General features: G+C 44.9%; 1 protein-coding gene and 1 long non-coding RNA gene across 16 annotated transcripts; one reads left to right on the top strand and one right to left on the bottom strand.

Moving 5' to 3' along the window:
* Positions 1 to 417,707: 417,707 nt before the first annotated feature.
* mef2cb (myocyte enhancer factor 2cb) lies at positions 417,708 to 769,934 on the bottom strand. Of its 9 annotated transcripts, XM_070885203.1 has the most exons (12): positions 765,897 to 766,059; positions 765,442 to 765,536; positions 651,102 to 651,288; positions 551,566 to 551,769; positions 500,865 to 501,008; positions 500,671 to 500,808; positions 489,264 to 489,450; positions 476,658 to 476,708; positions 446,463 to 446,632; positions 444,135 to 444,264; positions 430,389 to 430,524; positions 417,708 to 421,627 (listed from the first exon to the last, which is right to left on the bottom strand). In XM_070885203.1, the coding sequence occupies exons 3-12, from the start codon at positions 651,153 to 651,155 to the stop codon at positions 421,306 to 421,308; spliced, it is 1,536 nt and encodes a 511-aa protein (XP_070741304.1). In that variant the 5' UTR covers positions 651,156 to 651,288; positions 765,442 to 765,536; positions 765,897 to 766,059; the 3' UTR covers positions 417,708 to 421,305. The 9 variants fall into 9 exon arrangements, with proteins under 9 accessions (XP_070741304.1, XP_070741241.1, XP_070741250.1 ...); XM_070885140.1 differs by lacking the exons at positions 500,671 to 500,808; positions 765,897 to 766,059 and adding an exon at positions 769,780 to 769,934; XM_070885149.1 differs by lacking the exons at positions 500,671 to 500,808; positions 765,897 to 766,059 and adding an exon at positions 766,492 to 766,726.
* Positions 766,196 to 933,734, top strand: LOC139267229 (uncharacterized). 7 transcript variants are annotated; one of them, XR_011593864.1, is made up of 7 exons: positions 766,196 to 766,392; positions 768,490 to 768,600; positions 768,723 to 768,792; positions 769,849 to 770,531; positions 788,594 to 788,711; positions 791,028 to 791,115; positions 933,339 to 933,734. It is a non-coding gene; the product is annotated as an uncharacterized lncRNA (long non-coding RNA). The 7 variants fall into 7 exon arrangements; XR_011593861.1 differs by having other exon boundaries at positions 769,814 to 770,531; XR_011593862.1 differs by lacking the exon at positions 933,339 to 933,734 and adding an exon at positions 860,868 to 861,187 and having other exon boundaries at positions 769,814 to 770,531.
* The last annotated feature ends 219,699 nt before the right edge of the window (positions 933,735 to 1,153,433 follow it).

Below are 1,153,433 nucleotides of genomic sequence, written 5' to 3'. Positions count from 1 at the left end.
AGTGCCTACCTTTGTGTGCTGTTAGTTGGCATGATTGCATTAGGATGAGGTTGAGTATGAGAGGGGTGGCTAGTGAGATGGGGATGTGATAATGTAGAGAGAGGGATGGGTGGAGGTCAACGTAAGTTGGTGTGAGTAAGGATATGCAGGAGTAGGGTAGGGAAGGCAGAGTGATGGGGATGTGATGAAAGGCACAGCAGGATGAGGTTGAGTGTGGCTTTGTACTAACATTTCATGATCTACTGAGATCATTGAAATGTTTGCGGCACTGCAGCCGGGTCCTCCTGACCATATAACCTCCTTGTGCCCTCCTCTGCAACATGCAACCAGGTTGTGTTGATCTCCAAGGGAGTCCTCTTCTACCCATGTGGAGGGAAGAGGACCTCCCTATGTGCTATGACTCCCTCCATAAGCATATGGAGGGAGTCATGGGAGAGCCAGGGTGCAGCCGTACACCTTTGTGCAGTATGTGTCAGTGTTTGCAGCACCTCAAATGCTGCAGAACACTGATGGCACAAACGTCAAATTAAAGTTGGCTATGGTCCCTTTAAGGAAACCGGCTGATCACGTCTCATCAAATCATGTCACCAGATCCACTCCCTCTAATTGGCCAGCAAACGCGCTGGCAGGCTTAATAAGTCCAATCAGGGGAAATTCATTCTGCACAGCGGGCTGGAGCCAGCAGCACGGCCGGGATCTGCCACCAACCCGCTGAGAGTCGTAAAATCTAGCCCAATATTTTTACCTCACAAAAGCTGGATAGACTTCTACCACATCTGCGTATTCTGAGTAATTAGCGTATGCAGAAATTTCCAGCATGCAATCCATGCATTCCCTGTAAGGATCTGAAAATTTATTTGCTTTTTCAAGAGACTTTGGCGGCAATTTTAATGTTAGATGGTCAGTGGGCAGAACAATCCTAACGCCAACAATGTAGCTCGCCAGAGATCATTATCATGGTCAGATCTCTTTTACCTGAAAGCAGCAGGCTGCCAGTGCTAAACTGCTATCAGATTGGCAGCTTGCTGATTGACCGAGTGGTGGAAAATCCAGTGGCCTGTCTGTGGAGCTATGGTAGGAGCAGAATGTTAACATAGAAACATAAAAATTTACATCGCACAAGGAGGCCATTTCGGCCCATCATGTCCGCGCCGGCCGACAAAGAGCCACACACCCTCGGTCAGCAGCCCTGACGGTTACATACAAACCTATGAAGAATGAACAATGGCGGACAGGTAAAGAACATCCTGCCCAACCAGTTCGCCACACACAACTGCAACACCCCTTGCATCGAAACATTCTACACTCCATCCCAACCAAAGCCATGTGATCTCCCGGGAGAGGCAAAAACCAGATAAAAACCCAGCACAATTGTGGAAAATAATCTGGGAAAATGTCCTCTCCGACCCATCCAGGCGATTGAAACTAGTCCAGGAGATCACCCTGGCCATATTCGATTCCCTGCAATACTTTCCATCGTATCTGCGCCAGCCAACAGAAGGTCATCCAGTCTAATCCCACTTACCAGCTCTTGGTCCGTAACCCTGCAGGTTCCTGCACTTCAAGTGCCTATCCAAGCACCTTTTAAATGTGGTGAGGGTTTCTGCATCCATCACCCTTCCAGGCAGTGAATTCCAGATCCCCACAACCCTCTGTGTGAAATAGCCTCCCCTCAAATCCCCTCTGAACCATCCAACAATCACCTTAAAAATATGCCTCCTCGTAATTGACCCCTCCACCAAGGGAAATAGGCCACTGTTATCCACTATACCCAGGCCCCTCAAAGTTTTGTACACCTCAATGATGTCTCCTCTTAGCCTCCTCTGTTCCAATGAGAACAAGCCCAGCCTAGCCAATCTGTCCTCATGGCTAAGATTCTCCATTCCAGGCAGCATCCTAGTAAATCTCCTCTGCACCCTCTCTAGTGCAATCATGTCCTTCCTATAATACGGCGATCAGAACTGCACGCAATATTCCAGTTGTGGCCTAACCAGAGTATTATACAACTTAAGCATGATCTCCCTGCTCTTGTATTCTATGCCTCAGGCAATAAAGGCAAGCATTCTGTATGCCTTCTTAACCACCTTATCCACCTGGTCTGCTACTTTCAGGGATCTGCGGACAAGCACTCCAAGGTCTCTTTGTTCATCTACGCTTTTAAGTGGCCTACCACTTAATGTGTATACCCTTTCCTTAGTAGTCCTCCCAAAGTGCATCAACTCACACTTCTCCGAATAAAATTCCATTTGCCACTGCTCTGCCCATCTGACCGGTAGATTGATATCCTTCTACAGTCCATGACTTTCCTCTTCATTATTAACCACACAGCCTGTTATGTATCTAACCACTTGCAACCTGTATTATACCACCACCAACATCCCTTGGGAGCACGGTATATAAGCAGGCCACCCATGACGTACCCGCACTCTGGAGTCTCATTAAAGGAACTAAGGTCACACTTGCTCATTGTACACAGTACTCAGTTTCATCCCTTATTATGAACGCATCAATTGGCAACGAGGTAACGAACAACCACTCGAAGATGCAAAGAACAGTTGGTACCCTGGAGAAGTTCTCAGAAGGGGACGATTGGGAGGTCTTCGTGGAGAGACTCGGCCAATACTTTGTGGCCAACGAGCTGGAAGGGGATGAGAATGCTGCCAAGCGAAGGGCGATCTGCCTTACCGTCTGTGAGGCAACAACCTATGGCTTCAGGAAGAATCTCCTAGCTCTGGTAAATCCGATGAAGAATTGTGTACACTGGTCCAGGAGCACCTAAATCCTAAGGAAAGCGTTTTAATGGTGAGATATCAGTTCTACACGTGTCAACGGTCGGAGGGTGATAGAGTATTCAAACAGGCTCATTTAGACAGACTGTGAAAATTCACAGACCCCCAAGTCAAGGCTGCTACATGCAGTTAGGCATGTTGCATTAACTCATCAATCAACTTGACATTTTCGGACCTTGGGTAGCGAGCCAATTAAAATGTTAAAAGAATATTGATTGAGCCAATAAGGTCAAAGAAGGCGAGTTCTTTTCTGTATAAAATACAGCCATTTTGACCATGTGTCTCAGTAAGACAAAGAAACTGGCAATCAGCCAGCAGCTTGTTACTCTCTGCCAAGATTAAAAAGTTAAAACTACCATCGGAGTTCGTATTTCCTTGGAAATTAAGAGATCTAACAGAGGGCCAGGAAGTAGCGAGCTATGACGCCGAACTAAGGCACCTCACAGGAGATTGCAAATTTGAGGGATTGCTAGAACAAATGCTAAGAGACTTTTTTGTACTGAGCATTGGACATGAGGTAATCCTTCGCAAGCTGTTGACTGTTGAAACTCCGAATCTAAGTAAAGCCATAACGATAGCCCAGGCATTTATGTCCACCAGCGACAACACCAAACAGATCTTGCAGAGTAAAGAAGTTTCGGCCAGTACTGTGCACAAAGTAACGTCGTTTTCGAGCAGTAATATACATGGCAGAACGTACACGCCGGCTGCTGCTGCTCGACCTCAGATGACCCAGAGTCCGCCATCAATCGTTAATGCAAGGCAGTTAACACCTTGTTGGCGCTGTGGAGGTGATCATCGGCCCCATCAATGCCGCTTCAAGCACTATGCGTGCAACGGTTGCAGAATAATGGGACACCTCCAGCGAATGTGCAGGTGAGCTGCAAACCCTACAAACCACCATGTTGCAGGGGAAGATTGATCCACTGTGGATCAGGCTGAATTGGAGACTCATACCGAAGAGGCAGAAGTGTACATGGTACACACATTCACCATGAAATGTCCACCAATAATGTTGAAAGTTGAACTGAATGGAATTCCAGTATCTATGGAACTGGACATGGGTACAAGTCAGTCCATAATGAGTAAAAAGGCCTTCGACAGGCTGAGGGGGAACAAGGCACACAGGCCCAAGCTCAGCCCCATTCACACCAAACTAAGGACTTACACCAAGGAATTAGTCCCTGTAATTGGCAGTGCAGAAGTCAAAGTCTCCTATGATGGAACAGTACACGAACTCCCGCTGTGGATTGTGCCAGGGGATGACCCCACATTGTTTGGCAGAAGCTGGCTAGGAAAAATCCACTGGAACTGGGACGACATCTGAGCGCTTTTGTCCGTCGATGACGCCTCATGTGCCCAGGTTCTGAACAGGTTTCCATCGTTGTTCGAGCCAGGCATTGGAAGCTTTTCGGGGGCGAAAATGCAGATCCATTTGGTTCCCAGTACGCAACCCATCCACCACAAGGCACGGACGGTACCGTACGTGATGCGTGAAAAAGTGGAAATTGAGCTGGACAGGCTGCAGCGAGAAGGCATCATCACGCCGGTGGAGTTCAACGACTGGGCCAGTCCGATTGTCCCGGTACTTAAAGAGGACGGCACGGTCAGAATTTGTGGGGACTATAAAGTAACGATTAACCGTTTTTCGCTACAGGACCAGTACCCGCTACCCAAGGCAGACGACCTATTTGCGACCCTGGCTGGAGGGAAGACATTCACCAAGCTGGACCTGACCTCAGCCTACATGAGGCAGGAGCTGGAGGAGTCTTTGAAAGGCCTCACCTGCATCAACACATACAAAGGTCTGTTCATCTATAACTGGTGCCCGTTTGGGATTCGGTCGGCCGCGGCAATCTTCCAACGGAACATGGAGAGCCTGCTAATGTCGGTTCCTCGCACCGTGGTTTTCCAGGACGACATACTGGTTACAGGTCGGGACACCATTGAGCACTTGAAGAATCTGGAAGAGGTTCTAAGTCGGTTGGATCACGTGGGACTCAGGTTGAAATGCTCGAAGTGTGTTTTCCTGACGCAGGAGGTCGAGTTCTTGACAAGAAGAATCGCAGCAGACGGCATCAGACCCACCAACGCCAAGATGGAGGCCATCAAGAACATGCCGAGACTATAGAACGTGACGGAGCTGCGGTCGTTCCTGGGACTCCTTAACTATTTCGGTAATTTCCTACCTGGGTTAAACACCCTGCTAGAACCCCGACATGCGCCACTAAGCAAGGGGGATGACTGGGTATGGGGGAATTCACAAGAGGCTGCCTTTAAGAAAGCCAGGAATCTGCTGTGTTCTAACAAACTGCTTGTCCTGTATAACCCGTGTAAACGATTAGTGCAAGCTTGCGATGCGTCGTCATACGGGGTCGGGTGTGTGTTACACAGGCTAACGAATTGGGGATTTTGCAACCGGTCGCTTATGCGTTCAGGAGTTTGTCCAAGGCCGAAAGGGCCTACAGCATGATTGAAAAAGAGGCTCTGATGTGCGTTTATGGGGTAAAGAAAATGCACCAGTACTTATTTGGCCTCAAGTTTGAGCCTGAAACTGACCATAAGCTGCTCATATCGTTGTTCTCTGAGAGCAAAGGGATTCACACCAGTGCCTCTGCCCGCATCCAAAGATGGGCGCTCACGCTGTCAGCATACAACTATGTAATCCGCCACAGACCAGGCACAGAGAACTGCGCTGATGCTCTCAGTCGGCTACTATTGCCCACCACCGGGGTGGAAATGGCACAGCCTGCGGACTTGCTCATGGTAATGGATGCATTCGAAAACGAAAAGTCCCCTGTTACGGCCTGCCAAATAAGGACCTGGACCAACCAGGATCCTTTACTGTCCTTGGTAAAAAACTGTGTCCTCCATGGGAGCTGGTCCAGCATCCCAGCGGAGATGCAGGAGGCAATTAAGCCATTCCACAGGCGCAAAGACAAAATGACCCTGCAGGTGGACTGCCTGATGTGGGGCAATTGTGTGGTCTTGCCCAAGAAATGCAGAGATACGTTCATTTGTGAACTGCACTGCACCCACCCAGGCATTGTAATGATGAAAGCCATAGCCAGATCCCATGTGTGGTGGCCCGGCACCGACTCAGATTTAGAGTCATACGTGCGCCAGTGCAACACTTGCTCTCAACTGAGCAATGCACTGAGAGAGGCACCGCTAAGTTTGTGATTGTGACCCTCCAAACCATAGTCAAGGATCCACGTGGACTATGCGGGCCCATTTCTAGGCAAAATGTTCTTGGTTATCATGGATGCTTACTCAAAATGGATTGAATGTGCAATAATGTCTGTAAGCATGTCCACGGCCACTAGTGAAAGCCTACGAGCCATGTTTGCCATGCACGGCTTGCCTGATGTCCTAGTCAGCGACAATGGGCCGTGTTTCACCAGTACTGAATTCAAGGAATTCATAACCCGCAATGGGATCAAGCACGTCACATCTGCACAGTTCAAGCCCGCATCCAACGGCCAGGCAGAATGGGCAGTTCAGACCCTCAAGCAAAGCTTGAAACGCGTGTCGGAAGGCTCCCTGCAGACCCGGCTATCCCGAGTGCTGCTCAGCTACCGCACCAGACCCCACTCACTCACCGGTGTTCCCCCAGCCAAGCTGCTCATGAAAAGGGTGCTCAAAATAAGGCTCTCTCTTGTCCACCCTGATCTCCATGATCACATGGAGGGCAGCGGCATCAACAAAGTGTGTACCATGACAGCGCAAATTTGTCACGCGATATTGAGGTCAAGGACCCTGTGTTTGTACTCAATTATGGACATGGTCCCAAATGGCTCACTGGCACGGCCATAGCCGAAGAGGGGAGTAGGATGTTTCAGGTCAAATTGGCCAATGGACTAATGCACAGAAAACATTTGGACCAAATCAAATTGCGGTTCACCAACAGCTACGAACAACCTGAAGAAGACACCACCAACTTTGACACCCCAACACACACACAAGTGGCAAGTGACGTCATGAAGCCGAACTCACCATCCCCAGCAGCCTGGCAAGGCCGGCTGCCCAGCAACCCAGTGAAGAACTAACCAATTCAGCCACATCCACGTTTGTACCGAGACGATCGACAAGGGAGCGAAAAGCCCCAGATCGTCTCACCTTGTAAATAAGTGTACTATTGACTTTATGGGGGAGTGATGTTATGTATTTAACCCTTTGCAACCCGTATTAAACTACCACCAGAGGACCTACCTGTTGGAGTCCCAAGGGATCCCAGCATCCCTTGGGAGCACGGTATATAAGCAGGCCACCCACGAGGTACCTGCACTCTGGAGTCTCATTAAAGGAGCTAAGGTCACACTTGCTCATTGTACACAGTACTCAGTTTCATCCTTTATTATGAACGCATCACAGCCAATTTTAGTGTTGTCTGCAAACTTCTTAATCATACTCCCTATATTCAAATCTAGATCATTGATGTATACCACAAAAAGCAACGGACCCAGAAGTGGGCCCTGTGGAAACCCACTGGAAACATCCTTCCAGCCACAAAAACATTCATCAACCTTATCCTTTGCTTCCTATCGCTAAGCTAATTTTGGATCCAACTTGCCACTTTGCCCTGTATTCCATGGGCTTTAACCTTCATGACCAGTCTACCATGTGGGACCTTATCAAAAGCTTTGCTAAAGTCCATATACACTACATCGTAAGCACTGCCCTCATCGACCCTCCTGGTTACCTCCTCAAAAAATTCAATCAGTTTAGTCAAACACGATCTTCCCTTAACAAATCCGTGCTGACTGTCGCTAATTAATCCTGCCTTTCCAAATGTAGATTTATCCTGTCTTTCAGGATTTTTTTTCAATAATTTTCCCACCACTGAGGTTAGGCTGACAGGTCTATAATTACTCGGTCTATCCCTTTCTCCCTTCTTAAACAAGGGTACCACATTAGCTGTCCTCCAGTCCTCCGGCACCATGCCCAAATCCAAAGAGGACTGGAAAATGATGATCAAGGCCTCTTTTACTTCACTCAACAGCCTGGGATGCATTTCATCCGGGCCGAGGGACTTATCTACTTTCAAAACTGCTAAACACCTTAATACCTCCTCTCTCACTATGTCTATTTCATCCAGAATTTCACATTCCTCCTCGACAGCAGTATCTGCATTGCACCTTTCCTTTGTGAAAACAGACACAAAGTATTCATTAAGAACCATACCAACATCTTCCACCTCCACACAAAGATTACCCTCATGGTCTCGAATAGGCCCTACCCTTTCTTTAGTTATCCTCTTGCTCTTAATATATTTATAGAGCATCTTTGTGTTTTCCTTAATTTTATTAGCCAATAATTTTTCATGCTCTCTCTTAGCATTCCTAATATCCTTTTTAATTTTACCTCTTAACTTTCTATATTCCTCCAAAGATTCTACAGTATTTAGCCATTGGTGTAAGACATAAGCTTCCCTTTTTTTCTTTATCCTCCCCTGTAAGTCCCAAGACATCCAGGAGACTCTAGAATTGTTATTCCCAACCTTTTACTTTAAGGGCATATGTTTGGCCTGAGCCTTCTGGAACTCCTCCTTGAATGCCTCCCACTGTTCCTATACTGACTTACCCACAAGTAGCTGTTTCCAGTCCACTATAGTTAAATCACTCCTCAACTTACTAAAGTTAGCTTTTCCCCAATTTAGAAACATAGAAACATAGAAAATAGGTGCAGGAGTAGGCCATTCGGCCCTTCGAACCTGCACCACCATTCAATAAGAAAATGGCTGATCATTCACCTCAGTACCCCTTTCCTGCTTTCTATCCATACACCTTAATCCGTTTAGCCATAAGGGCCATATCTAACTCCCTCTTGAATATATCTAACGAACTGGCATCAACAACTCTCTCCAGTAGAGAATTTCACAGGTTAACAACTCTCTGAGTGAAGAAGTTTCTCCTTCTCTCGGTCCCAAATGGCTTACCCCTTATCCTTAGACTGTGATCCCTGGTTCTGGACTCCCCCAACATCGGGAACATTCTTCCTGCATTGAACTTGTCCAATCCCGTCAGAATTTTATATGTTTCTATGAGATCATAAGAACATAAGAACATAAGAATTAGGAACAGGAGTAGGCCATCTAGCCCCTCGAGCCTGCTCCGCCATTCAATAAGATCATGGCTGATCTGGCCGTGGACTCAGCTCCACTTACCCGCCCGCTCCTCGTAACCCTTAATTCCCTTATTGGTTAAAAATCTATCTATCTGTGATTTGAATATATTCAATGAGCTAGCCTCAACTGCTTCCTTGGGCAGAGAATTCCACAGATTCACAACCCTCTGGGAGAAGAAATTCCTTCTCAACTCGGTTTTAAATTGGCTCCCCCGTATTTTGAGGCTGTGCCCCCTAGTTCTAGTCTCCCCTACCAGTGGAAACAACCTCTCTGCCTCTATCTTGTCTATCCCTTTCATGATTTTAAATGTTTCTATAAGATCACCCCTCATCCTTCTGAATTCCAATGAGTAAAGACCCAGTCTACTCAATCTATCATCATAAGGTAACCCCCTCATCTCCGGAATCAGCCGATGAATCGTCTCTGTACCCCCTCCAAAGCCAGTATATCCTTCCTTAAGTAAGGTGACCAAAACTGCACGCAGTAATCCAGGTGCGGCTTTACCAATACCCTATACAGTTGCAGCAGGACCTCCCTGCTTTTGTACTCCATCCCTCTCGCAATGAAGGCCAACATTCCATTCGCCTTCCTGATTACCTGCTGCACCTCCCCTCTCATTCTTCTAAATTCCAATGAATACAGGCCCAGTCGATCCAATCTCTCCTCATATGTCAGTCCTGCCATCCCGGGAATCGGTCTGGTGAACCTTCGCTGCACTCCCTCAATAGCAAGAACATCCTTCCACAGATTAGGAGACCAAAACTGAACACAATATTCCAGGTGAGGCCTAACAAAGGCCCTATACAACTGCAGTAAGACCTCCCTGCTCCTATACTCAAATCCCCTAGCTGTGAAGGCCAACATGCCATTTGCCTTCTTCATCGCCTGCTGCACCTGCATGCCAACCTTCAATGACTGATGTACCATGACACCCAGGTCTCGTTGCACCTCCCTTTTTCCTAATCTGCCGCCATTCAGGTAATATTCTGCCTTCATGTTTTTGCCATGAAAGTGGATAACCTCACATTTATCCACATTTTACTGCATCTGCCATGCATTTGCCCACTCACCTAACCTGTCCAAGCCACCCTGTAGCCTCTTAGCATCTTCCTCACAGCTCACACCACCACCCAGCTTAGTGTCATCTGCAAACTTGGAGATATTACTCTCAATTCCTTCATCTAAATCATTGATGTATATTGTAAATAGCTGGGGTCCCAGTACTGAGCCCTGCGGCACCCCACTAGTCATTGCCTGCCATTCTGAAAAGGACCCATTTATCCCGACTCTCTGCTTCCTGTCTGCCAACCAGTTCTCTATCCACGTCAACACATTACCCTCAATACCATGTGCTTTAATTTTGCACACCAATCTCTTGTGTGGGACCTTGTCAAAAGCCTTTTGAAAGTCCAAATACACCACATCCTCTGGTTCTCCCTTGTCCACTCTACTAGTTGCATCTTGAAAAAATTCCAGAAGATTTGTCAAGGATGGTTTCCCTTTCATAAATCCATGCTGACTTGGACCGATCCTGTCACTGCTTTCCAAATGCGCTGCTATTTCATCTTTAATAATTGATTCCAACATTTTCCCCACTACTGATGTCAGGCTAACCGGTCTACAAATAGCCGTTTTCTCGCTCCCTCCTTTTTTAAAAAGTGGTGTTACATTAGCTACCCTCCAGTCCATAGAAACTGATCCAGATTCGATAGACTGTTGGAAAATGATCACCAATGCATCCACTATTTCTAGAGCCACTTCCTTAAGTACTCTGGGATGCAGACTATCAGGCCCTGGGGATTTATCAGCCTTCAATCCCATCAATTTCCCTAACACAATTTCCTGACTAATAAGGATTTCCTTCAGTTCTGCCTTCTCACTAGACCCTTGGTCCCCTCGTATTTCCGGAAGGTTATTTGTGTCTTCCTTCATGAAGACAAAACCAAAGTATTTGTTCAATTGGTCTGCCATTTCTTTGTTCCCCATTATAAATTCACCTGATTCTGACTGTAAGGGACCTACATTTGTCTTCACTAATATTTTTCTCCCTGTATCTGTAGAAGCTTTTTCAGTCACTTTTTATGTTCCCTGCAAGCTTACTCTCCATTCTATTTTCCCCCTCCTAATTAAACCCTTTGTCCTCCTCTGCTGAATTCTAAATTTCTCCCAGTCCTCAGGTTTGCTGCTTTTTCTGGCCAATTTAATGCCTCACCCTTGGATTTAACACTATCCTTAATTTCCCTTGTTAACCACGGTTGAGCCACCATCCCTGTTTTATTTTTACTCTAGGCAGGAATGTACAATTGTTGAAGTTCATCCATGTGATCTTTAAATGTTTGCCATTGCCTATCCACTGTCAACCCTTTAAGTATCATTCGCCAGTCTATTCTAGCCAATTTACGTCTCATACCATCGAAGTTACCTTTCCTTAAGTTCAGGTCCCTAGTCTCTGAATTAACTCTGTCACTCTCTATCTTAATAAAGAACTTGGGACTTTTATTTCTGGTCTATCCTTGTCCTTATCTATCCAGGCTCCATTCCTGGTCTATCCTTGTACTTATCTATTAAACTGTGTGGCACAGGCTGATTGTGGGGGAGCGGGGCGGGAGGGTTGATAGTAAGACAATGATCCAGAAGAATTTTGAGGAGGCCCAGGAAGAGCAATCAAGCAACTCCTGCTCCTGGTTTGGCTGCTTAACACTCGGGGTTAGTGGACAGGGCTTGTGAAACACTGGCGCTGCACATTTGGATTCGTAAATGGCATCAAGGTCCTATCTACATTATAGGACCCCTAATAGCATAAATAATGAGGCTCAGGCCTGTCACCAGTGGAAGTGCTGGCTGCCTATTTTAACACCCACTCAAAAATGGAACCAGGCAGGCTTTGGGTGGGAAGATGGTAATGAATCATTTCTAGTGCTGAATAATGGGGCGGCAGACAGACCAAAATCATCACCTTTGAACACAAACTGAAGATTGAATTCTGTAAACTTGATTTCAGGCAAGTGATGACATTTGAATTTATTACCAAAAGCTAAATTTCTATTCTGAACTGCTCACAGATGGACAACACCTCTGATTAGAGCAGGTCTGGTTTCTTTGTTTAGCATTAGAAAAGAAAAGAAAGTGATTGTTAATCGAGACTGGATTTCTGTTGTTGTCACTGCTCACTATTGTGGTTTAAAATTGAATTAAAGATTCTTTCACTTCTGAACTTTTTTTGAGGCTTAAATATTTTTTTTTACACAAAAACTTGAAACCTTTGTAAACAGTCAGCATTTGAACATTGTATGAGATCATTTTTGTTTGTGTGTAGAAAGTTATCTTTATTTAAAGACTGTATAAGTCAGAACACACACTAATAGTACAGTAAAGGGTGATGTTGGCCACAAAATTTGAAGGTCTATTGCCGGCCGTTAAGGCCGGTTTTGCTGAAAAAATGGTGGCCACCTGGCTTCCACCTACTTCCAGCATGGAATGAAGTGGTCACCATTTTGGGGAAGTCGGTAGCGTTGCTATTGCCTGCGCTCGTCGTCCATATGATGCCAATCGACGTGCAATGGCTGATCGCCAGTTGTTATGTCTAAAATAAAGCAATGTGACTGAGTACTATTGACTGTTGAAACACCGAACCTGAGCAAAGACATAACGATAGCCCAGGCATTTATGTCCACCAGTGATAATACCAAACAAATTTCGCAGCATAAAGATGCATCGGCTAGTACTGTACACAAAGTAACGTCGTTTTCAGGCAAGAATGCATATGGCAGAATGTACACGCCTGCAGCTGCACGACCTCAGATGACTCAGAATCCGCCATCAAGTGTGAATGCGAGGCAATTAACACCTTGTTGGCACTGCAGAGGTGATTATCGAGTGCATTAATGCCGTTTCAAACACAATGCGTGCAAAGGCTGTGGAACAATGGGACACCTCCAGCAAATGTGCTGATGAGCTGCAAACCCTGCAAACCACTACAATGCAGAAGAAGATTGGTCCATGGCAGATCAAACTGAACTAGATACTCAAAGTGAGGAGGCAGATGTGTACGGGGTACACACCTTCACCACGAAATGTCCACCGATCATGTTAAAAGTTGAAATGAATGGAATTCCAGTATCCATGGAATTGGACATGGGTGCGAGTCAGTCTATCATGAGCAAGAAGGCCTTCGAGAGGCTGTGGTGCAACAAGGCACAAAGGCCCAAGCTGAGCCCTATTCATACCAAGCTGAGAACTTACACTAAAGAGCTGATCTCTGTAATTGGCAGTGCAGCAGTAAAAGTCTCCTATGATGGAGCGGTGCATGAACTACCAATATGGATTGTACCAAGAGATGGCCCCACACTGTTCAGCAGAAGCTGGCTGGGAAAAATCTGCTGGAACTGGGATGACATCCGAGCGCTTTCGTCCGTCGACGACGCCTCATGTGCCCAGGTTTTGAGCAAGTTCCCATCGTTGTTTGAGCCAGGCATCGGAAATTTCTCTGGGATGAATGTGCAGATCCACTTGGTTCCCAGTACACAACCCATCCACCACAAAGAACGTGCGGTGCCATACATGATGCGAGAGAAAGTGGAGATCGAGCGCAATGAGAGGGCATCATCGCGCCAGTTGAGTTCAACGAGTGGGCCAGTCCGATTGTTCCGGTTCTCAATGGCGTTGGCACTGTTAGAATTTGTGGGACTATAAAGTAACGATTAACCATTTTTCACTCCAAGACCAGATGACCTATTTGCGACCCTGGCTGGAGGGAAGACGTTCACCAAGTTGGACCTGACCTCGGCCTACATGACGCAGGAGCTGGCGGAATCTTCCAAAGGCCTCACCTGCATCAACACGCACAAAAGTCTGTTCATCTACAATAGATGCCCATTTAGAATTCGATCGGCTGCGGCTATTTTTCAAAGGAACATGGAGAGTCTGCTAAAGTCGGTTCTGCGCACCGTGGTTTTCCAGGACAACATATTGATCACAGGTCGGGACACCATTGAACACTTGCAGAACCTGGAAGAGGTTCTAAGTTGGCTAGATCGTGTGGGACTCAGGTTGAAACGCTTAAAGTGTGTTTTCCTCGCTCCAGAGGTCAAGTTCTTAGGGAAAAGAATCGCGGCAGACGGCATCAGACCCACCGATGCCAAGATGGAGGCCATCAAGAACGCGCCAAGACCACAGAACGTGACAGAGTGCAGTCGTTCCTGGGACTCCTCAATTATTTAGATAATTTCCTACCCGGGTTAAACACCTTGCTAGAGCCTCTACATGTGTTGCTATGCAAGGGAGATGACTGGGTATGGGGGAAATCACAAGAGACTGCTTTTGAGAAAGCCAGAAATATGTTATGTTCCAACAAACTGCTTGTTCTGTATGACCCATGTAAACGTTTAGTGCTAGCTTGCGATGTGTCTTCTTATGGGTGTGTGTTACAACAAGCAAATGAATCAGAAACATTACAACCGGTCGCTTATGCGCCCAGGAGTTTGTCCAAGGCCGAAAGGGCCTACAGCATGATTGAAAAAGAAGCTCTGGCATGCGTTTACAAGGTGAAAAAAATGCACCAGTATCTGTTTGGGCTTAAGTTCGAGTTAGAAACTGACCATAAGCTGCTCATATCGCTATTTTCAGAGAGCAAAGGTATTAATACCAATGCCTCTGCTCGCATCCAAAGATGGACACTCACGCTGTCTGCATACAACTATGTAATTCGCCACAGGCCAGGCACAGGGAACTGTGCTGATGCTCTCAGTCTGCTACCATTGTCCACCACCGGGGTGGAAATGGCACAGCCTACAGACTTGCTCTTGGTGATGGATGCATTTGAAAACGAAAAGTCACCCGTTACGGCCCGCCAGATCAGGACCTGGACCAGCCAGGATCCTTTACTGTCCCTTGTAAAAAAACTGTTTCCTCCATGGGAGCTGGTCCAGCATCCCAGCAGAGATGCATGAAGAGATTAAGCCATTCCAGGGCGCAAAAATGAAATGTCCATACATGCGGACTGTCTTTTGTGGGGTAATCGCGTGGTTTTGCCTAAGAAAGACATGGGAATGTTCATACGCGACCTACACACTACCCACCCAGGCATAGTAATGATGAAAGTTATAGCCAGATCCCATGTGTGGTGGCCTGGCATCGACTCAGATTTGGAGTCTTGCATGCGCCAATGCAACACTTACTCTCAACTGAGCAATGCACCCAGGGAGGCACCGCTAAGTTTGTGATCATGGCCCTCCAAACCGTGGTCTAGGATGCATGTTGACTTCGCTGGCTCATTTCTAGGCAAAATGTTTTTGGTTGTTGTGGATGCTTATTCAAAATGGATTGAGTGTGCAATAATTTCTGTAAACACGTCCACTGCCATCATCGAAAGCCTACGAGCCATGTTTGCCACGCACGGCCTGCCTGATGTCCTTGTCAGCGACAATGGGCCATGCTTCACCAGCACTGAATTCAAGGAATTCATGATCCGCAATGGGATCAAGCACGTCACATCTGCCCCGTTCAAGCCCACATCTAATGGCCAGGCAGAACAGGCAGTCCAAACCATCAAGCAAAGCTTGAAACGCGTGTCGGAAGGCTCCCTGCAGACCCGCCTGTCCCGAGTCCTGCTCAGCTACCGCACAAGACCCCACTCGCTCACCGGGGTTCCCCCTGCTGAACTGCTCATGAAAAGGGCACTCAAAACAAGGCTCTCTCTAGTCCAACCTGATCTCCATGATCATGTCGAGGACAGGCGGCATCAACAAAGCATGTACCATGATCGCGTAAATTTGTCACGCGATATTGAAGTCAATGACACTGTATTTTTATTCAATTATGGACATGGTCCCAAATGGCTTGCTAGCACTGTTGTAGCTAAAGAAGGGAGTAGGGTGTTTGAGGTGAAACTTGCAAATGGACTAACTTGCAGAAAGCATTTGGACCAAACCAAACTGCGATTCACAGACAGCCACGAGCAACATGAAGAGGACACCACCAACTTCGACCCTCCGATACACACACAAGTGGCAACCGACATCACGGTTAATCACAAAGCCGAACTTATCATCCCCAGCAGCCCAGCAAGGCCAGCTGCGCAGCAGCCCAGCGAAGGCCCAACCAACTCACCTGCACCTGTGTTTGTACCGAGACAATCAACTAGGGAGCGGAAAGCCCCAGATCGTCTCACCCTGTAAATAAGTGTACTATTGACTTTAGGGGGGAGTGATGTTATGTATGGAACACCTTGTAACCAGCATTCTATCGCCACCAGAGGGCGCATCTGATGGAGTCCCAAGGGATCCCAACATCCCTTGGGAGCACAGCATATAAGCAGGTCTCCCATACTGTGCCTGCACTCTGGAGTCAGAATAAAGAGACTAAGGTCACACTTACTCAAGTCTACAGTACTCAGTCACATTGCTTTATTTGAGACATAACACAGACAGCCTTAAATGAACAGCCTAGCTTTAAGGAAGGGCAGCGTCGTTCCAACGACGCTAAATTGGGCCCCCTGCTGAGTGCCCAGCTTGTCAGGAAGCATGATAGCTGGCAGCACCAAATTGATATGCTGCCTGCGCTTTTCGAACGGGCGCAGGCACACCTCGCATTGCAGTGCCCGCACCATTTTCTTGTGTTATCGAATTTCTCAGCATTTATCTCTTCTGCACTCTTGGGTACGTGCTGGGAATGCACATCAGGAAATTGCACACCCACAGCCTCCAATTTTCTGTCCATGAGCAGATTTTTTTTCTTTAAATGTTTTAAGGCAGGAAGATATAGACATAAACTGACTGATGACAGGGAAAAGGTGAAAGGAACAACTGAGAGTGCAAAAGGAGCTGCAAACAGATGAAATACATGGGGACATAGAGGAATGAGGCTCCAAAAGGGCACAATGAAAATTTGCACCATATTTTCTAAGCCCCAGCCTACAAAGCACTATATCCACCTCCGCCCCTGCCCCTCCACCGCCCCCAAGTGCTGCCAGATATCAGCAAACCCCCAGTCTGCCAGTCTCTGATGTTGCATCCTCTGAAATATTCACCCCAGTCCTGCCAGGCCAGCGTACACTCTCTACAGATGCTTGGTTCTCACTCTCAAGTTGTGGAACCAACTCCCATTGCTCACAAACCTTTAGACTGCATTTCTAGTCCTCTCTGATCCTCGGACCGGCCCAATGCTAATACTAAGACCTGCGATCCCACTTCCCAGAACTGCCCTCTAAAATGCTTCCGAAACTCTAAGATCGCCACTTCCAGTGATGTCAGGTCCTGGGAACCCACCCACCATCTCAAAATGTGGCATGTCTCTGAGACCAAATCCTTCAGTTTTTGGGCCCTATTCCCAACAAGTCTTGTTCCCAGAGCTACCTACAATGTAGATATATCAGTGGGGGCAAAATTGCTCTGCGCCCCGATTGGGGGCTGTAACCCGCTCGGGGCGGGACTTCCTGTGCCCAGTGCGGAAGTCCCGCCCTGGCTGTTGAATTAGGCTTACCTTTCCTCAGAGGAAGTGGAATGCAATCTCGCGCACTCCACTTTTTATGGGGGTGGGACCAGCGGTGCTAAAGGGGTGCGATCAGGAGCGCTATGCTCCACGTAGCGCCAACACACATCAGTGCCCCTTCCCTCTGCTTAAAGGGGAGGGCTGCTGCACACTCTGCAAGGTCTCTGATAGCCTCCGCTGGACCACCAAGGTAGCGTGGCACCAGGCCTGCAGACCAGCCCCCAAAATGGAGTGCTGGGCTGCACGATGGCAGCCCGGACCACACGAAGAAAAAGGTAAGTGAGCCGGTCCAAGAGTTGGCAAAAGACTTAAGATGGCGGGTGCGGTGCTGGTGACCTCCACTTTAACATCCTCCCCCTGAGGGGGTGTCGGCCAGTTTTGTGACCCGCAAAGCTGCCATTAACACCTGCTCACACTAGCCTCGTAGGTCGCGGGGCAATTTCCCCCACGGGGCAGTAGGGGTCACCATGCAGTGCTGAGGAGTCGTCGCGCACAGCGATGACGTTACCACCAGTTGTGCAGCGGCCCAGGGCGCTACCTGTGGGGCGCGGCAAGCAGCGCCTCCGCAAACTCCCGGGCAATTTCCCGAAAGCGGGTAGTGCCCCCCCTCCCCTCCTCCCCAGCATAAAAGTGTTCTGTGCCAACAGGCCTCTCAAAAAGGGGTAATTTTGCCCCTACCTAGTATCTCTGAAAATACTTGGAATAACTTCCCTATACTTACAAGACTCTGACTCACTGTGAGTATGTCCATTGGACATCTGCTACTTCATAAAATGCTCAAAGATTGACTGTTTACACAGCTTTCAAGTTTTTGTGTAAAGAATTTCCTTAAGCTTCAAAAATAATTTGGCACAGAGGGAATTGTTAACTCAAGTTTCAATGAAAATACAGGGGAGAGATGAAGTTAGAAATCCAGACACAATGAACAATCTCTTAGCTTTATTTTCGAACCATTGACAAAGAAACCAAACATGTTCGAATCAGAGGTATTCACAATAGAAATATATTGGCCTGGAAATTGCAGTCAGAGGTTTGCCGTTCGCGTACGCCTGTGAACCGCAATAAAAATCCATATTTACCTGATGTCTCTGGAGCTTTGGACTCTTGCGGTCCTGGGCCGGCAGGCGTTGCACATGTAAAGGCTCACGCATCCCAGGGGTGCATGGATCACGTGGGCCAGGCCAACAAATGACAAAGGGGGATTCCTATTATGCTTACGGGGATTCCATTTACGTACGGAATCCCCATAAACATCATAGAAATCACCTTATAAATACTATTTCTCAACACTGAAATAAAAATAAATAATCACAGGTTCAAAATTAATTAAAATACCCTTTAATTAAATATTTAGGGCCAGAACCTCCACTTTTTTTGCATGCTTAACACCCACGTAACGCCCATCTTACCGCTGAAATTACGTATAATGCTCATATATCGCCCATTTTAGCACAAAATGGAAACTGACGGGCATTTTTCGGAAACTTATCACCGAGTGTTACTTTCCCCATGTGCTCAACACCGAGAAAAAATATTACCGCCTGCCCACTTTTTTGGGGCGGAATCAGCAGAATGGGCGAATTCAAGGCCTATAATATTGCCCAGCGTTATTTTCCGCACGGAATTAACACCGAGATTCAATATTAATGCCCGCCCACTGTTTTTTGTCGTGAAGAGCATATTTACCCAAACTAGCGGCCACGAAGATTGTCCATCGTCAATTTCATCGCCTCGCACACATATCGGCCACAATATCGCTCGCCCAAAAAAACACCACAAAAAGTGGAACTAACCGGAAATAATCACAGCGTTATAGATGCTATATTCTATATCACATGTCCCGTCCTTTAAAAGGCTGCTGTGCTTCAACCTCGGCGGAGTTCGGATATACTCAGCAGGTCATTGGAGTTGATGTGAACATCTGTAAAAACATCTTGACCATACTGTGACCGACTGGAATTGAAGAGGTGTCTTCATCGGGACATTCCTTGTTTGTGACCAATCGGTGGAAAACAGAAAGCTATTGCAATGGGGCCTGTCCTTTCTCACCCTTTCTTGGTGACCAAATACATGCAGTAGACTCGACATTGCCGAAGGAACGCTGCACTGCATTATGTGCCCAATGTAAGAAATAACAGATAGATGAGGAGGACCAGATGTTACACCCCCCGCAAGTACAAGGAGAAGCATTCTTACCTCGACTTGCCCGACACCACCTGCCTTCGGAGACTGCGCTTCCACAAAGAGGTTATCACTGAGGTATGCCAGCTGATAAGGGCAGATCTGCAGCCTGCCAGCACCAGCAGAACTGCACTGTCCGTCGAGGTCAAAGTCACTGCGGAACTATCATTCTACGCCTCGGGTTCTTTTCAGGCCACAGCTGCCGACATTTGCTGACTTTCTCAGCATGCCAGACATCGCTGCATTAGACAGGTCATTGAAGCCCTGTACATACGCAGAAGGGACTTGATCAGCTTCCCTATGACCAGGGAGGCACAGAGTGAGAGGGCTCTAGGATTCTCCAGAATTGCAAATTTCTCCAAGATGCAAGTAGCTATAGACTGTACGCACATCGCGATGCGGGCACCTTTTCAGGATGCTGAGGTTTTCAGGAACCGCAGGGGATTCCACTCCCTGAATGTCCAACTGGTTGTCGACCACGAGCAAACTATACTGGCAGTGAATGCTCAATTTCTGGGCAGTATCCATGATGCCCACATCCTGCATGAGAGCACTGTATCTGACTTGTTTAACACCCACACCGAGGCCGGGAGGCAATACAACAAGAGCCACAGAGCAACTCGCAATATCGTGAAGAAAACCAGTGGAGTGCTGAAACAGCACTTTAGATGCCTGGACCACTCAGGAGGTGAGCTCCAATACCACCCTAAGCAGGTAGCTCAATTCATGGTGGTGTGCTCCATGCTGCACAACTTGGCTATCAGGAGGGAACAAGAATTGCCTGATGAGTCTGACAGTCCACCTCACCAGAGAGAGGAAGAGGAGGATGAGGAGGCGGATGCTGACATCGACCCACACAATCAGACTGACGTTGAAGCCATGCCCCCGCCCCCCCTGTAGACCGCATGAAAGGGCCCATGATGGCATGATAGCTGCAAGAGCCTTACATCAGGAGCTCATCAATGATCGCTTTGCCTGAAAGAACGTTGGTGTTATTTACAAGGCTGACACACTGCTGGGTGTGCAGGTCATACATCAATGGTGGGCATCACCTTGGTGAGAGTTAAAGTTTAAGTTGATTGAAGTTAAGTGTGATTATACCCGTTGATGTTAAGGAATCACCAGGTGCAGCTATCTGAGCCAATGCGCTACAAGGTTTTGTTAAATAAAAACATTTAAACCGAACACTAGTTTGAAATCAGCAGTATTTCTGTACAAACCAACCTTCCGTCCGCCCCCTCCCCGCCCCCCCGCTTCGCCTCCCCACCTCTACCCCTTCCCCTTCCCCTCCTGAGTCCAAGCCGCCTGGCCGAGAAGGTCCCTCTGGCGATGCTTCATTGGGGGGGGGGGGGGGGCGGGTGGTAACGGCCGAAGCGCTGCTTGGACGGATATGGGAGAGGACAGTCCCGAGGTGGGAAGGTTCTCTGAGCCATAAGCAAGATGTTGCTGCTGGCTCTCATGTGTGGCTGGCAATGGGGATGGCATCACCTTGGGGTGCTCTGGGACCACTGGGAGCCCTCTGCCACCAGTGTTCCTGGCTCCCAGCTCCAAGGCCTCCTCCACCCCTTCCAAGTTACGTCTTATTTGTTGGACAAAAACTCGGTGCCAACTATGCTCTTGGTGCTTATTGGGCTTTTTGCTGCTGGTGAATCTCCATCGTTCCTCCCACAACAGCCAAACAAACACACACCACAGCCACACATGCTTTCAGTGCCTCTGAGCTCCCTCTCTCTCTCTGTCTCCTCTTCTGCGCATGTCATAATGACCCTTGACCTCCAGAATCATGGGAATCGAGCGTTGCCATGCTGTTGCTAAGGACGGCCACACTTTACGGCAGAAGGTCAAAATAATTTAACGCTACTGCCCATTTGATATCGCTCATTTTCAAAAACGTAAACTAGGTGTTTTGAGAATGGGCGCGAAGCCGGCGATCTGAAAATCTTTTTTTAACGCCCACGTCGGAAATAACCCCCATTTTGGGGTGATTAGCATAATAGTGGAGGTTCTAGCCCATTAAATAAAAATATTATTTTTTGAAAAATAAATGTAAACATTTTTAAATGGGCCAAAAATAACCTAAACTAATTGAAAATGTAAGTGAATGTTTACATTATTTTAAAAAATTTATTTTAACATTTATTTCAACCCTTACGCTGGTAAAAGGCCTTACATCTGCGTTACCAGGCATAAGGATTTGGTGGGTATTCGCTGGGCTGTAGTAACCTAACCCTGCGGCAGCAAAAGTGAATTTGTAGTGGATGGGTACAATGTGTCAAGGAGAAACTTGACAGATTGCAATTTCCAGGTTTTCACGTGTGCGGATCGCATGTGGAAAACCAGAACTTGCAGGGCACTTACGATGGCGTACTCTGTCATCATAAGCCCTATAAAAACTGGGCCATTATGTTTGGAGCTACGGTTAAAAGTGTTACAGCAAAGGGAATATAATAGATATGTTTCTCTTTCTCTATTTTATCACTGCATACTACTATTTTGTTACACCTAAGTGGCGCCGAAATTGCCCCTTTCTATAAGGCCTCTGGCCTGAAAGCGGCGGCTAAGGGTTAGTGCGGAAGGAAGGGGAGAGAATTACGCGAGGACATTTTAGAAGTGTCATTTTAAAGATGTGGAGGGGCTGCCATTTTTTAAATTGCCCTTCCTCAGGTTTGGAGCAGTGTACGGGACCGCTCCGCCAGTTTTCCCGCCGTGGCATGCACGCGCTGACCCTTACCGACCGGCAGGGATCCCTTCCCAAAATTGGCCCTTGGGAAATTGCCCCTTTCCCGGAATTGCCCCGTGGGAGCAGTGCCACTGCCGATCGGTGCCATTGACAGCTTTTGCTGTCAGTACAGTCTCTGTGGCTTGACAGTGCGGCCGCCCTTAAAGGTGAAGTGGCGCTGCCGGCGATGCCATGTTATTTTTTTTGTCAGCTGACTGCCAGATCGGGCTGACAATTATGGCCGCAGGTTCAGTCGGGCCGGCAACAGGCAGGTTAGCACCTCCTCTTGGGTGCCAGGCCGTTGGTCCGGCCAAAACCCTCCCTGGCGGCCCAGTGTTTGCCATTGAAGTGGCTGCAGAGTTCACAGAAGCCCTCCCCTTTAACTGAAGGGGAGAGATATTGTGACGTGTCATCAGGAACGCGCTGACATCATCAGCAATGCGCTGACGTCAGGACGGCGGACCGGCTGCAAGGGCACTTCTGCCCCTCAGCCAACCGGATCACCGCCCCGACCGAAAAAAAATACAAAGATGTGAATTTCTCTGGTATCTCCGCCCCATGGACTGGGGCAGCGAAAAACTTTCAAAAATGTTAGGTGCGAGGCTCAATTTGGGGCGAGGCTCAATTTCGACCCTGTTTTGTAGCTAAATTTTAGATACACTTCTTCCTACTCTGAGTTGAAATCAAGCTTGTAGCAGTATAGCTTCAGTCAAGTTTTGATTTGACTCTGGAGAGGAGTGGGTAAGATTCTCTTGAGTCAGTAACAAATATAATTTAAAAAGTACTTGGGAGGCACCTTGGAGCTACTGGGACTTAGTAAATGTATGCAGAGTTGTTTTAAGTGTTTTGAGAATACAGCACTTCCACTCTGACTCTCCAAACATTCAAAATTTACCAACTAGGAATGTAACTCTGTGTATAGTATAGAGGTAGTCTAAGTCATTCTTTATCAAGACCTCAAAACTAGAAAGTTTATCTCCCTCAGTTTTCCCTTCCTTCTACAATCTACAAGTTTTTCAAATCCAATCTATTGTTCCCTAACCGTATTTTCAAACCTCCTATTTTCAACCTTGGTACTGTCCTGCTCTATGCCCTTGACCTTAATTCTGTTTTTTCAATTAAAAAAAGAGGACACTGTGGGTTGAGTTCCCATTGTTGTGTATCTGTAAAGCCTGCACTCCCATGTTCCGCCACCAGGGAGCTTATCCCCTGAAGTCCCAAGGGATCCCAGCATCCCTTGGGAGCACTGTATATAAGCTGGCCCCTAAAGCCTGTTCCTCACTCTGGAGTGCCTTAATAAAGACTGAGGTCATTGTTACTTTAACCTCCTTGTGTGCAGTCTCATCTGTGTTAGGAACACAATAACTGGCGACGAGTATACGAAGCCAGCGCAAAGATGCAGCAAATTGTGGGCATCCAGGAGAAGTTCTCGGAGGGTGAGGACTGAGAAGACTATGTCGAATGGCTAGACCAGTACTTTGTAGCCAACGAGCTGGACGGAGAAGGAAGCGCTGCAAAAAGGAGAGCGGTCCTCCTCACAGTCTGCGGGACACCGACCTACAGCCTCAAGAATCTTCTGGCTCCGGTGAAACCCACAGATAAGTCGTATGAGGAGCTGTGTACGCTGGTTCTGGAGCATCTTAGCCCGAGGGAGAGCGTGCTGATGGCGAGGTATCGGTTCTACACGTGCCAACGATCTGAAGGTCAGGAAGTGGCAAGCTACGTTGCCGAGCTAAGGCGACTTGCAGGATAATGTGAGTTTGATGGCTACCTGGAGCAAATGCTCAGAGACTTTTTTGTACTGGGCATTGGCCACGAGACCATCCTACGAAAACTTTTGACTGTAGAGACACCGACCCTCAGTAAGGCCATTGCGATAGCACAGGCGTTTATGTCCACCAGTGATGACACCAAACAAATCTCTCAACACACGTGCTCGCAATGTTTATAAATTAACTGGAACTATGTTTGTGAGCAGAAATGTACAGGGCAGAACCCGCGAGTCTGCAACTGCCAGCAGGCCTCAGATGACCCAGATGACTCAGAGTCCCCAACAAAGGATGAGTGCAAGGCAATTCACATCTTGTTGGCGTTGTGGAGGCTTCCATTCAGCCTATTCATGCCGCTTCAAAGGGTATGTTTGCAAGAGCTGTGGAACAATGGGGCACCTCCAACGAACTTGAAAACAAGCTGCAAGCTCTGCAAAACCTGATAACCACCACGTGGCAGAGGAAGATCGGTCCATGGTGGATCAAAGCAATTTCGAGCCTCAGAGAGAGGAGACAGATGCTGAAGTACACGGGGTGCACACATTTTCGACGAAATGTCCACCTATAATGCTAAACATAAAAACGAATGGCTTACCCATAGCCATAGAACTGGACACTGGCGCTAGCCAATCCATCATGAGTAAAAAGATGTTTGAGTGACTGTGATGCATCAAGACATTCAGACCAGCCCTGAGCCCCATCCAGACGAAACTGAGAACGTACACCAAAGAGCTTATCACTGTCCTGGGCAGCGCCATGGTCAAGGTCACCTACGAGGGCATGATGCACAAACTGCTACTCTGGATTGTCCCGGGCGATGGCCCCACACTGCTTGGAAGGAGCTGGCTGGGCAAAATCCGCTGGAACTGGGATGACATCCGAGCGCGATCACATGTCGATGAGGCCTCATGTACCCAGGTTCTTAACAAATTTCCTTCCCTTTTTGAGCCAGGCATTGGAAACTTTTCCGGGGCGAAGATGCGGATCCACTTGGTCCCAGAGGCACGACCCATTCACCACAAGGCGCGAGTGGTACCTCATATGATGAGAGAGAGAGTGGAAATCGAGCTGGACAGGCTGCAATGCGAGGGCATCATCTCTCCAGTGGAATTCAGTGAGTGGGCCAGCCCAATTGTTCCAGTACTCAAAAGTGATGGCACGGTCAGGATTGCGGCGATTATAAAGTAACTATTAATCGCTTGTCGCTACAGGACCAATACCCGCTATCTAAGGCAGACGACCTATTTGCGACGCTGGCAGGAGGCAAGACCTTCACCAAGCTCGACCTGACTTCGGCCTACATGACGCAGGAGCTGGAGGAGTCTTTGAAGAGCCTCACCTGCATCAACACACTCAAGGGACTGTTCATCGACAACAGATGCCCGTTTGGAATTCGGTCGGCTGCAGCGATCTTCCAGAGAAACATGGAGAGCCTACTCAAGTCGGTACCACACATGGTGGTCTTTCAGGACGACATATTGATCACGGGTCGGGACACCGCCGAGCATCTACAAAACCTGGAGGAGGTCCTCCAGCGACTGGATCGTGTAGGGCTGCGGCTGAAGAGGTCGAAATGCGTCTCCATGGCAGCAGAAGTGGAGTTTTTGGGGAGAAAGATCGCGGTGGACGGCATTCGGCCCACAGACACCAAGACAGAGGCTATCAGGAACACGCTCAGGCCATAGAACGTCACGGACCTGCGGCCGTTCCTGGGACTCCTCAACTATTTTGGTAACTTCCTACTGGGGTTAAGCACCATTTTAGAGCACCTACATGTGTTATTGCGCAAAGGTGAGAACTGGCTATGGGGAAAAAAACAAGTAATTGTTTTTGAGAAAGCCAGAAACATGTTATGCTCCAACAAGCTGCTTGTATTGTATAACCCGTGTTAAAGACTTGTGCTAGCATGTGACGTGTCGTCGTACGGAGTCGGGTGTGTATTACAACAAGCTAACATTGCGGGGAAGTTGCAACCTGTCGCCTATGCTTCCAGGAGCTTGTCTAAGGCTGAGAGGGCCTACAGCATGATTGAGAAAGAGGCATTAGCTTGTGTGTTCTGGGTAAAGAAAATGCATCCGTACCTGTTTGGCCTCAAATTTGAACTGGAAACCAATCACAAGCCCCTCACATCCCTGTTCGCTGAAAACAAGGGGATAAATACCAATGCCTCAGCCCGCATACAAAGGTGGGCACTCGCGCTATCAGTGTATAACTATACCATCCGTCACAGGCCAGGCACCGAGAACTGTTCGGATGCTCTCAGTCGGCTATCATTGCCCACCACAGGGGTGGAAATGGCACAGTCTGCAAACTTGTTGATGGTGGTGCAGCCCGCAGACTTGTTGATGGTCATGAAAACGTTTGAAAATGATAAATCACCTGTCACGGCCCGCCAGGTTAGGACTTGGATCAGCCAAGATCCTCTGCTATCCCTAGTAAAAAAACTGTGTACTGCATGGGAGCTGGGCCAGCATCCCCGTTGAAATGCAAGAGCCAATCAAGCTGTTCCAGCAGCGAAAGGACAAGCTGTCCATTCAGGCGGACTGCCTGTTGTGGGTTAACCGCATAGTGCTACCCAAAAAGGGCAGGGAGACGTTCATCTCGGATCTCCACAGCACGCACCCGGGTATAGTAATGATGAAAGCGATAGCCAGATCCACGTGTGGTGGCCCGGTACCGACTCTGACTTAGAGTCCTGTGTACGGCAACGCAGCGTGTGTGCTCAGTTGAGCAACGCGCCCAGAGAAGCACCACGAAGTTTGTGGTCCTGGCCTTCCAGACCATGGTCAAGGATCCATGTCGACTATGCGGCCCGCTTCTCGGCAAAATGTTCCTGGTGGTGGTGGATGCCTTTTCAAAATGGATTGAATGTGAAATAATGTTGGGAAGCACCGCCACCGCCACCATTGAAAGCCTGAGGGCCATGTTTGCCACCCACGGCCTGCCTGACATACTGCTTAGTGACAACGGGCCGAAGTTAAAGAATTCATGACCCACAATGGGATCAAACATGTCACCTCGGCCCTATTTAAACCAGCCTCCAATGGGCAGGCAGAGCGGGTAGTACAAACAATCAAACAGAGCCTTAAACGAGTCACAGAAGGCTCACTCCAAACCCGCCTGTCCCGAGTACTGCTCAGCTACCACACGAGACCCCACTCGCTCACAGGGGTGCCCCCGGCTGAGCTACTCATGAAAAGGACACTTAAAACCAGACTCTCGCTGGTTCACCCCAATCTGCATGATCAGGTAGAGAGCAGGCGGCAGCAACAAAATGTAAACGATGGTCGCGCCACTGGATCACGGGAAATTGATCTGAATGACCCTGTGTATGTGCTAAATTATGGACATGGTCCCAAGTGGATCGCAGGCACAGTGATAGCTAAAGAAGGGAATAGGGTGTTTGTAGTCAAGCTAGACAATGGACAAATTTGCAGAAAGCACCTGGACCAAACGAGGCTGCGGTTCACAGACTGCCCTGAACAACCCACAGCAGACACCACTTTGTCGAGCCCACAACACACACCCAAAGGATCAACGACACCACCCCGGACCAGGAAATCGAACCCATCATGCCCAACAGCTCAGCAAGGCCAGGCTCACCCAGCAGCCCAGCGAGGGCACAGCCACCACACCAGAACAGACATTTGTACCGAGGCGGTCCACCAGTGAAAGAAAGGCTCCTGACCGCCTCGCCTTGTAAATAGTTTTCACTTTGACTTTGTGGGGGGAGTGATGTTGTGTATCTGTAAAGCATGCACTCCCATGTTCTGCCACCAGAGAGCTCATCCCCTGAAGTCCCAAAGGATCCCAGCATCCCTTGGGTGCACTGTATATAAGCCAGCCCCCAAGGCCTGTTCCTCACTCTGGAGTGTCTTATTAAAGACTGAGGTCACTGTTACTTTAACTTTCCTGTGTGCAGCCTCATCTGTGTTAGGAACACAATACCCATGTACAGGGAAATGATCATATTTCAAGCATGACAAAGTTGTAAGTCTTTGCTACATGTGGGATTAAACCCAGATTCAACATTGTGACATTCTATTTATACTAAAACATGCCTTTGTTATTAAAATGTGTATTCAATTTTCATGGTGACTACTATAAATATAAAAGGTGCTTTAATAATACCCAGGTCATATCAAATGATTTTCACCACTCAAGTGATGTTTGACCACTACATTGAGAAATCTTAGCTTATTGAATGAGACACAGTGTAAATTTTTCTACTTATTACTTTAAAAGTGAACATCTTTTTGACTTGGGAATTTGGATTTACCTCAAAGTCTTATCATGAGAGATTACTGTACTTTCTATTTCTAACATGCTGTGAATTTACTTTAAATAATGTTTGTCATCTCATCATTAGTTAATTTCATTGTCAATAATAATTTGCTGTTTGATTTTTTTTATCAGTAAATTAAATATTTCTCTTTTCTTTTCGCTAAAACTTTTCTGATATCTGACTCCACTGAAAATCAACAAAAACATGAAAGAAAATTTCAGCCACTAGTGAGAGATTTGGTCAGTATTTACATTCAGGGTAATTAAAAAAAACTGTAGTACCTTACCAAGTAATAACCATCAAGGAGTTCAGATTGTGTCATAAAACACAGGAGTAAAACTTCAATGTTTTATTATTTCCTGTTAAATATACAACAAGGTCCCCAATGTTTCAGTCAGTAAAAACACTGCCTGATGTAATACTGAACCAATAATAAGAAGGCCTCAATTTCAAACCCTTGTCTGTGTTGGGTTAGCTGATCTTAGGCAGGGGAAAAACTAGGGTGCTACAATTGGTTTAAGTGTCCCGTAGCTGGGGAAAGGAACCAAAAATAAATCTTATGAGCTACATCTTTAATATGTACTGAAAGCTGTGTTGTTGCTTATAATGCATACAACATTACCAAATTTACTGCTGAAATTATATAGTCACTGGGTTAAAAAGGACATTAGGCTCCCATAATTGAATCCTGTCATTCATACTGAAGTGCCATTGTGTTGTGTGATTTGAACTGAGTTTTATTTCACACCATGTTTCAGAGAAAGGGCATACCCTACACATGGTATAATACTGTATCTCATTCAGCTAAAACCTCACAGTAAAACTGAAATGCAGATAAACTTCTCTTTTATCAATTTATACTATAATATAGGACATTAGTGATAAGTTTCACTGAAGTGCCCTTGGCTCCTGACTGACCTTAACCTGAAGTCTCAGCACTCAGTTAGCTTGGGAGCTATTTCATGATAAACTCCAGACAATTGGAGGCTATTATTTTATTGAAAAATATAATCATAATTATCTACTATATGCTAGTAATTTTTTTCTTAAAGTCTATTGCAAACCAACATGACAAACATAATTGATGAATTCTTAAAACCTGAACTCATAATAAACAGTTTTCACTCATACTGTACATCACCACAGCAACCAGAAGGGCTAATTATTTGAGACTATAGTTTCTATAAATTATCCACAATATGCTGACATCCAACAATGTGGCATAATACAGGTACCAGAAACAGGGGCATTTTAAAACTGCAGCAAATAAATCAGAAATTCTGCTGTAGAACCATAACCAATCTTACAAAGCTCAGGAAAAGATTTATCATTTAGAGTTTTTTACAAAAGGAGTTTTAAAACTTATTTTTCTGAAAATGATCAATAGCTTGTTTTTTTTAATTCTTACATTTTTTAAGCAGGGACTTTTAAAACAATGTTATGACTGCAGTCATCTACTTTTCATTTAATTCCACAAAATTGTTGCAAGAATATGATTGTGGATTCTTAAGGAAGTTCCTTTGTGCTGGCCTCTATCTTGCTGCACCCGCAATCCACACACACATAGCTTATGTCACGCTCAGTGTTGCGCTATTTGTACTGTTCTGTTTTGTGCGATGGCAAAATCACACTTTGTATTATAAGCAGCAGGATTCAGCATGTTGTGACTTGCTGTGCCACACAAAGATGAGAATTCTACCCAGCCGGTATGCATGGGAGAGCAGTAGTACAATGAGGTAGTCATTTGTCACACGAGCAAAATTACCTATTAGTTTCTTTACTTTAATTTTATTCTAGTAATGAAATAAAATTTTGATAAACTTACATTAAATGCAGTATTTTAAAATCAATGAAAGTTTTCACAGTTACATAAACCTAAATGATACAACTTTTTCAACCAACAAATACTGTGAGCCATAAACTAGAGTTTTCTGCATTGCATATATTATTTATTAAACACATATTTTTGGTTATTTCATTGCTCATACAATTGACATTTCTTGAGTAAGAAATTGCAAAATGATAATTTTCTCATGGAAGATAAGTCAAAGTTGTTATCAGCAATTGTGGGGCTCAGTTCAGAGTAAATTGAAATGCACATTTAAGATTGTACTTGATGCTAGATACCAATGGAATAAATCTCACCACTGATGTTCTATGATTATTGTGAGATACTTTTTTGACTTGCTTGTGCCAAATGTGAGAGAAACATAGGTCTTTAACACTTGTCGTGAGCTATCTGCTTTGGATTAATAGACTAGTATGGTCCACATTTGTTGCCCTATATGCAGGTGCCTTTTGGTGAGTGTCATAACTGGCTGCCCATTGTGGCTCAGTTTGATTAAAGGGACTGATCAGGGCTGAGTTAGTTGATTTCAGCTGGGCTGGCAGTGGGAATCTTACAATTTCTCTGGTGCTCCTGAGCTGGGAAGGAAAGAAAAAATGCAGCTATTGTTCCTGCTTCGATCATCCCTCCTGGAAACTATATAGTGTATATATATGTGTGTTTGTGTGCACGCGCGTGTGTTTGTGTAAGTATGTGTAAGTATGTGTGTGTATGTCTGTATGTATGTATGTGTGCATGTATGTGTGTTATGTATGTTTAGGTATATGTAGTTTGTATGTGTGTGTGTGTTTGTGTGTATGCCTGTGTTTGTGTGTGTGTATACGTTTGTATGTGTGAGTTTGTGTGTGATTGCGTGTGTTTGTATGTATGCGTTTGTGCATATATTTGTATGTGTATGTGTCCATGTGTGTATGTGTGTGTCCATGTGTGTATGTGTGTGTTTGTGTGTGTGTGTGTGTATGTGTTTGCACATTTGTGTGTGCATGTTTGTATGTGTGTGTATGTGTGTTTGTGTGTGTGTGTGTGGGTGTATGTGTGTACGTGTATTTGTATGTGTGTGTTTTTATGTGTGTGTGTATGTATGTGTGTGTATGTGTTTGTGTGTGTGTATGTGCTTGTGTGTTTGTGTCCGTGTGTGTTTGTATGTGTGTATGGACATTATCAGGATTCAGCTTCGATCGCCCTCAGTCAAATAGTATGCTATCACCGGGTAGATTTTAACTTTCACTGGCATATGGTAAACTGGCGGTAGCGGATTGGCTGCCTATTGTACACCTTGCTGGATGTTCCTTTCAATTGACTGCAATAGAAAGGAAAATGGGACAATCGGAGGAAGTTAAAATCTACACCACTGTCTAGAGTCATACATGAAGAAAAGCCATTTGGGCAAGGTACTGCAGGCTAATTAGTTGTGGTGTTCACGAGGAAAAAGCAGATTTTCCTTTTCAAAATTAAATGTTTAATTTGTTACAATGGTCATTTTGCAGTGATCTGCAGTAATGGGAAGGTTCCTTCACCAGAATCAACCAGACACAATTTGTATATACGAATGCACTTGGTACAGCGTTTTAAATAAACCTTGGTTAACACAAACAAATCATATTCACAATGTAGTCAAGATAAGAGCATGCATTTTCCCACCATGAACAAGCGGACCACTCTGAGAATCTGTGCTTCGCTATTGATGACTGATGGTTGATTATAGCAATCATAACTTCAGATTTAGTGCACATCATGTTCCCTACCAGATGTGATCAAATTACTAATGGATATCACACCCAACAATGTTTAGTGACAGATTGCAGGACCAATCACATTTCTCAGTTCTGTTACATGTTTTCACTGAGAAAGATTGGGAGTTGGACAGTGTATCTGTAAATGCAACAATAATTGAGATGGGAGGGGGAGGGGCAGGTGAGGAGAGCGAGACAGAGAGAAAAATAATTTTAAAAAGATATAGGTAAAGAAATAATCTGAAATGTTGCAAACATAAGAAACAAGAAATAAAGACTTGCATTTACAACCCGACCTCCCAAAGTGCTTTACAGCCGATGAAGTACTTTTTGAAGTGTAGTCACTGTTGTAATGTGGGAAAAGCAGCAGCCAATTTTCGTACAGCAAGCTCCCACAAACAGCAATGTGATAATGATCAGATAATCTGTTTCTTTAGTGATGTTGATTGAGGGATAAATATTGGCCAGGACGCCAGAGATAATCCCCTGCTCTTCTCCGAAATAGTGCCTTGGGCTCTTTTTCATCAACCTGAGAGAGCAGACGGTGCCTCGGTCTAATGACAGTGCAGCACACCATCAGTACTGCACTGGAGTGTCAGCCTAGATTTTTGTACTCAGATCTCTGGAGTGGGACTTGAACCCACAACCTTCTGACTCAAGAAATTTCAGCCGTGAGATTTAAGAAAGAAAATGCAAAAGGAATTGGCAGAGTGACAGATTAAGAGGGAGATATATGATAGCACAAAACTTTCTACATGCACTTAAGCGTAACACTTAACTATACTAACTCACCTGAAGTGGAGCTCAGCTGTGCAAGGATTGTACCCACATTAAACAGCCACCTGTTTCAAACATTCATAGTCTATCCGTCCCTCGAGTGACTGCTTAATATTGTATAGGATTTCCTCTGTAATTACATTAAAAAGCTTTATCTTTAAATTATGTAAACTTCATCTGTGCTCAACATTAGTAGACAGGCTAATAAACTGACAAGAGAATATGTAAGTCACAGATGTATGCTCTGTACCAGAAAATTATTGGTGGACGACAGTATAAAATTACATATACAAAGATGTTAGGTACAGATATTTTGTTACCCTCCTGTTACAAGGGTTAAAATGAAGGATCTTTGAAGTATGTGCGCTGTCTGAACTCTTACATTTAACTTTGTACTGTAGTTGGGATCCATTATGAATATATGTCATACACATCAAACCTAATGTGAATCCTTTTCATTTGGAAGTGACTACCATCATAAAATGAATAAACATCCCCGTCAGGAAAACTGATCTACTCTATTCTCAGTTGTTAGTCTCTCATGGGAACCAGCTGTGATACAATGAATAGAGCTAACCTATTGTTGTGCTTCTGCATACTCTGGACAAACCCAGATTTATGTCTGTCAGGCTTGCTGCTCCTTTACACTTCTTACAACTTGGTGTTGGTCAAAGAATTTGAAAACAGAAGAGAGAAAATTAGTTTTTTTTACAAACAACCTTTTCTTCTGCAGCAGATTACAGTTTACCACTTTAAGGTTTTTTAAAGAAATATTTAGTAATCCTGGGAACAAATGTTAAAAAAGAAAGAAATGCCACTGTGCCTCTGAAGCACAAAAGTGAAAAGAAGTGAAAGGGAAAAAAGAGCACATGAATCAATCAGAAGAGAAGGTCTACTCTGAATTAAGGAAATCTGATTGGAATTAAGATAGGCTTTGTTCATAACTGCAAGGTACAAGGAGAAGACTTTTGATTGGAACAGAAAAGGGGGTTTGGGAATGTTTGGTATGCTTAGTGCCACAGTCCCTCCGAGCCCATGTGAAAATTTGCTGCTAGCTATTAATCATTATTGTGCCCCTGCAAAGAAGCTGTTACAATGATGACTATATGTCATTATATTCCCACTGTAAGCAACGAATCAGGGAGCTGGGAAAGTTAAGCAAGAGTGACTGGCAAACTTTGGAGCAGCAGAATCTATTTAAATAAATTTACATCACATTTTCTATTTTCTCTTGTATGGGAATCATACTTTAAAATGAAACAATATGTTGTGTTCATGGGGCCTGGTCTTTTATTCTCCTGTCTCAGAATCTTCTTTCCAGGTCAGCCTTTGCCAACGCTGACAGCACGCTTTTCTCATAGCCTCTCCTTCTCATAGCCTTTGGTTGCTTTCAAGTTCAATTTAGCACAATAAAGTTGTTATGCATGACAGTTTGGAGAGCAGAATAGGTGGTGTTTGAGCCCGCTGTGTCGGTACAAAGTGGGTTCATTCTCTGCAGGCCGGCTCAGTTACTGAAGCTGTGCTGGTGGGACACTGCATTGGACTTCCAGACGTTCCCATCCTGACGAAAACAATTAGCTTCAAACTGCAAGAAGCCGCGGGGTCACCCTTTCTTACAATGAGCCTGCGCCACTTAATATGCTGCAGTGGATTTCAAATTCAAGTTGATTTATCTTGTTGTACTCCTCTCTTTTTGTGGCTTTATTTGCAAATGTTTAGTGGAATATTAAAAAGTTTTGGTTTAGACATGAGTGAAGAGTTAGACACAAAATCACATCGGCTGGTTTACTATTTTATGAGGGGGGAAGAGGAGGAGGGGAAAAAAGTTGTGACATGTCAGACTTGATTGCATGAGACTCTGCTCCCTACAACACTGCCCAAAGGTTTTTCTTACAGATTTCAGAGAAAATGTCTCTTTTGCTAAATGTCAGAGACAAACTAAACAGCAGACATTCACAGAATCCACACTGAGGTTGTTGGCACACATTCCAAGTTTTATTCGAAGAGTATTAGCTTAGATAAATGTAAAATTTGGTGTTTTTAAATACAACTGTTGAACTTCAACACATCTTCCACTATTAGAATATATATATCTATAAACACACATACATATATCTTTAACTTAATATTTCAAGGTATTTTATTAAATTATTGTGTTGATAATAAATTAAATAAATACCATATTCACAATTTTGCTGTGAATTTTTCTACAGCTTTTAGCAAAATGAAAGCTGTATCACAGTAAAGGCGCCCTTTTGGCTTTGAACAAAGCTAAACATTACTAAGTGTACAATGCTGAGATATGATTGTAGATATAGAAACTGTTTCTATAAATAAAGCTGACAATAGTGATGCCTATGCTTCTAATAATTTTGAAATTCAGCCACATAATTATTAACAACATTGAACGCATATTTCACTCCATGGTTGTTTCAAAATAGTTTAGGAATTTAAGGGTCCTGCTGAAAAGATAACTGTGCGTCCTCTGATTTGTAACTTAAGATATTAAGTATGAACATTATTAGTTAGGAACCCCAGACATGTACTAACTGTAATAGTCTGCCCAACAAAAATATTGCTAATAAAGTATAACTAAGAAAGTAGTAAGGAAGAGGTAAAAAGAAAAATCTCTGAGACTGGAAGCGTGAAATGAAAACAGAACAATTTTGGAAATGTACAGCAGATCTGTGAGCGTCTTAAAGGAAAAAACAGATTAACATTTCAAATGGAAACTCTTCATTAGAACTGCTGGTGAATGGTCCCAGCTGAAATGGTAATCATTCTCTGTCAGATGCTGATTTACCTACATTGTATTTTGATTCTTTTTTTTGTTTTTATTGAAGTCAGTACTTTGCTATGTTGTTTATATTGTAATCTGTTTATCAATAACTATTTTTATTTTTTTTTCTTCTGTTACAGTATCAACAGTATCAATATAGTTCATTTAAATGACCGTTATTTAAAAATGGCAAAAGGAATTCTTGGGAAAAATTAGTAAAAGAAAGTTTGGAGGCCCTTGTACAGTGGAAATTGAATGGGGCTGTACAGAATTTTTCTGTATACTTACGGTATGCCACAGCACCATGAAGAACCACTATAACTTGCCTTCAATATAAAGTTCTGCCAAGCTCAGATAGATTCATTAGTGGTGTTTTCTTTGGGACCAATGAAGCTCAAAGGGCCTCCAACAATGGAGCTAATCACAGTTGGTACCCTGACCTAGGCTTACATTTTACCTCTTTTCATTGCAGTCTTATATCATTTCTGAGCAATTTGACTTCCCTAGGGCACTTAGAAACCTGTGAGTAGATGCATTTTATTTTACTTCTATTTTTCTCAGAATAATTTTCTTTTTTGTGTGTGTTCAAACTGTAGGGTTTCCTCAGGTTAAAATTGTGATAGGTTAATGCTGGTACTTTTCAGACGCATTCCCAAATGTCACAAATATTCTAGTTTTCCCATATACACATGTTATCTCAGTTAAATTACACTTTGTGCTTCTCCAAAATTCCTAAATGGATTAAGTAAAACAAGGAAGGTATAATTTCAGTACAACGTGCATGAATAAATGTTAGACAGTTCCAAGAGTACGATGTTCCATATGGAACCGTTTCCATGCACATGAAATGCAATGGTATCAATCGACTGCTGCTTTGTGGTTGGCATAAAGTACCCTTAAATGTGTCAGTGAAGTGAAGACTCACAGACAATACAGCCCCCGACAGCTGAATGTCAGCGATGACCTTGAACCTTAACTGTTTTTGCCATTCCCATGACTCTGGTAACAGTAAAGGCATGCACTGCCGCTGGACTCTCAGCATTATTTGCAACTTCCTTCCTGTGTCTCAGCACCCTCCTCCCTCCCCCGAAGTGCCCAACTGGAAATCTTCTTATGCTACCCGGGACCATAAATTAATGTTTTGCTTTTTTTTTGGCAAGGTTTTTATTTATTTTTTAAATTACCTTTGAAAACTGCCCAAGCAGTGACTAAAATAAAGATAGAAAAAGAAAAACAAAGACAGCATTAAAGAACACAGTCAGCCATTGTGTTTTGTATTAAGCTTCACACAAGCGTTTTCGGTGAAAGGTAACCATGGCATTGTGCAGTATGATGGCATGTTCTACTCAAGAATTTTTTTTTGCTTGCTTTCAAATGATGTATGTTTATATAGCTGCCAGCATTACAATTAATGTGAAATCTTTCAAGCCAAGAATTATTAAGCATACAGACAGCATTTATCACCTTTATAATACCATGCTACATTCCTTAATTTACATAAATGACATTCTTTTTAATAGGCACATTAAAGGGGCGGACTGCTTCTTTGAAAACAAAAAATAATGCAGTCTATATGTGTTGCATTCAGCCTTCACTAGTAGATCTTGTAGAGCTAAATAACACTTTAACAGTAACATATGTAGCTCATATATGTTATTACATTTGCCATATTTGGGAGGTAAAATAGCTCATTCGAAATGTTGCAGCAGAATGTAGACTAAACATCTGTACATCCTGCAGTGGAGAGTCGATTGAAGCAGCATCGATGGTCGGCTTGCTCTTAACCCACAGCAGAGGGCAGAGCTACATTCTCAACTTTACTTCATTCCATACATTTTCTTGTGGTGAGACATACAATATATATTTTTTAGCTTAGCTTAGATTTTAGGTAAATTCTTTAAAATGAGCAGATGAAAGGAAATTATAGAGACTTCTTGTTAAGTAAAACTGGTATCAAGTTTATCTTTTTTAATTAACTTTTGGTAAGCAGCTGCATTTGTACTTATTGAAATGATACAGCTCAATGTACTGAGCTTTATGTTTTAAAATCACATTTTCATCCCATAATCATATTCATTAGTACCAACTTGTATTCATAGTTTAAGAAACTAGCTTTATGATGGCACAACATTATTATTCTAGTGAACAGTGCAATTGGTGGAAATTAACTTTCCCATGCCATTGCATTAATGCATGTTGATGGAAGCAGGTAATATTTATTCAAACTTTTTAAAAGGTTAACAATAAAATTTGAAGCAAGTAACAAAATAACAGAGTACAAATTTACGACCAATGTAACATAGGGTGTTGTTGTGCTATAGGCACTGGTTTGACTTTCTTAGGTCTCTTAGAAAACTATGAGTGGATGAACTTTTTATCACTTTTTCTTGCAATAGTTTTCTTTTTGTGTGTGTGTTCATTCTTCACTGGCACAGTAGAACAATAACTGATCAGAAAGCTGTGCAGTCATCGAACCTGATTTCTACATCATTCTCTGGCCAGGGGAAATGAGTCTCTGTGCATGTGTACCTACACACAGCCTGTTCACCAGCACCTGAATACCAGTTGCATTTTAATGTTACCTAAGAGTGAACAGGACTTTGATTCTATTAAAATGGTGAAAAGTCAAGTTGAAAAGTTGCTAGATGGTCAGTTTTCTAAATTTGCCTTGCACTGTTTGCAATTATACCAGAGAGTGCAAAGATAAGTGGGGCATGACTATTCTTCAAGCTGCTCACAATGCTTACCTAAATTTAAAGTGGATGACTTCATGTCAGAGTTAAACTATATATATGGCATTTATGCACAGCTGAAACTGCTTTGCATTATACAAAAACATAGTTAAGAACATAAGAAATAGGAGCAGGTGTAGGCCATATGGCCCCTCGAGCCTGCTCCGCCATTTAATACGATCATGGCTGACTGATCATGGACTCAGGTCCACTCCCCTGCCCATTCTCCATAACCTCTTATTCCCTTGTCGTTTAAGAAACTGTCCAATGCTGTCTTTAATTTATTCAGTGTCCCAGCTTCCATAGCTCTCTGAGGCAGCGAATTCCACAGATCCACAACCCTCTGAGAGAAGAAATTTCTCCTCATCTCAGTTTTAAATGGGCGGCCCCTTATTGTAAGATTATGCCCCCTAGTTCTAGTCTCCCCCATCAGTGGAAACATACTCTCTGCATCCACCTTGTCAAGCCCTCTCATAATCTTATACGTTTCGATAAGATCATCTCTCATTCTTCTGAATTCCAATGAATCCCAACCTACTCAACCTTTCCTCATAAGTCAACCTCCTCATCTCTGGAATCAATCTAGTGAACCTTCTCTGAACTGCCTCCCAATCAAGTATATCCTTTCATAACTATGGAAACCAAAACTGCAAGCAGTATTCCAGGTGTGGCCTCACCAATACCCTGTATAACTGTAGCAAGACTTCCCTGCTTTTATTCTCCACCCCCTTTGCAATAAAGGCCAAGATTCCATTGGCCTTCCTGATCACTTGCTGTACCTGCATACTAACCTTTTGTGTTTCATGATCAAGTACCCCCAGATCCCGCTGTACTGCAGCACTTTGCAATTTTTCTCCATTTAAATAATAACTTGCTCTTTAATTTTTTTCTGCCAAAGTGCATAACCTCACACTTTCCAACATTATATTCCATCTGCCAAATTCTTGCCCACTCACTTAGCCTGGTTATGTCATTTTGCAGATTTTTTTGTATTCTCCTCACACATTGCTCTTCCTCCCATCTTTGTATCATCGGCAAACTTAGCTGCGTTACACACGGTCCCTTCCTCCAAGTCGTTAATATAGATTGTAAATAGTTGGGGTCCTAGCACTGATCCCTGCGGCACCCCACTAGTTACTGATTACCAACCCGAGAATGAACCATTTATCCCGACTCTCTGTTTTCTGTTCGTTAGCCAATCCTCTATCCATGCTAATATATTACCCCCAACCCTGAGAACTTTTATCTTGTGCAGTAACCTTTTATGTGGCACCTTGTCAAATGCCTTCTGGAAGTCCAAATACATCACATCCACTGGTTCCCCTTTATCCACCTTGTTCATTACATCCTTAAAGAATTCTAGAAAATTTGTCAAACATGACTTCGCCTTCATAAATCCATGCTGACTCTGTCTGACCGAATTTTGCTTTTCCTTATCGTATAATTCAACTGTTGGTGCTATAACAAAAGCATTGGCATTAACTGAACAAAGTTGTGAAGATGATGATGAATAGTCTCGCTTTGCCAACAATAAGTGCTTTCAGTTGCCTAGGTCCTACACTCTGAAAATCCCCATCTACCTCTCCACCTCCATCACCTTCCTTAAGATCCTCCTGAAAACCTACCTCTTCGACCGAGCATTTAGGCACCCCATCTAATCTTTACTTGGGGTCCATTTTTCTTTACACCTCTGCGAAGTTCATTAAAGACACTGGGGTAGGGTTTCCACTTTGGCTGCAATCGGGAAATTTCACCCAAAATGTGCTTAAAATTGCACTGATTAAGTTACAGTTCAGGTTTCCACTAAAATGAATTTGCATAATCACAAACGTAAAATCCATGAACCAACACATTTGGGCAGCTTAATAGAATGTAATCGTTTTATTCCCATTAAAAAGTATTCCTTGATGTATTTAAGATTAGTAACCTGGTGCAGCATTATTAATACAGCTGAAAATGAGTGTATCAGCAAAATATGCATTTTAATAAGGGTGTCCAGTCCTCCACCTGTGAGTAATCTGATTTAAAATCATGGAAAATGATTTAAATAAACTATACTGAACCATTTAATAGTTTCATTGGTGTACACTAGTCAGTTTATTAGTAAATTAAATGGTCCTGAGTACGCCATCATAATCCATTTGAAAGGCCCCGCAACATCCGGATTTCTGCATGCGCTTATGCATGCATGAAATCCAGACCTTACGACCTGTAAAGGTATGCCTTGACAGATCATCTGAACTGCCTGAAAAATGAGTATTGCTGGTGCAGAATTGGGCTATTTGCCCAACAACTGCCCAACAATTGCCCATGCAATTCTTACGGCTGGTAAAAGGACCTGCTTAAATGAGCATAAGGGTATATATAAGGCTTAAATAAAACATTAAGAAATCCAAAATGATGCACATACACTTTAAATGAGTTTGTGTAAATATTGGCCTGGATAAAGGTGATTAAAATTATTTATCAAAAAATTCAATTTTTATTGAGGTTGGTGCGATGAAAGAACTTACGAATAAATTTGCAATTCAGTACATTGTTTAATTATGAAAATTCTGTATATTGTATGATTTTTAGGGATTCCATTGCATATCATTTGGGGATTCCCTTCCTAAATGATTGCAATGGAATTCTCCTTTGTCATTGGAGGACCGGGCCCACATGATCTCAGGGATCCTTCTGAACCACCTGCGTCCCTGGGATTCATGGGCCTTGACACTGTCATCCACCTGAAAGCATGAGACCGTGACTCTTTGCACCCTGGGTGCCAGGAGGTACTCTCGGAATTGTTTCATGGGTCAGAGGCATACCCTGGAGGTACGCCTCCGACTCCAATTTCTAGGCCAATAATTTTTGATACAGAAAACTTTTAATACAGGCTTACTAGTGCCTGTCCATCGAAGAAAATGAGAGCAATTTAAAGAGCCTGACAAAGCCATGCAATCGGCGGAATCTTGCAGTTTCGACATGGGGTGTAACCATTTTTTTGGGCGGGGCCTGATCTGGGCGAATTGAATCTTGAACCAGTATGAAATATCGCAAAAAACACGAATGTAAGTGGTTTTGGGTGCAACTCACTGACATTTAAAATTCCTCGATCTTTTGCACTGATTCGGCCGATTGTGCAGGAACCTGGGCGCAAAACGAACGGAAACTTTACCTCGAAGTGCAAGTTGTTGTTGAATGAGAATGCATAAATTTCTTTTGGGGAATTTTTTTCACAAGGCAAAACCAGGCGCTAAAATGGTGTTTTAAAACCTAGATAATCATGCACCTTTTGTTTATTATTGCCAAACAGATAACTCTTACATGTGCCAATTGTTTACAAATATTTCAAATGCCTAAACATGCTCCTGTAGTTTTTGTAGCGATGGCACGAACAGATAACATTTCTAAGATAGCACAGACCTATGAGGGGAGAAGTTCCAACTGATAAAATTGATGTCGAAATGCTTTACCTGCTTTATGCTTACTATTTGGTAGGGAGAACGAGGAGAGGCAATATAGACTAAAAGGTACAATTCTAAAGGGGGGACATGAACAGAGAGACCTGGGGGTATATGTCACAAATCATTGAAGGTGGCAGGGCAGGTCGAGAAAGTGGTTAAAAAAGCATACAGGATCCTGGGCTTCATAAATAGAGGCATAGAGTACAAAAGCAAGGAAGTTATGATGAACCTTTATAAAACACTGGTTCAGCCTCAACTGGAGTATTGTGTCCAATTCTGGGCACCACACTTTAGGAAGAATGTGAAGGCCTTGGAGAAAAGATTTACAAGAATGGTTCCAGGGATGAGGGATTTCAGTTACGTGGATAGACCAGAGAAGCTGGGGTTATTCTCTTTCGAGCAGAGAAGGTTGAGAGGAGATTTGATAGAGGTGTTCAAAATCATGAGAGGTCCAGACAGAGCAGATAGAGAGCAACTGTTCCCACTGGTGGAAGGATCGAGAACCAGAGGGCACAGATTTAAGGTGACTGGCAGAAGAACCAAAGACGACATGAGGAAACATGTTTTTACGCAGCGAGTGGTTAGGATCTAGAATGCACTGCCTGAAAGGGTGGTGGAGTCAGATTCAATCATGGCTTTCAAAAGGGAATTGTATAAGTGCCTGAAGGAAAAAAAATTACAGGGCTACAGGGAAAAGGCGGGCGGCGGGGGGGCGGTGGGTGTGACTAGCCAAAATGCCCTTGCAGAGAGCCGGCACGGACTCGACGGGCCGAATGGCCTCCTTCTGTGCTGCAACCATTCTATGATTCTATTTTCACACAGGTCTTAGCCTGTTTATTTTTAGTGACATTATTAAAATAATAAAAAATAGTGTACAGAGAAATATAGTATGATTGCCTTAAGTGTTCAATTGTAAACTTTGCAAATCAGATTTTCTACCCTATGGTGAATATTACAATGATCTTCAACCAAACAGTTTGGAGTCCGAACCATGGCCTACTCAAACAAGACATCACACACATATCGATAATAGTTTAACATTCTATAGACATGAATAAAATAATGCACTTATTAAATTATTGTATCAGGATTTCCAGTACTTCTAATTAGATATCTGAAATTTTGGTGTTATAAGCTTAATTTCACATATTTCTGAAACAAAAATATATAAATCTATTCAAATACTAAAATTCTGAAATCTTGGAGATGAGAACATGAGATATTGTACAGCAACTGCTATTTGTATTGGATTACCTAAATTCCAAACTGGAACCTTTCACCATTATGTTGAGTTAGCTGATCAGAGCAGGGCAGAAGTTGAGATGCCAAAACTGAACTCAACATCCTTGGCTGAGGAGCAGTAAATCTATTTATTGATAACCAGAATTAATGTGTAGACATTAGGTGAAGTTGGAGTTGGTTACATAAGAACATAAGAACATAAGAAATAGGAGTAGGAGTATGCCATTTGGCCCCTTGAGCCTGCACTGCCATTTAATAAGATCATGGCTGATCTGATCATGGATTCAGCTCCACTTCCCTGCCCACTCCCCATAACCCTTTATTCCCTTATGGCTCAAAAATCTGTCTACCTCCGCCTTAAATATATTCAATGACCCAGCCTCCACAACTCTCTGGGGCAGAGAATTCCATAGATTTACAACCGTCTGAGAGAAGAAATTCCTCCTCATCTCAGTTTTAAATGGGCAGCCCTTTATTCTGAGACTAGGTCCCCTAGTATTAGTTTCCCCTATAAGTAGAAATATCCTCCCTACATCCACTATGTCGAGCCCCCTCATTATTTTATATGTTTCGATAAGATCACCCCTCATTCTTCTGAACTCCAATGTGTATAGGCCCAACCTACTCAACCTATCTTCATAAGTCAACCCCATCATTTTAGGAATCAACCTAGTGAACATTCTCTGTACGTCCTCCAAAGCAAGTATATCCTTCCTTAAATACGGAGAGCAAAACTGTACGCAGTACTCTAGGTGAGGCCTCACCAATATCCTGTACAGTTGTAGCAGGACTTCTCTGCTTTTATACTCCATCCCCCTTGCAATAAAGGCCAACATTCCATTTGCCTTGCTGTACCTGCACACGAACTTTTTTTGTGTTTCATGCACAATGTCCTTTGTGGTTGGATAGTCCATCAACACTCACTGTCTGGGCTATCACACACAAAGAATTGTGACTTAAGTGAGCTACAATATCCCAGCTAGAATCAATCGAGAAGGAAATAGGTGGGGAGAAGATTAGAAATAAAATTCCTTACAGTATCTTCAGGAACTTCCTTTGCTTATTACAATAACCTCTCACTCTAGTATTTTCTGACATTGTGGACAATATTTATAGCTCCCTTTCTACTATCTGCTTTACGCATTATTTGTAAAAGCTGCATTATAGAGAGTGTCTAGCATGTTTAGAAATTGGCCTGTAAGTCTTTTGAGACCTATTCCCTCCCATTAAAAGTGGTACAAGTTCATTGTTGCAAAATACCCTCCTTCCTCTAAATGCCAATCTTACTCTTCTTATGCCTGCCATCGCTCTCTTACCCAAGCTATTGCTGCTTTGCTCTCTGACACTCAGCCATTCTTAGAAACATAGAAACATAGAAACATAGAAAATAGGTGCAGGAGTAGGCCATTCGGCCCTTCGAGCCTGCACCGCCATTCAATGAGTTCATGGCTGAACATGCAACTTTAGTACTCCATTCCTGCTTTCTCACCATACCCCTTGATCCCCCTAGAAGTAAGAACTACATCCAACTCCTTTTTGAATATATTTAGTGAATTGGCCTCAACAACTTTTTGTGGTAGAGAATTCCACAGGTTCACCACTCTCTGGGTGAAGAGGTTTCTCCTCATCTCGGTCCTAAATGGCTTACCCCTTATCCTCAGACTTTGACCCCTGGTTCCGGCTTCCCCAACATTGGGAACATTCTTCCTGCATCTAACCTGTCTAAACCCGTCAGAATTTTAAACATTTCTATGAGATCCCCTCTCATTCTTCTGAACTCCAGTGAATACAAGCCCAGTTGATCCAGTCTTTCTTGATAGGTCAGTCCCGCCATCCCGGGAATCAGTCTGGTGAACCTTCGCTGCACTCCCTCAATAGCAAGAATGTCCTTCCTCAAGTTAGGAGACCAAAACTGTACACAATACTCCAGGTGTGGCCTCACTAAGGCCCTGTACAACTGTAGTAACACCTCCCTGCCCCTGTACTCAAATCCCCTCGCTATGAAGGCCAACATGCCATTTGCTTTCTTAACCGCCTGCTGTACCTGCATGCCAACCTTCAATGACTGATGTACCATGACACCCAGGTCTCGTTGCACCTCCCCTTTTCCTAATCTGTCACCATTCAGATAATAGTCTGTCTCTCTGTTTTTACCACCAAAGTGGATAACCTCACATTTATCCACATTATACTTCATCTGCCATGCATTTTCCCACTCACCTAACCTATCCAAGTCATTCTGCAGCCTCATAGCATCCTCCTCGCAGTTCACACTGCCATCCAACTTAGTGTCATCCGCAAATTTGGAGATACTACATTTAATCCCCTCGTCTAAATCATTAATGTGCAATGTAAACAGCTGGGGCCCCAGCACAGAACCTTGCGGTACCCCACTAGTCACCGCCTGCCATTCAGAAAAGTACCCATTTACTCCTACTCTTTGCTTCCTGTCTGACAACCAGTTCTCAATCCACGTCAACCCACTACCCCCAATCCCATGTGCTTTAACTTTGTACATTAATCTCTTGTGTGGGACCTTGTCGAAAGTCCAAATACACCACATCAACTGGTTCTCCCTTGTCCACTCTACTGGAAACATCCTCAAAAAAATTCCAGAAGATTTGTCAAGCATGATTTCCCTTTCACAAATCCATGCTGACTTGGACCTATCATGTCACCTCTTTCCAAATGCGCTGCTATGACATCCTTAATAATTGATTCCATCATTTTACCCACTACCGATGTCAGGCTGACTGGTCTATAATTCCCTGTTTTCTCTCTCCCTCCTTTTTTAAAAAGTGAGGCTACATTGGCTACCCTCCAGTCCATAGGAACTGATCCAGAGTCTGTGCAATGTTGGAAAATGACTGTCAATGCATCCGCTATTTCCAAGGCCACCTCCTTAAGTACTCTGGGATGCAGACCATCAGGCCCTGGGGATTTATTGGCCTTCAATCCCATCAATTTCCCCAACACAATTTCCCGACTAATAAGGATTTCCCTCAGTTCCTCCTTCTTACTAGACCCTCTGACCCCTTTTATATCCGGAAGGTTGTTTGTGTCCTCCTTAGTGAATACCGAACCAAAGTACTTGTTAATTGGTTTGCCATTTCTTTGTTCCCCGTTATGACTTCCCCTGATTCTGACTGCAGGGCACCTACGTTTGTCTTTACTAACCTTTCTCTCTTTACATATCTATCAAAGCTTTTGCAGTCCGTTTTAATGTTCCCTGCAAGCTTCCTCTAGTACTCTATTTTCCCTGCCCTAATCAAACCCTTTGTCCTCCTCTGCTGAGTTCTAAATTTCTCCCAGTCTCCGGGTTCACTGCTATTTCTGGCCAGTTTGTATGCCACTTCCTTGGCTTTAATACTATCCCTGATTTCCCTTGTTAGCCATGGTTGAGCCACCTTCCCTTTTTTATTTTTACATCAGACAGGGATGTACAATTGTTGTAGTTCATCCATGCGGTCTCTAAATGTCTGCCATTGCCCATCCACTATCAACCCCTTAAGTATCATTCACCAATCTATCCTAGCCAATTCACGTCTCATACCTTCAAAGTTACCCTTCTTTAAGTTCTGGACCATGGTCTCTGAATTAACTGTTTCTTTCTCCATCCTAATGTAGAATTCCACCATATTATGGTCACTCTTCCCCAAGGAGCTTCGCACAACGAGATTGCTAATTAATCCTCTCTCATTACACAACACCTAGTCTAAGATGGCCTCCCCCCTAGTTGGTTCCTCGACATATTGGTCTAGAAAACCATCCCTTATGCACTCGAGGAAATCCTCCTCCTCCATATTGCTTCCAGTTTGGTTAGCCCAATCTATATGCATATTAAAGTCACCCATGATAACTGCTGCACCTTCATTGCATGCACCGCTAATTTCCTGTTTGATGCCCTCCCCAACATCACGACTACTGTTTGGAGGTCTATACACAACTCCCACTAACATTTTTTGCCCTTTGGTGTTCTGCAGCTCTACCCATATAGATTCCACATCATCCAAGCTAATGTCCTTCCTAACTATTGCATTAATCTCCTCTTTAACCAGCAATGCTACCCCACCTCCTTTTCCTTTTATTCTATCGCTCCTGAATGTTGAATACCCTTGGATGTTGAATTCCCAGCCCTGATCATCCTGGAGCCACGTCTCTGTAATTCCAATCACATCATATCTGTTAACATCTATTTGCACAGTTAATTCATCCACCTTATTACGGATACTCCTTGCATTAAGACACAAAACCTTCAGGCTTGTTTTTTTAACACCCTTTGTCCTTTTAGAATTATGATGTAGTGTGGCCCTTTTTGTTTCTTGCCTTTGTTTACTCGGCCTTCCACTATTGCTTTTTACCTTTCTACCATCTGTTTCTGACTCCATATTACTTCGCCCTGTCTCGCTGCATCGGTTCCCATCCCCCTGCCATATTAGTTTAAACATCCCGAACTGCAATGGACATCAGTTCCAGTCCTGCCCAAGTGCAGGCTGTCCCTTTTGTACAGGTCCCACTTCCCCCAGAACTGGTTCCAATGTCCCAGGAATTTGAATCCCTCCCTCTTGCACCACTGTTCAAGCTACGTATTTATTCTAACTATCCTGCTCCCTCTACTCTGATTAGCACGTGGCACTGGTAGCAATCCAGAGATTACTACCTTCGAGGTCCTACTTTTTAATTTAACTTCTAGCTCCCTAAATTCAGCTTGTAGGACCTCTTCCCGCTTCTTACCTATATCGTTGGTACCTTAACCTGGGATACCAGCTTAGCAAACTACAAACTGTGATTACTCTTCACAAGAGGATCCCTGCTCTTGCATTTAACAAAGCAAAGTAGAAAAGCAAATTTCGAAACTGCGTCCTGAGGCTGCTCCATGAATGTTGGTGAATTTTGAGATGCCTACTAAACATCAACTATAATACACAATTGATTTCTGTCCCTACCCAAAACATGTTTAAAAATCTGTCACAGAAAATTTACTTTCCCTTCTAAATCCTAAACTTGCTTATTTACACATATACTAGGTATTATTTAATGGAACAGATTAAGATATTTGCTCAAAAATTCACTACAAGATTTTGGAATTTTTTTTTGCTTTGAAATTATAAAACAACTACATTAATACAAAAGGAAAATATTGCAGATGCTGAAAATCTGAACTATAAGCAGAAAATGCTCGAAATACTCAGCAGGTCAGGCAGCATTTGTGGGGAGAGAAACAGAGTTTCATCAGAACTGGTTCTGAATGACTGAATGAACAAAGCTGTTCTGATGAAAGGTTATCGGCCTGAAACGTTGGCCGGAATTTTCTTCAGAAAGACAGGATGAGGCAGGGAAGTCCGAGGCATGCGGGAACCCCAGATTTCTTGCAGGCCCTGCCGGCTTTACCAGCAGGTCCTAATTTGAATGGGAGGCCTCGGTTTCCCGCTCACAGGCAGCCAGCTTGAAAGACTGACTTGCTGTGGGCGGGTAAGCCTCAGTTGCAAGGGGTCAGTCCAGGGAAGGAATCGCGGGAGGTGGGTCGGAATCAGCGCGATGGGGGGGGTCAAGAATTGGGAATCGGGAATCGGGAATTGGGAATCGGGAGGGGTTCGGCAATCGGCCGGGCGGGGTGGGGGTGGGGGGCGGTGTCGGCAATTGGGAGGGGGAGAGATCGGCAGGGTTTGTAGAATCGGCAGATCAGGGAGGTCGGGGATCGGCAGACGATGGGGGTGGTCGGGGACAGAGGAGCTCAGGGATCAACAGGCAAGCGGCGATCACAGGGGGAGGATCGGGGATCGCTAGGTGGGGATCGGCCAGGAATCGAGGACTGAGGGATCGTGGCCGGCCTGATCATCGTTTGGGGGAGGGGGTGAAGGCCTGGGGGGGTGGTGGGGGAGAGGAAGGATTGGGGAGGCCTGGGAATGAGATCGGAGGCCTTGTGGTGGGATCTCGGATCATGGGAGGTGGGTATCGTTGGATCGCTAGATCCGAGTTGTGTGAAACCCCGTCCCCAGGAAGTTAAACACAAAATTGACGGGGGAAAAGTGGCTTACTGCCTCATTACAACATTTAAATTGAGGTAACATCCTCTGGTAGCGAGTTGGTCGCCCTCCCCCCATCCCGCCTTCAGCAAAACAGGACATGGGCGGGTTGGAGGCGGGATCAGGTCAGGAATCCAATTTTTAACAATTTAACTGCTTCCAAACTCCAAACCCAACCGTTTTTTTAGTGGGGAAATTCCAGCCAACATTAACTCTATTTCTCTTTCCACAGATGTAGCCTGACCTGCTGTGTTTCCATCATTTTCTATTTTTAAAACAACTACATTCTCTGTTTTAAAATTTACAGTTGAAATATGTTAGACAAAGAAGAAAAGTGAAATGTAATCTGTTTCAGAGACTTAGGGCTGAACTTGGTGAACTCACCGCCTGCTGCCGCCATGTTTGCTGGGCAGTCTCCCCTCCGAACGCGTTTGATGAAGGCCTCCCGCCGGCAGGGAGGGAAGACCGCTGAGGATCGGCCGCTGACGGCCGCTGGCGCGCAACTCATGTAAGTGTCCTCCCGCCCGCCGAGCTGCCAGTTTGGTCCGGGCGGGAATCCGCTGCAGCGGGGGAAGGACCGCCGCAGTAAGTATGAAGACCTGCAAAAAAAGGTTAGTAAACTTCTTTTCTATATTTTTTGTCGAGTGATTCAGGTGGATGGGGTCCCCTGAAGGCTTTCCAGTGCTTTTAAAAAAAATGTTTGGAACTTTTGAATTTTATATGCTCCCCCCGCCCTGGGCCTGACTCAGCAGTACTTTGCCGAGGATTGCATTTGGCGCCGAGATTGGGAGTTCCCGCCCGCTGCCACCCAGATTCATGGTGTAAGTCGGTTTTTTGCCACCGGGCGGTCTTTCCAGGACTTTTCCACAAAGCTCCCACCCAAAGTACCGTCAGGTATCTCAGTGGTCCTTTGGGCGGCACTTGGGTAGAACTTAGCTTTCACCAAGTTCAGGGCCTTAGGCCGGAATTTTACCTACCTCGATGGATCCAGTGCGGGCGGGCGTCGTGGCAGGCTGTGACCCCGCTGCTGACTCCATCCCACTGCTGAAAATGACTTTCCCTTAATAGGGCCTATTAAACCCGTGCAGCACGTTACCTGGCCCGATTAAATGGAGCGGGACTGGTGACATCATCCATGACACGTTTCAAACGAGATATTTAAAGGGACCATGGCCACATTAGATTTGAAGTTTAATCTAACAGAGTGCTAACAGTGTACTAGAGCATTGGGGTGCTGCAAACATTGACAATGGCTGCACAGAGGCAGACAGCTGCACCCAGGTTCTCCAATGACTCGCTCCATATGGAGCTAGTCAGAGCACACAGGGTGGGTCCTCTTTCCTTCCGATGGACAGGAGACCAAAACAGCCTGGTTGCAGATGGCAGAAGATATAACAAGCAGGGATGTGTTCTGGAGTACCTAGGGTGCAGTGCCACAAATGTTTCCATGATCTCATTACAATAACAACCATGACTTGTATTTATATATCACCTTTAACGTAGTAAAACATCTCAAAGCGCTTCACAGGAGTAATAAAGGACAAAATATTTGACACCGAGCCACATAAAGAGAGATTAAGGCAAGTGACCAAAGCTTGGTCAAAGAGGTAGGTTTTAAGGAGCTTCATAAAGGAGGAAAGGGAGGTAGAGAGGCAGAGAGATTTAGGCAGGGAATTCCAGAGCTTAGGGCCTAGGCAAAAGAAGGCACGGCCACCAATGGTTGAGTGATTATAATCAGGGATGCTCAAGAGGTCAGAATTAGAGGAGTGCAAATATCTTGGGGGATTGTGGGGCTGGAGGAGATTACAGAGGTAGGGCGGGACGAGGCCATGGAGGGATTTAAAAACAAGGATGAGAATTTTGAAATCGAGGCATTGCTTAACCGCGAGCCAATGTAGGTCAGCAAGCAAGGGGCGATGGGTGAATGGGACTTGGTGCGAGTTAGGACACGGGCAGCTGAGTTTTGGATGACCTCAAGTTTACGTAGGGCATTAGATCAGGAAATATTAGTTCAAAAAAGGGTCTACAGATAAACCCAGCAACTATAGGCCAGTCAGTTTAACCTCGGTAGTGGGGAAGCTTTTAGAAACAATAATCAGGAACAAATTTAATAGTCACTTGGACGAGTGTGGATCATAAGCAAAGCCAGCACAGATTTGTTAAAGGCAAATCATGATTAACCAACTTAATCGAATTTTTTGATGCGGTAACAGAGACAGTTGATGGGGACAATGCGGTTGACGTGATGTACATGGATTTCCAAAAGGTGTTTGACAAAGTGCCACATAATAGGCTTGCCAGCAAAGTTGAAGCCCATGGAATAAAAAAGACAGTGGCAGCATGGACACAAAATTGACTAAGTGACACAAAACAGAGAGTCGTGGTGAACTGTTGTTTTTCGGACTTGAGTAAGGCATAGAAAGAAAGAAAGAAAGACTTACATTTATATAGCGCCTTTCACGACCACCAGATGTCTCAAAGCGCTTTACAGCCAATAAAGTACATTTTAGCATGTAGTCACTGTTTAATGTACAGTGATGTTCCCCAGGGGTTGATTCTAGGACCACTGCTTTTCTTGATATATATTAATGATTTGGATGTGGGTGTACAGGGCACAATTTCAAAATTTGCAGCTGACACAAAACTTGGAAGTATAGTGAACAGTGAGGAGGATAATGATAGACTTCAAGAGGACAAGACAGGCTGGTGGAATGGGCGGACACGTGGCAGATGAAATTTAACACAGGAAAGTGTGAAATTATACATTTGGTAGAAAGAATGAGGAGAGGAAATATGAACTAAGGGGTACAATCCTAAAGGGGGTGCATAAACAGAGAGATCTAGGGGTATATGTGCACAAATTGTTGAAGGTGGTAGGGCAGGTTGAGAAAGCTGTTAAAAAAAGCATACAGGATCCTGGGCTTCTTGAATAGAGGTATAGAGTACAAAAGCGTGGAAATTATTCTGATCCTGTATAAAACACTGGTTCGGCCTCAACTGGAGTATTGTGTCCAATTCTGGGCACCGCACTTTAGGAAGGATGTGAAGGTCTTAGAGAGGGTGCAGAAAAGATTTATGAGAAAGATTCCAGGGATGAGGGACTACAGTTATATCGATAGACTGGAAAATCTGGGGTTGTTCTCCTTAGAGCAGAGATGGTTGAGAGGAGATTTGATAAGGGTGTTCAAAATCATGAGGGGTCTGGACAGTGTAGAGAGAGAGAAACAGTTCCCATTAGCAAAAGGGTTGAGAACCAGAGGACACAGATTTAAGGTGATTGGCAAAAGAACCAAAGGTGACATAAGAAAATACTTTTTTAAGCAGCGAGTGGTTAGGATCTGGAATGCACTGCCTGAAAGGGTGGTGGAGACAGACTCAATCATGGCTTTCAAAAGGGAATTGGATAAGTACCTGAAAGAAAAAAAATTACAGGGGCTACGGGGAAAGGGCGGGGAGTGGGATTAGCTGAGGTGTTCTTGCAGAGAGTCAACACAGGCTCGACAGGCCAAATGGCCTCCTTCTGTGCTGTTCTATTCTATGGGCCTGAACTTGGTGGCCTTACCGCCCGCTGCTGTTGGTTGCCGCCGAGTTTTTTGTGTAGTCTCCCCTCGGTGCCATTTTCTACTAGGCCTCCCATCGGCAGGAGAGGAGGACTGCTGAGAACTGCCTGCTGACAGCCGCTAGCATGCAAGGCGCGTAAGTGTCCTCCCTCCCTCCGAGCTGGCAGATTCCTCTTGGCGGGAGTTGGTGGCAGCAGAGGGAAGGACTGCTGTGTGGAGGCAGGTCTAACCCCAACGGTAAGTATGAAGATCTGCAAAAAAAAGTTAGTAAATTTCTTTTTTTTTTACAGCAATTCATCTCGATGAGGTCCCCTGAATGTTAACCACTGTTTTTTTTTCCTGTGCAAATTTTTATTTTTATGTGTTCCTCCCTCTCTGGACCCGACTCAATTTTCGGCGGCACTTTGGTGAGGATTGCATTTGTCGCCGAGATTGGGAACTCCCACCCGCTGCCAACCAAATTCATGACATAATCATTTTTTTGCCGTCAGGCGGTCTTTGCAGATCTTTTGGAGGAATCTTCCTGCCAAAGTACCGCCAAGTCTTTTGACGGTCCTTCGAGCGGCACTTGGGTGGGCCTTAGCATTGACCAAGTTCTGGCCCAATGATTCTATGATTCTAAAGCCACACTCCACTTCATCCTACTGTGCCTCTCATCACATCCCCATCACTCTGCCTTCCTTACCCTACTCCTGCACATCCTTACTCACACCAACTTACCTTGCACCCCCACTGATCCCTCTACCTTTACCTAGATTATCACATCCCCACTCACATCTGTAGCCAGAGGACTGGAGAACTGCTAATGTTGTACCTTTGTTTAAAAAAGGAGAAAGGGATAGGCCGAGTAATTTCAGGCCAGTCAGCCTAATCTCAGTGATGGGAAAATTATTGGAAAAAATCCTGAGTGTCAGGATAAATTTTCTTTTAAAAAGATGGATTAATCAAGGACAGTCAGCACGGATTTGTTAAGGGAAGGTCGTGTTTGACTAACTTGATTGAATTTTTCGAGGAGATAACCAGGAGGGTCGATGAGGGCAGTGCGTATGATGTAGTGTATATGAATTTTAGCAAAGCTTTTCATAAGGTCCCATGGCAGACTGGCCACGAACGTAAAAGCCCATGGGATCCAGGACAAGTTAGATCCAAAATTGGCTCAGAGACAGGAAGCAAAGGTTAATGGTTGATGGGTGTTTTTGTGACTGGAAGGCTGTATCCAGTGGAGTTCCGCAGGACTCAGTGTTGGGTCCCTTGCTTTTTGTGGTGTATATCAATGACTTGGACTTGAATGTTGGAGGTATGTTTAAGAAGTTTGCAGATGAAACTAAAATAGGCTATGTGGTTGATAATGAAGTATAAAGCTGCAGACTACAGGAAGATATCAATGTACTGGTCAGGTGGGTAGAACAGTGGCAAATGGAATTCAATCCAGATAAGTCTTAGGTAATGCATTTTGGGAGATCTAACAAGGCAAGTGAATATACATTAAATGGTAGGATACTGAAAACGGCACAGGAAAAAAGAGACCTTGGAGTGCAGATCCACAGATCTCTGAAGGTAGCAGGGCAAGTAGATGAGGTGATTAAGAAGTCACATAATACTTGCCTTTATTAGTTGAGGCATGGAATACAAGAGTAAGAAAGTAATGCTTGAAATGTATGAAACATTGGTTAGGCTGCAGCTGGAGTACTGTGTGCAGTTCTGGTTGCCACATTACAGGAAAGATGTGGGGGCCAAAATGCACCGTCCCCGAAGGCCGCCGCGGTCGGGTACTTTTCCTTCCCCGAGCCATATTCAGCTCGGGGGGGGGGGCGCAATTTGTGCGGTGCGCACTTCCGCTGGTAACGGTGGGGTGAAGCTACCGTAAAAGAGGGTTTCCCGCGGTGAGGTAAACAGTGGGCGGGTCACTGGAAAACGGCCACCACAGCAATTTTCATCTATAAAAACGGAGGACTTCTTCAGGCAGTGCCCCTGTGAGGTATTCGAGATGGTGCTCGAACGTGACACCGCTGTTGTTTTGCCGCGATTGGGGCCCTTTGGTAGGGAAATAGTTTAATTAATTTTAGAGTTTTTATGTCATATTCCATCATGCGCAGTATTCTGCTTTTGAAATAGTTTTATTAATTGTTTTGGCTCCATTAGATCTGCTGAGTGCTGCTCAGAGGTTTTCACATACTTTTGTACAACTTTCAGGTCTGACTCTTTAGTGGAGGCCTGTGGGCTGCAGAGACCTGCTGAGGATGGGAGGAGTGTTGGGAGGGCGTCACATAAGAACTAGGAGCAGGAGTAGGCCATTTGACCCTCGAGTCTGCTCCGCCATTTAATAAGATCATTGCTGATCTGATCATGGACTCAGCTCCACCTTGTGCCCACTCCCATAACCCTTTATTCCCTTATCTCTCAATAATCTGTCTATCTCTGCCTTAAATATACTCAATGACCCAGCCTCCACAACTCTCTGGAGCAGAGAATTCCATACAGCCCTCTGAGAAAAGAAATTCCTCCTCATCTCAGTTTTAAATAGGCGGCCCCTTATTCTGAGACAATGCCCCATAGTTTTAGTTTCCCATATGAATGGAAATATGCTCTCTGCATCTACCTTGTTGAGCCCCCTCATTATCTTATATGTTTCAATAAGATTACCTCTCATTCTTCTGAACCCCAACCTACTCAACCTATCTTCATAATCTAACTCTCTCATCTTTGGAATCAACCTAGTGAACCTTCTCTGAACAGCCTCCAATGCAAGTATCATCATCATAGGCAGTCCCTCAGAATCGAGGAAGACTTGCTTCCACTCCTAAAGTGAGTCCTTTGGTGGCTGAACAGTCCAATGCTAGAGCCACAGACCTTGTCACAGGTGGGACAGACATTCGTCGGGGGAAGGGGGAAGGTGGGACTGATTTGTTGCATGTTCCTTCCGCTGCCTGTGCCTGACCTCTTCACGCTTGCGGTGTTGAGATTCGAACAGCTCATCGCCCTTCCAGATGCACTTTCTCCACTTAGGGCGGTCTTCGGCCAGGGACTCCCAGATGTCAGTGGGGATGTCGCACTTTACCAGGGAGGCTTTGAGGGTGTCCTTGTAACATTTCTGCTGCCCATCTTTGGCTCGTTTGCCGTGATGGAGCTCTGCATAGAGCAATTGCTTACGGAGTCTCGTATCTGGCATGCAAATTATGTGGCCTGTCCAGCGAAGCTGATCGAGTGTAGTCAATGCTTCAATGCTGGGGATGTTAGCCTGGTCAAGGATACTGATGTTGGTGCACCTGTCCTCTCAGGGGATTTGCAGGATCTTGCGGAGACATCATTGGTGATATATCTCCCGAAACTTGAGATGTCTTCTGTACATCGTCCATACCTCTGATCCATACAGGAGGGTGACTATTACTACAGCCCTGTAGACTATGAGCTTAGTGGTAGATTTAAGAGCCTAGTCTTCGAACACTCTTTTCCTCAGGCGACCAAAGGCTGCACTGGCGCATTGGAGGCGATGTTGAATCTCCGCAATAATGTCTGCCTTTGTTGATAAGAGGCTCCCGAGGTATGGGAACTGGTCCACGTTGTCGAGGGCCACGCCGTGAATCTTGATGACTGGGGGGCAGTGCTGTGCGGCGAGGCAGGCTGGTGGAGGACCTTTGTCTTACGGATGTTAAGCGTAAGGCCAATGCTTTCATATGCCTCGGTGAATACATCGACTATATCCTGGAGTTCAGCCTCAGAATGTGCACAGGTGCAGGCATCTTCTGTGTACTGCAGCTCAACGACAGAGGTTGGGATGATCTTGGACCTGGCCTGGAGGTGGCGTAGGTTAAACAGCTTCCCACTGGTTCTGTAGTTTAGTTCCACTCCAGCGGGGAGCTTGTTGACTGTGAGGTGGAGCATGGCAGCAAGGAAGATTGAGAAGAGAATTGGAACGATGACGCAGTACTGTTTGACCCCGGTCCAGACGTGGATTGGGTCTGTAATGGAACCGCTGGTAAGGATCGCAGCCTGCATGTCGCTGTGTAAGGATGTTAACAAACTTTTGGGGGCATCCAAAATGGAGAAGGATGCTCCATAAGCCCTCACGGTTGACAGTGTCAAAGGCCTTTGTAAGATCGAAGAACTCCATGTATAAGGGCTAACGCTGCTCCCTGCATTTTCCCTGCAGCTGTCGCGCTGCAAAGATCATATCCGTTGTACCCCGTAGGGGAAGAAATCCACACTGTGATTCTGGGAGGAGCTCCTTGGCCACAGGGAGAAGACGGTTGAGGAGAACTCTAGCGACAACCTTCCCAGTGGCTGATAGCAGGGAGATTCCCCTGTAGTTGCCGCAGTCGGACTTGTTCCACCATACTTTAGCAGCTCTCCGCCATACTTTAGCACCTCAGCAGGAAATCCATCTGCACCTGTAGCCTTGTTATTCTTGAGCTGTTTTAGCCTATCTCGTGCAGCGTTGGGGTTTCACTGAGGTGGTGTGGGTCGCATGCTGCGGGATGGAGTTGAGAACACTCGAGTCAAAGGCAGAGTCTCGATTGAGGAGGTCTTCAAAGTGCTCCTTCCTGCGGGCCCTGACAGCCTCGGTGTCCTTGATGAGTGCTGTCGGCCAGTCGTTGTATCTCCTGTGCTTTCTCCATCCACCATCTGTTCTTTAGGTCCCGGGTTTTTTGTTGGACCTCAGCCTTGAGCCATCTGTAACGTTGCTTTGCAGCTCCCGAGTTGGGTTTTTGCTTGAGGCTCAGAAATGCTCTGTGCTTACGATCTATTAGTTCTTGGATCTCCTGATCATTCTCATCAAACCAGTTCTGGTGTTTTCTGGTTGAGTAACCAAGTGTCTCTTCACAGGCACTGGTTATGGAGACCTGGAGGGCAGACCAAGCACTGTGGGCATTCAGCATCTCAGGGTCATCAAGGCACACCAGATTAGCTGTGAGTCGCTGATTGTATAGGGTTCTCTTAGCTGGATCTTTAAGTGCCGCAGCATTAACTTTTTTGCAGCACAGCTTCTGCTGTCCCCTCTGCTTTGGGGCTATGTTTATATCGATGATGGATCGGATTAGACGATGGTCCGTCCAGCAGTCATCAGCTCCTGTCATGGCGCGGGTGATGCGCACATCCTTGTGATCCCTGGCTCGGAAGATGACATAGTCGAGCGGGTGCCAGTGTTTGGAGCGAGGGTGTTGCCACAATGCCTTGTATTTGTCCCACTGGCGGAACAGGGTGTTAGTGATAACAAGTTCCTGTTCTGGACATTTTGTCAGGAGTAGGGTACTGCTGGAGTTGGCTTTTCCTACCCACTCTCTGCCAATCACGCCTCCCCAGAGGGCTGTGTCTTTGCCGACCCTGGAATTAAAGTTACCTAGGAGGATCAATTTGTCGCCCAAGAGGATGCGGGACAGGGATGTCTCGAGGTTGGAATAAAAACCCTCTTTAGCCTCATCCATTGCCTCGAGTGTTGGGGCGTATGCACTGATGACTGTGGTGCATTGGTTCCGGGATAGGATAAGGCAAAGAGTCATGAGGTGTTCGTTAACCCCGCAGGGGGAGTCTTTGAGGCAGTCAACCAGTTCATTTTTGACGGTGAAGCCGACTCCATGAAGGTGACGTTATTCCTCTGGTTTTCCTTTCCAAAAAAAGATGTAACCTCCACCATGTTCCTTGATCTGGCCTTCCCCTGCCCGCCGGGTCTTGCTTAGGGTGGCGATGTCAATGTCAAAACGTCTAAGTTTCCGGGCAACTATGGTGGTGTGGCATTCCAGCCTGTTGCTATTGGAATTGTCCATGAGGGTCCTGACGTTCCATGTCCCGAACATCATATTAACGAAGTGGAAGATGCCTGTGCGTGAGTTCTTTTAATGTAGGGGGCCGTTGCACACCGGCCACCACACGGGCTCAGCTGAGCAAGGTCTTGATCCAATGACAAGGGGGTCCAAGATGACTGGAGACCAGGCACTGCTGTATAAGACTAATTGCCTACGGCAAGGTATTAACCATAAGCTCGGCGTTGAGTAGCGCCATTGATGGTAGATGGCCCGAGCTTGGTTGGGGTCAGGCATTCGGAAGGTCAGCTGTCCACTGGGGTTCCGAGGGATGTTTTGAAAAGTTTCTTCCAAGGTTAAAATTTTCCCCAAAGGTTTCCAGATTGTTTTTAAAGTTTAAGAGTTTAAAAGTATTTCCGAATTATTTTAAAAAACATTACACAGGTTGATTGAAGGTTTAATACATAGATAAAGTTGATAAAGTTGATTTTAAAAAGTCTAAATTGTAAATCAAGTTGTTTAAAAGTTAGAAAAAAAAAGTTCTCCATGTTGATTACAAATGTAAAAGTTTTCCCAAATTGTTTAAGAAGTTTAAAAGTTGATTAAAAGTTTAAAAAATTGAGTCCCTTCAGCCGGTTCGATGCTAGCCCCAGAGTCCCTTCGGACAGTCCAGCGCCGGCCCTGGAGTCCTTGCGACCGGTTGAACGCCGGCCCCAGAGTCCCTTCGGCTGGTTCAATGCCAGCCCCGGGCAGAATGTTTCACAGTCGCTGCAGGAGGTTCAGCCGGGAGGCCAAAGTCACGAGACTGCAGTACAGGCAAAATTATGACAGGTTTAGACAGGTTAGATGCAGGAAGAATGTTCCCAATGTTGGGGAAGTCCAGAACCAGGGGTCACAGTCTAAGGATAAGGGATAAGCCATTTAGGACTGAGATGAGGAGAAACTTCTTCACCCAGAGAGTGGTGAACCTGTGGAATTCTCTACCACAGAAAGTTGTTGAGGCCAATTCACTAAATATATTCAAAAAGGAGTTAGATGTAGTCCTTATTACTAGGGGGATCAAGGGGTATGGCGAGAAAGCAGGAATGGGGTACTGAAGTTGCATGTTCAGCCATGAACTCATTGAATGGCGGTGCAGGCTCAAAGGGCCGAATGGCCTACTCCTGCACCTATTTTCTATGTTTCTATGTTTCTAGGACACAGGGGCTGGAATCACCACCACATCTGCTCTCTCCCCTGCTCCCGGGCTGGGTCTGTCCGCTCCTGGGTGCGGTCTGTCCTCCGCTGTCCCCCAATGCAAGTATATCCTTCCTTAAATGCGGAGATCAAAACTGTACACAGTATTCTAGGTGTGACCTCACCAAGGACTTCTCTGCTTTTATACTCTAACCCCCTTGCAATAAAGGCCAACATTCCATTTGCCTTCTTGACTACTTGCTGTACCTGCGTACTCAGTTTTTGTGTTTCATCCACAAAGACCTCCAGGTCCCTCTGCACTTCAGCACTTTGCAACTTTTCTCCATTTAAATTATAATTTGCTTTTTTATTTTTTCTGCTAAAATGGATAACCTCACTTTTCCCACATTGTACTCCATCTGCCAAAATGTTTCCCACTCACTTAACCTGTCTATCTCCCTTTGCAGATTTATTGTGCCCTCCTCACAATTTGCTTTCCCACCCATCTTTGTTCATTTTCAGCAAACTTGGCTACATTACACTCGGTCCCTTCATCCAAGTCATTAATATAAGAACATAAGAACATAAGAAATAGGAACAGGAGTAGGCCAACCGCCACTCAAGCCTGCTCCGCCATTTAATACGATCATGGCTGATCCGATCATGGACTCAGGTCCACTTCCCTGCCCGCTCCCATAACCCCTTAATCCCTTATCGGTTAAGAAGCTGTCTATCTCTGTCTTAAATTTATTCAATGTCCCGGCTTCCACAGCTCTCACAGGCAGCGAATCCCATAGATTTACAACCCTCTGAAAGAAGAAATTCCTCATCTCAGTTTTCAATGGGCGGTCCCTTATTCCAATATTATGCCCCCTAGTTCTAGTCTCCCCTATCAGTGAAAACATCCTCTCTGCATCCACCTTGTCAAGCCCCCTCATAATCTTATACGTTTTGATAAGATCACCTCTCATTCTTATGAATTCCAATGAGAAGAGGCCCAACCTCCTCAACCTTTCCTCATAGGTCAACCCTCCTCATCTCCGGAATCAACCTAGTGAACCTTCTCTGAACTGTCTCTAAAGCAAGTATATCCTTTCGTAAATATGGAAATCAAAACTGCATGCAGTGTTCCAGGTGTGGCCTCACCAATACCCTGTATGACTGTAGCAAGACTTCCCTGCTTTTATACTCCATCCCCTTTTCTCCAATTAAATAATAATTTGCTCTTTGATATTTTTTCTGCCAGAGTGCATAACCTCACACTTTTGAACATTATACTCCATCTGCCAAATTTTTGCTCACTCACTTAGCCTGTCTATGTCCTTTTGCAGGCTTTTTGTGTCCTCCTCACACATTGCTTTTCCTCCCATCTTTGTATCATCAGCAAACCTGGCTACATTACACTCAGTCCCTTCTTCCAAATCGTTAATATAGATTGTTAATAGTTGGGGTCCCAGCACTGATCCCTGCGGCACCCCACTAGTTATTGATTGCCAACCCGAGAATGAACCATTTATCCCGATTCTCTGTTTTCTGTTTGTTAGCCAATCCTCTATCCATGCTAATATATTATTCCCAACCCAGTGAACTTTTATCTTGTGCAGTAATCCTTTATGTGGCACCTTGTCAAATGCCTTCTGGAAGTCCAAATACACCACATCCATTGGTTCCCCTTTATCCATCCTGTTCATTACATCCTCAACAAATTCCAGCAAATTTGTCAAACATGACTTCCCCTTCATAAATCCATGCTGCCTGGCCGAATTATGCTTTTTGAAATGTCCTGCTACTGCTTCTTTAATAATGGACTCCAACATTTTCCCAACCACATATGTTAGGCTAACTGGTCTTTGTCTGCCTCCTTTTATAAATAGGACGTTACATTTGCAGTATTCCAATCTGCTGGGACCCTCCCCAGAATCCAGGGATTGTTAGTAAATTACAACCAATGCATTCACTATCCCTGCTGCTACTTCTCTTAAGACCCTAGGATGCAAGCCATCAAGTCCAGGGGATTTTTCCGTCTTTCGTCCCATTACCTTACTGATTACCACCTCCTTAGTGATTGTGATTGTGTTAAGTTCCTCCCCCACTATAGCCGCTTGACTATCCACTGTTGGGATATAAAGACTGATACAAAATATTTGGTCAGAGTTTCTGCCAATTCCATGTTCCCCATTACTAATTCCCTGGTCTCGTTCTCTAAGAGACCAACATTTACTTTCGCCATTCTTTTCCTTTTTATATACCTGCAGAAACTCTTACTATCTGTTTTTATATTTCGTGCTAGTTTACTTTCATTGTTTATCTTCCCTTTCATAATCATTTTTTAGTCATTCTTTGCTAGCTTTTAAAAACTTCCCAATCTTCTGTCCTCCCACTAGTTTTGGCCACTTTGTATGCCCTTGTTTTTAATTGGATACCATCCTTTATTTCTTTAGTTAGTCACGGTTGGCTATCTTTTCATTTACACCCTTTCCTCCTCACTGGAATATATTTTTCGTGAGAGTTGTGAAATATCTCCTTAAATGTACACCACTGTACATCAATCGTCCTGCACTTTAATCTATTTTCACAATCCACTTTAGCCAACTCTGCCCTCATACCTTCATAGTCTCCTTTATTTAAGCTTAGTACGCTGGTTTGAGATCTAACTTTCTCACCTTCCATCTGAATTTGAAATTCAACCATCCTATGAATCACTCATTCCAAGGGGATCCTTTACTAGAAGATTGTTTATTGAGCCTGTCTCATTACACAGGAGCAGATCCAAGATAGCCTGCCCCTTGGTTGGTTCCGTTACATACTGTTCAAGGAACCCATATAGATTATGAATAGTTGAGGCCCCAGCACTGATCCCTGGGGCACCCCACTAGTTACTGTTTGTTAACCGGAAAATTACCCATTTTATCCAACTCTCTGTTTTCTGTTCATTAGCCAATCCTCTATCCATGCTAATATATTACCGCCAACCCCATGAATTTTTATCTTGTGCAATAACCTTTTATGTGGCACCTTATCGAATGCCTTCTGGAAATCCAAGTACACCACATCCACTGGTTCCCCCTTATCCACCCCAACATCTGGTACACCTGGTCAAAAGCGGGGCGGCATGCAGGAGAAGGCATCGCCATCAGCTCCGTGCAGAGAGGCAGCGGGCAAGGGAGGCAGCAGCCATGATTCGTTCATTCTGTGCCAGACCAGACTGTCCGCCATCTTCCCCAGCCCAAATCAGGATTGTGGTTGTCTGCTTGGGGACAAGAGATAGCCCCTGTCTTGTGAGGAGGAGGATCCCCGTAACCCCAGAGCTAGGAGGCGTCGACCCATCATCACCCTGGAAGGGCGGGTGCAGACTGGCCAGCACCCTCCTGCGAGGGTGTGTCCTCACATATATGGAGGTGCCCGACACCTCCCTTGCAATCTCGTTCCATGCATTATGTACTGGCAGTCTGCCAGGTCTCCCCACTTCAGGAAACAATATCCTTCCTCTGTCCTCCACACCATCCATCAGTTTCGCCAGCTCCTTATCAGTGAACCTGTTGGCTCTCCTTACACCAGCCTTCCAAATGCCTTCTAAACCTCTTCCCCCTCAGGGCCTTGCTGCAAACCCTGCCATTTAAAAAGGCTAGGGAGCAGCTGGCTCATTAGAAACCCTTACCTATATGCTGAATTTCTCTGTGGTGATAACGCTTAAATTAAGATAGCCACACTGCTGAAAAATCCACTTTAGAATGGTTCATTAGCGCTGGAACCCATTTTTTCACTTTTGGAGCTTATGGGGTGGCTCAGCCACAAAATATGTTGTTGCTAATGGCCCCAAAAAGGTGGGGGAAGCACCAGCTTTCCAGTAGTACTGAATTTCGGGCCCGTGATTGCACTGGAAAGGGTGCAGAGGAGATTTACAAGAATGTTTCCTGGACAAGAATGTTGGCTATGAAGAATGATTGGAGATGCTGTGTCTGTTTTCTTTGGAACAGAGGAGGCTGAGGGGAGACCTGATTGAGGTGTATAAAATTATGAGGAGCCTGGATAGAGTGGATAGGAAGGACCTGTTTCCCTTGGCAGAGAGGTCACCAACCAGGGAGCATAGATTTAAAGTAATTGGGGGGAGGTATAGAGGTGATATGAGGGGAAATTTCTTTACCCAGAGGGTGATAAGGGTCTGGAACTCACTGCCTGAAAGGGCGGTAGAGGCAGAAAGCCTCACCACATTTTAAAAATATTTGGATGTGTACTTAAAGTGCTGTAACCTACAGGGTTATGGACCAAGAGCTGGAAAATGGGATTAAGCTGGATAGCTCTTGGTCGGCCGGCGCGACATGATAGGCTGAAATGGGCCTTCTTCCGTGTTGTAAATTTCTATGATTCTATGACTCACCCTCATCCTAGTGCAACCATACCAATTAACAACACACAAGATTAGCCACTTGGGTGTTTTAGGCAATGTTTATGTAAAGTTTTCATTAATGTGGTGTCAAGCAAAAATATCTTTATTTTCAACACTTTCCAGTTGTGGACAGAGTTGTGTGCACCTTTGGAAGTGGCTTCATGAGTTGCAGTGAATGGTGAGGCATAACGGTACCCCCCCACAATGGTGATGAGTGTGAAAGGAATGGCTTGCAGGGCTGCTTTATGGTGTTGGTGTGGGGTGGTGCCAACCTGGTGCATCATGTGGCAGCCATATGGGTGTAGAGTGTAAAGTTAACAAAATCTGGCCTTGATGAGGCCATCCCTGACCTCCCGGGCAGCAATATCCTCATGTGTTGATGCCCTCTGTCCTGTGCAGCATCTGGTGATTGTGGAGAAGATTCGTGTTGTTGTTGGTCCTGCTGGTGTGCCTGGTGCTGGTGTTGGGGCTGATTGTGGTCTGATTCTGAGGCTCAAGGTGAGACATTATAAATGGCACCCATGTTGATGGAATAGATGGCAGATGAAGTACAGATGACAAAAGCACTCTGTCAATGGTGAGAGTGTTCTTCCAATGAGGTGACACTGGATGGAGAGTGTGCTGAAAAACACTTGCAAAATCTGTGCTGGAAATGGACTGAGGAAAGTGATCATCTGTCAGGTGAGTGCTTTTAATGTTTCTTTGATGCTGTCAAATAATCAGCTGGAGCAATGGCCATGGAACTCCTACCTCAGGCTGACAGACATGCTTCCCGAGCATCATGGTTGCAGTGACCATGCAGTTAAATTTTAAAAGCTCAAAAAGACTGTTGAAGGTCCGACAACTAGCTGTTAATCATTTCAATTGGGTCTCCCACAACTGCTGGCTGGGCCGGCTCCGCAATGACAGATGCACCTGGGGGAAAGGTGAGTGGGGGCGGGATGACAGCGGAGTCCCGACCCGCTGTCATAAATAACAACTTTCCCACCCAACCCGCCGCCAATCATGCCCGCTACCACCCCAGAGAATTCCGGCCTCGGGGAAGATCAAACCTGGCTCTATGAATGGCAGACAACAAGGCAGCACCATTCATAAGTAATATATAGATACTTGCGATCTAAATAGATGGAGGAAGAGATTCTGAATGAATAACATGTAAAGACGTAATTTGTTGCAAATATCAAATTTTAAAAATAAACATTACAAATAGAAAATATAGCTGTGTGCTGCTGCAGCTTTAATTTTATCGAATGATCGACATCTTTGAACTTTACCCTACATTGGTTTATCAAGTTGTTTGATAACCATAATAGTTAAACAAAAAAAGTAATATTATTGTCATAGGTTTTATATATCATGATGGCATAACTAGGCAGGAATTTAAAGAGATAGCTCAATGATGTAAGTTTGCCCAATTTTACAGGTGGTAGTGCAATATATAATTTTCCCTGTGTCTCAGTGCAAACATTTTACAGCAGGAAATGGAATGAGGATTTTAGAGTACTTTTGTTTTTTTTCTTAATTTGGGAAATGAAAGTACATTTGTGAATAAAAATAACATTGAATATTTTTTATGATGGTGAAAAACGCTATTTACTATAAACAAATGTAGACGAAGCCTTTAGAGATGTTTCTCGAAGCAACGCCTCCAACTTTAAGTTTATAGGGTGAAAGACAGTATTTAATAAGCCTTTTGTCCAAAATATGACAGAAGCCTAGATATATTCTTATTTTACATTTGGGTGATGCTGGCAAGGCCACATTTAATGTCCATCACTAGATGCTCTGAAAAGGTGGTGATGGGCCTTCTCCTTGAACTGCTGCAGATCTTGTGCTGGTAGTGTTCCCACAATGGTGTTAGTTAGGGAATTTCAGGATATTACTCAGTGATGAAAAAGAGAAGGCAATATATGTCAAAGTTATGATGATGGTCCTTTTGTTTGTGATAAAGTGAAAAAAATGGTAGCTCCATAAACAGGAGACATTAAAAACATATTGGAGCAGAATTTGTGGCCTCAATGGGTGTGTATGAGACGCGCCCGTAGGGAAAAGGGCATTCGCGGGTGGAGAGTTGGTCTATTTGCCAAGTTCTGCCCAGTGAATTCCTGTGAAATTCTTATGTCTGGTAAAACCAGGCATAAGGCCTGCTTTTACCAGTGTAAGACTTTTAAAGACAAGAAAAATACATTTTTCTCAATAATTTATACATTTAAAAACCTGTGAAATAAGGTTAAGTTTATTTTTAGCCCCTTTAAAATATGTACATTTATTAAAAAATATATATAATTTTGTTTTAAATATTTAATTAAATGCCATTTTGATTAATTTTAAATAAGTGATGTTTTTTTTAATTTGAAGTATACATGTGTTTTTGGATGTATTCCCATGCATACTTATGGTGATTCTGTACATACAGAATCCTCATAAGTATGAATGGGGATCCCCTTTCTTTTATTGGTTGGGCTAGCCCACATGATCCCGGGGCGCTTGCAAACCACATGTGCCCCTTGGATACGTGGGCCTCTGCACAGACCTATGTATAAAGGCCCAGGAGTACAGTGTCCGAACCTCGGGGATCATCAGGTAAGTTTGTAGATATTTTGCTGGTCGGATGCATCTGCCCGTGGGAAGCTTCCAACTGCAAATTCAGGGCAATTACAATATTACTTCTATGTCAAAACAGAAAAACATATATTAACTTCCATTTCCATGACAGGTGAAATCTCCAGGTGTCATCCCTATGCTGAGGTCACACAAGTGACCCTAAAACTATTATATCTGATCCAAAGTGTCACAACATTATCAAGGTGAATGTCAACTTATTATTCAGATTCAGAAAATATTGAGAAGAAAAAAGTAATTAAAAAAATGCACAGATTTTATTTATTTATTTAACAAAATGCAAGCAGTAACATCTTGTATTATCCATGCTGGGTTAATTTGCTATCTTAAATACAACCAAAATCCCAAATACATTTAGTATAATGATTAAGTGCACAAAAAAATTACATTGATGTACACATAAAACTGCCTATTTTTTATAAATTATAACATTACTTTTGTAAAACATTATTTAATAGTTCAGCTAATTATATTTACTGTTAACTACCCATTACCCACTTCAGCAGCTCTTATTTTAAAGTATGGGGCTGCTTTATAATAATTGTTTATAGAGTTATACTTCCAAAATAAACTTAATAAAATAATTCTACCCATAATTACATTGCTGCATTATCTGCTCTTGTTTTGCATACTTTTGTCAGACAAATGTTTTTTCTAATAAATATTTTACATGAAATATAACAAAGCATCATTATGGTATCATAGACATTAAAACAACTTTGCAATGTATTATCTTCTCAAATCACACTAAGTCTAACTAAGCTACATACTTGTTATTTTTTTTAAATTTGCTATTTGAGTATTGTTTCTGAATACTGTATAACTTTGAAATACAAGGTAAACAGATTGTGTTTTTAAATGTAGTAACCACACACATAACTAATAAGGTGACGAAAGGTAAAAAATAACATTATTTCGCCTGCCTGCAGCATATTGATGATTTTCTAAAGCTATGAATTCTAGGAGTGACAGAGCAGTAGTAGACATCATCTTATGCAGATCACATAAAGGAAATGAACGCTTCTTTGCTTAAACTCCTGCTGGTAGGGAAACTGTTCTGTGATAAACCTGATGCACTTAGATAAGCTAAACCTAATTTAAATCCCATTTTAAAAAAATAGCAACTGTCTCCAGATTTTTAACTGCAAAGCCATTTTCAATTAATCTGGCATTTTGTTGGAACGTTTGAGAACATCTGAACATATCAGCTTCATTCTTTAACACAAATACTTTGGCTTATTTTTAGTCTATGCTTAACACATTAATTGTTGAATATTCCTTTGTGTGGTCCTGACTAAAGTCAGTTATTCAAAATGAAATCATGAAGTAATCAAATAAATCAATTAAATCACCGTGCGGGTTGCCTTTTCATCCTATATCTTAAGCAAAGTAAATATACTGCAGCAATAAATATGCAGCTAGTTCAACATAATCCTATGAACTAGTGTGTGTATTGTATGTATGTTGTAATTTTCGAAAGTTTCTCATTTGTGTAAGTGCCTCACTGTAATGCTGTCTGATTGTCAGGAGTTCTGTAGCTAAATTGGGCGATAGAGGCTACTTGAGTCATGCAGCTGCATTGTAGCATAAACAAAAAATGGGCTACGTTGTTTGCGATCCACTGCTTAAACAATTTCAACAATTTAATTGTACGCTACTGTCATATTTCATTGGTTGTTTGTTTTCATCACTGAATCTGTGTCTTCTTTTGTAGTCAGAAGGAATTTTATGAGAAGTGGGAAGGGACAAATTTGCATTAACCTTAACAGACCCATTTTCTTTTGAGTTTTATAGACTGAAGTGCTTAACAGGGCCTTGTTAATTTACCAATAAATCACACACAAACAACTGAGAAAATTGATGCATAGCATAGTCAGATGAAGCCTATAGCTGATATTGAGCAATAGGTAGAACATTTGTACAATCAAATAGCATTTTTGCATACATAATTAAATACTCTTGTTAAAGAAATCATTGCTGATGCCTGTTTTACACAATGGATTCAATAACAGAAACAGAAACCGAAGATATCACAAAATCTGCAGTAGAAATGGCAAAACTCATGAAAACTTTGAAAAGATATTTCATTTTTACATTAACTAGCATTAATTTTTCTGTAAAAGAAGATTTATTTTTATGATACCTAATATACTAATAAACAGCCCTGTCCACAAACAAATCCTAGTGGATGCTATTGTATTTGTTTCCTTCGTTAAGCTCCAACCATGCCTTTGCCACTGTGATACAAGATTTGATGTGAAGATGCTATGACAGGCTTGGCTTCTCCCAACGCAGCTGGCACTGCTGATGCCAAAAGCCAGAGCTTGTTGTAATGGGATCATGGGAGACGCGTTCAGCACACAGTTTGCCTGTTAGGTTCCCACCCGCTTCTGAGCACTCAGCTCTTGTGCCTGAGTCCTCTTAATGAGAGGCACAGGACAATGCCAGCATTGTTGCTTCTGTTTGGAATCTTGTGCTAAGAACAATTGCTGTTTACCCAAGCATTTGCTCTACCCAAACTCCATCGTTAATTACTTCTAGAGCTCCTGATTAACTCTGCTCTACGCTCCAATACAAAGAGCTATTGAGCCAGCCATTGGACATCCTGTACGTCTACTGTATTGCTCAGTCTTTATCTTCATCATGCATGCAAAACTGTTACCAACACAATTTGCACACGACTCATCTACAGTATGCAGAATGTTTATGCGTCACAAATCCCGACATTGCCGTAGTGTGAGAAACCAATATCAAATACTAGCATCATTATTGCAATGACAGAGGTCTGTGGGAAAAAAAATGTATACTAAAGAAATGTAACATTCTAATTGACCTTGATAATTCTAGACAATGACAATTCATCTGCTTCAGCTAAAAGAATTGACGCACCCAAAGCCTATTTACAAAATTGTCAAATGACTAATACATCTGCGTCAATGTTAACCAAAGAAAAATAAAACATTCACTGTGTCTGTTTGCATTTTTCTGTTTAGTAATTTTGCAATGTCAAATATATGTGTTTTTCATTCTAATCAAATGTGCTACTAGCACTGTAAAACAGCTTCATGAATATGCATAATTATAGAGGTGTGCAGTAATTTTTCTGGGTTATCTGATGTGACATTTGTAGGACAGTAACATACATCAATTTAAGCAACAGCGACAAACACTAATTCTTTGTATTTTCGCATTAAGTATTTATAAAACTTACAAAAATATACTTAAATATGTTTTCAATATTTTGTGAACAAGTATTAAAAAACCCTTCATTTAAAGAGTATTTGAGATTTCTTATTTAAAGAATCCTCCACTCCCACACACACATATATTAATATATATATAATACAGGCTTTGAATCCAGGTAGGTTTGCCATTTTCATTACATAAAGTAATGGGCTTTCAGGTTTGTTCTAAAACAAGAATTGGTGTATTATTATCAATCTATTGGCAATCCAATAGAAAATGGCTAATATTTTTGTATAAGAGACTACTAAGTAAATAGGAGTTTCAAAATGAAAATGTAATGTCGATATCACATTTTAAATAGTTTGAGACCAGATTGTATTTATTTTTTCCAAGCAACACCATTGTTAGCTAGCTTGAATAATAATTGTTCAAAATTAGAAATATTTAACAATCTAACAGAATACATTACAACTTTTTTTGTAGTTTTATAATAAAGACATGTTTACAAATGGAGTGAATATCCTGCAGCACATACTTCGATTGCTGCTACATGCTTCAAATTTTATGCAATTTCATGGCACATTTGCTTTCTACCAGCAGACCACTTTATTTGGGTTCTTGTTTTTACATCCTCATATAATACAGCATAAATATGCACCAAATTTTGCCATGTTACTATTTATAAAATATAGCTAATTGGCAAAATGGAATAAAATACAAGTACAGCTACTTATATTTTAACATTTTTAATGTACTTTATCAAAAACCTAATTAACAATCACATATGCTTTGTACTGCACCTTTTCGTAGCGGTGCTTGATTATTACTTTTAGTAAAAGCATAATATATGCTGTCTCCTTGCATTTTAATGCATACAGTTGTTCTGCAAGAAGCTTGCACTTGAATGAACAAAATTTATATTAACCACAGAGAATGCTTAAATCTTCACTGGCTTTTATTTCAGTACGTTATTTAATACAGCAGTACGGATTAAATAAAATGTATATTTCCCACAAAATATGATACCACCTTTGAAAACAGATGCTGAATTTCAACTTTCAAGTCCTGGGTCACACCTACATAATTGGCCAAACTTCAATATCACAGAACTGCTATGCTGGCATGAATATTTCGATTATAATTAGTGGGGCCTGCTGAGAAGACATGATGATAATGGAATAATAATAAATGAGGATATGCATCAGTATGATGGAGACCAAAGATGCTCAACTTCACATGCAACACAAAGGGCATGGCTGTAAATTGGTTATTGGAACAGTAATATTCTACTATGTAGGCCTGGCCGTTTCCAATGAATGATTGTATATGATTAACGCTGTGCTACATTAATACTGTAATGTGTAAAATGTCTATAAGGTATACAATGTATTAATATATTGCAGTAACTGACTGAAATAAAGCCTATTTAGAAAGACACAATACGTAATTTTGACATCATAGTTCAGTAATAGCTCCAATAACAACATGTACTTAGTACCAATACATATATAATGTAACGACAGCCATCTTGTATCAAGCTAAAAAATACATTTATTTTCTCTTAAAATATTTACACTTAACAACTGTGACAGCTATAGTTATACATCATGAAGAAAGCACGAAACAGAATTTATTTTATAACTGGTACATAGATTAGATGTTATTTTATTATTTGTCTGAATACATATTTTAAACAATAAATATTTGTTTAAAAAACTGGTAGACAAAGTTCAGTACTCAAAGGGTTAACCTCCCATTAAGTTTAGGTCTTGAATGAAATATAATAGATACATTTATTTCAATTTATTCTGAGGAACATGGTGGACCTTATATGTAAAAAGTAAATTCCCTCTAAAGAAATGCATTTTATTCTTGACTAGGCTGTTTCAATATTTACAAGGTAAGCTCCAGTTTTATAACCTGTATATTTTCTCTTTAGTCTTTCTTATAAAGAGAGACTATAGGTTATAAAACTTGATCTATGAATGATTAAATAGCTCATGTGTGCAATATAGCATTAAAACTAAGTACACGTGCTGTATAATTTTGGGATCAAGTTTTATTAATAAAACAAAGCAGAAGGGTGTACAGTATTCCACTACAAATTCCACTTAAATTGAGCTTCTACTAATTTAGAAAATTGTATTTAATAGAGAATGAGCACTTCTTTATTCCTATCAATTCCTGACTACTATATGAATTTTCCACATCTTTCTTTGGTATGTACAGTATGAAAAATCCATGGAACCACAAAAAGGAATCAGCAAAGTTGTGCTTCTTGTGTATATATATATGTCTGTGAAGTTTTTATATATAAAACCTGACTGAGCCAGAAGAGGACTAAACACCTGATTGAACCCATTAGGGTTTAGTTCAAAGAATACATCATCATTTTTATGCAAATATTTCACCTATGGTTTAGAATTGATATAAAATTAGAACGCTTTGGCTGATGATTTAAAATGTCACATTCCTCGGAAATAAATAATATTTTTCGTAAATTCAACTGAAGATATATTGGAGCAATTAAATTTATGTTGACTAAACATGTTGTAGAAACAACACTAAAATAAAATATAGATAGCAACCACTTGGCTTTAAATTGGATGATGAACAGGAAAAGTTCAGACTTAAATTGCTATGTCCCATAATCTTTAAATTTAAATAGAAATCCAATAACAACCAGTTTTAGCACTTCTGCACATCTTCTAATACACTTGCATGTACTGATTATAAAAACTTCTCCCGGTTTTACCATACAGATCAGCACAAGATATTGGTCTTAATATCCAGGTCAGTACCAAACCCTGATCACTACATTTGCATTAATAGTTTCAATTTAAAAAATAATTTTTGTTCCATTCCATTATATTGAACAAAATGTCACAAACTCACTCTTTATAAATTTGAAATAAAATAAAATTTACGTCTTTGCAACCTCATGTTTTCTCACATAGTAGATGTGTGCAACATTAATGGAAACATTAGTTCAAATAAATTTTAAATTAAGTTCTGTTCCAGGGAATGCAAATATTCATCATTAAGATCCTTTTGAATTGAGCCATAATCTACATTTACATTGCTGGTTCAAACAATGGATCAATCTGTTTTAACTAGCAATTATTAAAAAATGATGTTTGGTTCTTTAACAATTGACTTCACATTCCCAATCTATAGCAGTACAATCCAAAGGCACTGGTTGAAATACAGCTGTACAGTACACATTTAAGACCTTTTTCCACCGTTGATCCAAAATCACTTTCTTAATAAAAAAAAATAAAAAATAAGAAAAATATGAAATTGTGCAGAAACACAGTTGATAAGAAGTCTTTTGAAAATAATTTTAAATTGGTAGCTAAGCAATGACCAATAAAGTCAGTTTTATAGTCTGTTGATTAAATGGCAGGTTGAAAGTAAATGCGTACGAAGATGAAAACAGTTAGGAATTTTGAAATTCAACCATCTTCTTCAGCATTATTATAAAAATATCTAACGAACATGTTACAGATATTTATTTACTGAAACCCCTAAATCAGGCGTACTCTATCCTAGCATATTTTATCTACAACAAAAAAAAACTTTCCTTTGGGAGGTCTGTGAACCGAATAACAAACGTCAGGCCTAAATCCCCTATGAAAATCGTTTCAGCTTAATCCTCTATATTCTGCAGCATGCAAATAAGCACCAAGGCCCTCAGCCCACCGTCATAGATGCAGCCAATTTACAGACACTGAATTATGTGCTATGGGCTCTCTTTCTGCCCCTCCCCCATCTCTGAACTTGATCCCAGCTGCATGTGTTACAGACAAAACCACAAACCAAGGTAACATAATCATAGATTGCATGCTGTAAATTAACTTGACATTTGATGCAGAAAAACTATGACTATACGAAGGGAGCAATTAACAAAACCATTCATTTCCTGTACTGCATATACTGTGGATTAAACATATCAAGCGAACGTACATGAAACCAACATATATTTGTCTTTGCACAACTCTAAAAAAAAATTCCAGCAGCTGAATAGCATTGGATACATTTCCTTCTGAATGGACATCATGCAGTAGTGCATAATATTTAGCTGTTAATAAGATGCACAATTCATAAATTATTGAGCTCATTTTGAAGGATCTTTTCTGATGTGTTCTTGCACAGTCCTAACAATGTGTGGATATTGTGAATTGTAATAGCTTCAAACCAACAAGAACCACTGTAAAGACACTATTTTCTTTTTGTCTAAAAATGCTTCTAGTGCTCATAGTACCATATCTTACAACTTGCTCTGGTTTTCTGGTTTTCTAAAATAAATGCATTACATTGGTAAAATATATATTCTTAGTATCTGTGCTGCTTAATATTCATGGATTTATTTACAGTTCCCCATATTGCAAATCTCACGTGCAAGCGCATTTCTGTGTTTTGCATTACTGTCATGTCTATATTCCTGTAGGAATCTTCAATAAGATTTTTGATAAATCAAGATTTAACAGGCAAATATTGCTATAATGTATTCCATATTTCCATATTTCAGTTTTCTTTTTGAAATGAAACACAACCATGGCAGTCTATTGTTTAGATTGTTCACTACACACAAATAATAAAGGCCTACATGTTAAATTTTGGTTTTAACCTGAACTTATTTTTAATTGCTTTGGAGGGTGCCATTTTGGGTGAATATTTTAGAGATGATTAATGGCTAAGTTTTGACAGGCTGAAGGCTGTGTTTTTTTATGTTAACAGTATTCCATTGTACCCCCATACCCTTTCCCTTGTTTATGAGCAAACATTTCTTATTATTAGAAAACAGGAACACTTTGGAGCCAATATTTTATTAATCATTCGAAATTAGGTATTCTGTAGATTTCAGAATTACTGTTTGAAATTATTTTTTAAAAGGACACTAGGGGTGGGTGAAATTGCCCCGCACTGGGTTTGGGGAACATAATTTGAATTATCAGAGTTTTTATCGTCCGGCGGCAGCAGCACGCAGGAGCCCCGGAATTGGGCAGATGCATCACAACGTCCCTCCCCCCCTCGATGCGAAACCTAGGGCTGGCTCCATGATGCTCACTGGGCCACCAGGGAGGATTTCAGCCAGGTCAGTGGCCCGGGGGTTGCTGGGCTGCCTGTTGGCGGCCCGGCCGAACTAGCATCCGTCATTGTTGGGCCGACTCCAGAGTCGGCTGACAATTAAATTAAGATGGGAGGCGTGGCCCTAGGACTTCCCCTTTAAGGGAGGCCACAGCACCCCAGCCACCGACAGCTTCGTGCTCCGTGAAGCTGTCAGTGACATCGCCCGGCATCGACCGTGCTCCCACAGGCCAATTTCCCCCACGGGACGTAAAGGGATCGGCGCGCACGACGATGACATCTTACTGTGTGCACTGCCGCCCGGGACGGCAACTATAGAGCGTGGCGCAAAGCCATTTTTGCCTGCAGCATCCCGGGAAAATTCCGGCCGGGTCACTTCTGCCACCTGCCCCCGAACGCAAACCACTTGTCGCCCCATTAGCAAGGGCTGGAGGCGCTAACGGGACTTGCGCAAAGAGGACATTTTGGCCCCTATATGTTAAATTTGATCTTACAAGTTGACTAAATTCTTTAAAAAATTCAGCAACCCTAGATACTAACTTCAGCTCAACCCAACAAAGGTTTTGAAACTGCCATGTCAACAAATTGAATGCAAGCATTCATCACTTTATATTTTTAATTGAAGTGACATTTTTTGTTTGACAAATATATTGTTAATGCAATGGGGGTGGGAGTATAGGAAGGCCACACCTTCTATAATCCTGTCATGTGCTAACGCACCATTATTGGGTATTAAAATCCCAATGTGAATGTATTAACAGCAGGGCTGCTATCATTAGTAAATATAACACAGTCAAAACTCTTCTTGCAGATTTTGATTTTTATGTGAAGTTAATAAAGAAAGGTTTTGCAGTCAAACACATTTGCAATTCATATCAATGCCATGCAGTGTATTGAATTGATAGGTTCCACCATAGCCAGACTGAGATTTCTTTAAAATAACAATAAAAAATGGTCAACACAAAAGATAACTCTAGAGAAAATTATATTTTTAGCATCAGTTTCTGTGCTGTTTTCAGGATACCTTTCTGGTCATTTGATTAGAGATTTAAAAAAAGTAAAATTACAATGTTGCGTTTACAACTTGCATGTCTAGGGATATGTAGTAGCATGCATTCGTTATGGTGATAACCTTTGTTCTCGGGGGTGTGGCTTAAATTTGTGCTACTGTAACATTATTGGTAGAATCTATATGCAGTTGGGAATTGAACTGTACACTGTGATAATCACATTCTGTCCACTTTCCGCTATCACATATTCTTCTTTACTGTATTAGAAGCTTTGAGACTATCACTTTCATTGAGTCTGAAATTATTGTCACTCCAATGAGCAAATAAGTACAGGAATACCAAATACTTAAAATTAAATATGTGTATGACTAGGGGAAACAGGTACGTCCACAATTAATTAAATTATGAAGACAATAAGAATGTATGATGTTGTATAATGTTTCATCCTGTTAGTGTTCACTGGAAACAAAAAAAACAAGCTCTAGACTTCATTTTAGCTCTTAATAAAATATGATTGTATAACATACCTTTACAATCTGAAAATGTAATAAATTAATTACTGCAATAAATTACAAAATGAATATTGTAATACATTATTTTACTGATACAGCTTTGGTAGTGAAAAACAAGATTTTTTATTGTGACAAACAAATTAACCATAACATTGTTAGACATAGGTACAACATGTTGCTAGATTGCAAATACTGTACTATATTGATACAGAATAAATTATGACAAAAGGAAACAAGGCATTACTTGTTATGAATAGGGTTGGCAAGTCATTTGGGACTGGCATTTTTGCTGCCCAGTTTTATTCTTAAATTCTGTGTTATGGCTTGAGTATTTTTTAATTCTAATTCTAAATTAATTATTATGCAGTATTTTGGCACTGATAAAAGACTATTATATTGACTTTAAGTTTGCTACATAGCACAAGATTATGGTTACCTTGGTGTCTGTCACAAGCCACATTTATATGTTTTGTAAGTTATTGCAGTCAGAAACAGACTCATTGTTTAAACCCAAATCAGATTCACTGGTGGGCCTGATCTAGCCAAGCTACAGTAATGTCTAAGCAGTGACAATCATACTATATATTCTTTATTACTATGTCAATTGAAATTGATTCATAATCAATAAACTGGTTTAATACAAAGTGTCCCAATGCAAACATTACCTAGGGACACAGAAGAGGTCAGGGGACATTTTGAATTTGTGTTGGCCTACTTTGGTTCAAAACCCCATAAAAATACAATTTTTGTTTACCATGCCTCATACTGTGTTTGCACACCCAGATTTACCCATTCTGCAGATTCCTTTGGCTGCAGGCATGTGGAACTTTGCTAGGACTGACACTGTCAACATACACTCGGTTGGACATACATCACTTCATATTTCTTGCTTTCAGCACTGTTACCTTAGATTGGCAGAGCAGGCCTCATGCTGTTCTAATTCCAGGAATAATTCTGAACAGCCAGTTCTGTCACTCTTGCAGTAAAGAAATCTTACTAGTCATCTTCCATGCTGAAATGAATAATTAAAAATGTGTTTTAGAAAGATGGTACGCTCATTAGACTTCTTTCAATGCACATATTTTAATCTCGTAAACCTTCAATAATCTGCAATTTAGACAAATTAATCTTATTCCTTAAAATACTTTTACCCTAACTTAATAGTGCTAATATGATGATAAATATATACTATGCATCTTGACCCCGAATTAACAAATCATATTGCAGAAAGAGTTGCCAAAATACAAAAAATCTTAGTCAACTTTAAATCTTCAAAACAATTTAGTAAAAGAAAATAAAGGTTAATGGTTTATTCTGTAGCCCATAACAACAACAACTTGCATTTATATAGTGCCTTTAACATAGTAAAATGTCCCAAGATGCTTCACAGGAGCATTATCAGACAAATTTGTAAACCAAGCCAGATAAAGAGATATTAGTTCAGGTGAACAAAAGCTCGATCAAAGTGATTCGGTTTTAAGGAGTGACTTAAAGGAGGAGTGAGAGGTAGAGAGGCAAAGAGGTTTATGGAGGGAATTCCAGAGCTTAGGGCCTTGGCAGTTGAAGTCACAGTTGCCAATAGTGGAGCGAATGAAATTGGGGATACACAAGAAGCCAGAATTGGAGGAGTGCAGAGATTTTGGAGCGTTATAGGGCTGAATGAGGTCAGAGAGATAGGGCCCAAATTTGGCCCACCCGTTTTTTCGCCGCACTCACGTGAGATGTGCCGACTTCCTAGGCTCAAAACGGTGCCAAAAAGATGTCCCCGGATTCTGGCCATTCTGTTGACTCTCCCGGGCTTGGTGCGGTGTGGCGATTCCATTGGGGGGAGGCGGAGCTAGGGCCCTGCGCATGAAAGAGTGCCGGCAGCGGTCCGCATGTACATTAGAGCGTTCGAGTATGCACAGTAGCTCCTGCTGATGATGCGTGCTGCAGCGTGGGACCTGATACGTCACGCCCCTATCCCGGACCAAGTGGCCTGCTGCACAGGCCAGTCCGCTGCCCTCCCGGGCTAAATCTACAAACAGTTTGGTGCGAGTTTTGATGGGGGCGGGGGGGGAGGAAGTGGGGAGAGTTTTGATCTCGGGGGCGTGCAGGAGGGGGGAGAGTTTTGATCGGGGGAGAAGGGAGGGGGAGAGTTTTGATGGGGGGGCGGGAAGGAGGGAGTTTTGATTGGGGGGGTGGGAAGAGGAGAGTTTTAATCCGGTGGGGGAGGAGGAGGAGAGTTTTGATGGGGAGGGGGAAGGGGGGGGAAGAGTTTTGATTTGGGGGGGGACGGGTGGGTGTGATAACTATGTAGCCAGTAATTTTAATGAGCTTACTCAAGACTTTCCTTAACCCTGTTGATGAAAATACTTTCCTACACAAGAACATAAGAATTATGAGCAGAAGGTACTTCTATTTTTTATTTGGAAAAAATTATGTAAATATGTTTTGTCTCTACTTCTTTTATTTTTGTAGTTTAAGCTTCCATGAATGCTTCTGTTGTATAATAAATTAACTTTGCGAAGTTTGTCAGTCCTGCATAGCTGTTTGATCCTATTCACATTCTTTAGTCAAGTCATTAGTACCTACCTGTGCTGATTTTATAACTCCCTTGCAAGGGTTTTCTATGCGGCCACAAGTGGCCACATATGCTGGCCTAAGTGAGTTTGGAGTAACTTAGCTGGCCAAAGTTGCCTAAATAGCAAAATGGGTGTAGGTGGCTGGTAACGCCCCCTTTTGAAAGAAACTAAACTAAAAAAAACCCGAACTAACTCACTTACACTGGCACAAATTGGATGTGCAAAATGGGGATTTTTAAGATACTCCAGAAAAATCAACTTGCTCCAAAAAAAAACGGAGCAACTCCTAGGCAATTTTGAGCCCATGGGGGGGGGGGGGGGAAAGGCCGTAAAGGGTTTTGAACACAAGGATGAGAATTCCAAAATCAATGAATTAATTGGATTGTTGACCAAAGATTAAAGGTTGCAATAATAGATTTTTCTACAAAAAAAGCATGTTGCTGTTCTATGGTAGCTTTGATCACATATAGATATGTTCAAAAAATGTAAATCAATGCCCTTTATTCCTTTAAAACTGTACTTTCAAAGGTACATATACTCAGTTTTCAGTAATTCCAGAATTATTTTGGCTTTATATGACACAACTATTTAAAAAGTTTTAAAATAGTTTGTACACATTTTTTTCCAACTAATGTTGTTATTGAATTTCTTTCTGCCCATTTCGTCAACCTCTAAAATATTATTGAGAACTTCTTATTAACTAGTGGGTAAAATTATATAACAATCGTCTAAATGCAATAAAATTTAACATCAAACTTTAGGTGAGCCCAAAATCAGTTTGAGAATTTTTGTCCAAATATCCCCCCAAATATTTTGAAAAATAATATATTGTTTGGATTTGATGTTCTTCCTGTTCTGAAAAAATTCTTATGCATGTTTACAGAAATAATACAAAACTGTAAAGAAAAAAACATCAGAACACAAGAAGGTATTGTGATGATGATATCAAGACAACAATAGACAGAAACACATTATTCTTCTAAATTTGTTTGGGTTGTAAAAGATAAGAGTTTTGTAAATCTAGTAAACCTATCCTCCTCAGGAGCTAGGCAATGCCTTATGTCCCATTAATAGCATTCAATGGAGCATGATAAAGTTATGAAGCCAGACAACGTTATATTTGAATGCTATATATTTAAAAATATGTGGATGTGAAGCACTGCATTCAGATCTAGAAAAATGGGAAGAATATCTGCTGGCTACATGAACCCCATGAGAAATGTTTGCATTTCTTATGATGTGAATAATGCTGGTTGCCTATCCATAGTTGCCCCAAGAAGATGGTGGGCCTTCTTCTTCAACATAGAAATTGTTTTTTACAGTTGAGTGACTTGCTAGGCTACTGCAGATGGCATTTCAACCACATAGTAGAATCACATGTAGGTTCCCTTCCCTGAAGGGCATTAGGGAACCAGTTGGGTCTTTCCAACAATCCATCAGCTTGGTACAATGATAGATTAAATGGGTGGGTAAAACTGCGGCAATTATCATGGGCGACTTTAATCTACATATTGATTGGGCTAACCAAACTGGTAGCAATACAGTGGAGGAGGATTTCCTGGCGTGCATTAGGGATGGTTTTCGAGACCAATATGTCGAGGAACCAACTAGAGGGCTGGCCATCCTAGACTGGGTGATGTGTAATGACAAAGGACTAATTAGCAATCTTGTTGTGCGAGGCCGCTTGGGGAAGAGTGACCATAATATGGTAGAATTCTTTATTAAGATGGAGAGTGACACAGTTAATTCAGAGACTGGGGTCCTGAACTTAGGAAAGGTAACTTCGATGGTATGAGACGTGAATTGGCTAGAATAGACTGGCGAATGATACTCAAAGGGTTGATGGTGGATAGGCAATGGCAAACATTTAAAGATCACATGGATGAACTGCTACAATTGTAAATCCCAGTCTGGAATAAAAATAAAATGGGGAAGGTGGCTCAACTGTGGCTAACAAGGGAAATTAAGGATAGTGTTAAATCCAAGGAAGAGGTAAATAAATTGTACAGAAAAAACAGCAAACCTGAGGACTGGGAGAATTTTAGAATTCAGCAGAGGAGGACAAACGGTTTAAATAGGAGGGGGAAAATAGAGTATGGGAGGAAGCTTGCTGGGAACATAAAAAACAACTGCAAAAGCTTCTATAGATGTGTGAAGAGAAAAAGATTAGCGAAGACAAACGTAGGTCCCTTGCAGTCAGAATCAGGTGAATTTATAATGGGGAACAAAGAAATGGCAGACCAATTGAACAAATACTTTGGTTCTGTCTTCATGAAGGAAGACACAAATAACCTTCTGGAAATACTAGGGGACCAAGGGTCAAGTGAGAAGGAGGAACTGAAGGAAATCCTTATTAGTCAGGAAATTGTGTTAGGGAAATTGATGGGATTGAAGGCTGATAAATCCCCAGGGCTTGAGAGTCTGCATCCCAGAGTACTTAAGGAAGTGGCCCGAGAAACACTGGATCATTTTCCAGCACTCTATCAACTCTGGATCACTTCCTATCGACTGGAGGGTAGCTAATCTAATACCACTATTTACGAAAGGAGGGAGAGAGAAAACGGGGAATTATAGACTGGTTAGCCTGACATCAGTAGTGTAAAATCCTTACTCTATAGCATGAAACCACACGGGGCACATTCCAGGGACAAGGCCACTCTGTGACCTTGACTCTTTATTACAGGACTCCAGAAGTGATGACCCTGCGTGGAACCTCCCTTTATATACCTGTGTGATCATAAGAACATAAGAACATAAGAATTAGGAACAGGAGTAGGCCATCTAGCCCCTCGAGCCTGCTCCGCCATTCAACAAGATCATGGCTGATCTGGCCGTAGACTCAGCTTAACTTACACACCCGCTCCCCGTAACCCTTAATTCCCTTATTGGTTAAAAATCTATCTATCTGTGATTTGAATACATTCAATGAGCTAGCCTCAACTGCTTCCTTGGGCAGAGAATTCCACAGATTCACAACCCTCTGGGAGAAGAAATTCCTTCTCAACTCGGTTTTAAATTGGCTCCCCCGTATTTTGAGGCTGTGCCCCCTAGTTCTAGTCTTCCCAACCAGTGGAAACAATCTCTCTGCCTCTATCTTGTCTATCCCTTTCATTATTTTAAATGTTTCTATAAGATCACCCCTCATCCTTCTGAACTCCAACGAGTAAAGACCCAGTCTACTCAATCTATCATCATAAGGTAACCCCCTCATCTCCAGAATCAGTCTTGTGAATCGTCTCTGTTCCCCCTCCAAAGCTAGTATATCCTTCCTTAAGAAAGGTGACCAAAACTGCATGCAGTACTCCAGGTGCGGCCTCACCAATACCCTATACAGTTGGAGCAGGACCTCCCTGCTTTTGTACTCCATCCCTCTCGCAATGAAGGCCAACATTCCATTCGCCTTCCTGATTACCTGCTGCACCTGCAAACTAACTTTTTGGGATTCATTCACAAGGGCCCCCAGGTCCCTCTGTACCGCAGCATGTTGTAATTTCGCCCCATTCAAATAATATTCCCTTTTACTGTTTTTTTTCCAAGGTGGATGACCTCACATTTTCCAACATTGAATTCCATCTGCCAAACCTTAGCCCATTCGCTAACCTATCTAAATCTCTTTGCAGCCTCTCTGTGTCCTCTACACAACCCGCTTTCCCACTAATCTTTGTGTCATCTGCAAATTTTGTTACACTACACTCTGTCCCCTCTTCCAGGTCATCTATGTATATTGTAAACAGTTGTGGTCCCAGCACCGATCCCTGTGGCACACCACTAACCACTGATTTCCAACTCGAAAAGGACCCATTTATCCCGACTCTCTGCTTTCTGTTAGCTAGCCAATTCTCTATCCATGCTAATACATTTCCTTTGACTCCGCGTACCTCTATCTTCTGCAGTAACCTTTTGTGTGGCACCTTATCGAATGCCTTTTGGAAATCTAAATACACCACATCCATCGGTACACCTCTATCCACCATGCTCGTTATATCCTCAAAGAATTCCAGTAAATTAGTTAAACATGATTTCCCCTTCATGAATCCATGTTGCGTCTGCTTGATTGCACTATTCCTATCCAGATGTCCCGCTACTTCTTCCTTAATGATAGCTTCAAGCATTTTCCCCACTACAGATGTTAAACTAACCGGCCTATAGTTACCTGCCTTTTGTCTGCCCCCTTTTTTAAACAGAGGCGTTACATTAGCTGCTCTCCAATCCGCTGGTACCTCCCCAGAGTCCAGAGAATTTTGGTAGATTATAACGAATGCATCTGCTATAACTTCCACCATCTCTTTTAATACCCTGGGATGCATTTCATCAGGACCAGGGGACTTGTCTACCTTGAGTCCCATTAGCCTGTCCAACACTACCCCCCTAGTGATAGTGATTATCTCAAGGTCCTCCCTTCCCACATTCCCATGACCAGCAATTTTTGGCATGGTTTTTGTGTCTTCCACTGTGAAGACCGAAGCAAAATAATTGTTTAAGGTCTCAGCCATTTACACATTTCCCATTATTAAATCCCCCTTCTCATCTTCTAAGGGACCAACATTTACTTTAGTCACTCTTTTCCATTTTATATATCTGTAAAAGCTTTTACTATCTGTTTTTTTGTTTTGCGCAAGTTTACTTTCGTAATCTATCTTTCCTTTCTTTATTGCTTTCTTTGTCATTCTTTGCTGTTGTTTAAAATTTTCCCAATCTGCTAGTTTCCCACTAACCTTGGCCACCTTATACGCATTGGTTTTTAATTTGATACTCTCCTTTATTTCCTTGGTTATCTACGGCTGGTTATCACTTCTCTTAACGCCCTTCTTTTTCACTGGAAAAGGTAAGGAGTGTTTCCCACAAGTTCACCTCTTGTGGTCAAGGTGTGCATCTGTGTTGAGTGTATACAGTAATACAGTGGTGTTACATTGTGGTTACAAACATGACATCACCTTCCCCCCAAAAAGTCTGGCTGGGATCATAGGTTTAGTCTTTCAGGTGGTCTACGCTCCCTCGTGGAGCGCCACAGTTGGGGCTCTGGTTGTTGGACACTGAGGTGTCTGTCACCTGTGGTGATTCCGGCCTGTCCGGGCTGACCTCAGGGACTGTGCATTCTTCTGATTGCTCTTGTTGCACGATCGCTGGCAGTAGTGTGAGCTCCATCTCATGGTCTTCTTCAGGTTCCTCCGTGTCCATGCTGAACCTTTTTTTCACTTGGTCCAGATGATTACGGCATATCTGGCCATTGTTGAGTTTTACCATGATAACCCTATTCCCCTTTTTATCAATTACAGTGCCCTCAAGCCATTTGGGCCCCATGGCATAATTGAGGACGAATATAGGATCATTTATTTCTATACATCTCCCCCTTGAATTACGGTCATGGTACTTGTTTTGTGACTTGCACTTGCCCTCAACTATGTCGGTCAGGACTGGGTGGATGAGGGACAACCGAGTTTTGAGTGTCCGTTTCATTAGTAGCTCTGCGGGCGGGACCCCCGTGAGTGAGTGCGGGCGGGATCTATAGGCCAGCAGGAGGCGCAATAGGCGGCATTGTAGGGTGGGTCCTTGAATCCTGAGCATACCTTGCTTAATGATTTGGACTGCCCATTCCGTCTGGCCATTGGAGGCCGGCTTGAACGGTGCAGTCCTGACGTGGTTGATGTCATTGCCCGACATAAACTCCCGGAATTCATAGCTCGTGAAACACGGTCCATTATTACTAACCAGGATGTCCAGCAAGCCCTGGTAGGCTTTCCATGGTGGTGGGTGACGTGCATGAATTCAGGATGATGCACTCAATCCATTTCGAGTACGCATCTACTACAACGATAAACATCTTCCCCATGAACGGGCCCACGTAGTCAACGTGAATGTGTGACCATGGCTTGTTGGCCAGGGCTACGGGCTGAGCGGGGCATCCTTGGGGGCATTACCCAGCTGTGCACCTGCGAACACAGTGTTCCAGGTCTGAATCAATTCCAGGTCAGCAAACATGTGACAGGGCAATGGCCTTCATCAGCACAATGCCTGGGTGCTCGCTGTGGAGTTCCCTGATGAATGTCTCCCTGCCCTTCTGGGGCATGACTACTCGGCTACCCCATAGTAGGCAGTCGGCTTGGATGGAGAGCTCATCCATCCACCTGTGGAACGGTCTGACCTCCTCAGGGCATGCTCCGTGTGCGGGCGCCCAATCCCCAGTCAGGACACATTTCTCAATCAAGGATAGGAGAGGATCTTTGTTTGTCCAGATTTTGATTTGGCAGGCTGTGATGGGGGAGCCTGCACTGTCAAAGGCATTGACAGCCATGACCATCTCAGTACTTTGCTCAGCTGACCCCTCGGTGGTGGCCAGTGGGAGCCTGCTGAGCGCGTCAGCGCAGTTTTCAGTGCCGGGCCGGTGCCGGATGGAGTAGTCATAAGCAGCTAGCGTGAGTGCCCACCGCTGTATGCGAGCTGATGCGTTGGCATTGACAGCCTTGCTGTCTGACAACAGGGATGTGAGTGGCTTGTGGTCTGTCTCTAATTCAAACTTCCTACCGAAGAGGTACTGATGCATTTTTTTTACCCATAGACACATGCAAGCGCTTCCTTCTCGACCATCCCATAGCTCTGTTCTGCTTGAGAGAACGACCTGGAGGCATAAGCCACAGGTTGTAGCTGATCCTCAGCACTACCCTGCTGCAACATACACCCAACCCCATAGGATGATGCTGTCAGAACTAAACGTTTACAGGGGTCGTACAGGGTCAACAACTTGTTTGAACAAAGTAGGTTTCGCGCCCGATCAAAAGCCCGCTCCTGACAGTCCCCCTAAAATCAATCGCAACCCTTACGCAGGAGCACATGTAGCGGCTCCAACAACGTGCTCAAGTTTGGCAGAAAGTTCCCGAAATAGTGCAACAGTCCCAGGAATGAACGCAGCTCCGATGTGTTGCAGGGCCTGGGTGTTCATCGAATCGCCTCTATTTTGGATTCGGTGGGCCGAATCCCATCTGCAGCAACCCTCCTGCCCAGAAACTCAACCTCAGGAGCTAAGAACATGCATTTAGACTTCTTGAGTCGCAGGCCTACCCGGTCCAGTCGGCGTAGCACCTCCTCCAGGTTGTGGAGGTGTTCCTCGGTGTCTCGACCCGTGATGAGAATGTTGTCCTGGAATACGATCGTTCCCGGAATGGATTTAAGCAGGCTTTCCATGTTACATTGAAAAATCGCTGCTGCTGATCGAATGCTAAATGGGCACCTGTTATACGCAAACAGTCCCTTGTGCGTGGTGATGGTGGTCAGTAGTTTGGATTCGTCGGCCAGTTCCTGGGTCATATTCCTGAAGTGAGGTTCAACTTGGTGAACAGCTTGCCGCCTGCCAGCGTGACGAAGAAGTCCTCCACTCTTGGGAGTGGGTATTGGTCTTGTCAGGACACCCGATTGATGGTGGCCTTGTAGTCGCCACAGATCCTGACAGAGCCATCTGCTTTTAGAACGGGAACGATGGGGCTCACCCAGTCGCTGAATTCAACAAGCGAGATGATGCCCTCTCGCAACAGCCGGTCCAATTCGCTCTCGATTTTTTTCCCGCATCACATACGGCACCGCTCTGGCTTTGTGGTGCACTGGCCTGGCGTCCGGGGTGATGTGTATCACTACTTTAGTGCCGTTGAAAGTCCCAATGCCCGGTTGGAATAGTGACTTGAATTGTTGTAGGACATGTGAGCATGAACTTCGCTCCACCGAGGACATTGCGTGAACATCCCCCCATTTCCAGTTCATCTCGGCTCACCAGCTCCTCCCCAAAATTGCGGGACCATTGCCCGGGACAATCCAGAGTGGCAGTTGGTTCACTAACCCATTGTGTGTGACAGCCATCATTGCACTGCCTAGCACTGGAATGATTTCTTTGGTGTAAGTCCGTAATTGTGTCTCAATACGTTCTAATTTGGGTCTACTGGCTTTGAGTGGCCATAGCTTCTCAAATTGCTGAACGCCCATGAGTGACTGGCTGGCCCCAGTTTCCAGCTCCATGCATACTGGGATACCGTTCAACAAAACCCTCATCATCATTGGTGGCGTTTTGGTGTATGAACTGTGAATTTTCGCCGCATGGACCCGCTGAACCTCGGCGTCCATCGATTTGCCCCAAAAGTCATCCTGCCTCACAGAGCCCTCTTCTGGTCCATCCGCCTCATATAATAGTCTGGTTGCAGGTTTTCTGCACATTCGAGCTAAATGGCCACTGCAGTTTCTGCAGACAAACTTTTGGAATCTGCGAGATCTAGCTGAGTGTTTTCCCCCACACCTCCAGCATGAGTTAAAGTTTCCATTGTTGGGGACAAAAGGACTATGGCCAGGAATTCCGCACTGACTGTCCCTTCGACTGCTCTTAAGTACCCTATTAGTTTGTCAATGGCCACATCCCGGGCCGCATTGTCCACTGTGATGGCGTGAACATCCGTTCAGCCTGCCATTGTCTCTGTTGAGGTCCTGCTCTGGGGTCTATTGCTGCCTGGTAAATGTTGGACTGCTCCTGCCTGCCTGTGGGGCTCTGAGTAGCATTGATGATGTTGACTCCCTGATCCATTGCCGCGTTAGAGGCAGAATTGTGCGTGTAAATCATTTTCGTCTCTTCCTCCCCCGCCATGAAAGTTTGAGCTAACAACGCTGCCACTTCCAAGATCAGGTCCTTGGTCTCAATTAACTTGCGAAAAATTCCCGCATGACCGATACCCTCGATAAAGAAGTCCCTTAGCATCTCCCTGCTGCAGGCGTCTGTGAACTTACAGAGGCTGGCCAAACGCCGGAGGTCCGCTACAAAGTCCGGTATGCTCTGTCCTTCACGACGTCGGTGGGTGTAGAATCTGTGTCGAGCCATATGTATGCTGCTCGCCGGTTTGAGGTGCTCCCCGATTAATTTGCTAAGCTCTTCAAAGGTTTTGTCCGACGGCTTTTTGGGTGCCAGTAAGTCCTTCATGAGCGCATAAGTCTTTGGCCCGCAGCTGGTCAGGAGATGAACCCGTCGCTTGTCGGCCGCTGCATCCCCTAGCCAGTCTTTAGTAATGAAGCTTTGCTGAAGCCTCTTGACAAAATCGTCCCAGTCTTCCCCAACACAGTACCGTTCCTCTGTGCTACCAGTGGCCATTCTCGTGCGTCGTGAATTCCCGTTTCTCGTCGCCAATGTAAAGTCCTTACTCTACAGCATGAAGCCACCTGGAATGTGGCACATTCCAGGGACAAGGCCACTCTGTGACCTTGACTCTTTATGATGACCCTGCGTGGGACCTCCCTTTATATACCTGTGTGATCAGGTAAGGAGTGTCTCCCACAAGTTCACCCCCTGTGGTCAAGGTGTGCATCTAAGTTGAGTGTATACAGTGATACAGTGGTGTTACATTGTAGTTACATACATGACAAGTAGTGGGGAAATGTTGGAATCAATTAATAAAGATGAAATAGCAGCACATTTGGAAAGCAGCGACAGGATCGGTCCAAGTCAGCATGGATTTATGAAAGGAAAATCATGCTTGACAAATCTTCTAAAATTTTTTGAGGATGTAATTAGTAGAGTGGACAGGGGAGAACCAGTGGATGTGGTGTATTTGGACTTTCAAAAGGCTTTTGACAAGGTTCCACACAAGAGATTGGTGTGCAAAATTAAAGCACATGGTAGTCGGGGTAATGTACTGACGTGGATAGAGAACTGGTTGGCAGACAGGAAGCAGAGAGTCAGGATAAACGTGTCCTTTTCAGAATGGCAGGCAGTGACTAGTGGGGTGCCGCAGGGCTCAGTGCTAGGACCTCAGCTTTTTACAATATACATCAATGATTTAGATGAAGGAATTGAGTGTAATATCTCCAAGTTTTCAGATGACACTAAGCTGGGTGGCGTGAGCTGTGACGGGGATGCTAAGAGGCTGCAGGGTGACTTGGACAGGTTAGGTGAGCGGGTAAATGCATGGCAGATGCAGTATAATGTGGATAAATATGAGGTTATCCACTTTCGTGGCAAAAACACAAAGGCAGAATATTATCTCAATGGCAGCAGATTAGGAAAAGGGGAGGTGCAACGAGACCTGGGTGTCATGGTGCATCAGTCATTGAAAGGTGGCATGCAGGGGCAGCAGGCGGTGAAGAAGGCAAATGCATGTTGGCCTTCATAGCTAGGGGATTTGAGTATAGGAGCAGGGAGGTCTCACTGCAGTTGCACAGGGCCTTGGTGAGGCCTCACCTGGAATATTGTGTTCAGTTTTGGTCTCCTAATCTGAGGAAGGACGTTCTTGCTATTGAGGGAGTGCAGCGAAGGTTCACCAGACTGATTCCCGGACTGACATATGAGGAGAGACTGGATCAACTTGGCCTGTATTCACTGGAGTTTAGAAATATGAGAGGGGATCTCATAGAGACATATAAAATTCTGACGGGACTGGACAGGATAGATGAGGGAAGAATGTTTCCGATGTTGGGGAAATCCAGAACCAGGGGACACAGTCTAAGGATAAGGGGTAAGCCATTTAGGACCGAGATGAGGAGAAACTTCTTCACTCAGAGAGTTTTTAACCTGTAGAATTCTCTCCCGCAGAGAGTTGTTGATGCCAGTTCATTGGATATATTCAAGAGGGAATTAGATATCGCCCTTACGGCCAAAGGGATCAAGAGGTATGGAGAGAAAGCAGGAAAGGGGTACTGAGGTGATGATCAGCCATGATCTTATTGAATGGTGGCGCAGGCTCGAAGGGCCGAATGGCCTACTCCTGCACCTAGTTTCTATGTTTCTATGGAGTTCAATGTGGGAAAATATGAGGCCATCTACTTTAGACCTAAGAAAGACCATTTTCTAAATGGTGAGCACCGAGGAACTGTCGAGGAACAGAGAGGTTTAGGGGTCCATGTACAGAAATCACTAAAAGCTAATGTTGAAGCACAACAAAAATTTAAAAAATGAATGGAATTGTAGCTTTTATCTCAAGATGGCTGAAGTACAAAGGCTCGAAGTTATGTTCCATTTATATAAAGCTCATGTTGGACCGCATCTGGAGTACTGCATTCAGTTCTGAGCACCGCACCTCAGGAAGGATATATTGGCCATGGAGGGGTGTAGCGCAGATTCATCAGAATGATACTGGGGCTAAAGGGATTACATTATGAGGACAGGTTGCATAGACTAGGCTTGTATTTCCATGAGTAGAGAAGATTATGGGGTGATCTAATTGAGGTGTTTGAAGGATTTGAGAGGATAGCTCGAGGGAAACTATTTCCTCTGTTGAGAGAGTCCAGAATAATGGGACACAACATTAAAATTCGAACCAAGTCAATCAGAGGTGATGTCAGGAAACACATCTTTACACAAAAGGTAGTGGCAATCTGGAACTCTCGACACCAAAAAGCTGTTCAAGGTAGGTCAATTGAAAACTGAGATTTATAGGTTTTTGTTGGGTAAGAAAGGAATCTGGAACCAAGGCGGGTAAATGGCATTGAGATACAGATCAGCCACGATCTAATTGAATGACAGAACAGGCTCGAGGGGCTGAATGACCATTCCTGTTCCTATGTTCAAGCTAACTTTTTGCTGTATTACAAATTTACTGAATTCAATTTCACAATTTGCTGTGATGAGATTTGAATTTACAATCAAATCCAGTATCATAAGCTTTACACTACCATAACCATAATCTCAACTCAGTTGCTGGTGGGATAGTATAAAACTGCCATTACCTTGACAACAAATTAGCAATTTCAATCAGAAAGCTCACAGGATGACTGGTGTGGGAAATGAAATTGAGTAAATTTACATTGGTGCAATAAGGACTACTCTTCTGAGTTTGAGGCTTAGGCACATAGTTGGGCCAGAGAGGCAAGAGTTTTACTCTATGTCTAACATGCTGACACTGTATACGAAATAGAAGTGTTCCATTCCCCAACATTAAAAATCCCATATCTTGATAAACACAAAATTAATTTAAAAGTTTTAGAAAGAGATTAGCAGATTTCCCATAGCATTGCTTACAGTGAGTCGGAGGGTATTTTATAACATGGTTTTATATCAATCGGGGTGTTTATGATATGTAGGGGATAACATCAAAGCCATTGATTTACAGTGACTGAATAAGTCAAATCCCATTTGTACTAAATTATATTCTGTGAATTTTTCTGGTGATTTGGGGATCAAATTCCACAACTCTATTCATTATTCAGTGAAAATCGTAAATGACTGCCCTATGTATTCCTTTAATTATATATTTAATTGTACCCATGCCAGTGTTAATTCTGAGAATACATAGCAAGATGTGAGGAGAGATCAAGTAGATTGGGCCGATACTTTCTGGAGTTTAGAAGAATGAGAGATGATCTCATCGAAACATATAGGGCTATCAATTGCGTAGCGCTCCATTTGAGGCAATAACTTTTGAAGGAGCGCAGAAGTAACACCAGGTGAAAATGATTTGCATCTCTCGGGAACTTCAGCATTAGTGTTCCAAGAGGAAAGCAGGGTGGTAAATCAAGCGCTATCATTTCCTTTAGAGCGCTAAAATGAGTGAGAGGGGCAGTAGCGACAGAGCGCCGAACAATGTTCAGTGCAGCGCTGCCATCTTTACAGGTTCCTTCCCTCGCTTAAAGGGAAGGGCCAATGATGGGTTCAATCACTCTTCATGCTCTGTCTGTTGGGCCACAGGACCTGTGCTATGTGCATAGCAGCCCCAAGCACTCCAAGAGAGTGCAGGGCTGAGGAATCGTGGGGTGAAAAGAAATTAGGAGGCACCAGACTGGGACGAGAAATAAATTTTGCCCTACCTGACCACCACTGCCTTTAAATATCACTCCCCAAGCATCCAGCCGAGGTGACAATGCCTCCTGCAGCTGCTGTGGTTGACGCCCGGCGATGCTGTAGTGGGCGGGAGCGAATATCACAGTAACGGTGTGTTGCACACCGGATAACGTCATGATCTACGAGACGTAAAAGAATGAGGCGTTAAGTGTTAGCGCCAGCACAAAATCGCCAGGGATGTTTGTAGGCATCGGTGAATTCACCGCAGCCGGTCGGTAACCCTTTAGCACCCCATTACCACCCCCTGCAAGCACTAACAGAAGGTGAAAACTAGGTGAAATTTTCCCCATTAGATTCTGAGGGGGATTGACAGGGTAGATGCTGAGAGGTTGTATCCCCTGGCTGGAGAGTCTAGACCTAGAGGGCATAGTCTCAGGATAAGGGGTCAGCCTTTTAAGACTAGGTGAAAAGGAATTTCTTCACTCGGAGGGTTGTGAATCTTTGGCATTCTCTACTCTAAAGGGCTGTGGATGCTGAATCATTGCATATATTCAAGGCTGAGATAGATAGATTTTTGGGGCTGAAATTCAGCACTGTTGGAAAACTTTTTGGGGTCATTACCACCCAAATTTTTCAGCAGTGGCCTGATCTACATTCAGCACCAAAAGTGAAAAAATGGGAAAAATGGGTTTCGATACAAAGCAACCCTTCCAAAGTGTATTTTTCAGCGGTGTGGCTGTCTTAATTGGAGCGTTATTACCATGGAGAAATTCAGCATGCAGGTAAGTGTTTCTAACGAGCCAGCTGATTTGCAGCTAGGCCCCGAGGGGGGAAGGAGTAGGAGTGAAGGATGGATGGTGTGAGACGAGGAAGGAGGTTTACCAATGTGGAGCTCGAGACCCTGATGGAAGGTGTGGAGGGTAGAAGGTGAGTCATCTTTCCAGATGTGCGGAGACCAACCAGACAGATGTTAAACAATGTGTGGAATGAGATTGCACAGGAGGAGGCCAGTGCAGTGCAGGAAGGGATTCCAAGACATCATCCGGATTATGAAAGTGAGTACCTCTTCCACCAACTGCTGACCTTGCATCTGTGAGACTCTCCTTCAACATGCTCTTATTTCCCATACTCACTGTTAAGCAGCATTTCATTGTTCACGCCTCCATACTTATATGTGTGTGTTCTCGCAATGGAGGCTCCCTTTCTTTTCACACTTACAGCTGCATGTCACGGACAAACACTTACGCACTCATTTCTCACGCATCATCACAGTGGTATTCACCAACCATGCTTTCTTTTGCAGGCGAAACTGGCCCACAAGAGAGCCCAGCTAATGATGACCGGGGGTGGAGATGCAGACACACAGGTGCTGACACCTGAACAGCAGAGGGCTCAAGCGTTGGTCGGCGGCCATGCTGCATTCCCTGTGACTGATGGTAGTGCTGACTCTGATGTGGGTAAGTGAAGGCCCTCCTTGAATGGACTCTCTCCTTCAATGCGCCAGCGCCTACTGTTCCTTTCCTTCATGGAAGTCTGCTAGTTGCATCCTCCATGCCTTCACCCTCACTTCCCCCTCACAGCAGCCCTTCTCCCATTTATGCTTACAGATAACACCCCCCCGTGGGCAACGGAACTGGCGATGCCGATGTGGGCAGCATTGGTAAGTGAGGCTGTCGTTGAATGTGCTCGCTACTTGAATGCGGTAGTGCTTACTGTGCTCTTCTGTCCAAAAGTGTGCTAGTTGCAGGCTCCATGCGTCAATCCCCCACCTCCCCTCATGGCAGCCCTTCTCCCATTTATGCTTGCAGATGAAACACCAAGAGGCAGCAGACCACAAACAGAGACACCACCTGTGACACCAGCTGCAGGACTGAAGCACAGGCTTGTGGACATATCTACAAGTAGTGATGATGACATTGAGCTGTCGAGCAATGAAGGCACCATTGTCAGCACACCCCGGCTCATCCACACAACTGATGAGGAAGAGGAGGAGGAAGACACAGATCACACAAGTGCGTCACTGCTTCCACCCACACGATCCAGCTCAGATACTGGTGGGTGTGTGCGGTCTGATATAGTTAACGTGGTAGTGGGGCAGCACTGGATATTGCACTGGGGCCTAGCAGGCTGCAGCATGGTCACAGGGCTAGGGAACCTCAGGTGCCACCTCTCCGGAGGGCGAGTCTGCACCGGAGTTCTGCCGACGAGGGCTCAGATCATGCCATGCAAGTAGCGGTTTACAAGAAAAGGGTGGAGGCTATGCATTCGCAGATGTTGGAGTCACTGACAAGGGTGCCAGAGAGCATGTCGGAAGTGGTCAGGAGTGTGGAGGAGTCCACCTTCTGAATAGTCGACAGCTCTGCACACACCATGGAGCCCATCATTGCCAGTGTGCAGGCGATGGTGGACTCCCAGAGTGTCCGGGTGGATCCACCTGTGATGCAACCTGCAGGTGATGTGGCAGCTGCCATTTCGGCACAGGCGCGATCGAACGATCGCATCGGTTCTGGATTGGAGAGAATGGCCGCGGCACTGGAAATGCAGAATGCTCTTATGCTCTCTGGGCAACAAGACAGGGAGCATCTTAGTGCTGCCATGGAGCGTCAAACTGCTGCTATCACTGGTGAAATTGAGACTCTAACGGCTCTCATGCAATCTCAGCTCGATCCCACCAGACACCTCAGTGTTGTGTTCGCAGCTGGGTCCAACACGGGCCATGGGGGGTCTTCCAGTCTTGCGCCACAGCACTGACCTGACCTCCCTCAGCTTGGTGGTGGTGGTAAGGTGCCGCCCCCGGGGAGTGACACAGGCTCCTTGGACCAGGATCCTGATGATGTGCTCTCTCAGGATCACAACATTCCTGGCCTCAGACGTCCCACTTCGCCAGTGCCTCCATGCATGTTTCCACCCGAGCAAAGCCAGACTGCACCCTCCCAGGAGGATGCTGGCCAGTCTGCACCCAGCCCTTCCAGGCCCAGGGGTGTTCGAGGGTGTCCTAGAAGGACAGCTGTAGCTCTGACACAACAACCACAGCAGCCTTCCTAGACCCATGATGCAGCCACAGTTTGACAGTCGTAGTGTGAGGGTAGTCATGCATAACAGGTGTTATAGTGAGATGCACAGGGGTAAGAGATGATTATTTGTGTTAGTTGATGATAGTATTGTTGTTTATGTTGTGTTTTTGCACTCAATTGAATATTTGAATAAATCTTTATTTTTGGCACTTATATCTGGCCAGGTGTTTCATTTGGGAGTGGGCAATTCTGCGTGAAGGCACTTATTGCAATGGGCATTGAAAGTGGGAGCTGAAGTGTCTTGTGTGGATGGGATTATCTGAAGTGAGCAGCTCTGAGACGCAGCTACATTTCCCTTGCAGGGTTGCGATGGGGATGACGCCTCCTAGCTCTGGGGTGACGGGGATCCTCCTTCTCCTCCTCCTGTGCCTCCTCCCTTTCCTCATTAGGTGGTTCTGTTGGTTCGACCTCCAGCGGCTGTCCCCTCATGATGGCCAGGTTGTGCAGCTTGCAGCAGACCACGACGAACATGGAGACCCGTTGAGGAGAGTACTGCAAGGTGCCACCAGAGCGGTCCAGGCACCGGAACCTCTGCTTAAGGATGCCTCTGCACTGCTCGATGATGCACCTGGTGCCAGAATGTGCATCATTGTACACATGCTCTGGCGCTGTCCTGGGGTTCCGCAGTGGAGTGAGCAGACAAGTGGACAGGGGATATCCATTGTCCCCAAGCAGTCAACCACAATCCTGATTCAGGCCGGTGAAGACGGCGGGCACATTGGCCTGGCGCAGAATGAAGGAATCATGGCTGCTTCCTGGGTACCTCACATCAACTGCTCGGATCTGACACTGGTGGTCACACATGAGCTGCACATTCAGAGAGTGGAAGCCCTTGCGGTTCACAATGATCTCGGTAAGATGTTGTGGCGCCCTCAGCTCAACGTGGGTGCAGTCAATGGCATCCTGCACCTTCGGGAAGCCTGCAATTCAGGCAAATCTGGCCTGCTGCTCCATCTGTTTCTCCCTTGTGATCGGGAAGGAGATGTACTGGACCCTTCTCCTGTACAGTGCATCTGTGACCTGCCGGATGCACCGATGTGTGGAGAATTAGGAGATGTTGCCAATGTCTGTAGTGGCAGACCGGAAAGACCCCGTAAAAATTCAAGGCGATGGTTACCTTGGTCTCTACGGTGAGGGTAGTCCTGAGCCATGTTTGAGGCTGCAGATTTTATCGCAGGACAGTGCAGAGCTCCCTGAGTACTTCTTTCCGAAATCTTAGCCTTCGCAGGCATTGCTCATCACTGAGCTGGAGGAAGGAGAACTGAGGTCTGTAGACCCGTTGAGGGTAGGGCCTCCTTCCCCCACCTCTGCGTTGGTCACCTCCCAATGCAGCTGGATGTTGGCTATCTCCCTGGTCCTCCTCATTCATTGGGTGCCTCTGGAGGCTGTTGCTGGAAAAGCTCCTCTCACAGTATTTGGGGGGGGGGGGAGGCGGGGGGTCAGCATATCTCTCCCTCCTCCTGAAGCAATCTCCCTCCTGGCCACCCTCTCTAACTGCAGGTCTGCACACATCTTCACGCCCTTCTCTCCGTTGGGCTGCCTCTCTAGACGTTCCTGACGGCAAAGCTTTCTTCTGCATGCCACCCTGCATCTGCCCAGGTGTACCAGGTGTTCCCCTGCCAACACTATCCCATTCTTTTTAAGGCTACACCCTGCCAAGCATACCTCTGGCACTCAGAATGAGGCCTACAGACCTCTACGAAAGAATGAGAGCTGAAAGTCCTCCAAACTCTCTCAAAACTTTGAAACAGCACTCAATAGGTTTAATTGAGGCAAAATAAAATCCAAGTTTTTCTGAATAAATGGACCGAATCGCAGGAATAGTCGAGCGGTGTCGCGTTCCACGGCAAAGTGGACCGCCACAAAAACCTTGCAGGGCCACTGCCGAAATAAACCTTCCAATTTAACTGCTGAAAATGGGTGGCATGGCCGCGTAGCAGCAGCGCGCACCCTGATGACGTCACCGCGGCCCGAATCCCTTTACCACGGCTTCACCCGCCGATTCCAGCGGAAGTGCGCACCGCTGGAACACCCCCGAGCTGAATACGCATCGGGGAGACAATACACCCGAACGCGGTGGCCGATGATTTTTCCGATCGGCCGCCGAAACCCCGCATTAACGGTCCCTTCAGGGACACCAAATTTCCGCCCCTTGTTCTCTTGGGTAATCAGGGATATGGAGGTAAGGCGGGAAAATGGAGTTGAGGTCGATGATCATCTATGATCTTATTGAATGGCGGAGCAGGCTCAATGGGCCGCATGACCTACTCCTCCTCCTAATTCTTATGTTGTTATGTAGTTAAGATACTTTGCAAAATGTACCAGTTGGGAGTTAGATATGTCGGACTGAATTTGCTGAGCCTTCCCATTGCAATTGTGGTGGAAGTGCAAAAATACTCTGGGAATTTCCACTCAACATTGTAAGTGGTGGAGCTTCCAGCCACCTCTCACAAGGCCAGTGGTGCAAAGAGGGCAGAGTGGGGATAGGGCCAGGGGAAGGAACTCCCAGATAGCCCCACCCAGATGGGGGAGGATCCCAAACAGCAAAGCAGCATGGACCTCTGAAGAAAAGCTTTATTTTTTAAGTATGGGGTTTAGCTTCTCTGGGCTGCAGTTCTGGGGTTTGGTATCACTGGCAATAATCCTGGGTTTTAGTAGCACTGGGAAATTGTCCTGGTCTTTGGCAAAACCAGGTTAAAGGCCCTAGAGTTTAGCAGCACCACAGTGGGCTATTCGGGGTTGGCAGCATGGGGAAGAAATCTATGGTCTGGCATCTTTGTGGAGAGAAAACTTGGGATTTGGCAGAACTGTGGAGAAGGATGCTCAAGTTTGGGAAAACTGGGGGATGGAATATGTGGGTTGGTTCACTGGTGAATTCCTGGTGTTTGTCAACAGTGAGAAGAAGGGAAGGGATGGGTTGACCATGGTCAGGCAGCATTGATTTTTAACTTTCTAATAGCTCTCTGATTATAAGCATAACATTTGTTGCATTGTGATTGGTTCCTGGAAGTCTATCTCTGTGTATGTCTGTCTGTCTGTCTCTCTCCTTCCCTCTCTCTCTCTGAGTATATGTCTCTGTCCCTTTCTGTCACGAGTGTCAGCAATTAGATTGTTTACATTATTTACTAGCAAAACACAGCTCCCTATTGGAAGGCGTGGAAAATTGATTGGCTCTTATGCCAAGCTGGCTGACAGTCCAGACCATTGTGGCGGTAGGCATGCAGTAACTGGCAGTGACCTGGGGTATTGTGGGCCAAGTAGAAGCAAAAGTGAACAAAATGAAAGAAAATAAAGTCCGCCATTTTTGGAGTGGCCTGCAGTTTTTGGTTTGGATGCTCCACAGCAAGGACCATTGTCCCACAAAAATCACATTGGAGTCCTACCAGAGCATAAGACCTTGATTTAAATATTTAAATAGGGCTCTAAGGTCTGTCCAAATATTGCATTGGGTGCACCTCTTGCAAGATATTGGCAGGATTGGAGTCTTGCCAATTTTCATTCTGCTGCCATCCAGTACTCACCAGGAAATGGGGCGGCCAACAATGAATATTGGCCCATCTGTCTGTTTGTATGTGTCTCTCTCTGACTCTCCATCTCACAATTGTTAGTGACAAGAATTTTTACATTTTCTGAATATGAACAAAAACAATGGTGATATTCAGAGGCTTTGCGGGGAAATGTAACTTTTGATCCTGCCTGGTAGCGCGTGGGAAACCTGGAAGTTCGGGTCTCCGCGCACGTTAATGCCAGGGCATGAGTGTGGTGTTACTGACAGGTTCCCCACCCAGAAGTCAGCCTGATGGATAGATTTGGCTTCCAGTCGGGTGGGGAACTCTGGAGAAGTGGTCGCAGAACCAGGTTGGCCCTAGCCCCGACCCCTGGGGATATGAGATTTCCGGTCCTCAACCCTGGGAAGGAGAGGTGGGGGGGCGTTGTATAGGAGAGCTGATGGTGGTGGAGCTTCGGGGGGTGGGGGGGGCAGGAGGAAGCACCCCTGCTCCTCCCAGTGCGCAAGAAGTGCTCCTCAAAACTGTCCTCAGCAGCCAGGATGGATGGATGGATGGAAGAAAGGAAGGAAGGCAGGAAGGGAATTCCTAGGATTCTGGGGATGTCCCAGCAGATTGGAAAACTGCAAATGTAACACCCCTATTTAAAAAAGGAGGCAGACAAAAAGCAGGACACAATAGACCAGTTAGCCTGACATCTGTGGTTGGGAAAATGTTGGACTCCATTATTAAAGAAGCAGTAGCGGGACATTTGGAAACGCATAATTCAGTCAGGCAGGGTCAGCATGGATTTATGAAGGGGAAGTCATGTTTGGCACATTTGCTGGAATTCTTTGAAGATGTAACAAACAGGTGGATAAAGGGGAACCAGTGGATGTGGTGTATTTTGACTTCCAGAAGGTATTTGACAAGGTAAAAGGTTACTGCACAAGATAAAAGTTCACGAGGTTGGGGGTAATATATTAGCATGGATAGAGGATTGGCGAACAGCAGAAAACAGAGAGTCGGGATAAATGATTCATTCTCGGGTTGGCAATCAGTAACCGGAGCCTCTGCTTAAGGATGCCTATGCACTGCTCAATGGTGCATCTGGTGGCACAATGAGCATCATTGTATGCATGATCTGGCAATGTCCTGAGGTTCCGCAGTGGAGTGAGCAGCCAAGTGGACAGGGGATATCTCTTGTCCCCAAGCAGCCAACCACAATCCTGATTCGGGCCGGTGAAGAAGGTGGAATGATTGGTCTGGCGCAGAATGAACGAATCATGGCTGCTGCCTCCCTTGCCCGTTGCCTGTTTGCATGGTGCTGACGGCGATGCCTTCTCCTGCGTGCCGTCCTACTTCTGACCAGATGTACCAGATGTTGGGATGGATAAGGGGGAACCAGTGGATGTGGTGTACTTGGATTTCCAGAAGGTATTCGATAAGATGCCACATAAAAGGTTACTGCACAAGATAAAAGTTCATGGGGTTGGGGGTAATATATTAGCATGGATAGAGGATTGGCTAACTAATAGAAAACAGAGAGTTGGGATAAATGGTTAATTCTCGGGTTGGCAATCAGTAACTAGTGGGGTGCCGCAGGGATCAGTGCTGGGACCCCAACTATTTACAATCTATATTAATGACTTGGATGAAAGGATCGAGTGTAATGTAGCTAATGTAGCTGATAATACAAAGATGGGAGGAAAAGCAATGTGTGAGGGGGACATGAAAAATCTGCAAAAGGACAAAGACAGGCTAAGTGAGTGGGCAAAAAGTTGGCAGATGGAGTATAATGTTGCAAAGTGTGAGGTGGTGCACTTCGGCAGAAAAAAATTGAAGAGCAAATTATTACTTAAATGGAGAATAATTGCAAAGTGCTGCAGTTCGACGGGACCTGGGGGTTCTAGTGCATGAAGCACAAAAGGTTAGTATCCAGGTACAGCAAGTGATCAGGAAGGCCAATGGAATCTTGGCCTTTATTGCAAAGGGGATGGATATAAAAGCAGGGAAGTCTTGCTACAGTTATACAGGGTATTGTTCAGACCACACCTGGAAAACTGCGTACAGTTTTGGTTTCCATATTTAAGAAAGGACATAATTGCTTTGGAGGTAGTTCAGAGAAACATAGAAACATAGAAACATAGAAAATAGGTGCAGGAGTAGGCCATTTGGCCCTTCGAGCCTGCACCACCATTCAATAAGATCCTGGCTGATCATTCCCTCAGTAACCCTTTCCTGCTTTCTCTCCATACCCCTTTTTCCCCTTAGCCATAAGGGCCATATCTAACTCCCTCTTGAATATGTCCAATGAACTGACATCAATAATTCTGCGGCAGGGAATTCCACAGGTTAACAACTCTCTGAGTGAAGAAGTTTCTCCTCATCTCAGTCCTAAATGCCTACCCCTTATCCTAAGACTGTGTCCCCTGGTTCTGGACTTCCGCAACTTCGGGAACATTCTACCCGCATCTAACCTGTCCCGTCCCATCAGAATCTTATATGTTTCTATGAGATCCCCTCTCATCCTTCTAAATGCCAATGTATACAGGCCCAGTTGATCCAGTCTCTCCTCATATGTCAGTCCAGCCATCCCAGGAATCAGTCTGGTGAACCTTCACTGCTCTCCCTCAACAGCAAGAATGTCCTTCCTCAAATTAGGAGACCGAAACTGAACACAATATTCTAGGTGAGGCCTCACCAAGGCCCTGTACAACTGCAGTAAGACCTCCCTGCTTCTATACTCAAATCCCCTAGCTATGAAGGACAACATACCATTTGCCTTCTTTACCGCCTGCTGTACCTGTATGCCAACTTTCAATGATTGATGAACCATGATACCCAGGTCTCGTTGCACCTCCCCTTTTGCTAATCTGCCGCCATTCAGATAATATTCTGTCTTCGCATTTTTGCCCCCAAAGTGGATAACCTCATATTTATCCACATTATACTGCATCTGCCATGCATTTGCCCACTCACCTAACCTGTCCAAGTCTGCAGCCTCTTAGCGTCCCCCTCACAGCTCACACCACCACCCAGTTTAGTGTCATCTGCAAACTTGGAGATATTACACTCAATTCCTTCATCCAAATCATTGATATATATTGTAAAGAGCTGGGGTCCCAGCACTGAGCCCTGCGGTACTCCACTAGTCACTGCCTGCCATTCTGAAAAGGACCCGTTTATCCCGACTCTCTACTTCCTGACTGCCAACCAGTTCTCTATCCACGTCAGTATATTACCCCCAATACCATGTGCTTTGATTTGCACACCAATCTCTTGTGAAGGTTCACTCGGTTGATTCTGGAGATGAGGTGGTTGACTTATGAGGAAAGGTTGAGTAGGTTGCGCCTCTACTCATTGGAATTCAGAAGAATGAGAGGTGATCTTATCAAAACGTATAATATTATGAGGGGGCTTGACAAGGTGGCTGCAGAGAGGATGTTTCCACTGATAGGGGAAACTAAAACTAGGGGGCATAGTCTCAGAATAAGGGGCTGCCCATTTAAAACTGAGATGAGGAGAAATTTCTTCTCTCAGAGGGTTGTAAATCTGTGGAATTTGCTGCCTCAGAGAGCTGTGGAAGCTGGGTCATTGAATAGATTTAAGACAAAGATAGACAATTTCTTAATCGATAAGAAAATAAGGGCTTATGGAGAGCGAGCGGGGAAGTAGAGCTGACTCCATGATCGGATTAGCCATGATCGTGTTGAATGACGGAGCAGGCTCGAGGGGCTGTATGGCCTACTCCTGCTCCTAGTTCTTGTGTTCTTATGGGAAGGAAGGAAGGAAGGAAGGAAAGAAGGAAGGGAGGAAGGAAGGCTTGGATTTATACAGTGCCTTTCATGACCACCGAATGTCGCAAAGTGCTTTACAGCCAAACCCATCTGTTTTTTGGGGTCAAAATTCCCTCCTTTATGTTTCCTTTTAAGATTCGGCTTCTTTAAATAAACTCAAATTGGGTTGAGGAAAGTTAACCTGCCCTAAAAATCCATGGGGCTGTAATCCCTGCAATTATGGAACTTTGCTGTTGACCCCACTGAAACTTTTGGGATAAGGAGGAGTGGCTGCCACAAGTAGCCTTTTGGTAGAGTGGTGACGTATTTGTGACAACCGCCTCTGACTGAAGACCTGGGCTGGATTTGCCCAGGTCTCACTAGCACAGTGCGGGGGACCAGGGAGATAGCGGGAAACCCGGAAGTTTGAGTTTCCTGTTACGCTGAGGAGTTTTAACTCCACAGCATGCGTGTCACAGAGAGAGTGGGTTTGCCGCCCAGATGACAACCTGGCTTCCTGTTGTGCAGCGAATGCAGACCAGGATGATGCAGGAACAGGTAGGTGCTGGATCCAAGATGGTTGGGGGCGGGGGTGTTCTAAGGTTGGGCAGGGGCTCCCATTCCTGGGAGGGGGGGAGGGGGGGAGGGGGGGAGGGGCGTATGATCCCCGACCCCGGGGCTGAGTCACGATCCCTGAGTAAGGGCAGGCTGATAGTGGGGGAGCTTGGGGGGTCGGGAGGAAGCACTCCTGCTCCTCCAGCCCACAAGGATTGCTCCCCCAGGCTGTGGCTACCTCGTCGCAGCTATCAAGAATCCCGGGATCTTTGGCTGCCTGCAAAGCAGATTAAAGTAGTGGTTTTAGGCCTCATTATAATATTTAAATTGCCAACCCACCACCTGGCTGCGGGTTGGCTATCTGCAGCCCCATCCTGCCTGAGTGAAAGGTGAAAGTGGGTGGGTTAGAGGCAGGTTGGGGTTGGGTTTTAGATTTTTACAAGTTTCACTTCCCCCCCCCCCCTCCCCCGCCCATGCCACCAATCCACCTATTCTTACCTGTGAAAATTCCAGCCTAGTAAACATGGGAGGAAACTGGCCAGTTTAGAGGGAGGTTCTATCCCCAACAAAGCCCCAGGAAATTATTCACATAGATTAAGATCAGGTCCTGCCCTATTTTCCAAGCTTTCCACTGAACTCCTGCCACAGCTATGGTGAAAGTATATCAAAATGCTTGTGCATTTTCAAGGCCTCTGTGTTTCTCTTTCTCTCTCTCTCTTTCTCTCAACCTAATATATTCGCTGATCTTTATAGATTATAATTCAAACTCCAACTAAACTACAATACAGAAACAGAAAATGCTGGAAATACTCAGCAGGTCAGGCCCTTCAAAGGGACATCGACCTGAAACATTAACTCTGTTTCTCTCTCCACAGATGCTGCCTGACCTGCTGAGTATTTCCAGCATTTTCTGTTTCTATTTCAGATTTCCAGCATCCGCAGTATTTTGCTTTAGTAAACTACAATATATGTGTACATAGTAATGTCTGTCACTTCTTCCGTTTTCTCCCTCTTTCTCTTCATACACACACACAGACAACCTCTCTTTTTAAGAGAACAAACACACTCATCGAAATTTTACCTGAATTAAGCTCTTTGAAATTTGGCCTTTAGTTTTTGTTCAAGTAGTTATTGTTAGACACCAAGAGAGAATTTTATTATTTTTCTTGCTTAAATGCTACTGATGCATCCTGGAACCGCACACATTACATACACTCAGACTGCACAACCTGCCTTCAGGTTACTGTGCTGAAGAAAAGCATCACTTCCAACCCCAACTTTTTGTGAAAGATTGAGGCCTTCAAGTAAAACACTGAAAGACACAAAGGGCAATTCAAAAGGTGAAAAATGTAAATATTTATGTTGGATAAAATCTTATTTTGAACATTAAAGATTTCAGTTACTGGGGGAAATTGCAATGATTTTTTTTAAAGCATTTTAAGTGAACTGATTTTTCATCAACAAACCGAGACCCAGGCAGTTGTTTGTATTGGAAATTCCTATCATAATTGTTTTCATAGGCAGTTTCAATTTAAATACTCACAGAAAAGAATGACTAATAATCGTGACAACAGGATATAAGTATGTGGTCAAGAAGTGCATGCAAACTCAAGGTTTTGAATAAGAATACCAGTCCATTTCCTGTGGCATTACACTTGGGGAGCCAAAATCAGGTATAGTCCTCGGGTGAAGTACAGTTACAGAGCAGATAATTCAACTCCCATCTTATGGTCATACACATTTTTTTCATTATTTATATAATTCTTTGATTTTATATGATATTATGTATAGTCAAATAGCAAAGTTTACAGCAATTAGGGAAGCCAAAATATAGTTGGTTGGAAGGTAGGTATTTTTCTGCAGTGCAGGCTGAGGAACTGGGAGTAACAAAACTGAGTCATTACAGTGTCACCGTTGGCAGGAGGGTGTAAGTACAGCATAACAAGTTTACGTCAGCAGTTTCCATTAGGAATCTGGTCATAGAAACATAGAAACATAGAAAATAGGTGCAGGAGCAGGCCATTCAGCCCTTCTAGCCTGCACCGCCATTCAATGAGTTCATGGCTGAACATGAAACTTCAGTACCCCCTTCCTGCTTTCTCGCCATAACCCTTGATCCCCCGAGTAGTAAGGACTTCATCTAACTCCCTTTTGAATATATTTAGTGAATTGGCCTCAACTACTTTCTGTGGTAGAGAATTCCACAGGTTCACCACTCTCTGGGTGAAGAAGTTTCTCCTCATCTCGGTCCTAAATGGCTTACCCCTTATCCTCAGACTGTGACCCCTGGTTCTGGACTTCCCCAACATTGGGAACATTCTTCCTGTATCTAACCTGTCTAAACCCGTCAGAATTTTAAACGTTTCCATGAGGTCCCCTCTCATTCTTCTGAACTCCAGTGAATACAAGCCCAGTTGATCCAGTCTTTCTTGATAGGTCAGTCCCGCCATCCCGGGAATCAGTCTAGTCATAGAAAATTATAATGAGGAAGGTTGACACAAAAGTGTGCCAAAAACGTGACAACGGGAAATAAGGTTTTATAGAAAGGAAGCGTGCACAAATGTAAGATTCTTTATTTATCATAAATAGATAGATGTTTATGTAAAAATTAACATTGTGTTGGAAGAATAAGTCGTGGACTGGGGATTCATCAAAGTTATTATTTAATTTAGTAACTTAATTTAAGTGAGTTCAACCATTTATAAGCATCAATGACAACTCAAGCAGACTTATGGGTCACTTGTTGGACGGTTCAATGATAAGACACAAGTGAAATAAAACATTATTATAACCTAAAACAATTTAACTGGTCATTATCACATTACTATTTGTGGGAGCTGTGTGCAAATTACCTGCCCTGTTTCCCACATTACAATAGTGACCACACTCCAGAAGTATTATTTGGCTGCAAGCCGCTTTGACACTTCTGGTGGTCATGAAAGGCGCTATATAAATGTAAGTCTTTCTTTTTTCTTAAAAAAAAATGAGTGGGTTTGGAGCGTGGGGGAAGTTAAATTGTTAAAAATCAAATTCCTGACCTAAACCTGCCTCCAACCCGGCCATTTCCGGTTTTAACGGAGGCAGGGCTGGGTTGTGGGCAGCCAATCCACTCCCAGGAGGGGGACATCAATTTAAATATTATAATGAGGCTGGAAGCCTCTTCTTCAACCTCCATTTTGTTTTTAACTGCAGCTGGATGGGTTTTACGCACTTCGTAAAACCCAGCAGTTACAGCAAGGCGGGGACTGCTGCATCCAGGAGGTAAGTGCCTTTAGTCCTACCTCCTCGATCCAAGGTGAATACCTAGCGCACTGTCACCGCCACCCCCCCCCCCCCCGCCCCTCGACCTCCCCACCGCCACCCCCCCCATGATCGGAGACACCCTCACAAGGCCTCTGATCACCTTTCCGGATCTCCTCCCCCCTGCTGACCCCAATTCTACGGTGGCTGGCCCCGATTTTCTCTTGCCGCCCATCCCCGCCAATGATCCTGAGGGCCATCCGATCCTCCAGTCCCCAATCTCCTCTAGGATATCCGCCTCCCCACCATCCCCGCCCGATGATTCTGAGGCATTCCCGAGCCCCCGGTGGCCGGCACTGATCTCCTCTCCTCTTGCCTCCCCCACCCTTAACAGCCCCGATCTCCACTTGATTCCCCCCTCCCGCCCCCTGGATCCTCCAGATGCCGGCACCGACCCCCACCGGATGCCTCCCTCTCTCCTCTGTGGGGCCTAGTGCCGTAGGCCTACCCGCCTGGAGCTAGCCAGCTTCTCTCTCTGGCTGGCTGCAGGTGGGAAACAGAGGCTTCAGATGAAAATCAGGCCCTGCTGTTAAAGTCGGCAGGGCCTGCAGTAAACGCATTCTCCCGGGTTTCCCGCCAGCATCAACGTTCCTCCGCCCCCAACCCGCCTTCCCCATGAAAATCCAGCCCGAAGGCCCAAAATTCTGCTGAGATTCTCCCAGTGTCCCACCCTAACTTCGGGGGAACAGTGGCTAAATCTCTAGACAAACAGCGTAAACAGCTGAACATAATATAGTTGCGGTGAGAAACTAGGAGAACCTCTGTGTAACCTCAGGGCCTAGATCTTACATATCTTTACATATTTACAATAGTTTTACTTATTATATTTACTATATTTCCATGTCATGAGAAATGTTATTCAATTTAAGAACAGTAAATGGTGTTTTACTATTGTGCTTTGACTACCTAAAAAAGTTTTTATTATTTGATGAGACCACTTCCCATATCACGGGAGCCTCCTATCAACAAGAGCAGGCATCGACGACGAGATCGAACACTGCCTCCAGTGCGCCAGTGTAGCCTTCGGCCGCCTGAGGAAAACTGCCACCAAGCTCATGGTCTACAGGGCTGTAGTAATACCTGCCCTCCTGTATGGTTCAGAGACATGGACCATGTACAGTGGACACCTCAAGTTGCTGGAGAAATATCACCAACAATGTCTCCGCAAGATCCTACAAATCCCCTGGGAGGACAGGCGCACCAACATCAGCATCCTCATTCAGGCTAACATCCCCAGAATTGAAGCATTGACCACACTTGAGCAACTCCGCTGGGCAGGCCACATAGTCTGCATGCCAGACACAAGACACCCAAAGCAAGTGCTCTACTCGGAGCTCCTTCACAGCAAATGAGCCAAAGGTGGGCAGTGGAAACGCTACAAGGACACCCTCAAAGCCTCCCTGATAAAGTGCGACATCCCCACTGACACCTGGGAGTCCCTGGCTCAAGACCGCCCTAAGTGGAGGAAGTGCATCCGGGAGGGCTCTGAGCAACTTGAGTCTCAACACCGAGAGCATGCAGAAATCAAGTGCAGATAGCGGAAAGAGTATGCGGCAAACCAGTCCCAACCACTCCTTCCCTCAACGACTATCTGTCCCACCTGTGACAGAGTCTGTGGCTCTCATATTTAACTGTTCAGCCACCAAAGAACTCACTTCAGGAGTGGAAACAAGTCTTCCTCGATTCCAAGGGACTGTCTATGATGATGACCTATATTTGAAGCAAATTATTCACTGTATATATGGATTTTAACTTACATTTTGCTACGATGGTCATTAACATTTTTATGCTTAAAGCTGCACAATAACACCACGTACAATTACATGTAAATTAGCAAATTTGCGCTTTCATGTTTAGATTATACACAACAGTTCATTTTACTCAATAATTAAACAATGTCCTGTTCCATTACGATTTAATTACTATTTAGCACAGTTACCTAAATTTTCCATTCCATCAACTTGAATTTGTGACTACATGCAATTGTATCACCATAATATTAATAACACTTGCAACAGTGAGATTGAATTACAGAAACAATGTGGGGAAAAAACTCTGTGTATCTTTGAAGTTATACAGCACAATATGAAGATATTGATACCAAAGGCATATAATGTAAGTTGAGGGCCAAACTTCATACTGGATGAGGAGTTCCAAGGGATTACTTTGTCTACACACCATGTAGATAAGGTATTCAAGATTTTTCTTATGACCTGAAATACATTGGGCGGGCAGATTCTTCAGCTCTCGCAGCCCCTGCGTCCACTGGGTATGAAGTTGATCATAAGAAGACAAATAAATGCTGCAACAAAGTCGAAGATTAAAGTGTAGGACTTTGTCAGCATATTGAAAAAAGTATACTGGCTCTTCGCTATGCTGCCTGTGATATACCATGGTTTTAGTAAGAACCACAGTTGAAAAAAACACATAGTAAGAGCTCTGCTACTTTTGAAAATTATTTCATAAATAAATGACTATTCCTACACGCAGCACTAAATTTAATTAGTGCAGTACATATAATTATTAATATCTCGGAGTTTACATCAATATCAATAATTTTAACTATAATTTTTAACCAAGGACAGTGGTTGGGTGGATTGAAATATCAATTAATGTGATTGAGGCAATATTTTATTATAAGTATGCCTTTTTGTCTACGTCTGTGTGCTTTATGTCCTATGCTATTTGAAAATGTAGGCAAAGATATCTGACATAACACAGGGGAGGGGGTCCTTCAACTGCCAGCAGGTTTCCTTTGGAAAGTCATTGGTTTCAGTTAGATTCCTGTCCACACACGGCAGAATCATACCACACCAATTTTAACCATCGCAAAGTATTGCAACGTACTTACAGCATAGAAACAAACCATTTGGCCCAACAGGTCCACGCTGGTGTTTATGCTCCTCGCGAGCCTCCTCCCACTCTTCATCAACATATCCTTCTATTCCTTTCTCCCTTATGTGCTTATCTACCTTCCCCTTAAATGCATCTATGCTGGTCGCCTCAAATACTTGTTGTAGCAAGTTCCACATTTTAACCACTCTCTGGGTAACAATGTTTCTCCTGAATTTCTTGTTGGATTTATTAGTAACTATGGTATATTTATGGCCCCTAGTTTTGGTCTCCCCGCACCTTCTCATAATCTTAAAGAGCTCTATCAGGTCACCCCTTCGTCTACTCTTTTTTAGAGAAAATAGCCCCAGCCTGTTCAATCTTTCCTGATAGGTATAACCTCTCAGTTCTGGTATCATTCTAGTAAATATAGTTTGCACCTTCTCCACTGTTTATATCTTTTTTATAATATAGAGACCAAAACTGTCCTATACAAGTTTAACATAACTTCTCTGCTTTTAATTCTCTTCCTCTAGAAATGAACTCCAATGCTTTGTGTACTGTTTTATGGCCTTATTAACCTGCATCTCTACTTTTCCTGATTTGTGTACTGCTCCATTTAGACATCTAGACAGGAACTTCCACGTAAAAAAACAGGTGGGTTGGAGGCAGGGAGAGAACTTAAAGTAGGCGGCAAACGGGCGGCAAAGGCCTACCACTGTCATTAAGCGGCGTCCATGCCCCGGCTGAAATTCAGTTGGCTCTTTGGTAGAGGCGCCAAGAGGCAACGTTGCGCCGGTTAACGCCACCCGGATGGTGACATCATCCAGCGTACAATGCCTCTTTAGAAATATAGAAAAATAGGTGCAGGAGTAGGCCATTCGGCCCTTCTAGCCTGCACCGCCATTCAATGAGTTCATGGCTGAACATGCAACTTCAGTACCCCATTCCTGCTTTCTCACCATACCCCTTGATCCCCCGAGTAGTAAGGACCTCATCTAACTCCTTTTTGAATATATTTAGTGAATTGGCCTCAACAACTTTCTGTGGTAGAGAATTCCACAGGTTCACCACTCTCTGGGTGAAGAAGTTCCTCCGCATCTCGGTCCTAAATGGCTTACCCCTTATCCTTAGACTGTGACCTCTGGTTCTGGACTTCCCCAACATTGGGAACATTCTTCCTGCATCTAACCTGTCTAACCCCGTCAGAATTTTAAATGTTTCTATGAGGTCCCCTCTCATTCTTCTGAACTCCAGTGAATACAAGCCCAGTTGATCCAGTCTTTCTTGATAGGTCAGTCCCGCCATCCCGGGAATCAGTCTGGTGAACCTTCGCTGCACTCCCTCAATAGCAAGAATGTCCTTCCTCAGGTTAGGAGACCAAAACTGTACACAATACTCCAGGTGTGGCCTCACCAATGCCCTGTACAACTGTAGCAACACCTCCCTGCCCCTGTACTCAAATCCCCTTGCTATGAAGGCCAACATGCCATTTGCTTTCTTAACCGCCTGCTGCACCTGCATGCCAACCTTCAATGACTGATGTACCATGACACCCAGGTCTCTTTGCACCTCCCCTTTTCCTAATCTGTCACCATTCAGAAAATAGTCTGTCTCTCTGTTTTTACCACCAAAGTGGATAACCTCACATTTATCCACATTATACTTCATCTGCCATGCATTTGCCCACTCACCTAACCTATCCAAGTCACTCTGCAGCCTCACAGCATCCTCCTCGCAGCTTTGACACCTCTGTCGTGACATTTGCTTTATATGGATGCCATACCGGCAGGCGGCTGCACAGCCTGAAAAAAGTGATGGTTAAAGAGCGGTTCTCTGGCAGAATCGCACAGAAAAAGTAAGTTTTTCTCTTTATTTATTGACTTTAGTTTTAAGAGTGGGGAAGTGTGTGTGTGTGGATCAGAGCAATTTTAGTCTTTTTTTCTTCCCTTTTCTTCACGTTTTTTCTGAGCATGGCGGCAGCCTCCCGTTGCGAAATTGAATAGGTCTCCTAAGCTCCTGCGCGAGAATGAGTGAGAAATGGCACTTTTTAGCGCTGCTCTCTCATCTTTGGGCATAAAAACTGAATTTGGCAGTTTGAGTTTGCAACCAACACCTCAAAAACGGCGGTACCGAATTTCAACCCCTAAATCCTGTCCCCAACATAGAAACATAGAAACATAGAAAATAGATGCATGAGTAGGCCATTCGGCCCTTCGAGCCTGCACCACCATTCAATATGATCATGGCTGATCATGCAACTTCAATACCCCATTCCTGTTTTCTCTCCATACCCCTTGATCCCTTTAGCCGTAAGGGCCACATCTAACTCCCTTTTGAATATATTTAACGAACTGGCCTCAACAACTTTCTGTGGTAGAGAATTCCACAGGTTCACAATTCTCTTGAGTGAAGAAGTTTCTCCTCATCTCGGTCCTAAATGGCTTACCCCTTATCCTTAGACTGTGACCACTGGTTCTGGACTTCCCCAACATCGGGAACATTCTTCCCTCATCTAACCTGTCCAATCCCGTCAGAATTTTATATGTTTCTATGAGATCCCCTCTCATTCTTCTAAATTCCAGTGAATATAAGCCTAGTCAATCCAGATTTTCTTCATATGTCAGTCCTGCCATCCCGGGAATCAGTCTGGTGAACCTTCGCTGCACTCCCTCAATAGCAAGAATGTCCTTCCTCAGATTAGGAGACCAATACTGAACACAATATTCCAGGTGAGGTCTCACCAAGGCCCTGGACAACTGCAGTAAGACCTCACTGCTCCTATACTCAAATCCCCTAGCTATGAAGGCCAGCATGCCATTTGCCTTCTTTACTGCCTGCTGTACCTGCATGCCTACCTTCAATGGCTGATGTACCATGACACCCAGGTCTCATTGCACCTCCCCTTTTACTAATCTGTCACCATTCAGATAATATTCTGCCTTCCTGTTTTGCAACCAAAGTGTATAACCAAACACTTATCCACATTATACTGCATCTGCCATGCATTTGCCCATTCACCTAACCTGTCCAAGTCCCCCTGCAGCCTCCTAGCATCCTCCTCACAGCTCGCACTGCCACCCAGCTTAGTGTTATCTGCAACCCACCTCCAACCCGTCCACTTTCAAGTTTTACTCAGGTGGAACGGTGGGTGGGCAGCCAACCCACTGCCAGGAGGCAGATTGGAAATGTAATTATAATAATAAGACCTGAAGCCTCTGCTTTAACCTGCTGTGCAGGTTTAACTGCAGCTGGCCGTAAATCCCGGGCATCGGGATTCCTGGTAGTTGCAACAAAGCGGGCGCTGTCTCGGGGAGCAATCATTGTGGACTGGAAGGAGCAGGGGTGCTTCCTCCTGGTCCCACAAGCTCACACACCAGCAACCCACACCTCACATAGGATCGAACTCAGCCCCGGAGTCAGCGATCAGACAGCCCCAGGGATCACAGCTTCCCTCCCCGGGGTCAGGTATCAGACTCCCAACCACCCCGCCCCTGCCCCACCCCCCCTCCAACACCCCTAGGATCGTGGCATCCCCAGTGCTTGGAACCACCCTCCGAACCTGAACCCAGTACCCACCTGTTGCTGCAGCGTCCTGTCCACCCAGCGTTCCCCGCCGACTGGAAACCAGCCTGTCACGTTACACGCTATGGAGTTAAAACTCCACAGTGTGCTGTAAAACCTTGTCTACTGGCTCACCCCATTCCGGGCAGGTCAGAAATGGGAAAATGTGCAGCCTATTTTCCAAGCAGTATGTGGCCTCCATACTCTTTCCACCAAAATGTACCACCTCACGCGTATGTATATTGATGTTCATTTGTCAATAAGGGATCGGCCATTTAAGACTGAGATGAGGAAACATTTCTTTAATCAGAGGGTTGTGAATTTTCAGAATTCTCTACCCCAAGGGGCTGTGGAAGCTGAATCATTGAATATATTTAAGGTTGAGATAGATAGATTGTACTCTTGAGGAATTAAGGGATCTGGGGATTGGACAGGAAAGTGGCGTTGATATCGAAGATCAGCCATGATCTTATTTAATGGCGAAGCAGGCTCAAATGGCCGTATGGCCTACTCCTGCTTCTAATTCCTATGTTCTCATGTTCCCTTCTCAGATCAGAGTTAAAATAGCTAGTGAGGCATTGATTTGAATATTTAACAAAGGACCCCGGCAGCTGCCTGCTCAGAATAGCAGCAACAGCAACAACTTGTATTTATATAGTGCCTTTAATGCCAAAAAAACATCCCAAGGTGCTTCACAGGAACTTATCAAACAAAATTTAACACCGCATCACATAAGCAGACATTAGGGCAGATGACCAAAAGCTTGGTCAAAGAGGTAGGTTTTAAGGAGCATCTTAATGGAGCAAAGAAAGCTAGAGAGGTGGAGAAGTTTAGGGAAGGAATTCCAAAGATTAGGGCCTTGACAGCTGAGGCACAGCCAGCAATGATGGAGCGATTAAAATCAAGAATGCAATCGGGAATCGAAAAAGAGGGCAGAATTAGATGAACACAGATATCTCGGAGGGTTGTGGAGCTGGAGGAGATTACAGAGATAGGGAGGGGCAAGGCCATGGAGGAATTTAAAAACAAGGATGAGAATTTTAAAATCGAGGCATTGCTTAACAGGAAGTCGGTGAGCACAGGGGTGATGAGTGAGCGGGACTTGGTGCAAGTTAGGACAGAGGCAGCAGAATTTTGGATGTCTTTAAGTTTACATAAGGTGGAACACAGGAGGCCGGCCAGGAGTGCATTGGAATAGTCAACTCTAGAGTTAACAAAGGCATTGATACAGACTATGCCAATCAGGTGCCCTCACTAAGTTGGGCATCAATATGGTTCCCAGAGGAATCCAGGGTCACCAGGTTATGTAAAGAGGGGTGAATCGGCCCAGGTCGGAAATGGAGCAGGTCAAAGCCCCCGTGTCCATCAGTATTGGGATTGTGCCTGTGAATAGATGTTGCAGTGCAGCCTGGTTGACACAGTGAAAAATGGTCTCCCTTTTTATCTCCCCCCCCCCCCCCCCCACAAATTACATTTTTCAGTCACCTAAGAACTCACTTTTAGAGTGGAAGCAAGTCAGTTTCGAGGGACTGCCTATGATGATGATGATGCGCTGAGGCAGTGGTGAAGTCGGGAGATGTTCTGGAGGTGGAAATAGGCTGTCTTAGTGATGCCGTGGATATGTGGTCGGAAGCTCATTTCAAGGTCAAATATGACACCAAGGTTGTGAACGGCAGGTTAAAATTGAAGATGGCAGGTTCCAGGCAGGACTCGGCAGGTAAGCCATCTGATTGTTTTCAACTGCTCAGTTTCCATCGGGTGGGGAGGGTTAAAATAGACACCACATTTCTTCTGATTCTTAAGTCACCCACTTTCAGAAGACAAAGGGAGAACAATGAGAGGCGAATCAGAAAATTTGGACAAAAGGGAGAGCATGGCCTATATTTTTCTGTAATAATAACAGCAAAGCTATCAGCACTCGCCATTATTACAGGGCAAAGGTGAAAGCAACTTCTGGCATCCGTACATGCGCAGTTAATCGTGGAAATCCAGAAGTTGCTGTCAGAGATACCCTGTTGCTCTACAGATTGTGCTGTTGCAGTTCTCACCGATAGGCTCTGCATTGATATCACTGTAATGGTGTGAACCTGTGGTACTTATAAATGCTATATAAATGCAAGTCTTTCTTTCTTTTTCTTTCTTACCCACTAGTTCCACACTAAAGACAGAAGATAAAGTTAGGGCTAGTGCATTCAGGGGTAAGGAGCTTTTAATGGCATAATAAATGATAATTACTGCTGAATCACATCCGTGGCCTGAAACAAATAATTTTATCTATGGATTCTTATTCCCTGAGACGGAAATTCATGTTGCAGATTTTTTTTTTAATACATATTTTTTCATTTTTCTCTTTTTCTCTTTTATTTCTCTCCCTTAATCCCATCTGTGTGCCCCAATTTTTATTTCACTTCCTGTATAATGATCTAAATGTAATTTAGATGTCCTGTTTTTGATTTCCTGGTTTGCAGTCTGGGTGTCTCCCTGAAGATACTTCAATCTGATTGGTTGAAGAGCATGGCTGTTGCTTTTGTTGCTCACAAATGCCACAGATTCCCAGTAGAGGGCTGTGCACTGAAACAGATGCCAGCTTAATGGAAATCCCCGCAGACAAGCCCGCAAAAGATCTCTGGGCAACAGTAAGCATTCCTTCACCGCTGAGAACAAAATCCAAGCCATTATTTTAATTTGTTGTTTCTTACTTTTCAGCCATTATCTACAATATCATGAATCTACCTTTAACCAATGCCCAAATAAACATCACTTCATGCAAACCAAACTCTACTGCTTGACGACTCTGCAAATGACTCAAATGACCAAATAAATGATCCAAAAGGATTATGTGTTATTGTTTAGAACACAGCTAACGTTCCCAAATTCTACCTTATGAGATCAATATATAGCTGCAATTGAATTCAGAAGCTAGTCGAGTGTCAGGTGATGGCGAGGCTACCTATGCTGGACTTTCTTTCTGTAGTTCCACTACTTATGATTTGTACTCCCATATTACTTCAATTAAAGCCTCTTACTGTTGTTTTTGTTAGTCTCAGATCCAAATCATCTCCCTAATAGATGTCCAGATCCCCAATAGACACACTGGCCCTAGCCACCTATTTCTTGGTTGTGGTTCTCGAAAGCCAAACAGCATAGCCCCAGGACATCACTGCAGGAGTTCCTCACAGAACCATTCTCAGTCCAATCATTTTCAGTTGCTTCACTAATAACCCATCCTCTGTCATAAAGTTTGGAGTGGGGTTATTTGCTTATGGTTCTACAGTGTTCTGTTCCATTCCCAATTGCTCTGAAAATGAAGCAGTCCATGCCAGCCTACAGTATGACCTAGATAACATTCCTATTTGGGCTGACAAGTGGCAGGTAATGAACATCCTGAACAAAAGACAGCTCAACTATCTCCTCATGACCTTCAATAGCACCACCATTGCCAAGTTCCCCACCACTAACATCCTGGGGACTCACAATTAACCACAAGCTGAACTGGATCAGTCATGTTACTCTGTGGCTACAAGGGCAGGACAGTGGCTGTGCACTTGGCTATTAGGAGCTTATCTTCTGATTCTACAAAGCCTCTTCACTAACTATAAGGTTCAAGTTAGCAGTATTATTGTATACTCACTACTCACGTGATTGGGAAAAGCCACAACAATGCTGAGCAGTTTGCTTGATTATTGCCCCTACTATTGAACTCAATATCCATTCCCTTCACCCACTGATACACTGTGACTGCAGTATGTATGATCTACAAGATGCACTGCATCAATTCAGTAACTTGTCAGCTGTGTCTTAGTGGGTAGCACACTCGCATCTGAGTCAGAAGGTTGTGGATTCAAGTCCCACTCCAGGGACTTAAGCATAAAAATCTAGGCTGACACTCCAGTGCAGTGCTGGGGGAGCACTGCACTGTGGGAGGTGCTGTCTTTCGGATGACACGTTAAACTGAAGCACTGTCTGCTCTGTCAGGTGGACATAAAAGATCCCATGGCACTATTTCGAAGAAGAGCAGGGGAGTTATCCCCGGTGTCCTGGCCAATATTTATCCTTCAATCATCAATACTAAAAACAGATTCTCTGGTCATTAACACATTGCTGTTTGTGGGAGTTTACTGTGTGCAAGCTGGCTGCCGCATTTCCCACATTATAACAGTGGCTACACTCCAAAAGTACTTCATTGGCTGTTAAAGCACTTTGAGACGCCAGAGGTCGTGAAAGGCAAGTCCTCCTTTTCTTTCTTTAAGTGCGAAGAGCTCATTGACTTCTTTTATGTCTCTAAGATTGAGACCATCCATTCAGCTGCCTCTGCCACTTCCCTCCCTTCCCCTAACCCACCGGGCCAAACTTCTCTGAGATTCCCCCCTGCCCTAGCCCTGAACGCGCATCTTTCTCGAGTTTTTCTCCTAACTCCCCTTCGAGCTAATCTTGTCCATGAGACCCACCTCCTACTCCCTCGACCCCATTCCCACTAAACTGCTGACCACCCAACTTCCTTTCCTGGCTCCCATGTTAGCTGATATTGTTAACCGGTCTCTCTCCTCAGATACTGTTCCCCTCTCCCTCAAATCTGCCGTCATCACCCCTCTGCTCAGAAAAACAACACTTAACCCTCCGTCCTTGCAAACTACTGCTCCATTTCCAACGTTCCATTCCTCTCCAAAGTCCTTGGCCGAGAAATTGGCCTACTTTGCGCCTCCTGTTCTCACCTCTGGGGAGGGGACAAAAATTGGGTTCTGATCGGGCACGACGATAAAATCGACTCTCGCCATATTCGGTGGGAGTTTTTCGGTGGCGTTGCAGCATTGCACCACGATCTCCTTTGCCCGGAGATCGTGACATCACCACCGTGTGCATCGCCTCAGTAGAACCCCAGACCTGAACTTGGGTTCCACCCCCGCAGCATTGCCAGGTGAAAACACTGCAGGAGGCATCCATCGGGAGCAATACTTAAAGGCAAGGTGGCCGAGGCAAACATAGAAACATAGAAAATAGGTGCATTCAGCCCTTCGAGCCTGCACCACCATTCAATAAGATCATGGCTGATCATCACCTCCGTAACCCTTCCCTGCTTTCTCTCCATACCCCTTGATCCCTTTAGCTGTAAGGGCCATATCTAACTCCCCCTTAAATATATCCAATGAACTGGCATCAACAATTCTCTGTGACAGAGAATTCCACAGGTTAACAACTCTCTGAGTGAAGAAGTTTCTCCTCATCTCTGTCCTAAATGGCTTACCCCTTATGCTTAGACTGTGTCCCTTGGTTCTGGACTTCCCTAACATCGGGAATATTCTTCCTGCATCTAACCTGTCCAGGCCCGTCAGAATTTTAAATGTTTCTATGAGATCCCCTCTCATTCTTCTAAACTCCAGTTAATACAGGCCCAGTCGATCCAGTCTCTCCTCATATGTCAGTCCTGTCATCCCGGGAATCAGTCTGGAGAACCTTCGCTGCACTTCCTCAATAGCAAGAACATCCTTCCTCAGATTAGGAGACCAAATCTGAACACAATATTCCAGGCGAGGCCGCACCAAGGCCCTGTACAACTGCAGTAAGACCTCCCTGCTCCTATACGCAAATTCCCTCGCTATGAAGGCGAGCATGCCATTTGCCTTCTTTACTGCCTGCTGTACCTGCATGCCTACTTTCAATGACTGATGTACCATGACACCCAGGTCTCGATGCATCTCCCCTTTTCCTAATCTGCCGCCATTCAGATAATATTCTGCCTTCCTGTTTTTGCCACCAAAGTGAATAACCTCACATTTATCCATATTATACTGCCTCTGCCATGCATTTGCCCACTCACCTAACCTGTCCAAGTCACCCTGCAGCCTCTTAGCATCCTCCTCGCAGCTCACACCGCCACCCAGCTTAGTGTCATCTGCAAACTTGGAGATATTACACTCAATTCCTTCATCTAAATCATTGATGTATATTGTAAATAGCTGGGGTCCCAGTACTGAGCCCTGCAGCACCCCACGAGTCACTGCCTGCCATTCTGAAAAGGACCCATTTATCCCGACTCTCTGCTTCCTGTCTGCCAACCAGTTCTCTATCCACGTCAAATATCCCCAATACCACGTGCTTTAATTTTGCACACCAATCTGATGTGTGGGACCTTGTCAAAAGCCTTTTGAAAGTCCAAATACACCACATCCAATGTTTCTCCCCTGTCCATTCTACTAGTTACATCCTCAAAAAATTCTAGAAGATTTGTCAAACATGATTTCCCTTTCATAAATCCATGCTGACTTGGACCGATCCTGTCACTGCTTTCCAATGGCGCTGCTATTTCATCTTTAATAATTGATTCCAACATTTTCCCCACTATTGATGTCAGGCTAACCGGTCTATAATTCCCCATTTTCTCTCTCCCTCCCTTCTTAAAAAATGGGGTTACATTAGCTACCCTCTAGTCCATTAGAACTGATCCAGAGTCAATAGACTGCTGGAAAATGATCACCAATGCATCCAATATTTCGAGGGCCACTTCCTTAAGTACTCTGGGATGCAGACTTTCAGGCCCTGGGGATTTATCGGCCTTCAATCCCATCAATGTCCCTAACACAATTTCCTGACTAATAAGGATTTCCTTCTGTTCCTCCTTCTCCCTAGACCCTCTGTCCCCTAATATTTCCGGAAGGTTATTTGTGCCTTCCTTCGTGAAGACAGAAGAAAAGTATTTGTTCAAATGGTCTGCCATTTCTTTGTTCCCCATTATAAATTCACCTGAATCTGACTGCAAGGGACCTATGTTTGTCTTCACTATAGAAGCTTTTGCAGTCAGTTTTTATGTTCCCAGCAAGATTCCTCACATACTCTATTTTCCTCCTCCTAATTATACCCTTTGTCCTCTTCTGCTGAATTCTAAATTTCTCTCAGTCCTCAAGTTTGCTGCTTTTTCTGGCCAATTTATATGCCACTTCCTTGGATTTAATGCTATCCTTGATTTCCCTTGTTAGCAACGGTTGAGCCACCTTCCCAGTTTTATTTTTACTCAAGACCAGGATGTAAGAAAAAAATCAACTTCTCTTTTTCAGGTTTCTTGCTGGTCTTATTTGCCCGCAATCGAACAGCCCGGCACTCTGCAGCGATGGCTCTTCCCTTTAAAGGAGGGAAGGAGATTTTCAAAGCGGTAGCGCTGCACAGTGCAGTGTGCAGCGCTGAACAGCTACCATCCCGCTTGCTGCCGATTGCGCTCCAGGAAAGAAATGGAGTGCTTGATTTAGCACTCCTCTTCCTTCCTGGAGCCAAATGCCAAATATTTTAAAAGTTTGCAAACATAAGCACCTGCTGCTAATTTTTAAAACTTTTAATAGTTAGCACCCTAAACGGCGCGCTCCCCAATTTCTCCCCCCTTGAAAGTACTGTTGTCTTCCAAATCCGTGCTCATTTTTCCCAGAACTCCATATTTGAATCCCTCTAATCAGGTTTCCGCCCCACCGTAGTACTGAAACGGCTCTTATCAAAATCACAAATGACATCCTATGTGACTGTGACAATGGTAGCCTATCCTTCCTCATCCTTCTCAACCTGTTTGTAGCCTTTGACACAATTGACTGCACCATCCTCCTCCAACACCTCTCCACTGTCGTCCAGCTGGGTGGGGCTGCACTCGTCTGATTCCTTCTTATCCATCCAGCAGTAGCCAGAGATTCACCTGCAATATCTTTTTTACCCATTCCCAAGCCGTTATCTCTGGTGTACCCTAAGGATACATTCATGGCCCCCTCCTATTTCTCATCTACATGTTGCCCCTCAGCGACATCATCCGAAAACACAGCATCAGTTTGCACATGTCTGCTGACAACACCCATGTCTACCTCACCACCATCTCTCTTAAACCGCTTACTTTCTCTAAATTGTCACACTGCTTGTCTGACATCCAGTACTGGATGAGCAGAAATTTCCTCCAACTAAATATTGGGAAGACCGAAGCTATTATCTTCAGTCTCTGCTACAAACTCTGTTCCCTAGCCACCAACTCCATCCCTCTCCCTGGCATTTGTCTGAGCTTGAACCAGACTGTTCGCAATCTTGGTGTCATATTTGATCCCAAGATGACCACATATCCGCTCCATCACTAAGACCGTCTATTTCCAACATCATCTGACTCCGGCGCTGCCTCAGCTCATCTGCTGCTGAAACCCTCATCCATACCTTTGTTACATCTAGACTTGACTATTCCAAAACACTCCTGGCCAACCTCCCATTTTCTACTCTCTATAAGCTTGAGAATTCAAAATCCTGCTGCCTGTGTCCTAACTCATACCAAGTCCCATTCACCCATCACCACTGTGCTTGCTGACCTACATTGGCTCCCACTTAAGCAACGCCTCGATTTTAAAATTCTCATCCTTGTTTTCTATTCCCTCCATGACCTCACACCTCCCTATCTCTGCAATCTCCTCGAGCCCTACAACCAACCAACCACTAAACTTCGGTCTGGAGGTCCCTCACAGGCTGATCATTGGCTTTTCAATGGAAGAACTTGCACATGTGCAAAAATTTGAATGGGTCGCACAACCAGTTAAAGGGACCGCACACAAAAACAAATTGAGGGGATATTGCCTACAACACTCTGAGATATCTGCGTCCTCTAATTCTGGCCTTTCGAGCATTCCTGATTTCAGTCGTTCGACCATTGGCAGCCATGCTAGGCCCTAATCTCTGGAATTCCCTCCCTAAACTTCTCCGCCTCTCTATCTATCTTTCCTTCATTAAGATGCTCCTTAAAACCTACCTCTTTGACCAAGCTTTTGGTCATCTGTCCTAATATCTTCTTATGTGGCTCGGTGCCAAATTTTGTTTGATAACGCTCTTGTGAAGCACTTTGGGACGTTTTACTCAGTTAAAGGCACTATATAAATACAAGTTGTTGTTATTTTTCTTCTAAGTTTACAGCGCCTCCCTTCCCTGCAAGCTCTACCACCAAGAAAAACAAAAAGTTGTTCAAACCATCACCTCTAAGCTCCCATCCAAGTCAGACATAATTGCCGTTCCCTCATTATCATTGCGTCTGAATCATAGAATTCCCTCCTTAACACCATTGTGGGAGCACCATCACCATAAGTTCAAGGAGAAGTCCCACCATCACCTTCTCATGGCAACTAAGGATGACCAATAAATGCAGCTTTGACCCACATCCAATGAACAAACATTTAAAAATTCCAAGTTTCAATATTATGTCCCAAAAACTACATCAGGAATTTCCCATTCTCCATTGATAATGGTAATATTTGGGCAGGCAATTTGAATGACTTTTTAAAATTTTATTTAGATTTTGTCCATCCTAAAATAGATATTTGATTGATAATGTCAACCTTGTCATGTTTTTGACTCAGTGAATGATATGCTAAAAATAAAAAACATGAAATACTTGCACTACTAGGAAGTTAGAACCTTGAACAATCAATTAATAAAGGAATTATAACTAGGACTTTCAAAATAACTACTTTCTGTAAAAACATTGAATACAGTGCATGTTAAACATTCAAATTAACAACAAAAGTCAATGTCATGTTGTAAGGAATGTATTTTGTAGTACTGGAACTTCCTAAATTATTTTATAGTATGTTCAGTATCAATTTGCTATCTTAATAGTTTTGCAATCATTGCTCTGCAACATGATTACAAACTTATAAACAATTGCTGCACCAGAAGATGGTAAAAAGTGATTGAACATTGAACATTGAAATAATAAGAATTAATCATCTTCAAAATCGAAACAAATGCCACGTATTTAAATACAAATTAAGTAATTTAAAGTGCGCTTTACTAAGCCAATGGTGTTTTTCAACTCCTAATTAAGTAAAAACATTGGCTGTCACCAACTGATACAACAAGGAAAAATGAACAAAGTACTGGTATTTCTCCAGGCAGGACATTGGCAGGTAAGTCACCTGATTGTGTTTAACTGGCTACCTGTCCAGTTTCTGCTGAGTAGGTAGGGTTAAAATTGAGCATATGCCCTATTTTTCTGCCAATGAAACTGTAGTATAGTCAGTATCCCTTTGTTACATAACTAGTATCTACACACTCCTATTACAATATATTCAAACTAATTCATATTCATTATCCTTGAAAGCATCCTTTATAATCTCTAGTATACTTACAAAATGTTATTTCCCTAAACTTGTGTATAATGTATTAATAATGTTTTCCTAGATGTTTACATAAATCTAAATCTAAAATTTCTATATAGATTCTAACTGAATTTATACTGAAATTGACATACTTTTTTTATGGCATACATTGTAGTTCATTGTCAGAATTGGCAACAGTCTTGCTATTAAGCTTAATATATATAGATATAGACATATATTTAAATTTAGATAGATATAGCTAAGCTTTTGTATATGTGTGTATTCTTGGTAATTATCCAATTATCTAAAAAATAAATTACATTATAAACTGATATAAATTATGCTAAAAATGTCAGATGAACATAGAATGACAGCCAAAATAAATAGAAGGTTCAGTTACGACAAAGGATTTCAAACAATTATAATGTATATGAACCAATTTATGCTCAGTGGATTTACAAATGTGTATAGACAGTAATGTTAAATAATTTGATAAACTCCTCTTGGATAATATAAAATAGATCCATTTACTGTGAAACAACTACTATAAGATAGATTTATGTCTGCATAATATTTTAATTCCACTTAAGTAACATTTTGAAGTAGAAAGCTTTTTATGAGGATGTATATACCGACAACTAAACAAAGATATATAAAATTAAAAGAAATAAAATTTTGAGTGTACAGTACAAGTGATCTGCTTTATTTTTGTGATTTAAAAAACTGCTTTATTCTTGCAATGAGATAACAGAACAAAATGTGCATGAGAATTATCACTGAACATTTATGCATTGTAAATGCGCCACTTGCAATGCATGCCTGACAAAGGTGTTAATTAAATAATTGATATTCAAGGCTATGCTTACTTATTGTTTATTGACACACGCAAATTCAAGAATGTGAACAAGCGGACATTTTAAGTCGAACGTTTTGCTCACCATAGCCATTGTCATAAAATGGTGGCACCACAAGAAGCCCTGCACTCGGCAAAAGATTAAAACACTCTTTCCTAACGTTATTAGCATACATGAGTATAGCTTTCTAATTAATCTTTAATTTCAGCTGAAGGATGTTATGAATTTCCACTGATTCAGGAAACATGCACGTTTTAACCATAAGCTTTATCATTTGCATAAAATGATAAATCATTAGCATGTTCCTCTTGCGTGTTAAATATATGCTACTGCAGATTTATAGCAGTATTTCCTACTTCATAATATCTTTGTTCAGGAATGCGTGATTTACAGGCAGAAAACAATCCTGCATTTTATCTTTTTTATGTAAATGTATGTGTGTTATGAAGACATATAATATTTGCATGATTCTCTGGGTCAAAAGGTAATAGCTATCAGTGCGTGTATACTTCATTTTACAAAAGAATTGGCATTATTCAAAAATACTTGTAAGGTAAGTCATTTTATTCAACAATGAACTATTTCGTTTTTCAATTTCTGTTCCAGCTCCTTTAACTGGTATTTCAATTATTTTTATAACAAGCATTGTCTGATTATGTTTAACAATTATCCACTGTCACATTTTTCAAATTCAAGTAAAGCTCTTGATGCAAGTGTGGCAATGATGAATGTTTGAAAAAAATAGACCTAAATACAATAATTTTGTGACACATCTCTGATTTTAAATCCCACTGTTAACTCTAATTATCTCATTTAGTTTGTTACCATTTTTCTTTCAAGTATAATCAGTTATATACAAATATAATTAAGGAAAAGACAGATGCAAGGCAATAAAGAACATTTTAAAGTAATCCTATATGCTCCAGGATAGAAAAATGAAATAACACAAATATTAATTTCAAGAATCTATATATAGTTTTATATGTAGTATATACATATAAACCTGGATATTTGCTTTGATTGGTAAATACATTTTTTACGCCAATTTAGAAATTAGCATATGGTCTACCCTACAGATACTTTGAATTAGCCTTGATAAATAATTTAAGATTGTGTAATATATTATTCAAATCCTTTAGTCTTAAAAATTTGAGCGGTATTTCAAATACAATTACTGTAATTTATTTATCAGGCAAAATTTGCATAATTGCACTTTGAAACCCATTTCTAAACTAGTGGCCAATGGGTTGCCATGTTAAGGATAATGAGTTTGGGTTTCTGTCGACTGTCAACAGTGTCACCTTAAACAAGCAAGTATTCTTATTTACCATTAGCAGATTTACTTTGCATCTTGGCTACAAGCTTAAAATAAAACATATGAAGCAAAGTATGTTTTTTCCTGTAGGAATGTAGATTTTCCTACACAAAAAGGCCTTAAATACATTTAACAGCATTTAAAGGCAAATGTGTGAAGGTGCTTCTCTAATCACATAAATATGCAAAACAATTACAGTCAATTTTATACTGATTACGCTAAAATATATCATTTTCCAAAATGATTTTGAGGAAACAGTCATTACTCCAGAGACTTGAACACATAATCTAGCCTGACACTTCAGTGCGGGACTGAGGGAGTGCAGCACTGTTGGAGTTACCGTCTTTTGGATGAAACTTTAGACCGAGGCCCCAACTACCCTCTCAAGTGGACGTAAAAAATTCCATGGCACTATTTGAAGAAGAGCAGGGGAGTACTCCTGATGTTCTGGCCAATATTCATCCCTCAACTAACATCACTAAAAAAAAATTAACTGGTCAGGTTTCTCATTCCTTTGTGGGACTTTGCTCCATGCAGATATTCTTTACATTTCAACAGTGATTATAATTCAAAAGTACTTCATCGGCAGTAAAGCACATTTGGATGTCTTGAGGTCATGAAAGGTACTTTATGAATGCAAATACTTTCTATTATTAATTTTCTTGTTATTATCTTAAGTATTTTCCTATGGGCTAGAATTTCCATAAAGTCTGCCACCGCCAGATTGCCGCCCAAAAGATCGCGAAGGTTCTTAAATTAACGGCGGTGAAATATTGCACAAAAAAAAGAAAAAATACCGCCCACCGAGAAAAATAGGTCTTACACGCAGATTCCCGGCGGCAAACGTAATCCTGGGCAAATTGGGCGGTTCTTAATCAAAATGGGTGGTAATTACTCAGATTTAGACCAAGGCTTTGGGTTGGGCCTAGGAGGGGGGAAAACACAAAAAATATTTCTTCCAAGAAACATTAAATAAAAAATCAGAAAACATTCTCAGGATCCTTTTCAACTTAATCGCTGTAAAATAATTTTAAAATAATTATAAAAAGCATTTTAACTTACCTTTTTTTGCAGGGCTACTTACAGGCCACCCAGCTCCAGCTGCTTTTCATAGGCGTTTTTTCAATCTTATCTACGGGTCACCGCTGAGCCCAAACTTGGGCGGTAGTGGTTTTTTCGGCGGTGCACGCTGGCAGTCCGCTTCTCAGCGGTATTTCGAAATTGCCAGCAGAACTCTTTGTGAAATGGAGTGGAAATTTTCAACGGGTGATTTTCTGCTGAAAACGAGCAGTACCGCCAAGAAAACCAATAGAAATGGAGTGGAAATTCTCTTTTTCAAGTTGATTGATCACATATTTTCTACTTATTCCCATTTTTCATTTATGTTACTCTATTTATTTACCCCAAAATTTATTTTTGGCTTCAACATTTTTTTAATGAACTGGATAAATATTATTTTCCATATTAAAAATTAAAAAGCAGAACCTCAAAGGTAATAATCTCTGGATTGTTACCTGAGCCACGTGCCAATTGGTATAGGGATTAAGCAGATTAGAAGGTTAAATGTGTGGTTCAAAGAGTGGTGTGGGAGGCAGGGGTTTTGCTTCATGGGGCACTGGCACCAGTACTGGGGAAAGAGGGAGCTGTTCTGTTGGGATGGGCACCACTTAAACCAGGCTAGAACCAGTGTCCTAGTGAATCGAATAATTAGGGCAGCAAACAGAGCTTTAAACTAATGAAGGGGGCTGTGGGAAGATTTAGGAAAGAGTAAATTTAAAAGCAGCAAGATAAATGTCAAGGCTCTAGAGCAGAGCAGAATTTGGGGTAAAAATAAACAGAGTGGGTCAGGAAGGGACAGAGAGAGTAAAACAGGTAATAGGGCATCAGTGACTGAGGTGACATCAAGGAAAAATAGAAAAAAGTCAAAGCTAAAGGCACTATATCTGAATATGTGAAGCATTTGCAGCAAAATAGATGAATTAATAGCGCAGATAGAAATTAATACGTTTAATCTAATAGCCATTACGGAGACATTGTTGCAAAGTAACCAAGGTTGGGAACTAAATATTCCAGGATACTAAACTTTTAGAAGAGATAGGCAAATTGGAAAAGAAGGAGGGGTAGCTCTGATAATAAAGGATGGGATAAAGACAGTAAAGAGGAAGGATCTTAGCTCCAAAAATCAAGAAGTAAAATCAGTTTGGGTGGAGCTAAGAAACAACAAGGGGCAGAAAACATTGGTGTGAGTTGTTTATAACCCCCAAACAGTAGTTATAACATAGGGCATAAATTAGGAAATTAGAGGCGCATGTAACAAGGGTAATACAGTAATCATGGGGGACTGTAATCTACATGTAGACTATGCAAACCAAATTTGCAGTAATAATGTGGAGGACGAATTCATGAAATGTAAGATGGTTTTCTAGATCAGTATGTTGAGGAACCAACTATGGAGCAGCCTATTTTAGATCTAGCATTGTGCAATGAGAAAGGGTTAATTAATAACCTTATAGTAAAGGGGCCTTTAAGGAAGAGTGACCATAATATGATAGAATTTTATATTAAGTTTGAAAGTGATTTAGTTAAATCCGAAACTTGGGTATTAAATCTAAACAAAGTAAACTATGTAGGTATGATGGGTGAGTTGGCTAAGATAGATTGGGAAACTACATTAAAAGGTATGATGGTAGACGAGCAATGGTTAGCATTTAAAGAATTAATACATAATTTACAGCAAATTCCTTTGAGACACAAAAACTGCACAGGAAAAGTGATCCAACCGTGGCAAACAAGAGAAGTTAAAGATAGTATTAGATCAAAAAGCCTTACAATGTTGTCAAAAAGAGCAGTAAGCCTGAGGATTGGGAGGATTTTAGAATTCAGCAAAGGAGGACCAAGAAATTGATAAAGGGAAAATAGAATATGAGTGTAAACTAGCGAGACACATAAAAACAGACTGTAAAAACTTCGATAGCTATGTTAAAAGGAAACGATTAGCAAAAGAAATGTGGGTCCCTTACAGGCTGAGATAGCAGAAATTATAATGGGGAATAAGGAAGTGGCAGAGGAATTAAACAAATACTTTGTGTCTGTCTTCACGGAAGAAGATGCAAAAAACCAAGGGTCGAACGAGAATGAGGAAATGAAAGAAATTAGTATTAGTAAAAAAATTATTACTGGAGAAATGAATGGGAATGAAAGCCAATAAATTCCTTGGACCTGATGGCCTACATCTTAGGGTTTTGAAAGAAGTGGCTATAGAGAAAGTGGATGCATTGGTTGTCATCTTCCAAAATTCCATAGATTCTAGAAAGGTTCCCGTCGAAAGGAAGGTAGCAAATCTAATTCCGCTATTCAAGAAAGGAGGAAGAGAGAAAACGGGGAACTACAGACCAGTTAGCCTGACATCAGCAGTAGGGAAAATGCTAGAATCTATTATTAAGGACATGGTAACAGAGCACTTAGAAAATAATAATAGGATTGGGGAGAGTCAACATGCCTTTATGAAAGGGAAATCATGTTTGACAAATCTGTTAGGGTTTTTTGAGCTGGTAACTAGCAGAATAGATAAAAGGGAACCAGTGGATGTGGTGTATTTGAATTTTCAGAAGCCTTTCGATAAGGTGCCACACAAGAGGTTATTAACCAAATTAGAGCTCATGGGATTGGGCATAATTTACGAGCATGGATTGAGGATTGGTTAATGAACAGAAAACTAAGAGTAGGAAAAAATGGGTCATTTTCAGGTTGGCAGATTATAACTAGTGGAGTAAGAATATAAGAAATAGGAGCAGGAGTAGGCCATCTGGCTCCTCGAGTCTGCTCCGCCATTTAATAAGATCATGGCTGATCTGATCATGGACTCAGCTCCACTTCCCTGCCCGCTCCCCATAACCCTTTATTCCCTTATTGCTCAAAAATCTGTCTATCTCCACCTTAAATATATTCAATGACCCGGCCTCCACAGCTCTCTGGGGCAGAGAATTCCATAGATTTACAACCCTCTGAGAGAAGAAATTCCTGCTCATCTCAGTTTTAAATGGGCGGCCCTTTATTCTGACAGTATATCCCCTAGTTGTAGTTTCCCCTATGAGTGGAAACATCCTCTCTGCATCCACCTTGTCGAGCCCCCTCATTATCTTATATTTTTCGATAAGATCACCTCTCATACTTCTGAACCCCAATGTTTATAGGCCCAACCTACTCAACCTATCTTCATAAGTCAATCCCCTCATCTCCGGAATCAACCTAGTGAACCTTCTCTGAACAGCCTCCAATATATCCTTCCTTAAATACAGAGAGCAAAACTGGAGGCAGTACTCTAGGAGTGGCCTCACCAATACCCTGTACAGTTGTAGCAGGACTTCTCTCCTTTTATACTCTATCCCCCTTACAATAAAGGCCAACATTCCATTTGCCTTCCTGATTACTTGCTGTACCTGCATACTAACATTTTGTCTTTCATGCACAAGGACCCCCAGGTCCCTCTGTACTGCAATACTTTGTCATTTTTATCCATTTAAATTAAAATGTATTTTTCTATTTTTTCTGCCAAAGAGGATAAACTCACATTTTTCCACATTATACTCCATCTGCCAAATGTTTGCCCACTCACTTAGCCTGTCTATATCACTTTGCAGATTGTTTGTGTCCTCCTCGCAATTTGCTTTCCCACCCATCTTTGTGTCATCAGCAAACTTGACTACATTACACTCGGTCCCTTCATCCAAGTTATTAATATAGATTGTAAATAGTTGATGATCCAGCAACGATCCCTGTGACAGTAACCTTTTATGTGGCACCTTCTGGAAATCCAAATACACCAGGTTCTCCCTAATCCACCTTGCTCGTTACATCCTCAAAGAACTCCAGCAAATTTGTCAAACATGATTTCGTTTTCACAAAACGATGCTGACTCTCCTTGATTGAATTATATTTTTTCCAAATCTACCGCTACTGATTCCTTAATAATGGACTGAAGCATTTTCTTAACAACAGATGTTAGACTAACTGGTCTATAGCTTCCTGCATTTTGTCTGCCTCCTTTTTTAAGTAGGGGTGTTACATTTATGGTTTTCCAATCCAGTGGGATGCCCCACAATCCAGGGAATTTCGGTAGATTACAACCAATGCATCCACTATCTCTGCAGCCACTTCTCTTAAGACCCTAGGATGTAAGCCATCAGGTCCAGGGGAATTGTCCGCCTTTATTCCCATTATTTTACCGAGTACTACTTCATTAGTGATAGTGATTGTATTAATTTCCTCCCTCCCTATATCCCCTGTTGTGATGTTTTTAGTGTCTTCTACTGTGAAGACCGATACAAAATATTTGTTCTACGTCTCTGCCATTTCCCTGTTCTCCATTATTAATTCCTCAGTCTCATCCTCAAAGGGACCAACATTTATTTAGCCAGTTTTTTCCTTCTTATGTACCTGTAGAAAAACTTACTATCTGTTTTTATATTTTGTGTTCGTTTACTTTCATAATCTATCTTCCCTCTCTTTTCATTTTTTTAGTTGTTCTTTGCTGGCTTTTAAAAGTTTCCCAATCCTCTGGCCTCCCACTAGTCTTGGCCATATTGTATGCCCTTGTTTTCAATTTGATACTATCCCTTATTTCCTTAGTTAGCCACGGATGGTTATCCCTTCTATTACAGTCTTTTCTTCTCATTGGGAAAGAGAAACATAGAAACATAGCAAATAGATGCAGGAATAGGCCATTCTGCCCTTTGAGCCTGCACCACCATTCAATAAGATCATGGCTGATCATTCACCTCAGTACCCCTTTCCTGCTTTCTCTCCATACCCCATGATCTCTTTAGCCGTAAGGGCCATATACAACTCCATCTTGAATATCTCTAACAAACTGGCATATGTTATATATGGAGACTTGTATTTACTCTGTACAGCCACCAGAGGGCACATCCCCTGGAGTCTCAAGGGATCCCATAATCCCTTGGGAGCACAGGTATTTAAGGAGGATTCACAGGTTGGAGCAGCAGTCTGATGACCTGCATAAAAAACTAAGGTCACGCTTTACTTTGAGCTCACAGTGTTCAGTCTGACTCTTTCTCCATACATAACAACTGGCGATGAGATACAGATAGCAAACCCAAAGATGCAGAGAACAGTGGGCATCCGGGAGAAATTCTCTGAGGGAGATGATTGGGAAACTTTTGTGGAGCGACTCGACCAATACTGCGTGGCCAATGAGCTAGATGGGGAAGAGAGCGCTGCCAAATGAAGGGCTATTCTCCTCATCATCTGTGGGGCATCAACGTATGGCCTCATGAAGAATCTGCTCACTCCAGCGAAACCCATGGAGAAATCATGCGACGATTTGTGCACACTGGTCTGAGAGCATTTGAACCAAAGGAAAGCGTTCTGATGGCGAGGTACCGGTTCTACATCTACAAAAGGTCTGAAGGCCAGGAAGTAGCGAGTTATGTCACCGAGCTAAGAAGCCTTACAGGACATTGCGAATTTGAAGGACATTTGGAGCACATGCTCAGAGACTTTTTCGTACTTGGCAATGGCCACGAAACCATACTTCGCAAAATTTAGACTGTAGAGACCCCAACCTTGATTAAAGCCATAGAGATAGCCCAGGCGTTCATTGCCACCAGTGACAATACGAAGCAAATCTCTCAGCATACAAGTGCTGCTACAAGTACTGTGAACAAAGTGATGTTTTCGAATCATAACATACAGGGCAAGTCACACATACCTGCAGCTGCGCGTCCGCAGATGACTCAGAGTCCACCATCAAGGATGATGAATGCAAGACCATTAAAACCTTGATGGCACTGCGGGGGTGATCATCGTTTCATAAGAACATAAGAACATAAGAATTAGAAACAGGAGTAGGCCATCTAGCCCCTCGAGCCTGCTCCGCCATTCAACAAGATCATGGCTGATCTGGCCGTGGACTCAGCTCCACTTACCCGCCCGCTCCCCATAACCCTTAATTCCCTTATTGTTTAAAATACATTCAATGAGCTAGCCTCAACTGCTTCCTTGGGCAGAGAATTCCACAGATTCACAACCCTCTGGGAGAAGAAATTCCTTCTCAACTCGGTTTTAAATTGGCTCACCTGTATTTTGAGGCTGTGCCCCCTAGTTCTAGTCTCCCCGACCAGTGGAAACAACCTCTCTGCCTCTATCTTGTCTATCCCTTTCATTATTTTAAATGTTTCTATAAGATCACCCCTCATCCTTCTGAACTCCAACGAGTAAAGACCCAGTCTACTCAATCTATCATCATAAGGTAACCCCCTCATCTCCGGAATCAGCCGAGTGAATCGTCTCTGTACCCCCTCCAAAGCTAGTATATCCTTCCTTAAGTAAGGTGACCAAAACTGCACGCAGTACTCCAGGTGCGGCCTCACCAATACCCTATACAGTTGCAGAAGGACCTCCCTGCTTTTGTACTCCATCCCTCTCGCAATGAAGGCCAACATTCCATTCGCCTTCCTGATTACCTGTTGCACCTGCAAACTATCTTTTTGGGATTCATGCACAAGGACCCCCAGGTCCCTCTGCACCGCAGCATGTTGTAATTTCTCCCCATTCAAATAATATTCCCTTTTACTGTTTTTTTTCCCAAGGTGGATGACCTCACACTTTCCGACATTGTATTCCATCTGCCAAACCTTAGCCCATTTGCTTAACCTATCTAAATCTCTTTGCAGCCTCTCTGTGTCCTCTACACAACCCGCTTTCCCACTAATCTTTGTGTCAAAGAATACGTTTGCAAGGGCTGTGGAACAATGGGACATCTCCAACGAGTGTGCAAGCGAGCTGCAAAGCCTGTTAAACCTGCAAGCCACTATATTGCAGAGGAGGACAGATCCATGGAGGATCACGACAAACCAGAGCCTCAGATAGAGGAGGCAGAAGTACATGGGGTGCACACATTCACCACAAATTGTCCCCGATAATGCTGAATGTTGAACAAAATGGACTCCCGGTATCAATGGAGCTGGACACGGGCACGAGCCAGTCCATCATGGGCAAAAAGTCTTTTGAAAGGTTGTGGTGCAACAAGGCTTCAAGGCCAGTCTTAACTCCAGTTCGCACGGAACTAAGAACTTACACGAAAAAGTAATCGGCAGTGCTATTGTAAAGGTCTCCTACGATGGAGCGGTGCACAAGCTACCACTCTGGATGGTACCGGTCGATGGTCCCATGCTGCTCAGCAGGAGCTGGCTGGGAAAGATACGCTGGAACTGTGATGAAGTCCGAGGGCTATCGCCCGCTGACGACACTTCGTGTGCCCAGATCTTAAACAAATTTCCTTCGCTGTTCGAACCAGGCATCGGGAAATTCCAAGGAGCAAAAGTGCAGATCCACCTAATTCCGGGGGCGCGACCCATCCATCACAAGACGAGAGCAGTATCGTACATGATGAGAGAAAGGGTAGAGATCGAGCTAGATCGGCTGCAAAGAGAGGGCATCATTTCACCGATCGAGTTCAGCGAGTGGGCCAGTCCTATTGTCCCAGTCCTCAAGGGAGATGGCACCCTCAGAATCTGTGCCGATTACAAAGTAACTATCAATCGTTTCTCCCTGCAGGACCAATACCCACTACCAAAGGCCGACAACCTCTTTGCAATAGTGACGGGAGGAAAGACATTCACGAAGCTGGATCTGACTTCAGCCGACATGACGCAGGAACTGGAGGAATCATCGAAGGCCCTCACCTGCATCAACACGCACACAGGTCTTTTTGTTTATAACAGATACCCGTTTGGAATCCGATCAGCGGCAGCGATATTCCAGAGAGACATGGAAAGTTTACTCAAGTCGGTCCCGCACACCGTGGTCTTCCAGGACGATACCTTGGTCACAGGTCGGAACACAGTTGGGCACTTGCAGAACCTGGAGGAGGTTCTTAGTCGACTCAATCGCATGGGGCTCAGGTTAAAATGCTCGAAGTGCATTTTCCTGGCACCTGAAGTGGAGTTCTTGGGAAAGAGGATTGTGGCGGATGACATCAGGCCCACTAACGCGAATACAGAGGCAATCGAGAACGCACCGAGGCCACAGAACATGACGGAGCCGCGCTCCTTTCTGGGACTCTTGAACTACTTTGGTAACTTCTTACAAGCTCTCAGCATACTGCTGGAACCACTACATGTCTTACTACGAAAAGGGGGCGAATGGGTTTGGGGCAAAAGCCAAGAAAATGCCTTTGTAAAAGCGAGAAAATTGTTATGCTCAAACAAATTGCTTGTGTTGTATGATCCATGTAAACATTTGGTACTAGCATGTGATGCATCGTCATATGGCGTCGGGTGTGTATTGTAACAAGTTAATGATTTTGGGAAACTACAAGCAGTTGCTTTTGAATCCAGGAGTCTATCTAAGGCTGAGAGAGCTTACAGCATGATTGAAAAAGAAGCGTTAGCGTGTGTCTATGGGGTAAAGAAAATGCATCACTACCTGTTTGGGCTAAAATTCGAATTGGAAACTGACCATAAGCCACTTATATCCCTCTTTTCCGAGAGTAAAAGGATAAATATCAACGCATTGGCCCGCATCCAGAGATGGGCGCTCATGTTGTCCGCATACATCCGCCATCCGCCAGGCATAGAAAACTGCGCCGATGCTCTCAGTAGGCTGCCATTGCCCACCACGAGGGTGGAAATAGCACAGCCAACAGATCTAGCCATGGTTATGGAAGCATTTGAGAGTGAGCAGTCACCCGTCACTGCCTGGCAGATCAAAACCGGGACAAGCCAGGACCCCTTATTATCTCGTCAAAGTCTGTGTGCTTCACGGAAGCTGGTCCAGTGTCCCAGTTAAAATGCAGGAAGAGATAAAGCCATTCAAGCAGCACAAAGATGAAATGTCTATACAGGCAGACTGCCTTCTGTGGGGCAATCGAGTCGTGGTCCCCAAGAAGGGCAGAGACATCTTCATCAATGACCTCAACAGTATCCACCCAGGCATCGTAATGATGAAAGCAATAGCCAGATCCCACGTGTGGTGGCCCGGTATCGATGCGGACTTAGAGTCCTGCGTTCACAGGTGTAATACATGCTCGCAGTTAAGCACCACGGTTGACCACGAAGCAGAACCCATCATCCACAGCAGCCCTGCAGGGCCCAACACACCAGGCAGACCAGCAAGGCCAGCTGCACAGCAGCCCAGCGAGGGCCCAACAAATGATTCAACAACACCAGCTTTCACACCGAGACGATCAACCAGAGCAAGAAGGGCCCCAGATCGACTCACATTGTAAATAGTTACATTGACTTTGGGGGGGTAGTGTTGTTATATTTGTGGATTTGTATTTACTCTGTACGGCCACCAGAGGGCTCATCCCCTGGAGTCCCAAGGGATCTCATTATCCCTTGGGAGCAAAGGTATTTAAGGAGGCTTCACAGGTCGGAGAGGCACTCTGAAGACCTGCATAAAAGACTAAGGTCACACTTTACTTTGAGCTCACAGTGTTCAGTCTGACTCTTTCTCCATACATAGCATCAACAACTCTCTGCAGAAGAGAATTCCACAGGTTAACAACTCTCTGAGTGCAGAAGTTTCTCCTCATATCGGTCCTAAATAGCTTACCCCTCATCCTTAGACTGTGACCCCTGGTTCTGGACTCCCCAACATCGGAATTATTCTTCCTGCATCTAACCTGTCCAGTCCCATCAGAATTTTATATGCTTCTATTAGATCTCCTCTCATTCATCTAAACTCCAGTGAATACAGGCCCAGTCGTTCCAGTCTTTCCTCATATATCAGTCCTGCCATCCCGGGAATCAGTCTGGTGAACATTCGCTGCACTCCCTCAATAGCAAGAACGTCCTTCCTCAGATTAGGAGACTGAAACTGAACACAATATTCCATCCGAGGCCTCACCAAGGCCCTGTACAGCTGCAGCAAGATCTCCCTGCTCCTATACTCCAATTCCCTAGCTATGAAGGCCAACATGCCATTTGCCTTCTTCACCGCCTGCTGCACCTGCATGCCAACCTTCAATGACTGATGTACCATGCCACTCAGGTCTCGTTGCACCTCCCCTTTTCCTAATCTGCCACCATTCAGATAATATTTTGCCTCAGTGTTTTTGCCACCAAAGTGGATAATCTCACATTTATCCACATTATACTGCATCTGCCATGCATTTGCCCACTCACCTAACCTGTCCAAGTCACCCTGCAGCCTCTTAGCATCCTCCTCACAGCTCACACAGCCACCCAGCTTAATGTCATCTGAAAACTTGGAGATATTACACTCAATTCCCTCATCTAAATCATTGATGCATATTGCAAATAGCTGGGGTCCCAGCACTGAGCCCTGCAGCACCCCACTAGTCACTGCCTGCCATTCTGAAAAGGACCGGTTTATCCCGACTCTCTGCTTCCTGTCTGCCAACCTGTTCACTATCCACGTCAATACATTACCCCTAATGCCATGTGCTTTAATTTTGCACGCCAATCTCTTGTGTGGGACCTTGTCAAAAGCTATTTGAAAGTCCAAATACACCACATCCATTGGTTCTCCCTTGACCACTCTATGTTACATCCTCAAGAACTTCTAGAAGATTTGTCAAGCATGATTTCCCTTTCATAAATCCATGCTGACTTGGACCGATCCTGTCATTGCTTTTCAAATGCGCTGCTATTTCACCTTTAATAATTGATTCCAACATTTTCCCCACTACTGATGTCAGGCATCTGGTCTATAATTACCCATTTTCTCTCTCGCTCCTTTCTTAAAAAGTGGTGTTACATTAGCTATCCTCCAGTCCATACGAACTGATCCAGAGTCAATAGACTGCTGGAAAATGATCACCAATGCATCCACTATTTCTAGGGTCACTTCCTTAAGTACTCTGGGATGCAGACTATCAGGCCCTGGGGATTTATCGGCCTTCAATCCCATCAATTTCCTGAACACAATTTCCTGACTAATAAGCATTTCCTTCAGTTCTTCCTTCTCGCTAGACCCTCGGTCCCCTAGTATTTCTGGAACGTTATTTGTGTCTTCCTTTGTGAAGACAATTTCTTTGTTCCCCATTATAAATTCACCTGATTCTGACTGCAAGGGACCTATGTTTGTCTTCACTAATCTTTTTCTCTTCACATATCTATAGAAGCTTTTGCAGTCAGTTTTTATGTTCACAGTAAGCTTCCTCTCATACTCTATTTTCCCCCTCCTAATTGAACCCTTGGTCCTCCTCTGCTGAATTCTAAATTTCTCCCAGTCCAGAGGTTTGCTGCTTTTTCCGGCCAATTTATATGCCTCGTCCTTGGATTTAACACTATCCCTAATTTCCCTTGTTAGCGATGGTTGATTTATACTCCATCCAACAGTGTAGCTAATGGTCGGAGGCCCAGAGACTATTTTTTTGCGAGTTATGAAATATCTCCTTAAATGTCTGCCACTGCTCATCAACCATCCCATTAATTTAATCTATTTTCGCAGTCCATTTTAGCCAACTCTGCCCTCAAACCTTTATAGTCTCCTTTATTTAAGCTTAGGACACTGGTTTGAAAACCATCTTTCTCACCCTCCAACTGAATTTGAAATTCAACCATATTATGGTCATTCATTTCTGGAGGATCCTTTACTACGAGATCATTTATTAATCCTGTCTCATTATACAGTATCAGATCTAATATAGCCTGCTCCCTGGTTGGTTCCGCAAAGTACTTTTCAAGGAAACTATCCCGGATACACTCTATGAACTCTTTCTCAAGTCTACCCTGGCCAATTTGCTTTGTCCAATCAATATGAAGGTTAATTTCGCCCATGATTATTGCCATTCCTTTATTACAAACCTCCATTATTTCTTGATTTATACTCCGTCCAACAGTGTAGCTAATGTTAGAGGGCCTATAGACTATGCCCACCAACAACTTTTTCCCATTATTATTTCTTATCTCCACCCAAACTGATTCAACATCTTGACCTTCTGAGCCAATATCATTTCTCACAAATGCACTGATCTCATCCTTTATTAACAGTACTACCCCACCTCCTTTTCCTTTCTGTCTGTCCTTCCGAATTGTCAAATACCCCTGAATATTCAGTTCCTAGTCCTGGTCACCTTGCAACCATGTTTCTGTAATGGCTATCAAATCATACTAATTTGTATCTATTTGCGCCGTCAACTCATCTATTTTGTTACGAATGCTACGTGCATTCAGATAAGGAGCTTTTAAATTTAGTTTTTTACCATTTTTTCCTGCTTGATCCCACTTTCTGATTCACCTATATGTTTATACATTTTGTCCCTTCCTGGCACGCTCTGGTTTTCATTTCCCCCAATGCTACCCAGCTCTATTGCTTTCTCCTTATTCTTTGACTTTTTCAATTTTCGCTCAACTGAATCCTCCCCCCCCACTCCCCACTAATTAGTTTAAAGCCCTCTCTACAGCCCTAGTTATTTAATACCACAAGGATCGGTGGGCCTCAGCTATTCACAATCTACATCAATGATTTGGATGACGGGTAATATATCCAAGTTTGCTGATGATACAAAGCTAGATGGGAATATAAGTTGTGAGGAGGCTGCAAAGAGACTTCAAGGGGATATAGACAGGCTAAGTGAGTGGGCAAGAACATGGCAAATGGAATATAATGTAGAGAAATATGAAGTTATTCGCTTTGGTAGGAAAAATCGAAAAACAGAGTACTTTTTACCCAGTGAGAAATTGGGAAACGTTGATGTTCAGAGGGACCTGAGTGTCCTTGTACACGAATCACTGAAAGTTAACATGCAGGTACAGCAAGCAATTAAGAAAGCAAATGGTATATTGGCCTTTGTTACAAGAGGGATTGAGTATAAGAGTACAGATGTCTTACTGCAATTATGTAAGGCCCTGGTGAGACCATACCTGGAGTATTGTGTACCATTTTGGTCTCCTTACCTAAGGATGGATATACTTGCCATAGAGGGAGTGCAACAAAGGTTCTCCAGACTGATTCCTAGGATGGGGGGATTGTCCTATGAGGAAAGATTGAGTAGACAAGGCCTATATTCTCGAGAGTTTAGAAGAATGAGAGGTGATCTCATTGAAACATTCAAAATTCTTACAGGGCTTGATAGGGTAGATGCAGGGTGGATGTATCCACTGGCTAGGGAGTTTAGAACCAGGAGTCACAGTCTCAAAATGAGGGGTCAGCCATTTAGGACTGAGATGAAGAGAAATTTCTTCACTCGGAGGGTGGTGAATCTTTGAAATTTTCTACCCCAGAGGGCTGTGGAGGCTCAGACATTTAATATATTCAAGACAGAGATTGATTAGATTTTTGAATATTAAGGGAATCAAGGGACATGGGGACTGACAATGCAGGAACGTGGAGTTGAGGTGGCAGATCAGCCATGATCTTATTGAATGGTGGAGCAGGCTCGAAGGGCCGAATGGCCTACTCCTATTCCTAATTCTTCTGTTCTTATATGTTCTTATATGAATCCATGGTGCACTGGATGTCTGCAAAATATTCGCTGCAATTTGAATGTTAGTTCCCAATCTCTAAACCAATGGAATATTTTAACCCATGAATTATTCGTTTCAGTTTATCATTTATAATTATATATTTAATCACTCATTAAATTATAAAATATAACAAGGTTCTTTTGACAAAAATTTATAGATTTACTGAATTTGCAATTTAATTGTTTTCCTTTATGAATTTTCCAATAAGTTTCAAAAGTTTTATTTTTGTTGTGCATGGGCCTAAAAATCAATCTTCTTTGGAGTAATCCAAACATGTACTGCTAGATGTATTTGTATTTAGTAATTTTGGCACCAGGTTCTGGTTATTTGTAAGGTAAGTTTGATTGTAAGTTTCTTAAATACTAAATATAATAATTTTAATTAAAACAACTTTTAATAAGCTACAAGCTTTTCATGCATACCTATGGGATTAGATAGTTCCAGTTTGAAGAGCGAGCACAAGCACGTGTGTACTGTACCAAGTGGCTTTCTTCTGTATGGCAATTTCTATGATTTTATATATAATTCACAAACAGATCATAATACTTCACAGCAGTGATGTTACATCACAATAATTTGAGGTAGATTTGAATGCTATTAACTCATAAAAAGTATAACTTTTGACAGATTAAATGCATAAATATTGTGTTTGTTTTCAAACACGTAAATAGGAGCAAGTTAAAAGTATTAAACATGGCCCTGGTTTTCAGATAAACTGTTTGAATTTCACTCAAGAATTATGATACCATTTGAAATCCTTGATAATGTTGTTATTTTGCAAATCTCGCTTAACTATCTAACATCTGGTATAGAATAAACTAGTTTAATTTACCAATTCCATAGATTCAAGTTTATGTTTCTATTCAGGGCTCACTGTGACTTTGACTGGTGATCCAATGGAAAATGTACAGAATCCACAAGAAAGACAGGTTGTTTTCTGTAATCATTTACAAATCTATGCATTATTTGAAAGGTATATAACTCAAAGAATATATTAAAGCTACTAAAGAAACATTTCCTTCAAATGTTAACATAGTTTAGTATTACAAATGAGTTAATATCCACCATCTCAATAATAAGTCTATTTCTTTGATGCACACATTGGTATGGCTTAAATAATTGCACTTATTCTGTAGTTTGATAAAATAATCCCTTAAAATAGTCCATATTTACTAACAAAACGGTGGTAGTTGAATATTTAGCAATATATAGCAAAGTTTAAAACAAACAGAGTAAAAGCTGGAAACACATAGCATCTATGGAGAGAACAAATAGTCTTGTTATGGGTGCATGCCCTTCTTTAGAACTGTAAATAGCGTATACACCCAAAACGTAAACTATCTGTTCTCTCCACGAACACTGGTTGACCTGCTGTGTGTTTATAGTTTTTTTTCTTTTGTTTCAGATTTCCGGCATCATAGTATTTTTCTTTTAGCAATATTTTGGTTTTTTTCAACAGCAAACGTACACAAATGCTCTGCACGTATAACTAACTATGTGTCACTGTACAAGTTCAATTTTGTAATCACTGCAGTACTTCAATACAATTGTCCAATACTGCCAATTAAACCCAATTTGAAAAGAAACGAAACAATTTATTAGCACGTAACATATTTAACAATAGAGTATAATATCTGCTTAATTCAGATGTTCAACACACACAATCAAACCTATGTTTAAAATAGTAGCTAACAGAATCATATTTACATTGCATGAAAAAATGTCATCACTGAAGCACATTCCTGATGTTTCCTACCCTACACATCTTAATTCTCGTTTTGTAAAATCTTTGGTTGATAGACATTGGTTAGGTACTTATTTTCTGCATCTAAATTAATTGTTGTATCGTGTTAAAACCTATTGTAGGAGGATGCAAGCAATATGATGCGCCTATATTCCAAGAAAATAAATACAAATTTATTATCGCCAGTTCCGTACAAATGACAATTCCATAATGCTCACCCTTAAAACCAATTGAACGGATTTAATGAAAACAATCGTGAAGGATATTTTTCTTGTCATTCTCAAACCTGCTGAACTCAACTATAGTATAATACTGCAGTAAAATATGTAGCAATGATTAGTATTCAAATAGTTGAAACATATTGTAGGTTTGCACTACGATGTGCGTTAAAAAATACGATATTATAATTTGGATATTCGACTTAGTACAGTACCTACCCAACGTCACGTGCTGTATCACGTTAAAACCCAAGATGCTACCTTTATTTTAATCAGGAATACTCAGATGCGCTGCTGGAGTGTTTAACTCTTAACTATTTTTCTAAGCGTCATTGGATCTATTCATTGTTTTTAAATCACTGCAGAGTGACAGTACTATTTTAATTGTGGAAATACCATACTTAACATATAATACATGGGTTATTGGATTTAATTGGTATTTAATATATGCTATGGATCCTTTGATCGAATAATTTAAGAAATACACTTTCTATGTAATGTTTATCTTTTACGTTATTTTGGGGCTTTTACGCACATATATTTACTCACACACATACAAACACACATATATATATATGAGAAAGTACCAACACAGCATATACATAAGCCCCACCAGGTTAGTATTTCCGCAGTGTGAAGCATATTTATTTTGAATCCCTTTGCCTTTCAATATCCAATGTCTGATGATATACATAATCCCGAATATCCACTCACACTTTCAGTCACCGAACATTTGCAGCAAGTTTGTTTGTTGTGACGTAATTGTACGAGTCACAAATCATTAGGATCACACAAGATATATTTTTTAAGAATTGCGCAAGAATTCAGTGACTAAGGAGTTAAGTATCACTGGTCTAGCGCAGCATGCCATCCATTTAATTCGCAATGGAATTTCCAAGAAGTTCAAATGTCCACGCAAGATATTTAAATAGTTTATCACGTGCTATTGTGAAAGTACAAATTGTCATCTCGCTCGGAGATACTGGAAGCAACTGGATTTCACAGACGCGAGGCACCCAGAACCATTCATGCATTTTACACATATATGAATGAACGTGTTTCTTTTTCATTAGTAATTTTTGTCTACTTAGCTAAGCCCGCAAACACGTTTAGGCATTTTCGAGGCACATTCTACAAATTGACCTAAAAGATAGCTCTGACTTAAGTTCTTGGAAGTTTGGGGATTTGTACAAGATCAACACATTACAATGCATGATTGATAACACACTAGATATGTATCTTTCAAAGTACTGTGAAGAAACAGTTAAATAATGAAATTCAAAAAATTATGGGTGTCACTTGAAGAAATAAATTTGTCATTCGATTTTAAGTATCGATGCTAATTATAATAACTTTAACAACAAAGAATGAAAACAATAAATAAGTAAATGTAACGAGTTCTCAATTGGTTTGCAAAAGCCACCTCCCTCCCCCTGAGGGAGTAAGGTGCACTGGGTCGGGCTCGCGCTGCTTCAGGGGCACGCGCGCGCCTTCGCCCGCCTCACGTTCTGTCGCCAGGGAAACAGCCAATGAGTGGCCGCAACCGCGGCCGGCGGTTCCCGCGCCAGTGACACGAGCGCGGCGGCGCAAGGCTGAGTGCAGCGCTAATTAACCGGAGCAATGCAGCTGTGCTCACATCAGGCGCAGGCCACAGCAATTAAAGAGAGAGCAGCACCAGGCTGTCATTTCCCGCTCATGCAACCTCTGCTGAGCCACCGGTGTGTTAGTAACAGTCAAACAAGTTCAAATTCACGACTAGAGAATTCATGGCAAGAATTTTACCACATTTACGGAAAAATAACTCTAACCCCAATTAAAACATAAACTGAAGAACCCGTTGCTGAAAGCAATATATTTCTCCTTCCAGTATTATATTTATTTATTTGTTGACTTATTTATTTATGTGCAATATTTGCTTGTAGATGATGATTGAAAAAAGTACTAAGAGCTGCGTGCTTTTGTGAACAATAAAACATATGCTTGGCAATACTATCATTTAAGATATTCATAAGACAACTGAAGAGAAGCATCTATCTACTGAAACCGGAATAAAGCATTTTCCTGACTGGGAATACATGTTTGAAGATACATCGTTCGTTTTAAATTATAAACTGCAGGAATCCCAATAAGGCAAATTTCTTATGAAGCGTATATCCCCACTCTTCACTTCCACCCCAAAGGACACAATCCTTACAATCTATGTGCATTTGTGGGACTCCGTCTTTCTAGTAGAGAAAACTTCCTCAAAAATTGATGCAGCAGGAACCCCTACTTTGCTAATGCCACTATTTATGCCAAATTAATTTACAAATACAGAACATGGCGTCCTTAGGTATGGATGCACCTACTTGAAACCATTTTTATCCAATTCGCCAGCAAGTTTCATTTAATTGCGGACTTGTTCAAATTTCCAGTGTAGGGAACACACCCCAAGCGAAATTACCTGTCTTAAGCCATGAAAGGTCTAATGTGTCCCCGAAAGTCAAAATCAACTCCCCCTCTATGGGATTGGTATCTCACTTTAGAATGGTTGATGTCGCTGTGTTTTAATGGGCAACACATATTTGCCAACATATGCATCCTATCACTATATTCGCCTACTCCAATGTGATAAAACTCTAATCAAACTTCAAATCAAACAAGATTTTCTGGGCCCTTAAATAAATATTTTAACTTACTTCGTCCACTGCATTCTTGCCATTCTGCAACTTTTGAGAACGGGGTTAAGGGAAGGGTGCTCAATCTTTATCAGAAGGTTCATATAATTAAAAGGAACCCCAAATGTTGGATATACGAACGTGTTTAAATTCTGTTCTACAAACAAATAAACATAAAACTTAACTAGGTTAACAACTGATTTTTTAACATCAAATATGATATAAAGTCGTCTTCGCCACGGTAGCTAAAATTGTCTTTCAAGGCAAAGTATCCCACTTATAAATTCAGCAAACAAATCTCCAGCAAACAATGAAGAGTGAAAACACTAACATTACATTCGTGTTTTCATGTAGTATTAAACATACGTTAAAACGACCCCCCTCCCCATTTACTGGAAGCCCTAAACTTCTTTATTTTTTCTGGTGGGAATTTTGGGAAATATCAAAACTAAATTTTGGGCAGATATTTGCAGATTGCAAATTTTTCTTTGCACTGCGCTGACATTTAGTACTGACCCAGTAGGGAAACAATGCCACCATTCATAGCACTAGACGTAGATTTCAATCGACTTAAGCGGGCACAATGAGATGTGGTCATTCAATGGTTACCCATATTGTGTTCTCAAATTTTCTCTCAGCAAAAGTATAATGACTCGGTATTGTATGGGTGCTTAGACAAGGGCTCAGAACAAGAGACGCTAGTTTTGTCTGACGGTGTGAGAAAGTCGTGAAGGGATCTTTTCTTCCAGATGGTGTTAAATTCATCTGCCTTTTTAACATTGGCCTTGCACAGCAATCTGCTGCTCCCTTGCCACAAAGGAGAATCTCTGGTTCCCACTAGTTAACATGCACACTCACGCAGTTTCCAAACTTCCTCCAACTTGTTTTCACTGGGTATTGGCATACGTATTTGTAGATTGTGTTTTAAAATTCATATGTAATACCACATCGCATTCGGTCAAATTCACCCTGAAGATGCGCTTTTTTGGAAAATTTGTATTGCTTTGAGTTTGTTCCAGAAATGATATCACAAGCCATTAGATTGTAACAAAATAAGCACTTTTATGCATAAATTACCCTAAATACCCCTTCCCTAATCATTTGGCTATTTCCATAGCTGAAGGCCATTGTTTCCCATTCCAGTATGCTTAATTATGAAACAGCCTGTTCATTATAATAAACTCTTCCAAAAGCCTATATGTAAAGAAAAGCAGTATTTGAACACTGTCATTGAACATTTTTTAAGAGAGTTTATGCATGCAGAAATCCCTGTCCTAACAACAGAATTCAATATTTATGTTAGGTAGTATATCCTTTGAAATACAATGCCTGTTTGGAACAACATTTATACTGCAATTTCGCATGCCATCTTATTGCTTAGATTGCATTTCCCCTACTCTCAAAGAAAAGAAATGTGCACTTTGTAATGCAAATGTTTTTTTAAACAAAGGCTTTAAGTAAACAGCAGTTAGCGATTACAGCACCATTGAATCATACAGTAAACAGCACACTCATTTACACTTTTACAATGCAAGCGTTGTTTGTCCTAAACAATGCATTTAAGTAAACAAGCAAGTGTCATGGATGGCTATTACAGTAATAAAAGTTAAGCAGGCGTGTGCCAGACAGCTCGCCACTAAACAACATCTATCGGGATTTGAGTAAATAAAAGACGGAAGCAAGGTTCATAGCTTCCACGTCCTCCAACCCGGTTAGCCCGTTGGGATATAATAGCCCGCTATTAAGTGAAACTATTGTCCACTGGAGAAGATTTCACTCCTTAAGTTCTAGGGGCCAGAACATGTGGTGATCCCAGGAGGGAGGACACAGTCTGGCGTGCTGAGGGATGTGGGTGGGAAATGCCATCACATTTGTTTTAGAGATAGAGGGCTGCACTTGACAGTTTCTCGCTCCCCACCCCCCACCCCGCCCCACATCCCAGCTGCCTGTCATCGGCTGCGCCCGGGCACGACATTGCCACTTGCCCCCCGAGCGTGGGAAACGGAGCGGCCAGCCGTTCACATCTCCTGAACTCCGTTTAACGGAAGCAATTAGGCGCAAGCTTCAGACTCTTCTCTCCCCTACCCCCACCCTTTCACGTCTGCACACGTCCTAATTATTTCAGTTTGGGATGCCAACGCTGTTTCCTGGATATATCCGATCACCCTTAAAAAAGAAAAAAAAGTGCCCACGTGGGTAGCGATCAGCACGACGTGCTTTCGTCTCCTTCATCAAATGTCAGTTTCATTTCCAATGCTAGGCGCAGAGTAAGACACTTTTTTTTTACAGTTTGACAAGGGGGGAGGCGATATCGTCTCCATCATGTCTTTCTGCTTCATTGCCTTCCTCAAGGAAACCGTGCTGGAAGAGCAAAGCATCTGTCTTCGCTTTCTGAATGTAAAAAAAATAACGATCAGTTCTGCATCTTGCTATTGAATCTCGGTTCTCCTCTATTCACTCGCCTATAGGCAGATTGGTTTATTTACGCATACACTTCTGGCGTGCACATTAACACGTATTTTCCTTTCTTTCTTGGGAAGACATATGACTACAAACGCCACTCATGAATGTATTTTTTAAGTTCTGTCACATATTCCACGTATCATTATCTCGTGCTGATATTTTCAGAACCGTGATACAAAAACCTCTCCCGAGGCCTTTTTCTTCTGATTTAAAACTTTGTATCCCATTTGTTTTCCCAATTCTATTAACCCCAACCGACACTCACGTAGTGAAGTAGCCAAATAATTACTTTGGGAAGCAATTGTTCAATCGAACATCAGTATCCATTTTCTCAAGAACCGTTTAATATTTCAGCTACAAAGTTGCGACACCAGTTTCAGTCATATTCTTTTTTTTAATAACTAAGTAGATCTAATCTGTGCAAAATGTTCAGAGCAGGCGTGCCACAAGGCACTTATTTAACTCTTGCGTTCTAGTTAACTTGCAACCACCGAGACTATACTTCTGTCACAATCAGCACTAATACCTTTATTAAGCACATTTTCATATTGAATTCTGCAGCCATCCCATCTGTTCAACTTTGTAAGAGTTTAGCATCGACGGTATTTTTTTTGGCGTGCGCTTCCATTATTTGTCTTTCTCTCTCCGAAGCTCCACGAAGACCCTGGAAGCAGTTTTTACTTTCGGTTATCTAGCTTTATGACGGGCAAATACACTCATACAGCTAGATAACCAAAGATAACAACTAACTTCCTCAATCCTTGCGTTTGCTGTTGCCTTCCACTCGCTTTGCACTCGCAGACATGTATTCTGGAATAGATTTCGCCATATTCACAATCTCATCATTTTCCTCAGATGACTGCTTGGCCCAGAGATACTCATCTGTACACTGGCACTGAGAGGGTGCATCGTCCCTCGAAGTTTTTGCCCAACTTCCACGGAACTTAATATTCAACATTAGCACTCCAGGCTCCCGGTATTAATATCATGAGGGAAAAAAGCTGCCCCATCAGCGTATTAGTCTCGATATGATCTGGACAGAGTTAGAGTGAGGTGCATCCATCCCTCCACAGGCCTCTATTTGCATTGTAAATCGCTTCATTCTCACAAAGGCTGTATGAAGACGTTGAGCCAACAGCACTATCCAACGCAGCTACATAGCGTAAATATTTTCTTTTTGCTTACTCCGTGGCGGAAACTGACATAACGATTAAGAAAGCAGAATGCGATCGCCTCAGTTGCTGTCGATCGTATCTTTTTTTTAATGGCAGCGGTGGCAGGTTGATTATATATATATATTTTGGAAATCCGTCCCCATCAACGCTGGGAGAGCTGGAAAAGCAGATGCCGCCGCACCATTGCTGCTGCTACTAGGGGTCTGAAGACGGATCAGGGCCATCATTGGGATTGCGGTGCCGAAATCTGGACCAACCCGGCGAGGTCAAAGGTCCCGGACCGCGGGAGACCAAGGTAATGATGATGTCATGAGAAATTTCAAGTACACGTTTATTGATATGCATGGCTGATCAGCCGTCAGCTCCCGCCGGAAACAAAGGGACTCCAACCCCCCCCCCCCCCCCCCCACCAACACCTTTATTTTGTCGCCACATCAAAAATAGCTGCGGCCCTTTTGCTTTCCTTCCTGCAAATAATGTGACCAATCCTAGCTCTGGAGGACTCTTTCTCTCTTTGGACAGATTAAAGCTTCTCTGACCGGAGTAACGTGCATTTTCCTTGACTTTCTCTTCCCTCGCATTGTCGCTACAAGGCATTTTACGATTGCTTAAAAACAGGGCCTTGCTGTTCGGGGAACTGGAGATCAGAGCTCTCTACGCAGTGAGTCCATGTATAAATACGCAAACAATTTGCTCCGCTGTTTGTTTTTAATCGCTTCCCATCGTAGTCAGATGCTGTCTGGTAACGGGATTCTTCAATTAAAATGTACTTGGTAATCGCCAGCGTGCAATGAGATCAGAGATGGAAAGTTCACAGAATGTCTGAATGCTACGTGTCAAGCTACTCTTCGAAGGCGTTGTTGTGTTTTCCTGTTCCATTAGTATGTGTAGTAACATATTACATAAAATCTTTACTGCCAGTCTTTTGTGTCATTTTATTTCTCAGATCAGAGGAATGTGTTATGAACCGTATGGTACCTATCACTATAAGTAGCCACTTAAAATGCTGCTTCACTTGGGACACCCAAGGATTTATTTTTCAAAGGGAGACAACCCGGCATTCAGAAATCTGCACCCAGAGTTATACAACACAGTTTGGCTCCACATTTATTTTTCTATTTTAAGAAAAAACTCAATTGCGTCATATTCTACTCACACCGAGAAAATGGGACTAATAGAACGATAATGTAGAATTCCCGTTCCTATTTATGTTTGGCGTTGGCCTGGTTATTTTGTTAAGTCAAAAGATATTAACATGATAGTATTCAAACTCGTCTGCATACTAAGAGATACGATCTGAAAGGTTACCCTGAGTAGCTGATTGGATGCAATGTTCCCTTTCACTTTCTAGATTTTCAGATTAATTAGATAAGTGTTCATCAAGTGGGCTTATTCAGAGACAGGGAAGATTGAACACATCTCATGTAGAATCAAATAGCGCCAGTTTATTTTATGTACCTTAATCAAAAGGACGCTACATCAGTTTTAATGTTTTTATTAATACGACAACGTATTCACATATTAAAACTTAATTAAATGTTACGAGCAATATGACGAGTTTCTAAAACTATGCTATCTATTTTGCACGTAGGCATTTATTTCTCATAATTTGATGAGACTTACAAATTAATATGTGACCATTTTCTCCCATTATCATTGTTCATTCGCACATCTGTTGTATACGTAAACACGTTTTGCAATGTTGGTGGACATTATGCTTTAATTATTTGCCCATTCTATACAAACTCTATATTTCAATTCGCAGTTCTAGCTTTTGAAACAATATTCCTTTGGTTATCACTAATGATCTATTACTAGGTCAATAAGTAACTTAGGACAAGAAGTATCTGCAATGTAGGACCATATGCTCCATTAGTCTTAATTTTCCAATAACAGGACTATGCCAAAGTTTTATTTTATTAGATCGCTTTTGAGGATGCCCACTACGATTATGATATCAGAAAAATGTAACAACGTCGGGAACAAATACACAACAGTAACAGACAGTCAATAAATGGAGTACATTAAACCGAGTTATAGTAGTTGGAAATGGTACAACAGACTAGTACTGGTTGTACAATTTCAATCCTGGTCCTATATAAAATGTAACTGTATCCACAGAATGAGACAATTATACGTTTTACCAAAACAAACGAAAGGCTTTAAATGACACAGGCTGTGACGTTAACGTTACTGCGCAGGAGATAGGTCCATTTTGAATTAAATGGTGGCTCAGTAACCAGAATACATAGCGGAAAAGATTTTTACATCATAAGGGTCATTTTCATGAACTGACACCAGTGTCGTCGTAAAATGCAACAGTGAAAATTTAAAACAATTAGTAAATTAAATAGCGAGTCACAAATGAAGTGTCCCAAAATACTAACGTATTTTAAAATGTGATGACGCGAATTGTGTGCAATGATTTCAATCCATTTTGACATGTACTTGGATTTGCTTAACTATGCTCTTAATCGAATGACAATGTGTCCAATTATTGCAATATATGTAAGGCATAGTACATTTGTGTGCAAACAGACAGACATACCGGGACCTTTCTGTATTCTTTTCTATCTTTGCAGTCGCTTATTACATAATATAAATGTACCAGTTACAACTTATGATCTCTTTACTACCCAGAAAAGTGAATACTGTATACCAAAAACTGAGATTGTATATCTTGGCTATCACAGAAAACAGTGTTATAAACTATAGCCAATGCCGCCATACCTTAATACACCTTGTGCAGCATCCTTCCAAAATAAATAATTCACAAAGAACACTTGTAATATGATTTTAAATGTATAGGTGCACATTACTATTCAAAGTAATAGACTACCGCAGGTAATACTAATGCGATGCATTCAGTAAAAGACTGTGGAATTATGTCTGGATGCTATTATCAATATGGGAGTTCAGTCGTGGGCTGCATTTGGTGTAAATATCAACCTCAGTATCTCGGTATCCCAAAGTCTGCAGCAAATTGTGTATTGAAAATACTTAATCTTTCTAATGAATTAGTTTGAACAGATGACAACGCTCAATTTGAAATGAATCTTTACATTATTTAAATTAGTCCAGTTATATGCTGTTCGCTTTATATGTACAAGAAGAAGTAATTTGAGGAAATGTAATCTTAACCAGTTAGCTGTTCCATTTTCTGGGGGAAAGTCCTTTAGCGCCAACGTCACTAAAATATACTAGTTGCCAAAATGATTGCAACAATAATGACTACCTGTCACACAGGTTGCCTTTCACTTGCAGCAGTGTGTTTTAATAGGAATAATAATTAAAGGCAATGGAAGTGGCAATAGTCAACGTGACGATTATATACTCGTGTTTCATTAGTGATGTTACCAATTTCAAACCTGCCAATCTTTTAGTGGCCTGATTACTATACGCCTTTGACACAATAAAGGAGGCGTTCGATTATTTTATTGAAGGCTTATTTTAGCCACTTTTCCTATTGCCTTTATAATTGAATTAAGGAGTTCAAATGCAAGGAGCAGTCTAAAACATCGAATTGTTAGCTAGGTTTAACTTATTAAGGTTGGCAAGTGCACGCCTATTAAGCCACTACCTATACAATGCTTCCATACAATTTGTTCACTAAAGCAGATGATGAACATGGATTATTTTGCCACACATTTGATAAATCATATGACACCTTAATATCGTATATGACCAAACGAGTACAGGTATTATAAAGCAAATAAATCACCACCATTGGATATACAGTATGGATATCGATTGCCTAAAACATAAAGGTAACTACATTTATACAGCAAAACTCCGTTTAAAACACATTTGAAAGGTGTATCTATAACACAACGGTTTGTTGAGTCAAGATGTATATGAAAATATCATTAATGGTCTGCAGATTGGGACGTGATTGTCATGCTACTGTTGTAATCTTTTTATAGGTCTCCAGATTGATTCGGCGACATTGTATGGCATGGATCTGAAGTACCTTCGTGATCTTAAAATAATGTAGCGATTGTACATGTTAATATTCAGATTTCAGAATTGCTTACGAATGTACATGTGCACGTGAGCTTTATGTGATGCATTGCTATAAATACATGGACTTATATTCGACATTTTGCCGCCCTAATTCTGGATTAGATAAATGGATGTTAATTAAAGCGAACATACTGAGTCATTCTCGGAATCACCTCTCATTGGAGCTGTGTGTAATACTTATGAATAAACCGCAGACCACTAAAACGAGATCTTGCTAGTCAAAACAGCCATCTTGTATGATAAAAGGCCATTTAATTATAGCCATCTGTAGTGCTTTTGCAAACCACTTGACTTGCATTCTTTGCTAATTTGTACTTTTCTCTATATTCAAAATTTGCCTTTTTAACTGGAATTATTGTGGCTAATCAGTGTCATAATTGCAATTTGACATAGGGTCGTCGTACCCTTTACCATAACTGTGTGTGCATTTTAAAGTCAATTGTTTTAGGTAGCCCGATCTGTCAATACTATGCTATATGGCACAATAACAAGATCACTACATTAACTAGATGTTTCTATACTGTTAACATGGTACACAATTCGCATGCATTTGGATACACGAAATACAGAATATGCTTTCTTTTTACCGTTTTCCTCGGTATTATGTTTCAGAACATGAATGTATCCGGTTTACTCTCAACCTGTAAAATATCCACGAATTAAAGAGATTAGTTTATGCTCCCCTATTAGAACGTCAATAATTTTGACATACAGCTAAAAACGTAATAAAGTGCTAAAATTACATCATGACAACGTTTAGTCTTTTGATAATGTATTTGTGACAGGGAAGGTGTTTGAAATATAAATAGTTGCACTATACTCAAGCCCTCCTCGACCACTTAACACTGTTGTGTAATAAAATCATGAATATTCATTTGTACATTACATGACGCGAATTTGCAACCAACAGTTTTAAGATGGTTGTTTTTACTGCTGAGCAGTGATTATTTAAAACAACTAAGGTGTGAGAGTGTACCTTATGAAAATGGACTAAAAACTAAACTGCTCATATTTGCTGCCTGTAAGTAGCTTCTTTATTCACATTCAAGCAAGATTAAGACAGGTCGTTTGAACTGAAGAAAAGGCGAGCCAAGAACAAGATATGACTGCAAGCAAACGTTTTGTGAATATCGCTGAGGTGTGTTTGCATCTTCTGCACTTACTAAAGTCTCCACTTCAATTCCAATAATTCAAAGTATTATAACTCCACATCTGCGCCTATATTTAAATATTATTCCAATGTTTTCGTGATAGTTTTGTTTTCAAAGTGGTGTTTTCAAAGTGGTGAAAACACAAGTAAAATACACTATAAGCGATATATGTGACGACTCCCTTCAGTACCAAGATTTGCAGACTAAAGAAATATAATCCACGCTCAGTTCACCGCATTTTTTTCTAATATAGATGCATGTCCTAGTTCTGGATTGCGGCTGAAAGACTGGATTGTTCGCTACAAAACGCTCCCTGATCTCTGCCCTATTGTCGAGCTCTGAAGCCTCTCTGAGTGCCACTGACCGTGGCCATGAGACTCAATTCAACACGACCAACGTAGATTGTGTATCTCTGAAACAGAACGTGGATAATCTAATAATAAAATAAACATTTCAACAGCAATGTCAATCATGCAAACAAACTACTGATAGCAGCATTAAATTACTTTCAGACTGGTACCTGGAATCATTATCCTGATAACTACTCTTTGCACAAACATATTGGGATTCCTTACTGCAAACACAGTACTATATAGGGCAAGCTGCTCTGGTTTTCTAGTGTAAAAAATAGGCAATGAAATGCAATTGTTGCACTTTGAATGGAGAATTACAAGCAGAGCCTTGCCTCTGTGCTTGCCCGTCAGTAGTCTAGACTAGTATAAACTCCAGCAACTTCATCAATTAGCAGAGTACCAGCCACAGATTATGAAGTATTCTGGAGTCATAATTATAACACCCGGGCCATCGGCTAACTACTGTGGCCCTATCCAAACCGATAAATAGGAGTCAGAATCACAGATAACATAGCGTGAGACATAATAGATCGAGATAGAAACATAGATACAGCAGGAGATTGTGGAGCCGAGTGAATGGAGGGCATATATCTGACCAAAATACACATCTGATGAAGTTGTGTACGGTCAAATGTCAGAATGCTGTACATCTGTAGACTGCAATGTCGATCTTTTTTGTTCAGAAGCATTTGGAAATTATTAAACGGAAACCTGTTTTTTCTCTTGCAGTCGACTAATGTAAACAGGCAACATCAAGTTCAACACCATACAAATAATTACCATAACAATTTCAATGGGCAGCCTTTCATATCCAAGCAACACATCAGTTCTTAATGCTTAACTTTAAATAGGTATATTCTATATTTTACGGAAAATAACAATTATTTTACACTGCCGATGCGGATTTTCTATTTGGCAAAACGAAACTCACCTTTAACTTCCAACCAACAAAAACGCAAACATTATTGCAGCATATTCACGATTTATTACACAAAAGTAAATAATATAATCAGCCAAATCATTAAGATATACAGAACACAGACATTGATTTAAGATTAAAATATAATTTAACTAAACGTCAGAATTGCCACTGGCACGGAATGATATATTGTACAACCAGAGGGTAAGAAGATGTATATACTTACAGGCTGGTAGAACGTAAACTTCAAGGTGGTTTCATTTCTGAAATCTTGATGCACAAAACCCCGCAGCTGAAAGCTCCTTGGCAAGTTTTGACTTCTTCATCGGCCCACAAGCAACCAATGCCAATTTCATTCAAAATAGCCGTTTATTTCCACATTATTCTGGTTGAAATGGCACTGAAACAGAGGAGGAAAACTTCCACTCTTTAAGGAAAAATAACTTTTTTTCCCGTAACATTTTGCTCTCTCAAGCCCAAGAAGTAAAAAGTGACGGCACTGTCTGCAAGTTTTTTTTTTGGGGGGGGGGGGGGCGGGGGCCGGGATGTAGATTGTCCAGCCCCTCTGGCGGGGACGTGGTCTGAAAATCAAACAACTTCCTCCAATTCTTTTGTTGCTGATGAACTGAAGCCCTATTGTTCATTCCTTGCATGATCTGGGTTTTTTTTGTGGAAGGGCCATTCCCAGAATACGCTGTGCCTTCTCCTCTCATTTGGCAGAATAATGTATTTCTTCAACCTCCTCCTCCCCCCCCCCCCCCCCCCCCAAACACACAGAGAGCCTGACAGACACAACAAATGAGAATTTACTTGAATAGAGCCAAGCTCTGACAAGAAACTCCCTTGTTTTTATTTTTTAAAAGCATATTTCAGTGTGTGTATGAGTGTGTGGGGAGTTAACAGGCCCGTTGGGAAGTTGGCGTGTTTACGCCCCATTATTAGGCTTTTAATTGCTGAACTTTTTTTCCCCTTTCAAAGAGCGCTCATTTTTTACACACACACAGAACTCCAGACATTGACCGCTGTCCATCGGATGTTGTGACGAGCCGAGAAGCTGCGAGTTCGCACTTGGCGCTCCCCAGCCGCTTTGTTTTTGGTTGTTGGTTCTTTATATTTATGTATTTGTTTGTTTACTGTCAGCTCGTCCGACTCTCTCCCCCTCCCCGGTTCCCTTTTCTCCTGGTGACCGACAGCAAACATCAAAACTGGAAACAAAACCAAACACCTATTTTTTTTTAAACCATCAAATTCTTGACTTGATAGTTTTTTTCTCCCCCCGCCGCCCTCCTCGGGAATATACATCAGTTGTGGAGTAAAGAGCAAGATTGCTGCGACGGGATGCGTTGCTCTGCCGCTGTTGTCTTGCCATCCCGAGCCGGTGAATAAAAGGCAGCCCAGATTTTCCCGCCACCGCCAGCCATTCGTTGGCCGGGTTTGACTTTGCTTTTCCTGTGGCGGTAACAATTTCTCACTCTCCGCCTTCGCCAAGCGGACATTCGCCCCCGCCCCCCCCCCCCTCAAAAAATCAGGCCAGGATTTTCTTCAGATTCCCCCCCCCCCCCTCCCAAATTACACACACACACACACATATATATATATATATATATAGAAATAAATGGAACCGAAGCCATTGAAAGAACTTGGAGATGTTTCACTGAAGGATTTTCAAGGCGTCTGGATTTTTTTTTAGTGCACGCTCAGTGTATCGGCGGGGTCACGTTTGCTTACGTCACGCTAAGTGCACGTCTGGCAACATTTAAAATGAAATTATTAGCAACAAGAAAAATATGCAAATAGCCAGCTTATTGTCTGTCTGCTACAGAATTGAATGCGCCTTCCTCATTCTTTAAACCTTTAATTTTTTGTGTTTTCCAATAAGAAGACTGAGAATAGAGCGTGCAAGATTTATTTTAAAAAAAGGACACTGGAGAAATATCCATGCGTAATAACGCCGGTGGTGCGCCATCGCCTCTGCTGTTGGCTGTAACGTGTGCGTTATTTTTAATATGTATATCTCTGTAAGTGTTTACTCACTTTTTTTATTTTACTGAAGCTATTGATCGAAAACGTCTGTATCTACATAAATATTCCAATATATCCCTGTTCCTTTTTAAAGCCTATATGAGCTACTTTTGTATTTAAATAGGTTATTTGTTATGATTTTACGTTATAATTAACGCGTTGAAATGCTGTATAAATATGTATGATTTCAACATGTACCGCATTCAAAGCGATTTAGATGTGTATGTACACACCTTCATACAAGTTTTACTGATTTATTTACATAGAATTGAGTAGATCATTTATCTGAACCTTGATAATAAACCAAATAGAATCTAGTTCTTGTTATATAACAATCATTTCTTGTTTCGTACTTCAAAATACCATGCCTTAATTTCAATGCCCATATTTGCAACTGCCTTTAAGGTTTCTTTGGATGCGCCAAGGATATTTTGTTTTCGCTTCAGCACATCTATTTAAATAAAACGAATAGCACCTTGTACAATCAATGAGCCTCAACTCATAATCAACAATATGCCTGGCAGTCTTGCCCTTCTGATTATACATAGAGGATACAGATTAAGATTTGATATATCAAGGGTAACTATTTAATATTTTTCATCGTGCATTTAATTAAGTGGAATTTCCTCGCGTTTATAAAATCCACAAGACATGATAGCTGTATTTATTTTTCTATAAAGTGTAATTCGTGCGCCGTAGCAATTATGCATTGTAAGTATTAACTCATTACTCACCAGTATTTATAGCAGTTGTCACACAATTCTTATATATTCTTCATGTTTTCTTCTTTATGAATCTGTGACAATATGTATTTAAATAAACAAATATGCTTATACACTAAATGCATTTCATACTTAAGAAATATTAATCAGATATGTACCGTTTCTAGTTTTATAGTTGTTTACGGTGTATGATTTTAAACTTTACATTAGTAGAATTACCAGGCTCTTGTAGATGCAGTACCTGTGCTGGCAATTAGTTGCAGTGTTTCTTACACTCATGATCTTACAGACTGCAGCTGTGTTTAGCCCTCACACATAAACCAACAATTTTCAATCGAGCACGGAAAATGGTCTTTAGAATTTTTCTTAGTATGATATGTTAAAGCAATTTGGATACTTGACCAATTCTTCATACCCACTGCCCGCTTTAGTTTACATTAATGTATATTTACTATGATCTCTTTGTCTTATTTTGATGAATCATTTGGTGTAATATTCGTAGGTGGCGCGATGAAATAAAACTGCTCGAATATGCATCTTAATTAGTATATGCTTTATTATTAAAAACATCAAACCAACTCCCTTATTTTTCGCCTTGGACTTATTCAGATAGTAAGCGTCGCCGGGTATTAATATTTCATTTCTGCACAGTAATGTATTGTATAATTAACACGGTTTGAGTGCATTTAAACACATCCTTATATTTAATATCTGATTCTAAACATTTTCATTGTATACAACCCGCCTGATCTGTCGATTTCAGAGACAACATGCAATTCTACATACAACAGTTTGGAAACTACTAAAGCATTTTGACCCATGTTATATTTAAATTTTGAGGTGTAATGCTGATCAGATGAGTAAATTTGTCCCAAGTATATGCCCTACTAGATTACGACCATTTACTCAGCTGTTCTATACATTCGGTTGATATGAGAGGAGATAGTTGAGCTGAGTCAAAAGTAGACTCAGTTCATACAGAAACCAACGCACATCAACAGCTGTATTTATTGACAAATTATCCTATGAAAGTAGAATATATTATATATATATATGTAAAAACTGCTGTTTTATATAGATTGTCGAAACAATCAGAACTAATTTCCTGTTTAATAACTAGCTGATTTAGTATGTATTTTGAAATACTGTATTATTATCAATGAACATTCTAATTTGTTAGTATTCACGTTGACAACATTGTTATTTTTGTTTGAAGATACTTTATATTACTTTTTCTCTGGTGAGATTTGTTTTCGCTTTCACTATTTTCGGTACTCTCGTCCACATTCGCCACGAGTACATTGCACGCTGAGACGCTGGGAGCACCGTTGGTTTTAGTGTTCACAAAATGCCATTAGCACAATATTCGCCTGCATTGCAAACCACGTTTGGAATTTAAATCAAAGGTTACACTTTTGTAAATTGGCAAGGTTTTAAGTAATGCCTACCATAGTAGACAACAGATTGCACAAATCCGACTTAGTAGATGTTGATGTTATTTTAGAAAACTGATTCGCTCGAGTCTTGATAATAATTCTGCAGCTTGGAAGTTAAACTGACGTTAATATGTAAATAGTCTGTTTATTTGCTCTTTCAACATAATTAAATATGTCGAAAACAAGCAATGTGAACAAGTAACATTTATATTAGTGTTTTTAAATGTACGTGATTAACCGAGATCTTATGTACAAATGGACTATATATTTACAAATGGACTATACATTTACAAATGGACGATATATTTATAAAATAACGCCAAAAAGGTTGTCGAACCTTTTTTTAAAGTTTCACGCGCTATACTTTAGGTACCAAGTGTGTGATTTCATAGAATGTTGCCATTATATTATAATAAATCTATTCGGATAAAATACTTGAAACAGTTGAATGTTACTCGGTTTTTACTCTCTGAAAGCTTCCTGAATTAACAGAAGGTTATGGAATTTGTAGGTATAAGCCGCTCCCAAACATTGCTTCACTACAGTGGATCAGATTGAACCAAAATCTAAATTCTACGATGAAAGTAATACATTTTGTTTATTTTATTACCATTGTTACTTCATAGAATGACGATAATATACAAAATATAGATCTTACAAAATGTAATCTGGAAATACATAAAATATTTTTGAATCACTTTTATATTTTGGAGATTTAATGGTAAAAGGCAGTTTCATAAAATATCAAATATATATTTTGCATTCGATTTTATAAAGTAGATTTGTATAAAGTATGAAATAAAAGAGTCAAATGAAGCAATTATTTAAAAATTATTATTAACTTTGATCGAGATATCGTTGTTGAAACAGACACGCAGCAAATCTCATTTTCCATTCAAAGTAATATCGATAATATATATTTGTAATAGTGCAAGAATGATTACATACATAAACGGAAACGTCAGTTGTGTTTCCATAACTTCTATTTGACATAAACATGGCGGACATTTTTTAATATATTCAATAAAAAGAGTAAATGCTGCAGTGGAGTCTAATTTAAGTGAGTAATTTAAAAAAAACACCTTGCACAGAAAAAAATACTGGTATCACCTTGATATGATTTGTAGAGCGAATGTGCGGCGCCAGTAGTGGAAGGGCGACATCTGCTGGCAGCATCTCCATTCTACTTTTGCAACAGACAGATGCAGTGGTTTTGCTCTTCATCCCGAAAAGGTGTTTTGCAAATAGTTTGTAAAATCAAAAAAACAGAACACCACAAAAAACCTGTTCATAGTAAACAATCAATAACTCTTTATGTATAACTATGCGTTTCCTTTTGGAAAAGATTGAACGCTCATTAAACGAGGTATACAAGCTGTAGTCATCCACAATCAGAATCTTCCAAATATGTAATATTTCTGAATCTCGCCATCTGATACTTTCGTTTAAAATCTACATGCAATGCGCATATATTTGGAACGTGTCAAATTAAATGTCTTGGACATTATTAATTCAGAATGTGAGCAATGAAGCGCATTACTCATTAAGATGTAGCATACAGTACAAGAAAACCACGTTAGAATCATACTTGATGTTACAATCCGTTGTTAGTGCAATAAAATCTGTGTTTATTTGTAGATTACATTTGTGTAATAATGCATTAATATACATAACATGGGCTCTTTATCCCTGTTAGGAACTACATTTTACTGACCTACGCGAGTATTCAACAGCTATAATTTCCAAACAGTATCAAAAGCTTATATTATCGAAATATCACCTTTTGCCTTTAATGTCGTGTGTTTGTGTAGGAGGTAATGGAATTATTGCTAGGCAATGAAAAACGACACTAGGAAAAACAGAAAAAGTATACATTAAACTGCAGCAAATATTCACCGTTCTTGTCAAACCACAAAATAGATAGAATGTTTCTGTTTAATATCTCTAAACGCAATAGACATGGTCGAATTTAATTGCACAGTACAGTAAAATATTAAAATTGCAGTCTTTAACCTTGACTTCTACAAGTGTCTTTTTATGTATTTAACATATATAAACATTATCTACATAGTAAACAAGTTAATTTTCCCATTGCAAATTGATTGTAAAGACTAAATTTCAGCATGAAATTGCAGTACTATATATTGAAAACAAAACAAAAAAAGTCGTCAAAGAAGGAAATCGGTTCTGCCAGCAGCAGGTTTAATAAATCCTATCAGCTATTTCTATCTTCTCACATTATAAAGTACAAGACTAAGTAGGATCTTTAAAACAGAGATACCAAATAAGCCAAACAATCTTAAAAGATTATTTCATTGCAGAAATACCCCCTTCTTAAAATTATCAATATATGTAATTGGAATTCAAGTAAATGATCCCACATATCAGAAACGCAACTTATAAATACGCTTTAACTTTCATTTATATAAAAACACAAGTTTTACAATAAACATACTTCAGTATAGAAAATCCAGGCAACATGGCAGGCCTTGTTCTACTAGGTATCGTAGCCTGAAAAGTTATTGCGTTTAAAACGCCCACTCATAGGTAAAGAATACACCTTTTTCCAGATTTGTTCAGAACATTTCCCAATTGGTTTGCTTGGCGCCAAAAGTCTCAAGCTTCATATTGGGCGTACACTCGGTTCAATATAAAATGCAATTGTAAGTCATACACAGAGAAATTCAAAAAGCAAAGCGACAATAAAAATTTAAGAAACGAAAGTGCATATTTGAACAAATATAGATAGCTACCCAATTAAACCTCTAGGATTTGCAGTAAATTGCACTTCAAGCTAAGGTTTAACTTAATTTGCATTGTAATTTTTCTTTATACAAAACTATTAAATATTGTTAGGAATTATACTCTAATTGCTAAACATGTCTTCATTGTGTTATGAGTATAAAATAAAAATGCAACATCAAGGTTTACAAAACAGTAATTCAGGCCATATACTGTAATGCTGGAATCAGTTAGCCACTGTTACTGCATACTAAATATGTTGGAGTGAGAAAAAAAGCGTCGAGCTCCAACCCCTTACTTACTGTGCAATGCAAAGCGGCCCATGGGCTCTAACCTCAGTCTCAGAACACTGAAAGTAACTGAAATTCTGCCTGATCCCCTGTCTGGGATCAAATATTCGTGATCTGCAGAGCCAACGACAAATAATTTGAACGTTAGCCAAAAGACATTTTCACCGGCAACTCGCTAAAACGTGACGTTCGCTACTTTTGCCTATTTAATTCTGCACAGATCTGAAAGTTGACCAACGGACCCAAAGTACAAAAGACTATCTGTTTGAAATCGTCCCCTTACTGTTCGACTTATTAGCGATGCAGACTTTCTAAACGGTGGGAAAATTGATGGAATTGTTGGTACAATTTACTTTTCTGTTTAACATTCGGAAACCACAACACATGGACTATGTGTTCCTTCCCTTCTGCGCTATGGGCCTTTCTTAATATAACTCAGCTATAATTTACAATAGATTTATGGCACTTCTACAATGACACACATGAAAACATGCCCTATTAAACATCATTTTATTGTTCAGGGCTCTATACATTTTGGACATTTCGACTATTTTGTACGTTTTTTTTTAAGTACACTGATAGATACACAACACTGAACTTTACATTTACAAGACAGTGAATGTTACAGATCTGCACAAGAAGGGTCAAGCAGAGTTTTGATAGGGAGTTTTTGTCGCTCCCCACATGTTTTTCTTCGTGTTAATACTTCAACACTAAAACTGAAAACTAGGTAACTTGTTTTACATTTTAGGTCACTTAAGAATGCACTGCATTGCTTTTCCCAAGTCCTGCTGTTACCTGAACCAGACTTCCAGGTGCCTCCTGGGACAAAATGTATAAAGCTCCACGTGCGCTGTAAATAAATGCAGGAGGATACACCTTTTAAAATGATTACAATCAGCCTGTTCTTAAAAGACAAGTCACGTGTCACGCTCTTGTATATCTATAGTTATGGTTAGTTATTACTCCGCATGTTTCACATATATTACTTTATTGCTTGACTGCATAATAAATAGGTTTGGGCAATTTACGGTCAAACAGACCCTTGTTAAATTACGCTGGCCAAAGTGATTGGTTTTCTGTATCCCGAGTAATCATAAAAATGTCACGATTTGTAACAATAAAAAGGGCATCGGGGTCAAGAAACATGGCAAGCAATACAATTATTAAACGTTTTACAAAGTTTTTACCCAGGTTAATTCAATCCATTGCGATAAGATTTTATTGCAATAATTAGATTCCGGCGTCAAATAAATCTTTTATTTGCGAATAAAATACAATGTTTAGTGCTTCTGGAAGAGATATATGACCGATTTCGAATACATCATAAAATACTATTTACTAAATGTATGTATCAATATTTTGTAAGAAATGCGTTGAATCAGTACAACAACAATATTTCAGGTTTTCTATCTTTGAAATAGCGGACATTTGTTTGACCGCAAATGCTGCACGGAAAACTTTGTAACCGAGACCGAAATCAAAATAAATTCAAATAAATTCGCCTTCATATCAAAAAACGTAAATCTCCACCGATTACTGAATATAACATCAATTAATGCACACATAGATTGCATAAAACCATACATATATGAACTTCTGGTGTTTTATTTAACAAGGATATTCAAAACATGTGTAGATCAGAGGGGTGGGAGGGAAGACAAATAAAATAATTTCCACCTAATAACATTCCGACTTGTCAGAACTCGTTATTAATGCTTTTGTTCTGCAGTAAAAGTTTATTTGATGACAATATATTGCGCATTATTGATAATTTTATTAGCTTTTTTTTACAAAGAGGATAATTAAACAACCGAGTAGCTTTTTAAGCTGTGACAAGAAAGCATGTTTAGATTAGTTAACAAACACATGTTTTGATAGACGCCATTTCACAAATATGCATGTCATTGATGTTGACTTTAATAGAAATTGGGATGTATAAAATACTGTGCTCACTTTTGATAACGTATATCTTTTGTTTTGTTTTGAAATAATCGGACAGAGTGGAGAACAATTTAATATTTTCCTTTCAAAATAAACACATTTTCGAATAATGCATATTAGTGTTGATTAGGTTGCAGAGACATATTAGTGTTACTGATTCTTAGAATGCTAATTTTGGAACCTTCAAATATTTAATAACCAAAGTATATTATCTCCACACTCGCAAAAGGGCACCAATTCTCTTGGATTATTTCCTAACCTTGTTTGCTTTAACCAGTAAATTCAAAATATTCGTTGTGTCTGAGACTAAACCCAAAAAGTCATCTTTATTGGTTTGCAAGTGTGACTAATTTTAGATTAACTGATTTAGTTTTTAGGGTAAGACAGGTAATTTCAAATTCATTTAAAATGCTTTATGTTCCTAGTTATTTCCTTAAAATTCCAACATTTTACCAGATTTATGCTTTAAGTATACATTTACAAATTAATATAACAGTTATTGTACTAATATTGCGTAAATGCTTGGCTATTTTGATGTCCCATTTTCTAACTTTCCACTTTCAAGTAATTTTCAATAGGCGGGTTATTCCAAAAATTGGACAACCTTAAGAGTACATTATTTTTGCACACAAAAGAGAAATGGAATAATGATAAAACAAGTTACAGCTCCCGCTCAACATTCGTACGTCTATCACAAGAAAAGAACAACAACATCGACTACATCTGGAATCCGAGAAGGTGCGGGTTATTTTGTTTAAAGGAACTGTCTGTGTGGGTTAAACCGAATGAATATGACACCGTGGGTGCGTTTCACATATTTTAAAATATCACATGCAAACTTTATAACATTGCCCAGAGACAGTGAGTCTAGATACAGCTTTATTCTCTGGAGTTTTGAATATGTGGAGCATTGAATAACAATGTAAGTATGTGAAGAAACTGCATACAAAATACAAAGCAACATGAACTACGTGGACAATTTCCTTCAAAACTATTTAGACAATTAAAAATGTAATAAACGAGGGCAGTGCCACTGCAGGGCGACTTATTGAAATACAAAAGCGCATTGAGATGGTTTGTTATAATATTTGAAGAAGCGCTATCGTTTTCATATCTTAAACTATGATATGGCGTATACAATTTTCAATGGCTAGCAAAACGTCTTTAGATTAACAGAGAAGTTCATTAGGATGCGAATGTTTACAAATATTGCATGATATCCATATTCATAGAGAGAACGTTGCAATCTTTTGTGTATAGAGGATTTTTTCTACACTAAAGATATAATAGAACCAATAACAATAACACTATCAGATTATATGGGATTTAAAACCAACCATGAGCTGGAAGATAATTTTTTTTTAAAGAAGAAAGTTAGTGGAAGACATTACCAAAGTTTAATAACACAAGAGGAACGACTGGATAAATTAAATAGTGGTTTAATGATACCAAATGTGGGTTTTAAGAGACTCTTAAATTGACGCAGAAAGTGAAGACCGAGCCAAGTAAAGTGCTCTACAGTCTTGAAGTTTTGGGAAAAAATGCGTTAGAAGAGGATAAGCTGATATACATTTAGGTAACAATATAATTATACAAGTATACACTTAGCACAATAATTCGAGTTTAACTATCAGTGTACGTGACAGGAACAACAATTACCTGGCATGATAAAAAGACATCTGTAAACAAAGTGATTTATATCTTAACATATTACAGAGACGAGAATTTAAAATAAACTATACAGGCGATAGCATTATAGGACATAGTCCAATTTGAACTGTGAATGTGTCACGTGAGCAGTAAGTAGACATTTACTACTTAAGAATTCAGTTAATAGACATTTCCAAAGCAGTCATATATGTATTCGTTTAACATGCATATTCGTGCAATCAGCGATATATAAAATTGAAATATAATAACCGTATTTGAAAGCATATAGTCACCCGTCGTACAAACATTTTATGTCGCTAATAATAATTTATAGTACATAATCTTGGGAAATTAAATAAACAACATATCTGGAGACGCACAAACAGCAATGTCTTAGAAAATAGTTGCTTTAGTTCCTGTTTGGTGCTTTCTATTCCACTTAACAAAATACAGTTGAGGACGCTCTAAAAGAAAGGCCGTATTTCCAATGGTAAGAATCAGCTATTATGTCATGGATGGTAAACTAATGTTAATATTTGGATTCACACCTCGCTTTTCTGAGAAATCATAAAAGGGGGACAGAAAGTAATTTGAGTGAAATAAAGGGACGGACTCCATGGGACGGAGTCAACAATGAATACTCCTCCCCAAATCGCTCAACATTTTTGAACTTCCCTTTCAAAAGTAAAATGGACAATGCTTAAATTTTTTTATTACATTAAACAGATATTTATTACTTCATAGAACATTATTTATGATTTTGGCTACAAATGTAAAGATAAAGATGGCACACCAAGAGGCTGTGCATTAGGATAGTCAATGTGTCTTATTGAGTGGATTGTCACATTCAGTATTACTCCAGTATTTTTAGAGTAAAAACAAAAATCAATGCACTAAACTGTGAAATGTCCCATATCGATAGTTGGTTAGCCTTTGTATAAGTGCAGTTGATACGTTTTTAAAAAGCCATATTTGTACCAAAAAGTATCTCATTTACCTTTTATACGTCGGTTTGGGCGGGACAAAAAAGTTTCCAATTTAAACAAAAACGCTGCGAAAGAAAGACAAACCTTTCGCCACTGGATTAAAGTTTTTATCAAGTACTTGAATGGATTCTTTATTTTCTTCAGTGTCATTACAAACTTTTATTATTGAAAGAGGTAATGCAATAATTTTAATGTAACTGCATTACAGGAGTTTTCAGATTTTTTTGTACATTGGCAGAAAGGAATAGAAATTGTAACGTGATACAGCCTGATTATTCAGCGATCTCTAGCGGTAGAAGAGAGAAAGGACTGGACGGTAAGATGGATATTACGTAAACTACGGACAGATGTAGCAGTTTGATTGACTTAGCAATCTATGACATCGTGGAAAACACATTAAATACGCAAACGCATCTACATTTCAACATAGATTTTATATAGTTTTAGTTTATTTAAAATAAGATTTCTCCGTTTACTTTTATTTTTAAATTTGAGTACGGAGGGCAGAAAGAGGTATTGCTGCATTATGTAAATAGGTTGCGAAAACGGTTAAAGTATGAATATATATAATTGAACACCAAGTTATAGGTTATCTACAGAAGGGTGCTCATCAACTCTAGTTACACAATTGCAAATACATAATAAAGAGTATGTCAAAACATTGGAATAATTATGGAATATGCCTGAAGTATTTTACTAAGAAATGGCACTATAACTGCATTTGTCTCAATATGCTTCAATGCAGAGGATAGTGATCCACAGCAACTTTGACAGTGGATTATTGCCGTTAATCACAAAGGAGAGGAAGGGAAATTGCAAATCATCCATAAGGAGAGTCAAGTGTCATAAATAAATGAATAGTATGAAACCTCGGTCTTGAGTTTGCTATTGTTGGTTACGGACTTAATCTCGATAATGATATAATCCGCGATTCCGGAAAGTTTTCTTTAAACAGTGAGAAATTCTCGCCAGGTGTTGGGAATTTATAACTTAATGCGTATTTATATATAATACATCATAGGTTCCAAGAATTACAATTGGACAGAGGTTATTCCTCTGCTTAGCAACAATCACATAGAACGAAGGAAAAGTTAGAGTTTCAACAGTGTCTTTTTTGAAAGTGGGATAATGAAAGCCAAGGGGTAATGATGAGTTTATGTAAAACCCAAGTAATGCCTCCGTTAGAGTACAGTACTATGTGCAATATTGGTCTCCACACTACAATATTGACCTCCTATCATGCCTCCACGTGGGGGAACATCTGGCTAACAGTGACCACAATATTATACGGTTTCAATTGGCTAGTAAAACTAAAGGTGCTGAGAATCTGCAACTCTTACCAGATTTCAGAAAAGCAAACTTCACTAAAACGGCAGATGATTTGGAACGGGTAAGTTGGCAAACTTTACTGAGTGGTGATGAGATCGATGTAAAATATAAATGGAAAGTATAAGAAGATTTAAAAAATGTGGAAAACAAATGTGTACCAAAGTCAAAAGAAGGGAGTGTGGTAAGAAAAAGCCAAAGTGGCTGACTGGTTATGTTAAAGACAAATAAGATGGAAACAACTTTGCAAAGTCTCTGATTACGGAAGCAGGGCTGTTCTAATTACATATTCCAGAGAAACTGCTGGGTGTGTGTCTTATCCTCCAAGGGGACCAATCAGCAATCAGGTCATGTGTTCAAGGGGACCCTATCAGAACATTTTACTGTTGCAAATAATCACATCCACACATTAATTAAAGGCATTTAATACTCAACTAAACTAAACAACTAAAGAAAACAAAGGCTGCTATTAGATCAGCTAAAAGACTAATGGAAAAGAGGATGGTAGACATTTGTGGAAGTAATGGGGAAAGCTTTTTGAGTTACGTGAAGAGTCCAAACTGCCAAAGACTGTATTGGGCCATTGAAGGATGTTCAAAGACAAGTTACAAAGGAATCACTGGGTATGGCGGAAATATTAAATGAGTACTTTGCATCAGTCTTCACTCTTGAAGATGATGCTCAACTATTAGAATTTAATAACGTTACTAATAAAACTAGTAATATTAACATAGATGAACATATTGTTTTAGAAAGAATCAAGAACTTGAAAATAGATAGAACTGCCAGGCCGGATAATATCCATTATAGAGTCCTCAGGGTAATGGTGTGCGAGCCCCTAGCCTGTATTTTTAATACCTCGCTGACTGTACTCAGGAATGGTTCCCATAAACTGGAAGAAGGCTAATGTCCCGAACTTTAAAAAAGGTGACTATAGGCCCATTGGTTTGACATCAGTTATAGGCAAGATGCTTGAGGGAATCATTAAGGATGCATTTATGAATGCTTTGATAGAGAGGGACATATTGTGGACACCCAACATAGCTTGATAAAAAGGAAGTCATGTCTTACAAATCTAATTCTACTTTTTGGAAAGTTACTAAGCTGGTGGATGAGGGAAGCCCAGTAGACATTGTCTAATTAGACTTTCTAAAAGCTTTTGGTAAGGTACTGCACAATAGTTTCTTTACAAGATTGAAGCCTTTGGTATTAGTGGTAATATAGCGAGCTGGATTGAGAACTGGTTGGCAAATGAAGGAAAAAAGTAGTTATAGATGGATTTGGATCTGTTTGAAGACCAGTGGTGTCCACAGGGATCAGTGTTGGGATTGTTGCTCTTTACTATTTTTATTAATGATCTGGATGTGGGTGTTGGAGGCATGATCTGCAAATTTGCAGATGATACCAAGATCTGTGTGAGTGTTAGGACTATAGACAATGCTTGTTTGTTTCAGGCGGATTTTAATATGTTGGGAGATTGGGCTAATGTCTGGCAAATGATGTACAACTTGGATAAATGCAGTTTAATTCATATGGACAAGAAAAATGCTCAACATTCATACACCCTTCAGGATAAAGCATTAAAGAAGATGGAAATAGAGATTTGGGCATAGAAACATAGAAACCATAGGAAATAGGAGCATTAGTAGGCCATTCGGCTCTTCAATTCAGTATGATCATGGCTGATCTTCTATCTCAACACCATATTCCCACTTTTTCCCCATACCCCTTGATGTCTTTAGTTTCAAGACATTTATCTATCTCCCTCTTAAATATATTCAGTGACTTGGCCTCCACAGCCTTCTGTGGTAGAGAATCAGTTATAGGCAAGATGCTTGAGGGAATCATTAAGGATGCATATATGAATGCTTTGATAGAGAGGGACATATTGTGGACACCCAACATGGCTTGATAAAAAGGAAGTCATGTCTTACAAATCTAATTCTACTTTTTGAAAAGTTACTAAGCTGGTGGATGAGGGAAGCCCAGTAGACATCCTCTGAGTGAAAACATTTCTCCTCGTCTCGGTCCTAAATTTTCTACCCCATATCCTGTGACTGTGACCAGACTTCAAGACTTCCCAGCCAGGGGAAACATCCTTCCTGCATCCAGCCTATCCAACCCAGTCAGAATTTTATATGTTTCAATGGGATCCCCTCTACTTCTTCTAAACTCTAGTGAATACAGGCCTAGTTGACCCAATCTCTCCTCATAACGACAGTTCTACCATCCCAGGAATCAGTCTGGTGAACCTTCGCTGCACTCCCTCTATGGCAAGTATATCCTTTCTTAGGTAAGGAGACCAAAATTGCACACAATACTCTAGTTGCGGTCTCACCAAGACCCTGTATAACTGTAGTAAGACATCCTTGCTCATGTACTCAAATCCTCTTGCAATGAAGGCCAACATATCTTCTTAACTGCTTGCTGTACCTGCATGTTTGCTTTCAATGACTGGTGTACAAGGACACCCAGGTCCCTCTGTACATCGATATTTCCCAAGCCATCAGCATTTAAATAATACTTTGTTCTTATGTTTGTCCTACCAAAGTGGATAACTTCACATTTATCCACGTTATACTGCATCTGCCATGTGTTTGCCCACTCATTCAACCTATCTAAATTGTCTTTCCGTTCACCTCACAATTCACAATCCCACCTAGTTTTGTATCGTCAGCAAACTTGGAAATATTACATTTGGTTCCCTCATCCAAATCATTTATATACATTGTGAATAGCTGGGGCACAAGCACTGATCCCTGTGGTACCCCACTAGTCACTGCCCGACACCCCGAAAAAGACCCTTTTATTCCTACTCTCTGTTTCCTGTCAGTTAACCAATTTTCAATCCATGCCAATACATTACCCCCAATCCTATGTGCTTTAATTTTGCACACTAACCTCTTATGTGGGACTTTATCAAAGGCCTTCTGCAAATCCAAATACACTACATCCACTGCTTCTCCTTTATCTATTCTATCAGTTACATCCTCAAAAAACTCCAGTTGGTTTGTCAAACATGATTTTCCTTTCATAAATCCATGTTGACTTTGTTTAATCCTGTTGATATTATCTAAGTGTGCCGTTATCACATCCTTTATAATAGACTCCAGCATTTTCCCTACAACTGATGTTAGGCTAACCGGTCGATAGTTCCCCATTTTCTCTCTCCCTCCTTTTTTAAATAGTGGGGTTACATTTGTCACCTTCCAATCTGCAGGAACTGTTCCATAATCTATAGAATTTTGGAAGATGACAACTAATGCATCTACTAGTTCCATGGCTACCTCTTTTAGTACTCTGAGATGCAGATCATCAGGCCCTGGGGATTTATCTGCCTTCAGTTCCATTAGTTTCTCCTGCACTATTTTCTTACTAATTATCATTTCTTATAATTCCTCTTGCTCACTAGACCCTTGGTTCCCTAGCATTGCTGGGAAGTTATTTGTGTCTCTTCCGTGAAGACAGCACTGAAGTATTTACATAGAAACATAGAAAATAGGTGCAGGAGTAGGCCATTTGGCCTTTCGAGCCTGCACCACCATTCAATAAGATCATGGCTGATCATTCACCTCAGTACCCCTTTCCTGCTTTCTCTCCATACCCTTTTAATTCTTTAGCCGTAAGGGCCATATCTAACTCCCTCTTGAATATATCCAATGAATTGGCATCAACAATTCCCTGCGGTAGGGAATTCCACAGGTTAACAACTCTGTGAGTGAAGAAGTTTCTCCTCATCTCAGTCCTAAATGGCTTACCCCTTATCCTTAGACTATGTCCCCTGGTCCTGCACTTCCCCAACATCGGGAACATTCTTCCTGCATCTAACCTGTCCAGTCCTGTCAGAATTTTATATGTTTCTATGAGATCCCCTCTCATCCTTCTAAACTCCAGTGAATACAGGCCCGGTCGATCCAGTCTCTCCACATGTGTCAGTCCAGCTATCCCGGGAATCAGTCTGGTGAACCTTCGCTGCACTTCCTCAATAGCAAGAATGTCCTTCCTCAGATTAGGAGACCAAAACTGAACACAATAGTCCAGGTGAGGCCTCACTAAGGCCCTGTACAACTGCAGTAAGACCTCCTTGCTCCTATACTCAAATCCCCTAGCTATGAAGACCAACATATCATTTGCCTTCTTCACCACTTGCTGCACCTGCATGCCAACTTTCAATGACTGATGTACCATGACACCCAGGTCTCGTTGCACCTCCCCTTTTCCTAATCTGCTGCCATTCAGATAATATTCTGCCTTCCTGTTTTTGCCACCAAAGTGGATAACCTCACATTTATCCACATTATACTGCATCTGCCACCCGTTTGCCCACTCACCTAACCTGTCCAAGTCATCCTGCAGCCTTTTAGCATCCTCCTCACAGCTCACACCACCACCCAGCTTCATCTGCAAACTTGGAGATATTACACTCAATTTCCTCATCCAAATCATTAATGTATATTGTAAATAGCTGGGGTCCCAGCACTGAGCCCTGCGGCACCACACTAGTCACTGTCTGCCATTCTGAAAAGGACCCGTTTATCCCAACTCTCTGCTTTCTGTCTGCCAACCAGTTCTCTACCCACGTCAGTACATTACCCCCAATACCATGTGCTTTAATTTTGCACACTAATCTCTTGTGTGGGACCTTGTCAAAAACCTTTTGAAAGTCCAAATACACCACGTCCACTGGTTCTCCCTTGTACGCTCTACCAGTTACAACCTCAAAAAATTCTAGAAGATTTGTCAAGCAGGATTTCCCTTTCATAAATCCATGCTGACTTGGACTGATCCTGTCATTGTTTTCCAAATGTGCTGCTATTTCATCTTTAATAATTGATTCCAACATTTTCCCCACTACTGATGTCAGGCTAAACGGTCTATAATTACCCATTTACTCTCTCCCTCCTTTTTTAAAAAGTGGTGTTACATTAGCTACCCTCTAGTCCATAGGAACCGATCCAGAGTCGATAGACTGTTGGAAAATGATCACCATGCATCCACTATTTTTAGGGCTACTTCCTTAAGTACTCTGGGATGCAGACTATCAGGCCCCAGGGATTTATAGGCCTTCAATCCCATCAATTTCCCTTACACAATTTCCAGCCTAATAAGGATTTCCTTCAGTTCCTCCTTCCCACTAGACCCTCGGTCCCCTAGTATTTTCAGAAGGTTATTCGTGTCCTCTTTCGTGAAGACAGAACCAAAGTATTTGTTTAACTGGTCCGCCCTTTCTTTGTTCCCCATTGTAAATTCACCTGATTCTGACTGTAAATACTTACATTTGTATTCAGTAATCGTTTTCTTTTTACGTACTTGTAGAAACTTTTGCAATCGGTTTTTATGTTCCCGGCAAGTTTACTCTCATACTCTATTTTTCTGCTTTTAAATCAATCTCTTGGTCCTTTTTTGCTAAATTCTAAATTGCTCCCAATCCTCAGGCTTGTTACTTTTTCTGGCAACTTTATATAACTCCTTTGTGGATCTAATACTATCCTTAATTTCTTTTGTTAGCCATGTTTGGGCCACTTTTCCTTTTGTGTTTGTATGCCAGAAAGGAATGTATAACTGTTGCACTTCATGCATTCGTTCCTTACATATTAGCCATTGCCTATCCATTGTCATGCCTTTTGATGAATCTTCCCAATCTATCATAGCCAATTCATTCCTCATACCTTCGTAGTTTCCTTTGTTTAGACTTAGGACCCTAGTTTCAGATTGGACTACTTCATTTTCCATCTTAATAAGAAATTCAATCATGTTATGGTAACTCTTCCCTAAAGGACCTCGCACAACAAGATTGTTAATTAACCCCTTCTCATTGCACAATACCCAATCTAGGATAGCCTGTTTCCCTAGTAAGCTCTTCAACATACTGGTCTAAAAAACCATCTCCTACACACTCCCAGAATTCATCTGCCACAGTATTATTACTAATTTGGTTTGGCCAGTCTATATGTAGATTAAAGTCACCTATGATTACTACAGTACATTTGCTACATGCATCTCTAATTTCCTGTTTGATGCCATCCCCTATATTACCACTACTGTTTGGAGGCCTATAGACAACTCTCACCAATATTTTCTGCCCCTTGGTGCTCCTTAGCTCCACCCAGACTAATTCGACATTTTGATTTTCTGAGCCAATATTCTTTCTCACTATTGCTCTGATTTCATCCTTTACTAACAACGCCACACCACCCCCTCTTCCTTTTTGCCTGTCCTTCCTAAATATCGAATATCCTTGGATATTCAGTACCCAACCCTGGTCACCCTGCAACCATGTCTCCATAATTGCAACTATATCATATCGGTTTACATCTATTTGTGCTGTTAATTTGTCTACCTTATTACAGATGCTTCGTGCATTCAGATACAATGCTTTTAAGTTTGTCTTTTTAACATTATTAGACAGCTTAACATTATTTTGTACTATAGCCCTATTTGTCTTCTCACTATTTTTTCTTACATGGACCCTATTTGCTAGTGCACTCTTTTGTTTGTATGCTTTGTCCCTTCCTGACATAATCTGGTTATCCTTACCACAATCACTTTCCTACATTGCTTCCTTTTCATTTCTCTTTAGCATTCTCGATTGCTCTCCACAGTGACTGTCCTCCCCCCTCCCCCTTTTTAGTTTAAAGCCCTATCTATCTCCCTAGTTAGTCGGTTCGCTAGAACTCTGGTCCCAGCATAGTTCAGGTGTAGTCTGTCCCCATGGAACAGCTCTCTCTTTCCCAAGAATTGGTGCCAGTGCCCCACGAATCAAAACCCATTTTTCCCACACTAACCTCTGAGCCACGCATTCATCTCCCTGATTCTATTGACCCTATGTCAATTTGCTCATGGCTCAGGTAAAAATGCAGAGATTATTACCTTTGTGGTTCTGCTTTTCAATTTAGTCCCTAACTGTTTAAACACTCTCAGCAGAACCTCTTTCTTAGCCCTACCTATGTCATTGGTCCCTACGTGTACCATGACAACTGGATCCTCCCCCTCCCACTCCAAGTTCTTCTCCAGCCTGGAGGAGATGTCCTTTACCCTGGCACCGGGTCGGCAACACAGCCTTTGGGACGCATGTTCTCGGCTGCAGAGAACCTTATCTATGCCCCTAACTATACTCTCCCCTACAACAATCACCTGCCTCTTTACTCCCTCCACTTGAATGGCTTTCTGCACCATGGTGCCTTGGTCAGTCTGCTCATCCACCCCGCAGTCTGAACACTTGCCCTCAAGGGTTGCAAGAACCTCAAATCTATTAGACAAATGCAGGTTCTGAGGCTCCTGCAATACTACCTCCTGGTCGTCGCCCCTGACCACGTATCAATTCTAAAGTATTTAATCTAGAGGGTGTGGCTGCCTCCTGGAGCAAAAGGTCCAGATAACTTTCTCCCTCCCTGATGTCTCGCAATGTCTGTAGTTCGGACTCCAGCTCCTCAACTCGGAGCCGAAGTTCATCGAGCCGCAGACACTTACCGCAGATGTAATGCATACATTTTTACAGGTTTGACAAATTTGCTGGAATTCTTTGAGGATGTAGCGAACAGGGTGGATAAAGCAGAACCAGTGGATGTGGTGTATTTGGACTTCCAGAAGGCATTTGACAAGGTGCCACATAAAATGTTACTGCACAAGATAAAAGTTCATGCGGTTGGGGGTAATATATTAGCATGGATAGAGGATTGGCTAACTAACAGAAAACAGAGAGTCGGGATAAATGGTTCATTCTCTGATTGGCAACCAGTAACTAGTGGGGTGCCACAGGGTTCAGTGCTGGGACCCCAACTATTTACAATCTATATTTACGACTTGGAGGAAGGGACTGAGTGTAACCTAGCCAAGTTTGCTGATGATACAAAGATGGGAGGAAAAGCAATGTGTGAGGAGGACACAAAAAATCTGCAAAAGGACATAGACAGGCGAAGTGAATGGGCAAAAATTTGGCAGATGGAGTATAATGTTGGAAAATGTGAGGTCATGCACTTTGGCAGAATAAAATCAAAGAGCAAGTTTTTATTTAAATGAAGAAATATTGCAAAGTGCTGCATTACAGCAGGACCTGGGGGTACTTGTGCATGAAACACAAAAGGATAGTACGTAGGTACAGCAAGTGATCAGGAAGGCCAATGAAATCTTGGCCTTTATTGCAAAGGGGATGGAGTATAAAAGCAGAGAAGTCTTGCTACAGCTATAAAGGGTATTGGTGAGGCCACATCTTGAATACTGCATGCAGTTTTGGTTTCCATATTTACGAAAGGATATACTTGCTTTGGAGACAATTCAGAGAAGGTTCACTAGGTTGATTCTGGAGATGAGGGGGTTGACTTATGAGGAAAGGTTGAGTAGGTTAGGCCTCTACTCATTGGAGTTCAGAAGAATGAGTGGTGATCTTATCGAAACAAGGTGGATGCAGAGACGATGTTTCCACTGATGGGGCAGACTAGAACTAGAGGTCATGATCTTAGAATAAGGGGCTGCCCATTCAAAACTGAGATGAGGAGAAATTTATTTTCTGAGAGGGTTGTAAATCAGTGGAATTCGCTGCCTTAGAGAGCTGTGGAAGCTGGGACATTGAATAAATTTAAGACAGAAATAGACAGTTTCTTAAACGATAAGGAGATAAGGGGTTATGGGGAGCGGGCAGGGAAGTGGAGCTGAGTCCGAGATCAGATCAGCCATGATCTTATTGAATGGCGGAGCAGGCTCGAGGGGTCGTATGACCTACTCCTGTTTCTATTTCTTTTGTTCTTATGTTCGCATGTATATGAGCAATGTGGTGAAGCGATAGCTAGAGCAAATTGGGTGTTGGAATGTATCCATAGGACAATTGAGTACAAGACGAGGTATGCTTTTTTATCGTTGTACAAGACCTTAGTTAGGCCTCACTTAGAACAGTGTCCAGTTTTGATCTCCTCACATGGTGGATGATATTGAGGCTTTGGAAGGGGTGCAGAGGAGGGCCATTTCATGAATTCCCAGTTTAAAGCATCTTAGTTGTCAAGTTGGGACTCTACAGTTTAGAGAAGTGTAGACTTAGGGGGGATCTGAGCTTCATAAGATAATTAAAGGAATAGATTGTGTATCAGTTGACAGTTTGTTCTAATTGAATAAGTTAGGGAGGACCAGGGGTCACACTATAAGTTGTTTAAGACCAGATCTAGGTTACATTTCAGGAGGTGGTTCTTTTCCCAGAGAATAGTGGACCTCTGGAAGAGGCCGCTGTCTCCTGCGGTGGACTCTGATTCACTGAATTTCTTCAATTGAGAACTGGACCTGTTTCTGGCCAGGATGAAAATCACCACTTACAGAAGGTAGATAATGTAGGGAATTCAGGGCCAGTGTGATTTCCTGGACTAGTTTTGATCACCTAGATGGATCGGAGAGGAATTTCCTATGTTTTTCCCTCCTAAATTAGTTGGGCTTGTTAATCTGTTTTTTCAAATCTCCCAGGAGATCACACAGTTTCATGTGGGGTGGAGTGTATATATTGGGATACACAAGGTATCACAATTGTACGGGACAGGCTCGATGGATCAAAGGGTCTTTACCGGTCCGTTCATATTTTGTATGTTCATAAGGTTATTGAGGCATTAGAGGATACAATACAGATTCACTAGGCTGCTGCCCAGAATTGAGAAAATAAAATACAAAGAAAAACTTGAAAAATTGAGTCAGAACAACACAGATTAAGGTGTGACGATAGAAGTGTTTAAATTCTGAAAGGATGGGCCAGGGTATATAGAAGCAGACCGTTTCCAATAGTGTCACCCATGGCTAAGTGATAGACACTTCCACCTCCGAGTCAGAAGGTGGGATCAAGTCCTACTCCAGAGACTTGAGCACATCATCTAGACTGAAACTCCAGTGCAGTACTGATCAATGTTCCTCCTAAGGTGCGCGGCCGTGTACTGTAAGTGGTTTTGCCCTTGCAGGTTTCGAATCAACCCCTCTTACAACAGTTCGAGACACCAGAATTATAGTCGTCAACAGTAATATACAGTCATGGGCAGGTCTTTCGCTCTCAACCGTCACAATGCTTTTATTCGTCAAAGCATACAACTGCACCCAGTAAAAACACACCCAGGTAGTGTAAAACAAACACAGTACAACAGGCCCCTAACGCAAAGTACCCATGTCTAAAACACCCCTGCTCGGATTCAAAAGTACCACCGGATCTGTCCAACAGAATTGTGCATACGCTTATGATCCTTGCAAAAACCTCCCCACTAAAACCCCTAAGGCTTGGTTGGGACACATAACACCCTTTCACACTATGCGATGATCTTAACGATGTGTGCGCTTGGATAAATGCTTACCAATTACCCTTCTGACTTACTCACTGCTTCTCCCGATGAGGCGTATCATCTGGGTCTTCAAGTCCAGTCTCAAGGTCAGCTTCCCAGTCGAAATAGCGAGGCTCCCTTTGCTCGTAGATAGTGGTTTCTTCTCCCTGTCCCAGATGGAGTGCTCAGTCCTTGTGCGTTGAATGACGCAACCAGGCGTAGAAGAGGGGAGAAAGAGAGAGAGATGGCTGCCAACTGCCGTCTCTTATACCTGCAAGGTGCTTCTTCTCACACCAAAAGTTCAACTGTTCTTCCCCTGAAGCTGTGCAACTGAAAAACAAAATCAAGTCTTTGGCCTGTTCCTATGTCAACTGGGTCTCTTCCTGTGGATCTGGCTCTGATGAGTCTGTGGTAGAATAGCTTTTGTCTTTCAATGGCCGGAACACCGGCCACATTACTTAATGTCTCACTGATGGGTTCCCATTCCATGACAAAAGGTGCCCATCAACCATGATGTTCCTGCTTTCAGCTATTTACCCATCCCTGCCCAGCTGATGTGTATTCCTGTGGGGGTATGTATGGACCTGCCCCAAGTCAGTGCTGTCTGCTTCTCTGCAGTAACAGAAAATGTGTCCAAGCAATGTACAAAAAAGTCTGTTTTCGCCGAATTCTTATAGCCGCCTCTATGATATTTCAAGAATCCTTCTGGAATATCAAACGTCCGCTAGTGAAAACATGTCGTGGTTCAACCAACCCTATAAACTTTACTTTTAACACCCTGAATACATCCCTTAAAATATAACATGAAACACATATGTACAACATATTTACAGAGAAAAACATTAAGCTTCAATCTTTAACCAAGGCCTCCCACCGACTTTGGAGTGCCTTGCTTCGGCTTTTGCAAGACAGCCGCAACAAATATATTACAATGAGAAACTGTATAATTACAAGAGTGTGCGAACAAATCAGGAACCACGGAGGAACTTCTACATTCAAACCTAGGTCCCACCAAGTCGGGGAATTTATCCCTTTAATTTCCTCCCCTGTGTTCCGGTTTGCCTGTTCCAATGTAAAATAATGTTTCTGTGAGAGCTCAACGCTTTTATTAATGTAGTGAGGTGTTCGAGCAGAAAAGGAATCTGATACCCAAACTGTGTGATGTACTGCTGCAGATGATGGATTGTGTTGTTCACCGTGATGTGTACCGTGGATGGCTCTGGGATTGGAAGGATGCGCTCTTGGGCCAATTGAACTTCCGTATGGGGTTTGAAGCAGAAAGTCGTGTCAGTGACCAGACACCAAGTGTCCTGGTACACCTGGTACTGGTCCATGCTCGTTGTGCCACAGTATGTCCCGTTGCCCGCATATGCTACCTGAGGTGGAACGTGGCTCTGGGCCATCACCTCCATGGTGCAATTAATAGGCTCTGCACTCTCTAATTCAAACCCCACACCGACCGAACGCATTCAAGTGCTGGTGACACAATATGACGTGTGTGCCCCTGCTCTGTCACCCCTTGAGGTCAGTGCCGGCCATGGCGTGCTCCAACTTTATTGCAAATGGTGGGGCCCCATGGTATCGCACGTGCACTCCTCCCATAAGACGCCAATATTTTCCACTCGATATACCGGCACTGGCTGTGGTGTCCCGCCCATTACCAGCAGATGCAACACAATCCCCATAATCAAGTGGTTAGACTGACCGCAATCCACTGGGACTGGGTAGGCTTCGGAAGCTAAATGAAGCTGACACGGATTCATCGAATTATGATACGGGCTGAGCACTACAAGGTGCCGGTTGCTGACCCACGATGGGACACAACTTTGCCGGAGGTCCTCCAAATTACTGCGTCCCTCACCTAGCAACCAGGCACTGTACCACACGCACACGTCATTCATGGCTGCCTGTGCCGAGGCATTCTTATCCTCCCGTATCAATTCATTAAAAGTTTTAGCATGTGTCTCCTGCTCTGCGATGACCTCTGTGTGAATAGTCTTCACCTGGTTCTCCTTTAGCTCAAACCCTACCACTTCATTCCCTTCCCCGAGGATCTTCCGTAGCTGGTCCTTTAAACCGCTAACCGGCATCTGCACGTCGTCCATACCATTGACGAGGGATGTACCTGCGCTAAACGCCATAGCAACATCATTGAGCACCCCTCGCCTCTGCCTCCCCGGACCAATGTTATCGTACACTCCCATGTCATACAACTTTTCCCGACTCACATCCCCGGAACATTTCTTCAATGAGCGCCTCATACAGCTGCTCAGTTTATTTTGGACTCTACTCGGGCAGACGTACCCCGGTTAAGTTTAAAATGATCGACGCGATCACGTAATGCATCCCCTGGAATAAAACCTTCCCGGTTGGGATTAAAACTAAACCCTTCCCTAAGCCTGGTGTGGTGGCAGGACACCTAACTTCTGTCGCCTGTACCGGTGGGACTGTGGGCAGGGGCCTCCTCTTGTGTGTGACAAGCTCCGTGGAATTAATTGTTTTGAGAGGGTCTGGGATCACGCAGGAGTCCATCCTCCGATCCCATCTGATCCCAGCCCCGGCGTCCTGCCATTGCTGCGAAAAGGCAATTGACACACCCGCTGGGTAGATCCGCTCCGACCCCCACATACACACATAAATTCCCTGTTCCTCCTTCCACCACTTGTCCCAGCACACTTCCACTCCCCCGTGTCCCCGTAATCTGTCGGTACATATCATTCCCAAATCTCTCGCAGTCCGCTGTCTGGTTCCCTGTGTCCTGACTCAATTTCCTGAGCCACCACCACCATCCCAGGGGGATGTGTTCCTTGCACTTCAAGCATACGCGCTTGCCCTCGGTCACCCGAACCCGTGCGGCTGTGACCTTCAGTCTGGGACACGGTATGGAAGCCTCCCCGTATGTGAACCCGGCGTGGCTAGAGTATTGCGTCGAATTCGACCCCAGCCACCCTGGCCACCTTCCCTTATGGAAGTAAGCTGCCATCCCATCAATGTCCCCTGTCCTACCCCCCTGTGTCATGGTGGGTCCGTTCCCCCCAGTACAGCTGTAGTGGAGGGACAATTCGGTGTCTCTGGGCTGTCTCCATTCCATCCTTGGCTTCCTGCAAAACAAAACTAACAAGCACCTTGCTGTGAGAGGGTCTACCTGCACAGGTCTGTCTTCATTACAACTAACCAAAACACTTTAAAAGAAAACTATGTACAATACCACCCATGCCGCCGGGTGGCCCCGCTATGGCGCCTCTTGCCTGGGCCTTTTACAGCTCCTGGTCGGCGTGTAAGGAGGCGTCCATGGCGCCCTTGGCCATGGGATCCTGCTCCTCCTTCTTACAGCTTCCACCTCGGGGTCCTCGCTGTGCCAAACTATAGGAGAAAGACTCGCGTCCACCACGTTGTTTACATCGCCTTGGTGTTTCTTTCCTTTCCTTACCGTTTCCCCCAGGTTAAACAACGCACACTGGTTCACGTGGAACCACTTTGTTCGTCTTGGAAGTTTAACTGCGTAAACCATGGGGCTTGCCTTATCCACTACACTGTAAGGTCCCATATACAGTGGCTCAAATGTCCCTACACGAGCATAGTTTTGGACCATCTTCCACTCGTGCGTTCTCTGGAACTCGAGCAGTAACCAATTACGCCGGTGCTGCTTCCCCATGTTACTGGCTGCCTGCCAATGAATCTGCTTCAACCTCTCATACAGATTCTTGACAAACTTACCGGTTTACTTCTCTCACTTGACCGTCGGTGAGAACCAGTGCCAGAATATGGGTGGGCGTGCGTATAACCCTCCCGGTCATGAGCTCATGTGGGGAATACTCTGTGCTTCTGGAGATGCTGGCTCGGACCCCCATCAAAACTAACGGCAGGACCTCAACCCACTTTTTCGGGGACTGTCCTGTTTCCTTCCACAGCCTTTTGTTGATGGTCCGATTAAGTCACTCCATAACCCCCGATGACTGTGGGTTGTGTGCCATTTACCCTCTATCCCCAGAACCTTCAAGGTGGTCTGCATGACTTACCCCATGAAGTGGCTCCCTTGGTCGGACTCCACGATCTGTGGCAGTCCCCATCTGGAGAACACTTCCTTTACCAAAATCTTTGCTGTCGCCAATGCTGTGGCTGATTAGCAAGGGAAGGCTTCCACCCACTTGGAGAACATGTCTACTAGAACCAAACAATTCTTGTAACCCCCGCTTTGTGGTGGGCAATGGCCCGATGCAATCGACTTGTACCGACTGCCATGGTCCCTCTACCCTTCTCATGTGCCCCAAGGGAACCTTCCTACATTGCGGATAGGGGTTGTTCGCCGCGAACATCAGATAGTCTGCGCAAAAATCGCAGACATCCTCCCTCAGTTGCGGCTACCACCCTGCCTGTTCTACCCTTTGCCAGATAGTCTCCAGCCTGGGTGTCACATTCCTGGGCTCTCGTGGGCCAACTGGAGAAATTCCCTCTGGTGCACCTCGGGAACTATCCACTGATCCCCCTTAAAGAGCATCCCCTCCTTTACGATGATGTCCGCTACTCCGAACGAACCTTCTACCATCTCGCCCTTAGCCAGCTACTCCAGGACGACTTTGAGGACGGAATCCTGTGCCTGGACTTGCCTCAAGTCTGGGGCCAATGTTACCCCTCCACTCCCTGCTGTCCCCGCTTTGTCCCGAATCGCTGCTACTGGGCCGGACCCGTATGGATCCCAAAACACTCCTTCCCTGGCTCCCTCCTTTGATAACTCATCTGCTCTTTCATAGCCTTCCTCTCTGGGCTCTGTCTTAGAGTGAGCCTTTAGTTTGTGGATATAATGACATCGCGGGGTCCCTGTGGCCTCTAAAACCTTTCTCAGCAATAGTGCTGTTGCTAAGGGCTTCCCGTCAACGGATGTGAAAGCGCAACGAGCCCAGATGGCCAAATATTCGGTGCACAAATTGCACGTAAACATGGAATCCGAGCAGATGGTGTATGGGGACGGGAACTCATCGGCGTGGGTAGCGACGTACACCACTGCCGACAGTTCGGCGTGCTGGGCGCTCAGGGTGCTCGGGAGTTTAATGGCCCTTGCTATCCCAGCCGTAGGGTCATAAATCCCGCAACCGGAGAGAGAAAACAGGGAATTATAGACCGGTTAGCCTGACATCGGCAGTGGGGAAAATGTTCGAATCAATTATTGAAGATGTCATAGCTGTGCATTTGGAAAGCAGTGACAGGATCGGTCCAAGTCAGCATGGATTTATGAAAGGGAAATCATGCTTGATGAATCTTCTGGAATTTTTTGAGGATGTAACTAGTAGAGTGGACATGGGAGAACCAGTGGATGTGGTGTAGTTGGACTTTCAAAAGGCTTTTGACAAAGTCCCAGACAAGAGATTAGTGTGCAAAATTAAAGCACATGGTATTGGGGCTAATGTATTGACGTGGATAGAGAACTGGTTGGCAGGCAGGAAGCAAAGAGTAGGAATAAACGGGTCCTTTTCAGAATGGCAGGCAGTGACTAGTGGGTACCGCAAAGTTCAGTGCTGGGACCCCAGCTATTTACAATATACATTAATGATTTAGATGAAGGAATTGAATGTAATATCTTCAAGTTTGCAGATGACACTCAGCTGGGTGGCAGTGTGAGCTGTGAGGAGGATGCTAAGAGGCTGCAGGGTGACTTCGACAGGTTAGGTGAGTGGGCAAATGCATGGAAGATGCAGTATAATGTGGATAAATGTGAGGTTATCCACTTTGATAGCAAAAACAGGAAGGCAGAATATTATCTGAATGGTGACAAATTAGTAAAAGGGGAGGTGCAACGAGACCTGGGTGTCATGGTACATCAGTCATTGAAAGTTGGCATGCAGGTACAGCAGGCGGTGAAGAAGACAAATGGCATGTTGGCCTTCATAGTGCGAGGATTTGATTATGGGAGCAGGTTGGTCTTACTGCAATTGTACAGGGCCTTGGTGAGGCCACATCTTGAATATTGCGTACAGTTTTGGTCTCCTAATCTGAGGAAGGACATTCTTGCTATTGAGGGAGTACAGCGAAGGTTCACCAAACTGATTCCCGGGATGCCAGGACTGATATATGAAGAAAGACTGGATCGACTAGGCTTATATTCACTCGAATTTAGAAGAATGAGAGGGGATCTCATAGAAACATATAAAATTCTGACTGGATTGGACAGGTTAGATGCAGGAAGAATGTTCCCGATGTTGGAGAAGCCCAGAACCAGGGATCACAGTCTAAGGATAAGGGGTAAGCCACTTACCCCTAGATGAGGAGAAACTTCTTTACTCAGAGAATTGTGAACCTGTGGAATTCTCTATCACAGAAAGTTGTTGAGGCCAGTTCATTAGATATATTCAAAAGGGAGTTGGATGTGGCCCTTATGGCTAAAGGGATCAAGGGGTATGCAGAGAAAGCAGGAATGGGATACTGAAGTTGCATGATCAGCCATGATCATATTGAATGGTGGTGCAGGCTCGAAGGGCCGAATGGCCTACTCCTGCACCTATTTTCTATGTTTCTATATTTCTATGAACTAGACCCGTCGACGTAGATCTGCAGCCCGTTGGGTGTAACTCAGACCGGAATCCTACATCCACGTCCCATACCTCTTCCACCATACACTTGTGGGCCAGCCCTGGGTAGATTATGTTGGCGGCCAACTTGGGCTCACTCAGGCCTTTCACTCTGAGATGCATTTGTGAGAGCAATAAAGTCCAGCAGGCAACTGCTCACCATGCCGTCCTTCATCCTCCCATCTAATAACATCTGAATGGGGGTATGGTGGGTTAGTAGAATGATCTGGGATGATCCCGTAAAGAGCTGTGAGCGCTTTACGGCCCAATGCGTGGCTAGAAGATGTCTCTCGCAATTGGAATATTCCCGTTCTACATCCGTGAGGACTCTTGATGAGTACACCACGGGCCTCAGCTTGCCGTGCTGTTCCTGGAGCAGCACCGCACTCAAACTGTCCCCACCATTAATCACCCCTAATGCGGGTGCTGTCTGCAGGTCTCCCTTGAGGCAATTAAATGCTGCCGTGCAGTCCTCATCCCACACCCATCCGACTCCCTTGCAGAGGAGCCGAAGCAGAGGGGCTGCCGTGGCGGCGTGATCCCCAATAAAATCCCTGCAGTACCCTGTGAGCCCCAGAAAGGATCTCACCCCTGTCACGGTCATGGGGGTTGGTAACTCCTGTACCGCCTTCCGTTTGGCCTTGTCTATAGCCCTTTCCCCAGCCCTCACGGTCAGCCTGAGGAATTTTACTTCCTCTGACCGATCTGAGCTTTCTTAGGATTGACCTTGAACACTGTCTCTCTCAGCAGCTCCAGCAGCTCAGCCAGCAGCGGACCATGCTCCTCCCCCTCATCGGAGAACAAAAGCAAATCGTCCACATACTGCACCAACTGCTGGGGTCTGCTGAATCCCTTTAAGCTGTCTGCCATACACTGGTGGAATATGGAGGGGCTGTTATGAAATCCCTAGAGAACGCATGTCCATGTGTACTGCTGTCCTTTAAAAGTGAAGGCAAACTTGTACAGGTCTTCCCTTTTCAGGGGAATCGATCAAAACCCGTTTGAAGTGTCCAGCACCGTAAATGTGGTTGCGGTTGCTGGAATACTCCCTATCAGATCAGATATGACCGCGACTGTGGGCGCGCAGGCTGGGATGTTTTTGCTGAGTGCCCGATAGTCCACGGTGGCTTTCCACGAATGGTCTGGTTTCCTAGCCAGCCAAAGTGGCGAGTTCACGTGTGTGGCTGTTGGGGTAAAAAGACTTCTCTTCCTCAAGGTGGACTCCCTGATATAAGGAATCGACACCTGCCTGTATTATATAGCGACCACGAATCACTCAGACGAAACCTCGGTTAACCGTTTTTTATTCGAACATGCTCGGGAAGGTTCCGATGAACACTTCCCCGATCAGAGGTTTTACAATTTTTATTATACAATTTTTTGAGGTTTGAGACCCTCCGACAAAATCATCGATTGGCCTACTGCTCAGACTAGCTCTGAGTGGTTCTCTCCCACCTGTCCATCTCCCATGGTGTCAACTTTGCCTCAGTTTCTCATGACGTGTTGATTAACTTTGTTTTCCAGGGTGGTGCCTCTCCCAAGAACTCTAGTCAAAATTACCAGTCACTATGTTCCCAAACATTTGTGTCCTTGTTCTGTACTGAATGAGTGTTCTAAGGTTAATCCAACGGATGTTTCATTACCCATCAGGCTTCGCTATTCCCCTCTTACTAGCCCAATGTAAGCGAGTGTATGAGCGTGCTTTACATACATAAGCGGGTTATACATAATCAGTCAGTATTACAGTCCATAGCATAAGACAGAAGAACTCCTGATTCCTCAGAATCTCCTAATACTGATAAGCCCTCTTAATCTGGACCATTTTAAATGTCAGATCAATTCACTACCTTCAGTATCTCCATTCTTGGCCATCGGTCTGTCTCCACTCTAGTGACCATTTTTTATCCCCTTACAATCCTCACTAATGGCCCTTGGCTATATGCCCAAGATAGGCCATTTCCCAATTACTTCCTCATGGATGAGCCTCCAGGGTTGTCCTTTCGCTTGGGTAGCGTTATTTCCCGAACTGCATGACCCACCTGTTGGCTTTCCCATCAAGGTTATACTAAATAAGTCCTTTCTGCCAGACTCTCTATATTCCCTTTATTCAATGTTTTAACTATAGTTCGAGCTAGGGCCTGCTTCTTATGTAAGTTACACTTTTTACCGGCTAACAATAGCAAGATGACCAAGATGCTCCCTTGCACTACAACCAGTACATGTGACACTATCCGTATCCACGGATGCACTTGCACATTGAGTCCAGCATTCCCTTTTCTCAGTGTTCGAATTCTGCCATGCCTGGGGTATCCTCTGTTTCTTCTAACTTTCCTCCACTTGGGGTTTTCTCTATGTTGCTTCAAATATTCTCTTTCATTGTGTTCAATTCAGTCGAGTTTTTTCCTCAGTCAATTCGAGTATTGTTTTTTCCTTGCGGCCCGACGGCCTTCTCATACCCTTCTCAGATTGTGTCTATCATTGTCCCGTTGATGATTTCTTTTTTCAGTTCAAAGTTTATAACGTATCCATTTATGTGTGTCTCGTCATGCGGGGTAACGCAGAATTCAGTATTCATGATGGCGCATGAGATATTTCCTCCCTTATTTGTGACCGTCATCTCAGTTGCCGTGGTGCTCACACACCATTCCCCATTTCCTCGTGGAACAGCGGTAGTTTCGTAGTCCTGTGCTAGGGGGTGATACTCAAGGTGCACCTGTCCACTTGGTCATATCCACAGTCATCTTTCAGCCTTCGTAGTGGATCTCAATATAGAACAACTTGGTTATTTTTATACAGTCTCATCTCTGCTGAGACTCTTAGGGCCCAAGTTTCCACACGATAAAAAACAGGCGCCCCTCCGAGCTGGGCGTCCGTTTTTCGTGCCACAAAATGAGCCTAAAAAAACCCTCCGTATTCTCCACCTCCCTGCAGGTCCTCTGGTCCTCGGCGCGGCGCAGCAGGAGCTGTAGGGGGCGGAGTTAGGATCCTGCGCCGAAAACAGTGCCGGGAGCTCTGCACATGCGCGCTACAGTGGGCACGCAAGTGCAGTACCTCCAGGCGCCCGAAACTGTGTGGGAGGGGCCCAAAGCACGCAGCCGAATGGCCTCACTGGGGCTGCGTGAATAAGGCTCGTCCCACGGCCAGCTCCTGCTTCCTGCCGACTCCCGCTCCTGCTTTCCCCCCCCCCCCCGACCGGACCAGACCCGACTCGACCCGTCTGTCGCTGCCGCTCCTGCTTCCCCGTCGCTCCTGCTTCCGCACCGCCCCCCCCCCGATCAGACCGGACCGGACCCGACTCGACCCGTCTGCGTCTGCCGCTGCCACTCCCGCTCCCACCCGACTCGACCCAACTCTACTCTCGCCCCCGGACTGGATCCGACCTGACCTCCCCCTCCCCGACCTGACCTCCCTCTCCCCGACCTGACCTCCCTCTCCCCGACCTGACCTCCCTCCCTCCCTCTCTCCCTCCCTCCCTCCTTTCCCCTCCCTCCCTCTCCACCTCCCCCTCCCTCTCCCTCCCTCTCTCCCTCCCTCCCCCTCCCTCTCTCCCTCCTTCCCCCTCTCTCCCTCCCTCCCCCGCCGACCCGAACCGAACCTCTCTCCCCGACCCGACCCAATGCCACCTACCTCTGGTGCTGGGGACGGGCCCTGCCCGAAATCTCGGGCCCGGCCCGTTCAGCCTTCGGTCCCGACGGCAAACCGCTTCCTAAAGGCCTGCCTGAAGAACTTTCACACAGGTAGGAACATGGTTTATTTAATCTTTTCTTTGCTTATAAATTTTTATTCAGGTTGGATTCATTTGTATAATATTTGTATAAGTATAACTAAGGATTTATTGTAGAATTTAATGACTTCCCTTCCCCCCCTCATTCTGGATGCCTAATTTGTAACCTGCGCCTGATTTTTTAATGTGTAGAACAGGTTTTTTCAGTTCTACAAAAATCTTCACTTGCTCCATTCTAAGTTAGTTTGGAGTACGTTTTCACTGTGGAAACTTTGAAATCAGGCGTCAGTGGCCGGACACGCCCCGTTTTGAAGAAAAAATTCTGTTCCAAAGTAGAACTGTTCTACCTGACTAGAACTGCAGAAAAAAAAATGTGGAGAATTGCGATTTCTAAGATAGTCCGTTCTCCACCAGTTGCTCCTAAAAATCAGGCGCAAATCATGTGGAAACTTGGGCCCTTAGTACTGTTGTTTTCTTCAATTATATATCTGGATTGCCATGGTACCACGCGCGAGTTTGATTTCTTATACCTAAGGCTAAGTGAGTGGGCAAAAATTTAGCAGACATAGTATAATGTTGAAAAGTGTGAAGTCATGCACTTTGACAGAAAAAAATCAAAAAGCAAATTATTATTTAAATGGAGAAAGATTGCAAAGTGCTGCAGTACAGCAGGACTTAGGGGTATTTGTGCATGAAACACAAAAGGCTAGTATGCAGGTACTGCAAGTGATCAGGAAGGCCAATGAAATCTTTGTCTTTATTGCAAAGGGGATGGAGTATAAAAGCAGGGAAGTCTTGCTACAGTTATACAGGGTATTGTTGAGGCCACACCTGGAATACTGCATGCAGTTTTGGTTTCCATATTTACAAAAGGATATACTTGCTTTGGAGGCAGTTCAGGGAAGGTTCACTAGGTTGATTCTGGAGATGAGGGGGGTTGACCTATGAGGAAAGGTTGAGTAGGTTGGGCCTCTATTCATTGGAATTCAGAAGATTGATAGGTGATCTTATAGAAACATATAAGATTATGAGGGAGCTTGACAAGGTGGATACAGAGAGAATGTTTCCACTGATGGGGGAGACTAGAACTAGGGGACATAATCTTAGAATAAGGGGCCACCCAGAGATGAGGAGAAATTTCTTTTCTCAGAGGGTTGTAAATCTGTGGAATTCGCTGCCTCAGAGATCTGTGGAAGCTGGGACATTGAATAAATTTAAGACAGAGATAGACAAGAGATTAATGTGCAAAGTTAAAGCACATGGGATTGGGGGTAGTGTGTTGACGTGGATTGAGAACTGGTTGGCAGACACTGAAGCAAAGAGTAGGAGTAAATGGATACTTTTCAGAATGGTAGGCAGTGACTAGTGGGATACCGCAAGGTTCTGTGCTGGGGCCCCAGCTGTTTACATTGTACATTAATGATTTAGACGAGGGGATTAAATGTAGTATCTCCAAATTTGCGGATGACACTAAGTTGGGTGGCAGTGTGAGCTGTGAGGAGGATGCTGTGAGGCTGCAGAGTGACTTGGATAGGTTAGGTGAGTGGGCAAATGCATGGCAGATGAAGTATAATGTGGATAAATGTGAGGTTATCCACGTTGGTGGTAAAAACAGAGAGACAGACTATTATCTGAATGGTGACAGATTAGAAAAAGGGGAGGTGCAATGAGACCTGGGTATCATGGTACATCAGTCATTGAAGGTTGGCATGCAGGTACAGCAGGCGGTTTAGAAAGCAAATGGCATGTTGGCCTTCATAGCGAGGGGATTTGAGTACAGGAGCAGGGAGGTGTTACTACAGTTGTACAGGGCCTTGGTGAGGCCACACCTGGAGTATTGTGTACAGTTTTGGTCTCCTAACTTGAGGAAGGACATTCTTGCTATTGAGGGAGTGCAGCGAAGGTTCACCAGACTGATTCCCGGGATGGCGGGACTGACATATCAAGAAAGACTGGATCAACTGGGCTTGTATTCATTGGAGTTCAGAAGAATGAGAGGGGATCTCATAGAAACGTTTAAAATTCTGATGGGTTTAGACAGGTTAGATGCAGGAAGAATGTTCCCAATGTTGGGGAAGTCCAGAACCAGGGGTCACAGTCTAAGGATAAGGGGTAAGCTGTCTTGTATCTCACATTACTGTACATAACTGTATCTTACCATGCTATACATGACTGTAACTAATCATGACCTGTAAGCACAAGCATACCTTACCACCAGGGGTGCACTTGCAGGAGACATTGCATACCTGTTCCACATAGGTATATAAAGACAGGTCTCAGGCAAGTGAGTCATTCGAGAGCTGTGAAATAAAGGTGCAGGTCCTGAGTGACCTTGACTTCAGCATGTGCCTCATGTGAGTCTGTACTGCAGGGACAGGACTTTACAGTGGCGACGAGTTACGGGATCACAGAATCCACAGAATGGCGACCAACGGCTCAGATAAAAAATACAATGCTGGAGATAATTGGGAGGACTTTATAGAGAGGCTCAAGCAAAGCTTCGTAACCAAAGACTGGTTAGGCGACGATAAGGCAGACAAGAGAAGAGCCCATCTCTTGACCAACTGTGGCTCGAAAACCTACGCCTTAATGAAGGACATGCTGGCACCCGAGAAACCAGCAAGCAAGTCATTTGAAGAGTTGAGCACACTGGTAAGAGACCACCTGAAGCCAGCGAGCAGCCTACACATGGCCAGACACAGGTTCTACAACTACAGACGCTGTGTGGGTCAGAGCATACCCGATTTTGTGGCGGAACTTCGGAGGCTGGCTAATTTATGTGAGTTCTCTGATGAACCAAGGAGAGAAGTGCTAAGAGACTTTTTATTGAAGGAATAGGCCATGCAGGCATATTCCGAAAGCTCATAGAGACCAAGAACTTGACCCTAGAGGCAGCAGCACTGGTTGCACAGACATTCTTGGCAGGAGAAGAAGAAACGAGGTTGATCTATACTGTGGGTACGACAACTAACGAAACATCGGAACAAGGGGTTCACAGCGTGAAACAGGCTGCTACCCCCACACACAGACAAAGGCAGGCGAGCAGGCCCTCAACAGCAGACAGTGGCGCCAGAAGCCATCAAGGGCCACATGAACGGCAGTTCACACCTCATCAACCCACAATGCGAGCAATCAACTACAAACTGAGAGAAGCTCAAGAGAGATCAGCCAGACGCAGCTCATCCTTTGGAAACAATGAAAGTGGTCTGTGCTGGAGATGTGGGGAAAGGCACCCATCAAGTGGGTGTCGATTTCAGCATGCCGTTTGCAGGAACTGCAACTATACAGGACATCTGGCCCACATGTGTAGAAAAACAGCAGCTCGGCTGATATACGAATCGGAAGGCAGACCAGAAGACGGTGGGGACAGTGCCCGGGACACCGAGGTACACTGGGTCAACACGATCAATGGACACTGTTCTTAGAACAAGACGCCTCCAATAATGATGAGGGTCCTACTCAACGGGACACCCGTCAACATGGAACTGGATACGGGAGCGAGTCAATCTCTTATGAGTGCTCAACAATTTGAACAGCTGTGGCCGCACAAAAGCAACAGACCAAAACTCACAAGGGTCGACACCAAACTAAGGACCTATACCAAAGAAATCGTCCCAGTCCTTGGCAGCGCCATGCTCTCAGTCACACACAAAGGGACAGTGAACCGACTTCCCCTGTGGATTGTCCCCTGAGATCTCCCAGCACTGCTGGGGAGAAGCTGACTGGCAAAACTAAATTGGAAATGGAGTGATGTTCACGCCATATCGTCAGAGGAACGGACCTCCTGCTCAACAGTTCTAAGTCGATTTGAACATCTCTTTCAGCCAGGTGTGGCCACTTTCAAAGGGGCTAAAGTTAAAATCTACATCACACAGGATGTTAGACCGGTCCATCACAAGGCTAGAGCTGTACCCTATGTGATGAGAGAAAAGATTGAAAATGAACTGGACAGGCACCTGCGGGAAGGCATTATCTCACCTGGGGAATTTAGCGACTGGGCCAGTCCCATCGTCCCAGTCATGAAGCCTGATGGATCCGTACGAATCTGTGGGGACTACAAATCTACCATAAACAGAGTCTCCCGACAGGACCAGTACCCGCTGCCCAGAGTGGAGGACCTATTTGCTACATTGGCTGGAGGAAAACTTTTCTCGAAACTAGACCTCACATCTGCGTACATGATGCAAGAACTGACCGAAGAGTCTAAGCTACTCACCACCATCAACACACATCGAGGCCTTTTCATGTACAATCGATGCCCATTCGGCATCAGGTCGGCAGCTGCTATATTCCAGCGCAACATGGAGAGTCTGCTCAAATCCATCCCGGAGACGGTTGTGTTTCAAGACGACATACTTATCACAGGCAGGGACACCGACTCCCATCTCCGCAATTTGGAGGAAGTACTAAAGCGGTCGGATCGGATAGGCCTAAGAGTTAAGAAATCCAAATGTCTGTTTCTCGCGCCCGAAGTTGAATTTTTGGGCAGAAGGATTGCCACTGATGGAATCCGCCCAACAGAATCCAAAACCGAAGCAATTCGTCTGGCACTCAGGCCCCGGAATGTCTCGGAACTGCGCGCCTTTCTCGGGCTACTCAATTACTTTGGGAACTTTATGCAGAACTTAAGCACACTGCTCGAGCCTCTCCACGTGCTACTCAGAAAGGGGTGCGATTGGTTTTGGGGGAATGCCCAGGAACGCGCCTTCAATGTTCCAACAGTGTTTTGACTTTCTTTGATCCAGGTAAAAAGCTAGTTCTTACTTGTGATGCGTCAGTGTACGGGGTCGGGTGCGTTTTACAGTATGTCAGTGGTGTGGGTAAATTACAACCCATAGCTTATGCCTCCAGGTCCCTTTCGCGGACGGAGCGCGGGTACGGTATGGTGGAGAAAGAGGCGCTCGCGTGCGTGTACGGTGTCAAAAAGATGCACCAATACCTTTTCGGGGCCAAGTTTGTGTTAGAAACCAACCACAAGCCCTTCACGTCCCTGCTATCTGAGAGCAAGGCAATAAACACCAACGCCTCGGCGCGCATTCAACGGTGGGTACTCATGCTGGCGTCTTACGACTACACAATAAGGCACAGACCAGGCACAGACAACTGTGCCGACGCACTTAGCAGGCTACCCCTGGCGACCACGGAAGGGTCCGACGAACAGGACTGTGAGATGGTCATGGCAATCAATGCCTTTGAGTCCACAGGTTCACCCATGACGGCTCGCCAAATCAGAGCCTGGACGACCAGCGACCCCACATTATCCTTAGTCAAACGATGTGTCTTTTAACTGGTGACTGGGCAGAGGTTCGCGATGCCTGCCCCGAGGAGATCAAACCTTTCCATAGGTGCATGCATGAACTGTCACTACAGGCAGACTGCCTGATGTGGGGCAGCCGAGTAGTTATGCCTCTGCGAGGCAGAGAGGCATTCGTCTGGGAGCTCCACCCCGAGCACCCGGGGATCGTTCTCATGAAGGCCATAGCCAGATCCCACGTCTGGTGGCCTGGCATTGACGCGGACTTGGAGCTCTGCATCCGACGGTGCACCATTTGTGCCCAACTCAGTAATGCCCCCAGGGAAGCCCCCCTGAGCCCCTGGCCCTGGCCCACCAAACCGTGGTCGCAGGTGCACGTAGACTATGCGGGCCCATTCATGGGCAAAATGTTCCTCGTAGTCGTCGATGCATTTTCAAAGTGGATCGAATGCACCATTTTAAACTCGAGACCACCTCCATCACTGAGGGGAGCCTTGGAACCATGTTTGCAATGCACGGAATTCCTGACATATTGGTCAGTGATAATGGTCCGTGCTTCACCAGCGCAGAATTCCAAGATTTTATAGTTGACCACGGCATAAATCACGTTAAGACGGCACCGTTCAAGCCGGCCTCCAATGGCCAGGCGGAGCAAGCAGTGCAAATCATTAAGCAAGGCATGCTTAAAATCCAAGGTCCCATGCTGCAGGGCCGCCTGTCGTGACTGCTGCTGGCATACAGATCTCGTCCGCATTCCTTGACTTGGGTTCCTCCCGCGCAACTATTGATGAAACGGATCTTAAAGACAAGGCTCTCGTTAATCCTCCCAGACATGCATGAAATCATTGAGGCAAAGCGCCGAAAGCTAACCGAGTACCATGACCGAAATTCAAGGGCGAGGTGGAATGAGATAGGGGATAAAGTGTTTGTGCTAAACTATGGCAGGGATTCCAAATGGCTTGCAGGGACAGTAACAGGCAAGGAAGGAAACAGGCTACTGGTAGTACAAATGGACAATGGCCAAACCTGTCGGAGGCATGTAGACCAAGTAAAAAGTAGATTCACCAACAACACTGCAGAACCAGAGGCAGACTACAATGTGGAACTCACATCACACCTGGTGGACAGACAAAGGGAACAACCTGAGGAAAGGACTATCTCAACAGACAGCCCAGGCGAGATACCAACAATCACACCGAAAGAAAAACAGGCACCAAAGCAAACAACTGAACCACAACTAAGACGCTCCACGTGAGAGCGTAGGCCACCTGAGAGACTAAACCTATAAAGACAATAAGACCTTGGGGGAGGGTGATGTCATGTATCTCACATTACTGTACATAACTGTATCTTGCCATGCTATACATGACTGTAACTAATCATGACCTGTAACCACTAGCATACCTTACCACCAGGGGTGCACTTGCAGGAGACATTGCATACCTGTTCCATACAGGTATATAAAGGCAGGTCTCAGGCAAGTGAGTCATTCGAGAGCTGTGAAATAAAGGTGCAGGTCCTGAGTGACCTTGACTTCAGCATGTGCCTCGTGTGAGTCTGTACTGCAGGGACAGGACTTTACATAAGCCATTTAGGACCGAGATGAGGAGAAACTTCTTCACCCAGAGAGTGGTGAACCTGTGAAATTCTCTACCACAGAAAGTTGTTGAGGCTAATTCACTAAATATATTCAAAAAGGAGTTAGATGTAGTCCTTACTACTAGGGGGAATCAAGGGGCATGGTGAGAAAGCAGGAATTGGGTACTGAAGTTTCATGTTCAGCCATGAACTCATTGAATGGTGGTGCAGGCTCGAAGGGCCAAATGGCCTACTCGTGTACCTATTTTCTATGTTTCTATGTTTCAATGTTTCTATGACAGTTTCTTAACTAATACGGGGATAAGGGGATATGGGGAATGGGCAGGGAAGTGGACCTGAGTCCATGATCGGATGAGCCATGATCATATTAAATGACGGAGCGGGCTCGAGGGGCTGTATGGCCTACTCCTGCTCCTATTTCTTATGTTATGTTCTTATGTTATTCTCTATATTATTTGTTTGGTATAGGGGATCTCCCTTTGTCACATCATACTGTGGTATAGATAGTACAAAACCTATTATATTTAAATGTCCGGTTACACATCTGACCTTTGGGACACAAGCATGACTGTTTCTCTGCACCTCACAGGCATGAGTCATGTTTTTATCCAAGGTCCAGTTGGTAAATACATCAAATGCTACCCAATCCGTCAGCTTTCCATTTTGAAGTTGCTCTAGGTTATGTTCTATACCACTGAGTAACCATGCTCCGTACTCTGCGCGTCTATAGTTTTTACCGTCGCAACTCCCGTCGCGTATCCCGCCGCAATCCCGCCGCGTATCCCGCCGCGTATCCCGCGCCTACCATTTCTAGCATCCCTCTTTTTCCCTGGTCCTGCTTTTTACCTGACCCTCTTTCCACATTAACCTTCATGGTTTTTGATTCAGGGCCTTCAAGTGCTCGCAGGGTCAGGTTTCTATACAGGCTTATGGTGTTTGACCCGCAGAAACTGGGGATGGTTAAATCTGTTAAATTTAGGAATACAGTAATTATTCGCTGACGTACCCTGAAGTGTATCTTATCTTTGGTCTGCCTTATTACCAATCCCTCTTTTGCCCCAGTGTTCATAGTTGGACATGTTGTTGGCGCTGGGGGTATGGTGGTCGGGGCCCTGGCAGTGCTCACTGTTGCTAAAGTAGTGGGTGGGGCCATGTTGGTGGGTCTATCTCGGGAGATATCCCTCCACCACCATTCATAGACAGTGAGTGAAATCTGCACCCCCTTCCCCCGAGTCTTTGTCTCCCCTTCCTGGTTATAAAACACACTGTGGTCTTATTCCCACTTATTCTTGGTCCCATATTATTGGCCCATCTCCAATGTTGTTTTGTTTCCTAGTCACGTTGTTTTATGCCCGTCATTCCGACGCTGCAATTTAAGTCCACTATTGCTCCATCTGTCACAGTCAGTGTTTTTGATTCTTTATCACAACTAATGTCGCCCAAGTCGTATAATACAGACCTTGCTGTCCCTCAGCCTGTTGTCCTTGATATGAGGCTGCGTTACCCCATGTTGTTCCCACGAGCACCAGAGTCCTGCAAAAAAACAATATTTCCCGGTCATCACCGGTTAGTTAGTGACTATGTTTTTCAACTGGGCCGAGTGTTTCCACTTGCCAATACCCCTTATAACTATGCAGGCGCACGTATCCCTTACCATTATTACCTGATAGGGTCCGGTCCACTTTGATGCGAGCTCAGATCTCTCTGGGGTAATCCTCACCATCACCTGACTGCCTATCTGGGGTATTTGGACCGTCTGTTCTTTGGTGTCGTTCTCTAAGTCCTTGCTTACTTGCTGGTCTCTAGCCTGTGCCTTTAAATCATGTAACTGCTTACAGATTTCCATCACAAACCTCCGTATCCTGTCTGTATAAGGTCCTACATCCTCGCTTCCTGTAACCAAGACTTCTGACAGTCTCATAGCCCTCCAGTCATTAGTTCAAAGGGTGTCAGTCCTGTCGTCCGACTAGGGGTTGCCCTGAGCTTCATCAGTACTCGGGTAACATGTCTACCCATCCCTTTCCAGTCTCTTTGATTGCCTTGGCTAGGGCCGCTTTTAAGGTCCTATTCATTCATTTCACCAATCCGGAAGATTCCAGATGGCATGGGATATTTTTGCCTGATCCCTAATAACGCGCAGGCCTGTTTTATTTCTAGTGGCGAAAGTTTCTACCCACTTCGTAAACTGGTCTATTATAACTAGGCAGTATGTCTTCCTCTTGTTGCTGGGTAACGGTCCAGTAAAATCTATCTGTAAGTTTTCCCAGGGTCCTTCCTGTCGGGGCTGATGTCCCTTTACTTTCCCCCCTGGGTTGTACTGTGCGCCAGTCAGGCACCTTCTACAGTGGATCTCTATATCTCTACCCATTCCCTTCAACCATCAGCATCTGGACATCGAGCTTATCATGTTGGTTCTACCTGCATGGACATACCCGTGGCATAAATTCCCATCTTTCCTCCATACCCCGTCGGTCCCTTGTTGGGCTCCTCTCTGCTTCCACCCCTCCTTTTCTTGTGGAGTGGCTTCTCCCTGTACCTTAAGCATGTTTCCTTCCTCAGGCTCGATGTACATGTTCCTACCTGGGCTTCCCCGGCCAGTGTACCTGTCTCTGCCACCCCCTTGGCTGCCTCGTCTGCCCATCGCACACTCTTGGGCTAGGAGGGAGGCTTCCACTAATTTCTTAACAAGCCTCATGTTTTATTGTCCCTCCTCCTGAAGTCATGTATCCCCCGTCTGCTCCAGGCTATCAGATAATCATGCACTACTCCAAAAGCATATCGACTATCTGTATAGATGTTTACTCTTTTTCCCTTAGCCATCCTCAGAGCCTTGGTGAGAGCCATCAATTCAGCCACTTGAGCCGATAGGCCCCTGGCTTCTAGCCGTCCTTCCCTTCTAACCTGTCCGTTGTTATCTACCACTGCCCATCCAGTCCATGGTGTCCCGTTGATATAGCGCCGGGATCCATCTATGTATAGATCCATGTCTGCCTCCTCAAGTGGGGTTTCACAAGCCTGACTACATCTCTTGTCTTTTCCTGTTAGGCTACACGGATGCTCCTCTCCCTGTGTAATGATCCACCCTGCAGGGTTGCTAAAGTTGTCTTTTATTGTTACCGTCCTGTTGGAGGGGTAAGAGCATTGTTTCCCACCTTGCCCTTCATACGTCGGATACCGGTTTTAACCTTCCTGTGTTAAGCACTTCTACTAAGGTATGTTGGATGTGTAGGATAAAGTGTCCTGACATTACTTTGCCACTGGCCTATGGCTGTCCCCATGTAATTAGTCACCACCGCGTTACGATCTTTACTGTGGTAGGTATAGATTCTGGTTGGGTAATCCCAGGGCTGGAGCACTTGTGAGAGTTTGTTTTAACTTTACAAATGCAATTTCCTGATCAGGGCCCCAGTTTACAGGCTCTTGTAGGTTCTGTATAGGTTGGGCTATCTCGGCATATTCGGGAATAAAATTTCGGCAGTAGTAGAATAGCCCTTGTACCTGCCTGACCCCTTTCACGGTCCCTGGCTTTGGAATCGATCTACTAGCCTCCTTTCTGTCCTTGGGCATTTGTTTTTTCCCTTGTGTTATGATGCATTCTAGGTATGTTACTTCACTCTTTCCATATTAAAGATTACACATTTTTTTTTAAATTCCATGCAGCGATGCTAAAGTTGTTTGGTGAACTAAATAAAACAGCTGTCAGTGGAAAGGGTTAACTCCTTTGCAGGTTTGTAAGAAGGCCTGATGTCATTACGTGACTTCACGTAATTCTTTTTAAAAAATCTTTCCCGATATCAGAATACAGCACCAATTTTAAAAAGGTTTTCAAACCAGAAATTTAAATCTCCTTTACTGAAGTGAAACTTCCTCATAATTTAAAATAGCATTTTCCAAACAACCAAACGGCAATTTTCATCAACATAGAGTGTCTTTTATCTCTTTTCCAATATTCACACTTTGAAACAAAATCGGAATTTCACCGTGGCCACAATGAAAGTCCGGTTTTCATTGGTTAATTACCCTCCAATTAAACCAATATCTTTTTCGCAGCCAATGTCAAATAACATCCAGTAAGTTACGTCTTTTTCCATTGTTAATTTAAACTACATAAGACAATCGCAAAAACTTTTTTTTTTCAATTACACGTTCAATGGTTTCTTCTTCAGCAATCTGGCTTCAAGGTTGCAAGTTTTATCTAACATAAACACACAGACTCATCGTCCCCCCCCTTTTGAATCCTAACTTAATAAGATTTTGGTGGCTTTCCTCCAATCCATCATTAAACATCTTTGTTTCTCTTTCTCGGCAAAAAAGCTGCAGCTTCTGTGTTGGTTTTAACTCGTAAGTTTTTACTATTTTCACATTCTTTCCTGCTAGCATTTATACCCAGGACCCTTTTAGCCCATATCTCAGAGACCACCACCCCCCCAACTTGGTCTTCATTTCATCCCACTGGCCAGTTTCTCCTAAACGTCCTGAGATCCCCCCCCCCTCCTTCTTGTTTGCACCACGCACAGTTAATACAGACTTCTCCCTGTTATTACCGTGCCACCCATCACGCTTCAGGACATACACCTATCCCCCACCTTGGTTTTCATCCTTCCGTGGTTCGCTATAACTTAGTTATACAGATTACTCCTTTCTAGTTCTTATACAGATTACCTCCTTCCTCGACAATGCTACATCTCTGCAGGTGGTACAAAAAACATATACACTGCCATTGCTAGCTGCCACATCATCTGGGTCAGAGGATCTGCACCCTGCTCGCAGTGCCAATTGTTGGGGTAAAAAGAAGACTTCTCTTCTTCAACGTGGACTCCCTGATATAAGGAATCGACACCTGCCCGTATTGTATAGCAATCATGGAATCACTCAGACGAAACCTCGGTTAACCGTTTTTTATTCGAACATGCTCAGGAAGGTTCTGATGAACACTTCCCCGATCAGAGATTTTACAATTACAATTATACAGTTTTTCGAGGTGTGCGACTCACCTACAAAACCACCGATTGGTCTACTGCTCAGACTGGCTCTGAGTGGTTCTCCCCCACCTGTCCATCTCCCATGGTGTCAACTTTGCCTCACTTTCTCATGACGTGTTGATTAACTTTGTTTTCCAGGGTGGTGCCTCCTTATCCCTCTCCCAAGAACTCTAGTCAAAACTACCAGTCACTATGTTCCCAAAAATTTGTGTCCTTGTTCTGTACTGAATGAGCGTTCTAAGGTTAATCCAACGGATGGTTCATTACCCACAGGCTTCACTATTCCCCTCTTACTAGCCCAATGTAAGCGAGTGTATGAGCGTGCTTTACATACATAAGCGGGTTATACATAATCGGTCAATATTACAATCCATATCGTAAGACAGAAGAACTCCTGATTCCTCAGAATCTTCTAATACTGATAAGACCTTTTAATCTGGACCTTTTAATCTGGACCATTTTACGTGTCAGGTCATAGAAACATAGAAACATAGAAAATAGGTGCAGGAGTAGGCCATTCGGCCCTTCGAGCCTGCACCGCCATTCAATGAGTTCATGGCTGAACACGCAACTTCAGTACCCCATTCCTGCTTTCTCGCCATCCCCCTTGATCCCCCTAGTAGTAAGGACTACATCCAACTCCTTTTTGAATATATTTAGTGAATTGACCTCAACAACTTTCTGTGGTAGAGAATTCCACAGGTTCACCACTCTCTGGGTGAAGAAGTTTCTCCTCATCTCGGTCCTAAATGGCTTACCCCTTATCCTCAGACTGTGACCCCTGGTTCTGGACTTCCCCAACATTGGGAACATTCTTCCTGCATTTGACCTGTCTAAACCCGTCAGAATTTTAAACGTTTCTATGAGATCCCCTCTCATTCTTCTGAACTCCAGTGAATACAAGCTCAGTTAATCCAGTCTTTCTTGATATGTCAGTCCCGCCATCCCGGGAATCAGTCTGGTGAACCTTCGCTGCACTCCCTCAATAGCAAGAATGTCCTTCCTCAAGTTAGGAGACCAAAACTGTACACAATACTCCAGGTGTAGCCTCACCAAGGCCCTGTACAACTGTAGCAACACCTCCCTGCCCCTGTACTCAAATCCCCTCGCTATGAAGGCCAACATGCCATTTGCTTTCTTAACCGTCTGCTGTACCTGCATGCCAACCTTCAATGACTGATGTACCATGACACCCAGGTCTCGCTGCACCTCCCTTTTTCCTAACCAATCACCATTCAGATAATAGTCTGTCTCTCTGTTTTTACCACCAAAGTGGATAACCTCACATTTATCCACGTTATACTTCATCTGCCATGCATTTGGACGGGATATATGGAATTAAAAGACAGTAAAGTGAACTGGATATATGAAAATGTATAAGCCATGGAAAAATAACTAAGAGAATGTCAGATTGCAAATAATACAACATCAGCACAATTAACAGGCTTTCTCAAGGTTTTAAGTTACTAATCCTGCCAATAATATAAATTGTAACATGAAATGAATATATGGATAAATCTGCAGAATTGCAAGGTCTCAGTTAGTAGTCACGCCACTAAAGTTGTAACATTCAGAGGCAATGCTTGAGCTTTCGTAAAAACATCCCATATAGATTGACTAATGAGTGGCTGAGTTAGAATATCAATCTAATTGTATCTTGTTATCTATTTTCAAAAATGTATAACTGTTGTTGCTTTACGACGTAACTTCACTTATCCGTAGGAAGTGTGTACGCTCTATCGAGAGAGTATATCTTCTGTCTGATAAGTCTTGCCGGCCGGTAAAATAAAGACTGCTTTGTTGAAAGCACAATAGGTATTCGACTCAGTAATTTTACTGAACCAGATTGAGAGAAAAGAATCTACATTTACACCATGACACCCAGGTCTCGCTGCACCTCCCCTTTTCCTAACCAATCACCATTCAGATAATAGTCTGTCTCTCTGTTTTTACCACCAAAGTGGATAACCTCACATTTATCCACATTATACTTCATCTGCCATGCATTTGCCCACTCACCTAACCTATCCAAGTCATTCTGCAGCCTTATAGCATCCTCCTCGCAGCTCACACTGCCACCCAACTTAGTGTCATCCGCAAATTTGGAGATACTACACTTAATCCCCTCGTCTAAATCATTAATGTACAAAGTAAACAGTTGGGGCCCCAGCACAGAACCTTGCGGTACCCCACTAGTCACTGCCTGCCATTCTGAAAAGTATCCATTTACTTCTACTCTTTGCTTCCTGTCTGCCAACCAGTTCTCAATCCACGTCAGCACACTACCCCCAATCCCATGTGCTTTAACTTTGCACATTAATCTCTTGTGTGGGACCTTGTCGAAAGCCTTCTGAAAGTCCAAATACACCACATCAACTGGTTCTCCCTTGTCCACTCTACTGGAAACATCCTCAAAAAATTCCAGAAGATTTGTCAAGCATGATTTCCCTTTCACAAATCCATGCTGACTTGTATCTATCATGTCACCTCTTTCCAAATGCGCTGTTATGACATCCTTAATAATTGATTCCATCATTTTGCCCACTACCGATGTCAGGCTGTTTTCTCTCTCCTTCCTTTTTAAAAAGTGGGGTTACATTGTGATGTGTGACAAAGTGCGCGGTGTGTGATGTATGACAATGTGCCCGGTGTGTGATGTGTGACAATGTGCGCACCGTGTGATGTGTGACAATGTGCGCAGTGTGATGTGTGACAATGTGCGTGATGTAATGTGTGACAGTGTACGCATCGTGCGATGTGTGACAATGTGCACGATGTGATGTGCGACAATGTGCGCGGTGTGTGATGTGTAACAATGTGCACAATGTGATGTGTGACAGTGTGCGCATTGAGTGATGTGTGACATTATGCGCACTGTGTGATGTGTGACATTGTGTGCACTATGTGATGTGTGACAGTGCGCGCGGTCTGATATGTGACAATGTTTGCGCTTTGTGCTGTGTTACAATATACACACATGTGATGTGTTACAATATACACAGATGTGTGATGTGCTACAATATACATGTATGTGATGTTTTGCAATATACACACACGTGATGTTACAATATACACGCTGTCTAATGTGTTACAGTATACACACGTGTGCTGTGTTACAATATACACACCGTGTGATGTTACGATATTCATGTGTAATGTGTTACAATATACACGTGTGTGATGTGTTACAGTATACACACGCGTGCTGTGTTACAATATACATGCTGTGTGATGTGTTACAATATACACACGTGTGGTGTTATAATATACATGCTGTGTGATGTGTTACAGTATATACACCCGTGCTGTGTTACAATATGCACGTCGTGTGATGTATTATGATATTCATGTGTGATGTGTTACAATATACACGCATGTGATGTGTTACAATATACATAATTGTGGTGTGTTATAATGTACCTATGCATGTGATGTGTTACAATATACACAGGTCATGTGATGCATTACAATATACACACGCCGTGTGATGTGTTACAATATACACATGCCGTGTGATGTGTTACAGTATATACACATGTGCTGTGTTACAATATACACGCCATGTGATTTGTTACGATATACACGTGTGATGTGTGACAATATACACTCACGTGTGATGTGTTACAATATACACGCTGTGTGATATGTTACATTATACACACGTGTGCTGCGTTACAATATACACGTGTGCTGTGTGACAATATACATGTGTGATGTGTGACAATATACATGCTTGTGATGTGTTACAATATACATGCATGTGATGTGTTACAATATACACGCGTGATGTGTGACAATATACATGCGTATGATGTGTGATAATGGGCACACCATGTGATGTGAGAAAATGCGCGCGCCGTGTGATGTGTGACAATGTTTGCGCTATGTGCTGTGTTACAATATACACACGTGTGCTGTATTACAACATACACGTGTGTGATGTGTTACAATATACACACATGTGCTGTGTGATGATATACATGTGTGTGATGTGTGACAAATACATGTTGTATGAGGTGAGCCAATGTGTGCTGTGTGTGATGTTACAATATACACACATGATGTGTGACAATATACACATCATGTGATGTGTGACAATATACACGCGTATGGTGTGTGACAATGTGCGCGATGTGTGATATTTGATAATGTACATGCGTGTGATGTGTTACAATATACACGCATGTGATGTGTGACAATGAGCGCGCCGTGTGATGTGTGAAAATATGCACGGTGTGTGATGTGTGACAATGTGTGCGCTGTGTGCTGTGTTAATTCACTACCTTCAGTATCTCCATTCTTGACCATCGGTCTCTCCACTCTAGTGATCATTTTTTATCCTCTTACAGTGTCTATGGGCTTCAACACTTCCTGTGCTACCAAGGATCCCAGTGCCATCTCTGAGTCGGCCTCTGCCTCTCTGGGGAAACTGTACTGCTTCTGTGGCCATGACATGGGGTCCCCTTTACTCGGACTTCCACCCCGTCACCCTACCACAGTCGTGCTTGTGTGTGGCAAATGATGCGCGGTTGTCCCGCCCGTACCCCTGGTACTCAGCTGCGGTGGTATTGACCAATTGCTCTAGGTCGTAACTCCCCTTCAGCTTCATGGTACACATGTTACCTTTTCCTTCCCCTTTCCTTGGAATCACTACAACTTCTTTCTCCTTATTGGACCCACTGCTCCCCAAAGGCAGTGATTCCTCCAATCCACTATAATCCAGCGGGCTAACATAAAGTCAGCCACTAGGACTCCTGACCCTGGCTGTTCCCACTTTATTAGGACGCATTCCCACCTGGTGTGGATCCTAAATTATGCCTGCTCGCTCCCAGTGAACTCCACGAGACTGAATGGAACCTTGCTGGACCAGGGTGAATCGGTCGGGTTCTTCGCATGGACCACCGTGCTCAAAGCCCCGGTGTCCACCAAGTACTTCCCCTCTACCTTCTCCACCCCCATCCTCACGCATGGTCTATTCCACTCATCGTACGTGAGCGAACACAGGTACTCAGACTAGATGCGTGCTAGTCAGGGTGCTGGGATTACAGGAGCGGTCGGGATTTCCCTGCTCACGGCAGCGCGTACGCTTCCCTGCTCTGGCACAAAAACTGTCCCAAGGGCAGCCACCAGAACATCAAATTGTTCCGCGGTCGGTCCCTTCGCCTCGACAGATTTTGTCTTAGGCATTGGAGGATCCCCTTTGCCTTGCCCCCTCCTCAGGGTCGGGCAGTCTCTTCTCCAGTGTCCCATCTTCCCACACCCGAAACACGTCATAGCCTTCCCTGCACCAACCCCTTCCTGATGCCATTCCTTTTTACTAGCCTTCATTTCATGTACTTTGCCCTTACTTGGTTTGACCTCCTCCTCTGAGCTGGTTTTAAAGGCCAGGCTCATGTGACGGAGCACTCTTTGCCACAAGGGTCCTGAGCCAATGGTTTCTCGGCCCCCCCGCAACTGTGCTCTGTCGAGCACCCGAACCGTGGCCATTTCATAGATGGGCCAGAGCCTGTCCGCGAATGCCTGAGGTGCTTCCCCTACCAGTTGCAGTGTCCTCTCTACCCTAGAGAACGGACTACCCTGGGTGTGACCCATGGCTCTCAGGATTTCCTCCTTTAAGTCGGCTGTGGATCATTGTCCCCGTTTGGTCTCGGCGGACAGAGCCTGATAAAGTTTCCCATCCAGGGAAAACAGCAACAGTTTGTGAAGCTCGGCCTCACTATGCTCGTTAATCCCCCCAACATGGTCCACCTTGGTGAAGTGAACTGAGGGGGTTCCTTTCTTTTTTTTAACTTGGGCACCCCCGAGATCATATTCTGCAGCTATGGGGTGGTGAACAGAACCATAAAATCGCTTTGCATCGCGCCCTGACCCATGCTGTCTTCGGGTGGGCCGAACTTCTGCTGCTGTATGGGCCACATCGGTCCCTTTAGTGCTTCAAGCAGTGGTCGGACATCCCTCCCCTGCCCCGAATTCTCGCTCTCTTCTCCTTCCCCTTCCCAGTCCACCCGAGCTTTCCCCGGGGCCATTAAACAAACCATGCCTTTGACTTTGGCTAGAACTTGAGTCAAGCTTTGGATTTTTTCTTGGCAGGGCCTGTGATTCCCACTCTCAAACCCCCTACTGCTAGCTACCCTGTAAGCTGTTTAATATCTCTCAGTTGCCCCCCCACCTCACCATCTTTATCTGTTAAGCGGGCGTTCTCCTCCCGTACAGCCTGCTCGTTGAGCTTGGCCTTGGTGACCTGGCATTGCAGGTACTCTCTGGTGTTACAGGAGGTTTCTTCCTGAGTGCGCCTTTCCTGCCTCTCCTCACGTAACTCATCCACTAATCTGTTCCCCAATGTGGCCCTTGCGGCTGACTGCTCCTCTGACTCTTGGTGCTCTGCCTTAAGCTTACCAACCAGCTCACTGAGCAGCTGGACTTGCTTCTGCAAACACAGGAGTCAAATGGCCTTTTCTTTTGCCTTTTTGTGCTCCTTACTCCCCGTCCACTCAGCAGCTTTGTCCTCAGGACTCTCAGCCCGCAACAGGTCTAACACCCACTGCTGTGTTATATTAACTTTACCGAATACATATGAGGAAATCCTATCCCCCATTGCTGATCTCTTGACCTTGAGGTCTTCCATAACTATCTGTTCAATCATACCGGAGTCGTGCCACAGTCACCAGATTCTGTAAGTGGTTTTGCCCTTGGTGGTTTCGAATCACACCTCTTACAACAGTTTTAGACACCGGAACGATAGTCGTGAACAGTAATATACAGTCATAGACAGGTCTTTCGGTCTCAACCGTCACAATGCTTTTATTCAAGTCAAAGCACACACCTGCACCCAGTAAAAACATACCCTGGTAGTGTAAAACAAATAAACACAGTATAACACACAACTCTGGCCCATCTGAACAGGACCCTAACCTGAAGTACCCATGTCTGAAACACCCCTGCTTGGATTTGAAAGTGCCCCACTGAATCTGTCCAACAGAATGTGCATACGCTTATGATCCTTGCAAAAATCTCCCCACTAAAACCCCTAAGGTTTGGTTGGGACACACGACACTCTTTCACACTATGTGGTGGTCTTAAAGATGTGTGGGCTGGGATAAATGCTCACCAATTACCCTTCTGACTTACTCACTGCTTCTCCTGATGAGGCGTATCTTCTGGGTCCGTACTAATCTGTGGTATTCAAGTCAAGTCTCAAGGTCAGCTTCCTAGTCAAAATAGCGAGGCTCCCTTTGCTCGTAGATGGTGGTTTCTTCACCCTGTCCCAGACGGAGTGCTCAGTCCTTGTGCGTTGAATGACGCAACCAGGCGTAGAAGAGGGGAGAAAGAGAGAGAGATGGCTGCCAGCTGCTGTCTCTTATACCTGCAAGATGCTCCTTCTCGCACCAAAAGTTCAACTGTTCCTCCCCTGAGGCTGTGCAACTGAAAAACAAAATCATCTTTGGTCTGTTCCTTTGTCAACTGGGCCTCTTCCTGTGGATCTGGCTCTGACGATTCTGTGGTCAAATAGCTTTTGTCTTTCAATGGCCGGAACACCGGCCACATTACTTAATGTCTCACTGATGGGTTCCCATTCTATGACAAAAGGTGCCCATCAACCATGATGTTCCTGCTTTCAGCCATTTACCCATCCCCGCCCAGCTGATGTGTATTCCTGTGGGGTATGTTTGGACCTGCCCCAACGCAGTACTGTCTGCTTCTCTGCAGTAACAGAAAATGTGTCCAAGCAATGTACAAAAAAGTCTGTTTTCGCCTAATTCTTACAGTACCAATAGCGAAGTCCTGCACAGGCCACTCACCAGCTGCTGCCATTGGAAGAGATACTGCTGCATGTGCAGCTGTGCAGCAAATTTAAAGGGCCCATGCAGGGAAAAAAAGTTCGAGGGAATATTAGTATGGAGAGTGTGCTGCACTCTGGAAGTGCTATCTTTAAGATGAGCTGTTAATCCAAGACTCCACCTGCCCAGTCAGGTGGACGTAAAAGATCACATGGCACTATTTCAAAGAAAAGCAGGGGATTTATCCCCAGTGTCCTGACCAACATTTATCCCTCAACCAATATCACTGAACTGATTATTTGGTTTCTACACCGCCTGCTGTACCTGCATGCCAACTTTCAATGATTGATGTACCATGACACCCGGGTCTCGGTGCACCTCTCCTTTTACTAATCTGTCACCATTCAGGTAATATTCTGCCTTCCTGTTTTTGACACCAAAGTGGATAACCTCACATTTATCCACAATATATTGCATCTGCCATGCATTTGCCCACTCACCTAATCTGTCCAAGTCACCCAGCAACCTCTTAGCATCCTCCTCACAGCTCACACTGCCAACTAGCTTAGTGTCATCTGCAAATTTGGAGATATTACCTTCAATTCCTTTGCCTAAATCATTAATGTATATTGTAAATATCTGGGGTCCCAGCACTGAACCCTGCAGCACCCCACTAGTCACTGCCTGCCATTCTGAAAAGGACCCGTTTATTCCTACTCTTTGCTTCCTGTCTGCCAACCAGTTCTCTATCCAAGTCAATACATTACCCCCAATACCATGTGCCTTAATTTTGCACACTAATCTCTTGTGTGGACCTTGTCAAAAGCCTTTTGAAAGTCCAAATACACCACATCCACTGGTTCTCCCTTATCCATTCTGCCAGTTACCTCCTCAAAAAACTCTAGAAGATTTGTCAAACATGATTTCCCTTTCACAAATCCATGCTGACTTGGACTGATCCTGTCACTGCTTTCCAGATGTGCTGCTATTACATTTTTAATAATTGATTCCAGCATTTTCCCCACCACCAATGTCAGGCTAACTGGTCTATAATTCCCTGTTTTCTCTCCCTCCTTTTTTATAAAGTGGGGTTACATTAGCTACCTTCCAATCCATAGGAACTGATCCAGAGTCCATGGAATGTTGGAAAATGACCACCAATGCAACAACTGTTTCTCGGGCCACTTCCTTAAGTACTCTGGGATGCAGACTATCAGGCCCTTGGGATTTATTGGCCTTCAGTCCCTTCAATTTCCCTAACACCATTTCCTGACTGATAAGGATTTCCCTCAGTTCCCCCTTCTTGCTCGGCCCTCGGTCCCCTAGTATTTTCGGGAGGTTATTCGTGTATTCCTTTGTGAAGACAAACCAAGGTATTTGTTCAATTTGTCTGCCATTTCCTTGTTCCCCATTATAAATTCACCTGATTCTGACTGCAAGTCTTCATTAATTGTTTTCTCTTCATACATCTATAGAAGCTTTTGCAGTCAGTTTTTATGTTCCCTGCAAGCTTACTCTCATACTCTATTTTCTCCCTCCTAATTAAACCCTTAGTCCTCCTCTGCTGAATTCTAAATTTCTCCCAGTCCTCAGGTTTGCTGCTTTTTCTGGCCAATTTATATGCCTCTTCCTTTGATTTAACACTTCCCTAATTTCCCTTGTTAGCCACGGTTGAGCCACCTTCCCTTTTTATTCTTATGCCACACAGGGATGTACAATTGTTGTAGTTCATCCATGTGATCTTTAAATGTCTGCCATTGCCTATCCACCATCAACCCTTTAAGTATCATTCTCCAGTCTATCCTAGCCAATTCAAATCTCATACCGTCGAAGTTTCATTTCTTTAACTTCAGGATCCTAGTCTCTGAATTAATTGTGTCACTTTCCATCTTAATGAAGAATTCTACCATATTATGGTCACTTTTTCCCAAGAGGTCCTGCACGACCAGATTGCTAATTAATCCTCTCTTGTTACACAAGACCCAGTCTAGGATGGCCTGCTCTCTCGTTGGTTCCTCGACATATTGGTCTAGAAAACCATCCCTTATACACTCCAGGAAATCCTCCTCCACAGTATTTCTACCAGTTTGGTTAGCCCAATCAATATGTAGATTAAAGTCACCCATGATAACTGCTGTACCCTTATTGCAAACATCCTTAATTTCCTGTTTGGTGCCATCCCCAACCTCCCTACTACTGTTTGGTGGTCTGTACACAACTTCCACTCGCGTTTTCTGCCCTTTGGTATTTCGCAGCTCTATCCATATAGATTCCCCATCATCCACGCTAATGTCCTTCCTTGCTATTGCGTTAATCTCCTCTTTAACCTGTAACGCTACTCCACCTCCTTTTCCTTCCTGTCTGTCCTTCCTGAATATTGAATACCCCTGGATGTTGAGTTCCCAGCCTTGGTTACTCTGGAGCCATGTCTCCATAATCCCAATTACATCATACCTATTAACAGCTACCTGCACAGTCAATTCATCCACCTTATTACGAATACTCCTCACATTGAGACTCAGAGCCTTCAGGCCTGTTTTTTTAACACTCTTTGTCCTTTTAGAATTATGTTGTAATGTGGCCCTTTTTGATTTTTATCCTTGATTTCTCTGCCCTCCACTCTTGCTTTTCTCCTTCCTACCTTTTGCTTCTACCCCCTTTTTACTTCCATCTCTCTCTCTGCATAGATTCCCATCCCCCTGCCCTTTTAGTTTAAGTGAGTATCAACATTTCCACTGGAGGTCCTGCACAGGCCGCTTACCAGCGCTGATAGCCGTGGGAACACAGTCCCACATTTCTGAACTCTTTGCTTCAGCACGTGTTCTGAAGTTTGGATTAAGAAAACAGGAAGATTGAAGTTTGGATTAAAAAACAAGAAGATTGGAAGTTTGGATCGAAACGAGACTGTTAGACAATGTGGTGCCTTCCAGCCATTGAGATGAGTGACTGGTCATGTCTGGATGTTAAATATTTGAGTACCTTGTTATGGTAGGAATAATGGAAATTCATGACTAAATGATGTGATGATGTCTGTATATTAAGTATTTGAGTGTAACTTTGTTTCTATGCGAGGAAACAATTCTGTATCTTAAGTATTTGATTGTACCTTTGTTACTATTTAATGACATCTGTAGGTTAAACAAGTAATGTTAAGTATTTGAGTATCTGTTATGTTGGGAATAATAGTCTGTATGTTAAATGATTCAGAAAGCAGTTAGTCATGACTGTCTAAATGCAAAGAATAAGAGTTCAAAGGCTTTTTAGATATAAAAGATGGAACTGGCTTTTGTCACACAGACTCTTATGGACAGTAGAGACACTTGGGCTGTAGAGACACTGAAATCTTGAAAGGTGTGTAATTTCTTGAAGAGCTGCCTTTGCAAGCAGAGTTGTTGGCTTGTGAATGTCTGAATGTCTAAATAAAGATCCGGCCTTTACTACAACTGAGTGTCTGCGGGTAATTCGATGTTAAAAGCAACAAAGCGAAAAAGAGCGAGACAGCCATTACAACAATAGCCTCACCATTATTTTGACATCAAAATCTAGCCCATTGTCTTCCAAGATAAAAAGAAAAGCAAAACTGCAAACTTTGGAAATCTAAAAAAAAGGGAAAATGATGCAAAAATGTACATCTTCTCTAGGCATATAAATAGTAAATGGGTAGTAAGAAGGATGGGGCTGGTTTTTAAAAAATTTGTTCAGGGGATGTGGACGTCACTGGCAAAGCCAGTATTTATTGCCCATAACCCTAATTGCCCTTGAGAAGATGGTGGCGAGCCTCCTTCTTGAACCAGTACATTCTGTGTGGTGAATGTACTTCCGCAGTGCCATTAGGGAGGGAGTTCCAGGATTTTGATCCAGCGATGATGAAGGAACGATGATATAATTCCAAGTCAGGATGGTGTGTGACTTGGAGGGGAACGTGGATGGGATGGTGTTCCCATGCGCCTTCTGTCCTTGTCCTTTTAGGTGCTGGAGGCTTTGGGTTTGGGAGGTGCTGCCAAAGAAGCCTTGGCAAGTTGCTGCAGTGCAACTTGTAGATGGTACAGACTGTAGCCACAGTACATCGGTGATGGAGGGAGTGAATGTTTAAGCTGGTGGATAGGGTGTCAATCAAGCGGGTTGCTTTGTTCTGGATGGTGTCGAGCTTCTTGAGTGTTGTTGGAGCTGCACTCATCAAGTGCAACATCCCCACTGACACCTGGGAATCCCTGGCCAAAGACCGCCCTAAGTGGAGGAAGAGCATCCGGGAGTGCGCTGAGCAACTCGAGTCTCGTCACCGAGAGCATGCAGAAACCAAGCGCATACAGTGGATGGAGTGTACGGCAAACCAGACTCCCCACCCACCCTTTCCTTCGATGACTATCTGTCCCATCTGTGACAGACTGTAATTCCCGCATTGGACTGTACAGTCACCTGAGAACTCACTTTTAGAGTGGAAGCAAGTCTTCCTCGATTGCGAGGGACTGCCTATGATGATGATGTTGATGATGGCTCATCCAGGAAGTGGAGCGTATTCCATCACACTCCTGATTTGTGCCATGTAGATGGTGGAAAGGCTTTGGGGAGTCAGGAGGTGAGACACTGACAACAGAATACCCAGCCTCTGATCTGCTCTTGTTGTCACAGTATTTATGCGGCCGGTCCAGTTAAGTTTCTGGTCAATTGTGACGCCCAGGATATTGATGGTGGGGGATTCACTGATAGCAATGCTGTTGAATGTCAAGGGTCAGTGGTTAGACATTTGCTTGTTGGTGTTGGTCATTGCCTGGCACTTGTGTGGCATGAATGTTACTTGCCACTTATCAGCCCAAGCCTGAATGTCGTCCAAGTCTTGTTGCATGTGGGCATAGACTGCTTAATTTTCTGAGGAGTTGTGAATGGCAATGAACACTGTGCAATCATCAGCGAACATCCCCACTTCTGACCTTATGATGGAGGGAAGTTCATTGATGAAGCAGCTGAAGATGGTTGGGCCTAGGACACGGCCCTGAGGCACTCCTGCAACGATGTCCTGGGGCTGTGATGATTGACCTCCAACAACCACAATCATCGTCCTTTGTGCTTGGTATGATTCCAGCTAGTGGAGAGTTTCCCCCCTGATTCCCATTGACTTCAGTTTTACTAGCGCTCCATGATGCCATACTCGGTCAAGTGCAGTCACTCTCACCTCACCTCTGGAATTCAGTTCTTTTGTCCATGTTTGGACCAAGGCTGCAATGTGGTCTGGAGCCAAGTGGTCCTGGCAGAACCCAAACTGGGCATCGGTGGGCAGGTTATTGGTGAGTAAGTGCCGCTTGAGAGCAGTGTTGATGACATCTTCTATCACTTTGCTGATGATTGAGAGTAGACTGTTGTGGCATGTGATATATTCTTTACGACAGCACAAACACACCCAAGATGGCTCTGCAGAAAACTTGTCATTGTCACATCATCCTTTTATTGGATTTACATGAGCAGTTGCATTACGATGTAGTCCACTAGGCGGAGCAGTAGTCCATTAGGAGGAGCTCTATATTACACTTCTTCCTTCTTAATAAAAAGTAATCATAACAAAATAATCATCATACATATCGTGCATGGCATACGCAAAAGATATGGACTTATTTTGCCATATTTACAAATCAAACTTAACCACTGGTATTCTGTTTCGAAGAAGTAACCTTCGCTCTCGAACTGAACTTTCCAAACTTGGTGTTGAACTTAGACTCATTCCAGGCTGATCCTGAGGAGTGTTTTTCTCCAAGATCTCCAAGAGTTCTTGCTCAACTTTCCACTTGAGTGCGTATGGTACGGGATGTGGCTTGCAGTAAACTGGTCTAGCTTCCTGACATGCGCCTTGAAACCGTGGCTCGGACTGCCTGTTTTGCGGAACACCTTCAGATACTGCTTGATCCCAACCAATTTCTACCTATTAAGGCAGGCTTGTCTCCTGCCATTACTATGAGAGGCAAGCTCTGAAACTGATCCTTGTATATAACCGGTATGGTGATACGCTCTACCACAGGAATTTTCTCTCCTGAGTAACCTCGCAGCTCTATCTCCGATTTCTCCATTGAAAAATCACACAACTTGTCAAGATATAGTGATTCCGGTACTATGCTCATGGATGCACCAGTGTCAATTTCCATAGTATCCTGGTTCCTGCAATGTCTACTTAAGAACATAAGAACATAAGAAATAGGAGCAGGAGTCGGCCACTTGGCTCATCGAGCCTGCTCCGCCATTCAATAAGATCATGACTGATCTGATCATGGACTCAGCTCCACTTCCCTGCCCGCTCCCCATAACCTTTTACTCCCTTATCGCTCAAAAATCTGTCTATCTCGACCTTAAATATATTCAATGACCCAGCCTTCATAGCTCTCTGGAGCAGAGAATTCCATAGATTTACAACCCTCTGAGAGAAGAAATGTCTCATCTCAGTTTTAAATGCGCAGCCCCTTATTGTGAGACCATGTCCCTTAGCTTTTGTTTTTCCTATGAGTGGAAATACCTTCTCTGCATCCACCTTATCGAGCCCCCTCATTATCTCATTATGTTAAAATAAGATCATCTCTCATTCTTCTGAACTCCAATGTGTATAGGCCCAACCTACCTTCAAAAGTCAACCCCCTCATCTCCGGAATCAACCTAGTGAACCTTCGCTGAACAGCCTCCAAATGCAAATATATCCTTCCTTAAATATGGAGGCCGAAACTGAATGCAGTACTCCAGGTGTGGTCTTACCAATAGCCTGTGCAGTTGTAGCAGGACTTCTCTGCTTTTATACTCTAACCCCCTTGCAATAAAGGCCAACATTCCATTTGCCTTCCTGATTACTTGTTATACCTGCATACTAACTTTTTGTGTTTCATGCACCAGGACCCCCAGGTCTCCCTGTACTGCAGCACTTTGCAATTTTTCTCCATTTAAATTATAATTTGCTTTTCTATTATTTCTGGCAAAGTGCATAACCTCCCATTTTCCCATATTATACTCCATCTGCCAAATTTTTGCCCACTCACTTAGCCTGCCTATATCCCTTTGCAGATTATTTGTGTCCTCTTCACAATTTGCTTTCCCACCCATCTTTGTATCATCAGCAAACTTGGCTACAGTACACTCGGTCCCTTCATCCAAGTCATTAATATAGATTGTAAATAGTTGAGGCCCCAGCACTGATCTCTCCGGCATCCCATTAGTCATTGCTTGCGAACTGGAAAATTACCCATTTATCCCTACTCTCTGTTTTTTGTTAGTTAGCCAATCCTCTATCCATGCTAATATATTACCCACAACCACATGAGCTGTTAGATACCCTTGTGCCTCTGATGATGTGTATCTCCAGAACCTCCTCGCCCTGTTGAGTCTCTTCAATGCTATGTAGTGTCTGGCGAGTTCTACTTATAGCATTGAAAGTCAGTTTACTCTTCACAACATGTTTCTTGCAGAAGAAACACTCTGCCTTCAAATATGGACAGCTTTGAGCGATGTTTTATCCCAGGCACCGATAGCACGACTTCAATGCACTGTTACCTTGGCCAGTTGCTGAGGCCTTGGGACCTAACTGTCTTTTACTTTTAACCTGCAGACGATTCACCTCGGTTGTCTGATGACTGGAAATGACTCGAAATTCTCGCGAGTGTTGGTCGGCCATAATCCATTGACACAGTAGTCTGACAAGCTAAATCAAAAGTCAAGTTAGGAGTTTTTAACAACTGATTGCTTCATCTTTCATCCCACAAACAAAGCGATCATGCAATGATCGATCCTGAAAGTTTCCAAAATGACAGTGAAGGAGTAGCTTTAATGAACTCACTAATACCATCGTCAGTTGATCTTGTATTCCAAAATGATAATTTTCAACAATTTCCAGGGGCTCAGGACTATAGTGCTGTTCCCCGTCAGTGGCGTGTCCTTTGGCTTGACAGGAACAAGCACATTTTGCAGGGTTTCATACACTTTCAGGCCCTACTTCAGTCAGGAAAATAGCCTGTTTTCCTTCTAACACTACCCGGTTACAGTTTTTATCATCGGGGAATTCAACGATACTATTTGCAGTGAAAAGCATTTCTAGCCACTCCAAAAATCTCTCAGTCACGATGGAACTCACCCAAGTGCCCTATTATTCCCATAGGTGCAGCCATCTGGAGTCTTCAGTTCAGCCAAGTGTGCTTGTAATGTACCTTGGACTTTTAGCTGTTCTGCAAAAAAAGAACCACTCTTTTGTTTGACAGGAATCATCCACTAACACAAATTTCAGCTAGGGATTCCGATTATCCTATCCTTATCCCCAATGCAATATAGAAACATAGAAACATAGAAAATAGGTGCAGGAGTAGGCCATTCGGCCCTTTGAGCCTGCACCGCCATTCAATAAGATCATGGCTGATCATTCCCTCAGTACCCCTTTCCTGCTTTCTCTCCATATCCTTTGATCCCTTTAGCCGTAAGAGCCATATCTAACTCCCTCTTGAATATATCCAATGAACTGGCATCAACAACTCTCTGTGGTCGGGAATTCCACAGGTTAACAACTCTCTGAGTGAAGAAGTTTCTCCTTATCTCAGTCATAAATGGTCTACCCCTTATCCTAAGACTGTGCCCCCTGGTTCTGGACTTCCCCAACATCGGGAACATTCTTCCTGCATCTAACCTGTCCTGTCCCGTCAGAATCTTGTATGTTTCTATGAGATCCCCTCTCATCCTTCTAAACTCCAATGTATAAAGGCCCAGTTGATCCAGTCTCTCCTCATATATTCTTTACGGCATCACAAACACATACATACACAAGATGGCTCTGCAAAAACTTGTCATGTGACCTTGCCACGTGGTCCTTTTATTGGATTTACATGAGTAGTTGCATTACCATAGTAGTCCACTAGGCGGAGCAGTAATCCACTAGGAGGACCTCCATAATACAAGGCGGTAATTGGGTGGCTGGGATTGGTCCTGCTTTTTGTGTATAGGACATTCCTGGGCAGTTTTCCACATTGTCGGATAGATGCCAGTGTTGTAGCTGTACTGGAACAGCTTGACCAGTAGAGATGCTAATTCTGGAGCACAAGTCTTCAGCACAACAGCCGGGATGTTGTCAGGGCCCATAGCCTTTGTTGTATCCAGTGGGGACCAAAAAGGAGACGTACGCATGGAGGCAGAGGGCATGGCTGAGGTACTAAATGAGTACTTTGCATCAGTCTTTCGCAAGGAAGAAGATGCTGCCAAAGTTATAGTGAAAGAGGAGGCAGTGGAGATACTGGATGGAATAAAAATTGATACAGAGGTATTAGAAAAGCTGGCTATAATTCAAGTAGCTAAGTCACCAGGAATAGAACAGATGCAATCTAGGATGCTGAGGGAAGTTAAGGAGGAAATTGCAGAGGTATTGACCGTAATCTTCCAATCTCCATTGATACAAGGGTGGCATCAGAGGACTGGAGAATTGCAAATGTTCAAAAAAGGATGTAAAGATAAACCCAGCAACTACAGGTCAGTCAGTTTAATCTTGGTAATGGGGAAACTTTTAGAAACGATAATCAGGAACAAAATTACCAGGTCACTTGGACAAGTGTAGATTAATTAAGGACAACCAGCATGAATTTGTTAAAGGCAAATAGTGTTTAACTAACTTGATTGAGTTTTTGATGAGGTAACAGAGAGGGTTGATGAGGGCAATGGTGTTCCCCAGGGGTCGGTACTAGGTTCACTGCTTTTCTTGATATAGGTTAATGACTTGGGTGTACAGGGCACAATTTCAAAATTTGCAGATGACAAAACTTGGTAGTATGGTGAACAGTAAGGAGGATAGTGATAGACCACACGATGACATAGACAGGCTGGTGGAATTAGCGGACACGTGGCAGATGAAATTTAATGCAGAAAAGTGTGAAGTGATACATGAATAGTAGAAAGAACAAGGAGAGGTGATATAAACTAAAGGATACCATCCTAAAGTGGGTGCATGAACAGAGACCTGGAGGTATATGTGCACAAATCATTGAAGGTGGCAGAGCAGATTGAGAAAGCGGCTAAAAAAGCATACAGGATCCTGAGCTTCATAAATAGAGGTATAGAGTACAAAAACAAGGAAGTTATGATGAATCTGTATAAAACACTGGTTTGGCCTCAACTGGAGTATTGTGTCCAATTCTGGGCACTGCACTTTAGAAAGGATGTGAAGGCAAGAGGGTACAGAAAAGATTTACGAGAATGGTTCCAGGGATAGGGGAAATTCAGTTACGTGGATAGACTAGAGAAGCTGGGCTTGTTCTCCTTAGAGCAGAGATGGTTGAGAGGTGATTTGATAGAGGTGTTTAAAATCATGAGGGGTCTGGACAGAGTAGATACAGAAAAACTGTTCTCATTGGCAGAAAGGTCGAGAACCAGAGGACACAGATTTAAGGGTGAATGGCAAAAAGACCCAAAGGCGACATGAGGAAAGACTTTTTTTTACGCAGCAAGTTATTAAGATCTGAAATACACTGCCTGAAAGGGTGGTGGAGGCAGAATCAATTGTGGCTTTCAAAAGGGAATTGGATAAGTACCTGAAGGAAAATAATTGCAGGGTTAAGGGGAAAGGGCAAGGGTGTGGGACTAGCTGAAGTGCTTATACAGAGAGCTGTCATGGGCTCGATGGGCCGAATGGCCTCCTTCTGTACTGTAACCATTCTATGATTATATGATTCTAAATATGCAGCATATCCATTATAGGAACAGAGAAACAGAAATAAGCCATTTAGCTCCTCAAGTCTGTCCTGTCATTCAAAAGATCAGAAAATAAAAATCTGATAACTGTAAGAGTGAGAGTGAAGCTGTCAGATTGTTGTAAAAACTGAAGAGGCTCACTAAAAGCCCCGTCAAAGATTGGAAGAGGGGCTGCAACCTCTCACACTCTGTATACATGGAACAAGAACACCTTCAGGCTGCAGAATTGCAGGCAGCCTGGGAGTCCATGACCTACTTAAAAATTTGTTGCATGGGTGTGCTCCATGCAAGACCCCCCACTCCAAGTCCCCAATAGAAAAGGGAAGGATTCCACACCTAGAACCCTCCACTTGGGACCTCCGCCTCCTCCAGATGGCAAGATGGGTCAGATGAGGAAGACAAAGTGGAGAGTGTGCAAGAGTAGTCCATACAGGAAACCCTTCCGTGCAGAGTTGTAAGGGGGTTGGTCCCGGGGGTCAGATTCACCTCTGACTAACTTGAGTGGTTCAAATCGCTCCCACTCCCTTGGGTTCTAGACTCTGGGTTTATTTGGGGGATGTGATAAAGTGCAAAGGACAACTGGTTTGGTGCAAAAGAACTTTGACCATTAAAGACAAGAAAATACAATGTCAAAACTTATAATCACTCTAATAAAGAACAATACATTACACATTCAAAGGGGGGGTACAGTAAAATTACACCTCCCACCTCCCAGTACCTAATTCTAGCTAGGTTAGACTCCAGGGCTGGCAGAGACTACACTTACCAATCCTTTCTGGTCAGTTAGAGGTAGTTCACGATTTCAGGGTTTGTTGAAATCTGTAGGTTCTGCTTGCTGTACCTCGAACGTCGGAGAAGACTTCTAGCTGCGCAATCTTCAGTTGGGTTGAGACCGCTGATGCGTTTTGGATCTATGAGGTAAGTACCTGGTTTTCTTCATTAGAAAATGGTTCAAAGTCTCTTTAGGTAATGTTTTCACCTGTTGGTAGTCAGGCCTTAGATTGTAGAGTGCAAACTTTTTGATTCTTCGTTTTTTTTTTTCCGTTGGAGTTTTGTTTCGAGTTTGGCCGATTGTGGTGGTTTTTCGTTGGGATCATGGTGGCTGTGGTCAGTTGCTGCCACATTGGTGATGGTCTTCCTTCCTTCAGGACTTCAGGACTTTGAGGCTGGAGAAGTTAGTTTACAACTGTCGCGTTGGTTTCTCTCCTTGTCTTGATGGCATACTCCTAGTATAGCAGCTGCTGTAGTATGGCATACCCTCTGTTGAAACAGGGGGCCAGTTATATGGTTTGAGTTGTTCTAATCTTGTCGCAAAATCAGTTCAGAATTCTTTCTCTTGTGGAGAAGGATTCTCGAATACCCATTTCTCCAGATAATCCTAATAATCAAGTGGGCTTCTGTTAGTTCATTAGGCCCGCCCACAGCCTTGAATTTGTCTTTTAAAAGTCTAAAATTCGATTAAAGTTCGTAGTTTCTTCCATAAGCACTTTATGATTTCAAACTTTCCGGTAGATAGTCCCAAATTAAATTTTCTTTCGAATGAGCCCAAACACTTGGCGGGGGGGGGTTCTTGCGAATTGTGCATCCTTTCAGAGTGGAAAGGCACGGAAGGGATCTCAGAGAGATGGCTCAAACTGTGAGATGCCGGCTCCCAAGGAAGGTTTCAGGGCCTGGCGCTGATGGGAAATTCTGTCCGAACGGAGATTGGCTCGGATGGAATCGTTCCACACACTTGAGCCTCCTTGACACACCTAGTGGAGTCAGGGCCAAGTGTCTCTTTCAGCGTTTCAATGGCTTTGACTGTGAACCGGATGCCATGCCAGGGCATGCACTGTGCCAGCTCCTCTGGTGACATCCAGCCTGCTCCTCCGCCATCCAGTACACACCTGGCTCTGGTCACCTTGCCAGTCAGGGCCCTTCCCTCTACCACCCACCTGAAACAGCGGTCGCGGATTCCTGAGCAGTGGCTCCCGGAGGATAGCTGCCACTCCTGACGGGGGAGAACTCTGGCTGGAGGCTATCATATACCAGATCCTGATCAATTCCTGGTAAAAGACAGGCAGCTCCTGCAAGGAGGCATGGTTGCATTCCTGTTTTCTAAATAGGAGCTGCGTGCCGAAATTGATGCCATGCAGCTGGCGGAAGAAATACGTCACCAGCGCACATCAGCTGGGAGTACCCTCAATGTACAGATATCTCTGCAGGGTCTGAAGACGGAAAGTCACAGCCTGGGTATGCACACACACCACTGCCTGATCGTCCTCCCTAAGTGTGAGATTCAAAACCGCAGCAAAGACCCAATGCTTTCTTTTGTTCCAGAAGAAGTCAACAAGCTTCTTCTGAATCTTGGCAACAACTCAGGGGGAGGGCATCAAAGTGAACACAGCATAGTGGCCACCAGTTGATTTATGACCACCCCTGTAGGACTGCACACAGAGCAACCCTGTTCAGCACCGTGGGTGAGCGGTGACTCTGGCCTCTAGCTATTCTCAGTTTGCTGGCTAAGCTTCCTCGGCAGGGCTAAGGTAGATTCGCAGGTAGGAGGAGATGAGTGGCCATCCAGGAAAAAGGTCTGAGCTCCTCCGACAGGGAGTCCACCACCACTGACCCACCAGGAACCCAGAACATTTCTCCCACTTGATCCTTGCAGAGGAGGCAGCAGAGTAGATCTGCTCTCACTTGCGCATCCTCTGCAAGTCAACGGGATCCATGACCATGAGCAGCACGTCATTGCAGTAAGCCGAGAGGACAACCTCCATGCCCAGCCCTTGCAGAGTCAATTCCATCAAACTCTTCTGCAAGAGGCGCAGGAAAGGATCCTCGCAGAAGGCATACAACTGGCTAGACATGGGGCATCCCTGACGCACCCGTCTCCAGAGTTAAGGGGCACCATCAAAGACCCATTAACCTTAATCAGAAATAGCGGCGTACAGAAATCGGATCCAGGCGGCAAAATGCATCCCATTTCTGAATGTGTGCAGAGTCTCGAAGGGTCTCGAAGATGTTTTTGGGATCCACCCTGTCAAATGCCTTCTCCTGATCAAGGGAAAGGAAGGTGACCAACAGAGCAGCCCTCTGGGAATGGTGGACCAGGTCTCGGACCAGATGGATGTCATCTTGGATGGTCCGGCCCGGGACTGTGTAGGACTGGTCAGGGTGGATCATATGGGCCAACATGGTACCAAGGCGAGCAGACATTGCCCTGGCAAAGATCTTGTAATCTGTGCCAAGGAGGGAGACTGGGCACCAGTTCTTAAGTAGGCAGAGATGGCCCCTCTTGGGCAGCAGGATCATAGCCGCCCTGTGGCAAGAGAGGGACATTTCCACCGTGGCCAGATGTTACTCCAGCACCCACACGTAGTCGTCCCCCAGGATATCCAAGAATGCCCAGTGGAACTCCACGGTTGGCCCATCCCATCCCTGGGAACTTGCCCTTTGAGAGTTGGCCGAGGGCACTGGTCAGTTCTTCCAGGCTTAATGGAGCATCAAGCTGTTCTGTGTCCTCCGGGCCGACCTTCGGCAGGTCCTCCTACAAAACTCTGCGAGCATCTTCACTGGATGATTCCGGAGAGAACAGAGCTCCATAATAGACCCTGGCCTCGGCACTGATGCCCTCCGGATCAGAGACCAGGGATCCTGCAACCAGCAACCCCAAGAGCCACTTACAGACCCTCTGCATTTCTTCCAGTAAGTAGAAAGGGGGGTTGCTTTCCAGGTCCTGGAGGAACTGGATCCGTGACCTTACGTACGCGCCTTGGGAATTGACGAGCTGCAGGTCCTTCAGTGCGCCCTTCTCTTCATACAGGGCCGGGTCTTTGATGACTGGACCGAGATGGAACTCCAGGTCAGACACCTCCTTTTCCAACTGATTGACACAGGCCTTCTGTCGCTTGGTCGATCCCCTCTCATACTCCTGACAGAAGTGGTCAGAGGGTCTAGTAAGAAGGAGGAACTAAGGGAAATTCTTATTAGTCGGGAAATTGTGTTGGGGAAATTGATGGGATTGAAGGCCGATAAATCAGCAGGGCCGGATGGTCTGCATCCCAGAGTACTTAAGGAGGTGGCCTTGGAAATAGCGGATGCATTGACAGTCATTTTCCAACATTCCATAGACTCTGGATCAGTTCCTATAGAGTGGAGGGTAACCAATTTAACCCCACTTTTTAAAAAAGGAGGAAGAGAGAAAACGGAATTATAGACCGGTCAGCCGGACGTCGGTAGTGGGTAAAATGATGGAATCAATTATTAAGGATGTCATAGCAGCGCATTTGGAAAGAGGTGACATGATAGGTCCAAGTCAGCATGGATTTGTGAAAGGGAAATCATGTTTGACAAATCTTCTGGAATCTTTTGAGGATGTTTCCAGTAGAGTGGACAAGGGAGAACCAGTTGATGTGGTGTATTTGGACTTTCAGAAGGCTTTCAACAAGGTCCCACACAAGAGATTAATGTGCAAAATTAAAGCACATGGGATTGGGAGTAATGTGCTGACTTGGATAGAGAACTGGTTGGCAGACAGGAAGCAAAGAGTAGGAATAAACGGGTCCTTTTCAGAATGGCAGGCAGTGACTAGTGGGGTGCTGCAGGGTTCAGTGCTGGGACCCCAGATATTTACAATATACATTAATGATTTAGGCAAAGGAATTGAAGGTAATATCTCCAGGTTTGCAGATGACACTATGCTAGTTGGCAGTGTGAGCTGTGAGGAGGATGCTAAGAGGTTGCTGGGTGACTTGGACAGATTAGGTGAGTGGGCAAATGCATGGCAGATGCAATATATTGTGGATAAATGTGAGGTTATCCACTTTGGTGTCAAAAACAGGAAGGCAGAATATTACCTGAATGGTGACAGATTAGTAAAAGGGGAGGTGCACCGAGACCCGGGTGTCATGGTACATCAATCATTGAAAGTTGGCATGCAGGTACAGCAGGCGGTGTAGAAACCAAATAATCAGTTCAGTGATATTGGTTGAGGGATAAATGTTGGTCAGGACACTGGGGATAAATCCCCTGATTTTCTTTGAAATAGTGCCATGTGATCTTTTACGTCCACCTGACTGGGCAGGTGGAGTCTTGGATTAACAGCTCATCTTAAAGATAGCACTTCCAGAGTGCAGCACACTCTCCATACTAATATTCCCTCGAACTTTTTTTCCCTGCATGGGCCCTTTAAATTTGCTGCACAGCTGCACATGCAGCAGTATCTCTTCCAATGGCAGCAGCTGGTGAGTGGCCTGCGCAGGACTTCGCTATTGGTACTGTAAGAATTAGGCGAAAACAGACTTTTTTGTACATTGCTTGGACACATTTTCTGTTACTGCAGAGAAGCAGACAGTACTGCGTTGGGGCAGGTCCAAACATACCCCACAGGAATACACATCAGCTGGGCGGGGATGGGTAAATGGCTGAAAGCAGGAACATCATGGTTGATGGGCACCTTTTGTCATAGAATGGGAACCCATCAGTGAGACATTAAGTAATGTGGCCGGTGTTCCGGCCATTGAAAGACAAAAGCTATTTGACCACAGAATCGTCAGAGCCAGATCCACAGGAAGAGGCCCAGTTGACAAAGGAACAGACCAAAGATGATTTTGTTTTTCAGTTGCACAGCCTCAGGGGAGGAACAGTTGAACTTTTGGTGCGAGAAGGAGCATCTTGCAGGTATAAGAGACGGCAGCTGGCAGCCATCTCTCTCTCTTTCTCCCCTCTTCTACGCCTGGTTGCGTCATTCAACGCACAAGGACTGAGCACTCCGTCTGGGACAGGGTGAAGAAACCACCATCTACGAGCAAAGGGAGCTGGTTGGCAGACAGGAAGCAAAGAGTAGGAGTCAATGGGTACTTATCAGAATGGCAGGCTTTGACTAGTGGAGTACCGCAAGGTTCTGTGCTGGGGCCCCAGCTGTTTACACTGTACATTAATGATTTAGACGAGGGGATTAAATGTAGTATCTCCAAATTTGCGGATGACACTAAGTTGGGTGGCAGTGTGAGCTGCGAGGAGGATGCTATGAGGCTGCAGAGTGACTTGGATAGGTTAGGTGAGTGGGCAAATGCATGGCAGATGAAGTATAATGTGGATAAATGTGAGGTTATCCACTTTGGTGGTAAAAACAGAGACAGACTATTATCTGAATGGTGACAGATTAGGTAAAGGGGAGGTGCAACGAGACCTGGGTGTCATGGTACATCAGTCATTGAAGGTTGGCATGCAGGTACAGCAGGCGGTTAAGAAAGCAAATGGCATGTTGGCCTTCATAGCGAGGGGATTTGAGTACAGGGGCAGGGAGGTGTTACTACAATTGTACAGGGCCTTGGTGAGGCCACACCTGGAGTATTGTGTACAGTTTTGGTCTCCTAACGTGAGGAAGGACATTCTTGCTATTGAGGAAGTGCAGCGAAGGTTCACCAGACTGATTGCCGGGATGGCGGGACTGACACATCAACTGGGCTTGTATTCACTGGAGTTCAAAAGAATGAGAGGGGATCTCATAGAAACTTTTAAAATTTTGACGGGTTTAGACAGGTTAGATGCAGGAAGAATGTTCCCAATGTTGGGGAAATCCAGAACTAGGGGTCACAGTCTAAGGATAAGGGGTAAGCCATTTAGGACCGAGATGAGAAGAAACTTCTTCACCCAGAGAGTAGTGAACCTGTGGAATTCTCTACCACAGAAAGTTGTTGAGGCCAATTCACTAAATATATTCAAAAAGGAGTTAGATGTAGTCCTTACTACTAGGGGGATCAAGGGGTAAGACAAGAAAGCAGGAATGGGGTACTGAAGTTGCATGTTCAGCCATGAACTCATTGAATGGCGGTGCAGGCTCGAAGGGCCGAATGGTCTATTCCGGCACCTATTTTCTATGTTTCTATGTTTCTAAGAGACAGACGTGAGCCTTGCTCATGTCCTACCATTGCCTCAAGGAGGGGAAGCCCCCCTGCTTCCTTCTCCAGTCGGCCCAGAATCGACAGAATGAATCCCAGAATTACTTACCCTCCAGGTTGTCAAAATGCCAGTATGCGGACCCCATCCATGCATGGAACGGAGCGGAGCAAGCTCCGCCCACACCAGGTGGTAGTCTGAGAACAGCACCGGCTGCATGGAAGCTGGCAGAATGCAGGGAACGTATGCCCGGGAAATGTAAAGGCGGTTGCTTGTCGATCTTCCTGCTCCAGAACTCACGTAAGTTAAGGCACTGGAGTCGGGATGGAGACTTCGGCAGACCTCCAACAAGTCAAAGGAACCGAGCAAGTCTCTCAACTTTTCCATTGCCACCATGCTGTGCGGGGCACCAGAGCAATCCCTCGCCTCGAGGGTGCAGTTGAAATCCGCCCCCCCCCCCCCGCCCCCGCCACCGAGGATAATGATCTCGCTGGCATCAATGGAATCTAAAAGAGCGGACACTTCAAAGAAGCTCACTTGCTGTGTACTGGTCTGGGGGGCATACACGTTCACTAGGTGGAGCGGCACATCCCCCAGGCAAACAGTGAGATGAAGCAAGTGATCTGGCACAGGCTCTTTGATCCCCAAGATCTATGGCTGAAAATGTGGAGCCAGCAAAATAGCTGTGATACATTCTTTACATCACTAACACACACATTACACAAGATGACGCTACAAGAACTGGTCATGTGACCGTGTCACATGATCCTATTATATACATCGGCAGCTGCATTACCACAGTAGTGCACTAGGTGGAGCAGTAGTCCACTAGAGGGACTTCTATATTACAAGAGCCACCCCACAAGAGCGGTAGCGAGGTGGCTCATGCAGACCCCTCCTTGCCATGATGCCATGGAACCTGATCTCCCAGATGATGTTGATTTCCTGCAGGAAGCACACTGCATATTTTCCTTCATTAAGGAGCAAGAAATTAAAATAAATCTGCAGCATGCCTCCCTGCTGCCGTTCATTATGAGGCCGGCTATGGTTATTGTCATGACAAGAGCATAGTGCTAACTGTACTTAATCCTACTGTGGGGAGGGAGCGGAGTTTCTCATCACCCTCCACTCCCTCAGCAGCCCACTGAGGAACGTCTTGAGCCGATGCAGATCATGGTGGCTCAGGGTCTTTGCAGCGGAGAGGACAGGTTGATGAGCAGCACCAGCTACAACCATCTGTCGATGGTCAGCCGGACTTTTTTTGTGATGACCCAGGCAGCCAACCAGAAATTGCTGGAGTTCCTCAAAGGGGATAAAAGATGACTTGGTTGGGGGCACAAGGGCATCCACAGCCTCACTGGTGATCCCCAGTCATCCCCAGTGCTCTCCATCAAATCGCTGTCCTCTTCCAGGAAGCTGTTGCCAGTGGCCGACCCAGGGTGCAGCGAACGGCTCGGCCATACCAGCCTGTCCCACCTCTATCACGATCCCAGCTCCAGGATCGACGGCAGAGGAGTCCTCCCTGGGCTCCTCCAGGAGGCGTTCGTCAGAGGGTGGCAGCAGCTTGAGCTCTTTTCTGCCTCGGGCAAAATGGGGAAAACAAACTGTAGTGTCTCTGCACCTTGTTACAAACTCACACGAGGCATGGATATATCAGACACAGTCACTCTGTGACCTTCACTTTATTCCCAGGACCAATGAGTGCTGACCCTGGGTGGGACCTCCCCTTTTATACCTGGAAACCCAGGTGAGGAGTGTCTCCCGCAAGCTCACCCCCTGTTGTCCAGGTGTGCATTTCAGGGGTACAGGTACAGTGTGCATGAGTTACAGTTACATAACTATTGTCATTGCAAGATGGTGAAATACATGACATCATGTTCTCCCTTAAGTCTTTTAGTTTCAGAGGTTAAGTCTATCGGGTGGTCGCCGTTCTCTCGTGGAGCGCCGCAGTTGTGGCTTTGGTGGCTGAGCCTCAGCACACGTCACTTGAGGTGATTCCGGCCTGTCCGGCCTGGCAGCCGGGACTGTGCATGCTGAGGGCTGTCTTTGTTGCTCGTACGCTGGCAGTGGTGTGGGTGCTATCTCATCATGCTCTTCTTCCGGTTCCTCCGTGTCTATGCTGAACCTTGTCTTTACTTGGTCAAGTGTTTGCATCATATCTACCCATTGTTTAGTCTGACCACCATGACCCTGTTTCCTTCTTTGCCGATTACAGTGCCCTCAAGCCATTTGGGTCCCAAAGCATGGTTAAGAACAAATACCGACCTCCCCCTTGAGCCTCAATCATGGAGCTCGGTTTGGGACTGGCGCTTGCCCTCAACAATGTCTGCCAGATCTGGGTGAATGAGGGACAGCCGCTTCTTGAGCGTGCGTTTCATGAGGAGTTCCGCTGGCGGGACTCCCGTGAGCGAGTGCGGCCGGGACCTGTAGGCCAGCAGGAGGCATGATAGGCGCTACTGAAGGGAGCGTCCTTGGATGCATACCATGCCCTGCTTTATGACTTGGACCACCCGTTCCGCCTGGCCATTGGAAGCTGGCTGGAACGGCGCTGTCCGGACGTGCTTGATCCCATTGCCCGACATAAACTCCTGGAATTCATGGCTGGTAAAACACGGGCCATTGTCGCTGACCAGGATGTCCGACAAGCCGTGGGTCGCGAAAACCGTACGCAGACTCTCCACAGTGATGGATGTCGTGCACGAGTTTAATATGATGCACTCAATCCACTTTGAGTATGCATCGACAACGATCAGGAACATTTTCCCCATGAACGGGCCCGCATAGTCTACGTGAATGCGTGACCATGGCCTGGTGGGCCAGGGCCACGGGCTGAGTGGAGCCTCCCTGGGGGCATTGCCCAGCTGGGCACATGTCGTGCACCTGCGAACCCAGTGTTCCAGGTCTGAGTCAATCCCCGGCCACCATACATGTGAAGGCGATGGCCTTCATTAACACGATGTCAGGGTGCTCGCTGTGGAGTTCCCTGATGAATGCTTCCCTTTCTTTCTGGGGCATGATGACCCGGCTGCCCCATAACAGGCAGTCGGCTTGGATGGAGAGTTCATCCATCCGTCTCTGAAATGGCCTGACTTCCTCGGGGCACGCCCTGTGTGCGGGCGCCCAATTCCCAATCAGGACACATTTCTTTATCATGGATAGGAGGGGGTCCCTGTTGGTCCAGAGTTTGATCTGTCGGGCTGTGATGGGGGAGCCCGCAGTTTCAAAAGCCACAAAGGCCATGACCATCTCAGCGCTCTGCTCCGACGCCTCCTCGGTGGTGGCCAGTGGGAGCCTGCTGAGCGTGTTAGCGCAATTTTCGGTGCCTGGCCGGTGCCAAATGGTGTAGTCAAATGCAGCTAGCGTGAGGGCCCATCGCTGAATGCGAGCTGACGTGTTGTCGGCTTGTGGTCCGTCTCTAGCTCGAACTGTCTACCGAAAAGGTACTGGTGCATCTTTTTCACACCGTACACACACGCGAGTGCCTCCTTCTCGACCATGAAGTATCTACGCTCTGCCTGGGAGAGCGACCTGGAGGCGTAAGCCACCAGTTGGAGTCGGCCGTCATCATTGCCCTGCTGCACAACACACAATGACCTCGTAGGATGACACATCGCATGTTAAAACCAGTTTTTTACAGGGGTCATACAAAGTCAACAGTTTGTTGGAACACAGCAGGTTCCTCGCCTTATTGCAAGCCTGTTCTTGACAATCCCCCCAAAACCATTCACACCCTTTACGGAGGAGCATGTGTAACGGCTTCAACAATGTGCTTAAGTTCGGCAGAAAGTTCCCAAAATAGTTCAAAAGTCCCAGGAATGATCGCAACTCCGACGTGTTGCTGGGCCTGGGCGCCCGGCAAATCGCCTCAGTTTTTGATTCAGTGGGCCGGATCCCGTCTGCGGCAACCTTCCTGAACAGGAACTCGACCTCTGGGGCCAAAAACACGCACTTGGCCTTTTTCAGCCGCAAGCCTACCTGGTCCAATCGGCGTAGCACCTCCTCCAGGTTGCGGAGGTGTTCTTCGGTGTCTCGACCCGTTATAAGGATGTCGTCTTGGAATATGACTGTTCCAGGGATGGACTTGAGCAAGCTTTTCATGTTTTGCTGAAAGATAGTCGCTGCCGAACGAATGCCAAACGGGCACCTGTTGTAGACAAATAATCCTTTGTGCGTCGTGATGGTGGTCAGGAGCTTGGAATCTTCCGCCAGTTCCTGAGTCATGTAGGCCGAGGTGAGGTCCAGCTTCGTTAACAGCTTTCCCCCTGCCAGCGTGGCAAAGAGGTCCTCCGCTCTCGGAAGCGGGTATTGGTCTTGCAGCGACACTCGGTTGATGGTAGCTTTGTAGTTGCCACAAATCTGCCTTGAGGATGGGAATGATGGGACTTGCCCAGTCGCTGAATTCAACGGCCAAAATTATGCCCTCTCTGAGCAGCCTGTCCAGTTCACTTTCAATTTTCTCACGCATCATGTACGGCACCACTCTGGCTTTGTGGTGCACTGGTCTGGCGTTCAGAGTGATGCGTATCACTACTTTGGTGCCCTTGAACGTTCCGACACCGGGTTGAAAGAGTGACTCAAATTTTTGCAATACCTGCGAGCATGAACTTCGCTCCACGGATGAAATGGCGTGCACATCCCCCGATTTCCAATTCATCTCAGCTAGCCAACTCCTCCCCAAAAGCGCGGGGCCAATTCCCAGTACAATCCAGAGTGGCACCCGGTTCTGTAATCCATTATGCATTACCACCAAGTTTTCACTGCCCAGCACTGGGATGATCTCTTTGGTGTATGTATGTAGCTGCATCTCAATGCGTTCCAGTTTTGACCTGCTAGCTCTGTGTAGCCATAGTCTCTCAAATTGTTGGGCGCTCATGAGTGACTGGCCAGCTCCCGTATCCCGCTCCATGTGCACCGGGATGCCATTCAGTAAGACTTTCATCATCATGAGTGGCGTTTTAGTGTATGAGCTGTGGACATCAGCCACATGAACCCGCTGAACTTCAGCATCCATGGTTGTTCCCCAAGCCTCATCCTGCATTGCAGACCCCTCGTCTGATTCCTCTGTCTCGCAGACTAGCCTCGCTACTGCCTTTTTGCACATCCTGGCCAAGTGTCCACTGACATTACAAATCCTACAGGTATAAAGCTGGAACCTGCAGCTTTTGGCAGTGTGTCTACCCCCATACCTCCAGCATGAGCTGAGATTGCTGTTAACAAAAGGACTATTCCCAGGCATTCCTCTCTGATGGCCCGTTTGGCTGTTTCTAAGCACTCTGATGGAGGGTGTTAATGGTCCCATTACGGGATGCATTGATCCTCGTGATGGCATGAATTGCCGATCCCCATTCCATTGTTTCTGTTGCGGGCCCACCCTGGAGCTTGTTGCTGCCTGGGCGGTGTCGAATTCCCCTTGCCTGCCTGCCTGGGTGGTGTCGAATTACCCTTGCCTGCCTGCGGGATTCTGTATCACTTTTACAACATTAACTCCCTGGTTCATCGCAACGTTAAAACCAGGATTGCGTGCGTAAATTAGCTTGGTCTCCTCTTCCCCTGCCATAAAGGTCTGAGCTATCATCGCCGCCTCTTCTAAAGTCAAGTCCTTAGTCTTTATGAGCTTCCTGAAAATGCCGGCATGATTAATGCCCTCGATGAAAAAGTCCCTTAACATCTCCCCGCTGCAGGCATCGGAGAACGTACAGAGACTGGCCAAACGCCACAGTTCCCGCCACGAAGTCCGAGACGTTTTGACCTTCCCGAGGCCGGTGAGAGTAGAACCGGTGCCGGGCCATGTGTACGCTACTTGCCGGCTTGAGATGCTCACTGATCAGCTGGCTGAGCTCTTCGAAGGACTTGTCCGCTGGCTTTTGGGGTGCGAGCAGGTCTTTCATCAACGCATACGTCTGTGGACCACAGCTGGTCAGTAGATGCGCCCTCCGCTTGTCAGCCGCTGTCTCTTCCAGCCAGTCCTTTGTGGCAAAGCTCTGCTGGAGTCTTTCCACAAAGTCGTCCCAGTCCTCACCCACTCTGTAGCATTCCTCTGTGCCACCGGTGGCCATCCTCGTGGTTCGGTGATTCCTGTTTCTCGTCGTCAAATGTAGTGTCTCTGCACCTTGTTACAAACTCACACGAGGCATGGATATATCAGACACGGTCACTCTGTGACCTTCACTTTATTCCCAGGACTAAGGAGGGCTGACCCTGGGTGGGACCTCCTCTTTTATACCTGGAAACCCAGGTGAGGAGTATCTCCCGCAAGCTCACCCTCTGTGGTCAGGGTGTGCATTTCAGGGGTACAGGTACAGTGTGCATGAGTTACAGTTACATAACTATTGTCATTGCAAGATGGTGAAATACATGACACGAACACCCCCAATACACCGAGCACAAAAGTAAGAGATGGTGAAGGGGTGGCGGGGGACGCGGGGGGTGGGGGTGCGGTGGGGGAGCCTCCCCTTCCCCAGCGCCGCCCACCGACCCAGCCCGCATGAGATTTCTGTTAAAATCGCCGACCAGGTCGAGCAATTCCTGGGAGATGTCAGGGTGTGGCTGGGTGATCTCAGCCTCATCGGCCTCGCCCGCCCCAGACTCCAGGATGCCCGGCCCAGGAACGAGTGATGGAGTTATTTTGGGTGGATCTATGGCCTCCCCATGGGTAGGGCTTTCTTCCCACCCCCAGGAGGCACAGGCTGGACAGAGCGATCTGTCTCACCTGCCCAAGAGATGGGTAACTCCTGCCGACTGAGAGTGGTGGTGGTGGGGGGCGGTGGGGACGCAGGATCCGCAACGGGCACAGTCTCCTCTTCCACGGAGAGACATGGGTCCTTCTCTTTTTCCAAAGAACGTCACCTTCTTCTCTTCTTCCCAGATGGGTGTAGAGGGAGAGAGTCCATCATGTCAGCAGAGGCCTCCAGATCCTCCGTCTGTTTCTAGTTGCTGATCTCGAGGCCGACCACAGGATGCAAGTTTTCTGCAGAAACGGGCATGATCGTGGGCACGGGATCGCTTGCGGGCACAGGCTCAGGATCCTGAATGAACGCATATGAGACTGTTTGTGCTCACCAGGGTACTCCGACGGAGGTGTTTAGCCTTCTTCCACCAGAGATCACGCTGACATTGGCCTCCGAAGTCGATCGCGCATTTGGTGTTACTGGTGCGGGGATGGGGGCGGGTCAGTAGCGGTGCCTACCTTGGCCAGTTTAGTTATTTTGTTGGCTTTGGAGGCGGGGTAGTTTTTCCGTACTTGCCCCACCTCCTTGCAGGCGTGGCACTGTGCATCATCTGACGTCCAGGAGATGCAGTAGGGAATGACCTGGTGGTTAACTATTGATTAACCCTCCTATGTCCTCCTCCTTCGCCATTTGAACTTAGAGCTGGTGTCGGAAGTAGAAGACATGACTGAGGCTGGCCCGCCCCGAAGCCAAGGGTGATCGACACTATCCCCGACCGTCCCCAGTTGCTATAGGTAGGGGAGGAGGAGCTCACTGGGGATAAAGGGCAGGACATTTGATAAAATAATTTGCTGCATGTTGGCCTCGAGAGGACCAACCTGCAGGAAGGTCCCGCCTACCGTGAGCCTCTTATCAAGCACCAGGAACACTGCCCGCTTAGACCTCAGGAAGAACACAGTATTCCCGTACATTTGAGGAAGCAAAGATGGTTGAAGGGCCAACAACTCCAGCCATGGCTTTGATGCAGGCCTCAATGGTTATGGGTGAGTGTCACTCTTCAACCCATGTTTTTTGGCGATAAGGATGAAAGGTGACAGGGCAGTAGGAGTGGCTGTAACTGACATGACCACATATGTCCATGCTGGCAAAGATGGAGTTGCCATTGCTGTTTAGTTAAGGGCTACACGTACCTCCAAGTTTTAGGCCTGAAATTAATATGGCCTTTGTTTCAAACACAAGGGTTTTAGAAGAAAGGAAAAACCCACCTCCCTTCTGCTCAAAAAAGGTAAAGGAACCAACAACAAAGGGAGAGGTTGGCTCTCAAGCAAGAGAGAGAGGGGGAGAGTGAGAGGGAAGGAGGGAGGCTGCAGAAGTGGGACCACCACTCAAAATGGGGATCAATGGGCAGATGGGTGTGTTGCACAGGTGCACTGTGTAGACGTTAGATGCAAGTCTTTGGATCTTCCTGGTAGGGGGAGGAAATGTTTTCATCTGGGACAGCTGGAACAGCCCAGGCACAGACCTCCACTGTGACTTGTTAATGGGGATAGGAAGAAAAACTTCATCCAGACAGCTCCAGATGTCCCAGCTAGGTGTTTATAGGTGTGTGCGGCCTAGTAGATTTTGAAAGAATGCACACACCCCTCACGATCTTTCCGCTTTTATCTTTTTTCGCCCTTCACCTACAGGTAGGTATACGTACATACATACATACCCCTTCCCCAGCCTACTCCCACACATGAGAGCAAGAGAGTTTTGTTGTTTTTTTGGGCAGTAAAACCATAATTTACAAGTGCCCCCTATAAAAAGGGGGGGGACACTAAAACCGGCAATTAAAACAAATTAAACTTTAAAACATATAAAATCAAATTAAAATTTGGTTGCCGGGGGTAATGATGCACTCCAGGCCCTCTGGCGCCCACCTCTGGCGGAAGGCCGCGAGCGTACTGGTGGACACCACGTGCTCCATCTCCAAGGACACCTTGGCGCGGATGTACGCGCGGAAGAGAGGCAGGCAGTCGGGCTGAACGACCCCCTCAACCGCCCGCTGCCTGGACTGGCTGATGGCACCCTTGGCCGTGCCCAGGATCAGTCCTACGAGGAGGCCCTCGGAACTACCCGCTCCCCTCCGCACAGGGTGCCCAAAGATCAGGAGTGTGGGACTGAAGTACAGCCAGAAATTGAGGAGCAGCCCCTTTAAATAATGGAACAGGGGCTGCAACCTCGTACATTCAATAAAAACATGGAACACGGGCTCTTCCAGACCGCAGAAATTGCAAGCGGCCTGGGAGCCCGTGAACCGAATTAAAAATTTATTGCACGGGACTGCTCCGTGCACCACCCTCCAGGCCAAGGCCCCGATAAATAGTGGGAGGATTCCCGCATAGAGTGCACTCCATCGGGGACCCCCGCCTCCTCTGGACGGCAAGATGGTATGCCATGGCATGTCCAGACAGCAGACGAGGATGGCAAGGTGGAGAGTGTGCAGGAGCATCCCGTACAGGAAACCCCTCTGCGCAGAACTGAAAGGCACGGAAGGGATTTCCCCGAGGCGGCTCAAGTTGTGAGGCACCGGCTCCCGAGGGAGGTTTCGGGGTTTGGCGCTGATGAGGAATTCCGTCCGGACGGGGGTCAGTTTGGACGGGATCTCCCCACGTGCTTGAGCCTCCTCGATGCACCTAACGGAGTCAGGGCCCAGAGCTGTTTTTAGTGACTCGATGGCATCAGCCGCGCGGCGGACGTCGGCCGAATTTAGGCGCCGTGCCAGCATGTCTGCAGCCCGCTCCTCCGCCATAGAGCAGGTCCATAACCCTGGTCACCTCGCCAGCCACAGCCCTCTCGTCCGACTGCCACATAAAACCTCGGTCGTGGAGGTACGGATTCCTGAGCAGCGGCTCCTGCAGGACAGCCGCCACTCCAGCCGGTGGAGAGCTGCGCTTGGTGGAGACTTTGTTCCAGACCCTGATGAGTTCCTGGTAAAAGACAGGCAGCTCCTGGAAGGCGGTCCTGACGCCCCCCCAAGCTCACAAACAGGAGCTGCGAGTCGTAGTTGAGGCTGTACTACTGGCGGAAGAAATACGTCGCCAGCACACGCCACCTAGGAGGGGGTTCAACGTAAAGGTATCTCTGCAAGGTCTGAAGAAGGAAGGTCGCTAGCTGGGTGCTGACGTACACCAACGACTGACTGCCCTCCCTAAGCGGGAGACTCAAGACCGCGGCAGAGACCCAGTGCTTCCTGTTGTTCCAGAAGAAGTCTACCAGCTTCTTCTGTACCTTGACGACAAACGCAGGGGGAGGGGTCAAAGTGACCAGCCGGTACCACAGCATAGCGGCCACCAGCTGGTTTATGACTAGCACTCGACCCCTGTAGGACAGCACTCAGAGCAGTCCTGTCCAGCGCCTAGGCGAGCGGCGACCTTGGCCTCCAGCTTTTGCCAGTTCGCCGGCCAGGCTTCCTCGTCGGGGCTAAGGTAGACTCCCAGATAGAGGAGATGGGTCGTGCTCCAGGCAAAAGCCCTGAGCTCCTCCAGCAGGGAGTCCACCCGCCACTGGCCCACCAGGAGTCCGGAACATTTCTCCCAGTTGATCTTGGCGGAGGATGCGGCCGAGTAAATCTCCTGGCACTCACGCATCCTCCGCAGGTTAACGGGATCCTCTACCGTGAGGAGCACGTCATCGGCGTAAGCCGAGAGGACGACCTCCACCCTCGGCCCTTGCAGAGCCAGTCCCATCAACCTCGTCCGCAGGACGCGCAGGAAAGGCTCCACGCAGATGGCATATAACTGGCCAGACATGGGGCATCCCTGGCGCACCCCTCTCCTAAAGCGAAGGGGCGCCGTCAAGGACCCGTTAACCTTAATCAGACACTCCGCGGCGGCGTACAAAAGTCGGATCCGGGCGACGAAATGCGTCCCGAACCCGAAAGCGCACAGAGTTCCGGACAGATAATCGTGATCCGCCCTGTTGAACGCCTTCTCTTGGTCGAGGGATAGGAAGGCGACTGACAGACCAGTCTTCTGGGAGTGATGGATGAGGTCCCGGACCAGATGGATGAGAGCAAGAGAGTTCCCAATTAATAACCACCACCTGAATACAATTAACACCCAATTTCTGTACACTACTTAAATCCAATTAACACAGGAGAGTGTGGAGTTTAAATTCATTTCTTTTGCATAGGCTGGTTTGAGCCAGTAATAAAACTCTTTTTGGGAGTAAACAAAAAACATTAAACCGTGCCCCCCCGATCTGGGGGAAACACCAAACATTTACAGGCCCTTTTATTTTTTTGTGGTATTTTTTGGTTTTTTTTTGGGCACAAAAACATATTTTTCTCCAAGTGTCCCCTATAAAAGGGGAGGGGGACACTAAAAGCACCGGCAATTAAAACAAATGAACTTTAAAACATAAAATCAAATTAAAATTTGGTTGCCGGGCATGATGATGCACTCCAGTCCCTCCGGTGCCCACCTCTCGCGGAAGGCCGCGAGCGTACCGGTGGACACCGCGTGCTCCATCTCCAAGGACACCCTGGACCGGATGTAAGAGCGGAAGAGAGGCAGGCAGTCTGGTTGAACGACCCCCTCGACCGCCCGCTGCCTGGACCGGATGATGGCACCCTTGGCCGTGCCCAGGAGCAGTCCTACGAGGAGGCCTTCGGACCTACCCGCTCCCCTCCGCACAGGGTGCCCAAAGATCAGGAGTGTGGGACTGAAGTGCAGCCAGAATTTCAGGAGCAGCCCCTTTAAATCATGAAACAGGGGCTGCAACCTCGTGCACTCAATAAAAACATGGAACACAGACTCCTCCAGACCGCAGAAATTGCAGGCGGCCTGGGAGTCCGTGAACCAGCTTAAAAATATGTTGCACGGCACTGCTCCGTGCACCAACCTCCAGGCCAAGTCCCCGATGAATAGTGGGAGGACTCCCGCATAGAGTGCCCTCCTCCGGATGGCAAGATGGTACGCCATGGCGTGTCCGGACGGCCGGCGAGGATGGCAAAGTTGAGAGTGTGCAGGAGCAGCCCGTACAGGAAACCCCTCCGCGCGGAACTGAAAGGCACGGAGGGGATTTCCCCGAGGCGGCTCAAGTTGTGAGGCGCCGGCCCCCGAGGGAGGTTCCGGGGTTTGGCACCAATGAGGAATTCCGTCCGGACGGGGGTCAGTTCGGACGGGATCTCCCCACGTGCTTGAGATTCCTCGATGCACCTAACAGAGTCAGGGCCCAAAGCTGTTTTTAGCGACTCGATGGCTTCGGCCGCGTGGCGGACGTTGGCTGAATTTAGGCGCCGCGCCAGCGTGCCTGGCGCCATCCAGCCCGCTCCTCCGGCATCGAGCAGGTCCCTGACCCTGGTCACCTCACCAGCCACAGCCCTCTCTTCCGACCGCCACATAAAACCTCGGTCGTGGAGGTACGGATTCCCGAGCAGCGACTCCTGCAGGACGGCCGCCACTCTAGCCGGCGGAGAGCTGCGCTTGGTGGAGACTTTGTTCCAGACCCTGATGAGTTCCTTGTAAAAGACAGGCAGCTCCTGGAGGGTGGTCCTGACACCTCCCCAAGTTCACAAACAGGAGCTGCGTGTCGTAATTGAGGTCGCGCTGCTGGCGGAAGAAATACGTTGCCAGAGCACACCACCTAGGAGGGGGCTCGACGTAAAGGTATCTCTGCAGGGTCTGAAGATGGAAAGTCGCGAGCTGGGCGCTGACGCACACCAACGACTGACCGCCCTCCTCAAGCGGGAGACTCAAGACCGCGGCAGAGACCCAGTGCTTCCTGTTGTTCCAGAAGAAGTCCACCAGCTTCTTCTGTATCTTGGCGACAAACGCAGGGGGAGGGGTCAAAGTGACCAGCCGGTACCACAACATTGCGGCCACCAGCTGGTTTATGACTAGCGCTCGACCCCTGTAGGACAGCACTCGGAGCAGTTCTGTCCAGCGCCCTAGGCGAGCGGCGACCTTGGCCTCCAGCTCCTGCCAGTTCGCTGGCCAGGCTTCCCCGTCGGGGCTAAGGTAGACTCCCAGATAGAGGAGATGGGTCATGCACCAGGCAAAAGGCCTGAGCTCCCCCGGCAGGGAGTCCACCCGCCACTGACCCACCAGGAGTCCGGAACATTTCTCCCAGTTGATCCTGGCGGAGGACGCACCCGAGTAAATCTCCTGGCACTCACGCATCCTCCGCAGGTCAGCGGGATCCTCTACCGTGAGGAGCACGTCATCGGCGTAAGCCGAGAGGACGACCCCCCACGCCCGGCCCTTGCAGAGCCAGTCCCGTCAACCACGTCCGCAGGACGCGCAGGAAAAGCTCCACGCAGATGGCATATAACTGGCCGGACATGGGGCATCCCTGGTGCACCCCTCTCCTAAAGCGAAGGGGCGCCGTCAAGGACCCGTTAACCTTAATCAGACACTCCGCGGCGGCGTACAAAAGTCGGATCCGGGCGACGAAATGCGTCCCGAACCCGAAAGCGCACAGAGTTCCGGACAGATAATCGTGATCCGCCCTGTTGAACGCCTTCTCTTGGTCGAGGGATAGGAAGGCGACTGACAGACCAGTCTCCTGGGAGTGATGGACGAGGTCCCGGACCAGATGGATGAGAGCAAGAGAGTTCCCAATTAATAACCACCACCTGAATACAATTAACACCCAATTTCTGTACACTACTTAAATCCAATTAACACAGGAGAGTGTGGAGTTTAAATTCATTTCTTTTGCATAGGCTGGTTTGAGCCAGTAATATGATAACTAATTGGTTAAGCAGGTGGCGTGATTAGTTGCTCTCTGATTAGAAATGTTTCTGTCCTGTGGCAACTGGACTATTGTGTAAGTTTAAAGTATAAATCTGAGTTTACTAGCAAGATTAGTCTTGAACAGTGAGAGACTGGAGTGTGAAATACCAGTATAGCATGGAGAATGGCCCCAATGAGCGTTCAGCCATGAGGAACATTTGACAATTGAACGCTGCCCATGGCCACCACTCACCACTCCTTTTATGGCCCCGACCTGCCGCTGATGGTCTCTCGCAGGTCGGGGCCGCCACGCTGTCCAGGGGCCGCCGCTCACCAAGAGCGGTGAGGTCGGGGTGAAGGAGCGACGAGAGAATGTAGAGGCGTGAGTTCAAGGCCAGAAGTGGTGGGGCCCAGGGGCAGCACGGGCCAACCCACACTGCAATATGTGTGCGCACTTGGCCCGTGCAGCAGAGCTGGTCTCCAGTCGTCTTAATCCTTGCCACTGGACCAAGACCTAGCTTTGTCAAGCCCGTATGGTGGCTGGTATGCAATGGCCACCACACGTTAAAAAAATCCACGCACAGGTGTCTTCCACCTTTCAAGATGTAGTTCGGGACCTGGAATATTAGGCCCTTCATTGAAACACCTGTGAACTCATCCCTTTTTAGTGTGGAAGCAAGTCATCCTCGTTTCGAGGGACTGCCTATGATGATTATTGACAATTGAAGCAACTTGGAGGATGGCAACCAAGAGAAATGTCACAACACCATGGAGCAAGTGGTTGCCCAAGGAGGATGGGAGGAATAGGGGCGGTGGGGAATGAAGTGCACATATGCAAATTTCATAGTTAGGGAATAGACATATACTTCTGACGTCACAGCAGTGTAAGATTCGGCGAACACAGCGACAGCAAAAACGTAAAGTTTTTGGACATTGCTTAAACACATTTCCTGTTACTGCAGAGAGCAGACAGCACTGATGTGGGGTAGATCCAAACATGCCCCACAGGAGGACACATCAGGTGGACAAGGAATCAGTGGCAGGAATGGTTGATGGGCAGGCCTTTTGTCTTGCAATCAGTGAGACATTAAGTAAAGTGGCCGTGGTTTCAGGCCATCGAAAGACAAAGGAAAGCTATTCGACCACAACTCATCAGAGCCACACATCGAGATACAGCCCAGTTGGCAAAGGAACAGGCCAAAGAATTGATTTTGCTTTTGAGTTGCACAGTCTCAGGGGAAGGACAGTTGGACTTTTGGCATGAGAAGAAGCATCTTACAGGTAAAAGAGAGACAGTTTTGGCTGCCATCTCTCTCTCTCTCTGCTCTTCTACATCTGCTTGCTTTGTTCAATGCGCAAGGACTGAGTGCTCCGTCTGGGATGGAGAGAAGAAACAGCAGAGAGCCTTGCTACTTCGACTGGGAAGCTGACCTTGAGACTGGACTTGAAGACCCAGAAGATACGGCTCATCAGGAGAAGCAGCGAGTAAGCCAGAGGGGTAATTGGTGAGCATTTATCCCAGCCCACACATCGTTAAGACCACCGCATAGTGCAAAAGGGTGTCGTGTGTTCCAACCAAGCCTTAGGGGTATTAGTGGGGAGGTTTTTGCAAGGATTATAAGCGTATGCACATTCTGTTGGACAGATTTCCGCAGTGAAATTTTGAATCTGAGCAGGGGTGTTTTAGATGTGGGTACTTCGCGTTAGGGGCAAGGTTAGACTGTGTGTTATACTGTTTGTTTGTATTACACTACCAGGGTACTGTGTTTTTACAGGGTGCATGTGTGCTTTAACTTGAATAAAAGCATTGTGACGGTTGAGACCGAAAAGATCTGTCCATGACTGTATATTACTGTTCACGGCTATAATTCCGGTGTCTACAACTGTTGTAAGAGGCGTGATTCGAAACCACCAAGGGCAAAACCACTTACAGCAGAAGGCTCAAATAAAGTTGCTTCCTAAGTGTCAATTAAGGGATATAATGGAGTGAGTGAAAAGGTTTTTGGAAAGATAATGGGCATAGCCAGAAGTTGTAGATAATATTCAAAGATCTACATGGAAAGTTTTAGGAATAAGAGGATAGACTAAAGAGCAATACTTCAAGGATAGTGTCATGTATTCAACTATCATTGTAACCCATGTATAAGCTGACCTAAGTTGTACATCTTGAGAACATTGACCACAAGGGGGTGAACTTGTGGGAGACACTCCTAACCTGGACTTTCCAAGTATAAAAGGGGAAGCTCCACCCACCTTCATTAATTGAGGTCTTGGTATTAACGGTAACTGGTCACAGAGTGATCTTCTCTCAAGTATGGGCCTCGTGTGCATTTATACTGAATAGTAAGGACATATCATTGGCGATGAGAAACTGGGATTTAAACCACGCGAGCACGGCCACTAGCAGCACAGAAGAGAGGTATTGTGTTGGTGATGATTGGGACGACTTTATTGAGACTAGAGCAAAGCCTTGTCACTAAGGAATGGTTGGGACAGGATTCGGCCGACAAACGCAGAGCTCATCTCCTGACGATTTGTGGATCCAGAACGTACTCCCTGATGAAGGACCTTCTAGCGCCAGAGAAGCCGGCGGACAAGACGTTCGAAGAGCTCAGTAAGCTGGTCGGGGAACATCTTAAACCGGCGCGCAGCATGCACATGGCGAGACACGGTTTTACATTCACTGGCAGCGAGAAAGGCAAAGCGTTCCAGACTTCTTGGCAGATCTCTGGCGACTGGCGAGCCTATGTAAGTTCCCAGATGCATGCAGAACGGAGATGCTGCGAGACTTTTTTATTGAGGGCATCGGACACGCTGGGGTTTTCATGAAACTGATTGAGACCAACGACTTGACCTTGGAAGCGGCGGCTCTGATAGCCCAGACATTTATCTCAGGGGAGGAAGGGACCAGAATGATGTATGACAAAAATCTTGGCTCAAATGCGGCAAACGACCAGGGAGTCAACATTGTTAACGCGGCACACAGTTCTCTCGGCAGACAAGGGCAATCGGACATGCCCCAGCATGCAGTCGAACCCAAAGGGGGAATTCAACAGAGACAATGGTTAGCTGAACGGCAACTCATGCCATCGCAATGGACAATGCGGCCAGTAATGGGGCCATCAACACTTGTTAATGGTGCGCTTAAGGACAGTTACAGAGACAGTCAGAGACGATCGACTGGTAATGGACCTTTTGTTTCCAACAACGGAGCCTCCAGCTCATGCAGGAGGTGTGGAGGCAAACACCCCGCCAAAGCTTGCAGGTATCAGCAATATACCTGCAGGAACTGCAATGTCAGCGGTTACTTGGCGCGTATGTGCAGGAAGCCTGCAGCCAGGTTGATGTACGAGGAGGACGGGCCCGATGTAAGCCCTACGACGCCAAATGAATACTGGGGGAAATCGCTGGAAGCTGAAGTTCAGCGAGTTCATGTGGAGCACATATACAGTTTATATACCAGGACGCCACCGATAATGATGAAAGTGCTCCTCAATGGCATCCCAGTATCAATGGAGCTAGATACGGGAGCCAGCCAGTCCCTGATGAGTATCAAACGGTTCGAAAGGTTGTGGGTGTCCAAGGCCAGGAGACCAAAATTCTTGCCGATTGACGCACAGCTACAGACATATACAAAGGAGATCATTCCGGTGCTAGGCAGCGCCACGGTAGTCATGACCCACAAAGATTCGGAGAACAGGTTGCCACTCTGGATTGTCCCAGGGGATGGTCCCGCACTACTGGGGAGGAGTTGGCTTGCTGTCATGAACTGAAAATGGGGCGATGTCAGTGCAATTTCTTCTGTGGAGCGAGTATCATGCTCACAGGTCCTGGACAAATTTGACTCATTATTTCAACCCGGCATCGGCACTTTCATGGGGGCCAAGGTAGTGATTCACATAAACCCGGATGCCAGGCCAGTACACCACACCACAAGGCCAGAACGGTTCCGTACGTGATGCGGGAAAAGATAGAATGCGAATTGGACCGCCTGCTGAGGGAAGGCATCATCTCGCCAGTCGAATTCAGTGACTGAGTGAGCCTGATTGTGCCGGTGCTCAAGGTGGATGGGTCGGTCAGGATATGTGGCGATTACAAGGCCACCATCAATCGGGTGTCACTCCAAGACCAGTACCCGCTACCGAGAACGGAGGACCTCTTTGCGACGCTATCCGGTGGCAAACTTTTTTCAAAATTGGACCTGACCTCAGCTTACATGACCCAGGAGCTGGCGAGTGAGTTGAAGAAGCTAACCACCATCACGACATACAAGAGGTTGTTTGAGTATAACAGATGTTCATTCGGGATTCATTCGGCCGCCGCGATCTTTCAGCGAAATATGGAAAGCCTCCTCAAGTCGATTCAAGAACATTGGTTTTTCAAGACGACATCTTCATCACGGGTCGCGATACTAAAGAACACCTCCACAACCTGGAGGAGGTGCTACGCAGACTGGACCAGGTGGGGCTGCGACTGAAAAAGTGAAGCATCATGAATGTCCATTTGGCTTCATCAGGATAGCGGGCTTCCCTATGGTGCAGGGTGCCATCCACGTTGCTTTGTGGGCACCGCATCAAATTCCTGAGGTCTTCTGTAAACATGAAGGCTCCCACTCACCGAATGTGCAGCTGGTATGCAGCCACACACGCAGAATCCTCACCATGAATGTCCGCTACCTTGGCAGCAGCCGCAATGTTTTCATCCTGCGCCACACCGGTGTGCCAGCTTTGTTCCAGCCACCAAATCAAGCTTCTGGCTGGCTACTCCGAGACAAGGGCTATCTGCTCTCCACCTGGCTTGTGACTCCTCTCCGCAACCACAACACTCCTGCCCAGCACTCATACAATGAGAGCCATGCCGCCACCAGCAACATCATCAAGCAGACCATCGGAGTGCTTAAGCAACGGTTCCGCTGCCTTGACCCCTTGGGAGGAGTCCTCCAGTACTCGTCTGAGCGGATGTCCCTATTTGTCGTCGTCTGCTGCATGCTGCACAACCTGGCCATCATGAGGGCACAGAGATTGCTACCAGACATAACTGTACCACCTGAGGAGGAGGAAGACAAGGAGCAGGAGTAACAACAGTGACAGAGGAGGCAGCGAGCCCATTGCAATTTTGTAAGAGAGGTGCGCGACCGTCTCATCAGAGTTCAGTTCCAATGAATTTCATCCCACCTCCTCTGGACGTCCCCATGACCACATCTATTTTCCTTTCCATTCCAAAGCCCCAAAACTGAAAAGAGCGACAAAAGCAAAGATTTCAATCCAAATTTCTATCACTCCAATAAACACTTTCATAATGTATTTAATAATCACCCTTGTGTATTTCCTTATATCCCATCTTTGCTTCAACTATTCCAGTGCTCCTCCGCAGTGTGTCCCCTGTGGTTGCAGCACGGCTGGTGGAAGGCTGCCGTGTGTCAGGGCCAGAGACTACAGATGGTCTTGCAGGACGCCCTCGACCAGCTCTGGGCCTGTAAATGGCAGCACCTCAGGTTGGGTGACGGTAATCTGGGCTGGTTGGGTGATAGGCAGCAACAAGTGCAATTGTGGAATGGCAGTGATGAGCTCAGGAATGCTGTAATCCTGAGAGAGGACAGCAGGTTCCTGCTCCACTGACCCAGTGCCACTCCCCGGGGCAGGGCCTCAGCATCCCCACCAATTTGCAGGAGCATAGTTTGGTAGGCTGCTGCAATACCGTGAGATCCCCGGTGGACTGTGGTGGACCCAGCGGCGATGGCAGCAGCCAGAGCACGCATGGCATCCAGCTGAGACTGCATGAGTGCAGTCTAAGACTGGATGCATTCAGTCATTAACTGCATGATACCAGTCAGACCATGCATGGCATCAAACTGAGACTGCTTGGGAGAAGTCTGAGACTCGATGCCAGCACTCATTGTCTGCATGACAACATCAAGATGTGTGACATCAAGCTGATACTGCATGAGAGCAATCTGAGCTTTCATCCACCAACCATTGTCTGCATTACAGCACTAAGACATTGAGTTGCTTTCACCTATGCTGCAACGGAAGCTGCCACATCACCCATGACACGTGTCATGATGTCTGGATCTGCATAATCTCTTTGGGAGTCCATCATCGTCTGCAGACTGCCAATTATGGGCTCCATGGTGTGTGCAGGGCTCTGTGCAATGCTGGAGGTGGACTCCTCCATGCTCCTTACTGTGATATCTTGAGACACTATTAAACACACTCAATTGCACTAAGGAGGTGGCACTCAGTAATATAATGGGACTAAAGGCGGGTAAATCCCCTGGACCTGATGGCTTGCATCCTTGGGTCTTAAGAGAAGTAGCAGCAGGGATAGTGGATGCATTGGTTGTAATTTACCAAAGTTCCCTGGATTCTGGGGAGGTCCCAACAGATTGGAAAACTGCAAATGTAACAGCCTTCTTTAAAAAAGGACGACAAAAAGCAGGAATCTATAGACCAGTTACCCTAACATCTGCAGTTGGAAAAATGTTGGAGTCCATTATTAAAGAAGCAGTAGCAGGACATTTGGAAAAGCAAAATTCGATCAGGCAGAGTCAGCATGGATTTATGAAGGGGAAGTCATGTTTGACAAATTTGCTGGAATTCTTTGAGGATGTAACAAACAGGGTGGATAAAGGGGAACCAGTGGATGTGGTGTATTTGGACTTCCAGAAGGCATTTGACAAGGAGCCACATAAAAGGTTATTGCACAAGATAAAAGTTCATGGGATTGGGGGTAATATATTAGCATGGATAGAGGGTTGACTAACGAACTGAAAACAGAGAGTTGGGATAAATGGTTTATTCTTGGGTTGGCAATCTGTAACTAGTGGGGTGCCGCAGGGATCAGTGCTGGGACTCCAACTATTTACAATCTATATTAACAACTTGGATGAAGGGACTGAGTGTAATGTAGCCAAGTTTGCTGATGATACAAAGATGGGAGGAAAAGCAATGTGTGAGGAGGACACAAAAAACCTGCAAAAGGACATAGACAGGCTAAGTGAGTGGGCAAAAATTTGGCAGATGGAAAGTGTGAGGTTATGCACTTTGACAGAAAAAAAATCAAAGAGCAAGTTATTATTTAAATGGAGAAAAATTGCAAAGTGCTGCAGTACAGCGGGACCTGGGGGTCCTGGTGCATTAAACACAAAAAGTTGGTATGCAGGTACAGCAAGTGATCAGGAAGGCCAATGGAATCTTGGTCTTTATTGTAAAGGGGGTGGAGAATAAAAGCAGGGAAGTCTTGCTACAGTTGTACAGGGTATTGGTGAGGGCACACCTGGAATACTGCGTGCAGTTTTGGTTTCCATATTTAAGAAAGGATATACTTGCTTTGGAGGCAGTCCAGATAAGGTTCACTAGGTTGATTCCGGAGATGAGGGGGTTGACTTATGAGGAAAGTTTGAATAGATTGGGCCTGTACTCATTGGAATTCAGAAGAATGAGACGTGATCTTATTGAAATGTATACGATTATGAGGGGGCTTGTCAAGGTGGATTGAGAGAGGATGTTTCCACTGATAGGGGAGACTAGAAGTAGAGGGTATGATCTTAGAATAAGAGGCTGCCCATTTAAAACTGAGAGGAGGAGGAATTTATTTTCTCAGAGAGTTGTAAATCTGTGGAATTTGCTGCCTCGGAAAGCTGTGGAAACTGGGTAATTGAATAAATTTAAGACAGAGATAGACAGTTTCTTAACTGATAAGGGAATAAGGGGCTATGCGGAGTGGACAGGGAAGTGGACCTGAGTCCATGATCGGATCAGCCATGATCGTATTAAATGGTGTAGCAGGCTAGAGGTGCATTATCGCCTACTACTGCTCCTATTTCTTATGTGCTTATATTCTTATAGCTCCAGAATAAGAACTGTGCATAGAACATGGTTTTATTGTTATTATATCAGTAGTCCATTAGAGGGTTCTACAACACTTCTCCCTCCTTATTGAAGAAGTTAATCATAACACCATTATATTTGTGCATAACTTGCATGGTATAAATAACTCTTGGTATCCATTTCTCAAATGGAACCTATTTTATGTTTCCAAATTCTACTATAGAATTGTGTCACCCAGAGAGTGGGGAACCTGTGGAATTCTCTCCCACAGAAAGTTGTTGAGGCCAATTCACTAAATATATTCAAACCGGAGTTAGATGTAGTCCTTACTACTAGGGGGATCAAGGGCTATGGTGAGAAAGCAGGAATGTGGTACTGAAGTTGCATGTTCAGCCATGAACTCATTGAATGGCCGAATGTCCTACTCCTGCACCTATTTTCTATGTTTCTATGTGTAACACAAACAAAATATATGAACTTATTTTTCCATATTTACAGATTAAACTTAACCACTGGTTTTCTGTTTCGAAGAGGATACCTTCTTTCTTGAACAGATCTTTCCAATTTTGTTGTAGAACTTTGACTCATTCTCGGCTGAGCCCGAGGAGCGTTTTTCTCCATGGGTTGACCTTGATCTACGTTTGGACTCTCTACACCTTCAGACTGTTTGTCTGCCTGACTTGGACTCAGACTTAAAATTCTGATTCTCTCTTGAATTTGCTTCTAGTTCATCCGATGTAGGATTTGTTACTGGTACTCTACTTATAAGAAGACTGGTGGGATGACCTATGGAACTGGGGACTGAGTATTCAAATTCATCCTTGGATAAGGATAATATCTCATAGACTTATCATGATTCAATTACTGATTGTGCTATATTTGTTGTGTTGGCAATGTGCTGCAGCAAGAAAATGGAAGGCCCGACTACTGAGCAAGGACAATTAAGGGTAGGTCAACCTGGGGGCAGGAAAACCTTTATGAGCAGAGGATGGACAAGGGGTGCACTATTTGAGGTTTGGAAAGACACGTGATGGTACTCCAGGCTAGATGGCCACTGGTCATGGAAAACCGGAGCATGTTCTTTAACAAATCTCAATGCTTGTGTATAGCCAAGGGCCATTAGGGAGGATTTTAAGGGAGTAAAAAATACAGACAGATTGTATTCGCTTATAAATTATAGAAAATGACTGTATAACATAAAAGGAAAACTTTAGATATTCAAGATTTTGAGGGAACACATAGAATCAGGCTTGTGTGCTTATCTTTTAAAGAATGCAGAACAGGCTGAAAAGGCCAGAGCAAGGTCAAAACTGTAGAAACAACACATTCCAAAAGGCTGGGATCGTTCCATATGCTATAAAAGATGGAGAGGTTGCAGACCACTCAGCAGCCAGTCTGATAAGGGTTAATGAATCAATGTCGCTCCAATGATTAGTTGTAGACCAATCAGTGGTCGTGGTCTACTATTCACGAGGCCACCATGCCTCGAAAACTGTATAACTATGTGTGGAACCTTTGTTCATTGAAGATCCTTGGTTGCTAGGACTGAGAGCTTCCTCTGCATATGCTGGAATAAAGATAATTTCAAACCTATCTCTGGAGTCTCATCAATCGGGCATCGATCCTCTATTTCAGTGGGTCCACTCGGGGGAAAGGAAGATTTCGCCACAACACCCTACTATACTGCCTCATAGTTTTTGCACTTCTTAGAAATTTGCCTACATATTTGCTTTTCTATCTCCCTCTGACTGTTTGGAGGTCTATAGTATACTCCCAGCAGTGTGATTGCCCCCTTTTTGTTCTTCAATTTAATGCATATGGCCTCATTTTGATGATCTTTTTAACATATCATCCCTCCTCACAACTGTCATTGTTTCTTTAATCAATACTGCGACTCCTGCTCCTTTTTTATACCCATCTCGATCCCATCCAAAACCCTGTAACCAGGAATGTTGAGCTGCCATACCTGCCCTTCTTTCAGTCATGTCTCAGTAATGACTGTAATATCATACTCCCAAGTGTCTATCTGTGCTCTCAGCTCATCTGCCTTATTCCATAGACTCCTTGCATTGAAGTATATACCATTTAGTACTGCCAAACTCCCTTGTTGTCTATTTTCTAGCTTTTGTTTCCTCTGCCTCCCAAATTCACTTTCTAATTTTCTGCTTTCCAATTAAAGCTTTGCTTCTCTCCCTACTGAATCTACTCTCAGGTTCCAATCCCCTTGCCAACCTTGCCCAACAGCACTAGCAAACCGCCCCTCCTCGCCCCCCACCCCCCTGCCATGAGGATATTGGTCCCGGTTCTGTTGAGCTGCAACACATCTGGCTTGCACAGGTCCCACCTCCCCCAGAAATGGTCCCAAAGCCTCAGGAATCTAAAACCCTCCCTCCTGCACCATCTCTGCAGCCATGCATTCATCTGCTCTATCCTCCTATTTCTGTACTCACTAGCACGTGGCACCGGGAGTAATCTGGAGATTAATACCTTTTGAGGTCCTGCTTTTTAATCTCTCTCCTACCTCCCTAAAATCTGCCTGCAGGATCTCATCCCTCTTTCTACCTATGTCATTGGTACTGAGATAGACCACGGCCTCTGGCTGTTCACCCTCCCCCTATAGAATGTCCTGCAGCCGCTCAGTGACATCCTTGACCCTGGCATCAGGGAGGCATCATACCATCCTGGAGTCACATCTGCTGCCGCAGAAACACCTATCTGCTACCCTAACTTTTGTATCCCCTCCCACTATTGCTTTTCCACTCTTCTTCCTCACCCACGTGTAGCTGAGCCACCCGTGGTGCCGTAGACTTGGATCTGACTGCACTCCCCAGAGGAAGCACCGCCCCCAGTACTCAGAATAGAATAGTGGTTGGAGAGCAAGATGTACTCAGGGGACTCCTGCAGTACCTGCCTGGTCCTCCTCTTCTGTCTGGTTGTCACCCATTCCCTCTCTGCCTGCGCACTCTTAAGCTGCAGGGTGACCACCTCGAGAAACATGCTATCCACGAAGTTCTCAGCCTCGCGGCTGCGAATATTTATTGGAATATTTTGTTGTTCCTTGGTTAACCTCAATTACACCAGAGGCAAGAGATCATTTTGATCAATCTTGGCAACTTTCACAAGATCTTTTTTATCCTGAAAGCGATGATGGCTTTGCATTCTCAGGCCTGCTAATCTCAGTTCTTGCTAATTTTAGTTGAAACATGAATTTCGTACCTGTATTCATTCTCTCAAAATATACACAATTCCATGTATTTCTATCAACTTGATATCTCTCTTATTCAATGTGGCCGGAACATTTCATTCACAGGAATGTAGTGAGTTAGCCAGCTCATTTTCTCTTTGTTGTAATAGTACGTAAATACTTTTTCAAACACTGCAGCAAATGTAGAGGCCAAAATTGCCCCTTTTTTGAAGAGCAGTTACCGCCTTTGACGATCGGGACATTGCCCTCCTGATTTTTTGAGGCAGTAAATGTATCCGCCCTGCTGCTGTGTGAACGGCGGTAGTGACATCATTAGAACATGCACTGCCTGATCTCCGTCCGGAAGCAACATTGCCCTCAAATAATTGAATGACCGCTTGGCATGAAGCTGCCAATGGCTGAGCGGCGCATCCGCTTTAAAATGGGAGGCACCCTCTTGGGTGTCAGCCTGCTGGCCCGGCCGAAGCCCTCCCTGGTGGCCCAGTGGGTAGCAAGTAGGCCTCGCAGCCTCCCTCCCCTTTAAGTGAAGGGGAGGGACATTGCTAAGCATGCTCAATGCGGTGCTGATGACATCGCCTGCCTTCCGCCCCGCTCTCGAGTCGCTTCCGCCCCTCTGTCGCCCCAAACACCGCCCCAATGATTTTTCAAAAGAAAAGAGGGCAATTATCCTCTATTCCCCGCCCCATCAATTGAGGCAGCAATTCACCAAATAATTCTAATTATCCGCCCCAAACGGGGCAGAGGAACATTTCTGCCCCGTAGTGTTACAAACATGTGTTTTTGTGCAATTTTGCTGTCATCCAATGATTGCATAAAACATTGGGCCATGAGGAGGATTGTGCCTTCCTGCTTAATTCTCCTGCTCCCATTAGCACCAAAGTAGAAATGGTGCTTTGCAGGTAAGATTAGCAAGTCTTGTTGCAATGTAAAATGTGTTAACTTGCTCAATGCTTCCCCATCATGATGACTTAGCATCTATGACAGATGCTAGGAAGCATTAAGATTCTAGTTTTTAATAAACGATTCAGCAGACAGTTCATCATGAGTGTTAGCTGTCCATTATCAGTTCATATAGAGAATTCTGCCAGCATAATTCAGACTTCACTGATGTTGCAAATGTCTATTTCAGTGGTCTAAAAATGCACAATAGTCACTTTTTGCCACTTACCTGTGTCAACCCATTTTGGAGAGCTTTACCATCCTATTAAGTGACATCGCTGGGAAATGAAGCTGTAATCCATCATATCCCCAGTACATCTCACATCCATTTTAAAATTTGTTGTCTGGTTTTTTTTCAAGCCCATTGAATCATTTTTACTTGCACAGAGTTCATGGGCTAGATTTTCCATTATTTTTGCATGAACACCACCCACTTAACATCCATTTTAACGCTGAAATGAGGTGTAACGTCAATATATCACTCATTTAGGCACAAAATGGAAACTGATGCCCATTTCTCGGTCACTTATTGCCGAGCGTTATTTTCGGCATGTATGTAATGCTGAGAAAAAAATAAAACCGCTGTGTGTGTGCAGCTCAGACATCAATGGTGGGCATCACCTTGGTGCCAGTTAAAGTTTAATTTGATTGAAGTTAAGTTTAATTATACTCTTTCATGTTAAGGAATCACCAGTGTGTAATGGTCCAGCTATCTGAGACAATTCGCAACAAGGTTATGTTAAATAAAAAACATTTAATACGACCATTGGTCTGAAATCATAAGTATCACGGGCAAAAACACCCCACCCCCACCCCACCCAACAATACTTTTTAGAACATTGACATCAATCAAATGGTCAACATGTCCAGCTGCACGTAACACAAATGCAAACCAGGAGGGTGGCCTCACCCCCCCATACAATGCAACAAATTGCATACACAGAGAAGGAGATATAACAAAGCCATCACCTGCGGACATGCACTTCGCTTTCCTTCCCCCCTCCCCTTCTTCTCCCCACCTCCACTCCTTCCTCTTCCCGCTCCACGCCGTTTGGCCGAGGTGTTCGTCAGGCGGTGCCTCATTGGGGGGATACGGGATTGGGGGGTACCGAGGTGTGAACATTCTCAGATCCAGAAGCAGGATCTTGCTCCTGCCTCTCATATGTCATTGGCACTGTGGGTGTGGAGCCTAGGGGTGGAGTGCCATGCTCCGGGACCACTGGGAGGCCTATGCCACCAGTGTTCCTGGCTATCGCCTCCAGGGCCTCTGCCATTCGCTGAAAGTACTCCGTCATGGTGTTGGAGATGGTGGCCAGCTGTCGGGATCTGCCTGTAGGATCTGGTCACCTATGTCAACCGTCCTCCTGGACAACTCTACTATGTCGCCCCTCTCATCTGGCGCTCGTGGAGCAGACCTGCCTCATCTACGAAACCTCCGCGAGGTCGGTGCCGGCCTGTGGACACCTGGGTTGCCCTGTGGCGAGGTGCTTGGGCCCGGTATGTCCAGAGTGGAGGTGGAAATGGCTGGAGGAGCACGAGATGGCCTTGCAGTGGGATGCCTTCTCGAACCTGGCGATGCAAGCTCCTCAAAGTCTGCGCTCTCATCTGTTGAGAACGAACCCAGCAGATTGACGGGCAGGAATCGGTGCTCCTCAGCACCGGATGGACGATCGTCCGGAGAGTCCGGCCCCGCGTCCCCACCTTCTGGGCTCGGTGGTCTTGCCTGGGGTCGCACTGCTGGCTGAGGTGCAAAACACAAATGAGGTTATTAGAGGAGAAGGGGATGCTCGGGTCACAAGGTGAGTCCAGCGCTACACACAACATATGCACGACAAAAGCACCACTGTTATCAAAATCATCACAGACATCACATTTCATGCCCATCAACACATTCTGCATTGCAATGATTCTCATGAGGCCAGCATTATTTAGAGGACACTTTTAGCAATCATCTATCAAATATTATTGGTCGGATATGAGTGGGTGTGGCATCTATTGGCTTTACAGCACACAATGGTGTATACTTTACTCACGTGGCATCACTTCAGGGTCTGCAGGCTGCTGATGACTGGTGGCCCCCGGACCCGTTCGCTACCGCTCGGCCCAATTTCTCGATTGCTTCTTCTGTAAAAGATAACAGGACGATATGGCAAATCATTGCGTGATATCATTGCTAGGGACTGTCACAGAGACTGATACAACACATAAGCGACAGATGTAATCATGATTATTATGATAATTATCATTCTTTACCGAAAGACGTACACCGTGACCGCAGGCTTTGAGTACAACATTCCCGGTAAAAGTGCAAGACATCACATCTGCTGATAATCACTCATGATTGTTACAAATCAAATTATATAAATACATAAGTACATGTAAATAAATGTAATATTTACTCTTGCGGATCCAACAAGGTCGTTCCATCGCTTTCGGCATTGGTTGCCCTCACGCACCTCTTCGGTCGCCAATGAGACCACCTCGGCTATCTTGGCCCATATCGTCCGGTAGGCTTTTGGGGTGGGTTTCCCATGCCCTCCCTGTGTCAATTGACCCCAGCGTGACTCGACCTCCTGCATGAGGGAGGCATTTGCATCATCCGAGAATCTCCTCGCTCTCTTTTGTCCTCCCAGTTGTTCCTCTCCCAGCTCACCGCTCTCGCCAGCGTCAGTCTCTACAGCATGCTGTGTCACCTCCTGCACTCCCTCCATTATAGGCACCAAATTCGTGGAAATATCTGACTGCGAACAGCAAGTTTTTGTTGCACAATTTGCTATAAAGCTCGAAACTCTCCCTCCAACCTTCCAAAGCAGCCAAACAAGCACCCACACCACACCCATACACGCTATCACGCCCTCGCTGCTCCCACTCTCTGTCTCCTCTTATGCGCATGTAATGAAAAATAGAATCATAGAAAATAGCTGCAGGAGTAGGCCATTCAGCCCTTTGATCCTCCACCACCATTCAATATGATCATAGAAACATAGAAACATAGAAAATAGGTGCAGGAGTAGGCCATTCGACCCTTCGAGCTTGCACCGCCATTCAATGAGTTCATGGCTGAACATGCAACTTCAGTACCCCATTCCTGCTTTCTCGCCATACCCCTTGATCACCCTAGTAGGAAGGACTTCATCGAACTCCTTTTTGAATATATTTAGTGAATTGGCCTCAACAACTTTCTGTGGTAGAGAATTCCACAGGTTCACCACTCTCTGGGTGAAGAAGTTTCTCCTCATCTCGGTCCTAAATGGCTTACCCCTTAACCTTAGACTGTGACCCCTGGTTCTGGACTTCCCCAACATTGGGAACATTCTTCCTGCATCTAACCTGTTCAAACCCGTCAGAATTTTAAATGTTTCTATGAGATCCCCTCTCATTCTTCTGAACTCCAGTGAATACAAGCCCAGTTGATCCAGTCTTTCTTCATATGTCAGTCCCGCCATCCCGGGAATCAGTCTGGTGAACCTTCGCTGCACTCGCTCAATAGCAAGAATGTCCTTCCTCAAGTTAGGAGACCAAAACTGTACACAATACTCCAGGTGTGGCCTCACCAAGGCCCTGTACAACTGTAGTAACACCTCCCTGCCCCTGTACTCAAATCCCCTTGCTATGAAGGCCAACATGCAATTTGCTTTCTTAACCGCCTGCTGTACCTGCATGCCAACCTTCAATGACTGATGTACCATGACAACCAGGTCTTGTTGCACCTCCCTTTTTCCTAATCTGTCACCATTCAGATAATAATCTGTCTCTCTGTTTTTACCACCAAAGTGGATAACCTCACATTTATCCACATTATACTTCATCTGCCATGCATTTGCCCACTCACCTAACCTATCCAAGTCACTCTGCACCCTCATAGCATCCTCCTCGCAGCTCACACTGCCACCCAACATAGTGTCATCCGCAAATTTGGAGATACTACATTTAATCCCCAATGTGCAATGTAAACAGCTGGGGCCCCAGCACAGAACCTTGTGGTACCCCACTAGTCACTGCCTGCCATTCTGAAAAGTACCCATTTACTCCTACTCTTTGCTTCCTGTCTGCCAACCAGTTCTCAATCCACGTCAGCACACTACCCCCAATCCCATGTGCTTTAACTTTGCACATTAATCTCTTTTGTGGGACCATGTCGAAAGCCTTCTGAAAGTCCAAATACACCATATCAACTGATTCTCCCTTGTCCACTCTACTGGAAACATCCTCCAAAAATTCCAGAAGATTTGTCAAGCATGATTTCCCTTTCACAAATCCATGTTGACTTGGACCTATCATGTCACCTCTTTCCAAATGCGCTGCTATGAAATCCTTAATAATTGATTCCATCATTTTACCCACTACCGATGATAGGCTGACCGGTCTATAATTCCCTGTTTTCTCTCTCCCTCCTTTTTTAAAAAGTGGGGTTACATTGGCCACCCTCCACTCCATAGGAACTGATCCAGAGTCGATGGAACGTTGGAAAATGAATGTCAATGCATCCGCTATTTCCAAGGCCACCTCCTTAAGTACTCTGGGATGCAGACCATCAGGCCCTGGGGATTTATCGGCCCTCAATCCCATCAATTTCCCCAACACAACTTCCTGACTAATAAGGATTTCCCTCAGTTCCTCCTTCTTACTAGACCCTCTGACCCCTTTTATATCCGGAAGGTTGTTTGTGTCCTCATGAGTGAATACCGAACCAAAGTATTTGTTCAATTGGTCTGCCATTTCTTTGTTCCCCGTTATGACTTCCCCTGATTCTGACTGCAGAGGATCTACGTTTGTCTTTACTAACCTTTTTCTCTTTACATATCTATAGAAACTTTTGCAGTCCGTCTTAATGTTCTGTGCAAGCTTCCTCTCATACTCTATTTTCCCTGCCCTAATCAAACCCTTTGTCCTCCTCTGCTGAGTTCTAAATTTCTCCCAGTCCCCGGGTTCACTGCTATTTCTGGCCAATTTGTATGCCATTTCCTTGGCTTTAATACTATCCCTGATTTCCCTTGATAGCCACGGTTGAGCCACCTTCCCTTTTTGATTTTTACGCCAGACAGGGATGTACAATTGTTGTAGTTCATCCATGCGGTCTCTAAATGTCTGCCATTGCCCATCCACAGTCAACCCCTTTAGTATCATTCGTCAATCTATCCTAGCCAATTCACGCCTCATACCTTCAAAGTTACCCTTCTTTAAGTTCTGGACCATGGTCTCTGAATTAACTGTTTCATTCTCCATCCTAATGTAGAATTCCACCATATTATGGTCACTCTTTCCCAAGGGGCCTCGCACAACGAGATTGCTAATTAATCCTCTCTCATTACACAACACCCAGTCTAAGATGCCCTCCCCCCTAGTTGGTTCCTCGATATATTGGTCTAGAAAACCATCCCTTATGCACTCCAGGAAATCCTCCTCCACCGTATTGCTTCCAGTTTGGTTAGCCCAATCTATATACATATTAAAGTCACCCATGATAACTGCTACACCTTTATTGCATGCACCCCTAATTTCCTGTTTGATGCCCTCCCCAACATCACTACTACTGCTTGGAGGTCTGTACACAACTCCCACTAACGTTTTTTGCCCTTTGGTGTTCTGCAGCTCTACCCATTTAGATTCCACATCATCCAAGCAAATATCCTTGCTAACTATTGCATTAATCTCCTCTTTAACCAGCAATGCTACCCCACCTCCTTTTCCTTTTATTCTATCGTTCCTGAATGTTGAATACCCTTGGATGTTGAGTTCCCAGCCCTGATCATCCTGGAGCCACGTCTCTGTAATCCCAATCACATCATAGCTGTTAACATCTATTTGCACAGTTAATTCATCCACCTTATTACGGATACTCCTTGCATTAAGACACAAAGCCTTCAGGCTTGTTTTTTTAACATCCTTTGTCCTTTTAGAATTATGATGCAGTGTGGCCCTTTTTATTTCTTGCCTCCTTTTTATTTCTTGCCTTTGTTTACTCGGCCTTCCACTATTGCTTTTTACCTTTCTACCATCTGTTTCTGACTCCATATTACTTCGCCCTATCTCGCTGCATAGGTTCCCATCCCCCTGCTATATTAGTTTAAACACTCCCGAACTGCATTCGCAAATGTTACCCCCAGACATCAGTTCCAGTCCTGCCCAAGTGCAGACCATCCCTTTTGTACATGGCTGATCATGCAACCTCAGTACCCCATTCCTGCTTTCTCTCCATACCCTTTGATCCCTTTAGCCGTAAGGGCCACATCTAACTCCCTTTTGAATATATTTAACGAACTGGCCTCAACAACTTTCTGTGGTAGAGAATTCCACAGGTTCACAATTCTCTGAGTTAAGAAGTTTCTCTTCATCTCGGTCCTAAATGGCTTACTACTTATCCTTCAACTGTGACCCCTGGTTCTGGACTTCCCCAAAATCGGGAACATTCTTCCTGCATCTAACCTGTCCAATCCCGTCAGAATTTTACATGTTTCTATGAGATCCCTCTCATTCATCTAAATTCCAGTGAATATAAGCCTAGTAGATCCAGTCTTTCTTCATATGTCAGTCTGCCATCCCGGGAATCAGTCTGGTGAACCTTCGCTGCACTCCCTCAATAGCAAGAACATCCTTCCTCAGATTAGGAGACCAGAACTGTACACAATATTCAAGGTGTGGCCTCACCAAAGCCCTGCACAACTGCAGTAAGATCTCCATGCTCCTATACTCAAATCTTCTCGCTATGAAGGTCTACATGCCATTGGCCTTCTTCACCGCCTGCTGTACCTGCATGCCAACTTTCAATGACTGATGTACCATGAAACCCAGGTCTTGTTGCAACTCTACATTTCCTGATCTGTCAACATTCAGATAATATTCTGCCTTCCTGTTTTTGCCACCAAAGTGGATAACCTCACATTTATCTACATTATAATGCATCTGCCATGCATTTGCCCATTCACCTAACCCGTCCAAGTCACCCTGCAGCCTCTTAGCATCCTCATGACAGCTCACACTGCCACCCAGTTTAGTGTCATCTGCAAACTTGGAGATAGTACATTCAATTCCTTCGTCCAAATCATTAATGTATATTGTAAATAGCTGAGGACCCAGCACTGAACCTTGCGGTACTCCACTAGTCACTGCCTGCCATTCTGAAAAGGACCCGTTTATTCCTACTCTCTGCGTCCTGTTTGCCAACCAGTTCTTTATCCACGTCAATACATTAGCCCGAATACCATGTGCTTTAATTTTCCACACTAGTCTCTTGTGTGGGACCTTGTCAAAAGCCTTTTGAAAGTCTAAATACACCACATCCACTGGTTCTCCCTTGTCCATTCTACCAGTTACATCCTCAAAGAATTCTAGAAGATTTGTCAAGCATGATTTCCCTTTCATAAATCCATGCTGACTTGAACCAGTCCTGTCACTGCTTTCCAGATGTGCTGCTATTACATCTTTAATAATAGATTCCAACATTTTCCCCACTACTGATGTCAGGCTAACTGGTCTATAATTCCCTGTTTTCTTTCTCCCTCCTTTTTTAAAAAGTGAGTTTACATTAGCTACCCTTCAATCCATAGAAACTGATCCAGAGTCCATAAAATGTTGGAAAATGACCACTAATGCATCCACTTTCTTAAGTACGCTGGGACGCAGACAATCAGGCCCTGGGGATTTATCGGCCTTCAATCCCATCAATTTCCCTAACACAATTTCCTGACTAATAAGGATTTCCTTCAGTTCCTCCTTCTCGCTAGACCCTCGGTCCCCTAGTATTTGTGTCTTCCTTAGTGAAGACAGAACCAAAGTATTTGTTCAATTGGTCTGCCATTTCTTTGTTCCCCATTATAAATTCATCTGATTCTGAATGCAAGGGACTTACATTTGTCTTCACTAATCCTTTTCTCTTCACATATCTACAGTAGCTTTTGCAGTCAGTTTTTATGTTCCCTGCAAGCTTCCTCTCGTACTCTATTTCCCCTCTCCGAATTAAACCCTTTGTCGTCCTCTGCTGAATTCTAAATTTCTCCCAGTCCTCGAGTTGCTGCTTTTTCTGGCCAATTTATATGCATCTTCTTTGGATTTAACACTATCCCTAATTTCCCTTGTTAGCCACAGTTGAGCCACCATCCCCGTTTTATTTTAACGCCAGACATCCATGTGATCTTTAAATGTCGGCCATTGCCTAGCCATCGTCAACCCTTTAAATATCATTCGCCAGTCTATCCTAGTCAATTCACGTCTCATACCATCGAAGTTACCTTTCTCTGAATTAACTGTGTCACTCTCCATCTTAATGAAGAATTCTACCATATTATGGTCACTCTTCCCCAAGGAAGCACGACCAGATTGCTAATTAATCCTCTCTCATTACACAACACCGAGTCTAGGATGGCCAGCTCTCTAGTTGGTACCTCGACATATTGGTCGAGAACACCATCCCTTATACACTCCAGGAAATCCTCCTCCACCGTATTGCCACCAGTTTGGTTAGCCCAATCTATATGTAGATTAAAGTCACCCATGATAACTGCTGTACCTTTATTGCACGTGTTGTGTATCTATAAAGCATGCACTCCCATGTTCTGCCATCAGGGAGCTCATCCCCTGAAGTCCCAAGGGATCCCAGCATCCGTTGGGAGCACTGTATATAAGCCGGCCCCTAAGACCTGTTCCTCACTCTGGAGTGTCTTATTAAAGACTGAGGTCACTGTTACTTCAACCTCCCTGTGTGCAGCCTCATCTGTATTTGGAACACAGTAACTGGTGACGAGAATACGAATCCAACGCAAAGATGCAGCAAACTGTGGGCATCCTGGAAAAGTTCTTGGAGGGTGAGGACTGGGAAGCCTATGTTGAACGGCTAGACCAGTACTTTGTAGCCAACGAGCTGGACGGGGAAGGAAGTGCTGCAAAAAGGAGAGCGGTCCTCCTCACAGTCTGCGGAGCACTGACCTACAGCCTCATGAAGAATCTTCTGGCTCCGGTGAAACCCACAGTTAAGTCGTATGAGGAGCTGTGTACACTGGTTCGGGAGCATCTTAACCGGAGGGAGAGCGTGCTGATGGCAAGGTGTCGGTTCTACACGTGCCAGCGATCTGAAGGTTAGGAAGTGGCGATCTACGTCACTGAGCTAAGGTGACTTGCAAGACAATGTGAGTTTGATGGCTACCTGGAACAAATGCTCAGAGACTTTTTTGTACTGGGCATTGGCCACGAGACCATCCTACGAAAACTTTTGACTGTAGAGACACCGACCCTCAGTAAGGCCATTGCGATAGCACAGGCGTTTATGTCCACCAGTGATAACACCAAACAAATCTCTCAGCACACAAGTGCTAGCAATGTTCATAAATTAACTGGAACTGTGTTTGCGAGCAGAAATGTACAGGGCAGAAACCACGAGTCTGCAACTGCCAGCAGGCCTCAGGTGACCCAGGTGACTCAGAGACCCCAACAAAGGATCAATGCAAGGCAATTCATACCTTGTTGGTGTTGTGGAGACTTCCATTCAGCCTATTCATGCCGCTTCAAAGGGTATGTTTGCAAGAGTTGTGGAACAACGGGGCATCTCCAACGAGCTTGCAGATGAGCTGCAAGCTCTGCAAAACCTGATAACCACCACGTGGCAGAGGAAGATCGGTCCATGGTGGATCAAAGCAATTTCGAGCCTCAGAGAGAGGAGGCAGATGCTGAAGTACACGGGATGCACACATTTTCGATACAATGTCCACCTATAATGCTAAACATAAAATTGAATGGCTTACCTGAAGCCATGGAAGTGGACACTGGTGCTAGCCAATCCATCATGAGTAAAAAGATGTTTGAGAGACTATGGTGCAACAAGACATTCAGACCAACCCTGAGCCCCATCCACACGAAACTGAGAACGTACACCAAAGAGCTTATCACTGTCCTGGCCAATGAGGCCTCATGTACCCAGGTTCTTAACAAATTTCCTTCCCTTTTTGAGCCAGGCATTGGAAACTTTTCCGGGGTGAAGGTGCGGATCCATTTGGTCCCAGAGGCACGACCCATTCAGCACAAGGCACGAGTGGTAACTCACATGATGAGGGAAATCGAGCTGGACAGTCTGCAACGCGAGGGCATCATCTCCCCAGTGGAATTCAGCGAGTGAGCCAGCCCGATTGTTGCAGTGATGGCACAGTCGGGATTTGCGGCGATTATAAAGTAACTATTAATTGTTTCTCGCTACAGGACCAATACCCGCTACCTAACGCAGACAACCTATTTGCGATGCTGGCAGGAGGCAAGACGTTCACCAAGCTCGACCTGACTTCGGCCTACATGATGCAGGAGCTGGAGGACTCTTCGAAGGGCCTCACCTGCATCAACAGATGCCCGTTTGGAATTCGGTCGCCTGCAGCGATCTTCCAGAGAAACATGGGGAGCCTACCCAAGTCGGTACCACACACGGTGGTCTTTGAGGACGACATATTGGCCATGGGTTACGACACCGCCGAGCACCTACAAAACCTGGAGGAGGTCCTCCAGCGACTGGATCACATAGGGCTATGGCTGAAGAGGTCGCAATGACTCTTCATGGCAACAGAAGTACAATTTTTGGGGAAAAAGATTGCGGTGGACGGCATTCGGCCCACAGATGCCAAGACAGAGGCTATCAGGAACACGCCCAGGCCACAGAATGTCACGGAGCTGTGGTCGTTCCTGGGACTCCTCAACTATTTTGGTAACTTCCTACCGGGGTTAAGCACCCTTTTAGAGCCCCTACTTGTGTTATTGCGCAAAGGTGAGAACTGGCTATGGGGAAAAAAACCAAATAATTGCTTTTGAGAAAGCCACAAACATTTTATGCTCCAGCAAGCTCCTTGTATTGTATAACCCATGTAAAAGACTTGTGCTAGCATGTGACGCGTCGTCGTACGGAGTCGGGTGTGTATTACAACAAGCTAACGTTGCGGGGAAGTTGCAACCTGTCGCCTATGCTTCCAGGAGCTTGTCTAATGCCGAGCGGGCCTACAGCATGATGGAAAAAGAGGCATTTGCGTGTGTGTTCGTGGTCAAGAAAATGCATCAGTACCTGTTTGGCCTCAAACTTGAGCTGGAAACTGATTACAAGCACCTCACATCCCTGTTCACTGAAACCAAGGGGATAAATATTAATGCCTCAGCCTGCATACAAAGGTGAACACTCATGCTATCAGTGTATAACTGCACCATCCGCCACAGGCCAGGCAGCGAGAACTGTGCAGATGCTCTCAGTCGGCTACCATTGCCCACCACGGGGGTGGAAATGGCGCAGCCTGCCAACTTGTTGATGGTGGCGCAGCCCGCAGACTTGTTGATGGTCATGGAAGCCTTTGAAAATGATAAATCACCTGTCACGGCCCGCCACATTAGGACTTGGACCAGCCAAGATCCTCTGCTGTCCGTAGTAAAAGACTGTGTACTGCATGGGAGCTGGGCCAGCATCCCCATTGAAATGCAAGAGCCAATCAAGCCGTTCTAGCGGCGAAAGGACGAGCTGTCCATTTAGGCAGACTGCCTGTTGTGGGGTAACCGTGTAACGCAACCAAAAAAGGGCAGGGAGACGTTCATCTCAGATCTCCACAGCATACACCTGGGTATAGTAATGATGAAAGCGATAGCCAGATCCCATGTGTGGTGGCCCGGTATCGACTCTGACTTAGAGTCCTATGTACGGCAATGCAGGATATGTGCTCAGTTGAGCAACGTGCCCAGAGTGGCACCACTAAGTTTGTGGTCCTGGCCCTCCAGACCATGGTCGAGGATCCATGTCGACTATGTGGGCCCGTTTCTCGGTAAAATGTTCCTGGTGATGGTGGATGCTTTTTCAAAATGGATTGAATATGAAATAATGTCGGGAAGCACTGCCACCATTGAAAGCCTGAGGGCCATGTTTGCCACCCACAGCCTGCCTGACATGCTGGTCCGTGACAACGGGCCATGTTTCGCCAAATTTAAAGAATTCATGACCCGCAATGGGATCAAACATGTCACCTCGGCCCCGTTTAAACCATCCTCCAATGGGCAGGCAGAGCGGGCAGTAAAAACCATCAAACAGAGCCTTAAATGAGTCACAGAATGCTCACTCCAAACCCGCCTGTCCCGAGTACTGCTCAGCTACCGCACAAGACCCCACTCGTTCACAGGGGTGCCCCCGGCTGAGCTACTCATGAAAAGGACACTTAAAACCAGACTCTCGCTGGTTCACCCCAACCTGCATGATCAGTTAGAGAGCAGGCAGCAGCAACAAAATGTAAACGATGGTCGCGCCACTGTGTCACGGGAAATTGATCTGAATGACCCTGTGTATTTGCTAAACTATGGACATGGTCCCAAGTGGATCGTGGGCACGGTGATAGCTCAAGAAGGGAGTAGGGTGTTTGTAGTCAAACTAGACAATGGACAAATTTGCAGAAAGCACCTGAACCAAACGAGGCTGCGGTTCACAGACTGCTCTGAACAACCCACAGCAGACACCATCTTTTTTGAGCCCACAACACACACCCAAAGGATCAACGACACCATGCTGGACCAGGAAATCGAACCCATCACACCCAACAGCCCAGCAAGGCCAGGCTCACCCAGCAGCCCTGCAGGGCCAACAACACGCCAGCCCAGCGAGGGCACAGCCAACACACGAGAACAGACATTTGTTCCGAGGTGGTCCACCAGGGAAAGAAAGGCTCCCAACCGCCTCACCTTGTAAATAGTTTTCACTTTGACTTTGGTGAGGAGTGATGTTGTGTATCTGTAAAGCATGCACTCCCATGTTCCGCCACCAGGGAGCTCATCCCCTGAAGTCCCAAGGGATCCCAGCATCCCTTGGGAGCACTGTATATAAGCCGGCCCCTAAGGCCTGTTCCTCAGTCTGGAGTTTCTTAATAAAGGCTGAGGTCACTGTTACTTTAACCTCCATGTGTGTGGCCTCATCTGTGTTTGGAACACAATAGCACGCATCCCTAATTTCCTATTTGATGCCATCCCCAACCTCACCACTACTGTTTGCTGGTCTGTACACATCTCCCAAGCGTTTTCTGCCCTTTGGTGTTCCGCAGCTCTACCCATATCGATTCCACATCATCCACGCTAATGTCTTTCCTTGCTATTGCGTTAATCTCCTCTTTAACCAGTAACGCTACCCCATCTTCTTTTCTTTTCTGTCTATCCTTCCTGAATATTGAATGCATCTGGATTGAGTTCCCAGCCTTGGTTACCCTGGAGCCATGTCTCTGTAATCCCAATTACATCATATCCGTTAACAGCTGTCTGCGCAGTTAATTCATTCACCTTATTACGAATGCTCCTTGCATTGAGATACAGAGCCTTCAGGCTGATTTTTTTAATACTCTTTGTCCTTTTAGAATTATGTTGTAATGTGGCCCTTTTTGATTTTTGCCTTTGATTTCTCTGCCCTCCATTTTTACTTTTCTCCTTTCTACCTTTTGCTGATGACCCCTCACCTCCTGAATCGCGGGAACGAGCATTGCCATGCCGTTGCTAAGGATGACGACACTTTATGGCAGGACGTCAGAGAGATTTAACGCTAATGCCCATTTCAGATCGTTCACGGTAACGCTCAATTTTTGAAATGGAGACTAGGGACTTTGAAAATGGGCGACAAGCCGGCGATCTGAAAACCCATAGTTACTGCCCACGCCGGAAATAACGCCCATTTTTGGACGATCTGCACAAAATTGCAAAATCTAGCCCCATATCTCAAACTGCATTCCTATCAATACAAGTTTCTATGCCAAAGAACAACGGCTACTTGATGGTAAATCAGTGTCAGAACAGTGGGAGTCATTCAAGGAGGAGATCCTGAGGGTACAGAGCAAGTATGTTCCCTTAAAAAAAAAGATGGGGTAACAAATCTTGAGCCCCCAGATGTCAAGGGACATACAGGGTAGGATAAAGAATAGAAAGGGAAGCTTATGACAGGTACCGAAACTCTAGAGGAGTATAAGAATGCAGGAGTGCAATTAAAAAAGATATCAGGAAAGCAAAGAGAGAGCATGAAAGAATGTTGGCAAGTAAAATCAGGGAAAACCCAAAGATGTTTTATAAATACATTAAGAGCAAGAGGATAACTAGAGAAAGAGTGGGGCCTATTAGAGACCAAAAAGGAAATCTGTGTGTGGAGGCAGAAGATGTGGGTAGGATTCTTAATGTATACTTTACATTTGTTTTCACAAAAGAGAGGGGCAATGCAGACTTTGCAATGAGGGAGGAGGAGTGTGAAATATTGGACGAGATAACCATAGTGAGAGAGGAAGTATTAAGGGGCTGAGCAGCTTTGAAAGTGGAAAAATCCCGAGGCCCGGAAGAAATGTATCCCAGGCTGTTAAGAGAAGCAAAAGAGGAAATAGCAGAGGCTCTGACGATCATTTTCCAGTCCTCTCTGGCTATAGGTATGGTGTCAGAGGACTGAAGGACGGCTAATGTTGTATCTTTGTTTAAAAAGAGAGAAAGGGATAAACCGAGTAATTACAGGACAGTCTGTCTAACTTCGGTGGTGGAAAATTATTGGAAAAAACCCTGAGGGACAGGATAATTCTTCATTTGGAAAGACATTGATTAGTCAAGGACAATCAACATGGATTTGTTATGGGAAGGTCGTGTCTGACTAACTTGATTGAATTTTTTGAGGAGATAGCCAGGAGGGTCGATGAGGGTTGTGCGTATGATGTAGTGTATATGATTTTTAGCAAAGATTTTGATAAGGTCCCACATGGCAAACTGGTCACAAAAGTAACAGCCCATTGGATCCAGGGCAAAGTGGCAAGTTGGATCCAAAATTGGCTCAGAGGCAAGAAGCAAAGGGTAATGGTTGATCGGTGTTTTTGTGACTGGAAGGCTGTATCCAATGGGGTTTCACAGGGTTCAGTGCTGGGTCCCTTGCGTTTTGTGCTATATATCAATGACTTGGACTTAAATGTTAGGGGTATGATTAAGAAGTTTGCAGATAACACTAAAATAGGCTGTGTGGTTAATAATAACGAAGAAAGCTGCGGACTGCAAGAAGATATCAATGTACTGGTCAGGTGGGCAGAATAGTGGCAAATGGAATTCAATTCAGATAAGTGTGAGGTAATGCATTTGGGGAGGTCTAACAAGGCAAGGGAATACACATTAAATGGTATGACACTGAAAAATGTAGAGGAACAAAGGGACCTTGGACTGCAGGTCCACAGATCCCTGGAGGTAGCAGGCCAGGTAGATAATGTGTTTAACAAGGTATATGGAATACTTGTCTTGATAAGTCAAGCATGGAATACAAGAGCAAGGAGGTTATGCTTGAACTGTATAAAACAGTGGTTAGGTCGCAGCTGGAGTACTGTGTGCAGTTCTAGTCACCACATTACAGGAAAGCTGTGATTGCATTGGAAAGAGTGCAAAGGAAATTTACAAGAATGTTGCCTGGACTGGAGAATTTTGGCTATGAGGAAAGATTGGAGATCATTGGTCTGTTTTCTTTGAAACAGAGGAGGCTAAGGGGAGACCTAATTGAAGTGTATAAAATTATACACCTCAATTAGATAGAGTGGATAGGAAGGACCTGATTCCCTTAGCAAGGGGGTCAACAACCAGGGGGCATAGATTTAAAGTCATTGCGGGGAGGTATAGAGGGGATACGAGGGGAAATTTCTTCACGCAGAGGGTGGTGGGAGTCTGGAATTCACTGCCTGAAAGGGTGGTAGAGACAGAAACCCTCACCACATTTAAAAGATATTTGGATGTGCATTTGAAGTGCCATAACCTACAGGGCTATGGTCCAAGAGCTGGAAAGTGGGAATAGGCTGGACAGCACTTGGTCGGCCGGCACAGACACGATGGGCCGAAATGGCCTCCTTCCGTGTTGTAAACTTCTATGATTCTATGATTACTTTTTGTGAGGCCCACCAGTGACACAAGGCCTCGCAAAATTTACCCCAGCGTAAACACCAAAACTGCATGGTCCACTCACAATGACAATAAATCTTTCTTCAAAAAGTGCTACAAAAATGTAAAATGTTCCAAGTAATAAATAAATGAGTTACATGGAGCTAGATTTTACACTTTTGTGCAGATCGCCCAAAAACAGGCAGAATTTACGGCGTGGGCGGTAAAAATGGGTTTTCAAATCGTCGGCTTGTCGCCCATTCTCAAAGCCCCTAGTCTCCATTTTAAAAATACCACGCGCGATCTGAAATGTGCGTTAGCGTTAAATCTCTCTGACCTTCTGCCGTAAAGTGTCACCGTCCTTAGCAACGGCATGGCAACACACGTTTCCCGCGATTCAGGAGGTCAGGGGTCATCATACATGCGCATAAGAGGACTCAGTGAGAGAGGGAGCAGAGAAGGACTGAAAGCGTGTATGGGTGTGGTGTGTGCTTGTTTGGCTGATCTGGGAGGCATGAGGGAGATTCACCAGTCGAAAAAACCTACTACGCACCCAGAACATAGTTGACACCGAGCTTTTGTCCAACAAATTATATATAACATGGAAGGGATGGAGTAGGCCCTGGAGCTTTTAGCCAGGAACACTGGTGGCAGAGGGCTCCCAGTGGTCCCGGAGCACGGCACTGCACCCCAAGGTGCCGCACCCCCATTGTCAACCACACATGAGAGCCAGGAGCAACATCTTGCTTCTGGCTCGGGGCACGTTCCCACCTCGGGACTGTCCTCTCCCGTATCCGTCCAAGCAGCGGTTCAGCCGTTATCGCCACCCCGCACCCCCCCCAATAAAGCAGCGTTTGAGGAACTCCTCAGCCAGGTGGCTTGGAGTCAGGAGGGGAAGGGGAAGGGATAGAGGTGGGGATGAGAAGTGGGGTGAAGGGTTGGTTTTTACAGATATACTTATGATTTCAGACAAATGTTCGGTTTAAATGTTTTTTATTTAACATAACCTTGTTGCGCATTGTCTCAGGTAGCTACACCGTTACACACTGGTGATTCCTTAACATCAAAGGGTATAATTACACTTAACTTTAATCAACTTAAACTTTAACTGTCACCAAGGTGATGCCCACCGTTGATGTATGATCTGCACACCCAGCAGTGTGTCAGCCTTGTAAATACCACCAATGTTATTTCAGACAAAGGGCTCATTTATGAGCTCCTGACATAAGGCTCTTGCAGCTATCATGCCACCACGGGCGGTCTACAGGGGGGCGGGGGCATGGCATCAGTGTCAGCCTGATTGTCTGGCCCGAGGTCAGCGTCCACCTCTTCGTCCTCCTCTTCCTCTCTCTCCTGAGGTGGACCGTCACACCCTTCTGGCAATTATTGTCCCCTCCTGATAGCCAAGTTGTGCAGCATGGAGCACACCACAGGGTGATATTGGAGCTCGCCTCCTTAGTGGTCCAGGCATCTAAAGCACTGCTTAAGCACTCCAATAGTTTTCTTCACGATATTGCGAGTGGCAATGTGGCTCTCATTGTATCGCTTCTTGGCTTTTGTGTGGGTGTCATGCAAGAGGGTCATCAGCCAGGTGGCGAGGCCATATCCTTTGTCACCAAGCATCCAGCATTGACCTTGTGGCTGATTGTTAAACAAGTCAGATACAGTGCTCTCACGCAGGATGTGGGCATCATGGATGCTGCCCGGAAATTTAGCATTCATTGGCATAATAATTTGCTGGTGGTCGACAACGAGTTGCACATTCCGGGAGTGAAATCCCTTGCGGTTCCTGAAAATCTCTGCATCCTGAAAAGGTGCCTGCATCATGATATGCGTACAGTCTATTGCTCCCTGCACCTTGGGGAAGTTAGCAATTCGGTAGAATCCTAAAGCCCTCTCAGTCTGAGCCTCCCTGGTTATAGGGAAGCTGATAAAGTCTATCCTGCATGCGTACAGGGCTTCAGTGAGCTGTCTAATGCAGCAATATGTGGCATGCTGAGATATACTGCAAATGTCACCAGCTGAGGCCTGAAAAGAACCCGACGCGTAGAACGACAGTGCCGCGGTGACTTTGACCTCGACGGATAGTGCAGTACTAATGATGCTGGCAGGCTGCAGATCTCGCCTTATGAGCTGGCATACCTCAGTGAAAATCTCTTTGTGGAAGCGCAGTCTCCAAAGGCAGGTGGTGTTAGGCAAGTTGAGGTAAGACCGCTTCTCTGTGTACTTGCAGTGGGTGTAACGTCTGGTCCTCCTCATCAGTTTGTCACATCTTACATTGGGCACATGATGCTGTCGAGCATAGCTTCAGCCATCTCGAGTCTGCAGCATGTAATTGGTCATCAAGAGAGGGTGAGAAAGGATAGGCCCCATTCCAATGGTTCTCTGTTTTCCACCGATTGGTCACAAAGAATGAATGTCCCAACGAAGACACTTATTAAGTTCCAATCGTTCACAGTATGATAAAGATGTTTGTTCAGATGTTCACATCACCTCCAAAGACCTCCAGAGTACATCCGAACTCCCGCGAGGTTGAAGCAGAGCAGCCTACTAAATGATGCGACATGTGATTTAGAACATGGCGTCCATACCGCTGTGAGTAGTTCCGGTTAGTTCAATATTTTCCCAGCGTATTTTTGGGCGAGCAATATTGTGGGCGAGATGTGTGTGAGGTGGTGAAAGTGACACTGGGTGATCTCCTGGGCATTAGTTTCAGCAAATGTGATCTACATGACAAAAAAAATTGGGCGGTCGGTATTATTGAATCTCGGCATTAATTACGTGCAGAAAGTAACACTGTTCGATATCATGGGCATTGGTTTCGCCCATTCTGATGATTCTGTCCAAAAAAAAGTGGGCGGGTGGTATTATTTTTTCTCGCCGTTATGTACATGGGGAAAGTAACGCTCGGCGATAAGTGTCTGAAAAATGGGCAACAGTTTCCATTTTGTGGCTAAATGGGCGATATCTGGGCGTTATACCTTATTTCAGCGGTAAAATAGACATTAAGTGAGCGTTATGCATGCAAAAAAGTGCAAAATCTAGCCCATGAACTGGTGTTATCTGTAAACGGATCATTTTAGAATATCACAACAAATCCTTCTAATAATACTATAAATCAATTTGGAAATGTATACGTATATTCCTGAAATTTGATTTGTAAGCTCACAGTTCTAATATTTATTGGATAAATCATATGCAGGTAAAACCTTTCGACTCACCATGGATTAAAAGAAAATGTTACAAACAAAAGAGACAGAAGTATTCAGTTAACAATCTTGGGCTGACTTAAGAGTCCTTGCAGCCTCCCTCCCCTGGACGTTGCTAAGCATCAGCGCGACACGTTAACATAGCGACAACAGGAGAGTCCTGGGAAGACCTTGTTCACAGGCTCTTGTTCAGTTTAGAGAAAAATAAATAGATTGGCCCAATGTGAATTACTGATATCCTCCACAGTATGAGGAAGGATAGTACAATGCTCTTATTAATAACATGTCAATGCTGGTATTATTTTAAATTCTTGATAAAAAAATTACTCTGCATGTGATTTGTTACAAATATTACATGGTATAACACAACAAAGCTGAACCACCTTGCTTTCGGCAACAACACAACCTTTAACAGATAGAAATGCACATGACCAGAAATAACCACTCCCGTCTATTAGATCAGTCCCAAAATTCAGAAATACATTGGGGCTGAAATTTGATAAAGCTCAAAAACGGGCACGGCGAGCACGAAACGCGAGCTGCAGACACCCGTTCAAAGTGAAGCTGGCAGCATGCAATATTTGTGCTGCTAACTCATTTAATACATAAGAACATAAGAAATAGGAGCAGGAGTAGGCCATATGGCCCCTCGAGCCTGCTCTGCCATTTAATACGTTCATGACTGATCCGATCATGGACTCAGGTCCACTTCCCTGCCCGTTCCCCATAACCTCTTATTCCCTTATCGGTTAAGAAACTGTCTATCTCTGTCTTAAACTTATTCAATGTCCCAGCTTCCACAGCTCTCTGAGGCAGCGAATTCCACAGATTTACAACCCTCTGAGAGAAGAAATTCCGCCTTATCTCAGTTTTAAATGGGCGGCCCATTATTCTAAGATTATGCCCCCTAGTTCTAGTCTCCCCTATCAGTGGAAATATCCTCTCTGCATCTACCTTGTCAAGCCCCCTCATAACCTTATACGTTTTGATAAGATCACCTCTCATTCTTCTGAATTCCAATGAGTAGAGGCCCAACCTACTCAACCTTTCCTCATAAGTCAACCCTTTAGTCTCCGGAATCAACCTCGTGAACCTTCTCTGAACTGCCTCCAAAGCAAGTAGATCCTTTTGTAAATATGGAAACCAAAACTGCACGCAGTATTCCAAGTGTGGCCTCACCAGTACCCTGTATAACTAGCAAGACTTTCCTGCTTTTATACTCCATCCCCTTTTGCAATAAAGGCCAAGATTCCATTGGCCTTCCTGATCACTTCCTGTACCTGCATACTAACCTTTTGTGTTTCATGCACAAGTAACCACAGGTCCCGCTGTACAGCAACACTTTGCAATTTTTCTCCATTTAAATATTAATTTGCTCTTTGATTTTTTCTGGCAAAGTGCATGACCTCACACTTTCCAACATTATACTCCATCTGCCAAATTTTTGCCCAGTCACTTAGCCTGTCTATGTCCTTTTGCAGATTTTTTGTGTCCTCCTCACACATTGCTTTTCCTCCCATCTTTGTATCATCAGCAAACTTGGCTAAGTTACATTCAGTCCTTTACATGATTAGAGCACTGATTTCAGTGCTAAACACACTGCTAGTTGGCTTAGTGCTCAAGAGGGGAGCCAATATCAGGTGCAGTTTACTGGACAATAAAAATTTTGCCTCGGTTCTCTGCACTACTTAAAGGGTAGGTGCTTTGTTGCAGAACCACCTCATTGTCACTCTGCATTCAGCCGTGGCTCAACAGGGAAGAGAAAGGCAAGGAGGTTCTCAGATGCAGCCTTGAGGCCTTGGTCCTGGGGGTGCACAGAAATCATCGGGTCCTCTACTCGCAGGGGGTAGGAAGCCTTCCAGGCAACCTGTCAGAAGGCTGTGGGAGGAGATAGCAGAAGATGTCAGTACTATTTGTGTTGCTCCCAGGACCTGGTTCCTGTGCCGCAAGAAGGTTAATGACCCCACACAAGTGGTCAAGTTGAGTGGATGCATCTTCAAATTCCATATCCCACTAATTGCACCATTAACGTAACACACTGCCCATTGCACCATACCCACATCATTCGCCTACTGTTCAGAGAGAAGACAATGAAGTCCCTTCTCCTGGAGTACAGAGGTTCTGTGACCTCCCAGATGCAACAATGGACGGCGAACTAGGAGATGTTAGCTATGTCTCATGCTCAAGACTGGAAGGATCCGGTGACAAAAAAAATTGAGGGCCACAGTGTCATTGAGGGCCGCTGGCATCATCATCATCACCCTGCTCTGAGGCTGCCGGTCTGGTTCCAGACGGGTGGCAGAATTCTGTGACCACCTCCTTGGTGAAGCAAAGCCTCCTAATACACTGGTATTCATTTAACTGCAGGTAGGAACAGTGCTCACAAAAGATCCTAGGTAGGTAAGGCCTCCTGCAGAGAGCCCTCTTGCCCCTCTTCCTCCCCCCTTTGCGAGCAGCTTTTCCTCTTCTTCATTACCTCTGCTCCATCTCCCTGTCATACTCGAGTGCGAGGGGGACTGCAAGTAGAGCCCTCATGACTGGGAGCAAGTGGTCTGAACAGAACCCTTGAAATCAGAAGCAAGGCCTTCACCACTTGCAGCAACACTCCCTGTCACCTCACCAACTTTAAATAACTGTACGGGGTCAAAATTTGGGTTGCGATCGCCAGCTGATACCACCTGAGGGAAACGGCAACGGGGCATGAAAGGCTGGCCGGCGGCGTTATGCATGGGTGCCGCCTGATCGGAAATTCGGTTGTAATTTTTCAAGGGTGTAAAGATTTGCCGCCCGCCGAGTACTGCCATGGAAATCATGACGTCAGTACGCGTGCAACGCCTCCTTGGTGCCGCTCTCACCAAATTCACTTTTGCCTCCTCACTTACCGGCTGGTCGGGAACATACCACAAAAAGTTGGTGTGGACAAGGTGGGGAAACTAATCCGGGCCGTTATTTAAAGGGAGTTACAGCCGACCCAGAGAGCTCGCGGTCAGTGCTGCGTTGGATGCTCGCACAGTTCGAAGATGCTGGCGTGCTGCGGCCACTGACTCCTAAGCTTCAGGAGTAGCATATCAGAGACATTGGTGGGTTCAATACCAATAAATTTGGAACCAGCATATCACTGTTACCTCTGTAAAGTTATGGGGACAGTGATCGCACACCACGTCGTTCTGCGGTGAAGACTTGAAAGGCGCCGGCTGCAGAGACGGCTTATGGAAAATGTGGATGCACGCCAGAGGAGAGACCCCAGATGGCGGGGAAGGAGGCCGTAGAGTCGCAGGGTTTACTATCCGCATTATTCTTACCTTGAGGTGTCTGAGGAGCAGTGCCTAAGAAGGCTGAGATTCTGCAGGGTGGTGGTGAGAGGGCTCTGTCACCTCCTGCAGACATACCTGGCAGCTGACATCGGCACCAGGACCTCGCTGTCAGTGGCAGTGAAAGTGACAGTAGCACTCAACTTCTATGCTACCGGCTCCTTCCGGTCTCCTGGATATATGCAAACATCTCGCAGTTTGCAGTTCATTGCTGCATTCGCCAGGTGACCAACGCTCTCTAACCAAACGAATGGACTACATCAAGTTCAGCATGTCTTGGGAAGACCAGGATGAGCGCACCCGTGGCTTTGCCAGGATAGCGGGCTTCCCCAGGATTCAGGGAGCCATTGATTGTACGCATGTGGCATTGAGGAACCCATCCCAAGATGGACAGGTGTTTCGGAATCACAAGGGATACCACTCCCCAACGTACAGCTGGTCTGCGATCACACACAGATGATCCTCGCTGTCAATGCCCGCTATCCTGGCAGCTGCCACGATGCCTTCATCCTGCGGGAGACCACAGTGCCACGACTCTTCCAGCCACTGCATGAAGCCTTGGTGGCTCCTCGGTGACGAAGGATATGGTGTGCCTCCTGGCTGATGACACCTCTCTGCAATCCCACCACCTGTGCCAAGCGGCGCTATAACAGCAGCCATATTGTGACCAGGGCCATTATCGAGCAAACTATCGAGGTCCTGAAGCAGTGTTTCTGTTGCCTTGACCGCTCTGGAGGGGCATTCCCGTACTAACCTGATAGAGTTTCCATGTTCACCGTTGTGTGCTGCATGTGCACAACCTGACCATTATGAGGGGCCAGTCATTACCACCAGGGATGGATGACCCACCTCATGAGGATGACGATGATGAGGAGGAAGACAAGGAGCTTAGGTCAAGGAGGAGGCAGCCTGAAGCTGCTGTGGCTGTCAAGGCTGCCATTAGAGACTCATTGCCCATTGATTCCAGTGAATGACTCTTGACCTGCCGATTTGCCAGCCTGTACACCTCGGCAAGTACTAAACACATAGCTCCCCACCCTGCAACCCTCCGTGTATATAAACTGCAGCACAATAATGTGAAGAATGTAAACTTTGTTTATTTAACACATAAACCATGGTGTGCTGAAAACAAGAACAAAACAATGCCTTCATCCCCCAACAAATAATCATACACACTACACCCTTTCAAACATTCTCGATGACATCCAAATGCAACTATTGACATCAGTTCATTTGCCAACAAGTTAGCCATCTCTGGTGACTAGCAAACAATTGTTTCATCGCTCATCCAAGTGCAACAATTTACATCAGCTCACATTCCAACAAGGTAGCCATCTCTGTTGACTATCAAGCAATTGTTTGCTGGGTCATACAAGTGCAACTAGTTAAAAAGTTCATATCCGAACAATGTGAGGATATGTGGCCACAATCAACAGGTCTTTATTTGCTCTTGTAAAATGCTTTACTACCCCTTCCCTTCTTCCCCCTCCCATGCCTACTGCTCCTCCTCAATGGGGTCTCAGGGCCTGCAGCAAGGCTGATAGTCGGTTGCTGACTTGGAGCCACAGCCACACATGGTGAACTAGCAGGAAGTTCCCGACCAGCTTGAGCTCTAGAAGGCCTGGCAACAGACTTCCTCACCTCAGCATGGGTGGCAGCACTTTGTTGTGGATGGGTTGTAGAGAACGGCAGGTGCAAAGGCGGAATGATGTAATCCTGAGAGATGACATCACATTCCAACAGGTCCGACACGATGCTACTCCCCTGGGGTAGATCTCATCATTTGCAGCAATCTGGGTGAGCACAGATTGCTGCTCTGGTTGGGCAAGGTTGGGTCCCCATTGAACTGATGGGGTCCCAGACAGGATGGCAGCGGTCAGTGCATCCATGGAATCAAGTTGTCTCTGCATTAAGACTGACTGCACCTCAGCACAGTAGAGAGCTGATTGATTCCACCATGCACTGATGACATTACAGTCTACAGACCTACATCGGCTCAATGGACACTGCAATGTCAGCCATAGCCCGTGCCATCATGACTGGGACCCCATGTCACTGTTTGCATCCAACATCCATTGGTATCTACCAAGGATGGGCTCAGTGGGCTGCTGAGAGGGATGAGCAACAGTTGAGGCGGACTCCTCCATCCTCACAGCTAGTGCATCAAGACTCTGGGACACCCTTGCGAGTGCACCCAGCAGATCGCTGTGCAATTGCAAGGATTGTCTTGCAACAACCTCTAGTTCCGGCTCATCATCAGAGTGCTGCTGAACATCACTCCGGGCAGCTGGCCCCCAGGCTTCCCCTTCCCCATGGCGTTTCTGCAGGCCATTTAGTTCCAGAACATCCTCCGCCTCCCCAACCACCCCTTCGTCAACAAAGCTGCTGGCTCTGCTTTCAGTTACCGCTGGCTCCTGCGTGACATCAAAGAAGGTGTCATTCTCCTCCTCCTCAGCAACATCTCCATCAGTAGACGGCTGATGTAAAGACCCCATGCATCTGGTTGACCATCTGGAAGCACAAACACATAGAAGACAGGTTACCTGCAGGGGAGTGGGTCAGGAGCGGTGAAGGTATTCGAGAATGCCGGTCTCATGGAAAGAGCTGAAGGATTGTGGAATCAGACCTAAGTGGCCTGCCAGATGCTGCAAAGGAACTCAATATACCGTCATTGGCCCGAGGGGGTTCGGCCTCACCCACCGCCAATGCACCAACTTGTGTGTGGCGCAGCTCCAAATGCTGCCTAATGCCCGGATGTTGAGGCCACGCTTAACAGCCCGCTCAACGCCGCTTACCGCCTCCAGGTAAGTATGCAACGCCATGATTTTACGCTGCAATCCACTTTTCAGGCGGCAAAATTGAAATTCGTGTTTCGGGGCCGCGCCTAACGCCTGGCGGTAAAAAATCTTCTCAGCCGGTGACACCGCCTCAAAATCGGGGGTACCGAATTTTGACCCCATAGTAAACTCCAAACAATTGCACAAACCCACGCAGAGCCAATAGAGATCAAAAAGCAAGTTGTTGCTAATCCCTTTTAATAGAGATGCTTGGGGGTCCTTCATGCAGCTGAGCATGTGTTCAACTGTTCATATTATAGAGAGGGCGTTGAATGGAAGGGCGACGTCCAAAATGTCAGACCAATGCATCAAATCAGCGTTGCACACTGATTGATGTCACAATCTGCCTCATTACCATTTTAGTGAGCACAGGCAATGGCCGCGCTTGAGACTTGCCCAAAACGTTGGTAGCCACGGGATGCACCGGAAATAGGCAGAAGTGAGGCAGCCAGCATTAAGGTGCTGAATTTCACGTCCTTTATCCCTTATACCATAAATCACTACTTTCACCTGAAACTATCCAACTCTTTCTTGACTTCCATTGTCAACAGGCAATCTGTTCCATATATTCATCACCCTTTAAGGGGCACGGCACTGTAGCAGTTATGTTACTGAACTAGTAATCCAGAGAATGTGAATTCAAATACCACCATGGCAGTTTGAGCATTTGAATTCAGTTAAAAAATAACAACTTGTGTTCGTAAAAGTGACCATGAAGCTGTCAGATTGTTGCAAAAATTCAGTTGATTCACTACCGTCCTTTAGGGAAGGAAACCTGCCAGACTTATCTGGTCTGGCCTATATGAGACTCCAGTCCCATCCAAACGTGGTTGATTCTTAACTGCCCTCTGAAATTGCCGAGCAAGCCACTCAGTTATATCAAACTGCAAGAAAGGAACAAAAGAAACTTCCAAAAGGCATTTAATAAAGTCCCACATAATGGGCTTGTCAGCAAAGTTGAAGCCCATGGAATAAAAGGGACAGTGGCAGCATGGATACAAAATTGGTCAAGTGACAGGAAATAGAGAGTAGTGGTGACGGTTGTTTTTCGGACTGGAAGGAGGTATACAGTGGTGTTCCCCAGGGATCGGTACTAGGATCACTGCTTTTCTTGATATATATTAATGACTTGGACGTGGGTGTACAGGGCACAATTTCAAAATTTGCAGATGGCACAAAACTTGGAAGTGTGGTGAACAATGAGGAGAATAGTGATAGACTTCAAAAAAAGACATAGACAGGCTGGTGAAATGGGTGGACACATGGCAGATGAAATTTAACGCAGAAAAGTGAGAAGTGATACATTTTGGTAGGAAGAACAAGGAGAGGCAATATAAACTAAATGATACAATTTTAAAGGGGGTGCATGAACACAGAGACCTGGGGGTATATGTACACAAATCATTGAAGGAGGCAGAGCAGGTTGAGAAAGCAGTTAAAACAGCATACTGGATCCTGGGCTTCATAAATAGAGGCATAGAGTACAAAAGCAAGAAAGTTATGATGAACCTTTATGAAACACTGGTTTGACCTCAACTGGAGTATTGTGTCCAATTCTGGGCATCACACTTTAGGAAGGATGTGAAGGCCTTAGAGAAGGTACAAAAAGGAATTACAAGAATGGTTCCAGGGATGAGGGACTTCAGTTACATGAATAGACTGGAGAAGCTAGTGTTGTTCTCCTTAGAGCAGAGAAGGTTGAGAGGAGATTTGATAGAGGTGTTCAAAACTCATGAGGGGTCTAGACAGAGTAGATAGAGATAAACTGTTCCTATTGGCAGAACGATCAAAAACCAGAGGACACAGATTTAAGATGATTGGCAGAAGAACCAAAGGCGACACGAGAAGAAACTTTTTTACGCAACGAATGTTTAGGATCTAGAATGCACTGCGTGAAATGGTGGTGGAGACAGATTCAATCATGGCTTTCAAAAGGGAATTGAATAAGTACCTGAAGGAAAAGATTTGCAGGGCTATGGGGAAAGGGCGGGACGTAGGACTAGCTGAAGTGCTCTTTCAGAGAGCCGGCACAGGCTCGACGGGCCTTCTTTTGTGCTGTAACCATTCTATGATTCTAAAATTGCAGATGTCATGATCATGGCGGTTTGCGGACAGATAAGAGCAGGGTGATATTAACTGCCCACCCGGCATGTTTCTGCTGAGCGAGTAGGGTTAAAATTGCCCCCAACATGCCTGGCATTCCAGGACACCTGATCCAGAGGACAGCAGTGCACCATGTATGTTGGAGACAGTGGGCAGGCACGACAATCTGTACAATTGTCTGTTCCTGCAGGACTAGCAACAGATGCAGGAAAGACAGCACACTTTCTGGAATATGGCAAGGTAAGACTACTGAACAGTATTATTTTCCAGATGAAAGGCACAACATTGCCTCACAAAATGTTAATTGATTCTACATTTACTGCACAACCATGCCAAAGCCTTACAGGTTTTTCATTGCATCTCATGTATACCCACATCAGCTGGAAGATGAGGAGGAGGAGCAGGAGGAACCAGTGGTCCAGATCCCACCAGCACCCAAGCACATTACTGCCAAGGAGGCCAGGGATGGGATCACCATGGCCAGATTTGCGTACCTTTACGCAATACACCCATATGGCTGCCAGGTTGGCACCACCCCACAGCAACACCATAAAGGATCCCTATAATGACCAAGCCATTCATTTCATATTGACCACTATTGCTGGAGGTAATGTTATGTCTCACCATTTACTGCAATTCACCAACCACTTCCAAACGTGCACACAAATCTGTCCAAGACCGGAAAGTGTTGAAAATAAAGATTTTTATGTTTGACACCACATTAACAGAAACTTTACATAAGCATTGGATAAAACAGCCAAGTGGCTACCCTAATGTGTTGTTAGTTGGTATGGTTGCACTAGGATGCGGGTGAGTCTGAGGGGTGGCTAGTAAGATGGGGATGTGATAATGTAGATAGTGAGAGAGGGATGGGTGGAGGTCAACGTAAGTTGGTGTGAGTAAGGATATGCAGGAGTAGGGTAGGGAAGGCAGAGTGATGGGGATGTGATGAGAGGCATAGCAGGATTAAGGTGAGTATGGCATTGTACCAACATTTCCTGATCTAATGAGATCATTGAAATGTGTGTGGTATTGCAGCCAGGTCCTCCTGAACAAATCCCTGCTTGTAACCTCCTCTGCATCCGTAACGAGGCTATTTCGGTCTCCTGGGGAAGTCTCTTCTGCCCATTGGAAGAGGATCTCCCTGTGTGCTCTGACTTCCTCTATAAGCATATGGAGGGAATCATTGGAGAATGTGGGTGCAGCCCTCTGCCTTTGCGCAGTCATAGTCAGTGTTTGCAGCAATCCAATGCTGTAGTGCACTGTCAGCACTCTGTTAGATTAAACTTCAAATCTAATGTGGTCATGGTCCCTTTAAACATTCCAGGGAAATTGCGTCATGAATGACGTCACCAGACCCGCTCCATCTAATTGGGCCGGGTAACCTGCTGTGTAGGCTTAATAGGCCCCATTAAGGTAAATTCATTTATAACAGCGGGATTGAGTCAACAGCCGGGTCACGACTCACCACAGACACCGGACCAACAGAGGTAGGCAAAATTCCAGCCTTGCTCTTTTTTGTCAGTGTGTACTGCTTTCGGCTGCTCCGAACAGCTACAGACACCCTGGAAGAATCTCCAAAGAAATTCGCATCATCAGCAATTTGTTCGTTGCAAGTCAAATTGCAGCTGTCGGCAAGACTATTGTGTGAAAAGGAGTAGTAGGGAAAAGTACTACAACAGAAAACATTTGGGTAATGTGCAAAGTAGGTAGAAAATGTGATCAGATTATACATCTGTATTTAGCACTGCTCAGACCATTCCAACACTGCTACGAATGGATTACCAAACATTGATGAAAAATTAGTAAGAATTACTATTTTTATTTGTTAAGGCCATTAATGAGGATATTATGCAACAGTCAGCAGCAGCAAAAATTGAAAAGTAAATATTTTACTCAGGTCAGACCTGGCATGAGTTAATGCAATAAGAGGGAATATTTTGAAATAACACCACAGCCATAGGCAGAGGCAGAGGCGGAGGCGCAGGTCATTGAGGAACTTCACTGAATTCAGTACGGGGTCGAGTTCAAATGGAGCATGATTGGAAAATGGGCACAAAAATATTGTGCTGCCTTTGGGCTCAGTTCCTTATTGGGAGCACGGGATCACTGAATGTATTCTTTATGCCCATTCTTATAGTAAGAAGCAGGACATGGAACATATTCTTGGCGAAATGGAGAAAAGCAAAACAGAAAAAAAACATGCTTTGAAGCTAATTAACAAACTGATAGCCTATTCTACTTTAAAAGCCATTTGGTAAATTTAGACATATCTGAAGGGGTGTGATGATAGTCACAATTTATTTTCTAGGGGCTCCTAGGACATGCTTTGAAGAATATTTGACTTCCGACACTGAGCTCAATTTTCCCGAATGCCGTTTTTTGACATATTTCAAGAGTTATGCCGTTTTATTTGGGGCACGACAACAGAAAAAGAAAATTGAAAGTTTCCCCACTCTAATTTTTGAAATTGTCGCTGCGCAGCCTGTTCTTTAGTTTCGGGGTGTAACGTCTAATGTCTGCGCTGAAAAAAGGATGCCCCCTCCCGCTTCTGCGCATGCGTGAAAAACAAAATGTTTTTTACGTGACTGCTATGGGCTATGCCCAGTACACCTCCCAGTCTGCATTCAGCCATTTTTAAAGAGCCAGTTGTGTGTGAGAACTTTAATTCTGAGTGGTGTGTGAGAACTTAAAATCAGAGCTGCAATATGCATCGCGGCTCAAGAACCAAAAATTTCTCACAGGACGAAGTGGAGGCCTTGGTGACTGTAATTGAGGCCAGATGGTACGAGCTGGACACCAGAAGAGGTCAAATAAAAGTTTCACCAAAAGAAATGAAGAAATGCTGAAACCAACTTGCAGAAGATTACTGTGCAATGGTGACCACCCCGAGGTCCGGAGGCCAGTGCAAAAAAAAGGGGCAAGACCTTGGTCAAGCAGTTAGTGTAAGTAATATTTTCATGTATTCTCTGGAATTGCAATTGTAAATGTGACCATCTGTATATGTCCCACCCAGCAGAAAGACACCCTCTCTAAAAAGTTATAATTTCATCTTTGCAGAAGAAGGTGGCACACAACAAAAGAGAGAGAATTCGAACAGGAGGCGGCCCGGCAAATCTGCACCCACTGAAACCCGTAGAAAAGAGGGTCGCTGCTTTGATGGGTCCTGCCTGGAGAAGAGCAACCACCACTGCACAAGTTGGGCCCACACTCGAGGGTGAGGGTAAGTCCTGCAAATTCCACAGTCTGACTTTGCTAAATGTTAAGTACTGCGCAGGCTAGTCATGTTTCAGTTTATGTGGCTGTCTCCATCAGCTACGCTTCAATTGATGCAATGTGCTATCATTCATCATGGTCCTTCTAATGAACCTGCTGCCTGCGCTGTGTGAGCCTACTCATGCCACCCTGCCCCCTCCTCTGCTGCTAACTATTTGTCTGTTCTGTTATAGTTTGCAGAACTTGAGGCTAACCCCGACAAGGCTGAAGCCGTGCAGAAGATTCAGACACAGACGAACCTGAAGAGGAGAACTTCTTTCAATCCGACGTTCAAGACCAAGAGCATGTGGGTGAGGGGGAGGGGGAGGTGGGGTGGAGGATGAAGCCCCCACTGTTGTACTCACTCTGGAGGAGGTGATGGTGCCACCCATTGAGGTGCCAGTCCCTTTCCTGAGTGGTGCGAGTGTTGGGACATTTCATGGTTTCACAGTCCGAGGCTGAAGGTGTCAGTGGGGTGCAGCAAGCCACACCCAGGGCCTCACCGTCCAAGACTGCGGGTCCCAGTCAGATGCAGTGAGCCACACTCAGGGTGAGGAGGGGAAGGAGAGATCGACAGCGCTCTCCTGAGGTGCAGGATGTAACAGATGTGGTTGAGATTATGGCAATGAGTGCGGAGAGCATTGACCTTATGCGATCACTCCTAGACATCATCAGTGGGGTGGGTGATGAAGTGTCGGGAGAAGTAACAACACTCTTGCGAGAAATGGGAACACTGTCTGGACACATGAGGGAGGGAATGTCGCAGGTAGCTGATATACTGTTGGTGAACATTCGGGAGGGTATGTCGCAGTTAACTGATACACTGTTGGTGAACATTAGGGAGGGTATATCGCAGGCAGCTGATACACTGTTGGTGAACATGAGGGAGGGAATGTCGCAAGTAGCTGCTGCAATGAAGGAACATGCCCAGACCCCGAAGCCATTGACAGAATCAACTGCCAATCCCACTCAATCCCCAGATGAACCTCTGGAGTGGCCCAAGCCGGGTCTTCCACATTACCACCTGCCCACGCTCCCCCCATCAAGAAATGTGCATTACCCGAGATGCTCGAAAGAATAAGCTTGGTACCAACCCGAGAAATGCTGATATTTTTATTAAAGTTAAATTAAGTACAAACAAGTGTTAAACTTTTGAATAAAATATGTTTTAAATTATAACTGAATCATTTATATTATTTGTTCCATTAACACAACACAACATTACGGAACATGTCCAAACAGTAAACATCATCCATTTGGAGTAGTTGCCGCTGAGCCTTCAGGCAGCAAAGCATTCATGGATGAGGTGCTGGCACAAGATTCGAGCAATTGTTAAAGGGGCATGGCAGCCCGCCCTCCTCCGCCATCATGCTTCGGGTTCAGATAGTTGCATGGCTTCCTTGTCCTCCTCCTCCTTGTCATTTGCATGTTCCTCCTCATCATTAGCCACTCTCACCTCAGGTGGGTCTTCTACTACCAGTTGCTGCTGCCTCATAATGGCTAATTTGTGCATCAGACAACAGTGAACTTACCAACAATCTCAGGGGAGTATTGCAAGTAGCCTCTGGAATGGCCCAGGCATCGGAAACGCTGCTTCAAGATGACAATGATCCTCCCTGGTATGCTGCGCGTCGCAATGTGCGACATGCTGTATTCCCGCTCAGCTTCCATCTGGGTTACGCGTAGGGGCGTCATGAGCCAGGTGGCGACGCCGTATCCTTTGTTCCACAGCAGCCAACTCTGCCTTTCTGGTTGCTGCTGAAACATGGCAGATATAGCTCTCTCATTTAGGATGAATGCATCATGGGTGCTCCCAGGGTATCTCACATTAACTGACATGATATGATGCATGTCGTCACAATCGAGCTGCACATTCACGGAGTGAAAGCCTTTTCTGTTCCTGTACATCTCGGAATCCTCCAAAGGTGCTCGCAAGGCGATGTGGGTACAATCAATGCAACCCTGTACCTTTGGGAAGCCAGCAATCCTGGAGAAGCCCACAGCCCTGTCACACATTGCCTGGACGGTCATGGGAACTTTATGCAGTCATTCCTCCAGGCATATAGTGCAGCAGTCACCTGCCGAATGCAGATATGTGTTGCATGTTGAGAAGTGGCACACACATCCCCAGTTGTGGCCTGGAATGATCCAGATGCATAAAACTAAAGTGCAGCTGTAACCTTTACTTCAACTGACAAAGCAGTCCTTGTGATGCTTCTAGGGTGCAGGTTGCTTTTATTAACTCACAGATCTAGGTTACTACTTCTTTGCAGAAACGCAGCCTTTTCACACAGTCTGCATCACTCAGGTGCAGGTATGAACGAACGCCTGTCTCGATATTCCCGATGTGGGTAAGGCCCATCAACCTACATGCTCTGAGGTTCCTCAGGTGATGCTGTCTAATCAATCTTCTCCTCTGCAGCACCATCATGCAGAAGGTTTGCACGAGGTGTGGCACTATCAATATTGCCCCCATAATTTACTTGTAGCTTTACAACAAGCTCAAAACAACAGGTCAAAGCAGTCACACCTTCTTTCCTCTCTCTCTCCAAGGTGCACGCCCTAGTATGGACCACACCCTGTATACGCATGTGCAATAAGCTTGCTTAGAACGGGAAGCTAGCATTCAATGAAGACATTTGGGGCAACAAAGTCTAATGCAATTCTTTAATTTTTGATTTTTTTTCAAAGTACCACCTCATTACCGAATGTCTCCTCATCGGGCTCGAGTGTCGGAGCGTCAGCCGGCAGGATCGCTCCCTCGCCCAGACACTGGGGCTCGGTTTCCACCTCCCCTAGGGCTTCTTTTGAAGCTGCTGTATAGCATAAGGTTTCTCATCCCTTATATAAGTGGCTGGCAGTTCAGTTCAGCTTCCACCCAGCAGCCCCGCCTCCAGGCTTCCTTTGAGCCGATCCCCGAGCCCCTGTGTCCGGGTGAGGGAGCTATTCTGCCGGCCGATGCTCCAACCCTCGAGTCTGGTGAGGAGACGGTTGGTGGTGGGGCGGGACTTCGAAAAAAATCAAAAATTAAAGAATTGCATTTGACTTCCATTTTGTTCTTTTTGACTTTGAAACAATTAAGATTTATGATGCATATTCTTTGACTTCTTGACTCCCTCCAAAACTTCACCTGAAAACAATGGCGTCTTTCTACATCGATTTTGTAATGTATACTGCTTTTTCTTAAGTGCCCAGAAATGTTTTTGGGAGTGATCACATATGCAGTCCAAGGGAAATGTAAGTTGGCCAAACTTGCTTAAATGTGAAAAACAGGTTATGCCCCCAATGATGCAACAAAATCGTAACCTAAAAAAATCGTACCTAACTGAATTATACTGGCGCAGACACTTTGGGGAAACTTGGAGATTTTTATTTACTCCAAAAAAAACAATGCACGTCAAATATACGGCACAGACAATTGGGGAAAATTGAACCCTTTATTTCATGCAGTTTCCAGCATCTGGCTTATTCTGTTTGCTGGCTCGTCCAAATGACTTACCTGCTGAAGACTTTGATCATGCCAAGGTCTTTAGTGGGATACATGTTCCAGATTTCAGGGCTCTGTGACCCCTTAATCTTTCTTTGCAACACTTTTGGTGCTGCAGTAGTGGTCCCACTGTAGCACTGCCTCGATCTTCCTGTGGGCCAATGGCCCTAAAGCTTGAAGGCAGTGGTCACATTCATAGCCAATGAGAGAGCAGTATATTCAGATGCGCGTGGCTTGTGATCTGCACAAAGTAGATCACAGAGATACCCTATTACAACTTTTGAGAATTGGACTCTTCTGATGCCGTGGCATCCTCATAGGATCTGTGTGACCTGCAAATTCCTTGGAGGAGGGGGTGCATTCTTCTAGCATGGTGCCTGATTCTGCTTCCTTCCACCTTGTGCTGCTCTACATGCTCCTCCATAATAATAATGGTGTACAGTGGTATTCCCAGGGGAAAAACCATACCTGCTCCTGAGCTACTTACCTGCAGGGTGGTGGGATCGGCAGTCTGTAAATCTGTGGATAGTCTGAGTAATAGTCAAAAACAGGTTTCAGTTGCCACATTTCAATGAAATCAAATAGGAAAATAACGTTTTCAAACTGCTGAAATCACGAATCAAACTTTCTAGACTCTTCACTGCTCACAAACTGCTCATTTTCACCTTGATCAGGTGCTCCAGACGGTTGCTGTGTTTCTTATATGTCAGTCTAACTAACCCCAAGTACAATAGGGGGACAAAACCAGGAAAATCACATCCACAGCACCACTGGCTAACAGGCACCTGTATTCAAATGAGGCCAGCGGAAACTTGGCTGATAGATCAGGGAAAGGTTTATAAACATTTGGAATCTCGGGGGAGCACAAGTGGCGGACACGGCTTCCACCCGAATTTCCTCATTTAAAATAAATTGCGCTGGGCCAGTGCCACTAATGTATTGAAAACATTGGAGAAGTTTACAATCTAGGCTAAGCATGTAAATGTACAAAATCATCAGGTACAACTTTTGTAAAAGTAATGCTAGTAGGATTGTAGGCGCAAACTCCAGTGGTGCTCCAATATGGTCACAGATTGTGCTAGTATTACTTTATACCCACAATTTGCAGAAAAGGAGCAAATTTGATATGAATAATATTTAAATGATTTTGCTTAAAATTATTATTTTGGCTGATATAGCCTCTGTCTCTGTCAAAACGGCTTCAGTCATTTCTTGTCAAAGCATTTATCTCTCCTTTGGAAGTTTTAACCAGAATCCTGTGACATGTAGTAATGTTGTGGAACACACAAAGTACTGATAAAATGGGAAACCTCCTGGACTGCATTCATGATCGAGGCACATCTGCTGCATCCTCAACATGTCAAAAGTATTCAACTCAAGTTAGGGGTCAAATATACCTCATATTTTTCCTTGACGAAAGGTCTGAGATTTTAAACAAATGCCATCATCCATTTTGGATCTTAATCCTTGTCAACTGAAAATTACACATATCAGAAATTGAAATAACAATCACAAAACACCGAAAAAAGAATAATTTTGAAACAAATACCTGTCTTTCTTGTGCTGCCTCCTAAATGCCAAACGTACTGTAGTGAGACAGTGAACGTCTATCCTCCATGATCAGACACCTGCTTTATAATGGTGGGCAGATACCTCATGTTGGGCACACATGATTTCAGAGGAGCTTCTTGCAGCCATCAAATTCCCCATGGAGATGTGTGTGATATGTAAAATGATTGCAAAGTGGCTGCTACTGATTAGAAAACAAGACAGAGATGCATTGCACAAAATGTTCTCCCATTTTACTTATCATGCTCACTTCAGATGGAAATTTGATGGCTATAGGAAGCTCTCAGCTATTTACAATCTATATCAATGACTTAGATGAGGGGGCTGAGTGTAATGTATCCAAGTTTTCTGACAATACAAAGCTAGGTGTGAAAGTAAGGTGTGAGGAGCACACAAATAATCTGCAAAGGGATATGGACTGGTTAAGTAAATGGGCAAAAACATGGCAGATGGAATATAATATGGAATAATGTGAGGTTATTCACTTTGGTTGGAAAACTGGAAAAGCATAAAATTTTTTTAAATGTGAGAGACTGGGAAATGTTGATATTCAGAGGCACCTGGGTCAGAGAATCACAGAAAGTTAACATACAGGTACAGCAAGCAATTCAGAAAGCAAATGTTATGTTAGCCTTTATTACAAAGGGATTGGAGTATAAGAGTAAAGGGGGGAAAAATTCGGCTACTGACTGCCACCAGTTACCGGCAGATTCGTGAAATAAAATGGCGGCTGCCTCACTTGCGCCCGCCTCTGGCGAGGGACTCGGCAGCCGCCGTTGTGGTGAGGGCCATAGCACTGCCATTAGCAGCGCTGGCCCTGGACATGCAAATCTGGAGAGTGTGACATCAGTCGTCGTGCAATGCTGACTTGACACCACATTCTGTGAACTTGGACCTTTGTGCTGAGTTTAGCGCTGGGTCCTAAGCTTGCTCTGAAACCCCAGCGTGCAGCAGACCTACAGAGATGCTGTCAGTGTAACGTAAAGGGACACACACATCTTTCTGGTAAGTTTGCATTTAAGCTTTTGGACTGGATTTTTTATATTTTATTGAAATAGTGGCAGTGTTAGCCTGGTTGAGTTGGTAGCACCCTCGCCTCTGAATCAGAAGGTTGTGGGTTCAAGACCCACTCGAGAGAGTTGAGCATGAAAACCTAAGTTGACACTCCAGTGCAGTACTGAGGGAGTGCTGCACTGTCAGAGGTGCCATCTTTCAGATGAGATGTTAAACCGAGGCCTCATCCAATCTTTCAGGTGGACATAAAAGATCCGATGGCACTATTTCGAAGAAGAGCAGGGGAGTTGTCCCTGGTGTCCGGGCCAATATTTATCCCTCAATCAACATCACAAAAAAAAACAGATTATCTGGTCATTATCACATTGCTGTTTGTGGGAGTGTGCTCTGTGCAAATTGGCTGCCATGTTTCCTACATTACACAGTGACTACACTTCAAAAGTACTTCATTGGCTGTAAAGTGCTTTGAGACATCCTTTGGTCATGAAAGGTGCTATATAAATGCAAGTTTTTCTTTTTCTTTTCTTGGTGCAATAGATGTTAAACGTCTTTAAAGTGTGCAGGGAATGTTGCTGGATGCTTGCCAGGCCTCAGATAGTGAAGAAAGGCCTCTGAGAAGACAAAAATGCTGGAAATACTCAGCAGGTCAGGCAGCATCCGTCGAGCGAGAAACAGAGTTCACGTCTCAGGCCGAGATGCTGCCTGACTGCTGAGTATTTCCAGCATTTTACGCTTTTATTTAAGATTTACAGCTTTCGCTTGCAGAGGGAAGAGGTCGATGCAAAATAGGAGGAAGCAGAAGTGGAGGAAGCAGAGGGAAGGATACAACCCAGACAGTCCCTTTCTGGCAGGGATATCCGTGATGGAATCATCTTGTTGCGGTATCAGTGATCACAAGACGAATGCCCTATTCAACATTTGTCCCACACCTTATCCTCCCTGTTACTAACCATCACAGTGTCCTTTTGGCCACAATGCTGAAATAAAATCCACCACAAATCAAACTTTCCAATCCAAATTTATACATCTATCTATCCAATATGACATCAAGAAATCAACTCATCCCCCTTTGCTATCCAAATGATGTCACACAGTGCTACCCCAGTGCCTGCAGCATGGCTGGTGGAAGGCTACTGATTTTCAGTGGGGACACTGCAGATTGCGTTGCAGGTCGATCTTGAGGAGCTGGTAGCTGGGAATGTGAAATTGAGTGACAGTGTTTTTTCTTCTTCTTCGTCTTCACTCACCTCTCCCTCTTCTTGGTCAACCACTGGCTGAGCAGGCTGTATTTCTTGGTGTGTGAAATGAAGAAGGCACAAGGGTAGGGTTGTGGTGACGCGAGGGCGGGAAAGCAAGAGGCGCATGTGAGAATGAGGATAATATATGAGGATACCAGCACCTTGTATCCTTTCACCCCGCCACTGGCCAAGGGCTCAGCCAAGCACCTGCCAAGAATGGCCAACACCATCTCCTCCATGGGAGTGAGGTAAAGCTAGGAATGGGAGATGTGCCTCATGTTTGGTACAGATTGTTGGTAGGTGAGTGCGAAGGTGGAGTCATGGATTGAGGCTGGTGGTACAGTTGGTAGGAGACGGCTTTTGAAGATGCCTTCACTGCCCTTGACCACTGGTCTGAGGTCATGAAGCTTCTTTGGGCACTGGAGCCAGGTCATGGGGGCAACACTGTTGGCAGTGACAGCCTTGGTGATCTGGTCCCACATCCTTCTTTGTGGAAGGCCTCATGGCCCCTGTGGATAAATGACCTCTCTTGCAGTGTTGACCCCCTGCACAAAGCTGGAGGGCTGCGTGTGAGATCCTGGGTGCCCCTTCCCTGGCTTGCTGAAGCACCTTTCCCATTTTTTTAGGAGCTAAAGGCTTTAAGAGCTGAAGACTGCCATTTGGGAATTATTTGTAACGTCTTTTTTTTTACAGAAGGCAGTTGAGCTCTAGGGGCTAAAAACTGCCTATTTATAAATGATTTTAATTGTTTTCATTTTAGAAGGCAGTTCCCCTTTAAGGGACCAAGTTTCGGCTGGGGTTGCTCCTATTTTTTTTGGAGCAACTAGTTTAGTTTGGAGTATCTTAGAAATCATAATTCTCAGCATTTAGTTTGCTCCAGTTCTAGTGAGTTAGTTTAGTTTTGTTTTAGTTCTATTTTTTTTTCAAAAGGCTGCATTACCAGCCACTTACGTCTGTTTTGCAAGTTTAGGCAGCGAATAGTTACTCCAAACTAACTTAGAACGGAGTAAGTGTCGACTTTTGTATGCTCAGAAAAACCTTGCGTACACTTTAGAAATTAGGCGCAGGTAGTCAGAGATGGAGTGGAAAGGAAGTTAGATGGAAGTTAAGGGATTTTCCAAAGCATTAAACACTTCACTTTTAGCAATAAAGAGCCATCATCAATAATAAATGATAAATAAATCAATAAATCAACCAATAAATCAATAAATCAATCAATCAAAAAAGAAAAAATAAAAAAATAAAAAATCAATCAATAAATCAATAAATTTAAAGTTTCTACTCACCGACTGCAGCACCTATCCGTACAGGAGCACCGGGAGCCCTCCAACAGCACACGGAGCTCTGCCTGCCGAAGAGCTGGTCAGGCGGGCCCCGCTGCTGAGGAGGAGTTCGGGCAGGGCCCGCCACCGGGGAGGAGTTTGGGCGGGCCCCGCCGCCGAGGAGATGGTTGGGTGGGGCCTGCCGCCGAAGAGCTGGCCGGGAGGGCCCTCCCTGCCGCCGAAGAGCTGGTCAGGTGGGCCCCGCCGCCGAGGAGGCCTTGAGGTAAGGGCAGTGGCAACGAGGCGAGGCAAGGTATGATGAGGCAGGCAGGCCACTCGGCCCGGGATAGGGGCGGCGAACATCATGACGTCCCTTCGGCCAGGCATAGGGTTGCCCGGAGACAGGACGTGCTGGGAGGGCCAGGAGCTACTGCACACGCATGCAGACTCCACTGCGCATGTGCACAGCTGCTGGCACTCTTTTCGGTGCACGGCTGTAGCTCTGCTTCCAGCTGCTTGTGCTAATCCGCGCCAACTGCTAAACAGGCCTGCTGAACATCGAGAATTGCGAGGTAAGTTTTAGGCGCACTTTTAATTCTACAAAATAGGTGTACCTCTCGGAAGTGCGCCGTTCTGCGGGATAGCAGAAACTTGGGCCCTAAGAGACTGCACTACTTCTGAAATGACAGGCTTATTTTAGCAGAAGGCAGTTCTTGCTCCAATGATGTTGCGGCTATGCTACATTGGGCCTTCTGCTGGGACTACCGCCCTGAAACCAGCCTTACACAGTGGGTTTAGTGCTGTGCTAACGTTAATTAGCAAGCAGCACCAATATACTGCTACCAGCACTATTAATTTCGACAACCATTAACTCCGGCCTATGGTGGCACTGGCAGGTTTCCAGTGCTCTAGAATTTTTTTATCCAAGAATTCTTACTGTAATTATATATGCGGCCTTGGTGAGACTACACATGGAGTACGGTGTATAGTTTTGGTGAGGGTCGCGTAATAATTACAGATAAGTCAGGTTGCACCAGAGTGACACTGCGCCTATCCCCAAATCAGGAACTCCAGAGAGAGTTGCACATATTCCATTTGTCTGAAGAGAAGTGCCTGCAATATACAAGGCATTTTGTGACAGAGTTGTGCCATATGTTCAGTGCTGACCTGCAGCCAAACTTCTCTGCAGTCAAGACATTTTATAGAAGGAAAATCCTGTAGGCGCATTGAGCTCTTTGCCTGAATTCTTGATTAGCACACCCAACATTCAAAGCTTTACATTGGAAATGAAAATTTGTAAAATCTATCCTGATCTGTTTGGCACAGCACACATCCCTATCGGTTCTTTATCTACATATTTATAATGGGAGCTATTGGAAACCTTCTTCTATTTCAGAATTCAGTTTTACTTTGTGCAGTTACTGTGTACAATCAAAAATATCTCAGACCTAAGGAAAACTCAGTCATGAGATTCAATTATGCATAATCCTGCTGTCTCCAAGTCATAAAGAAATGAAAGATATGTAATGAATAGACTGTTTACTTGACCAGTGTAATTGTAACCTAAATAAATATATGGAAGGCTGATTCATGTCTGCAGTGTCATCAACAGGAATCTGAAATGAACCAAAAGTGCAAAAGATAAGTGCAGTAATCATCTGCATTGCTACTGGAAAACATGTCTGCGAAAAGATAAACACTCTCTAAATCCTTCCTTAATGCTTGGCAAATATCCAGACTTATTCACTTATCCAATTTATATCTGTAGCAGAGTGGTGCATCTGAAGAAGCAAGGAAACTGCAGTCGGTTCAATGAACCTACTTTACCTTCTCCCTCTGCCACGTAATTTCAAGAGGCAAGCTTTAGTCACTGCAAAGCTGGAACCTGCAATGTGTTCATCAAGTCTGTTCTTAGAATCATAGAGGCTTGCAGCCATTTGACCCATCTTTGGTTTTAAGAAAACTAGAGTGTGATTTTTATGCCTCACACTTGGTGGAAATTGAACAGTAGTACCCCAAAAATTGCACGCAAGAACTTACAACCTCGTACCCACTGTCGCTGTGGCTGCCACCAGTTTTGCTGCGGTCCACAGAATAGGTGGTCCACATGGTTGCCCGATGCAGGTGTACAGCTAATTAATTAAGGTATTTAAATCATGGTCATATGATGCCAATAGGACCTGGATGTAAAGTACAAAGATGCCTGATATTCTATGGAAGAAAATTGTACTCTCATATGCTGAGAATTCAATATGTTATTGTCACATACAAGATGATGATCTGAGCCTACTTACCAGTACTTATTAATAAAGTTATTATGGCCATGAATTTCCTGGAAACTTTGCCCCTGTTGAAGGACGCATCTATTGGAAATGTAAATATTTCAGGAAATTATGGCGCAAGTGAGTTACATTATTATTCATGCTGCACTATCAGTTCTTGGTACTTTTGTGCTGCTTCGGCAAAACAATGAAGAGTTGATTCTCATAGTTCTGGCCTTGGGTGAATCAATAGTGTTTGCAAATTTCCTGCATTTACATTAGTTTTCTTGTCATAACCACTTAGACCAATAAATCGTGGTGCAGGGGGCTTTTGGTCAACGTGATTTATGGCTCTGCCATGATTCTTAGCCAGGGAGGACAATTGAAGGACCATCAAAGCTGTGGAGCTTCAGCTTTGTAGTCTGGAATTGATCTTGCAGATTGTTTTCTCTGCTTTTCCGTTACTGAGATGTTCGGTTTGGCCAAGGAGAGTCCCATGAATGTCTGAAAGCGATACTTTTAGCATTTCCACCATCTCAACACATTCCAAAGGTGAAAGGTAAAAGGATTGCAATGACCTTTCATCTGGGCAATCCCCATTTTGTATTATCTTTGACTAGGAGGGGGTGGATGAGAGACAGGAGGCATGGTGTGTGAGGCATAATGGCCAGAGACTGTGTGATATATTTATACAGAGACCACAAACAAGCACACCCGACAAAAAGGCTCCTTAACAGAAAATATCATGTGACTTTGTCACATGAACGTTTATTGTTATTACATCAGTAGGTGCATTACATTAGTAGTATATGAGGTGGAGCTCTATAACATTCCTCCCTCCTTAGTGAAGAAGTAATCGTAACAAAATAATCATTATAGATAACTTGCCTAGTATACACAACAGAAGATATGAACTTATTTTTCCATATTTACAAATCAAACTTAACCACTGGTTTTCGGTTTCAAAAAGGATACCTTCTTGCTTGAACAGAACTTTCCAATCTTATGGTAGGACTTAGACTCATTCTAAGCTGAGCCTGAGGAGATTGTTTTTCCAAGGGCAACCCTTGATCGACATTTTGACTCTCTACAACATCAGACTGTTTGTCTGCCTGACTTGGACTCAGACTTAAATTCTGACTTTCTCTTGGACTTATTTCTAGTATATCTGATGTAGGAGTTGCTACTGGTACTCTACTTGTAACAAGACTATCTGACTCATCAGAAATAATCGAATCATTCCAACTTTTAACTGCTACCACATCTGTGGGGAAAATATGATCAATGTGAACAAACCGAACCTTTCCATGATCAAACATCATGACCAAATATGTGCGAGGGCCAAATATCTTCACTATTCTTCCTGGTAACCACTTTAACCATTTATGGTGATAGTTCTTCACTTCTGATTCAATTTCACACTTCTCTCTCTTCCGCTACCTCTATCATGATTCTCTTTATGTCTGAATTGTTTCTGTTCTACTGACTGTGCCACGTTTGGATTTAACATAAGAACATAAGAACATAAGAAATAGAAGCAGGAGTAGGCCATACGACCCCTCGAGCCAAGTAATACGATCATGGCTGATCCGATCATGGACTCAGGTCCATTTCCCTGCCCGCTCCCCATAACCCCTTAATACCTTATCAGTTAAGAAGCTGTCTATCTCGGTCTTAAATTTATTCAATGTCCTGGCTTCCACAGCTCTCTGAGGCAGTAAATTCCACAGCTTTACAACTCTCTGAGAGAAGAAATTCCTCCTCATTTCAGTTTCAAATGGGCAGCCCCTTATTCTAAGATTATGCCCCCGAGTTCTAATCTCTCCTATCAGTAGAAACATCCTCTCTGCATCCACTTTGTCAAGCCTCCTCATAATCTTATATGTTTCGATAAGATCATCTCTCATTCTTCTGAATTCCAATGAGCAGAGGCCCAACCTCCTGAACCTTTCCTCATAAGTCAGCCCCCTCATTTCCGGAATCAACCTAGTGAACCTTCTCTGAACTGCCGCCAAAGCAAGTATATCCTTTCGTAAATATGGAAACCAAAACTGCCTGCAGTATTCCAGGTGTGGCCTCACCAATACCATGTATAACTGTAGCAGGACTTCTCTACTTTTATATTCCATCCCCTTTGCAATAAAGGCCAACATTCCATTTGCCTACCTGATCACTTGCTGTACCTGCAAACTAACCTTTTGTGTTTCATGCACAAGTACCCTCAGGTCCCGTTGTACTTTGCAATTTTTCTCCATTTAAATAATAACTTGCTCTTCGATTTTTTTTCTGTGCATGACCTCACATTTTCCAACATTATACTCCATCTGGCAAATTTTTGCCCACTCACTTAGCCTGCCTATGTCCTTTTGCAGATTTTTTGTGTCCTCCTCACACATTGCTTTTCCTCCCATCTTTGTATCGTCAGCAAACTTGGCTACGTTACACTCGGTCCCTTCTTCCCAGTTATTAATATAGATTGTAAATAGTTGGGGTCCCAGCACTGATCCCTGTGGCACCCCACTAGTTACTGATTGACAACCCGAGAATAAACCATTTATCCCGACTCTCTGTTTTCTGTTAGTTAGCTAAACCTCTATCCTTGCTAATATATTACCCCCAACCTCATGAACTTTTATCTTGTGCGGTAACCTTTTATGTGGCACCTTGTCAAAGGCCTTCTGAAAGTCAAAATACACCACATCCACTGGTTCCCCTTTATCCACCCTGTTCATTACATCCTCAAAGAATTACAGCAAATCTGTCAAACGTGACTTCCCCTTCATAAATCCATGCTGACTCTGCCTGACCAAATTATGATTTTCCAAATGTCCTGCTACTGCTTCTTTAATAATGGACTCCAATATTTTCCCTACCACAGATGGTAGGCTAACTGGTCTATATTTTCCTGCTTTTTGTCTGCCTTCTTTTTTAAATAGAGGCGTTACATTTGCAGTTTTCCAATCTGCTGGGACCTCCCCCGAATCCAGGGAACAACGAGAACCTGGTTCGTGGCTGTCTTTTGAGAAACAACTCTGTTGGTGTTCTACCAGTAGTTGTATGAGGAGTATTATGATAAGTAATCAGAAAATTTGCCAGTTTGTGGTCCAACAACAACTGCCATTTCTTTGGATTTCGATCCAACATTTGCTTGATGAGGGCACATTTTACAATTTGTACTCTGCACTCTGCTGCACCATTTGAAGCAGGGTGGTATGGTGGAACTTTGGTATGTTTCACACCATTTCTGCTCATGAACTGTGCGAATTCTTTTGAACAAAATTGAGGCCCCTTATCAGACACAATTTCTACTGGTAGGCCATATGAAAAAAACAATCTTTGCAAATTGTCTAGTGTTTTACTTGCAGTTATTTTCTGCATCGGACACACCTCTACCCACTTCAAATGATCATCAATCACAATGAGCAATTGCTGTCCTTCTAGCTCAGCAGAATCTACATGTAACCTTTGCCACACCCTGGGAGGTTATTTTCATGGCTGTAATGGTACTGATGGTGAGTTTCTTGTTTACTGATTTACATGTTGTACACTGACTGAAGATATACTCTCTCTCTTTATCTAAGTCTGGCCACCATAAGTAACTGTGTGCAAAAATCTTGGTCAAGCACATTCCCAGGTGCTGGTCATGAAGATCTCCTAACAATTTGGACATGAACTTATTTGGAATAACCTCTCTTGCTTCTCACATGATAAAATCTTTATCCACTGACAATTCATTCCTACGAGCGAAGTATGGATGAATAGCTTCCTCCGATATCTGATTTGGCCAGCCACTTGCTTTGTAATCATACACCTTTGATATAACTGGGTCACATTTGGTTGCTCTATCAATCTCTTCAGCTGTAACTGGCAGATCATCAATTTATGAAAAATAAAACACTTCTTCCTTATTGGCTTCAACTTGTAATGGGGATGGCAACCTGACATATCAGCATTACTGTAATCAGCTGTACTCAATATCATATGTCATATGCTGACAAAATCAAAGCCCATCTCTGCATTCGGGCTCTAACTGAGGTTGGAACTGGGGACTTTGGATGGAGGATTGCTGTCAGGGGCTTATGGTCAGTAACTATGGCAAACTTATGACCAAACAAGTATTTGTGAAACTTCTTGACCCCAAAGATCAATGCCAAAGCTTCCCTTTCGATTTGCACATAATTACGCTCACTGGCACTGAAAGTGTGTCAAGCAAAAGCAACTCCTCTCTCCTCTCTACTTTCTAGTACATGAGAGATCACTGCCCCAACTCCATATGGAGAGGTGTCACATGCTAGCTTGATCTCCTGAGATACATCATAGTGAACTTATCATCATCATCATAGGCAGTCCCTCGGAATCGAGGAAGACTTGCTTCCACTCCTGAAGTGAGTTCTTTGGTGGCTGAACAGTCCAATACGAGAGCCACAGTCCCTGTCACAGGTGGGACAGATAGTCATTGAGGGAAGTGGTGGGTGGGACTGGTTTGCCGCATGCTCTTTCCACTGCCTGCGCTTGATTTCTGCACGCTCTCGGCGTTGAGACTCGAGGTGCTCAGCGACCTCCCGGATGCACTTTCTCCACTTAGGACGGTCTTTGGCCAGGGACCCCCAGTTGTCAGTGGGGATGTTGCACTTTATTAGGGAGGCTTTGAGGGTGTCCTTGTAACATTTACGCTGCCCACATTTGGCTCGTTTGCCGTGAAGGGGCTCCGCATAGAGCACTTGCTTTGGGAGTCTCGTGTCTGGCATGCGAACCATGTGGCCTGCCCAGCGAGCTGATCGAGTGTGGTCAGTGCTTCAATGCTGGGGATGTTAGCCTGGACGAGGATGCTGATGTTGGTGCACCTGTCCTCCCTGGGAATTTGTAGGATCTTGCGGAGACATCGTTGGTGATATTTCTCCAGTGACTTGAGGTGTCTTCTTTACATCGTCCATGACTCTGAGCCATACAGGAGGGTGGGTATTATTACAGCCCTGTAGATCATGAGCTTGGTGGCAGTTTTGACATGGTGAACTAACATGGTACTCTCTACCAATTGGCTTTTATATTTTTTGAATGCTGTGTTGCCTTCTTCTGACCACTTCCAATGGATCTGTTTTTTCAACAATTCATTCAATGGATGTAACACTGTAGCCAAATTTGGTAGGAACTGCCTATCATAGTTGAAAAGACCCAAAAATGATCAAAGTTCAGTGACATTCTTGGGATTGTGTGCATTTTTAATTGAATCCACGTTTCTCTTGGTTGCAAACCATCTTTGTCTACTCTGTGCCCTAAGTATTCCACTGATTTTTGAAATAACTCACACTTGTGAGCAGTCACTCATACTGTGTGCTTCTCTAGCCATTTGAGCACTTCATTCAACACGTTATTATGGATTTGCCTATTAGGTGCTGAAATGAGTATGTCATCTAAATAACATACTACCCCTTCAATACTTTGCAAAATCTGGTTCACCACCGCTTGGAATATGGCGGAGGCGGAAGACACTCCAAATGGTAGCCTATTAAACTGATATAGGCCTAGATGAGTATTTATAGTCAAGCATGACTTGGACTCCTCATCTAGCTCAAATTGGAAGTAGGCATTTGTGAGATCTAACTTTGAGAAGATCTTGCCATCTGTCAGCGTTGTGAACAAACTTTCCACATTTGGCAATGTATTGAGTAGATTACCCTCTAGAACTTGGTTTACGGTTACTTTATAATTATCACACAACCTTACCTTACCATCTGACTGAGGTACAACAACAATGGATGTAGCCCAATTACTTAGAGTTAATATTACCAGTTTCTAGTCTTTTGAGTTCTTGCTCAACTTTCTCCTTGAGTGCGTATGGAATGGGATGTGGCTTGCAGTAAACTGGTCTAGCGTCCTTTTGCACTCGCCTTGAAGTCTTGTATTGGATTGCCTATTTCACGGAACACCTTTGGATACTGCTTGATGGCCTCTTTTGATGCAAATTTAGTTTCCACATGAAAAATCTCATTCCAATCCAACTTCAGTGATCCCAACCAATTTCTACCTACCAAGGTAGGCTTGTCTCCTGCCACTACTATGAGAGGCAAGCTCTGAAACTGATCCTTATATTTCACCGGTATGGTGATACTTCCTACAACAGAGATTTGCTCTCCTGAATAGCCTCACAGCTCTCTCTTTGATTTCTCCAGTCAAAAATCATGCAACTTGTCAAGATATAGTGATTCCAGTACTATACTCACCGATGTACCAGTGTCGATTTCCATGGGTATCCTGGTTCCTGCAATGTCTACTTGGATGACAATATTTTGCGAATCGCTATGAGATACCTTTGTGCTCCTGATGATGTGTATCTCTAGAAACTCCTCATCCTGCTGTTTCTCTTCAATGCTATGTAATATCTGGCGATTTCTACTTCTAGCATTGAAAATCAGTTCACTCTTCATTCAGCATGTCTTCGCAAGATGCCCAGTTTTCTTGCAGAAGAAACACTCTTCCTTCATATATGGACAGCTTTGAACAATGTTTTGTCTGATAGCACGACTTCAATGCACTATTACCGTGGCCAGTTGCTGAGGCCTTGGGGCCCAACTGCCTTTTACTTTTAACCTACAGGCAATTCACCTCGGTTGTCTGATGATTGGAAACGGCGCGAAATTTTCGGGAGTATTGGTCAGCCATATCCATCGACATAGCTGTCTGACAAGCTAAATCAAAAGTCATGTTATGGGTTGTCTACAATTTCATTCTGATTGCTTCATTTTTCAAGCCACAAACAAAGTGGTCACACAATGCTCGGGTCCTGAAAGTTTTTGAAATTACAATGAATGGATAGCTTTGTTAAAGCTACTGTGTACTCACTGATACTCCAAAACGATAACTTTCAGCAATTTCCAATGGCTCAGGACTGTAGTGCTGGTTAGAATCTCCATCAGTGGCGTGTCCATTGGCTTAATGGGAACAAGCAAATTTTTGAGGGTTTCAAACACCTCGGGGCCTGCTTCAGTCAAGAAAGTAGTCCGTTTCCTTTCTAAAACCATCCGGTTATGGTTTTAATCATTGGGGACTTCGACGATACTAGTTGCGGTGAAAAACATTTCTAGCCACTCCACATACCCTCCAAAAGTCTCTCGGTCATGATGGAACTCACACAAGTGCCTTATTATTCGCATGGCATGGCCATTTCGACTCTGACAACGTCGACAGTTCAGCCAAGTGTGCTTGAAATTTACATAAGAACATAAGAAATAGGAGTGGGAGTAAGCCATTTGGTCCCTCGAGCCTGCTCCGCCATTTAATAAGATCATAGCTGATCTGATCATGGACCCAGCTCCACTTCCCTGCCCGCTCCCCATAACCCTTTATTCCCTTATCATTCAAAAATCTGTCTCTCTCCGCCTTAAATATATTCAATGACCGAGCCGCCACAGATCTCTGGACAAGAGAATTCCAGAGTTACAACCATCTAAGAGAAGAAATTCCTCCTCATCTCAGTTTTAAATGGGTGGCCCCTTATTCTGAGACTATGCCCCTAGTTTGAGTTTCCCCTATGAGTGGAAATATCCTCTCTGCATCCACCTTATCGAGCCCCCTCATTATCATCTATGTTTCGATATTTTCATCTCTCATTCTTCTGCACTCCAATTAGTATATGCCCAGCCTACTCAACCTATCTTCATAAGTCAACCCCCTCATCTCCGGAATCAACCTAGTGAACCTTCTCTGAACAGCCTCCAATGTAAGTATATCCTTCCTTAAATACAACTATATGCAGTAATCTAGGCGTGGCCTCATCAATACCCTGGTACAGTTGTAGCAGGACTTCTCTGCTTTTATACTCCATCCCCTTTGCAATAAAAGCCAACATTCCTTTTGTCTTCCTCATTACTTGCTGTACCTGCATACTGAGTTTTTTTTTGTTTCATTTGCAAGGATCCATTTAAATTATAATTTGCTTTTCTATTATTTCTGCCAAAGTGGATTACCTCACATTTTCCCACATTATACTCCATATGCCAAATTTTTGCCTACTCACATCGGATGTCTATATCCCTTTGCAGATTTCTTGTGTCCTTCTCACAATTTGCTCTCCCACCCATCTTTGTATCATCAGCAAACTTGGCTACATTACATTCGGTCCCTTCATCCAAGTCATTAATATAGATTGTAAATAGTTGAGGACCCAGCACCGATCCCTGCGGCACCCCACTAGTTACTGTTTGCCAACCGAAAAATGACTCATTTATCCCGACTCTCTGTTTTCTGTTAGTTAACCAATCCTCTATCCATGCTAATATATTACCCCCAACCCCGTGAACTTTTATCTTGTGTAGTAACCTTTTATGTAGCACCTTATCAAATGGATTTTTAGCTGTTCTGCAAAACAAAGAATCTCTCAAAGTCTCTCTGTTGGTTGGCAGGATTATCCACCAACAAAAATTTCAATTAGGTAATCCAAATATCATATCCTCGTCACCATCTGTGATATTTTTATACAGAGACCACTAACAAGCATGGCTCCTTAACAGAAACTGTCATCATGTGACTTTTCCACATGAACTTTTATTGTTATTGCATCAGTTGTTGCATTACATCAGTAGTTCATTAGATGTAATGCAGCAGTCTTTAACAGACGGCACTATTACCCTCTCTCCAGAGAGTGTAGAGGGAAGGAACGTCATATCAACATCTGTTAGAGGAGCTATGCACACAGATTGCGTTTCACCAGAGAAGCAATTGGCCAACTCTATGAAATGATGCAGGAAGACCTAAAGTTGTGAATTATCTCCTGCCTTTATTTAATTTAAAGGCAGAGAGACACGGATGGGGGGAATCGCAGGGGAGAGAGGGAACTCAGGGAAGACGGATCACGTTCTTCCAACAAACTTTGCATCCACACTCGATTTCTTGGAAAGCTCAGTGCATGTGTGACAAGGGACATCGTTAGAGTGGATGAAATCCAGAAGTCACGACACTGTCACTATTCATTTCATATCCAATAAACCTGTTAACAATCCGTAAACAATGCCCCATCTATGGTGGGGGTGGAGTGTGGGGAGGCCGGGGGTAAGGTCATGGACTTGCGCTGAGGTAAGGGACTTTGGCTGGACCTTGGGAGGCTATTGCTGGGTTGTTTGAGATCTGTCCTCTATGGCTTCAGAAATGGATCAAATTACAATTTGCAACACCAGTCAGAACTTGGGCTAGGCGGTTCCATTTACACATTCCAGAGAAACTTCAGGGTGTGGCTTATCCTCCAAGGGAACCAATCAGCAATCGGTCATATGATAACGGAGAGCCAATCAGAGACATGGTGGCCATTTTATTAGTACAAATAGTTGTGTCCATATTTTAACAGCTTTTTGCACAGGGGAAAGCCAATTCCTACTATGGTAAAACTGTTGATGTACACATGTCTTTAAGCTAATTTTTCCTCTAAGATTTTTTTAAAACCAGGTGTAATAATAATAAAAACGCAATAAAAAAACATTAAATCATACAAATTAGATATGTAAATGGATTTTTAAATTTAATATGACATAAGTTGTTCCATGTGTGGGCAAAATATGCACACACAGAAGCTTTTAGGGAACACAGTTAACCAATGCAATTGTCAGTGAGTATGCCAGATGGTTTACAGCACTGTGTAAGCCAAGTGGACACAATGTCCAAAATGAACACACAGTATAAAGAGTAGCTGGAGAAAAAGTATGTCACATTGGCACAATGGCAGGTGCTATTTAGAATTTTCCTTGTCAGAATTAAAAAAGAGAAAAGAGAAAGTGTTTCATGAGACAGGCAAACACTTGGAGTTTCTGGTTTTCTCAGCAAATTCCCCTGATGTCAGCATAGCCGGTGCAAAAGATCGCGGAATTTTAAGAGCAAATTGTGTTCAGCGCAACTCAAGTTTCTGCGATCTTTTGTGCTAGTTTTAATATCATTGCACTAGAAGCAGACCCCCACCCACAAAACTGGCCCCAGTCCCAGTGTGAAATTGGAGGTTTCTGCTAATTGCACTCATTTGCAGGCCTATGAGGAAGCTCCAAAAATTAAGCTGGATCTTTTGGGCACAAGGACACTAATGGTACTTTATGAAAGGTTTCAATTACTTTTTAAAATTTACTGAGGAACTGTCTACTGTAAGACGTGTCTACCTTGCCAGCGTCTAACAGAATATAGGGCCCAAATTTTGATGACCTCCCAGAACGGCGCACTCCGAGAGGCCCGTCTATTTTTTAGAATAAAAAAAGCGGCTAAAACTTACCTCGCGATTCTCCGAGTCCAGCAGGCCTGTTTCACAATCAACTCAGCGCAACACAAGCAGCTGGGGGCGGAGGTACAGCCCTGCGCCAAAAAGAGTGCTGGCAGCTGTGCACGTGTGCAGTGGACTCTGCGCGCGTGCTCAGTAGCTCCTGGCCCTCCCAGCGCGTCCTATCTCCGGGCGACCCCATCCCTGGACAAAGGGACGTTGCACTGTTCGCCGCTCCTATCCCAGGCCGAGTGGCCTGCCTGCCTCACTGCCCCTCGCCTCATCTTGTCGCCATTCCCCTTACCTCCTCGGTGGCGGGCCCCGCCCGAACACCTCCTTGGTTGCAGAGCCCACCCGACCAACTCTTCAGCAGGCTGTTGGAGGGCTCCCGGTGCTGCAGTAGGTGAGTAGAAACTTTTAATTTTTTATTTATTGATTGATTTTTTATTTTTTAAATATTTTTTTAATTTTTTTTTTGTTTGATTGATTTATTGGTTGATTTATTGATTTATCATTTATTATTGATAATGGCTCTTTATTGGTAAAAGTGAAGTGTTTAATGCTTTGTAAAATCCCCTAACTTTCCTTCCCCCTCCATCTCTCGCTACCTGCGCCTAATTTACGAAGTGTCGGCAAGGTTTTTCTGAGCGTACAAAAATCAAGACTTACTCCTTTCTAAGTTAGTTTGGAGTAACTTTTCGCTGCCTAAACTTGCAAAGCAGGCGTAAGTGGCTGGTAACGCCCCCTTTTGAAAATAAAACTGTACTAAAACAAAACTATTCTAACTAAAACTGGAGCAAACTAAATGCCGAGAATTGCGATTTCTAAGATACTCCATACTAAACTAGTTGCTCCAAAAAAATAGGAGCAACTCGAGCTGAAACTTGGACCCACAGAGTTCTGACCCATTGTAGATCAGATAACTCGAGACAAAAGACTTCAGGGAACTTTTCTTTATTTAAAATCAATCTAAGATTACAAGCAAGTACAAGCATGCATACGTACTAACACCAGCGAGTGACCAGTTTGGCAGTGACTAGTCGGCCCTTCTTCCTGTGCGACCAGTCAAGTCGCCTGACTCATTGCAGCAGCTCCAAGCATTTTTCTAACTGTGTCCTTTATACGCAAAACTTGGCAGGCCTCCCAATGCATATGTGTCTCAGACCACGTTGGCTATTGCTCAGTTATTGGCATCTCTTCTGCCTCAGTCCACGTTGATTATTATTCAATCATTTTACAACTGCTTAAAGGTTTGTTTTGTGGAACTTTCAAGGTCTTGCAGGTTGTCCCAACCGTAGATTTGTAAACTGTAGCAGCTCTATCTTTACAGCATTTGCCCAGCAACATGGGTTCATACCCTCTCAAAGTATGCTGATACGTCAAATTCAGTAAAGTTACAATGAACAGCGCACTTCTTACACTACTGTACCCCAATCTAATTAGAACATAGTTTTGTAAGTTTATTAAATCATTTTCAGTAATTTACAATTGTTTTTTTATTTATTTGTTCATGGGATGTGGGCATCGCTGGCGAAGGTTATACCCATCCCTATTTGCCCTTGAGAAGGTGGTGGTGAACTGCTCCAATCCTTGTGGTGAAGATACTCTCACAGTGCTGATTTTGTCGTAGCAGTTTGGTGCAACTGAATGGCTTGCTAGGCCATTTCAGAGGGTAGTTAAGAGTCAACCACATTTCTGTGTGTCTGGAGTCACATATAGAACAAACCAGGAAAGATGGCAGATTTCCTTCACTGATGGACATTAGTGAATCAGATGGGTTTTTACAACAATCGGTAGTTTCATAGGGCTAGATATTCCACTTTTGTGCATATCGCCCAAAAATGGGCGTTATTTCCAGCGTGGGTGCTAAAAATGGGTTTTCAGATCACCGGCTTCTCGCCCATTCTCAAAGCACCTAGTCTCCATTTTTGAAATTGGGCGTTACCGCAAGCGATATGAAATGGGCGGTAGCGTTAAATCTCGCTGACCTTCTGCCGTAAAGTGTCGCCGTCCTTAGCAGCGGCATGGCAACGCTCGATTCCCGCGATTCAGCAAGTCAAGGAACATCATGACATGCGCAGAAGATGAGACAGAGAGAGAGGGAGCTGAGAGGGACTGAAAGCGTGTGGTGTGTGCTTGTTTGCCTGTTGTGGGAGGCACAACGGAGATTCACCAGCAGCAAAAAGACTACTAAGCACCAAGAACATAGTTGGCACCGAATTTTTGTCCAACAAATAAGATATAACATGGAAGGGATGGTGGAGACCTTGGGGCCTTGGACTGTTAGCCAGGAACACTGGTGGCAGAGGGCCCAAGGTGCCGCACCCCCATTGCCAACCACACGAGAGCCAGCAGCAACATCTTGCTTCTGGCTCAGAGCATGTTCCCACCTCGGGACCGTCCTCTCCCATATCCGTCCAAGCAGCGGTTCGGCCGTCATCGCCCCCCCCCCACCCCAATGAAGCATCGCCTGAGGAGCTCCTTGGCCAGGTGGCTTGGAGTCAGGAGGGGAAGGGGAAGGGGTAGAGGTGGGGAGGGAAGGGTTGGTTTTTACAAACATACTGATGATTTCAGACAAGTGTACAGTTTAAATGTTTTTAATTTAACAAAACCTTGTTGCGCATTGGCTCAGATAGCTGCACCATTACACGCTAGTGATTCCTTAACATCAAAGAGTATAATGACACTTAACTTCAATCAACTTAAACTTTAACTGTCACCAAGGTGATGCCCACCATTGATGTATGACCTGCACACCCAACAGTGTGTCAGCCTTGTAAATAACACCAACGTTCTTTCAGGCAAAGCGATCATTGATGAGGTCCTGACGTAAGGCTCTTGCAGCTATCATGCCACCACGGGCTCTTTCATATGGTCTACAGGGGAACGGGGGCATGGTTTCACCATCAGCCTGATTGTGTGGGCCGATGTCAGCATCTGCCTCCTCATTCTCCTCTTCCTCTCTCTGGTGAGGTGGACTGTCAGACTCATCAGGCAATTTTTGTCCCCTCCTGATAGCCAAGTTGTGCAGCATGGAGCACACTATCACGAATTAAGCTACCTGCTCAAGGTGGTATTGGAAGTTGCCTCCTGAGTGATCCAGGCATCTAAAGCGCTGCTTAAGCACTTCAATGGTTTTCTCCACGATATTGCGAGTGGCTCTATGGCTCTCATTGTATCGCCTCTCGGCTTCAGGGTGGCTGTCAAGTAGGAGGGTCATCAGCCAGGTGGCAAGGCCATATCCTTTGTCACCAAGCATCCAGCATTGACCTTGTGGCTGATTGTTAAACAAGTCAGATGCAGTGCTCTCACGCAGGATGTGAGCATCATAGATGCTGCCCGGAAATTGAGCATTCACTGCCAATATAATTTGCCGGTGGTCAACAACGAGTTGGACATTGAGAGAGTGGAATCCCTTGCGGTTCCTGGAAACCTCTGCATTCTGAAAAGATACCCGCATCGCGATGTGCGTACAGTCTATTACTCCCTGCACCTTGGGGAAGTTAGCAATTCTGGAGAATCCTAGAGCCCTCTCACTCTGTACCTCCCTGGTCATAGGGCGGTATTATTTTTTCCCAGCGTTAAGCACATGGGGAAAGTAACACTCGGCAATAAATTTCCGAAAAATGCCGATCAGTTTCCATTTTGTGGCTGAATGGGCGATATATGGGTGTTATACATTACTTCAGTGGTAAAATGAGCGTTAAGTGGGCGTTAAGCATGCAAAAAAAGTCTAAAATGTAGCCCATGGTCACCATTACTGATATTAGTTTTTTAATTCCAGGTTTATTTAATTAACTGAATTTAAATTCATCTAGCTGCTATGATGAGATTTGAACTCACATCTCTGACTTATTAGTCCAGAGCTCTGGATTACTAGTCCAGTAACATACCAGTATGCAACCGTCCCCCGGTTACTTCTAGTTGGTGGATTGACACTGATTTCAAATGTTTATTTTTAGTGATAAATCCATTATCAGTTGTATTAATCAAACTTTACCAAGTTACCACTTTTAAATATATCAAGGGATATTTTTTAAAGCAAATTACGTTTTAAAACGCTGCCCAATTGCGCTGATTCATGGTAGATTTTGCATTGGTAATATGCAAATGAGTTTGAGTGGAAACTTGGGGAAAGAAAAACACCTTGGGGAAAGAAAATGGCCACAATTTTGGGCACAATTTGCACCAGAATCGGCAATCGTTCCCAAAGTGGAAAGTCTAATTGGGCCGATTTTCATCAAGGCCTCCACCTGCCCAATTGCCGCCCAAAGTTCCGCCGATGGTTGCCGAGGTACCGGACGGTACTTTGGACGGGATATTCATCGCTGAGGTCCCTCGAAGGTCGGCAGGCAGCAAATGGACGAAGACATACGCCGCCAATCTGGGCGACAGCGGCCGAGAGCTCTCATTCTCAGCGGCAGAAGCGCTTGTCGCCCAAGTGCCGCCGAGGATGGAATCGGGCCCAGGGAGGGTCGAATACCTGAAAAAAAAATCAACAGTAAAAAAATTTAAAAACTATCGGAAGGCATTCAGGGGACCCCATCCAGGTAAGTCGCTGTGGAAATTAAAAAAAAAATGTTCACATACCTTTTTTCAGCTTCTTCATACTTACCATCGTGGATAGAGCAGCCTCCATGCAGCGGTGCACCCAAGTTCTGCTGCCAAGTCCCACCCACTCCCACCCACATCAATATGGGAGCTCGGCAAGAGAGAGGTCAGTTGCACTACTCGGCCATCCGCTGACGTCAGCGGGCAGTTCCCAGCGGCTCTCTTCTCCCGCCCGCTGCAGCCCGCTCCAAGCCACCTCCAAAGTGGCACTGGGCGGATCTTCACGAGGAATGTTGGCGGCAGTCGGCGGCAGCGGGCGGTGAGTTGATGAATTTCGACCCCAATGTCTTTTCACTTGTCCCTTTCTAAAAATGTTGCTAATATGATTTAACTCCAGTGTGTACACAGCTGCCATTTAAGAACATACTGGCTCCAAACCATTTTATACTGCGTACAGCTCTGGAATTCACCTAGCATTCATTATTCTGTTCATCATTCTGAATCAGTTGTAACTCAGTGGGCAGCACTCTCTAGGTGGGAGGGGCTAGGAGTGAGCAGGTGCTGCTGGGTGTTTGATTACTGCAGATGGTTGAAGTGAGTTTGCAAAAGTTATTGGTGGGGGTAATGTATGCATCTGTGAGTATGCTCACAGGTTTGTAGAGCTGTTGGGGGGCACTAGTATAATTTGCCTCTCGGTGCCCTAAAAAGAAACCCACAAAAAAAACAAAAACAACAAAAAAAAAGGGCACCTGAAAAGTTTTTGGAGTGTCCCCCCCTTTAATGAGGGTGCACTTGGATTAACTGTTTATTTATTTGCAACAAAAGAGTTGTAGAGCTGTTGCATTGTGAGTGGCTTAGCCGGTCACATGATGTTCAGAAGACTCAATAAAACCCCAGGCAGTTGGGTCTAGGTCATTTACGATGAGATATGCAGTTGTGAGCCTAGTGGCTGAACTGCTAATGTGTAGTTTGATTGTTAATCATTTGTTAATAAACCAACTAGTTCTGAATGGCAATGTGTTGCTATGAATTCTTAAGCAAGAACCCATGAAGCAAATACATTACACTGGGTTTTCGGGTTGCTTTTTTCAGGTTTTAGGGCCGTTTTAGCCCATGAACAGCAGTCGGTGTGCCGGGCTCCTCAAAGGACAATGTTCTCAGATGAATTTGATCAGGGGAGAAAATGTTGGGGAAATAGAGAATAAAAGGCCCAAAGATTTGGGCCTGGACCCCAGGAGGTTTACAAAAGAAAACATGGTGGTAGTTCAGTGCAAGGATAAGGAGATATGAGCTTGGGATACATGAGGGCTGCGGCAAGGGATGCTTCTTTGCCTGCCGACCAAAGCCGAATGTTGGATTTGAGGTGACCGTCACTAGCCGAGAGGAGGTGGAAAGATGTTTACTGAGCTTGAAGGTTGGTGATAAGTTCCTGGATGTATCTCTGCTGTATTCTGAAGAGGTGGTGGTCTCATTCTTAAACCTGCTGGTTTATATTGTGGACGATATGCGAATAAAATTTGCTCGGCAATAAAGAGGAGATACTATCCAGGAACGCGGGTAGCAGATGGAACCCGTTATTTTTAAAGGTGAAGTTCCCAGAGTGGGTGAAGTCATTACCCTACAGCATGAAATTTGAGACAATGGAAGGAGTACAATACTTCCGGGTACTGCATGATAACTTCATTATTATTGTCTTGGACACGACCATCTAGTAAGAACTGTCCAGACCTCGTGTACTGTTATAACTGCGGTGAGTGTGAACACATTGCTTGGAGTTGCAAGGAAGATAGCTGTGGGGTGTATCACAAAAGCCTCACACGCTGTGAATGTGAGCCAGAAGGAAGCTTCTTGAGTGACGAGGAGATGGGAGAAGGAGGTGGAGGTGTGAGTGGAGTGGCCGGAGGAGCGGAGCAGATGGAGGACACAGCCGGCAAAAGAAATAAGAAAAGAGCACAAGAAGAGGCAGAAAATTGCGGAGCAGAGAACAGGATGGAGATTTTGGAAAACACACCAAGCATGGTGGAAAAGGACAAAGACAGCAGAGGGCAGCATGGGTCAAGGGCAGAGTCAAGCCATAACACGGCTCGACTCTCCCTAAATAATCGTGTGTCTGTGGGAGGAGCGGAGGCGGGAGCTGGGTGGAGGGGGGGGGGTAAGTTTAAGTACGCTAAAAAAGGCGGGGAGGCGGACAACTTGGGGAGTAGGAGGGGGCAAGACAAGACAAGGGTGCCAGAGGCAGGAGCCCTAAAGCAACAGCAGGACCGGAGCGGGGAGACAAAGAAGCCAAAAGGGAGCAACATAGGTGAAGACATGCCATTGTCCCAGAGAGGGAAGAAACGGGAAGCAAGGGTCAGTGGTGGAGATGAGGCCGAAGGGAGTGGCACTGTTGTAGAAACCATGATAGCAGGAAGACTCTCTAATGGAGATTATGTATCTGACGGGGAGGACAGGAGATTACAGAAGAGTTCGAGAGTGATGAGTCAGAGGGAGATGGAGACATGGAAGTGGGTAGTGGGGTGGCATCATGTGGAAAGAGAAAGATTTGTGAGGGACAGAAGAAGGGAGAGGGGACAGCTCTTCGGCCTAATCCTAATGCAAGGAAGAGGCTGAAATGGCAGGGATGGTTCAAACAGGAGGTGAAAAAGAGCCGAAGGCTGCAGCAGAAAGAAACAGCTGCCCGAAATGTTGAGAAGGAGCATGAGAGGAGGGAAGAGCCGGAGATGAAATGATGGGGGAATTATCAGGCACACTTCATTTATTAGGAGCCATGATTACATTGGTCTCGATTAATGTGAACGGACTGAGGGGGTAAAAGAAATTGCAGCAGTTGCTGCAGTGTTGCAGAAGACGAGGTGGCCGAGCGGTTAAGGCGATGGATTGCTACTCCATTGTGTTCTGCACGTGTAGGTTCGAATCCCATCCTTGTAGTTATTTGTTAAACATTTGACCCCTCTGGTTGTTTGTTCATAGTTAGGGGATTTGAGTATAGGAGCAGGGAGGTCTTACTGCAGTTGTACAGGGCCTTGGTGAGGCCTCACCTGGAATATTGTGTTAGTTTTGGTCTCCTAATCTGAGGAAGGACGTTTTTGCTATTGAGGGAGTGCAGCGAAGGTTCACCAGACTGATTCCCGGGATGGCCAGACTGACATATGAGGAGAGACTGGATCAACTGGGCCTTTATACATTGGAGTTTAGAAGGATGAGAGGGGATCTCATAGAAACATACAAGATTTTGATGGGATGGGACGGGAAAGGTTAGATGCGGGTAGATTGTTCCCGATGTTGGGGAAGTCCAGAGCCAGGGGACACAGTCTTAGGATAAGGGGTAGGCCATTTAGGACTGAGATGAGGAGAAACTTCTTCACTCAGAGAGTTGTTAACCTGTGGAATTCCCTGCCGCAGAGAGTTGTTGATGACAGTTCATTGGATATATTCAAGAAGGAGTTAGATATGGCCCTTACGGCTAAAGGGATCAAGGGGTATGGAGAGAAAGCAGGAAAGGGGTACTGAGGGAATGATCAGCCATGATCTTATCGAATGGTGGTGCAGGCTCGAAGGGCTGATAGCCTACTCCTGCACCTATTTTCTATGTTTCTAAAGGCACTGACCTGTTGTGTCTGCAATAAACCTTTTGGGATGAGGATATCCTAGAAGGAGTTCGGAAGGTTTGGTTATGATCAATTTTTAAAGTGCAATAGGTTAATATATTTTGCAGGAGACAAATTAAACTTCAGGTTTTGATGTTAATATGTATTGGAGGAACAGCTATGCAGAGTGGCAGAAAAGATTTGTATGATACAACGGAATGATCATGATGTTGTAAATGTTTTGAATGTTGAATAACTTATATATTTTTTTTAAGTGCGTAGAACTCTCACCTCTGGATCAGAAGGTTGTGGGTTCAGATCCCTCTCCAGAGACTTAAGTGCAAAATTCTAAGCTGACACTCCAGTGCAGTACTGCAGGAGTGCAGCTCTGTTAGAGGTGCTGTCATTTAGATAAGATTTTAATCCAAGGCCTTGCCTACCTTCAAAGATGGACGTAAAAGATCCCATTGCACTCTTTTGAAGAAGAGCAGGTGAGTTCTCTCTGTCCTGGCCAATATTTATCCTTCAGCCAACATCACTAAAAAAAAAAAATTATTTGGGCATTATCATATTGCCATGCGCAATTGGCTGTCATGTTTCTTTCATTACAACAGTAACTGCACTTTAAAAGTAATTCATTGACTGTAAAGCACTTTGGGATGTCCTGAAATTGTGAAAGGCGCTGTATAAATGTAAATTTTTCTTTTCCTTCTTTTTACTGAATAAATCATCATTGTTTTGCTCATTTATATCTGAATATTGCATTTGAGCAATCATTAATATTTGCCCAGATACAAGTGTCTAACAATTGGATATGGTCAGAAAACGAGTGATGTCATGGCCCAACAATGTTAAGCTGTGGCGGGTTTGTTATGTATTTATGCTTGGGGTCACCAGACACCAGGGAGCACCACTGTCAGAGGTCATCGGGCTGTACGCGTGCGTGCACGGTCACTGGTATATAAGCGCAGGTACCATGTCACGCGGATTACTTTGGGCGCGAATAAAGTTGGATCAGGTTTACACCTGAGGCAGTTTACAGTAACAAGTCTTTTGAGTGATTACATTCATTACATTTGGCGACGAGGTAACTTAAGAACCTTCGCATGTACAATGGGCACTATTGGAATTCTGGAGAGATTTGCGGATGGCAAGGATTGGGCGGATTTTATCGACTGCCTGGATCGGTATTTTGTGGCCAACAAAATGGAGGGAGAGGCTGACGCAGTTCGGTGCAGGGCGGTTTTCCTCACCGTTTGTAGTCCAAAAATTTATGGCCTCATGAAGAATCTTCTCTCGCCTTTACATCCAATGGACAAAGAATACGGGGATTTGTGTGCTTTGGTGCATGACCATCTTAAGCCAAAAGAGGGGATCATCATCTCACACTATCGCTTCTACATGCATGTTCGTGCTGAGGACCAGGATATCTCAGGATTCGTCGCCGACCTGCGACGTCTTGCTGAGCCGTGTAAGTTCGGGAACATGTTGGAAGACATGCTGAGAGATTTCTTCGTGATCGGCATCAACCATGATGTGATTCTTTGGATATTATTGGCCGAAGAGAAGCTGGATTTGAGCAAGGCCATCGCGACTGCCCAGGCATGCATGACGACTGATAATTTGAGGCAGATATCATCGAAGAGTCGGAGATCCACAGCAAGCACTGTAAACAAGATTGTGTCATCGTTTGGCAGAGCTGCTTACGGCAGGGCCTACTCGACTGCTTATGTGGAATCTGTAGCTGTTCCAAATCCGCCAACTGGTACGAATCCAATTTCAACCTGTGGGGGCAATCATCAGCCTCATCAGTGTCGGTTTAAACAGTACTCCTGTAATGGCTGTTCGAAAGTGGGGCATCTGCAGAGAATGTGCCCACAACTGAGCAAGCGTGCTGCCGCTCATCACATTGCTGATGATGACCAGTCCAGTGCTGGCCCAAATACACAACCCGAGGAGGAAGTGTATGGTCTGTATTCGGTCTTGGGAAGGAGCCAGCTGATAATCGTTAATGTGAAGCTGAATCACATGCCTGTATCAATGGAGTTGGACACGGGTGCAAGTCAGTTGATAATGAGCCAAAGGATATTTGACAAGCTGTGGGACACTGAGGCTGTGAAGCCTAAGCTGAGTCCAGTCAATGCCAAGTTGCATATTTACACAAAGGAACTCATACCGATGATTGGCAGTGCAGTAGTCAAGGTATCATATGATGGTGTGGTTCATGATCTACTGTTATGGATCATCCCAGGTAATGGTACAATGCTGTTCGGCAGGAATTGGCTGGAGAAAATCAAGTGGAATTGGAATGAAACAAAAGTGTTATCATCGGTGGATGATACTTTGTATGCTCAAGTGTTGAAGATGTTTCCTTCTTTGTTTGAACCAGGCATTGGTAATTTTACTGGAGCCAAGATGCAGATTCACCTGGATTCTGATGCAAGGCCTGTCTAACATAAAGCTCAGTCAGTTCCCTGCATGATGAGGGAGAATGTTGAAATTGCGCTTGACAGATTCCAACGTGAAGGGGTCATATCACCGGTCGAGTTGAACAAGTGAGCCAGTCCTATTGTTCCTGTGTTAAAGAGTGATGGCACTGTCAGGATTTGTGGAGACGACAAGGTTACAATGTGCAAATAGATGTTAACAAATATGATGTGATTGGGATTACGGAGACGTGGCTCCAGGATGAGCAGGGCTGGGAACTCAACATCCAGGGGTATTCAACATTCAGGAAGGATAGAATAAAAGGAAAAGGAGGTGGGGTAGCATTGCTGGTTAAGGAGGAGATTAAGGCAATAGTTAGGAAGGACATTAGCTTGGATGATGTGGAATCTATATGGGTAGAGCTGCAGAACACCAAAGGGCAAAAAACGTTAGTGGGAGTTGTGTACAGACCTCCAAACAGTAGTAGTGATGTTGGGGAGGGCATCAAACAGGAAATTAGGGGTGCATGCAATAAAGGTGCAGCAGTTATAATGGGTGACTTTAATATGCACATAGATTGGGCTAACCAAACTGGAAGCAATACGGTGGAGGAGGATTTTCTGGAGTGCATAAGGGATGGTTTTTTAGATCAATATGTCGAGGAACCAACTAGGGGGGAGGCCATCTTAGACTGGGTGTTATGTAATGAGAAAGGATTAATTAGCAATCTCGTTGTGCGAGGCCCCTTGGGGAAGAGTGACCATAATATGGTGGAATTCTGCATTAGGATGGAGAATGAAACAGTTAATTCAGAGACCATGGTCCAGAACTTAAAGAAGGCTAACTTTGAAGGTATGAGGCGTGAATTGACTGAGATGGATTGGCGAATGATACTTAAGGGGTTGACTGTGGATGGGCAATGGCAGACATTTAGAGACCGCATGGATGAACTACAACAATTGTACATTCCTGTCTGGCATAGAAATAAAAAAGGGAAGGTGGCTCAACCGTGGCTATCAAGAGAAATCAGGGATAGTATTAAAGCCAAGGAAGTGGCATACAAATTGGCCAGAAATAGCAGCGAACCTGGGGACTGGGAGAAATTTAGAACTCAGCAGAGGAGGACAAAGGGTTTGATTAGGGCAGGGAAAATGGAGTATGAGAAGAAGCTTGCAGGGAACATTAAGACGGATTGCAAAAGTTTCTATAGATATGTAAAGAGAAAAAGGTTAGTAAAGACAAATGTAGGTCCCCTGCAGTCAGAATCAGGGGAAGTCATAACGGGGAACAAAGAAATGGCGGACCAATTGAACAAGTACTTTGGTTCTGTATTCACGAAGGAGGACACGAACAACCTTCCGGTTATAAAAGGGGTCGGGGGGTCTAGTAAGGAGGAGGAACTAAGGGAAATCCTTATTAGCCGGGAAATTGTGTTGGGGAAATTGATGGGATTGAAGGCCGATAAATCCCCAGGGCCTGATGGACTGCATCCCAGAGTACTTAAGGAGGTGGCCTTGGAAATAGTGGATGCGTTGACAGTCATTTTCCAACATTCCATTGACTCTGGATCAGTTCCTATGGAGTGGAGGGTAGCCAATGTAACCCCACTTTTTAAAAAAGGAGGGAGAGAGAAAACAGGGAATTATAGACCGGTCAGCCTGACATCGGTAGTGGGTAAAATGATGGAATCAATTATTAAGGATGTCATAGCAGTGCATTTGGAAAGAGGTGACATGATAGGTCCAAGTCAGCATGGATTTGTGAAAGGGAAATCATGCTTGACAAATCTTCTGGAATTTTTTGAGGATGTTTCCAGTAGAGTGGATAAGGGAGAACCAGTTGATGTGGTATATTTGGACTTTCAGAAGGCGTTCGACAAGGTCCCACACAAGAGATTGATGTGCAAAGTTAGAGCACATGGGATTGGGGGTAGTGTACTGACATGGATTGAGAACTGGTTGTCAGACAGGAAGCAAAGAGTAGGAGTAAATGGGTACTTTTCAGAATGGCAGGCAGTGACTAGTGGGGTACCGCAAGGTTCTGTGCTGGGGCCCCAGCTGTTTACACTGTACATTAATGATTTAGATGAGGGGATTAAATGTAGTATCTCCAAATTTGCGGATGACACTAAGTTGGGTGGCAGTGTGAGCTGCGAGGAGGATGCTGTGAGGCTGCAGAGCGACTTGGATAGGTTAGGTGAGTGGGAAAATGCATGGCAGATGAAGTATAATGTGGATAAATGTGAGGTTATCCACTTTGGTGGTAAAAACAGAGAGACAGACTATTATCTGAATGGTGACAGATTAGGAAAAGGGGAGGTGCAAAGAGACCTGGGTGTCATGGTACATCAGTCATTGAAGGTTGGCATGCAGGTACAGCAGGCGGTTAAGAAAGCAAATGGCATGTTGGCCTTCATAGCAAGGGGATTTGAGTACAGGGGCAGGGAGGTGTTGCTACAGTTGTACAGGGCATTGGTGAGGCCACACCTGGAGTATTGTGTACAGTTTTGGTCTCCTAACCTGAGGAAGGACATTCTTGCTATTGAGGGAGTGCAGCGAAGGTTCACCAGACTGATTCCCGGGATGGCGGGACTGACCTATCAAGAAAGACTGGATCAACTGGGCTTGTATTCACTGGAGTTCAGAAGAATGAGAGGGGACCTCATAGAAACATATAAAATTCTGACGGGGTTAGACAGGTTAGATGCAGGAAGAATGTTCCCAATGTTGGGGAAGTCCAGAACCAGGGGTCACAGTCTAAGGATAAGGGGTAAGCCATTTAGGACCGAGATGCGGAGGAACTTCTTCACCCAGAGAGTGGTGAACCTGTGGAATTCTCTACCACAGCAAGTTGTTGAGGCCAATTCACTAAATATATTCAAAAAGGAGTTAGATGAGGTCCTTACTGCTAGGGGGATCAAGGGGTATGGCGAGAAAGCAGGAATGGGGTACTGAAGTTGAATGTTCAGCCATGAACTCGTTGAATGGCGGTGCAGGCTAGAAGGGCCGAATGGCCTACTCCTGCACCTATTTTCTATGTTTCTATGTTTCTAACTGATTTTCGAAACCGGATCAGTACCCGTTACCGAAGGCTGATGACCTGTTTGCCATGCTAGCTGGTGGAAAGTCATTCACTAAACTGGATCTGACATCAGCCTATATTACACAGGAGCTTGTCAACATTTTGAAGAAACTCACCTGTATCAACACCCATAAAGGACTGTTCGTTTACAACCGGTGTCCTTTTGGAATCAGTTCGACTGCGGCCATATTTCAGAGGAATATGGAAAGTCTGTTGAAGTCCATTCCAAGAACTGTCATGTTTCAAGATGACATTCTGGACACAGGTCATGCTACTACTGAACATCTGGACAAAGAGTGCTAAAACGACAAGCCTGAAAGCTCTGTGCCTCAATGCGAGCTGTATTCGTAATAAGGTGAATGAATTAACTGCGCAGGCAGCTATTAACGATTATGATATAATTGGGATTATGGAGACATGACTCCAGGGTGACCAAGGCTGGGAACTCAACATCCAGGGGTATTCAACATTCAGGAAGGATAGACAGAAAGGAATTGGAGGTGGGGTAGTGTTGCTGGTTAAAGAGGAAATTAACGCAAAAGTAAGAAAGGACATTAGCTTGAATGATGTGGAATCTGTATGGGTAGAGCTGCAGAATACCAAAGGGCAGAAAACCCTAGTGGGAATTGTGTGCAGACCACTAAACAGTAGTAGTGAGGTTAGGGATGGCATCAAACAAGAAATTAGGGATGCGTGCAATAAAGGTACGCAGTTATCATGGGCGACTTTAACCTACATATTGATTGGGCTAACCAAGCTGGTAGCAATGCGGTGGAGGAGGATTTCCTGGAATGTATTAGGGATGGCTTTCTAGACCAGTATGTTGAGGAACCAACTAGAGAGCTGGCCATCCTAGACTGGATGTTGTGTAATGAGAGAGGACTAATTAGCAATCTTGTTGTGCGAGGTCCCTTGGGGAAGAGTGACCATCATATGGTAGAATTCCTTATTAAGATGGAGAGTGACACAGTTAATTCAGAAACGAGGGTCCTGAACTTAAGGAAAGATGAGACGTGAATTGGCTAGGATAAACTGGCAAATGATACTCAAAGGATTGATAGTGGATAGGCAATGGCAGGCATTTATAGATTACATGGATGAACTTCAACAATTGTACATCCCTGTCTGGGGTAAAAATAAAATGTGGAAAGTAGATCAACTGTGGCTAACAAGGGAAATTAGAGATAGTGTTAAATCCAAGGAAGAGGCATATAAATTGGCCAGAAAAAGCAGCAAACCTGAGGACTGGGAGAAATTTAGAATTCAGCAGGGGAGGACAAAGGGTCTAATTAGGAGGATGAAAATAGAGTATGAGAGGAAACTTGCAGGGAACATAAAAACTGACTGCAAAAGTTTCTATAGATATGTGAAGAGAAAAAGATTAGTGAAGACCAACGTAGGTCCCTTGCAGTCAGAATCAGGTGAATTTATAATGGGGAACAAAGAAATGGCAGACCAACTGAACAAATACTTTAGATCTGTCTTCACTAAGGAAAACACAAATAACCTTCTGGAAATACTAGGGGTTCGAGGGTCTAATGAAAAAAAGGAACTGAAGGAAATCCTTATTAGTCAGGAAATTGTGTAAGGGAAATTGATGGGATTGAGGGCCAAGAAATCCCCAGGGCCTAATAGGCTGCATCCCAGAGTACTTAAGGATGTGGCCCTAGAAATAGTGGATGCATTTGTGATCATTTTCCAACATTCTATTGACTCTGGATCAGTTCCTATGGATTGGAGGGTAGCTAATTTAACACGACTTTTAAAAAAAGGAGGGAGAGAGAAAACAGGTATTTATAGACCAGTTAGCCTGATATCGGTGGTGGGGAAAATGTTGGAATCAATTATTAAAAATGGAATAGCAGCGCATTTGGAAAGCAGTGACAGGATCGGTCCAAGTCAGCATGGATTTATGAAAGCGAAATCATGCTTGACAAATCTTCCAGAATTTTTTGAGGATGTAACTAGTAGAGTGGACAAGGGAGAACCAGTGGATGTGGTGTATCTAGATTTCAAAAGGCTTTTGGCAAGGTCCCACACAAGAGATTAGTGTGCAAAATTAAAGCACATGGTATTGACGTGGATGGAGAACTTGTTGGCAGACAGGAAGCAGTGAGTCGGAATAAACGGATCCTTTTCAGAATGGCAGGCAATGACCAGAGGGGTGCCACAGGGTTCAGTGATGGGACCTCAGCTATTTACAATATACATCAATGATTTAGATGAAGGAATTGAATGTAATATCTCCAAGTTTGCAGATGACACTAAGCTGGGTAGCAGTGTGAGCTGTGACGAGGAGGCTAGGAGGCTGCAGGGTGACTTGGACAGGTTAGGTGAGTGGGCAAATGCATGGCAGATGCAGTATAATGTGGATAAATGTGAGGTTATCTACTTTGGTGGCAAAAACAGGAAGACAGAATATTATCTGAATGGTGACAGATTAGGAAAAGGGGAGGTGCAACGAGATCTGGGTGTCATGGTATATCAGTCATTGAAGGTTGGCATGCAGGTACAGCAGGCGGTGAAGAAGACAAATGGTATGTTGGCCTTCATAGCTAGAGGATTTGAATATAGGAGCAGAGAGGTCTTACTGCAGTTGTACAGGGCCTTGGTGAGGCCACACCTGGAATATTGGGCCCAAGTTTCCACATGATTTGCGCCTGATTTTTAGGAGCAACTGGTGGAGAACGGACTATCTTAGAAATCGCAATTCTCCACATTTTTTTTTCTTCAGTTCTAGTGAGAACAGTTCTACTTTAGAACAGAATTTTTTCTTCAAAAGGGGGCGTGTCCGGCCACTGACGCCTGATTTCAAAGTTTCCACAGTGAAAACGTACTCCAAACTAAAGTAGAATGGAGCAAGTGAAGATTTTTGTAGAACTGAAAAAACCTGTTCTACACATTAAAAAATCAGGCGCAGGTTACAAATTAGGCGTCCAGAACGAGGTGGGGGGAGAAGGGGGGGAAAGGGAACTCATTAAATTCTACAATCAATCCTTATTTATACTTCTACAAATATTATACAAATAAATCCAACCTGAATAAACATTTATAAGCAAAGAAAAGATTAAATAAACCATCTTCCTACCTGTGTGAAAGTGCTTCAGCCATCGTTTGAAGGAAACCGCCGTTTGTTGCCGCGCAGGGGAGGGAGAGGAAGGAGACAGCGGCTTGTTGCCACGCAAGGGAGGGAGGGGAAGGAGACAGCGGCTTGTTGCCGCGGAGGGGAGGGAGGGGAAGGAGACAGCGGCTTGTTGCCGCGCAGGGGAGGGAGGGGAAGGAGACAGCGGCTTGTTGCCGTGCAGGGGAGGGAGGGGAAGGAGACAGCGGCTTGTTGCCGCGGAGGGGAGGGAGGGGAAGGAGACAGCGGGTTGTTGCCACGCAGGGGAGGGAGGGGAAGGAGACAGCCGTTTGTTGCCGCGGAGGGGAGGGAGGGGAAGGAGACAGCCGTTTGTTGCCGCGGAGGGGAGGGAGGGGAAGGAGACAGTGAGAAGGGAAGCCTCAGTGCTGATGTGCTGATGGCAATGTGATTTGATTAAAAAATGTTCAAAACTTAAACAGCTACAAAGAACTACAAAAATGGCCGAGTGCCAATGTTTTTTTTCACACTGAGCATGCGCGAACGCTTCAACGCGCACGCACAGCGTTGCCGGCAGGAAAAAAACTAATTTAAATAGTACCTGCCCCCTCCCACTTACAAAATCGGCACGAGTGTAGGCTCCGCCCCCCTGGGCGCCGCGCCAAACAGACAAGGAGCTGCAAAGCGCTCGAGAATAGCGCGTTTTTTTTCTGGCGCCGTTTTAGGCCCAGCTCGGAGGGGCGCCCGTTTTTTATCCTGTGGAAACTTGGGCCCATTGTGTTTAGATTTGGTCTCCTAATCTGAGGAAAGACGTTCTTGCTATTGAGGGAGTACAGTGAAGGTTCATCAGACTGATTCCCGGGATGGCAGGACTGACATATGAGGAGAAACTGGATCAACTGGGCTTGTATCCACTGGAGTTTAGAAGAATGAGAGGGGATCTCATAGAAACATATAAAAATATGACGGGACTGGACAGGTTAGAGGCAGGAAGAATGTTCCCAGTGTTGGGGAAGTCCAGAACCAGGGGTCACAGTCTAAGAATAAGGGGTAAGCCATTTAGGACCGAGATGAGGAGAAACTTCTTCAGTGAGAGAGTGGTTAACCTGTGGAATTCCCTACTGCAGAGAGTTGTTGATCCCAGTTCATTAAATATATTCAAAAGGGAGTTAGATATGGCACTTATGGCCAAAGGGATCAAGGGGTATGGAGAGAAAACAGGAAAGGGGTACTGAGGTTGAATGATCAGCCATGATCTTATTGAATGGCGGTGCAGGCTCGAAGGGCCGAATGGCCTGCTCCTGCACCTAATTTATGTGTTTCTATGTACTCTTGAAGTCCTACATTGTCTGGACAAAGTGGGCCTCAGGCTGAAACATTCGAAGAAGGATGTATGAAGGGGAAATCATGCTTGACAAATCTTCTGGAATGTTTTGAGGATGTATAGTTGAGTGGACAAGGGAGAACCAGTGGATGTGGTGTATTTGGACTTTCAAAAGGCTTTTGACAAGGTCCCACACAAGAGATTGGTGTGCAAAATCAAAGCACATGGTATTGGGGGTAATATACTGACGTGGATAGAGAACTGTTTGGCAGACAGGAAGCAGAGAGTTGGGATAAACGGGTCCTTTTCAGAATGGCAGGCAGTGACTAGAGGAGTGCTGCAGGGCTCAGTGCTGGGACCCCAGCTCTTTACAATACACATCAATGATTTGGATGAAGGAATTGAGTGTATTATCTCCAAGTTTGGCGGTGTGAGCTGTGAGGGGGACGCTAAGAGGCTGCAGGGTGACTTGTACAGGTTAGGTGAGTGGGCAAATGCATGGCAATTGCAGTATAATATGGATAAATGTGAGGTTATCCACTTTGGGGGAAAAAACGCAAAGACAGAATATTATCTGAATGGTGGCAGATTAGGAAAAGGGGAGGTGCAACAAGGCCTGGGTGCCATGGTTCATCAGTCATTGAAAGTTGGCATATACTTGCAGAAGGCGGTAAAGAAGCCAAATGGTATGCTGGCCTTCATAGCTAGGGGATTTGAGTATAGGAGAAGGGAGGTCTTACTGCAGTTGTACAGGGCCTTGCTGAGGCCTCACCTTGAATATTGTGTTCAAATTTGGTCACCTAATCTGAGGAAGGATGTTCTTGCTATTGAGGGAGTGCAGCGAAGGTTCACCAGACTGATTCCCGGGATGGCCAGACTGACATATGAGGAGAGATTGGATCAACTGGGCCTTTATACATTGGAGTTTAGAAGGATGAGAAGGCATCTCATAGAAACATACAAGATTCTGATGGGACGGGACAGGTTAGATGCGGGTAGATTGTTCCTAATGTTGGGGAAGTCCACAACCAGGGGACACAGTCTTAGGATAAGGGGTAGGCCATTTAGGACTGAGATGAGGAGAAACTTCTTCACTCAGAGAGTTGTTAACCTGTGGAATTCCCTGCCGCAGAGAGTTGTTGATGCCAGTTCATTGGATATTTTCAAGAGGGAGTTAGATATGGCTCTTACTTTAGAGCCAATGCACGTGCTACTCAGAAAAGGTGACAACTGGGTCTGGGGTGTGTCTCAAGATAGAGCCTTTGAGAAAGCTAAGAATCTGCTCTGTTCAAACAAGTTGCTGGTTCATTATGATTCGTGTAAGCGTCTTGTATTGGCCCGTGATACTTCATCATATGGGGTTGGCTGTATACTCCGATAAGTAAATGAGTCGGGTAAGCTACAACCTGTTGCGTATGCTTCGAGAAATTTGTCAAAGGCGGAAAGAGCTTACAGCATGGTAGAAAAAGAAGTTTTGGCCTGTGTGTATGGGGTCAAAAAGATGCATCAGTACCTGTTTAGCCTTCGTTTTGAACTGGAAACTGATCACAAGCCACTCATTTAATTGTTTTTGGAAAACAAAGCTATTAATACCCATGCATCGTCCTGTATCCAGAGGTGGGCATTGACATTGTCTGCCTATGATTATGTTATTCATCATAGACCTGGCAGTAAGAATTGTGCCGATGCACTGAGTCGTCTGCCGTTGCCCACACCTGAGGTGGAGAAGCCTCAACCTGCAGATCTACTGTTAGTAATGGATGCTTTTGAGAGTGAAGGAACTCCTGTCATTGCTCAACAAGTTAGGATCTGGACCAGCCATGACCTTATTTTATTGGTTGCGAAACGTTGTGTCCTCAGTGGTGATTGGTCGGCAATACCTATGGAAATGTGAGATGAGACTAAACCTTACAACCATCGCAAAGATGAGCTGTCCATTCAGTCAGATTATTTACTGTGGGGTAATGATATTGTCATGCCTAAGAAAGGCAGAGAAAAATTTGTACGTGAACTACATAGCACTCATCCTGGTATTGTCATGATGAAAGCCATTGCTAGGGCTCATGTATGGTGGCCTGGAACTGACTCTGATCTGGAATCATGTGTGCATCAGTGCAATACTTGCATGCAACTAAGTCTCCACTGAGCCTTTGGTCGTGGCCATCTAAACCGTGGTCGAGGATCTATATCGATTTTGCGGACCCTTTCCTGGGAAAGATGTTTTTTGTTGTGGTGGATGCATATTCAAAGTGGATAGAGTATTATTATGTCATCCAGTACGTCTACAGCTACTATTGAGAGCCTTCATGTCATGTTTGCTACTCATGGTTTGCCTGACATTGTTGTGAGTGACAACGGATCTTGCTTCACAAGTCTGGAGTTTGAAGAGTTCATGAAACTCAATGGTATTAAACATGTGACATCAGCCCCATTCAAACCTGCCTCTTATGGTCAAGCAGAGCATGCTGTTCAAATGATAAAGCAGAGTATGAAATGTGTAACTCAGGGTTCACTGCAGACTCGCTTGTCCTGTATACTGCTCAGTTACAGGACCAGACCTCATACGCTTACTGGGGTCTCCCCTGCTGAACTACTGATGAAGAGAAATCTCAAGACCAAGCTCTCTCTTCATCCCGATTTGAATGATAGTGTTGAAAACAGTTGTCAAAGTCAGCAAGGGTATCATGATCGTGCTGCTGTGTCATGTGACATCTCTGTCAACGATCCGGTTTATGTACTGAACTATGGTCAAGGTCTCGGGTACTGTTACAGCCAAGGAGCATAATAGAATGTTTATTGTTGTGCTCAAGAATGGGCAAATATGCAGGAAACATGTTGATCAGATAAAACTGCGGCACACTGACGAACTGGAACCGCTTGAGGAAGATGCAGTCAGTGACCAACCAACCAATGTTCATTCATCAGAGGACTTTGTTGTCATTATTGAAACTGGGCCACCAGTCCCTGATGTGGTCATTACCACTCCCATCAGATCGGTTACTCAGCCTTCAGTCACAATTGACTCAGAACGCTCGCCTAGAACTGAAGTTGAACTGAGACGATCAACTCGTGAGCGGAAAGTTCCAGACCATCCTAATTTGTAAAAAGACTGATATTAAAATTTTGAAAGGGGATGTTACGTATTTATGCTTGGGGTCACCAGACACCAGGGGGCGCCACTGTCGGAGGTTATCGGGCTGTACGCGCGCGTGCGCGGTCACTGGTATATAAGCGCGGGTACCATGTCACGCGGGTTACCTTGGGTGCAAATAAAGTTGGATCAGGTTTACACCTGAGGCAGTTATAGTAACAATTCTTTTGCGTCATTACATTCATTACAGAGTTAAAATGGTCTAGGTCAGTCCTTATTAACATGATTATGGTATTGATCTTGGTGCTAAGACCACTGCTCGTTGCCTTACCGCTCAACAGGTGAGCCAATATCGGGTCCAGTCTAATTCCCAGTCATGTTTGGCATAGGCTTTATTCAGTACTTAAAGGGAAGGTTCATTGATGCTACAGCACATCATTGTCAATCCACTTCCAACTCCACCTGAAAGCAGACTGTACTGGAAACAGATGGTACAGCCTCAGCACAGGGAGAGAGCCCAAATATTCTCAGTTGTGACTGTGAAGACACTGGTGGTGGCCGTGGAGAGGAGGTGGGCTGTCCTCTTCCCACAGACTGGCAGGAAGCCCTCGCCCCATACATCTAGAAGGCTCTGGCAGGAGATAGCAGACTATGTGACGGCCAGCACTGTGGTGCCACTGTCTGACATCCAGTGCAGGAAGATGTTTAATGACCTCAAATGGCTGGTCAAGATGAGTGAATGCATCTTTAAATGCAATATCCCATCATCTGCACTACAAGCCTCACACATTGCTTAATGCACCACACCCTCAGCACTTACCTATCAACAATCTCTTTCTTTCACCACTCAGACTTCACAATCAGAGCTCCACTTCACCCTCACAACCTTATCATGGTATCCGAATCTTTTTTCTCGCATCCCACTTCCCCCTTATCCCACAATCTCTTCTCACTTACAACCTGTTGATGGTGTATTTATGGATATCTTGCTTCCCCTCTCCCTCACCACAACCTGACCCTTGTGCCTTTCTGCTTTCAGATACCCAAGAGGTGCCAGCAGGCCAGCCTGTCCTTGAACTTGTGCAGGAGAGTAATGGAGAAGAAGACGACACATCAGCACTACATCTGACACCAGCTCAGAAAATGACACTCTGTGGAATTTAGTGAGAAGTATAGAGGCAGGGTCAGCACATGCTGAGGCATCGGGCATAAGTGGGCTGCAGCCAAAATGAAGTGAGTAGCTAAAGTAAATGTTGGTCCCTTAGAGGATGAGACTGGGGAATTAATTTTTGGGAAACAGGGAAATGGCAGAGACATTGAACAAATATTTTGTATCAGTCTTCACAGTAGAAGACACTAAAAGCATCCCAATAATTGAGGGGCTATTGGAAGGGGGGAACTTAAAACAATTACTATCACTAGAGAAAAAGTACTAGGCAAACTAATGGGACTAAAGGTGGACAAGTCCCCTGGACCTGATGCCCTGCATCCTAGGGTCTTAAAAGAAATGGCTGCAGAAATAGTGGCTGCATTAGTTGCGATCTACCAAAATTCCCTGGATTCTGGAGAGGTCCCAGCAGATTGGAAACCCGCAAATGTAACACCCATATTTAAGAAAGGAGACAGAAACTGGAAACTATAGACCAGTTAGCCTAACATCTGTCATTGGGAAAGTGCTGGAGTCCATTATTAAGGAAGTAGTAGCAGGACATTTAGAAAATCATAATACAGTCAAGTAAAGTCAGCATGGTTTTATGAAAGGGAAATCATGTTTGACAAATTTGCTGGAGTTCTTTGAGGATGTAACGAGCAGGGTGAATAAGGGGAAACAATAGATGTGCATTTGGATTTCCAGAAGGCATTCGATAAGGTGCCACATAAAAGGTCACTGCACAAGATAACGGCTCATGGGGTTGAGGGTAATATATTAGCCTGGATAGAGGATTGGCTAAATAACAGAAAACAGAGAGTCGGGATAAATGGGTCATTTTCAGGTTGGCAAACTCTAACTAGTGGGGTGCCACAGGGATCAGATCTATATTAATAACTTGGATGAAGGGACCAAGTGTAATGTATCCAAATTTTCTGATGATACAAAGATAGGTGGAAAAACAAGTTGTGAGGAGGACGCAAAGAATCTGCAATGGGATATAGATAGGCTAAGTGAGTGGGCAACAATTTGGCGGATGGAGTATAATGTGGGAAAATGTGAGGTTATCCCACAATAGGAGGCAAAATAAAAAAACAAATTATTTAAATGGGGAGAGATTACAAAATGCTGTGGTGCAGAGGGATCTGGGGGTCCTTGTACATGAAACACAAAAAGTTAGCATTCAGATACAGCAAGTAATTAGGAAGGCAAATGGAATGTTGGCCGTTATTGCAAGGGGGATAGAGTATAAAAGTAGGGAAGTTCTACTACAACTGTACAAGGTGTTGGTGAGACCACACCTGGAGTACTGCATACCATTTTGGTCTCCTTATTTAAGGAGAGATATACTTGCATTGGAGGCAGTTCAGAGAAGGTTTGTGAGGTTGATTCCTGAGATGAAGGAGTTGTCTTATGAAGAAAGGTTGAACAGATTGGGCTTATTATCATTGGAGTTTAGAAGAATAAGAGGTGATCTTATTGAAACGTATAATATTCTGAGGGGGCTTGACAGGGTAGATGCAGAGAGGATGTTCCCTCTTGTGGGGAAATCTAGAACTAGGGGGCATAGTTTCAAATAACGAGTCGCCCATTTAAAACAGAGATGAGGAGGAATTTCTGCTCTCAGTGGGTCTTGAATCTTTGGAATTCTCTACACCAGAAAGCTGTGGAAGCTGGGTCATTGGATATATTTAAAGTGGAAATAGACAGATTTTTGAACGATAAGGGAGTCAAGGGTTATGGGGAGCGGGCAGGGAAGTGGAGTTGAGGCCAAGATCAGATCAGCCATGATCTTACTGACTGGAGGAACAGGCTCGAGGGGCCAAATGGCCTACTATTTATTATGTTCTTATGGTAGCCTCTGCGGTTATGGAAGATCTCAGGATTGTTAGGCGGTGCCCGCAAAACCTTGTGTGTGCAGTTGATGGGGTCCTGCACCATGGGGAGGTCCGCTATCCTGGCAAAGCTACGTGCATGCTCATCCTGCTTCTCTCTGCTCACAGAAAAGAAAATGTAAGCCCTTGTCCTTGTGTGGAGAGTCTCAGTGACCTCCCGGATGCAATGATGGACAGAGAATTAGGAGATGTTAGCTATGTCTCCTGTAGCCGACTGGAAGGATCCAATAACAAAGAAATTGAGGACCACGTGAATTTGAGGGTCACTGGGAGAGCTGTGGTCGCTCCGCTGTGATGCTGCAGGTCTGATTCCAGGAGGTGGCAGAGTTCTGTGACTCCCTTCTTGGTGAAGTGGAGCGTCCTAATGCACTATTCCTCGCTGAGGTGGATATAAGAGAAGTGCTGTCGGAAAACCCCAGGCTGATAAGGCCTCCAGTTGAGAGCCTGGCACCATCATCCCTTTTGTCTCTTAATCTCTTCTTCCTTCCATCCTATCACAGATCTTCCCTTTGGTTCTTCCCACCCCTCCCCCTTTCCCTGCTTCTGTTCTTGCTTAATAACCTGTTCCATCTCTAACTTTTTCAGGTTCTGACGAAGGGTCATCAACCTGAAACGTTAACTCTGTTTCTCTCTCCACAGATGCTGCCTGACCTGCTGACTATTTCCAGCATTTTCTGTTTTTATTTCAGATTCTAGCATCCATAGTATTTTGCTTTTGTATCCCTTTAAATAACATTGCTGAAGCCTCCTTCTTGCTTGAGAACGCTTGGTCAACTGGTCGCACTTAAGACATGCCAGTAAGTGGAGCAGCAAAGTTGAAACTCGCAGATTGGGCGCTGAGTGAGCGATACACACTCACTGACTTCACGATCTACATCAGTAACATAATTCTCGCAAGTGCCAACACTGGCAGCGCTGCCGGCCACCCAAGTATGGAGGCCGCCACAAGACCCGCTGGCAGCAGACGGAAATGTAGCGGCTTCCATTTTTTTCCCCGAATCTCCCGGTAACGGGTGGCCCTAAACTCTTGAATTTTTAGCCCAATGACTTGCTCCCTAGTTTTTAGTTCCTTTCTCTCCTATTCAAGTTCTCCCCTACTAGGAACTATTTTTAGGCTAGCAGGGTAGCAACGATTGCTCAGATTGCCGACAAAGCAGTAAGTATGATTTGATGAACAAAGTAATTTTTTTGCATTTTTTTATTTAGAATAATTTGCTTAGTCGCTCATTTTCTAGTATTTGCAGGCATGCAAGCATATATAAAATTGTAAAAAAACAAGTTGAGTTTTGCAGTAGGGGTTGAAATTCTAGGGTCCTGCTCCACTGCCAGAAGAGTGTCAGAATAGGACTCTCATTCACCAACTCACTGGTTGGGGTCATTAGCATGTTCAGGATGGGCCAATCAGCAGCATCTGCTTCAATTCACTAGCAGGCAGGTAGAGAGGCACACAACCACTTCATTAGGAAGCGAGAGAAAGGCCACAAGCTAGGAGGAGGAAACTAGTACAGTGGGATCATTATGCACAATCCACACTCTGTGTCATTCCTGTTACTTGAAACAGGCACCATCCTAGACACATAAACGGTATCAGTTAAATAGAGAAAAGAACAAAGATGAATTACTGGTAATGGGTAAATAAAGACAGGTAAATGGAGCTGAGGTACAAATCAGCCATGATCTAACTGAATGGCGAAACAGACTCAAGAGGCTGAATGACCTACCCCTGTTCCTAGGAACCCATCCTAGGCTGAAGAAAAAGTGGCATCAATGGAGCTTTGGTTTCAATCGGAGCCATAACTCTATCTAAGTCTCTCATAATTTTACACACCTCGATTAGGTCTCCCTTCAGCCTCCTCTGTTCTATAGAAAACAACCCCAGCCTATCCAATCTTTCCTCCACAGCTAAAATTCTTCATTCCTGGCAAGATCCCCGTAAATCTCCTGTCCCCTCTCTAGTTCAATCACATCTTTCCTGTAATGTGGTAACAAGAACTGTGCACAGTATTTTGGCTGTGTCCTAACTAATGTTTTATACAGTTCTAGCATAACCTCCCTACTTTTATATTCTATGCCTCGGCTAATAAAGGAAAGTATCCTGTATACTTTCTTAACAACCTTATCTACATGTCCTGCTACCTTCAGGGATCTGTGGACATGCAACATCAACTTGCATTTATATAGCACCTTCAACATAGTGAAACATCCTAAGGCGCTTCACAGGAGTATTACGAGATAAAAAATTTGACACCGAGCCACATAAGTAGAAATTAGCGCAGGTGACCAAAAGCTTGATCAAAGAGGTATGTTTTAAGCAGCATCTTGTAGGAGGAAAGAGAGGCAGAGAGGTTTAAGCAGAGAGTTCCAGAGCTTGGGGCCTAGGCAACAGAAGGCACGGCCATCAATGGTTGACTGATTATATTCAGGGATGGTCAAGAGGGCAGAATTAGAGGAGTGCAGACATCTCGGGGGATTGTGGGGCCGGAGGAGATTATTCCTCTGTACTCCAAAGTTCCTCTGTTCCTCCACACTTCTCAGTATCCTATCATTTATCGTGTATTCCCTTGCCTTATTAGGCCTCCCCTAATGCATTACCTCACACTTCTCCAGGTTGAATTCCATTTGCCACTTTCCTGCCCATTGATATCTTCCTGCAGTCTACTTCTCCAATATCCAGTTTTGAATGAGCTGCAATATGCTTCTGTTATACATTGGGAAGACTGAAGCCATTGGCTGGAATTTTCTGAGGTCTGTGCGGGCGCGTTTGGAGGGGGACTGGGTGGGAAATGTGAAATATCTTGGGGTGGGTCAGGAACCCGTTGACATCCCACCCCCACGTACCTTTCCCTTGGGTGCGTTTGCCAGCAAGTGGCTACCCTTGTGAATCTACTTGCGTGTCATCTTTCTCTTACGCGTGCTTTTACAAAGTGCTACCCCTGTGGCTTCAGCAGAGGTAGAGGAAGGCTCCTCACTTCCCTGCTGCGACTGATTAGACACTCTTGGTGGATGTCCCCTGAGGTTTGATGGCCCCGCCAAAGTCTGCTCCTCCTGTGACTGTGCAGGGGCAGACTCAGCCATCGCTATCTGAGGAGGCACCTGGGGCTCTGACTGAGTGGGGGGCAATGGGGGAGAAGCGTGAGTGCTTAGAGAGCAGCCCACACTTCCCTGTGCCCTATCACCGTCATCTCTCTCATGGAGCTGGAGAGCACCTTGCTGCACATCAGTGGACCATGAGGACACACATCCACCTTGACATCCCTCCTAGACAGGACATCTATGAGCCTCTGCCATCTCCATATATAGCCATCTATTTTTCATACATAACCATCTATTCTTCACAGAGACCATGTGCTTCTGTGAGTGGCGCCTGAGCTGCTCCTTACAGGTGGCCATCCTATCCATGGAAGAGCCTACAGTCACCATCGCCTGCAAAATGGTGGTGTTCATGTTGGAGATGGACTCCTCAAATCCTTGGACATTTGCAAACATTACGTTCGCAAAACCTGTCAAAGCCTCCTGCGCTTTTTGCTACAGCTCCAGGAATGCCTTCTTTCTGGATGGCTCCCGAGGCTCAGCATCTGCATGCGGCTGAGCAGAACTGGGAGCATCCTGCATCCCTCCGGCGAGGAGTCTCCACTGTTGTCCCCATCGCTACCATCTGCTCTTGCTCACTTGTAACTTGTGAGACACCAGGTGACATCACAACTCTATCTCATGTAGAGGCCTGGTGACGGTACGCCCTCTGAGGCTGGAGGCTCCTCTGAGGAGTTGTCTTCCTCTTCCTCTTGGACAGTGGCGGGGTGTGGCGGGTTCTTGATGGACCTGTGGGAGAGGAAAGAGATGAGTTGGATATGTCATATGAAGAATGGGTGCAGACACCATTATGCACATGATGACCATTAAGTGGCTGCTGACATCAGTCCCCATATGAGTGACTGCTGTATGCCATGTAGCTGTATGATATGTAATTCTGACACCAGGTTACTGAGATGTCCTCCTCTCTCTGTCTTCCAGCTCCAGCTGCTTGGCTACTCCCAAAACTTTGAAGGCAGCCTCCTCTGCTGTTGTTAGGGTCACCAAAGATGGTGTTCCAGCTCCAATTCTCTCCCTCTCCCTCTTATTATGGGCTCTCTTTTCCTGCAAGGGGGGAAAGAAGAGAAGGTTGAGTAAGAGTGATGGAATGAGTGTAAGAAATGGATGGATTACATTTTTAGAGGGAGACTATGATGGAGTGGGGTGCCAAAGCCAAGTGGCCTCCGTGTGTGTTGTTAGTTGGTATGATTACATTAGGATGAGGGTGAGTGTGAGGTGTGGCCAGTGAGATGGGGATGTGAGTATGTATAGAGAGAGAGGGATGGGTGGACATGCAAGGAATGTCCGTGTGAGTAAGGAGGTGCAGGAGCAGGGTTGGGAAGGCAGAGTGATGGAGATGTGAGGCACAGCAGGATGAAGGTGAGTGTGGCTTTGTACTCACCTTTCCTGATCTAATGAGATCATTGAAATGTTTGCGGCAGTGTACCCTGGTCCTCCTCACAATGGGTGCAATTTTCCCAAAAGCATTTTTTTGGCGTACCTGAAGAGTTACCCCCAAGTACACCAAAAAACTAGTGTTGTAAGTTTCCCCGTTGAATCTCTTCATTTTGTCGTGGCCTAATCCGAGGGGGGGGTGGAGCCTTGATCTGCGCCAAAAAGATCGGGCTGCCATGGTAACCAGGGACACAATGCCAGCTGAGGCCGAAGGCTGTCCGGTTCATCTCTCTCTCTCTCTCTCTGACTGTGTGTGTGAACCGGAGAATGGGACCGGACAGCCTTCCTATGTGTGTGAATCCGGGACTGAGAATGGGACCGGACAGCCTTCGCGGTAAGTTGCTGCTATGTGTTTTTCAATGTGTGTCCGGGCATCTGCTGCGCTGCTTTCCCTGCCTGCACCAATTTCCTTAACTCTAGGGAAGGTTTTGCAGGACAGGCCACATACACTGGCCTAATCAAAACTGGAGTAACTCTCAGCTGGCCAAATTTCCCTAAATGGCCAGAAGTGGCATAGGTGGCTGGTTACGACCCCTTTGGCTGAGAAGAAAATTGACTTAAAAAATTTGTAACTGAGTTACACAAATTGATTGGGGAAACTGGGGATTTTTAAGTTAGGCCAGAAAAAGCAACTTGCTCCAAAAAAAAGCAGCACAAATACTGGGGAAAAATGAGCCCCATATCCCTGCTGTTGACCTCCTCTGCGCTTTGCAGCCAGGCTCTTTTGGTCTCCTGGAGAGGAGGTCTTGCCCACCCATTAGAAGGGAAGAGGACCTCCCTGTGTGTATGTAGGGACTCAATGGAGAACCTAGGTTTCTCTGTCTCTGTGCAGTCATTTCTGGAAATGTTTGCAACACACTAATGGTGCAGTGTGCTGCCTGCACATTCCTAGATGAACCTTCAAATACAATATCCTGGCTGAAAGCGCATCATTGATGATGTCATTAGACCCGCGCCTTTTAATAGGGCTGGGTAATGCCTAGGGTGGGCTTAATAGGCCCCATTAACGCAAAGTCGATTTCAGGAATGGGATGGAATCAACAACGGGGTCACGACCTGCCCAGGTAAACAAAATTCCGGCCATTGTCTGATTCCCGCCACAAATTCCATACCCTCGCCACGGATTCCTTCCCCGGCCACTGTTTCAGGCTGAAACAGACTGTTTACAAACTCAATCTTAATCTCTTCAGCATAAAGTCTGTTTACTTCCACCTGTGTAACATTGCCCGCCTCCACTCCTGCATCAGCCCATCTGCTGCTGAAACTCTGATCCATGCCTTTGTTACCTCCAGACTCAACTATTCTAATGCTCTGCTGGTCAGCCTTCCATCCTCCATGTTTTATGAACATCAGCTCATCATTAACTCTGCTGCTCCTGTTCTATCCTGCACCTAGTCATATTCACCTATCACCCCTCTGTTGATCTACATTGGCTCTCAGTCTCCCAATACCTCAAATTTAAATTTCTCATCCTTATATTTAAATCCCTTCATGGCCTTGCTCCTCCCTAGCTTTGTCACTTTTTATATGCTGCTACATTTCCTCTTATACCTATTTTTCCTAAAATGTTTGTTGTGAGATGCTTTATCTAATGCCTTCTGAAAAACTATATATGCTATATTTTAATCAGGCACGGTGTTTCAGACCTGACACTGGCTCTCTCTCTTTTTGTTATAAGCCTGGAATTAGTCAAAATGGAAATAAATCAGACTTTTGAAATGAGGCTGGTTCATAAAACTATAGCAGAGATTTTTCAGATTAATACATCTGATATAAAAAGGGTGCTCAGTTTAATGAGATGGCATACAGGCAGTAAGCATAGATGTAGAATTTTCTGAAGGTAACCAGTTTGGATCCCATCTGACCTCAGTTGCCACTTCTATCCATTGCAGGTAATAGAAGAGAAGGTGCTGTGACTGATAACGCCCGAAGCTTTGAAAAAAATGATTATACCCTTCAGAAATCCAAATTTAAAGTTTGAACAAAATTGAAAATAATCAGGTCCATCAAAAGCCCGCCACACCCCGCCACTGTTATTCCCTCTCCCTAGCATCTGTCACAGGCTGAACCAGACTGTACGCAATCTAGGTGTCATATTTAATATCTGTCCCTTAGTGGATGAGACTGGGGAATTAATAATAGGAAACAGAGAAACGGCAGAGACTTTGAACAAATATTTTGTATCGGTCTTCACGGTAGAACACACTAAAAGCATCCCAATAATGGATAATCGAGGGGCTATTGGGTGGGGGGGGCGGGGAACTTAAAGTAATCACTATCAATACAGAAAAAATACTAGGCAATCGAATGGGACTAAAGGTGGACAAGTCCCCTGGGCCTGATGGCCTGCATCCAAGGGTCTTAAAAGAGGTGGCTGCAGAGAGAGTGGATCCATTGGTTATAATCTACCAACATTCCCTGGATTCGAGAGAGGTCCCAGTGGACTGGAAAACCGCAAATGTAACGCCCCTATTTAAGAAAGGAGGGAGACAGAAAGCAGGAAACTATAGACCACTTAGCCTAACACCTGTCATTGGGAAAATGCTGGAGACTATCATTAAGGAGAGACGTGAGTCCGGGGGGTCGGCAAGAGGTCTACAAGAGGCCACGAGAGGTGTCGGGAGGTGCGTCGGAGAGACGTGAGTCCGGGGTCGGCGAGAGGCCTACAAGAGGCCCAGCCGGTGCAGCTACAGGGAGAGGGCAAAAAAGAAGTAGAAAGAAATAGAAAGGTGACGTCACAGCCAAGGGGGTAAATGATTGGCTGGTGATTGGTGAGTAGCTTTTCTTTTTTCTTTATCAGTAAGTAACCTTTAACATTGTTGTTGCCAATTTAAGTTAATCTAAGGGTTAAGTCATGGCAGGAGAGCTTGAACACGTGTTATGCTCCTCCTGTACCATGTGGGAAATCAGGGACGCCATCGGTGCCCCTGACGACTACGTGTGCGGGAAGTGTATCTGCCTCCAGCTCCTGACGGACCACGTTGCGGAATTGGAGCTGAAGGTGGATTCACTCTGGAGCATCCATGATGCTGAGAATGATATGAATAGCACATTTAGTGAGTTGGTCTTACCGCAGGTAAAGGGTCCACAGCCAGAAAGGGAATGGAAGACCAACAGGAAGAGCAGTGCAAGGAAGGTAGTGCAGGGGTCCCCTGCGGTCATCCCCCTGCAAAACAGATACATCGCTTTGAGTACTGTTGAGGGGTTGACTCATCAGAGGGGAGCAGCAGCAGCCAAGTTCATGGCACCGTGGCTGGCTCTGCTGCACAGGAAGGCAGGAAAAAGAGTGGGAGAGCAATAGTGATAGGGGATTCAATCGTAAGGGGAATAGGTAGGCGTTTCTGCGGTCGCAACTGAGACTCCAGGATGGTATGTTGCCTCCCTGGTGCAAGGGTCAAGGACGTCTCAGAACGGGTGCAGAACATTCTGAAAAGGGAGGGTGAACAGCCAGTTGTCGTGGTGCACATTGGTACCAACGATATAGGTAAAAAAATGGGATGAGGTCCTACAAGATGAATTTAAGGAGCTAGGAGCTAAATTAAAAAGTAGGACCTCAAAAGTAGTAATCTCGGGATTGCTACCTGTGCCACGTGCTAGTCAGTGTAGGAATCGCAGGATAGCTCAGATGAATACATGGCTTGAGCAGTGGTGCAGCAGGGAGGGATTCAAATTCCTGGGGCATTGGAACCGGTTCTGGGGGAGGTGGGACCAGCACCTAGGCAGGACCGGAACCAATGTCCGAGGGGGAGTGTTTGCTAGTGCTGTTGGGGAGCAGTTAAACTAATATGGCAGGGGGATGGGAACCAATGCAGGGAGACAGAGGGAAACAAAATGGAGACAGAAGCAAAAGACAGAAAGGAGATGAGTAAAAGTGGAGGGCAGAGAAATCCAAGGCAAAAAACAAAAAGGGCCACTTTGCAGCAAAATTCTAAAGGGTCAAAGTGTGTTAAAAAGGCAAGCCTGAAGGCTCTGTGCCTCAATGCAAGGAGTATTCGGAATAAGGTGGACGAATTAACTGTGCAGATAGCCGTTAACGGATACGATGAAGTTGGCATCATGGAGACATGGCTCCAGGGTGACCAAGGCTGGGAACTCAACATCCAAGGGTATTCAACATTTAGGAAGGATAGACAGACAGGAAAAGGAGGCGGGGTGGCGTTGCTGGTTAAAGAGGAAATTAATGCAATTGTAAGGAAAGACATTAGCTTGGATGATGTGGAATCGGTATGGGTGGAGCTACGGAATACCAAAGGGCAGAAAACGCGAGTGGGAGTTGTGTACAGACCTCCAAACAGTAGTAGTGATGTTGGGGAGGGCATCAAACAGGAAATTAGGGGTGCATGCAATAAAGGTGCAGCAGTTATCATGGGTGACTTTAATATGCATACAGATTGGGCTAACCAAACTGGAAACAATACGGTGGAGGAGGATTTCCTCGAGTGCATAAGGGATGGTTTTCTAGACCAATATGTCGAGGAACCAACTAGGGGAGAGGCCATCTTAGACTGGGTGTTGCGTAATGAGAGAGGATTAATTTGCAATCATGTTGTGCGAAGCCCCTTGGGGAAGAGTGACCATAATATGGTAGAATTCTACATTAGGATGGAGAATGAAATAGTTAATTCAGAGACCATGGTCCAGAACTTAAAGAAGGGTAACTTTGAAGGTATGAGGCGTGAATTGGCTAGGATAGATTGGCGACTGATACTTAAGGGGTTGACAGTGGATGGGCAATGGCAGACATTTAGAGACCGCATGGATGAACTACAACAATTGTACATCGCTGTCTGGCGTAAAAATAAAAAAGGGAAGGTGGCTCAACCGTGGCTATCAAGGGAAATCAGGGATAGTATTAAAGCCAAGGAAGTGGCATACAAATTGGCCAGAAATAGCTGCGATCCCAGGGACTGGGAGAAATTTAGAACTCAGCAGAGAAGGACAAAGGGTTTGATTACGGCAGGGAAAATAGAGTACGAGAGGAAGCTTGCAGGGAACATTAAAATGGACTGCAAAAGCTTCTATAGATATGTAAAGAGAAAAAGGTTAGTAAAGACAAACGTAGGTCCCCTGCAGTTAGAATCAGGGGAAGTCATAACTCGGAACAAAGAAATGGCAGACCAATTGAACAAGTACTTTGGTTCAGTATTCACTTTGGAGGACACAAACAACCTTCCGGATATAAAAGGGGTCAGAGGGTCCAGTAAGAAGGAGGAACTGAGGGAAATCCTTATTAGTCGGGAAATTGTGTTGGGGAAATTGATGGGATTGAAGGCCGATAAATCCCCAGGGCCTGATGGACTGCATCCCAGAGTACTTAAGCAGGTGGCCTTGGAAATAGCGGATGCATTGACAGTCATTTTTCAACATTCTATAGACTCTGGATCAGTTCTTATGGAGTGGAGGGTAGCCAATGTAACCCCACTTTTTCAAAAAGGAGGGAGAGAGAAAACAGGGAATTATAGACCAGTCAGCCTGACATCAGTAGTGGGTAAAATGATGGAATCAATTATTAAGGATGTCATAGCAGCGCATTTGGAAAGAGGTGACATGATAGATCCAAGTCAGCATGGATTTGTGAACGGGAAATCAGGCTTGACAAATCTTCTGGAATTTTTTGAGAATGTTTCCAGTAGAGTGGACAAGGGAGAACCAGCTGATGTGGTATATTTGGACTTTCAGAAGGCTTTCGACAAGGTCCCACACAAGAGATTAATGTGCAAAGTTAAAGCACATGGGATTGGGGGTAGTGTGCTGACGTGGATTGAGAACTGGGTGGCAGACAGGAAGCAAAGAGTAGGAGTAAATGGGTACTTTTCAGAATGGCAGGCAGTGACTAGTGGGGTACCGCAAGGTTCTGTGCTGGGGCCCCAGCTGTTTACATTGTACATTAATGATTTAGACGAGGGGATTAAATGTAGTGTCTCCAAATTTGCGGATGACACTAAGTTGGGTGGCAGTGTGAGCTGTGAGGAGGATGCTATGAGGCTGCAGGGTGACTTGGATAGGTTAAGTGAGTGGGCAAATGCATGGCAGATGAAGTATAATGTGGATAAATGTGAGGTTATCCACTTTTGTGGTAAAAACAGAGAGACAGACTATTATCTGAATGGTGACAAATTAGGAAAAGGGGAGGTGCAACGAGACCTGGGTGTCATGGTACATCAGTCATTGAAGGTTGGCATGCAGGTACAGCAGGCGGTTAAGAAAGCAAATGGCATGTTGGCCTTCATAGCGAGGGGATTTGAGTACAGGGGCAGGAAGGTGTTACTACAGTTGTACAGGGCCTTGGTGAGGCCACACCTGGAGTATTGTGTACAGTTTTGGTCTCCTAACTTGAGGAAGGACATTCTTGCTATTGAGGGAGTGCGGCAAAGATTCACCAGACTGATTCCCGGGATGGCGGGACTGACATATCAAGAAAGACTGGATCAACTGGACTTGCATTCACTGGAGTTCAGAAGAATGAGAGGTGATCTCATTGAAACGTTTAACATTCTGACGGGTTTAGACAGGTTAGATGCAGGAAGAATGTTCCCAATGTTGGGGAAGTCCAGAACCAGGGGTCACAGTCTAAGGATAAGGAGTAAGCCATTTAGGACTGAGATGAGGAGGAACTTCTTCACCCAGCGAGTGGTGAACCTGTGGAATTCTCTACCACAGAAAGTAGTTGAGGCCAATTCACTAAATATATTGAAAAAGTTCGATGTAGTCCTTACTACTAGGGGAATCAAGGGATATGGCGAGAAAGCAGGAATGAGGTACTGAAGTTGCATGTTCAACCATGAACTCATTGAATGGCGGTGCAGGCTCGAAGGACCGAATGGCCTAATCCTGCACCTATTTTCTATGTTTCTATGTTTCTATGAAGTAGTAGCAGGACATTTAGAGAATCATAATGCTGTCAAGCCGAGTCAGCATGGTTTTATGAAAGGGAAAACATGTTTGACAAATTTGCTCGAGATCGTTGAGGATGCAACGAGCAGGGTGGATATATCATGATAGGCAGTCCCTCGGAATCGAGGAAGACTTGCTTCCAATCTTAAAATGAGTTCTTAGGTGGCTGAACAGTCCAATACCAGAACCACAGTCTCTGTCACAGGTGGGACAGATAGTCGTTGAGGGAAGGGGTGGGTGGGACTGGTTTGCCGTACGCTCTTTCCGCTGCCTGCGCTTGATTTCTGCAAGCTCTCGGCGATGAGACCCGAGGTGCTCAGCGCCCTCCCGCATGCACTTCCTCCACTTAGGGAAATCTTTGGCCAGGGACTCCCAGGTGTCAGTGAGGATGTTGCACTTTATCAGGGAGGCTTTGAGGGTGTCCTTGTAATGTTTCCTCTGCCCACCTTTGGCTCGTTTGCCGTGAAGGAACTCCGAGTAGAGCGCTTGCTTCAGGAGTCTCGTGTCTGGCATGCAAACAATGTGGCCTGCCCAGCGGAGCTGATCAAGTGTGGTCAGTGCTTCAATGCTGGGGATGTTGGCCTGGTCGAGGACGTTAATGTTGGTGCATCTGTCCTCCCAGGGGATTTGTAGGATCTTGCGGAGACATTGTTGGTATTTCTCCAACGATTTGAGGTGTCTACTATACATGGTCCATGTCTCTGAGTCATACAGGAGTGTCGGTCTTACTACAGCCCTGTAGACCATGAGCTTGGTGGCAGTTTTGAGGGCTGGATCTTCATCAGGCAGTCGATGGTGGATAAAGGGGAACCAGTAGAAGTCGTGTATTTGGATTTCCAGAAAGCATTCGATAAAAGGTTACTGCACAAGATAGCAGCTCACGGGGTTGGGTGTAATACATTCGCATGGATAGAGGATTAGCTAATTAACAGAAAGCAGAGAGTTGGGATAAATGGGTTATTTTCAGGTTGGCAAACTGTAACTAGTAGGGTGCCACAGGGATCAGTGCTGGGGCCTCAACTATTTACCATTTATATTAATGACTTGTATGAAGGGACCGAGTGTAATGTAGCCAAATTTGCTGATGATACAAAGATAGGTGGGAAAGCAAGTTGTGAGGAGGATGCAAAGAATCTAAAAAACGGATATAAACAGGCTAAGTGAATGGACAAAAATTTGGTAGATGGAGTATAATGTGGGAAAATGTGACGTTATTCACATTGGTAGGAAAAATAAAAAAGCTAATTGTTATTTAAATAGGGAGAGATTACAAAATGCAGTGGTACAGAGGGATCTGGGGTCCTTGTACATGAAACTCTTTTTGGAATTCACCTGCAAAAACATAAAACATTAAACCATGCCACCCGACCTGGGTGACACACCAGACATTGACAAGGCTCTTTTTTCCTTTTTTTGTTTTTTTTTTGTGTTTTTCATTTTTTTTGGGGCGTTTTTTTTTTGGGCACTAAAATCACATTTTTCCAGTGCCCCCTATAAAAGGGAAGGGGACACTAAAAGCACCGGCAATTAAAACAAATTAAACTTTAAAACGTAAAATCAAATTAAAATTTGGTTGCCGGGCGTGATGATGCACTCCAGTCCCTCCGGTGCCCACCTCTCGCGGAAGGCCGCGAGCGTACCGGTGGACACCGCGTGCTCCATCTCCAAGGACACCCTGGACCGGATGTAAGAGCGGAAGAGAGGCAGGCAGTCAGGTTGAACGACCCCCTCGACCGCCCGCTGCCTGGACCGGCTGATGGCACCCTTGGCCGTGCCCAGGAGCAGTCCTACGAGGAGGCCTTCGGATCTACCCGCTCCCCTCCGCACAGGGTGCCCAAAGATCAGGAGAGTGGGACTGAAGTGCAGCCAGAATTTCAGGAGCAGCCCCTTCAAATAATAAAACAGGGGCTGCAACCTTGTGCATTCCATAAAAACATGGAACACGGACTCTTCCAGACCACAGAAATTGCAGGCGGCCTGGGAGTCCGTGAAACGGCTTAAAAATTTGTTGCACGGTACTGCTCCGTGCACCACCCTCCAGGCCAAGTCCCCGATGAATAGTGGGAGGACCCCTGCGTAGAGTGCCCTCCATCGGGGACCCCCGCCTCCTCCGGACGGCAAGATGGTACGCCATGGCGTGTCCGGACGGCCGGCGAGGATGGCAAAGTTGAGGGTGTGCAGGAGCAGCCCGTACAGGAAAACCCTCCGCGCGGAACTGAAAGGCACGGAGGGGATTTCCCCGAGGCGGCTCAAGTTGTGAGGCGCCGGCCCCCGAGGGAGGTTCCGGGGTTTGGCGCCGATGAGGAATTCCGTCCGGACGGGGGTCAGTTCGGACGGGATCTCCCCACGTGCTTGAGCCTCCTCGATGCACCTAACGGAGTCAGGGCCCAGAGCTGTTTTTAGCGACTCGATGGCATCGGCCGCGTGGCGGACGTTGGCAGAATTTAGGCGCCGCGCCAGCATGTCTGGCGCCATCCAGCCCGTTCCTCCGCCATCGAGCAGGTCCCTGACCCTGGTCACCTCACCAGCCACAGCCCTCTCTTCCGACCGCCACATAAAACCTCGGCCGTGGAGGTACGGATTCCCGAGCAGTGGTTCCTGCAGGACGGCCGCCACTCCAGCCGGCGGAGAGCTGCGCTTGGTGGAGACTTTGTTCCAGACCCTGATGAGTTCCCTGTAAAAGACAGGCAGCTCCCGGAGGGCGGTCCTGGCACACCCCAAGTTCACAAACAGGAGCTGCGTGTCATAATTGAGGTCGCGCTGCTGGCGGAAGAAATACCTCGCCAGAGCACACCACCTAGGAGGGGGCTCGACGTAAAGGTATCTCTGCAGGGTCTGAAGACGGAAAGTCGCGAGCTGGGCGCTGACGCACACCAACGACTGACCGCCCTCCTCAAGCGGGAGACTCAAGACCGCGGCAGAGACCCAGTGCTTCCTGTTGTTCCAGAAGAAGTCCACCAGCTTCTTCTGTATCTTGACGACAAACGCAGGGGAAGGGGTCAAAGTGACCAGCCGGTACCACAGCATTGCGGCCACCAGCTGGTTTATGACTAGCGCTCGATCCCTGTAGGACAGCACTCATAGCAGTCCTGTCCAGCGCCCTAGGCGAGCGGCGACCTTGGCCTCCAGCTCCTGCCAGTTCGCCGGCCAGGCTCCCTCGTCGGGGCTAAGGTAGACTCCCAGATAGAGGAGATGGGTCGTGCTCCAGGCAAAAGGCCTGAGCTCCTCCGGCAGGGAGTCCACCCGCCACTGACCGACCAGGAGTCCGGAACATTTCTCCCAGTTGATCCTGGCGGAGGACGCGGCCGAGTAAATCTCCTGGCACTCACGCATCCTCCGCAGGTCAGCGGGATCCTCTACCGCGAGGAGCACATCATCGGCGTAAGCCGAGAGGACGACCTCCACGCCCGGCCCTTGCAGAGCCAGTCCCGTCAACCTCGTCCGCAAGAGGCGCAGGAAAGGCTCCACGCAAACGGCGTATAACTGGCCGGACATGGGGCATCCCTGGCGCACCCCTCTCCTAAAGCGAAGGGGCGCCGTCAAGGACCCGTTAACCTTAATCAGACACTCCGCGGCGGCGTACAAAAGTCGGATCCGGGCGACGAAATGCGTCCCGAACCCGAAAGCGCGCAGAGTTCCGAGCAGATAGTCGTGATCCACCCTGTCGAACGCCTTCTCTTGGTCGAGGGATAGGAAGGCGACCGACAGACCAGCCTCCTGGGAACAATGGATGAGGTCCCGGACCAGATGGATGTTATCGTGGATTGTCCGGCCCGGGACCGTGTAGGACTGGTCGGGGTGGATCATGTGGTCCAGCACGGCACCAAGGCGAGCAGACATCGCCCTGGCGAAGATTTTGTAGTCCGTGCTGAGGAGGGAGACTGGGCGCCAGTTCTTAAGGAGGCGGAGATCGCCCTTCTTAGGCAGCAGGACGATGACTGCCCTGCGCCAAGAGAGGGGCATCTCCCCGGTCGCCAGACTTTCCCCCAGGACCCGCGCGTAGTCGCTCCCCAGGACGTCCCAGAACGCCCTGTGGAACTCCACGGTCAGCCCATCCAGCCCCGGGGATTTTCCCCTCGAGAGCCGGTCGAGGGCACCGGTCAGCTCCGCCAGGCTTAGCGGAGCTTCCAGATTTTCGGCGCCCTCCGGGCTGACCTTCGGCAGGTCCTCCCACAAAACTCTACGCGCTTCCTCGCTGGACGGATCCGGAGAGAACAGAGCCCCGTAATATTCACGGGCCCTGTTGTTGACGCCCTCCGGATCCGAGACGAGAGAGCCGTCGTCGGCCAGCAGCGTCAAGAGCTGCTTACGGACACTCTGCCTTTTTTCCAGCGAGTAGAAGAAGGGGGAGCCGCGGTCCAGATCCCGCAGGAACCGGATCCGCGACCTCACGAACGCGCCTCGGGACCCGACGAGCTGCAGGTCCTTCAGCGCGGCCTTCTTCGCTTCATACACCGTCTGCAGGGCCGGGTCCTGGACGACTTGACCGAGACGGGCTTCCAGGTCGAGCACCTCTTTTTCTAGGCGCCCGACTCTGGCCGCCCGCCTCTTGGTCGACCCCCTCGCGTACTCTTGACAGAAGACGCGGACGTGAGCCTTGCCCACGTCCCACCATAGCCTCAAGGAGGGGAAGCCCCTCAGCTTCCTTCTCCAGTCGGACCAGAATTGACGGAACGAGTCCTGGAACCGCACGTCCTCCAGCAGCCGGTTGTTAAAGTGCCAGTACGTGGACCCCGTCCTCGCGCGGAGCGAAGCGAGCTCCGCCCACACCAGGTGGTGGTCCGAACACGGCACCGGCCGCATGGAGGCCGCCGGGACGCAGGAAACGTACGCCCGAGACACGTAAAGGCGGTCGACTCTAGACCATCCAACTCCAGGCCTCACCCAAGTAAAGGCGCTGGAGTCGGGGTGGAGATTTCGCCAGACGTCCACCAAGTCGAAGGACCCGACCAGGTCCCTCAACTTCTCCATCGCCGTCATGCACTGCGGGGCACCGGAGCGGTCCCTCGCCTCGAGGGTGCAGTTAAAATCCCCCCCGAGGACAATGCAGTCGCCGACGTCGACGGAGCCAAGAAGAGCGGACACCTCTTCAAAGAAGCGCGTTTGCTGCGGGCCGGGCTAAGGGGCGTACACGTTCACGAGATGGAGCGGCACGTCCCCCAGGCGAACCGTTACGTGCAGCAAGCGGCCTGGCACGGGCTCCTCGACCCCCAAGATCTCCGGCTGAAAATGCGGGCCCAGCAAGATGGCCACCCCACTAGAAATGGCGGTGAGGTGGCTCATGCGGACCTCTCCTTGCCATTCCAGGAGCCACGTGGCTTCGTCTCCTGGAACGGTGTGGGTTTCTTGCAGGAAGCACACCGCATATTTCCCCTCCCGCAGGAGCGAAAAATTGTCAAATCTACGGCGTGCCCCTCTGCCGCCGTTGATGTTGAGGCTGGCTATGGTTATCTTCATGGCAAAAGCATAGTGCAACCTCTACCTTAACCTATTGTGGGGGAGGGAGCGGAGTCTTTTGTTGAACTCCGCTCCCTCCGCAGCCCAGCGAGGAGTCCCTCGAGCTCGCGCAGCTCAAGGTGTTGCGCGTTTGTCAAGGGCCCGCCCGCGGCCAAGGTTTTAACGACGGCGCGGACGGACCCCTTGATCAGCTCTGGCTCGGACCATTTTTCCAGGGCCAGTCGGGCTTGGTTGCAGTGACCCCGGCTCTGGGCCAAAAAGTCCCGGAGTTCCTTTGCAGGAATGAGGATGGTCTCGGCGGCGGCCGCGAGCAGATCCACCGCCTCGCTGGCGGTGGTCTCTAGGTCTTCACCCGCGTCCCCCACCGAGTCCCCGTCCTCCTCCGGGAGGTGGCCGCCAGCAGCCGGCCCATCGACCGCACAAGGTACGGCAAATGACCCGGCCGCTCCAACCGGCCCTGGCTCTGCCCCGATCCCACCCCCAGGATCGTCGGCAGAGGAGTCCCCACTGGGCTCTTTTAAAAATGGTGCTGGGTCGGGAAATGACAGCGGAAGGGGTTCCCCCTCCGCCCCAGGAACCGGGGAACAAGGAGAGACCTGGCCATAGGAAATCCCCAGGCTCTCCAAGTGCTCCAGCTCCACAGCAAGAGGCGAGGGTGGGTGTTCCTCCCCCTCCCCGCTGCCACACCCCGGCCCAGCATCTACAGTGTCATTATAAACATTTGTTTCGGTTTCTGCCGGGTCGAGCGACTCCCGGGGGAAGTTGGGTATTGGCTGGGCGGGCTCAGGTTCGGCCTTTTCGGCCCCGCCCGCCTCAGTCCCCGGGACGCCCGGCCCGGCGGCAATGCATTCCTCCGCGGTCCCCACGCCCCCCACGACAGGCAAATCTTCCACGCCATCCCCGGGAGGCAGAGGCTGGGCAGCCTCGACTGTCTCACCCTCCCCGGGGACAGACTCCTCCCACCGATGACGCTGCTTGGGGGCGCTTGTGGGGGACGCGGGACACGCGGTGGGCACCGACTCCTCCGCGGAGGGATGTTGTTCCCCCTCCGCCTCAACGGAGCGGCGCCTCCTTTTGTTGCTGGAGGTGCGCTGAGGCAGGGAGACCTCCATGTCTGCCGAGGCCTCCCGCTCCGCCCCCCCCTTTTTTTTTCTTGCCCGCGCCCGGGCCCCTCTGCGGTGTTGTTCAAGGGCTCGGGCACGGGCTCGGGGCACCCCGCGCTCGCCGGTGACTGGGTTGGGCCGAGCGCAGTAAACAAATTGTCTGGCGCACCGAGGGGACCCGCCTCTGGATGTTTTGCCTTGTCCCGCGCCTTCCTTCCGTTCAGACGCTCTCCCTCCCCCCCGCCGGAGGCCCCGAAAACAAAGGCCTCCGACGATGCCCGTGCACCTATGGCTCCCGGCACGTGGACGCAACTAGGGGGAGGGGTGGCGGCGGCGCCGGCCTTGGCCGCCTTCGGTGGTTTGGCGGCCTTGGAGGCGGGGCAGTTCTTGCGAATGTGCCCCACCTCTCTGCAGGCATGGCACCGCACGCCGTCCGACGTCCAGAAGACGCGGTAGGCAGTCCCCTCGTGCACCACATTAAAGTGCCCTTCCGTCATGTCCTCCCGCGCCAGCCGGACAAAGAGCTGGCGGCGGAAGGAGAACACGTGGCGCAGGCTGTTCTCCCTGAGGCCGAGCGGTATGGGGTTGATCCCCGACCTTACCTCCCCCAGTTGGTGTAGGTGAGGGAGGAGGAGCTCAGCGGAAACAAAGGGCGGGACGTTTGACACGATGACCCTCTGCGCGGTGGCCTCGAGAGGGTCCACCGGCAGGAACGTCCCGCCCACCGTGAGCCCCTTTTCAAGGGCCAGGGACACCGCCCGCTCCGACCCCAGGAAGAACACGGCCTTCCCAGACATCTTGGAGGCTGCGACAATGGCCGAGGGGCCGACTACCCCAGCCATCGCCCGCACGCACTCCTCGATGGTCATTGTGGGGTGAGTGTAGCTCTTGACCCCGTGTTTTTTGGTAATTAATCTGAATGGTGGCAGGGCAGCGGGTGGCGCAGGAGGTGCCGTGGAAGCGGTTGCCACCTGCGCATATGTCCTTGCTGGCCCTGCCACCGGCGTGGATGGGGTCGCCATCACGGGGTCCCTTTAAGGGCTACACCCACCCCAAAGTCACAGGCCTTAATGGTCTTTATTGGCCTCGTATATTAACTGAGCAGAGGAGCCCTTAACGTGGCACCTCTCCCCTAGTTGGCAATTGGGGAGGGGCCTTGCTCCCTCTGCTCAGTTGTCTCAATTGTTTTTTTTTTAAATTAGGAGAAAGGGGCCTCAGAGAGAGAGGGGAGAAACAGAGTAACAGAGAAAGAGAGAGGGGGGTGGGAAAGGGGGGGGAACTGCGAGGGCAGGTCTCCCCTCGCAGCTGTGGGTGGGTGCATTCCCCAGATGGCAAAACACACAAGCACAGTCTTTGGGTTGGTCTTCAGGTGGGGGGAGAAGATGTCTTCGCCTGGGGCAGCTAGAGCCACCAGGCACACACTCCTAACGATATTCAATTGGTGATTTAAAGAAACTTCAGCCTGGTAGCTCCAGCTATCCCAGGCTAGGCAATTGGGGGGGGGTCAAATGTGTGTGGGGCCTAGTTGTAAGCAAGGCCCCCACACACACTTTCCACACACACACACCCCCCGCGATGTTCCGGCCCTCAGTGGTCTTCTTTCCTCCCCCCACCGATATAACAAAGTCTTTTGGGAAATGCACCCACACCCACCTGTTGAATGGTAGAGTCTCCCTCCTTCCACACTGGATGTTTGTTGTTGGTTTTTCCCCCTCTCTCCAACTCCTTGCAGAAATGGTAAAAAGTTGAAATGTTTTCTGCTTCCTCCTCTCCCTCTGGGTGAAAGTTGGTGGTGAAGACCCTTCCTTCCTTCTCTTCCTGGGCTGGTCTCAGGGCTCTCCAGGCAGGAGCAAAAGTTGATAGCTCCTCTCCTCACTGCAGCTCAGCTCCTACTGTGCAGGACACGCCTCCACTGCTCCACAATTGGTCCTTGTGCATGAAATTCTTTTTGGAGTTCATCTGCAAAACAAAAAAACATTAAACGGTGCCACCCGACCTGGGTGACACTCCAGACATTTACAAGGCCCTTTTTTTTTCCCCCTTTTTTTGGTTTTTTTTTTGTGTTTTTCTTTTTTTTTTTTTTTTTGGGCACTAAAATCACAATTTTCTCCAGTGCCTCCTATAAAAGTGAAGGGGGACACTAAAAGCACCGGCAATTAAAACAAATTAATCTTAAAAAACGTAAAATCAAATTAAAATTTGGTTGCCGGGCGTGATGATGCACTCCAGTCCCTCCGGTGCCCACCTCTCGCGGAAGGCCGCGAGCGTACCGGTGGACACCGCGTGCTCCATCTCCAAGGACACCCTGGACCGGATGTAAGAGCGGAAGAGAGGCAGGCAGTCAGGTTGAACGACCCCCTCGACCGCCCGCTGCCTGGACCGGCTGAATGCACCCTTGGCCGTGCCCAGGAGCAGTCCTACGAGGAGGCCTTCGGACATACCCGCTCCCCTCCGCACAGGGTGCCCAAAGATCAGGAGAGTGGGACTGAAGTGCAGCCAGAATTTCAGGAGCAGCCCCTTCAAATAATAAAACAGGGGCCGCAACCTTGTGCATTCCATAAAAACATGGAACACGGACTCTTCCAGACCGCAGAAATTGCAGGCGGCCTGGGAGTCCGTGAACCGGCTTAAAAATTTGTTGCACGGCACTGCTCCGTGCACCACCCTCCAGGCCAAGTCCCCGATGAATAGTGGGAGGACCCCCGCGTAGAGTGCCCTCCATCGGGGACCCCCGCCTCCTCCGGACGGCAAGATGGTACGCCATGGCGTGTCCGGACGGCCGGCGAGGATGACAAAGTTGAGGGTGTGCAGGAGCAGCCCGTACAGGAAACCCCTCCGCGCGGAACTGAAAGGCACGGAGGGGATTTCCCCGAGGCGGCTCAAGTTGTGAGGCGCCGGCCCCCGAGGGAGGTTCCGGGGTTTGGTGCCGATGAGGAATTCCGCCCGGACAGGGGTCAGTTCGGACGGGATCTCCCCATGTGCCTGAGCCTCCTCGATGCACCTAACGGAGTCAGGGCCCAGAGCTGTCTTTAGCGACTCGATGGCATCGGCCGCGTGGCGGACGTTGGCAGAGTTTAGGCGCCGCGCCATCCAGCCCGCTCCTCCGCCATCGAGCAGGTCCCTGACCCTGGTCACCTCACCAGCCACAGCCCTCTCTTCCGACCGCCACATAAAACCTCGGTCGTGGAGGTACGGATTCCCGAGCAGCGGCTCCTGCAGGACGGCCGCCACTCCAGCCGGCGGAGAGCTGCGCTTGGTGGAGACTTTGTTCCAGACCCTGATGAGTTCCCTGTAAAAGACAGGCAGCTCCCGGAGGGCGGTCCTGGCACCCCCCAGGTTCACAAACAGGAGCTGCGTGTCATAATTGAGGTCGCGCTGCTGGCGGAAGAAATACCTCGCCAGAGCGCACCACCTAGGAGGGGGCTCGACGTAAAGGTATCTCTGCAGGGTCTGAAGACGGAAAGTCGCGAGCTGGGCGCTGACGCACACCAACGACTGACCGCCCTCCTCAAGCGGGAGACTCAAGACCGCGGCAGAGACCCAGTGCTTCCTGTTGTTCCAGAAGAAGTCCACCAGCTTCTTCTGCATCTTGGCGACAAACGCAGGGGGAGGGGTCAAAGTGACCAGCCGGTACCACAACATTGCGGCCACCAGCTGGTTTATGACTAGCGCTCGACCCCTGTAGGACAGCACTCGGAGCAGTCCTGTCCAGCGCCCTAGGCGAGCGGCGACCTTGGCCTCCAGCTCCTGCCAGTTCGCCGGCCAGGCTCCCTCGTCGGGGCTAAGGTAGACTCCCAGATAGAGGAGATGGGTCGTGCTCCAGGCAAAAGGCCTGAGCTCCTCCGGCAGGGAGTCCACCCGCCACTGACCCACCAGGAGTCCGGAACATTTCTCCCAGTTGATCCTGGCGGAGGACGCGGCCGAGTAAATCTCCTGGCACTCACGCATCCTCCGCAGGTCAGCGGAATCCTCTACCGCGAGGAGCACGTCATCGGCGTAAGCCGAGAGGACGACCTCCACGCCCGGCCCTTGCAGAGCCAGTCCCGTCAACCTCGTCCGCAAGAGGCGCAGGAAAGGCTCCACGCAAACGGCGTATAACTGGCCGGACATGGGGCATCCCTGGCGCACCCCTCTCCTAAAGCGAAGGGGCGCCGTCAAGGACCCGTTAACCTTAATCAGACACTCCGCGGCGGCGTACAAAAGTCGGATCCGGGCGACGAAATGCGTCCCGAACCCGAAAGCGCGCAGAGTTCCGAGCAGATAGTCGTGATCCACCCTGTCGAACGCCTTCTCTTGGTCGAGGGATAGGAAGGCGACCGACAGACCAGCCTCCTGGGAACAATGGATGAGGTCCCGGACCAGATGGATGTTATCGTGGATTGTCCGGCACGGGACCGTGTAGGACTGGTCGGGGTGGATCATGTGGTCCAGCACGGCACCAAGGCGAGCAGACATCACCCTGGCGAAGATTTTGTAGTCCGTGCTGAGGAGGGAGACTGGGCGCCAGTTCTTAAGGAGGCGGAGATCGCCCTTCTTAGGCAGCAGGACGATGACTGCCCTGCGCCAAGAGAGGGGCATCTCCCCGGTCGCCAGACTTTCCCCCAGGACCCGCGCGTAGTCGCTCCCCAGGACGTCCCAGAACGCCCTGTGGAACTCCACGGTCAGCCCATCCAGCCCCGGGGATTTTCCCCTCGAGAGCCGGTCGAGGGCACCGGTCAGCTCCGCCAGGCTTAGCGGAGCTTCCAGATTTTCGGCGCCCTCCGGGCTGACCTTCGGCAGGTCCTCCCACAAAACTCTACGCGCTTCCTCGCTGGACGGATCCGGAGAGAACAGAGCCCCGTAATATTCACGGGCCCTGTTTTTGACGCCCTCCGGATCCGAGACGAGAGAGCCGTCGTCGGCCAGCAGCGTCAAGAGCTGCTTACGGACACTCTGCCTTTTTTCCAGCGAGTAGAAGAAGGGGGAGCCGCGGTCCAGATCCCGCAGGAACCGGATCCGCGACCTCACGAACGCGCCTCGGGACCCGACGAGCTGCAGGTCCTTCAGCGCGGCCTTCTTCGCTTCGTACACCGTCCGCAGGGCCGGGTCCTGGACGACTTGACCGAGACGGGCTTCCAGGTCGAGCACCTCTTTTTCTAGGCGCCCGACTCTTGGTCGACCCCCTCGCGTACTCTTGACAGAAGACGCGGACGTGAGCCTTGCCCACGTCCCACCATAGCCTCAAGGAGGGGAAGCCCCCCTGCTTCCTTCTCCAGTCGGACCAGAATCGACGGAACGAGTCCTCCAGCAGCCGGTTGTTAAAGTGCCAGTACGTGGACCCCGTCCTCGCGCGGAGCGAAGCGAGCTCCGCCCACACCAGGTGGTGGTCCGAACACGGCACCGGCCGCATGGAGGCCGCCGGGACGCAGGAAACGTACGCCCGAGACACGTAAAGGCGGTCGACTCTAGACCATCCAACTCCAGGCCTCACCCAAGTAAAGGCGCTGGAGTCGGGGTGGAGATTTCGCCAGACGTCCACCAAGTCGAAGGACCCGACCAGGTCCCTCAACTTCTCCATCGCCGTCATGCACTGCGGGGCACCGGAGCGGTCCCTCGCCTTGAGGGTGCAGTTAAAATCCCCCCCGAGGACAATGCAGTCGCCGACGTCGACGGAGCCAAGAAGAGCGGACACCTCTTCAAAGAAGCGCGTTTGCTGCGGGCCGGGATGAGGGGCGTACACGTTCACGAGATGGAGCGGCACGTCCCCCAGGCGAACCGTTACGTGCAGCAAGCGGCCTGGCACGGGCTCCTCGACCCCCAAGATCTCCGGCTGAAAATGCGGGCCCAGCAAGATGGCCACCCCACTAGAAATGGCGGTGAGGTGGCTCATGCGGACCTCTCCTTGCCATTCCAGGAGCCACGTGGCTTCGTCTCCCGGAACGGTGTGGGTTTCTTGCAGGAAGCACACCGCATATTTCCCCTCCCGCAGGAGCGAAAAATTGTCAAATCTACGGCGTGCCCCTCTGCCGCCGTTGATGTTGAGGCTGGCTATGGTTATCTTCATGGCAAAAGCATAGTGCAACCTCTACCTTAACCTATTGTGGGGGAGGGAGCGGAGTCTTTTGTTGAACTCCGCTCCCTCCGCAGCCCAGCGAGGAGTCCCTCGAGCTCGCGCAGCTCAAGGTGTTGCGCCTTTGTCAAGGGCCCGCCCGCGGCCAAGGTTTTAACGGCGGCGCGGACGGACCCCTTGATCAGCTCTGGCTCGGACCATTTTTCCAGGGCCAGTCGGGCTTGGTTGCAGTGACCCCGGCTCTGGGCCAAAAAGTCCCGGAGTTCCTTTGCAGGAATGAGGATAGTCTCGGCGGCGGCCGCGAGCAGATCCACCGCCTCGCTGGCGGTGGTCTCTAGGTCTTCACCCGCGTCCCCCACCGAGTCCCCGTCCTCCTCCGGGAGGTGGCTGCCAGCAGCCGGCCCATCGACCGCACAAGGTACGGCAAATGACCCGGCCGCTCCAACCGGCCCTGGCTCTGCCCCGATCCCACCCCCAGGATCGTCGGCAGAGGAGTCCCCACTGGGCTCTTTTAAAAATGGTGCTGGGTCGGGAAATGACAGCGGAAGGGGTTCCCCCTCCGCCCCAGGAACCGGGGAACAAGGAGAGACCCGGCCATAGGAAATCCCCAGGCTCTCCAAGTGCTCCAGCTCCACAGCAAGAGGCGAGGGTGGGTGTTCCTCCCCCTCCCCGCTGCCACCCCCCGGCCCAGCATCTACAGTGTCATAATAGACATATGTTTCATTTTCTGCCGGGTCGAGCGACTCCCGGGGGAATATGGGTATTGGCTGGGCGGGCTCAGGTTCGGCCTTTTCGGCCCCGCCCGCATCAGTCCCCGGGACGCCCGGCCCGGCGGCTACGCATTCCTCCGCGATCCCTACGCCCCCCACGACAGGCAGATCTTCCACGCCATCCCCGGGAGGCAGAGGCTGGGCAGCCTCGACTGTCTCACCCTCCCCGGGGACAGACTCCTCTCGCCTACAGCGCAGCTTGGGGGCGCTGGTTGGGGACGCGGGACACGCGGTGGGCACCGACTCCTCCGCGGAGGGATGTTGTTCCCCCTCCGCCTCATCGGAGCCGCGCCTCCTTTTGTTCCTGGCGGCGCGCGGAGGCAGGGAGACCTCCATGTCTGCCGAGGCCTCCCGCTCCGCCCCCCCCTTTTCCTTTTCTTGCCCGCGCCCGGGCCCCTCTGTGGTGTTGTTCAAGGGCTCGGGCACGGGCTCGGGGCACCCCGCACTCGCCGGTGACTGGGTTGGGCCGAGCGCAGTAAACAAATTGTCCGGCGCACCGAGGGGACCCGCCTCTGGATGTTTTGCCTTGTCCCGCGCCTTCCTTCCGTTCGGACGCTCTCCCTCCCCCCCGCCGGAGGCCCCGAAAACAAAGGCCTCCGACGATGCCCGCGCACCTATGGCTCCCGGCACGCGGACGCAACTAGGGGGAGGGGTGGCGGCGGCGCCAGCCTTGGCCGCCTTCGGTGGTTTGGCGGCCTTGGAGGCGGGGCAGTTCTTGCGAATGTGCTTCACCTCTCTGCAGGCATGGCACCGCACGCCGTCCGACGTCCAGAAGACGCGGTAGGCAGTCCCCTCGTGCACCACATTAAAGTGCCCTTCCGTCATGTCCTCCCGCGCCAGCCGGACAAAGAGCTGGCGGCGGAAGGAGAACACGTGGCGCAGGCTGTTCTCCCTGAGGCCGAGCGGTATGGGGTTGATCCCCGACCTTACCTCCCCCAGTTGGTGTAGGTGAGGGAGGAGGAGCTCAGCGGAAACAAAGGGCGGGACGTTTGACACGATGACCCTCTGCGCGGTGGCCTCGAGAGGGTCCACCGGCAGGAACGTCCCGCCCACCGTGAGCCCCTTTTCAAGGGCCAGGGACACCGCCCGCTCCGACCCCAGGAAGAACATGGCCTTCCCAGACATCTTGGAGGCTGCGACAATGGCCGAGGGGCCGACTACCCCAGCCATTGCCCGCACGCACTCCTCGATGGTCATTGTGGGGTGAGTGTAGCTCTTGACCCCGTGTTTTTTGGTGATTAATCTGAATGGTGGCAGGGCAGCGGGTGGCGCAGGAGGTGCCGTGGAAGCGGTTGCCACCTGCGCATATGTCCTTGCTGGCCCTGCCACCGGCGTGGATGGGGTCGCCATCACGGGGTCCCTTTAAGGGCTACACCCACCCCAAAGTCACAGGCCTTAATGGTCTTTATTGGCCTCGTATATTAACTGAGCAGAGGAGCCCTTAACGAGGCACCTCTCCCCTAGTTGGCAATTGGGGAGGGGCCTTGCTCCCTCTGCTCAGTTGTCTTAATTGTTTTTTTTTTAAATTAGGAGAAAGGGGCCTCAGAGAGAGAGGGGAGAAACAGAGTAACAGAGAAAGAGAGAGGGGGGTGGAGAGGGAGGTGGGGAGGGGGGTGGGAAGGGGGGGGGAACTGCGAGTGCAGGTCTCCCCTCGCAGCTGTGGGTGGGTGCAATCCCCAGATGGCAAAAACACACACAAAGTCTTTGGGGTGGTCTTCAGGTGAGGGGAGAAGATGTCTTCACCTGGGGCAGCTCGAGCCACCAGGCACACACTCCCAACGATGTTTAATTAGGTGATGAAATTCTTGAGCCTGGTAGCTCCAGCTATCCCAGGCTAGGCAATTGGCGGCGGGGGGGGGGGGGGGTTCAATTGTGTGTGGGGCCTAGTTGTAAGCAAGGCCCCCACACACACTTCCACACACACACACCCCCCGCGATGTTCCGGCCCTCAGTGGTCTTCTTTCCTCCCCCCACCGATATAACAAAGTCTATTTGGGGACTGCACCAATACACCCACCTGTAGAATGGTAGAGTCTCTCTCCTTCCACACTGGATGTTGTTTTGGTCTTTTCCCCCTCTCTCCAACTCTTTGCAGAAATGATAAAAGTTGTTAATGTTTTCTGCTTCCTCCTCTCCCTCTGGGTGAAAGTTGAAGGTGAAGCCCCTTCCTTCCTTCTCTTCCTGGGCTGTTCTCAGGGCTCTCCAGGCAGGAGCTAAGGTTGATAGCTGCTCCTCTCACTGCTCACAGCTCCAACTGAACAGGACACGCCTCCACTGCTCCACGATTGGTTCCTTGTGCATGAATGACAGAAGGATAGTTTGCAGGTGACGCAGGCAATCGGGAAGGTGAATGGAATGTTGGCCTTTATTGCAAGGGGGGTGGAATATAAAAGTAGGTAAGTCCTGCTACAAGTGTACAGGATGCTTGTAAGACCACACCTGGAATACTGCGTATAGTTTTGGTCTTCTTCTTTAAGGGTATACTTGCACTGGAGGCAGTTCAGAGAATGTTCACGAGGTTGATTCCTGAGATGAAGGGGTTGTCATCTGAAGAAAGGTTGAGCAGGTTGGGCCTATACTCATTGGAGTTTAGAAGACTTAGAGGTGATCTTATTGAAACGTATAAGATTCTGAGGGGGCTTGACAGGGTAGATGCAGAGAGGATGTTTCCCCTCATGGGGGAATCTAGAACTAGGGGACATAGTTTTAGAATAAGTGATTGCCCATTTAAAACGGAAATAAGGAAGAATTTCTTCTCTCAGAGGGTCATGAATCTTTGGAATTCTCTACCCCAGAGAGCTGCGGAGGCTGGGTCATTGAATATATTTAAGGTGGAAATAGACACATTTTTGAAAGATAAGGGAGTCAAGAGTTATGGGGGGCAAGCGGGGAAGTGTTGAGGCCAGGATCAGATCAGCCATGATATTGAATGGTAGAGCAGGCTCGAGGGGCAAAATGGCCTATTCCTGCTCTTATTTCCTATGTTCTTATGACCCTGAAATGAGCGTGCAGTCACATATCCGTGGCATAACTAAAACTGCCTATTACCACCTCTGTAACATTGCCCGTCGCCGCCCTTGCCTCAGCTCATGTGCAGCTGAAACCCTCATCCATGCCTTTGTTACCTCTAGACTTGATAATTCCAACGCACTCCTGGCTGGCCTCCCACATTCTACCCCACGTAAACTTGAGGTCATCCAAACCTCAGTAGCTCGTGTCCTAACTCGCACCAAGTCCCGCTCACCCACCACCCCTGTGCTCGCTGATCTACATTGACTTTCAGTTAAACAACGCCTCGATTTCAAAATTCTCATCCTTGTTTACAAATTCCTCCATGGCCTCACCCCTCCTTATCTTTGTAATCTCCTTCAGCCTCACAACCCCCCCGAGATGTCTGCGCTCTAAAAATTCTGCCCTCTTGAGCATCCCTGATTATAACTGCTTTACCATTGGTGGCTGTGCCTTCAGCTGCCTGGGCCCTAAGCTCTGGAATTCCCCCCCTAAATCTCTCCGCCTCTCTACCTCTCTTTCCTCCTTTAAGATGCTCCTCAAAACCTACCTCTTTGACCAAGTTTTTGGTCCTCTGCTGTAATTTCTTCTTATGTGGTTCAGTGTCAAATTTATTTGTTTTGTCTTATAAAACTCCTGCTCAGCACTTTGGGACGTTTTACTATGTTAAAAGCGCTATATAAATACATATTTTTGTTGTTGTTGTATCTGGCTTGCTACAACTGTACGATTTTAACTTATGTAACTTTTCTTTCTCTCTCCCTCTATTGGAGATGCACTTTTTGCCTTTTTCTTCTATGCATTCTGGATAAAGAACTACACTTTCTAAGATTACCAAACTATTACAAAGACTACCACAAGAACTATTGTGTTATGTGTCAAAACACTATCTTTGAATCATACAGCACAGAAGGCCATTTGGCCCATCGTGCCTGTGCTTGCCCTTTGAAAGAGTTCTCCAATTAGACCCACTTCCCTGCGCTTTCCCCATATTCAAGCAATTTTTCCCTTTTCAAGCATATATCCAATTACCTTTTGAAATGTACGATTGAATTTTCTTCCACCACCCTTTCCAGTAGTACATTCCTGATCATAACCACTCGCTGCATAAAATAAATTCTCCTAATTTCCCCCCCTGGATTTTTTTCCAATTATCTTAAATCTCTGTCCTCTGGTTACTAACCCTCCTGCGAGTCAGAACAGTTTCTATCTACTCGATCAAAACCCCTCATAATTTTGAACACCTCTATTAAATCTCCCTTTTATCTTTTCTGCTGTAAGGAGAATAATCCCAGCTTCTCTAGTCTCTCCATATAACTGAAGTTCTTCATTTCTGGTACCATTCTGACAAATCTTCTCTGCACCCTCTCTAAGGCCATGACAACCTTTCAAAAGTGCGGTGTCCAGTATTGGACACAATACTCCAGCTGAGGCCTAACTAGTGTGATTTACAAACGTTTACCATAAATTCCTAGCTTTTGTGCTCTATGGACCCGAAATTGCCCTCGCGCCCGAAATGGGGTGGTTGCACCATCATTGGCCGTCCATTAGCACCGATATGATTGCGGTGGTAATAAGATCGAAAATGCCCTTTTTTTTGTCATAAACGGAGCAGAGTCTTAATTCCCGGTGGTAATGGCTGCGGAGTGGTGTTTGCATTGCGAAATTCCCCTCTTATCCAGTTGATTGAAAACCATCATGCTTAAAGGGCAGATTTTGCAGCTGTGTCTTGAGTTCATTTTGACCTTTCTTTGGACAGGATGGCCGCTGCCTTAGAAGCTCAGAATGCTCTCATGCACTCTGGGCAACAAGGCACGGAGCCTCTGACTGCTTTCATCTCTGATGGCTTCCAGAGTGTGGCTGCTGTCATGCAGTGTCAGCTGGAGGCTATGCGAGATCTGACTGCTGCCATTGCAGCTGGGTCCACCACGGTCCACCGGGGGCCTAACGGTGCCACCACACCCCACTGACCTGTGATCCAGCAGCTTGGTGGGGGAGGTGGGGTGCTGCCCCAGGGGAGTGGCCCTGGCTCCTCGGACTAGGATACTGATGTTGCCTCTGCGGCTCACAGCAGCCCTGAGCTGCTAGATGCCACTCCGCAATTGCTGCCAGCCATGGCTTCCCCCCCAGCCACTTCCGCCTGAAGGTACACAGGAGGATGCGGCCCAATCTTCAGCCGGCCTTCCAGGGCCAGAGCTGGTTGGGGGCGTCCGGGAAGGACATCTGCAGCTTCCTCTAAACACAGAGCAGCCTTCCCAAAATCATAAGGCAGGCAAAGGGGAGACACTGCGGTTTACTGTAAGGATAGGTCTGCGTAAGAGGGATAAGAAGAAGTTGGACAAGGGTGATAATGGATAATGCAAGTGTTTTTGAGACCCTTTGTTTGCGTTGTAATAAATCTTTATTTAGTGTTTGGAATTTGTGATTTCAATTTCAACAGCTCATGACAGTGAGCAGCAATGATGTGTGAGAGGGCTCACAGGTTGGGCCATGGAAATAGCCAGATGCAGGCTTAAGTGGAATCTCAGTCTACGCAGGCACTGATCATCACTCATAGCAGTGTATGTGAATTTGCGATGTGAGGTGGCTGATTGGCTGCTCCCTGCTGCTGTTGTGCCTCCTCCAACTCTGCAGGCTGGTGCTGCCCAGCATCTGGCTCCGCTGCAGGCTGCCTCCTGGACTGCTCACCCATTATCTGTTGGAGGGGGTCAACGAATCTGACTCTCCTCCTTGGGGGAGGCCCTTGCTGAGGGGCTTTGTGTGCCAGCTCTCTTGCTTGCCCTCTGTGGCCATCTCCCTGGCCTCTCCATCATGCTCTGCTGACCCTTGCCCGCTGCCTTTGCATCTCTTTCCCCTGGCGCCGCCTTCTCCTCCATTCCTTGACAGCACGTACAATGCACAGGAGGCATTGGTCTGCAAGCACTGCCCCCATCTCAAGACCCTCCACAAGTGCAGCCTCCTCAAAGTGGCCTCCCTCTTCTACAGCTGGAACGCACCTCCAGCACTCGGCAAACAGTGCACACTGAAGCCTTGCACTGCAAGTCTAACAACGTAAAAAAGTCGCCGCACAATATTCTGTGAAATCAACAAACCTTTAAGAGGCTCCAGCAGTGTGCATCTGCAATGATGCAACACCGGAAAAAAGCAAGTCCTGGGATAGTCAAGTGCTGTCGATCACCGCCGCCAAAGTGAAGGGGAAGAAGGTGTGGAGCTGCAGACCATTACAAGACCACGTCAGGGGAATACCGATATTGGTGGCCATTTGACGGGAGCTTGGTGGTCACTGCATTCCGCAGCGCCACCGCTTTGAGGTGCTAACGGGCCTAAGCAAGAGGGACAATTTCAGCCCCTATACCTCTATTTATAAAGCCAAGGATCCCGTTTATTTTTTTAACCGTCTTATCAACTATATGATCTCCCAAGGCGTTCTGTTTCGACACCTTCTTCAAAATTGCACCATTTAGTTCATATTGCCTCTCCTAAATTTGTCTTCTAAAATGCATCACTTTTTTGCCTTAAATTTCATCTGCCATGTGTCTGTCCATTTCACCAGTCTGTAAGATGAAACATACCTGCATGTTGAGATAGTGTTTTAATAATGCTTTTGTTTAACTGTGATATGATAAAAGTAAGTAAAATGTGTGTAAGCTTAGCTAACGGTGGAAAAAGCTGAGAAGCAAAGCATCATGATTAAGAAAGAGAAAATAGACTCTGAAAGTAAACGAGCATGAAATATAAAAACAGAGTTTCCATTGGTAAAGGAAAAGACTGGCTGGAGTAAATGTTGGTCCCTTCGAGGGCGAGACTGTGGAATTAGTAATGGGGAACATGGAGATGGCAGAAACTCTGAACAAATATTTTGTATCGGTCTTAATGGTAGAGCGGTAGAGGACACTAACAATATCCCAACAATGGATAGTCAAGGGACTATGGGGGGGAGGATGTCTCGGAGCAGCTGCAGCGCATACTGGAGGGGGAGGGTGAACAGCCAGTTGTTGTGGTGCATATAGGTACCAACGATATAGGTAAAAAACGGGATGAGGTCCTACAAGCTGAATTTAGGGAGCTAGGAGTTAAATTAAAAAGTAGGACCTCAAAGGTAGTAATCACAGGATTACTACCAGTGCCACGTGCTAGTCAGAATAAGAATTACAGGATAGCTCAGATGAATACGTGGCTTGAGGAATGGTGCAAGGGAGAGGGATTCAAATTCCTGGGACATTGGAACCGGTTCTGGGGGAGGTGGGACCAGTACAAACCAGACGGTCTGCACCTGAGCAGGACCGGAATCGATGTCCTAGGGGGAGTGTTTGCTAGTGCTGTTGGGGAGGGTTTAAACTGAAATGGCAGGGGGATGGGAATCAATGCAGGGAGACAGAGGGAAGGAAGTAAAAAGGGGGAAAAAGCAAAAGGTAGGAAGGAGAAAAACAAGAGTGGAGAGCAGAGAAATCAAGGGCAAAAATCAAAAAGGGCCACATTACAATATAATTCTAAGGACAAAAAGTGTTTTAAAAAAAAACAAGCCTGAAGGCACTGAGTCTCAATGCGAGGAGCATTCGTAATAAGGTGGATGAATTAACTGCACAGATAGCTGTTAACGGATATGATGTAATTGGGATTACGGAGACATGGCTCCAGGTAACAAAGCCTGGGAACTCAACAGCCAGGAGTATTCAATATTCAGGAAGGATAGACAGGAAGGAAAAGGAGGTGGGGTAGCGTTACTGTTTAAACAGGAGATAAAGCAATAGTAAGGAAGGACATTAGCGTGGATGATGTGGAATCTGTATGGGTAGAGCTGCGAAACACTAAAGGGCAGAAAACGCGAGTGGGAGTTGTGTACAGACCACCAAACTGTAGTAGGGAGGTTGGGGACGGCATCAAACAGGAAATTAGGGATGCGTGCAATAAGGGTACAGCAGTTATCATGGGTGACTTTAATCTACATATTGATTGGGCTAACCAAACTGGTAGAAATACTGTGGAGGAGGAGTTCCTGGTGTGTATAAGGGATGGTTTTCTAAACCAATATGTTGAGGAACCAACTAGAGAGCAGGCCATCCTAGACTGGGTCTTGTGTAATGAGAGAGGATTAATTAGCAATCTGGTCGTGCGAGGCCCTTTGGGGAAGAGTGACCATAATATGGTAGAATTCTTCATTAAGATGGAGAGTGATACAGTTAATTCAGAGACTAGCGTTTTGAACTTAAAGAAAGGAAACTTTGACGGTATGAGACGTGAATTGGCTAGGATAGACTGGAGAATGATACTTAAAGGGTTGACGGTGGAGAGGCAATGGCAGACATTTAAAGATCACATGGATGAACTATAACAATTGTACATCCCTGTGTGGCGTAAAAATAAACAAACGAAGGTGGCTCAACCGTGGCAAACAAGAGAAATTAGGAAAAGTGTTAAATCCAAGTGTCATATATGTAAATTTGTATTTACTCTGTACAGCCACCAGGGGGCTCATCCCCTGGAGTCCCAAGGGATCCCATAATCCCATGGGAGCACAGGTATTTAAGGAGGCTTCACAGGTTGGAGAGGCACTCTGGAGACCTGCAATAAAAGACTAAGGTCACACTTTACTTTGAGCTCACAGTGTTCAATCTGACTCTTTTTCCATACACAACAACTGGCGACGAGATACAGATAGCAAACCCAAAGATGCAGATTACAGTGAGCTTCCTGGAGAGGTTCTCGGAGGGAGATGATTGGGAAACTTTTGTGGAGCGACTTGACCAATACTTCGTAGCGAACGAGCTAGATGGGGAAGAGAGAGCTGCTAATGAAGGGCGATCCTCCACAACATATGGCCTCATGAAGAATCTGCTCACTCCAGCGAAACCCACGGAGAAATTGTACGACGATTTGTGCACACTGGCTCGAGAGCATTTGAACCCGAAGGAAAGCGCTCTGATGGTGAGGTACTGGTTCTACGCCTACAAAAGATCTGAAGGCCAGGAATTGGCGAGTTATGTTGCCAAGCTAAGACGCCTTGCAGGACATTGCGAATTTGAAGGACATTTGAAGCACATGCTCAGAGATTTTTTCATACTTGGCATTGTCCACGAAACCATACTTTGCAAACTTTTGACTGTAGAGACCCCAACCTTGAGTAAGGCCACAGCGATAGCCCAGGCGTTCATTGCCACCAGTGACAATACCAAACAAATCTCTCAGCACACGAGTGCTGCTGTGAACAAAGTAATGTTGTTTTCGAATCGTAGCGTACAGGGCAGGTCACACATACCTGCAGCTACGCATCTGCAGATGTCTGAGTCCATCATCAAGGGTGATGAATGCAAGGCCATTAAAACCTTGTTGGCGCTGCGGGGGTGATCATCGTTTCCATTCAGGCTGATTCAAAGGGTATGTTTGCAAGAGCTGTGGAACAATGGGACATCTCCAACGAGTATGCAGACGAGCTGCAAAGCCTGTTAAACCTGCAAGCTACCATGTTGCAGAGGGGGACAGATCCACAGAGGATCACGATGAACCAGAGCATCAGACACAGGAGGCAGATGTACATGGGGTGCACACATTCACCACGAATTGTCCCCCAATAATGCTGAATGTTGAACTAAATGTACTCCCGGTGTCAATGGAGCTGAACACGGGCACGAGCCAGTCCATCATGGGCAAAAAGACTTTCAAATAATTGTGGTGCAACAAGGCCTCAAGGCCAGTCTTAACTCCAGTTCGCACAAAACTAAGAACTTACATGAAAGAACTGATTCCTGTAATCGGCAGTGCTACCGTAAAGGTCTCCTATGATGGAGCAGTGCACAAACTACCACTCTGGGTGGTACCGGGTGAGGGTCCCATGCTGCTCGGCAGGAGCTGGCTGGGAAAGATACACTGGAACTGGGACGATGTCCGAGCGCTATTGCCCGCTGACGACTCTTCGTGTGCCCAGGTCTTAAACAAATTTCCTTCGCTGTTTGAACCAGGCATCGGGAAATTCCAAGGAGCAAAAGTGCAGAGCCACCTAATTCCGGGGCCGCGAACTAGCCATCACAAGGTGAGAGCAGTACCGTACATGATGAGAGAAAGGGTAGAGATTGAGCTGGACCAGCTGCAAAGAGAGGGCATCATTTCCCCAATCGAGTTCAACGAGTGGGCCAGTCCTATCATCTCAGTCCTCAAGAGAGATGCCACCGTCTGTGACGATTACAAAGTAACTATCAATCGTTTCTCCCTGCAGGATCAATAACCACTACCAAAAGCCGACGACCGCTTTGCAACGCTGGCGGGAGGAAAGACATTCACGAAGCTGGATCTGACTTCAGCGTACATGATGCAGGAACTGGAGGAATCATCGAAGACCCTCACCTGCATCAACACGCAGAAAAGTCTTTTTGTTTATACCAGATACCCGTTTGGAATCCGATCGGTGGCGGCGATATTCCAGAGAAACATGAAAAGTTTACTAAAGTCGGTCCCACACACCGTGGTCTTCCAGGACGACATCTTGGTCACAGGTTGGAACATAGTTGAACACCTGCAGAACCTGGAGGAGGTTCTTAGTCGACTCAACCGCATGGGGCTCAGGTTAAAATGCTCGTAGTGCATTTTCCTGGCACCTGAAGTGAAGCTCCTGGGAAGGAGGATTGCGGCGGGCAGCATCAGGCCCACCAACGCGAAGACGGAAGAGGTCGAGAATGCACCGAGGCCACAGAACTTGACGGAGCTACGTTCGTTTCTGGGACTCCTGAACTACTTTTGTAACTTCATACTGGGTCTCAGCACACTGTTAGAACCACTGCATGTCTTACTACAAAAAGGGGACAAATGGATTTGGGGCAAAAGCCAAGAAAATGCCTTTGTAAAAGCAAGAAAATTGTTATGCTCAAACAAATTGCTTGTGTTGTATGATCCATGTAAGCGTTTGGTACTAACATGTGATGCATCGTCATACGGTGTCGAGTGTGTATTGCAACAAGCTCATGATTTTGGGAAACTGCGACCGGTTGCTTATGTATCCAGGAGTCTGTCTAAGGCCGAGAGAGCTTACAGCATGATTGAAAAAGAAGCGTTAGCGTGTGTCTATGGGGTAAAGAAAATGCATCAATACCTGCTTGGGCTAAAATTCGAACTGGAAACTGACCATAAGCCACTTATATCCCTGTTTTCCGAGAGTAAAGGGATAAATACCAAAGCATCGGCCCACATCCAGAGATGGGCGCTCACGTTGTCTGCATACAACTACACCATCCACCACAGGCACAGGCACATGCTCTCAGTAGGTTGCCATTGCCCACCACGGGGCTGGAAATGGCGCAGCCCGCAGATCTAGCCTTGGTTATGAAAGCATTTGAGAGTAAACAATCACCTGTCACTGCCCGGCAGATCAAAACCCGGACAAGCCAGGACCCCTTATTATCTCTAGTCAAAAGCTGTCTGCTTCACGGGAGCTGGTCCAGTGTCCCAGTGGAAATGCAGGAAGAGATAAAGCCGTTCCAGTGGCGCAAAGATGAAATGTCTATACAGGCAGACTGACTTCTGTGGGGCAATCGAGTAGTGGTCCCCAAGAAGGGCAGAGACACCTTCATCAATGACCTACACAGTACCCACCCAGGCATCGTAATAATGAAAGCGTTAGCCAGATCCCACATGTGGTGGCCCGGTATCAATGCGAACTTAGATGTAATACAAGCTCGCAGCTAATCAATGTACCCAGGGAGGCACCGCTACGTTTATGGTCTTGGTCCCCCAAACCGTGGTCTAGGGTACACGTCGACTATGCAAACCCATTCTTGGCTAAAATGTTCCTTTTGACTGTCGACACGTACTCCAAGTGGATTGAATGTGAGATAATGTTGGCTAGCACGTCCGCTGCCACTACTGAAAGCCTGCGGGTCATGTTTGCCACACACGGCTTACCCGATGTCCTGGTGAGCGACAACAGGCCATGTTTTACCAGTGCTGAGTTCAAAGAATTCATGACCCGTAACGGGATCAAACATATCACATCTGCCCTGTTTAAACCAGCATCCAACGGTCAGGCAGAGAGAACAGTGCAAACCATCAAGCAAGGCTTGAAGAGGGTAACTGAAGGCTCACTGCAAACTCGCCTATCCTAAGTCCTGCTTAACTACCGCACGAGACCCCAGACACTCACTGGGATCCCACCTGCTGAATTGCTCATGAGAAGAGCACTTAGGACAAGGCTCTCGTTAGTTCACCCTGATCTACATGAACAGGTAGAAAGCAGGCGGCTTCAACAAAGTGCATACCATGATAGCGCAAATGTGTCATGTGAGATTGAAATCAATGATCCTGTACTTGTATTAAATTATGGACAAGGTCCCAAGTGCCTTCCCAGCACTGTCGTGGCCAAAGAGGGGAGCAGGGTGTTTCGGATCAAACTTTCAAATGAACTCATTCACCGGAAACACATGGACCAAATCAAACTCAGATTCACGGACTATCCTGAGCAACCCACCTTGGACCCTACCTTTTTTGATCCCTCAACATACACACCAGTGGCAACCGGCATCACGGTTGACCACGAAGTAGAACCCATCATCCACAGCAGCCCAGCAGGGCCCAACACACCAGGCAGCCCAACAAGGCCAGCTGCACAGCAGTCCAGCGAGGGCCCAACAAATGATTCAACAACACCAGCTTTCTCACCAAGACGATCAACCAGGGCAAGAAGGGCCACAGATCGACTCACATTGATTTTCGGGGAGCGGGGGCGGTGGTGGTGGGGGGGGGGGGCGCGGGAGTGTTGATTTATATGTTAACTTGTATATACTCTGTAAAGCCAACAGAAGGCTCATCCCTGGAGTTCCAAGGGATCCCATAATCCTGTGGGAGCACAGGTATTTAAGGAGGCTTCACAGGTTGCAGAGGCACTCTGGAGACCTGCAATAAAAGACAAAGGTCACACTTTACGTTGAGCTCACAGTGTGCAGTCTGACTCTTTCTCCCTTCACAACACCAAGGAAGAGGTATATAAATTCACCAGAAAAAGCAGCAAACCAGAGGACTGGGAGAAATTTTGAATTCAGCAGAGGAGGATTAAGGGTTTAATTAGGAGGGGGAAAATAGAGTATGAGAGTAAGCTTGCAGGGAACATAAAAACTGACTGCAAAATCTTCTATAGATATGTGAAGAGAAAAAGATTAGTGAAGATCAATGTAGGCCAATTGCAGTCGGAATCAGGTGAATTCATAATGGGGAACAAGGAAATGACAGACCAATTGAACAAATACTTTGGTTCTGTCTTCATTAAAGAAGACACGAATAACCTCCCGAAAATACTAGGGGACCGAGGGTCTAGCGAGAAGGGGGAACTGAGGGAAATCCTTATTAGTCAGGAAATGGTGTTAGGGAAATTGAAGGGACTGAAGGCCGATAAATCCCCAGGGCCTGATAGTCTTTATCTCAGAGTATTTAAGGAAGTGGCCCTGGAAATAGTAGATGCATCGGTGATCATTTTCCAACATTCCATGGACTCTGGATCAGTTCCTATGAATTGGAGGGTAACTAATGTAACATCACTTTTTAAAAAAGGAGGGAGGGAGAAAACAAGGAATTATAGACCGGTTAGCCTGACATCGGTGATGGGGAAAATGTTGGAATCAATTCTTAAATATGTAATAGCAGCGCATTTGGAAAGCAGTGACAGGATCGGTCCAAGTCAGCATGGATTTATGAAAGGGAAATCATGCTTGATAAATCGTCTAGAGTTTTTTGAGGATGTAACAATAGAGTGGATAAGGGAGAACCAGTAGATGATGTGTATTTGGACTTTCAAAAGGCTTTTGACAAGGACCCACACAAAAGATTAGTGTGCAAAATTAAGGCATATGATATTGTGGGTACTGTATTGACGTGGATAGAGAAATGGTTGGCAGACAGGAAGCAAAGAGTGGGAATAAACGGGTCCTTTTCAGAATGGCAGGCAGTGACTACTGGGGTGCTGCAGGGTTCAGTGCTGGGACCCCAGCTATTTACAATATACATTAATGATTTAGATGAAACAATTGAATGTAATATCTCCAACTTTGCAGATGACACTAAGCTGGGTGGCGGTGCGAGCTTCGAGGAGGATGCTGAGGCTGCAGGGGGACTTGGACAGGTTAGGTGAGTGGGCAAATGCATGGCAGATGCAGTATAATGTGGATAAATGTGAGGTTATCCACTTTGGTGGCAAAAACAGGAAGGCAGATTATTATCTGAATGGTGACAGATTAGTAAAAGTGGAGGTGCAACGAGACCTAGGTGTCATGGTACATCAGTCATTGAAGGAAAGCATGCAGGTACAGCAGGCAGTAAAGAAAGCAAATGGCATGCTGGCCTTCATAGCGAGGGGATTTGAGTATACGATCAGGGAGGTCTTGCTGCAGTTGTATAGGTCCTTGGTGAGACCACACCTTGAGTATTGTGTGCAGTTTTGGTCTCCTAATCTGAGGAAGGTCGTGCTTGCTATTGAGGGAGTGCAGCGAAGGTTCACCAGAATGATTCCCGGGATGGCAGGACTCACATATGAGGAAAGATTGGATCGGCTAGGCTTATACTCACTGGAATTTAGAATAATATGAGGGGATCTCATACCAATGTATAAAATTTTGATGGGACTGGACAGGTTAGATGCAGGAAAAATGTTCCCGATGTTCGGAAAGTCCAGAACCAGGGGTCACAGTCTAAGGATAAGGGGTAAGCCATATAGGACCAAGATGAGGAGAAACGTTTTCACCCAGAGAGTTGTGAACCTGTGGAATTCTCTGCCACAGAAAGTTGTTCAGTCCAGTTCATTAGACATATTCAAAAGGGAGTTAGATGTAGCCTTTACGACTAAAGGGATCGGGGGTATGGAGAGAAGGCTGGGGTGGGGTACTGAGGTTGAATGATCAGCCATGATCATATTGAATGGCAGTGCAGGGCCAAATGGCCTGTTCCTGCAGCTATTTTCTATGTTTCTATGTTTCTAACACGATGAATACGTGGCTTGAGCAATGGTGCAGCAGGGAGGGATTCAAATTCCTGGGGCATTGGAACCGGTTCTGGGGGAGGTGGGACCAGTACAATCCGGACGGTCTGCACCTGGGCAGAATCGGAACCAATGTCCTCGGGGGAGTGTTTGCTAGTGCTGTTGGGGAGGAGTTAAACTAATATGGCAGGGGGATGGGAACCAATGCAGGGAGATAGAGGGAAACAAAAAGGAGGCAAAAGCAAAAGACAGAAAGGAGATGAGGAAAAGTGGAGGGCAGAGAAACCCAAGGCAAAGAACAAAAAGGACCATTGTACAGCAAAATTCTAAAAGGACAGAGGGTGTTAAAAAAACAAGCCTAAAGGCTTTGTGTCTTAATGCAAGGAGTATCCGCAATAAGGTGGATGATAAGGTGCAAATAGATGTTAACAAATATGATGTGATTGGGATTACGGAGACGTGGCTCCAGGATGATCAGGGCTGGGAACTCAACATCCAGGGGTATTCAACATTCAGGAAGGATAGAATAAAAGGAAAAGGAGGTGGGGTAGCATTGCTGGTTAAGGAGGAGATTAAGGCAATAGTTAGGAAGGACATTAGCTTGGATGATGTGGAATCTATATGGGTAGAGCTACAGAACACCAAAGGGCAAAAAACGTTAGTGGGAGTTGTGTACAGACCTCAAAACAGTAGTAGTGATGTTCGGGAGGGCATCAAACAGGAAATTAGGGGTGCATGCAATAAAGGTGCAGCAGTTATAATGGGTGACTTTAATGTGCACATAGATTGGGCTAACCAAACTGGAAGCAATACGGTGGAGGAGGATTTCCTGGAGTGCATAAGGGATGGTTTTTTAGACCAATATGTCGAGGAACCAACTAGGGGGGAGGCCATCTTAGACTGGGTGTTATGTAATGAGAGAGGATTAATTAGCAATCTCGTTGTGCGAGGCCCCTTGGGGAAGAGTGACCATAATATGGTGGAATTCTGCATTAGGATGGAGAATGAAACAGTTAATTCAGAGACCATGGTCCAGAACTTAAAGAAGGCTAACTTTGAAGGTATGAGGCGTGAATTGGCTGGGATGGATTGGCGAATGATACTTAAGGGGTTGACTGTGGATGGGCAATGGCAGACATTTAGAGACCGCATGGATGAACTACAACAATTGTACATTCCTGTCTGGCATAAAAATAAAAAAGGGAAGGTGGCTCAACCGTGGCTATCAAGGGAAATCAGGGATAGTATTAAAGCCAAGGAAGTGGCATACAAATTGGCCAGAAATAGCAGCGAACCTGGGGACTGGGAGAAATTTAGAACTCAGCAGAGGAGGACAAAGGGTTTGATTAGGGCAGGGAAAATGGAGTATGAGAAGAAGCTTGCAGGGAACATTAAGATGGATTGCAAAACTTTCTATAGATATGTAAAGAGAAAAAGGTTAGTAAAGACAAACGTTGGTCCCCTGCAGTCAGAATCAGGGGAAGTCATAACGGGGAACAAAGAAATGGCGGACCAATTGAACAAGTACTTTGGTTCGGTATTCACGAAGGAGGACACAAACAACCTTCCGGTTATAAAAGGGGTCGGGGGGTCTAGTAAGGAGGAGGAACTGAGGGAAATCCTTATTAGCCGGGAAATTGTGTTGGGGAAATTGATGGGATTGAAGGCCGATAATTCCCCAGGGCCTGATGTACTGCATCCCAGAGTACTTAAGGAGGTGGCCTTGGAAATAGTGGATGCATTGACAGTCATTTTCCAACATTCCATTGACTCTGGATCAGTTCCTATAGAGTGGAGGGTAGCCAATGTAACCTCACTTTTTAAAAAAGGAGGGAGAAAGAAAACAGGGAATTATAGACCGGTCAGCCTGACATCGGTAGTGGGTAAAATGATGGAATCAATTATTAAGGATATCATAGCAGTGCATTTGGAAAGAGGTGACATGATAGGTCCAAGTCAGCATGGATTTGTGAAAGAGAAATCATGCTTGACAAATCTTCTGGAATTTTTTGAGGATGTTTCCAGTAGAGTGGACAAGGGAGAACCAGTTGATGTGGTATATTTGGACTTTCAGAAGGCGTTCGACAAGGTCCCACACAAGAGATTGGGGGTAGTGTGCTGACGTGGATTGAGAACTGGTTGTCAGACAGGAAGCAAAGAGTAGGAGTAAATGGGTACTTTTCAGAATGGCAGGCAGTGACTAGTGGGGTACCGCAAGGTTCTGTGCTGGGGCCCCAGCTGTTTACACTGTACATTAATGATTTAGATGAGGGGATTAAATGTAGTATCTCCAAATTTGCGGATGACACTAAGTTGGGTGGCAATGTGAGCTGCGAGGAGGATGCTGTGAGGCTGCAGAGTGACTTGGATAGGTTAGGTGAGTGGGCAAATGCATGGCAGATGAAGTATAATGTGGATAAATGTGAGGTTATCCACTTTGGTGGTAAAAACAGAGAGACAGACTATTATCTGAATGGTGACAGATTAGGAAAAGGGGAGGTGCAAAGAGACCTAGGTGTCATGGTACATCAGTCATTGAAGGTTGGCATGCAGGTGCAGCAGGCGGTTAAGAAAGCAAATGGCATGTTGGCCTTCATAGCAAGGGGATTTGAGTACAGGGGCAGGGAGGTGTTGCTACAGTTGTACAGGGCATTGGTGAGGCCACACCTGGAGTATTGTGTACAGTTTTGGTCTCCTAACCTGAGGAAGGACATTCTTGCTATTGAGGGAGTGCAGCGAAGGTTCACCAGACTGATTCCCGGGCTCGCGGGACTGACCTATCAAGAAAGACTGGATCAACTGGACTTGTATTCACTGGAGTTCAGAAGAATGAGAGGGGACCTCATAGAAACATTTAAAATTCTGACGGGGTTAGACAGGTTAGATGCAGGAAGAATGTTCCCAATGTTGGGGAAGTCCAGAACCAGAGGTCACAGTCTAAGGATAAGGGGTAAGCCATTTAGGACCAAGATGCGGAGGAACTTCTTCACCCAGAGAGTGGTGAACCTGTGGAATTCTCTACCACAGAAAGTTGTTGAGGCCACTTCACTAAATATATTCAAAAAGGAGTTAGATGAGGTCCTTACTACTAGGGGGATCAAGGGGTATGGCGAGAAAGCAGGAATGGGGTACTGAAGTTGAATGTTCAGCCATGAACTCATTGAATGGCGGTGCAGGCTAGAAGGGCCGAATGGCCTACTCCTGCACCTATTTTCTATGTTTCTATATTTCTAATCACAATCACTAAGGAGATGGTACTCAGTCAGCTAATGGGACTAAAGGCAGATAAATCCCCTGGGCCTGATGGCTTGCATCCTAGGGTCTTAAGAGAAGTAGTGGCAGGGATAGTAGATGCATTAGTTGTAATTTACCAAAATTCCCTGGATTCTGGGGAAGTCCCAGCAGATTGGAAAACTGCAAACGTAATGCACCTATTTAAAAAAGGAGGCAAACAAAAAGCAGGAAACTATAGACCATTTAGCCTAACATCTGTGGTTGGGAAAATGTTGGAGTCCATTATTAAAGAAGCAGTAGCAGTACATTTGGAAAAGCAAAAGCTTGGATTTATGAAGGGGAAGTCAGGTTTGACAAATTTGCTAGAATTCTTTGAGGATGCAATGAACAGGGTGGATAAAGGGGAACCAGTGGATGCATGTATTTGGACTTCCAGAAGGCTTTTGACAAGGTGCCACATAAAAGGTTACTGCACAAGATAAAAGTTCACGGGGTTGGGGGCAATATATTAGCATGGATAGAGAATTGGCTAAGCTGATGAACACAAAACAAAGAGTCGGGATAAATGGTTCATTCTCGGGTTGGCAATCGGTAACCAGTGCTGGGACCCTAACTATTTAAAAACTATATTAATGACTTCGAGGAAGGGACCGAGTGTAATGTAGCCAAGTTTGTTGACGATACAAAGATGGGAGGAAAAGCAATGTGTGAGGAGGACACAAAAAATCTGCAAAAGGACATAGACAGGCTAAGTGAATGGGCAAAAATTTGGCAGTTGGAGTATAAGGTGTGAACTTTGGCAGAAAAAAAGTCAAAGAGCAAGTTTTTATTTAAATGGAGAAAGATTGCAAAGTGCTGCAGTACAGCAGGACCTGGGGGTACTTGTGCATGAAACACAAAAGGACAGTATGCAGGTACAGCAAGTGATCAGGAAGACCAATGGAATCTTGGCCTTTATTGCAAAGACAATGAGTATAAAAGCAGGGAAGTCTTGCTACAATTATACAGGGTATTGGTGAGGCCACACCTGGAATACTGCATGCAGTTTTGGTTTCCATATTTACGAAAGGATATACTTGCTTTGGAGGCAGTTCAGAGAAGGTTCACTTGGTTGATTCCGGAGATGAGGTTGACTTATGAGGAAAGGTTGAGTAGGTTGGGCCTCTACTCATTGGAATTCAGAAGAATGAGAGGTGATCTTATCGAAACGTATAAGATTATGAGGGGGCTTGACAAGGTGGATGCAGAGAGGATGTTTCCACTGACAGGGGAGACTAGAACTAGAGGGCATAATCTTAGAATAAGGGACCGCCCATTTAAAACTGAGATGAGGAGAAATTTCTTCTCTCAGAGGGTTGTGGGTCTGTGGAATTCGCTGCCTGTGAGAGCTGTGGAAGCTGGGACATTGAATAAATTTAAGATAGAAATTGACAGTTTCTTAAACGATAAGGGAATAAGCGGTTATGGAGAGCAGGCAGGGAAGTGAACCTGAGTCCATGATCGGATCAGACATGATCATATTAAATGGCGAAGCAGGCTCGAGGGGTCATATGGCCTACTCCTGCTCCTATTTCTTATATTCTTATGTTCTTAAATAGCTGCAGCTATCACAGCATTTGAAAAAAGGTATAAAAGTAGCAGCTATTGAACTCTGAAGGCAGCGCAAACACAGAGGAAGACTGAAGAAGAATTACAGTCAACAGAACACAGCAAGAGAGCACCAGTCATTCAATGAGCTACCGTTGAGGTTTCAAGGAACAGACTGTCTATCGCCTTGTTAAGTAATATTTGTTTGTACTGGAAGTAAACTATTTAATAAAATCTGTTGTGCTTATTTACAATATACCTGTACCCAGCATGGTTTGTTGTGGTCATGGACAGGTGTCTTCTGACAGATCTTATAAATCTTACAACTGGCAACCACAAAGGGATTTTGACCATAACTCAAACCAGGTTTATTGTGAATGAGGCAACAGGGGCAAGGGTTCGTCAGGCCAAACGTTCAATCCTGGTGGTGTTAACTTCGTGAGAGGGAGTGTTCATTTAAATTATTCAATAGTGTCTCTTACGTACATCAAGATGCCAAAAGGGGATCTTTGGAAGGAATATAAAGCGAAGTTAGGTAAGCAGTGTGATAAGACCCTGGTAGAGACATTCGTAGTGGAGTGTCGAATAAGTTTGATTGCATATGCAGCGATGTACTGTGTGGAGAGAGATAGTGCTGTCATGCTCGACCAAGATGTCAGAATGTATGAACAACAGAATCATGATGAAGCTAGGTGTCAGATAGGCACCCTAACAAAAGAAAATAACTGCCTCACTAGACAATTAGATGATTCACAGGGAGTCTTAATAGGTGACCGTTGCTTAAATTATGAATCTGGTGGAAATTGCAAATGCTTGCTTGAGATAGTATCCCAAGTGAATGAAAAAAGAACTAAACTTAAAGAAGCCGGTTAGAAATTGGCTTAGACAACCCACCTCTGCCCGAAACGTGGAAACCTGAAGAACATGATAAGCATAAAGTGTAGGAGATATAGTAGGAGCTAGAGTGGGAAGATCGAAGAACTCAGCAAAGGAAGAAAAATCAGGGAACCAGAAAGTAAGCTGTTGAAAAAAACGAATAAAATAGAGAAAATAAAACCGACACAGAAGCTTCAGCTTTTGTGCCGAGAAAGAGAAAGATAAGCTTTGTTGAGTGAAAGGTTGATGTGAGTGTTTGTCTTTAAAAGAAAGTGTCTGCTATGTTTATTTAAACTCCACCCACTTTTCTGTTCCGAAGCTAGCTGGTTAACCCTTTTGTCATGGATGTGGGAAGTTTTACAAAAGTGTGAATAAATTGAGTGTTTAAATGTACATTGTGTACGTAGAATTGAATTACATTTTAAGTTAGAAACGCAGCTGTGGATTTATTTTGATTATGAGTTACGGAGCTATTACAATTGTCTTATATAGTTTAAATTCAAAATGTATGGTCTCGTTTTAAATCAATTCGAATTGTAACAAAGCGCTGTCTTTTCAATTTGGTTATTGCAAGCCCGAGATGCCCACTTGTCAAAAAAACGTAATCATTAATTACATTGGGTTAAAAGATACTGGGCTAGTATTTCCTATCAGCCCGCCAGTGCCCGATTGCCGTCCAAAAGACCGCTATGATTAGGAAGATTATCGCTGGCGAAAACTTTCCCCCCATAAAATAAAAAAATCCGCCGAACGACAAACATGGGCATTACACCCCCATTCTGGACGGAAAAGTGCAATTTAGGGTTGATTGGGTGGTTCCTAAAGAAAATGGGCGATAAATTAAAAAATCAATAAAAATTTACCCTAAGGCTGCGGGTTGGGTCTCGCAGCAGAAAAACAATAAAAAATTTTCAAAAAACATCACATAAAAAAATCAAAAAAACATTCTCAAGACCCTTTAAAATTAAATAACTACTCAGGTTTTTAAAATAGTTAGTAAAAAAAACAATTGCTAACCTTTATGTTGAAGAGCTACTCACCTACTGCCCAGCTCCGCTGATCCTTGTGGGCGTTTTTTTTTCATACTTACCTACGGGTCACTGCTCAGCCAAATATCGCGCCAGGGCGATCTGAGGACGGTGCACGCTGGCAGTCCGCTCCCCAGCGGTACCTCAAAACTGCCGGTGTAACTCAGGTAGGGAATTTTCCACTTACCTGCTTATCGCCCACAATGGTCAAGACCGCCCCTAAGCCATTGGAAATTCCAGCCCACTAAATTTAGTCTATGAAAGAGATAAAGAAAGGAGAAGAGAGAGATTCTCTCCCGTAGTGAAATTCTGGTTATTTCAATATGTGAATGTCCCTAGATCCGGACATGAGACTTTCACATTGAAAAAAAAATGAAGACATCCTATGTTGATAATGATTTTTGCTAGGAAAAATAAAAGTTGCCGTTTGGCTGTTTGGAAAATCTTGAGTTTGGAAACCTTTTTAAAACTTTTTCTAAACAGTTCAGAAAAAATACTAAAAGTTTGGAAACATTTTAAAATGCCATTTTCTCTGATGAGAGACAGAAATGCCATTTGGGGGAGACGAGACAAGATATGGAAGTAGCCTTATAAATGAATTGTGAGCACTTGGAATTGCGAGCACTTATGTCTCTAATGTTAAGACACTTGTTTTTGAAATTAAAATTGAATTTGATGTGCAAACTCGAGAGTAAGTTATGAAGGTAAAAGACTTAGAAAAAAAAATCGGGGAAGGCTTTTTTTTAAAGAAAAAAGAAATTATGTGAAGTGACGTAATGATGTCAGACAATGTTTTTCTCCGCCTTCTTATAAACCTAGAAAGAAGTTAACCCTTTCCGCTGACATGTGTTTTAAAAAATTCAGCAAGGATCCACTTTTGAGTTGTAGAATAACATTCTAAAAGTATTGGACATGATTAATTTAAGTTTCTTAATTTTAAGTGAATATTTTCCCACGTGCCAGAAGGAAAATTATGATTTGACAAATTAACTCCTTGGGCTCATGAGTAGAGATACAATTCAAACACTCAAGAAAGAAAAAACAAACTGAAGTTTAAGGGGATAATCACTGCGTATAAAGAGAAAAGATTGTGGGGAAATAAAATTGAACATTGACAAAACTTCTCAGTGCAACAATACTGCTGTTTGGATTTGTGATAAGCTGGAAATGATGAAATGGATTCCGGCATGATATAGCTGGTTATAAAGAATTTAAAAAAAAGTGTTAACAACTTGGACCAAGTGGGAACATTTGATCTATGTTTTCTATCTTTAATATTCTATTGGACAGTAAGGCTACTCCAGAGCGCATGAGATATGAATAGTACTGGCCCACTTAAGATGCAAGAAACAGGGAAAGTACTCCATCAAATGGGAATTTTTCTAACATTTTAGTGAAAGTCAGGAAAGTGTAGCAAGAATAGCAAACCAATAGCTTTTTCTTGGAGACATTTGTGTCCTTGCCTACGTAATTTTTAAGAAAACTGAATTTGATAGCCTGGCCATTATCCAAGACATCGGAAGCATGCAGTGGAAGATGAGCAAAGATCTCCAGACAATCTTTTGATCAGATCACTTGAAAGCCAAGCTGGCTTGTATCGAGAGTGCAGACGTGATTTGTAGTATATGAAGCAATTAGCATGCGGAAATGCATGGTGAATTTGCACTTAAGAAGGGTCTCAGACATGCTCAATTACTTGACAACAGCAAGACATGAAATGGTTAATGTGGCTCAGGAAGTGTGCCTTTTTTTTAATGCATTGACACATACTCCATCGAGAAGCTATCTAATTAATGAAACAATCAGATAAGAGTTAAACACACTGGTATCTGTTAGAGCAATTGAAAGTATGTTTAAGAAAAAAATAATTAAAATTTAAGTTAAAAAAAACAATTGAAGACTAGGGAGAAATAAATTTAGCAAGAATTATCCACAAGATGGATACGAGTAAAAGAGAGATCTAGAGAATCTTTTAAGTCCATGGGCTAGAACCTCCACTTTTTTTGCATGCTTAAAGCCCACTTAACGCCCATTTTACCGCTGAAATGATATATAATGCCCATATAGCGCCCATTTTGGCACAAAATGGAAACTGCCGGCCATTTTTCAGAAACTTATAGCTCAGCATCACTTGCTTAACACTGGTTAAAAATATTATCGTCTGCCCACTTTTTTTGGGTGGAATCAGCAGAATGGGCGAATTCACCACCCATAATATTGCCCAGCGTTACTTTCCGCACGGATTTAACGCCGAGATTCAATATTAATGCCTGCCCACCTTTTTTTGTTGTAAAGAGCATATTTACCGAAATTAGCAACCATGAGATCACCCTGCGTCAATTTCACCACCTCGCACACATATCGCCCACAATATCGCTTGCTCAAAAAAACGGCCACAAAAAGTCAAACTAACCGGAACTTATCACAGCATTATGGACGCCATGTTCTAAATCACATGTTGTGTCCTTTAAAAGGTTGTTGTGCTTCAACCTCGGCGGAGTTCGGATGTACTCTGCAGATCATTGGAGTTGATGTGAACATCTGTAAAAACATCTTGACCATACTGTGACCGACTGGAACTGAAGAGGTGTCTTCGTCGGGACATTCCTTGTTTGTGACCAATTGGTGGGAAATAGTGAGCTACTGCAATGGGGCCTGTCCTTTCTCACCCTCTCTTGGTGACCAAATACATGCAGCAGACTCGACATCACCGAAGGAACGCTCCACTGCATTATGTGCCCAATGTAAGATGTGACAGATAGGTGAGGAGGACCAGACGTTCCACCCCCTGCAAGTACAAGGAGAAGCATTCTTACCTCGACTTGCCCGACACCACCTGCCTTCGGAGACTTCACTTCCACAAAGAGGTTATCACTGAGGTATGCCAGCTCATAAGGGCAGATCTGCAGCCTGCCAGCACCATCAGAACTGCACAGTCAAGGTCAAAGTCACCGCGGCACTGTTGTTCTACGCCTCGGGTTCTTTTCAGGCCACAGCTGCCGACATTTGCGGACTTTCTCAGCATGCCACACATCGCTGCATTAGACAGGTCACTGAAGCCCTGTACATACGCAGGAGGGACTTGATCAGCTTCCCTATGACCAGGGAGGCAAAGACTGAGAGGGCTCTAGGATTCTCTGGAATTGCAAACTTCTCCAAGGTGCAAGTAGCTATAGACTGTATGAACATTGCGATGCGGGCGCCTTTTCAGGATACAGAGGTTTTCAGGAACCGCAAGGGATTCCACTCCCTGAATGTCGACCTGGTTGTCGACCACCAGCAAATTATACTGGCAGTGAATACTCAATTTCCGAGCAGCATCCATGATGCTCACATACTGCGTGAGAGCACTGTATCTGATTTGTTTAACAATGAGCTACAAGGTCAATGCTGGATGCTTGGTGACAAAGGATATGGCCTTGCCACCTGGTTGTTAACCCCCCTGCGTGATACCCACACCAAGGCCGAGAGGCGATACAATGAGAGCCACAGAGCAACTCACAATATCGTGGAGAAAACCATTGGAATGCTGAAGCAGCGCTTTAGATGCCTGAACACTCAGGAGGCGACTTCCAATATCACCGTGAGCAGGTAACTCAATTCGTGGTGGTGTGCTCCATGCTACACAACTTGGCTATCAGGAGGGGACAAGAATTGCCTGATGAGTCTGACAGTCCACCTCACCAGAGAGAGGAAGAGGAGGATGAGGAGGTGGACGCTGACATCGGCCCAGACAATCAGGCTGATGCTGAAGCCATGTCCCCGCCCTGCTGTAGACCGCATGAAAGGGCCCATGGTGGCATGATAGCTGGGAAGAGCCTTACATCAGGAGCTCATCAATGATCGCTTTGCCTGAAAGAACGTTGGTGGTATTTACTCTGGGTATGCAAGTCATACATTAATGGTGGGCATCACCTTGGTGACAGTTAAAGTTTAACTTGATTGAAGTTAAGTGTCATTATACCCTTTGATGTTAAGGAATCACCCGTGTGTAATGATGCAGCTATCTGAGCCAATGTGCTACAAGGTTTTGTTAAATAAAAAAATTTAAACCGAACATTAGTCTGAAATCATCAGTATTTCTCTACAAACCAACCCTTCCCCTCCCCCCGCCCCTCCCCCGCTTCTCCTCCCCACTTCTACCCCTTCCCCTCCTGACTCCAAGCCGCCTGGTCGAGAAGGTCCTCAGGCGATGCTTTATTGAGGGATTGGGGGGAGGGGTGGGGGGGGGTGGGATGACGGCTGAAGCGCTGCTTGGACAGATATGGGAGAGGACGGTCCCAAGGTGGGAATGTGCTCTGAGCCAGAAGCAAGATGTTGCTGCTGGCTCTCATGTGTGGTTAGCAATGGGGGTGCATCACCTTGGGGTATAGTGCAGTGCTCCGGGACCACTGGGAGCCCTCTGCCACCAATGTTCCTGGCTACCAGCTCCAAGGCCTCCTCCATCCCTTCCATATTATATCTTATTTGTTGGACAAAAACTCGGTGTCAACTATGTTCTTGGTGCTTAGTAGGCTTTTTGCTACTGGTGAATCTCCGTCATGCCTCCCACAACAGCCAGACAAGCACACACCACAGCCACACATGCTTTCAGTGCCTCTGAGCTTCCTCTCTCTCTGTCTCCTCTTCTACGCATGTCATGATGATCCTTGACCTCCTGAATCGCGGGAATTGAGCATTGCCATGCCGTTGCTAAAGACGGCCACGCTTTACGGCAGAAGGTCAAAAAATTTAACGCTACCGCCCATTTGATATCGCTCGCGGTAACGTCCACTTTCTTTACAATGTCAGTTTTCTTTGTCTACATTGCTTTGTCTCCCAAGTTCAGACTCTGAATAAGTTTTACATTATTCAAGTCATAAATAAGTCTTGACTCTTGTCTTAATTAAGGAGATAAGTTTGATATTTTGACCATGTAGCAAGACTTTGATGCATAAGCCAATGTCTATGACTAACCAGCACTAAAAACAAATCTAATTGATTAGAACACAAAATTCCATTAAAATGAGTAAAGATGGAAAACCAAAATCATACCATAATTCAGAAAGGACGAAGTTAGTGTCATAAAGCGTATGGATATTGGAGGTAGAGAATTGATCTGGGTATGATACTGCTGATCCAGATTAAGAGGGTCCAGCTAATATCATGATAAAGTGAGGCATCCTTGGCCTCAAGCTGGGGATATTTTAAGATGAAACTTATCTGCATGTTGTGATAATGTTTTAATAATGCTTTTGTTTAACTGCTATATGATAAAAGTAAGTAAAATTTGTGTAAGCTTAGCTAACTATGATAAAAGCTGAGAAGCAAAGCATCATGGTAAATTAAGCCAATATTGTGTTGGCTGCTATCATGTACTGAAGTAGTAAGAATACTCTGTTCTGTTAGTATTCAGCTTAATTCTGAATTTTGGGGACATTATCAAGGTAATTTCTACTACACTGTACAGGAATTATCTGTACAAATAATGTCATGGTTACAGTCACATGACTTTGGTCATGTCCATATTAATGCTATGAGCAGGACAGAGGTAGACATGAAGCTAGGAGATGATAATGCTTTCAACAATCTTTAGAGATGGTAGGAGTGGTAGTTTGTAAAATGGGTTGAGTTTGGACTTTTTGAGGAGGGGTGATGAAAATGAAGACATTTACAATGTCAGATAGCATGGCGAGCAGGAGAAGAGAGAAGGACAGCTATTAATTAGTAAGATAAGGGTCTGCAGCATGTATCATTTCTTATCCTAATTTTGAAAAGCTAAGCTCAGTAATGAACTGTGTGTAAAGTTGTCTGTGCAAAAGTTCTCAGAGAAAAACGACTCCTTCTGCAAAAAAGGAGGATAGCGAGATAAACATGTTGAAGGTCGGGGGATGTTTGAGTTAATATCGTGAGCATTGTAATGACATGTGAAACTTAAACAGCTGCAGTTATCACAGCATTTGAAAAAAGGTAAAAAAGTAACAGCTATTGAACTCTGAAGGCAACGCAAACTCGGAGGAAGACTGGAGAAAAACTACAGTCAACAAAACACAGCGAGAGACAGCACCACAGTCATCAAGGAACAGACTGTCTATTGCCCTGTTCAGTAATATTTCTTTGTACTGGAAGTAAACTACTTAATAAAATCTGTTGTGCTTATTTAGAATATACCTGTACCCTGCGTGGTTTGTTGCGGTCATGGACAGTACTCTTCTGACAGATCTTAATAAATCTATCAAGTCTGTGTATGTCCTCCTGAACTCTGCTATCCTATATATCCTTTATTTTACAGAAACCGCCTCGATTTTATTAACCAATTGGAGTAACATTTATGTTAGAAAAATTCACACCTGTTGGTGTCCATTACCTCATACACCCTGTAAAGTCCTGTCCCTGCAGTACAGACTCACCCGAGGCACATGCTGAAGTCAAGGTCACTCAAGACCTGCACCTTTATTACACAGCTCTCGAATGGCACACTTGTCTGGGACAGGTATATCCAGTGTCTCCTGCAAGTGCACCCCTGGTGGTAAGGTAATCTTGTGGTTACGGGTCATATCTGGTTACAATCATGTATAGCATGGTAAGATACAGTTATGTACAGTAATGTGAGATACATGACACATCTATGTTGGTACCCCAGTGGACCTCCAGGTTAATGAAGCATCAGTACCCAAGTATGCTAGGTCATGCTTTCAGTCCTTAGCTTCTCAGGCTTTCACTAACGATGGGTCACACACAGATCCAGATAAGGCATGAAATATCTATATCTCCCGAAGAAGCTATCTATGAGCCTGTGGCTTTGATGGCTGACATTGTTCACCAGCAAGAAATTTTTAGTTTATATAAACGTTTATGGTTTTAAATAGTATTAACGCTTTTGATTTCCCAACATTCAGTCTGATTGTGACTCCATTTTGCAGACACATTTAAGCTGAAACTCTATTTTGGGGACATTATCAAGGTAATTTCTCCTACACTGTACAGGAATTAACTGTACAGACAATGGTTACAATCACAGAGGATGTTGCTGTGACTTTGGTCATGTCCATATTAATGCTATGAGCAGGACAGAGGTGGACATGAAGCTAGGCGGTGATAATGCTTTCAACAATCTTTAGAGATGGTAGTTTGTAAAATGGGTTGAGTTTGGACTTTTTCAGGAGGGGTGATGAAAATGAAAACATTTACAATGTCAGATAGCATGGGGAGCAGGAGGAGAGATTTAGTGAGTAGGAATGGGATCAAGGAGGCAGCAAAGGTGTCTCAATGAGGAGATAAGTGAGGAAAGGGTATGGGGCAGATGTGGAGGTATGTGGGGGGATGTGGAGAAATTTCAAAGTGATAGGGGACCAGAACTGGAGTGGGTGAGTGATTAGGAGCAGGTCAGGATCAGATGAGGGAAGGAAGGGGAGATATTAACAGGCATCTACTTGGACAATTCCGCTTTTTTGTTAATAAGCTGGTTTCCGTACTGCAATCAATTGCCTTGTGATCGACTGAAACTTATTTCTTTAAATTCTGTATCACCTGGATGTCCTAAGGGATAATGGTTGACAGGTGAAAATATAAAAACAGTTAGCAAGAGTTTCTATAGGTAAATAAAAAGGAAAAGGGTGGCTAAAGAAAATGTTGGTCCCTTAGAGGACGAGACCAGGGAATTAGTAATGGGGAACATGGAGATGGCAGAAACTCTGAACAAATATTTTGTATCAGTCTTTACGGTAGAGGACACTAATAATATTCCAACAGTGGATAGTCAAGGGGCTATAGGCGGGAAGGAATACAATCACAATCACTAAGGAGGTGGTACTCAGTAAGATAATGGGACTAAAAGCAGATAAATCCCCTGGACCTGATGACTTGCATCCTAGGGTCTTAAGAGAAGTAGCGGCAGGGATTGTGGATGCATTGGTTGTAATTTACCAAAATTCCCTGGATTCTGGGGAGCTCCCAGCAGATTGGAAAACTGCAAATGTAACGCCCCTATTTAAAAAAGGAGGCAGACAAAAAGCAGGAAACTATAGACCAGTTAGCCTAACATCTGAGGTTGTGAAAATGTTGGAGTCCATTATTAAGGAAGCAGTAGCAGGACATTTGGAAAATGCAAAATTCGGTCAGGCAGCGTCAGCATGGATTTATGAAGGGGAAGTCATGTTGGACAAATTTGCTGGAATTCTTTGAAGATGTGACGAACAGGGTGGATAAAGGGGAACCAGTGGATGTGGTGTATTTCGACTTCCAGAAGGCATTTGACAAGGTACCACAAGATAAAAGTTCACGGGGTTAGGGGTAATATATTCGCATGGATAAAGGATTGGCTAACTAACAGAAAACAGAGAGTCAGGATAAATGGTTCATTCTCTGGTTGGCAACCAGTAACTAGTGGGGTGCTGCAGGGATCATTGCTGGGACCCCAACTATTTACAATCTATATAAACAATTTGGAAGAAGGGACTGAGTGTAACGTAGCCAAGTTTGCTGACAATACAAAGATGGGAGTAAAAGCAATGTGTGAGGAGGACACAAAAAATCTGCAAAAGGACATAGACAGACTAAGTGAGTGGGCAAAAATTTGGCAGATGGAGTATAATGTTGGAACGTGTGAGGTCAAGAACTTTGGCAGAAAAAATCAAAGAGCAAGTTATTATTTAAATGGAGAAAGATTGCAAAGTGCTGCAGTACAGCGGGACCTGGGGGTACTTGTGCATGAAACACAAAAGGATAGCTAGCATGCAGGCACAGCAAGTGATCAGGAAGGCCAATAGTACCTTGGCCTTTATTGCAAAGGGGATGGAGTATAAAAGCAGGGAAGTCTTGCTACAGCAAAAAAGGAATTGGTGAGGTCACACCTGGAATACTGCGTGCAGTTTTGATTTCCATATTTACGAAAGGATATACTTGCTTTGGAGGCAGTTCAGAGAAGGTTCACTAGGTTGATTCCACGGATGAGGGCGTTGACTTATGAGGAAAGGTTGAGTAGGTTGGACCTCTACTCATTGGAATTCAGAAGAATGAGAAGTGATCTTATCGAAACGCATTAAGATTATGAGGGGGCTTGACAAGGTGGATGCAGAGAGGATGTTTCCACTGATGGGGGAGATTAGAACTAGAGGGCATGATCTTAGAATAAACCGGCTGCCCATTTAAAACAGAGATGAGGAGAAATTTCTTCTCTCAGAGGGTTGTTAATCTGTGGAATTCACTGCCTCAGAGAGCTGTGGAAGCTGGGACATTGAATAAATTTAAGGCAGAAATAGACAGTTTCTTAAACAATAAGGGGATAAGGGGTTATGGTGAACAGGCGGGAAAGTGGAGCTGATTCCATGATCAGATCAGCCATGATTTTATTAAATGGCGGAGCAGGCTCGAAAGGCCATATGGCCTACTCCTGCTCCTATTTCTTATGTTCTTATGTAAAATGGCGTAAATTATGTTGAATGACAATGTCATAATATGTTCCCTCATTTATGTGCAACCATGTTATGTGTTTGCCCCCAGCATTGACTGGAAATTCTGATAGTGGAAAAAGGGGCTGGGAAGTCAGCGTGACTGGGTGTCACTCCAATTCCTGCTCCGTCCACCTAGATTACAGTGTTTTAACACTAGAAGCACAGAGGAAATTTAATGCCACTATATTTAACAATTCTGTGGTTATTGTACAAGCAATAGAACAATAGTCCTATCAAATTAAATCACACATTGCTGGTCACCTTTAAACTTCATTTTCTAACATACGAACATAAGAAACAGGAGCAGGAAAAGGCCATACGGCCCCTCGAGCCGGCTCCGCCATTTAATAAGTTCATGGCTGATCCAATCAGGGACTCAGCTCCACTTCCCTGCCCGCTCCCCATGATGACAGCAAAGTACCTACCAATTGTCCAGAATACTTAATTTTTTTTATATCCAAACACTAGATAACAATCAAAGTCATTTGAGAAGTTAATTTTCTCAAAGGTGCTCTGAAGTTGATGTCATAAAGTAACATTGTAATGAACATACCGAACAGTGAATTTGAATGATTAATTAATACAAAGCTTGTCAGAATTCATCTCAACAAGATTGAATAAATCTATTTACTGCAATAACGCTCCTAAGTAGACAAGGATTTCTTCTGCTATTGATGTACATTCATAATGCTAAGCATATCAGATATTTATTTTTCTATGTTTATTTGAAATTGTATGTACGTATTTTAGAATATGGCCCCATCTAGCAGCAAATTACAGAACACACTTCATTATTATGGCTTCCCTTGATGCCAAGATAATTCTGAGATGTATTTATTCATTCATATTATTTGCATTAGTGTGCAAACATACTTATTAAGTATAGCATTTTTGAGGAGAATTGCTTTGTTACCTTTTGGGTACATTATTAATACTTACAAAAACAATTTTAAATACAAATTTGAAGACCACAGAGACTTGTTTCACACTGAAAGTGTGAAGTTAGTGTTAAATACAGATGTGTAGACCTAAGGAGATTAGTTTGAACAGTTCACTGCAGCTGAATCAGTTTGTGAAGTATAAAAATCCAGCACCAAAAGAAATTAATAAAGAGAAAATGCAATTAACATTTCAGGTGCAACCCTTCATCAGAACCCTATTCCGGCAGCAGTTAGTGACCCCTACACTTCAAGTAATGAAGTGGTGAAATTAGTCATGCATCTCAGGGTATTGAGTGAAAAAAGAGCTGGAAGTGCTGGCTGTGCTAACCAATGCATCAGTCAGCTTTCTGATGGATGTGTGTGCAGTACAGTAGCTTATATTTTACTTCGATAGGGGAATGAATCTTAGGAAGATCAACTAAGGACACCGGTAATCATGTCAACTGCTAGTAGTGCCACCCGATGTTGTAAGTTTCCTGTGGGTATCCTTACAGCGCATGACAAAGCTTTGTCCTGTTGACCTATATAGCAAGTTGGGTCATTGACAAATAGGTGCGCCAGCGTCTGCAGAATGGCCTGCCACCCTGGCATGTTTTCTTTCTTCTTGTGCCACCTCAATTATGAAATATTGTACATGAGTTGCTTTGAAAAAAATACCCAAAAGAAGCAAAAAATAGCCTCTAATGTTTTTGCTAACAGAAATGTCGATAATCTCTAATGTTCAAATGTTCAAATGCTGCACTAAAAAGGTATTGCCAATTATAGCCAAGGTGCTTCAGGTTCAGAAGAGTTTCCTTGGGGTCTGTTTGGAGCAAAACCTCCACCCACTCCAAACACAGTGAGAGTGGCCTCGCGAGAGATATAGGACTCCTATGACAGCAGTTTCTTTGGCCCTGGTCTTGGATCTGCTGGCTGGTGGGTACACCAAGTTAAAGGGCATGTACTGGCTGGCAGAAGTGGGATCCACTTGAGGAGCGAGGATTGGGTGCCGACATGATCCATGCGGATAATGTAGTATCTTAGTGGACAACCTGACCCCATGCACAGGGGGCAGAGATGCTCCAGAAAATTCTTCTTTACAGATATGAGCAGCTGCCCAATGTCACTCATTACCTGCCCACTGAAAGAAACAGTAATGGTCTCTATACTGAGCTCTGGGTTGCCCCACATAGTACCTTACCCACTGCAATATTATTCCTTTAACCAACACCTAGGAGCAGAATTTTCCTGTGGTCAGCGGGCAGGTTAGGTAGGAGAAAAAATGTTTTTGGCAGTGGGTTGGGACCCCGCTGTCAACCTGCCTTTCCCAAATAGCAGGTCTGCGCTGAGCAGACCTGACATGCAGCGGTGGGGGAGGCAATTGAAATCATTAGTGGCATGTTTACAGCCACATAACAATGCTTTTCCCCCAGATTTTGATTTTGACCGAATGCCCACCAGTTTCCAGCTGTGCCTAGACCTCATCAGTGAAGCTGAGGTGGGAGGTGACTTGCCATTCTTTCAGCTGATGGGTTGACATTTTCAAATGTCAAGTCAAAGCTTCCAGCTGAATCAGATATCTTCCCTTAGACACTAGCTTCTCTAAATTGCATTTCCACTGCAGATTCAGATTGCTGCAAGTCTTTACACAAGCCTCCATTCAGCCTGATCTTATTACCTCTCCCACCATTGACAGATCGCTTGTCATCTCTACTTCACCTGCCACCTTTTCCATCAGCATTAGTGCCCTTGAAACTATCTCACCTTGGTCCTTAGAATCCCACCATGATTAGCCCCAACACCAACAGCACCAGGCACACCAGCAGCACTAAAAACAACACCAAACTTCTCTGCAATCAACTGATGCTGCACAGGACACAGGGCATCGGCACCCATTGCTACCTGGGAGGTTAGGGATAGCCTCAACCTGGACAGATTTATTTTACTTGACACTGTACACCCTGGCTGCCACGCGATGCACCAGGTTGGTACTGTTGTGTATCTGTAAAGCATGCACTCCCATGTTCCGCCACCAGGGAGTGCATCCCCTGAAGTCCCAAGGGATCCCAGCATTCCTTGGGAGCACTGTATATAAGCCGGCCCCTAAAGCCTGTTCCTCACTCTGGAGTGCCTTAATAAAGACTGATGTCACTGTTACTTTAACCTCCTTGTGTGCAGTCTCATCTGTGTTAGGAACACAATAACTGGCGACGAGTATACAAATCCAACGCAAAGATGCAGCAAACTGTGGGCATCCTCGAGAAATTCTCGGAGGGTGAGGACTGGGAAGCCTATGTCGAATGGCTAGACCAGTACTTTGTAGCCAACGAGCTGGACGGAGAAGGATGCGCTGCAAAAAGGAGAGCGGTCCTCCTCATGGTCTGTGGGGCACCGACCTACATCCTCATGAAGAATCTTCTGGTTCTGGTGAAACCTACAGGTAAGTCGAATGAGGAGCTGTGTACACTGGTTCGGGATGATCTTAACCCGAAGGAAAGCGTGCTGATGGCGAGGTATCGGTTCTACACATGCCAGCGATCTGAAGTTCAGGAATTGGCAAGCTACGTCCCCGAGCTAAAGCAACTTGCAGGACAATGTGAGTTTGATGACTACCTGAAGCAAATGCTCAGAGACTTTTTTGTACTGGGCACTGGCCACGAGACCATCCTACGAAAACTTTTGACTGTAGAGACACCGACCCTCAGTAAGGCCATTGCGATAGCACAGGCGTTTATGTCCACCAGTGATAACACCAAACAAATCTCTTAGCACACAAGTGCTAGCAATGTTCATAAATTAACTGGAACTGTGTTTGCGAGCAGAAATGTACAGGGCAGAACCCGCGAGTCTGCAACTGCCAGCAGGCCTCAGGTGACCCAGATGACTCAGAGTCCGCAACAAAGGATGAATGCAAGGCAATTCACACCTTGTTGGCATTGTAGAGGCTTCCATTCAGCCTATTCATGCCGCTTCAAAGGGTATGTTTGCGAGAGCTGTGGAACCATGGGGCACCTCCAACTAGCTTGCAGATGAGCTGCAAGCTCTGCAAAACCTGCTAATTGCCACGTGGCAGAGGACGATCGGTCCATGGTGGATCAAAACAATTTCGAGCCTCAGAGAGAGGAGGCAGATGCTGAAGTACATGGGGTGCACACATTTTCGACGAAATGTCCACCTATAATGCTAAATGTTAAATTGAATGGCTTACCCGTAGCCATGGAACTGGACACTTGCGGTAGGCAATCCATCATGACTAAAAAGATGTTTGAGAGACTGTGGTGCAACAAGGCACTCAGACTAGCCCTGAGCCCCAACCACACGAAACTGAGAACGTACTGGAAAGAGCTTAACAATGTCCTGGCAGCACCATGGTCAAGGTCACCTTCGAGGGCACGGTGCATGAACTGCCACTCTGGATTGTCCCGGGCGATGGCCCCAAACTGCTTGGAAGGAGCTGGCTGGGCAAAATCCGCTGGAACTGGGATGACATCCGAGCGCTATCACATGTCGATGAGGCCTCATGTACCCAGGTTCTTGAAAATTTCCTTCCCTTTTTTGAGCCAGGCATTGGAAACTTTTCTGGGGCGAAGGTGCGGATCCACTTGGTCCAAGAGGCATGACCTATTCACCACAAGGTGCGAACGGTACCTCACATGATGAGGGAAAGAATGGAAATCGAGCTGGACAGACTGCAACGTGAGGGCATCATCTCCCCAGTGGAATTCAGCAAGTGGGCCAGTCCGATTGTTCCAGTACTCAAAAGTGATGGCATGGTCAGGATTTGCGGCGATTGTAAAGTAACTATTAATTGTTTCTCGCTACAGGACCAATACCCACTACCTAAGGCAGGCGACCTATTTGCGACGCTGGCAGGAGGCAAGACGTTCACCAAGATTGATCTGACTTCGGCCTGCATGACGCAGGAGCTGGAGGAGTCTTCGAAGGGCCTCACCTGCATCAACACGCACAACTGACTGTTCATCTACAACAGATGCCCGTTTGGAATTCGGTCGGCTGCAGCAATCTTCCAGAGAAACATGGAGAGCCTACTCAAGTCGGTACCACACACGGTGGTTTTTCAGGACGACATATTGGTCACGGGTCGGGTCACCGTCGAGCACCTACAAAACCTGGAGGAGGTCTTCTAGCGACTGGATCGCGTAGGGCTGCGGGTGAAGAGGTCAAAATGCGTCTTCATGGCAACAGAAGTAGAGTTTTTGGGGAGAAAGATCGCGGCGGACGGCATTCGGCCCACAGACGGCAAGACAGAGGCTATCAGGAACGCGCCCAGGCCACAGAACATCACGGAGTTGCGGTCGTTCCTGGGACTCCTCAACTATTTTGGTAACTTCCTACCGGGGTTAAGCACCCTCTTAGAGCCCCTATATGTGTTATTGCGTAAAGGTGAGAACTGGGTATGGGGAAAAAAACAAGTAATTGCTTTTGAGAAAGCCAGAAACATGTTATGCTCCAACAAGCTGCTTGTTTTGTATAACCCGTGTAAAAGACTTGTGCTAGCATGTGATGCGTCGTCGTATGGAGTTGGGTGTGTATTACAACAAGCTAACGTTGTGGGGAAGTTGCAACCTGTCGCCTATGCCTCCAGGAGCTTGTCTAAGGCCGAGAGGGCCGACAGCATGATTGAGAAAGAGGCATTAGCGTGTGTGTTCGGGGTAAAGAAAATGCATCAGTACCTGTTTGGCCTCAAACTTGAGCTGGAATCCGATCACAAGCCCCTCATATCCCTGTTCGCTGAAAACAAGGGGATAAATACTAATGCCTCAGCCCGCATACAAAGGTGGGCACTCGCACTAGCAGCTTATAACTATACCATCCGCCACAGGCCAGGAACTGAGAACTGTGCGGATGCTCTCAGTCGGCTACCATTGCTCACCATGGGGGTGGAAATGGCGCAGTCTGCAAATTTGTTGATGGTGGCACAGCCCGCAGATTTGTTGATGGTCATGGAAGTGTTTAAAAATGATAAATCACCTGTCACAGCCCTGCAGATTAGGACTTGGACCAGCCAAGATCCTCTGCTGTCCCTAGTAAAAAACTGTGCACTGCATGGGAGCTGGGCCAGCATCCCCGTTGAAATGCAACAGCTAATCAAGCCATTCCAGCAGTGAAAGGACGAGCTGTCCATTCAAGCAGACTGCCTGTTGTGGGATAACTGCGTAGTGCTACCCAAAAAGGGCAGGGAGACGTTCATCTCGGATCTCCACAGCACACACCTGAGTATAGTAATGATGAAAGCGATAGCCAGATCACACGTGTGGTGGCCCGATATCGACTCTGACTTAGAGTGCTGTGTACGGCAATGCAGCATGTGTGCTCAGTTGAGCAACGTGCCCAGAGAGGCACCACTAAGTTTGTGGTCCTGGCCCTCCATGACCACAAAAGGATCCATGTCGACTATGTGGGTCCGTTTCTCGGTAAAATGTTCCTGGTGTTGGTGGATGCTTTTTCAAAATGGATTGAACGTGAAATAATGTCGGGAAGCACCGCCACCATTGAAAGCCTGAGGGCTATGTTTGCCACCCACGGCCTGCCTGACATACTGGTCAGTGACAACGGGCCATGTTTCACCAGTGCCGAATTTAAAGAATTCATGACCTGCAATGGGATCAAACATGTCACCTCGGCCCCGTTGAAACCAGCCTCCAATGGGCAGGCAGAGCGGGCAGTACAAACAATCAAACAGAGCCTTAAACGAGTCACAGAAGGCTCACTCCAAACCTGCCTGTCCTGAGTACTGCTCAGCTACCGCACGAGACCCCACTCACTCACAGGAGTGCCCCCGGCTGAGCTACTCATGAAAAGGATATTTAAAATCAGACTCTCACTGGTTCACCCCAACCTGCATGATCAGGTAGAGAGCAGGCAGCAGCAACAAAATGTAAACGATGGTCGCGCCACTGTGTCACGGAAAATTGATCTGAATGACCCTGTGTATGTGCTAAACTATGGACATGTTCCCAAGTGGATCGCGGGCACGGTGATAGCTAAAGAAGGGAATAGGGTGTTTGTAGTCAAACTAGACAATGGACAAATTTGCAGAAAGCACCTGGACCAAACGAGGCTGCGGTTCACAGACTGCCCTGAACACAGCAGACACCACCTTTTTCGAGTCCACAACACATACCTAAAGAATCAACGACACCACGTCGGACCAGGAAATCGAACCCATCACGCCCAACAGCCCAGCAAGGCCAGGCTCACCCAGCAGCCCTGCAGGGCCAACAACACGCCAGCCCAGCGAGATAACAGCCAACACACCAGAACAGACATTTGTACCGAGGCGGTCCACCAGGGAAAGAAAGGCTCCCGACTGCCTCACCTTGTAAATAGTTTTCACTTTGACTTTGGGGGGGAGTGATGCTGTGTATCTGTAAAGCATGCACTCCCATGTTCCGCCACCAGGGAGTACATTCCCTGAAGTCCCAAGGGATCCCAGCATCCCTTGAGAGCACTGTATAAAAGCCAGCCCTTGAAGCCTGTTCCTCACTCTGGAGTGCCTTAATAAAAACTGAGGTCACTGTTACTTTAATTTCCCTGTGTGCAGTCTCATCTGTGTTTGTAACACAATAGGTACCACCCCACACCAAAACAATAAAGCATCCTTACAATGCCCAAACCATTCCTTTCACACTCATCACCATTGCGGGGTTACCGTTATGTCTCACCATTCACTACAATTCACTAAGCTACTTCCAAAGTTGCACACAAATCTGTCCAAGTACAGAAAGGGGTGAAAATAAAGGTTTCAATGTTTGACACCACATTAATAGAAACTTTACATGAACATTGCATAACACACCCAAGTGCCTACCCTAGTATTTTGTTAGTTGGTATGATTGGACTAGGATGAGTGTGAGTGTGAGTGGTGGCTAATGAAATGGGTAAGTGATAATGTAGATAGAGAAGGATGGGTGGAGGTGCAAGATATGATAGTGTGAGTAAACATGTGCAGGAGTAGGGTATGGAAGGCAGAGTGATGGGATGTGATGAGTGACAAAGCAGGATGAGGTTGAGTGTGTCTTTGTACTAACATTTTGCGGTCTACTGAGAGCTTTGAAAGGTGTGCGCCACTGCAGTCTGGTCCTCTTGACAATATCCCTACTTGTGCTCTCCTCTGCAATGTGCAACCAGATTGCATTGGTCTCCTGGGGAGGTCTATTCCATCCATTGGAAGGGAAGAGAACCTTTCTGCGTGCTGTGACTTGATCCACAATCACATGGAGGAAGTCATAGGAGAGCCTGGGTGCAGTCCTGCACCTCTGTGCAGTGCTTGTCAGTGTTTGCAGAATCTCAATGCTGTAGAACACTGACAGCACAATTGGCAAATAAATTTGTGCATGGTCCCTTTAAGGAAACTGGCTGATGATGCGCCACCAAATGATGTCATCAGACCCGCTTCCTTCAATTGACCAGGAACGGTAGCATAGTGCTTAAATTATGGGACTAGTATTCCAGAGGCCTGGACTAATTATCTGGGGACGCGAGTTCAAATTCCACCATGGCAGCTGGGGAATTTAAATTCAGTTAATTAAATAAATCTGGAATAAAAAGCTAGTGTTAGTAATGGTAAACATAAAACTATCAGGTTGTTGTAAAAACCATCTGCTGCTTCACTTATGTCCTTTTGGGAAGGAAATCTGCCGTCCTTACCTGATCTGGCCTATATGTGGCTCCAGATCCACAGCAATGTGGTTGACTCTTAACTGCCCTCTGAAATGGCCTAGCAAGGCACTCAGTTGTAACAAACTGCTACAAGGAACAATAATAAGCATACAACCGGACGGACCACCCAACATTGACCTCGGCACCGGCTTCGGACACGACAACAGCACACCAGCCCAGTCAATCCTACAAAGTCCTTCTAACGAACCTCTGGGAACTAGTGCCAAAACTGGGAGAGCTGTCCCACAGATTAGTCAAGCAACACTCTGATATAGTCATAGTCACAGAATCATACCTTTCAGCCAATGTCATAGACTCCTCCATCACTATCTCTGGGTATGTCTTGTCCCAGCACCAAGACAGACACATCCGAGGTGGTGGCACGGTGGTATACAGTCGGGAGCGAGTGGCCCTGGGAGTCCTCAACATTGACTCTGGACCTCATGAAGTCTCATGGCTTCAGGTCAAGCATGGGCAAGGAAACTTCCTGCTGATTATTACCTACCGCCCTCCCTCAGCTGATGTATCAATACTCCTCCATGTTGAACATCACTTGAAGAAGCACTGAGAGTGGTGATGGCACAAAATGTACTCTAGGTGGGGGACTTCAATGTCCATCACCAAGATGGTTCGCTAGCACTACTGACCGAGCCCTGAAGGACTTAGTTGCCAGACTAGGCCTGCGGCAGGTGGTGAGAGAACCAACATGAGGGAAAAACCTACTTAACCTCGTCCTCACCAATCTACCTGTTGCAGATGCATCTGTCCATGACAGTATTGACCAGCAATGACAAAATCCCGTCTTCACACTGAGGACACCCTCCATCGTGTTGTGTGGCACTATCACCATGCTAAATGGGATAGATTCAGATCAGATCTAGCAGCTCAAAACTGAGCATCCATGCAGTGCTGTGGGCCATTATCAGCAGCAGAATTGTATTCCACCACAATCTGTGACCTCATGGCTCAGCATATCCCTCACTCTATCATTACCATCAAGCCAGGGGACCAACCCTACTTCAATGAGGAGCGCAGAAGAGCTTGCTGGGAGCAGCACCAGGTGAACCTAAAAATGAGGTGCCAACCTAGTGAAGCTGCAACACAGGACTACATGCATGCTAAACAGCAGAAACAGCATGCTTATAGACAAGGCTAAGCGATCCCACAATCAAAGGATCAGATCAAAGTTCTGTAGTCTTGCCACATCCAGTCATAAATGGTGGTGGACAACTAAACAACTAACTGGAGGACTGGCTCCATGAATTTCCCCATCCTTAATGATAGCGGAGCCCAGCATATGAGTGCAAAAGACAAGGCTGAAGCTTTGCAACCATCTTCAACCAGATGTGTCATGTGGATGATCCATATCGGCCTCCTCCTGAGGTCCCCACTATCACAGAAGCCAGTCTTCAGCCAAATCGATTCAGTCCACGTGATATGAAGAAACGCCTGAGCGCACTGGGTAAAGCAAAGCCTATGGGCCCTGACAACATCCCGGCTGTCATGCTGAAGACGTGCTCCAGCACTAACCATGCCTCTAGCGAAGCTTTACTAGTACAGCTACGATACTGGCATCTACATCTGACAATGTGAAAAGCTGCCCAGGTATCTCCTGTCCACAAAAAGCAGGACAAATCCAATCCGGCCAATTATCGTCCCATCAGTCTATTCTCAATCATCAGCAAAGTGATGGAAGGTGTCACCGACAGTGCTATCAAGTGGCACATACTCACCAACAACCTGCTCACTGATTCCCAGTTTAGTTTCTGCTAGGACCACTAGGCTCCAGACCACATTACAGCATTGGTCCAAACATGGACAAAAGAGCTGAATTACGGAGGTGAGGTGAGGTGAGAGTGGACTGCCCTTGACATCAAGGCAGCATTTGACCGAGTGTGGCATAAAGGAGCCCTAGTAAAATTGAAGACAATTGGAATCAGGGTGATAACTCTCCACTGGCTAGAGTCATACCTAGCACAAAGGAAAATGACTGTAGTTGTTGGAGGCCAATCATCTCAGCCCCAGGATATCTCTGTAGGTGTTCCTCGCAGCAGTATCCTAGGCCCAACCATCTTTAGCTGCTTCATCAATGGTCTTCCCTCTATCAAAAGGTCAGAAGTGGTGATGTTCGCTAATGATTGCATAGTGTGCAGTTCCATTCGCAACTCCTCAGAAAATGGAGCAGACCATGCCTGCATGCAGCAAGATTTGGACGACGTTCAGGCTTGAGCTGATAAGGGCAAGTAACATTCGTGCCACACAAGTGTCAGGCAAATACCAATACTAACAAGCGAGAGTCTAACCACCTCCCCTTGATATTCAACGGCATTACCATTGCCGAATCCCCCACCATCAACACTGTGGGGAGGTCACCATTGACCAGAAACTTAACTGGACCAGCGACATAAGTACTGTGGCAACAAGAGCAGGTCAGAGGCTGCTTATTCTGTGGTGAGTGTTTCACCTCCTGACTCCCCAAAGCCTTTCCACCATCTACAAGGCACAAGTCAGGAGTGTGATGGAATACTCTCCACTTGCCTGGATGAGTGCAGTTCCAACAACACTCAGGACACTCAACACCATCTAGGATAAAGCAGCCTGCTTGATTGGCACCTCATCCACCACCTTCAATATTCACTCCCTCCACCACCGGCGCTCCTTGGCTCAATGTGTACCATCTATAAGATGCACTGCAGCAACTCGTCAAGGCTTCTTTGGCAGCACATCCCAAACCCGCGACCTCTACCACCTAAAAAAACAAGGGCAGCAGGTGAATGAAAACACCACCACCTGCAAGTTCCCCTCCAATTCCCCTCCAACTTGGAAGTATATCACCGTTCCTTCACAGTCACTGGTTCAAAATCCTGGAACTCCCTCCCTTACAGCACTATGGGAGTACCTTCACCATAAGGACTGCAGCAGTTCAAGAAGGTGGGTCACCACCATCTTCTCAAGGGCAATTGGGGATGGCCAATAAATGCTGGCTTTGCCAGCGATGCCCACATTCTGGAACAAATTTTGAAAAAGTCGCTGGGCAGACTTATAAAACCAATCAGGGCAAAATCATTTTGAACAGCGGGCTGGAGCCAGCAGTGAGACCGGGACCTGCCACCAATGTTGCCCATCACAAATCCACCGAGGTTAGTAAAATCCAGCCCTAGCTATTGTTTTTTTATCCTTCAGCCAGTTTTTCATCAATACTCAAGTTTTGCTCTGAATCTCCACGGTGTTGAGTTTAACATCTAGGGCTAGAATTTCCCCTGGGATTGCCGCCGCCGGATTTTTAGCGGTATTCCGAAAGTTGCGTCTTTTGAACCGACGGAATACCGCTGCTGCGCGCTCCGTGATTTTCGGCGGTTGAGTCTTGGCGGTGGCAATGCATTGCGGTAGCGGGCTGGAGTGGGTGGTGGCAAAGGGCCTAAAAGATCTGCTTGCCTTACGAAAGGCAAGCAGCACCCCTGGAAAATGCATGTTTTTTCTTCTCTGCGCAGCAAACACAGAGAGTGCTGGACATTTTCAAAGTGCAGAGGTGGGTCAATCTGAGGGAGAGAGAGGAGCTGTTGAATAATATCTGTGTATAAAATGATTTTGAGGAGTATATTCACTATTAATTGATAATATAATAGAATTTTTATTAATAATAAGTACATCATAAAAATACTAATAATAATAATAATAAATAATTATTGAGGTAAAAAGACTCCTCTTCCTCAAGGTGGACTCCCTGATATAAGGAATCGACACCCACCCGTATTGTACAGCGACCACATAATCACGCAGACGAAACCTCGGTTAACCGGTTTATTATTCGAACATGCTCGGGAAATGTTCCGAAGATTGGGAAAATTTTAAACGACAGCAAATAATGACTAAGAAAGCAATAAAGAAAGGAAAGATAGATTACAAAAGTAAACTTGCGCAAAACATATAACCAGATAGTAAACATTTACCGATATATAAAACGGAAAAGAGTGACTAAAGTAAATGTTGGTCCCTCAGAAGATGAGAAGGGGGATTTAATAATGGGAAACGTGGAAATGGCTGAGACCTTAAACAATTATTTTGCTTCGGTCTTCACAGTGGAAGACACAAAAACCATGACAAAAATTGCTGGTCACGGGAATGTGGGAAGGGAGGACCTTGAGACAATCACTATCACCAGGGAGGTAGTGCTGGGCAGGCTAATGGATCTCAAGGTAGACAAGTCCCCTGGTCCTGATGAAATGCATCCCAGGGTATTAAAAGAGATAGCGGAAGTTATAGCAGATACATTCGTTATAATCTACCAAAATTCTCTGCACTCTGGGGAGTTACCAGCAATTGGAAAGCAGCTAATGTAACGCCTCTGTTTAAAAAAGGGGGCAGACAAAAGGCAGGTAACTATAGGCTGGTTCGTTTAACATCTGTAGTGGGGAAAATGCTTGAGGCTATCATTAAGGAAGAAATAGCGGGACATCTAGATAGGAATAGTGCAATCAAGCAGACGCAACATGGATTCATGAAGAGGAAATCATGTTTAACTAATTTACTGGAATTCTTTGAGGATATAACGAGCATGGTGGATAGAGGTGTACCGATGGATGTGGTGTATTTAGATTTCCAAAAGGCATTCGATAAGGTGCCACACAAAAGGTTACTGCAGAAGGTAGAGCTACGCGGAGTCAGAGGAAATGTATTAGCATGGATAAAGAATTGGCTGGCTAACAGAAAGCAGAGAGTCGGGATAAATTTAAAACCGAGTTGAGAAGGAATTTCTTCTCCCAGGAATTTCTCCTGGAAATCGGTGGTTAGTGGTGTGCCACAGGGATCAGTGCTGGGAGCACAACTGTTTACAATATACATAGATGACCTGGAAGAGGGGACAGAGTGTAGTGTAACAAAATTTGCTGATGACACAAAGATTAGTGGAAAAATGGGTTGTGTAGAGGACACAGAGAGGTTGCAAAGAGATTTAGATAGGTTAAGCGAATGGCAAATGGTTTGGCAGATGAATACAATGTCGGAAAGTGTGAGGTCATCCACCTTGGGAAAAAAAACAGTAAAAGGGAATATTATTTGAATGGGGAGAAATTACAACATGCTGCGGTGCAGAGGGACCTGGGGATCCTTGTGCATGAATCCCAAAAAGTTAGTTTGCAGGTGCAGCAGGTAATCAGGAAGGCAAATGGAATGTTGGCCTTCATTGCGAGAGGGATGGAGTACAAAAGCAGGGAGGTCCTGCTGCAACTGTACAGGGTATTGGTGAGGCCACACCTGGAGTACTGCGTGCAGTTTTGGTCACCTTACTTAAGGATATACTAGCTTTGGAGGGGGTACAGAGACGATTCACTAGGCTGATTCCGGAGATGAGGGAATTAACTTATGATGATAGATTGAGTAGACTGGGTCTTTACTCGTTGGAGTTCAGAAGGATGAGGGGTGATCTTATAGAAACATTTAAAATAATGAAAGGGATAGACAAGATAGAAGCAGAGAGGTTGTTTCCACTGGTCGGGGAGACTCGAACTAGGGGGCACAGCCTCAAAATATGGGGGAGCCAATTTAAAACCGAGTTGAGAAGGAATTTCTTCTCCCAGAGGGTTGTGAATCTGTGGAATTCTCTGCCCAGGGAAGCAGTTGAGGCTAGCTCATTGAATGTATTCAAATCACAGATAGATAGATTTTTAACCAATAAGGGAATTAAGGGTTATGGGGAGCGGGCGGGTAAGTGGAGCTGAGTCCACGGCCAGATCAGCCATGATCTTGTTGAGTGGCGGAGCAGGCTCGAGGGGCTAGATGGCCTACTCCTGTTCCAAATTCTTATGTTCTTATGAACACCTCAAAGTACAAGAGTTCTACAAGCATAGTTATACAATTTTTCGATTGTGCGACCCTCCTGCAAAACCACCGATTGGCCTATGGCTCAGACTGGCTCTGAGTAGTTCTCCTCCACCTGTCCATCTCCCATGGTGTCAACTTTGCCCCAGTTTCTCATGACGTGTTAATTGACCTTGCTTCCCAGGGTTTGCTATCTTTCTAGGATGTTGATTCTCCACTGCCCTTGTTATTCAGTATTGAGTGTATGTTTGCATCTTCTATCAGTCTGTGCTAAAGGTCAATGCAGTGTTGGCTACTTATGATGGTTTATTAACCATCAGGCATTGCTGCCTCCCTCTTCTTAACCCAATGTAAGCGAGTGTATAAGCGTGCTTTACATACATAAGCGAGTTTTACATAATCGGTCAATATTACAATCCATACCGTAAGACAGAGGAACTCCCGATTCCTCAGAACCTCCTAATTCCTTTATGCTTCTTACTCAAGTGTACTTTTTACCCCCTTACATAATTATATAAATTTAAATATATAAACAAGATGGAAAATCAAGCCATGGAAGTGGAGAGGGAGGTTGGTGGGAGGAGGAGGGCCATTCATTTCTCCGAAGAAACCCAGGAATCATTGGTCCACAAATTGGAGGCCCGCTGGGATCAACTACCACGGGGTGGGCAAGGAAAACCTGCACCAAATGTGCATCAGCGGTTATGGCGAGAGATCACTGAGGCAGTGTCGTCCGTCACACCCGTGATGCGGGGGCTGAACCAGTGCTGCAAACAGTGGAATGACATAATTGGGTCTGCGAAAGTAAGTAATAACTTTTATCATGCATTGACTAATTACTCTTAAGTAGTGCCACGTTTATTATGTTGTAACGCTTGGTGACATTTTTTATTACCCATCATTGATCTTATTGTGTTAGTCCTCTGTATTTTCATGTGTTCATTATGCAACACTTGCATGCTAACAGAACTTAAATGGTGCACTCGTTGATGAAAAAAACTAGGGATGGTTAATTGGGGATATGTACCTATATATATGTGTGTGTATATATGTATGTGTGTTTGTGTTCCGTATTAGTAGCTGTGAAATTAGTTGAGATATTTTTTATCACCTTTACAGAAAAAATTAGCCGGCAATAGGGCGGAGCTCTGCAAAACGGGCTGAGGTCTGCCAAAGACTATTCCCTTAACAGACCGAGAGGAACGCACTGCAGCCCTGACGGGGGTGTATGATCGCACCGCCATGTGTGTTGTTGCTGAACCAGTTCTCCCGGAGTGTAGGTCTGCATAACCCCTGGGCTATACTGCAGTCATGTCATTCAATCTTATGGCAATATAATGTAGAATGTAATGTAATACTGGGAGCACAAAATGTTGTTAGTTCTGACATGATTTTTGGTTGACCACACTGTCACTTGGAAAGCAAACTGTTTGGGACTCAAGTTTTGTTATGTCATGTAGTTTCTGTCTACTTTACTTATGATAGTTTTATGTAATGATTCTTGGTAATATATGTTTGTTCTCCACATAAGCCTGCGCAAAGTGAATTGCTCTCATGTTACCTCTGACCTCTCCCCTGCCCTGTCGCCAACCATTAATGTTATGTTTTTACAGTTGCACAGGCTCCTAGAGAGGAGTCATTGGAAGGAATAAGGAATGAAGAGATGGTGGTGGAAGAGACGAAAGAGATGGTGCTGCAGGAGCAGATGGAGAACACTCCTCAAAACTTTGTCACAGTGGTGGTGCAGGAGGAGGGAGGGGTGGCGGGACTTCAAGGGTCCTTTCTATCTGCGGCCACCGGTTCGTCGTCGGAATCCAACTTTCCTGGATTCTGGTCCGAGGAAGCGGGACCAAGCAGCATGCAGCGGTGCACACTGGCCCCCCATGCTGAATCCACGGCGGCTGATCCAGCTAGGTGGGAATGCTGCAAGACAGGCAGATGCGAACCTGGTCATGGTGGGACTGTCCAGGATGAGCATTGACTTGAGTCGAGAGCTCCTCCAGGCCACTGCTGGGTTGTCCACAAACATCGCGGCTTTAGTAGCCCGTCAATCGGAGGACATGGCAGAGCTGATTGCCGCGGTGAGAGAGAATATCCAGACCGTCAATGCCAATGCTATGCGGCAATCGAAGGTTGTGGGATTATGGCACTGCACCCCAAGGTGCCATACCACCAATGGTGACAACACCTGATTGTCGGGCGGAACTAGTTTCTTCCAACTTTGAAGATGGGTCCTCACCACACTGCTGCCAATGTCACCACCCCCCTCAGCAGTCACGCTTGAGGTGCTCTGCTGCTGCATGACGTACTGGTCCTGACGTGGGCAGGGCCAGGGGTATTGATAGTGGGAGGAGGAGGAGGGGGTCAGGGCCAAGGATCAGAGAGAGTTTGGGGAGGAAAGGCGATGGGAAAGATGGCCGCAGATAGAATCGTGGGAGTTTGCAGGGGTGGTTTAAGTGTTGTTTATACTGTTGTTGATGCTGTTGTTGATAATGTTTTGTTTCATTCAGAAGAATTATGTTATTTTATTACATTGTTAAAGTTTAATAGAAATTACAACTTTTATTAAAAAAAATTATTCAACTAAACCATTCTTGTGCTGTGTCTCACTCACTTCTGGGAAGGGGAAACTATGTCCCATATGACAACTTTTAGAAAACACAACTTTAAATGTGTGATTGCCGGTGTCCCTCGTAACTGTACTGTTTCGGTTTTACTGTTTGCCACATCTTAAGTTTTTAATGCATCTATTAGAAACCAACCCAGCAGTGGGGGAAAACAATCCAAAATACAACAGTAAATGTGGAAAAAAACGCAACAGTCAGTGAAAATTTGCAATGAGAAAATATAGTTTATTATGCTTTGGATGTGTCCCCTTCACTGGAACTAAAAACTGAAAAATAAGTTAAAAAAATCTTTCTTTCGTTCATAAGGTATATTATTTTCTGGTAATCATCTGCAGATTGTCATTTGTTAAATCTGCAGTGATTTAACAATTTGTCAAGGCTTCAACGTGTCCAGTAACTCCCCCCACCCACCAATGCTTAAATAGCTTGTCAACATTGACTATCTAGGCTTACCCATCAGAATGTCCTCTTGACTGAGGCAGTAGATGACCTGTGGGGTCATGCTCCAGCAAGATTCAACATTTTCAGAACATAAAGGGGAGGTGGGGTGTCAGGGAGCGCATGGTAGTAACTCAACTTTATTAAGGACAGATTTTAAAAATGGAATAAAATTTAGTCAGCTGAACCCCTGCAAATTTTGGAGAATTATTTTGAAGCAATAGAATTTTATAGATTGTGACACTAATGTTCTCTGAATTGTTAGTGAATGGCAAGAGTTGGGAACCCTGCAAAAGCAAGGGAGGGTTTCTGTAAGATTTCAGGGTAATAATACTTGTTTGAAAGCACTGCAAAATAAAACAAGAGACAGGAAACAATTTGAAGAAGCCAGAAAGGTAAACCTCAGTTGCAATATTTTCTATGAGGCATCGAGATTGCTGGGCTGACTGATTATCGTTTGTTTCTCATCAAATGCTCCTGCTTCTTCTTATCCTCCTTCAATATACATTGGGAGTGAAAGAGAAACTAAAAATGCAGCTGTTTCCCCACAGAGAAAAAACCCAAAATGGAGGCATAACGCTGGGCTCAAGTAAGGTAAGTACCTAAAAAAATGGGCGGTTTCGATCCTGAGCGGAAAGTAATAACATTTTTGTAGAAATTTGTGCTGCAGGGGAATTTTGATCGATTTTTGGGCGGGGAAACGTGGACGGGTGATGTGCAGCAACGCCAGCGATAATCGTAAGCCGAAATTACCGCCGGCGATAATCGGAAGTAAAACGGGCAGTAATTTGCCTTTTTGGCAAAAACGGGTGGTAACTGGGAGATCCCAGGGGAAATTCTAATATTTTGTGTGGATCATAATGAAATGTCTTCGAAAGTCTAAGTAAACAATGTGGTATGGTTTACCACAGTACATTTGGGTTGCCCCGACTATAAAGAAGCCAAGGAGATTGGTCAGTCAGGAATTTCCCTATCTAAAGTCATACTGACTGCTGTTTACTAAGCTATTGTTTTTTAAATAATCCTCAAGTTTATTCCTGATAATTGATTCCATTATTTTACATAGATTGAAGATTAATAGGTAATTGCCTGTGTCTATTTTGTCACCCTTTTGAACTCAAAAATTATCATTTTTGCTACCCCTACTGCTCTAATGAACATATCGGGGGAGAAATTCGGCTGTTTTGTGCCTCCCTGTGGGGGGCGGTATGGGGTGCTAAGGGGTTACCGACATGGTTTGACAAATTCACCGACGTCCGCGAACTTTCCTGACAGTTTTGCGCTGGCTTTAACACATACCGTCTCACTCTCTTGCGCCCCATAGATCATGATGTCATCTGGTGCACTGCGTCCCATTACCGCCCCGGATGTGATATTTGCTCCTGCCCACTGCAGCATTCGTGGGCGTCAACTACGGCAGCAACAGGAGGAGTTGTCACCTCGGCTGGCCATTTGGGGAGTGATATTTAAAGGCAGTGGTGGTCAGATAGGGCACACTTTATTCTTTGCACCAATCTGGTGCCTGCTGATTGTTTCTGACGGCGCATTGCTGCGTGATTCCTCAGCCCTCCATTCTCTTAGAGTCCTTGGGGCTGTAATGAAATTCGCACAGATTCCACGGTGCCACAGAAATAAAAAGAAAAGGAAAAATCTTGCAACCTTGCATTGGCCCTTCCCTTTAAGCAAGGGAAGAAGCCTGTGCTGCCAGGTGTGCTGCACTGAATAGTCTTCAGCGCTCTGCTGCTACCGCCCCTCTCACACATTTTAGCGCTGTAAGAGAAGTGGTAACACTTGATTTAGCACTCCGCTTCCCTCTTGGAGCGCTAAAGCTGACGTTTCCAGAGTGAAAAAAAGAGTATCGCCTGCCGTTACTTTACTCACCTCTCAAAAGTTATCGCCCCAAACGGGCGCAACGGAATTTCTAGTCCATATCGCTTTTTCCCTCCTGATTTAAAAACATCTGGTATTATATGAAAGACTCTAGACAAATGACACAGAACTCACTGGATATGGTACATTGTTGATGCTTTATTCCACTGAACCTTCAGGGGAGTGGGTGTCAATAATCTATTCACCTTAATTAAACAACCTGCATACAGAAGACAGATTCAGGAGACAAACTGCATCCTAAGGACCGAATGGCCTACTCCTGCACCTACTTTCTATGTTTCTATGTTTTCTATGTTTCTAAGTGAGGAAGCCCACAGAGTATGAAGCAGATATTTGTGACTCCCACTTTAGAAAGAATCATAGAAATTTACAGCAGGGAAGGAGACCATTTCGGCCCATCGTGTCTGTGTCGGCCGACCAAGAGCTATCCAGCCTAATCCCACTTTCCAGCTCTTGGTACATAGCCCTGTAGGTTACGGCACTTTAAGTGCACATCCAAGTATTTTTTAAATGTGTTGAGGGTTTCTGCCTCTACCACCCTTTCAGGCAGAGAGGTCCAGACCCCCACCACCCTCTGGGTGAAGACATTTCCCCTCATATCTCCTCTAAACCTCCCCACATTTACTTTAAATCTATGCCCCCTGGTTGTTGACTCTTCCCCCAAGGGAAACAGATCCTTCCTATCCACTCTATCCAGGTCTCTCATAATTTTATACACCTCAATCAATTCTCCCCTCACTCTCCTCAGTTCCAAAGAAGACCCAGCATCTGCAATCTTTCCTCATAGCCAAAATTCTACAGTAAAGGCAACATTCTTGTAAATCTCCTCTGCATCCTTTCCAGTGCAATCACATCTTTCCTGTAATGTGGTGACTAGAACTGCACACAGTACTCCAGCTGCAGCCTAACCAGTGTTTTAGACGGTTCAAGCATAATGTCCTTGCTCTTGTATTCTATGCCTCGACTAATAAGGGCAAGAATTCCATATGCTTTCTTAACCACCTTATCCACCTGGCCTGCTACCTTCAGGGATCTATGGACCTGAATTCCAAGGTCCTTTTGTTCCTCTACACTTTTCAGTGTCAAACCATTTAATGTATATTCCCTTGCCTTGTTAGACCTCCTCAAATACATTACCTCAAACTTATCTGGATTGCATTCCATTTGCTACTATTCTGCCTACTTGACCAGTACATTGATATTTTCCTGCAGTCCGCAGCTTTCTTCTTCATTATCAACCACACGGCCTATTTTAGTGTTATCTGCAAACTTCTTAATCATACACCCAACATTCAAGTCCAAGTCATTGAGGCTATGCACTTTGACAGAAAAAATAGAAAAGCAAATTATAATTTAAATGGAGAAAAATTGCAAAGTGCTGCAGTACAGAGGGACCTGGGGGTCCTTGTGCATGAAACACAAAAAGTTAGTATGCAGGTACAGCAAGTAATCAGGAAGGCAAATGGAATGTTGGCCTTTACTGCAAGGGGGATAGAGTATAAAAGCAGAGAAGTCCTGCTACAACTGTACAGGGTATTGGTGAGTACTGTGTACAGTTTTGGTCTCCATATTTAAGGAAGAATATGCTTGCATTGGAGACTGTTCAGAGAAGGTTCACTAGGTTGATTCCGGAGATGAGGGGGTTGACTTATGAAGATAGGTTGAATAGGGTGGGCCTATACATATTGGAGTTCAGAAAAATAAGAGGTGATCTTATCGAACCATATGATAATGAGGGAGCTCGACAAGGTGGATGGAGAGAGGATATTTTCACTCATAGGGGAAACTAAAAGTAGGGGACCATGGGCTAGACATTTCACTTTTTTGCAGATTGCCCAAAAATGAGCGTTATTTCCAGTATGGGCGGAAAAAATGGGTTTTGAGATTGCCGGATTATCGCCCACTTTCAAAACCCTAACTTTCCATTTTTGAAAATGGACGTTACCATGAGAGATCTGAAATGGGCATTAGCGTTACATTTTTTTGACCTTCTGCCGTAAAGTGTTGCCGACCATAGCAACGGCATGGCAACGCTCGTTTCCTACGTTTCAGGAGGTCAGGGGTCATCATTACAAGCGCAAAGAGGATTCAGAGAGAGAAGGAGCAGAGAGGGACTGAAAGCATGTGTGGGTGTGGTGTGTGCTTTTTTGGTTGTTGTGGGAGGCAGGAGGGAGATTCACCAGCAGCAAAAAGCCTACTAAGCACAAAGGTGGTAATTGGCACCGAGTTTTTGTGGAAAAAATAATATTTAACATGGAAGGGATGGAGGAGGCAACGCAGCACGCTATGGAGACTGATGCTGGCAAAAGCAGTGAGCTGGGAGAGGAACAATTGGGAGGACGAGAAAAGCGAGGAGGTTCTCGGACGAGGCAAATGCCTCCCTCATGCAGGAGGTCGAGTCACACTGGAGCCAATTGACCCAGGAAGGTCGTGGGAAACCCATCCGAAAGGCCGACCAGAAGAAATGGTCCGAGATAGCTGAGGTGGTCTCGTCGGCGACCAACAAGGTGCGTGAGGACAACCAATTCCAACAAGCGATGCTACGACCTTGTCGAATCCGCCAGAGTAAGTATTACATTTATTTACATGTACTTATATATTTATATAATTTGATTTGTAAGTGTAATGAGTGATTAAAATCAGATGTGATGTCTTGCACTTATACCGGGAAGGTTGTAGTCAAAGCTTGAGGTCACGGTGTACGTCTTTAGGTAAAGAATGATAATTTTCATTATAATCATGATTACATCTGTCAGTTATGTGTTGTATCAGTCTCTGTGACAGTACCTAGCAATGATATCATGCAATGATCTTATGCCATGTCGTGTTGTTGTTACCTTTTACAGAAGAAGCTTTCAAGGAATAGGGCCGAGCAGAGGCGAATGGGTGGGGGGGCCACCAGTCATCAGCGACCTCACCGACATCGAGGAGCAGGTGTTGGCACTAGAGGGGACCCACCCCCGGTCGCCCACACATTCGGCTGCAGAACCTGATGTGATGCCACGTGAGTAAAGTATACACCATTGCGTGATGTAAAGTCAATAGATGCTACACCCATTCAATCCGACCAATATTATATGATAAATGAATCATAAAATTCTTCTCTAAATAATAATGTCCTCATGAGAATCATTGCAATGCAGAATTTGGTGAATGGTCATGAAAAGTGATGTTTCTGATGATCTTGATAGTGGTGTTGCTTTTGTCGTGCATATGCTGTGTGTGGCGCTGGAATTACCTTGTGACCCTAGCACCCCCTTCTCCTCTAATATAACCTCATTTATGTTTTGTAGCTCAGCCAGCAGCGTGGCCCCAGGTAAGAACACCGAGCCCAGAAGGTGGGGGCACGGGAATGGACTCGCCGGATGATCCTCCATCTGGTGCTGAGGAGCACCGATTCTCGCCCGTGCATCTGTTGGGTCCCTTCTCAACAGATGACAGTGCCGACTTTGAGGAGCGTGCATCCTCAACCTCCATAATCCGTTTGATACCGATGACATCTAGTGCTCCTGTGGCCATTCCCACATCCACCATGGAGATACCGGGCCCAAGCACCTTGCCACAGGGCATCCCAGGTGGCTGCAGGACGGCGCCGACCAAGCGGAGGTTGGTTCAACGCGGCAGGTCTGCTCCACAAGCGGCAGATCTGAGCGGGGACATGGTAGACTTGTCCAGGAGGAGTGTTGACAGAGGTCAGCAGATCCAACAGACAATGGGGAGCATATCCCTCCAGCTGGCCAGCATGTCTGCCACCATAGAAACATAGAAACATAGAAAATATGTGCCGGAGCAGGCCATTCGGCCCTTCGAGCCTGCACCGCCATTCAATATGATCATGGCTGATCATGCAACTTCAGTACCCCACCCCTGCCTTCTCTCCATACCCCCTGATCCCCTTAGCCGTAAGGGCCACATCTAACTCCCTCTTGAATATATCCAACAAACTGGACTCAACAACTTTCTGTGGTAGAGAATTCCACAGGTTCACTACTCTCTGGGTGAAAAAGTTTCTCCTCATCTCGGTCCTATATGGCTTACCCCTTATCCTTAGACTGTGACCCCTGGTTCCGGACTTCCCCCAACATCAGGAACATTCTTCCTGCATCTAACCTGTCCAGTCCCGTCATAATTTTATATGTTTCTATGAGATCCCCTCTCATTCTTCTAAATTCCAGTGAGTATAAGCCTAACTGATCCAGTCTTTCTTCATATGTCAGTCCTGCCATCCCGGGAATTAGTCTGGTGAACCTTCACTGCATTTCCCTCATAAGAACATAACAACATAAGAATTAGGAACAAGAGTAGGCCATCTAGCCCCTCGAGCCTGCTCCGCCATTCAATAAGATCATGGCTGATCTGGTCGTGGACTCAGCTCCACTTACCCGCCCTCTCCCCGTAACCCTTAATTCCCTTATTGGTTAAAAATCTACCTATCTGTGACTTGAATACATTCAATGAGCTAACCTCAACTGCTTCCTTGGGCAGAGAATTCCACAGATTCACAACCCTCTGGGAGAAGAAATTCCTTCTCAACTCGGTTTTAAATTGGCTCCCCCGTATTTTGAGGCTGTGCCCCCTAGTTCTAATCTCCCCTACCAGTGGAAACAACCTCTCTGCCTCTATCTTGTCTCTCCCTTTCATGATTTTAAATGTTTCTATAAGATCACCCCTCATCCTTCTGAACTCCAATGAGTAAAGACCCAGTCTACTCAATCTATCAACCTCAATAGCAACCATGTCCTTCCTCAGATTAGGAGACTAAAACTGCACACAATACTCAAGGTGTGGACTCACCAAGACCCTGTGCAACTGCATTAAGACCTCCCTGCTCCTATACTCAAATCCTCTCGCTATGTAGGCCAGCATGCCATTTGCTTTCTTTACTGCCTGCTGTACCTGCATGCCGATCTTCAGTGACTGATGTACCATGCCACCCAGATCTCGTTGCACCTCCCCTTTTACTAATCTGTCACCATTCAGATAATAATCTGCCTTCCTGTTTTTGGCACCAAAGTGGAAAACCTCACATTTATCCACATTATACATGCATTTGCCCATTCACCTAACCTGTCCAAGTCACCCTGTAGCCTCTTAGCATTCTCCTCACAGCTCACACTGCCACCCAGCTTAGTGTCATCTGCAAACTTGGAGATATTACATTCAATTCCTTCGTCTAAATCATTAATGTATATTGTAAATAGCTGGGGTCCCAGCACTGAACCTTGCGGCACCCCACTAGTCACTGCCTGCCATTCTGAAAACGACCCGTTTATTCCCACTCTTTGCTTCCTGTCTGCCAACCAGTTCTCCATCCATGTCAATACATTACCCCCAGTACCATATGCCTTCATTTTGTACACTAATCTCTTGTGTGGGACCTTGTCAAAAGCCTTTTGAAAGTCCAAATACACCACATCCACTGGTTCTCCCTTATCCACTCTTCTAGTTACATCCTCAAAAAACTCTAGATTTGTCAAGCATGATTTCCCTTTCATAAATCCATGCAGACTTGGACCGATCCTGTCACTGCTTTCCAAATACGCTGCTATTACATCTTTAATAATTGATTCCAACATTTTCCCCACCACCAATGTCAGGCTAACCGGTCTATAATTACCCGTTTTCTCTCTCCCTCCTTTTTTAAAAAGTGGGGTTACATTAGCTACCCTCCAATCCATAGATACTGATCCAGAGTCCATGGAATTTTGGAAAATGACCACCAATGCATCTACTATTTCTAGGGCCATGGCGGAGTACGTGCCGTGGATCGCGGAGGCCCTGGAGCTGATAGCCAGGAACACTGGTGGCAGAGACCTCCCAGTGGCCCCGGAGTACAGCACTGCACCCCAAGGTGCCGCACCCCCATTGCCAATGACACATGAGAGCCAGGAGGAATATCTTGCTTTTGGCCGGGAGAACATTCCCACCTCGGGACCATCCTTTCCCGTATCCGTCCAAGCAGCGGTTCTGCCGTTATCCACCCCAATGAAGCAGTGCCCGAGGAGCTCCTCGGCCAGGTGGCTTGGAATCAGGAGGGGAAGGGGTCGATGTGGGGAGAAGTGGAGGGGTGGGGGGTGGGTTTGGGGGTGGGGGGAAGGAAAGTGAGGTGCACAGTCGTAGGTGTTGACTTTGGCATATTTTTATGTTGTTTGTGGTATTTTGGTGGGAGAGTCGGGGGAAGGGGCAAGGGGCTGGTTTGCATTTGTGTTCTGTTTTGCTGGAAATGGTGACCATTCAAATTATGTAAATGTGATAAATTTGTTGTGGGGTGTGGCGGGGGTGGGGGTGGGGTGGGGTGGGGTGTTTTTTACAGTTATAATTATGAATTCAACCAAATGGTTAGATTAAATGTTTTTTATTTAACATAACCTTGTTGTGCATTGTCTCAAATAACTGCACCGTTACACACTGGTGATTCCTTAACATGAAAGAGCATAATTACACTTAACTTGAATCAACTTAAACTTTAACTGTCACCAAGGTGATGCACACCATTGATGTATGACCTGCACACCCAGCAATTGCAGCTTTGTAAATAACAACAATGTTCTTTCAAGCAAAGCACTCATTTATGAGCTGCTGATGTAAGAGTCTTGCAGCTATGTAGCCACCACAGGCCCTTTCCTGCGGTCTAGAGGGGGGCGGGGGTATGGTTTCAGCGTCAGCCTGATTGTCTGGCCCGAGGTCAGCGTTCACCTCCTCGTCCTCCTCTTCCTCTCTCTCCTGAGATGGACCGTCAGTCCCTTCTGGCAATTCTTGTCCCCTCCTGATAGCCAGGTTGTGCAGCATGAAGCACACCACCACACATTTAGCTACCTGCTCAGGGTGGTATTGGAGCTCTTCTCCCGAGTGGCCCAGGTATCTAAAGTGCTGCTTAAGCACTCCAATGGTTTTCTTGACGATATTGTGAGTGGTTCTGTGGCTCTCGTTGTAAAGCTTCTCGGCCTCAGTTTGGGTTTCACGCGGGGAGGAACATCAGCCAGGTGGCGAGGCCATATCCTTTGTCATCAAGCATTGACCTTGTGGCTGACTGGTAAACATAGCAGATACAGTGCTCTCACGCAGGATGTGAGCATCATGGATGCTGCCTGGAACTTTGGCATTCGCTGCCATAATTATTTGCTGGTGGTCGACAACGAGTTGCATATGCAGGGAGTGGAATCCCTTGCAGTTCCTAAAAACCTCTGCATCCTGAAAAGACACCCGCATCGCGATGTGCGAACAGTCTATTGCTCCCTGCACCTTGGGGAAGTTAGCAATTCGGTAGAATCCTAAAGCTCTCTCAGTCTGACCTTCCCTAGTCATAGGGAAGCTGATAAAATCTATCCTGCTTACGTAAAGGGCTTCAGTGACCTGTCTAATGCAGCAATGTGTGGCATGCTGAGATATAGCGCAAATGTCACCAGCTGAGGCCTGAAAGGAACCTAACGCGCAGAACGAAAGTGCCGCGGTGACCTTGACCTCGACAGTGCGGTCCTGATGGTGCTGGCAGGCTGCAGATCGCCACCGATGAGCTGGCATATCTCACTGATAACCTCCTTGTGGAAGCACAGTCTCCTAAGGCAGGTGTTATCGGACAAGTTGAGCTAAGACCGCTTCTCCCTTTAAGTACGGGTGGGGTGGGAGGGGGGGGGTGTGTAATGTCTGGCATGTCTTAGATTGGGCACATAATGCTGTTGAATATATGTTCTGCCATCTCTAGTCTGCAGCATGTGCGTACTCATCAAGACAGGCTGAGAAATGACAGACCCTATTCCAATAACTATCAATATTATACCGATTGTTCACAAACAATAAATGTCCCCACTAAGACACCTAAAGTAAATTCCAATCATCTACAGTATGATAAGATGTTTGTTCAGATGTTCACATCACCTTAAAAGAATTCCAGAGTACATCCAAATTCCCCCGAAGTTGAAACAGCCGTATAAATGATGCGAACTGTGATTTAGAAAATGGCGTCGATACCTCTGTGATTAGTCCATGAGAGCAACTTTTACACAACAGTTTTTTCGGCGAACGATATTGTCGGCGAGATGCCGAAAGTAATGCTGGCCGATTTTCTGGGCGGTAGTTTCGGCAAATGTGATCTTTACAACAAAAAAAAGTGGGCGGGCGGTATTATTAAATCTCGGCGTTAATTACGTGCCGAAAGTAACGCTGGGCGATATTATGGACGTTAGTTTCACCCATTCTGATCTTTCCCCCCTAAAAGAGGTGGGTGGGCGGTATTATTTTTTTATAGGCGTTAAGTTCATGCCGAAAGTAACACACGGCAATAAGTGACCGAGAAATGGTCGTTAGTTTTCATTTTGTGGCTAAATTGGCGATATATGGGTGTTATACCTCATTTGAGCATTAAAATGGACGTTAAGTGGGTGGAATACATGCAAAAATAATAGGTCTAGCCCATAATCTTAGAATAAGGGGATCACCCATTTAAAACTGTGATGAGGAGGAATTTCTTCTCTGAGGGTTGTAAATCTATGGAATTCTCCGCCCCAGAGAGCTGTGGAGGCTGGGTCATTGAATATATTTAAGGCGGATATAGGCAGTTTCTTAACTAATAAGAGAATAAGGGGTTATGGGGAGCGGGCGGGGAAGTGAAGTTGAGTGCATGATCAGATTAGCCATTATCTTATTAAGTGGCGGAGCAGACTTGAGGGGCCAGGTGGCCTACTCCTGCTCCTATTTCTTATGTTCTTATATCACAAAAAGCAAGGGACCCAGCACTGAGCCTTCCAGTCACAGAAACACCCATCAACCATTACCCTTTGCTTCCTGCCTCTGAGCCAATTTTGGATTCAGCTTGCCTCTTTGCCCTGGATGCCATGGGCTTTTACTTTCATCACCAGTCTGCCATGTGGGACTTTATCAAAAGCTTTGCTAAAATCAATATACATTACATCATACACACTGCCCTCATCGGCCCTCCTGGTTAGCTCCTCGAAAAATTCAATCAAGTTAGTCAGACATGACCTTCCCTTAACAAATCCATGCTGACTGTCCTTGATTAATCCATGTCTTTCCAAATGAATATTTATCCTGTTCCTTAGGAATTTTTTCTAATAATTTTCCCACCACTGAGGTTAGGCTGACTGGTCAGTAATTACTCGGTCTATCCCTTTCTCCCTTTTTAAACAAAGATATAACATTTACAGTCCTCTGGCGCCACACCTGTAGCCAGAGAGGACTGGAAAATGATGGTCAGAGCCTCTGCTATTTCTTCATTTGCTTCTCTTAACAGCCTGGGATACATTTCATCCGAGCCTGGGGATTTATCCACTTTCTCTCTCACCATGTTTATCTCGTCTAATATTAATTTCACACTACTCCTCCCTCATTGCAAAGTCTGCATCACCCCTCTCTTTTGTGAAAACAGATGCAAAGTATTCATTAAGAATCATACCCACGTCTTCTGCCTCCACGCACAGATTTCCTTTATGGTCTCTAATAGGCCCCACTCTTTCTCCAGTTATCCTCTTGCTCTTAATGTATTTATAAAACATCTTTGGGTTTTCCTTGATTTTACTTGCCAACATTCTCTCGTGCTCTCTCTTTGCTTTCCTGATATCTTTTTAAATTGCACCCCTGCACTTTTTTTTAACTCCTCGAGTTTCTGCATTATTGAATTCTCGGTATCTGTCATAAGCTTCCCTTTATTTCTTTATCTTACCCTGTATGGCCCTTGACATCCAGGGGACTCTATATTTGTTAGTCTCACACTTTTTCTTTAAGGGAACATACTTGCTCTGTACCCTCAGGATCTCCTCCTTGAATGCCTCCCACTGCTTTGACACTGATTTCCCATCAATTAGCCATTTCCAGTCCAATTTGGCTAAATCACATCTCAGCTCAGCATAATTGGCTTTATCACAATTGAGAACTTTTTTCCTGGTCCCCCTTTGTCCTTTTCCATAACTACCCTAAATCTTACTGAATTATGATCACTAGCAGCAAAATGCTCTCCCACTGAAACCCCTTTCACCCGCCTCTCTTCATTCCCCAAAACCAGGTCCAGAACCGCCTCCTCCCTTGTTGGGCTTTTTACATACTGGCTAAAGAAGTTCTCCTGAATGCACTTTAGGAATTCCGCATCCTCTGTACCATTCACACTACTTTTTCCCCAGTTAATATTAGGGTAGTTGAAATCACATGCCAGACACGAGACTCCTAAAGCAAGTGCTCTACGCGGAGCTCCTTCACGGCAAACGAGCCAAAGGTGGGCAGCGGAAACGTTACAAGGACACCCTCAAAGCCTCCCTGATAAAGTACGACATCCCCACTGACACCTGGGAGTCCCTGGCCAAAGACTGCCCTAAGTGGAGAAAGTGCATCCGGGAGGGCGCTGAGCACTGAGTCTCAACGCCGAGAGCGTGCAGAAATCAAGCACAGGCAGTGGAAAGAGCGTGCGGCAAACCAGTCCCACGCTCAACGACTACCTGCCCCACCTGTGACAGAGTCTGTGGCTCTTGTATTGGACTGTTCAGCCACCAAAGAACTCACTTCAGGAGTGGAAGCGAGTCTTCCTGAATTCCGAAGGACTGCCTATGATGATGATGATGAGTTGAAATCCCCCACTATTACAGCTCTATAGTTTTTGCATTTTGCAGCAATTTGCCCACATATTTGTTCTTCTATCGCCCTCTGACTGTTCGGGGGTCTATAGTACAGTAGTATGATTGCCCCTATTTTGATTTTCAATTCAACCCATATGTCCTTGTTTGATGACCCCTCGAGCATATCATCCCTTCTCACAGCTGCAATTGTTTCTTTAATTCATACTGCGACCCCCCCTCCTTTTTTTTATCCCCACCCCCTTTCTATCCCCTCTGAAAAACCTGTAACCAGGAATGTTGAGCTGCCATAGCTGCCCTTCTTTCAGCCATGTCTCAGTAATAGCTATAATATCATACACCCAAGTGTCCATCTGTGCTCTCAGCTTATCTGCCTTATTCCCTACTCCACAAAGACACCATCGCCCTCACCAGTACTCAGAACAGAATACTGGTTGGAGAGCGAGATGGACTCAGGGGACTCCTACACTACCTGCCTAATCCTCTTCTGTCTGGTCGTCACCCATTGCCTCGCTGGCCGCACACTTTTAAGCTGCGGGCTGACCACCTCTAGAAATGTACTATCCACGAAATTCTCAGTCTCGCAGATGCACCAGTGACTCCAGCCGCCGCTCAAACTCCGAAACGCAGAACTCAAGTTGCTGCAGCTGGTGACACTTCCTGCAGACATGGTCATCCAGGCTATGCGAAGGATTTCCCACTTGGCACAAGATGCGCACTCCACGGGATTGAGTTGCCCTGCCCTGCCTCTAGTTAATAGACTCGGAACTACCCAGCAGAAATAAACTTTAAAACTTAGCAAAACACAATCAGCAGATACTCACCAATCAGCTTTTACGCTCTATTTTATGGACTATGAAATACTTAGCCGAAAAGAACTTAAAAACTTAAAAAGAGAAAGTGATTGCCAGTTCAGTTCTCTGGGAATGATGAATTAGGTCATGGAGCAGATAGATATTGCTGTGTACGACTGGTTAGTGTGGATAATGTGGATGAGCATGCTCCGCAGCCACAAGGCTGTAATAATTTTGTAGAATGCACAGAATCATCCACGGGATAAATATCTGTGGCCGTTTCAGCATATTCCTGCCATAAATTGGGGGTAGGCTAGGATCCAGATCCACCAGTTTCCAGAAGGCCTTGTGCAGTAAATATTCTTCTTCCTTGAGGATCACACACTTACTGGCATCAACATTGTTGCCTGTGGTCGACGGCTGGTTGAAAATATGCACCCCTTCCACCATGTTGCACGGGTGCACACATTTTCAAAAATTAACATAGTTGTTCCTTTGACAGACATGATGGAACAAGTAGGCTGACACTATCTCCTTGATGCCCAACATTTCTGGTTTAAAAAAAATGGAGCCAACAGGAAAAACCCAGCAGAAAATGTGGTGAAATTACTCAAATGACCCACCTTTTCCAGGATCCTGTTGTCTTCATCGCCATGAGTAGTATAGAAACATAGAAAATAGGTGCAGGAGTAGGCCATTCGGCCCTTCGAGCCTGTACCGCCATTCAATAAGATCATGGTTGATCATTCCCTCAGTACCCCTTTCCTGCTTTCTCTCCTTACCCCTTTAGCTGTAAGGGCCATATCTAACTCGCTCTTCAATATATCCAATGAACTGGCATCAACAACTCTCTGTGGCAGGGAATTTCACAGGTTAACAACTCTCTGAGTGAAGAAATTTTTCCCCATCTCAGTCCTAAATGGCCTACCCCCATCCCAAGACTGTGTCAAGTATGAGTTTCTTGCACACCAAATACCTTCACTTCTACAGGAGGAAGCTTAGGATTCTGTTGGCAATCTTCCTGCTGCAATGGATATTCAAACTGGAATTATTTTCCCATTTTGCCACAAAGCCGCCTCATAGCTTGGTCCCGAATCTGACACATGGGCTAAAAGGAACCTTTCCACTGTAACCCATGAAGGAGCATTGTTTAGATGCATCCTGCAAACTTAACCAACAGTGGCCCTTTGTCGTCATTGAAGAGTGCACAGTGCACTTTGTCTCTTCTCTTAATGGTTCTGAAGGACTCCTTAATGTAGATAAGGTAATGACTATTGGAGCAGGAGACTGTAAACTTGTAAATTCACTGAAGGGGTTTCCATGCTTTATGAAACATCAAGTTGTTCCAATTTTTCAACCTTCCACAACAAGAGGGTTTTTCACTGCTATCCCTGCACAAAATTTCATTCTTATCAAATTATTTACATTTTACCTCTCTGCAGTATCTACAACTTTTAAATATTTATTTGAATCACTCATTGCTGTTCTTATAGAAAAGGTACATCAGTCCGCACAGATGTGTCAGAAGAGATGAGAAAATAAGGCAAATCAGGAAGTAGTGATTAGATTATGTCAATTTTGACTTTTAAAAGCCTCAAGCCTTTAAGAAGAAAGTAAGGTTGAGCGAATTAAAGGTTGCCAGTTTTGAGATCCTGGGAAGGAATGAATTAGCATAAGAGATGGTGCCAATTCAAGAATCTTTGATGCGCTTTCCCTCTGTTTTTATGGGCCCAAGTTTCGAGCCGCGCCTAGAACGGCGCAGTCCCGACCTGGACGCCCGTTTTTCGCGCCAAAGTGCGCCTAAAAAACCCCTCCAGATTCTCCATCTCCCTGTAGGTCCTCTGGCCCTCGGCGCAGTGCAGCAGGAGCTGTAGGGGACGGAGCCAGGTCCCTGCGCCGAAAACAGTGCCGGGACCTCTGCACATGCACGCTACAGTGGGCGCGCAAGTGCAGTAGCCAGTAGCTCCAGGTGCCCGAAACTGTGTGGGAGGGGCCCGAAGCACGCAGCCCCTAGCCCTGGCCGAATGGCCTCATTGGGGCTGCGTGAATAAGGCTCCTCCCACGGCCAGCTCCTGCTTCCTCCTGACCTGACTCGACTCCCGCTTCCCGCCTCCGGACCGGACCCGACACCGACCAGACTCCCGCCTCTCCCCCCCCCCCCCCGCCGCCTCCGGACCCGACCCGACTCACGCATCCCCCCCCGCCCCCGGACCCGACCCGACTCCCGCTTCCCCCCCCCCCCACCCCGTCCCTGGACCGGACCCGATCCCGCTTCCCCCCCCCCCCCTCCGGACCCAACCCGACTCCCGCTTCCCCCTCCCCCCCGCCCCCAGAGCAGACCCGACCCGACTCCCGCTTCCCCCCCCCCGCCCCCGACTCCCGCTTTCCCCCCCCCCCCCGGACTGGATCCGACCTGACCTCCCTCCCCCCGACCTGACCTCCCTCTCCTTCCCTCCCCCCAACCCGAACCGAACCGACCTCCCTCCCACCACCCCCCCGACCTGACCCAACGCCACCTACCTGTTCAGCCTCCCTCCCCCTTCTCCTTCCCCCCCTCCCCTCATCTCCTTCCCCCCTCCCCCCATCTCCTTCCCCCCCATCTCCTTTCTCCCCTTCTCCCCCATCCCTCCCCCTTCTCCCCCTTCCCTCCCTCTGCTACCCCCCTCCTCCCCCTCCCCTCGCTGTCAGAAACACAGACACTGACAGACAGAGAATGAGAGACACACACAGACAGACAGAGAGATAGAGACACTGACAGAGACACACTGGGGGGGGGTGGGGGGCATCCCAGCACGCTGTTGGAGGGCTCCCGGTGCTGCAGTCGGTAAGTAGAAAATGTTTTATTTATTGATTTAAAAAAATATATATATATTTCTTATTAATTTTTTTTGATTGATTTATTGGTTGATTTATTGATGATGGCTCTTTATTTGTAAAACTGAAGTGTTTAATGTTTGTAAACTTCCCTTTAAACCCCCCCCCCCCCCATTCCCTACGCCTGATTTGTAACCTACGCCTGATTTTCTAAAGTGCAGACAAGGTTTTTTCGAGCGTACAAAAATCTTCACTTACTCCATTCTAAGTTAGTTTGGAGTAAGTTTTCACTGACGAAACTTTGAAAACAGGCGTAAGTGGCCGGACACGCCCCCTTTTGAAAAAAAAATTCTGTTCCAAAGTGAAACTGTTCTAACTGACTAGAACTGGAGCAAACTAAATGACGAGAATTCCGATTTCTAAGATACTCCGTTCTACACCAGTTGCTCCTAAAAATCAGGAGCAAATCATGTGGAAACTTGGGGCCATAGACCTAACATTGCACTGACCTCACCAGCTAAATATGCCTTCTGAATGTGAATAGATCAAAACTGGGCAAGTTTCAAAAGATTCAAACTCTCTCGTTCTCTGTCTGGATTCTGATTAGTTTTATAAAGCAGTCTCTGCAGAGAAATCATGCCATATTCATTTATTCCAGTTAACTATTAGTGAGCTATAATGTGGTACTGTGATATTTTTGGATTATGCCCCAGATTTTAATTACATATTTTCTACTAAGGAGGTGTCACTAGTAAAATCTCTAATTTCTTGGGAATCATTTCTGTTTTTATTCAAGGGACAACTAGAACAAAGTAGGGCAGACCCTGCTCAATGCATAAGTATAGTAAACATTGGAAACTTGCATCATTGGATACTCCAATGGGTTGTATTTTCAACCATAAGATTCAATTCTACCTGAGGTACAAAATCTAGACCAGTGGACCTGCAACAAGAACAAACATTCTTACTACACCATTTTCAAGTTAAAATATGTGAGAAAATTAATGTTTGGTTGCAGGTACATCTTTCTTCCCTAATTTTAATGAGATGCTTTAATAAATCTGGTTTATGCCAAAATAAATTTATATTGAAACTGCTCTTTGAAGTCCTATTCCTCAAATTCTGCACTATCACTCCAAATTTGAACTCTTCCTTCCCTTTCCTCACTCCCATATAAACGGTTCAGATGAAAATCCATTGGGAAGTCCTTTCTATAAAATAGAATTGACAACTGTACCTAATTCAAGCCTGCAACTTAATGGCTAAGAATAACACAATAGTTTTTTTCCCTTTGACAGAAGGGAGGTTCAAATCAAAAACTACAAACTATGAATTTTTGAAATGTTCCATATGTGCTTGAATCAGTTTGATGGATAACTGTGGCAAATTTGATGCAGTTTTCAAATTGTCATGCAGCAGATGCTAGTTGATTTGACATGAATTTATTTAAATACACGCAGAAGTAGAAAACCTTGTGTTCTTTGAAACTCTAGTGGCATTATAACACATTAGTACATCGCTAAAAGTTGAGACACAGGTTAGCAAGGCCATAAAAAAAGCAAACCAAGCACTAAGGTTTATTTCTAGAGGTATAGAATTGAAAAGTAGGGAAGTTATGCTAAATATGTATCGAACCCTGGATAGACCACACTGAGGAGTACCGCGTACAGTTCTGGTCGCCATATTATAAAAAGGATATAGAGACACTGGAGAGGGTGCAGATAAAATTTACAATGATGATACCAGCGAGGGTATATGTAAATATCAGGAAAGGATGAACAGGCTGGGTCTCTTTTCTCTTGAAAAAAGAAGGCTGAGGGGTGACCTAATAGAGGTCTTTAAAATTATGAAAGGTTTTAATAAGAGTGGATATAGAGAGAACATTTCCACTTGTGGGGAAGAGCATAAGAAACATAGAAATCTACAGCGCAAAAGGAGGCCATTTTGACCCATTGTGTCCGCGCCAGCCGACAAAGAGCCGCACGGCCCTCAGTCAGCAGCACTGAAGGTTACATATAAATCTATGAACAATGGTGGAAAGGTAAAGAGCATCCGCCCCACACAACTGAGATACCCCATGCATTGCAACGTTTTACACTCCACCCCAACTAGAGCCCATCAATATAAGATAGTAACCAAGAAATCCATTAGGGAATTCAGTAGAAAATTCTTTACCCAAAGAATGGTGAGAATGTGGAATTCGCTACCACAGGGAGTGGTTGAAGCGAATAGTATAGATGCATTTAAGGGGAGGCTGGACAAGCGTATGAGAGAAGGGAATAGAGGGTTCTGCGGATAGATTTAGATGAGGAAAGACGGGAGGAGGCTTGAGTGGAGCATAAAACGCTGGCATGGACTGGTTGGGCCAAATGGCATGTTTCTGTGCAGTTTATCCTATGTAATCCTATGTAATCCATTGTAGAAAACAGAACATTTCATGGTGTGAAAGTATACGGTGTTCTGTATTTAAATGTATGTAGATACATCCAGATACCAAACAAACAGCTGAATACCAAACTGCAGTTCACATCAATAGACCCTGTGAAGTTCTGATTCTATACCTATATTAACCTATACCGATGAAAAAGTTGTTAATAATTTAACAGAAGTGTAACCTTATTTGCATGTGAAAGAAAAAGAAATCACACAGCGACATCAAAGCACTATGAAAGCCAGTAACTTTACTGATTTGTCTGCAAAATACAAATTATACCTTATTTCCAGCGAGAGAAACTTGAATTTTCCCATAAAAATTTTCACTACAGACAGCTGAATTAAGTCCCTTGAGATACATAGATGTAGTTTAACTTAGTTATTAACATCTTTTTGTCATCAAGTGGCGACAAAGTCCAGCTTATGCCGCTGTGAGCCTCTTTATTTTTGCTGCAAACGTCCACATTTCCCCCATTTACAAGCAATCGTTTTGTATTACTATTGTATAATGGAAACAAATCCTCAGGAAAAAATAACAGCAAACCAGCTGGAGCAATCCAAGTATGTTTCAGGTCAATAATAATAGTCTTTCTAAAGCAATCGAGGGCTACAGTTTATAACAGTTCCTTCATATAGAGCACCGGTACCGTATTTAATTGCTTAATTAACTGACCTCTTTAAACTGTTTTGAGGTATGGACGAATTTGAGGTATGAACAGGGAAAGTATAATATATATAATACCTGAACTAAAAAATAAAACAGAAAACAATTAGAGAAGCATATTTGCAAAACTGTGGCTAACCGCCTGGATTGCTCCACGTCTTTGGTTAAAATATTAACAAAAGCCTTTATCATTACTCTACACTTGAAGCACTCTAACTAAACATTATTTGATCAGTCTTTCCAGAACTCTGCAGTGGCAGGAAACCAGTGTCAGGTGAAAAATGCCACATTATACACAGCAGATGGCACAAACAATAACAGTTGAAGCACTCATATTTTATTTATTTTTTTAGGCAATAGTCTTTTTCGAGCAACAAAGTGGTTTTCAGGAACACTTTTGTTTTTAATTGTTAAGTGTGTTTCTAGTAAAGCCGGACCTACAAGGTATACTTTACGGAGGTTGGTAAGCGGTGGTGTGTGTACAAAGCCTATTTCTTGCTTGAAGTTTCCATTTAAAAAAAGACTATTTTAATGGCCAACTATAAATAAATATATTGTCAGACTTTTAAAAATAAACTTTCAAAAAAATTTTAATATACTGAATTGAGTTATCTAGCTGATTTTCTTCTGAAGAATACCTTTCCTGAATGCTGTATATTTTGATGGTGAGACCATTTTCTAGGGCTTTTAAAAATATTTCACTGGGGCAACATTGGGGTACCCCACTTATCATAAAACTCTGTCTTTTAGAGGTAGAAAAGTGGATTTTGCAGAATATTCTGTCAAAGCTGATCTGGTTTGCTGATATTTTCACTATCTCAGCTCTTACTGTATGACATCTGCTGGCTCTGATATGTCAACTCAAGTTACTGGCAGCAGTAATGTATTGCAAACATCAAGATATCAGTAAATGACTTTGCTCTCACTTCTGCGTAGAATAGTAACAAGCCTTTTTGATGTTCACGAGTTTTATAAAACAGAAAATAACTTAAGTGCCCCCAAGAAAGTGCCACTGACATTTTTTTGCCTCGCAGTAAAGAACATTGCCTAAATCTGTTAGCCAATGGGTTGTGGGAGTAAATGAGAATATACAAGGGGCTCTGCCCCAATAATTCTTAAAACCACAGTACTGTATAATTATATGCTAACTCAGAATTAGCTCTGTGGTCAAACATACAGCAAAATTATAACATTTGGATAACAGTGAGTAGAGGGTTGTAGGTACAGAAAGGAGTGACCCATTATGAATGAAGTTGTGCTTCTCAATTCATTTTTTTTTAAATTGTGAATATTGATTTGCTGTTAGCATGCTATTTTGCTATTAGTTCGATCAACAATGAAATTGATTATTTAATTTTTGTTAAGTTGTAGAATTAAAATACTGTTAGAAACCTGTGGCTGCCTGACATTCATTTATATACTGGGTCATTAGTGGGAATTGCTTTTTATTAAAACATAAACACACCACAATGAAGATGTGAAGGCATGAAAGTTAACTGGGATTGAAGCTTTAAGTGTGAGTTAGCTTCCAAAGACCATTTAGCATTAAATGGACCTGATACAGAACTAAATAAGAACATGTACACAAACGCATCTCGATTAGGTTGTGGTCAGGGGCTATGATTGAGAAAAGTTACATTTTCTTTCACAATCTTTAAAAACACTCTTTAAAAAAAATACTTTAAAATGTATCAGTGACAAAATCTGCTGGTAATTTTTCAGATTCAAAAATTTCTGTTTAGAAAACATAAAAATCCAAATAAACTGAATTGACTAATTTTGCCAAGTATTCAGATTAGGTTAAGAATAGATCAGCATTTTCACCACAATGCTCAGAATTACGAATTAGCAACTGAATGTACTGTAGCAAAATTAGCCTAGACACCAAGGTCCTTCTGAAATGACCCCAGTAGCTAAAATGACAGGCAGCCCCACTCCTTTCTATGCCTTAATTCCTAAACAGTAACAAAATTTAGCATACTAAACCCGTCCTCCCAACTGGTTAACCTCTTTAAATTGAACACAGCCGACTCTGATTCTGCTAAAGGTATGCAGAAGAGACCTAAAGAATTTAGTTACTTAAACGTGCATATGCACAAATACATTCCCCCCCACTAATAAGATAACCAAAACAATGTTTGCTATGACCATAATTAATATATATTAGAAAGCTATACACAAGCATGTTAATTTCACAGATTTTAAAAGATTTTCTTAATATTATTTTTTATATAATTAGAAATACACAATTCAAAAACAAAACCTCTACAAAGAGAAAACAGTTATCTTGGTTAGCAAAGCGTGGAGTTTTTTTCATGGCTTAGGGTAGTGCTTCCATATGAAGAGCCCAATTCCATTATTTTTAGGACTGTTTAAAATACCGGCAAAGCTATCAGGAAAAAAAAACATTTTGGCTTAGGTAACTACAAAAAGCCACAAATGCTTTGCAAACGTTTTTCTTGCTTTCATATGAAAATATAAGCAAAATGTAATGTACATCTTTTTTTTATCCACTTAAAATGTTAAACAGACCCAGAATTTGGACTTTTCCACATATTAACGATATTCCATTTTTTTGTTGAAGTATGGTCCTCTTTTAAATGACTTTGATCCATTTTATTGAGTGCCATACTCTACTGATATGCTTTTTTTTGTTAGTATGTGTAGAGATGTCAGTTGACTGATTTGTTTTGTTAAGAATGGTCACCCATATTTCTGGGCCTGTCAACCACCTATACATATATAATTTTTTTTTTGTTTTTGTTGCATAACAGCTGCTCTTTCTCTCTCAGCAAAGATCTGCCAGTTCTGGCAAATGTTTCCTTTTAATCTGCTATTTACATGTAAATACGTTGAACCTGCAACATGACACTATCTATTGTAACATACATTTTGCAAGGGAGCACAGCAATGAAAAAGAGTTAGCAGTTAAATCTACATTGTACAAGGGTTTTCTTTGTACAACTCAAGTGCTAAAGCTGTTTTCTCAGCAATTTACGTTACTTTATATCACTGAGGCAAGTTAAAAGTACTTTTACAAAACAGAGTACCTGACTTATTTTCCACACACGGCACATATAATGTAGAACTCCCCCTCCCTCCCCTGCCCTGTAATGTAGCGCACACACACACTGCAAGAAAAAAGATTACTGAAGAATCTTATCATGTTGCCCATCCTTCAGACAGCCTCATCCGCTTGACAGACGGACTTTCCCTTTCGTCTGGCGAAGGCCTTGTAAGTCCGATGGGGGAGTGGAAGTCATTCCTGTGATCCTCTCGGTCACTTCCATCATAGGAACTGCTACAGCTGCTCAGACTATCCACTGGAGATCGCCCTGCATCGAGCCTCGAGTGCTGCGGATATCCCAAGGGTGTGTGGGTGCGGTCTCTAGGAGGAGAAACAGGTTCTGACTTGATGTTGAGGCTTTGAGTAGAAGGCAGGGAGAGATTTGAACTCTGAGATAAGTGAGTGCTAGTACAAACTCTGTAGAAGGAAAGCAAACCAGTTACAGAATGAGGAGGGCGATTGCCCCCACCTGGGTGCATATAAATATGCATGGACACTCACGCAGATGTACATATATGCCAAGGGTTTGAAATATTTATCAGAAGCAACTGTGCTAGTAGCAGTAGACATAAATCTAGGCTGACACTCCAGTGCAGTACTGTACTGTTGGAGGTGCCGTCTTTCAGGTGAGACATTAAACCGATGCCCCATCTCCTCTCTCCAGTGGACATAAAAGATCCCATGGCACTATTTCGAAGAGGAGCAGGTGAGTTATCCCTGGTGTTCTATCCAATATTTATCCCTCAATCAACATAACAAAAACAGATTATCTAGTCAATATCACATTGTTATTTGTGGGAGTTTGCTGTGTCAAGTTGGCTGCCGCGTTTCCCACATTACAACAGTGACTACACTCCAGAAAGTAGTTCATTGGCTGTAAAGGGCTTTGAGATGTCCGGTGGTCATGAAAGGCGCCATATAAATGCAAGTCTTTCTTTCTCTTAGACCTACAAAGATGTGTTACTGCTTCTAGCTGCCGTAGAATGGTGACAATGTCAAAAATAACTGAAAACTAAATGACACTGTCAGTCTCAATATTGCTTGCAATCTCAAATTCATTTATTTAACAGCATAGAAAATTCCCCATTAGATTTACAAATAGACACCTGAGAAGTGCTAAGTTTCAAACTGTACAGATATAAAGCCCTGGTTAATGGTAAACAATTTAAAGGGGTCCAGAGTTACTGTTTTCATATTACTACTTAAACAAGTTTTTGTTTGCACAGACAAATACTGCACATTGGTAAGAGGCATAAAAATGGCTTTTTGGGAGTTCTACATTATATGTTGTGAAGTAATAACATTTTATTCAGAACAGTCAAAATACATGATGAATACTTCCGATATTTACATTAATAGAAATTCAAATATGAATGTTCATTAGTATGGAGGGTTAAAAGATTTAGGAGTTAAAGATATGTATGAAGCGCGATTGGCAGTGGGATGGAGATTAACGTTACAGAATCTTTTCAAGCAAAAGCAGTAATAGCGTTGGCTCCTAGAGGTTCAGAATCTAGTCTGCTTGTATTGATTGCATTGCACTAAAAACTGTAGTTGCTTTAAAGTTGTATGCTTGTAACTTAATTTCTGCCTGTTGGACCTTCCCAAATGTTTGTGGAGGGTCTATATAGGTCAGTGATAGAAAAATCACTGGACTAAACAAAATGACAACTGTGCTACTGGAGGTAATGTTTATATTGCTCTTCCATCATTATGACTGAAGTTCTGAAGATGTTGGGGAAAACTATCTGTCCAGGTCATTTGGGCACTTCAAGAGACAGCATCACTATCTCACGAATGTCATGAGTTTCACTACGCCTAATGAAGGTTAGCAATCTGACATCACTTCAAACACTGAAGCTTCTTGACACCGTCAAAAATACTTTACATGCCTGCCTTAAAGCAATGCAGTTTGAGGTTAAGTTTAAGCATTCACTATATCCATAGTGATACATCTTCTATTACTGAGATAGAAAAATACTATATTCAAATAAAAGATTTTAAAGTAAAAATGTGACTAGTTTTAGCAAAGAAATTTACAAAGCACAATGAAATAGCGTACTGCTTTATCTTTCTGGACAGCGTGATGAAATACCCATTAGAAGATCAGAGTTGATCATTTCTGATTGAAAACTCTGCTTTGTTTGTTTGATTATAACATTAAGCAATGGCTTGCTGCAGTGATTATGTTCATATTTTGCTTTGTGACACAGAACTATTAAGCCAGTATCCATTGATTTAAATGGACATTAGCAGACATACTTGGAAGAATGACTTGGAGCATTATCTTGGAATAACTATAAAATTAAGATGTTATGTTGATGTTTCTAACCTGGGCCATGAATGTGTGGGTACAGCAATTAGGTTAGTAGCTAACATGATGTGAAGCCTGGTATTACAGCAGTAATTGTACCTTTTGCCATGGTGTTGTTTCTGATGCTTTACCTTTGACACTAATAAAATATGGACCTTATTTGTTTAGTACTATATTAAAAGGGACTCATTGCAGATTTTTTGCTGGTACATTTTGAAATTGTTAGAAGCTGTTACACAGTCATGTGATGAAAGCTGTGCACTATAATTGGGTTGACCTATGACATAGTTACCTGTCTATAATCGAATAACTAGTCGCTTAACTGTCCCTATAACCCTATCGCTTTCAAATCTCAGGGGTAGAAATTAATTCACTCAGGCCTGCGAGTGCGAACTGAGTGCAGGGAACAATCCCTGTGCCTGAACGGGTAGACCCGAGATCTATCGATTTTGGGCCTTGGGTCTCATTTGTATGACACCGGTGAACTACAGCCACCTACTGGGTGTCGCTAGGCCAACCGGGGGTTGAGGGCAGGAGATGGGGCTGATTGGGTGGAGGTGACTAGGAAAGGGGGATGGGGTCGAGTTCCTTCAATGGATTTTCATCTTAACCAACTCTGGATGTTTTGGCTTTTCCAGTGCCATTAGAATTTGTAACTTTTTTGGCATTTGTTTATAATGTTACTGATAAGTCAGGTATTCTTTTATTTCTAAAATGTTAAAGACTTTTATGGACATTTAAAGGGTTTTACTGTCACTTGAATGTCATTAACTATGATATCCCTTTCTTTCTAGAGTTGACATGGCTCATTTCCACTCAATATGAAATATCACAACAGCATTTCTGTGCAGATCAGAAAATATTATTTGATATATATTGAGACATATGAAAAATCCACACCAAAACATCCTAATCTAGGATAAATGTGACAATTTCTAGTAATTAATATTTTCCTGTTTCAAGTGTAAAATGATCATAATCAATTTTTTTGAGGTTTTGTTTCATCAGTCAACTAACTTTCTGCAATTTGATGATCAAACAGCACTGCATGTGATGAAGGTATTATGCTGCCCCCTAGTGGCTAATTACTACCAAACTATTTCTACATGAGGTTAAAGGTCTCACATTCATTGGACTCATTTGTATTGAGACTGCTGAATGGATTCAGTTTCTATCGGTTTTAACATTTTGATGTCTACCAACAATATATACTAGACCTGAATCACATACAAATTAGGCCCCTTAATCTACTAATACAAAAGCAAAATACATTTACACCCTAGCTAGACTCATCTTTTGTTTCTTAACTTGTCCATTAACATCTTATTTTGCCTTGCACCATCATTCCTTTTGTCTCTTAATCTCTTCTGCTTTCCAGCCTATCACAGACCTTCCCTTTTGTTCATTCCTCCCCTCCCCCTTTCCCTGCCCCGACACTTGCTTAAAAACCTGTTACATCGCTAACCTTTTCCAGTTCTGACGAAGGGTCATTCGACCTGAAATGTTAATTCTGTTTCTCTCTCCACAGATGCTGCCTGACCTGCTAGTATTTCCAGCATTTTCTGTTTTTATCTTTTAATCTACTTTTGGATTTAGCCCCACTTTTAAACATTATTTAAAATTTGAACAAGGAATTTATATCTGCCTAAATAATCTTAGCTGTGAAAGACTCCCTAGCCGGATTACAGTATATTTTGTAATTTATGAGCAAAATGTTCCAAAACCCTGAGCCACTGGTGAGGTTTGCACAGAGCAATTTTCGTCTCAATTTCAGTGGACAAAAAATCGTGGGGATTGCACTGGTGATTTCCCAAAAAGCCACACACTGCGTGCAGGGTCTTGCTAGTGAGATAGGTATTAGAAAGTTTTGCCTTAGATATTTTATTCAAAAAGTCAAAAATTAATAATGCTACTCAGAGTGAAAGCAAACTTAATCATCGTTCTTCCAGTGTACTCACTTAGCAGTTAGGAGCTTATCTTCAGGTGAATGGATGCACAGAAATATTTCAAGATCTCAGTTCTAATAATTTTTGATCTGGGCAACAAGGTCTTTATTTAAATTCACCACTGGCAGTATTCAGGCATATTTTGCCTGAAATAATATTTACTATTGGTTCTATGATTTCACAAAGATAACAACTCAACAGAAAAGTCTGGGCTGGAAGGCTGCTTTGGTTAAAAACAATAGAAATATTGTTTCTAATGGTGGAAGATATCTAGAAGGGAGGTCTTGATAAGAGGCACACATCAGAGAGTAAAGTAATAGTTAGAGCTGCTCCATTTAAAAATGTACCTGTAAACTGGGCAGGACCGGAACCAATGTCCTAGAGGGAGTGTTTGCTAGTGCTGTTGGGGAGGAGTTAAACTAATATGGCAGGGGGATGGAAACCAATGCAGGGAGGCAGAGGGAAACAAAAAGGAGACAAAAACAAAAGACAGAAAGGAGATGAGGAAAAGTGGAGGGCAGAGAAACCCAAGACAAAAAACAAAAAGGGCCACTGTACAGCAAAATTCTAAAAGGACAAAGGGTGTTAAAAAAACAAGCCTGAAGGCTTTGTGTCTTAATGCAAGGTATATCCGTAATAAGGTGGATGAATTAACTGTGCAAATAGATGTTAACAAATATGATGTGATTGGGATTACGGAGACATGGCTCCAGGATGATCAGGGCTGGGAACTCAACATCCAAGGGTATTCAACATTCAGGAAGGATAGAATAAAAGGAAAAGGAGGTGGGGTAGCATTGCTGGTTAAAGAGGAGATTAATGCAATAGTTAGAATGGACATTAGCTTGGATGATGTGGAATCTATATGGGTAGAGCTGCAGAACACCAAAGGGCAAAAAACGTTATTGGGAGTTGTGTGCAGACCTCCAAACAGTAGTAGTGATATTGGGGAGGGCATCAAACAGGAAATTAGGGGTACATGCAATAAGGGTGCAGCAGTTATAATGGGTGACTGTAATATGCACATAGATTGGGCTAACCAAACTGGAAGCAATACAGTGGAGGAGGATTTCCTGGAGTGCATGAGGGATGGTTTTCTAGACCAATATGTCGAGGAACTAACTAGGGGGGAGGCCATCTTAGACTGGGTGTTGTGTAATGAGAGAGGATTAATTAGCAATCCCGTTGTGCGAGGCCCCTTGGGGAAGAGTGACCATAATATGGTGGAATTCTGCATTAGGATGGAGAACGAAACAGTTAATTCAGAGACCAAGGTCCAGAACTTAAAGAAGGGTAACTTTGAAGGTACGAGGCGTGAATTGGCTAGGATAGATTGGCGAATTATATTTAAGGGGTTGACTGTGGATGGGCAATGGCAGACATTTAGAGACCGCATGGATGAACTACAACAATTGTACATTCCTGTCTGTCGTAAAAATAAAAAAGGGAAGGTGGCTCAACCGTGGCTATCAAGGGAAATCAGGGTTAGTATTAAAGCCAAGGAAGTGGCATACAAATTGGCCAGAAATAGCAGTGAACCCGGAGACTGGGAGAAATTTAGAACTCAGCAGAGGAGGACAAAGGGTTTGATTCGGGCAGGGAAAATGGAGTACGAGAAGAAGCTTGCAGGGAACATTAAGACGGATTGCAAAAGTTTCTACAGATATGTAAAGAGAAAAAGGTTAGTAAAAACAAATGTAGGTCCCCTGCAGTCAGAATCAGGGGAAGTCATAACGGGGAACAAAGAAATGGAGGACCAATTAAACAAGTACTTTGGTTCGGTATTCACTAAGGAGGACATTAACAACCTTCCGGATATAAGAGGGGTCAGAGGGTCTAGTAATGAGGAGGAACTGAGGGAAATCCTTATTAGTCGGGAAATTGTGTTGGGGAAATTAATGGGATTGAAGGCCGATAAATCCCCAGGGCCTGATGGACTGCATCCCAGAGTACATAAGTTGGTGGTCTTGGAAATAGCGGATGTATTGACAGTCATTTTCCAACATTCCATTGACTCTGGATCAGTTCCTATGGAGTGGAGGGTAGCCAATGTAACCCCACTTTTTAAAAAAGGAGGGAGAGAGAAAACAGGGAATTATAGACCGGTCAGCCTGACATCGGTAGTGGGTAAGATGATGGAATCAATTATTAAGGATGTCATAGCAGCGCATTTGGAAAGAGGTGACATGATAGGTTCCAAGTCAGCATGGATTTGTGAAAGGGAAATCATGCTTGACAAAGAATTTTTTGAGGATGTTTCCAGTAGAGTGGGCAAGGAAGAACCAGTTGATGTGGTATATTTGGACTTTCAGAAGGCTTTCGACAAGGTCCCACATAAGAGATTAATGTACAAAGTTAAAGCACATGGGATTGGGGGTAGTGTGCTGACATGGATTGAGAACTGGTTGTCAGACGGGAAGCAAAGAGTAGGAGTAAATGGGTACTTTTCAGAATGGCAGGCGGTGACTAGTGGGGTACCGCAAGGTTCTGTGCTGGGGCCTCAGCTGTTTACACTGTACATTAATGATTTAGACGAGGGGATTAAATGCAGTATCTCCAAATTTGCAGATGACACTAAGTTAGGTGGCAGTGTGAGCTGCGAGGAGGATGCTATGAGGCTGCAGAGCGACTTGGATAGGTTAGGTGAGTGGGCAAATGCTTGGCAGATGAAGTATAATGTGGATAAATGTGAGGTTATCCACTTTGGTGGTAAAAACAGAGAGACAGACTATTATCTGAATGGTGACAGATTAGGAAAAGGGGAGGTGCAACGAGACCTGGGTGTCATGGTACATCAGTCATTGAAGGTTGGCATGCAGGTACAGCAGGCGGTTAAGAAAGCAAATGGCATGTTGGCCTTCATAGCAAGGGGATTTGAGTACAGGGGCAGGGAGGTGTTGCTACAGTTGTACAGGGCATTGGTGAGGCCACACCTGGAGTATTGTGTACAGCTTTGGTCTCCTAACCTGAGGAAGGACATTCTTGCTATTGAGGGAGTGCAGCGAAGGTTCACCAGACTGATTCCCGGGATGGCGGGACTGACCTATCAAGAAAGACTGAATCAACTGGGCTTGTATTCACTGGAGTTCAGAAGAATGAGAGGGGTCCTCATAGAAACGTTTAAAATTCTGATTGGTTTAGACAGGTTAGATGCAGGAAGAATGTTCCCAATGTTGGGGAAGTCCAGAACCAGGGGTCACAGTCGAAGGATAAGGGGTAAGCCATTTAGGACCAAGATGAGGAGGAACTTCTTCACCCAGAGAGTGGTGAACCTGTGGAATTCTCTACCACAGAAAGTTGTTGAGGCCAATTCACTAAATATATTCAAAAAGGAGTTAGATGTAGTCCTTACTACTAAGGGGATCAAGGGGTATGGAGAGAAAGCAGGAATGGGATACTGAAGTTGCATGTTCAGCCATGAACTCATTGAATGGCTGTGCAGGCTAGAAGGGCCGAATGGCCTGCTCCTGCACCTATTTTCTATGTTTCTATGTTTCTAATTCTAAAATGATTCTCTCCACCTCCCAATCTTCTAATAGATTCTCGTTGAATTGTAAAGTAATGTTAAAACATGTGTTACCCATGTAGCTGTACTGCAAAAGAAGAACTGGGTGTGTGGAACAACATCAGGGGCCCAACACTGTTCAACAGGGATGGCTGTACTCATAAAATATAAAAGCAAAGGTTGCACAAAACGAATGGCCTGTAATTTGCAGTCAGCGGCGAAGCAAAGGCATTTGCCGCTGGCCCCGTAGTAAGTTCGCACAAAGATCTCGCGATTTATGTGGCGAGAATTCCAACACATTGTTGAAATCAACAGAAATTATGGGGATTCCCAATGAAGAGCTGCTGTGTCATCAACAAGCTGTCTAAGCAGCTAATCAAAACACAGAATTCTCAGACAGTGAACCAGGAAGTAGGTAAGCTCCTAAAATCCTAACTTTTAAAAGATGTTAGCGAGCAAAACAAAGATTGGGGTTCTCACATGGGGAAAATGGAAAATCTGAAATAAAGATGAATAAACTTTTTAAAAAAAGATATTTTTTAAAGTCTTTTAAAATTTTAAATTTTTATTAAAATGGATAAATTTGACACTGCACAAAATTAAAATTAGTTTTTTAGGGCCATAAACACTGTTAAAACCCCAGTTCCGCCCAGTACAAAAGGCTCCAACTTTTAATGGGGTATTTAACAGCATAATTACCGCGGAGGAGCCAAAGTTTTCGTCAGTTTCCCTGACTTGAGAGATTATACTGATTGCTGTCTCTGTGGAGTGGTTGCCAGTTCGCTGTCATCAGGACAGCAAATTCAGGGCCAATATACAGATAAATGTTGTGTCTCAGTGGGTTAGAACACTGTTCTTTCAGCTCTGGAGTTTGGCATTGAAACAACTCTAATCTGATGAGGCAAAGATTACTCATCTCTTTTCGTTGCAAGAGTCCTCTCTGAATTAATTTAAGGAAACTGCTATTGAATAACATGGAAATACCATTTTGGTGCAGGAGTGTATGCATGTCAAAGGATGGGGTTAAGGCACATGGTTGGGGCTGAATACAGGATGCTGTACTCTACCACCTTAGCGAAAAGTGCTTACTGCTGACACAGTTTATCTTTCCCCAGCAACAACCACCAAGACCTGAATGTATAAAAATTCACCTAAATTAATATGCTCATATTTAGCAGCACTTTTATAGTATACTATTGCGATTATAGGCTCATAAATGAATTGGAATAAAACTTGTTTATGATTTTTGCTCCTGAGTTATACAGTGTAGTAACTCATTGGAAACATACACATATATATTCAAAAGCTCACTGCTATGTCTGCATTACATAACTGGTACATTGTGAGAATGAAGAAATAAAATGAATAAATCATACAAGAAGATTAATTCACTGTTATGTTAAATGTACTTACCCCAGCTGGCTTAGGGCTGAATGTTGCATATTCTGTAGCTGATGTTGCTGCCAGCCAGTCATTGAGCCCAGGTGGAGGGCATTGGCAGTATTAAATCCAGTGAGAGATTGCAATTCAGCACTACTCAGAGAATATTCTTTATTGTGATGGCGGCAGGACCAGAATAAGAGGAAGAAGAAACATTAAAGTCAATTAAACATGATGGAGTTCACAATGTGTCCTTCAGATCATTAATGAAACAATTAACTTTTGATGCTCTAAATGCCTTCAATATAAACTAGGTAGGATACTCCAGTATGAACTATTTAGTTTGAAAAAATATTAAGATTTGACTTTTAGGGAAGTTAGCATACTATGGTTAAAAGGAAACACAAAATTACAGAACCAGAGACATTTAGAGAACAGAAGGAGGCCTTTCACTTCATCATGTCTGTTCCAACTCCAGAGCAATCCAAAATGAATGCACTGTCTCGTTGTTTAACCACAGCAATGTATCTTCCTCTGCTTCAAATAGTTATCTAAATTTTCCTTACAAAATGCAATGGTCTCTACCTCAACTCCACCCTGTGACATAACATTTTATACTCCGAACTCTCTGAGTAAAGGTTTTTTCTAACCTCTCGCCGCACTTTTAGTGACAATTTTAAATTGATGACACCATGTCACTCACTTCCCAACCAGAAGAAATAGTCTCTCTCTCTATTCACCCCATCAAATGCTTGATAATAAAAAAAAATAATGCTCCTCTTAGTATTTTCTGCACTTGGGAAAATAGTCTCAGTATCTCAAGTCTTTCCTTATAACTACATCATTCAGTGTCTTTCCATTGAGTGTATACTCCCATTCTTTGTTTTTTCCTCCCAAAATATATGACCTCACACTTTTCCACATTAAATTGCATTGCCCATTCTGCTAGCCTATTGAAATATTTTACATTCCTTCTTGCTATTTGAAAAATCTTACCTTTGTTATCAACACATTTACTTCATAAGCCTGAGTCAAAATAATCTGTACAGAGAACAAAAATGACTCAGGACTGATCCTCAGGCACAACACTTTCAATCCTTTCCCAACCAGAGCAAAGAGCAACATCATTAAACCTAACCCTGTGTTTCCTGTCCATCAACCAACTTTATATACGTGCAGCTACATATTCTCTTATAATATGCCTGAATGTTTGTAATAAATCTACTACACTTATTACAGTATGGCTTCTGAAATCCATCTACATAGCATCTATTATATTCCCTTTATCTTTCCAGTCACTTGTACAGAAAAACTTTATTAAATTTGTCAAACATGACTTGCTTTTAACAAAACCACATTGTCTGTCCTTAATTATCCCATGCATTTCTAAATGCTCACTGATTTGATCTCAAATGATGCATTCTAAGAGTTTGGCCACAACTGGTGTAAGAGTTGTTGGTCTAAGGTCTGTTATTTCAAAGCCATTTGTTTCAACACAAAATCTGAATATTCCAGTAATTGAAATTAAGCAATTTAAATGAAACAGCACATTTGATTTAACAGATAATTTGAATTAATTGATAGAATTAAGAGTAGACTGTATTGTAAATGATTTATCCTTTTCTTCCTTCTTGAACAGAGGAATTATATAGACTATCTCTCTCTATTTGTGTATCTAAGGAGGACTGAAATATTCTGGTCAGGGCCTCAGCTATCTCTTTGGGTGCTGTCAAGGCCCAGTGACTTATCCACCTTGAGTTCTGCTACTTTTTTTTTAGATCTAGTCCCTTTTTTACAGTTATCTCTAAAACTTGTTCCATATCCATTTTTTTTATTAGTTCCTGGGATGTGGGCATTGTTGACAAGACCAGCATTTATTGCCCATATCTAATGGCCCTTGAGAAGGTAGTGGTGAGCCACTTTCTTGAACCGCTGCAGTCTGTGTGGTGAAGGTACTCCCACAGTGCTGTTACGGAGGGAGTTCCAGGATTTTGACCCAGCGGCGACGAAGGAACGGCGATATATTTCCAAGTCAGGATGGTCTGTAACTTGGAGGTAAATGGTGTTCCCATGCGCCTGCTGCCCTTGTCCTTCTAGGTGGTAGAGGTCGCGGGTTCTGGAGGTGCTGCTGAAGTAGCCTTGGCGAGTTGCTGCAGTGCATCTTGTAGATGGTACACACTGCAACCACGGTGCGCCGGTGGTGGAGGGAGTGAATGTTTAAGGCGGTGGATGGGGGGGCAATCAGGCTGCTTTGTCCTGGATGGTGTTGAGCTTCTTGAGTGTTGTTGGAGTTGCACTCATCCAGGCAAGTGGAGAGTATTCCATCACACTCCTGACTTGTGCCTTGTAAATGGTGGTAAGACTTGAAAGTCAGGAGGTGAGTCACTCGCCGCAGAATACCCAGCCTCTGACCTGCTCTTGTTGCCACAGTATTTATGTGGCTGGTCCAGTTAAGTTTCTGGTCAATGGTGACCCCCCAGGATGTTGATGGTGGGGGATTCAGCAATGGTAATGCGATTGAATATCAAGGGGCGATGGTTAGAGTCTCGCTTGTTGGAGATAGTCATTGCCTGGCACGTGTGTGGCACGAATGTTACTTGCCACTTATCACCCCTAGCCTGAATGTCGTCCAGGTCATGCTGCATGCGGGCATGGACTGCTTCGTTATCTGAGGAGTTGTGAATAGAACTGAACACCGTGCAATCATCAGCAAGCATACCCACTTCTGACCTTATGAGGTAGAGAAGGTCATTGATGAAGCAGCTGAAGGTGGTTGGGCCTAGGACACTGCCTTGAGGAACTCCTGCAGCGATATCCTGGGGTGTGACGATTGACCTCCAACGACCATCTTCCTTTGTGCTAGGTATGGCTCCAGCCAATGGAAAGTTTTCCCCCTGATTCTCATTGTCTTCAATTTTACTAGGGCTCCTTTATGCCACACTCGGTCAAATGCTGCCTTGATGTCAAGGGTAGTCACTCTCACCTCACCTCTGGAATTTAGCTCTTTTGTCCCAAGGCTGTAATGAGGTCAGGAGCCATATGGTCATGGCGGAACCCAAACTGAGCATTGATGAGCAGGTTAGTGGCGAGTAAGTGCCGCTTGATCGCACTGTCAACGACATCTTCCTTCATTTTGCTGATGATTGAGAATAGACTGATGAGACGGCAATTGGCCAGATTGGATTTGTCTTGCTTTTTGTGGACAGGACATACCTGGGCAGTTTTCCACATTGTCTGATAGCTGTACTGGAACTGCTTGACTAAAGGCGTGACTAGTTCTGGAGCACAAGTCTTCAGCACAACATCCAGGATGTTGTTGAGGACCATAGACTTTGCTGTATCCATTGTGCTCAGCCGTTTCTTCATATCACGTGGAGTGAATTGATTTGGCTGAAGGCTGGCTTTTGTGATGGCGAGGACCTCAAGAGGAGATCAATATGGAACATCCACTTGGCACTTCTGGCTGAAGATGGTTGCAAATGCTTCAGCCTTGTCTTTTGCACTCACAGGCTGGGCTCCACCATCATTGAAGATGGAGATACTCATGGAGCCTCCTCCTCCTGTTAGCTGTTTAATGGATCACCACCATTCATGACTGGATGTGGCAGGACTGCAGAGCTTTGATCTGATCCATTGATTGTGGCATCCCTTAGCTGTCAAAAGCATGCTGCTTCTGTTGTTTAGCTTGCATGTAGTCCTGTGTGCAGCTTTCCCAGATTGGATCCTCATTTTTAGGTGTGTCTGGTGATGCTCCTGGCATGCTCTTTTGCACTCCTTATTGAACCAGGATTGGTCCCATGTCTTGATGGTAGTGGTAGAGTGAGAGATATGCTGGGCCATGAGGTTACAGATTGTGGTGAAATACAATTCTGCTGCTGCTGATGGCCCACAGCGGCTCATGGAAGCCCAGTTTTGAGCTGCTAGATCTGTTTTGAATCTATCCCATTTAGCACAGTGGTAGTGCTACATAACACAATGGAGAGTGTCCTCAGTGTAAAGAGGGTATTTTGTCTCCACAATGACTGTGCGGTGGTCACTGCTACCAATACTGTCATGGACAGATACATCTGCAACAGGTAGATTGGTGAGGACGACGTCAAGTAGGTTTTTCCCTCATGTTGGTTCTCTCATCACCTGCCGCAGGCCCAGTCTGGCAGCTATGTCCTTCAGGACTTGGCCAGCTCGGTCAGTGGTGGTGCTTCCGAGCCAACTTGGTGATGGACATTGAAGTCCCCCACCCAGAGTACATTTTTGTCCTTATTACTCTCAGTGCTTCTTAAGTGGTATTCAACATGGAGGAGTACTGATTCATCAGCTGAGGGAGGGTGGTAGATGGTAATCAGCAGGAGGTTTCGCTGTCCATGCTTAGGCTCTGGAGTCAATGTTGAGGACTCCCAGGGCCACTCCCTCCTGACTGTATACTACTGTGCCGCCACCTCTGGTGGGTCTATCCTGCTGCTGGGACAGAACATAGCCAGGGATGGTGATGGGAGAGTCTGGGACATTGGCTGAAAGGTATGAATCTTTGAGTATGACTATGTCAGGTTGTTTGCTTGACTAGTCTGTGGGACCGCTTTCCCAATTTTTGCACAAGTCCCCAGATTTGCTTGTGGAGGACTTTGCAGGGTCGACTGGGCTGGGTGTGCTGTTGTTGTGTCCATAGCCGGTGCTGAGGTTGATGCCGAGTGGTCTGTCCAGTTTTATTCTTATTTTTATTTTTCGCAGCGGTTTGTTACAACTGAGTGCCTTGCTAGGCCATTTTGGAAGGCAGTTAAGAGTCAACCAGATTGCTGTGGGTCTGGAGTCACATTATAGGCCAGACCAGGTAAGGACGGCAGATTTCCTTCCGTGAAGGACATCCTCCGCTAGTACATCCATGTTCTCACTGCCGCCATCATTTGTAAAAACTGATTCAAAATACATATTTAATATCTCTCCCATACCTTCAACCTCTACAACTAGATTTCCCCCTTCATTTCTGAGTGGTCCTACCCCCACTTTAGTTGCTCTCACTTTTAATGTTTATAAATACCCTTACTATTTCCAATTCTTTAGTTTGCTTCTTCACTCCCCATTTTTTATGTTCCTGATGATTTTCTTCAGTATTATTAACTCTCATTTTAATCATATACCTCCCATTACATCTCAGTTAGTTTTAATCTCGATATTATGCAGAGAACTCTACACTTTGATGCATCCCATTTTTCGCTTTGTCGGATTGTTTATTTTGTACTTTATCTATCTCAGATTTGAAGATTTCCCACAGCTGATCTTTCACCCAGCTTGCCAACGTTTGTGCTCAGTTATGTGGGCTAGATCCCTTCTTATATAGAAACATAGAAAATAGGTGCAGGAGCAGGCCATTCGGCCGTTTGAGCCTGCACCACCATTCAATATGATCATGGCTGATTATGCAAAATCAGTATCCCATTCCTGCTTTCTCTCCGTGCCCCTTGATCTCTTTAGCCGTAAGAGCCACATCTAACTCCCTTTTGAATATATCTAACGAACTGGCCTCAACAACTTTCTGTGGTAGAGAATTCCACAGGTTCACAATTCTCTGAGTGAAGAAGTTTCTCTTCATCTCGGTCCTAAATGGCTTACCCCTTATCCTTAGACTGTGAACCCTGGTTCTGAACTTCACCAACATTGGGAACATTCTTCCTGCATCTAACCTATCCAATCCCGTCAGAATTTTACATGTTTCTATGAGATTCCCTCTCATTCTTTTAAATTCCAGTGAATATAAGCCTAACCGATCCAGTCTTTCTTCATATGTCAGTCCTGCCATCCCAGGAATCAGTCTGGTGAACCTTCGCTGCACTCCCTCAATAGCAAGAATGTCCTTCCTCAGATTAGGAGACCAAAACTGTACACAATATTCAAGATGTGGCCTCACCAAGTCCCTGTATAACTGCAGTAAGACGTCCCTGCTCCGATACTCAAATCCACTCGCTATGAAGGCCAACATGCCATTTGCCTTCTTCACCACCTGCTGTACCTGCATGCCAACTTTCAATGACTGATGTACCATGACACCCAGGTCTCGTTGCACCATTCAGATAATATTCTGCCTTCCTGTTTTTGCCACCAAAGTGGATGACCTCACATTTATCCACATTATACTGCATCTGCCATGCATTTGCCCATTCAGCTAACCTGCCCAAGTCACCCTGCAGCCTCTTAGCATCCTCTTCACAGCTCACACTGCCACCCAGCTTAGTGTCATCTGCAAACTTGGAGATATTACATTCGATTCCTTCGTCCAAATCATTAATGTACATTGTAAATAGCTGGGGTCCCAGCACTGAACCTTGCAGCACCCCACGAGTCACTGCCTGCCATTCTGAAAAGGACCCGTTTATTCTTACTCTTTGCTTCCTGTCTGCCAACCAGTTCTCTATCCACGTCAATACATTACCTCCAATACCATTGTGCTTTAATTTTGCACACAAATCTCTTGTGTGGGACCTTGTCAAAAGCCTTTTGAAAGTCGAAATACACCACATCCACTGGTTCTCCTTTGTCCACTCTACGAGTTACATCCTCAAAACATTCTAGAAGATTTGTTAAGCATGATTTCCCTTTCATAAATCCATGCTGACTTGGACCGATCCTGTCACTGCTTTCCAAATGTGCTGCTATTAAGACTTTAATAATTGATTCCAACATTTTCCCCACTACCGATGTCAGGCTAACCAGTCTATAATTTCCTGTTTTCTCTCTCCCTTCTTTTTTAAAAAGTGAGGTTACATTAGCTACCCTCCAATCCATAGAAACTGATCCAGAGTCAATAGAATGTTGGAAAATGACCACCAATACATCCACTATTTCTAGGGCCACTTCCTTAAGTACTCTGGGATGCAGACTATCAGGCCCTGGGGATTTATCGGCCTTCAATCCCATCAATTTCCCTAACACAATTTCCTGACTAATAAGGATTTCCTTCAGTTCCTCCTTCTCGCTAGACCCTCAGTCCCCTAGTTTTTCTGGAAGGTTATGTGTGTCTTCCTTAGTGAAGACAGAACCAATGACTAAATTTTACCTTTTTACCAGTTATGTGCCCTAACTTTGATTCTTCATTATCTGTTTTTATTTTTAATTTGAAACTATTTCCAAACTGTTCTCCTACTCTCACATTAATTAGTTTCTCCACTTCATTTCCCAGACTAAATCCAGCAATGGTTCTGATTGAAAACATGCTCCAAATGTTCATGCGAAAAGAAACATTATTGATTATTTGAAAAAAATAATTTTAAATTTCCAATTCGTACAGAAACCTTCCAAACAGGGGTTTCTTCCCTTGGGCCACTCCATTGACTTCATTTAATGGGAAAGAGTCACCTAGTCCTGAAGTTCATTCATTTATTTTGATGGAGAACGTGACTTCAGATTGCTTTTGAACCTAATCCAGAATTACCCACCTTGTGGGGAAAAAACATGCTACTGGCTAAATTTGCAGTATACCAAGCCAGTAGCAAGTTGTTCTATACTGACAAGTTTATTATGACAATCTGGACCATACCTGGACCATACTTTACTTGTACAGTACAGCAAGTTTCAAAATCTCTGAGTTGTTTCCTTCTAACCATATACTGATGAAGCATCACTCCCTTCATACTGTCACACAATCACTGTAACGTCCATTCCTATTCACTCTTTACTCAGCAATATAATTGATTAAAAAAAATCTTAATATGGGAGTTTGTTAACAACTAAATTAGCTGAAAATCATGTGATTTCTAATGTTCTTAAAAATGGTATTCTTGTTCATCATTCCAGTTACAAGTTGTCTGAACCTATTAATCATATTAAGACACATACAAATGGTCAGGACTACGGAGTCCTTTCAGGTCCCACAAACAACATAAAGAACAATAATTTCCAGGCTGTTTTAGGAATATTATTAATTTAACATGTTTTTATTTTTTTATTTTAAGCAAGGTTCTTCATTAAGTAATTCATGACAATTTAACACAATTCAATTCAAAACTTAATGAGTAGCAAAAAAAAATGCTTTTAAAATGATGCTATAGAAATGTATTGTTTTTCTAAATTGAAAGGCTTCATTTATTCAAGGTGCATCAAAACACTTAAGGTAAATTGCTTTGAAAGTATTACACTCAGAAAATTGCTTTCAATTACTGTAGCCTGATAGATATGACAATCAAAACTGAAGGATATTAACGAAATGTGCAATTTGGAAAGTTTGACACAGCAGGACACCCATTGTTGCAAAATTGATTTTTGTGCCATAAATTTCTATGATTCTTCTAAGGTTCTGTGATTTGCAATACTTTTCACCAGGCAATGCTTTTTCCATATTTTACACTAAACTGTCTAGAACTGTATTCAATAAACATTCTTACAACGCATTCAATCCAAAATTACTTGCTTTTTGATTAAAATGTGGTGCAGGGTGGATTGCAGTGATTATTATACACACAACAGCAACAACTTGCATTTATATAGCGTCTTTAATGTAGTAAAATGGCCTAAGGTGTTTCACAGGAGTGTAAACAAACAAAAATGGACACACATACATAAATATGAATTTCTAATTGTATGGGCAAGAGATGTGTGCATATTGGCACTTGTGCCAGCCACACCCCATGTTAAATTGGTGCCCTCCCACTGTTCCCACAAATTCCAGCGGGATTAGCACTAGATGTGATACTGATGTAACCACTGGGATCGTGTTGTGAGGAATTTTGGCCCCAGTTTTTTTTTTAGGGGTCTGAAAATTTTGACAAGAACCAGCTATCAACACGTAAAAATCTTACTATGTGGAGGGAAGAATGGGTATCAGACACAAAGAAACAGCAGGAAGCAGTTATGTTATGTTTATAAATCATGTGGTACTCGTATACCAGCTGCAATCCATGGCCTGTAACAACAGGCATGTACAAGCAGAAGGGAGTGTAAGCCTTTTATGAATAATGTTGCAGCAATACATCAGCATTTCAGAAATATAGAAACGTAGAAAATAGGTGCAGGAGTAGGCCATTCGGCCCTTCGAGCCTGCACCGCCATTCAATAAGATCATGGCTGATCATTCCCTCAGTACCCCTTTCCTGCTTTCTCTCCATACCCTTGATCTCTTTAGCCGTAAGGGCCATTTCCAACTCCCTCTTGAATATATCCAATGAACTGGCATCAACAATTCTCTGCGGCAGGGAACTCCACAGGTAAATAACTCTCTGAGTGAAGAAGTTTCTCCTCATCTCAGTCCTAAATGGCCTACCCCTTATCCTAAGACTATGGCCCCAAGTTTCCACATGATTTGCTCCTGATTTTTAGGAGCAAGTGGTGTAGAACGGAGTATCTTAAAAATCGGAATTCTTGTCATTGAGTTTGCTCCAGTTCTAGTCAGTTAGAACAGTTTCACTTTGGAACAGAATTTTTTTTTCAAAAGGGGGCGTGTCTGGCCACTTACGCCTGTTTTCAAAGTTTCGTCAGTGAAAACTTACTCCAAACTAACTTAGAATGGAGTAAGTGAAGATTTTTGTACGCTCGAAAAAACCTTGTCTACACTTTAGAAAATCAGGCGTAGGTTACAAATCAGGTGAAGGGAATGGCAGGGGGGGGGTTAAAGGGAAGTTTACAAACATTAAACACTTCAGTTTTACAAATAAAGAGCCATCATCAATAATAAATGATAAATACATCAATAAATCAACCAATAAATCAATCAAAAAAAATCAATAAATAAAACATTTTCTACTTACCGACTGCAGCACCGGGAGCCCTCCAACAGCATGCTGGGATTGCCCCCCCCCCCCGCAGTGTGTCTCTGTCAGTGTCTCTATCTCTCTGTCTGTCTGTGTGTGTCTCTCATTCTCTGTCTGTCAATGTTTGTGTTTCTGACAGCGAGGGGAGGGGGAGGAGGGGGGTAGAGGGAGAGAGGGGTGGAGGGATGAGGAAGAAGGGGGAGGGATGGGGAGAAGGGGGAGGGATGGGGGAGAAGGGGGAGGGATGGGGGAGAAGGGAGAAGGGGGAGGGGGGAGAAGGGGGGATAAAGGGGAGAAGGAGGAGAAGGGGGGAAAGGAGATGGGGGGATGGGGGGGAAGGAGATGGGGAGGATGGGGCGGTAAGGAGATTGGTGGGTGGGGGGTAAGGAGATTGGTGGGGGGGGGGGTAAGGAGATTGGTGGGGGGGGGGTAAGGAGAAGGGGGAGGGAGGCTGAACGGGCCGGGCCCGATACTTCGGGCAGGGCCCGTCCCCAGCACCAGATTTAAAGGTAGGTGGCGTTGGGTCGGGTCGGGGGGAGCGCGGGTCGGGGGGTTGGTGGGAGGGAGGTCGGTTCGGTTCGGGTCGGGGGGAGGGAGGGAGAGGGAGGTCAGGTTGGGGGGAGCGAGGTCAGGTCGGGGGGCGGGAGGTCAGGTCGGGGGGCGGGAGGTCAGGTCGGATCCAGTCCGGGGGCAGGGAAGCGGGAGTCGGGTCGGTGTCGGTGTCAGGTCCGGTCCAGAGGCGGGGGCGGGGGGGGGAAGCGGGAGTCGGGTCGGTGTCGGGTCCGGTCCGGAGGCAGGAAGCGGGATTCAGGTCCGGTTGGGAGGAAGCAGGAGCTGGCCGTGGGAGGAGCCTTATTCACGCAGCCCCAGTGAGACCATTCGGCCAGGGCTAGGGGCTATGTGCTTCGGCCCCTCCCACACAGTTTTGGGTGCCTGGAGCTACTGAACATGCGCGCCCACTGTAGCGCGCGTGTGCAGAGGTCCCTGCACTGTTTTCAGCGCAGGGACCTGGCTCCGCCCCCTACAGCTCCTGCTGCGCTGCGCCGAGGGCCAGAGGACCTGCAGAGAGCTGTAGAATCTGGAGTTTTTTTCAGGCGCACTTTGTGGCACGAAAAACGGGCATCCAGGTCGGGACTGCGCCGTTCTAGGCGCGGCTCGAAACTTGGGCCCTATGTCCCCTGGTTCTGGACTTCCCCAACATCGGGAACATTCTTCCCGTATCTAACCTGTCCAGTCCTGTCAGAATCTTATACGTTTCTATGAGATCCCCTCTCATCCTTCTGAACTCCAGTGAATAAAGGCCCAGTTGATCCAGTCTCTCCTCATATGTCAGTCCAGCCATCCCTGGAATCAGGTTGGTGAACCTTCGCTGCACTCCCTCAATAGCAAGAATGTCCTTCCTCAGATTGGGAGACCAAAACTGAACACAATATTTCAGGAGAGGCCTCACCAAGGCCCTGTACAACTGCAGTAACACCTCCCTGCTCCTATACTCAAATCCCCTAGCTATGAAGGCCAACATACCATTTGCCTGCTTCACCACCTGTTGTACCTGCATGCCAACTTTCAATGACTGATGAACCATGACACCCAGGTCTCGTTGCACCTCCCCTTTTCCTAATCTGCCGCCATTCAGATAATATTCTGCCTTCGTGTTTTTGCCCCCAAAATGGATAACCTCACATTTATCCACATTATACTGCATCTGCCATGCATTTTCCCACTCACCTAACATGTCTAAGTCAACCTGAAGCCTCTTAGCGCTCTCCTCACAGCTCACACCGCCACCCAGCTTCGTGTCATCTGCAAACTTGGAGATATTACATTCAATTCCTTCGTCTAAATCATTAATGTATATTGTAAAGAGCTGGGGTCCCAGCACTGAGCCCTGCGGCACTCCACTAGTCACTGCCTGCCATTCTGAAAAGGATCCGTTAATCCCGACTCTCTGTTTCCTGTCTGCCAACCATTTCCCTATCCATGTCAGTACATTACCCCCAATACCATGTGCTTTGATTTTGCACACCAATCTCTTGTGCGGGACCTTGTCAAAAGCCTTTTGAAAGTCCAAAAACACCACATCCACTGGTTCTCCCTTGTCCACTCTGCTAGTTACATCCTCAAAAAATTCCAAAAGATTCGTCAAGCTTGATTTCCCATTCATAAATCCATGCTGACTTGGACTGATCCTGTCACTGCTTTCCAAATGCGCTGCTATTTCATCCTTAATGATTGATTCCAACATTTTCTCCACTACTGATGTCAGGCTAACCGGTCTATAATTACCCGTTTTCTCTCTCCCTCCTTTTTTAAAAAGTGGTGTTACATTAGCTACCCTCCAGTCCATAGGAACTGATCCAGAGTCGATAGACTGTTGGAAAATGATCACCAATGCATCCACTATTTCTAGGGCCACTTTCTTAAGTGCTCTGGGATGCAGACTATCAGGCCCTGGGGATTTATCTGCCTTCAATCCCATCAATTTCGCGAACACAATTTCCCGCCTAACAAGGATATCCTTCAATTCCTCCTTCTCACTCGACCCACTGTCTCCTGGTACATCCAGAAGGTTATTTGTGTCTTCCTTCGTGAAGACAGAACCAAAGTATTTGTTCAATTGGTCTGCCATTTCTTTGTTCCCCATTATGAATTCACCTGAATCTGACTGCAAGGGACCTACGTTTGTCTTCACTAATCTTTTTTTCTTCACATGTTTATAGAAGGTTTTGCAGTCAGTTTTTATGTTCCCCGTAAGCTTCCTCTCGTAATATATTTTCCCTCTCTTAATTAAACCCTTAGTCCTCCTTTGTTGAATTCTAAATTTCTCTCAGTCGTCAGGTTTGTTGCTTTTTCTAGCCAATTTATATGCCTCTTCCTTGGTTTTAACACTATCCTTAATTTCCCTTGTTAGCCATGGTTGAGCCACCTTCCCCGTTTTATTTTTACTCCAGACAGGGATGTACAATTGCTGAAGTTCATCCATGTGATCTTTAAATGTTTGCCATTGCTTATCCACCGTCAACCCTTTAAGTATCCTTTGCCAGTCTCGTCTAGCCAATTCACGCCTCATACCGTCGAAGTTACCTTTCCTTAAGTTCAGGACCCTAGTTTCCGAATCAACTGTGTCACTCTCCATCTTAATAAAGAATTCTACCACGTTATGGTCACTCTTCCCCAAGGGGCCTCGCACAACAAGATCGCTAATTAGTTCCTTCTCATTACACATCACCCAGTCTAGGATGGCCAGCTCTCTAGTTGGTTCCTCGACATATTGGTCTGGAAAACCATCCCTAATACACTCCAGGAAATCCTCCTCCACCGCATTGCTACCAGTTTGCTTAGCCCAATCAATATGTAGATTAAAGTTGCCCATGTTAACTGCTGTACCTTTATGGCATGCATCCCTTATTTCTTGTTTGATGCTGTCCCCAACATCATTACTCCTGTTTGGTGGTCTGTACACAACTCCCACTAGCGTTTTCTGCCCTTTGGTATTCCGCAGCTCCACCCATACCGATTCCACATCATCCAGGCTAATGTCCCTCCTTACTATTGCATTCATTTTCTCTTTAACCAGCAACGCCACCCCACCTCCTTTTCCTCTCTGTCTATCCTTCCTAAATGTTGAATACCCCTGGATGTTGAGTTCCCAGCCTTGGTCACCCTGGAGCCATGTCTCCGTGATGCTAATTACATCATATCCGTTAACTGGTATCTGCGCAGTTAATTCGTTCATCTTATTCCGAATACTCCTCGCATTGAGACACAGAGCCTTCAGGCTTGACTTTTTAACACACTTTGCCCCTTTAGAATTTTGCTGTAATGTGGCCCATTTTGTTTTTTGCCTTGGGTTTTCCTGCCCTCCACTTTTACTATTCTCCTTGCTATCTTTTGCTTCTGCCTCCATTTTATTTCCCTCTGTCTTCCTGCATAGGTTCCCATCCCCCTGCCATGCTAACATGAAATAATATCGATAATCTTAGTAAATCTATTTTGTGTGACCTAATAGAACCTTGCTACTGACTGTAAAGTGATAAGAGTTACCTACCAGTACCATATGTGGTAGAAATGGCTGAAGGGTATCCTCCCATCCCGTGCCCAGGCAAAGTAGGGGTTGCCACGGAAACCACCGGCGTAGCCAATGACTGTGCAGCTTGTGAGTTGTTTATTCTCTGATTCTATAAAGGAACAAAATTGTGATTTTTAAATGTAATTTTTTTAAGACTATGTCTGTTAAATAATTCTTGCAGAAAAAACTGAAATGTACATTCGAAATTTTTAATAAAGTGAATCATTTAACACAATTGGCCTTGAAGAACTCTACAAAACCTATCATTTACAACACTTCAGGAGACTAGATGTTCCCAAGGTAACCAATTACATCAGTATTTCCATAGTAACCAGCCCAGTCACCTGCAAAGATTGTGTTATTGTGGCAGGAAAAAGATCATGTGGAAAACAGATGAAATATGCATGTTGTCCTGTTATTGTGTTTTTATCAAGAACAACAAATATTAATATTACAATAGTGGATTTCAGTTGTTGTTCACAAAGAATTCGATAGCTTTGTCTTAATTATGAGCAGAGGTTGTAAGTATCAATATTTTACATGACCAGTAGGTGGTGCTGTGTTACTTCTGTTTAAGAGCTGTAATGTTCTTATGAAGGCAGCATATTTTAGGTTGTATATATCATTTCTCATTTATTATCAGAAAGACAAGCTCAAAACAATTAATTGACTAACAAATACATAACTTTTGGCACAGCACAATTTCAGAGGTCTATTCTGGGAACTATTTCTTGTCGATATCTTCAACCCACCTAAACCTAGCTTTTAAGTTTTAAGAAAATCACAGATGTGGATCTCTGAAGCTTAATAACTATACATAATTAGAGAACCATGTTTAAGAAAGAAAATAAACATAAACATTTTAATTTCTAAACAGGTTGGTACTAAAAATTACTACTTATGAATAAGGTGGGGTAGATAATATTAACCTGTGAAGACAATGGTCTTTGTACAACTTAAAACAGGATTTGCAGACCAACGCGATCTCTGAGCAGTATGAAAAACAAAGCAAAAAATAAAAAAGTTACTGTTGTCTACTAGTGTGGAAATACTTTTAAGAGATCAGCAGAACTCTCACTTACCAGTAATAAATCAACATCCTCAGACTGACAGCATAGAAAAGGAGCAATGAATAACTGTTAGCTGAGATGTAAAAGATGGTTTTGCATTGAAGGAGTGCCATCGATGGCAGATGCATGTTTTCTCACCGTCAATGGCACTCCCTCAAATAAAGCAGGGAGTATAAAACTTACAATGCTGCAGGAGGTCTACATATTTGTAGGTTCTGTAAGTTGCCATCAGGGTCTCCACTTGCCTGTAAGTTTGTGACGTTGATTTACATTGCTTTGTAGGATCAGAATCAGGTTTAAATAAGTCACAATTTCAAGATTTCAGTATTTTAGTGTGTGAACCTAACTAATGCTACAGTTTTAATTGCTGCAACTGTGTGACAAACATTCATAACATTCAGACCCAGTTCTAATTCCTTTTGCTGTTCTTATGATCATTATGAAACAAATAGGTTTCTTATTTGTGTATTGAGGCATGAAAATTATGAACATGTCCAAAGGGGTGGGTGTTTAGAAAAACTGACATATGATGAGTCTTGATTTGGGAAGACATTAGGGGAACAAAGGTAAATAGGGAACCGTGGCCCACAAAGCTTTCAGGTCTCCTTGAATGCTGCTCGCCTGGGGCTCCAACCTATATATAAATCCACCTATAAAATCAGTACAGATTGGATGTAGGTTTCAGAATTTTTTAATCAATTTTTCACTTTGGCAGTCCTCTTTTTACACCTCCCTAGGTTGTGTACTATTCCCTGTCCAAGACACTTGTGACCTGCTTCTAGGTCTCGGCCAATAGGCGTGGAGCCTGGTGCTAGACAGGAGGAGGTAGTAGCCCTGGAGTGATGCCCAGTTATTTCCTTCCTTATGTGGGAATGCCAGGTTTTGCTCAGCCTCTCTCTCTAATGGAACAACAAAGATCAGCATCTCTTTTCTGTGGGGTATTGCAGGTATATACCCACAACACACCACTTTGTGATACTGTGAGTTTAAATGACACCCATTTTAAGCTGAACCTTTAATGATTCTATTTTTGTGTTCGCTATCCTAGGAGGAAGAATTAAATATTCATCCAGACGGGTTTAAATCTACATTGTGTTACTGAATTTAAGTAGATTTATTATGCATCATCATGCTACAAATTACCCTTACTGTGGATGTTAACACCAATGTAATGTCAATTCTGCCCTTACATTTAAGTCGACAAAGTAGAAGATTTTAGGAAAATGTTCCCACTTACCACTGATGGCATATTCTTTGAACCTGGTGGGATAAGAACCCGTAGGTCAGGTTTCCGGTTGTTCATTCCCAAATTCATGGGAGGGGGTGACTTGGTTTGCATGTTCTTATTCATGCTGCCAGGCGAGACCAGCAGACCTGGCGAATTGCGGGGATTTCCATATCCATTTCCTGTGGCATAAAAGGTTTTGCATAAGCAAATATATATTTAATATACAACATAGAAATCATTTCAAATGAGAACTGAGAGATCAGCAGCTGATTTTTAAAGGGAAAAATCAAAAATATATTCAAAAATAATGACAGCTACAAATATGTCATCATTTTGTCATCTCTTAATTTCCACACGACTTTCTAAAATCTTTGGATGTGTTAGGAAACTTTCAATGGAGTGCACCAATGAAATGCTATTTGTCTCTCTGCTTTATCAGCATCTGAACACTTCACATTTAAAATGTTTGAATCAATATCAGGACAGTTGTTTTAAAGGATTCAGTTTTATTCATAGTTCTAAGAAACATATTAATAAATGACTGTTCCCATCAATTCCCTTAAAAAAAAAGAGTTACCTAAATTTATCAACAACTTCTAGTAATATTTATGTTAAGCAATGATTGCTGATGGCATGAGAAGCAGGTAATTTGGATGAATTACTGCTGGATGCATGAGGGAGCTGAATTAATGCACATAGTTGAAATGGAAACACTGACACATTAATGATTATATCTCCCAGGGTAATTCAGCACCTTTACGCCTTCTAGGGTTACTAACTTCTTAAAGCTAGTAGCCTCTGACGAGAACATCAGAACTCACCTTTTAAACAAAAATAGTCCAGAAACAAACACAAAAATGAATAAAACGATATTAATGTTAATTCTTTACAAAGGCAAAGCCAGTTCTCTGAAAGGAAGTGTTATCATCTCCACTAGATTAGCTGGCTTGGTATGATAAGCGAATCTAAAGGTGTGAAAACAGGCAACTGTATTGCTCTGCACAGACTAGCACAAAAAATATTAAACCTTTCTGAAAAATCATAGAAATATAGGGCCCAAGTTTCCACATGATTTGCGCCTGATTTTTAGGAGCAACTGGTGGAGAACGGACTATCTTAGAAATCGCAATTCTCCACATTTTTTTTTCTGCAGTTCTAGTCAGGTAGAACAGTTCCACTTTGGAACAGAATTTTTTCTTCAAAAGGGGGCGTGTCCGGCCACTGACACCTGATTTCAAAGTTTCCACAGGAAAACGTACTCCAAACTAACTTAGAATGGAGCAAGTGAAGATTTTTGTAGAACTGAAAAAACCTGTTCTACACATTAAAAAATCAGGCGCAGGTTACAAATTAGGCATCCAGAACGAGGTGGTGGGGGGGGGGAGGGGGAGGGGGGGGAAGGGAAGTCATTAAATTCTATAATAAATCCTTATTTATACTTGTACAAATAAATCCAACCTGAATAAACATTTATAAGCAAAGAAAAGATTAAATAAACCATCTTCCTACCTGTGTGAAAGTGCTTCAGGCAGGCCCTTCGGGACCGAAGGCTGAACGGGCCGGCCCGAGACTTCGGGCAGGGCCCGTCCCCAGCACCAGATTTACAGGTAGGTGGCGTTGGGTCGGGTCGGGGAGGTTCGGTTCGGTTCGGGGGGAGAGAGGGAGAGAGAGGGGGGGAGGGAGGGTGAGAGATGGAGGGAGAGAGAGGGAGGGGGGGGGAGGTCATGTCAGGGAGGGGGAGGTCAGGTCGGGGAGGGGGAGGTCAGGTCGGGGAGGGGGAGGTCAGGTCGGGGAGGGGGAGGTCAGGTCGGGGAGGAGGAGGTCAGGTCGGATCCAGTCCGGGGGCGGGGGCGGGGGGGGGGAGCGGGAGTCGGGTCGGGTCCAGTCGGGGGGGGGGTGGGGGGGAGCGGGAGCAGGAGCGCGGGTCGGGTCGGGTCCAGTCGGGGGGTGGGGGGAGTGGGAGTCGGGTCGGGTCGGGTCCGGGGGGGGGAGCGGGAGCGGGTGTCGGATCCGGTCCGGAGGCAGGGGGGGGGGTGGGGAGCGGGTTTCGGGTCTGGTCGGGGGGGGCGGGGGGGGCGGGGAGCAGGAGCTGGCCGTGGGAGGAGCCTTATTCAAGCAGCCCCAGTGAGGCCATTCAGCCAGGGCTAGGGGCTGCGTGCTTCGGGCCCCTCCCACACAGTTTCGGGCGCCTGGAGCTACTGCACTGTAGCGTGCATGTGCAGAGATTCCGGCACTGTTTTCAGCACAGGGACCTGGCTCCGCCCCCCCCACAGCTCGTGCTGTGCTGCGCCGAGGGCCAGAGGACCTGCAGGGAGGTGGAGAATATGGAGGATTTTTTAGGCGCACTTTGTGGCGCGAAAAACGGGTGTCCAGGTCGGGACTGCGCCGTTCTAGGCACGTGTGGAAACTTGGGCCCATAGAAACATAGAAAATAGGTGCAGGTGTAGGCCATTCGGCCCTTCGAGCCTGCACCGCCATTCAATGAGTTCATGGCTGAACATGCAACTTCAGTACCCCATTCCTGCTTTCTCACCATACCCTTGATCCCCCTAGTAGTAAGGACTACATCCAACTCCTTTTTGAATATATTTAGTGAATTGGCCTCAACATCTTTCTGTGGTAGAGAATTCCACAGGTTCATCACTCTCTGGGTGAAGAAGTTTCTCCTCATCTCGGTCCTAAATGGCTTACCCTTTATCCTTAGACTGTGACCCCTGGTTCTGGACTTCCCCAACATTGGGAACATTCTTCCTGCATCTAACCTGTCTAAACCCGTCAGAATTTTAAACATTTCTATGAGATACCCTCTCATTCTTCTGAACTCCAGTGAATACAAGCCCAGTTGATCCAGTCTTTCTTGATAGGTCAGTCCCGCCATCCCGGTATTCAGTCTGGTGAACCTTCGCTGCACTCCCTCAATAGCAAGAATGTCCTTCCTCGAGTTAGGAGACCAAAACTGTACACAATACTCCAGGTGTGGCTTCACCAAGGCCCTGTACAACTGTAGTAACACCTCCCTGCCCCTGTACTCAAATCCGCTCGCTATGAAGGCCAACATGCCATTTGCTTTCTTAACTGCCTGCTGTACCTGCATGCCAACCTTCAATGACACCCAGGTCTCGTTGCACCTCCCCTTTTCCTAATCTGTCACCATTCAGATAATAATCTGTCTCTCTGTTTTTACCACCAAAGTGGATAACCTCACATTTATCCACATTATACTTCATCTGCCATGCATTTGCCCACTCACCTAACCTATCCAAGTCACTCTGCAGCCTCATAGCATCAATCGAAAAGTTTTAAAAGAATTGGCTTTGAAACTGTAGTTATTTGTGGAAGGCCAAAGAGAGTAATAATTAGTTCAGAAAGAATGACCCTTTCAAATTATCCATTTCATCAATGATGTGTTTATTAGGGACTTGCTCTGAACTTAAGTAAAAACCTGAGAAACTGAAACTAATCTAGCAGAAATTTTTCAAATATCCAAATTTCGGCCAGTTGGGAATTTCACTGGTCTCTTTTTAAAAAAAACACTCAAGACAGAGTTTAAAATACTTCAAAAGCACATAGATGACGACGCAAATGGTCAGACAGATGACAGGTGCAATTCATTGTGAATAAGTTGGAAGGAAAAAGAACACATGGGCATGCACACTCAATGAAAGTAAGATGAAGGGTGAGGGGGTAATGAACATAAAGATCTACGAGTTCAAATACATAATTCCCTGTAAGTGCAACTAATGCCATAAAAACGGCAATAACAATTTGGGTATAAAACGACATAGAGTACAGCAGCAAGGATGTAATGATAAATTTGTACTCGAAAATGGTTAAGTTGTGTGCTGTGCAATTCTAGGCCTCAATTAGAGAAAGGATCTTAAAGGCATAGAAAGCATACAGTGCAGATTCACCAGTATGATGACAGCGATGGGAAACTATTGGTGTGAGGACAGACTTGAGAAACTGTGATTATTTCCACAGAAGTAGAGAAGCTTCAGAGGGGATTTGATAGTTTTTTTTAAATTATGAAGGGTTTTGATAGTGAATGGAGAAAGATTATTTCCTCTGGTTGGGGAACTTAAAATTGTCTCTAAAAGTGAAGAAACAGGTTATGTAAAACTTCTTAATGCTGAGTGCTGAATATTTTGGTGCAGGGAATAGTTGTGGCAGACACATCTTTTAAGATAAAAATGTATAAATATTTGAAGCAGAGAAAGATGCAGGGCAATGGTAAGATGGCAGGACAGTGAGATTGCCCCAGCAATGGGCTAAATGTCCTCCTTCTGCATTGTAACCTCTGATTCAATGGTACAGTATGACATGTTGGAACTGGGGTGCTTCTGAAGAACCATCCAGTATAATAGTTGGTCAGCTATTTGCATATCAATAATCATGCAACTGAAGGTCTACTGGTACAGCTACTACACATAGGTCTACTACACCTCTCTGTTCTCAAGCAATGTAGAGCTCTGCCCATTTCTGCTTAAATGCAAGTTCAGAGCTCCAATCGGGATGCCAGTTACATTTTTAAATTAGTTAAGAGCCAATTCTCAAAGTGCAGCCAGTGTGAAGTCCATGTGCTCTGAGACAACCTCCTCATTGTTGCTATATTACCATTTTTGTGTCAACATGAAATCTGCATCACACTGTCCTAAAAAATGCAGTATAACTGGACCATTAAAGGCATCAAATAATTTGGTATTTGTGTACAAAGTTTCATCCTGCACTTTCAGGAATGCGTTCCATTAGAACATCAGAGACAACTAAATGAGCATTTCTACAATCAATAACTTAATTCAAACTTTTCAGCCTTCTTGGCCTAACAATGTTCATAAAGGACATTCAGAACACATAGTTGTGGATTGTGAACCAATTATGCAGAAACTCTTCATAAAATTAAAAGAAAATAAATGAAAAATACATGCATGTGGTTAATTACAAATATATTTTTTTACATATAAACCAACTATGCAAACCGCATCCTTCTTACTCAGAATACTGTGGCCGGCTTTGAGGCTTGGTGCCCCTCCTCATGATAATCCATGAAACAGAATGTCTCAGTTAGATCTAGGAACAGAGAGCTTTCCAAAGCTTTTAATGTACAGATTAAAACTTTCCTCCTCAGCTGGTTTAAAATTATGGTGGATCATGAAAATTACAATCTGTGTTGCATCCGTAAGCATAGTACTAGAATTCGTTACCCACTATAAAAGGACAAAAATTATATATCTAAACTAGACATACTTCCGGACAATATATTACAAGAAGATGAGAAGCACATGTTCTTTTTTATGTAAATTTAGCTCTTGAAGCTGCTTAATTGCATTTTCTGCTGTTAATGAATGTACTTTTTAAAAGAAAGTTTATTGCTAAACTTTTGTTTTAATCTCAATTGTTTTATTATTAATGGTTCTTAATTTAATATTACATAGTACAAGATTTTATTATTTGTTAAAATTGAAGATTGGTTGCACTCATAACAGTTCATAGTAATTAATTTAGCTCCAAAACTTTGCAGGAAAATGTGGTTTGTGCACAAACTGCAAATGCAAAAGTCCTAATGTGAAATCAGGAAACTATTAAGGATAAAACTCAGTGTGAAGTTCATTCATCAGCAATACCAATCTTTTGACTCAACTTGGTCTAAACAATTCTTTTGATAGGATGAAGCCTGAGGCCTATAGTCACCAACAGTTTCTACAGCCGCCAGAGGCAGTTTGTGCATTAGAATTTAAGGGCATGTGAGCGCCCCAGCTCAGAGAGTTTATCAGAGAGTTTATCCATTAGAAAATGGAGCTAAACAGACCAGGAAGACCATCAGTTTTGATTACCTGGACTGTGCTAGCTAGTTAATCTCAATGGTATGGTTCTACAATAGGCTTTAGCATCCTTAGGTTAGTGAAGGAAAAAAAAATTGGCCAAGGTTCCTACTCCTGATTGCTATCTAGCAACCTCATCATCATCATAGGCAGTCCCTTGGAATTGAGGAAGACTTGCTTCCACTCCTGAAGTGAGTTCTTTGGTGGCTGAACAGTCCAATACGAGGGCCACGGACTCTGTCACAGGTGGGACAGATAGTCATTGAGGTGAGTGGGACTGGTTTGCCGCACGCTCTTTCTGCTTCCTGCGCTTGATTTCTGCATGCTCTCAGCGTTGAGACTCGAGGTGCTCAGCGCCCTCTCTGATGCACTTCCTCCACTTAGTGCGGTCTTGGGCCAGGGACTCCCAGGTGTTAGTGGGGATGTCGCAATTTATCAGGGAGGCTTTGAGGGTGTCCTTGTAGCATTTCCGCTGTCCACCTTTGGCTCGTTTACCGTGAAGGTGCTCTCAGTAGAGCACTTGCTTTGGAAGTCTCGTGTCTGGCATGAGGACTATGTGGCCTGCCCAGCGAAGCTGATCAAGTGTGGTCAGTGCTTCAATGCTGGGGATGTTAGCCTGGATGAGGACGCTGATGTTGATGCGCCTGTCCTCCCAGGGGATTTGTAGGATAATCTACACTGAAAATGTATGTGTGTATTTAAGAGTGAGTGTCGCCATCAGGTGACAGGATAAGGCGCGGCTGTGATGCCTGATCGAATAGCCTGCCAAGACACACTGTCAAGGCACACATAAGACTGATGATGGCCAGTTGGTTGAAGTAGGGAGGACAACTGGCACCTATGGAATCATACCCCAGCAAGAAATTAATGCCTTCAGGAAGAGAAGAAAACTGGTGGAGACAAACTGAAGAGAAACAAATGGGACAAGACAGGTTTCAATGGGCCCAAGTTTGTCCCTCCGGTTAAAACGGCGCACCTCAACTTTGTACATGAAAAACGGCACCGAAAACTTACCTCGGTATTCTCCCCACTCCTTGGAACGTCGTAGGCCTTGGCATGGCGCAGCACAAGCAGTGGGGGGCGGAACCAGGTCCAGGCGATGAAAACAGTGCCGGGACCTCTGCACATGCGCGCTAGAGAGTGCACGCATGTGCAGTAGCTCCTCGCCCCCAGTATCTCTGCATGTGCTCTGCAGGCTGTGTGGGAAGGGTCCGAAGCACGCCGCCCCTAGCTCTGGCTGAATGGGCTCCCTCATCGGTGACCAGAATGTGCAGAGCTTGTTATAGACTCTGTATAACTGTACCCTGCTGCTCTCTGCAGTGTTTTTCTGCAGTAAAGCTTTGCTGAAGGTAAGACTTCTATTTTTATTTGTTTATATATTGATTGATTGATTTTATGCTCCTAAATTCTTGTGTGATTTACATTCAAGTTTACTCTTCATCTGCTTTCAAAAGGAATTCTGTAAAATAGTTTGGCTGAAACTCTCATTTACAGGACTTGCTATAATGTATTTGCTAGTTTACCAATCCATTTTTAATCTAGTGCTTTGTAAGTCTTGGTGCTAGGTGCAGGTCCTCTCAGCTTCCTTGTATTTTTTATTTGTTAGTGAATGCTTATTTTTGTGCTTTGTTTAGTGCTTGGTGCTTTAAATGCACTGCTTTGTTTAATGCTTGGTGCTTTAAATGTACTTATGCTTCTTTAATGTTGTTGTGAAGGTTTTTAGTGCTTTGCAAGGTCCTCTCACTTCCCCCCCTCCCCATCTCTGGCTATCTGCGCTGATTTCTTAATTCACCACAAGGTTTTTCTATGTGGCCGTTAGTTTGGAGTAACTTTTATCTGTCTAAACTTGCTTAAATGGCCAAAACAGGCATAAGTGGCTGGTAACGCCCCCTTTTGGAAAAAAAAACAAAACTAAAAAAAAACCTAACTAACTCACTTACACTGGAGCAAATTAAATGGGCAGAATTGCGATTTTTAAGATACTCCACAAAAAATCTAGTTGCTCCAAAAAAAAATGGAGCAATTTCTGGGCAAACTTGGGCCCATTATGAGTAAAATACAAAAGTGGCAAAACCATAGTAGAGCTCTGCATAAAACAAGATACAATGCTTTAAACAAATTTTATAAGCTGTTCGAAAAGTCCGTGTTCAAAGGAGGTCTCTATCTGAAAAGAAAACCTAAATATCTAATACATCGAGTTTCAACCACTGCCTCATAATCTTAGGTTCTTACTTCCACACAGATCACAGATGTTAGTCATTGTATATAGTATCGTTGGCTACTAATTAAAATGCAGTTTCAGAAAAGTATAGAGCAGTGATTTTAATCAAAACTAAAGTACAGTATTTATGTTTATAAACACCCTAAATTATAAGCATGAATTTCACAAATATAAATTAGTACACTTGAAGTTTATGGTTATTAAAGGGACTTTATACCTATAATATTAATCAAGGAATATAATGTGTGGTCTACACAAATTTGTGGCTTATATGAGGAACATTTTGCAGTTCTCTTGAACTCAGTCTGAAACTGCACTATTTGAAGAACTCGTTTCAGTAAAAGTAACAGTCCTATATATACAGTCACAAAATAATCAGTGTTAAAAAAGTTTTTCCTGTTAATATTTATGTTACCATTAATGGTTGCAATGAAAACAACAGTAAAATTGTGATGCTGTAAGCTGTTGCTTTTGCAGAATCTTAGGCAGTCCCTCAGAGTTGAGGATGACGTAACACAGCATGAATCTCTATTAGCCTTGTATAAGTCATGTTTCTTGAACAGGGATAGTATTACACACATATGCCTTTACACTACAGTCTTATGAGTAATTAATTATGTGAAGTGCTTTCCTATGTTTTATCATGGTAAGGCATTATATAAATTGCAAGTATTATTACAAATATATCACCAGAAACTACAACATCCATAGGTGTGATTTGCAAATAATGAATCTAATAATATAATATATATATAAACCTAATAGCTTTGATATGATGGCAAAAGCTCCTCTACTTCTTACATTAACTTTGTAGGAGTATAGTGATATGGGGTGGGGAAATGGCATCAATAAAACAATGAACTGTTTGTTTTAATAAACACTTTAGGAATGTGTAATAGTCTGAAAAGCAAACCACTAAATAAGTTGTGTTCAGTCACAGAGAACTAACTGTAGCAGAGCCCACATGCTTTAAAGATGGTTAAATCTTGCTGTGCCAGAGTGGTAGGATGTGGATTTGGAGTCATGATTCCTCACACATTGAGTTTCTGATCTTCCCAGTTCCACTGTAGGGAGGTGATGAGAAGAGTCCAGGCACATCCCTATGAGTTGGGAGGAAAAAGTAACAGGGACACTCATGCTATGCTAATCTTGAGTGTATTCCAGATATCCAGAGTGGCAGTAGCAGAGGCCTAGTAGTATGTTAACTGCTTGCCCTTGCATCCACAAATGTAAGTAATAAGGGAGAAATCAAAAACATCAAAAATAAAAAAAACAATGGTAATATTGGTGCAATTTTAAAGGGGGTGCAGGGTCAGAGACCTGGAGGCTCACAGACACAAATCTTTGAAGGTGGCAGGATATGTTGATAAGGCTGTTTAAAAAAAAACACACAGAATCTTTGGCTTTATAAATAGAGGCATAGAGTACAAAAGCAAGGAAGTCATGCTAAACCCTTATAAATTACTGGTTAGCCCTCAGCTGAAGTGTTGTGTCCAATTCTGGACACCACATTTCAGGAAGGATGTCAAAGCCTTGGAGAGGGTGCAGAGGAGATTTACTAGAATAATGCCAGGGATAAAGGACTTCAATTATGTGGAGTGACTAGAGAAGCTGGGATTGTTCTCTTTAGGTTAAGGGGAGATTTAATGGAGGTGTTCAAAATTATGAAGGGTTTCGATAGAGTAAATAATGAGATACTGTTTCCACTTTGGATTTTTCCTAAAATCGCTTGTGCAGTCAGCAACATCAAGGCCAATTTCATAAGGCACCTGTCCTTGGGACAAATATTTCTGGTTACAAACTGTAATCAACCATCTACTATACAAACAATCCAATCCTGCTGAAAATTGCACTCCCACTCGGAGTAAAGTTCAAAGAGATTCAAACAATGTTTAGATACAGTTGAACCTCTCCAGTCCGGGACTCTCTGGTCTGGAAACATCCGTGGTTTGGCATCCGTGGCGGAACTACCGCTTTCCTGGGCATGGAGCTCACTGTTAAGTGCTCCCGTGAAGCTCAGCATCTCACTCTGCTTCCTCATTGTGGAATTGTGGGACTTGACGGCGCAGTGAAGGGCGTCAAACCTGAGACAGACAGAGAAATGACCAATCACCAACATTCCCCGCCGCTCCTCCCTCACTTAGTGATTACTAGCACTGGCCCAAGACTGAGTTACAGAGAAATCTTTTCAAAAGACAGGGAAACTGGGGAAAGAGAAAATTCAAAAGCACCTAATGGTGGGCGCAGTGATTGATGAGGGGCTGATCACCATCCATCACCTGAAGAAGCGACGCTCGAATAAGAGGGCGAATATGCTCTCAGGGAAGAAGAAGAGGAAGCTACAGAAACAGATCCAGCACAGCTAGAGGGAGAGATCTGTAATGGGCGCTAAACCTGCTCCGTCGAGGATCCAGCTGTCTGACAAGATGGAGGTGGAGGGGGGCAGAGGCAAGAAAAGGAAAGGCAGAAAGGTGGCGAACATGGAAATGCAAGAGTAAGAAATCATGGAGCAGTCAGTATGAAGAGAACAGGGTAAAGTATAAGCGCAACGATGTTGGACGGTCACTGTTGCAGCCCAGGTGCTGAGTTTGGGGATGGTGAGCTAAAAGGGTCCTTGAGAACTTAGTGTCATGGTGCGATTGCTGGCACTGTACACAGCCTGGCTCCTCAGAGATTTCCTCAATTCCATGAATTTGTCAAATTACCATTTGGGTAATTTGTGTGCACAAACTGAGCTACCGTAACTGGAAATAAAGAGACGATTATTGATAACGCCAAAAAGAAAACTGACCTCCCCTGGTTCGGAAAATTCTCTGTTCCGGCACCGGTCAGGTCCCGAGGGTGCCGGACCAGAGAGGTTCAACCTGTAGCAGTGAAATAAATGCGAGCTTCTTTCTTGAGTTATCTTACCTTATCCGTTGTTAGAAATAATATTCTCTTTAGAGCAGAGAAGGTTAATGGGAGGTTTCATAGGTGTTAAAAATTATGAAGGGTTTCGACTGCCAGTATAAGAAACCTATTTTATTCAAGCTTTAAGGCTGCACTTATACACTAATTGTTATGTTAGTGTGAAACTGTTTTGCTTCACATGAATGTTAAAGTTGTAAAGATAAATGCTGTGAAATTCAGCACCTTAGCGCCAGCTGTTAAGGCTGGTTTGGCAAAACATAGCGGCCGCTTTGCTTCTGCCCACTTCTGGCGGGTTCCGCGGCAGCCACAATTTTGGGCAAGTTGGCAGCACAACCGTTGCTTGTGCTCGCTAGAAAAATAGTAATGATGCAGATCATGACGTCAATTGGCATGTAATGCTAATTTGATGCATAACCTGCCATTTTTGATGATGGCGCTCCATTTAACTCTTTCTCCAATACACGAACAGCTATACAAGGGACCTCCAACTAGCGCTATTTAAAGGGATTAGCAACAACTGGCAGGTGATTTGCTTTTTGATTTCTACTGGTTCTGTGTAGGTTTATGAAACTGTTGAAGCTTTCTATAGTTATTTAAAGTTGGTGAGGTGATAGGGAGTTCCAATCACGCTCAAGTATGATAGGGAGATGGAGCAGAGGCAGCAAAAAAGACTTGCATTTACATAGCGCCGTTCACAACCACTGGATGTCCCAAAGCACTTTACAGCCAATTAAGTTCTTTTTTTTTTGAAGTGCAGTCACTGTTGTAATGTAAAAAACGCGGCAGCCAATTTCCGCATTGCAAGTTCCCACAAACAGCAATATGATCATGACCAGATAACCTGTTTTTGTTATGTTGATTGAGGGATAAATATTGGCCAAGACACTGGGGATAAATCCCCTGCTCTTCTTTAAAATAATGCTATGGGATTTTTTACATCCACTCGAGAGAGCAGACGGGGCCTCGGTTTAATGTCTCATCTGAAAGAGGACAAGGTGCTTGCAGAGGGAGGAGGAAGGTATGCAGGTGGGCTCTCAGCAGGAGACTTTACCCAACTAGGGTCTTCCGAGAGTACTTTTCCCACTTGCACTTAAGCCAGGATCAGTGTATTCGGAGGCTCCGTTTCACCAAGGAGGTGGTCACAGAACTCTGCCACCTCCTGTAACCAGACACAGCCCCAGAGCAGGGCAACGATGGCTCTCCCAATGGCCGTCACGGTCACATGGCCCATCATTTTTTCGCCAGTGGATCCATGCAGTCTGTAGCAGGAGATATAACTAACATCTCCCAGTTTGCTGTCCATCGTTGCATCTGGAACGTAAAAGAGGCTCTGTACTCCGGGAGAAGAGACTTCATTGGCTTCTCACTGAACAGAGAGAAGCAGGAGGAACATGCATGTGGCTTTGCCAGGATATTGGGGTTCCCCATGGTGCAGGGCACCATCGACTGCACCACGTGGCTTTGCGGGCACCGCATATCAATTCTGAGATATATTACAACTGCAAAGGCTACCACTCAGTTAATGTGCTATTGGTGTGACCACGCACAGCACATCATGATAGTGAATGCCCACTATCCTGGCAGCGGTCATGATAACTTCATCCTGTCCCTCTCCAGTGTGCCAGCAATCTTCCAGCCACCACGTCAATCCTGAGGGCTATCCACTGTGCATCTGGCTGATGACTCTTCTCTGCAACCCCACTACTCATGAATTTATCCCACCACTCCAGCAATCATATAATGAGAGCCATGCTGTCACAAGGACTCTCCTCAAGCAGACTGTTGGGGTTTTGAAGGAACGGTTTTGCTGCCTTTACCATTCAGGCGGAACCCTCCAGTACACACTGGAATGGGTGTCCCACTTCGTGGTGATCTGTTGCATCCTCCACAACTTGGCCATGATGAGGGTGCAGGCCTTGCCACCAGCAGCAATGGCACTGATGGAGTAGCAGTAATGAGAGTAGGAATGCTATCATCTTCAGAGAGGGCAGCAAGTTCCACAGAGGCACTGCCACACCCTGGGATGGCGCCTCAGCACTCCTAGTCATCTGTTGCAGCAGAGATTGCTGGACTGCTGTGGGACCCTGCAAGTCCCTTTTCACACTGGTAAACACAGTCATGATGGCATCAGTCTGAGCTTGTGTGGTAGCATAGAATCATAGAAATTTACAGTATGGAAGGAGGCCATTTCGGCCCATCATGTCTGCACTGGCCAACAAAGAGCTTTTCAGCTTAATCCCACTTTCCAGCTCTTGATCCGTAGCCCTGTGGGTTATGGCACTTCAGGTGTACATCCAAGTACTTTTTAAATGTGGTGAGGATTTCTGCCTCTCACACCTTTTCAGGCAGTAAGTTCCAGACCCCCACCACCCTCTGGATGAAGACAATTCCTCTCAAATCCCCTTTAAACCTCCGATCAATTACTTTAAATCTATGCTCCCTGAATATTGATCACTCTGCTAAGGAAAATAGGTCCGTCCTAGCCACTCTATCTTGGCCCCTCATCGTTTTATACACCTCAATCAGGTCTCCCCTCTGTCTTCTCTGTTCAAAGAAAACAAACCCAGCCTATCCAATCTTTCCTCATAGCTAAAATTATCCAGTCCAGGCAACATCCTCGTCAATCTCCTCTGTACCTCTCTAGTGCAATCACATCTTTCCTGTAATGTGGTGACCAGATCTGCACGCAGTACTCTAGCTGTGGCATAACTAGTGTTTTATAAAGTTCAGGCATAACATCCCTGCTCTTGTATTCTATGCTTCCGCTAATAAAGGCAAGTATTCCGTATGCCATGTTAACCACCTTATCTACCTATCCAGCTACCTTCAGGGATCTTTTTATTTTTTAGAAATAGGAGCAGGAGTAGGCCATTTGGCCCCTCGAGCCTGCTCCGCCATTCCATAAGATCATGGCTGATCTGATCTCGGTCTCAATCCCATAACCCTTGACTCCCTTATCGTTCACTTTCAAAGCTGCTAAACCCCTTTATACTATTTCTCACACTATGGTTGTTTCATCTAATATTTCACACTCCTCCTCCCTGATTACAATGTCTGCATTGCCCCTCTCTTTTGTGAAAACAGACACAAAATATTCATTAAGAACCATACCCAAGTCTTCTGCCTCCACACACAGATTACCTGTATGGTGGAGGCGGAAGACGTGGGTATGGTTCTTAATGAATACTTTGTGTCTGTTTTCACAAACCCTCGACAACGTGGACCACTTCCCATATCTCGGGAGCCTTTTGTCAACAAAGGCAGACATTGATGCAGAGATTCAATATCGCCTCCAGTGTGCCAGTGCAGCCTTTGGCCGCCTGAGGAAAAGAGTGTTTGAAGACCAGGCCCTCAAACCTACCACTAAGCTCATGGTCTACAGGGCTGTAGTAATACCCGCCCTCCTGTATGGATTAGAGGCATGGACGATGTACAGAAGACACATCAAGTGGCTGGAGATATATCACCAACGATGTCTCCATAAGATCCTGCAAATCCCCTGGGAGGACAGAAGCACCAACATCAGTGTCCTTGCCCAGGCTAACATCCCTAGCATTGAAGCACTAACCACACTTGATCAACTTCGCTGGGCAGGCCACTTAGTTCGCATGCCAGACACGAGACTCCCGAAGCAATTGCTCTATGCGGAGCTTCTTCATGGTAAACGAACCAAAGGTGGGCAGCGGAAACATTACAAGGACACCCTCAAAGCCTCCCTGGTGAAGTGCGACATCACCACTGACACCTAGGAGACCCTGGCCGAAGACCGCCCTAGATGGAGAAAGTGCATTCAGGAGGGCATTGAGCTCTACGAATCTCAATGCTGCGAGCGTGAAGAGGTCAGGCGCAGGCAGCAGAAGGAGCGTGTGGTAAATCAGTGCCGCCCCCTCTTCCCCCGACGAATATCTGTCCCACCTGTGACAGGGTCTGTGGCTCTCGTGTTGGACTGTTCAGCCAGCAAAGAACTCACTTTAGGAGTGGAAGCAAGTCTTCCTTGATTCTGAAGGACTGCCTATGATGATGATGATGATGATGACCTGTATGATCTCTAATATGCCCTACTCTTTCTTTAGTTATCCTCTTGCTCTTAATGTATTTATAAAACATCTTTGGGTTTTCCTTGATTTTACTTGGCAAAAATTTTTCATGCTGTCTTTGCTTTCCTAATTTTCTCTTTAATTGCACCCCTGCACTTTCTATACTCCTCTAGTTTCCGCTGCATTGAGCCCTTGGTATCAGTAATAAGCCTCCCTTTTTTTCTTTATCCTACCCTGTATGTCTCTTGATATCTAGGGGACTCTAGATTTGTTAGTCCCACCCTTTTTCTTGAAGGGAACTTACTTGCTCTGAACCCTCCGGATCTCCTCCTTGAATGCCTCCCACTGCTCGGACACTGATTTAGCTTCACGTAGCTATTTCCAGTCCACAATGGCTAAATCACCTCTCAGCTTAGCAAAGTTGGCTTTTCCCCAATTAAGAACTCTTATTCTTGGTCTATCTTTGTGCTTTTCCATAACTACCCTAAATCTAACTGAATTATGACCACCAGCACCAAAATGCTATCCCACTGATACCCTTTCCACCTGCCCAGCTTCATTCCCTAAAACTAAGTCCAAAACCTCCCCCTTCCTTTTTGGGCTGTTTACATACTGGCTAAAAAAGTTCTGCTGAATGCATTTTAGGAATTCCGTACCTTCTATACCTTTCACACTAATTTTATCCCAGTTAATGTTAGGGTAGTTGAAATCCCCTACTATTACTGCTCTATAGTTTTTGCACCTCAGAAATTTGCCTACATATTTGCTCTTCTATCACCCTCTTTCTGTTTGGGGGTCTATAGTACACTCCCAGCAGTGTGATCACTCCTTTTTTGTTCTTCAATTTGACCCATATGGCCTAATTTGACGATCCTTTGAAGATATCATCCCTCCTCACAGCTATAATTGTTTTTTTAATCAATACTGCAACCCCCCTCCTTTTTATTACCCTCCTCTATATCTCGTCTGAAAACCCTGTAACCAGGAATGTTGAGCTGCCATACCTGCCCTTCTTTCAGCCATGTTTCAGTAATAGCTATAATATCATACTCCTGTGTCTATCTGTGCTCTCAGCTCATCTGCCTTATTCCCTAGACTCCTTGCATTGAAGTATATGCCATTTAGCACTGCCAAACTTCCTTGTTGACTATTTTCTAGCTCTTGTTTCTTTTGTCTTCCAAATTCACTTTCTACTTTTCTGCTTTCCAATTCCAGCTTTGCTTCTCTCCCTACTGAATCTATTCTCAGGTTCCCATCCCCCTGCCAAGCTAGTTTACATCCTCCCCAACAACACTAATAAACCCCCCTGCGAGGATATTGATCTAGGCCCTGTAGAGCTGCAACCCGTCCGACTTGTACAGGTCCCACCTTCCCCAGAAACAGTCTCAATGTCTCAGGAATCTAAAGTCCTCCCTCCTGCACCATCCTTTCAGCCACGCATTCATCTGTCCTATCCTCGTATTTCTGTGCTCACTAGCACATGGTACCAGGAGTAATCTGGAGATTACTGCTTTGAGGTCCTGCTTTTTAATCTCTCTCCTGCATGAGAACAGTCAGAGCTTGCATGGCAGCAAACTGAGCCTGCATGAGAGCAGTCTGAGCTTCCACTGCAGCACTCAGACGTTTGGTCGGTTCCGCTTGTGCTGCAATGGAAGCTGCAACATCGCCCATCACACCCAGAGTGATGGTTGGATCCACACATGTCTTATTGGAGCTACCTATCATTTCCATCCTGGAAATCATGGGCTGCAAGCTCTGCACAAAGCCCTGTGCAATGTTGGAGTCGAATACCTCCATGCGCCTTGACACTAATGAGAGGCTCTCTGGCAGGTTTTCCATTGCACCAAGCATTTCTGTGTGCATGCCCATCACCCTTCTTCTGAAGGTCACCCCATCAAAGTCATCATCTGAGCCCTGTGCAGCAGAACTCGTGCACAAACTCGTCCTCTGGGAACTGGCACTCGAGTTACCCTTTCTTCCTGGCCTGGCTGCAGCCCACTTGTGGCCAGTGACTCACCTGTAGTTGGTGTGGGATGATAGTTTAATTGGTGTGGGACTGTGCAGAATTTACCCTGCAGTTAGTGTGGGACTGTGCAGAATTTACCCTGAAGTTAGTGTGGGACTGTGCAGAATTTACCCTGTAGTTGGTGTGGGACTGTACAGAATTTCCCAGTCGGTGGCGTGGGACTGTGCAGAATTTACCCTGCAGTTGGTGTGGGACTGTGCAGATTGTGATTTAGTTAGTGAATATTAAGGTTGTTTTCCTCTTTTTTCTCACTAACCTAGGACTGTGTTTTAAACTAGATGCGGGAAACTATAAAGTAGTGTATTACTGACAAAGTAGTGTATTAAATTTATAGTTTAACTAGATAAACGAATTAATATAACTATACATAATCATCGGATAAAGACTTTAAACCAATGAAATAAATAAAATAAGGCTAGACTAAGATATGGCAGAGCAAGTTGTGTGTCTGGACTGCAGTATGTGGACAGCGAGACTGTCTTGAGCAAACACGTCTGCAGGAGATGTCTCCATCTCAAATCTCTCTGGCTCAGAGTCATTGAGCTGGAGTGCAAGTTGGAGACACTGACAGGTAAGGGAGGGGGAGAAATTTCTGGACAGTTTTATCCAGAATACAGTCACACCCCAGAGGAAAACAGAGGTTCATGAAAGGAAGAGTTTGACTATTAGGGAGCCGGGTAGCGGGGATTTAGGAGAGATTGAGAAGGAGGTTCCGCAGACACAGGTCCTGTCCAACAGGTACGATGTACTCGTTACCTGAGAGGACAAGGAGAAAGACTGCAGGGAGGACAGTCACATTGCAGACTAAGGCACCGTGACTCAGAAGGTTGTCCAACGGGTGTGTGGGGGCAGGGGGGGGCAGAGAGCAAAATAGAAATGTGGTAGTGATAGGGGACTTTATAATTAGGGTCCTCTGCAGCCAAAAACGAGAATCCTGAATGGTGTGTTGCCTACCAGGGCAAGGGATATCTCACAGCAGCTGGAGAGGAACTTGGAAAGGGAGGGGGTAAATCCAGTTGTCGTGGTCCATACTGGAACAAACAACATAGATAGGAACAGGGAGGAGATCCTGCTGAAACAGTATCAGGAGTTAGGCTCTAAATTAAAAAGCAGGACCTCGAGGGTAATATTCTCTGCATTATTGCCCGAGTCACGTGAAAATTGGCATAGAAGCAGGCTGATCAGGAGAATTAACATGTGGCTAAAGGGACGGTGTGGGAAAGAGGGATTCCTTTTCATGGGACACTGGCACCAGCTCTGGGACAGGAAGGAGCTGTACTGATATGACAGGCTTCACCTGAATCGGGATGGGACCTGTGTCCTAGCGGAAAGTGTAAATAGGGAGGTGGCAAAGGGTTTAAACTAGTAAGATTGGGGGAGGGATCTACAAGAAACGTAACTAGCCTAAGTACAAACAAAACAGGAAAAGAGAGCATAGGAAAGAATAAAGTAAGGGAGGACAATGATGGCAAGGGAATTAATAGAGTTATAGAAAAGGAGTCGAAAAAGATGGTTAAACATAAAGTGAGAGGAAATCCTATTAAAAATGAGTTAAACTGTCTGTACAGCAATGTACACAGTGTCTGTAATAAATAAAACAGGGGAGCTGGAGGCAATCATGTGTTACAAGGAACCGGACAGAATAGGCATTTCTGAGACATGGCTACAGAAAAATCAGGACTGGGAATTAAACATTGCAGGGTATTTGGGATATTGTACACATTAGGGATACCGTAATGGCAGTAGAAAAAAGTGACGCAGCTATCAGCAAGACAAAAATAGAATCCATATGGATAGAGATAAAAGATAATAAAGGATCAATCACACTAATAGGTGTACTCTACGGACCATCTAATAGTGGAAGGGAGGTGGAGAAAGAAATATGCACACAAATTAGGGAAATGAGTAAAAAACAGAATAATAATCATGAGGGATTTCAACTACCCTGATATTAATTGGACAGAAGAAGTAGGTAAAGGGGATAAGGGAATGGAGTTCCTATAATGTGTACAGGACTCCATTCTAACCCAATATGTAAAATGCCCAACAAGGGAGGATTCGCTATTATATCTGGGATCTTGGTAATGGGGACTGAACCAGAGCAGATAAGAGAAGTAAAAGTAGGGGAACATCTAGGCAATAGTGACCATAATATAATATGCTTTAAGATGATAATTGAGAAAGAAAGACATAAGTATAATGAAAACCAGGGTAATAGATTAAAGTAAAGGTGATTTTATGGGGCTGAGAATAGAACTTGAGAAAATAAAATGAGCAACACTATTGGCAAAAAATAATGTAGAACAGCAATGGAAAACATTTAAAAAGGTGTTCAACAGAGTGCAGGAACAATATATTTTGCTAAAAGGAAAGAACAAACTAAACACTAATGAGATTCCATGGATGCATAAAGCCAGAAGGGAACAATTGAGGGCAAGGAAAGAGGCATACATTAAGTACATAGACAGCAGGAGAATACATGATAAGGGAGAATACGAAAAGATTAGGAGAAAAGTCAAAAAACGATTAGGAAGGCAAATAAACATAAAACAAAATAGAAAAATATTTTACAGCCATATCAATAAAAGGAAGGTTGGGATGGGAATAGGGCCATTAAGGGATAGAAAGGATAATACCACAGGTAATGCGAGAGAGATGGCAGAAATATTAAATAATTATTTTGCTTCAGTATTTACCAGGGAGATAGAACAGGTGGACATGACATTGGATGATGAGATTAGTAATGCGATAAGTACATTTAAAATAAAAAGAGGGGATATATTAAATAAACTAATCAAATTCAAAGAGGATAAAACCCCTGGTCCAGATGGACTGCATCCACCCATTTTAAAAGTATCCAGGACATTACCACACATATTTATTAATTTGTTCGAAAAAGGTTTAGTGCCAGAGGACTGGTGGATCGCTAACATAATACCTATATTTAAGAAGGGGGATAGAATATGTCCAGGGAATTATAGACCAGTCAGCTTAACATCGGTGGTAGGAAAATAATGGACTCCCTACAAAAGGAGAAAATAGAAGAACATCGAGAAACCAAAAATATAATAATGAATAGTCAGCATGAATTTCAAAAGGGAAAGTCTTGCTTGACCAACCTCATTGAATTTTTTGAAGATGTAACAGAGAGTACTAGATTTGAAGGTTTAGGTTATTTTCATGGACCGGTTAGCATCTCGAAACAAAGAGGAAAGCCCACTGCTGCATACCAGAGAGGCGTAATGTAGTCACCAAGTCACATAGTTTGATGTCATTAGTAATTTATTAATCATCTGTCTATAAAGGTTGCACTACAGATGTTGCAATTCAGGAAATATAATGAAGGATCATTCATTTTCCTAATCTGCTAACATTACTGAAAATTAATTTCTCCTTCCTTTGTAAAATATTTATTTTATCAACATGGGGGGGGGGGAAGAGTAAGAGAGATAGAGAAAATAAAAAAATTGCAGATTTATGAGGCTGTCATCTAATTGCAGCATTCAGATTATGTCATAAATCAAGAGAATGAAACCCAAAATAAAAGTTTTTCACCATTATACTGTTTAAATTAAATACAGGTTTTTATTCAGTTTTAGTCAATTTACTAAGGCAGCAATATCTATCAGCTTCGACCCCTGTCCTCAAGGTAAACTGACATTAACACATTATTTATTTTTCTCCTCAATTTGCTTTAAGATTCTTCACCTCACCATCTCCCCTCAAAAGCAGTGGTAATAGCTATCAAGTACCTTCTTCAAATGAACTAGGATAGCTAGTTTTAGATTGGACAGTAAGGATGAGCAGGGTACTCAACCACTGGGACATTATACATAAGCTCAATGCTGTTTTTATCCAGTGCATACAGCACACACTTCCAACAGGGATTAGAAACAGAAACTTTTGGTCAAATTTCATCCCCAACCCAGGATACTAATTGTAGTACCCCTATTACTGCTCTCATTGAAATAAACTAATGTGATCTCATTATTGCAGACTTATTGAGAAATAGCCTGCAATCAATTACTGAGAAATTCCATGCATCATTAATTGGTACTTTGTTACTGAAAATGCTTGTTTACATGATGCTGTAAACCTTCAGGCTAATTCAGTTTTATTGACCCGTTCATCCAAATTCTGCAGCCTAAACTTCACCACCATGCTCATTGCGCTGCAAAAAGTGAGGAAGAACACATGAACTTAATGCATACCAAATTATTTTTTCTTTAAAAAATATAACACAAAACAAATCCTAGACAGTAAATAAAACTAAAACCAAGAGAATAACTAAATATGTTAAAGTGCTCGAGCTTCACTGTCACAATATATGACATCATCTTGAATGAACTGCAACATTGGGACTCTCTCCCAGGTATCTACCCTTCCATATAAAATGCAATTATTCAGATCAATTTCAAAATAGAGACAGTTAAATTAGAAATGTACCAAAGCAAAGCTCTCATAAAAACAGAATCCTCCCTGCCACATACACAATATTCTTTCATACATAGCAATTTATATAGATTGAGTTTCGTGTTATTTTTGTCCAAAAATATGACTTAGGCACTGAACAACATATTAAGAAAACCAAAATGAGATAGTGTTTATAAACTGTCAGAGTACTGTGCACTCGAACGTCTATGCCCTGAGGTTACAATAACTCGTGGTCCATCATCATTTAATGTGCGCTACTGCAACTTAAGTAATCAAGGGCCTTCACATTCAAGACCCCACAAAACTATAATCCTTATTATAGGAACTGTGACAAATAAAAGATTTGTTTGTGCCAGAAACAGTGGGCTCAAGTTTCGGCCTGAGTTGCTCCTATTTTTTTGGAGCAACTAGTTTAGAATGGAGCATCCTAGAAATTGCAATTCTCGGCATTTAGTTTGCTCCAGTTCGAGTAAGTTAGAATAGTTCCATTTTGGAACAGATTTTTTTTTTCAAAAGGGAGCATGTCCAGCTACTTACGCCTGTTTTGCAAGTTTAGGCAACGAAAACTTAGTCCAAACTAACTTAGAATGGAGTGAGTGTAGATTTTTGTACCCTCAGAAAAACCTTGCCTACACTTATCAGGTGTAGGGAATGAGAGATCGGGGTGGGGGGAAGGAACATTACAAACATTAAGCACTTCACTTTTACAAATAAAGAGCCATCATCAATAATAAATGATAAATAAATCAATAAATCAATAAAAAAAAAAAACAATAATTAAAAAATCAATAAATAAAAAATTAAGTTTCTACTCACCGACTGCAGCACCGGGAGCCCTCCCACAGCGAGCTGGGACGGGCCCCCCCCCAGTGTCTCTCTCTCTGTCTCTGTCAGTGTCTCTCTCTCTCTGCCTCTGTCAGTGTCTCTCTATGTTTCTGACAGCGAGGGATGGGGGGAGGAGGGTGGGAGGAGGGCGGAAGAGGAGGAGGAGAGGAGGGGGGAAAGAGGGGGGGAAGAGGAGGGAGGGAAGGAGGGAAGAGGAGGAGGGAAGGAGAGAAGAAGAGGGGAGGGAGGGAAGAGGGGAGGGAGGGGGAGGGGAGGAAAGAAGAGGGAGGGGAGAGAAGGGAATGCGGGAGGGGGAGGGAGGGGGAGAGGAGGGAGGGAGAAGAGGGGGGAGGGGTGAGGCGAGGGGGGAGAGGAGAGGGGTGGAGAGGAGAGGGGGGGGAGAGAGGAGAGGGGGGAGGCTGAACGGGCCCCGCTGACGAGAGGAAGCTGGGTCAAAGACTTCAGGCGGGGCCCGTCCCCAGCAAGATGCCGGGCAGGCGGGCCCCGCCGAGGAAGTGGGGGGGGGGAGGGGGAACGACTGAACAGGAGGGAGGGAGGGGGAGGGAACGGGAAGTGGGGGGCAGCGGGAGCTGAACGGGGGTGGGGTGGGGGGGGAGGTGGAGAGCGGGAGCTGAACAGGAGGGAGGGAGGCCCGAGTCTGATCTTCGCCGCCCCGGTGAGCCCATTCGGCCAGGGCTAGGGGCGACGTACTTCCGGCCCCTCCCATGCAGCCTTGGGGGCGAAGAGCTACTGCACATGTGCGCACACTCTAATGCACATGCGCAGAGGTCCCGGCATGGTTTTCAGCGCCGGGACCTGGCTCCACCCTCCACGCGTTCTGCTGCGCTGCGCCAAGGGTCTAGATCGACTGAACGGAGGGAAGAATACCAAGGTAAATAATAGGCGTCGTTTCTGTTCTAAAAAGTCGGCGCACCACACGGAGATGCGCCATTCTAACCCTGGGGGCAAACTTGGGCCCAGTGTGCTTTGGGAATAAAATCTGAGTTAAAAAACACAAATAAAATAAACCAGGTGTTGGGTGTTACGAACATAGAAACAGGAGTAGGTCATTCAGCCCCTCGAATCTGTTCCGCAATTCAATGAGAGCATGCCTGATTTGTATCCTAACTCCATCCACCTGCCTTGGCTCCATATCCCTTAATAACCTTAGCTAACAAAAATCGATCTCAGATTTAAAACTATTAATTGAGTTAGCATCTATTGCTTTTTGTGGGAGTGTGTTCCACACTTCTACCACCCTTTGTGTGAAGAAGTGTTTCCTAATGTCTCTCCTGAATGACCGGCTCAGATTTTAAGGTTATGTCCCCTTGAACTAGACTCCCCCACCAGCGGCAAAGGTTTCTCTCTATGTACCCTCTCAATTCCATGAAAGCTCCTAAAAACCTCAATTTAAAGCACCCCACTTTTAAAATGACACTGATGCACTGGAAAGAGCTCAGAAAATAATGATCAGGAGGATTCACCAAATTGGGGGGTATAGTTATTATTAAAGACTGCAACAAAATACAAGATGATGTTAATAAACTTGCAAAATAGGTGTATAAATGGCAAATTAATTTCAATATAGATAATAAATCCACTATGGAGTTCAAGAGAAACTTATTTACCCAGAGAGTGGTTAGAATGTGGAACTTACTACCACATGGAGTAGTTGAGGCGAATAGCATAGATGCATTTAGGGGAAGCAAGATAACTACATGAGGGAGAAAGGAATAGAAGGATATGCTGATGGGGTTAGATGAAATAGGGTTGAAGGAGCAGAAACACCAACATAGACTAGTTGGGCCGAATGACCTGTTTCTACGCTGTAAATTTTATGTAATATATAATTCAACGTAAAATAAGCTCTTAACCTTCTATATTCCCATGAATACAAGCCTAGTTTATGTAATTTCTCATCATAATTTAACCCTTGGAGCCTTGGTGATATTCTGGTGAATCTGTGCTGCACTCCTTCCAAGGCCAATAAATCCTCTCTAAAGTACAGTGCCCAGAACTCTACACAGTACTCCAGATATGGTCTAACCAGGGCTTTGTATAATTATTGGAAAACTTCCTCCCCTTTATATTCTAACCCTCTAGATATAAAGGCTAACATTCCATTAGCCTTTTTAATTAATTTTTCTACATGACCATTACATTTAATGATCTCTGTACATGGACCCTTAAATCGCTTTGGACCTCCACTGTTCCTAGCTTTTCACCATTTAAAACATACTTGGATCTATCCGTTATTGGTCCAAAATGGATGACCTCACACTTAACTGCATTGAAATCCATCTGTCACAGTTTTGCCCACTCATTTGATCTATCAATAATTCTTTGTAATTTTATGCTCCCATCTACACTACTTACTATGCCACCAATCTTGGTGCCATTGGCAAACTTGGATATATAGCTCTCAATTGGGTTATCAAAGTCATTAATAGATGTAGTGAATGTTGAGGCCCAAGCACAGATCCTTGTGGGACACCTTCCAATTCAAGTACATATCCATCATTCCTACTCTCTGTTTTCTACCACCTAATCTCCTAACCAGTTCAATAATTTGCCTCGAGTTCATGAGCTTTAATTTTAGCTAACATCTGCTATGTTGAACCTTATCAAATGCCTTCTGAAAGTACATCCATAGACATTCCCATGTCTCCTACATTAGTTACTTTCTCAAAAAATTCAATTAGGTCATTAGACATGACCTACCCTTTACAAATCCACGTTGGGTCTGTCTAATCAGCTTAAATTACTCTAAGGGCTCAGTCACAAATTATAGATTCCAATAACTTGTCGAAAGGGATTAGCAAACAATTCTTTCATGTCCAGTTCTGAGTTTGAGTCTGGCCCAAACTGATGGAATCTTCTTTGCTGGCTATAAGGGTCCTACATGAAATAAATTTGGACAATCTTAATCCAGTGGTACACACCAGAAACCTGGCTAGAATTCAGAACAAACTGCAAATCTCATCTAAAGAGGTTACAGGATAGCTGATGTGGGAAATGGACAATTTTACACTAGTGCAGCAGGAGTTGCACTTCAGAGGCTGGAGCGATGCTGTATTGTTGGGCAGAGTAGCCTTGGTCTGAAGGTGGCTGAGCTACACCTGACCTGAAAATGCTTGATGGTGCCAAATAAGGGGTGAATTAAAATACAGGGTTGGGGGTAATATATTAGCATGGATAGAGGATTGGCTAATTAACAGAAAACAGAGAGTCGGGATAAATGGTTCATTCTCGGGTTGGCAGTAACTAATGGGGTGCCGCAGGGATCATTGCTGGGACCCCAACTATTTACAATCTATATTAACGACTTGGAAGAAAGGACCGAGTGTAATGTAGCCAAGTTTGCTGACGATACAAAGATGGGAGGAAAAGCAATGTGTGAGGAGGACACAAAAAATCTGCATAAGGACATAGACAGGCTAAGTGAGTGGGCAAAAATTTGGCAGATGGAGTAGAATGTTGGAAAGTGTGAGGTCATGCACTTTGGCGGAAAAAAAACCCAAGAGCAAGTTATTATTTAAATGGAGAAAGATTGCAAAGTGCTGCAGTACAGCGGGACCTGGGGGTACTTGTGCATGAAACACAAAAGGTTAGTATGCAGGTACAGCAAGTGATCAGAAAGGCAAATGGAATCTTGGCATTTATTGCAAAGAACATGGAGTACAAAAGCAGGGAAGTCTTGCTATAGTTATACAGGGTATTGATGAGGTCACACCTGGAATAGTGAGTACAGTTTTGGTTTCCATATTTAAGAAAGGATATACTTGCTGTGGAGGCAGTTCAGAGAAGGTTCACTAGGTTGATTCCAGAAATGAAAGGGTTGACTTATGAGGAAAGGTTGAGTAGGATGGGTCTCTACTCATTGAAATTCAGAAGAATGAAAGGTGATCTTATTGAAACGTATAAGATTTTGAGGGGGTTTGACAAGGTGGATGCAGAGAGGATATTTCCACTGATAGGGGAGGCGAGAACTAGGGGGCATAATCTTAGAATAAGGGGCCGCCCATTTAAAACTGAGATGAGGAGTAATTTCTTCTCTCAGAAGGTTGTAAATCTGTGGAATTCACTGCCTCGGAGAGCTGTGGAAGCTGGGTCATTGAATAAATTTTAGACAGAGATAGACAGTTTCTTAACCGATAAGGGAATAAGGGGTTATGAGGAGCGGGCAGGGAAGTGGACCTGAGTTCATGATCGGATCAGCCATGATCGTATTAAATAGCGGAGCAGACTCGAGGGGCCAAATGGCCTACTCCTGCTCCTATTTCTTATGTTCCTATATTCTTATACAAGGTATTGAGATGGCAAGCCAGGTGAGCCAGCTGCCCGATCCCTTCGGCAGGAGGCCCGGTCCATTTTGAGGGCCAGGTCTCATTAACATGACACCGGTGAGCTACTCATCCCGAACGGGAGTCTTGCTGCAGCTCACCAGCTCTGAGCCAGTGCACTACTGGGCAGCTTAGAGGCCGACTTAGCCAGTAGAAAGGCAGATGTGGGGGGTGATCGCAGAATGGAGGATCCCAGGTTAGCAGCGGGCCACATTATTTTTGTGGATCATGATTTTCATAGATTTATGAGGCTCCCACCTGATTCAAGCTGGCACCTGGGTCGCCCAGTGGTAGGCTCAATTAAAATTACAGCAGAGCAAGAATGGGATGAAAGGTCGACTACCTTGATTTTAGCACTGCTACTGCTCCGTTTCTGCCAGAAAAGGGAGTTCAGCATATGGTGACCAAACAGAAAAATGTTCCATCCCCCAGCACTAATATCCCTCATCTTGAAGAAAGCAAAGATTTACAGGGGACAAAAAGACATTAAAATAAATCCTTTAACTGCTTGTTTTATTAGCAACAGCAATATAAAGCATGGCCTGCAAAAGTGAAGGATTCATCACTGGAGTCCAGATACTTCTTGTTTCCATCAACGTAAAGAACTTCTTAGCTTAGCTGAAAGATCTGATGTCGAGAATTACTTTTTATTGGTACCATTATAACACTTTAAAAAGTACTTTGTAAGCAGGAATTATAGACTAATTCTTTGGCAAGCTGCCTAGGTCATGTGGTACCGTCTGACGAATCAAAAGATGAAAACCCACCAAGGCTTGAGCCTAACCTCATTTTCTCAACTTGTCAGTGTAAAATTCAACTAGTGAAGTGTAATAGAGAGCTCCACTTGCAAATTCTTTGCCACAGACGAGTCCATAATATATTTGAACAGCTACTTCTGAGAGATTGAAGGAAATAGTTATTTACTCAGTCTATTGGAAGCAATTTGTAAAGCACAGTATCTGCTGAGCCATATGTGCCTCTGCATTTTATTTAAGTTATTTACCACTGTCATATTAAATTGGATCTTGTCTTCTGTCAAAATGACAAAGAACATGAAAAATTCTACCTTTATAACATTTTCTTCTTTCTAGTCCACCTATTCTTAAATACAGTTTTAACTTGTATAATATATCAATTTCTTTAAATTATGCTACTATTTTTTGTGTGGAATAGTCAAATAAAATGCTATCCGGTTTTATAAATAGCTGACAGGAACTGTGAATAAAGTTTTCCCTTTCTAAAATCAATGCACCTAGATCAGAGTTAGCACATAACATGTCAGTAACTGAAAAGAGCATACTTTTCAAGGCTGTTGTTAAAACTATAGCATTCTGGCAAAGGAAATGGTTCCATCAATGCAGACTGCCAACATACAGTAGCAATAAAATACTAATTTAAATAAAACTCAACATGGATTCTGGATTTTCCATTAACCAGAGAAAGCAAGTTCTTAAACTGCCTTTAACAGAGACAAAATATGTTGCTCAAATGATCATTTCATGTGACTTTACTTGTTATGGAATTTTAAAGCTTAGTAATAACAACTACAGACACTCTTCTGTTTTGAAAAACAAATGTAGAACAAAGAAGACATTTCATCTTTCTTACTGAAAACCCGTGGACACAAGACTAGTTGAAATGCTTACATTCTCTGAACATGACATCACAGCAGACACTGAAGTCCCTTGATCACCCTTCACTCCCACAACCCTTTTGCCTTTGGCACTTCAGGCAATAAATGTAGTTTTAACACATTAAGCACTCATATGACTATTCTATATGAAGAACAGATTTTATAAAAAGTTATTACATTTAATGAGAAACAATACACTAAGGGCTAGAAATTCGGTTCTCAGCCATAATTGTATTTTTTCACCCAAATTATCGTTATGGCAATGCTATGGCTATGAGGCAGTAAATTCAAGCTTCAATTTGCGCAGTGGTAAAAATTGGCATTGCACAAGGATTCGTGGCGCAAACTGCGATCCTCGCCAACTTTACTCTGAGGCCGATACCGCTGCGAGTTGGGCCTAGGGAGGGAGGGTAAAACACCTAAAAATAAATTGCAAAAAAAAATCACAAAACATTCACAAGACATTTAATTAGCGAACTGCTGCAAAAGAATTAATAAAAACTTTAACTTACCTTTTTAGCAGGTCTTCGTACTTACTGCTGATCCAAGGGCTGCAATGCAGCTTTTTCCTTGGTGTTTTTTTTCATCCTAAATTCAGAGCCAAATTTTTGAAGAAAGCAATATTTCAAGTCTTGCATGGCGGCATTCCTCTCTCCAGCGGTATTTGAAAAGTGCTGGCGCAAGACTTCTCCGAATTTCCCAGTTGGCCGAATATTGCCAAAAAAACGGTTGCAAGGTCGGCGAATTTTTAGCCCTAAAGATCAACTTTGATTATGTTTTCAGGGATTGCACTAGTTTCTAGGTAATTTTTTATTATGTCTTACTGTAGGTTTATGCCAACACATAAAACCATTTTATAGTTTCAGATGGTGCTTTGTGTTTGCACAAAACAAGAGTTTATCTGCACCTTGTAGCATTGTAAATCTCTTCAATGGAAAAGCATTGCCAAATGTCAAAAGCTGACATTGCCTTTATTATTTCTGACCAAAAAATGTAATATAAACTAAAAATGTAACATATTTGTTAAGCCAATATTTGTTAACAAAACACACTCTTGTAAACCTATTGTTTTCATTGGCTGGTGTTCATAATTCTTTTCTATGGCTCATTTTATAGTCAATGGTGCAGAGCTGTAGACAATACATGTGAACTTTTGTAGTAAAGGCAAGAAAACACCACCCACAGTTTACAGACTAGGCACAAATACAGCTTAACAATGAGAACTTTCAATAGTTTTTCTGTGTGGAAAAAGATCTAAATCCTACAGTTCCAATATTCATGAATATTATATTTTAAACTTGAAACTGAGGTTATTTATTCTGTAATTTTTTCCCTCATAATGTTTTTCTCTTCTGGTCCTCCCAGTGCACATATTAAATGTGGCCAAGAAGGCTCTCTGGTCTCTACCAATGCTGTTTTGGACCAGTTATGAGGAGCCACGTGAAAACAGCCCAGAGATAGCTGCCTTGATAACATTCCCACCCTGCCACCCTTTGGAGAGATGCCCAGACTCGTCAACATCTCGGAAATGCTGAGATTCACGATCAAAAAGAATGAGACAGAGTACAAACTCACTTAAACATATGCAGTGATTTTTTCCAGAGTGAGATACATCAAAATAGGCCATATTTTTCAATCATAATGAATGAGTCTCATTAGAAATGAGTGACAATTGACAGCTGTGGGACAGTACTTCATTCAATAGTTTCTGATAGCAATATGATTGAGATTTGTAACTTAGCAGAGTTGAGTTCAAATCTTCAGTTCACTACTCTGTAGTGCTGTGCATTTGGCTTCTAATGTGCTGTGCTACAGAGCTGCAAACATCGCAGTATTCTGAAGTATAGAGTAAGTCAAACTCTAACTTCACACAATTCATTTAAAAAAACATGCTACAAATAAAAATGTCACATCTTCAGATGAATTAAGTGTCAGACAATTTAACAGTTGACGTACCTGCACTGGTGCCTGCACCAGTTGTTGTGAGGTCCCCACTCAAGAGGCCACCTAAAATTGAAAGCATAGGTTCTGATTAGGAACAATGACAGGAAAATATATTTCACAGCAGATCTAGGCTAAACATCATAAGTTGAAAAACACTCACAATATAAAACCACAATCAACACGAGGAAGATTTCCTTTGTGTATTATGTGTAACAGCCTATTCCAATTAAAAGGGGCTTATGGTTTTGCAACACAGAGCACATTGAGGAAGTCTTCCTCTGATATTGGCTAGTTTGCTATTTTATGATGTGCAAGGTAGTGAATGGTCCAGACAAATATAAATATTAATACCCTTTGCAGTTATATGGCCAATATCTTGTATTGGTTAACCTCAACATTCTGTAATATGCAATCACTGACATCCTGCTATAATGCTTTGAGAGAGCTATGAGCACCAGTAACTCATTTGAAATTTACAACTTTCATAAATAAAAACAGAAAATGTAACAATTTCTTTATTAACAAAAATAGAACAGTGCAGAGTTTAAAACTTCACTGTCAGAGGTTATGATATCAAGTTAATATCCCAGGGGATGTTATTGCCTTATAGTTGTAACTCCCAACCTATCCATTATTAAAGACAAGAATGAATTTTCCTATTGAAAACAATGGGAGCACTAGAGGGCAGCAAAGCAGTTTATGTAACACATGTGCCCATTGATAAACAACAAGAAGCATGTGAAAGCAGATAAACCGCACAATGGTCTGCCTCTCTGAGCAGAGTGAGTATTTCAGTTACTCTCATTTCCATTGTTTTCAAGTACTAGTAGCTTATCCAGTGCCATGCTTCAATGATTTAGATGAAGGAATTGAGTGTAATATCTCCAAGTTTGCAGATGTCACTAAGCTGGGTGGCGGTATGAACTGTGAGAAGGATGCTAAGAGGCTGCAGAGTGACTTGGACAGGTTAGGCAAGTGGGCAAATGCATGGCAGATGCAATATAATATGGATAAATGTGAGGTTATCCACTTTGGTGGTAAAAACAGGAAAGACAGAACATTATCTGAATGGCGACAGATTAGGAAAATGGGAGGTGCAACGAGACCTGGGTGTCATAGTACATCAGTCTTTGAAATTTGACATGCAGGTACAGCAGGCGGTGAAGAAGGCAAATGGCATGTTGGCCTTCATAGCTAGGGGATTTGAGTATAGGAGCAGGGAGGTCTTACTGCAGTTGTAAAGGGCCTTAATGAGGCCTCACCTGGAATATTGTGTTCAGTTTTGGTCTCCTAATCTGAGGAAGGACGTTCTTGCTATTGAGGGAGTGCAGCGAAGGTTCACCAGACCGATTCTTGGGATGGCAGGACTGACATATGAGAGACATATGGGATCGAATGGGCCTGTATTCACTGGAGTTTAAAAGAATGAGAGGGGATCTCATAGAAACATATAAAATTCTGACAGGATTGGATAGGTTAGAGGCAGGAAGAATGTTCCCGATTCTGGGGAAGACCAGAACCAGGGGACACAGACTTAGGATAAGGGACAGGCCATTTAGGACTGAGATGAGGAGAAACCTCTTCACTCAGAGAGTTGTTAACCTGTGGAATTCCCTGCCGCAGAGAGTTATTGATGCCAGTTCATTGGATATATTCAAGCGGGAGTTAGATATGGCACTTAAGGCTAAGGAGATCAAGGGGTATGGAGAGAAAACAGGAAAGGGGCACTGAGGGAATGATCAGCCATGATCTTATTGAATGGTGGTGCAGGCTCGAAGGGCCGAATGACCTACTCCTGCACCTATTTTCTATGTTTTTATGTTTCACGTGACAAATAAAACAGTTTACTTTTCCTGTCTATTAAAAAAAATCAATCTCTGGGGGTAATTTTAACCTAACCTGCCCAGTAAGAAACCCAGATCTGATCGGCTGCCTGTTTACACCCCTCCCGATTTTACTTTCCACTGAAGATTAAAATGACTCCCTCCATCAAACATAAGTGGTATATGTTATGTGGCTGAGTGGATCATAATGGCCTGAATATTAACAGCGGTGGGTTATGGAGGCGGGAGTGGGGGTGGGTGAGTTTTGCATGGGAAGCCCTGTGATGTGTGTTTTCCTGCATGCTGTGCACCCCCGCACGGAAGTCAGTCTGATTGACAGGCTTGGCATCCAGTCAGGCGGGGAGAACTCCGGAGCAGATTGCAGGACCATGTAGGTGCGAACCTCGACCCGGAAGGGGTCCATTCCCGGGCGGTGGGGAGGTCTGCTCCCCAACCCGAGGGGGGTGGGGGAGGGGGGGATGTTTTTTTCTGATCCTGAGAGGTTCGATTCCGGACTGAGGAAGGTGATCTGATTCTGGAGGGGTGTCCGATCCCTGTCCCCAGAGGTCTTTGTGTAAGGCGGGGGGTGGGGAAGTATTCCTGCTCCTCCTGGCCCAAAAGTAGTGCTGTGAAGGCACTTACCTTCTCCCCGAAGTTGTCCTCGCCTCCCTTCAGCTCTCAGGTTTCCCGAGGCCTGGGATCGAACCATCCCATGATCTGACAACCCATTCCTGTGCCCCCCTCACCCTCCCCACCCTCCTCAAATCAAAGCCGAGTGTTACTTAATCATAACTTCATTGTTTATGGGTGTGCCAGCATTTCCAGAGGGAAGGAACGAGTTGATCCTGAGGTTGCGAACCCTCCCCGAGTGGGGATACTTCCCCCTGTTGGAGCACTATGCCGGTGGGGTGCCAATCTGCTTGTTTCTTCTACAAGGCTCCTGAGTCACTGGAGCTTGCTACACTTTGCCAGTTTTTCATGCTTCCTTTCTGAGATAGATGTAAACTTGTATATACTTTGTACAGCCACCAGGGGACTCATCCCTTGGAGCCCAAAGGGATCCCACAATCCCTTGGGAGCATAGGTATTTAAGGAGGCCTCACAGGCTGGAGAGGGACTCTGGAGACCTGTAATAAAAGACAAAGGTCACACTTTACTTTGAGCTCACAGTATCCAGTCAGACTCTTTATTCATATGTAACAACTGGCGACGAGATACAGATGACGAACCCAACGGGTCATGGAGAAATTGTCAGAGGGAGATGATTGGGAAACCTTCGTGGAGCGACTAGACCAATACTTTGTGGCCAACGAGCTGGAAGGAGAAGCGAATGCTGCCAAACGAAGGGCGATTCTCCTCTCCGTCTGCGGGGCACCAACATATGACCTCATGAAAAATCTGCTTGCTCCAGCGAAGCCCACAGAGAAATCGTACGATGATTTGTGCAACTGGTCCGGGAGCATCTGAACCTGAAGGAAAGCGTTCTGATGGCAAGGTACCGGTTCTATACCTCCAAAAGATCTGAAGGCCAGGAAGTGGCGAGTTATGTCGCTGAGCTAAGACGCCTTGCAGAACATTGCGAATTTGAAGAACATTTGGAGTACATGCTCAGAGACTTTATCGTACTTGGCATCAGCCATAAAATGATACTTCGCAAACTTTTGACTGTAGAGACCCCAACCTTGAGTAAGGCCATAACGATAGCCCAGGCGTTAATTGCCACCAGTGACAATACTAAAGCAAATCTCTCAGCACACGAGAGCTGCTACAAGTACTGTGAACAAAGTGATGTTGTTCTCAAATCGCAATGCACAAGGCAGGCCCCACGTGCCTGCAGCTGCACGTCCGCAGATGTCTCAGAGTCGACCATCAAGAGTGATGAATGCAAGGCCATTAACAGCTTGTTGGCACTTCAGGGGTGATCATCGTTTCCATTCATGCCGCTTCAAAGGGTACGTTTGCAAGGGACAATGGGGCACCTCCAATGTATGTGCAGGCGAGCTGCAAACCCTGTTAATCCTGCAAACCACCATGTTGCAGAGAAGGACAGATCCACAGCAGATCACGATGAACCAGAGACTCAGACCGAGGAGGCAGAGGTATATGTATATGGGGTGCACACATTTACCACAAAGTGCCCCCGATAATGATGAAGGTTGAATTGAATGGACTCACGTTGTCAATGGAGCTGGACACGGGCCTGAGCCAGTCCATTATGCGCAAAAAGACTTCTGATAAATTGTGGTGCAGCAAGGCCTCAAAGCCAGTCTTGACTCCCATTCGCACGAAACTGAGAACTTACACAAAAGGAACTGATTTCCGTAATCGGCAGTGCTACTGTAAAGGTCTCCTACGATGGAGCGGTGCACAAGCTACCACTCTGGATGGTACCGGGCGATGGTCTCACGCTGCTGGGCAGGAGCTGGCTGGGAAAGATATGCTGAAACTGGGACGACGTCCGAGCACTCTCGTCCGCTGACGACACTTCGTGTGGCCAGATCTTAAACAAGTTCCCTTCGCTGTTCGAACCAGGCATTGAGAAGTTCCAAGGAGCAAAAGTGCAGATCCACCTAATTCCGGGGGCGCGACCCATCCATCACAAGGTGAGAGCAGCACCGTACATGATGAGAGAAAGGGTAGAGATCGAGCTAGACTGACTGCAAAGAGAGGCATCATTTCGCCGATCGAATTCAACGAGTGGGCCAGTCTGATTGTTCCAGTCCTCAAGGGAGACGGCACAGTCAGAATCTGTGGCGATTACAAAGTAACTATCAATCGTTTCTCTCTGCAGGATCAATACCCACTACCAAAGACTGACGACCTTTTTGCTACGCTGGCGGGAGGAAAGACGTTCACGAATCTGGATTTGACCTCGGCCTACATGACGCAGGAGCTGGCAGAATCATCGAAGGGCCTCGCCTGCATCAACACGCACAAAGGTCTCTTCATTTATAACAGATGCCCGTTTGGAATTCAATCAGCCGCGGCGATATTCCAGAGGAACACGGAAAGCTTACTGAAGTCGGTCCCGCGCACGGTGGCCTTCCAGAACGACATCTTGGTTACAGGTCGGGACATAGTCGAGCATCTGCAAAATCTGGAGGAGGTTCTTAGTCGACTCAACCGCATGGGGCTAAAGTTAAAATGCTCACTCGAAGTGCGTTTTCCTGGCGCCTGAAGTGGAGTTCCGGGGGAGAAGAATCGCGGGGAACGGCATCAGGCCCATCAGGCCCACACAAGCAATGGAGAACGCACCGAGGCCACAGAACATGACGGAGCTTCGGTCGTTTCTTGGACTCCTGAACTACTTTGGTAACTTCTTACCGGGTCTCAGCACACTGTTAGAACCACTGCACGCCTTACTGTGTAAAGGGGACGAATGGGTATGGGGCAAAAGCCAAGAAAATGCCTTTGTAAAAGCTAGAAAATTGTTATGCTCAAACAAATTGCTTGTGTTGTATGATCCATGTAAGTGTTTGGTACAAGCATGTGATGCGTCGTCGTACAGCGTCGGGTGTGTATTGCAACAAGCTAATGATTCTGGGAAATTGCAACTGGTTGCCTATGCATTCAGAAGTCCGTCTAAGGCCTAGAAAGCCTACAGCATGATTGAAAAAGAAGCGTTAATCTGTGTCTATGGGATAAAGAAAATGCATCAATATCTGTTTGGGCTAAAATTTCAATTGGAAACTGACCATAAGCCACTAATATCCCTGTTTTCCAGGGTAAAGGGATAAATACGAACGTATCGGCCCGCATCCAGAGATGGGTGCTCACGTTGTCCGCATACAACTACGCCATCCGTCACAGGCCAGGCGCAGAAAACAGTGCTAATGCTCTCAGTAGGCTGCCATTGCCCACCATGGGATGGAAATGGCGCAGCCCGCAGATTTAGTCATGGTTATGGAAGCATTCGAGAGTGAGCAATCACCCGTCACAGCCCAACAGATTAGAACCTGGACGAGCCAGGACCTCTTACTATCCCTAATAAAAAGTTGTGTGCTTCACGGGAGCTGCTCCAGTGTCCCAGTGGAAATGCAGGAAGAGATAAAGCCATACCAGCGGCGCAAAGATGAAATGTCTATACAGGCAGACTGCCTTCTGTGGGGCAATCGGGTAGTGGTCCCCAAGAAGGGCAGAGACACTTTCATCCATGACCTCCACAGTACCCACCCAGGCATCGTAAAGATGAAAGCGATAGCCAGATCCCACGTGTGGTGGCCCAGTATTGATGAGGACTTAGAGTCCTGTGTGCACAGATGTAACACATGCTCGCAGTTAAGCAATGCACCCAGGGAGGCGCCACTAAGTTTATGGTCTTGGCCCTCCAAACCATGGTCCAGGGTCCATGTCGACTATGCAGGCTCGTTTTTTGGGTAAAATGTTCCTTGTGGTTGTAAATGCGTACTCCAAATGGATTGAATGTGAGATAATGTCGGCAAGCATGTCCGCTGCCACCACTGAAAGCCTGCGGACCATGTTTGCCATGCACGGACTACCTTATGTCCTTGTGAGCGACAACGTGCCATGTTTTACCAGTACCAAGTTCAAAGAGTTCATGACCCGTAACAGGATCAAACATGATAAATCTGCCCTGTTCAAACCAGCATCCAATGGTCAGGCAGAGAGCGCAGTGCAAACCATCAAGCAGGGCTTGAAGAGGGTAACTGAAAGCTCACTGTAGACTCGTCTATCCCGAGTCCTGCTTAGCTACCGCACAAGACCCCACTCGCTCACTGGAATTCCACCTGCTGAACTGCTCATGAAAAGGGCACTCAAGACAAGCTCTCGTTAGTTCACACTGATCTACACGAACAGGTAGAGAGCAGGCGGTTTCAACAAAGTACATATCATGATAGTGCAAATGTGTCACATGAAATTGAAATCAATTATCCTGTATTTGTATTGAATTATGGACAAGGTCCCAAGTGGCTTCCTGACACTATCGTCGCCAAAGAGGGGAGCAGGGTGTTTCGGATGGACTCATTCACTGGAAACACTTGGACCAAATCAATCGCAGATTCACGGACTATCCTGAGCAACCCACTTTGGACCCTACCTTCTTTGACCTCCCCCCAACATACACACCAGTGGCAACCGACACCGTGGTTGGCCACGAAGCAGAACCCATCACCCGCAGCAGCCCAGCAGGGCCCAAATGATTCACCAATACCAGCATTTGCACCGAGACGATCAACCAGGGAAAGAAAGGCCCCAGATCGACTCACCTTGTAAATAGTTACACTGTTGACTTTGGCCGGGGGCGGGGGGGGCGCAGTTGTTATATATGTAAACTTATATATACCTTGTACAGCCACCAGAGGGTTCATCCCCTGGAGTCCCAAGGGATCCCACAATCCCTTGGGAGCACAGGTACTTAAGGAGGCCTCACAGGCTGGAAAGGGACTCTGGAGACCTGTAATAAAAGACTACGGTCACTCTTTACTTTGAGCTCACTGTATCCAGTCAGACTCTTTATTCATACATAACACTTTCTACCTATCAATTCCCTATCTTTTTAGCTATTCACACACACTCTTATATCTTGTATATGTCTTTTATTTCTTTGATTTCTCTCATTATGTCTCCAGTTGTCTCATACCCACACTGCGATTATGTGTGTGCACTAGGTCCGTGCAACAGAGCAGGTCTCCAGTTGTCTTGGGTAATCCTTGCCACTGGACCAAGACCTAGCTCTGCCAAGCCCGTGTGGTGGCTGGTGTGCAATGGCCACCACACGTTAAAAAAATCCATGCACAGGCATCTTCCACCCTTCAAAATGTAGTTCGGGATCTGAAATATCAGGTCCTTCATTGAAACACCTGTGAACTCATCCCTTTTTGGCGTGGAAGCAAGTCATCTTCGTTTCGAGGGACTGCCTATGATGATTATGATATCACTGCTATTTAACCATCTCCTGTTTTCCATTTAAGCAATTTACAGTCATTCTATTTCATTTATTGTACGTTGTTTGTTTTTTTCACTTTCCCCAGGCTCTGTTCCTTTTTAAATTTCTATTCATCTGTAATATTTTCCAATGCTGATGAAGGGTGCAAGCCTGAAATGTGAATTTGATGCTGATTGTTTCCAGCACTTTTAACATCTTTGTTTCGTCATTTATCTCCTCGTCATCCGTTTCAACCTCGGTGATGTTTTAAACCATGAGCCTTGGCCTTTCATAAAATCATAGATGACAGCACAGAAGGCGGCCATTTGGCCCGTTGAGCCTGTGCCGGCTCTCTGCAAGAGCACTTCAGTTAGTCCCACTCCCCATAGCCCTGCAAATTTTTTTTCCTTCAGATATTTATCCAATTTCCTTTTGAAAGCCATGACTGAGTCTGCCTCCACCACCCTTTCTGGCAGTGCATTCCAGATCCTAACCATTCGCTGCGTAAAAAGGCTTTTCTTTATGTCGCCTTTGGTTCTTTTTCCAATCACTTTAAATCTGTGTCCTCTGGTTCTTGACCCTTCTGCCAATGTGAACAGTTTATCACTATCTAATGTGTCCAGACTCATCATGATTTTGAACATCTCTATCAAATCTCCTCTCAACCTGCTCTGCTCCAAGGATAATAACCCCAGGTTCTCTAGTCTATCCAAATAACTGAAATTCCTCATCCCTGAAACCACTCTCATAAATTTTTCTGCACTCTCTCTAAGGCGTTCACATCCTTCCTAAAGTGCGGTGCCCAGAATTGGACACAATACTCCAGTTGAAACCGAACCAGTATTTTATAAAGGTTCAGCATAACTTCCTTGCTTTTGTACTCTATGCATCAATTTATGAAGGCCAGCATGCTTTTTTAACCACTTTCTCAACCTGCCCTGCCACCTTTGATTTGTGCACATGTGCCCCCAGATCTCTCTATTCATGCACTCTCTTTAGGATTGTATCCTTTAGTTTCTGTTGCCTATCATCGTTCTTCCGACTAAAATGGATCACTTTGTATTTTTCTGTGTTAAATTTAATCTGTCATGTGTCTGCCCATTTCACCAACCTGTCTATGTCTTCTTGAAGTCGATCGCTATCCTCCTTACTGTTTACTGCCCCCCAGTCATCAAGATCCACGGCGTGGCCCTGGACAACGTGGACCATTTCCCATACCTCGAGAGCCTCTTATCAACAAGAGCAGACATTGACGACGAGATTCAACACCGCCTCCAGCGCGCCAGTACAGCCTTCGGCCGCCTGAGGAATAGAGTGTTTGAAGACCAGGCCATCAAAACTGCCACCAAGCTCATGGTCTACAGGGCTGCAGTAATACCCGCCCTCCTGTATGGCTAGAGATGTGGACCATGTATAGTAGACACCTCAAGTCGCTGGAGAAATACCACCAATGATATCTCCGCAAGATCCTACAAATCCCCTGGGAGGACAGATGTACCAACATTAGCATCCACGGCCAGGCATTAATATCCCAAGCATTGAAGCACTGACCAAACTTGTACAGCTCCGCTGGACAGGCCACCTTTTCTGCATGCCAGACCCGAGACTCCCAAAGAAAGCGCTCTACTTGGAACTCCTTCATGACAAATGAGCCAAAGATGGGCAGAGGAAACGTTACAAGGACACCTCAAAGCTGCCCTGATAAAGTGCAACATCCCCACTGACACCTGGGAGTCCCTGGCCAAAGACCACCCTAAGTGGAGGAAGTGCATCCGGGAGGGTGCTGAGCACCTCGAGTCTCATCGCCGAGAACATGCAGAAATCAAGCGCAGACAGCGGAAAGAGCGTGCGGCAAATCTTTCCCACCCACCCTTTCCCTCAATGACTATCTGTCCCACCTGTGACAGGGACTGTGGTTCTCATATTGGTCTGTTCAGCCACCTAAGGCTTTTAAAGAGTGGAAGCAAGTCTTCCTCGATTCCGAGGGACTGCCTATGATGATGATGATGATATTGCTCACTATACTTTCAAGTTTTGTGTCATCTGCAAATTTTGAAATTGTGCCCTGTACACCCAAGTCCAAGTCATAATATATATCAAGAAAAGCAGTGGTCCTAATAACTACCCCTGGGAAACACCACTATATACGTTTCTCCAGTCTGAGAAATAACCATTCACCACTACTCTTTGCTTCCTGTCACTTGCCAATTTCGTATCCATGCTGCCACTGTCCCTTTTATTCCATGGGCTTCACCTTTGCTGGCAAGCCTATTATGTGGCACTTTATCAAACGTCTTTTGGAAGTCCATGCACACCACGTCAACCGCATTGCCCTCATCAACCCTCTCTGTTACCTCATCAAAAAACTCAATCAAGTTAGTTAAACACGATTTGCCTTTAACAAATTCATGCTGGCTTTCCTTAATTAATCCAGACTTGTCCAAGTGATTGCTAATTTTGTCCCTGATTATTGTTTATAAAAGCTTCTCCACTACCAAGGTTAAACTGTAGTTGCTGAGTTTATCTTTCCACTCTTTTTTGAACAAGGGTGTAACATTTGCAATTCTCCAGTCTTCTGGCACCAGTCCTGTATCTAAAGAAGATTGGAATATTATGGCCAGTATCTCTGCAATTTCAACCTTAACTTCCCTCAGCATCCTAGGATGCATCCCATCCGGTCCTGGTGACTTATCTACTTTAAGTACAGCCAGCCTTTCTAATACCTCCTTTATCATTAATTTATATCATCCAGTATCTCTACTACCTCCTCTTTCACCTAGGTTTCTCAGCAAATGAAATCCACCAAAGCTTGCTCATAAAAGACCATAATGGAACAATGGGCTGCCTTTAAAGAGGAAATAGTTCAGGTACAGTTGAGGTACATTCCCACTTGGGGGAAAAGCAGGACAACTAAAGTCAGGGCTCCCTGGATAACGAAACAGATAGAGAATATGATGAAGTAGAAAGAGAGCGCATGACAGATGTCAGGTTGCAAATACATCCGAGAATCAGGCTATATATAGAAAGGTCAGCGAAGAAGTGAAAAAGAAAATAAGAGGGGCAAAGAGAGGGTATGAGAATAGAATGGCAGCCAACATAAAAGGTAATCCAAAAGCATATAAATAGTAAAACGGTAGTAAGGGGAGGGGAGGGGCAAATTAGGGACCAAAAAGGAGACCTATGCATTGAGGCAGAGGGTATGGCTGAGATACTAAATGAGTACTTTGCATCTGTCTTCACCAAGAAAGAGGATGCTGTCATAGACACAGTAAAGAAGGATTTAGTGGAGACACTTGATAGGATAAACATTGGAAAAGAGGTATTAGAAAGGTTGGCTGTATTTAAAGTAGATAAATCACCAGGAGCAGATAGGATGCATCCTAGGTTGCTGAGGGAATTGAGGACGGAAATCGTAGAGGTACTGGCCATAATATTCCAATCCTCCATCGATACGGGGGTGGTACTAGAGGACTGAAGAATTGCAAATGTTACACCATTGTTCAAAAAAGGGTGTAAAGATAAACCCAGCAATTACAGGCCAATCAGTTTAAAAAGGCCAGTGGCAGCATGGATATGAAATTGGCTAAGTGACAGGAACAGAAGGTAGTGGTGAATGGTTGTTTTTCAAACTGGAGGAAGGTATACAGTGGTGTTCCCCAGAGATCGGTTCTAGGATCACTGCTTTTATTTATATATATTAATGACTTGGGAGTGGGTGTACAGGGCACAATTTCAAAATTTACAAATGACACAAAACTTGGAAGTATAGTGAACAGAGAGGAGGAGAGTGATTGTCTTCCTGAAGTCTATCAGGCTGGTGAAATGGGCGGACATGTGGCAGATGAAATTTAATGCAGAAAAGGGTGAAGTGATACATTTTGGTAGAAAGAATGAGGGGAGGACATATAAACTAAATGGTACAATCCTAAAGTGGGTGCTCAAACAGAGAGACCTGGGGGTACGGTGCACAAATCGTTGAAGGTGGCAGGGCAGGTTTAGAAAGTAGTTAAAAAGGCTTACAGGATCATAAATTGAGAGAGTACAAAAGTGTGGGAATTATGATGAAATTGTATAAAACACTAGTTCGGCCCCAATTCTGGGCACCACACTTTAGGAAGGATGTGAAGACCTTAGAGAAGGTGCAGAAAAGATTGACGAGAATGATTCCATGAATGAGGGACTTCAGTTACGTTGATAGACTAGAGAAGCTGGGGTTGTTCTCCTTGGAACAGAGAAGATTGAGAGAAGATTTGATAGAGATGTTCAAAATCATGAGGGGTTTGGATAGAGTAGATAGAGAGAAACTGATCCAATTGGCGGAAGGGTCGAGAACCAGAGGACACAGATGATTGGCAAAAGAACCAAAGGGGATGTAAGAAAAAACTTTTTTACACAGCGAGTGGGTGGGTTTTGAAATGCACTGCCTGAAAGGATGGTGGTGGCAGACTCAATCTTATCTTTCAAAAGGGAGTTGGAAAAGTATCTGAAGAAAAACATTTTGCAGGGCTACAGGGAAAGGGCAGGTGAGTGGGATTAGCTGAGAGTCGGCATGGACTTGATGGGCCGAATGGCCTTCTTCCGTGCTGTAACCATTCTATAGCTCTATGATTCTATAAATATAACTACACTGGTCTCAGTAAATTGCCTCTGCTTCGCTTTATAATCACCAAAGGTAAGACATACAACTCTTTTTTGCATTTAAGAACTGGACAGTGGGATTAGGCTGGATAGCTCTTTGTAGGCCGAAATGGCCTCCTTCTGTGCTGTAAATTTCTATGATTCTATGAAGAAGAAATGTAAACTACACCAATAATGTGCCAAATACAAGCAACATACAAGGAGTTTATAATGAGCACAATACCTTTCTTTTACTAGGCAATATTCAGCATGAAAGTCAGTGAATCTTACCTGCGTTTCCTGCGCTTGGTGGCCGTTGTGTCACTCCAGGAGACATGCTGTTCCTCTGCATAGAAGGATGACCCAGTGGCATTAGGTTGTGGTTGCCCAGTGAGCTGCCTGGGCTACTGTATACCAGGCTGTTTTGGTTGGACACTGGGATAGAAACTGGCATCTCAAAGTTAGGTAGTGGAACAGCCTATGTAACAGAAAAGAGCAGAAAAAGACCAAAATAGGAAGGAATAGTCAATGACACAAATAAGCCTGGATTCAGTTCTGAGCTCAGATCAGTGCAGTTTGCAAGACTTTTTTTTTCACTGCGGTTTTATTTTAATAATTTTTAATCAATTCTGTACAGTTTGGAAAGTGATTTTAACCCAATAAAAGGAAAACATTAATGAAAGGATGCTATGAGGCTGCAGAGTGACTTGGATAGGTTAGGTGAGTGGGCAAATGCGTGGCAGATGAAGTATAATGTGGATAAATGTGAGGTTATCCACTTTGGTGGTAAAAACAGAGAGACAGACTATTATCTGAATGGTGACAGATTAGGAAAAGGGAAGGTGCAACGAGACCTGGGTGTCATGGTACATCAGTCATTGAAAGTTGGCATGCAGGTACAGCAGGCGGTTAAGAAAGCAAATGGCATGTTGGCCTTCATAGCGAGGGGATTTGAGTACAGGGGCAAGGAGGTGTTGCTACAGTTGTACAGGGCCTTGGTGAGGCCACACCTGGAGTATTGTGTACAGTTTTGGTCTCCTAACTTGAATAAGGACATTCTTGCTATTGAGGGAGTGCAGCGAAGATTCACCAGACTGATTCCCGGGATGGTGGGACTGACCTATCAAGAAAGACTGGATCAACTGGGCTTGTATTCACTGGAGTTCAGAAGAGTGAGAGGGGACCTCATAGAAACGTTTAAAATTCTGACGGGTTTGGACAGGTTGGATTCAGGAAGAATGTTCCCAATGTTGGGGAAGTCCAGAACCAGGGGTCACAGTCTAAGGATAAGGGGTAAGTCATTTAGGACCAAGATGAGGAGAAACTTCTTCACCCAGAGAGTGGTGAACCTGTGGAATTCTCTACCACAGAAAGTAGTTGAGGCCAATTCACTAAATATATTCAAAAGGGAGTTAGATGAAGTCCTTACTACTCGGGGGATCAAGGGGTATGGCGTGAAAGCAGGATGGGGGTACTGAAGTTTCATGTTCAGCCATGAACTCATTGAATGGCGGTGCAGGCTAGAAGGGCTGAATAGCCTGTTCCTGCACCTATTTTCTATGTTTCTATGAAAATATATTACATAAATTGGTCATCAGATGCTTTCAAAAATATGTTAGAAAATTTTAAATAAGCAAAACTGAATAGTTGGAGCAAGATAACTGGAATGAACTTCACAAAGAAAAGTCAATTCTGCATTATTAAACATTCTTAGTGCAAGTAATGAAGACAAGAAAATCAGAAGTAGTCGTAGATTTCAAAAAGGGAGCTGGCTGAGTTCCTGAGAGTCTCAAGTTATAGAAGGTAGTTATGATTATTATCAGTTACTGCAATTTTTTTTGGAACTTGTCCGCTTGTCTTTGGAGGCCAGTGAGATTTTCTTCCTAATTTGGTTTAGATTTATTTTCTCTGTGTCTCTTGATTCTCCCAGGAGAATTCACAACTTGCTGCGGAGGAGAAGGTGTATGGGGTTTTTAACATTACATGTAGGTGGCACCATGTCTGGATAGGTAGCTACAGACCCACTCTGTGACTCACCCTGTCACCTACGGGTCCAGTTGGTCTTTTCTGGCCCATTTTTGTATATTCATATTAAGTTGCTGGATTCATGCTACTGCTCTGATTTCTGGGTGAGAGGGCACTTCAAAGACATACGTTGTTTGGGTGGTGGAATTTGGGACCTCAACCTCATTGTTCTGGGTTCTTGTTCCTTTTTCCAGCTGACATGAAATTTTGACGGAAGTGGGTGTGGATGCTTCTTGCATCTGAAACTCCTGTACTGCCATCATAGGAAGGAGCGGGACTGGTAGGGTGATGTTACCCACTGGCTCCATCTCACATACCCTAAGCAAAGTGCGTCTACATGATGCAGACGTATTTGCCTACCAGGATGACATCTTATCAGAAATGGGGTCCACAATGGTGGTTTCCTAAAAGCAACTTTAAAATCATGAATCATTTCTAATGGTTCAACAAATCTTTAGCTGGAACAGCCCACAACCCACCCTCCTTCAACCCCAGCACTGATGGAGCATAAGAACATAAGAATTAGGAGCAGGAGTAGGCCATACGGCCCCTCGAGGCTACTCCATCATTAAATAAGATCACGGCTGAATAACATCAATTCCACCTTTCCTGCCCTTTCCTCATATTCCTTGGTTCCTCAAGAGTCCAAAAATCTATCTATCTCAGCCTTGAAAATATTCAATGATTGTGCAGCCACAGCTCTTTGGGACTGTGAATTCCAAAGATTGACAACCTCATGAGTGAAGAAATTCCGCCTCATCTCAATTTTGAAGGGTATGATGCAGGCATATCCTGAGGATGCCTTTATCCTATGCCCCCTAAGTTCTAGACTCTCCAGCCAGAGGAAACACTCTCTCAGCATCTATCCTATCAATCCCCCTCAGAATCTTACAGTTTCAATGAGATAACCTCTCATACTCCAGAGAGTATTGGCCCAATCTACTCAATCTCTCCTCGTAGGCCAACCCTCTCTCATCCCAGGAATCAATCTAGTGAACCTTTGTTACACTGCCTCTACGGCAAGTATATCCTTCCTTATATATGGAGCCACAAACTGTGCACAGTACTCCAGGTGTGGTCTCACCAAGGCCGTGCAAAAGTGTAGCAAGACTTCCTTACTCTCATACTCCAACCCTCTAGCAATAAAGGCAAAAATGCTGGCTACCATCAGGGCAGAAGCTCAGGGAGTGGAAAAATAGCATGAACACCCGTCTCCTTTAGGAAATGAACCCGTCCCTAGAATTTGGGATTGGATCAGAACATTGAGGCTGACCAGCAGCCATAAGTCTCTGTCTGCTACCCATCTGGCGGCAGAGCAGGCCTCCAGAAATTTCAAGCGCTGAATCTTTAAAAAGTCTCAATTTTGCAAGTACCATTTATTTTTTAAACCCAAAGCAACCATCTAGAATTATTATCTTGTTACCCTATCGCACATTTGAGCAGCAGGGTCTTTCTTTTGCTCTGCTGTTTCCTCTGTATTGCAGTGCAGGAGCTTTGCAGTGTTTGCGAACAATAAGAGCTAATCTGCTTAAGTCATATCTGATAGCTTCATGTTCTATAATTTATTGCTGCCATTTACCTTACAGTGCTGCCACCGCTGGCATCTTCACCTTCATGCTATAAGGTAAATGAGGTGTCATTACTGCCTCTGGCAGAGCAGAGAATCCCCTCCAAAGTGGATGTTCCTAGCTCAGCCAGAGGCAGCATAGCCATAGTTGCAAAGTAAATGGCTGTTGTCAGCAACATGGACAGACATTCTGTCCTGACTGTGGGCAGGCCAAGCGGCTTTCACATTGTTGCCCATATGGTATTCTCAAGCTACTTAAGCCAATTATGGTGCATTTATGTCATCACCGGTGCTGCAGAATCCGATCCAGAGTGTAAATAAAGTCGTTTCCACACCAGTGACAACCAGAACCAGTTCTGATTGAGTTCTGTATTATACAAATTTGTTATATTAAAAAAATACTAAAAATAATTTGAAATAGTATTCTAGCACCTCCTTCATTAGAGTGTGCTGATGCTAATGCAACACACTAATGGACCCCAGTGCATATGGTAATTCTTAACAGGTATATTTATCTAATTGTGCAAAGTAGAGCATTTGAAAAATAGCGACCATCATCAAACTTAGCAGAAACACTATCTCGCTAATTTAAACCTTCTGTCTATAACCTTATAATGTTCAATGCATTACAAATGCAAATTACTTTCAGTGTTTTGCACCGATTGATGGAGGACAAAATTGAGGTCACTTGCATTTTGTTCCATCAACAACTTTTCCACAAATTCCTGTTAGAGTGCAGGAAAGTTATGAGGTTTCACTATGTTGTGAGGATTCTTTAATGCCCTTATCTCCAAAGAATAAATGAAAGCTAATGATTCCAAAAGACACAAATACCACAAATGTGTATTAGCCATGTCATTAGCAATGTTATTTGGGATGAAGGAATTGATTACAAGTTTGCAGAAGTCAAAATTGCCATCCAAGAAATGTTGGTGTTTTGTAAAATCAAAGGGGTCGGTGGCGGATTCCGGCCTCACTGCTGGCTCCAGCCCGCTGTGTAGAATGATTTTATGTTGATTGGGTTTGTTAAGCGGGCCCAGCGCGTTTGCTGGCCAATTGAAGGAAGCGGGTCTCATGGCGTCATTTGATGACAGTTTCCTTAAAAGGGCCATATGCAAATTAATTTTGACAGTTGTGCTGTCAGTGTTCTACAGCATTGAGGTGCTTCAAACACTGACAATGACAGTACAGAAGTGCACGATTGCACCCAGACTCTCCCATGGCTCCCTCCATATGCTCACACAAACACAGCCTGGTTGAACACTGCACAGGAGGGCATAAGCAGGGATGTCATCAGGAGGACCTGCCTGCAGTGGTGCAAACCTTTCAATGATCTCAGCAGATCATGAAAGGTTATTGCAAAGCCACACTCAACTCAGCCTGCTGTGCCATAACATCCCCATCACTTGCCTTCCCTACCCTACTCTTGCACACTCTTACTCACATCAACTTACCTTGCACCTCCCCCCATCCCTCTCTATCTACATTATCACTTCCCCATCTCACTAGCCACCCCTCACATGCCCTCATTCTAGTTCAATCATATCAACTAACAACACACAAGAGTAGGCACTTGGGTGTTTTATACAATGTTAATGTGAAATTTCAGTTAAATGTGTTGTTAAACATTGAAATCTTTATTTACAACAGGTTGCAGTCTTGGAGAAATTTGTGTGCACCTTTGCAAGTGGCTTAGTGAGCTGCAGTGAATGGTGAGACATAGTACCCCCACAATGGTGATGAGTGTGAAAGGAATGGCTTGGGCATTGTAGGATGCTTTATGGTGTTGGTGTGGGGTGGTGCCAACCTGCCACATCATGTGGCAGCCAGGTGTACAGCATCACATAGAAACAGAGAAAATAGGTGCAGGAGCAGGCCATTCAGCCCTTCTAGCCTGCACCGCCATTCAATGAGTTCATGGCTGAACATGAAACTTCAGTACCCCATTCCTGCTTTCTCGCCATACCCCTTGATCCCCCGAGTAGTAAGGACTTCATCTAACTCCCTTTTGAATATATTTAGTGAATTGGCCTCAACTACTTTCTGTGGTAGAGAATTCCACAGGTTCAGCACTCTCTGGATGAAGAAGTTTCTCCTCATCTCGGTCCTAAATGGCTTACCCCTTATCCTTAGACTGTGACCCCTGGTTCTGGACTTCCCCAACATTGGGAACATTCTTCCTGCATCTAATCTGTCTAAACCAGTCAGAATTTTAAACGTTTCTATGAGGTCCCCTCTCATTCTTCTGAACTCCAGTGAATACAAGCCCAGTTGATCCGGTCTTTCTTGATAGGTCAGTCCCACCATCCCGGGAATCAGTCTGGTGAATCTTCGCTGCACTCCCTCAATAGCAAGAATGTCCTTCCTCAAGTTAGGAGACCAAAACTGTACACAATACTCCAGGTGTGGCCTCACCAAGGCCCTGTACAACTGTAGCAACACCTCCCTGCCCCTGTACTCAAATCCCCTCGCTATGAAGGCCAACATGCTATTTGCTTTCTTAACCGCCTGCTGTACCTGCATGCCAACCTTCAATGACTGATGTACCATGACACCCAGGTCTCGTTGCACCTTCCCTTTTCCTAATCTGTCACCATTCAGATAATAGTCTGTCTCTCTGTTTTTACCACCAAAGTGGATAACCTCACATTTATCCACATTATACCTAATCTGCCATGCATTTGCCCACACACCTAACCTATCCAAGTCACTCTGCAGCCTCATAGCATCCTCCTCGCAGCTCACACTGCCACCCAACTTAGTGTCATCCGCAAATTTGGAGATACTACATTTAATCCCCTCGTCTAAATCATTAATGTACAATGTAAACAGCTGAGGCCCCAGCACAGAACCTTGCGGTACCCCACTAGTCACTGCCTGCCATTCTTAAAAGTACCCATTTACTCCTACTCTTTGCTTCCTGTCTGACAACCAGTTCTCAATCCATATCAGCACACTACCCCCAATCCCATGTGCTTTAACTTTGCACATTAATCTCTTGTGTGGGACCTTGTCGAAAGCCTTCTGAAAGTCCAAATATACCACATCAACTGGTTCTCCTTTGTCCACTTTACTGGAAACATCCTCAAAAAATTCCAGAAGATTTGTCAAGCATGATTTCCCTTTCACAAATCCATGCTGACTTGGACCTATCATGTCACCATTTTCCAAATGCGCTGCTATGACATCCTTAATAATTGATTCCATCATTTTACCCACTACTGAGGTCAGGCTGACCGGTCTATAATTCCCTGTTTTCTCTCTCCCTCCTTTTTTAAAAAGTGGGGTTACATTGGCTACCCTCCACTCGATAGGAACTGATCCAGAGTCAATGGAATGTTGAAAAATGACTGTCAATGCATCCGCTATTTCCAAGGCCACCTCCTTAAGTACTCTGGGATGAAGTAAATCTGGCTATGGTGAGGCCATCCCTGGCCTTTCAGACAGCAATGTGGTTGGGTGATGATGCCCTGTGTCTTATGCAGCATCAGTTAATTGTGGAGAAGGTTGCTGTTGTTGTTGGTGGTGCTGGTGTTGGGGATGATCGTGGTGGGATTCTAAGGACCAAGGTATCTTAGTTTCAAGGGCATCGATGCTGATGTAATAGATATGTGAACTTCAGATGATAGAAGCAATCTGTCAATGGTGAGAGAGGTTGTCCCAATGAAGTGACACTGGATAGAGTGTTTACTCCAAACACTTACAACCTGCATAAAGCTCAATCTGTCTTGCAAATGCAGTAAGGAACAACTTCTGAGCTTGGAAAGTGAACAGCTGAGATGGGAGCTTTTATAGCACATATGCAGCTGTAAAGTAAAGAAATGATTTCATGGTAACACAACTCCCGACCTCCTTACCTGACATGATCCCCGAGCAGCGTAGACCCCGTGGGTGACCTCGTAATGGTAAGGTGAGCTCAAAATAGTGTTTAATGGGCTTTTAACAAGGCCATAATGACCTGTATTGCCTCTCCGCCACTGCTTGTCGGCTCTGTTCAGCCTGACAGACCTGACATCTAGGAAAGTAGCATGGTGGTGCGATGGCAGTGGGTTCCCGACCTGCTTTCAGAATTTTTTTCCCCACCCGACGCATCACCAAATGTGCCCACTGACCCTCCGAAAAGTTGCCCCCAAACAGTAAGAACAAGTCATGCAGACTTAACTTTAGAATGAACATGACCTTACCAGAAACAAGAAAATTAGTGTGCGACATTATGAAACATAACAGCACGTGTGCTGCGAGAGCTATTTCTTCAGCACAAAAGACCTATAGCTAAGAGTAAAAGGTTGGGTAAACTGTGATGATAGTTCATGAGTGCAAGAAGATCAGCAACAGATTGTCAATGCTACAATATCTCATGAGAGATTCCAATTTAGTAAATGCACAATTACCTGAGACACAAAGAGAAACCGAAAGGCAAGGAGGGTGAAACAGACAGTAACACATTGTTGGAATCCTTAACTAACGACGGTGTGATGGCTCAGTAAGTTGAAGCACAGTCACAATCACAAATCTTTTTCACTACTGCACCTTTGCAGAAAACAGATCCTGCCCCACAGGAAGGGAATGAAAGGTGGACAGTGTGTCAATACACAATATACTCAAATGTCTATTGCTGGTTAGCTCAGAACAGCATTAGCAATGGCTTGAGACCATGCTGCCCTCTGACACTCTTGGCTGTCAGCTGTGTATGACCTGGGGAGATCAACAGGAAAACAATTGGTGGGGGGGGGGGGGGCTGGAGGGATGGGAAACGACAAGATTTTTAAAATAAATCCTCGTGTTACAGTTTAAATTATTCCCCCTCTCATACTGAGGAAAATTATTCTTTAATATGCAGTTTTGAGAAGTTATGAGTTATGAGTTACAGTTTATTGTTTACCTTTCAGCTAATTTAAATGATAAGCATTTATTTACTCTGACCAACTGCATAACTTAATTTACATAATTTATTTTTTAAATGTAATAATGCAAGTATTTTATTGTTCATCAATGTGCATAGAAATGTATTTAAAAGTTACCAATGATTCAACACCATCTCAATGGCCTTCCACATGAATGTGCTGTGGAAATTTTGCAACACATCATTTATAAGAAGGGCTGTTGCAATCTTACTAAATTTCTTTTGGCTGTGTTGATGTTTTTTTTGATAGGAGGTTTTGGATTAGAGACTGTGTCTAAAACCCATTCAGGATACCCACATTAAGTTATGCCTTCAATAACACTTTGTTTTATTTTCTGACCAAGTCTTCTCTAGGATTCATCATTTCAACTTTGCTCAGTAATGTCCTTCCCACCCTTATTTTGTGGTCTACTGGGTGAGGCGATTTGAAATGGCGATACTATGCCATGCGTGTGTGGGCTTTTAGTAGGCTGTCATTTTGATGGTGCCATCCTTCCTGTGTGAGATGACGGCATCCAGTACTGGGATCTGGACACCCTGCTCTTTGTAACCACGCTGACCACAGTTTGAACTGTCACAAGCTGAAGCTGCAGACAGTAATACACATTTTATTTATTTTGTGATACCATTCCAATTAACTTTTTATAAATCAAAGCTGAAATATTTACTTATATACCATGCCCCATATTGAATTAAAGGGCAAAAAGAACAAATTTAAATCTTTAGAATAACAGTTGTAATGATACTACTGTGTTAGGAAGAAAAACTATTGTACGTGTTTTCATAATGACAAGCATAGTTTGAAAAGAAAGGAAAAAATAAAATCCAACTTAGCAGACCACACAAGGTGATCACTACGGTGAACTCGTTATTCATGCATCAATAAGCACATGCAGAAGTTATGTTATTTCTCTCAGTTTTCTGGCTAGGCATATAAATGGCTATGAGTGTTGAGGTTTTGGTTTAGTTGTCAACGAAATAGCTTAGTGTTAAGGCAGGAAATAAAATGTTCTTGATGGGACGCAAAGCAATTTTTGTAATCCTGTTAAATCACCCCAGCACACAATGTGTTTGAATTTCATCAACAGGATTTCATGCAGACTGACTCTCTACAGCAAGCAGTTAGCTTTAACCCTTTGAGTATAGGTATCAGGTTTAATCTTTAACACAAAGGTTGCAATTTGAGATATTATTTGAATTACTTTTAACATTAAGAAAATATATAGAAACAACTTGTTTAATAATAAAGGAATGCGACTGCTGTTTCTAAAGGACAATTTTTGTGCCAGTTACCCAAATTCTTTTTTAAAATATAGCTACCGTATATAACTGACAGTCACTGATGTGGTACTGCATGCATGTCGTGCGTATAATTTACAGAAAGACATACTTTTCATCATAATAATATAAGTACATAAAAATGCATTTATGCCTATGTGCATGTTACAAAGTTGCTGACATTTATTTTCCCTACTAATTGAACAAATGTTTGGTAAATAAATCTATGTATTAATAGGGTAAGAAGAAATGGAAAATATACTCTTCTGGTTGATATTTGTAACCCCAACAGCTTTCCCATGATGCATGCTAATAATAACCAGGTGGGCGGTGAACAAAGACAAGGAAGTGCATTGAATTACAACACTGTACTTTCATCAAAAAAGTCTTTCTCCAATGGATGTTAAGGATGCTAAATGAATTAAATGGTGTCAAACTGCTCTAAGTGATTGCTAGTACAGTATGCGGTCACATTGAAATTCTGCATACTCAGCCCTACCTTGGCTATATCATTAATACAGGCCATCAGGACATAGTGTAGGAGAGCGAAAGAGCCACATTGGTGCAGAAAGTTGCATTGTAAAGTTGGAAATGTCAGCATCTTGCCAGAATACTGTAGCGGGAGCTCACCATCACCTCCTGTCTATTCCATAATTAACCAGTGATTCTTGATGTAGTCATTCAGTATAGTCATTCAGTGAAAGGTGGGGTAAGCTGAAAAGAGTTCTATTTAACAGCTGTTTTTTAATTTGGGATGCACAAATATACTAAACTAAATCGATACAAAATAGTTGAGAAAAAGAACTTGAGCTGAATAATTAAGACAGGAATCGTCAATTTTTTGGGGAGGGAATGTTAATTACTCTATCTTCAATAGTCAAGTGTCATTTCTACAGTTACAATGGATGTGATTCAGTGACATTTTAGTTACCCAAATCATCTTTTCATAACAGAATGATGTAATTGCATTATAGGTTTATAAACAGATCAAAAATTATTTTTAATAATTTCACAGGATCTTAAATTTGATGCATATTCCAAAAAATATGTTGCTGCTTTTCTTAAATTATTGAAGAATACTGCTTTATGAACGGGTCATGTTTTTTAATATATAAAGGGGACAGTATGTGTAAGATGATCATGTTTTAATTTTTTTTTAAAGTGAATGAAAACATTATCAATATCTGTTTTAAATGTTTTCACTCAAACATTCTATCTGATGAAATGTAAGATACTGTTACTAACATATGTTAGCAGTGAATGCTCTGCTTAGGAAGGCATGGCTTATTTATAGATCAGTATTTTCTGACTTATATACAGAACATACGATTCCACGTCTGTCATCTCCTCTGTGGTTTTATTAGAAATCTTATTTATTCTTGCTTGTTTCGTGCATAGTTGTATATTGAAATTCAAACGTTTTGTAGATGGACTTTGTGCTGTAGATTTTGCCAGTCATTTTATTGTTAATTTTAGACTCTCAGTCCTAATATTTCAAATATCAAACACATTGGATTGAGCAAGTTAGAAAGCACCTAAAAACTGCTTTAAAGGGATGACTAATAACTGCTTTAAAAGGGACAGTAAGCTCCAGAATAATTTACAATCGAGCAACAATTTGGATGCTAATTTCGCAGATTTTTAAAATACCATTGCGATTATGTGTGAGTTAGTTTCCTTAGCTATTATCTAGAAATTGTTGTTATTTACTAGAAACTAAAATGGATGTCATTTGAATTATATGTATATTGGTGAACTAAATAAGGATACAATGGGCTACTTTTTGTCCTATTTGAAAGTGTTTTGTTTGTAAACTGCATGTGGAACTGCCTGAAATGTAATTTAATATGTAAGAAACCTACACTGAAAGGGTAGATTACTGCAGCAGTCATTAGCAGAGCAGCCATCTAACTCATGGTACTTACAGGCATTTTATGATTCCTGATCATATTATCAAACTCTTCATTAATTTTTTTGTATTTTTCTTCAGTGCGTGGGGTGAGAGCGTAAGAGGAGTCAGGATCAGGGCTGTCACAGCCTTTGTTTTCTTTCTTGTTCAATGCCTGCCAGGTTCAGAGAAATATCAAAAGTAAAAATAAAGGAGGGCCCTTGTACTTACACACAATCTTTGCCTGCTGATCATTAGATCAATATCTTCATTTATTTTTCTGCACTTCTCGTCAGACTCAGGGCTGTGACCCACTGAATCGTCTGCGTCTGGATCTGGGCTGTCACAGCCATTTAGTCCCTTCTTTCTCAACGTCTGAAATACATAATTTGCAAAGTTCAAACTTCTACACAGATCACAAGGGACACACCGGAATAAAGGATGTCTAAACTCTGAGGGACTTTGATCAAAACTGTAGTCCATTTAAAATCAAAGATGGTCAATAAATATAAAATGAAAGGAACCAAACTAACACTACTATCTATGAATGGATCCATATAAATTTCATGTAAATACCAATCATCTGTTCCAACCTTTGGTGTGATTACATTCATTACTACTTGCACCACATACAGCACCATTTTTCTGAACCCAATAATTCAACCAATTGAAACAGCCTTTTTCTACTTCAAACTTATGCAACAGTTGATTTATTGACCCCTTGAAGGCAAAAATTGCCTTTTAGCTTTAAAACTGAACATTTTTCTTCATATTAATAGCTCCAAAAAATATTTTCTGGGAACTTTAACTCTTAATGTTATCAGCAAATTCACAACAAGCAAAGAAAATATTTTAATGTTACTTTTTTTTAATGTATTGAGCAAAACTATAGTTTTATTATGTTTTTGATCTTGGTTCAGAAATACTGTTGTGACCCCAAAAGATCTCAAGAAAAACTTCAGCTCATTATTTATACGCAGCCATGACATAAGCTTTACATTTTGTAAAGTGTATTTGTTCTTCGATTTCAATGAATTTTTATCCCAAATTATTGTATCTGCAATAGAAATATTCTGTTCCCATAAGAACATAAGAAATAGGAGCAGGAGTAGGCAACCTGACCCGTCGAGCCTGCTCCGCCATTGAATAAGATCATGGCTGATCTGATCATGGACTCAGCTCCATTTCTCTGCCCGCTCCCCATAACCCTTTATTCCCTTATCACTCAAAAATCTGTCTATTTCCAAATATATAAATATATTCATTGATCCAGCCTCACTAGCTCTCGGGGGCAGAGAATTCCATAGATTTACAACCCTCAGTTCATCTCAGTTTTAAATGGACAGCCCCTTATTCTCATTGAATATATTTATATATTTGGAGATAGACAGATTTTTTTGAGTGATAAGGGAATAAAAGGTTATGGGGAGCGGGCAGAGAAGTGGAGCTGAGTCCATGATCAGATCAGCCATGATCTTATTCAATGGCGGAGCAGGCTCGAGGGGCCAGGTTGCCTACTCCTGCTCCTATTTCTTATGTTCTTACAGGAACAGAATATTTCTATTGCAGATACAAGAATTTGGGATAAAAATTCATTGAGACTATGGGCCCAACATTGCCCAAGCTGTTTTTTCGGCACACTGACCTGAAGCGCGCCGACTTTGTGCGCTGGAAACGGCGCCGGGAAAAAAAATCGCCCCATCCTCGCCACTGTTCCCTGAAGTCCTGGCGTTGCATGCATGCTGAAGTGGGGGACAGAGCCAAACGCCAGCGCCAAAAACAGTGCCGGCCTGACTTGCGCGCATGCGCAATAGAGGCAAAACGAGACGGTGTCCGGTCCAGCAGTTGTGACTTCTCCGGTCACTTGGCGGCCTGCCCCCCTCCCCAGTGAGACGGCGTCCAGCCCAGCAGTTGTGACTTCTCCGGTGCACATCTTCCCTCCCCTATCCCAGGCCAAATGACCTCATGCACAGGCCGGCCCGCTGCCTTTCCCGGGCAGACTTAAAAGATTAAGGTAGGATTTAGTTTGTTTTTAATTGTATTTAATGGCTTGAGTTTTTTCTTGCAATGTTTGGTGCTTGGTTGTTGAGGTCCTCTCCAGTTCCCTTCCCTCCCCTAACCTTGCCCTAATGTCTACCGAATGTGCGCTGCTTTTTCTTCACTGCCCGCAGGGTTTTTCAGAGCTGGCCACATACGCTGACCTAAGTGGATTTGGAGTAAGTTTCTGCTGGCCAAAGTGGCATAAATCTCCAAAACTGTCATAAGTGCCTGGGAACACCCCCTTTTGAAAAAAAAAACTGACCTAAAAAAAAAATCGTAGCTAACTGACTTACTCTGGAGCAAACTTTTTGGGGAAAATGGCATTTTTTAAACTTACGCCAGAAAAAAGAACTTACTCCAAAAAAATTAATGCAAGTCATGCCCAATGTAGGGCCCTATGTCCCCTAGTTTTAGTTTCCCCTATGAGTGGAAATATCCTCTCTGCATCCACCTTGTCGAGCCCCCTCATTATCTTATATGTTTCAATAAGATCACCGCTCATTCTTCTGAACTCCAATGTGTATAGGTCCAACCTACTCAACCTATCTTCATAAGTCAACCCCCTCATCTCTGGAATCAACCCCATCAATGACTGTCTTAGTTCATTGTCATTCTGGCAATTTTTATTCCACCATATATTTTTGAGCCAGGTAAAAAAAGTGAACAAGTGAAACTGAACAGTTAGCATCTTGCATTGCAACACTGTTCACTAAATGAAAAATGAATGACACCAGAACATTTTTTATTATGATCTGAATACCTGAAATTTTGGCAAAGCTTTTCAGTTTGATTTCTCTTTTTAATGGCGCATGCGGTCACTGGAGGTTTTAGATAACTAACCATTACTACCCCTGGATTGCACCGCAGATTCAAATGGAACATGCAGAGTGCATGTGAAAAAAATTCCAAACTTGGCTACCAACAGGCCTAAGGCAGCAGTCAGCGTGAGAAGATTTCCCAATCAAGCAGCTGTCTGAAAGCGACAAGTACATATGTAGCTACAGGTTATACAGTATTTGGTTTCCACAATGAGAAAAAAATGTGACCAGTGGGGTGTGACAAATATCTCACCTCTACGACTTCCTGCTTCTGTGGTTTTATCAACAACTTACTTCAAGAGACATTTGCAAGCCATGCAACTCCTATGCAGCTTAATAAATGGAATTTTGTACAGTTTGCACAGTAAATGCATGTACTTTCCATCTACACATACACGTTTATTCACACGTACACAGAATACACACAGCATATATCCTAGAAACAGACAAATAAAAACTAAATTATTGCTGTAACAGCTATACCCAAAAATACTGGCCCTGAATTTCCAATTGTCTGTCTTTGAAAGACTAATTTTTTAAACATTTATCTAGATCAGCCCAAACATTGGTAGAGTTGGGGGATGGGGACCTGGGCTACCCCATCACATATAGGCGGGTGCCAGAGTTTATGATAGGGAAGGCAGGTGCCGGACATGTGCCCAAAGTGGCATTTGGACCCAAATGGCTCATGCATATAATGTGCCCTTCCACTGACCCCACAAATTCCAGCAGGGTCAGTGGTGAAGGGTACCATCAGGCACAAACAAAGCATAACCATCAAGATCATAACCCAAGGAATTTTGAGGCTACAGATACTACATTTATTGCCAAATTGAGAAAAATACACCATGAGCTTGCTTTTAACTATCTAGAGTGTGTTGATAATAAATGGAAAATGACTAACTTAATATCGATATCTTTGGCATGATATAATTACAGGACAATACGTAAAGAATGGCAATTTCTAGTCATTAGCACCTGATGGCCACACACTGATTTGTCAGCTTCCTTCTGTTCTTGTCTGCCAGTATTCTTTCAGCTGCTCAGCTAGTGTCCCCTTTGCTGACACTGCCAGCTGTCCAGCAATATTCCATGGCTGACAGCTGCAAATGTCACAGCAGTGATTTCCTCAAAGATACATATGTTAACAAAAAACTGATAGAGATTGGTAGTTTTTCTTATGAAAGAGAAGCTGGTGAGTTTAAAAAAATCAATGTAACACTTTTACAATTGTATGTAAATCATGGCATTAACTACCTACAGCCCTTCTGCTAAACACATACTAAGACTGTATTACGAAGTGGTGCTTTTTGAGTCACTTTAATGATAGAATTCTGTGCAATAATTGTGTCAGGTCTGTAAAGAACAAACTTTTTAACATCTAAAAATCAGGTGTAGGATTATTATTTCATATTCCATAATTTTGCTTCAATACTTGAAAATTCAAGCAAACACTTTTTTCTTTGGCGGCAGATGCATGATGTTTTAAATGAACTACAATTTTAGACCACAGATATGTGTAAAACAACCCTCATATATCTCTTAATGAACAAAAAATGCATCAGTCAATAAGTTTAAGACAACTCGACTGAAGCCGAGTACCTGCAAGTTTCCAGTAATACCAGCTAGTCAAACAGCTCGGAATTCTTATGTCATCTCCTAACTGATAGGATTACATTTCCCAGGCGCTCCTAAAACACACAGATACCATTTTCACAGGGTTTAGTGAGAGCTTGGACTTCGTCACCCGGGAATTCATACGGGGCCATGGGGGAGGGTCGACTCTGGCATCAAGTGATCTGAAAGCATGCAAGTTGGCTTTGTGTTCTGTCAGAGCTCAGCATTTTACAATCTAACACGTGGCTACATCATTAGCCATCAGCAATTTTACTCATCCAAGATATCCACACCTGTCAGCAAATCTGCACCTGTTGTCTGGGGAAGATCACTTGACAACAGCCAATTAGAACTGATGGTTCAGCGACATGGCCATAGATGGCTCTATGTCTGTGATGTCTCCAATAACTATCTCTGTTAATCTCCAAAGGACCTAGTCTACAGCTTTGTCATTTAAACATTGTCAAAACACATTCTCCCAGCCTACCAAATATGTCGTAATCTCTAGCTTCAGTTATGGTAACAAACTAATTTTTGTTTAATTTTTTTCCCAATTGATCAATGCTTAAACACTGTTTGACATTGTAGTTTTCAAAATACAAACATTTTTAACCATATAACATTCCAAAAAGGTTTCTGTATTTTTTCTAAATAGGTTCACAGTGTGGAATGAGAGGAATACAAAGAATCATACAGCATTTCCTATTTATAATAGACATGAGATTCAATTATTTAAATTTTGGACAGAAATAGCACACCCTCAAAGGACCGATGTCATCAATTGGTATTGCATATAATCTGCCTTCTGGAAGAAAACTGCCTTAAATCCCTGTCATTTAAAAAAGTGACTTGTATTTGTTTTGCACTATGTCATGTCATTTAGAAACATATCAAAGCACTTTATGTACAATGAACTGCTTTGGAGCATACTTACTTATATCGGCAACATGGCAGCCATTTTGCACATAGTAAGATTCCACAAAGCAACAAAATGAATAACCAGTTATTCTATTTTTTGTGGTCTTGTTTGAGAAAGAAATACTGACCAGAACATTTGGAGAACTTTTCTTTTTGAATATCATAAAATCTTTAATATAGAACAGGTAAACAGAGCTTAACCAAGTATCAACACTGTGGTTTATAACAGACGCAAGGGAGCTGAAATTGCCCCATGCCCCAATTGGGGGTGGTAACCTTCTGAGGCTGGGACTTTTATTGCCCGGCCCAGAAGTCCCGTCTCTGGCGTGGAATTGGGCTTTGCGCCCCTGAAACGAGGCAGAGCGCCGTCTCAGGTGCTCCACCTTGTTGGAGGGGCGCTCCCAGGGCGGCGCTGACTGGGCCAATGACTTGGCACCCAAAAGGAAGCACTGGGCTGCATGATGGTGGCCTTGTCGAGGTGAGGGCCGCCATTGTCGGGCCGACCGAAGAGTCGGCTGACAAAATAAAATTACTGCCTGGGGCACACACTGCCTCTCTTTAAGGGGCGCCCCGGTGGCAGATGTCCCCATCTGCAAAGTTGGTGTTGACAGCTGCCCGCGCAGGCCTCGGGGCCCACGGGATAATTTCCCCCGCGGGGCTCAAAGGGCTCAGCATGCATGCCGATGACATAATTGTCTGTTGCGTGCGAGCCTACAGCGCTAATCGCGGGGCGCGGTACTACCGGCATATCACCCCCAAAACCTCAAGGGGCAATTCCGCCAAAGCGCTACCACTGGCTGTCCCTGGGGAGAAAGGCCATTGTGCCCCATTAGCAAATCTCGGAGGCACTAATGGGGCGAAAAAAGGGACAATTTCTGCCCCTAAACATCTGACTTCTTCCTATTATTGTCCAACACAAATAACCTTCCGGAAATACTACTGGACCGAGTGTCGAGTGAGAAGGGGGAACTGAAGGAAATCCTTATTAGGCGGAAATTGTGGTAGGGAAATTGATGGGCTAGAAGGCCAATAAATCCCCGGGGCTTGATAGTCTGCATCCCAGAGTACTTAAGGAAGTAGCCCTGGAAATAGTGGATGCACTGGTGATCATTTTCCAACAGTCTATTGACTCTGGATCAGTTCCTATGGACTGGAGGGTAGCTAATGTAACACCACTTTTTAAGAAAGGGGGGAGAGAGAAAACGGGTAATTATAGACCGGTTAGCCTGACATCAGTAGTGGGCAAAATGTTGGAATCAATTATTAAAGATGAAATAGCAGCACATTTGGAAAGCAGTGATGGGATCGGTCCAAGTCAGCATGGATTTATGAAAGGGAAATCCTGCTTGACAAATCTTCTACAATTTTTTGAGGATGTAACTGGTAGAGCGTACAAGGGAGAACCAGTGGATGTGATGTATTTGGACTTTCAAAAGGCTTTTGACAAGGTCCCACACAAGAGATTGCTGTGCAAAATTAAAGCACATGGTATTGGGGGTAATGTACTGACGTGGATAGAGAACTGGTTGGCAGACAGGAAGCAGAGAGTCGGGATAAACGGGTCCTTTTCAGAATGGTAGGCAGTGACTAGTGGGGTGCCTCGGGCTCAGCGCTGGGACCCTAGCTATTTACACAATACATTAATGATTTAGATGAAGAAATTGATTGTAATATCTCCAAGTTTGCAGATGACACTAAGCTGGGTGGCAGTGTGAGCTGTGAGGAGGACGCTAAAAGGCTGCAGGGTGACTTGGACAGGTTAGGAGAGTGGGAAAACGCACGGCAGATGCAGTATAATGTGGATAAATGTGAAGTTATCCACTTTGTTGGCAAAAACGCAAAGGCAGAATATTATCTGAATAGAAACATAGAAAATAGGTGCAGGAGTAGGCCATTCGGCCCTTCTAGCCTGCACCGCCATTCAATGAGTTCATGGCTGAACATGCAACTTCAGTACCCCATTCCTGCTTTCTCGCCATACCCCTTGATCCCCCTAGTAGTAAGGACTTCATCTAACTCCCTTTTGAATATATTTAGTGAATTGGCCTCAACTACTTTCTGTGGTAGAGAATTCCACAGGTTCACCACTCTCTGGGTGAAGAAGTTTCTCCTCATCTCGGTCCTAAATGGCTTACCCCTTATCCTTAGACTGTGACCCCTGGTTCTGGACTTCCCCAACATTGGGAACATTCTTCCTGCATCTAACCTGTCTAAACCCATCAGAATTTTAAACATTTCTGTGAGGTCCCCTCTCATTCTTCTGAACTCCAGTGAATACAAGCCCAGTTGATCCAGTCTTTCTTGATAGGTCAGTCCCACCATCCCGGGAATCAGTCTGGTGAACCTTCGCTGTACTCCCTCAATAGCAAGAATGTCCTTCCTCAAGTTAGGAGACCAAAACTGTACACAATACTCTAGGTGTGGCCTCACCAAGGCCCTGTACAACTGTAGTAACACCTCCCTGCCCCTGTACTCAAATCCCCTCGCTATGAAGGCCAACATGCCATTTGCTTTCTTAACCGCCTGCCGTACCTGCATGCCAACCTTCAATGACTGATGTACCATGACACCCAGGTCTCGTTGCACCTCCCCTTTTCCTAATCTGTCACCATTCAGATAATAGTCTGTCTCTCTGTTTTTACCACCAAAGTAGATAACCTCACATTTATCCACATTATACTTCATCTGCCATGTCACCTAACCTATCCAAGTCACTCTGCAGCCTCATAGCATCCTCCTCGCAGCTCACACTGCCACCCAACTTAGTGTCATCCGCAAATTTGGAGATACTACATTTAATCCCCTCGTCTAAATCATTAATGTACAGTGTGAACAGCTGGGGCCCCAGCACAGAACCTTGCGGTACCCCACTAGTCACTGCCTGCCATTCTGAAAAGTACCCATTTACTCCTACTCTTTGCTTCCTGTCTGACAACCAGTTCTCAATCCACGTCAGCACACTACCCCCAAACCCATGTGCTTTAACTTTGCACATTAATCTCTTGTGTGGGACCTTGTCGAAAGCCTTCTGAAAGTCCAAATATACCACATCAACTGGTTCTCACTTGTCCGCTCTGGGGGCAAAAACGCAAAGACAGAATATTATCTGAATGGTGGCAGATTAGGAAAAGGGGAGGTGCAACGAGACCTGGGGGTCATGGTACATCAGTCATTGAAAGTTAGCATGCAGGTACAGCAGGCGGTGAAGAAGGCAAGTGGTATGTTGGCCTTCATAGCTAGGGGATTTGAGTACAAGAGCAGGGAGGTCTTACTGCAGTTGTAAAGGGCCTTAATGAGGCCTCACCTGGAATATTGTGTTCAGTTTTGGTCTCCTAATCTGAGGAAGGACGTTCTTGCTATTGAGGGAGTGCAGCGAAGGTTCACCAGACTGATTCCCAGGATGGCAGGACTGACATGTGAGGAGAGACTGGATCGACTGGGCCTGTATTCACTGGAGTTTAGAAGGATGAAAGGGGATCTCATAGAAACATATAAAATTTTGACGGGACTGGACAGGTTACATGCAGGAAGAAGGTTCCCGATGTTGGGGAAGTCTGGAACCAGGGGACATAGTCTAAGGATAAGGGGTAAGCCATTTAGGACTGAGATGAGGAGAAACTTCTTCACTCAGAGAGTTGTTAACCTGTGGAATTCCCTACTGCAGAGTGTTGTTGATGCCAGTTCATTGGATATATTCAAGAGGGAGTTAGATATGGCCCTTACGGCTAAAGGGATCAAGGGGTATGGAGAGAAAGCAGGAAACGGGTACTGTGAATGATCAGCCATGATCTTATTGAATGTTGGTGCAGGCTCGAAGGGCCGAATGGCCTGCTCCTGCACCTATTTTCTATGTTTCTATGATAGTGTACTTTGGATGACTTTGTAACCAAATGCCTTTTTATTTAAGAGAGAGAATTAACATGTGTAGTCAAGGAAAATAAATCAATTTTCTGTAAAAGATACAAATAATTGCACCAATACCCTGACCTCATCTAACTTTGCATTATTTCTACGTTCAACTAATAACATGTAAAAACAAGTTATATTAAAACTAGGGAGCCCTGCTGGGATACAAATTCTAATGAATTGAGAAAATGTAGGTCACTACAATGTGCAGTTAAACATCATCATCATATAGCTTAAAGGAACGCTATGCTTTACTTAAAAAAAGTAATAATATCCTTATTCCTTATGCATTTTTTTTTTACACTGTAATAATTAGGGAATTGAAATTTTAATACAATTGGTTTCATTGCCTTCTACCCTGCCTCCAGGTCAACTGAGTGACAGAAATGACAGTGAGCCTGTCATGTCTGTCTCTCTACAGCATGCAAAACGTGAAATAGAGTGATGTTACATCTGGAAGGATGAGAATGCAGAACTGCAGTTTACTCAGTTAATAGCTCCCAGACCCAAGTAAAATGGCAGTTAATCCCTAATGGCTCAGTGGCATAGTACTGAACCATATAGGCCAAGAAATTCTGAAGTTCAATCTCTGAGTTAGCTAGTTACAGCTATTTGATTTTGGAACCTTTGGAAAGATCATAGCAAAGCTTCATTGTGTCCACACAAGAACACTTTCAACCAGGAATCATTAGATTCAGGTCCAGAATCCTGACTGATTTTCCACTCCAAAACCCAATGGCACCGAGTCTAATTGTAACTCCCAACCACAATATTTCTTTCTTCTGTGGTTTCATCAACAACTTATTTATTGAGATATCTACAAACCATGCAAGCCCTATGCAACTTAATAAATGGAATTCTGTATAGTTTACAATGTAAATGTGTCTAGAGTTTTAAGTCTCAATAATCAACATGTACTTTCCATCCACATCTACACATACAGAATCATACATACACAGAATATGCACAGCAAGTATCCTCCCAGTCACTGTGTATTTACAGTGGGAAACATTCACGCTCTCATACATACATAGAATATACACAGCAAGTATCCAAGAAATATACAAACAAAAATAAAAATGACTGCTGTAACAAGCAGACACACTTGCCATTAAAATCTGCTGCTCTCTTGCTATAACTGCTGCGAAATAGCATTCACTGTCTAGGTTCACACATAAAGCATGGCTGCTCGAGCAAAACTATGCTCCAGCATTATTTTCAGGGAATGAAAGAAAAAATGGAACAGACAGGCATAAAGTGCCTTTAAATATCTTTATCCAAGTGCCAAATGGTTATGTTGACTAATGTGTTGAGATTGTACTATCAAAATTGGATGTTTAATTGTGCTGGTGCATAGCTGAGCACAAATCTTATTTGACTTATCTTCACAAATTTGTAAAATGGTATTTAGGAAAAAGACTTGCATTTATATATCGCCTTTCACTACCACCGGATGTCCCAAAGTGCTTTACAGCCAATTAAGTACTTTATTCAAATGTAGTCACTGTTGTAATGTAGGAAACACAGCAGCCAATTTGAGCACAGCAAGCTTCCACTGACAGCAATGGTGATAATCTGCTATTTTTAGTGTTATTGATTGAGGCCAGGCCAGGAAACGGAAAATACTGTTGATTTTTATTTTTTTTCCACACAGCAATCCCAGTCCAAGAGAGTGAGCAGGTAACCAGCTCCTAGGCCTTTGCCAATGCTCCTCTTAATCAAGTAACAATCATTTCCCCTTCTACCCTGTGAGGGAGTACTTAGTCTGTACTTGGTTATTCTAGCTAATGACACAGTCAAGACAAATCTTTAACAGGTGGAAAAACTGCAGGCATGAAGCTGCATCTTACCACCCCACAGCATGGTGCACTGGTACATCTACATGCAGCACTACCATAAAACACAAAATATCCAACCTCGGGAAAGGGGCTTTTCTCTGTCAATTAATATTACAATTTTTAAAAAATCATACAGTGGATTGCAAAGGGTGATGCTTCTCGGGAATTTTTGTTTTGGAAAATTAAGTTTCAAACTGTGTTTATTCAAATGTTACCTGCACAAAATCATACATTATTAATTAGCAATAAATGTAATGCAACATATGGATGTACTTCAGGAATGGATAAGAATACAGGGGTTCGCAGTACTGGGAAAAAACCTCCCACAAGTAAATGATATCAGTAAACTAAAATTTCAAGAACTTCATTCATGTATCTGTTAATAGGAAATGATCTTTATTGAAAAGCTTTCAGTAATCTCATTCACTTCTAAATATATCACTTGATGACAGATCATTATTTCACTATCACATGGGCCCTGAAATTCTGGCCTCCCCGGGTCCGTACGGAGTTTCTATGTGCCTAACAATGCATGCACATTGTGCGCTGAAAACTGGCTTTTCCGATCTGTCAAGCTTGACAGATCCAACACAGACCGGGAGCGAGGACATTTGCAAGGGCAAGATTGCGGTATTTACCTATATCTTGCCCAGCAAATGTCCTCAAAATTCTTGCGCCTGATAAAAGCAGGTGCATAGCCTACTTTTACATATGTAAGTGTTTAAAAACATACAAAAATATAATTAAATTTAAAAAACACATATTTTTAAAAACTTTGCCCACTATGATACATTTATTTTTAACTATAATTTAAAAACTTTGTAAAAACTCGGAATAATATTTTTCTAAGATATTTATTAATTAAAATTAATTGAAATTAAAGTTATGTGAGGTGTGTTTATTTTTTATTACATGTGTTTAATATCTTTGTTTTTTTTCTCATTAATAGCAATGAGAACTCGTAGATACGGAGTTCTCATTGCTATTAATGAGAAAGCTGTGGAATACAGTATTTGATTGGCTGAGCAGTCACACGTAACTGCACCTTCTACATGGGAACCTGGAAGACAGGAGCGCGCTTCGCTGTGCGGGAAGAGAAGGCCTCCCCAACAGAATCGCAGACTCCTCCCGGACCACCAGGTAAATTCATAGAAATGTTTCAGGTCGGAGGCAATTACTCGCGGGAAGCCTCCGACTGCAATTTCAGCCCCATGATGTCACCACAACAAAAACACAGAGCTTTTTCTGCTCTAACAAAAAATATTTACTACACAGCTTTTTGTTAGAAATTAGGGATACCTAAAAACATATGGTTATGCAAATTAAACTGTGATGCGAAGATGCTGTGTTTACATGATTGTATTAGAGCAGGTGACAAAAAGTCTCCTCAGGCTAGTATTAGGATGGCTGGATAGATGCTTGGAATGTGCAAATGTTTTGGTTTCCTGTGGATGTTATAGCATTCTGCACTATGACAGCCATTATCTGTTGTTTTCAAGTTTAGACTTCAACTTTATGTATTTTTAATTTAACCAAACTAAGCTCTATATTATTACTAACAATAAAGTTAAAATGCTAAGGTAGGAATTGGAATTTTCTTAACATAACTGCTTGAGAAACTAATTAAAATTTAATTAGTATAGAAAGACTTAGGATGGGAGGAATTTGGTTAAGGTAAACACAAGAAGATAACGACCATTCAAGTGTAATGTAGCTCTGGCTTTGGGCCTCATGATTGAAAGGTTACAGGGCTAAGCCATGTACTAATTGTACTCAAGAGGATAGGGACCAGGGAGATAAGACACAAATTCAAATGCAAAAACCCAGAGAAAGTATAAACAGCAAAGACATGTGAACAAGATCATAAGATATCTTTAGGGAGGGCTTTGTTTCAAGAATCCAGATAAAGAACTCGAAGCCCCATTAGGTATTGGCTCCCTGTGGGTCCGCGACAGAAGTGGGTGGAAGAGAGGCGGTCGCCCTTATTTTACCGAAACTGGCCTTAACAGCTGGTGCTAAAGTGCTGAATTTCACAGTCCTTGCCTTCACTTTTAACAAGGTTTAAAGATTATTTAACATCACTGTTATGTATGAAGAAAGAGTCTGACTGGATACTGTGAGCTCAAAGTAAAGTGTGACCATAGTCTTTTATTGCAGGTCTCCAGAGTGCCTCTCCAGCCTGTGAGGCTTCCTTAAGTACCTGTGCTCCCAAGGGATTATGGGATCCCTTGGGACTCCAGGGGATGAGCCCTCTGGTGGCTGTACAAAGTGTTTACAAGTTTACAGAAATAACAACACTGCCCCATCCCGCCCCCTGACCCCCCAAAGTCAACAGTATAACTATTTACAATGTGAGACGATCTGGGGCCCTTCTTTCCCTGGTTGATCGTCTCGGTGCAGATGCTGGTATTGGTGAACCATCTGTTGGGCCCTCGCTGGACTGCTGTGCAGCTGGCCTTGCTGGGCTGCCTGGTGTGGTGAGTCCTGCTCGGCTGCTGTGGATGATGGGTTCTGTTTCGTGGCCAACCGCGGTATCAGTTACCACTGATGTGTATGTTGGGGGGGGTCAAAGGCGGTAGGGTCCAAAGTGGGTTTGCTCAGGATAGTCCATGAATCTGAGTTTGATTTGGTCCAAGTGTTTCCGGTGAATGAGTCCATTTGAAAGTTTGACCCGAAACACCCTGCTCCCCTCTTTGGCCACAACAGTGCCAGGAAGCCACTTGGGACCTTGTCCATAATTCAATACAAATACAAGAGCATTGATTTCAATTTCGCATGACACATTTGCGCTATCATGATATGTACTTTGTTGAAGCTGCCTGCTCTCTACCTGTTCATGTAGATCAGTGTAAACTAACGAAAGCCTAGTCTTAGGTGCCCTTTTCATGAGTTCAGCAGGTGGAATCCCAGTGAGCGAGTGGGGTCTCGTGTGGTGACTAACCAGTACTCGGGATAGGCAAGTCTGCAGTGAGCCTTCAGTTACCCTCTTCAAGCCCCACTTGATAGTTTGCACTGCTCTTTCTGCCTGACCATTGGATGCTGGTTTGAACAGGGCAGATGTGACATGTTTGATCTCGTTGTGGGTCATGAATTCTTTGAACTCTGCACTGGTAAAACATGGCCCGTTGTCGCTCACAAGGACATCGGGTAGTCCGTGCGTGGCAAACATGGCCCGCAGGCTTTCAGTGGTGGCAGCGGATGTGCTTGCCAACATTATCTCACATTCAATCCATTTGGAGTATGCATCTACGACCACAAGGAACATTTTACCCAAGAACGGGCCTGCATAGTCAACATGGACCGTAGATCACAGTTTGGAGGGCCAAGACCATAAACTTAGTGGCGCCTCCCTGGGTGCATTACTTAACTGCGAGCATGTATTACATCTGTGCGCGCAGGACACTAAGTCCGCATCGATACCAGGCCAGCACATGTGGGATCTGGCTATCTCTTTCATCATTACGATGCCTGAATGGGTACTTTGGAGGTCACTGATGAAGATGCTTCTGCCCTTCTTGGGAACCTCTACCCGATTTCCCCACAGAAGGCAGTCTGCCAGTATAGACATTTCATCTTTGCGCCGCTGGGACAGCTTTATCTCTTCCTGCATTTCCACTGGGACACTGGACCAGCTCCCGTGCAGCACACAATATTTAACTAGGGACAGTAAGGGGTCCTGGCTCGTCCAGGTTCTAATCTGTCGGGCTGTGACGGGTGATTGCTCACTCACAAATGCTTCCATAACCATAACTAAATCTGCGGGCTGTGCCATTTCCACCCCTGTGGTGGGCAATGGCAGCCTACTGAGAGCATGGGCACATTTTTCTGTGTCTGGCCTGTGGCGGATGGCGTGAGCGCCCATCTCTGGATGTGGGCCGATGCATCAGTATTTAGCCCCTTACTCTCAGAAAACAGGAATATCAGTGGCTTATGGTCAGTTTCCAAATCAAATTTTAGCCCAAACAGATATTGATGCATTTTCTTTACCCCATAGACACACGCTATCGCTTCTTTTTCAATCATGCTGTAGCCTCTCTCAGCCTTGGACAGACTCCTGGATGCATAAGCAACCAGTTTTAATTTCCCAAAATCATTAGTTTGTTGCAATACACACCTGACGCCATATGACGATACATCACATGCTAGTACCAAATGCTTACATAGATCATACAACACAAGCAATTTGTTTGAGCATAAGAATTTTCTAGCTTTTACAAAGGCATTTTCTTGGCTTTTGCCCCATATCCATTCGTCCCCTTTACATAGTAAGACATGCAGTGCTGAAACCCGGTAAGAAGTTACCAAAGTAGTTCAGGAGTACTAGAAACGACTGCAGCTCCATCATGTTCTGTGGCCTCAGTGTGTTCTCGATTGCCTCTGTCTTCGAATCGGTGGGCCTGATGCCGTCCGCCGCGATTCTTCTCCCCAGGAACTCCACTTCAGGAGCCAGGAAAACACACTTCGAGCGTTTTAACCTGAGCCCCACGCGGTTGAGTCGACTAAGAACCTTCTCCAGGTCCTGCAGATACTCACTTGTGTCCCAACCTGTAACCAAGGTGTCGTCTTGGAAGACCACCGTGCGCGGAACGGACTTCAGTAAGCTTTCCATGTTTCTCTGGAATATCGCCGTCGCTGATCGAATTCCGAACGGGCATCTGTTATAAATGAAGAGACCTTTGTGCGTGTTGATGCAGGTGAGGCCCTTCGATGATTCCTCCGGCTCCTGCGTCATGTAGGCCGAGGTCAAATCCAGCTTCATGAACGTCTTTCCTCCCGCCAGCGTAGCAAAAAGGTCGTCGGCCTTTGGTAGTAGGTATTGGTCCTGCAGGGAGAAACGATTGATAGTTACTTTGTAATCACCACAGATTCTGATGGTGCCGTCTCCCTTGAGGAGAGGAACGATCGGACTGGCACACTCGTTGAATTCGATCGGCGAAATGATGCCCTCTCTTTGCAGCCGGTCTAGCTCAATCTCTACTCTTTCTCTCATCATGTACGGTATTGCTCTCGCCTTGTGATGGATGGATCGCGCCCCCGGAATTAGGTGGATCTGCACTTTTGTTCCTCGGAACTTCCTGATGCCGGTTTCGATCAGCGAAGGGAACTTGTTTAAGACCTGGGCACATGAAGTGTTGTCAGTGGACGAGAGCGCTCAGACATCGTCCCAGTTACAGTGTATCTTTCCAAGCCAGCTCCTGCCGAGCAGCGTGGGACCATCGCCTGGTACCACCCAAAGTGGTAGCTTGTGCACCGCTCCATCGTAGGAGACTTTTACAGTAGCACTAACACGGGAATCAGTTCCTTTGTGTAAGTTCTCAGTTTTGTGCGAATTGGAGTCAAGACTGGCCTTGAGGCCTTGCTGCACCACAATTCCTAGAAAGTCTTTTTGTTCATAATGGACTGGCTCGTGCCCGTGTGCAGCTCCATTGACACCGGGAGTCCATTTAGTTCAACCTTCTGCATTATTGAGGGTCACTTTGTGGTAAATGTGTGCACCCTATATACCTCTGCCTCCTCGTGCTGAGGCTCTGGTTCGTCGTGATCCGCCGTGGATCTGTCCTCCTCTGCAACATGGTGGTTTGCAGGATTAACGGGATTTGCAGCTCGCCTGCACATACGTTGGAGGTGTCCGATTGTTGCACAACGCTTGCAAACGTACCCTTTGAAGCGGCCTGAATGCAAACGATGATCACCCCCACAGCGTCAACAAGGTGTTCATGGCCTTGCATTCATCACCCTTGATGGTGGACTCAGACATCTACGAACGTGCAGCTGCAGGTATGTGAGGCCTGCCCTGTACGTTTCGATTTGAAAATAACATCATTTTGTTCACAATACTTGTAGCAGCACTCGTGTGCTGAGAGATTTGCTTAGTATTGTCACTGGTGGCAATGAACGCCTGGGTTATCGCTACGGCCTTACTCAAGGTTGGGGTTTTTACAGTCAAAAGTTTGCGAAGTATCATTTCATGGCCCATGCCAAGTACGTAAAAGCCTCTGAGCATCTGCTCCAAATGTCCTTCAAATTCGCAATGTCCTGCAAGGCGTCTTAGCTCGGCGACATAACTCACCACTTTCTGGCCTTCAGACCTTTCGTAGGTGTAGAACCGGTACCTCGCCATCAGAACGCTTTCCTTCGGGTTCAAGTGCTCCCGGACCAGTGTGCACAAATCATCGTATGATCTCTCTGTAGGTTTCGCTGGAGCAAGCAGATTTTTCATGAGGCCACACATTGGTGCCCCGCAGACGGTGAGGAGAATAGCCCTTCGTTTGGCAGCGTTCGCTTCTCTTTCCAGCTCGTTGGCCACGAAGTATTGGTCGAGTCGCTCCACAAAGGTTTCCCAATCATCTCCCTCCGAGAATGTCTTCAGGATGCCCACTGTTCTCTGCATCGTTGGGTTCATTATCTGTATCTTGTCGCCAGTTGTTATGTATGAAGAATGAGTCTGACTGGATAGTGTGAGCTCAAAGTAAAGTGTGACCGTAATCTTTTATTGCAGGTCTCCAGAGTGTCTCTCTAGCCTGTGAGGCTTCCTTAAGTACCTGTGCTCACAAGGGATTAAGGGATCCCTTGGGACTCCAGGCGATGAGCCCTCTGGTGGCTGTACAAAGTATGTACAAGTTTACATATATAACAAATTACATGATTGGGAAATGTAATATGATGCTTTTCAGAATATTAGAAACCAACGATCTATATCTCAATGCTGTTTAATCATTTAGTGTACAGGCTGAAGCAGTTTATATCAAACTAAGAATTATTTCCCCATCTTTTGTCACATCTTATAATGTTAGATAATATATAGCATTTTGGATCCGAACTTGGTGGCCTTACCGAGTTTTTTGGGCGGTCTCCCCTCGGTGTCAGCTTCCACTAGGCATCCCGCTGGTGGGAGGGGAGGACCGCTGGGAACCGCCCGCTGACAGCTGTTAGTGCGCAAGGCGCATAAGTGTCCTCCTGCCCGCCAAGCTGGCAGATTCCTCCAGGCGGGAGTCGGTGGCAGCAGGGGGAAGGACCGCTGCGTGGAGGCAGGTCTGACCCTAACAGTAAGTATGAAGAGCTGCAAAAAAAGGTTAGTAAACTTCTTTTTGTTTGCAGCGATTCATCTGGATGGGGTCCCCGGAATGGAATGTTTTCCAGTGGGTTTTTTTCAGTGCAAATTTTTATTTGTGTGTTTCTCTCCCTCCCTGGGCCCAACTCAATCCTCGGTGGCACGTTGGTGAGGATTGCATTTGCCGCCGAGATTGGGAGCTCCTGCCCACTGCCGCACAGATTCATGGCACAAGTTGTTTTTTTGCCGCTGGGCGGCCTTTGCAGATCTTTTGGAGGAATCTCCCTACCAAAGTACTACCAGGTCTCTCGGTGGTGCTTTGGGCGGCACTTGGACGGGCCTTAGCACTGACCAAGTTCGGGCCCTCTATATTTGACGGAAAGCATGTTGAAATCCTCAAGCAAAACAGATAAAAGAGGTAAATCACAGTCCAAAGGATTACAAAGAAACTAGGCATTACACTTCAACTAGTTTCTGTGGACTATCAGAACCCAAACAATTTAATGGTCTTATGGTATTACATGTTGGCTTCCTTCATTGTTCTTTCAGCCATGAAATTAAAGTATTGCACAGACTTAAATTGCACAATTTAGCTTAAAATAAGTAATTCAAGCAAATGATACTATGTGGACATAGAAACCTCCAAGTAATTTTTAAAAATTCATTTATGGGATGTGAGCATCGCTAGCAAGGCCAGAATTTAATGCCCATCCCGAATTGCCCTTGACAAGGTGGCGGTGAGCCACATTCTAGAACTGCTGCATTCCTTGTGGTGAAGGTACTCCTACATGCTGTTGGGGAGGGAGTTCCAGGACCCAACGATGAGGAAGGAACGGTGATGTATTTCCAAGTCAGAATGACGTGTGACTTGGAGGAGAATTTGGAGGTGATCGTGTTCCCATGCGTCTGCTGCCCTTATCCTTCTAGGTGGTAGAGGTCGCGGGTTTGGGAGGTGCTGTCGAAGAAGCCTTGGCGAGTTGCTGCAGTTCATCTTGTAGATATTACACACTGTAGCCACGGTGCGCCACTGGTGGACGGAGTGAATGTTTAAGGTAGTGGATGTGGTGTCAGTCAAGTGGGTGCTTTGTCCTGGATGGTGTCGAGCTTCTTCCATGTTGTTAGAGCTGATGTTGATGGTGGGGGATTTAGTGATGGTAATGCCGTTGAATGTCAAGGGGCGATGGTTAGACTCTTGCTTGTTGGAGATAGTCATTGCCTAGCACTTTATGAAACATAGAACATAGGTGCAGGAGTAGGCCATTCGGCACTTCGAGCTAGCATCACCATTCAATAAGATCATGGCTGATCATTCCCTCAGTACCCCTTTCCCGCTTTCTCTCTTTACCCCTTGATCCCTTTAGCCGTAAGGACCATATCTAACTCCCTCTTGAATATATCCAATGAACTGGCATCAACAACTCTCTGCGGCAGGGAATTCCACAGGTTAACAACTCTCTGAGTGAAGAAGTTTCTCCTCATCTCAGTCCTAAATGGCCTGCCCCTTATCCTAAGACTGTGTCCCCTGGTTCTGGACATCCCCCACATCAGGAACGTTCTTCCCGCATCTAACCTGTCCAGTCCCGTCAGAATCTTATACGTTTCTATGAGATCCCCTCTCATCCTTCTAAACTCCAGTGTATAAAGGCCCAGTTGATCCAGTCTCTCCTCATATGTCAGTCCAGCCATCCCTGGAATCAGTCTGGTGAACCTTCGCTGCACTCCCTCAATTCCAAGAATGTCCTTCCTCAGATTAGGAGACCAAAACTGAACACAATATTCCAGGTGAGATCTCACCAAGGCCCTGTACAACTGCAGTAAGACCTCCCTGCTCCTATATTCAAATCCCCTAGCTATGAAGGCCAACATACCATTTGCCTTCTTCACCGCCTGCTGTACCTGCATGCCAACTTTCAATGACTCATGAACCATGAAGCCCAGGTCTCGTTGCACCTCCCCTTTTCCTAATCTGCCACCATTCAGATAATATTCTGTCTTCGTGTTTTTGCCACCAAAGTGGATAACCTCACATTTATCCACATTATACTGCATCTGCCATGCATTTGCCCACTCACCTAACCTGTCCAAGTCACCCTGCAGCCTCTTAGCGTCCTCCTCACAGCTCACACCACCAACCAGTTTAGTGTCATCTGCAAACTTGGAGATATTACACTCAATTTCTTCATCTAAATCATTAATATATATTGTAAAGAGCTGGGGTCCCAGCACTGAGCCCTGCAGCACTCCACTAGTCACTGCCTGCCTTTCTGAAAAGGACCTGTTTATCCCGACTCTCTGCTTCCTGTCTGCCAACCAGTTCTCTATCCACGTCAGTACATTATCCCCAATACCATGTGCGTTGATTTTGCACACCAATCTCTTGTGTGGGACCTTGTCAAAAGCCTTTTGAAAGTCCAAATACACCACATCCACTGGTTCTCCCTTGTCCACTCTGCTAGTTACATCCTCAAAAAACTCCAGAAGATTCATCAAGCATGATTTCCCTTTCACAAATCCATACTGACTTGGACCGATCCGGTCACTGCTTTCCAAATGCAATGCTATTTCATCCTTAATGATTGATTCCAACATTTTCCCCACTACTGATGTCAGGCTAACCGGTCTATAATTACCCGTTTTCTCTCTCCCTTTTTAAAAAAGTGGTGTTACATTAGCTACCCTCCAGTCCATAGGAATGATCCAGAGTCGATAGTCTGTTGGAAAATGATCACCAATGCATCCACTATTTCTAGGGCCATTTCCTTAAGTACTCTTGGATGCAGACTATCAGGGCCCGGGGATTTATTGGCTTTCAATTCCATCAACTTCCCTAACACAATTTCCCGCCTAATAAGGATATCCTTCAGTTCCTCCTTCTCACTTGACCCTCGGTCCCCTAGTACATCCGGAAGGTTATTTCTGTCTTCCTTCGTGAAGACAGAACCAAAATATTTGTTCAATTGGTCTGCCATTTCTTTGTTCCCCATTATAAATTCACCTGAATCCGACTGCAAGGGACCTAACATTTGTCTTCACTAATCTTTTTCTCTTTGCATATCTATAGAAGCTTTTGCAGACAGTTTTTATGTTCCCAGCAAGCTTCCTCTCGTACTCTATTTTCCCCCTCTTAATTAAATCCTTAGTCCTCCTCTGCTGAATTCTAAATTTCTCCCAGTCGTCAGGTTTGCTGCTTTTTCTGGCCAATTTATATGCCTCTTCCTTGGATTTAACACTATCTTTAATTTCCCTTGTTAGCCACGGTTGAGCTACCTTCCCAGTTTTATTTTTACTCCAGACAGGGATGTACAATTGCTGAAGTTCATCCATGTGATCTTTAAATGTTTGCCATTGCCTATCCACCGTCAACCCTTTAAGTATCATTCGCCAGTCTATTCTAGCCAATTCACGCCTCATACCGTCAAAGTTACCTTTCCTTAAGTTCAGGACCCTAGTTTCTGAATTAACTGTCACTCTCCATCTTAATAAAGAATTCTACCATGTTATGGTCACTCTTCCCCAAGGGGCCTCGCACAACAAGATTGCTAATTAGTACCTTCTCATTACACATTACCCAGTCTAGGATGGCCAGTTCTCTAGTTGGTTCCTCGACATATTGGTCTAGAAAACCATCCCTAATACACTCCAGGAAATCCTCCTCCACCGCATTGCTACCAGTTTGGTTAGCCCAATCAGTATGTAGATTAAAGTCACCCATGATAACTGTTGTACCTTTACTGCACACATCCGTTATTTCTTGTTTGATGCTGTCCCCAACCTCACTACTACTGTTTGGTAGTCTGTACACAACTCCCACTAGCCTTTTCTGCCCTTTGGTATTCCGCAGCTCCATCCATACCGATTCCACATCATCCAAGCTAATGTCCCTCCTTACTATGGCATGAATGCTACTTGCCACTTATCAGCGGAAGTCTGAATGTCATCCAGGATTTACTACCTGCGATCATGGACTGCTTTATTATCTGATAAGTTATGAATGCAACTGAGCACTGTACAATGATCATCGAACATCCCCACTTCTTACCTTATTGTGGGGGGCAATCATTTATGAAGCAGCTGAAGATGGTTGGGCCGAGGATACTGCCTTGAGGAACCACTGCAGCAATGTCCTTCGGCTGAGATGATAGGCCTTCAACAACCACAACCATCTTTCCTTTGTGCTAGGTAAGATTAATCACTGAGTGTCCTCTATTGTGATTATTTTATAGCTAATGTGTCAAGTTTAATTTCTATCTGTTAGTAAGGCTACCCATTTAAAAAAAAAATAGTCTCAAGGCTGCTTTCTCTAACAAATAATGACTTAAGTTTCTTTCTGTTTTTATATACTTACATCCTCTTCTCTTCTGGCCTAACAGCACATGAGACAGACCATTTCTTCCCCTGCTCTGGGCTGTTTCTGTAACTGAGTCCCTTTTACGTGGCAGATCATTTGACTGACTCACAACTCCCTACCAGGAGAACTGACTAGATACATTGGGAGGTTGCCTTTCCACTCCCATCAGACACGAATATGTCGCTGGATGTCAAACTAGTATTCAGAGACCAGAAACCTTCTGACTCAGGCAGCAATCGACCACTGAGCCAAGGCTCACTCCTATAAACATAGATGCTGATATAAAACAATTAAACTGAAGCCATCATGCAGTCTGGTACAGTCACAGTAAGCATACTTACATTATGGACCAGGAAACATTCCTCCGTGGATTATATTTATCCCATAGACAAAGCCACTGTGAGCACATTGGCCAGGGGATAAATGTAATGCACGGGGGAATTTTTCCCCATGAGAAGTTGGGTTTGAATTTTATCAGGACTCATTGGACCTCTATATGGAGCAGGTTAAAACCGCAGAGGATTGTGGCCTTGTGGAGTAATCTGTACCTTGAATTTTCCTCCCCACAAAATGAATGGCTGCAAAGAGAACAGCAATTGTGTGTCCCTGTAAGTGTATGTGTGCACATTTATGAAAAGAAAATATAGACACTTTTACAAATTGAAGCATTTTTTGCTCGTAATTTCTGCCATCGTATTAGACAAATCTACATTATTTTAAGCACTACCACACCATCTTACTTCTCTCCCTTTCCCCAAACATAGCAATGCTTATTTAACAGTATTTTCTTAAAAATTGGGGAAAGGAATGTAGAAATATACTGTACTTGTAAAAATGCAAAACAGAAAAATGAAAAAAAGAGTAATTGAAGAAAACCAACTTGTTTGATGTGTTGACCTAAACAAGACAAATTTTGCTCCCTCTCATTCTTTCCCTCTGAGCTCTGGTTCTAATAAAACAACTGCTTTATACGCTTCCCACTTGGCTCTGCTTGTCAAGGCAGTGCCCTGTGCCAAGCTGAATGCAGACATGATGTCCTACATATCCACATCATCTGTAACTTTCAGCTCAAGATTTGTAGTTGTAAGAATTGGTTGCAAGCTTGGCCTTAAGTGTGCAGCTGGCTCATGTGATATCATTTGAAGCCAAGCTTGGCCTTTCATGGCAAATATTTCAAGTCAGTGTTCTGTTATGGGACAACCATATTAACACTCTACAATTTGTTAACCCTTTGTGGTAACATTACATCGCTCTATCCTGCTGTCCATAGATAGTCTTTTATATTACAGATATTCTTGGTGGACACTGCAAAAGCTTTAGGTTATTATTCTGAATCTGCAGTTGTCCAACACCTGTTTTACTTTAGTTTCCTTTCCAAAAACCTGTTGTATCAATTGCAAAAGAAATATTCGAACCAGATGAGAACAAAGATAAGAAAGTATAATTTACTGAAGCTAGTTTGAACACTCCAAAGCTGTACAATATATTCTAGTGGTTACAAGTTACATAGGCCCCAAGTTTCCACATGATTTGCTCCTGATTTTTAGGAGCAACTGGTGTAGAACGGAGTATCTTAGAAATCGGAATTCTCGTCATTTAGTTTGCTCCAGTTCTAGTCAGTTAGAACAGTTTCACTTCGGAACAGAATTTTTTTTGAAAAGGGGGCGTGTCCGGCCACTTACGCCTGATTTCAAAGTTTCGTGAGTGAAAATTTACTCCAAACTAACTGAGAATTGAGCAAGTGAAGATTTTTGTACGCTCGAAAAAACCTTGTCTACACTTTAGAAAATCAGGCGTAGGTTACAAATCAGGCTTAGGGAATGGTGGGGGGGGGTTTAAAGGGAAGTTTACAAACATTAAACACTTCAGTTTTACAAATAAAGAGCCATCATCAATAATAAATGATAAATACATCAATAAATCAACCAATAAATCAATCAAAAAAAATTAATAAGAAATAATTTTTTAAAAAAATCAATAAATAAAACATTTTCTACTTACCGACTGCAGCACCGGGAGCCCTCCAACAGCATGATGGGATGCCCCCCCACCCCCCCCCCCCAGTGTGTATCTGTCAGTGTCTCTATCTCTCTGTCTGTCTGTGTGTGTCTCTCATTCTCTGTCTGTCAGTGTCTGTGTTTCTGACAGCGAGGGGAGGGGGAGGAGGGGGGGGGAAGGGGAGGAGGGGGGTAGAGGGAGAGAGGGGGGAGCAGAGGAAGAGAAGGGGGAGGGATGGGGGAGGGATGGGGAGAAGGGGGAGGGGGTAGAAGGGGGGAGGAGGGGGTAGAAAGGGGGAGGAGGGGGAGAAGGGGGGAGAAGGTGATAAAGGGGAGAAGGGGGAGAAAGGAGATGGGGGGAAGGAGATGGGGGGGAAGGAGATGGGTGGGGAAGGAGATGGGGGGGAAGGAGATTGGGGGGGAAGGAGATTGTAGGAGGGGGGGAAGGAGATTGGGGGGGGGGAGGGAGATTGGGGGGGGGGAAGGAGAAGGGGGAGGGAGGCTGAACGGGCCGTGCAAGAAGTCTCGGGTCGGGTCGGGGGGAGCGTGGGAGGGAGGTCGGTTCGGTTCGGGTCGGGGGGAGGGAGGGAGAGGGAGGTCAGGTTGGGGGGAGGGAGGTCAGGTCGGGGGGAGCAAGGTCAGGTCGGATCCAGTCCGGGGGCGGGGGGGGGGGGAGCGGGAGTCGGGTCGGGGTCGGTGTCGGGTCCGGTCCGGAGGCGGGGGGGCAGCGGGAGTCGGGTCGGTGTCGGGTCCGGTCCGGGGCGGGGGGGGTGGGGGTGGGGAGCGGGTGTCGGGTAGGGTCCGGGGGCTGGGGGGAAGCGGGAGTCAGGTCGGTGTCGGGAGGAAGCAGGAGCTGGCCGTGGGAGGAGCCTTATTCACGCAGCCCCAGTGAGACCATTCGTCCAGGGCTAGGGGCTACGTGCTTCGGCCCCTCCCACACAGTTTTGGGCGCTTGGAGCTACTGAACATGCGCACCCACTGTAGCGTGCATGTGTAGAGGTCCCGGCACTGTTTTCAGCGCAGTGACGTGGCTCCGCCCCCTACAGCTCCTGCTGCGCTGCGCCGAGGGCCAGAGGACCTGCAGGGAGGTGGAGAATCTGGAGGGTTTTTTTAGGCGCCCTTTGTGGCGCGAAAAACGGGCGTCCAGGTCGGGACTGCGCCGTTCTAGGCGCGGCTCGAAACTTGGGCCCATAATGAGGTAGATTTTCATCTTAACTGCTTGGGCAGTAATCTGATAGAGTGGATCACCTGCCCTTTATAGAACCCACCTGATTTTCATTCCATTGGGTTGAAGCATGTGGCATAAGTCAAAGATAGCTTCCTTTGTGAAGCAAAGCTTCCATAGGTACTATTCCTGGGTCAGCTGGAGGTAAAAGAACATCGGTCTGTATATTGTGGTGTGCGATAGGTGCCATGTGCATCATGTATTGCCTCTGCAGCCTTGACCTCCATCCATTACTACTAAATGTAACACAAGCTCATTAAAAAATCTAGGACCTACTGTCTCCCTAAAATGAGACCAGCTAATTTGGCACAGACCAAGAATTGAACTTAATAGTATGTATGTCTCAGCACATACAATTGCTAGTAAAGCTACCCATTACTATGACTTTCGCATGAAGGGAAAAGCTTATAATGGGATGTCTAGTTTGGTTATGCATTTGATAGCATCCTGAGATACTGAGTGGAGAAATGAGGTGCCTCCCACAACAGATCTTAGTGGGCAGGTTGATGTGATTTGTTCCATGGTCTGGGACTCATGGCCACAGTCGCACTTCGGGTCAACCCTCATCTTCCACTTGTGGAGCAGGTGGCTGCATCGTCAATGTCCTGTGCAGATTCGGTTGAGCGCTGTCCACTGTCTTCGAGGGAGGTTGAAGCCAGGGACCTCTGCTGTTGGGTCAGTGATGAGGTGTTGGTTCTTTATGTTGCATGCGTCCTACGATTTCGCCCATCTGGATAGTGGTTGATACCATGAATATTGGCTGCTGTTTCCCAGAATGGCCTGTGCGATTTTAAGCACTTTCGTGGTGGATTTTTCAAGATCATGAATGGGAAGGTCGATGTATGAAAGAGTTATAGTAGTAGGGGATTCAATAGTCAGGAGAGCAGACAGGCGTTTCTGTGGCCGCAGTCGTGACTCCAGGATGTGTTGCCTCCTGGTGCCAGGGTCAAGGATGTCACCGAGCGGCTGCAGGGCATTCTGGGGGAGAGGGTGAATGGTCAGAGGTCGTGGTCCATATTGGGACCAATGATATAGATAGAAAGAGGGATGAGGTCCTGTAGGCAGAGCTTAGGGAGCTAGGAGAGAGATTAAAAAGCAGGACCTCAAAAGGTAGTAATCTCCGGATTATTCCCAGTGCCATGAGCTGGTGAGTACAGAAATAGGAGGATAGAGCAGATGAATGCGTGGCTGGAGAGATGGTGTAGGAGGGAGGGCTTTAGATTTCTGAGGCATTAGGACCGCTTCTGGGGGAGGTGGGACCTGTACAAACCGGACGGGTTGCAACTCAACAGAGCTGGGATCAATATCCTTGCAGGGGGGGTTGCTAGTGCTGTTGGGGAGGGTTTAAACTAGCTTGGCAGGGGGATGGGAACCTGAGAATAGATTCAGTAGGGAGTGGAGTAAAGCTGGATTTAGAAAGCAAAAATGTAGAAAGTGAGTTTGAAGGACAGAGAAACAAGCAGAAAAAAAGGGTAAAAAAGACAAATTTAAAAGCTCCTTGTCTAAATGCACGTAGCATTCGTCACAAAATAGATGAGTTAACTGTACAAATAGATACAAATGGGTATGATCTGATAGCCATTACAGAGACGTGGTTGCAAGGTGACGAGGACTGAGAACTAAATATCCAGGGGTATTTAATAATTTGGAAGGAGACAGATAGAAAGGAAAAGGAGGTGGGGTAGCACTGTTAATAAAGGATGGGATCAGTACGCTAGTGAGAAACGATATTGGCTCAGAGGATCAAAATGTTGAATCAGTTTGGGTGGAGATAAGGAACAATAAAGGGAAAAAGTCGTTGGTGGGCGTAGTCTATAGGCCCCCGAACAATAGCTACACTGTTGGACGAAGTATAAATCAAGAAATAATGGAGGCTTGTAATAAAGGAACGGCAATAATCATGAGTGATTTTAACCTGATACTGATTGGACAAAGCAAATTGGCCAGGGTAGCCTCGGGGACGAGTTCATAGAGCGCATCCAGGATGGATTCCTTGAACAGTATGTTGCGGAACCAACCAGGGAGCAGGCTATCTTAGATCTATTACTGTGCAATGAGGCAGGATTAATAAATGATCTCGTAGTAAAAGATCCTCTAGGAATGAGTGACCATAATATGGTTGAATTTCAAATTCAGTTGGAGGGTGAAAATGTTGGTTCTCAAATCAGGGTCCTGAGCTTAAATAAAGGAGACTACAAAGGTATGAGGGCAGAGTTGGCTAAAGTGGACTGGGAAAATAGACTAAAGAGTGGGACGGTTGATGAGCAGTGGCAGACATTTAAGTAGATATTTCACAACTCACAACAAAAATATATCCCAATAAGAAGGAAAGACTGTAAGAGAAGGGATAACCATCCGTGGCTAACTAAGGAAATAAGGAAGGGTATCAAATTGAAAACAAAGGCATACAAAGTGGCCAAGACTAGTGGGGGAGGCCAGAGGATTGGGAAATTTTTAAAAGCCAGCAGAGAACAACTAAAAAAATGATTGAGAGGGAAGATAGATCATAGAAACATAGAAATTTACAGCGCAGAAGGAGGCCATTTCGACCCATCGTGTCTGCGCCAGCCGACAAAGAGCCGCACGGCCCTCGGACAGCAGCCCTGAAGGTTACATATAAACCTATGAACAATGAACAATGGCAGACAGGTAAAGAGCACCCAGCCCAACCAGACCACCCCACACAACTGCGACACCCCTTACACTGAAACATTCCACACTCCACCACAACCGGAGCAATGTGATCTCCTGGGTGAGGCAAAAACCAGATAAAAACCCAGGCCAATTCAGGAGAAAAAATCTGGGAAAATTCCTCTCTGATCTATCCAGGTGATTGAAACTAGTCCAGGAGATCACCCTGGCTGTATTCGATTCCCTGCAGTACTTACCATTATATCTGCGCCAGCCAACAAGAGGTTATCCAGTCCAATCCCAATTACCAACTCTAGGTCCATAACCCATCCAACCATCTCTTAAAAGTGGTGAGGGTTTCTGCATCCACCACTCTTCCAGGCAACGAGTTCCAGATCCCCACAACCCTCTGCATAAAGAAGCCCCCCTCAAATCCCCTCTAAACCTTCCACCAACCACCTTAAAACTATGCCCCCTCGTAATAGACCCCTCCACCAATGAAAATAGGCTCTTACTATCCACTATGTCCAGGCCCCTCAATATTTTGTACACCTCAATGAGGTCTCCTCTCAACCTCCTCTGTTCCAATGAGAACAAACCCAGCCTATCCAATCTGTCCTCATAACTAAGATTCTCCATTCTAGGCAGCATCCAAGTAAATCTCCTCTGCATCCTCTCTAGTGCAATCACATCCTTCCTATAATACGGCAACCAGAACTGCACGCAGTACTCCAGCTGTGGCCTAACCAAAGTAGTATACAATTTAAGCATAACCTCCCTGCTCTTATATTCTGTGCCTCACCCAATAAAGGCAAGCATTCTGTATGCCTTCTTAACCACCTCATTCACCTGGCCTGCTACTTTCAGGGATCTGTGGACAAGCACTCCAAGGTCCCTTTGTTCATCTACACTATTAAGTGGCCTACCGTTTAATGCGTATACCCTTTCCTTATTAGCCCTCCCAAAGTGCATTACCTCACACTTCTCTGAATTAAATTCCATTTGCCACTGCTCTGCCCACCTGACCAGTAGATTGATATCCTCCTGCAGCCCATGACTTTCCTCTTCATTATCAACCACACAGCCAATTTTAGTGTCATCTGCAAACTTCTTAATCATACTCCGTATATTCAAATCTAAATCATTGATATATACCACGAAAGGCAAGGGACCAGTACTGAGCCCTGCGGAACCCCACTGGAAATATCCTTCCAGTCACAAAAACATCCATCAACCATTACCCTTTGCTTCCTACCTCTAAGCCAATTTTGGATCCAACTTGCCACTTTGCCCTGGATCCCATGGGCTTTAACCTTTGTGACCAGCCTACCATGTGGGACCTTATCAAAAGCTTTGCTAAAGTCCATATACACTACATCGGACGTACTACCTTCATCGACCCTCTTGGTTACCTCCTCAAAAAATTCAATTGGGTTAGTCAAACACAATCTTCCTTTAACAAATCTGTGCTGGCTGTCCCAAATTAATCCTTGCCTTTCTAAATGTAGATTTATCCTGTCTTTCAGGATTTTTTCCAATAATTTTCCCACCACTGAGGTTAGGCTGACAGGCCTGTAATTACCCGGCCTAACCCTTTCTCCTTTCTTAAACAAGGGTACTACATTAGTAGTCCTCCAATTCTCCGGCACCATGCCCAAATCCAAAGAGGACTGGAAAATGATGGTCAAGGCCTCTGCTATTTCCTCTTTTACTTTGCTCAACAGCCTGGGATGCATTTCATCTGGGTCTGGGGACTTATCTACTTTCAAAGCTGCTAAACCCCTTAATACTTCCTCTCTCACTATATTTATTTTATCCAGAATATCGCACAGAATACATTTATAGAACATTTTAGAGTTTTCCTTAATTTTACTGGACAAAAATTTTTCATGTTCTCTCTTAGCATTCCTAATATCCTTTTTAATTTTGCCTCTTAACTTTCTATATTCCTCTAAAGATTCTATAGTATTTAGATGTTGGTATATGACATAAGCGTCCCTTTTTTTCTTTATCCTCCCCTGAAAGTCCCTAGACATCCAGGTGGCTCTAGAATTATTATTCCCACCCTTTTTCTTTAAGGGCACATGTTTGGCCTGAGCCTTCCGGATCTCCTCCTTGAATGCCTCCCACTGTTCCGACACTGATTTATCCCACAAGTAGCTGTTTCCAGTCCACTGTGGCCAAATCACTCCTTAACTTAACAAAATTAGCTTTTCCCCAATTTGGGACTTTTATTCCAAGCCTATCCTTGTCCTTATCCATAACCAACTTGAATCGGATTGAATTATGGTCACTGGCACCCAAGTGCTCCCCCACTAATACCCCTTCAACCTGCCCAGCTTCATTCCCCAAAACTGAATCCAAAACCACCCCTTCTCATGTTGTGCTTGCTATATATTGACTAAAAAAGTTCTCTTGAATGTATTTCAAGAATTCCGCACCGTCTATACCCGTCACACTATATTTGTCTCAATCAATATTTGGACAGTTAAAATCCCCTACTATTACTACCCTATGGTTTTTGGATTTCACAGCAATTTGCCTACATATTTGCTCCTCTATCTCCCGCCCACTGTTTGGGGGTTTACTTATGAAAGTAAACTAGCATGAAATATAAAAACAGATAGTAAGAGTTTCTACCAGTACATAAAAAGGAAAAAAGTGGCTAAAGTAAATGTTGGTCCCCTGGAGGATGAGACTGCGGAATTAATAATGGAAATGGCAGAGACGTTGAACAAATATTTTGTATTGGTCTTCACAGTAGAAGACACTAAAAACATCCCAATAGTGGATAATCAAGGGGCTATAGATAGGGAGGAACTTAATACAATCATTATTGAAGTAGTACTAGGTAAAATAATGGGACTAAAGGTGAACAAGTCCCCTGGACTGATGCCTTACATCCTAGGGACTTAAGAGAAGTGGCTGCAGCGATAGCGGATGCATTCGTTGTAATCTACCAAAATTCCCTGGATTCTAGGGTGGTCCCAGCAGATTGGAAAACCATCAATGTAATGCCCCTATTTAAAAAAGGAGGCAGACAGAAAGCAGGAAATTATAGACCAGTTAGCCTAACATCTGTCGTTGGATAGTTAAAATCCCCTACTATTACTACCCTATGGTTTTTGGATTTCACAGCAATTTGCCTACATATGAGTCCATTATTAAGGAAGCAGCAGCGGCACATTTGGAAAAGCATGATTCAATCAAGCAGAGTCAGCATGGTTTTATGAAAGGGAAATCATGTTTGCCAAATTTGCTGGAGTTCTTTGAGGATGTAACAAGCAGGGTGGATAAGGGAGAACCAGTGGATGTGATGTATTTGGATTTCCAGAAGGCATTCGATAAGGTGCCACATAAGAGGTTATTGCACAAGATAAAAGGTCACGGGGCTGAGGGTAATATATTTGCATGGATAGAGGATTGGCTAACTAACAGAAAACAGAGAGTCGGGAAAATGGGTCATTTTCCGGTTGGCAAACAATGACTAGTGGGCTGCCGCAGGGATCGGTGCTGGGTCCTCAACTATTTACAATCTAGATTAATGACTTGGATGAAAGGACCGAGTGTAATGTAATCATGTTTGCTGATGATTCAAAGATGAGTGGGAAAGCGATGTGTGAGGAGGACACAAAAAACCTGCAAAAGGTCATAGACAGGCTAAGTGAATGGGCAAAGATTTGGCAGATGGAGTATAATGTGGGGAAATGTGAGGTTATCCACTTTGGCAGAAATAATAGAAAAGCCAATTATAATTTAAATGTAGAAAAATTGCAAAATGCTGCAGTACGGAGAGACCTGGGGGGTCTTTGTGCATGAAACACAAAAAGTATGCAGGTGCAGCAATAATCAGGAAGACAAACGGAACGTTGGCATTTATTGCAAGGGGGATAGAGTATAAAAGCCGAGAAATCCTACCACAACTGTACAGGGTATTGGTGAGTCAACACCTGGAGTACTACATTTTGGTCTCCGTATTTAAGGAAGGATAGACTTGCATTGGAGGCTGTTCAGAGAAGGTTCACTAGGTTGCTCCGGAGATGAGGGGGTTGACTTATGAAGATAGGTTGATTAGGTTGGGCCTATAATCATTTGGAGTTCAGAAGAATGAGAGGTGATCTTATTGAAACTTGTAAGATAACCTGTGGAATTCCCTACTGCAGAGAGTTGTTGATGCCAGTTCATTGGATATATTCAAGAGGGAGTTAGATATGGCCCTTGCGGCTAAAGGGATCAAGGGGTATGAAGAGAAAGCAGGAACGGGGTACTGAAGAAATGATGCAGGCTCGAAGGGCCAGATGGTCTACTCCTGCACCTATTTTCTATGCTTCTGTAATGAGGGGGTTTGACAAGGTGGATGCAGAGAGGATATTTCCACTCATAGGGGAAACTAAAAGTAGGGAATATAGTCTCAGAATAAGGGGTCGCCCATTTAGAACTGAGATGAGAAGGAATTTCTTCTCTCAGAGTCTTGAATCTGGAATTCTCTGCCCCAGAGAGCTGTGGAGGCTGGGTATATTTAAGGCGGAGATACAGATTTTTGAGCGATAAAGGGAGTAAAGGATTATGGGGAGCAGGCAAGGACATGGAGCTGAGTCCATGATCAGATCAGCCATGATCTTATTGAATGGCAGAGCAGGCTCGAGGGACCAAATGGCCACTCCTGCCATGTCGCAGAGCACGGTAACGTTGTGGTCAATGGCAGTTGGAGTGGACTTAAGCGTCCCTGACGCCGTCCTTATAGTGGTGTTTAGCTGCATCTTTAAGTGGCAACTTCAGGACCATAAGGTAGGGCGGTATTCTGCAGTAGAGTAGCCGTCCGGACCGGGGTCAAGCAGGGCTGCGTCATCGCCCCAACCCTCTTCTCAGTCTTCCTCGCTGTCATGCTCCACCTTACAGTTGATAAGCTACCCGCTGGAGTGGAACAAAACTACAGAACCAGTGGGAATCTGTTCAACCTTCGCCGTCTCCAGGCCAGGTCCAAGACTGCTCCAACCTCTGTCGTCAAGCTACAGTACATAGACGACGCCTGCATCTGTGCACACACAGAGGCTGAACTCCAGGACACAGTTGGCGTATTTACTGAGGCGTATGAAAGCATGGGCCTTACGCTAAACATTAGTAAGACAAAGGTCCTCCACCAGCCTGTCCTCACCGCACAGCACTGCCCCCCAGACAAGAAGATCCACGGTGTGGCCCTGGACAATGTGAACCACTTCCCCTATTTCGGGAGCCTCCTATCAACAAGAGCAGGCATTGACGACGAGATCCAACACTGCCTCCAGTGCGCCAGTGCAGCCTTTGGTCGCCTGAGGAAAAGAGTGTTTGAAGGCCAGTCCTTCAAGACTGTCACCAAGCTCATGGTCTACAGGGCCGTAATAATACGCGCTCTCCTGTATGGCTCAGAGACGTGGACCATGTACAGTAGACACCTCAAGTCGCTGGAGAAATACCACCACGATGTCTCCGCAAGGTAATGCAAATCCCCTGGGAGGACAGACGCACGAACATTTACGTCCTCGTCCAGGCCAACATCCCCAGCATTGAAGCACTGACCTTGCTGGGCAGGCCACATAGTTCGCATGCCAGACATGAAGACTCCCAAAGCAAGCGCTCTACCCAGAACTCGTCCACGGCAGATGAGCCAAAGGCGGGCAGAGGAAACGTTACAAGGACACTCTCAAAGCCTCCCTGATAAAGTGCGACATCGCCACTGACATCTGGGAGTCCCTGGCCATAGACCGCCCTAAGTGGAGGAAGTGTATTCGGGAGTGTACTGAGCTCCTCGACTATCGTCGCCGAGAGCATGCAGAAATCAAGCGCAGGCAGCGGAAGGAGCGTGCGGCAAACCAGACTCCCTGCCCACCTTTTCCCTCAACGACTATCTGTCCCACCTGTGACAGAGGCTGTGGTTCTCGTATTGGACTGTACAGCCACCTAAGAACTCATGCTAAGAGTGGAAGCAAGTCTCCCTCGATTCCGAGGGACTGCCTATGATGATATGATGATGAGACTAGGGCCACTGTTGTGGTGCAAAGTGTTCCAGCTGTGCTCCCCATGACATTCCAGTTAAATACTCATTGAGCCACCAGGTAAGATGTAAACCATTTAACATATACCTTAATGAGGTAGATATTTGTTGTCACCGTCTGGCTGTTAATCTAGCAGAATAGATCGACAACACTTGGGGGAGGCGGGTTCTATAAAGGATGGACGATCTGCTCCACCAGATTACCATCTTTATAGGAATGCAAGGAGATTTTCCCAGCCCAATCTTATGCTTCTCCAATTTTTCTGGCAAGCTAAAGTACAGTTTCATAAATGACAGTGACTATCTGGTATCTTGTACCAGTAATCATTTTTCATATGAGCCCGAAGACAATAGGTATTGGCAATTATTTAACTGTGGAGAACATCACAGTTGAGCCCATTCTGCCCTCAAACTTACACATTCCAAAAGTCACCACTGCACAGTGATCAGCAGGAGAAACCCAACTGATATTTCCATCGCCTCCCACCCCAATCCTTGTACATTCGCCTCTGGAGATATTTTGATCACACTGCAAATTTGAAGAGAGCTATTAACATTTGCATGGGACGGGAACAAAGAGAAAATGATGAGCATATGTTTTAAAACATAGGGCTAAAAATTGCATTTGGTGCCTTTCCGCAGGCCGATGCCTCTGATCAAAAAAACTTTGGTGGTCCCGCACACTTCAGCTCCGAGGTCTAGATGCACAGAAGCCCATGCACCCCAGGAGCGTAAGCGCTTCCTGGGATAATGTGGGCTGGACCACCAATCACAATGTAGTATTCTCATTTATAGTAATGGGAGCTCTGAGCTCCCAAAAGCAAAAAAAAATGCACATAAATAAAAAGAACACTTCAATTTTTTTTAAAGTAATGCAGGTAGAAATTAAACTAAATTCAATGTTTTATAAAAAAAAAATATTTTTTTGAAATTTAAAAAAATCTATATTTTAATAGTGTTAAACATAAACTTACCTTCATGGGCAGAGTTTTTAATATAAAAATAGGTAATAACATTTATTTGTTCTATCTTTTAAAACTCTTAGGCTGGTAAAAGCAGCACTTACGCCTGCTTTTGCCAAGCGTAAGAGTTTGAAGGACTTTCGCTGGGCAAGATTTGGGCAAATAGCCCAACTCTCCGCTCGCGAAGGCCCTTCTCCCGAAGAGGCACGCAATCTTAACAAATCGCAATTGCTGTGTTTAGACTCAAGCACTTCGCACGCCTAAACCCGGAAATTACGGTGCCCCTTCGGGCACGTGTGCACATCGTACGCACCCGGAGAGGCTGCAATTTACGTCCCATAGTATTTTAAAAATGCAACAAATAGAAAGAACAAAAGATGAAAACAAGTGGCGTTCCCCCTTATTCTTAAGATTGTCTGAAAAAATAAAAAGATCACAATGCAAACAATTTTAGAATAAAATAGTATCAAAATGCTCATAATGGAAACCATTTGCTCTTTTTTTGAAGATCTGAAATATATCGCTTGCAGGTCTCATGACAAGGAAATAGTATTGGAATTCATTCCTCAATAGCTATGAATACACCACGCTGACACAATAAAATCCAGTGTACGGGTTAAAGAAATTGCTTGAGGTCTATTTCATTACAAAGAGCAGCAGGGGGCCAAAGCAAGAGGAACAAATACTTTAGATGGCTTTGGAAAGAGACTAGTGGGGCCCAGGCACACAGGCATAAGGACCACAGTTCTTTCTATGGCGCTCCACATCAATTATTGGCTTTGTCACTAAAGCCTTATCATAAATGCCCCACAGGAAGGATCTGCAAATAAAGGCAAGAATACTGATACATTTGGCCCTCTGAACTACAGTGACACTTACATACCCAAGAGCTCATAATGCAAGGGTGTTTGATTATTCACACATTGATATATAAATAAATAAATAAATAAATACATGTTTAACTCTACTTGTATTTCTTAATCCATTCCATTTTTAACCAAAATTGTTCAGATGTTTTAGCAAGTTAGTTTTGGGCTAAAAACTAACTCTTACAAATATATAAAGTTTAGTTTTTTCTTCAAACAATGCTTTTCCACAGTTTTACTTGATGATTTAGAAAGAAAAGACTTGGATTTATATAGTACCCTTTCACGACCACCGTATGTCTCAAAGCGCTTTACAGCCAATTAAGTACTTTTGGAGTGTAGTCACTGGTGTAATGTAGGAAACGCGACAGCCAATTTGCGCAAAAGCAAGCTTCCACAAACAGCAATATGATAATGACCAGATAATCTGTTTTTTTTGATAATTTGATTGAGGGATAAATATTGGCCAGAACCGGGGATAACTTTCCTGCTCTTCTTCGAAATAGTGCAATGGGATCTTTTACGTCCACTTGAGAGAGCAGATGGGACCTCGGTTTAATGTCTCATCACCTCCGGCAGTGCAGCACTCCCTGGAGTGGGACTTGAACCCACAACCTTCTGACTTGGAGGCGAGTGTGCTACCCAGTGAGCTACAGCTGACAGTTAGTAACAGTTTTGAATTATTATTCCAGCTTGTTTTCTCCAAATTTATGTTTACCCAATCTTGATGTGTTTAGTGGAAATGTTCTGCACCACTTATATCTTTGCCTAGTCGTGTCTACTTTGTTTGTCCATTTTCTGTAGGCTTCTCCTACAGGACAACTTGACATCGATAGAGGTCATCCATAACTGGTGCCACACAGTGGCTATCTATCAATTCAATTTGGCTGATAGACCCATATTTCCTCACCATTCCTTTTTTTGCCTGTTCTGTATTGTTTTTAAAAATAGTCAAAATTACAAACTGGTAGAGAAAATTATAAATTTATTCAAAACACCTCTTATTCAGAACTGTGGAACTAGAAATCATAGTCTGGAAAGTAGGGGTTGCAATACTATCATAGATGTAATTAACCCACTCCTATCAAATTCCTTTGTATTCTATTTTAACATAAGAGTCAGCAGATTAATTTTAAACTGATAACGTCACAATAAAAGTGACATCAACAGCCTGGAAAAACATAAGAAAATGTACAAAATAAAAACAGCACAATAATGGCTGGATATTTGTACCTTATTAACAAGATTATGCCTGACTGTAATTCACTCATGAGTTAAACAGATTCCCTGAAACGAATAAAAACCACATAACATAAACATCTATTCAACAACCTTCTAGGTATAAAAGAATATTAAGCAATAATAGCAAAAATGATTGTTAAAAAGAGTGCTGGTGTGGTAAAAGCCTCAATATATGCCTTACTTTTGTTAGATTAGAAGATTTCTTCATAATATCTTGCATTTAAAAAATAAGTGAATGAACAAGAACCAGAATAGCCAGGTTATACCAATAGCATAAACAAGAGGTCACATGGAAAGAACAAATGAAATACACAATGACGTTCTTAAAATACTATGGGGGCGGAATTTCTGGTGCTTTCCGTTTTTCACCCCAAAGCAGCGGCAATGAGGTCTTTTGGGCGTGCAGTCAGCCTCCAGCGCCCAATGAGGGTTTTTGGGGCCTGTATTGCAGCGGCGCGGAGCAGTACCGCCCGGAAGAGCTGTTCCCGTGTACAATGCCCCTGGTTGCGACACCAGCGTGCTTTTTGACTCCCGCCCGACCTGTATGCTCCGCAGTGCATCCCGCAGTGAACGCCTGGGAAATCGGGCAAGAAACCTCTACAGACTGCAGAGAGGTAAGTAATGCAGTCCTAAGGTAAGTGTGATTGATTTTTCTTTTAATTTTTTTTGCGATTTACGTTGTTATGCATTAGGAATGTTTTTGTGGGGCTTTTTTTCAAGGTTTTCTTTTCTCCCCAGGTGTCTCTTGGAGCGCTCCCGGCCCGGCTCTTTAGCTCGGGATTTTCCCATGCTAACATCCAAGAGAGATGTACAACGCCTCCCTTAGCACTGCGCTCCAGACTCAGGGCCCAACTGCCCAATTTTGATGACTGAGGCGCAAACTGTTCCCGGGAACAAATTTTATCGTCCCGCCGCCATTACTGCCCCAAAATCATCAAAGCCGAAAATCAAGCCCTAAGAGCATTGCTATTGTTTCAGTGGTGGTATGAGGGTGAATTATAAATAGACAAAGCAATGATAACCCCCTTTTTTGTTTAATTGATATAATCAAAGGCCCAATTATTAGTAAGCTTGATTAAATACACATTTTAGAGTATATTTGTTTTTTAAGGAAATTGTGATTTTTGACTGAGTATGTACTGTGTGCCATAATGGAAAACAGCTATTTGAATATATATGCAAAAGAGTATAGCAATGTTCTACAATTTTTATTTGCACAGTGTTAAGCTAAACGTATATCTTATGCACAGAAACTATACTGTATTTGTTTTATCTATTGCCCTTTCTGAAACTAAAATCTGTCTTTCACCGCTTTGCTATTAAATGAAAACAAGAGAAAAAAAAGTGTATCCTTGGGCTAAAAGACATTTTGGCACCCAGAAGTCTGAAGAGTAGAGTTGGAGACTGTGGCTTTTTTCAAGGGCACTTTATCATTGCCTATGTTCTCAGAGGAATCGCTGAATGAATAGAGCAGGATCAGAGAAACTGCTACTCCACGCCCATTCCTTTCCATTCTCCTTGGCAAGGCACAGAGCTCACTATTTTTAGCTGCATCAGGTCCTATTTTTAGGATACTACCGGTTATGAGCCATTTCTTAGCAAAAGAATAAAAATACAAAAGGGGGAGAACTCCCATTCTCATAATTTGAAACAAGCCTACGATCTGTTAACTCCAGGCACTTCATCTGCTTCCAATCTTAGAAAAATAAAGACTATTCAGAGTTCAGAGATTTAAAAATAAACTTGCCCTCTGGCAGGCTGTCCAAAAATACTGAAAACGACAAGCTTTTACTGTGTGAAATAGCAACTAGAAAACAAAGAGCTGACTCTACTTGGGAAATGCAGAAAACGCTAGGATGCAAAATATAATTATAAGATGTTTAAAATGTTCTTACACGCTTGGTTTTTGATGTGGGAAGATTTATTTTGCTCATTATAACTTTCACTTCTGTTACATTTTATGTACTGTATATTTGAGATGTGTCATGCCTACCTTGTTATGAGATAAAATAGTCTAAATGCTGAAAAAATCTGCTACCAAAATTTGCTAACATACAGTAGTTGAACTGTGAAGCTCAATTGTATGATGTTTTTAGTTTTAACTCTTAGATGTGAAAAATAAAACCCAAGGTGAGAGTTTACTGCTTAAAAAAAAATCTAAAGATCTTAGCGTAATAACCGTGATGTACGTAACTAATGACTTGGGGTAAACTACCTTAGTTCCACAAAAGCTGATTCAGTAGATAAACCTGTTTAATTCATTTCCACTCAAAATGCAGGAAAGAACATTATATTTGAACAGGATGAATGTGTGGAGCACAAAGATATCCAAAAGTATCATTATTGCTAAAGCTACAACCCACACCGATGGATCCATTGCACTTAACCTATCCAAAGCAGAACTATCATTTATGGTCGACGAGAGTGACATAGATTACAAACACAGTGAAATTTATGAAATGGTGTTTATTTTTTAAAGACTTACATTAAAATATATCATGTGTTTGAACCTAAATTAATAATTTTTACTCTCAATGACTGACACTTAGCTGCCGTGCACTAGGTGGCTCCAGCACACTTTATAAAGAACAGTGGTAGCTAATAGCAGCATATCAGTGCCGTTCAAAAGTTCCAATTTTTAAAATTAAAAATGAGGGTTTTTTTTTTACAGAATTGCAAGTCCATCCTCACTGCCTTCTGCTGCAAATATATTACAAATGATCTGCTCATTTGTCTATTATTGCAGTCACACTCTAGAGATAACATAAATTGGACATTACAGTTTTTGTACTTTTGCTTTTTTGATGTCCTTTTACCAATTTTTATTCCCATACTAATACATATATAGATATGTTATAGAAATTATAGCACAGAAGGAATCTGTTTAGTCCATTGTGCCTATGCCATTGCTAAATCTTTAAATGGAGCTGTTTAATTCGACTTCTCTGCTCTTTCCTCTTATACTTTTAAATTCTTCCTTTTTAAAAATTTATCCAATTTCCTTTGAAGCAGAGACTACAAGATAATTTCAAAGAACTTATGGTAAAGCATTCCATAATCTAGTAACCTAGTAACAAATTACAGAATCATAGCAATCTCAGCACTGAAGGACGCCATTTGGTTCATTATACCTATGCTCGTGTTAGCTCCACACATCCAATATAATCTCAAATCTCTGCTTTGTCCTCATACCCTTAATATTTTTCTCTATATACATGTGTTATCTAACTTACATGCTTTGATTGACTTGGCTCAATATCCATTTGCTGTAATATTCTATATTCTATTAAATCTTTTGCTTGAAAACATTTTCTCTAACCTCTCCCTTTTATGCTTTTAGTATTAGTACTACATTTATTTATTTACTTGCTGCTGAATCAGAGTGATTATCACTATTATCTTCTCAGAGCCTTTCAATAGTTTGAACACTTTTATTAGTTTCCCTTAACCTACTCTGCTCTAGTGAATACAGTTCTAGTTTGCAAGTCTCTCATCATATGTATATCCTCTTAATCCTGGTATCATCTGAATCATTCTACAGTGCTCCTTTTCCTCAGCTTCAATGTTTGTTTTATAATTGGGTGTCCAAAACTGTACATAATAGTCCAACTGTGGCCTAACCAATGTCTTGTTCAGATTCATCATCACCTCCTTGAATGTCTATTCAATGTTTGCATAAAAAACCCTGAATCCAACTTGCCATTTTTATAGCTAAGAATATTGAGAATTTGTTTCCGTAATTTTTATTACTTCTGAAAAACTTTATAGGTTCATGAAAATGTACAATTTTCTATTGATTTCTTACATTAATTTTGTACCATTCTTAACTGCCTTATTTCCATGTGCTAGTTGACTTTCTTCTTTATTATATGGCTGCATTCACCGAATACTTTCTAAAAAATGAGCAATTCCAGTATCAGAATAGCTACTGTAATGGGGTTTTATGATTATTTCGATTTTTGAAAGACAATGAAATAAATTCAAACATCTCTTGAATTGTGTATTTTATCTAACAAAATAGAAAGCTCCTGGAAAAATCCTTTGGATTTCTAAAAGACATTAAGAAACATATTACCCCAGCAGCATGTCATTAGCATTTTGACCTTTACAAATAATTAACAGAGATTTCTTTCATCTCATTCAGAAGTTCTTACCAGGTGACTGAGTTGGAGCATGATGCAAGGCAAACTGCTGGACTGCTAGCTTCAACAGGAATTATGCAGGCTAAATCAATCAGGGTTATGAGATTGTTGGATTTCTCTCAGCTCTAAAACACTGTTCATGTGGCATGTCATGTGTGAGAAACCTGTGTCCCCACAATATTGTATAATGCTCGATCTACTTAAAAGAAAATCATCCTAACGCTCACGGGAATATAGGCTGTACTTTCTGACCTTCTTCATAAAGGAAATTCTTTTCAGAACCATAATTAGCCTAGCTAGATTCCTCCAAAAAAATGGCTTTACTGACCATCTCCAATTCATGGTTTCCAGGGGTATCAATATAATTAAACATACAAGCAAAATTCCACACAAACCAATGGACTTTACACAGTGCAATGTTCCAACACTAAATAGTCCCCCCCCCCACCCCGCCACTTAAGTTTTGAAAAAAAAATCGTGTTCCTCATAAATGGTGGTTTTTACATTCAGTCATAAATAACAGAAAGTACTGTACATCCTGATCCTAAATAACACCCTAAACCACCAACCCGAAACAAGTGCTTCATTGATGTTAGTGCTTTTTTTTGTAATCAAAAGACACATGGGAGTAATGCCATTCTGTCCAATATGCAAAAATTCTAAAGATACTTAGCAAGCATTTGTGCACACAATTATAGATTACATATTGAAGAATTACAAGTGCAACTTTTTAGATGCTGCTAAATGTCATAATAAAATAGCAACAACTCAATCGACCATAAGGGTATTTTGTTGCCCTTAGTGTAAATGCAAATTATTTTAAAATGAATATATGAAACCACGGTATTACTTTTGTCTCTAAATATTCAGTACCGCCATTAGCTTCTTGGAAAAGTTTAAACAATGGTACGCACATTAACTGGCAAAGTTTCTAATGGATCAACAGATAATAATTTATTTTTCATACATTAAAATGAAAATTATAACTGGAGCAGCTCTCCTGTTAATCTGTTAGGGCTGACATTTTGAATATGGGCACTCTGAGTTGTATGGTCCCACCTTACTGACCTAATTTTTCTTATAGACCATGACTTTCCAATTTGTCGTTTGAGCTGATCATTTTTTTCGATAACAAAGTAACTAAGAATTCTATCAAGGCAAAATCTTATATGAGGTGCTAGCCACATGTTAACTTAAGTTTCAAAGTAATTTTGTTTAATACCCTCAGCATTTATTATGAAGTAAGGTGAAGTGAGGTGAACTATGTGTGCGTGTGCGTTTGTGTGTCTATGTTGGGGGAGGCAGCACATACTGTGATTGCTTTATCTGCTCTATGCATGAGATGCTAGAGTGTGCAAGTCATTGTGGTCAATATCATACAATGTAATACACTGTTACATCCTGACTGCAAGTTTAATTTAAACATGTAAACGTGCAAGAATATCAGTATTGTACATAGCGGGACTGTTTTATTTCTGTCCATTTATTGATGCAATTCTGCAGTTGTACCACATATTGTGCCATAGATTCCTTTCAGTAATGTTGCATATAAATTATTTTCAGCATTAGCACTAAGGTGTCTGCTTAGCGTATTAGAGAAAATTGAACTTTTTGGTTCTGTTAATGACATCAACACATTATAGTTTGCAATATCATCATGATCCTGTTTTATTGTTGGAATAGTAGTGACCCCAGGCGACTAATTTAGGATTATAGGGCCCAAGTTTCGAGCCGCGCCTAGAACGGCGCAGTCCCGACCTGGACGCCCGTTTTTCGTGCCACAAAGTGCGCCTAAAAAAACCCTCCAGATTCTCCACCTCCCTGCAGGTCCTCTGGCCCTCGGCGCAGCGTAGCAGGAGCTGTAGGGGGCGGAGCCAGGTCCCTGCGCTGAAAACAGTGCCGGGACCTCTGCACATGCGCGCTACAGTGGGCGCGCATGTTCAGTAGCTCCAGGCGCCCAAAACTGTGTGGGAGGGGCCGAAGCACGTAGCCCCTAGCCCTGGCCGAATGGCCTCACTGGGGCTGCGTGCATAAGGCTCCTCCCACGGCCAGCTCCTGCTTCCTCCCGACCCGACTCGACTCCCGCATCCAGACTGGACCCGACACCGACCTGACTCCCGCTCCCCCGCCTTCCCCCCCCGGACCCGACACCGACCTGACTCCCGCTTCCCCCCCACCCCCGGACCCGACCCGACTCCCGCTCCCCCCCCCACCGCCCCCGCCCCGGACCGGACCCGACACCAACCCGACTCCCGCTTCCCCCCCCCCCCCACCCGGACCTGACACCGACCCCGACCCGTGCTCCCCCCACTCCCTCCGCCCCCGGACTGGATCCGACCTGACCTCCCTCCCCCCGACCTGACATCCCTCCCCCCGACCTGACATCCCTCTCCCTCCCTCCCCCCGACCCGATCCGAACCAACCTCCCTCCCACCATCCCTCTGACCCGCGCTCCCCCCGACCCGACCCAACGCCACCTACCTGTAAATCTGGTGCTGGGGACGGACCCTGACCGAAGTCTCGGGCCCGGCCCGTTCAGCCTCCCTCCCTCCCTTCTCCTTCCACCCCCCCAATCTCCTTCCCCCCCCAATCTCCTCCCCCCATCTCACCTTTATCCCCTTCTCCCCCCTCCCCCCTTCTCCCCCCTCCCCCTCCTCCCCCCTTCTCCCTTCTCCCCTCCTCCCCCTTCTCCCCCATCCCTCCCTCTGCTCCCCCCCTCTCTCCCTCTACCCCCCTCCTCCCCCTCCTCCCCCTCCCCTCGCTGTCAGAAACACAGACACTGACAGACAGAGAATGAGAGTCACACACAGACAGAGAGAGAGATAGAGACACTGACAGAGACACACTGGGGGGGGGCATCCCAGCACGCTGTTGGAGGGCTCCCGGTGCTGCAATTGGTAAGTAGAAAATGTTTTATTTAATGATTTAAAAAAAACATTTTTTCTTTTTAATTTTTTTTGATTGATTTATTGGTTGATTTATTGATGTATTTATCATTTATTATTGATGATGGCTCTTTATTTGTAAAACTGAAGTGTTTAATGTTTGTAAACTTCCCTTTAAACCCCCCCCACCCCACCATTCCCTACGCCTGATTTGTAACCTACGCCTGATTTTCTAAAGTGTAGACAAGGTTTTTTCGAGCGTACAAAAATCTTCACTTACTCCATTCTAAGTTAGTTTGTAACTCCACGAAACTTTGAAATCAGGCGTAAGTGGCCGGACACGCCCCCATTTCAAAAAAAATTCTGTTCCAAAGTGAAACTGTTCTAACTGACTAGAACTGGAGCAAACTAAATGACGAGAATTCCGATTTCTAAGATACTCCGTTCTACACCAGTTGCTCCTAAAAATCAGGAGCAAATCATGTGGAAACTTGGGGCCATAAAGATACATGTTTCGAACAAAAAAAAGTTCCATATTTGGATTCTTTGTTAAAGGAGTCAATAGCAATAGGAGTGGAATGGCCCCTATTGTTTTTCTCATTATTGGCTAGCTCTTACAATGAAAACAGTACTTTTAACAATTTGAAGCCACATTAAATAGTTACATAAATATTCAAAACCTACTGCACAATAATGTGTAGATATAAAATGTAACTTTTCGTGTTTCAGTGCAAACAAGCCGTAAGCTATTGATGAAACAAAAGAGTTTTACAATTGCCCTTGATGTCTTGAACAAATAATTAATGTAGCTTTCAATTCTTAAAGGTTAAACATAAAGCAGGGAACACAGGTCACACATTTAGAATTAAAATACCTATAAGAATTTAATATTATTTTAATTATTATATTATTCTACATATCAGCAACTCAACATTGGGAAGACCAAAGACATCGGACTGAATTTTCTGGGGTGGTAGCGGGTGCGATCGTTGGCAGGTCGGGTAGGAAAGGTGTGTTTGTGACAGCGGGTTGGGAACCCGCTGTCATCACGCCCCTACGCACCTTTCCCCCAGGCGCACCTGTGATCGTGGAGTCGACCTGACCGGCAGCGGCGGGGGACCCAATTGAGATCATTATCATGTAGTTGACAGGCACTTAAGAGCCTTTTTCACCCTACTTTTTAAATTTCCCTGCCTGGCCACGGGATTCACGCAGGTCGGGAACCAAGTCTGTCAACCTGATGTGTGAGTTCCGTGGTTATTACTCCAGCTGATTACTTGACAGCATGGAAAACAAACCAAAATAAAAACATGTTGAATACATCAACTAACAGATTGATGGAGATTCTGTTCCACTTGAAAAGCTACTGGTAAATGTTAATTCAGAAATTATTGAAGGGATTTAAGCGCTACCCTGCATGGTGAGGAAAATACATTTCTCACTGGCCATTCTCGGCTGTTGCTTCCCAACTCAACAGTAATAATAGTGAATTGATTTGCGCGATAAAAAAAATAACATATACCATTTAAATAAATGTTTGCGTTGTTTATGGTCAGGTTTTTCTCTCAGTATATACGGTGATTGTCCAGTTACTCATTAAATTAAGTCATCAACCAATTCAACAATTTCATTCACATCACTCATTCCACTGGTTCAATTTGCTTTCGAATATAACTAATTTAACTTTTAGTCTGACTTTGGAGGTGAATTACTGCCGAAGTTCTCTCGCTTGTCCATTGTTAACTTCAATGGAAGAGTTGCAGAAATCCCAGAAACACATTGTAAGCACCACTCACATTGTTTGTCAGGCTTTCCGCAGCTCTTCCGCTCAACTTACACAAGAAGGTAAATCCACCCCTTTACAATTACATTTAAAACCTGCTTAATTTTATATATTACATATACACATACATCTTTTATTTGCACCAGTTACTGATACAAAAGTCTATGGGGGGAAATTGCCCTCCACCCCATTTGGAATGGGTAATTTGAATCATTACTGCCCGGCGGGAGTCGGAGGGAAGAGGCAAAAAATTTGCCTCTAACTGTGTCATCGTCTCCCAACACTTTGGGGCGTTGTTTGAGGCGGGTATGAGATCAGCACGACGCGGGTGTGCCACGTTGATGCGTAGCAACGTCCCTCCCCCTCAGTTAAAGGCCCAGTGAGGGCTCCATGGTGCCCACTGGGCCACCAGGGCAGAGTTCGGCTGGGGGTGCCGGGCTATCTGGTGGCGGCATGGCCGAACCTGCGATCGCCATTGTCGGGCCGACTCAGGAGTCGGCAGACAATTAAAAGAAAATGGTAGCCGCGGCGGTGCACCCTCCCTTTTAAAGGCGGCCACAGCGCCCAGACACTGGCAGCTTCTCGTCTTGCGACCCATTGGGTACTGGGCAATTTCAGTCACGGGGCGAAAACGGGTCGACGCGTGGCACTACCATGGCAGTGCTGCCGTTACCTCCCGTGCAATTTTGCGGGAGCCAGTAGCGCCTCCGGAGGTGCTAACGGCGGCAAAAAAGAGGGAAATTTCGACCCCTTTGTGCTCTTGGACAGATTTGAGTGCACCTTTGGAAGTGGCTTAGTGAGTTGCACTGAATGGTGAGACATAACGCTACCTCCCCGCAATAGTCATCAATATGACAGGAATGGCTTGGGCATTGTAGGGATGCTTTATGGTGTTGGTGTGGGGTTGAGCCAACCTGGTGCATCATGTGGCAACCAGGGTATACAGCATCAAGTGAAGTAAATCTGGCCATGGCGAGGCCATCCCTGGCAGTAATGTGCTTAGGTGCTGATGCCTGCTGTCCTGTGCAGCATCAGCTGATTGCAGAGAAGGTTGTTGTTGTTGGTGCTGCTGCTGCTGCTGCTGTGCCTGGTGCTGCTGGTGTTGGGGCTGATCGTGGTGGGATTCTGAGGCCCAAAGGCGCATAGCGGCGGGTTCACAGCAGGATCTTGAACTGCTGTGAAAAAAAACACTTTCCCACCCGACTCGCCACCGATCCCACCCGCTAACCCCCTGGAAAATTTCGATAATGTTCCACTTGCTGATCACCATCCTTGTAGACCAACATTCAATCCCAGCCCTTCCACACATCAAATTTAAAATTCTTGCATTTGAATCCTCCACAGCCATCTACTATCTTTCTGTGCAACCACTCGTAGCTTTATACCCACCAGCCCCCTCCCCCCAATCTCCTGAATAGTCTGCACCTCTGATTCTAGCTCTTTGTGTGTCCCCTTGTCTTTGCCTCACCATTGGCAAGAAAGACTTCAGTCACCTAGGACCTAGTCTCTGGAATTCCCTTTCTAACCCCCTCCTCTCTTTCAGAATCTTTCTCAATACCAAAATGTGGCCTTCCTTTCTAATTTCCCCCTTCCTGTCTCAGTGTACATTTTCTTTATACCTATTTGTGAAACTCCTTGAGAATCTTTGAATTAGAAGGTTGTGGGTTGAAGCCCCACTCCAGAGACTTGAGCACATAATCTAAGCTGACACTTCAGTGTAGTGCTGAGGGAGTGCTGCACTGCCAGAGCTGCCACCTTTCAGATGTGATGTTAAACCAAAATGTCTGTTCCCTCAGGTATTTGTGAAAGATTTCACGTGACTATTTGAAGAAGAGCAGGGTGTTCTCCTGGTGTCCTGGCCAACATTTATTCCTCAACCAACAGCTAAAACAGATAATCTGGTAATTTATTTCATTGCTGTTTGTGGGAACTTGCTGTGTGCATTTTAGTTGCTTTGTTTCCAATATTAGGACAGTGACTATAGTTCAAAAATACTTAATTGCCTGTAAAGTACTTTGGGATGTCATGAGATTGTGAAAAGCGCCATAGCAATGCAAGTTCATTTTCGTGTTTTCTTTCTTTCCAAATTGTTGTAGTGATTTTAATTTAAGTGTGTGCTTTGAAAATGCATTCCCCCTAAAGTACATTTTTCACATTTATAAACTTAAATGTAGAAATTGATTTAGATTTGGTGCTATGTGGCATTTTTGTGACTGTTAGGTTACTCAGAGTACAAACTTTTTCAATCTGTCTAAATATGTCTGAAGAGCTTTTATGGGGCTATGCACCATTGTAGCCACACCACTAATTATCAAGCAAAGACATGCTAATTACAGAGAGCATCAGTTAATGTAAAGACCCACTTTCAACACCCACGCACACTGCGGAGCTATTTCCTCCAGGCACGAAACTATGCTGTCTTTGGCTGTGAACCTGAAGCAGGCTGTTTTTTAAGAAAACTGCACTCAAATCAGATAAATAATAAAAATCTATTTCTTACAATTAAAAAAACAAAAGAAAACATGTAGTTTAAACTTTCTAGGCGGCATTGTTCTATTAGATGTTGCAGTGAATAGTATGGTGGGGTTTTGCTTTTAATTACCGATACCTCCTTTGTGAGTAATTTTAGCATGCCCTCTGTTCAGCTTTATCAATTGGTAACACCAATATTACAGGGCACATTATAGCATAGGTAAAAAGCAATGCAAATCCTGGAATCTAGGTCAATCAACATCTGAATTAGAAAGAAGGGTAACATTTTTGGTTGGACAGTTCATCAGATCAGTTCTGATGAAGGGTATAATCGAACAGGGTGATTATTTGCAACAACATTTTTGTGTACTTCTGCACATGCGTGCCTTGGATTCCGCTCCCTTTTGTGCATGCGGCTTGATCCGGTCGCGCATGCGAGGTGCAATATACGAGGAAGCCGGAAGTGCGGCCGAGTCACGAATCACGTGGAGTCATTGTCACTGGAGCTGCTTCTAGGGCTTTTGGGTTATCTCCAGGACTTTTGCCTAGAATATTACTGTGGTTATCTACATGAACATTTTCACGGCCTTCTGAAAGAGAAAAAAAAAATCGAAGGTGGGAGAGAGAGTGGGGTGAAAAAGTGGGGGAGAGAGAGACGGGGAGGGGGTGGGGGGAGAGAGAGAGAGAGACTGAGGGGGGGAAGAGAGACTGGGGGAAAGAGAGAGAGAGAGAGGCACTTGGGGGGGGTGGGGGAGAAGAGAGAGAGGAACTTAGGGGGCAGGGGGGAAGTCAGGCACTTGGGCGGAGGGAGACTATCAGAAACCTTGGTGGTGGAGGGAGGGTAGGTCAGAAACTTAGGCTGGGAAAGGGGGTGGGGGGAGGGAGGTCAGGCACGTGGGCAGTAACTTGTGAGAGTAAGTCCTGTCTATTCCAAGTGAGCTCTCTTCTGTCTGGAGTCGGCAGTCAGAATCGCTCAAATTACACTTTACAAGGTCACTAATTACGTAGGCAGGGCGATTATAATTACACACTCGAGAGAAACTGCTGGGTGTGTCTTATCCTCCAAGGAGACCAATCAGCAATCAGGTCTTGTGATCGATAGGACCCAATCAGAGCTTTTAGATGCTACAAATAAACGTGTCCATAATCCAAAGTGCTAACCTTGCTTTCTCTTTCAGATACTGACTGACAATTTGTGCATTTTCTGTTTTTATTTCACGTGAACAATGTTATGATTATTATATGTTAAAAATACATTATATATTAAAAAAGACCTCAAATGCAGCAAAATAGCCACAGTCTTTACCTCTTGAAGTAATGTGAGGTATTGAATAAAAAACAGTAAAGCATCACAACATTACTACAACCTGAAACACTGTGCAACATGAAGCAAAATTACATCTCGTCTATTCACTGCTTTCAGGAGCTCTCAAAAGGGTAAGCAGAGTTAAAAAAAATGAACTCACTATAATGATTGAATTCATATAGGAGCACATTTATATACCATCTTTAGCAAGGCAGCAAAGCAGTTTCCATTTTTCCAATTCACTAAAGATGGTGCATAAAAGAGGTCGATGTGAGATCAAGCCAGTCTGTAGATCCCAAAAAGTGAACTCCCGCAACTGGTGGCTTAAGAACTGAACTGCAGATCGCAGTGTGAATGGGGTCTTTGTTGGTCAGGTCCTACGAGCAAATATGAACAGGACTAGCAAAGAAAATATTTTAATCATACTTCAATTTTCCTTCTTGGGGATAATGTTAAAAATATTTTGCATGTCTCTAAATTAATGTAATTGTTTTGTGCAAAGTGTGGTGATGCTATGACATCATTACGCAAATGGATCCGGGTTTTGGAGGTGGTAATATGAATTGCTGCTCCCAAACCAAAAGCATGGGAACAATTCATTCGGAGTTTAATATGTGACTGCATTGCAATATCCGAGCAAGTAGTTCCATTTACAGTGTTTATTATTAAATGATTTTTGAATAACACTGAATGAACCGCATATTCAGCAGTTCTGTCCTATAGGTGTTTGAAATAAATGTCTATAGTTCCAATAAATTTTCCTTAGTTAGCTTCAGAAACAGTCCTTTGTTACGTTTTTCACTTCTAAGATCATGAATACAACTGATCAATATATATGTCAGGGTAAATCCTACCTCAACAATATCTGAATTTGTTCGACTCTCATGCGGCTCGTTGTACTCTGTGTATTTCAGCAGTACTTTGTCCATATCGGTGCTGGCATACTGGAACAGTTTATTTGTGCTGTTAAAGATGATCAGAGCAATCTCACAGTCGCAAAGAACACTTAGCTCATAAGCCTTCTTCATTAACCCAAACTTCCTCTTGGTAAATGTCACCTGCAGAAGACATAAAAGCATATTACGTAAGAACATAAGAACATAAGAAATAGGAGCAGGAGTAGCCTACTGGCCCCTCAAGTCTGCTCCGCCATTCAATAAGATAATGGCTGATCTAATCTTGGCCTTAACTCCACTTTCCTGCCCGCTTCCCATAAATCTTGACACCCGTGTCGTTCAAAAATCTGTCTATATATTCAACGACCCAGTCTCCACAGCTCTCTGGGCTAGAGAGTTCCAAAGGTTCACAACCCTCAGAGAAGAAATTCCTCCTCATCTCCGTTTTAAATGGGCGACCCCTTATTCTGAAACTATGACCCCTAGTTCTAGATTCCCTCCATAAGGGGAAACATCCTCTCTTCATCTACCCTGTCAAGCCCCCTCAGCATCGTGTATGTTTCAATAAGATCACCTCTCATTCTTCTAAACTCCAATGAGTATAGGCCCAATCTACTCAACCTTTCTTCATAAGACAACCCTTTAATTTCAGGAATCAACCTAGTGAACCTTCTCTGAACTGCCTCCAATGCAAGAATATCCCTCCTTAAATAAGGAGACCAAAACTGTACTCAGTACTCCAGGTGTGGTCTCAACAACACCCTGTACAGTTGTAGCAAGACTTCCCTACTTTTGTACTCCATCCCCCTTGTAATAAAGGCCAACATTCCATTTGCCTTCCTAATTACTTGTTGTACCTGCTTTCTAACTTTTTGTGTTTCATGTACAAGGACCCCACGATCCCTCTGTACCGCAGCATTTTGTAGTCTCTCTCCATTTAAGTAATAATTTGCTTTTTTATTCTTCCTACCAAAGTGGATAACCTCACATTTTCCCACATTATATTCAATCTGCCAAATTTTTGCCCATTCACTTAACCTATCTACATCCCTTTGCAGATTCTTTGTGTCCTCTTCACAACTTGCTTTCCCACCTACATTTGTATCATCAGCAAATATGGCTACAATTCACTTGGTCCCTTCATCCAAATCATTAATATAGATTGTAAATAGTTGAGGCCCCAGCACTGATCCCTGTAGCACCCCACTAGTTACAGTTTGCCAACCTGAAAATGACCCATTCACCCTGACTGTTTCCTGTTAGTTCACCAATCCTCTATCCATGCTAACATATTAGCCCCAACCCCATGAGCTCTTATCTTGTGCAATAAACTTTTTATGTGGCATCTTATCGAATGCCTTCTGGAAATCCAAATACACTACATCTACTGGTTCCCCTTTATCCACCCTGCTCATTACATCCTCGAAGAACTCCAGCAAATTTGGCAAACATGATTTCCCATTTCATAAAACCATGCTGACGCTGCTTGACTGTATTAAGATTTTCTAAATGCCCTGCTACTACTTTCTTATTAATGGACTCCAGCATTTTCCCAATGACAGATGTTAGGCTAACTGGCTTATAGTTTCCTGCTTTCTGTCTCCCTCCTTTCTTGAATAGGAGAGTTACATTTGCGGTTTTCCAATTCACTGGGACCACTCCAGAATCACAGGAACTTTGGTAGATTACAACCAATGCAGCCACTATCTCTGCAGCCACATTTTTTAAGACCCTAGGATGCAGGCCATCAGGTCCAGGGGACTTGTCCACCCTTAGTCCCATTAGTTTGCATCATATTTTTTTTCTAGTGATAGTGATTGTTTTAAGTTCCCCCCTCCCTATAGCCCCTTGATTATTGATTATTATTGCAATGCTTTTAGTGTTGTCTACTATGAAGACTGATACAAACTATTTGTTCAAAGTCTCTGCCATTTCCCAGTTTCCCACTATTAACTCTCCAGTCTCATCCTTTAAGGGATCAATGTTTACTTTAACTACTCTCTTCCTTTTTATATACCTGTAGAATCTCTTACTGTCTGCTTTTATATTTCTTCCTAGTTTACTCTCATAATCTATCTTCTCTCTCTCTCTCTTTTTTTTTTAGTCGTCCTTTGCTGGTTTCTAAAACGTTCCCAATCCTCTGGCCTACCACTAATCTTCGCAGCACTGTATGCCTTTGTTTTCAATTTGATACCATTTTTAACTTCCTTAGCTCACCATGGATGGTTCATTCTTCTCTTAAGAGTCTTTATTTCTCACTGGAATATATCTTTGCTGAGAGTAATGAAATATCACCTTAAATGTCTGACACTGCTTATCCACCGTCTTACCCTTTAATCTATTTTACCAGTCCACTTTTGCCAAGTCTGTCTTCATAGCTTTGTAATTGCCTTTAAGTAAGTTCAGGACACTTGTTTGAGACCTAAGTTTCTCACCCTCAAAGTGAATTTGAAATTCTAACATGCTATGATCACTCTCCCTGGAGGATCCTTTACTATGAGATCATTAATTAATCCTATCTCAATACACATTGTCAGATCTAAAATAGTCTGCTCCCTGGTTGGTTTCACGACATATTGTTCTAAGAAACCATCCTGAATACACTCTATGAACTCATCCTCAAGGCTATCTTTGTCAATTTGATTTATCCAATCTATATGAAGATTACAATCGCCCATGATTATTGCAGTACCTTTCTTACAAGCCTCCATTATTTCTTGATTTATACTCTGTCCTATAGTGTAGCTACTGTTAGGGAGCCTATCAACTACTCCCACCAGTGACTTATTTCCCTTATTATTTTCTTATCTCCATCCAAACTGATTCTATATCTTGATCTTCTGAGCCAATATCATTTCTCGCTACTTCACTGATCTCATCCTTTATGGAGAGTTACCCCACCTCCTTTTCCTTTCTGCCTATCCTTCTGAAATGTCAAATACCCCTAGATATTCAGTTCCCAGCATTGGTCACCTTGCAACCACGTCTCTATAATGGCTATCAGATCATACCCATTTACTTCTATTTGTCCCGTCAGCTCATCTATCTTGTTACAAATGCTGCATGGATTCAGATAAAGAGCTTTTAATTTTGTCTTTTTACCATTTTTCCCTACTCTGACCCCATTTTCTTATGTTTATACGCTCTGTCCCTTCCTGTCACACTCTGGTTATCATTACCCCCATTGCTACCCTGCACTATTGCCTTCTTCTTTCTCTTTGACTTAAAATTTTCCCTCACCTGAACTTCCTCTATTTAGTTTAAAGCCCTAGTTTATTCGATTCGCTAGGACACAGGTCCCAGCATATTAAAGTCTGAGAATGTACACGCTGTAAGTCTTCAAAGTTATCATTATAATAGGGTCCTTAAACAGTTGTGTTTATTTAACTGGACTTTTCCAGAAAGCTGTCACTATTATGTACTATTAGAATCAAAGAATAGTACAGCACAGAAGGAGGCCTTTTGGCCCACTGAGTCAGTGCCAATATTCCCTGTAATATTTTTTAGGTGCATGGCCCCTTTAAAAGTCTTTCCAGCCCATTTTTCCTATATAAAAGCTGGTAATCTGACTGCAATATTTTTTTCTCCTTCAAGTATTTATCCAATTCTGTTTTGAAGGCTACTTTTGAATCTATATCCACCATCCTATCAGGTAGTGCATTCCAAATCCTATCCAATCGTTGCATAAAAAAGTTTTCCTCACCTCTGTGCCCTCTCGTTATCAACCCTACAGCCATTGGAAACAGTTTCTTTTTATTTACTCTATCTAAATCCTTCAAGATTTCCAACATCTCTATCAAATCTTCTCTTAGCCTTCTCTGCTCCAAGGAGAACAACCCCAGCTTCTCTAGTTTATCCACGTAACTTTATTCCCTCATCCCTAGAACTATTCCAGTAAATCTCTTCTCTACCCTTTCATCCATTGTCACGTCCTTCCTAAAGTGTGGTGCCCAGAATTGGACACAATATTCCAGCTGGGGCCAAACTAGTGTTTTATATAGGTTTGGCATAGCTTCCTGGCTTTTGTATTCTATGCCTCTATTTATAAAGCCCAGGATCCCATATGCTTTATTAACTGCTTTGCTAACCTGTTCTGCCACCTTCAATGATTTGTGCACAAGCACACCCAGGTCTCTCTGTTCTTGCACCCACTTTAAAATTGTACCATTTAGTGTGTGTGGTCTCTCCTCATTCTTCCTACCAAAATGTATCACCTCACACTTCTCGGGACTGAATTTCATTTGCCATGTGTCTACAATCACAGTCTAGAAAGACCTAGTCCATCAGTGAGCATAAGATTGAAAACCTCATACAACAATGGATGTGATGCTTGAATGCACTTGTTTTGAACAAACCAGTTCAGTCTTGAATATAATTTTGGATTTATACTCAGGGCTGCTATAGACAATAGACATGAACAAGAGCCCACAAATTTCAGTCATTGGTGTTATTCTTCACAGGTGATTGTTATTCCTGAAATTCCGCTGGGAGAAAAACATATTGAGAGTGCATATTAATTATTGGATCTAGTCCCATTAAACTTGTTCTTGTTAACCTAAAGGTGTATATTTTAGGATCAGACTATTTTTATGGCAACATTCGTCAACTTCAAATAACATCTGTAAATTCCTGCTTACACGTGGTACAATTTGCTTTCATTGTCATTTATTCTTAGCAAGAGCATTTGACCATTAGTCAGTAGTTTGAACAACAATATTTCCAAAAAGTTAAACTTCATGAAATTAAAAAACAGGTCTTTTGGACAAGGAAAGTCAGTTTTGGTCTAACATCACTATTTTACATTTCTGAGCAAAATGGTGAGAAAGGGGAATAAATAACGAAACTACTGTCAGACTAGATAGTGTATAATGCTCCTGTGCTCTTATGCATGGTGGACAGAAGTCATGTACAAGCACAGCCCCCTGCACTGTTTGCATCAGTACACTTTGCAGCTATCGTTATACCTTAAACCTTGGCTTAGAAATTGGGAAATATCTGAAAATGGATGGGGAAGCCCACTATCTTGGTAAAGCCACATGCACGCTCATCCTGCTTCTCTCTGTTCAGGCAAAAGACAATAAAGTCCCTTCTCCTGGAGTACAGAGCCTCTGTGACCTACCAGATGCAGCAATGGATGACGAACTAGGAGACATTAGCTATGTCGCCTACTCAAGACTGGAAGGAACCTATGGTGAAAAAATTGAGGGCCAGGATGACTGTAACTGTTGTCGCCCTGCTCTGAGGCTGCAGGTCTGGTTACAGGAGGTGGCAGAGTTCTGTGACCACCTCCTTGGTGAAGCGGAGCCTCCTAATAAACTGCTCCTGGCTAAGGTGCAGATAGGAGAAGTGCTCTCGGAAGACCCTAGGTGGGTAAGACCTCCTGCTGAGAGCCCTCCTGCCCCACCTCTTCCTCCCTCTGCAAGGATTTTGTCCTCTTTTTCACTGCCTCTGCTCCATCTCCCTGTCATACTCGAGCAAGAGGAGACTTGCAACTAGAGCCCCCATGACTGGGGACAAATAATGTGAAAAGAACCCTATAAATGAGAATCAAGGCATAGTCCACTTGCAGCAACATTCCCAATCACCTCAGCAACTTTAAACAACTCTAGAAAGCTCCAAATGGTTGAACAAACTGAGACAGAGACAGTAGAACTGAAAAAACAAGTCAGCTGCAAGTTTTTGAAGATCCCTTTAAATAGCGCTGCTGGGATCTCCTTCCTCCTGCGGAACACTTGGTAGGCTGGTCATGATTAGGAGAGGGCGTTAAATAGAGCGGGGCCTTCCAAAATAGCAGATCATGCGTCAAATCAGCGTTGCACCTGCATTGATGTCACGGTGTGCCTCATCTAAATATGTGGAGCAAGTTCTGGCAACGGCAGCTCTACCGACCTCCCCAAAATGGCGGTGCCATGTTACCCGCTGGAAGCGGACAGAAGCGAGGCGACCGCCATCTTTTCGGCAAAACCAGCTTTAACGGCTGGCACTAAACACGCGAATTTAGCAGCCTTTGTTTTTTTAAAGAAGGATCAGTCCTTAAAGAACATTTTAGCTGGAGCTTTCAATTAAAAAAGTGTACACCTTCTCACTTGACTAATTCCCTTCGTTGCTTACAGAATTTTTTTTGAAATTCAAATAAAAACATGAACACATCAAAACTTTAAAGCTGACATCCTTATAAAGCTACAACTCAGCAGAAAACAACTTGCTTACACTTTTAAACCCCCTACTAATTGACAGAAATTAAACCTGCTTTTTTTTTGTTACATGTATTTTCTTTTGCACAGGAGCTAGCTAATCAGTAGAACAAGCTATCAAATCACACTTTAATTAGCGCACAATGATATTAGGTGATGGATAGATGCATACAAACTGAAATGCCTGTGATAACTATCTATGTATTTGAGGCATATGGTACAATAATGAGTTTTAACAGTTAAAATGCACTCTCAGATCATAAAGTCTTATTGTACTAATAAAGTAAGTAATAAATTGGGGTAAATGCTTATTAATAATGACCACATCTAAAGAAGGGAGGAAGAGTAATTACAAAATACACAGAATTAACTAATATAAACCACTCAAAGCAGTTTCCATGATTTACTGTGATTGCAAAAACATAAGAAAGCAAGGAATGAGAAAAAAAGCATTTGGCCCATCAACTGAAATGCATGCTAGCCTTTTGTAGATCCTGGGGCCGAAATTCAATACCGCTGGAAAACTGGTGCTCCCCCACCTTTTTGGGGCCATTAGTGCCAAAATATGTGTGTGGCTGGACCACCTCATATTCAGCTCCAAAAGTAGAAAAATGGGTTCCAGTACTAATGAACCCTTCCAAAGTGGATTTTTCAGTGGTGTGGCTGTCTCAATTTGTGCGTGATGATCACTGAGAAATTCAGCATGCAGGGAAGGGTTTTTAATGTGTTACGTATGCAATAAAGGTTCAAACTGAGTACTGTTTAACTAAGCAAGGTACAACCTTGGCTCTGCTTTATTCAGGTCCAAAGTGCCTGACTCTCAAAATGGCTGGCCTTTTATACCTGAGCAGCACCAACAATGACGCCATCTGGTGGCTACAAACAGAATGTACATACATGACAGAATGAGCCAGCTGCTCCCTGTCCTTTTTAAAGGCCAGGGTTTGCAGCAAAGCCCTGAAGGGGGAAGGAGTTTGGAAGGATGGCTGGTGTAAGAGGTGCAAGGAGAGCCAACAGGTTCACTGATATGGAGCTGGAGAAACTGATGGATGGTGTGGAGGACAGAAGAAGAATACTGTTTGCTGATGTGGGGAGACCTGACAGACAGCCAGTACATAATGCATGGGGGGTGGAGATTGCAGGGGAGATGTCAAGCACCTCTATATATGTGAAGATGCACCCTCTCAGGAGGGAGCTGGCCAGTCTGCACCCGGCCCTTCCAGGCCCAGAGGTGTTCCAGGGCATCCGAGAAAGACAGCTGCAGGTCCCAGACAACAACCACAGCAGCCTTCCCAGACTCATGATGCAGCCACAGGGATGACAGTTAGGCAGAGTGTTAGGGTAGTCATGCATAACAGGTGTTGTAGTGAGATGCACAGGGGTAAAAAAATGATTACAGTATTATTATATTGTTCTTTATGTTCTGTTTTTGCAGTGATTTGGATAATTGGATAAATCTTTATTTTTGGCACATATATTTGGCCAGGTGTTTCATTTGGGAGTGGGCAATTCTGCATTAAGGCATCATTGCGATGGCCATTGAAAGTGGGACCCGAGGGGTCATGTATGGATGGGATTATCTGAAACGGGCAGCTATGAGTCGCAGCTGCACCTCCCTTCCAGGGTTGCGATCGGGACTTCGCCTCCTAGCTCTGGGGCGATGGGGATCCTCCTACTTCTCCTCCTCCTCCTGTGTCTCCTCCTCTTCCTCAGGTGGTACTGCTGGCTCGACCTCCAGTGGCTGTCCCCTCATGATGGCCAAGTTGTGCAGCATGCAGCAGACCATGACAATTACGGAGATCCATTGAGGAGAGTACTAAAAGGCGTCACCAGAGCAGTCCAGGCAACGGAACCTCTGCTTAAGGATGGCCATGCAGGGCTAGATGATGCACCTGGTGGCACATTGAGCGGCATTGTATGCATATTCTGGCGCTGTCCTGGGGTTCCGCAGTGGAGTGAGCAGCCAAGTGGACAGGGGATATCCCTTGTCCCCAAGCAACACACCGCAAACCTGATTCGGGCTGGTGAAGATGGTGGGCACATTGGTCTAGCACAGAATGGGTACATCGCATCAACTGCCAGGATCCAACGCTGGTGGTCACACACGAGTTGCACATTCAGCAAGTGGAAGCCTTTGCGGTTGACAAAGATCTCGGGGTGATGATGTGGCGCCCTCAGCACAATGTGTGTGCAGTCAATGACACCCTGCACCCTCGGGAAACCTGCCATTCGGACAAATCCGGCCTGCCGCTCCATCTGTTTGTCCCTCGTCATTGAGAAGGAGATGTACTGGACCCTTCTGCTGTACAGTGCATCTTTGACCTGCCGGATGCACCGATGTGCTGAGAATTGGGAAATGTTGCCAATGTCTGCAGTGGCAGACTGGAAAGACCCCATGACATAAAAATTCAGGGCAATGGTGACCTTGGTCTCCACGGTGAGGGCAGTCCTGAGCCTTGTTTGAGGCTGCAGATCTTCTTGCAGGACAGTGCAGAGCTCCCCGAATACTTCTGTCCGGAATCGTAGCCTTTGCAGGCATTGCCCATCACTGAACTGGCGGAAGGAGAACTGAGGTCTGTAGACCCTTTGAGGGTATGGCTTCCTTCCCCCACGTCTGCATTGGCCACTCCCCTGGCAGCTGCCTGCTGGCCATCTCCCTGGTCCTCCTCATTCTCGGGCTCCTGTGGAGGCTCTTGCTGGAAAGGCTCCTCTCCCAGTATTTGGAGGGGGATCGGGGTGGGGGGGGGGAGCAACCCTCACCCTCCTCCTGATGCCATCTCCCTCCTGGCCACCCTTTCTAGCTGCAGGTGTGCGCACATCTGCATGCCCTTCTCTCTTGTGCAGCCATGACTGCTGCCTCCCTTGCCCACTGCCTTTCTGCATGGTGCTGGCGGCAACGCCTTCTCCTGCGTGCCAATTTGCTTCTCACCAGGTGTACCAGGTGTCGCCCTCGCAACACTCCTCCCATCCTCAGGATGAACCCAGCCAAGTAGGTTTCTGCAACCCACAATGAGGCCTACAGGCCTCCACTAAACAGTCGTACCTGGGTGTTCTACAAAAGTATGTCAAAACCTCTGAGCAGCACTCAGCAGGTTTAATGGAGCCAAAACAATTAATACAACTTATTGCACTTTAAATTGAAATTAAAAATGAATGAAACTATTTTTCTACCAAAGGGCCCCGATCATGGTGAAACTCCAGCGATGTCGCGTTTGTGCACCAACTGGAAAACCTCACGGGGGCATTGCCTGAAGAAGTCCTCGGATTTTGTAGGTGAAAATCGTGGGCGTGGCCGTTTTCCAGTGGCCCGCCCGCTGATTACCTCACTGCGCCACTACCTCCTTTAGTGCGGCTTCACCCCGCTGATTCAAGTGGAAGTGCGGCGGTCAAATCCCGCCTGAGCTGAATATGGCTCGGGGAGATCAATTTTTTTCGATCGGCCGTCCAAACCCCGCGGTAGCCGTCCCTTTGGGGACAGTGAATTTCAGCCCCTCTAAGTCATCCATTTTATCCCCTCAGAGAAAGTTTGGTGTAAATACTTGCTGATCCCCAAAGATAATCAAGCAATCCTCCAGAACATTCATCCCTCCACATATCTCCACTATTCAACCCTGATTTTCTGATCACCAAAAACATCTCTACCCTCACTTTGACAACATAGGAAGCATTTCGCCCCATGGTCCTGCTTGAAATCAGGAGTGGTGAGGCCTACTGCTGCCTCATAGACTGACTTGTAATTCCCTCCTTGCCAGGACTGTTATTCACTGCCACATGCATAAAAACATCAGAATTAGGAGCAGGAGTAGGCCATACAGCACCTCAAATTTGCTCCACCATTCAATAAGATCATAGTAGATCTTCAACCTCAACTCGACTTTCCCACCCGATCTCCATATATCTTGATTCCCCTAAAGTCCACACATCTATCTATCTCAGCATTGAATATACTCCACAATTCACATTCACAGCCCTTTGGGGTAGAGAATTCCAAAGATTCACAACCTTCTAAGTGAAGAAATTCCTCCTCATCTCAGTTGGCTGGCCCCTTAGCCTGAGACTATTCCCCCTAGGTCGAGATTCTCCAGCCAGGGGAAACAACCTCTCAGCATCTACCCTGTCAATCACCTCTCATACTTCTAAACTCCAGAGAATCTCGACCTAATCTACTCAATCTCTCCTCAGAGGACAACCCTCTCATTCCAGGAATCAATCTAGTGAACCTTCGTTGAACCGCCTCTAAGGCAAGTATATCCTTCCTCAGATAAGGAGACCAAAATTGTGCACAGTACTCCAGGTATGATTTCACCAAAGCCCTGTATAATTGTAGCAAGACTTCCTTACTCTTGTACTCCAACCCCCTTGCAATACAGGCCAACATATCATTTGCCTTCTTAATTGCTTGTTGTACTAACTCCCTGAACTCCCTGTGTTTCTTGTACGAGGACATCAAAATCTCACTGAACACAAACATTAAATAGTTTCTCACCATTTAAAAATATTGTTTTTCTATTCTTCCTACCAAAGTGAATAACCTCACATTTCCCCACAGTATACTCCATCTGCCATCTTATTGCCCACTCACTCAACCTGTCTACATCCCTTTGCAGGTTCCTTGTGTCCTATTCATAGCTGACTTTTCCACCGAGCTTTGTATCATCAGCAAAATTTGGATATATTACACTCATCCCTTCATCGAAGTCGTTAATATTAACTGTAAATAGCTGAGGCCCAAGCACTGATACTTGCAGCATCCCACTAAAGCCTACCAACAGGAAAATGACCCGTTTATTCCTACTCTGTTTTCTGTCTGGTAACCAATCCATTATCTATGATAATATATTACCACACCCACATGAGCCCTTATCTTGCGCAACAACTTTTATGTGGTACCTTATTGAATGCTTTTTGGATATACTACATCCACTGGTTCCCCTTTATCTACCCTGCTAGTTACATCCTCAAAACATTCTTAATAAATTTGTTAAATACAATTTCCCTTTTATAAAACCATGTTGACTCCTGCCTAATCATATTATGATTTTCTAAGTGCCCCGTGTAATGTATGCACCTGTGAGTATGCTCACAGGTTTTGTAGAGCTGTTGCCCTGGCTAAGGTGGCCTTTAACAGGTCCAGGCAGAGGGCGATCGAGGGAGTCGTTCAGCTTGACTGCCTGCCTCTCTTCCACGGCTACGTTCACGTCATGGTGTCCCTGGAGATGGAGCACCCGATGTCCACCGGTAGGCTCCTGGCCTTCTGCGAGAGGTGGGCACCGGAGGGACTGGAGTGCATCATCACCCTCAGCAACCAAATTTTAATTTGATTTTATGTTTTAAAGTTTAATTTTGTTTTAATTGCCGGTGTTTTTAGTGTCCCCCTCCCCTTTTATAGGGGGCACTTGTAAAATATGGAATTTTAATGCCCTAAAAAAAAACACAAAAAAAAACCTACAAAAAATACAAAAAAAATCAAAAAAACCCAAAACAAAAGGGCCTTGGGAAATGTTTGGAGTGTCCCCCAGATCGGGGGTCACGTGAATTAATATTTATGTTTTCCCCAAAAGAGTTGTAGAGCTGTTGCCCTGGCTAAGGTGGCCTTTAACAGGTCCAGGCAGAGGGCGATCGAGGGGGTCGTTCAGCTTGACTGCCTGCCTCTCTTCCACGGCTACGTTCACGCCATGGTGCCCCTGGAGATGGAGCACCCGATGTCCACCGGTAGGCTCCTTCTGCGAGAGGTGGGCACCGGAGGGACTGGAGTGCATCATCAACCCCGGCAACCAAATTTTAATTTGATTTAAGTTTCCGTTAAAGTTTTATTTGGAAATTTGTGGGTTCTAGTGCCCTTGCCAAAAGAGGGCATTTGATTTTAGTTTCTGCATAAAATAGTTTAGAGCTGTTGCATTGTGAGTGGCTTAGCCAGCAACGTGATGGTCAGAAGACTCACTAGTCAGTTGGGTCTAGGTCATCCAGATGAGGTATGAAGTTATGAGCCTAGTGGATGAACAGGTAATGTGTAGTGTGATTGCTAAACCTTTGTTAATAAACCAACTAGTTCTTAATAGCATTGTGTTGCTATGAATTCTTAAGCAAAGAACCCATGAAGCAAATACATTACACCCCGTTACTATTTCCTTAATAATGGATTCCAGCATTTTCCTGACAACTGTAGTCAGGTTAACTGACCTGTAGTTCCTTGTTTTCTACTCTCCCTTCTTTCTTGAATAGCAAGGTGACATTTCCCACCTTCCAATCTGCTTGGACCATTCTAGAATCTAGGGAATTTTGGAAGATCACAACCATGCATCCACTATCTCTGCAGCCAACTCTTTTAGAAGCCCAGGATGTAGGCCATCCGGTCCAGGGGATTTGTTGGCTTTTAGTCCCATTAGTTGCTCAAGTACTTTTTCTCTACTGATCTTAATTACTTTAAGTTTCTCACTCTCATTAGCCCCTTGATTCCCTACTATTTTTGGTATGCTTTTTGTGTCTTCTACTGTGAAGACAGATGCAAATTATTTGTTTATATTCTCTGCAATTTCCTTATTCCCCATTATAATTTCTCCTGTTTCAGCCTCTAAGGGACCAACACTTACTTTTGCAACTCTCTTCCTTTTTATATAGTTGTAGAAGCTCTTATAATCTGTTTTTATATTTCTTGCCAGTTTATTTTCTCTCATCAATTTTTTGGTCACCCTTTGCTGGTTTCTAAAGCTCTCCCAACTCTCAGGCTTACTACTATTCTTTGCAACATTATAAGTGTAAAGTCCTTACTCTACAGTATGAAACCACACGAGGCACATTCTGGGGACAAGGTCACTCTTTATTCACAGGACTCCAAAAGTGATGACCCTGCATGTGACCTCCATCATAGGTTTAGTCTTTCAGGTGATCTACGCTCCCTTGTGGAGCACCGCAGTTGGGGCTCTGGTTGTTGGACACTGACGTGAGTGTCTGTCACCTGTGGTGATTCCGGCCTCTCCGGGCTGACCGCAGGGACTGTGCATTCTTCTGATTGCTCTTGTTGCTCGTTCACTGGCGGTGTTGTGAGCTCTATCTCATGGTCTTCTTCAGGTTCCTCCGTGTCAATGCTGAACCTTTTTTTTTACTTGGTCCAGATGTTTACGGCATATCTGACCATTGTTGAGTTTTACCACGATGACCCTATTCCCCTCTTTGTCAATTACAGTGCCCTTAAGCCATTTGGGCCCCATGCGTGATTGAGGACGAATGCAGGATCATTTATTTCTATACATCGCCCCCTCGCATTACGGTCATGGTACTCGTTTTGTGACTTGCGCTTGCCCTCAACTATGTCGATCAGGACTGGGTAAATGAGGACAACCGAGTTTTGAGTGTCCAATTCATTAGTCGCTCTGCGGGTGGGACCCTCCGTGAACGAGTGCGGTTGGGATCTATAGGCCAGCAGGAGTCGCGATAGGCGGCATTGTAGGGAGGGTCCTTGAATCCTGAGTGTCGTTTGTTTAATGATTTGGACCGCACGTTTCGCCTGGCCATTGGAGGCCGGCTTGAACGGCGCAGTCCTGACGTGGTTGATGCCATTGCACGACATAAACTCTTGGAATTCGTAGCTTGTGAAACATTGGCCATTATCACTAACCAGGATGTCCGGCAAGCCATGGTTGCAAAGATCGCACGTAGGCTTTCCACGGTGGTGGATGATGTGCATGAATTCAGAATGATGCACTCAATCCATTTCGAGTACGCATCTACCACAATTAGGAACATCTTACCCATGTCAGGACACATTTCTTAATCAAGGATAGCAGGGGATCTCCGTTTGTCTAGATTTTGATCTGGCGGGCTGTGATGGGGGAGCCTGCACTGTCAAAGGCATCGACAGCCATGACCATCTCAGCGCTTTGCTCAGCTGCCCCCTCGGTGGTGGCCAGTGGAAGCCTGCTGAGCGCGTCAGCGCAATTTTCAGTGCTGGGCCGAGATGGAGTAGTCATAAGCAGCCAGCGTGAGAGCCCATCGCTGTATGCGAGCTGATGCATTGGCATTGATAGCCTTGCTGTCTGACAACAGGGATGTTAATGGCTTGTGGTCCATCTCTAATTCAAACTTCCGAACAAAGAGGTACTGATGCATTTTTTTTACACCATAGACACATGCAAGCGATTCCTTCTCGACCATCCCATATCCCCGTTCTGCTTGAGGCATAAGCCACAGGTTGTAGTTGACCCTTAGCATTGCCCTGCTGCAACACGCACCCAACCCCATAGGACGATGCATCACATGTCAGAACCAATTTTTTTTACAGGGGTCGTACAGGGTCAACAACTTGTTTGAACAAACTAGGTTGCGCACCCGATCAAAAGCCCGTTCCTGACAGTCCCCGCAAAACCAATTGCAACCCTTACGCAGGAGCACGTGTAGCGGCTCCAACAACGTGCTCAAGTTCGGCAGAAAGTTCCCAAAATAGTTCAACAGTCCCAGCAACTTCGATGTGTTGCAGGGCCTGGGTGCTGTCTAACCGCCTCCGTTTTGGATTCGGTGGGCCAAATCCCATCTGCAGCAACCCTCCTGCCCAGAAACTCAACCTCAGGAGCTAAGAGCACACATTTAGACTTCTTGAGTCGCAGGCCTACACGGTCCAGTCAGCGTAGCACCTCTTCCAGGTTGTGGAGGTGTTCCTCGACCAATGATGATGATGTCGTCCTGAAATACGATCATTCCAGGAATGGATTTAAGCAGGCTTTCCATGTTTCGTTCAAAAATTGCGGCCGCTGATCAAATGCCAAACGGGCACCTGTTATAAACGAACAGTCCCTTGTGCGTGGTGATGATGGTCAGTAGTTTAGATTCGTCGGCCAGTTCCTGGGTCATATAGGCTGAAGTGAGGTCCAACTTGGTGAACAGCTTTCCGCCTGCCAGCATGGCAAAGAGGTCCTCCGCTCTCGGGAGCGGGTATTGATCTTGTAGGGACACCCGATTGATGGTGGCCTTGTAGTCGCCACAGATTTTGACGGAGCCATCCGCTTTTAGGACGGGAACGATGGGGCTCGCCCAGTCGCTGAATTCAACAGGCGAGATGATGCCCTCTCTCAACAACCGGTCCAATTCGCTCTCGATCTTTTCCCACATCACATACGGCACCGCTCTGGCTTTGTGGTGCACTGGCCTGGCGTCTGGGGTGATGCGTATCACTACTTTAGGGCCTTTGAAAGTCCCGAAGCCAGGTTGGAATAGTGAATCGAATTGTTGTAGGACTTGTGAGCACGAACTTCGCTCCACAGATGATATTGCGTGAACATTCCCCCATTTCCAGTTCATTTCGGCTAACCAGCTCCTCCCCAACAGTGCAGGACCATTGCCCGGGACAATCCAGATCGGTCGCCGATTCACTAACCCATTGTGTGTGACAGCCAACATTGCACTGCCTAGCACCAGAATGATTTCTTTAGTGTAAGTCCGTAATTGTGCCTCAACACGTGCTAATTTGGGTCTGCTGGTTTAAGTGGCCATAGCTTCTCAAATTGCTGAACGCCAATGAGTGACTGACTGGCCCCAGTGTCCAGCTCCATACCGTTTAATAAAACCCTCATCATCATTGGTGGGGTTCTGGTGTATGAACTGTGAATATTCGCCACATGGACCCGCAGAACCTTGGCGTCCATCGATTTGCCCCAAAGGTCATCCTGCCTCAAAGAACCCTCTTCTGGTCCATCCGCCTCATATATTAGTCTGGTTGCAGACTTTCTGTACATTCGAGCTAAGTGGCCACTGAGATTACAGTTCCTGCAGACAAACTGTTGAACTCTGCAAGATCTAGCTGAGTGTTTTCCCCCACACCTCCAGCATGAGTTAAAGTTTCCACTGTTGGGAACAAAGAGACTATGGCCAAGCATTCCGTGCTGATTGTCCCCTTGACTGCTTTTAAGTACCCTATTAGTGGGTGTCAATGGCTCCATCCCGGGCCGCATTGTTCACTGTGATGGCGTGAATGTCCGTTCAGCCTGCCATTGTCTCTGTTGAAGTCCTGCTCTGGGGTCCATTGCTTCGGACTGCCCCTGCCTGCCTGCGGGGCTCTGAGTCGCATTGATGATGTTGACTCCCTGATCCATCGCCGCATTAGAGGCAGAATTGCGCACGTATATTATTTTCGTCTCTTCCTCCCCCGCCATGAAAGTTTGAGCCAGCAACGCCGCCACTTCCAAGGTCAAATCCTTGGTCTCAATTAATTTGCGGAAAATTCCCGCATGACCGATGCCCTCAATAAAGAAGTCCATTAGCATCTCCCCCCTGCAGGCGTCTGTGAACTTACAGAGGCTGGCCAAACGCCAGAGGTCCGCTACGAAATCCGGTATGCTCTGTCCTTCATGACGTCGGTGGGTATAGAACCTGTGTCGGGCCATATGTATGCTACTCGCCGGTTTGAGGTGCTCCCCGATCAATTTGCTAAGTTCTTCAAAGGTTTTGTCCGCCGGCTTTTCGGGTGCTAGTAAATCCTTCCTGAGCGCGTAAGTCTTTGGTCCACAGCTGGTCAAAAGATGAGCCCTTCGGTTGTCGGCCGCTGCATCCCCCAGCCATTCTTTTGTGACGAAGCTTTGCTGAAGCCTCTCAACAAAATCGTCCCAGTCTTCCCCAACACAGTACTGTTCCTCTGTGCTACCGGTGGCCATTCTCGTGGGTTGTGAATTCCTGTTTCTCATCGCCAATGTAAAGTCCTTACTCTACAGTATGAAACCACACGAGGCACATTCTGGGGACAAGGTTACTCTGTGACCTTAACTCTTTATTCACAGGACTCCAAAAGTGATGACCCTGCGTGGGACCTCCCTTTTTATACCTGTGTGATCAGGTAAGGAGTGTCTCCCACAAGTTCACCCCTTGTGGTCAAGGTGTGCATCTAGTTTGAGTGTATATAGTAATACAGTGGTGTTACATTGTGGTTACATACATGACAATAAGCATCTTCTTTTAATCCAATACTATCTTTAACCAGCTAGCCATGGACGGATCACTTTTCCTGTGGAGCTTTATTTCTCCATGGAATGTTTTTTCGTTGAGAATTTGGAATTTAAAAAAAATGTCTGCTTATCTACTGTCGTACCTCTTAATCTAATTTCCCAATCTACCTTAGCCAACTTACTCCTCACACCCATGTACATAAGAACATGCGAAATAGGAGTAGGCCTAATGGCCCCTCAAGCCTGCTCCGCCATTCAATAAGGTCATGGCTGATCTGATCATGGCCTCAACCCCACTTCCTCGCCCACTCCCCATAACCCTCGACTCCCTTATTGTTTAAAAATCTGTCTATTTCTACCTTAAATATATTCAATGAGCCAGCCTCCACAGCTCTCTGGGGGAGAGAATTCCAAAAATTCACGACCCCCTGAAAGAATTCCTCCTCATCTCCATTTGAAATGGGTGACTCCTTATTCTGAAACCATGCCCTTAGTTTGAGATTCCCCCACGAGGGAAAATATCCTCTCTGCATCTACCCTGTCAAGCCCCCTCAAAATCTTATACCTATCAATAAGATCACCTCTCATTCTTCTAAACCCCAATGAGCACAGGCCCAACCTTTCTTCATAAGACAACCCCTTCATCGTCACTGGGTTAAAATCTTGGAACTTTCTACCTAACTGTACTGTGGAAACACCTCCACCACAAGGACTGCAGCGATTCGAAAAGGCAGCTGACCACCACCTTCTCAAGGACAATTAGGGATGGGCAATAAATTCTGGTCTTGCCAACGATGCCCACATCCCATAAATAAACCCCCCAAAAAACCATGGAGCAGGATCCAGGGCTTTATACGATGCAGGACTACAAGACCAAGTGTTCCACTTACTATCTGCAATGTTAGAATAACGGTTTTATGTCTATGCTGAGCACACAGTTCTCCCAGAATCTATCAAGTTAGGCTGTAATCCTATGATATCTTGAGGATGTGGAATGACGAACCACCTCAGTGATTATGATGCTTTTCCCAACGGTTCATGGAGATGTTATAAAGAAAAGTATTTGTGTGCAAGTAGAAAGATAAATTTTAAATAGCTATAGATGCAATAGGGGTGATTTTCGATTTGTCGGACAATGGGCAGGTGGTGGTTGGAGCGATCTCATCACCTACCCGATGTCGCCAGTGGGAGGCCTGATTTATTTTGGTGTATAATAAAATTAGTGAGCAGTCAGTACTAAATTCATTGATAAGTGGTAGGAGGTGTGGTGTCAGGAAATCCAGCACCTGCACCACAAAGCCAAGCCAGTGGGGGCCCTTGGGAGGGTGGCGGCAGGCAACGGAGGAGGGCTGCAGAGGAACTGGCATCAGAAATGTCGATCATTGTGTGGACAGGAGGAACTCTTGTGTCAAAAAAGGAAAACCCAGCCTAAGTTCCGGAATTTGTTTTATCACTTATTTTTGTTTGCCCTGTGTCTATCACTTTTCTTCCCTATAGATGAATGTGGCAACCCATGTGACCTAATATTGATAAAGCAGTTCCCTATCTGTGATCACATCTGACTCAGATGTACTTTTTTATCTTGTTACTTTTACTAATACAAGCTAAATCTTACATGATCTCATTTCTTATCACTGAATCCCAGCTGCCTACATCACAAAAACATGACATAAATAGTTCTAATCTCAGCAGTCAATCTGTGTTAGCTTTGAGTGGATGCTTTTAGATTGTTCCTACTTTTCTACTTGTAGCTCCCCAGGATATATTACATGCTACATCCCTACTGCTCTTCATATTTGTCTTATCAATAAACAACTTAACTTTTGAAACACTTCAACAATGTCAATGTAATTGCATCTCCCTCCTTGGCTTCTTGCTCAGACTGAATCCAGAGATTTTTTTTAAATATATTTATCCTCGGGACTTAGATGACATTGGGAAAGCTGCATTTATTGCCCATCCTTAGCTGCCCTGAGAAGCTGGTTGTGAATCTTCTCTTTCAACTGCAGCAGGACTTGTGATATGCTCCCACGGTGCTGTCCAGGATTCTAGGATAATGGGCCCAAATTTGGCCCTCCATTTTTTTCCCGCGCACCTCCGATCACCCCCCGCCGACATTTTACCTCAGAAGCAGCGGCGAAAAAACTCCCTGCGATCATGGCCGATTCTCGGGCCAACTGTGGAGCTGGCGTGACCTACAATGAAGAGGGGGGGGCGGCGGAGCTAGGTCCTGGCGCTAAAAACAGTGCCGGGACCTCTGCACATGTGCGCTAGAGGCTGCGTGCATGTGCAGTTGCTCCTGGCAGGCCATTTCGGAAAACACGTGCTGCAGGCTGTGTGGGAGGGGCCGAAGCACGCCGTCCCTAGCCCTGGCCGAATGGACTCCTTTATCGGCGGCCCGCTGCGTTCCCTAAGGTAGGAGTTCTATTTTGTATTTGTTATTTACTGATTGATTTTGGTGCTTTAGGTGCAGGGTTCATTCTATTTTATTTGTTAATTAATTGTTTATTACTTTTTGTGCTTTGTTTGGTGCTTGGTGGTGCTTTAAATGTAGCTGCACCAATTCCTTAACTGTAAGTAAGGTCTTTCTGTGCGGACAAAAGTTTAGTATAACTTTTTTCTGACCAAATTGGCGTAAATGGTGTAAGTGGCTGGGAACGCTCCCTTTTGAAAAAAAAACTGACCGAACAAAAAACCTAACTAACTCACTTACAATGGCGCTAATTAAATGGCCATATTTGCAACTAAAAAGATACACCAGAAAAATCAAGTTACACCAAAAATAACAGTGCAACTCATGGGGAAATTTGGGCCCAAAGACCTAGATAAGGAAGGAACATCCAAGTCAGGATGGTATATGAGTTGAAGGGGAACTTAGAGATGATCATGTTCTCATGACATTGCTGCTCTTGTTCTTCTTGCTGGTGGAGGCTGCAAGGAGAGAAGTGCTGTTGAAGTAACCTTGATGAGTTGTTGTCATGCATTCTTTAGATACCACAATGCACTGGTGATAGAGGGGGTGGATAGTGGGAATAGTAGCAAAGATGCCGATCATATAAACTGCTCTGTCCAAGATGATATTTAAAAAAGACTTGCATTCATGTAGCACCTTTCATGATCACCGGATGTCCCAAAACACTTTACAGCCAATGAGGTACTTTTTGAAATGTAGTCACTGTTGTAATGTAGGAAACGCAGCAGTCAATTTGCACACAGCAAGGTCCCACAATCAGCAATATGATAATGATCAGATACTCTGTTTTTTCAGTGATGTTGATTGAGGGATAAATATTGGCCAGGACACCTGGGATAACTCCTGTGCTCTTCTTCGAAATAGTGCCATGGGATTTTTACATCCACCTGAGACAGCAGACGGGGCCTCAGTTTAGTGTCTCATCTGAAAGACGGCACTTCTGACAGCACAGAACTCCCTTAGTACTGCACTGGAGAGTCAGCCTAGATTTTTGTGCTCAAATCTCTGGAGTGGGACTTGAACCCACTACATTCTGATTCAGAGGAGAGAGTGCTACCAACCGAGCCACAGCTGACAATCTATCTTAGTTTCTTGAACACTATTGTGGCTGCAAGCATCCAGGACAGGATGAGTGTGCTTCACACTCCTGTGTCTTAAAGATGGTGAAGAAGTTTTTCAGCCACCTATTCGAGAGTACTCAACCTCTGCCCTACTCTGGCAGCTACAGTATTGAATTGGCTGGTTCAGTTAAGCTTCTAATCAATGGTGACCTCCCAAGATGTTGATGGTGGAGGACTCAGTGATAGTGATGTCACTGAAGATCAGAGGGAGCTGGCTGGGCTTTCTCTTGTTCAGGATGGTCATTACTTAGCACTTACAAGGCATGAAATTATTTGCCAATCGTCAGTCCAAGTTGAATGCTGGATGTTGTTGAAAGCCTACTTCATTATCAGAGCAGTTGTCAATGAAGCTAAACACTTGCAATTGTCAGAAAATTGATCCAGTTCTGTACTTCTGATGAAGGGAAAGTCACTGACGAAGTACCTGAAGACATTTGGGCCAAGGGCATTTCCTGACGGAACTCCTGCAGTGATATTCTGAAAATCCTGACTTCAATAGAAAAGAAAATGGGGTGGAATCTAAAATGGACTGCCAATTCGTTATTACCCATTTTGCACTACTGCCCAAGATGAATTTCACCCCTTAATATATGACTTTGGAGTTGGATTTGAAGTTGACAACAGCTGATTCGCACAATTCTTGATAAATTTTCTATTTTGCCAGTCAGCAATTCAATTACTGTCAAGCTTTGTTGCAAGATTCCATTTTTATTCTTTCACACACCCCAGGAATCAATGCTCATTCTAAGTTTGTAAATTTGTAAATTGCCAGTGTGGCATCCAGCCAGCATTAGTATCCTTCAGCAAAAAATTATTGCATTAGAGAGAATCTAATTCAGGCTACATCATTTTTAACATAAGGATCATTGCTGAGTCCAAGTTATTTTTTTGTGCAGTTGGAAGGTATTGTGTTCCTAACACAGATGAGACTGCACACAGGGAGCACACAGTGACCTCAGCATTTATTAAGACACTCCAGAGTGAGGAACAGGCCTTAGGGGGCCAGATTCTATACTGGGATCCCTTGGGACTTCAGGGGAGGCACTCCCTGGTGGCAGAACATGGGCACATGGAAGTGCATGCTTTACAGGTACACAACATCACTCCACTCCAAAGTCAAACTGAAAACTATTTACAAGGTGAGGCGGTCGGGAGCCTTTCTTTCCCTGGTGGACCGCCTCGATACAAATGTCTGTTCTGGTGTGTTGGCTGTGCCCTCGCTGGGCTGGCATGTTGTTGGCCCTACAGGGCTGCTGGGTGAGCCTGGCCTTGCTGGGCTGTTGGACATGATGGGTTCGATTTCCTGGTCCGGCGTGGTGTCATTGATCCTTTGGGTGTGTGTTGTGGGCTCAAAAATGGTGGTGTCTGCTGTGGGTTGTTCAGGGCAGTCTGTGAACTGCAGGCTCGTTTGGTCCAGGTGCTTTCTGCAAATTTGTCCATTGTCTAGTTTGACTACAAACACTCTACTCCCTTCTTTAGCTATCACCACGCCCGCGATCCACTTGGGACTATGTCCATAGTTTAGCACACACACAGGGTCATTCAGATCAGTTTCCTGTGACACAGTGGCGCGACCATCGTTTACATTTTGTTGCTGCCGCTTGCTCTCTACCTGATCATTCAGGTTGGGGGTGAACCAGCGAGAGTCTGGTTTTAAGTGTCCTTTTCATGAGTAGCTCAGCCGGGGGTACCCCAGTGAGCGAGTGGGGTCTCGTGCGGTAGCTGAGCAGTACTCGGGACAGGTGAGTTTGGAGTGAGCTTTCTGTGACTCGTTTAAGGCTCTGTTTGATGGTTTGTACTGCCCGCTCTGCCTGCCCATTGGAGGCTGGTTTAAACGGGGCCGAGATGACATGTTTGATCCCACTGCGGGTCATGAATTCTTTAAATTCAGCACTGGTGAAACATGGCCCGTTGTCACTGTCCAGTATGTCAGGCAGGCCGTGGGTGGCAAACATGGCCCTCAGGCTTTCAATGGTGACGGTGGTGGTGCTTCCCGACATTATTTCACATTCAATCCATTTTGAAAAAGCATCCACCACCACCACCAGGAACATTTTACCGAGAAACAGGCCCGCATAGTCGACATTGATCCTTGACCATGGTCTGGAGGGCCAGGACCACAAACTTAGTGGTGCCTCTCTGGGCGCTTTGCTCAACTGAGCACACACGCTGCATTGCCGTACATAGAACTCTATGTCAGAGCGGATACCGGGCCACCACACGTGGGATCTGGCTATCGCTTTCATCATTACTATACCCGGGTGTGTGCTGTGGAGATCCGAGATGAACGTCTCCCTGCCCTTTTTGGTAGCACTATGCAGTTACCCCACAACAGGCAGACTGCCTGAATGGACAGCTCGTCCTTCCGCCACTGGAAAGGCTTGATCAGCTCTTGCATTTCAACGGGGGTGCAGGCCCAGCTCCCATGCAGTACACAGTTTTTTTACAAGGGACAGCAGAGGATCTTGGCTGGTCCAAGTCCTAACCTGGCGGGTCGTGACAGGTGATTTATCATTTTTAAACGTTTCCATGACCATCAACAAGTCTGAGGACTGCGCCACCATCAACAAGTTTGCAGGCTGCGCCATTTCCACCCCCGTGGTGGGCAATGGTAGCCGACTGAGAGCATCCGCACAGTTCTCGGTGCCTGGCCAGTGGCGGATGGTGTAGCTATACGCTGATAGCGCGAGTGCTCACCTTTGTATGCGGGTTGAGGTATTAGTATTTATTCCACTTGTTTTCAGCGAACAAGGATATGAGGGGCTTGTGATCGGTTTCCAGCTCAAATTTGAGGCCAAACAGGTACTGATGCATTTTCTTTACCCCGAACACACACGCTAATGCCTCTTTCTCAATCATGCTGTAGGCCCTCTCGGCCTTAGACAAGCTCCTGGAAGCATAGGCGACAGGTTGCAACTTCCCCGCAATGTTAGCTTGTTGTAATACACACCCGATTCCGTACAACGACGCATCACATGCTAGCACAAGTCTTTTACACAGGTTATACAATACAAGCAGCTTGTTGGAGCATAAAATGTTTCTGGCTTTCGCAAAAGCAATTACTTGGTTTTTTTTCCCCATACCCAGTTCTCACCTTTACGCAATAACACATGTAGGGGCTCAAAGAGGGTGCTTAACCCCGGTAGGAAGTTACCAAAATAGTTGAGGAGTCTCAGGAACGACCGCAACTCCGTGACGTTCTGTGGTCTGGGCGCGTTCCTGATAGCCTCTGTCTTGGCATCTGTGTGCCGAATGCCGTCCGCCGCGATCTTTCTCCCCAAAAACTCCACTTCTGTTGCATGAAGACGCATTTCTACCTCTTCAGCCGCAGCCCTACGTGATGCAGTCGCTGGAGGACCTCCTCCAGGTTTTGTAGGTGCTCGACGGTGTCCCGACCCGTGACCAATATGTCATCCTGAAAAACCACTGTGCGTGGTACCGACTTGAGTGGGCTCTCCATGCTTCTCTGGAATATTGCTGCAGCTGACCAAATTCCAAACGGGCATCTGTTGTAGATGAACAGTCCCTTGTGCGTGATGAAGCAGGTGAGGTCCTTCGAAGACTCCTCCAGCTCCTGCGTCATGTCATCCGAAGTCAGGTCGAGCTTGGTGAACGTCTTGCCTCTTGCCAGCGTTGCAAATAGGTCGCCTGCCTTAGGTAGTGAGTATTGGTCCTGTCGCGAGAAACGATTAATAGTTACTTTATAATCGCCGCAAATCCTGACTGTGCCATCACTTTTGAGTACTAGAACAATCGGGCTGGCCCACTCGCTGAATTCCACTGTGGAGATGATGCCCTCGCGTTGCAGCCTGTCCAGCTCGATTTCCACTCTCTCCCTCATCATGTGAGGCACCGTTCGCGCCTTGTGGTGAATGGGTCGTGCCTCTGGGATCAAGTGGATCCGTACCTTCGTCTCGGAAACGTTTCCAATGCCTGGCTCAAAAAGGGAAGGAAATTTGTTAAGAACCTGGGTACATGAGGCCTCATCAACATGTGATAGCGCTCGGATGTCATCCCAGTTCCAGCGGATTTTGCCCAGCCAGCTCCTTCCAAGCAGTTTGGGGCATTCACCCGGGACAATCCAGATTGGCAGTTCGTGCACCGTGCCCTCGTAGGTGACCTTGACCATGGCGCTGCCCAGGACAGTGATAAGCTCTTTGGTGTACGTTCTCAGTTTCGTGTGGCTGGGGCTCAGGGCTGGTCTGGGTGCCTTATTGCACCACAGTCTCTCAAACATCTTTTTACTCATGATGGATTGGCTAACACCAGTGTCCAGTTCCATGGCTACGGGTAAGCCATTCAATTTTACATTTAGCTTTATAAGTGGACATTTCGGCGAAAATGTGTGCACCCCGTGTACTTCAGCATCTGCCTCCTCTCTCTGAGGCTCAAAATTGCTTTGATCCATCATGGACCGGTCTTCCTCTGCCATGTGGTGGTTAGCAGGTTTTGCAGAGCTTGCAGCTCGTCTGCAAGCTCGTTGGAGGTGCCTCAATGTTCTACAGCTCTTGCAAACATACCCTTTGAAGCAGCATGAATAAGCTGAATGGAAGCCTGCACAACGCCAACAAGTTGTGAATTGCCTTATATTCATCCTTTGTTGCGGATTCTGAGTTATCTGGGTCACCTGAGGCCTGCTGGCAGTTGCAGACTCGTGGTTTCTGCCCTGTACATTTCTGCTCGCAAACACAGTTCCAGTTAAGTTATGAACATTGCTCGCATTTGTGTGCTGAGAGATTTGTTTGGTGTTATCACTGGTGGACATAAACGCCTGTGCTATCACAATGGCCTTACTGAGGGTCGGTGTCTCTACAGTCAAAAGTTTTCATAGGATGGTCTCGTAGCCAAAGCCCAGTACAAAAAAGTCTCTGAGCATTTGCTCCACGTCGCCATCAAACTCACATTGTCCTGCAAGTCGCTTTAGCTCGGCGACATAGCTCGCCACTTCCAGACGTTCAGATCGCTGGTACGTGTCGAACAGATACCTCACCATCAGCACGCTCTCCCTCGGGTTGAGATGCTCCCGAACCAGTCTACACAGCTCCTCATACGACTTATCTGTGGGTTTCACCAGAGCCAGAAGATTCTTCATGAGGCTGTAGGTTGGTGCCCTGCAGACCGTGAGGCGGACCGCTCTCCTTTTTGCAGCGCTTCCTTCTCCGTCCAGCTCGTTGGCAACAAAGTACTGGTCTAGCCATTCGACATAGGCTTCCCAGTCTTCACCCTCTGAAAACTTCTCCAGGATGCCCACAGTTTGCTGCATCTTTGTGTTGGTTCCGTATACTCGTCGCCAGTTATTGTGTTCCTAACACAGATGAGACTGCACACAGGGAGGTTAAAGTAACAATGCCCTCAGTATTTAGTAAGACACTCCAAAGTGAGGAACAGGCCTTAGAGGGGCTGGCTTATATACAGGGGATGTACTCCCTGGTAGCGGAACATGGGAGTGCATGCTTTACAGATACACAACAGAAGGGGTCTGGGAACTAATAATTTTCAATTGAAATGTGTTATTTCACTAGTGAGGTTTGCATATTGGGTTCTGATTTTTTTTTAAACATTGAATGACTCTACAAATACTTATTAAACTCATCAGTGCATTATGATCTTGGTGGATTGTTAACAGATCACTAGATTCCATCCTCGTGGCATGAACTGCAACAGGTATTCAAACAGACAATGTTCAGCTGGTTCCCAATAGGCAGCAATACAGAGTAATTTGCATCTTAATTAGGGGTAGGAGGCCAAAGAAAAGCCAACAGAACCAGTAATGCCCTAGAGGTTTTTTGCTTCCAATCATGACAATATTACCGGTGTCTCGAAAATATTTTGTTCCCAGGCCAAGAAGGTAGCAGCATTGGGGCCTACTTTAGGGAAGATCAGAACTAGTATTTTTCTAAATTATATTGAGAAAGAGGAGATACAATTAGCTCCTCATTCTTTGAGGCAATAAATTAGGTCGCTTATTCATCATCATCATAGGCAGTCCCTCGGAGTCGAGGATGACTTGCTTCCACTCTAAAAGTGAGTTCTGGGACCGAGGAGTCCAACGTGGGATCTACAGTCTCTGTCACAGGTGGGGCAGACAATGGTTGAAGGAAAGGATGGTTGGTGAGCCTGAGTTGACGCATGCTCCTTCCGCTGTCTACGCTTGGTTTCAGTTTGTTCTCGGCGATGGAACTCGAGGTACTCAGCGCCCTCTCCTGGATGCTCTTCCTCCATTTTGGGTGGTCTTGGGCCAGGGATTCCCAGGAATCAGTGGGAATGTTGCACTTTGTCAAGGAACACTTTGAGGGTGTCCTTGAAGCGTTTCCTCTGTCCACCTGGGGCTCGTTTGCCGTGTCGAAGCTCTGCGTAGAGCGCTTGCTTTGGGAATCTCGTGTCAGGCATGCGGATGGTATGGCTTGCCCAACGGAGCTGATTGAGTGTGGTCAGTGCTTCGATGTTGGGGATGTTATTGCTTATTACGATAACTTTAAAAACTTACATTTTAACTCAAATTTGATTACTTGACATGCAATCTATTTCCAGTTCACATTTTTGCTTACATTGCATTATACTGCAATAAGTTAACAACCAAAACCAAATAAAATAAAATAATATTTCTGCCTACTGTACAGCACCCTTTGTTACTGTGTAAAAAAACAGCTGTGATGGAGCAGTTTTAGGGTTTTTAAACCACAAACCAGTGCTAAATCAAATGTGATGTGTGTCTAGCAAACCATAAATACCGAAATAGCACTGCTCTGATGAATTATTGCACCTTAAACACTTAAATAATATATAAATCAACAATCCATTCAATTTATATTTGAAGAAAGAAGCTACACATTTCTGTGAAAAAATAACTTTTCACACGAGAACAAAAATAGTGGGCTTAGATATATGACCACAATTCTTATCCTAAGATCATATATTTTTTTAAAGAATTAGACTTAGAAAAGGTCTTTAGGCTTTAGCAACCCTGTCATTTTTGACTGATCACATTAAGGTGCTGATTTGAGCTGGGGTATTGGGAGAGAACCTGTCGAATGGAAGAGAAGCACTTTCCCACAGTGAGGAAAAAGATGAAAAGAAAATCAGAGGCCAGTAGACTACTCTCACACAACTCCCTGCAACTTGTTCCAGACTGACATTGTGTAGAATTTACCAATATTTCACAAAGATTCCTGGTACCTTTCCCCTGCAGAGGAAACGAACCCCTTTCTGGACTTTTAAAATGAGTTTAAAGGGGCAGACGAAGCCTGCAGGGGATAAAGGGGATGCATTCATGGAGACCCCCCCCCCCCTGCCCCAGTGTTTGGACTCATAGGAAAGGGAATTCAAAATGGACCTAAATTACAGAAGCCTGAGATCCCCTAAACAGTGGAGGAAAGGATGTTCCGAACGTGGCCCTCATCCTGATGGCCACCTTTGTGTGCAGCTGCATCAAGCTGTGCACCGACTCCCGGTACGCAAACACCAAGTGTCACTACGTGCTGAGGTTCTACCTGTCCCCGGTGTTGCGAAGGATGGGTCTGGCCACGCTGCCGCGAAACGCCCCCACCAGTTGCACCATGCCTGTCCACCTGTCCTTCTTGGAAAAGTTTTTCAGAAAAAAACCCTTTGACCACAAGGCCATAAACTGTGGTCGGCACGTAAGGTCCTGGATGCCCTACGAAAGGAGAGGGTGGACCCTGTTGGGTGGTTCCCCGAGCAGACTGTCGAACTTGTCTGGAAGAATGTCTCATCACCAGAGCTTTCACACAAGCACCAAGACGTAGCTTGGTTGGCGGTGAGGAGGGCCCTACCCATCAGATCCTTCATGCACAGCCGGGTTTGCAGAGACACGGCACTCTGCCCCCGAGTTGGCTGTGGTGCGGACGAGACAGTCATCCATCTCCTTTGGGATTGCCCCTTTGCAAGGCAGGTCTGGATGGAGATGCAGTAGTTGCTGTCAAGGTTCATCCCAAGCAGCTCTGTAACACAGGACTCTGTGCTCTACGGGCTGTTCCCAGGGACACACACTGAGACAGACATCATCTGCTGCTGGAGGGCCATCAACTTGGTGAAAGACGCACTTTGGTCTTGCTGAAACTTTCTGGTCTTCCAGAGCAAGATGTCCACGTCTGCGTGTTGCAGACTGGCGCAATCCAAGATCCAGGAGTACGTGCTGAGGGACACACTAAAAATTGGTGCAGTCGCCGCAAAGGCACAATGAGGAAGAGCCACAGTTTAAAGCCCTTCCGTCACGATAAACCCAGGGGCTGTACTTGTAAACTTTTTGTATACATGGAGCACCATGATCTGAAAAAACTTATGCAGTGCCATGTATAATGCAAGTTCTGTTTAGTAATGTCTGTTGCAAAGAAATGTAACTGTACCCTCACCCATTCCGTGTACCGTATAGTGCCACTAGTAAAGCAATATGATGACTGTATTACAATGTATCCTGGATTGCACTGAAGTGTACCTCGAAATGTAAAGCAAGCAAATCTATTGAACGGAACTGCCGTTAGCATCCAAATGTATTGTATGGAATTGCTGACTGCACCCAAATGTACTGAACTGCCTTCCAATGTATTGTGCAAATTTTTATATGAATAAAGTATATTTTGAAATTTAAAAAAAAGTTCTACACCAGCCTCGAAAAGTGGGACCCTGAAACATCGGCGAAAGGAATCTCTAAAACCCAGAAGGACAGCACCACGACAGCAAACAGGCTGTCAAAACGACTATCAGAAAGTTGCGGGCCATCACGACCAACCAAACAGTCAACCGGAACCAACCCAACAAAACCAAAGAAAAAACGAGACTTTCCACTCTACAAGCTGGTCCTGCGCTACCAAGGGGTACAGACTACAGAACGTGAACAACTAAGGCGAACCCCGGAGTTGGAACTGTCAAAAGGGGATTGGTGAGCATGGCCCCTGAAATCCCAGAGCTATAACTTAGTTAGTTCGGGGAATTGGGAGGGGAGGGGAAGCTGGGATAACTTGTGTAAATGTATCTGCATCCTCCTCTTTACCCCATTTAGAGTTTAAGCTGTATTCTTTTCCCCACAGGCTGTATTTTGACATTTTATTCAATGTGTTGTACCCCTCAGTGTGTATTGGTATTACTATTGTGTGTGTGTTATTAAAGGTGTGCCCTTTACTTCTTTTTAAACACAATAAAGCCATACCTGCTTCCTACCTTGAAACCGATTGTCTGTCCAAGTCTGTCACAGTCCCTTCATAATTCCAGTGTCTAGAACCAAGGGTGTGGGAGCGATTCGGAACCGCTCATATACGGTCAAAAGGGAAAGCTGACCCCCCTGAAAACCACCCCTTACAATTGACAATAGCCTGGAAGCAGGCTGTCTGCCTACCTTTATAGCTGAGGAATACTGTGTGGCATGGAAGATGGGGCAGAGCATAAAAGAGAAAAATATAATGGCAGCTTTTCCTGTCTGGGCATCCATGAATGGACAAAAATACATTCACATGTGCCCTAATAATTTCTTCCTTATAGTGCCTGGAAACTGAGTGCTTCCCAGGATAATCATTTATTTGTTTCACTTCTTTCTATATCCACCAAATGACAATCACATTTTTATTCTGTGAAAACACTTAGCACGCTACATACTTATAGGTTATGTAGTATTCATATATCGTGCTCATATATATCCAATCATGAACATATAACAACAATTTGCATTTATTCAGTGTCCCATGGCACTTCACAGAAGGGTAAGGAAAAACAAGACACCGTCAAAGAAGAAATATTAGGAGGGGTGACCAAAAGCTTGGTTAAAAAAAGGAGGTTGTAAGGTGACTCTGAAAGGAGGAGAGGGAGGTCAAGATGCTGGGCTGTTTAAGAGGAGAATTCCAGCATATGAAGCATAGGCAGCTGAAAGCACTACAACTTTACTAAAGCATATTAATGTGTGTGAAATCATACCACTTTAAATGTCAAAACACCCAGCAACACAATTCTAAACGTTGTCCTTCCAAACAAATTTTTAAAAAGGACATTTGAGCATCTTGAGCTGCGTAATGCTGAGGTGGCTACAGATCTGTCATGAATGGTTCGAATAGTATGAGGTGATAAATTAAGTGTGTCACACAAGAAGCATATTGCACAGCTTTAAAGAATATTGATCTTTCCTGTTACAAATTTCCTATTAAATATGCTAAAGAAGATTAGTGACAATATTCAATATTATAAATCTATACACACTGTCCCTCCTGAGCAGCCGTTCTATCATTGATTTGCTGAAGAATGCCTTTCTATCTGATGCCTGTTCATTACTACCTTTATAATACACAATATTTGTCCTGTACTTCCAAGGATAGTCAACTTTTTAAATTTTATTTTATTAAAAGTATAATGAACTCTGACTTTTCAATATCAAGTATTTGGGAGCATGTGAACGTTCATTTCTATCCATTTATGTAGCTCTGCAATACTTTGACCTTTGCTTAATAACACAGTGCACTGCCAATGCATTGAAGGTCACAGGCAGATATTACAAGTTCCCCACAACTTCAGAAACTGTATCTATTTGCTTGCAATTTTTTGTTTCAGAACAAGTAATCAAATGTTCATCAAGAAGTAGGTCGACTTCTGAACTTCATTATGTGAATATCATGACATCCCACCCTACAACTTCAATTACCAGAAAATAAACAAGAGATTAGTTCATTCTCAAAAGGTAAAGTCATCAGATTTTTTTTTAGTAATTGTAATGTTTTCTTACGCCAATGTAGATTTTACTGTTTTCACTGTAGTTTTCCTATATGGCAGAACTACACTGAAACTGGCAGCCAAGATACACCACAAAGTACCAGTTACTATGTTTACCTGAGAAGCGTTCCAGACCACCTAGTATGAATTGACCATATAACTTCTCCATTTCTTTCTTTTAAATATAATATTGACAGGTATACATTAGGAATCATTAGGGAAAAACATGTTTACTGAGGCAACAAAAGACAAGTTGTACCTTAGCTAAAGGTCAAAGAAGACATCATTCCCTCCTGAGCAAATGGTCAGGAAGCACATTTGTCTGCATTTCCTGTCATAACAGGAAGAATGTAACTTCTTCCCCTCTACAATGGCTTCAGTTCTGCTTCCCGCCTCTTACACTCCCTTAGGGGCCTCCTGAAAGAAGCTGCTGCATTAGGAGTAAATGCATTCTGCTAAAATCTGATAGGATGTAGGTACACATCTCCTGATACTTAATATTTTATGCAACTTTTTAGAAAGCAGCACATTTTAATACCTGTAATATAAAAATAATCAAAATTCAAAATAGCTTTATTAAAATAAAGATAAAGATAATGTTAAAATAAATTTCAGTTAAGAAGAATCTTGTTATTACATTTTTCACACTTTGCTAGTTATTATACTTGTGAAGGGGTGATCGATGTGCAGGACAATGGGCCCAAGTTTCCACATGATTTGCGCCTGATTTTTAGGAGCAACTGGTGGAGAACGGACTATCTTTGAAATCGCAATTCTCCACATTTTTTTTCCTGCAGTTCTAGTCAGGTAGAACAGTTCCACTTTGGAACAGAATTTTTTCTTCAAAAGGGGACGTGTCCGGCCACTGACGCCTGATTTCAAAGTTTCCACAGTGAAAACGTACTCCAAACTAAGTTAGAATGGAGCAAGTGAAGATTTTTGTAAAACTGAAAAAACCTGTTCTACACATTAAAAAATCAGGCGCAGGTTACAAATTAGGCGTACAGAACGAGGTGGGGGGGGGAGGGGGGGGGAAGGAAAGTCATTAAATTCTACAATAAATCTTTATTTATACTTCTACAAATATTATACAAATAAATCCAACCTGAATAAACATTTATAAGCAAAGAAAAGATTAAATAAACCATCTTCCTACCTGTGTGAAAGTGCTTCAACCACGGAGAATTCTGTAGTCAGCCTGAAGCGCCCATTCTTCCCGCCGGGGGGAGGGGGGGGGGGAAGGAGGCGCCCGTTCTTTCCCACGGGGGGGGGGGGGTGGGGGAGAGGCGCCCGTTCTTCCCGCGGGGGGGGAGGCGCCCGTTGTTCCCGCGGGGGGGGGGGGGGGGCGGCGGAGGAGGCGCCCGTTCTTCCCGCGGGGGGGGGGAAGGAGATAGTGAGAAGGCTGCAAGTGCTGATGTGCTGATGGCAATGTGCTTTTATTAAAAAAATATTCAAAAATTAAACAGCTACAAAGAACTACAAAAATGGCCGAGTGCCAATGTTTTTTTCACACTGCGCGTGCGCGAACACTCCAACGCGCACGCGCAGCGTTGCAGGCAGGAAAAAAACTAATTTAAATAGTACCCGTCCCCTCCCACTTACAAAATCGGCGCGAGTGTAGGCTCCGCCCCCCTGGGCGCCGCGCCAGGCAGACAAGGAGCTGCAGAACGCTCCAGAATCGCGATTTCTTTTTTTAGGCACCGTTTTAGGTGCGAAAAACGGGCGCCCAGCTCGGAGGGGCGCCCGTTTTTTATCGTGTAGAAACTTGGGTCCTTAGTGTGGGATAGAGTATGGGAGGCGAACGAAGAGAACACGAGAAAAATTGAGCCTGGTAATGGCAAAAAACATAATGAGGATTTTATCAGAAGTGGGTGGGGAGGGTTGTTGTCGAGACAGAGTTAGCGATACTCGCTAGTTAGTGAAAGCATACAGTATTGGCAATGAACTGGATTGGGATTTGAAGCTCATCTTATGGCCAAGCATGAACCATCGGGGTCAACCTGAGCGAGCAGCCAAGAAGGAAGCAGGAATTTTAGGTGTAATTTTTTCTAATGGGAGGCAAACAGGATGACTTTGGTTTTGTAATGTCAAACTGCAGTAAGTTTTGGTTTATCTACAACTTGATTTCAGACAAGCAGCGAGTCCAGTAGAGATAAAGCTGGGATTTGTTGGCATACCTATAGAAGCTAATCTCATGCTTAGGAATAATAGCAGTGTGATTTATGTGATACTAATTTAGTGTTTTTCTAGATTTAGCAAGATCTAATTTCAGGTGTTCTACAGCTAAATTTAATACTATAATATTAGCACATATTCGTAGCATTATTGAATCTCCCTCCCAAATTAAGGGCACCATCAGAATGTCACATACTAATATAAATAAGGTTGTGAGGGAATATATAACAAAATATTTTAAAATTATATTTAAATTAACTTTGAATAATTATTTGGCAAGGCTTATTGTTGCTAAATGAAATAAAATAGGTTTTTGGCACCACAGTGCTCTAGTTTGCATTTAGCACTGGCATTACCAGTAACACAAACATCACAAATAAGATTAAACATTTCAGGTGTTGACCCGTCGGGGTCGATTTTATGGCAAAGCTAGCATACTAAGATTTCCTTGTGGGGCATGGAGGAATATTCCTGCTATTTTTGACCCACAAGGAAACTTACTCCAGAATCGCGATTTCTTTTTTTAGGCACCGTTTTAGGTGCGAAAAACGGGCGCCCAGCTCGGAGGGGCGCCCGTTTTTTATCGTGTAGAAACTTGGGTCCTTAGTGTGGGATAGAGTATGGGAGGCGAACGAAGAGAACACGAGAAAAATTGAGCCTGGTAATGGCAAAAAACATAATGAGGATTTTATCAGAAGTGGGTGGGGAGGGTTGTTGTCGAGACAGAGTTAGCGATACTCGCTAGTTAGTGAAAGCAATCTTACTTTGTGGGCCTCTTGTGGCGCAGGCTGCTGTTCCCGGTAGGTTTTGCCTAGCAGGAAGGCCACCACTACTCCCCCACTCAGGCCTCAGGTTAAAATGGCAGATTAGGCCCTGATCATGTCATCGTCATTGGAGCCCAATCTGCATATTTAAAGAAGACACAGCTGGCTTCAGGTGATTGTCCTCACAGCCTGCAATTTAAAATTGCAGTGCCCAGGTTGTGAAAGGAATGGCTAAGTCCCAAATTCCATTTTAACTCCCCCCACCCCCTACCCCCCCCAACACTTGGTTTCCTGCCTGTTCTCTCCACAGATGCTGACTGTACTGCTAAGTGTTTCTGGTTTTGTTTCATATTTCCAGAACCTGCAGTTTTTTCCTTTTTGGTCACAATCAAGGCTTTTGTTACACAGATAATTAGAAACTATTTCCTCTGGCAGGATTGTCCAGAATAAGAAGGCATAACCTTAAAATCAGAGCTAGGTCATTCAGGTATGATGTCAGAAAGCACTTCTTCGCAGAAAGGTTAGTGTAAATCTGGAAGTCACTCCCCCAAAAAGCAGTTGGGGCTTTTTCAAAACTGTTAGGCAAGAGTACTAATTTTTTTTGGGTGCACAGCCCCTTTAAAGGGCTTCGTGGCCCATTCAAAATACTGCACATGCACGTTTTTTCCTATTTAAAAGCCGGTGAGCCGGCTGCACAGAAACAGAAACAGAAAAGTACTGCGTGGCCACGCAGCTTAACGGGAACATTGGTTAAGGAACAGATCAGAAATAATCTAATTGAATGGTGGAATAAAACTCGAGGGACTTAATGGCCTACTCCTGTTTCTATAATATTACAGGAGAAAGTGTTTGATAAGGTTTTATTCCACACATGATGCTGATCACATAATTCCTGAGTGATTAAGTTTGTGAAGAACACTAGTCGGCCTTATGAACAGAATATAAGTTGTATTAAAATTTTCAGTAATTAAGCCTGTTTAAAATAATTGGATAAGCATTTCCATTAAAAATAGCAAAGGGATGCCACACAAACAAATTAAATATTCAATTGTAAACACTAATTTCTAGGCTACAGGGCTAGAAATTGAGTAGTGCCCCATTTGGGGCGATAACTTTTGCGGAAACGCAAAGGTATCGCCGGGCGCTACACAATTGATTCCAACGGGAACTTCTGGTTCAGTGCTCCAAGAGGGAAGTAGAGCGCTAAATCAAGCACTATCACTTCCCTTAGAGTGCTAAAGGGAGCGAGAGGGGCAGTAGCTGCAGAGTGCTGCACAATGTTCTGAGCAGCATTGCTGGTTTCACAGGTTCCTTCCCTCCCTTATAGGGAAGGGCCAATGCTGCGTTCATTGGAGGCTACAGCTGGGAATGGTTGTTGATGCCATTTGTGATACACGCAGAGCAGCCCCAAGCACTCTAATAGAATGAAAGGCTGATCAATCGCAGGCTGGAAAAAAAAATCAAAAAACAGCACACTGGAGATGTAAATAAATTTTGACCTACCTGACCACCACTGCCTTTAATTAGCGCTTCCTAAGCAGCAAGCCGAGGTCATAATGCCTCCTGCTGCTGCTGTTATTGACGTCCGGAGATGTTGTAGGGGGCAGAAGTGAATTTGACATCTGGGGCATAACAGGGCGCTGTGCACCGAATGACATCACGATTCCAGGGTGCAGGAGATCGAGGTGGTAAGTTTTATTGCTCGTGCTAACCCACCGTGGTCGATAAGCCCTTTGTGCCCCATAATTGTTCCGCGGAAGGCGCTAACGGGAGGTGCAAAGGAGGCCAATTTCTTCCCCATATTTTTTTGAATATATAAAACAGAATACATCATTTTGATTTTTTGTTTTATATGTTTTAAAATCATTTTCATTTTAAGTACCGTGCAACAGAAGCAACAAATCTCTGTTAAGGAAAGAGCAGTCTAATTTATGTGGTAGACTCGGTATTCCAATACCTGAAGTCGGTAGGTTGGCCTGCAGTACCCCAGGGCACTGTTAATGATTTAATAAGCCAGGTTGGCTAGTCATAGAACCTGGAGGGATAGAGCCATTACTGAGGTGTTCTTCCCATTCGGCTCCAGATAAACCAGCAAGTCAGTGCCCCAACGGAGAGATAGGGTAATCCTAGCTAGATAAGAAAAGGCAAGCTTACCAGTGCTCTCTACCACTTTAGTTGGAAACACACTCGTACTACCCCTTGGAGTTCGTAAGCCTGGGATCTGCCAACCTTCATCTAAGCTCTCTGGACTTGGGTAAATAAGACATGTCTCTATAGTGAAAGAGTGTGCACTTCATAATCGGTAAAACAGATCGGTGTAGATTTTTCAGTCGTATGGTTTGGAGACTTTTGAACATGGTGATGGGTTTCAACTTGTGTCAGACATCATGCTGACCAAAACAAAGTCACAATACTATACATATAATTAAAAAGTTATCACTCACATCATTGCAATCCTAAAAAAATTCACAATTATATCTCTCCAAATTGATGGCACAAATTGATGGCACAAATTTACAGTACGAAACAAAACACCATAGTGATTATTTTTCTATACTGTAAATGATACTACAGCTATATGCTTGGCAATTTTGTGTGGTCAATGTGGTTGAAAGTGTTGATAGTGTAACATGGACCAAGTTCCAAAAGATTGACAATGGTGTACCCTCAGGGCTTGTTAAGGTCATCTCTGGTGCATTAGTTCCATTTTCTAAATGGAAAAAAAAGAGTAGTTGCTGAATCCCCTTTTGCATATATATTGTTATATTTGTTATATTAAGTTGAAAATTACTGGAAAAAGTGCATTAAAAATTGATATGTAAGCACCACAGATGGAGTGAAACACCTGTGTCATTTAAGTGCATACTCTAGGATAAAGTCTTGCAATGACCTTATTCTCATGTACGCATGAAAATAATACCATACCTATATTTTTAACTTTTAAACCATGCTATCTTCTTAAAACCTTTGAGATTTTGAAACAATTGATCTTTTGGCAGTGAATCTGGGCTCAGAATCCTCCACCCATGTGATCCGTTAAAAACAATGGGTAGCAAGTGTCCTGGGAGCCAAGGTTGAGTGTAGAAACATATGTTTCAGTGCCTCAGCCTTGAAAATAATAAGACAGCAACCCCAATTGTGAGGCTAGCCAGTGCGTGGTAGATTTTGGCCATTTTTAATAAACATACAGGAATGGGAATGGCATTTAATCTTAATATGAAGCAAACACAATATAGAAAATGTTTAGCAATTAAGAACAGCACAGAGTAGTAGGACGATTCCCCATACAGGGAGTTATTGATGTGCGGCATGTCATCATCATAGGCAGTCCCTTGGAATCGAGGAGGACTTGCTTCCACTCCCTAAGTGAGTTATTTGATGGCTGAACAGTCCAATACGGGAGGCACAGACCCTGTTACAGGTAGGACAGATATTCGTCGGGGAAAGGAGTCGGTAGGGCAGGTTTGCTGCGCACTCCTTCCACTGTCTGCGCCTGGCCTCTTCATGCTCCTTGCATCGAGACTCAAAGAGCTCAACGCCCCCCCAGATGGACTTTCTCCACCTCGGGCGGTCTGCGGCCAGGGTCTCCCAGATGTCAGTGGTGATGTCGCACTTTACCAGGGAGGCTTTGAGGTTGTCCTTATAACGTTTCCACTGTCCTCCTTTGGCTCGTTTACCATGAAGGAGCTCCGCATAAAGTATTTGCTTAGGGAGTCTCGTATCTGGCATGCGTACTATGTGGCCTGCCCAGTGAAGCTGATCGAGTGTGGTTAGTGCTTCAATACTGGGGATGTTAGCCTGGTCGAGGACACTGATGTTGGTGCGCCTGTCCTCCCAGGAGATTTGCAGGATCCTGCGGAGACATCGTTGGTGATATATCTCCAGCGATTTGAGGTGCCTTCTGCACATCATTCATGCCTCAGGCCCATACAGGAGCGCGGGTATTACTACAGCCCTGTAGACCATGAGTTTGGTGGTAGATTTGAGGGCCTGGTCTTCAAACACTCTTTTCCGCAGGCGGCCGAAGGCTGCACTGGCACACTGGAGGCGATGCTGAATCTCCGCATCAATGTCTGCCTTTGTTGATAAGAGGCTCCCGAGATATGGGAAATGGTCCACGTTGTCCAGGGCCGCGCCGTGGATCTTGATGATTGAAGGGCAGTGCTGTGCGGCGGTGACAGGCTGGTGAAGGACCTTTATCTTACGGATGTTAAGCGTAAGGCCCATGCTTTCATATGCCTCAGTGAATACACTGACTATATCCTGGAGTTCAGCCTCTGAAAGTGCACAGACGCAGGCATCGTCCGCATACTGCAGCTCAACGACAGAGGTTGGGGTGATCTTGGACCTGGCCTGGAGGCGGCGTGGGTTAAACAGCTTCCCAATGGTTCTGTAGTTTAATTCCACTCTAGCGGGGAGCTTGTTGATTGTGAGGTGGAGCATGGCAGCGAGGAATATTAAGAAGAGGGTTGGGGTGATGACGCAGCCCTGTTTGACCCTGGTCCAGACATGGATTGGGTCTGTAATGGATCCGTTGGTAAGGATCACGGCCTGCATGTCATCGTGAAGCAGGCGAAGGATGTTGACAAACTTTTGGGGGCATCCGAAACGGAGGAGGACGCTCCATAGACCCTCACAGTTGACAGTGTCAAAGGCCTTTGTAAGATCGAAAAAGGCCATGGATAAGGGCTGGCGCTGCTCCCTGCATTTTTCCTGCAACTGGCGCGCTGCAAAGATCATGTCTGTTGTGCCCCGTAGGGAACGAAATACGCATTGTGATTCCGGGAAGAGCTCCTCGGCCATAGGAAGAAGACAACTGAGGAGAACTCGAGCGACAACTTTCCCAGTGGCTGAAAGCAGGGGGATTCCCCTGTAGTTGCCGCAGTCGGACTTGTCCCCCTTTTTAAAAATGGTCACAATCACTGCATCGCTGAGATCTCCCGCATGCTCTTCTCCCTCCAAATGAGAGAGATGAGGTCATGTATTCACGCCAACAGTGCCTCTCCGCCATATTTTAGCGCCTCAGCAGGGATTCCATCCGCACCCGTAGCTTTGTTATTCTTAAGCTGTTTTATGGCTTTGCCAACCTCATGCAACGTTGGAGTTTCATTGAGTTGGTGGCGGATGGCATGCTGCGGGATGGAATCGAGAACACTCGAGTCAAAGGCAGAGTCTTGATTGAGGAGATCTTCAAAGTGCTCCTTCCATCGGGCCGTGACAGTCTCGGTGTCTTTGATGAGGGTTTCCCCGTTCTTGGCCAGGAGTGGGGTGGGGCCTTGGGATTTTGGACCATTGGTGGCCTTGACTGCAGTGAAGAATCCTCACATAGCGTGGCTGTCAGTCAGTTGTTGTATCTCCTGTGCTTTCTCCATCCACCACCTGTTCTTTAGGTCCCAAGTTTTTTGTTGGACCTGAGCTTTGAGCCGTCTGTAATGTTATTTTGCAGCTCCCGAGTTGGGCTGTTGCTTGAGGTTCAGAAATGCTTTGTGCTTGAGATCTATTAGTTCTTCGATCTCCTGATCATTTTCATCAAACCAGACCTGATGTTTTCTGGTTGAGTGACCAAGTGTCTCTTCACAGGCACTGGTTATAGAGGCCTGGAGGGCAGACCAAGCGCTATAAGGATTCAGCATCTTAGGGTCATCAAGGCATGCCAGATTGGCTGTGAGGCGCTGGCTGCATACGGCTCTCTTAGCTGGGTCTCCAAGTGCCGTGGCATTAACTTTTTTGTGGAACTGCTTCTGCTGTCCTTTCTGCTTTGGGGCAATGTTAATGTTGACGATGGATCAGATTAGGCGGTGGTCCGTCCAGCAGTCGTCAGCTCCTGTCATAGCGTGGGTGATGTGCACATCCTTGCGATCCCTAGCTCGGACGATAACATAGTCAAGCAGGTGCCAGTGTTTGGAGCAAGGGTGTTGCCCCGATGCCTTGTATTTGTCCCTCTGGCGGAACAGCGTGTTGGTATTGAGGAGTTCATCTTCTAGACATTTTGTCAGGAGTAGGGTACCGCTGGAATTAGCTTTCCCTACCCCCTCTGTTTTAATCATGCCTCCCCAGAAGGCTGTGTCTTTGCCAACCCTGGCATTACAATCACCCAGGAGGATCAATTTGTCATCCATGGGGACACGGGACAAGGATGTCTCGAGGTTTGAATAAAAACCATTCCATGCATGTGCATTTAACTACATACATGATTTGCCTGAGCAAAGTGTGGTGTAGACAACTAGTATAACTCGCTGCTGACTGCTTGCACCACTATACTACCGCCTATTATCAGCAAGGGCAGACATCGATGATGAGTTTCAACATCGCCTCCAGTGCACCAGCGCAGCCTTCGGCCACCTGAGGAAGAGAGTGTTCGAAGATCAGGCCCTCAAATCTGGCACCAATGGTCTACAGGACTGTAGTGATACCCGCCCTCCTGTATGGCTGAGACGTGGACCATATACAGTAGACACCTCAAATCACTGGAAAAATACCACCAACGTTGTCTCCGCAAGATCCTGCAAATCCCCAGGGAGGACAGACGCACCAACGTTAGTTTCGTCGATCAGGCCAACATCCCCAGTATCGAAGCACTGACCACACTCGACCAGCTCCGTTGGGCGGGCCACATTGTTCGCGTGCCTGACAAGACTCCCAAAGTAAGCGCTCTACTCGGAACTCCTACATGGCAAGCGAGCCCCAGGTGGGCAGAAGAAACGTTGCAAGGACATCCTCAAAGCCTCCTTGATAAAATGCAACATCCCCACTGACACCTGGGAGTCCCTGGCCAAAGACCACCCTAAGTGGAGGAAAAGCATCCGGGAGGGCGCTGAGCACTTCGAGTCTCTTGCCGAGAGCATGCAGAAAACAAGTGTAGGCAACGGAAGGAGCGTGCAGCAAACCAGACTCCCCACCTTCCCTTTCTTTCAACGACAAAGATGGGAGGAAAGGCAATGTGTGAGGAGGACACAGAAAATCTGCAAAAGGACATAAACCGGCTAAGTGAGTGGGCAAAAATTTGGCAGATGGAGTATAATGTTGGAAAGTGTGAGGTCATGCACTTTGGCAGAATAAGAACATAAGAACATAAGAATTAGGAACAGGAGTAGGCCATCTAGCCCCTCGAGCCTGCTCCGCCATTCAATAAGATCATGGCTGATCTGGTCGTGGACTCAGCTCCACTTACCCGCTCTCTCCCCGTAACCCTTAATTCCCTTATTGCTTAAAAATCTATCTATCTTTGACTTGAAAACATTCAATGAGCCAGCCTCAACTGCTTCCTTGGGCAGAGAATTCCACAGATTCACAACCCTCTGGGAGAAGAAATTCTTTCTCAACTCGGTTTTAAATTGGCTCCTCCGTATTCTGAGGCTGTGCCCCCTAGTTCTAGTCTCCCCCACCAATGGAAACAACCTCTCGGCCTCTATCTTATCTATCCCTTTCATGATTTTAAATGTTTCCATAAGATCACCCCTCATCCTTCTGAACTTCAAGGAGTAAAGACCCAGTCTACTCAATCTATCATCATAAGTTAACCCCCTCATTTCTCGAATCAGCCTAGTGAATCGTCTCGATACCCCTTCCAAAGCTGGTATATCCTTTCTTAAGTAAGGTGACCAAAACTGCACGCAGTACTCCAGGTGTGGCCTTACCAATACCTTATACAGTTGCAGCAACACCTCCCTGCTTTTGTACTCCATCCCTTTCGCAATGAAGGCCAACATTCCATTTGCCTTCCTGATTACCTGCTGCACCTGCAAACTAACCTTTTGGGATTCATGCACAAGGACCCCCAGGTCCCTCTGCACCACAGCATGTTGTAATTTCTCCCCATTCAAATAATATTCCCTTTTACTGTTTTTTTTCCTAAGGTGGATGACCTCACACTTTCCGACATTGTATTCCATCTGCCAAACCTTAGCCCATTCGCTTAACCTATCCCCCAAATCTCCTTGTAGCCTCTCTGTGTCCTCTACACAACCCGCTTTCCCACTAATCTTAGTGTCATCTGCAAATTTTGTTGCACTACACTCTGTCCCCTCCTCTAGGTCATATATGTATATTGTAAACAGTTGTGATCCCAGCACTGATCCCTGTGGCACACCACTAACCACTGATTTCCAACCGGAAAAGGACCCATTTATCCCGACTCTCTGCTTTCTGTTCGCCAACCAATTCTCTATCCATGCTAATACATTTCCTCTGACTCCGCGTACCTTTATCTTCTGCAGTAACCTTTTGTGTGACACCTTATCGAATGCCTTTTGGAAATCTAAATACACCACATCCATCGGTACACCTCTAACCACCATGCTCATTATATCCTCAAAGAATTCCAGTAAGTTAGTTAAACATGATTTCCCTTTCATGAATCCATGCTGCATCTGCTTGATTGCACTATTCCTATCCAGATGTCCCGCTATTTCTTCCTTAATGATAGTTTAAAGCATTTTCCCCACTACAGATGTTAAACTAACCGGCCTATAGTTACCTGCCTTTTGCCTGCCCCCTTTTTTAAACAGAGGCGTTACATTAGCTGCTTTCCAATCCGCTGGTACCTCCCCAGAGTCCAGAGAATTTTGGTAGATTATAACAAATGCATCTGCTATAACTTCCGCCATCTCTTTTAATACCCTGGGATGCATTTCATCAGGACCAGGGGACTTGTCTACCTTCAATCCCATTAGTCTGTCCAGCACTACCTCCCTAGTGATAGTGATCATCTCAAGGTCCTCCCTTCCCACATTCCTATGACCAGCAATTTTTGGCATGGTTTTTGTGTCTTCCACTGTGAAGACGGAAGCAAAATAATTGTTTAAGGTCTCAGCCATGTCCACATTTCCCATTATTAAATCCCCCTTTTCATCTTCTAAGGGACCAACATTTACTTTAGTCACTCTTTTCCGTTTTATATATCTGTAAAAGCTTTTACTATCTGTTTTTATGTTTTGCGCAAGTTTACCTTCGTAATCTATCTTCCCTTTCTTTATTGCTTTTTTAGTCATTCTTTGCTGTTGCTTAAAATGTTCCCAATCCTCTAGTTTCCCACTAACCTTGGCCACCTTATACGCATTGGTCTTTGATTTGATACTTTCCTTTATTTCCTTGGTTATCCACGGCTGGTTATCTCTTCGCTTGCCGCCCTTCTTTTTCACTGGAATATATTTTTGTTGCGCATTATGAAAGAGCTCCTTAAAAGTCCTCCACTGTTCCTCAATTGTGCCACCGTTTAGTCCTTGTTTCCAGTCTACTTTAGCCAACTCTGCCCTCATCCCACTGTAGTCCCCTTTTTTAAGCATAGTACTCTCGTTTCTGACAAACTTCCTCATCCTCAATCTGTATTACAAATTCAACCATATTGTGATCACTCATTCCGAGAGGATCTTTTACGAGGAGATCGTTTATTTTTCCTGTCTCGTTACACAGGACCAGATCCAAAATGGCTTGCTCCCTTGTAGGCTCTGCTACATACTGTTCTAAGAAACAATCCCGTATGCATTCTATGAATTCCTCCTCCAGGCTACCCCCTGCGATTTGATTTGACCAATCGATATGTAGGTTAAAATCCCCCATAACTACTGCCGTTCCTTTTTCACATGCCTCCATTATTCCCTTGATTATTGCCCGCCCCACCATGAAGTTATTATTTGGGGGCCTATAAACTACGCCGACCAGTGACTTTTTCCCCTTACAATCTCTAATCTCCACCCACAATGATTCAACATTTTGTTCATTGGAGCCAATATTATCCCTCACAACTGCCCTATTAACAGAGCTACCCCACCTCCACTCCCTTCCTGCCTATCTTTCCGAATCGTCAGATACCCCTGTACGTTTAATTCCCAGTCCTGGCCACCTTGCAACCATGTCTCTGTAATGGCCACCAAATCATACCCATTTGTAATGATTTGTGCCGTCAACTCATTTACTTTATTTCTAATGCAGCGTGCATTTAGGTAGAGTGTTTTCATCCTAGTTTTTAAACCATGATTTTTAGTTTTTACCCCTCCTGCAGCCCTTTTATATTCAGTGGTCCTTTTTGTTTCCTGCCTTTGGTTTCTCTGCCCTCCACTTTTACTCATCTCTTTTCTGTCTTTTGTTTTTGTTTCCTTTTTGTTTCCCTCTGTCTCCCTGTATTGGTTCCCATCCACCTGCCATATTAGTTTAACTCCTCACCAACAGCACTAGCAAACACTCCCCCTAGGACATCGGTTCCGTTCCTGCCCAAGTGCAGACCGTCCGGTTTGTACTGGTCCCACCTCCCCCAGAACCTGTTCCAATGCCCCACGAATTTGAATCCCTCCCTGCTGCACCACTGCTCAAGCCACGTATTCATCTGTGCTATCCTGCGATTCCTACTCTGACTAGCACGTGGCACTGGTAGCAATCCTGAGATTACTACTTTTGAGGTCCTACTTTTTAATTTAACTCCTAGCTCCTTAAGTTCGTCTCGTAGGACCTTATCCCTTTTTTTTTTACCTATGTCGTTGGTACCAATGTGCACCACGACAACTGGCTGGTCTCCCTCCCTTTTCAGAATGTCCTGCACTCGCTCGGACTAAATCAAAGAGCAAGTTATTATTTAAATGGAGAAAGATTGCAAAGTGCCGCAGTACAGCGGGACCTGGAGGTACTTGTGCATGAAACACAAAAGGATAGTATGCAGGTACAGCAAGTGATCAGGAAGGCCAATGGTATCTTGGCCTTTATTGCAAAGGGGATGGAGTATAAAAGCAGGGAAGTCTTGCTGCAGCTATACAGGGTATTGGTGAGGCCACACCTGGAATACTGCCTGCAGTTTTGGTTTCCATATTTACAAAAGGATATACTTGCTTTGGAGGCAGTTCAGAGAAGGTTCACTAGGTTGATTCCGGGGATGAGGGGGTTGACTTATGAGGAAAGGTTGAGTAGGTTGGGCCTCTACTCATTGGAGTTCAGAAGAATGAGAGGTGATCTTATTGAAACGTAAAAGATTATGAGGGGGCTTGACAAGGTGGATGCAGAGAGGATGTTTCCACTGATGGGGGAGACTAGAACTAGAGGGCATGATCTTAGAATAAGGGGCCGCCCACTTAAAACAGAGATGAGGAGAAATTTCTTCTGTCAGAGGGTTGTAAATCTGTGGAATTCGCTGCCTCAGACAGCTGTGGAAGCTGGGACAGTGAATAAATTTAAGACAGAAATAGACAGTTTCTTAAACGATAAGGGGATAAGGGTTATGGGGAGCGGGTGGGGAAGTGGAGCTGAGTCCATGATCAGATCAGCCATGATCTTATTGATTGGCGGAGCAGGCTCGAGGGGCAATATGACCTACTCCTGTTCCTATTTCTTATGTTCTTATGACTGTCTGTCCCACCTGTGACAGAGATTAATTCCCGTATTGGACTGTTCAGTCACCTAAGAACTCACTTTTAGAGTGGAAGCAAGTCTTCCTCGATTTCGAGGGACTGCCTATGATGACTTGGGTAAATCCAGCAGGTGCAGTACAACAAGAACAAAGTGTAGTAGATACAAGATTAAATGCAAGAGATTCAGAACACAGAGCAAGAGAAACATCTTTACACAGAGTTCCAGGGTTAGTGGTTGAGACAAAAACTAGGTCAACATTTAATATTAGATTGGATAGGTGGGTGAAGAAAAAGTAAATGAAGAGCTATTGGAATAGGGTGGGTAATAGAGATTAGAACTATTTGCTCGTGTGGAAGGTAAATGACAACATGGACTAGTTGGACCGAGTGGCTCATTTCTGTATTATAATGTTTACATATTTCTATGTATAACTATGTACAACTGAACCAAAAGTCATCATGCTCTAGTTGGGCTGGTTTGCTTCTGTCAGTACAATGAATATGTCGGAACACAAGACATTAAATGAAAGGCCTATAAAGAAAGTCATTGGCAAGTTGTTATTGTTCCACAATGTTCTAAATTATTAATATAAATTCTGACTGCAGGATAGAAAAAGAAACAGTTGGGAGTGGGAGAACAGACAAGGAGATAAACTACTCAAAGGGCCTCATTAGTTGTGGAGCTAATTTTAAACAGATTTATCAAAGTGCACAAAGAACATGAGGCTGCTGATTAAACAGCTATCATTGAGACAGCCGTTGATTCCTTTTGAGTAGAAATTGTGTTCAGATATAAATAGATGCAGATAGAGCTGAATTTAGTTCTGAAACCAGCAGCAGAAGGTATCGGGGAACAGCAGAACCCCTCTAGGTCTTCCTGTAGCTGGTCATTTCCGATCGGGGTACTTCCCCCTCAACCTCCACTAGCTTATCACTTCAGTTTCAGTTACAACAACTTGACTGGTGACTTTTAGTAATGATAAATGATCACATGACAGTACATGCAAATGTCAATCACATTTTATACAAAAAATGTAGAAAATAAAAACACCATTTATTTTTGGTTCAATTTTAACTTTTACAATTTCCTGTAGGAATACTAATGCTATTACTAACATGTGAACAATGTCTTTTATCCTTAAGGTTGAAAAATTGGTCAAAGCTTTTGGATTCATGTGACAAGACAATATAAAACTAGAATTTATTGTTGGAAATAATAGGGGATAAGTGGTTAAAATGTTCATATGGCAGAGGAGCTAATATTTAAAATAAAGATGTTAAGCACCATCTGGTATCATCGCCATCAGTAATTTGTAGTCTGTAGAACCTCTATTTTATGAAACTTCATTGATCAATGTAAGCACTATAGTGTATAGCACATTGAAATATTGTTACTGCCCAATTTGGTTATGAAAACAGATTTCAGCATTAGAAGCTTATTTAATATAACACTCCTGTGAAGCACCTTGGGACATTTTACTATGTTAAAGGCGCCATATAAATACAAGTTATTGTTGCTAATCAATTTAATTTTTTGGTTTACTCGGATGAGCAAGGTATTACTGATAATAGAATTTTAACTATTGCATGGTAAGCTAGAATGGAGAAGCCAAAGTAAATTTGTCCTCAGGCCACATCAGAACAAATCAGGCGCACTGCGGGCACCAATTAGGCACCCTACACAGCTCACCCTGCACTGAAGCCTAGAGGTAGGTTCAGGAGAGAAGGCGGTCGGGAAAGGGGGCAAGGGAAGCTGCCCACATTTGTTTTATGGAGCTAGGAGGAGCACTCCTATTCCTTTTGACTCCACAAAATACTAAAAAAACTTCCAAGTTTTTAAGGCCTTTTATGACATGGATATGCGAATTGGAACTTCACATCTCAAGCTCCGACTAGGGCAAATAAAGTTAGGAGTCCAGATCCAAGTATTGAAATGAGGCCTGTGTTCAATTCAAGCAGCCACCAGGGTTGCCTAAAAAATGCTCCGAACAATAGCGTGAACTCTCATGTAGATTGGGCGCTGGCCTCTTCTCTGATAACTGATTATGAGCCTGTTTTAGGCCCATAAAACGGGTGCATGAAAGTTAATTTAGACCCCACTATGACATTATTGATCTGTATGGTGGTTTGATCAAATCTAACAACCAAACTGATTTTTTTTTTAAACATTCAAGTGTATCTCCTGTTATTGTGCTCATGGATAAAAATATTAAACATCTATCTATATAAGTCTTGTATTGTCCTGGAATGTCCAGAAAATAAAGATTCATCTCTTGGATACTACTGCGGACATCCCAGGAGAAAAGGGCATTAAAAAATGTGATTTTTTTAATTTTTAAAGAAAGCTTTCGTATATTAGTCATAAAAATATTGGAGATAGGGAAAAAAAGGTAGTTTGACTGGACGGGGCGGTTGGAAGCGGGAGGTCAAGAAATGATACCTCCAGGAATATGTTCAATCGGAGTTGGAAACCCTCGACTATTCTGTCTACATGTAGGAAAATTGTCTATCACAAATATCATGTGTCCTTAATATTTACCCAATTGATTCAAAGACCAGTATCTATTAAGTTAATCGTGCTAAAAATTGTTCAAATACAGACAAGCAGGAAAAGTTACTAATCAAGACACAACAACTGGCACAATAGAAACAAATTAAATGTCTGATAGCCACTAATCAGGAATCAGCTACTGCCACAAACCAAAATCAAATTGCTCAGTTTTTTTCTTGATTTCTTTGGGTTGCCATGTTGCTTCCTCAAATAAACAACTATATATACTGAAAAATACAGTTTCTAACATAACAATCATATAAAGATATAATTAATTTGTAAATTAATTTTAATTATCTAAGTCCTGTTGAAAATCCATTCAATAAATTTTGGCTCAATAGCCTGGTGCTTTAAGTTTTCCTCCTTTCATGGAGCTTTTTTTTTATACAGCTGGAGCATCCTTCCCAATATTTTCTGGACCAACTTTAGCTCACCTAGCTCATTCACTTCCTCAGTTCTCTCTTCCCTTCAAAACAGAAGATTATACTTTAGTTCTGCCACTTCTCACTGTACCCAGTTGATTTTTGCTCACACATCACTGCTTTTCCCTTGATTTCAGTCACAGCCATCACCCATTCTATGATGCTACCAATTATGCCACATTCAGGAGGGTCACTTCGATTGTCCAATGCCCTGCTCTATTCTGGATCTGGCTACACTAGACTTCAATTTGCGCTCAGGCCCTGGCCTGCTACTAGCCCTACACCCAACTGCCTCCTAGCCCACTCTCAGTACTCTCAGCCCTGTTTCCCTACTTGTGCTCTCCAATTAATGGTGCTAATCTTTACATAGTATTTACAGCACAGAAACAGATCATTAGGCCCAACAGGTCCATGCTGGTGTTTATGATCCACGTAAGCCTCCTCCCATCCTTCTTCATTCTATTCCTTTCTCCCTCATTGTTTATCTAGCTTCCCCTTAAATGCATCTATGCTAGTTGCCTCAACTACTCCATGTGATAACTAGTCCATATTCTAACCACTCTCTCAGTAAATACGTTTCTCCTGAATTCCCTATTGGATTTCTCAGTGACTTTCTATTTATAGCCCCTAGTTCTGGTCTGCCTCCCCGAATGGAAACAGCTTCTCTTACGTCTACAACTGTACAGGGTATTGGTGAGGCTGCACCTGGAGTACTGCGTGCAGTTTTGGTCACCTTACTTAAGGAAGGATATACTAGCTTTGGAGGGGTACAGAGATGATTCACTCGGCTGATTCTGGAGATGAGGGGGTTACCTTATGATGATAGATTGAGTAGACTGGGTCTTTACTCAGTGGAATTCAGAAGGATGAGGGGTGATCTTATAGAAACATTTAAAATAATGAAAGGGATAGACAGGATAGAGGCAGAGAGGTTGTTTCCACTGGTCGGGGAGACTAGAACTAGGGGGCACAGCCTCAAAATACGGGGGAGTCAATTTAAAACCGAGTTGTGAAGGAATTTCTTCTCCCAGAGGGTTGTGAATCTGTGGAATTCTCTGCCTAAGGAAGCAGTTGAGGCTAGCTCATTGAATGTATTCAAATCACAGATAGATAGATTTTTAACCAATAAGGGAATTAAGGGTTATGGGGAGCGGGCGAGTAAGTGGAGCTGAGTCCACGGCCAGATCAACCATGATCTTGTTGGGTGGCGGAGCAGGCTCGAGGGGCTAGATGGCCTACTCCTGTTCCTAATTCTTATGTTCTTATGTTATGTACCCTAACAAACCCTTTCATAATCTTAAAGATCTCTATCAGGTCACCCTTCAGTCTTCTCTTTTCTAGAGAAAAAAGTCCCAGCCTGTTCAATCTTTCCTGATAGGTATAACCTCTCAGTACTGAAGGGGATATGAGGATGAGCAGTTCTGTGGAACAGAGAAGACGGAGCTAAAGTTTTCAAGATTACAAAGGGAATTTTGCTGCCAACCCACATCTGTGTTACCAACAACAACTTGTATTTATATAGTGCCTTTAACATAGTAAAATGTCCCAAGGTGCTTCATTGGAGCGTTAAAAAACAAAATTTGACACTGAGCCACATAAGGAGATATTAGGGCAGATGACCAAAAGCTTGCCAAAGAGGTAGGTTTTACGGAGCATCATAAAGAAGAAAGAGAGTTAGAGAGGCAGAGAAGTTTAGGGAGGGAATTCCAGAGCTTAGGGCCATGGCAGTTGAAGGCATGGCGACCAATGGTGGAGCGATTAAAATCAGATATGTTCAAGAGGCCAGAATTAGAGGAGTGCAGATATCTCGGAGAGTTGTGGGGCTAGAGGAGATTACAGAAATAGGGAGGGATGAGGCCATGGAGTGATTTGAAAATAAGGATGATAATTTTTAAAATCGAGCCATTGTTTAACCGGGAACCAATGTAGGTCAGCGACCACAGGAGCGATGGGTGAATGGGATTTGGTTATGGACAGCAGAGTTTTGGATCACCATAAGTTTACAGAGGGTAGAACTTGGGAGGCAGGCCAGGGGTGCTTTGGAATAGTCAAGTTTAGAGGTAAAACAATTACTCTCTTTCACCCTGACTGTTCCCCCTGGTACAGCCCTGATTTTTGCTCCCTGAAGTCCAAGACTTAAATGGATATGGTGGACAATTGGTTTAGCCATTCTCCGACAGATCTGGCTGGACCACATAACGCATCATCGGGTCCTGATATTGTCTGCCAAAATCGCTCACTATTCCAGAATCATTCTGGAATGTAAAGATAAACCCCGGCTTCTATTCTCCATTGAAAACCTCCTTTTTAAACCCCTCTCCCCAGTCTCCTCCGACAGTAAGTGTTATGTCTTGAATAAAGAATCTGACCAGATACTGTAAACTTAAAGTAATGTGTGACCGTAGTCCTTTATTGCAGTCTCCAGAGTGCCTCTCCAGCCTGTGAGTCCTCCTTATGTGCAGGTGCTCCCAAGGGATTGTAGGATCCCCGCCAAAGTGAATAGTGTAACTATTTGCAATGTGAGTCGATCTGGGGCCTTCCTTTCCCTGGTTGATCATCTTGGTGCAAATGCTGGTTTTGATGAGTCGTTTGTTGGGCCCTCGCTGGGCTGCTGCGCAGTTGGCCTTCCAGGGCTGCTGGGTGTGGTGAGTCCTGCTGGGCTGCTGCAGGTGATGGGTTCTGCTTCGTGGTCAACCGCTGGGTCGGTTGCAACTTGTGTGTGTGTTGGGGGGTTGAAAAAAGTAGAGCCTATTGTAGGTTGTTCTGGATAGTCTGTAAATCTTAGTTTGGTTTGGTCCAAGAGGATCTACACTTTTACTCCTTGGAACTTCCCGATGCCCGGTTCGAACAGTGAGGGGAACTTGTTTAGGACCTGGGCACTTGAAGTGTCATCAACGGACGAGAGCGCTCGGATGTCGTCCCAGTTCCAGCATATCTTTCCCAGCCAGCTCCTGCTGAGCAGTGTGGGGCCATCGCCCGGTACCACCCAGAGTGGTAATTTGTGCACCGCTCCATCATAGGAGACCTTTATGGTAGCACTGCGAATTACGGGAATCAGTTCCTTTGTGTACGTTCTCAGTTTAATACAAATGGGAGTCAGGGCTGACCTTGAGGCCTTGCTACACCACAATTTATCGAAAGTCTTTTTGCTCATTATGGATTGACTCGTGCCCTTGTCCAGTTCTATTGACACCGGGAGTCCATTTAATTGAACCTTCAGCATTATCGGGGGACACTTTGTGGTAAATCTGCCTCCTCAGTCTGAGGCTCTGGTTCGTCGTGATCCACCGTGGATCTGTCCTCCTCTGTAACATGGTGTTTTGCAGGATTAACAGGGTTTGCAGCTTGCCTGCACATACATTGGAGGTGTCCCATTGTTCCACAGCCCTTGCAAACGTATCCTTTGAAGCGGCATGAATGGAAACGATGATCACCTCCGCAGCACCAACAAGGTGTTAATGGCCATGCATTCACCACCCTTGATGGTGGACTCAGATATTAGCGGATGTGCAGCTGCAGGCATGTGAGTCTTGCCCTGTACATTACGATTCGAAAACAACATTACTTTGTTCACAGTACTTGCAGCAGTACTCGTGTTCTGAGAGATTTGTTTGGTATTGTCACTGGTGGCAATGAATGCCTGGGCTATTGCTGTGGCCTTACTCAAGGATGGGGTCTCTACAGTCAAAAGTTTGCGAAGTATTATTTCATGGCCAATGCCAAGTACAAAGAAGTCCCTGAGCATGTGCTCCAAGTGTCCTTCAAATTCGCAATGTCCTGCAAGGCGCTTTAGCTCGGTGACGTAGCTTGCCACTTCCTGGCCTTCAGACCTCTTGTACGTGTAGAACCGGTACCTCGCCAGCAGAATGCTTTACTTCGGCTTTAGATGTTCCCGGACCACTGTGCACAAATCATTGTACGACTTCTCTGTGTGTTGCACTGGAGCGAGCAGATTTTTCATGAGGCCATACGTTGGTGCCCCGCAAACGGTGAGGAGGATCTCCCTTCGTTTGGCAGCGTTCGCTTCTCCTTCCAGCTCGTTGTCCACAAAGCTTTGGTCGAATCGCTCCACGAAGGTTTCCCAATCATCTCCCTCCGAAAATTTCTCCAGGATGCCCATGATTCTCTGCATTGTTGCGGTGGGGTTCATCATCTGTATCTCGTCGCCAGTTATGTCTTGAATAAAGAATCTGACCAGATACTGTAAGCTTAAAATAATGTGACCGTAGTTCTTTATTACAGGTCTCCAGAGTGCCTCTCTAGCCTCCATATGTACAGGTGCTCCCAAGGGATTGTGGGATCCTTTGGGACACCAGGGGATGAGCCCTCTGGTGGTTAAACAAGGTATTTACAGGTTTACATATATAACAGTAAGTGTGAGGAGCTCATGGATTTCTTTGTCTCTAAGATTGAGACCATCTGTACGGTCACCTCGACATCTTCCCTTCCTTCCCCTAGACCACCGGGCCAAACTTCCTCTTATGATCCCCTCTGCCCTACCCCTGACCTCTCATCCTTCTTCAGCTTATCTCCGATCTCCCCTCATGACCTTTCCGAACTCATCCTGTCCATGAGACCCACTTCCTCCTTCTTTGACACTATTTCCACCAAACTGCTGACCAGCTAACTTCCTTTTCTGGCTCCCATGTTAGCTGACATTGTTAACGATTCTCCCTCAGGTACTGTCCACCTCTTCCTCAAATCTGCTGTCATCACCCCTCTTCTCAAAAAACCAACCCTCGACCACTTCGTCCTTGCAAACTACTGCTCCTTCTCCAAGCTCCCTTTCCTTTCCAAAGTCCTTGAACGTATTATCACCTCCCAAATCCATGCACATCTTTCCCGAAATTACATGTTTAAATCCCTCCAATCCGGTTTCCACGGCAGCCGAAACGGCTCTCATCAAAGTCACAAATCCTTTGTGACTGTGACAAAGGCAAACTATCCCTCCTCATCCTTCTTGACTTGTCTACAACCTTTGACACAGTTGATCACTCTATCCTTCTCCAATGCCTCTCCACTGTCGTCCAGCTGGGTGGGACTGCACTTGCCTGGTTCTATTCTTACCTATCTAACCGCAACCAGAGAATCACCTGCAACAGCTTCTCTTCCCGCACCATATTGTTACCTCTGGTGTTCCCCAAGGATCTATCCTCGGTCCCCACCTATTTCTCATCTACATGCTGCCCCTTAGCGATATCATCCAAAAATAACAGCGTCAGTTTCCACATGTACGCTGATGACACCCAGCTCTACCTCAACCACTTCTATTGACTCCTCCATGGTCTCTAAATTGTCAGACTGCTTGTCCGACATCCAGTTCTAGATGAGCAGAAATTTTCTCCAATTCAACAAGAGGAAGTCACTTCATGCTGCAGTCATATTTACAGTACAACTGCTGGAGAGCGGGAGCGGGAGAGTCTGTGAGTTCCGGGGAGTCAGAGGTCAGGACGTCGGTGATTCGGTAGGACTGAGGTTGGCGATTCGGTAAGTCCTGAGGTCGGCGATTGGGTAGACCCTGAGGTCGGCGACTCGGGAGTTGGGAGGCCGGGAGTTCGGAGGCCGGGAGCTCATTGAGGTGAATTGGTAAGTACCTCTCTTTTCTCTATTTTCTCTCTTTCTTTTGAAGGAGGTCGGGAGTTCGGAGGCCGAGAGGTCAGGAGGCCACAGAGGGCGGTGAATTCGGGAGGCCACAGAGGTCGGCGAGGTGAGTTGGTGAGCAGCTCTCTTTTCTCTATTTCTTTTTAAGTACATATTAAACTAGATAAGGCTAACTAGAGGGATGGCAGCGCAGCTCAGCGCCGTGGAGTGCACATCCTGCGGCATGTGGGAAGTCCTGGACGCTTAGCGCAGCCTAGACAGCCATGTGTGCAGGTGGTGTCTCCAGCTTCAACTGCTCGAGCTCCGCGTTCTGGAGCTTTAACGCAAGGAGTATATGAGCCAAGAGCATAGGTAGACACTTGGGAGTATGACATTACAGCCATTACAGAAACATGGCTGAAAGAGGGGCAGGTTTGGCAGATTAATGTTCCTCGTTACAGGATTTTTAGACAAGATAGAAAGGGGAGGTAAAAGGGGAGAGGGGGTGCGATACTAATTAAATAAATTATTACAGCGGTGAGGAGGGATGATATGTTAGAGGGATCATCAAATGAGGCCATATGGGTCGAATTGAAAAATAAAAAAGGGACAGTCATACTGCTGGGAGTGTATTATAGACCTCCAAACATAGGGAGGGAGATAGAGGAACAAATATGTAGGCAAAATGTATTCCAGTGGGGTTCTGCAGGGCTCAGCACTGGGTCCCTTGCTTTTTGTGGTTATATATCAGCGATTTAGCTTTGAATATAGGAATTTTGATTAAGAAGTTTGCAGACGACACTAAAATTGGCTGTGCGGTTGATAATGAAGAGGAAAGTCATGGGCTGCAGTAGGAAATCAATCTACTGGTTAGGTGGGCAGAGCAGTGGCAAATGGAATTTAATTCCGAGAAGTGTGAGGTAATGCACTTTGGGAGGGCTAATAAGGAAAGGGTATACACATTAAGCGGTAGGCCACTTAATAGTGTAGATGAACAAAGGGACCTTGGAATGCTTGTCCACAGATCCCTGAAAGTTGCAGGCCAGGTGGATAAGGTGGTTAAAGAAGGCATACGGAATGCTTGCCTTTATTGGCCGAGGCATAGAATATAAGAGCAGGGAGGTTATGATTAAATTGTATAATACTTTGGTGTGGCCACAGCTGGAGTACTGTGTGCAGTTCTGGTCACCGTATTATAGGAAGGATGTGATTGCACTCGAGAGAGTGAGAGGAGATTTACTAGAATGCTGCCTGGAATGGAGAATCTTAGTTATGAGGACAGATTGGATAGGCTGGGTTTGTTCTCATTGGAACAGAGGTGGTTGAGAGGAGACCTCATTGAGGTGTACAAAATATTGAGGGGCCTGGACATAGTGGATAGTAAGGGTCTATTTCCATTGGTGGAGGGGGCTATTACTACGGGGCATAGTTTTAAGGTGGTTGGTGGAAGGTTTAGAGGGGATTTGAGGGGGGCTTCCTTTATGCAAAGGGTTGTGGGGATCTGGAACTCACTGCCTGGAAGAGTGGTGGATGCAGAAACCCTCACAACTTTTAAGAGATGGTTGGATCGGCATTTAAACTGCCGTAACCTACAGGGTTACAGACCTAGAGCTGGTAATTGGGATTAGACTACACGAGTTGGTCGACACAGATATAATGGTAAGTACTGCAGGGAATAGAATACGGCTAGGGTGATCTCCTGGACTAGTTTCGATCGCCTGGATGGGTTGGAGAGGAATTTTCCCAGATTTTTTCTCCCTAAATTGGCCTGGGTTTTTAATCTGGTTTTTGCCTCTCCCAGGAAATCACATGGCTCCAGTTGGGGTGGAGTGCAGATGTTTTTAGTATAAAGGGTGTTGTAGTGGTGTGTGGCGGACTGGTTGGGTTGGGTGCTCTTTGCCTTTCCGTTATTGTTCATGGGTTTGTATGTAAACTTTAGGGCTGCTGACGAAGGGCCGTGCGGCTCTTTGTCGGCCGGCGCAGATACGATGGGCCGAAAAGGACTCCTTCTGCGCTGTAAATTTCTATGTTTCTATGTTTATATATTGGGAAGATCGAAGCCATTGTTTTCGGTCCCCGCCACAAACTCTATTCCCCACTGACTTTATCCCTCTCCCCAAATTTGAGCTTTTGACCACATATCCGCAGCATAACCAAGACAGAATATTTTCACCTCCGAAACATCACCTGTCTCTGCTCTTGCCTCAGCTCATCCACTGTTGGAGCCCTCATCTATGCCGTTGTTACCTCTAGACTTTACTGTTCAAATGCGCTCCTGGCTGGCCTTCCACATTCCACCCTATGTGAACTAGATGTGATCCAAAACTCGGCTGCCCATGTCCTAACTCGCACCAAGTCTCGCTCACCCAACACCCCTGTGCTTGCTGACCTCCACTGGCTTCCAGTTAAGCAATGCCTCGATTTCAAAATTCTCATCCTTATTTTCAAATTCCTCCATGGCCTCATCCCTCTCTATCTCTGTAATGTCCTCCAGCCCCACAACTGCATTCCCCCCCACCACCTCCCCACCCAAGATGTCTGCGCTCCTCTAATTCTGCCCTCTTGAGCATCCCTGATTATAATCCTTCAACCATTGGTGGCCATGCCTTCAGCTGCCAAGGCCTGAAGCTTTGGAACTCCCTCCCTAAACTTCTATGCCTCTCTCCCTCTCTTTAGTCCTTTAAAACACTCCTTAAAACCTGCCGCAAATGTAATGCCCCTGTGTAAAAAAGGAGGCAGACAGAAAGCAGGAAACTATAGACCAGTTAGCCTAACATTTGTCATTAGGAAAATGCTGGAGTCCATTATTAAGGAAGCAGTAGCAGGACATTTGGAAAAGCATAATTCAATCAAGCAGAGGCAGCATGGTTTTATGAAAGGGAAATCATGTTTGACAAATTTGCTGGAGTTCTTTGAGGATGTAACGAGCAGGGTGGATAGGAGGAACCAGTGGATGTGGTGTATTTGGATTTGCAGAAGGTATTTGATAAGGTGCCATATAAAAGGTTACTGCACAAGATGAAAGTTCACGGGGTTGGGGGTAATATATTAGCATGGATAGAGGATTGGTTAACTAACAGAAAACAGAGAGTTGTGATAAATGGGACATTTTCCAGTTGGCAAACAGTAACTAGTGGGGTGCTGGGGCCTCAACTATTTACAATCTATATTAATGATTTGGATGAAGGGACTGAGCATAATGTAGCCAAGTTTGCTGATGATACAAAGGTGGGTGGGAAAGCAAATTGTGAGGACGACACAAAAAATCTGCAAAGGGATATAGACAGGCTAAGTGAGTGGGCAAAAATTTGGCAGATGGGAGTATAATGTGGGAAAGTGTGAGGTCATCCACTTTGGCAGAAAAAAAATAGAAAAACAAATTGCAATTTTTCTCCATTTAAATTATAAAGTGCTGCAGTACAGAGGGACATGGGGATCCTTGTACATTAAACACAAAAAGTTACTATGCAGGTACAGCAAGTAATCAGGGAGGCCAATGGAATGTTGGCCTTTATTGCAAGGGGGAGAGAGCATAAAAGCAGATTAGTCCTGCTACAACTGTACAGCGTATTTGTGAGACTACACCTGGAATACTGCATATAGTTTTGGTCTCCGTATTTAAGTAAGGATCAACTTGCATTGGAGACTGATCAGAGAAGGTTCACTAAGTTAATTCCGGAGATGAGGGGGTTGACTTATGAAGATAGGTTGAGTAGGTTGGGCCTATACACATTGGAGTTCAGAACAATGAGTGGTGATCTTATTGAAACATGTAAGATAATAAGGGGGCTCGACAAGGTGGATGCAGAGAGGATATTTCCACTCATAGGGGAAACTAAAAATAGTTTCCAAATAAGGATCCGCCCATTTAAAACTGAGGAGGAGGAGGAATTTCTTCTCTCAGAGGGTTGTAAATCTATGGAATTCTTTGCCTCAGAGAGCTGTGGAGTCTGGATCACTGAATATATTTAAGGTGGAGATAGACAGATTTTTGAACGATAAGGGAATAAAGGGTTTTGGGAGCGGGCAGGGAAGTGGAGCTGAGTCCATGATCAGATCAGCCATGATCTTCTTAAATGGCTGAGCAGGCTCGAGGGGCCAAATGGCCTACTCCTGCTCCTAGTTCTTCTGTTCTCTTCGACCAAGCTTTTGATCACCTGCGCTAATTTCTACTTATGCAGCTTAGTGTCAAATTTCTTGTCTTATAATACTTCACTACGTTAAAAGCACTATATAAATAGAAGTTGTTGTTGTAACTGTTGTATATGGAGAAATAGTCAGACTGAACACTGTGTGCTCAAAGTAAAGTGTGACCTTAGTCTTTTATTGCAGGTCTCCAGAGTGCCGAACCAACCTGTGAAGCCTCCTTAAATACCTGTGCTCCTAAGGGGTCATGGGATCCCTTGAGATTCCAGGGGATGCGCCCTCTGGTGGCTGAACAGAGTAAATACAAGTTCACTTATATAAATGCACTCCCCCGCCCCCCGCAAAGTCAATAATGGAACTATTTACAATGAGTGTCGATCTGGGGTTCTTCTTGCCCTGGTTGATCGCCTTGGTGTGAAAGCTGGTGTTGTTGAATCATTTGTTGGGCTCTGGCTGGGCTGCTGTGCAGCTGGCCTTGCTGTACTGCCTGCTGTGTTGGGTCCTGCAGGGCTGCTGTGGATGATGGGTTCTGCTTCGTGGTCAATCGTGGTGCCGGTTGCCACTGGCATGTATGTTGGGGGATCAAAAAAGGAAGGGTCCAAAGTGGGTTGCTCAGGATAGTCCATGAATCTGAGTTTGATGTGGTCCAAGTGTTTCCGGTGAATTAGTCCATTTGAAAGTTTGACTCGAAACACCCTGCTCCCCTCTTTGGCCATGACAGTGACGGGAAGCCACTTGGGACCTTGTCCTAATTTAATACAAATACAGGATCATGATTTCAATCTCGCGTGACACATTTGCGCTATCATGGTATGCACTTTGTTGAAGCCGCTTGCTCTCTACCTGTTCATGTAGATCAGGGTGAACTAACAAGAGCCTTGTCTAAAGTACTCTTTTCAGAGGCAGTTCAGCAGGTGGGATCCCAGTGAGTGAGCGAAACATAGAAACACAGAAAATAGGTGCAGGAGTAGGCCATTCGGCCCTTCGAGCCTGCACCGCCATTCAATAAGATCATGGCTGATCATTCCCTCAGTACCCCTTTCCTGCTTTCTCTCCATACCCCTTAATCTCTTTAGCCATAAGGGCCATATCTAAATCCCTCTTGAATATATCCAATGAACTGGCATCAACAATTCTCTGCGGTCGAGAATTCCACAGGTTAACAACTCTCTGAGTGAAGAAGTTTCTCCTCATCTCAGTCCTAAATGGCCTACCCCTTATCCTAAGATGACGTCTCCTGGTTCTGGACTTCCCCAACATCGGGAACATTCTTCCCGCATCTAACCTGTCCAGTTCCGTCAGAATCTTATACGTTTCTATGAAATCCCCTCTCATCCTTCTAAACTCCAGTGAATAAAGGCCCAGTTGATCCAGTCTCTCCTCATATGTCAGTCCAGCCATCCCTGGAATCAGTCTGGTGAACCTTCGCTGCACTCCCTCAATAGCAAGAACGTCCTTCCTCAGATTGGGAGACCAAAACTGAACACAATATTCCAGGTGAAGCCTCATGAAGGCTCTGTACAACTGCAGTAAAACCTCCCTGTTCCTATACTCAAATCCCCTAGCTATGAAGGCCAACATACCATTTGCCTTCTTCACCGCCTGCCGTACCTGCATGCCAACTTTCAATGACTGAATGACCATGACATCCAGGTCTCGTTGCACCTTCCCTTTTCCTAATCTTCCACCATTCAGATAATATTCTGCCTTCATGTTTTTGCCCCCAAAATGGATCACCTCACATTTATCCACATTATACTGCATCTGCCATGCATTTGCCCACTCACCTAACCTGTCCAAGTCACCCTGCAGCCTCGTAGCATCCTCCTCACAGCTCACACCGCCACCCAGCTTCGTGTCATCTGCAAACTTGGAGATATTACACTCAATTCCTTCATCTAAATCATTAATGTATATTGTAAAGAGCTGGTGTCCCAGCACTGAGCCCTGCGGCACTCCACTAATCACTGCCTGCCATTCTGAAAAGCACTCATTTATCCCGACTCTCTGCTTCCTGTCTGCCAACCAGTTCTCTATCCACGTCAGTACAGTAAATACAAGTCCACATATATAACAGTAACAAGAATATGGATGACAGGTTCAGCAGGAGATGAGCTGGGGCAGGAGCAGAGTCAGACGATGTTTCGGTAGTGGAAATAGACGGCCTTGGTGATGGCGCAGATATGTAGTCGGAAACTTATTTTCGGAGCAAACATGACACCAAAGTTGTGAACAGTCTGGTTCAGCCTCAGGCAGTAGCCAGGGAGAGGGATGGTGTTGCGGCTTGGGAACAGAGTTTGTGGTGGGACTGAAGACAATGACTTCAGTCTTCCCAATATTTAGTTGGAGGATGGTGTGGGAAACCGTGTCAAAGGCTGCAGAAAGGTTAAGAAGAATGAGGAGGGACAGTTTACCTTTGTTACAGTCAAATAGGATATCATTTGTGACTTTGATAAGAGGCATTTTGGTACTGTGACAGGGGCAGTACCTGATTGATGGGATTCAAACATGGAGTTTCGGGAAAGGCGAGCATGGATTTGGGAGGCGACATTGCGTTCAAGGACTTGAGAGGAAAGGGAGGTTGAAGATAGTACGGTAGCTTGTAAGGACAGAGAGGTCAAGGGTTGTTTTTTTTTGAGTAGAGTGGTGATGATGCCATTTGAAGGAGAGGGGGACATTAGCTGAGGAGAGAGAACTGGTAACTGTATCAGCTAACATAGGAGCCAGGAAGGGAAGTTGGATGGTCAGTAGTTTTGTGGGAATAGGGTCGAGGGAGCAATAAATGGGCCTCATCGACAAGATGAGCTCGGAGAAGGCTTGAGGGGAGATAGGAAGGAAACTGGAAAAAAATGTGAGAAACCCGATGGGGCCAAAATCAGGGAATTGTCAGCCTATGGGCATCTGCGGAGATCGAGGCTGACAAGGTTAGGGTAGTGGGGACCCAATTGAAGGGAGAGGAGGTCATCACCACATGGCGTCCTTGGAAGCAGCAATAACCTGGGCAGATCCCAGGGAAATCTGCCGGGGACCCAGTTCCTACCATTTGCATGTGGTGTGTAGGGAAGGAACAGACTGTAACGGTCCTGGAGGGGGCAAGAGCAAGGGTAATTTAGGTTGGGACGGTGAGGTGGTGGTAGCCTCACCATCTGATTTTCCACCCTTTCTTGCTGCTATCCTTGCCATCAAATTTTAAGCAGGATAGCAGAGGAAAATTCAGCAAATATGTCCCAATTTGACAGTGCCTTCAGGGAGAGAGATGCAGAAGGCTCCAAGAAGGATAGCAGTGAATCTTCAAATAAAGTTATGATCAGAGAGCTTGATTCAGAGCTAATTAAATTTGAGTTTTAGCATGGGATGTTATTTTCCAATGAGTATTAGGTTGGTTCTGTGTATTACTATAAATCTGCTGTTTTTTTTCCTTATTACTCTTTGTTTCCCTATTTATTGCCAATAAAGCCATAAGGTAGTTTACAGCCTAAGCCACTGTCTGATTGGAAGACAGTGGAATCAACATTCTAAGTCATGAGGACCATTTATGGGGGTGTGATAAAACTGAATATAGTATGTGGGTTTCTGTTCAACCCCTGGTTACAATTATTAAGAAGAAATCTCTGACATCAGTCCTAAATTTGCCTTTTAGTAGTTTAAACCTGTATGGGGAATTTTAGGCACCTCTAACCTCTTTGTCAAAGTAATTTTTAAACCACAAAAATAGCCAGTCAATATTACTCTGTGATTCACTTGCAGGAGGTGCAATTAAGCAGGGGAAATCAGACAATAGGATTTTTTTCTTTGTTGTTTAGCTTCATTGAAAGTTGGCATGCAGGTACAGCAGGCGGTGAAGAAGGCAAATGGTATGTTGGCCTTCATAACGAGAGGTTTTGAGTATAGGAGCAGGGAGGTCTTACTGCAGTTGTACAGGGCCTTGGTGAGGCCTCACCTGGAATATTGTGTTCAGTTTTGGTCTCCTAATCGGAGGAAGGACATTCTTGCTATTGAGGGTGTCATGTACGTAACCTTCATGTAACTATAACCTTCATAACAACACTGCATACTGTATACACCTAAGAAATGCACACCTTGACCACAGGGGGTGAACTTGTGGGAGACACTCCTCACCTGGTCATCCAGGTATATAAAGGGAGGTCCCACGCAGGGTCATCACTTCTTGGTCCTGTGAATAAAGGTTCAGGTCACAGAGTGACCTTGTCTGCAGAATTTGCCTCGTGTGAATTTATAGTAGTGTATAAGGACATTCCAGAGGAAGTGCAGCGAAGGTTCACCAGAATGATTCTCGGGACGGCTGGACTGACATATGAGGAGAGACTGGATCGACTGGGCCTTTATTCACTGGAGTTTAGAAGGATGAGAGGGGATCTCATAGAAACATAAAAAATTCTGACAGGACTGGACAGGTTAGATGCAGGAAGAATGTTCCCGATGTTAGGGAAGTCCAGTACCAGAGGACACAGTCCAAGGATAAGGGATAAGCCATTTAAGACTGAGATGAGGAGAAACTTCTTCACTCAGAGTTGTTAACCTGTGGGATTCCCTACCGCAGAGAGTTCGTTGGATATATTCAAGAGGGAGTTAGATGTGGCCCTTACGGCTAAGGGGATCAAGGGGCATGGAGAGAAAGCAGGAAAGGGGTACTGAGGTAAATGATCAGCCATGATCTTATTGAACGGGGGTGTAGGCTCGAAGGGCCGAATGGCCTACTCCTGCACCTATTTTCTATGTTTCTGAGCACTGCCACAACTGCAGCCAAACAACACTGAGCAATATTAGATCAGTGAAAGTGCTAGAATTTGGAGCATAAACTTCAGCAACACAGCACTCTCCTTGCTGGCCTTGGGTTCCACCTTCACAGACTTCAGTAAATCCAATGTGTCCTCTCCTGCACAGAATCCCACAAACCCATCTTCTCCATCTTTACCAAGCTCCTCTGTTTTACATGGGTTAATGACTGCATTAAGTTCGTACAGAAATACATTTTATGCAAACTTGTCAACCCAGATTTTATTTTTGACACTGAACTCCCAGCTGCATCTTTTATCAACATTTTCCAGAGTAGATTCAAAAATCTTCCTGTGCACTTTTTCAGCACACTGTCAACAACTAAATGTAGCTGAACAAAGTGTAGAAACATTATAACGGTGTTATTTTGCTAAATAATAAACATCTGCTCCACAACTAGTTGCTATTTAAAGTTTATTTATACTAAAAAAAAGTGCCACCCATTAAGATAACGTACAGCCCATTGCTCTCAAGTTGGAGTGTTCATTTCCATCAAGAAAGAACCATTTCCTTGCTCTCTGAATTCACTACCCTCCTGTTCTCCCTAAACCTTTTCTATATAAATTCTGCTCCCCATAATCACAGCCACCCTTCAAATTTGGACTCTGCTATGACCTCTCTGCTCACAGGGTCTCTATCACTGACATGACCATCAAGAATCTGTCCTTGACCCCATCCTCTTCCTCATCTACATGTTGACCCATGGCAATATCAGCCGCAGATCATCATCATCATAGGCAGTCCCTCGGAATCGAGGAAGACTTGCTTCCACTCCTAAAATGAATCCTTTGGTGGCTGAACAGTCCAATAGGAGAGCCATAGACCCTGTCACAGGTGGGACAGACATTTGTCGGGGGAAGGGGGGTGGAACTAATTTGCCGCACGCTCCTTCCACTGCCTGCGCCTGACCTCTTCACGCTCGTGCCGTTGAGATTCAAAGAGCTCAACGCCCTCCTGGATGCACTTTTTCCACCTTGGGCAGTCTTCGGCCAGGGACACCCAGGTGTCAGTGGTGATGTCGCACTTTACCAGGGAGGCTTGGAGGGTGTCCTTGTAACGTTTCCGCTGGGTCAGCTTCAACATATATGCTGATGACATCCAGCTCTACCTCTCCACTACCTCTTCCAGCCACTCCACTGCCTCTGTGTTGTCAGACTGCTTGTTAGACATCCAGTCTTCGATGAGATGTAATTTTTTCCAGCTAATCATTGATAAGACTAAAGCCATCACCTTCAGCCCCGGCTACAAACTCTGTCCCCTGCCACCAATTCCATCTCCCTCCCTAGTCACTGTCTTAAGTTGAACTTTACTATTCACAATCTTGATATTCGAAGCTGAACTTTACTATTCACAATCTTGATGTCCTACTCAACCGTGTTGAGTTTCTAACCTCGTATATTCTCCATCGCAAAGACTACCTACTTTCATTTCCGTAACATTGCCCACCTCTACACCTGCCTCAGCCCATCAGTTGCCGAAATGCTCATCTGTGCTTTTGTTACCTCCCGATTCCGCTAATCCAATGATCTCGTGGTCAGCGTCCATTGTTTCAGTCCGTAAACTTCAGCTCATCCAAAACTCTGTGGCCAGTACTCAATACCACACCAAGGCTGCTCATTCATCAACCATACCCTTACTGACCTACATTGGCTCCCGGTCCCCTAACACCTCCAATTTTAAATTCTTATCCTCATGTTTACATTTTTTCGTGGCTTTTCCCCTCCCCAAGGGCCCAAATTTGGCCCTCCGTTTTTTTCGGCGCAGCTGAGCCCCCCGCCGACATTTTACATCAGAAGCAGTGCCAAAAAAAATCCTCGTGATCATGGCCGATTCTCGGGCCATCTGTGGAGCTGGCGTGGCACAGAACAAAGAGAGGGGGGCGGAGCTAGGTCCCGGCGCTAAAAACAGTGCTGGGACCTCTGCACATGCGCCCTAGATTCTGCGTGCATTTGCAGTAGCTCCTGGCACGCCGTTTCTGCAAACGCGCGCTGCAGGCTGTGTGGGAAGGGCTGAAGCATGGTGTCCCTAGCTCTGGCCGAATGGGCTCCCTCATCGGCGGCTCGCTGTGTTCCCTAAGGTAGGAGCTTTATTTTTTATTTGTTATTTACTGATTGATTTTGGTGTTTTTGGTGCCGGGTTCCTTCTATTTCATTTGTTAATTAATTGCTCATCACTTTTTGTGCTTTGTTTGGTGCTTGGTGGTGCTTTAAATGGAGTTACTTGCGCCGATTCCTTAACTAAGTAAGGTCTTTCTGTGCGGACAAAAGTGGACACATACGCTGCCCTAAGATAGTTTAGTACAACTTTTTTCTGGCCAAATTGGCATAAATGGTGTAAGTGGCTGGGAACAACCCCTTTCGAGAAAAAAAACTGACCTAACAAAAAACCTAACTAACTCAGTTACACTGGCGCAAATTCAATGGCCATATTTGCAACTAAAACGATGCACCAGAAAAATTAAGTTACACCAAAAAAAACAGTGCAACTCTTGGGGAAATTTGGGCCCTATATCTCTAACTTCCACTACCCCAACAATCCACCTCCCAGACTCTCCATTCCTCTGACTGTGTTCTCTTGTGTAGTTCTCCCTTCCTTTGTTCTACCATTGGCTCAGCATGCATTTTTTCCTTACATCTCTGTAAAGCGCCTTGAAAAGTTTTTTCTATGCTAAAGGTGACAGATAAATGCCATTTGTTGTTACCCTAAACCAATCCTGGTGATGGGGAGAATGTTGTTCCTGTAAAGACCAAATGTTAAGTAGGGTTTTGTTCCCTCTAGTAACTAGCAGCCCTGGCTAGTACAGTCATATAGTAACATAGGACCAATCTAGAGACTTATATTTAAATCAAACATAAACATAATTCGGCTTCACATATTCTAATAAAAACATAGAAAATAGGTGCAGGAGTAAGCCATTCGGCCCTTCGAGCCTGCACCAGCATTCAATATCATGGTTGATCATGCAACTTCAGTACCCCATTACTGCTTTCTCCACATCTATCTCCCTTTTGAATATATCTAATGAACTGGCCTCAACAACTCTCTGCGGTAGAGAATTCCACAGGTTAACCACTCTCTGAGTGAAGAAATTTCTTCTATCTCGGTCCTAAGTGGCTTACCCCTTATCCTTAGACTGTGACCCCTGGTTCTGGACTTCCCCAACATTGCGAACATTCTTCCTGCATCTAACCTGTCCAATCCTGTCAGAATTTCATATGTTTCTATGAGATCCCCTCTCATTCTTCTAAATTCCAGTGAATATAAGCTTAGTCAATCCAGTCTTTCATCATATGTCAGTCCTGCCATCCCGGGAATCAGTCTGGTAAACCTTTGCTGCACTCCCTCAATAGCAAGAATGCCCTTCCTCAGATTAGGCGACCAAAACTGAACAGAATATTCAAGTGTAGCCTCACCAAGGCCCTGTACAACTGCAGTAAGACCTCCCTGCTCCTATATCAAATCCTCTCGCTATGAAGGCCAACATGCCATTTGTCTTCTTCACCGCCTGCTGTACCTGCATGCCAACTTTCAATGACTGATGTACCATGGCACCCAGGTCTCGTTGTACCTCCCCTTTTCCTAATCGGTCACCATTCAGATAATATTCTGCCTTCTTGTTTTTGCCACCAAAGTGGATAATCTCACATTTATCTACATTATACTGTATCTGCCATGCATTTGCCCACTCACCTAACCTGTCCAAGTCACCCTGCAGCCTCTTAGCATCCTCCTCACAGCTCACACCGTCACCCAGCTTAGTGTCATCTGCAAACTTGGAAATATTACATTCAATTCCTTCGTCCAAATCATTAATGTATATTGTAAATAGCTGGGGGCCCAGCACTGAACCTTGCGGTACCCCACTAGTCACTGCCTGCCATTCTGAAAAGGAACCGTTTATTCCTACTCTTTGCTTCCTGTCTGCCAACCAGTTCTCTATCCACGTCAATACATTACCCCCAATACCATATGCTTTAATTTTACACACTAATCTCTTGTGTGGGATCTTGTCAAAAGCCTTTTGAAAGTCCAAATACACCACATCCACTGGTTCTCCCTTGTCCAGTCAACTAGTTCCATCCTCAAAAAATTCCAGAAGATTTGTCAAGCATGATTTCCCTTTCATAAATCCATGCTGACTTGGACCGATCATGTCACTGCTTTCCAAAAGCGCTGTTATTACGTCTTTAATAATTGATTCCAACATTTTCCCCACTACTGATGTCAGGCTAACCAGTCTATAATTCCCTGTTTTCTCTCTCCCTCCTTTGTTAAAAAGTGGGATTACATTAGCTGCCCTCCAATCCATAGGAAATGATCCAGTCTATAGAATGTTGGAAAATGACCACCAATGCATCCACTATTTCTAGGGCCACTTCCTTAAGTACTCTGGGATGCAGACTATCAGGCCCTGGGGATTTATCTTGTGTTTTAGCTTAATGGTTAAAATGCAAAAGATGACGGCAGTTCTGTGGAAAACAACCAGCCAGCATCTTTGTAGACATATGTGAAAGTAATGAGCTCTGAAGATTAAAAAAAAACTCTGGACATTAGCTTAGCCACACTGGCTACAAGTTGTCTCAGTTCTTTTCTTTTTAGTGTGTGCTTGTGATTTCCTTTTGCAGTGCTTTTCTCCACTGTCAAGTATATCCACAAATGAATAAATAGTATCCTTTTTCACTGCAAATGATTTTCAGATTTCATAGTGTTTAATGAGATGTACTGGAGAGACGCAACATGATAAAATAACAAAACACAGGATGTGAAGATAAAATGTAATTATTTTATAATTATCACAAACCCAGCCAAAGGAATAAAAGAGATATCGTACATGCAACAGGGCTTGTGTTCTTCTTCGTCAACCATAAAATGGTGGTACTACATTCACTAGTTATTGTCTAAATACTAAATAATGAACAGCCAAAGAGGGTAAATTACAGAATTTTATGGAATCCTGAATTACATTCTGATACTATTCATTTACATACAGTCCAACTCAATAAGATCAAGTACACATCTGTAATCTATTCCAGCACCACGTATTATTTTGCATAAAGTATAGAAGATATATGTTTTTCTTGTTCGTCTTTCTGAGAAAGTGCAAGTGCTGCATCAGGGAGTTTATTATACAGGCTAGGATACTTAAGGTAAAGAATAATGTGTACATGATGTCACAGACATAACAGCACAATAAGTATATGAGGTCCAAATAATTACATGAAATTATGTAACATTGTACATTTGGGACATATAAATTACAAGCATATTATTTTAAGAATGTAGTGGATAAATCACGTTGTATGTGTTATAATAGATTCACAATAATATATATTCTAGTACAATAAAAGTGATATTTCTTCTTGTTCTGTAAAACCCAATTTTTCTGTCAGTGTGTAAATAAACTGGCACCAATTGCTGTCGCCATTTCACGCAGAGCAAATGTACACCAGTAGATGGAGATGATGAACTCCTGCACTGAAAACATCAACGAATACTAAAGCTCTAAAATTTCTGCTTCTGATATTGCATACAAATGCTTAATGTGTTCCATAACATTTCCATGTCTACTATTTTAATGGTAGTATTAATTTATTCACTTTAAACAGTCTAATACCTCCATTAAAACAGCGAAGGAGAAATATGAACGTGAACAGTAATTTCCAATCTTAGAATCATAGAAATTTACAGCACAGGAGACCATTTCGGTCCATTGTGTCTGCGCTGGCCAACAAAGAACTATCCAGCCTAATCCAAGCTCTTGGTCCGTAGCCTTGTAGGTTACAGCACTTCAACTGCACATCCAAGTACTTTTTAAATGTGGTGAATGTTTCTGCCTCTATCACCCTTTCAGGAAGTGAGTTCCAGACCTCCACCACCCTCTGGATAAAAAGATTTGCCCTCAAATCCCATCGAAACCTCCTACCAATTACTTTAAATATATGCCCCCTAGTTGTTGACCCCTCTGCTAAGGGAAATAGGTCCTTCCTATCCACTCTAACTAGGACCCTCATAATTTTATACACCTCAATAAGGTCTCCCCTCAGCCTCCTCTATTCATAAGAACATAAAAATTAGGAGCAGGAGGATGGTGAACCTGTGGAATTCTCTACCACAGAAGGCTGTGGAGGCCAAATCACTGAATATATTTAAGTGGGAGATAGATAGATTTCTTGAAACAAAAGACATCAAGGGGTATGGGGAAAAAGCGGGAATATGGTATTGAGATAGAGGATCAGCCATGATCATATTGAATGGCGATGCAGACACGAAGGGCCCTAATGGCCTACTACTGCTCCTATTTTCTATGTTTCTAGGCCATTCGAGCATGCTCTGCCATGCAATGAGATCATGGCTGATCTTCTACCACAACTCCACTTTCCTGCATGATCCCCATATCCCTTGATTCCCTTAATATCCAAAATATCCAAACAAAACAAATCCAGTCTATTCAATCTATTCTCATAGCTAAAATTCTCCAGTCCAGGCAACATCCTCGTAAATCTCCTCTGTACCCTTTCCAGTGCAATCACATCTTTCCTGTAATGTGGTGACCAGAACTGCATGCAGTACTCTAGCTGTGGCCTATCTAGTGTTTTATACAATTCAAGCATAACCTCCCTGCTTTTGTATGCTATGCCTCGGTAAATAAAGGCAAGTATTCCATATGTCTTCATAACCACCTTATCTACCTGGCTTGCTACCTTCAGGGATCTGTGGACATGCACTCCAAGGTCCCTTTATTTCTCTACATCTCCGTGTCCGACCATTTAATGTGTATTCCCTTGTCTTGTTAGCCTTCTCCAAATGCATTACCTCACACTTCTCCAGATTGAATTCCATTTGCCATTGTTCTGACCAGTTCATAGATATCTTCCTACAGTCTACAGCTTTCTTCTTCATTATCAACCACACAGCCAATTTTTGTATCATGTGCAAACTTCTTAATCATACCTCCTACTTCCAAGTCTAAATCATTGGTATATACTACAAAAAGCAAGGGACCCGGTACTGAGCCCTGCAGAACCCCAGTGGAAACAGCCTTCCAGTCACAACAACACTCATCAACCATTACCCTTTGCTTCCTGCCTCTGAGCCAATTTTGGATCCCACTTGCCACTTTGCCTTGGATCCCATGGGCTTTTACTTTCGTGACCAGTCTGCCAAGTGGGACCTTATCAAAAGCCTTGCTAAAATCCATATACACTACATCAAACACACTATCTTCAATGACCCTCCTTGTTACCTCCTCAAAAAATTCAATCAAGTTAGTCAGACACGACCTTCCCTTAACAAATCCATGCTGACTATCCTTGATTAATCCGTGTCTTTCAAAATGAAGATTTGCCCTGTCCTCAGAATTTTCTCCAATAATTTTCCCACCACCGAGGTTAGGCTGACTGGCCTGTAATTCCTCGGTCTATCCCTTTCTTCCTTTTTAAACAAAGGTACAATGTTAGCAGTCCTCCGGCAGAGAGGATTGGAAAATGCTGGCCAGAGCCTCTGTTATTTCCTCTTTTGCTTCTCTAAACAGCCTGGGAAACATTTACATAGAAACACAGAAAATAGGTGCAGGAGTAGGCCATTCGGCCCTTCGATACTCCACCACCATTCAATAAGATCATGGCTGATCATTCACCTCAGTACCCCTTTCCTGTTTTCTCTCCATACCCCTTGATCCCTTTAGGCGTAAGGGCCATATCTAACTCCCTCTTGAATATATCTAACAAACTGGCATCAGCAACTCTCTGCAGAAGAGAATTCCATAGGTTAACAACTCAGAGAAGAAGCTTCTACTCAACCTAAATAGCTTAACCCTTATCCTTAGACGGTGACCCCTGGTTCTGGACTCCCCCAATATCGGGAACATTCTTCTTGCATCTAATCTGTCCAATCCCGTCAGAATTTGATATGTTTCTAAGAGATCCCCTCTCATTCTTCTAAACTGCAGTGAATACAGGCCCAGTCGATCCAGTCTCTCCTCATACGTCAGTCCAGCCATCCCGGGAATCAGTCTGGTGAACCTTCGCTGCATTCCCTCAATAGCAAGAACGTCCTTCCTCAGATTGGGAGACCAAAACTGAACACAATATTCCAGGTGAGGCCTCACCAAGGCCCCGTGCAGCTGCAGCAAGACCTCCCTGCTCCTATACCAAAATCCCCTAGCTATGAAGGCCAACATACCATTTGCCGTCTTCACCGCCTGCTGCACCTGCATTCAATGACTGATGTACCATGACACCCAGGTCTCGTTGCACCTCCCCTTTTCCTAATCTGCCGCCATTCAGATAATATTCTGCCTTTGTGTTTTTGCCACCAAAGTGGATAACCTCACATTTATCCACATTCTACTGCATCTGTCATGCATTTTCCCACTCACCTAACCTGTCCAAGTCACCCTGCAACCTCTTAGCATCCTCCTCACAGCTCACACCGCCATCCAGCTTAGTGTCATCTGCAAACTTGGAGATATTACTCTCAATTCCTTCATCTAAATCATTAATGTATATTGTAAATAGATGGGGTCCCAGCACTGAGCCCTGTGGCACCCCACTAGTCACTGCCTGCCATTCTGAAAAGGAACCGTTTATCCCGACTCTCTACTCCTGTTCTGCCAACCAGTTCTCTATCCACATCAAACACATTACCCCCAATACCATGTGCTTGGTGCTGGGGATTTATCCGGGTATGGGGATTTATCCACTTTTAAAGTTGATAAACCTCTTAATAGTTCCTCTCATCATATTTATTTCATTTAATATTTCACACTCCTCCTCCCTGATTGCAATGTCTGCATCACCCTTTTCTTTTGTAAAAACAGACGCAAAATATTCACTAAAAACCATACCCTTCCGCCTCCACACACAGATTACCTTTTTGATCTCTAATAGGCCCTACTCTTTCTTCATTATCCTCTTGCTCTTGATGTATTTATAAAACATCTTTGGATTTTCCTTGATTTTACTTGCCATCATTTTTTCATGCTCTCTCTTTGCTTTCCTAATTTCCTTTTTAATTTCACGCCTGCACTTCCTATTCTCCTCTCGGCTTTCTGCAGTATTGAGCCCTCGGTATCTGTCATATGCCTCCCTGCTTTTTATCCTACCCTGTATGCCCCTTGACATCCAGGGAGCTCTAGATTTGTTAGACCCACCCTTTTTCTTTAATGGAACATACTTGCTCTGAACCCTCAGGACCTCCTCCTTGAATGCCTCCCACTGGTCTGACAATGATTTACCTTCAAGTAGCTGTTTCCAGTCCACTTTGGCTAAATCACATCTCAGCTTGGTAAAATTGGCTTTCCCCCATTTGAAAACTTTTATTCCTAGTCTATCTTTGTCCTTTTCTATAACTATCCTAAATCTAACTGAATTATGATCATTAGCACCAAAATGCACTCCCCTTCCACCTGCCCAGCTTCATTCTCTAAAACTAAGTCCAGAACCGCCCCCTGCCTTGTTGGGCTTGCTACATACTGGCTAAAAAAGTTCTCCTGAATGCATTTTAGGAATTCTGCACCCTTTATACCTTTCACACGAATTCTATCCCTGTTAATACTAGGGCAGTTGTATCTTATGTGTATAGAATATTTCTATCTATCTATCTATCTGTCACTCAATCACAAAAAGTGATTTGAGAAGTCTAAGGATAGATCTTATTAACATATTCAATATTGCAAGGGGTACAGATAAGCTGAACCATAGAATTAACTATTTTTCAGGGATGCAATTGGCAGAGGGGAGGCCAAAGGCTTCCTCGAGGGGTCGGGGAGCATTCTTGCTCCTCCTAGCCTACATTGATCGCTTTAAGAAGTATTTACCTTCTTGAGCCAGCAGCTCCTGCTTCCGTTTTACTGCACGGCAACTGTTAAATTTAATTCAGGCTCCCAATTGCACTGTGGGTGCCTGATTTAAATATGTTAATGAAGTGCCCCGCCGTTCCGCAGCAGGACACTTGCACAGCATGAAACCTGCTGCCGTGAAAATATCGGGGACGTGTTCCCCATTTTAAAATTTTTAACCCATCTCCTGTGCACTGTTGCTTCCAGTTCCAGTCAGGGGGGCAAAAAAAATGCAGAACAATTGGCATAAAATGTCGCAAAAAGTTAAGTGCCAATAGAAAAAAAAAGAAATGGTTGAAATACATTTTAAAATGCTTTTAGTAAAAGAAAAGAATAATTAACACCAATACAATGGCTCAGTGGTAGCACTCTCACTGTCATGTTTGTGACTTCAATGTAACACCACTATATTTCAGTATACACTCAACGTAGATGCACACCTTGACCACAGGGGGTGAACTTGTGGGAGACACTCCTTACCTGATCACACAGGTATATAAAGGGAGGTCCCACGCAGGGTCATCACTTCTGGAGTCCTGTAATAAAGAGTGGCCTTGTCCCTGGAATGTGCCTCGTGTGGTTTCATGCTATAGAGTAAGGACTTTACATTGGCGATGAGAAACGGGAATTCATGACCCACGAGAATGGCCACCGGTAGCACAGAGGAACGGTACTGTGTTGGGGAAGACTGGGACGATTTTGTCGAGAGGTTTCAGCAAAGCTTCGTTACGAAAGAATGGCTGGGGGATGCAGCGGCCGACAAGCGACGGGTTAATCTCCTGACCAGCTGCGGGCCAAAGACTTACGCACTCATGAAGGACTTACTGACACCTGAAAAGCCGTCGGACAAAACCTTTGAAGAGCTTAGCAAATTAATCGGGGAGCACCTCAAACCGGCGAGCAGCATACACATGGCTCGACACAGATTCTACACCCACCGACGTCGTGAAGGACAGAGCATACCAGACTTTGTAGTGGATCTCCGGCGTTTGGCCAGCCTCTAAGTTCACAGACGCCTGCAAGGGGGAGATGCTAAGGGACTTCTTTATCGAGGGTATCGGTCATGCGGGAATTTTTTGCAAGTTAATTGAGACCAAGGACTTGACCTTGGAAGCGGCAGCGTTGTTAGCTCAAACTTTCATGGCGGGGGAGGAAGAGACGAAAATGATTTACGCGCGCAATTCTGCCTCTAACGCGGCGATGGATCAGAGAGTCAACATCATAAATGCTACTCAGAGCCCCGCAGGCAGGCAGGGGCAGTCCGACATTTACCAGGCAGCAACAGACCCCAGAGCAGGGCCTCAACAGAGACAATGGCCGGCTGAACGGACGTTCACACCATCACAGTGGACAATGCGGCCCGGGATGGGGCCATTGACACCCACTAATAGGGTACTTAAGAGCAGTCAAAGTGACAGTCAGCGTGGAATTCCTGGCCATAGTCCCTTTGTCCCCAACAATGGAAACTTTAACTCATGCTGGAGGTGTGGGGGAAAACACTCAGCCAGATCTTGCAGATTCCATCAGTTTGTCTGCAGAACCTGCAATTTCAGTGGCCATTCAGCTCGAATGTGCAGAAAACCTACAACCAGACAAATATATGAGGCTGTTGGACCAGAAGGATGACTTTTGGGGCAAATCGATGGACGCTGAGGTTCAGCGTGTCAATGCGGCGAATATTCAGAGTTCATACACCAAAACGCCAACAATGATGATGAGGGTTTTGTTGAATGGTATACCAGTACGCATGGAGCTGGACACTGGGGCCAGCCAGTCACTCATGGGTGTTCAGCAATTTGAGAAGCTATGGCCACTCAAAGCCAGTAGACCCAAATTAGAACGTATTGAGACATAATTACAGACTTACACCAAAGAAATCATTCCGGTGCTAGGCAGTGCAATGATGGCTGTCACACACAATGGATTAGTTAACCGGCTGCCACTCTGGATTGTCCCGGGTAATGGTCCCGCACTGTTGGGGAGGAGCTGGTTAGCCTAGATGAACTGGAAATGGGGGGGATGTTCACGCAATGTCCTCGGTGGAGCGAAGTTCGTGCTCACAAGTCCTACAACAATTCGAGTCACTATTCCAACCGGGCGTCGGGACTTTCAAAGGCACTAAAGTAGTGATACACATCACCCCGGACACCAGGCCAGTGCACCACAAAACCAGAGCGGTACTGTATGTGATGCGGAAAAAAATCGAGAGCGAATTGGACCAGCTGTTGCAAGAGGGCGTCATCTCGCTTGTTGAATTCAGCGACTGGGCGAGCCCCATCGTTCCCATTTTAAAAGCGGATGGCTGTGTCAGGATCTGTGGCGATTACAAGACCACCATCAATCGGGTGTCCCTACAAGACCAATACCCGCTCCCAAGAGCGGAGGACCTCTTCGCCACGCTGGCAGCAAGCTGTTCATCAAGTTGGACCTCACTTCAGCCTCTATGACCCCGGAATTGGCCGACGAATTCACACGACTGACCACCATCACCACGCACAAGGGACTGTTTGCGTTTAATAGGTGCCCGTTTGGCATTCAATCAGCGGCTGCGATTTTTTATCATAACATGCTTAAATCCATTCCGGGAACGATCGTATTCCAGGACGACATCCTCATCACGGGTCGAGACACCGAGGAACACCTTCACAACCTGGAGGAGGTGCGACGCCGATTGGACCGGGTAGGCCTGCGACTCAAGAAGTCTAAATGCATGTCCTTAGCTCCTGAGGTTGAGTTTCTGGGCAGGAGGGTTGCTGCAGATGGGATTCGGCCCACCGAATCCAAAATGGAGGTGATTCTGCGAGCACCCAGGCTCTGCAACATATCGGAGCTGCGTTCATTCCTGGGACTGTTGAACTATTTCGGGAACTTTCTGCCAAATTTGAGCACGTTGTTGGAGCTGCTACATGTGCTCCTGCATAAGAGTTGTGATTGGTTTTGGGGGGACTGTCAGGAATGGGCTTTTAATCGGGCGCGAAACCTACTTTGTTCAAACAAGTTGTTGACCCTGTACGACCCCTGTAAACATTTGGTTCTGACATGTGATGCATCATCCTATGGGGTTGGGTGCGTGTTGCAGCAGGGTAATGCTGAGGGGGCCAGCTACAACCTGTGGCTTATGCCTCCAGGTCGCTCTCTCAAGCAGAACAGGGATATGGGATAGTCAAGAAGGAAGCGCTTGCATGTATCTATGGTGTAAAAAAAAATGCATCAGTACCTCTTCGGTAGGAAGTTTGAATTAGAGATGGACCACAAGCCACTCACATCCCTGTTGTCAGACAGCAAGGCTGTCAATGCCAACGCATCAGCTCGCATACAGCGGTGGGCTCTCACGCTAGCTGCTTATGACTACTCCATCCGGCACCGGCCCGGCACTGAAAACTGTGCTGACGTGCTCAGCAGGCTCCCACTGGCTACCAGCGAGGGGGCAGCTGAGCAAAGTGCTGAGATGGTCATGGCTGTCGATGCCTTTGACAGTGCAGGCTCCCCCATCACAGCCCACCAGATCAAAATCTGGACAAAGAGATCACCTCCTACCTTGATTAAGAAATGTGTCCTGACTGGGGATTGGGTGCCCGCACACGGAGCATGCCCTAAGGAGGTCAGACCATTCCACAGGAGGATGGATGAGCTCTCCATCCAAGCCGACTGCATACTATGCGGGGCAGCCGGGTAATCATGCCCCAGAAGGGCAGGGAGGCTTTCATCAGGGAACTCCACAGCGAGCACCCAGGCATTGTGCTGATGAAGGCCATTGCCCGATCACACATTTGGTGGCCTGGAATTGATTCAGACCTGGAACACTGTGTTCGCAGGTACACGACCTGTGCCCAGCTGGGTAATGCCCCCAGGGAGGCCCCGCTCAGCCCGTGGCCCTGGCCCACCAAGGCATGGTCACGCATTCACGTTGACTACGTGGGCCAGTTCATGGGGAAGATGTTCCTCATTGTAGTAGATGCGTACTCAAAATGGATCGAGTGCATCATCCTGAATTCATGCACGTCATCCACCACCGTGGAAAGCCTACATGCGATCTTTGCAACCCATGGCTTGCCGGACATCCTGGTTAGTGATAATGGCCCGTGTTTCACGAGCTATGAATTCCGGGAGTTTATGTGGAGAATTGGCACCAACCACGTCAGGACTGCGCCGTTCAAGCCGGCCTCCAATGGCCAGGCGGAATGGGCAGTCCAAATCATTAAGCAAGGTATGCTCAGGATTCAAGGACCCTCCCTACAATGCCGCCTATCATGCCTCCTGCTCGCCTATAGATCCCGCCCGCACTCGCTCACGGGTGTCCCGCCCGCAGAGCTACTCATGAAACAGACACTCAAAACTCGGTTGTTCCTCATCCACCAGTCCTCACCGACATAGTTGAGGGCATGCGCAAGTCACAAAATGAGTACCATGACCGTAATTCAAGGGGGAGATGTATAGAAATAAATGATCCTATATTCGTCCTCAATCACGCCATGGAACCCAAATGGCTTGAGGGTACTGTAATTGGCAAAGAGGGGAATAGGGTCATCGTGGTAAAACTCAACAATGGCCAGATATGCCGTAAGCATCTGGACCAAGTAAAAAAAAAAGGTTCAGCATGGACAACCTGAAGAAGACCATGAGATGGAGCTCACACTACTGCCAGCGAACGTGCAACAAGAGCAATCAGAAGAATGCACAGTCCGAGGTCAGCCCGGACAGGCCAGAATCACCACAGGTGACAGACACTCACGTCAGTGTCCAACAACCAGAGCCCCAACTGCGGCGCTCCACGAGGGAGCGTAGACCACCTCAAAGACTAAACCTATGATCCCAGTAAGACTTTGGGGGTGGGGGGGGGGAAGGGGAAGGTGATGTTATGTTTGTGACTACAATGTAACACCACTGTATTACTGTATACACTCAACTTAGATGCACACCTAGACCACAGGGGGTGAACTTGTGGGAGACACTCCTTACCTGATCACACAGGTATATAAAGGGAGGTCCCACACAGGGTCATCACTTCTGGAGTCCTGTAAAAAAGAGTTGAGGTCACAGAGTGGCCTTGTCCTTGGAATGTGCCTCGTGTGGTTTCATGCTGTAGAGTAAGGACTCACCATGAGTCAAACAGTCATGGGTGTAAGCCCGACTCCACAGATATCTAATCTAAGTCTGAAACTTCGGTGCCAATGTTATCTTTCCCCCCCGCCCCTCCACCGACTGGTGGAAATTCGGTGGGAAGGGCAGTTAAGATGGAACGGGAGATTTACACACTAATCTTCTGTCCTGATCTGGATGACTACAGTACTAAATTGCAAACGGCAAGGACACCCACCTGAAGCTGGACCCTCTTTAAATATATAGATTTCAAAGATATCATCCAGAACCGGTCTGAAATTTTAACCTGAGGTCTGAACAGGCAGCCAATTTGTGCACAGCAGGGTCCCACAAACAAACCAGATAATCTGTTTTGCTGATGATGGTTGAGGGATAAATGTTGACCAGGATACCGGGGATAATTCCGCTGCTCTTCTTCGAAATTTTGCCATGGTATCTTTTACGTCCACCTGAGAGGGTAGACGGGGCCTCGGTTTAACGTTTCATCGAAAAGACAGCATCTCCGACAGTGCAGCACTTCCGCAGTACTGCACTGAAGTGTCAGTCAAGAATATGTGCTTACTTCTCTGGACTGGTATTTGAGCTTTCTGATTCATAGAAGGAAACATAGAAATTTACAGCGCAGAAGGAGGCCATTTTGGTCCATCTTGTCCACGCCGGCCGACAAAGAGCCGCAAGGCCCTCGGTCAGCAGCCTGGAAGGTTACATATAAACCTACGAACAATGAACAATGGCAGAAAGGCAAAGAGCACACAGCCCAACCAGTCCGCCTCACACAACTGCGACACCACTTATACTGAAACCTTCTACACTCCTCCCTAACAGGAGCCATGTGATCTCCTGGGAGAGGCCAAAACCAAATAAAAACCCAGGCCAATTTAGGGAGAAAACAAAATCTGGGAAAATTCCTCTCCGATCCATCCAGGCGATCAAAACTAGTCCAGGAGATCACCCTGGCTGTATTCAATTCCCTGCAGTACTTAGCAGTATATCTGCGCCAGCCAACAAAAGGTTATCCAGTCTAATCCCAATTCCCAGCTCTAGGTCTGTAACCCTGTAGGTTAAGGCACTTTAAGTGCCCATCCAACCATCTCTTAAAAGTGGTGAAGGTTTCTGCTCTTCCAGGCAGAGTTTTCCAGATCCCCACAACACTCTGCATAAAGAAGCCCGCACCCCCCACCTCAAATCCCCTCTAAAGCTTCCACCAACCACCTTAAAACTATGTCCCCTCTTAATAGACCCCTCCACCAATGGAAATAGGCCCTTACTATCCACTATGTCCAGGCCCCTCAATATTTTGTACACCTCAATGAGGTCTCCTCTCAACCTCCTCTGTTCCAATGAGAACAAACCCAGCCTATCCAATCTGTCCTCATAACTAAGATTCTCCATTCCAGGCAGCATTCTAGTAAATCTCCTCTGCACCTTCTCTAGTGCAATCACATCCTTCCTATAACACGGCGACCAGAACTGCACGCAGTACTCCAGCTGTGGCCTCACCAAAGTATTATACAATTTAATCATATTCTCCCTGCTCTTATATTCTATGCCTTGGCCAATAAAGGCAAGCATTCTGTATGCCTTCTTAACCACCTTATCCACCTGGCCTGCAACTTTCAGGGATCTGTGGACAAGCACTCCAAGGTCCCTTTGTTCATCTACATTATTAAGTGGCCTACCACTTAATGTGTATACCCTTTCCTTTTTCACCCTCCCAAAGTGCATTACCTCACACTTCTCGGAATTAAATTCCATTTGCCACTGCTCTGCCCACCTAACCAGTAGATTGATATCCTACTGCAGCCCATGACTTTCCTCTTCATTATCAACCGCACAGCCAATTTTAGTGTCATCTGCAAACTTCTTAATCAAAATTCCTATATTCAAATCTAAATCGCTGATTATATAACCACAAAAAGCAAGGGACCGAGTAATGAGCCCTGCAGAACCCCACTGTAAACATCCTTCCAGTCACAAAAATATCCATCAACCATTACCCCCTACCTCCAATTTTGGATCCAACTTGCCACTTTGCCCTGGATAAATTTCATGACCAGTCTACCATGTGGGACCTTATCAAAAGCTTTGCTAAAGTCCATATACACTACATCGTACACACTACCCTCATCGACCCTCTTGGTTACCGCCTCAAAAAATTCAATCAGGTTAGTCAAACATGATCTTCCCTTAACAAATCCGTGCTAACTGTCCCTACTTAATCCTTGCTTTACCAAATGTAGATTTATCCTGTCTTTCAGGATTTTTTCCAATAATTTTCCTGTAATTACTCGGCGTATCCCTTTTTCCCTTCTTAAACAAGGGTACTATATTAGTAGTCCTCCAATCCTCTGGCACCATGTCCAAATCCAAAGAGGACTGGAAAATGATGGTCAAGGCCTCTGCTATTTCCTCTTTTACTTTGCTCAACAGCCTGGGATGCATTTCATCTACTTTCAAAGCTGCTAAACCCCTTAATGCTTCCTCTCTCACTATATTTATTTCATCCAGAATATCACACTCCTCCTCGATAGCAGCATCTACATTGCATCTGTTTTCACAAAGGAAAGGGGTAAAGTATTCGTTAAGAACCTTTCCAACATCTTCTGCCTCCACACAAAGATTACCCTCATGGTCTCTAATAGGCCCTACCTATTCTTTAGTTACCCTCTTACTCTTAATGTATTCATGTAACATCTTGGGGTTTTACCTTCATTTTACTAGCCAAGAATTTTTCGTGCTCTCTCTAAGCATTTCGAATATCTTTTTTAATTTTGCTTCTTAACTTTCTCGTCCAGGCCAACATCCCCAGCATTGAAGCACTGACCACACTTGATCAGCTCCGCTGGGCAGGCCACATCGTTCGCATGCCAGACACGAGACTCCCAAAGCAAGCGCTCTACTCGGAACTCCTTCACGGCAAACGAGCCAAAGGTGGGCAGCGGAAACGTTACAAGGACACACTCAAAGCCTCCCTGATAAAGTGAGACATCCCCACTGACACCTGGGAGTCCCTGGCCAAAGAGTGCCCTAAGTGGAGGAAGTGCATCCGGGAGGGCGCTGGGCTCCTCGTGTCTCATCGTCAAGAGCATGCAGAAATCAAGCGCAGGCAGCGGAAACTGCGTGCGGCAAACCAGTTCCACCCACCCCTTCCCTCAATGACTATTTGTCCCACCTGTGGCAAGAGACTGTGGTTCTCGTATTGGGCTGTACAGCCACTTAAGAACTCATGTTAAGAGTGGAAGCAAGTCTTCCTCGATTTCTATGGACTGCCAATGATGATGATGATAACTTTCTATATCCCTCGAAAGATTCTATAATATTTATCCGTTGGTATATAACATGAGCGTCCCTTTTTTTCTTTATCCTCCCCTGTAAGTCCCTAGATATCCAGGGGCTCTAGAATTATTATTCCCACCCTTTTTCTTTAAGGGCACATGTTTGGCCTGAGCCTTCCGGATCTCCTCTTTGAATGCCTCCCACTGTTCCGACACTGATTTACCCACAAGTAGCTGTTTCCAGTCCACTGTGGCTAAATCACTTCTTAATTTAGCAAAATTAGCTTTTCCCCAATTCGGGACTTTTATTCCAGGCCTATCTTTGTCCTTATCCATAACCAACTTGAATCTGACTGAATTATGGTCACTGGCACCCAAGTGCTCTCCCACTAATACCACTTCAAGCTGCCCAGCTTCATTCCCCAAAACTAAATCCAAAACCATCCCTTCTCGTGTTGGGCTTGTTACATTCTGACCAAAAAAGTTCTGTTGAATGCATTTCAAGAATTCCGCACCCTCTAAACCCTTCACACTATATTTGTCCCAATCAATATTTGGATAGTTAAAATCTCCTATTATTACTACCCTATGGTTTTTGGACTTCAGAGCAAATTGCCTACATATTTGCTCCTCTATCTACCTCCCACTGTTTGAAACATAGAAATTAGGTGCAGGAGCAGGCCATTTGGCCCTTCGAGCCTGCACCGCCATTCAATAAGATCATGGCTGATCATTCAACCTCAGTACCTCATTCCTAATTTCTAATTTCTCTCCATACCCCTTGACCATAAGGGCCATATCTAACTCCCTTTTGAATATATCAAACAAAGTGGCCTCAACAACTTTCTGCAGTAGAGAATTTCACAGGTTAACCACTCTCGGTGAATAAGTTTCTCCTCATCTCGGTCCGAAATGGCTTACCCCTTATTCTTAGACTGTGACCCCTGGTTCTGGAACTCCCCAGCAACGGGAACATTCTTCTTGCCTCTAACCTGTCCAATCCCGTCAGAATTTTATATGTTTCTATGAGATCCCCTCTCATCCTTCTAAACTTCAGTGGATACAAGCCCAGTTGATCCAGTCTCTCCTCATGTGTCAGTCCTGCCATCCCGGGAATCAATCTGGTGAACCTTCGCTGTACTCCTTCAATAGCAAGAACGTCCTTCCTCAGATTAGGGGTCCAAAACTGAACACAATATTCCAGGTGTGGCCTCACCAAGGCTCTGTACAACTGCTGTAAGACCTCCCTGCTCCTATACGCAAATCCCCTCGCTATGAAGGCCAACATGCCATTTGCCTTCTTCACCGCCTGCTGTACCTGCATGCCAATCTTCAATGACTGATGTACCACGACACCCAGGTCTCGTTGCACCTCCCCTTTTCCTAATCTGTCACCATTCAGATAATATTCTGTCTTCCTGTTTTTGCCACCAAAGTGGATAACCTCACATTTATCCACATTATACTGCATCTGCCATGCATTTGCCCACTCACCTAACCCATCCAAGTCACCCTGCAGTCTCTTAGCATCCTCCTCAAAGCTCACACCGCCACCCAGCTTAGTGTCATCTGCAAACTTGGAGATATTACATTCAATTCCTTCATCTAAATCATTGATGTATATTGTAAATAGCTGAGGTCCCAGCACTGAACCCCGCGGCACCCCACTGGTCACTGCCTGCCATTCTGAAAAAGACTCGTTTATTCTGACTCTCTGCTTCCTGTCTGCCAACCAATTCTCTATCCACGTCAATACATTACCCCCAATACCATATGCTTTAATTTTGCACACTAATCTCGTGTGGGACCTTGTCAAGCCTTTTGAAAGTCCAAATACACCACATTCACTGGTTCGCCCTTGTCCACTCTACTAGTGACATCCTCAAAAAATTCTAGAAGATTTGTCAAGCATGATTTCCCTTTCATAAATCCATGCTGACTTTGGGGGTCTATAATACACACCCAGTAGTGTGATCGCCCCTTTTTTATTTTTCAATTCGACCCATATGACCTCATTTGATGATCCCTCTAAAATATCATCCCTCCTCACCGCTGTAATAGTTTCTTTAATCAGTACTGTGACGCGCCCCCACCCCCCACCCGTCTTTTTACCCCTCTCTCTGTCTTGTCTAAAAATCCTGTAACCAGGAATATTGATCTGCCAAACTTGCCCCTCTTTCAGCCATGTTCTTGTAATGGCTATAATGTCAAAGTCCCAAGTATCTACCTGTGCTCTTAGCTCATCCGCCTTATTCACTATACTTCTTGCATTAAAGTATGCACCATTTAGCACAGGAAGACCTCCTTGCTTACTATATACTAAGCCTGGTTTCCTCTGTCTTACAGATTTGCTTTCTAGATTCTTGCTATCCAATTTCTGCTTTACTTCCTTCCCTATTGAATTAGTTCTCAGGTTCCCATCCCCCAGCCAAGCTAGTTTAAACTCTCCCCAACAGCACTAGCAAAACTCCCTGCGAGGATATTGGTCCTGGCGCTGTTGAGGTGCAACCCGTCTAGTTTGTACAGGTCCCATCTCCCCCAGAAGTGGTCCCAATGCCTCAAGAATTTAAAGCCCTCCTTCGTACACCAACTCTCCAGCCACGTGTTCATCCTCTCTATCCTTCTATTCTTGTACTCAATAGCACGTGGCACCGGTAGTAACCCGGAGATTACTACCTTTGAGGTCCTTCAGAGGCGGGACTGCAACCACTGAGCCACAGTTGACATCTTATGTTTCCAAAACTTTACAGGGGAAAAGTAATCGATCCTAGAGAGACTCAATTAAACTTCACCAAGAGGCCCGCTTCTCGATTGGGAGCAGAAGAACTTAACAGAATATTTTATTCTGGACTTTGCCGGGCCTTCTGCTGTAGGAGTGACACGGTGCCGCTTTGACACTCTGGTCAGTTTGCGGTGGACATTACTGGTGACCCGGCTTGCCCATGCAGATCTCATTCCTAGGATCTGGGATCACTAGGGTGGGGGGTGAGGGGGGACCGTGGTTGCTGGGGCCGGGTGGGGCATCTTGCATGATCGGCCATGAAGGGTTGGAGAATAAATCTTGTCAGAGGACTCCTGAATTGGCTTCAGGCCACCTTTTGTTTTGCCTCTCTGACGGGGGTTGAAAGGACGATTGGTGGATAGCAATGAAGTCAGCTGAAGGTTGGGAGTGAGACTGATGACCTTTTCTCATTTTAAATAGATAAACATAATCTAACTGAACGGTTCAAATGACTTTACAAAACTCAGAGAAATTTGAAAAATATTGGTTTGGAGTACTTTGACTCATGGACCAGTCACAGCATTCAAGAAAGACATGAACAGAAGCACTGCATATGCTTAATTGTAAAAAGACAGTTAAAATGCTGAATGATCAAAAACTAATGAGTCGTGGTTACCAACACCATTAACAGATTAAGATTTTTCAATTATATTGTTCCCATGGTCAGATTATTAACATTCAATCAAGACACTCAAACATTTTGATGTATCTAGATTCACAGTTTAATTTTTGTGTGTATATATGGGGAGCGTGTATTTACTTTTTCTTTGCATTTGTGGGAGCTATTAGCAAACCTCACCTTCACAAGAGTACAGAAGTACCCATCTGAGAGGGAAGACGGGGTCTCGGTTTAACGTTTCATCCAAAGGATAGTATCTTCTACAGTGCAGCTGATTTATTAAGACGTAATCTGCATTTTATTCCAGTGAAATCCTATTCCTAGCACGTGTTATTTCCCAGTATTCAACTGCAAACTATTGGCCCTGAAATTCCAACGTTCCCGGGTTCGTATGAACCCGGGAAGGCATCGGAAAAGCTGTTTTTTGGCGCGCAATGCGCACTCGTTGAAAACTGGCTTTTCCGATCTGTCAAGTTTCTGGCTTGACAGGTCATCTGCAGATCGGGAGCGAGGACATTTGTAAGTGCAAATTTCCTCAAAAATCTTGCGCCTGAAAAAGCAGGCGCATAGCCTACTTTTACAGGTGCAAGTGTTTTAAAAAAAACAAAAACATATAAAAATAAAGTTATGAAAAGATATTTTATTAAAAACCCTCCCCACAACGGTAAGTTTATTTAAAAAGACTTAAAAAAAAAATCGGGAACATATATATAATTTTTTAAGACATTAATAACTTTAATTTAAATGAATGTAGTGTATATTTTCTATTTTTTTTATTAGTGTTTTGGGTGTTTGGGACTGCTTCTCTATCAATGTAATAGGAGTTTAGGACCTCACAGAACTCCTATTATTATGATACCTTACCTGATTGGCTGCCCAGAGTCATGTGACTCCAGCTCCAGGCCTGCGCATGTCCCGACAGGCAGGCGCTGCGAATCACAGTCAAAGGAGGCCTCAGCATCGCAAAGTCGAACATGGCAACAGCTTAAGGAAGGTGCGTATGTTTTCTCTAAAATGCCCGAGGGAAGGACAAAACGGAATTTCAGGGCCGTTATATAATTAACCATTAGCAATGATATCACAATCACTAAATACTGTGTGGCTGAAAGTATGTGGGGGAATGAGGATTCATCCTGGCGTAAGTGCCATGATGTGTCCCCTGGAGTCCTTTGCCACTTTCCTGGGCCAGGGGGAAGTCCTGACTTTGAATGCCAATGGTAGGTGCCCATGTCACTAAGGGTGCATCTAGGATGCCAGCCCGCTGCAGAGATAACAAACTGCAGTGTGTTATGCCAGAAAAGATGAAGTGGTGCCCCCTCTGACAGGGTGCTGCTTTAAAAATATAAACAAGTGTTATCTATAACTCTTTCAGGGGTCAGACCAAACCTTAGGCCTAAAGCCTCAAGTGAAGCCCCACATGTACTATTCAATAGCCTGGTACACCTGGTCTCACCAGTCGCCGTTGATGTTGTGCCCAGCTGCTAGGAGGCCTGGTATGGGAAGGGCAGAGGCAAGGCATGTCCAGATAACAGCCTAATTTCTGACATTTCCAGTGGACTCTTGCCACGATTATGATGGGGTTGTGTTGGGAGGATTATGGATTTTCAGCCTGTGTGAACATCATCAGGCATCAAGCGCATGGACCATATTGGTAGTTTGCAGCTACAATGACAAAAACAGCATAACATCTTGACAAAAAAATGGAAACATTGTATTGTATAAATAAGAAGACACTAAGAAGTGACTTAAAGGTTGTAATCTCATGGCTAGGATGACAGTTATAAAGTACTTGGCCCTGAAAATGTGTGGGCTGCAATCCCGGCCAGGAGTATACTTTCAGGTGCTCTCCAGTGCTGACCCCTCCGGAGTTTACAGGGCGAGTGGGAGGATAATTCATTTCTATGGAACCAGCAAGTCCTCAGCCTCCACATCACATCAGTTACTCATCTGTCCCTTGCTGCTCAAAATTCTAGCTTTAGCCATCATTGGGAGTGGGTGGTTGCACAGGCCCCCTCACCTTTCAACACCCTTGTCGAAGAGCACCGATCCATAAAATGGTGGGGCCCACCTCCATTTTCTGGAGGCCAGCATGCTTCATTTCACTGGAAATACCAGCCTCCAATGTTAAGTCGGGTCCATTAAGGATGGAGTCCCAGTCTGGAAAGACCCTGCCCCTCCATCCCTTACAAGGCCGAATAGAAATTCCCAGCCAAGATTATAACCCAACATATCCGAGACCTGATCTTTTTCAGATATATTCTGCTGGACTACTGCAGCAGTTACGGCACGAGTCCAGTGGAATTGCCTAAGGAATTTGGCCCTTGTGTTTTATAAACCTAGAAAATAGGTGCACGAGTAGCTATCTCGCCCTTCGAGCCTGCATCACCATTCAATATGATCATGCAACTTCAGTACCCCATTCCTGCTTTCTCTCCACACCCCTTGATCCCTTTAGCCATAAGGGCCACATCTAACTCCCTTTTGAATATATCTAACGAACTGGCCTCAAAAACTTTCTGTGGTAGAGAATTCCACAGGTTCACAATTCTCTGAATGAAGAAGTTTCTCCTCATCTCGGTCTAAATGGCTTACCCCTTATCCTTAGACTGTGACCTCTGGTTCTGGACTTCCCCAACATCGGGAACATTCTTCCTGCATCTAACCTGTCTAAACCCGTCAGAATTTTATATGTTTCTATGAGATCCCCTAAATTCCAATGAATATAAGCCTAGTCGATCCAATCTTTCTTCATATGTCAGTCCTGCCATCCTGGGAATCAGTCTGGTGAACCTTCGCTGCATTCCCTCAATAGCAAGAATATCTTTCCTCAGATCAGGAGTCCAAAACTGTACACAATATTCAAGGTGTGGCCTCATCAAGCCCCTGTACAACTGCAGTAAGACCTCCCTGCTCCTATACTCAAATCCTCTTGCTATGAAGGCCAACATGCCATTTGCCTTCTTCACCATCTGCTGTACCTGCATGCCAACTTTCAATAACTGATGTACCATGACACCCAGGTCTTGTTGCACCTCCCCTTTTCCTAATCTGTCACCATTCAGATAATATTCTGCCTTCCTGTTTTTAACCACAAAGGTGGATAACCTCACATTTATCTACATTATACTGCATCTGCCATGCGTTTGCCCACTCACCTAACCTGCCTCTTAGCATCCTCCTCACAGCTCGCACTGCCACCCAGCTTAGTGTCATCTGCAAACTTGGATATTACATTCAATTCCTTCGTCTAAATCATTGATGTATATTGTAAATAACTGGGGTCCCTGCATTGAACTTTGCAGTACCCCATTAGTCACTGCCTGCATTCTGAAAAGGACCCGTTTACTCCTACTCTTTGCTTCCTATCTGTCAACCAGTTTTATATCCACGTCAATACATTACCCCCAGTACCATGTGCTTTAATTTTTCACTAATCTCTTGTGTTAAAACAGAGATGAGGAGAAATTTCTTCTCTCAGAGGGTTGTAAATCTGCAAATTCGCTGCCTCAGAGAGTTGTGGAAGCTGGGACACTGAATAAATTTAAGACAGAAAGAGACAGTTTCTTAAACGATAAGGGCATAAGGGGTTATAGGCAGCGGGCAGGGAAGTGAAGCTAAGTCCATGATCAGATCAGCCATGATCTTATTGAAAGGCGAAGTAAGGTCGGGGGCCGTATGGCCTACTCCTGTTCCTGTTTCTTATGTTCTTATGTTCCTGCACTATCCCCATAATCCCTTGATACCCTTAATATTCAAAAATCTATCGGTCTCCGTCTTGAATATACTCAATGAATGAGCATCTACAGCCCTCGAGTAGAGAATTCCAAAGATTCACCACCCTCCGAGTGAAGATATTTCTCCTCAACTCAGTTCTAAATTAACTCACTTTTCTTTCAGTGTTCCTCTTCACATTTAACAATTCTGTTTTTACTGATACATTTGTAGAACATTTTACTTCTCATTTTAATATTTTTTTTAAGATTCTCTCCTCATACTCCCTCCTAGCTTTCTTTATTAAGCTCTTTCTTTTTTTCTCATTGTCTCCTATTTTCATCATTCTTATCATACTAAAAGGCCCCATATGCCCATCTTCTTCAATTTGTTTGTTTCTAACTTCTTTATTTATCCACACCATTCTGAAACGTAGTCTTTTTTTTTTAAAAAGACATTTTTATTCTGCAACTTTGCAATCACATTTATAAAATTATCCCATTTTTAATCCCTTGTCATGTGTGCCAATATCTCTATCCTATCTTGATTCAGCTAGCTCACTCAGCTTTCTAAAATGCTTCATACCAATCCAGTGCCCTTATTTTCAAATTAACATTTTCCCCTTTCTATTTGTATTTCAAACTTCATCATACTATGGTCACTACTCCTGAGGTGCTCACTCACATCTATCTGATTTATTTTATTATTAATAACTTTAATTAGCAATGCCTCTCTCCCTCTCATAGGTGCTGAAATTGCCCTCTGTCCCATTTGGGGCGGATAATTAAAATTATTTGTTGAATTACCAACTCAATCAATGGGGTGGGGAAAAAAGGGAAATTGCCCTCTTTTCTTCCGATAAATCATTGGGGTGATGTCTGGGGCGGCAGAGGGGTGGAAGCAAGTTGGAAAAAGGGGGAGGAAGGCGGGCGGTGTCATCATCACCATGCTGAGTACGTCAGCGCGACACGGGCGTGCCACATCGCACTGATGCTTAGCTGCAACCCTCTGCTTCACTTAAAGGAGTGGGACGCTGCGAGGCCTACTTGACGCCCACTAGGCCACCAGGAAGGGCTTTGGCTGGGCCAGCGGGTTGGCACCCAAGAGGGGGTGCCAGGCAGTCTGTTCGCAGCCCAGCCGAACCCGTGGCCACCATTGTCGGGCCGACTGCAGAATGGCCGACAATTAAAATAAAATGGCAGCTGCGGTAGTGCACCCTCCCGTTTAAGGGCAGACACACTGCCCAGCCACTGGCAGGTTCCCGCTGCGCAAAGCTGGCAGGGGAACCTACAAGCAATGGAACGATTTTTTGAGGGCAATATCGCTTCCAGGCAGGGACCAGGCAGTGCGCGCTCTTATGATGTCACTACCGCAGATTGCATAGAAACAGGGCGATCAGATGCTGCCCCTCAAAAAATCAAGAGGGCAACGTCCCGAACGTCGGAGAGTGCGCCCCAACTGGGCGGAAACTCATTTCTGCCCATAACTGCTCTTTAAAAAAAAAAGGGTCAATTTCGGCCCCATAATGCTTGAGGAAGGAGTCCTGTATACATTTTGGGAATTTCACTCCACTTTCTTCATTTACTCCCTCTGTATCCCAATCAATGAGTTAGCAATTAAAATGTAGAACAATAATTTTGTTATTCTTATTCATCTGATTAGATTTCCTATTCAATTCCCTCCCACAATTAAGGGTCTGTAGTCCAACCCCAGTAATGTAACAAACCCTTTTTATCTTTCATCTCTAATCATAGTGACTCCATCTGAACCTCTTTTTTGTGTACATCAGTCTTGTCACAGCATATACAGTACAATATTGGCAGGTTGCTCTGAAGGTCAGCCCACTCCACTGGCTGGAAAGTTTTTTGTTACAATTACCAATCAACCCCTTTTACATGAATTCTAAGAGGGAAGCCTTCCTGCCAGCCTCACCCCGTGAAGTTCCAGGTCTTGTGTGGAGCAGATGGAAGTGCTGCCCTCAGGCCCCAACAGAAACTTGTCCTGGCTTCTCTCCTGGATGGTGAGCTGATGTTTCAGGATCCCACACGATTTTCTGTACCTGCCAGGTCTCTTGCGCCAGACTTGCCCAACCATTTCAATTTAGCCCCCGAGGAAATTTGGGGCCAGTATGCGCTCACCTCCAATGATCACGTCAGCAGATGCTGCAATGCTGACCTCAGCAGACCAGCCAATTTGAAAATCAATAGCGTCTGCCTCTTTAAACAGTTAGGTTCCAGTAAGAAAGATGCAGGCTCAATGCAGTACCATCTGTAGATCAACTGTTCCACCATTAGCTGATTTCACCGGCAGGAGCAGAACAGCAGAAGTGAGTGAAGAAAGACAAATTGCTGGCAATTGCAACTCCCACTTTTTAAAGTATAGTCACTGCTGTCATGGCAGCCGATTTTTTGCACGTAGCAATGCTCCACAAATGGCAAATGAGATGCTTTTGATGGTGTTGCTTGAGGGAGGAATGTTGACGAGAACACCTGGAGAATTCTCTGCTCTTCTTCAAATAATATTTAGCGGAACCACAGGAACAGATGAAAAACCTCTCATTCGAAAAACAGCACTTCTGACAATGAGCACTCCTTCAGCATTGCACTAAAGTGTTATGTACTGGTCTGAAAATGGAACATGAACCCACAACCTTCAGATTCAGAGGCATGAGTGCTATCAACTATACCAAATTGACACAACAGTGAATGAGTGAAATGAAAAGGAAAATTGTGACCGGAGATCTGAAATAAAACAGAAAATGTTGGAAATGTACAGCAGTTGCGATGGAATAATTATACCATTTTATACAATAAAGTAAGTGTCAGTGGTAGCACTCTCATCTCCAGCTCAGAAGGTAACAGGTTCAGCCAATGGCTCAGTTGGTAGCACCCTCGCCTCCGAGTCAGAAGGTTGTGGATTCAAGTCCCACTCCAGGAGACTTGAACACAAAAATCTAGGCTGACTCCTCCAATGCAGTATTGATGGAGTGCTGCACTGTCGGAAGTATTGTCTTTCGGATGAGATGTTAAACCAAGGTGGACGTAAAAGATCCCATGGCATTATTTTGAAGAAGAGCAGGGGAGTTATCGTCGGTATCTTGGCCAATATTGATCCCTCAATCAACATCACTAAAAAAAAAAAAGAGTATCTGATCATTATCACATTGCTGTTTGTGGGAGCTTGCTGTGTGCAAATTGGCTGCCGGGTTTCCGACATTACAACAGTGACTACACCTCAAAAAGTACATAATTAGGTGTAAAGTGCTTTGGGATGTCCGGTAGTCGTGAAAAGCATTATATAAATGCAAGATTTTCTTTGTTTTTTCCAGAGACACGAGTACATAATTTAGACTGACACTTTAGTGCAGTACCAGGCAAGTACTGCACAGTCATATGGAATGTTAAATCGAGGCCCTCTCTGCCCTCTAAGGTGGATGCAAAAGATCCACTGGCACTATTTAAAGAATAGCAGGTGTTTCTCCCAGTATCCTGGCCAATATTTATTCATCAACAAAAGATCACTAAAACATTTAGGGGCCCGAAATTCAGTACCGCTGGAAAGCTGGTGCTCCCACCTTTTTGTGGCCATTAACATCAACATTTTTTAGTGGCTGGACCACCCCATATTCAGCTGCAAAAGTGAACAAATATGTTCTTATTAGCGCTGGAACCTAAGAACATAAGAAATAGGAACAGGAGTAGGCCATATGACCCCTCGAGCTTGCTCCGCCATTCAATAAGATCATGGCTGATCTGATCATGGACTCAGCTCTACTTCCCCGCCCGCTCCCCATAATCCTTATCCCCTTATCGTTTAAGAAATTGCCTATTTCTGTCTTAAATTTTTTTCAATGTCCCAGCTTTCACAGCTCTGAGGCAGCAAATTCCACAGATTTACAACCCTCTGACAGAAGAAATTTCTCCTCATCTCTGTTTTAAATGGGTGGCCCTTTATTCTAAGATCATGCCCTCTAGTTCGAGTCTCCCCCATCAGTGGAAACATCCTCTCTGCATCCACCTTGTCAAGCCCCCTCATAATCTTATACATTTTGATAAGATCACCTCTCATTCTTCTGAACTCCAATGAGTAGAGGCCCAACCTACTCAACCTTTCCTCATAAGTCAACCCTTAAGTCTCCAGAATCAACCTAGTGAACCTTCTCTGAACCATCTCCAAAGCAAGTATATCCTTTCGTAAATATGGAAACCAAAACTGCACGCAGTATTCCAGGTATGGCCTCAAGAAAACCTTGTATAGCTGTAGCAAGACTTCTCTGCTTTTATACTCCATCCCCTTTGCAATAAAGGCCAAGATACCATTGGCCTTCCTGATCACTTGCTGTACCTGTATACTATCCTTTTGTGTTTCATGCACAAGTACCCCCAGGTCCCACTGTACTGCGGCACTTTGCAATCTTTCTCCATTTAAATAATAACTTGCTCTTTGATTTTTTCTGCCAAAGTGCATGACCTCACACTTTCTAACATTATACTCCATCTGCCAAATTTTTGCCCACTCACTTAGCCTGTCTATGTCCTTTTGCTGATTTTGTGTGTCCTCCTCCCATCTTTGTATCGTCAGCAAACTTGGCTATGTTACACAGTCTCTTCTTCCAAGTCGTTAATATAGATTGTAAATAATGAACCCTTCCAAAGTGGATTTTTCAGCAGTGTGGCTGTCTTAATTTGAGCGTTATCACCATTGAGAAATTCAGCATGTAGGTAAGGGTTTCTAACGAGGCAGCTGCTCCCCGGCCTTTTTAAAGGGCAGGGTTTGCAGCAAGGCCCTGAGGGGAGAGGAAGGATGGCTGGTGAAAGCGGTGCAAAGAGAGCCAACAGGTTCACTGATATGGAGCTGGAGACACTGATGGATGGTGTGGAGGACAGAAGAAGAATACTGTGGTGGGGAGACCTGGCAGACCGCCAGTACATAATGCATGGAGGGAGTTTGCAGGGAGGGTGTCAAGCACCTCCATATGTGAGGACGCACCCTCGCTGGCCATCTGCACCCGGCTCTTCCACGGTGCGATGGGTTGATGCCTCCTAGCTCTGGAGCGACGGGTTTCCTCCTCCTCTTCCTGCGCTGCCTCCTCTGTATCAGGTGGTACTGCGGCTCGACCTCCAGCAGTTGTCCCCTCATGATGGCCAGGTTGTGCTCCATTCAAAAGACCACAACGATGATGGAGACCCATTGAGGAGAGTACTGCAAGGTACCACCAGAGTGGTCTAGGCACCAGAACCTCTGCTTAAAGATGCCTGTGCACTGCTCGATGATGCACCTGGTGGCACAATGAGCGTCATTGTACGCATCCTCTGGCGCTGTCCTAGGGTTCCGCAATGGAGTGAGCAGCCAAGTATACAGGGGATATCCTTTGTCTCCCAAGCAGCCAACCGCAATCCTGATTCGGGCTGCTGAAGACGGGCGAGCACACTGGCTTGGCGCAGAATGAAAGAATCATGGCAACTGCCTCCCTTGCCTGCTGCCTGTCTGCACGATGCTGACGGCAATGCCTTCTCCTGTGTGCCGCCCTGCTTTTGAGCAGGTGTACCAGGTGTCCCCCTCCCAACACTCCTCCCATCTTCAGGGTGAACCATGCCAAAGCAGACCTCCACTAAAGAGTCAGATTTGAAAGTTGTACAAAAGTATGTGCAAACCTCTGAGCAGCACTCGACAGGTTGAATGGAACCAAAACAATTAATAAAACTATTAAAAGATAAATACAGTGGATGCTGTAATTGTAAATAAAAATACTAAAGTTAATCAAACTATTTCCCTACCAAAGGGCCCTGATCACGGCAAGACTCCAGCGGTATCCTGTTCAAGTACCGACTCGAATACCTCGCGGGAGCACCGTTGGGAAAAGGCTTACCTTTTTACAGCTGAAAATTCCTGTCCTAGTGGCTTTCCAGCGGCCCGCATGCTGCAGAGCTCTCTGCTGGAAAGTTACCCTTCATCGCGCCATTTCCGGCAGAAGTGCACGCCGCTCAAATCCCACCCTCACGGGGAGGGAAAATCATCCGGCCGCAGCGGCCGATCGATTTTTTCGGTCGCCCGCCCAAACTCCATGGTAGCCGTCCCTTTGGGGACAGTGAACTTTGGCCCCATGACCTTGTTATTTACCTCATTGTTGTTTGTAGGGATTTTGCTGTGCATAAATGATTTGCCTTGATTGCCTACATTCTAACAATCACTTCACTTCAAATGTATTTAATTGTGTGTGAAGTGTTTTCGAAATGACTTGAGGTCACGAAAGTCACTATATAAATGCAAGTTATTTCTTTACCTAAAACATTAATGTATCTTTCCCTTGCAGATAATGATCGACTTGTTGTGCATTTTTAGCATTTTTTGTTTTTATTTCAAATGAATTGGTTTGTGCGTCATCTGAATAACTTTCAGTTATACACTGCAAATTGAAGGGCATTCTAAATCGAACTTCAATGGTGCATACAAAAGTTAGGTTGATAAACATGACCAAAAACTCCTAAGGATTAATCCTAAGGATCCATCCTTCTACCGGGCACCAGATAAGCACATCTTACTCAAGGTGCACCCAAATTTTCTGACCCTCCCAATGCAGGCCAGATTCCCTGGTAGGGCCTTGCCACCCCCTTGTGTGCAAGGGGGTGGCAACAGGAATGCAGTTGCAAGCCTGGAGAACAGCAACTAGAATACACCAATGCAAGAAGATCAGGGGGAGCAAAACACATGGGAACCTAGCTATAGCTAATTTTTATTTTTAGGTTGCTCCAGGGCCCCCTTTAGACCCATAGGTTCCAACCATAAGCCTTTTTCACAAGAGAAGAAATTACCTTTTCAGTAATGACCCACTTTCTAGAACCAGGCATTCACAAAAAAGGTACATTACAGCCTGCTGTGAAGTAAAGCTATTTTACTGTGCCACAACAACATCCTTTCATCTCACCCTCAGAAGATCACCACCTACTGCACTGATATGAATTTCTGCATGAATGATCGATATGACATTTTGAGACAAATTGGCAATTATTGATGAATTAAGGGCAATTCTGTGTTATGGGCTCACCATGAGGTCACAGATAGTTTACACAGAAATTAAAATATTCACACTGGTGATCTGAGGTTGACCAAACTCATTTTACAGACAATCCTCAAACAGTAGACAGAAGAGACTTTTATCCCAGCAGATTGGGTTGGATTTGAACCCAAGTTGTAGACACTGTGCTAACTCTATAAACTACACGTTCCCCTAACTGATTTGGTTTTTAAATGCTTTAGTCAGTTAGGAGAGGAATGTTTATTTTGGGGCAGAAACACTTCTCACACAATATAAACCTAAAACTATATTGAAACAGTTCAGTATTATGTAATTGAGAGAAAGTTGAGATGACACCATCAATTCAGAGGTAAGAACTTCCCAATGTGTTTGATCAATTACCTTAAAATACAAAATTATTCTTTATATTTGCATTACTATACAAAATTTGATACTGGCAAAAGTGAATTTCATCAACTCTCAAACCATTACAACATTTGAATTAACTGTTGTTTCTTTTGTTCCAATTTAACACTTCTATGCGTAAATTGTATGTGGTTATCTAATGGTCATTACCGCATTACTGTGACAGGGACATGTGGGAAGTGTCTAGATAAATAATTAATGATTCTCTTCACTATAAATTTTTATAAAATGGGGGGGTGGGGGGGGGGGAAGTCCGTTGTGCCTCATTTGGGGGCGCTAATATCTGGGAGGCAGGCCATTTTGTGGCAGGCGAGGAAGCCCCGTCCATTAAATTCGGGTTACCGCTCCCGAAAGGAAGTGGAGTGTAAAATAATGCGCTTCGCTTCCTTTTTGGGGCAGTTGTGTGGCGAACGTGTCAGGAGCGGGGCAAAGCGCTACACACTGAGTTATAAATTCAGCTCGTCCCTTAATTAAAGGGAAGGGCCTAAGCTGCAAACCCTGCAGTAATGATAGGAGTCTATCGACTCTGGATCAGTTCCTATGGAGTGGAGGGTAGCTAATGTAACACCACTTTTAAAAAGGGAGGCAGAGAGAAAGCGGTAATTATAGACCGGTTAGCCTGACATCAGTGGTGGGGAAAATGTTGGAATCAATTATTAAGGATGAAATAGCAACGCATTTGGAAAGCAGTGACAGGATTGATCCAAGTCAGCATGGACTTATGAAGGGGAAATCATGCTTGACAAATCTTTTGGAATTTTTTTGAGGATGTAACTAGTAGAGTGGACAAGGTTAAACCAGTGGATGTGGTGTATTTGGACTTTCAAAAGGCTTTTTTGACAAGGTCCCACCCAAGAGATTGGTGTGCAAAATCAAAGCACATGGTTTTGGGGGTAATATACTGATGTGGATAGAGAACTGGTTGGCAGACAGGAAGCAGAGAGTCCGGATAAACCAGTCCTTTTCAGAATGGCAGGCAGTGACTAGGAGTGCCACAGGGCTCGGTGCTGGGACCCCAGCTCTTTACAATATACATCAATGATTTGGATGAAGGAATTGAGTGTAATATCTCCAAGTTTGCAGATGACACTAAACTGGGTGGTGGTGTGAGCTGTGAGGGGGACGCTAAGAGGCTTCAGGGTGACTTGGACAGGTTGGGTGAGTGGGCAAATGCATGGCAGATGCAGTATAATGTGGATAAATGTGAGGTTATCCACTTTGGGGGCAAAAACGCAAAGACAGAATATTATCTGAATGGTGGCAGATTAGGAAAAGGGGAGGTGCAACGAGACTTGGGTGTCATGGTTCATCAGTCACTGAAAGTCGGCATACAGGTACAGCAGGCAGTGAAGAAGGCAAATGGTATGTTGGCCTTCATAGCTAGGAGATTTGAGTACAAGAGCAGGGAGGTCTTACTGCTGCTGTACAGGGCCTTGGTGAGGCCTCACCTGGAATATTGTGTTCAGTTTTGGTCTCCTAATCTGAGGAAGGACGTTCTTGCTATTGAGGGAGTGCAGCGAAGGTTCACCAGACTGATTCCCGGGATGGCTGGACTGGCATATGAGGAGAGATTGGATCAACTGGGCCTTTATACATTGGAGTTCAGAAGGATGAGAGGGGATCTCATAGAAACATATAAGATTCTTACGGGATGGGACAGGTTAGATGCGGGTAGATTGTTCCCGATGTTGGGCAAGTCCAGAACCAGGGGACACAGTCTTAGGATAAGGGGTAGGCCATTAAGGACTGAGGTGAGGAGAAACTTCTTCACTCGGAGAGTTGTTAACCTGTGGAATTCCCTGCTGCAGAGAGTTGTTGATGCCAGTTCATTGGATATATTCAAGAGAGAGTTAGATATGGCCCTTACGGCTAAGGGGATTCAAGAGGTATGGAGAGAAAGCAGGAAAGGAGTACTGAGGGAATGATCAGCCATGATCTTATTGAACGTTGGTGCAGACTCAAAGGGCCGAATGGCCTACTCCTGCACCTATTTTCTATGTTTCGATGAGCCTCCCTGGACCACCGCAGAGCAGGGGTGCTATTCCAACAGACTGGCACTCAGCCAGAGTACTGGGCTGACCGATCGCGGCACGGATCCCACGTTCAAAGCGCCAATGGGGTGCTCGGGAAATCAGCTGAATTTTTTTTGTAGTGGCCCATACATCCCCTTTTAACTTGCACCCCGCAAGCAGATGGCTGCCCTGTACGCATTCCCTGCAGCTGTCGCTGGCATCGCCCAGCGCAGATTCAGGGGCCATACTCAATACGACATCGTCATTGCTGGCACAGTGCAGCGGGATGCTACGGGTTGCCGCCGCCGCAAAACCTCGGTGGAATTTAGCAGGAGTCATTAGCGGTGCCGCGCCTAGGCAAAAAGTCGTTTCGGGATGTGTAAACAACCCGAATTTGTCGGCCTATATCTTTTGAGCTCCAGATTAACGTGCTCAACTGGTTGGGAGTGAAATAATGATTTATAAACTAACATTAAAGACGTTAATTTCAGCTTCCAACTGTAAACTATTTAAAGAAAGCAATGAGGTAGCTGGATAATGGCAGCATTATTGCTTTCTGACTTGGCTTGAAGCAATAACCAGCCTACAGGGAAAAACATAGAATGTATCCATCATAAATCCTAGGTTGGTTTGTTCTTAAAACATAATTTTTCCCTCAGAGCTGTTCAATCCCAACACACAGTGTTGCTTTATTAATCCAATGGAGTGAATCGTTGAGCGCATGGAAATGAAATTTGTGCTTAGATTGGTTTCTTTCAAAACAATGTTATGAGGCATAGAGAGATAAAACAAATTATAGCATCACATAGATTAAGCAAATCAAAGAATAAATGGAGGGAAAGGATTTTAATAAAACTTAAAAGACTGAGTGGAGAGTAGCTTGATTGTCTCCGCCTTCTGATGTACTGTGATACCACAAGGCAATTACAGCATGTTGAACCTAATATAATCTAACTTTTTTCAATGGAAAGCAAGGAAGCTTGTCTGAAAATTGAACAGCTTGGCTACTTTTAATTTGTTCTGTGAACTTTCAATTGTATTGGCATAAATCATTACTGTCCATTTTTTATTTAGGACAGATTTTATTGCTTAAGGAAATTCATAATGTAATGAAAAAGCATTTATTTTCTTTGATACACTCACAAATAGTTAAGAGGTATATTTGGGATCCACATTTCAGAAACTGAGAGGAAGCCACAATTCCCATCAGTATCAATTCCAGTAACTGGTTCAGTGGCACACTTATTATGTTACATGTACCAGCAACTATAAAAATCAATACATTCAGCAGATAGATTTAATTTTTATTTTTAGTTTACACTTTAATGTAATTAGAGCATATGAAGCTGTTTGCACTAGTCATTGGTTATTGTTGATGAACAAAAATTTAGTGATTCTTCAAAGCAAAATCAACACATAAAAAACACAAATTGTTTTTCACTACAACGAAATTGAAACTAATGTTACAATAGATTCAATGTAATAACTTTTGTAAAAGGAACTGTTATTTGTAGTTGCCCCTCACCTGTCTGTTTCGTTCATCCATAATCCGCGTGATCTGAATCTTTTTTCTCCCCATCCTCGCTGTTTCTCTTCTCTCCTCTCCTTTAAGTCCTGTAGCTTTGACGTTAACTCACTCCCGTTTTCTCAATACCAGTCTTTCTTCTCACTCCTCACTTCGTTCAGTTCACAGATTCTTGCATCTGTTCCTGCTGATGGCAAAATAAGAATCAATATTTGTTAAATAGGATGTCTTCATCTATCAAGCAAGGCAAAGTATATAATGGGGTCAAAATTCCAGAGAGTTTATGTGGGTCCTCCACTATTTTCAGGATATACCAATTTGGCTGCGTAAGGGGCGGAACCTCCAAAAAAATTGGGGTGGGTGGGGGGGGGGGTTGGGGGAAGTTCAGGGACACCCTACATCAGGAGTTTCCATTTCAGTGGCTCAATTATGACAAGGCATATCTCTGGAGAGAGATACATCCAAGTAAGATGAAAGGGAGTGAGGTCCACACCAGGGAAGTAGCGCAGCTCCTAAAGAAATGTCCTCAATTTTATTTTAAAGAAGTAGATTGACCAATCATATTGGGCTAAAAAGGACGCAATCAGAGTTGGGTGGAGGGGGGCAATAGTCAATCCTCCCATGGTGGTGGGTGCTGGAATTTCTAGCCTCTTGAGGAAGCTAGCCATCATGATGTACCATAGCAGCGGTTGAGTCTTCCAGCCCTGTATTCATTAGATGCCCCCTCACTGACCTAGCAATTTCTGACGGTGTCAGCACTGGAGAGCACTGACGCATGTGATCCTGGTGTAATCGCTATTATTGCATCCAAAGGAATTTCAGGGCATACTTTCATTAAAGGACCTATCTAGATCAGGCTTAAAATGTAAACTTTGTCCGAGTACAACAGGAATTGAAACTTGTGTCTTTATGGTACGATTTTTCGTACACTGATAAAACATTTGAGGCCCGATTTTAACTCAGGACGGGTCTTGTGTGCACGGGGGGGACAAAGCCCCCCCTCCCTCACCTTAATTGAGGGGCCGTCAGATTTAACCTCCCTGGTATAATTAACATATGCCTTCACTTACTGGCAAGGTAAGAAAGTATTGAGGGAACATCGGGGAACTTCTCGATCGGGGAGGGAAGCTCTGCCTGGATATCGTAGCGTGGACAGGAGGAGCAGGGAGAACCTTTAAAAATTTTTTTTTTTTTTTTTTAAATGCCTTATCTAAGCTTTCTGTGGCCAGGATCCTTGATGTCGCCAACTTTTGTTGGCGGGCCCAAGACTTTGGAAGGATTAGTCGGCCGGTGATTAAAATGGTTTGCAAGTCCCGATGTCATCATCAAGACATGGCTTTGCCATTTCACTTGGGCCCACACTCCTTTGGAGCCTTCCAGTGCCTGAAATCAGGCTGGTTAAAAAGGTGAGGTTGGGAATGTTGCAAGTCCCGCTCCTCAACTGGCATCGTACCCCCGCCCCTGTACCTGCATTGATCCTACTGGGCGGATGGGGTTAAAATCTGCCCTTTACTGACTTTCGATAAACAATCAAAAACAAAACAAAAATGTCAAAAGCAAAAATTTGTCTTGTGCAAACAGCTTTGCTACTTTCAAATATAAAAAAATGCATAACGATACAGAGATTTGTTTTTGAGGAGGGACATGCTGAGCAAAATTAAAATGATTCTATTAAGTTATGCTGGTTATATCAAAAGTACAAATTGGTTCATTTCACAGATTATAGCACAGTAGACTACTTTATTAGATTGGCACTGGGGTCCAAAGAAAAATGTATTCAAGAATGGTCTTTTAAAATTGTTCTCCTTTAATGATGGAAATCATAAAATTGAGTCTCATTAAGGTTTCTTGTGTATGGAAAAGTATTACAAAGGAAGATCTACCATATTCCAGACACACATTGTTTCAATAAGATCGCGATCAATATCATCGCGATCTTCTACCACAACTCACATTCCTACACTATCCCTGTATCCCTTGATTCCCTTAATATCCAAAAATCTATCAATCTCTGTCTTGAATATATTCAATGACTGAGCATTCACAGCCCTTTGGGGTAAGAGAATTCCAAAGATTCACAGCCCTTTGAGTGAAGAAATTTCTCCTCATCTCAGTCCTAAATGGCTGACCCCTTATTCTGAGACATCGAAACATAGAAACATAGAAAATAGGTGCAGGAGTAGGCCATTCGGCCCTTCGAGCCTGCACCGCCATTCAATGAGTTCATGACTGAACAAGACAGGGGCGGATTTTCGGCTCCACTCCGTTTATCGCCCCAGTGCGGCGGCAACCAGCCTCCAGCGCCCCGCAGTGATCCTCAGGTCCAGTTTAGCGGCGGCGCGCTGAGCAGCACCGCCTGGTTGAGCTGCGGCCAGTGTGCAACGCCCCCCGATTGTAATACTGGTGTGAGTTTGAACTTGAGCCCAACCTGTACGCCCCAAAGCGCGCCTCACACTGACCGCATGGGAAATCAGGGCAGTCCAATGATGCAGACAGCAGAGATGTAGATAATGGACTCCTAAGGTAAGATAAAATTGTTTTTTCTTTTTATTATTTTTGCGATTTGTGTTGTGGTGGCGTAAGCAATGTTTTGGGAATGTTTCTGTGTTTTTTTATTTTAGTTTTGATCCCGCCCCCCCACCCCCAGATGTCTCTCAGAGCGCTCCCGGCCTGGCTCTTTAGCTCGGGAGTTTCCCATTCTAGCGCCTAAGAGAGGGTTACAATGCCTCCCTTAGCATTGCTCCCCCTGATGCAGGGCCCAGCTGCACAAATTTACTTACTGAGGTGCAAACTGTTCCTGGGCACAAACTTTACCACCCCGCTGCCATTATCGTCCCAAAAACATCAAAGCCGAAAATCCAGCCGTGACCCCTAGTTCTGCACTCCCCAAGCCAGGGGAAACATCCTCCCAGCATTCACCTGGTCAAGCCCTGTATAATTGCAGTAAGAATTCTTTACTCTTTTATGCCAATCGTTTTGTAATAAAGCCTAACATACCATTTGCTTTTCTAATTGCTTGCTGTACCTGCATGTTAACGTTCAGTGATCACAGTTAATGAAATCACAATGTGCCTTAAGTAGGAAGGAAAACAATGCTTTTTGTCATGTCATTACAAAGAATGAATGTTCCGCGTTATGCAAATAACATAATTGTCACTGACATTCTGCTGGAATTTGAGAAATTTCAGCAGCTTTAAAGTTTAAAGTTTAAAAAAAGTATTTTTGTGTGAAAGCAAAATATTATTTAACTATGAATACTCTGAGGAACCAAACGTTACATGGTATCGGAGTATTCCTATTTTCACAAGTGTGTTCTTTATTAGGTAATTTTTTTGTACACCATATTGTATTTTGGGAAGTTTTGCCTAAAAACTCCAATGAGTGAAATCACTGAATTGTAATATTTTCACTTCTTTTTTCAACCTTGGTGACACCCTGCACTGTGGACATTCAATAGATATCTCTATTAAAAACAATCTCCGCGACAACACTGTTCTTGGACTGTGACGAGATACTAATTTATGTCCCTCTGTAACCGGTCACGATTCTTCAGTTTATAGCCACTCTGCTCAGGTATACCATCATAAAAGCGAAATGCAAAGTCACTGGGCCATAATTCACTGTAGCAGGGCATCTAACGACGCCTGCCTTTAATTAGAATTGCCCTTGCATGTTTAGGTTTTAACATTTTTTGCGTGGCAAGTTGTTAAAAGTATGAGCTGATAACGTCGTCGCAGTGAAGGAAACCGAGCATCTGGGATCTAAGTGAACAGGACAAGCAACTGTATATCTCCTTAACTAATCAGATTGAAATTAGAGTGGGTGCATTCAATGCAAATTTGGTACAGAAAGAGAAATTGAGAGGGAAAGAATGAGTGGACTGAGAGAGAGAAAAAAAGACAAAGGAAAAGGAAAAAAAAATGAACAGCTTTTAATTTTAAAAATCTCCAACAATTAATATAAGGGACGTAGTAACAGGGCACTTAGAAAATCATAATATGATTCAACAAAGTCAACACGGATTAATGAAAGGGAAATCGTTTTGACAAATCTGTTAAAGAGATTTTTTGAGGTTATAACGAGCAGGGTAGATAAGGGGGAAACAGTGGATGTTGTGTATTTGAATTTTTAAAAAGCATTCAATAGGGTACCACACAAGAAGTTATTACACAAAATTAAGGCTCATGGGGTTGGGGTAATATATTAGCATGGCTTGAGGATTGGTTAATGGACAGAAAACAGAGAGTAGGAATGAACGGGTCATTTTCAGATTGGCAGGCTGCAACTAGTGGGGTACTATAAGGATCAGTGCTTGGGCCTCAGCTATTTACAATCTATATCAATGACTTAGATGAGGGGACCGAGGGTAATGTATCCAAATTTGCTAATTATACAAAGTTGGGTGGGAAAGTAAGCTGTGAGGAGGACACAAAGGACTCAATTTTCCTCAGTTATCTGCGCCATTATTTTGGCACACGCCACGTTTTTTGGCGTAAATACAAATATCCAAGTTTCTCCAAAGTTTCTGCGCCAGCATAACTCAGTTACGATTTATTTAGGTTAGTATTTTTTTGCCTCATAGGGGACCTAACCTGATGTCTGCGCCAGTTTTTCAGATTTAAGCAAGTTTGGCCAACTTACATTTTTCCCAGGACGGCGTATGTGACCACTCCCAAAAAACCTCTGGGCACTTAAAAAAAACCCAGCGCACATTAAAAAAAAAATCGGTGTAGAAAGACGCCATGCAAAGTTTTGGAGGGAGTCAAGAAGACAAAGATTATGTATCATGAAGCTTAATTTTTTCCAAAGTCAAAAGGGAGAAAATGGAAGTCTAATGCAATTCTTCAATTTTTGATTTTTTTTCGGTTGGTACCAAGCTTATTCTTTCGAGCATTTCGAGTAATGCGCACTTCTTGATGGGAGGCATGGGCAGGCAGTAATGTGGAAGGCCCGGCTTGTCTGGGGATTGGAGTGAGAGTTGCAGTTGATTCTGTCAATGGTCACGGGGTCTGGGCGTGTTCCCTTATTGCAGCAGTCCCTCCCTTATTTGCCCTGACAGTGTCCCAACTACCTGCAACATTCCTTCCCTCATGTTCACCGACAGTGTATCAGCTACCTGCGACATTCACGGCCTCATGTGCCCGGATAGTGTTCCCATTTCTCGTGAGAGTGTTGTTACTTCTCCAGACAGTCCCGATACTTCATCACCCACCCCACTGATTGTGTCCAGGAGTGATCGCATAAGGTTAATACTCTCCGCACTCATTGCCACCATCTGAACCACATCGGTTAAATCCTGCACCTCAGGAGAGCGCTGTCGAGCTCTCCTTCCCCTCCTCACCCTGGGTGTGGCTCGCTGCATTCCACTGGGACCCGCAGCCTTGGACGGTGGGGCCCTGGGTGTGCCTCGCTGCATCCCACTGGGACCTGCAGCCTCGGACAGTGGGGCCCTGGGTACGGCTTGGTGCACCCCACTGGAACCCCCAGCCTCGGATTGTGAGAAACCATGGAATGTCCCAACACTCGTACCACTCAGGAAAGAGGCAGCACCTCCATGGGCGGCACCTGCACCTCCTCCAGAGTGCGTACAAGAGTGGGGCTTCATCCTCCCCCCTCCCACATGCTCTTGATCTGGAAGGTGGGATTGGAAGATATTCTCCTCTTGAGGTTCGTCCGCATCTGAATCTTCTTCTGCATTGGCTTTAAGGGGGTTGGCCTCAAGTTCTGCAAAATATAATAGAATAGACAAATGGTTAGCAGCAGAGGAGGGGGCAGGGTGGCATGAGTAGGCTCACACAGTGCAGGCAGCAGGCTCATTTGCAGGACCATGATGAATGATAGCATATTGCATCAACCGAAGCGTAGCTGACGGAGACATCCCCATGAACTGAAGCATGGCTAGTCCGCGCAGTACTTAACATTTAGCAAAGCCAGACTGTGGAATTTGCAAGACTTACCTTCTCCCTCGAGTGCGGGCAGAGCTTGTGCAGTGGTGGTTGCTTTTCTCCAGACAGGATCCATCAAAGCAGCGACCCAAGGGTGTCAGTGGCTGCAGATTTGCCGGGCCTCCTCCTGTTCGAGTTCTTTCCCTTTTGTTGTGTGCCACCTTCCTCTGCAATGATGAAAATATAACTTTTTAGGGAGGGTGTCTTTCTGCTAGGTGGGACACACAGTTGGTCAGATTTACAATTGCAATTCCAGTGAATAAATGAAAATATTACTTACACTAACTACTTGACCAAGGTCCTGCCACTTCTTTTTGTAGTGGCCTCCAGGGGCGATCACCATTGCACAGCAATCTTCTGCAAGTTGGTTCCAGAGTTTCTTCATTTCTTTTGGTGAAACTTTTGTGTGACCTCTGCTGGTGTCTAGCTCTTGCCATTTGGCCTCAATTACAGTAACTAGTGCCTCCATTTTGTCCTGAGAGAGATTCTTGGTCCTTGAGCTGCGTTGCATATTGCAGCTGCAATTTTTTCCACTGAGAATTAAAGTTCTCACACACAACTGGCTCCTTAAAAATGACCGCATGCAGACCAAGGGGGGAGTGGGTGTACTGGACATGAGCGCCCATTGCGGTCACGTAAAAAAACTTCATTTTTTTTTTTGCACATGGACAGAGGGATGGGCATCATTTGTTCGGCGCAGACATTAGGCTCCACCCTCCGAAGCTAAAGGACAGACTGCGCGGCGTCAATTAAAAAAATTAGAACAGGGAAACTTGCAAGTTAGTTTTTTGGAGTAGTCGGGGCCAAAAAAAAAAAACAGGTGTAACTCTTGTAATATGCCAAAAAACGGCACTGGGGAAAATTGAGCCCTTTAAAGACTCTGCAAAGGGATATAGACCGGTTAAGTGAGTGGGCAAGAACAGGGCAGAGGGAATATAATGTGGAGAAGTGTGATGCTATCCACGTTGGTAGGAAAAATAGAAAAGTAGAATATTTTTAAATTGTGAAAGACTGGGAAATGTTGGTATTCAAAGAGACCTGGGTGTACTTGTACATGAATTACAGAAAGTTAACATGCATGTACAACTAACAATTAGGAAAGCAAATGTATATTAGTCTTTATTACAAAGGGATTGGAGTATAAGAGTAAAGAAGTCTTACTCCAATAACTTGTATTTATATAGCACCTTTATGTAATGAAACGTCTCAAGGCGCTTCACAGGAGTATTAGGAGATAAAATATTTGACACGGAGATGCATAAGGAGAAATTAGGGCAGGTTACCAAAAGCTTTGTCAAAGGAGGTAGGTTTTAAGAAGCATCTTGAAGAAGGAAAGAGAGGTAGAGAGGCTGGGAGGTTTAGGCAGGGAATTCCAGAGCTTGGGGGCTGCTCAAGAGGGCAGAATTAAAGGAGCGCAGGTATCTCGGGGGGGGGGGGGGGGTTGTGGGGCTGGAGGAGATTACAGAGATAGGGAGGGACAAGGCAAAGGAGGGATTTGAAAACAAGGATGAGAATTTTGAAATCAAGGCATTGCTTAACTGGGAGCCAATATAGGTCAGCGAGCACATGAGTGATGGGTGAGCGGGAGATGGGGTGAGTTAGGACACGGGCAGCCGAGTTTTAGACAATCTCTAGTTTACGTGGGGTAGAATGTGGGAGGCCAGCCAAGAGTGCGTTAGAATAGTCAAGTCTAGGAGGTAACAAAGGCCTGGATGAGGGCTTCAGCAGCGGATGAGCTGAGGCAGACGGGGAAATGTTACGGAGGTGACATTAGGCGGTCTTAGTTATGCTGCAGATGTATGGTTGAAAGCTCATTTCAGGGTCAACTATGACTACAATTATATAAGGCATTGGGTGAGGCCACACCAAGAGTACTCTGTGCAGCTTTGGTCTCCTTACCCAAGGAAAAATATACTTGCCTTGAAGGGAGTGCAATGAAGGTTTACTAAACTGATTCCTGGGATGAGGAGATTGTTCTATGAGGAGAGATTACGTAGTCTAGACCTATATTCCCTCGAGTTTAGAAGTACGAGAGGTTATTGTTGTGTATCTGTAAAGCATGCACTCCCCACCAGAGAGCGCATCCCCTAAAGTCCCAAGGGATCCCAGCATCCCTTGGGAGCACTGTATATAAGCCGGCCCCTAAGGCCTGTTACTCACTCTGGAGTGTCTCAATAAAAACTGAGGTCACTGTTACTTTAACCTCCCTGTGTGCAGTCTCATCGGTGTTAAGAACACAACTGGCGACGAGTACACGAATCCAAAACAAAGATGCAGCAAACTGTGGGCATCCTGGAGAAGTTCTCGGAGGGTGAGGACTGGGAAGCCCATGCCGAACAGCTAGACCAGTACTTTGTAGCCAACAAGCTGGATGGAGAAGGAAGCGCTGCAAAAAGGAGAGCAGTCCTCCTCACGGTCTGCGGGGTACTGACCTACAGCCTCATGAAGAATCTTCTGGCTCCGGTGAAACCCACAGATAAGTCGTATGAGGAACTGCGTACACTGGTTCGGGAGCATCTTAACCAGAGGGAGAGTGTGCTGATGGCGAGGTATCGATTCTATATGTACCAGCGATCTGAAGGTCAGGAAGTGATGAGCTACACCGCCGAGCTAAGGCGACTTGCAGGACAATGTGAGTTTGATGGCTGCCTGGAGCAAATGCTCAGAGACTTTTTTGTACTGGGCATTGGCCACGAGACCATTCTACGAAAATTTTTGAATGTAGAGACACCGACCCTCAGTAAGGCCATTACGATGGCACAGGCGTTTATATTCACCAGTGATAACACCAAACAAATCTCTCAGCACACAACTGGAAATGTGTTTGCCAGCAGAAATGTAGAGGGCAGAAGCCACGAGTCTGCAACTGCCAGCAGGCCTCAGGTGACCCAGATGACTCAGAATCCCCAACAAAGGATGAATGCAAGGCAATTCGCACCTTGTTGGCATTGTGGAGGCTTCCATTCAGCCTATTTTTGCATGAGCTGTGGAACAATGGGGCACCTGCAACGAGCTTGCAGACGGGCTGCAAGCTCTGCAAAACCTGCTAACCACCACATGGCAGAGGAAGATCGGTCCATGGAGGATGAAAGCAATTTCGAGCCTCAGAGAGAGGAGGCAGATGCTGAAGTACATGGGGTGCACACATTTTCAACGAAATGTCCACCTATAATGCTAAATGTATAACTGAATGGCTTACCCTTAGCCATGGAACTGAACACTGGCGCTAACCAATCCATCATGAGTAAAAAGATGTTTGAGAGACTGTGGTGCAACAAGGCACTCAGACCAGCACTGAGCCCCAGCCACACGAAACTGAGAACGTACACCAAAGAGCTTATCACTGTCTGGGCAGCACCATGATCAAGGTCACCTACGAGGGCACGGTTCATGAACTGCCACTCTGGATTGTCCCGGGCGATGGCCCCACACTGCTTGGAAGGAGCTGGCTGGGTAAAATCCGCTGGAACTGGGATGACATCCGAGCACTATCACATGTCGATGAGGCCTCATGTACCCAGGTTCTTAACAAATGTCCTTCCCTTTTTGAGCCAGGCATTGGAAACTTTTCCGGGGCAAAGGTGCGGATCCACTTGGTCGCAGAGGCACGACCCATTCACCACAAGGCGCGAGCGGAACTTCACATGATGAGGGAGAGTGTGGAAATCGAGCCGGACAGGCTGCAACGCAAGGGCATCATCTCTCCAGTGGGATTCAGCGAGTGGGCCAGCCCGATTGTTCCGTACTCAAAAGTGATGGCACGGTCAGGATTTGCGGCGATTATAAAGTAACTATTAATCGTTTCTCGCTACAGGACCAATACCCACTACCGAAGGTAGACGACCTATTTGCGACGCTGGCAGGAGGCAAGACGTTCACCAAGCTCGACCTGACTTTGGCCTACATGACGCAGGAACAGGAGTTGTCTTCGAAGGGCGTCACCTGCATCAACACGCACAAGGGACTGTTCATCTACAACAGATGCTCGTTTGGAATTCGGTTGGCTGCAGCGATCGTCCAAAGAAACATGGAGAGCCTACTCAAGTCGGTACCATGCACGGTGGTTTTTCAGGACGACATATTGGTCATGGGTCGGGACACCATCGAGCACCTGCAAAACCTGGAGGAGGTCCTCCAGCGACTGGATCGCGTAGGGCTGCGGCTGAAGAGGCCGAAATGCGTCTTCATGGCAACAGAAGGGGAGTTTTTGGGGAGAAAGATTGCGGCGGACGGCATTCGGTCCACAGACGCCAAGACAGAGGCTATCAAGAAGGCACCCAGACCACAGAATGTCATGGAGCTGCGGTCGTTCTTGTGACTCCTCAACTATTTTGGTAACTTCCTACCGGGGTTAAGCACCCTCTTAGAGCCACTACATGTCTTATTGCGTAAAGGTGAAAACTGGGTATGGGGAAAAAAAACAAGTAATTGCTTTTGCGAAAGCCAGAAACATTTTATGCTCCAACAAGCTGCTTGTATTGTATAACCGGTGTAAAAGACTCGTGCTAGCATGTGATGCGTCGTCGTACGGAGTCAGGTGTGTATTACAACAAGCCAACGTTGCGGGGAAGTTGCAATCTGTCGCCTATGCTTCCAGGAGCTTGTCTAAGGCTGCCAGAATAGGACTTGGACCAGCCAAGATCCTCTGCTGTCCCGAGTAAAAAAACTGTGTACTGCATGGGAGCTGGGCCAGCATCCCCATTGAAATGCAAGAGCTAATCAAGCTATTCCAGCGGCGAAAGGACAAGCTGTCCATTCAGGCAGACTGCCTGTTGTGGGATAACAGCGTAGTGCTACCCAAAAAGGGCAGGAAGAGTTCATGTCGGATCTCACAGCACACACCCGGGTATAGTAATGATAAAAGCGATAGCCAGATCCCACGTGTGGTGGCCCGGTATCGACTCTGACTTAGAGTCCTGTGTACAGCAATGCAGCGTGTGTGCTCAGCTGAGCAACGCACCCAGAGAGGCACCACTAAGTTTGTGGTCCTGGCCCTCCAGACCATGGTCGAGGATCCATGTCAACTATGCGGGCCTGTTTCTCGGTAAAATGTTCCTGGTGGTGGTGGATGCTTTTTCAAAATGGATTGAATGTGAAATAATGTTGGGAAACACCGCCACCGCCACCATTGAAAGCCTGAGGGCCATGTTTGCCACCACGACCTGCCTGACATACTGGTCAGTGACAACGGGCCATGTTTCACCAGTGCCAAATTTAAAGAATTCATGACCCGCAATGGGATCAAACATGTCACCTCGGCCCCGTTTAAACCAGCCTCCAATGGGCAGGCAGAGCGGGCAGTACAAACAATCAGAGCCTTAAACAAGTCACAGAAGGCACACTCCAAACCCACCTGTCCCGAGTACTGCTCAGCTATCGCACGAGACCCCACTCGCTCACAGGGGTGCCCCCGGCTGAGCTACTCATGAAAAGTACACTTAAAACCAGATTCTCGCTGGTTCACCCCAATCTGCATGATCAGGTAGAGAGCAGGTGGCAGCAACAAAATGTAAACGATGGTCGTGCCACTGTGTCACGGGAAATTGATCTGAATGACCCTGTGTATGTGCTTAACTATGGACATGGTCCCAAGTGGATCGCAGGCACGGTGATAGCTAAAGAAGGGAGTAGAGTGTTTGTAGTCAAACTAGACAATGGACAGATTTGCAGAAAGCACCTGGACCAAACGAGGCTGCAGTTCACAGACTGCCCTGAACAACCCACAGCAGACACCACCTTTTTTGAACCCACAACACACACCCAAAGGATCAACGACACCACGCCGGACCAGGAAATCGAACCCATCATGCCCAACAGCCAGGCTCACCCAGCAGCCCTGTAGGGGCAACAACATGCCAGCCCAGCGAGGGCACAGCCAACACACCAGAACAGACATTTGTACCAAGGCGGTCCAACAGGGAAAGAAAAGCTCCCGACCGCCTCACCTTGTAAATAGTTTTCACTTTGACTTTGGGGCGGGCGGGGGGGGCGGTGATGTATATCTGTAAAGCATGCACTCTCATGTTCCGCCACCAGGGAGCGCATCCCCTGAAGTCCCAAGGGATCCCAGCATCCCTTGGGAGCACTGTATATAAGCCGGCCCCTAAGGCCTGTTACTCACTCTGGATTGTCTCAATAAAGAATGAGGTCACTGTTACTTTAACCTCCCTGTGTGCAGTCTCACTGTGTTAGGAACACAACAGTTATCATATAGAAACATAGAAAGGCCTCTATTTTGCGGCCCCTACGGGTGCAAACGGCATCCGTAAGGGTTGCGTAAGTTGTGGATTTCCGCGCGCGAAGCACATGCATTAAACCAGTGGAGCGAACTTCTGCCTAGCGAATGCCTGTGCAGTTCTTACGCCTGGTAAAAGCAGGCATAAGGCTTGCTTTTACCAGTGTAAGAGTTTAAATGAACATAAAAATATATTTTTTTCAATCATTTAAACATAAAAAACCTGTACAAAATGTGGTTAACTTTAGCCTCTTTAAAACATTTTGTTTTAAATATTTAATTGTATCATATTTTAATTCATTTTAAATATGTAATTTAAAAAAAATTATTTGTTATGTTTGAATGTTTATGTGCTCCCCATTCATGCTTATGTGGATTCCGTACGAAGGCCCAGGAGCGTGAGTCTCCGTGGATCCAGGACATACAGGTAGGTTCATAGACATTTTGCCGGCCAGAGGCCGCCTCCAACTGCAAATTCAGGCCCAAAATTCTTAAAGGGCTTGACAGAGTAGATGCTGTGAGAATGTTTCCCCTGGCTGGGAAGTCTCGAACTAGGGGGTCACAGACTCAGAATAAAGGGTTGGCCACTTAGGACTGAGATGAGGAGAAATTTTGTCACTCGAAGGGTCATGAACCTGTGGAATACTCTACTCCAGAGAACTGTGGATGGTCAGTCATTAAGTATATTCAAGATAGAGATCGGTAGATTTTTGGATACTATGGGAATCAAGAGATATGGGGATAGTGCGAGAAGGTGAAGTCGAGGTTGAAGAACAGCTGTCATTTTATAGATGGTAGAGCAAGCTCAAAGGGCCGAATGGCTCACTCCTGCTCCTAGTTCTTATATTCTTATGAATGAGGCTCCACATTTGTAATAATTAATTTTCAGTGCCAGAGTGGTTGATTGGCAGTTATTAACACTTATCATGCCATTAAAAGAGTACTTAGATTTGAAATGACAAGACTTAACTTTCTGTGGCGAGTTTAGTTCATATCTACTGCACAAATACAGCAAAATCACATGATATAATGCATTTCAATGGCGACACAAACAGTGGGATGCTGTTTTCGGGTAGCTAACAGTGGAGAGACACAACTCGGACAGCAACTTTTGGATATTTGAGTTTAATCACACATCTGCCCCTCACCTGAAGTTGCTGTGCCATTTACCCATAAGTAACGACGAGCACCATCAACATCACCGTTATTTTGACAGCAAATTCTAGCCTATTTGAAGTAAATAGCTATTAAGTGAGATATGATGGTTGGCTCCAACATGACAGACCAATCTGAGCTTTCACAAGATCACAATAATTGCAGTTGAAAAAGGACATTTGGCCCATCTGCCTCCCCTCCTAATATTTCCTTCTCTAGCTTGTCATTTTTTGATTACGCCTCTGTGATGCACTTTGAGATGTTTTTCTATATTAACAGTACAATATAAATGTTATTGTTATTGTTGAAATGTCTACTGCTTGCTGAGTAATGACTAAAGCCACATTGATTACAGAGCTGCACTTTTAAGATAAGATTTTTGCCTACTTCGACAAAGGAAGTTAAAATACTTTTTTTAATTGCCATAAAAATATTGCCACACTATGTCTATATTACAAAGGAATACAGGTACAAAAGGAAGCCGTCATATTGAGAAAGAACATTAGCATAAGGATCTGTGATAATTCAATACATCAGCTTCAGAACAGTAATGGAAAATAACGCATGCAGCATAGACGACTATGACCACAAGTTCGGGTTCACTTTATTACCAACCTTCTCAGTTTTCTGCAACAACACTTGGAAGAATTAAGGATTGTGTCACTTGATTTAAAAATTCTTCATGCTACAATAAGTCAATGCAACAGCAATTCAACACCAAAATATTTAACTTGCTGTATATTTTTCAAATATGTTTGTAATCTGAGCTATAAGTAAATACCGATACTCTCCTAATTTCAACATAATGGGCCCAAGTTTCCACATGATTTGCGCCTGATTTTTAGGAGCAACTGGTGGAGAACGGACTATTTTAGAAATCGCAATTCTCCACATTTTTTTTTCTGCAGTTCTAGTCAGGTAGAACAGTTCTACTTTAGAACAGAATTTTTTCTTCAAAAGGGGGCGTGTCCGGCCACTGACGCCTGATTTGAAAGTTTCCACAGTGAAAATGTACTCCAAACTAAAGTAGAATGGAGCCAGTGAAGATTTTTGTAGAACTGAAAAAACCTGTTTTACACATTAAAAAATCAGGCGCAGGTTACAAATTAGGCGTCCAGAACGAGGTTGGGGGGGGGGGGGGGGAAGGGAACTCATTAAATTCGACAATAAATCCTTATTTATACTTATACAAATATTATACAAATAAATCCAACCTGAATAAACATTTATAAGCAAAGAAAAGATTAAATAAACCATCTTCCTACCTGTGTGAAAGTGCTTCAGGCAGCTCAGCGATGTTCCCGCGAACGGGGGGGAGGGAGGGGCAGGCAGTAACGAGGCAGCTAACAGCTTTCCACTTGAGGTGGAAGCCTTAGTCAGCTCAGCGATGTTCCTGCGAACGGACGAGGGAGAGAGAGAGAGAGAGAGAGAGAGAGAGAGAGGGAGGGAGGGAGGGAGGGAGAGGGAGGGAGAGGGAGAGAGGGAGGGAGGGAGAGAGAGAGGGAGGGAGGGAGAGAGAGAGAGGGAGGGAGAGAGAGGGAGAGAGAGAGAGGGGCAGGCAGGCAGCCAAAGATACAGCAGCAGGCTTCGAGCTGTGAGGGGGACTGAGGCCATTTGGACAGGGAGAGGCAGCCACATCGACTGTTTTATATTTACATTTGCAGAATGGGTGCTGCATTGTCAACAAGCCTTTGCAGGGGTCCAAGAACAAATCTTCACGTTTTCTGCAGCAATTTCTAAAATGGCCGAGTGCCAATGTTTTTTTCACACTGCGCATGCGTGAACGCTCCAACGCGCGCACGCTCCAACACGCACGCGCAGCGTTGCCGGCAAGGAAAACAACTAATTTAAATAGTACCCGCCTCCTCCCACTTACAAAATCGGCGCGAGTGTAGGCTCCGCCCCCCTGCACGCCGCGCCAGGCAGACAAGGAGCTGCAGAACGCTCGAGAATCACAATTTTAATTTTAGGCGCCGTTTTAGGCGCGAAAAATGGGTGCCTAGCTCGGAGGGGCGCCCGTTTTTTTTCTTGTGGAAACTTGGGCCCAATAATTCTATACTAACTCATGTTACATTCAAGCATATGTAATGATAATCCAATGCTCTGATTCTTTTTTTCACTGATTTGGGTGCCATGCAGAGTCACTTAGTACATAGCTATTGAATGAGATGAATGTGATGGTTGGCTCTAACATGTCAGACCAATCTGAACTTTCACAAGATAATTACAGATGAGGGAGGCTATTCGACCCAACTCAGCTCATCCAGCCAGAATGGCCCTGAAGTTCCCCACTCCCCCACCCACTGAAGCATCCAATTGGTTCTTGAATGATTCCAGGCTTTACACTTCCACTACTCTGGTAGCCCATCCCATGTGTCGATCACTCTTTGCATGAAGAACTTCCAATGCTTCAAAGTTTCCCTCGTGTCTCAATGACCAGAACTGAAGACTCAAGGTGTAATCTGACCAGAGCACTATGTAGTTTTAGCATTCCTTCCTCTGACTTGTATTCTAATGTTTGGGTTAGACAGTTCAACATTCTACTGGCTTTGTTGATTGCTGCCCTGCATTGGCTGGGTCTTTTGAGCACTAATTCTACGAAGACTTATAGGTCTTTTTCAACTTTTGATATTTCAACACTATTCATGTGTCCATTTTTCCTTCCAATGTTTAGTTTCTAGCCTTTTTCCCCACATTACAACAGTGACTACATTTCAAAAGTACTTCATTGGCTGTAAAGCACTTTGAGACGTCCGGTGGTCGTGAAAGGCGCTATATAAATGCAAGTCTTTCTTTTTTTTTAAGTATATTTCTTTATAAAATAGTTATTGAGTATGGAACAATAATTCTTAATCAACAATACGTAATACTAAGCATATAAATAATGCATTTTAAAGCTATCCAGGAAGAAGTACAAAAACAATAATGTGTGCAAACTATTAAAATATATGTGCTTTGTTTTCATTGGATCATACTCGTTTGCTGTTAAATACAAAGCCAATACATCATACAACAAAACTCTTCGAATTTTGCTACAATCTTACGATTTTGTTGTCTGCTGCAATTTACTTAAAAGTTACTTCTACACAGCATAATACTGTATTAGACATAGTAAAGATCCAGCACTGACAATTGTTCATTTTCTTACACGTCATCTTACTTTAGCACTTAACATAAAAAGTAACTAACTATAAAATTGACAATAATAAGTCATTTAACATCTGCAACAATCCCTCACTATCTACGTTATTATACTATCAAAAATGTCAAGAACTGTAGAGAAAAGTCAGCTTAGTGAATGAAAATTATATACTGAATATTGATAAGCTACTGTTGAATAAAACTCATTAGTTCCTTTATGTGAATATTATTATGTGACCTGGAAATGAACGTCATCTAAGGCACAAAAAAGATTCAACAGAGAAATTACAGGAAGATATATGTAGTACAGCATGCCAAGACATTGCAAGGCTGTAATTTTATCTCGCGGCTGAGATAATGGTTATAAACTGTGCATGCTTTGCTCTAGTGGTTTCTGGCATCATCACAATACCTCAATGAAATTGTATCTATGCCCTGCCTTGATGATTCAGCAAGTTTATCCAATGCGTAGATAAGCCATACACCAGGAATATCCCAGAATCAATTGTCAGACTTATCTACAACTTAGCTGATAGACCTGGGGTGGCAGCACATGTAGTACAATTGGTTTCAGCAATCGGGAATTATGGAGAAGAAAACTAGTCAGGGTTCCCATTCCTAGCTGGTGATCTCTATTCGAGGTGGGAAGTCAGTGTTATGCTTTCCCGTGACATCTCTCAGTTGAATAGCCAATCAACCTCACTGTCAAGGTTGCACAAGGAATAATGGACACTTTGGTGAGGTACCTCAAAGGAGCTAGGGCTGATGGATCCAGACCACATTTAAATACTTCAAAAGACGAGTGGAGGGAAGAACTTTAGGATGAAAGCAGAGTAAGTTAATTATATTCTTGCAACTCAATCCAAGATAGCTAAGTATTCACAGTAACCAGTTAGGGGCCGAAATTCAGGCATGCCAGAAAGCTAGCGCACCTATAAATTTTTACCTCGTTTATCCATCGGGAGCATTGAGGCGGCCTCTCCATCAGTTTTTGGCACTTAGCAATTTTGTTAATGTTGGACCGGAGGTCGGTCATAGTGGGGGCGGAAGTGCGGTGGTAAGTCAGGCTGAGGGGTGGAAGTTGGGGCGGGATCAAAACTCCGCTGCTGACACTCAGCGGCGGAGCAGTGGTGATGTCACAGTGCCTGTTGGCAGCCAGCCGAACCCAGGGACCAATATTTTGCTGGGCAGTGGGCCCTCCCCTTGAAGGGCCGCCATGCTGCCAGGCCACACACACTCAGGATAAGGTGCACCGATAGAGAAAGCTGTTGGGGGCACCACGCGGCAGGGCAATGATTTTTTTCCCTAAATATGGCTTGGAGTCCTCTTAGGTGAGGGAGAGCGGCAGTGCATGTTTTGACGACGCGCTTGCAGCGATCATCAGCAATGGGGTGGAAGTGGGGACAGACCGAAAAATCCCTGACCTGAATTATATTAATATTGGTTCTTGTTATCTAATGCCAAATAAATTCTGAAAAAAAAAATTAAATTACAGCATCTAACTCCCATTACTAAAAGGTCTTCTTAAACCACTCTCCCCTGCTCCTTCTACTTTCACCTCCAACAAGTGCGAGCAGCTAATGGACCTCTATCTTCAAGACTGAGATCATTCGTTCAGCTCCTATTTTGCTGCACTTTCCCCTTGCCCATCAAGCCAGGTTCCCACCTGTCCTATCCCGAACCTGTGACTTTTGAATGGGACGTTAAATAAGGCCTCATCTGCCTTCCCAGGTTAATGTAAAAGGTCCCATGGCAATATTTGAAAAAGAGCAGATGAGTTCTCCCTGATGTCAAGGGATTGGAGGTGATAGATTAGATTTGATTGAGGATTGGTTAATGGACAGAAAACAGAAAATAGGAATTAACTAGTTATTTTTGGGTTGGCAGGTTGTAAGTAGTGGGGTGCCCCAAGGCTCAGTGCTTGGGCCTCAGCTATTTACAATGTATATCAATGAATTAGATGAGGGGACGGAGTGCAATGTATCCAAGTTTTCTGACGATGCAAAGCTAGGTGGGAAAGTGAGCTGTGAGGAGGACGCAAAGGGACATATGCAGGTTATGTGAGTCGGCAAGAAGGTGGCAGATGGAGTATAATGTGGAGAAATGTGAAGTTATGCACTTTGGTAAGAATAGAAAAGCAGAATTTTTAATTTTTTAAAAAGGTGAGAGACTAGCAAATGTTGGTAGTCAGAGGGATTTGGGTGACCTTGTACATAAAAATCACATGCAGGTACAGCAAGCAAATCAGGAAGGCAAATGATACGTTAGCCTTTGTTGCGAGGGATTTGGATTACAAGAGTAATGAAATCTTGCTGCAATTACATAGGGCTTTGATGAGACCACACCTGGAGTACTATGTACAGTTTGCGTCTCCTTACCTAAGGAAGGATATACTTGGCTTAGAGGTGATGAAACAAAGGTTCACTAGACTGATTCCTGGGATGAGAGGGTTGTCCTATGAGGAGAGACTGAGTAGAATGGGCCTAAAGTTTCTGGAGTTTAGAAAAATAAGAGGTGATTTCATTGAAACATAGAACATTCTTAGAGTATCCTGACAATTTTCTCACTGAGATATCTTCACTGCTTTCCTCCCTCAGTCTCTGCACCAAACAACTTTTCTCCACTACAACACCTATCAACCCTACTTCCTTCTGAGTTCGCCCCTGGAAAAAACACTCTCCCAAATCACTTACAACTGCACTTTCAAAATCCCAACTGTTTTACCTATGGCCCTCCATTCACTATGACATTTCTGCAGCTCCCGATCTGCTCAACCACATCCTCACCACCACCTTTGATGCCCTAGTCCCCATTAAAACCATTACTCTCTCTCACCCTGGCCGTCCCCCCAGCTATGGCCCTCATCGTCACTCCCTTAAGTCCAAGGAATGCAGATTTGAATGTATATTGCGATAACTGATTTAGGCATTCACCGCCAGATCTGGCTGGACCACGTAAAGCATTAGCGGGTCCTGCCCTCGCCTGCTAAAACTGCTCACTATTCTAGGATCCTCCTGGAATGCAAAGAAAACCCCCGGTTTCTTTTCTCTACTGCAAACCATCTTCTTAAACTCCTCTCCCTGGTCTCCTCCACCCTCACCTTAAACCCCTCTTCCGACTCCTCCACCCTCACTTCCAACAAGTGCAAGGAGCTCACAGACTTCTGTGTCACTAAGGTTGACACCATCCGTTCAGCTATCTCTGCCACTTCCCTCCCTCCCCCTAGCCCACTGGGCCAAAATTCCTCTAAAGTTGGGCAGTCTTCCCAATATTTAGTTGGAGGAAATTTCTGTTAATCCGGTACTGGATGTTGCACAAGCAGACTGACAATTTAAGACAGTGAAGGGATCAAGAGAGGTGTTGGTGAGGTAGAGCTGGATGTCGTGTGTGTCCATGTGGAAAGTGGCGCTATGTTTTCGGAAGCCAGATGAGAAATAGGAGGGCACTAAGGATATATCTTTGGGAAAAACCAGAGGTGCGGGAGCGGGAAGAGAAGCCATTGTCTTCAGTCCCTGCCACAAACTCCGTTGCCGAGCCACAGACTCCATCCCTCTCCCTGGCAACTGTCTGAAGCTGAACCAGACTGTTCGCAACCTTGGTGTCGTATTTGACCCAAAGATGAGTTTCCAACCACATATCTGCACCATCACCAAGACCACCTCATAACATCACCCGACTCTGCCCCTGTCTCAGCTCATCTCATCTGTTGCAGAAACCCTCATCCATGCCCTTGTTACCTCTAGACTTAACTATTCCAATGCACTCCTGGCCGGCCTCCCACCTTCCACCCTCCTTGAGGTCATTCAAAACTGCTGCTCATGTCCTAACTCGCATCAAGTCTCGTTCACTTATCTCCTCTATGCTTGCTAACCTACATAGTCTACGATTAAGCAATGCCTAGATTTTAAAATTCTCATCCTTGCTTTCAAATCCCTCCATCGCCTCATCCCTCCGCAGCTCTGCAACCTCCTATACAAATACAAATCTTTTTCGTTTCTCTCCTATCACTATCTCCACCCCCACCCACCCGCCCACACCATGCCCTCCATGAGCTCATCTTGTCTATAAGACCCACCTTCTGCTCTCTTGACCCCATTCCCACTAAACCGCTGACCACCCAACTTTCCTTCTGGCCATCAGAGTTCCCTCTCCTCGGGTACTGTCCCACTCAATTTCAAAACTACCATCATCACCCCCTCCTCAAAAAATCCACTATCAAACTCTTAGTCCTACCCCCATCTTCAACCTCTCTTTCCAAAGTTCTTGGCCATGTTGTTGCCTCTCAAATCCATGCACATCTTTCATGCAACTCCATGTTTGAATCTCTCCAATTAGGTTTCTATTCCTGCCACAGCAATGAAAGTCATAAATGACAAATCGTCTGTGACTGTGATCATGTTGTAGTATCAAGTTATTTTTGTTGTTGCTGGGGGTGGGTGTCATGGCAGACATCAAAGAACAGGACATTCGATTGAGTTTTCTGTTCGCACCACAAATGTAAATTTAATTTAAGCAAAAAATTAAATTTGTTCATTTTGTTTCATTTGTTCAATTTGTACAATTCTATCTATTTAAGTGCTGGGTGCAGTGTTGAATGTCTGTGTGATATCCTAATTACCGATTATGTTGGCATTTGCAAATTATAAGATCGGTCCAAGTCAGCATGGATTTATGAAGGGGAAATCATGCTTGACAAATCTTCTGGAATTTTTTTGAGGATGTAACTAGTAGAGTGGACAAGGACGAACCAGTGGATGTGGTGTATTTGGACTTTCAAAAGGCTTTTGACAAGGTTCCACACAAGAGATTGGTGTGCAAAATCTAAGCACATGGTATTGGGGGTAATATACTGACGTGGATTGAGAACTGGTTGGCAGACAGGAAGCAGGGAGTCGGGATAAACGGGTCCTTTTCAGAATGGCAGGCAGTGACTAGTGGAGTGCCACAGGGCTCAGTGCTGGGACCCCAGCTATTTACAATATACATCAATGATTTGGATGAAAGAATTGAGTGTAATATCTCCAAGTTTGCAGATGACACTAAACTGGGTGGCGGTGTGAGCGGTGAGGGGGACACTAGGAGGCTGCAGTGTGACTTGGACAGGTTAGATGAGTGGGCAAATGCATGGCAGATGCACTAAAATGTGGATAAATGTGAGGTTATCCACTTTGGGGGCAAAAACACGAAGACACAATATTATCTGAATGGCGGCAGATTAGGAAAAGGGGAGGTGCAACGAGACCTGGGCGTCATGGTTCATCAGTCATTGAAAGTTGGCATACAGGTACAGCAGGTGGTGAAGGCGGCAAATGGTATGTTGGCCTTCATAGTTAGGATTTGAGTTTAGGAGCAGGGAGGTCTTACTGCAGTTGTACAGGGCCTTGGTGATTCCTCATCTGGAATATTGTGTTCAGTTTTGGTCTCCTAATCTGAGGAAGGACGTTCTTGTTATTGAGAGTGCAGTGAAGGTTCACCAGACTGATTCCCGGGATGGCAGCACTGACATATGATGGGAGACTGGATCAACTGGGCTTTTATACATTGGAGTTTAGAAGGATGAGAGGGGATCTCATAGAAACATATAAGATTCTTACGGGACGGGACAGGTTAGATGCGGGTAGAATGTTCCCGATGTTGGGGAAGTCCAGAACCAGGGGACACAGTCTTAGGATAAGGGGTAGGCCATTAAGGACTGAGATGAGGAGAAACTTCTTCACTCAGAGAGTTGTTAACCTGTGGAATTCCCTGCCGCAGAGAGTTGTTGATGCCAGTTCATTGGATATATTCAAGAGGGAGTTAGATATGGCCCTTACGGCTAAGGGGATCAAAGGGTATGGAGAGAAAGCAGGAAAGGGGTACTGAGGTGAATGATCAGCCATGATCTTATTGAATGGTGGTGCAGGCTCGAAGGGCCGAATGGCCTACTCCTGCACCTATTTTCTATGTAACAGAGAAGAAAGGAATATAAGAAAGTAATTCACAATGTAATGTCAGTAGGCTGTAACTCATAGGCCAAAAGGACAACACAAGTTTAATTATTTCCGAGTATTTCAGTGCTCCCAGTTAGTTATCCTATGCAGACTGCAAACACATGGAGTGAAACGGGTCAGTGTTTCTTTCATCCGCTTCTCCTCCCTGTGCTGAGGAGGCAGGACAGAGGAGATAACATTAATAACCAGTTATCCAGCCAGTTCGACCTTCTTTCATCCATTTGCAGGCATGTATATGCATTTCACTAGTGGAAGTAGGGCCCAAAATGCCAGTTTCTTAACAGCAAGCAATCGCAGAGTAATTTGATTGCAGTTAGGAAAGCAGCTGCTACACATTGAATACGTTTTATTCAAAACTGATGAATTTAAGGCAGAACGGCTATGCCTTCTTGGAGCACTAAAATGCCCCCACCACATCCTTCAGCCCCCGAAGCATTATAAATGGCATGGGTGACTGCCCCATTTATGCAAATGACCCTCTGCCAGTTTATTTGTTTATTCGTTCATGGGATGTGGGCATCGCTGGCAAGGCCAGCATTTATTGCCCAAAACCAATTGCCCTTGAGAAGGTGTTGGTGTGCTGCTTAATGGCAATGGTAGAGTGAGGGATGTGCCGGGCCATGAGGTTACAGATTGTGGTGGAATACAATTATGGTGATGGCCCATTGTGCCTCATGGATGCCCAGTTTTGAGCTGCTAGATCTGTTCTGAATCTATCCCATTTAGCACGGTGGTAATGCCCCACAACACGATGGAGGGATAAGGTCAAGGCTTTAGCAGACTGATGGCCAGATGTCCTGCCCTGCCGCACTCCAGCAACAAATTGGGCCTCCAGGAGTTTCAGGTCCTGTGTGCCTTAGACAATATATTGCTAAGCTACAAGCTGCTATAATTGTACTCAGTCAGTTAGGATTTCTTTATATGCAATCTAGGTAAAATCTTTACACTGTTTCTTACTTTCAAAATGAAAAAAATATACAAAGCTCAATTAGTTCTGATCACGAACAGTCCAATAGTTCCTGTACCTATGCTGCCAGCCACACTCACAATGTGGGGAACAGCAAGTGCTGCCACTAGCACTGAAAGAAATCAATTGAAGAGCTGTGGTCTCAAAACAGCTTCTCTTCATTCCTAAATTCACAGATACAATAACAACTACTGTGACGCAAGCAAAAGGCTTGTTTACTTTGTAAGATTCTGCTATACTGCAAGAAGTCAAATCAGCATAAAGCTATAAAGACACTCTCTTCTGCTTTTACTGGAAGTTTTTTTTGTTGAAACCACAGCACCAGCCAACAGATGGTACAATAATAAACCATGTTTAATAGTAATCTTGTAACAATAACACAATTCTTTAAGCTTAGTATAGTCAATATGTTATGCAGTTATGCTCCAAGTCTGTGGTATTAAGACGAGAGCACGCATGAAAGTAAGGCCATAAGCTCTGTAATACCGCACCACGCCACATTTAGAGCATAATAAGCCTATTCCATTACTGTGCTCCTTTTATTTTCCACAGGAAAAGGTATCTATTTAGGGTAGTAATATATTTTGGCATGAGCTTCATATGAAATTTGACACATATGCCAACATTAAATTCCAGATCTTATATATGACGTTAAAAGAAGTAAGTCACAGTAAAGACATACTGAGTATCTTCTGCTTAAGGGTTATTGACATTGCACAATGCACTCTCTAGATCAGGAAAGAGCAAGGAAAACATATAAAAGTACAGAAGCATTACAAATCTATTCCACAATAATCAAATTGTAGATTCCTTGACCAAAATACATGCACCTATCGGCCTAACTGATTAGTGAATTATTTACAAATACAATTCCCTTTAAGATTACAGTACAAACAAAAACAAAAAACATTCTCTATATGGAACAAAAGCATATTTACTTAATTACGTATATAACCAGAAATCTGAAATTGTAAATCATTTTTGATTGCAAGACTTTAACCTTTCCCAGCTACGTTTTTCAGTGGAGAAGGGATTATTGAGAAGGGGTTAACTATAACGTAGAAAAAATTGTGCTCAGCACAGACACAGCTTACTGGCACAAGCCGGGAATTAAAAATCTGGTGCTGTAGCTGAAAGAAAAAAGGAACTTAGTTTTGGCGGGCATAGCATCACTGTATGATTTGGCACAGACAGCATACTAGAAGAAGAGTGATTTGACTGTGAATTAGAAAGAAGGCCCTTTGGGCAGCTGCTGTAGATCTCTCTCTCTCACTCAATCTCTCTCGCCCCCATAGCATTGCAAAGGCCTGACAGAATGGCAGGAAACACGCAGAGAGTGGTCGAGGAAGGATGTGATGTCAGCAACCACTAACAATAAAAGGTGTAAAGGTGCTTCCTTCCTTAAACTGTTCCAGAAGTGCAAAATGGGAACCAAAACTCTCCACTTCCTTCTCTTAGCAGAAACCATCTGAATCTGTTTTACTGCAGTACCCCACACAAACAGACCTTCTGACAAAGTCACTGAAGGGACAATAAATGAGTAAAGCTCCAAAGGAGCCACTAACATACAGAAAATAATTTTAATTCACACGAAACACAACTACTGTCCAGTGCTAAGATAAGTAATGGAATTATAATCCAAATATTTCCTGTTTTTATTATTTCTCATCTTTTATCCATTAGAATTTATATTTAAAAAGCACAATAAAGGAAAGAAATCGGTTTACTGACTGAGCAGGTTACCCTAATTTTCAAATCTGTCATAGCCTGCTATTGGAAAACTTTTGTAAAGCAGTATTACCTGCACAATATTAAAAATATAATTTCTGATTATCATATTAAACCACATTATAAAAAAATTTGCTGCTAAAATGAGAGGGCCGAAATTGCCCCTTTCTCTAAGGCCCATGGCTGCCGTGTCTCCGCGGAGGGGCCGCCGTTTTAGAAATTGCCCTTCCTCAGTTTTGGAGCGGTGTAGGGAACTGCTCTGCCAGTTATCCCGCCGCGGCATGCATGCGCTGATCCCTTCACAAAAAATTGCCCCGTGGGAAATTGCACTGCGGGAGCAGCGTCGCCACCAGTTGGTGCGCCCAACAGATTTTGCTGTCGGTGCCCTTTCTGTGGCTTGGCGGCATGACCGCCCTTAAAAGGGGAAGTGGCACTGCCAGCGACTCCATGTTTTTTTTTGTCGGCCAACTGCCAGGTCAGGCCGACAATTATGGTCGCGGGTTCAGAGTTTGATTTGGTCCAAGTGTTTCCGGTGAATGTCCATTTGAAAGTTTGACCTGAAACACCCTACTCTCCTCTTTGGCCACAATAGTGCCAGGAAGCCACTTGGGACCTTGTCCATAATTCAATACAAATACAGGATCATTGACTTCAATTTCACGTGACACATTAGCACTATCATATGTACTTTGTTGAAGCCGCCTGCTCTCTACCATGTGTTACATCTGTGCACGCAGGACTCTAAGTCCTCATCGATACCGGGCCACCACTCATGGGATCTGGCTATCGCTTTCATCATTACGATGCCTGGGTGGGTACTGTGGAGGTTACTGATGAAAGTGTCTCTCCCCTTCTTGGGGACCACTACCCAATTGTCCCACTAACCGATTGCCCCACAGAAGGCAGTCCTCTGTGCCGCTGGTACGGCTTTATCTCTTCCTGCATTTCCACTGGGACACTGGACCAGCTCTCGTGAAGCACACAATTTTTTACTAGGGACAGTAAGGGGTCCTGGCTTGTCCAGGTTCTAATCTGTCGGGCTGTGACTGGCTATTGCTCACTCTCAAATGCTTCCATAACCATGACTAAATCTGCGGGCTGCGCCATTTCCATCCCCGTGGTGGGCAATTGCAGCCTACTGAGAGCATCGGCACTGTTTTCTCTGCCTGGCCTGTGGCAGATGGCCTAGTTGTATGCGGACAATGTGAGCGCCCATCTCTGGATGCGGGCCGATGTATTCATATTTATCCCCTTACTCTCGGAAAACAGGGATATTAGTGGCTTATGGTCCATTTCCAAATCAAATTTTAGCGCAAACAGATATTAATGCATTTTCTTTACCCCATAGACATACGCTAACGCTTCTTTTTCAATCATGCTGTAGGCTCTCTCAGCCAGACGTCTGGATGCATAAGCAACCGGTTGCAATTTCCCAGATTCATTAGCTTGTTGTAATCCACACCCGACACCGTATGACGACGTATCACATGCTAGTACCAAACGCTTACATGGATCATACAACACAAGCAATTTGTTTGAGCATAACAATTTTCTAGCTTTTACAAAGAAATTTTCTTGACTTTTGCCCCAAACCCATTCATCTCCTTTACGCAGCAAGGCATGCAGTGGTTCTAACACTGTGCTGAGACCCGGTAAGAAGTTACCAAAGTAGTTCAGGAGTCCTAGAAACGACCGCAGCTCCGTCACGTTCTGTGGCCTCGGTGTGTTCTCGATTGCCTCCGTCTTCGAATCAGTGGGCCTGATTGTGGGATCCTTTGGGACACCAGGGGATGAGCTCTCTGGTGGCTGTACAAGCTTACATACATAACAGGAGGGGCCGTCACGGAGGCCGTGGCGATCGGCGAAGCTGAAAACATTACTGATGATGGTATGCTCATACATAATCCTCCTTCTCACTTACCACAATTCGACCCTTGTGCCTTTCTCCTTTCAGATACCCAAGAACGCTATCATCCAGACTGTGCAGGAGGATGTAGAAGAAGAGAGTGATTGAGAAAAGAGACAGTCACTCGATCAGACACACTCAGGCACCAGCTCAGAAAATGGCACTGTGCAAACTTTAGAGGATAGTATCGAGGTGGGATCTGCATATGGTGAGTGGGCTGCAGCTAGGCCAGTAGGAAAGGGTAGCGCAGTTTCCAGCTCCCCGGAGGGCAAGGTCGCACACAAGTTCTGCTGCAGAGCACTCAGATGAGGACTTTGAAAGGACGGCCTTCAGAAGAAGGATTATGGGCACAGAAATGCTTGGTGCAATAGCAGAACAGCCAGAGAGCCTTTTGTCACCGTCAAGGAACATGGAGGAGTCTGGCTCCAACATCGCATGGGGCTTTGCACAGAGCTTGGAGCCCATGATTTCAAGGATGGAAGTGATGGGCAACTCCATTAGAACACTTATGCATCTAACCATGATTGCTGGGGTGATGAGCGACGCTTCCATTGCACAAGCAGAAGTGACCGAATGTCTGAGTGCTGCAGTGGAAGTTCAGACTTTAGTCATGCAGGTTCAGCTTGCTGTCATACAAGGTCAGACTGCTGTCATTCAAGATCAGACTGATGCCATCGTGGCTAGGTTTAGGAGTGTGGAAAGGGGCTTGCAGGGTCTCACAGAAGTCCAGCAATCTGTGTTCCAACAGATTGCTATGAATGCTGAAGTATTGCCTCGGAGGAGTGGCAGTGGCTCCTTGGAGCAAGAATCTGCTGTCCTCTCTAAGCGACAGGATTCATGCTTCCACCACTGCCACTCCACTAGTGCCATTGCAGTTGACTGTCAGTCAGCCAGCCCAGACTGCTGCTGCCCATACCGAGGTGATGCACGTGACAGCTGGGCCTTCTAGGCCCAGAGCTGCTCGAGGTTGTCCTGCAAGACGATCTGCAGTGTCCCCAATGGAATGTCAGTAGCCTTCCACCAGACATGCTGCAGTCACTGGGGATAGCACTTCGTAGGAGCACTAGAATAGGCAAGAAAACACAAAAGACAGACACTAAGTGAATGTACAAAGGAGATTATTTGGCTTTGTAATGTAATAATGGAATTAACCATTTATAAATTATGTTTGGAATGTTTGTTTTGTGGTGGCTTTCATTTCAGCATTGTGCCCAAGAAAATGCTGTGATGGGTCAAAAATCCTGGAACTCCCTCCCTAACAGCACTGTGGAAGTACCTTCACCACACAGGCTGCAGCAGTTCATGGTGGCGGCTCATCACCACATTTTCAAGGGCAATTAAGAATGGGCAATAAATGCTGACCTTGCCAGTGACACCCACATTCCAGGAATGAGTATTAACATAATGTTCTGTGACAGATGATGGTAAGGTGGGCAAGTGTTGAGCAACAGGGATCTGGGATTTCATTCAGGGGAACCGGAGTCCGATGATGCGCTTATGGACAGCCCGTCCAGAACAGGGGATTGCAGGCTGCCTCCTCCCATCCTCCTCCTCTTTCTCATCCTCCTCTTGTGTTTGCAAAGCCTATGGTGGCAAGGACTGTGCCCTCGTGATGGCCAAGTTGTGGAGGATGCAGCAGACACCACGAATTGGGACACCCACACCAGTGAGTACTGGAGACTCCTCCCGAGTGGTCAAGGAATGCAGAACCATTGCTTGAGCACCCCGATGATCTGCTCGATGACATTCCTCATGGCAGCATGGCCGTCATTATATGATTGCTAGCCATGAGTGGTGGGGTTGCAGAGGGGAGTCATCAGCCAGGTATAGATCGAATAGTCTTCATGACCGAGCAGCCACCCTTAGGTTCAATGTGGTAGCTGAAAGGTTGCTGGCACAGCGGACCGGCGCAGGATGAACACATCATGACTGCTGCCCGGATGGAGTTCTTTATCACAGTCAAGGCCACCTATGGTCCAAACACCCAAGACCCCACCCCATTGCTGGCCAAGAACAGGGAAACACTCATCAAGGACAGAGGCAATCAGGGCCCGCTGGAAGGAGCGCTTCGAAGATCTCCTCAATCGAGACTCTGCCTTTGACTTGAGTGTTCTCGACTCCATCCCGCAGCATGCTACTCACCACCACCTCAGTGAGACCCCAACACTGCATGAGGTAGAAAAGGCCATAAGAGAGCTTAAGAACAACAAAGCTATGGGAGTGGACGGAATCCCTGCTGAGGCACTGAAGTACAGAACCAGTGGGAACCTGTTCAACCTTCGCCGTCTCCAGGCTAGGTCCAAGACCACCCCAAACTCTGTTGTTGAGCTGCAGTACACGGATGACGCCTGCATCTGCGCAGAAACAGAGGCTGAACTCCAGGGTATAGTTGACGTATTTACTGAGGCGTACGAAAGCACGGGCCTTACGCTAAACATCCGTAAGCCAAAAGGTCCTCCCCTATCCTGTCCTCGCCGCACAGCACTGCCCCCCCCAGTCATCAAGATCCACGTTGCGGCCCTGGACAACATGGACCATTTCTCATACCTCTGGAGCCGATTATCAACAAGATCAGACATTGACGACGAGATTCAACACTGCTTCCAGTACGCCAGTGCAGCCTTTGGCTGCCTGAGGAAAAAAAAAGAGTACTTAAAGATCAGACCCTCAAAACTGCCACCAAGCTCATGGTCAACAGGGCTGTAGTAATACCCGCCCTCCTGTATGGCTCAGAGACAAGGACCATGTACAGTAGACACCTCAAGTCGCTGGAGAAATACCACCAACAATGTCTCCGCAAGATCCTACAAATCCCCTGGGAGGACAGACGCATCAACATTAGCGTCCTCGACCAGGCCAACATCCCCAGCATTGAAGCACTGACCACACTTGATCAGCTCCGCTGGGCAGGCCACATTGTTCGCATGCCAGATATAAGACTCCCAAAGCAAGTGCTCTACTCGGAACTCCTTCACGGCAAATGAGCCAAAGGTGTGCAGAGGTTACAGGGACACTCTGAAAGCCTCCCTGAAAAAGTGCAACATCCCCACTGACACCTGGGAGTCCCTGGCCAAAAACCATCCTAAGTGGAGGAAGTGCATCCGGGAGGACGCCGAGCACCTCGAGTTTGATCGCCGAGAAATCAAGCACAGGCAGCGGGAAAGAGCGTGCAGCAAATCTGCCCCACCCACCATTTCCTTCAATGACTATCTGTCCCACAGGGACTGTGGTTCTCATATTGGACTGTTCAGCTACCTAAGGACTCATTTTTAACAGTGGAAACAAGTCTTCCTCAATTCCGAAGGACTGCCTATGATGATGATGATTGCTGGTCGTGGTTGCACAACTGCAGATTATGTGAGCGGTAGTCTTTGTGGTTACGGTACATCTCAGCATTGATATGCGGCGCCTGCAAAGCCATGTGTGAGATGTCGATAGCACCATGCATAAGCCAAATATCCTGACAAAGCCTTCTCCTGGAGTACAGAGCTTGTGCGACGTTCGGAATGCAGCGATGAACAACAAACTGCGAGATGTTTGCTATGTCGCCTGTTCCAGCCTGGAAGGATCCACTGGTAAAAATAAAAAGAGGGCCAGCGGTCACCTTGAGGGCCATTGTCAGAGCCATTGTCGCCCTGCTCACAGGCTGCAGGTCTGGTTGCAAGAAGTGGCGGAGTGTTGTGACCACCTGCTTGATGAAGTGGAGCTGCCAAATACACTGCTCCTGGCTTAGGTAGAAGATGTAGGAGAAATGGTCCCTGAAGACCCTGGGTGACTATGGCATCCTGCTGAGAGCCCTCCTCCACCTCCCTCAGTGAGAAGCTTGTCTTTGCTGTCTCTGCTCCATTTCCTGGTCATGCTGCAGCGTGAGGGAAACTGCACGTACGGCCCATGACTGGGAGCAAGTGGTGTAGTCAAAGGCCTTCCAGTTGTACCAAACACCTTCGCAACGTCCAGCAGCACTCCCGATACACTTTATTATAATTGTCTTCCAGCAAGCCAGTATTGATATAAACTCTTCGAGACAGTAAAAGAGAAATCTGCAAGTTGGATGCATCCTTTTATATAGTGCAGTTTGTGCAGCCGAACACATGTTCAGTTGTGTGTGTTTAGAAGGTGTTGTTTGGAACGTTGACATCCAAAATGGCAGGTTGTTCGTCAAGCCAGTGTAACATGCTGACTGAAGTCACGATCTGCCTACTCTGCATACTGCCGGCGCATGCACATCCCACCTGCGCTATCGCCCTCACCAAGATGGCGACCAACATGGGCCACACCAGAAGTGGGCAACAGCTAAGGTGCAGAATTTCACAGCCCAGATGTCATTTGCAAAAATTGTGTTCGATGCATTGTCGCATACCTTGCTGACATTTACTGCCTGGGCCCATACATGAAGAATGGCCAATTGAGTAAGATTCTGAAAGAATGACGCTGCTTACGGAAATGCACCGCAGTATGCGTCACAGCATTCAAAAAAGGAGAAAAGCTAAAATCCCAATACTAACTGTTTCAAGAACACCCCTCAAGTAGGATTGAACATAATAGAACAACCTGAACTTCAGAAATGGAATGTAATCGCTCAAGGGCAAGTCTATTTGAACAACTGCAACTGTGGTAAGAAAAAACAAATTCATCATACCTGAATTATTTTGATTGCCTAGAAAATATCAATCTGCATATTGGATATTTTACCTGCTTTATTGCAGGAGTATTTTTATAGATGCATAAAACATCCAAAAGTTTCAAATGAATATTGACGGGCATTTTTACATAGATCAAGAACTTTTGTACCACACAATGCATTTTGCAAAGTTCTATTACGAGTTTGGTTATCCGCTCTGAAATTTGTCATGAGGTGCCAAAAGATGAGCGATAATTAACACTTACTTTCATTTTACTTTCACTGTAGTTAATTAGCATGTTCCTAGGCTGTGAAATTGCCACCAGCACCCATGGAAGAAATATAAAATGCCTCTATTGTCACACGACGATGAACACAAAATACAACAACTCATTCAGAACTCATTCGTGCATGACTGCAAATTCATATTTTGCTCCAAATTTGCAGCTCAAATCATCCTAATATGAACAAACTCCAATTTAATGTAAACAGGCTGCCAGAGATGCTCACTGGATTACTTAACACTGGAGTAATACTTTTTGCTGTAAGTGCATATTCGAGTAACTTTCCTGTTGGGTCTTTTTTTTTAAATTTTAGTTTTCTCGAAAGATATTTGTCCTCATATTAAAAGAGACACTTATGGGGCTCAAGTTTCGGACCCCCGCTAGAACGACGCACATCGTGTGCAGGAAGTGCATCCGCCTGCAGCTCCTGATGGGACCGCATTGTGGCCCTGGAGCTGCGGGTGGATGAATTCTGGAGCATCCACGATGCTGAGAATGACGAGAATAGCATGTTTAGTGAGTTGGTCTTACCGCAGGAAAAGGATAACAGCCAGATAGGGAATGGATGACCAACAGGAAGAGCAGTGCAAGGAAGGGAGTGCAGGGGTTCCCTGCGGTCATTCCCCCTGCAAAACAGATACACCGCTTTGGGTACTGTTGAGGGGGATGACTCATCAGGGGAGGGCAGCAGGAGACAAGTTCATGGCACTGTGGGTGGCTCTGCTGCACAGGAGGGCAGGAAAAAGAGTGGGAGAGCTATAGTGAAAAGGAATTCAATTGTAAGGGGAATAGATAGACGTTTCTGTGGACGTAACCGAGACTCCAGCATGGTATGTTGCCTCCCTGGTGCAAGGGTCAAGGATGTCTCGGAGCGGGTGCAGGGCATTCTGAAAAGGGAGGGTGAACAGTCAGTTGTCATGGTGCATAAAGGTACCAACGATATAGGTAAAAAATGGGATGCGGTCTTACAAGACGCATTTAGGGAGCTAGGAGCTAAATTAAAAAATAAGGACCTCTACAGTAGTAATCTCAGGATTGCTACCAGTGCCACGTGCTAGTCAGAGTAGGAATCGCAGGATAGCTCAGATGAATACGTGGCTTGAGGAGTGGTGCCGAAGGGAAGGATTCAAATTCCTGGGACATTGGAACCGGTTCTGGGGGAGGTGGGACCAGTATAAACCGGACGGTCTGCACCTGGGCAGGACCGGAACCAATGTTCCAGGGGGAGTGTTTGCTAGTGCTGCTGGGGAGAAGTTAAACTAATATGGCAGGGGGATGGGAACCTATGCAGGGAGACACAGGGAAGTAGAATGGGGGCAGAAGCAAAAGATAGAAAGAAGAAAATTAAAAGTGGAGGGCAGAGAAACCTAAGGCAAAAAGCAAAAAGGGTCACATTACACCAAAATTCAAAAAGGGCAAAGTGTGTTAGAAAGACAAGCCTGAAGGCTCTGTGCCTCAATGCGAGGAGTATTCGGAATAAGGTGGACGAATTAACTGCGCAGATAGCAGTTAACGGGTATGATGTAATTGGCATCACAGAGACATGGCTCCAGGGTGACCAAGGCTGAGAACTCAACATTTGGGAAGGATAGACAGAAAAGAAAAGGAGGCAGGGTGGCATTGCTGATTAAAGAGGAAATTAATGCAATAGTAAGAAAGGACATTAGCTTGGATGATGTGGAATCGGTATGGGTGCAGCTACGGAATACCAAGAGGCAGAAAACGCTAGTGGGAGTTGTGTACAGACCACCAAACAGTAGTAGTAAGTTTGGGGACAGCATCAAACAAGAAATTAGGGATGCATGCAATAAAGGTGCAGCAGTTATCATGGGTGACTTCAATCTACATATTGATTGGGCGAACCAAACTGGTAGCAATACGGTAGAGGAAGATTTCCTGGAGTGTATTAGGGATGGTTTTCTAGACCAATATGTCGAGGAACCAACTAGGGAGCTGGCCATCCTAGACTGGGTGATGTGTAATGAGAAAGGACTAATTAGCAATCTTGTTGTGTGAGGCCCCTTGGGGAAGAGTGACCATAACATAGTAGAATTCTTTATTAAGATAGAGAGTGACAGAGTTAATTCAGAAACTAGGATCCTGAACTTAAGGAAAAGTAACTTTGATGGTTTGAGGCGTGGATTGGTTATAATAGACTGGCAAATGATACTTAAAGGGTTGACGGTGGATAGGCAATGGCAACCATTTAAAGATCACATGGATGAACTTCAGCAATTGTACAATTCTGTCTGGAGTAAAAATAAAACGGGGAAGGTGGCTCAACCGTGGCTAACAAGGGAAATTAAGGATAGTGTTAAATCCAAGGAAGAGGCATATAAATTGGTCAGAAAAAGCAACAAACCTGAGGATTGGGAAAAATTTAGAATTCAGCAGAGGAGGACAAAGGGTTTAATTAAAAGGATGAAAATAGAGTAAGAGAAGAAGCTTGCCGGGAACATAAAAACTGACTGCAAAGCCTCGATAGATATGTGAAGAGAAAAAGATTAGTGAAGACAAACGTAGGTCCCTTGCAGTCTAATTCAGGTGAAATTATAATGGGGAACAAAGAAATGGCAGACCAATTGAACAAATACTTTGGGGTTCTGTCTTCACGAAGGAAGACACAAATAACCTTCCGGAAGTACTAGGAGACCGAGGATCTAGTGAGAAGGAGGAACTGAAGGATATCCTTATTAGGCGGGAAATTGATGGGATTGAAGGCCGATAAATCCCCGGGGCCCGATAGTCTGCATCCCAGAGTACTTACGGAAGTGGCCCTAGAAATAGTGGATGCATTGGTGATCATTTTCCAACAGTCTATCAACTCTAGATCAGTTACTATGGACTAGCTAACGTAACATCACTTTTTAAAAGGGAGGGAGAGAGAAAGTGGGTAATTATAGATCAGTTAGCCTGACATCAGTAGTGGGGAAAATGTTGGAATCAATTATTAAGGATGAAATAGCAGCGCATTTGTAAAGCAGTGACAAGATCGGTCCAAGTCAGCATGGATTTATGAAGGGGAAATCATGCTTGACAAATCTTCTGGAATTTTTTGAGAATGTAACTAGTAGAGTGGACAAGAGAGAACCAGTGGATGTGGTGTATTTGGACTTTCAAAAGGCTTTTGACAAGGTCCCACACAAGAGATTGGTGTGCAAAATCAAAGCACATGGTATTGGGGGTAATATACTGACGTGAATAGGGAACTGAGTGGCAGACAGGAAGCAGAATGCCGGGATAAACGGGTTCCTTTTCAAAATGGCAGGCAGTGACTAGTGAGTGCCGCAAGGCTCAGTGCTGGGACTCCAGCTCTTTACAATATACATCAATGATTTGGATGAAGGAATTGAGTGTAATATCTCCAATGACACTAAACTGGGTGGTGGTGTGAGCTGTGAGGGGGAACGCTAGGAAGCTGCAGGGTGACTTGGGCAGGTTAGGTGAGTGGGCAAATGCATGGCAAATGCAGTATAATGTGGATAAATGTGAGGTTATCCACTTTGGGGGCAAAAACGCGATGACAGAATATTGTCTGAATGGCGGCAGATTAGGTAAAGGGAAGGTGCAACGAGACCTGGGCGTCATGGTTCATTAGTCATTGAAAGTTGGCATACAGGTACAGTAGGCGGTGAAGAAGGCAAATGGTATGTTGGCCTTCATAGCTAGGGGATTTGAGTATAGAAGCAGGGAGGTCTTACTGCAGTTGTACAGGGCCTTGGTGAGGCCTCACCTGGAATATTGTGTTCAGTTTTGGTCTCCTAATCTGAGGAAGGACATGCTTGCTATTGAGGGAGTGCAGCGAAGGTTCACCAGACTGATTCCTAGGATGGCAGGACTGACATATGAGGAGAGACTGGATCAACTGGGCCTTTATACATTGGAGTTTAGAAGGATGAGAGGGGATCTCATAGAAACGTATAAGATTCTGACGAAATGGGACAGGTTAGATGCGGTAGAACGTTCCCGATGTTGGGGGGAGTCCAGAACCAGGGGACATAGTCTTAGGTTAAGGGGTAGGCCATTTAGGACTGAGATGAGGAGAAACTTTTTCACTCAGAGTTGTTAACCTGTGGAAGTCCCTACCGCAGAGAGTTGTTGATGCCAGTTCATTGGATATATTCAAGAGGGAGTTAGATATGGCCCTTACGGCTAAGGGGATCAAGGGGTATGGAGAGAAAGCAGGAAAGGGATACTGAGGGAATGATCAGCCATGATCGTATTGAATGGTGGTGCAGGCTCGAAGGGCCAAATGGCCTACTCCTACATCTATTTTCTATGTTTCTAGGCTCGCCTAATTTGTAGAACAAAAATTGCGGCGAATACTTATCTCGCGATTCTCCGATATCTTTAGGCCCATTTCCAGCTCGGCGCGGCACAGCAGAAGCTGCTGGCGGCGGAGCTACAGCCCTGCGACAAAAACAATGCTGGCAGCTGCACGCGTGCGCAGTAGCTCCTTGCCCTCCCAGCGCGTCCTGTCTCCGGGCGACGACCCTATCCCCGGCCAAAGGGACGTTGCACCTATCCCGGGCCGAGTGGCCTGACAGCCCTTGCCTCATCGGCGGCGGGGCCCGCCCACCCGGCATCTCGCTGGCTGCGGGCCCTACCAAAGTGGCGGCGGCGGGGCCTGCCTGACCGGCATCTCCTGGGGGGCCCAGTCCCAGCACGCTGTTGGAGGGCTCCCAGTGCTGCAGTAGGTGAGTAGAAACTTCATTTATCTATTGATTGATTTTTTTATTATTTTTTTTTCTGTTTGATTTATTTATCATTTATTATTGATGATGGCTGTCTATTTTTAAAAATGAAGTGTTTAATGCTTGTAAACTTCCCTTCCACCACAACACCCCCCCCCCCCCCCCAAATCTCTCGTTCCCTACACCTAATTTCTAAAATGTCGGCAAAGTTTTTCTGAGCGTCCAAAAATCTACACTTACTCCATTCTAAGTTAGTTTGGAGTAAATTTTCGTTGCCTAAACTTGCAAAACAGGCGTAAGTGGCTGGACTCGCCCCGTTTTGAAAAAAAACTGTTCTAATATGAAACTATTCTAACTCACTAGAACTGGAGCAAACGAAATGCCGAGAATTACAATTTAAAAGATGCTCCATTCTAAACTAGTTGCTCCAAAAAAATAGGAGCAACTCAGGCCGAAACTTGAGCCCATGATATGTAACTATTTGCTGTTAGTTATCTTTTTGACCTTTAAAACAATACCTTAGTATTTGTGCTCTCAACAACACAATATTAGTGTGGCAGAGTACTGTATCGTATCTTTTATCAGTCTGCTGACTCATTTTCATTCCAAAATTTAGTGACAATAGAGGGCAATAGAACAAAATAATATTACACACCATTACTTATAGTAGGTCATTGCTTTACTATATTTATCTACTGTAAATATAGTATCTGTATTACCATACCTCAACCTTGTGTAGGCAGAAAACCCAAAACAATTAGAACCGAATCTTTGCGTTTCAAATATCTGCCAACAATTCTTTGATGTATAGTGTACGTTAGACATTTAGAATTTTTTTAATAACTATATTTTAACCACATCATTAACTTAAAGCTGACTTTCCACATAAAAGGGTCAGGAAGGGCATTCTCTCTAAAATCAATTTCATCATCTTCCTGCAAGAAACTGAACAACAGACAGAATGTCAGCTGTTTAGTGTCAAAAGAAACCTGCAAAATCTTTGCAGGCTGTCATGGAAATGCCTAAAAGAATTCCAGAATGCTGGAATTAATAGTGGCCATGAAATCATCAGTAGCATTCATATTAAAATGCAGATACAAGTAGTCTCTTTAAATTGTTAGGATGCAAGCACAAATGCAACCTCTCTGAAAAAGAGAGCGCACAATTGCTAAATATTGCATTAAAACTGCATTATTTTTTATTTCAGGAACAATCATTACAATAAAGTAGCTCCGACAAAGAAAGAAAATCAGCTGAGCTCTGGATTTTTTAAATCTATTTATGCCAATTGTGTTTTCAGGTTTGATTGATTGTGTCTTCCTTATGCGTGTGCAAGATAAATCAGTTCTATATTGACAAAAGCTGATTGGCGAAACATACAGTTGTGTTAAAGTACAATATCCTAACTCAGCACACAAATACATTAGATTAAAACATCCTGCTGATGATAACAAGAAGTAGCATTATTGTTGGTGGTGTAGTGGACAGTTGGGTTTGGTCGTAATGAGACAGCCAAATATTTTCTCCAAAAAGGCATACAGCAAAGGTCAGGGGTCAGATAAGGGAATGGAAATAAAATCTTACTTAGACACCACCTGATTTTTCCTTTTGGGTTACAGTTGCTAACACAAACAAGACCAACAGCAATTAGATGTTCACTGGATGTAGTTTAACAAGCAAGCTCCACTACCATGAGGGAAATAATTGAGATGGAAAGTATTGAATTTTTAAATGGTAATCCCATTACCAACTGTCATGAGAATATCTCACCCTTTCAGTGATTTTCCACAGGAGAGAAGGAAAAGAGGATTCTGACATTAGCATATAATTATCTTTATTTTCATTTATGTAAGATACAAGTAACACTTGAGACAATGAAGTATAGAAAGATACACTTTGGCTTTCAAGCTCTTGTTTGTATTAGGTGCCAGCGGTGACATTCTTGCATGTGAGTCAGAAAGGCACAAGGTCAAGCCGCACTCCAAAGATTCAAGTACACAATCTAGGCTGACACTCCAGTGCAGTACTGAGAGAGTGACGCACTGTCCGTGGTGCCATCTTTCAGATCAGACATTAAATCACGGCCTCGTCTGCCTCTCTAGGCAGACATAAAAGATCCCATGGCACTTTTCGAAGAAGAACAGAAGAATTCTCCTGGTGCCCTGACCAATATATATTCATCAAACAACATCACTAAAATAGGTCATTTGATCATTTATCTCATTTGTGTTTGTGGGGCATCACTGTGGGCAAATTGGCTGCCACATATCCTTACATTACAACAATGACTATACTTCAAAAAGTACTTCATTGGCTGTGAAGCACTTTAGGAAGTCCTGACATCCTGAAAGGTAAGGTGCTATCATAGAATAATGCTATATAAATGTATGTTCTTTTGTTCTTCAAACAGTTCGAGCATCATGCACCCATATAAAGTGAGCAAAATTCACCTCGAAATAAAACACATTCACACTATACACTTATATCATGAAAACCATAACACTTTTAGCAGTTAATTAGTTTAATCTAGTTTTTTTCAATGAGTTCCTCACTAAATAGGCACTCTTCAAATAAAAATAGTGAATTACAATTTTTAAAAGTACTTTAAATGCCTGAATGCATGTTTTGAGAACTATGTGACACTCTATTAATGTATTCATTAATATACAGGTTTATACAAGCCACGATTTTGAAAACTTTTATAGTAGTATTTATACCAACTAATATTACTATATTAATACTAGGTAAAGTTAGTTCTTCGACTCTGTTGAAGCAAATCTTAGTCGGTATGAATGCTTCCGAATTATAGAATTATTATGGGATATAAACTATGATGTTAAAATGTGACCTTCCAAAGACCTTATCCTAGTGCTTATTACTGTATGCCATTTATAAAAGGAGTAACAGTCTCTTGGTAAATGAGAAGACAGAAATGGGAAACTTCGATGGAGCAATATCCATTTACACTACTTTCTGTCAAAGACAAAAAGGTCATGTACTTACCAAGGGCTGAAATTGTATGCCTTACTAATGGGCTTATCCAATCCGGAGTCTCTTTGCTTCAAACCACATGACTGAACTCTTGTGTATGTGATTCATTAGGATGCTCGATCCTCAGTGATGCAACCAAGCAAGCTTAAATTAGATCTGGAGCAAGAAGTTTTGCTGAGCTGTTTCCCATTGGATTCAAATTATTGCTAGAGCCAAGTTTTGCCTAGGATGCTAAGGATAAAGACCTAAGTAAGATGAATTTAGGTTTAGAGTATAGCTTTTGCCACTTTGTTACTGTAATCTATGCCTAAATGGCACAGCAACTTCAGTTGAGGAGCAGATGCATGGTTAAATCTGAATATCCAAAAGTTGCTGTCCAAGTTGCACTGCTTCACCGTTGGCTTTGCGAAAATGGCATTTCTCGGTTTACCTCACCATCATCATCATCATCATAGGCAGTCCCTCGAAACGAGGATGACTTGCTTCCACGCCAAAAAAAGGATGAGTTCACAGGTGTTTCGAATGAAGAACCCGAACTATATCCTCAAGGGTGGAAGATACTTGTGCATGGATATTTTTTTAAACGTGTGGTGGCTGTTGCACACCAGCCACCACACGGGCTTGACAGAGCTAGGTCTTGGTCCAGTGGCAAAGATTACCCAAGACAACTGGAGACCAGCTCTGTTGCACGGACCTAGTGCATACACATAATCGCCGTGTGGGCTGGCCCGTGCTGCCCCTGAACTCATGCCTCCCTTGGGCCCTGATCACATCTCTCCACAATCTCTCACAGTCCTTCGCCCCCGACCTCGCCGCTCCTGCTTTATCTGCCCACGTTCCAATCACCGACCTGGACCTAGCTGACATCACTCTTCCCTGCCGTCGCCCTCCTGCACCAGCTCGCGCTGTACCTTGAAGTGGTACGCCGCCACGCTGCCTCCGCACACCGCTCCTTTTATGGTCCTAACAATCGACATGCATTGAATGTCATGAAGTTGCTGTATTTGCACGGTAGATATGAACTAAACCTGCTGCAGATATTTATTTAGGTCTAGTAATTAGTCGTGTAAGTACCTTTTAACAATGTGATAATTGTTAATGACTACCAATCAAATTTTGGCACTGAAAATTAACTATTACAAGTGTGGAGTCTCGTACATTCATATTTTGAATTTTTTTAAGGAGATTTAAAAAAAATGTTTTTACCTTTTCCATTGTCTCCTTTTTCTCTTAGTCCAATCTCTCTTTCCCTCTCTTTATTTCTCTTTCTGTACCTGATATGGCATTGACTTCATCCCCTTTAATTCACCCTCCTTCTCAGTCCTTTCGGTGCTGATTTCCCAATCCTTAAATCTCATTGGTCAAGGAGATACCCTGTTGGTTGCCCTGTCCACTCAGGTCCCAGATGTCCAGTTTCCCTTGTGGCGCCCTTAACAGCTCATACTTTCAGCAACTTTGTGGGCAAAACTTATTTGAGATGAAGGGTCCAGGGGCAAGTCTAACTAATGGCAGACACTGTTAGATGCCCTACTACAACAAAATCTGGCCCATTATTTTAACAGTTTCCCCACAATTCTCTTTAAAGCACAATATTATTCTCCAAAGTTATTCTATGACCACCTTCTGGCCTACCACTACATGAACATTTTATTTGAACTCTAACCTATTAAAAAATAACAATTCTCCTTTCTTAACATTTTCTGCAACTGAGCAATGTGTATATACATATATATCTCATCATCATCATCATCATCGGCAGTCCCTCGGAATCGAGGAAGGCTTGCTTCCACTCCTGAAGTGAGTTCTTTGGTGAACAGTCCAATAAGAGAGCCACAGACTCTGTCACAGTCACAAGTGGGACAGATAGTCGTTGAGGGAAGGGGTGGGTGGGACTGGTTTGCCGCACGCTCTTTCCACTATCTACGCTTGATTTCTGCATGCTCTCGGTGTTGAGACTCGAGGTGCTCAGCGCCCTCCCGGATGCACTTCCTCCACTTGGACCAGGGACTCCCAGGTGTCAGTGGGGATGTCGCACTTTATCAGGGAGACTTTGAGGGTGTCCTTGTAGCATTTCCGCTGCCCACTTTTGGCTCCTTTGCTGTGAAGGAGTTCCGAGTAGAGCACTTGCTTTGGGAGTCTCGTATCTGGCATGCGGACTATATGGACTGCCCAGCGGAACTGACCGAGTGTGGTCAGTGCTTCAATGTTGGGGATGTTAGCCTGAATGAGGACGCTGATGTTGGTGCGTTTGTCCTCCCAGAGGATTTGTAGGATCTTGCGGAGAAATCGTTGGTGATATTTCTCCAGCAACTTGGTGTCTACTGTACATGGTCCATGTCACTGAGCCATACAGGAGGGCAGGTATTACTACAGCCCTGTAGACCATGAGCTTGGTGGCAGTTTTGAGGGCCTGGTCTTTAAACACTCTTTTCCTCAGGCGGCCAAAGGCTGCTCTGGCGCACTGGAGGCGGTGTTGGATCTCGTCGTCGATGCCTGCTTTTGTTGATAGGAGGCTCCCGAGATATGGGAAATGGTCCATGGTGTCCAGGGCCACGCCATGGATTTTGATGATTGGGGGGGGCAGTGCTGTGCGGTGAGGACAGGCTGGTGGAGGACCTTTGTCTTACGGATGGTTAGCGTAGGGCCCATGCTTTCGTACGCCCTAGTAAATACGTCGCCTATGTCCTGGAGTGCAGCCTCTGTATGTGCGCAGACGCAGGCGTCGTCCGCGTACTGTAGCTCGACGACAGAGGTTGAGGTGGTTTTGGATCTGGCCTGGAGACGGCGCAGGTTGAACAGGTTCCCACTGCTTCTGTAGTTTAGTTCCATTCCAGCGGGGAGCTTGTTGACTGTGAGGTGGAGCATGGCGGCGAGAAAGCTTGAGGAGAGGGTTGGGGCGATGACACAGCCGTTAAAGTCCCTTCAGTTGCCATGTTGTTAAACTGAAGGGACTTCAGATTTGTAAACATGTTAAAATAAAAGTGCAAATTCAGCATTTGGAAATACAAAGCAAAATTAAATCAAATTTATGATTTCAATTAAAGCTTACATTAAAATGCAGTAATATATTTTGCAACCTAGAATGGTAAAGCAAGTAATAATGCTGAATAAAATCATGCATAGCAGACAGTACTTCATTTTAAATTTTCATCTGCAAAGCAATGTTCAGCTTTTCATCAATAACATCAGTATATTACTGTGTCACATGATATCTCAAATTAATGTCAAATAACGCATTTCATTTGTCCTATCTAAAAAATATGTTACACTGAATCAAAAAAGTTTTTCAAACAACCCCCCTCCTCTCCCAAACTCAATATTCAACCTTAGATTATCATGCTAACATGAATGAAACATTATTATGTTCGATAGTAACGATAAAAAGGCTGCCAAGTTTTTATTTTGGTTTACAGTGTAAGAATTTGTGTCACTCCAGAGGAGAACAAGAATTTTTTTTAATTGACTTAAGATAGATGACGATGTATTTCGACTTGTTTTCTATACAACTTTTGTAATACAAAAATAGAAAAATTATAAAATGACATCAGATGTAGAAAAACAGATTGGCCGAGAAACTCATTGACGCCATGCCTGTTTTACAAGCGTAAAACGGGTGCCTAAATGTAAATGCTGAAGTATAGGTGTCCAGGGCCTGCACTTGAAACAGACAGCTCACTCACTGAGGTCAGGGACCCAATATCTAGGGTGCTTCGAGCCTACCTATTCCAGCGCAGGAACTGCTCTTTGCTCCCAGCTTCAGCTGGCAGATCAACGCTATTTACTATCAGCCCCATTATTTTCTGATTACATCATTGTAAATAACTCATTTCATTTTCATTAGCTACTGTAGAAAGTTCTTCTACTGTTACTCCCCTATGTGGTGACAGCTGCAAGCCTCAAAATGCAGGGCAGAAGGGAAGCATATCAATCTTACTGGTTACAGTGACAGCTGAAAATTCTGCTTTAATGTTTCCACTCGCACATCAGACTTTTCTCAAGGACAAAAAAAAACTTTTGTTTTCTTTTTAAGTAAGCTGTCAGCTTCAAATTTTAATCTTTGAAGTATATAACATTATATTTTTTGTGTGGAATTTGTTTAGTATGGTGAGTTTGAATCACTATCAAGTATTTTAAATATAAACAATTGTGCAAAAGGTGCTTCATTTAGAGAATTCTTTGCATGAAATGATACCAAATGATGGTAACAGCTGTCTGCTTTGTTTATGAAATGGTTCAGTTTTGTCTATGTAGCTGTGTGCCTTGCAGATAAAATGTTCCAACAGGAGATAACCTGAGGGGGTCACAAATTGTTATGTTTGTTGTATATCATGCAAAGGAGCGTTCCATTTCATACAAAAAGTACTGTCAATATTGTTTCACTGATTCAAGTGCTGAAGAACAACCTTTCTAGTCTGCCAGTATTTTGTAAATATTTTGGAAACTTCTATCAGAACAAGAAAATAATGAAATATAAAATTGAAATAAGTCTTTTATTTCCATTCAATGGATCTTAGTTTTGTTTTTCATAGTATAAAGCAGCTAAACAAAAATACATCTATAGATCATATCATATACTAAGTATACCTGCAAAAATTACAGCCTTTATATTGTTCTTAAAAATGTCAATTGAGCCTATCTCCTTTGAAAATAACTTGCACTACATGTTATTGGGCTAACATCCAAATACCTTAATGATTGGCAAACTATAAGATTCATCTCACACATCTTCTGACCACTCACAAATACAAGGTTCACACTGCAGCTTTTAGAACCACTGCACCTAGACTGGAAGCAATTGATGCAAAACAGTTAAAGCAGTAATTTATGTTGGCTTTCTGCTTATTGGTGACTACTTTATTATGCTCTGCCATGTTCAGTCTCCACTATGTACTTTGTTGCTGCAGCACAACTCATGCCTGATGATGCTTTCACCTTGAAGACTGTGCAGACATGTTCTAACTAGCAAGAGGGTGGTTACTACAGAGGTAACCCTAACTACTGTGTCAGCAAACCACAAACATTACATCCTGACTACTGAGAACCAGCTGTAACCCACAGTTACAGATGGTTTCTGTGTACATGAAGGATGCTCCACTGACTCTTGCCAATCTCAAAGCATACCCTAATAAATATCAATGTGAAACAAAAATGCTTCACTGACACTTACAATATTTTCTTTTTTCTGTCTCACAGGAATTCTGTGTCATCAAGAACACCAAAGGAAAAACAATTCTGTTCCAATATTCATTGACGCAGTGATTTGATAAAAGAGCTATTCATATCAATGTAGGTATAAACTTCAAATGATTAAATGCCAATTATTACCAATGACATAAATTCAGTTATGCATTATCCACATGTGGAAATCAAAAGTACAAACCATGTCTGACCATATCCCATTCTCAGTGATTCTCCTGCAAGGGTAGCTGGTAACTTTGGCAGCAGAGCACTAGATTTCCATTTGGAGAGGTCAATCTCTGATTCTGCTCTCAATTGTCACTCAAATTCAACTGGTGAGTTGCACTAAGCTCCTTGATAGGCAGATAGATGATGCACAACTTGAAATGGCAAAATGGTTTCTTTTCTCCACTGCTATCTCCTTCAACCCCTTTTCTTTTGCCCACTTCATTCTTACCTCCAACGACATGCGAGGAGCTTATGGATGTCAGTCACCAAGCTGAAGACCATCAGTTAAGCCAAACTTTTTATCAACTCCAGCTCCCAAATTCATGCCAATTTCTCTCAATCCTTATTTAAATCTCTTCAATCAGGTTTCCATCCTGCCACAGCACCAAAATGGCCTTAACCACAATCACAAATTATATTGTGTGTGTGACTATGGTGCATTATCCCTTCACATCCTACTTATCCTCTCTGCAGCTTTTGATATGGTCAACCACACCATCTTCCTCCAACATCTTTTCTCAATGTTCCACCTTAATGGGACTTCTCTTGCTTGGTTCCACACTTACCTATAGCATTGTAGCCACAGGATCTGCAGCAGGGGCTTGTCCTCCCACACATGTACCATTACCTCTGGAGTTCCACAAGGATTTATCTCTTCTTCGTTACCTCCTCTTCCTTGTCTACATGTTGCCCCTTGGCAACAACACTACAGACATGGGGTCAGCTCTAACACATATGCTGAAGAAACCCAGCTCTACTTCTCCACCACCTCTCTCGATACCTGCACTGTCTTGGCATTGTCAAACTACTGGTTTTGAATGAGTCACTATTTCTTCCAGTTAAACAATGGAAAGACCAAAGCCATCATCTTCAACCCTTGCCACAAAATCCATAGCCTAGTCATCAATTCCATTCCCTTTCCTGGTCATTTTCAGGCTGAAGAAGACTATTTGCGGTTGTGTATCTGTAAAGCATGCACTCCCATGTTCCGCCATCAGGGAGCTCATCCCTTGAAGTCCCAAGGGATCCCAGCATCCCTTGGGAGCACTGTATATAAGCCGGCCCCCAAGGCCTGTTCCTCACTCTGGAGTGTCTTATTAAAGACTGAGGTCACTGTTACTTTAACCTCCCTGTGTGCAGCCTAATATTTGCAACCTCAGCATTTAATTTGATCAAAAGCTGAGCTTCAGATCCAATATCCTGACTATCACACAGACCATCTACTTTCACCTTTGTAACATTGCTTGCCTCCCTCTCTGCCTGAACCTCAGCTGATCTGCCGCTGCAACCCTCATCCTTGCCTTCGTCTACTCCAAGCTCGACTATTACAAATTTTTTCTGGCCAGCCTCCCTTTGTAAATTTCATCTCCTGCAAAACTCTTGCTGCCCATGACCTTATCCTGGCACCAGACCCTGCTCGCCCATAAACTCTGCTCGTCTGCTCCTCCAATGGCACAAAGTTAAAATTCTCATCCTCATATTTTAATTCCTTCAAGGACTCGCCACTGCCTATCTGTGTAACCTCCTCACCCCTACAACCTCCCTCACAAACTCTCCATTCCTCCAATTCTGGCCACTTTTGTATCTGCCCTTTTCCCCACCATTAGCAACTGCGCGTTCAGCCACCTAGGCCCTACACCCTTATATTCCCATAGCCCTCCACCCCTCTGTATCCCTCGCCTCTTTAATATCTACCTCTTTGACCAAGTTTTTGGTCACACCTCTCAAAATCTTCCTCTTTCACTCTGCATCAATTTTATTTGATTATGTCTCGATGAAGTGCCTTTGGATATTTTTCAATGTTGTTGTTTGATATTGTTGATGATGATGACGTCCTAATGGCAGTTGTGGAACTTTACAGAAAGCACATGTGGTCTGCACTATCCCATTATCCAGGATAAAGGAGAACAGTGAAGGAATTGCAGCATCAGGAGGCAACATGAAAACCATAATAGTGATAAAGATACAAATAAATCAGAAACTGCGTATCATTAAAATGTCACTTTACCTAAGCATGATTTAATGCACACACTCACATATAGGACTACAAATTCAATGTTTGAGGCTACATTTTGCGGGCATGGTTTTAGTTTTTTTTACACAGGTCATTGCTCCCTCAGGTTTCCCTTCTGGCTATTTTTGGTCCTGTGGAGCAATTTTTTCATTGGCAGCACACCCAGCAGCAGAAGCATACTCTCATCCTCTTATCAGCTGCTGCTGTAACCTGTTGTCGAATGTTCCACCCACCTCTGTGACATTTAAGTAGTAATTCTCCTTCCAGACTTGAGTCACAGTTCCCAGTGCTAATTTTAAATTTCCTCTCTCCGTACCACTGGGATCGGCAAGATGGACCGCGACTTTCTGGTCCTGTATATTACTACGTTCCTATGTATCTATCCTCTGGAGCTGATGCTGATGTTAAATCAACAGCCGGAGCTTGGACTGTAGTCAGGAGTTGGGTGGAAAAGGTGTATTTTAAAAATTCACGAGGAATGAAGCAAATAAATAGCTGAACGAAATGTGCTGGTTGAACCAAGAAAGAACAATGAAGATATGTTTGTTGGACAACAGACATAAAAATTGATTATTTTGGTTACAGAAGTTTCATAATGTTAAGTCTAGTCTTGAAGATCATGAATGGACAGGTTAGATGCGGGAAGAATGTTCCCGATGTTGGGAAGTCCAGAACCAGGGGACTTAGGATAAGGGGTAGGCCATTTAGGACTGAGATGAGGAGATACTTCTTCACTCGGAGAGTTGTTAACCTGTGGAATTCCCTGCCGCAGAGAGTTGTTGATGCCAGTTCATTGGATATATTCAAGAGGGAGTTAGATATGGCCCTTACGGCTAAGGGGATTAAGGGGTATGGAGAGAAAGCAGGAAAGGGGTTCTGAGGGAATGATCAGCCATGATCTTATTGAATGGTGGTGCAGGCTCGAAGGGCCAAATGGCCGACTCCTGCATCTATTTTCTATGTTTCTATCACTTATATATGGGTTGCCTTATACACAAGTATATATGGTAACTTTTTTTTTAAAGTTAGTTATTTATGGAAGGCAACAACTGTTTTGTTCAACATTCCCTAAAGAAAGACATTTATATCCTACAGTATATCATAAATCTCTGCATGGAAAGTTAAACCTCTGATTACCTCATCTCACTTTTTCAGCATCCTAATCAGCCTAATTAAACCTTTGTTCATTTTTAAACCTCAAATGACAATTTGTTTAACTCTACCCTGCAGCAGTTCTGTGAAAATACGAATTAAATTTGATCTTCTGACAGCAATTATTAAATGTTCCCAACTGGCCCCAATTAAGCCACAAGGCTTACAGGGCACAAAATCCACTGAAGTATCACCGCTTTTATTTTATTGGTCACCTACAGTACTTTTGTAGTCTCTGTGGCATAATTTACATGAGGCACAATGTCACCTAACCTGTCGAGTAAAAGCGCTTAGTCGACTTGCTTGCATTATCCACTAAACTATCTTGTTTGCATGTGCTATCTAACTTGCTACTTAAATCAGACATTAACTTCTTTTATAAGAGAGGGAGAGAAAGAACTTGCAATTATAGAACACTTTAACATGTCCTCAGGATGTCTTGGAGTGCTTCTCAGCCAATGAATTACTTTCAAAGTACAGTTAGTTGCATAGGCAAATGTAGCAGCCAATCTGCACACAGCAAGGTCCCACAAACAGCAAAGGAAATCAACAACCAGTTAAACTTTCTTTGGTAATGTTGGTTAAAAGAGTAATGTTGACCAGAATACTAGGAGATATCACTGATCTTCTTTGAACAATGCCTTAAAATCTTTATGATCCACCTGAACCAATGGAATAGACAGACATGGCCTCGGTTTATCATCATCTGAAAAATGGCATCTGACAATACAGCACTTCCTCACTACTGCACTGGAGTATCAGCCTAAATTATAAAAATCTAGGCTGACACTCCAGTGCAGTTTTGAGGGAGTGCTGCACTGTCGGAAGTGCAGTCTTTCGGATGAGACGTTAAACTGAGGCCCCTTCTGCTCTCTCAGGTGCACGTAAAAAATCCCATGGCACTATATCGAAGAGGAGCAGGGGAATTATCCCCGGTATCCTGGCCAATATTTATCCCTCAATTAACATCACTAAAACAGATTATCTGGTCACACTGCTGTTTGTAGGAGCTTGTTGTGCACAAATTGGCTGTGGCGTTTCCTACATTACAACAGTGACTACACGTCAAAAGTACTTCATTGGCTGTAAAGTGTTTTGCGAAGTCCTGAAAGGCACTATAAAAATGCAAGTCTTTCTTTATTATGTGCTCCAGTTCTGGAGTAAGGCTTGAACCCAAACTTCAACTATAATTCAAAACTGTCAGCTAATTTCTGTAAACCCAGTTATTCCAGAATAACACAATAGCTGCTTTATGCATGCAGTCAGAATTTCAAATGCTGGGCAATACAATCAACCCAAAGAGCACAAACGATACTGCCAAACTATTGCTTATTTACCCAACCTTTACGTTCAGCTATTTCATAGGCTTTTAAGCTCTGAAATCACAACTCTGGTCCCTGCAGAGATCACCAGGTCTGATTTGCAGTGCTCTTGATTTTTTTTGGCCATGGATACAAAAGTGTCTTTGATTATTTTTAAGGATAGGTTTAGATATTGGTTGAGTGGCTGCAAAATTTTTCACACTGCACTTCTGGGAATAAATATTAAAACAATTAACTTTTTGGCTGGGTTTTCAAGGTCTTCCATATTTTGTTTTGGATGATGTATGGTTAGATTGTGTTGTTTGTAGTGACTGCAATGGGTATTGTACTCCCATATTCCTTCTTATGTCAGTCTGCCCTTTCCTTTATAGGGGTCTACTAAGTATTTATAGAAATAGATGAATCCTGTATGAACCTCCAGAAAGGAGGCCAGACTGTTAAGCATTTCTCTGGACTAAGCTGGGGGTTGTACACCATTTTCTCTTATTAACATATAACCCATAGGTACTGAATCCACATCTTTATGGCGATGGTAGTTCAGTTTTGTAGTCATTATTCTGATCACCTATGGCATTATTAAGTATGTAGCTGGGATCCTGTCCCACTAGAGACATAGGGGTAGAAATTGCCCTCAGCCCGAAACGGGGCGCACGGAGATGCCTTCGATATTCGACACTTTGAAGTTTTTTTGGCTCGGGGCAAAAGTCGTGGTGGCTGAGGGACCTAAATGCCCTTGCAGCAGGTTCGCTGCCCTGATCAGTCATCAGCACCGCACTGATGAAGTCAGCGAGTCTCTCCCTTTCAGTTAAAGGGAAGAGCCGCTGCGAGCTTGGCATACTTTTAAGATAGGTCCACTGGGCCACCAGGGAGGGTTTTGGCCGGGCCAGCAGCCTGGCACCCAAGAGGGCCTGTTGGCAGCCTGCTGAACCCGGGGGCATAATTGTCGGGTCAACCTGGTAGTCAGCCGACAAAAAAAAAAAATGACATGGCGGGCCACGGCAGTGCACCCCCCCACTTTAAGGGCAGCCAAGCCGCCATGCAACAGAGAGTGCCCCGACACAAAAAGCTGTCGGGGGCACCAATCAGCGGCGATGCCACTCCCGCGGGGCGATACCGGGAAAAGGGACATTTCCCGATGGGCAATTTCATGAGGGAGTCCCCGCCGGTCAGTAAGGGGTTGGCGCATGCACAGCACGGCGGGAAAATGGGCGGAGCGGTCCTGGGCACCGCTCCAAACCTCACAAAGGGAATTTACAAATGGCGGCCCCTCCACGGACAGTCAGCGGCCATTCTGCGCTGCCTGTGGCCGTTACTTTCAGGCAGCCAGAGGCCTGATCAGGAGGGGCAATTTCGGCCCGATAATTTCAGCCACAAGCAAAAGGAAAGGAACATTCAAAAAAGATTGCTGTAGTAATAAAGGCTGCTTCTACGTGCCTTTAGAAGATAGAAATTCAGGCACAAGGTAGCAATTCTGCTGCGATCCAACTCCATTCCAGCCCCATGAGCATTATAAGGAAAATGGTTTTACCTGACAAGTTGCGATTACCATCAGTTTAAACCACTGCAAAATAGGGCAATAAAATTACTGCTCTCTAGAGAATCAATCCCTAAGTATAATGCCACACAACTAATAAATTATGGGACACTCATGTGCAACTGAATGGTCGTATATAATTCATAATTCTTGTGTATTTTTAAAATACATTTTTAAAAACTTATTTAACTATTAAATACATCATATCTAGACTGATCAAACGAAACATTGTCCGTTGAAAAAATAAACATTTATTTGTACCTGAATAATTTTAAATCAGTATGCTTTGATTCACTTTGCACAACTAGCATTGCTTTTTATTCACTGGCATGTCCAATATCTTGTCCACCAAAAATAGTTCTTAAGTATTAACCAACAACGAAAAATTGAAAAAGTCATGTTGAGAATCTTGAGCATGTTTCTTGAGAATAATGCCCCCATCAGCTAAGGAAAAGAAGAGGGGCGGTGTGTGCGGAATCAGTGTGCAGGAAGCAAAGTATGGAGCTAACCTTTATACCCTTAATTTCTGCTCTAATTTTCTCACATATGTTGAATGGCAAGTTACAGAAGAATTTTCCCATGCTATCAAATGATGTAGAATTGCAAGTCAGGCAAGTAGCCCCAGGATTTAGAGCACAGTGAGTTTGTGCTAACCCAGGGGCATTGATGAATTAAAAACAGCCTCATGAGAATGCAGCAACTCCTGTTCGCATCTGGTTCTCTTTACTCTGAACTCCCAACACCTGCCTGTAAAGTCAAATTGCCCTCTATAGCTGTGAAGAACACAAAGACCAGATTTAGCTATGGCTCTTTTAGCATCAATGTTTTTTAAAAAGTCAAGCCTGTACAATGAACATAAGCAGTAAATCCAAAGCACATGCTGACTGGCACCACTGTAAAACACATTTTTACACAAATCAGGTTACTCCAGTTCAAGTCACAGTAATCAGAATGAGCTTGACTCAAAATGCCTCCAGCAGTTATTGGTTCATCAGTGCAATGTTGATGCCCTGAGTTACATGAATGCAATCTTGGATTGACAGCATTAAATTGTCAGCCAAAATGTATCAGTATTTACATGCTGCAATGTCCGAGGAGGAGTGTTTGCTAGTGCTGTTGGGGAGGAGTTAAATTAATATGGCAGGGGGATGGGAACCTATGCAGGGAGACAGAGGGAAATAAAATGGAGTCAGAAGCAAAAGATAGAATGGAGAATAGTAAAAGTGGAGGGCAAAGAAACCCAAGGCAAAAAACAAAAAGGGCCACATTACAGCAAAATTCTAAAGGGGCAAAGTGTGTTAAAAAGACAAGCCTGAAGGCTCTGTGCCTCAATGCGAGGAGTATTTGGAATAAGGTGGACGAATTAACTGCGCAGATAGCAGTTAATGGGTATGATGTAATTGGCATCACAGAGACATGGCTCCAGGGTGACCAAGGCTGGGAACTCAACATCCAAGGGTATTCTGCATTTAGAAAGGATAGACAGAAAGGAAAAGGAGGTGGGGTGGCGTTGCTGGTTAAAGAGGAAATCAATGCAATAGTAAGGAGGGACATTAGCCTGGCTGATGTGGAATTGGTATGGGTGGAGCACCGGAATTCCAAAGGACAGAAAACGCTAATGGGAGTTGTGTACAGACCACCAAACAGTAGTAGTGAGGTTGGGGGACAACATCAAACAACAAATAAGGGATGTGTGCAATAAAGGTACAGCAGTTATCATGGGTGACTTTAACCTGCATATTGATTGGGCTAACCAAACTGGTAGCAATGTGATGGAGGAGGATTTCCTGGATTGTATTAGGGATGGTTTTCTAGACCAATATATCGAGGAACCAACTAGAGAGAACTGGCCATCCTAGACTGGGTGATGTGTAATGAGAAGGGACTAATTAGCAATTTTGTTGTGTGAGGCCCCTTGGGGAAGAGAGTGACTATAATATGGTAGAATTCTTTACCAAGACGGAAACTGACAGAGTTAATTCGGAAACTAGGGTCCTGAACTTAAAGGAAGGTAACTTTGACGGTATGAGGCGTGAATTGGCTAGAATAGACTGGCAAAGGATACTTAAAGGGTTGACGGTGGATAAGCAATGGCAAACATTTAAAGATCACATGGATGAACTTCAGCAATTGTACATCCCTGTCTGGAGTAAAAATAAAACGGGGAAGGTGGCTCAACCATGGCTAACAAGGGAAATTAAGGATAGTGTTAAATCCAAGGAAGAGGCATATAAATTGGCCAGAAAAAGCAGCAAACCTGACGACTGAGAGAAATTTAGAATTCAGCAGAGGAGGACTAAGGGTTTAATTAAGAGGGGGAAAATAGAGTACGAGAGGAAGCTTGCAGGGAACATAAAAACTGACTGCAAAAGCTTCTAGGAATATGTGAAGAGAAAAAGATTTGTGAAAACAAACTTAGGTCCCTTGCAGTCGGATTCAGGTGAATTTATAATGAGGAACAAAGAAATGGCAGACCAATTGAACAAATACTTCGGTTCTATCTTCACAAAGGAAGACACAAATAACCTTCCAATTGTACTAGATTTAGTGAGGAGGAGGAACTGAAGGATATCCTTGTTAGGCGGGAAACTGTGTTAGGGAAATTGATGGGATTGAAGGCCGATAAATCCCCGGGGCCTGATAGTCTGCATCCCAGAGTACTTAAGGAAGTAGCCCTAGAAATAGTGGATGCATTGGTGATCATTTTCCAATAGTCTATCGACTCTGGATCAGTTCCTATGGACTGGAGGGTAGCTAATGTAACACCACTTTTTAAAAAAAGGAGGGAAGAGAGAAAACGGGTAATTATAGACTGATTAGCCTGACATCAGTAGTGGGGAAAATGTTGGAATCAATCATTAAGGATGAAATAGCAGCGCATTCGGAAAGCAGTGACAGGATCGGACCAAGTCAGCATGGATTTATGAAAGGGAAATCACGCTTGACGAATCTTCTGGAATTTTTTAAGGATGTAACTAGCAGAGTGGACAAGGGAGAACCAGTGGATGTGGTGTATTTAGACTTTCAAAAGGCTTTTGACAAGGTCCCGCACAAGAGATTGTTGTGCAAAATCAAAGCGCATGGTATTGGGGGTAACGTATTGACGTGGATAGAGAGCTGGTTGGCAAACAGGAAGCAGAGAGTCAGGATAAACAGGTCCTTTTCAGAATGGCAGGCAGTGACTAGTGGAGTGCCGCAGGGCTCAGTACTGGGACCCCAGCTCTTTACAATATACATTAATGATTTAGATGAAGGAATTGAGTGTAATATCGGCAAGTTTGCGGATGACACTAAACTGGGTGGCGGTGTGAGTGGTGAGGAGGATGCTACGAGGCTGCAGGGTGACTTGGACAGGTTAGGAGAGGGCAAATGCATGGCAGATGCAGTTTAATGTGGATAAATGAGAGGTTATCCATTTTGGGGGCAAAAACACGAAGGCAGAATATTATTTGGATGGCGGCAGATTAGGAAAAGGGGCAGTGCAACGAGACCTGGGTGTCATGGTTCATCAGTCACTGAAAGTGGGCATGCAGGTACAGCAGGCGGTGAAGGCGGCAAAAGGTATGTTGGCCTTCATAGCTGGGGGATTGGAATATAGGAGCAGGGAGGTCTTACTGCAGTTGTATAGGGCCTTGATGAGGCCTCACCTGGAATATTGTATTCAGTTTTGGTCTCCTAATCTGAGGAAGGACGTTCTTGCTATTGAGGGAGTGCAGCGAAGGTTCACCAGACTGATTCCAGGGATGGCTGGACTGACATATGAGGAGAGACTGGATCAACTGGGCCTTTATCCACTGGAGTTTAAAGGATGAGAGGGGATCTCATAGAAACATATATGATTCTGACGGGACTCGACAGGTTAGATGTAGGAAGAATATTCCCGATGTTGGGGAAGTCCAGAACCAGGGGACATAGTCTTAGGATAAGGGGTAGGCCATTTAGGACTGAGATGAGGAGAAACTTCTTCACTCAGAGAGTTGTTAACCTATGGAATTCCCTGCCGCAGAGAGTTGTTGATGCCAGCTCATTGGATATATTCAAGAGGAAGTTAGATATGGCCCTTACGGCTAAGGGGATCAAGAGGTATGGAGAGAAAGCAGGAAAGGGATACTGAGGGAATGATCAGCCATGATCTTATTGAATGGCGGTGCAGGCTCGAAGGGCCGAATAGCCTACTCCTGCATCTATTTTCTATGTTTCTATGTAATTTTACAATATAACGAAGTTCTATCATATGGATCATCTTCACAATAGTGTGCATATTCTGCACCACATTAATGCTACTACAGTATATGGCTTACCACACAACAGATGCTTCAATATATATAAAATAAATGCGGCAAGATTAATATTTAATTTTATACTACTTGGGTATCTTCACACTCATTATGTCTTAGAAGTACGAGTTTAAAAATGGTATTTGCAACTAAAATATATGGTGTAAATAGAAACGGTTCTGACCAACAGCAGGATGCGATTAATACCTTCAGAAGCACTGCTGGTTGAACTCAGATAGCTTGGTGCACTGTGCACTATCTAGTCGGCATCCCATGTGAGGCACCACCAGTGAGGATAGATCTCTGTATATACAATGCATGAAACCATAATAATGACTTCAACTATGGCTTACAGACTTCAATTTTTCTTTACATTTACTGACTCTTCGAGTTATCTAACTCCTTATCACTCTCCCTGTTGAACACAGAAACTACTTTTATATTTGGTTAAGTGGGCTACTGTTTCACTAGGTCTTCTGGGCTGTCAGCTTTAACAAATCTAGCAAATTTAATATGGGACAAAGCAAAAGACTGCAGATGCGAGAGATTTGAAATCAAAGCAGAAAATGCTGGAAATACTCAGCCGGTTAAGCAGCATCTGTGGAGAGAGAAACAGAGTTAATGCTCAAGGTCGATGACCTTTTGTTAGAACCTATTTTGGAGTCGCTGCCCACTGTCGCTATGAAACTGGGGAATTCAAAACCAAAAAACTTTTCAAAAGCACTTCCATTTCAGTCTACTTCTTTAACGTTTTACCAGTTCATTCTCAAATACACACAGTTGTCACCAGTTTCTTCATTAGGCTATTGTAACTTCAGTTCCCTGGGGTTTGCCCTCCTATTATCAAGACTTTAAAAGTGCAAGGTCAAACCATGAAATAAGAGCACTGCCACCAACAGTTGTGAGGCACTATATAAACACAACTTCGTAATACTCAACCTACACTCAAGTCATGTCGCAGCTAAGGCTAAAATAGTGCACAGTCAACTTTTAAATAATGTAACAATTAAACATTTTGCATAAAGAGACTATTGCAAGATCAGAAGTCTGAAACAGGTTGCAGACCTGCATAAATGACTTATGGAATAGAAACTGTGTCAAACTTCTTGGCTGTATTGTATCATATTGCACCCTCTTCAATTTTAATGATGATTTTTGATATATGAAAGTTTCAAATCAGTATCTCTCTTTGAAGAGGAAGGAGATCAAGTGGAATCCAACATGGGTTTGCTCTGGGTAAAACAAACTTTGCAGATGGCACTAAGCTACAATCTAGGTTAGTATAAGAGGGACTTGATAAAATGTTTAAGATTTCTGAACATTAAATGATGGGGCCAAGGAATGGCAGGCACTTTATGCAGTCAATTTAGGGCGGTTATGAACAGCAACAACTTGTACTTTTACATCACCTTTAATGTAACAAAAATTCCAAGCTGCTTCACAGAGGTACTGTACAATAAAGAAAATGGATGATGCAACGAAAGAGGAACTATTAGGAGGTGACCAAATGTTTGGTCGAAGAAGTAGGTTTTAAGAATTTCAAAGAAGGAAAAAGAGGTGGAGCGGCGAGAGGGTTTAGGGAAGAAATTCCAGAATGTGGATCCTAGGTAGCTGAAGGCATGGTCACCTACAATGAGGTGCAAGGAGGGGATGTGCAAGATGCCAAAGTCAGAGGAACAGAGTTCAGGAGAGGTGTTGTTGGTCCGAAGGAGGTTTCAGCGATTACAGAGATAGGGAGAGGTAAGGCCATGAAGGAATTTAAATATGAGGTGGAGAATTTTAAACTTGAGGCGTTCGGAGCCTATGTAGGCCAGCAAAGACATGGGTGATGGATGAGCGGGACTTGGTGTAGAAAAGATTACAAGCATCAGAGTTTTGGCAACAGGAACTCAGATCATTCTTGAGGGAATGTAAATATGTCAAATGTCATTGGTAGGCCTTATTGGAAGCCTATGTGCAATTTTGAGTATTACTCATTCAAGGCCATTGATGACTTGTAGAAAGTACATAGAAGACTGACGAGGATAATTTTGCAAAGATGGAAAATAGACAAAATCAAAGACCTAGAAATTGTCCTCCTTAGCGCTTCCCATTATCACCTCCGGGGGTGCGATAACGGGGCACTAACGACTTAGCGACCGGGCGTGGCAAGATGAACAACTTTCACGAGCTTAGCCGGGATGTTTGCGGCGGCGCCACAATCTCCTGCACCCAGAGACTGTGACGTCATTGCCGTGCGCATCGTCCCAATAGCGCCCAGTCCCGAACTTCAGGTCCGCCCTGTGCAGCATCACCGGGTGAAAACATCGACACCTGCAGGAGGTGTTGTTCGGGAGGCCAGGAGCATCGGGGGCGGAAATTAAAGCAGAGGTTCCCGAAGTAAGTAGGAAAATTTCCAAAATGCTCTCAATTTTTTTCAATTATCCTGGGCCACGATCGATCAGCCTGGCATTTTGCTGGAGTAATCGGGAGTGATGCATGGGGCTGATCAGGCCGGATCGCGGCTGCCGTCAGGGACCAGCTAACTGGTCACAATGCAGCGATGTCCCTTCCCTTTAAGGGAGGGAAGAAGCTTTGGATCGCGGCAACGCTGCACGGGCATCACAACCGCCCCGCCTGGGTCTTTTAGCGCTCCAGGAAGGAAGTGGATCGCTTGATTTAGTGCTGCACTTCCTTTCTGGAGCGCTAACACCGAATTTAGAAAAAACTTAGAATCATTAGTGCCTGGCGCAAATTTTTCCAGCTTTCAAAGTTAAAGCCCCAAATGGGGCTCTTCCAAATCTCTCCACCAAAGTCTTTAAAATACTGGCTGGTATGGATAATATTGATTTGAACATGCTATTTAAGTCACACTATGGTTGCAGAGCTAAAGAACATTTGGAGTAAAAAGAGATTAGATGAAAATGATCCTGGAGTATGATCATATTAATGCTTATTATATACGCTACTCTTTTAAAAAAGAATAAAAAGTTTAAGTTAGGTGTATGGCCTATATGCTGTTAATATTTTTTTTCCAACTTGAGAACTTGTGACAATTTAAGTTTGGGTTACAGCCTACATGCAGAATTGCCCTGTATTATCTGGCACGAGGCCTATTGTGCGCACGGCTTATTAAGGCACCAGAAAATATTTAAAATTAGGCGCTTCCTCATAATATAACTGGAGTACCAGAATGGTGCTCCACATACACAGCACCCATTTGGAATGAGTGTTTCAGAGAATGCGTATGAAGGAAGGAAACATTTTGATCCAGGGTGGCATGCTTTTTTAAGTAGGGCTACCCTTATTTTGCTCTAGCTTCTGGCTAAATATCAGGTCATCTAGTGTTATGTATGCAAACCTCACCAATGTGTTAGGCTTGCCACCAGGGGGCACACCTGTGGGAGACCCAAGGGTCACCTGTGCAGCCTGGGCAAGCAAGTATAAAAGCAATCCACCATGCTGCTTCCTCACTTTGGAGTTACATTAAAGAGACCAAGGTCACAATGGTTTGAGCTTACAACACAGTCTTGTGGAGTTATTCTGTATATAATAATTGGCAACGAGTTACAGATCACAAACTTTTACGCGGTAATGGCGGCTGTTGGTATTCTTGAGAGATTTGTTGAGGGTGATGATTGGGAAGCCTTCGTTAAGCGTCTCGACCAGTACTTTGTGTCCAACAAGCTGGACACGGCTGAGACGGCGGTCAAACGCAGGGCAATTCTCCTCACCATATGTGGGTCTTCGATATATGGCCTCGTCAAAAATCTGCTGGCACCGATCAAACCAACAGACGAGACTTACACAGAGCTGTGCACGTTGGTTCGGGAACACCTCAAGCTGAAGGAGAGCATCCTAATGGCCAGGTATCGCTTTTACATATACCATCGCTCCAAGGGCCAGAACGTGGCGAGCTTTGTCGCTGACCTAAGACGCCTTGCGGGACAGTGCAAATTTGCCGGATCTTTGGGGGAAATGTTGCGGGATTTTTTCATGCTTGGAATCAGCCACGAGGTCATTCTTCGTAAACTGCTGTCTGCCAAATCCCTAGATCTGAGCAAGGCCATCACGATAGTCCAGGTTTTCATATCCACGAGCGACAACACAAAACATATCTTCACAGCATCGAAGCTCACTGGCAAGTACTGTGCATAAAATAATGCCTTCAGCAGGCAGAACTGTACATGGCAGGGCCTACACGACCGCAGGGACCAGGCCTAGGGTGACTCAGAGGCCGCTGTGGGTTATAAAATGCATATCCATTAACACCATGTTGGCGCTGCGGGGGCAGTCATAGAGCCCATCAATGTCGATTCAAGCACTATGTGTGTTGTATATGCATGCCTGGTTACTGTGTGATGTCTGTAACACTGTTATGCAACACTGAATGTACCCTTACACTGTACACAACTTACCTGTACACCAGAGGGTGCTGCTGCTGGAGAACTAAGGGTTACCTGCACACTGCAGGTAACCCAGTATAAAAAGGAGCTCACAGCTTGTTGTCCTCACTCAGGAGCCGCAAATAAAGGACTACAGGTCTACACAGTAAGTATCATACCCTGCCTCGTGGAGTCAATTCTAAAAGCTGCCTCCATACACGACAATGTGTGCAAGGGCTGTGGAACAATGGGGCACCTCCAGCGAATGTGCAAACGACCTCTGACTCACCACGTGGCAGAGTCAGCAGAGGACGGCCGATCCAGCGTGGATCACGGTGAACGAGCAGGAGAGGCAATTCGACCTGAGGATGAAGAGGAAGTATGAGGTACACACCTTCACCACCAAAAGCCCTCCGGTAATGTTAAAAGTTAAACTTAATGGCATTTCAGTCTTCATGGAATTGGACACGGGGGCAAGTCAATCAAACATGAGCCAGAAGGCTTTCGAGAAACTGTGGGGCAACAAGGCAGAGAGGCCAAAACTGAGCCCGATTCACAAAATGCTGCATACACACCAAAGAACTCATACCTGTTAACGGCAGTGCGGCAGTGAAAGTATCGATTGACGGAATGGTGCATGATTTACTACTATGGATTGTACCAGACGATGGCCCAATGCTGTTCGGCAGAAGCTGGCTAGGAAAGATCTGATGGAACTGGGACGACATCAAAGCACTGTCTTCGGTGGATGACGCCTTGTGCACCCAGGTGCTAAACAAATTCCCAGCGTTTTGAGCCAGGCATCGGCAACTTCTCAGGCGCCAAGGTGCAGATCCATCTTGTTCCTGGGGCACGGCCCGTTCATCACAAGGCCTGAGCAGTCCAATATATGATGCGAGAGAAAGTCGAGATTGAGCTGGACAGACTTCAACGAGAGGGAATCATATCGCCAGTCGAGTTCAACGAGTGGGCCAGTCTAATCTTGCCTGTGCTAAAGAGCGATGGGATGATCAGAATCTGCGGGGACTATAAGGTAACGATCAACCGAGTCTCGTTATAGGACCAGTACCCACTACCTAAAGTGGAGGACCTATTCGCAATGCTAGCAGGGGGAAAGTCGTTCACCAAGCTAGATCTAACCTCTGCTTACATGACACAGGAGCTGGCTGAAGCGTCAAAGAAATTGATGTGCATCAGCACGCACAAAGAACTGTTCGTGTACCACAGATGCCCCTTTGGGATTCGCTCGGCTGCGGCCATCTTCCAGAGGAACAAGGAGAGTCTGCTGAAATCGGTTCCATGCACCGTGGTGTTCCAAGACGACATCTTGATCACTGGTCGCAACACCACCGAACACTTGCACAACCTGGAAGAGGTTCGAAAGCGACTGGACAGAGTGGGACAATTGTGTTTTCCTGACGCCAGAGGTCGAATTTCTGGAGAGAAAGATTGCAGCAGACGGCATCAGACCCACGGACTCCAAGACGGAGGCCATCAAGAATGCACCCAGACCACAGAATGTGATGGAGCTACGTTCGTTCCTGGGACTCCTCAACTATTTTGGTAACTTTCTACCGGGGTTGAGCACTTTGCTGGAACCATTGCATTTATTGCTACGCAAGGGTGACGACTGGGTTTGGGGTAAATCTCAATAGACAGCCTTTAATAAGGCCAGAAACCTGCTATGCTCTAACAAGTTACTTGCATTGTACGATCCATGTAAACGTTTAGTACTAGCTTGCGATGCGTCGTCGTATGGGGTCGGTTGTGTGTTACAGTAAGCAAATGTGTCAGGCAAACTGCAACTGGTTGTATATGTGTCCAGAAGTTTATCCAAGGCTGAAAGAGCCTACAGTATGGTTGAGAAGGAAGCATTAGCATGAGTATACAGGGTTAAGAAAATGCACCAATACCTATTTGGTCTCCGGTTCGAGCTCGAAACCGACCACAAACCACTTACTTCACTGCTCTCAGAAAGCAAAGGTATCAACACCAATGCTTCGTCGCGCATCCAAAGATGGGCACTAACACTGTCTGCATATGACTATGTAATTCACCACAGACCAAGCACTGAGAACTGCGCTGACTCCCACAGTCAGCTGCCATTGCCCACCACCGGGGTGGAAATGGCACAACCCGCAGACTTGCTTCTGGTAATGAATGCTTTTGAGAGCGAGGGGGTCACCCGTCATGGCTCGCCAGATCAGGACCTGGACTAGTCAAGACCCTGTGCTATCACTAGTAAAAAACTGCATCCTAAATGGGAGCTGGTCGGCGGTTCCCGGGGAAATGCAAGATGAAATTAAGCCGTTCCACCAACTAAGGATGAATTGTCCATCCAATCGGATTAGTTCCTATGGGGGAATCACGTGGTTTTGCCCCAAAAAGTTAGGGAAACGTTTATATGCGGCCTACACAGTACCCACCCAGGCATAGTAATGATGAAGGCTATCGCCAGGTCGCACATTTGGTGGCCTGGCATTGACTCCTAATTGGAGTCATGCGTACACCAATGCAACATTTGTTCACAGTTGAGCAACACACCCAGGGAGGCCCCACTGAGCCTGTGGTCATGGCCCTCCAAACTGTGGTCCAGGATCCACGTAGATTTTGCTGGCCCTTTTCTAGGAAAGATGTTTCTGGTAGCAGTGGAAGCTTACTCTAAATGGATTGAATGTATAATAATGTCATCATGTACGTCCACTGCCACCATTGAAAGCCTCAGGGCCATGTTCGCCACCCATGGTTTGCCCGACATCCTTGTTAGTGACAATGACCATGTTTCACCAGCTCGGAATTCAACGAGTTCATGACCCGCAATGACATTAAGCATGTCAGGCTGCCCCATTTAAGCCCGCATCCAATGGTCAAGCGGAACGGGCAGTCCAAAACACCAAGCAGAGCTTGAAACGCATAACGGATGGCTCCTTGCAGACCTGGTTATCTCGAGTCCTGCTCAGCTACCAGACACGTCCCCACTCGCTCACTGGGGCTCCCCCTGCAGAATTGTTAATGAAGAGGACACTCAAAACCAGGCTTTCCTTAGTCCACCCGGATCTCAATGATCACATAGAAACCTGGTGGTACCGGCATAACGTGTACCACGATCGCACGGCTGTATCGCGTGACATTGAGGTTAATGATCCTGTGTTTGTTCTCAAGTATGGTCATCATCCCAAATTGATTGCTGGCACTGTTTTAACCAAAGAGGGGAATAGAGTGTTTGTTGTTGAACTGGTGAATGGGCAAACGTGCAGAAAGCACTTGGATCAGACCAAACTGTGATTCACTGACAACCAAGAACAGTTCAACACACACCCAACCAGTAATCAACCACAAGGATGAACCCACCATGCCCGACAGTCTGATCAGACCAGCCATGTTGCCATGCAGCAATGATCCGACCAACTCACCCATGCCAGGACTTCAACTCAGGCGATTGACCCAGGAATGCAGAGCGCCAGATCGCCTCAACCTGTAAATAACTTGCATAAGATTTTTTTTTTGGGGGGGGGGGCAGGGCGGGGGAGTGATGTTATGTATGCAAACCTCACCAATATGTAAGACTTGCCACCAGGGGGCACACCTGTGGGAAACCTAAGGGTTACCTGTGCACCCTAGGCAAGCAAGTATAAAAGGCAATCCACCATGCTGCTTCCTCACTTTGGAGTTACATTAAAGAGACCAAGGTCACAATGGTTTGAGCTTACAACACAGTCTTGTGGAGTTATTCTGAATATAATATCTGGATTGGTATAAAAGCTTGTAAACACCGTGGATCACTGTCCATCAGCAAAGCTAGAATGGAAAGGGAGACTTTGTGCCCCACCAATAAAAAACTAATTCTGACTCTCCGCAAGCATTCATCAGTATTTCACTAGCTGCTGTAACCTGACATTCCATTCCCTCATCGTGCTCAGGGCACACCATGCATTGTGCATCGGGAGTTCTACTAAAACATTAAAATGAGCTGACCTCTCATTATTGTGTGAGGTCAGCTCATTTCTGCGCAAGTGCAAGAGCAGCCTAGGGAGCAGTGGTGTCAGCGTCACTGTATCGGAACCACATTGCCAGCCCTGTGATATAGACCCCGTTTAAAGCAATTAGTACTCTGTTGATTAACCCCTTTTAATAAGAAGCTGGACAATTATCTGGCTAAGAATGAGACTGACAATCAAAAAGATAAGTATTGCCATAGATGATCAAATACTTTTTGGAATACTTTAGTACTAATTTGTGGGACCTTGGGACTGTTGTCTGTGTAATGTGACCAGTTCGAGATGAATAATTAGACAATAATGTTAATCTGACATTCTGCAGTTCTCAGTCGATCATGTAATGGTAGAGAGAAATGTGAGTTGGATGATGATTTTAATTTTGGACAGACTTGGAGCAGGCAGTGGCACCACCTGCCAGAAGTCCTTGCCCTGAGGCCCAAGCCATTTTGAGGGCCAGGCCTTGTTTGGTTACTACTGGTAAAATGCAAACTAATGTACTGTATTTTCACAATCTGATTATAGAATAGAAAATCAAAAAAAGTGAGAGTATGTCAGAATAATCAAATCAGCAGTGAAAACATGCAAAAACACAGATACCCATCCATTATCTTATTTAGCCTACAAAAGAGCTGAGAGATCTCACCTCTCATAACATCATATCAGTAATTATTTTATGTGAATGACTGCCATCTGACAACTTTAGCAAGTCCATCAGATAGACACCAGTATTAAGTCTATTACCTTCAGAGATATAAATTGTTGGTGCTATTACAAAGAATAAACACTTTCATGGTATGAAGTAGTGTGGTATCTTCAAGTACCTGGAATCAATCTGATTGGAAAATACAGCATTACCTCAAGAATAACTGTTCTGAACATGCCTTAAATTCCCTTAATGCCCCTTAAATTGTATGAATTATATAATTACTACAATACAGAATGTTATGGGAATGGTAGCATAATGATGTTACTGGACTAGTAATCCGGAGGCATGGACGATTGATCGAGAGACGAGAGTTCAAATCCCACCATGGCAGCTGGGGAATTTAAATTCAGTTAATTAAATAAATCTGGAATAAAAAGCTAGTGTCAGTCATGGTGACCATGAAACTATCGGATTGTTGTAAAAATCCATCTGGTTCACTAATGTCCTTTAAGGAAGGAAATGTGCCATCCTTACCTGATCTGGCCTGTATGTCACTCCACACAAAAAGCAATGTGGTTGACTCTTAACTGCCCTCTGAAATAGTCTAGCAAACCACTCAGTTGTAACAAACCGCTACGACAAACAAGAAGAAGAAAACAGGACAGACCATCCGGCATCGATCTCAGCACCAGCTATGGACATGACAACGACAGACCCAGCCCAGTTGACCCTGCAAAGTCCTCTTCATAAACATCTGGGAACTTGGGAGAGCTGTCCCACAGCCTAGTCAAGCAATAGCCTGACATAGTCATACTCACAGAATCATACCTTTGAGTCAATGTCCCAGACTCCTCCATCACCATCCCTGGGTATGTCCTGTCCCACCAGGGGAGGCGGCACAGTGGTATACAGTCGAGAGGGAGTGGCCCCCTGGGGGTCCTCAACTTTGACTCTGGACCTCATGAAGTCTCATGGCTTCAGGTTAAGCATGGGCAAGGAAACCTGTTGATTACCACCTACTGCCCTCCCAGAGCTGATGAATCAGTACTCCTCCATGTTGAACACCACTTGGAAGAAGCACTGAGAATTGCAAGGACATAGAATGTACTCTGGGTGGGGACTTCAATGTCCATCACCAAGAGTGGCTCAGTAGCACCACTACTGACCAAGCCCTGAAGGACAAGCTGCCAGACAGAGAACGAACACGAGGGAAAAACCTCATTTTGACCTCATCCTCATCAATCTACCTGTCGCAGATGCATCTGTCCATGACAGCATTGGTAGCAGTGACCACCGCACAGTCATTGTGGAGACAAAGTCCCTTCTTCACATTGAAGACACCCTCCATCGTGTAGTGTGGCCACCGTGATAACTGGATAGTTTCAAAACAGATCTAGCAGCTCAAAACTGGGCATCCATGAGGCGCTGTGGGGCATCAGCAGCAGCAGAATTGTTTTCCACCACAATCTGTAACCTCAAGGCCCGGCATCCCTCACTCTACCATCACCATCAAAGCAAGGGGACCAACCCTGGTTCAATGAGGAGTGTAGAAGAGCATTCCAGGAGCAGTACCAGGCGCATCTAAAAATGAGGTACCAACCTGGGGAAGCTGCAACATGCATGCTAAACAGCGGAAGCAGTATGCTATAAACAAAGCTAAGCGATCCCACAATCAGATCAGATCAGATCAAAGCTCTGCAGTCCTGCCACATCCAGTCATGAATGGTGGTGGACCATTAAACAACTAACGGAAGGAAGAGGTTCCATGAATTTCCCCATCCTCAATGATGGCGGGGCCCAGCTGCACGTGAGTGCAAAAGAGAAGACTGAAGTGTTTGCAAGCATCTTCAGCCAGAAGTGCCGATTGGTACTTGCGGCTGGGGGGGGTCGGGGGGTGTGTGGAGGGGGTGTGGGGGGGGAGGTGCTGGGGTGGGTGATCAGCCATGATCTTGTTGAATGGCGGTGCGGGCTCGAAAGGCCGAATGGCCTACTCCTGCACCTATTTTCTATGTTTCTATGTTTCTATGAGAGGGTTGTCCTATGGGAGAGATTGAGTAGTTTGGGCCTATACATCTCGAATTTAAAAGAATGTGAGGAGATCTCATTGAAACATTTAAGATTCTGAAGGGGATTGACAGGGTAAATGCTGAGAGGTTATTTCCCCTGGCTGGAGAGTCTAGAACCAGGGGACATAGTCTCAGGATAAGGGGTCGGCTTTTTAAGACTGAGATAAGAAGGAATTTCTTCACTCGAAGGGTTCCGAATCTTTGGAATTTAAGGTTGAGATAGATAGATTTTTGGACTTTAGGTGAATCAAGGGATATGGGAGAAAGTGGAGTTGAGGTCGAAGATCAGGCATAATCTTACTGAATGACGGAGCAGGCTCGAGGGGCCATATGGCCTATTCCTGCTCCTAATTCTTATGTTCTTATGTTCTTATATTTATGACTGGTACAGGAGGGAAGCCAATGAAAGCATTTAAGAAAGCAATTCTGAGGTGATGGAACTATGAAACGAGATTTCATCAACAGAGGGAATGACATAGAAGCGCAAGTGAGGAATGTTCTGGAGGTAAAAAAAAAATGTAATCTTGATGATTGACTGACCAACTATACACAGTATAAGAAGGTCAGCTCAAAGTCAAGCAGAAGATTTTGCACTGGAGAGCAACTGGTTCAGCCTGAGTGGGCAGCCAAAGAGACACAGGCACTGGCACGGACCAAATAGAATGCTATTATTTTGAGCTAAAGGAAATTTTGGCATATCCATGACTTGATATAGTCTAGAATATCAACAGCCAATGGCGATAGTAGAAAGGAAGATTATTTAGATGTTGTTAGACATGTGAAAGTTATTCCCATTTTTGTGTGGGATTTTGACAAGGGATGACATGTAGATAAAAAATAAGAAAGGACCAAGGATAGCTCTCTGGGCTACATCACCGGTAACTGCAAGAATGGGAGAAGAAGCCGTGCAGAGGGATTATAGGAATAGAATCACAGAAAATAGGTGCAGGAGCAGGCCATTCGGCCCTTCGAGCCTGCACCACCATTCAATAAGATCATGGCTGATCATTCACCTCAGTACCCCTTTCCTGCTTTCTCTCCATACTCCTTCATCCCTTTAGCCATATGGGCCATATTTAACTCCTTCTTGAATATATCCAATGAACTGGCATCAACAACTCTCTGCGGTAGAGAATTCCACAGGTTAACAATTCTCTGAGTGAAGAAGTTTCTCCTCATCTCAATCCTAAATGGCTTACCCCTCAACCTTAGACTGTGTCCCCTGGTTCTGGACTTCCCCAACATCGGGAACATTCTTCCTGCATCTAACCTGTCCAGTCCCGTCAGAATTTTGTGTTTCTGAGATCCCCTTTCATCCTTCTAAACTCCAGTGAATACAGGCCCAGTCGATCCAGTTTCTCCTCATAAGTCAGTCCTGCCATCCCGGGAATCAGTCTGGTGAACCTTTGCTGCACTCCCTCAATAGCAAGAACGTCCTTCCTCAGATTAGGAGACCAAAACTGAACACAATATTCCAGGTGAGGCCTCACCAAGGCCCACACAAGAGATTGTTGTGCAAAATTAAAGCACATGGTATTGGGGGTAATCTACTGACATGGATAGAGAACTGGTTGGCAGACAGGAAGAAGAGGGTCGGGATAAATGGGTCCTTTTCAGAATGGCAGGCTGTGACTAGTGGGGTGCCGCAGGGCTCAGTGCTGGGACCCCAGCTATTTACAATATACATTAATGAGTTAGATGAAGGAATTGAGTGTAATATCTCCAAGTTTGCAGATGACACTAAGCTGGGTGACGGTGTGAGCTGTGAGGAGGATGCTAAGAGAATGCAGGGTGACTTGGACAGGTTAGGTGAGTGGGCAAATGCATGGCAGATGCAGTATAATATGGATAAATGTGAGGTTATCCACTTTGGTGGCAAAAACACGAAGGCAGAATATTATCTGAATGGCGGCAGATTAGGAAAAGGGAAGGTGGAATGTGACCTGGGCGTCATGGTACATCAGTCATTGAAAGCTGGCATGCAGCTACAGCAGGCGGTGAAGGCGGCAAATGGTATGTTGGCCTTCATAGCTCGGGGTTTGAGTATAGGAGCAGCGAGGTCTTACTGCAATGGAACAGGAAAGCACATTGCTGTGGAGATCGACCACTTTAGCTCACCCTGGATTGATTTTGTGAGCAAAGAACCCTAGAAATTATTGATATTAACAACGTCCTAACTTTCTGTTACTGATTTTCCATACGTCATATTCATCCATAGTGTAAATAAGGTTTCATGATTTATTAGTACCAAAGTACATGTTATTTCAGATTTGTATGTTGAAAATGTGGACACTACAAATACCAGTTCTGCTAATCTTGGGGTGAAGAAATGAATAAGCCTTGCCAATCTGCATGCTTTGCATTTTGCAATCGTGGTTAAAAGCAACACAGACATTTATCATGGTCTAACAGTGCAAGTTGAACCAAGTTGGTATAGAGGAACTAAAAACTATGAATCATTCAGATAAAAGTAAAAAAATGTCAATGTGAATCAATGATAAATCATCCCATCTCCAAGTTCCAATTTTATTTTTACGCTATCTACATGTTTTACGATAAAATTTCCCAAGTAGAATAATTGATACAAATAATAATAATTGGAGAATAATAGATGGCCGAGGGCAATGTTCTGGAGGGTTATGTACTTTGTTAAAGAAAGAAAGACTTGCATTTATATAGAGCCTTTCACGATCACTGGACGTCTCAAAGCACTTTACAACCAATTAAGTACTTTTGAAGTGTAATCACTGTTGTAATGTGGGAAACGCAGCAGGCAATTTGTGCACAGCAAGCTCCCATGAACAGCAATGTGATAATGACCAGATAATCTGTTTTTGTTACGTTGATTGAGAGATAAATATTGGCCAGGACACCAGGGATAACTCCCCTCCCTGCTCTTCTTTGAAATAGTGCCATGGGATCTTTTACATCTACCTGAGAGAGCAGGCACGACCTCAGTTTAATGTCTCATCAAAAGATGAATTATATTGTATTCTTGTATTATATTATTTGATATTATCAGGTGGCGTACAGTATGTATAAAGGGTATGCGGCTGTGGAGCAATTAAAATTGGGGATGTGCAGGAAGCTAGAGTTGGAGAAGCATAGATATCTCAGAGGGTTGTAGGGTTGGAGGAGGATACAGAGATAGGGAGGGGTGAGGCCATGGAGGGATTTGAAAACAAGGATGAGAATTTTAAAATCGAGGGGGCCGAAATTGCCACCCTCTATAAGCTCCACTGCCGCCTCCAAGAGGCAGGAATGGAGCGGAGAGACCTTACCGACCAGGGGTGCATGGCAGGAACAGGTTACCGCACCGGGCACGTCCCGGCCCCTTACCGACTGGCGGTGACCCGCTTTCCGACCCCTGCGAGAAAGTGCCCCATACGGAATTGCTCCGCAGGAGTGGCACCGCTGCCTGTTGGTGCCACTGATATCATTTCCTAGCGGGGAGCTGTCTATGGCTGGGCAAGCGCTGCTGGCGACTCCATTTTATTTTTTACTGTCGGCTGACTGCCAGGTCAGGCCAACAATTATGCCCACGGGTTCGGCCGGGCCAGCCTGCTGGCCCAGTGGATCTAACTAAAAGCTTTGCCGAGTTCGCAGCAGCCCTCCCCTTTAACTGAAGGGGAGGGATGTTGTGACGCATCAGCACAACACAGCATATCCCCGTCACGCTGATGTCAGGGTGGCTGATCTGCTGCAAGGGCACTTCCGCCCCACAACCGCCACGACATCTGCCCGACACACAAAAAAAAACAAGTGCTGAATTTCGATCGGATCTCCACCCCATGGACTTGGGCGGTGAAAAACTTAAAGAAACGGTAAGTGTGCCCCCTTTGGGGCGGAGGCCAATTTCGGCCCTGAGGTGTTGCTTAATTGGGAGGTGAACGGAACTTGATGCAAGTTAGGATACGGACAGTAGAGTTTTGGATGAGCTTAATTTTAAGGAAGGTGGGAGGTTGGAGGCCGGCCAAGAGTGTGTTAAAATAGTCAAGTCTAGAGGTTACAAAGGCATGGAAGAGGGTTTCAGCAGCAAAATGAGCTGAGGCAGGGGTGGAGTCGGGCGATGTTACAGAGATGGAAGTGGGCGGTCTTAATGAAGGCACAGATATGTGGTTGGAAGCTCACCAGGACAAATACGACACCAAGGTTGCAAACAGTCAGGTTCAGCTTCAGACAGTTGCCAGGGAGAAGGATGGAATCCGTAGCTAGGGAACAGAGTTTAGACAGGAACCGAAAACAATGGCATCAGTCTTCCCAATATTTAGTTGGAGGAAATTTCTGCTGATGTCGGTCAAGCAGTCTGACAATTTAGAGACAGTGGGGGGGGGGGGGGGGGGGGGGCGGTGCGGTCGAGAGAGGTGGTGAGGTAGAGCAGGGTGTCGTCAATGTACATATGGAACCTGATGTCGTGTTTTCAGATTATGTTGCAAGGGGCAGCATGTAGATGAGAAACAGGAGGGGGGGGGGGAGGTGGGAGGGGGCAAGAAAAGAGAGCAAACTCCTTTGTTGGATTGAACACCTGCCAACTTAATACTTACTTTATAACACAATGTAGCAGTCCAAGGAATTGGTATAGGAAGTAATTAGACATGTATTACGCCTCGATGCGCACACCAGACTGCACAATCTGTATATGTCTATTAATATACACATAAAATTAAAAATCTATACCACATTTCAAAGTGCTACATTTATTTGTAAAGTGTTCATTACACTTAGCTGATTGGCTCAAATAACCACTAGCTGTTAACTACATTTATTTACTCAAATGTGCACAGGGAAGAAAACTTACCAATTAAGAATCAGCTACCCAAACACATCCAATCAATCAAATCATTCTTTTTTTCAATGCTACCAATCAGGAACTGCAACTGCCAAAAAACAAATCAATTAAATGCTGATATAATATCTACACACTGTTTTTCGCTGCCATTTTCCTTCTTCACTCAAATCAGTATATGTAGCTCAGGTAACATTTATGACATAACAAACATATTAAGAAGTATACAATGAAATAAAAATGGAAAAGGAACAATAAACTAACCCATAAAATTAATCATTTCTGTCAGAAATGCCTGCAAGATATTTCTCCCACACGGGTTATCCTTGTGGGACTTGGGGCGAGTCTGCTTCAGTTGCAGAGTTGGGAATTTCACCTTGGCAATGGGTGCTGGGATTTCCAATTCCAGTTGATTAAATTCTGCACAGGTGAGAGAGAAGCAACATGGGGTCTGTAGTTTTAACTCTGTTCCTTTGGAAGTATAATTCCCAGAGTGTACCTTCTTAATCCATGTCACAAGCAAGGAGGAAGAAAACCTACAAATACCAACAATGAGCCATGAGCAATAGGAATAACATCACGTTAAAAAAATCTTTTCAGCATTTTACAGTGTAAGTAATTAAAAATGTTGAGCTAATGTGAAGCTGTTTATCAATGTTATCTGAACCCCAGAAGTATATTAGTTTTCAACACTAATCATCTTTCCCGTCTTCTCTATTTTTTATATTGAATCTTCCATTTGGTTTTGTTTCTGAGCTTTCCTATTTTGAAATTTGCTCCTGGATTCATATCTTCTGCTCTCATTGCCAATTTCACCACAATTATGGTGGCCAAACTTTGTTGTAAAACTTACTTTCTATTTACAAATAGTTTCTGACACGATCTAAAGCTGCAATTATTAATAGAAGCTACAAAGAAATAAAGATAATGTATTTATATAACAGTTTCACACCAAGGATGGCCTCGCCATGGCTACATTTACTTCACTTGACGCTGTGAACACTGGCTGCCACATAATGTCCTAGGTTGGCACCATCCCACATCATCATCATAAAGCATCACTGAAATGCCCAAGCCATTCCTTTCATACTCATCACCATTGTGCAGGGTTCTCTTATGTCTGACCATTCCCTACATCTCACTAAGCCACTTCCAAAGGTGCACACAAATCTGTCCAAGAACACAAAGTGTTCAACATAAATATTTCAATGTTTTACAACACATTAGCAGAAACTCTACATGAACATTGGCTAAAACCCAAGTGTCTACCCTTGCATGCTGTTAGTTGATATGCTTGCGCTAGGATGAGGGTGAGGGGTGGCTAGTGAGATGGGGATGTGATAATATAGATAGAGAGGGAGTGGGATGGGTGGAGGTGCAAGGTAAGTTAGTGTGAGTAAGGATGTACAGGAGTAGGGTAGGGAAGGCAGAGTGATGGGATGTGATGAATGGCACAGCAGGATGATGTTGAGTGTGGCTTTGCAGTAATGTTGCATGATCTACTGAGATCATTGAAAGGTTTGCGCCATTGCAGCCTGGTCCTCCTGACAACATCCCTGCTTGTGCCCTCCTGTGCAATGTGCAACCAGGCTGCGTTGGTGTCCTGGGGAGGTCTCCTACACCCATTGGAAGGGAAGAGAACCTCCCTGTGTGCTGTCATTGCCTCCATAAGCATCTGGAGGGGGGTTATGGGAGAGCCTAGGGGCAGCCATGCACCTTTGTGCAATGCTTGTAGCACCTTAATGCTGCAAAACACTGACAGAACTGTCAAAAAAAAAGTTGGCCATGGTCCCTTCAAGGAAACCGGCTGATGATGCATCATCAAATGATGTCATCAGACCCGCGTCCTGTTAATTGGCCGGGAACCTCACAGAGCGAGCTTAACAAGCCCCATCAACAGAAGATTGTTGTGTGAGCGCGGGCTGGAGCGGGAAGTGCCTTCCCTTTATGCCAAAAATGCCAGCTGCCCCAAACTCACCACCATTGGCGAAATCGCGATCAGAGCGTGCTGGGGGTCTGGAACTCACAGCCTGAAAGGTTCGTAGAGGCAGAAACCCTCATCGCATTTAAAAAATACTTGGATGTGCACTTGAAATGCTATAATCTATAATACTATGGACCAAATGCTGGAAAATGGGATTAGGCTGATAGCTCTTTTTCAGCCGGCACAGACACGATGGGCAGTATGGCCTCCTTCTGTGCCATAAATTTTTATGATTCTATCTGGGTTTTTTGGTGGTATTGGTTGAAGGAGGAATGTTGCCAGAAGAAATCTCTGTTGTTCTTCAAATAGATTTCTTATTTCCACCTGAACATGTGGAATAGGCAGACATAGCCTGGGTTTAGTAAGTCAGTCATTTCCTGGTGTCCACCACTATCTACAAGCAATGCCACTGGAAATTTACCAGTAATGGACATGGATATCATAAAAAGAAAATGGCAACATTTCCTAAAACATTGAAAAAAACAAAGTTAAGGAGAGCAGCAATGCAAAAGTCATCTGTATTCACCAACTATTCTGACTATGTGAAGAGAAAAAGATTAGTGAAGACAAACGTAGGTCCCTTGCAGTCGGATTCAGGTGAATTTATAATGGGGAACAAAGAAATGGCAGACCGACTGAACAAATACTTCGGTTCTGTCTTCACGAAGGAAGACACAAATAACCTTCTGGAAGTACTAGGGGACCGAGGGTCTAGTGAGAAGGAGGAACTGAAGGATACCCTTATTAGGCGGGAAATTGTGTTAGGGAAATTGATGGGATTGAAAGCCGATAAATCCCTGAGGCCTGATAGTCTACATTCCAGAGTACTTAAGGAAGTGGCTCGAGAAAGAGTGGATGCATTGGTGATCATTTCCCAACAGTCTATCGACTCTGGATCAGTTCCTATGGACTGGAGGGTAGCTAATGTAACACCACTTTTTAAAAAGGGAGGGAGAGAGAAAATGGGTAATTATAGACCGGTTAGCCTGACATCAGTAGTGGGGAAAATGTTGGAATCAATCATTAAGGAATAAGTAGCAGCGCATTTGGAAAGCAGTGACAGGATCGATCCAAGTCAGCATGAATTTATGAAGGGGAAATCATGCTTGACAAATCTTCTGGAATTTTTTGAGGATGTAACTAGTAGAATGGACAAGGGAGAACCAGTGGATGTGGTGTATTTAGACTTTCAAAAGGCTTTTGACAAGGTTCCACACAAGAGATTGGTGTGCAAAATTAAAGCACCATGGTATTGGGAGTAATGTATTGACGTGGATCGAGAACTGGTTGGCAGACAGGAAGCAGAGAGTCGGGATAAACAGGTCCTTTTCAGAATGGCAGGCAGTGACTAGTGAAGTGCCGCAGGGCTCAGTGCTGGGACCCCAGCTCTTTACAATATACATCAATGATTTGGATGAAGGAATTGAGTGTAATATCTCCAAGTTTGCAGATGTCACTAAACTGGGTGGCGGTGTGAGCTGTGAGGGGGACGCTAAGCGGCTGCAGCATGACTTCGACAGGTTTCGGGGAGTGGGCAAATGCATGGCAGATGCAGTATAATGTGGATAAATGTGAGGTTATCCACTTTGGGGGCAAAAACGCGAGGACAGAATATTATCTGAATGGCGGCAGATTAGGAAAAGGGGAGGTGCAACGAGACCTGGGTGTCATGGTTCATCAGTCTTTGAAAGTTGGCATACAGGTACAGCAGGCAATGAAGAAGGCAAATGGCATGTTGGCCTTCATAGCTAGGGGACTTGAGTATAGGAGCAGGGAGGTCTTACTGCAGTTGTACAGGGCCTTGGTGAGGCCTCACCTGGAATAGTATGTTCAGTTTTGGTCTCCTAATCTGAGGAAGGACGTTCTTGCTATTAAGGGAGTGCAGCGAAGGTTGATCAGACTGATTCCTGGGATGGCAGGACTGACATACGAGGAGAGACTGGGTCAACTGGGCATTTATACATTGGAGTTTAGAAGGATGAGAGGGGATCTCATAGAAATATATAAGATTCTGAAGGGACGGGACAGGTTAGATGCGGGTAGAATGTTCCCGATGTTGGGGAAGTCCAGAACCAGGGGACACAGTCTTAGAATAAGGGGTAAACCATTTAGGACTGAGATGAGGAGAAACTTCTTCACTCAGTGAGTTGTTAACCTGTGGAATTCCCTGCCACAGAGAGTTGTTGATGCCAGTTCATTGGATATATTCAAGAGGGAGTTAGATATGGCCCTTACAGCTAAGGGGATCAAGGGGTATGGAGAGAAAGCAGGAAAGAGGTACTGAGGGAATGATCAGCCATAATCTTATTGAATGGTGCTGCAGGCTCGAAGGGCCAAATGGTCTACTCCTGCACCTATTTTCTATGTTTCTATAACCCGAACAAGTGACAGTGTGGTAGAGGAAGTATAGAACAATTGTCTTGTTTTACACATGGGCTTTACAATCTATGCCAGCATTGAACCACATTTTGCATAAAAGACAAAAGAGATCCACGACTCTAATACTAAAAGGCTGAAGATATCCTGTAGAAAATCTGTACATAAATCAGATCAGCCCAAATCCTGTCATTACTCAGCACTACAATGACGTGCAGCTGTTTGTAGTGGTTTGGGGAACCAGCAGGGACTGAAAAGTCTTCTTACTCGACTCCAACATGATCACAGTTGAACCTCATCAAAGTAAGTGTTCATAATTTGTCACAGAAAGGAGCCAATTAACATATGCTCGGAAACGACTCTAAAAGATAATATATGATTAAAGACCTAACACAGCTGTTAAAAATCAAAACCTCTGCAGTTTAAAAGAAACCTCAGATTGGTTTATGTGATCATTTATCTGATACAGTTTTCTCTTAAAGGCAGAAGGACCACAAAAAGAAAAAAATATTTCTTTTAGACTTTCCAGCAGAATTTCACACATAGTGATGCTTGATTTTTAACAGTACATTGCTGTCAACAACTTTATACCAGGTCAGAATATAATTTGTCACCAGTGCACAAAAGATGCTTTGTAAAAGCCTAGTTGTGGCCATTACAAACTGCTACTCTCCATGAATTTTCCTATGGGGTGTTTAATACCCACTCAATACTTTAAAAGTAAAACAGATCCACAACACAATCAAACTATAATAGTTTCCTTACAAAATGCAAAACATTCTCATTATTTTGTTCAAACTAGTATTGGAAAAATTCAAAAATGTATTATAAACTATAAAATTTTTATCGTAGCTGTAGATTCACTTGGTACATAAATAAAATCTACAACTATCAATAAAAGATTAGGGTTCTCCCTAGCAAACAAACATCAGTTTAATGATCATGATAAATTACCATAAAAAGTAGAACTATCTAAATTAGAAAAAAAGTTACAGTGACTATCAGCCTATTATCAGCAAGGGCAGACATCGACTACGAGGTTCAGCACCACCTCCAGTGCGCCAGCACAGCCTTCGGCCGCATGAGGAAGTATTCTCGTAGATCAGGCCCTCAAATCTGGCACCAAGCTTATGATCTACAGGACTGTAGTGATACCGCCCTCCTGAATGGCTCAGAGACGTGGACCATAAACAGTAGACACCTCAAATCACTGGAGAAATACCACCAACGATGTCTCTGCAAGATCCTGCAAATCCCCAGGGAGGACAGACACACCAACGTTAGTTTCCTCAATCAGGCCAACATCCCCAGCATCGAAGCACTGACCACATTTGACCAGCTCCGTTGGGCGGGCCACATTGTTCGCATGCCTGACACAAGACTCCCAAAGCAAGCACTCTACTCGGAACTCCTACATGGCAAGCTAGCCCCAGGTGGGCAGAGGAAACATTTCAAGGACACCCTCAAAGCCTCCTTGATAAAATGCAACATCCTCACTGACACCTGGCCAAATACTGCCCTAAGTGGAGGAAGAGCATCCGGGAGAGCGCTGAGCACCTCGAGTCTCGTCGCCAAGAGCATACAGAAACCAAGCGCAAGCAGTGGAAGGAGCGTGTGGCAAACCAGACTCCCCATCCACCCTTTCCTTCAATGACTGTCTGTCCCACCTGTGACAGAGACTGTAATTCCCATATTAGACTGTTCAGTCACCTAAGAACTCACTTTTGGAGTGGAAGCAAGTCTTCCTCGATTTCGCGGGACTGCCTATGATAGCAAATAATACAAAAATAGATTTGTATGACTGACAGCTTCACAACAACTATTATTAACAAGGTAGAAATGGATCAGGGCAATTTGGTTCTTATTGAGGTTTGCTACCAGTCATGTTTTGGGATTTCTGACTATACCTCCACAGGGGAACATTGGTGTCATCGCTGCTAAAAAATTCTATTATTCAGCTAAACCTAGCTCACAAGGTGTTAACTTCACAGGACAACAGAACAGGAACATGCAGATCAGAATTCAGATGGGGTGTCTGAACCAGAGGTATCAGATAATTAAAGTTAGTTTGGACATTTCAGTGATTGTTCACACCTATTCTGGTTGACATGATCTAATTCATTTGAGCACAGATGGAGTCGCTCCCAGGGTAGTCTGGTGAGACACTACTTCCTGGAGTCAGAGTAAACAAAAGCGAGAGAAAAATTCAAGTTCAGGGTCAGTCAGGTCTAGCAGAGGCTTTGAGAAATCAAGGGGGCGAAAATTGTTCCTTTTTAAAGTCCTGTTAGTACCTCCAGGGCGGAAGAGACTTTATGCCCGGGGGAAGTGGGGGGCGTTATTGCCTTCTCGGAAATTTCGGAGGTACTGCCACCATGCCCCTGGCCGCCGCACAACTGGAGATGACGTCATCGCTGTGCGCCGCCACTCCCCACCACCCCGCGCCGACCCCTTAATGCCCGTCAGGGGAAATTGCCCCACAGGCCGCGAGGTTGGCACGAGCAGATGTCAACAACAGTTTCGCGGCCGACATCCGTTCTTGGAACACTAGTTAAAGGGGAAGGCGCCAGCACCCCAGGCCGCCATCATTGTTGGATTGCCGATTCTAGCGTGGTCCAGGCCGCCATCGTGCAGCCCGGCACTCCGTTCTGGTGCCAGACTGCAGGCCCAGTCCAACGCTGCCCTGTTGGCCAAGAGGAGGCCATCAGACGCCTTGCATAGTGCGCAGCAGCCCTCCCCTATAAGCATAGGAGAGGGGCGTTGAAGTGCATCAGCGCGACACGGAGCATCCATGTAGCACTTGACTCACCGCCCCCCCTGGAACCGCCCTCAAAGGAGGTGGAGGCGCGTGAGATTGTGATAAGTTCCTTTGAGGGGTGGAAAGCCAAATTCAGCAGCGGGACTTTTTGCACGGGCGCAGAAAGTTCCAGTCAGATGGTTACCGCCCCCAATCGCAGGCAATTTCGCCCCCCAAGTCTTGGTCTGTGTTGGGAATTAAAGATACAGCAGAATGATTTTGCCAGCTAGGAACTGACCTGAGAGGAAACAAAACATAAAGTGAATATTCTATCTGCTATTCACAACAGCACACCTTTTTTGCGCTGTTGCGGCAGTGTACGAGATACTGACGAATATCTGGAACTTCTTTCATTCAGTCTCACACATTCTGCAAAATAAACTACCTTCTTGATTTGTCATGAATTTTATCTTACCCAAATGGTCATCAGTTCCGCCTATCAAAATACTGGATAAGTGCAGTTGGGAGCCTATGCATAAGGCATTGGTGGGGGGTGGGGGGGGGGGCGCGCGGGGGTGATGTAAAATGGGGCAGTAGGCAGATAACATTTTCTTCTAAACCTACTGTTCATTGATCGCCCAAAACTTGCCTGAAACAGGCAGAAGTCTTATTAACATTTTAAATTGGGGTCCTACCCTAGTTGGAGGGCCTGAATGCAATTTTTAGGTACTGATATCCAGAGTATGCTCTGTGCACACTCCACCCATTGCTACTGGCCGTAAAGTGGCCTAACCAGAATTTTCGCTGCAACTACTGGAAGCCATTCCAAAAACATTGCAGGTAAGTTTCCAAAAGGTTTTGTGTGGGGTCAGGAAGATCGATGAATTTTCCTCCTTGCTGGCCCCACAAAAAATTTCCAGCCTGTTGACAGCCCTTGTGTGCCTCCGCTGGATTTCCTTCCTCCCTCCCAACACCCCCTGCAATCTGCCTATCAGACCTGACAGTGAAAATGATTTGTGCCTTCTAATAGAGGTTTTGGGTGGGCAGTGTGACAGCCAACACCCATATGATGTGCTCTAGATATGAAAATCAGCCCAATGGTATCAAGTCTATATGACAATGGGGACACACCCCACCGTATAGGTATATATTGGCAGTATGAGTTAACTCTGGAATGTAATAGGCATGAGGTCCATTTATGGATGTAACTTAAGCCACTGAACTGTAAGAATATCTACTGGAGATCTGAAGTTTATAACAATCTCCCACTCCACCGAGTTCCCAATATCACCCATTAAAAAAACAAATTCAAAGAAATAAATATTTTTTTATTAATAATAGTCTTTCCCAATATATGGGGGCAAGTAAATAAGACATGGAACAAAAATATTTAGCAAAACAATGAGCAAAAAAAAAAAAATCAAATCTGAACCAAATACACACAACAGAATAAGGCAGAGACAAATATATACAAGGTCGCAGTTTAGGAACAGGATAACGTTTTTTAAAAATTCGTCATTTATCAGTTATTTAAGGTCACATTCACAGGCTCTTTTACCATCAATACAATTCCTGATTAAGATCGCAATTCCAGTTTTAAAATCCACAGAGTCCAGCTGCATCTGGAATGTTCACATAACCTCAACTGTCCCCCCATTAGGAAAAGACATGCGATCTCAAGCATTACAAATGTTTCCATTCAACAATTACTAATCGCAGATATACCACTCGTCAGCCAGTGGCGCAGTGTGTAGCACACTCGCCTCTGAGTTAGAAGGCCATAGGTTCAAGTCCCACTCCAGGGATTTCAACACATAAATCTCGGCTGACACTCCAGAGCAGTGCTGAGGGAGCGCTGCACTGTTCGAGGTGCCATCTTTCGGATGAGACGTTAAACCGAGGCCCCATCTGCACTCTCAGGTGGATGTAAAAGATGCCACGGCACTATTTTGAAGAAGATGTTCCGGCCAACATTTATCCCTCAATCAACATAACGAACATAGATTATCTGGTCATTATCACATTGTCGTTTGCGAGAGCTTGATGAACGCAAATTGGCTGCTGCATTTCCCACATAACAGTGACTACACTCTAAAAATACTTCATTGGCTGTAAAGTGCTTTGGGTCGCGAAAGGCGCTATATAAATGCAAGTCTTTCTTTCTTACCACTTGTTACCCATTCTGTGGAACAATCATTCAAATTGTCTTCTCATCAGTCACCTGACATCACTTCTCCCCTGTATCTTAAGGAAATGCAGCACAAAGATCACACCACAGTGAACTCTGACAGGTTGGAAATCGGTGGTTAATGGTGTGCCACAGGGATCAGTGCTGGGACCACAACTGTTTACAATATACATAGATGACCTGGATGAGGGGACAGAGTGTAGTGTAACAAAATTTGCAGATGACACAAAGATTAGTGGGAAAGCAGGTTGTGTAGAGGACAGAGAGAGGCTGCAAAGAGATTTAGATAGGTTAAGCGAATGGGCTAAGGTTTAGCAGATGGAATACAATATCGGAAAATGTGAGGTCATCCACCTTGGGAAAAAAAACAGTAAAAGGGAATATTATTTGAATGGGGAGAAATTACAACATGCTGCGGTGCAGAGGTACCTGAGGGTCCTTGTGCATGAATCCCAAAAAGTTAGTTTGCAGGTAATCAGGAAGATGAATGGAATGTTGGTCTTCATTGCGAGAGGGATGGAGTACAAAAACAGGGAGGTCCTGCTGCAATTGTACAGGGTATTGGTGAGGCCGCACCTGGAGTACTGCGTGCAGTTTTGGTCACCTTACTTAAGGAAGGATATACTAGCTTTGGAGGGGGTACAGAGACGATTCACTAGGCTGATTCCAGAGATGAGGGGGTTACCTTATGATGATAGATTGAGTAGACTGGGTCTTTACTCGTTGGAGTTCAGAAGAATGAGGGGTGATCTTATAGAAACATTTAAAATAATGAAAGGGATAGACAGGATAGAGGCAGAGAGGTTGTTTCCACTGGTCGGGGAGACTAAAACTAGGGGGCACAGCCTCAAAATACGGGGGAGCCAATTTAAAACCGAGTTGAGAAGGAATTTCTTCTCCCAGAGGGTTGTGAATCTGTGGAATTCTCTGCCCAAGGAAGCAGTTGAGGCTAGCTCATTGAATATATTCAAATCACAGAGAGATAGATTTTTAACCAATAAAGGAATTAAGGGTTATGGGGAGCGGGCGGATTAGTGGAGCTGAGTCCACGGCCAGATCAACCATGATCTTGTTGAATGGCGGAGCAGGCTTGAGAGGCTAGATGGCCTACTCCTGTTCTTAATTCTTATGTTCTTATTAATGTTGGGGAAGTCCAGAACCAGGGGTCACAGTCTAAGGATAAGGGGTAAGCCATTTAGGACAGAGATGAGGAGAAACTTCTTCACCCAGAGAGTGGTGAACCTGTGGAATTATCTACTACAGAAAGTTGTTGAGGCAATTCACTAAATATATTCAAAAAGGAGTTAGATGTAGTCCTTACTACTAGGGGGATCAAGGGGTATGGCAAGAAAGCAGGAATGGGGTACTGAAGTTGCATGTTCAGCCATGAACTCATTGAATGGCGGTGCAGGCTCGATGGGCCGAATGGCCTACTCCTGCACCTATTTTCTATGTTTCTGTTGACCTTAGTTGTTCATCCTGCAGTTACACATAATGTTGCATAGCCACTAAGAGAGTTATCTGGGTATGTATAGTATTTGCAGGACAGCTGAAAACAATTCAGAAGAGTAAATATTTTTTTAACTTTAGATTAAGATTGTAATTGTTCAAATGTTTAATTGTTTACAAAAGGCATAGGGCTAGAAATTCGGCGATTTTGCGACTGGGTTTTTGGTGCTATTTCACCTTTGTTGGCACAAACCTGGTCGGCGAAAAGTTCAGAGACGTTTTGCGGCGGCGGTTTTCAAATACCGCTGGAGAGAGCAGTGCCGCCGTGCAAAACTCAAAATATCGCTTTCGCCAAAATACTTGGCTCAGTGCGCACCCGTATTTTGGACGAAAAAGACCACCAAGGAAAAGCCGCGTTGCAGCCCTTGGAGCAGCAGTAAATATGAAGACCTGCAAAAAAGATAAGTTAAAGCTTTTATTTTTTAATTGTTTTGCAGTAATTCACTAGATAAGTGTCTTGTAAATGTTTTGTGAATTTTCTTTGTTTTTTTCAATTTATTTTTAGGTGTTTTTCCACCCTCCCAAGGCCCAACTCACAGCGGTATCGGCCTCGGACGAAAGTTGGCGAGGATCGCGGTTTGCGCCGCGAATCCGCATGCAACGCCGATTTTTACTGTTGCGCAAAGTATACCTTGAATTTATGGCCTCATAACTATAGCGTTGCGTTAACAATAATTTTGGTGAAAAAATACAGTTATCGCTGAGAAACGAATTTCTAGCCCATATTATATCATGACAAAATAAATAATTGGTTATGGGGGTGGGGGTAATATATTAGCATGGATAGAGGATTGGCTAACAGAAAACAGAGAGTTGGGAAAATGGTTCGTTCTCTGGTTGGCAAACTGTAACTATTGTAAGGGGAATAGATAGGAGTTTCTGCGGCCGCAATCGAGACTCCAGGATGGTATGTTGCCTCCCTGGGGCAAGGGTCAAGGATGTCTCGGAGCGGCTGCAGAGCATTCTGGAGAGGGAGGGTGAACAGCCAGTTGTCGTGGTACATGTAGGTACCAACGATATAGGTAAGAAGCGGGAAGAGGTCTTACAAGCTGAATTTAGGGAGCTCGGAGTTAAATTAAAAAGTAGGACCTCAAAGGTAGTAATCTCTGGATTGCTACCAGTGCCATGTGCTAATCAGAGTAGAGGGAGCAGGATAGTTAGAATAAATACGTGGCTTGAGCAGTGGTGCAAGAGGGAGGGATTCAAATTCCTGGGACATTGGAACCAGTTCTGGGGGAAGTAGGACCTGTACAAAAGGGATGGTCTGCACTTGGGCAGGACTGGAACTGATGTCCTCGGGGTAACATTTGCGAATGCAGGTCGGGAGTGTTTAAACTAATATGGCAGGGGGATGGGAACCTATGCAGCTAGACAGGGCGAAGTAATATGGAGTCAGAAACAGACGGGAGAAAGGTAAAAAGCAATAGTGGAAGGCCGAGTAAACAAAGGCAAGAAACAAAAATGGCCACACTACAAGGCCGAGTAAACAAAGGCAAGAAACAAAAATGGCCACACTACATCATAATTCTAAAAGGACAAAAGGTGTTAAAAAAACAAGCCTGAAGGCTTTGTGTCTTAATGCAAGGAGTATCCGTAATAAGGTGGATGAATTAACTGTGCAAATAGATGTTAACAAATATGATGTGATTGGGATTACAGAGACTGGCTCCAGGATGATCAGGGCTGGGAACTCAACATCCAAGGGTATTCAACATTCAGGAAGGATAGAATAAAAGGAAAAGGAGGTGGGGTAGCATTGCTGGTTAAAGAGAAGATTAATGCAATAGTTAGGAAGGACATTAGCTTGGATGATGTGGAATCTATATGGGTAGAGCTGCAGAACACCAAAGGGCAAAAAACGTTAGTGGGAGTTGTGTACAGACCTCCAAACAGCAGTAGTGATGTTGGGGAGGGCATCAAACAGGAAATTAGGGGTGCATGCAATAAAGGTGCAGCAGTTATCATGGGTGACTTTAATTATGCATATAGATTGGGTTAACCAAACTGGAAGCAATACGGTGGAGGAGGATTTCCTGGAGTGCATAAGGGATGGTTTTCCAGACCAATATGTCGAGGAACCAACTAGGGGGAAGGCCATCTTAGACTGGGTGTTGTGTAACGAGAGAGGATTAATTAGCAATCTCATTGTGCGAGGCCCCTTGGGGAAGAGTGACCATAATATGGTGGAATTCTACATTAGGATGGAGAATGAAACAGTTAATTCAGAGACCATGGTCCAGAACTTAAAGAAGGGTAACTTTGAAGGTATGAGGTGTGAATTGGCTAGGATAGATTGGTGAATGATAGTTAAGGGGTTGACTGTGGGTGGGCAATGGCAGACATTTAGAGACTGCATGGATGAACTACAACAATTGTACATCCCTGTCTGCTGTAAGGTGGCTCAACCGTGGCTATCAAGGGAAATCAGGGATGGTATTAAAGCCAAGGAAGTGGCATACAAATTGGCCAGAAATAGCAGTGAACCCGGGGACTGGGAGAAATTTAGAACTCAGCAGAGGAGGACAAAGGGTTTGATTAGGGCAAGGAAAATAGAGTACAAGAGGAAGCTTGCAGGGAACATTAAGACGGATTGCAAAAGCTTCTATAGATATGTAAAGAGAAAAAGGTTTGGTAAAGACAAACGTAGGTCCCCTGCAGTCAGAATCAGGGGAAGTCATAACGGGGAACAAAGAAATGGCAGACCAATTGAACAAGTACTTTGGTTCGGTATTCACCAAGGAGGACACTAACAACCTTCCGGATATAAAAGGGGTCAGAGGGTCTAATAAGAAGGAGGAACTGAGGGAAATCCTTATTAGTCGGGAAATTGTGTTGGGGAAATTGATGGGATTGAAGGCCGATAAATCCCCAGGGTCTGATGGTCTGCATCCAGAGTACTTAAGGAGGTAGCCTTGGAAATAGCGGATGCATTGACAGTCATTTTACAACATTCCATAGACTCTGGATCAGTTCCTATGGAGTGGAGGGTAGCCAATGTAACCCCACTTTTTAAAAAAGGAGGGAGAGAAAACAGGGAATTATAGACTGGTCAGCCTGACATCGGTAGTGGGTAAAATGATGGAATCAATTATTAAGGATGTCATAGCAGCGCATTTGGTAAGAGGTGACATGATAGGTCCAAGTCAGCATGGATTTGTGAAAGGGAAATCATGCTTGACAAATCTTCTGGAATTTTTTGAGGATGTTTCAAGTAGAGTGGACAAGGGAGAACCAGTTGATGTGGTGTATTTGGACTTTCAGAAGGCTTTCGACAAGGTCCCACACAAGAGATTAATGTGCAAAGTTAAAGCACATGGGATTTGGGGTAGTGTGCTGACGTGGATTGAGAACTGGTTGTCAGACAGGAAGCAAAGAGTAGGAGTAAATGGGTACTTTTCAGAATGGCAGGTAGTGACTAGTGGGGTACCCGCAAGGTTCTGTGCTGGGGCCCCAGCTGTTTACATTGTACATTAATGATTTAGACGAGGGGATTACATGTAGTATCTCCAAATTTGCGGATGATACTAAGTTGGGTGGCAGTGTGAGCTGCGAGGCGGATGCTATGAGGCTGCAGAGTGACTTGGATAGGTTAGGTGAGTGGGCAAATGCATGACAGATGAAGTATAATGTGGATAAATGTGAGGTTATCCACTTTGGCGGTAAAAACAGAGAGACAGACTATTATCTGAATGGTGACAGATTAGTAAAAGGGGAGGTGCAACGAGACCTGGGTGTCATGATACGTCAGTCATTGAAGGTTGGCATACAGGTACAGCAGGCGGTTAAGAAAGCAAATGGCATGTTGGCCTTCATAGCGAAGGGATTTGAGTACAGGGGCAGGGAGGTGTTACTACAGTTGTACAGGGCCTTGGTGAGGCCACACCTGGAGTACTGTGTACAGTTTTAGTCTCCTAACTTGAGGACTGATATTCTTGCTATTGAGGGAGTGCAGCGAAGGTTCACCAGACTGATTCCCGGGATGGCGGGACTGACCTATCAAGAAAGACTGGATCAACTGGGCTTGTATTCACTGGAGTTCAGAAGAATGAGAGGGGATCTCATAGAAACGTTTAAAATTCTGATGGGTTTAGACAGGTTAGATGCAGGAAGAATGTTCCCAATGTTGGGGAAGTCCAGAACCAGGGGTCACAGTCTCAGGATAAGGGGTAAGCCATTTAGGACTGAGATGAGGAGAAACTTCTTCACCCAGAGAGTGGTGAACCTGTGGAATTCTCTACCACAGAAAGTTGTTGAGGCCAATTCACTAAATATATTCAAAAAGGAGTTAGATGTAGTTCTTACTACTAGGGGGATCAAGGGGTATGGCGAGAAAGCAGGAATGGGGGTACTGAAGTTGCATGTTCAGCCATGAACTCATTGAATGGCGGTGCAGGCTCGAAGGGCCCAATGGCCTACTCCTGCACCTATTTTCTATGTTTGTATGTTTCGTGGGGTGCAGTAGAGATCGGTGCTGGAGCCTCAACTACAATCTATATTATATGACTTGGATGAAGGGACCAAGTGTACCATGGCCAAATTTGCTGATGATACAAAGATAGGTGGGAAAGCAAGTTGTGTGGAAGATGCAAAGAATCTGCAAAGGGATATAGATAAGTTAAGTGAGTGGGCAAAAATTTGGCAGATGGAGTATAATGTAGGAAAATGTGAGGTTATCCACTTTGGTAGCAAGAATAAAAAAGAAATTATTTAAATAGAGAGAGATTACAAATGCTGAGGGATCTGGAGGTCCTTGTACATGAAACACAAAAAGTTAGCCAAGTAATTAGGAAGGCAAATAGAATGTTGACCTTCATTGTAAAGGGGATGGAGTATAAAATTAGGGAAGTCTTGCTACAACTGTACAGGGTGTTGGTGAGACCACACCTGGAGTGCTGCGTACAGTTTGGTCTCCTTACTGAAGGGATATATTTGCATTGGGGGCAGTTCAGAGAAGGTTCACGGGATTGATTCCTGAGATGAAGGGGTTGTCTTATGAAGAAAGGTTGAGCCTTTACTCATTGGAGTTTACAAGAATGAGAGGTGATCTTATTGAAACATAAAAGATTCCGAAGAGGCTTGACAGGGTAGATGCAGAGAGGATGTTTCCCCACATGGGGGAATCTAGAACTCAGGGGCATAGTTTCAAAATAAGGGGTCACCCATTTAAAACAGAGATGAGGAGGAATTTCTTCTCTCAGAGGGTCGTGAATCTTTGGAATTCTCTATCCCAGAGAGCTGCGGAGGCTGGGTCATTGAATAAATTTAAGGTGGTGATAGACAGATTTTTGAACAATAGGGGAGTCGAGGGTTATGGGAAGTGGATAGGAAAATGGAGTGGAAGCCAAGATCAGATCAGCCATGATCTTATTGAATGGCGGAGCAGGCTTGAGGGGCCAGCCAGGATATGGGGTAAGCCATTTAGGACCGAGATGAGGAGAAACTTCTTCACTCAGAGTTGTGAACCTGTGGGATTCTCTATCGCAGAGAGTTGTTGATGCCAGTTCATTAGATATATTCAAGAGGGAGTTAGATATGGCCATACGGGTAAAGGGATCAAGGGGTATGGAGAGAAAGCAGGAAAGGGGTACTGAGATGAATGATCAGCCATGATCTTATTGAATGGTGGTGCAGGCTCGAAGGGGGGAATGGCCTACTCCTGCATCTATTTTCTATGTTTCTATGTAAATGGCCTACTCCGGCTCCTATTTCTTATGTTCTTATACACATTCATGCTGTAGCCCATGGATGATATTTTCCATGCTTGACAACTTTCCTGTAGCAATTTACAACTTATATCCAAATACTATATACAAATTTCCGCTGATTGCTGTTATTACCATTAAACTTGCAAAAAAGGCATCTTACTATTCGATCCTGATTTTGTCTCGAGGGAAAATATAATTTGCCCAACATGGCTTGTATTTAAAAAATATATATTGCGTTGGAAACCCAGCAAATCGATAGGATTTTTTTGAAAATTATCGATTTAATTAAATGGAGGAGTGTTCCTCATTTTGCTGTCAGCGTTTGCATCCACTCTTGCTTTGTGCAACACATTAAAGAGTCTCTATAAGTATACAAGGTTATTTAACTGATTTTAAGTGTGCATTTTAAAAGTAGTTTACTTCCGCATTAAGAGATAAAAGTACGTAACAATCCAACCTTGAACTCCGGTTACAATTGACAATAGTGTTTGGGCTACCCCAGAAGGCAATTTATTGCAGTGCTAGTCAGATCTTTTGCTGCCTCTGCAAGAGGGGGCTGAGATGGTATTACACACTAAAACATTTTAAATAATTGTAGCACGGCTATTACATTATTCGCTCATGCATTTATATCTCCTTCAATGAAGGTGCTCATCCACATCTTCATCACCTAATGGATTCAAGTGTTAGCCAGTGGCTCAGTGGGTAGCACACTTGCCTCAGAAGGTTGTGGGTTCAAGTTCCACTCCAGGAATGGAGTGGAACTCCACTCCACTCCACTTCAATGCTGTGCTGGGGGAATGCTGCACTGTTGGAGGTGCCATCTTTCGGGTGAGATGTTAAACCAGGTGGACGTAAAAGATCTCATAGCACTATTTTAAAGAAGAGCAGGGGAATTGTCCCCAGTGTCCTGGCCAATATTTATGCCTCAATCATCATCACTAAAAGAGATTATATGGTCATTATCACATTGCTGTTTGTGGGAGCTTGCTGAGGGCAAATTGGCTTGCGGTGTTTCCCACATTACAACAGTGACTACACTCCAAATAGTACTTCACTGACTGTAAAGTGCATGGAGACATCCGGTGTATAAATGTACTATATAAATGCAACTTTTTTTTTTTACCTACTCCAATGGTCTCTTGGCCATCTATTAACCTCAAAACCATAACAAAATACAGAATTCCTTTACACAGCCCTACACGCTGGCCATCCCTGTTCTTGCTAAACTCAAATGGCATCCTGAATCTCAACAAACTGGTTTCAGGGTCTTCATTCAAGTCTTTAAATTACTTCATATAATCTGAGCAATCTTTCCTGGACCTGTTGCTCTGGAATTCTCTCCCAAACTCCTTTGTCTTGCTAGTCTCCTTGCTGCTGTGGAAATTCTCCTTGAAGCCATTATCTTTCATCATTCCTTCTCCCTAAATTTTCTTATCTACCGCCTTGATGACCAGCTCTTCATCCTGTGAAGTGTTCGGAGGTATTCTTTTGGTTGGGGGTTTGGCAAACAGTGAGGGGGACTTTAAAGATCTTTAGGAACACATGGGAAGGTTAGCGGAATGGGCAGACAGATGGAAGATGCAATTTAATGTGGACAAGTGTAAGGCAATACATTTTGGGAGTATACACTAAATGTAAAATATTGAAGGGGTGGATTAACAGGGGTTAAAATACATAATTCCCTGTGAGCATGAGAGCAGTTAGATAAGGCCTTAAAAAAAACAGCATTTTGGGTTTTAGCAATAGGAGAATAGAATACAATAAAGAGATAAAGATAAATTTGTACAGAACATTGATTAGGCTATAATTGAAAGTACTGTATGCAGTTCTAGGCAGCCTACTATACTTACTACTGGAGGAAGGGATGTGATCGGGGCTCAGGGGAGGTGTGAGTTCGGGGCCAGGGGCAGCACAGGCTAGATATGTGCGCGCACTAGGTCCATGCAGCAGAGCAGGTCTCCAGTTGTCTTGGGTAATTCTTGCCACTGGACCAAGACCTAGCTCTGTCAAGCCCATGTGGTGGCTGGTATGCAACGGCCATTACACGTTAAAAAAATCCATGCACAGGCATCTTCCACCCTTGAGGATATAGTTCGGGTTCTTCATTCGAAACACCTGTGAACTCATCCTTTTTTTGGCGTGGAAGCAAGTCATCCTCATTTCGAGGGACTGCCTAGGATGATGACTATAGAAGCAACATGAAAACCATAAAGAGAAAACACCTAGATTCACCAGGATGATGCTAGGGATGGGAAACCATTAATATAAGGATCGACTTCAGATACTAGATTATTTCCATTGGAACAGAGAAAGCTACAGCGATATTTAACAGAGGTCTTTTAAATTATGGAGGGTTTTGATAGACAAGGGAAAGGCAATTTTTCCTTTGGCAAGATTCACCATTTAAAAAAATTGAGAGTGAGGAGAGAGGTGAAGAAAAAATTATTTATACAGAAGGATATTGGAACAATACATGCTTTGCCACAGGAATTGGTTGAGGCAAAGGCCATTGCATGTTGCAAGGAGAAATTGGATAAACACTTGAAACTTGCGGTAGTGAGCAGGATAACAGGATTAGTTTTGGATTGCTGTAGCAAAGAGGACACGTGCATGATGGGTTGAATAGCCCCTTTTAATGCTGTAAACTTCTCTGGTACTATGTGAGGACCTCAGAAGTGAGGTATCAGAGAACTGATGGCATCTGCAAGAGGAGAAAGTTGCAACAAAAAAGCATTTTGTTGTTATGGAAGGAAAATTCTCTGATAATCCATGCTCCTTTTACAAACAGGATATATCTCAAAATGTTAGTGGGTCTGTCACTGAAATATTGATGTTAATTGAATTACCTCTGTGCTTGGGGAATTGAATTAGACTTGGAGAAAGAGGGAATGTTGCACAAAGTACCTAATTTTGTATCATAGTTGCCACAGATTAGTACTGAATAGAAAGTAGCAAGCACTGATACACAGCATGTCGCACTGTCACTGACCCTCCCTGCTACATGGATAGTACACCAAAGAAGGTATCAGGGCAGACATGCATGCATATTGATTTTCTTGTCTGAAATCCAGAAAAACCCAAAAAACGACATCGACTCAGTCCCGAGGATTCCAGACTTCAGACATTGTACCTGAACCACATTCAGCCTCCAATAGTCCATTTAAGTACTGCTGGCTTGGCTGCTTTAGGCCCAAGAAAACTGAGTACAGCATGCTTGCCATAAACAATATTGGACCTTTTAGAACCAAGTTTTCACCCAAAAAAACAGGCATTATGCAGTGCAATTTCTAGGCCATTCTGCTTAAACTACATTACGCAGGTTTATGGATGCAATACATCAAATCGCCCAGGTCTACACTTTTCTAAAGTATACAGACCCAGTTGTTTTAGACTGGAATTTAATCTTGTGGTCCTCCTCTGCACCCTCTCCAAAGCCTCAATATACTCTACCATGGTGAGGAGAAAAATAATAAACACAGTATTCTAACTGAGGCCCAACCAAGGTCTTGTGCAAGGACAAAATGGTATGCTGTGTTTTGTAATGAATTACCCTGTGAAAAAAAAGGCTTGGATTTATATAGCGCCGTTCACAACCCTGATCATCATAGGCAGTCCCTCGGAATCAAGAAAGACTTGCTTCCACTCTTAGCATGAGTTGTTAGGGGCTGTACAGTCCAATACGAGAACCACAGTCTCTGTCACAGGTGGGACAGACAGTGGTTGAAGGAAAGGGTGGGCGAGGAGTCTGGTTTACCACATGCTCCTTCCGCTACATGCGCTTGATTTCTGCATGCTCTCGCCGATGAGACTCAAGGAGCTCAGCGCCCTCCCGGATGCACTTCCTCCACTTAGGGCAGTCTTTGGCTGGGGACTCCCAGGTGTCAGTGGGGATGTTGCATTTTATCAAGGAGGCTTTGAGGATGTCCTTGTAATGTTTCCGCTGCCCACCTTTGACTCATTTGCCGTGGACAAATTCCGAGTAGAGCGCTTGCTTTGGAAGTCTCGTGTCTGGCATGCAAACTATGTAGCCTGCCCAGCGGAGCTGATCAAGTGTGGTTAGTGCTTCAATGCTGGGGATGTTGGCCTGGATGAAGACGCTAACGTTGCTGCATCTGTCCTCCATGGGGATTTTTGGATCTTGCGGAGACATCGTTGGTGGTATTTCTCCAGCGACTTGAGATGTTTACTGTACATGGTCCATGTCTCTGAGCCATACAGGAGGGCGGGTATTACTACGGCCATGTGGACTCCATGAGCTTGGTGACAGTTTTGAGGGCCTGGTCTTCAAACATTCTTTTCCTCAGGCAGCCGTGGATCTTGATGCCTGGGGGACAGTGCTGTGCGGCGAGGACAGGCTGGTGGAGGACCTTTGTCTTACTGATGTTTAGCGTAAGGCTTACCACTAGACGTCTCAAAGCGTTTTACAGCCAATAAAGTACTTTTGGAGTGTTGTCATTGTTGTAATATAGGAAATGTGGCATCCAATTTGCACACAAGCAAGCTCCCACAAAGTGCAATGTGATAATGATCAGATAATCTGGGTTTTTTTGTTATGTTGATTGAGGGATAAATATTGGCCAGGACACCGGGGATAACTCTCCTGCTCTTCAAAATAGTGCCCTGGAATCTTTTACGTCCACTTGAGAGAGCAGACGGGCCTCGGTTTAACGTCTCATCTGAAAGATGGCATCTCCGACGGTGCAGCACTCCCTCAGTACTGCACTGGACTGTCAGCCTAGATTTTCTTTTTGTGCTCAAGTCCCTGGAGTGGGACTTGAACCACAACCTTCTGACTCAGAGGCAAAAGTGCTACCCACTGAGCCACAGCTGACACTGAACACAACTGGTGTACTTTAGCTACAGCCTCGCGTCATTGGTCATGAACCAATATTCTCTTTTTATGGCCTACATTAAGGGTGCAATTATACTTCTGCTTCTGCAATTTCCACTTTGCAGTGGCATAAAAACTCCAGTCTCGCATCACCAGGGTTTGACAATGCCTGGAATATAACTCTAATGCTGTATCAAACCTAGTTTAAAAAGTGCTCAGTGACCTCCTGGGAATTTTATAAACTTACAAATGTTCTCAAAGTAAACACTCCCGCCATGCTCTCAATACATTAAAAATGTAATAGCTGGAAGGAAGCAAAACTCTGTGCATCCATATAAGCATGCATGCATGGTGCTCTCTCTTGAAAATTCAAATTGGATCCAGGCACTGACTGGCTGTAACTGATTCTGTAACTATTGGTATCAGACCAATAGCTGCAGTGTAAACACACTCTGAAAAGAATATTGGAAAATTAACTAAGGTGTTACATAAAATTTCTGTCATATACGACTGTACAGTATGTATTCTTCTAAATTTTTCCTGGCTTTTTCACAGTATTGTTCTTTTGACAACCATTTCAAGGACAAAACTTTTCCAAGGCTAGCTGTTGCAAAACTGCTGCCAAAGACTGCTTGATGTAGATTTATTGAAGTTTACAGCTAGTGATAAGACTTTTTCAATATCAACACATAATTTATAACTCACATGCCTCCACCATTACAAGATATGCCATAACACCTGACCAAACGTTATGGATAAGGAGACTTTTAGTATTAAACCAAATTTCTAAAGACCACAGATGTTAAGAGTTCACGGGAGCGAAATTCAGGCATGCCAGGAAGCTGGCGCGCCTATGATTTTTTACCTGGTTTTTCCGCCGGAAGCGATGAGGCAGCCGTCCAATCGATTTTCAGGACTTACAAGATTTTTTAACGTTGGACCGGAAGTCGGTCATAATGGGGGCAGAAGTGCAGCGGTAAGTCATGCTGAGTGGCAGAAGTTGGGGTGGGATCGAGTCTCACTGCACATGTGCATCACCATGCTCTCTCCCCTCCGTTAAAGGGGATAGAATCGGGGATTTTTTAGCTTCGGCCACTGGGCTACCAGGGAGGGTTTCAGCCGGGCCAGCGGCCTGGCACCCAAGAGGGAGTGCCATGCTGCCTGTTGGCGGCCCAGCTGAACTTGGAGGAACAATAGTCCTCACGACATGGAAGTCGGCCGGCAAAAAAAAAAATGGCGGCCGTGGCAGTCAGCCCTCGCCTTTAATGGCCGCTGCACTGCCAGGGCAGAGTGAGAGCAGTCAAGGTGCACCGACAGAAAAAGCTGTCGGGAGCACCGTTCATTGGCTCATGGATTTTTTTTCAGCAAATTTGGGGTGGATTCAAATGGAGGTGCGGGAGATCGGCAGTGCGCGCTTTAATGACGCACTTGCGGCGATCGACAGCAGCGGGGTGGAAGTGGGGACAGGCCAAAAATCGGCGAGCTGGATTTGGATTGGGGCAGCCAATGGACTAGAATGTGGCGGCACTCGATTCTGCCGTATGGCCGCTGCAAAACGGCGATAACGGGCCTTGTAGGGACCCTGAATTTCGGCCACCAAGACTTTGTTTTGAATTTCAGTTTGCTGGTTCAGTAAATTCGTGTGGAAAAAAGAAACATTGGTCTTTCGTTACCCCTCGACTGGCATTGGTACAATTTGCGTAAAAGAATCAGTTTCACAAATGTTGACTGAGCATTTTTAATATTTCATAAAATTATTTTAATTATATACTTGGCAGATCCAGAATTATTTTTATGACAATTAGCATTTTCTCTTCATAACAGGGAGATATAGGTGCAGCTCCAAACACTAAGCTAATAACCTAACACCCATGCAATTTTTAAATTATTTATTTTTAGATTTCATGTTTTGGAAGATTTTTGCCGTGACAGAATTCCTTTTTGGAAAAAATCCATTTAATTACTTATTTAAATTTTTGTGGATTTATTGTGCTATCAAACTTGTTTTGCTTCCTCAAAATCAAGCAAAAATTGGACAGCCAATCACCAGAATTTCTAATAGAAACATAGAAAATAGGTGCAGGAGTATGCCATTCGGCCCTTCAAGCCTGTACCACCATTCAATAAGATCATGCAACTTCAGTACCCCACTCCTGCCTTCCCTCCATACCCCTTGATCCCTTTAGCCGTAACTCCCTTTTGAATATATCCAACGAACTGGACTCAACAACTTTCTGTGGTAGAGAATTCCACAGGGTAATAACTCTCTGGCTGAAAAAGTTTCTCATCTCGGTCCTAAATGGCTTACCCCTTATCCTTAGACTGTGACCCCTAGTTCTGGACTTCCCCAACATTGGGAACATCGGGAACATTCTACCACATCTAACCTGTCCCGTCCCATTAGAATTTTATATGTTTCTATGAGATCCCCTCTCATTCTTCTAAATTCCAGTGAATATAAGCCTAGTCGATCCAGTCTTTCTTCATATGTCAGACCTGCCATCCCTGGAATCAGTCTGGTGAACCTTCGCTGCACTCCCTCAATAGCAAGAATGTCCTTCCTCAGATTAGGAGACCAAAGCTGCACACAATACACAATACTCCAAGGCCCTGTATAACTGCAGCAAGACCTCCCTGCTCCTATACTCGAATCCTCTCACTATGAAGGCCAACATGCCATTTGCTTTCTTAACTGCCTGCTATACCTGCATGCCTACTTTCAATGACTGATGTACCATGGCACCCAGGTCTCGTTGCACCTCCCCTTTTACTAATCTGTCACCATTCAGATAATAATCTGCCTTCCTGTTTTTGCCACCAAAGTGGATAACCTCACACTTATCCACATTATACTGCATCTGTCATGCATTTGCCCACTCACCTAACCTGCCCAAGTCACCCTGCAGCCTCTTAGCATCCTCTTCACAGGTCACACTGCCACCCAGCTTGTCATCTGCAAACATGCACTCCAATGTAAGTTAGCACAAACCCTGAAGAGCTGACATGTTAGTTTTCTAATACTGACTGAAGTAGAATTCCTCAGGCTGCTGTCAGCTGTGCCCAACTTTTACTGCCATCTACTATCAAAAACTGTACATGGCTTTATATTAATACAATATCCTTTTTAATGAACAATAGTCAAGAGGATGAGGGGGTAGATTTTCAACTTGTCGACATGGGTGTATGACTAGCGTTGCGGATGTGCCACCCGTTATAGAAACTAATGGAAATGAAAATCAGGTGGTTTCTATAACGGACATCAGATCTACAATGCTAGCTTTAAGCCTGGACAATAAGTTGAAAATCTACCCCTAGAGTTTCAGAAATGATAAAAGATACTCCATATAGCCACATCAGATGTAATAATTATTTGATACTGCAACTTACATAGGCTGAAAATTTACAAGAACATGCACTCTCTAAATTTTAAGAAGTTTGAAACTTTCCCTGTGCAAACAATAATTATTTTTCCTGCCCCCTTTTCTTCTCTCCTTAAGCCAATGACAAGTGCTTACTTAAGGATGGTTCCACATCGAAACCAGCCCTGTGGCATCGTGACCAAGTATGAGCCTAGATAGACAATGAATGTCACCAGGTTGTTCGATTAAACCTGAGATCTTGTTGGTCTGAATGTCTCAATGCCACAAAGGACTGTGCATTGACAGGTTAAGTCATCAGGATACTCTATAAATGTTATATGGCATTTAATGGAACTGTCACCAATTCTAAACAATTAGAATGTTTCATTCTAATTTGCCTAATTGAGCACTGCTTTATTGTAACTTCCCTGTGCTGAATGAAATGCTACCTTTATCCAGTCATTTCTGCTGAACAATCTACAAAGAACAAATAATACACTATTAAGAGTACAGATTAACTGGCGTGTACTGTATCACTATTCTTGCTACAGCATCAAGCACCAAAGTTGCCATGACAAAACAAATGTCTTTATAGTTTACAGTAATCAAGAGACCAATAGAAAAGCTTTCTGCAAAACATTTCCCAAGTATGTCCTCTCACCCACAGGCACATTTTTTTAACAACCTTAATACTGTATAAAAGGCAGCTCTCTGCTCATCGATATGGCACTCTGGTGTATCGTAGCCACTTTCACGAAGATTCTAACAATGCACTATATTGTGGTAAATTTTTCATAGCAGAGCAGTATATATCAAAGATTAACCATTGCATGCTTATGCTTTGAAACATTGATTGGACATTTAGCAGGAATTATGTATATGTTTTTTTGAGCATTAAGAATGCAAACAGATTTAATTTCAACTCTCTGAAATAGAGGTTCTTTAAAGAAACAATATAGTTCCTTAAGGGGAGATTAACATTGTAGCTTAAGCTCTCAATTACAAAACCAAGAGGTCACAGGTTCAAGACCTAGGTTGCCAGTCAGTTAAGCTTGCTTCCATCATTTGGCTAAGTTTAATTTCTACTAAGCTGTTAATTGAAAAACTGTTCGATAGGCAGCTCTCCAATTTATGAAAGAGGAAAAATGCTTCTATTAGTAACTTTCTTGTGCCAAATAAAATGCTCTCTTTATCCAGTCCTACTGACCAATCTACACAGAGCAATTGTTCCCTTAAAGTATCATTGTTTGTCTTACCCTTTATATTTTTGTCTCCGGTCAGCATAGAAAATGTACCCACTGGCTTTACAGAAAGGTGAAAAAAAAGTAATTAAAATAAAATAAATGAAAGGTATAAAGAATAGAAACAGAGCTTTGATGGGAAGAGTTAGGTAAAGTGACTTCAAAACTCACCTTTTTGACCAAATTTTTAAAGGTTTCAAAAGTAGAAACGTGAAGAGGCAGAGTGATTTAGGGAGGGAACACCAGAGAGTAAGGCCAAGGTGGAGTAAGGGAGAGGGGAAATGTACACAAGACCAGTCAAAGGAAGGGTGCTGGAGGGGAGAAAAGGCTAGAGAAGATTGCAGAATTAGGGCAGAATAAGATTGTGGCGGCATTTATAAAGACAAGGATAAGGACTTTAAATGCAATGCATTGGGGCCGATATAAGTCAGCGAGGCAGGAGTGATGGCTGAGCAGGACTTATAGCGGACAGGATATTTGGCAGCTGAATTTTGAACAATTCATTTTTGGAAAGATGGAAGGCTGGCAAGGAATATATTGTAGAAACACGTTAAGAGGTAACAAAAGTGCAGATATGGTTGTAAGCAACTGTGGGTTGTAATAGGGGTGAGGTGGATAATATTGCAGAGGTGATGGTAAGTGGTGTTGTAGATGGGTAGGATGTGGGGTTCCAAGTCAAGTGAGGTACTGTGGGTTTGTGCGGTCTGGCTCAGTCTAAGCGAGCTGCCGAAGAAGGGGATGGAATCAGTGATAATGGAGCGGAGTTCATGGCAGGGCCCAAAAGCAATAACGTTGATTTTTCCAAAGTTCATTTGGAGGAAATTCTGTCTCATTTGCAACTTGGTGTCAGGCAGGCAATCTGAAAGCATAGAGGTATTGTTGGAGTCAAGGGAAGGGGTGGAGAGTTACAACTGGGTGTCATCATCATCATCATAAATATGTAAGCTGACCTCATGCCTGCATAAAATAACACTGAAGGGCAGCGTGCAGATGAGGAAGAAGAGACCACAAGGATAGATCTTTGCAGGACTCGAAAGGGGCAGAAAGAGAAGCAATTGCTGCAGATGAGCTGGTTGCATTCAGACACGTTGGAGTGAAACCACATGAGAACAGTGCCACAAAGTGGACCTATGGAAGAGAGATAATGGAGGAGAATGGCAGAGCCACCTCTATAAAATGCTGCAGAGAGATAGAGGAGGACAAGGAAGGAAAATGCACCACAGTCACAGACAATGTCAATTTGTGAATTTGGTTTGAGCAGTTTTAATGCAGTCAGCAAGGCAGAAACCATACTAAAAGGATTAAACAGAGTGTTAAGAAATTATCACAGAGTTGAGAGGAGACAACATGTTTGAAGACCGTAAAGAAAGGAAGATTAAGGATGGAACGATAGTTGAAGCAATTGGATGGATCAAGGATGGCCTTTATGAAGAGTAGGACTCTGAATGGAAGTGGATCATTTCTTGAACATAGGAAGTCATTATCGATGTCAATAAGATTGGGAGCCAAAATGCACAGTTGAATTGTCTAGCGTTGAATGGGGGAGGGCAAACAAATGGTTGGATGGGCACAGAGACCGTGATAGCAGAAAAAGGATATGCACTGCCTCACAAATTATGCAGAGGATATCAGGGTAAAAAAAAAAAGGAAAAACTATCTTTGAGTCATCAATTACTCTACAATATGAAGATACTAAAAGTAGGCCACCTCATTCTCAACTCTAATCATCATTTTAAAAGTTTCTAAGAGCAAACGCAACGGCATGTTGTGACACGTTCTTTTCACAAAATGAGTCCTGTTAGTGACAGCAGAACGATTGCATACAACTGCCAGATGACAGTGGAAATATTTTCTTGCCTTCCCTGGCTGAACATATTGTATATACAGAAATATACAAAAAGTTCAGTTAATGCTACACTCAAAGTCAATGCTTTATGCCACAAAATTCTGAGCAAATATGCGAACCATTTACTAATATTTAATGTTTTACTGTTTCTCAATTATGAAGTGGCAATGCGTTCATATTTTAAATATTTTGAAATTTTGCGCGCATGGAATATAGTGAGATCTTTCAGACATCCCAAAAATCAAAATTATGTATTAAATGAAACTTTGAGCAAAAAATGCATTAGGAAATATAATTTTGCCGCTATTAGATTGTTTTTAATTGATTAAAAATTCCGTTCAAACTTCTGAAACTGGATTTGTTGTAATCACAAATACAATTGTTTTGATTTACAAGTATCTAGCAAAGCTGTAAAATCCTAACTTTCTGAATTCACACAGAAACCAAAGTAGCACAGCAAAACCCATCTCCTTACTTCTACATGGGTTGTGTTACTGCCAGTGTTGCATAACAAATGATTTAACAAATCTAATTGAGAAAATCATCTGCACAAATGAACTGTTCTAAGAAGATCAGAAGAAGTTAAAATTGAGTTTGAGAAAAATTTAGAGCATTAATGATAGCTGTCAATGATCTTGCACTATTTTGCTTTGACTTTGTAATAATCAAATATTAATTTTCTCAGAAAACAGAAATATTCCCAAACCTGGGTAACTTTATATATTAATAAAGACCAAAAGCCCAATAAGCTTTGACATGTTCAGTGCAATAATTTTACTGATAACAGGACATGCTGCATATAGTTTTAAGACATGGAGATTGGAACAACAATTTTCAAAACACTATAAAAGCAAACCTTGCCTTCATCCTTGTGTCTACAGTAATGCATATGAATTACAAACTGGAACAGAATAAAACCAACCATTGCTTTAAAAAAAAAAATTAAACATGGAGTTCATTCACATTTAATTATTGTGTCATATGGAGGGTTGTATGCAATGTATTAAGCTGATCATAACATGGATTACAATGTCTAATAGAACTTGAAAACAAGGATTACAATGTCTACTATATCTTCTAAACCATGAGACAGGGTTGTGCAACCCTTTCATTGAAGGGGTTCATGACAATAATATTAATACCAGTAAAATAGAGAGCGCAGAATAAAGTTCCTGTATGGTGCAAACTAGATTAGGCACTAGCATTTATGGAACCCAGGAAGATTCTGATGACACCTCTAGATTTATTACAACATTACGAATATATTACTCGTGTGGTTTGCATAAAAATAAAATTGAAAGCAATGAAGGATAACTGATGGAAAACACCTCAGAATTCAATCTAGTTTAATTTATATTATTTAATTGTAAATCTCTTTTTTCAGCAAAAGATAATTCAATTTTGATAACATTTTGAAATCACTGACAAGTGAAATCCCCACCCTCCCAAAAAAAATCAGGTCTTATATTAGTGGCTTTATTCCACCACCTTCTCCAAGAGATGATAATGACCAGAAGCAGCTGGAAGAACCAACCTGTTCCAAACTTATTGTGGCTACTACACAGAACATCTTGTCTGATTGATTACAACAAATGAACCAAGCCTCAAGAGTCTCCACTGACAATGTGCTGACATGCCTGCAAAGCACATTTTTAAAGGTTTTTTTTTATCAATTACTTCATGTAAAACAAACTCTGCATGGCAAATTTCTAAATGAGTACCAGCACCTGCCACTCCCTTTCCATTAACAAAGAAAGGGCTTTTCAAGTCAAAAACAAACAGAAAGAGAAAGAGATAAAACTGTGAAAAGCCAAGCTAATTTGTTTTAAAATAAGCTCCTTCAACAAAATAATCTGAAGCTGTTGATGGCCTCTTTCTAATTTGTATTATTCTTCACTGATTCTTTAATAAGATCAGTTCTTGTGCTTGCTTTACTATGCTCAATATTCAAATCAGGAAGTCAAGTTTTGCTTCACACGCAGATGTTGTGTGCTGATGCCACTCTCCTCAACAGCTGATGAGGTGTGTGTACCCATGCCTGCTCTGAAAACCACCCAATATTTCCACAGTTCTTATAGAAACTAATTAGCAGGCGCCAATGTGTTTTCTTTCCTCATTTGTAACACAATGGGTCTTGCATTCAAACTTCTCTCAGGTGATTTTTACTGCTAAATTAAGACAAAGTTTGAGTCTTTACCAAGGGTGCTAAAACTAGCTTTAATATACTTGTCTTACAGCTGATTACGTTTTAGTATGACTACGAACAAGGTAAGATTTTGTTGGCTGGCAGTTCAGTTTGTGTTTCACTTTAAATATCTTCATAAAGAATTTATTCATACCAAGTTCTAAATAAGCAAATTCACAAGATAGAACACCCTTCTGTAACATAACAGATTATACAAAACATCACCAAATAGTCGAATTAAAATAGTCCACAAGCATATTTTTAAACTTGCTTTGAAAAGTTACTATAAAAGGTTATTGACAAAAATCTTAAAACCAAGAATACATTGTTCTAGATTTTAGTAAGCAGCTTTTTATAGTAACTCTTTCAAAGTGTGTGAAACATTTATTTGCAGAATGTTTTAAATGTTTGCAACACATGATAGGTCATCAAATGAATGTATTCTCCTTACAAATCTATTTATTTAGAATATAGGGTGAATAAATGCTTTTGTGAACATATATGACAAAAAACATAGATGTTGAGCCGATGACATTTTCAAGAACAAAATGGTGGCTAAAACTTTATCCCCAGGAACTCATCTGTTACACTATTCTGTTAATTGGCAATGCAACTGCATTCAATTTCCCAAAGGGTTAATCTCTTAATACAGCTCCATCATTACATATGACAGCAAATGTACTCATTAGTCTTGAAAGTCAATCTAGCTAAACGTTTTGCAAAGAACCACAGCTTTGCAAGATCAGCTCAATCATAACAGTTTTAAAGCCAATTTAAACTCAAACTATTATAAATGCTATAATATGGATTATTGTGGTTTAAATCACTGATCCTAAGAAACCAAAGATCCTTGCAGCAATGAAAAGCATCAACTGCCCAATTGCATTGGAGAACTGCATCTGCCTGGATGACTGGTTAAATGTCAACAGTGGATTTACAGTGCAATCTGTATATAAAATGTGATTACTAGAATCTGTAATGTTTCACATGTAAACTTCACATGCAATACTACCATATCCGTAGGTGTTGATAATAATCAAATATTAGCAGTGGGGATGAGTTAGGCCTTAAATCTGAGTTTACCTAAATCCGAATGGTTTAATACAGCTAAGTTTTTTTCTCACGTCAGACTTTTTTTTCGATAACCGAAAGCTAAGATTTCACTGTCATTGAGTAGGTAGAGGAAATAGCAATGTTGCAGTTCAGATATGGTTAAGGTTCTATGAAAGGTCATTTGCTCACCTCTAGCTAGAGTGAAAAAAGCAATTTACCTTTTATTCTAGTGAAGAGAGAACTTCCTTCTTACCTAAATGTTATATGTATAGTCAGTCAATTCATTACTTGACAAAAAAAGTTATTTTTGTCCTTGAAACATCCTTTAACTCATTAAAAAACATATCCTCTGTTCAGAATCTAATACTTTACTGTTCAATGTGTAATGTCATTTTCTTTTACGATGTCCCCTACCAGCTAACCTAACTTTGTATTATAATCCTGTGCATTTTGGTCCAACACCTACAACCATTTTGCCTGCATAGAAACATAGAAACATAGAAATTAGGTGCAGGAGCAGGCCATTCGAGCCTGCGCCGCCATTCAATAAGATCATGGCTGATCATTCAATCTCAGTACCCCTTGATCCCTTTGGCCATAAGGGCCATATCTAACTCCCTTTTGAATATATCTAATGAACTGGCCTCAACAACTTTCTGCTGTAGAGAATTCCACAGGTTAACCACTCTCAGTGAAAAAGTTTCTCCTCATCTCGGTCCTAAATGGCTTACCCCTTATTCTTAGACTGTGACCCCTGGTTCTGGAACTCCCCAGCAACGGGAACATTCTTCCTGCCTCTAACCTGTCCAATCCCGTCAGAATTTTATATGTTTCTATGAGATCCCCTCTCATTCTTCTAAACTCCAGTGGATGCAAGCCCAGTTGATACAGCTTCTCCTCATATGTCAGTCCTGCCATCCCGGGAATCAATCTGGTGAACCTTCGCTGTACTCCCTCAATAGCAAGAATGTCCTTCCTCAGATTAGGGGACCAAAACTGAACACAATATTCCAGGTGTGGCCTCACCAAGGCTCTGTACAACTGCAGTAAGACCTCTCTGCTCCTATACTCAAATCCTCTAGCTATGAAGGCCAACATGCCATTTGCCTTCTTCACTGCCTGCTGTACCTGCATGCCAAACTTCAATGACTGATGTATCATGACACCCAAGTCTCGTTGCACCTCCTGTTTTCCTAATCGGTCACCATTCAGATAATATTCTGCCTTCCTGTTTTTGCCACCAAAGTGGATAACCTCACATTTATCCACATTATATTGCATCTGCAATGCATTTGCCCACTCACCTAATCTGCAGCCCCACATTGTTTGGCAGTTCTGAAGTAAATGTCAATAAGTCACTCTTACTACCATACCACTTTTTCTAAGAACTAAAACATTAACTGCGTAACATGAAACAAAATTAGTGTTAAGTCATTCTTCTGTTCCAAACAATAAGCAAAACATCTACTGCCGAGTGAGTACAGATATTGCACTGAATTTAGGTTAGATGATCAAGTGGCCAATTAACACAAATTAATTTTTTTTTTAAAAAAGATTCCCTATTGAATAAAATGCATTCTTATTTCTAGCTGGTTATACATAATGATTATTAAGAATATACAAAACACACAAATACATTGTAATTACCCAGCTAACAAAAATTATATTTGTTCAGTAAAGTTATCAGCGCAATGGCATTGTATTATGTAGCATCCAGAAATCAAGCGCAGGCAGCGGAAAGAGCGTGCGGCAAACCAGTTCCACCCACCCTTTCCCTCAACGACTATCTGTTCCACCTGTGACAGGGACTGTGGTTCTCATATTGGACTGTTCAGCCACCTAAGGACTCATTTTTAAAGTGGAAGCAAGTCTTCCTCGATTCCGAGGGACTGCCTATGATGATGATTGTATTATGCTATTTGTCTAGGTCACAAATATTGTGTATTTTTTTTACATCGTATCAGTGTTATCTCACCAATGAGACTGTTAAATCATTTCTGTCAACACCACAAATTCTGAAAAAGGGAGTTTGAATTTATATAGATTACATAAACTAACAATTTTTTACTTCAAATGATTACAAGTGGTTCAAGTTTCAACTCGCAGTACATGCTATCATCTGACACCTCAATTATGCAAAGCATTGTATAGTAACTTCATGCACATGATTTGCTATTCTACATAAACTTACAGAGGGAAAGCATGTGAAGAGTCCATAAAGTATATATTGTCAAAAAATGGTATGATATTCTACTTCTATGTTGCATCTACAATCTCGGATTACTTTTCTTGAAAACATGCTGATCTTATCAGTTTTCTAAAGTGAACTTTTAATAAGAATAGTTTAATTGAACACTTAAAAAATCACTTTTTTTCTTAAACATCATGAGTGAAATATCAGCTGGTTGCTCAAATGTAATTTTGTATATATTCCATAATTTGAGACAATTAATTTTAGGTAGCTTCTTGTTTTTGCCCTATTTGTAGGGAGTTTGAACATTAATCATTTCACTATTTTAGATAGGACTTTTTAACATGAGCTTTGAAATACAACATATTTATCCTTGATTATCAACAGCCCCTAGTTACCCTGACAAGATAATGGTGGGCCTTCTTGAGTAGTATTACTTGTGGGCCACTTCAGAGTCAACCACTAGAGTCACGTGCAGGCCTGACCATTTTCATTCGTGAATCAGCTGTATTTTTACCACAAACCAGCAGTTTTCAATGGTCATTTGTTTTCTGGTGCTATCCCAGATTTATTGAATTTAATTTCACAACCTGTCATGTTGGGATTTCAACTCATGGCTTCTAAGTTGCCAGTCCAGTAGCATAACTACTATGCTACTGTATCCTGTTGTAATTACATACGTCATTAATGGAAGGCAGCATGATGATATATCAAAATGAAGCACCAGTTTACACAATGAAAAACCAATCTCTCCCAGGCTGGACTTTTCCACAGAGAGAGAAGGAGGGATAATCATAAGGTGAACTGTCAAACTCCATTCTCACATACTTCTTAGCAGCCACTTTAAGAGCATAATTAGCAGAGGCTTCGGAACAGGTCGCATGCCTTCACTCTTGGCCATAAATGGAGAAGACCTTAGAAGAAGGAAAACAAATGACCAAAAATAATAGAGGAAAGCCACAAAAAGGCATTTATATAAATTATGCCCTAGCGTGGAGTAGCTGGTGAATAATGAAATGGTAAACTATTCTATTTAAACAATTAGCAGATTTGCATTCTTAATGGCAGAAGGGACCAGGGGACAGAAGCAGCATTATCCTACTGCTGAAGTTTGTATTGTGTAAATGACAACAATATTATACAATAAAAATCAAAATTATCTTTATTGTTATAAATTTAACAGAATTGGGGAGGGGATGGAGATAGAGAAGGTATCTTAGATTTGAAAAATTACAGTTAACTGGTATATATTTATGTACAATAATATCCAAGAAGCACAAATCCAAAAGCTGAGCCAATCTGCATTTGATCTATTTAACGGGCCAAAGCCGCGTTTTGGTAAGCTCAGACTTGGTGACTCTTAAAATGGTGGAATTTGCCATTATAGAAGTAATCCAAACCCAAAGTAAGCAGCAAAAAAAATTGGACTTGGAACTGAGCCAAGCTTTTACTTATACTATTGATTTTGATACTTGTTTCAGTAATTCAGGAGCAGCTTGGTGTTCAATGGCCTCGGATCGATTAGGAATCAGCCAAATTGAATATATAAACTGAAGTCAGTTTACTTACTCCTAGCAGACTATATAGTATTAGTAAGTTAATAACACAGGTTCGGTTTTTAATTTTAGATAGGTGGGATGGGCGAGATTCCATAAAACAATAGTTTGCTTCAAGAATCTTATTATACTGTTTTAGAATGCGGTGTACAATGTATTCTCTGCTTACTGTCTAGCAATATTACATTATTTATATCTGGAAATAAGGACTTACTTGGAAATCGTACCCTTAGTATGTAGCACTGCATTACTGCACTGAAATTTATTGTATAAAATCAATCATAACTTGCACAAAAACCTATGAAAAATTATACCCAAAAAGATGAGAGATCTGGGATTACATTGTAAGTTTAAAAACTCTGTATATTCCTTGAATTTGACATAACTGCAAAAACTGGGTGTGTATAATTTACATATTATTCATGTATATTTGTCAAAACAATGCTGGGATTAACTTAGAGTTTGCATTCAAATGATATTGGGGAAAATGAGGGTGTAGTTTATAATACAGATTTTATGGTAATTCTTAACTTTGCCTTTACATCTAGATTTCAACTATACATTAAAAGGTGTAGATAAAGGTTAGCATTTAAATATACAAATAAAAACTTTGTACAAAAGCAGCCAGTTACGCATAATTCACATTTAAATTCATTTATGATTTCTTAATACTAGCAAGCTTTGGCATAAAATATTGTTGATTTTGAACTTTACTATTAGTTACTAAACTAGTCACTATGCTCAGCAGTACAAAAATTATAATCTATCATATACACAATGCAGCAATGCTTAAAATATTTAGTTTGTTTCTATAACACCAGCTAACAATGGCTCCAGTTAATGCTACAATGCTGTGCACAATTTCAATACATCAACCCTTCTCTTTATTATGTGCACCAATTGTCAAAACATCAAAATAAAAAATACTAATTAAAAAATATCAGTTATTTTATTTTCGCCTGCTAGTCACCTCTTAAAAAATCCAGGTGGCCACAATTTATGCGTTTTCACCCAACAGCCACGCGTGCACTTTTCCAGCAGGTGCTACCGGGTAGAGATCAGGAGTAGGAACCCGGACTGATTTTGTTCTCTCTAATCCGAGAGCAAGACAATTTTTCGTGTCCCTACTTCTAATCTAGGTTCGTTCAGCTAACTGCACAGACCACAGATCAAACCTGAGACCTTCATAATCTATACGGTTTATCTACTTACTGGACAAACTGGCTGAGCCATCAGGGCCGACACTGATTATTCCATTTAAATGTGAGACAGGCTGAGACCAGAGATCTTTTCTTGACCATCATTGTTTGTATATTCATAAATGGTTCTTCCAAAACTATAGGAAAAAAATAACCTATTTTATTTTATTTGTGTAGTGCCTTATCATGTCCTTGAAACATCGCAAAGCACTTTCACAACCAATAAATTATGTTATTAAATGCAGTGACTTGTTATCCAGTAGCTGTACTCAGACCAGAGCTGCATTAATAATTCTATAATTTATTTTCACAAATCTAGACTAAAGAGTTTACAAAGAAACAAAGAACCTGCATTAATATCTTCGGGATATCCCAAACCACTTCACATCTAATGAATTACTTCTGAAGTGGAGTTACTTTTGTTATGTAGGCAAATGTGGCAACCAAGTTCCACATAGATAGGTCCCACAAACAGCAATGAGATTATTTACCAGTTAATCTGTTTTGGTGGTGATTGAGGAATGTTGGGCAGCACACCAGGAGAATTCCCTGTTGCTTTTCAAATAAGTGCTATAAGATCTTTACATTCTGAACAGGCAGACAGAACCTTGGTTTAACATCTCTTCTGACAGATGGTACCTCCCTCAGTGCTGCCATCCTAGATAATGTGCTTAAATCCTGGAGCAGGGCTTATACGCATAACCCTCTGACTCAGAAATGAAAGTGCCACCACTGAGCCAAGCTGACACAAAACCAGAATGCTGTACAATATATTTTAAAACTACAGAATCATGCCCATGATTCCTCATCAAATAAATTCCTCATGCCAGTCACTTTTTTTACATTGAATATTCAGTAAAATTTGCTCTTGTGCATCTCTTCGCAACCAGTTACTGGCCTGATGGAGCTTGGATTCCAGCTAGACTATCATCCAACTATGACATGCATAGCTCAAGGAGGCCTAAGTGGAGGGAGCAAAACATAAAACTTACAAAAGAATCATCAGTAATTCACCTCAATAAACTCAGCTGTTGAGATGAAAATCACAGAATTTGCTGTCCTTGACACAGAGCTCCCACTTATTCATTACTGAAAGAATCTTTTTTTTTTTACACTTGATTCAACAGAGAAAAGTTAATTTAAAATTTATGTTTTTATAACTTAAAGATGGATAATTATTCATATTAAGTATAAACATCAAAAATAACAAAAATCAAGGCTATAATTACATCCTTATAGTTTGATACTGTTTTTAAGAGTAATGTTCAAGAATTGAATATAAACCACTGAATGATTATAGTCTGCTTCTAAAATGTAGCGGCAAAGTTTTGTAAGTGCAATCAGTAAGTTGAAATGTCACTGTATAAATGATTACTGCACATCACACAATATTAAAACCACGTTAAACGTAACATTTTTTCTGATATTTATAATTGTGATAAAACACTCATGGTAAGCCAATAGAAATGAGACTCGAATGCTATATTAATCATGTGTTTCAACTCAAAGTTAAATTCTACAGGTCAATTGCGAATAAAAATAATCACTGGAAAGACAGCAAATTATTTAAAAAGTTATCTTGTTTGATTGGTTACAGCTTTCACAATGAAGTTCTGTGCAAGAATTGACAGCTTACATTTATGCTGATGAGGAATGATATCCTACACTAACAAGCAACATTTTCCAAACACCAAGATTCAATTTCAACTGCCAAACTGACACAACTACATACAAATACCAAATCACAATATAATCTCGAGCAAAAATAGATTGTAATCTAAGCTTTATATATTGTACCATAAAGTACTACTGTTGATATAACAGACATGTAACATTAAAATAGCTTTAAAATGTTTTGTATAAAATGAATTTTTGAAAAATGTCATGCAGTACCTGTGGAACTGTTCCATCATTTCTATGCTGCATAGTACAGTTGCAAATAAATAATCTTTATAAACAAACTTCAAAAAATCACAGCTTAAATGTACAGTATACACTCTGAATAAGATGTTTCTGATTCTTCTAAATCTTCTTGAGTTTATTCTAAGTGTTTCCTGGGGTCCGACATATAATTTTGACTTTAAACTGCATTAAAATCCCAACTTAGTCTCTAAGCACAATGTAATATAGAGCAGCTTCTTGTATTTGTGTGTATGTTTCTATTATTTCAAAATAGTTTATTTAAGCTGTAGTCAGAATGAAATAATATACAATTCTGCTTTCCAAGATTTGCTGTGAATTATATATTGATAATGTAGCTCAAACAAAATGTTGTACAAAATGTATCTTTCATAAATCTTTAATGGAATTACATCTGGCAATCATACTAGCATTTTTCTTCACACAGCTCTAACTTGATTTCAAAACAAATAATCCAATTTTAACTATACTTAGCACTTGTCACCAAATAGCATGAAATTCAAACGTTTAAATATACATTGCAAAGAAAATCTTGCAATTGTGCCTCTTTTATTATGTGTATCGAACATCTTCATAACATGTATCAGTTTTAATTTTCACAACAATTTAGAATAACATGACATGAGAAAATTCTGCAATGATTAGCTGGATAATTAATCACCAAATTCAGAGAAATAGCTGGAGTAAACTGAAGGAGGTACTGTATAGATTTGATTTTAGCAGTTTTAGATTACAACCTATGTAGGCCAACCAGCAGGGCTACTGTCTCCTCACATGATAATCAATTGAAACTGGAGTGTGCCTTGCCATGCCCCAGCAATCGGCTCTGGTCTCTAGCCAATCAGAATGACACGTGAACTGCCTAATCCTTCCTTTGTACGATACACAAGACTCTGTTGTCACTGCTGGTTTTTCATGAATTGCCTGTGAAAGCCTGTCTGATTTCTTGAAGATGACAGGCAACACTGAATGTTTGCCCTCCACTGTTCAAATGCCTATGTAACAACAAGATTAAAGTACTAATGAATATATCTCTAATCACATGTCCACACGCTACAAATTTGCCTTAGACCAGAGCAGATTAGGATTTAATCCAACAGAAGCAATAAGCAATTATTGAGATTAATATATCTAATCTGGTTCAGCAAAAAAATTGATAGTCTATATATAATTCCTCCAACATAAAACCTCATGCTCAATGCCCCTGAATTATGTTGCATATCAATCTGCATCTTCTTTAAATTACTAATATGTGTCTATAATGAACCATGAATTTAAAATTTGACTGGGATATTATGAAATATTCATCAAAATCTGAATATTTGGAAATTATTTTCTTCATACTGGATGCTCTTGAACTACTTACTAAACATTTAAATGATGATTACATTTGAACTTTGAAATAGTATTGTACATGCCTTGATATTACGTTACAATTACATTACGTAGCATCCTCTTATCCAGTCATCTTTTCTGGGTACCCAGTGACACACTTTGTACTGACCAAACATCAAAACTGTACTCAAGGATATTATCATTCTACAAGTTACCGCTTTATAAAAATTAAAAATGCACAGCCCCATTTCTGCACTAATTTTATTACAGATTCTGGTCAAAATAAATGTCTACTTTATTATAACTATTTAAAAATAATCTGATGCCACTGTATTCTCATAGAAGAAAACATCTTTGCATATATTATATTCAAGTTCACATTACCACCTAATATCAAAAGGTTGCGTTGGTATGCATATTGATTTTATATGGTTTAGTGAATTATTTTATTTGATAAACCAAATTCCAACAAAATACATTTGTATGCCAGATACGTGTGCTTATGTTTTTGGCCTTAAATGAAACAAATGCGTTTTTATGAGTCAAAATAGATGTGGAGAAGAAGTTCTCTCCCATTCTTTTATGTAACCTTGTGAATTCCACTATATTACCAACACAGAAATGTATTTATTATACAACTGTGGATAGGAGCTGGGAAAGTGTGTGTGTAGGGGTGGGGGGGACGAGTTAAAAGATACCTATTTGGTGCAAACTAAATAAATGAGAGGAAACGTCAGAAAAGTGAAAATGTTAAAGGTTTTTTAAAGTAAGAAGCATCTGAAAGCAAATAGTGAAAGGTGGTACACAAGATAAGTACTGCCAAAAAATATATTAAAAAAAACAAATTGGGTTGCATGAATGTATAGGCAGATATTCTTGAAGATACATTCGCCAAACCAACAGAAATTGCATTACTATACTCCACATGAACATCTTCCCTATGCAACACTTCCATACCCAACAAACGCTGCCAGCAAAAACAAACTGCAGTAGTCATTCCCAGGCTGGCACGCCAGGACTCCTGCCTACCGATGTGCTCATACAGAGACACCAGGAAATAGAAGTAACCTCAAAACCAAAATCAGCGCCAAGGAATCTTTCCTCAAGTTTGTAATGACAAAATGCTCACTCCACCTAGTCAAATTATATGCAGATGCAACACGTTGGCTTTGCGCCAATGCTCTGACCTCTGAAGATCTAGCATTAAAGCATTTCAATTGTACTTACTTTATTTAGAAGATTTCTCTCATTTTCGCTCAAAGATGGCAATGATTTGCAGTGTGCGTTTGAAAACTACGCGGAAACACATGCATACTACACAGCGAATTTTCTTCACAAAGAGTTAAAGGTTTTGAAAAAGATGGATCATAAAAGTGTATATTACTACAGGCAATATGCTAATATATCACACTTCCCAAAAGAATAAATACCATGTGTATTTGCTACAAAGAGTCAATTATCTTGTTCATTTATGTTAACGCCAAATCGGAACACGGAGCACAGACTACAAGGTCAAAACATTTGGGTGTAATCAACAACACCACATATCAGACATCACAAATAACAGGTTTCATCTTACAAACAACGCAACCTCAACAACGCCTAAACACGGAAAAAAACTGAACATTGACAGCTGGTCGCAGTAGTTTACAATGCCTCTGTCAAGATAGCAGGGCGAAGTGAAGTTTACAACCAACTCGCAAGTGGCGACCATAAAGTATTGCAGAAACTCAAATGCATCATTAAATATTTGGACACGAAATTTATCCTAACTGATGACGGAATTTCACTCACTTTCGAATTTTCCCTGAAAAATTCTTCTCCAAACGGAAGGTGTGCATATGATTAATCCTTGGCTACAATTACTGTCCTCCCTGCTCTGGACCTGATTAACGTGCTGCGCTCATAGGAGGAGATATTAACTTATTTGATCGACCACTGTCGGTGGATTCCGCTGGTGAAAATCTGAACTCTTATATGCACTGTTAATAAAAATCACTAGATATTATTTTAAACAACTCAGCGGCAAAGAGGAAGAGGTAAAACGACCAGTATTCTCCCACAATCCTAAACCAGTCATATGGATTATCAGTTTCACTCTTGAAAAGGGGCGGGATCAAATCTTCAGCATTTTCCTTAAACAAATACTGTACCACAGAAAATATTAACTCCTTTATAACACATGATTAACCAGTACTGATTCTCATCACGATATACAACCTGACCACTCCTTTTCACCTTGATATAACACTATAACTTTTATGTATTCTGTATAATATGTATTCATCGCCTCCATATTGAGAGATTTGTCATATTTTGTTTTGATAATTTAATGTTGAGCACGACCTTGTCTGACAGCATGTTGGCACTATTTCTTAACTTGGTGTACAATGCAATGTATTACAGCATTAGTCTGATACATTAACAATCTACAGGGATAGAAGACTAAGAAAATAACTGGCTCCTTCTGCAATATATGGATCGCCCTAACCTTGTTAAACTTGTAAACATGGCCTTTTATTTTCTTACTAAACTATGGGAAAATGTTACCAAATTCATTACAATATCGAGGTCTTTCCTAGTAAAACGCATGTCTGTTGCTATTCTAATCCTGCCATGAACCCGAGCCAAGTCACTTGTTATAGTCTACTTTGAGTTTAAACCAATGCAATAATGTTCCTGCGCCCTCGTAATTAATTATCTGAAATTTTGTGAGCACTTAGAATTATAAAGACTATTAAATAAAGAGTGGAGGATGATCAGGCGCCTATAAAACAAAATTGATTTAATCTAAAAGGATGCATCGATAACGCAAATGCATAGAAAGATAGCAAAGTTTAAAAAAAACATAGATCAGAATGAAACCTGAAAATAAGGAGTAGCAGTGGGGTTCAAATAGGAATAAGATTATCTGTAATTTGAAGAAAGAGTTACACAATTTAAGTAGGGTTGCCTATGATGATGAGTTGGTAAGATGTAGGTGCACCGAGAGACACTGAGACTTTGCGTGGTTCTGTATATTGCGCAGCAGTATGACTTGGAAAGCAGCTCTGCACATTCCACTGTGAGCGTTTCCTACCCGCGCCAAGTCTCACGGCCCATTTTACAACAATCCTGTTACACCGAATAGCTACTTGGAAATTAAAACAAGCAGGTTCTCCCATGCGTCGTGGAGTTCAAATTCTCTGGACTGCATCAACACACGAAGTGCAAATCACTACAGATAAAGATTGGTCGTAATGGTCGTAAAGTTGAGGAAATCAAAATAAAAAGCCTCAGCCACAGATCCAGCATAATTCAAGTAACATGACTCTTTGCATAAGATGAAATACATAATGAAAGTCACTCTTTGCGTGCATGGAAAGTATGCACAGCATCATATATTCACTTTCAAAGTGAACTGTCACTGACCCATCACTATTAATTGTTAAAGGTAAAGCTATAACATAAGAAAAGTCAGATATGATGGAAATTACTGTCACTGCTTTCTCACTGCTCAGTAATGCGTAAAAGCAAGTAGCAATGCCTAAAGTATTGAATGATCAAATGCAGTGTGTCAAAGCTTCTCTACAATACTATTACAAATGAAATTAAACCATTTCTAATAAATTATATTTACTGGCACTCTCATCACGATATACAGAAATCCCACCCAAAAATATTAATCGCATCGTGGAACAATATTACTGAAAGCACCAAGTAAAAAAGCGGTAAATTAGAAGTGAAAAAGAGCCATTGTCCATTCTCGCGTGAATGATAGCCTTGGCATCTGTAGGTATATTACACACACACTCCATTTTAGTCATTGTGTGATTTCTGTACTTTCACACAGACCACACATGTCAAAACAGAACCTAGAAACAGAGAAAAGTAGACGCACATTAGAACTGAAAAATCACTTACCGCACAAACCTCGACGACGCTGCGTTCTCGACCTCAATTGTTTCCCTCTTGAAGGCGAATTAAAGTTACTTTAAAAGCTCCAACTTCTTTGACACCTTGGATTAAGGGGAGAGCAGAGAATCGACCATGTTACAAACAAATCAGCCGGTGCAAAGCTCGTCATCATTCACCACCACAACATCACGTTTACGGGCCATGTGAACATTAAAGATTAAACAAAACCACGGCTGAAACAATGACAGAGAGTATTAACATTTAATTCCCTCCTCGGGTTTGTACAACGTAAGTTTTAAGAGGAAAAAAAAGCAAGCCAATTTAAAGCACAGCAACATCCACAGGCCGTAATTTGCTTGCCCTATAGCTTGCAGCATTAAACAATTAGTGATGTAGTCTAGTCATTAAAACTGAACTGCTGTGTTTTTTTCTGGAGAAAATAAGTTTCTATTTTTACTGACCAGTGAGATGAAGGCTAATCGACTGTGAGGACTGAGATTTGTATACATTAATTTTTTTTTAAAAGACAATACTTTAAAAAACTGACATATAGAGAGCTATAGATAGAGCCATTTCGCAGTGAGAGAGAGAGAAAGCCCTGCTCGGTTAGTCAGTCTCCCTGTCTGTGTGTATCTGCTTCTATATTTAGCGGAGCAGCAGCTCCAGCAGGAGGAGGCGGGACCGGCGCTGCGCTCGCTCGCGTTGGGAACAGAACGTCACAAACACACGCGCGCGCGCGCGCGCTCGGAGACGAGAGGAGGAGAGGGGACGCGCTCCCGCGGGAGGAGTGGGGAGCGGAGCGCTGCGCTCCCGCGAACTACTACAGACCTCGGGACCACGCGCAGCGGTAGTGCAGCGTTTCCGCCTCAGCGCACACTTGAGAGACCGCGCAACCATCCGCGCCTACGAACAAAGAGTTCAGTCCTGGTCTCATGTTGGCTGTGTGTGACCAGCCAGGTAGAGTCTATGCCCCGTTATGGAATCGCTACTATTATTAATTATATATATAAATAGACTTTATTCAGTTGTAAAGGGTTTTAATATAAACTGACTTACGCTCTTTGAGCGGCTCGAGACTGCCTTATGACAGGATGGTTTTTGGGTGGAATGAAGTGAAATTTAAAATGTTGGTAGTCGGCCCTCTCCCAACACACAAAATAAAAGCCAACCCTAGTGGGGCCGGGTACATTTTTAGACGGCGCAGTAAGTGGGCGGTTTAGGTTTTCTTTGATGTATAAATAATTATCCCCTCCTCCCGGCCCGGCCCGGCGCAGCTCGAGTGCCCGGATCCAACCGCCTTCCTTTCCATTGACGTCACGGCCGGGCTGTCAGCGCGCGGCTGTCAATCAGCCGAATGGTTCTCGAGCTGGAGCTCGAGCTGCAGCCGCTCGCCAGTCTCTGGGATTCGCAGCGATTTCACTTAACACGTCATAGGTGATCAATCGCAACAAACTGTTACTTTTAATATCTGTGCAGGAAAGAAAACTTATACACTCCACTTGATCAAAAGAGCCTGCCAACTGACGTACGGTATCGTTTGCATACGGGAAGCGTACAAGTTATATCAAAAGACTTATTATTTTAATCTTTAACCGCCTTAGATCACTCATAGATTATGGCCCATTAGTTATCAGTGGACGAATCAAAAATTAAATCTCGAAAGTTTTGGTTTGACATTAACGATAGGATCTTGCAAATTTGGCTTCCTAACTAACGCGACTTGTTTGTATGAGCTTACAATTTTAATCAGACTTTGACGTGCATGTCTTTGCGAAGCTATCGTTTTTTTGATTTAAAAAATAGTGCTATTGCCCACTAATGTTCATTTTAAAAACACCTTTATTACAGTAATTGCCTGGTGAATGTATTTCCGTTCAATTCACTGGAAGATCATAGACACACAGTAACAGATCCCCACATAGAGCCATCAATCACATTATCTAATAATCCACATTAAATACTGTACTGTAAAACATTCTAGTTGTTCCGGCCTCTTCACGCAACTGATTTACTCGTTTGTTTTGTTATATGTGAAATGCAAGATGCAGCGATCGTCTACATGCTTGTAATGTTAGTGAGCACATAGGTTTACAAATAGGGGTAAATAAAATAGTATGATATATGGCAAGAAAACATATAATTTCCCGCTCTTAAAGCGCAACAACCTAATTTGATACTAGTGGCCATGATCAGATAACAAGGAACGTTTTTAAATGTATGCAATATTTAATTTTATATATGTATATAGAGTGAGGAAACAGATTTGCCCACGTGTCTTTCAGGGTCGGTAAATATTTCTTACCACTTCTAAGATTTTTTTGGTAAGTTAAATGAGGTATATTTTAAATTTCGGGCCTGAGCTTGAAATTAACGTTGCAGGTCTGTAAACTGCGCTATAGCATTAAATAACGTATCTAATGAAACGATAAATAATGTTGCTATCGTGGTATAAACGTTTCAGTTATATAACTTTCTGATAAACAGTCCAGAATACATCCTGACAAACAGGATCCCGGTCTCTATAGTTCTTTGTATATCAGCTGGCTAAACTAGTGGAGCTGGAAACAAATGTGTGTGGGAGGTCATATAAGTTTGCAAACCTGTTTATTGATATTGTTTATTCCTACTTATAATATTATAGTTATTGCTATTATTTATTTTATTACCTACATTATGTAATGATTTGGCTACTTTGTAACCAAACTCAGTAATGTGATAAATTCAGATTATCTGATATTGTTTCAAAAGTAGGCCACCCAAAGAGAGAGAAGAAAATATCTGTAAAGATGATCAAACTAATAAAATCCAATCACATTTATTATCACTTTAAGGTATGATTTTTGTAAAAGATTGATTTCTGATTTCATATTTAGTATAAGTTTTATGATTTGAAGCCCTTTACAAGTTCATAGATTCAAACCCAGTCATATAAAGGCAGGTTGAAATACTTTTCTTTTTTCATGTGACTTCGCAGTCAAATTGATTGGCTAAAGGGGGAAAAAAATCCAGTCTGCTGTAAATCTGTTCACTTTTTTTAAAAATTTGCATTTCAAGCTCATGTGCACCATTCAGTGGATTCTATATGCCCCACCTCAGTTACTGACCTTGCAAGCAACGTTAAAGTCCATGTAAGATGAACATTTTTGGAATTTAACCATCATCGAGGTTAGAATGCAATGATTGAATTGTAATTTTCCTTCCACATTTCTCCTTAATTTCAATTTACAAACTACTTGTCAACCAAGGTTGCAAAATAACTCAATGAAGTATCCATTTCTTATTTGCAGTGAGTCTACAGAGCCGGGTGTTGCTGCAGCCTACATTAGAAGCATGACCTAGAGGACAGCTGTAAATTATGTATGTCAAAGTCAAGATTATGTCAACCAGTTTTTGGAATTCGGACTATATCTGATTAGTTTAAATCTGTCACTAGTGATATCTTAACGTATCCATTTAATAAAATTAATCTTAAGTACCAATAAAATAATAAGGTAATTTGGTAAAAACAGTAAAATGTAAGTTTTGAATGTGCTGCCTTTGCCATCTACGTACTGTAAGCAGCTGCTGGATTTACTCAGATCACAGATTAATATCAATATTTTGCCATGCCGACTCTTTGCATCTGTTAAACTGAAAGTTTACATTTACAGGAATTATATTTGATAGATATATATGGTATTAAATGTTTGTGATATCAAAGGTAGGCATTTATGTTGTTAAATGCTTGCTTTACTTTAGTAACAGATTAGCAAAGTGTTTAAGGTCTGTGATAGCAGTATAATACTTTGTGATTTTATAAAGCACTTAAACTCTTTTTATCAAGTGGATTGATATTTAAAATAATTCCTCCTATAGCTTTACTGAGTTTGCTAATATTACAAAACAAATATTTACCCAGGTGCTTCAAAAGAAAGCATTGTTTATTAATAATAACTAGTACGATATAGTTGACTTTTCCCAAGTACAAATATACCATGAAGGTTTTATACTTGGAAGTGGAATTGAATGTATTGTCATTAAATTAAAGAATATATGTATATGTACAGTTTTAATTTAAATGTAGTACTTGTTTTACTTAGAAGTATTTTAAACTGTAATTTCAAACTCTCCTTTGTTCATCATATTACGGCAATAGACAACACCTTCAGCATTTAAGTAATTGTACTTTGCTATAATGCAATAGTTACTCTTATACCGCATTACTTTAGAAAAACTTAGTAACACTTCAATTATTAGGTAGGCTAAGTATATCAATGACAGTTTTCTTTGCTCTTCGGTAACATTGCAATGGAGTCTGAACATGCAAGTTTGGATGTTTTTATACTTTTTGGTCCAAAAACTCACCAATGTCCTGTTTCCCTCTTTCTATGCTCTGCAGCACCTGCTGCAGGCTCGGATGATCAAACGCTGCAGGTAAAAAAAAAATCCTGAAGAAAAAGCCAGACCAGCTGGCTTTGAAGAGAAACCCCCCCTCTTCGGGATGAGCTTGCTTCGATCTGTTTCCACACTGAAGACAGAGTCTTTTTCCCCTCTCGATGTTGACCTATAGTTGCATGATGCTTTGCACAAGTGGCTGGTTGCCCTGTGTCCACCTGCCTCTGTCACTCTGGGGTAAATTTAGCCCTGGAAGGTATCACTAACAGTCAGACCTTTGTCAGTTCTGGCAAGAGAAATAGGATTACTGCCCAAGTAAGCATGAACAGGGTTCAGATGGAAAAATGAAATCAGGAGTCTTATCCAAAAATCATTTTTTTGCCATTTAAATTACTTACATATGCAAGAAAGTAATGTTTTACTTTTAACTGAAAATTATTCTGTTTTACAGCAGCAAACTATATTTAGTAGCTAATACATTACAATCTGTAGGTTGACAGAACGTAACATTGCTTGCTAAGTTGGATTAGTTGTACAAGAAAAAAAAGTCACCGTCACAATTTTTCCAATTTTTTAAAACCATGTTTTTGTCTTCAGACTATTAACCATTGATCTCTTGTAACAAACTAATTGAAATTTGTACTGCAATTCTCTATCACCAGCTCAGGGGAAGAGTTAAACATTAAAATGAACCAAGCAGAAAGTAATATACTAAATCTAATGTAAGTATATTTGATAAAGTTTTAACTGTACAGTTACGGCATTTGTATTTTGTAAAGAAATAGATGAAGAGCTATCCATTCAAATGTATTAGAAACATGAAATTATGATAAAATCTGAGTTACTTTATTTATGATACCAATAAATAAGCCATGCCAACCCTACTCTTTTAAATGCTAAGAACAGAATGTTTGACTTATGATAGAAACATATAGCATTAAAGAAGAAAGCAAAAAGGATGTCTTTTGTTAAGAGATTTTCCCTTTTAGTTAAGCTCTCCTAAGTACACTGATGGATGGTTTGTTGTTTTGTAATTCCAAGACAGGAAGGAAGATGCCTTGAAGGCAGCATTTCATACATTACCATAATGCCACAATAATATTACATCATTAACAATAATACATGCATTATTTATGAATAGCAGCAATAAGGTTACCTGGAAGATACAATGTAACAGTAAATAATGTGCACATCTAATGAATGTCTGATATTATGAATTATCGTCTAGCGCTTTTAGCTCTCAAACTGGAGCACACCAACATGAACTTTGAACCAGATTACTCATATGTCTCTGTTTGTGAATCTGTCTACATTTGAAGGCACTGTAGCACCAATGTGATTTCAGAGTTGCTTCATACAACTGAGTACACTATTATTAAACTGTGAGTCAAGAGCAGTCTTATGTTTCGTAGCCATGTTCACTAGGAACCAATCTGTTACTGGACAAGCCCATTTCTACGTGACATTAAAATCAAACCCCATAATCTGTGGAAATGCAATGATGATACTTTGGTTCAGAAGTAACAATTATACTGTTGCAAACTTCACATCAATATAGCAATAACATCATTCTGGCAAGCACTGTGGCCATTACCAATCCTGAGGTGCTGGTCAGCCAGCGCAAACACAATGATCTCATCACTGCCTTTACCATTTGGAAGTTTTCAGCACTAACAGTGGAATTATTTTGAAGACTGCCACTCTAACAATGTCTCCTTTGTACTTTCAAATATATAAACAACGCTGTTTTTGAAATTGCCCAGCTCCTTGCTTTATGTTCAATTCTGGGTCACAAAATTTGCAGACACCTGGGTCTAAGCTTTTATGCAACCTAATATGAGAATTATTCAACATGGTCAATTGCCTTTGATAAAATATTCTTTGGTCACAGACACTGGTAATATTAACACTTTATGCTGAAATAAATTATGGTAAAATGTTGATTGAAATGAATATTCATTTCTGAATAATGGTACAGATTTCATGCTCAGATCATATATACACTATACGAAAAAGGAAATAACTAAGATTTTTACACGGAAAATGTTTTCACAAAGTTATGCTGCAGGAGCTTAAATGGAAGCTGTTGTCAGACAGCACACCCTGGCATCAGTTAGATAAGTAAACCAAGTAATATCATTTGGAGGCTCCAAGGAACAAGCTATATATAAGTATAAAGTTTCCTTCACTAAGTACTTCAAATGGATAATATTCCAAATCTGCTGATAGAGGAAATATGCCTCATAGGACACTCAAATAAAAATGTCTCACTTAATAGAGTTTATCATTTTCTGTCCCAGCGTAACAGTATTAGAGAAACTTATGAAAAAATAATTCAAGTCATTGACATTTTAAACCAAATTTTGCTGGCAAGGTTTTATTTGCATGTCGCCTTAATGACCTGTTTGACCCAGAGTTGAGCTTCAAACACCATATTATACCCAATAGCAAGATTGATTACTTCCACCTTGTTATGTATGTAACCCTAGGCAACCTGTGTCATACTGCCACCAGAGGGCATACCTGTTGTAGTCCCAAGGGATCCCAGCATCCCTTGGGAGCACTGTATATAAGCAAGCCTCCCATGCTGCACAGGCACTCTGGAGTTTGAATAAAGGAGCTAAGGTCATACTTACTCATTGTCTACAGGACACAGTTAGATTACTTTATTATGAGCATAACAACTGGCAACAAGATAATGAACAATCATTAAAAATGCAGAGAACTGTTGGTATTCTGGAGAAATTCTCAGAAGGGGACAATTGGAAGGCCTTCGTGGTGCGACTCAACCAATACTTTGTGGCCAACGAGCTGGAAGGGGACGAGAACGCTGCCAAACAAAGGCCGATCCTCCTCACCATCTGTGGGGCAATAACCTACGGCCTCATGAAGAAACTTCTAGCTCCAGTGAAACCAACAACCAAATCGTATGAAGAACTGTATGTTGGTCCAGAGCACCTAAATCTGAAGGAAAGCGTTCTGATGACAAGGTATCGATTTTACACGTGTCAATGGTCTGAAGGCCAGGAAGTGGCGAGCTACATTGCCGAACTAAGGCGCCTTGCAGGACATTGCGAATTCGATGGATTCCTTGAGCAAATGCTAAGAGACTTCTTTGTGCTTGGCATTGACCATGAGGTCATCCTTCGCAAACTAGTGACTGTTGAAACACTGAACCTGAGCAAAGCCATAACGATAACCCAGGCATTTATGTCCACCAGCGATAACACCAAACAAATTTCACAGCATAAAGAGATTTCGGCAAGTACTGTACACAAAGTAATGTCGTTTTTCAGGCAGGAATGCATATGGCAGAACGTACACGCCTGCAGCTGCACAACCTCAGATGATGCAGAGTACGCCATGAAACGTTAATGCGAGGCAGTTAACACCTCGTTGGCGCTGCGGAGGTGATCATCGAGCTCATCAATGTTGTTTCAAACACTGTGTGCAAAGGCTGTACAACAATGGGACACCTCCAGCGAATGTGCAAACGAGCTGCAAACCCTGCAAACCACCACGTTGCAGAGGATCGCTCCATGGTGGATCAGGCTGAACTAGAGACTTGAACCGAGGAGGCAGAAGTGTACAGGGTACACACCTTCACCACGAAATGTCCACCGATCATGCTAAAAGTTGAACTGGACACGGGTGCAAGTCAGTCTATAATGAGGAAAAAGGCCTTCGACAGGCTGTGGTGCTACAAGGCACACAGGCCCAAGCTGAGCCCTATTCATACAAACTGAGAACTTACACTAAAGAGCTGTTCTCTGTCATTGGCAGCGCAACAGTAAAAGTCTCCTATGATGGAGCAGTGCACGAACTCCCACTATGGATTGGACCAGGAGATGGCCCCACACTGTTAGGTAGAAGCTCACTGGGAAAAATCCGCTGGAACTGGGATGGCATCCGAGCGCTTTCATCCATCAACGACGCTTCGTGTGCCCAGGTTCTGAGCAAGTTCCCATCTTTGTTTGAGCCAAGCATCAGAAATTTCTCGGGGGCAAAAGTGCAGATTCACTTGATTCCTGATACATGACCCATCCACCACAAGGCACGGGCGGTGCCATATATGATGCGAGAGAAAGTGGAAATTGAGCTGGACAGGCTGCAGCGAGAAGGCATCATCACGCTGGTGGAGTTCAACGAGTGGGCCAGTCCGATTGTTCCAGTTCTCAAAGGCGATGGCACGGTCAGAATTTGTGGGGACTATAAAGTACCGATTAATCATTTATCGCTACAGGACCAGTACCTGCTACCCAAGGCAGATGACCTATTTACGACCCTGGCTGGAGGAAAGACGTTCACCAAATTGGACCTAACCTTGGCCTACATGACGCAGAGCTGGCAGAATCTACAAAAGGCCTCACCTGCATCAACACGCACAAAAGTCTGTTCATCTACAATAGATACCCGTTTGGGATTCGATCGGCCGCGGTTATTTTTCAAAGGAACATGGAGAGCCTGCTAAAGTCGATTCCGCGTACCGTGGTTTACCAGGACAACATACTGGTCACAGGCCGGGTCATCATCAAACACTTGAACCTGGAAGAGGTTCTAAGTTGGCTAGATCGCATGGGACTCAGGTTGAAATGCTCGAAGTGTGTTTTCCTGGTACCAGAGGTCGAGTTCTTAGGGAGCAGAATCGCGGCAGATGGCATCAGACCCACTGATGCCAAGACGGAGGCCATCAAGAACATGCTGAGACCACAGAACGTGACGGAGTTGCGGTTATTCCTGGGACTCCTCAACTATTTTGGTCATTTCCTACCCGGGTTAAGCACCTTGCTAGAACCCCTACATGTGCTGCTACGCAAGGGAGATGACTGGGTATGGGAGAAATCACAAGAGGCTGCTTTTGAGAAAGCCAGAAATCTGTTATGTTCCAACAAACTGCTTGTTCTGTATAACCCATGTAAACGTTTAGTGCTAGCTTGCGATGCATCTTCGTACGGGGTCGGGTGTGTGTTACAACAAGCAAACGAATCGAGAACATTGCAACCGGTCGCTTATCCATCCAGGAGTTTGTCCAAGGCCGAAAGGGCCTACAGCATGCTTGAAAAAGAAACTCTGGCATGCGTTTAAGGGGTGAAAAAAATGCACCAGTATCTGTTTGGTCTCAAGTTTGAGTTAGAAACTGACCATATCTCTATTCTTGGCAAAGGGATTAATACCAATGTCTCTGCCCGCATCCAAAGATGGGCGCTCACACTATCTGCATATAACTATGTAAACCGCCACAGACCAGGTACAGAGAACTGCGTTGATGCTCTCAGTCGGCTACCATTGTCCACTACCGGCGTGGAAATTGCACAGCCTGCAGACTTGCTCTTGGTGATGGATGCAGTTTAAAAAGAAAAGTCACATGTTACGGCCTGCCAGATCAGGACTTGGACCAGCCAGAATCCTTTACTGTCCCTTTTAAAAAAACTGTGTCCTCCATGGGAGCTGGTCCAGCATCCTAGCGGAGATGCATGAAGAGATCAAGCTGTTCCAGTGGCGCAAAGACGAAATGTCTATACTGTGGTGTCCCTGCACCGTACTGCAGACACAGTCACTACATGACCTTAACCTTTATTCCCAGGATCAAGGAGTGCTGACCCTGGGTGGGACCTCCCCTTTTATACCTGGAAACCCAGGTGAGGAGTGTCTCCTACAAGTTCACCCCCTGTGGTCAGGGTGTGCATTTCTAGGGTATAAGTACAGCATACAGGAGCTGCATGAAGGTTACAGTTACATGAAGATTACTGTTGCATGATGGTTACATACATGACATCACCTCCCCCCTTACGTCTTTTTGTGTCAGAAGTTAAGTCTTTCAGGTGGTCGACGCTCTCTCATGGAGCGCCACAGTTGTGGCTCTGGTGGCCGAGCCTCAGCATGCGTCTGAGGTGATTCCGGCTTGTCCGGGCTGGCCGCAGGGACTGTGCATGCTGTGGATTGTCCTCGTTGCTCATCCACTGGCAGTGGTGTGGATGACATCTCATGCTCTTCAGGTTCCTCCTTGACTATGCTGAACCTTTTCCTTACTTGGTCCAAGTGTTTGCGACATATCTGCCCATTGTTTAGTCTGACCACTATGACCCTATTCCCTTCTTTGCCAATTACTGTGCCCTCAAGCCACTTGGGTCCCAAAGCATGGTTAAGAATAAATACCGGGTCATCCATTTCTATACACCTCCCCCTTGAGTTTCGATCATGGAACTCGGTTTGGGACTGGCGCTTGCCCTCAACAATGTCTGCCAGGGCTGGGTGAATGAGGGACAGCCGCGTTTTAAGCATGCGTTTTGGACTCCCGTGAGCGAATGCGAGCGGGACCTGTTGGCCAGCAGGAGGCGCGATAGGCGTTACTGAAGGGAGGGTCCTTGGATGCGTAGCATGCCCTGTTTTATGACTTGGACCACACGTTCTGCCTGGCCATTGGAAGACTCCTGGAATTCATGGCTGGTGAAACACGGGCCATTGTCGTTGACCAGGATGTCCGGCAAGCCGTGGGTCGCGAAAACCATACGCAGACTCTCCACGGTGATGGATGTCGTGCACGAGTTTAATATGATACACTCGATCCATTTTGAGCATGCATCGACAACGCTCAGGAACATTTTCCCCATGAACGGGCCCGCATAGTCTACGTGAATACGTGACCATAGCCTGGTGGGCCAGGGCCACAGGCTGAGTGGGGCCTCCCTGGGGGCATTACCTAGCTGGGCACAGTGTTCCAGATCTGAGTCAATCCCAGCCACCGTACATGTGACCGAGCAATGGCCTTCATTAACACGATGCCAGGGTGCTCGCTGTGGAGTTCCCTGATGAACGCTTCCCTGCCTTTTTGGGGCATGACTACACAGCTGCCCCATAGCAGGCAGTCGGCTTGGATGGAGAGCTCATCCATCCATCTCTGAAACGGTCTGACCTCCTTTGGGCACGCCCTGTGTGTGGGCGCCCAATCCCCAGTCAGGACACATTTCTTTATCATGGATAGGAGGGGGTCTCTGTTGGTCCAGAGGTTGATCTGGTGGGCTGTGATGGGGAAGCCTGCGGTTTCAAAAGCCTCAACGGCCATGACCATCTCAGCGCTTTGCTCCACTGTCCCCTCAGTGGTGGCCAGTGGGAGCCTGCTGAGCGCGTCAGCGCAATTTTCAGTGCCTGGCCGGTGCCGTATGGTGTAGTCATACACAGCCAGCGTGAGAGCCCATCGCTGTATGCTAGCTGACGCATTGGCATTGACAGCCTTGCTATCGGACAACAGGGATGTTAACGGCTTGTGGTCCGTCTCTAGCTCGAACCGTTTACCGAAAAGGTACTAATGCATCTTTTTCACACCGTAAACACAAGCGAGTGCTTCCTTTTCGACCATACCGTATCCACGTTCTGCCTGGGAGAGTGACCTGGAGGCATAAGCCACTGGCTGGAGTCGGCCGTCGTCGTTACCCTGCTGCAACACACACCCAACCCCGTAGGACGATGCATCGCACGTTAAAACCAGCTTTTTACAGGGGTCATACAAAGTCAACAGTTTGTTAGAACACAGCAGGTTCCTCGCTTTATTGAAAGCCCGTTCTTGACAGTCCCCTCAAAGCCATTCACAACCTTTAAGCAGGAGCGTGTGTAACGGCTCCAACAATGTGCTTAAGTTCGGCAGAAAGTTCCCAAAATAGTTCAAAAGTCCCAGGAATGATCGCAATTCCGACGTGTTGCCGGGCCTGGGCGTCTGGCAGATCGCCTCCGTTTTTGATTCAGTGGGCCGGATCCTGTCTGCGGCAACCCTCCTGCCCAAAAACTCGACCTCTGGGGCCAAAAACACACACTTGGCCTTTTTCAGCCGCAAGTCTACCCGGTCCAGTCGGCGTAGCACCTCCTCCAGGTTGTGGAGGTGTTCTTCGGTGTCTCGACCCGTTATAAGGATGTCGTCTTGGAATACGATTGTTCCAGGAATGGATTTGAGCAAGCTTTCCATGTTCCCTGAAAGGTAGTTGTTGCCGAACGAATGCCAAACGGACACCTGTTGTCGATAAATAATCTCTTGTGCGTCGTGCTAGTGGTCAGAAGCTTGGATTCTTCAGCCAGTTCCTGAGTCATGTAGGCCAAAATGAGGTCCAGCTTCGTGAACAGCTTGCCACCTGCCAGAGTGGCAAAAATATCCTCCGCTCTCGGGAGCGGGTATTAGTCTTGCAGCGACACTCGGTTGATGGTGGCTTTGTCGTTGCCACAAATCCTGACCGAGCCATCTGCTTTAAGACAGGAACGATGGGACTTGCCCAGTCGCTGAATTCAACGGTCGAAATTATGCCCTCTCTGAGCAACCTGTCCAATTCACTTTCAATGTTCTCACGCTTCACATACGGCACCGCTCTGGCTTTGCGGTGCACTGGTCTGGCGTTCGGAGTGATGCGTATCACTGCTTTAGTGCCCTTGAACGTTCCGACACCAGGTTGAAACAGTGACCCGAATTTTTGTAGGACCTGTGAGCATGAACACAGATGAAATGGCATGCACATTCCCCCATTTCCAATTCATCTCGGCTAGCCAACTCCTCCCCAAGAGCGCAGGGCCATTCCCAGGATGATCCAGAGTGGCAGCCAGTTCTGTGATACCACCAAGTTTGCACTGCCTAGCACTGGGATGATCTCTTTGGTGTACTTCCGTAGCTGCGTGTCAATGCGTTCCAGTTTGGGCCTGCTAGCTCTTTGTGGCCATAGTCTCTCAAATTGTTGGGCGCTCATAAATGACTGGCTAGCTCCCGTATCCAGGTTCATGTGCACCGGGATGCCATTCAATAAAACTTTCATCATCATGGGTAGCGTTTTACAGTATGAGCTGTGGATGTCAGCCACATGAACCCGCTGATCTTCAGCATCCATGGCTTTTCCCCAGGCATCATCCTGCATTCCAGACCCCTCTGTCTCGCAGATTAGCCTTGGCACAGCCTTTTTGCACATCCTGGCCAAGTGTCCACTGACGTTGCAAATTCTACAGGTATATTGCTGGAACCTGCAGCTTTTCGCAGTATGTCTACCCCCGCATCTCCAGCATGAGCTGATATTGTTGTTAACGAAGGGACTGTTACCAGGCATTCCTCTCTGATTGCCCATTTGGTTGTTTCTAAGCACTCTGATGGTGGGTGTTAATGGTCCCATCGCGGGACGCATTGTTCCTTGTGATGGCGTGAATTGCCGATCCCCTTTCCATTGTCCCTCTTGCGGGCCCACCCTAGAGTCTGTTGCTGTCTGGGTGGTTTTGAAATGCCCTTCCCTGCCTGCGGGGTCCCTAGCCGCGTTCACAATGTTAACTCCCTGGTCCATCGCTACGTTGGGACCAGGGCTGCGCGCGTAAATTAGCTTGGTCTCCTCTTCCCTGCCATGAAGGTCTGAGCTACCAACGCCGCCCCTTCTAAAGTCAAGTCCTTGGCCTCTATGAGGTTCCTGAAAATCCTGGCATGATTAATGCCCTCAATGAAAAAGTCCCTTAACATCTCCCCCCTGCAGGGATCTGTGAACTTAGAGACTGACCAAGCACCGCAGGTCCGCACCGAAGTCCGAGATGTATTGTCCCTCCCGACGCCGTTGTGTGTAGAACCGGTGCCGGGCCATGTGTACGCTACTCCCCGGCTTGAGATGCTCACTGATCAGCGGGCTGAGCTCTTCAAAGGACTTGTCCGCTGGCTTTTGGGGTGCGAGCAGGTCTTTCATTAGCTCATACGTCTGTGGTCCGCAGCTGGTTAGTAGATGCACCCTCCGCTTGTCAGCCGCTGTCGCTCCCAGCTCTGCTGGAGTGACAAAGCTCTGCTGGAGTCTTTCCACGAAGTCGTCCCAGTCCTCACCCACACAGTAACGTTCCCCTGTGCTACCGGTGGCCATCCTCGTGGTACGGTGATTCCCGTTTCTCGTCGCCAAATGTGGTGTCCCTGCACCGTACTACAAACTCACACAAGGCATGCACTGCAGACACAGTCACTACTTGACCTTAACCTTTATTCCCAGGACCAAGGAGTGCTGACGTTGAGTGGGACCTCCCCTTTCATACCTGGAAACACAGGTGAGGAGTGTCTCCCACAAGTTCACCCCCTGTGGTCAGGGTGTGCATTTCTAGGATATAAGTACAGTGTACAGGAGTTGCATGAAGGTTACAATTATATGAAGATTACCGTTGCATGATGGTTACATACATGACACATACAGGCGGACTGTCTTTTGTGGGGCAATCGCGTGGTTTTGCCAAAGAAAGGCAGGGAAATGTTCATACGCGACCTACACAGCGCCCACCCAGGCATAGTAATGATGAAATCTATAGCCAGATCCCATGTGTGGTGGCCCGGCATCCACTCAGATCTGGAGTCATGCGTGCGCCAATGCAACACTTGCTCTCAACTGAGCAATGCACCCAGAGAGGCACCGCTAAGTTTGTGGTCATGGCCCTCCAAACCGTGGTCTAGGATCCACGTTGACTTTGTCAGCCCATTTCTAGGCAAAATGTTTTTGGTTGTTGTGCATGCTTATTCCAAATGGATTGAGTGTGTAATAATGTCTGTAAGCACATCCACTGCCACCATCAAAAGCGTACGAGCCATGTTCACCATGCACGGCCTGCCTAATGTCCTTGTCAGGGACAATGGGCCATGCTTCACCAGTGCTGAATTCAAGGAATTCATGACCCACAATGGGATCAAACACGTCACATCTGCCCCATTCAAGCCCGCATTCAACAGCCAGGCAGAATGGGCACTCCAAACTGTCATGTATCTTACATTATTATATATAACTGTATCCTAACATGCTATACATGACTGTAATAAGATATGACCTGTAACCACCAGCATACCTTACCACCAGGGGTGCAAGAGACAGGTATATAAGGACAGGTCTCAGACAAGTGCAGCATTCCAGAGCTGTGAAATAAAGGTGCAGGTCCAGAGTGACCTTGACTTCACTACATGCCTCATGTGAATCTGTACTGAGGGGACAGGACTTTATAGTGGCGACGAGTTACGGGATTACAGAATCCACAGAATGGCGAACAATGGATCAGATGAAAAGTACAATGCGGGAGACAATTGGGAGGACTTTATAGAAAGGCTCCAGCAAAGCTTTGTAACCAAAGACTGGTTAGGCGACGATAAGGCAGACAAGAGAAGAGCCCATCTCTTGACCAGCTGTGGCTCGAAAACATACGCTTTAATGAAGGATCTGTTGGCACCCGAGAAACCAGCAAGCAAGTCGTTTGAAGAATTGAGCACACTGATAAGAGATCACCTGAAGCCAGCGAGCAGCCTACACATGGCCAGACACAGGTTCGACAACTACAGATGCTGTGTGGGCCAGAGCATACCCGACTTCGTGGTGGAACTTCGGAGGTTGGCTAGTTTATGTGAGTTCTCCGATGAACTGAGGAGAGAAATGCTGAGAGACTTTTTCATTGAAGGAATAGGCCACGCAGGCATATTCTGAAAGCTCATAAAGACCAAGAACCTGACCTCAGAGGCAGCAGCACTGGTTGCACAGACATTCTTGGCAGGGGAAGAAGAAACGAGGTTGATTTCCAATGCAGGTACGACAACTAACGAAATATCGGAACAAGAAGTTCACAGCACTAACCAAGCTGCTACCCGCACACACAGACAAAACCGGGAGAACAGGCTCTCGACAGCAGGCAGAAGCCATCAAGGGCCACAGGAACGGCCGTTCACACCTCATCAACCCACAATGCGAGCAATCAACTACAAACTGAGAGAAGCTCAAGAGAGATCAGCCAGACACAGATCATTCTTTGGGAAAACTTTGAACAATGGAACAGGTCTGTGCTGGAGGTGTGGGGGTGGGCACTCATCAAGGGGATGTCGATTTCAGCAGGCTGTTGCAGAAATTGTGAATATACAGGGCATTTGGCCTGCATGTGCAAACAAATGGCAGCTCATCTGGTATACGAATCGGATGGGTCGGAAAGCGGACCAGAAGATGGTGGGGACAGTACCTGGGACACCGATGTACAGCGGATCAACACGATCAATGGCCGCTGCTCCTACAACAGGACGCCTCCTATAATGAAGAGGGTCCTACTCAACGGGATATCTGTCAACATGGAGCTGGATACGGGAGCGAGTCAATCTCTCATGGGCGCTTCACAATTTGAACAACTGTGGCCGCATAAAAGAGACAGACCAAAACTCACAAGGGTCGACACCAAACTAAGGACCTATACCAAAGAAATCATACCAGTCCTCGGCAGCGCCATGCTCTCTGTCACACACAAAGGGACAGTGAACCGACTTCCCCTGTGGATTGTCCCCGGAGACCCCCCAGCACTGCTGGGGAGAAGCTGGCTGGCAAAACTAAACTGGAAATGGGATGATGTCCATGCCATGTCAAGAGAGGAACGGACCTCCTGCTCAACAGTTTTAAAGCGATTTGAACATCTCTTTCAGCACTTTCAAAGGGGCCAAAGTCAAAATCTACATCACACAGGATGCTAGACCGGTCCATCACAAGGCCAGAGCTGTACCCTATGTGATGAGGGAAAAGATTGAACACGAACTAGACAGGCTTCTGCGGGAAGGCATTATATCACCTGTGGAATTTAGTGACTGGGCAAGTCCCATCGTCCCAGTCATGAAGCCTGATGGATCCGTACGAATCTGTGGGGACTACAAATCTACCATAAACTGAGTCTCCCTACAGGACCAGTACCCGCTGCCCAGAGCGGAGGACTTATTTGCCACATTGGCTGGAGGTAAACTTTTCTCAAAATTAGACCTCACATCTGCGTATATGAAGCAAGAATTGACCGAGGAATCCAAGCTACTTACCACCATCAACACACATCGAGGCCTTTTCATGTACAATCGATGCCCATTCGGCATCAGGTCGGCAGCTGCCATATTCCAGCGCAACATGGAGAGTCTGCTCAAGTCCATCCCGGGGACGATTGTATTTCGAGACGACATACTTATCACGGGCAGGGACATCGACTCCCATCTCCGTAATTTGGAGGAAGTACTAAAGCGGTTGGATCAGGTAGGCCTACGAGTCAAGAAATCCAAGTGCCTGTTTCTCGCACCCGAGGTTGAATTTTTGGGCAGAAGGATTGCCGCTGATGGAATCCGCCCAACAGAGTCCAAAACAGAATATACTGGCATGGCATGCAAATTGGTTAACTCACAGGAAACAGAGAGTAGGAATAAATGGGTCTTTTTCGGGGTGGCGAGCAGTGACTTGTGGGGTACCACAGGGATCAGTGCTTGGGCCTCAGCTATTCACAATATATATCTAAATGATCTGGATGAGGGAACCAAATGTAATATTTCCAAGTTTGCTGATGACACAAAACTAGTTGGGATTGTGAGTTGTGAGGAGGATGCAAAGATGCTGCAAGGTGAGTTAGATAGGTTGAGTGAGCAGGCAAACACATGGCAGATGCAGTATAACGTGGATAAATGTGAAGTTATCCATTTTGGTAGGAAAACATAAAGACAAAGTATTTTTTAAATGGCAATAGCTTGGGAAATGTCGATGTACAAAGGGACCTGGGTGTCCTTGTACACCAGTCATTGAAAGCAAACATGCAGTTAGGAAGGCAAATGGTATGTTGGCCTTCATTGCAAGAGGATTTGAGTACTCGAGCAAGGATGTCTTACTACAGTTATACAGGGTCTTGGTGAGACCACACCTGGAGTATTGTGTGCAATTTTGATCTTCTTACCTAAGAAAGGATATATTTGCCAGAGGGAGTGCAGCGAAGGTTCACCAGACTGATTCCTGGGATGGTAGGACTGTCGTATGAGGAGAGATTGGGTCGACTAGACCTGTATTCATTAGAGTTTAGAAGAATGAGAGGAGATTTCATTGAAATGTATAAAATTCTGATGGGGTTGAATAGACTGGATGCAACCTGGCTGGGAAGTCTAGAACAAGGGGGTCACAGTCTCAGGATACGGGGTAGGAAATTTAGGATCGAGATGGGGAGAAATATTTTCACTCAGAGGGTGGTGAACCTGTGGAATTCTCTACCACAGAAGGTTGTGGAGGCAGTCACTGAATATATTTAAGCAGGAAATAGATTTCTAGACAAAAAAAGCATCAAAGGGTATGGGAGAAAAAATCGGGAATATGGTGTTGAGATAGAGGATCAGTCATGATCATATTGAATGGCGGTGCAGGCTTGAAGGACTGAATGGCCTACTACTGCTCCTCTTTTCTGTTTCTATGCATGGCTCAGCCACATTCCCGATGCAGGCTCACCCTCCTTCCAGCTCAGCCTTGGGCCTGGAAACAGGGTAGAAACACATGTGAACTGCAGGTCTGTGGGAAAATATCAGCCAGAAGACCTCCAGGCATAAAGATCATTTCAGAGGTTGTAAAGGAATGAATATTACTTTTACAAAACTCTTACCTTGATCCTTCGATCTGAGCGGGCCCAGGCACAGCCCTGACAACAACTTTTTTGGTGTCCCTACATCTGGATATCTTTCCAATGAAGATAGAAATGACTGAGGTGGGAATGCCATGAACACCTCCTCCTAATTCATCTCTATGTATATTGTTGTCATGCATGAAGTTTGCCTATTTGGGGAAGCCCCAGAAATTCTTTGGATATGTAAAATGGACAGAAACATGAGCAATGGATCTCCACCCTGACTTTCGTTCAATCTCCAAGCCAGCGGGTGGGGAGCAGAAAGGTGGGGAACCAATGGAAATTGGTATGGATAGGGCCAACTGGAATTAAGTGCAGGACAGGATGAGGGCAGCGGAATATTGGATGCATTGAAATTTGTGTAGGGTGGAACAATGGAGACCAGTGAGAAATTGGTAAAATATGGATAAGGATTTCCACAGCAGGAGATGAGGTAAAGTCAGAGGCAGACAATGTTGCTTAGGTGTGTTATGCTCATAATAAAGTAATGTAACTCAGTACTGTAGACAATGAGTAAGTGTGACCTTAGCTCCTTCATTCAAACTCCAGAGTGCGCATGCAGCATGAGAGGCCTGCTTATATACAGTGCTCCCAAGGGATGCTGGGATCCCTTGGAACTCAAACAGATATGCCCTCTGGTGGTAGTAAGATACAGGGTGCCTAGGGTTGCATACATAACATCACTCCCTCCCAAAGTCAATAGTACACTTATTTACAGGGTGAGACAATCTGGGGCTTTTCGCTCCCTTGTCGATTGTCTCGGTACAAATGCAGGTGTGGGTGAGTTGGTTGGTTCTTCGCTGGGCTGCTGGGCAGCTGGCCTTGCTGGATTGCTGGGGATGGTGAGTTCAGCTTCATGGTCAACCGTGATGTCGGTTGCCACTTGTGTGTGTGTTGGAGGGTCGAAGTTGGTGGTGTCCTCTTCGGGTTGCTCGTGTTGGTTTGTGAATCGCAGTTTGGTTTGGTCCAATTGCTTTCTGCAAGTTAGTCCATTTGCAAGTTTGACCTCAAACACCCTACTCCCTTCTTTGGCTATGACGGTGCCAACAAGCCATTTGGGACCATGTCAATAGTTGAGTATAAATACAGGGTCATTGACTTCAATATCGCGTGACAAGTTTGCGCGATCATGGTACATGCTTTGTTGATGCCGCCTGCCCTTGACGTGACCATGGAGATCAGGGTGGACAAGAGAGAGCCTTGTTTTGAGCGCCCTTTTCATGAGCAGCTCGACTGGGGGAACCCCGGTGAGCGAGTGGGCTCTGGTGCGGTAGCTGAGCAGGACGCGGGACAGGCGGGTCTACAGGGAGCCTTCCGACACACATTTCAAGCTTTGCTTGATGGTTTGTGTAAAGTCCTGTCCCCTCAGTACAGATTCACACGAGGCATATAGTGAAGTCAAGGTCACTCTGGACCTGCACCTTTATTTCACAGCTCTGGAATGCTGCACTTGCCTGAGACCTGTCCTTATATACCTGTCTCTTGCAAGTGCACCCTTGGTGGTAAGGTATGCTGGTGGTTACAGGTCATATCTTATTACAGTCATGTATAGCATGTTAGGATACAGTTATATATAATAATGTAAGATACATGACATCACCCTCCCCCAAGGTCTCATTGTCTTTATAGGTTCAGTCTCTCAGGTGGTCTACGCTCTCGCGTGGAGCGTCTGAGTTGTGGTTCAGTTGTTTGCCTTGGTGTCTGTTTTTCTTTGGGTGTGGTTGCTGGTATCTCGCTTGGGCTGTCTGTTTCGATTGATGTGATTGTTGTTGACTTGCCTGGGCTCTCTGTTGGGATTGCCCTTTCCTCAAGTTGTTCCCTCTGTCTGTCCACCAGGTGTGGTGCGAGTTCCACATTGTAGTCTGCCTCTGGTTGGTAAATCTGCTTTTGACTTGGTCTACATGCCTCCGGCAGGTTTTGCGATTGTCCATTTGTACTACCAGTAGCCTGTTTCCTTCCTTGCCCGTTACTGTCCCTGCAAGCCATGTGGGACCCCTGCCATAGTTTAGTACAAACACTTTGTCCCCTATCTCATTCCATCTCCCCCTCGAATTTCTGTCATGGTACTCAGTCAGCTTACAGTGCTTTGCCTCAACGATTTCGTGCATGTCTGGGAGGATTAATGAGAGCCTTGTTTTTAAAGTCCTTTTCATCAACAATTGCGCGGGGGGGATCCCAGTCAGTGAGTGTGGACGAGATCTGTATGCCAGCAGCAGTCGCGACAGGCGACCCCGCAGCGCGGGACCTTGGATTTTAAGCATGACTTGTTTCATGATTTGCACTGTTCTCTCCGCCTGGCCGTTGGAGGCCGGCTTGAACAGTGCCGTCTTGACGAGATTTATGTCGTGGTCAATTATAAAGTCTTGGAATTCTGCGCTGTTGAAGCACAGACTATTGTCACTGACCAATATGTCAGGGATTCCGTGCATTGCAAACATGGTTGCGAGGCTCTCCACAGTGGTGGAGGTTGTGCTCGAGTTTAAAATGGTGCACTCGATCCACTTTGAAAATGCATCTACAACTACGAGGAACATTTTGCCCATGAATGGGCCCGCATAGTCTACGTGCACCCGCGAACACGGTTTGGTAGGCCAGGGCCAGGGGCTCAGTGGAGCCTCCCTGGGGGCATTGCTGAGTTGGCACAAATGGTGCACCTTCGGACGCAGAGCTCCAAGTCCGCGTCAATACCAGGCCACCAGACGTGGGATCTGGCTATGGCCTTCATGAGAATGATCCCCGGGTGCTCGTGGTGGAGCTCCCGGACAAATGCCTCTCTGCCTCGCAGAGGCATGACTACTCGGCTGCCCCACATCAGGCAGTCTGCTTGTAGTGATAGCTCATGCATGCGCCTGTGAAAGGGTTTTAATTCCTCGGGGTAGGCATCGCGAGCCTCTGCCCAGTCACCGGTTAGGACACATCTTTTTACTAAGGATAACGTGGGGTCGCTGGCCGTCCAGGCTCTGATTTGGCGAGCCGTCATGGGCGAACCTGTGGACTGAAAGGCATTGATTGCCATGACTATCTCACAGTCCTGTTCGTCAGACCCTTCCATGGTCGCCAGGGGTAGCCTGCTGAGCGTGTCGGCACAGCTGTCTGTGCCTGGTCTGTGCCTTATGGTATAGTCGTAGGACGCCAGCATGAGTGCCCACCGTTGAATTCGCACCGAGGCGTTGGCGTTTATTGCCTTGCTCTCGGATAGGAGGGACATGAGGGGCTTGTGGTCGGTTTCTAACGCGAACTTGGCCCCGAAAAGGTATGGTGCATCTTTTTGACACCATACACGCACACGAGCGCCTCCTTCTCTACCATTCCGCACCCGCTCCACCCGCGAAAGTGACCTGGAGGCATAAGCTATGGGTTGTAATTTGCCCACACTATTGACATGTTGCAAAATGGACCCGACCCCATATGCTGACGCATCGCATGTGAGAACTAACTTTTTACCTGGGTCAAAGAAAGTCAAAACACTGTTGGAACACAGAAGGTTGTGTGCCTTATTGAAGGCACGTTCCTGGGCATCCCCCCAAAACCAATCGCACCCCTTCCTGAGTAGCACGTGGAGAGGCTCCAGTAGCATGCTTAAGTTCTGCATAAAGTTCCCAAAGTAATTGAGTAGCCCGAGAAAGGCGCGCAGTTCTGAGACATTCCGGGACCTGGGTGCCAGGCGAATTGCTTCTGTTTTGTGCTTTAATTTTTCACACTAACCTCTTACGTGGGACTTTAGCAAAGGCCTTCTGAAAATCCAAATACACTGCATCCACTGGTTCTCCCTTATCTATTCTATCAGTTACATTCTCAAAAAACTCCAGTAGGTTTGTCAAACACGATTTTCCTTTCATAAATCCATGTTGACTTTGTCTAATCCTGTTGATATTATCTAAGTATCCCGTTATCGCATCTTTATAATAGACTCAAGCATTTTCCCTACTACTGATGTTAGGCTAACCGGTCTGTATTTTCCATTTTCTCTCTCCCTCCTTTTTTAAATAGTGGGGTTACATTTGCCATCCTTCAATCTGCAGGAACTATTCCATAATTCATAGAAATCTGTATAAATGATCCAGCCCCTTGAATAGGCATCCTGAGAACAGGAACTGAAGGGCACTGCACCAGTCTGGTACCTGGGAAAAGGAGCTGGGAGGAACATTAGGGCCTAAATGTGAATATCATAATTCAATCATTTTTTTGTGAATACTACTCTGAATGGAGGAAATAACCTCCGCCCTCGGTTTCCTACTCCAGATAGTTTACATCAATACAGATACAATGATGAGGTCCTCATGTCATTGTAGATTGACTCCTTTGTCATACCACAGATTATTTAAATGATTAGTTGAACAGCATACCCTTGCACCCTGTGACTTGTCCTTGATTTCCACAGGAATCCCATGTATTTCGACAGGAAACCAGTGTAATGGCATATTGGAATCACACGCATTGGCAGAACAGAATGGCAAGCAGGAAAAACAACCAGTTAATGTGAAACTGTTATCAACAAGGTGAATCAAATACTGGAATGCATCTGGAAATCATTTGATAATAAGATTATTTAAATCCTTGCATAAGTAGTGAACACACATTTGGCATGTTTTACATTTCATGCTACTCTACCTTCAAAAGGGTATGGGTGGGGAGGTAGTCAGAGAAACACAACCAAAAATATTCAAGGATTTAAAACTAAGTTGTAGAGGCAGACTTACCAAATTGAAATTGTTTTTACTGGCAGAAAGAACATTGAGATGACACACAACCCAGGTCTTTAAAATACTGAAAATGTCTGACATCACAACACTACCTACATCTCAAAAGTACTTAATTGGTTTAAAGTGCTTTGGGATGTACTGAGGTCATGAAAGGTGCTCTATAAATGCAAGTGTTTCTTTGAAAATTATGGATAATGGTGATGTAAAGATGTTTCATATAAATTGTGATCATGGAACTAGAAGCGACAGATATAAAATTGTTAAGGCTCACATGAGACAAGAAATTTTAACCTTTTTGTTTGGAGAGTGGAAAGTAATACTCCCACCAAAAGAAGTTAATGCCTCCAGAAAAAAACAATTGGATACATTTCTGATTGATTATGGAATTGAAAACTATAAGGATAAGTATAGATACATGTGATAGTCTTTAAAAGTACTATGGTTCCTGTGCTGCTGAAACTAAAAATGTTATCTGGTGAATAATATAGTCTTGAGTATTAGATTGGAGTTTAGAAGAATGAGAGGTGACCTTATTGAAACATATAAGATACTGAGGGGGCTCAACAAGGTAGATGCAGAGAGGATGTTTCCACTCGTGGGGGAATCCAAAACGAGGGGGCATAGTTTAAGAATAAGGGGTCGCCCATTTAAAACTGAGATGAGGAGAAATTTCTTCTCTCAGAGAGTCGTGAATCTGGAATTCTCTGCCTCAGAGAGCTGTGGAGGCGCAGTCATTGAACATATTTAAGGCAGAGATAGACAGATTTTTGAGTGATAAGGGAGTGAAGGATTATGGGGAGCAGGCAGAGAAGTGGAGCTGAGCCCAAGATCAGATCAGCCATGATCTTATTCAATGGCGGAGCTCGAGGGGTCAAATGGCCTACTCCTGCTCCAAATTCTTATGTTCTGTGTTCATATTCATATCCTGCAATTTTCACGATTACTGTCAGGAGGCAGAAAAATGTACATAGCCTTATCTTGAATGTTTTACATATGGTTATTTACTTCCCTCAGGTGATTAAATCCATATAGTGCAAATTATTTGAGTCTCAGGAAGGAGTGGGTTAAATGGGCTGAATAGCTTTTTCTTCCATATTTTCTAATGTTGATGAAACTAAAACCATCAATCATGGATCTTGGAAAAGTCTTTCAGATGTGAATGAACAGCAATATCAGATTACATATAAGAACTCTTGTTTCAAAGTGAGATTAAGTTAGATAATAAGTATATTTGACCTTCTATCTAGACCTTCATTCATCCAACCAACAAATCTGAACAATTTTCACTTTTATGGCACCTATAACTTACATAGTAAGATGTACGAAAGTGCTTCATAGAGGTGATAATAACTAACTAATTGGACACTGAGCCATGTAGAAGAAAAGCTGAGGTGATGACTAAAGGCAAGATCAAAGAGGGAAGGTTTTAAGAAAGTTTGTAAAGAGAAAGAGATAGCAAATGCTAGAGCTGTATCACTGAAGGTGGAACTGAAGGAGAGGGGGCTGTAAAGGGGGCCAGAATCAGAAGTGTGGAGGACATGTGCTAGAACATAGGGATGAAGGACGTTGAGGAGATAAGGAGGGGCATTGTCATAGAGGAACTTGTGGATGTGATGAGGCTTTTAAATCAATGTTTTCCAATTTCCCAACACAATGAAGGTTGCCATAATCAAGGTGAGTATGTGATAGGATGCAGGCAATGGAATTGTGGATGAGTTACAATTTGTGAGGGATGGCACTCAAGAAACTGGCAAGGAGATCATTGGAGTAATTTGGTCTAGAGTTGATAAATACATTGCAACAACAGTAGAGGTGTGACTCAATAATAAAATGCAGCACACTCATTTATAAATTGGTGCTTAGATTCAAATCTTTGCACAGCGTAACCAAGTCTAAGCATGTACCAGGTTGCATTAATTATAAATAACTGGAGATCTAAATGTTTCACTTGCATGTATGAACGATATTACAACTACAACATTAGCGGTTTAGTTATTTTGTTGGTTTAACTGATTGACCTTCTTTGTTTTCAATACATGTATACTCAGAAGTTTTTGGTGCAATCTTACATTTTCAAAAGTAAACAACCTTTCCATTCTTGTGTGTAAACAGCCACTCACTAAGACATCCATCTCCACAGGAGCACCACTTTCAGATAAAACAGACCAAATATGCATAACCAAGTCACCATGGTAACAAAGTAAGCACCTCTCTCATTACAATGTTCTGTTAGTCCTTTTTTCAGAACTCTGAAGCTGCATACTGAGTAAGTGACAGCTTTTATTCAATAATTCTACAGAAGAAATTGGGTTTATTTTTCAGTAAGCTGCTAAGAGCAAAGCAGGCCCTTGATTATTTTGTGCATCACGGTGAAGCTCATGTTTTATCATACAGCGACTAGATTGAACTGATCTTTGTAATAATCTTCAACAGTTTAAGAAAAAAACAACATGCTTCTGATCTTAATTAATAAATTAGTGAACTTTTCCAATAACTAAAGGCCTTTTCAAGATAACCACTTGAAAGTCTATACTGAGTTTTAGTGGTGAGAGAGCGGGGTTCATTTTATGGAATTTATTTATTTTATCACTAACTAGAGACTTCTACCATTAACTCTCTATAATCTGTAGGAAATGTTCTGTAGACAGAAGTATATCCAGATATAAACAACAGAATTTATGATCAGTGTATGACGAGATATCTGAGATAGATTATGTATCACACCTTTAAAGACAGAGTAGTTTGCTTGCCTGACACCTCTATCACCAGCTCAATATAAACCTCCTCCATCACTGGAGCACCATGGCTGCTGTATGTACGATCTACAGGATGTGCTGCAGCAACGCACCAAAGTTATTTTAATAGCACCTCCTCACCCTGTACCTTCTGCTGTCATAAAGGACAAGAGCAGCAATGCCGTGAAAATACCATCATCTCCAAGTTCTGTTCCAAGACACATATCATCCTGATTTAGACATATACTGCCATTCCTTTATCGTACTGGATCAATTTTTTGAAATTCCCTTCCGGACACAATTCTGGAGTACCATCATCACAAGGACTGTAGTATTTCAAGGAGAAGGCCCATCACCACCTTCTCAGGACAACTAAGATAGGCAATAAATAAAGCGTTGACAACACCGCCCACATCTAAGAACAAATTTTATAAAAGTCTTTAAAACAGGAGTTTCTGTTAGGTTGCATTGTTTTTTCAGCACAATTTGCCCCAAATTGTCAAAACCAGCACAAAAGATTGTGGAATTTCAAGCACAAATCGAGTTTCCACAATCTTTTGCGCTAGTTTGAAAAACATTATGCTAGATGCTGGCTTAGCCCACAAAACTGGCCACGTTCCCAATAGAATTAATCGCCATTGCAAGTTACCGCTAATTATGACTGTGCGAACCTTCAAGGAGGCTCTTGCAATTAAGCTGGTTCTTTTGGGTGCAAGGACACTAATTGGCACATTTTAAAAGTTGTTGAAATATCTTTTTTTTAATTTGCTAAGCTACTGACTATGTACACCAATATTACTAGCAAATGGTTCTGTATAGTTTTTCTAAAAAGTTATTTTCAGTTGTTTAAAATTCGGTTACTCACAGGTGGTGGACTAGACACTTAAAAATGCTTATTTTTTGTGATAAACCTATTTTCAACAATAATACGGCATCAAGTTACCACTCTTAAATATATTAAGGAATATTTTTTAAAGCAAAATTTAAAAACAATTACATTTTAAAACGCTGCCCAATTACGGTGGTTCATAGCAGATTTTATTTTCGGCAATATGCAAATGAGATTGAGCAGAAACATGAGGGAAAAAAACACTTCTCAAAACTAGCACAAATTTGGGTACAATTTGTTGGATCACTACCCCAAAATTACTTTTCTGAGAAATTTATGATTGGTTAATTAATTTATTATTGTTGGCAAACAATGCAATTCAAGATTATTTTAGGTATTTTTACCTGTCAAGTTTGGCAAATGAATCCCTCTTGTTTATAAAATTCTCATTACAAAGATGATCCGAAATCATTTTAGCAGTTGAATTGTGTGTATCAGTAATTCATAACTCATTTCACAATTATATTTAATCTTGAGTTGACTGAATGAGGACATAATTATAGTAAAAAATTAGTCATGAATAATGATGACTTTGCAGTTCTTTATTGCTTAATAATTGAACACTATGGTGAATTTGCTGAACAATGATTGACTCAAAATAGAGTATTTTCTTGAGTTAATGAATTCAGTCCCCTACAAAAATAATGCATTTTGCTAATTTATTGTGAAACTTCTGATTTTTCGCACAGAATTAATGAACCTAAGGTACATCACCCTATACCCAATTTAATTGGGACTTTAAGTATTGTAGTAGTGTTTTCTTTAGAATGGAGAATTTCACTGAGTACTCTGGCTACTCTGGCACAAATGTTTCCAGAGACGTACAAGTCAGCTCCAGCTAAAGGGGCTGCCTCCATTCTGATATGTATAGCCCTAAGATAAAATGAAGCGCTCAAGTAAAGTGAAGTCTAAGTGGCTAAAATGGAGGTCTATGGAATAATTAACAGAAAAAAGGATTTAATTATGTATAAATGGTAAAATTGTCAAGAGAGTAGGGACAAGTATATTAAAAAAAAGCTGAGAATAACTGAAGCTGGTATTAGAAATGCTAAAATGACATTAGAAAGAGGCATAGTGGATAATCTTAGTTGTGATGGTAAAGCTCTTTCAGTTACAAAAGAAACCAAAAAACAATTAAAGAGCACACTGGTCCTTTGGGTGATCTATCAGAGTAGGGTAGCTATGAAGATAAAGGGCTGGAAATTCAGCAACCTTCCGCCGCGTTTTTTGGCAGTATTTCGTCATTTTGGGCAGAAAACGGTGTGGCAGGAAATTTCCTGAAGTCTTAAGCTAAGAACATAAGAAATAGGAACAGGAGTAGGCCATACGGCCCCTCGAGCCTGCTCCGCCATTCAATAAGATCATGGCTGATCTGATCATGGACTCAGTTTCACTTCCCCGCCCGCTCCCCATAATCCCTTATCCTCTTATCGTTTAATAAACTGTCTATTTCTGTCTTAAATTTATTCAATTTCCCAGCTTCCACAGCTCTCTGAGGCAGTGAATTCCACAGATTTACAACCTTCTGAGAGAAAAAATTTCTCCTCATCTCTGTTTCAAATGGGCGGCTCCTTATTCTGAGATCATGCCCTCTAGTTCTAGTCTCCCCCATCAGTGAAACATCCTCTCTGCCTTGTCAAGCCCCCTCATAATCTTATACGTTTTGAGAAGATCACCTCTCATTCTTCTGAATTCCAATGAGTACACCACATCCACTGGTTCCCCTTTATCCACCCTGTTCGTTACATGCTATGTAATGAGACAGGAAAAATAAACGATCTCCTAGTAAAAGATCCTCTCGGAATGAGTGATCACAATATGGTTGAATTTGTAATACATATTGAGGATGAGGAAGTTGTGTCAGAAACGAGCGTACTATGCTTAAACAAAGGGGACTACAGTGGGATGAGGGCAGAGTTGGCTAAAGTAGACTGGAAACAAGGACTAAACGGTGGCACAATTGAGGAACAGTGGAGGACTTTTAAGGAGCTCTTTCATAGTGCGCAACAAAAATATATTCCAGTGAAAAAGAAGGGCGGCAAGAGAAGGAATAACCAACCGTGGATAACCAAGGAAATAAAGGAAAGTATCAAATCAAAGACCAATGCGTATAAGGTGGCCAAGGTTAGTGGGAAACTAGAGGATTGGGAAAATTTTAAGCAACAGCAAAGAATGACTAAAAAAGCAATAAAGAAAGGGAAGATAGATTACGAAGGTAAACTTGCGCAAAACATAAAAACAGATAGTAAAAGCTTTTACAGATATATAAAATGGAAAAGAGTGACTAAAGTAAATGTTGGTCCCTTAGAAGATGAAAAGGGGGAATTAATAATGGGAAATGTGGAAATGGCTGAGACCTTAAACAATTATTTTGCTTCCGTCTTCACAGTGGAAGACACAAAAACCATGCCAAAATTTGCAGGCCACAGGAATATGCGGAGGGAGGACCTTGAGACAATCACTATCACTAGGAGGGTAGTGCTGGACAGGCTAATGGGACTGAAGGTAGATAAGTCCCCTGGTCCTGATGAAATGCATCCCAGGGTATTAAAAGAGATGGCGGAGGCTATACTAGATGCATTCGTTATAATCTACCAAAATTCTCTGGACTCTGGGGAGGTACCAGCGGATTGGAGAGCAGCTAATGTAACGCCTCTGTTTAAAAAAGGGGGCAGACAAAAGGCAGGTAACTATAGGCCGGTTAGTTTAACATCTGTAGTGGGGAAAATGCTTGAAACTATCATTAAGGAAGAAATAGCGTGACATCTAGATAGGAATAGTGCAATCAAGCAGATGCAGCATGGATTCATGAAAGGGAAATCATGTTTAACTAACTTACTGGAATTCTTTGAGGATATAATGAGCATGGTGGATAGAGGTGTACCGATGGATGTGGTGTATTTAGATTTCCAAAAGGCATTTGATAAGGTGCCACACAAAAGGTTACTACAGAAGATAAAGGTACGCGGAGTCAGAGGAAATGTATTAGCATGGATAGAGAATTGGCTGGCGAACAAAAAGCAGAGAGTCGGGATAAATGGGTCCTTTTCCGGTTGGAAATCGGTGGTTAGTGGTGTGCCACAGGGATCAGTGCTGGGACCACAAATGTTTACAATATACATAGATGACCTAGAAGAGGGGACAGAGCGTAGTGCAACAAAATTTGCAGATGACACTAAGATTAGTGGGAAAGCGGGTTGTGTAGAGGACTCAGAGAGGCTGCAAGGAGATTTGGATAGGTTAAGCGAATGGGCTAAGGTTTGGCAGATGGAATACAATGTCGGAAAGTGTGAGGTCATCCACCTTTGGAAAAAAAACAGTAAAAGGGAATATTATTTGAATGGGGAGAAATTACAACATGCTGCGGTGCAGAGGGACCTGGGGGTCCTTGTGCATGAATCCCAAAAGGTTAGTTTGCAGGTGCAGCAGGTAATTAGGAAGACAAATGGAATGTTGGCCTTCATTGCGAGAGGGATGGAGTACAAAAGCAGGGAGGTCCTTCTGCAACTGTATAGGGTATTGGTGAGGCCGCACCTGGAGTACTGCGTGCAGTTTTGGTCACCTTACTTAAGGAAGGATATACTAGCTTTGGAAGGGGTACAGAGACGATTCACTAGGCTGATTCCAGAAATGAGGGGGTTACCTTATGATGATAGATTGAGTAGACTGGGTCTTTATTCGCTGGAGTTCAGGAGGATGAGGGGTGATCTTATAGAAACATTTAAAATCATGAAAGGGATAGACAAGATAGAGGCAGAGAGGTTGTTTCCACTGGTAGGGGAGACTAGAACTAGGGGGCACAGCCTCAAAATACGGAGGAGCCAATTTAAAACCGAGTTGAGAAAGAATTTCTTCTCCCAGAGGGTTGTGAATCTGTGAAATTCTCTGCCCAAGGAAGCAGTTGAGGCTAGCTCATTGAATGTTTTCAAGTCAAAGATAGATAGATTTTTAACCAATAAGGGAATTAAGGGTTACGGGGAGAGGGCGGGTAAGTGGAGCTGAGTCCACGACCAGATCAGCCATGATCTTATTGAATGGCGGAGCAGGCTCGAGGGGCTAGATGGCCTACTCCTGTTCCTAATTCTTATGTTCTTATGTTCTTATGCTGAAGGGACTCCAGCAAATTTGTCAAACATGACTTCCCCTTCATAAATCCATGCTGACTCTGCCTGACCGAATTTTGCTTTTCCAAATGTCCTGCTACTGCTTCTTTAATAATGGACTCCAACATTTTCCCAACCACAGATGTTAGGCTAACTGGTCTATAGTTCCTTGATTTTTGTTTGCCTCCTTTTTTAAATAGGGGCGTTACATTTGCAGTTTTCCAATCTGCTGGGACCTCCCCAGAATCCAGGGAATTTTAGTAAATTACAACCAATGCAATCACTATCCCTGCTGCTACTTCTCTTAAGACCCTAGGATGCAAGCCATTAGGACCAGGGGATTTATCTGCCTTTAGTCCCATTATCTTACTGAGTACTACCTCCTTAGTGATTGTGATGGTGTTAAGTTCCTCCCCCTCTATAGCCCCTCGACTATCTACTGTCAGAATATCGTTAGTGTCCTCTACCGTAAAGACTGATACAAAATATTTGTTCAGAGTTTCTGCCATCTCCATGTTCCCCATTACTAATTCCCTGGTCTCTTCCTCTAAGGGACCAACATTTACTTTAGCCACCCTTTTCCTTTTTATATACCTATAGAAACTCTTGCTAACTGTTTTTATATTTTGCGCTAGTTTATTTTCATAGTCTATCTGCTGTGTATGTCACTATGTAATACTTGCCACCAGAGAGCACGACTGTTGGAGTCCTAATGGTCACCTGCACACACGTGCAGGGCCAGTATAAAAGATTGGCTGCCATGTTGTTTAGGCACTCTGGAGTTGTAATAAAATAGACTAAGGTTACACTAAGTTTAGCTCAGAGTACTCAGCCTCGTGGAGTTCTTCTATACACAACAATTGGTGACGAATAACAAAATACGAACCTTCACGCAACCATGGCTGCCATTGGAATATTAGAGAGATTTGTAGAGAGTAATGATTGGGAAGCCTTCGTCGAATAGCTCGACCAGTACTTCGTGGCTAAGAGCTGGAAGGAGACACTAACTCGGCCAAGCGCAGGGTGGTTCTCCTCACTGTGGGCCTAAAATATCCGGCCTCATCAAGAATCTGCTTGCACCGACAAAACCAACGGAGAAGGAATACACAGAGTTGTGCACTCTGGTTCGGGACCACCTCAAGCCGAAGAAGAGTATCCTCATGGCCAGATATCGTTTTCACACGCAGCGTCACTCCAGGGGCCAGGGCGTGGCGGATTATGTCGCCGACCTGAGACGCCTCGCGGGACCTTGCGATTTTGGAGCTGCGTTGGGGCAAATGCTGCAGGACTTTTTCATGCTGGGCATCAGCCACGAGGTCATTCTTTGAAAGCTGCTGGCTGCCGAAACCCTCGACCTGAGCAGTGCCATCGTGATCTCCCAGGCATGCATGGACGATAACACTAAACAGATATCTTCTCAACATCGAAACTCACCTGCAGGTACTGTACATAAAATGACATCGCTAGCAGGCCGAACTGCATATGGCAGGGCCTATACGTTTGCGGCTGCAAGATCTGTGATGACTCAGAGTCCACCATCATGTTGCGCTGCGGGGGTAATCATTGGGCCCATCAATGTCGATTCAAGCACTACATGTGCAAAGGCTGCGCAACGATGGGACACCTCCAGCGAATGTGCAAATGTGCTGCGACATACCACGTCGCAAAGGATGATCGATTCGGCGCAGATCACGCAGCACAGGCAACTCAACCCGAGAAGAAGTGCATGGGATATATACCTTCACCACCAAGAGCCCTCCTATAATGCTGAAAGTCAAATTAAATGGAGTTCCAGTATCCATGGATTTGGACACGGGTGCAAGTCAGTCAATAATGAGCCAGAAGGCTTTTGAGAAACTGTGGGGCAATAAAGCACAAAGGCCCAAACTGAGCCCGATTATTGCAAAGCTGCGAACCTACACCAAACAGCTCATACCAGTCATTGGAAGTGCGGCAGTGAAGGCATCGTATGAAGGAGCTGTGCATGACCTATCACTGTGGATTGTTCCAGGCAATGGCCCAAAGCTGTTTGGCAGAAGCTGGCTAGAAAAGATTAGATGGAATTGGAACGACATCAAAGCACTATCATCAGAGGATGACGCCTTGTGTGCTCAAGTGCTGAGCAAGTTTCCCTCGCTATTTGAACCAGGCATCGGCAACTTCACAGGCGCCAAGGTACAGATCCATCTAGGCCCCGATGCACGGCCCGTCCATCACAAGACTTGGGCGGTTCCATACATGATGAGGGAGAAAGTCGAGATCGAACTGGACAGACTCCAACGCGAAGGAATCATATCGCCAGTCGAGTTCAACGAGTGGGCCAATCCAATTGCTCCGGTGTTGAAAAGCGATGGCATGTTCAGAACAAGATAATGATTAACCGAGTCTCACTACAGGACTAGTACCCGCTGCCCAAGGCGGATGACCTGTTCACAACGTTAACAGGGGCGGAAGTCGTTCACTAAGTTGGACCTGACCTCTGCCTACATGATACAGGAGCTGGCTGAATCTTCGAAAAGACTGACGTGCATCAACACACACAGAGGGCTGTTAATATACCACAGGTGCCCTTTCAGGATTCGCTCGACTGCAGCCATTTGCCAGAGAAACATGGAGAGTTTGCTGAAATCTGTTCCGCGCACCATCGAACATCTACACAATCTGGAAGAGGTTCTAAGTCGCATAGACAGAGTGGGACTCAGGCTGAAAGGCTCCAAGTGTGTTTTCCTGGTGCCAGAAGTCGAATTTTTGGAGAGAAAGATTGCAGCAGATGGATCAGGCCCACGGACTCAAAGACAGAGGCCATCAAGAATGCGCCCAGAATGTGATAGAGCTGCATTCGTTCCTGGGACTCCTCAACTATTTCGGTAACTTTCTACCCGGGTTGAGCATGTTGTTAGAGCCTTTGCACATGTTGCTACATAAGGGTGACGACTGGGTTTGGGGCAAATCTCAAGACACAGCCTTTGAGAAGGCCAAGAACCTGCTATGTTCAAATAAGTTACTTGTACACTATGATCCATGTAAACGTTTAGTGCTAGCTTGTGACGCCTCATCGTACGGGGTCGGCTGTGTGCTACAGCAAGCCAATGTATCGGGCAACCTCCAACCGGTTGCATACGTGTCTAGAAGTCTGTCTAAGGCTGAGAGAGCCTATTGTATGATCGAGAAAGAGGTGTTAGCATGTGTATATGGGGTTAAGAAAATGCACTAATACCTATTTGGACTTCAGTTTGAGCTTGAAGCTGACCACAAGACACTCATTTCACTGTTTTCAGAGAGCAAAGGTATAAATACCAATGCCTCGTCCCACATCCAAAGATGGGCACTAACATTATCCGCTTATGACTAGGCACTGAAAACTGTGCCGATGCTCTCAGCCGGCTACCATTACCCACCACTGGAATTGAAATGGCGCAGCCCGCAGAATTGCTACTGGTCTTGGAGCGAGGGGTCACCTGTCACAGCTCGCCAGATCAAGACCTGGACCAACCAGGATCCTGTGCTATCATTAGTAAAGAGCTGCATCCTAAATGGGAACTGGTCAGCCTTTCCCAGGGAAATGCAAGATGAAATTAAGCCATTTCACCAACGCAAGGATGAAATGTCCATCCAGTCAGATTGTTTCATATGGGGTAATTGCCTGGTTTTGCCAAAAAAAAGGCAGGGAAACGTTTATATGTGACCTACACAGTACCCACCCAGGCATTGTCATGATGAAGGCAATTGCCAGGTCGCATGTTTGGTGGCCCGGCATTGACTCGGACTTGGAGTCATGCGTGCATCAGTGCAACACTTGCTCGCAACTGAGCAATGCACCAAGGGAGGCTCCACTGAGTCTATGGTCATGGCCCTCCAAACCGTGGTCCAGGAGCCACGTAGATTTTGCCGGCCCCTTTCTGGGAAAGATGTTTTTAGTAGTTGTGAACGCTTACTCCAAATGGATTGAATGCGTAATCATGTCATCCAGCACTCCACAGCCACCATTGAAAGCCTCCGGGCCATGTTCGTCACCCATGGCTTGTCCGACGCCCTTGTCGGCGACAATGGACCGTGTTTCACCAGCTCGGAATTCAACGAGTTTAGGACCCGCAATGGCATCAAGCATGTCAGCTCTGCTCCATTTAAACCCACGTCTAACAGTCAAGCGTTACGGGCATTCTAAACAATCAAGCAGACCATGAAACACCTGATGAGTGGCTCCCTGCAGACCCGCTTGTCTCACATTCTGCTCAGTTACCAGACGTGACCCCGGGGTTTCCCGGCAGAATTGTTAATGAAGAGAGCCCTCAAAACCAGGCTCTCCCTAGTCCACCCGGATATTAATGACCACATGGAAACCCGGCGACACCAGCAGAACATGTACCACGATCGCGCAGCTGTTTCACGTGACATTGATGTTAACGACCCTGTGTTTGTCCTGAATTACGGTCATGCAAGTGGGTTGCTGGCACTGTTTTGGCCAAGGAAGGGAATAGGGTGTTTGTAATCAAACTGTTAAATGGCCAAACGTGCAGAAAGCATTTAGATCAGACCAAATTGCGATTTACTGACAACCAGGAATGACTTGAAGAGGACATCACCATTGACGATCCATCAACACAAACTCAACCAGCGATCGACCTAGCTGTCAATCACGAGGATGAACCCACCATTCTTGACAGTCCGTTCAGACCAGCCGCGGTGCAAGGCAGCAATGGTCCCGCCAACTCACACACGCCAGGGTTTGAACTTAGATGATCAACCAGGGAGTGAAGGGCTCCGGATCGCCTCAACTTGTAAAGAACTTGTACCGACGACTTTGGGGGGGAGTGATGTTATAGAAACACAGAAACTGTCATGTATGCAACCTTCATACAACTGTAACCTTCATGTAACTGTAACCTTCATGCAACCACACTGTACACTGTATATATGTCCTGGAAATGCACACCTTGACCACAGGGGGTGAACTTGTGGGAGACACTCCTCACCTGGGCACTCAGGTATTTAAAGGGAGGTCCCACGCAGGGTCATCACCTCTTGGTCCTGGGAATAAAGAAAGGTCACGCAGTGACCGTGTCTGCAGTACATGCCTCGTGTGATTCAGTAGCAAGATGCAGGGACACCACATTTGGTGACGAGAAATGGGAATCACCGAACCGCGAGGATGGCCACCGGTAGCATAGAGGAACGTTACTGTGTGGGTGAGGACTGGGACGACTTCGTTGAGAGACTCCAGCAGAGTTTCGTCAAGAAGGACTGGCTTGGAGCAGCAGTGGCTGACAAGCGGAGGGCGCATTTACTGACTAGCTGCGGACCGAAGACGTATGCGCTGATGAAAGACCTGCTCGCACCCAAGAAGCCAGCGGACAAGTCCTTCGAAGGGCTCAGCCAGCTGATCAGTGAGCATCTCAAACTGGCGAGTAGCATATATATGGCCCGGCATCAGTTCTACACACACCGGCGTCAGGAGGGACAAAACATCTCGGACTTCGTTGTGGACCTGCGGCGCTTGGCCAGTCTCTGTAAGTTCATAGATGCCTGCAGGGGGGAGATGTTAAGGGATTTCTTCATGGAGGGCATTAGCCATGCCGGGATTTTCAGGAAGCTCATAGAGACCAAGGACTTGACTTTAGAAGGGGCGGCGTTGATAGCTCAGACCTTCATGGTAGGGGAAGAGGAGACCAAGCTAATTTATGCGCGCAGCCCTGGTCCCAACGTAGCGATGGACCAGGGAGTTAACATTGTGAATGCGGCTCAGGACCCTGCAGGCAGGCAAGGGCATTTTGAAACCGGCCAGGCAGCAACAGACGTTAGGGTGGGCCCGCAACAGGAACAATGGAAAGGGGATCGGCAATTCACGCCATCTCGAGGAACAATGCGTCCCGTGATGGGACCATTGACACCCACCATCAGAGAGCTTAGAAACAACCAAAGGGACAATCAGAGAGGAATGCCTGGTAACAGTCCTTTTGTTAACAACAACCTCAGCTCATGCTGGACATACTGCGAAAAGCTGCAGGTTCCAGCAATTTATCTGTAGGAATTGCAACATCAGTGGACACTTGGCCAGAATATGCAGGAAGGCTGTGGCGAGGATAATCTATGAGACAGAGGAACCAGACGAGGGGTCTGCAATGCAGGATGATGCCTGGGGCAAAGCCATGGATGCTGAAGTTTAGCGGTTTCATGTGGCTGACGTCCACAGCTCATATACCAAAACGCCACCCATGATGATGAAAGTTTTATTGAATGGCATCCCGGTGCGCATGGATCTGGACACAGGAGCCAGCCAGTCCCTTATGAGCGCTCAACAATTTGAGAGACTATGGTCACACAGAACTAGCAGGCCAAAATTGGAACGCATTGACATGCAGCTACAGACGTACACCAAAGAGATCATCCCAGTGCTAGACAGTGCAAACTTGGTGGTAACACATAATGGGTCAGAGAACCAGCTGCACTTTTGGGGAAGAGCTGGCTAGCCGAGATGAACTGGAAATGGGGGGATGTGCACGCTATTTCATCTGTGAAGCGAAGCTCATGCTCACAGGTCCTACAGAAATTCGGGGCACTGTTTCAACCTGGTGTCGAGACTTTCAAGGGCACCAAAGTAGTGATACACATCACTCCGAACGCCAGACCAGTGCACCACAAAGCCAGAGCGGTGCCGTATGTGATGCGTGAGAAAATTGAAAGTGAATTGGACAGGCTGCTCAGAGAGGGCATAATCTCGGCAGTTGAATTCAGTGACTGGCCAAGCCCCATCGTTCCTATTCTCAAAGCGGATGGCTCGGTCAGGATTTGTGGCGACGACAAGGCCACCATCAACCGAGTGACACTGCAGGACCAATACCCGCTTCCGAGAGTGGAGGACCTTTTTGCCATGCTGGCAGGTGGCAAGCTGTTCACCAAGTTGGACCTCACTTCGGCCTACATGACTCAGGAACTGGCTGAAGAATCCAAGCTTCTGACCACTATCACGACGCACAAGGGGCTATTTATCTACAACAGGTCTCCATTTGGCATTCGTTTGGCGGCCGCTATCTTTCAGAGGAACATTGAAAGCTTGCTTAAATCTATTCCTGGAACGATCGTATTCCAGGACGACATCCTAATAACGGGTCAAGACACCGAGGAACACCTCCACAACCTGGAGGAGGTGCTACGCCGACTGGACCGGGTAGGCATGCGGTTGAAAAAGCCCAAGTGTGTGTTTTTGGCCCCAGAGATCGAGTTTTTGGGCAGGAGAGTTGCCGCAGATGGGATCCGGCCCACCAAAGCTAAAACAGAGGCAATCCGGCGGGTGCCCAGGCCCTGCAACACATCGGAGTTGCGATCATTCCTGGGACTTTTGAACTATTTCGGGAACTTTCTGCCGAACTTAAGCACATTGTTGCAGCTGTTACACATGCTCTTGCATAAAGGTTGTGAATGGTTTTGGGGGGACGGTCAAGAACGGGCTTTCAATAGAGCGCGGAACCTCCTTTGTTCTAACAAGCTGTTGACCTTGTATGACCCCTGTAAAAAACTGGTTTTAACATGTGGTGCATCATCCTATGGGGTTGGGTGCGTGTTGCAGCAGAGTAATGATAATGGCCAACTCCAACTGGTGGCTTATGCCTCCAGGTCGCTCTCCCAGGCAGAGCGTGGATACGGCATGGTCCAAAAGGAAGCTCTCGCTTGTGTTTACGGTGTGAAAAAGATGCACCAGTACCTTTCCGGTAGGCGGTTCGAGCTAGTAACGGACCACAAGCCGTTAACATCCCTGTTGTCCAACAGCAAGGCTGTCAATGCCAATGCGTCAGCTTGCATACAGCGATGGGCTCTCACGCTGGCTGCGTATGACTACACCATACGGCACCGGCCAGACACCGAGAATTGCGCTGACGCGCTCAGCAGGCTCCCACTGGCCACCACTGAGTGGGCGTCGGAGCAAAGCGCTGAGATGGTCATGGCCATTGAGGCTTTTGACACCGCGGGCCTCCCCCATCACAGCCCGCAAGATCAAAATCTGGACCAACAGAGACCCCCTCCTGTCCATGATAAAGAAATGTGATCTGACTGGGGATTGGGCGCCCGCACACGGGGCGTGCCCCGAGGAAGTCAGACTGTTTCACAGATGGATGGATGAGCTCTCCATCCAAGCCGACTGCCTGCTATGGGGCAGCTGTGTAGTCATGCCCAAGAAAGGAAGGGAAGCATTCATCAGGGAACTCCACAGCGAGCATCCATGCATCATGCGAATGAAGGCCATTGCCCGGTCACATGTATGGTGGCCGGGGATTGATTCAGACCTGGAACACTGGGTTCACAGGTGCACGATGTGTGCCCAGCTGGGCAATGCCCTCAGGGAGGCCCCCCTCAGTCGTGGCCCTGGCCCACCAGGCCATGGTTACGTGTTCACGTAGACGATGCGGGCCCGTTCATGGGAAAAATGTTCCTGATCATTGTCGATGAAAACTCGAAATGGATCAAGTGCATCATATTAAAGTCGTGCATGACATCCATCACAGTGGAGAGTCTGCGCACGGTTTTCGCGACCCACGGCTTGCTGGACATTCTGGTCAGCGACAATGGCCCATGCTTCACCAGCCATGAATTCCAGGAGTTTATGTCGGGTAATGGCATTAAACATGTCCGTACAGCGCCGTTCAAGCCGGCTTCCAATAGCCAGGTGGAACGTGTGGTCCAAGTCAGAAAACAGGGCATGCTCCAGATCCAAGGACCCTCCCTTCAGCACCGCCTATCGCGCCTCCTGCTGGCCTACAGGTCCCGCCCGCATTAGCTCACGGGAGTCCCGCCAGCGGAACTACTCATGAAATGCACGCTTAAAACGCAGCTGTCCCTCATTCATCCAGCCCTGGCAGACATTGTTGAGGGCAAGCGCCAGTCCCAAACCGAGTGCCATGATCGAAACGTAAGGGGGAGGTGTATAGAAATTGATGACCCGGTATTTATTCTTAACCATGCTTTGGGACCCAAGTGGCTTGAGGGCACCGTAATTGGCAAAGAGGGGAATAGGGTCATGGTGGTCAGACTCAACAATGGGCAGATATGCCGCAAACACTTGGACCAAGTAAAGAAAAGGTTCAGCATAGACACTGAGCAACCTAAGGAAGGGCATGAGATGTTATCCACACCACTGCCAGTGGACGAGCAACAAGGACTTTCACCAAAATGCACAGTCCCTGCGGCCAGCCCGGACAGGCCGGAATCACCTCAGGTGACAGAGATGCATGCCAAGGTTCAGTCACCAGAGCTCCAACTGCAGCGCTCCACGAGAGAGCGTCGACCACCTGAAAGACTTAACCTTTGACACAAAAAGACGTGAGGGGGGAGTTGATGTCATGTATGCAACCTTCATACAACTGTAACCTTCATGTAACGTAACCTTCATGCAACCACACTGTACATTGTATATATGTCCTGGAAATGCAAACCTTGACCACAGGGGGTGAACTTGTGGGAGACACTCCTCACCTGGGCACTCAGGTATTTAAAGGGAGGTACCACGCTGGGTCATCACTTCTTGGTCCTGGTAATAAAGAAAGGTCCCGTGTCTGCAGTACATACCTCGTGTAATTCAGTAGCAAGGTGCAGGGACACCACAGAAACATAGAAAATAGGTGCAGGAGTAGGCCATTCGGCCCTTCGAGCCTGCACCACCATTCAATATGATCATGGCTGATCATGCAACTTCAGTACCCCATTTCTGCTTTCTCTCCATACCCCTTGATCCCTTTAGCCATAAGGGCCACATCCAACTCCGTTTTGAATATATCTAATGAACTGGCCTCAACAACTTTCTGTGGTAGAGAATTCGACAGGTTTACAACTCTCTGAGTGAAACAGTTTCTCCTCATCCCGGTCCTAAATGGCTTACCCCTTATCCTTAGACTGTGACCCCTAGTTCTGGACTTCCCCAACATCGGGAACATTCTTCCTGCATCTAACCTGTCCAATCCTGTCAGAATTTTACATGTTTCTATGAGATCCCCTCTCATTCTTCTAAATTCCAGTGAATATAAGCCTAGTCGATCCAGTCATTCTTCATATGTCAGTCCTGTCATCCCGGGAATCAGTCTGGTGAACCTTCGCTGCACTCCCTCAACAGCAAGAATGTCCTTCCTCAGATTAGGAGACCAAAACTGTACACAATATTCAAGGTGTGGCCTCACCAAGGCCCTGTACAACTGCAGTAAGATCTCCCTGCTCCTATACTCAAATCCCCTAGCTATGAAGGCCAACATGCCATTTGCCTTCTTCACTGCCTGCTGTACCTGCATACCAACTTTCAATGATTGATGTACCATGACACCCAGGTCTCGTTGCACCTCCCCTTTTTCTAATCTGTCACCATTCAGATAATATTCGGTCTCCCTGTTTTTGCCACCAAAGTGGATAACCTGACATTTATTTACATTATACTGCATCTGCTATGCATTTGCCCCCTCACTTAACCTGTCCAAGTCTCCCTGCAGCCTCTTAGCTTCCTCCTTACAACTCACACTGCCACCCAGCTTAGTGTCATCTGCAAACTTGGAGATATTACAATCAATTCCTTCGTCCAAATCATTGATGTATATTGTCACTGCCTGCCATTCTGAAAAGGACCCCTTTATTCCTACTCTTTGCTTCTTGTCTGCCAATCAGTTCTCTATCCACGTCAATACTTTACCCCCATATCATGTGCTTTAATTTTGAACACTAATCTCTTGTGTGGGACTTTGTCAAAAGCCTTTTGAAAGTCCAAATACACCACATCCACTGGTTCTCCCTTGTCCACTCTTCTAGTTACATATTCAAAAAATTCTCGAAGATTTGTCAAGTATGATTTCCCTTTCATAAATCCATGCTGACTTGGACTGATCCTGTCACTGCTTTCCAAATGTGCTTCTGTTACATCTTTAATAATTGATGCCAACATTTTCCCCACTACCGATGTCAGGCTAACTGATCTATAATTCCCTGTTTTCTCTCTCCCCTCTTTTTTAAAAAGTCGCATTACATTAGCTACCCTCCAATCCATAGGAGCTGATCCAGAGTCTATAGAATGTTGGAAAATGACCACCAATGCACCCACTATTTCTAGGGTGACTTTCTTAAGTACTTTGGGATGCAGACTATCAGGCCCTGGGGATTTATCGGCCTTCAATCCCATCAATTTCCCTAACACATTTTCCTGACTAATAAGGATTTCCTTCAGTTCCTCCTTCTCACTAGACCCTCGGTCCCCTAGTATTTCCGGAAGGTTATTTGTGTCTTCCTTCGTGAAGACAGAACGAAAGTACTTGTTCATTGGTCTGCCATTTCTTTGTTCCCCATTATAAATTCACCTGATTCTGACTGCAAGGGATCTACATTTGTCTTCACTAATCGTTTTCTCTTCACACTTTGCAGTCAGTTTTTATGTTCCCTGCAAGCTTACTCTCATATTCTATTTTCCTCCTCCTAATTAAACCCTTTGTCCTCCTCTGCTGAATTGTAAATTTCTCCCAGTCCTCAGGTTTGCTTCTTTTTCTGGCCAATTTATATACCTCTTCCTTGGATTTAACACTATCCCTAATTTCCCTTGTTTGCCACTGTTGAACCACCTTCCCCGTTTTATTTTTACGCCAGACAGGGATGTACCATTGTTGAAGTTCATCCATGTGACCTTTAAATGTCTGCCATTGCCTATCCACCGGCAACCCTTTAAGTATCATTCGTAACTATGTAATACTTGCCACTAGAGGACGTGACTGTTGGAGTCCGAATGTGCAGGGCCAGTATAAAAGGTTGGCTGCCATGTTATTTAAGCACTCTGGAGTTGTAATAAAGAAGACTAAGGTCACACTAAGTTTAGCTCACAGTACTCAGCCTCGTGGAGTTCTTCTATACACAACACTATCTTCCCTTTCTTAATCATTTTTTTAGTCGTTCTTTGCTGGCTTATAAAAGCTTCCCAGTCTTCTGTCCTCTCACTAGTTTTGGCCACTTTGTATGCCCTTGTTTTTAATTGGACACCATCCTTTATTTCTCTAGTTAGCCACGGATGGCTATCTTTTCTCTTACACCCTTTCCTCCTCACTGGAATATATTTTTCTTGAGAGTTGTGAAATATCTCCTTAAATGTACACCATTGTTCATCAACCATCCTACACTTTAATCTATTTTCCCAGTCCACTTTACCCAACTCTGCCCTCATACCTTCATAGTCTCCTTTATTTAAGCTTAGTACGCTGGTTAGAGATCCAACTTTCTCACCCTCCATCTGAATTTGAAATTCAATCATGCTATGATCACTCATTCCGAGGGGATCCTTTACTAGGAGATTGTTTATTAGTCCTGTCTCATTACACAGGACCAGATCTAAGATAGCCTGCCCCCTGGTTGGTTCCATTACGTACTGCTCAAGGAACCTGTCCCTTACGCACTCTATGAACTCCTCCTCAAGGCTACCCTGACCAATTTGATTTGTCCAATCAATATGGAGGTTAAAATCACCCATGATTATTGCTGTTCCCTTTTTACAAGCCCCCACTAATTCCTGGTTAATGCTCCGACCAACAGAGTTGCTACTGTTAGGGGGCCTAGAGACTACGCTCGCCAGTGACTTTTTCCCCTTATTGTTCCTTATCTCCTCCCAAACTGTTTCAACACCCTTATCATTTGAGCCAATATTGTTTCTTACTGTTGCAGTGATTCCATCCTTTATCAACAGAGTTACCCCACCTCCTTTTCCTTTCTGTCTGTCCTTCCGGATTGTCAAGTACCCCTGAATATTTAATTCCCAGTCCTGGTCACCTTGCAACCACGTCTCTGTAATGGCTATCAGATCATACCCATTTGTCTTAATTTGTGCTGTCAACTCATCTATTTTGTTACAAATGCTACGTGCATTTAGACAAAGTGCCTTTAAGTTTGTTTTTTTTACCCTTTTTCCTGCTTGTTTCCTCTCTCCTTCAAACTCACTTTCTTTATTTTTGCTTTCTAATTCCAGCTTTACTCCCCTCCCTACTGAATCTAGTTTCAGGTCCCCATCCCCCTGCCAAGCTAGTTTAAACCCTCCCCAACAGCACTAGCAATCCCCCCCATATTGGTCCCGGCTCTGTTGAGGTGCAACCCATCCGGCTTGTACAGGTCCCACCTCCCCCAGAAGCGGTCCCAATGCCTCAGGAAACTAAAGCCCTCCCATCTGCACCATCTCTCCAGCCACGTATTCACCTGCTCTATCCTCCTATTTCTGTACTCACTAGCTCATGGCACTGGGAGTAATCCGGAGATTACTACCTTTGAAGTCCTGCTTTTTAATCTCTCTCCTAGCTCTCTAAACTCTGTCTGCAGAACCTCATCCCTCTTCCTACCTGTGTCATTGGTACCAATATGGACCACAACCTCTGGCTGTTCACCCTCTCCCCCCAGAATGCCCTGCAGCTGCTCAGTGACATCTTTGACCCTGGCACCAGAAAGGCAACATACCATCCTGGAGTCACGTCTGCAGCCGCAGAAACGCCTGTCTGCTCCTCTGAATCCCCTACCACTATAGCTCTTCCATTCTTCTCCCTCCCCTCCCCTGTGCATTTGGGCCACCCGTGGTGCCGTGGACTTGGCTCTGGCTGCACTCCCCAGAGCCACCATCAGAACAGAGTACCGGTTGGAGGACAAGATGGACTCAGTGGACTCCTGCACTACCTGCCTAGTCCTCCTCTTCTGTCTGGTGGTCACCCACTCCCTCTCTGCCTGCACACTCTTAAGATGTGAGGTGACCACCTCTAGATACGTGTTATCTACATAGTTCTCAGTCTTGCGGATGCACTGCAGTGACCCCAGCTGCCGCTCAAGCTCCAAAACACGGAGCTCGAGTTGGTGCAGCTGGAGACACCTCCCTTACACGTGGTCGCCCCGGCTGCGTGAAGCTCCCAGGACTTCCCACATGCCACAGGATGTGCAATCCACAGGACTGAGCTGCCCTGCCATCCCTCTAGTTACACTCGCAACTCTCGAGTAGAACTAAACTCTAAACCTTAGCACAACACACCCAGCTGCTACTTAGCAAACAGCCGATTTAATTAACTGGCTCTCCTTAGATAATAAAGATCACATATATTTACAGGCAGATGCTACTTAAAACAATGCCAAAGCTTTCCTACCGAAAGTAAAAAGAAAAATACTCACCAATCCACCAGCCAATCACTTACCCGCTTGGCTGTGACGTCACACTTTGATTAAAAAAAAACTTTTTGTCCCTGCTCCTATGGCTCCTCCGACTTTCGGGCCCCTTTTATCCACTGGCAGTTTTGAAATACCGCTGGGGAGCGGACCGCCGGCGTGCAAAACTGGAAAAAGTGCTTTCACCCGAGTTTGGCCATAGCGGTGACCCGTAGATAGGGTAAAAAAAATGCAGAGGAAAAATCTATCGGTGCAGCCCTTGGAAATGGCGGTAGGTATGAAAACTTGCAAACAATGTAAGTTAAAGTTTATTTTTAAATTATTTTGCAGCGATTCACTAGAAAAGGGTCTTGTGAATGTTTTGCGATTTTAAAAAAAATTGTTTTTTTGGAAAAATATTTTTAGTGTTTTCCACCCCGCCCAACTCGCAGTGGTATCGGCCTCGGAGAAAAGTTGCAGAAAATTCACGGCTCATGCCGCGAATCTTCGTGCAACGCCAATTTTTCCCGCTGGGCAGATTATTTCAGATTTTTTCCTCAATCTTCCATCTCGAAATCATTGCGGAGTCGTAGCGTTTTTTTTCCGCCAAAAAACCGCTATGACCCGAAACCGAATTTCTTGTCCATAGATACGAATGCAAAATACTGCAGATGCTGGAAATCTGAAATAAAAACAGAATATGCTGAAAATACTCAGCAGGTCAGGTAGCATCTGTGGACAGAGAAACAGAGTTAATGTTTCAGGTCAATGACCTTTCATCAGAACTGGAAAATGTTGCAGATGTAACAGGTTTTAAGCTTAGTGAGTATAGGAACAGCAAGATAAAGCAGATTAATATGTGGCTGGAGAAATGGTGCAGGAGGGATTGCTTCAGATTCCTGAGGCATTGGGACCAGTTCTGCGGCAGGTGGTCCTATACAAGGTTGATGGGTTGCACCTGAACAGGGCTGGATCCAATGTCCTCAGGGGAGAGTTTAAACTAATTTGGCAGTTGGAGGGGAACCAGGAAGCAGTATCAGAGAGGAGAAACAAGGTGCACAGAGGAATAGGAGAGGTAAACAGCATTAGAATTGTGGTCCAGAAAGATGAAAAATAAGACATGGGGAGTAATGGAAAGCAGATTAAGGCAGGTTTGGGGAGCATGTGCGTAAATGTATGGAGCGTGACAAATAACGTTGGCGAACTGTGAGCACAAGTTGTCCCATGGGGCTATGATATAGTGGCAAGGGCAGGAATGTGAATTTAACATTCCTGGCTGCAATGTATTCAGGAGGAATAGGGATGGAAACATAGAAACATAGAAACATAGAAAATAGGTGCAGGAGCAGGCCATTCAGCCCTTCTAGCCTGCACCGCCATTCAATGAGTTCATGGCTGAACATGAAACTTCAGTACCCCCTTCCTGCTTTCTCGCCATACCCCTTGATCCCCCGAGTAGTAAGGACTTCATCTAACTCCCTTTTGAATATATTTAGTGAATTGGCCTCAACTACTTTCTGTGGTAGAGAATTCCACAGGTTCACCACTCTCTGGGTGAAGAAGTTTCTCCTCATCTCGGTTCTAAATGGCTTACCCCTTATCCTTAGACTGTGACCCCTGGTTCTGGACTTCCCCAACATTGGGAACATTCTTCCTGCATCCAACCTGTCCAAACCCGTCAGAATTTTAAACGTTTCTATGAGGTCCCCTCTCACTCTTCTGAACTCCAGTGAATACAAGCCCAGTTGATCCAGTCTTTCTTGATAGGTCAGTCCCACCATCCCGGGAATCAGTCTGGTGAATCTTCGCTGCACTCCCTCAATAACAAGAACGTCCTTCCTCAAGTTAGGAGACCAAAACTGTACACAATACTCCAGGTGTGGCCTCACTAAGGCCCTGTACAACTGTAGCAACACCTCCATGCCCCTGTACTCAAATCCCCTCGCTATGAAGGCCAACATGCCATTTGCTTTCTTAACCGCCTGCTGTACCTGCATGCCAACCTTCAATGACTGATGTACCATGACACCCAGGTCTCGCTGCACCTTCCCCCTTCCTAATCTGTCACCATTCAGATAATAGTCTGTCTCTCTGTTTTTACGATCAAAGTGGATAACCTCACATTTATCCACATTATACTAAATCTGCCACGCATTTGCCCACTCACCTAACCTATCCAAGTCACTCTGCAGCCTCATAGCATCCTCCTCGCAGCTCACACTGCCACCCAACTTAGTGTCATCCGCAAATTTGGAGATACTACATTTAATCCCCTCGTCTAAATCATTAATATACAATGTAAACAGCTGGGGCCCCAGCACAGAACCTTGCGGAAGAAAAGGAGGGAGGTGGCAGTATTGATCAAAGATACTTTTACAACCCTAGAAAGGGGTGATATGCTAGATGGTTCAAAGTCAGCATTTATTTGGTTAGATTTAAGGAGCAGAAGAGGAACTGTTGAGTATGCACTATAGACCACCAAATACTGGGAAGGAGACAGAGGAGCAAATCTGCAAGCAAATTTTGTATATATGTAAAAACAATAGAACCATAGAAACATACAGCACATTATGCCAGTGCTGGCTCTTTGAAAGTGTAGTCCATAGCCCTGTAAGTTCCTCACCCTCAAGTATGTGTCCAAGTCCCTTTTAAAATTATTTATGGAATCAGCTTCCACCACCTTTTCAGGTAGAGTGTTCCAGATCCCTGTCATGTTTGTAACCTTCACATAATTGTAACCAATATGTAACAACACTGTACACTGTATACAACTGTGAAATACACACCTTGACCACAGGGGGTGAACGTGGGAGACACTCCTCACCTGGTCAGCCAGATACTTAAAGGGAGGTTCCACGCAGGCTCAGCACTCCTTGGCCCTGGGAATAAAGGTGCAGGTCATGAGTGACCTTGTCTGCAATATATGCCTCGTGTGACTTTATAATACAGTGCAGAGACACTACATTTGGCGACGGGAAACAGGAATCAGCGACTCACGAGAATGGCCACCGGTAGCACAGATGAAAGGTACTGTGTTGGTGAGGACTGGGACGATTTCGTTGAGAGGCTCCAGCAGAGCTTTGTCACAAAGGACTGGCTGGGAGCGGCAGCAGCCGACAAGCGAAGGGCGCACCTACTGACCAGCTGTGGGCCTAAGACGTACGCGCTGATGAAAGACCTGCTTGCACCTGAGAAGCCGGCGGACAAAACCTTTGAGGAGATCAGTAAACTGATCGGTGAGCTCAGGACTGGTCGGGAGAGACTTCGATGCGGACCTTCGGCATTTGGCCAGCCTCTGTAAGTTCACAGATGCCTGCAGGGGGGAGATGTTAAGGGATTTCTTCATTGAGGGCATTGGTCATGCCGGGATTTTCAGGAAGCTTATTGAGACCAAGGACTTGACTTTGGAAAGGACAGCTTTGATAACTCAGACCTTTTGGCAGGGGAAGAGGAGACCAAGATAATTTACGCTCGCAACCCTGGTTTCAACGTGGCGATGAACCAGGGAATTAATGTTGTAAAAGCGATACAGAACCCCACAGGCAGGCAAGAGCAATTCGACACCGCCCAGGCAGGCAGGCAAGAGCAATTCGACACCGCCCAGGCAGCAATAGATTCCAGGGTGGGACAGCAACAGAGACAATGGCAGGAGGATCGGCAATTCACACCATCACAAGGGGCAATACATCCCGGGATGGGGCCATTAACACACAGCAACAGAGTTATCAGGAGTAATCAAAGAGACAATCAGAGAGGAATGCCTGGTAACAGTCCCTTTGTCCACAACAATCTCAGCTCATACTGAGATGCGGGGGCAGACACAATGCGAAAACCTGCAGGGTTGAACAATTTATCTGCAGAGCCTGCCATTTCGAGGGACATTTGGCCAGGATGTGCAGAAAACCCGTAGCGAGGTTAGTTTACGAGGCAGAGAACCAGACGAAGAGTCTGCAAGGCAGTTGGATGCTTGGGCACAGCCATGGACGCTGAAGTCCAGCAGGTTCACGTGGCAGACATTCACAGTTCATACACTAAAACGCCGCCTATGATGATGAAAGTTCTATGAAATGGCATCCCGGTACACATGGAGCTGGACACAGGAGCTAGCCAGTCACTTATGAATGTCCAACAATTCGAAAGACTATGGCCACACAAAATTAGCAGACCCAAACTAGAACACATTGAGATGCAATTACGAACGTACACCAAAGAGATCATCCCAGTGCTCGGCAGTGCAAATTTGGTGGTCACACATTATGGATTAGAGAACCAGCTGCCACTCTGGATTGTCCCGGGGAATGGTCCCGCGCTTTTGGGGAGGAGCTGGCTAGCTGAGATGAACTGGAAATGGGGGGATGTACACGCCATTTCATCTGTGGAGCGAAGTTCATGCTCACAGGTCCTACAGAAATTCTAATCACTATTTCAACCAGGGGTCGGGACTTTCAAGGGCACCAAAGTAGTGATACACATCACCCTGGACGCCAGACCAGTGCACCACAAAGCCAGAGCTGTGTCGTATGTGATGCGTGAGAAAATTGAGAGTGAGATGGACAGGCTGCTAAGAGAGGGCATAATATCGCCTGTTGAATTCAGTGACTGGGCAAGCCCCATCATCCCTGTCCTTAAAGTGGATGGCTCGGTCAGGATTTGTGGCGACTACAAGGCCACCATCAACCGAGTGTCACTACAGGACCAATACCCGCTTCCGAGAGCGGAGGACATTTTTGCCACGCTGGCAGGTGGCAAGCTGTTCACCAAGTTGGACTTCACTTCAGCCTACATGACCCAGGAACTGGCTGAAGAATCCAAGCTACTAACCACCATCACTACACACAAGGGGCTATTTGTTTACAACAGGTGTCCGTTTGGCATTCGTTCAGTGGCCGCTATCTTCCAGAGGAACATGGAAAGCTTGCTTAAGTCCATTCCTGGCACAATCGTATTCCAAGATGACATCCTAATCATGGGTCGAGACACCGAGGAACACCTCCACAACCTGGAGGAGGTGCTACGCCGACTGGACCGAATAAAGCTTGCGACTAAAGAAGCCCAAGTGTGTGTTTCTGGCCCCTGAGGTCGAATTTTTGGGCAGGAGGGTTGCCGCAGATGGGATCTGGCCTACCGAATCCAAAACGGAGGTGATCCGTCGGAATTGCGGTCATTCCTGGGACTCTTAAACTACTTCGGGAACTTTCTGCCGAACTTAAGTACATTGTTGGAGCCACTACACGTGCTCTTGCGTAAGGGTTGCGAATAGTTTTGGAGGGACTGTCAAGAACGGGCTTTCAATCGGGCGCGGAACAAGCTGTTGACCTTGTACAACCCCTGTAAGAAATTGGTTTTAACGTGTGATGCATCATCCTATGGGGTTGGGTGTGTGTTGCAGCAGAGTACTGATGAGGGCCAACTTCAACCTGTGGCCTATGCCTCCAGGTTGCTCTCCCAAGTAGAACGGGGATATGGGATGGTTGAAAAGGAAGCACTCGCATGTGTCTATGGGGTAAAAAAGATGCACCAGTACCTTTTTGGCAGAAGGTTCGAGTTAGAAACGGACCACAAGCCATTAATGTCCCTGTTGTCCGACAGCAAGGCTGTCAATGCCAATGCGTCAGCTCACATACAGCGATGGGCTCTCACGCTGGCTGCGTATGATTACACCGAAAATTGCGCTGATGCGCTCACCAGGCTCCCACTGGCGACCACTGAGGGGGCGTCGGAGCAAAGCGCGGAGATGGTTATGGCCATTGAGGCTTTTGACACCGCAGGCTCCCCCATCACAGCCCGCCAGATCAAAATCTGGACCAACAGAGATCCCCTCCTGTCACTGATAAAGAATTGTTTCCTAACTGAGGATTGGGCGCCCGCACATGGAGCGTGCCCCGAGAAGGTCAGACCGTTTCACAGACAGATGGACAAGCTCTCCGCCCAAGCCGACTGCCTACTATGGGACAGCCGGGTAGTCATGCTCCAAAAGGAAGGGAAGCTTTCATCAGGGAACTCCAACCCGAGCACCCAGGCATCGTGCTAATGAAGGCCATTGCCCAGTCACATGTATGGTGGCCCGGAATTGACACAGACCTGGAACACTGTGTTCCCAGGTGCACGACGTGTGCTCAGCTGGGAAATGCCCCTAGGGTGGCCCCCCTCAGCCCGTGGCCCTGGCCCACCAAGCCATGGTCACGCATTCATGTAGACTACGCGGGTCCGTTTATGGGAAAAATGTTCCTGATTGTTGTCGATGTATACTCGAAATGGATTGAGTGCACCATATTGAATTCGTGCACGACATCCACCACTGTGGAGAGTCTGCGCATGGTATTTGCGACCCACGGCTTGCTAGACATCCTAGTTAGCGACAATGGCCCGTGCTTTACTAGCTATGAATTCCAGGAGTTTATGTTGGGTAATGGTATCAAACACGTCAGGACAGCGCCGTTCAAGCCAGCTTCCAATGGCTAGGCAGAACGTGCGGTTCAAATCATAAAACAGTGCATGCTCCGGATTCAGTACCGGTTATCGCGCCTCCTGCTGGCCTATAGGTCCCGCCCGCATTCGCTCACGGGAGTCCCACCCACGGAACTACTCATGAAACGCACGCTTAAAACGCGGCTGTCCCTCATTCATCCTGCCCTGTCGGACATTGTTGAGGGCATGCACCAGTCCCAAATCGAGTGCCATGATCGCAACTCAGTGGGGAGATGCATAGAAATCAATGACCCTGTATTCGTTCTCAATCATGCATTGGGACCCAAGTGGCTTGAGGGCACTGTAATAGGCAAAGCGGGGAATAGGATCATAGTGGTCAGACTAAACAATGGGCAGATATGCTGCAAACATCTGGACCAGGTAAAGAAAAGGTTCAGCATGGACACTGAGGAAGCTGAAATAGACCATGGGATGTCAACCACACCACTGCCAGTGAACGAGCAACAAGAACATTGAACAGCATGCACAGTCCCTGCGGCCAGCCTGGACAGGCCGGAACCAACTCGGGCTACAGAGACACATGCCACGGCTCAACCACCAGAGCCACAACTGCGGCGCTCCACGAGAGAACGTCGACCGCCTGAAAGACTCAATCTTTGACCCAAGGTGATGTCATGTTTGTAACCTTCACATAATTGTAACCAACATGTAACAACACTGTACACTGTATACAACTGTGAAATACACACCTTGACCACAGGGGGTGAACTTATGGGAGACACTCCTCACCTGGTCAGCCAGGTATTAAAGGGAGGTTCCACACAGGCTCAGCACTCCTTGGTCCTGGGAATAAAGGTGCAGGTCATGAGTGACCTTGTCTGCAGTATATGCTCGTGTGACTTTATAATACAGTGCAGAGACACTACAATCCCGACAACTCTCTGAGTGAAATAATTTCTCCATATCTCCCCTCTAAATCTTTTGCCCATGATTTTAAATCTACGATCCCTGGTTATTGACCCAGTCGTCAAAGGGAATAGCCTTTCTCTACCTAGTCTATCAAAAGCCCTCATCAACTTAAAAACCTCCATTAGGTCATCTTAAAGTAGTGATAATGGGGGACTTCAATTATCCGAATATAGTGCTCAATGCCCCATAGGGCTCCCCAGTGATTTGTGTAGTTTTTTTGGCACACGGCGCTTTTTTGGGCGTAAGTTAAAAAATTAAAGATCCCCCAAGGAATGTGCGCCAGCATAACTCAGTTAGTTCTGATTTTTTTAGGTTAGTTTTTTTTTTGCATCATAACCTGATGTCAGCGCCAGTTTTTGTCAATTATGGAAGTTTGCCCCCCCCAAAATTTCTCCTGGGTCGGCATATGTGACCACTCCCGAAAAACTTTTTAGTGCGTTAAGAAAAAGCAGCGCACATTGAAAAATCGACGCAGAAAGATGCCATTGTTTTTCAGCCAGTGAAGTTTTGGAGGGAGTCAAGAAGACATAAATATGCATAACAAAGGTTATTTTTTTTTACCTTCAAACACTGTAAATGGAAGTTTGATGGAATTCTGTAAGTTTTCATATTTTTTCAACCGACACACCACCACCGAATGTCTGCAAACAGGGCTGGAGGGTCGGAGCGTCAGCCGGACACAGGGGCTCGGGGCTCGGCTGCAAAAGAAGCTCGGGGAATGGGGGGGGAGGTGGGGGGTTGTGGAAGGTGATCGGAAGGCATCAGAAGCCTGTACTACACAAGACGACACTACGCATCAAATATGGGTTGCGGGGTGGGAGAGTTGGTTCCCGATCACTGCGCCTGCTCAGACCTTGGTGTGGTCATACAGACTTGTGGGGAGGGAGAACAAAGAACCTTGTCCTGCCTGCCTGCTGTTTTGGGCTTCTTGCAAAGGTAAAATTTAAGCATGGGGGCAATACTGACAATGCCATACCTTGTGCAAGCCTTTTGTTGCGGAGGAGACAATCGATTCGACATCATTGCATGAGGAACCTCAGAGAAGTTGTAACTGAGATCTGTGAGTTAATAACAGCAGACTTGCACCCTAGAAACATCAGGAGGACTGCTTTGTCAGTTGAAGCTACACTTCCATTTTATGCATCTGAATCATTCCAGGCCACAACTGGGGATGTGTGCGCCATTTCTCAACATGCAACACATTCGGCAGGTGACTGCTGCACTATATGCCCGGAGGAATGACTACATAGGATTCCCCATGACCGCCCAGGCAATGCGTGACAGGGCTGTGGGCTTCCCAAAGGTACAGGGCTGCATTGATTGTACCCATATCGCCTTGCAAGCACCTTTGGAGGATTCCGAGATGTACAGGAACAGAAAAGGCTTCCACTCATTAATGTGCAGCTCGTGTGTGACGACATGTATTATATCATGTCAATTGATGCGCGATACTCTGGGAGCACCCATCATGCGTTCATCCTACGCGAGAGTATTATATCTGTAATGTTTCAGCAGCAGCCAGAGTGGCAGAGCTGGCTACTGGGAGACAAAGGATATGGCCTCGCCATCTGGCTCATGATGCACGTACGCTAACCCAGACGGAAGCTGACCGGGAATACAACATGTCGCACATTGCGATGCGCAGCATAATAGAGAGGACCATTGGCATCTTGAAACAGCGTTTCCAATGCCTGGACCATTCTGGAGACTACTTGCTATACTGCCCTGAGATTGTTGGTCAGTTCAATGTTGTGTGCTGCATGCTGCACAACTTAACCATCATGAGGCAGCAGCAGATGGTAGTAGAAGACCCACCTGAAGTGAGAGTGGCTGATGATAACGATGAGGAAGATGTAGATGATAAGGAGGAGGAGGGTGGGGAAGCCATGCAACTACCTGAACCCGAAGCACGATGGCGGAGGAGGGCGGGCCATCATGCCTCTTTAACGATTGGTCGAGCCTTGGGCCAGCAGCTCATCCGTGAATGCTTTGCTGCCTGAAGGTTCAGCAACAACTATTCCACATGGACCATGTTTACTGTTTGGACCTGTTCTGTAATGTGTTGTGTTAATGGAACAAATGATGGAAATGATTCTTCTTTACTTCAAAAGTTGTGTTCGTAATTGAACAAATAATGGAAATGATTCTTCTTGAGTTCCAAAAGTTGTGTTAATAATGGAACAAATAATGTAAATGATTCAGTTATAATTTAAAATATATTTTATTCAAAAGTTTAACAAATATTTGTTTGTACCTAACTTAACTTTAATAAACTATTCTTGTATCAAATTTTAAAATTTTCACTTAAGATTACTTACAAACTTTAAGATCACTTACAAACTCTAAGATCACTTAAAAACTTTAAGATCACTTACTAACTTTTAAACTTGTAAATTTACATAACCTGCAAATATTTTTTAATTTGAGAACAGTTACAACAGTAACAACAATAATAATAACAACAACAACAGCAGCAAAGTAAGGCTGCACCCATCTCTCCCCCATCTTATTCTAAGACCGCCCACTGGACTTGGTCACCTTGACTCCACCCCTGCCCGCAGGCGGTGGCGCAGCATTTCTCAGGTTGGTACCAAGCTTATTCTTTTGAACATCTCAGGTAATGCACAGTTCTTGTTGGTGGGTGGGGGCAAGGGGCAATGTGGAAAGCCCGGCTTGGGGTTCTTCAGAGGCTGGTCTGGGGATTGGAGTGGGAGTGGCAGTTGATTCTGTCAATGGGCGCGGGGTCTGGGCATGTTTCCTTATTGCAGCAGCTAACTCCAAAATTCCCTCCCTCATGTGCCCTGATATTGTCTCAACTAACTCCAACATTCCCTCCCTCATGTTCGCCGCCAGAGTGTCAGCGACCTGTGACATGCCCTCCCTCATGTTGAGCAACAGTGTGTCAACTACCTGCAACATTCCCTCCCTCATGTTCACTGACAGCGTTTGAACATTACCTGTGACATTTCCTCACTCATGTTCACTGACAGCGCATCAGGTACCTGCGACATTCCCTCTCTCATGTGCACCGACATGGTTTCAGCTGACTGAGATACTCCCTCCCTCATGTTCCCAGACAGTGTTCCCATTTCGCGTGAGAGTGTTGTTACTTCTCCCGACAGTCCCAATACCTCATTACCCACCCCATTGATGGTGTCCAGGAGTGATCGCGTAAGGTCAATGCTCTCCACACTCATTGCCATCATCTGAACCACATCTATTAGATCCTACACCTCAGGAGTGCGCAGCCGAGCTCCCTTCCCCTCCTCACCCTGAGTGTGGCTCACAGCATCCCAGTCGGACTTGCAGCCTCAGATGGTGGGGCCCTGGATGTGCCTTGCTGCACCCCATTGACCCGCAGCCTCGGACGGTGGGGCCCTGGGTGTGCCTTGCTGCATCCCACTGGGACCCGCAGCCTTGGGTGGTAGGGGCCTGGGTGTGCCTCGCTGCACTGGAATCCCCAGCCTCGGACGGTGGGAAACCATGGAATGTCCCACCAACACTCAAGCCACTACTCAGGGAAGGGGCTGGCACCTCAATGGGTGGCACCTGCACCTCCTCCAAAGTGAGTACAACAGTGCGGGCTTCATCCATCCGCTCCCCTGCCCCTTTCCCTCATCCCCATGCTCTTGGTCTGGAAGGTGTAATTGGAAGACGTTCTCTTCAGGCTCGTCCTCTTCTGAATCTTCTGCATAGTCAGGGTTGGCCTCAAGTTCTACAAAATATAACAGTACTTGCAAATGGTTAGCAGCAGAGGAGGGGGCAGGGTGGCATTGAGTAGGCTCACACAGCGCCGGTAGCAGGCTGATTTGAAGGACCACGATGATTGATTAGCACATTGTATCAACCGAACCGTAGCTGAGGGAGACATCCCCATGAACCGAAGCATGGCTAGCCCGTGCAGTACTTAACATTTAGGAAAGCCAGACTGTGGAATTTGCAGGACTTACCCTCTCCCTCGAGTGTGGGCCCAGTTTGTGCAGTGGTGGTTGCTTTTCTCCAGGCAGGACCCATCAAAGCAACAAACCTCTCTTCCACGGGTGTCAGTGGGTGCAGATTTGCTGGGCCTCCTGTTCGAATTCTTTCTTGTTTGTTGTGTGCCACTTTCATCTGCAAAGATGAAAATATCACTTTTTAGAGAGGGTGTCTTTCTGCTGGGTGGGACATGTACAGATGGTCACATTTACAATTGCAATTCCATTGAAAAATGACAGGGAACAAGCATGTTTTCATTCGGGGAGGCGAACGCTATCCCCTCCCGGGAAATTGCCCCACAGGTTTGGGAAATGTTGTCCAAGCATTGACGTGTGTGCTGACCCCTCACCACTCCAAGCCAGCCCCTTAATGCCCCATGGGGGAAATTCTCCCATGGCCATGAGACTAGCGCAGGTGGATGCCAACGCCAACTTCATGGGTTACGAATCTGGCGCAGATCCACTCCCAAGATGCTGTTAAAGTGGACGCCTGCAGTGTCCCAGGCCACCATCTTTATTGGTCGGCTGACTCTTGGGTCGGCCTGACCATGGCGGCCCTAACGTGGATCGGGCCGCCATCGTGCAGCCCGGCACTCTGTTTTGGGTGCCAGTCCGTTGGCCCAGTCTCACTTAACCCTGGTGGCCCAGTGGCGGCCACCAAAGGGCCGTGCAGAGTGCGCAGCAGCCCTCCCCTTTAACAGAAGAGGAGGGGCGTTGTAACGCATCAGCGTCTGCGTAGCACTGGAGTCAGCACCGTGCTACCGCCCTAGGAGTGTCCCTCAAAGGAAGCGGAGCGCCGGAGACAGCGCTCTGCTTCCTCTGAGAGGCATAAGGGCCAATTCCACATCGGGGGTGGGACTTCTGGGCCGGGTGATAAAAGTCCCGGCCCCGGAAGATTCCGGCCCCAATCGGGGCATGGGACAATTTCGCCCCCATTTTGTCCAATTCTGGGTACCACAATTTACATAGAATTACATAGAATATACAGCACAGAAACAGGCCATTCGCCCCAACCAGTCTATGCCGGCATTTATGCTCCACTCGAGTCTCTTCCCATCCTTCCTCGTTTAACTCTTATCAGTGTAATCCTCTATTCCCTTCTCCCTTATATGCTTATCTAGCTTCGCCTTAAATGCATCTATACTATTAACCTCAACTACTCTCTATGGTAGCAAGTTCCAAATTCTCATTTCTCTCTGGGTAAAGAAAGAAAAGAAAGACTTGCATTTTTTTGCACCTTTCACAACCACCAGACGTCTCAAAGCCAATGAAGTACTTTTTGGGGTGTACTCACTGTTGCAATGTGAGAAATGCGGCAACCAATTTGCGCACTGCAAGCTCCCACAAACAGCAATGTGATAATGACTAGATAATCTGTTTTTGTTATGTTATTTGAGGGATAAATATTGGCCAGGACACCGGGGATAACTCCCCTATTCTTCTTCGAAATACATCACCTCCAACAGTGCCGCATGATGATGATATGATGATTCCCTCAACACTCCACTGGGGTGTCAGTCTAGATTTATGTGCTCAAGTGCCTGGAGTGGGACTTGAACCCACCCACTGAGCCACAGCTGACACAAGGGTGCCGAAATTCAGGGTCTCACAGAGACCCGTTACTGCCTCTTTGCGCCAGCCATTCGTCAAAATCGAATGGCCACCGCTTTGGGGTCAACCGGCCGACCTGACCCAAATTTAGGTCAAGGATTTTTCGGCCTGGATCCCATACTGCCCGATACTGATGACCGTCGCAAGCGAGTCATCAGTTAGTGCACCGCTGTGTTTAATAAAGAAAAAAACTTACCAACATAAATTCAGCTGACCTCGTTGAGCTCCCGTTGTGTGGTGCGCCCGACAGGTTTTTCTGTTGGTTCACCTTCCCCGCACTGAGTGCGACCTGGCAGCGTGGCAGCCCTTAAAGGGGAGGGCTCACTGCCGTGGCCGCCATCTATTAATTTTTGCTGGACGACTTCCCGAATGGCTGGCCAGACAGTGCTCCTGGCCGAAACCCTCCCTGGTGGCCCAGTGGCCAAAGATAAAAAATTACTGACTCTCTCCCCTTTAACGGAGGGGAGAGAGCATGGTGACGCACACACGCTGTGACGTCACCACTACTCCACCACTGATTGACAGCAGCGGAGTCCCAGTCCGACCTATATTCAGCCACTCAGCCTGACTTTGAGTCTATGGCCCGCCCCCATTATGACACATTTCCTTTGCGACTCTGAAAAAATGTCAGATTCCTGAAAATGGCTCTTCCGACCGCATCAAGGATCCGTGCGGTAAGTACAAAGAAAAAATCATGGGTGTGCCAGCTTTCTTGCACTGCTTAATTTCAGCCCCAAGATGTTTCTTCTGAATTCCTTATTTGATTTGTGGTGACTATTCTATATTCATGGTCTCCACTTTTGCTCTTCCCCATAAGTGGAAACGCTCTCTTATGTGTCTCCTCGAGCAAAACCTTTCATAATTTAAAGAACTCTATTAAGTCCCCCCTCAGCCTTCTCTTTTCAAGAGAAAAGAAACCAAGCCTGTTCTCCCTTTCCTGATTGGTATAACCTCGCAATTCTGGCATCATCCTGTAAATGTTAGAAAGGATATCAAGGGCTTTGAGAGGGTGCAGAGGAGATTTACCAGAGATGAGGGACTTCAGTTATCTGGAGAAACCAGAGAATCTGGTATGGTTCTCTTTAGAACAGCGGTTAAGGTGAGATTTAATATAGGTGTTCAAAATCATGAGGGGTTTTCATAGACTAAATAAGGAGACACTTTCCATTGGCGGTTGGGTCAGTAACTGGAGGACACAGATTTAAGATCATTGGAAAAGAACCCCGAGGGGAGTTGAGAAGAAGTTTTCTTTTAAGTAGCGAGTTGTTATGATCTAGAATGCACTTCCTGAAAGGGTGCTGGAAACAGATGCAACAGTAAGTTTTAAAAGAGAATTTTATTTTTTCATACTTGGAATCTGGGCCTCTCTGGCCAGACCGGCATTGATTGCCCATCCCTAGTTGCCCTTGAGAAGATGGTGGTAGACCATCTTGGATAAATATACTTGAAAAGGAAAAATTTGCAGTGCTCTGGGGGAAAGAGTGGGGGAGTGGAACTAATTGAATAGCTCTTTCAAAGAGCCGACACAGGTACGGTTGCCTGAATGGCCTTCTCCTGTGCTGTAATGCTATATGGGCTAAAAATTTAATTGTTTAGCGCTAGTTGTTAAGGCCTGTTTATAGAAAAAATGGCAGCCGCCTCACTTCCACCCAATTCTGGCGTGGGACACAGCAGCCACCATTTTGGTAAGGGCCATAGCACAGTCATCGATAGCACTGGCCTCTCAAATGTAAATTAGCAGATTGTGACGTCAGTCAGCGTGCAATGCCTGACTTGATGCCACGACTGCTAATTTGGAAATTCTTGCTCTCCTTTATGCCGTATCCTAATCACAAACAGAAAAGCATGCATGATGTTGTTGTATTGCTGGCCTTTTTTAAAACAACTATCAGGGGGGTTAAATTGAATAGTCCCTGAAAACAGGCGTGAGGATCACGATAGGCGACTAACCCGTGCCGGTTCAGTGTTGTGCAGGGAGCATGCGAACTTCGTGCTGCCTGCTCATTATAGTGATTTCTACGTGCAGATAGTGCTAACCATGCTGTTCATTGGCAGCACGCATCAGCAGAGGGCCCAAGTTACTTCCTAGCACTACTTAAAGCTAGCCTGCACTACTTAAAGTTAGCCTGCACCTCTTAAAAGGAAGGTGCATAGTGGATGCTGGAGGTGCTAAGATCATTGGGACTAGTGTGCTGTGTGCAACAATCAACAATGGTTGACCATGGGAGAGAGCGGGCACCAAGGTTTTCAGACTGGAGGTCTTGATGAAGGAGATGGAAAGGAGGACAGATGTCCTGTATCTGCAGGGGTCAGGAAGCCCTCCAGACACACAGAAGGAACAGATGGAACAGATAGCCCCAGAGGTCAATGCCAGGACCTGGATGTAGTGCCGCAAATGTTTAATGATCTCACATGAGTGGTCAAGGTCAGTGAATGCATCTTCAAATGTCATATCCCACCAACTGCACCACTAGCCTCAGACACTCCACATTCCCATCACTCACCTACAAACAATCTCTATCAATTAGGACTCATACCTAGCATTCATACGCTTCATCTCACCCTTACACACTTAGCACTGTTGCAAACCTCACACCCATATCTCACACCTTGCACACACTGCCAGCTATTCAACCATAACAGCCACATAACCCAAACATATTGCAGGACACTCACTGACACACTTCCCTCTCTTGCAGGAGAAGGTGGCACGCAACAGGAGGCAGTAGGAAGTAACCAAAGGGAGAGAGGTGTGCCTGCATGTTCTAACCCCCATGCAAGAGATGGTGCTGGCCACAATGAGCAGAGCCTAATCCTCATTTTCACATCCCACTTCCCCCTTATCCCACAAACTCTTCTGACTTACAAGCTGCAGATGGTGTAAGCATGCACCTCTTACTTTCTCCTCTCCCCTCAGCACAACCTTACTCTTGTCACTTTTTCCTTTCAGGTACCGAAGAACTGTAAACTTCTCAGGCACTGGAGGAAAAGCAAGAAGACAATGATGATGAAGACTCGCCGTCACTCGATCTCACACTTGCAGTCACCAGCTCAGATACTGATACTGCACTTATTTTAGAGGATAGCATAAAGGTGGGATCTGCATGTGGTGAAACACAGGGCACAAGTGCACTGCAGCCAAGGCAGGGGGCAAAGATAGTACAGGCACCAGTTTGCCGGAGGTCGAAGTTGCACATTAGTTCTGCTGCAGAGGACTCAGATGAGGACTTCAATGGAGCAGGCTATGGAAAAAGACTGATGAGTGTACACACCAAAATGCTTGGTGCATTGGGAATCCTGACAGAAAGCCTGTGTTCTATGTCAAAAAGAATGGAGGAGTTCGACACTAACTTGGCACAGGGCTTTGCCCAGAGCTTGGAGCCCATCCTTTCCAGCAAGGAACTGGTGGCTCACTCATTCAACACACTTATGGGACCAACCATGATGCAACATCTGATGGCCAATATCTCAGGTTCCATTGCGGCAAAAGCAGCAGCCACCCAAAGTCTGAGTGCTGCAATGGAAGCTGAGACCACTGCCATTATAGCTCTGGACTTCAGTGTTCAAAGGGACTTCCAGGATGTCATAGCAGTCCAGCAATTTGTCCTCCAACAGAGTACTAGGACTGGTGAGCTGCTGCTCCGATTGGTAGTGGCTCCATGAAGCATGAACCTGCTGTCCTCTCTCTGGATGGCAGCATTCCTGCTCCAATCCTGCCACTCTGCCACTGCCCTTGCTGTTGCCTGTCAGTTAGCCAGACCAGATTGCTGCTGTCCATTGCCGAGATGGTACAGTCTGAAGCTGGGCCTTCTAACCCAAGAGCTGTTCGAGGTTGTTCTCCAAGGCCATCTGCAGTCTCCTCCACTGAAAGTCAGCAGCCTTCCATCAGCCATGCTGCAGCCACTAGGGTAGTGTAAGTGGTTTTGCCCTTGGTGGTTTCGAATCACTCCCCTCCCTTACAACAGTTCTAGACCCGGGAATTACAGTAGTGAACAGAAATACTCAGTTATAGACAGATCTTTCGGTCTCAACCATCACAATGCTTTTATTCAAGTTAAAGCACACATCTGCTTCCAGTAAAACACACCCTGGTGGTGTAAAACAAACAAACACAGTATAACACACAACACAGGCCCATCTGAACAAATCCCCATCGCAAAGTACCCATGACTAAAATACCCCTGCTTGGCTCAATAGGGCACCACCGAATCTGTCCAACAGACTGTGCGTACCCCTATGATCCGCGCAGAAACCTCCCCACTAAACCCCTAAGACTTGGTTGGGACACACAGCACCCCCTTCACACTATGCGGTGGTCTTAAGAATGTGTGGGCTGGGATAATGCTCACCAGTTACCCCTCTGGCTTACTCGCTGCTTCTCCCGATGAGCAAGGCTCTCTTTGCTTGTAGATGGTGGTTTCTTCTCTCCGTCCCAGATGGAGTGCTCAGTCCTTGAGTGCGTTGAACGAAGCAAGCAAGCGTAGAAGAGGAAAGAGAGAGAGATGGCTGCAAACTGCTGTCTTTTATACCTGAAAAATGCTTCTGAATTCTCGCGCCAAAAACCAGTCCTTTGTATGAGGCAGTCCAACTAAAAGCAATGCATCACATCTTCGGCCTGTGCCTTTGTAACAGGGCTGTTTCTGGGAATAAAGGCTCCAACGAGTCTGGGTGGCCAAATAGCTTCCTTTGTCCTGAGGTTTCCGCGCTCCAGGGCTCTTAGTCATTTTGATGGCTTGAACACTGACCAGTTAACCTGATCTCTCACTGAGTGGTTCCCATTACATGACAGAGGGTCCTCCATCTCACTTCAGCCATCCCAGACTATCCCTGCCCAGCTGATGTGTATTCCTGTGGAACATGTTGGGGCCTGTCCCAAGTCATGCTGTCAGCTCTTTTGAAATATGAAAAAGCAATGTCCAGAATTTAAAGTCCAAAATGTTTATGCTGATGCTGTTGATGTTTATGCTGATTCTTACAGTCCCCCCTTTGATATTTCAAGAATCCCTCTGGAATATCAAATGTCCGCTGGTGAAAAAACCGTGGCCTCCAATCAACATATTTACAGAGAAAAACATTCAGGTTCAACCTTTAACCAAGGCCTCCCACCGACTTCGGAGCGCCTTGCTTCGCCTTTGCAAGCCAGCTGCAACAAATACATTACAATGAGAAACTGTATAATTATAAGAGTGTGCGAGAAAATGCGGATCCACGGAGGAACTTCTACATTCAAACCAATGTCCTGCCAGGACAGGGAATTTATCCCTTTAATTTCCTCCGCTGTGTTCCGGTTTGTTTGTTCCAATGTAAAATAATGTTTCTGCGAGAGCTCGACGGCTTTTATTAATGTTGTGAGGTGTTCGAGCAGAAAAGGAATCTGATATCTGAACTGTGTGATGTGCTGCTGCAGATTATGGATTGTGTCGTTCACCGTGATGTGTACCGTGGATGGCTCTGGGATTGGAAGGATGCGCTCTTGGGCCACTTGAACTTCGGTGTGGGGTTTGAAGCAGAAAGTCATGTCGGTGACCAGACACCAAGTGTCGCGGTGCACCCAGTACTGGTCCACACTCGTTGTGACGCAGTACGCCCCATTGCCCACATATGCTGCCTGAGGTGGAACATGGCTCTGGGCCATCACCTCCATGGTGCAATTAATAGGCTCTGCACTCTCTGATTCAAAGCCGCAATCTGGCCGATCGAATGCATTCAATTGCTGGGGTCATGATATGTCGTGTGTGCCCCTGCTCTGTTAGTGTCGGTCATGGCGTGCTTCAGAGCTAAAGGAGGATGAGGCGATGACTATTCACTTAAAAGAGGTCATCGCGGAGCTGGAGACACATGCTAAAACGGTAATGAATTAATATGGGAGGATAGCAATGCCTCGGCACAGGCAGCCATGAATGAAGTGTGCGTGTTGTATGGTGCCTGGTTGCTTGGTGAGGGACGCAGTAATTTGGAGGACCTCCAGCAAGGTCACGTCCCATCGTGGGTCAGAAACCAACACCTTGCAGACCTGTCGACGTAGATCTCGCAGCCCGTTGGGTGCAACCTGGCCCGGAATCCTACGTCCATATCCCATACCCCTTCCAACGTACACTTATGGGCCGAGCCTGGGTAGATCATGTTGGCGGCCAACTTGGGCTTACTCAGTCTTTGCACTCTGAGATGCATTTGTGAGAACAATAAAGTCCAGTGGGCAATTTGAGCACTGTTCACCATGCCGTCCTTTATCCTCCCGTCTGATAACATCTGAATGGGGGTATGGTGGGTTAGTAGAACGATCAGGGATGATCCTGTAAAGAACCGTGTGCGCTTTACGGCCCAATGCGTGGCTAGGAGATGTCTCTCGCAATTGGAATATCCCCATTCTACATCCATGAGGACTCTTGATGAGTACACCACGGGCCTCAGCTTGCCGTGCTGTTCCTGGAGCAGCACCGCACTCAAACTGTCCCCACCATTAATCACCCCGAATGCGGGTGCTGTCTGCAGGTCTCCCTTGAGGCAATTAAATGCTGCCGTGCAGTCCTCATCCCACACCCATCCGACTCCCTTGCAGAGGAGCCGAAGCAGAGGGGCTGCCGTGGCGGCGTGATCCCCAATAAAATCCCTGCAGTACCCTGTGAGCCCCAGAAAGGATCTCACCCCTGTCACGGTCATGGGGGTTGGTAACTCCTGTACCGCCTTCCGTTTGGCCTTGTCTATAGCCCTTTCCCCAGCTCTCATGGTCAGCCTGAGGAATTTTACTTCCTCTGACCGATCTGAGTTTTCTTAGGATTGACCTTGAACACTGTCTCTCTCAGCAGCTCCAGCAGCTCAGCCAGCAGCGGACCATGCTCCTCCCCCTCATCGGAGAACAAAAGCAAATCGTCCACATACTGCACCAACTGCTGGGGTCTGCTGAATCCCTTTAAGGCATCTGCCATACACTGGTGGAATATGGAGGGGCTGTTATGAAATCCCTGGGGAAGTCATGTACTGCTGTCCCTTAAAAGTGAAGGCAAACTTGTACTGGTCTTCCCATTTCAGAGGAATCGATCAAAACCTGTTTGAAATGTCCAGCACCGTAAATGTGGTTGCAGTTGCTGGAATACGCCCTATCAGATCAGCTCTGGCCATGACTGTGGGCGCGCAGGTTGGGATGTTTTTGTTGAGCACCCGATAGTCCACGGTGGCTCTCCACGACTGGTCTGGTTTCGTAACCGGCCAAAGTGGCATGTTCACGTGTGTGTCTATGGGCCTCAACACATCCTGTGCTACCAGGGATCCCAGTGCCATCTCCAAGTTTGCCTCTGCCTCTCTGGGGAAACTGTACTGCTTCTGTGGCCATTGTCATGTATGTAACCTGTATGTAACAACACTGTATATACGTAAGAAATGCACACCTTGACCACAGGGGGTGAACTTGTGGGAGACACTCCTCACCTGGTCATCCAGATATATAAAGGGAGGTCCCATGCAGGATCATCACTTCTTGGTCCAGTGAATAAAGGTCCAGGTCATGGAGTGACCTTGTCCATAAAATGTGCCTCGTGTGGATTTGTGGTATCGTGTAAGGACTTTACATTGGCGACGAGAAACGGGAATCAACGACCCACGAGAATGACCACTGGCAGCTCAGATGAACGGTACTGTGTTGGTGAGGACTGGGACGATTTCATTGAGAGGCTCTAGCAGAGTTTTGTCACGAAGGACTGGCTGGGAGACGCAATGGCCGACAAGCGAAAGGCTTATCTGCTGACCAGCTGTGGACCTAAGACTTATGCGCTCATGAAAGACCTGCTAGCACCCAAGAAGCTGGCGGACAAAATCTTTGAAGAGCTCAGCAAACTAATCGGTGAGCACCTCAAACCGGCGAGCAGCGTACACATGGCCCGACACCGATTCTATACCCACTGACGTCGGGAAGGACAGAGCATACCGGATTCCGTTGCGGACCTCCTGCGCTTGGTCAGTCTCTGTAAGTTCACAGACGCCTGCAGGGGGGAGATGCTAAGGGATTTCTTTATTGAGGGCATCGGTCATGCTGGGATTTTCAGAAAGCTAATTGAGATCAAGGACTTGACCTTGGAAGCGGCGGCGTTGATGGCTCAGACTTTTATGGCGGGGGAGGAGGAAACCAAGATAATATACGCGCGCAATTCTGCCTCCAACGTGGCGATGGATCAGGGAGTCAATATCATAAACGCGACAAAGAGCCCTGCAGGCAGGCAAGGGCAGTTCGACACATCCCAGGCAGCAATAGACCCAAAAGTAAGTCTCCAACAGAGACAATGGCAGGCTGAACGGACATTTATGCCCCACCAGCGGACAATGCGGCCCGGCTTGGGGCCATTGACACCCACTAACAGGGTGCTCAAGAGCAGTCAAAGGGACAATCAGCGAGGAATGCCTTGTAACAGCTCTTTTGTTCACAGCAATGGGAATCTCAGTTCATGCTGGAGGTGTGGGGGCAGACATGCTGCCAGGACTTGCAGGTTTCAACAGTTCGTCTGCAGAAATTGTAACCTCAGTGGCCATTTAGCCAGAATGTGCAGAAAGCCTGTAACCAGGCTAATATATGAGGCGGATGAACCAGATCAGGGGTCTGCGAGGCAGGATGACGCTTGGGGCAAATCAATGGACGTTGAAGTTCAGCGGGTTCATGTGGCAAACATTCACAGCTCATATACCAAATTGCCACCTATGATGATGAAAGTCCTAATTAAACGGCATCCCTGTACGCATGGAGCTGGACACGGGGGCCAGCCAGTCACTCATGAGTGTTCAACAATTCGAAAAGCCATGGCCACTCAAAGCCAGCAGACCCAAACTAGTACGCATTGAGACGCAATTACGGACATACACCAAAGAAATCATTCCAGTGCTAGGCAGTGCAATGTTGGCGGTCACATACAATGGATCGGTGAACTGGCTGCCGCTCTGGATTGTCCCTGGCAATGGTCCCGCACTGTTGGGGAGAGCTGGTTAGCTGAGATAATCTGGAAATGGGGGGATGTGCACGCCATGTCATCTGTGGAGCGAAGTTCAGGCTCACAGGTCCTACAGCAATTTGAGTCGCTATTTCAACCTGGCGTCGGGATGTTCAAAGTTCCCAAAGTAATGATACGCATCACCCTGGATGCCAGACCAGTGCACCACAAAGCCAGAGCTGTGCTGTATGTGATGCGGGAGAAAATTGAGAGCGAGTTGGATCGGTTGCTGAGAGAGAGCATCATCTCACCTGTTGAATTCAGCGACTGGGCGAGCCCCATCATCCCCGTCCTAAAAGCGGATGGCCCGGTCAGGATCTGTGGCGACTACAAGGCCACTATCAACTGGGTGTCCCTACAAGACCAATACCCGCTCCCGAGAGCGGAGGATCTTTTTGCCACGCTGGCAGGCGGCAAGCTGTTCGCCAAGTTGGACCTCACTTCAGCCTACATGACCCAAGAATTGGCCGATGAATCTAAACTACTGACCACCATCACCATGCACAAGGGACTGTTTGTTTACAACAGGTGTCCGTTTGGCATTCGGTCAGCGGCTGCGATTTTTCAAAGAAACATGGAAAGCCTGCTCAAATCCATTCCGGAAACGATTGTATTTCAGTACGATATCCTCAACACTGGTCGTGACACCGAGGAACATCTCCACAACCTGGAGGAGGTGCTATGCCGACTGGACCGGGTAGGACTGCGACTCAAGAAGTCTAAGTGTGTGTTTTTGGCTCCCGAGGTCGAGTTTCTGGGCAGGAGGGTTGCTGCAGACAGGATTCGGCCTACCGAATCCAAAACGGAGGTGATTCGACGAGCGCCCAGGCCCTGTAACACATCAGAGTTGCGTTCATTTCTGGAACTCTTGAACTATTTCGGGAACTTTCTGCCGAACTTAAGCACATTGTTGGAGCTGCTACATGTGCTCCTGCGTAAGGGTTGCGATTGGTTTTGGTGGAACTGTCAGGAACGGGCTTTCAATTGGGCGCAGAACCTACTTTGTTCAAATAAGTTGTTGACCCTGTATGATCCCTGTAAGAAATTGGTTCTGACATGTGATGCATCGTCCTATGGGGTTGGGTGCGTGTTGCAGCAGGGTAATGCTGAGGGCCAACTACAACCTGTGGCTTATGCCTCCAGGTCACTCTCTCAAGCTGAATGGGGATATGGGATGGTTGAGAAGGAAGCACTCGCATGTGTCTATGGGATGAAAAAGATGCATCAGTACCTTTTTGGCAGGAGGTTCGAATTAGAAACGGACCACAAGCCGTTAACATCCCTGCTGTCAGACAGCAAGGCTGTCAATGCAATGCGTCAGCTCGCATACAGCGATGGGCTCTCACACTCGCTGCGTATGACTACACTATCTGGCACCGACCTGGCACCGAAAACTGCACTGACATGCTCAGCAGGCTTCCGCTGGCCACCACCGAGGGGGCAGCTGAACAAAGCGCTAAGATGGTCATGGCTGTCGGTGCCTTTGACAGCGCAGGCTCCCTCATCACAGCCCGCCAGATCAAAATCTGGACCAACAGAGATCCCTCCTATCCTTGATTAAGAAATGTGTCCTGACTGGGGATTGGGCGCCCGCACACGGAGCATGCCCTGAGGAGGTCAGACCGTTTCACAGACGGATGGATGAGCTCTCCATCCAAGCCGACTACCTACTATGGGGCAACCGGGTAGTCATGCCCCAGAGGGGCAGGGAAACATTCATCAGGGAACTCCACAGCGAGCACCCAGGCATCGTGCTGATGAAGGCCATTGCCCGGTCACATGTGTGGTGGCCGGGAATTGATTCAGACTTGGAACACTGTGTTCGCAGGTGCACGACGTGTGCTCAGCTAGGTAATGCCCCTAGGGAGGCCCCGCTCAGCCCGTGGCCCTGGCCCACCAGTCCATGGTCACGTATTCACGTAGACTACGCGGGCCCGTTCATGGGAAAAATGTTTCTCATTGTGGTTGATGCGTACTCGAAATGGATCGAGTGCATCATTTTGAATTTGTGCACGACATCCACCACCGTGGAGAGTCTGCGCGTGGTCTTTGCGACCCACGGCTTGCCAGACATCCTTGTTAGCGATAATGGCCCATGTTTCACAAGCTACGAATTGCGGGAGTTCATATCGGGTAATGACATTAACCATGTCAGGACAGCACTGTTCAAGTCGGCCTCCAATGGCCAGGTGGAACGTGCGGTCCAAATCATAAAACAAGGCATGCTCCGGATTCAAGGACCCTCCCTTTATATGCTCCTCCCCAAAACAATGCCGCCTATCGCGCCTATAGAACCCGACTGCAATTGCTCACGAGGGTCCCGCCCGCGGAGCTACTCATGAAACGAACACTCAAAACTCGGCTGTCCCTCATTCATCCAGTCCTGTCCGACATTGTTGAGGGCAAGCACCAGTCCCAAAACAAGTACCATGATCGAAATTGAAGGGGGAGATGTATAGAAATTGATGACCCCATATTTGTTCTCAATCACGTTTTGGGGCCCAAATGGCTTGAGGGTACTGTAATAGACAAAGAGGGGAATAGGGTCATTGTGGTTAAACTTAACAATGGGCAGATATGCCACAAGCATCTGGACCAAGTTAAAAAAAAGGTTCAGCATGGACACTGAGGAACCTGAGGAAGATCATGAGATGGTATTCACACCACCGCCAGTGAACGAGCAACAAGAACATTCAGCAGCATGCACAGTCCCTGCGGTCAGCCCGGACAGGCCGGAATCACCAAAGGTGACAGACACGCATACCAAGGCTCAACAACCAGAGCCCCAACTGCGGCACTCCACGAGCGAGCGCAGACCACCCGAGAGACTTAACCTATTATCCCAATAAGATGTTGAGGGGGAGGTGATGTCATGTATGTAACCTGTATGTAACAACACTGCAATACTTCATATACGTAAGAAATGCACACCTTGACCACAGCGGGTGAACTTGTGGGAGACACTCCTCACCTGGTCATATATAAATTGAGGTCCCACGCAGGGTCATCACTTCTTGGTCCTGTGAATAAAGGTTCAGGTCATGGAGTGACCTTGTCCATAAAATGTTCCTCGTGTAGATTTGTGGTATTGTGTAAGGACTTTATAGCCGTGACATGGAGTCCCCCTGTACTCGGACTTCCACGCCCGTCACCCTACCACAGTCGTGCTTGTGTGTGGCGAACGATGTGGGGTTGTCCCACACGTACGCCTGGTACTTGGCCTGGGTAGTATTGATCAATTGCTCTAGGTCATAATTCCCCTTCAGCTTCATGGTACACATGTTGCCTTTTCCTTCCCCTTTCCTTGGGATCACGACAACTTCTTTCTCCTTATCGGAATCCATTGCCCCCCAAAGGCAGTGATTCCTCAAATCCACTATAATTCTGTGGGCTAACATAAAGTCGGTCCCTAGGACTCCAGACCCTGGCTTCTCCCACTTTATTAGGATGCATTCCCACCTGGTGTGGAGGGATGTTAAATCTATGGCTAACGGCCTGGACATCGGCTCCCGCCTCCTCGTTCCCAGTGAACCCCACGAGACTGAATGGAACCTTGCTGGACCAGGGTGAATCAGTCGGGTTACTCACATGGATCACCGTACTCGAAGCTCCGATGTCCATCAAGTACTTCCCCTCTACCTTCTCCACCCCCATCCTCACGCATGGTCTATTCCACTCATCGTACGTGAGCGAACACAGGTACTCAGGCTGGGTACGCGCTAGTCAGGGTGGTGGGATTACCGGAGCGGTCGGGATTTCCCTGCTCACAGCAACGTCTACCCTTCCCTGCTCTGGCACAAAAACTGTCCCAAGGGCAGCCACCAGAACATCAAATTGTTCCGCGGTCGGTCCCTTCACCTCGACAAGTTTCGTCTTAGGCACTGGAGGATCCCCTTTGCCTTGCCCCCTCCTTGGGTCCGGGCAGTCTCTCCTCCAGTGTCTCGTCTTCCCACACCCGTAACACGTCCTAGCCTTCCCTGCGCTATCCCCTTCCTGACGACGTTCCTTTTTACTAGCCTCACTGGCCTTCATTTCGTATACCTTGCCCTTTCTTGGTTTGACCTCCTCCTCTGAGCCGGTTTTAAAGGTCAGACTAATGTAAAGGAGCACTTCGGCCTCCGTATGCACGAGGTCCTCGAAGTCAAACTAGGCCTCTGCTTTTACCCTTATTCATGGCAAACTGTTTGCCACGAGGGTCCTAGCCAATGGTTTCTCGGCCTCCCCTGCAAATGTGCTCTGTCGAGCACCCCACCCGTGGCCATTTCGTAGACGGGCCAGAGCCTGTCCGCGAATACCTGAGGTGCTTCCCCTGCCAGTTGCAATGTCCTCTCTACCCTAGAGAACAGACTACCCCAGGTGTGACCCATGGCTCTCAGGATTTCCTCCTTTAAGCCGGCCGTGGTCCCCTGTCCCCATTTGCTTTTGGCGGACAGGGCCTGATACAATTTCCCATCCAGGGAAAACAGCAAGTTTGTTAGCTTCGGCCTCACTACACCTGTTAATCCCCCCAATCTGATCCACCTCGGTGAAGAGAACTGAAGGGTCCCCTTCTTTCTTTAACTTGGGCATCCCCAAGATCATATTTTGCAGCTGCGGGGTGGTGACTGGAACCACAAAATTGCTTTGCAGCGCACCCTGATCCGTGCCATCTACTTATCCACTAATCTGTTCCCCACTGTGGCCCTTATGGCTGACTGCTCCTCTGACTCTTGGAGCTCTGCCTTAAGCTTACCAACCTGCTCCCTGGGCAGCTGGACTTGCTTCTGCAAACACAGGAGCCAAATGGCCTTTTCTTTTGTCTTTTTGTGCTCCTTACTCCCCATCCACTCAGCAGCTTTGTCCTCAGGACTCTCAGCCCGCAACAGGTCTAACACCCACTGCTGTGTTATATTAACTTTTCTGAATACATACGAGGAAATCCCATCCCCCATTGCCGATCTCTTGACCTTGAAATCTTCCATAACTGTCCATTCACTCAAATACCAAGGTCCTTTAATGGTCGCCAAATTCTGTAAGTGGTTTTTCCCTTGGTGGTTTTGGATCATCCCCCTTACAACAGTTCTTGACCTGGGAATTATAGTAGTGAACAGAATACTCAGTTATAGACAGATCTTTGGGTCTCAACCATCACAATGCTTTTATTCAAGTTAAAGCACACACTTGCTTCCAGTAAAACACACCTGGTGGTGTGAAACAAAACACAGTACAACACACAACACTGGCCCATCTGAACAGGCCCCTATCGCAAAGTACCCACGACTATAACATCCCTACTTGGCTCAATAGGGTACCACCGAATCTGTGCATCCATCTTTGATCCGCGCAGAAACCTTCCCACTAAACCCCTAAGGCTTGAATGGGACACACAACACTCCTTCACACTGAGAGATGGTGTTAAGGATGTCTGGGCTGGGGTAATGCTCATCAGTTACCCCTCTGGCTTACTCGCTGCTTCTCCCGATGAGCAAGGCTCTCTTTGCTCGTAGATGGTGGTTTCTTCTCTCCGTCCCAGACGGAATGCTCGGTCTTTGAGTGCATTGAACGAAGCAAGCAAGCGTAGAAGAGGAAAGAGAGAGAGATGGCTGCAAACTACCGTCTCTTATACCTGAAAAATGCTTCTGAATTCTCGTGCCAAAAACCAGTCCTTTGCCTGAGGCAGTCCAACTAAAAGCAATGAATCACATCTTCGGCCTGTTACTGGGCTGTTCCTGGGGATAAAGGCTCCAATGAGTCTGGGTGGCCAAATAGCTTCCTTTGTCCTGAGGTTCCCATGCTCCGGGGCTCTCAGTCATTTTGATGGCTTGAGTACTGACCAGTTTACATGATCTCTCACTGAGTGGTTCCCGTTACATGACAGAGGATCCTCCATCTCACTTCAGCCATCCCAGACTATCCCCGCTTACCTGATGTGTATTCCTGTGGAACATGTTGGGGCCTATCTCAAGTCATGCTGTCAGCTCTTTTGAAATATGAAAAAGCAATGTCCAAAACTTAAAGTCCAAAATGTTTATGCTGATTCTTACAGTAGCACTTCATAGGAGCACTAGGACAGGCAAAGACACACTGACAACAGACACTAAGGGAATGCACAAGGGTGATTAGTTTAATTTTCTATGCAATATGGCATAATTTATAAATTTGGTTTGGAATGTGTATTTTGTGTTGGCTTTTATTTTTGCAATGTGGCCAAGAGGATGATGTAATAGTCAGTGACAGATTAAAGGTAAGCAATGTGGAACTATTGGGGAATGGGAAATTATGGTTGAGGTTACTGGTATCGCACTTGAATTAGTTCTTCATGTACAGCCCGGGCAGAAAGGGGCTGTGTAGGTGGCAATCTCCCTTCCTCCTCTTCTGCTGCCTCCTCTTCCTCATCCTCCTATTCTTCCGCCTCCTCCTTTTCATGCTCGTGCTCCTCAGCAGGTGGTGGCAAGGGCTGTTCCGTCATGATGGTAGGGTTGTGCAGCATGCAGCAAACCACTAGAAATTTTTAGACCTGCTCAGTCGTGTACTGCAGGGCTCCTCCAGTGCGGTCCAGGCAACAAAATTGTTGCTTCTCATGGCTCTCATTGTATGCATGCTGCGCACGTATGTGTGGGTTGCGAACTGGAGTCATGGACCATGTCATCAGCAGATAGTCCTTGTCGCCCAGTAGCCACCCTTTGGTTTGCCGTGTTGGCTGAAGTACAGCTGGCACAGAGGACAGCTGTAGAATGAAGCCATCACGACAGCTGCCAGATCACCGAGCATTGACCTGCAAGATGCGCTGCCTATGGTCATACACCCGCTATACATTGAGGATGGAATCCCTTTTGGTCCAGGTACATGGTAGAGTTGACCTGTGATACATGCAAAGTAATGTGCGTGAAGTCAATAGCACCCTGCACCATGGGAAAGCCTGCAATCCTTGCAAACCTTTGTTCTCACTCTGCCTGATTCTCTCTGACAAGAGGGAATGAATAGAGAGTCTCAGTGACCTCCCTTATGCAACAGTGCACTGCAAACTGCGAGATGTTGCTAATATCTCCAGCAGCAGCCTAGAAGACGCATAAAAATTCATAGCCACCTTCACAGCCACTGGCAATGCTCTAAGGTTGGAGTTGAGGCTGCAGCAGTTGGCAGATTTCAGTGACAGCCTCCTTAGTGAAGGGCAGACATCTCAAACATTGGTTGTTGCAGAGGTTCAGGTAGGAACCGGAACACCCTGGACGGATATAGCCTCCTGCTGAGAGCCCTTCTCTTCCTGCCTCTTCAAGCAGCTTGACCTGTTCTGTGTGGCCTCTAGTCATTCTCCCAGTTATGTTCGATTCCAAGAGGAAGGCCTACTAGTGCACCCATGTCTGGAAGCAACTGGTTTGTACAGAAGCCTTGAAGTCACAGAATCATAAAAACATAGAATCATAGAATGGTTACAGCACAGAAGGTGGCCATTTGGCCTGTCGAGCCCATGCTGCCTCTCTGCAAGAGCACTTCAAATAGTCCCCTCACCCACCCTTTCCCCCGTAGCCCTGCAAATTATTTTCTTTCAGGTACTTATCCAATTCCCTTTTTGAAAGCCACGATTGAGTCTACCTCCACCACCCTTTCATTCCAGATTAACCACTCACTGCGTAAAAAAGTTTTTCCTCATGTTGCCTTTGGTTCTTTGCCAATCACATTGAATCTGTGTCCTCTGGTTCTCGACCCTTCCGCCAATGGGAACAGCTTCTCTCTATCTACTCTGTCTCGACAACTCATGATTTTGAATATCTCTATCAAATCTCCTGTCAACCTTCTCTGTTCTAAGGAGAACAGCCCCAGCTTCTCTAGTCTATCTGCTTCACTGAAGTCCCTCATCCCTGGAATCATTCTCGTAAACCTTTTCTGCACTCTCTCTAAGGCCTTCACATCTTTCCTAAAAAGCTACAAACTGCTCCGAAAAACAATAATAAGAATAAAGCCGGATGGAACATCCAGCATCGACCTTGGCACCAGCCACAGACAAGACAACGGCACACCCAACCCAGTCAACCCTGCAAAGTCCTCCCTACAAATATCTGAGGACCTGTGCCAAAATTGTGAGAGCTGTCCCACAGACTAACAACAACCTGACATAATCATACTCACTGAAAGGTATAATCAGAATTATATCTTTCAGCCAATGTCCCAGACATCCCTGGGTTTTTCCTGTCCCACTGGCAGGACAGACCCACCAGTGGACATGGCACAGTGGTATACGGTTGGGAGGGAGTGGCTCTGGGAGTTCTAAACATTAACTCCAGACCCCATATGAATTCTCATGGCTTCAGGTCAAGTATGGGCAAGGAAACTTCCTGCTGATTACCACCTACCGCTTTCCCTCAGCTGATCAATCAGTACTCCATGTTGAACACCACTTGGAAGAAGCACTGAGAACAGCAAAGGCACAGAATGTATTCTAAGTGGGGGACTTCAATGTCTATCACCAAGAGAGGCTTGGTAGCACAACTACTGATCGAGCTGGATGAGTCCTGAAGGACATAGCTGCCAGACTGGGTAAGCAGCAGGTGGTGAGAGAACCAACACAAGGGAAAAACCTTCTTGACCTCGTCCTCATCATTCTACCTGTTGCAGATGCATCTGTCCATGATAGCATTGGTAGCAGTCACCACCACACAGACTTTGTGGAGACAGTCTTCAGCCAATTCTATTCACTCCACGTGATATCAAGAAACGGCTGAGCGCACAGGATACAGGAAATGCTATGGGTCCCGACAACTTCCCAGCTGTCGTCCTGAAGACTTGTGTTCCAGAAATAGCCTCATATCTATCCGACAATGTGGAAAACTGCCCAGGTATGTCCTTCCCACAAAAAGCAGGAAAATCTGTCCAATTACCGCCCCATCAGTCTACTCTCAATCATCAGCAAGTGATGGAAGGTGTGTCGACAGTGCTATCAAGCGGCACTTACCAATAACCTGCTCACCGATGCTCAGTTTGTGTTCCACCAGGACCGCTCATCTCCAGACCTCATTACAGCCTTGGTCCAAACATGGACAAAAGAGCTAAAATTCAGAGGTGAGGTGACAGTAACTGCCCTTGACATGAAAGCAGCAGAGTGTGGCATCAAGGAGCCCTAGTAAAACTGAAGTCAATGGGAATCAGAGGGAAAACTCTCCACTGGCTGGAGTCATATCTAACACAAAGAAAGATGGTTGTGGTGGTTGGAGGTCAATCATCATAGCCCCAGGACATTGCTGCAGGGGTTCCTCAAGGCAGTGTCCTAGGCCCAAACAGAAGTGGGGATGTTCACTGATGACTGCAGTGTTCAGTGCCATTCGGAACTCCTCAGATAATGAAGCAGTCGATACTCGCAGCATGACCTGGACAACATTCAGGCTTGGGCTGATAAGTGGCAAGTAACATTCGTACCACACAAGTGCCAGGCAATGACTATCTCCAACAAGCGAGAGTCTAACTACCGACCCTTGACATTCAACGGCATTACCATCGCCAATTCCCCCACTATCAACATCCTGGGGGTTACCATTGACCAGAAACTTAACTGGACCAGCCACATAAATATAATGGCAACAAGAGCGATCAGAGGCTGGGTATTCTGCAATGAGTGTCTCTCCTTCGGATTCCCCAAAGCCATTCCAACATCTACAAGGCACAGGTCAGGAGTATGATATTCACCACTTGCCTGGATGAGTGCAGCTCCAACAACACTCAAGAAGCTTGACACCATCCAGGACAAAGCTTGATTGGCAACCCATCTACTACCTTAAACATTCACTCCCTCCACCACCAGCGCACCGTGGCTGCAGTGTATACCATCTACAAGATGCATTATAGCAACTCGCCAATGCTTCTTTGGCAGCACCTCCCAAACTCACAACCTCTACCACCTAGAAGGACAAGAGCAGTAAGTGCATGGGAGCATCATCACCTGCAAGTTACACACCATCCTGATTTGGAAGTATATCGCCGTTCCTTCATCCTCGCTGGGTCAAAATCCTGGAACTCCCTAACCGCACTGTGGGAGTACCTTCAGCTCACAGACTGCAGCGGTTCAAGAAAGCGGCTCACCACCACATTCTCAAGGGCAATTAGAGATGGGCAATAAATGCTGGCTTTGACAGCGACGTCTACATCCCAAGAACAAATAACAAAAATGTAAAAAGAGAGAGAAAAAGAGTGGCAGACAAACAAAAACAGAGAGGGACACTGAAAGGATTACAGAGTGAGAAACAAACAGAGAAACAAGTACAACAAATGAACAACACCATTTTTGTCCATGAGCAACAAAGTACATTTTACCTAGTAATGCACTGACACCTGGTTTAATTTCTTGGAGAAGAACTGTAGTGTAATAAAAAGTAGTACAATTGATAAATATCATTTGATAATCCTTGATGAGTTGTTAATGTTGGGGTTAGAATGTCATTAATTTGTTTTTAAAATATTTTTACTTGTGCTCGTCTATGAAATTCTGCATACTTCCATTTCTGATGCTAAACTGGACACACAAGGGAGGTGTAGTCCAAGTGGATCTTCTCAGAGCCTATTTCATAATGTTACTGTCAGCATGATCTGTATTTACAGAGTGGTCAGAAGCCATCTTTTTTATTTTTTCAATTTCTGATGAATATTCACAATGTTCAGGAAATACTTAGCAGAACTAAAAGGAAGCCCATGATCACTTTAAAAATAGATTTAATAGTCTGACTGCACTCCTAAGAAGCAGAATTCATGGGGAATGCCTATGTATTGTGTCATGTTAGGTCGTCCACCTCATGGTTTAGCAGCTAAAATTATGTTTATCGGAGCACTGTAAATGAGAATGTTTGAAAACAAATTGACTTCCCCTCAAATAAGGTGAATCAACAACAAATCATCGAAACTGTATATTTGATAAGTACATCTGCAATAATCCTCACAAAGACCATATTTCAGAATAAGAGGCATGTGAATGTTTTACAACACCTGATCAAGATCAACAGAGCATAACAAGTTGCCGGGGGGGGAGCGAAATGTTAGAAATCCTGGTTCATCTTTGGTCTCCATACAGATTTGTGCTCTGTCACGTTTAAGTGCTGACACTGCAGAAAGCTCTCTGGGTACAAAATTGCATTTCAGTGTACTAGGAGTGATGATTATTCCAAATATTAAGTGGTATTTTTTAGGGTACCACAATTCAGGAAGAAGCAACTTTTTGTGGTACATGTATCCCTAAAAAGGAACAACAAAGTGCATTGAATGTGTTAATCCTCAAGCAACTGACTTAGTCATGGTAGAAGAAAAGTCCCCACAGACCTATTGAACAATGACAAATTGTGTAATTGTCCCAGATTTATTGTTACATTCAACCTTGCCTTAACTCAGCCCTTTCAAAATCATCAACTGAGGTCTCCTTGAGGGAATTTTCTTGATCCTTAACCCTACTTAACTCAACAAGTTTAAGCTTTAATGATTTTTACCATGACGCAGTAACTTCCAGCATATTGTCCCCTAGTAGTTATTCTTTTTTCATCACATCACTGATAGCAGTCTTTGTGGATTATGGAAAGCTTGAACCTACACGTCTTGATGATAGATAATCAATAATTGAATATCATGGGGAATATCTTTTTGGTCTATTAGCAACAATTGGCTTTGCCTCAGCAAATTCAAGGTCATTCATAGAACCTCCTTGATATCACTTAGGCTTCAAAGAATGGGTTTTGCCTCAGCTAACACTTGCTGGAAGTGAGTCTGGAGGCTTTTACGTGCACTTGCCGTGGGAATGTCCGGTAATGAAACCCTTATGGGACATCTTCTTTGTGGCTCAATTACATTTTTAATGATACGAAAGCCACAGAACACCTCTCACTTTTAAAGTGATAACTGTGCATTGATTTTTTACAAGTGACATTGCGGATTACAACAGAAATCACATGATCACCATGTACCAGTAGAAAGTAAAATAGATTTACATGTTTATTTTGAGAGCATGAAACATTTCTAACTTATGCACACTACAAATACTACCAAAAATAACAATCATATTTTTTGGAATCAAAAGTAAAAGTAGGAAAATCTGAAAAACAATAATTCTATTTCACCTTGAAATTGCCAGTGTGAGAAGATATACTGCTCGTGCCATTGTGAAATCATGTGTTGATAACTGATTTGAAATTTTCCTCTTGACTGATGTCAAAACTTGTTTGCAGCTGTACATATGATTTAATATCTTGCATACAGTTCCCAACGACATTCTAATTGGTTTCTTCTAGTGTAAAGTCACTGACTGTAACCATTTAACACACTGAGGCCGTGTCTCCAAGTCCAGTGTATTTAATAAGGCACTGCAGCAATTTCAGCTGTCTTCCATTTAGTCTTTTGCCATTTTCAATTATACCTTTCTACCCTACTATTTGTGTAATTTTCAAATCCGTCTGAGCTGACTTGGACTGCTGTTCACTATTGCACTGCATGACAGATTACCTGACAAGCCATATCTGTTGAGCCCAGAAATGTGCAATAACACAGGGTCATGACTCTATCACATGTTGTGTACTTTATTTCCTCACAGTTCACTGAAGGCTGTCATCTGTTTTTTCAACTACCCATTGCCATATTGTGCATTAACCATTTGTTGCTGAGATATCTTTGTAGCTAACAAGAAGCTGCCCATAATGTTTATCAAAATAGATAAATCACTTCTGTTGGAAACAAAATAAAATGAAAAAATAGGTTAGTTCAGGTATCGGTAAGATAGGATAACATCCGTAAGACAGAGGTGCTCCACCAGCCTTTCATCGCCGCACAGCACTGCCCCCAGTCATCAAGATTCACGACGCGGCCCTCGACAACGTGGACCATTTCCCATACCTCGGGAGCCTCTTATCAACAAGAGCAGATATTGATGCGGAGATTCAACACCGCCTCCAGTGCATCATGCAGCCTTCGGCCGCCTGAGGAAAAAAGTGTTCAAAGACCAGGCCCTCAAAACTACCACCAAGCTCATGGTCTACAGGGCTGTAGTATTATCCACCCTCCTGTATGGATCAGAGGTATGGACGATGTACAGGAGACACCTCAAGTCGCTGGAGATATATCACCAACGATGTCTCTGCAAGATTCTGCAAATCCCCTGGGAGGACAGGTGCACCAGCATCAGTGTCCTCGTCCAGGCTAACATCCCCAGCATTGAAGCACTGACCACACTCGATCAGCTTCGCTGGGCAGGCCACATCATTCGCATGCAAGACACGAGACTCCCTAAGCAAATGCTCCATGCGGAGCTCCTTCATGGCAAATGAGCGAAAGGTGGGCAGCGGAAACATTACAAAAGCACCCTCAAAGCCTCCTGATAAAGTGGACATCACCACTGACACCTGGGAGTCCTTGGCCGAAGACCGCCCTAAGTGAAGAAAGTGCATCCGGGAGGGTGTTGAGCTATTCGAATCTCAATGCCAAGAGCATGAAGAGGTCAAGCGCAGGCAATGGAAGGAGCGTGCGACAAACCAGTCCCACACACCCCTTCCCTCGGCGAATAACTGTCCCACCTGTGACACAATCTGTGGCTCTCGTATTGGATTGTGATATGTCCTTACTATACAGTATAAATGTACACAAGGCCCATACTTGAGAGGTCACTCTGTGACCAGTTATCTTTATTACCAAGACCTCAAGTGATGAAGGTGGGTGGAGCTTCCCCTGTTATACCTGTAAGTCCAGGTTAGAGTGTCTCCCACAAGTGCACCCCTTGTGGTCAACGTTTTCAAGGTGTACAACTTAGGTCAGCTTATACATGGGTTACAATGATAGTTGAATACATGACATCACCACCCCCCCCAAAATCACCTCTCCTCCAAAGTCTTATTGGGATCATAGGTTAAGTCTCTCTGGTGGTTTACGCTCCCTTGTAGAGCATCTGAGTTGGGGCTCCGGTTGTTGGGTGCTGGCCTGAGTGTCTGCTGTTTGTGGTGCCTCAGGCCTGTCCGGACTGCCCACAGTGACTGGGCTCTCCTCCACTTGGTTCCGGTATACCATGGGCGGCGAACATTGTCCGTAGACTTTCTACCGTGCCAGAGGATGTGCTTGAATTTAAAATGGCACACTCAATCCATTTGGAGTAGGCGTCTACTACAACCAAAAACATTTTTCCCATGAAAGGACCTGCGTAGTCCACATGGATGCGTGACCATGGCTTGGCGGGCCAGGACCAGGGGCTAAGGGGGGATTCCCTGGGTGCGTTGCCCAGATGAGCACACGTGTTGCACCTGCGAACACAAAGTTCCAGGTCTGCATCTATCCCTGGTCACCAAACGTGTGACCTGGCAATTGCCTTCATCATGACAATGCCCGGGTGCTCATTGTGAAGTTCTCTGATAAACACCTCTCTTCCCATCTGGGGCATGACTACTCAGTTTCCCCACAGTAGGCAATCGGCCTGAATTGAGAGTTCATCCTTGCGCCTATGAAACGGTTTAAATTCCTCAGGGTGTGCCCCGTACGTGGCTGCCCAGTCCCCATTTAGGACACATTTCTTAACTAAAGACAGCAGCGGGTCTTTATTTGTCCAGACTTTAATCTGACGGGCTGTCACTGGTGAGCCTTCGCTTTCGAAAGGTTCAACAGCCATGACCATCTCAGCATCATGCTCAGTTGCCCCCTCAGTGGTGGCTAGTCGGAGCCTGCTGAGTGCATCGGCGCAGTTTTCTGTGCCTGGTCTATGCCAAATTGTGTAGTCATAGGCGGCTAACGTGAGTGCCCACCTCTGTATGTGGGCCGATGCATTCGCATTTATGGCCTTGTTGTCGGCCAAAAGGGACGTTAAGGGTTTGTGATCTGTCTCCAGCTCAAATTTCCTGCCAAACAGGCACTGGTGCATTTTTTTTACTGCATATACACATGCTAGCACTTTCTTTTCCACCATCCCGTAGCCCCTTTCTGCCTGGGACAGACTTCTGGAGGCATAAGCTACCGGCTGTAACTGACCATTGGCATTCACATGCTGCAACACACACCCGACCCCATAGGATGACGCATCACACGTTAAAACAAGTTTCTTACACGGGTCATATAACGTTAACAGTTTGTTGGAGCATAACAAATTGCGTGCTCTATCAAAAGCCCTTTCCTGGCTGTCCTCCCAGACCCAATCGCGACCTTTGCGTAGGAGCACATGTAGTGGCTCTAACAGCGTGCTCACTTTGGGAAGAAAGTTACCAAAATAGTTCAGGCGCCCCAGGAACGAACGCAGCTCCGTCGTGTTACTGGGTCTGGGTGCTCTCTGGATCGCTTCCATTTCGGACGCAGTGGGTCTGATCCCATCTGCTGCTACCCTCCTCCCCAGGAATTCTACCTCTGGAGCTAAGAAGACGCACTTCGCCTTTTTCAGTCGCTGCCCTACCCGGTCCAGTCTGTGTAGCACCTCCTCCAGGTTGTGGAGGTGTTCTTCAGTATCACGACCCATGATGAGGATGTCGTCTTGAAAAACCACCGTCCTTGGAATCGACTTGAGGAGGCTTTCCATATTTCGCTGAAAGATACGGGGGCCGAACGAATCCCGAATGGACATCTGATATACTCAAACAACCCCTTGTGTGTCGTGATGGTGGTCAGCTTCTTTGACTCACTCGCCAGCTCCTGGGTCATGTAAGCTGAGGTCAGGTCCAATTTTGAAAAAAGTTTGCCATGGGATTGCTTCGCAAAGAGGTCCTCCGCTCTCGGCAGTGGGTACTGGTCTTGGAGTGACACCCGATTGATGGTGGCCTTGTAATCCCCACATATTCTGACCGACCCATCCGCCTTGAGCACCGGCACGATCGGGCTCGCCCAGTCACTGAATTCGACTGGAGAGATGATGCCTTCCCTCAGCAGGCGGTCCAATTCGCATTCTATCTTTTCCTGCATCATGTACGGCACCGCTCTGGCCTTGTGGTGTACTGGCCTGGCGTCCGGGTTTATGTGAATCACTACATTGGCCCCCATGAAAGTGCCGATGCCGGGTTGAAATAATGAGTCAAATTTGTCCAGGACCTGTGAGCATGATACTCACTCCACAGAAGAAATTGCATTGACATTGCCCCATTTCCAGTTCATGACAGCAAGCCAACTCCTCCCCAGTAGTGCGGGACCGTCCCTGGGACAATCCAGAGTGGCAACCCGTTCTCCGAATCTTTGTGGGTCACAACTACCGTAGCGCTGCCTAGCACCGGAATGATCTCCTTTGTATATGTCCGTAGCTGTGCGTCAATCGACAATAATTTTGGCCTCCTGGCCTTGGACACCCACAACCTTTCGAATTGTTTGAAACTCATCAGGGACTGGCTGACCCCCGTGTCTAGCTCCATTAATACTGGGATGCCATTGAGGAGCACTTTCATCATTATCGGTGGCGTCCTGGTGTATGAACTGTATATGTGCTCCACATGAACTTGCTGAACTTCAGCTTCCAGCGATTTCCCCCAGTATTCATTTGGCCTTGTAGGGCTTACATCGGGCCCGTCCTCCTCGTACATCAACCTGGCTGCAGACTTCCTGCACACACGTGCCAAGTTACGGCTGACGTTGCAGTTTCTGCAGGTATATTGCTGATACCTGCAAGCTCTGGCTGGGTGTTTGCCTCCACACCTCCAGCATGAGCTGGAGGCCCTGTTGTTGGAAACAAAAAGGTCCATTACCAGTCGATCGTCTCTGACTGTCTCTGTAACTGTCCTTAAGCGCGCCATTAACAGGTGCTGATGGCCCCATTACTGGCCGCATTATCCATTGCTATGGCATGAATCGCCGTTTAGCTAGCCATTGTCTCTGTTGAATTCCCCCTCTGGGTTCGGCTGGGGCATGTCCGATTGCCCTTGTCTGCCTAGTGTGCCGCGTTAACAATGTTAACTCCTTGGTCGTTTGCCACATTTGAGCCAAGATTTTTGTCATACATCATTCTGGTCTCTTCCTCCCCTGAGATAAATGTTTGGGTTATCAGAGCCGCCGCTTCCAAGGTCAAGTCTTTGGTCTCAATCAGTTTCCTGAAAACCCCAGCGTGCCCGATGTCCTCAATAAAAAAGTCTCGCAGCATCTCCGCTCTGCATGCATCTGGGAGCTTACATAGGCTCGCCAGTCGCCGGAGATCTGCCATGAAGTCTGGAACGCTTTACCCTTCTCGCCGCCGGTGCGTATAAAACCGGTGTCTCGCCATGTGCATGCTGCTCGCTGGTTTAAGGTGTTCCCTGATCAACTTACTGAGCTCTTCGAATGTCTTGTCTGCCGGCTTCTCTGGCGCTAGAAGGTCCTTCATCAGGGAGTACGTCCTGTATCCACAAACCGTCAGGAGATAAGCCCTGCGTTTGTCGGCCGAATCCTGTCCCAACCATTCCTTAGTGACAAAACTTTGCTGTAGTCTCTCAATAAAGTCGTCCCAATCATCACCAACACAGTACCTCTCTTCTGTGCTGCTAGTGGCCATACTCGCGTGATTTAAATCCCAGTTTCTCGTCGCCAATGATATGTCCCTACTATACAGTATAAATGCACACAAGGCCCATACTTGAGAGAAGGTCACTCTGTGACCAGTTACCTTTATTACCAAGACCTCAAGTGATGACGGTGGGTGGAGCTTCCCCTTTTATACCTGAAAGTCCAGGTTAGGATTGTTTCCCACAAGTGCACTCCTTGTGATCAATGTTCTCAAGGTGTACAACTTAGGTCAGTTTATACATGGTTACAATGATAATTGAATACATGACAGATTGTTCAGCCACCAAAGTACTCCCTTCAGGAGTGGAAGCAAGTCCTCCTCGATTCCGAGGAACTGCCTATGATGATGCTGATGAAGATAGGAGGGAGTACCATATGAAAAAGCAAATTCATTGACCATCACATTGATCATAAAAGACGCTTCTGAAAATGGTCAGTGACAAAAAGAACAAAGCCGATGTCTCACCTTTGTTTCTAACACATCCACAAACATTATAAAATAATGCTAACTGAAAATTTATTATGCTGACGTATTTTCCATTAAATGGAAACATAGAAACATAGAAAATAGGTGCAGGAGTAGGCCATTCGGCCTTCAAGTCTGCACCACCATTTGATAAGATCATTGCTGATCATTCACCTCAGTACCCCTTTCCTGTTTCTCTCTATAACCCTTGATCCCTTTAGCAGTCAGGGCCATATCTAACTCCCTCTTGAGTATATCTAACGAACTGGCATCAACAACTCTCTGTGGTAGGGAATTCCACAGGTTAACAACTCTCTGAGTGAAGAAGTTTCTCCTCATCTTGGTTCTAAATGGCTTACTCCTTATCCTTAGACTGTGACCCCTGATTCTGGACTTCCCCAACATTGGGAACATTCTTCCCTCATCTAACTTGTTTAGTCCCGTCAGAATTTTATATGTTTCTATGAGATCCCCTCTCATTCTTCTAAACTCCAGTGAATTCCGGCCCAGTCAATCCAGTCTCTCCTCATATGTCAGCACTGCCATCCCGGCAATCAGTCTGGTGAACCTTCGCTGCACTCCCTCAATAGCAAGAATGTCCTTCCTCAGATTAGGAGACCAAAACTGAACACAATATTCCAAGTGAGGCCTCACCAAGGCCCTGTACAACTGCATTAAGACCTCCCTGCTCCTTTCCTCGAATCCCCTAGCAATGAAGGCCAACATGCCATTTGCCTTCTTCACCGCCTGCTGTACCTGCATGCCAACTTTCAATGACTGATGTATCATGACACCCAGGTCTCGTTGCATCTCCCCTTTTCCTAATCTGCCACCATTCAGACAATATTCTGCCTTCATGTTTTTGCCACCAAAGTGGATAACCTCACATTTATTCACATTATACTGCATCTGCCATGCATTTACCCACTCACCTAATCTGTCCAAGTCACCCTGCAGCCTCTTAGCATCCTCCTCACAGCTCACACCGCTACCCAGCTTAGTGTCATCTGCAAACTTGGAGATATTACAATCAATTCCTTCAGCCAAATCATGAATGTATATTGTAAATAGCTGGGGTCCCTGCACTGAGCCCTGCGGCACCCCTCTAGTTGCTGCCTGCCATTCTGAGAAGGACCCGTTTATCCCTACTCTCTGCTTCCTGTCTGCCAACCAGTTCTCTATCCGCGTCAGTACATTACCCCCAATACCATGTGCTTGAATTTTGCACACCAATCTTTTGTGTGGAACCTTGTCAAAAGCCTTTTGAAAATCCAAATACTCCATATCCACTGGTTCTCCCTTGTCCACTCTACTAGTTACATCCTCAAAAAATTCTCGAAGATTTGTCAAGCATGATTTCCCTTTTACAAATCCATGCTGACTTGGACCGAACTTGTCACTGCTTTCCAAATGCGCTGCTATTTCATCTTTAACAATTGATTCCAACATCGGCCTTCAATTTCATCAATTCCCTAACACAATTTCCTGACTAATAAGGATCTCCTTCAGGTCCTCCTTCTCGCTAGACCCTCGGTCCCTGACTATTTCCGGAAGGTTATATGTGCCTTCCTTCGTGAAGACAGAACCAAAGTATTTGTTCAATTGGTCTGCCATTTCTTTGTTCCCCATTATAAAGTCACCTGATTCTGACTGCAAGGGACCTACATTTGTCTTCACTAATCTTTTTCTCTTCACATATCTATAGAAGCTTTTGCAGTCAGTTTTTATGTTCCCAGCAAGCTTCCTCTCATACTCTATTTCCCCCCTCCTAATTAAACCCTTTGTCCTCCTCTGCTGAATTTTAAATTTCTCCCAGTCCTCAGGTTTGCTGCTATTTCTGGCCAATTTATATGCCTCTTCCTTGGATTTAACACTATCCCTAATTTCTATTGTTAGCCACGGTTAAGCCACCACGTTTTATTTTTACTCCAGACAGGGATGTACAATTGTTGAAGTTCATCCATGTGCTTTTTAAATATTTGTCGTTGCCTATCCACCATCAACCTTTTAAGTATCATTCGCCAGTCTATTTTAGCCAATTCATGTCTCATACCATCGAAGTTACCTTTCCTTAAGTTCCGACCCTAGTATCCGAATTAACTGTGTCACTCTCCATCTTAATAAAGAATTCTACCATATTATGGTCACTCTTCCCCAAGGGGCCTCGCACAACAAGATTGCTAGTTAGTCCTTTCTTATTACACATCACCCAGTCTCGAATGGCCAGCCCTCTAGTTGGTTCCTCAACATATTGGTCTGGAAAACCATCCCTAATACACTCCAGGAAATCCTCCTCCACCGCATTGCTACCAGTTTGTTTAGCCCAATCTATATGTAGATTAAAGTCGCCCATGATAACTGCTGTACCTTTATTGCACGCATCCCTTATTTCTTGTTTGATGCTGTCCCCACAACATTCTGACTCAGAGGTGAGAGTGCTGCTTTGAGATTCAGATAGTTGAAAAGCTATAAGGAAACTAATTTCTCAATTCCATGTCAAACAATTATATTATAAAATCAAGTATTGTGAAAATGGGCCAGACACCGTTCTTTAACATAGCCCACTGCGACATTTTTATAGAATCGTAGGGGGCGAAATTGCCCTGCGCACCGATTGGCGGCGGTAACCTTCTGGTTCCGGGACTTTGAGAGCCCTGCGCAGAAGTCCTGGCCCCACCGCAGAATTGCCCTTACCACCTCTCAAAGGAAGCAGAGCGCAATCTTGCACACTCCATTTCCATTGTGGGCACTAACCGGAGTGCTCTTGGGGTGCTGAGGGAAGTGCTACGCAGATAATCTATCACTGCGTAGCGCTGATGCAATTCAACGCCCCTCCCCTTCAATTAAAGGGGAGGGCCGCTGCGCACTTTGCAAGGCCTCTGATGGCCTCCACTAGGCCACCCGGGCAGCGTTGGACCGGGCCTACAGCCCGGCACCCAAGATGGAGTGCCAGGCTGCACGATGGCGGCCCAGACCATGCTAGGGCCGCCATCATTGAACTGACTCAAGGGCGCAGCGCTGCCATAGCAGTGCCTCTGCAAACGCACAGGTAATTTCCTGGGAGTAGTAGCGCCCTCTCCCCCGGGCAAAAACAGCACTATAAAAAGGGGCAATTTTGCCCCCATACAATCTTGTAGTACAGAAGGAGGCTATTCAGCCCACCGTGCTCTTTGAAAGAGCGGTCCAATTTAGTCCCATCTCCAGCTTTTTCCCTATATCCCTGCAAATTAGTCCTCTTTAGGTACATGTCCAATTACCTTTTGAAAGTTCCTATGGAATACTATTTCAAGTAGTGCGTTACAATCTTAACAAACTTCTGTGTAAACAAATTTCTCCTTATTTCCTCTCTCGTTCTTTTGCCAATTATTTTAAATCTATGACCTCTGATTACCGACCTACTTACCATAGGAAACAATTTCTTCGTACTTGCTCTATCAAAACCACATAATTTTGAAAACGTCTATTGGTCTCACCTTAACCTTCTCTGCTCTAAGCAAAACAATCCCAGCTTTTCCAATCTCTCCACATGACTGAAATCCCTCATCCCTGGTATTATCCTGGTAAACCTCTTCTGTACCCTCTCCAAGGCTTTGACATCCATCCTAAAGCGTGGTGCCCAGAATTGTACACAATACTCCAACTGAGGCCTAACCAATGATTTATAAAGGTTTAACATGACTTCCTTGTTTTTGGTTTCAATGCCCCTATTAACAAAGCCAAGTATCCCATACGCTTTCTTAACCGCCTTATCACCTTGTCCTGCCACCTTCAAAGATTTGTAAATGTGCACCCCCAGGTCATTCTGCTCTTGCAATCCCCTCAAAATAGTAGCATTTAGTTTATACTGCCTCTCTATGTTGTTTGTCCCAAAGTGCATCACTTCGCACTTATCCACTTTAAATTGCATCTGCCATGTGTCTGTCCATTTCAGCAGTCTGTCGATTGTCTTCTTGAAGTCTGCTATTATCTTGTTCACTATTTATTATGTTGCCAAGTTTTGTATCCTCCCCAATCTTCAAAATTGTCCTCTCTCTACCCAAGTCTAGATCATTTGTATATAGCAAGAAAAAAAATGGTCCTAATACCGATCCCTGGGGGACCCCACTACATTCTTCTCTCCAATCAGAAAAACATCCATTAACCACTACTCTCTGCCTCCTGCCCCGTAGCCAATTACGTACCCAAGTTATCATAGTCCCTTTAATCCTATCCTATTTCCTGAATAAGTCTGTTGTGCATTACTTTATTAAATGCCTTTATTAAAGTCCATATATACCACAACTACTACAGTACCTTCAGCAACTCTCTCTATTATCTCACTAAATAACTCAATTAGGTTAGTCAGACATGATTTGCCTTTAACAAATCCATGCTTTTCCAAGTGCAAATTAATTTTTGTCCTCAACAATGGTCTCTCGTACAAAAGCAAAGCACTGTGGATGCTGGAAATATGAAATAAAAACAGAAAATGCTGGAAATACTCAGCAGGTCAGGAAGCATCTGTGGAACAAGAAACAGAGTTAACATTTCAGGTCGATGACCTTTCGTCAGTACTGGTCTCTAGTAGTTTCCCACCACTGACGTTGGCCTGCAGTTACCAGTTTTATCCTTTTCCCCTTTTTTGAATAGGGGTGTAACATTTGCAATCCTCCAGTCCTCTGGCACCACTCGCCTGTCCAAGGAGCATTGAAAGATTGTGGTCAGAGCTTCTGCTGTTTCCATCCTTGCTTCCCTCAGCAACCTAGGATCGATCCCATCTTGACGGGGTCACTTGTTAACTTTGAATGAAGCCAACCTATTTATCTAAGAAATATTAAGGATTTCATTATATTATAGATACCAGTTTGAAACCAGTATCTGTTTAGTGAAAGACCAGCACACTTGAGTTATACTGTTGACTCTTTAGCCAGGGTGAATAATACACATATCAATGGAGCTCTGCACACTTGCATTCAAATGTAAGTTACATTTTAATGTTAGCAACAAGTCCACTATCTCACTGGGTTTCTGCTAACATGATGAGCTTTTTAGACTTCACACTGGCTGTCGTTAAGCTGAGCCAGCTGTGAGACTGTAAGTGGTCTCACTAGCTAACTTAAGTGCAATTCAGTGACTTTATATCTGAATTATAATGTACGTTGCTTGCATTGATACGAAGCTGAAGACACTTCACATCAGTGGTTATGCCTGGTTTACAAATGTTCAATTACTTGTATTGATCAGTTTTATAGGGCCCGAACTTGGTGGAAGCCAAGGCCCACCCAAGTGCCGCCCAAACGACAGTCAATGGCCGCCAAGAGACCGGGACGTACTTTGCCAGGAACATCCCTCAAAAAGAAATGGCAGTACAGCCCGGCGGCAAAATGACGGCTTATGCCGTCAATCTGGGCGGCAGCGGGCAGGAACTCTCAATCTCGGCGGCAAATGCGATTCTTGCCAAAGTGCCGCTGAGGATTGAGTCGGGCCCAGGGAGGGGGGAACACTGAAAAATAAAAATCTTCACAAAAAAAAATCACCGGATCACCTTTAGGGGACCCCATACAGGTAAAGCGCTGAAGGAAATGAAGTTAAAAAATTATCACTAACCATTTTTTCAGGTCTTCTTACCTACCGTCAAGATTAGACCTTCCTCCAAGCAACGGTACTTCCCCCTGCTGCTGCTGACTCCCGCCTGCACCAATATGCCAGGTCGGCAGGCGGGAGATCACTGACGCGACTTGGCCGCCAGAGGCGGTCAGCAGGTGGTTCCCAGCGGTACTCCCCTCCCACCGGATTCAGACCTGGAAGAATCTGTCACTGAGGGGAGAGGGCTAAAAAACTCAGCAGCAACCGACAGCTGTGGGCTGTAAGGCCACCAATTTCAGCCCCATAGTTTTTAAACAGTTTAGAAAACACACATTGCAGATTTGTGTAGTAGAAGCCAGAATGTGAGGGTAAAAGGGAGCATGTTGGCAGGGATTTTATATCCACTATGATGTTTATATATTTAATAAAATGATCTACTTGTGGTGAAAGCATCTTTAAATAATGAAAAGCATATCTGTAGCAGAAATGTTTGAAACATTTTTTTTTAAGTATTCAGCCTGGATCTTATGTCAAAGATTGGGTTTAATTTTTTGCAAGTTCTTAAAAATGCAGCATGTTTCAGATAGATTCCGCACAGTGGTTGTATGAGCTAGGGGCGAAATATGCAGACTGTGCTTGTTCTGTTCCCTTTGCACAGCGCCAGTCTCGGGCCAAACACCACGCTCAGAAATGTATGAAATTCATCAAGGCCTCACGAACGCTGGCTGATCCAGAACATGTGGGGCACTCCTGGCAGCACAAAGCACATTCCTACATTTGCGGGCTCTGCATGATATTTCAAACAGCTCCAGTTTCCCTGGATATGACCTGCTGCCGAGAGTCAAGCTGCTGTGTAAACAAGAAAGACTTCAGAATCGCAGTGTTTTTATTTCCAACACCAATGGCCATTTGCTCAGTTGTTTTTTTTCAATTAGTCTATTTTTTATTGCAGTCCTTAAGGTCAAAACAATTTCAACGATACTACTGAGCTCACCAACTATGATATAAACATGCTGTATAAAAAGCTTCAGTCTTCAGTTATGTAGTATAGTTGATTTCAAATATCTACCCCAGTAGAGGTGATTAAAGTTCTAATTCTGGAATTAACTGGTGATAAGAGCATGATTCATCATATAAGAACATAAGAATGTAAGAACTAGAAAAAGGCCCTCATCCCATGCAACTCCATCATCCAAACCCTGTTTCAATATATGGTCTAATCATTTAAATTTTTTTCCTACCCAAGCTTATATCTCTCTGGTTTAACTTCACTTCCTGGTGCTGTCTCACCGCAAAACTTATAATATCATACATGTGCATAGAAAATCAGTTTGTAAGTGAAAATTGAGCAGCAAGGCTAATTTTCTTGAATCAAATTTATGTTTGGCGAACGGATGTGATCATCAAGTTACATGCCAGTGTTGGGAATGAAATCCTTTTTTTTGATTTGGCGCCCAACAGTAGTTTGCTCTCCTGTCATGGTGCTTCATGTGCTGGGATCACATATCATGAATTTAGGAATGGAGGTCAACATTTTCCATCTGGACTCCTGATATAAGCACTCTTGCTACATGAAGCTCCAAGGTAGGAACATGAAATAAAAAAAAAATCTCCCCCCTAATGTCCAAATATTAGCCTTACCTGAGTTAGGGAAAGAACAGTCAGATACCAATTAAAATTCCTTCTGCACCAACAATGTGCTTTAACCTCAACCTGTTTATTTCCATTTCCCACGCCAATGATCCTTGTGGAGAAAGTGTCATCTCATGTGCAGTTAGTATTTTTATCCACTGGGAATTGAGGTGAAACTGACAAACTCATCTCAGAATTGTTACAGCTGGCAGAGAGCAGACTTTTAGCCCAGTAGTATGAATTGGATTCAACTCCAAATCCCAAGTGAAATGATAGTATGCTAAACCACTGTGCTACTTAATCTCAAATGGGCCGAAATTGGTCGTCCGCCCATTTCTCGGCGATACGCCGGTGGTATGTCGTTTCATACTGCCGGGTGCCGCTGGGGCGGAGTGTGCGCGATTTTCATCAGTTTTTTCTTGACTTAAGCCGAGCAGAGTGCAGCGGGCGGAGCGGAGTGCAGCCGGCGGAGTGCGGGCAGTGAGTCCTTTTCACTCAGGAATCTTCGGGTCCCGAGTTCTGCACATGCTGCTGCGAAGCTCCGTCCCTGAGAGACACAGACCAGAATCGACAGAGACTGCCGGCCTGAGAGCGTTTTGCAGGTATGTAGGCGGGTGGGGGGGGAATCGTTTCTTGGAGGGAGATTGTTTCTTGGGGGAGCTCACTATTTGTGTGGAGATCGCTACTTGGGAAGGATTGCTTCTTGGGGGGAGATTGCTTCTTGGGGTGAGATCTCTATTTAGAGGAAGATTGCTTCTTGGGGGGAAGATTGCTTCTTGGGGTTGAGCTCGCTATTTGTAGGGAGATTGCTTCTTGGGGGGAGATCACTGTGTGGGGGAACAGATCGCTGTGGAGGCGGGGTAGAGACTGGGGGGTGGGAGAGACTGTGGGGGTGACAGATAAAAACATTTTCACAGGTAAAGATGCATACCGCCGACAGAAGATTGACTTAAAACCACCTTTTCCAGGGCGGTCTGCAGGGTTGGCGGTATGTCAGTGGTAAGTCATCAATTTGCCAATTTTGGGTGGTATGTCGGCGGTGTGCAGGGGTGGACGGTATGCATACTGCCCGGCAGTATGTCGCCGATGAATTTTCCGCCGGGTGGTATGTAGGCGGTATGTTGGTATTTTTAGATCAATTTCGAAATTTTGGGCGGTATGTCGGTGGTCCGCGGATGGCATGTCCAACAATTTTAGGCCTTAAAAATGCACATTTTTAAAACATTCATTCTGAGGATACGAGCATCGCTAGCAAGGCCAGTATTTATTGCCCATCCCTGGTTGCTCTTGAGAAGGCGGTGGTGAGCTTTCTTCTTGAACTGCCGCAGTCCATGTGGTGAAGGTGCTATCACAGTGCTGTTAGGTAGGGAGGTCCAGGAGTTTGACTCAACATGCTAAACAGAAAGCAAGAGAGGAGAAGAAGAAATGGAGGAATTGCAAGTATTAATCTGGTGTCCTGCCAGGTGTAATTCTATGATGCTGCACTCTGAATGGGGAGCTGTGCTTGCAGGAATTTAGAGTTGGAGAATTAGGATTCTGCCTGTGCTCACTGGAACCATAGGATTGTGGAAGTACCCCATATATTCTTAAAAGAAGAATTAGGATATAAAGCTCCAGTGGACTCTAAAGATCCCAATCTTTTTTTTCCCACTTGAGTTATGCCAGCCACAAATCTAACTCAGATTGCAGGAGGTAGAATCTTCTTTGGAAGCTGTGTCATCAGCTCCTCACTCACTCCTGTCACTTTGATTTCTGATGTATTATCCATTATTTGTAGCATAGCATTACTGGATACAAGAGATGCAGAGTGATTGGTCGCATAGGTTTAGGTGGCATTTTTTCAAATTTACAATGTTTTCACACTTGACAAGACAATACAGAGGCTGCTGGCCATACTACACTGTGGCAAGCAAAGACCAACCTGTCTCAGAGGGATACACCCGGCAACTACAGGCCAGTCAGCTTAATATTGGTGGTGGGGAAACTTACAGACAATAATCTAGGACAAAATTAATTGTCATTTGGAAAAGTATAGGTTAATAAATGAAAGTCAGCATGGATTTGTTAAAGGCAAATTATATTTGGCTAACTTGATTAAGACCTTTGATGAAGTAACGGAGAGGTTTGATTAGGATAGTATGGTTGATGTTGTGCATATGGACTTGCAAAAGGTATTTGACTAAGTACCACATAATAGACTTGTTCGTAAAATAGGTCCACGGGATTAAAGGGACAGTGGCAGTATGGATATGAAATTGGCTAAGGGACATAAAGCAGGAAGTAGTGGCAAACAGTTCTTATTTAGACTGGAAGGAAGTATACAGGAGTGTTCCCCGGTGATCGGTATTAGGACCACTGCTCTTTTTGAAGTACATTAATGACCTGGTATATAGGACATAATTTAAAAGTTTGCAAATGACACGAAACTCAGAAATGTATTAAATAATGAAGAGGATAGTAACAAACTTCAGGAAGATGTAGACCGACTGGTGAAATGGGCAGACACATAGCAGATGAAATTTAATGCAGAAAAGTGTGAAGTGATACATTTTCTTTGGAAGAACGGAGACCTGGGGGTGTATCTAAACAAATCTTTGAAGCTGTCAGGACAAGTTGAGAAGGCTGTTAAAAAAGCACATGGGCTCTTTGGCTTTATTAATAGAGGCATAGAGTGCAAAAGCAAAGAAGTTATGCAAAATCTTTATAAAACAGTGGTTAGGCCTCAACTGGAGTATTGTGTTCAATTGCAAGTACCGCACCTTAGGAAGGATGTCAAGGCCTTAGAGAGGGTGCAGAAGAGATTTACTGCAATGGTACCAGGGATGAGGTACTTTTACCAAAGGGCCAGCACAAGCATGATGGACTGAATAGCCTCTTTCTGTGCTGTATCATTCTATGATTCTATGTATTTGTCTATATAAACCAGCATAACAATGGTGTCACCTCGGCTCAGTTTATAGTACTGTCACTTCTGAATGAAAGATTGTGGGTTCAATCCATGCTACATTTTGAGCATGTTATCTAGGTTGATACTTTAGTGTAGTACTGAATGATTGCTGTATTTTCAGGGGTGCCATTTTTCTGGATGACATGGTAAATTGAGACCTTGGGTGGTGTAAAGATCCCAAGGCAATATTTGAAGAACAGGGAGTTCTCTTGGCCAACATTCCTCCTTCAATCAAAACCACCAAAAATTGATGATCTGGTTATTTGTTCATTTATTGTTTACTGTTCACAAAATTGGCTGTGTATTTGTCTACATAAAAACAGTGGATGCACGTCAACAGTAATCCATTGGTTATAAAGCACTTTGGGAGATCCTGAGATTGTGATAAGGCACTATATAAATCCAAGCTCTTTTTTCTAAATGAAGAGTACAATGCAGCAGCTCCCAAAACAGATGTCAAAAACTAAAATTAAACTTTTATTTGACTTCAATAGCAACACATATGAGAGCTTAAATCATTTTTACTGTGACTTTGATACTGAAATTTAGTGATGCCTCAGGTTTTCAGGAATTTATTTTGCATGGTGCTAAGCAGTACAAATTATGTTACTATATTTGGGTAAAAATGTGAATAAACTCTGTTAAAAATGTTAAGTAATGTATCTTGAAGATGGTATTAACTGATAAGGTAAACTATGCCTTAATCGCATGTTTGAAATCTGTTTGAGACTTTTAATGAATTCTATCTTTGGTTCAAATCAATGTAACAACAAAATATATTGAAATAGCTTTCATGCTTTCCTCAGTCTCTTTCATCTGTTTCTTTTTCGAAGAGAAATCCCACCTGGTTTTGTCTTATAGCAGAATGGATGCACTGTTACCATGCCTCTTAGTAGGAGTTAGTCACGTCACACACAAGATTTCAATTTAGTCTAATAATCCAATTATTTCTTACTGTTATTTTTCGATTGTTGTTTCTTCCCGGGGTGGAGTCTAACAAAAACCTGAATTTTTATATCTTGCATGTCAGTAAGAGACAGCTTCACTGTACAACTCATTAACAATGTTTGCCTCATGTTTTCTCCTTCTCCATGGTATCTTTTACATTTCACAGACCTTCTCCTCTGCACTAAGGAGATATATCATCTCCAAAAACTCATCCTACTGCTTTTAATCTGTAGCTAAATGTGCTACACAAAGTTTCTCTGCTGGATTCTTCTGTGTAAAAAAAAAGAGAAAATGCTGGAAATACTCAGCAGGTCAGGCAGCTTCTGTGCTCAGTTAGTAGATCTCAGCTGAGGTGACAGCAAGTTTACTCAAATCAGTCTCAGCATCCTTGAGTTAATGATTGGGTGAGATGTTGCTTTATATCTCTGTTCAGTAACACTTGCTGGAAGTGCACGTGCATGGATATCAGATGAGCCCAAGCTTAGACTTAGGTGTGATAATCTCATATCAATATCAATGTCCAGACTCATACATAAAGAATAGCCATGTGGACAAAGCAATGCTAATGAAACTGTACTTCTGTGTGATTTACCACCTCCAGGAAAGGAGATGTAAGAGGAGGAAATCAGATGGGAAACTGGAGGAAAAATGTATGAACTAAATATTTTGGTGCTGAGACTGCCAAGTTAGCACTGGGCGAGGATCATGGATCTGTGCCCATTATAAATTACATTGAAACGCACTGTGAACATATAACTTTTAACAGACAACTATCTTTGCAAAATGACCTTGACCTGTTATCTCTGGATCTGATTCTAGTTCCAGTTCAGCTCCCCAAGCAAAGTATATTGGCTCAGATCACTGTCTAAATCTTCAGTGGCAAATAAAAAGGAAAATCCATTTCTCTGTGAAAATTATTGCTGATATAGGCTTGATGACAGCAAACGAATACAATGTTATTATAATTAACAAAGTCTAATACTATCTTACAATTATACCCAATCCACAGGTCTAAATAGTGCAAAGCTACATATAACATTTAAAAGGCTGCATAGAAACATAGAAACATAGAAAATAGGTGCAGGAGTAGGCCATTCGGCCCTTCGAGCCTGCACCACCATTCAATATGATCATGGCTGATCATGCAACTTCAGTACCCCATTCCTGCTTTCTCTCCATACCCCTTGATCCCTTTAGCCGTAAGGGCCACATCTAACTCCCTTTTGAATATATCTAATGAACTGGCCTCAACAACTTTCTGTGGTAGAGAATTCCACAGGTTCACAATTCTCTGAGTGAAGAAGTTTCTCCTCCTCTCGGTCCTAAATGGCTTACCCCTTATCCTTAGACTGTGACCCCTGGTTCTGAACTTCCCCAACATCGGGAACATTCTTCCTGCATCTAACCTGTTCAATCCTGTCAGAATTTTATATGTTTCTATGAAATCTCCTCTCATTCTTCTAAATTCCTCAAATATAAGCCTAGTCGATCCAATCTTTCTTCATATGTCAGTCCTGCCATCCTGGGCATCAGTCTGGTGAACCTTCGCTGCACTCCCTCAATAGCAAGAATATCCTTTCTCAGATTAGGAGAACAAAACTGAACACAATATTCAAGGTGTGGCCTCACCAAGGCCCTGTACAACTGCAGTAAGACCTCCCTGCTCCTATACTCAAATCCTCTCGCTGTGAAGGCCAACATGCCATATGTTAATGCATCAGTCTTGTATCAACAGATGATATCTGGCATATGCCTTTAATGGTTTTAATATAGACTGTGACCACCTGCATGGCAACAATGAAATATAACGGGAAAATAGTCCCTATTTTTGATAAAAAGTAGAATAAATAACTTTGGTTCGGCTCAACTAATTAGCAAACATCCTTTGTTTACATGCAATTAGGTGCTAAATAACACCATTACATCACTAGCAGCTCAAATGGTTGACCTGCATAGCTCACATCACTGTGGTCTTAATCTCCAGATTTTACTATGTTATATTTAATGCTTTATTATCCATCTACATTTTTTTTTAATTCACTTAAAAAAAATATTGTCTTCTATCAAATGTAGGTTGTTTTAGGTTTAAATCATTATTAAATAACTTTAGTTCACTTGGATAGTAATAATATTTTATTCGGAATATAATTTATATATATAAAATACATACCTTTGGTTGTTGCCGTTTCCTTGAAAAAATTCTGTACTTTTGGATCAAAGCCAACAGAGGTGTCAAGTTCCATATGCCCTTGTCATCGGCTGCTGTGCTAGTTTTGCAGTACAGGCAGCAGCTGCTAGACAAAATAATCTAAATTCTCACATGTTCCTTTCCTTCAGGAAATAACTGACATTACTGCACAATTCTGCCAGTTAATGGTGCCACACCTTATGTTTATGTGCTGAAAATTGTGCCCTATGTGATTAAAATGTTAACCCTCCATCTTCCGTGGCTCTTACTAGCACCATTACTGAAGGTAGGATTGTGGTACCACTATCTTTAAACAATATATTTAAACATTATATGTTGTATGTCGTTTTTTGGGGCTAATCTAATTTATTTTCAAATTAATAATTTCAAAAAAACATTGCCTCCAATTAATATGAGGTGTAATTGTAACACATTTTATTATGTAGTGCAATATTCTTTGCCAATATCAGATTAATGAATATGAAATGCAATATATTAAAGCAATGTTTTCTCTATCATTTATTAATGCTAAAATCTATTCTAAAACATAAAAAATATAATAAATGCAAGTCAAACAGGTTTGATCTTATATGTAAGGCTCCACCAACCTTCACTATATGATCTTAAGCATATTAGGTCCCACAGTATCATACTGAGTTGCATAAGCAAGCCTTCTGGAATTGATACTAATGCTACAGAGATTTTTTTCAGGAAATATAAACGCTATGAATCTTTTCGATCCCACACAAAAGAATAACAGCGTCATTAAAGATTCATAATTTAGAAATGTCAAATTAAACATATTTTTCATGAAAATGCATGCATCTTTGTGTATTATTATTTTTGTAATGCTGTATGTCATGTACAAAAGAAACTATATTTGCCCTGAATTTTTACCTGCTACTAGCAGACGAATGTTTAACATGTTGCTCTAAAATTCCCTTCTCCACTATTTTACCAAAGATGTATAAAATTAATAAATTAATGTATCCCCTAAAATACATTATCCCAGGGTATAATTTCAGGGTCAATGTGTCATACATAGATTGGCACAATGACCACTGAGTCTCACATTACTTGTCATTGTAAAGGATTACCTTATGCCATTTTTGAACTTCTAGCTATATCACTATAAGACTACATAGCCTGATTTGGATTATTAATTAGCAATAAATAATAAATTGAACCTTGGTTGGTTAAGGGAACACGCATTAATGTGTAGTAAATGCATGCATTTCAAGAACAAGCCCAACTGCTACAGCTCAATGTTGGAACCTCTCTGCTAATGATCATAATAAACATTCTAGCATGCTTTATGCTGAATAGGGGAGAGAAAACTGATAAACGCAGGAGCCTGTGCCTCATGCTTTAATCGACTTGCTAAATATTCTAGTATTAAGCAGATTAGAGTGTTCATTGTCACTGAATTGAAAAGGAACATTAGAGGCTGGGTTTTATATATTACATCTATTTGTCTTCTACTTTCTGCCACCCCTGCATGATTTTCAGCTCAATTGCTTTGTAACATCATACAAATCTAGTTGCAGTGTCATTAATGTAATGTCAGGGGATTGTCGAAGTACATTTAACATAATTGATGTAGTCCCACAAGTTTAGCTTATTTGTATTGTTGAACAAAATGGTATCAAATGGGAAAATGTAGTCCTCTTCCATAGATAGGTGACGTCAACTTGTGGTTAGCGAAAAATCTTTTATTTCTCCTTTTGCTGTCTACATTTTCAACAGCCATGAGAGTGTACCTGCTACCTTTATCATACTGTCAAATTATATTATTACAAAAAATACTTTTGATATATCAGTAGCTGAAGACCAATACTCTGCAGCAAACTCTTGCCAAAATTAGCAGGTAAATACCTTCCTCCTCAGTGTATGAAGAAAAATTAGTGCAGTATTTCCCTTGAAACCGTTGGCTCAAATCATTCCAATTTAGCACATCCATTTTCTTAGTATTAAAATATACTCTGAGTGGAGTGGCTTGTGTCACAGTAATTATGGGATATTTTTCTAGTTTCTGGTAATGTTTCTGATGGTTTAACAACATTCGGAAACAGCAGTGCTAGACATACTGAATAAGGAGGCCATTGTGGATGGAGATTGCTAGTTTCTGATACCTGCAGCAAAATCAAGCACATTAAATTGGGACAGATCCAAATAAATTGGCCTGTTTCTGATCACTTAAATAGCATGTGACATGTTGCTATAAGTCTAACTCAGAGTTGTCGCTAGCAGAACAAACAGTTCACTAAACACAGCAAGGGGGAGGGGCAGCAATATGAAATTTGCATCTCCTGTGACAATAACCATTCATTTAAATGAGGCACAACTGACAATTTTAGGCACATGGGTACAGAACATTCATGAAAAGACTATTGCAGGTTAAGATCTCTAGGCCAGAATGTCATACTGAGGACTAACAGAGTAGCAGTTATTAAGAACATTGAGGCTCTGCAGGGATGCAATTTACTAACGTTTGAAATGGTTGAAAATGACTTGAGGATCTCCTCTGTGATTCAAATGTATGTGCACATGATTTAAAGGCCACTGCTGCCCCCTATTATTTTTACTTGCTGATTTCAGTCACCTTGTGGTGATTTACTGGCCATGACCTAGAGCACTATGTCCGCCAACTATGTCCACCTACCTTCAAGACATGACTGACTGCTGTAACTGGGTGGCGGGTGAGTGGGAGGTTGGGGGGAGGGGGGGGGGCGTGGAGAATCATAGCCTCATCCATTCCAACAGAACAAGAAATGGAGGATAGCAATTACTACTTTCCCCAATGGCTTGGTTGTTACTGGGGCGCAGCAGCATGAATAATTAATACCATGGTCTATACCAACTGAAAAGACTACCACTCAAGTAATGTGTCGGTAGACTGTCATGTACAGAAAAGGATCAGAATGTGATTGAGTAGCACCTGGAATCAACATGGCTCCTTCATGTACAGCTAGTCACGTCTGCTGTGACTTAACTGTTTGTTTGCTGGGAATTTTGGCTATGAGCTGAAATCACACAGTCTCAAATACACAATCTATAGTTGACAAGAGAATATAGACAAGCACATAAAATGAATCATATCATCATTAAGCAAACACTTGATGTACTCAAGCAACCATTCCAGTGCCTTAACAATGTGGGAAGAGAACTACGAGATCTGGAGGATTTACAGTATAGATGAACCAAAATTTTTGCCATCGAGAAAGAATTTAATTGTGAACTAAATGAACAGCGCACCCATGTTGCAGACATGAAGACCTCAACATCAAAGGAATAGAAGAAGATGCTGATAGGGTTAGTTGAAGTAAGGTTGGAGGAAGCTCGTGTGGACCATTAACACCTGCATAGACCAATAGGGCTGCATGGCTTATTTCTGTGCTATGGGGGGAATTTTAACATCAAAGAATGAGTGGGTGTAGGAGCAGGTGGGTGGTCAAATGCATTGAAATTGACAACGTGTTGGGAAGCGGCTCCAACCCGTCGACTTGCAAATTTTACTCGAGCATGTGCAGTTTTCTGCGAGAAACCCCCTCGGGAGAGACAGGTGACAAATTTAAAGCTATTAAGAGATAGTTAAGAGATAATGAATAGCTTTTTAACAGGTGTTTTCAACTCTCACTGTGGGTGCATGGGTTTCCTAGGCTTCCTGGACCTTGCCAGTGAGAGCATAGCGTCAATTGAAGTGGCTGAACGAATGACAGGTAAAAACGTATTGAGACCACACACCTGCATCCTTGCCTAAGCTCCTTTTGCTCACGCGACTTGTTCAAAGAGTTTGCTTTCAGTACTTTGCAGATGATTTCTATAACTTTGGAGGTGGTTTCCAATACTGTGGAGGTGACTTTCATTACATTGGAAGTCACTCTCACTTCTTTTGAGGTTTGTGCGTCTGATCTTATGCTGTTTCACCTTCGACTTCAAATGAGGACCAAGGTGAGCAACAGCACCAGCAGGAGCAGCAGCCTCACCAACCTGCCACTCCACAGGAGAGAGGGGTGCAGCTCGCAGGAGGTGATAACCACAACACAAGGTATATAGACAGAGGATCTGCTTCTTTGACATGTCTGAACACCAGTGCCTCCGGAGGTTCAGGGTATCACATCACAATGTGGCAGACATTTGCAACCTGCTGGAACAAGACCTGTTGCCAACTGGATCTGGTGGCCACACTTTACCAGTGGCTGTCAAAGTGACCACCACCCTCAGCTTATTCCAGGGATCTGCAGGAGACTTTTGCAGGATTTTGCAGTCGGCCGCCCACAAATGCATCACCCAGGTGACCGATGCCATGTTTGCAGGGTAGGCAATTATGTACACTTTGCCACCAATGTAAAGCCAGTCAGAATGAGTATGTGCTTGGGTTTTTGGCTAAGGCTGGCTTCCCACAGTGTAGGGCGTCATCAACTGCACACATGTGGCAATCTGATCACCCAGGGGTGTGTGTAAACCATAAGGTTTGCACTCCATCAATGTGCAGCTTGTCTGCAACCATAAAAAGATTATTATGCAGGTATGTGCAAGATTCTCAGGGACACAAGGCAGCATGTGGGTCACTGACTGAGGCGGGAGGGGCGGGGGGGGGCAACAGGTGAGAAGCGGAAACATTTTAAGCTGAATCCACACTATGTCCCCTTTCGCTATCAACCCTCTCATGGCACATCCACACTTCCCTGCTAGCAATGAGCTGGAGACCACTTTGCTGCACATAAGTGGGGTGATGAATGGCCAAGTCTAGGTTTTGATTTATCCTAGTTAAGGTGTCATTCAGAGACTGCAAGCTGTTGGTGAGGGCAACCATGAACTCATTTGACTGCTACATTTGATGCTCCATGCAGGTGGCCACTCTTTACATGGACAAACACATCATAGCTCAGGCCTGCAACATCATGCCACTCATGCTTGAGATGGACTCCTCCATTTTTTTGCAAGCATGCACAGTGCGTCTGGAAATTCTGCCAGAGCCTCACACATTTTTTGCTACTCCAGAATCATCCTCTTTGTCGATGGCCCCCACGGGTCAGCATCTGCATCCAGCTGAGCAGAGCTTGGAGCATCCTGCACCCTCTGATGAGTACTCTCCACCGCTGTCCCTGTTTCCACCATCTCTCTTGTTCACACGTGATGTGTGAGGCACCAGGTGACAACATTACTATCTGTCTTGCTGTTTCCACCGATGTATATGTATCTGCGCTGGTTCATGGTGTGCATGAGTCCTCTGACGGTGTACCCTCAGAGCTAGCAACCTCCTCTGTGGAGTCATCTTCCTCCTCCAGCTCCAATGCCTGTGGGATACTTGATGGGCCTGTCCATAGACATGATTTAAAACTATCATGGAAAAATGTCTTAAGTTTACTTGATGCACATGATCATATTTCACTGGCTGCTGACATTAAGTCAGCATGAGTTACTGTTGTATGCAACGTGTCTGTGTGATATTCAATTCTGTCACCAAGAAGCTGGGAGTTCCCCATCTCTCCCTCTCCCACCTCCAGGCATGCCGACACTCCACTTATCTCACGAGCATCCTCCTCGGCAGCTGAGAACATGGCGATGACTGGAGGGCCACCTCCGGTTCTCTGTCTCTCCCTGGTGTTCTGTGCTCTCTTCTGCAAGGAGGGAAACAAGAGACCTTTGAGTGAGAGTAATGGAATGAGTGGAACGGATAGATAGACAACATCTGTTGAGGGTAACTATGAGGGAGAGGCATGACATTGCATTAAGATGAGGGTGAGAGTCAGTAGTAGATGGTCGGATGGGATATGAGGAAGTGCATGGACAGAGAGAGATGGGTGCATCTACAAGATACATTGGTGTGAGGAGTGATGTGCAGGAGTAGGCTTGGGAAGGCAGAGTGAGGTGTTTGGGGTGACACGGTCATCAGGATGTAGTTGAATGTGCCATTGTTCTCACCTTTCCATTAGATCGCTTCATGCACTGCATCCAGGAGCATGGCACCACACTCCTGCTGCTCACCTCCTCTGCTATCTCCAGCCATGCCTTCTTTGCATCAGCATGGAATAAAATCTTTCTGCAGGTCCTTAACCTCACAGCATGAGGTCTACGGATGCATCACTAAAGTAAGGCACAGCCTTTGAATGCTGAGACTCCATTCTATAGAGCTTGATATGCTTCTCCTACTTCCACAAGTCATCTTTGCAGTGTTCCTTTAAATACTTCAGCTGAAATAGACCCATACATATCGTCATCACATCTGCTCAAGCTAATTGGCTTGGAAACCCGGAAGTCACATGCAAATGCAGTGGCTGGGTTAAAAAGCCACTGATAAACACGCTGCAGCGACTTCCGGGTTTCCTGTACACTACTGGACCCGCCAACTGCTGCCTACCCTGCTCCCAATGCCTTGCCAGGTAAATATTCCGGCCACAGACTCTATGTAACTCTATGCAACTATGTAACAGCTTGCGGCAGCAGAAGATGAAATGACATTGTCATGTGAGGTTAGTGACAATCCAATTGACATCCAATTCATTTGGGAAATCACCAATTGCAGGGCTAGAAATATCATACATGTCTCTGGCTGACATCAAACAAATCATACCAACCTTGCATCCCTAGCATCTGTCTGAGGCTGAACCAAACTGTTCGCAACCTTGATATCATATTTGACCCTGAAATGAGCTTCCGACCACATATCCTCAGCCTAAGACCGCCTATTTCCACCTCCATAACATTGTCCATATCTGCCCCTGCCTCAGCTCATCCACTACTGAAACCTTCATCCATGCCTTTGTTACCTCTCGACTTGACTATTCCAATGCACTCCTGATTGGCCTCCCACGTTCTACCGTACGTAAACTTGAGGTAATCTAAAACTCTGCTGATCATGTCCCAACTCGCACCAAGTCCCACTCACCCATCACCTGTGTGCTCACTGACCTACATTGGCTCCCGGTTAAGCAACGCCTCTATTTTAAAATTCTCACCTTTGTTTTCAAATCCCTCATGGGCTCACCCCTCCCTATATCTGTAATCTCCTGTAGCCCCACAACTCCCCAGAGATATCTGCGCTTTTCTAATTCTGGCCCCTTGAGCATCCTTAATTTTAATTGCTCCTCCATTGGTGGCTGTGCCTTCAGCTGCCAAAGCCGAAAGCTCTGGAATTCTCTCCCTAAACCTCTCTACCTCTCTTTCCTCCTTAAAGACGCCCCTTAAAACCTACCTCTTTGACCAAGCTTTGGTCATCTGCCCTAAATTCTCTTACGTGGCTTGGTGTCACATTTGGTTTCATAATGCTCCTGTGAAGAGCCTTGTGACATTTTATTATGTTAAAGGCACTATTGTTGTTGTACCCATAGTAAACATTATACAGAGTTGTACATAACAATAGTTGGATACAATAAATTATCTGCCATAGTAAAGCTTGTCTTTCTCCTTTTTGTTGCATCAGTAACCATTTCCATTATCTGAATTTAATATTCCCCAATGCCTAATCAGTAATATAGGTAACAAATCAGGCAAAGGCGATTTAAATCTCTTTCTTCTTTTTCCTTAGCAGGAGGGATATATATATTTACTGTGTATACCCTGTGGACTTCACCTGTGATCTTATGTGACTGGAAGTTGAAGGTCAGTTTCTGCCTGATTTTCACATCATGGAAATTTTCCTGACATCCTGCCAAATTTGAAGTGGTGGATCTGGTGCTGACCTTGTACGTAATGTACAATGTACATATGTCCGTTTTGGAACTGGACAGTCCAGTCTTTGAGTGGATAGTCCAAACATTAAGATGTAAACCTGATGCCAAATATCCTTTTTAATAAAATACAATTTCCCCATTTATTCCTGTATCTCATGCCATGGAGGAAGAAATTATTAAGGTTATAAAGATTTTCAGTGCATTTCTCAGCAAAGTAAATCTCCGAATTCAGACCATCATCGCAATTATTACAATTTTTTTGTTTCTATCAAACCGCCTTTGTTTTACAGCAGTTCCTGCAAGCAGAACTTGTCCCCTATGGTCCAAAGGGTTTCCTTTCCTGTGATCTGCTCTTGCAAATGGGCATGACTAGTATGATTAACAATTATCCTAGTTGCAGTAATTTGCTGAATTGTAATCTTTTGCTACAATAATATTCTTTTTGAATTGGTGAATTACAAAACACAAGACAGGGCTTTTATGAACTAAGTAACTATTTATTTAAAATTTAATAGAAAAATAAATCACAACAGAATTCAGCAGAGACTAATAATGAGTAAATAATGCAAAAAACAATTATGAGTAAGTTCATTAATTTACTATTTTTCATGACTTCTCCAAAGGTACAGTTTAAGATTTTCTGTTTTAAACAACAAAGCCTTAAAAGTCCACTGCAGTAACAATTTCCTTTATCTCTCCCCAGTGTATACTTTCTCTTGTTTGGAATACAATTGTGGTGTATGTAATCCCAACCCGACATTAGAGTCTTTCCTTCTGACTATACTCAGAAATTAACTGAACTTTATAGTACTGCAAGTTTCTGTTTTTATCTTTTAATCCTTTTGAAGGTCTACAGTCAAACCCATCTCTTCGTGATGTTAAAATGTATTAATACAATGTGAAGATGTAACCAATATTACAATACATATAATTATGCAAAATTTGGGTCTTGACATAATAATGCATTAAATAGCAGACAACACACTTTATTCTGTGCAGCTGCTCCTGATCGCCATATTTCTAGACAAATAATTTTATCAGTTAGGTGTAACAAGGCAACAAGTGATGCAAAATGGTCAACAACAGTGCTTTTGAAATATAGGAACTTCTGCTACTTACTTTGGAGATGGACATTCACAATGTAAATTTAGCGATCCCATGTGCTGTGAGAACAGAGCAATTCTTTATGATTAGAACCATAGGAGGAAGCACCGCAGGAGGACATTTGGGCCATCGTGTCTGTACCGGTTCTTTGAAAGATCAATCCAATTGGTCCCACTCCACTGCTCTTTTCCCATAGCCCTGCAAATTATTCCTTTTCAAGTACGTATCCAATTCACTTATGAAAGTTACTACTGAATCTGTTCCACCACCCTTTGAGGCAGTGCATTCCAGATTATAACAACTTGCTATGTAAATTTCTTTTCCCAATAATCTTAAATCTGTGACCTTCAGTTACTGACTCTCCTGCCAGAGTCGTAGTTTCTCCTTATTTACTACATCAAAAACCCTCATAATTTTGAACTCTATTAACTTTCCTCTTAACCTTCTCTGCTCTAAGGAGAACAATTCCAGCTTCCCCAGTCTCTCTACATAACTGAAGTCCCTCATCCCTAGTATAATTCTTGTAAATCTCTTCTGCACCATTTCCAAGGCCTCAATATCATTCCGAAAGTGGAGTGCCCAGAATTGGACATAATCCTCCAGCTGAGGCCTAACCAGTGATTTATAAAGGTTAAGCATAACTTCCTTGCTTTAGTAATGTATGTCTTCATTTATAAAGCCAAGGATCCCATATTTTTTAACAGCTTTGTCAACTTGTCCCGTCACCTTCAAAGATTTGTATAGTGAACCCCCAGGTTTTTCTGCTCCTGCATCCCCTTTAACCATTTAGTTTATATTGCTCTTCACTACATTAAGCTTCATCATCAAATTACATGGCTCTATCACATTGCTACTTTGCTATCATGCCAAACTGGATGAATTTCCCAACTCTCCTGTAAAGTGTGCCAGTTACCCAACAACTGCGTTCCATGATGGCATCCTGGATGATATTACACAGATCCCCGTGGATGCTTGAAATCAGCTGGCAGCATAAAAATTGACTGTGGTAGAGCTGTCCAGGCAGATGATCTTGAATGCAGATTGTAAATGGCATAGCTCCAATATTGTATCTTTGATTGAACACACTCATAGAATCATTGAATCAAAGAAATTTACAGCACAGAAGGAGGCCATATGCAAGTTGAGAAAGAGCTATCCAGCCTAATCCTGCTTTCCAGCTTTTGGTCCATAGCCTTGCAGTTTATGACACTTCAAGTGCATATCTAAGTTCCTTTTAAATGCGATGATGGTTTCTGCCACTACCACCCTTTCAGACAGTGAATTCCAGACTCCCCATCACCCTCTGGGTGAAAAAGGTTCTTCTCAACTCCCCTCTAATCCTTCTACCAATTACTTTAAAGCTATGCCCCCTGGTTATTGACCTCTCTGCTAAGGGAAATAGATACTTCCTATCTGCTCTATCTAGGCCCCTCATCATTTTACACATCTTAATTAAGTCTCCCCTCAGCCTCCTCTGTTCCAAAGAGAACAACTGCAGCCTATCCAATCTTTCCTCATAGCTAAAGTTCTCCAGTCCTGGCAACATCCCCATAAATTTTCTCTGTACCCTTTCTCGTGCAATCACATCTTTTTTGTAATGTGGTGACCAGAACTGTGCACATTACTCTAGCTGTGACCTAATTAGTGTTTTGTACTGACCAAGCATAATCTCTCTGCTCTTATATTCTATGCTTCAGCTAATAAAATAAAGTATCCTGTATACCTTCTTAACCACCTTATCTACCTGCCTGGCTACCTCAGGGATCTGTGGACATGCACTCCAATGTCCCTCTGTTCTTTTACATTTCTCAGTAGCCTACCATTTAATGTATATTCCCTTGCCTTGCTAGCCCTCCCCAAATGCATTACCTCACACTTCTCCGGATTAAATTCCATTTGCCTTTTTTCTAGCCATGTGATCAGTCCATTGATATCTTCCTGCAATCGACAGCTATCTTCCTCACTAACAACCACACAGCCAATTTTTGTATCAGTGGCAAGCTTCTTAATCATGTCCCCTATATTGAAGTCTAAATCATTGATATATACCACAAAAAGCAAGGGACCTATTACTGAGCCCTGTGGAACCCTACTGAAAACAGCCTTCCAATCACAAAAACACCTGTCAACCATTACCCTCTGCTACCTGCTACTGAGCCAATTTTGGATCCAACTTGCCACTTTCCCTTGGAGACCATGGGCCCCGATATTGATGGCCATACCGCCCACTGCCTCTGCTGCCACCACCGAGTTTTGCTGCCGGTCTCCCCTCTGCCATTTTCCACTTGGGCTGGAGCGGGTGGGAGGGGAGTACCGCCAGGAACTGCTCGCTGACATCCTCTGGCGGCCAAATAGCATAAGTGGCCTCTCGCCCGCCGAGCTGCCAGATTGGTGTGGATGGGAGTCGGAGCCAGCAGGGGGAAGGACTGCTGCGTGGAGGTTGGTCTAACCCCAACGATAAGTACGAAAAATGGAAAAAAAGTTTAGTGAACATATTTTTAAACACTTTTTTTACAGCAACTCACTTGGATGGGGTCCCCTGAAGATGTTGTGGTGGTTTTTTTTGCGATGATTTTTATTTGCAGGTCTTCAACCCACCCTGGGCCCGATTCCATCCTCATCGGCACTTGGGTGGCAAGCACATTTGCCACCAAGATTGAGAGCTCCCGCCCGCTGCCACCCAGATTGACGATATAAGCCGTTGTTTGGCCGCCGGTTGGTATTGCCACCTCTTTTAGAGGAATCTTCCAGGTAAAGTACCGCCCAGTCTCTCGCCGGCCATTGGCGTTCCTTTGGGCGGCACTTGGGCGGGCCTTGACTTCGACCGAGTTCGGGCTCTAGACTTTTACTTTTTTGACCAACTTGCCATGTGTGATCTTGTCAAAGGCCTTGTTAAAATCCATGTGGATTACATCAAATGCACTATCCTCATCAACCCTCCTCGGTAGCTCCTCAAAAACTCTTCTCATGTTGTGATCCTCACTGAGATCTTTATAGGATCTGCGTGGCCTGGAAAAGGAAAGGAAGACTTGCATTTATATAGCGCCTTTCATGACCACCAGAAGTCTCAAAGTGCTTCACAGCCAATGAAGTACTTTTGGATTGTAGTCACTGTTGTAATGTTCTGTTGGTTCTGTTGATGGAGGTAATATCTTGTAGGAAGCATCCTCCTCATATGCTGCCTTGCTCTCCTTTTCTCCATCCTCTACTGCTCCTCCTCCACGAAGCTTGGGATAATTAGCATATGATAAGTGTTGAAGAACCCTGTCATGCTGTTGCCTGGGAGTCATCCAAAATGGATGAATTCCCCAGCATTCCTAAAGATGGTGTTGGTGACCTTTTGCATGCAAAACTAGATGGAACTTTGGCCGATATTGCAGAAGTTCCACTTTACAGCTTGGAAGGAGCCAGTATAATAAAAGTTGAGAGCTGTGCCGACTGTGACAGCCACTGTCATAGCTGCTCAGTTTCTTGATTTGCGAAGAAAGTTATCATGCAGTAGGTGACATGGCTCATTCTGGGCCTTCTTAGTGAATCAAATTGATGAAGTTCCACCTCACTTATTAGACGGTGTGTTTAGACCATCTTGGTGGGTAATAATGGATGGGTCTCATTTTCTCCCATCAAGGTTGCTAACAGGGGAATCCCCTTGGGAAACTCATGCTACTATATATTATGACTAACTGTGGTGGATGCTGGAAATGATCAAAGAGTCTCTCACTCTGACACTTGAAAGTGCAGCTCAGAAGCTCAACAGCTCCCTGAAGCAAAATAAAACCCTGAAATATGGAGGCAAACCTGAGCAGAAGTTGGCCAGGCAGTGACCTTCTTTAATTGGATTATTTCCACTAGGCAAATTTTATCATGGCAAGATTATGCCCCTATCTGTTGGGAGTTTATGGGGTCAGTGAAAGGGCAACTCATTTACTTTGGGCAGTCAGACGCTTGCACCATTTGGATATATCTTTGGCACCTGTCTGCCCCATGCCAGTAGAAATTTGAATAGCTACCTGCTTGTGGGTGAGGGGGTTTGCTCAGGGCATTGCTTCCCTGCTGGATTGTAGGATCATGGAATCAGCCTTTATATGAGCACTAAAGACTTTAAATAACTTTAACAGGCTTCTAAGCTCGGTGGAAACCATTCTGCTGAAACTTCTGAAGGGGCAAATTTATGAAGGCTTTGTTATCCTTAATCCCCACCTACCAAAAATATTATCAGACGCTAGTCACTAACATCGCACAATTGTACATCCCCCAATAGTTCCATATTCTACCTGTCAGTTCTTCAAGAACAGAAGACTCCTCTCCCCAAACATTCTAAATCTTCATAGGCCATTCCCAGTACTTTTATAACCAGTCCCTACTTTCAAATCTTGCAACCCTCTTTCCCAGTGCTCCCAGAGCCTAGAACACTTTTCACTGTTTCCAAACTCTACTATGTTCCATTGCCCTGAGACTGCTGACAGACCACTCTTCAACCCTTCCTTTTGTTTTTATCCTCTCAAATCCCTCTCCCAATACTCCCACACCCAGAAGCCCACCTTCTCAATGCTCACACACCATGCCACTGCAATCCCAGTGTTCACACACCCAAGATAACCCTCCTACCATGACGATATCACAGCAATACCCTCCCACCACTTCCAACACACCTCATTCAACACACCATTCCCAGGATTCCCAGATTCTAGACTCTCCCACTATTCCCAAACCCAAATACTTCACAATATTCCCAGATCCCCAAATATCTCCATTCCAGCACATCCCACTATCCCCATCCCACTGCTCCCAGGCCAATGGATCAGCTTGTCAGTACTTCTAAGCCACATGACACTTCATTCATCTGCTACCTACCTGCAATGTCCCTATCATCTTTTAGTATATTCTGCACCTTAATAAAGGTAAGACATAAAATTGAGTACATAAATAAACAAATATATAAAGTAATTAAGTTTGCAATCCTATCAAAAAAATGGGTATAATCACATAATATACTACTAAAATTCCCACAATATTTTGTCATAAAAATGCAATTTAATTAATTTTATCATGATAAATTAGTAGCCTTGACAATACTGCCATACCAAATAACATAAAACAACATCTTCCAACTCACCATAAGCAATGTCACAAGAGATCCACTAGTTATATACAAAAGTTTTGAAAGCGTTGGCAGATTTCAGGTGTCACACAATAGAGTGTTAAAAGTAGAAAAGAAAGGTAGTTACTTAACGCTGGGGTCAATTACTAATTATTTGCTGTTAGTAAGGGAAGTTTGCAGATTACCCTGGAGCTGGAAATGTACAGTCTGCAAAATTTCCTCACCAACAGCAATTAAAATGTTATTCACCTCAGGATTTTGCTAGTTCACAGCAATATATTTTGTGGGCTTCAAGGGCCATCTTATAAATATAGCTTCACCATCATGATAGAGCCATCCATATGCATTACTGCAGTTATAAACAGGATAAATGCAACTCATGACCAATCTCATAGGAGTTCTACTAAGATTCACTAATAATTTTTAATGTAATTTTTTTTCTAACATTCTTATTACTTGTCAAGTGTTTAAAATGTTAAGATGTACTAGCTCATTGTATTCACAAAGAGGATAAGGACATTTTAACCAATCTTGAATGAATCAATATATTCCCCATAACACAATGAAGGAAATAGATTTCCAAAAAATAAATGACACATATTTAAAGGTGAAAATAAATTCACCTTGATCTTATCATTTATTTTAGCTTTAAAATTTATCAGATGTCAATTATTTTTACTATAATAACCAATTGTTTTATTAAAAAGTAACAATTATATACAAGTATGGAAAACAGCTCGGTAGCACCTATAACTCTGAAAGAATAGCCCTGTATTTGTTGTACAAAATAATATATTCTATATTATAGCACAAGACCACGTTGTAAATTACCTGATTATGGTTATCAGGTTGTTAAATGTAAGTTCTAAACAGCATGCAAAGAATTTGAAAAAAAATTAAACACTCAGAGCTGGATTTTCAGTTGGAGGCTTTTTTGGACGATAATGGCAGCAGGACGGTAAATTTTGCGCCTGGAAATGGTTTGCGTCTGCAACTGCAGCTACAAAATTCAGCAGCTGGGCCCTGAGTGTGGAACACCTCTTTTAGAGTGCTACGCTGGTTGAGAAACTGAAAATCCATTGCTAAAGAGCTGACTTCAAAGTGCCCTAAGAGAGGTTTCCCTGGAAAAAAATAGTCACCACAAAAAACTAAAAAAAATTCCCAATATCTTGCTCACCTCATATAAAGATAAATCGCAAAAATAACACACAAAAAAACAATCACACTTACCTCATGCAGTCAATCCTTACCTCACCGCCGCCGGGAAAGCTCTGACCGCCTGATTTTTCAGGCGGTTTGGCTATGGGGTACTACTGGGTTAGCATGAAACAAATTTCGAGATCGGGGACATTGCACACCGGCTCGACGCTCCCGGGCGGTACTGTTCAGCGCCGCCACAAAACCAGCACCAAATTTCCCAGACGTATTACTGCCCCTCTTTTGCACGAGGTCGTGACTCCCCCTGTGCAATTCCATGGGACTTTGATTAGTTTGATTAGTAATGTAATGAAGAAATAATTCTGTCATAGAACACTATGACAGGGCTAAGATACTAATATTCCTGCACCATTAACATTGCTCTGAGTCTTTTCCAGTGACAATATCTTGTTGCTCTCAGACCTTAGGGTAAAAACTCCAGTCATCAGGCAGACCAAACTGTGGCATGGTCCCAGCTGGGGGACTGCAACCTGGGGGAGTAACCAGAATCCACTGGGTTTTCTTATCAATCGCAACCTGGAGAGGGAAGGTGCTTCTTCTACCTCAAAGCCAGCTTTGGCACCATGTCTGGGGGCATTCCTGAGCTTACCCCTGATAAGCCCAGTGGGGCTTATGCCCACTGAGAACAGGCATAGGTGCCTTGTGCACCTTTATTAAATGCTCCAAAACATCTGCAGAATATTTAAACCTGTATGGCATTTAGAGCAATAAAGTGAAATTTGTTACAGCCAGTTGTTATTGTCAATGCCAACCAATGACCAGAATCCCTATGCCCGACCCTGAAACCAGAATAAATCATCCACAGATAAGCAATGCAATATGTTATTAAAGTACCTATAACAGGAAAATAAATCGCAGTCAGCATGGATTTGTTAAGGGAAGATCGTGTTTGACTAGCCTGATTGAATTTTTTGAGGAGGTAACCAGGAGGGTCGATGAGGGTAGTGCGTACGATGTAGTGTATATGGACTTTAGCAAAACTTTTGATAAGGTCCCACATGGTAGACTGGTCACAAAGGTTAAAGTCCATGGGATCCAGGGCAAAGTGGCAAGTTGGATCCAAAATTAGCTTAGAGGTAAGAAGCAAAGGGTAATGGTTAATGGATGTTTTTGTGACTGGAAGGATGTTTCCAGTGGGGTTCCGCAGGGCTCAATACTGGATCCCTTGCTTTTTGTGGTATATATCAACAATCTAGATTTGAATATAAGGAGTATGATTAAGAAGTTTGCAAATGACACTAAAGTTGGCTGTGTGGTTGATAATGAAGAGGAAAGTCATGAACTGCAGGAGGATATCAATCTATTGATCAAGTGGGCAGAGCAGTGGCAAATGGAATTTAATTTGGAGAAGTGTGAGGTAATGCACTGTGGGAGGGCTAATAAGGAAAGGATATACACATTAAGCGGTAGTCCACTTAAAAGTGTAGATGAACAAAGGGACCTTGGAGTGCTTGTACACAGATTCCTGAAAGTAGCAGGCCAGGTGGATAATGTGGTTAAGAAGGCTTGCCTTTATTGGTCGAAGCATAGAATACAAGAGCAGGGAGGTTGTGCTTAAATTGTAAAATACTCTGATTAGGCCACAGCTGGAGTACTGCGTGCAGTTCTGGTCGCTGTATTATAGGAAGGACATGATTGCATGAAAGAGGGCGGAGAGGAGATTTACTAGGATGCTGCCTGGAATGGAGAATCTTAGCTATGAGGATAATTTGATAGGTTGGATTTGTTCTCATTGGAACAGAAGAGGTTCAGAGGAGACCTCATTGAGATGTATAAAATTTTGAGTGGTCTAGATACAGTGGATAGCAAGGGCCTATTTAACCTTGGTGGAGGGGTCAATTATGAGGGGGCATAGTTTTAAGGTTGGTGGTGGAAGGTTCAGAGGGGATTTCAGGGGAGGCTTCTGGAACTCACTGCTTGGAAGGGTGGTGGATGCAGAAATCCTCACCACATTTAAAAGGTGCTTGGATGGGCACTTAAAGTGCCGTAATCTGCAGGGTTACGGACCTAGAACTGGTAAGTGGGATTAGACTGGATAACCTCTTGTTGGCTGGCGCAGATACGATGGTAATTACTGCAGGGAATCGAATACGGCCAGGGTGGGTTGGAGGGCAATTTTCCCAGACTTTTTTTTTCCCCCAATTGGCCTGGGTTTTTTTTATCTGGCTTTTGCCTCTCCCAGGAGATTACATGGCTCCGGTTGGAGTGGTGTGTAGAATGTTTCGGTGCAAGGGGTGTCGCAATTGTGTGCGGCGGACTGGTTGGGCTGTGTGCTCTTTACCTTTTCGCCATTGTTCATTGTTCATAGCTTTATATGTAACTCTTGTGTTTCTAACACAGATGAGACTGCACACAGGGAGGTTAAAGTCACAGTGACCTCAGTCTTTATTAAGACACTCCAGAGTGAGTAACAGACCTTAGGGGCTGGCTTATATACAGTGCTCCCAAGGGATGCTGGGATCCCTTGGGACTTCAGGGGATGCACTCCCTGGCGGAGGAACATGGGAGTGCATGCTTTACAGATACACAACATCACTCCCCCCCAAAGTCAAAGTGAAAACTATTTACAAGGTGAGGCGGTCGGGAGCCTTTCTTTCCCTGGTGGACCACCTCGGTACAAATGTCTGTTCTGGTATGTTGGCTGTGCCCTCGCTGGGCTGGCGTGTTGTTCGCCCTGCAGGGCTGCTGGGTGAGCCTGGCCTTGCTGGGTTGTTGGGCATGATGGGTTCGATTTCCTGGTCCGGCATGGTGTCGTTGATCCTTTGGGTGTGTATTGTGGGCTTGAAAAAGGTGGTGTCTGCTGTGGGTTGTTCAGGGCAGTCTGTGAACCGCAGCCTCGTTTGGCCCAGGTGCTTTCTGCAAATTTGTCCATTGTCTAGTTTGACTACAAACACCCGACTCACTTCTTTAGCTATCACCGTGCCCGCGATCCACTTGGGACCATGTCCATAGTTTAGCACATGCACAGGGTCATTCAGATCAATTTCCCGTGACACAGTGGCGCGACCATCATTTACATTTTGTTGCTGCCGCCTGCTCTCTACCTAATCATGCAGGTTGGGGTGAACCAGCGAGAGTCTGGTTTTAAGTGTCCTTTTCATGAGTAGCTCAGCTGGGGGCACCCCTGTGAGCGAGTGGGGTCTCGTGCGGTAGCTGAGCAGTACTCGGGACAGGCGGGTTTGGAGTGAGCCTTCTGTGACTCGTTTAAGGCTCTGTTTGATTGTTTGTACTGCCCGCTCTGCCTGCTCATTGGAGGCTGGTTTAAACGGGGCCGAGGTGACATGTTTGATCCCATTGCGGGTCATGAATTCTTTAAATTCGGCACTGGTGAAACATGGCCCGTTGTGGCCTGGGCACATTCCTGATAGCCTCTGTCTTGGCGTCTGTGGGCCGAATGCCATCCGCCGCGATCTTTCTCCCCAAAAACTCCACTTCTGTTGCCATGAAGACGCATTTCAACCTCTTCAGCCGCAGCCCTACGCAATCCAGTCGCTGGAGGACCTCCTCCAGGTTTTGTCGGTGCTTGACGGTGTCCCAATCCGTGACCAATATATCATCCTGAAAAACCACCGTGCATGGTACCGACTTGAGTCGGCTCTCCATGTTTCTCTGGAAGATCGCTGCAGCCGACCGAATTCCAAACGGGCATGTGTTGTAGATGAACAGTCCCTTGTGCGTGTTGATGCAGGTGAGGCCCTTCTAAGACTCCTCCAGCTCCTGCATCATGTAGGCCGAAGTCAGGTCGAGCTTGGTGATCATCTTTCCTTCTGCCAGCGTCGCAAATAGATCGTCTGCCTTAGGTAGTGGATATTGGTCCTGTAGTGATAAACGATTAATAGTTACTTTATAATCGCCGCAAATCCTGACCGTGTCATCACTTTTGAGTACTGGAACAATCGGGCTGGCCCACTCACTGAATTCCACTGGGGAGATGATGCCCTCGCATTGCAGCCTATCCAGCTCGATTTCCACTCTCTCTCTCATCATGTGAGGTACCGCTCGCACCTTGTGGTGAATGGGTCATGCTTCTGGGACCAAGTAGATCCGCACCTTCGCCCCGGAAAAGTTTCCAATGTCTGGCTCAAAAAGGGAAGAAATTTGTTGAGAACCTGGGTACATAGGGCCTCATCGACATGTGATAGCGCTCGGATGTCATCCCAGTTCCAGCGGATTTTGCCCAGCCAGCTCCTTCCAAGCAATGTGGGGCCATCGCCCGGGACAATCCAGAGTGGCAGTTCATGCGTCATGCCCTCGTAGGTGACCTTGACCATGGCGCTGCCCAGGACAGTGATAAGCTCTTTGGTGTACGTTCTCAGTTTCGTGTGGATGGAGCTCAGGGCTGGTCTGAGTGCCTTGTTGCACCACAGTCTCTCAAACATCTTTTTACTCATGAGGGATTGGCTAGCGCCAGTGTCCAGTTCCATGGCTACGGGTAAGCCATTCAATTTTATGTTTAGCATTATAGGTGGACATTCCGTCGAAAATGTGTGCACCCCATGTACTTCAGCATCTACTTCCTCTCTCTGAGGCTTGAAATTGCTTTGAACCACCGTGGACCGATCTTTCTCTGTCATGTGGTGGTTAGCAGGTTTTGCAGAGCTTGCAGCTTGTCTGCAAGTTCGTTGGAGGTGCCCCATTGTTCCACAGCTCTTGCAAACATACCCTTTGTAGCGGCATGAAAAGGCTGAATGGAAGCCTCCACAACGCCAACAAGGTGTGAATTGCCTTGCATTCTTCCTTTGTTGCGGATTCTGAGTTATCTGGGTCACCTGAGGCCTGCTGGCAGTTGCAGACTCGTGGTTTCTGCCCTTTACATTTCTGCTCGCAAACACAGTTCCAGTTAATTTATGAACATTGCGAGCACTTGTGTGCTGAGAGACTTGTTTGGTGTTATCACTGGTGGACATAACCACCTGTGCTATCACAATGGCCTGAGGGTCGGTGTCTCTACAGTCAAACGTTTTTGTAGGATGGTCTCGTGGCCAATGCCCAGTACAAAATAGTCTCTGAGCATTTGCTCCAGGTAGCCATCAAACTCACATTGTCCTGCAAGTCGCCTTAGCTCGCCGACGTAGCTCGCCACTTCCTGACCTTCAGATCGCTGGTACGTATAGAACCGATACCTCGCCATCAGCACGCTCTCCCTCGGGTTACGATGCTCCCGAACCAGTGTACACAGCTCCTCATATGACTTATCTGTGGGTTTCACCGGAGCCAGAAGATTCTTCATGAGGCTGTAAGTCGGTGCCCTGCAGACCGTGAGGAGGACCGCTCTCCTTTTTGCAGTGCTTCCTTCTCCGTCCAGCTCGTTGGCTACAAAGTACTGGTCTAGCCGTTCGACATCGGCTTCCCAGTCCTCACCCTCCGAGAACATCTCCAGGATGCCCACAGTTTGCTGCATCTTTGCGTTGGATTCGTGTACTCGTCGCCAGTTCTTATGTTCCTAACACAGATGAAACTGCACACAGGGAAGTTAAAGTAACAGTGACATCAGTCTTTATTAAGACACTCCAGAGTGAGTAACAGGCCTTTGGGGCCGGCTTATATACAGTGCTCCCAAGGGATGCTGAGATCCCTTGGGACTTCAGGGGATGCGCTCCCTGGTGGTGGAACATGGGAGTGCATGCTTTACAGATGCACAACAGTAACCTTCATGGCTGCTGACCGAGGGCCGTGTGGCTCTTTGTCGGCCGGCGTGGACACAATGGACCGAAATGGCATCTTTCTGCACTATAGATTTCTATGTTTCTATAATATGAAAAACATGATTGTAAACTGCTCTCATCTTTTATGGCATAATCTGAACCTGTCAGTGAAATTACTGTCTTGTCATCTCTCCCAGGGATTCATAATCTATGACTGAATATGGAACATTTGTGTTCGATCTGCTTTTGCCTGCGCATTTGCCGTTTTATTAGTTCGATTCACGTGCTCATTTCTGCCTGAAAGTGGTCATTGAATTCAAAACATCTTGAGCACTACAGTGACTATGAATGCAATAAATGCAACTCTTTTGTTTGAGAATAATTTTTATGACAAGTTTCTCAGAGGAAAGCTTCATCTAATGGGGTGAAGCCCTAATCATTCCATTCACAAAAGGACAGAAGGTTGGAATGAGTCTGAGGCTCAATGCAACTGGAATGCTAAGGATTTAGTGAATAGAATGACACCTGACTCTGTCAGTCTGTTACCTTTGACCCTCAGAGGCCATGCTAACTTCCTGTCATGATGCTATGAATATAGGAGATTGTTGCCATTTCCTGCCAATTGTCACTTTCTTGGCTGGAAAACTGATGGCAACAATTAATGTGCAACAAAATAAGTTGATCCATTTCTGGCAGTCTGGATTGTATGAAGCTGTAGGCATTCTCTCTGTCTTTGTTGTTGAATGAATCCTCTCATTTACATAAACTGCACCTTTCTCATTTTGTATTTTATGTCACAGCAGGAACATTTTCATTGACAGCCAAACAAAGAGGAAAGCCAGAAGCAAAACTTCACTCTGTGTTTAAGTAGCCATTTTGTTCAAACCTATATACTATTTTTACTGCGAAAATGGTTGAAGTATTGACAACTTGTATACTACTATTTTCACGTTGAAGAACATGCCTAAGACAAACTTCCCTGCTCCACCGCCCCCGCCCTACTCCTGAACTCATGTCTTTCTCTAGTTTATCTCCTATCCCCCCCTCATACCATCCCCAAGCTCATCTGTTCCATGAGACTTACCTTCTGCTCCCTTGACCATATTCCCATCAAACTGCTAATCACCCAACTTCCCTTCCTGGGTCCCATGTTAGCTGATATTGTTAATGGTTCCCTCTCCTCAGGTACTGCTCCCTTCCCTTTAAATCTGACGTAATCAACCCCTTCTCAAAAAACCCACCCTTGACCCTTCTGTCCTTGCAAACCACCGCCCCATCTCCAATTTTCCTTTCCTCTCCAAAGTCCTTGAACATGTTATCGCCTCCCAAATATGTGTCCATCTTTCCCGCAACTCCATGTTTGATCCTCTCCAATCAGGTTTCCATTACTGCCATAGCACTGAAGCAGCTCTTATCAAAGTCACAAATCACTTCCTATGTGGACTATGATCATGGTAAACCCTCCCTCTTCATCCTTTTTGAACAGTCTGCAGCCTTTGACACGGTTGAGCACACTATTCTCATCCGTCATCCAGCTTGGTGGGACTGCAATCGACTGGTTCCATTCTTATCTATCCAGTCATAGCCAGAGAATCACCTGCAATGGCTTCTCTTCCCACTCCCACACCATTACGTTTGGAGACCTCCAAGGATCTATGCTTGGCCCCCTCCTATTTCTTAACTTCATGCTGCCCCTCAGTGATATAATCTAAAAACACAATGTTGGGGTCCACATGTATGCTGATGACACCCAGTTCTACCACACCACCACCTCTCTCAACTGTTCCTGATTTGTCATGCTATTTGTCCTGGATGAGCGGAAATTTTCTCCAACTAAATATTGGGAAGACCAAAGCCATTGTCTTTGGACCCCACCAAAAACTCTGTTCCCTAGCCACCAACTCCATCCCTCTCCCTTGTCGCTGAACCAAACCTTTCACAATCTTAACATCTTATTTGATCCTGAGATGAGTTTCCAACCATATATCCACTTCATCATCAAAGCCGCCTAGTTCCATCTCCATAACATCACCCAATTCTGCCCCTGCCTCAGCTTATCTGTTGCTGAAACACTCATCCATGACTTTGTTACCTTTAGACTTGGCTATTCCAATGCTTTCCTGGTCTTCAATCTTCCACGCTCCATAAACTTGAACTCATCCAAAACTCTGTTGCCTGTATCCTAACACGCCAAGTGCCGTTCACCCCTCACCCCTCTGCTCGCTGACCTACATTGGCTCCAAGTCCAGCAACGCCTTGATTTAAAAATCCTCATCCTTGTTTTCAAATACCTCCGTGGTCTTACCCCTTCTTATCTCTGTAACTTCCTCCAGTCCTACAACCCTCCGAGATCTCTGCGTTCCTCCAATTCTGGCCTCTTGTGCATCACAATTTTAATTGCTCCACCATTAGCAGCCGTGCCTTCAGCTGTCTGGGCCCTAAGCTCTGGAATTCCCTTCCTAAATCTCTCCGCCTCTCCACCTCTCTCTCTTCCTTTTTGATGCTCCTTAAAAGTTGCCGCTTTCACCTGTCCTAATATCGCATTAACTGGCTCGATGTCAAATTTTGTTTGATAACGCTCCTGTGAAGCACCTTGGGATGTTTTACTACATTAAAGGCACTATATAAATGCAAGTTGTTGTTGTTGATTAATGAGGGTAATGAAAATATGAATGCATGTTTACTGTATACTATTAAACCAAAAACAGCATGGAGAGATCTGTTACTAATCAGTGAATAAAAATTAATACATCACTATCACTAATAAAGTAGTACTCGGTAAAATAATGGAACTAAAGGCGGACAAGTCCCATGAACCTGATGGCTCACATCCTCAGGGCTTAAAAGAGGTGGCTGCAGAGATAGTGGATGCATTGTTTGTAATCTAGCAAAATTCTCTGGATTCTGGGGCGGTCCCAGCGGATTGGAAATGTAACAACCCTATTTAAAAAAGGAGGCAGACAAAAGGCAGGAAACTATAGACTAGTTAGCTTAACATCTGTCGTTGGGAAAATGCTAGAGTCCATTATTAAGGAAGCAGTAGCAGGACATTTGGAAAAGCATAATTCAATCAAGCAGACCCAGCATGGTTTTATGAAAGGGAAATCATGTTTGACAAATTTGCTGGAGTTCTTTGGGGATGTAACGAGCAGGGTGGATAAGTGGGAACCAGTGGTTATGGTGTATTTGGATTTCCAGAAGTCATTCGATAAGGTGCCACATAAGAGGTTACTGCACAAGATAAAAGTTCACAGGTTTGGGGATAATATATTAGCATGGATAGAGAATTGGCGAACTAACAGATAACAGAGAGACGGGATAAATGGGTAATTTTCCAGTTGGCAAACATTAACTAGTGGGGTGCCGCAGGGATTGGTGCTAGATCCTCAACTATTTATCTATATTAATGACTTGGATGAAGGGACCAAGTGTAATGTAGCCAAGTTTGCTGATGATACAAAGATGAGTGGGAAAGCAAACTGTGAGGACACAGAAAATCTGCAAAGGGATATAGACAGGCTAAGTGAGTGGGCAAACATCTGGCAGATGGAGTATAATGTGGGAAAATGTGAGGTTATCCACTTTGGCAGTAACAATAGAAAAGCAAATTACAATTTAAATGGAGAAAAACTGCAAAGTGTTGCAGTACAGAGGGACCTGGGGGTCCTTGTGCATGAAACACAAAATGTTAGTATACAGGTACAGCAAGTAATCAGGAAGGCAATTGGAATGCTGGCCTTTATTGCAAAGGGGATAGAGTATAAAAACAGAGAAGTCCTGCTACAACTGTATAGGGTATTGGTGAGGCCACATCTAGAGTTCCGCATGCAGTTTTGGTCTCCGTATTTAAGGAAGGATATATTTGCATTGGAGGCTGTTCAGAGAAGGTTCACTTAGGTTGATTCCGAAGATGAGGGGGTTGACTTATGAAGATAGGTTGAGTAAGTTGGACCTATACACATTGGAGTTCAGAAGAATGAGAGGTGATCTTATCGAAATATATAAGCTAATGAGGGGGCTCGACAAGGTGGATGCAGAGAGGATATTTCCACTCAAAGGGGAAACTAAAACTAGGGGACATAGTCTCAGAATAAGGAACTGCCCATTTAAAACTGAAATGAGGAGGAATTTATTCTCTCAGAGGATTGTAAATCTATGGAATTATCTGCCCCACAGAGCTGTGGAAGCTGCGTCATTGAATATATTTAAGATGGAGTAGACAGATTTTTGAGCGATAAGGGAATAAAGGGTTATGGGGAGCAGGCAGGGAAGTGGAATTGGGTCCATGATTAGATCAGTCATGACCTTATTGAATGGGGAAGCAGGCTCGATGGGCCAAATGGCCTAATCCTGCTCCTATTTCTTATGTTCTTATGTTGAATGTGCAACCAAACTATGAATCCAATTTCATATTTCTCACACTACCAGGAAGCCTATGCTGTATCTGCTAATGATATATGTCGGCAGCAGAGAAATAAAAAATTAATTTAAAGATTTTTTGACACTGACACTACAAATTTGCACTGTGAAAGAAATGCTTAAAATAGCTTGGAAAAGCAGTGCATAAATGCATTATATGACTGATTGGCAGAACATAAGTTCACAATCACAATTCTCCTAACATCTCCTTATGGTGAACTCCCAATATTAACCAGGTTGTCAAAGAGTGACATCAAAGAGAGACCAGTCATTTCTCTATGGAAAGAAAGGGAAATGCAGAATTTTGGGCCATTGCTGCACACTTCCCAGTGGTTGGTTACACAGAAACATTGCTGAGACCCAGCAGTTGCTCACTGGATCATCAATTTGTTGAGAAAAGCTGCATGACAGGGACAAAACTATGTTAATATGTGGAAAAATACATCAATTGAAAAAAAAGTGGAGATGTTATGAATATTATTTTTAATTTTTTTAGCTATTCAAAAGCACATTTCTGATAATTCAGATAAGACCACATTTGTTGAATGCAGATTTGGTGCGAGATCATTCTGTTGTTTATTTAATACACCCCAATATAATTAACAAATGCAAACTTATCTTCAAAGGGACAAGAGATCGACAAGCAAATATGCAATATAATCTATTCTCACTAATTTTCTGCTCCTCGGAATTCTTCTTGTTGTAGTATGAATCCATAGGCCCAGGCCACCTTTCGATACCACGTAAAAATGGCCATTATTCATGTGGTGGCAGGTTATTCAAACACAGGAAGCATCACAGGCAATCCTGATTCTTTCCTCACCCAATGTAAATCCTAGACAGACTAAAAGGACACAAAACAAATAAATCCTTCGGGATAGATGGTGTTTGTCCCAGAGTACTAAAAGAGAGAGGAGAGAAGATCTGTGAGACATCAACAGTCATTAGGAGGGAATTGTTGAAAACTAGAGAGGTAGCAGTAGATTGGAAAAAGGCTAGCTTTATGCCCATCTACAAAAAAAAATGACGAAGTAGTTGGAGGCATCTACAGACCCATATGTCTTACTTCAATATTGTATAAAATAATAGAATTGATTAACGGGAATGAACTTGAGGATTGTCTGTTCAGGGTGAGGTGAAGTGCTGAATGGGGTACCAATGGTTTGGCAATGTGACCATTACTGTTTCTAAATTACCTCCATAGCTTGATTTGGAATCTCAATGCCAATTGGTTAAATTTGCAGATGATACCAAATTAGAGCAAGAAATCAAAAATTACAATTATGGACAAATTATGTGGGCAGAAGACTGACAGATTAAATTTAATATGGACAAATGTAATGTACTGTATATAGTAAGGAAAATTGGGTGGCATGCATATTTCATGAAATTGAAAGAGATCTAGGGATCCACATAGGCGTATTGTTCCAAATGTCCAACCATTACATTGCAGCAATCAATAAAGGAAATAGAATGCTGAACTATGTAGCCAAAACAGTAAAATACAAACCAGGGGAAGTTATGCTTAAACTGTATAGTGCTCTGGTCAGACCAACTTGAGTACTGTGCCCAATTCTGGTCACCGAGATGCAAGGGAGACATTAAAACTCTGGAGGCAGTTCAGAGAGGAGCCACTGGGCTGATCTCCACCATCAGAGTATTGAGGTATGATGACAGACTGGAGAAATTTGGGGACGAAATTGCCCCTGCCCTTAAGGCCTGTTAACACTGGAAATCGGCGGCCACGCTGTGGAGTGCAATGGCCACCAATATTTCGTATAATGGCCACCATTATCAAAATTCCACTCCTGAGATATCCCAGCAGTGACCTGCTCCCCCCCCTCCCCGCCCCCCCCCCCCGCCCACCACTGCTCAGCTGCTGCCGATCCGTCCTTAGTACGTCATCAGAGTGCGCACTGCTGATGTCCCCCCCCCCCGACGGCGAAATTCCACCAGGAAAATCTTCCTCTTGCCGGGTGATGCCAAAAGCTGCTTTTCTGAGGCAGTCCAGTGAGGCTGTGGCCTTCTAAAATAACAGTGCGGCTCCCAATAGAGGGGAAGATGCACTGCTGCAGCCATGTTTTTTTTAATGCCGAAACCCTCCCTGGACCGGACCGGTAATAGTTTATCAGCTTTAGCAAATTTTGATAGCTTTTTTTGTAACAGCTAAAACAATTAACTGTAGATATGTCTCAGAGCTTAAATAGCAAGAGAGCTCTCTGACATTTCTGTTCACACAAATCTTGCAAAATTGTATTGTACTCAGCATTTGAAATTAGATGTCAGAGATCATTTCATCATTCTTTAAAACAGAAAGCTATTTAGCATTATGGCTGCATCGTGGGAAGAATGAGCTGTACTCAGTTGGAGAGCAAGTACACAAGTTCAATTATTGTACTTATACTTGGGCAAGCCTTATTTAACAAAGGTGTACACTCATTCTAGAGCCACTAATGATTTCAAGAATGTAACTACAATGCTCAAATTGGACTTAGCAAATATGATGAAAATGAAACAATTGGGTGCAAGTATAGAACTTCAGGAATATCACATAACTTGAAAATGTTCAAAATCAATCCGCTGAAACAACATTCAAGACTGATGACCTCTCATCCCTTTTCAACCATTGGAATATAATACTCCAACCCAGCTCTAATGATGCATATGTTGTACAAGCTATCAAGTTACTTGTTAAGTAAAAATGCTATCTCAATTATTCACGAGATTGGGGTGGAAATTCGGTTGCGTCTCTGTTGCGGCGTTAATCCAGGCAGGGCGGTAAATTTTGCGTCGGGAAATGGTTTGGGTCTCCAGCCGCAAAATTCACCAGCTGGGCCCTGAGTGTGGAGCGGAGCACTAAGGGAGGCGTTCCACACCTCTTTTAGGGCGCTAGCCGGCTAAGCAACTGAAAATCCCGAGCTAAACAACCGGCGTCGGAGCACCCTAAGAGAGGCTTCCGTGGAAAAAAGACCTGAAAAACAAAAACATTCCCAATATATTACTGACACCACATCAACATAAATCGTAAAGATAAAAAAATAAAAACCATCACACTTAGCTCAGGTAGACAGTCCTTCCCTCACTGCTGCCAGTACAGCTTGGACTGCCCGCTCTCCCATGTGGTCCCACTAGGGTACACTACGTGACGCTACGGATCGGGCGTGAAACACATATTGAGACGGTGTCCCAACCAGGAGCGTTGCACACCGGCTCGCCTCTCCCGGGCGGTACAACTCCGTGCTCCCGCAAACCCAAATGTCAAGGCGGGGCGCTGGAAGCTGGCCGCTCGCCCGGAAACTAACCAAAAATCCAGCCCTAAATATTACAGAAAGCATGAAAGCATTACTCATAACATTGTTAAACTTAAACAGTCAATTAGGTTGGCTGCCGAGTATAAAAACAGACACAGTGGGGACAGGATGGCACAGTGGGTTAGCACTGTATGGCTCCTATATGGCTCAGAGATGTGGACTATATACAGTAGACATCTCAAAGTGCTGGAGAAGTACCACCAGCGGTGCCTCTGCAAGATCCTGCAAATCCACTGGGTGGATAGACGCACCAATGTCAGTGTTCTCGATCAGGCCAACATCCCCAGCATCGAAGCACTGACCACACTCCACCAGCTCTGTTGGGCGAGCCACATCGTCTGCATGCCCGACATGAGACTCCCAAAACAAGTGCTCTACTCGGAACTCCTACACGGCAGGCGAGCCCCAAGTGGACAGAGGGAACGTTTCAAGAACACCCTCAAAGTCTCGTTGATAAAGTGCAACATCCCCACCAGCACCTGAAAACCCCTGGCCCAAGACCACCCTAAGTGGAGGAAGAGCATTCGGGAGGGCGCTGAGCCTCATCTTGAGTCTCATCGCCGAGAGCATGCAGAAACAAAGCGCAGACAGTGGAAGAAGCGTGCGGCAAACCTGACTTCCCACCCATCCTTTCCTTCAACCCCTGTCTGTCCCACCAGTGACAGAGACTGTAATTCCCATATTTTACTGTACAGTCACCTGAGAACTCACTTTTAGAGTGGAAGAAAGTCTTCCTCGATTTCAAGGGACTGCCTATGATGATGATGGGTTAGCACACCTTTCACCTTTGAATTTAATCCAGAGTGTTGGGATAAAAGTCACATTCTGTCTTGCAGCTGTAATGATCCAAAATGAGTTTGTCTAGTTTCATCAATGCTATGCCCAATGTGTAGTAGTCAGTAGCACAAAAGTTTCCATTAATTGTCATTAAATTGGTAGCCTTACTCAGAAGTGCCATAAGAATAGATAGGACTACTCATCTGTGGCTGAGGTTAATGCGCATTATTGGGACAGAACAAAGGGAGCTTTAAACTACATCTGGCCCTTTGCTGTACCTGGAGGTGCTTGATGTTGATGGGGGGTGTCAATGTTAGAAAAGGTTCGATTTCTAGCAGTGATATCTCTCACCTTGACACATGCACAAATATCAATTCAAAAAAATAGAACAGTGAAAAAGTAATTGTGGACAGTTAACTATTTCAGAATAGCTGTCAGATTTCCAGCATTTTTGGCTTTTTATTCAGCATGGACCTCGTGGCATTTATGTTTCTGTTTGTGAGAGTGCACCTCCTGAAGCCTTGTATCTAAGATAACGCAGGAGTGATCTGCCATCAGGTCCCTTCTCAGTGCAGCTTAGTGATTCTGACATAGTCAGGAGACTTTGCAATCAGGAGCAGCTGTCACATTGAATAATAGCAGGCCAATAGTTGATAGGTATAACAGGACCACACACAAATCTTGTAGACCAGTGACTGGGTTGTAGATTCTGCATGTTGCCACTGTTGATGGCAGCCTGATAATCTGATAAGACACATGTGTCGTGGGAATGGTATAATGAGGATTGTAATGAAATATCAACTCTACTCTGACTATTGCAGAATTCTGCAGAAAATCCCAAAATGTGACACATTTAGACATTTCCAGTTAATTTACACAATAATGATAATGAAGAATTGTTTCTCATCTCATTTTTCTTGATAAATGTCAACATTTTTAAATGGGGAATCAGTTTTGAAGATGGTGGTGGTCAGATACAAAAGCAGCATATACACAGGGCCTGAAATAAATATTGAATTAATTATGAGAAAATTACAGGTTAATGGTGATTAAAATAAGAAGCAACTTGTACCTTATACTGGGTAAAATAATTCTGTCAGTGAGTATATTATTTTAAAATGCATAGATGTGATTTTAAAAGGGCTGCACTGCCTTCAAAAGTTTCTTGCATAATGAACAGTCCTTGAGGCCAAATAGGGAATATCCAGCCTGGCAATTGTCATTGAGTTCTCTGTAACATTCACATTTAACAATGCTCCTGTACAGTTCCAAAATGGTAATGTAAATTATAAATCTCATTGTCCAAGTGAAGCATGGATCTAGAATTAACCTAACAGGTTATTAGAATATATCCATATATTCTGCTGTTACATTTAATTCTATACAGATATCAATACTGTTCAAATCACACAGCGCAATATAATTCTGCTTAAATCATGTGATTCTATTGTTATCCATTGCTGTCAACCACGACATCCCTGCTCAGCAAAAAAATGAAAATGGAAAATGCTAAACAACAGTATAAGGCCTGGATTTTATAAGGCCCATGACTGCATATGAACAGCATACATGGTCATGTGCCCTGCAAGCTCCAGGTTTCTGCATGCACTGTGCATGTGCAAAGACCCGGAACTTGCGATCTGTCAATTTTCAGCTTGACAGATCATTTGTATGCACAAGAAATGGACATTCGCTGGTGGAGTGTTAGGCTATTTGCCCAACTACTGCCCAATGAGTGCCCATGAAACCCTTACGCCTGGTAAAAGCAGGCATAGGGCTTTCCTTTACCAGTGTAAGGGTGAAAATAAATATTAAAATCATATTTTTTAAAATCATTTAAACATTGAAAAATGATTGAAATTAGTTTAGGTTATTTTTGGCTTCTTTAAAATGTTTACATTTATTTTTCAAAAAATGTTATTTTTGTTTTAAATGAATTGTATTTTTTATTAATTTTAAACATGTGGTGATTTATTTTTATTTAGATTGTGTGAATGTGTGTTTTTTATGTAATTCCTGTTATGTTCAGAATAACTCCACAAGACTGTATACTGTAAGCTCAAACTGTTGTGACCGTGGTCTCTTTATTGTAACTCCAGAGTGAGGAAGCAGCATGGTGGGCTGCCTTTTATACCTGCTTGCCCAGGGTGTGCAGGTGACCCTTGGGTCTCCCAGAGGTGTACCCCCAGGTGGCAAGTCTTACACAATAGTAAATTTTATATACATAACATCACCCCCCTCCCCCAACGTCTTAGATACAAGTTATTTACAAGTTGAGGCGGTCTGGGGCTTTACGTTCCCGGGTTGATCGCCTGAGTTGAAGTCCTGCCATGGGTGAGTTGGTCGGATCATTGCTGCACTGCAACGCGGCTGGTCTGATCGGACTGTTGGGCATGGTGGGTTCATCCTCGTGGTTAACCACGAGGTTGATTGCTGGTTGGGTGTGTGTTGGTGGATCATTGATGGTAATGTCCTCTTCAAACTGTTCCTAGATGTCAGTGAATCGCAGTTTGGTCTGATCCAAATGCTTTCTGCACGTTTGTCCATTCAAAAGTTTGACAACAAACACTCTATTCCCCTCCTTGGCTAAAACAGTGCCAGCAACCCATTTGGGACCATGACCGTAATTAAGAACAAACACAGGGTCATTAGCCTCAATGTCACGCGATACAACCGCGCGATCGTGGTACACATTATACCGGTGACGCCAGGTTTCTACATGATCATTGAGATCCGGGTGGACTAAGGAGAGCCTTGTTATGAGTGCTCTCTTCATTAACAATTCTGCAGGGGGATCACCAGTAAGCGAGTGGGGTCACGTCCGGTAGCTGAGCAGAATCCAAGATAACCAGGTCTGCAGGGAACCGTCCGTCACGCATTTCAAGCTCTGCTTGATAGTTTGGACTGCCCGTTCCGCTTGACCATTGGATGTGGGCTTAAACAGGGCAGACCTGACATGCTTGATGCCATTGCGGGTCATGAACTGGTTGAATTCCGAGCTGGTGAAACATGGTCCATTGTCACTAACAAGGCCGTCGGACAAACCATGGGTGGTGAACATGGCCTGGAGGCTTTCAATGTTGGCAGTGGATGTACATGATGACATTATTATACATTCAATCCATTTAGAGTAAGCGTCCACGGCTACGAGGAGCATCTTTCCTAGAAAGGGGCCAGCGAAATCTACATGGACCCTGGACCACGGTTTGGAGGGCCATGACCACAGACTCAGTGGGGCCTCCCTTGCTGCATTGCTCAACTGTGAGCAAGTGTTACATTTGTGTACACATGACTCCAATTCCGAGTCAATGCCGGGCCACCAAACGTGCGACCTGGCGATAGCCTTCATCATGCCTGGGTGAGTACTGTGTAGGTCACGTATAAACGATTTCTTGCCTTGTTTTGGCAAAACTACTGATTCCCCCACAGGAGACAATCCGAATGGATGGACATTTCATCCTTGCTTCGGTAAAACGGCTTAATTTCATTTTGCATTTCCCCGTGAACTGCCGACCAGCTCCCATTAAGGACACAGCTTTTTACTAGTGATAGCGCAGGATCCTGGCTTGTCCAGGTCCTGATCTGGTGAGCCGTGACGAGTGACCCCTCACTCTCAAAAGCATCCATTACAAGAAGCAAGTCTGCGGGTTGTGCCATTTCCACCCCAGTGGTGGGCAATGGTAGCCGACTGAGGGCATCAGCACAGTTCTCAGTGCCTGGTCTGTGGCGGATTACATAGTCATATGCAGATAACGTTAGTGCCCATCTTTGGATGCGGGACAAAGTATTGGTGTTAATACCTTTGCTTTCTGTGAACAGTGAAATGAGCGGTTTGTGGTCGGTTTTGAGTTCGAACCAGAGTCCAAATAGGTATTGGTGCATTTTCTAACTCTGTATATGCATGCTAATGCTTCTTTCTCAACCATACTGTAGGCTCTTTCTGCCTTAGATAAACTTCTGGACGCATATGCAACTAGTTGCAGTTTGCCTGACACATTGGCTTGCTGTAACACACAAACGACCCTGTACGAAGATGCATCACAAGCTAATACTAAACTAAAGGCCCAACACGGCGGCAGTCGGGAGCAGCGTGTAGAGGTGCGTCGCTGAGTCGGGAGCAGCATCGGAGGTGCATGGAGAGGCGTGAGTTCCGGGGTCGGCAAGAGGCCTATAAAGGCCCAACGCGGCGGCAGTCGGGAGCAGCGTGAGGAGGTCCGTGGAGAGGCGGAGCCGGTGCAGCTATAGGGAGAAGGCAAAAAAGAAGTAGAAAGAAACAGAAAGGTGATGTCACAGCCAAGGGAGTAAGTGATTGGCTGGTGATTGGTGAGTAGTTTTTCTTTTTTCTCTTCTATAACAGTGAGTAAACTTTAGCATTGTTGTTGCCTATCTAAGGGTTAAGTCATGGCAGGAGAGCTCGGTCACGTGTTATGCTCCTCCTGTACCATGTGGGAACTCAGGGATGCCTCCAGTGTCCCTGACGGCTACGTGTGTGGGAAGTGTATCTGCCTCCAGCTCCTGACAGACCGCGTTGCGGAGTTGGAGCTGAGGGTGGATTCACTCTGGAGCACCCACGATGCTGAGAATGACGTGAATAGCATGTTTAGTGAGTTGGTCATACCGCAGGTGAAGGGTCCACAGCCAGCTAGGGAATGGAAGACCAGCAGGAAGAGCAGTGCAAGAAAGGTAGTGCAGGGGTCCCCTGTGGTCATCCCCCTGCGAAACAGACACACCGTTTTGAGTACTGTTGAGGGGGATGACTCATCAGGGGAGGGCAACAGCAGCCAAGTTCATGGCACCGTGGCTGGCTCTGCTGCACAGGAGTGCAGGAAAAAGAGTGGGAGAGCGATAGTGATAGAGGATTCGATTGTAAGGGGAATAGATAGGCGTTTCTGCGGCCACAACCGAGACTCCAGGATGGTATGTTGCCTCCCTGGTGCAAGGGTCAAGGATGTCTCGGAGCGGGTGCAGGACATTCTGAAAAGGGAGGGTGAACAGCCAGTTGTCGTGGTGCACATTGGTACCAACGATATAGGTAAAAAAAGGGATGAGGTCCTACGAGATGAATTTAAGGAGCTAGGAGCTAAATTAAAACGTAGGACCTCAAAAGTAGTAATCTCAGGATTGCTACCAGTGCCACGTGCTAGTCAGTGTAGGAATTGCAGAATAGCTCAGATGAATACGTGGCTTGAGCAGTGGTGCAGCAGGGAGGGATTCAAATTCCTGGGGCATTGGAACCGGTTCTGGGGGAGGTGGGACCAGTACAAACCGGACGGTCTGCACCTAGGCAAGACCGGAACCAATGTCCTAGGGGGAGTGTTTGCTAGTGCTGTTGGGGAGGAGTTAAACTAATATGGCAGGGGGATGGGAACCAATGCAGGGAGACAGAAGTAAACAAAAAGGAGACAAAAGCAAAAGACAGAAAGGAGATGAGTAAAAGTGGAGGGCAGAGAAAGCCAAGGCAAAAAACAAAAAGAGCCACTGAATGTAAAGGGGCTGCAGGAGGGGTCAAAACTAAAAATCATGGATTAAAAACTAGTATTAAAACATTCTACCTAAACGCACGCAGCATTCGAAATAAAGTAAATGAGTTGACGGCACAAATCATTACAAATGGGTATGATTTGGTGGCCATTACAGAAACGTGGTTGCAGGGTGGCCAAGACTGGGAATTAAACATACAGGGGTATCTGACGATTTGGAAAGATAGACAAGAAGGGAAAGGAGGTGGGGTAGCTCTGTTAATAAAGGATGATATCAGGGCAGTTGTGAAAGACGATATTGGCTCCAATGAACAAAATGTTGAATTATTGTGGGTGGAGATTAGAGATAGAAAGGGGAAAAAGTCACTGGTGGGCATAGTTTATAGGCCCCCAAATAATAACTTCACGGTGGGGCGGGCAATAATCAAGGAAATAATGGAGGCATGTGAAAAAGGAACGGCAGTAATCATGGGGGATTTTAACCTACACATCGATTGGTCAAATCAAATTGCACAGGGTAGCCTGGAGGAGGAATTCATAGAATGCATACGGGATTGTTTCTTAGAACAGTATGTCACAGAACCTACAAGGCATCAAGCTATCTTAGAACTGGTCCTGTGTAATGAGACAGGAATAATAAACGATCTCCTAGTAAAAGATCCTCTCGGAATGAGTGATCACAGTATGGTTGAATTTGTAATACAGATTGAGGGTGAGGAAGTAGTGTTTCAAACGAGCATACTATGCTTAAACAAAGGGGACTACAATAGGATGAGGGCAGAGTTGGCTAAAGTAGACTGGAAACACAGACTAAATGGTGGCACAATTGAGGAACAGTGGAGGACTTTTAAAGAGCTCTTTCATAGTGCTCAGCAAAAATATATTCCAATGAAAAAGAAAGGCGGTAAGAGAAGGGATAACCAGCCGTGGATAACCAGCGAAATTAAGGAGAGTATCAAATTAAAAAACAATGCGTATAAGGTGGCCAAGGTTAGTGGGAAAATAGAAGATTGGGAAAATTTTAAACGACAGCAAAGAATGACTAAGAAAGCAATAAAGAAAGGAAAGATAGATTACGAAGGTAAACTTGTGCAAAACATAAAAATGGATAGTAAAAGCTTTTACAGATATATAAAACGGAAAAGAGTGACTAAAGTAAATGTTGGTCCCTTAGAAGATGAGAAGGGGGATTTAATAATGGGAAATGTGGAAATGGCTGAGACCTTAAACAATAATTTACTGGAATTCTTTGAGGATAGAACGAGCATGGTGGATAGAGGTGTACCGATGGATGTGGTATATTTAGATTTTCAAAAGGCATTCGATAAGGTGCCACACAAAAGGTTACTGCAGAAGATAAAGGTACGCGGGGTCAGTGGAAATGTATTAGCATGGATAGAGAATTGGCTGGCTAACAAAGCAGAGAGTCGATATAAATGGGTCCTTTTCAGGTTGGAAATCGGTGGTTAGTGGTGTGCCACAGGGATCGGTGCTGGGACCACAACTGTTTACAATATCCATAGGTGACTTGGAAGAGGGGACAGAGTGTAGTGTAACAAAATTTGCAGATGACACAAAGATTAGTGGGAAAGCGGGTTGTGTAGAGGACACAGAGAGGCTGCAAAGAGATTTAGATAGGTTAAGCGAATGGGCTAAGGTTTGGCAGATGGAATACAATGTCAGAAAGTGTGAGGTCATCCACCTTGGGAAAAAAAACAAAAAAAGGGAATACTATTTGAATGGGGAGAAATTACAACATGCTGCAGTGCAGAGGGACCTGGGGGACTTGTGCATGAATCCCAAAAAGTTAGTTTGCAGGTGCAGCAGGTAATCAGGAAGGCGAATGGAATGTTGGTCTTCATTGCGAGAGGGATGGAGTACAAAAGCAGGGAGGTCCTTCTGCAACTGTATAGGGTATTGGTGAGGCCGCACCTGGAGTACTGCGTGCAGTTTTGGTCGCCTTACTTAAGGAAGGATATACTGGCTTTGGAGGGGGTACAGAGACGATTCACTAGGTTGATTCCGGAGATGAGGGGGTTACCTTATGATGATAGATTGAGTAGACTGGGTCTTTACTCATTGGAGTTCAGAAGGATGAGGGGTGATCTTATAGAAACATTTAAAATAATGAAAGGGATAGACAGGATAGAGGCAGAGAGGTTGTTTCCACTGGTCGAGGAGACTAGAACTAGGGGGCACAGCCTCAAAATACGGGGGAGCCAATTTAAAACCAAGTTGAGAAGGAATTTCTTTTCCCAGAGGGTTGTGAATCTGTGGAATTCTCTGCCCAAGGAAGCAGTTGAGGCTAGCTCATTGAAGGTATTGAAGTCACAGATAGATAGATTTTTAACTAATAAGGGAATTAAGGGTTATGGGGAGCGGGCGGGTAAGTGGAGCTGAGTCCACGGCCAGATCAGCCATGATCTTGTTGAATGGCGGAGCAGGCTCGAGGGGCTAGATGACCTACTCCTGTTCCTAATTCTTATGTTCTTATGTTCTTATGTTTACATGGGTCATACAATACAAGTAACTTGTTCGAACATAGCAGGTTTCTGGCCTTATTAAAGGCTGTCTCTTGAGATTTACCCCAAACCTAGTCATTACCCTTGCGTAGCAATAAATGCAAGGATTCCAGCAAAGTGCTCAACCCCGGTAGAAAGTTACCAAAATAGTTCAGGAATTCCAGGAACGAACGCAGCTCCGTCACATTCTGTGGTCTAGGTGCATTCTTGATGGCCTCCGTCTTGGAATCCTTGGGTCTGATGCCGTCCGCCGCAATCTTACTCCCCAGAAATGTGACCTCTGGCGCCAGGAAAACACACTTAGAGCATTTCAGCCTGAGTCCCACTCTGTCCAGTCGCTTTAGAACCTCTTCCAGGCTGTGCAAGTGTTCGGTGGTGTTGCGACCAGTGATCAGGATGTCGTCGTGAAACACCACGGTGCGCGGAACTGATTTCAGCATGTTCCCCTGGAAGATGGCAGCCGCTGAGTGAATCCCAAAAGGGCATCTGTGGTATATGAACAGTCCTTTGTGCGTGTTGATGCACGTCAATTTTTTCGAAGCTTCAGCCAGCTCCTTTGTCATGTAAGCAGAGGTTAGATCCAGCTTGGTGAACAACTTCCCCCCCCTGCTCGCGTTGCGAACAGGTCAACCGCTTTGGGTAGTGGGTACTGGTCCTGTAACGAGACTCGGTTGATCATTACCTTGTAGTCTCTGCAGATTCTGACCATCCCATCGCTTTTCAACACCGGAACAATTGGACTGGCCCACTCATTGAACTCGACTGGCGATATGATCCCCTCTCGTTGAAGTCTGCCCAGCTCGATCTTGACTTTCTCTCACATCATATATGGAACCGCTCGGGCTTTGTGATGAACGGGTCGTGCATCAGGGACTAGATGGATCTGCACTTTGGCGCCTGTGAAGTTGAAGATGTCTGGCTCAAATAACGATGGGAATTTTTTAGCACTTGAGCGCACGAGGCGTCATCCACTGAAGACAGTGCTTTGATGTCGTCCCGGTTCCATCGGATCTTTCCTAGCCAGCTTCTGCCGAACAGCGTTGGGCCATCACCTGGTACAATCCATAGTGATAAATCATGCACAGTTCCATCATACGATACCTTCACTGCCGCATTGCCAATGACTAGTATGAGCTCTTTGGTGTAAGTGCGCAGCTTAGTGTGAAGCGGGCTTAGTTTTGGCCTTTGTGCCTTGTTGCCCCACAGTTTCTCAAAAGCTTTCTGGCTCATAATTGACTGACTCCCCCCATGTCCACTTCCATAGAAACTGGAATGCCATTTAATTTGACTTTCAACATTATCAGAGGGCTTTTGGTAGTGAAGGTGTGTACCCCATGCACTTCAGCCTCGGGTTGAGTTGTCTCTTACTCGTTCAGCGTGATCTGCGCTGGATCGGTCATCTTCTGCCGACTCTGCCACGTGGTGAGTTGCAGCCCGTTTGCACATTCGCTGAAGGTGCCCCATTGTTCCGCAGCCTTTGCACATGTAGTGCTTGAATCAACATTGATGGACCCGATGATTACCCCCGCAGCGCCAACATGGTGTTAATGGATTTGCATTCACGCCCCACAGCGGACTCTGAGTCATCCGAGGTCTGGCCTCTGCAGGCGTGTAGGCCCTGCCACGTACAGTTCTGCCTGCTGAAGGTGTTACTTTAGGCACAGTACTTGCCGGTGAGCTTTGATACTGCAAAGATATCTGTTTAGTGTTATCGTTCATGGACATGAAAGCCGAGGCTATCGTGATGGCCTTGCTCAGATTTAGGGATTTGGCAGACAGCAGTTTGCGAAGAATGACCTCGTGGCCGATTCCAAGAACGAAAAGGTCCCACAACATTTCCCCCAAAAATCCAGCAAATATGCACGGTCCCACAAGGCGTCTTAGATCGGCGACATAGCTCGCCACGTTCTGGCCCTCGGAGCGATGGTGTGTGTAAAAGAAATACCTGGCCATTAAGATGCTCTCCTTCGGCTTAAAGTGTTCCCGAACCAGCGTGCACAACTCTGCATATGTCTTCTCCGTTGGTTTCGTCAGTGCTAGCAGACTTTTGATGAGGTCATATATCGTGGACCCACAAACAGTGAGGAGAATCGCGCTGCGCTTGACCGCGGTCTCTTCCGTGTCCAGCTTGTTGGCCACGAAGTACTGGTCGAGACGCTCAACGAAGGCTTCCCAATCATCACCCTCTCCAAATCTCTCTAAACTACCAACGGCAACCATGACTGCGTGAAAGTTTGTGATCTATTACTTATCACCAATTGTTGTGTTCAGAATAACTCCACAAGACTGTATACTGTAAGCTCAAACTGTTGTGGCCTTGGTCTCTTTATTGTAACTCCAGAGTGAGGAAGCAGCATGGTGGGCTGCCTTATTTACCTGCTTGCCCGGGGTGTCCCTTGGATCTCCCATAGGTGCGCCCTCCGGTGGCAAGTCTTACACACTAGTAAAGTTTACATACATAACAATTCCTAATATGCTTATGGGGATTCCGTACGTAAATGGAATCCCCATAAGCATAATGGGAATCCCCTGCAGGTCCAGGACTGCAAGAGTCTAAAGCTATGGAGGTACTAGGTAGGTGCGTACTTTTCCTGTGGAACAGAGGCATTTGCCTGTGGGAAGCCTCTGATCGCAATTTCAGATCCTGAGTCTGTATAAATTGAAAAGAATAACACCCTGACTATAATGTGTTGCAAGATAGTAACACATCTCAAAAGTGCTCGAGTTCCATTGTTTCTCTTCATGACATCAGTTAAACATTTGTTATCTTGCTCGTATATACTGTTCATGTTATTTTCCTTTACAAATCCATTCTGCATTTAAACCAGCTTCCAGCACTTAATACAACTCTAGCCAGTTGTAATTTAAAAACAGCTGTGTGATCTCTACCTGTTTTTATGAATTACCGCAAAATTTTATTGGACAGAGTTCATAAAAAAACCGTATGAAACTTAAAAGTCCCTTATGATTACACAAACCTTGAAATATCCACCGCATGTACATATGCCTAAAGAATACTACTCCTTAACCATCTGCAGCTATCACTATTAGAAGAAGCAAGAAGCACTAGGCCATTGCACATAAAAGTGGATCTTTGGATTCCTACATGCAGTTCTCATCTCAAATTAAATGGTTGACTGAATACCTTCGAAATGCTTCCAACAACCCATTCAGTTGTAAACATAGACACATAGAAAATAGGTGCATGAGTCGGCCATTCGGCCCTTCGAGCCTGCACCGCCATTCAATGAGTTCATGGCTGAACATGCAACTTCAGTACCCCATTCCTGCTTTCTCGCCATACCCCTTGATCCCCTTAGTAGTAAGGACTACATCTAACTCCTTTTTGAATATATTTAGTGAATTGGCCTCAACAACTTTCTGTGGTAGAGAATTCCACAGGTTCACCACTCTCTGGTGAAGAAGTTTCTCCTCATCTCAGTCCTAAATGGCTTACCCCTTATCCTTAGACTGTGACCCCTGGTTCTGGACTTCCACAACATTGGGAACATTCTTCCTGCATCTAACCTGTCTAAACCCGTCAGAATTTTAAACAATTCTATGAGATCCCCTCTCATTCTTCTGAACTCCAGTGAATACAAGCCCAGTTGATCCAGTCTTTCTTGATATGTCAGTTCCGCCATCCCGGGAATCAGTCTGGTGAACCTTTGCTGCACTCCCTCAATAGCAAGAATGTCCTTCCTTAAGTTAGGAGACCAAAACTGTACACAATACTCCAGGTGTGGCCTCACCAAGGCCCTGTACAACTGTAGTAACACCACCCTGCCCCTGTACTCAAATCCCCTCGCTATGAAGGCCAACATGCCATTTGCTTTCTTAACCGCCTGCTGTACCTGCATGCCAACCTTCAATGACTGATGTACCATGACACCCAGGTCTCGTTGCACCTCCCCTTTTCCTAATCTGTCACCATTCAAATAATAGTCTGTCTCTCTGTTTTTACCACCAAAATGGATAACCTCACATTTATCCACATTATACTTCATCTGCCATGCATTTGCCCACTCACCTAACCTATCCAAGTCACTCTGCAGCCTCAAAGCATCCTCCTTGCAGCTCACACTGCCACCCAACTTAGTGTCATCTGCAAATTTGGAGATACTACATTTAATCCCCTCGTCTAAATCATTAATGTACAATGTAAACAGCTGGGGCTCCAGCACAGAACCTTGCGGTACCCCCACAAGTCACTACCTGCCATTCTGAAAAGTACCCATTTACTCCTACTCTTTGCTTCCTGACTGCCAACCAGTTCTCAATCCACATCAGCACACTAGCCCCAATCCCATGTGCTTTAACTTTGAACATTAACCTCTTGTGTGGGACCTTTTCGAAAGCTTTCTGAAAGTCCAAATACACCACATCAACTGGTTCTCCTTTGTCCACTGTACTGGAAACATCCTCAAAAAATTCCAGAAGATTTGTCAAGCATGATTTCCCTTTCACAAATCCATGCTGACTTGGACCTATCATTTCACCTCTTTCCAAATGCGCTGCTATGACATCCTTAATAATTGATTCCATCATTTTACCCACTACCGATGTCAGGCTGATCGGTCTATAATTCCCTGTTTTCTCTCTCCCTCCTTTTTTAAAAAGTTGGGTTACATTGGTTACCCTCCACTCCATAGGAACTGATCCAGAGTCAATGGAATGTTGGAAAATGACTGTCAATGCATCCGCTATTTCCAAGGCCACCTCCTTCAGTACTCCGGGATGCAGTCCATCAGGCCCTGGGGATTTATCGGCCTTCAATCCCATCAATTTCCCCAACACAATTTCCCGACTAATAAGGATTTCCCTCAGTTCCTCCTTCTTATTAGACCCTCTGACCCCTTTTATATCCGGAAGGTTGTTTGTGTCCTCCTTAGTGAATACCGAACCAAAGTACTTGTTCAATTGGTCTGCCATTTCTACAACATTTCTGAAATAAGAAAAAGTTGGATGGACCTATTGGCAGCAATACCGGCATGGGATGAAGACAGGACAATCTCAATCTAATTGACCCTGCAAAGTCTTCCTCACTAACATCTGGGTACTGGTGACCAAGTTGGGAAACTATCCCACAGAATAGTCAAACAAAAATCCAACACACCAGTACTCACAGAATCAAAGCTATCAGTCAACATCTCAGACTCTTCCATAACTATCCCTCGGTGTATCCTGTTCCACTGGCAGGATCAGCTCATCAGAGGTGAATGCAGTGGTATACAGTCAGGTAGGAGAGGTCCTGGGAGTAATCAATGTTGACTTAAGTGCCCATGAAGTGTATTGGCTTCAGGTCAAAAGAGTCCAAGAAAATCTGCTGATAACCACTTATCGTCCCCTCCCAACTGATGGATCAGAACTCCTCAATGCTGAACATCAATTGGAGCAAGCACTGAGGGAAGTAAAGGAACAAAAGGCACTCTGTGTGGCAAACTTCAATGTGCACAACTAAGCATGGCCCTTTAGTACTACCAATTACCAAGCTGGCAGAATCTTGCAGGATGCTTGCGCTGCGCTGACTATGTACAAGGAGCAACACTACTGCAATAAATGTGAACGAGAGACATTACATATGATTAACCTGACAGTACAGAAGCTGCATGGCTAACATTACATCATTCATATATTATAATGAAATGTCATTAAATTACTTTAAATTACCACTGGTTTACCACTGCTTTACACATTACTCACGTGGTGCAACAAAGGGAGCTGCACCACCACGGGTGGCAGATCAGTTGTGGGTGTCCACTATTGCTGCGGCACATTCCTCCAAATCGGTGACCGGGTGCAATTCAGCAGAGCCTCCTCCGGTGCGTCTCTGCTCCTCCCGATTCTTAGATATCTTCCTCTGCAAACGTGACAAGAGCATGGTATAAGCTAATTGACTAGGTACTATTACGGAAACACAAAAGATATTGTAATCCACAATTAGTCACCCCACATTCTATTCATTCATAACTTTAACATTATATGCTAATACGGTTTTTAGCCACAATGGATGCATGGTTATAACATCTACGCTCAGAGAAAATATTTCATAAGATCGTGTTTAGGAACTAATGCTTCACACCAAACATCTCGCGTACAATCTCCAGGAAAGGCCCCATCCACGGGCCATGCCATTCAGCACCTGACAGGAGGTACGCAGTTTATTTGACTTGATTGAGGTCCCCCGGGGGGGAAATCAGGACCGCTGGTGAGCTCGGCAATGACAGGACTGTAATGGGAAGGGGCACCGTGACCATGGGCTGTGCTCGGAGACCTCCGTGTGGCCGGAGCTAATGTCCCAAAGTGTCCCAGGGCAGACAGTGAGCCAGGGCAACTCTCCCCCAGTCCAGGCTGGGTCACTGTGTGAGTGGCAGCAGCTGGAGAGACTGACACAGTCTGGGTAAAGGTGATTGGGCCCCTCAGTGCTCAGTCGTGCCCCATCCACCAACCTAACCAAAAAGGGGACGGTGCCCACGTTAAAGGCTTGCTCGCAGCACACAAAAATTCTCCTTCCAAACTAACGTGGTACAAATGCCAAATGTTTGCACTCTGTCTGTTTCCAGTCATTCCCTTAAATAATAATAATTAATACTGTTGATTAAATGTAAGGCATCTGAGCAAAATTAGATTTAAAGGATGCAGGTTCCGACCCCAGTCCAAATCTTAGCAGGGAAGCTCCCCAAGATTACCCAGCTTAATTACAATCCGGCAGATTTACATTCTAATAGTGGATTATTACAATTTAAAATGTAATAATTTAATACTTATTCTTGCCGAAGCAACCAGGCTGTTCCACCCCTTGCGGCACTGGTCTGCCTCACGTCTATTGTGGGCCACTGAAGATACAATGGCGGTGATATCGCCCCATATTTTTTGATAGGTGCGGGGGGGGGGGAGGTTTCCCACGCCCACCCCGGGTAAATTGTCTCCACCGACTTTCAACCTAATTTATGAGGGCCTCATTCGCTTCATCCGAAAAGACTTTCACCCTCCTTCTCCCTGACAACCTCTCCTGCTGCACACTTGTATCGCTGGACATATTTTTATAGAAACAGCTCCAAGATTTAAGAATCAACAGACAATATTCAAATTGCAACTCTCAACTCCGATGACTGCTCTTGTTTCTCTCTCCTTCTCTCTCACTCTCTCTTTGACTCTTCTGAGCATGCGCAGATGACCCCAGAACTCCCGAATCGCGGGAAATCTTCTTTGCTGAAAAAACACGTGCATGTGCAGAACGGCTGTTGCTAAGGACGCCAGCCATGCATGACTGAATACATCGCTAAGACCCATTTCACATCGCTAAGGCCCATTTCACATTGCTAAGGCTATCGCCCAAAATTTTTGGCCGATCATAGTGAAAAATCTAACCCCTTAAGATGTAGAATCACTTTGGATGGAGCTAAGAAACAACAATCGAAAGAAAACACTGGTGGGAGTAGGTAATAGGCCCCGAAGCAGTAGTTGTAGTGTCGGGCACAGGATAAATCAGGAAATTTGAGGTGCATATAACAAGGATAATTCAGTAATCATGGGTTCTTCAATTTTCATATAGACTGGGCAAACCAAATTTGCAGTAATAGTGCAGAGGACGAGTTCATGGAGTGCATTCAAGACAGCTTTCTGGATCAGTATGTTGAGGAACCAACTAGGATCAAGCTAGTTTAGATGTAGAAATTTACAGCATGGAAGGAGGCCATTTCGGTCCATTGTGTCCGTGCCGGCCGACCAAGAGCTATCTAGCCTAATCCCACTTTCTAGCTCTTAGTCTGTAGCCCTGTAGATTACGGCATTTCAAGTGCACATCCAAGTATTTTTTAAATGTGGTGTGGGTTTCTGCCTCTACCACCCTTTCAGGCAGTGAGTTCCAGACCTTCACTACCCTCTGGGTGAAGACATTTCCCCTCATATCTCCTCTAAACCTCCCCCCAATTAGTTTAAATCTATGTTCCCTGGTTGTTGACCCCTCTGCCAAGGGAAACAGGTCCTTCCTATCCAGACCCCTCATAATTTTACACATCTCAATCAAGTCTCCCCTCAGCCTCCTCTGTTGCAAAGAAAACAGTCCCAGCATCTCCAATCTTTCCTCATAGCCAAAATTCTTCAGCTCAGGCAACATTCTTGTAAATCTCTGCACCTTTCCAGTGTAATCACATCTTTCCTGTAATGTGGTGACCAGAACGGCATACAGTACTCCAGCTGCAGCCTAACCAGTGTTTTATACTGTTCAAGTATAACCTCCTTGCTCTTATATTCCATGCCTCGACCAATAAAGGCAAGTATTCCATATGCCTTCTTAACCATCTTATCTGCCTGGCCTGCTACCTTTAGGGATCTGTGGACCTGCACTCCAAGGTCCCTTTGTTCCTCTACACTTTTCAGTGTCATACCATTTAATGTGTATTCCCTTGCCTTGTTGGACCTCTCCAAATGTATTACTTCACACTTCTCCAGATTGAATTCCGGATTGAAGAGGCCAAAAACAGAAGAAAGCCTGAGGATTGGGAGGATTTTAGAATTCAACAAAGGAGGACCAAGAAATTGATGAAGAGAGAGAAAAGAGAATATGAGAGTAAACTATCAAGAGACATAAAAACAGATTGTAAAAGCTTCTATAGGTATCTGAAAAGGAAGAGATTAGTGAAAGTAAACATGGATCTCTTACAGGCAGAGGCAGGAGAAACAAAACACATCTCAGAATAAGGGCCCGCCATTTAAAACTGAGATGAGGAGGCATTTCTTCTCTGGGAGGGTTGTAAATCTATGGAATTCTCTGCCCAGAGAGCTGTGGAGGCTGGGTCATTGAATAAATTTACGGCGGAGATAGACAGGATTTTGAGCAATAAGAGACTAAAAGGTTATGGGGAGCGGGCAGGGAAGTGGAGCTGGGTTCATGATCAGATCAGCCATGATATTAAATGGCGGAGCAGGCTCGAAGGGCCAAATGGCCTGCTCCTGCTCCTAGTTCTTATGTTCTTATGTTAATAAATGGTCATTAAAAATTAGAATGCTTGAATATTCATAAAGCACAATGATCAGAAAATATATATAAGGAAACAAAAGTAGAAATGGGGGAAGGGATGGTTGAACTTGTCTATATTAATTTACTGAGGGATTAATATCATTAGATTTGAAAATAGCTGATCTTTTCTCATTTTTAAAGGGCAGAAGTATGATCTTGGGAACTTGATATCTGAAGTAGAAAATTACATAGGAACCTATTATAAAAAATTGAATTTGGCAAGAGCAAAGGTGATAATTCTAAACTATCAATAGTTTATAAAGGCAAATGTTGCCAACACATAGGTAGGAATAAGGTAAGAATGATTAGATCAAGTCCTGAAATAGGATTTGGATGACAAGGTGAGCTAAATGAGTTGAGTTAGTTTTTCTCATTTCTACATGCTTAAATTCTCAGTGTGAAGATAATCATATAATTTCTGGATGACCTGACTTTCCACCTATTGAGCATAGGGATAGTGTCACACTTACATTAGGGTAATTTTCTGACTGCACTCCCTTCATGGAACCTTGCTTGCTGAGACTGCATATTAGAATTCTTGACAAATCACACATGAGCCCTGAACTTGGTGGAAGCTAAGTTCCACTGAGATCCTGACGGTTCTTTGGGCAGAAGTTGCATGAAAAACTCTTGGAAAGACCACCCAGCGGCAAAAAAGGGACTTACGCCTTGAATCTGGGTGGCAGCAGGCGGGAACTCCTATTCTCGGCAGTAAATGCATTCCTCAGCAAAGTACCGCCGAGGATTGAGTCGGGCCCAGGGAGGGGGAACAGATAAAATTTTACATTTCCAAAAAAAAAACACGAGAAAACCTTCAGGGGACCCCATCCACCTGAATCGCTGCATAAACAAATAAAGAAAAGAAATGTACTAACCTTTTTTTGCAGGTCTTCATACTTACCGTTGAGGTTAGACCTGCCTCCACGTGGCAGTCCTTTCCCCTGCTGCAGTGGACTCCCGCCCGGACCAAACTGGCAGCTCGGCAGGTGGGAGGACACTTACGTGAGTTGCACGCCAGCAGACGTCAGTGGGCAGTCCCCAGCGGTCTTCCCTCTCTGCCGGCGGGAGGCCTCCACTAAACTCGCTTGGAGGGGAGACCGCCCAGAAAACTCGGCGGCAGTCCACCAATTTTGGCCCCATGGTTTTCTGACCAAATGGTGTGCTGGAATATCTAAAATGTAATCTTGTTGGGTAAGATTCCCCATCAGAACCACAAAATCAGAAACTTGTCCCTATAATGTAAAGAAGGGGTTAAATGTACAATTAAGTTCATTTTATTTGTGCTAAAATTGAACCAATCTGTCACAATTTCTGAGTTTTGCGCTAGATATTCCCTCAGGTTCAATGTTAATGAACATTCCCATAAGAGGATCTCACGTGTGCCATCATTCAGAGTGTACTTTTCTTGCACAATATATAAGTAACAGTAGCATGACCAGAGATTGCAACAGAGGACCCTTGATATGTATAATTGCTACAGAAGTGTATTACATACTGCCATGTGAACTCTGGTCTTTACTGAAAGAAGACTTAGAAGAACTCTATCAAAGCAGACACATCTTTAGACCATCCATTGGGTTATTTACATTAAATACATCAAAGAACAATATGCAATTTTGACAGCTAGTACAATCAAATTCTCTATGCTGCTCAGTAATGTAAAACAGTAAATATGCAACATATAAACATAGGTTTACTTCTCTAGTTAAGCTATTCAAAGTTAAACTAATTCAGACTTTTACAGTGTTTTGAGAATACAGGTCACTCTCTTTGCCTGAGAGAGATAGAGAGAGAGAACGAGGCCATTCTTAAATATATGAGATGGGACTCGGCCCACTGAGCTGTCAATCAAGGTTACTATCCTGAGTGGAAAGTTTACTTTGATGTGGCAGCAGGAGGCTTCCGCTCGTCTGTCTTAGCAAGGCCCCCCACTGGGCGAATGGAATGACACTAGACTTGCAGGTATTAAAAAAGAGCCATCTTCTCACAAGTGTATTTATAGTTACCTTATCTGATTTCTGTACCTCCTCTTATACCTTTTTATTCCCACTATCACATGCTCTTGTGAAAATTGAGGAAAAGTATCCATGTTGTATCTCCATTATTCCTTCATACTGCCTAAGAAGATTACACTTTATGTTTCTAGTTGAACCAACATTTTCTTTATTCTTTAACTTTATTTGCATTAATAAAATCCTTCACTAGTTTCTTTTATGTTACCTAGCAATCATTTTTCATAGTCCTTCTAACCTTTCCAATTTTTTTTGTAATATTTTCTATAATCTACTTGATTTCCCTGTATATTATTAGCCATAGCTTGTCATAGGCCTCTTATTTTAGTCTCATTTTAATTTTATTTCCACTACTTATCCAGCTTTTGCTACACTCCTTTATATTTTGTGTACCCTAATCATTTCCTTTTGAAAATTTCCCATTGTTTCTCCACATATGCTTATTGCACAAGTTTCAGCAATTCTCATCTGCACCTGTAGCTGTAATGCTATGTGTAACAGAAGGCAGAACGCACAGTTACCAGGATCAGTTATCACCTTCTGCCAGTCAATATGGAGCAGCATTAATTTTAGATCTACAGAAGAACAGAATAACATAAGAACATAAGAATTAGGAGCAGGTATTGGCCAAATGGCCTCTCGAGCCTGCTCCACTATTCAATAAGATTATTACTGATCTTCGACCTCAACTCCACTTTTCCGCCCAATCCTCAATTCCCCTGTTTCCCCTAGAGTCCAAGAATCTATCTATCTCAGCCTTAAATATACTCAATGATTCAGCATCCACAGTCCTTTGGGGTGGAGAATTCCAAAGATTCACACCCAGCTGAGTGAAGAAATTCCTCAGTCTTAAATGACCGACCCCTTATCCTGAGACTATGTCCCCTAGTTCTAGACTTTCCAGCCAGGGGAAACAACCTCTCAGCATCTACCCTGTCAGTCCCCCTCAGAATCGTATATGTTTCAATGAGATCACTTATCATTCTTCCAAACTCCAGAGTGTATTGGCCCAATTTACTCAATCTCTCATAGGACAACCTTGTCATCCCATGAATCAATCTAGTGAACTTTCATTGCATGAGTCTAAGGCAAGTAAGTAGGCTGCAGTCCTGAATGCTCTATCCTTGTAGCTGAACGAGGAAGCATGAACATGGGATGTAACAGCAAGGCATCTAAAGGATGAACAACAAGAAGCAAAAAAGAACAACCTTCATGAGAATGTATGGGTTTCTATCTATATTTTTACAGTACTGAACATTCTGTGACCGAGTTTATAATGGATAGAAAAATATGAAAAGAGGGAATATATTTATCCTGATTTTTTTTGAAGATATCAACCCACTGCACCCACAAGGCTTAAAAAAATAACATGGGTTATTTGAGATACTATGAACCACTGAGAGTGGTAATATAACACTGATTTGTGATACAAATTGTTTATTTGTTCCATGGATGCTTTCAGTCACCATAGAGGACTGAGAAATTCAGCTATATCTTCCTGACTCTTCAAGGCAGTTGTAATCAACTTCTGTTTTGTAAAGCTTTTAAAAATGTCTAGTCTGAAAACAGTGTCAGTGTTGTTTTGCAAACACACTAATTTGAGTTACGTGATTTATCCCCTTATGTTAAAATCCTTAAATATTTGAAACTATCGAATAACCAAAATGTCTCTATCAAGTAGAAAAAACAAATACTTCCTGTACAGACACTCTTATCAAAATAGTGCAGGCACACGTTAAATAAATGGACCTTTCAAGTTTTGGTTGTTTCAATAGGCTGCTGAAGCATGCAAGTCACCAGAAGTTTTGACCTAATATTGTCCTCCACAGTGAAGCTCCATTGTATTGTAAGTGGGGTTTCTGAGCCCAGCTGTCGCAGCTTGTTGGATTGGCCTTGAATGTTTGTGTGGAACTTTGTTTATGTATCAGCCTTTGGCACCCATCCAGGTCTCCGACCAAGGACATATGACATCAATCTACTACTGGAGACATTGGACTGGTTTCCAATGGATAAGCTGCTAAAGAATTCCAGAGGGAGGATCAGGGAACAGCTGCAACTAAAAAATAAATCCTCTAGCTAATGCTCTCTTTCTCTTTTAAGAATATTCTTCCCAATGATCTTTAATGTTTTGCTTTTACATTACATGACTTATATCATTTTTTTAAACTTTTTTGATTCCTAGTCCCCTATCTCTTTATTTTCATTTCACCTCATTTGTCTGTTTGTTTTCTATTTCTTGTTTCACATTTGGTTTTAATCACTATTCATTTCATCTCTGCATTCTTTCCAACATTTCACTTTGATTCCGTTAATATTTTTTCTAACATTAAACTTTATTTCTTCCACACAGGGCTTGTATGTAATTTTCTCCTAGTCCTTTATGTCTTCCTAGCCCAGACAGCATTCCCCATCTGACAGGCAGGATACCAAAGGTTCTGCCAATGCTGATCTTCAACTTAGTGCTAAGAGGGAGTGCAAAATCAGTAAGGATTGTTTTAATCATTGATTCCCTTCTCCTTTTCCCTTTGAGGTCGTGAAAGCCTCATCTCATTATTTAGGTGCCTACCTTGGCTCAGTGGTAGCACTTGCCTCTGAGTCAACAGGTTGTGGTTTAAGTCCCACTTCAGAGACTTGAGCACATAATCTAGGCTGGCATTTCACTGCAGTATTGAGGGAGTACTGCACTGTTGGAGGTGCCGTCTTTTGGATGAGACTATAAAACGAGACTCCTGACTATCCTCTCAGGTTGACGTTATGAATCCCACAGCACTATTCGCAGAAGAGCAGCGGAGCACTCCTAGTGTTCTGGCCAAGGTTTATCCCTCAACCAACAACTAAGACAGACGATCTAGTAATTTATTTCATTGCTGTTTGTGGTACCATGCTGTGCATAAATTGGCTGCTGCATTCCCAATATTACATCAGTACTTAATTGGCTGTATGGGACGTCCTGAGGCCATGAAAGGTGCTGTATAAATGCAAGTCTTTCTTTCTCTCTATATCGCATCTTCCCATTAAACAAAGCTGAAATCTTAAAGTCATATATGGAAAATTGAGCTTCCGGCTACATATCCGCAGCATAACTAAAACCGCCTATTTCCACCTTTGTAATATTGCCCGTCTCCACCCCTGCCTCAGCTCATCTGCTGCTGAAACCCTCATCCATGTCTATGTTACCTCTAGACTTGACTACTATATACAATTATATTGGGCCCTGGTGAGATTGCACCTGGAGTATTGTGCACAGTAATAAGAACATAAGAACATAAGAAATAGGAGTAGGAGTTGGCCATATGGCCCCTCGAGCCTGCTCTGCCATTTAGTATGATCATGGACTCAGGTCCACTTCCCTGCCCGCTCCCCATAACCTCTTATTCCCTTAGTGGTTAAGAAACTGTCTATCTCTGTCTTAAATTTATTCAATGACCCAGCTTCCAGAACTCTCTGAGGCAGCAAATTCCACAGATTTACAACCCTCTGAGAGAAGAAATACCTTCTCATCTCAGTTTTAAATGGGTGGCCCCTTATTCTAAGATTATGCCCCTTAGGTCTAGTCTCCCCTATCAGTGGAAACATCCTCTCTGCTTCCACCTTGTCAAGCCCCCTCATAATCTTATACGTTTCGATAAGATCACCTCTCATTCTTCTGAATTCCAACGAGTAGAGGCCCAACCTACTCAACCTTTCCTCATAAGTCAACCTCCTCAACTAAAAGCAGTATTCCGGCTGTGGCCTCACCAATATCCTGTATAACTGTAGCAAGACTTCTCTGCTTTTTTACTCCATTCCCTTTGCAATAAAGGCCAAGATTCCATTGGCCTTCCTGATCACTTCCTGTACCTGCATACTAACCTTTTGTGTTTCTTGCACCAGGACCCCAAGGTCCCGCTGTACTGCAGCACTTTGCAATTTTTTTCCATTTAAATAATAACTTGCTCCTCGATTTTTTTCTGCCAAAGTGCATGACCTCACACTTTCGAACATTATAATCCATCGGCCAAATTTTTGCCCATTCACTTAGCCTGTCTATGTCCTTTTGCAGGTTTTTTGTGTCCTCCTCACACATTGATTATGTCCCCTAGTTTTAGTTTCCCCTATGAATGGAAATATCCTCTCTGCATCCACCTTGTCAAGCCCACTCATTATTTTATAAGTTTCAATGAGATCACCTCTCATTCTTCTGAACTCCAATGTGTATAGGCCCAACCTACTCAACCTATTTTCAGAAGTCAACCCCATCATTTTCGGAATCAACTTAGTGAACCTTCTCTGAACAGCCTCCAATAAAAGTATAGCCTTCCTTAAATACGGAGACCAAAAATGTACGCAGTACTCCAGATGTGGCCTTACCAATACCCTATAGAGTTGTAGCAGGACTTCTCTGCTTTTATACTCCATCCCCCTTGCAATAAAGGCCAACATTTCATTTGCCTTCCTGATTACTTGCTGTACCTGCATACTAAGTTTTTGTGTTTCATGTACAAGGAACCCCAGGTCCCTCTGTACTACAGCACTTTGCAATTTTTCTCCATTTAAATTGTAATTTGCTTTTCTATTATTTCTGCCAAAGTGGATAACCTCACATTTTCCCACATTATACTCTATCTGCCAAATTTTTGCCCACTCACTTAGCCTGTCTGTAAGGCCCCACCCCTCTGCTGGCCAGGAACAGGGAAACACTCACCAAGGACACCGAGGCAGTCAGGGCCCGCTGGAAGGAGCACTTCGAAGATCTCCTCAACTGAGACTCTGCATTTGACTTGAGTGTTCTTGACTCCATCCCGCAGCATGCTACCCGCCACCAGCTCAGTGAAACCCCAATGCCGCACGAGGTAGGAAAAGCCATAAGACAGCTCAAGAACAACAAGGTTACGGGAGCGGATGGAATCCCTGCTGTGGAACTGACGTAAGGCAGAGAGGCACTGTTGGCGCGAATATATGACCTCATCTCTCTCATCTGGAGGGAGGAGAGCAAGCTGGGAGATCGCAGAAATGCAGTGATCATAACCATCTTTAAAAAAGGGGACAAATCCGACTGCGGCAACTACAGAAGAATCTCCCAGCTATCAGCCACTGGGAAAGTCGTCGCTAGAGTCCTCCTCAACCGTCTTCTCCCTGTGGCCGAGAAGCTCCTCCCGGAGTCACGGTGCGGATTTCGTCCCTTAAGGGGCACAACGGACATGATCTTTGTAGCGCGATAGCTGCAGGAAAAATGCATGGAACAGCGCCAGCCCTTCTACATGGCCTTCTTCGACCTTACAAAGGCCTTTGACACTGTCAACCACGAGGGTCTATGGACCGTCCTCCGTTTCGGATGCCCCCAAAAGTACCTTACCATGCACCGCCTGCTCCATGACGACATGCAGGCTGTGATGCTCACCAACAGATCCATCACAGACCTAATCCACGTCCGGACCGGGGTCAAGCAGGGCTGCGTCATCACCCCAACCCTCTTCTCAATCTTCCTCGCTACCATGCTTCACCTCACAGTCGACATGCTCCCTGCTGGAGTAGAACTAAACTACAGAACCAGTGGGAACCTGTTCAACCTTCACCGTCTCCAGGCCAGGTCCAAGACCAACCCAACCTCTGTCGTCGAGCTACAGTACGCGGACGATGCCTGCATCTGCGCACATACAGAGTCTGAATTCCAGGACGTAGTCGACATATTTACTGAGACATGCGACAGCATGGGCCTTATGCTAAACATCAGTAAGACAAAAGTCCTCCACCAGTCTGTCCTCGCCGCACAGCACTGCCCCCCAATCATCAAGATCCACGGCGCGGCCCTGGACAACATCGACCACTTCCCTTATCTCGGGAGCCTCCTATCAACAAGGGCAGGCATTGACGATGAGATCCAGCATCACCTCCAGTGCGCCAGTGCAGCCTTCAGCTGCCTGAGGAAAAGAGTGTTTGGAAAACCAGGCCCTCAAAACTCAGTACAGGGCTGTAGTAATACCCGTCCTCCTGTATGGCTCAGAAACATGGACCATGTGCAGTAGACACCTCAAGTCGCTGGAGAAATACCACCAACAATGCCTCCGCAAGATCCTACAAATTCCCTGGGAGGACAGATGCACCAACAATTGAGTCCTCGACCAGGCCAAAATCCCCAGCATTGAAGCACTGACCACACTTGATCAGCTCCACTGGGCAGGCCACATAGTTCGCATGCCAGACACGAGACTCCCAAAGCAAGCGCTCTACTTGGAACTCCTTCTCGGCAAACGAGCCCCAGATGGGTAGCAGAAACGTTACAAGGATACCCTCAAAGCCTCCCTGATAAAGTGCAACATCCCCACTGACACCTGGGAGTCCCTGGCCAAAGATCGCCCTAAGTGGAGGAAATGCATCCGGGAGGGCACTGAGCACCTCGAGTCTTGTCGTCGAGAGCATGCAGAAATCAAGTGCAGGCAACGGAAAGAGCGTGCGGTAAACCAGCCCCACCCACCCCTTCCCTCAACGACTATCTGTCCCACCTGTGACAGAGACTGCGGTTGTTGTATCAGACTGTACAGCCACCTAAGAACTCATTTTAAGAGTGGAAACAAGTCTTCCTCGATTCGAATGGACTGCCTATGATGATGACTATATCCCTTTGCAGATTTTTTGCATCCACCTCACAATTTGCTTTCCCACCCATCTTTGTATCATCAGCAAACTTGGCTACGTTACATTCGGTCCCTTCATCCAAGTCATTAATATAGATTGTAAATAGTTGAGGACCCAGCACCGATCCCTGTGGCACGCCACTAGTCACTGTTTGCCAAATGGAAAATGATCTATTTATCCCTACTCTCTATTTTCTGTTTGTTAGCCAATCCTCTATCCATGCTAATATATTACCCCCAACCCCATAAACTTTTATCTTGTGCAGTAACCTCTTATGTGGCACCTTATCGAATACCTTCTGGAAATTCAAATATACCACATCCACTGGCTCCCCCTTATCCACCCTGCTCGTTACATCCTCAAAGAACTCCAACAAATTTGTCAAACATGATTTCCCTTTCATTAAACCATACTGACTCTGCTTGACTGAACTATGCTTTTCCAAATGTCCCACTACCGCTTTTAATAAAAGATTCCAGTATTTTCCCAATGACAAATGTGAGGCTAACTGGTCTATAGTTTCCTGCTTTTTTTGTCTGCCTCCTTTTTTAAAATAGGGGCGTTACATTTGCGATAATCCAGGGAATTTTGGTAGATTACAACCAATGCATCCACTATCTCTGCAGCCACTTCTTTTAAGACCCTAGGATTTAAGTCATCAGATCCAGGGGACTTGCCCGCCTTTAGTCCCATTATTATACCAAGTACTATTTCATTAGTGATAGTGATTGTATTAAGTTCCTCCCTCCCTATAGCCCCTTGATTATCCTTGTTTGGCATGCTTGTTTGGCATGGTTCTTTTCTTTGATGACAATGACGTCGTGTATGATTATTGGTTTGAGTAGTTCATTTGTGATTGGGATGTTTGTCTTTGTGCGGCAACTGAGTAAGCATTGTGCTGGTGAGCTATCAAGACCTTAAATTGGTGTGTTTTGCCAGATGAGAAGGTTCATGTCGAAGTCACCACGGTCTTTCTTTGCCTTCTTGATTCAACGCTTTGCGAGCTTAACCGCGTGCTCAATCTTTCCGTTGCTTTGTGGATATTCTGGTAAGCTTGTTGCGTGATCAAATCCATATTTTCTAGCAAAGCTTGTGAACTGTTGTGAGTTGAACATAAGAACATAAGAAATAGGAGCAGGTGTAGGCCATTTGGCCCCTCGGGCCTGCTCTGCCATTTAATAAGATCATGGCTGATCTGAGGTCCATTGTCGGATTGAATACCGTGGTTAGAGAAGTGTTTCTTGAGGTGTTTGATGATGACAGTGGCATCTTTCTTTCCTTGCAGATTGTCGATCTCAAAATAGTCCGAGTAATCATCCATTGTGCATAAGTAGTCTTTGCCATTGAGTGTGATTATGTCACAACCACGCTTTTCCCATGGTCTCTGAGGGAGGTCGTGACTTATCAATGGCTTTTTTGGTTGGCTCGATTGATAGGTGTTGCATGTTTCACACTTTGAAATCTGGGGCGAGAACCTCCACTTTTGAGGTTATCACCCAAAAATGGGCGTTATTTCCAGCGTGGGTGGTAAAAAATGGTTTTCAGATCGCCGGCTTCTCGCCCATTATAAAAACACCTCGTTTACTTTTTTGAAAATGGGCGTTACCGTGAGCGATCTCAAATGGGCCGTAGCGTTAAATTTTTTGACCTGTTGCTGTAAAGTGTGGCCGTCCTTAGCAATGGCATGGCAACGCTCGATTCCAGCGATTCTGGAGGTCAAGGGTCATCATGACATGCGCAGAAGTAAAGACAGAGCGAGAAGGAGCTCAGAGGGACTGAAGGCGTGGCTGAGTGTGATGTGGCTGCTTTGGGAGGAAGGAGGGAGACTTTAGAGCTTCACAGCAAGTAGGCAAACAAAAAGTAGCTGTTACCAGCCACATATTTGACCGAATTTGCCCTATAATGGAGGGAGAGGAGGAGGCATCACAGCACGCTGTGGAGACTGACTCTGGAGAGAGCAGTGAGGTGGGAGAGGAGCACATTGGAGGCCGCAAAAGACCCAGGAGGTTCTCGGATGAGGCAAATGCCTCCCTCCGGCAGGAGGTCGAGTCACGCTGGGATGATTTGACACAGGGAGGGCATGGGAAGTCCACCCCAAAGGCCTACCAGAGGATATGGACCAAGATAGCAGAGGTGGTCTCGTCGGCGACCAATGAGGTGCATGAGGGCAACCAATTCTGCAAACGATGGAACGACCTTCTGGGATCCGCAAGAGTAAGTATTACATTGATTTACTTGTACTTATGTATTTATATAATTTGATTTGTAACAGTTATGAGTGACTATCAGCAGATGTGAGGTCTTGCACTTTTATGTCTTTAGGTGTTGAATGATAATAATCATAATAATCATGATTACATCTGTCGGTTATGTGTTGCATCAGTCTCTGTGACAGTACCTAGCAGTGATATCACGCAATGATCTCATGCCATGTCGTCCTGTCACCTTTTACAGAAGAAGCTAAGACGATGAGGTCCATGCAGAGGTGAACCACCAGTCCCCAGCGATATCACAGAGATGGAGGAGCAAGTGCGAGCACTCATGGGGAAGCACCCCCGGGCAACCATGAATGCATCTGCGGATCCTGAAGTGATGCCATGTGAATAAAGCTTACACCATTGCGTGATGTAAAGTCAATAGATGCCACACCAACTCATATCCGACCAATCATATATGATAGATAATTTCTAAAAGTTTCATAGAAATAATGCTGGCCTAATAAGAACATAAGAACATAAGAATAATGAACAGGAGTAGGCCATCTAGCCCCTTGAGCCTGCTCCACCATTCAAAAAGATCATGACTGATCTGGCCGTGGACTCAGCTCCACTCACCCGCCCGCTCCCCATAACCCTTAATTCCCTTATTGGTTAAAAATCGATCTATCTGTGATTTGAATACATTCAATAAGCTAGCCTCAACTGCTTCCTTGGGCAGAGAATTCCACAGATTCACAACCCTCTGGGAGAAGAAATTCCTTCTCAACTCGGTTTTAAATTGGTTCCCCCGTATTTTGAGGCTGTGCCCCCTAGTTTTAGTCTCCCCAACCAGTGGAAACAATCTCTCCGCCTCTATCTTGTCTATCCCTTTCATTATTTTAAATGTTTCTATAAGATCACCCCTCATCCTTCTGAACTCCAGCGAATAAAGACCCAGTCTACTCAATCTATTATCATAAGGTAACCCCCTCATCTCCGGAATCAGCCTAGTGAATCATCTCTGTACCCCCTCCAAAGCTAGTATATCCTTCCTTAAGAAAGGTGACCAAAACTGCATGCAGTACTCCAGGTGCGGCCTCACCAATACCCTGTACAGTTGCAGCAGGACCTCCCTGCTTTTGTACTCCATCCCTCTCGCAATGAAGGCCAACAGTCCATTCGCCTTCCTGATTACCTGCTGGACCTGCAAACTAACTTTTTGGGATTCATGCACAGGGACCCCCAGGTCCCTCTACACCGCAGCATGTTGTAATTTCTCCCCATTCAAATAATATTCCCTTTTACTGTTTTTTTTTCCAAAGTGGATGACCTCACATTTTCCAACATTGTATTCCATCTGCCAAACCTTAGCCCATTCGCTTAACCTATCTAAATCTCTTTGCAGCCTCTCTGTGTCCTCTACACAACCTGCTTTGAAAATCATTGCAATGCACAACGTTGTTGATGGTGATGAAATGTGATGTTTGCGATGATTTTGAGAGCGGTGGTGCTTTTGTCGTGCATATGCTGTGTGTAGTGCTGGACTCACCTTGTCACCCTAGCACCCCGTCTCCTCTAACGACCTCATTTGTGTCTTGCAGCTCAGCCAGCAGCATGGCGCCAGGCAAGGCCACAGATGCCAGAAGGTGGGGGCGTGGGGCAGGAGTCGGCGGACGATCCTACTACATCTGGTGCTGAGGAGCTCCGATTGTCACCCATCAATCCGCTGGGTCTGTTCTTGATGGATGAGAGTGCGGACTTCGACGAACTTGCATCGCCACGTTCCAGAACCCATTCCATCCCAAGGCCATCTATTAGTCCTCCGGTCATTCCCGCCTCCACTCTGGAGGTGCCAGCTCCAAGCACCTGTCCACTGGGCACCCCATTTGTCCCCAGGACGGCGCCGACCCCGCGGCGGACGCGTGGACGCGGCAGGTCTGTTCCACGAGCGCGACATGACAGCGGAGAATGGTACAGTTGTCCAGGTGGACTGTAGAAATTGGTGACCAGCTCATCGAAGCTTTGTGGGGCATATCCCGACACCTGGCCACCATGACCGAGTAAATTCCGTGCAAGGCAGAGTCCCTGGATGCGATAGCCAGGAACACTGCTGCCACAGCCCTCCCAGTGGTCCCAGAGCGCGGCACTCCACCCCTAGGTCCCGCACCATCACTGCGAACGACAGATGCGATCAAGGACCAAGATTCTGCTTCTACATCAGAGAAGGTTGCCCCCTCGGCACCCCCTGCTCCTGTACCTGTCCAACCAACGCATCTGCCCTCATCCCCCGCAATGAGGCACCACCTAAAGAGCTCCTCGGCCAGACGCCATGGAGCGAGGAGGGGAAGGGATGGAGGTGGGGAGAAGGAGCGAGTGGAAGGAAAGTAAAATGCATGTGCGCAGTTGATGGCTGTGTTATATCTCCATCTGGGTGTATGCAATTTGTTGCAATGTATGTGGGCTGGGGACCACGCTTCTGCTTCGCCTTTGTATTCTGTATTGCTGGACATTTTGAACATGTGATTGATGTCAATGGTGGAAAAAGTGGGATGTGGATGGGAGTTGATGATGTTGGTATTAAACTTTTGTTATTGAACATAACCTTGTTGCACATTGTCTCAGATAGCTGGACCGTTACACACTGGTGATTCCTTACCATAAAAGGATTTAATACAACTTAACATCAATTAACGTAAACTTTAACTGGCACCAAGGTGCTGGGCACCATTGATGTCTGAGCTGCACTAACACAGCAGTGTGTCAGCGTTGTCACTCACATCAGCGCTCTTTCAGTCAATATCAGCTCCTCATGTAAGAGTGGGATTTAACAAATGCCAGCCACACCGCTGCCACTCGTTCCGGTTAGTTCCACTTTTTGTGGGCGGTTTTTTGAGCGAGCGATATTGTGGGCGATATGTGTGCGAGGTGGTGAAATTGAAGATGGACGATCTCCATGGCCGCTAGTTTGGGTAAATATGCTCCTTACGACAAAAAACAGTCGCCGGGCGTTAATATTGAATCTCGGCATTAATTCTGTTCGGAAAGTAGCGCTGGGCGATATTATGGGCGTTGAATTCGCCCATTCTGCTGATTCTGTCCCAAAAAAGTGGCCGGGTGGTGACATTTTTTCTCGCCGTTAGGCCCATTGGGAAAATAACGCTCGCCGATAAGTCTCCTAAAAAGCCCATCAGTTTCCATTTTGTGCCTGAATGGGCGATATATGGCCGTTATACGTCATTTGAACGGTAAAATGGGCGTTAAGTGGGCGATAAGCATGCAAAAAAAGTGGAGGTTCTAGCCCCTGGTCTTTGATCTCACTGTTCAGTTCTGGCCAGTAACTGGATTCTCTGGCATGTCGAAGAGTGCTCTTAACACCAGTGTGAGCAGCATGAAGTTGCTGACAAATGTTGGATCTCAGGGTTTTTGGTATGACACAGCGATAGCCTTTCAAGACTATGCCATCCTGTGTTGTGAGTTCGTCACAAACTTTGAAGTATGCATGCGTTTCAAGCAGGCATTCATGTGTCGTTTCTGGCCACCCCATTGTGATTTGTTGTATGATTAGTTGTAGTGTGGAGTTGCTTGCAGTTGCGCGTTGTATGTTGGTCAGTCCATGTTTGAAGAGTGGGAGAAAGTCCACCATGTGGATGCATTCCACTGTAATTTCAGTTGGTGATGTCGCCACGTTTTCGAGGTATGCACGTGAAAGGGTGTCTGCTAGGTACATTTCTTTTCCTAGTTGATACTTTATTTCAACATCATATTGGTTGAGCCAAGTGAGCTGACGTAGCTGCTTGGGTGCTGCAGATAGCGGCTTGCGTCGTATGGCAACCAAAGGCTTATGGTCTGTCCATAGCGTGATCTTGCAACCGTATACATATTGATGGTTTTGTTCCATTCTGAAGACTTGAGCAAGCAGCTCCTTTTCGATTTGAAAGTATCGCATTTCTGCTGGAGTGAGCGCTCGGCTCGCGTATGCGATTGGTTGTCCCTGTTGCAGAAGGACGAACCCAAGACCCTTGCTCGAAGCATCAACGTGACCTTTGGTTGCAAGTTTGGGGTCAAAGTACTTGAGCACCGGAGAATCTGTCACACATTGTTTGATAGCTTCAAACACTTTGTCTTGTTCTTCAGTCCATTTCCAGTCCATGTCTTTATGAAGTCTGAAAGATCTGGCCAGAATTTTGCGAGCTACTTTATCATGCCGTCAAATCGTTGTACATCTGCGACATCCTGCGGTTTTTGCATTTCGTTGATTGTGATTGTGACCACTTTGCTTGGTCGGCTTTGAATCCATCACAAAACAGTATGTGCCCCATGTATTTCACTTGGGAGCTCTTGTATTCGAACTTATCGAAGTTTAGTTTGATGTTTTTCTCTCTGCATCTCTGCATGAATTTGCCTAAGTTTGCATCATGATCATGATTGGCCTCTTTAAGTGTCTCACCATGTCCAGTGATCAAGATATCATCTGCAATCTTGTAGACTCCATCTAGACCCTCAAGGTTCTGGTCTAGTTACTGCTGGAAGATTTCCTTGGCAGGACTGATGCCAAATGACATTCTATTATATTGCTATCGTCCCCAGTGTCGTGAGGTAGAAGGACTCTGTGTATAGTTCACATTTCAAGAAACTCTCCATGCAGTCTGCTTTAGTGAAGATCTTTACATTTGACATCTGTGGCAAGATGTCATCGATCACAGGAAGTAGACAGTGTCCGCGTTTCATGGTATTGTTCAGATGTTGAAGGTCGATACATACTCGTATCTTTTCATTTTGCTTTTGTACAGTGACAAGATTGGATACCCAGTCCGTCGGTTCAACAACTTTCGAGATGATTTGTCTTTCTTCCAAACGATCGAGTTCCTCTTTCAAGCATTTGTTTGAGCATTATTGGCACCCGTCTGGGTGGCATTCCAGCTGGTGTCGCTGATTCATTAAGTTCAAGGTGAACTGTCTCTGGCATGTGTCCAAGTCCCTTAAACACATCCGGATGCGCATTGTTGACTTCAGTTTTTGATGCTGGCGAGATGTTTGCCTTGTTCATAGTTTGCGATTCGTGTGGTTCATTTATCACCATGATATTCTGATGCTGCACTTGTATCAGTTGTAGCTGTTGAGCAGTGCGTGAGCCAATCAGTGGTGCACTTTGGCCAACAATGATCACAAAGGGCACAATGTACTTTTGCTTGTTCTTTGTATTTTCCAGCTGCACATTACGTCCCTACCACTGGAATGGTTGCATGGTTGTCATATAGTGACAGTGTTGTCTTAGATTCTATTACCTTTAAACCTTTAGGTAAGTATCTAAGAGGTAGCACATTGTATGTGGCCCCACAATCTATTTGCATGTTTACCATTTGACCTTTAATGGAGAAGGTAACCATAATCTTTTTAAGGTACTTTCTATCAGCTTTGTCCTAGATTGTGCGATCAACTTTACCAAGCACCTTTACATTCATGACTTCAAAATCAGAATCATCACTGTCTTCATATCGTGCATGAACTTTTGACCTGCACTTTTATTTAGGTTTATGTGTAGACTTCTGTCTCGATCCACTCTGTCTGCACTTTAGAGAAAAGTGATTTTGTTTGCCGCAAGTTGTGTAGGTCTTCCCATATGCTGGGCATTTAGTTTTTGACAGCTCATGTCTTTTGCACAATATCTACAATTGATTGTGAATTCTTTGTGAATTCTTTCTTTGTGGGTCGGGGTTTCTATTTGACAGCTTTAACATCTTCAGAGTCTAAATCTGTTTCAGTGTGCTTCATGGATTTCATTTGCGCAACTGTGGCCTCTGTAGCTTTACAGAATATCACACATTTATCTAGTGTTAGGCTTGATTCTTGCAATAGCCTCTTACGCAAAGTGTTATCAGATATTCTGCAGACTATGCGATCTCTGATAAAAATCATCCCTTAAATAGCTAAATTCACATGATGATGCTAGCTCCCTCACTTTCATGAGATATCTATCAAACTGCTCGTCCCCTTGTACACTGTTGTTAAACTGGTATCGTTCATAGATGATGTTGGTTTTACCTTCACAGTGCTCTTCCCAGAGCTTCAAAATAATTTCAATTCCTTGTTTGTCTTCCTCTGATTTGTAGGGAAGATTATTGTGGATATCTAGGACATCTCTGCCAATGGCAGTGATAAATGTTGCAACCTTAATTCTATTTGTTTTCCCCACAATATTCGTGATAATTTCATAGCTGTCAAACAGCTGTTTGAATTTTTTCCAGTTGGCTTTCAAATCGCCAGTCACCTGCAATGGAGGTGGGAGAGGAATGTGTGCGGGAGTTGGCACCATGGTGGTCATGATTGCTCACTACAGTGTAGGACTTTGAGTTTGTCACATACATGTATACAGTTCAAATAACCAGAGGACTAGAACAAGTCTAATTAGTAAAATATCATGGCCATGTATTTGTAGAAAATGTTTTTCAATCAAGGCTCTACAATAGCTTATGCTACCTTAAGTTTACTTTACTAATGCCTCTAGATTAATTTACAAGCTTATGACTGTTTATCGCCCTTCACGGATCCACGTGTGATATGTATGAAGCATGCTCTGCACTGCATTGCTTAACGGCAATTTCGATCGGCTCGAAAAAGTTTTACAGTTTCAATATTTCGATCGTAGATGCAGTCGCCGAAAGATCGGAAATCTCCGCTTCTGACACCATGTATTTTATAGTCTCTTGAACATTCTTAGTTCAAATTAACTCTATTTAATTCAGAGGCTGAACTCCAGGACATAGTTGACGTATTTACTGAGGCATACAAAAGCATGGGCCTTACGCTAAACATTCGTAAGATAAAGGTCCTCCACCAGCCTGTCCTCGCCGCACAGTACTGCCCCCCCCCCAGTCATCAAGATCCATGGCGCGGCCCTGGACAACGTGGACCATTTCCCATACCTTGAGAGCCTCTTACCAACAAGAGCAGACATTGATGATGAGATTCAACACCGCAGCCAGTGCAGCTTTCGGCCGCCTGAGGAAAATAGTGCTCGAAGATCAGGCCCTCAAATCTACCACCAAGCTCATGGTCTACAGGGCTATAGTAATACCGCCCTCCTGTATGGCTCAGAGACATGGACCATGTACAGTAGACACCTCAAGTCACTGGAGAAATACCACCAACAATGTCTCCGCAAGATCCTACAAATCCTCTGGGAGGACAGATGCACCAACATTAGCGTCCTCGACCAGGCCGACATCCCCAGCATTGAAGCACTGACCACACTTGATCAGCTCCGCTGGGCAGGCCACATTGTCCGCATGCCAGACACGAGACTCCCAAAGCAAGCGCTCTACTCGGCACTCCTTCATGGCAAACGAACCAAAGATGGGCAGAGAAAACGTTACAAGGACACCCTCAAAGACTCCCTGATAAGGTGCAACATCCCTACCGACACCTGGGAGTCCCTGGCCAAAGACCACCCTAAGTGGAGGAAATGCATTCGGGAGGGCGCTGAGCACCTCGCGTCTCATCGCCGAGAGCATGCAGAAATCAAGCACAGGCAACGGAAAGAGCGTGCGGCAAATCTGTCCCACCCTCCCTTACCCTCAACGACTATCTGTCCCACCTGTGACAGGGACTGTGGCTCTCGTATTGGACTGTTCAGCTACCTAAGGACTCATTCTAAGAATGGAAGCAAGTCTTCCTCGATTCTGAGGGACTGCCTATGATGATGATGAACACTCTTAGTTCAACTGAACTCTACTTATTTGGGAGATCTCAGACAGCCATGTGCACATTAAAATGGAGTTCCTCATCAAACAAGCAGCTTTCTTAAAATACAGATCTAGTACACTAGACCTCCTAGCTAGAGGGCACTATACATTATATCGTTACAGCAGGGAGAGGAGATTCCCATCCGATAAGCCTGAGGTGGATGAAGAGGCAAAGTTGACACCGAATGCATCTTCCAACGCTCTTCAAGGTCGTATAAACTTTATAAAATGTGTTTTTGACATTTTTTCCCGATTTAAAATATATATTTTTTATTTTGTCTTATAATCTATCGTACTAATTAGTTGTTTTCGTTATTCTCTCCTTGACTTTGTCTGCACCATGCACTTTCTCAAACCAATAAGACAATCTTGGGACCTCCAACTGTCCTTCTTGGGGTGGGGACAGGGAAGCAACAGCCCCTAATTGACATCTTCCATTACTCTATTCCGCGGGACAGAAGTTCAGTTTTCTGCTACTTGGAAGGGGAGACAAAAATATTCTTCAGTGTGTTGAAAGAGGAACAACCTATTCTATGTGCAGATTGGTATTGCAAAGATATTGGTCCCATGCATCTGATAAAAACACAGAGGCGATGTATACGGAAAGTATTCTATTACATTTGTCCCTGATTTTCTCCAATCATCATAGGCAGTCCCTTGGAATCGAGGAAGATTTGCTTCCACTCTAAAAATGAGTCCTTAGGTGACTGAACAGACCAATACAAGAACCACAGTCCCTGTCACAGGTGGAACAGATAGTCGTTGAGTGAAAGGGTGGGTGGGACTGGTTTGCCGCATGCTCTTTCTGCTGCCTGCACTTGATTTCTGCAAGCTCTCGAGGTGCTCCTCCCGGATGCACTTCCTCCACTTCGGGTGGTCTTTGGCCGGAGTCTCCCAGGTATCGGTGAGGATGTTGCACTTTATCAGGGAGGCTTTGAGGGTGTCCTTGTAACATTTCCTCTGCCCACCTTTGGATCGTTTGCCGTGAAGGAGCTTGTTTTGGGAGTCTCGTGTCTGGCATGCAAACAATGTTGCCTGCCGAGCAGGGCTGATCAATTGTGGTCAATGTTTCAATGCTGGGGATGTTGGCCTGGTCGAGGATACTAACGTTGGTGCATCTGTCCTCCCAGTGTGGTAGCATTGAAACAATATTTATTTTAATGGCTATCACTATTTTTGGTTTTTTACACTAGATATGTACTCAGACTCAACATCATTGGTCATTCCCATAAATGGAGCTCAAGATCTCTATGACCTAGCATGCTCCTTCAGTGCCTAATATTTAGATAAATTCTAACATGATTTAAGGATAATAACAAAGCACACTTAGGGCTCAATTTTCGGCACCATTGGGCACTGTTCTTTTGGCGTCCGCGGATTTTTTTTGAGCAATCGTGAATTTGCAACTTTCCTCAAAGTTTATACGCCGGCGGTGACTGTCAGCGCCGGAATTTTTATACACATTTTTTGACGCAGGTCTGGGTGAAAACTGATTTCCGCACCGTTTTTGGCCGTTTTTGGCCATTTTAAGGGATTTTCGCCAACACTGATGTTTTAAAGGACGGTGCAGAGTGGCCTTATATACCAATCAGAAAAACCCTACGTTAACTTAAGAGAATCGGTGCTGAGTGTATTTCTGAGTTTTTGGAGCGAGGGAAAAAGATAATTTAAAACACAAATTTACCATGATTTTTGCAGAGGGAACTCGGAAAGTTAATTTTTCCCACAGAATGTTAGAAATTAAATTTTTTCCACATAATGTTTAGAATGTGATAATGCGAGAATGTTATGTGAGAAGGCAAATTGCAACTCCACGCCATCATAGAATCTCTGCTGATGGGGCTCCAGGCATGGGTCAGAGGAGTGCTGGCTGGTCGGCGGCAGGATCACTTCCTCAGCCGGACACAAGCAAAGGAGCTCGGCGCTTGGATTCCACTCCCGGGCTTCTTTCCAAGCTGAGCGCTGATGTCCTGTGTTTCTGGCTGGCTGAGGGAGCAAACATGCCGGCCGGCACTCCAACCTTTGCCTCGAGCCTGGTGAGCATTGGAGACGGAACTACAGTTTTGTGCACAGCAGCAAACATACACATTTTGCCCTGCCCAAAGTTATCATTAAACTGCCATAAATCACTGTGCATCGCATGCACAGACCAGAGTGTGGTCCGTTCTACGTGGGCGTCACCCAGCAAAGGTGTGAATGATTCAGTACGTACTGTCTCACAATAATAATAACAACAATAACAATAATAATTATGGGTGCAAATCTGACTATACCTCATGTCATCAGATTGTTTTGCATGCATGCCATGCAGAGGCGACGGATAATACGACGCCAACATCAGAGAAATCAGATCGCTCGGGAATAGATGGGGAGGATGCCATATCCTGATTGAACCTGGAGGAGGTTCTTAGTCGACTCAACTGCGTGGGGTTCAGGCTAAAACGCTTGAAGTGCATTTTCCTGGTGCCTGAACTGGAGTTCTTGGGAAGGAGGATTGCGGCGGACGGCATAAGGCCCACCAACATGAAGACGGAGGCAATGGAGAACGCACCGAGGTCACAGAACATGACAGAGCTGCGGTTGTTTCTGGGACTCTTGAACTACTTTGGTAACTTTTTTCCGGGTCTCAGCACACTGTTAGAACCACTGCATGTCTTACTCCGAAAAGGGGACGAATGAGTTTGGGGCAAAAACCAAGAAAATGCCTTTGTAAAAGCGAGAAAATTGTTATGCTCAAACAAATTGCTTGTGTTGTATGATCCATGTAAGCGTTTGGTACGAGCATGAGATGCGTCGACATATGGCGTCAGGTGTGTATTGCAACAAGCTAATGATTTTGGGAAACTGCAACCGGTTGCTTATGCATCCAAGAGTCTGTCTAAGGCTGAGAGAGCCTACAGCATGATTGAGAAAGAAGCGTTAGCGTGTGTCTATGGGGTAAAGTAAATGCATCAATACATGTTTGGGCTAAAATTCGAATTGGAAACTGACCATAAGCCACTCATATCCCTGTTTTCCGAGAGTAAAGGGATAAAAAGAAATGAATCAGCCCGCATCTAGAGATGGCGCTCACATTGTCCGCATACAACTATGCCATCCGCCATACGCCAGGCACAGAAAACTGCGCCGATGCTCTCAGTAGGCTGCCATTGCCCACCACGGGGGTGGAAATGGCGCAGCCCGCAGATTTACCCATGGTTATGTAAGCATTCGAGTGAGCAATCACCCTTCACTGCCCGGCAGATCAAAACCTGGATGAGCCAGGACCCCTTATTATCCCTACTCAAAAGCTGTGTGCTTCACGGAAGCTGGCCCAGCATCCCAGTGGAAATGCAGGAAGAGATAGAGCCGTTCCAGCGGCGCAAAGATGAAATGTCTATACAGGCAGACTGCCTTCTGTGGGGCAATCGTGTAGTGGTTCCCAAGAAAGGCAGAGACACCTTCATCAATGACCTCCACAGTACCCACCCTGGCATTGTAATGATGAAAGCGATAGCCAGATCCCACGTGTGGTGGCCCAGTATTGATGCGGACTTAGAGTCCTGCGTTCACAGATGTAATACATGTCGCAGTTAAGCAATGTACCCAGGGAGGTGCCGTTAAGTTTATGGTCAAGGCCCTCCAAACCGTGGTTTAGGGTCCACGTTGACTATGCAGGCTCGTTCTTCGGTAAAATGTTCCTTGTGGTTGTGGATGCGTACTCCAAGTGGATTGTGTTGTATATGGAGAAAGAGTCAGACTGAACACTGTGAGCTCAAAGTAAAGTGTGACCGTAGTCTTTTATTGCAGGTGTCCAGAGTGCCTCTCCAACCTGTGAAGCCTCCTTAAATACCTGTGCTCCCAAGGGATTATGGGATCCCTTGGGACGCCAGGAGCTGAGCCCTCTGGTGGCTGTATAGAATAAATACAAGTCCACATACATAGCAACACTCCTTCCAAAAGTCAATAGTGTAACTATTTACATCGTGAATTGATCTGGGGCCCTTCTTGCCCTGGTTGATCGTCTCGGTGTGAAAGTTGGTGTTGTTGAATCATTTGTTGGGCCCTCGCTGGGCTGCTGTGCAGCTGGCCTTGCTGGGCTGTCTGGTGTGTTGGGCCCTGCAGGGCTGCTGTAGATGATGGGTTCTGCTATATACCTCGGTAGATGAAAGTAATACAAATGTAATTTGCTTTCTCTCTAAACAATGTCCTAAGACAGAGATCATTTTCACAAACTGAACCCTTCAAGGCTGGCTCACATTTTAAAATACAGACAGACTTTGGGCTGATAGCTGACCCTGCATCCATGTGAACTTCCTCATTAAGTCTTTGAGATGAAGTGTCTGCCCACTGAGCTATCGATCACAGGGGGTTGCTGCCGATCAAGTATCTGCCTGATTTTTCAAGGGACTCAGAAATAGCTGTCAAAGTCACCAACATGGTGTAAGGGAGTACTGTTTGATGGGGGAGTCATCCGGTTCCCAAATCTACCTCCTTTGACCCCGATTGTGAGATGAAATAAAAGGATGCCTTAGGCAATCACACAATGCCACATAATGTTTGACATTGTAAATAATGTGCTCCCTTGGAATGGCTTATTAATTAATAATTCAAATCTCTGTTGTGTCCAACTAGGAGGAAGATCTAATGGACAAAAAGACTAGTTTCAGGCTACTAACTTACTGTTAAAAAGGGTACTGTGTGAAATCTGAGGGAGTGTTGCACTATTGGAAGCACCATCTTTCGGATGAGATGTTAAGCCGAGACTCCGTCTTCCCTCTCAGATGGATGCAAGAGATTCCATGGCACTATATCGAAGAAGAGCAGGGGTATTCTCCCCAGTGTCCTGGCCAATGTTAATCCCTCTACTAACATCAATAAAATAGGTGATTTACTGTTTGTTCGACCTTGCCGTGCTCAAATTGGCTGGATGTTTCCTACATTACAACATTGACTACACTTCAAAAAGTACCTCATTGGCTGTAAAGCGCTTTGGAACGTCCTGAGATTGTGAAAGTTGCAATATAAATGCAAGTCTTTCTTTTTTTCTTTTTATCCCCTTAAATGCTGAATCTAGCAGTGCAAATATATATAAATAAACAAAAACACAATGGTGTTACAGTTACTGTCCCTTTATTATTAGGTGGTAATACTTTGACTACTGTCTATCTATTTATGCTTATTTTTATTATGCCAATTAGTAGTGTCAATGGATGTCTACTAATTTCCATATAAGCTCAGGTTCCATTGTAGCTTTCCATTGCAAGTTAGACCAGATTTTCTGTACTTACCATTAATATATCCTGGCATCAGTTTTTTCTGTTTCTTTGAAGTGATAGAGACAGTTACATTCATTGTGTATATCTTTCTTGTTAGAGAATCTGGGGCCAAAATTGCTCCTTTCTATAATACCCGTGGATGCCTGAAAGCAACGGCCACGGGTCGGTGCGGACTGGTCGCCGCGGAGTGGTCGCCATATTGAATATTGCCCTATTTCAGTTTTGGAGTGGTGTAGGGGACCATTCCGCCCATTTTCCCGCCCTGTCGTGCACACACAGACCCCTTATTGACCAGCAGCGACCCCTTTCCGATATTGCCCGGTGGGAAAAATCCCCTTTCAAAAATTGCTCCATGGGAGTGGCGCTGCCGCCAGTCGGTGACACTGACAACTTTTGCAGTCGGTACCCTTTCTGTGGCTGGGCGGCGCAGCTGCCCTTAAAGGAGAGGTGGCACTGCCGGCGACTCCATTTTATTTTTTATTGCCAGGTCGAACCAACAATTATGCCCATGGGTTCAGCCAGGCTGCTGGCCCAGCCGAAGCCCTCCTTGGTGGCCCAGTGTTTGCCACTAAAGTTGCTGCAGAATCTGCAGCAGCCCTGCCCTTTAACTGAAGTTGAGGGACGTTGTGACGTGCCAGTGTGATGATGTCATCAGCGTGGCGCTGATGACTTTGAGCGTCGGCCACCCGGACCTGCCTCCACTTCCGACCCGCTAGTGGGGGCTGCTACGACCCGACCTCACTTCCACCCAATGATGAGACCACTTCTGCCCCGCTGCAAAAAAACCCACTAAGACCTGAATTTCTCCGGATTGTCCATCCCATGCATTGGGGCAGACGGATCCCTTCGAAATCGGTAGGTGCACCCCGTTTCAGGTGGAGGGCAATTTTGCTCACTTGGTATGCAGATAGAGTCATGGAAGCTTACAGCACTGAAGGAGATCATTCAGCTTATTGTGTCGAGCTCTTTCCTAGAGCAATCCAAACTTAATCCAACTGCTCTGCTCTTCTCATAGCACTCTGTCTACCTTTGCTTCAAATGCTTATGTACTCTTCCCTTAAAAAGATGAAGTAATCACTGCCTCAACTCTTCCCTGTGCCAAAGTATTCCATGCTCTGAAATTTCTCTGTGAAGAAATCTCTATTAATCACTCTCCTCAATCTTAAATTGGTGGAAGTGTGAGCCGATAACAGCATGGCGAGGTCAACAGGGCATTTGGAGCCTTGGTGAACGAGAGGTTTATCTCCCTAAATAATGAGATTTAAGGATAGAAAAAGAAACACAGGAACGATGGAAATGGAAATAGGGTGAATTCGAGTCAAATTAGGCACAGAAAGAGAAATACAGATTGGATTAAGGGAGAGAGAAAAAAGAGACAGAAAGGAAAAATAAGAATAAAAGATTAGATTTTAAATTTTAAAAATCGCTAAGAACAATTTACTATCTGCAGGAATGAGTTTCAATTGTTCCTCTTTCATTGCTGGCTCTCTAATCAGAGGAAATAATCTATTCACACTATCGAAACCCTTCATTAGTTTATGAACCTTTACTAAATCTTATTTTTGCCTTTGCTTCTGCAGTGGAAATATTCTCAGTATCTCAAGTCTCTCCACAAAACTATAATTTCTCACTCCTGGTATAATCCTGGTGTTTTTTGCCCTGTATGGCTTTAATGTCCTTTCTATAATGATGCACCCAAAATATCACACAATATTCTTACTGTTGATTAATCATAACTTTGTACTTATACATCATTAATTATTTCCTCTTCTCTCTTAATACAGTCACTATCACTAATGAAGTAGTACAAGGTAAAATAATGGGAGAAAGGCAGAAAAGTCCCCTGGACCTGATGCCTTAAATCCTAGGAAGAGAAGTGGCTGCAGAGTTAGTGGATGCATTGGTTGTAATCTACCAAATCCCCTGGATTCTGGGGCAGTCCCAGCAGATTGGAAAACCGCAAATGTAACACCCTATTTAAAAAAGGAGGCAGACAAAAAACAGGAAACTATAGACCAGTTAGCCTAACATCTGTCGTTGGGAAAATGCTAGAGCCCATTATTAAGGAAGCAGTAACGGGACATTTGGAAAAGCATGATTCAATCAAGCAGAGTCAACATGGGTTTATGAAAGGGAAATCATGTTTGACAAATTTGCTAGAATTCTTTGAGGATGTGACGAGCAGGGTGGATAAGGGGGAACCAGTGGATGTGATGTATTTGGATTTCCAGAAGTCATTCGATAAGGTGCCACATAAGAGGTTACTGCACAAGATAAAAGTTCATGCGGTAGGGGATAATATATTAGCATGGATAGAGGATTGGTTAACTAACAGAAAACAGGGAGTCGGGATAAATGGGTCATTTTCCGGTTAACAAACAGTGACTAGTGGGATGCCGCAGGGATCGGTGCTGGGCCCTCAACTATTTACAATCTATATTAATGACTTGGATGAAGGGACCGAGTATAATGTAGCTAAGTTTGCTGATGATACAAAGATGGGTGGGAAAGCAAATTGTGAGGAGGACACAAAAAATCTGCAAAGGGATATAGACAGACTAAATGACTGGGCAAATGTTTGGCAGATGGAATATAATGTGGGAAAATGTGAGGTTATCCACTTTGGCAGAAAAAATAGAAAAGCAAATTATAATTTAAATGGAGAAAAATTGGAAAGAGCTGCAGTACAGAGGGACCTGGGGGTCCTTATGCATGAAACACAAAAAGTTAGTATGTTGGTACAGTAAATAATCAGGAAGGCAACTGGAATGTTGACCTTTATTACAAGGGGGATAGAGTATAAAAGCAGAGAAGTCCTGTTACATCTGTACAGGGTATGGGTGAGGCCGCACCTGGAGTACTGCATATAGTTTTGGTCGCATTTAAGGAAGGATATATTTGCATTGGAAGCTGTTCAGAGAAGGTTCACTAGGTTGATTCCGGAGATGAGGGGGTTGATTTATGAAGATAGATTGAGTAGGTTGGGCCTATACTCATTGGAGTTCAGAAGAAGGAGAGCTGATCTTATTGAAACATATAAGATAATAAGGGGGCTCGACAAGGTGGATGCAGAGAGGATATTTCCACTCATAGAGGAAACTAACACGAGGGGACTATGGGGTAAACTTTCCATTATTTTTGCATGCATACCACCCACTTAGCGTCCATTTTAACGCTGAAATGAGGTATAACGCCCATATATCGCCCATTTAGCCACAAAATGGAGACTAACGACCATTTCTTGGTCACATATTGCCGAGCATTACTTTCGGCATGAACTTAACGGCGATAAAAAAATAATACCGCCCGCCTACCTTTTTTGGGCGGAAAGATCAGAATGGGCGAAACCAACGCCTATAATATCGTCCAGCGTTACTTTCGGCATGTAATTAACGCCGAGACTTAGTAATACTGCCTGCCAACTTTTATTTGTCGTAAAGATCACATTTTCCGAAACTAACACCCAGAAAATTGGCCAGCGTTACTTTAGGTACCTCACACACATCTCACCAACAATATTACTCTTAAGTCAGCAATTCATAAATGAGCGCTTTGCTTGAAAGAACGTTGTTGTTATTTACAAAGCTGCAACACTGCTGGGTGTGCAGATCACACATCAATGGTGTGCATCACCTTGGTGACTGTTAATGTTTAAGTTGATTCAAGTTAAGTGTAATTATATCTGATATGTCCTTACTACACAGTATAAATGCACACGAGGCCCATGCTTGAGAGAAGGTCAGTCTGTGACCTGTCCTTTATTGCTAGTGATGAAGGTGGCTGGAGCTTCCCCTTTTATACTTGAAGGTCCAGGTTAGGAGTGTCTCCCACCTAGTGGTCAGTGTTCTCACGGTGTACAACTTAGGTCAGTTTATACATGGGTTACAATGCTGGTTGAATACATGACATCACCTCCCCCCCAAAGTCTTATTGGGATCACAGGTTAAGTCTCACTGGTGGTTTACGCTCCCTTGTAGAGCGCCTGAGTTGGGGCTCCGGTTGTTGGGCACTGGCCTGAGTGTCTGCTGTTTGCAGTGCCTCAGGCCTGTCCGGACTGCCCACAGTGACTGGGCTCTCCTCCCTTTGGTTCCGGTGTTCGGTCACCTGTGGTGGAGTGAACTCTATATCGTGTTCTTCCTCTGCTTCTTCTATGGGGTTGCTGAACCTCCTTTTTGTTTGATCCACATGCTTGTGGCAGATTTGTCCATTGGTAAGTTTAACTACCAGAATCCTATTTCCCTCTTTGGCAACCACAGTGCCTGCATGCCATTTGGGCCCTGCAGCGTAGTTGAGGACAAAAACAGGATCATTTACATCAATACATCGCGCCCTCGCATTCCTGTCATGGTAGTGATATTGTGACTGGCGCCTGCTCTCGACAATTTCTTTCATGGTGGGGTGTATAAGGGATAATCGGGTTTTGAGCGTCCTTTTCTTGAGTAGCTCTGCGACTGTGGAACCCCTGTGAGCGAGTGTGGTCGGGATCTATAGGCCAACAGGAGGCGTGATAAGCGGGTTTGTAGGGAACCCCCTTGGAATCTGAGCATCCCCTGTTTGATTATCTGCACTGCTCGTTCTGCCTGGCCGTTTGAGGCCGGCTTGAACGGTGCCGTTCTAACATGGTTAATTCCATTGCCTGCCATGAAGTCCTGGAATTCAGTGCTTGTGAAGTACGGGCCATTGTCGCTGACCAAGATGTCCGGTAGACCGTGGGCGGCGAACATTGCCCGTAGACTTTCTATCGTGGCAGAGGATGTGCTTGAATTTAAAATGTCACACTCGATCCATTTGGAGTAGGCGTCTACTACAACCAAAAACATTTTCCCCATGAAAGGACCTGCGTAGTCCACATGGATGCATGACCAAGGCTTGGCGGGCCATGGCCAGGGGCTAAGGGGGGCTTCCCTGGGCGCATGGCCCAGCTGGGCACACGTGTTGCACCTACGAACACAAAGTTCCAGATCTGCGTCTATCCCTGGCCACCAAACGTGTGACCTGGCAATTGCCTTCATCGTGATAATGCCCGGGTGCCCATTGTGGAGTTCTCTGATGAACACCTCTCTGCCCATCTGGGTCATGACTACGCGGTTTCCCCACAGTCGGCAATCGACCTGAATCGAGAGTTCATCCTTGTGCCTGTGAAATGGTTTAAATTTCTCAGGGCATGCTCTGTACGTGGCTGCCCAGTCCCCATTCAGGACACATTTCTTGACTAGAGACAATAGCGGGTCTCTATTTGTCCAGACTTTAATCTGACGGGCTGTCACGGGTGAGCCTTCGCTTCTGAAAGCTTCAACAGCCATGACCATCTCAGCATCATGCTCAGTTGCCCCCTCAGTGGTGGCTAGTGGGAGCCTGCTGAGTGCATCAGCGCAGTTTTCGGTGCCCGGTCTGTGCCGAATTGTGTAGTCATAGGCAGCTAACGTGAGTGCCCACCTCTGTATGCGGGCCGATGCGTTTGCATTTATGGCCTTGTTGTCGGCCAAAAGGGACGTTAGGGGTTTGTGATCTGTCTCCAGCTCAAATTTCCTGCCAAACAGGTACTGGTGCATTTTCTTTACCGCATATACACATGCGAGCGCCTCCTTTTCTTCCATCCCGTAGCCCCTTTCTGCCTGGGACAAACTCCTGGAGGCATAAGCTACCAGCTGTAACTGACCCTTGGCATTGACATGCTGCAATACACACCCGACACCATAGGACGACGCATCGCACGTTAACACAAGTTTCTTACATGGGTCATATAGCGTTAACAGTTTGTTGGAACATAACAAATTGCGTGCTCTATTAAAAGCCCTTTCCTGGCTGTCCCCCCAGACCCATTCGCGACCTTTGCGTAAGAACACGTGTAGCGGCTCTAGCAGCGTGCTCAATTTGGGAAGAAAGTTACCAAAATAGTTCAGGAGCCCCAGGAACGAACGCAGCTCCGTCGTGTTACGGGGTCTGGGTGCTCTCTGGATCGCTTCCATCTTGGATACAGTAGGGCTGATCCCATCTGCTGCTACCCTCATCCCCAGGAATTCTACCTCTGGAGCTAGGAAGACCCACTTCGTCTTTTTCAGTTGCAGACCTACCCGGTCCAGTCTGCATAGCACCTCCTCCAGGTTGTGGAGGTGTTCTTCAGTATCGTAACCTGTAATGAGGATGTCGTCCTGAAAAACCACCGTCTCTGGAATCGACTTGAGGAGACTTTCCATATTTCGTTGGAAGATCGCGGCGGCCGAGCGAATCCCGAACGGACATCTGTTGTACTCAAACAACTCCTTATGTGTCGTGATGGTGGTCAGCTTCTTCGACTCACTCGCCAGCTCCTGGGTCATGTAAGCTGAGGTCAGGTGCAATTTTGAAAAAAGTTTGCCATCAGATAGCGTCGCAAAGAGGTCCTCCGCTCTCGGTAGCGGGTACTGGTCTTTGAGTGACACCCGATTGATGGTGGCCTTGTAATCGCCACATATCCTGACCGACCCATCCGCCTTGAGCACCGGCACAATCGGGCTCGCCCAGTCACTGAATTCGACTGGCGAGATGATGCCTTCCCTCAGCAGGCGGTCCAAAGACTTTGGGGGGGGAGGTGATGTCATGTATTCAACCAGCATTGTAACCCATGTATAACTCCATTGATACTGGGATGCCATTGAGGAGCACTTTCATCATTATCGGTGGCGTCCTGGTGTATGAACTGTATACGTGCTCCACATGAACTCGCTGAACTTTAGCTTCCAGCGATTTCCCCCAGTGTCCATTTCTGCAATTTCTGCAGGTATTTTGCTCATCTCTGCAAACTCCGGCTGAGTGTGTGCCTCCATGCCTCCAGCATGTGTTTCGGTTTGAAACAAAAGGTCCCTTGCCAGTCGATCGTCCCTGACTGCCCCTGTTATTGTCCTTGAGTGTGCCATTAACAGGTGTTGATGGCCCCATTACTGGCCGCATTATCCCTTGCAATGGCGTGAATCACTGTTCAGCTTGCCATTGTCCCTGTCGAACTCCCCCTCTGGGTTCGACTACATGTTGGGGCATGCCTGACTGCCTTTGTCTGCCTGGAGAACTGTGTGCTGCTTTAACAATGTTGAATCTCTGTCCCAACCATTCCTTAACACAGTACCTCTCGTCTGTTCTGCTAGTGGCCATGCTCGCGTGGTTTAAATCCTAGTTTCTTGTCGCCATTGATACGCCCTTACTACACAGTATAAATGCACACGAGGCCCATGCTTGAGAGAAGGTCAGTCTGTGACCTGTCCTTTATTCCTTAGCACTCAAGTGATGAAGGTGGGTGGAGCTTCCCCTTTTATACCTGAAGGTCCAGGTTATGAGTGTCTCCTACCTAGTGGTCAGTGTTCTCACGGTGTACAACTTAGGTCAGTTTATACATGGGTTACAATGCTGGTTGAATACATGACAATACCTTTCATGTTAAGGAATCACCAGAGTGTAACAGTGCAGCTATCTGAGACAATGCGCAACAAGGTTATGTTAAATAAAAATCAATTAACCCGACCATTTGTGTGAAATCATAATTATAACTGTAAAAAACATCCCACCCCACCCGCGCCCCACCCGACAACAAATTTATCACATTTACATCATTCGATTGGTCACCATTTCCAGCAACACAGAACTCAAATGCTAACCAGCAAGGTAGCCCCCTCGCCCCTTCCCCCGACCCTCCCACCAAAATATCACCAACAACATGAAAATATGTCCAAGGCAACACCTGCGGCCATGCACCTCACTTTCCTTTCCCCCCGCATTTCACCTCCCCATCTCTACCCATTTCCCTTCCCCTCCTGACTGGAAGCCACCTGGCCGAGGAGCTCCTCAGGCACTGTTTCATTGGGGGGGGTGATGGCAGAACTGCTGCTTAGCCGGATACGAGGTGGGAACGTCCTCCAGGCCAGATGCAAGATTTTCTTCCTGGCTCTCATGTGTCATTGGCAACGGGGGTGCGGCACCTTGGGGTGCAGTGCCGTGCTCCAGGACCACTGGGGGGCCTCTGCCACCAGTGTTCCTGGCTATCAGCTGCAGGGCCTCCGCCATCCGCGGCATGTACTCCGTCATGGCGGCGGACATGCTAGCCAGCTGGAAGGATATGCCCCCCATTGTCTGTTGGATCTGCTGACCTATGTCAACACTCCTCCTGGACAAGTATACCATGTCCCCGCTCAGATCTGCCGCTCGTTGAGCAGACCTGCCATGTCGAACTAACGTCTGCTTGGTCGGCGCCGTCCTGGAGACATCTGGGGTGTCCTGTGGCAAGGTGCTTAGGCCCGGTATCTCCATGGTGGATGTGGGAATGGTCGCAGGAGCACTAAATATCATCGGTATCGAATGGATTATGGAGGTTGGGGATGCAGGCTCCTCGAAGTCGGCACTGTCATCTGTTGAGAAGGGATCCAGCAGATGCACGGGTGAGAATCGGGGCTCCGCAGCACCAGATGGAGGGTCGTGTGGCGAGTCTGTCCCCGCGCCTCCACCTTCGAGGCTCGGTGTTCTTGTATGGGGCCTGCTGCTGGCTGAGCTGTAAAACATAAATGAGGTTATTAGAGGAGAAGGGGGTGCTAGGGTCACAAGGTAATTCCAGCGCTACACACAGCATATGCACGACAAAAGCAACACCGCTATCAAGTTCATCAGAAACATCACATTTCATGACCATCACCAAATTCTGCATTGCAATGATTCTCATGAGGGCATCATTATTTAGAGAAGAATTTTATGATTCATGTATCATATAATACACCCGTATCTCGATGTCGGTGAGCTCGATGATGATTTGTGGCCCGCCACCTGTTCACCTCTGTTCGGCCCTATTCCTCAAAAGCTTCTTCTGTAAAAGGTAACAACAGCAAGACATGGCATGAGATCATTGCATGAAATCATTGCTCGGTTCTGTCACCGAGATTGATACAACACATAACTGACAGATGTAATCATGATTATAATGAAAATGATCATTCTTTGCCCAAAGACGTACACCGTGACCGCAGGCTTTGAGTAAAACATTCCCGGTATAAGTGCAAGACATCACATCTGATTTTAATCACTCATTACACTTACAATTCCAATTATATAAATATATAAGTCCATGTAAATAAATGTAATACTTACTCTGGCAGATCCAACAAGGTCGTTCCATCGCTTGCGGCATTGGTTGCCCGCATGCACCTCGTTGATCGCCGACGAGACCACCTCTGCTATAGAAACATAGAAACATAGAAAATAGGTGCAGGAGTAGGCCATTCGGCCTTTCTAGCCTGCACCGCCATTCAATGAGTTCATGGCTGAACATGCAACTTCAGTACCCCATTCCTGTTTTCTCGCCATACCCCTTGATTCCCCCTAGTAGTAAGGACTTCATCTAACTCCTTTTTGAATATATTTAGTGAATTGGCCTCAACAATTTTCTGTGGCAGAGAATTCCACAGGTTCATCACTCTCTGGGTGAAGAAGTTTCTCCTGATCTCGGTCCTAAATGGCTTACCCCTTATCCTTAGACTGTGACCCATGGTTCTGGACTTCCCCAACATTGGGAACATTCTTCCTGCATCTAACCTGTCTAAACCCATCAGAATTTTAAACGTTTCTATGAGGTCCCCTCTCATTCTTCTGAACTCCAGTGAATACAAGCCCAGTTGATCCAATCTTTCTTGATAGGTCAGTCCCGCTATCCCGGGAATTAGTCTGGTGAACATTCGCTGCACTCCCTCAATAGCAAGAATGTCCTTCCGCAGGTTAGGAGACCAAAACTGCACACAATACTCCAGGTGTGGCCTCACCAAGGCCCTGTACAACTGTAGCAACACCTCCCTGCCCCTGTACTCAAATCCTCTTGCTATGAAGGCCAACATGCCATTTGCTTTCTTAACCGCCTGCTGTACCTGCATGCCAACCTTCAATGACTGATGTACCATGACACCCAGGTCTCGTTGCACCTCCCCTTTTCCTAATCTGTCACCATTCAGATAATAGTCTGTCTCTCTGTTTTTACCACCAAAGTGGATAACCTCTCATTTATCCACATTATACTTCATCTGCTATGCATTTGCCCACTCACCTAACCTATCCAAGTCGCTCTGCAGCCTCATAGCATCCTCCTCGCAGCTCACACTGCCACCCAACTTAGTGTCATCCGCAAATTTGTAGATACTACATTTAATCCCCTCGCCTAAATCATTAATGTACAGTGTAAACAGCTGGGGCCCCAGCACAGAACCTTGCGGTACCCCACTAGTCACTGCCTGCCATTCTGAAAAGTCCCCATTTACTCCTACTCTTTGCTTCCAGTCTGACAACCAGTTCTCAATCCATGTCAGCACACTACCCCCAATCCTATGTGCTTTAACTTTGCACGTTAATCTCTTGTGTGGGACCTTGTCGAAAGCCTTCTGAAAGTCCAAATATACCACATCAACTGGTTCTCCCTTGTCCACTCTACTGGAAACATCCTCAAAAAATTCCAGAAGATTTGTCAAGCATGATTTCCCTTTCACAAATCCATGCTGACTTGGACCTATCATGCCACCTCTTTCCAAATGCGCTGCTATGACATCCTTAATAATTGATTCCATCATTTTACCCACTACCGATGTCAGGCTGACCGGTCTATAATTCCCTGTTTTCTCTCTCCCTCCTTTTTTAAAAAGTGGGGTTACATTGGCTACCCTCCACTCCATAGGAACTGATCCAGAGTCAATGGAATGTTGGAAAATGACTGTCAATGCATCTGCTATTTCCAAGGCCACCTCCTTTAGTACTCTGGGATGCAGTCCATCAGGCCCTGGGGATTTATCGGCCTTCAATCCCATCAATTTCCCCAACACAATTTCCCGACTAATAAGGATTTCCCTCAGTTCCTCCTCCTTACTAGACCCTCTGACCCCTTTTATATCCGGAAGGTTGTTTGTGTCCTCCTTAGTGAATACTGAACCAAAGTACTTGTTCAATTGGTCCGCCATTTCTTTGTTCCCCGTTATGACTTCCCCTGATTCTGACTGCAGGGCACCTACGTTTGTCTTTACTAACCTTTTTCTCTTTACATATCTATAGAAACTTTTGCAATTCGTCTTAATGTTCCCTGCAAGCTTCTTCTCATACTCCATTTTCCCTGCCCTAATCAAACCCTTTGTCCTCCTCTGCTGAGTTCTAAATTTCTCCCAGTCCCCGGGTTCACTGCTATTTGTGGCCAATTTGTATGCCACTTCCTTGGCTTTAATACTATCCCTGATTTCCCTTGATAGCCACGGTTGAGCCACCTTCCCTTTTTTATTTTTACGCCAGACAGGAATGTACAATTGTTGTCGTTCATTCATGCGGTCTCTAAATGTCAGCCATTGCCCATCCACAGTCAACCCCTTAAGTATCATTCGCCAATCTATCCTAGCCAATTCACGCCTCATACCTTCAAAGTTAGCCTTCTTTAAGTTCTGGACCATGGTCTCTGAATTAACTGTTTCATTCTCCATCCTAATGCAGAATTCCACCATATTATGGTCACTCTTCCCCAAGGGGCCTCGCACAACGAGATTGCTAATTAATCCTCTCTCATTACACAACACCCAGTCTAAGATGGCCTCCCCCCTAGTTGGTTCCTCGACATATTGGTCTAGAAAATCAATCCCTTATGCACTCCAGGAAATCCTCCTCCACCGTATTGCTTCCAGTTTGGTTAGCCCAATCTATGTGCATATTAAAGTCACCCATTATCACTGCTGCACCTTTATTGCATGCACCCCTAATTTCCTGTTTGATGCCCTCCCCAACATCACTACTACTGTTTGGAGGTCTGTACACAACTCCCACTAACGTTTTTTGCCCTTTGGTGTTCTGCAGCTCTACCCATATAGATTCCACATCATCCAAGCTAATGTCCTTCCTAACTATTGCATTAATCTCCTCCTTAACCAGCAATGCTACCCCACCTCCTTTTCCTTTTATTCTATCCTTCCTGAATGTTGAATACCCCTGGATGTTGAGTTCCCAGCCCATATCTTTTGGTTGGCCTTTGGGGTGGGTTTTCCATGCCCTCCCTGGGTCAATTGACCCCAGCGTGACTCGACCTCCTGCATGAGGGAGGCATTTGCCTCGTCCGAAAACCTCCTCCCTCTTTTTCGTCCTCCCAGTTGTTCCTCTCCCAGCTCACTGCTTTCGCCAGCGTCCTCAGTCTCCACTCAGTGCTGGGTCACCTCCATTCCTTCCATGTTAAATGTTATTTTTTCCACAAAAACTCGGTGCCAACTACCTTCTTTGTGCTGAGTTGGCTTTTTTGCTGCTGGTGAATCTCCCTCGTGCCTCCGACAACAGCCAAACATGCACACACCACACCCACACACGCTTTCAGTCCCTCTGTGCTCCCTCTCTGTCTCCTCTTATGTGCATGTAATGATAATCCCTGACCTCCTGAAACACGGGAAACGAGCGCTGCCACGCCATTGCTATGGTTGGCAGAAGGTCAAAAGAATTTAACGCTAACGCCCATTTCAGATCGCTCGCGGTACCGCTCATTTTCAAAAATGGAAAGTTAGGGTTTTGAAAATGGGTGATAATCCGACGATCTGAAAACCCATTTTTACCGCCCATGCTGAAAATAACACCCATTTTTGGGCGATCTGCACAAAAGTGGAAAGTCGAGCCCTATGTCTCAGAATAAGGGGCCGCCCATTTAAAACTGAGATGAGGAGAAATTTCTTCTCTCAGAGGGTTGTAAATCTATGGAATTCACTGCCCCAGAGAGCTGTAGAGACTGGGTCATTGAATATATTTAAGGCAGAGATAGACAGATTTTTGAGCGATAGGGGAATAATGGGTTATGGGGAGTGGGCAGGGAAGTGGAGCTGAGTCCATGATCAGATCAGCCATGATCTTATTGAATGGCGGAGCAGGCTCGAGGGTCTTGATGGCCTACTCCTGCTCCTATTTCTTATACTCTTTTGATCTCAAAGGCCTTCAGTTACAATCCGGGCCCTTGCAAGCGTCCAGCAGCATTCCAAAAACACAAAAAAATTTTCACATATAATGCAGCGAGCCACTACTTTAATAAAATCCAAGTCCAAACCCTTCCATTCAAACTGATCTGATTGATGTGTGTGTCCCTTTAACAGCTGCAGATATCGCCCCTGTTAGCGTATGTCTGCCTGTTTGCGTGGCAGGTTAACCTGGTGTGCTTATGACCAGCGTTGAATTGAGCGCTGGGATCGAAGTTTCTTTTACAGGGCGCTGCCGGTAACCGGCAGCACAAAGTGGCCCACAAGTATAGCGACCACCGCAGGGACTGCCTCCAGCTGGTGCAAGAGTGATGGCTGCCATTCTTTCGAGAATCGCTGGAGCTAACAGGAGTCAGTAAGAATATGAATTTCTCACCCCTAATGTCTAGAAAGTGGATCGTAGTGTGTTCGTTTTAGGATGCGTTTATTTGCATTAACTGAATTGCAGCCATTTCTCTGATTGGCTCTCCATTATCACATGACCTATTGCTGATTGGTTCCCTTTGAGGATAAGCCACATGCTGAAATTTCTCTGGAATGTGTAAATGGAACCGCCCAGCTGAACATGATCCAGTTGGACTTCAGAAGTCAGAAAGGACATATCCCTCCTCCAGCTAAAGTCCCTTACCCCAGCACAACTGCATCCCGCCCCCAGCCAAAGTCCCTTACCCCAATACAAGTGCATCCTTTCCCAAGCCAAAGTCCCTCCTTACCCCATCCCCCCACCATACATGGGGCACTGTGTACGGATTGTTAACAGGTTTATTGGGTGAATAGTGACAGTGTCGTGACTTCTGGATTTTATCCACCCCAACGATGTCCCTAACGCACCAAGCTTTCCGAGAAATGGGGTGTGGGTGTAAAGGGGGTTGGAAGAATGTGGTATGCCTTCCCTGAGTTCCTTCTCTCCCCCCACCCCCATATCTCTCTCTCTCTCCCCCCGCCCCCTCAACCAGGCTCTCACCCCACCCCCTCCAACAACCAGGCTCTCTCTCTCCCCCCCCCAATAACCAGGCTCTCTCCACCCTCCCCCAACAACCAGGCTCTCTCCCCCCCTCCCTTCTCCCAACAACCAAGCTCTCTCCACCCCCCTCCCCAAACAACCAGGCTCTCTCCCCCCTTCTCCCAACAACCAGGCTCTCTCGCTCTCCCCCCCACAACCAGGCTCTCTCCCTCCCTTCCCCCAACAACCAGGCTCTCTCGCTCTCCCCCCCACAACCAGGCTCTCTCCCTCCCTTCCCCCAACAACCAGGCTCTCTCGCTCTCCCCCCCCACAACCAGGCTCTCTCCCTCCCTTCCCCCAACAACCAGGCTCTCTCGCTCTCCCCCCCACAACCAGGCTCTCTCCCTCCCTTCCCCCAACAACCAGGCTCTCTCGCTCTCCCCCCCACAACCAGGCTCTCTCCCTCCCTTCCCCCAACAACCAGGCTCTCTCGCTCTCCCCCCCACAACCAGGCTCTCTCCCCCCCCCTTCCCCCAACAACCAGGCTCTCTCGCTATCCCCCCCAACTAGGCTCTCTCTCCCCCCTCCCACAAACCAGGCTCTCTCTCTCTCTCTCCCCCCCGGCTGCCTGCCGCTCTCCCCCCTCCGCCGCCGCTCTCCCCCCGGCTCAGGGCTCACCAGCTTGCGGCTCAGCAGGGGGCTTAGGGCTCGGCGGTCGGTGGCTCAGTGGGGGGCTCGGCGGCTCAGTCGGGCAACATGGTCGGAATCAATGTGGAAAATTGCGGGGCCCCACCTCCGGTTCCGGTTTCGGGTGGGGGGCAGGTTCCAGAGGACGCAGGCACAGAAGGTTGAGAAAATCGTTACTACAAATGGTCACATCGCTCATTTTACACGCATAAAGAGGAGGCCAGCAGACCAATTCGATGTGGTCCTGCCTCATTCAACGTGTGCGGCATTCACTACACAGGCTCCCAATTCGGACATGATCCAATTTTGAGGCCTTAGAGTCTTAGTAGATTTGATGCTAAACATGTCCAACCAATGCAGAGCAGCAATCAACAAAGCCAATAAAAAATGTTTTTAAAAAGTCAGAGAAAGTGGTGATCAAACTTTATAGTGCTTTATTGAGACTGCACCTTGAATATTGCATTTATTGTTGTCAAGAAACAAAGGAGACATTTATGCACTGAAGGCAGTGCAAAAAAGAACCACATTGTTAGTCCTTTGTGTCCAAGATGTAAGTTATGAGGAAAGACGGGAGGAATTTGGACTTTTTAACCTAGAAAAGATACGACCTAGAGGTAATTTTACAGAGATATTTAAACTAGTTAATGAAATAAAGAAGGAAATCCAGAATACTCTAAATTAAATCATGAGTAGACAATGGGACACAGGTTCAAACTAATTAAAGGCAAATTTAGAACACAAAAGCGACTAAATTGGAAAGCCCCGAAAACAGGGGTGAGGATTGTGTTGCACGATTTGCAGCAAACTTTGTGCTGCCTGCTAATTTAAATGATTGGAGTGTGCAGCCAGTGCTAAACGTGCTGTTGAGTGGCTGCACTCCTCAGCAGGGACCCAAGTTTGTGCGAGGCTAACAACACTTAAAACCAGCCTGCACCTTTTAAAAGGGAGGTGGATTCTGGTTGGAGCAGGTGCTGAAACTCTTTGTGGAGGAGACTCTGAGCAGGAAGAAGACTGAATAATGGCACAACAGGGGAGAAAGAGTGCTCAAAGGTTCTCTGATGCTGCACTGGAGATCTTGGTAGAGGAGGTGGACATAAGGAGAGAGGTCCTCTATCCACAAGGGACCAGGTGGCCCTCTAAACAAATTTTGTGAAGGCAGTGGTAGCACATAGCTATGATGGTCAATGCCAGGAATCAAGCCCAAGGACCTGGAGGCAGTGCCGGAAAAGTTCTATGTCCTCACACGAGGGATCAAGTTCAATAAATTAATCTTCAAATAACATATCACACCAACTGCATCACTAGTCTCACACACTGCTGAATGCACCGCACCCCATCACTCACCTCCCAATAATCTCCATCAAAAAGGACTCATAGCTCACATTTATAGCTTCACCTCACTGCACACACTTACCACTGCTGCAAGCCTCACACCAACTGCTCGCAGCTTGCACACACTGCTAGCTATTCAACCATGACAGGGACATCATCCCAAAACATCTTTTGCAGGACAAGTTGACTCATAACCGGAGGCTGCAGGAGCTAACCGCTGGGGGAGAGACGTGCCAGCATGAACTTACCCCGATGGAGGAGATCGTCATCGTCATTATTTGAGTGGCCATCGCTGACCCCGTGGCCAGCGGCAGGGCTGAAAACATCGACGATGACAGTATCCTCATAACTATTCCTCCTTCTCACATCCCACTACCCCTTCATCTCACAATTTGTTTTGAGTTAAAAGCTGTTTTGGGTGTAAGCATGTACCTGTTACTTTCCCCCATCCCCACAGTGTAACTCCAACTTTGTGTCTTTCTCCTTTCAGATACCGAAGAACTGCAACTTGGTCAGGCAGTGGTGGAACAGCAACTCGTGGAAGAGGAAGAAGGCAGTGATGTTGAAGACACAACACCGTCACTCGATTTCACACTCACAGCCACCAGTTCAGATACCGACACTCAGCCTACTTTAGAGAATAGCTTAGACGTGGGATTTTCATATGATGAGACATATGAAATTTTCATATGAGCAGCCTGCAGTCAGGGTAGGGAACAAGGGTAGTGCAGGTGCCAGCTTACAGTAGTGCGAGGTCGCACACGAGTTCTGCTGCAGAGAACTCAGATGAGGACGTCAATGGGGTGGGTTACAGATGAAACCTGATGGGTATACATTGGTAGGCCTGGCAGTAAGCCTGTGTGCAATGTCAAGGAGCGTGAAGGAGTCCAGCAGCAACTTGGCACAGTGCTTTGCCCAGAGCTTGGAGCCCATCTTTTCTAGCATGGAAATACTGGCTAACTTCATTAGTACACTTGCAGACCTAACCACGATGCAGCGCCTGATGGCCGATGTCTCATCTTCCATTGCAGCACAAGCAGAAGCCACCCAATGTCTGGGTGCTGCAACAGAAGCTCAGACTTATATCATGCAAGGTCAGCTTGCTGCCATGCAAGCTCAGACTGTTGCCATCATAGCTGTGGTTACCAGTGTTCAAAGTGGCTTTCAGGGTGGTGCAGCAATCTGTCCTGCAACAGATTACTAGGATTGCTTCGGCGCCGCACCGCAGGAGTGGCAGTGGCTCCATGGAGCTTGAACCTGCTGTCCTCTCTCAGGATGACAGGATTCATCCTACCACCCCTGCATAAAATTTCATTTTAAAATCAAGGCATTGCTGGACCAGGAACCAATGTAGGTCAGTGAGCACGAGAGTGAAGGATGAACGAGTCTTGGTGCAAGTTAGGATACGAGCAGTTGAATTTTGGATGAGCTCATGGTTACGGAGAGTGCAAGGTGGGAGGCCAACAAGGAGAGCATTGGAATAGTCGAATAGAAATAAGAAAGGCATGAATGAGGGCTTTAGCAGCAGATGAGCTGAGGAGGGTTGGAGACGGGCGATGTTGGTGATGGACAGGAAATGAGGTATTAACCAGCTTAATTGAAAAGGAAGATGATGGATGGTTAATTGTTAATATGGATTCAAATGGGGAAATTCTGCCTCATTGAACTTCCATAATTTCTTGAAGGAAGTGACGGCTCGAGTGAACTGTGGAAAGCCCTATGATGTGGTTTATCTTGACTTCCAAAAGACTTTTGGCAAAGTTTCACACAAAATAATATTAATTATTAAGTATTAAATGTCGCCTCCAGCTTGGGAGGAGTCCAACGCATAAACGTTCATGGCCACTGTGATCTTCACTGGCAATGCGGCAATGCGGTCCTTGCCCTGCTCTGAGGTTGCAGTTGTGGCTGCAGTAGGTGGCAGATTTCAAAGAGGACACCCTTGGTGAAGCACAGAAATTTGACACACTGTTCCTCGCTGAGGTTCAGGTAGGTGTATTGCGCCCTGAACATCAAACACGTCTACAAATTCAACAACAGCCAGTCGAAATCAATCAGCAACCCATCTGTAGGTAATTGATGATCCCTTTAAATAGCACTGTTGGGGTTTCCTTTCTGCTGCTGAACGCGTGTTCAGCTGTGTGAGCTTAAGAGAAGGAGATAGCTGGAGGGTTAAGCTCCAAAATGGCAGCACTGGCATCAAACCAGCGTCACGCACTGATTGATGTCACGAGCTGCCTGCTCTGCATACCTCTGGAGCACACTCACTGAGTCCACACTATCTCTCTCCGCAAGATGGTGTTCAGCGTGGCCCGCACCAGAAGTATGTGCTTGTGTTGCGAACGCCATTTTGGAACAGAAATGGCACTCGTAGCGCTCAAACAACGCCCTCTACGGAGCCGAATTTTGCCAGTAAAGAATGATCAATAGGCAGAATAAAGTTCCAGATACAGTAGTAAGGGCAAAAACCCTGTTATCATTTAAGAAACAATTAGATACTACAAAGGGAAGACTTTAGGATATTTCTGGATGGATGAATTAACATAGGCTGAATGGCCTTCCTCATCTGTCATATTAATAAAGAGAGGATTCAAGCCTGACTGAATTGGATGTCATTGTAGGTTAAATTGCTGATTTCCTATTATGGAATTTAAAAAAATATATCACGGTTTACTTTGTATTTTGCCAGGATTATGAGCTATTACCGGGGAAGGAAAGGCTAAAACTGGAAACTAGTTAGCAGCATCTTATTTCATTTTATTCTTCACAAAAAAAACACTTAACATATAGGAATACATTATATGATTCTACATATAGGAGTACATTATATGATTCTACATATAGGAATACATAATTCTACATATAGGAGTACATCATATGATTCTATATAGAGGAGTACATTATATGATTCTATATATAGGGGTGCCCAGGAGAGGAGAGGGCCCTGGGGCAGCACGGGCCAGTCCACACTGCGATATGTGTGCGCACTAGGTCCGTGCAGCAGAGCAGGTCTCCAGTTGCCTTGGTTAATCCTTGCCACTGGACCAAGACCTAGCTCTGTCAAGCCCGTGTGGTGGCTGGTGTGCAACGGCCACCACACGTGAAAAAAAATCCACACACAGGCATCTTCCACCCTTTAATATGTAGTTCAGGACCTGGAATATTAGGTCCTTCATTGAAACACCTGTGAATTCATCCCTTTTTGGCGTGGAAGCAAGTCATCCTTGATATGAGGGACATCCGCGGGGCAGAGATTGGGCATTTCCCTACATACGAGGAAGTCATCTCCCCATATTCTGCGCATAAAATGAAGGTCTCCGACTGGAATTGAAGGTGATCTTCAGAGTCTGTGACCACCAGGTATTTTTGTACAATTTTTGGGGGTCGGAGACGTTCTTCCGAAGGCAATCTCCCCCGCTATATGATTCTATGTATAGGGTTCATTATTTGATTCTATATATAGGGATACATTATATGATTCTATATATGGGGGTACATTATATGATTCTATATATAGGGAAACATTATATGATTCTATATATAGGGTGCATCATATGATTCTATATATAGGGGTATGTTACATGATTCTATATATGGGGTGAATCATATGATTCTATATATAGGGATACATTATATGATTCTATATATCGGGGTACATTATATGATTCTATATATAGAGGTACATTATATGATTCTATTATATAGGGGTACATTATATGATTCTAAAAATATGGGGGCATTATATGATTCTAAAAATAGGGGGGCATTATATGATTCTGTATATATAGAGGTACATTATATGATTCTATATATAGGGATACATTATATGATTCTACTTATAATGATGGAATCAATTATTAAGGATGTCATAGCAGTGCATTTGGAAAGAGGTGACATGATAGGTCCAAGTCAGCATGGATTTGTGAAAGGGAAATCATGCTTGACAAATCTTCTGGAATTTTTTGAGGATGTTTCCAGTAGAGTGGATAAGGGAGAACCAGTTGATGTGGTATATTTGGACTTTCAGAAGGCGTTCGACAAGGTCCCACACAAGAGATTGATGTGCAAAGTTAGAGCACATGGGATTGGGGGTAGTGTACTGACATGGATTGAGAACTGGTTGTCAGACAGGAAGCAAAGAGTAGGAGTAAATGGGTACTTTTCAGAATGGCAGGCAGTGACTAGTGGGGTACCGCAAGGTTCTGTGCTGGGGCCCCAGCTGTTTACACTGTACATTAATGATTTAGATGAGGGGATTAAATGTAGTATCTCCAAATTTGCGGATGACACTAAGTTGGGTGGCAGTGTGAGCTGCGAGGAGGATGCTGTGAGGCTGCAGAGCGACTTGGATAGGTTAGGTGAGTGGGCAAATGCATGGCAGATGAAGTATAATGTGGATAAATGTGAGGTTATCCACTTTGGTGGTAAAAACAGAGAGACAGACTATTATCTGAATGGTGACAGATTAGGAAAAGGGGAGGTGCAAAGAGACCTGGGTGTCATGGTACATCAGTCATTGAAGGTTGGCATGCAGGTGCAGCAGGCGGTTAAGAAAGCAAATGGCATGTTGGCCTTCATAGCAAGGGGATTTGAGTACAGGAGCAGGGAGGTGTTGCTACAGTTGTACAGGGCATTGGTGAGGCCACACCTGGAGTATTGTGTACAGTTTTGGTCTCCTAACCTGCGGAAGGACATTCTTGCTATTGAGGGAGTGCAGCGAAGGTTCACCAGACTGATTCCCGGGATGGCGGGACTGACCTATCAAGAAAGACTGGATCAACTGGGCTTGTATTCACTGGAGTTCAGAAGAATGAGAGGGGACCTCATAGAAACATATAAAATTCTGACGGGGTTAGACAGGTTAGATGCAGGAAGAATGTTCCCAATGTTGGGGAAGTCCAGAACCAGGGGTCACAGTCTAAGGATAAGGGGTAAGCCATTTAGGACCGAGATGCGGAGGAACTTCTTCACCCAGAGAGTGGTGAACCTGTGGAATTCTCTACCACAGAAAGTTGTTGAGGCCAATTCACTAAATGTATTCAAAAAGGAGTTAGATGAGGTCCTTACTGCTAGGGGGATCAAGGGGTATGGCGAGAAAGCAGGAATGGGGTACTGAAGTTGAATGTTCAGCCATGAACTCATTGAATGGCGGTGCAGGCTAGAAGGGCCGAATGGCCTACTCCTGCACCTATTTTCTATGTTTCTATGTTTCTATGTTTCTATGTTTATAAGAGTACATAGAAGCATAGAAATATAGAAAATAGGTGCAGGAGTAGGCCATTAGGCCCTTCGAGCATGCATCACCATTCAATAAGATCATGGCTGATCCTTCCTTCAGTACCCCTTTCCTGCTTTCTCTCCATACCCCTTGATCCCCGGAACCGTAAGGGCCATATCTAACTCCCTCTTGAATATATCCAATGAACTGGCATCAACAACTCTCTGCGACAGGGAATTCCACAGGTTAACATCTCTCTGAGTGAAGAAGTTTCTCCTCATCTCAGTCCTAAATGGCCTATCCATTATCCTAAGACTGTGTACCCTGGTTCTGGACTTCCCCAACATCGGGAACATTCTACCCGCATCTAACCTGCCCCGTCTCATCAGAATCTTGTATGAGATCCCCTCCCATCCTCCTAAACTCCAATGTATAAAGGCCCAGTCGATCCAGTCTCTCCTCATATATCAGTCCAGCCATCCCGGGAATCAGTCTGGTGAACCTTCGCTGCACTCCCTCAATAGCAGGAACGTCTTTCCTCAGATTAGGAGACCAAAACTGAACACAATATTCCAGGTGAGGCCTCACCAAGGCCCTGTACAACTGCAGTAAGACCGCCCTGCTCCTATACTCAAATCCCCTTGCTATGAAGGCCAACATACCATTTGCCTTCTTCACCGCCTGCTGTACCCATATGCCAACTTTCAATGACTGATGAACCATGACACCCAGGTCTTGTTGCACCTCCCTTTTCCTAATCTGCCGCCATTCAGATAATATTCTGTCTTCGCGTTTTTGCCCCCAAAGTGGATAACCTCACATTTATCCACATTATACTGCATCTGCCATGTATTTGCCCACTCACCTAACCTGTCCAAGTCACCTTACATTATATGATTCTTCATATAGAGGTACATTATTTCAATCTATATATAAGGGTATATTATATGATTCTAATTATGATTTTTTTTGTTTAATATTTAAAATGTCATTCCCACCATAGCCAAAGATTTTAGACAGATTTTAAAAAATTAATAATTCCTTCAAGGCAGATCAGAAATTAGAATCCTGCTCTGTCAATAGGATTCTAGCCCCACATGTGCCAGTAGATGTATTTTAAAATAAACATCTTAGAAGCTGAAACTGTACATGAAAAAAAACTTAAGTCTTGGATTTAAAAAAGGAGGCCAATACATCAGTCATTTTGTGTGCAATAATGTCCCATCAACTGCAATAAGATGAATGACTAGTTCATCTTTTTGGCTGCGTTGGTTGAAGAACAGGTCATCAAAAACCCTCTCTGCTTTACTTTAATAATATTGTGGGAACTTTAACATTCATCTAAAGCATTGAAACAGGTTTAACATCTCATCTGAAGGACAGTACCTCTGACAATACAGCACTTCTTCAATGCTGCACTAAAGTGAAAGCCTAGATTTTGTTTGAGTGGAGTTTAAAGCCACAACTCTCTGACTCAGAGGCAAGAGTGCAACCGACTGAGACAAGTTGGGTAGAGAGTCAGGAGAGCAGGGGCCATCTGTAGGAGCAACATGGGTATGAGAGAGACACAATGCCAAACCACTACACAGATGATTTTGAAAGAAGACAGTACAAGCAAATACTATCCCTTCCCCTTTACACTCTTTTATGAGCAAGATCTTTTGTTAAAAGAAAATCAGCCGTTGTGACATGAGCTGAATGTTGCGGACCTGAGCAGGACACATCACGGATTTGAGTGGGAGCGGCGGCAGCAGAAGCGGCGGCATAAAGAGAGCTGAGCGGCAACTTAAAAAAAAACAAGAGCTGCATCACAGGACAGCAGGTAGGTGATTGGTTAGTGAGTATTAGAGCTCTTTTGCTCGCTAGGTTAGGTAAGTGCATTAAATTCAGAACCGGGAGAGTATTAACTAATATGGGCTAGATTTTACAGTTTTGTGCAGATCGCCCAAAAATGGGCGTTATTTCCAGCGTAGGCAGTAAAAATGTGTTTTCAAGTTGTCGCCCATTCTCAAAGCCCCTAGTCTCCATTTTTTTAAATTGGGCGTTACCACGAGCGATCTGAAATGGGCGTTAGCGTTAAATTTCTCTGACCTCTGCCGTAAAGTGTCGCTGTCCTTAGCAACAGCATGGTAACGCTTGTTTCCTGCGATTCAGGAGGTCAGGGGTCATCATTACACGTGCAGAAGAGAAAAGAGAGGGAGCACAGAGGGACTGAAAGCAGTGTGGGTGTGGTGTGTGCTTGTTTGGCTGTTGTGGGAGGCACGAGGGAGATTCACCGGCAGCAAAAAGCCTGCGAAGCACCAAGAACATAGTTGGCACCGAGTTTTTGTCCAACAAATAATATATAACATGGAAGGGATGGAGGAGGCCCTGGAGCTGGTAGCCAGGAATATTGGTGGCAGAGGGCTCCCAGTGGTCCCGGAGGACCGAGGTGCCGCACCCCAACTGCCAACGACACATGAGAGCCAGGAGCAACATCTTGCTTCTGGCTCGGAGCACATTCCCACATTCCCACCTCGGGACTGTCCTCTCCCGTATCCGTCCAAGCAGCAGTTCGGCCATCATCCCCCGCCCCACGCCCCCGCCCCCCCCCCCCCCGCACCAATGAAACATCGCCTGAGGAGCTCCTCGTCCAGGCGGCTTGGAGTCAGGAGGGGAATGTTAAGGGGTAGAGTTGGGAAGAGAAGTGGTGGCGTGGGGGGGGGGGGGGAAGGGTTGATTTGTACAGAAATACTTATCATTTCAGACAAATGTTCGGTTTAAATGTTTTTTATTTACTAAAACCTCGTTGCGCATTGGCTCAGATAGCTGCACCATTACACACTGGTGATTCCTCAACATGAAAGGGGATAATTACACTTAACTTCAATCAACTTAAACTTTAATTGTCACCAAGGTGTAGCCCACCATTGATGTATGACCTGCACACCCAGCAGTGTGTCAGTCTTGTAAATAACACCAACGTTCTTTCAGGCAAAGCGCTCATTTATGAGCTCCTGACGTAAGAGTATTGCAGCTATGATGCCACCACGGGCCCTTTCATGCGGTCTATAGGGGGGCGGGGGCATGACTTCAGCGTCAGCCTGATTGTCTGGCCCAATGTCAGCGTCCACCTCCTCATTCTCCGCTTCCTCTCCTGAGGTGGACCGTCAGACCCTTCTGGCAATTCTTGTCCCCTCCTGATAGCCAAGTTGTGCAGCATGGAGCACACTACCACGAATTAAGTTACCTGCTCAAGGTGATATTGAAGCTTGCCTCCTGAGTGGTCCAGGCATCTAAAGCGCTGCTTAAGCACTCCAATGGTTTTCTCCATGATATTGCGAGTGGCTCTGTGGCTCTCGTTGTATCGCCTCTTGGCTTCGGTGTGGGTGTCATGCAGGGGGGTCACCAGCCAGGTGGCGAGGCTATGTCCTTTGTCACCAAGCATCCAGCATTGACCTTGTGGCTAATTGTTAAACAAGTCAGATATAATGCTCTCATGCAGGATATGAATGCTGCACAGAAATTTAGCATTCACTGCCATAATAATTTGCTGGCGGTCGACAACGAGTTGCACATTCAAGGAGTGGAATCCCTTGCGGTTCCTGAAAACCTCTGCATCCTCATAAGGTTCCCGCATCGCGATGTGCGGACAGTCTATTGCTCCCTGACCTTGGGAAGTTGGCAATTCGGTAGAAACCTGGAGCCCTCTCAGTCTGAGCTTCCCTGGTCATAGGGAAGCTGATAATATCCATCCTGTGTGCGCACAGGGCTTCAGTTACCTGTCTAATGCAGCAATGTGTGGCATACTGAGATATACCGCAAATGTCACCAGCTGAGGCCTGAAAAGAACCTGATGCATAGAATGACAGTGCTGCGGTGACTTTGACCTCGACGGACAATACAGTACTGATGGTGCTGGCAGGCTGCAGATCTCCCCTTATCAGCTGGCATATCTCAGTGATAACCTCTTTGTGGATGCGCAGCCTCCGAAGGCAGGTGGTGTTGGGCAAGTTGAGGTAAGACTGCTTCTCCCTACACTTGTGGGGGGTGTAACGTCTGGTCCTTCTCATCAGTCTGGCATGTCTTACATTGGGCACATAATGCTGTGGAGCATACCTTCTGCCATCTTGAGTCTGCAGCATGTAATTGGTCATCAAGAGAGGGTGAGAAAAGACAGGCCCCATTCCAAAAATAGCTATCTGTTTTCCACCTGGTCACAGAGAATGACTATCCTGACAAAGACACCTGTTAAATTCCAATCGTCCATAGTATGATAAAGATGTTTGTTCAGATGTTCATATTACCTCCAAATATCTCCAGAGTACATCCGAACTCCCCCGAGGTTGAAGCAGAGCAGCCTTTTAAATGATGCGACATGTGATTGAGAACATGGCGTACATACCGCTGTGAGTAGTTCCGGTTTGTTCCCCTTTTTCCCGGTGGTTTTTTTGGGGAGCGATATAGTGTGCGAGGTAGTGAAAGTGATGCTGGTCGATCTCCTGGGTGTTAGTTTCAGCAAATGTGATCTTTACGACAAAATAAAGTGGGCAGTCAGTATTATTGAATCTCGGCATGAATTATGTGTGGAAAGTAATGCTGGGTGATATTATGGGGGTTGGTTTCGCCCATTCTGATGATTCCGCCCCAAAAAAGTGAGCGGTCGGTATTATTTTCTTTCGGTGTTACGCACATGGGGAAAGTAACGCTCACCGATAACTGTCCGAAAAAATGGGCGGCAGTTTCCATTTTGTGGCTAAATGGGTGATATCTGGGTGTTAGACGTCATTTCAGTGGTAAAATGGATGTTATGTGGGCGTTAAGCATGCAAAAAAAGTATAAAATCTAGCCCTATAACTTTATTGAATTAATAAGTTGAACTCATTTAGTTTAACTTAAAGTTAAAACTAAAAATTAAAAGTAAAAATAATCGTTTGAATAAATACTCTAACTAATTATATAAATAAAATAAGGTTGAAAGAGATGGCAGTGCAGGTGGTGTGTCATAACTGCAGCATGTGGGAGTTGGTGCAGACCAATGAGATCCTGAGCAACCACATCTGCGGTAACTGCCTGCAACTTGAGGAACTTCGGTTCAGAGTTGTTGAGTTGGAATCCGAGCTGCAGACATTGCGATGCATCAGGGAAGGGGAGATTTACCTGGATACTTTGTTCCAGGAGGCAATTGTCATGTATCTTACATTATTATATATAACTGTATCCTAACATGCTATACATGACTGTAATAAGATATGACCTGTAACCACCAGCATACCTTACCACCAGGGGTGCACTTGCAAGAGACAGGTATATAAGGGGAGGTCTCAGGCAAGTGCAGCATTCCAGAGCTGTGAAATAAAGGTGCAGGTCCAGAGTGACCTTGACTTCACTACATGCCTCGTGTGAATCTGTACTGAGGGGACAGGACTTTACAGTGGCAACGGGTTACGGGATTACAGAATCCACAGAATGGCGAACAACGGATCAGATGAAAAGTACAATGCGGGAGACAATTGGGAGGACTTTATAGAAAGACTCCAGAAAAGCTTTGTAACCAAAGACTGGTTAGGTGACGATAAGGCAGACAAGAGAAGAGCCCATCTCTTGACCAGCTGTGCTCGAAAACATACGCTTTAATGAAGGATCTGTTGGCACCCGAGAAACCAGCAAGCAAGTCATTTGAAGAATTGAGCACACTGGTAAGAGATCACCTGAAGCCAGTGAGCAGCCTACACATGGCCATACACAGGTTCTGCAACTACAGACGCTGTGTGGGCCAGAGCATACCCGACTTCGTGGCGGAACTTCGGAGGTTGGCTAGTTTATGTGAGTTCTCCGATGAACTGAGGAGAGAAATGCTGAGAGATTTTTTCATTGAAGGAATAGGCCACGCAGGCATATTCCGAAAGCTCATAGAGACCAAGAACCTGACCTTAGAGGCAGCAGCACTGGTTGCACAGACATTCTTGGTAGGGGAAGAAGAAACGAGGTTGATTTACAATGCAGGTACGACAACTAACGAAATATCGGAACAAGAAGTTCACAGCACTAAACAGGCTGCTACCCCCACACACAGACAAAACCGGGAGGAAAGGTTCTTGACAGCAAGCAGAATCCATCAAGGGCCACAGGAACGGCCGTTCACACCTCATCAACCCACAATGCGAGCAATCAACTACAAACTGAGAAGCTCAAGAGAGATCAGCCAGGCGCAGCTCATTCTTTGGAAACTCTTTAAACAATGGAACAGGTCTGTGCTGGAGGTATGGGTGTGGGCACTCATCAAGGGGATGTCGATTTCAGCAGGCTGTTTGCAGAAATTGTGAATATACAGGGCATTTGGCCCGCATGTGCAACAAAACGGCAGCTCGGCTGGTATACGAATCGGATGGGTCGGAAAGCGGACCAGAAGATGGTGGGGACAGTACCCCGGGACGCCGGTGTACAGCGGGTCAACACGATCAATGGCCGCTGCTCCTACAACAGGACACCTCCTTTAATGATGAGGGTCCTACTCAACCGGATATCTGTCAAAATGGAGCTGGATACGGGAGCGAGTCAATCTCTCATGGGCGCTCAACAATTTGTACAACTGTGGCCGCATAAAAGAGACAGACCAAAACTCACAAGGGTCGACACCACACTAAGGACCTATACTAAAGAAATCGTACCAGTCCTCAGCAGCGCCATGCTCTCTGTCACACACAAAGGGATAGTGAACTGACTTCCCCTGTGGATTGTCCCCGGAGACCCCCCAGCACTGCTGGGGAGAAGCTGGCTGGCAAAACTAAACTGGAAATGGGATGATGTCCATGCCATGTCATTAGAGGAATGGACCTCCTGCTCAAAAGTTATAAAGTGATTTGAAAATCTCTTTCAGCCAGGTGTGGGCACTTTCAAAGGGGCCAAAGTCAAAATCTACATTACACAGGATGCTAGACCGGTTCATCACAAGGCCAGAGCTGTACCCTATGTGATGAGGGAAAAGATTGAACACGAACTAGACAGGCTTCTGCGGGAAGGCATTATATCACCTGTGGAATTTAGCGACTGGGCAAGTCCCATCGTCCCAGTCATGAAGCCTGATGGATCCGTATGAATCTGTGGGGACTACAAATCTATCAAAACAGAGTCTCCCGACAGGATCAGTACCCACTGCCCAGAGCAGAGGACTTATTTGTCACATTGGCTGGAGGTAAACTTTTCTCAAAATTAGACCTCACATCTTCGTATATGACGCAAGAATTGACCGAGGAATCCAAGCTACTCACCACCATCAACACACATCGAGGCCTTTTATTGTACAATCGATGCCCATTCAGCATCAGGTCGGCAGTTGCCATATTCCAGCGCAACATGGAGAGTCTGCTCAAGTCCATCCCGGGGACAGTTATATTTCAAGACGACATAATTATCACGGGCAGGGACACCGACTCCCATCTCCGTAATTTGGAGGAAGTACTAAAGCGGTTGGATCGGGTTGGCCTACGAGTCAAGAAACCCAAGTGCCTGTTTCTCGCACCCGAAGTTGAATTTTTGGGCAGAAGGATTGCTACTGATGGAATCCGCCCAACAGAGTCCAAAACAGAAGCAATTCGCCTGGCACCCAGGCCCCGGAATGTCTCAGAACTGCACGCCTTTCTCGGGCTACTCAATTTCTTTGGGAACTTTATGCAGAACTTAAGCACGCTGGAGCCTCTCCACGTGCTACTCAGAAAGGGGTGCGATTGGTTTTGGGGGGACGCCCAGGAACGCGCCTTCAATAAGGCACGCAACCTTCTCTGTTCCAATAGTGTTTTGACTTTCTTTGACCCAGGTAAAAAGCTAGTTCTCACATGCGATGCGTCGGCCTATGGGGTCGGGTGCGTTTTGCAACATGTCAATAGTGCGGGTAAATTACAACCCATAGCTTATGCCTCCAGGTCACTTTCGTGGGTGGAGCGCGGGTACGGAATGGTAGAGAAGGAGGCGCTCGCGTGCGTGTACGGTGTCAAAAAGATGCACCAGTACCTTTTCGGGGCCAAGTTTGCGTTAGAAACCGACCACAAGCCCCTCACGTCCCTGCTATCCGAGAGCAAGGCAATAAACGGCAACGCCTCGGTGCGAATTCAATGGTGGGCACTCATGCTGGCGTCCTACGACTATACCATAAGGCACAGACCAGGCACAGACAACTGTGCCGACGCGCTCAGCAGGCTACCCCTGATGACCATGGAAGGGTCTGATGAATAGGACTGTGAGGTAGTCATGGCAATCAATGCCTTTGAGTCCACAGGTTCGCCTATGACGGCTCGCCAAATCAGAGCCTGGACGGCCAGCGACCCTTAGTAAAAAGATGTGTCCTAACCGGTGACTGGGCAGAGGCTCGCGATGCCTGCCCCGAGGAATTAAAACCCTTTCACAGATGCATGCATGAGCTATCACTGCAAGCAGACTGCCTGATGTGGGGCAGCCAAGTAGTCATGCCTCTGCGAGGCAGAGAGGCATTTGTCTGGGAGCTCCACCGCGAGCACCCGGGGATCATTCTCATGAAGGCCATAGCCAGATCCCACATCTGGTGGCCTGGTATTGACGTGGACCTGGAGCTCTGCGTCCGAAGGTGCACCATTTGTGCCCAATTCAGCAATGCCCCCAGGTAGGCTCCACTGAGCCCCTGGCCCTGGCCTACCAAACCCTGGTCGCGGGTGCACGTAGACTATGTGGGCCCATTCATGGGCAAAATGTTCCTCGTAGTTGTAGATGTATTTTCAAAGTGGATCGAATGCACCATTTTAAACTCGAGCACAACCTCCACTACTGTGGAGAGCCTCGCAACCATGTTTGCAATGCACGGAATCCCTAACATATTGGTCAGTGACAATGGTCTGTGCTTCACCAGCGCAGAATTCCAAGACTTTATAATTGACCACGGCATAAATCACGTCAAGACGGCACCGTTCAAGCTGGCCTCCAACGGCCAGGCGGAGAGAGCTGTGCAAATCATTAAACAAGGCATGCTTAAAATCCAAGGTCCCACGCTGCAGGGTCGCCTGTCGCGACTGCTGCTGGCATACAGATCTCGTCTGCACTCATTGACTGGGATCCCCCCCGCACAACTGTTGATGAAAAGGACTTTAAAAACAAGGCTTTCATTCATCCTCCCAGACATGCACGAAATTGTTGAGGCAAAGCGCCGTAAGCTGACTGAGTACCATGACAGAAATTCGAGGGGGAGATGGAATGAGATAGGGGACAAAGTGTTTGTACTAAACTATGGCAAGGGTCCCACATGGCTTGCAGGGACAGTAATGGGCAAGGAAGGAAACAGGCTACTGGTAGTACAAACGGACAATGGCAAAACCTGCCGGAGGCATGTAGACCAAGTCAAAAGCAGATTTACCAACAACACTGCGGAACCAGAGGCAGACTACAATGTGGAACTCGCACCAGTCCTGGTGGACAGACAGAGGGAACAACCTGAGGAAAGGGCAATCCCAACAGACAGCCCAGGCAAGTCAACAACAATCACACCAATCGAAACAGACAGCCCAGGTGAGATACCAGCAACCACACCCAAAGAAAAACAGACACCAAGGCAAACAACTGAACCACAACTCAGATGCTCCACGCGAGAGCGTAGACCACCTGAGAGACTGAACCTATAAAGACAATAAGACCTTGGGGGAGGGTGATGTCATGTATCTTACATTATTATATATAACTGTATCCCAACATGCTATACATGACTGTAATAAGATATGACCTGTAACCACCAGCATACCTTACCACCAGGGGTGCACTTGCAAGAGACAGGTATATAAGGGGAGGTCTCAGGCAAGTGCAGCATTCCAGAGCTGTGAAATAAAGGTGCAGGTGCAGAGTGACCTTGACTTCATTACATGCCTCATGTGAATCTGTACTGAGGGGACAGGACTTTACAGCAATCACACCCTTCGGTTAAGCAGTACTTTAGAGTTAATCAATGGTCAAGGACAGGAGGGTATGACTTTGAGTCAGGAAGGTATGGAGAACCAGGATATAGTGATGGAGAAGCCTCAACCTTTGACCTTTTCCAACAGATATGAGGTACTTGCTGCCTGTATGGATGAGAACAATGACTGCAGGGAGGAAGGGCAAACTGACGACAGCACCGCGGTCCAGAAGGCCATTCAAGTGGGTGGGAGAGAAAAGGAATGTTGTCGTGGTAGGGGACAATATATAACAACAACAACAACAACAACAACTTGTATTTATATAGCACCTTTAACGTAGCGAATTGTCCCAAGGCGCTTCACAGGAGTATTATGCGATATAAATTTGACACCAAGCCATATAAGTAGAAATTAGTCCAGGTGACCAATAGCTTGTTCAAAAAGGCATGTTTTAAGAAGTGTCTTGAAAGAGGAAAGACTGGTAGAGAGGCGGAGAGATTTAGGCAGGGAGTTCTGAGCTTGGGGCCGAGGCAACAGATGGCACGGCCACCAATGGTTGAGCGATTATAATCAGGGATGCTCAGGAGGACAGAATTAGAGGAGTGCAGCTATCTCGGGGGGTTGTGGGGCTTGATCAAATTACAGAGCTAGGTCGGGGGAGATTACAGAATACAGTCAGGGGGAGAGATACTCTTCTCTGCAGCTGCTACCGGGAATTCCAAAGGCTGTGTTGCCTGCCCGGTGCCAGGGTTAAGGATATCTCCTCGCGGCTAGGCAGAACTAGGAATGAGATTCTGCTGAGGGAATTTGAGGAGCTAGGATCCAAATTAAAAAGCAGAACCTCAAAGGTAATGATCTCTGGATTGTTACCTGAGCCACGCGCAAATCGCTATAGGGACAAAAAGATTAGAGGTTTAAATGCAAGGCTCAAATCTGGTGTGGGAGGAAGGGGTTTCAGTTCATGGGCACTGGCACTCGTACTGGGGAAAGAGGGAGCAATTCCGTTGGGACAGACTTCATTTAAACCGGGCTGGAATCAGTGTCCTGGCAAACAGAATAACTAGGGCAGTAAACATAACTTTAAACTAATGAAGGGGTGGTGGCAGGGTTGGGCGGTGGCTGGGGGGGGGGAGCGGGGGGGGGGCGGTGGGGGAGGTGGAAGGATTCAGGAAAGTGTAAATTTAAAAGAAACAAGGGCATACAATGTGGCCAAAACTAGTGGGAGGACAGAAGATTGGGAAGCGTTTAAAAGCCAACAAAGAATGACAAAAAAAATGATTAAGGGAAAGGAAAGATAGACTATGAAAGTAAACTAGCACGAAATATAAAAACAAATAGCAAGAGTTTCTAAAGATATATAAAAAGGAAAAGAGCGGCTAAAGTAAATGTTGGTCCCTTCGAGGACGAGATCGGGAAATTAGTAATGGGAAACATGAAGATGGCAGAAACTCTGAACAAATATTTTGTATCAGTCTTTACGGTAGAGGACACTAACAATATGCCAACAGTGGATAGTCAAGGGGCTATGATGTGGGGGAGGAACTTAACACATTCACAATCACTAAGGAGGTGGTACTCAGTAAGATAATGGGACTAAAGGCAGATAAATCCTCTGAACCTGATGGCTTGCATCCTAGGGTCTTAAGAGAAGTAGCAGCAGGAATTGTGGATGCATTGGTTGTAATTTACCAAAATTCCCTGGATTCTGGGGAGGTCCCAGCAGATTGGAAATCTGCAAATGTAACGCCCCTGTTTAAAAAAGGAGGCAGACAAAAAGCAGGAAATGAAAGACCAGTTAGCCTAACATCTGTGGTTGGGAAAATGTTGGAGTCCATTATTAAAGAAGCAATAGCAGGACATTTGGAAAAGCAAAATTCGGTCAGGCAAAGTCAGCATGGATTTATGAAGGGGAAGTCATGTTTGACAAATTTGCAGGAACTCTTTGAGGATGTAATGAACAGGGTGGATAAAGGGGAACCAACGGTTGTGGTGTATTTGGACTTCCAGAAGGCCTTTTACAAGGTGCCACATAAAAGGTTACTGCACAAGATAAAAGTTCACGGGGTTGTGGGTAATATATTAGCATGGATAGAGGATTGGCTAATGAACAGAAAACAGAGAGTTGAGATAAATGGTTCATTCTTGGGTTGGCAGTCAGTAATCAGTGGGGTGTCGCAGGGATCAGTGCTGGGACCCCAACGAGTTACAATCTATATTAACAACTTGGAAGAAGGGACTGAGTGTAACGTAGCCAAGTTTGCTGATGATACAAAGATGGAAGGAAAAGCAACGTGTGAGGAGGACACAAAAAATCTGCAAAAGGACATAGACAGGCTAAGTGAATGGGCAAAAATTTGGCAGATGGAGTAAAATGGAGTAAAAAGTGTGAGGTCATGCACTTTGGCAGAAAAAAAAACAAAGAGCAAGTTATTATTTAAATGGAGAAAGATTGCACAGTGCTGCAGTACAGCGGGACCTGGGGGTACTTGTGCATGAAACACAAAAGATTATTGTGCAAGTTCAGCAAGTGATGAGGAAGGCCAATGGAATCTTGGCCTTTATTGCAAAGGGGATGGAGTATAAAAGCAGGAAAGTCTTGCTACAGTTGTACAGAGTATTGGTGAGGCCACACCTGGAATACTGCGTGCAGTTTTGGTTTCCATATTTACGAAAGGATATACTTGCTTTGGAGGCAGTTCAGAGAAGGTTCACTAGGTTGATTCCGAAGATGAGAGGGTTGACTTATGAGGAAAGGTTGAGTAGGTTGGGCCTCTACTCATTGGAATTCAGAAGAGTGAGAGGTGATCTTATCGAAACGTATAAGATTATGAGGGGGCTTGACAATGTGGATGCAGAGAGGATATTTCCACTGATGGGGGAGACTTGAACTAGAGGGCATGATCTTAGAATTAGGGGCCTCCCATTTAAAACTGAGATGAGGAGGAATATCTTCTCTCAGAGGGTTGTAAATCTGTGGAATTCGCTGCCTCAGAGAGCTGTGGAAGCTGGGACACTGAATAAATTTAAGACAGAAATAGACAGTTTTTTAACCGATAAGGGGATAAGGGGATATGGAGTGCGGGCAGGGAAGTGGACCTGAGTCCATGATCAGATCAGCCATGATTGTGTTGAATGGCGGAGCAGGCTAGAGGCGCCGTATGGCTTGCTCCTATTTCTTATGTTCTTATGTTTTTATTCTTAAATGTCAAGGCTCCAGAACAGAGTAGAGTTTTGGGTAAAAATAAGCAGAGTGGGTCAGGAAGGGACAGAGAGAGTAACAAAGCCATCATTAACTAAGGTGACATCAGCAAAGAATAGACATAAGTTAAAGCAAAAGACACGATATCTGAATGCGCGAAGCAGTCACCACAGCATAAATAAATTAATAGCGCAGATAGAAATTGATAGGTTTGATCTAATAGCCATTACGGAGACGTGGTTGCAAAGTGACCAAGGTTTGGAACTAAATATTCCAGAATACTTAACTATTAGAAGAGATACGCAAATTGGAAAAGAAGGAGGGGTAGCCCTGATAATAAAGGATGGGATAAAGACAGTAGAGAGAAAAGTTCTCAGCTCCGAAAATCAAGAAGTAGAATTGGTTTGGGCGGAGCGAAGAAACAGCAAGGAGAGGAAAACATTGGTGGGAATTGTTTATAGGCCCCCAAACAGTAGTTGTAATGTAGGGCAGAGTAGGACAGATCAGCCATGATCTTATTGAATGGCGGAGTAGGCTCGAGGGGCTAGATGGCCTACTCCTGTTCCTAATTCTTATGTTCTTATAAATCAGGAAATTAGAGGCGCATGTAACAAAGGTAATACTATAATCATGGGAGACTTTAATGTACATATAGACTGGGCAAACCAAAATTTGCAGTAATAGTGTGGAGGACGAATTCATGGAATTCGCTCGAAAACAAGATTGTTTTCTAGATCAGTATGTTGAGGAACCAACTAGGGAACAGGCTATTTTAGATCTAGTCATGTGCAATGAGAAATGGTTAATTAATAACATTGTAGTAAAGGGGCCTTTAGGGAAGAGTGACCATAATATGGTAGAATTTTATATTGAGTTTGAAAATGATTTAATAAAATCAGAACCTAGGGTCTTAAATCTAAACAAAGCAAACTACATACGTATGACAGGCGAGTTGGCTAAGATAAATTGGGAAACTACATTAAAAGGTATGATGGTAGACAAGCAAAGGCTAGCATTTAAAGAACTAATACATAATTTACAACAAATATACATTCCTTTAAGGCATAAAAATCCCACAGGAAAAGTGGTCCAACCTTGGCTAACAAGAGAAGTTAAAGATAGTATTAGATCAAAGGAAGAGGCTTACAACATTGGTAAAAAAAAGTACTAAGCCTGATGATTGTGAGGATTAAATAATTCAGCAAAGGAGGAACAAGAAATTGATAAAGAAAGGGAAAATAGAATATGAGAGTAAACTAGCGAGAGACATAAAAACAGACTGTAAAAGCTTCTATAGGTATTTAAAAAGGAAAAGATTAGCGAAAGAAAATGTGGGTCCCTTACACACTGAGACAGGAGAAATTATAATGGGGAATAAAGAAATAGTAGAGAAATTAAACAAATACTTTTTGTGTCAGTCTTCATGGAAGAAGACACAAAAAACTTGCCGGAAATAGTGGCGAACCAAGAGTCTAGCGAGATTGAGGAACTGAAAGAAATTAGTATTAATAATAAAATAGTACTGGAGAAATTAATGGGCCTGAAAGCCAATAAATTTCCTGGACCTGAGGGCCTACATCCAAGGGTTTTGAAAAAAGGTGGCTATCGAGATAGTGAATGCATTGGTTCCAAAATTCCATAGATTCTAGAATGGTTCCCATGGATTGGAAGGGAGCAAATGTAACCTGGTTATTTAAGAAAGGAGGGAGAGTGAAAATGGGGAACTGCAGACCAGTTAACCTGACATCAGTAGTAGAGAAAATGCTGGAATCTATTATTAAGGACGTGGTAACAGGGCACTTAGAAAATAATAAATAATTGGGCAGTCAACACGGATTTATGAAAGGGAAATCATGAGTTGGCAGCTGCCCTACTCTTTTCCCCTGCCCTGGCAGAGTCCACTCGTGATTGGTTTCTCACCATGTGCAAATCCCGCATCTAATGTACGCGCAGTGTCAGTATCTGAGCTGGTGGTTGGGGGTGTGAATCAAGTGACGGTGTTTATTCTTTGTTTTCTTCGTTCTCCTCTCCCTCTTCTTTTTAAATCACTGGCTGGGCAGGCTGGATTTCACAGGTGTCTGAAATGAGAAAGGCACAAGGGTAGGGTTGTGATAAGGGGAGCAGGGGAAAGCAAGAGATGCATGCATACACCACGTGCAGATTTTAAATCAGAAGAATTGTGCGATGAGAGGGAAGTGGGATGTGAGAAGGAGGATAAAGTATGAGGATACCGGCATCTTGTATTCTTTCAGCCCTGCCGCTGGCCATGGGTTCAGCCATGCCCCTGCCAAGAATGGCCAGCACCATCTCCTCCAAGGGGAGAGACGATGCAGGCGAGCCTGTCACCTGCCAATTAAGGTTGGCTGGTGCTGGTTATGCATCATCTATTCCTACAAGAGAAAGGGAAATGTGTCAGTGAGTGTGGTGTGCAGTGTTTGGGTGATGTGGCTGTTATGGTTGAATAATTGACAGTGTGTTCAAGCTGTGAGATATGTGTGTGAGGCTTGCAGCAGTGGTAATTGTATGAGTGTGAGATGAAGTGAGGAGTGCCTCGTGTTTGGTAGAGATTATTGGTAGATGAGTGATGGTGGGGGGGTTGTGCATTGAGCAGTGTGTGAGGCTAGTGGTGCAATTGGTAGCAGACGTTTTTTGAAGATGCATTCACTGACCTTGACCACTCATCTGAGGTCATTAAGCTTCTTTGTGCACAAGAGTAATGTCCTGGGGACAACACTGCTGGCAGTGATTGCCTCGGTCATCTGGTCCCATATCCTTCTTACAGTGTTTCTGCAGGGCTTCCTGGCCCCCTGTGGGTAAGGGACCTCATTTTGAGTGTTCAACCCCTGCACAAAAACCTCGAGTACTGCGTCTGAGACTCTGGATGCCCTTTCCCTGGTCTGTTGAGCCACTTTGGTTTGTGCTGAAGCAGTTTTAATATTTTTGATCACTAGAAGGCAGCTCACTTTTAAGAGGTGTAGAGTGCCTTTAAAAGACGCAGGCTAGCTTAAGTAAAGCTAGCCTCACACGAATATCGCAAACTTCAGCCCCCTGCTAAGCACATAATCAGCCAGTAGTGCGTTCAATGCTAGGTTATGTAATGCTATCAATTAAACTAGCAGCAAGCATGAATTTTACATGCTGTCGGAACACCTTTCAACGGGCATGGGCAGATCACGCATCGCGATCCACATGCCTGTTTTTGGGCCTAATCCAATTTCACCCCAATATCTTCTGTGTTACATCTTCTTTAGGCTGCTACATCAGTTTGAAACCATTTTTTAAACTCCCACCCCCCCATCAATGTTTCAAATCATAAATAATATAAATATCTATCTTATGATTGTAAAGCCTCCTGGCAACTACACAGTAAAAGTCACATTACTGTGTGGTTTCACTCTACGCTATTTAAAGCTCAACATCCATGTAAATGATTAATGTATGTGAAAGTTTAAGTCTGTAAAAGTTTTTGCACTCTTAATGGATCAAGAGGCATATGGCTTAGCCATCGGCCATTGGAACACTGATGCATTTGTTATAACTGTTTTTCCTGTACATAGTCACAAAAATTAATCCTATTATAATCTAACCTTTCAGTATAAACTATCCACATTATAGGTTATTATTCAGCAAATGCAAAGCACTGATATTTTTCATTGGGGAATGTATAAGAGGTTTCCTTGATCGTTTAATTAGTATGTTAGCTGGCCATTGTGGTACTAAGCCATACATACCAGGTAGGTCTGTGGTTCCAACTCTGATTTGTACTGGTACGGCAGTAGCAGTACTATAGTATGGTCTTAATGTTCTTGGGCGCAGATAGTGTTCCCACCCTCTGAATATTATTTAGTGACCACTGCTGGACAGTGAACATGTAAGGAGCATTGGGTGAGGACGGAATTAGGTTTGGCTATGATGTCCCTGTTGGCAAATAGCCCACAACATTATTAAGGCTCACACTAAGAATAGCCATGAGTTAGTGCCAACCATAAGAGGACAAGAGAAAATTGGTGGGACAAAATGTACAAGGGAATCATCATATTTTCTCCAAAATCTCTTTATATTAAGCTATGAACTACCAGTGTAGAATCATAATATAGCAATGTGATGTTCTTAGCTAAACCTTCTCCTTATAAATATATATTGTACAGCAGTAAAAGAATAATTTTAAAAGCATATTGTTGTAATTCTTTTGGGAATATTATGAAAAGGTTTTTGTTTGATATTACAATGTATTGATTTCCTTTCTACTGCACAAAGTGAGAATAAAAATGTGGCTTGACAAGATGCATAGGAGAGTGCTGTTTTGAGACTGGGGCTCAGTGTTTGTTTTACCAGGGCAATAGTGCAGGTACCCATTGATAGTGCACAGTCAACACAAAGATTACCTGCTGGGGGTATGCTTACCATATGCTCAAGGCAATCAGTTTCATTTTCCAGCATTGGCAATTGAATCATATAGCTGCCAAAAATAGCTAATCACATCAACCAATACCAATGCAGTCATATTCTACAAGATGTCATATCATGTTATAGATGATAACACAATCAAAGTTATAAAAGGGAAAAAACAAAATAAGTATTTTTTAATCTTAATTGTGATCAATAAAGACCATCAATAATTCATACAATAAAGCAACATTATCTGTAGACATTATAGTGCATATAATAGATCATCAAATACTGAAAACTGGAGCTATTAGGAAAGACAATTTATCTTTATTGTTAATTTATTAAAAGGGTTGCATTTGTGCAGGTCAATTAGGCCTCACCTATGAAATCGGTCAACAGAGTTTAATGTTTTGAGTGTGTGTTTTCTCTCTTTTTATTTTGCTGATGCTCTTAAACGTTAACAGCTGTAGTTCTCTACCACTCCTCTTTTACACATTGAAACATTCACCAAACATGCGACACAATAGTATGTAAACTAAACACGACATTCAAGCAGCCAGGTAGAACACCGTTTTGTCTACACGAATCTTAAAATAACAATCGTCTGTTACATGGATGTGAAACTTTTATGATACATACATGGTATGTCTCTAGTCCAGCAACACTTCTATGCCACCTGTTAAAAATATATTCAAAATCCTTTCGAACTGACCAGAAATGGAAGTTCCGATCATCTTAAAGTTTCTCCATTGTCTTCACAAGTAATCTTTTGCTCTCAGAAATCCACTTACATACTTCCATTGTTTTTAAAAGTTCCTGGTGAAATCAGTCTTAAAATACAATTGGCTGTTATCTTTGTGCTGTGAGATATAAAATAATCATAGTTCTGAAAACAACTGGCAATTATTAAACAATGCAAAATTATCATTTAAGGGATTATTTATGAGATGTACCAATGTACAGGTCATCAAGGGGATAGTGTCTCTTGGCTATTTTTGAGATAGAATGCTGGTACATTTATGTAATTCACAGGATCATATAGGTCCGTTTAAACAAGTAAATGCACCCTATTTCACTCACACACAATACAATCAGCACTTCATTGCCTTCTATGAATATAGTGTTATATTTAAGTGGACAAAATCAAATATTTACAGGTAGATACTACATGATAATTCTCATACAAATATATTCTCTTCATGAGGGACAGCAAATGAGCAGTCCTTTCAATAATTTCCAGTGCTCGCTAAATCGATTCATTCCAGGAGCTATGTCCAGCCAGGTGTTAGTATATGTTAATCTTGTTCCTCGTTGTAACTTTTTCTTCACCATGTAGCTTCTTTAGTCATTGATTCCCACTTCATTGTGATTTATTCATGAATTCAAAGGTATAGTTGCTCAAAATTCAGAAGAGCATTGCAAGTAATTCAATTTAAAGATAATGTGTCTCTTGCAGCTAAAGACAAAAATGAAAATCATAAATATATATACAGACAATTCCCTGAACATATTCACCAAATATTGCTGTGTTTGCATAATATTGTTCTGATTAAGTAATAAATATGCCCATTATATTTTAAACAACTAATTCATCTCAACTGAATCAAATCTTAAGCAATTTTTACAGACCCCTAGCTATCCTCGTTGCTTTTGATAATTAATAATATTCTATTCATAGTCCAGTTTTATAACTTCTTACATCGCAAAATGCTGCTAATGTCTGGCCGTCATGAAATGAATTTGTGCAGCTGCCATTTAAACAATGCACTGATTGTGCAGACTAAGTGCTTCAAGAAATGTTTCAGTAGGCATAAATAGGCTGGATTTAAAGAACTATCAAAAATCAAACCTACACAAGATCCTGTTTTACATATCCCAACCTTCACATAAACATCATGCTGTATAAATTACACTAAATCAAAGAAGATTGCAGCAATGTTGAAAGAGACTGGCTTCTTACAATGTCTCCAGAAACTACACAGAGCATTAAATGGGGGAAAAACTATGCTAGATAGTAAATATATTTTATCCTCATTCGAAGATACATTCCTTCTAAAACGTCAATCACATCAGTTGAAGATTCTATATTTAAAATGTTGTTTTCAGTCATCCAAACAAAGGCTGTGAAATTCAGCACTTTAGCACTGGTTGTTAAGGCTGTTTTCGTCAAAAAAATGGCAGCCGACTTGCTTCCACCCACTTCCGGCACATCCCGTAGTGGCTGCCATTTTGGGCAGGTCAGAGAGCGACCGTTGTCTGCATTCGTTAGAAAAATGCGAATCATTCAGATCATAACGTCAATCAGCTGCAGGACAGACCCCCACCAGCACTACTTAAAGAGATGCACGTAACTTTGAGGTAAGAATTCCTTTTTGCTTTTGTACTGGTTCCTGTACAGTTTATTTGAGTAGTGGCTTGGTGTAAGAAATGTTAAAAGTTGCTCAAGTGTACAGGGAGTGCAGGGAGTGCTGATAGACATTTTCAAGTCTTCAGCTCTTAAAGGAAGGCCTCTACTTGCTCCCAATCTTGGGAGCTCTAGTTGCAGTTCCCCTTGGGCTTCAGTATGACATAAAGGTGGAGCAGAGGCAGCAAAGGGGGCAAGCTACTCGCAGAGGGAGGAGGAAGAGGAGGGAGGAGAAGAGGAAGAGGAAGAAGCAGAAGAGGAGGAAACAGAAGAGGAGGAGGAGCAAACGGAAGGAAGGAGAAAACAAAGACAACCCCTTTCTATCCGGGATTGAATCATCCACCTGCAGTACCAGTGAATACAACTCCAATTCCACATTCACATTTTTCCTACACCCTACATTCCCTCTGTTAGTGACCATCACAGCATCCTTTTGGCCACAATACTGAAATAAAGGCACAACCAGGCAAACTTTCCAGTTCAACTTTATTCATAAATGCATTCAATATTACATTAAAAAATCAACTAATCGCCCTTCTCCTTCTTCTTCTCCTCCTCCTCCTCCTCCTCCTCCTCCTCCTCCTTCTTCCTCTTCTTCTTCTTTCTCCTCTTCTTTTCTACTACTTCTTCTTCTTCTCTCCTCTTCCTTTTCTTGTTCAACCACAGGCTGGGCAGGCTGAATTTCTTGGGTATCTGAAATGAGGAAGGCACAAGGGTTGGGCTGTGGTAAGGGGAGGGGTGAAGCAAGAGGTGCATGCTTACAAAATGTGCAAATTGCAAATCAGAAGAGATTGTGGGATGAGAGGGAAGTGGGATGTGAAAAGAAGGATAAGATGAGGATACCGGCATCTTGTATTCTTTCAGCCTCGCTGCTAGCCACCGGTTTAGCCATGCCCCTGCCATGAATGGCACTCTCTTCTCCAAAGAGGTGATACGATGCAGGCAAGCTTGTCCCCTGCCGGTTAAGATCTGCTGGCGTCAGTTGTGCACCATCTTTCCTGCAAGAGAAAGGGAAGTGTGTCAGTGAATGTGGTATAATGTGTTTGGGTGAAGTGGCTGTCGTGGTTGAATAACTGACAGTGTGTTCAAGCTGTGAGATGATGTAGGTGTGAGTTTTGCAGCAGTGGTATGTGTGTGAAGTGAGCTGATACGAGGAATGTGAGGTGTGCCTCATGTTTGGTAGAGATTGTTGGTAGGTGAGTGACGGGGGGAGGTGCATTGAGCAGTGTGTTAGGCTAGTGGTGCAGTTAGGCAGAGACGGGTTATGAAGATGCAGTTACTGAGCTTGACCACTCGTCTGCAGTCGTTAAACTCTTTTGGGTACTAGTTCATGTCCTGGGGGCAACACCTTGGCAATCTGGTCCCCCATTTTTCATACAGTGTTTCTGGAGGGTCTCTTGACCCCCTGTGGGTCAACAACCTCTCTTTGAGTGTTCACACCCTGCAGCACAAAGGCCTTGAGTGCTGCGTCCCCGATCCTGGGTACCCTTTCCCTGGCCTGGAGGTCCATTTTGTCTGTGCAAAAGCAGTTTTCAACATTTTTGATCACCAGCTTTTAAGAAACATAGAAACATAGAAACATAGAAAATAGGTGCAGGAGTAGGCCATTTGGCCCTTCTAGCCTGCACCGCCATTCAACGAGTTCATGGCTGAACATTCAACTTCAGTACCCCATTCCTGCTTTCTCACCATACCCCTTGATCCCCCTAGTAGTAAGGACCTCATCTAACTCCTTTTTGAATATATTTAGTGAATTGGCCTCAACAACTTTCTGTGGTAGAGAATTCCACAGGTTCACCACTCTCTGGGTGAAGAAGTTCCTCCGCATCTCGGTCCTAAATGGCTTACCCCTTATCCTTAGAGTGTGACCTCTGGTTCTGGACTTCCCCAACATTGGGAACATTCTTCCTGCATCTAACCTGTCTAACCCCGTTAGAATTTTAAATGTTTCTATGAGGTCCCCTCTCATTCTTCTGAACTCCAGTGAATACAAGCCCAGTTGATCCAGTCTTTCTTGATAGGTCAGTCCCGCCATCCCGGGAATCAGTCTGGTGAACCTTCGCTGCACTCCCTCAATAGCAAGAATGTCCTTCCTCAGGTTAGGAGACCAAAACTGTACACAATACTCCAGGTGTGGCCTCACCAATGCCCTGTACAACTGTAGCAACACCTCCCTGCCCCTGTACTCAAATCCCCTTGCTATGAAGGCCAACATGCCATTTGCTTTCTTAACCGCCTGCTGCACCTGCATGCCAACCTTCAATGACTGATGTACCATGACACCCAGGTCTCTTTGCACCTCCCCTTTTCCTAATCTGTCACCATTCAGATAATAGTCTGTCTCTCTGTTTTTACCACCAAAGTGGATAACCTCACATTTATCCACATTATACTTCATCTGCCATGCATTTGCCCACTCACCTAACCTATCCAAGTCGCTCTGCAGCCTCACAGCATCCTCCTCGCAGCTCACACTGCCACCCAACTTAGTGTCATCCGCAAATTTGGAGATACTACATTTAATCCCCTCATCTAAATCATTAATGTACAGTGTAAACAGCTGCGGCCCCAGCACAGAACCTTGCGGTACCCCACTAGTCACTGCCTGCCATTCTGAAAAGTGCCCATTTACTCCTACTCTTTGCTTCCTGTCTGACAACCAGTTCTCAATCCACGTCAGCACACTACCCCCAATCCCATGTGCTTTAACTTTGCACATCAATCTCTTGTGTGGGACCTTGTCGAACGCCTTCTGAAAGTCCAAATATACCACATCAACTGGTTCTCCCTTGTCCACTCTACTGGAAACATCCTCAAAAAATTCCAGAAGATTTGTCAAGCATGATTTCCCTTTCACAAATCCATGCTGACTTGGACCTATCATGTCACCTCTTTCCAAATGCACTGCTATGACATCCTTAATAATTGATTCCATCATTTTACTCACTACCGATGTCAGGCTGACCGGTCTATAATTCCCTGTTTTCTCTCTCCCTAACCTGACGTGAACATCACAAGCTTTGGTTCCCAGCTGTGTGCACTGCCAGTCAGCACATGTTCAGCACTGGGCTGTGTGCTGCAATCATGCAAAGTAGCAGGCAGCACAAATTTTATGTGCTGCCTGAACTCCTTTCAATAGGTGTGGGCAGATCATGCATCATGATCCCCTAGCTCGTTTTTGTGCTTAATCAAATTTCACCCCCAAGGTGTTGACATTCAGCCGAACAGCTCATATGTTTAAATGTTCTTGAAATACAGCAAATTAGGCTGGAGGCCTAAAGGATACATCAGGGGCAGCAGTGTGGTGCAGTAAATATCCCCATGAGTGAATGTGCCCTGTTTATAACCTTTATAGCATGTGTTTTATTGAATTTTGGGGGGTTACTTTCAGAAAACATAAGTGACTCCTGGAGAGTCATGGGGTCCGAAATTCAGGTATGACAAAAACCTGGCGCAGCAACGATTTTTTACCTGGCTTTACCACCAGGTGCGATGAGGCGGCCTTCCAATCGATTTTCTGCACTTTTAACATTTTTCTGTGTCAGACTGGAAGTCGGTCATAATGGGGGCGGAAATGTGACGGTAAGTCCTGGTGAGGGGCGGAAGTTGGGGTGGGATCGAGTCTCTGTCACTGTCACTCAGCGGCAGAGCGGTGGTGACGTCAGTGCGCGTGTGCGGCACCACATCTCTCCCCTCACTTAAAGGGGAGAGAATTGGTGAATTTGCAGCTTCAGCTACTGGGCCACCAGGGAGGATTTCGGCCATCCCTGCGGCCTGGCACCCAAGAGGGGGTGCCAGGCTGCCTGTTGGCGGCCCAGCTGGACCAGGGGCAATAATTTCCTGGCCGATCGGGAAGTCGGCCGGCAAAAATAAAAACATGGCGCCCGCGACAGTGTGCACTCCCCTTGAAGGGCTGCTGCATTGCCGTAGCTCACAGATAAGAAACCAGGTGCACCGACAGAAAAAGCTTTAGCGGGCACCGCGCGGCTGATCGGCAATTTTTTAAGGTAAATTTGGGGCAAAGTGTGCTTGAGGTGCGGTAGAGCGGCGGTGCACGCTTTGATATTGTGCTTGTGGCAGTCTGCAGCAGCGGGGCGGAAGTGAGGACAGGCTAAAAAATCCCCGAGCTGAACTTAGGTCGTGACGGCCAATGGACTGCAATGCGGCGGCCACTCAATTCCGCCGCATGGCCACCGCAAAATGGTCTTATCCGGACCCTGAATTTCGGCCCCATGATCTTGAGTTTCAAATAAACACAGTAAGCTTGGGGAAATTTCCAAAATATGCTGCTCCTTTCCAGATCTATTTTCTTGCTGTCAAAGAAAAATCAAACTGTGCCTTTAAAGATTCGTAAGAAACATTTGCCTTGTTGAAGGCGATGATGAAGATCAAGAGTGAGACAGCCATTGCACTGCAAGAGGACTAGAGTATGGTACTGTAGTAGTTATGGTACTCGAGCAACACTCCTAGCAGCAGTGAATTGCAATCTCCCTATGGCAAGATATCAAATTAATTTCAATAAATCTACTAATTTCTGAGCTGGCACCAGATATAAAAGCAGGAAAGCTTCAGATTTTGTTGTAAAACCCAACTGTTTCTCTTATGTCCTTCAGCGAAAGGAACCTGCCACCCTTACCCAGTCTGGTTTACATGTCAGAGGATAAAATTACAGCATGAAAGAACAATTTGAGATTAAACTAGACAGCCATAAATATAGCTTTAGAGGGGAACCACATGTTGGTAACTTATTTAAAAATGCATTTTGCCGGACTTTATCAAATGTTTTGGAAGTGAGCAAGCAAATGACAGATAATTCACCAGAATTGTTAAGATCAGAGTTCCAAAGGTGTGTGATAGAGACAACAAGATTGCCAATAGAAAACAAAAGGAAAATTATGCGTTTATGAAAGAATTAAAAAGTCAATTAGGAAGACAAGGAGGAAATATAACATGAAAATATCAAAGAATATAAAAAGCAACTGTACTGTATTCTATAGACACATGAGTAACAAAAAATGAATTAAGATAGGGGCCCAAGTTTAGCTGTCCGTTTTTTTCCGCGCACCTCCGAGTCCCCCCGCCAACATTTTACATCAGAAGCAGCGCCAAAAAAATCCTTGCGATCATGGCTGATTCTCGGGCCGTCTGTGGAGCTGGCGTGGTGCAAAAGAAAGAGAGGGGGGCGGAGCTAGGTCCCGGCGCTGAAAACAATGCCGGGACCTCTGCACATGCGTGCTAGAGTCTGCGTGCATGTGCAGTAGCTCCTGGCAGACCGTTTCTGCAAATGCTTGCTGCAGGCTGTGTGGGAAGGGCCAAAGCATGCCATCCCTAGCCCTGGCTGAATGGGCTCCCTCATGGGCGCCCATTCGGCAATGGGCAGCCTGTTGCGTTCCCTAAGGTAGGATTTCTATTTTTTATTTGTTATTAACTGATTGATTTTGGTGCTTTAGGTGCAGGGTTCCTTCTTTTTTATTTGTTAATTAATTGCTTATTACTTTTTGTGCTTTGTTTGGTGCTTGGTGATGCTTTAAATGTAGTCACTTGCACCGATTCCTAAACTGTAAGTAAGGTTTTTCTGTGCGGACAAAAGTGGACACATACATTGCCCTAAGTTAGTTTAGTACAACTTTTTGCTGGCCAAATTGGCATAAATGGTGTAAGTGGCTGGGAATGCCCCCTTTTGAAAAAAAAACTGACCTAACAAAAAACCTAACTCACTTACACTGGCGCAAATTAAATGGCCATATTTGCAACTAAAAAGATACACCAGAAAAATCAAGTTACGGCAAAAAAAAATGGTGCAACTCATGGGGAAATTTGGGCCCAAAGCCACTAAGGGATGAGCAAGATGATACTGAATTGATACTTTGCCTCAGTTTTTATGAAAGAGGTTACCAAACAGGAAATGACAACAGTCGGAGAAGTTGAGAGGGATATTATAACAATGAAGATAGAAAGAAAGGAGATACTAGACATACTAACCAAAATTAAGTAGGACAAAGCCCCATGTCCAGAACGATTGCATCTGCGAATAATCAAAGAAACTAAACTAGTTGTAGAAGAAAAACTGCATAGAAAAATTAAATAAGAGCAAGAATAGTGCCTGAGGACTGGTGAACAACAAGTGTAATTCCTACCTTCAGAAAGGGCAATAGAACTAATCGAGGGAACTATAGACCAGTTAGCTTACTGTCAATGGTAGGAACAATTCTAGAATCTATGTTAAAAAATGCTGGATTTTAGTTTGGAGACGTCTTAGGGCGCTAATGGCGACGGAACAGTAAATTTAGCGCCCTATAAAAGTTTGCTCCTCTTTCTGGAAAATTCGCCCAAAACTCAGTGACAATGATCGGGGGCGCTAAATCAGGCATTAAACACATGTCCTTGGCCGCCCCAACCGAAAACCACCGCGTATAAAAAGCTCCCATCCTTGCGCAGGCGCAGAAGCGTCTTATAATTCCAACAGCCAGCCGAAAGTTTAGGGCACAGCAATATAAGTTTATGCATGCGCAGATCCATCTATACATTTCAAACAGAGCGGGAGAAATGGTGCAACAGGAAGGACGCCAGAGAGCACATCACTTCTCTGCCACTGCTGCTGAGTCACCAATACGGGCCTTTGAGAGGAGGTGGCCTGCCTTGCATCTCATTGGAGGAAGGAGGCTCCTGCCAAGAGTCTTTAGGAGGATTTGGAGGGAGACTGCGTAGGAGGTGTCAGCGACAGACATGGTGCCTAGAACTACCACCCAATGTCGCAAGAATTTCAACGACCTCACGAGGGTCGGCAGGATGAGTACCCTTTACATTAATGCACCCCTGCCATGGTTGCAACATCACTGTCTCACACAATGTAAAGTCTTTGACAGAGCTGCCCCTTCTCTCTGTGTGGACTGATGAAGCCACCCGAAAGCTGGAGGCTCAGTTCACCAACCATGCCCTGCGCATTCAGGTGGCATGGACCCTCGTGACCCCTATTCATTCTCACCCCTCCTCACACTACCCTCTAACTCTTGATATGCATTAGGCAAACGTTACCCTGAGCCATAATCCTAGCTGGCTCTCACCTCCTCTCAGCCTTCCCACTTGCTCAGTGCACAGCCACGTAGATTATAATGCACACCTTTACACTTCCAGACAGTAGCAGCTACTCTACTATGGAAGGCACATGTGCCACACAATGAGCTGCACACTCACTTACATCTTCTTCTTGTTCTTATTAAAGACGAAATAGGTGCATAATCGCCGAGAGCAGCAGTGGACCGGAGGTGGTGAGCCTGATCTGCAGGACCTCACTGAGGTGGAGCAGCGAGTGTCGGCCCTCATGGGCACCCCAATTCGCATGAAGTAGAGCCCCCTTTGGGTTACAGAATGTGAATGGCATTTGCGATTTATGTGAGTTTCTTGACCCTTTACATCAAGTGGCTTACCCCCTTTACATATAAATGTCCAATGCCACCTTCCTCTTATTACCCTGCCTCCTCCCCTGCTGCTAACCACACGTCTGTTGCTTTGTGCTTATAGATGACCAGCCAGAAGCACAGCAGCCTGCTCCTGAGCCGTCAACATCTGGGGACGGGGGAGATGATGAGGGAGGGGACGACAGTGTGCTCACTGAGCGGGAGATGCCATCAGTCCCAGTGAGTGGGGACACCACATCGGTGGACGAGCCTGATTTTGAGGAGTTTGAGGACTCTGAGGCTCCTGGCCTAAAGCAACGCCTAGCGGGAGGGGAAGCTCAGAGGTCAGCTCCCTGGAGGGTGAGTCGGCCCAGGAGTCCCGCTGAGAGACAGAGACGTGGACCTGGACATGGTGGCTCTGTCCAGGTTTACATGGCAGCAGCAATCACATCACAGGCCCAAGCCACGCAAGAACTTCATGATGTGATGCTGTCAGTGATTGCTGGCATGAACTCGCAGACTGCTGCGTTTCAGGCTCAGTGTGCTCTGAGTCAATCGCAGATTGATGCCATGCACACACTGACTGCTGCCATCCTCTCTGTGTTCCCTACAGTCTGATGGGCAAGTGACGGTGCTGAAGCAGGCCTGCAAGTTGTACTCACACATATTGCTCTGGATTCTGACACTCTGCCCCGTGTGAGTGGCAGTGGGTCCCGGAAATGGAAGGTGCTGTCCTTCCTCAAGATGACAGCATTCCGGCTCCTCCCACTGCACTCCACCTTTGCACTTACCGCGGTCTACACCTGAGCCATCACAAACCGCTGCCGCCGATGCTGAGGTGGTGTGTCTGCAGCCGAGCCTTCCAGGGCCAGAGCTGGTCCAGGGCATCCTGGTAGGCCATCTGAACTGTTTGCCCCCCACATATAGCAGCCTTCAAGCAGCCTTGCCATAGGCACTGAGGTCACATTGAGGAGGAGCAATAGGTGTGGAAGGGGGTAAAGTTGAGTGGGAGGGGGGAATGTCAGGTGAAGTCTGATTGACGACTTTGACTGCCATGGGATCATGTACTCCCAATGTAAATAATATCTGTAACTATGTAGTTACACTGTTGCACTTCATTGTACTTGTTGTGTTTTGTTTTGTTACGGAGGGGTGGGTGTTGGTTCTGTTGGTTGAGGCAACAACGTTGGTGTCGTTAGTAATGTCATGTATTTCACCATCTTGCAATGACAATAGTTATGTAACTGTAACTCATGCACACTGTACCTGTACCCTTGAAATGCACACCCTGACCACAGGAGATGAGCTTGGGGAGACACTCCTCACCTGGGTTTCCAGGTGTAAAAGGGGAAGTCCCATCCAGGGTCAGACTCCTTGGTCCTGGGAATAAAGTGACCGTGTCTGATATATACATGCCTCGTGTGAGTTTGTAACAAGATGCAGAGACACTACATTTGGCGACGAGAAATGGGAATCACCGAACCACGAGGATGGCCACCGGTGGCACAGTGGAACGCTACTGTGTGGGTGAGGACTGAGACGACTTTGTGGAAAGACTCCAACAGAGCTTTGTCACAAAGGACTGGCTGGAAGAGACAGCGGCTGACAAGCGGAGGGCGCATCTACTGACCAGCTGTGGTCCACAGATGTATACGCTGATGAAAGACCTGCTCGCACCCCAAAAGCCAGCGGACAAGTCCTTCAAAGAGCTCAGCCAGCTGATCAGTGAGCATCTCGAATCGGCAAGTAGCGTAGACATGGCCCGGCACCGGTTCTACTCTCACCGGTGTCGGGAGGGTCAAAACATCTCGGACTTTGTGGCGGAACTGCGGTGTTTGGCCAGTATCTGTAAGTTCTCCGATGCCTGCAGGGGGGAGATGTTAAGGGACTTTTTCATCAAGGGCATTAATCATGCTGGCACTTTCAGGAAGCTCATAAAGACTAAGGACTTGACTTTAGAACGGGCGGCGTTGGTAGCTCAGACCTTTATGGCAGGGGAGGAGGAGACCAAGCTAATTTACGCACGCAGCCCTGGTTTTAACATTGCGATGAACCAGGGAGTTAATGTTGTTAAAGTGATACAGAATCCCGCAGGCCGGCAAGGGCAATTCGACACTGCCCAGGCAGGCAGGCAAGGGCAATTCGACACCGTCCAGGCAGCAAAAGCTCCAGGGTGGGCCTGCAACAGGGACAATGGAAAGGGGATCGGCAATTCACGCCTTCACGAGGAACAATGCATCCCGCGATGGGAGCAATAACACCCTCCATCAGAGTGCTTAGAAACAGCCAAACGGGCCATCAGAGAGGAATGCCTGGGAATAGTCCTTTTGTTAACAGCAATCTCAGCTCATGCTGGAGGTGTGGGGGTAGACACACTGCCAAAAGCTGCAGGTTCCAGCTTTATACCTGTAGGATTTGTAATGTCATTGGACACTTGGCCAGGATGTGCAAAAAGGCAGTAGCGAGGCTTAGTCTGCGAGACAGAGGAACCAGACAAGGGGTCTGCAATGCAGGATGAGGCCTAGGGAACAACCATGGATGCTGAAGTTCAGAGAGTTCATGTGGCTGATTTCCACAGCTCATACACTAAAACGCCACCCATGATGATGAAAGTCTTACTGAATGGCACATGGAGCTGGATACGGGAGCTGGCCAGTCACCCATGAGCACCCAACAATTTGAGAGACTATGGCCACACAGAACTAGCAGGCCCAAACTGGAACACATTGCGACGCAGCTACGTACATACACCAAAGAGATAATCCCAGTGCTGGGCAGTGCAAACTTGGTGGTAACGTATAATGGATTACAGAACCGGCTGCCACTCTGGATTGTTCCGGGAAATGGCCCCGCGCTTTGGGGGAGGAGTTGACTAGCTGAGATGAATTGGAAATCGGGGGATGTGCACGCCATTTCATCTGTGGAGCGAAGTTCATGTTCGCAGGTATTGCAAAAATTCGAGTCGCTCTTTCAACCCGGTGTCGGAACGTTCAAGGGCACTAAAGTAATGATACGCATCACTCCGAACGCCAGACCAGTGCACCACAAAGCCAGAGCGGTGCTGTATGTGATGCATGAGAAAATTGAAAGTGAACTGGACAGGCTGCTCAGAGAGGGCATAATTTTGGCCGTTGAATTCAGCGACTGGGCAAATCCCATCGTTCCCATCCTTAAAGCAGATGGATCGGTTAGGATTTGTGGCGACTACAAAGCTACCATTAACCGAGTGTCGCTGCAAGACCAATACCCGCTTCCGAGAGCGGAGGACCTCTTTGCCACGCTGGCAGGTGGAAAGCTGTTAATGAAGCTGGACCTCACCTCGGCCTACATGACTCAGGAACTGCCGGAAGATTCCAAGCTCCTGACCACCATCACGACGCACAAAGGATTATTTGTCTACAACAGGTGCCCGTTTGGCATTCGTTCGGCAGCGGCTATCTTTCAGCGAAACATGGAAAGCTTGCTCAAGTCCATCCCTGGAACAGTCATATTCCAAGACGACATCCTTATAACGGGCCGAGACACTGAGAAACACCTCTGCAACCTGGAGGAGGTGCTACACCGATTGGACCAGGTAGGCTTGCGGCTGAAAAAGGCCAAGTGTGTGTTTTTGGCCCCAGAGGTCGAGTTCCTGGACAGGAGGGTTGCCGCAGACAGGATCCGGCCCACTGAATCAAAAACTGAGACGATTCGCCGGGCGCCCAGGCCCGGCAACACGTCAGAGTTGCGATCATTCCTGGGACTTTTGAACTATTTTGGGAACTTTCTGCCGAACTTAAGCACATTGTTGGAGCCATTACACATGCTCCTCCATAAAGGGTGTGAATGGTTTTGGGGGGATTGTCAAGAACGGGCTTTCAATAAGGCAAGGAACCTGCTGTGTTCCAACAATCTGTTGATTTTGTATGACCCCTGTAAGAAACTGGTTTTAACATGCGATGCGTCATCCTACGGGGTTGGGTGTGTGTTGCAGCAGGGTAACGATGACGGCCGACTCCAACCGGTGGCTTACGCCTCCAGGTCGCTCTCCTGGGCAGAGCGTAGATACTCCATGGTCGAGAAGGAGGCACTCGAGTGTGTGCACGGTGTGAAAAAGATGCACCAATACCTTTTCGGTAGACAGTTCGAGCTAGAGATGGACCACAAGCCGTTAACATCTCTGTTGTCCGACAGCAAGGCTGTCAACACTAACGCGTCAGCTCGCAAACAGCGATGGGCCGTCACGCTGTATGCGTATGACTACACCATACGGCACCGGCCAGGCACCGAAAATTGCGCTGACGCACTCAGCAGGCTCCCACTGCCAGCAGAGCAGAGCGCCGAGATAGTCATGGCTGTTGAGGCCTTTGACACTGCGGGCTCCCCCATCACAGCCCGACAGATCAAACTCTGCACCAACAGGGACCCCCTCCTATCCATGATAAAGAAATGTGTCCTGACTGGGGACTGGGCGCCTGCACACAGGGCATGCCCCAAGGAAGTCCGGCCATTTCAGAGACGGATGGATGAACTCTCCATCCAAGCCGACTGCCTGGCATGGGGCAGCCGGGTAGTCATGCCCCAGAAAGGAAGGGAAGCATTTATCACGGAACTCCATAGCGAGCACCCTGGCATCGTGTTAATGAAGGCCATTGCCGGGTCACATGTATGGTGGCCGGGGATTGACTCAGCTCTGGAACATTGGGTTAGCAGGTGCACGACGTGTGCCCAGCTGGGCAATGCCCCCAGGGAGGCTCCACTCAGCCCGTGGCCCTGGCCCACCAAGCCATGGTCACGCATTCACGTCGACCATGTGGGCCCGTTCATGGGGAAAATGTTCCTGATCGTTGTTGATGCATACTTGAAGTGGATTGAGTGCATCATATTGAACTCGTGCATGACATCCATCACAGTGGAGAGTCTGCGTACGGTTTTCACGACCCACGGCTTGCCGGACATCCTGATCAGCGACAATGGTCTGTGTTTTACCAGCCATGAATTCCAGGAGTTTATGTCGGCCAATGGGATCAAGCACGTCTGGACAGCGCCATTCAAGCCGGCTTCCAATGGCCAGGCGGAACGGGCGGTCCAAGTCATAAAGGAGGGCATGCTACGCATCCAAGGACCCTCACTTCAGTACCGCCTATCGCCTCCTGCTGGCCTACAGGTCCTGGCTGCACTCGCTCATAGGAGTCCCGCCAGCGGAACTCCTCATGAAACGCACGCTCAAGACGCGGCTGTCCCTCATTCACCCAGACTTGGCAGACATTGTTGTGGGCAAGCGCCAGTCCCAAACCGAGGTCCATGGTCGAGGCTCAAGGGGGAGGTGTATAGAAATAGATGACCCGGTATTTGTTCTTAACCATGCTTTGGGACCCAAATGGCTTGAGGGCACTGTAATTGGCAAAGAAGGAAACAGGGTCATGGTGGTCAGACTAAATAATGGGCAGATATGCCGCAAACAGTTGGACCAAGTAAAGACAAGGTTCAGCATAGACACAGAGGAACCGGAAGAAGAGCATGATGAGATCGCACCCACACCACTGCCAGCGCATGAGCAACAAAGACAGCCCTCAGCATGCACAGTCCTGACGGCCAGCCTGGACAGGCCGGTATCACCTCAGGTGACAGAGACGCATGCTGAGGCTCAGCCACCAGAGCCACAACTGCGGTGCTCCACGAGAGAATGTCGACCACCTGATAGACTTAACCTCTGAAACTAAAAGACTTAAGGGGGGAGGTGATGTCATGTATTTCACCATCTTGCAATGACAATAGTTATGTAACTGTAACTCATGCACACTGTACCTGTACCCTTGAAATGCACACCCTGACCACAGGGGGTGAGCTTGCGGGAGACATTCCTCACCTGAGTTTCCAGGTATAAAGGGGAGGTCCTACCCAGCGTCAGACTCCTTGGTCCTGGGAATAAAATGAAGGTCACAGAGTGACCGTGTCTGATATATACATGCCTCGTGTAAGTTTCTAACAAGGTCCAGAGACACTACAAGTAAAATATTACTTTGACCGTTTTGCATTGGTGTCTTGTGTATGATTTTAGACGTTAACGGAGATGTGCCATTATGGTGGCACATAGCGCGTTCAGTATTAGCTGCATCCCTCAGTTTCCTCCATTCAAGAGAACCGATCCATTATGAGCCGCTGACGTGCGGCTCTTGGTCCGGCAGCATCTCCACACTGCCTCCCCTGTGGATAGTGCTTCTCTTGGTGTGGATGGCGATTCGGGGTCTCGTCAGGCTCCTGTTCCTCATCCTCCTGAGGTGGGGCTGCAATCCCCACTGGCAATGCCTGGTCTCTCATGATGGCCAAGTTGTGCAGTATGCAGCAAACCACAATGAATTCTGACGCCTGTTGAGGGAGTATTGAAGACTGCCTCCAGAGTGGTCCAGGCATCGGAAATGTTGCTTGAGCACCCCTATTGTCTGTTTGATGATGTTGCAGGTGACCCCATGGCTCTTAATGTGGCGATGCTCCACTTCTATGATGAGGTTGCGGAGGGGGTCATTAACTAGGTGGCTAGGCTGTATCCTTTGTCTCCGAGCAGCCAGCCTCGCCCTTCTCGTGGTGGTCGAAACAATCGTGATACAGTGCTCTCGCGCAGGATGAAAGCAGCATGTGCGCTCCCTGGATAGCGGGCATTCACTGCGAGGATGCACTGTGTGTGGTCACACACCAGCTGCCTGTTTAGAGAGTGGTATCTCTTTTGGTTTCTGAATATCTCTGCATTGTGGAATGGTGCTCGCAAGGTCACTGTATGCAGTCAATGGCTCCTTGAACCCTCAGGAAGCCTGCAATCCTACCAAACCCACATGCCCACTCATTCTGGCTCTCCCTGCTCATTGGGAATATTATGAAGTCCATTCTGCAGGCGTACAGGTCCTTTGTGATGTGACAAATTCAGCGATGTGCAGTGTATTGAGAGGCGCTGCATATGTCCCCTGCTGCAGCCTGGAAGGAGCTGGAGGCATAGCAGGTCAGCGCCACAGTGACCTTCACTGTGATGGGTAGCGCAGTCTTGGTGCTGATGTGAGGCTGCAGGTCTTCCTGTAGGAGATGGCATATCTCTGTCAGCACTTACTTTCAGAAGCGCAACCTTCTCACACACTGCTTCTCAGAGAGCTGGAGGTTTGAACATTGCTGCTTATAAACCCGTGGGGCGGGTAAGGCCTCCTGTCCAAACGTCTATGGCCTCTCCTTATCCGTGGCCTGACATGGCCAAGAGCCCTTCTATCTTGACGCCGCCTAACAAGAGCATGGATGAACAGATAATACCCCCATTAAATTATTTCACTGAAGTTGTAAGGACCCTATAATCGCAGATCAATCTGCCGCTTTAATGACAGGTTCACGCAGTGTGCTGTGCGCAAATGTTGCAGTCAATGTGACCTCTGATTTAGGATCCTTCTCCCTCACTTTCAATACATTGCAAATAGCGTCTATTTGACTGGGGAACTGCCGGGTTTTTGAGGTGTTACTTGGGGATGAGTTAAATGCGGCATAACCATCTAATTTAGCGACCGGGGTGCTAGTGGGACATTGCACGATGACTGACGACATGATCTGAATGTAACTACAGAGCGAGGCAGTAGCATTTCGCGGTGCCGCAAAACCGGAACCGAATTTCCCGGAGGGGTACTTGAAGCTGGTCGCCCAGGTGGTAAGCATTTAGACACCCTTTACTGATCATCCGGGGTGCAAACAGAGGCACAATCCAACCGAAAATCCAGCCCCATATAACAAAACATCTAAGGATGGAGAATATAATAGAAAGTCAGCATCGATTTGTAAAAGGAAAGTCATGCATAACTAACCTTGTTGAATTTTTTGGGGAAGTAATAGGAAGCATACAGAAGAACAATGCATGGATATGCTAAACATGGACTTTTCAAAGGCCTTTGATAAGGTGTTACATAAGAGACTTGTGATAGAGGTCAGGGCGTGTAGAGTCAGATGCAAGTTAAAAGAATCAATTGAAAGATGGCTGCAATACCGAAAACAGAGGGACGAGTCACAGAAGTTTCTCAGACTCGCAGAAATTGGGGAGTGGTGTCCCACAGTGATCCGTGCGGTAGTGAGCTCTTCTGGGCGAGTGACCAGCTTCCAGCGCCCCGCTGGGGTTTTTGCCGCCGGTTTCAGCGGGGTGTGGAGCATTACCACCAAGAAGAGGGGAACCGGTGTGCAACGCCCGTGGTTGCGACACTGGCTCAGTTTTTGACTATTGCCCGACCCATAGCGCCCTGCAACGCGCCCTCGTGGGAGTGCCTGTGAAAGCGGGTGTTCCAAGCTGTAGTGACTGCAGTAAGGTACGTAACGCTGACCTCAGGTAAGTGTTTTTTTTTTCTTTTTTTTTTGCGATTTATGTTGTGGTGACATGGGCTAGGTATTGGGAATGTTTTTGCTGGGTTTTTTTCAGATTTTTCTTCTTCTCCCCAGGCCTCTCTTAGAGCACTCCCAGACTGGCTGTTGAGCTCGGGATTTTCATATGCTCAGCCGGCCTAGGGCCATAAGAGAGGTGTGCAATGCCTCCCTTACCGCTCTGCCCCACACTCAGTGCTCAGCTGCCCAATTTTGCTGACTGAGGCGCAAACTTTATCACCCCGTCGCCATTATCGCCCCTAAATGAGCAAAGCCGAAAATCCAATCCTAAATATCTATATATATAAACCAAAAGATGTTTTATAAATACATTAAGAGCAAGAGGATAACTAGAGAAAGAGTGGGACCTATTAGAGACCATAAAGGAAATCTGTGTGTGGAGGCAGAAGATGTGGGTATGATTCTTAATTAATACTTTACATCTGCTTTCACAAAAGAGAGGGGCGATGCAGACTTTGCAATGAGGGAGGAGGAGCGTGAAATATTAGATGAGATAAACATAGGGAGAGAGGAAGTATTCAGGGGCTTAGTAGCTTTGAAAGTGGATAAATCACCAGGCCCGGATGTATCCCAGGCTGTTAATAGAAGCAAAAGAGGAAATAGCAAAGGCTCTGACCATCATTTTCCAGTCCTCTCTGGCTACAGGAGTGGTGCCAGAGGGCTGGAGGACTGCTAATGTTGTACCATTGTTTAAAAATGGAGAAAGGGATAGACCGAGTAATTACAGGCCAGTCAGCCTAACTTCAGTAGCGGGAAAATTATTGGAAAAAATCCTAAGGAACAAGATAAATCTTCATTTAGAAAGACATGGATTAATCAAAGACAGTCAGCATGGATTTACATAAGAACATAAGAATTAGGAACAGGAGTAGGCCATCTAGACCCTCGAGCCTGCTCTGCCATTCAATAAGATCATGGCTGATCTGGCCGTGGACTCAGCTCCACTTACCCGCCCTCTGCCCGTAACCCTTAATTCCCTTATTGGTTAAAAATCTATCTATCTGTGATTTAAATACATTCAATGAGCTAGCCTCAACTGCTTCCTTGGGCAGAGAATTCCACAGATTCATAACCCTCTGGAAGAAGAAATTCCTTCTCAACTCGGTTTTAAATTGGCTCCCCCGTATTTTGAGGCTGTGCCCCCTAGTTCTAGTCTCCCCTACCAATGGAAACAACCTCTCTGCCTCTATCTTGTCTATCTCTTTCATGATTTTAAATGTTTCTATAAGATCACCCCTCATCCTTTTGAACTCCAACGAGTAAAGACCCAGTCTACTCAATCTATCATCATAAGGTAACCCCCTCATCTCCGGAACCAGCCGAGTGAATCGTCTCTGTACCCCCTCCAAAGCTAGTATATCCTTCCTTAAGTAAGGTGACCAAAACTGCATGCAGTACTCCTATACAGTTGCAGCAGGACCTCCCTGCTTTTGTACTCCATCCCTCTCGCAATGAAGGCTAACATTCCATTCACCTTCCTGATTACCTGCTGCACCTACAAACTAACTTTTTGGGATTCATGCACAAGGACCCCCAGGTCCCTCTGCACCTCAGCATGTTGTAATTTCTCCCCATTCAAATAATATTCCCTTTTACTGTTTTTTTTTCCCAAGGTGGATGACCTCACACTTCCGACATTGTATTCCATCTGCCAAACCTTAGTCCATTCGCTTAACCTATCCAAATCTCTTTGCAGCCTCTCTGTGTCCTCTACGCAACCCGCTTTCCCACTAATCTTAGTGTCATCTGCAAATTTTGTTACACTACACTCTGTCCCCTCTTCCAGGTCATCTATGTATATTGTAAACAGTTGTGGTCCCAGCACCGATCCCTGTGGCACACCACTAACCACCGATTTCCAACCCGAAAAGGACCCATTTATCCCGACTCTCTGCTTTCTGTTCGCCAGCCAATTCTCTATCCATGCTAATACATTTCCTCTGACTCCGTGTACCTCTATCTTCTGCAGTAACCTTTTGTGTGGCACCTTATCGAATGCCTTTTGGAAATCTAAATACACCACATCCATCGGTACACCTCTATCCACCATGCTTGTTATATCCTCAAAGAATTCCAGTAAATTAGTTAAACATGATTTCCCCTTCATGAATCCATGCTGCGTCTGCTTGATTGCACTATTCCTATCTAGATGTCCCGCTATTTCTTCCTTAATGATAGTTTCAAGCATTTTCCCCACTACAGATGTTAAACTAACCGGCCTATAGTTACCTGCCTTTTGTCTGCCCCCTTTTTTAAACAGAGGCATTACATTAGCTGCTTTCCAATCTGCTGGTACCTCCCCAGAGTCTAGAGAATTTTGGTAGATTATAACGAATGCATCTGCTATAACTTCCACCATCTCTTTTAATACCCTGGGATGCATTTCATCAGGACCGGGGAACTTGTCTACCTTGAGTCCCATTAGCCTGTCCAGCACTACCCCCCTAGTGATAGTGATTGTCTCAAGGTCCTCCCTTCCCACATTCCTGTGACCAGCAATTTTTGGCATGGTTTTTGTGTCTTCCACTGTGAAGACCGAAGCAAAATAATTGTTTAAAGTCTCAACCATTTCCACATTTCCCATTATTAAATCCCCCTTCTCATCTTCTAAGGGACCAACATTTACTTTAGTCACTCTTTTCCGTTTTATATATCTGTAAAAGCTTTTACTATCTGTTTTTATGTTTGGGAAGGTCGTGTCTGACTAAATTGATTGCATTTTTCAAGGAGGTAACCAGGACGGTCGATGAGGACAGTGCATATGATGTCGTGTATATGGATTTTAGCAAAGTTTTTGATAAGGTTCCACATGGCACACTGGTCATGAAAGTAAAAGCCCATGCGATCCAGGGCAAAGTGGCAAGTAGGATCCAACATTGGCTTGGAGGCAGGAAGCAAAGGGTAAAGGTTGGTGGGTGTTTTTGTGACTGGAAGGCTGTATCTAGTGGGGTTCTGCAGGGCTCAGTGCTGGGTCCCTTGCTTTTAGTGTTATTTATCAATGATTGGACTTGAATGTTGGAGGTATGTTTAAGAAGTTTGCAGATGACACTAAAATCGGCTGTGTGGTTGATAATGAAGATGAAAGCTGTGGGTTGCAGAAAGATATCAATGTACTGGTCAGGTGGGTGGAACAGTGGCAAATGGAATTCAATCCAGGTAAGTGTGAGGTAATACATTTGGGGAGGTCCAACAAGGCAAAGGAATACACATTAAATGATACGACACTGAAAAGTGTAGAGGAACAAAGGGACCTTGGAGTGCAGGTCCACAGACCCCTAAAGGTAGCAGGCCAAGTAGATAAGGTGGTTAAGAAGGCATATGGAATACTTACCTTTATTGGTCGAGGCATGGAATACAAGAGCAAGGAGATTATGCTTGAACTGTATAAAACATTGGTTGAGCAGCAGCTGGAGTACTGTGTGCAGTTCTGGTCACAACATTACAGGAAAGATGTGATTATGTGATTGCACTGGAAAGGATACAGAGGAGATTTACAAGAATGTTGCCTGGACTAGAGAATTTTGGCTATGAGGAAAGGTTGGAGATGCTGGGTCTGTTTTCTTTGGAACAGAGAAGGCTGAGGGGAGACCTGATTGAGGTGTATAAAATTATAAGGGGCCTGGATAGAGTGGCTAGGAAGGACCTGTTTGCCTTGGCAGAGGTGGGTCAACAACCAGGGGACATAGATTTAAAGTAATTGCGGGTTGGTTTAAGTAAGAAAGAGGGGAAATTTCTTCACCCAGAGGGTAGTAGATGTCTGGAACTCACTGCCTGAAAAGTGATAGAGGCAGAAACCCTCACCACATTTGAAAAACACTTGGATGTGCACTTAAAGTGTCGTACCTACAGGGCTACGGACCAAGAGCTAGAAAGTGGGATTAGGCTGGATAGCTCTTGGTCGGCGAGCATGGACATGATGGGCCGAAATGGCCTCCTTCTGTGCTGTAAATTTCTATGATTCTATGATTCTATGATATATAAAAGATAGCCATTAACAGATCAAATAAATAATTTAGGAGGAAGTTTGTTACACAGGGAATGGTGAAAATGTAGAAATCGCTGCCATATGGAATGGTTGCAGCAGATAATATTGAGACTTTTAAACGGAGGCTTAATGAATTCATGAGGGAGAAGGGAACAGAAGGACATGGCAGCAGGGTGGGTCACGATCATTAGAGTGGGACAGGTATTGTATGAAGTATAAGCTGTAGATTCTATATAATAGACTGTCCACATTGAATCATTAATTGGGTCAGAATTTTCAAGGTGGTTGATAACTTGGGATTTAGCAGAAGCTGCCAAACATTTTCCAAAGTTAATAGTGCAACGTATAGGGCTCAATATTCCCCAGTTAACTGCGCCGTTTTTTTGCATAAATTAAAATATCCACGTTTGTGTGCCAGCGTAACTCAGTTCGTTACGATTTTATTAGGTTAACATTTTTTGCGTCATAGGATGCGTAACCTGATGTCTGCGTCAGTTTTTCACATTTAAGCAAGTTTGGCCAACTTACATTTTTCCCAGGACGGCGTATGTGACCTCTCCCAAACAACCATCTGGGCACTTAAGAAAAACCAACGCACATTAAAAAATCGGCGCAGAAAGACGCCATTGTTTTGATGCAAAGTTTTGGAGGGAGTCAAGAAGGCAGAGAATATGCATCATGGAGCTTAATTTTTTCAAAGTCAAAAGGGAGAAAATGGAAGTCAAATATAATTCTTTAATTTTTGAATTATTTCAAAGTACCACGCCACCACCGAACGTCTCCTCATCGGGCTCAAGGGTCGGAGCATCGGCCGGCAGAATCACTCCCTCGTTCGGACTCAGGGACTCGGGACTCAGTTTCAAAAAAAGCCCAGGTGGGATGGGGGTGATGGGGGGTGGTGGTGGGGTTGGGGGGCAGTGGTGGGGTGGGGTGGAAGCCAAACTGAAGGGATGAGAGCCCTTAGGCTATGCAGCAGCTTCAATGGAAGCCCGGGGGTGGTGGGGGCAGTGGAGCGGGGTGGAAGCTAAGCCCCCAGTATCCGGGCAAGGGAGTGATTCTGCCGGCCGACCCTCGAGCCCGGTGAGGAGACGTTCAGTGATGGGGTGGTACTTTGTAAAAAATCAAAAATTAAAGAACTGCATTAGACTTTGTTTCTTTATTGAATGCCTAGCTTCTCGTTATAAGCAACACTATTGTGCATGCGCAGACCAGGGTGTGGACCAGGATGAGAGAGGAAAGAAGGTGTGAGTGCTTTCTCCTGCTGTTTGAGCTTCTTGCAAAGCTACAATTAAATTATGGGGACAATATTGACAATGCCATATGGCGTGCAAGGCTTCTGCATGATGATGCTGCGGAGGAGAAGATTGATTAGATAGCATTACCTGAGGAACCTCAGAGAACGTAGGATGATGGGCAGGAGGCCTTACCCACGTCGGGTATATCGAGACAGGCCTGAGTGATGCAAACTGTGTGAGAAGGCTGCGTTTCCACAAAGAAGTTGTAACCGAAATCTGTGAATTAATAAAGTAGACTTCCACCCTGGAAGCGTCAGGAGGACTGCTTTGTCAGTTGAAGTAAAGATTACAGCTGCAATTTCATTCTATACATCTGGATTATTCCAGGCCACAACTGGGGATTTCTCAACATGCAACACATATCTGCATTCGGCAGGTGACTGCTGCACTATATGCCTGGAGGAATGACTACATAAAGTTCCCCATGACCACCCAGATAATGCGTGACAGGGCTGTGGGCTTTTCCAGGATTGCTGGCTTCCCAAGGGTACAGGGCTGCATTGATTCTACCCACATTGCGAGCACCTTTGGAGGATTCCGAAATGAACAGGAACAGAAAAGGCTTCCACTCCATGAATGAACAGCTCATCTTTAACGTAATGCGTCACATCATGGCAGTTGAATCGAGATAACCTGGGAGCACCCATGATGCGTTCATCCTATGCGAGAGCGTTATATCTGCCATGTTTCAGCAGCAGCCAGAAGGGCAGAGCTGGCTGCTGGGAGACAAAGGTTACAGCCTTGCCATCTGGCTCATCACGCCCCTATGCGTAACCTGCACAGAAGCTGAGTGGGAATACAACATGATGCACATTGCGATGCGCAGCTTAATAGAGAGGACCATTGGCATCTTGGAGCAGTGTTTCCGATGCCTGGACCATCCCGGAGGCTATTTGCAATACTCTCCTGAGATTGTCGGTCAGTTCACTGTTGTCTGCTGCATGCTGAACAACTTAACCATCATGAGGCAGCAGCAGATGGTAGTGTCATGTCTGTAACCATCATGCAATAGTAATCTTCATATAACTGTAACCTTCATGCAACTCCTGTACACTGTACTTATACCCTAGAAATGCACACCCTGACCACAGGGGGTGAGCTTGTGGGAGACACTCCTCACCTGGGTTTCCAGGTATAAAATGGGAGGTCCCACCTAAGGTCAGCACTCCTTGGTCCTGTGAATAAAGGTTCAGGTCACGTAGTGACTGTCTCTACAGTACATGCCTCGTTGTGAGTTGGTAACATGGTGCAGGGACACCACAGGTAGTACCTGAGGTGAGAGTGGCTGATGGTGAGGAGGATGATGCAGATGACGAGGAGGAGGACAAGAAAGCCATGCACGCAGGCAGTGGCGCTGTGTTTCTGGGCTGTTACCAAGCTGATTCTTTCGAGCATCTCGGGTAATTCGCACTTCTTGTTGGGGGTCGTGGGCAGGCGGTAATGTGGAAGGCCTGGCTTGGGTCTCTTCAGAGGCTGGTCTGGGGATTGGAGTGGGGGTGGCAGTTGATTCCGTCAATGGGCGCTGGATCTGGGCGTGCTGCCTTATTGCAGCAGCTAACTCTAACATTCCCTCGCTCATGTGCCCCGACAGTGTCTCAACTACCTGCAACATTCCCTCCCTCATGTTCACCGACAGTGTATCAGCTACCTGCGACATTCCCTCTCTCATGTGTCCGGACAGTGTTCCCATTTATCGTGAGAGTGTTGTTACTTCACCCGACAGTCGCGATACCTCATTACCCACCCCACTGATGATGTCCAGGAGTGATCGGGTAAGGTCAATGCTCTCCCCACTCATTGCCATTATCTCAGCCATATCTGTTACATCCTGCACCTCAGGAGAATGCTGTCGATCTCTCCTTTCCCTCCTCACCCTGGATGTGGCTCGCTGCATCCCACTGGGACCCACAGCCTCGGACGGTGGGGCCCTGCGTGTGTCTTGCTGCACCCCACTGGAACCCGCAGCCTCAGACTGTGGGAAACCATGGAATGTCCCAACACTCGTACCACTCAGGAAAGGGGCTGGCACCTCAATGGGCAGCACCAGCACCTCCTCCAGAGTGAGTACAACAGTGGGGGCTTCATCCTCCCCCTCCCCCTCACCCCCATGCTCTTTGTCTGGAAGATGGGATTAGAAGATGTTCTCCTCTTCAGGCTCGTCCGCGTCTGAATCTTCTTTTGCATCGGCTTCAGCCTTGTCATGGTTAGCATCACGTTCTGCAAAATATAACAAAACAGACAAATGTTTAGCAGCAGAGGAGGGGGCAGGATGACATGAGTAGGCTCACACAGCACAGGCAGCAGGCTGATTTGAAGGACCACAATGAATGATAGCACATTGCATCAACCAAAGCGTAGCTGATGGAGACATCCCCATGAACCGAAGCATGGCTAGTCCACGCAGTACTTATCTTTTAACAAAGGCAGAATGTGGAATTTGCAGGACTTACCCTCTCCCTCGAGTGTGGGCCCAGCTTGTGCAGTGGTGGTTGCTTTTTTCCAGGCAGGACCCATCAAAGCAGCGACCCTGTCTTCCAAGTTTGTCAGTGGGTGCAGATTTGCCGGGTCTGCTCCTGTTCGAGTTCTTTCCATTTTATTGTGTGCCACCTTCCTCTGCAAAGATGAAAATATAATTTTTTAGAGAGGGTGTCTTTCTGCTGGGTGGGACATACAGATGGTCACATTTACAATTGCAATTCCAGTGCATAAATGAAAATATTACTTACACTAACTACTTGACCAAGGTCCTGTCACTTCTTTTTGCACTGGCCTCCAGACCTCGGGGTGGTCACCATTGCACAGTAATCTTCTGCAAATTGGTTCCAGTGTTTCTTCATTTCTTTTGGTGAAACTTTTATGTGACCTCTGCTGGTGTCCAGCTCATGCCATCTGTTCTCAATTACAGTAACTAGTGCCTCCATTTCCTTTTGTGAGAAATTCTTGGTCCTTGAGCCACGTTGCATAGTGCAGCTCCGATTTTTCTACTGAGAATTAAAGTTCTTACACACAACTGGCTCTTTAAAAATGACCGCATGCAGACAGGGAGGTGTACTGGGCACACGCGCCCATAGCAGTCACGTCAAAAAGGTCATTTTTTTGTCATGTATGCGCAGAAAGGAAGAACGCATCCTTTTTTCGGCGCAGACATTAGACTCCATCCCCCGAAGCTAAAGGACAGGCTGCATGGCGCCAATTAAAAAAATTAGAACGGGGAAACTTTCAAGTTATTTATTTGGAGTAGTTGAGGCCAAAAAAAACCAGGCGGAATTCTTGAAATGTGCCATAAAACGGCATTGGGGAAAATTGAGCCCATTGAAAAGTAAGCAGTATCCCTTGTCTTGGGCACGGGATGAATGTGAGACAATTTCCAAAGAGAAGGAAAAGTGGACTGGAGGCAAGAGAGATTGAAGAGCTGGTATATAATAAAAACCTTTTAAGGATGAAGAAAGATATACCATCCACACTGGATCTCAGATTTTCTGCCGTGATCTGCCTGATTTTGGTACAGTAATTCTGCAGCCAGTAGTGAAAATTGGGTGGAAGCTTTTCCTCACTGGAACTCTGCCAATCTTGTGCTCTGATGTAGTTTCCATTGGTCAAAACTAGAGGCAGTGAGAGGACCCACCTCAAATAAGTGGGTGATTCATTTAAATAATAATGAGGACATGTCCATCCTACACATCTTTTCCCACTGTTCGAATGTGCAGGAAGTCAAACTTCACCCCCTGTAACATGGGTGCCCAGAGTTGTAGGCAACAGCATGTTTACTGGAGGTCACAAAAAGGACAGTAATTTTTAAACAATCTTTCTTAATTTTTGTTGTTGTTTCTTTCTCCTGCTGGCCTTTGTGAAAATTGTTGTACTTCATTTAATTTCTCCCCCCATCACTTTTACCAGTGTGAATGTGTATCAATGGGAATGCCCCTATTTGCTGTGTTTAGCAGAGGAGCAGAATTTCCAGAGGGATTACGGGCAGGTTAGGTTGCATGAGAGGTACTCTGACTGCCCGAACCCATACCTGCAGCCAAAGCTAAACATGCCTTGTTTTAGCAAATGATTTGTGCAAGTGAGGTTCTTCTTCAAAAAGAAACCTGAGACAGCATGTACGATGGCATCACTGAAGTATCTAAATACCTGATTAATCATAATATTGGATGTTTCTTCAGAAGCATCCCAATCAGTCTGCTCCTTATGTACCAGAGACTGTTTCCACTGCCCAAATATCTAGGGATGAAACAGAACACTCTCTTCACTTTATTGCAGCTAATGTTTTTATCATGTGATCTCACATGATCCTCATCTTATGAAGGCAGCAGAATAGCATTAAACTAGACTTTGACCAGGCATTAATTATCAAACAAATTTATTAAGCAATAAAAGAACAAATGAATAGTAGCAGTAATTCAACCTATATTTTTGTAGCACTTACTACGCTTAGCTCCTTGAATAGAAAACAGAATTAGTGTGCCATTGCTGCACTAAACTATGATATAATCAATATTCTTACATAAGGGTTTCTTTCTATTTCTCACTATCTATAGAAGCTATCTGGCTTGACTATCTTTCATTGAAGCCTTCAGACAGACTCTCCAATTTGTGTAAGACAGGCCAAAACATAATTGGGGCTGCACAATTTAAATAATTGTTGAACTCAAAAAGAAGCTGCTAATCAAACATAATTCAAAACAAAAGTAAAATACTGCGGATGCTGGAATCTGAAATAAAAACAAAAAATGCTGGAAATCTCAGTGGGTCAGGCAACATCTGTGGAGAGAGAAACAGAGTTAACATATCAGGTTGAAGACCCTTCATCAGAACTGGATTCAAAACAATCCTGCAGAGTTTTGTATTTCAATTGATTGGCTTAACTCATCCTTCAAACACATGACTAAAATAAAACAACTATTTGTTGCAACAATTATTTCAAATATAAATTAGCATATGTGTTTTGGTGAGAGCAGCTAGTTTTAACTCCTATTTAGCCAATACCATACTAAATCTCAGGGTGATCAACAGCTAGTGTAGCCTGATTGTTCACATCTGCCAAGATTCAATGAATCATTTCGACAGTCTTTGGCGCATTTACCTGACGTGACCCGACATTGGGACCTGTTTTCTGAAGGACTGTAGTGGCAGAGAAGCAGATGCAGAGCTGTGCCATTTTTTGCAAGGACACTTGCAGGTACTATGCAACAGAAGGCTGGCACATACAATGGCAGTAACAGCCACCTATGGCCTGAAATTTAGCCCTATCTCCTTGCAGGCAAACGGCGATGGTTCCATGGAAAAGCACATAGGGCAACCCTCCTTATAGCCACCTCACACAGCACTTCCTCCCCTTCAGCAGCCATCAAACAAGGGGTTGAGTGCTAGACTCCTGTGTCATTTGCTTGAATACTGATTTCCAGACATTGGGGTTCCTTTCCCTCCATCTTTGCCTGTCTTCTTGTGGTCCCCTATCCCTTCAGCCTTGGTAAGGGCTGATAATAAGTTGAGATGAAAGTTGAGGCTCTCCAAAACCTTTTAGATTTTTCCACTCCCATCCGCATTGTACTCTCTATACTCATCTGAATCTAAACTTGAAACTACGCTAATGAGCTGACCTCTGAAATTTGGCTGAAAACAACAAAATTGTATTTGTATCTGTTTGAAACCCACCAATAGCCAAAAACAGAAATCTAGGCTAGGGTTTCCTCTTCCTGCACTTAGGGCTGTTAGATCAGTTGGGCACAGTGAATACAGGACAATCAGAATAGGGGGGCAGTGTACACCTAAAACTGAGCCTGCTTGACTTAAATGGGCCGAAAATGGAGCAAGTTTCCATAGGAGCATGTGCTCCTCCCAATCCGATTTTCCTGCATTTGCGGTGCCCAGGGAATCCAAAAGCCCATATGGAGGAAAATCTGATGCTCCCCCTTAATGTCCCTCCACCCCCACCGCCCCACCCCCCCCCACCGCACCCTGAATCCCCACACTTTTTTCCTTAGGAGAAGTAATAACAATACCACCAGGAAGAGAGGTGGAGAGCAAGATTCCGAGAAATATAAGGGACAGCTTTGGCGCTCAAGCAGAAGGAACACCTGCTGGATAGAAAGATAGCAGTCAATCCTTCCTTTCAAAAATATTGTATTTAATAGTTCTAGTAATAGTTATAAGAAGAGATGAAGCTGGCTTCGGATGCTTCATACTGATCAAGATGCCAAGTACAATAGCAAAATTTTTACAAGAGGCAGCAGAATGACAGAGATAATGCAATGCAGATGAAATAGGAGATCTGACAGAGGGAAGAGTGAGGTATGAAACCTTCCATGCAAGCTAGAGTAACATCAGTTTCTTCATAGGCACAGGCAGAAGGGTCAGTAGAGTGAAAACAGTAATTGAATGAGAGAAAGGAAACAAACATTCTTAAAGACTGCCCCAGCTGGCTGACTTCTAAGGATAGAAATTATAAATTTGCATACATGGGCACGGAGCTTCATGTACCAAGAATTCATTATGGGAATTCAGAGGCCAGCGGGCCCCACAGGGTTTACAATCCATGAAAAATTACTGGTTGGAAATTCCTATGGGGCTTGCTTACCCTCCGCATTCTAGTTCTTGATCGGTTTTTGGTGTGAATTCGGAAAATCTAACCTATCCTGCCAAACAAGATGGAACTCATTTAGAGATAGTAATTTTGCAGCCAGGTATTTTTGTTAAGAGATTGCTACGAGACAATGGTCAGACATGCCAAGTGGCGAGAAGTCAGATAAGAACATAAGAAATAGGAGCAGGAGTAGGCCATATGGCCCCTCGAGCCGGCTCCGCCATTTAATACAATCGTGGCTTATCCGATCATGGACTCGGGTCCACTTCCCTCCCACTCCCCATAACCCCTTAACCCTTACCGGCTAAGAAACTGTCTATCTCTGTCTTAAATTTAGTCAATGTCCCAGCTTCCACAGCTGTCTGAGGCAGCGAATTCCACAGATTTACAACCCTCAGAGAAGACATTTCTCCTCATCTGTTTTAAATGGGCAGCCCCTTATGCTAAGATTATGCCCTCGAGTTCTAGTCTCCCCTATCAGCAGAAACTTCCTCTCTGCATCCACCTTGTCAAGCCCCCTCATAATCTTATACGTTTCGATAAGATCACCTCTCATTCTTCTGAATTCCAATGAGTAGAGGCCCAACCTACTCAACCTTTCCTCATAAGTCAACCCCCTCATCTCCGGAATCAACCAAGTGAACCTTCTCTGAACTGCCTCCAAAGCAAGTATATCCTTTCGTAAATATGGAAACCAAAACTGCACGCAGTATTCCAAGTGTGGCCTCACCAATACCCTGTATAACTGTAGCAAGACTTCTCTGCTTTTATACTCCATCCCCTTTGCAATAAAGGCCAAGATTCCATTGGCCTTCCTGATCACTTGCTGTACCTGCATACTATCCTTTTGTGTTTCATGCACAAGTACCCCCAGGTCCCGCTGTATTGCAGCACTTTGCAAACTTTCTCCATTTAAATAATAACTTACTCTTTGATTTTTTTCTGCCAAAGTGCATGGCCTCACACTTTCCAGCATTATACTCCATCTGCCAAATTTTTGCCCACTCATTTAGCCTGTCTATGTCCTTTTGCAGATTTTTTGTGTACTCCTCACACATTGCTTTTCCTTCCATCTTTATATCATCAGCAAACTTGGCTACGTTACACTCGGTCCCTTCTTCCAAGTCGTTAATATAGATTGTAAATAATTGGGGTTCCAGCACTGATCCCTGCAGCACCCCACTAGTTACTGATTGCCAACCTGAGAATGAACCATTTATCCCAAATCTCTGTTTTCTGTCAGTTAGCCAACCCTCTATCCATGCTAATATATTACACCCAACCCTGTGAACTTTTATCTTGTGCAGTAACCTTTTATGTGGCACCTTGTCAAATGCCTTCTGGAAGTCCAAATACACCACATCCACTGGTTCCCCCTTATCCACCCTGTCCGTTACATCCTCAAAGAATACCAGAAAATGTGTCAAACATGACTTCCCCTTCATAAATCCATGCTGACTCTGCCTGACTAATTGGTCGATAATTTCCTGCTTTTTGTCTGCCTCCTTTTTTAAATAGGGCGTCACATTTGCACTTTTCCAATCCAGGGAATTTTCATAAATTACAACCAATGCATCCACTATCCCTGCCGCTACTTCTCTTAAGACCCTAGGATGCAAGCCATCAGGTCCAGGGGATTTATCTGCCTTTCGTCCCATTATCTTATTGAGTATCACGTCCTTAGTGATTGTGATTGTGTTAAGTTCCTCCCCCGCAACCTCTAGCCCCTTGACTATCCACTGTTGGGATATTGTTCGTGTCCTCTACTGTTAAGACTGATACAAAATATTGGTTCAAAGTTTCTGCCATCTCCATGTTCCCCATTACTATTTCCCCATTCTCATCCTTTAAGGGACCAACATTTACTTTAGCCACTCTTTTCCTTTTTACCTACCTATAGAAACTCTTGCTATCTGTTTTTATATTTTGTGCTAGTTTACTTTCATTGTCTATCTTCCCTTTCTTAATCATTTTTTAGTCGTTCTTTGCTGGCTTTTAAAAACTTCCCAATCTTCTGTCCACCCACTAGTTTTGGCCACTTTGTATGCCCTTGTTTTTAATTGGATACCGTCCTTTATTTCTTTAGTTAGCCACGGATGGCTATCTTTTCTCTTACACCCTTTCCTCCTCACTGGAATATATTTTTCTTGAGAGTTGTGAAATATCTCCTTAAATGTACACCACTGTTCATCAAACCGACCTACACTTTAATTTCCTAGTCCGCTTTAGCTAACTCTGCCCTCATATCTTCATAGTCTCCTTTATTTAACAGGTTAGAGATCCAACTTTCTCACCTTCCATCTGAATTTCATGCTATGATCACTCATTCCAAAGGAATCCTTTACAAGAAGATTGTTTATTAATCCTGTCTCATTACACAGGACCAGATCTAAGATAGCCTGCCCCCTGGTTGGTTCCATTATATACTGCTCAAGGAACCCATCCCTTATGCACTCTATGAACTCTTCCTCAAGGCTACCCTGACCAATTTGATTTGTCCAATCAATATGGAGGTTAAAATCACCCATGATTATTGCTGTTCCCTTTTTACAAGTCCCCACTATTTCGTGGTTTATGCTCCGACCAACAGAGTTGCTACTGTCAGGGGGCCTATAGACTATGCCCACCAGTGACTTTTTATCCTTATTATTCCTTATCTCCACTCAAACTGTTTCAATATCCTGATCATTTGAGTCAATATCATTTCTCACTTTTGCAGTGATTCCATCCTTTATCAATAGAGCTACCCCATCTCCTTTTCCTTTCTTTCTGTCCTTCCGGATTGTCAAATACCCCTGAATATTTAATTCCCAGTCCTGGTCACCTTGCAACCACGCCTCTGTAATGGATATCAGATCATACCCATTTGTCTCAATTTGTGCCGTCAACTCATCTATTTTGTTACAAATGCTACGTGCATTTAGACAAAGTGCCTTTAAATTTGTTTTTTTACCCTTTTTTCTTGCTTGTTTCCTCTCCTTCAAACTTACTTTCTTTATTTTTGCTTTCTAATTCCAGCTTTACTCCCTTCCCTACTGAATCTATTTTTAGGTTCCCATCCCCCTGCCAAGCTAGTTTAAACCCTCCCAAACAGCACTAGCAAACTCCCCTCGTAAGGTTATTGGTCCCGGCTCTGTTGAGGTGCAACCCGTCCCGCTTGTACAGGTCCCACCTCCCCCAGAAGCGGACCCAATGCCTCAGGAAACTAAAGCCCTCCCGCCTGCACCATCTCTCCAGCCACATAGTCTGCTCTATCCTCCTATTTCTGTATTCAGTAGCTTGTGCCACTGGGAGTAATCTGGAGATTACTACCTTTGAGGTACTGCTTTTTAATCTGTCTCCTAGCTCCCTAAACTCTGCCTGCAGGACCTCATCCCTCTTCCTACCTATGTGATATGGACCACGACCTCTGGCTGTTCACCCTCTCCCCCCAGAATGCCCTGCAGCTGCTCAGTGACACCCTTGACCCTGGCACCAGGGAGGCAACATACCATCCTCGAGTCACGTCTGCGGCCGCAGAAATGTCTATCTGCTCCCCTACCACTATAGCTCTTCCATTCGTTTTCCTCCCCGCCGTGCAGCTGGGCCACCTGTGGTGCTGTGGACTTGATTCTGACTGCACTCCCCAGAGCCACCATCAGAACAGAGTGAGATGGACTCAGGGGACTCCTGAACTACCTGCCTAGTCCACCTCTTCTGTCCAGGGGTCACCCAAACCCTATCTGCCTGCACACTCTTAAGCTGTGGGGTGACCGCCTCTAGAAATGTGCTATCCACGTAGCTCTCTGTCTCGCGGATGGACCGCAGTGACTCTAGCAGCCACTCAAGCTCCAAAACATGTGGCGCGAGTTGGTGAAGCTGGAGACACCTCCTGCACATGTGGTCGCCCCGGCTGCGCGAAGCATCCAGGATTTCCCACATGCCACAGGATGTACAATTCATGTGACTGAGCTGCCCTGCCATCCCGTTAGTTACACTCGCAACTATCAAGTAGAACTAAACTCTTAACCTTAGCAAAACACACCCAGCCGCTACTCAGCAAACCACCGATTTAATTAAGTTATTCTCCTTAGATAATAAAGATCACATATATTTACTTGCAGTTCCTAACTTACAACAATGCCAAAGGTTTCTTAAAGAAAAGAAAAAGAAAAATACTCACCAATCCACCAGACAGTGATTTTCCTGCTTGGTTGTGATGTCACACTTAGATTTCGACTCTTTTTACATTTTGTCCCTGCAGCAGCTGGCTCCTTCCGACTCTCGCGCCCTTTTGGCCTCAATCTCCCGTTCCTTATGTAAAAATTGAAATTGGAGGCAAGGAAAAAGCTCTATAATTTATTAAGTGTGAACATGTTGCATGTTGCATGTTCTGGTCATGCAAACTTACAATATAAGAGCTAGAAGTAGCAGTGGAGAAAGACAGTGCCGGGACAAGAATATGCCGCCATGAGAAGTTCACCGAGTTGAGTCTATTGGGAATGAGGCCTTTAATGGAGTAGCTCTATCCAACCAGATGGGGCTGCAAAGGGTATATACATGTCTACCTGTGTGCACTGTGCTGAGCATAATGCAATTGTGGAAGTATTACAGCATCCAAGCAGTAATGGCATTCATGTAGTATGTAATGCCATGAGTGCACAGTAACAGTAATATTACTCATAGAATAATAGGATTTTTAGCACCAGAGAAGGCATTCTGCCCATTGCACTGTGCCAGTGCTAGCTCTTCAACTGCAACTGTTTATTTTAATTACATTTGCTTGTGCTTTCCCTGAATCCCTTTATACTCGTCGTTTTCAAATATTTATCCGATTCCCTTCTAAATTATAAGAACATAAGAACATAAGAATTACGAGCAGGAGTAGGCCATTCAACCCATCGAGCCTGCTTCACCATTCAATGAGATCATGGCTGATCTTCTACCTCAACTCCACTTTACTGCACTATCCCCATGTTCCTTGATGAATGCTCAGAGATCCAAGAGCTAATTGTACATCCCTGTCGAGCATAAAAATAAAACAGGGAAGGTGGCTCAACCATGGCTAACAAGGAATAGTGTTAAATCCAAGGATGAGGCATATAAATTGGCCAGAAAAAGCAGTAAACCTGAGGGCTGGGAGACATTTAGAATTCAGCAGAGGAGAACAAAGGGTTTAATTAGGAGGGGGAAAATAGAGCATGAGAGTAAGCTTGCAGGGAACATAAAAACTGACTGCAAAAGCTTCTACAGATATGTGAAGAGAAAAAGATTAGTGAAGACAAATGTAGGTCCCTTGCAGTCAGAATGAGGTGAATTTATAATGGGGAAGAATTGAATGGCAGACCAATTGAACAAATACTTTGGTTCTGTCTTCACTAAAGAAGACACAAATAATCTTCCGGAAATAGTCGGGGACCGAGGGTCTAGCGAGAAGGAGGAACTGAAGGAAATCCTTATTAGTCAGGAAATTGTGTTAGGGAAATTGATGGGACTGAAGGTCGATAAATCCCCAGGGCCTGTTAGTCTGCATCCCAGAGTACTTAAGGAAGTCGCTCTAGAAATAGTGGATGCATTAGTGGCCATTTTCCAACATTCTATAGACTCTGGATCAGTTCCTATGGATTGAAAGGTAGCTAATGTAACCTCACTTTTAAAAAAAGGAGGGAGAGAGAAAACAGGGAATTATAGACCTGTTAGCCTGACATCAGTAGTGGGGAAAATGTTGGAATCAATTATTAAAGATGTAATAGCAGCACATTTGGAAAGCAGTGACAGGATCGGTCCAAGTCAGCATGGATTTATGAAAGGGAAAACATGCTTGACAAATCTTCTGGAATATTTTGAGGATTTAACTAGTAGAGTGGACAAGGGAGAACCAGTGGATGTGGTGTATTTGGACTTTCAAAAGGCTTTTGACAAGGTCCCACACAAGAGATTAATGTGCAAAATTAAAGCACATGGTATTGGGGGTAATGTATTGACGTGGCTAGAGAACTGGTTGGCAGACAGGAAGCAAAGAGTAGGAATAAATGTTTTTTTTTCAAAATGGCAGGCAGTGACTAGTGGGTACTGCAAGGTTCAGTGCTGGGACCCCAGCTATTTACAATATACATTAATGATTTAGACAAAGGAATTGAATGTAATATCTCCAAGTTTGCAGATGACACTAAGCTGGGTGGCAGTGTGAGCTATGAGGAGGATGCTAAGAGGCTGCAGGGTGACTTGAACAGGTTAGGTGAGTGGGCAACTGCTTGGCAGATGCAGTATAATGTAGATAAATGTGAGGTTATCCACTTTGGTGGCAAAAACAGGAAGGCAGAATATTACCTGAATGGTGACAGATTAGGAAAAGGAGAGGTGCAACGAGACCTGGGTATCATGTTACATTAGTCATTGAAAGATGGCATGCAGGTACAGCAGGCGGTGAAGAAGACAAATGGCATGTTGGCCTTCATCGCGAGAGGATTTGAGTATAGGAGCAGGGAGGTCTTACTGCAGTTGTACAGAGCCTTGGTGAGGCCACACCTTGAATATTGTGTGCAGTTTTGGTCTCCTAATCTGAGGAAGGAGATTCTTGCTATTGAGGGAGTGCTGCAAAGGTTCACCAGACTGATTCGAGGATGGCAGGACTGACATATGACAAAAGATTGGATTGACTAGGCTTATATTCACTGGAATTTAGAAGAATGAGAGGGGATCTCATAGAAACATATAAAATTCTGACGGGATTAGAAACATAGAAACATAGAAGATAGGTACAGGAGTAGGCCATTCGGCCCTTCGAGTCTGCACCGCCATTCAACAAGATCATGGCTGATCACCCACCTCAGCACCTCCCCCCCACGCCCCCTCCGCACCCCCCCCCCGATTCCCCCAGCCGCAAGGACCACATCCAACTCCCTCTCGAACACATCCAATGAACTGGCATCAACAACTCTCCGCGGCAGGGAACCCCACAGGCCAACAACTCCCCGAGTGAAGAAGTCTCTCCCCATCCCAGCCCCAAACAGCCCACCCCCATCCCAAGACCGTGCCCCCCCCCCCCCACCCGGCTCCGGACCCACCCAACACCGGGAACACTCCCCCCGCCCCGTCCCGTCAGAATCCTTCCCAAATGCTGAGCACCCCCGCATGTCGAACCCCCAACCCCGGCCACCCCGGAGCCACGCCCCCGCGACACTAACCACACCACATCCACCAACCGCCATCTGCGCAGTCAACCCATCCACCCCACTCTGAACACTCCCCACACCGAGGCACAGAGCCCTCAGGCCCGCCCCTCCAACACACTTCGCCCCCCCCAGACCTCCGCTGCAATGTGGCCCCTCGTGTCCCCCGCCCTGGGTTCCCCTGCCCCCCACCTCTACCACTCTCCCCTCCATCCCCCGCCCCCGTCTCCCCTCAACTTCCCTCTGCCTCCCGCACAGGCTCCCATCTTGGGGGCAGTAAACTTCTGGGGCCGGGAATTTTAGCCCCCAGCATGGAAGTCCTGCTCCTGCCGCAGAATTGGCCTTACCACCCCTCAATGGAAGCGGAGTGCAATTTCCCACACTCCACTTCCTTTCGGGGCAGTTACCGGGGCACAACTGGATGCTCCTGTTTGAACTGATGCTCTTCACTCTCCCATCCTGTGACAGTTGGAACTGGTGCTCTCCACTCTCTCTCCTGTGACAGTTGGAACTGGTGCTCTCCACTCTCCCGTCCTGTGACAGTTTGAACTGGTGCTCTCCACTCTCCCATCCTGTGACAGTTGGAACTGGTGCTCGCCACTCTCTGTCCTGTGTTAATTGGAACTGGTGCTTTCCACTCTCTCTCTCTCCTGCGACAGTTGGAACTGGTGCTCGCCACTCTCTGTCCTGTGATAATTGGAACTGGTGCTTTCCACTCTCTCTCTCTCCTGCGACAGTTGGAACTGGTGCTCGCCACTCTCTGTCCTGTGATAATTGGAACTGGTGCTCGCCACTCTCTGTCCTGTGACAGTTGGAACTGGTGCTCTCCACTCTCTCTCCTGCGACAGTTGGAACTGGTGCTTTCCACTCTCCCGTCCTGACATTTTGAACTGGTGCTCTCCACTCTCCCATCCTGTGACATTTTGAACTGGTGCTCTCCACTCTCCAGTCCTGTGACAGTTGGACAGGTTAGATGCAGGAAGAATGTTCCTGATGTTGGGGAAGTCCAGAACCAGGGGTCACAGTCTAAGGATAAGGGGTAAGATATTTAGGACCGAGATGAAGAGACACTTCTTCACTCAGAGAATTGTGAACCTGTGGAATTCTCTTCCAGAGAAAGTTATTGAGGCCAGTTTGTTAGATGTATTCAAAAGGGAGTTAGATATGGCCCTTACGGCTAAAGAGATCAAAGGATATGGAGAGAAAGCAGGAATGGGATACTAAAGTTGCATAAATGATCTGCCATGATCATATTGAATGGTGCTGCAGGCTCGAAGGGCCGAATGGCCTACTCCGGCACCTATTTTCTATGTTTCTATGTTTCTATGTTTCTATGTTTAATAGATCACAAGCGCAGGGCATTTCTGAGCCTTAAACAACAACCCAACTCAGGAGCATCAAAGCAGCATTACAGACGGCTCAAGGCTGAGGTCCAACAAAAAACCCGGGACCTAAAGAACAGGTGGTGGCTTTTTAGTTCTCCGTTGTAATCCTTTTCGTGCTCAGTTTAGATGTTCGTTGTTTACCCATTGTTTGAATACCTTTGAAACGCTCACGTTTTAAACAATCTTTTCAACTTTTGCATTGCAGTGTATGGATTGGTTTGTAAGCACAGGAGATAAAGCAGCTGGCCAACAGCCATGATGTGTGAGGATTCTTCAACGCACTCAAGGCCACCTACAGCCCAAACACCCAAGGCTCCATCCTACTGCTGGCCAAAAATGGGAAACACTCATCAAGGACACCGAGCAATCAGGGCCCGCTGGAAGGAGCACTTCGAAGACCTCCTCAATCGACACTGTGCCTTTGACTCGAGTGTTCTCGACTCCATCCCGCAGTATGCTACCTGCCACCATCTCAGTAAACCCCCAACATTGCACGAGGTAGAAAAAGCCATAAGACAGCTTAAGATTACAAGGCTACGGGAGTGGATGGAATCCCTGCTGAGGCACTGAAGTATGGCGGAGAGGCACTACTGGCATGAATACATGACCTCATCTCTCTCAACTGGAGGGAAGAGAGCATGCCGGGAGATCTCAGAGATGCAGTGATCATGACCATCTTTAAAAAAGGGGACAAGTCCGGCCGCAGCAACTACAGAGGAATCTCCCTGTTATCCGCCACTGGGAAAGTCGTCGCTAGAATCCTCCTCAACTGTCTTCTCCCTTTGGCTGAGGAGCTCCTCCTGGAGTCACAGTGCAGATTTCGTCCCCTAGGGGACACAATGGACATGATTTTTGCAGCGTGACAGCTTATACATGGACTTCTTGGACCTTCCAAAGGCCTTTGACACTGTCAACCGCGAGGGTCTATGGAGTGTCCTCCTCTGTTTCAGATGCCCTCAAAATTTCGTCACCAGCATTCGCTTGCTCCGCGACGACATGCAGGCCATGATCCTTACCAACTGATCCATCACAGATCCAATCCACGTCCAGACTGGGGTCAGGCATGGCTGTGTCATTGCCCCAACACTCTTCTCAATCTTCCTCACTGCCATGCTCCACCTCACAGTCCTGCTGGAGTGGAACTAAACTACAGAACCAGTGGGAACCTGTTCAACCTTTGCCACCTCCAGGCCAGGTCCAAGACTACCCCAATCTTTGTCGTTGAGCTACAGTACGTGGATGACGCCTGCGTCTGCGCACATACAGAGGCTGAACTCCAGGACATAGTCGACGTATTTACAGAGGCGTACAAAAGCATAAGCATTACGCTAAACATCCGTAAGACAAAGGTCTTCCACCAGTCTGTCCTTGCCGCACAGCACTGCCCCCGGTCATCAAGATCCACGGCGCGGCCCTGGACAATGTGGACCATTTCCCATACCTCAGGAGTCTCTTATCAACAAGAGTAGACATTGGCGACGAGATTCAACACCGCCCCCAGTGCACCAGTGCAGCCTTCGGCCACCTGAGGAAAAGAGTATTTGAAGACCAGGCCCTCAAAACTGCCACCAAACTCATGGTCTACATGTAGTAATACCTGCCCTCCTGTATGGCTCAGAGACATGGACCATATACAGTAGACACCTTAAGTCGCTGGAGAAATACCACCAACGATGCCTCCGCAAGGGATGAAGAATAAAAGACCTCGAGGGATTCTATAGTTAGGGGAACAGATAGGCGTTTCTGCGGCCGTAGACATGACTCCCAAATGGTTTTGTGCCTCCCTGGTGCCAGGGTCAAGGATATCACAAAGCGGACGCTGGGCATTCTGGGTGGGAGGGTAAACAGCTTAGAGATCGTGGTCCATATCGGGACCAATGACATAGGTAAAAGGGGGGGATGAGGTCCTACAGGCAGAATTCAGGGAGCTAGAAAGAAAATTAAAGGGTAGGTCCTCAAAGGTAGCAATCTCCGGGTTACTACCGGTGCCACGTGCTAATGAGTACAAGAATAGAATAGAGAGGATGAACACGTGGCTGGAAAATTGGTGCAGGAGAGAGGCCTTTAAATACTTGAGGCATTGGGACCACTTCTGGGGAGGTGGGACCTGTACAAACTGAACAGGTTGCACCTCAACAGCGCCGGGACCAATATCTTCGCGGGGAGTTTTGCTAGTGCTGTTGGGGAGAGTTTAAACTAGCTTGGCAGAGGGATGGGAACCTGAGAACTAATTCAATAGGGAAGGAAGTAAAGCAGAAATTGGATAGCAAGAATCTAGAAAGCGAATCTGTTAGACAGAGGACACAAGGATTAGTAAGTAGTAAGCAAGGAGGTCTTCCTGTGCTGAATGGTATATACTTTAATGCAAGGAGTATAGCAAATAAGGCGGATGAGCTAAGAGTACAGGTAGATACTTGGGAGTATGACATTATAGCCATTACAAAAACATGGCTGAAAGAAGGGCAGGTTTGGCAGATCAATATTCCTGGTTATAGGATTTTTAGACAATTAGAGAGGGGAGTAAAAACGGGCGGGGTGGGGGGGGGGGGGAGGGGGCGGAATGTCCCGGTACTGATTAAATAAACTATTACAGAGGTGAGGAGGGATGATATGTTACAGGGATCATCAAATGAGGCCAAATTGAAAAATAAAAAATGGGGTGATCACACTGCTGGGCGTGTATTATAGACCCCCAAACAATGGGAGGGAGATAGAGGAGAATATATGTAGGCAAATAGCTGTGAAGTCCAAAAACCATAGGGTAGTAATAGTAGGAGATATTAACTATCTAAATATTGATTGGGACAAATTTAGTGGGAAGGATATAGAGGGTGCGGAATTCTTGAAATGCATTCAAGAGAACTTTTTTAGTCAGTATGTAGCTAGCCCAACATGAGAGTGCACGGTCTTGGATTTAGTTTTGGGGAATGAAACTGGGCAGGTTGAAGAGGTATTAGTGGAAGAGCACTTGGGTGCCAGCGAACATAATTCAGTCAGATTCAAGTTGATTATGGATAAGGACAAGGATAGGCCTGGACGAAAAGTTCCGAATTGGGGAAAAGCTAATTTTGCTAAGTTAAGGAGTGATTTGGCCATAGTGGACTGGAAACAGCTACTTGTGCGTAAATCAGTGTCAGAACAGTGAGCGGCATTCAAGGAGGAGATACGGAAGGTGCAGGCCAAACATGTGCCCTTAAAGTAAAAGGTTGGGAATAACAATTCTAGAGTCTCCTGGATGTCTAGGGACTTACAGGGGAGGATAAAGAAAAAAAGGGAAGCATATGTCATATACCGACGGTTAAATACTGTAGAATCTTTGGAGGAATATAGAAAGTTAAGAGGTAAAATTAAAAAGGATATTAGGAATGCTAAGAGAGAGCATGAAATATTATTGGCTAATAAAATTAAGGAAAACACAAAGATGCTCTATAAATATATTAGGAGCAAGTGGATAACTAAAGAAAGGGTAGGGCCTATTAGAGACCATGAGGGTAATCTTTGTGTGGAGGTGGAAGATGTTGGTATGGTTCTTAATGAATACTTTGCATCTGTTTTCACAAAGGAAAGGGGCAATGCAGATACTGCTATCGAGGAGGAGTGTGATATTCTGGATGAAATAAATATAGTGAGAGAGAAGTATTAAGGGGTTTAGCAGTTTTGAAAGTAGATAAGTTCCAAGACCCAGATGAAATGCATTCTAGGCTGTTGAGCGAAGTAAAAGAGGAAATAGCAGAAGCCTTGACCATCATTTTCCAGTCCTCTTTGCATTTGGACATGGTGCCGGAGGATTGGAGAACTGCTAATGTAGTACCCTTATTCAAGAAGGGAGAACGGCATAGGCCGAGTAATTACAGGCCTGTCAGCCTAACTCAGTGATGGGAAAATTATTGGAAAAAATCCTGAAAGACAGGATAAATCTACTTTTGGAAAGGCAAGGATTAATTAGGGACAGTCAGCACGGATTTGTTAAGGGAAGATTGTGTTTGACTAACCTGATTGAATTTTTTGAGGAGGTAACCAAGAGGGTCGATGAGGGTAGTGCGTACGATGTAGAATATATGGACTTTAGCAAAGCTTTTGATAAGTCCCACATGGTAGACTGGTCAAGAAGGTTAAAGCCCATGGGATCCAGGGCAAAATGGCAAGTTGGATCCAAAATTGGCTTGGAGAAGGAAGCAAAGGGTAATGGTTGATGGGTGGTTTTGTGACTGGGAGGATGTTTCCAGTGGGGTTCCGCATGGCTCAGTACTGGGTCCCTTGCTTTTTGTGATATGTATCAATGATTTAGATTTCAATAGGGAGTATGATTAAGAAGTTTGTAGACAACACAAAAATTGGCTGTACGGTTGATAATGAAGAAGAAAGTCATGGGCTGCAGGAGGATATCAATCTACTGGTCAGGTGGGCAGAGCAATGGCAAATGGAATTTAATTCAGAGAAGTGTGAGTTGATGCACTTTGGGAGGGCTAATATGGAAAGGGTATACACATTAAGCGGTAGGCCACTTAATAGTGTAGATGAACAAAGGGACCTTGGAGTGCTTGTCCACAGATCCCTGAAAGTAGCAGGCCAGGTGGATAAGGTGGTTAAGAAGGCATATGGAATGCTTGCCTTTATTGGCCGAGGCATAGAATATAAGAGCAGGGAGGTTATGCTTAAATTGTATAATACTTTGGTTAGGCCACAGCTGGAGTACTGCGTGCAGTTCTGAAGGACGTGATTGCAGTAGAGAGGGTGCAGAGGAGATTTATTAGGATGCTGCCTGGAATGGAGAATCTTAGTTATGAGGACATACTGGATAGGCTGGGTTTGTTCTCATTTGAAAAGAGAAGGTTGAGAGGAGACCTCATTGAGGTGTACAAAATATTGAGGGGCCTGGACATAGTGAATATTAAAGGCCTATTTCCATTGGTGGATGGGGTCTATTGTGAGGGGGCATAGTTTTAAGGTGGGTAGTGGAAGGTTTAGAGGGGATTTGAGGGAGGGGGGGCTTCTTTAAGCAGAGGGTTGTGGGGATCTGGAACTCGCTGCCTGGAAGAGTGGTGGATGCAGAAACTTTCACCACTTTTAAGAAATGGTTGGATGGGCATAAAAAGTGCTGTAACTTGCAGGGTTATGGAACGAGAGCTCGTAACTGGGATTAGACTGGATGACCTTTTGTTTGCCGACGCAGTATTAATGGTAAGTACTGCAGGGAATCGAATACTGCCAGGGTGATCTCGTGGACTAGTTTTGATCGCCTGGATGGGCCGGAGAGGAATTTTCCCAGATTTTTTTCTCCCTAAATTGGCTTGGGTTTTTATCTGGGTTTTGCCTCTCCCAGGAGATCACATGGCTCCGGTTGGGGTGGAATGTAGAATGTTTCAGTATAAAGGGTGTCGCAGTTGTGTGAGGCGGAGTGGTTGGGCTGGGTGCTCTTTGCCTTTCCGTCATTGTTCATAGGTTTATATGTAACCTTAAGGGCTGCTGACCAAGGGCCGTGTGGCTCTTTGTCGGTTGGCATGGTCACGATGGGCCGAACTGGCCTCTTTCTGCGCTGTAAATTTCTATGTTTCGATGTTTCTAAATCCTCTGGGAGGACAGACACACCAACGTTAGCGTCCACGACCAGGCCAACAACCCCAGCATTGAAGCACTGACCACACTTGATCAGCTCCGCTGGGCAGGCCACATCGTTCGCACGAGACTCCTAAAGCAAGCGCTCTACTCGGGACTCCTTCACGGCAAACGAGCCAAAGGGGGGCAGCGGAAATGTTACAAGGACACCCTGAAAGTCTCTCTGAAAAAGTGCATCATCCCCACTGACACCTGGAAGTCCCTGACCAAAAACCGCCCTAAGTGGAGGAATGCATCTGGGAGGGCGCTGAGCATCTCGAGTCTCATCACCGAGAGCATACAAAAATCAAGTGCAGGCAGCGGAAAGAGTGTGCAGCAAACCTGCCCCACCCACCCTTTCCCTGAATGACTATTTATCCCCCCCTCTGACAGGGACTGTGGTTCTCGATTTGGACTGTTCAGCCACCTAAGGACTCATTTTTAAAAATGGAAACAAGTCTTCCTCGATTTCGAGGGACTGCCTATGATGATGATGATGATTCCCTTAATATCCAAAGATATTCCTCTGAGTGAAAAAATGTCTCCCTGTCTCAGTCCTAAATGGCCGACTCCTTATTCTGAGACTGTGACCCCAGGTTCTAGACTCCCCAGCCAAAGGAAACATCCTCCCTGCATCTAACCTGTCAAGCCCTGTAAGAATTTTGTATGTTTCAATGAGATCACCTCTCATTCTTCTAAACTTTAGAGAATATAAGACTAGTCTACTCAATCTCTCCTCATAGGACAATCCCCCGATCCCAGAAATCAGTCTGCTGAACCTTCATTGCACTCCCTCAATGGCAAGTATATCCTTCCTTTGGTAAGGAGACCAAAACTGTCCACAATAATCCAGGCTTGGTCTCACCAGGGCCCTATATAATTGCAGTAACATGTCTTCACTCTTATACTCAAAATCCTCTTGTAATAAAGGCCAACATACCATTTGCTTTCTTAATTGCTTGCTGTACCAGCATGTTAACTTTCAGTGATTCATGTGCAAGGACACCCAGATCCCTCTGAACACCAACATTTCCCAATCTCTCAACATTTATAAAATACTCTGCTTTTCTATTTTTCCTACCAAAGTGGATAACCACATTTCTCCACATTATGTATGGCTCAATTTTCCCTGGTCATTTGTGCCGTTTTTTTGGCGGGTGCCATTTTTTCCTGGCGTATTTATATTTTTCCAACTTTCTCCCCGCGATCTGCGCCGGCATAACTGACTTAGTTACAATTTTTCTCAGCCAGTTTTTTTTTACGACACGTCTCCACCGTTTTTTTCAATTTTTCACAGTTTGGCCAACATTTTTTTCTCTTAGGTCGGCGTATCTGGCCACTCCCGAAAAACCTTAAAACCAGCACACATTCACAAATCTGCGCTGAAAGATGCCATTGTTTTTAATTGAAGCTATTGGAGGGAATCAAGAACACTGTCAAAATCAATAATAAAGTTCAACTTTTTTTATCTGTCAACGTAGAAATGTGAATTTGTTGGATTTCAGAAGTTTTCTCATTTTTTTACTCACTCACACGCCATCAGCGAACATCTTGAAACAGGGCTGGAGGGTCGTAGATTTGGCCGGCAGAATCGGCCCCGCGCCCGGACACAGCGGCTCGGGGTTCGGCAACAAAAGAAGCCGTGGGGGCGGGGAGGAGAGGAAGAAGAGAAAGAGCGCAAAGTGCCGATCGGAAGGCTTGGAGCCCAGGGAGGGAGAGGGAGAGAGAGAAGTCACAAGACTCAAGGCGGGGGCGGTGGGCGGTGGTGGGTAGAGAGGAGAAGTCACAAGACCTTTGGGTGTGGTCCAACCATACAGACCTGAAGCGATACAACTGCGCACCTGTGCTGCCTGCTTTCCTGCCGTTTTGAGCTTCTTTCAAAGGTTAAATTTAAGTATGGGAGCAATACTGACAACTATTCCACATGGACATGTTTACTGTTTGGAGTTGTTCCATAATGTTGTGTTGTGTTAATGGAACATAGTTCAGTTTTAATGTAAAATATATTTTATTCAAAAGTTTACAATAACTTAAGTTTAATAAAATTATTCTTATATCAAACTTTATTTCAAGATCACTCTTTAAGATCACTTAAAAACTTTAAGATCACTTAGAAACTTGTAAATTTACATAACTTACAAAAAGCTTTTAATTTGAGAACAGTTACAACAGTAACAATAATAATAATAACAGCAGCAAAGAAAGGCTGCACCCATCTCTCATCCCCCTTATTCTAAGACTGCCCGCTGCACTTGGTCTTGAACACTCCACCACCCCTGCCCGGAGGCAGTGGCACAGTGTTTCTGGGCTTGATACCAAGCTTATTTTTTCTAACATCTCGGGTACTGCGCACCTCTTGAGAGTGGGGAGGCATCAGCGTCAGGTGGCAAGTTGGAGGGATCAGGCGGCAAGTTGAAGGGCCCGGTTTTGGGCTCTTCAGAGACTGGTGTGAGGATTGCAGTGGGAGTGGCAGTTGATTCTGTCAATGGACGTGGGGTCTGGGCTTGTTCCCTTATTGCAGCAGCTAACTCTAACATGCCATCCCTCGTGCACCCTGACAGTGTCTCAACGACCTGCAATATTGCCTCCCTCATGGTCATTGACGTGGTTTGCACTACCTCTGACATTTCCTCCCTCATGGCCACTATTCTCTCACTGATGGTCCCGGCTATCGTTCCCACTTCTTGTGAGAATGTTGTTACTTCTCCCGACAATCCCGCTACCTCATCACTTATCCCACTGATAGCGTCCAGGAGTGATCGGGTAAGGTCAATGCTCTCCGCACTCAATAGAAACATAGAAACATAGAAAATAGGTGCAGGAGCAGGCCATTAGGCCCTTCGAGCCTGCATGACCATTCAATAAGATCATGGCTGATCATTCCTTCAGTACCCCTTTCCTGCTTTCTCTCCATACTCCTTGATCCCTTTAGCCGTAAGGGCCATATCTAACTCCCTCTTGAATATATCCAATGAACTGGCATCAACAACTCTCTGCAGCAGGGAATTCCACAGGTTAACAACTCTCTGAGTGAAGAAGTTTCTCCTCATCTCAGTCCTAAATAGCCTGCCCCTTATCCTAAGACTATGTCCCCTGGTTCTGGACTTGCCCAATGTCGGGAACATTCTTCCCGCAACTACCCTGTCCAGTCCAGTCAGAATCTTATATGTTTCTATGAGATCCCCTCTCATCCTTCTAAACTCCAGTGTATAAAGGCTCAGTTGATCCAGTCTCTCATATGTCAGTCCAGCCATCCCTGGAATCAGTCTGGTGAACCTTCGCTGCACTCCCTCAACAGCAAGAACGTCCTTCCTCAGATTAGGAGGCCAAAACTGAACATAATATTCCAGGTGGGGCCTCACCAAGGCCCTGTACAACTGCAGCAAGACCTCCCTGCTCCTATACTCAAATCGCCTTGCTATGAAGGCCAACATACCATTTGCCTTCTTCACCGCCTGCTGTACCTGCATGCCAACTTTCAATGACTGTTGAACCATGACACCCAGGTCTCGCTACACCTCCCCTTTTCCTAATCTGCCGCCATTCAGATAATATTCTGCCTTCGTGTTTTTGCCCCCAAAGTGGATAACCTCACATTTATCCATATTATACTGCATCTGCCATGTATTTGCCCACTCGCCTAACCTGTCCAAGTCACCCTGCAGCCTCTTAGTGTCCTCCACACAGCTTACACAGTCACCAAGTTTAGTGTCATCTGCGAACTTGGAGATATTACACTCAATTCCATCATCCAAATCATTAATATATATTGTAAAGAACTGGGGTCCCAGCACTGAGCTCTACGGCACTCCACTAGTCACTGCCTGCCATTCTGAAAAGGACCCGTTAATCCCGACTCTCTGCTTCCTGTCTGCCAACCAGTTCTCTATCCACGTCAGTACATTACCCTCAATACCATGTGCTTTGATTTTGCACATCAATCTCTTGTGTGGGACCTTGTCAAAAGCCTTTTGAAAGTCCAAATACACCACATCCACTGGTTCTCCTTGTCCACTCTACTAGTTACATCCTCAAAAAATTCCAGAACATTTGTCAAGCATGATTTCCCTTTCATAAATCCATGCTGACTTGGACCAATCCTATCACTGCTCTCTAAAAGCGCTGCTATTTCATTCTTAATGATTGATTCCAACATCATCTGAACCACATCTATTAGATCCTGCATCTCAGGAGAGCGCGGTTGAGCTCTCCTTCCCCTCCTCCCCATGGGTGTGGCTCGCACTCCAACATTGGAACCTGCAGCCTGGGACGGTGGGGCCCTGGTTGTGCCTCGCTACACTACACCACTGGGACCCGCAACCTCGGAAGGTGTGAAAACATGGAATGTCCCACCAACACTCAAACCACTAGTCACAGAAGGGGCTGTCACCTCCATGAGCGGCACCTACTCCAAAGTCACTATAACAGTGGGAGCTTCATCCAGCTCCATCCCGCTCCCTCACCCTCATGGATGGATTGGAAGATCCTCAGGCTCATCCGCATCTGAATCTTCTTCTGCATCGTCAGGGTTGGCCTCAAGTTCTGCAAAATATAACAGAACAGCCAAATGATTAGAGAAGGGGACAGGGTGGGTGGCATAAGTAGGCTCACACATCGCAGGCCAGGCAGCAGGCTGATTTGAAGGACCATGATGAATTTGCAGGACTTGCCCTCTCCCTCGAGTGTGGGCCCAGCTTGTGCAGTACTGATTGCTTTTTTCCAGGCAGGACCCATCAAAGCAGTGACCCTCTCTTCCAAGGGTGTCAGTGGGTGCAGATTTGCCGGGCCTCCTCCTGTTTGAGTTCTTTCCCTTTTGTTGTGTGCCACTTTCCTCTGCAGAGATGAAAATGCAAATTTTTAGAGAGGGTGCCTTTCTGCTGGTTGGGACATATACAGCTGGTCATATTTACAATTGCATTGAATAAATGAAAATATTACTTACACTAACTACTTGACCAAGGTCCTGTCATTTCTTTTTACATTGGCCTCCAGATCTCATGGTGTTCACCACTGCGCAATAATCTTCTGCAACTTGGTTCCAGCGTTTCTTCATTTCTTTTGGTGGAATTTTTATGTGACCTCTGCTGGTGTCCAGCTCCTGCCAACTGTTCTCAATCACAGTAACTAGTGCCTCCACTTCATCCTGTAAAAAATTCTTGGTCCTTGCACTGCGTTGCATTTTTTATTGCTGCAGCTGCGATTTTTCCAATGCACTCACGCAGCACTTGTAACACACACAACTGGCTCTTTAAAAATGGCTGATTGCCAAATCCGAGCTGTACTGAGCATACGCGTCCATTGGAACGATGTCAAAAATGCAACTTTTTTTTCTTGCGCATGCGACCTCATTTTTCTGGCGCAGACAGCAGGCTCCCCCACCCTCCTCCCCACCTACCCCATACCCCCCCCCCCCCGAAGCGCCGGGACACGCTGTGCTACGCCAAATTTGAATTATACATTGGGGAAACTTTGGCAATATATTTCTGCCGCATTTCTGGCCAAGAAAAATTGGCATAACTCTGGTAATACGCCAGAAAATGGGCTTGGGGAAAATTGAGCCCTATATTCCATTTGCCATGTTCTTGCCCACTCACTTATCCTGTTTCTATACCCTTGAAGTCTCTTTACATCCTCCTCACAATTTACCTTCCCACCTAGTTTTGTATCATCAGCAAACTTGGACCCCTCATCCAGATCATTGATATAGGTTATGAATAGCTGGGGCCCAAGCACCAATCCTTGTAGCACCCCACTATTTATAGCCTGCCAACCCAAAAATGACCCATTTATTCCTACTCCCTGTTTTCTGTCTGTTAACCAATCCTCAATCCATGCTAGTATATTACCCCTAATCCCATGAACCCTAATTTTGTTCAATAACCTCTCGCGTGGCACCTTATCGAATGCCTTCTGAAAATCCAAATACACCACATCCACTATTCTGCTAGTTACAACCTCATCAAACTCTAACATATTTGTCAAACATGATTTAGACAAGGGGATTAAATGTAGTATCTCCAAATTTGCAGATGACACTAAGTTGGGTGGCAGTGTGAGCTGTGAGGAGGATGCTATGAGGCTGCAGAGTGACTTGGATAGGTTAGATGAGTGGGCAAATGCATGGCAGATGAAGTATAATGTGGATAAATGTGAGGTTATCCACTTTGGTGGTAAAAACAGAGAGACAGACTATTATCTGAATGGTGACAGATTAGTAAAAGGGGAGGTGCAACGAGACCTGGGGGTCATGATACGTCAGTCATTGAAGGTTGGCATACAGGTACAGCAGGCGGTTAAGAAAGCAAATGGCATGATGGCCTTCATAGCGAGGGGATTTGAGTACAGAGGTGTTACTACAGTTGTACAGGGCCTTGGTGAGGCCACACCTGGAGTATTGTGTACAGTTTTGGTCTCCTAACTTGAGGAAGGACATTCTTGCTATTGAGGGAGTGCAGCGAGGGTTCACCAGACTGATTTCCGGGATGGCGGGACTGACATATCAAGAAAGACTGGATCAACTGGGCTTGTATTCACTGGAGTTCAGAAGAATGAGAGGGGATCTCATAGAAACATTGAAAATTCTGATGGGTTTAGACAGGTTAGATGCAGGAAGAATGTTCCCAATGTTGGGGAAGTCCAGAACCAGGGGTCACAGTCTAAGGATAAGGGGTAAGCCATTTAGGACCGAGATGAGGAGAAACCTCTTCACCCAGAGAGTGGTGAACCTGTGGAATTCTCTACCGCAGAAAGTTGTTGAGGCCAATTCACCAAATATATTCAAAAAGGAGTTAGATGTAGTCCTTACTACGAGGGGGATCAAGGGGTATGGCGAGAAAGCAGGAATGGGATAATGAAGTTGCATGTTCAGCCATGAACTCATTGAATGGCGGTGCAGGCTCGAAGGGCCGAATGGCCTACTCCTGCACTTATTTTCTATGTTTCTATGTTTCTATTTCCCTTTCATAAATCCAATCCTATTTATGACTCTGCCCAATCCTATTATTATTTTCTAAGTGCCCTGTTACCATGTTACTTTAATAATAGATTCTTGCATTTTCCTGAATACTGATGTCAGGCTAACTGGTCTGTAGTTCCCCGTTTTCTCCCTCCCTCTTTTTTTAAATAGCGAGCTTACATTAGCTACGTTCCAATTTGTGGGAACCTTTCTAGAATCTATGGAATTTTAGAAGGTGACAACCAATGCATCCTCTATCTCTATAGCCATCTGTTTCAAACCTTTATGATGTAGGCCATCTATATTACAGGCTCTGCTTCAATAGCCATTTGTGGTAAGGCATTTCATATTCTAATAGCTCTCTGTGTGAAAATAAACCCAGGTTCCCCTTTTGTTCTTCTAGTAATGATTCTCCATCCATGCCTCGTTAATATACACTTCATTATTCCTTATACTTTGTTCGTAAATGCCCAGTCTCAACAACTCCCAAGAGCACAGGGAACAGTAGCAAAAGTAGTTTTCTTTCTCCATAAATTTTAGTAGCACTGAATCATAGAATCGTAGAACAGTACAGCACAGAAGGAGGCCATTTGGCCCATTGAGTCTGCGCCGGCTGTTTCAAAGAGCAATCCAGTCAGTCTCACCTCCTGCTCTTTCCCCATATCCCTGCAATTTGTTATACTTCAAATTTTATCCAATTCCCTTTTGAAGGCTACTATGGAATCTATATCCATCACGCTGACAGGCAGCGCATTCCAAATCATAACCACTCTTTACGTAAAAAAGCTTTTCCTCATGTTGCCTCTGGTTATTGACCCTTCAGACAGTTTCTCTTTACTCTATCTAAACCTTCATGATTTTAAACACCTCTATCAAATCTCCCCTTCTTCTCTGCTCTAAGAAGAACAGCTCCAGTATCTCCAGTCTCTCCACATAACTGTAATCCCTAATCCCTGGAACCATTCTAGTCAATCTCCTGTACCATCTCCAAAGCCTTCACTTCCTTTCTAAAGTGTGGTGCCCAGATTTGGACACAGTTCTCCAGCTGGAGTCGAATTAGTGTTTTATATAGATTTAGCATAACTTCCTGGCTTTTGCACTCTCTGGCCCCAAATTTCCCCAGCCGCTTAGAGCGGCATATCTCGATGTGGTGCACCGACTTCATGGAGGAGAAAAAGCACCAAAAATCTACCTTGTAATTTGGCTGCTCCCTTGTCGTCCGGATCCATTGGCGTCGCACAGCAGAGTGTGTGTGTGTGTGTGTGTGTGGGGGGTGGGGGGGGGGGGGGGGGGGGGGGCGGAGCTTCGGACGTGCTTGCTCAGCGCAGCCGGCAGGGGGGCAGGGCTTGGTCCCAACATGTCGTGCAATACCGGCATAACCGTTTTAGTGTGCGTGCATGCGCAATGGGTATTTCAGTCTGCGCGAATGCGCAGTGTAACAGGAAGCTTGGCAATCAGCCAATTAAAGGGAGAGCGTCCTCAGAATAAGTGGATATGGAGCATATGTAAAGGTGAGGTCTGAATATTGATTTTTGTGTGGCTGAGGGAGTGGAAAGAAGTGCTGGATAGGTGTAAGTGTTATCTTTGAAAATTACCTGCATTTGAGTCTAATAGACGAATGGCAAGAAGAACCAAGAATTTCCTCCATGAGGAAGTGGAGAAATTAGTAACGGTTATTGAGGAGAAATGGCTGGAGTGGTCAGTCAAAGGTATCCCCCAAGGAAATGAGGAAAAGATGGAACCTCGTTGCTGAAGAATTCTCCGCTAGGGTCAACACTGCAAGATCTGGAAGCCAGTGCAAGAAGAAATGGCAGGACATTGGTCAAGTAGTGAGTGTAAGTAATATCTTCATCTTTAAATTGAATTCCAGTGGAAAATGTGAGCATCTGTATGTGTCCCACCCATCAGAAGTGCACCATGTCTGAAATTTATATTTTCATCTTTGCAGAAGAAATTGACCCACAACAAGAGGGAGAGACTTAGAACAGGAGGAGGTCCACCAAATCTGCACCAACTGACACCCTGGAACAGAGAGTTGCTGTCTTGCTGACTCGCACTGGCAGAAAAAGAATAAGCTCTGCACAAGCTGGACCCACACGCGAGGGTGAGGGTGAGTCATTAAAATGCATAGTGGCCCTTCAAATCAACCTGCTGACTGGCCTGCTATGCATGAGACTACTCATGCCACCCATCCTGCCCCCTCCTGTGCTGCTAACCATTTGACTGTTGTGTTGTCTTTTGCAGAAGAAGATGACACTCCTCAAGATCCTGAGGATATAGATGCGTGCACTCCAGACCAAGGTAGGTGGGGGGAGGAAGGGTCCATGGAAATGTGTGCTCAGGAGAATGCTGACTGCGATATCGATCAGGACATATCACAGGGCATCACACAGCCAGAACCCTCCATTAGCTCCTCGGCAACCTTCCATGGGTTCACACCTTCTGAGGTCGCGGGTCTGAATGGCGGTCGGGAAATGTCTTGGGATACCCAGTGCCCCACCGTCCCAGCCTGCGCCTCGCACTGGAGGGGTGCCATTAGGTAGACCCACGGCGAGGGGAAGGAGAAGCTGACCAGTCTCTCCTGAGAGGCAGCCCTCAGCAGAAGTAAATCAGGTTTTTTCATTGGGTGAGGAGACCAATGCCCTCACAAGATCACTCGTGGCGGCCATCAGTGGGGTATGTGATGAGGTCGCCACACTATTGGGTGAAATCACTGCACTAAGATGGGAAGTCAGGTCGGGCATTTCAGAGGGTCTGCAGATGATGGCAGATGTCATGAGGGAGCTGGCTTCTGCAATAAGGGCACAAAGGCCGGAGACTCAAATTTCACTCCCACTGTGGTTGCAAGGTGAACAGGACTGGGAATTAAACATTCAGGGGTATTTGACAATCCAGAAGGATAGACAGAAAGGAAAAGGAGGTGGGGTAGCTCTATTGATAAAGGATAGAATAACTGCAATAGTGAGAAATGATATTGGCTCAAATGATCAGGATGTTCAAACAGTTTGGATGGAGATCAGGAATAATAAGGGGAAAAAGTCACTGGTGAGCCTAGTCTATAGGCCCTTTAACAGTAGCAACTCTGTTGGTCGGAGTATAAACCAGGAAATAGTGGGGACTTGTAAAAAGGGAACAGCAATAATCATGGGTGATTTTAACCTCCATATTGATTGGACAAATCAAATTGGTCAGGGTAGCCTTGAGGAAGAGTTCATAGAGAGTATAAGGGACGGGTTCCTTGAGCAACCAGGCGGCAGGTTATCTTAGATCTGGTCCTGTGTAATGAGACAGGATCAATAAACCATCTCGTAGTAAAGGATCCCCTTGGAATGAGTGATCATAGCATGGTTGAATTTCAAATTCAGTTGGAGGGTGAGAAAGTTGGATCCCAAACCAGCGTACCAAGCTTAAATAAAGGAGACTATGAAGATATAAGGGCAGAGTTGGCTAAAGTGGACTGGGAAAGTAGATTAAAGTGTAGAATGGCTGATGAACAGTGGCATACATTTAAGGATATATTTCACAACTCTCAAGAAAAATATATTCCAGTGAGGAGAAAAGGGTGTAAAAGAAAAGATAACCATCCGTGGCTAATTAAGAAACAAAGGACAGCATCCAATGAAAAACAAGGGCATACAAAGTGGCCAAAACTAGTGGGAGAACAGAAGGTTGTGAAGCTTTTCAAAGCCAGGAAAGAATGACTACAAAAAAGATTAAGAAAGGGAAGATAGACTATTGTAAGATTTCTAAATCTCTGGCATTAAATTTGACGGTAGCCAATTCTTTTAAAACAATTGGAACAGTTTATTAAAAAAACACACACATAGAAACATAGAAACATAGAAAGTTACAGTGCAGAAAGAGGCCTTTTCGGCCCATCATGTCTGTACCGGCCGACAAAGAGCTCTTGGTCAGCAGCCCTAAAGGTTACATATAAACCTATGAATAATGACGGAAAGGCAAAGAGCACCCAGCCCAACCAATCCGCCTCACACAACTGTGACACCCCTTATACTGAAACATTCTACACTCCACCCCAACCGGAGCCATGTGATCTCCTGGGAGAGGCAAAAAACAGATAAAAACCCAAGCCAATTTATGGAGAATAAAATCTGGGAAAATTCCTCTCCGACCCATCCAGACGATCGAAACTAGTCCAGGAGATCACCCTGGCTGTATTCTATTCCCTGCAGTACTTACCATTATATCTGCTCTGTCCAACAAAAGGTCATCCAGTCTAATCCCAATTACCAGCTCTGGGTCCGTAACCCTGCAAGTTACTGCACTTCAAGTGCCCATCCAACCATCTCTTAAAAGTGGTGAGGGTTTCTGCATCCACCACTCTTCCAGGCAGCGAGTTCCAGATCCCCACAACCCTCTGCTTAAAGAAGCCCCCTCGCCCCTTCAAATCCCCTCTAAACCTTCCACCAACCACCTTAAAACTATGCCCCCTTGTAATAGACCCCTCCACCAATGGAAATAGACCCTTACTATCCACTATGTCCAGACCCCTCAATATTTTGTACACCTCAATGAGGTCTCCTCTCAACCTCCCCTGTTCCAGTGAGAACAAACCCAGCCTATCCAATCTGTCCTCATAACTAAGATTCTCCATTCCAGGCAGCATCCTAGTAAATCTCCCCTGCACCCTCTCTACTGCAATCATGTCCTTCCTATAATACTGCGACCAGAACTGCACGCAATACTTTAGCTGTGGCCTAACCAAAGTATTACACAATTTAAGCATAACCTCCCTGCTCTTATATTCTATGCCTTGGCCAATAAAGGCAAGCATTCCATATTCCTTCTTAACCACCTTATCCACCTGGCCTGCTACTTTCAGGGATCTGTGGACAAGGGTGGAGCTGTTGGAGGCGTGGCCTGATCATTTGGAGCCTGGAGCAGTGAGGGAAGGAGCTCCCTGCTGTAGCTCCTGCCTGAAGGCCTAGAGAGAACCCTGAGACCAGCCCAGGAAGAGGAGAAAGGGGATTACTTCATTACAATCCATCCAGAGGGAGAGGAGGAGAGCAGAAAATTCAACAACTTTATTACTTCTACAGAGAGTTGGAGAGAGGGGGAAAGAACAACAACCTGTGTGGAAGGAGGGAGACTCTACAACATTCTACAGGTGGGTGTACTGGTGCATTCCCCTAAGGACATTGTTCTATTGGTGGGGGGAGAAAAGAAGATTTCTTCGAGGCCCGGAACATCGCGGGGGGTGTGTGTGTGTGTGGAAGTGTGTGTGGGGGTCTTGCTTACAGCTAGGCCCCACACACCACTGAAGCACCCCTCCCCCATTTCCTAGCCTGGGATAGCTGGAGCTACCTGGCTGAAGAATTAGTAATCACCCTATTTAACATCGTTGGGAGTGTGTGCTCCAGCTGCCCCAGGTGAAGACATCTTCTCCCCCCACCCGAAGACCATAAGAACATAAGAATTAGGAACAGGAGTAGGCTATCTAGCCCCTCGAGCCTGCCCCGCCATTCAATAAGATCATGGCTGATCTGGTCGTGGACTCAGCTCCACTTACCCGCCCTCTCCCCGTAACCCTTAATTCCCTTATTGGTTAAAAATCTATCTATCTTTGACTTGAAAACATTCAATGAGCTAGCCTCAACTGCTTCCTTGGGCAGAGAATTTCACAGATTCACAACCCTCTGGGAGAAGAAATTTTTTCTCAACTCGGTTTTAAATTGGCTCCTCCGTATTTTGAGGCTGTGCCCCCTAGTTCTAGTCTCCCCCACCAATGGAAACAACCTCTCTGCCTCTATCTTGTCTATCCCTTTCATGATTTTAAATGTTTCTATAAGATCACCCCTCATCCTTCTGAACTCCAAGGAGTAAAGACCCAGTCTACTCAATCTATCATCATAAGATAACCCCCTCATTTCTGGAATCAGCCTAGTGAATCGTCTATGTACCCCTTCCAAAGCTAGTATATCCTTCCTTAAGTAAGGTGACCAAAACTGCACGCAGTACTCCAGGTGCGACCTTACCAATACCTTATACAGTTGCAGCAAGACCTCCCTGCTTTTGTACTCCATCCCTCTCGTAATGAAGGCCAATATTCCATTTGCCTTCCTGATTACCTGTTGCACCTGCAAACTAACCTTTTGGGATTCATGCACAAGGACCCCCAGGTCCCTTTGCACCACAGCATGTTGTAATTTCTCCCCATTCAAATAATGTTCCCTTTTACTGTTTTTTTTCCCAAGGTGGATGACCTCACACTTTCCGACATTGTATTCCATCTGCCAAATCTTAGCCCATTCGCTTAACCTATCCAAATCTCCTTGCAGTCTCTCTGAGTCCTCTACACAACCCGCTTTCCGACTAATCTTAGTGTCATCTGCAAATTTTGTTGCACTACACTCTGTCTCCTCTTCTAGGTCATCTATGTATATTGTAAACAGTTGTGGTCCCAGCACTGATCCCTGTGGCACACCACTAACCACTGATTTCCAACCGGAAAAGGACCCATTTATCCCGACCCTCTGCTTTCTGTTCGCCAGCCAATTCTCTATCCATGCTAATACATTTCCTCTGACTCCGGGTACCTTTATCTTCTGTAGTAACCTTTTGTGTGGCACCTTATCGAATGCCTTTTGGAAATCTAAATATACCACATCCATCGGTACACCTCTATCCACCATGCTCGTTATATCCTCAAAGAATTCCAGTAAGTTAGTTAAACATGATTTCCCTTTCATGAATCCATGCTGCGTCTGCTTGATTGAATTATTCCTATCCAGATGTCCCGCTATTTCTTCCTTAATGATAGTTTCAAGCATTTTCCCCACTACAGATGTTAAACTAACCGGCCTATAGTTACCTGCCTTTTGCCTGCCCCCTTTTTTAAACAGAGGCGTTACATTAGCTGCTCTCCAATCCGCTGGTACCTCCCCAGAGTCCAGAGAATTTTGGTAGATTATAACGAATGCATCTGCTATAACTTCAGCCATCTCTTTTAATACCCTGGGATGTATTTCATCAGGACCAGGGGACTTGTCTACCATCCGATAAGACTGTGTCTTGTTTTTTTCCATCATCTGAGGAGTGCACCCTCACAGCTTCCCTCTTTCCCCCCCCTTTCTCTCTCCCTCTGTCACTCACTCTGTCTCTCCCCTCTCTCTCTGAGAGCCCCTTTCCTCCTTAATCAAAATTAAATTAAGACAACTGAGCAGAGGGAGCAAGGCCCCTCCCCAATCGTTAACTAGGGGAGAGGTGTGCTCCACTAAGAGCTCCCTCTGCTCAACACCAACGAGGCCAATTTAAGACCATTAAGGCCTGTGACTTTGGGGTGGGTGTAGCCCTTAAAGGGACCCCGTCATGGCGACCCCATCCACGCCGGTGGCAGAGCCAGCTAAGACGTACGTGTAGGCGGCGTCCACATCCACGGCGCCTCCTGCGCCTCCTGCTGCCCTGCCACCATTTAAACTAATTACAAAAAAACACGGGGTCAAGAGCTACACTCACCCCACAATGAGCATCGAGGAGTGCGTGAGGGCGATGGCTGGGGTAGTCGGCCCCTCGGCCATTGTCGCAGCCTCCAAAATGTCTGGGAAGTCGGTGTTCTTCCTGGGGTCGGAGCGGGCGGTGTCCCTGGCTCTTGAAAAGTGGCTCATGGTGGGCGGGACATTCCTGCCGGTGGACCCTCTCGAGGCCACCGCGCAGAGGGTCATCCGTTCAAACATCCCGCCATTTGTTCCTGCTGAGCTCCTCCTCCCTCACCTACACCAACTGGGGGAGGTAAGGTCAGGGATTAACCTCACACCGCTCGGCCTCAGGGAGAACACCTGTGCCACATGTTCTCCTTCCGCCGCCAGCTCTTTGTCCGGCTGGCGCGGGAGGAGACGACAGAGGGCAGTTTTAATGTGGCGCACGAGGGGACTGCCTGCTGCGTCTTTTGGACGTCGGACGGCGTGCGGTGCCATGCCTGTAGGGAGGTGGGGCATGTTCGCAAGAACTGCCCCGCCTCCAAGGCCGCCAAACCACCGAAGGCGGCCAAGGCTGGCGCCGCCGCCACCCCTCCCCCTAGTTGCGTCCGCTTACTGGGAGCTGTGGGTGCGCGGGCATCGTCGGAGGCCTTTGTTTTTACGACCTCCGGCGGGGGGGAGGGAGAGCGTCCGGCCGGAAAGAAGGCGCGGAGGAAGGCGAAACATCTCGAGGTGTGTCCCCTCAGTGCGCCAGACAGTCTGATCACCGCGCTCAGCCCAACCCTGTCACCGGCGAGCGCGGGGTGCCCTGAGCCTGTGACCGAGCCCTTGACCAATACCGCAGAGGGGTTTGGGCGCGGGCAAGAAAAGAAAAAGCAGGGAGTGGAGCGGGAGGCTTGGCAGACATGGAGGTCTCCCTGCCTCCGCGCCCCCCCCCCAGGAACAAAAGGAGGCGCCACTCCAATGAGGCGGAGGGGGAACAACATCCCTCCACGGAGGAGTCGGTGCGCGCCGCGTGTCCCGCATCCCCCACCAGCGCCCCCAAACTGCGCCGTAGGCGAGAGGAATCTGTCCCCGGGGAGGGTGGGGCAGTCGAGGCTGCCCAGCCTTTGCCTCCCGGGGATGGCGTGGAAGATCTGCCTGTCGTGGGGGGCATGGGGCCAGTGGAGGAATGCGTTGCCGCCGGGTCGAGCGTCCCGGGGACTCAGGCGGGTGGGGCCGAAAAGACCGAACCTGAGCCCGTCCAGCTATTAACCAACTTCCCCCGGGAGTCGCTCGACCCAGAAGAAATACAAAGTGTAAACAATTTTAATGATTCTGTACACGATGGGCCGGGGGATGGCAGCAGGGAGGGGGGAGAACAACAACCCTCGCCCCCTACATTGGAGCTGGGGAATTGGAGGACTTGGAACATTTCTTTGACCAGGTCTCTCCATGTTCCCCGGTTCCTGGGGCGGAGGAGGAAACCCTTCCTCTGTCGCTTCCCGACCCAGCACCGCTTTTAAAAGAGCCCAGTGGGGACTCCTCTGCCGACGATCCTGGGGGTGGGATCAGGGCAGAGCCAGGGTCGGATGGAGCAGCCGGGCCGTTTGCCATACCTCGTGTGGTCGACGGGCCGGCTGCTGGCGGCGACCTCCCGGAGGGGGACGGGGACTCAGTGGAGGACGCGGGAGAAGATCTAGAGTCCATCGCCAGTGAGGCAATGGATCTCCTCGTGCCCGCCGCTGAGTCCTCCCTAATTCCTGTAAAGGAACTCCGGGACTTTTTGGTCCAGAGCCAGGGTTGCCGCAACCGAACCGAAGAGATTAATGTGCAAAGTTAAAGCACATGGGATTGGGGGTAGTATGCTGACGTGGATTGAGAACTGGTTGTCAGACAGGAAGCAAAGAGTAGGAGTAAACGGGTACTTTTCAGAATGGCAGGCAGTGACTAGTGGAGTGCCGCAAGGTTCTGTGCTGGGGCCCCAGCTGTTTACATTGTACATTAATGATTTAGACGAGGGGATTAAATGCAGTATCTCCAAATTTGCGGATGATACTAAGTTGGGTGGCAGTGTGAGCTGCGAGGAGGATGCTATTAGGCTGCAGAGTGACTTGGATAGGTTAGGTGAGTGGGCAAATGCATGGCAGATGAAGTATAATGTGGATAAATGTGAGGTTATCCACTTTGGTGGTAAAAACAGAGAGACAGACTATTATCTGAATGGTGACAGATTAGGAAAAGGGAAGGTGCAACGAGACCTGGGTGTCATGGTACATCAGTCATTGAAGGTTGGCATGCAGGTACAGCAGGCGGTTAAGAAAGCAAATGGCATGTTGGCCTTCATAGCGAGGGGATTTGAATACAGGGGCAGGGAGGTGTTGCTACAGTTGTACAGGGCCTTGGTGAGGCCACACCTGGAGTATTGTGTACAGTTTTGGTCTCCTAACTTGAGGAAGGACATTCTTGCTATTGAGGGAGTGCAGCGAAGGTTCACCAGACTGATTCCCGGGATGGCGGGACTGACCTATCAAGAAAGATTGGATCAACTGGGCTTGTATTCACTGGAGTTCAGAAGAATGAGAGGGGACCTCATAGAAACGTTTAAAATTCTGACGGGTTTAGACAGGTTAGATGCAGAAAGAATGTTCCCAATGTTGGGGAAGTCCAGAACCAGGGGTCACAGTCTGAGGATAAGGGGTAAGCCATTTAGGACCGAGATGAGGAGAAACCTCTTCACCCAGAGAGTGGTGAACCTGTGGAATTCTCTACCACAGAAAGTAGTTGAGGCCAATTCACTAAATATATTCAAAAGGGAGTTAGATGAAGTCCTTACTACTCGGGGGATCAAGGGTTATGGCGAGAAAGCAGGAAGGGGGTACTGAAGTTTCATGTTCAGCCATGAACTCATTGAATGGCGGTGCAGGCTAGAAGGGCTGAATGGCCTGCTCCTGCACCTATTTTCTATGTTTCTATGTTTCATCTGGCCCTGGAAAAATGGTCCGAGCCGGTGCTGCTCATCACTTCTGTCCGCGCCGCCGCTAAAACCATGGCCGTGGGCGGGCCCTTACCAAAGGCGCAAAGCCTTGAGCTGCGCCAGCTCAAAAGGTTCCTCGCTGGGCTGCTGAGGGAGTGTAGGTCAAAAAACGACTCCACTCCCCCCCCACAATAGGTTAGGTAGAGGTTGCACTATGCTTTTGTGATGAAGATAACCATAGCCAGCCTCAACATCAACGGCGGCAGAGAGGCACGCCGTAGATTTAACAATTTTTTGCTCCTGCGGGAGGGGAAATATGCGGTGTGCTTCCTGCAAGAAACTCACACCGTTCCGGGAGACGAAGCCACGTGGCTCCTGGAATGGCAAGGAGAGATCCACATGAGCCACCTCACCGCCACTTCTTGTGGGGTGGCCATCTTGCTGGCCCCACATTTTCAGCCGGAGATCTTGGGGGTCGAGAAGCCCGTGCCAGGCCGCTTGCTGCACGTCACGGTTCGCCTGGGGGATGTGCCGCTCCATCTCGTGAACGTGTACGCCCCTCAGCCCGGCCCGCAGCAAACGCGCTTCTTCGAAGATGTGTCCGCTCTTCTTGGCTCCGTCGACGTCGGCGACTGCATTGTCCTCGGGGGGGATTTTAACTGCACCCTCGAGGCGAGGGACCGCTCCGGTGCCCCGTAGAGCATGACGGCGATCGAGAAGTTGAGGGACCTGGTCGGGTCCTTCGACTTGGTGGACGTCTGGCGAAATCTCCACCCCGACTCCAGCGCCTTTACTTGGGTGAGGCCTGGAGTAGGATGGTCTAGAGTCGACCGCCTTTACGTGTCTCGGGCGTACATTTCCTGCGTCCCGGCGGCCTCCATGCGGCCGGTGCAGTGTTCGGACCACCACCTGGTGTGGGCGGAGCTCGCTTCGTTCCGCGCGAGGACGGGGTCCGCGTACTGGCATTATAACAACCAGCTGCTGGAGGACGTGCGGTTCCAGGACTCATTCCGTCGATTCTGGGCTGACTGGAGAAGGAAGCAGGGGGGCTTCCCCTCCTTGAGGCTATGGTGGGACGTGGGCAAGGCTCACGTCCGCGTCTTCTGTCAAGAGTACGCGAGGGGGTCGACCAAGAGGCGGGCGCCAGGGTCGGGCGCCTAGAAAAAGAAGTGCTCGACCTGGAGTCCCGTCTCGGTCAAGTCGTCGAGGACCCGGCCCTGCGGACGGTGTATGAAGCGAAGAAGGCCGCGCTGAAGGACCTGCAGCTCGTCGGGTCCTGAGGCGCGTTCGTGAGGTCGCGGATCCGGTTCCTGCGTGATCTGGACCGCAGCTCCCCCTTCTTCCACTCGCTGGAAAATAGACAGAGTGTCCGTAAGCAGCTCTTGACGCTGCTGGCCGACGACGGCTCTCTCGTCTCGGATCCGGAGGGCGTCAACAACAGGGCCCGTGAATATTACGGGGCTCTGTTCTCTCCGGAGCCGTCCAGCGAGGAAGCGCGCAGAGTTTTGTGGGAGGACCTGCCGAAGGTCAGCCTGGAGGGCGCCGAATTTCTGGAAGCTCTGCTAAGCTTGGCGGAGCTGACCGGTGCCCTCGACCGGCTCTCGAGGGGAAAAGCCCCGGGGCTGGACGGGCTGACCGTGGAATTCCACAGGGCGTTCTGGGACGTCCTGGGGGGCGACTACGCGCAGGTCCTGGTGGAAAGTCTGGCGACCGGGGAGATGCCCCTCTCTTGGCGCAGGGCAGTCATCGTCCTGCTGCCTAAGAAGGGTGATCTCTGCCTCCTTAAGAACTGGCGCCCGGTCTCCCTCCTCAGCACGGACTACAAAATCTTCGCCAGGGCGATGTCTGCTCGCCTTGGCGCCGTGCTGGACCACATGATCCACCCCTACCGGTCCTACACGGTCCCGATCCGGACAATCCATGATAACATCCATCTGGTCCGGGACCTCATTCATCATTCCCAGGAGGCTGGTCTGTCGGTCGCCTTCCTATCTCTCGACCAAGAGAAGGCGTTCGACAGGGTGGATCACGACTATCTGTTCGGGACTCTGTGCGCTTTCGGGTTCGGGACGCATTTCGTTGCCCGGATCCGACTTTTGTACGCCGCCGCAGAGTGTCTGATTAAGGTTAATGGGTCCTTGACGGTGTCCCTTCGCTTTAGGAGAGGGGTGCGCCAGGGATGCCCCATGTCCGGCCAGTTATATGCCATCTGCGTGGAGCCTTTCCTGCGCCTCCTGTGGACGAGGTTGATGGGACTGGTTCTGCAAGGGCCGGGCGTGGAGGTCGTCCTCTCAGCTTACGCCGATCATGTGCTCCTCGCGGTAGAGGATCCCGCTGACCTGCGGAGGATGCGTGAGTGCCAGGAGATTTACTCGGCCGCATCCTCCGCCAGGGTCAACTGGGAGAAATGTTCCGGACTCCTGGTGGGCCAGTGGCGGGTGGACTCCCTGCCGGAGGAGCTCAGGCCTTTTGCCTGGAGCACGACCCATCTCCTCTATCTGGGAGTCTACCTTAGCCCCGACAAGGAAGCCTGGCCGGCGAACTGGCAAGAGCTGGAGGCCAAGGTCGCCGCTCGCCTAGGGCGCTGGACAGGGACAGGACTGTTCCGAGTGCTGTCCTACAGGGGTCAAGCGCTAGTCATAAACCAGCTGGTGGCCGCCATGCTGTGGTACCGGCTGGTCACTTTGACCCCTCCCCCTGCGTTTGTCACCAAGATACAGAAGAAGCTGGTGGACTTCTTCTGGAACAACAGGAAGCACTGGGTCTCTGCCGCGGTCTTGAGTCTCCCGCTTGGGGAGGGCGGTCAGTCGTTGGTGTGCGTCAGCACCCAGCTCGCGACTTTCCGTCTTCAGACCCTGCAGAGATACCTTTACGTCGAGCCCCCTCCTAGGTGGCGTGCTCTGGTGACGTATTTCTTCCGCCAGCAGCACGGCCTCAACTACGACACGCAGCTCCTGTTTGTGAGCTTGGGGGGCGTCAGGACCGCCGTCCAGGAGCTGCCTGTCTTTTACAAGGAACTCACCAGGGTCTGGAACAAAGTCTCCACCAAGCGCAGCTCTCCACCGGCTGGAGTGGCAGCTGTCCTGCAGGAGCTGCTGCTTGGGAATCCGTACCTCCACGACCGAGGTTTTAGGTGGCAGTCGGACGAGAGGGCTGTGGCTGGTGAGGTGACCAGGGTCAGGGACCTGCTCGATGGCGGAGGAGCGGGCTGGATGGCGCCAGGCACGCTGGCGCGGCGCCTAAATTCGTCCGACGTCTGCCGTGCGGCCGATGCCATCGAGTCGCTAAAAACAGCTCTGGGCCCTGACTCCATTAGGTGCATCGAGGAGGCTCAAGCACGTGGGGAGATCCCGTCCGAACTGACCCCCGTCCGGACGGAATTCCTCATCGGCGCCAAACCCCGGAACCTCCCTCGGGAGCTGGCGCCTCACAACTTGAGCCGCCTCGGGGAAATCCCCTCCGTGCCTTTCTGTTCCGCGCGGAGGGGTTTCCTGTACGGGCTGCTCCTGCACACTCTCAACTTTGCCATCCTCGCCGGCCGTCCGGACACGCCATGGCGTACCATCTTGCCGTCCGGAGGAGGCGGGGGTCCCCGATGGAGGGCACTCTACACGGGAGTCCTCCCACTATTTATCGGGGACTTGGCCTGGAGGGTGGTGCACGGAGCAGTGCCGTGCAATAAATTTTTAAGCCTGTTCACGGGCTCCCAGGCCGCCTGCAATTTCTGCAGTCTGGAAGATTCCGTGTTCCATGTTTTTATCGAATGCACGAGGTTGCAGCCCCTGTTTTATTCTTTAAAGGGGCTGCTCCTGAAATTCTGGCTGCACTTCAGTCCCACACTCCTGATCTTTGGGCACCCTGTGCGGAGGGGAGCGGGTAGGTCCGAGGGCCTCATCGTAGGACTGCTCCTGGGCATGGCCAAGGGTGCCATCAGCCGGTCCAGGCAGCGGGCGGTCGAGGGGGTCGTTCAGCCTGACTGCCTGCCTCTCTTCCGCTCTTACATCCGGTCCAGGGTGTCCTTGGAGATGGAGCACGCGGTGTCCACCGGTACGCTCGCGGCCTTCCGCGAGAGGTGGGCGCCGGAGGGATTGGAGTGCATCGTTACCCCCGGCAACCAAATTTTAATTTGATTTTATTTATTTTACAGTTTGATTTGTTTTAATTGCCGGTTTTAGTGTCCCCCTCCCCTTTTATAGGGGGCACTTGTAGAATTAATGATTTTATGGCCCAGAAGAATAAATAAAAAATGTCAAAAAAAAAGAAGTTAAAAAACAAACAAAAAAAACAAAAAAAGGGCAGTTTGAAAAATGTTTGGAGTGTCCCCCAGATTGGGGGGCATTTGATTTAATGTTTATTTCGTTATCCAACCAAAAAGAGTTCTGTGGACAAGCACTCCAAGGTCCCTTTGTTCATTTACACTATTAAGTGGCCTACCGCTTAATGTGTATACCCTTTCCGTATTCGCCCTCCCAAAGTGCATCACCTCACATTTCTCTGAATTAAATTCCATTTGCCACTGCTCTGCCCACCTGACCAGTAGATTGATATCCTCCTGCAACCCATGACTTTCCTCTTCATTATTAACCACACAGCCAATTTTAGTGTTGTCTGCAAACTTCATAATCATACTCCCGATATTCAAATCTAAATCATTGATATATACCACAAAATGCAATGGTCCCAGTAATGAGCCCTGCAGAACCCCACTGGAAAAATCCTTCCAGTCACAAACACATCCATCAATCGTTACCCTTTGCTTCCTACCTCCAAGCCAATTTTGGATTCAACTTGACACTTTGCCCTGTATTCCATGGGTTTTAACCTTCATGACTAGTCTACCATGTGGGAACTTATCAAAAGCTTTACTAAAGTCCATATATACTACATCGTATGCACTACCCTCATCGACCCTCTTGGTTACCTCCTCAAAAAATTGAATCAGGTTAGTCAGACACGATCTTCCCTTAACAAATCCATGCTGACTATCCCTAATTAATCCTTGCCTTTCCAAATGCAGATTTATCCTGTCTTTCAGGATTTTTTCCAATAATTTTCCCACCACTGAGGTTAGGCTGACAGGCCTGTAATTACTCGGCCTATCCCTTTCTCCCTTCTTAAACAAGGGTATTAAGTTTGCAGTCCTCCATGCCCATATCCAAAGAGAACTGGAAAATGATGGTCAAGGCCTCTGCTATTTCCTCTTTTACTTCGCTCAACAGCTTGGGATGCATTTCATCCGAGCCTGGGGACTTATCTACTTTCAAAGCTGCTAAACCCCTTAATACTTCCTCTCTCACTATATTTACTTCATCCAGAGTATCATAATCCTCCTCGATAGCAATACCTGCATCGCCCCTTTCCTTTGTGAAAACAGATGCAAAGTATTCGTTAAGAACCCTCCCAACGTCTTCCCTCTTACTCATTATATTTAAAGGACATATTAGGGTTTTCCTTAATTTTACTGGCCTTGAATTTCTCATACTCTCTCTTAGCATTCCTAATATCCTTTTTAATTTTGCCTTTTAACTTTTATATTCCTCTAAAGATTCTACAGTATTTAGCCATTGATATATGACATAAGCGTCCCTTTTTTTCTTAATCCTCCCCTGTAAGTCCCTGGACATCCAAGGGACTCTAGATTTATTTTTCCCAGCCTTTTTCTTTAAGGGCACATGTTTGGCCTGAGCCTTCCGGATCTCCTCCTTCAATGCCTCCCACTGTTCCGACACTGATTTACCCACATGTAGCTATTTCAAGTCCACTATGGTCAAATCACTCCTTAACTTAGCAAAATTAGCTTTTTCCCCAATTCGTAACTTTTATTCCAGGCCTATTGTCTTTATCTATAATCAACTTGAATCTGACTGAATTATCGTCACTGGCACCCAAGTGCGCTCCCACTAATACCCCTTCAACCTGCCCAGCTTCATTCCCCAAAACTAAATCCAAGACCACCCCCTCTCATGTTGGGCTTGCTACATACTGACTAAAACAGTTCTCTTGAATGCATTTCAAGAATACCCTTCACACTAAATTTGTCCAAATCAATATTTGGACACATGGACATCCACCTTAATTAAAACAGATACAATGAGGTTATAATAAAGAGTGATATACGTTATTTCCCTTTGGCTGGCTGTTTCAGGAGAGAGAAAAGTATTTTTTTTTTAGTTCTTTTAAACCTCTCAAAGCCATTGTCCCTCCGAAAGCCTCATGATTGGACCTTGGTTCCAGGGCAGTTCCTTATTGGCTCTCCTCACACATGTGACTGTCTGGCCTGGCTCAGCCATCTCTTGATTAGATTAAATGCCTTTCCAATACACAAACCCCATGCGGCAGCTCTATTGGCTGGATTCCCTGGATTCTGGGGAGGTATCAGCAGATTGGAAAACTGCAAATGTAACGCCCGTATTTAAAAAAAGAGGCAGACAAAAAGCAGGAAACTATAGACCAGTTAGCCTAACATCTGTGGTTGGGAAAATGTTGGAGTCCATTATTAAAGAAGTAGTAGCAGGACATTTGGAAAAGCATAATTAGGTCAGGCAGAGTCAGCATGGATTTATGAAGGGGAAGTCATGTTTGACAAATTTGCTGGAATTCATTGAGGATGTAACGAACAGGGTGGATAAAGGGAAACCAGTGAATGTGGTGTATTTGAATTTCCAGAAGGCATTTGACAAGGTGTCACATAAAAGGTTACTGCACAAGATAAAAGTTCACGGGGTTGGGGGTAAATTATTAGCATGGATAGAGGATTGGCTAACGAACAGGAAACAGAGAGTTGGGATAAATGGTTCATTCTCGGGTTGGCAATCAGTAACTAGTGGGTGCCGCAGGAATGAGTGCTCGGACCCCAACTATTTCCAATCTATATTAACGACTTGGAATAAAGGACCGAGTGTAATGTAGCCATGTTTGCTGACGATATAAAGATGGGAGGGAAAGCAATGTGTGAGGAGGACACAAAAAAATCTGCAAAAGGACATAGACAGGCTAAGTGAGTGGACAAAAATTTGGCAGATGTAGTATAATGTTGGAAAGTGTGAGGTCATGCACTTTGGCAGAAAAAAAATCAAAGAGCAAGTTATTATTTAAATGGAGAAAGATTGCAAAGTGCTGCAGTACAGCGGGACCTGGGGGTATTTGTGCATGAAACACAAAAGAATAGTATGCAGGTACAGGAAGGCCAATGGAATCTTGACCTTTATTGCAAAGGGGATGGAGTATAAAAGCAGGGAAGTCTTGCTACAGTTATAAAGGGTATTGGTGAGGCCACATCTGGAATACTGCGTACAGTTTTGGTTTCAGTATTTACAAAAGGATTTACATGCTTTGGAGGCAGTTCAGAGAAGGTTCACTAGATTGTTTCTGGAGATGAGGGAATTGACTTATGAGGAAAGATTGAGTTGGTTGGGCTTCTACTCATTGGAATTCAGAAGAATGAGAGGTGATCTCATCGAAACATATAAGATTATGAGAGGGCTTGACAAGGTGGATGCAGAGAGGATGTTTCCACTGATGGGGGAGACTAGAACTAGAAGGCATGATCTTAGAATAAGGGGCCGCCCATTTAAAACAGAGATGGGGAGGAATTTCTTCTCTTAGAGGGTTGTAAATCTGTGGAATTCGCTGCCTCAGCGACTTGTGGAAGCCGGGACTTTGAATACATTTAAGACATATATGGACAGAGATAGACAGATAAGGGATTAAGGGGCTATGGGGAGCGGGCAGGGAAGTGGACCTGAGTCCATGATCGGATCAGCCATGATCTGATTAAATGGCGGAGTGGGCTCGAGGTGCCATATGGCCTACTCCTGTTCCTATGTTCTTATGACATATAATTCCTCTAAATCATCTCCAAACATGTCTGAGGAAGTGGACCCTTTTAAGTAAAGGAAGTTGAGCCATAGGTATGCCTTTGGGAACACTGTGCAGTAATGAACATAGAACAAAATAAATCTATATAATTTAAATTCTCTATCAATTCTCTGAAATCTGAAACAACCTGTGTCCAGGGTGATGAGCAGCTTGAAGTCTGATGTTGTGTAAATACTTCTGAGTCAGAAGGACATGACCTCAAGCTCTATTCCAGAGACTTGAGCACTCAGTCTAGGTTGATACCAGTGCAGTACTGAAGGAATACCACACTATTCGTGCTGCCACCTTTCAGAGGAGACCATAAACCGAGGCCCCGTCTGCCCTCTCAGATGGTTGCAAAAGATTCCAATACACTATTCAAAGAAGAACAGGAGAGTTCTCCAGGTGTTCTGGCCAATCAACATCGGCGGTCCCTCGAAATCGAGGAAGATTTGCTTCCACTCTAAAAGTGAGTTCTCAGGTGACTGTACAGTCCAATATGGGAATTACAGTCTCTGTCACAGGTGGGACAGACAGTGGTTGAAGGAAATGGTGGGTGGGGAGTCTGGTTTGCCGCACGCTCCTTCCGCTGTCTGCGCTTGCTTTGTGCCTGCTCTCGACGAGACTCGAGGTGCTCAGCGCCCTCCCGGATGCTCTTCCTCTACTTAGGGCGGTCTTTGGCCAGGGACTCCCAGGTGGCAGTGGGGATGTTGCATTTTATCAAGGAGGCTTTGAGGGTGTCCTTGAAAGGTTTCCTCTGCCCACCTGGGGCTCGCTTGCCGCATAGGAGTTCCAAGTAGAGCGCTTGCTTTGGGAGTCTTGTGTCAGGCATGCAAAACAATGTGGCCCGCCCAACTGAGCTGGTTGAGTGTGGTCAGTGCTTCGACGCTGGGGATCTTGACCTGATCGAGGACACTGATGTTGGTGCGTCTGTCCTCCGAGCTGCTTTGCAGGATCTTGCGAAGACATCGTTGGTGATATTTCTCCAGCGATTTATGATCTCTGAGCCATACAGGAGGGCGGGTATCATTACAGCCCTGTAGGCCATAAGCTTGGTGCCAGATTTGAGGGCCTGATCTTCGAACACTCTCTTCCTCAGGCGGCCGAAGGCTGCGCTGGTGCACTGGAAGTGATGTTGAATATTTACCCCTCAACAAACATCTATTAAACAGATTATCTAAATGTTTATCTCATTGTTGTTTGTGTTACATTGCTGTGCAAATTGGCTGCCACATCTGCTTCCATAACAACAGCGACTACACATCAAAAGTACTTCACTGGTTATAAAGTATTTTGAGATGGCCTGAGGATGCAAATTCCTTCTTTCTAGAACTGGAGCCTGCTGATTATCAGTGAATTGTTACTGATGGCAATGACAGTATTATACAGCATACTGTGACCTACTCAGCACCATAAATAAGACAGCCACCAGGGTGTTCCAGGCAGCTGAAACACTGGTTCATGAGTGGGCCTGCTTCATTACCACCCGAGCCTACATATGCACCTCATTATACTACAGCTCAGCTTTGTTACACAGATTGTGCAGAGGCATCATGAGCTCCAGCAGCCAGCTGGGACTTTCTCTTGGAAAAGCTTGATAAATAGACTTGGTGCAAGAGGTCTGATGGGCTCTACCTTGCATGATCCTAACTCATTGGTCATATACCAACTATGTAATAAAATAATAAAATGATTTTCAATTTACAAACATCATGGCATTCCTGCATAGTATTTGCATAGCCATACGTACAATTGAAAATTCCTTATAATCCAGGGAACTTAAAAAATTAGTAGAAGCAGCCTTTAGGATTACAAGTCCTGCTCCTTGCCAAAATGGATGTCCTGGTGATTGGCAAATACAGTGCACCAGTCACCTGTTTTATGATTTTGTGGATAAACTAGTAGCTAAGCCTTGTGATATCCCCCAGTGTGGTTTGGAAGTTTCCAGGAAACTGTCATTACCTTGATTGCCTTAAGAAGGGGAGAGGAGACGATTGTGTCCCTAACACAGATGAGACTGCACACAGGGAGGTTAAAGTAACAGTGACCTCAGTCTTTATTAAGACACTCCAGAGTGAGGTACAGGCCTTAGGGGCCGGCTTATATACACTGCTCCCAAGGGATGCTGGGATCCCTTGGGACTTCAGGGAATGAGCTCCCTGGTAGCGGAACATGGGAGTGCATGCTTTACAAATACACATCACTCCCCCACCAAAATCAAAGTGAAAACTATTTACAAGGTGAGGCGGTCGGGAGCCTTTCTTTCCCTGGTGGACCGCCTCGGTACAAATGTCAGTTCTGGTGTGTTGGCTGCGCCCTCGCTGGGCTGGCGTGTTGTTGGCCCTGCAAGGCTGCTGGGTGAGCCTGTTGCTGGGCTGTTGGGCGTGATGGGTTCGATTTCCTGGTCCGGCGTGGTGTCGTTGATCCTCTGAGTGTGTGTTGTGGGCTCGAAAAAGGTGGTGTTTGCTGTGGGTTGTTCAGGGCAGTCTGTGAACCGCAGCCTCGTTTGGTCCAGGTGCTTTCTGCAAATTTGTCCATTGTCCAGTTTGACTACAATCACCCTACTCCCTTCTTTAGCTATCACCGTGCCCGCGATCCACTTGGGACCATGTCCATAGTTTAGCACATACACAGGGTCATTCAGATCAATTTCCTGTGACACAGTGGCATGACCATCATTTACATTTTGTTGCTGCCGCCTGCTCTCTACCTGATCATGCAGGTTGGGGTGAACCAGCGAGAGTCTGGTTTTAAGTGTCCTTTTCATGAGTAGCTCAGCCGGGGGCACCCCTGTGAGCGAGTGGGGTCTCGTGTGGTAGCTGAGCAGTACTCAGGACAGGTGGGTTTGGAGTGAGCCTTCTGTGACTCGTTTAAGGCTCTGTTTGATGGTTTGTACTGCACACTCTGCCTGCCCATTGGAGGCTGGTTTAAACGGGGCCGAGGTGACATGTTTGATCCCATTGCGGGTCATGAATTCTTTAAATTCAGGACTGGTGAAACATGGCCCGTTGTCACTGAGCAGTATAAAGGGTGTTAAAAGAGCAGTATGGTGCTTCCCGACATTATTTCACATTCAATCCATTTCGAAAAAGCATCCACCACCACCGAGAAACGGGCCCGCATAGTCGACATGGATCCTCGACCATGGTCTGGAGGGCCAGGACCACAAACTTAGCGGTGCCTCTCTGGGCGCGTTGCTCAACTGAGCACATACGCTGCATTGCCATACACAGTACTCTAAGTCAGAGTCGATACCGGGCCACCACACGTGGGATCTGGCTATCGCTTTCATCATTACTATACCCGGGTGTGTGCTGTGGAGATCCGAGATTAATGTTTTCCTGCCTTTTTTTTATAGCACTATGTGGTTACCCCACAACGGGCAGTCTGCCTGAATGGACAGCTCGTCCTTTCGCCGCTGGAACGGCTTGATTGGCTCTTGCATTTCAACGGGGATGCTGGCCCAGCTCCCATGCAGTACACAGTTTTTTACTAGGGACAACAGAGGATCTTGGCTGATCCAAGTCCAAATCGGGCGGGCAGTGACAGGTGATTTATCATTTTCAAATGCTTCCATGACCATCAACAAGTTTGCAGGCTGCGCAATTTCCACCCCCGTGGTGGGCAATGGTAGCCGACTGAGAGCATCCGCACAGTTCTCGGTGCCTGGTCTATGGCGGATGGTATAGTTATACGCTGATAGCACGAGTGCCCACTTTTGTATGCGGGCTGAGGCATTAGTATTTATCCCCTTGTTTTCAGCGAACAGGGATGTGAGGGGCTTGTGATCGGTTTCCAGCTCAAATTTGAGGTCAAACAGGTACTGATGCATTTTATTTACCCCGAACACACACACACTAATGCCTCTTTTTCAATCATGTTGTATGCCCTCTCGGCCTTAGACAAGCTCCTGGAAGCATAGGCGAAAGATTGCAACTTCCCCGCAATGTTAGCTTGTTGTAATACACACCCAACTCCTTATGACGATGCGTCACATGCTAGCACAAGACAAAGGGTGTTAAAAAAGCAAGCCTGAAGGCTTTGTGTCTTAATGCAAGGAGTATCCGTAATAAGGTGGATGAATTAACTGTGCAAATAGATGTTAACAGCTATGATGTGATTGGGATTACAGAGACATGGCTCCAGGATGATCAGGGCTGGGAACTCAACATCCAAGGGTATTCAACATTCAGGAAGGATAGAATAAAAGGAAAAGGAGGTGGGGTAGCATTGCTGGTTAAAGAGGAGATTAATGCAATAGTTAGGAAGGACATTAGCTTGGATGATGTGGAATCTATATGGGTAGAGCTGCAGAACACCAAAGGGCAAAAAATGTTAGTGGGAGTTGTGGACAGACCTCCAAACAGCAGTAGTGATGTTGGGGAGGGCATCAAACAGGAAATTAGGGGTGCATGCAATAAAGGTGCAGCAGTTATCATGGGTGACTTTAATATGCATATAGATTGGGATAACCAAACTGGAAGCAATATGGTGGAGGAGGATTTTCTGGAGTGCATAAGGGATGGTTTTCTTGACCAATATGTCGAGGAACCAACTAGCGGGGAGGCCATCTTAGACTGGGTGTTGTGTAATGAGAGAGGATTCATTAGCAATCTCGTTGTGCGAGACCCCTTGGGGAAGAGTGACCATAATATGGTGGAATTCTACATTAGGATGGAGAATGAAACAGTTAATTCACAGACCATGGTCCAGAACTTAAAGAAGGGTAACTTTGAAGGTATGAGGCGTGAATTGGCTAGGATAGATTGGTGAATGATACTTAAGGGGTTGACTGTGGATGGGCAATGGCAGACATTTAGAGACTGCATGGATGAACTACAATAATTGTACATCCCTGTCTGGCGTAAAAATAAAAAAGAGAAGGTGGCTCAACCGTGGCTATCAAGGGAAATCAGGGATAGTATTAAAACCAAGGAAGTGGCATACAAATTGGCCAGAAATAGCAGCGAACCCGGGTACTGGGAGAAATTTAGAACTCAGCAGAGGAGGACAAAGGGTTTGATTAGGGCAGGGAAAATAGAGTACGAGAGGAGGCTTGCAGGGAAGATTAAGACGGACTGCAAAAGTTTCGATAGATATGTAAAGAGAAAAAGGTTAGCAAAGACAAACGTAGGTCCCCTGCAGTCAGAATCAGGGGAAGTCTTAACGGGGAAGAAAGAAATGGCAGACCAATTGAACAAGTACTTTGGTTCGGTATTCACTAAGGAGGACACAAGCAACCTTCCGGATATAAAAGGGGTCAAAAAGTCGAGTAAGAAGGAGGAACTGAGGGAAATCCTTATTAGTCGGGAAATTGTGTTGGGGAAATTGATGGGATTGAAGGCCGATAAATCCCCAGGGCCTGATGGTCTGCATCCCAGAGTACTTAAGGAGGTGGCCTTGGAAATAGCGGATGCATTGACAGTCATTTTCCAACATTCCATAGACTCTGGATCAGTTCCTATGGAGTGGAGGGTAGCCAATGTAACCCCACTTTTTAAAAAAGGAGGGAGAGAGAAAACAAGGAATTATAGACCGGTCAGCCTGACATCAGTAGTGGGTAAAGTGGGAATCAATTATTAAGGATGTCATTGCAGCGCATTTGGAAAGAGGTGACATGATAGGTTCAAGTCAGCATGGATTTGTGAAAGGGAAATCATGCTTGACAAATCTTCTGGAATTTTTTGAGGATGTTTCCAGTAGAGTGGACAAGGGAGAACCAGTTGATGTGGTGCATTTGGACTTTCAGAAGGCTTTCGACAAGGTCCCACACAAGAGATTAACGTGCAAAGTTAGAGCACATGGGATTGGGGGTAGTGTGCTGATGTGGATTGAGAACTGGTTGGCAGACAGGAAGCAAAGAGTAGGAGTAAATGGGTACTTATCAGAATGGGAGGCAGTGACTAGTGGGGTACCGCAAGGTTCTGTGCTGGGGCCCCAGCTGTTTACATTGTACATTAATGATTTAGACGAGGGGATTACATGTAGTATCTCCAAATTTGCGGATGACACTAAGTTGGGTGACAGTGTGAGCTGTGAGGAGGATGCTTTGAGGCTGCAGAGTGACTTGGATAGGTTAGGTGAGTGGGCAAATGCATGGCAGATGAAGTATAATGTGGATAAATGTGAGGTTATCCACTTTGGTGGTAAAAACAGAGAGACAGACTATTATCTGAATGGTGACAGATTAGGAAAAGGGGAGGTGCAACGAGACCTGGGTGTCATGGTACATCAGTCATTGAAGGTTGGCACGCAGGTACAGCAGGCGGTTAAGAAAGCTAATGGCATGTTGGCCTTCATAGCGAGGGGATTTGAGTACAGGGGCAGGGAGGTGTTACTACAGTTGTACAGGGTCTTAGTGAGGTCACACCTGGAGTATTGTGTACAGTTTTGGTCTCCTAACTTGAGGAAGGACATTCTTGCTATTGAGGGAGTGCAGCGAATGTTCACCAGACTGATTCCCGGGATGGAGGGACTGACCTATCAAGAAAGACTGGATCAACTGGGCTTGTATTCAGTGGAGTTCAGAAGAATGAGAGGGGATCTCATAGAAATGTTTAAAATTCTGACGGGTTAATACAGGTTAGATGCAGGAAGCATGTTCCCAATGTTGGGGAAGTCCCGAACCAGGGGTCACAGTCTAAGGATAAGGGGTAAGCCATTTAGGACCGAGATGAGGAGAAACTTCTTCACCCAGAGAGTAGTGAACCTGTGGAATTCTCTACCACAGAAAGTTGTTCAGGCCAATTCACGAAATATATTCAAAAAGAAAGGAGTTAGATGTAGTCCTTACTACTCGGGGAATCAAGGGGCATGGCAAGAAAGCAGGAATGGGGTAGTGAAATTGCATGTTCAGCTGTGAACTCGTTGAATGGCGGTGCAGGCTCGAAGGGCCGAATGGCCTACTCCTGCACCTATTATCTGTTTCTATGTTTCTATGTTTCTTTTACACGGGTTATACAATACAAGCAGCTTGTTGTAACATAAAATGTTTCTGGCTTTCTCAAAAGCAATTACTTGGTTTTTTCCCCACACCCAGTGCTCACCTTTGCGAATAACACATGTAGGGGCTCTAAAAGGGTGCTTAGCCCCGGTAGGAAGTTACCAAAATAGTTGAGGAGTCCCAGGAATGACCGCAGCTCCGTGACGTTCTGTGGCCTGGGCGCGTTCCTGATAGCCTCTGTCTTGGTGTCTGTGGGCCGAATGCTGTCTGCCGTGATCTTTCTCCCCAAAAACTCCACTTCTGTTGCCATGAAGACGCATTTCGACCTCTTCAGCCGCAGCCCTTCGCGATCCAGTCGCTGGAGGACCTCCTCCAGGTTTTGTAGGTGCTCGGCGGTGTCCCGACCCATGACCAATATGTTGTTCTGAAAGACCACCGTGTGTGGTATGTACTTGAGTAGGCTCTCCTTGTTTCTCTGGAAGATCGCTGCAGCCGACCGAATTCCAAACGGGCATCTGTTGTAGATGAACAGTCCCTTGTGCGTGTTGAAGCAGGTGAGGCCCTTCGAAGACTCCTCCAGTTCCTGCGTCATGTAGGCCGAAGTCAGGTCGAGCTTGGTGAACATCTTGCCCCCTGCCAGCGTCGCAAATAGGTCGTCTGCCTTTGGTAGCAGGTATTAGTCCTGTGGTGAGAAACGATTAATAGTTACTTTATAATCGCCGTAAATCCTGACCGTGCCATCACTTTTGAGTACTGGAACAATCAGGCTGGCCCACTCGCTGAATTCCACTGGGGAGATGATGCCCTCGCGTTGCAGCTTGTCCAGCTCGATTTCCACTCTCTCCCTCACCATGTGAGGCACCGCTCGCGCCTTGTGGTGAATGGGTCGTGCCTCTGGGATCAAGTCGATCTGCATCTTCGCCCCGGAAAAGTTTCCAATGCCTGGCTCAAAAAGTGAAGGAAATTTGTTGAGAACCTGGGTACATGAGGCCTTATCGATATGTAACAGCGCTCGGATGTCATCCCAGTTCCAGCGGATTTTGCCCAGCCAGCTCCTTCCAAGCAGTGTGGGGCATCGCCCGGGACAATCCAGAGTGGCAGTTCATGCACCATGCCCTCGTAGGTGACCTTGACCATGGCGCTACCCAGACAGTGATAAGCTCTTTGGTGTACATTCTCAGTTTTGTGTGAATGGGGCTCAGGGCTGATCTGAATGCCTTATTACACCACAGCCTCTCAAACATCTTTTTACTCATGATGGATTGGCTAGCGCCAGTGTCCAGTTCCATGGCTATGGGTAAGCCATTCAATTTTACATTTAGCATTATAGGTGGACATTTCGTTGAAAATGTGTGCACCCCGTGTACTTCAGCATCTGCTTCCTCTCTCTGAGGCTCAAAATTGCTTTGATCCACCATGGACCGATCTTCCTCTGCCATGTGATGGTTAGCAGGATTTGCAGAGCTTGCAGCTCGTTTTCAAGCTCGTTGGAGGTGCCCCATTGTTCCACAGCTCTTGCAAACATACCCATTGAAGCGGCATGAATAGGCTGAATGGAAGCCTCCACAACGCCAACAAGGTGTGAATTGCCTTGCATTCATCCTTTGTTGGGGACTCTGAGTCATCTGGGTCACCTGAGGCCTGCTGGCAGTTGCAGACTCGTGGTTTCTGCCCTGTACAGTTCTGCTCGCAAACACAGTTCCAGTTAATTTATGAACATTGCTCGCACTAGTGTGCTGAGAGATTTGTTTGGTGTTATCACTGGTGGACATAAAAGCCTGTGCTATCGCAATGGTCTTACTGAGGGTCGGTGTCTCTACAGTCAAAAGTTTTCATAGGATGGTCGTGGCCAATGCCCAGTACAAAAAAGTCTCTGAGCATTTGCTCCAGGTAATCATCAAACTCACATTGTCCTGCAAGTCATCTTAGCTTGGTGATGTAGTTCGCCACTTTCCGACCTTCAGATCGCTGGCACGTGTAGAACCAATACCTCGCCATCAGCACGCTCTCCCTCGGGTTAAGATGCTCCCGAACCAGTGTACACAGCTCCTCATACGACTTATCTGTGGGTTTCACCGGAGCCAGAAGATTCTTCATGAGTCTGTAGGTCGGTGCCCCGCAGACTATGAGGAGGACCGCTCTCCTTTTTGCAGTGCTTCCTTCTCCATCCAGCTCGTTGGCTACAAAGTACTGGTCTAGCCATTTGACATAGGCTTCCCGGTCCTCACCCTCCGAGAACTTCTCCAGGATGCCCACAGTTTGCTGCATCTTTGCATTGGATTCGTCTTCTCGTCGCCAGTTGTTGTGTTCCTAACACAGATGAGGCTGCACATCGGGAGGTTAAAGTAACAGTGATCTCAGTCTTTAATGAGACACTCCAGAGTGAGGAACAGGCCTGAGGGGCCGGCTTATATACAGTGCTCCAACGGGATGCTGGGATCCCTTGGGGCTTCAGGGGATGCACTCCCTGGTGGCGGAACATGGGAGTGCATGCTTTACAGATACACAACACAGACTAAAGATTGTCTTTGCAGCTTTCTGTTCAGTAGATAGAACAGGATGATAAACAGTGTTGGATTAATGGCCTGATGGGCCTGGGGCAAACTGATCGAAATGGGCCTATAGTTATGTTTTGGGCTGGTTATGACTGTGATAGCTGATCTGACCTGAAACAAATAAATCAAATGCAAAAATATAATAACAAATTACCATGGTGGACTTATACTATAATATATTAATATAATATATTATATATATTAACATATATTTTATATATTATATATATTGTACAATAACACAGTTAAATAATAACATAAATAAATAGTAAAGATGTCTCTGAAAAAATAGATATGTACACGTTAGGCCAATAAACAATATAGAAACATAGAAATTAGGTGCAGGAGTAAGCCATTCGGCCCTTCGAGCCTGCACCGCCATTCAATAAGATCATGGCTGATCATTCAACCTCAGTACCCCTTTCCTGCTTTCTCTCCATACCCCTTGATTCTTTTGGCTGTCAGGGCCACATCTAACTCCCTTTTGAATATATCTAACGAACTGGCCTCAACAACTCTCTGCGGTCGGGAATTCCACAGGTTAACCACTATCTGAGTGAAGAAGTTTCTCCTCATCTCGGTCCTAAATGGCTTACCCTTTATTCTTAGACTGTGACCCCTGGTTCTGGAACTCCCCAGCAATGGGAACATTCTTCCTGCCTCTAACCTGCCCAATCTCATCAGAATTTTTTATGTTTCTATGAGATCTCCTCTCATTCTTCTAAACTCCAGTGGATACAAGCCCAATTGATCCAGTCTTTTCTCATATGTCAGTCCTGTCATCCCGGGAATGAGTCTGGTGAATCTTCGCTGTACTCCCTCAGTAGCAAGAGCGTCCTTCCTCAGATTAGGAGACCAAAACTGAACACATTTTTCCAGGTGTGGTCTCACCAAGGCTCTATACAACTGCAGTAAGACCTCCCTGCTCCCATACTCAATACTCCAATCCTCCAGCTATGAAGGCCAACATGACATTTGCCTTCTTCACCACCTGCTGCACCTGCATGCCAACCTTCAATGACTAATGTACCATGACACCCAGGTCTCGTTACACCTCCCCTTTTCCTAATCTGTCACCATTCAGATAATATTCTGTCTTCCTGTTTTTACCACCAAAGTGGATAACCTCATATTTATCCACATTATACTGCATCTGCCATGCATTTGCCCACTCACCTAACCTGACCAAGTCACCCTGCAGCCTCTTACCATCCTCCTCACAGCTCACACTGCCACTCAGCTTAGTGTCATCTGCAAACTTGGAGATATTACATTCAATTCCTTCATCTAAATCATTAATGTATATTGTAAATAGCTGGGGTCCCAGCACTGAACCCTGCGGCATCCCACTGGTCACGGCCTGGCATTCTGAAAAGGACTTTCTGCTTCCTGTCTGCCAACCAGTTCTCTATCCACATCAATACATTACCCCCAACACCATGTGCTTTAATTTTGCACACTAATCTCTTGTGTGGGACCTTGTCAAAAGCCTTTTGAAAGTCCAGATACACCACATCCACTGGTTCTCCCTTGTCCATTCTACTCATTACATCCTCAAAAAATTCTAGAAGATTTGTCATTCATGATTTCCCATTCATAAATCCATGCTGACTTGGACCGATCCTGTCACTGCTTTCCAAATGCGCTGCTATTTCATCTTTATAATTGATTCCAACATTTTCCCCACCAGGCTAACCGGTCTATAATTCCCCGTTTTCTTTCTCTGTCCCTTTTTAAAAAGTGGCGTTACATTAGCTACCCTCCAGTCCATAGGAATTGATCCAGAGTCAATAGAACGTTGGAAAATGCATCCACTATTTCTATGGCCACTTCCTTAAGTACTCTGGGATGCAGCCTATCAGGCCCTGGGGATTTATCGGCCCTCAATCCAATTAATTTCCCAAACACAATTTCCTGGCTAAAAGGATTTCCTTTAGTTCCTCCTTTTCGCTAGACCCTCGAACCCCTCGTATTTCCGGAATATTATTTGTGTCTTCCTTAGTGCAGACAGATCCAAAGTATTTGTTCAATTGTTCTGCCATTTCTTTGTTCTCCATTATAAATTCACCTGATTCTGACTTCAAGGTTGGTCTTCACTAATCTTTTTCTCTTCACATATCTATAGAAGCTTTTGCAGTCAGTTTTTATGTTCCCTGCAAGCTTACTCTCATACTCTATTTTCCCCCTCATAATTAGACCCTTTGTCCTCCTCTGCTGAATTCTAAATTTCACCCAGTCCTCAGGTTTGCTGCTTTTTCTGGCCAATTTATATGCCTCTTCCTTGGATTTAACTCTATCCCTAATTTCCCTTGTTAGCCACGGTTGAGCTACCTTCCCCATTTTATTTTTACTCCAGACAGGGATGTACAATTGTTGATGTCATCCATGTAATCTATAAATGTCTGCCATTGACTTTCCACTGTCAACCCTTTGGGCCCAAGTTTCCACATGATTTGCGCCTGATTTTTAGGAGCAACTGGTGGAGAACGGACTATCTTAGAAATTGCAATTCTCCACATTTTTTTTAATGCAGTTCTCGTCAAGTAGAACAGTTCTACTTTGGAACAGAATTTTTTCTTCAAAAGGGGGCGTGTCCGGCCACTGACGCCTGTTTCAAAGTTTCCACAGTGAAAACGTACTCCAAACTGAAGTAGAATGGAGCAAGCGAAGATTTTTGTAGAACTGAAAAAACCTGTTCTACACATTAAAAAATCAGGCGCAGGTTACAAATTAGGCGTCCAGAACGAGGTGGGGGGGGAGTGTGGGGGGGAACACATTAAATTCTACAATAAATCCTTATTTATACTTCTACAAATATTATACAAATAAATCCAACCTGAATAAACATTTATAAGCAAAGAAAAGATTAAATAAACCATCTTCCAACCTGTGTGAAAGTGCTTCAGGCACAGAGAATGCTGCAGTCAGCCTGAGGCGCCCGTTCTTCCCGCGGGGGGGGGAGGAGGCGCCCGTTCTGCCCGCGGGGGGAAGAGGGAGGGGAGAGGAGGCGCCCGTTCTTTCCCGCGGGGGGGGGAGGCGCCCGTTCTTCCCGCGGGGGGGTAGGAGGCACCCGTTCTGCCCGTGGTGGGGGGGGAGGGGAGAGGAGGCGCCCGTTCTTTCCCGCGGGGGGGGGGAGGCGCCCGTTCTTCCCGCGGGGGGGTAGGAGGCACCCGTTCTTCCCACGGGGGGGGTAGGAGGCGCCCGTTCTTCCCGCTGGGGGGGTAGGAGTCGCCCGTTCTTCCTGCGGGGGGGGTGGGGGGAAGGAGACAGTGAGAAAGCTGCAGTGAGATGTGCTGATGGCAATGTGCTTTTATTCAAAAAATGTTCAAAAATTAAACAGCTACAAAGAACTACAAAATGGCCGCGTGCCAATGTTTTTTTCACACTGAGCATGCGCGAACGCTCCAACGCGCACGCGCAGCGTTGCTGGCAGGAAAAAAACTAATTTAAATAGTACCCACCCCCTCCCACTTACAAAATCAGTGCGAGTGTAGGCTCCGCCCCCCTGGGCGCCGCGCCAGGCAGACAAGGAGCTGCAGAACGCTGCAGAATCGCGATTTTTTTTTAGGCGCCATTTTAGGCGCGAAAAACGGGCGCCCAGCTCGGAGGGGCACCCGTTTTTTATCGTGTGGAAACTTGGACCCTTTAAGTATCATTCACCAGTCTATCCTAGCCAATTCACGTCTCATACCATCGAAGTTACCTTTCCTTAAGTTCAAGACCCTAGTGTCTGAATTAACACTGTCACTCTCCATCTTAATAAAAAATTTTACCATATTATGGTCACTCTTCCCCAGGGGGCCTCGCACAACAAGATTGCTAATTAGTCCTCTCTCATTACACAACACCCAGTCTAGGATGGCCAGCTCTCTAGTTGGTTCCTCGACATATTGGTCTGGAAAGCCAACCCTAATACGCTCCAGGAAATTATCTTCCACTGCATTGCTACCAGCTTGGTTAGCCCAATCTATATGTGGATTAAAGTCGCCCATGTTAACTGCTGTACCTTTATTGCACGCATCCCTAATTTCTTGTTTGATGCTGTCCCCAACCTCACTACTACTGTTTGGTGGTCTGTACACAACTCCCACTAGCGTTTTCTGCTCTTTGGTATTCCACAGCTCTACCCATACAGATTCCACATCATCCAAGCTAATGTCCTTTCTTGCTATTGCGTTAATTTCCTCTTTAACCAGCAATGCTACTCCACCTCCTTTTTCTTTCTGTCTATCCTTCCTGAATGTTGAATACCCCTGGATGTTGAGTTCCCAGCCTTGGTCACCCTGCAGTCATGTCTCCGTAATCCCATTGATATCATAATCGTTAATAGCTGCCTGCGCAGTTAATTCATCCACCTTATTATGAATACTCCTCGTATTGAGGCACAGAGCCTTCAGGCTTGTCTTTTTAACACTTTTTGTCCCTTTAGAATTTTGCTGTAATGTGGCCCTTTTTGATTTTTGCCTTGGGTTTCTCTGCCCTCCACTTTTACTATTCTCCTTTCTATCTTTTGCTTCTGCCTCCATTTTATTTCCTTCTGTCTCCCTACATAGGTTCCAGTCCCCTTGCCATATTAGTTTAGCCCCTCCCCAACAGCACTCGCAAACACTCCCCCTACACAGTGGAAAACTCAGAATATTTTCCTCGGTCTTGTTTTTCCTCACTTATTGTCTATTCTATTCGGCCTTTTTGGGAGGCCTTATATTTTTTTTCCTACATTTATTTGTTGGGCCGATGTTCTTTGGTGGGCCTGGGGCTGCAGCCCCATCTGCCCCATGGTTAATCCGCCTCTGATGGTTAACATCTTCCTGGACAGCCTGAATCTTTGCATGTTCTGCCGTTTAGGCTTTAGGTCTCACTGTGCCCTCTGTCTCCAACAGCGCTGCAGACCCACATATATTGCAGCTGTAATGCTCACCAGCATGTTTGTCTGTTCTGAAGATACAGTAAGTTCAAATCAGGTCAGAAACAATGGGTATTAGTGGAGAATTTATTGCACCAAATTGAAAACAGAAACAATGTTAAGAGCTTAACAATTAGCATTATTTCATAGCGGCCATTAAAATGATAGACCATTGGTGCTAATAAATTATTTTTACACAGTGGAAAAATCAGAATAGCATGAAAACTATCAGCTATTACTGATTTTCCCTTTTTGAAAATCCCTTTTAATGTCTATCTCTTTGAGCACTCACATTAGTAAACTAAAAGCCATTTTAAAATGCCTAGCATGTTTATAAGGACATAAATTACTTTACTTTTGTAATATATTTTTTTTCATTTTGCTTTTTCCCTCTAACTCTCCATCTGCTACACAGCCCTGCTCTAAGCCTCCTCTATCAATACTGTTAGAATGTACAAGAGAGACTTTCCCGCTCTGTATGGAAATGCGTGGCAAAATTCCATGATAGTATGGCTGCAATCCAGAACTCATCATGTGGGCAATCAAAAGCTCAAATCTGCATCCCACCACTCCATGGCACAAAGTACTTGTTACCTCATGGTGAATGACATCATCCTGAGCTCACACCTCACCCCCTGCCGTCTGTAGTTCTTTATTTAATCCAAATTACAATAAGCTTTTTTTAAATTTGGTAAGGAATATTTAAGGTAAGACCTACACTTTTTCAAACTTTTTTTGCCTAATAAAATGTGTTGCTTTGTTGTTCACATGTTCTGGATACAAAGCTTGTGTGTGACTAGGACATCTGTGGAAAATGAGGGAATCATTTCAAAAAGCTCAATAATTTAATTATTGCCATTCAACAGCAGGAAACTGTTCTCAATGTAGACATTTAAAAATATAAACATGCATTGTCATGTCTGCATATACTTATATACGAGTGTGTAAATAACATCCTGGCAATATAATGTTGGTGCTTGTTTTGGAGGTTAATAAAAATATTCCTGGATACATTTCATGTTAATAACATACTGGTTCTCTTATGGATCATGTTGTAAAGTTACAAGAATAACATGAATATTTTATGGATGGTATATAGATGTAGACAATTTATAAATAATCACATAGCATTACCATGTGCTTTCTCAACTACATGGGCTAGACCTTCCACTTTTTTTGCATTGATACTGCCCACTTAACGTCCATTTTAACGCTGAGATGAGGTATAACGCCCAGATATCGCCCATTTAGGCACAAAATGGGAACTAACGCCCATGTATCGATCACTTGTCGCCCAGCGTAACTTTCGGCATGTACTTAACGCCGAGAAATAATAATACTGCCCGTGCACCTTTTTTGGCGTAAAGATCTGAATGGGCAAACTAACGTCCAAAATATCGCCGAGCGTTACTTTTGGCATGAACTTAACGCCGCAAAATAATAATAACGCCTGCCCACTTTTTTTTGTCATGAAGATCAGATTTGCCGAAACTAACGCCCAAAATATCGCCGAGCGTTACTTTCGGCACCTCGCACACATATCGGCGAAAATAATTTTCGCCGAAAACACCGCTGTGAAAAAGTTGCTCTCACCTGAACTAATCACAGCGGTATGGACGCCATTTTCTAAATCACAGGTCATTTCATTTAAAAACTTCTGAGGAGTTTTGAGGTACTGTGGAGTTCTTTTAAAGTGATTTGAACATCTGAACAAACATCATACTGTGGACGATTGGAACTTAGTTTAGGTGTCTTAGTGGGAAAAATTATTGTTTGTGAACAATAGGTACAATACTGATAGTTATTGGAATGGGGCCTGTCATTTCTCAGCCTGTCTTGATGACCACGCACATGCTGCAGACTAGAGATGGCAGAAGTATTATTCAACAGCATTATGTGCCCAGTCAAAGATGTGCCAGACTGCTGAGGAGGATGAGACCTTACATCCCACGCACTTACAGGGAGAAGCAGTCGTACCTGAACTTGTCCAATAACACATGCCTTAGGAGACTGCGCTTCCACAAAGAGGTTATCAAGTGAGACATGCCAGCTCTTCAGGGGAGATTTTCAGCCTGCCAGCACCATCAGGACTGCACTGTCTGTCAAGGTCACGGTCACAGCAGCACTTTCGTTCTACGCAGCAGGTTCCTTTCAGGCTTCAGCTGGCGACATTTGCGGTATATCTCAGCATGCCACACATTGCTGCATTCGACAGGTCACTGAAGCCCTTTATGCACGCAGGATGGACTTTATCAGCTTCCCTATGACCAGGGAGGCACAGACTGAGAGGGCTTTAGGATTCTACCGAATTGCTAACTCCCCAAGGTCAGGGAGCAATAGACTGTACACACATCGCCATGCGGGCAACTTTTCAGAATGCAGAGGTTTATCGGAACCCTGAATGTGCAACTCATTGTCGACCACCAGCAAATTATAATGGCAGTGAATGCAAAATTTCTGGGCAGCATCCATGATGCTTACATCCTGCATGAAAGCGCTGTACCTGACATGTTTACCTGTCAGCCACAAGATCAATGCTGGATGCTTGGTAACAAAAGATATGACCTCGCCACCTGGCTGATGACCTCCCTATGTAACACCCAGACAGAAAAGCCAAGAAGCGATGCAACAAGCCACAGAGCCACACACAATATTGTCGAGAAAACCATTGGAGTGCTTAAGCAGCGCTTTAGATGCCGAGACCACTCAGGAGGTGAGCTACAATACCACCCTGAGCTCAATTCGTGGTGGTGTGCTCCATGATGCACAATTTGGCTATCAGGAGGGGACAAGAATTGCCAGAAGGGACTGACGGTCCACCTCAGGAGAGAGAGGAAGAAGAGGACGAGGAGGTGGATGCTGACCTCAGGTCAGACAATCTGGCTGACCCTGAAACCATGTCCCCGCCCCCCCCCCCTCTAGACTGCAGGAAAGGGCCCGTGGTGGCATCATAGCTGCGAGACTCTTACGTCAGCAGCTTGTAAATGAGCGGTTTGCTTGAAATAACGTTGTTAGTATTTACAAAGCTGCATCACTGCTGTGTCTGCAGCTCATACATCAATGATGGGCATCACCTTGGTGACAGTTAAAGTTTAAGTTGATTCATGTTAAGTTTAATTATCCCCTTTCAGGCTAAGGAATCACCAGTGTGTAATGGTGCAGCTATCTGAGACAATGCACAATAAAAAACATTTAATGAGAAGATTTGTATGAAATCATAATTATAACTGTAAAAAACACCCCACCCCACAACAAATTTATAATATTTAGATCAATCAAATGGTCAACATTTCCTTCAACTCAGAACACAAATGCAAATCAACAAGATAGCCCCCCTCCCCTTTCCCCAAACCTCCCAACAAAATAGCACCAACAAAATAAAAATATGCCCAAGACAACACCTGCGGCCAAGCACCTCACTTCCTTTCCCCCCACCCCCCACCCCCGCCTCCCCCCGCTTCTCCTACCCACCTCTACCCCTTCCCCTTCCCCTTCTGACTCCAAGCTGCCTGGCTGAGGAGCTCCTCAGGAGCTGCTTCATTGGGGGGGGATGGCAGCAGAACTGCTGGTTGGACAGATACGGGAGAGGATGGTCCCGAGGTGGGAACGTGCTCCGAGCCAGAAGCAAGATCTTCCTTCGGGTTGTCATGTGTCGTTGGCAATGGGGGTGCGGCACATAAGAACATAAGAATATAACAATTAGGAACAGGAGTAGGCCATCTAGCCCCTCGAGCCTGCTCTGCCATTCAACAAGATCATGGCTGATCTGGCCGTGGACTCAGCTCCACTTACCCGCCCGCTCCCCGTAACCTTTAATTCCCTTATTGGTTAAAATGTATCGATCTGTGATTTGAATACATTCAATGAGCTAGCCTCAACTGCTTCCCTGGGCAGAGAATTCCACAGATTCACAACCCTCTGGGAGAAGAAATTCCTTCTCAACTCAGTTTTAAATTGGCTCCCCCGTATTTTAAGGCTGTGCCCCCTAGTTCTAGTCTCCCCGACCAGTGGAAACAACCTCTCTGCCTCTATCTTGTCTATCCCTTTCATTATTTCAAATGTTTCTATAAGATCACCCCTCATCCTTCTGAACTCCAACGAGTAAAGACCCAGTCTGCTCAATCTGTCATCAAAAGGTAACCCTCTCATCTCTGGAATCAGCCTAGTGAATCGTCTCTGTACCCACTCCAAAGCTAGTATATCCTTCCTTAAGTAAGGTGACCAAAACTGCATGCAGTACTCCAGGTGCGGCCTCACTAATACAGTTGCAGCAGGACCTCCCTGCTTTTGTACTCCATCCCTCTCGCAATGAAGGCCAACATTCCATTTGCCTTCCTGATTACCTGCTGCACCTGCAAACTAACTTTTTGGATTCATGCACAAGGACCCCCAGGTCCCTCTGCACCACAGCATGTTGTAATTTCTCCCCATTCAAATAATATTCCCTTTTATTGTTTTTTTTCCCAAGGTGGATGACCTCACATTTTCCGACATTGTATTCCATCTGCCAAACCTTAGCCCATTCGCTTAACCTATCTAAATCTCTTTGCAGCCTCTCTGTGTCCTCTACAGAACCCGCTTTCCCACTAATCTTTGTGTCATCTGCAAATTTTGTTACATTACACTCTGTCCCCTCTTCCAGGTCATCGATGTATATTGGAAACAGTTGTGGTCCCAGCACCGATCCACTAACCACCGATTTCCATCCCAAAAATGACCCATTTATCCCGACTCTCTGTTTTCTGTTAGCCAGCCAATTCTCGATCCATGCTAATACATTTCCTCTGACTCCGCGTACCTTTATCTTTTGTGTCATGTATCTTACATTATTATATATAACTGTATCCTAACATGCTATACATGACTGTAATAAGATATGACCTGTAACCACCAGCATACCTTACCACCAGGGGTGCACTTGCAAGAGACAGGTATATAAGGTCAGGTCTCAGGCAAGTGCAGCATTCCAGAGCTGTGAAATAAAGGTGCAGGTCCAGAGTGACCTTGACTTCACTACATGAATCTGTACTGAGGGGACAGGACTTTACAGTGGCGACGAGTTACGGGATTGCAGAATCCACAGAATGGCGAACAACGGATCAGATGAAAAGTACAATGCGGGAGACAATTGGGAGAACTTTATAGAAAAGCTCCAGCAAAGCTTTGTAACCAAAGACTGGTTAGGCGACGATAAGGCAGACAAGAGAAGAGCCCATCTCTTGACCAGCTGTGACTCAAAAACATACGCTTTAATGAAGGATCTGTTGGCACCCGAGAAACCAGCAAGCAAGTCATTTGAAGAATTGAGCACACTGGTAAGAGACCACCTGAAGCCAGCGAGCAGCCTACACATGGCCAGACACAGGTTCTACAACTACAGACGCTGTGTGGGCCAGAGCATACCCGACTTCGGGGCGGAACTTCGGAGGTTGGCTAGATAATGTGAGTTCTCCGATGAACTGAGGAAAGAAATGCTGAGAGACTTTTTCATTGAAGGAATAGGCCACACAGGCATATTCCGAAAGCTCATGGAGACCAAGCACCTGACCTTAGAGGCAGCAGCACTGGTTGCACAGACATTCTTGTTCGGGGAAGAAGAAATGAGGTTGATTTACAATGCAGGTACGACAACTAACGAAATATCGGAAAAAGAAGTTCACAGCACTAAACAGGCTGCTACCCCCACACACAGACAAAACCGGGAGAACAGGCTCTCGACAACAGGCAGAAACCATCAAGGGCCACAGGAACGGTCGTTCACACCTCATCAACCCACAATGCGAGCAATCAACTACAAACTGAAAGAAGCTCAGGAGAGATCAGCCAGACGCAGCTCATTCTTTGGGAACACTTTAAACAATGGAACAGGTCTGTGCTGGAGGTGTCGGGGTGGGCACTCGTCAAGGGGATGTCGATTTCAGCAGGCTGTTTGCAGAAATTGTGAATATACAGGGCATTTGGCCCGCATGTGCAAAAAAACGGCAGCTCGGCTGGTATACGAATCGGATGGGTCGGAAAGCGGACCAGAAGATGGTGGGGACAGTACCCCGGGACACTGATGTACAGCGGGTCAACACGATCAATGGCCACTGCTCCTAGAACAGGACGCCTCCTTTAATGATGAGGGTCCTACTCAACGGGATATCTGTCAACATGGAGCTGGATACGGGAGCGAGTCAATCTCTCATGGGCGCTCAACAATTTGAACAACTGTGGCCGCATAAAAGAGACAGACCAAAACTCACAAGGATCGACACCAAACTAAGGATCTATACCAAAGAAATTGTACCAGTCCTCAGCAGCGCCATGCTCTCTGTCACACACAAAGGGACAGTGAACCGACTTCCCCTGTGGATTGTCCCCGGAGACCCCCCAGCACTGCTGGGGAGAAGCTGGCTGGCAAAACTAAACTGGAAATGGGATGATGTCCATGCCATGTCACTAGAGGAATGGACCTCCTGCTCAACAGTTATAAAGTGATTTGAACATCTCTTTCAGCCAGGTGTGGGCACTTTCAAAGGGGCCAAAGTCAAAATCTACATCACACAGGATGCTAGACCGGTCCATCACAAGGCCAGAGCTGTATCCTATGTGATGAGGGAAAAGATTGAACACGAATTAGACAGGCTTCTGCGGGAAGGCATTATATCACCTGTGGAATTTAGCGACTGGGCAAGTCCCAATGTCCCAGTCATGAAGCCTGATGGATCCATACGAATCTGTGGGGACTACAAATCTACCATAAACAGAGTCTCCCTACAGGACCAGTACCCACTGCCCAGAGCGGAGGACTTATTTGCCACATTGGCTGGAGGTAAACTTTTCTCAAAATTAGACCTCACATCTGCGTATATGACGCAAGAATTGACCGAGGAATCCAAGCTACTCACCACCATCAACACACATCGAGGCCTTTTCATGATCAATCGATGCCCATTCGGCATCAGGTTGGCAGCTGCCATATTCCAGCGCAACATGGAGAGTCTGCTCAAGTCCATCCCGGGGACGGTTGTATTTCAAGACGACATACTTATCACGGGCAGGGACACCGACTCCCATCTCTGTAATTTGGAGGAAGTACTAAAGCGGTTGGATCGGGTAGGCGTACGAGTCAAGAAATCCAAGTGCCTGTTTCTCGCACCCGAGGTTGAATTTTTGGGCAGAAGGATTGCCGCTGATGGAATCCACCCAATAGAGTCCAAAACAGAAGCAATTCGCCTGGCACCCAGGTCCCGGAATGTCTGAGAACTGCGCGCCTTTCTCGGGCTACTCAATTACTTTGGGAACTTTATGCAGAACTTAAGCACGCTGCTGGAGCCTCTCCACGTACTACTCAGGAAGGGGTGCGATTGGTTTTGGGGGGACGCCGAGGAACGCGCCTTCAATAAGGCACGCTACCTTCTGTGTTCCAACAGTGTTTTGACTTTCTTTGACCCAGGTAAAAAGCTAGTTCTCACATGCGATGCGTCAGCGTATGGCGTCGGGTGCGTTTTGCAACATGTCAAGAGAGCGGGCAAATTACAACCCATAGCTTATGCCTCCAGGTCACTTTCGCGGGCGGAGCGCAGGTACGGAATGGTAGAGAAAGAGGCGCTCGCGTGCATGTACGGTGTCAAAAAGATGCACCAATACCTTTTCGGGGCCAAGTTCGCATTAGAAACCGACCACAAGCCACTCACGTCCCTCCTATCCGAGAGCAAGGCAATAAACGCCAATGCCTCGGCGCGAATTCAACGGTGGGCACTCATGCTGGCATCCTACGACTACACAAAAAGGCACAGACCAGGCACAGACAACTGTGCCGACGCGCTCAGCAGGCTACCCCTGGCGACCACGGAAGGGTCTGACGAACAGGACTGTGAGATCGTCATGGCAATCAATGCCTTTGAGTCCACAGGTTCGCCCATGACGGCTCGCCAAATCAGAGCCTGGATGGCCAGCGACCCCACGTTATCCTTCGTAAAAAGATGTGTCCTAACCGGTGACTGGGCAGAGGCTCGCGATGCCTGCCCCGAGGAATTAAAATCCTTTCACAGGCGCTTGCATGAACTATCACTACAAGCAGACTGCCTAATGTGGGGCAGCCGAATAGTCATGCCTCTGCGAGGCAGAGAGGCATTTGTCCGGGAGCTCCACCGCGAGCACCCGGGGATCGTTCTCATGAAGGCCATAGCCAGATCCCACGTCTGGTGGCCTGGTATTGACGCGGTCTTGGAGTTCTGCGTCCGAAGGTGCACCATTTGTGCCCAACTCAGCAATGCCCCCAGGGAGGCTCCACTGAGCCCCTGGCCCTGGTCGCGGGTGCATGTAGACTATGCGGGCCCATTCATTGGCAAAATGTTCCTCGTAGTTGTAGATGCATTTTCAAAGTGGATTGAATGCACATTTTAAACTCGAGCACAACCTCCACCACTGTGGAGAGCCTCGCAACCATGTTTGCAACGCACGGAATCCGTGACATATTGGTCAGTGACAATAGTCCGTGCTTCACCAGTGCAGAATTCCAAGACTTTATAATTGATCACGGCATAAATCACGTCAAGACGGCACCGTTCAAACCGGCCTCCAGCGGTCAGGCGGAGAGAGCAGTGCAAATCATTAAACAAGGCATGCTTAAAATCCAAGGTCGCACGCTGCAGGGTCGCCTGTCGTGACTGCTGCTGGCATACAGATCTCGTCCGCACTCACTGACTGGGATCCCCCCCATGCAACTGTTGATGAAATGGACTTTAAAAACAAGGCTCTCATTAATCCTCACAGATATGCACGAAATTGTTGAGGCAAAGCGCCATAAGCTAACTGAGTACCATGACAGAAATTCGAGGGGGAGATGGAATGAGATAGGGGACAAAGTGTTTGTACTAAATTATGGCAGGGATCCCAAATGGCTTGCTGGGACAGTAACGGGCAAGGAAGAAAACAGGCTACTGGTAGTACAAATGGACAATGGCAAAACCTGCCGGAGGCATGTAGACCAAGTCAAAAGCAGATTTACCAACAACACTGCGGAACCAGAGGCAGACTACAATGTGGAACTCGCACCACACCTGGTGGACAGACAGAGGGAACAACCTGAGGAAAGGTCAATCCCAACAGACAGCCCAGGCGAGTCAACAACAATCACACCAATCGAAACAGACAGCCCAGGTGAGATACCAGCAACCACACCCAAAGAAAAACAGACACCAAGGCAAACAACTGAACCACAACTCAGACGCTCCACGCGAGAGCGTAGACCACCTGAGAGACTGAACCTATAAAGACAATGATCTTGGGGGAGGGTGATGTCATGTATCTTACATTATTATATATAACTGTATCCTAACATGCTGTAACCACCAGCATACCTTACCACCAGGGGTGCACTTGCAAGATACAGGTATATAAGGACAGGTCTCAGGCAAGTGTAGCATTCCAGAGCTGTGAAATAAAGGTGCAGATTCAGAGTGACCTTGACTTCACTACATGCCTCGTGTGAATCTGTACTGAGGGGACAGGACTTTACATTCTGCAGTAACCTTTTGTGTGGCACCTTATCGAATGCCTTTTGGAAATCTAAATGCACCACATCCATCGATACACCTCTATCCACCATGCTCGTTATATCCTCAAAGAATTCCAGTAAATTAATTAAACATGATTTCTCCTTCATGAATCCATGTTGCGTCTGCTTGATTGCATTATTCCTATCTAGATGTCCCGCTATTTCTTCCTTAATGATAGCTTCAAGCATTTTCCCCACTACAGATGTTAAACTAACCGGCCTATAGTTACCTGCCTTTTTTCTGCCCCCTTTTTTAAACAGAGGCGTTACATTAGCTGCTTTCCAATCCGCTGGTATCTCCCCAGAGTCCAGAGAATTTTGGTGGATTATAACGAATGCGTCTGCTATAACTTCCGCCATCTCTTTTAATACCCTGGGATGCATTTCATCCAGACCAGGGGACTTGTCTGCCTTGAGTTCCATTAGCCTATCCAACAGTACCCCACTAATGTAAATGATTATCTCAAGGTCTTCCCTTCCCACCTTGGGGTGCAGTGCCGTGCTCCGGGACCACTGGGAGGCCTCTGCCAACAGTGTTCCTGGCTGTCACTTCCAGGGCCTCCACCATCCGCGGCACATACTCCGTCATGGTGGCAGCCATGCTAGCCAGCTGGTGAGATATGCCCCCCATTGTCTGGAGGATCTGGTGACCTATGTCAACACTCCTCTTGGACAAGTGTACCATGTCCCTGCTCAGATCTGCTGCTTGTAGAGCAGACCTGCCGTGTCGAACTAACCTCTGCTTGGTCGGCGCTGTCCTGGAGACATCTGGGGTGCCCTGTGGCAAGGTGCTTGGGCCCTGTACCTCCTGAGGTGGGAATGGCCGCAGGAGCACTAGATGTCATCAGTGTGAAATGGATCATGGAGCTTGGCGATGCAGGCTCCTCAAAGTCGGCACTGTCATCAGTGGAGAAGGAACCCAGCAGATCAACGGGCGAGAATCGGTACTTCTCAGCACCAGATGGGGGATCGTCCGGCGAGTCCGTCCCCACGCCCCCACCTTCTGGGCTCGGTGGTGTTGCATGGGGCCACGCTGCTGGCTGAACTGAAAAACATAAATGAATTTATTAGAGGAGAAGGGTGTGCTCGGGTCACAAGGTGATTCCAGCGCTACACACAGCATATGCACGACAAAAGCACCAGCACTATCAAGATCATCACAGACATCACATTTCATGACCATCACTAAATTCTGCATTGCAATGATTCTCATGAGGCCATCTTTATTTAGAGAACATTTTTATCATTCATCTATCATATATTATTGGTCAGTTATGAATGGGTGTGGCATCTATTGACTTTACATCACACAATGGTGTATAGTTTACTCACATGGCATCACATCAGGTTCTGCTGCTGCTTGCGTGGCCAACCGGGGATGGGCCTCACTAGTGCCAGCATCCGCTCCTCAATGTCGGTTGATGACTGGTGGCCTGCCACCCGTTAGGCTCTGCTCGGCCCTATTCCTCGAAAGCTTCTTCTGTAAAAGGTAACACCAGCACGACATGGCATGAGATCATTGTGTGAGATCATTGCTGGGTATTGTCACAGAACCTGATACAACACATAACCGACAGATGTAATTATGATTATTATGCCAATGATCATTATTTACCTAAAGACATACACCTTGTAGGCAGGCTTTGAGTAAAACAATCCCAATATAAGTGCAAGACATCACATCTGATTTTAATCACTCATTACACTTACAATTCAAATTATATAAATATGTAAGTCAATGTAAATAAAAGTAATACTTACTCAGCCAGATCCAACAAGGTTGTTCCAGCGCTTGCGGCATTGGTTGCCCTCATACACATCATTGGTTGCCGACGAGACCACCTTGGCTATGTCGGCACAATCCCTTGGTAGGGTTGGGGGTTGAATATCCAAGGATATTCGATATTGAGGAAGGACAGGCAAAAAAGAAAAGGGGAGGTGTGGCGTTGTTAATAAAGGATGAAATCCGAGCAATAGTCAGAAAGGATATTGGTTCAGAAAATCAAAATGTAGAATCAGTCTGAGTGGAGCTAAGGAGCACCAAGCGACAGAAAACATTGGTAGGAGTTGTATATAAGCCTAAAAAAAATAATGGTAATATAGGGGACGGCATCAAACAGGAAATTAGAGATGCATGTAACAAGGGTATTACAGTAATCATAGGTGACTTTAATCTACATATAGACTGGCCAAACCAAATTAGTAATAATACTGTGGAAGATGAATTCCTGGAGTGTGTACGAGATGGTTTTTTAGACCAGTACGTTGAGGAGCCTAAAAGGGAACAGGCTATCCTAGATTGGGTATTGTGCAATGAGAAGAGGTTAATTAACAGTCTTGTTGTGCGGGGTCCTTTAGGGAAGAGTGACTAAAACATGATTGAATTCTTTATTAAGATGGAAAGTGAAGTAGTACAATCCAAAACTAGGGTCCTAAATCTAAACAAAGTAAATTACAAAGATATGAGCAATGAATTGGCTATGATAGATTGGGAAGATTCATTAAAAGGCATGACTGTGGATAGGCAATGGCTAGCATTTAAGGAACGAATGCATCAATTACAACAGTTATACATTCCTTTCTGGCACAAAAACACAAGAGGAAAAGCGGCCCAACCATGGCTAACAAAAGAAATTAAGGATAGTATTAAATCCAAAGAAGAATCATACAAAGTTGCCAGAAAAAGTAACAAGACTGAGGATTGGGAGCAGTTTAGAATTCAGCAAAAAGGACCAAGAGATTGATTAAGAGAGGAAAAATAGAGTTTGAGAGTAAATTTGCAAGGAACATAAAAACCGACGGCAAAAATTTCTACAAGTACGTAAAAAGAAAATGATTAATGAAGACAAATGTAGGTCCTTTACAGTCAGAAATGTGAGAATTTATAATGGGGAACAAGGAAATGGCAGAACAATTAAATAAATGCTTTGATTCTGTCTTCACGGAAGAGCACATAAATAACGTCCCTGAAATGCTAGGGAACTAAGGGTCTAGTGAGCAAGAGGAATTAAAGGAAATGATTATTAGTAAGAAAAGAGTGCTGGAGAAACTAATGGGACTGAAAGCCGATAAATCCCAGAGTACGAAAAGAGGTAGCCATGGAAATAATGGATGCATTGTTGTTATCTTCCAAAATTCTATAGATTATGGAACAGTTCCTGCAGATTGGAGGGTGGAAAATGTAACCCCACTATTTAAAAAAGGAGGAAGAGAGAAAACAGGTAACTACAGACTGGTTAGCATAACATCAGTAGTAGGAAAATGCTAGAGTCTGTTAGAAACATAGAAACATAGAAAATAGGTGCAGGAGTAGGCAATTCGGCCCTTCGAGCCTGCACCACCATTCAATAAAATCATGGCTGATCATTCACCTCAGTATTCCTTTCCTGCTTTCTCTCCATACCCCTTGATGCCTTTAGCATTAAGGGCCATATCTAACTCCCTCTTGAATATATTCAATGAACTAGCATCAACAACTCTCTGCGGTAGGGAATTCCACAGGTTAACAACTCTCTAAGTGAAGAAGTTTCTCCTCATCTCAGTCCTAAATGGCTTACCCCTTATCCTTGAGACTGTGTCCCCTGGTTCTGGACTTCCCCAACATAGGGAACATTATTTCTGCATCGAACCTGTCCAGTCCCGTCAGAATTTTATATGTTTCTATCAGATCCCCTCTCGTCCTTCTAAACTCCAGTGAATACAGGCCCAGTCGATCCAGTCTCTCCTCATATGTCAGTCCTGCCATCCCGGGAATCAGTTTGGTGAACCTTCGCTGCACTCCCTCAATAACAAGAACGTCCTTCTTTAGATTAGGAGACCAAAACTGAACACAATATTCTAGGTGAGGCCTCACCAAGGCCCTGTACAACTGCAGTAAGACCTCCTGCTCCTATACTCAAATCCCCTAGCTATGAAGGCCATCTGCCTTCTTTACCGCCTGCTGTACCTGCATGCCAACTTTCAATGATTGATGTACCATGACACCCAGGTCTCGTTGCACCTCCCCTTTTCCTAATCTGCCGCCATTCAGATAATATTCTGCCTTTGTGTTTCTGCCCCGCAAAGTGGATAACCTCACATTTATCCACATTATACTGCATCTGCCATGCATTTGCCCACTCACCTAAACTGTTCAATTCATCCTGCAGCCTCTTAGCGTCCTCCTCACAGCTTACACCGCCACCCAGCTTAGTGCCATCTGCAAACTTGGAGATACTACACTCAATTCCTTTATCTAAATCATTAATGTATATTGTAAAGAGCTGTGGTCCCAGCAATGAGCCCTGTGACACCCCACTAGTTACTGCCTGCCATTCTGAAAAGGATCCATTTATCCCGACTCTCTGCTTCCTGCCTGCCAACCAGATCTCTATCCACATCAGTACATTACCCCCAATACCATGTGCTTTAATTTTACATACCAATCTCTTGCGTGGGCCCTTGTCAAAAGCCTTTTGAAAGTCCAAATACACCACATCCACTGGTTCTCCCTTGTCCACTCTTCTAGTTACATCCTCAAAAAATTCCAGAAGATTTGTCAAGTATGATTTCCCTTTCATAAATCCATGTTGACTTGGACCGATCCTGTCACTGCTTTCCAAATGCGCTGCTATTTCATCTTTAATAATTGATTCCAACATTTTCCCCACTACTGATGTCAGGCTAACTTGTCTATAATTATCCGTTTTCTCTCTCCCTCCTTTTTTAAAAAGTGGTGTTACATTAGCTACCTTCCAGTCCATAGGAACTGATCCAGAGTCGCTAGACTGTTGGGAAGTGATCACCAATGCATCCACTATTTCTAGGGCCACTTGCTGAAGTACTCTGGGATGCAGGCTATCAGGCCCCGGGGATTTATCGGCCTTCGATCCCATCAATTTCCCTAAAACAATTTCCTGCCTAATAAGGATTTCCTTCAGTTCCTCCTTCTCACTAGACCCTCGGTCCCCTAGCATTTCCGGAAGGTTATTTGTGTCTTCTTTCGTGAAGACAGAACCAAAGTATTTGTTCAACTGGTCTGCCATTTCATTGTTCCCCATTATAAAGTCACCTGAATCTGACAGCAAGGGACCTACATTAGACTTCACCAATCTTTTTCTCTTCACATATCTATAGAAGCATTTGCAGTCAGTTTTTATCTTCCTCTCATACTCTATTTTCCCCCTCCTAATTAAACCCTTAGTCCTCCTCTGCTGAATTTTAAATTTCTCCCAGTCCTCAGGTTTGCTGCTTTTTCTGGCCAATTTATATGCCTCTTCCTTGGATTTAACACAATCCTTAATTTCCATTGTTAGCCACGGTTGAGCCAACTTTTCCCTTTTTATTTTTACTCCAGACAGGGATATACAATTGTTGAAGTTCATCCATGTGATCTTCAAATATTTGTCATTGCCTATCCACCGTCAACCCTTTAAGTGTCATTTGCCAGTCTATTCTAGCCAATTCACGTCTCATACCATCGAAGTTACCGTTCCTTAAGTTCAGGAATCTAGTCTCTGAATTAACTGTGTCACTCTCCATCTTAATAAAGAATTCTACCATATTATGGTCACTTTTCCCCAAGGGTCCTCGCACAACAAGATTGCTAATTAGTCCTTTCTCATTACAAATCACCCAGTCTAGGATGGCCAGCCCTCTAGTTGGTTCCTTGATATATTAGACTAGAAAATCATCCCTAATACACTCCAGGAAGTCCTCTTCCACCGTATTGCTATCAGTTTGTTTAGCTCAATCTACATGTAGATTAAAGTTGCACATGATAACTGCTGTGCCTTTATTGCACGCATCCCTAATTTCTTGTTTGATGCTGTCCCCAATCTCACTACTACTGTTTTGTGGTCTGTACACAACTCCCACTAGAATTTTCTGCCCTATGGTATTCCGCAGCTCCACCTGTACAGATTCCACATCATCCAAGCTAATGTCCTTCCTTACTATTGCGTTAATTTCCTCTTTAAGCAGCAACGCTACCCCACCTCCTTTTCCTTTCTGTCTAACATTCCTGAATGTTGAATACCCCTGGATGTTGAGTTCCCAGCCTTGGTCACCCGGGAGCCATGTCTCTGTGATGCCAATTATATCATATTCATTAATTGCTGCCTGTGCAGTTAATTTGTCCATCTTATTACGAATACTCCTCGCATTGAGGCACAGAGCCTTCAGGCTTGTCTTTTTAACACACTTTTCCCCTTTCGAATTTTGCTGTAATTCTGATTTTTGTCTTGGGTTTCTCTGCCCTCCACTTTTACTTTTCTTCTTTCTATCATTTGTTTCTGCCCCCATTCTACTTCCCTCTGTCTCCCTGCATAGATTCCCATCCTCCTGCCATATTAGTTTAACCCCTCCCCAACAGCACAAGCAGACATTGGTTCTGGTCCTGCCCAGGTGCAAACTGTCTTGTTTGTACTGGTCCCACCTCCCCCAGAACCGGTTCCAATGTCCCAGGAATTTGAATCCCTCCCTTCTGCACCATTCCTCAAGCCATGTATTGATCTGAGCTATCCTGCGATTCTTACTCTGGCTAGCACGTGGCACTGGCAGCAATCCTGAGATTACTACCTTTGAGGTCCTACTTTTTAATTTTAACTCCTAGCTCCCTAAAATCAGCTTGTTGAACTTCATCCCGTTTTTTACCAATATCGTTCACCCTCCCCCTCGAAAATGTTCTGCAGCCGCTCAGGGACATCCTTGACCCTTGCACTAGGGAGGCAATATACAATCCTGGAGTCTCGATTGCAGGCACGGAACGTCTATCTATTCCCCTTTTATAGGCCCCCCTCTGACCTTTTGCTCCTTGACGACGAACTCCCGCCGCTCCGACTGATGGGCCTTTTATAGGCCTCCCTCCGACCTCCCACTCCTCGATGACAGCACACTTAGATAAAATCGACGGGATTAGACAACGTCAACCTGGATTTATGAAAGGAAAATCATGTTTGACAAACCTACTAGAGTTTTTTGAGGATGTAACTGATAGAATAGATAAGGGAGAACCAGTGGATGTCGTCTATTTTGATTTTCAGAAGGCCTTTGATGCAATCCCACATAAGAGGTTAGTGTGCAAAATTAAAGCACATAGGATTGGGGGTAATGTACTGGCATGGATTGAAAATTGATTAACTGACAGGAAACAGAGAGTCGGGCTAAACGGGTCTTTTTCGGGATGGCGGGCAGTGACTAGTGGGGTACCACAGGGATCAGTGCTTGGGCCCCAGCTATTCGCAATATATATAAATGATTTGGATGAGGGAATCAAATGTAATATTTCCAAGTTTGCTGACGACACAAACTAGGTGGGATTGTGAGTTGTGAGGAGGATGCAAAGATGCTGCAAGGCGATTTAGATAGGTTGAGTGAGTGGGCAAACACAAGGCAGATGCAGTATAACATGGATAATGTGAAGTTATCCACTTTGGTAGGAAAAACAAAAGACAAAGTATTATTTAAATGGTGATAGCTTGGGAAATGTTGATGTACAAAGAGACCTGGTTGTCCTTGTACACCAGTCATTGAAAGCAAACATGCAGGTGCAGCAAGCAGTTAGGAAGGCAAATGGTATGTTGGCCTTCATTGCAAGATGATTTGAATACAGGAGCAAGGATGTCTTACTACAATTATACAGGGCCTTGGTGAGACCACACCTGGAGTATTGTGTGCAATTTTGGTCTCCTTACCTAAGAAAGGATATATTTGCCACAGAGGGAGTGCAGCGAAGGTTCACCAAACTGATTCCTGGGGTGGCAGGACTGTCGTATGAGGAGAGATTGGGTCGACTAGGCCTATATTCACTAGAGTTTAGAAGAATGAGAGGGGATCTCATTGAAACGCATAAAATTCTGATGGGGTTGGACAGACTGGATGCGGGGAGGATGTTTCCCCTGGCTGGGAATCTAGAACAAGGGGTCACTGTCTCAGGATACAGGATAGGAAATTTAGGACCGAGATGAGGGGAAATGTTTTCACTCAGAGGGTGGTGAACCTGTGGAATTCTCTACCACAGAAGGCTGTGGAGGCCAAGTCACTGAATATATTTAAGAAGGAGATAGATAGATTTCTAGACACAAAAGGTATCAAGGGGTATGGGGAAAAAGCAGGAATATGGTGTTGAGATAGAGGATCAGCTATGATCATATTGAATGGCGGTGCAGGTTCGAAGAGCCGAATGGCCTACTACTGCTCCTATTTTCCATGTTTCTATATTTCTGCATTCTCAGCAGAAATGAGCAGAAAATTACAGGCTGGTGGTGTGGACTTTGATGATATGTCCTTTTGGCATGTGTTGGGAATGCAGACGCAGAGTTGTTGCTCTTAAATATTAACACATAACTATGAGAGCTCTGTGTTACAGGAATAAGTCAACTTCTCAACCTGTTGGCCTGTAAAACATTATCTTATATCATTCACAGTTTATTTATTAGACAAAAACCGTACAGAATGTTTCAATAAAGTTACAGTATTTCAAATGTTTCCTGATGTAGCTTTTGATTTTTTTTCAGGCAAATTGTTAAAACATTTGAGGAAGTACAGTACATCCTAACTTCAAATATATTTAAACACATTCACAATCTAATAACAACAGTTAAAAAAAATCATTCTTCAACAGTCAATTTAATTTATCCCTTTGACCATCCTGGAAACAACAGCATAGTTTAAAGATCTGGTGGGTTGTCATTTTTTAAAGTTTACTTCATATATACTAATCGGCCCCCATGAAACTCTCTCACCTCTTTGCACCTCAGTCATCACCTTTTGGACTGTTCCCATGGCAATACTACCTGCATAATATATACACAATGGATCGGTCCTGATCTGCAGCTGTTGCTTACTGTCAGTTTTCAATACACAAAATCTCTGAGCTGGGATACAAGCTGAGCCATCATGAAAACTCATGTTATATACCAGCTCCCAAGAAAAGGTTACAGAATGGGCAATGGTAGGATTCAAAACCACAACCTGAAAGGAAAAAGCTGCAGGTGTATGGTGAAAGGCAGCACTACTCCCAGCAGCATGAATAATAAAGATGGCAGCTGAGGCCAAATAGTCATTTTGTTTTTATACAGAAGAAAAAGCTGGGTATTGCTTTCTAATGTAGAATGGCAAAGGAAGCAGATCCTGACAGTACACATGCAGACCTATTGCTGGTTGCTTTTCTGTTTAATACATTTAAGGTAAAATATACTACATAGATCATGGTAAATGATATTTATACAACTGGAACTGCATAACACAGAAACTATGAAGTTGCATGATTTTTTTTGAATGTTGTGTAATACCTTCTATTGTGTTACTTCGGCAACAGATTGCCAAATTAAATTTATTCAAAAAAAATGCTTACAAAGAGAGAAATGCAGATTGAAGGTAAAAGATTATTTGGGGCTATGCTTTCCATTCAAATCTAATACACCCCATATGCTTTCCTTAACCTTCAAATATTTTTATCCTATGAGTACTTGCTGATAACTAAGTATTAGAGAAAATAGGCAAATATTTTCTACCCAATTAGAGACTTAAGGGGTAATTTTGGTAATAGTAAATTGACAACCCATTGTGAATCTCTTCCGATTTTTATAAAAATCATGAGAGATTTAAAACAGGCTGCCAATTCTCTTTAATCCATTTTATACAATTACACAAAGTCAAAATTATTCCCTCATCATTTTAATTCTTTTTTTTCCTTCTCTGTGAAGATTCTCCATTTTTTGGTCTTGTCTCTTTGCATTACTTTATTGAGATCAGCATTGAAGGTTGTCAGCTAGTGGCTTTATTGAATATCAGTTCAGATGATAGCAGATTTGAGTATATTACTTGCTGACAATGATTTTGGGCGACATGAATGTCTAACCTAAATACTGTACCAAGGCAATAAAGATATGTTGATATGAGGACCTCACCCAGACTTTGTTTCTATCAGAGTTGTACATTAATGGACTTGACTCTGTGGAGCTGATAATAAGATGGCGTATTCCAGTTTTTAACGCTACTGGGTGTAAAGGCCTGAGGCTCAGTACAGTCCACTGTAGCCAGCCAGTGTGCGGCTTCTTCGGACCACAACAAATATTTAAATTAGGAAATCTTTGTATAATGTGACTAGAGTGCCTGACTGGAGCCCAATATAAAAAAATATATATATATTTTGACTAGATAGCCCTTAACTTTCATGAGGATTTTCATGAGGACCATGGTGCTGACCTTCTCTTCTGCCCTTTGACCTCAAAAGGCCAAAATTCTCCACTGTTGTCCTATCCACACAAAAAATTACCAGTGCTCCATGGGCAGCCAATTGCCCTTCAATAGTTGTTGCTGTCAAAATGCCAGGCCCTGGTTATGGCCCTCTGATGTTTCCAGCACCAGCAAAGTATTTAAATGAGCTGTCTTCACATTACAGAGTGAGGTCAGCTCATTCACGTGCAGGCACGTGTGCTTCCTGATGACTGCCTCCTGGAGCAGCTGTACGAGGACAATGGACCCAAGTTTCCACCCTCTGGAAAAACGGCGCATCTCCATAAGGTGCGGCGACTTTCTGGAATAAAAAGGGTGCCGAAAACTTACCTTGTGATTCTCTGGTCTCCTCAGGATGTCTTCGTGCTCGGTGTGGCGCAGCACAAGGGGTCGTGGGCGGAGCCAGGTCCCAGCGCTGAAAACAGTACTGGGACCTCTGCACATGCGCGCTAGAGTGTGCGCGCATGTGCAGTAGCTCCTTGTTCCCGAGGCTGCGTGGGAGGGGCCCGACCATAGCCCTGGCCGAATGGGCTCCCCGAGTGAAGATCGGGACTTGGGCCACCCTCCCGTTCAGCTCCTTCCCTTCCGTTCAGCTGGCCACCCCCATCCCTCCCTCCCGTTCAGCCTTCTCCCCCATCCTCTCCCCCCCCACCGCCTCCACGTCGTCGGCGGGGCCCACCCGCCCAGCATCTTACTGGGGGCGGGCCTCTCCCTCCCTCCCCCTCCTCTCTTCCCCCTCCTCTCTCCCCCTCCTCTCTCCCTCCTCTCCCCCTCCTCTCCTCCCCACTCCTCTCCCACCTCCTCTCCTCTCCTCTCCCCCTTCTCTCTCCCCTCCTCTCCCTCCCCTTCCTCTCCCCCTCCCCTCCCCCCTCCTCTCCCCTCTCCTCTCCTTTCCCCCTCCTCTCCCCCCTCCTCTCCCCCCTCGCTCCCATCCTCTCCCCCCTCTCCGTCCTCTCCCCTCCCTCCCTTTCCTCCCCCATCCTCTCCCCCTCCCTCCCCCTCCTCTCCCTCCCTCCCCCTCCTCTCCCCCCTACCCCCTCTCTCCCCCCACCCCTCGCTCTCAGAAACACAGACACTGACAGAGACAGAGAGAGAGACACTGGGGGGCCCCATCCCAGCACACTGTTGGAGGGCTCCCGATGCTGCAGTAAGTGAGTAGAAACTTAATTTTTTATTGATTGATTGATTGTTTAAATTATTTTTTTTATTTTTTATTTTTTTATTTTTTTTGATTGATTTATTGGTTGATTTATTGATTTATTTATCATTTATTATTGATGATGGCTCTTTATTTGTAAAAGTGAGGTGTTTAATGTTTGTAAACCCCCCTTCCCCCCCGCCCCCATTTTTCGTTCCCTACGCCTGATTTAGAAGTGTAAAGGTTTTTCTGAGCGTACAGAAATCTACACTTACTCCATTCTAAGTTAGTTTGGAATAAGGTTTTGCTGCCTAAACTTGTAAAACAGGCATAAGTAGCTGGACACGCCCCCTTTTGAAAAGAAAATCTGTTCTAAAATGAAACTATTCGAACTCACTAGAACTGGAGCAAACTAAATGTCGAGAATTGCAATTTCTAAGATACTCCATTCTAAACTAGTTGCTCCAAAAAAATAGGAGCAACTCAGGCCGAAACTTGAGCCCTATATTATTGGCCTTTGTGAATATAAATAGTACTGACTTGTTCATCAAAATTTTGGCACAGAAAGAGTCCATTTACCAAACGCCAGTGCCTGTGTTATCTCACAATTATACCGTTTTCTTCCCTATACTCTTCAATATTTTTCTTCTTCAGGTGTTTACCTTTTTTTTAAATATTGGCTTCAATAGCTACTTGAGATAATGTATTCTGTACTCTGATGACCCTTTGCATGAAATCATTTGTTCTAATCACCCCCATTATGTTAGTAGTACTGGCTTCTTGCTACTAATGTGCTTACTCCTGGAAATAATCTTTCATTATCCTTTGTTTCCCCATTCTTTCTATGTTTTTTTTCCTTTCAATCCCAGGCCCTAATTCTCAAAAGGTTAACAGGTCTGCAAAAATTAAATGTGTGATGACAAGCAGCGCACCAATGCACTGCGCCAGAAGTGTCTGACCTCGGATTTGTGGCCTTGGTCCTTTACGCAGTGATTTACCAAACTTGCCATGTAGCCAGAGGGGAGCAGAACAGATGTAAGGGGTTTCTGCAAAGGATGGGGAGAAATCAAAGGGCAAAGCGATGTGTATAATAGTGCGTTGAGTCCTCAACATGAACCACAGGACTATGGGCCCAAAGCAACCTACCAGTTGAGATACAGGCTCCTTTACATGTTTTCACATCTAAACTGTACAGTCTAGGAGTGGAAGGCCATTCTGCTCAAGTTGAGGGGATTGACTATAGAATCTTACAAAGCAATCTGGGTGCCATCTATTGCATTCTGGATGTTGGAAGACCCGGCAACCCCACAGAACTGGATATATATCTTGCTGCTCCTTTGATGCCAAACTAGGGTGAATGTCCAAGCTCTCTTAACAATAGGATCATGAATACATAGCTGTGTTGCACCCTGGCTCATGTTACAGAGATCATATGCCTACCTGGAATGACCTGGTGCCATAAAAGTTGAGTGCGGCCATCAGCTTCGTAGCTCTTGAGAGATCAATGAGGGCAAATGACCAATGCTGAGACTCACATGCAAGAATTGACACAGATCTTCCATTGCATTGTTGATGAACTGCACTTCTCTAATACACATCTCCTTACGAAGGTCCTCGAAGGAATCATGTTGCTTGTATATTCTTTGGAGGGAGGATCATATCTGGTGGGATGCATCTCCTTAAATGTTGCCTGACTCTCCTGTCCTCCATATTATCTTGCTCTTTTTCCTCCTCCGCCATGATAAACACATACAAAGGTACGCCTACAGGGAATGTCATACCTGCTCATTCGAAGCTCTCAATATGGTGAGGGAGTCGGGATGGGGGGGAGGGGTGGTCCCATTGGCCATACACACCCACAGCCAGACAGAAGCGAGTCCAAAGTACTTTAATTTAATACAAAAAGAAGCTCCAAAAAGTTGTTCACAGATGTAGTAATTGCTGCTCAAATTTTCAGCAGTCTTCAGTCACAAAAGCTTCTCTGTTCCACCTGCCCCCTGCCAACAGCAGCATCTTCAATTTATCTTTTTAACTTATCCCAGGAATCTCAGGAATGCAGTATCACTGCCCCGAGATATGTCAATTAGGTGGGAGGTGGCTGGGGAATTGGCAAGCAGGTTGTGGGAAGGGCCAAAAAGTGTTTGGAAATTCGGGAAGATCGATATTGGGGTGAATATGGCTTCTGTCCCAATTTGCTGCCCATTTAAAAGATATCCGGTCTTATCCACACTGGAAACAGTACGGAACTTAAGGGTCTTTTATTTCAGAGGAAACTTATTAACAGTTATAACAACAAGAACAACAGCTTGCATTTATATAACACATTTGACATAGCAAAACGTCCCAAGGTGTTTAACAAGAGCGTTATCTATAAAAACCTTTTTTACACTCAGCCACAGAAGGAGATATCAGGACAGATGACCAAAAGCTTGGTCAAAGAGATAGGTTTTTGTCATATATGTATGCTTGGGTTTACTAGCCACCAGGTGGCGCCACTGTCTGAGGTCATTGGGCCGTGCGCACATGTGTGCGGCCCAGGTATAAAAGGCCAGCCATCTTGTAATGTAATCACTTTAGGCCCTAATAAAATAGAGCCAGGTTTGTACCTGTTTGGAGTTTACAGTATTCAGTCTATTGAGTTATTGCATACACAACATTTGGCGACGAGGTAACAAGAACCTTCGCATGCAAAAATGAGTACAATTGGAATTCTGGAGTGATTCGTGGAGGGAGAAGATTGGGCAGACTTTGTAGCCTGCATGAACCTTGTGACCAACAAAATGGAGAAAGAGGCAGACACAGTTCGGCGCCGGGCAGTCCTCCTCACGGTTTGCGGTCCGAAAATCTGTGGACTCAAAGAATCTCCTCTCGCCCTTAAATCCAATGGACAAGGACTATGAAACATTGTGTGCTCTGGTACGTGACCATCTCAAACCAGATGAAGGTATCATCATCTCAAGATATCGATTCGATACATACGTTCGTTCTGAGGGCCAGGATGTATCGGAATTCGTTGCCGACCTAAGACGTCGAGCTAGACCGTGTAAATTCGAAACTGCATTGGCAGACATGCTGTGGGACTTCTTTGTAATCAGCATCAACCACGAGGTGATCCTGCGTAAGCTACTGGCGGCGGAGACGCTGGATTTGAGCAAGGCCATCACGATTGCCCAATCATGCATGATGACGGACAAAAGCTTAAAGCAGATATCATTGAAAAATCGGAACTCGGCAAGTACTGTAAACAAGATAGTATCGTCGTTTGGCAGAGCTGCATATGGCTGGGCCTACCCAACTGAGTACGCAAAAACTGTGGCTGCTCAAAGTCCGCCAATGGCGAATGAATCTGATATCACCATGTTGACGTTGTGGGGGAAATCATTGGCATCATCAGTGTCGGTTTAAACAGTATATTTGTAAAGGCTGTTCGAGATTGGGGCATTTCCAGCGCATGTGTCCCCAACTGAGCAAGGGTGCTGCGACACACCACGTGGAGGATGATGACCAGTCTAGCGTGGATCCGGATATGCAATCTGAGATAGCAGAGGAGGAAGTGTATGGACTGTATTCATTCTGAACAAAGAGCCAACTGATTATGATTAATGTAAAACTTAATGGTGTGCTGGTATCGATGGAATTGGACACGGGTGCGAGTCAATCAATAATGAGCCAGAGGACATTCAACAGGCTGTGGGATACTAAGGCTGTGAGGCCTAAGCTGAGTCCAGTCAATGCCAAGTTGCGTACGTACACTAAAGAACTCATAACGGTGATTGGCAGTGCAGTAGTCAAGGTGTCGTATGATGATGCGGTTCACGATTTACCTTTATGGATTGTTCCAGGCAATGATCCAACGCTGTTCGGCAGGAACTGGTTAGAAAAAATCAAATGGAACTGGAATGAGATCAAAGCATTGTCGGAGGAGGAGGATACTCCACGTGCTCAAGTGCTGAGCAAGTTCCCCTCGCTGTTTGAACCAGGTATCGGCAATTTCACGGGAGCCAAGGTGCAGATCCACGTGGACTCGGATGCAAGACCCGTCCATCATAAAGCTCGGGCAGTTCCGTACACTATGAGGGAGAAAGTCGAAATCGAACTCCAGCGTGAAGGGATCATATCACTGGTTGAATTTAACGAATGGGCCAGCCCCATTGTTCCCGTGTTGAAAAGTGATGACACTGTCAGGATTTGTGATCAACTGAGATCAACTGAGTTTTGAAACAGGATCAATACCCGTTACCGAAGGCTGATGACCTGTTTGCAATGCTAGCCGGGGGGAATTCGTTCACAAAACTGGATCTGACGTCGGCCTACATGACACAGGAGCTGGTCGACCCATCAAAGAAACTTACGTGCATCAACACTCATAAAGGACTGTTTATCTACAACAGGTGTCCTTTTGGAATTCGCTCGGCTGCAGCCATATTTCAGTGGAGCATGGAGAGTCTACTGAAGTTCTTCCCCAGAACCGTCATGTTCCAAGATGACATACTGGTCACAGGTCGTGACACTGCCAAACATCTGTACAACCTGGAAGAGGTTTTACATCATCTGGACAAAGAAGGACTCAGACTGAAATGCTCATGGCACCGGAAGTCGAATTCCTGGGGAGGAAAATTGCTGCTGACGGTATCAGGCCTATGAACTCGAAAACCAAGGCCATCAAAAATGCACCCAAGCCTCAGAATGTGACAGAGCTGCGTTCGTTCCTAGCTCTAGTCAACTACTTCGGGGCTCTAGTCAACTACTTCGGTAATTTCTTACCTAGATTGAGCACCTTATTAGAGCCACTGCACATGCTGCTAAGAAAAGGCAACCACTGGCTTTGGGGTGCATCTCAAGACAGAGCTTTTGAGAAAGCTACTAATCTGCTTTGCTCTAACAAGCTGCTGGTACATTATGATCCATGTAAGTGTCTAGTATTGGCCTGTGATGCTTCGTCATATGGCGTGCTCTAACAAGCTAATGAGTCGGGCAAATTACAACCTGTTGCATATGCTTCAAAAAGTTTGTCAAAGGTGGAAAGAGCCTACAGCATGGTAGAGAAAGAAGCACTGTCCTGTCTGTATGGGGTTAAAAAGATGCATCAGTACTTGTTTAGTCTTCGGTTTGAACTGGAACAGATCACAAGCCGCTCATTTCTTTGTTTTCGGAAAACAAAAGTATCAATACCAATGCATCGTCCCGCATCCAGAGGTGGGCGCTGACATTATCTGCCTATGATTATGTCATTTGCCATAGATCTGGCACTGAGCATTGTGCCGATGCATTGAGCTGTCTGCCGTTGCCGATAATGGAAACGCCACAATCGGCAGACCTACTGTTAATCATGGATGCTTTTGAACGTGAAGGAACCCCTGTCACGGCCCAACAAGTTAAGTCCTGGATCAGCGAAGACCCAATATTATCAGTTGTGAAACGTTGTATCCTTAGTGGTGATTGATCTGCCATACCCAAGGAAATGCGTGAGACCAAACCTTACATCCGTCGCAAAGGCGGACTATCCATTCAATCAGATTGTATACTGTGGGATAATCGTGCTGTTATGCCCAAGAAAGGCAGAGAGAAATTTGTGCATGATCTATATAGCATGCATCCCGGTATTGTCATGAAAGACATTGCCAGGTCTCATGTATGGTTGCCTGGAATTGCCTCTGATCTGGAAATCTGGAATCATGTGTGCATCAGTGCAACACTTGCATGCAGCTTAGTGAAGCACCAGCGGAATCGCTGCTGAGTCTGTGGTCGTGGACAGCTAAACCATGATCCAGGATCCACATCGACTTTGCAGGTCGCTTCCTGGGAAAGATGTTCTTAGTTGTGGTGGATGCTTATTCCAAGTGGATAGAATGTACAATCATGTCATCCAGCACATCCACAGCTACCATTGAGAGCCTTCGTGCCATGTTTGCTACCCATGGTCTGCCTGACATCGTTGTAAGTGACAACGGATCTTGCTTCACCAGTGTGGAGTTTCAAGAGTTCATGGAACTCAATGGTATCAAACATGTGAGATCAGCACCATTCAAACCCGCATCCAATGGACAAACAGAGCGTGTGGTCCAAACCATCAAGCAGAGTATGAAACGTGTAACTCAAGGTTCACTGCAAACTCGCTTGTCACGCATATTGCTTAGTTACAGGACAAGACTCCATATGCTTACCGGGGTCTCCCCTGCTGAACTATTGATGAAGGGAGGTCTCAAGACCAGGCTCTCTCTTGTCCACCCTGACTTGAATAATCGTGTCGAATACAGACGCCAATTCAGCAAGGGTATCATGATCACACAATTGTGTCATGCGACATTTCTATCAATGATCCTGTGTATGTACTAAATTATGGTCAAAGGTACTAAATTATGGCCAAAGGTCCTAAATAGATCGCTGGTACTGTTACAGCCAAGGAGGGTAAGCTTGAGAATGGGCAGACATGCAGGCAACATGTCGATCAGATAAAGCTGCGGTACACAGATGAACTGGAACAATCTGAGGAAGACACAATCAGTGACCAACCAAGCAACCTAACCTCAGTCATCAGAGGACTCCGCTGTCATCAATGAATCTGGACTTTCAATCACTGACATGGTCAATGAATCTGGACTTTCAAGCCCTGATGTGGTCATTGCCACACCCATCAGATCGGCTACATTGCCCCCAGTCATAACAGATTCAGAACGCTCGCCCAAGGCTGGAGTTGAACTGAGACGTTCAACTTGGGAGCGGAAAGCCCCAGACTGTTTCAAATTGTAAAAAGACCGTTGCTAATATCTGTCATTTATGTATGCTTGGGTTTACTAGCCACCGGGTGGCGCCACTGTTGGAGGTCATTGGGCTGTGCGACCGTGTGTGCGGCCCAGGTATAAAAGGCCAGTCATAGAAACATAGAAACATAGAAAATAGGTGCAGGAGTAGGCCATTCAGCCCTTCAAGCCTACACCACCATTCAATAAGATCATGGCTGATCATTCACCTCAGCACCCCTTTCCTGCCTTCTCTCCATACTCCTTGATCCCTTTAGCCATAAGGGCAGTATCCAACTCCCTCTTGAATATATTAAGCTCAAACTGTTGTGACTTTGGTCTCTTTATTGTAACTCCAGAGTGAGGAGGCAGCATGCTAGACTGCCTTTTATACCTGTTTACTCAGGGTGTGCAGGTGACCCTTGGGTCTCCCACAGGTGCGCCCCTGGTGGCAAGTCTTACACATTGGTACTGTTTACATACGTAACATCATTCGCCCCCCAAAGTCTTATGTACAAGTTATTTACAAGTTGAGGCGATCTGGCGCTCTGCGTTCCCGGGTTGATCGCCTGAGTTGAAGTCCTGGCATGGGTGAGTTGGTCGGATCATTGCTGCACGGCCGCGCGGCTGGTCTGATCGGACTGTTGAGCATGGTGGGTTCATCCTCGTGGATAATTGCTGGTTGGGTGTGTGTTGGTGGATCAATGATGGTAATGTCCTCTTCAAACTGTTCTTGGTTGTCAGTGAACCGCAGTTTGGTCTGATCCATGTGCTTTCTGCATGTTTATCCATTCAAAAGTTTGACAACAAACACTCTATTCCCCTCCTTGGCTAACACAGTGCCAGCAACCCATTTGGGACCATGACCATAATTAAGAACAAACACAGGGTCATTAACTTCAATGTCACGTGATACAGCCGCGCGATCGTGGTACATGTTATGCCGGTGACGCTGGGTTTCTACATGATCATTGAGATCCAGGTGGACTAAGGAGAGCCTGGTTTTGAGTGCTCTCTTCATTAGCAATTCTGCAGGGGGAACCCCAGTAAGCGAGTGGGGTCGCGTGCGGTAGCTGAGCAGAATCCGAGATAGCCGGGTCTGCAGGGAACCGTCCGTCACGTGCTTCAAGCTCTACTTGATGGTTTGGACTGCCCGTTCCATTTGACCATTGGATGCGGGTTTAAAGGGCGCAGACCTGACCTGCTTGATGCCATTGCGGGCATGAACTTGTTGAATTCCGAGCTGGTGAAGCATGGTCCACTGTCACTAACGTCGTGCAAACCATGGGTGACGAACGTGGCCCGGAGGCTTTCAATGGTAGCAGTGGACATACATAACGACATTATTGTACATTCAATCCATTGAGAGTAAGCGTTCACTGCTACTAGGAACATCTTTCCTAAAAAGGGGCCAGCGAAATCTACGTGGACCCTTGATCACCGTTTGGAGGGCCATGACCACAGACTCAGTGGGGCCTCCCTTGGTGCATTGCTCAACTGTGAGCAAGTGTTGCATTGGTGTATGCATGATTCCAATCCCGAGTCAATGCCGGGCCACCAAATGTGTGACCTGGTGATGGCCTTCATCATGACTATGACTGGGTGGGTAGAAACATAGAAACGTAGAAAATAGGTGCAGGAGAAGGCCATTCAGCCCTTCGAGCCTGCACTGCCATTCAATAAGATCATGACTGATCATTCAACCTCACTACCCCTTTCCTGCTTTCTCTCCATACCCCTTGATCCCTTTGGCCATAAGGGCCATCTCTAACTCCCTTTTGAATACATCTAACGAACTGGCATCAACAAATTTCTGCAGTAGAGAATTCCACAGGTTAACCATTCTCTGACTGAAGATGTTTCTCCTCATCTCGGTCCTAAATAACCTTACTCCTTATTCTTAAACTCTGACCCCTGGTTCTGGAACTCCCCAGCAACGGGAACATTTTTCCTGCCTCTAAGCTGTCCAATCCTGTCAGAATTGTATATGTTTCTATGAGATTCCCTCTCATTCTTCTAAACTCTAGTGGATACAAGCCCAGTTGATCCAGTCTCTCCTCATATGTCAGTCCTGCCATCCCAGGAATCAGTCTGGTGAACCTTCGCTGTACTCCCTCAATAGCAAGAACGTCCTTCCTCAGATTAGGAGACCAAAACTGAACACAATATTCTAGATGTGGCCTCACCAAGGCTTTGTACAACTGCAGTAAGACCTCCTTGCTCCTATACTCAAATCCTCTAGCTATGAAGGCCAACATGCCATTTGCCTTCTTCACCGCCTGCTGTACCTGCATGCCAACCTTCAATGACTGATGTACCATGACACGCAGGTCTCGTTGCCCCTCCCCTTTTCCTAATCTGTCACCATTCAGATAATATTCTGTCTTCCTGTTTTTGCCACCAAAGTGGATAACCTCAGATTTATCCATATTATACTGCATCTGCCATGCATTTGCCCACTCACCTAACCTGTCCAAGTCACCATGCAGCCTCTTAGCATCCTCCTCACAGCTCAGACTGCCACCCAGCTTACTGTCATCTGCAAACTTGGAGATATTACATTCAATTCCTTCATCGAAATCATTGATGTATATTGTAAATAGCTGGGGTCCCAGCACTGAACCCTGCGGCACCCCACTGGTCACTGCCTGCCATTCTGAAAAGGACCCATTTATTTTGACTCTCTGCTTCCTGTCTGCCAACCAGTTTTCTATCCACATCAATACATTACCCCCAATACCATGTGCTTTAATTTTGCACACTAATCTCTTGTGTGGGACCTTGTCAAAAGCCTTTTGAAAGTCCAAATACACCACATACACTGGTTCTCCCTTGTCCACTCTATTAGTTACATCCTCAGAAAATTCTAGAAGATTTGTCAAGCATGATTTCCCTTTCATAAATCCATGCTGACTTGGACCGATCTTGTCACTGCTTTCCAAATGCGCTGCTATTGCATCTTTAATAGTTGATTTCAGCATTTTCCCCACCACTGATGTCAGGCTAACCGGTCTATAATTCCCTGTTTTCTTTCTCCCTCCTTTTTTAAAAAGTGGTGTTACATTAGCTACCCTCCAGTTCATGGGAACTGATCCAGAGTCAATAGAATGTTGGAAAATGATGATCAATGCATCCACTATTTCTAGGGCCACTTTCTTAAGTACGCTGGGATGCAGCCTATCAGACCCTGGGGATTTATCAGCCTTTAATCCCATCAGTTTCTCTAACACAATTTCCTGACTAATAATGATTTCCTTCAGTTCCTCCTTTTCGCTAGACCCTTGAACCCATAGTATTTCCGGCAGGTTATTTGTGTCTTCCTTAGTGGAGACAGAGCCAAAGTATTTGTGCAATTCTTTGTTCCCCATTATAAATTCACCTGATTCTGACTGCAAAGGACCTACACAGGTTTGCTGCTTTGTCTGGCCAATTTATATGCCTCTTCCTTGGATTTAACACTATCCCTAATTTCCCTTATTCGCCACAGTTGAGCTACCTTCCCCATTTTATTTTTACTCCAGACAGAGATGTATAATTGTTGAAGTTCATCCATGTGATCTATAAATGTCTGCCATTGCCTATCCTACTGTCAACCCTGCATACACAACAGTTTTAAAAAGCATCTTAAAGGAGGAGAGTGAGGTGGAGAGGCGGAGAGGTTTAGGGAGAGAATTGCAGAGCTAATGGTGGAGTATTTCAAATCGGGGTTGCACAAGAGGCCAAAATTGGAGGAGAGTGGAGATCTCAAAGGCTTGTAGGACTGGAGGAGGTTACAGAGCTAGGGAGGGGTGAGGCCCATGGGGGTTTGAAAATAAGGATGAGGATTTTAAAATTGAGGAGTTGTTGGATCAGGTGCCAGTGTAGGTGATGAGTGAACAAGACGGTGCGAGTTAAATATGGGCAGCAGAGTTTTGGATGAGCACAAGTTCATGCCGGGTGGAAGATGGGAGGCTGGCCAGGAGAGCATTGGAATACTCAAGTCCAGAGGTCAAAAAGGCATGGATGAGGGTTTCAGCAGCAGATGAGCTGAATATTTGAATATATTACAATATTGAAAGAAATAATATGGATCTAAAATAAATGACATTGAAATCCAATTTCTATGGTGACAGGAATATAATCTCACATCTGAACAGGAATGTCTGACACAAATAGTTATCTATATGCTGCCTAATGCAACTGTTTTGAAAAATCTGCAAAAAGAACAATGTTTTAGAATGCTACACTTCATGATGAAATTTATTGCAAAGATGATGATTAGATACTCATCTGGATCTATCCCAGCAGTCACGTGAAAGTATGAACACAATACTTGACATACTGGTGCCAGAACAGTACCTCATCGGAACAGGTCTGGACATAGATAGCTTCATGGAGGGGAGAGATTTGTTTTAGAAGAATTTCTCTGACAGTGGGTTCAAATTAGACTGTAATCAATTTGAATAGAACTATACTACAATATCAAGACTGTGTGTGCATCTAACTAAAAACCAGTATGGATAATGCAACAAGAAGCTGACAATTTGCATGATCCAAGCCGAAAGTTTCACTCTGTACTGTTGGACCGAGTAATGAGATGCAGTCGTACTTCTGTGCATTGCTTGATGCTGACTGAATTATTTCTGGCACAATAACAAAACCAGAGCACAGTCCCAGACAGCAGAATTAGCAAGGCTTTAAAGAACATGTATTAAATATTTATTCCCATCAGCATGCAGACAGTTTCTCAAAGTAAAATGAGGGCAGTATAGATTACGCTCTGTGTAGCATTTATGTCAGAATGCCTTTGTCACCTGATATGCTCATACAGTCTTATGTGTCTGCTATTGGATATCGGCAGTATAATATGGCACACTTTCAGCTAGACAAGATTTGGTGAGTATGTAATTCAATTTTTCAAGTTATGTTTTAGTTACAAAACCTATTACATATGGAAATACTAAAGCCTGGTTGTTCTTTCGGTGATTGCATAATAATATCGTAACAAGTGTTGTTTTGACATTGCCAAAACAAAATGATTCAGTTCAGTTAATACATATACCACCTCGATTATAAATGTCCTACTTTGTATTCAAGAGCCAAAATATTATATTTTGTTTCAGATTTCCCTCTTGCTGGACGTTAGTGGGGTTTTTTTGGTCATTCATTAACAGTCAATCTGATCAAGCAATTCCAAGCATTAATGTATTCATTATAGCAGCAAACGCATCCATGGCAAATTTAGACAACAGGTTGAATTCATATTACAGTGATACAAATTAAACAGGCTAGGAGAAGTCACATTCTTCATTTCAAGCAATTGCTAAGCCCCAGCCTGAAATAGTGGTCGGAATTTTCCCCTAAAAAATGGGTGGGTTTGGAGCGTGGGGGCAGTTAAATTGTTAAAAATTGTATTTCCGACGATCTGACTCCAACCTGGGGGGTGGAGGGGCAGGCGACCAACCCGCTCCCAGGGGGTGGTACAGGGTACATCAATTTAAATATTATAATGAGGCTGGAAGCCTCTTTTTTCACCTCCATTTTGAATTTGACTGCACGTGGACGGGTTTCACATAATTCATGAAACCCGGCAGTTAAACCGAGGTGGGGACTGCTGCATCCAGGAGGTCAGTGGCTTTATACCTACCTCCTGGGTCCAGGATCTTTGCCAAACCCACCCCTCACAATCAGAGACCCCCCCATGAGGCCTCCGATTGCCTTCCTGGGCCTCTGATCCCCACCATAACACCTCCCTGTGCCCCCACCCCTCCCCTAACCCACTGATGATGCTGAGGCTGGCCATAACTCTTCGGTGGCCAGCACCGATCCTCTTTCCCCATGCCGATCCCCAGCCGACAACCCCTGCTGATCCTAGCATCCCCCATCCCTGATCCTCCCCTTTCACGATCCACAATCCTCCCCTGCGGATCCCGGAACGTGCCCCCCCCCCCCCACCCCCAGCGATCCCTGACCGAGCCAGTTGATCCCCGACCCCCCCCCCCACCCCCTCAACACCCACAGTGATCCCTCCCCTGGACCGACCTCATGCTCCCTCTCTGCAGGCCTACCTGCCCAGGGCCAGCCAACCTCTCAATCTGGCTGGCTGTGGGTGAGAATCCAAGGCATCACATGAAAATCCAATCTGCTCTGGACCAACCGCCTTGCCTTGCCCATCCTGTTCTTCCGGCCCTTCGATCTGCTCTGGACGCCCCCCATGTTCCTCTGGCCCTCCGGACTGCTCTGGCTCCCTTGGCTCCTCTAGACCCCGATGAGCACTTGTCCCCCTCCCCCTGCTCCTCCGGCCCTTCTCCCCTGCCCCCTGACCACCTGCACACAATCCCCCCTTCCCTCCTCTCTGCGGCCTACACATGCCTACCCGCCCAGAGGGGATGTGAGTCCGCCTACAAGAGTGACCAGTAATGCTAAACCTGAGATAATATCCACAGTAAAAACCTAAACAAAGGGGCAACTCTGGAAGTGGTTTGCAGTGTTCCACTTGACATCAACCCCCCCATTAAATCTTAAGATAATGGATATATAATTATTCTACAAATATGAAGACATATTAATAGAAAAAGATTAATCACTATTGCAATGTACATTGTTAGATAAAATTAATTATATGTAATCTTGTCTTTGGATAAATTGTTTTCTGAACCAGAATCAAGAGTGCTACCAAATGAACAATGCTGGGTATTCTGGGTACGCAAACAACACTGCTAAAAGTTATCTAGAATCATCCAGAAGTCAGTATCTTTTTTCTTTTAATTGAATTTGGAAACTGAATGCCCAATTTAGGAAAAGCCTATATAGAAATGTTGTTAAAGCTCTTTTGATCTCTGTGTTATCTCACAATAACGCACAAGAGGCTCGGCAAGAATTTACTAATTAAAAAAGTTAGTTAGTCATCCTCCATGTAATCCAGCCTTTTAGCATCCACACCTTTAGTATCAACTGTTTTCAGTTATCCAATCCAAATGTTTCCAATGTGAGTTAACCTTTAAGAAGACATCCCTGATAAGAAATGTTCCTGCACACCTACAGGACTATGTGGCATTAAAGCCCAACTGACTCGTTTAAGGACTGTAAATTTGCCAATATAATTATGCCGGTTTTAACACAATATAATATAATATAATAAAATATAATGGCCCTGAAATTCCAAGGAAGGTTTCCCACGGGTAAATCCTGAAAAAATAGAAATAAACTGCGCATTTACCTGGGGCTGCTGCGCACGTTGGGACTTCCGATTCACAGGCCTCCTCTCCCAACAACACGCAGCACATGCACGTCAGGATGTGCGCAGGAGTCACGTGGGCCTGGACATCCAATCACAGGTAAGTAATTTCTCATTCATAGTAATAGGAGATTCCGTAAGTTACGAATCTCCTATTACTATGAATGAGAAAAACCCCAAAACGCACAAACACTATACAAAACATTTAAAAAACATCTCACACAATAAACTAATAGAAATTAAAAATGTTACACATGTTTTTTAAATTTAAAAATATTCCCGATTTTTAAAAAAAAGTTAGGGTTAGGGTTTAAAATTAAATTACCTGAGTGGGCAGGGCTTTAACATAAATGTGTTTTTTAAATTTTTATTTTAATCATGTTTTTTCTATGTTTTTAAACTCTTGCGCCTGTAAAAGTAGGCTATACGCCTGCTTCTTCAGGCGCAAGGTTTTAAAGGACATTTTCAGGGCAAGATATTCGTAAATATGGAAATCTTGCCCTGCAAGTGTCCTCGCTCCCGAGATACGGAGGATCTTTCAAGCCAAAAACCGGCTGAAAACCGGCTTTTCCGATGCCTTCCCGGATCCTTAGAAACTTCGTACTGATCTGGGACATCGGAATTTCAGGGCCAATAACAACATAGTACCATGCCATGCCATGTGATGTAATAATATGTAGTATAAATGTGTATAAGTGGCCAACTTCACAAATCAACTCCTGGACTCAGTCTCTTCACACAGAATTAATTCTAAATGTTCTACAGTTAAACCCGCTCCAAATGAGATTGCTTTGGTCTATGGAGTGACACTTACACTGGCCGCAGATCATACAATGCCAGGATGCAAGCAACCTCCGGGGCTAACCTTGACAAGGGGGAGGTCGCTTCATTACAATATTAATGGCCAGCATCTGCATCATTAGGTGTGCATCTCTGGCACACCCCAATTGGATGTGGCTGGAATTCCGACATACGGTTCCTACTCAGGAGAGTTATGGAGAGTCAGTCCTTGGAAAGATGCAGAAAATATCTCCAGCATCAAATATCTTTTTTAAACTTTGGACATCCAGCCCATGACTCAGGCCTGGACCTCCAGGAGAGCCTGACTTGTGTTGGTCAGCAGACTGGTCTGCCTGCCTTTATGTGGAAAGCCAATCTGTCAGTAGATTCCCAGGCTGGGAACAAGGACAATCCCAGCCTGCGAATCGCCCCCTCTGACATGGGGGACCAGATTTTGGTGGCAGCAGTCCAAATTATTTTGTGGGCCCTGGAGGAACACTCAGATTCAACGTTTACTTGTGGTGGGCTTCTTCAGTTCCATGATCCACACAGGCTTGAGCCTAAAATGGCAATCATGTTCCTATTCATGGTAAGCCTCTTTCAAAATGGAGCCAGCCTCATCCCAACAATCCACTGGGTAGGTCAGCGATGCTGCCATTATCTGCATTTGCTTCACATATTTAAATGATTCAGATCATGACATCAATCGGCTTGCAATGCTGAATTGTTGCACGATGTGAGATTGTGGACGTCGCCTCTCTTATTAATGCCCTTACCAAACCACATACGGCAGAACGTGCTTGCAGAAGTACAACGGAGGCTATTCCAGCTCTTCATAAAGGAACACACACAACTTTCAGGTAAGTTTAGATTTTTGTTTTTCTACTGGTTTCTTTACATTTTATTGGTGTTGTGGTTGGTGCATTACATTTAAAAGTTGTTAAAGTGTGCAGGGAGTGCTGCTCGATGGTTGCAAAGCTTTGGCTCTTAAAGGAAGATCTCTGTGAACAGAACTTGCTCCCAATCCTATGGGCTGTAGTTGCAGTCCCCCTTGGGCTGCTGCATCACATGGAAATGGAGCAGAGACAGCAAAGGGGACAAGCTGCTCACAGAGGGGGGAAGAGGAGGAAGAAGCAGAAGAGAATAACAGCAGAAGAGGAAAAGGCAGAAGAGGAGGAAATGGAAGGAAAGAAGCAACATAGACAGCACTTTTCTGGTTGGCATATCCGGGATGGAATCATTCACCTGCGATACCAGATGACAACAACCCCAATTCCCCTTTCAACATTTGTCTCACACCTTACCCTCCCTCTGTTACTGACCATCACAGCATCCTCCTGGCCACAATGCTAAAATAAAAGCCATCCACAAAGCAAACTTTGCAATCCAAATTTATCTGTATATACATCCAATATTACAGCAAAAAATCAACTAATCACCTTTGTGCATTCCCTTAGTGTCTTGCATGTGCCGTTACCTATCCTAGTGCTGTTGCGTAGTGCAACCCCAGTGGAAGGTGGAAAGCTGTTGACTTTCAATGGGGGACACTGCAGATGGACTTGCAGGATGACTTCGAGGAGCTGGTGGCTGGGAGTGTCAAATCTTTCTTCACTCTGGTTCACTAATGTCCTTTAGGGAAGGAAATCTGCCGTCCTTACCCAGTCTGGTCTGTATGTGACTCCAGACCCACAGCAATGTAGTTGACTCTTAACTGCCCTCTGAAATGGCCTAGCAAGCCACTGCTACAAAAAGAATAAGAAGAATAAAGCCGGACGGACCACCCGGCATCGAACTCGCATCGGATACGAACACGACAAAGGCACACCCAGCCCAGTTGACCCTGCAAAGTCTTTCTCACCATCATCTAGCGACTTGTGCCAAAATTAAGAGAGCTGTCCCACAGCCTAGTCAAGCAACAGCCTGACATAGTCATACTCACAGAATCATACCTTTCAGCCAATGTCCCAGACTTCTTCTTCATCATCCCTGGGTATGTCTTATCCCACTGGCAAGACAGATCCACCTGGGTTGGCAGCACAGTGGTATACAGTCCTGGAGTGAGTGGCCCTGGGAGTCCTGAACATTGATTCCAGACCCCATGAAGTCTCATGGCTTCAGATCAAGCATGGACAAGGATACCTCCTGCTGATTATGACCTACCGCCCTCTATCAACTAATGAATCAGTACTCCTCCATGTTGAACACCACTTGGAAGAAGCACTAAGAGTAGCAAGGGCACAGACTATATGCTGGGTGGGGGACTTCAATGTCCATTATCAAGAGTAGCTCGGTAGCACCTCTATTGACTAAGCTGGGCGAGTCCTGAAGGACATAGCTGCGAGACTGAGCCTGCAGCAGATGGTCAGAGAACCAATATGAGGGAAAAACCTACTTGACCTCATCCTTGCCAATCTACCTGTCGCAGATGCATCTGTCCATGACAGCATTGGTAGCAGAGACGACCGCACTGTCATTTTGGAAATGAAAACCCGTCTTCACATTGAGGACACCATCCATCGTGATGTGTGGCACTAACACAGTGCTAAAAGTGGACCACTTCCCTTATCTCGGGAGCTTCCTATCAACAACAACAGGCATCGTCGACGAGGTCCAACACCGCCTCCAGTGCGCCAGTGCAGCCTTCGGCCACCTGAGGAAAAGAGTGTTTGAAGACCAGGCCCTCAAAACTGCCACCAAGCTCATGGTCTACAGGGCTGTAGTAATACCTGTCCTCCCATATGGCTCAGAGACATAGACCATGTACAGCAGACACCTCAAGTTGCTGGAGAAATATCACCAATGATGTCTCCGCAAGATCCTACAAATCCCCTGGAAGGATAGGTACACCAACATCAGTGTCCTCATCCAGGCTAACATCCCCAGCATTGAAGCACTGACCACACTCGATCAGCTCCACTGAGCAGGCCACATAGTTCGCATGCCAAACACGAGACTCCCAAAGCAAGTGCTCTACTCGGAGCTCCTTCACGGCAAACGAGCCAAAGGTGGGCAGCGGAAATGCTACAAGGACACTCTCAAAGCCTCCCTGATAAAGTGCGACTTTCCCACTGACACCTGGGAGTCCCTGTCCCAAGACCGCCCTAAGTGGAGGAAGTGCATCCAAGAGGGCGCTGAGCACCTCGAGTCTCGACGCCGAGAGCGTGCAGAAATCAAGCGCAGGCAGCGGGAAGAGCATGCGGCAAACTAGTCCCACCCACCCGTTCCCTGAACGATTATCTGTCCCACTTGTGACAGAGTCTGTGGCTCTCGTATTGGACTGTTCAGCCACCCACCAAAGAACTCACTGCAGGAGTGGAAGCAAGTCTTCCTCGATTCTGAGGGACTACCTATGAAGATGAAATGGAATAGATTCAGAACAGACCTCGCAGCTCAAAATTGGGCACCCATCAGGCGCTGTGAGCCATCAGCAGCAGCAGAATTGTATTCCACCACATCTGTAATCTCATGGCCCGGCATATCCCTCACTCTACTATTATCATCAAGCCAGGGGACCAACCCTGGTTCAATGAAGAGTGTATAAGAGCCTGCCAGGAGCAGTGCCATGCATACTCAAACATGAAGTGCCAACCTGGAGATGCTGCAACACAGGACTACATGCATGGTAAAAAGCAGAAACAGCATGCTATAGATAATGCTAAGTGATCCCACAACCAACGCATTAGATTAAAGCTCTGTAGTCCTGCCACACCCTCATGAATGTTGGTGGACCATTAAACAACTAGCGGGAGGAGGAGGCTCCATGAATATCCCTATCCTCAATGATGGTGGAGCCCAGTATGTGAGTGCAAAAGACAAGACTGAAGCGTTTACAACCATCTTCAGCCAGAAGTGCTGAGTGGATGATCCAGATCAGCCTCCTCTTGACGTCCCCACCATCACAGAAGCCAGCCTTCAGCCAATTTGATTCACTCCATGTGATATCAAGAAATCGGCTGAGCGCACTGGATACGGCAAATGCTATGGGCCCCGACAACATCCCGGCTGTTGTGCTGAAGACTTGTGCTCCAGAACTAACCGCTCCTCTTGCCAAGCTGTTCCAGTACAACTACAACACTGGCATCTATCTGACAATGTGGAAAACTGCCCAGGTATGTCCTATCCACATAAAGCAGGACAAATCCAATGTGGTCAATTACCGCTCCATCAGTCTACTCTCAATCACCAGCAAAGTGATGGAAGGTGTCGTCAACAGTACTATCAAGTGGCACTTACTCACCAATAACCTGCTCACCGATGCCAGGATCATTTGGCTCTAGACCTCATTACAGCCTTGGTTCCAAACATGGACAGAAGAGCTGAATTCCACAGGTGAGGTGCGAGTGACTGTCCTTGACATCAAGGCAGCATTTGATCGAGTGGCATCAAGGAGCCCTAGTAAAACTGAAGTCAATGGGAATCAGGGGGAAAACTCACCACTGGCTGGAGTCATACCTGGCACAAAGGAAGATGGTTGTGGTGAAAGGAGGTCAATCATTACAGCCCCAGGACATCGCCTCCGTAATTCCTCAGGACAATGTCCTTGACCCAACTATCTTCAGCTGCTTCATCAATTACCTTCCCACCATCATGTCAGAAGTGGGGATGTTCAGTCATGACTGCACAGTATTCAGTGCTATTTCCAACTCCTCAGATAATGGATAGTCCATGCCCACATACAGCAAGACCTGGTCGACATTCAGTCTAGGGCTGATCAGTAACATTCGCGCCACACAATTGCTAGGCAATGACTATCTCCAACAAGCAAGAGTTGAACCACCGCCCCATAACATTTAAGGGCATTACCATCACCGAATCCCCAACCATCAGCATCCTGGGGGTCACCATTAACCAGAAACTTAACTGGACCAGCCACATAAATAATGTGGCAGCAAGAGCAGGTCAGAGGTTAGTATTCTGCAGCCAGAGTCTCACCTCCTGACTTCCCAAAACCTTTCCACAATCTACAAGGCACAAGTCAGGAGTGTGAAGGAATACTATCCACTTGCCTGAATGAGTGCAGTTCCAAAAACACTCAAGAAGCCCAATGCCATCCAGGACAAACTAGCCTGCGTGATGGGCACCCCATCCAGCACCTTAAGCATTCACTCCCTCCATCACCGATGTACCGTGGCTGTGTACCATCTATGACACACTTCAGCAACTCACTAAGGCTTCTTCGGCAGCACCTCTCAAACCATGACCTGTATCACCTAGAAGAACAAGGGCAGCAGGTGCATGGGAACACCACCACCTCCACGTTCCCCTCCAAGTCACAAACCACCCCGACTTGGAAGTATATTGCCATTCCTTCATCGTCGCTGGGTCAAAATCCTGGAACATCCTCCCTAATAGCACTACGGGATTACCTTCACCACATGGACTGCAGCGGTTCAAGAAGGAGGCTCACCACCATCTTCCCAAGGGAAATTAGGGATGGGAATAAATGCTGGCCTTGCCAGCAACTCCTACATTCCATGAACAAATAAAAAAGAAACTCTCCTCTCCCTCTTCTTGTTGACCCATTGACTGGACAGGCAGCATTTCTTGTGTGTCTGAAATAAGGAAAGCACAAGGATTGTGGTGAGGGAAGGGGGCAAAGCAAGAGCTGCATGCTTACACTATGTGCAGTTTGTAAATCAGAAGATATTGTGAGATGAGGGGGAAGTGGGATGTGAGAAGGAGGATACCATATGAGGATACCGACACCTTGTATTCTTTCAGCCCGGCCACTGACTAAGGGCTCAGCCAAGCCCCTGCCAAGCATGGCCAGCATCATCTCCTACAAGTGTTTGAAGTGATTGCGGTGTGCCTCGCGTTTGGTGGACATTTTTGGTAGGTGAGTGATGGGGTGTAGTGCATTGAGCAGTGTGTGCAGTTGGTAGGAGATGATTTTGAAAGATGCATTCAGTGACCTTGACCAAGCTTCTTTGGGCACAGGAGCCATGTCCTGGAGGCAACACTGTTGGCAGTGATGGCCTCGGTGATCTGGTCTCATAGCCGTCTTTCTGGAGGACCTCCTATGGATAGAGAACTTTTGTTCCAGTGTTGGCCCCTGCACAAAGCTCGCCCATGACCCTGGGTGCTCTTTCCTTGGCCTGTTGAGCCATTTGTATTAGTGCTGAAGCATTTTTACCATTTTTCATCAACAGAAGGCAGCTCACCTTTAAGAGGTGCTGACTGCCAAGTGTCGAAGCACTTTTACATTTTTTGATCTGCAGTAGGTAGCTCACCTTTAAGACCTGCAGACTGCCTTCAAGAGGAGCAAGCTAGCTTTAAGTAAAGCTAGCTTCATTCGAGCAACGCAGACTTCGGCCCCCTGCTGAGTGCACAGCCTGTCAATAGCGCATTGAGCGCTGTGCTGTGCGCTGCAATGACGATAATTAGCAGGCAGCACAATGTTTACGTGCTGCCTACGCTGTTTGAACCGGCGCGGGCATATCTCGCATTGCAATGCTCGCGTTATCAAATTTCTAGGCCTCTCTATTTGTAATCGGTGTGTACAAAAAAAGGATTTGTGTCAAGTTGATCTTCTTGAGAATGTGCTCTATTAGATTGAACTACCCAAATTAAGCTGATTTTTATCATGCTAAACTCAACCTAGCAATAAACAAGATTGTCGGGCTTTAAGAAGGTCTACTGGTACGCTAATGATCTAACAATAGATATTTCCTGTTACTTAGCTAACGATGCCAAATAAAGCTCTTGTATTATGTTGAACAGAGGAGAGACTGAGCCAAATAAAGAGAGGACAGGTAAGAAAGAAAGAAGGGAGAAGCAAAGAGTTACAGGAAAAAAATCAACGGCAAGGACAATAGAAACAAAAACATTAAAAAGAATAACAGAAATGAACAACAAACTGAGAATGGTAAAAAAAAAGCAATATTTTTGAATGTGCAACACTGAGAAAAATAGTACTACAGTCAAATTTTTCCTATACGTCCTCAGTGTTCCCTTTCATGTATGTTCAATAAAATGTACAGGCAGACTAACCCCAGAATACAGGAATTAAAAGATGAGGGAATTTGATGATGATATATGTTTTGAATTCACACTTGGGATCTGGGTGTCGCTAGCAAGGCCAGCAATAGCCAAGTGGGATGAAGGTGATGCAACAGTTTCTGTGTTGGTGTTAGGCTGAAATGTTGACCTATTAATCAGTGTCTCTTCACTGGCAGATTCGTGGACTGAGGAGCAGGAGTAGGCCATTCGTCCCTTTGAGCCAGTCTTGCCATTCAATAACATTGTGCCTGAACTTTGATCTCAGCTCCACTTTCCCATCCAATCCCCATATCCCTTGATGTCCCCAGAGTCCAAAAATCTATCTATCTCAGCATGAACCTACTCAGACACTCAGCGTCCACGGCCCTTTCAGGTAGAGAATTCTAAAGATTCATCACCCTCTGAGTGAAGCAATTCAATCTTCAATGGCCGACCCCTTATCCTGAGACTATGCCCCCTAGTTCTAGACTCTCTAGCCAGGGGAAACAACCTCTCAGCATCTACCCTGTCAATGCCCACAGAGCGCCGACTTCCCGGACCTGCGACGGAACAATACTGATGGCAGCAGAGCTTAAAAGCAGCAGCAGCCAGCCACTGCAGGGAGCAGCGCAAGCAGCTACGAGAGGGCACCAAAGAAGAACAGGGTGACTTCATTCAATGCCACAGTAAAGCAGGGAAGTGATTGGTTGGTGAGTTTTTCTCTTTATTCTTGCTTAATTTAAGGGCCGTAAATTAAGAGTTGGGATTAAAAATTAAATCTATGAGAACATAAGAAATAGGAGCAGGAGTAGGCCATTTGGCCCCTCGAGCCTGCTCTGCCATTCAATAAGATCATGGCTGATCTGATCATGGACTCAGCTCTACTTCCCTGCCTGCTCCCCATAACCCTTTATTCCCTTATCGAGTGTAATTAAATACATTAGAGATGGCAGGGCAGGCAATGTGTCACTGTTGCAACATGTGGAAGATTGTGGACACCATTGAGGTCCATGGCGACCACATTTGCAGCAAGTAGCTGCAGCTTGAGGAAGTTAGGCTCCGTGTTGATGAGCTGGGATCCGAGCTGCAGACACTGAGACACATCAGGGAGGGGAAGAATTACCAGGACGCCACGATCCAGGAGCTAGTCACACCAATTAGATTAATTAATTCAAATTCGATCTGTAGTCAGGGACAGGAGGGTGTGACTACGAGTAAGAAAGGTATGGGGACTCAGGATGGAGTGATGGAGGAGCCTCGGCCCTTACTCTTTCCAACAGGTTCGAGTCTCTTACACCCTGTGTGGACGAGAGGAGGGACTGCAGGGAGGATGAGCAAACTGACTACAGCACCATGGTACAGGGGGGCATTCAAGTGGGGGTAGTAAAAAGTGGTAGGGGACAGTATCATTCGGGGGGTAGATACTGTTCTCTGCAGCTGAGAGAGTGAGTCCTGAAGGCTATGTTGCCTACCTGGTGTCAGGGTTAAGGACATCTCCTTTGGGTTGGAGAGGAACTTTGAGTGGGAGGGGGAAAATCCAGTTGTTGTGGTCCACGTGGGTACCAACGACATAGATAGGACAAACAAGGATGTTATGCTGAGAGATTATGAGCAGCTAGGGGCCAAATTAAAAGGCAGAACCACAAAGGTAATAATCTCTGGATTACTACCTGAGCCACGAGCAAATTTGCATAGGGTAAACAAGATCAGAGTTAAACACGTGGCTCAAAGACTGGTGTGGGAGAAATGGGTTTTGGTTCGTGAGACACTGGCGTAAGAGAGAGCTGTTCCATTGGGATGGGCTCCACTTAGACCGTGCTGGGATTAGGGTCCTGGTGAATCAAATAACTTGGGCTGTAGAGAAGACTTTAAACTAATGAGTGGGGAGTTCAGGTGAATGAAAATTTAAAAGTCAAAGAATGAGGAGAAAGCAATACAGCAGGTAAGCACTGGGGGAAATGAAAACCAGAATGCGGCAGGAAGGGACAGAATGTAATCATAAAGGTGAATCAGAAAGTGGGGTCAAAGCAGGAAAAAATGGTTAAATTTTTTTTTAAAGCTCTTTATCTGAATGCATGCAGCATTTGTAACAAAATGGATGAGTTGACGGCACAAATAGATACAAATGAGTATGATGTAATAGCCATTACAGAGACGTGGTTGCCAAGTGACCAAGGCTGGGAACTAAATATTCAGGTGTATTTGATAATTTGGATGGACAGACAGAAAGGAAAAGGTGATGGGGTAGCACGATTAATAAAGGATGAGACCAGTGTGTTAGTGAGAAACAATATTGGCTCAGAAGATCAAGATGTTGAGTCAGTTTGGGTGGAGATAATGAATAATAGTAGTCTATGGGCCCCCTAATATTAGCTACACCGTAGGATGGAGTATAAATCAAGAAATAATGGATGATTGTAAAAAAGGAATGGCAATAATCATGGGCGATTTTTGTTGTGTATCTGTAAAGCATGCACTCCCATGTTCTTCAGCATCTGTCTCCTCTCTCTGAGGCTTGAAATTGCTTTGATCCACCATGGACCGAACTTCCTCTGCCACGTGGTGGTTAGTAGGTTTTGCAGAGCTTGCAGCTTATCTGCAAGCTCGTTGGAGCTGCTCCATTGTTCCACAGCTCTTGCAAACATACCCTTTGAAGTGGCTTGAATAGGCTGAATGGAAGCCTCCACAATGCCAACAAGGTGTGAATTGCCTTGCATTCATCCTTTGTTGCGGATTCTGAGTCATCTGTGTCACCTGAGGCCTGCTGGCAGTTGCAGACTCAAGGTTTCTGCCCTGTACATTTCTGCTCGCAAACACTGTTCCAATTAATTTATGAACATTGCTAGCACTTGTGTGCTGAGAGATTTGTTTGGTGTTATCACTGGTGGACATAAACGCCTGTGCTATCGCAATGGCCGTACTGAGGGTCGGTGTCTCTACAGTCAAAAGTTTTCGTAGGATGGTCTCGTGGCCAATGCCCAGCATTTGCTCCAGGTAGCCATCAAACTCACATTGTCCTGCAAGTTGCCTTAGCTCGGCGACGTAGCTCGCCACTTCCTGACCTTCAGATCGCTGGCACGTGTAGAACCGATACCTCGCCATCAGCACACTCTCCCTCGAGTTAAGATGCTCCCGAACCAGTGTACACAGCTCCCAATACGACTTATTTGTGTGTTTCACCGGAGCCAGAAGATTCTTCATGAGGTTGTAGGTCGGTGCGCCGCAGACCGTGAGGAGGACCGTTCTCCATTTTGCAGCGCTTCCTTCTCCGTCCAGCTTGTTGGCTACAAAGTACTGGTCTAGCCGTTTGACATAAGCTTCCCAGTCCTCACCCTCCGAGAACTTCTCCAGGATGCCCACAGTTTGCTGCATCTTTGTGTTGGATTCGTATTCTCGTCGCCAGTTATTGTGTTCTTAACACAGATGAGACTGCACACAGGGAGATTAAAGTAATAGTGACCTCAGTCTTTATTAAGACACTCCAGAGTGAGGAACAGGCCTTAGGGGCTGGCTTATATACAGTGCTCCCAAGGGATGCTGGGATCCCTTGGGACGTCAGGGGATGTGCTTCCTGGTGGCGGAACATGGGAATGCATGCTTTACAGATACACAACATCTTTAATCTTCATATTGATTGGACAAAGCAAATTGGCTAGAGTAGCCTTGAGGAAGAGTTCATAGAGTGTATCTGGATAATTTCCTTGAACAGTACATTGCGGAACCAACCAGGGAGCAGGCTATCTTAGATCTGGTACTGCGTAATGAGACAGGATTAATAAAGGATCCTCTCGAATGAGTGACCATAATATGGTTGAATTTCAAATTCAGTTGGAAGGTGAGAAAGTTGGATCTCAAACCAGTGTCCTAAGCTTCAATAAAGGAGACTACAAAGGTATGAAGGCAGAGTTGGCTAAAGTGGATTGGGAAAATAGATTAAAGTGTGGGACAGTTGATAAGCAGTGGCAGACATTTAAGTAGATATTTTATAACTCGCAACAAAAATATATCCCAATGAGAAGGAAAGATTGTGAGAGAAAGGATAACCATCCATGGTTAACTAAAGAAATAAGGGATGGTATCAAATTGAAAACACGTGCATACAATGTGGCCAAGACTAGTGGGAGGCCAGAGGATTGGGAAACTTTTAAAAGCCAGCAAAGAGCAACTAAAAAAATAATGAAAGAGGGAAAATAGATTAAGAAAGTAAACTAGCACAAAATATAAAAACAGATATTAAGAGTTTCTACAGGTACATAAAAAGGAAAAGAGTGGTTAAAGTAAATGTTGCTTCCCTAGAGGATGAGATTGGGGAATTAATAATGGTGAACAGGGAAATGGCAGAGACATTGAACAAATATTTTGTATCGTTCTTCACGGTAGAAGATACTGAAAACATCACAATAGTGGATAATCAAGAGGCTATAGGGAGGGAGGAACTTAATACAATCACTTTCAGTAAAGAAGTAGCACTTGGTAAAATAAAGGCGAACAAGTCCCCTGGACCTGATGGCTTACATCCTAGGGTCTTAAAAGAAGTCGCTGCAGAGATAGTGGATGCATTGGTTGTAATCTACGAATATTCCCTGGATTCTGGGGAGCTCCCAGCACATCGGAAAACCGCAAATGTAATGCCCCTATTTAAGAAAGGAGACAGACAAAAAGCAGGAAACTATAGATCAGTTAGGCTAACATCTGTCATTGGGAAAATGTTGGAGTCTATTATTAAGCAAGCAATAGCAGGACATTTGGAAAAGCATAATTCAGTCAAGCAGAGTCTACATGCTTTTATGAAACAGAAATCATGTTTGACAAATTTTCTGGAGATCTTTGAGGATGTAACGAGCAGGGTGGATAAGGGGGGACCAATGGATGTGGTGTATTTGGATTTCCAGAAGGCATTCGATAAGGTGCCACATAAAAGCTTATTGCACAAGATAAAAGTTCACGGGGTCGGGAGTAATATATTAGCATGGATAGAGGATTGGCGTACAAACAGAAAACAGAGAATTGGGATAAATGGGTCATTTTCCGGTTGGCAAACTGTAACTAGTGGGTGCCGCAGGGATCGGTGCTGGGGCCTCAACTATTTATAATCTATATTAATGACTTGGATGAAGGGACTGAGTGTAACATAGCTAAGTTTGCTGATGACACAAAGATGGGTGGGAAAGCAAATTGAGGAGGACACAAAAAATCTGCAAAGGGATATAGACAGGCTAAGTGAGTTAGCAACAATTTGGCAGATGGAGTATAATGTGGAAAAATGTTAGGTTATTCACATTGGCAGAAAAAATAGAAAAGCAAATTATAATTTAAAGGGAGAAAAATTGCAAAGTGCAGCAGAGGGACCTGGGGGTCCTTGTGCATGAAACACAAAAAGTTAGTATGCAGGTACAGCAAGTAATCAGGAAGGCAAATGAAATATTGGCCTTTATTGCAAGGAAGATAGAGTATAAAAGTAGAGAAGTCCTGCTACAACTGTATAGGATATTGGTGAGGCCACTTCTGGAGTTGTACTTACAGTTTTGGTCTCCGTATTTAAGTAGGGATAGACTTGCATTGGAGGCTGTTCAGAAAAGGTTCACTAGGTTGATTCTGGAGATGAGGGGGTTGACTTATGAAGATAGGTTGAGTAGGCTGGGCCTATACTCATTGGAGTTTGGAAGAATGAGAGGTGATCTTATCGAAACATATAAGATAATGTGGGGGCTCGACAAGGTGGATGCAGAGAGGATATTTCCACTCATAGGGGAAACTAAAATTTGGGACATAGTCTCAGAATAAGGGATCGCCCATTTAAAACTGAGATGAGGAATTTCTTCTCTTAGAGAGTTGTAAATCTGTGGAATTCTCTGCCCCAGAGAGCTGTGGAGGCTGGGTCATTGAATATATTTAAGGTGGAGATAGACAGATTTTTGAGCGTTAAGGGAATAAAGGGTTATGCAGAGCAGGCAGGAAAGTGGAGTTGAGTCCATGATCAGATCAGCCATGATATGATTAAATGGCGGAACAGGCTCGAGGAGCCAAATGGTCTACTTCTGCTCCTATTTCTTATGTTCCTATGCCCCTCAGAATGTTATATGTTGCAATGAAATCACCTCTTAATCTTTTAAACTCCAGAGAGTATATGCCCAATCTACTCAATCTCTCCTCATAGGACAACCCTTTCATCCCAGAGATCAATCTAGCGTAGCTTTGTTGCACCACCTCTTCGGCATGTATGTCCTTTCTAAGATAAGGAGACCAAAACTGTGCACAGTATTCCAGATGTGGTCTCACCAAAGCCCTGTACAATTGTAGCAAGACTTCCTTACTCTTATACTCTAATCCCCTTGCAATAAAGACCAACGTGCCATTTGCTTTGCTAATTGCTTGTTGTTCCTGCATACTAACTCTGTGTTTCCTGTACGAGGATACCTAAATCTCTCTGAACACCAACATTTAATAGTTTCTCACCATTTAAAAAAATATTCTGTTTTTCTATTCTACCTACCAAAATGAATAACCTAACATTTCCCCACAGTATAGTCCATCTGCCACCCTACTGCCCACTCACTTAACCTGTCTATATCTCTTTGCAGGCTCTCTGTGTCCTCCTCATACCTGACTTTCCTACCTAGCTTTGTATCATCAGCAAACTGGGATGCATTATACTCAGTACCTTCACCTAAGTCATTAATATAGATTATAAATGGTTGAGGCCTAAGCATTGATCCTTGCTGCATGCCACTAGTTACAGCCTGCCAACCTGAAAAAGATCCATTTATCCCTACTCTCTGTTTTCTCTCTGTTAACCAATCCTCTACCCATGCTAATACATTACCTCAACCAAATGAGCGCTTATCTTGCATAACAACCTTTGATGTAGCACCTTATCGAATGTCTTTTGGAAATCAAATATACTACATCCACTGGTTCCCCTTTATCTACCCTGCTAGTTACATCCTCAAAAAACTCTAATAGATTTGTGAAACACGATTTCCCTTTCATGAAACAATGTTGACTCTGCCAAATCATATTCTGCTTTTCTAAATGCCCTGTTACCACTTCCTTAATAATGGATTCTAGCATTTTGCCAATGACTGATGTCAGCCTAACTGGCCTGTAGTTCCCTGTTTCTCTCTCCCTCCTCTCTTCAATAGTGGGGATACATTTGCTACTTTCCAGGCTGCTGGGACCATTCTAGAATCTAGGGAATTTTGGAAGATCACAACCAATACATCCACTATCTCTGCAGCCAACTCTTTTAGACCCTAGAATGTAGGCCATCAGCTCTAGGGGATTTGTCTGTTTTTAGTCCCCTTATTTTCTCAAGTACCTTTTTTCTACTGATCTTAATTAATTTCAGTTCTTCACTCTCATAAGCCCTTGGTTCCCCATTATTTTTGGTATGCTTTTTCTGTCTTCTACTAAGAAGGCAGATGCAAAATATTTGTTTATAGAAACATAGAAACATAGAAAATAGGTGCAGGAGTAGGCCATTCGGCCCTTCTAGCCTGCACCGCCATTCAATGAGTTCATGGCTGAACATTCAACTTCAGTACCCCATTCCTGCTTTCTCGCCATACCCCTTGATCCCCCTAGTAGTAAGGACCTCATCTAACTCCTTTTTGAATATATTTAGTGAATTGGCCTCAACAACTTTCTGTGGTAGAGAATTCCACAGGTTCACCACTCTCTGGGTGAAGAAGTTCCTCCGCATCTCGGTCCTAAATGGCTTACCCCTTATCCTTAGACTGTGACCTCTGGTTCTGGACTTCCCCAACATTGGGAACATTCTTCCTGCATCTAACCTGTCTAACCCCATCAGAATTTTATATGTTTCAATGAGGTCCCCTCTCATTCTTCTGAACTCCAGTGAATACAAGCCCAGTTGATCCAGTCTTTCTTGATAGGTCAGTCCCGCCATCCCGGGAATCAGTCTGGTGAACCTTCGCTGCACTCCCTCAATAGCAAGAATGTCCTTCCTCAGGTTAGGAGACCAAAACTGTACACAATACTCCAGGTGTGGCCTCACCAATGCCCTGTACAACTGTAGCAACACCTCCCTGCCCCTGTACTCAAATCCCCTTGCTATGAAGGCCAACATGCCATTTGCTTTCTTAACCGCCTGCTGCAACTGCATGCCAACCTTCAATGACTGATGTACCATGACACCCAGGTCTCTTTGCACCTCCCCTTTTCCTAATCTGTCACCATTCAGATAATAGTCTGTCTCTCTGTTTTTACCACCAAAGTAGATAACCTCACATTTATCCACATTATACTTCATCTGCCATGCATTTGCCCACTCACCTAACCTATCCAAGTCGCTCTGCAGCCTCACAGCATCCTCCTCGCAGCTCACACTGCCACCCAACTTAGTGTCATCCGCAAATTTGGAGATACTACATTTAATCCCCTCATCTAAATCATTAATGTACAGTGTAAACAGCTGGGGCCCCAGCACAGAACCTTGCGGTACCCCACTAGTCACTGCCTGCCATTCTGAAAAGTACCCATTGACTCCTACTCTTTGCTTCCTGTCTGACAACCAGTTCTCAATCCATGTCAGTACACTACCCCCAATCCCATGTGCTCTAACTTTGCACATCAATCTCTTGTGTGGGACCTTGTCGAACGCCTTCTGAAAGTCCAAATATACCACATCAACTGGTTCTCCCTTATCCACTCTACTGGAAACATCCTCAAAAAATTCCAGAAGATTTGTCAAGCATGATTTCCCTTTCACAAATCCATGCTGACTTGGACCTATCATGTCACCTCTTTCCAAATGCACTGTTATGACATCCTTAATAATTGATTCCATCATTTTACCCACTACCGATGTCAGGCTGACCGGTCTATAATTCCCTGTTTTCTCTCTCCCTCCTTTTTTAAAAAGTGGGGTTGCATTGGCTACCCTCCACTCCATAGGAACTGATCCAGACTCAATGGAATGTTGGAAAATGACTGTCAACGCATCCACTATTTCCAAGGCCACCTCCTTAAGTACTCTGGGATGCAGTCCATCAGGCCCTGGGGATTTATCGGCCTTCAATCCCATCAATTTCCCCAACACAATTTCCCGGCTAATAAGGATTTCCCTCAGTTCCTCCTCCTTACTAGACCCCCCGACCCCTTTTATAACCAGAAGGTTGTTCGTGTCCTCCTTCGTGAATACCGAACCAAAGTACTTGTTCAATTGGTCCGCCATTTCTTTGTTCCCCGTTATGACTTCCCCTGATTCTGACTGCAGAGGACCTATGTTTGTCTTTACTAACCTTTTTCTCTTTACATATCTATAGAAACTTTTGCAATCCGTCTTAATGTTCCCTGCAAGCTTCTTCTCATACTCCATTTTCCCTGCCCTAATCAAACCCTTTGTCCTTCTCTGCTGAGTTCTAAATTTCTCCCAGTCCCCAGGTTCGCTGCTATTTCTGGCCAATTTGTATGCCACTTCCTTGGCTTTAATACTATCCCTGATTTCCCTTGATAGCCACGGTTGAGCCACCTTCCCTTTTTTATTTTTATGCCAGACAGGAATGTACAATTGTTATAGTTCATCCATGCGGTCTCTAAATGTCTGCCATTGCCCATCCACAGTCAACCCCTTAAGTATCATTCGCCAATCCATCCCAGCCAATTAACGCCTCATACCTTCAAAGTTAGCCTTCTTTAAGTTCTGGACCATGGTCTCTGAATTAACTGTTTCATTCTCCATCCCAATGCAGAATTCCACCATATTATGGTCACTCTTCCCCAAGGGGCCTCGCACAACGAGATTGCTAATTAATCCTCTCTCATTACATAACACCCAGTCTAAGATGGCCTCCCCCCTAGTTGGTTCCTCGACATATTGGTCTAAAAAACCATCCCTTATGCACTCCAGAAAATCCTCCTCCACCGTATTGCTTCCAGTTTGGTTAGCCCAATCTATGTGCACATTAAAGTCACCCATTATAACTGCTGCACCTTTATTGCACGCACCCCTAATTTCCTGTTTGATGCCCTCCCCAACATCACTACTACTGTTTGGAGGTCTGTACACAACTCCCACTAACGTTTTTTGCCCTTTGGTGTTCTGCAGCTCTACCCATATAGATTCCACATCATCCAAGCTAATGTCCTTCCTAACTATTGCCTTAATCTCCTCCTTAACCAGCAATGCTACCCCACCTCCTTTTCCTTTTATTCTATCCTTCCTGAATGTTGAATACCCCTGGATGTTGAGTTCCCAGCCCTGATCATCCTGGAGCCACGTCTCCGTAATCCCAATCACATCATATTTGTTAACATCTATTTGCACAGTTAATTCATCCACCTTATTGCGGATACTCCTTGCATTAAGACACAAAGCCTTTAGGCTTGTTTTTTTAACACCCTCTGTCCTTTTAGAATTTTGCTGTACAATGGCCCTTTTTGTTCTTTGCCTTGGGTTTCTCTGCCCTCCACTTTTCCTCATCTCCTTTCTGTCTTTTGTTTTTGCCTCCTTTTTGTTTCCCTCTATCTCCCTGCATTGGTTCCCATCCCCCTGCCATATTAGTTTAACTCCTCCCCAACAGCACTAGCAAACACTCCCCCGAGGACATTGGTTCCGATTCTGCCCAGGTGCAGACCGTCCGGATTGTACTGGTCCCACCTCCCCCAGAACCGGTTCCAATGCCCCAGGAATTTGAATCCCTCCCTGCTGCACCATTGCTCAAGCCACGTATTCATCTGAGCTATCCTGCGATTCCTACTCTGACTAGCACGTGGCACTGGTAGCAATCCCGAGATTACTACTTTTGAGGTCCTACTTTTTAATTTAGCTCCTAGCTCCTTAAATTCATTTCGTAGGAACTCATCCCTTTTTTTACCTATGTCATTGGTACCAACGTGCACCACGACAACTGGCTGTTCTCCCTCCCTTTTTAGAATGTCCTGCACCCGCTCCGAGACATCCTTGACCCTTGCACCAGGGAGGCAACATACCATCCTGGAGTCTCGGTTGCGGCCGCAGAAACGCCTATCTATTCCCCTCACAATTGAATCCCCTATCACTGTAGCTCGCCCATTTTTCCTGCCCTCCTGTGCAACAGAGCCAGCCACGGTGCCATGAACTTGGCTGCTGCTGCCCGCTCCTGACGAGTCATCCCCCTCAACAGCACTCAAAGCAGTGTATCTGTTTTGCAGGGGGATGACCACAGGGGACCCCTGCACTACCTTCCTTGCACTACTCTTCCTGCTGGTCTTCCATTCCCTCGCTGGCTGTGGACCCTTCTCCTGCGGTAAGACCAACTCGCTACACGTGATACTCACGTCATTCTCAGCATCGTGGATGCTCCAGAGTGAATCCACCTTCAGCTCCAACTCCACAACGCGGACCGTCAGTAGCCGGAGGTGGACACACTTCCCGCACATGTAGTCGTCAGGGACACTGGTGTTGTCCCCGTTTTCCCACATGGTACAGGAGGAGCATATCACGTGCCCTTTCCTTATTCCTCATTATAATCTCTCCTGTCTCAGCCTCTAAAGGACGAACACTTACTTTTGCTCCTCTCTTCCTTTTTACATACTTGGAGAAGCTCTTATAAAATGTTTTTATATTTCATGCTAGTTTGCTCTCATTCTATTTTCTTCCTTTTATATCAATTTTCCTGTCATCCTTTGCTGGTTTCTAAAGCTCTCCTAATCCGTAGGCTTAATACTATTCTTCTCAACATTATAAGCCTTTTATTTTATTCTAATGCTATCCTGAACTTACTTTGTTAGTCACGGATGGATCACTTTTCGTGTGGAGTTTTTAATTCTCAATGGAATGTATATTCGTTGAGAGTTTTGTAATATTTCTTTAAATGTTTGCCATTGCTTATCTACCATCATACCTTTTAATCTAATTTCCCAATCTACCACAACCAACTCGCCCTTCATATCTATATAATTGGTTCTATTTAAGTTTAAAACACTAATTTTGTATTTAAGTAATTCACTCTCAAACTCAACTTGAAATTCCATCATATTATGATCACTCTTCCCCAGAGTATCTTTTTCTATGAGTTTACTAATTAATCCTGTCTCAATGCACAATACAAGATCTAAAATAACCTGTTCCCTGGTTCCTGGAACATGATGTATGTTCTAGGAAACAGTGTTGCATGCATTCCATGAACTCATCCTCCAGACTACCTTTGCCCAGTCTATATGAATATTAAAGTCCCCCGAGGTTATTGCATTACCTTTGTTGCAAGCTCCTACTATTTCTTAATTAATACTCTGTCCAATGGTATAACTACTGCTAGGGGGCATATACACTACTCCCACCAATGTTTTCTGCCCCTTGTTTCTTAGCTCCACCCATACTGTTTCTACTTCCTGATTTTCTGAGCCAAGATCTTTTCTCACTATTCTCCTTATTTCATCCTTTATTATCAGGGATTCCCCTTCCCCTTTTCCATTCTGCCTGCCTTTTTGAAATTTCAAGTACCCTAGAATATTTAGTTCCTTTGCGTACTGATACGTCCTTACTACACAGTATAAATGCACATGAGGCCCATGCTTGAGAGAAGGTCAGTCTGTGACCTGTCCTTTGTTCAATAGCACTCAAGTGATGAAGGTGGGTGGAGCTTCCCCTTTTATACCTGAAGGTCCAGGTTAGGAGTGTCTCCCACCTAGTGGTCAGTGTTCTCACGGTGTACAACTTAGGTCAGTTTATACATGGGTTACAATGCTGGTTGAATACATGACACGTACCTTGCAACCACATCGCTGTGAAGGCTATTAGATCAAGGGCCGTGTGGCTGTTTGTCGGCCGGCACAGACACGATGGACCGAAATGGCCTCCTTCTATACTGTAAATTTCTATCTAAATCCACTTATCTCTATTTGTGACACTAATTCATCTATCTTGTTACAAATGCTTCATCGATTCAGGTAAAGAGCCTTTAATTTTAACTTTTTAGCATTATTCCCTGCTTTCACCTTATTCGCTGATGCACGATTTCCTTTAAACTATCTATCCCTTCCTGTCATACTCTCTTTACCCAAATCACTACACTGCTCCATTGTCTTTACTTTTCTCTTTAGATTTCTAAATTTTCCCTCACTTGTCCCCTCCTCAGCACCTCTCTACAGCCCTAGTAATTCGATTTGCCAGGACACTGGTCCCAGACCGTTTTAAGTGGAGCCCGTCTCAACGGAACAGCTCCCTCTTTCCCCAATCCTGGTGCCAGTGACCCATGAATCGAAACCCTTTCCTCCCACATCACACTTTGAGCCACGCAGTTAACTCTCAGATCTGCTTGTTTCTATGCCAATTTGCGTGTGGCTCAGGTTACAATCCAGAGATTTTGCCAGAGACCTTTGAGCGTTTGCTTTTTAATTTGAACCCAGCTCCTCAAACTCTTTCAGCAGAACCTCATTCCTAGTTCTACTTATGCAGTTGGTTCCTACATGGACCACAACGCTGGATCATCCTCCTCCCACTAAACATTCTGAAACCTTAAAAGCCTCAAACACGAGTTCATTCAGGTTACTCTGATTATAATTTTCTGCACTGTATGCACTTAGAGGTAATAACCTGGGGAAAAGATAATTTATAAAAAACACCACTAAAATCTGGGGGAATTTTAATCAAATCTACAGAAAGCAGGAGAAATTTGTCAACAACCGAAGCCGGTAAACATACATTTCCTATTGAAAAAAGTACAAGAACACAATGCAGACATTCAGTCATTGTTAATTATCGAAAGTAAAAATATCACTTTCTATGAAAGCCACAAAATAAAGCAACTGCAATTTTGAGACTGATTGTAACCTTTCTGTGTGTAAGTGAAAAATAAAGAATACCATTAGTTTTTCAGAGGCAGTGGCCGGAATTTTCCAGCAGGCCAACAGGCAGGATTGGTGGCAGGTTGGGTGGGAAATTGGATTTTTTGGTCAGCGGGTCAGGACCCCACTGTCAAGCTGCCGCGATACTCCTTTTCCAATAGTGCGTGTGTGATCTGCGATCTGACCCAACCCACAGACGCAGGCGACCCAATCAAACCTATTATTCGGTTGTTGACAGACACTAAATCATGTTTTTGATAGAAACATAGAAACATAGAAAATAGGTGCAGGAGTAGGCCATTCGGCCCTTCGAGCCTGCACCACCATTCAATAAGATCATGACTGATCATTCACCTCAGTACCCCTTTCCTGCTTCCTCTCCATACCCCTTGATCCCTTTAGCAGTAAGGGCCATATCTAACTCCCTTTTGAATATATCCAATGAACTCGCATCAACAACTCTCTGGGTTGGGAATTCCACAGGTTAACAACGCTCTGAGTGAAGAAGTTTCTCCTCATCTCAGTCCTAAATTGCCTACCCCTTATCCTAAGACTGTGTCCCCTGGTTCTGGACTTCCCCATCATCAGGAATATTCTTTCCGCATCTAACCTGTCTAGTCCCATCAGAATCTTGTAAGTTTCTATGAGATCCCCTCTCATCCTTCTAAACTCCAGGGAAAAAAAGGCCCATTTGATCCAGTCTCTCCTCATATGTCAGTTCCGCCATCCCGGGAATCAGTCTGGTGAACCTTCGCTGCACTCCCTCAATAGCAAGAACGTCCTTCCTCAGATTAGGAGATCAAACTTAACACAATATTCCAGGTGAGGCCTCACCAAGGCCCTGTACAACTGCTCCTATACTCAAATCCCCTTGCTATGAAGGCCAACATACCATTTGCTTTCTTCACTGCCTGCTGTACCTGCATGCCAACTTTCAATGATTGATGAACCATGACACCCAGGTCTCATTGCACCTCTGCCTTTCCTAATCTGTCACCATTCAGATAATAGTCTGCCTTCGTTTTTTTGCCCCCAAAGTAGATAACCTCACATTTATCCACATTATACTGCATCTGCCATGCATTTGCCCACTCACCTAACCTGTCCAAGTCATCCTGCAGCCTTTTAGCGTCCTCCTCACAGCTCATACCACCACCCAGCTTAGTGTCAACTGCAAACTTGAAGATATTACACTCAATTCCTTCATCTAAATCATTAATTTATATTGTAAAGAGCTGGGGTCCCAGCACTGAACCCTGCGGCACTCCACGAGTCACTGCCTGCCATTCTGAAAAGGACCCGTTTATCCCGACTCTATGCTTCCTGTCTGCCAACCAGTTCTCTATCCACGTCAGTACATTACCCCCAATACCATGTGCTTTGATTTTGCACACCAATCTCTTGTGTGGGACCTTGTCAAAAGCCTTTTGAAAGTCCAAATACACCACATCCACTGGTTCTCTCTTGTCCACTCTACTAGTGACATCCTCAAAAAGTTCCAGAAGATTTGTCAAGCATGATTTCCCTTTCATAAATCCATGCTGACTTGGACGAATCCTGTCACTGCTTTCCAAATGCGCTGTTATTTCATCTTTAATAATTGATTCCAACATTTTCCCCACTACTGATGTCAGGCTAACAGACCTATAATTACCCGTTTTCTCTCTCCCTCCTTTTTTAAACAGTGGTATTACATTAGCTACCCTCCAGTCCATAGGAACTGATCCAGAGTCAATAGACTTTTGGAAAATGATCACCAATGCATCCACTATTTCTATGGCCACTTCCTTAAGCACTCTGGGATGCAGACCATCAGGCCCCGGGGATTTATTGGCCTTCAATCCCATCAATTTCCCAAAAACAATTTCCCGCTTTATAAGGATATCCTTCAGTTCCTCCTTATCACGAGACCCTCGGTCCCCTAGAATTTCCGGAAGGTTATTTGTGTCTTCCTTCGTGAAAACAGAACCAAAGTATTTGTTTAACTGGTCCGCCATTTTTTTGTTCCCCATTATAAATTCACCTCAATCTGACTGCAAGGGACCTATGTTTGTTTTCACTAATCTTTTTCTCTTCACATATCTATAGAAGCTTTTGCAGTCAGTTTTTATGTTCCCAGCAAGCTTCCTCTCATACTCTATTTTCCCCCTCCTAATCAAACACTTTGTCCTCCTCTGCTGTATTACAAAATTCTCCCAGTCCTCAGGTTTGCTACTTTTTCTGGCCACGTTATATGCCTCTTCCTTGGATTTAACACTATCCTTAATTTCCTTTGTCAGCCACGGTTGAGCCACCTTCCCCATTTTATTTTTACTCCAGACAGGGATGTACAATTGTTGAAGTTCATCCATGTGATATTTAAATGCTTGCCATTGCCTATCCACCGTCAACTCTTTAAGTATCGCTTGCCAGTCTATTCAAGCCAATTCACGTCTCATACCATCGAAGTTACCTTTCCCCAAGTTCAGGACCCTAGTCTCTGAATTAACTGTGTCATTCTCCACCTTAATAAAGAATTCTACCATATTATGGTCACTCTTCCCCAAGGGGCCTCGCACAACAAGATTGTTAATTAGTTCTTTCTCATTATACATCACCCAATCTAGGATGGCCACCCTCTAGTTGTTTCCTCGGCATATTGGTCTAGAAAACCATCCCTAATACACTCCAGGAAATCCTCCTCCACCGCATTGCTACCAGTTTGGTTAGCCTAGTCAATATGTAGATTAAAGTCACCCATGATAACTGCTGTACCTTTATTGCACGCATCCCTAATTTCTTGTTTGATGCTGTCCCCATCCTCATTACTACTGTTTGGTGGTCTGTTCACACCTCCCACTAGCGTTTTCTGCCCTTGGTATTCCACAGCTCCACCCATACAGATTCCACATTCTCCAAGCTAATGTCCTTCCTTACTATTGCATTAATTTCTTCTTTAACCAGCAACGCCACCCCACCTCCTTTTCCTTTCTGTCTATCCTTCCGAAATGTTGAATACTCCTGGATGTTGAGTTCCCTGGAGCCATGTCTCCATGGTGCCAATTACCTCATATCCGTTAACTGCTTTCTGTGCAGTTAATTCATCCACCTTATTCTGAATACTCCTCTCATTGAGGCACAGAGCCTTCAGGCTTGTCTTTTTAACACCCTTTGCCCCTTTAGGATTTTGCTGTAATGTGGCCCTTTCTGATTTTTGCCTTGGGTTTCTCTGCCCTCCACTTTTACTTTTCTTCTTTCTATCTTTTGCTTCTGCCCCCATTCTGTTTCCCTCTGTTTCCCTGCATAGGTTCCCATCTCCTGCCATATTAGTTTAACCCCTCCCCAACAGCACGAGCAAACACTCCCCCTCGGACATTGGTCCTTTTAATCTTTCCTTTTAACTTTCACTACTTGCCCATGGGGTCTGCGTTGCTCACGGACCATGTCTGTGAACCTGAGGTGGGAGTTGAATGGCCACTGCTGCAGCTGATTACGTGACAGCTTCAAATGAACACTGAAAACACCCACCTGACAGATCATCACTTTCCTCAGCCACAAGCTGTTTATCAGTCCATTTCCATTACAGATTCTGCAGCCTTTCTACTCTCCACTCTCCACCCACTCTCATTTCATTGGAAGAACTCTCTCACCATTGACAGAACCCTTCGATCATATCTCCTTCACCAACCCATCTATTCCATCAACATGGGTGCCCTTTACACTGTCTCACCTTGGTCCTCAGAATCCGACCATGTTCAACCCCAACAGCAGCAGCACAAGGCACACCGGCACCACCAACAATAACAACCTTCTCCGAAATCACCTGATGCTGCACAGGAGAGAGGGCATCAGCACCTGACCACATTGCTGCCCAGGAGGCCAGGTTTGGCCTCACCATGGCCAGATTTACTTCACTTGACACTGTACACAGGTTGGCACCACCCTATACCAAAACCATAAAGCATCCCTACAATGCCCAAGCCATTCCTTTCACAGTCATCACCATTGCGGGGGGGGGTACCGTTATGTCTCACCATTCACTGCAACTCACTATGCCACTTCCAAAGGTGCACACAAATCTGTCCAAGAACAGAAAGTGTTAAAAATAAAGGGTTCAATGTTTGACGCTACTTTACATGAAAATTGCATAAAACACCCAAGTGGCTACCCTTGTGTGGTGTTAATTGCTATGATTGGACAAGGATGAGGGTGAGTGTGAGGGGTGGCCGGTGAGATGGGATGTGAAAATGTAGATAGAGAGAGAGGGATGGGTAGAGGTGCAAGGCATCAATGTAAATTCATTTTCCAGAGTGGGATGGAGTCAGCAGCAGGGTCAGGACCCGTCACCGATATTGCCCACCCCGGACCTGCCGAGGTGAGGAAAATCCAGCCCAATGTCATTGTATCGTGGGGTCGGCTAACAATAGTATCCATCCTACTGATCATCTCCCCACTCACACACACTGTGCCATGCAGTAGTAGGACTCTCTCATCACCCTCCCAATGATTTCCTCATCTCCACCATGCTGTCAGGGTAAAGGACAGAGCAGAGGTGCGGTGCCTTCTCTTAAGCAAGGGCAGAAATTAGAAATGAAGCCAAACTAATCTACACTTGTGCACTTCCTGATTGTCATGTATCTTACATTATTATATATAACTGTATCCTAACATGCTATACATGACTGTAATAAGATATGACCTGTAACTACCAGCATACCTTACCACCAGGGGTGCACTTGCAAGAGACAGGTGTATAAAGACAGGTCTCAGGCAAGTGCAGCATTCCAGAGCTATGAAATAAAGGTGCAGGTCCAGAGTGACCTTGACTTCACTACATGCCTCATGTGAATCTGTACTGAGGGGACAGGACTTTACAGTGGCGACGAGTTACGGGATTACAGAATCCACAGAATGGCGAACAACGGATCAGATGAAAAGTACAATGCGGGAGACAATTGGGAGGACTTTTTATAGAAAGGCTCCAGCAAAGCTTTGTAACCAAAGACTGGTTAGGTGACGATAAGGCAGACAAGAGAAGAGCCCATCTCTTGACCAGCTGTGGCTCAAAAACATACGCTTTAATGAAGGATCTGTTGGCACCTGAGAAACCAGCAAGCAAGTCATTTGAAGAATTGAGCACACTGGTAAGAGACCACCTGAAGCCAGCGAGCAGCCTACACATGGCCAGACACAGGTTCTACAACTACAGACGCTGTGTGGGCCAGAGCATACCCGACTTCGTGGCGGAACTTCGGAGGCTGGCTAGTTTATGTGAGTTCTCCGATGAACTGAGGAGAGAAATGCTGAGAGACTTTTTCATTGAAGGAATAAGCCACGCAGGCATATTCCTAAATCTCATAAAGACCAAGAACCTGACCTTAGAGGCAGCAGCACTGGTTGCACAGACATTCTTGGTAGGGGAAGAAGAAACGAGGTTGATTTACAATGCAGGTACGACAACTAACGAAATATCGGAACAAAAAGTTCACAGCACTAAACAAGCTGCTACCCCACACACAGACAAAACCAGGAGAACAGGCTCTCGACAGCAGGCAGAAGCCATCAAAGGCCACAGGAACGGCCGTTCACACCTCATCAACCCAAAATGCGAGCAATCAACTACAAACTGAGAGAAGCTCAAGAGAGATCAGCCAGACGCAGCTCATTCTTTGGGAACACTTTGAACAATGGAACAGGTCTATGCTGGAGGTGTGGAGGTGGGCACTCGTCAAGGGGATGTCGATTTCAGCAGGCTGTTTGCAGAAATTGTGAATATACAGGGCATTTGGCCCGCATGTGCAAACAAACGGCAGCTCGGCTGGTATACGAATCGGATGGGTCGGAAAGCGGACCAGAAGATGGTGGGGACAGTACCCGGGACACCGATGTACAGCCGGTCAACACGATCAATGGACACTGCTCCTACAACAGGATGCCTCCTATAATGATGAGGGTCCTACTCAACGGGATATCTGTCAACATGGAGCTGGATACGGGAGCGAGTCAATCTCTCATGGGTGCTCAACAATTTGAACAACTGTGGCCACATAAAAGAGACAGACCAAAACTCACACGGGTCGACACCAAGCTAAGGACCTATACCAAAGAAATCGTACCAGTCCTCGGCAGCGCCATGCTCTCTGTCACACACAAAGGGACAGTGAACCGACTTCCCCTGTGGATTGTCCCCGGAGACCCCCCCAGCACTGCTGGGGAGAAGTTGGCTGGCAAAACTAAACTGGACATGGGATGATGTCCATGCAATGTCATTAGAGGAACGGACTTCCTGCTCAACAGTTATAAAGCGATTTGAACATCTCTTTCCACCAGGTGTGGGCACTTTCAAAGGGGCCAAAGTCAAAATCTATATCACACAGGATGCTAGACTGGTCCATCTCAAGGCCAGAGCTGTACCCTATGTGATGAGGGAAAAGATTGAACACGAACTAGACAGGCTTCTGCGGGAAGGCATTATATCACCTGTGGAATTTAGCAACTGGGCAAGTCCCATCGTCCCAGTCATGAAGCCTGATGGATCCGTACGAATCTGTGGGGACTACAAATCTACCATAAACAGAGAGTCCCTACAGGACCAGTACCCGCTGCCCAGAGCGGAGGACTTATTTGCCACATTGGCTGGAGGTAAACTTTTCTCAAAATTAGACCTCACATCTGCGTATATAATGCAAGAATTGACCGAGGAATCCAAGCTACTCACCACCATCAACACACATCGAGGCCTTTTCATGTACAATCGATGACCATTCAGCATCAGGTCGGCAGCTGCCATATTCCAGCACAACATGGAGAGTCTGCTCAAGTCCATCCCGGGGACGGTTGTATTTCAAGACGACATACTTATCACGGGCAGGGACATCGACTCCCATCTCGGTAATTTGGAGGAAGTACTAAAGCGGTTGGATCGGGTAGGCCTACGAGTCAAGAAATCCAAGTGCCTGTTTCTCGCACCCGAGATTGAATTTTTGGGAAGAAGGATTGCCGCTGATGGAATCCGCTCAACAGAGTCCAAAACAGAAGCAATTCGCCTGGCACCCAGGCCCCGGAATGTCTCAGAACTGCGCGCCTTTCTCGGGCTACTCAATTACTTTGGGAACTTTATGCAGAACTTAAGCACGCTGCTGGAGCCTCTCCATGTGCTACTCAGGAAGGGGTGCGATTGGTTTTGGGGGGACGCCCAGGAACGCGCCTTCAATAAGGCACGCAACCTTCTGTGTTCCAACAATGTTTTGACTTTCTTTGACCCAGGTAAAAAGTTAGTTCTCACATGCGATGCATCAGCGTATGGGGTCGGGTGCGTTTTGCAACATGTCAATAGTGCGGGTAAATTACAACCCATAGCTTATGCCTCCAGGTCACTTTCGCGGGCGGAGCGCGGGTACGGAATGGTAGAGAAGGAGGCGCTCGCGTGCGTGTACGGTGTCAAAAAGGTGCACCAATACCTTTTCGGGGCCAAGTTCGCGTTAGAAACCGACCACAAGCCCCTCATGTCCCTCCTATCCAAGAGCAAGGCAATAAACGCCAACGCCTCGGCGCGAATTCAATGGTGGGCACTCATGCTGGCGTCCTACGACTATACCATAAGGCACAGACCAGGCACAGACAACTGTGCCGACGCGCTCAGCAGGCTACCCCTGGCAACCACGGAAGGGTCTGACGAACAGGACTGTGAGATCATCATGGCAATCAATGCCTTTGAATCCACAGGTTCGCCCATGACGGCTCGCCAAATCAGAGCCTGGACGGCCAGCGACCCCACGTTATCCTTAGTAAAAAGATGTGTCCTAACCGGTGACTGGGCAGAGGCTCGCGATGCCTGCTCCGAGGAATTAAAACCCTTTCACAGGCGCATGCATGAGCTATCACTACAAGCAGACTGACTGATATGGGGCAGCTGAGTAGTCATGCCTCTGCGAGGCAGAGAGGCATTTGTCCGGGAGCTCCACCGCGAGCACCCGGGGATCGTTCTCATGAAGGCCATAGCCAGATCCCACGTCTGGTGGCCTGGTATTGACGCAGACGTGGAGCTCTGCGTCCGAAGGTGCACTAATTGTGCCCAACTCAGCAATGCCCCCCAGGGAGGCTCCACTGAGCCCCTGGCCCTGGCCTACCAAACCGTGGTCGCGGGTGCACGTAGACTATGCGGGTCCATTCATGGGCAAAATGTTCCTCGTAGTTGTAGATGCATTTTCAAAGTGGATCGAATGCACCATTTTAAACTCGAGCACAACCTCCACCACTGTGGAGAGCCTCGCAACCATGTTTGCAACGCACGGAATCCGTGACATATTGGTCATTGACAATGGTCCATGCTTCACCAGCGCAGAATTCCAAGACTTTATAATTGACCACGGCATTAATCACATCAAGATGGCACCGTTCAAGCCGGCCTCCAACGATCAGGCGGAGAGAGCAGTGCAAATCATTAAACAAGGCATGCTTGAAATCCAAGTCTCACGCTGCAGGGTCGCCTGTCGCGACTGCTGCTGGCATATAGATCTCGTCCGCACTCATTGACTGGGATCCCCCCCGCGCAACTGTTGATGAAAAGGACTTTAAAAACAAGGCTCTCATTAATCCTCCCAGACATGCACGAAATCGTTGAGGCAAAGCGCCGTAAGCTGACTGAGTACCATGACAGAAATTCGAGGGGGAGATGGAATGAGATTGGGGACAAAGTGTTTGCTAAGCTATGGCAGGGGTCCCAAATGGCTTGCAGGGACAGTAACGGGCAAGGAAGGAAATAGGCTACTTGTGGTAAAAATGGACAATCGCAAAACCTGCCGGAGGAATTTAGACCAAGTCAAAAGCAGATTTACCAACAACACTGCGGAACCAGAGGCAGACTACAATGTGGAACTCGCACCAGTCCTGGTGGACAGACAGAGGGAGCAACCTGAGGAAAGGGCAATCCCAACAGACAGCCCAGGCGAGTCAGCAACAATCACACCAATCGAAACAGACAGCCCAGGCAAGATACCAGCAATCACACCCAAAGAAAAACAGACACCAAGGCAAACAACTGAACCACAACTCAGACGCTCCATGCGAGAGCGTCGACCACCTGAGAGACTGAACCTATAAAGACAATAAGACCTTGGGGGAGGGTGATGTCATGTATCTTACATTATTATATATAACTGTATCCTAACATGCTGTACATGACTGTAATAAGATATGACCTGTAACCACCAGCATACCTTACCACCAGGGGTGCACTTGCAAGAGACAGGTATATAAGGACAGGTCTCAGGCAAGTGCAGCATTCCAGAGCTGTGAAATAAAGGTGCAGGTCCAGAGTGACCTTGACTTCACTACATGCCTCATGTGAATCTGTACTGAGGGGACAGGACTTTACACTGATGACCTGTTGCACAGCATAATTAGCAGAGATCTGGAGGCAGGTTGCTTTTTCTGTGTGGCTCTGAGGAAGGAACTTAAATAGCGGGACTAAATTATTGAAAATTGAAGAGGGTTGAGCCTAACTGATTCCAGAAAATCCACAGCATCTAGAGGATAATATACATTCCACTTACACAGCATCACATGTGGAATAGATATGAAGATGGAAACCTGGTCTTCCACAAGCCTCTCTAACTGTAGCTTGCAGTGGAGAAACGCCTTTAGAAAATTCTCTCATAATTATAAGATGAAATCTTGAAGTCAGTTTATTCCTAATGCAAAATGTATGTGAATTAAAATAAGGCTGGTTTGTGGGATCAGCTCCACATTCAGTTCCTGTACCAGCTGAGATCAGGCAGCTTCAAGCTTCAGTGGAGCACAGGTAAAATGGCTGTGACTAAAAACTGCAAAAAAAACTAAACAATCCTTTTGTTGATTTCAAAATTTCTGAGTTGAAATTGCAACAACAACTTGCATTCATTCTGTGCTTTTAAAATGCAAAGTAACTATATAGAACGCACTTTAGCAACAAAAGCCTTCGGCTTCATATGTATGAAATTCCAGCCTGGCATTTTAACAAAGCCATTAAGAACATAAGAATTAGGAGCAGGAGCAGGCCATACGGCCCTTCGAGCCTGCTCCGCCATTCAATAAGATCATGGCTGATCTTCGACCTCAACTCCACTTTCCCGCTCGATCCCCATATCCCTTGATTCCCCTAGAATCTATACATTTATCTATCTCAGCCTTGAATATACTTATTGACTCAGCATCCACAGTCATTTGGGGCAGAGAATTCCAAAGATTCACAACCCTCTGAGTAAAGAAATTCCTCCTCATTTCAGTCTCAAATGGCTGACCCCTTATCTAGAAATTCAGCAGCATACCGCCCATTTACCATGCATTTGACTGCCCAATTACCAAATGATGGCCAAACTTGAAATTACCGCCCATTTACCGGCCATATATCGCCGGCGGTAAATTCGACAGTCAATTACCGCCGGTGGTAAACGATACATCACGCCCATTTTTTTTTACTGATTTTTAAGTCGTTTCTCGTGTACCGCCAATATATCGGCCAAAAATACCGCCAGTGGTAAATTCAGCAAATCGGCCATTTTTACCACCGGTCTAAAATACCGCCCAGAAAACCCATGTCTTACCTGACCTTAACCCAGTGGTAGGGATGCCTTTTATTAAATCGGAGGAACTTGAGGAAAGGCTGTTTGAAGTTGCTGAACAGTCGCTTTCCACCAGCCCCGCCCACCGGGCGCGTGCAGCTCTTCCGCAGTGCCATGGTGGTCACGTGGCGATGACGCATGATGCTGGTGCCCTAGGTCGGACGGAGTGTGTTTGTGATGTGGGTGCTGAAGCCGTTCACCCCGGGTGAGTATAAAAGTTATTTTTGAGTAGTTTTAAGGGTGTTTGAATATATTGGAGATTATCTGAGCACATTGTGGTTAATTTAAAATACATTTGTGCTTGTTTGAAGACATTTGAGGAATTTTGAGGACATTTTAGGACATTAAAAGGTATGGGGCCTGCAATTTCTGTGCCAATATTGCTGATTACTTACATGCAGTGGAATAAAGCAGGAAGAAGGTTTATTGAAGAGCATTATGTGCCCAATCAAAGAGGTCACAGACTTCTGAGGAGGAGGCCTTACCCCCAATGAATTTACAGGGAGAAGCGGTCATACCTGCGTCTGTCTGATACACAGTGCGTTAGAAGGCTGCACTTCCAAAAAGAGGTCATCAATGAGATATGCCAACTCATTAAGGCAGACCTGCAGCCTACCAGCACCATCAGGACCGCACTGCCCGTCGAGGTGAAGGTGACTGCGGCACTTGTCTTCTATGCATCGGGCTCCTTTCAGGCATTAGCTGGCAACATATGTTGCATCACTCAGCACGCCACACTTTGCTGCATTCGCCAGGTGACAGAAGTGCTTTACGCTCGCAGCATGGACTTTATAAATTTCCCAATGACCAGGGAAGCACAGAGTGAAAAGGCTTTGGGTTTCTTGAGAATAGCAAACTTCCCCAAGGTCCAGGGTGCCATAGACTGTATGCACATCACCCTGCAAGCACCTTTAGAGGAGCCAGAGGTTTACAGAAACTTAAAGGGATTCCACTCCCTGAACATGCAGCTCGTCATTGATCACATGCAATGCATCATGGCAGTAAATGCCAATTTTCCAGGGAGAATGCATGATGAGTGCATCTTGCATGAGAGCACTGTCTCTGACATGTTTCAGACTCAGCCACAAAGTCACTGCTGGATACTGGGGGACAAAGGATACAGCCTCACCACCTGGCTCTTGACCCCTCAGTAAGCCTCAGACAGATGTGAGCATCGCTACAATAACAGCCATATAGCCACACGCAATATCGTCGAAAAGACAATTGGAGTGCTGAAGCAGCGCTTCAGATGTCTAGACCACTCTGGAGGCAGCCCGCAATACCATCCTGAGCAGGTCGCTGAGTTCATTATGGTGTGTTACATGTTGCACAACTTAGCCATCATGAGGGGACAGGAATTGGCACAAGGGACTGCAGGGTCACCTCAGGAGAGAGGGGAGGAGGAAGAGGAGGAGGAGGAGGAGGAGGAGGATGTCAAGGAGGCCGAGGAGCCTGGCAATGAACCCATGCCACCACCCCCCTCCCCCCCACGCCACACCACAGGGGAAGCCTCGTGGTGCTTTTGGAACTGCAAACTGCTACATCAGCAGCTCAAAACTGAACGCTTTGCTTGAATGGTGAGAGCTACGTTTCACATTTGCCTGGCCATTGTATGCAACCCTTATAACGATTGTTATCCCTCATTTTGTAAAAGTGAGTGAGACACTGCACAAGAATGGTTCAGTTGAATAAAATAAAAAGTTTGCAAGAGTTAAAATAAAATAAAATATAATTATTTTTCCATATAATGTGATAAATAAAATTATTTCTCTTAGAACTATAACAAAACCCAAACATTAACAACAACAACAAACAGTAAAAACAGTAAAAACTAGAAACACCCCCAATACCCCCCACCCAGCACCAATTCTACCTGCGGCCACCATTCCCACCGCCTTTAACCCCCCCTCCACCTTAACCCTAATTGCTTCTTCCTGTTACCCCTACCCCTGCCTCTACCCGGGTTGGGACCACGGCGTTGTGCAGCAGAGCTGGGGGGTGGGGGCGACAATGGCAGTGCCATGTGTGTGGGTTCTGGAGATGCTCAGGGTTCTAAATACCCGGTTTCAGAGTCGGAAGCAATTAATTCCTCCTGACGGTCAGTCGCCATGGGTGGTATGACACCGTGGGGTGCAGTGCCATATGCTGATTCCATCGATTGCCACATGGCATCGACGGAATCGGCGGTTCACCGCACCGCCACAATGAGTTCCACCATATCCGTCGATTGACATGTAGATTGTGTGGCGATGTTCCTGGCTAAGCCACCAATGGCCTGGAGGAGCTCTTGACCCACGTCGACACTCGCCCTATGTCCAGGTCGATGTCTGCCTGTTGTGGAGCATACCTGCCCTGCTGGATCAACCTCCACAGATTCGGTACAGGGGCTGGAACACTCGGTGTGCGCTGCTGCACACTGCTTGGTCCCGCTACTTCATCCGATTGAAAACCAGAAAAAATGGATTCCGATGAGGAAGAGGTGTTTGCAGGTAGAATAGATCCTGGAGTCTCCGCCTCCCCCTTTTCCACCACCTCCTGCACATGTTGTGGTCTTTCCCCCCCTCCCTACCCGCCACAACAGCTTAAGGAGAGGCATCCAGACGAACGTACTCCTCCTTCTCAGTGGAGTCCCCTTCGGGACAAAGCGACATCTGATGGACGTCGGCAGATACTCTAGAGGACTGGACAGGTTGCTGCTCCTCCTGTGCAACTAGAAAACATAATATGAGTGGTTAGCAGCAGGGGAGGGGAGGGGTCAGGGTGACATGAGTACGCTCACGTTGCACAGACTTATGTAGAGGAGCAACACTGCTGCATTATAGATCGCCGAGAGACATTACATGAAATTAGCATAAACAGAATGACAGAAACAGCATGACATTACATTTCGTGGTCCCAGCATTATATTACATTATTTCTACATTATATTGTCATAACATTAAATTACATAACCGCAGAACAGCCCAGGGATTATGCAGGACTTAATCTCCATTGCCACCGGATCAGCACCACCACTATGCGCTCCGACAAGGGCTGCAGCGGCTCCTCCAGGTCAGACAGATCTACGAACTTTGGTGGACCTCCACCCATGCGCCGACACTCAGCCCGATTGCTGGATATTTTTTTCTGCAAAGATGGCAATAGCAATGTCTAACGTAATTGCCTAGCTACTATTACGGAACACACAGATAGACATCCCCAATTAGCCATCCCCAATCCTTTCCTCAATGTCCCATTAATGTACCATTAGGATGTAACTGGTGCATGATGAACACATCCATGTACAGAAAACCATTGCAACAAGATCGTTGATGGGAAATAATGCATGACACCAAGCCTACCAACATTAAAATGTGGTAGATTTACATTTTAAGTAATGAGTCAGTGCATAATTAAAGTTATTACTTACTCTCACGGCCAAAACTATGTTGTTCCATCGCTTACGGTATTGGTTTGCCCCCCGATGGACCTGGGCGACTGAGGACACTGCCTCCAAGATCTCTGTCCAAATATGCTGGTATACCACTGGGGCAGCTTTCCCATGTCCACCCTAAGTCAATTGATCCCATCTTGCCTCCAACTCGTGGACCAGAGCCTCTTGAGCTTCCCACGAGAATCTTTTTGCCCTCTTCCTTCCTCCTACCTCTCTTTCCACTTCTCCCTCTCCTTCTCTCTCCATTATTTGGCTTTGTAAATGTTCAAAGATTATGCAAATTATACAAACTAATGAGGACTATTCAAAATAAATTCAAAAAAGATGTCCAGAAATCGATAATTACAGTTTTAAAGTGTTAAAATATATCTGCTGCTCGACGACAAATCAACAATTTCCTCTCTCTCTTTCTCTCTCCCTCCCTCTTCTGCGCATGCGCAGATGACCGCTGATCCCGAATCGCGGGAGAAACTTATGTCTGAGAAAAAAAAATTTGCGCATGCACTGAATGGCCAGTTTCACGGACGCGAGCCTTACACGAGGAAAAAAACAGCACCACTCGATATATACGGCTACTGCCATCGCTTGCCAAATTTTACCGAAACTAGTGGCTTTGGTTCTTAGCGGTATTCCGGTGGTACGAAAAACACGATCAGCGTTTACCACTGGAATACCACTGAGATATGGGAGGTAGTGATAAATATGGAATTTCTAGCCCTATGTCCCCTAGTTCTAAACTCGCAAGCCAGGGGAAACAACCTCTCAGCATTTACCCTGTCAATGCCTCTCAGGATCTTATATGTTTCAATGAAATCACCTCTCAATCGTCTAAAATCCAGAGAGTATAGGCACAATCTACTTAATGACCTGTTTATTTTTAAAAGATTTAATGCCTTTATTGAAATAGCAGGCATAGAATTTCATTTGAACACATCAAGGCTGATTCTTCAGCAGTTATCATGGGTGACTTTAATCTACATACAGATTGGGCTAACCAAACTGATAGCAATACAGTGGAGGAGGATTTCCTGGAGTGTATAAGGGATGATTTTCTTGACCAATATGTCGAGGAACCAACTAGAAAGCTGGCCATCCTAGACTGGGTGTTGTGTAATGAGAGAGGATTAATTAGCAATCTTGTTGTGCGAGGCCCCTTGGGGAAGAGTGACCATAATATGTTAGAATTCTTCATTAAGATGGAGAGCGACACAGTTAATTCAGAGGCTAGGGTCCTGAACTTTAAGAAAGGTAACTTCGATGGTATGAGATGTGAATTGGCTAGGATAGACTGGTGAATGATACTTAAAGGGTTGATGGTGGATAGGCAATGGCAGACATTTAAATATCACATGGATGAACTTCAACAATTGTACATCCCTGTGTGGCATAAAAATAAAATGGGGAAGGTGTCTCAACCGTGGCTAACAAGGGAAATTAAGGATAGTGTTAAATCCAAGGAAGAGGCATATAAATTAGCCAGAAAAAGCAGCAAATCTGAGGACTGGGAAAAATTTAGAATTCAGCAGAGGAGGACAAAGTGTTTAATTAGGAGGGGGAAAATAGAGTATGAGAGTAACCTTGCAGGGAACATAAAAACTGACTGCAAAAGCTTTTATAGATATGTGAAGAGAAAAAGATTAGTGAAGACAAATGTAGGTCCATGCAGTCAGAATTAGGTGAATTTATAATGGGGAACAAGGAAATGGCAGACCAATTGAACAAATACTTTGGTTCTGTCTTCACTAAGGAAGACACAAATAACCTTCCGAAAATTCTAGGGGACTAAGGGTCCAGTGAGAAGGAGGAACTGAAGGAAACCCTCATTAGTCAGGACATTTTGTTAGGGAAATTGATGGGATTGAAGGCCGAATAATCCCCAGGGCCTGATAGTCTGCATCCCAGGGTACTTAAGGAAGTGGCGCTAGAAATAGTGGATGCATTGGTGATCATTTTCCAACATTCTATAGACTCTGGATCAGTTCCTATGGACTGGAGGGTAACTAATGTAACCCCACTTTTTAAAAAAGGAGGGAGAGAGAAAACAGGGGATAATAGACTGGTTAGCCTGACATCGGTAGTGGGGAAAATGTTGGAATCAATTATTAAAGATGTAATAGCAGCACATTTGGAAAGCAGTGACAGGATCGGTCCAAGTCAGCATGAATTTATGAAAGGGAAATCATGCTTGACAAATCTTCTAGAATTTTTTGAGGATGTAACTAGTAGCGTGGACAAGGGAGAACCAGTGGATGTGGTGTATTTGGACTTTCAAAAGGCTTTTGACAAGGTTCCACATAAGAGATTGTGTGCAAAATTAAAGGAAATGGTATTGGAGGATAATGTATTGACGTGGATAGAGAACTGATTGGCAGACAGGAAGCAAAGTGTAGGAATAAACGGGTCCTCTTCAGAATGGCAGGCAGTGACTAGTGGGATACCGCAAGGTTCAGTGCTGGGATCCTAGTTATTTACAATATACATCAATGATTTAGATGAAGAAATTGACTGTAATATCTTCAAGTTTGCAAATGACACTAAGCTGGGTGGCAGTGTGAACTGTGAGGAGGATGCTAAGAGGCTGCAGGGTGATTTGGACAGGTTAGGTGAGTGGGCAAATGAATGGCAGATGCAATATAATGTAGATAAATGTGAGGTTATCCACGTTGGTGGCAAAAACACGAAGGCGGAATATTATCTGAATGGTGACAGATTCGGAAAAGGGGAGGTGCATCGAGACCTGGGTGTCATGGTACATTAGTCATTATGTTCTTATGTTCTTATGAAAGTTGGCATGCAGGTACAGCAGGCAGTGAAGAAGGCAAATGGCATGTTGGCCTTCATAGCGAGAGGATTTGAGTATAGGAGCAGGGAGGTCTTACTGCAGTTGTACAGGGCCTTTGTGAGCCCACAGCTTGAATATTGTGTACAGTTTTGGTCTCCTAATCTGAGGAAGAACATTCTTGCAATTGAAGGAGTGCAGTGAAGGTTCACCAGACTGATTCCCGGGATGGCAGGACTGACATATGAAGAAAGACTGGATCGACTAGGCTTATATTCACTGGAATTTAGGAGAATGAGAGATATCATAAAAATATATAAAATTCTTATGGGATTGGACAGGTTAGATGCAGGAAAAATGTTCCCGATGTAAGTGCAGAACCAGGGGTCACAGTCTAAGGATAAGGGGTAAGCCATTTAGGACCGAGATGAGGAGAAACTTCTTCACTCAGAGAATAGTGAACCTATGGAATTCTCTACCACAGAAAGTTGTTGAGGCCAGTTCATTAGATATATTCAAAAGGGAGTTAGATGTGGCCCTTGCAGCTGAAGGGATCAAGGGGTATGGAGAGAAAGCAGGAACAGGGTACTGAAGTTGCATGATCAGCCATGATCATATTGAATGGTGGTGCAGGCTTGAAGGGCCGGAATGGCCTACTCCTGCACCTATTTTCTATGTTTCTATGTCTCAATCGGGCACTGCCACACAGAGTAAAGGTGACTTGGAGTGTAAAGTTGGGAAATTGGAGGCTCCCATCTTCGTACTTTCCATCCACTCACTTGTGCATGCGCTAAATCCCAAACTTGCGATCTGTCAAGTTACAACTTGACTGATCATCCTCTCCGCCTTGTAAATCCCAATTGCTGGTGCAGAGTTGGGCTAATTGTCCACCAACTGCCCAGCAATTACACATGAAAACTTCTGGCCTGTTTGCATCAGTGTAAGGGGATACCTCAAAAGGTCCAAAGCATCGTTCTGCATGTATTTAGTGCACATAAAAGTGAAATTGTTAGTGTTGCGTATGCATGCCTGTTTACTGTGTGATGTCTGTAACACTGTTGTGCAGCACTGAATGTGCCCTTACACTGTACACACCTTGTCTGTACACCAGAGGGTGCTGCTGCTGGAGACCTGGGGGTTGCCTGCACACGGCAGGTGGCACAGTGTAGAGGGGAACTCATGGCTTGTTGTCCTCACTCAGGAGCTGCAAATAAAGGACTACAGGTCTGCACTGTTTAATTATCATACCCTGCCATGTGGAGTCATTACTAAAGGTGCCAAAATAAATAACAACTAGCGACGGGAATACGAGGTCACAAACTACACACTAAACATGTCTAACCTCAGCAACTTTCAGCAATTTACAGAGGGGGAAGATTTGGACGCTTTTGTGGAAAAATTGGAACACTTCTTTATAGCCAACGACCTGGATGGGGACACACCGGCCACACTACCGAACAAACGCAGGGCCATCCTGCTTAACAGTTGTGGGCCCACCATCTACGGTCTCGTCAGGGACTTACTAGCCCCAGAGAAGACAACCACCAAGAGCTATGAGCAACTTGTAACAATCATACAGGAACAACTAAAACCGAAAGAAAGCATCTTCACAGCCAGGCACCGGTTCTACACTTACCGGCGACCTAAGGGCCAAGAAATTGCCAAGTATACTGCATACTTAAGACTAGCTCCACGTGTGATTTTGGCGACCACCTCAATGAAGCAGTATTTGTCATCGGAATCAGCCACGAAGGTCTCCTATACAAATTGCTCTCGGCTGACATCACGGTCACCTTGCAGAAAGCAGTTCAAGTGAGCCAGGCCTACATGGTTTCGGCCAGCGACTCCAGGCAAATACTGACCCAGGACTCTAAACCGGCGAGTGCAGTGCACCGCATAGATACTTCTAAAGGCAGAAATGCTGCCCCGAGTCCCGCAACCCTGAGTCCGCCACATGGGGCAAACCGGATGGCCTCATGCTGGCACTGTGGAGGAAACGACAGGGTCCACCAGTGCCGCTATAAAGACTATGCATGCAAAGGCTGCAAAGAGAAAGGGCACCTTCAGAGAATGTGCAGAAAATCTGTACTCACCATGTCTCTGATGAGTTGGCTGATCACCGGGGCTCTGACACAGATGAAGATGAAGCTGCTCAAACCCTGGAAGAAGAGTATGGAATCTTTACCTGCTCCACTGAAAGTTCTCTGTGGACGATGGGAGTGGACATCGACGGGGTCCCAGTCTCCATGGAGATCGACACAGGGGTGAGCCAGTCTGTGATGAGCCAAATGACCTTTGAAAAAATTTGGATGAATCCTGCCACTCGACCAAAACTGTCTCATGTCCAGGAAAAGCTGCTCACCTATACCAAAGGTAAAATCCAAATCGTTGGCAGTGTAGATGTCCAGGTCTCACAGCGCGGCATGTTGAACAAACTCCCCCTGTGGATTGTAGCTGGCGACGGTCCCATGCTGCTGGGCAGGAATTGGATGAACTGGGTCCACATCAGGCGAAGTGGCCCTGTGGAAGAAGAGACCACCACAGCCCTCCTGCAGGAAAGCCAGCAAATGTCTGCAGCGCCAGCAGCATAAGGAGAAACACTTTTAATCAAAATGGCTGCCGCCATGCCATCGGTGAGCATGGAGGAGCATCACATGATACCGAGCGGCCAATCGGATTTGAAGGCTCCCTAAAAGGAGACTGGTAACCAAAGAAATTTAAAGGGGCATGTTCAACTATTTGAGTACACGGACCTTAAAGCTAAAGATGCGATTAAAGGGTGCAAGTATGAAAATGTATGCAATGTAACAATGAATTGTGATGCTGGTTTAACTAATGTGACTAATGATATGAATGCAGGTGTCAGTAAGGTTAAGAACAAGTTTATTATGCTTAACAGTAATGATAGAGATTGTGAAATGCCTAATGTAACCATGTCTGTTGAAACTAGGATACCCAAAAGTGATGCAAATGCTAGAATGTATAATGCAGGCTCGACTATGTGTGATCAGAGCCAAGGTGTCATGTATACCGGTAGGACATTGCCAAAGGACATTGTGTCCTACAGGGACCATGCTGTTGCCAATGGAATCCCCCTGTGGGAGACCCCCAGGTTCAGCAGGCTACCTGATCAATGAATGTGATGCACCTTGCAGGACACACACACAGGCAGTGGGAGCAGATCTACCAAAGGAACAGTGGTCAATGGGCAGCCCAGCCACCACCAATGGCAACCTGCACCCGACCAGCCCTACAGCCCCTGGCCAACAGGGCCAACGCCAGGAGCATGAGGCCAATACCCTCCAGCTTCCCTGGCAAACCCTGGGATGACCTGACCCTCATCCCAATTGGTGGACAAGGAGCCCACCCAGTCTTGTGGTCCTGCCCACCACCCCACAACTACCCACATCACAGTGTATACACACCACCCACTGCTGCTGTGGCTACCTCCCCGAGGGATCCCACAACAGTGACGCCCACTTGGTCTGTGTGTGAGGGAGGGAAAACGTACGAGGCCAGCCTCAAGCACAGGGGTCACACCTGGCAACCACACAACCCTCACCACAACCCCCCATAGCCCACCACTGATCACCTCCCCTGGTCATGACAATAAGAATATGAAAAAAGCTCAGAGGGGAGTATTGTTGTGTATGCATGCCTGTTTACTGTGTGATGTCTGTAACACTGTTGTGCAGCACTGAATGTGCCCTTACACTGTACACACCTTGTCTGTACACCAGAGGGTGCTGCTGCTGGAGACCTGGGGGTTGCCTGCAATCGGCAGGTGGCCCAGTGTCGAGGGGAACTCACAGCTTGTTGTCGTCATTCAGGAGCTGCAAATAAAGGACTACAGGTCTGCACTGTTTAAGTATCATACCCTGCCTCGTGGAGTCATTACTAAATGTGCCTACATACACAACGGTTAGTTTGTTTTGTTTACACATTTTATTGAAATCCTGATGTTGACGCTTGGTGCTGCCATTTCGCCAGTCTTTTTGTGTGGTGCAAGCTGAATTCAACCGATACTGAATCCCAAATAAAAATTGTTAAAGCTCACTATATAGTTATATCTAATTACCTGTCATTAAAGTTTTTTAAGTCACTGTACGCTGCTGTTGTCAATGACCATGTCCATTCTGTGAGTGGATTCAAATGGTCTGCACCCTCCTTTCTCCAATGTTGCCTTATTTCCACTTGTATTTACTATAACTTTATTCCCCTGTGTACCAGTTATCATATCCCATTGAGCAATTTACTGTAAAAGCCTGATGCCGGTTCCAACGTATCTGTCAAGAGGAAACTCGGCGCTTCCACTGATTGGAGCACCAGGCCCACGTGATCCCAGGTACGCTTCCGCACATGCAGCGTCCTTGGGATCCGTGGGCCATTACACTGCCTCGAGTACGCAGCATCAGAGAGCAAGTTCACGAAGGAGGGTCCCCATCAAGTAAGTTCATATTAAATCATACTCCGTAGCCACCAACTGCAAAATCTGCCCCAGTGATTCATCTGGGCTGCAGTTTCATGAGTGCCAGCAGCCTTTGAATAGCTTGGCCACAAGTCCATTTTACTTGTATGAATGTCAGCAGGCTATTCGATCTTAGGGGGAAGCACAGACATCCATACCTTTAGAATTTGCTCCTGTGGTGGGGTAATCAGTGCAGGAATGCTTGCTCTCTTGCCCAGCTGTGCTGAGGGCAATTATAACACTGTTCCATTATTGCCCCAACTGCGATCAGAGGACTGATTTTACCTGTTCCCATTGGCCAGGAAACGGGTCCGCTGCCCGTTTTACACACAGCCCAAAGGGATCAGTTAAATCTGACCCCCAGCTAACCTGGAACTGAACTCAAGGCCTTTCTTGTCTGCACGATTCAAAACTCTTTACGGTTTAGTTAGCCAAAAGTCCAGTCATTTCTTTGCTGATACAAGATTGGATTCTGCCTGTGCCCTTGTTCTGTGCCTGGCATTCAGTGATGTCTCAGCTCCTATTCAGTTATACTGTGGAGGAGGCTTATTATAGCCAGAGCCAAAAGACTGAAAGGGATCAGGAAGAAGATTTTAGAAAGCACGAGAGAGAGATGTCAAAGAGGTCAGGATCAGAAGCTGGAGCAAGTAAAGAGAAAGATGCTTCAAAGAAAGTATTTAATGGATGGTGGTAAGTTTGATATCTGGTGATGGGACAGTCTGGTGAGCGGCGACAGAGAGATTGTATGTTGTTGTCTGTAATTGTTAGCACGTGGGCAGTCATGCTGTGGCTTAAACTGTAAGGATGAGCAATGCCGGCTGGAAAATAAACCACCAGTCATAAATGTGCTGTAGGAGAAGATTTAATACATAGTAAAGCTCTTGAAAGCATTTTCATAAAAATAGTGGTTATCTAAACCTTTGCTTCCATGTCTACTTCTTCTGCTGCTTCTCCCTTCCGTGCTGAGCGATACATGAGGCAACCTAGTTCTTCCATTGCTTTTACATCCAGCAGATTGCACTCCTGGTTGTTTCCATTAAAAAAATCCATTTTTTTATGGAGCCTGACTCACTATTCCTTACCAGGAGAACCGACTAGATGTGATCGGAGGTGGCGGGGCGAGGGGTTCTCCACTGCACCTCCTTCAGACGTGAGCAACCCGCTGGATGTCACCCCATTATTCAGAAGACAGAGCGTTGATCTCCTGCTTGCTGGGACTCTTGCTTCCATGTAATCAGATAATAGTTCAAGAAAATACAATGCAATTACACAGATTACATATTAATAAACCATTTCAAAGACTAGCAAAGATTTTATTATCAAGTTAAACAGTGATAGAAATTTAAATGATTGCAGAGATGTGTTGTCAGGAATTTTTGGCTTACAAAATCCAGAAATTCCTATTTACAAACAACAGCAATCTTGAAATAGCAAAGATTGTGCCAGCAGTTTCACTGTGTTCCAATTTCTACAACAGCCAGCTTCAAAAGTGTTCACTTCATTTAGACTTGGTGGGGTAGAGTTTTCACTTTGAGTGCAATTGGCAGTCTGGGGCAAACTGCGCTTGACACGTGCTGGTTTTCTGAAGTGAAATTATGGTTCAAGTTTCTGCTCAAACTCATTTGCATAATGACAAGTACAAAATCTTCCATGAATCTGTGCAATTGGGCAGGGTAATAGAACATATTTTATTTCCTTGCTTTAAAAAATATTTGTGATGTATTTAAGAGTGGTAACCTGGTGCAGTTTTATTAATACAGCTGAAAGTGGGCTTATCACAAAAAATAAGCATTGTTAATAAGACTGTCTGGACCACCACCTGTGAGTAACCTGATTTTAAATAACTGAAAATGACTTTTAAAAATACAATAATGAATCCTTTACTAGTTTCATTGGTGTACACTCATCAGTTTCTTAGTAAATTAAATATTTTTTAATAATTAAAGTCTTTTAAAATGTCCCTAATAGTGCCTTTGTGCCTAACAAAAACAAGCTGAATTTGAAGAGTTTCCCGGAAACTTTCTCAAATGGGCGCAATCGGCGGAGATTTGCCATGCTCGTTATTTCGATTTGTCGGCGGAGCCAGCTTCAAGCTCAAGGTTTTTTAAAACCAACAACAACAACTTGTATTTATATAGCGCCTTTAAAGTAGTGAAACTTGCAAGGCATTTCGCAGGAGTATTATGAGGCAAAAACATTTGACCAGTGTTATAGATTGTGAAACCACAATTTACGCTCAACATAATTCCTCAATCTTTTACACTGGTTTGGCCAATTTTAAGCGAATTGTGCTGGTAGTGCAAACTAGCAGAATCCTTACCTTGTTCATTCTCATCTGCAAAGTTACCATATTTATTTGGGTGAATGACAGTATATACAAGGTCAAATGTAACTGAGATTCAAAGAAATCTACGACAGTTGCGTATTCCTGATAATACGCATAAGTACTTTTAACTTTTAAATTGTTTTTTGTAAAAAACATCCTTATTGTAAACAGCAGATTTGAATGCATTACCATGTTTGACTCTAAGAACAGCTGTTTATTTTTTAAAATGTAACTTTAAACATTGATTTCAGTTATGAAGCTCCATTAGCGTATAGAATACATAAGCTGATTATATGTTTTAAAATCTAAATGCACTTGAGTTACAGCTCTGCAACTCACATCTGCTGACTCAGGAGAATGAATATGGGGAGATGTTTTTCTAGAATTGTGTGTGGTCAGTGGGGTGTGGCCGTTAGTTAGCCTAGTTGCTGTTGCTTGCTGCTTCCTACTTCAATAAATCTGTCTCTTTCAGTTTTTCTTCAAACCTCCTGTCTTTACAGGTTTGCAACAATGAGCAGAATTCCAGTGTCCTCTATTCCATTGAGACTGAATTGTATGTTTTGTAGTAAAATGTCAGTTGCTTTGAAGTACTTGGTACAGATGCATTTTTGAGGTATGTACATGTTCACGCTTACTTGGACTCCCCGCCCACAATTTGTCACGCCACATTTAGTTTGTGGTACACCAGCAAAGAAGGGGCTTGTGTATATTAATGCACAGGCAACAGAAATCTGACACAATCTTAGATAACCTCACCCTTCATGACCTTACTGAAGTATGAGACCTGCCTCCGAAAATAACACAAGTGCAGCACAGCCAACGCATTTCATTTTAAAATGGTGTTGTTTCTTTGGGCTAGAATTTCCTAACAACGTGCCAGCGCCCGATTACCACCCAAAAGACTGCTAAGATTCGCAAGATTATCGCCGGCGAAAACTGCCCCTCCAAAAATAAAAAAATCCACCCAGCGAAAAAAATGGGCATTGCACCCCAATTCTTGGCGAAAAAGTGGAATTGGGCGGTTCCTAATGAAAATGGGCGATAACTTTAAAAAATCACGAAAAATTTACCCCAAGGCTGCGGGTTGGCTTAAGAGCAGAAAAACACTAAATAAATTTTTCAAAATACAGAACATAAAAAAATCATTAAAACATTCTCAAGACCCTTTGAACCTAAATCGCCACAACAGAATTTTAAAATATTGAGTTCAAAAATAATTACTAAGCTTTTTCTTGCAGAGCTACTCACCTACCGCCCAACTCTGCTGCTCCTCATGGGCGTTCTTTTTCATACTTACCTACAGGTCACCGCTGAGCCAAATATCGCGCTAGGGCGATCTGAGGACAGTGCACGTCGGCGGTCCACACCCCAGCAGTACCTCGAAACCGCCGGTGTAACTCAGGTAGGCAATTTCTTACTGACCTGATTATTGCCCACAATGGCCAATACCACCCAGAAACTGGGCGGTAAGCCAATGGAAATTCTAGCCCATGATATTTTAAAATGATCCCACTCAGAGAGAAAATGGTTGTCATATTCATAATCTGCCAATGGGTCCATTCTTTATTTGACAATCCTGTTAAAATTCTGGTGTGCTGAGGGTGAAAGTGCAGCAGAGACTCACTTATAATTAGCTCTCTCAGATTTCAGCATGAATAAAATTGCTTTCTCACATCACTTTAAATAATGCGTCTGCACATTACAAAAGATTCTCACCAAACTTCAGGCTGGAAGATTATTCCAGACTTTCTTGACTCATCATGACCGGGAAAAACAGAAATCTTGAGAGGGAAAATGAGCCTGTCTTCCTATTATCTCACTCACTATCACTTTGGATCCAATATTTTGTCAAGTCTAAAATCAGTCAGAGAATACAATAGGGGCAGGGACTGGGATTATGCCTGTGTTTGATCTTTTCTTAACAATGAAAATGCATTGAAAATGTATTTAACCTTAATAATGCCTCCATATAAGTGGAATAGAAGGACCTACATTTTAAAACTGGGAGTTTTGGGTCTAGCATTTCCTTGATCCCAGAGTACTTAAGGAAGTGGCCCTAGAAATAGTGGATGCATTGGTGATCATTTTCCAACAGTCTATCGACTCTGGATCAGTTCCTATGGACTGGAGGGTAGCTAATGTAACACCACTTTTTAAGAAAGGAGGGAGAGAGAAAACGGGGAATTATAGGCCAGTTAGCCTGATATCAGTGGTGGGGAAAATGTTGGAATCAATTATTAAAGGTGAAATAACAGCGCATTTGGGAAGCAGTGACAGGATCGGTCCAAGTCAGCATGGATTTATGAAAAGGAAATCATGCTTGACAAATCTTCTACAATTTTTTGAGGATGTAACTAGTCGAGTGGACAGGGGAGAACCAGTGGATGTGGTATATTTGGACTTTCAAAAGGCTTTTGACAATGTCCCACAAAAAAGATTGGTGTGCAAAATTAAAGCACATGGTATTGGGGGTAATGTATTGACATGGATAGAGAACTGGTTGGCAGACAGGAAGCAGAGAGTTGGGATAAACGGGTCCTTTTCAGAATGGCAGGCAGTGACTAGTGGGGTGCCGCAGGGCTCAGTGCTGGGATCCCAGCTATTTACAATATGCATCAATGATTTAGATGAAAGAATTTAGTGTAATATCTCCAAGTTTGCAGATGACATTAAGCTGGGTGGCAGTGTGAGCTGCGAGGAGGATGCTAAGAGGCTGCAGGGTGACTTGGACAGGTTAGGTGAGTGGGCAAAATCATGTGGATAATGTGGATAAATGTGAGGTTATCCACTTTGGTGGCAAAAACACGAAGGCAGAATATTATCTGAATTGCAGCAGATTAGGAAAAGGGGAGGTGCAACGAGACCTGGGTGTCATGGTACATCAGTCGTTGAAAGTTGGTATGCAGGTACAGCAGCGGTGAAGAAGGCAAATGGCATGTTGGCCTTCATAGCTAGGGGATTTGAGTATAGAAGCAGGGCAGTCTTACTGCAGTTGTACAGGGCCTTGGTGAGGCCTCATCTGGAATATTGTGTTCAGTTTTGGTCTCCTAATCTGAGGAAGGACATTCTTGCTTTGAGGGAGTGGAGCGAAGGTTCACCAGACTGATTCCAGGGATGGACTGACATATGACAGACTGGATCGACTGGGCCTGTATTCACTGGAGTTTAGAAGAATGAGAGGGGATCTCATAGAAACATATAAAATACTGACGGGACTGGACAGGTTAGATGCAGGAAGAATGTTCTCGTTGGGGAAGTCCAGAACCAGGGGATACAGTCTAAGGATAAGGGGTAAGCCATTTAGGACCAAGATGAGATCAAACTTCTTCACTCAGAGAGTTGTTAACATGTGGAATTCTCTGCCGCAGAGAGTTGTTGTTGCCAGTTCATTGGATATATTCAAGAGGGAGTTAGATATGGCCCTTTCGACTAAAGGGATCAAGGAGTCTGGAGATAAAGCAGTAAGGGGGTACTGAGGTGAATGATCAGCCATGATCATATTGAATGGTGGTGCAGGCTCGAAGGGCCGAATAGCTTACTCCTGAACCTATTTTCTATGTTTCTATTAAATGAGTTACATTGCGGTTGACCTTTTAATACCATTGAGCATGCGGGTGGTCTGCAGAGGGAGTTACATGTGAATTCCCAGCGTCTGCTCATTTCCATTTCCATTGGGGCAGTCTTTGGTGTAAAACCTGGTGTAAAAATGGTTGTGAGCAGCTGGACTACCTGGAAACTTCTGTGCAGCATTTAAAAAGACAGTTCGACCTGCACTCTTCAGCAGCAGACTGGAGGACAAACAGGTCACTTCAGTTCATGTCAGCAATACTTTTAATATGTTTGCACAGAATTATGAACATTCAAGGACCATATAGAGTCAAAGGCAGAGGGCATGGCACTAAGTCAGACTTGGAAAGCACACAACTTGACAAATTCAGAATTCCAAGCCCTCCTGGAGGGCATTGAAGTTGGAATTACCAGACTCCGGCTTATAGGTGCCACCATGCCCACACAGAAATATTACTCATGCCACCCAGGGAGCTGGTACTGGCACTGAGTGCCAATTCCCTCACTCTGAAGATTGCAGAATAGTTCCAAATCCTCAGTAGGGCAGGCACGGTAATACAGTGCACACCCATCCCTTTCCTTCAGGTCCACCATGGATACCAGCACATGCTTCACCCTCTTAAAACAACACTTGCATAACTATTCCTTCATAATTCTTTCTGTTAAAGGGGGGTTGTAACTTGGCCTCTTGTCCTATGGCTACCCTGCTCTCCTCACAGCAACTACTTGCATAACCACAAAACCCCTTTGTCAACTTTAATAGCCTCACGTCTTTTACTTCAAGTCTCCCATGCCAATTGGCATACATTCATCAACTGTTAGCCTAACCCTCATCAAATTGGCGCACAATGCCTGCCACAGGCTTCCCCAATCTTAAGTACCTCATCCCCTTCAAGAAGAGGGCTGTGCAGCTCGTTGGGAGGGACAACTCTTGCAATGGGAAATGGAAAGGCAGGTAGCATCTTGCCAGCACTATGTTACTGACTGAATACCTACACTGTTTCCCTGGCTTCTCATGAAGCACTGCATTGTCACAGCATGCCATCCCCTTCTCTGACTCCTTAATTCCAAGCGAGTGATGCTCACCCATTCTTAGATTCTTTCCCCTCTCCTGCAGATCGACCAGAGCAACGCATGACACAGGAGGAGGAAGAGGATGATGATGAAGATAATGATGAGAACCAAGCCATCCAGAAGTCCCAGCTATATGACACTGGTGACTCTCTGGATGGCAGCACATATGCCAAGCTTCAAGCTGTCTCCCTCATAGCGCTACAACAGTGGAATGTGGGAGATGACACCAAGCTGCCAAGAAGCAAGCTGACAGGGCACCTCAGTCCCATAAGCCATCTGTGCAGCATGAGCAGCCAATCACCTCGCACAATTCTGGCCTTCAAGTGGCACCTAGAAGAAGCGCGAGAAAAGGTTAAAAAGGCACATGTAGACACTCAGGGAAAGCACAGTGTGAAGAAAGAGTAGGTTGATTGTGTGCACTTTGGAATTCACTATAATAGAACGAGCACTGACAAGGTGCTTTGTTATTGAGTCATAGCGATAGAGACATAAAGGAAAGGGTGCACTTCTTTGATGCTGATATCTTCACTGAGGTGATGATAATGGGTATGGTGTTGGAGGGATAAAAAGTGCTGATGTGTTGTCATGTGAGAGAATGGGACTGGTATAAGGGAATGTCACTTTATTTGAAAGTGGGGGAGAAGATGTGGTGTTATAGATAGATTTTGTTTCACACAGAGAAGACTTCAGTAATGACATGTGCTTAAGTGCCTTTTACAGTAAATGCTGCTCAAGTTCCTTTGCTCAATCCTGAGATGCTGCTCCCCCTCCATAATAATGCCATACAAGGGTAGGCACAGAGGGAATGCCATACCTGCTTCTGAGAAGTCCCTGACTGTGGCTAAGGGTTGGGAGGTCTGGAGACCTGCTGGTGGTCTGACCCTGTGAGAAATGTCAGAAGCAAGTGCAGGTGCCTGTAGGCAGCATGGCAAATAGAAACCCTTTAAAAAGTGTTTTCCCAGCTGCAGAAATCTGTATCTGAAGTGCTCCAGATTCCTCTGTGTCAGGAGTACCTCACCTCTGTCTGTCACAGCTGATTGTGACAGCTGCTGGGCCTCATATAACTCTGTATAACTTACCCTAAGTGAACTAGCAGTACACACCCAGGAAACTGAAAGCTGCTACACCAATGACTCTCACATTGACATATGCAAATGAGACCATTGGTAACTTGGCAGGCATTTCACAGGAATGCTCAAAAAGCACACAATTAACTCGGGGGGGGGGGGGGGGCGGGGTGGGGCAGGGGGAAGTGTTTTAAAGGCAGAAATGGCTTCCACTCAAGTTTCCTTGCTAAGAATATTTCCTTCGCCATTCATGCAAAGGAAGTACACAGAAATCGGCAAAGAAATTCACCCCCCTCCGGTGTTTAGTTTACATTTAGAAATTTCTGGGTAGCCTACTCAAAAACAAGACTGGACAGGGAGAGACGAGTGTCGTGCTGCTTCTCTCCCCTTTGCATGGCAACATAATGCAGAATAAAATTGCAGTATTGCATTCCCTTGGGCCTTTCTATCTTATATCAATGGGGGTGAATTTCCTCGGGGCTTCTCCTGTACTGCCACTGTAACATTGGCAGAATTTCAGCAGATAGCCTGTTTACATATGTTGACACAAAGTTACAGCGGCAGCGCGGGAGAAACCAAGGAGATTCACCCCCAATGTCTTTCACAGAATCAAACTTTGTTAGAATTTTGGTACACAATTAAATCGCAGTCCTTTTTGTTCTCTACTCACCATCCCTCAAGAATTGTATGGTAGTATAGGTAATCTATTTACAAGTAGTACCGGCTCATTTGTCAGAGAAATGGACATAATCGTTCTAGTTATTGGAACATTTCTTAAACATGGTCATAAAAGATCTATGGAAAAGAGGCAATTGGCTTTTGTGTCCATTTGTATGCTGATACCAACATCCATTGAGTTTATTCTTCTCAGGTCTCATCCAGCTCATATCAACAACAACAACTTGTATTTATATAGTGCCTTTAACGTAGTGAAACGGTCCAAGGTGCTCTGCAGGAGTATTATGAGACAAAAAATTTGAGACCGAGCCACAAAAGAAGGAATGACGACAAATGACCAAAAGGTTGGTCAAAGAGGTAGATTTTAAGGAGCATCTTGAAGGAGGAAAGAGAGGTAGAGAGGTGGAGAGGTTTAGACAGGGAACTCCAGAGCTTAGGGCATAGGCAACAGAAGAAAAGGCCACAAATGGTTGAGCAATTATAATTAGGGATGCTCAAGAGGGCAGAATTAGAGGAGTGCAGACATCTCAGAGGGTTGTGAGGCTGAATGAGATTACAGAGATAGGGAGGGACGAGGCCTTGGAAGGATTTGAAGACAAGGATGAAAATTTTGAAATTGAGGCATTGCTTAACTGGGAACCAATGTAGGTCAGCGAGCACAGGGGTGATGGGTGAGCAGGACTTGATGCGAGTTAGGACACGGGCAGCTGAGTTTTGGATCACCTCTAGTTTACGAAGGGTAGAATGTGGGATGCCAGTCAGGAGTGCGTTGGAATAGTCAAGTCTAGAGGTAACAAAGGCATGGATGAGGGCTTCAGCAGTGGATGAGCTGAGGCAAGGGCAGAGATGGGCGATGTTACGGAGGTGGAAATAAGCGGTTTTAGTTATGCTGCAGATATGTAGTCGAAAGCTAACTTCTGAGTCAAATATGATACCAAGGTTGCGAACAGTGTGGTTCAGTCTCAGACAGAAGTTGGGGAGAGGGATGGAGCCAGTGGTTAGGGAGTAGAGTTTGTGGTGGGGACTGAAAAAAATGGCTTCTGTCTTCCCAATGTTGAATTGGGGAAAATTTCTGTTCATCCAGAACTGGATTTCGGAGCAGCAGTCTGACAATTTAGAGACTGTGGTGGGGTCGAGAGAAGTGGTAGTTGTTATGTCTTGAATAAAGCAATGTAACTGAGTACTATAGATGTGAGTAAGCGTGACCTTAGTCTCTTTATTCTAACTCCAGAGTACTGGTACAGCATGGGAGGCCTGCTTATATACAGTGCTCCCAAGGGATGCTGGGATCCAACAGATACGCCCTCTGGTAGCGGTAGTGTGCAGCTTACATAGGCATGCATACATAACATTACTCCCTCCCAAAGTCAATAGTACACTTATTTACAGGATGAGATGCTCTGGGGCTTTCCGCTCCCTAGTCGATCGTTTCGGTACAAATGCAGGTACAGGGCCTTCGCTGGGCTGCTGCTCAGCTGGCCTTGCTGGGCTGCTGGGGTTGTTGAGTTCAGCTTCGTGGTCAACCGTGATGTTGATTGCCACTTGTGTGTGTGTCGGGGGGGTCGAAGTTGGTGGTGTCCTCTTCAGGTTACTCGTGGCTGTCTAGTGAATCGCAGTTTGGTTTGGTCCAAATGCTTTCTGCAAGTTAGTCCATTTGCGAGTTTGACCTGAAACACTCTATTCCCTTCTTTGGCTATGGCAGTGCCAGCAAGCCATTTGGGACCATGACCATAGTTGAGTAAAAATACAGGGTCATTGACTTCAATATCGCATGACAAATTTGCGCGATCATGGTACATGCTTTGTTGCTGCCGCCTGTCCCCGATGTGATAATGGAAATCAGGGTGGACTAGAGAGAGCCTTGTTTTGAGCACCCTTTTCATGAGCAGCTTGGCTGGGGGAACGAGTGGGGTCTTGTGCGGTAGCTGAGCAGGACTCGGGACAGGCGGATCTGCAGGGAGCCTTCCGACACACATTTCAAGCTTTGCTTGATGGTTTGGACTGCCCGTCTGCCTGGCCGTTAGATGCGGGCTTGAACGGGGCAGATGTGATGTGTTTGATCCCACTGTGGGTCATGAATTCCTTGAATTCAGTGCTGGTGAGGCACAGCCCATTGTCGCTGACATCAGGCAGGCCGTGCATGGCAAACATGGCTCGTAGGCTTTCGATGGTGGCATTGGACATGCTTACAGACATTATTACACACGCAATCCATTTTGAATAAGCATCCACAACAACCAAAAACATTTTGCCGAGAAACGGGCCAGCGAAGTCAATATGGATCCTAGACCACGGTTTGGAGGGCCATGACCACAGACTTAGCAGTGCCTCCCTGGGTGCATTGCTCAGTTGAGAGCAAGTGTTGCATTGGCGCACACAAGACTCCAAATCTGAGTCGATGCCGGGCCACCACACATGGGATCTTGCTATAGCTTTCATCATTACATCATTGCCTGGGTGAGCACTGTGTAGGTCAGGTATGAATGTTCCCCTGCCTTTCTTAGGCAAAACCACGCGATTACCCGATAAAATACAGTCGGCCTGTATAGACATTTCGTCTTTGCGCCGCTGGAACGCTTGATCTCTTCATGCATCTCCGCTGGTACACTGGACCAGCTCTCGTGGAGGACACAGTTTTTTACAAGGGACAATAAAGGATCCTGGCTGGTCCAGGTCCTGATCTGGCGGGCCGTAATAGGTGACTTTTCGTTTTCAAATGCATCCATCACCAAGAGCAAGTCTGCAGGATGTGCCATTTCCACCCCGGTGGTGGGCAATGGTAGCTGACTGAGGGCGTCAGCGCAGTTCTCTGTGCCTGGCTTGTGGTGGATTACATAGTTATATGCAGACAGCATGAGCGCCCATCTTTGGATGCGAGCAGAGGCGTTGGTATTGATGCCTTTGCTCTCTGAGAATAATGATATGAACGGCTGATGGTCAGTTTCTAACTCGAACTTTAGCCCAAACAGATACTGATGCATTTTTTTTACTCCATAATCGCATGCCAGAGCTTCTTTTTCAATCATGCTGTAGGCCCTTTCGGCTTTGGACAAGCTCCTGGACGCATAAGCGACCGGTTGCAATGTTCCCAAGTTGTTTGCTTGTTGTAACACACATCCGACCCCGTACGAAGATGCATCGCAAGCTAGCACTAAACATTTACAAGGATTATACAGGACAAGCAGTTTGTTGGAACATAACAGATTTCGGGCATTCTCAAAAGCTGTCTCTTGTGATTTCCTCCATACCTAATCATCTCCCTTGTGTAGCAACACGTGTAGAGGTTCTAGCAAGATGCTTAACTGGGTAGGAAATTACCAAAATAATTGAGGAGTCCCAGGAACGACCGCAGCTCCATCACATTCTGTGGTCTTGGCGCCTTCTTGATGGCCTCCGTCTTGGCATCAGTGGGTCGGATGCCATCTGCCACGATTCTTCTCCCGAAGAACTCAACCTCTGGCACCAGGAAAACACACTTCGAGCATTTCAGCCTGAGTCTCACATGATCTAGCCGACTTGGAACCTCTTCCAGGTTCTGCAAATGTTCGATGGTGTCCCGACCTGTGATCAATATGTTGTCCTGGAAAACCACGGTGCGCGAAACCTGTTCCTTTGAAAAATAGCCGTGGCCGATCGAATCCTCAACGGGCAGCTATTGTAGATGAACAGACCTTTGTGCATGTTGATGCAGGTGAGGCCTTTCGAAGATTCTGCCAACTTCTGCGTCATGTAGGCAGAGGTCAGGTCCAACTTGGTGAACGTCTTCCCTCCTGCCAGCGTCGCAAATAGGTCGTCTGCCTTGGGTAGTGGGTACTGGTCCTGCAGCGAAAAACGGTTAATCGTTATTTTATAGTCCCCACAAATTCTGACCGTGCCATCGCCCTTGAGAACCGGAACAATCGGACTGGCCCACTCGTTGAACTCCACCGGCACGATGATGCCCTCTCGTTGTAGCCTGTACAGCTCGATCTCCACTTTCTCTCGCATCATGTATGGCACTGCCCGGGCCTTGTGTTGGATGGGTCATGTACCGGGCATCAAGTGGATTTGCACCTCTGCCCCCGAGTAACTTCCGATGCCTGGCTCAAACAACGACGGGAACTTGCTCAGAACCTGGGCACATGAGGCATCGGCGACGGATGAAAACGCTCGGATGTCGTCCCAGTTCCAGCGGATTTTTCTAACCAGCTTCTGCCAAGCAGTGTGGGGCCATCTCCTGGTACAATCCATAGTGGTAGTTCGTGCACTGCTCCATCATAGGAGACTTTTACTGCTGTGCTGCCAATTACAGGGATCAGCTGTTTAATGTAAGTTCTCAGCTTGGTATGAATAGGGCTCAGCTTGGGCCTGTGTGCCTTGTTGCACCACAACCTGTCTAAAGCCTTTTTGCTCATGATGGACTGACTCGCACCCGTGTCCAATTCCATGGACACTGGAATTCCGTTCAGTTCAACTTTTAACATGATCGGTGGACATTTTGCGGTGAAGGTGTGTACTCCGTACACTTCTGCCTCCTCGGTTTGAGTCTCCAGTTTAGTTTGATCCGCCATGATCGGTCTTCCTCTGCAACGTGGTGGTTTGCAGGGTTTGCAGCTCATCTGTACATTCGCTGGAGGTGTCCCATTGTTCCACAGCCTTTGCCGCATCGTGTTTGAAGCGGCATTGATGGCCTCAATGATCACCTCCGCTGCGCCAACAAGATGTCAATTGCCTCGCATTAACGCTTGATGGTGGACTCTGGGTCTTCTGAGGTCATGCAGCTGCAGGCATGTATGTTCTGCCATATGCATTCCTGCCTGAAAAATACGTTACTTTTTGTACAGTACTTGCTGAAACATCTTTATGCTGCAAAATTTATTTGGTGTTATCACTGGTGGACATAAATGCCTGGGCTATCGTTATGGCTTTGCTCAGGTTTTGTGTTTCAACAGTCAATAGTTTGCGAAGGATAACCTCATGGCCAATGCCAAGCACAAAAAAGTCTCAACATTTGCTCTAGGAATCCATCAAATTCACAATGTCCTGCAAGGCACCTTAGTTCGGCGACATAGCTCGCCACTTCCTGGCTTTCAGACCGTTGACATGTGTGAAATCGATACCTTGCCATCAGAACGTTCTCCTTCGGATTTAGGTGCTCTGGAACAGCGTACACAGTTCTTCATATGATTTGGTTGTTGGTTTCACCTGAGCAAGAAGATTCTTCATGAAGCCATAGGTTGAGGAGGATTGCCCTTCATTTGGCAGCATTCACACTCCCTTCCAGCTCGTTGGCCACGAAGTATTGTTTGAGTCGCTCCACGAAGGCCTCCCAATTGTCCCCTTCTGAGAATTTCTCCAGGATGCCAACAGTTCTCTGCATTTTTGCGTGATGGTTTGTTATCTTGTCGCCAATTGTTATGTCTTGAATAAAGCAGTGTAACTGAGTACTGTAGACATGAGTAAGTGTGACCTTAGTCTCTTTATTCTAACTCCAGAGTACTGCTACAGCATGGGAGGCCTTCTTATATACAGTGCTTCCAAGGGATGCTGGGATCCCTTGGGACTCCAAAAGATATGCCCTCTGGTGGCGGTAGTGTGCAGGTTACATAGGGTTACATACATAACAGCAATGAGGTCGAATTGGGTGTCATCAGCACACATGTGGAAACTGACGCTGTGTTTTCAGATGATGTCGCCAAGGGGCAACATGTAGATGAGAAAAAGGTGGGAGCCAAGGATAGATCCTTGGAGGACACCAGAGGTAATGATGCAGGATGGGAAGAGAAGCCATTGCAGGTGATTCTCTGGCTATGATTGGATAGGTAAGAATGGAACCAAGCAAGCGCAGTCCCATCCAGCTGGATGATGGTGGAGAGGCGTTGGAGATGGATAGAGTGGTTAACCGTGTCAAAGACTGCAGACAAGTCAAGAAGGACGAGGAGGGATATTCTGCCTTTGTCACAATCACAAAGGATGTAATTTGTGACTTTGATGAGAGCCGTTTCAGTACTGTGGCAGGCATGGAAACCGGATTGGAGGTATTCAAACATGGAGTTGCAGGAAAGATAGGCACGGATTTGGGAGACGACAACATTTTTAAGGACTTTGGAGAGGAATGAGAGGTTGGAGATGGGGTGGTAGTTTGCAAGGATGGAGGGGTCGATGGTTGTTTTTTTGAAGAGAAAGTTGTTGACAGCAGATTTAAGGGAGAGGGTTACAGTACCTGAGGAGAGAGAATCATTAACAATGTCAGCTAACATGGGAGCCAGGAAAGGAAGTTAGGTGGCCAGCAGTTTTGTGGGAATAGGGTCAAGGGAGCAGGAAGTGGGTCTCATGGACAAGATGAGTTTGGAGAGTCATGAGGGGAGATCGGAGAGAAACTGGAGAAAGATGTGAGGTCAGGGCTAGGGCAGGGGGGATACTTTGAGAAAGTTTGGCCCGGTGAGCTAGGTGAAGCAAGGGAAGAGGCAGAGGCGGCCGAATGGATGGTTTCAATCTTAGAGACAACGGAGTTCATGACCTCCTCACACTTGTTGGAGTTGAGGGTGGAGACTGGGGAGAGGGGTTTAAAAAGCTGGTTATCAGTGGAGAATAGAAGCCGGGGTTTATCTTTGCATTCCAAAATGATTCTGAAATAGTGAGCAATTTTGGCAGACGAGAGGATCACAGCAACGATTTAAAAAAAAACATATTATAGTTAGTCCAACCTTACTAGTACATTTGAGGTTCTTAACCTCCATTTATGAAGAGTAATTTCAAAGAGTCCCCTGCAATATATGCCTCCAGGGCATAGCCATGCAGATCCATGCATATGGGAAGGAGACAGGTGGGGCGGGGGGAATGGGAGAATAATCTGAGAAGGAGCTCAAAATAGATGCAGTTCTTCAGCATATCAATCTGCATTTTGAACATATCAAGCTGCATTCTGTGCAGCAAGAATTGAATGTTATTTTTTGCATTCTTGCTCACAGTTTGGAAACTATTCCAATTAATTCAAAAATGTATTCCCCTGTGAGCAATTTGCTACTGGTGCAGTCCAATATAACGTATAAGGGCTGCCTCTGTATTCAGAAACTGAATGTGAGCAGCACAGCAGTAAAAGGCTCCAAATTGGTTGTGGGTGAAGTAATGATTTGTAAGGACTTTTAAAACTCTCCTTAGCTTCCAATAATACTTCTGTATATTTAGAAATCAGACTTGGTTCCAAAGGGAGGATCATACAGAGCTTATCATTTGATACTAAATAAAGAATGTTGCAGCTTTATTGAACCCAGTGAGGAGGAGTTTAAACATCATTTCAGACCCCTTGTATATGTAGCAAGAATGTTGCACAAGCACCAATGTAAGATTCTTACACAATGAATAGAATATTTTGTAAATACTGCAGTTCAGACTTTCAATTTTGTCAAACTATTTTCTGGAGGAGGGGTGGCTTTTAGTAGTTATTTTCCTGGTTATCGATTCACCAAAAAATGTTTTCTGCGTGATGAAAGTACAACCATCACATGAATGACTGACCTCTTCAGTGCCTGCCATTTCAATTAGTCTTATGAATTAATGCATGCAGTTTTTCCCCACATGCTGCTGCCATAAAGAGTGGACCTGACATTTTCCAAATTTGTGGTTTAAAAATCTTGTTTTGATGAATGTTTTCATGGGAGCATTCAACAGAGAATCATTTGTTAGAACTGGTTAAAACCTAAAAAGGCAAAAACTGGTGATAACTGGTGCTGAAGTAGTTAAATGTAGAGCATCTAAAGCACAAAATGAGGCAGAGCCCTGCACACCAGAGAGAATTCAACCTCCAGTTACTGCTAGCATGCTTCAGAGGTGTGAAGTGAGGCAGCTGTGCTGGTAATAGCATGAGACAGAATTCCAGCTACTGTCCAGTGTTTCAAATTGTTCCACACTTCGTGACAGGTGGGAACACAGCACTGAAAATAGTGTTTCAGCTTTATGGCCACTTAAGTGCTTTCAAAAAACTGTAACTAAAGTGAGCCAATTTACTGCACTCGAAGAAAATAGTCCTTTCTCCCATATATTGCTGCTAGTCTCATTGCTGCAGGATTCCCTACTCCCCGACATAGTCATTCTCCAACATTTCAGATTTTGTCACTTTGCCAAGATGGAAATTAAACATTGAGTTTGCAAATGTTAATATAAACACCTCTGACCCTTCACAAAGTAAAAAAAAATGGATCCTTGCAGACTTATGATCACAGTGCTCTGCCAGAATCCACTTGAACCCAGGACCATCCCAGATTACTTGTAATATAATGGAATATGATTCTAATTCACCATTACATTTTCCTAGGGGATATAGTGGTTGATCTTTTAAATAGAACTCACAAAGTGTTTCAAGTGACCATTTTCTTTTATAGAATTAACTAGTTTAGTACACTCGTTCTGTTCCTATTGGAATGCAAACACTTACCAGGACCCACATCTATGGCACCAGTTTCAATACAACAACAATAACTTGCATTTATATAGCTTCGTTACCATTGTAAAATGTCTCAAGATGCTTAAGAAAGAAAGAACTTGCCTTCATAAAGTGCCTTTCACAACCTCAGGACATCCCAAAGCACTATACAGCTAATGAAGTGCCTTTGAATTCTAGTGGTTGAAGGGACAGGTGGGTGGGGTGCTTGGGTTGTCATGCGCTCCTTCCACTGTTTGCGTTAACTTCCACATGCTCCCGGCGAAGAGACTCAAGGTATTCAGCGCCTTCCCGGATGCTTCTCCTCCCTTTCGAGCGGCCTTGGGCCAGGAATTCCAAGGAGTCAGTGGGGTTGTTGCTCTTTTTCAAGGAGGCATTGAGTGTGTCCTTGAAGCATTTCCTCTGCCCACTTGGGGCTCGCTTGCCATGTCGGAGCTCTGAGCAGAACGCTTGTTTTGGGAGTCTCATGTCAGGCATGCGGACCATGAGGCCCATCCATTGGAGCTGATCGAGCATGATCAATGCTTCGATGCTGAGCCTGAGTGAGAACACTGATGTTGGTGCGCCTATCCTGCCAATGGATTTGCAAGATCTTGCGGAAGCAGCATTGGTGGTATTTCTCCAGTGCTTTGAGGTGCCTGCTGTATATAGTCCATGTCTCTGAAGCATATAGGAGGGCAGGTATCACTACTGCTCTGTAGACCATAAGCATTGTGCCGGGTTTGAGGTCCTGATTTTCAAACACCCTCTTCCTCAAGCAACCGAAGACTGCACTGGCACACTGAAGGCAGTGTTGGACTTCATGATCGATGTCTGCCCTTGTTGACAGTAGGCTCCCGAGGTATGGAAAATGGTCCACGTTGTCCTCTTCATAGATCTTGATAATCGAGGGGCAGTACTGTGTGGCAGGGGCAGGTTGGTAGAGAACCTTTGTCTTATGGATGTTTAGTGTAAGGCCCATACTCTTGAATGCTTTGGTGAAGGTGTTGACGATGATTTGGAGTTTGACCTCTGAGTGTGCGCAAATGCAAGCATCATCTGCATACTGTAATTTAATGACAGAGGATGGGACAACCTTGTATCTGGACTGAAGGCGACGGAGGTTGAACAGTTTCCCGTTTGTTCGGTAGATTAGCTCCACTCCAGCGGGGAGCTCATTGAGGGTGAGATGGAGCATTGCAGCAAAAAAGATAGAGAAGAGCGTTGGTGCGATGACACAGCCTTGCTTGACTCCAGTCCGCATGTGTATTGGGTCTGTGGTGAATCCATTGGTTAGGATCATGGCTTGCATGTCATCGTGAAGCAGGCGGAAGATCGTGAAGAACTTTTGAGGACAGCCGAACTTGAGGAGGACACTCCATAATCCCTCACGTTGACAGTGTCGAAGGCCTTTGTGAGGTCAAAGAAGGCCATGTACAGGGTTGGTGCTGCTCCCTGCATTGTTCTTGAATTTGACGAGTGGTGAAGATCGTGTCCATCGTGCCCCTTAGTGGGCGGAATCCGCATTGCAACTCTGAGAGAAGCTCTTCAGCCACTGGGAGAAGGCGATTGAGGAGGATTCTTGCGATGACTTTCCCTGTGGCACACAGCAGGGAAACTCCTCTGTAATTACCGCAATCGAACTTGTCACCTTTCTTGAAGATGGTCACGATTCCAGCATCTCTGAGATCCCCTGACATGCTCTCTTCCTTCCAAATAAGAGAAATAAGATCATGTATTTGCGCCAATAGTGCTTCTCCGCCATGCTTTAGTGCTTCAACAGGGATTCCATCTGCTCCCGAGGCCTTGTTGTTCTTCAGTTGTGCTTAGGAATAAAATATCAGTTGTCAACCTCCCTTCCCATCTCCACAAAACATATCCAAAAATGGAAAAACAGGCTGATACCAGAGGGAATTGGAGTGCAACAAGTTCCCACAAGAATAGTGGCCAAACCCCACAACACTTCCAGACAATGTCAGATAGCTGCAGTGGACGCCTGCTCAGCTACCCTGTGACTAGTGTCAATAAATGACCCGGATTCTGAATATTTAACAGTTCTTTACTGACATATACAACATACATTTTGCATCAACTTACATTGACGAAAAGATGCTACAAGCAAAATGTAAAACAATTGCTTCAGTATGATAACCATTGTAAACTTTTGAAAAAAATAAGAAAAAAAGTGAGGTTGGAAGTGATATAAAAGCATTCCCTTGCATAAATAGAAGACTTCAACAATGCTCGTTATCGAAAATTTGTTTA

The sequence above is a fragment of the Pristiophorus japonicus genome, chromosome 1 (assembly GCF_044704955.1).
Source record: "Pristiophorus japonicus isolate sPriJap1 chromosome 1, sPriJap1.hap1, whole genome shotgun sequence".
NCBI classification, from domain to species: domain Eukaryota; kingdom Metazoa; phylum Chordata; class Chondrichthyes; family Pristiophoridae; genus Pristiophorus; species Pristiophorus japonicus.
This window is presented reverse-complemented; position numbering and strand designations above follow the sequence as displayed.

What these genes read in the sequence shown, in the direction of transcription:
- mef2cb (XM_070885203.1), bottom strand. Translation starts at nt 651,155, where the DNA reads ATGGGGAGAAAAAAGATTCAGATCACGCGGATTATGGATGAACGAAAC. An exon ending in TTCTACCACATATGGTACTG is followed by an intron (nt 430,525 to 444,134) that starts GTAGGTAACTCT and finishes ATCACAATAAAG; the next exon opens with AATATTCTCTGAGTAGTGCT. An exon ending in TCAGCCCTAAGCCAGCTGGG is followed by an intron (nt 421,628 to 430,388) that starts GTAAGTACATTT and finishes TTCCTTCTACAG; the next exon opens with AGTTTGTACTAGCACTCACT.